This window comes from Excalfactoria chinensis, chromosome 4 (genome assembly GCF_039878825.1).
Source record: "Excalfactoria chinensis isolate bCotChi1 chromosome 4, bCotChi1.hap2, whole genome shotgun sequence".
NCBI classification, from domain to species: domain Eukaryota; kingdom Metazoa; phylum Chordata; class Aves; order Galliformes; family Phasianidae; genus Excalfactoria; species Excalfactoria chinensis.
In genome coordinates, this window is record NC_092828.1 from 79070000 (window position 1) to 80223432 (window position 1153433).

At 36.6% G+C, this 1153433-nt stretch overlaps 1 protein-coding gene across 4 annotated transcripts; it reads left to right on the forward strand.

Annotated features, from left to right (window-relative positions):
• The first annotated feature begins 198560 nt into the window (after window positions 1–198560).
• On the forward strand, window positions 198561–868864 carry PCDH11X (protocadherin 11 X-linked). Of its 4 annotated transcripts, XM_072334233.1 has the most exons (8): window positions 198561–199100; window positions 202634–202740; window positions 246258–246841; window positions 265472–265519; window positions 267307–269793; window positions 423856–423927; window positions 542829–543027; window positions 686693–691523. In XM_072334233.1, exons 3-8 carry the CDS (start codon window positions 246302–246304, stop codon window positions 687082–687084), a joined length of 3738 nt encoding a protein of 1245 aa, XP_072190334.1. In that variant the 5' UTR covers window positions 198561–199100; window positions 202634–202740; window positions 246258–246301; the 3' UTR covers window positions 687085–691523. The 4 variants fall into 4 exon arrangements, with proteins under 4 accessions (XP_072190334.1, XP_072190335.1, XP_072190333.1 ...); XM_072334234.1 differs by lacking the exons at window positions 202634–202740; window positions 686693–691523 and adding an exon at window positions 868627–868864; XM_072334232.1 differs by lacking the exon at window positions 202634–202740.
• The last annotated feature ends 284569 nt before the right edge of the window (window positions 868865–1153433 follow it).

The following is a 1153433-nucleotide window of genomic DNA, read 5'->3' on the forward strand; positions in this document are numbered from 1 at the left end:
TTAACATGACTCGCTGCTGGCTAATATCTAAACTGCAGAAATGTGCAAACGTGAACATAAACAAACTTTATGTTTTGTAACACTGCATGCAGCTCTATCTCACTAACTTTTCAGGCCTGGAATCAGATTTCTTTCAACCAAAGTTGGTACACTGAACATTTTTGAGGATTAACCCTGGATAAGATGGCCTTTAGAAGATGATCAAAAGGAGCAGGGGGAGTGATGAAAACAAAGAAAAACTGAAATGTTTAGATTAACTTTAAAAAGGTGCAGGAAGTGCAAAAGGTTAAAAACAGAGATATCAGAATATGATGTGGGATTTTATTTTTTTTATTTTTTTTTCGCCCTCTTATGTTTCAGCTAAGGAATCTAAATATCATCATGGGAGAAATCAATTTGCAGCAGCTGTGGACAGCCTTAAGGGCTTGAGCAGCTTAATTGGAGAAGTGTTTTAGAAGTTATAAGGCCAGAGTCATGCCAAGTACATGAAGCAAAAACTCACAGATGTTTCTAAATGTATTCATTATACAGTATTACAAAGGATGGCACCAGTGTACATAAAAAAAATGTTCAAAATGATCATTAAAAGCTGTTCTATTGATGAATTCTAATCAAATACTAGAAGTATTAATATGAGCATGCATATTATATATTAATCTATTCTGAAAAGTCCCATTAGTAATTTTTATGATTTATCTTTTAATATGCATTTGATATATAGAAGCAAAATTTTCAGGTACTTAGAAACATAATAACCACTTAATTAAAGTCAGGATTCTAATTTAACAGTTCACATAAACTACTCATCTCCTAATTTAGATTTCTTCTTCATGTTGAATTTAGTGTTCATACAGGGAGACAATATCTTTCATGAAAGCTGAACCCCAAACGCACAGAATATGAATGGACACAAAACCTCTGGCTTTTAAAATCAAAGTTAGAATGAATATTTCCCTTTTGGCTTAATTGCACATAGAAATAATGTTAGTTTTAAAAGTATCTGTTTGCTAAGTAACTCAGACCTTCAGAATTAAAATAATACAGGAGGAAAAATAACATTCGGATTGGAAGGGGCAATTTCACTGTTCTGAATTACCTCACTTCAATAAACTCATGCATTTCACCCTTTCCAATAACATCCCTTACAGCATTGCTTAGGAAGGAGATGGCAGTGTTCATCACAAGCCCATCACCTCCTAGGAAAGATTCTTCCACTACTGCTCTATCCAGCGAGGTATGATCTGAAAAGTGGATGAAGTGACTGAGCATGCAAGAAGTTTGTTGTGTGAATGTGTAAGACACCACCTGAAGCACCATAGCTACTTCTATTACAAGTCCAAAAGTACATTCAGTTCAGAAATACCCCTGAAAGCTTTCTTCTCTTTTCTACTTGAAAGGTGTACATAGAAACAAATGGCTATATTTCTTTTTTCTAATTTCATACTACTAATTAGAATGCACAGCCCTGTCATTATTTGGCCCTAAGTTCTACTCTCTATCACTTCCTTAGGAGGAAGCCCTTTGAATAACCTGCTGGGGGCAGCCCCAGCTTTCAGCCTCTGTTTTTGCAGCCTTCAACCTGCAGATGCTGTCTGGTGGCCACTGCAGAGAAGAACAGAGCAGCTGCCTGCCCCTGACCCTGCCTGGCCTTCCAGCTCCCAGTGAGGACAGCAGGAAATATTTGCATAGCAGTCCTCTCAGAACTGATTATTTTAATTTACCAGTTACCATTTTATTTACTCACCTTGACAATTATTTTATCATTTTCATTTTCTACTCATAATACACATATGAGTAAAATCAGACACACAAAAAAATGTCGCACTACAATAAGGATGTTTTGTATTTGATATTTTCAGGATATTTTGTAGGCAGATGAGATATTATGGATATGGAAGTCCATTATTTTTCCCTTTGGGCATTACAATATCCTATAACATACTCTCATTTTACCCTGTCTAATTTGCCATCTCTTAGATGCCAGTAATGTGCAGAAATCTCTGAGGGGAGTTCCTATCATCAACAGAAAAGCAGCACTGGAATAATGACTTTCAGATACTGTTGGCAAGTAGTGTATTCTCAGAAGCATAAAATCAGAAACAGAAAAACTGATCTACAAAAACTCATCTCATTAGAAACTATCTTTCTAAGCAAACTGATTTCTGCATAGTTGAAATATTCTCTGTTCCTTTCCAGTACATACACTCTTCCTCACGTACACTTTCAGTTTCAAGATGGAGTCAAAATTCAGAATACATGCAAGAATGTAGATGAACAAGCTCAGAGGGTTATTATATTAAACTTGTCATCTTAGACTGGCATAACCCAGAGTTTTGGGTTCTGTATTAATGAGGAAAAAAAAAAAAAAAAAAAATCACTAGATAGGCATGATGTTTCTGTGGCAATAATTACTTTCTGAATGTAATGGAACAAATTTAATCTTGATGAAATTCTGTCTAATGACAGCGCAGTGACTACTACCTTTCTAATACACCTCTCTAATTCCCAAACCAGAAGATCTGGAAACTGACATAATGAACTTTTCTACACATTTAGATGGCTACCAGCCTTCAAGAAGATGCCTTGACAATTATTCTAGGAAAAAAAAAAAAAAAAATTAAAAAAATGATAACCTGTTTGCGAAAGCGAATAGGCCTGTATTTGCTCTCTGCTTACTTCTGCATCTTTAAAGTTACACCACCACTTTATTTGCATTACTGTCATAAAGAGGAACTTAAAACGTTAAATGGCCCCTGATCTGGAAATCTGTTGAATCAAGCTATATTATTCAAGTGCTTTCACCAGCAGAAGTTGTGAAAGAGTATCTACCCACATCCATATAGTGTTAGCAAACATCTAAAACATCGTGGTTCACTGGAAGGTGTTAATATTGTCAGGAGTTTCAGGACACAGGCTCATTCTAGTAGGGGAATAAGTCTTTTTCAATATATCCTGAGGGTGAAGGAATTAGTTGAGAATGAAGAAACAACAAGGTTGATTTTCTATTCAGATACCTGTTCTGTGTATGTGGAGAAATCAGACACTCATACATTTAGCCACAGATGGATGAGAAGCTGACCTTCTAAGGCATCATTCTGCAGACCTGAATTAGCACAAAGATATAAATAATCACCCATTAGTACTGCAGGAGATGCAGTGATTCTGTCATACTGCAGGCAAGATTTTATTATTTGTATGTAATCACCGTTGCTGTGGGGTAGACAGCAGTGAAGAGAGACAAATAAATTATAACCTTTTTGCAAAAGTAAAATCAAAGTAGTTTTGTGGAAGCGTTTAAAGCAATAAGAGTTCTTCCCAAATGGGGCTTCTTGTATTCATTTTGACAGCATGGGATTTTTTTTTTTCAAGATCACATAAAAGCAAAAAAAAGAGAAAGTTTCTGTCATAGTCTTAGCCAGTAGTTTTCTCTTAGAAATGTGTTTACAGTTTTAGTCTCAACAGGGAGGCATGTTTTGCATGTAAATAGCAGGTGGTTATGGAGAGTTACTTTGACAGCTAATGTCTTGAGCTGCCTTGACATCTGTGGTCTAATAGAGTGGCTTTGTAGTAAGTGAAGTTCCTGATGAAAGGCAACCAAATTAAGTGTAGTTTTTCATCTCAGTTTCTAGCCAGCTATACCACAACCATTCAAGAGGGAATGAAGAAATGATTAAAAAGAGATTGTACTCTGGCTCCAGTGGCAACTGACATAAATGAACTTGAAAAGACAAATAAGATGACACTAATTTTAAAACCACAGTGGTTCTTCTCAGTCAGTTTCACTGGAAATTGTGTCGCTGAAAGCACAGGTGGTCTGACTCTTCCCAGCAAATAAGCAATGTCATGCTGTGGCAGAGGGGGAAAGTCAAATGCACCCCAAAGAGAGGTAATTAAAGTCTTTATTTTACTTCTTTTTTTGTAAAGAATTAACAGCAACATTGTTCAAAACATCTCCTGGACTTTGTGCTTAGGCTTAATTCACATTTTGTATTGCCCAAATTATAACCCGAAAATTATACAGTAGTTCTAAGGAAGATTCATGATTCTCAATAGTAACGTCTCTGACAAAGAGTTGAGGATGCTGTAATTTTGGCAGGCTTTAATCATGAACATTTCCTTTCCAGATAACGTCCCTTTCTGTCCATCTTCTTTTAGAAAAAACCTGTTACTTACAAATCCTACAAAGATGCTTGGACAGAAGGATATTATACTCATCAGAGTCAAGCATGTTCAAGACATGTTAGAAGAGTTCAAAATCTATAAAACTTTATGAAACTACTGAGAATGTACAACTCATCTATAAAGGCACTTAACTAGGACTATTTCACCTTCAAATTTACAGGCATTTAAACGATTCTTTGTTTAGCTAGAAGGATATTGTGGCCCTTCCTGCTGGACCTCAACATTCAACTCTGACTTCATTGCAAACAGAAATATTATTTTTCAACAGCACTTAGAGAAGGCTTAATATTACAGCAGCCAAACTATAACAAAAATATTTCTTATTTCTGAAAATAGGGAAAAAAAAAAATCTCTCAGTAAAAGGTATTAAGATACTGCCCACATATGTTTTTATGGCAAAATGTCAAAGAAAAAAAAAAAAGACAGATGTTGAAGTATTATTCTTTTTCCTCTGGATGGGAACTACATTTTCAGAAGTGTTATGGATGTTACACAACAGGCAACTATGAAATGAAAGATACGTCAGTCACTTCTTCACAGCATGCTGCTCAGACATTTCCAGGGAAGACACTCTCCAGATAATAAGTGAAAGCGCAAAGTGCAAATATGAATTTTTTTCTCTTAAATTTGCACATTTTTTTTACCACCAGACCCTAAAGATGTGTGAAATACTCTCTGCAAGGGAAAGAACAGTGTCATTGCTAATCTGTAGTCTCCAGAGAAACATCACAATTGAATGGGAGCTAAGGTGAAAGCTCCATTTGAGACTTGTAAGATACAATATCAGCCTGCCCAGCTATAAGCAAAATGACAGTTCTAGCTATTCCTTAATTATTCTGATTTTGCTTTGCCTTCATGTTGGTTGTTGGCAAGTGTGCTTTATTTTGCCCTACAGCTTCAGAGAAAAACTGTATTTGTCTGTCAGAAGGATGCCATCACAGTCATGGTGATCCTACAGGGATCGGTCTTGACAGGTAATCTCTTACATGGTGTATACTGAGTCTATGTCTACTTTCTTGCCCCAAAATGCTGGTAGAAAAACCTAATTGGAACACAGTACTGGCTTCTTCTTCTTTCACTCCATATATCTTTGCATCAGTTTTGTTATGTCCAGGAGCATTAAGAAACTATGTATCACAGTACCACAGTATCACAGTATCGTGCGAGTTGGAAGGGACCATCGAGTCCAACTCCCGGGATTCGAGCCCTCTGTGTAGCAGAGCAGCATTTCTGCCACTTATGCCACAGGGGGGATTCGAACCCCGGGCAACCTATACCACTGCGCCACCGGAGACACACGTATGTATGTGTAAGGATTAGGGTTTGCAGGGAAAGGAAGAGACTGATTATATCAGACTTTGCAGAAAATTGCTACAGTGAAGTTCCATGACCAAATCCTGAAAATCAAAAATTGACTGGAAGAAAGTCCATAATAAACTCTTAAGTGTTTCTGCTCTTCCACTTATCTGCTAAAATTACTTGGAGCCCACATTTCACTTGAGATATAACTACCATGCAAGTGACAATTCCCTCTTTCGCATTTCATGACAAGACCATGACTGGAAGTCACGAACAATCGTAAGAGTTTGTCAGATTCTTGCCATCTCCTTTCAACTCTGAAGCCTCAGCATAACACCAATATTGCAAAGATACAGCTACAAACCCACTGATCAGCAAAACTAGGTTAACCATGTATGCTCCACAGAGCATGAAATGATCATTAAATACTTAAATACAAGAAAACAAACATGCTTATAATCACACGATAATAACTTGTTATTCTGAGAAATACAGATCCAGGAGGAATGTTGCAGCTGAAAATGCACTGTAGCCAAGACATGGATCTCTTAATGAAAGTTATCTAACAATGAAGAATATCAGACAGCGAAAAGTAAAACAGAAAATGCATATATGCGTCCTGGTGGACGACAGGTTGTCCATGAGCCAGCAGTGTGCCCCTGTAGCCAAAAAGGCCAATGGCATACTGGGGTGCATTAAAAAGAGCATGTCCAGTAGGTCAAAGGAGGTGATCCTCCCCATTTACTCTGCCCTGGTGAGGCCTCATCTGGAATACTGTGTCCAGTTCTGGGCTCCCCAGTACAAAAAAGACAGGGATCTCTTGGAAAGAGTCCAGCAGAGGGCCACAAAGATGGTGAAGGGCCTGGAGCATCTCCCCTATGAGGAGAGACTTAGGGAACTGGGTCTGTTTAGCCTTGAGAAAAGAAGGCTGAGAGGGGATTTGTTCCCCAAGTTTATAAATATCTGAGGTGTGGGGGCCATAGTGGCAAGGCTGGTCTGTTTTCAGTAGTGTGTGGGGACAGGACTAGGGGAAATGGGCTGAAACTTCAGCATAGGAAGTTCTGCACGAATGTGCGCAAGAACTTCTTTACAGTGAGGGTGACAGAGCACTGGAACAGGCTGCCCAGGGAGGTGGTGGAGTCTCCTTCTCTGGAGATATTCAAGACCCGCCTGGATGCCTACATGTGCGACGTGGTTTAGGGAACCTACTTTGGCAGGGGGGTTGGACTCGATGATCTCTGGAGGTCCCTACAATTCTGTGATGCTGTGATATACAGAAACTGCTGAATCACAGCCTGAACCACCTGATTAACCACCTGAGGCAAGGAATAAGTCAGCCCTGGGAGCACAGGTGAAGGCAATTCTCCTGTGCTACTGGAAGGAGTGGAGCCTGGCTTCTCCTTTCCTAGATCCCGTTTAAAAGCTGACTACCAGATGGGTAAGCTCCATCCATTCTTCTCTAACATAAGAACTTGTTAGCTTAACTCTTCTGTATATCTTCTAATTGTAACATTGGTATATTCTTTGATTATACACATGGAATTAGTAACAACTTAATATCTCTAAAACAGAGTAATTTCTATGTTAAACTGTACTTCTACTTTATTAACTAACATCTTACTTTGTGCCAAATGTGTCCTAGAAAAACAAGCAAAGAGAAAGTGATAATTGCAAAGAACACCTATAAACAGTGAAATAACATGTTGATATGAGAATATATTTCCTGTAAAGCAAACCAAGACCCAGAAGGTCCTAAGACTTGCTTGACACAAATGCTGATGTTTAAGAAACTCTAACTTTCAACAAAGCATTGCTATGCTTATGGTAAAATCGGGATTTCTTCCAGAATACAACTGCTGATAGTTCTCAGAATACCGCTAATTCAAAATCACTGCTATCTTGCAGCAAATCATTTACCTGGGAAAGTGAGTAGACTGAATTTTATTTGCCTCAGAGCTAGACTGAAATATATATCAGAAAAATCATTTCAAACCCACATCAGGAACTTTTTTATTAAGCTGGCAATCAATGAGGCCAGAGACGTTACTGCACTTTGTTCATAGAAATGGTCTTTGTCAGATTACAGATCAGACACTTTGACAAAACAGTATGTAAAAATTACATAGCTTTTGTCCTTTATGTTTCTGTTTCCTACAGAGAGGACTTTTGTGCTCAAGTGAAGCCATAAGTAATATTAAAGAGGTGTGACATATTTTACCATTCATCTATATAAATTTGTTAAGATTATCAAAGCACATTTCCAAATCTGATGATGCATTTGGTCTTTACATTGATAAGATGCATTACAAATAAAGACTGCATGTATTTATCCACTACTACACACTATTTTACAACCCCCCAAAAATCCTTTATGAAAAAAACTGAATGGCATGGGTTGGAAGGAATATTAAGGATCATTCATTTCCAATAACCATGCCATTGGCTGGGTTGCTACCCACTGACTCAGTGAAGTTTTCAGAGCTTAGACCTCTTTTATTATAAAGAGTTATCAGAATATAATTTGGCTTTAATTTTCACAACATTATCAATTAATGCTGAATTCACCTCCGGCATCTGCTGCCTACAGCCTGTGTACGGGATGTGTTCTCCACACAGATAGTAGGAGATGAAGAATTCAGTATGTGAATTTTTCTCTGTAATGCACCTTATATGTTGTTACTCTCTATCGTGTCAATAGCCAAACTGTAATGTTGAACAGAACACAAGAATGAGCAACTGAACTGAGTCCAGCCTTCAGTTAACCACTTGGCATGCTTTATTTTTTCTTGATATTCACTGTGAAATTAATCTATTTTTTATCACATAATATTTAATTAATACAGACTATCATTCTCTGAAATCCATTCTGAAATCAGAAGTTTATAGAGCACTACGAGGATCAAACCTTTCCAATGATGTAAACTGTTATTTTTCCTTTTAACAAAATATATTAAATCCTGATACAAAATCTGTTAAGTAATCAGGAAATTTTTAGTCTAGAGCTTTTATGTAGTTATCAACCCACAGTTTTTCATGATTTGTTCAAAGTTTTACATCTGTTACCTGAAATTTTGATTACTATTGATCCATCCTGGGAAAAAAAAAAAAAAATAGATATGGCACCAATCTAACTCTGCTGATAATTTGTAACTACCAATATAATCACAGACTCAACTAGATTCAGCCTCAGAAGGCCTTCGTATCCATTCTAGGCATTGGTATGTATGTAACTTTACTTTTTGGTGGTATAATAATGAAAAAAAGAAGAGTAAAAACCATCAACATATTATGACTATTTTAATCAGTGTCTCCTTCCTAATGTTTTTAACTGCTCCGTGTATAAACTGTGAATTCTAGTAGAGTCCCCCTTACGAAAGCCTTGTCAGGCAGAAAGCAGTGAGTCAACTTCCCTCTAAGACCTCTGCTGATATGATCCTATAAATTACGTTCTGCTTTGTGTTTTGGTTAATGATGCCATAAAGACTCAATGTAAAGAGTACCACCACTTACCAAGCAGGCTGCAATGCTAAACAGATTAACACAAGACAAGAGAATTCTCTGATTGTTGGTTTTTGTTGTTGTTGTTTTTTAACAAAATGCATTCCTGATTAATAACTGCAGTCTAATTGGATGTAGCAATTGCTCCATATGGGCTGTTTGACAGTGAAAGAATACTGCTCCCAAAATCTGAATGGAGCTGTGATCTCATGAGGTCTGCAAAAAGAAGGCCTCTAACTGTGCTGATAGTAACCTTTAGTACAGACTCAAGCAGGAACCCTTTTTATTCTTTTATTATTACATGTGTGTTCAGCAACCACACGGCAGGACTCCCAGTCCCAACCAGGGAGTCTGAGATAAATAAAATATGTGATTAATAATACACACTAGACCAACATCAATGCTTTATAAGAAAATGGAAAATACGTTCCCAGAGAAGAAGCACATATTCTACACTAATTCTACTTAGCATTCTGTTTTTCTACCCACTTATAAACAATAGCAACAGGACAAAAGATGGTAATTTTAATTGTAAAGCAGCCTAATAATTTTATAAAGGGAGCTGTACTCCTGCTGTACATCACAGCATAATGAATTCCTTTTGAAATGGGAGAAGGAAAGAATAATCCCTGAAGCTTTAACAGATAAGATGAAACGCCATCGTAATACAATCTACACCTTGTTCCCACCACAGTAAGTAGCAAATTTCTTGCAAATTGAACACTAGATTGTTCAATAACTGAAATGAATGTGGATCAAGAAGAATCTGCTTACATAGGAATAACTTTTATATAATTATTAATGAAGTTGTTTATTGTTCACGTTGTCTGTACAGCCTTTAAAGTGTCCACACTGAACATTCAGCAGAACCTAGACAAACCATTAGTCTCATCTGAATAGAAGGAAGGGATCAAAGAGACAAGAATATAACTTCAGCAGCCTTTTAAATTTTAGTTTAATTCAGTAGAGTCCAACCTAAAAATCTCAGGTGATTTGACAGACTGCAAGTCTTTTGTACTCACATATCTCTCTATTTGACTTCATAAATCCTTCACACAATTCTGCCCAAATGTTTAAGATTTCCACCCCAGTGACTGTCTTTGGATGAGGGTTATTTATGGCTGTCAGTATTTGAAAAAAAGGAAAAAAGAGGAAGGAAGGAAAAAAAAAAAAAAAAAAAAAAGAGGTTAGTAAGAAAACAGAGAATCTCTGGAAATAATTCTGAATGATTCTTACAGGTTCCTTCACTCATAAAAGGTTGTTTTTCTTTAAAGGCCACATGTTTATGGGTGTGAAATTTGAAGTCTTAACAATACAAACTGTGCTTGTATGCAGAATTATTGCTTGCATTCAAGAAGACAGGTACACAATCAAAAGGGCAGACAGAGCCTAATAAGCCACAGAAGAATCCTGGGTATTCTGAAGACCACTGACTGAGATTGAAAAGATTATCTAGGATGCTAAAAAATGAAATGACTGAACTGAAAATATGTGTAGGCTCTTTTTTCTTTTTCTTTACATATCCACTGATTTCTTCCACTGTGTTTAGTGGTTAGAAACGTATTTATTAATCTCATATGTTACCCGCTTTATGGACCATTTATAAAAAAAAAAAAAAAAAAAAAAAAAAAAGTTAGTAATGATGTGATAAAATTACCGTTCCTCACCAGTGAGATGCTAACACTAAGAAGAGAAGCTGTACTGTTGCTGCTAAAGAATGTATGCACAGGCCACCAGGTGATAACCAGGCATAAAAACGTAAGTGAAGATTAGGGATTGCAAAGGGCCTAAGATTTTAATAATATGCTGCTAGAAGGAATGATGATGGATGCTATTCCAGAGCTCAGAGAACTAGTCAACCCACGTGAAACATTAAAGTCTCTAATTCAAGGTGTGGCAGAGAACAGGATTTCAGAAGCAACACCAGTGTTGTATTCCATTTATTTTGTAGGTTTTTTCTTTATTTTAAACCCGATGAGTTTGCTAATCCAATTCACAACATGAATCCATAAACAGTTGTGTTACCATAACTGAGGTAGCACTAGGATGCAGAACGACAGAGAAATAAATGGCTCTGGACATGACAGAAACTCATGCCAGCATTGCTGCTGAAATCATGAGATTGTCAAGGGGGCTTCTCCTCTCCCAGAAAGTGCAGCGTTGTTTTAATTGCCTGTTCAAGTGTTTGATCCAGAATAAAGGGAAGGTACAGCATCATCTGTAGCTAAAAGGTACTCTAAAATTAAACACACCACAGTGACAGAAACCAAAGCCATATATCTTCAAGAGAAGTAAAACAGTTTAGCTTCTAACAATAAAGCTTTAATCTGTTATGAAAAAGAAGCTGTCCTATTTTCTAACAGTGAAAATGCAAATGATTTTGTAGCAAGTGAAAGAGCGACTTCCCTCTTATTTGATTGTCACAGAAACGGTATGAAGCACTTTAGGGTGGGAGTAGGTTCATGTCTTGCTGGTCCTCAAAGGGAAACTCCATGCATTGTCAAGTGGACTTCCAGCCACAGTCCTTCAGCAGAAAAATACATTTTTCTAATATCCACTGTTTATACATTGACTATTCCTGTAAATTTCTGTGAGAAGGATACAGGCAAAATTCACCATTCCTGGAAAGGTCTTCCACGTTTGGGTCAACTTTCTCTGAGGCTTTCCCTGGGAGTCTAAATGACCTCAGACTTCTGATAAAGCATTTATCCCTATTGGACCCATAGAAGAGCAGGTGCTTGCAGAGACAAAGAACAGACTTTTCCAAATGACTTGGCAGTTACTTGTCTATTGGAATGCACTATTTTAGAATTCTTAGGTTATAATAGAAAAGCACTGAAAGCTAATGATAACAGACTTACTCACCTCTCTGCTTCACAGTAGCTGTAATTTCCCACATTTTGATCCAAGCAACCAATTCCAAATTCCTTTCTGGACCAAATGGTGACAGTTCAGGGCCCTATAATACATTCCACTGACCCTGAGTCTGGCCAGGGTACTGAGAAGCACTGAACAAACTGCAAAATACAACAAGATGCAGACTAAATTACCTGTGCTTGGTTTTGCACTGCCATGGCTAGGATTCTTCCTGGCACCAAAACTAAAATGTTCCTAATTTGCACACTAAAATGCATGCTAATCTGCTTTTACTGCTACAACTAGAGAAGTCTAACTTTACTGAAAGAGAGACCAGACCACAGAGAGCAATTGCACAGTAAAAGACAGAGGCTGAAGATCTGGAACTCAGATGGCAAGGTTTCACATTTATGACGCTAAAATGGATCTTTAGATATTGCCAATTTGTGGCTTATTCATTAGTTTTCACTTCCTTTAAAGGATTTTAATAATTACCACAAAACAGACTAATGGTTTGCATTATGATAAGAGTATTAAAACTAATGTGCATCTCTATTTAAAATGTTTAATTTCCATAAATTCCAAGGTATAAATATTTTTAAAACTGGCGAAGAGTTCACTGCTTATTTCAACTATCTCAGTTTTAATTGCAATTACTTATTAAGTGATAGAATTATTTTACTTACTGAGTAGACAAAAATAATCCACACATTACTGAATAAAACTATTTCAGCTAAGACCTCAGATAATATATAATTATATGTTTTAGATTCTTTCAAGGGAAAAAAATCCTCAACAAATCATGTATTTTTCACCTTTAAATTGATTTTCAATATTGTTCTCCTTTACTTGCTCTCTCCAAATGGTTTATTCTCTTTTTCTTCATTGCATTCTTTTTCTGATGTGTGATTTCCTGCTTGCATTTATTTCACTTACTCTGTTTTTTTTCCATTATTTTTTCAATTATTTCATTTTCTTTTCTGTTTGTCAATTTTATGCTTTTGTTTTGTTTGTTTTTTTTTTTAGTGTGGCTTATTGTTTTGACATGCCTTTATTGTTGCATTTATTTTTATTTAGTTCTTTTTCTTTCATTGTTCTATAGATGAGACACTATGCCAAGTCAAATCCCTTTTCAAATTTTCTCTGAATAAAAGATGAGCTCCTCTGGAATCAGTCCAGATGTAGCTGCCAAAACGAACTATTCTAGCACAGCTTTCCTTGGGTTATATTCTCTGATAGTTTCACTACCACTCTAGCTGTAAGAATACAGGAGCTTCCACATTGAATCTCTTTTTTGTTATTTCTAGTGCCTGTGATTTTCTCACACGACTATAGTCGAGAGTCAGATCAGTGACAGGAGAAGGCTCTCTTGCACTGTTCCTGATGGAAACCTTAAAAAAAAAAAAAAACAGTATTTGTATGAACAGCAAAACTGAAACAGAGTGATTTCCTGTGCTCCATTGGGATTCTTCTCTGCCCTCTACTTTTTGGTGTTTTGGTGCATTATATTAATTTTGCATTTCATTTTGCCTTGTGGCAACTTATACCACTTAAATATTTCTTTTTAATTTCCTCTCCTGTGTCAACCCTGTGACAACCGATTCTAATTTGCATTCAATAGTCTTCTCACCATAGCTGTTGCCTAATATAATACTGGTAAAACAAACAGTCCTTACAAACAGTAAATGTTGTTATTTTCAATCCTTGGTTAAAATCAGTTATTCCAGATGGATGAGATAAATTTTTTTTAATTATAAGCAGAGTAACCTTTTAAGTAGTAACAAAGATTCACACGGTGGAATTAAAACAAAACAAAACAAAAACTATACAGAACTTCAGGTCTACACCTAAACATTTTGTTTAATAGTTTAAAATTACCTGTGAAATCAATCTGAATGAAAACATGTTATTTAAATGCTTATTACTGGAGCCTGAATGACTAAATTAAATAACACTAACATATGCCCAGGTTTTCCACTCCTATTGTTGATTTCTGAATGGCCAAAATCTTTACGGACCACTTTGCATGCTTCCAGTTTACTATGTCAAAACAAAACCTGGATGCATTTACTGCCTGTGTATGCATACATTGCAGAATGTAATTTATTTTATTGCTATGTCTAATTATGGGCACAGAAATCTTGAACAAGATGTTTAATTACCACAAAGCAAAGCTTACTTTAGATGTCTAAAATGGCAAGAACACAACCTTGTATCACTGACCCAAGTAAGAAACATTGAACAAATCTACCAAGCATTCTTTATACAACTTTTTGGTGCCCACAGAAGGAGCCTGAAACTTCTAAAAAGCTATTCAACTCATTTTCACTTCTGCAGAAAGTACAACACATGGTCATGTGCCAGAATTACTTGGTGTGCCCCAAACAACCACACAGTCATGTCAAAGGTCGTGTGTGCATATTTTAATCCCAGAAGTTACACATTAAAACCTGTTATTTACATAAACCCAGCTCAATTTCTGTTCACAATCCTAACACCTTCATCAACAAAGCAGGTATATGGACATAGTGGAAGATTTCATGGCTATGTGAATACCATATGTAGCCACAGATACTTTGTAGCCCAAGAAGCATAGATCAGAAATATATATAAGCTAACTTCGAGCTGTTTTCTTATCAAGGAAAAATAAAATAAATAAATAAAAACACACACATGCAACAAGAACTTTTTGTTCTGATTCCTCAGCAGAACACCCCTCCTTGTACAGGTACCGTCTTGTTTACACTTAGCTTCATTACTTCTGCATGGCACTACACAAACAAAACTTTGTGTTTGTATTATGGAACATTCATGGACCAATTTCCAACTCCTGCAATGCAAAATTAATTGCAATTTCTTTCACTGTGCTTTCACTACGGAAATAGTAATTTCCATCACATTTGAGTTACTAATTACACTGTAGAGGTATCAATTTACATCAACTGTATCTTCTGCCGTATCTTGTACAGACGCCTAATACCATCAGAGAACTATACACCTATCAGTTAATTTAGCAAAAGACAAATGATGAATTTAACGTTTAGAGCCCAAGACTGTGGTTGCTCTAAATCTGATGTGATTATCATTGATGATTGATTATTTAAGAAAAAAAAAATTAAAGCATCTGAATCCCACACCAAATTATCTGTATCTCTGCTATGGCAGTGTTTTAATACCACTGAAAGCCTCACTTAAAATTAATTGGTAAAACTCCATCATGTATACCTCCAGGAGTGAGAACACTACTAGCATAATATCGTTCCCAAGGTAGTCCAGGATAACACCACTGTCAGCACTCAGTAGAGCCAAATTTCAACAGTATTCAAAAATACTTCTTATTTAGATTTGGAGAACTGCTTCTTAAAATGAAAAATAACAACTGTACTAGCAGGTTGTACTGAATTTATTGTTTTTCTGAATCTGTTCGGTCCACCTATAATGAATAAAAATGTCAATCAGTGTACTTGTGCTTGCTTTTAAAGGAAAAACTGAGAAGGAAATTGGATGCAAGACGGTATTATGTTTATGGATGCAAAAACCAAGAATATCTATATGCAGAAGATACATCACACATCAGCACATAGCACTGGTAGACAGGAATTTGCCTCCATGGTACAATGTGATATAGAAATGACCAGATGTATTCAAATTGGTATACAGAAAGCACAACAAATGCAGTAAAACAGAAACAAAAAGTCTGTGTGTTTGACTTTCAACACTAAACCAACATGAAGCTTATGTTTACATGATTTGAGACAAACACCTGTTATCATGTTTTTAGTCTGTTCTCACCATCTCTGTCCTCTTCCGCAATGAAGCCTAGCCTCTCTGGTTACCAAATCCTACTCTGTCACCCTTTTGAAAAATTATGTTTATTTCTAAAAAGAAATGAGTTCATCATCTTCAGGATAAATGAGCAAAAGAAAACTAGATTATAAAGGAAAGCCACATAATACAATAAACTATGAGCAATCTGAATTAATTGCTGCATAAAAATGAGAAATTGAATATGATATTCTAGGATAATTTTTTTCTAAAGGAAGTGTGAAATTTTTCCACATATGAAAAGATCTATCTTTCAAAATAGCCACAGAATCTTTAATATTAGAAATGTGCCTTCCTGTACTGTGTTAACAATCATGTGTAATTAGGATTCCAGGTTCTGGGCAATCAAACACAACAAATGCTGCTGCATTAAGACAAAAAACAGACTTCTAGAGCTATTTGTTTTCTTTTGGCTTTTTGGTACACAGAAAACACACTTTCACCACACCAAGTAATCCTGTTTTTTGGACTTCCACTTGCCAGATGCCTTCTGTTTCTTCACGTATGGGACTACTCTTACAGCTTTACACTGCACACAGGAAAGAAATTCATTCTTTCATATCTCTCATGTTTTTGGTCTTCTCATAACAGCTCTATCCAGTTAGTAGCTGTAGTAGTAGTTACAGATAATGCATGTCAACAAAGTTGATACATATAAAAGGTCATACATCTCCTGAGGTCATACTTCAGCTTACTGCTCACTTTTACTGCTCCCTAGATCACAAACAAATGCATCTCACTGCATAATGATAAGGTTTTGGTTGCCAACTGATTCCACCTATTATAAATACTAATTAAAAAGAAATATACTACAAAAGAAATGTAGTCATTTAACATGTTTCTGCAAGCCAAGTATTTGAAGAGTAGGTCGAGCACTTTCCTACTTATAGAATTTGACTTATGGGACCATAATCTCTTGTGATATTACTGAGGAAAGAACATATAAAATGGTCTAACAGATTTATATGAATTTTTGTAGCAGCCTGGGTCATTATTGGCATTCTTCAATTATCATTGACCTTTATGTGCTAAGACAAATACTATTCCCTGGAGTAGCCACTTAGAAGGAAATCTAATGTGCTGATCCTTAACATGTCCTTTTTATGCTACTTTTCAAAGAAATGCTGCTTAACCAGCTAATTGTAGAAACTGTATGTCATCTAACGATAGGTCTTCTCACTAGGAAATCTACAGGAAATTAGCACTGAAAATGGGATGGGGCATTCTAAAGCTTTCTGGTAGGCTTTAAATTATATATGTTCCCGGCATCTAGAAACATTTTTGTTTTGTTTCCTAAAAGCTGTAAACTCATTAGTATCTCAGCACATTCTTCAGTGCAAAACCCCGCAGCATGCATGGGACATCTGGGAAAAGCTGTAAAAGCAGATTAATCACTGCCTTTTTGTGATATGGTTAAATCACTGGAAGGATCCTTTACTCCTAGCAACTGTCTTTTTGTTCTGTTCTTCTTAATCTCTAATCCCTTTCTCTATTCAAAGTAATGTTAACACAAAACCTATTTTCTCCAGGAAAATGTGTATTTGTCAAAATATGTTTCAAAACTGAGGTGCTGAGTTTTATCTTTGGCACCACAGTATCCACAGTGATTGTTTGCTAGATGTGACCAGTGAGACAATGGCCTTCCTTTGGAAATAATTTACCTAACTACCTTGGATATATGTAATCTACGTGGCATCCTACTTCAAGGAAGAGCCCATGTCTTTATCTCTCAATACGGGGAACCCACTTGCCTGCCGTAATCAGAATCAAGTTCTTGAATGGGCATTTATCTGTCAATTTCCATTGCATAAGACACACACTGCAAACAAATTGGAGGATTTGATTAATGAAAAGTGTAAGGCTGAGGTGTTAAGACAGAAAGCAGGTAATAAAACTGTCTCTCAAAATATTTCTCGTCTGTTAAATGGCGTACCCATTAATAGTGACAGATTTTCAAGCAAATTTTCAAATGACACCATCAGGTATCAATGAGAAAAAAATTAGAAATGGTTGACAGGAAGAAACCTTATTTATCAACTCTCATACTCTGAACCTTAGGCATATTTGCATACCTTTTGCACACAAGGATTTTTTTATTGTATATTCCCTGTTCCACTCTGAAACTGTGTCAATGGCTTATGGGCTGGTTTGGCTCAGTTTCATGACTAGCTGGGCAGCAGAATCCACAGATCCATGGATCCAAGCCCCGGAAACGGGAAAAAAAAAAAAAAAAAAAAAAAAAAAAAAAAAAAAAAAAAAGGAAAAGGGTAGAGAGATAGGCCTAAAAAAAAAAAAAAAACAGCAATGCTCTGAGAAGAAACAAACTAATTTACTAAATAAGATATCAGAATACAAGGTAACACACTGCAATACAATATAATTAGAATTGAAGCTAATAAATCAAATGAAATGAGAGTGTCTGAAAGATGAAGGCTTTACTCTAATGCTGTGATGCTGTGACAAAATGGCACCTGCAACAGAGAAGAGCCAGATGATCAAAAGGATGGCCGCCAGATGACCTACAAAAGCTTTTTACCTTTCCCCCCTGAGTGGAAATGATAATAGAACAGTGAACAGTCCTCTGGGGTATGTAGTTCTTTTCTGGGACAGGTGCCTGGACCTGGAGCATGAACTCTTTTACTCCCAGTGCACTACATGATGTTATGATGTGGAATACTGATAACCAAACACAATAAAACAAACTGTATCTGAAATTTTACATATTACCATTCTTGATTTATATACCAAGTTACTATTGTCAAATTGTGCTCTACTTCCATAAGAAATTAAGAACAGATGTCTGGTATTGGCAGTCACAATAATTAAAAATATTACTGATGAGAACTGTGCTTAATAAGCAAAAACAGGGTTACAAGCTGTGGAATATTTACTGGATGTGACTTGTTGAATGCCAGCCTCCAGAGTGGAATGCACTGGATAATCCATTCCATGATAGTTCCTGAAGCAATATGACCTGCAACTTTAGCTACTAGCAAACCACAGAATCATAGAATGGCCTGGGTTGAAAAGGACCACAATCATTATCTAGTTTCAACCCTCGCCATGGGCAGCATTGCCAACCATCAGACCAGGTTGCCCAGAGCCGCATCCAGCCTTGTCTTGAATGCCTCCAGGGACAGGGCATCTACAACTTCTCTGGGCAACCTGTTCTAGTGCATCATCACCCTCTGTGTGAAAAACGTCCTCCAAATATCTAACCTAAACCTCTCTTGTCTTAGTTTAAAACCATTCCCCCTTGTACTATCACTATCAACCCATGTAAACAGGTCTTCCCATATTGCAAGATACGTTGTTTGAGAATACATAACTGTGATCGTTCATGTATTGAACATGAGCAGGCTTACAGCACCAAACTGGGCATCATTCAGAATCTAAACTTGGTCACCTCCAGCCCCTCTGATATCTGAGGACAAGCTGGAATGCCAGGAAGTATATTTTCTGCCAAATTCCTTTGCCCTTTTCACGCAGCACAAACCCTTTCAAAGTCTATACTGTGCTATAAAAAAGCATCAGTAAATACTTGCAAATCTGAATTTAAAGCTTATTCATTCAACTGTGGACATGGTCCACCCAGTCTTGCAATATCAATACACTCTGACAGTCTGCACTATGTGAAGTCAAGATTCTGGGACAGATTCCAGAAGATAAGTCAGAAAACAACACCTATTTCTTTACATAAATGGGATCACAGTAAATTCACATACAGTAAGAATCACATGGTTACCTACTTTGATAAGCATAACCTTTTCCAGAGTGGAAATAATTACTGGCTAAAGGAGGACAGAAACTTATTCATTTAAATAAATGGTGACACTGTTTCCAGATTCCAACTTGTACTGGTTAAATAATAGCAGTGTCAATAAGTTGGGCCTCTTAAATAAAATGGAATGTTCTTGGCCTCTTTTTTCTGAAGCGAAACAAATTCTGCAGACTTCAACTCCATCACTGAAACCCCATGCTACCAGATCTTCCATTTCTGCCCCAATCATTTAAATTATTCTTGCAATCTGAAGTGATGTAGGAGTCTTCTTCACAAGTACCAATTACAAAGGAAGAAAATAAGCCAGATACACATCCAGTGTATACTGAACTATACCAATTTCTATCAGGCGAGTATCTGACCTCAACATGTGTTAGATCCAAGGCCCTCATTTATGCGTCAGTGACAAACGGCACAAAACTCTGTTCAGTCACAGTATGGCTATTCCTAGTACACATCTTAAAAATAAAAATAATGTATTCATCAGATAACTTCAAAGAAAAAAAAAAAAAAGGAAAAAAAAAAAAAAAAAAAAAAAAAAAGGCAGCAACCAAATGGACTTTCACCTAGTTTTACATACAGCTTACCTTTCAAAAATGCCAATAATAAAAAAAAAAGTCAAAAAATAAACCAAAACACTGTCTTTCTTTTATATTACTGAAGAGCAATTTAATTTCATAAGATAATTATCAGAGAGATCTTGGTGAATAATTACTGTCATATCTCCATAATGTAATTCAAAACAATAGTATTACTGAAATTGTAAGACAACATATTGCCCTCTGGTCATGCTAAATTCAAATTATTTTCCAAATTGCAAAAGTCATAAGAACAAAGTAATTCCTTTTTAAAAAGAGCCTATTTTTCTAAATCGTGAATATAAAAGCACCTGACTCTCATGTGTGTCTTTTTGAAGTAGAGAACTCTGATCCTCCAACAAAGTAAGGGAGGCAGACACTGTAATCATGAATTACATTGTCAGAGGGAGCAAATTACATATTAGCAACTAAACCCAAATAAGCTGAGAGAAACTGACACAAAAAAGGATGTGCTCCTTTCACTCTCTTCCCCTGCTGCAGAGATAAAACAGGAATTGATCTTTCACAATCTAAATTAAAAGTATGAAGAAGGAAAGCAAAACATGACTTTCTAGAAACCTTCTTCTTCTTGGATTATGCGAAGAATTTTACTCCCACAAAGAACAGAGGCTGTTCCTTATCTGGTGTTAAGATTTAAAATACGTTCTGTGCTTCGTATAGAAATACACGTTTTTCTCAACAAGGTTATAAAGAAAAATAGAGATTAAAAAAAAAAAAAAAAAAAAAAACACAGAGGAAATACAATATATACTTGCAGAGGGAAACACTTTACACTGTTTCTTTCCATTTCATAGGCAGTCCAGTTGAACTGTGAGAAATGAGTTACTACTCTGCTTAAATAATTGGGACTATATTTGATCTCCAGAGCCCATGTTTTACCTGCTTTCATTTTAAAAAAAATATTGTTCTTAGATACAAAGGCATTAGAATCAATGAAATCTGTGAGAATTTCCATGTAGTTTCGATCAAGGTAATTAAACTAAGCATGTCAGAAGGATGAGGATGCTGGACTCCAGATGCACTCTAGCTTTTAATGTAAAATTCTAGTATTACAAGGACTGAAACTTTACTTGTCTGTTCCCCATCCTAATCACCCCAGACTTTTTCCATGTAGAGCATACTGCAAGTGTTACAGTATAAATAATGGTCATTATTTATTATGCATCTTTAAGTAATTAATCTCAAGCTTTTGGCAGAAGGAACCAGAACTTATATTTTCTCATGCACTAAACCTGTCCAAATGGCAAGTAATGCTTCAGCATTGCAGTGTGCTTCTCCTTGTATCTGCAAATCAGTAAATGCTGAGAAATCTTTCTGATGCCATTTCAAAAGTATACAAATTTATAGAAGGTAGTTTAAAATAACAAGCTCTTAGAAAGAAAAAAGATGATAAGCCTACATTTAAACAGAAGATGGATTCATTTGGTGAGAAACTGTGCTATTTGCAAGCAGTTTGATGCATTGCATGTGAAAAATAGAGTGGCGCTTGCTATCTGCCTGAATGAGTTTGCTGTAAACAAAGCATGATGTGTATAGGAGATGTTCCTGTCACTGCTTGAGTTCTGTCTGTTTTTGTTGTGGGTTTTTTTGTGTTTTTTTTTTTTTGAAATCTGGAAAAAACATGGAAAGTAAGGACTTAGATTTGAATAGTGAGTTTCAAAGGCTCAGAGGGCCTTTCAGACACACCTACCAATGAAAGATACTAACCAGGTGAATCATTTGAAAAGCCACAGAATTACAGAATGGCTGACCTGGGAAGGGACCCCTGGTTCAGCAGGCACCCCAAAGCAGAGTGCCCAGGCCCATGAAGATCCCCCACAATGTCTCCATGTACCTGTTACACTGCCCTGCCACCTGCACAGAGGTTGCTTCCCAGAAACTCTAGTTAGGCAGAGCTAGCTGTCACATGTTCATAGCAACTGACAAGCTCTGTTACATGTATCAGACTACATCTCAGTCGTCTTCATGATATCTGTTTGCAACCATGCCAGTATGAAACTCATCGGGGAACAAAAAAACATGCTTTTTGCCAAATAAATGCCAAATGCGCGAAATACAAGTATTCACAACATTCATCTCTGGCAGACAGCATCTGCTTCCCCAGTGATATCTATCATGCTGCTTGGAGGAGCTTATACAGCTCATTCCATAGGGTAAGATATTTTCTTAATGGACTGCAGGTTTTGCCAGACTTACACTCTTACCTAGCATTTTCCCTGGCATTATGTTAAAGAAAGGTTTTATGGCTTATGTTAAGAAATGATGTTTAGAGTGATGGTAGGCTAGGCCCTGAGCTGTTCTTAATCCTTCATATGTCTATCAACTCCCACAGAGCTATGCTAATTCATACCAGCTGAGCAGCTGTCCTCTCTGAAAAATGTTTTATCCCTTAATCTGATACAGGAGTTCTTCACATAGAGCCATGTGGAGTCAGGCATGCTTCTGTAAGAAAAGGAAAGGCTTGATCCAAGATTGGGAATGGAACCTCTTTCCTGCACAACAGTATCATTAGGCTTGTATCACAGTTTACACAGCCAGCTATTACTGAATTGCCTACGGCAATTTCATTTTGACAACCCAAAGAAAAATCAGCACTTAGTATCAGAGTAACACACACAAAAAAAAAAAATGACAGTAAATTTCTAATAGCTGATGTGTCAAGCATAATACTGAGAAGACCAGGCTTCATGGAGACCTGAGCACCCTGCCCAGATACAGGCTCATGGTCATCCAGATGTATTTGTCAGCAGGGAGAGCTACTACATACATATAGGAGCCAGTGGAATACCTAAAAGAGTCACTGGTAATTCTGCAGCCCAGCTGAGATGCTTGGCTTAGTATTATTCTAGATGCCTGTGATAAATAAGGTACAAAAAGTGTGGGGAAAAAAGAAAAGAAAGAACTGCATTTACATTTCAAAGGTTTGAAGCATTTACTGGAAGTCATGGAATTGAAAAACCTTTAATCCCTTCTTTCTAGGTTAAATATGAAGAAATTCTTATTGTGAGTGCTGTTGTGCTCCCAGGTAAGTCAGAGGAAAGTTCTAATTGACTTCAACTGTGGAATGCCAAAGGAATGACAAAAATGCTCAGAAGCTACAAAGAAAACTGATGAATTCTGGTTTACAGATTGCATAACAAAAGGGCTTTGTGAAAAATCATCTCATATTGCTCCATTAAAAAAAAAAAAAAAAAAAAAAAAAAAAAAAAAAAAAAAAAAAGCCATGAAGAGCTCAGAAAAGATTCCTTCTCCTTGTAGCAGCTGAACACTTTTAAACGTAAGAAAATGGAGCAGAAGCCATCCTCATTCTGATAACTTAAAATCCATGGTACATATTCCTGAAGCTGGATCAGTTCATGAAAGCCATACATCTGGTAAAGAATTGATTTTTTTTTTCTGGCAGTTAACACTAATAGCATTTTATTAATCAGCTACTCATTAGAAGGTTATAAGGCTTTACACAGCAGAAACTCCCCAGACTAAACAGAACTACACATGAAGAGGAAAACATGCACAGATCCTACAGTGTTTTTGGCTCTAGGTAGACATAATGTGTGCCCCTGGTGGCACAGTGGTATAAAGTGCTGCTTGCGGCACCGAAGGGCCCGGGTTCGAATCCCCCTTGTGGCACAGGGGGTAGAAGTGCCGCTTTGCTACACAGAGGGCTCGAAACACAGGAGTTGGACTCGATGATCTCTAAGGTCCCTTCCAACTCTCACGATACTATGATACTATGATATGATACTATGATAATTGGTTTAGCGATTTAAAGTTACATTACAGACTTTATTTCCTAGTTGCAAAACCAAGTCATTTCAGTATAATTAAAAGCAGAAATGAAGATATCACTGAAGCCTTGACTTTTTGCAACTGATATCCACACACACAAGTAACAGGAACAGGGCAGACTTATGAATGATGAAAACTAAAATGGGGGAAAACCTGATCTTTCCGTATGCCTTACACTGACTACACTGATGAAGGTTTTGCTGTAGGTTAAGGTGTATAATAATGTCTTTAACACTGCATGCTGTAACATTTAAAATACTTTAAATCAAGTAAATACATTTTCTAAAAAAAAATAAAAATAAAAAAATAAAAATGAAGAATATTACTTCCTGACTACATCATTTTTTCCTCAGATATTTGACTCAATTCATATTGATAACATTTATCTAGAGCAATTTTATAGCTTTTCAAACATTCACTGTGATCTGATACAAGAAAGACTCTCAAAAAATATGTTAGGGTTTTCACCAAGAAATGTCAGATCACAATTGTTTCTCAAATGACAATCCTTTCGGCCTATAGAAAAAAGGAAATATCAGCTCCCAAAAGATGTCTTCAATTTGGTAACTGCAATCATTTAGACTTACAGCAACAGACCAGGGATTTACTTTCAGTGTATGTATGTTGCTGCTATTGTTTTTAAGCACTCAAAGCCACAGATAATTTGAGCCAACGCTGACCTTTAAATATCAATTATATCACTATGCAATAAATTAGTGCTGCTATTTCAGAGCTCTGTGAGGCCCACAAAGCTTGACGACTGGGAGGCTTAGCTGGGAGGACAATCAGTAGTAGCTCTGGATAATGAATAATACACACAGGGCAAATGAGAAAAAACTGTATGTTTTTATTTTGTAGATTGCCCCATAAAAAGAAGAGAGGAAAAACAAAGACACTTTTGCCTCTTTTCTATTACCAGGAATCACCAGACATAGGGCTCCATTCACCTCCCATGCAGTGCTAAGTAGTAAAGCCATGGAAGAGGGGATGAACATGAGGATTTTCACTGACGCATTCTGCCACCAAGATTTTAACTTTGGGCACAGATCACATTTATTTGTTGCTTTTGTTGACCTTCTCCTGGCGTCCCCAGGACAGGCTCCCAACTCATGTGGGCTCTATGTAAAGTAATTGGAAGCTCCAGGGAAAATTGGGAATTAAAAACAATTGCTATTCAGAGCCTGTGGTGGTAGTTCATGGCAGAGACTACCGGCTGTTCCTTCAGCATCTGTCTCAGGAATATTCACATTAAATAAATCAGAGATTATTTCAAGCTTCCTCAGACTTTATGAGATCCTGAACTTTCACTGCAAGCCTCTTCTGTACTTCTGTCGCCTATGCACTCCAATCACCCTGATTTCATCATTTTCTCTATGTAAATTATCTTTCTGGAAAAAACTGTTGAGATTTTTTTTTTTCAGTCTCTTGGACCTAGCAGAGGTATGATAAATCTATAAGGGAATTTATTTTAATTATGACAAGAGACCTTTGTTTTATATTGTACAAAATTAAACATTAAGAGTTGTTTCCACAACCCACTACTGGAACCCAGCAACACTAAAAAACATAGCATACTATGAACGAAAACATATGCAGTTTCACTAGCAAAGAGCTTTTCAAGAATGTTCAGTCCAATAAAAATGTCCAATGAAGTTCAAAATTATTCAGGTCATCCATCAATAACCAATAAATCTGCAGTATGCTAATAAGAAGGTGATAATAGGAGTATTAATAGGAAATAATATCTTACAGGAAAAAAAAAAAAAATAGAGGCCAAATTAAGTTAACTGTGAATGGAAATAATAATATGTAGAGTAGCATACTGCCATTCACGCTTTTGGAACAGGATAGTTTAAGGTCAAATCATCTTTAATGTGATGTGACATGAGGATAATATGCAAATTCTCTAACGTAATGTTACAAGATTGTACATAAATATTTCAAAACTAAATGAAAAGATAAACACAGTTCATCTTGTCTAAACACACATTCTCTTTTCACTGCATCATCCCCAGTAGTTAAAGACTATGATCTACTGTAGGCATTTCCAGGAATATAAATCTTGATGATGAATGATTCTCTGGCAAACAGAACAAAAATCAGAAATCCAGCTTTTCTTTGTTTTTTTTTTCATTTTTGTTTTTGTTTTAAATAAAATCTAAAAATGAAATTAAATGCAAATGCTGCTTTCTTAAGAATTGAGAAAGTACTTCAAGGATATATCTGAAAGAAACATAGTATAGTCCGCTATGTAATTAATAATACACAGATACCCACAACTGGTTATTTATTTTATATGTATATATAAATACACATACAAATGATTTAATATTGATCTAATTCTCAGTTAAAATTGGTCATGTATAGTACCATTTAAGTATAATTTAGTAAATATATCCTACCTCTATGAGTTCAGAGGATTGCATGTGTATTGATACAAGTCTCACCCTAAACTGGACTGTAACCCTGGAAGTGACAATAACTAATGCAAATATGAGGAGGAAGAAATGACAAGAAACTCTAATACTCTTTTCTCAGCTTTTCCTTCTACCACTTCAAGAACTAATGTACTAAATGTAACTTCTCTACCCATAAGAAATAGAACCATCACAGAGAATAGGCTCTATTAGCTACAGTTGATTAGCACTCTGAAAATGGTTATTTATTCTCCAGAATTATGGAACAGGTGACACTGTATCACTGATGACAGGACAAGGGGAAATGGCCTCAAGTTGCACCAAGGTATGTTTAGGTTGGACATTAGGAAACACTTCTTTACAGAAAGGGTAGTTAAACACTGGAATAGGCTCCCCAGGAAGGTGGTTAAGTCACCATCCCTGGAGGTGTTTAAGACCTGTTTGGAAGTAGTGCTCAGAGATATGATTTAGAAGAGGGTTGTTAGACTTAGGGTACTATGTTTAGGCTGCGGTTGGACTTGATGATCTTCAGGGTATTTTCCAACCTGAGTAATTCTATGACTTTTTAACCATATGAAACAGAAAAGTGATGGGTAATCAAAATCATCTACTTAGGACAAAGAAGTTATTGCTGAAAAGATGATGTGTGTGCCCCCAGTGGCACAGTGGTATAAGCTGCTGCCTGCGGCACCAAAGGGCCCGGGTTCGAATACCCCCCTGTGGCACAGGGGTAGAAGTGCCGCTTCGCTACACAGGGGGCTCGAAACCCGGGAGTTGGACTCGATGATCTCTAAGGTCCCTTCCAACTCGCACGATACTATGATACTATGAATATGGAAGAGACTTAAATCAGATATCTAGATAATATAGCTCTTCCAATTTTAATCAATATGCATTATAAGACTGCAATTACTTTCCAACAATCTGGTATTCTATATTACTTATACCTCTATTATTTAACTGTCATTTTAGGAACACAGATATGTGAACGCTGATATTCATGTCACGTCATTTCCAGAAGTAATTTCCAGAAAAGTAACAGCAATCATGTTATAGGTGTGGAGAGACTCCCAAACAAAAAGATAGCAAGTATCCTTTCTGGAACATACTTTTAAGAAGAAGAATGCAACAAAAAGTCTCTAAAGACCTAAAAGATACTAGAATTCATAAAATAAATTACATAGTAGAAGAGTGTGCAATACATAAAACTAAACTTGATGGCCGAAAGTTTTAAGTAATCATGTATGATAACATTGTAGTTCAAGATGTAATAAAATTAAGAAAGATTAATTACAAATGACAAAGAATCCACCCAAGAAACTATATTTATCATTCTTTCCCTCTAAACCAAAATCTGCTGTAAATCATACAGCAGTTGTTTCAGTTTGGGGAGTTTTTGTTTGTTTGTTTGTTTTCAGAAGACACCTAACAGAAGGAGGTTCCTCCAAGTCTCAAATTACACTGAAATTGAAGTCATCTGTTTTGTTTGGTACTTGCAATCCAAGGAAATCTCATGACTCCAAGATCATTTTAGTTTTACTAACAGTCTGAAAAGTCAAAAATCAATACATAAGAGACAAAGCGGACAAAGATCCATCTAGATCCAAGTAACTGTTCTAAAACAAACTGGTTATTAGCCTCTGAAAATCTGGTAATCTGTCTACTAGGAAAATACAGGCACTAGCCCTTTATCAATCAGTTTCATATATTTTAAATAAGTGAATCTGCTTCTAAGGGTTTATAATTGTGCTGATTTTGGTTCAACTCAGTCTGGTGAGATCTAAATTGCTGCAATACTTAGTGTAACCAGTAACTGTGAGACAGCCAAGCCAAGCACAGCATCTCATATAACATTTTTGTGTTCTTCAAAGGTTTCTTTCCATTATCTGCTTCCTTTTTTTTTTTTTTTTTTTTTTTTTTTGCTCTCTTACACTGCATTTTAATTTTTCTGTTTTTATTTTTATTCATTGTAGCCATAAATAAATAAATAAAACTCAACAAGCACTGACTGTTATTTTATACAGTCTTCCTAATAAGAAGTTTTTAGCTTTCTGTTACATTGCCACAAAGGAATTTCAGACAAATTCTCCAAAAATAATTTATATCTCTGAAGTACATACAGATCAGAAAAACAAATCATACTGGTTCACCTTCAACTTTGAACAGAAAAGACCCCTGGAATGTTTTGATATTTTCATCTCCTTTTTAACCACAAAAGAAAATTATTGTTGATCTTTCTGGCTGCAGCCTTTTGGTCAACAGTGAGATTTCCTGTAAATCAGGTGGCTGCATTTTTAAGACATTCATGAGATTCTATGACTAACATGCCTGTGTAATCTTAATTGCAGTAGTTATGGCTGCTCAGTTTTTTCAAGTTCTGTAGTTATGCACTGACCACAAAATACACAGAGTTATATTGTATCGCTGCATTCCAAAGAAAAGTCTTTCGGAGCCAATTAAGTTTTAGAAAGAAGAACACATCTGCATAGTTTCCAAGTGTGGCAATGTATGTTCCACTTGACACTTTCTCAGAATACAGCTAGAATTGCAAGAACAAAAATGAACTTTGTGTAAGTATGGAAGAACAGCACAAACCAACATGAAACATACCATGATACAGAACAACGTGAACATCAGAGCTTTAAAGTAGAGTTTAAAGTAGGCAGTTGATCAGGGACCTGAGCTGGCCTCCCCAGCCCTTCAGTTCTCCAAGGGATAGTCATTCTTGGATACTACTAAGGTAAAAGCTTAATAAAGCCTGGAAAACCAAAAGAATATCAGCGCTAGCACTTCCAGTTCTAAGCATGGGTATCTGAAAGCCAAGCTCTGTAGACACTGCAATTCTGTTTCTGTAAGAAGCAACAGCTAGTAGGTCAAGAACATAATTTAATAATTATATACCTTCTATTGATCTGTAAAAACCAAAAGCCCTGAAAGTGGAGATTATTTCAGGTTTGTAGTTGTAGTTGAGAAAATGTCTAAACTATGTTGATATAAAACCAGTGACATCTTGAAAAGGAAAAAAAAAGAAAAACCACCATGTTTTAAGCACTGAGTTTTACTTTATGTTTATTGTCCACTATAAATGCTGCATATAAAAGCTACTCAGACACAGACTGTTTCAGAGCCACATCTCTAGCTTTTAAAATGAGGACTCTGCTCATAACATTTCAGAATTTCCCTTGGCCTTAGATAAAAATGACAAAAATTTAGCAAGCCTGCAAATGAAAACTAACTAAAAAAATTTATAGCATCTTTGCAGCAGTTTTAAACATGGAATTTCTTTGTCTCTGACAGTGTTGTTTTGATATGTCACATGCTGTTACATCAGTCATGTAACACTCTGTTAGTATGTAGAAATGAATCACAGTAATGCTACAGCAAGCAAAGAAATGTCAAATACCAATACTTGAAATTAAGGCAGAAATAACCCTATATATGTTTAAAACATTTGACTCGTAACAAAAAGATTTAATCCAACTTCCAGGCATTCACTGAAAGTAGAAAATGAAATATTTTTCCCTTCAGATGAATCTTGCTGTAAGTACAAGTTGTAGAAGGTAAAATACCAAGAAGTTTCATCTTCTCACACTGATGGCTTTGCATGTGAAAGACATACATTAATTAATCCATCTTTTTGTTGTTAGAGAAAGTAAATAATGGAATTATCAAGAAGGAACAATGGAAAGTCACTAAGAAAATGCAAGATTGTTTTGTATGCATAATACAAGTAAGAAAATAACAATATATATTTCCATCCTGAATTTCTTGAATTGCAAACAAAAGCTTAGTCAGAAATCATTTAAAATAAAGTACTGAAATCTAGGTGAAAAAATATCTATAATTTTAAAATCAAGTCAGGTCACTAAGATAGTTTTAGCTTCTTCTCAAGTATCCACAATTAAATTAGACTAGCAAGTCAGACTTCTATTAAAATTCATTAATTACTGTTAAGTATGTAGATCACTCTGATAGTAATGCCTCCCATTTATTTCCATAAAAACTACAATAAAGCAAACAGTAATACTATTTGATGGAGCAAATTCTCAGCTACAAAATACTATTTTTCAACATATTCCCCAACATTAGCTATGCATTTTCACCATCACTGATCAAAAGGCTGCATGTTGCTCTTGTGCAAGTCTGCAAAAATGGCTTGTCTTTCATGTCAGGGTTGCCACTGCTGAAATAAGCCACTCACCATCTCACTGAGCTCACATACACTGTTTGGTCTCCATAAGCATTCGGTACATGCTAATTAGTGTCAATATGTGCAATTTTATTATTACTATTTTGCATGGTGGAATTCAACTCCACACCCTTGCTTCATAAGCATGTCTATGTCAGACACCATTTTGCCATCCTGTCCCCCTGCTCCCATCTGTCACACAGCAACAGAATGTAACCAAATACAGGTGGGAAGGTTCAACATTTACTGCTACCCCACCAACATCCACCTCTGATACTGTGGGCCAACATAATAAAATAGGAGGCATTATTTTTAGAGCAATGCTCACATATAGCAACTCTGCTAAACACAATGGTTCCTGATATTACAACAATCCTATATACTGTACAAGCATCATCTCCAATTCAATTATCACAAGGACTTCATTAGAGTCTGTCTATCAGATGATTTATAATTGAACTACCTCTTCATTTTCCACATTCATCTGCATTTTTCTTTTTCTAGTAGATATTAAGCATGTTTTCTTTCTATCCAATCTAAATACCTACTTATATAGATGCTATCCTCTTTTTGTAGCACATCCTCCTGGAAACAAATTAAGAAGTCAAAGGCAAAATCCCGTCATAGAAACATCATGGATTCTAACTTGCAGTGGAAGTGTTAACATATGACTACATTTACATTGGAAGGTTAGTCCTCTTGAACTCAATCCAGGCACTATATGGACTCAGAACTAAAGATTTAATAACAACTTGGTTAGAGTTGCTTAAACTTATACAAGTACAAAAGAAACTCATTAGACATGCAGTTCACATAAAAGCCATGCATTTATGCATTCAGATTCTGCCCCCTTTTCTATTTTGGCAGAAGAACATGAGGAGAAGAAAAAAAGAAGATCAAAAGCTACGGAACTTTCTGAAGAAGCCAAGTTAGTTCATAAGACCATAGAACAAAGTAATGTTATTTCCTAAGCTGATGTGGCCTTAAGTGTCTTAAATATGCCTCAGGCATGCTGGAGGCAAACAACTACTGCAGTCCATCCTACTTCTCATCTACTTTTTGTTCATTCATTAAGGGAAGTTTTCTATGTTGTGTCTTACCTACCTCACTCTTTCCCCTTCCATGAAAACACAGTTATTTAGAGAGTACATCTACAAAATACATTCTCACTGACGCACTCTTTTACCTCATACACGTGTGCACACATGTACACGTGGATGTGCATCTTTCTTATATAAAGTGTTTTCCTGTGTAATCATTCCTTAAAAACTGTGTTGTTGTGGTATCCTTTGCCTGTAGGTTTGCTAAACATAACAGAATTACCAGCTGTCACTAAATTTGTGTGCTGTTCATAAATGCAACTGAATTTTTTGGACAGCTGTTCATCTGGGCATAAACACATTGATTCTAATAGCTACATTAGCTCTACTGGTGTATTTGTTTGTTTTTAACTTTCACTCAGAATAATTACTTCTGACATTCTCCCATGAAATAAGTTGTTTTTTTTTTTGTTTGTTTGTTTGTTTTTTTGTTGGGTTGGTTGGTTTCTTTATAGTTTTCTTACTTATACTTGCTTTAAGCCAATTAGCTCTTTTTGGGTTGTTGTTTTACATAGCAACGTTATAACATGATGGACATGCTCTAAATCCATTCTCAAAAAACTGTCCCATTAGTAATGAAGAGCTGATCTCCTGGGCAAATGAGTCAACATTCAGTACATCTTCCCCAACTTTTAGTTGAATTGGCTGAATTTCAGGAAATCCAAATTAGGTCCAGTAGTATTTTACCCAAAACATCAGTCAGTAACAACCTTGTATGGGAGATTGGCTGGCTGTGATCTGGCTAAGTGGGAAAAGCCAAATAATGTCAATTTATATCATTATATTGATGACCTCCTGTTAAAATCTGATTCATTAGAGGCGGTGAGACAAGAAGTAGATTTGTTGACAGCTTATCTGCAGAAAAGAGAATGGGCTATAAACCAACTGAAGGTGCAAGGTCCAGGGTTATCTGTGAAATTCCTGGGAGTAATTTGGTCCGGGAAAACCAAAGTACTACCCAGTGCAGCAGTAGATAAAGTCCAAGCGTTTCCAGTTCCTACAACATCAAGACAGCTACAAGAATTCTTGGGTATATTGGGGTATTGGCACTCCTTTATACCTCATTTAGCTCAGCTATTGAGGCCATTGTATAAGCTTATGAAGAAGGGTCAATCATGGAATTCAGGGAAGGTAAAACAGGATGCTTTCCAACAGGCAAAACTGGCAGTTAAACAAGCTCAGGCAGTGGGTATATTTGATCCGACCCTCCCAGCTGAACTAGATGTTCATGTTACCCAGGATGGTTTTGGCTGGGGCCTGTGGCAACGCCAGAGTTCTGTTCGAACCCCCATTGGATTCTGGTCTCAGGTTTGGCACAGAGCAGAAGAAAGATATAGCATGATTGAGAAACAGTTATTGGCTGCCTATTCAGCATTACAAGTGGTAGAGCCAATAAAACAGCAAAGGTCATAGTTAAAACTACATTACCAATCCAGGGGTGGGTAAGAGATTTGACTCACCTTCCTAAGACAGGGGTGGCCCAAGCACAAATGGTAGCAAGATGGGTCGTCTATCTAAGCCAGAGAAGCCGCCTGTCTTCATCTCCACTTAAAGAAGAACTACAGAAAATCCTAGGCCCAGTAACATATCACAGTGATACACCAAAAGAACCAATGGTCGCTCCACCAGAGAAGAGTCCCGTTCAGGAAGGAAGATATCCTATTCCTGAAGATGCCTGGTATACGGATGGGTCCAGCAGAGGCAACCCGAGCAAGTGGCGAGCTATAGCATACCATCCCTCTATTGAGACAATCTGGTTTGATGAGGGGGATGGTCAGAGCAGCCAATGGGCAGAATTGCGAGCCGTGTGGATGGTCATAACTAAAGAACCTGGTGACTGCGTCCTGAACATCTGTACAGATAGTTGGGCTGTGTACCAGGGGCTTACTCTGTGGATTACGCAGTGGGCTACCCAGGAATCGACTATCCACGCCCGACCGATTTGGGGTAAAGACATGTGGGTAGACATTTGGAATACAGTCAAACACAGGACAATATGTGTCTACCATGTCTCTGATCATCAACCCCTGCAGTCACCAGGAAACGATGAAGCTGACACACTGGCTCGAGTTCGATGGATTGAGAACTCACAATCCGAAAATGTTGCCTGTTGGTCACATCAGAAGGTACGGCATGCTGGACAAAAGATAATGTGGGCAGCCGCTAAAGCATGGGGGCTGCCTGTACAACTATCTGATATCGTCCAAGCACGTCAGGATTGTGACGCTTGCTCAAAGATGAGACCGAGACCATTGCCTGAAACAACATCCCACATTGCTAGAGGATATAGTCCTCTTCAGAGATGGCAGGTTGATTACATTGGGCCCCTCCCTTGGTCTGAGGGGGCGAAATATGCCCTGACCTGCGTTGACACTGTAAGTGGACTGCTGCAAGCCTATCCTGTACCAAAGGCAAATCAAGCATACACAATTAAAGCACTTACTAAACTGATGTCTGCATATGGGACACCTCAAGTTATCGAGAGCGACCAAGGGACTCACTTTACTGGAGCAATGATACAGCGCTGGGCAGAAGAAAACAACATTGAATGGCGATTCCACCTGCCATATAACCCAACAGGGGCAGGCCTTATTGAACGCTACAATGGTATCCTTAAGGCTGCCCTGAAGACAGACCCCCAGTCCCTCCAGGGGTTGACAAAAAGACTATACGAAGCCCTGCAGGAGCTGAACGAAAGACCTCGGGATGGCAGACCCAGTGCCCTGAAAATGTTACACACTATATGGGTCTCCCCTCTTAGGATCCAAATTACAGGTACTGATAATGAGGTAAAACCGCAGGTTGGTAATGAAAATAATCTTCTGCTCCCTGCCCCTGAGAATTTAAAACCAGGAATCCATAAGATAAATTGGCCCTGGAAAGTGCAGGTAAAACCCAAGTGGTGTGGCCTACTTGCAACTTGGGGGAGATTATTGGAGGTGGGAGGTTCAGTTACCCCCTCAGTGATAGGTACATGGCCTACTGACATCGTGGTCAATACTCTGGTCTTTATTGCTAAAGGGACACCTATCATGTCCCTATGGCAGATCAAGACTCCTCCTCTGGTGCCAGATATAGTTATACAGCCACAGATATCTGGCCAGAGGGTATGGTATCGGAGGCCAGGACATAATCCGGTACAAGCAGAAGTATTGACCCAAGATAAGAATACGGCCTGTATCTTGCCCTGAAGGGCGGACCTTCCTCTCCTGGTACCCTTGAAACATTTGTATTACTCCCCCTAAGATTCTAAGCCTCTAGGACCATCAGAGAACGATCTGTTTGGACTGATGAAATGCAGATGGACTTGCACCTTAAGATGGTTTGTCTCCAGTAACATCTATCAAGCACTGGCCCACGGAAGATTGTGAATACCCATCCAATCAGCATCATCTGAATAACATCAACATTTGGTGCGACAGGAGATTGTATCAGCATCGTGTTGGGTCTCTGTAATAAGGGAAAACTCACCTAATCATTGGTTCACGCTGTGAAGAGGTGGAGTGTATGGGAGATCGGTAATCACAGCCTGAACCTCTGATTAATCAGCTGAGGCAAGTGTGGGGTCAGCTGCAGGAGCACAGGTAAGAGTAATGTAGCTGTGCTCCTGGAAGGGGTGGAGCTCAACTCCACCTCCTCTGAGACCTCATTTAAGGGCTGACCCCCACTGAGGCTGCATCTCTTGGAGATTGCTCTTCAGTGAGGACTGCCCCAGCTTCCTCAGCTAAGGCATCACCACTGGTAAGTTTCCCTTTTGCTTCTAACCTTTGTACATTTACTATCATCTAATCTAACATCTGTATACTAGCCACCTATACATACCTTCAAGTGCAAGCTATCCACGTTGTCAGATACTGACAGAATATAAGATATAACTTGAAGATGTAGATAGAATTACATGGAAGGTGAAGAATATTGTTCTCTAGACAGTACGGATTAACTCAGCTAAACAAAAAGGCCTATATTTGTGATCAGATCCAGATGAGAATAGTACTCATGCTAGGAGTGGTCATTACAGTGCAGAAAAAGTCACTTTAGCTCTCCAGCTCATAGAAACACTGACAGATAAATAACTACTGAAACCTGAAACTATGAAAGACTGAATTTATTTTAAATCACAATGCAAGGAAAAATAGCATTATGTAATGTTCACACATGTAACTCAAATACAAAAGTAATCAACCTGCCACTGGATGTCACTGGAAATACCTTAGGGGAGAGAATGAAAGGGGGAAAACGGTAAAAGATGCTCAGTTGACAGGTAAACAGAGGTTAAACAAGATGTTTGGTATGAAAGATTATTATGATAGAAAGATTATCTATGATAAATGGAAAATGCTCACTGATGCTGAAGGCTCGCTGTAAACTCCACAAAGGAGCAATCTCCAGAGAAAGAGATCCTGCCTTAGTGGTAGTCAGCCCTTAAATGAGATCTGGGAGACAAGCTCCACCCCTTCTGGTAGCACAACTGAATTGCCTTCACCTTTGCTCCCACAGCTGGCTCATTGCTTGCCTCTGTGGTCAATGAGAGGTTCAGACTGTGATCAGCAGTTTCCCATACACTCCACCTCTTCACAGCATGAACCAATGATTAGGTGAGCTTTCCCCTATTACAGAGATCCAGCATATTGGAATACTGAAGAGTGCATTTGCCAAATTTAAAATACAATGATATGTTTTAATCTCTCAACTTAATGTGTCCATTAGGGAGGCAAAATTGGGTATGGCCACACAAATATGCAGCGTGACCTTGTGTAATTCTCTGAAATCTACTGTCATTCTCCCTGTTCCATCTGACTTCTGCACTGTCCATATGAGGGAATTATACGGGCTACTTTTTCCAATTTCTGCACCATTCTTGCTTTTTCATCTTGCCCACCCAGGAGTCTATACTGCCTTACATTAGTAATCCAACCAGGTTTCAGCAGAGAAATAGGTTCATGTTTCACATGGCCTCTCAATATTGCCAGCACCACCCAGACACTAATGCACCTTTGTTGAATCCTGAACTCTCACACAGTGATCTGGAGAGACAGACCCCATAGGATATCTATGCCCAGAATATATTCTTGGACTGGGGCAATAGACCCCTCATATTCCTAGGGTGGGAGGCGTCCAATCCCCAATTTCAACCAGGTTTGGGTGACTGGAGTGGCCTGTTCCCCAAAACCTCCAATCATCACTCTATCGCCATTAAATCTGGTCAGATCTCTGTAATTTATTGATGTTTCTGCCCTTGTATCAACCAGGGCCCTAACCCTCTGGACATTTTTCTGAGTCCAGAATATTGTTAATTCTACATAGGGCCTCTGGTCCCATCTGGACTATACATACTATATATATTCTTTGTCACGCCACGAACTGGGCAAAGGCCAAATCTTTTGCTTCCAGTGGCTCAGGCATTGTGGCCCAAGACAACTGAGGAGGCTTCTTCTTTCTATTGGGAAAAATGAAGTCCTCTAAATTCCATGTCATTGTTGGCCTTCTGTCTATAACTCTTACCCTCGGTTTCTTAGGGTAACTTTGGAACCAGCCTCTTGGTTTTAATTACCGGCTGAACTTCAGCTTCTTCTAACATTCAAATATTATGTTTAGCCAGCAGGTGTTCTGTTTCCCCCAGTTTGGCTACTAATTGAGCAGCCTGCTGGGACCGCCTCTTATTGTCACCAAAGGATTTAATATAGAAACTAGAGTGCCATATTGGTGGGAAGAGGCCTGCTGTAAATCAGGTCCCTCATTCCCACCAAGAATTTGACCATATCAGGACTATCAAAGGTATCTTTGTAGGTAGCTTCCCTCATACCTAATTTCTGGATAAAATTTTGAAGGTCCTCCATGGAGGATCACAACCCTGCATGTAATGGCACATCTGATTTGTTTGGCCATACCATCTGGCACACTGCCATTAAGCAATCTAAAATAGAATGGTTTTCATCTGGAAACTGAGTACCAGCATATAATCTTTGCCTAAGGGCACGGTGAACAGTTACAGTGGCTAATTTAGATATTTCAGGTCCACTAACCATAACACTTTCTGCCCCCAAATCCCATAAGCACAACAGCCAGGTCAGTACACTCTCTCTAGTTTTCTGTCTAAATCATTGCACCAGGTCTATCAATTCTGTTGCCATGTTTGGTTGGGCACTGACATGAAAATCTGTTTGGGTAGGGGGCCGTTGATCAGGAGGTACTCCTGCTGGTCTATCTTGAATTTTTTTGCTTTTTGGGTTATGATAGGATGGAGTTCCAAGGAATCCGTTTTAAGTGGCTCTTCTAAATCAGTTTTAGTAATTTTATCTTCTTGTTCAACCACTTGGTTTCAGAGATATGGTTGTTATCCATTGAAATATTACAGACCTATCGGGGAATGTAAGGGCGGTCTTTTCCCCGTTAATATGCTAAGTTCTTGTTCTAACTTTTCAATATGGTCTTTCAATAATTTATTTTCATTTTCTAAAGAGTCAGCTCTGATTTCTGCCTCATTAAAGGCATTTAGAAGTGGCCATGCCACTATGGAGGCAGCTAACTGCTATTCTTACATAACCAAAATATCCTTATTTAATCCTTGAAAGTATTCCGTGATGCAGAATAGGGAAATATTCCCCATAACCCACAGGGGACCCTACTTTTCAACTACAGTCCTGTCTTTATGCAGCCATCAGCATAAAAAAGCTCTTTGTGTCATAGCACCAACATAATCAATTTTGCTAGGAAAGATCATCTTTCCATCTGGGAATCAGAACAGATTTTTTGGTTGAGGATTATGAGGGCTTGAATTAAGATGCACTTGAAATTATAATTTGAGTGTTGTGGGTTTTTTTCCTAAACTGCCAGAATAATGTGGTGTAAGTGGGCAGAGATGTTCCCAGATCTTATATCTTATAGAGATACAAACATGAAGTAAAAACATTGTGTTTTTACATTGTGTTTTCAGTAGGATGAATTTCACTGTATTTCAGGATTTCCTGCCACTGTAGAAAAATTGTTTCATTCTTCAGGAAGCAAAGTAATTTAGAATCTTCAGTTTTATTGGTTAGGGATCTGGCATCCATCTTCACAATTCCAGAAACGAGTATGACTCATTCATATGGTATGTATGTTATTCATGAGATGATCCAGAGTTGATTTCATTCTCCTGTGTAAGAGGTGAAAAGCTGTGATAGCAAGGGGGATTGTTCAGCAAACTGAGCTCTGCGTAGTGCTCTTCACCTCTGCAGGGATGTGGATACACAGATGTGCCAGGGACTCAGCAATCAAACTGCACACAACTCTCAGCTCCATGGAAAAGTAGGTTACTTCAAGAATCAAAACCACCTACTACTGCAAAGTATTCTAAGAGCACTCCTTGTCATTTGTATGTTAGAGACATAAGTATCTTGGGAGTTTTAATTGTGTTTTACGTAGTTCGTAGGGTGCAAGCAGATTCATCACCTTTACTGCAGATTACAGAAAAATTTTAAATGAAATTGACGAGGCAGGAAGAGGTGAGAAACATGCTGTCTGCTTCCAGTCATTTCTTTAGGTTTTTCAAAAGGATAAAGTGCAGAGTAGAAAGACTATGTTCCAAAAATATAAATTATTCATACATGGTAAGAGATGTAGTGAATTCAAAATGCCACATAAGGAAGTTCTGGAAAGCCTGCTTGTCTATTCAGTTTGAAAACAAGAAATGCTGGAACAGAAAACATTGTTAAAACTGCTATATCTTTCAGAAGCAGTATAGCCTGTCTACACTCCTGTCTTGCCCTTAACAACACCAGCTACCCACCATGCCTTTAATGGAAACTGGTATTCTGCGTTCCAGCTACTAAGAACATGATTTCTTTATTACCAGAAACTCCTAAAGCTTCCTCAGTAGAAACAATTCCCCTTACACAAAGTTCCACCACGACATTACTCTAAAATATCTATGGGTGACTGCCTTTGGGAAATATAATCATCTTCTTTAAGACAATAGAGATTTCAGTTCACTTATATTTGGCCTGCAGTTTGCACAGGAGTGAGCTTTCAACGTTAGCAAAGCCTGTGTATAAACACATTCTGCTTGACAACACAAGACTTGGTGATCAAATCACCTTCTTCAGAATAATCATCAGCTTTGTCAGAGAGACTCCCTAATCACTGATCCATGTAATTACTTTTCTTGTGTAGATTGAATCTAAAAACTGTTGCCTAATGTTCTCAATATATGGATATCTGTTTTTAAATTTCCACTATCATACTGTGCCAGATGCAAATTTTTCCAAAGGATGTTAATTGGATACACAGGAATATTAAGACAATAGAAATTAGAAAGTTCCTCTGTTGTGTAGACAAAATACTGGTGGGAGTTGCCAGGGCACTTGATTTCTACTGGCAACTTAAGGCTGATCACCCCCACACACACTTAAATGAGATCATTGGTCATTCTTGCTTCAGTGTTTTTCAGCAAAGTGAATTTTTTGTTACAAGCATAACTGACAGAAAGTAAAATACTACAGTGATTCCAGGAGAAAAATGTATAGATATAGAAAGATCAGCAACAAAACATCTAAAACCTCTGTTTTTTCCCCTTGGACAAAATTTTCTATGTGTCCCAGACTCTCTTTACTGAGACAGAACAGTTCGTCTGCCAGGCCAAAAAGGTAGGTCCTGTGTCTTTCATTTTAAGGTAGCCACTTCTGAAATAACAAATGCATTTTTATGCGGATACAAAATAACATATAAATGTTAAAAGCTTTATGAGGAATATATCATTTTAAATGTATCTTTTCCTACTTACTAAGCCAGTAAAAGTAAGAGCAACTACAATTAACAATGTCAGACTTTTTAGTACTGTTGATATACCTGATTACTACATTTATTGTTATTAATTGTCCAAATAACTCATTCATCCATGTGGCCACTGTTCATTTTATCTGAATCCAAATAAGATTTTAATGTGAGAATTAAAAATCCCTATTTTGGTCATACTGTGAAAGATCACCAAATGGTAACAAACATTTTCACACATCAGCTAATGCTCAGTCCAAGACTACTTCCATCTCCATGTATAAGACAATTCCTTTAAAGCTTCAAATGTTTCACCATTCTACAGTCCACAGATATTAAAACAAAGCACAAAAAGTTTGTACTCCTCCTGAGAAAGAAAACCACATTAGCTCTGGTGCTAATTACCGCCATTCCACCAAGTCATTTAATAGACATCATCTTGTCCTCTACAGAAGGGTGAATGTCACTGAACTTGAAGAATTGATTATTGTTTTAGAAGTTTTAACAGAACTTTTATTTAAGCTTATTTGCTTGGTCTTCCACCCTTCATGCACAGGAAAGAAAAAATTAAGACCGTTGAATGCAGTTTGAGCATGCACTGGGATTATGGCTCTAATTACATCCTTATGGTTATTTTTTATGATAATCATTTCGTTTCCTTTTTTTTTTTTTTCATTTTTTTCTTTTTTTTACTCTTTCTTTTTCCAGTTTAAAGGAATAGGAGACCACATAAAAAAGCATGGTTGTGAATTTTAATTGCTGAGCTTTAATCACAAAAATAGCGAGAAAGAGAATTAGCAAAATACAGTGTAGCAGAAAAAAATTATTCACAGCTATGCAGTTAGCCATAATGACATCTGGGACTGTCAAAACTGGCAGTTGAGACTGTTCAGGATGAAAAGCTGAAAAATATGCATGCTCTAAACTTCTGAGAAGTTCGACAGATTTGCCTCACTTGTAACTCAATACTGACGACTCTGCAGTAGGCCATAAGACAAAACATAACTCCAAAAAGCAGGTTAGAACTTCAGCTGATGGAAGACTCTACTTCCAGTGATTTCAAAGGCTTATATAAATCAAGAAAAGATTCAGCCCCATCTAGCAGACATGAAGCTTACCCTATAACATTGTCCTAAATCTGAAATCTAAGAGAAGTAACCGAGAAGAAAACACACTTCTACAGGAAGTGCTTCTCTTTGCTGGAGATAAAAGATTTGATAATGTTTCTTGAAATGGCTTTTATTTTTCCATTTTCAACACAGTGAGCTGCTCCTTTCTGTGAAAACAACCACCTGAATTCAGTTGTAGTTATAGAAATACAGGAAAATACCCAATGATTCCATATAGTGTGTCACTTGGGATTTTTCCCTGTTTTTTACTAAACTTTATCTTTTTTTTTTTTTTCTATGACTCTGTGGAATGCGCACAGTCTTGAACAATGCTATGAAATCTTATTAAATGATAACAGCAATTTAATTACATTCCCACACCTTCTGAAAATGCTAGAGAAAATTCAATGCAAAGTCCATTTTCTGAAAATGACACCACTTACTTATTGTGTTTGATTTTTTTTAAAGGCTATCTCCTTTGTATGGCTTGAATTTCCTGTTTACAGGGAAATGTATGCCATTCTGAGTGTAAGGATTCATAACAGATTACAAACTTCGAGAAAAAAGAAAAAGACAGTAAAGGCAAGAAGGAAACAATAAACAAATAGGAGCCAAAAGGGTTTAAAGTCAAACATCATAAAAATAACTATAGTTCCTGTGAAAGAATGTTCTCCAGATGGTTCAGTACTAAAAGCTATTCAGATGCTATTCAGATGTATTTTAAATATCTTCAAGGAACAAAAAAAAAAAAAAGAAAGTCAAGTTCCCCCCTCTTTCCATACTGGCTGTTTCCCAAGAGTACTGCTCCAGTAGTGTTTTTAACTTAGGAGACAAACACAGTTGGTCCTCTCCTCTCACATTTCTTTGCATTCTTCTTCCACAACAGCACATTACCTTTGTAACTTCCTACCATTTACTGACTCATCAAACATGTTGTCAAGCTTCATAAGTCTCCCTAGAAGCAAACTATTTCCTTAGTAATCATTCAACCTTTATTATACAAACTGCTTTGCTTCCTTTTCTTTCATGACTTGGAGATAGATATTCATGCTACCATACTATACGTTATTTCTGTAAGCATTTCATAGTTAGAAGGTGATTAACTCTTATAAAAGTTCAACATAAACTTGTCCAAAAATTGTAAGCAACTGTTTCTTCTATATCTGTACTATCCCGTATATAAATTACTTATGAATTTTTTTTAGTTAATTGTTTCATATATGCCCTGGATTCTTTGTTTTCTTTTTGCCTAATTCCATATTACAAAAGGAAAAAAGCTTTTTACTAATATCAATAATAAGGATGTTGTTTTATAAGTTTGAGCTCTTTCAAACTTCTATGAAAAATTCAGTGTTTGCTTTTTATTATTTTATAATACATTAACAGACCAAATATTCATTACTTTCTATCCTGGTAAACATTCTATATATGAAAGACAAATAGTTAAAAGGAACAACCTGTGAAGATGGAGGGGAGGCAGCAGTACGTACTGATGATGCCTGATTGCAAATGACTCTGGACCCTGCTGAGTAGTTTATACAGTGTGATTCTGCAAACTTTAGTATAACTTACTGTGTTTTCCAGATATAATTTATTAAAACTACTTCCCTGTGAAAAAGTAACAAATGTTGAAGACTCGTCTCTAGCAGATAGGGCAATGTCTTAAATACAATCTCTCCTAATGCTGAAGGTTTAATCATGAGACAAACAATGATCTTGATGGAGGCAAGTACAACAGCCCTAAACCAAAATCCATCTCCAGCTGCTAATGTGAAAGATGAATCGAAAGCCAGGTGTACTAAAATGAAGCTAGAGAATTTTTGCTGGGCAAAGTGATAAAGCAATTTATTTTTTTTATTCACTTCCAGATAACTTTTCTAGTCCATTACTTCTATACAGCTCAGTCCTTTATGACACGTGAACTTCAAATTTCTATCTTCCCTTTCAATTTGGCTCTCCAGAACAATAAATAATAATTAAAAATAGATTATTGAACTAGATAAGAACCTACTTTGAGCTTTTATTTCATATTCCACATTTCTTTTACTTCCTTATTGTGCAAGTTTAACAGCAAACCAAATGCTTTAAGTTTCAAAGATGTTAGTCTTATAATTATATATCAGAGCATGACAGGGATCACACAAAGATCAGAAGAAAACCTCAAAAGAACTCATCTGAAGGAACAGTTGGCAATATTTTACATTACAAGACTGTACATTAATAATATGTCATGGGAGATGTGCAGGTGAAAAAATTTAGACTGGAGGGTTAATAACATCATTTCCACATCATATTAAGTAACCTCAGCCACCTTCAGCTGCTCTTGTACATCCACAAGAGGTCAAGTACTTTACAAATAATGAAACATATACCTAACACTACTACTTCTTACTCTTACTCTACATGGGAAGGTCTTGAGTGAGGACACAAAGTATTTCTTATGGCTAAGAAGGATATTGTGAAAACACTAAGATGTATCAAATATCTCAATTTGTCTGTCTTCATAGCCAATATTTTAAAATATTTCCTTGTAAAAGCCTTTGTGTCTAACGTCATACTTCTTTGGATTATCAATTAATTGGAAAAATATAATTGGCCCTGTGCAACATCTTTCAGGGACTCCACAGGAGGTTTGAAAATATATTTTGCTGTGATTACTGTCAAATGGGTCACAAAGGGATGCTTTCTAGACTCAGAAAAGAGTTTTGGTACAATATGGTGGTGGCCTTCATTTCCAGTGTGATGGAATCTTTGCTAAGAAGGACTGGGATGCAGTTCTGTGATCCTGCAGGGGAACAGTGTGGTATGAGCCACCTCCAAACTGGCCTCAGCATCCAGGTGGTTATGTTGCAGCACTACTGCCTATACAAAAGGGATAAGGCAAATTCACTACATAAAATGCCAAGCTGTAACTATTATATCTAAATCTTGAATGCAAATAAAACAAATCTCAGAGCTAACTGTTTTTAGTGTCATTATTAAAATCTGCTGGGTTATCAGAATGCAAACTGTTCTAGCTCTTTTCTAGAGAGAACTGTGACCTCTATGCACTTTCTTCCTAATTTTCAGACATTTACTTTGCAGTTCTTCAGAGAAATGCATGCTATATGCAGCATGGCTTCAATGGACAACAGTCAAATTTCAAGCTCTATGAATCTCAGCACAATTTATACCTACTATAATTCAAAATGATTTTATTAGGTCAGTGGAGTTGAAGTCATTTACATCAAGCATAAAATGTTGAGGAACAAAACTGGAAAACAGACCTTCAAGGATTTCCTGTAAATACTTGGCCTGACTGCATTTTGACAAGAAGGTAAATTCAGTAATTTTAACATACTTAGCAGTTCTCTATAAAGAAACTGAAGTAAAATAATGTAGAAGATTGCATTAAAAATGCTGAACAAGAAAGAAAATTTATAGACTACCTTTCCATTAGATCTATAATAACCTGGCATGTGGAAGATGAATACAACATGAAATGTTTGAAAATTGGGGCAGTTGTAAAACAGTTCTTCAACAAAAATAAGCAAGTTACGCTGTTTTGCAGCAAGTATTCCAGCAGTCATGGTGGTTTTTCCTGTTATCTGATGCCATAGCAACAATAAACCATTTTAACATTGTAGTAAGTTGGTAATATATTGTCATGACAGCTGCGTTAAATGACTGCCTCTCCTGTGTTATGCTCTTGACTTTACACAACAATGTTGAGATGTTTTTTAACCAAGTTTTCAAGATGAAAATAATATGGTGTCAAAATATTTTTTCTAACCAATCAGCACTATTGAAAAACATCACTGAGCTTTGTGTCTCCATGACAACTAGCCTCAAATGTTACAAAACCATTCCAGATTTGCTTACAAAGAAGAGTTCTTACATGAAAAATTGGTTCATGTAATACTATACTGTACAAACTCATGCATGCAATGCATGCTCACATCAAAACTGTACTGGTGATACTTAACTCCTATTGATTAGTTGTGAAAATTTTAGTATTTGGGAGGCACATAACAAATTTTGTATTTTCCCTGTTTTAATAACTATAGATCTAGATCCAAGCTAAGGCCACAAAATATGCAGAAAATCTGTAAACAGAAGAATCTATAACTATTCTTTATTTCTATCAAACTAAAAAGGGGAGATTTTGTCCTTGATTGAAAATCAGAGAAATCCTATAATTTTCTTGCATTTTTTTTTCCTTTGGGTATCTGCACCATCATTAACAGCTGAGAAACTCCGCTTCACTGCTTCTTCTACAGACAGCTCAACCCCCCAGTTCCAACAAATTGCGGCTGAAGCAAATAATCCACACTGAATACTACTGGCAGAAACGGCATTTCAGCCACAGTCTGCTCTGGGATTAACAATTCATTATCAAATCTAAAATGTGCACAGATTCATCAGATGGTTTGATTAGAGGAAAAAATAAAAGTAGAAAGAAAAAAAAAAACAAAAAAAAAAACAACTGTATCTACAATTTACAGTAGATTTTCAAATTACCACTTACAATCTAAAATCTCTTCATAAGGAATTACTGCGATGCACTTCAAGGGTTTTTTTTATAATCAACAGTGTGAGCGGACAAAAAGTTAAATTTCCAGTACTGATCCACTTGTTTTTTTTTAGTAGAAAGCACACAGTATAATAGTTACGAACATGCTAAAATTATATATGTTTTGACAATTAACTTGAACTTTTAATAAAGCAGTACTGTCCTTTCTCAGTAACACTGCTATGCACACGTTCAGAAACTAACAAAGCTACAAAAGGAATGAGAAAAAGGAGGTTATAACCTATATGAAGTGAAATGGAAAGTCAAGGCATTAGAATAATTATTCACTCCTAAATAACTGTAAAATATTATTTTAACTCACCTTTCCACAAATGTGACTTTCTTTAGATTAAAGAAAGAGAATTTTGATGTCACGAACAAATGGGTTCAAAGATTGTCAGAATCTTGGTTTTAATTGGTCAACATAATCCAAGCTGGTACATTATTACAATATGGAATCAAATCAAAAATAAAAGAGATGTCAAAGAGGAGCTGCATACTTGATTCTTCACTAATAGACTTTATTACAGCTGTCATTCTTGTGACTCCACTAGAAATGTTAAAGAAATCAACTCTGAACAGTAATTTTCAAAACAAAAATGGAATCAGGCAACTCTGCATTTTTAAGCTTTATCCAGAGGTTCATTTCATTACTGGTATTGCTTTGAAGACAGTAATCAATCTTAAAAAAGCGGTGTTAGAAAGTGAAGGCTACATTTTACTTTGCCTGGGAGACTCTAGGAAAGCTTGCTGAAAACCCCACCTATGCTGCCAAACTGGAGCTCAGAAGAACCATTCCAAATTATTTCTGTGCAAGGCCTTAAGTGAAAAAGGATTCTCATATCCTCACATTCTCAATTGATTTTTCTGCCAAGCCACCAAGTTCCTGTGAAAGATAATTCTATGGCAAAGAACAGGATTCAGAGATGCCTACAAGGATCAATCTAAATGAAGTGTAAAATGTAAAATGTTTTTTTCCACAGTGCCTTGCAATAATCATTCCTGTCCTTGTGACTGACTCTTAAAATTATAACATATTTTTTCAATTTGATGCATCTATACAATCAAATCAATATACAGTTTCCTTTGGCACAAAGCATCCATTACAAGTATGCTTTAGAAAGTGACATCATACCTTCATTAAAAAAGAGCAGGTAAGACATACTTAAGTTCCATCTAAGTGAAGGAACAGAAGAACTTAATAACATTCTGTGTTTAATTATTTTTATCCCTTTTCTGATAAATTCTAACATTGAAGATACTTTTTTGGACATTTTTGAAAATTAATCTAAAGTTTCCCTACTATGCTTCAATCAATTAATTCGTTTCACTGGGCTAATGATTTCAACAACAAAAAAAAAGCCTCCTGAACCTCCTATGGCAACGTGGCACCTACTCTCAGCCTGCACTGCCAAGAACAAATGAGCTACAGGGTTTATTAATGTTACCTGAAGCGATCTGTTGGCCTCACTGCCTCCAGCAAGTGGGCATGCCAAATTCACAACAGAATTAATTGTTTTAATGTATTTGTCGTGTTTGGATGTTCACCTCAGTAACTGCCCTCTCAAATCCTAACATGAGAAATTAATATAATTGATTTATAGCTGATAGTTACTGAAATACTAAACAAACAGGAAAAAAAAAAAAAAAAAAAAAAAAAAGTTCTTTCTCAAACTTGAATTAGATATTCATTACCTTCACCAAATACATAATCCAACTAACAACCAAATTCATTAAACTTCTTTGTATATAATTTTCTTCCATGTTTTTCTAATGAGTCCATATCAGCCCCGCCTGCAACCTTGCCAAGCATCTATGATAAACAAAAGGGAGAAGGACAGACTACATTCTTATCTTTGTCCCATGCAAGATGTTTACCACCTTCTCACAATTACTCTCAGGGATAAGACACAAACAAAGGGAAGGATTTTTGTCTCTACAAACAGATCTGCAATTTGTTTTCCTCACTTTGACTAGACACTCTGGTCACTGTTTATTTGCCAGCATCCAGGATTAAATTTCAAATATGACCCTTAATGCCAGAATCATAACCACATAAGCATAGAGGTAAAGGCAGATACTCCCTTAAGAATTACATTCAGGATCATGTTCTTGACTATCTACTGCCTACAGTTTTTCAATGGTCTTGGGAGTAATAAACACTGCAATGACTTCCAAATAATACCACCACTACTAAGCAACTCCATTAAAGTTTTGTAGTATGGAAGGAATTCTGCAGAGACATGGAAGAACACAGGGAATAGACTGAAATGGGCTTAATGCAAAAGCAAAAGCATGGCAATTCAAGATAACAACTGTAGAGGCATTTTGTGCAAATTTCACACTCCTCAAGGTTGATAAAGGCTGCATTTGTAGGGAATTCATAAAGATATTAAAGAATGAAAATCCTACTTTTTGGACTTTGGTTTTCAGTTATTACCAGGTCTTTGGAGATACAACACCATTAGAAGCATAAACTCTTCCGGGATATCCTACCTTAAGCATCTTCAACATTTTAAACCTCAAAATGTTCTTAATCCCACATGCTCAATGATTCTTATGCTAAAGTAATTCTTTTTCCCTTCTCAGGCCTTCAAAAATCGCCAAAAGACAGAAAGAAAACACTCTGAATTAGAGCAATGTTTTAAGAAAGTTATAAATCTCGGGAATCAGGAGTTTATAATAGCAACACTGGCTTAATTGTAATGCAGCTTCATAATAAATCAGTTGCTTGTCCTGTAAGTTGCACGTTCTATAAATCAGACATTTGAAATGTAAATCTCCACACTCCTTCATAAATCAGCAGTACTGATCAATGTCACAAATAATATTTTGGCAATAAATCACAGTTGCAAAGATGTTCTTCTGTGTAAATTCACTTAAAAATTGCTTAAATTTCTATTTGAGGGATTTTCCAGATGAATCCATTGGCTGAGCCCTGTGAGCCTGCTAATGCAGGACCTAGCATGCAGTTGCCTGCTCGCATGTTATGTTTTGTAAAGACACTTCTGTCATTCGTGCTTATACCACAAAAGCAGTTAATATCCAAATAGGTAACAGTATCACAACACCTGTATGCTGTGTGTGCCTGCTTCAGCACACAGAAACCATGCAGAATGGCTGGATCCCAAGCTACTGGATTTTCACTACAGCCAGTGCCTAGGCACAAATGGCTGGTACACGTTCAGAATCAGTAATACCTCTTAGTAATGTACATTACAGATCTAATATTCAACTAAGAGACTAACAATCTGGACAGCAATGAAAACAGACAGGGAATGTATTAGGAAATGTATGTGATATGTTAAAAACAGTGAGGCCAAAAGATGAATACGCTGTATTAGTTTGGTCTCATCTGCTTCTATCCAACTTTATAATACAGCTCTTGGAGCATCACCTCTTCCTTAACAACTGCAATTTTCAAATACCCATAACAAATTTTACCTATACAGCAGAAAAACACAGAACAAGGACAATAAGTTGTTGCTATCCTTTTCCTTCTGGTTTGCCAGTGGTTCTCTTCAAAACAAACAAAATACAAACAGAAAGCGTGAAAATGAATTTCTAACTACTAGTATCCTTGGTAGTATAGTGAGAATAGCACAATTTACAATTAACATTCCTTTCTAAAAGCCATTTTTCAGGTTAAGAGTATTTCATTTGAAAGCCATTTATTCTTCTAGTGTAATCAGTACCTAAACCAAACATACATGCATTTAGAACATTATGAATGTCACCAAATGTTTAATCAAGTTAGCAAAAGCCATCAGGGTTCAGGCTCAGATTTTCTTTTCTCCACCTTTCAGTACACAAAGAAGAAAAAAATAAATAGGGAAAAGTTTCTTGTTCTCTATTACTAAATTTTAAATAAAGTATTTCTGAAAATTACCATTCTGCATCACTAAATAGCAACACAGAATAAAATAAGGTTCTTTCCTCGGTAGCATCATATATTGCCTTTACAGTAATTTTATTGTCTCATCATATTCCAATATAAACTAATGAAATCAATAACATACTTTTTTTCCTTTGTGAAACAACACTTACTTCCACAGTTTCTATGCAACTAAGATGGCTATTTCTCCCGTGAAAATGCGTAACTTCCTCAAGGCATATCTGATACTGCTACATCAAGTACTGCACCAGAATAACTAGCTTCTACTAACACCGTTGTTTCCTCAGATTATAGGAGCAGGACTCACTCACTGATGTGACAATGGAATTCTGAACCCAACAGCTCTGGCTCTCCATCTACTTGTATATTCAGGTGGCTAAACTGGCAACAGGAATTAATGCCCTTCAGATCTCTCAGCAGCTCCACGCAGGCAGAGCAGGATTCCATGAATGACAAGAGCACTGACCTTAAAAGGCATTCTCCAATCATGACTGTCACTGCCTTTTCCCAGAGTGCTACATATGTAACTAAATGACCAAATAAAGGGCAAAGGGGAATACTGTGGCACCATTAATCTTAACAAAATGATCCTGTGCAGTCAACCACCAATGATGCAGGACTGATATATTCCTTTTGCTCCAGTATCTTCTGCAGAGGCCTCCTACAGAGCCACATACTGAACATAATTCAAAGCAGTTAAAAGAAACAAAGAAATCTGACTGTACGTTGCATTCCTACTCTGAAATCCATGTAGATTCATATCTGTGGGATTACAGACTACAAATTACAATACTGGATTATTCAGGAAATTAAAGCAGAAAACAGAGGAACATAAATTAACTAAAATATTATGTAGAATCCTCACTTAATTACAGCTTCTGATGGCAAAACTGACATGAAGCCCTTATTTGAGTAGCACTTTCATACTGCATTTGGGAACCACGAACTAGTTCATCATGTTCCATTAAAAAACAACAACAACAACAACAACAACAACAACAAAAAACACCAGCATTCTTCCTTCTCTAGCAATTCTCAGAGATGTGGCTGAGGTTCCCATTTGTGTTTGTGGTGTTCTATTCCAGAGCATTCCCATATAAAGCAGGTAGCCTATGTCTAAATGACTTCACCTTCACAAATATCTGGAAAACTGGAGTTATAATGGGAAAAATTAAGTAAATTTTGTACATACTTTGCTACCCTATCATAAAGCAATAATGGAGTATCTTTCATTTGCCTTCATAGTAAGAAATAACAGAATAATTTTATTTAAAATTTGTAACTCTATAAACCAAGGAATATTTAGTATAGTATTTAAGACATTTAAAACAATGCAGTGATTTAAGTGTGGTATTTGGTACACGGGAAGAAGAGAAGAGAAATAAAGCATGTGACTTTATTTCAGTTGACATTTCTTAGGTTTGCATTTTTTGAAAGTACTGGATTAGGGCTTTAGAGTTTTGATTTAAACACATTCCAGGGAAAGAGACAGATGAAAGTAGAAGACATGAGGAGGCTGAAGTCACTGACAGTCCAGCTCAGCACATGTCATTAAACAAAACTTTGGCATTTGACAAAATCCAGAGCAATCTGATCTTGTAACTTTATCTCTATTTTCTTTTGTAATCAAATAGTAAGATGCTGCTGCCTATTAATAGCAGAGATCCATTTCCTCAGTGCTGCTGGAATTTATTTCTTGTGCACACCGCTTTATGGAACATGTAGGTGGAGAGAAGTGGGAGAGTAGCAAGCCTTGTAGCAAATGTTTACATAGCCCAGGTCTCACAATTTTTTATGAGATGTTAGCAGCTGTGCTTCTGTTTTTCAATCATTTCAAAATATTTTGAAATGATATTAAAATCTCTATCAAGTGACACACTTCAAAGAATCACAGAGGCTGGAAAACTCTAAGAAAAGTGTTCTGAAAGACAACCCTTGATTCCCGAGAGATTTTGTAACTGTGCAAAAACAAACTGAAAGTATTTGACAGTTATTTGTAAAGAATTATGACCAAACCTGTGAAGGATTTCAACAGCACACTGCAATGTAGATAAAATATTTCTGCCATACAGGTATTTCTAGAGAATCTCTCAAGGATTCTTGACCAAGCTCTAGTAACAGAAAAGACTATAAAATCGTTTCTAAAGCACAACTGAAAGCTGTTAAATGCATGCAATTATGAGCAGTTAAAGAAATTAACTGTACATGCTTATTATATTAGCAAACCTTACACTGTTCCACTGCTTTTATTTTGAGATTCTAGAGGAGATTTATATATATATATATATAGCATCTAAATGAATCAGGTTAATCTCTCTTTTTTTCTTTAACAGGTCATTATTTTTGCTGTGTTATTTTTCCAGTGCATTAAAGACATGAGGGATTATTTACAGACAAAATCAAAGCAAAAATGGAGATGCTACCTTTTCTCAGAAATCAGATATTCACTTCCCTCCTGCCTTTCCATGTCTTTTTTCTCCTAGATACACTAGCTTCTGAAATATCATCCTTATAAACAGCAAAGGATTGTTAAGTTCCATTCTGGAAGTTCAATTTTATACTATAAATGTAACTCTGGAGCAGATGCAACTCATCTCATTTTCTGAAAATGGGTTAGGTAAACATGGGTAAATTTAATATACTTCAAAATACAAAGTTTAATCAAATTAAAGCTCTGTTTCACATTCTTTGGCTCTACTTCCAAGGAAATGTTTCTATTCTAACTGAATATTTATTTTAATATGGAGCACTGCAAAATATCATCTTACTTCTGTTATTTGCCTGGAGGAAATTCATTTCAAATATGAAACTTTTACACAGTATTTACTGTTCAAGTATTGCAGTTTTTATTAAATGGGACCGGAGAGGATGCCAAGGGATTTAAAGAGAGAATTAATAACAACCATTACTAATTTAGGCTTATGCACTACTTTATTGCAAAAGCAAGGATGAAGACAGAAAACCAAGGATAATCCAATTGATAGTAAACATTTTGAACCTATTAACTGCATTTGAGACAAACATTTTTAAGGAGAATGCCACAGAGCTAAAATAAGACTTATAATCCATCAAAGATGGCATGCAAAATCAATCTTTTTAAGTTGTGTAAATGTGTGGCAGTACTATGCAGATACATCTTCGTCATCTTTATATCATCTACAGTGTTTTCAGTGAGATCACCAGTATATTAAAGCGAAGTCAGATGAAAACCTACTGTAATTCAAACAAGCTCAAAAAATTTCAATTGACAATATTTTTAAAGTAAGAACACTGGAATAAAAGCAGGACCACAGGCTAATTCAAACTGGATAAGACCTCAGGAATCATATACACCTATCTCCTACTTAAAGCAATGTTGACTTGTGGTCAGATCATGTTGCTCAGTGCTTTATTTAGTCTGGTCTTGAAGCCTACAAGAAGACTGTATGAGTCTCTGAGCAACCGGTTCCATTGTCTGCCCTCACAATAGAAAGGCTTTTCCTTAAATAAAGATCAATAGAGACATACCAATGGACAAAATACAGGGAATTTTCCATTTAATTTTCAAATTATTTATGAACTTAATGGAAATATCACTGATCCAGTTTCTTTCTAATTAAAAATCAGATCCAGTAAGCACTTAGCAAAGTTCTGTTTGTTTGTTTTTGTTTTTTTTTTTTTACTTAAAATTTAGTAATACAACACAATATGAAAAATTCAGAAGAAATACAAATATCCTTGCACCAAATATATTCAAACTAGCATTTTATGCCTATATAATGGTGAAGCAAATATTGAGTTAACTTTGTAGTAAAAATTCTTTATGTAAAAGATAAATCTTATGCATTGAAATAGAAGTGTGAGTTTTACAACTAAGCTGTATAATATTAACTACAGTAGATGACAAAGTATATTAATAGTTCTAATGAACCACTAGCTGGAATTATGTTTGAAGCATTAATGAAGATGTGAAAGCTACCCCAAACAATGATGAAAACAGAAGCTAAGACACAAATCCTTAAGAATAGTGGTATGAGCTTATTTTGCGAAAGAAAAGCTGCTCTACATACCATCATAGTCTTGGCACAAAATCAGTTATTTATGTAGGACTCCAATCTGAAAAATCTAGATTCCTGAAAGCAATGCAGGAATTGATATTTTTGCTATTTAAAAGTCAGGTTGCTTTTTGTTGCTTCCATCTCATATGGAACTGTCTATATGGTGATTCATCTTTTCCATACACCTTTCCAACTACTACCCCCTTTTTATTTTCTTTTTATCCCCTCTGTTCATTGTGTGAACTATTTAAAATTGCTCTTTGGGAACAAACTCTCCAGTTCCATCCCATACTGGCTTCAGCTCTGCCTCTGCTCCCTGTACTGCACTGACAATTCTTTCAACAGAGTCTCTAATTACATTGCAGTGGTTACAGCTCTGAATCAATACTTGTTTCATCCTAACTGACCTGTCAACCACTTCTGACATCCATCAGCCACTTTCTTTTTCATGATATCTTATCATTATTAACTTTTGTGTTCCTGCCCTCCACAGATATTCCTCAAGCATTCACAGACCAGCTTCCTGAGGGTAATGAATACAAATCCACGCATCATCCCCACTTTTTCCCTGTACCCTGGCTCAGGGTAATCTCTCAAACAAATTCTCTGCTTTACAAGACTCAAACACTCAAAAATCTCACTCCTGAGTAGTAATGTCAGCTCAAATCCCATCATCTTTGATTCACTTTACATTTTGTTGCATGCATTAGTCTGGTTATCTACTTAGAAAAATATCAGGCTGCCTCTATCATATAACACCTCGAATGTCCAGACAAAAGAACAACCTCTGCTCTTCTAAAGCAGAGTTATCATGCTTCCCAAAGCTTCTCAAAATGCTTACCCTTGGTCTGCAATTGTTATTACACAATTTCTGTTAACCTTCTGGTTAATAATGTTCTGTACTTCAGACCCATAGCACAAACATATTATCTTTATAAAATCCACTCACTCTTGTTACAGATCATACTGACTTTCTTTCTTAATGTTACAGAGAAACTATTCTTGACTAAAAGTTGTCCTGGGTAGGCATCACTCTCTATCAGTAGGCATGTTATTTTTCTACTAAAAGGGGAAATATTGAGAAGGACAAAAGTCTGCCTACACACACTGCTCCACACAGAGGCTATGTTAAGGTAGAAGTAAAATATCTAGCATACAGGGAGCCATTGGCTTTTCAAGAGTTACACGTTCCCTCATTCTTCCTTTTTCTCAGTTAAATGTTGAGAAGATGAGGGACTTTGATGTTTGCTTTTAATATGAACAAACACCATGCTAATGCATAGAAGTTTTTAAAAACACAGTACACAGAGGTGGCTTCCACTGTGACGCAGTTATAATTAAAATAAAATAAAATGCCCACCACCAACTATATCAGATGACTGAATTCTCCCCAGCAACTGCTTTTCCAAACACTGTAGAAAGTTTTTTAACCAAACAAAGAAATAAACAATAAAAGATGGGAATTCCAGCCCTCACCCTTATTCAGTATGGTTTTATGTTCCTCAGATCATGGACTTTCTTACATGCATTCATATGCAAAGAATTTGTCTAGCTAATACTATAAATGACATAATTGAAATATCCAAAGTAATTAAAAACTCTTGCACTATAACTCTCATTCCACAGCCCCCCTCCTTTTTCCTTTTATTTTATTTTAACCCCGATTACACTGAAAACAATTCAGTGAAATGTGATCAAAGTATCAAAATCCTCACCATTAGACATTTTCCCTTAAAAAGGTAGTTTTGTTCAGTGTTCACTTTCCTTTAAAAAACTTCAGTGACAAACTTCAGACGAGTGGTAATTGTACCTAAATCAACACAACTAAACCATCTTCACTAAAATCTGACAACTTGTTTCTGTTAAAACTTCCTAAAAACACCATGTTGGTTCTCCGTGCATTAACACAAACAAGAAATGAGTAATTCTACAAAACAAAAAAGCAGTTCTAGCCCTAGGCTTTTGAAGAGTAGAATATTTTAAAGAAGTAACCATTACAGGCATTAACATTCCTTCACTGATGATCTCATCTGTCACCTTGCATAGGTATCAAGCTAACCACAATGCGTGGGACCATCCCATAGCAGCTGGAGACATTACACCTCAGATCATGAATCAAAGTGCTGGCACCCTATAATGAAAGATCAATGTTGTTTTTGGAGAAAGACCCTATACAATTTTATAAATAATGAGAGTTTAGTTGAACATGCAGGCAATGGAGGACAAATAACATTTTCTCCAGAGGGGCTTTTAAAACCACACCTCAAATGTGATAAATGTGGAGTGATGGGAAAAGCCACCAATGCTAATCTGCTGTGTGGCATAAAGTGTTTAAAAATTAGAAGGCAGTGCATTTACTCTCTGTTGTACAATGGTTAAGCAATCATTTCATCAAGACATTTTCCCTTGTTACAGCAGCAGCAGGTCACAGCCAGTATTCCTCTAGATTTTACAGACTACACCAAAACATGATCTTTTTTTATTAGCATAAGTGCTGATCAGAATATTTTAACACATGCCCATGGAAGCACACTGAACCTGTTATGTAAACATTATCTTAATTTACTCTTAAGTAATGAGGAAATTTATCCTTCAAGGACATTACTATCAGGATGTCACAGAAAGCTTTTATTTCTGCACTTTACTTTCTGATCTCAGGTAGGAGGGTGGTCACAGGACCAGGTACCTCATGTCCATGCCCCAGCTGCAGAGGACCATGAACTGCCCCTAAAGACTAAGGATACAGGCTGTAGAGACTGCCTTACTCCTAACCCATAGCTCACTGTCATGGGAAGTGGAAAATGAGCTGGGATATATAGGAGAAAATAGAAAAGTAGATACAGGGAGAGAAGCAACAGCTCAATTATTTCTTTGCAAATGGAGAGCTGAAGTAGCAGTTACTCCCTGACATTCTTAAAATGATCTCTTTAGCTAAAAACAAAGTCAGAAAACCTTGGCAATAAGGTATTATGCAATCTAGGGTTACAAAACGAAGTCTGAAACATTAGCCTGCTTAACAACATCTGCCTTAATGGCATTCTGAAGGAGGTAGCTGCTCTCTTTAAGCAGAATATTATTGGGGAAAGCCTTAGCAGGTCATGTGAGGCATGTCATCTTCCTAGTGAGCTTCTTTTCAGTAGTATGCTGACAGTACAGCTTGGAGTGCCTTGCTGTTTTAAAAACTGTCAAGGAAGTTCAGAGTAAATAATGGGTATCTTTCTATTTTGTCATAAATCAAAAGATATAAATAGAAATAATTTTCCACTTCATGAAATTCTTTATACTCCTCTAATAAATTGTAAGTCAGAAAAATATGAATGTGAAAACTAACTCCACGTCTACTGCATCCAAAATACTTAAGAGTGGGAAAAAAAAGTTGTAACCAATAAACAAGATTTACCTATTGCTGCATGGCAATATTATTTAATGCACACCTGTGTTCACTATCTTAGAAACAATGGGGAACACTGAATTCTTTTCTTGGTGCTGCCAAGGTCATGACAGCCTTTATGCTCTAGACAGCAGTAGCTGAAAGTCATATAGTTAGTTTTAAATTATTGAAAAACTCTGACGTTCAGAAATCATCTAAAAGAATACCCATTCATTTTGATGCCTTTCTGGAAGGGACTTAGCCTACTTGGAGACTGCAATTAGTTAGTAAATTTCATCAGTGTTTATAATCTCTTGGCAGGGACTGAAATGAAAAGATGAACTGACAAAATAGAGAGAATCAGTAAAGTAAAAACGCTAAGCCAGACTTACAAATGGGTACACCTACCTGCCTCAGGTAGGTGCCTCTACAAAAAGGCACAGTCTTCACTGTAGCAGTTACAAATGCTGATGTCTCTATTTTGCTAGTCAGAGTAACTCACGAAACTTCCAGCTCATTCTAAATACCATAAAACACAGCAAGCCACACATAAAATTCAGTAAGATAATGAATCCTAAAATCAAATATCCTGGCATTTAATGTTTTATAGCTGTATGTGTATCTGTCCTGAAGAGAGAGGTAGGTGTGAGAATAAACACACAGCACTGAAAATATTAAAGTGCATAGGTTTAGTCCACTTATGCAAAGTTCCAAGGTTTCTTATTACTTACAGAATAATGCAACAAACAATATTAGTTTACTCACAAGAATCTGGCCATATTTTGGCAAATGCAAAATTTTTCTTTTCCCCTTTTCAGTTTCCTGCACTTAAGAAAAGCTGTCTGCCAGTCTCAGAACCTCCAAACTATGGAAACAGAATCTCTTAGAATAAGCGACAATGAGCTGAACACTCTACTTCCTTATCCAAGTATTTTGTTCAGCCATGCCTCAACCTGCTTAGTCTGTTTTCAAAAAGGATCTCTTTGGGTCAAGTAGTCGCATGATGCCTTACAAACATACAAGTGATAAAAATTTATGAAGCTGGCAATAGTGCTCAGTACTATTCTGTGACACCCAAGAGGCTAAAATATCTATGACATTTTTCTGTTAAAGAAGAGTAAATTGACAGATATCTTCATTAGATAAACATGAAACAAATGAAGTAATGGTAGTAAGAATTGTAAAGAAGCTCCGGTTCAAATGAAATACAGACTCAAGATCCCAAGCTCCAGGATAACAGACAAGAATGATGTACCGACTTTTGCAACTGTTCTACACACATTTAAGCAACACTGTATGCCAAGCTGCAATGGAGAAATCCACATAAGATACTCATTAGACATAGATACCACTAGTGACTTCTAATTGCTACAGTAATATGATATTAATCCATGCTCTGTGATAGAAAACTGACTTTACTGTCCATTAAGTACTGAAGTGCATTAATGTTTTTGATACTTAAAATATTAATCCTTAAGCAGGCACAACGTGGATATGTTAGAGAGCTTAGTGGAAATCAAGGGAAGCCTTTAAGAGTTCATCCATATTCTTCCGCTTTACAAACGTTGTTCTTTAGAACTGCCATCTGCAGCTTAACAAAAAATGAGTACTATAGGCACTTAGAAATCAGTACAGGAGCATCTTTTTAATTCTGCTATTACTAGAACAGTACTAAAAGAATTGGGGGAATTTATTTATGTCCTGAATAACTGACTTGGAAGAATGGGCTCATCAGCAGACACACAAATAAAAAACGTCTCATATTTTTAAACAAAAGTAACACAAACAAAACGATGAACAGGAAATTCTTCTCCTTGTTATTGCATTGTTTTTGATTTATGTTATTTTATTATTCTGAAAAGCCTGCAGGATGAAACAATGTAAAAAAGAGTAGAACGGAAATTAAACAGCTATCATGCTGGGCAATATAATTCCATGTGGGAGCCTAAAATTCCATTATTCCACAGAGCAAGAATGTTGTTTAACCTAAAAGCAATAGCCCTTGCATATCTTTTCTCTTCCAGGCTAAAATACCTTTACATTATGTTATCCTTTGCAGATTTAGAGCACTTAAATTACACTCATAATACCTTCATATTTCTGAACAATTGAAAAATCCTACTGACATAATTAACATCTACTGTTCCAAGTTACTAGGGTTGAAAACAATACCTGAAAGTGCCAGTCTGTTTGTTTGTTTTGTTTCTTTTTTCTTTAAAATTAGAAGCTGTTGTACTTTGTAAACATAAGCATGTGCTGGAATCATAACTCTACACAGTGTTTTACCACTCGAAAACACGTTTTGAAAATAAAGACTCTATTAACTGTCCTTCTCTACCTCTTGACTTTCCCTTATATTCTTGCTGAAAGCAGCCCACTAATAAGTGCGTCATGGGAAAAGAAAATCTAGAAATTCATCTGAATTTTGTGGTAATGTTCTGGATCCATTAGGTGAAAAAGTAGTCTTTCTGTTATTTGCAGAGCAAGCTTTCCACTGAAGAAGCAACAATATTTTAGAAAGTACAGCATGTAGACAGGGAAAGCATTCCTCTCTCAAACAAAAATATGGCTCACATTTCAAAGCTGTATCTCTCCCTGAAGTTTTGAGTGCATCCATCGCTCCTAAGAGAACAGTAAAATTCAACAAAACTTATGTGGTTTCATATTAATAGTGGCAAAACAATAAATAACCTCCAATTAATCTTACATATTATAAATATGGTCCTGCAGGAGATACTTGTCACTTCATGTTATGAGAAAAAAAAATCCCAAACATTTTAACATCTGGGAGGAATGGACTTATAGCACGTGTGCTGCATGTAGAAGAGTTAATATATAGTAACTATAATAGTCAGACCCTAAAAAATTATCTGCTTATAACAGGTAACTAACCCAGTAATAATACCTACATACTTAGGCTGGACATTTAGCTTTCAAGTTAATTACCAGCAAAAAAATTAACCTGGAGTGTCAGCAGGAAATTAAAAAAAACCTCTTGTTAGAAACACAAAGCAGAGCAGTCTGCTTCAAGGCTCAGATCAATTTAATTTTTTTAATCACTCTCTCACACATTTATTCTATTATTCATACTCATAATTTATTCTTCCCAAGATGCACCTGTGAAACTTCTAGATAGTGAAAAGTTTAGTGTATTAGCCTTGGAAAATTTGGAATATAATTTATCTCCAAAAGTACGTAGAAAACAACTAACAAGAGCAACTCTTCTGCTTTGTGCCTTACATGGCTTTCCACGACCACATAGTTTAGTTTTGGCTACCTATAGTTATACAAGATGCTACAGATTCCATTAAATAAATTATGAAAGCTGTTTCTGAACACACATACTCAAATTCACCACGGTCCAGATTCACCTGGGTTTCTACCATCTCCTGCACTCCCTATCATCATCATTTTATCCAAGTATCTCTCTTTTAAACCTACACAGGTATTTTGCAGCTTGATCCTTCTCACAGCTGCTCAAGTTGAAAGCTTAACGTGATACAATTACTTTTCACTTTCCAATGGGACAGATGATAAACTACATAGATTCTGGGGACATGTACAAGCAGATCTGCAAGTCTGCTCTAATTCCTTTGCTTTCACTATCCATGTTTTCTTCCAAATACGTGAAATATATTCCACAGCTGTTATATAATGCATTATAATCTAAAAGCCATGACCTCAGGTCTGTCAATAAAGTCTAGAAAGACAAACTGAGACTTAAAACCAAACCAATCTACTTCAGGTGACATTTACTTTTAGTCCCAAAATTTTCATACAAGGTATTTATGCAGTAATCACCTTCTTTTCCCCTCCCTCTGTATTTTAAATCTTAGGCCACTGCAGCCTGAATTTGGGATCTCCAGAGCTGTTCCCAAAGCAGGCTTACACAAATAAAGCTAAGGAGTAGATGGATGCTGGGGAAGGGCAAGAATTTATTTTTCTGCATGATTTTCTGTGATTTTTTTTCTTGTTCCCTTCTACTTCACAGTGTTCTTCTGTCTCTTAAATAATTATTAAAGAAAAAATATATATATTCCTAGAATTCTAACTACAAAATCCTGAAGCAAAAATAAATGCTTCTAGCTGACATGTAGTAACTTTCATACAGATCATAAATAAAAATTTTCAAATGACCCAATTTTACAGCAAAACTGGGCTCTGTTCAGCAAATAGAGATCCATCTGAGATTTGAATTAGGAATTCATAAGTTTATGATCTTACAACATATATAATATATTACCCAAAAGGGGAAGGGAAATAAGTAAAAGCTTAGAGTGATTTGAAAATGAAGAGAGATTAAATGTAGTTAATGGAGTCTGGAAATAATTTCACTCAATTATAACTTATTTTGTCATTTATTAATCTTGTCAATTTATTCAAGTTGAATCAAATTATCATTTGCTCATTTTATATTTGATACTCAAATATTTTGTTATGCACATGTCATTCTACTGAAGCAGCTAGGTGGTATTTTAACTTCAAAGTTATTTAAGCAACCAAGATGAAGACCACCTGTTAATGTTAACAGCTTTATTATCTTGCTATAGCTTTGCAAAAAGCTGAACAAGGGACTGTTTTTATCACACAGAGTAGAAGAATCAACTTCAAGGGAAGAAGTGCTGTAATAGTTCTTACTTAGGCCACAGGTCCTTTCACAATAGAACACTGTACTGTCCCTCAAAATAGATTATAGATTATTATTTCTATCATAATTTGAACAGCTACTGTTCGCTTTCACCCTTTCACCAGTACTGTACCACTAACTGTTACTGCAGAACAACTTCTGGGTGGTCAGATCCCCTTTTCTTCTAAGCTTTCAAATTTCATGTATACAAAGAAAAAACTGTTGGACTATTCAGGTGGACAGGTCTTTAATTTACTCCTTCGGAGTAAAAGAGAATAGTGGACTGTAAATTGAAATACTATTTCACTAATATCATGGCAGGTTCTTGAGAGGAGAGCAAAATACAAAATTTGAAAAACTGATAGAAGATATGAAGGCAGATTGGTACAAAGCCTAGCACTTCCCTTTGTACAAGTTAGCATCGCTATTTTTCTCTTGCTATTGAAGCAGAACACAAAAGTTATAATTTCCACTTTCAAGAAGTTCTTTATTTCAGTTACAACATCAGTGACAGATCTAGATTTTGCATCTGTCCTTTCATTTATTTGTTTCTTAAGAAAAGGCTGGACATTGTATTAAAGATTACAATTCCATGCTATTAGAGTACTTCACCCAGAAACAAGTGCTCACACACTTGATGCAAAAGTACAAGTTCTGCTACACAGTCACAACTAAATAATTATAAAGGAACTGATAATTGACAAGTGTGTATGGAAAAATGGATTATTGAATATTCAAAAATGAAATCTGCACTTCAAGTGCATTGAAAAAGGATGGAATATGTTTTTCTCATACAGCTATGTCTTTGTAAAGAAACTTCATACTATTTGGGAGAAGACATATAAGACAGTATAGCAGAAGTGTAACTGTCTTTCACTTTGTTTACTAAATATTATCCACCTTAACTGTTAAATTTATAAATGTATGATGTGCTTAATAAAACGAATCCATTACTGCATTAATCCAATACTCTGTAATGATACAGTTAAAAACAGAGTTACTGGGTTACTATTATCCAGAAATGCATATTAAAGGCTAAGTAGATACATGATTATAAGAGATGTTTAACATACATGTTCATCAATCACTGTACTGGGTTCAGAAGGTGTCCAGAAGATAAGCACTTCTTCCACTTTCTTCACTGATTTAATTTTTGATGGCTTTTTAAAATCTCATCTTTGTTATTCTCTGGATTCTTTTTATTTCATAACAGTAAACTTCTTCCGGAATCAAGAGTCTGAATCATTCACCATAAAACGCAGTCTGACATTTGCTGCCCATATAGCTCTGGATAGAAATAGGTCACATTGAGGTGAAGGCTCAATATTCCATTATAATAAAATAATGCCAACATGTAATAAGGCTTTCCATCATAGAGAATTTTCTTACTTTGCTATGAACCGGCAGAGACTAAGTGAATAATTTCCATATTTCTTCCCTTTTGCATTCACACATCTTAAACTTAAAAATGGTATCCCCTGTTGGAGGAGTAGACAGTAGGCATTATATTTGGAGGTGTTTGGGATCTTACAGCTATTACTGCAACATCATTGTAAGGGCGGAGAAATGAGAAGGTAGAAATGGTGTCCTGTTCACCTGATTGTTTTATAATCTGCATATTCAATATTGAATTTTATGAAAATTAATAACTGAAAAATGCCAGAACACAACAGACTTTCATAACACCATAAAAAAAAGTAAATAGAAGTCCTACAAAATCACATTCTTAGTAGCAAGTTTTAGAACGGGGATAATTTTTTTATATTCAAGAACCTGGAGACTGTTATCTTACAATAACAAAGTAACCAGAGCTGTATCTATGGGATTCCAAAAATACCTCCCACATTTCAAAAATAATTAACTGAATTTTCTCCAAATGACAGAACAAGCAGCAATAGTTTAATTTCCCTGAACTGCAACACAGGCACACACCCAGCACCTATAATATTTCAAAGAATTTTAATTAAATCTGTGTAACAAAAAAAGGAATGTTTCACATCTTAATTGAAAAATCGCCAGATAGAGAACTGAGAGAGTCTGAAGAATCACTGAGATATAATTGAAGAGCAAAATAGATGAGAGTATTTCAAGTGGTCTCGCCAGTCAGCAACTAGTGTAAATACTGCAATTCAAGTAACAGCGCTCTAGTGATTAAGAGAAGAACTAATTTCTATTCTATTGCTCCTTTGCTTTGAGAATTTTACCTCATCCACTGAGAATCCTTGGCTGAACAAAAAACTTCATCATGTACTCTAACAAATGCAAAGGCCTACTGTTGATATAAGCACTTCATGCTAGCCACCTGCCTATAAGCAATACAAGAGAAGCGGTTATTTATCATGTTTTCTGCAGCTTTTACCTGTGTTACAAAAATCACCTTATTGAGGTTCCTTCTGAATGTATTTGACGGGTATTGGTGGGCTTTGTAACAGGCCGTAGGATCTGTGCACTTAAATCATGTGCGTGCTGCAGAGAACAAGGTAACAGTTGAGCTCTACTGCGTGATGTGAAATGAAGTGGTTAAATTCTAAGACTTGGACATGGGAAACCCGCCAAGGCCAGATGGAAATCTCAGCTGTCACAAGCAAAGGTCATCCTGTCCTTCTCAGTACAAGGTGCTGCTAAAATCCTGACTGCCATTCACACAAGTTCATAATATCTATCCCCTCTAATGAGGAGAAAAAATGACTTGTTTATGCTATTTATGGTTTTCTTGTTATTCATTTCTTGTCTTTATTTGGTTCTACTTTTTAGTAATATGAGTTTGCCAGAGATGCCCTTGAGGTAGTGCTGATCATCTAGGTAAGTATTTCCAAATAATAAGTTTAAGGCAAGCTTGGATAAGTCTTACAAGGAATCTTCGATAAGCCTTTGTTCTTTTAAATCATTTTATCATATTGCAGCAATTTCAGAAAGGGCTGAATAAATGAAAGATTTATTGATAACACTTGTGAAGCTAAGTTCTAATGAAACTACTTCTAAAATATTTTTTGAAGCCTCGCTTAGCCCTCTGAGACTATCTATAAGCAGCTCTAATTACTAAACATGCTTAATGTTGATAATGCTGTCCACCAGAGAAACAGAAATATCTCACAGAAAACAAATCATTGAAGGGTGATTTTATACCTTTACAACAACAAAAACCATCAAATCCAGTAGAAACAGTAGGAGAAATAGTGAATTTGAAGGACAGTAAATAAATGCTAACTAAATCATCAGAAAAATCTATCTTTACTAGAAATAGCTACTGAATCTTCCTTAGGACTCAGGAAAAGATTAAGCACATTCCTGAAACACCTTTAAGTTCCTCTGTCTATAGCCATGTTCCTTCATCTTTCAATGGAGTCCTTCAGCAAAGGCTGTCAAGGCAATTATGCAGATATGGAAGAAAGGTCCCTGCATTTATTTATGTATTATGCCTAAGGTGTTCTTTGAAGAATTCTTATCCAGAGTATTCAGTTCTGCCAATAGTCTGATGTTAAGTAAAGTTAATTTCTTGTGTCATTTAACTAAACCTGAAAAGTTCTAATAGCTCATTGTAAAAGGTAGACAAAAAGAATCCTGGGAGTAAGTTAATTATCCCTTGATCATTGATGGTGATATGTTTATATGATTTCTACATCTGAAATCAGACTGTAAAGAGCCTTAGACTCAAGGGGTAAGAAACCTCAAAAGCAAAGGCAAAGACTATCATTAGGCTGATGAAAATAAGGCAGTTTAATTACACTGACCTATCCTGTCTCTTCTACCACAAATTCTTCAGCTTAGAGACAACTTTAATGTGCATGATGGCACATAAGATGGACACTGATTAAGAAAAGAAATTATGCCAGTGAACATAATTATTTATCACATAGCCATCAGGATCGTGTCAGAATCAGAATAGGATACTTTTAGTCTAAGGTTAATACTTAGAGAAAACTGTGAAGCTAATAACAGCTTTCTCTTTCCTTTCTTATATAACCTATAAAGAATGTATTAAGATGCTATTTTATATTACTTGTATGTGCAAAAAGCAGTCAACAGTTCTTGCAAACTAACACAGCATAACATTCTGCAGATGGCATCCTCAGTACAGTTAGAACATACCTTTTTCCACTGCGTGTCTACTTCTTAATAACTTTAACTACATAATATCACATTTTAAATAGTTAAAGAAAAAAAAGGTATACAGTAGTAGAAAGACTTTCTCTGATGGTAGTAGCATTATAATGTATCATGTAGTCCTACGAAAGAGAACAAAGCATACCTAAACAAAGCACAGACACTTTTCTTTTCAAACACCAATGCTTTTAAGCTTAATGAATTATCTGCTGCTGAGAACTACATACTAATACTAGGGACAGTGTCTGCTATTACTATTTTTATTTCATTTTCTTCTGTATGGTTCCTTTGAAGGCTTCAATCTGTTCAAAAACACTAGAAGAAACTTCTCTCCTAAATGACAGGGGATTTCAAGAAAATGTGGTTATAGCAGCACATATCCTATATGACATAACATCAAGATTATTTAAAATATTTTAACAATGAATTCTTACAACTGAAAAAAGAAAAGCAGCTATCTATGTTGGAAGTGCAAAGAAAAGCTCATTTAAAATGTTATCTAGAAGTATATTCTCTTTGCACTGTCTTACTGCTCAAGCCATTCAATGCCCTGTTTTTTCTGCTGACACAGCTGCTTGTTTTCCAATGTGACTGCTCATATAACCTTTCTTTGTCCCCTCCTTCAGAACCATAATTTCTGGGCAGTTTCAGGGGAATTTTGATTGCTGTTTAAAGTTTATATCATTGCCACCTGACAGCTGTTTGCTGGCTTTTCTGAAATGAGTTGATGGTCCCAGTTCATTTCCTAACATGACAGCATTCGCAACTTAAAACAGAGACCAAAACCATCACCTCTGTTGGTACAAAGACTTCTGTCCAAGAAAGAATGTAATCATATGCTCATCAATGGGTTAAATACATGCTTAGAGTAGAACACATTTTTAAGTGCTTTTTTGTGAGGGATGCTTTACAGACTAACACATTAACAATTCTCTGGGGTAGATAGCTCAATTGCACGAGACCTGTCTGGTATCAGTGTATGACTCAAGTTAACTATTTCAAAGTCTGTGTGGTGACAGAACTGTACTGTATCTACAGCACAGAGTGTATCTACCCGCATGCAGTAAGACTGAAGGGGGGAGAAAAACACACATAGAAGAAATCAAACTTTAAAAATCACCAATGCTAGAAACATATGCTGACTACTCTAAAACTGGAACCCTCATTGTCAATTAAGAGATGTCCTACAACAAAGTAATCCGTGAGGCTATGTTTTCCCTATATGCATTTTCTTTACTAATTTGAAGATCAGCCTCCTTGAGAAAATGGAAAGAAGAATGTTTGTTAGATTACTTAAATTCACAGTGATTAAAAAAACCAAAACCTTCATACTGATGGGTGCAACATACTTTCATTTGTTACTGAGAAACTTGTGAGCCAATAAAAACCCCACAGTAAGTATTAATGAAATAATTCAGGAAGAACACTGTAGTCAGACTCTTTGATCCCAGTTAAAACTTGAATTTTATTTGAGAAATTGTGAGTGGCAGAATGTATCATCCCTCAAAAACTTGTAGGATATGTGAAATCACATGATTTCACACAATTACTTGCACAATTTCCTCACAAGATGCAACCAGTCTGCACACTTATCTTTGCGATCTTAACATAAAACAAAAGACCGGGAGCACATTTTAAATGACCACTTCAAAAATAAAGATCAAAATATTTTTAAGCTTGTGTGGGTGTTTCGTCATCCAAAGATGGAGAAAACTTCTCAAAAGCAGACTCACTATTTTATACTTCTGCATGGTAAAAATATTATCTTATTGATGTAATTGGGAGCTTGCTTCTTCATATATCTACTCACTTGCTCCTATCTTTAGGTTTTTTGACATCTCCCACAAGCAAACATATCTCACATAGGACACTTTTCTTTAGCAGGTATTCATTTTATTGAGCTCCACTATAATTTGTTAGTCTTACATGATGCCTAAAGATGCTTTACATATTCAGTAAATGGGAGCTAAAAGGGAATAATTTGAATATATTACTTAAGTTGTACATGCTGTAAATATTGATCTGCTGATAGAGAAGCAAGGGAAAAAGTTGTTCAAAAATTAGCATTTGAATATATAGTTTCTAAGAATCACTTCACAGGAACCATTTTTAAAGTTGGTGTAGAGATTACAGCTTTGCCTATCAGCTAAGCTAAAGCCTGTTCAACATTTCACATCTAGTCTGCAACATTCAATTTATATTGCATATTATGTATCCTCAGATCATGAAAGTTCTTACTTTTATTCATTTACCACAAATGGTTAAAGTCTCAAATACTACTCATTGTCACGCAGACAGAGAAGATGCATTTGTCAGTTTTGACCTGGTACTTTAGCCAGCTCCCACAGACTCTCAAGTATGATATACAGATATTCTCATGCAATGTTTTAAATAAATTTGAAGCCTTTTCTCTCTGCAGAAGTGAGAAGCTGTAATTTACCTAACACCTGAGAATAAAAAGCAACAATAGAAAAGCCTTTATCCCACCTTCGCGCCAACCTCCACAATAGCTATCCTTTTTGGAAATGCTCTGGCAAAGAATTATAAAGCTCAGAATATATGAATAAACATAAACTCAAAATAGCTAGGTAAAATGACTGCAGTATATATTAGCTCAAACTAAAATGTCTTTTATTTAAAAGTATGGCCAAGGCCAACGTACCATTCTGATTTAACAACATAATTGCCAAAGTTAATAGAAAGCATGCTAGATTAAAAGGGAACAAACTATTCCATAGATTGCTCACAATAAATCAGTATCTTGGAAGGAGATGAAAAAGTACCTTCAGTATACATAGCTCACATGTGATAAATAATTCCTGAATACTTAGCCCACTGTTCCATTACCTTCCACCACCCAGCACAAGCACCACACACATTTTCTTTCTGGCCATTCCTTCCTCTTTTTTTTTTTTTTTTTCCTCCCATAAGTTTTCTAGCTGTTAACTCACTCCCGTATACAAAATTTCTCTCTTCCTTAAATAACTGCTTACACTGAACTTCCCTTCTGCCTTCCTACCTCTTCGCAATGGCCAATCTCAGCATTTGGTAGGCCCTCTTTCCCAATTTTCTCTCTCCTGAAGCAGGCAGAAGAAATGCCAGCAGGAGAATGTGATTTCATTTTGAAATTAAGTTCAAAAATTAAATTAAAGTCCCATATATCATAACCTTACTCAAACTCTGGCATGAGAATGTCAGTAAGTCAAAAAGAAAAGAATAATAAAGAACCTATGGACTACTGAGTGCTATTGCAGTACATCAAAGGAAATCACAATGTTGGGAATCCAAGGGATTCAACTCAACCAATACCACAAATGTCACTCAGGTTCCCACAGAAGAGCTTAGTCAACAGCCAGCTCTTCACCACACAGAAGGACTGAAATGAGGTGTGATTCTGTATCACTCTTATAGAAATGGACAGAGAGCCCCTGCTGGAAAGCCATGACATATTACCTCTCAAAAATCATCTGTATGCTGATAGTTACTAGACAGAAATCATACTACTTCACACTAAAAACAGTTGCTGGTCCAATCTGATGAAAATTTTAACACAGAATCATTGAATCACAATGTTGGAAAGGACCTACAAGATCATCTAGTTCAACTGTCCTCCCATTACCGTTGCTAACACAAGCCACTAAACCATATCTTGTAGCTCCTCATCCAGACACCTCTTGAACACTGCCAGGGACAGTGACCCCACCACCTCCCTGGTCAGCCATTCCAGCACCTGACCACCCTCTGAGAGAAAATATTCTTTCTTATGTCTAGTCTAAACCTCATCTGATACAACTTGCAGCCATTTCCATATATGACGTTATGTCACATATAAGCAGTGACATTATGTCATATATAAACAAAAATGAAACAAGCCTAAAAATAACAAAAAGCTTTGAGTTATTCAGCTACAGGGTTGGGTATCAGTCACATACAACCGTACTTTCGGTTTTCTAAATCTGCTCAAAAATGCAGTATCTCTTTACTGAAGTTATCTAAGTTATGACGTTGATATGCTATTTCATGCTACATCAAAGTATTTTTCATTGTTTGGATTTTTATTGTTAAGGATTTTTCACCCAAGCACATTCTTTTACTCTAAAAATATTTAATAACTAATTGAACCTTGGAGTGTCGAAATTGAAATGGTTTCACAGAGTGCACTACAGCACAAAATCAGCAGCCAGAGATTCTGTTTCTTATTTGAATTTCATTCTTTTAGGAAAAGGAGGAATTCCATGTTTCATGGAAGAAATTACTTTTGAGCAATAGTGCAAAGACATTTGCATGAGTGCATTACGAGTCACATTTTCTCCTTACTGGAGCTGACATACAACTGCTACTTGTCCAAAGTAACCACACTACCTCCTCCTGGGAAACTCCCTTCAAATGTAAAATGAAAAAATGAAAAGAACTGGTTTGTACTTTGAACGTGTTGGAGAAGGAACATTATCTGAGCAGATGGGATAGCCTGAACATTGCCCCTTCCTGACCATCCTTTGTGCTGATACAGCTTAAAGAAGCCACATTTTTTGAGACTGAAACTCAATCCTTGATTATTCTAGTGAGTTTATGTCCAATATGACCTCTGTATCATCACATAATTTGTCCTCATTATTAAACACCATTCCTGGAAAATGAACAGATTGCAGACGGCTACAGTTTGCTCTAACATATATATAGAACAAGTAGTATTCTTTATATGTGAAGAGCCATGCATGCAAGTAATTAATTCAGATGAGTAAATTTTCAGAACTGACCCTATTCACATACTTCAGACTTTTTTCATTTCTTTATTCTCCATGTACACTACAAAATATTTGACACATACTAATGACATAGGAACATACACAAAGTCATTATTTTAATGCTCACTGAGAATGAAAATTAACTTTTATTTCTGAATGTAAGTAAAGCTATTGTGGAAATATTTCCACAACAGTGGAGAACAGTGCAAAAGAAGTTATTGTCAACAGCTCTGCAAAGAAAATCACTACTGAAGACAGAATATTGATTGCTGTGAGGAAAAAAATATATATGTTTCAGACACATTCTGCATTAGATGCATACAATTACCCTTATGTAAAGTGGAATAGCATAACATTCAATGGACATTCTTTTTATCAGGAAAAAATTCTCTACATACAGTGGTTATTTATGCTCTATACTGAACTAATGGAATCTGAACGCATTTAACATGTTCTCTATGGTAACTGTTATGCTACAAAGAAGATCTAGGCACCAATCTCTCTCTAAAATTCCCTTTTATTCACAAGTAGCCAAAAAATGCCCATAAAAATTCTGCAAAAAACAAAGAAACGAAAGATTTCTTGGTGTGCTACACAAATCAACAAATAGCACAACATAGAAAAAGTCAAAAAGAAAGTCATAGGCAATTCAGTAATCTAACCTTCTTGTTCTCTGTCCTAGAGAGTAAAGATGCTGAAAGAAATTACATTCCTTTGCTTGTTCATAAATTATCTTCTATTTGATAATGAAATTTTCCTTTCAAACCTCTCCACCTTTACTCCCCTTCAGAGCCTTCTCTTGTGAAGGCTATGCCATCCCAGCTGACCCAGTATCTCCTCACCAGCTACGTCTCACCAGCGCTGAGGGCCAAAGAACTACCTACCTTAACCCAATAGCAATGTCCTTCCTCATACAGCCAAGAATGCTGAAGCTGCTTCAGGTTCAGGGGAAGACAGCTGACCCGTGGTCAACCAGAACACCCCAAGTGCTCTGCATAGCTGATTGCCAGCCAGCCAGTCCCAAGCTTGACTGGTTCTACTTCCCAAGGTACAGGATCATACATTCCCCTATGCTGAACTTTGTAAGGGTCTTTAGCCTGTCCAAGTCACTCAGAATAGCACCTGGTATATCTTCATTTCAAGTACAATGGACAACACACCAGCCTACATCAGTAATAAATCTCCCCTTTGTGAAAAAGCTTTCCAAATAAATACTACTTTCTTCAGAAAAGTTTATTTACTCTTTCTGTATAATTGATTTGTGCCTGTACTAATGTCCCTTCAAATCCATATTATAGCTTACACTGCCACATAGCAAAAAGCAAACTTTAATTATTTTCCATTATTCAACATTAGTAGACAAGGCAAGAACTTTAGCTTAGTGCCAGAACATAAAAGAAGCTATTCTGAACTTACAATATGTGGTTTTAACAGCTTAATGCCAAAAACTGACACTGAAAATTAAAAACTAAGTAAAAGGATTTTACTGTATCGTATTTAGAACTTTGCATGACTGCAGACAAAATATGTACTGTAAGCGAAATGTTTTCATTGCAGTATCACAGTATTCTATAGAAACACTAGCCATACCATCACTACATCTTTTGAGACTCTTACTGCAATACACTTCTGCCTTTTTCAAGGTTTGGTAGAAGGTATTTCTAATTCCTCTTTCCTTTAAAAAAAACTTGTTCCCTCGACTCCCATTATTATTAGGGCGAAGAAAAGGAACTTCTTTCACTGAAGGTTGTGAAGGGGTTATGCCTCTTCAAGCCTCTTAAGCGACTGTTTCAGAAACAAATCACGTCTGCACCACAAGATTTTTTGCTGCTCCTTTGAATGTGAAGAATAACCTTCATATGACATTTGAGTTAATGAGTGATAACTGTCCACAAATAACAACAAGTTTCCAAAATGAACATATGTCATGGAATTATCTCTAGAGCTCACTCCGTGACAACGGGAACAAACGTGGGGAGATAAGGAACAAAGTACCTCCTCTCTCTAACAGCGCGGTGCGGCGCGGCACGATGCGGCACGGCCACGTGCTCTCTGAGAGAGGGGAAGGGAAGAGAGATTGCGAATGGGCCTAGGAGGGAAAAAATGAAAAAGAAAAAAAAAAATAAAATCTGAGAACGAACGGCAGTTTGATGAACCCAATAGCACTAAACAACAATGAAAGAGTTTCAACAAGGAAAAAAAAAACAAGTCCAAATCTCACCGACGGACTGTGGGAGACGGGAAGTTCCAACCACGCTGCCTCCTCGCAAGGAACCGGATGAAACCCCCATCCCCTTCCTCCCCTCCGGTGCGTACCCTCCCCCCATGCCCATTTAAGGCAGTCCACAGAAAAGAGGGGAAAAAAAAAAAAAAAAAAAAAAAAAAAAAAAAAAAAAAAAAAAAAAAAACAAAAAACTTGTCCCCTTGACTCCCATTATCCCACATGATGCTTTGATGTGGAATAGCGACACGAACCAAATTACAAAACCATAACAACATAACACCTGGAAACAACCAAAACCACACTGCTCTTGAACTATTCAGCACTTCAGGTCCTAGTTAACTGCAGAAATATCCATTTCCAGAAGAGATGCTCTATTTCTGGTTTTTGGTTATGGTTCTGAGCAGGATTCTGTTACAACTATGATTTACCCTCTGTTCATTTAAAGAAATAAATTCCACTTTGAGTTTCACAACTACTTTTCTCCTGATCAGGAAAGAGTTTTCAAGCTTGCAGAGAAGGGGTTTAGAACTGCACATGAAAATGCTTACAGTCAAGCGCATAGCAAGAGGCAAAGGTAGCAGAACATCCTAGCTGTCAGATGCATATCAGCTTGTGCTCTTTTGCCAGTTTTTAATGCCTCAATTTCAGGGCAAATTTATTAGATTTGTTCTATTTAACTGGTGTTTGTACAGACTGAGTACTTTAAGAAAAGAATACAAAATATGACTCCAAGGCCACATCTGAAAAGCAGACTAATTTATAAAGTTGGTTGTTTTGTTGTTGTTTAATAACTTTCACCACATGGACCTACAGCACCCAGCCCACCTGCTGATTTACATATTCCTAGAGCAGATTCACACCATTCCATTCTTGACCATTTCAGTATTTAATATGTCAAGTAATTCTGCTAACAAGGAAATGTTTGCACTAGGGAAAAGTGGTAAATTGAAACAATGAAAACAGAATTGCCCTCAGAGAAAGCACCTTCCAACTAAGATCAGCAAAGTAATAAAACTGTAAATGTTCTTGCGTAAATGTACAGTTAAAACTGTAGATCCCTAACGTTCTTGATTATCATTACACTTTTTCCGCTTAAAAGCTAACTCCTCCTACACTGCTTTGTAACTTACACCATGATGACAATATAAAAAAAAGATGCAGAATGTATCAGATTAACATCAGCAGTTTAAGTTTAGCATGTAACAGTGTCACGGGGTTACCCCTAGAGGTAAGTCCGTGACAGTGACAGGAGGGCACAGGCCCTGGAAAAGAAAAAAAAAATAAAGAGACAAAGGAGCGCAGGAAAAGAGGGGAAAAAAAAAAAAAAAAAAAAAAAAAAAAAAGCTGCACTGCCAGAGGCAGAGAGCGGCTGGGGTCTGGTCCGGTCCGGTTCAGTCCGGAGTCCCACCCCGCTTCCTCTATGCACCAAGTCCTCCAGGAATGCCACCCCTCTCCTCCGGGAACCCAAAATGCCCAAAATGGAGGTAACACGGAACCAGAACGTGGACTCTTCAACTGCCACTGTTCTGCATGATGTTCTGATGTGGAATACTGACAAGAGAAATCACAAAACCACAACAGTTATTTCCAACACAGTTTACACACAGTGTGAAGCACTTTTTACAGAGTGAACTTTTTGACTACAGTGCTGTGAACATGAGTAAATTTATATTGTCAAGGAATCAGACCAACACCTTTTCTCAATGTGTTTCTCATTTCTTTACATCAGCTGGGGAGAAACAGCCTTTCATATTGTGTTTCTTTAGTCAGAAGTGAAGCAATATGAACACAGATGGCAGACACCTAAATATTTTTGAATATATCTGTAAAAAGTAAAGCTTTGTGGTATATAAAAGTTGAGTGTTTTTTTCTTTTTTTAATAAAAAAAATCACATCTAAAGAAACTCGATGTACTGAAATTATAAACAAATCTGTGCATCGAGAATCGTAGAAGCCACCCTTTAAAACAGTTCCTCCCTTCTGTACTACATTTTTCATTCTTTAATTAAATTTGGTAAGATTCCTTGGTACATTTATTTATGTCCTCCCTCTCTCTATGCAAACTCACCTTGGAGAGCTGAAAGGAAAATAAACTGCTCATAATCAACTAGCTAACAGTCTCTTTCAGTGTTCAATTACAGGAGACATGGGAGCAACAGTACTTCCCAAGTTGCTCAAAAGCCACACTTTAATAGATTCAACAACATGAGATTTATTGAGGAGTGATCTATTGTTACGCAGCTAATTTCTCCTTTAAGTCAAACAGTCTAAGAAAACACTCATTCATAAAGTACAAAACAGGCTACACAGAGTACTATGACCTTAGCAAGGACATTTTGAAAAACTCTATGTTTAGCTTATTTAGCTAATAAAACAAACAGACATATTCCCTTGTCTTAATGCCTCTTCTGACAAAATAGCAGCCACATTTTCCGTTAGAAAAGGCTACTCTTGAACAGTTTCCACGAGATAATGCAATTAGAAGCACTCCATGAACTGCACTCTAGCGTAGATCGGCAGATTACCAAGCTTCCCTTACAAGCTTGGAAATTACTGGTTGTTATGACTAGTCTTTTCTGTGAAGTTTTTGGACTAGTCCAGACGGCTTCTGCAATCCTCCAAACCCTGTTCTGTTCTCTCCTTAAACAGATTATTATCCAGACACTCCCCTAATGGAAAATAATAATAATAATTAAAAACATTTAAAAAGCAAAACTGATTTAAGTATGTCCTTGCTAGAGTAAGAGATGTGTACAATAATTAACCAGTCCCTTGTTGGCATGTTTCACTAGGGAGCATCAGTGGACTCCAGAGTTGCCAATTATCCTGAACAGCAGTCACACGTGACATGCGCCATTACAGTTACCTCAATGCTGCCTCAGGACTGAGGCAAGATATGATAGCAGCTGCCTGCTTTGGGCTGATTGACTGTGCAAGTCTCTCAGCTTTAAGTGACATCTAACAAAACCTATAGAAATTTACTACTGCCAAACTGTAAGACCACAAGTCAACAAAATCCCTGACATGAATGAATTACTACATTCATGGCATTGGGTTGCATTTTATTTTTTTTTTTAATCATATCAATTCATATCAATTCAGTCATGCAAACAACTCTCCCTTTGCAGTATAGAGATGGTGATCATTTGATCTTCACATTCTACAAATGGTTGGTTGAAACAATCAGCTTCAGAAAACCTTCACCTTAAGAATATCCACACCCACATGCAGTGTAACAGACCACTGGCAATATGCTTAAAGAACTTTCCATCCCATCAGTTAGCAACAACTACTGTCGCATGCCTATGGAAATCGCAACATCCCTACACACACGCAACTAAGTCCTTTCAGCAGGCACAGGAAGCTTTCAGAATAATCTGCCCTTTAGTCATTACAAGATTACTTCTATTTTAATAGATGCTGGTGTGTGAAGGAGAATATAGAACCAAATTTTATTTCTGAAATGTCTGCATCAATAAAGGTGCCTAATTAAGGTATTCATTAAAGTATATAAAGTTAACAGGAAAAATCCAGAGAGTACTATTACATTTCCCCATTAAACTAATTTAATTTGGTCATAACACAAATTCTAATAAGATGATATTATTAACTAGTTCAATTTCAAAATGTCTTATCTTGTTTATTTTTATTACATTACTATCAATTGACTTAATTTATTTTATTAAATAATATTTCTCAATCCATTTTAAAAAAGACAATGGCCTATTTCTATCCTCAGGCAATTATTGTGCTGTCATTTCAAACAATACAACAGGCCTAAGTTTTTCACCAGTTTCAGAAACTAGCATTCAAAGATGTCTATTCTTTTTGCTCAGATCTGGCTTTTGGGATGTGGCTACATCATTTATGAGTGTTAATATTATTTCTGCTCATGAATAGGGAAAAGATCTGTGTTTCACTTAGTTACCTGTTCATTATTTCTTCCTTTCATCTTTTGCAAATAGACAATACAGAGTAATTTCCATTATCATTTAAAGGAATAATTAATGAAAACCAACAAAGCAATGCTATGTTATTCTTCTAAATGGAAACAAAATAACTTTCGTCCGTAACATGATAAGGTACTTTCTGACTTTCTCCAGTGATGCCATAATGAGCACATAGAACATAGAAAATGTAACATGTAAGTTTCTAGTGACAAATTCAAAAGTTCCCTGTCTAAAATCCAGGCATAGCTGGCTAGCAACAAATCATTGCACGAGGTTATGCACAGTTAGCTAATGCAAGGGCTTCAGGGCTGTTGCATTTCCCTCTGGGGTTCTTAGCATGTACTGAGTACCAGCAACTGTGTACAAATCAGCATTCAGAACTGTGACCCATGAAGACCCAGCAACTGGAAGGGGCTAAACACCACCACAACCATTGCCAATTGCCTTATCTAGTAGAGGGGACTTTAACCTTGGCTGAACACCCTGAAGCAGGAAGCTGGCAATACTGAGATCACAAGAAATGAAAGGCAGAAAACTGTAATGCTCACAGGCTGAACAAAACAAGCCTCTATACCTTTGCACTGTTAATCATCACTTCTGATTTCTCTTTTCCCTCCCTCTATTGTTATTAGGCCATTCTACTCACGATCATCTCATCCGCAATTTACTCCTTCCGTATTGAATCTTTCAGATTGAGATTGTCAGCTCCACATGTTGAAGTCTGATCATATATTCCACATTTGTCCTCATTTGATCTGCTAAACTATTGATATTATTTAACATGGGATATGCATTTAAAAAAAAAAATCAATAAAAACAAAGCTTTGAAGTCCAATATATTGATATGGTTAAAAACACAGAAAATTAGAAAGAAGGTTATTCACTGTCAAAATAGAATGAACCAGTAAAACTGAACCACAGTAAAAACAAACAAACAAACAACAAAAAAAACAAAACAACAACAACAATACAGTAATGAACAAGTAATCTTCCCTTAAAACCTTCATCAAACAAGAAAAGTGAAGACTTTTCCAATGAAGTTGAAAAGCTATAAAGTAATTATAAAAATATAAGTATATATATATATAAAATATATATATTTGCAAAATCCAGAGTTGACCAATATTCCTACATTTCTTTATATCTCAGCACAGAATATTCCATAACTTAACATTTTGGTCACAGAGGTCAGATCAGTTTAAAAGCATTCATCTACTCTGCCCCATTGATTTTCTAATGCACATAACATGTTAAAATGAATATAGTCAATAGTTCAGCAGAGCAGACAAATCAGAGTTCAGAAATACACCAAAGCCCATCCCTATGCTTCACCAATCACAAGCATGGCCTAATGACATGGGAATAAAGGGAGTTAATGTAACCCCAAGGGATGAAGTTTTATACTTTATTACAAGAAAAGTTTAACATTTCGTAGGCAATTGTAAGCACTATAATATACCAGGAAATACAGTAAAAAAAAAAAAAAAAGATTCTGAGAAAAATGGTATTTGAAGTCAGAAAGTAAGAATTGACAGTGAAAATCCTGATAAATGTCACCAGCAACTCTCTTACGTGTCAGACAAAATGAGGAAAGGGTAACAACTTGAATGGTAAAGAAGAGAACAGAAGAGATCAACAAAGAATCTCATCTCATCAGTCTTGTAAAAAGCTTCTCAGAATTCTGTTCAACCAGTCAGGCATAGTATTTATTGCTTGAAAATCATGTCTGTCTGTTGCAATATGCCTTCTTTTTAGTGTAGGACTGTAATTTCTATCAAAAAGTGTTTTGTTTTAGCATAAAATCTTAAGAAACACTTTTCTTATCTGTTAAAAATTATGCGTGCATTTTAATTCTTTTTTCAAGTGCTATTCTAATCAGATGCTAATTGCTGGTTTTGTTTATTTAAAAAACAGAAAAATGGTCTCTGGGCCAGCGTACATGAAAACTACAGCACAGCGCTGCACACGCATTCAGCTGTGAAGCTTCAGTGTATACCTGACTTCAGCAATCTCTACCAGCCTAGCTTCACAAACAATTTTCATGGCATAGTTGCACATAAATAGTGTTAGAACCGCCGCTTGCAACACCAGAGGGCCCGGGTTTGAATCCCCCTTGTGGCGCAAGGGGTAAAACTGCCGCTCTGCTACACTAGAGGGCTCGAATTCCGGGAGTTGGACTCGATGATTTCTAAGGTCCCTTCCAACTCGCACGATACTATGATACTATGATACTATGATACTATGATACTATGATGATATGATAAATGTCTGAGCAGGAAATTTCATTGTGGCTTGTAGTATCAATTTAGTGTTGTAGGTATGGGAAACTCTGAGATCTTTACATCTGATGCAAGTTATGCTAAAAAAGTGTCCTCTTACAGTTAAAGAGATAAGAAAAACGTCATAATGTAAAGCATATTTTTCCCTAATAGTGTTTAGCTGATTACACAGACTTCCTCTAATAATCTTCTTTAAGAAAATGTTCTTAAGTAGCAATGTAATTCCTTGCTCAATAAAACAAAGACTGAAATAAGGTTTTTGGAAACCATAAAATTCTACAGTTCAGGAGACTGTGCCCATTCAAAATTGAACTCCTTTGAGGACAAGGTTCTAAGACCAAAGTTTGGAAGGAGTAATCTGGATTCCTTTTAGCTGAAGGTTGCTTTAAAACTTCAGTAAATATGAATCCATTTTTCCTTTTCATTAACTCTCATTGTATGAGGACTTCACCATTAAATTCCTGTGCTTCTTGTCACGTATCAATGTATTACAGAGTAATGAGAGAAACTAGCTTGTTAAACCACTTATTGAGTAGTTCATTATCATCATCGGGGTCAAAATATTAATGACCTTCATGTATTAAGAAAACAAAGAACACTAGTAACAGAAAGGAAGAGCTTGTAACTACTGAAACAAAGATGAGGTACATGGATATCTAGTGAAACGGCCTCTTGCTCCACTGACACATGCATATGTATCATGAATGATACCCAGATACTGAACATAGAATACAGAAAAGCTTCAATGACAGTAAGCTTAAAATTAGAAGCTTAATTCACTGACAGTGGCTTATGTTACATATTGAATGGCCACATTTTATCTGCAATGCAAGCACTTGTTTCACACATTCAATGCTGTATTTCTCTAAGGCTGGTCTTTCAACTGTAAACTAATGGTAATTAATGATATGTATATATAAATAAAAACATAATTCTGAAATATTTTAAAATATACAATAAATATTTATTTATAATTTTACCTAGCTATTGTATCAAAAATTACTTCAATTTTACAGATAAAAAAACAAAGTTGTTGCAATTAACTGAAAATAAGTAACTGGTAATATAATAAATACTATCACTCTAATCATAAAGAACTTATGGAGAAATCTTTCATAGTTATATGTATCCTCAGTTCAAAATGTTTATGCCTCTTCTTTCTCTCCCCCTTCTTCCATAAATAAAGCTAATAATATTATTATTTGTCAGGTAGAAGAGTAGTTATCACATAAATGTGGACAGAATTTCAAGGAATTTTTGCTGCATCATTTCTAGCTTTAACTGAAAAAGTATTTATGTAGGACATTAATCATATGAGATTATCACACACTGAAGCAAATATAAACCCAGCTATTGGCATACTTTGAGAACAAATTGAATCATAGAAGCTTTGCCATCACTCCCGTCTGTGGTAGATTCTGAATGAGTTTATAACTATGCACTGAATAACCAAAATTTTGAAACTTCAACCAAAATTTGGGTCAATTCCTCTAAAAGCTACATACATGTAACACAACTTTTTAATATTCACAATCCAACACGAATATATGTGTTTGTATACCTGCAAGACAATTATCTCTCCACATGCTAAGATTGTTAAGGCTTAATATTTATCATCTGCTAATAACATTGCCACCATAAACAAAAAAGGCAGTTTTCTTGAAGATGCATGTCATGGCATATAATCACTACTGCCATTCAGAATGGATATCACAGAAAGAGCAAATGTAATTTCTAGGAAACACATTAAAGGACAGATGTAGCCTGAATCTTTGCAAAAATATGCCTACACATAAACTACTCTTTATCAGTACCTCTAGCAGAATTAAAGTACAACTACTTTGTAAAACTCATGCAAGACTTTTCAGACATAGGCCTTAATGGATTGGTAGCCTACACTCTTACCTTGGGATGAACGTTGTTATGGGTTGGCTGTTTTTTTATCCAACTTGGAACTCAGTATTTAGATCATCATCATAAGACTTTCATAACTCCAATGTCTTTTAATCAAAATGCAAATTGAGCATATTTTAATTCAGTATAATCTTAGTCTTAACAGAATCAGCCTTTTCATGAGTGCCAATGACTGTTTTAAGACCTATCAGCCCATTTCTGCATAACACAGCAGTAGCTTTTCTTGGGATAGTTCCTCCTAGATGTTTACCCTTCACACAATCAAAGAAGAAACACTCCCTTTCAAATGCTTTAGAGGCTGTGAATTTAACCTTCTTATTATCTAAAACCTTCTGTGACTTCAACACTTGCTGTGGGGGCTGGAGGATTGTTGTCTCTTATGTCAGGATTAAAGACTATATCTTTTTTTATCTGTTTGTTTGTTTGTTTGTTGTTTTACCTTGCAGAATGACTTTACATTTATAGCTGACATCATCTCCCGTGGTTTGTCATAAATACTTACCCTGTGTTCCCTGCAGATCCCATTTGTTTTGTTTTAGTTTGTTTCCTGAAGATAGGTGGATTAAGAGTTGGAATTCACTTCAGAACCTCGCATTATGTATTAGAATACATAAAGTGAATGACTCATTGTGGAACAAACACAAGAGCCATTGTTCCCAGCTACTTACTGCATGAGGAGGACTTGCTTTTAGTGATGTCTGATGAGAAAAGGTATTTTGGTGTCATCTGTGATCAAGACTCCAATTGTTTTTTACTGATTCAATCTACACGCTCATTTCCAAGATTGCTGCAGTGAAAAAAAATTGCTTACAAAAATTAATTTGTGAGAACTAGTGATGGACAACATTCATTCATCACAGCACTTGGTACTTAAATCCTTATAAACAAATGGTAGAGTACGTAATGCAACAACAAAGTACTGATAAACTGTAATTCTAGAACGCTGCAAAGTCTGAGTTGTTTCCACAAAAGGCAGATTCAGTACAGAATGTAATTCATGATGCACAGCCTGGTGTATCTCACTCAGAAGGCTAAAGAATGTCAGTTCTGCCTGGATCTTTGCTCCAAAGCTGCCAGTAACATTCAGGCTGGGCAGAGGACCCATGACCCGGGCCCATGGACACTCACATACCTGGATCTTAGAAAGCCACTCTCACAGCCTAGGCAAGAAGAGGGCCAACAGATTGGCTAGAGGATAGGGATGAAAAGACTGGCTAGTACATAATGAAATTATAGTAATAACAAGAACAACAATAATAATAGCACTTAATCACTAGGCTTCCTTAGAAATTTTGCTTAACTGAATGCTGTAAATAATTTCTGATTCCAGAGATACTGTATTAATGCTCACACAGTTTAACTACAGGAACTGGCATAATACAAAAGCAGTTTTCACAAGAACAAGACTCAGTGCATTTTCACAAGTTAACTGTCCCACTACATAGGTGAGCTCCATTATTCAAGGCCTGTAAGTGTCATAGGGACTCAAGCTGATGGATCTTGCTTAGCAAACCCAGTTTCTTCCTGAAGTACTTTGATTCATCAGATAAAGTATATTTTATCATGCAGTTATTGGGAAATTTTGCCCATTAAATATCTACCATCTGAAGAGTTGGTCTGTGTTTCTTTTCCTCTGAGCACTCAGTCCTAAAGAGAAAAGCCCAGACGCTGTGCTTGGAATTGAAAATAAATGATCAAAACATCCAATCATCTCCTCAGCAGCTGCTCTAGAATTCTGCTTAACCTTCACAAGTACTGGGAAAAAGAAGCATCTGAAACCATTAAGAGCAAAAAGATTTCTTTTGCTTGTTGACATAGCTGTCAACATTTCTCAATATAAAATATAAAAAATAAAAAATAATTTTATCAAAACAAGAAGTGTCTTTAACGAAGCCTATCTGCATTGGAAACTCACTTCTCACCCTTTAGTGAACAATTTGTTACATAGACTTCAATGCTCCTATCTTCTGATTGACGCATTTTCATACCCAGAGCCTTTTTCCTCTCTTTGACTACACCCAGTCAGGAAGGACTTAGATGCTAAACAAAATTAATTTTGTTGAATATATAATTTGGATCTGTTGATAAAAAAATATATGTAAAAATCTGTCAAATGATTCAAACCATTCTGTCAACAAAACAACTCTGGCTACTTTCAGATCTTTTCTGCAGATGCAATTTGCAAAACAGTATTTTGTCTTGAAAATTTATTCATAATTTAAAAATGTACAGTTCAAGAGCTGGGTGCCTTTGTTAACATCTTCAACTTTTCAAATATGAAAGAAGTTGTTTACTTCACAAATCCATATCCTAAGCCATCGCACGTATTACAATTTACTGTTACAAACCATTTTTCAGTCTGTCTCTAGCACTTTTATTGCTATATATCCTACAAGAAAAGGTTTATTAGACAAAATAGATTGTAGTTATTTATTGAGGGCATTGAATCCAGAAGCCAGTTTTCCAAATGTGATAAAATTCTCTTCCTAATTATTTTGGTCAGAAAATAAGAAAAGAAGAAAGCAGAAATAATTTGGTATTTTAATATGATTATTAAAAAATAATAATAATAATAAAAAAACAAAACAAAAACAAAACAAAACAAAACAAAAACAAAAACAAAAACAAACAAACAAACAAAAACAAACAAACACCTGCAATGTATTTGAGAAAAAACAACTTAGACTTCTTTTTCCTTTGGCTTTCATTTCATTTCTGCATATCTAGAAAATGATAGCTGAGCTCAGTGTTACAGTCATTTCACAAAGCCTGATTGTACTATTGGAAGTAGTAATTTTGCTTCCAGCAGAGAAAGAACCTGGAAAATGGAGTCAACATGCGCTTATACACTACTGGGACATCTACCAGGATAGTCTAATTCAGTGACACTTCACAATTCTTACATCCTTCTATCCTAAAGGGGATACATTCAAGGAAATTGAAACAGTGCATTGAAAACTTTGTGCAACACTCATATATATGTATATGCGTATATAAATACATATGACTTTTTTTTTTACACAAACATAGTAAATAGTTCGTATATGTGTCTTATTTTTTGAAGGCATTCTTAGAGTTATATCTGAATGCTCAGCTGGTTTCTCAGTGCTCCTTCTTTAGCTTAAATAACAGCAGATACACCTTAATTCTAGCACTGAAAGGATAGTAGAATATCCTACAGTAGCATTAAATTCTTTTCTTAACTTAAAAATGTGGTCACTTCTTTTTCCTCTTTAAGAATAAAAGACCCCCCTACACAGTAAAATGAAACCACATTCAGTCGTATGCATCACAGTAGCGCAGTGCTGAATACACATCAGCACAGTGCACAGATTGCCAAATTATTCTTAAACTCAAAAGGTTTGCACACGTAATGAGAAAGTGGCTTCAAAGGCATCACAGACTCAAAACTTGTTTACAATATGGACTCTATACATCGTATTACTGACCCCTTCCCTCCCTTCTCCTCCTTCCCCATCCAATAGATGTATATGCATACATATATGTATAGCTCGTTTTCTTGATTTTGAAAGAACTGGGGTTTGTTCTGGTTTTTATTTGTTATTGTTCATAAAATATTAGGTACACAAGTGCCAGTGATTTCAAAGAGACTTGAATTCATAAGTCAACTAGCTGCCTGTACAAACTAGAAATTTCACATTCCTATAAAACTGCTTTCTGTCAGCACAGTGCTTCAATGAAAAAAAAAAACTGCAAACAAGTCAAGACAAAAAAAAAAAAAAAAAAAAAAAAAAAAGAGCTATTGAGATAACAGGTCTATGTAAATCAAAGTAGTTCTAATGAATTCAGTGGAGCAAAGACAATGCAGGGAAGGCAAAAATCTGTCCAAATATATTGAAGAATCACTCAAAATTGAGCATAGTTGTTTTCACAAGCATAGTGCTATGATTTTAAAATCAGTTGATCAATTCAGTTAATTAAATTAGATTTATCTATGCTTTGCACAAAACTTGATCTCACTAGAATAAAAAGGATAACTGTATGGTTCATGAGATGCTGAGATATTGCCAGTCTGACACTTCAGGTAGAATTCAGAAGGACAGTTTCTATTCTCCTATTTTCAAGAAATGAGATATCCCATACAATTTAGAAATGTTGTCAATGACTTTATCCCATATCCAGGTTCCCCAGCAGGTTCCACATAATACCAGCAGAAGACACTGAGACACTTAGAGGTATAAATCCCACAGAAAGAGCCCATTCACTTGAATCTTTTGTCTGTGACACAAAATAGGAAAATACTTACTCTTTGGGAGACAGCTGTGCTATGTTCTTTATCCCCATTGTGACTCAGAAAGGAAAGGAAACACAAGATCTGGAAGAATCATAGAATCATAGAATCATAGAATTACCCAGGTTGGAAAAGACCTTGAAGATCATCAAGTCCAACCACAGCCTAACCAGTACCCCATCTCTAAAAACAAACAAACAAACAAACAAACAAAAAAACCTCTGCTAAATCATATCCCTGAGTACCACATCCAAACGGCTCTTAAACACATCCAGGGATGGCAATTCAACCACCTCCCTGGGGAGCCTATTCCAGTACCTAACCACCCTTTCTGTAAAGAAGTTCTTTCTAATATCCAACCTGAACTTGCCCTGGTGCAACTTGAGGCCATTTCCCCTCGTCCTGTCACTTGTCACTAGTGAGAAGAGACCTGCCCCACTCTCACTGTAAGAACCTTTCAGGTACTGGAAGATGGCAATAAGGTCTCCCCTCAGCCTCCTCTTCCTCAGACTAAACAGCCCCGGCTTCCTTAGCCTCTCCTCGTAGGGCTGATTCTCCAAGCCCTTCACGAGCCTCGTTGCCCTTCTCTGGACCTGCTCTAGTACCTCCATATCTTTCTTGTGCTGAGGTGCCCAAAACTGGACACAGTACTCGAGGTGAGGCCTCACCAATGCCAAGTACAGGGGCAGGATAACTTCCTTAGTCCTGCTCACCACACCATTCTTGATACAAGCCAGGATGCCGTTGGCCTTCTTGGCCACCCGGGCACACTATCGGCTCATGTTCAGCCGTGCATCAATCAGTATCGAGGTCATCAATAAAGGTACTGAAGAGGACAGGCCCCAGCACCGACCCCTGGGGAACACCACACTTGACCGGTCGCCAGCTGGATTTAACTCCATTTACCGCCACTCTCTGAGCCTGGCCCTCCAGCCAGCTCCTTACCCAGCCGAGAGTGTACCCATCCAAGCCACGGGCTGCCAGCTTCTGCAGGAGAATACCATGGGAGACAGTGTCAAAGGCTTTGCTGAAGTCCAGGTAGACCACATCAACAGCCTTTCCCTCATCCAGCAGATGGGTCACTAGATCATAGAAGGAGATCAGGTTGGTCAAACAGGACCTGCCCTTCATGAACCCATGCTGGCTAGGCCTGATCCCCCGGCCATCCCGCACATGCCGCGTGATCTCCCTCAAGACTATCTGTTCCATAACCTTCCCTGGAACCAAGGTCAGGCTAACAGGCCTATAGTTCCCCGGATCCTCCTTACAACCCTTCTTGTAAATGGGAGTCACGTCAGCAAGCCTCCAGTCTTCTGGGACCTCACCAGTCAACAAGGAGAGCTGGTAGATGATGGAAAGTGGCTCGGCTACCACCTCTGCCAGTTCCCTCAGCACTCTCGGGTGGATCTCATCCGGCCCCATGGACTTGTGGCAGTCCAGCTGGAATAGTAAGTCTCTGACCGTTTCTTCCAGAATCACAGGGGGGCTAGCGTGCTCCCCAGCCGAGACTACCAGGTCAGAGAGAGGAGTACCCTGAGGATAACTGGTCTGACCTTTAAAGACAGACGTAAAGAAGGCATTCAGAACCTCAGCCTTTTCCTTATCCTCAGTGGTCACATTCCCAGCCTCATCCAGTAAAGAGTGGATATTCTCCTTTGTCCTCCTCTTACTGTTAATGTACTTATAAAAGAGTTTGTTATTCCTTTTCACCCCGGCGGCCAGGTTAAATTCGAGCTGGGCTTTTGCCTTTCTGATTTCACTCCTACATATCCTAACGACTTCCTTGAATTCATTCTCAGTTGCCCGTCCCTCCTTCCACAGGCGGTAGATTCTCTTTTTCTCTCGGAGCCTCAAGAAGAGCTCCCTCTTCATCCACCCCAGTCTTCTTCCCCGCCGGCTCATTTTGCAGCTCAGGGGGACCGCCTGCTCCTGCGCCCTTAGGACTTCCTTCTTGAAGAGCAACCAGCTCTCTTGGACCCCTTTGTTTGCTAAGACTGAATGCCAGGGGACTCCCCCTACTAGTCTCTTGAACAAATCAAAGTCCGCCCTCCGGAAGTCCAAGGTAGCAGTTCTATTATTCCCTCTCCAAGCTCCACTATGAATCGAGAAATGTATCATTTCATGGTCACTCTGCCCAAGGCAGCCCCCAACCTCCACATCTCCTACCAGACCATCCCTGTTCGTGAACAGCAGGTCTAGTGGGGCAGTTCCTCTCGTGGGCTCTCTGACCAGCTGCATCAGGAAGGCATCCTCTATGCACTCCAAAAACCTCCTAGATTGTTTCCTCTGTGATGTGCTGTACTCCCAGCATATGTCGGGGAAGTTGAAGTCCCCCATGAGGACAAGGGCTGATGACCGTGCAGCTCATGCCAGCTGCTCATAGAACACCTCATCTGTCTCTTCAACCTGGTTTGGCGTTCTATAACAGACGCCCACCAGGATATCTGCCTTGTCAGCCCTTCCTCTGACCTTAACCCATAGGGATTCAACCACATTGTCCCCAATCTCAAGCTCTTCAGCATGAAAGCATTCCCTAACATAGAGAGCCACACCGCCACCCCTCCTTCCTTGCCTGTCCCTCCTGAAGAGTTTGTAGCCATCCATTGCAGCACTCCAGTCATGGGAGCAATCCCACCATGTTTCTGTTATGGCAACTAGGTCATAGTTTGCCTGCCGCACAATGGCTTCCAACTCTTAAATTATATAACTCTATATATACTCTATATAATAGATTTATAGTATCTATATAATTATATAACTCTATATATACTCTATTATAACTCTAAGAATTATCGAAGGTAGGATTGTGGCCAAACAGTCTTGCACAGCTTAAGCCATTCTGTTTCTAGCCCTTTTTTAAATTATTATTATTATTATTTCAAGAAATTCAGTGACTCCAGAAAAGCCTTCTGTAATACTGCAGGTTCAAGGTAACAAAACAGAAAACTCACTTTTTTTTTTCTTTTAATGCTACAAATCTGAAACCATTTGGTGAACAGCAACTACTGAAGCCAGTTTTGCAAACTCCAAGGCCTTACTAAAATTACTTACTATTTTGAGCAGGTTTAGAAAGTTTCTTTGCTTTGCTTAGTTTTTGTTGTTTGTTTGTTTTTTTTGTTTTGTTTTTTCCTCTTTTAACTGTCACTGCTGTTCACTACATTAAGAATGTATCATATATGACATAATTTGCAATATTCAGTAAATACATTGCCATGCCATAGCTTTATCTTCAGTGCTATGCTACTATACTGTAAGTCACTTCTTGCACAACAGTCACATCTCTAACTGTGGCATTTCATTCATAGAGCAAGGACTACACTCATGAGAATTTACACTCCCATACCACCAAATGGCTTCAATTTAAAGATAAGAGATCAAAAGCAGCAAGCATTTTAATAAAAATTCACACAGTACCAGACAGGATTCCCCATATTTCTTGAATTTATTGCTTGAAGCTTATTTTTCTCACAATTCTGGGATCCAGAGAAGGGCAAGAAAAACTAACCTCTCTATTCCCTTCATGACCAGAGCACATTAACCTGACATATAGTAGATGATCTCACAAGTAAAGGAAGGAACCCATTTAGAAGGTTTTTTTTTGTTTGTTTGTTTGTTTTTTTTTTTTTTTTTTAAAAAAAAAGGTAAAATAAGAAGATGAATCTTCACTTACTGCACAACTAACATTATTCCTATGTACTGAATTGGGCAAAAAAGCTATTTAAGTGCAATTTAAGTACAGGCACAAGAGATTTGATGTTCCAAAATGCTGAAACTGTGGGCATTACTTATTTTTGTTCAAGCTAGTTGTGAAGCACCTATCATAAACTTCAACGGACCACAGTAATTCAGGATAAACTAATGCTTCCAATGTATTTGCAATAGAACAAATTGTATTGAGGTATCACGTCTGTTTATTAAGAAAGCACATGCCAACAGAAAAGGAAAAGTAAATGAGAAAGCAGAGAAACAAACAGGAAAAAAAATCCACCCATCAATTTTGCTTTACAATAAACCAATTCTTTACTATAAAGATTAGCAGGATCTGTCACTGTTTAATCCATAGTAGCAGAATGATACAATTTAATACAATTATAATCATACAGTGATTTTTGCATCACATATAGAAAGATATTTCATGCTCCGTGGAGTAAAAAATGTAGGTCAGGACCCACAGGCTATAGTCTAGCTAAGCTGCTGTGAGTTTGAAGTATTATTCTTTTGGGAAAATAATAAAGCATTTTAATTTCACACAAGCCAATGATCTTCAAACATTGCTTTTTTTTTTTTTTTTTTTTTTACTCTTAAAAGGAGACTGACACCTAATGCCTGATTGGTGTGAAAGTCATCTCACCAGACACAAGAAGTTTTCAGTAGGAAAGCAAGTGGAAGATGTTAGTTTGCCTTGCTTATAAAGGAAAGAAATTATGATGGATCAGAGCAACTGTAACTGATGTTGAAAACTGACAGTCAGTTTGCACTTACACATTTTAACATACACACACACCTCCCTTCTGCTCCAACAGGTTTGCAGTTTAACCGATGCCTCTTAAAGAATAACAAGGCTCATCACTGTTTCTTGCTAAAACTAAATCATCTACGGTATACATCTGGAGTAAGGTACACTCATTAGAAAACTGAAAATGGGCCTATGAGGACAGCAGTCTTAATAGAGCAGATTCTTGACACTGTTGCTTAGAAATTACGTGTGTGCCTTGGAGACAGAAAATGTAAGTGTACACAAATGGGTAAGATGAATACAAAGCATACTGCACAAACTTGCAGCCACAATATTTACAAGGTAAGTCTCCCCTTGGCCTGAAAAACAGTATTTGTCAACCTCCTCTATCTTCTTTGCTCCTAACACCCAAGAATTCTTCAAAATGAGTGATGGAATTTGACAGTATTATACATTCTTTGTGTAGGTCAGACAAGTTGAGCCATACAACAGCAATCAGCTCAGAAAGAAGGGGCTTTAGGAAAGTTTTTGTTACAGAAGATCCATTTAGATCCTGATCCCTATTTTTCACCTGAAGCAAGCAGCTTGTACTACAGCTTAGATGACACTCCTGTTGGTGAAGGCTAGCTTTAAAAATCAGGCTATAAACTGGCCTTCCTCAAAAGATCATACACTAACTTTGATTTCTAAAGGAAAAATCAGGGAAGAAATTAAGTACAATGTGAACCTTACATAAAAAGGTTCATTCTAAGATTTTATTTATTTCTGTCTTTCCTGAGAACATACTGAATATATATGAACATGTGTAAGGTCACTCACTGTTCTTCACAATCCAGCCAGAGCACAGCAACTTCTTTTTCTAACACGTACGTTGCTGAGCTCACAAAGGCTGGATTCTTAAAACTTCCATTCGCTACCAAAGTTGATTTCCAGCTTTCCTACTCAAGGAAACAAAATGCAGTCAGATCATTACCACCTATTCTTAAATATTCCAGTTTCATCTTTTATTCCACAAAATATACTGCATGTTTTTGGTCATATTCTAGAAGTGCAAATTTTAAGAGTTTAAGGATTCCATTTTCAAAACAAAGACTGAAAAAGAAAAGAGGGAATGCCTGAGGTGCTGCTTTAATTCTGGAAACCTACAGAAGAATGAGGCTTTTACAATGACAGGCTATGCTTTTACAAGTAATGGGATGTACAGGTATCAAATCTCTTTTAATCCAATTCTTTTCCTTTTTTTTTTTGTAGTAACAGAAGTACCTTAAGAAATGCAGTGAATATATCCAACAAAAAGCTTTGCTGCTTCTAGTTTTATAAGTCTGTCCTTCAATATTATTAAATTACAGATGCCCTTATTGAAATATTTTTCAGCATCTAAGAATGTAACTTCCTCATGGTTCTTTTCCTAACATAGGTGTGCTTTTCACAATATATATTGCATTCTACACATGAACATGAAGACATTTGATGAAAATAGCATCAATTATATATATATATGAATATATTTAATATGCCTAAAAGAACTAAATGAATTCACAGAATAATTTACAAGAAGAAAGATATGAGAGCTCCAAAAAGTAACGTGAAGGTACAACAGCATAAAATGGCAAAAACTGCTTTCTGAACTTACATACTCTTTAATGACAAGTTGGACTATGTGCCTTCTGTATAGGACAGAACTTCAAGGATTTTTCAAAGCAGGATTATTTTCACCATGCAACAAAGGACTCATAAGTAAAGGAGGTTACATGACTCAGAAAATGTCATATCACTGCTTAGTAGCAAAGACAGAAGTAAAACCCAGCTCTTCAGAACTTCAAGCTCCCTATCAAAATAATCATTTATCTCCCACTAAGTGGAAAAGAATAAGAATAGAAAAAATAACAAACAAACAAAAATAAATCAAGCATTAAAAATCTAGGCAATAACAAAAGCCTCGACTGAAGACACAATTTCATTCAACATTTTCAACACAAAATTATTCCTATATCTGTAAATAAAACAATGGATTTGCATCAATGTCCAAAATTACAATTTGTCAAACAAAACATGTAATGCAGTCCATTGCCTTTGATCTTGAGCTTCGTACAAAACAGATGCCCATCATTTTTAGGGTTCTACATACATACTGGCATTTAGATTTCAGCACATCGAGTCATAGGGAATTGATAGCAAATTGATTGTTGATGTATATTAAAATCTGTTGGTTTTGAACATGTTTAAGTATTGGGGAAAATGGAAAAGGAGTTATCTACAGAGGGTTTTACATTGGTGCGTCCTAAAAGCTTACAACCACGTTGCCTGTTGATATAAATAGGTAATATCTACTGATTTTATCACAGCTGAGTATTCATAAATATTAAATTACACAAATAGCTGTTTTTATAAGCAGAAACTGTGATTCTTAGTCTCACAACTCCTTCAATCTTTTGTTCATAGGATTTACTTACTCTGGATTGAAAAAGGACAAGCACTCAGACAATCTGTTTATTCTAAGCTGTTCCAATTATGCAGTCACTTGATTTCAAACATGACTTGTCTGAATATGATATAAGAAAAGTGCTGGAATGAAAATAGTTGCTGACAGGCTCACACCTATTGGAAACAGGAAACATTTCTACTGTTCGGGAGTATCGTCGTAAAACAGCCACTCAGGTCTCCAGAGTCTCTTTCAGGATTCCAGGAAAAAATTAAAAAGCTCGAAGTTTCTGTTCTCCAAGGTGCTTATCAGAAGAAATTCATTCAAACTCAAACACTCTGGTAAACAAGCAGGCAAGCAGAAACTCTTGTATCTAACAGATACAAGTCCTCGAGGTACTGCAAACTAGGTGAGTGTGTTGTGTATCTTAAAACTATTAAATTTAGCATAGATGTATTCTCCATTATAAAAAAATGCTGAATTACAACATTTTCACAACGCTATGAATATGTTCATAGAACACATACCATGCATATTTATTTAACATAATAATCAGTATCAAATATCTGTCATTTAAAAACCTGCTGCAGTGAACCAACCATAAAACTTAACTGCATTACTGTAAATTACTTGCTACTCCAGACACTTATGACTAACAGTAATTCAGGCAGCTGTGTACTAAACAATATTCTGTAATACATTTCCTTCAATTAAATGCTGGTAAATATTAGGTATATTTTGAAATCAGAACATCCATTTGGCTCCTAAGCACTTATATTCTAAAAACATGTCCAACCACCAAGTAACTCTATGTTGGTGCATTTGGCTGCATTGAAACACAAATGTTGTTACCTTGGACAATGATATTTATTATTTTATTTCCCATAATTATTCCACATTACTAAGTGGAAAAAGAAAATAGTGAATAAATTAATTGGCTAGCACTCAAATTTCACTTTCATGTTAGACGCGAAAAACTTATTAAATTAATAATACCTATTCATTTCTGTATTATAAGTGTAGAGAAACACAGCATTTAAGTTTCCTTAAAACCAAAGACAGCTGGGATAGCTAAAAGCATTCAGTTGAGTGCTTCAATTAGTAGTTGAAAATGTATTTTAGAAATGCCTTTTAAGTACCTTCAGCATTTCTTAATAATAGAGTACATGGATTGCTAGAGAGCCTCAAAATACCTTGCAATAGAAATATTAAAGGGCAATAATGCTCCTGCCCATTGGACAATTAAACTTTTGCTGGAAGGTAACTGAGGAGCAACTACTTGCTATTCCACTGTTAGCTTCTTAAATCTCAATGATCTCAGCAAACAAGTAGACAGGAAGTAAAGTATGTATCTTAGCTAAACATTATGTATCTTTCTCACTGTAGTTTTACTATCTTTAAAGAAGAGCGCTGGGCAGCCAATGAGAGTTCTGCCTCTTTACAGGGCTCTATACATATTTCCATTCTGTCTCAATCCTGTTGTTAAAGATTACTTCTTAATAGAGTTCAGTCCTTGAAAGTCAAAACACTTCGGTATCTTTAGGGAGCTGGATAGGAAAAGGTGTATAGCAGGCCATTCCCAAGCCTCTGAGTAACTCTTGGTCTACCAACAATTTCTAATACACAACTGCTGTGGCTCTGGGAAAACTGCCACATCCTGCAAGTGTGAACATGCTTTTATTTTCTCATTTAAACTTACTCTAAAGGACAGAAGTTCACCTACAGCCACCACTTCTAACCCCAACAGGAGTGAAACAAAACCAAACAGAACTCCATGCAAGCAGAGCAACAACCATGTCAAGAAAATATCTACAGACACTAAACAGAGTAGCCATAGAACAAAAATGTGACCACCAACACTGCAGTCAGATGTTTATAAAATCTTGTTGCTGCCACCAGAACATCTCACACATGTGAATTCCAGTTTTGTTCTACAGCCATCTGAGGAAAGTGGGGCAGCATCAGTGTCCTCACAGCCAGCCCATAGGAAATGACCAGAAATATGTATTTGAAAATTTTTAGATATTCTCAGTTCTGCAGCATAAGGCCAACACACTGGCCTTAAGCATAGCCACAAACTACACTGAGATCTCCAAAGGCCATACAGTAACAGTTTCTGTGTTAATAAACAGTGAAATATAAATATAGCAATTCTGGGAATACAGAGTTGTGCATTAACTCATGCATGAAATAATGGACCAAGTGGAACCTGGTGTGCAACTGGCTAAATAACCAATTAAATCACTTATCAGTGTAACATAGTAAGGAAGCAGCAGAAAGAAGTAATCTGTCCTCATAGAAATGCTATTTAAGGTATCTGTGTTGAGTTTCTGTTGTTGGTTGTTTAAATTTTTCCAAAAGAAAAGAAAAACCAAACACCTCTATTAACCTGCTCTTCTCTACCTCAGAGACCCTCAGCCTGCCAGCCAAGTGACTTCAGCTCAAGCAGGAGCAGCCATTCCCCTCGTGGGTTTGCGGAAGCCAGCCCGGCACTGACACACTGATGCTGGGAGCTGGCACCGTGACACACCACAGTGGCTCTTTGACAGGGACTTGGGAAGAGCCCTGCCAGTCAGAGCATGGAAGCTGGGACTTCACCCAGATTTAGTAAGGACAGGGAAATGTTTTCAAGAAAAGGGAGCATGAATTAATAAGCTGAGAAATAAAGCACTGAAATAGACATTAAGAAAACTACTTCATAATCAGTAGGATACGTTCCTAATAAAAAAAAAAATATGCTTACTGTCCCACTGACTGCAAAGCATTTCTGTGGTTATTTCTTCTCAGTTGCATGTTTTTTATTCTACAATAGCACAACGGGATTCTGATCTCAGCTGGGGCCTCCTAACACTGTCATCATAGAAATCTAAAAGATGGTGATCGGAATACTCTCAATATGAGTGTAGATATATATATTCTATTGTGATGAATCTTAGTCAGCCCCCCACATTGATTTTCTGGGAGAAGAAGAAAAAAAAAACCAAAAATGTGTTAAATGTGCATGTTTATGAACCAACAGTCAGGAATTATTTACAGTCTTGTAATTAAGATTCCCAAGATACCCATATAGCAAACATTACTATCAGCCCCCAGCAAAGCATCAGATCAGTTGATGATACTTGGTTTTAAGATAACTCACAGATAAAATGAGCAGTGACAGACAGGTGAAATGACTGGAGGACAGTCCCAAAACAATACATATAGAGGCAAAAGAAAGCAGGAATGTGCATTAACTCAGTGGTCACATCTGAATGAGGCATACAATACACAGCAGTACCCAGTTTCTCACTCCTCGTATGATTCTTTCACTTGTTGCTTTCTGAAGCCTTAATTCTGTGATTTGGCTGGTCATCAAAGTCTTTATCTTGTTAAAATTTGATAACTTTCAGGCAGAGCCCAAAGCTAACTGAAGTCATTTGTTATCCACAAAGACTTTCTCAGGTCTTGAATAATCCCCTTTGTGGTCAGTTATTCATTTTGCATGATACGGTTCCAAAGCAGCACCAAATGAATGATATTACATCCTAATATATGCAGGACTGAAGAACACTGGCTGCTAGAATTAGAGGAGATAATGACATAAAGCAGAAACCTATGCTGGTGGAATAGAAGCCAGAAGCTCAGGAAAGCTCCATCTGAATTCCAACACTAGAGTTAAACTCTAAACTGAAATGCAGAATATCAAATGTACAGGAAATGTCTTCTGCTGTTCCACAGAAGTGCTTCTTATATTGCATACATTCATATCTCTTTTTTTCTGCCTTAAGTGAGGGATGAATGGTATAGGAAACTGCCTTGTGGATTTAGTTGTTACACAGCCCTGAAAACAACAGACTCCTAAAGGACCGCTTTGAAGTGATCTCACCCACTTTAGGTTGCTTCTGTCTTTGCTGAGCCATGAAATGAGCACAGGCCATGGCTAACAGGACAGGCTGCTACTGTTAAACATGCAAGGTTTGACAGATCATAACCCTCAGATGCATTAGTGCCCTCTGCTACTGGAAACTGCAAAAAGGAAATTCAATCTTCTATGAATGTTCTATAAGTGATTAACTTTTTTCATGCAATTAGATATTCTGCCCTGATATTTTAAGGTTAAGTAGGTGTACCAGGCTATAGATATGATCAGAAGTGGCTTTAACTATGCTGGTAGCACAAACTGTGTTTTGTTTAAAAGTGAGCTGCATTGCACAAAAATATATTAACTTTAGAATTCAAGATGAAATTGAAAAAAGAAATGCTAAGGTTGCAAAACGTTCTGCCAGAGACTCCACATGGAAGTAATGCAAGCACTTTTTTTCCTACTTACAGTAGGAGCAAAAGATATAAGCCTTTTTTTCCTTCAAAGTTCTTCCCCTCGTCCACAGAGATGTTCAGATTGCAAGTAACTGTATGACATCCTTCTCTTTGATTGTTCCTTGTTAGGCACTCCTATAGGACTAACACTCCCCCTGCTACAAGTAATCTTTACTGCCCTTTCTTTGGTTATATGGCACTTGTGTATTTCAGAAGATAGTTGAGGCACATGAGGAGCCTCCTGGACCTAAGCAGAACTCACCAGGGCTTGTATAAGTGCAAATACTGAATTGGAACATCTCAAAGATGAATCCAAGCCCTTACAGTAAAACTAACTGAAAAAGATCATTATATTTTCATATTTAATCAGGAACAGCTTATAAAAAGACATAACAGGAGAACTGATGATTCCCTTATCAGAATCACTGTGTTCATCTATACATATCAGTTCCAATCACACATTGCAAAACTGCTGTCCACAACTGGCAGATGGTACCAAGCTGGGTAAAACAATAAATTCAACTGTTATTCAGGTGGATTTCAACATATGGAAAAACAGGCGTCTGGGAAACTCACAAATGTAACAGAGCTAAGTGCAAAGTTTTGCATCTCGGATGGAACAACCCCATGCAGCAGTACAGGCTGAGCAATGCTGGGCAAACAAAAGTACAGCCATCCTGGGGAACAATGATTTATTCATTCAATGTTTATCAGCCTGCAGTGCCACGTAACATCTGAATTTTCTCTGCAGGATACTTTTTGTGATTGCTCTCTTTCCTCTAAATCTGGCTATACTTGGCTTTCCAAGTTGCTTTCATTTAACAACCAGTCATTGGCTTATAAATGTGAGTTGCTTACAGCCCCCAGGGCACCTGGTACCATCCTGTGCTCAGTAATCGTCAGCTCAGAGAGTTCTACACTAAATGTCAAGGTACATGTGGCATCCATGCCCTCAGACAACCATAGAGAAGAAATAAACTTACAAACCTACAATTTCAAGTGCTTTCATCAATTTGAAATTACATGTATATCTCTTATGTCTGTCAAACTTCCAAAAATTTTGGTGAGTCTCACCAATTACAAACTTTCTCCTTGTGAATAAGAATGCCTTACCATTTTTACTAGTAGACCCCTCACCTAATCATTTTAAATAAACAAATCTATCAGCAAATTTCTTTCAAATTATGACTTTTGTATATTTCTGTATCAGCTCCAACAGTAAATATGGAAATGCACCAGGCTCCTTACTGCATAACCTTGCAACTTTCACTGCAGAATACTGCTCCAATGTTTGAATTAAAAATAGGTTTTTTCCTTGACTGACAGCTTTCTCGTTTTGTATTATGTTTGAACTGGCATATATAACCTTATAAACTTGATTACAGAAGTAGGTATTCAGCAAATAAATAAAGCAAATAAAAATAAAGTATCTTTATTTTGTGTGTGTGAAACCTCTGTACAATATCAAATCCATAGATTTCTATGAAATGTATACATTAGCTAAAAAACTAAGTGTGGTCTTGCTCTCATATTACTTGTAAATATCAGCCTTAGAATGAGGAGGAAGAAGCTGAGGGATAGTCAGTTCTATCATTTCCAATATTACCATAGCATATTTACATGAATGTCTTTCAATCCATCCTCTCAGGCAGCCTCTTATCAGCTCCTCAGGAAAGGATGGAAGCAATTTTTGGAACATCTCCAAATTCAGGAGCAATGGAAGTATAGTCAGCCACTAACAAAAGTTTCTCAGCCCAGGAAATCAACTCAATTTGTCATATTTGAGGTGAAACTATAATCATTCTTTTCCCCATATCATATGTGCCTTATTACAAAAGACTGGCTATAAGGATGAGGGAGAATTGAGGGTATTCCCTATACCCATGGGCCACAGCCAAAGAAGATCTCTTCTAAATATGAATCTATCGATATGAACGATGCACAAACAATGGGTGAGGCTGGCTCATCTATGTTAGATTGTGAGGGTGCAGTTTGCTTTAACTTATTAAAAGTACTTGCAAGAGCAAAAAGTAATGAAATGCTTGTAAAAGTAATGAAATGTAGAAATGTTGCAAAAACAATATCAAAATCAAATCTCTACTGTTAAAAATATGTTTTGTTTTGTTTTGTTTTTTGTTTGTTTGTTGTTTTTTTTTTTTTTTACTTTGTTTTATCTAGAACTGAGAATCCAATGGGTACAAACTACTCCTACAGAAAGTCTACATCATAAATACAATACTTTGTTGCTGATGATGCCATCTGTAAGACTTTTAACTCCAGCCTGCCCTGGATTTGAAATTTATATGAAAAAGAGATTTGTGAACTGACATGGGATCTTAATTCACTACAGTGTTTTTAGAAGCACTGAAAGTCTTCAGGACAGGGCCAGGTTCTCCATGTGCTTAGATTAATCTTATACTGTATTTACAGTAGAATGTAAGGTCTTTCTGCAGTATAAGACAAAGCTATTTTCAGTCTTTCTCTAATACAGTGTTGCTGGCATCACCATTGTTATGTTTAGAGAAATGCATGCATTGGCATTTATGTGCACATGTATGTGAAGTACAGGTAAAAGCCTGATTGTCACAGTTCAAGAGTCATCACCACTTCATTGACTACAGAAGTTAACTGATGATCTTCTTGACTGCAGGGGTAAACCTCAGCTCTGACCTCAAGCTTCTTTTGGAAGAGCTGTTTACCGTGAGGAGTCACACATAAACCAGTAAAAATTTGGTTTTTCAAGGCTTATTATAAACAAGAACTTTATTTCACCAAATAACAACTCACTTCTTATATCTGAAATTGTGGAATAGAGTATTGTGCTAAATAATTTGCTTTTCAGAACTTTCTAGAAACATGTAAAAGCATTCTTTTTTTGTTTACACTACACAATGACAAGACAGTTGGAGATTCGGCATTCATGGAGGGATGAGTAGAGAAACCATTCTCACTGTCTCAATTACTGTTCTTCTTTAAAAGGATAAAGGATATATATCTGTTTCAAAAACACACAGAATCCAGAATCCGCAGAGTGCAGCCTGGTGTAAGGCTTCTGTCAGTGCCTACTGAATAGTGCCTCAGTGCTTCAACAGTGCTAGGCAGCTTCCCCACTCCAACAGCTTGTTAAACCCCCATATACTGTACTGCATTATCATGGATCTTGTACAGAGCACTACTTTTATAGCAGTGGTATAAAGTGCTGCTTGCGGCACCAAAGGGCCCGGGTTCGAATCCCCCCTGTGGCGCTGGGGGTAGAAGTGCCACTTCGCTACACAGAGGGCTCGAAACCCGGTAGTTGGACTCGATGATCTCTAAGGTCCCTTCCAACTCGCACGATACTATGATACTATGATACTATGATACTATGGTTAGCAGATAATAACTGCAATTTGAGCAATCCTTTCATATGTCTATGAAGACTGGACAAACACTGGATGAAATTCCACAGTAAGAAACTATGCCATAAATAGCCTCCAAATCTCACTGGTTTTATTCTTCAGCACACTGAGTTTCTTCCATAAATGCAGAACTTTCTCACAATTTGTGTCAAATGCAATATTTCAAAGATGCCCTTCTTTACAGCAAAGCTGAAAATGGAAATAACGCTTTTTCATGCAGAGGGAAAACCAGGCTGCCTTGCCTAGATAGATCTTTGCTTTATGTACTTCTTTCCCATTTATCCAAAGCTAACTAACTGATAAACAGAAAAACGTATCTTAGAAACCAAAGATTATTCACTGGGGAGAACAAATTACAAAACTGTTCTTCATGACCAGTAATCACTTAAATCACAACCCATTAGCAGCAATCGTACTGACCGTATAAAACAACCAGCATCCCCAAGAAGCAACTAACTGTAATCCTTCAGAATACAGACTAATTGCAACTGCATGATTTAGTATTGCTAATAGATAATGATTTGAAAAGGCTATTAAAGGACTATGAAATCTCTTCGCTATGAAGCTTTGACCTTTGACTACTGAATACTGCAGTATTTTAACCAAACCATTGCAGCGCAGTTCTTTTCTTATATAATAACTCTTAAGAATTTAGCACAAAGATATAGCAAGGAGTTTGAAAAAATTATTGAGCAATGAAAACACTCAACTACAATTTCTAAATGAAAAATTTCTACCCAAACATTGTAAGACATTAGTGATCAAATCACTAATTAACTTACTAATGAACTTATACACATGAAATTTCAAATTACTTTCAGAATCCCCCAAAGCCACAGGACATATTCATTGCTATTCATTTCTGCTATAAAGAATTTTCTTGGGATTTTCAAGAGCATCCAATGAGATAGTCCCCAAATATCATTGCAAATTTCAGTTTTATTGCATTACTGACTTATCTTTTACATCCTTCAAGCTGCCTCAACACAGAATATATAAAAGATCCAAAAAGATATTAGAATTCTTAACATAAAAGCAAAGAGTACTTGTCTATTCCCTATTTCATTCCCTTATTCTGGGTGTTGATAGCATCCATCTCTGCAGTAGGTATCTATTCAAGCACTCTAACTTAAAAGCAACATACTTGATCAAAAAGGAAGGGAAGAAAACAGTCTCAGGATGAGACACCAGAAATAAATGTGACTAAAATTGAAAAATTGAGAAAAAAAAAATCCAAAAGAGAAAATAACAGTGACAAATAAGCAATATAGCAACTGAAACCAGCTGGTATAACTGCATGAAATGTGGCAATTGCCATTATGCATCTTTGAATACTTTCAAGTTCCTTAAATTAAGGTCTAGCTTTTCTGCAACATGCCAGATAAAATAGACATCAATGATTTTATATCATTTATTAATATGGTATTTTGGAACTACATTCAGACATACCTGGATGTGAAAAAAAAATCAGTATGATAACACATAAAGACCGAAAACCATAAATAATATTTGATTGTAAAAAACAGCAAAGAAGAGTTAAGTGCAGGAAATTCTACAAGTTCATACATAATAATCATAAGAGTTCAAGTTTAATTTAGTATCTTTGAAGTCTCTCTTATCTGATCCTTGTCCTGGAGAGTTCTACACAGAATCATACTTAATATTAACAATAAAACTAAGAGTCACCTATTACATAACTATATTAAGTCAAATTAAATTGATATTTATGTACTTCCTGATGTGCAGCCATTTGTAACTGTAAGCAATTATAAATTCATGTGCTGAACACAGAACATTAATGGCCTTTGTAATGCATGGAGAACGAACTGATGACTGGCAGTAAAGTCAGCCATTAGAGATGGACTATTATATATTTACTTTCTAACTACCTTTATGACTGTGTAATCCTCAACTTCTCCACATCTCAGTCCTCTACTCTCCTAAACTTCAGTTTTTTTACCTTGTCCTTTAGGGTAGCTTTCTCCATCCATTTTGTTATTTTATCTGTGATATTCTATATCCTAACTCTACTGGATCTTCCCAAGAATATTCAGAACACAATGATTATTTTAAAAATAACATTAATCTTCTTAGTATATTACCTGATAATGCCAAAGATATTGTTATCTTCCTTTAAAATATCTATCACTGAATCAGTGGTTTCAAAAATCTGTTAGAAATAACTCCAAGTTTTATTATCTGAAATCTGTCAGGTCTAGGTCACTTTTCTCCTGATTTGTTACTTTAGAAATTATCTACATTGAAATTCATACGGTACTTCTTTCCTCATTCATTACAGTTTGGGTAGTACATCTGGTACAGAGTGAAGACTACCCAAAAGAGCTTGTTCATTTGCAACCTTGGAAACTTCACTGCATACAGAAATTGCAATCATCACCAATCACAGTCCATTTCTCGGCTAAATTTTATGAAAGGAGCCCACTGAACAGTTGGCAACATTTTCAATAATTATGACACTGGAAATGGCACTTGAGCCACCTGCACATTGTTCAGACTAGTAAAACTAGCTGTGACTTGCTATTAGCTAACACCAAGTGCACTGCAGATAACCAGGATATTTTCGAAGGTATCTCCCAGTTCCTAATTTAAAACTCAAACAAGGAAGAGTAATGAAGTGATGACACAAACCAATTTCCTGTGGGCATTTTGTGGCTCAGCTCCAGTAACAGTGGGGCCTCAGAACTCTCTGAGGTTTGGTGAAGGCAGAATCTCATTATGGGACTACACATACAGGAGCACACAGGGAATGACAGAACAGACACTGAGCTTACCAATAATTAATTACATAAATATTCAGATGATTTGATCACAATGTTAGGTGACTATTAACTTATTTATATTAATTCTTAATGAATAGATGCACAACAGGATGCATCTCTTAAAAGAGCACATGCATATTCTCTGTCTCCAGTTGGCAAATTTACAACAAAGCTTGTTGGGAATCACAGTAAGACAGCAAGAAGACTTGTACACCAGGAATAATTCTCTTGATGAAATGCAAAGCAGCAAAGTTCTTTACATTACAGCATATCACATCTTCTCAGAAAGCATTTTTCCTCTTTTAGATGCTGTAAGCTCTCCTGTGTAGAGCAATATGCCCTAAAGCCCCCAGACTCTAGCAGTGATTCATTCATGTGGTACAGCTTTGTTGTCTGTGACTGTAGAATCAACCAGTGATCACCACTGCAGACAGGAATTCTTATTGTTATTTATTTCTTTTTACAGGGAAAGAGGCTTATCTGCTGTTAGAAAATGCTCATCTCTCAAGCTCCCTCTGTAAGGTTACATTTTATGTTAGCACTCTGTTTTTTTAATCGAATGTAATTATTCCTCATTTCAGTAATTTAGTTGGGTTGCTACTGATGAAGCAAAATAAATACAAATATGTATGCATACATTAAAATAAAAACAATTTCTTAACAATGTAATGCACTGTTATGCATATCTGCATTTTGGCAAATTTCTGCTTAACATTGCTGATTATCAGCTTCCTATAGGAGGAATTAGCAGTCAATAAAAATATCTCTCATATATCTCTTCATAGTTGCATAGATTCATACAATTTTACATTTCTTCTCTAGACAAGAAATACTGAAATACTGTTTCATGTGATGATGCCATTCAGCAAACCATCCCTCTAACTCAGTAGTGAGAGAAGAGCAGGAGTAGGTCTCTCCCAGATCCCACTAAAGATCGGTGCACCAAGCAATAAAAAGTCTTACCAAAGTAATTAGGCCATTTCTGCCCAGGTGCTGGACTGAAATGCTGCCTAAATCCACAAAATCAGGATTAGCTTTCAAGATGTCGTAGAAAACTACCACATTCTGGCAAAATGGTTTTATCCACCTTCCCTTAACCTTTTAACAGTCTAACATTCGATTTAAATTTATAAAATCAACAAGATAAAGTTAATATTTACCAAATAAATAAATGAATCAATAATCTGTCTATTATCCACACAAACAGGGCAAGAATAGTTATTCTTACATGAAAAAATATGTTAGAGAAGGCTGAGAGGAAATTAAGATCCCCAGAATCTAATGCACAAAGTCACTGAATTTCATTTTGGCTCAGGGCTGAATTGTAGTGTAGGTGGACACTGCAACACTAATTCTGTCTTGAAGTTTTTGTTTGGTTGGTTGGTTGGTTTTGTTTAGCTTTTCTATTTAAAGACAATATAAACATGTTAAAAAGAAGTTTCAGAAATCTGAGGAAAAAATAAGTAAATCTCACCTAACTTCAAACAAAGCTGAGACTCGCTACTGAAGGGAAAAAAAACATGGCCTGTTGGAAGACTTCAGCATATGTTCACCAGAACATTTCTAACTATAGTTGAGACAAATGGTAGAGAACGTTAGTTGAGATAGATGCCAACAACTCAGAAGTCAGACATATTTATGGACATCCCTCAATGACTGCTCATGGCATAACATCTTAACACACCATAAAAAGATGTCAGTGCTAGAAAGAATCACTTAAATCTATGCAACCAGTCAGTGCAGACTTCTGCTTCCTTTTGTACGTTCTGCTTCACAGTAAAGTCCTTCCTTACACAAAAGAGAGGTAGCTGCCTTCTATAGCATATTTTTTCATGTAAGAATAACTATTCTTGCCCTGTTTGTGTGGCTAATAGAGAGATTATTTATTCATTTATTTATTTGGTAAACATTAACTTTATCTTGTTGACATGGCCCGAGAGTTTCTCTGCTCCTGCACATTGCTGCAGCCACAGCTTAAGGGTAGAAAACAGAGCATGGGGGAAATAATAGCTATCTGTCAATATTTAATTCTGACCAACTGCTTATATTACAAGAGTAACTTTCAGAACTGTTTTTGGCACCATTGAAAGCTGGCAGTACCATTTCCTAGTGTCTCTCTCTACTTAATCCAATTAGAGTTCAAACCTTAACAGGTTTCCACTGACTTCAATGTGAAATAACTAAGACAATATATTTCAAATTGCTCCTATGCATACTTTCATCTCATTTTCAAAGATGAAATTCCAGGCAGAAATTTATAAAGAGCACTTTGGTGCAGAACCAGAGGGGAAGAAAAAAAAAAAAAAAAAAAAGCTTTAAAGAGAAGATCCTTCAGGCTTCGAAAAACCTGAGCTTAGTGTCAAGCTGTTGCTTTGGATGAATTGCAGTAGATTTTCTCATTGGGCAAACCTTAAGTGATATGCGAAACAGAACTTGCAGTACTAAGCCTTCAAACTGCAGACAACTGCTTTTCCACCTTCACTTTCAGCTTTCCCCCCTCCAAAAATATACAAGAATCTTTTCAATCTTTTTTACTTTTTTTCCCCCTTGTGTGTAAATTCACATTTGTGACAAGGAAATACCATTTATAAAGCTACAAGGGTCTATTATAAGCTCTTCAGGTCAGACTACTGAAGGCAGTTTTTCATCTTTAGGAAGTGTTAAATGTATTGAACATTAATTGTTTCATATATAGGATTTTATTGTCTGCTTCATAAGAAATGTAATTGAGCACCAGTGATGGGCTAACTGGCATCATAAACAAACAAAAAAATAAAATAAAATAAAATAAAATAAAATAAAATAAAATAAAATAAAATAAAATAAAATAAAATAAATCCTGAAATCTGTGCAAGGGAAATAATTCACAAAAAGGTAACAGTTATGTATTTGGTGGTCTATAAAAACAGAAGTAAATAATAATGTTCTCTGCATAATAAAATCAATATGAACTTTTCAAAATCATTCTATGACTCTAAGAACAGCTAGTGACATAGACAAGGAAAACATCCTTGTGCAGTCAGACACCTTGGTAGCCTACATCATGCAATGTAGCTGAAGAATTAGTACTTGGCCATGTGAAGGCAGTCCAGTTATTGATGCTCTCTCTCCTTTGCCTCCATGTTTGCATTTAAGCCCCTCTATTGGAATTCTGCAGCACATTGCCCTGTACTGTACTGTAGCAGAGGTGGACTGATTTAGGCTTCAAGAAGCTAAAAAGGAGATAAATTCAAAATTTGAGTCAAGCTTTACACGTGATGAATTATCAAATTCACATCTCTTCAGAATGTTTATATGTACCATATGAGCAAGCAACATTGTTTTCAGGTTTTTATCATTTTCATTAGTTCTGGTAGAGTGAGGTTTATGGGACTTGGATCAAAAGTGTCACAAGCAAATTCCATGTCCTACAGTCAAAGCTGGTTTAGAACCACCATATCATTGAGTAGAAGTTAAAGAGTACCAACAGCAGCAGAGACTTGATAGCCGTGAGATAATTAATGAGGTCTAGGTAACTCTCCAGACCTTGTTAAGAGCCTACTTGAAGACAGAATAAGCATGACTCACATCCATCTTTCTTACTGCAAATCTTGTGCCCTTTTAAATCTCATCATTAAAATCAGGCAAGGAACATGAAAAGGACTATTGCATAAAACCCAATCAGAGAAAGAAAAAAAGGACACTGCCTTTGTAAAGCACTCTTCTCTCCAGCTGTCTTCCCTTCTGTGGTGCTATAGTGTGACAGCACAAGACTCCCCAGGATGGTAGATTAAAAAAAGAAATGTGAAAGGCTCACTTCAGAAGATTGTAATGGTACTTGGGAGAAAAATATGCAGGGAGGAAGGTAAGGAGAAGACTTCATAATATTGTTCAGAGACTAATTTAATCCTCTCAGAATCAGTGCATGGAAGTATGTCTTCACCATGAAGAAAGGAAGGTAGATACTACAAACAAACATAAAGGGGCATTTGAAGAAAATTCTCCTTTCTCAAGACAAAAAACACAATCTCACCTGAAGTTAAGAGTTAGACCACTAACAAAAATTATGAATCAATCTACACACTTGTAAAAAGCATCACAAAGAGTGATTTCACGTGTTGCAAAGCGGAGGATAAACAAAGACACCTGTATCCTTGACTTGAATGTTAATAGTATCATAATACTAAAGTTCTTCTTAAAACATTAAAAAAAAAAAAAAAAAAAAAAAAAAAAAAAAAAAAAAAAAAAGCAGTCCTGCATAGATCAGTTGTGTCACTCCTGCTTCCCATGCTGGGACCAAATGCTATACAGAATTAGTTTCACAACAATGCAATTCGTAAGGCAGACAGTCCAACTGTGATCTATCTCCTGCACAGTGATTATTTGAAAGTCAAAGCGGCTCTGCTGTGACGTAATGCAAGAACCAGACCTCCACCAAAATCATTCTAAAATTGGAAGTGAAGGATAAACAAACATTGAATTGCGGTCTAGGAAATATTATTATTTTTTAATTTGCAAGGTATGGAATAGTATGGATTTGTACTGACTCCTATAAGTCACTCATAATGACCAAACAATGAAAATAAAGCTGAACACCTTCAGTAGGCTTTATGAAAGCACACTCCTCTTCCCCTCTTTGAGTCCTGTTTAATATGCAACTGGACTATAATGTTTCTTATTAGGCAGACAGCTTAAAATTAGAACCATGGGAGAAATGATTGATGACCTGTGTTCTCACAGCCCTTTCAATGAAAGATATTCCATTTCCATTTCTAAATATGTTTATTATAAATTATTGGTTTGTCACTGGACTTGATGAAAGTAAATTTGCATGACTAACTCAGACTTCTGCAAGAGGAAGCACTTTAATCAGGTAACCTTCCCTCAGTCTTTTACATGTATAGAAGCAGACAGCCTAGCTAGAATTTTATTCTTTGCATCCAGAACTAGTTTATTGATTGAGCAGTGTTCCTTAGTTTGGAAGACACTTAATCAAAGTCAAAAAATGTTTTGACCTCAACCCTTTATTCCCAGAATAAATCACTAAAATCACTGTCTCAGGCAAAGCATCATACGGTTTGCACAAAGCAATGAAAAAGCATCTTAACACTGGATTAGAGAACAAATACCTTCTCTAAATGACTATATAATAAGAAAATTATCAAGAGGAACAGTCTTTGTAGTACAAATTGATGGAATTTTCTATTTTATTTTATTATTATTATTATTATTTATATGCCCCTACTAACTACACAATCATACTTGCCTCTGCTTAAACAACTAGCATTCCCTGGAGTGTGAGGACTCTCATCACTCACATTGCAGTTGTTAAAATGCCTGTTTTGAGGAAATTGAAACCTAGTTGAATATGGATATTGGCATCACCTCCCAGTCACAAGAAGTAGCATTTTGTCAACAAAAAGTGCTATGGAAATGCTTCTTCCCATTTTACACAGGAGTGATGATGCAGGCAGGACTTATCTTAATGAAGAAGAAATAGTTCTCACTGTCTTCCTGCAAAAGAAACCAACTCTCTGAGGATATTCAGTGATGAAGCAGTAACAAGTTCAATACTCCAGAGCAACTACAGGTACTGCCTTCAAACTCCTCAAATTACCTGGCATCAACTGTTTAGTCAGCAGTCCAGCTGACCATAGATCTCATTTAAAGCAGATACCATTCTTTTTCAGAGTGTGATGAAAATTTTGCAAGATCTGTACCAAAGGATAAATTAGATTGCAATCATAAGCATATAGGAATGTTCTCTATGGAGAAATTAAAGGAGTTTTAAAGTTTAAGGCCACTGCATAGTGTCTAATGTTGGTTGAAGATCCACGTCAGCACAAATGACATCCTCAATTTCCCTGTGTTTTAGCATATGCTTCTAGAACCTCCCAATTGACTTTTCACACTTATCCAATGGAAGAATAAATTCCCAGGTTTGTAATAGTTATTTTGTCTTTTTAGGTTTTGTTTGTTTTTTAAATAAGGCACTACACTATCATGCTCATCATACTAAGCATTTCCTATGGCACCTCAACCGCAATCCACTTACATTTGGAAGATTAATGCTTTTGTCACTGATCTTTCCCACTCTTAAGAAAAACAAAACAAACAAACAAACAAAAAAAAAAGCAAAAAAAAAAAAATCTGAATTGGGATAAATTCTTCAGTATCTTTTACATCCAGGGGTACAAATTACATCTCTTTAACAGTATATAAACATTTTCCTTGGCAACAAACACAAGACATGAAAGTAACCACTCTATATTGTTGTTGTTGTTGTTATGATCATAACATCCAAGGGTCCTACCTTATTTCCTGGTTTGTTTCACCAAGCAAGAAGATAGTGACTACAGTACACTTCACTGACTGACATAGACAGGGGTACCAGAACAGTTTATTAACTGATACTGAACAAGGTGTTGCACATGTGATCTATAATCACACATAATCTAAGCAAACAATGTATTAGCCTATAACTAATCAGTACTCCAGAAGAGGGGAGGTAAGTTAGGATAAGTAAGGGTAAATTAGGTTGGATAAGGTTATATAAATTTCAGGGAAGGTAAATTAGAGTAGAAAGGGTGATATGACCTGTCTTGTCAGTGCATCCATTGTGAACTGGGGTCCAAAGGGGAAGGGGGGGGGATCATGTATGCTGAGGAGGTCTCAGACCAGCTGAGGGGGGCTCTGAAAGCTGTCTCCAGCATCCTGAGTTTATGCCCCTTTTATATATCATTTGATAAGCAAGGGAGGGGGAGGGGGGGGGAGGGTGAACTGTTACTAGTTACTCAAACTGAGATATTAACAGGGTTATGAAAAACACCCGACTTTGCAGAAAATCAAGAGAAACTTCTGTTCTTCAGCAGGCTATGTTTGGGCCATCTGCCACACCAAGGCAACTTAAAACCATGAAATAGTATTTCTTGAGCTGAAATTCTACTTCTGAATTCCATCTCTGTCTGCATTTGTTTTAATTTACACATAACCAGGACACCTTCCCGTTTTTGTAAGCCATTCTTAAACCACAGACCAAAACCAACTCTGTTTCTTTCATTTTATGTACTTATAGTTAATCCATAAATAGAAGTATGTCTACAGAAATATATTGTTAAATATAATAAATTAAGTACAGTTAGAGTAGGATAATACCAAATGTTCATTTTCATTGATAAGAAATACCCCAGAACAACACTGCTGGAAAGAATACATCTACAACACAGAAATAGCAGCAATATCTGACTTCTTAGCAGTAGGGATATTTCTAAGGAGTTAATTTGGACTTTGGTTTCATTAGGACTGCATATTACAATTCCCACTTACAGCTGATTTGCTTAAGCATACACTAGAGAATAGCCAAAGCAAAGAATGTTTTTGAGAGATCTGCTAAGCAGTTCAGTAACAGCCTGAATACTAGCAAAGTGGATGTGACGGATAGTAAATAGGAAAACACTTATTCCACAAACAGCATGACTTCAAGTTTAAAAATCATAATCTAATATGAAAAGAATAAGCATCTTTATTCACTGGTGAACAGCTGCTCTCAATTAGCTCAACAAATATGTAGTATGCATGAGCTGTCCTCTCCTTCAATGAAGCATAAACATATAATCAGAATGATATTTCATGTAAATCTGCACCTTTCCTAAAAATATTACATGTTGCTCCCCTTTTCCCACTTTACTGAAAGCAAATATCATGGTGCTCAATTTTTTGCAGATGAAGCCACATTCAGTGTGTGGTAGTTAGAAGAGAAAGAAATGGGAAATACTGGAAACTTGCTCCGAAAGTAATGCCTCCTATTTATTTCAATGGAAACTACAGCAGCAATAAAAAGCTTGATAATGCTACTTGCTAGACAAAATTCCCAGCTACAAAACACTATTTTTCATCATAGTCACCACCATGAGCTATGCATTTTCACCATCAATGAACAAGAGGCTGTATGCTGCGCTTGTAAAAGCCTACATAAGTGGAGGTGAACCAATGTTGCTATTGTCACTGCTGAAATGCACCACCCACTGGCTCACTGTGCTCACATCCACTGTTTGGTCTCCATGAATGTTCAGCAAGCACTGATGACTGTCAGTGGATGCCATTTTGTCTGCATGGAGGAATTTAATTCCTTTGCTTCATACACACTTCCATGTTAGACACCATTTTGTCAGACTGCCCCTCTGCTGCCATTTGTCACACAGTAACAAAATGTAACAGAATTTTGGTGGGTGATTCAACCTTTATTGCCATACTACCAGCATCCACCTCCAATGTCGTGGACGAGCACGATAAAATAGGAGGCATTACTTGAAGAGCAGCACTCATATAATAATTGAGGTGGCCATGTTTCTGTAATTATTCATCTGATTAAAAATTAGATAGATACATACATACATACATACATAATAACTATATATATATATACATATATATGTATGCAGGTCATTTTGAATAAGTATTCTTTCTATACTATAGACAAAGTATAGAATTTAAGATTCCCTCTGGTTCTGAACTGCTATTTACCAGTAACATGTCTGATTTCAGCCTTACTCTCTCTTGGGTTTCTAGCCAGACAGAGTTTGTAATCTGATTCACTCCAGAAGGAAGTTTGTCAGCAGCTAATTTTATTTCTTCATCTAAAAATTGCAGTGTGTAATTCTATCTTCTATATTGTATGCCAGTGGACGTACAACTGACATGATATTCCATACCAAAATGTAAGATCTGAAAATTGTTAATATATTCCATGCACAAATAAATACTTGTTCATTAGAGCTCAAATCATCTTAGTTTCAAGGACATTTTCTCATAATTTGACCATTAGAGAACCACGAACATTAAACTCAAATCATTAAATCTAAATCTAAATCATTTTTTATGTTTGTAAGCATATACTTAGATGGCTTCTGACATTAAATTCCTAAAGACTGGTTTGACATCAGTTTCATTGTTTGTTTCTAGCAAACATGCTTTTCTCCAGATACTTAGAAGACCAGGTGAGCTACAGTGCAAAATACAAGGGAGCTTTGACATTCAGGAGAGCAGTAGCAATAGAATAAGGAAGACACATTCTGCTTCCCTGTTTTTTCCTTCTTCAGCACAGCAGTATGGCTATTAAACAGATTTATTGATGGTATGTGTGATTATTTCAGCAGACATGGGAGGGAGCAATGGATCAGCATTCACACCTCATTTCCCATCTCATCCCACCAGAACTGATGACCTCTCGCAGTACACCCAGCTGATGAATAGTACCAGAGAATGTGAGAGAATAGATGTCCAAAACACAGATACTATTTGTCTGGCTTTGTCACAGGTAAGAGCATAAATTATATCCCCTATGTGGAGATGTGTTTGTTTGCTTTGAATGTACAAAGCAGCATTGCAACAAATTGCCATCTGCCACTTTATCAAGGGAGAGATAGAGCTCCTAGTTTTTTTCCATTTTCTTCAGGTGTGCAACCTTTTTTAATGGGTTTATCATAACCTTGACTTACACATTATGGACTAATACTGAGAGGTTTTGTAGGTAACACTGAGTAACATTTGCAAAGGTTGTTTAATACTAGCATTTGTGCTCCAAAACCTGTAGAGCTAATCAGAAGAGTTGAAAAAAAAACACTGTCATTTCTGTTCAGCCAGGACACATCACAAGTTGTTGCTGGTATCGAACAAGTTAAAGCATGCTTGCAGTATGTTTTTTTAATACTTCACATCAATGTAGTCTCATCCTATCTATTTTATACTTCCCTTGCAGCATGACAATTCTGCAAGTATTGTAAAGGTTTTGCCTGCTTTGTTCATTCCTTTCTCCTTCCCCTCTGAAGCAGTGTTCTACTGAGATGCTGCAGGCATCTGCTGCAGGCTGATGTGAGGCAGCATCCCACCTTTAACAGCTATTAGATGTTTCTAGATAACACACACACATTAACATATAGAAACTACACTTTCTGGTCCTTCAAGAATGTTACTTTTCTTCAGGCCTTTATTTCAAGCATTGTTAAGTTCTTTGCAATCATCACTAGCCTCAATTCTGCAATATTTTTTCTGTAAATGGAGGGAGGGATGTTTGTCCTCCTCTATCTATATGCTTGATAAGAAACATTTGGAACAACGTGTTCAGTATCAGCATAGTCTGTTCAAGACAGTATTTTAATTATATGGATTTCTCTCCTTAACATTTTTATTTCAGGAACTGCAGATGTATGTATGTTACAGTCCCAAAACTAAACTAAAATGTAGTGAACCCAATTCTTGCTTCCAACCTCCAGACTTCACACCATTAGGGAAATTTAAAACTCAAGATCTTTGAATAAATGTATTTTCCTGATAGAAACTGTAACAATCAAGATAACTGATGAAAACCATGTTTGTAGACAGATCAAGATTAACTGCATCACTGGAGCACCAGCCTACACATTCAAAACGTAAGAAATCAAAGAACTGGTGATTCTTGTTTCTTTCGTACGTAACTGGCATAAATGCATTGAATTATTTCATTTAGATAAGCTTTCATGAAGAACTATCTCCAATAACATCTGTCTTGTAAGATCCCCCAGAGAAACAAAAGGACACTTTTAGGAAAAGATGTAATATTTCTCTGCAAATTGTAACAGCCACAGCTCTATCTTTAATAAATTTAGGAACCCACAAGAACTGTGAATACATTTTGCATCATCCCAGCCTTCTGCAAGAGACTGAAGGAAAAAATCTTCACTTTGCCTGAACATAACTAATGTCATTCTTACATCCACCCTAATCACAAGGGTGAGAGCAAAGTAATTTCATTTTTTGAATAGTTGCTACTCATTATAGATTTCTTCTGACAAACTTTTACATGTATAACAATGTAGAGTTTCTCTGAAGGGAAAAAGATTAGACATTCACTATAATGCCAAGTTCATCAACACACACTCTTCATCTACACACTTCAGGTAACCCAACACAAGCACTTCTTTCATATATAAACACTTCTGTAGTACATCTCTCATTAATAAAATCTCAAACCAATTATGACATATTTATCAAAATAACCTGATACAGACTCAGTAAGGATACAACCAGTAAAATAAAAACTGCTTAAAGTCAGCATTTGGAAGTGGCTATCAAATCCAGCATGTTACACAGTGTTACCATCATTTGCAGAAGTGCACTCTAATTAAGGTAAATGAGACAGCAAGAACACAGTGACATTGTTAACTTAATGACCCATGGCCAAATTATTTAAAACTTCTTTGAAGTTCATCTTAATTGTAATGGATATAATATTGAAGAATTTAAAGAAGCTCTAGATGACTTAATGAATAATCTTAATGATTTTTCTCTTCTCCCCCTTTAATTTTGGTGCCTGTATTTATGTTCAGAACACTGCTTATAAACCATGTATTTAGTACAGATGTAATTCCAGTGTGTATTTTGGTGCCATTCTCAAAAGTAATTGACATTCCTGTTCCCCAAAACATGTTTTAAATTAGTAAGGTACAAGAACTTGGCACTTTTGATCAGATTGTTCTGTCAAGTGAGACACTGTCAATATCACAAAGGATATTTTTGCAGATTCTAATGGCACTTCAGCATTTCAAATACAAAGGATGGAAAAAACACTTAAAATTAATTATCATTATAACTGTATTTTGCCTTGCTATAGAATGCAGCCTCAGATGCATTGGAGAGCATTGCAGGTTTCCAACCAAAACAAAACCTATTAAAAAATGCAGCTTCACTGCAAATGGCAAGTTTAAGTTACTCTGGAGACTTGTATTGAGATCCAATGTACTTATTTTTCTTACCTAAATTATGAGCACATTGTTTTCATCTGCACAGCAAGAATGGATACATTAAATGAATTTGTTGTAAAGCAGAAATAGGAAGAAAATTTTATTCATTTCTTTTAAATTATTTGATTATGAGCTCCAGAGGGAGAATTATTTTAGACCTCCCATGTAAGGCAGAAAAATCAGATCTGTTTAAGCTCATTGGTACAACTCAAGGAAAAGATCTGGAGCATTCAGGGATGTGGGTTTCCATACTGGTTGTTTTGGAGTAAGGAAACTGTAGCTTAGGCTACAGTCTTTTGCTGCTGAACTGCATACAGCCTGTCCGTCCACTAATGAAGGGGCACTGTTAGCTCATATTACTGTTCGGGAGAGTTTTTGGGTGCCCTGAATACCTTTACAATGATCTTGTTTCACACAGAACAATAAAAAGACCCCAAAATATTCACAGAATCCCTCTGTTAACATCTTGAACCATAAACATGAAAGATATTAGTCTAACCTCTTGGTAAGTTACCCCCTCACTACAGGATTGTACTGCTGCACTACCTGAGCCCTCCATGCTTTGGATCTCAACATGCAAAGCACAGCTGGGGGCTTCAGCTTGTATTCTGTGAGCCTGCATATGCAAGGCAGAGTGCTAATCAAGCTGTATTTCAGAACTCTTTAGATCTCTTTTCCCCTTACATTTCCATTAACTCTTATTCCAGAACTGTCTTTAATTAAGATTATCTTCTCACATGATAGGAGGTTGTTTTTTATTTCAGTACTAACCTAGAGCCACAATTTAAGTACAAGCAATGCATGCAAAGAGGAAACAGCAGTGACGATTTCAGTGTAGTCTGTACAATGCATCAAGACTCTGGATTTGCACCTGAGTCACTGGAGTTCCCATTGCTCTTTTATCCCATATTTACTAAAGCTACTTACAGGGATATTAGTTTGAATTTGCTTACTTACAATTTTCTTTATTAGAACAGATTTAAAACTAAATCTTTTCAAATGTATATTTTATTGTAAATACATACCCAAAGAACGCAGACTGTTCAACCAACAATACTGACCACAGTGCCTATAGTAAAGATTCGAGACCTGGTTATGGATGACCACAAGCTTCATTTTAGCTCCTACAAGGTTTTCCTAGTTGTAAATCCCTTCTCATGTGGACTGTCAGCTAGCCAACCAAATTTAAGTTCCAACTTAGGATTCAGCCTCATTTTTCCGAGTTTCTTCTACAGAAAAACCAATTTTAATGAGATCTGAGGGAATCTCAAACTTCAGAGATCTCTTTCATCTGCCTAGAAATCAGATCAAGGCCTCAAGTTACTAGCTCTTTCACTCCCACACATAAACTAAACAAGTACCATCATCTTAGAGGACTAATCTGAAAGCAGAATGTTGGAAATATCATGTTTAGAAATAACACAGATAATTCCAGTATAAGTGAATATTAGTCAAATGACGAGAACTAATTTTACTGGCTTACATCCTCCAATGAGCTGCCTTTTAAAAAAATAACTTCCCCAAAATCAGATGCAACAAATGGACTCTTCCCATTGTTATGAATTTTCTCACTTTACTGGTTCATAAAATCTGACTCTAAATCTGAAATAGGTAGTTAATGCATCATTTGAAGCATAACAAACAGTAACAGAGATTTATGTTGCATTTTTAATAAATAAATAAACAAATAGACGTTGGTTTTTTGTTAAGAATTTTTGGTTTTTAAAACGCATCTCTTTCAGCAGTCAATTCATCAGCACAACAGATACTTACCAGCAGTCTCAGAAATGTCTTTTTTCTCTCTAGTCAGGCCAGGTGAATTATCTAAAATTTCTTCTTTTTAGGAAATATACTTTTAAGAAGATGCTTCAGAAATTTCATAGTGACGAAGTACTTTCTCTACACAGAAAATCACTCGAGGAGAAAAATTTGACAGCCTAGTATATTGAGGCTGCAAAGATGGAAAAAAGATAAAAAAAAACCAAGATCTGGAAATTGGATTATTTAACTATTACATTTACAACACAGATGGAAAGACGTTGTCCTGCTAGGTGGCCCCATTCTCTTTTCAGTCATCCCAATGTTATTCAAGAAATAAGTATTTGCATTTTTAAAGAATCCCCAGAACAGTGCTGCCAGCTTCCTTCTTACTGCCTTTTACACAGCATTTGTACTTCAGCATTAAAAAGCGCTCTCTCTTTTAATACCAAGTTTTCTGTTACCATACGTATGAACTCTAGAGACTGGCTTTATTTACACTAGAAATTGCTCGTGAATAAATGGACTGGAACTTCAACTTCTCTCAGTGGGATAGCAACTTTATCTAAAGAATCAACAACCAGTATCTGAAAGTTCTTCTCTCCAGGTTAGAGCCACTGAACTCCTGAATCCTAGAACTATGTATCTCAAAAGTACTACTCCAAAGAAGGAGAGAAAGTACATGCAGATGTAATCTGCATTATTGAAAGCCTCTCTCTCCCTAAGGCTAAATCCTGTCCATTTACATTTACATATAAGCGTGGATGTGGACGTAATACAGCATCTGCACAACAGAATGTTAGAAGATTTAAAAAAAAAAAAAAAAAAAAAAAAAAAGTCAAGTAGTTAACAAGGAAACTGCTCCTGGCCATTCTTTCCTACAAAGTAGATACACACAGAGACCTGATGAAAAATTTGAATGGTTTGTTATATCAACATTTCAGTCACTACAACCAGTACTAAATATTTATTTAGAGTCAGAATTTGCCCAAACCATTAGGTTGACATTCAGTTTTGAGAATCATAACAAAGAACTGAGATAATTCCTAAACAGTCTTATCTACTTTTGTCACTTAACAATGGAAAAATAACACTTAATTGAAGACTGTCAAGACTGTCATTGATAGCCCACGTGCCTTTTGCACAATAGCACTGATTTTTCAGTAAATTCTACTCCCAGATGTTCTTCAGATAAGCATGTCAAAATTCATCAATATTAATTTCTAGCAAGTCTCAGAAAATTTGATAAATTCTAGACAGCAGGAATATTATGCCAAAAAAAAAAAAAAAAAAAAAAAAAAAAAAAAAAGTATTACTATTCAGCACAGAAACCAAATGAAGTTGAAGATTTGGAGCATTTAACTTCTGTGCATATAATATTGTCAGTAAACACAGGTCATAACTTTATGCGGTTACAATAAAGGAGAATTTGCACTTCATCTTTTCCTCTTCCATACACAGAGACCATTACTGTGTGTCAAATATACACCGTGGCAAGTGATTCCATCATGATAACTGTCAACCTTTCCACATTTGTTAAAACAAAACTGGTACGAATCAGAGCTATTTGTTATTTCTAAAATGTTTGCTGTTGTAATGCCTCTTAGAATTTCATGTATAGCAAAATTAATTTTATTTTCTATGATCTAACTGCTTATTCTGCCTCGTGATTCATTTTCTTAAGCAAGCCAGTTCCCACTCCGATTGCTTTATTTTATTATTTTCTTTTAAAACTTTAAAACTCTGTTGAAACAAATTGTAGAAATCTGACAGTTATCACCACACAATCACTTGCACTGCACAGCTAGTAACAGCCAGTACTGGATTTAGATGGGACAGAGTTAATTTTCTTCAGATAAATCTGCATGGTGCCATGTTTTGGATGTGTGACCAAGGTAGCGCAGGACTTAAACCATTTGTCTTCCCAAGTTACAATTACATATAATAAAGCCCTGCTTTCCTAGTGTTTTCTTACTTCTGCCCTTTTGATTCCATGTGAGGCTGAGCTGCCTGTTGCAGAGAACTCACAACAAAACCCTACAGTCTTTTTTTGAAACTTCTGACTAAATGAATCTGTATTAGATAATGCACATGAAAATTGATGACAAAAACATTTTGAAAAAAATGAAAAGTACAGGGTTCTGAAAAATATTTGCTTCACAGCTGCTTCTTCAATCTATTGATTTTGTCTTAAAATCCCATACTGACCTAACAGAATAAAATCAAGCAGAACCATAATGAGCATATGCACTGACTTTTCTATCCATTAATTTTCCACTGCATCTTCCACTTCAATATCCAAGAGCAGAAGGAAGCAAAGGTGAATGAATAAAGCTTATGGAGCAACTCGCAATAACACATATGCATTTGCACTCTGATTTGTAACATCACAGTCTATTACTGCTAGAAAACTCTCACCATGGATTTGTTCTCCTATTTCACTGAGCTGGTATAAATCAGTTATTTGTTCATTCTGAAACAATCTGGTTTAACACATTTCAGTGTTTCATACTTGCATAGAAAATTTATTTCATATTCCATAATCTACCTACTTATTCTGTCTCAAGATCAATTTGGTCAGCAAGCCAGTTCCTGCATCCTTTGCTGGATCCTTTTGGTTTTGTTTTGTTTGTTTGTTTGTTTGTTGTTTTTTTTTTTTTTTTTAATTTTTTTAATTGTAATATTTCTTTGCATGATATATCTCTGAAGATGCATCTGGGGTAACTCTCCTCATTAATGGAAGGCCTAAACAAACTTTGTTTTGTTTCCACAGTAGAATAACAGCAAAAACAGGAAAGAAATTGGAGTTTAGAGGCAGGAATGCATATGGATAACTAAAATAGAAAGGACAAAATGTAATCAATGCTTACTAGCTTTCATATAGGATCCAGAGACTTTTACTTTAAATTTGTTTTACACTGACATTATAATTGGCTTCATTAGTCTTGAAAATTGTCGCTGCAAGTCAGACAGGCTGACTGCCTGGCTCCTGCAGTTACAAAATAACATTAGAAAATGCTAATTGCTAAATGAAATTTCAGGCTAAAATATCCTACATGGAAACACGTTGTACTTTGAGCACACAGATACAGTGCTTATAAGCAAACAAGTAGAAGAGAAATTTTGAAATACTAATTCAAATCATCACCAAACTGGGAAATGGGATGCATTACGAGTTTTAAGATTGCAGCTAATTTGGGAAAGTACACATAAAATACCCAGGAAACACCAAGACCTCCCATAAATTTATGGAGTAGTAAACCCTGCATGCTATGTTAAACTGCTCGTTTTTCACTTCTCATCTTTTATAAATTTCTATGGGAAAAAAAAAAAAAAAAAAAAAAAAAAAAAAAAAAAAGTTAAAGAAAAATATTGTTCAACAACAAAAACACAAAAAAATCTTTTTATATATTCTTTGCTTAACATACAATTAGACTCTTGAAGTACTGATTAGTAAGTTACACCAATACTTTTATACAAAGCAAGTCATTTATTGGGAAGAATGAGAGGGAAGCAATTACAAGACCTAACTTACGTAAAATGGCTCATTTTGCTTGTTTTCTTTGTTTTGTTGTTGCTGTCTTTCAGAGCTCTGTCTCAAGTTCCAGATATAAGAAACATGAAGACCATGCTTAGAATCTGATATATAGAAATTTGTAGAGAGCAGGATTTTTTTTTTTAGGGTTGAAATGTAGAAAGTTTTGGGAGAAATTAGTGGAAATAACAATGTTATTGCTAATTAAAACACCCTAGAAGCACTCTACAAAATCACTATTGAAAAAGGAAGAATTCCAACAAATTCCAGTCTTCCATATACACGCAAATCTATTTATGGGGCCCTGCACTTCTTGTCAGCAAATGTAGCAACAGAGTTACTGTCACTAAACACAGAATATTTAGAAAAACAGATGTACACATTAAAGGTTTTCTTGAAGTCACTTTATCTGGACATTCTATCGTTAGCTAAAAGTAATGGTAAGGATTATTTGTAAATACATAGATGTTGTAAGATGTAGTTACTGCTTGGGCTTGAACAAATCACAATGCATTTGTTTGCTGACAAAAGCTATCACTATGCAGCACCTCTGATACTTCAGGAACATTCTGTGTTTAAAAGATCACAAAGAAATTCACATTTATACACTATGTACGAAAATAATCCCACAAGATGCATTTTCTGTTTCCCCATGTGCTTTGTAAGAGATAACAATTACAAATTTTCTCTTGTAATGCTAATGTAGTTTTTAAAGTAATGTTCATGTATTACTACAAAATATGTTCTCCTGCAATTGCTCCGATAGCTGTTGGAGACTAAAAGTAAGTTCTGCTTATTCCAAGATTCCTATTTTAAAACTAAATATATAAATAGGTTAGCAGCAGACCATATGATATGTAAGGAAACGTCTTTTTTCTGTCTAACACTATGAAAATAATAATAGTGGTACCTCTCTAAATCCAAGTGTATTTGAGCACTGTAGTCTGGAGCGCTGTAGTCTCTTCTTTCTTCCACAGTAACAAAAAGTTGATGCCTACAGAAGAGTCTTAAGACAAAGCAAGAAAATCAGTACTTCTCCTCCTTAGCCTATGTACTCACAGATTCCAAGCCAGAAATGGCCCAGTCAACTAACTGCCCTTGTTTCACTAACCTGCCCAGTCTCTCATTGAACCTGTACATCCTGCAGTACCTACAACAGCCTACAGGAAGAAGTTCCAAAGTCTGCAGATTCTCAGAGATTCCATGGATCAAATCATGAGTGACTACCATTAAGTAAAAAACAGACAGATCATTATTAGTCCTTCTGAAGAACTTCTGAATTTATGCTCTGAAACAGTGTTAATGATATGGGTTGTAGGCCTTGACGGAAGTAGTTGATATTCAAGGAAGACTGTTGAAGATACAAATACAATGATTAAACATTTCCATGGAATAAGGACTTCATCAGCTGGTACCATTATTCCTGAACAGGATTCACACATTTAGTTAATTGAGAAAGGAGAATACTGCATAAAAAGGAGATTAAACAAAATAAAAGGATGGCAAATCATTTACCTGTCCACCTCTCGTAACTGTTAACTGCCTAATGTGCTTGCGAAGCCATATGTTCCCTAAATGGGCTTTCTTTCATGTTCTACATGTCAATAGGAGATTCATAACCCTGAGCCCAGCAACAGTTCAACTTGACAAAATATGAAACTCTACTATTCGTATTCACATCAAATAATACACTCCTTTGAAAAGATCAAAGATGCATCATATGGAGGGCTCCGAATCTGATTAAGAGCACTTGGTTCTGGAATGACAATAAACAAACAGGAGTTTATTTTGCACTTAGAATAAAAATATCAACCAGTGATAGACAGAGACAAAAGTATTCAGCTTCAACTTAAAAAATCATTTTAGAAAATAATCAAGCAGTTGGAACCATACAGTTCACATTGCATTTTTCAGCTTTTCTCCATGACACAGATGCTTCAATGGAACAAAACAAGTAAAGCAACAGGGAATACATTAAGAACAAAATTGGGCTGGTAGGTACAGTCAGCACAGTTCAGTCGGTAGTTACAAACTCAGTATGCTTTCAGTGGTTATTATTCTCACTTTATTGTTTATTGTTTTAGCCCATCTGCAAAGCATGAACACTTGGAAGTACACTATTCTTTTTTACCACAGATTTTGTTTGCGCTTAAACATCACCACAATTAAACAGATATGCGCTTTCATATCTACTGTAGATCATGAAATCTTTTACAAATGGCTCATCCTTGTGAAGGAAACACAGTAACATGAATTTGTATTTTCTGTCCTTCACACTGTGTCTGCTAGACCAATAGAGTGGATTTTCTATACAGAAATTGCCCATTTCTATAGTGATCAGAAGAATGCTTTACACTCTGCTTTTAGTTTTAAAAGACAAAGTAGAAGTTACTGTAATACTTAACGAGGATCTAGGGGAATAAATTTCTCACTGCTGCAAGCACACTACAGTTCTTTGCTTGAAAGCAACCACTGGCTGTTGGGTTCCCATTTGCTCTATCCTTCACATGACGCCTGGTCTTACAGTGTGGTACTCGGAAATTTCACCCTGTGCTGCTGGTAGTCACATCACTTACAAACATGTCTGATGTTTGCACATATAGAGCAATGCTCAGCATCAACAAACATGCAACACTTGATAAAAAATCGCTTGATTGTGAAAACCCCAAAGAGATTTTAAAGTTTTATTTGTGCCAATCTTGTAGTTCAGTCACAGACCTTTCCAGTCAAGAAGAATGCTATATAATAAAAGGAGAATGCAAAAGAGAATTATGATTTCTTTTAGTGCAGGAGACCAAACACAAATTTTCAGATTTGCTCAATTTCAGGTTCAAAAAACCAGCACTGTAACAAAAATTCCTACCATTGTTCAGCTTCTCCTCAGGCTTTCAACAGTTCTGTGAGTATCAGCATCACTCTCAAGCATGTGTTACCATGACTTGTCCCAAAGGCAAGACTAAATTCAAGTGTTATCTACTGTACCAACAAAGTGGCTGAGAAGCAAACAGGCAGAGCAACTCTACCCCACCTCTCACCTTAAGCCAACTTATCAATGCTAACTGTCAGCTAACACTGTTGAGGCACCACAAGAGGTTCTTTGTTGTTTGCTTTTTAGTTTGCCTTCTAAACTCTCACCTTCTGCCTCCAACTTTAAATCTACTGCTCAGTACAACATGATAAAGAAGTCTAATAGCAGGTAGTTTTGAGACTCACTATTAAAAAATTGTTAATTGTTATATATATAAAAGAACTCAAAACTTCTCCAGAAGTCTTTCAGCAACTGAATCTTTTATTTGAGGCATCATTTATAGGTAAAAATCAAGGTAAGAACTAAAGCTACCATCTCAACTACAGCTGAAAATCTCCATAGTGCTGGACTACATAATTACCTCAGAATTTCTGTCATTGAAGATGAAGATAATCAATGCACAGTACAAGTCCTCCTGCCCTGGCAACTGGAACAACGGTACCTTTGTTAATGGCAGAAATCATAAGCTGCTACTCCAGCAGCAACTGTGATGACATAAATAAAAAATAAACAGTAACTGACAAGGAACTGGAAATTTAAAACAAACAAACAAACAAAAAACAGTCTGCTTCAGATGTAACACTGTGTTCTATAGTGAGCACTAAACAGAGCTTAGAGAAGGGAAAAATCTGTATTAAAAGGCAGGTCAGATCTGCTTTCCAAAGATTCTTCAAACATGAATCCTGAAGCTTCATGGGTAAATTACAACCTGCTGTTTTGAATTAACTGCTCAAAATACATATTTAATTTTACTCTTTTCTTTCTCTTCACTAACAAAGGATTGTGCTGTGCTCTTGGCTCGTACGAATGAAGAATTACCTGACATGATCTGAATCCTCAGCACCTTTGAGAAGACAGAATCTCTATTCTACATACAGAGTAGTTGGTACTCTCTGGTCTTGTAACTCACCAGCAATGCAAAATAAGCAATAGAATTGTCTGGAGCACTACAGAATAACTCAACAGAAATCCTAACCTGTGCCAGCGTCCCATGACCCCTCAGCTTTCCAACTCAGCTTTTAGTCTCCTTTTATATAACCAACATTCAAAGTGTGTATATATAAAGAAGGAATCTTCCATATTCCAGGAGGCTAACAGCACTGTAATGTATGTAACTGAGGTATCTGATGGATCAATATCTTTCCAGTGGAAGACATGATCACAAAGAGCACAAAGTATCAGAATCTATCTGTAAACAGTACCTTTACTTTTAGGAAAGAAAAAAAAAAAAACAAAAAAAAAAAACAACCACACACACACAAAAAAAAAAAAAAAAGCCCTACAGGTGAAGACTGGATTCTTTAAGCTGGGTACACTGATTGGAAATTCAAGTGAAGAAGCTCTCAGATGCAAATAGAACAAAATATCAGACCAATAGCTGCAGTAAAATAGTTCCTCTAGTTCACCCTTGGAATTACAATAGTGTTATTGATCTTTGTGGGGTATTTTGTGTATTTATTATATTTATTTATTTTTAAATAGTTACATTACTATGTCTCCACGCTTAATTATGCAGAATTCAAAACACAGAAAGTGGAAACCTTACAAGATATAAACAATGTTATGTTAATTTGAGCTGAGGACCTCATCCCAGATGTTAGCATCATGGCAACTAAACCTGAACAGAATTACCTCCAAAGAATACCAAAAATAAGCTGCAAGCTCAAGTCCTTTCACCTTCAAAGTCAATTAAATGAATTTTGCAAACAGATCCTATATGGTATATTTTTACATGGAGTAAAATTAAAGAATAAATAAATAAACACAATTAAATTGAATTAAACATTTCAGTTACTACATTGTTTCCCATTGTAAAGTTTGTGCCTCAGTTCGATTTGGACCTTGGGATTTTCTTAGAGTGAAAGCAAAGGGGGTGCTGGGAGGGACAGTTCTTCCGTAGTTATAGATAGCACTTTGAAGTAATTTCTAATAAAGGAACAGGACTTGGTACTGCATGTCATGGCTGTCCCACTCACTGCAACTATCTTCTTTGTTTTAGAAATAATGAATTAACCACCAGGTGTTTCTTCCACCCACAGAAGGTATATGAAAGAAATAATCCTCTATATAACAAAGAAAATAATTTCATGTTCTTTGGGATTCATTTGAAAGGATAAAAGATGTTTCTGAAGAATAAATGGAATTTCTCCTTCCTTTCCAGTGAAATCTATAAAATTGATTCTAAACTGATTTATCCAAAGAATTATGAAGATTTTTATTTGGCTCAAATCTCAGCTTGAGGCCTCTGAGCAGAGCAATGTCTTGCACAAAAATTACACCTGAAGACCTGCATTCATCATGCTTCAGAAAACCAAAATCATACTTCAAAGTTTTTGGTTGTTTTTTGTTCTTGCTTTCCCCATAGTGAACATATTTTGTGTTGATATTCTTATGTAAAACAGCAAAGCTTAGGAGAGAAAAGTAACAAAAATACTGCTCTCTGTAATGTGGGGCTGGCTTTTCAGTCAATTCTTAGATTATTACACTGGCATACCAACTGAAAGGTAAATTGTCAAATTACTAGGTAGATAAAACTACAGATCAAATGAGAAAAATGTAAGAGTGCACTACAGAATAATATATTGCAATGTACGTAACACAGCATGTAGAAAATACACGACATTTCTTCATGAAAAACTGATGTTTTTTTTTATTTACACATTGCTTTCTAATGCCACTTTAACAATTACATGTGGGATCCAGAAACATTCTGCTCCTTTATCAGATTTGAGAATACTGATCCTGTACACTTCAAATCTCAGGATTGCCAAGGACACATTCATTTCCCAGAGCTAGTCTGATCCACACCAACTCATTATAAGCCCCGCAAACCATTTGTTTGCACACAGGTAGCACTGTGGCACAGCTATACAACTTGCCCTGATCCTCTTGCTCATCACATATAGAAAATTCACAGCATGGTCTGTGTGTCCTGCTGGGTCTCATGATACAACAATTATTGCTGAACACCAAGACTGGTAGCATCTTGTGCCACCAGAGCCTTGTAATGGATCTGTGCTGGAAAACCTGTTGTCCATCCTTTAACATACACACAGTAAGGCATTCAGTGGTCTCCTCACCTGAAGTACATTTCATGCACAGTATCCTTGCTCCAAAGCAAAGACTTGTTCCATATTATAGGAGCACAACTGTTTTGTTTGTTTTTTTTTTAAGAGTCGAAAGACACGACTAATAGAGCTATTGTATACAATATGCATCAAAATACTAACTTCAGTGAAAACAAAAACCAGCACCAAGCACCAGGAGTTCATTATGTTCAGCCTGGCAGTGATTTTGCAACCATTTTTGAGCTCTTCAGAGAAGGATCTGGGTGTTCCAGTGGACAACAGGTTAGCCATGAGCCAGCAGTGTGCCCTTGTGACCAAGAAAGCCAATGGTATACTGGGATGTAATAAGAAGTTCCTGGTCAAAGGAGTTGATCCTTCCTTGCTATCCAGCCCTGGTCAGCCAACAATGAGACTACTGTGTCCTGTTCTGGGCTGTCCACTTCAAAAAAATAACAGGGATCTCCTAGAAAAAGTCCAGTGGAGGGCCACAGAGATGATAAGGACCTGGAGCATCTCCTTTACATGGAAAGGCTGTGTAATTATTGTGTGATTATTGTTTTAAACAATAACATTGTTTATAAATACCTAAAGGGAGGTAGGATGCTAATGGATGAGGCCAGGCACTTCTTGATGGCATGTAGCAACAGGACAAGGAGCAATGGCCAAAAATTTGAACATAGGAAGTCCCTTTAAAAAAAATGCCAAATAACTTCTTTACAGTAAGGGTGACAAAGCACTGAAACAAGCTGCCCAGAGAGGTTGTGGAGTCTCCTTCTATGGCAACCAATCTGGACAACTGCCTGTGCAAACTACTGTAGGAAACCTGCATTGGTAGAGGGGTTGGACCCAATGACCTCCTGAGGTTCCTTCTAGCCTCTCTGATTCTGTGATTCCTTGATCTCTGATCATACTGCAAAAGACCACATGGCACTGGGGCATGAGGGAAGCAGAAGTCCCTATCAGCTACAATTCATCAGACCAAGACTGCCAAGCACCACTTTTGCTGCTTCTGCTGAGCAGAGCTCCCACCCAGAGAAACCAGCATAATCACAGAGGAATTCAGAACACAACAGGAAAACTGGAGGAGGGAAGGGACAGCGAAGTTTAAAAGACTCCTATGAGGTAAAGCCATTCATCAATACCTTGAGAGGACAGTGCTAAAGACAGGACGTTAAATTCTACCAGGCATAGCTTAGTTATTTGTTTAAAGACATTCAGATTAAGGTAGGGAAAAAAAAAAAAAAAAAAAAAGCAAAAACAAAACAAACAAACAAAAAACAAAAAAAAAAAACATTACTTCAACATGACAGTATTTTTTGCAGAAGGACACCTTTTTTCAGAAAATGCCAGTTGATCCTGGTTGTTGTACAAATTCACTTCTGGGATCCCTTATACACAGATGGTAAGTAGATGGCAAGGATGCTCAAAGTATCGAGAGCAGCAATTCATATGGCTGACAAGGGTTACTGGCTGTCTCCCACTATCCTCCTTCCTGCTCTTCTATTATTCCAGTCTCTGAACTAATTTTGTTTCTCTCTAATGAAGAGAATGCTTCTCATTGCATAAGAAATTGTAACAGCAATACTGTTTTTCTTTTTTTGGCAATGTAAATTAGCTGACACCTGCATTTGACAAACACCATGAAAGGCTCTTAACATCCTGTTAATGGCCACCTTACCGCTCGGATCCCTTCAACTGCTGCTGCCATGGATTCTCAAGACTTCTTAATCAGCATTAGAGATGAGCAGCAAACAGACTGTGTTTCTTTTGTTACTTGCCTCCTAACTGTATGCTTACATTAGAGATCTTTATCTGAATATCAAATTACATAGCTAACTGTTAGTCAGAATGGAGCAGAATTCAAGAACATAATCTTGAATCTTTTCCCCATCCCTGAAAGGAATTATTAAACACTGTCAAGTAGTACAAAATATATGGCTGAATTCCAAAGTAAACAGCAGAGTTATAAATATAAATACTCTGGGGTAGATTTCCTACTGATAGAACCACCAGTGTTTGTAAGAACAGTGAGTGCATAAAGGACTATAGAAGAGCAACACATACACTGCCCAGAAATTTGGAATCCACAACTTGGTGCTTCATTCTGCCCTAAAGAATGATCCAGCAGCTAGCACAGCTGATGGATGGCACACTGGGTAGTCTGAACATAGGCATTACTGCCATTAATCAGCAGAAGAGTCTGACAGAATCATAGACAGCAGTCAGAATTTTATTTAAATATTAAAAAAACAAACAAAACAAAAAAAAAAAAAAACCAACAACCTATGAAGTTTCCCTTTAAACTTGAAAACAACATTCAAATGTCATCGATGTTTTTACCACCAACCATGATAGCATATGCAGCTCCTACCCTCTGGGCCATTCTTTGCTTATCATCTTTTCATTGTAGTTGATAACAAACAGTGTATAATTGGACTCTGATTTTGTGTAGACTCGTTAAGATATAGCCAATGGGCAAGTCAGTCACAACACTTTTAATTCTTTGTAATGTTTTAAACCATGAAAACCCTCTCTTCTATTCAATGAGAAAAATGGGTCACTAAGAGGGGAATATAAGCAAAACTCTTAATGTGCTTAAGAGGAATGCTTGTAACCAACTAGAATGTAAGGATGACCAAGAAAACAATCTAACCATCATGAAGAATGATTCCTCCTATACTATACTTTAATCACCAGTAGGAGGAATGCAAGAGAAGAAATAATTGCCTGACTGCTCCATGAGAGGAGGTTAAGACATTGCAGTTACTGAAACAATCTAGTCATATGCTACAGCAAGAAAATCAACGTCCTTGGTGATTTACAAGTCTCGTTCTCTCCTCACCCCAACCACCCCATTTGACAAATGTGACAAAGACTTCATGAAACCTTAAATTAAAAAAATAAATAAATACAAAAAACATAAAGTTTTTGCAGTGTGGATTTATTTGGAAAGTTACAAGCTATAGAGCAGATTTACCTAAAGTCCTGCCATGAAAAGTGGGGCAAAAAAAAAAAAAGAAACTGAGGATAATTTCATACTTAGGAAGGGGAAAACAGTGGAATTACATTTGTTAATGTTTGATCTAAATTTCTAAAATGCCTTGAGAAAATTACAGTGGAGAGCCCTTCTACTGTTTTTGCTTGTTTGTTTATATATAGTATGTACTTATATAGCCTGAAGAAAGATGAGAGGAATGCAGAAATCCATGTGTGTCTGTTGGTCTAGCATGCTCAGAAAAGGATACTAGGCTCCTTCTCTGGATATAGCACAGGAAGAAAAAAGCATTAAAAAATATTTTAGGGGAAAAAAACCAAACATTAAAAGACTTTGTACTGATGCAGGAACTGTGAGCACAGGCTCCCAAGAGGCAACAAAGAGGCTTACCCTGCAAGTCTACCTAGAAACCAAAACCACAGGAACAGCAACTCTGGACAGATTCTGAGGGACTGAAATAGCTGGATGGATATCACATGAAAACAGTTTATTGAGGAAAGACATTTTGAGCACTGGAAGGATTACATTTTGCTTCATTTTTCTCTGTGTATCTTAATTGTTCTGAAAAGTGGAGAGCTATGAATGCAATTTACCTTGTGCAACTGCTATGTTTGTGAGAGGAAAATGGAAGATTTTGTCTCTTCTAGTGAAGAATTTCATACTACCACAGAGGAAACTTCCTGGTAAAAGGTCTGTTAAGCATGAAAATTGAGGTATGAATGTGGTGAATAAACTATGGACAGGAATCTTGAAGCCATAATAAATAAATAAAATCAGAAACCTTACTCATCAAAGTAAGTAACTGAAGTAAAAAGAATGTGCGGTCTGTTTCATCACAAGGATCCACCAACAGCTTCTGGGCTAAATAACAAGGCTGCTAACACCTGCAAGAACCAGGTTAACTTGCAAACAGCTGTCCGCTGCGGGCTGCTGCCACCTGGCACTTGTGTGAGCTGCATCCGACACACTCGTGTTCTTAAAATGGCAGCTGGCACACCAGCTTTTTACACCGATGTTGCAAAAAAAAAATTGAGTTGATTCATAGTTCTGTCAACCATCTACAGCGTAGTTTCAATTTAGACAGGGTTAGGGGTTGCATTCTTTATTCTGCTTGTCTTTTTTGTTTGGGTTACTTGGGGGTTTTGGGTTGTTGGTTTTTTTTTTTTGTGTGTGTGTGGGTGTGTGTTGTGGTTTTTTTTGTTTGTTTTGTTTGTTTTTATACTAGCTTGTTTTTTAAATAAAAATTGAAGGTTTTGTTCTTATTTTGAGATGTAATTCAGCAGCACACTATGCAAAGCTTTTCAACAAGCAAGTCAGAATTCTTCCATCCATTTTTAGCAAAAGAAAGAGGCTGTGTGGGAAGGTATGTTGAAATTGAGGGAGTTCAGAGAACATTCATTATGCAACTCAGCAGGGAACAGGAATTCAAGAAGCCGAGGAGAAGCCAGAAGAGTGAACAGTCAAGTCAGCAGTATGTAAGAGCAAGCTACTGCACCTTCAGAGCCTTTAAGACATGTACCCTCTCTTTCCTTAACAAAGCTGTCACTTCTCCAGATTCAAAGCCAAAAAGTACCCTTAAAAATCTTTAAGCCACTGGAAAGTTCATAGTGACCAAACATCAGAAGCATAAAATAACTTTGAATATCTAGAATTAAACTTATTAAGTAATCTACACTTCTCTTTGCTGCGTGTTCATCTTGAACACATTTTAGTTGGATACACATTTATTCTAAATCTGGCATATCCAAAAATCTGAAGACAGTTTCAATACAATCTTGATAATATGAATTGTTTTAACTATAGCAAAGTGCAGTAAAGTTCGAATGTATATGGAACAATTCCCAGCTGGGAAGCTGTGTAAATAAAAAAGCAACTGTTACCTAACCTCACATATAGTGAAAGAAAAATCCAATTCTGCTCCGGAACAATTATAGTGAACCTAGCATCTTTCCCGGATTAACAGACTGAAAAGCATCAGGGATTGATCTGGATGAATCCAGTACCCTGTGGCTGCTCAGGCATCCAGTATTCTACACTTGGGCACATCAAAGCTTTAATGTGATAAAAAGAATGAACCAAACAAAACCTAACTTTCTCTAGAACCACAGTGTTCAGTGTAAACATGGTGTATTTTATTGATGCAGTTAAATACTTTCTCAATCATACATTCTTGATCACCCACAGAAATGCACTCCCAGCAAACAAATTTAAACAAACAAGCAAAACAAACAAACAAACAAACAAACAAAAAAAAAAAAAAAAACACAGAATAGATCATAAAACATCCTCAGTAATTCCTGCTTGTAATCCTGGAGCTTCTCTGCTCCCTAAAACGTTCTGGTAAACTCATCAAAAGCATGTGCACATGTTACTTCTATGACTTGAGCTGAAAAAAATAGTTTCTGCTTTGAAAATGGAAATGACAGTTTACACAGAAGGCAACTGAAATGTAAAAATCAAAGTACAGTGCCTCTTTTCTCAGGTATCTTGTGGCAGAAATGTTCCCAACAAATTGTTTTCTCTTGTTGGTGCTTAGACCACACCTGTGAAATCCCCACATTATTACAAAGATATTACAGTATTACAAAGATATCTCCACCTTTTTATCTGTTTCCTGTTAACTTCAGTACATTCCTGTAGAAAAGCACCAGGACCTTGTGAGTACATGAAAATTCCTGAAGCCAGCTCTTTTTGTCTTTTTTATGATAGAATAGGACAGGAAAACTATATGTATCACTTAATATGATATAACCAAAATTACCTAAAGGAAGATATAAAGATTATCAGCACAAGCTCATGAGTGACATCCCACATTTAGTGGGCATATTAAAAGCTTAGGTTGATGGGACTGCCTTGTTTATGCATTTAGATTTAAAAGAGCAAAAAAGTCCTTTTGTGAATAAATACCTAGTTTCTTCCTTGTTCATACATCTTTGCTTCTTGGACTTGTTTGGACCTGTTATCTGTTCGTTCTCTTTGCTGCCCTCACACTGACAGCCATCTCCTTCCATTCTTCCTAAGCTCTTCCTGTGCATGAATGCTTAAAGGGGAAGAGAGCCCTCAGTATCTCACTAATCTTTCCTCCACTGCCACAGTAGTTTGCACATAACAAATAGAAAGTTGCATAACGATCAATTGACTGTTGCCTTTTCCTATTGCTAAGGAGATTAACACACTGCATCAGCCATGTTTCTCTGACGGCTTCCAAGGACTCGCAGAACATTACAGGAGCAATCATCATTTGGTCGTTCAGCCACACTCACGGTCACTACTGTTCCTCCAGCTCCTAACAGAAGCGCGTTAGCACGAGGACACTTTATTTGCCCTCTAGCAAGCTGCAAAGCTTCAGCTGGAGCAGAGCACAATTGATTTTGGTGTGATGCAGTGCTCTACAGCTGAATGCAGTGCTGAAGTGTCAGCTAAGTCCTTCCTAACAGGGTTTCTGCCTTCTGTAGATCTTTATAATAGAAACCATTCCATTAATGGTACATGTGTGATCTCAATGAACAACAACAGAAAACAACACTGTACAAGAAATAGCCCAAACAATAACTGAGAAGGAAATCACACACAATAGTCTCCTCAACTGTACACAGAATTCTTGGTGAAAACTTCTCTATGGGCTTTGGCTATGGGTTTTTGTTGTAACTTTTCTCTTTTTGCTTTTGAATTTTTGATCACCATGCAGTCATGTTTCTGCTCAGTCTGCATTGTATGCAAATGACCCAATTACCCAATCATTCCAATCACTGTTCTTCAGCTTTATCACTAGAGGAACAGCAGGACAACAGGAAAGCTATTCTGCCTTTCGTGACAGGCTGCTGTTTTTACAACTGTTCCATGAAACTAATAAACTGCTGCTTCCTTTTAAGCAGTTGCACCACACATTAAAGAGAGGCTTATTTCTAAGAAACTGAGACTTGTACCCCGACTCATCGTAGTGGCTGGAGAATTTTCAGACAAGTTTAATTCTATCACCGTGAGTCTGGTGCCTGACGATGATAACGAAGTTTCTAAGTACATAGCAAGAACAGCTCGTAGATTCAAATTGTTCACACATCCAATATATTTATTAAATAATTGAGAAAGAACATTGTGCTTTTCTGGTAAAATGAATCATTATCTTACGAATGGCTGAACAAAATTACTTACCTTGTTGGTAGAACTTCTTTTACATTTATGCTCAGTATGAGTAAGTATACCTGAAAATCAGTAATCCATTTACTTTGGAAACATAAAAGGCAAAATCCTGAAATATTTATTCTGTAATTTCATTTTATTGTAACTTTTCTTTTTTTTTTTTTTTTTTTCCCCCTGACATTAATGGGCAGTAAAGGAAAGCTGTGATTTAAGAACATCACTGCTGCCTACACTGTATCACACAGAGGGAATGAACTCTACAGAAGTAGATGAACTTTTGGTCAAGTGCAATTACTTCCATTCTGTGTAATGAACATTTTTTATTTAAGATTGTAGGGGAAGTTTCCTTGCATATAGAGATGCACACACAATTAGGGTTTGTTTTCTTTTCAGGGGAGGGGGGGTGGGGGAGGGACGGGGAAGGGTTGGTTTAGTTTGTCTGGCGTTTTTGTTGTTGTTTCTTTATTATTTCCTTTTGTTTTGTTTTAATTTATATAAAATGGTGAAAGCAGGAGCTGTCTTGTGGCTGTCATCAGCAGTTATATGCTGCTCAGCTGATTTCTTTTTATCAGGATAATTTTGTGATTATATTTTTTTTTCTTAACTGAGTCAGACACGAGTACAAATTACCTCAATCTGAAGGCTGAATCCGAGTCTTCAGTATTCTGGCTAAGATACATGGAAGAAGGACACTTCTTACATTATGCAAGAGCAGTTAGCTGTTGTACCTGCTAAGGCTGTAGCAGTAGGTGAGCATTTCACAAAGCAAGGTACAAACACTAACAATAACTGCTTACTTCTGAGTATGTGAATACAATAGAAATAGCTAAATCAGACCATAATGAAAGCCATCACACTTAGCTGGCTTAAAATGAGATGCTGTGAATTACTCCATTTATGGCCTCAAGACTCTGTAGAAACTCTTCTTAACTATTATTTTTGGTGCCTGTGTGTTGCTCTAACTCTAAACTGAAGTATTTTGAGTATTTTAATTCTTTCCCTGTAAGACAAAATGGAAACATTACCATAATTCAGAAAAACAGTTACAATGTCAGGTGCCAAGACACTATGATATCAAATTTATGAGCAAAGATGAGTCAGCCTGAGCTTTTTACTCATCTCTGTTAAGCATTTTCTGCATTATCTTAAGCTATTTGTGTATACAAAAGTATATTCATTCATTATAAACACTGTTCACCATTTCATCTAGAATAAAACTGAAATCCTGATTTCAGTTAGAAAAAATAAAAATAAAAAAAGAAAGCTGAACCCTGCCTTTGGACAAGTCTAAACCCGCTTCAGTGGAAATGCTTCCACTTATGTCAGTACAAGCAGATCTGGACCACAGTTTTTTCTTCATTGAATTTCATAATAGAATATGTGTGGATGCATCTGAATGAGCTGAATGAGGCTGAATGAACAATCTAGAATGCATAATGGAAGAACACTATGAAGTGTAAATAGTTGCAAGGCAGAAGCAGAGATACTTTGCTGTGAATACACTTTTGGACATTTCTTTACTAGACAGCTGATTTTGGAAGTTCAACTTAAATTACAGCAGTTCATTGGCAAGCCACAAAATGTCTACAAACCAAAATACTTAAGAACAAATCCTTATAAATTAATATCTGCAAAAGGCAATTATCTGTATTTCTCTATTGGGGAAGTGGAGGTTCATTTGACTGAAGAGCAATTCAATATAGGCAGTCTGGTCTAGTGGTTGGTGACCCTGGTTGGTGTCCTTTTCAACCCAGGCAATTCTATGATTCTTAGTCCTTACACTTTTGTGACTACCATGCTACGTGCTGTTCTTTATCCTTCCTGTTAATTTTTTTGTACTTAGCATAAGCAAATACTTACTGACAACCACAGTCCTCTGCTTACCAGTGAGTATCTGAGTCACCATTCTTTATTATTATTCCATGAATATGTGCATGTTTCAGTACAAAGTGGAGCAGTGGTTTTCCATTAGCAAACAGGAGTCTCCCACCAATATACTCCAGACCCTGCCCCAACGAGGTCATTTCAGCATATTTCAGCACCTGACTGCCTACTTAAGAAATGTTGATTGAAATCTTCACAAATAAGAAGACAGATTTAGCTCACAGCTGTTGGACATGTTCTAACTACAGTTTCATCTCCTGGAAGGAAATGGAGTTACTCCACCCATTGATTGTTCCAGTATTTATCCCTACTTCTGTATTTTCTATGCTTTTTAAATGCAAAGGAAAAGAACTGATCCAGTTCAAACAGCATTTTGCCTCTAACTGGTGTTCATTTTAGCAAAATGACCCAGATTAATGTTTCTTGTTAAGTGTTATGACTTCTATACACTGTTTGCAACTCAAACAGACAATCAGTTACTAGATGTCATTTGCTATCAACAGAAAAGGAATACATATACATTCTGGCATCATACGGCACCAAAAGAAGAACAAATAAATGCCAGGTACATGGTCACTGGAGGAATTTGCTTTTTAGCATTGTTACTATTGGTAGTACAGTTATAGGAGCATAGGGTTTTGGTCAGTGTTGGTTATTTCTTTGTTTGAAAGGCTGACTTCCATATAGGACACAGTAAATAATATTACACATTGCAGTTAGCAGATCTGAGTGCAATTTTTCTACTCATCTTTAAAAGTTAATGAAAGACATAAAGAACAAGACAAGGCAATATATAGCAGAATTTAATATAATTCTGAGGTGCCCTGCTTCCATGCTGCTTTACTTCTCATGCTGTCTTTACTTCAACCCATGAGTTCTCTCACTTCTACCCTTCTAGCTCTCCTTCCCATTTCATCAGTGAGGCATGAGAAAGTGGATGCATGGGCCTTAGTTGCCTATCAGGATTTAACTACAAAAGCGCAAAATATCCCTATTCAATATATCAACTGAAAAATGACAGTGCTAACAGCTCTTCTCAAAGACAATAATTAGATATGCAGAATAAGGAGCAGGAAAAGTGGACAGAAAAAAATGCATATTATAATGAGAATGACGTCTCAAGCCACAATTTTTCATCAATATCTATTTTTCATGCAGTAATTATAATGCTAATCTGTTCTTTTGTGACAAAAAAGCACCTCCGAGTTATTAATGACAACTAATATCTGTAATATTAATTTTAAAATAAATAATTAATGCAATAATTTATATACTAATAATGTAATTAAACCAAGGTTATGATCTCTGAGCAGTAGATCAGCACTCAGTTCATGTTGGTGTCTACTTTATTCCAACACAGTGTTTCTTGAGGCTTAATTAAGGCCTGCAGCATGTTTCAGCATTTATTCAGTATATAAATATTCTTCAGCCTATTCTTATACCTGCCTAAAATGACTACATTTAACTTCATGGCTGCACAATTTGTAATAAGGCAGAAAAGCAGGTACAAGCCAAAGAGTTACACAGAATGTGAATCTCTGTTGTCTGTCTGTTAGCAAGCTCTTTTCCCCAATAATTCTTCACTTCGTGTAGAACACATGCTACAGAAAACTTTCCTCTAGCTAAATATTAAGCCTATTGTGTAGTTATCTGAGGAACTGATAACCTAATGGTTAGACAGGTTAGAGAAGTCGCCTACAGTTACTTGGATGTGTCATGCACAAGTTGTCTTGCTCTGATTTCTCATTCACTTTGGCATGACCAAACAGTCAGACAAGTACCTACAGTTATTCCAGAAAGAAATAACTTGCGTGTCTACATGATCCTGCCCCTCTGTTCTGTGCTGGTGAGACCTCACCTAGAATACTACATCTAGATATGGACCTGTTAGTGCAAGTCCAGAGGAGGACCATAAGAATGATTTAAGGGCTGGAACATCTCACCTGTGAGGACAGATGGAGAGAGCTGGGGCTGTTCAGCCTGGAGAAGAGAGACCTGATAATTACCTGTCAGTATCTAAATGGGGCTACAAGAAGGAGACAGACTCTTTAACAGTCTGTTGTGATACGACAAGGGGAAATAGTTTCAAAATAAAAGAGGGGAGAGAAAGACAAACTCTTTATTTTTTGTTTTTCTTTTTTTTTACAATAAGGGCAATGAGGCCTTATTTGTTGCCTTCAGGAAATTGTAGAGTGCAATGAGGTCTCCCCTGAGCCTCCTCTCCTCCATACTAAACAATCCCAGCTCTCTGAGCTGCTCCTCATAAGATTTGTGCTCCCCTCTCACAAGTCTCCTTGCCTTTCTCTGGACGCATTCCAGGGCCTCAAAGTCTTTCTTGTAGTGAGGAGCCCAAAACTGAACACAATACTCAAGATGCTGCTTCACCAGAGCTCAGTACAGGGGGATGATTACCTCTCTGCTCCTGCTGGCCACACTATTTCAGGCCACCTGGGCACACTGTCGGCTCAAGTTCAGCTGGGCACTGACCAACACCCCCAAGTCTAAGCAATTTCCTTGTAATCTCCTCAAGTAGCCTGTCCCTGCTTCCAGCGGACACAGACTCTCTTTTTCTTCCATAGTCTCAACAATAGTTCCTGGTTCATCCACACCGGTCTTCTTCCCCTGCTGCTCACCTCACAGCATTCAGGCACAGCCTGTTCTTGTGCCTTTAAGATTTCTATCTTGAGAAGCATCCAGGCTTCTTGGACCCCTTTACCCTAATGAGCGAAGTAGACAGTTCCACCTTAAAAGCAACACCCCACAGTAATTTTTAGCTAAGGATGGACATTTTTAAGCCTATAAACACAATCAGCTTTTCACCCTCATCTGAGCTGTTACATAGAGCGCATAACTTACTGTCCTGAATCTAGAACATGTTTTTCTCTTGGCTCTATTTCACTGCACGTGCAGTTAGCCTGCCTGCATGGCAGAGCTCCCAAATTTAATCTATCCTGTAAAGTTCCACAAAACCATAAAATTGTTCTGTATTCAAATGTACTTAGCAGGGTTTGAAAAGCATCTTGTGAGCTCTGTATCTTTTTCATTTCACTGCTATTAAATGCCATCTTACACAAGAACAGATTTAAAAAATAAACCTAATCGTGCAGACTAAAGAAAAGTACAGGAACTACGAATGTGAAAAGTATATACTGGAGACAATGATGAAGTCCAACAAACGAATTCCAGCATTCAAGTTCCCTACTTACCTCTTTCCTGCCATGCAAGGTTCTAAACAAGAGTCACTGTAACCTTATGATGGTTCCCAGAGGCCACATGAGTCTCTGTGCAAAAATCTGTGCAGCTCTTCAGTGACCAAATGACCACTCCCACTTTGTAAAGCGAGAATGCATTAAGTTCCTGCTTTTTCTGCTTTTGAAACACCACCTCATTTCCAAAGCACAAGAAGGAGATGGACGCAGGATAAAGGCTACAACTGGGCACCTAAATTACCTTTTCTTAGAAAAGCACTTTAAATCTTTCTCAGCTCAGTGCCAGTATCTGTACTATATTTGTCCTATATAACCTATATTTGTCCTACGGGCAAGCCACACATGTACTTAATTAATTCAGGTTATGTTTAGACACTAGCAGCATTGTAATGAAATGTTCTCTCAGTGGACCATAATGACAGCTATTCAAATCCCATTCTGGTTTGGTATCATACTGTCTGCTATTTATCAGGACCCACCTATGCAACTCAGACTGCAATAAGCATAAATGAGATGGAAAAAGACTGTTCTGTTTTCCATCCTTATCTGTGTATCACTCACATGCTTTCTGGATTGCTCTTGGCTGATTATTCTTGTCCTGGTTCCCATCAACAGGAACCAGATAATGCATCTGCTTTTCACCCTATGGACTGACTGGGGAAAAAGGTATTCTTGATTGGCTGAGAGTATCCCATAGCAGTCTAATAATACAGTCATTTAGATTAATCTGAAAACATGCTTTCTATTTCAGAGCTCCAATTTCCTAGAAGAAATCTCTTAAATATATTAGCAATATGCTGTTCAAGTCTGCTTGGCACAGATTTTGTCTTCTTTCTACAGCTATTATATGAATTTATGACAGACATCTGGAAGATATTTAATCTTTATAAAGCAGTGAAACCTAAATAGTAAAACCAGAAATATATTCCAGAGTTGCCACTTCTCATCTAATACAGAAGGACAATTTCACTGTAGCGGCTGAACCATATTGTATAGAAAATTGTTTCAGTTGGGACCCCCTGCAGTAAGGTAACTTCTGAATCACTTCAAGTCATTGTTCTTAGAAATTTTCAGTATATGTTATGTCTTCTTTCAAATAAAAGTCCTCTGGACTACCAGCCTCTGGTGACCATTTCTGGCAAACAGATGGATGTTCAAGAGCACAATTAATTCCAAAATACCATATATGGATAAAGTCCTGATGTTAGCAATGATTAAAAAAATAAAAATAAAAAAAAAAAATTGATGTCAGTGTTTCTGAAAGCTACATGACAGCCTGTGACTGGGAATTAAATTGTTCATTTTTCTTCAGAACAGAAAGTAAGTAAGCACTGAAGGACGGTTCCGACACACCAACAGACAGCAATGGAACAGGTCACTCCATCAATGACAATTACTGATGCCATGTCCTGCCAGGTCACTACAAGATATTAGCCCCCTGCCTGCGACCCAAGATCAGCTCTCTACTACCAAGCTGTAAAAAACAGAAACAGAGAAAAAAAAATGCAGCAAGCTGGAACAGAAAGATAATCACTGTGTACTAGAGATTTACTGAGTCACTGAATGAATACTGAGTGTACAGTAAAAACCCCAGACCTCTGAAATCCTGTCTGAGTAGGCTGTGATGGAAAGCGGCTGACAGAAGAAGTGCTGAGCAGAATGCTCTGTCTCATCAGATGCATGTCAAATCTGAAGCCTCTTACAACACAGAGGATGGCTGTGCAACCCACAGTTACTTACATTGATAAGGAAGTTATTATTAATAACGCGATATTTATCGGAACAGCAAGTGAAAATGAAGCAACATTACAGCCAACCACAGTTACACTAAAATTGCTGCATATCTTAAAAGTAATAAACTAAATTTATAAACTCAAATGCACTACTTCTGCTGATTAGAAAACTGCCTGAATCAAAAACAAACAACAACACTTGATGTAACTTTGGGGTAAAGTTTACATTTAGATTTGGGAGCCCAAAGACATACCGTTCTGGATGATTCCAGACCAGACTGAGATTCCAGAGTTTAAAGACCCTTTTGTAACACAAATTGACTTCATGGGAATGACAAAGTGAATGAGAAATCAGAGCAAGATAACTTGTGCAAGACTCATCCAAGCTAACTGTTGATGCCACTAATGTCCACATCTCTTTCACAAGCAGGTAGTTGAAGCGTTAGGAGTCTCCAGCTAGCATTCATTTAATCCATTTAATTAATTCCCACGAATAGACCTGAACTTGTACTTATTTCTAAGAAGTTCTGAATCTCAGCCAGATGGTACTGCTGCCTATTCCACAGTACTTGTTGCTCAGGCCCTTTGCTAACTCAGACCACCTTCAGATAAGCCAACTTTACATCTGTACTTTACAACACTGCCCTTTAAACTACTTAGTTTATTGTGTTCTTAGCTTAGTCTGCTACTATACTGCATGCCAGGTGCTGGCTACAAAAATCCATAACTAAATACTTGATCCCTCCAGTATTTATCTTTTATTTCTGAATACTAGCAAACAGAAGAAAAAAAAAATGTAACACTTTATAATTTCCCAATCCAAGCATGTTGCCATGCCATGGCCTTTATGGCAGTCTCTTTCCTGTCATGCACAGTGCACAGGAGAAGATGCTGCTAGGAATTGTGCCATTGTTCAAATAGGATACTATAATCCTAAGAAGAGAATTTTGGTAGGTTAGTAAGAGATCTACAATGCTAAACTACAAAAATGAGGATGACTAATACTAATCGCTTTTTCCTCTGTTAGCTGAAGTATTTAAAAAGATAGTGAACAAAGACAGATTCAGGACAGCTGTCTTCCAGGGAACATAAACACAGTCCTGTAAAGGTAACTTGTGAGAAAAACACTGCTTTCCTCATAGCCTTAGAATTAGTGTCTACTATAACCAAAATCATAGTAAGATTTGGAAAAAAATAGATAAATATTAAGTTACTCACTGAAGAAAATCAGACTTTTAAGTAGTGTAAGTAGTGTTTTTGATCACAACCAACTCTCATTATATAAATAATAATCCTCTTTTGCATCAAGATTCAATCTGTTAATACTTTAAATTCTATTTATAAATTCTTCCTTACTTTGAGCCAAGAACCAAATCCACTGCAGAGTAAGCAGATTCCAACCAGCAGCTACTTTTCTTCCCTTTCAGTAGCATTTAATTTTTAATGTCAGAATATATTTGTCTTTCTCTGTTCAAGCAATACGTAACCCTTTGTCTCCCTTCAGAATCCTATCTCCATTTTTCTCAAGTCAAATAAAAATAACTTACATTTAACAATATTGGTTTAAGGTAACTTTTATTCTTGGTTTCCAATGCTATTAAGCACATTTGACCCGTTCCATCAGTAAAGAGTAATGCTCCATCAACAAACATGTCAAATTGTTTAAATTCTACAGGATTGGTAGTAGTGCAAACGTGTATATATAAACACGCATGTGTGATTAAGGCATAGGCAGAGTTTGAAATCTAAATAATAATATTAGAATATTAAGAATTCATACTAAGTTATTCTCAGCAAACAGCCAAGGAACAAACTGAAATATCCTAAGGTAAATGGTTTGGACATTTGTGGGAAACGTGTATGGTCTCATTGACGGTCTATTCCGGTTCTGCTTTGCAAGGCATGAGAGAGTCTGCAAGCTGTTCAGGGGCTGTAGAACATCCCTCTTCTGCAGTGATAGAGGATATCTGAATTTCTGATAGTCACCCCTACCAATGAAGTTTTTCAGACGCTGATAAAAGGAGCTCAGATTGATGTAATAAACAGAAAGAGGAAAATACTCTACTAAGAGATAGCCCAAATTCCTCCTGTCTTCTGCTGCAACAAGAACATAAAGATTTATAACAGCATGATAGCACGTATGTATTTCTTTGACAAAAACACAAAATTGGCAAGACGAATGCTTTCCCAATCATATATATAGCTAAACCAACCAACTCTATTCTCCAACTGACCCCTTCTTAACACGAAATTATTCAGTAGGCTCTTATATGTGTAAGCTGAGTTTTGGTCAATACAGAATATTATTATAATGGGAATAGTCATAATGAGAGTTGTATTTTAGGTCTAATTCTTCCGAAGTATAACTCATCTCTGTATTACTACACAGTCCAAGGAAGTATTTCCTTTCTATTCCACAGGATATTTAAAATTCTTTTTTATTGGATATTTTACTCTTCCAATATTCTACAACCTGGCAGGAAGCTAAAAAAAAAAAAAAAAACAAAAAAAAAACAACAACAAAAAACAACAAATGATTCTCAGACGTAATAGCAATACAAGAGTTACAAAATGTCTGAGATGGTGATGCAAGCTGTTCCCAGACAATTTTAATAATGAGATGGCAGTCACCTATTTGCTTTTCATACCTGTGGTATGAAAATCCCTTCATGTCACAATTTCCTCATTAATAAAGTAATTCTCCCCTTACCCAGGTGCACTGGCAGGAAATGTATTCCTGACTGCTGTTGATATAAAGAAAAAGTTTCTCTTGGATTAATTGAATGGAAGAAGGAGGCAGTAACACTGAACTGTTCCCATTACATCACAGAACTATGCACAGATTTCCTAAAGCTCTTTTCCATCGAAACAGTTGTTTTTTCTCATCATAATATTCTTATGTATTTTAAATTAACAAACTTCAAGGAGACAACAAACTGCTGATTCATTATTTACTTTTCATTTATGCTCTTAGCAGAAAGCCTGAATTCAGTGTCTCTTATGAAAGCTGCATATTTAATCCTTAAATCGCTCTTTAATAGCGAACACTGAAAAAAAATCATGTCAAAAACGACATAGATCATACATAGCAGGGCAAGAAAATCCCAGTTACAAGGCAGGTTACATGATTATTAGATTAGGATACTGTGTTAGCTTTATTTGATTTTTGAAAGTATGGAAAAGTTAAAAGGTTTTGAGCAGTGAATTATGTTGTCTGATTAATTACTGTTTAAACACGGTTTCAGAAAGGAAAGAGAAGTCACTCCTGGACAAGCTTTCATATATAGGTACATGTTTCTTTCCCATATAAGAAACTTTTCACATCCTATTTCACTTGGGAATATACCAAGAAAACAAACAAACAAACAAGCAAAACAGGCCAGTTGGGCAACATGACATTCAGCAACAAGTTTAACAGTAAGGGCAAAACGTTACATTTTCAAGATAAATGAGTAATCACTGTACACATCTATTTAACATACACTCAAGAACAAGGTGAATAAGAGGTCACTTACAGCTAAAATGTCCATTAGCCTAATTTACAAATACCAACACAGCAGGAACAAAGATGCTCAAGAAAAACATGAAGACTGGTGATGGTTTACATGAGACCAATATTCACATTACAATAGAGATTACAACGGTTAAACCTACAGTCCACTCACAGAAAAACAGCTGCAATAATGAAAATCAGTCTTCTAGTAATTACTAGTTTTTTCCAGATATTTTAAACAGAGAATAAAAGGTCAAAAGAATGACACACAATGCCATCCTATCATGTTTTTAAAAGGGAGACTGAGGAAATGTAAACGTTCTCTTGATTTCTAGTAGTTAAGTAAACATATGGGATATATTTATAGCATAGTTTTGCACAAGGAACTACTTACAAAAATGTTTTTAAATGAAGTTTCCTATGAGATGTTTTGAGGAAAAAAAAAAAAAAAAAAAAAAGTGGGCTTAAACTTCAAGTTCTTTGCATTTTTGCCCTTATAGAAAAGTCTAAATCAATCTAAATCAGACTCTATTTAAATAAAGGTAAAGTAATGACACTTTCCTACTCTCTACTTCTCATGATTTGGTTATTGTGGTTCAAGCTGATGATTGTTTTCCTGCTTGAAAGCAGTGATACTGTCTAATCATGTATAGTGAGATAAAGTGACCATGTATGTCATGCTAACGTAAATGAACATTTTTAGATATGCTCATACTTCACAACAGTTCCTCAACAGAAAGGAAATATATGTATATATAAAATTTGTTTCTGCTCCCATCAGAATTGCAGCAGCATCAAACACATGATCTCCTTGCAAAGCTTTGGCTGTAATATAGACTACTTACACTGTGATAATAATTGTAATCTCATTTTGCTTTCAGTTTCTTGTCATATTAAGCAGTCTTCACCTTTTGTACAGAAGTTACTCCAGCTTCCAACCCCCCACATACTTCAACTGAAGACTTTTTTCCCAGAAATTTCAGACAAATTATACTACCTAAATGAATTCCCAATAAAAACGAGTTTTGTTTCAAAACGTCAGAGTTGTCATTGCTCTAAAAATGGAATAAATTAAAACAAATGTATTGTTTTTCTCATCCAATTCAACTTGAATGTTATTTCTATACATTCCAGGGATTTATTCATTAAGGTTTGGAAGAAAGTATCGAATACATAAATTTTTTTAAATCTCTTTAAGGCATACCAAATTCCATTTAAACAGCTTAGTTCAAAATGTTATCATTGAATACCAAGACATCCAGAAATGATGACACAGATAAATTTAGATTGATATACTGTCATAGCCAGGCATCTGGAAATTGTCTGACAGAACAAAATAGCTGAGAGGAACATATTGCTTCCTCAGTGGGGAAGAAAAAAAAAAAAAAAAAAAAAAAAAAAAAAAAAAAACCCACACACCTTGATTTCTTCTGAAAACATCAATAAAATCTAAAAGGATTTTTAATGTACCATAAAAGTTAAACACTGTGAGATTTGTGTAACTTAGACATTATTATTCCTGGGGTCCAGAACAGTAGTGGAAGTTTACACACATGCAACGTTCCAGGACACTTAATGTAAATTTACAGCTTTGTTAGCTTCAACTATTTGTCTCCAATGAACTGCACCTGCACAAAGCTGTGCTGCTGCTTGACTATAAAATTCCTAGTACACACCTGCCATGAGAATTACTGAAAATATGTAACTTAGAGCTTATCATACAAGATGGATAAAAAAATCTACAGAAAAATACCAAAGAGTATTGCAGTGCAAGAATTCAAATTTCTGCTAAAAGAATAAGAAATAGTGGCCAATGTTAGACACACTACTGCAGAAACAATGATTTTCATAAAAATGATTAAGGCATAAACATGGAAGGGCAGGAGCAAAGTTAGACCCATTCTTTGTTATTTTAGTCACCCAGTGCTCCACAATTAAGCTGTAATAGCCATGCAATATCATTAGCCTGCTAAAAGTGTTGGTATGCAAAATGCATTCTTAATTCCACTACTTGGGGCTTCCTCTTCGGATTACTCAAGGAAAACAAAGCAATTGGTATTAGAGTCCAACTTCTAGTATTTGCAAATTTCTTTCATTACATTTGTAATGGTTGGACTAGATGATCTTCTAGGTTTTTTCCAACCTGAAAAATTATGTGATTCTGTGTTCATTTAAGGATGTAAAGCTTAAAACAAACAAACAAAAAAACACTGACAAAATCATTCTGGGAGAAGAGAGACAACACAAGTGATTATTAGATCTGGAAAAACTTGTTCTTTGCCTAAAGGCAGAAATTTCAAGGTGTGAAACTCAAGGAAGCTCTGACTCCAACAGAAATAATCTGCTAACTAATGTTAATGCAAAACAAAACTTAACCATCTGAGAAGATGGCCTATGCTTTTCCTTTCTAACTTCCTGCTGAATTTCCAGGTGCTGCTAAATATCTTGTGAAAGCAGCACCCCCTCTTGTATCTGTTTGTCCCACTGGGTTTGTTTTTTTTCTTATGAGCTCTCTCTCACCCAAACTTAGATTCCTTTACTTTCAGATGAGGCAAGGCATTATGCCAGCGTTAGCTGGAAAACCAAAGGATCTTGCTTGATCTCTAAGCACTAATAAATAAAAATGAAAAAACCTCAGCATATTAGATAGTGGAAGAACATAGAACATCATGTCTTGAGAAGGTTTTAACACAGATTTTAACTTATTATGGTGGCCCTCATTAGATATTGATGGCTATATTTCCCTCGGGTCACTGAGGTTTTATTTTAATGCTAAGGTGAGGCATTAGTCACTTCTCTCTTCGTAAACCACAATATAATTCATTAGATGAAAATATTTTTATTCCCTGAAACTCTGTCTGCATGTTGAACTTCCTTCTACTTACTATGGTTACTAGAAATGAAAATTTCCATCTACAGTATATAAAACCATCCATCACATCACAGGGTTATGCCCTTAATTTGTTGCTTCATCTAGCCACTCTACTTAAGGATGTTATTCACAGGCTGCAATAATTATTTTCATACACTCTGACAGTGTTTGTAACATTTCGTGAGCTGTTCCAAATTCAAAATCACACCAGGAATGCCTGCTTGTATTTCCAGTGATAGAACTTGAAGACATGCAATGTTTTTACTGTCAAAATGTCTTATGTAGTAGTTACTGGCTTCTGCAAATTAAATAAGGCAAAGCTTCATCTTTCACCTGATACACGGTGCGTATTTTCATGAATGGAATCACAGCTTAAGAATCATACTTCATTTTGGTTGACTCATACAACACTTCAGGTGTTCATTTTTGTACAGCTCAGATTATTTTCAAAAGAATGTTCAATAACAGCCCCAGAAGCTTCAGCTATCTGTGCCAAAATGCCCAGTTGATAACACCCAAGGAAACTCTATTAGAAACACTATTCATCACAGTCACAAGTCAGTGAAGGCTTCATAACTAGGATACAGAAATATGTAAGAATAAATAAACTCAGGGAAAATGTTTAAGCACTTCATACTTGAGTGGCATTAGACCAGTATTAACTGTTTTGAAATATAGTTTGTGGTTCACCACATTAGTAGAATATTTTGGCTCCAGCAAACTCCTAGCACCTCCACAAAGTGAGGAAATTAAACTACAGCTGAGCCTTCTAAGATCATTGCTTTCACATAAAGATGAGCTTCCAAATTTAGATAGTGCGTCTACCAAATGTATATTGGTCTTAAAATAATACAGAAAAATCAATTAGCAATGAAAAACAAGCCTTTAATTTTTCTTTGTTTTTAAAAAGCGTTCCACTATCAGGTTTTCCCACTTTGCAGATAGTAAAAGCCTTCAGTGCCATGCAGAGGAAACTACTCTGCAAAAAAGAAAAGTAAGAGGTTGTCAACAATATAACTGGCAATGAACTTTGACAGACTGAATGCCTTCCTTATACTCATATTAATCACACAGATTATATCACAAATCAGATTTTTCAGGACTTCAAGTGTGTTCCCAGAACTACATACACTATGTTAACTTTCCAGCAACTCAGGTTACTGGCAAGAACATTTAACGAAGTCTTGAATTACTAGCAAATGTTGCTGAGAAGAGAATCTAGAATGTCCATCTACACCAAAGTCCTGGTAGGAAGAGTTATGTCCATCCAAAGAAGGAAGGAATTGGCAGTGTGACAAAGTCTCTAATTAAAAAAACCAACACATTATTAATTAGTGGCAAGAGTCACAAACTATCACCTCTAAAGGAATAAAAAAGATTTCAACAAACAACAGTGTTTCAAATGTTTTCATAAGTAGTTTACAAATAAAGAAGCAAACAATCCAAAAGTTACCTAACTCAAACTAGATTACCAGCATCTTGTTTCAAACATTACTATAATCAAGTTTAAGACTTTATTAATTAACAGCTATAGAATCAATCTATGCCATGGCTGACATCTTCTAAATGTTCTTACTGCTAAGAAACCAACTGCTAAGTACACTAGAGCTAAAATACAAAAGGTTACAGAAGCAGAACATGACAAGTCCTCCAGACTATTTTAAGACAAAATGGTATCTTCTGCAGTATCCCCAGTTTTATCACATGCACTTACTGGTTTTATTGAACCACCTCTTTTGGGAAGCACGTGCGGATTTCTCACATCACCTGCTGCTTGTAAAGTAATAACATACTATTCCTAAGAAAGACACCAAGAACTCAAACAGATGGAGTTTTGGAATCTGTAACAAAGTTAGGATGAATTTCTTCTACTACAGCCTTAACTTTCATTTTATGTTGTAAAAATTAAACACATTGTTCACATTTACAGAGCTAGCTGAGGTTTCTCTTGGCTTCTTCTCACTGACAGTGGATATCAAAGCTGCTTTTTAATATAGGGTTTCTTTAGGTTTAAATTCCTGAAGTTTGCTTCATCTCAGCATACATTCCTTCCCACCTGTTCCTCATAAACCACAAACAGCCTCTTGCTTTATACTCATAAGGCAGTAAATAGAAGGGTTTACCTGTTGTCAAGATAATTTTTCTTCCCCTTTATCAGCAAAGGTTTGTCAAAAGGAAACAAATGCCAGCAATTCATCTCTCTGTTTTCACAGGCAATAAGCTTAATGTATGCTAGTGACCCAAACACAGTCACTCAGCAAATATATGGCTACTACTCAAGCTAGAATCCTTAACCCTGTCGTTCATAGTTTAGATATGTTAACATGAGCTACAGACCCTTCCGTTCTAAGAGCTTTTTGCATAGAAATGCGTCCCATTAACAGTTTCCTAGACTCTTCTAGCTACAGTGTATCTTGTTTTAAAGTCATTCTGAGGGCTCAGTTTAAATTGGACATGAAAATTACAAACTAATTGTAATGTACTCTCCAGAAATTATTACAGTTCTCTCCACCCAATCCAAATGATGTACTACAGCTGTACAAGTAAGGTAACTTGTCTTGGACTGAACAAGATCCAAAGATAATCAGCACATGACAGAACAGACAGACTGTTCATCATATCATTCTCAGAGACATCTCTCCTCAAAAAGAAAAAGTATAAACTCATTTACTTCTGCACAACTACAAAAGGATCAGATCAGCTGCACCTGTCAAAAGAAACATGTTTTCTCCCAGATTTTCCAGAGTTTATTAAATCTGGAAAGTTTTTTTTTTGCACACTACAGACAGATGATATTGTAATTAGTTATGACAGTTAGGTCAGAAGGGTCAGGCAGACCACTCATGAGAACACTGACTTCTGACAGAAAAGACAGAGATTAAAGAACAGGGAGAAATAAGAGCCCCCCACCAGGATCTTCTAAAGCACTCAACTGATCCTGAAATGCAAGCGCATTATACTTCTCACTAACACTCAGGGAAATAGACTCTCTATTTCTTAATTTCTACAAAAGTAAAATTGGCTTCTATAAATTTAAACTGAAACAGATCTAGCTGCTTAAAATAAATAAATAGTCCTCAGTTAAAACAAATATGTATGTGTTCACTGAAGATTGTAAGAGGATGGTTTGACCAAACATTCTACCACTACTTCTTCCCAAGCTATCACTCATTGCTCTGTTTTTTCCTGTTAGAGAATATACAGGTTTTTGGATGATAAAAAATAAACTATTTTGCTCTCATGGAATAACTGCAAAATAATACCAGAGAGTACAACAGAAAATTAAAAATTAAATGCAATTACAATGCAATTTAAATTTGATAATGGATAATTAAAGTAACGAAAAGTTAACAGTGTTTTATAATTATCTTTCTTACTATAATGTTTGCCATAGGAACCACTTAATGCAATCAATATATTTTTAAGCCTTTTAAATCAATGTTAGCAGTGCATAGATACAATATGCAATTATTAAATACATTTATACTACTAGCACATCCCACTAAACATAAAAGGCTAAGCAAGACATAAGGAACACTTGTTCATTTTCATTTGAGTTCATCTACAGTTCAAAGGCATTTCATAGTCCCCATTAAGGACAGCTGTCTGCAATGGCAGTAGAGTGAGGAGTACTGATCTGCTCCTACAGCAATCCCAGTAAGCGAATCCTGGAGCAAGAACAAGAACTTAGCTGTTTTACCTCACAGGGTGATTTAGTTGTTAGTGCAACATGTACTATTTCTGCTTTATTGACCACACATCTCCACACTGAAACAATACCAAACAGGTTGTGGAATATCTCTTTAAGAGCATCAAAAGCCAAGAGACTTTGTTATACTGCCCTGAGAGACACTTAGAGGAATTCTGTAAATACCATACTGCTGGACCAGGGTCGTGAAATCAAAATGATTTATTTTTATTCCATCTGTTCTTTTTTGATAAGTGCTTGGGAATAACTTTAATTTCTTTCCAAGTTAAGGAGTTTTTTTTTCTAGAAATACATTTATCAATATTCTGACCATACCTATATGTTTTACATGATTATTCAAAGTAAAATCACTATGTAGACAGTCTATATTTAGAAAATAGACAGACAGTAAGTCTGCAACAGGCTTACAGATTCCAAGTCATAGTAAGAATCAGGATGTTTAATACACAATTCCCATTTCTACTCTGCATGGAAGTCACTGAGCATTTACAACAGCTATACTGAAACGAATTTGTCATAACATCACTATTATGACTTATAGATCTAAAATGCATTCAAAAGCATCATTTCATTTCCAATGAAAAGATGCATCAAAGCCAAAATTTTTAAAATTCTAGCATTCAAAGTCAAGAGGAAACCTATCCACTCTCTTTACTGGTAATGGATCATCCACCTAAATCTCAGTAACTAAACTTAATCTGTTCATTCCTCTATTTAGTTTGTATATTTCTAGTCATTCTCTTTAAACCCAAAATTCACCCTTCTTAGTACTGCCATGAATTAATTATGAGGGGCTTGCGGGGTCCTTAGGTAACACCAAAGACTACAATAAAATTCAGGGGAGAAAAACTTAAGTCAACAGGAGATACACAGACACACATATATAATAAAATATTGTGACACACACAGAATTGTAATTTTGTTCACCTGCAGAAAGAGTTATCAACATAATAAGCAATCATCCCCTTTGATTAAATTTTGTATTGCATGCCTCCTTTAATCACTATTAGGTAATTAACTGATCAGTTGCACAGCAGCACCCAAAGAAATACCAACATTTTACATTAAAATGCTGCAAAGCTAATTTGAGCCTCTAATGGGCAAATATCTGAGGCAAAACAACATTGAAGGGGAGAGTCAGTGTTGGAGAGACAATAATTAGTTCTGCTAAATGGCAATGTCATGTTCAAAATGTATATTTAACCAAATTTCACTGAGTCAATACAACTCATATCATGCAATCTGCATATAGTCACAGCTGTAAAGTATAGGATTTGTAAGTCTATTGAAAATAAATTAATATGCGAGTCAAATTTAATTGAAGTCTTATGGTCTTAAGTTCCCTCTTAGATACAAGATATGAAGCACCTATGAAATATTTCAAGAAGAAAAAAAAATGTGGAAAGGAAGCATCTTCCTGGTTGCCAGAAAGTAAGAATATAAAGGAAAAAAAAAAAAAAAAGGAAAATTTTCTTCATGCTGAAGTCTAACAAAAGTATCCGAAACATTTGATACAACAGCAATTAGAAATCCAAGTCTGCTTAGTTTACCTGGATAGTTGCCATAGATAAGATTCTATGGACTGATCACCATGGTCTTACAGAGCCGTTTCTTGTGTGGCTATAAAATATACAGAAGTAATATTAAAACTTTAAATATTAATCCACCATCCACTCTCAAAATCCTCATTCTGTACTGGCTTCTCTCCAGATAGATAAGCCAATTCACTTTAGAGAGAAAAAAAAAAAAAAAAAAAAGCAACCCACACACTAGAACAAATGCAGATTTATTTGGGAAACTACTGTCGGGTCACCCAAGATAGAGGTTTCCATTTGTTTCCATTTTCTTCACAGACTTAACTCCACAAGGAACAGGTCAGTATTTGTATACCCTTAGTAACCTTTATGGAGCCTCATAAGGAATAATAATAAAAACTTCTAAACACTGATTCATTTGTTAAAATACCTTCATACAGTTCTCTCGGGATCACAAAGAGACAGTACAGCTTGAATATCAGCACAGCTGAACCATCTACTCTCCATCCTCTTGGCACCACAAAGGTCTGCAGATCTGGCAGGCACTAGATGTGGCTATCTGTACCACTACTTACAGCCTTTTTTCCCCCCTTTATCCTTGCTTCTCAGACTTTTATCTTCCATGAATTTCAATTTTCTTAAATCTTTTCATATACTTCTTTTGCTATTATCATAGCACAAAAATGTCACCATAGCCATAAATGAATACTTTAATATATAGCTGATATTTGACACTTTATAGCTGTGACCTACAACTTACTACTTCTAAGTATCTTTTAAGATTTTATTTTTTTTTTTTCTTTTGCTATCCCCAGTTTTTAGTTAGAATAATCTGTGCCTCTAGGTTAGTGCACAGGTATAACAACTCAGCTTCTAATAAGAATAGTAAGCTCTTTATCAGTACTCAAAGGAGTTGCCATGAGTCCGTATCAGACCAACCCCTACAAAAAGTATTCCACTTTATATAAGGGTCAATTGTGAGAATAGTTAAAGGTGACCTGAGACTTTCACTTTACTTGCTAAAAAATACTGTACTTAGCACCAACAAGCCTCGCCCTTGCCAGAGTCAAACCGAGAGACAATGTGAGAGGAGAGGAGGAATGGCAGCAGGTCCCAGCTCAGCAATGTGGGCAAACCCCATCCCGACCAACCTCACTTCCACAGGTGCCTCCGTGTAACAGGTTTGAAGCCCCAAAACTGGAGGATGAGATGGCTGAGGAAGAGGTGTGAGGCCTGCCTCCAAGCTTTCCTAAGGAGAGGCAGTCAGCTCCATGCTTAGACTGAATCCTCCAGTGTATTGGTTTTTAATGTACAGATGGTAACAAAATGTACAGAAGGTATAAGTGAATAAGTAAAGGAAAAACTCACCAATGGTGGTGCCTTGGCTGAAGAAGCTGGGGCAGTCCTCGCTGGTGAGTGATCTCCAAGAGATACTGCTCCAGTGGGAGTCAGCCCTTAAATGAGGTCTCAGAGGGGATGGAGTCAAGCTCCACCCCTCCCGGGAGCACAGCTACATCACTCTCACCTGTGCTCCCACAGCTGACCCCATACTTGCCTCAGCTGATTAATCAGAGGTTCAGGCTGTGATTACCAATCTCCCATACATCCAGTAAAGAAAGGAGGATGATAGTCATAGGTGACTCTCTTCTAAGAGGAACTAAGGCCCAATATGTCAGCCTGCCCCTACCTGTAGGGAGGTGTGCTGCCTCTCTGGGGCCCAGGTCAGTGATATTTCTAGAAAACTTCCTAGTCTGATCCCCCCCTCTGATTATTATCTTCTATTGATAGTTCAGGCCGGCAGTGATGAAGTCACTGACAGAAGCCTGACTATAAAAATGATTTCAGGGAACTGGTGAGGTTAATTGATGGAGTAGGCATACAAGTAGTATTTGCCTGTATTCCTACAGTGGCAGGGAAGGACACTGAGAGGAGCAGGAAAACTCACCTTAGAAACACATGGCTGAGAGGCTGGTACAAACTCAAGAATTTTGGGTTCTTTGATCATGGGGTGGTCTACTGTGCACTTGGACTGAGGTCTGCAGATGGGTATCACCTGTCTCAAAGGGAGAAACAGATCCTTGCCCGGGAGTTGGCATGACTTGTACAGAGGGCTTTACACAGGTATGAAGGGGGAAGGGGATAAAACCAGGCCTGCTAGAGATGAGTCTGGGGGAGCAGTAATGGGATTAGGGGTGAGGCAAGGAACTCAGCTGAAGTGCATCTACACCAATGCATGTGGCAAGGGCAACAAACAAGAAGAGTTGGAAGCCACTGTGCGGCATGCTAACTATGACCTAGTTGCCATTATGGAAACATGGTGGGACCACTCCCATGACTGGAGCACTGCAATGGATGGCTACAAACCCTTCAGGAAGGACAGGCAAGGGAGGAGGGGTGGCAGTGTGGCTCTCTATATTAGAGAGTGCTTTGATGTTACTGAGCTTGTGGCTGGAGATGATAAGGTTGAATCCCTATGGGTAAAGACCAGAGGAAGGGCTGACAAGGCAGACATCCTCGTGGTGTCTGCTATAGACAGCCAAACCAGTATGAAGTGACAGATGAGGTGTTCTATGAGCAGCAGAAACTGCGTGATCACCAGCCCTTGTCCTCATGGGAGACTTCAACTTCCCCGACGTATGCTGGGAATATAACACAGCACAGAAGAAGCAGTCTAGGAGGTTTCTGGAGTGTATGGAGGATAACTTTCTGATGCAGCTGGTGAGAGAGCCTACAAGAGAAGCTGCTCTGCTACACCTGTTGTTCACAAACAGAGAAAAGGCCTGCTGGGAGATGTGGAGGTTGGAGGCTGTCTTGCACAGTGACCATGAAATGGCAGTCTTCTCAATTCTGAGTGGAGCCAGGAGGGGGAGCAGCAAAACTGCTACCTTGCACTTCTGGAGAGAAGACTTTGAATTGCTCTGAAAACTAGCAGGGAGTCTCCGCTGGGATTATGTTTTAGTGAGTAAAGGGGTCCAAGATGACTGGTCACTCTTCAAGAAGGAAGCCTTAAAGGTGCAAGAGAAGGCTGTCCCATGAGCCGCAAAATGAGACAGTGTGGAAGAAGACCAGTGTGGATAAACAGGGACCTATTCTTGAGGCTCTGGGATTAAAAGAGAATCCACATTCTATGGAAGAAGGGATGGGTGACTCATGAAGAGTACAGAGAAGTTAAGATGTGTAGAGAGAAAATCAGAAAGGCAAAAGCCCGGCTTGAACTCAACCTGGATGCTGGGGTAGAAAGGGACAAGAAACTTTTTACAAATAAATCAACAGTAAGAGGAGGAGTAAGGAGAATCTCCATTCTTTACTGGATGAAGCTGGGAATGTGACCACTAAGGATAAGAAAAAGGCAGAGGTTCTGAATGCCTTTTTCACATCTGTCTTTAAAGACCAGACCAATTATTCTCAGGGTACTCCACTCTCTGACCTGGTAGTCTCAGCTGGGGAGCAGAATAAAACCCCACGATTCATGAGGACACAGTCAGAGACCTACTGCTTCAGATGGTCTGCCACAAGTCCATGGGGCCAGATGAGATTCACCCGAGAGTGCTGAGGGAACTGGAGGAGGTGAATCATCTATCAGCATTCCTTGTTGACTGATGAGGTCCCAGATGACTGGAGGCTTGCCAGTGTGACTCCCATCTACAGGAAGGGTTGTAAGGAGGACCCAAGGAACTACAGGCCTTTTAGCCTGACCTTGGTTCCAGGGAAGGATATGGAGCAGATTGTCTTGAGGGAGATCATGCGGCATGGAGTACAGGCCTTATGAGAAGAGGAGGCTCAGGGAGGACCTTATTGCTCTCTATAACTACCTGAAGAGTGGTTGTTGTGAGATGGGGGTCAGCCTCTTCTGAGGGAATGGCTTCAAGCTGTGCCAGGGGAGATTTAGGCTGGACGTTAGGAATTACTACTCTTCTGAAAGAGTGGTCAGGCAGTGGAATGGGCTGCCCAGGGAGGTGGTGGAGTCACTGACCCTGCAGGTGTTCAAGGAATGTTTGAACATTGTGTTGTGGGGTATGGTTTAATTACAGCTATTGGTGATGGGTGGATGGTTGGACTGGATGATCTTGCAGGTCTTTTCCAATCTTGGTGATTGGTCCCCTGTTAACTAGAACAATTATAACATTTAAGCTTTAAAGTGATATTTAATATTGTCTAAATCGCTGTCCTACTCTCAGATAATTCTTCTGCTGCACACTTTCATTACTTGGGGCACACCAGGATTTGCAGTGTGGTGGGCAGTAACACATGCAGTCTTCCTAATGGCCCTGCTCCTTTTTTTTCCTCACCTGAGACACTCAGCTGCAATTGTGTGGTGTTATCAAAAAAGTAAATTAATTAAAAATTAAAACTTCAGGGAGCCTGAATGTCTGGTTCTAGTTACATAACATCTAGTCAATACTTAACTTTCCAATTTGCTAGCAAGCTTGCCTTTTACCTTAGAATTTAATAGCTTCCATGTTGAATGAGACTGAAGTATGTAAGGGCCAGTACAACAGGGTGGCTTTGCATCTCTACAGGCTTTTCTCCATGCTGATCATCAATTTGACAATCAATATTCTAAATTAATAATGTATTAACTTCTTTCTTCATTAAAATACTTCAGGGAAGGATTTGTATTTCCATTTATTCCATGTTTTCAGTAATACTTCCAGAACACTACGGCCATATACTGTTGGGAACTACCAATTCCTATATAGGCTTGGACATTTAAGAGGTTTTGTTGTTCTACAGTCTGTCACATACACTATGCAGTAAAACAATGCATATCAGACTGACACATTAATATCCAGTGATGAAAATATCACAGAAGAATAAGGTCTTCCTATCTGTCTAATTACCCTGCTTTAAGGCAGTGATTATGAGTTGTTATAGAAACAGAAAGGTGAGTAAAAGCAGAAGGGAGAAGGGTGTCACCCAGTTTAGCCTGACTTCCTGATGACAAATGTATCAAATTATACTGAATAATCCCAATCTAAGAAGAAAAACAATTGAATCAAAACATAGAAACATCATTCCCTGGAGCAGTGATAGGAAAATAAAAAATCATCAGCTGAATTTTGAATTTCTTGTCTTTGTTGATTATTAAGTACAGAAGGTTTTTCTTCCATTAATTATCTCCTTTATTTATTTATTTATTTATTTATATTTTAAGTAGGTATGATGACATTACTTAAAAAGAAAGTCTGTAAAGTGCAATAAAGTAACATCAGATACTAACATCATACACATTTAAATGGATTTCTTCCAATACAGGATGAAGACACTCAAATATCAGCTATAACTCACAGAAGATAAGAGAAGTATTTCCCAGAGATTTGTGCAATTAAGACTATTGTCTGATGTTAATAGAGGACCAGACCTTCTCAATGGAATTGGGCTGGTTTTGGTGAATTTCTGTTTAGTTTTAGCAAAGTGGTTTGTTGGTTTTGGTTCATTTTTAAAACAAGAAATGGCTGTGACCTTCAGCAAGAAGGCCCTTTTTGACACGATTTGCTCATTGGCTTTCTCATTTCTAACAATGTTAGAATTCTAAGTCTACTGTAGATTTGCTACTTTTTCGCTTAAATAAATAAATAAATAAATAAATAAATTAGTTCAAAATTTCTTACTCAAATATCCACACATACCTGCTTAATAGAAAGTTACTCAAGAATGTGCTAGTGAGAACTATGAATCACTTCTTTTGCAAAATGACCAGCAAAGCTACAATGAGATCAAAGCAAGTACAAATGCTATGTGCTGATACACAAACTGTGATTAAATCTTTCATCAAATTATCAGTAAAAAGAAAGACCAAAGACTATTAAAAAAAAAAAAACAAAAAAACAAACAAACAAACAAACAAACAAAACAGCTTCTAAAGAAAGATTTATTTCCTCTATATTACTACAGTGTAAGAAGCCATTCTTTTTTTTACACTATTGCCTCAAAAGTTTGCTGAAATGGACGAGTCCAGGCAAGCCCTGGGCAGGGGATGAGAAATCCTTTGTCTGAGGGTAACAGATGGACAAGAGAGAGATAAGCTGCAGATGAATGGCCCTAAAGTGGTCTTTTTGTGTGAGCTTATCTCAAGGAAGATGGCCATCTCCGAGGTACTCACATCACTCTGACCCAAGCCTCCATGGAATGTCACTTAGGCTGGGAAGAAGTAGGATAAAAAGAGCATGGACAAACCATGGATTTAGGTTTTCTGACATCAGATGCCTCACTATGTGAACGCCTGCATGCTGAAGAAGATGCCTGCATGCTGAAGAACTTCCTCAGATTCCTCCATCGTCGTCCTACTGCTGCCAACTGACTGTCCTGAGCTTTCTGCTCAAAACGCTGCTCAAGACCTTGTTGCTTCGTGAGACCTCGCTGCTCTTTCCACCGCCTGCTCTGCGCTGCACCGATCTGCTACTTGTGGCCTGCCACTCTGCTGCTTCTATCCCCTACGCTTGTTTTTCCCCGGACAAACGAAACAACATGCAACGGGACGCTGCTGCATCCAGGAGGTGGCCATCCCTGCTTTTTATGCAATTCTTGCCTTTTTTCACCTTTTCTATCGCCCACTTTCCCGTCCACATCACCCTAATTTTGATATTCGTCGCTCTCCCTTCCCCATCCCCTCAGTTGTCTATTATTTGTAATAAACTGGTCGGATCAACATTTGAATGTTTTTCTTCTTAATCTTACGCCGGGCATAACATATCAAAAGAATCTTGCGTCTCTCCTTAATTGGAGCGAGACATATGGGCAAAAATAATCTTGGCAAACTTTATTAAAAAAATGGTTGTTTTTTTTGTTTTGTTTTGTTTTGTTTTGTTTTGTTTTTAATTCATGGTATATGTTACCTAACCTTGGCCAAGACTAAAAGCATTTGACTACGTAGAAAAAAAACAACCAGTTTGTTAGATTACAGCAATTAGGATTTTTTTTATTTTTTTTATTTTTTTTTAAACAGAATAAACCCAATGCTATTAAATAGTAATAATAAAATGCATTTTTTGGTCTTCCTTCTTGTTAGGGTCTACTTCGCCCTTAGACTCACTTCTTTTCAGTTTGAATTTGATATTTATAGGAATATAGGGGGGAAAAGGAAAAAAAAAAAAAAAAAAAAAAAAAAAAAAGCTTCTCCATTTCTCCATTGGTCTTTACATATTGTCTCCTACTTTTCTGTTTTATAGAACACTATTTTCTATAGCTATATATTTTTCAAGCGCTGAGTTCCAGTAAAAAAAGCAACACATTAACTGCTTAAAGAAAACCTGGAGAAGTCGATCGTACATTCCAGATTAAAACAAACTGTGTCCACATGCTGAAGGTTTATCTTGCAGACAAACTCGCCTGGCTACCCACTGAATTGCTACTTTAATGCATTTTATGAACATTAAAAAACATGCAAGATGTTTAGGGCTTTTGGTGGTGGTGGTTTGGGATGTTTTTTTCTATTTTTCTCCTTTCAAATTAAGGGAAATGACCCAACCAAGCAGTACCCTGATACTACGCTGTTATTTATTTGAACAAAAAAAAGAAGCAGTTGCTTCTTCCATGCTACTATACTTTAAATGCTTAGATAGTTGTTTTTTTGTTGTTGTTGTTATTTTTTTTTTTTCTCATTCCTACCCTTCATGGATTTTAAATGTATGTTTAGAGAAGTGAAATTTTTCACGTACAACCAAACAGGTAATTCTCCTGAGCTATATTAAGGTTTCAACTGTTTTAAAGGCTATTATACTTTTATACTTGATACGAAGTACTTTTTAATGGCAATATAAATTAAACAAATGCTGACGATATTGTGAAAGGTGGCCTTTTCAATTCTTCTGTGTAAAGCAAAAAAATAAAAAATTTAAAAAAATCAGAGGTGTACGAAGATTTTGTTATATTTAATCAAAATTTTTGTTCTAGATACTTAATTAAGTTCCAATAGAACATCATCAGGGTGTTGCAGAGTCCCCGTGTCTGCAACACCTATCCTGGAAAAATTAAGAATTTTGCATATAAATAACAGGTTTCATTAAAGCCAGTCTTAAAATCTTGAGATCAAAAAGTCTGCAGTGTAACAAATTAGAAAGTGTACAGAGTGCCCTGCTGAATAGTCTTATTATATTACCTGGTATTTTCTCCATGGAAACCAGTATTTCTGAATAATCCCATAGGTCTGAAATTGAATATTGATCTTGAGTATCACATAATGCTGAGATTAATAGAACTAAGATTTTCTGTTATGCCACCTCATTTATTTGCCTATTCTTTCAAAACAGTATATCAACATTTCTAGAGTAACCTCAAAAACATAAATAAATAATTCTATTTGCATACTTTGAGTTAATCATACTTACTAAAAGAGGAAAATCATATAAGAAAGAAAGGCCAAAACATCAATCCAGAAATAATTTGATTTTTCTTTTCAAATGTGAATAGTAATTTTTTTTTTTAATACTTCTGCACTATATTTCAGTCCTTGGAAAGCACAAGGCAAGTGCTGTGATTCAGTATTACTTCATTCCCATTGTACAGTGTTGATGGTCAAGGGGGATTGGAAAAAAGTGGAGAGAAATGCCTAACAAAATTTCTGCAGTGTTGAGACAACCCCTGTAACTAATGTAGCAGCTTTTAACCTGCCAGGATCAGGTGACCCATGAATGGGGAAACCGTTCCACTTCCCCTTCATCCAACTGGTCCTATACTGAATAAAATTTACTCTTAATGTTAATCTGTCCCTGTGATTGCCCAAAAGAGAACACTACTATGATGAAAACTCATTTGAGCAGTTAAATGCACATTTAATGCACACGTGTATCTGTAGTGAACAAGTTTCAAATGTGTTGTGTTGATGCCTTAGATAATACAAAAGGACACAACTAGGTACTGATTAATAAGCAGGTTATTACTTAAAAGGCCCATTTTCAGAGAGCCAGTAATTGAAACTGATTGAAATTGGTTCACTAATGCTAGTTTCTAGCTGGAGTTTCTAAATTTCCTCTTTACTACAGTGGTATCTCAACAAAGCGATTAAGAACATGCCACAGGAGACAGCAATTTATTTCGTCTTTCTCTAATGGTAAGACTCTTTCACTGTTATATTTGGTAATACCTTACTCAGCAACAACTGTCACCATAACCAGCACAGAGGTCAGCAGAATGGGCCTAACAGCACCAGATTCTTGTTGCAAGTGAGCACTAACAAGGAGTGATGGAATTCAAGGCTGAGCTGTGTGTTGTTTTCTTCATTCCTCACCCCATGAGTATGCCTGCCTCTCATTACAGTCTCAAGGAATTATGAGTACCCACACTGAAAATGGAATGTGCCCCAAAGTCTACAATTTCTCTGAGTAATGAACTGTAATGTGAAATGGGAACAACAAAAGGGAAAGGTTGAAGCTAGCAGTGATTGGACAGAAGTTTCCCATAACAACCCCTGCTTTGCTAAGTCTCTGCCAAGCAATTTATATTCTCAAGAGTTACATTCCATTCCCTTAGCCTCCAGTGTCTTTTAAAGTTAAAACTTCTTTCTTGCTGCAGTTTATGGTACATTTTTACTATGTGTACTTAGGAAGCAAGCAAGGCTGACTAAACAGATTTCCTTCATGACCTTTACTACTGTCGGTTGAAAACAATTTAGTCCATTTTAAGTCATTTGAGAGCACTGTAAACATTATCCAAGGGGCTTAGGAATGACTGCCTAATCCATGACCTTTCAAGCTGACAGATGACAAAAAATTCTCCACTTTAAACCATTTTTAAAATATATGATAAAGGTTTCTTATCCTGCTGAAACAGTAAGGAATCTTTCTTTTACCACTACAGAGTAAAGATGCTTTTTGTTCCATTTAAAAAATCTTCGTTGGGAGAAGCATGGAAAAATTAGGCAAAATAACCTCAAGTACTCAGGTCCTTTTTCTCTCAATTAAAACCTCAATCCATGCAATTAATATGAACTTAGAACTGAAAGGAGGTAAGCGAGCAATGAAGTTAGGCCCTGCATAAAATAAAAACCTTATGGTCAAAGTAATTCAGCTGGAAAATGAAAAGAGAGAGCAGCTATCCAAGCCAATTTTATTATAGTTTTGCATATATTCCCATTTTTTAAGTGACTCATACTCAAAAATAAATATAATTTTATTTCTTGTCATTCTTGCTTACATTGCAAGTCAAGACATTAGTCATCAATAAATCCAGGGTTGCAATACAAAATCTGCTATACTGTGCTGAATTTTTTAAAATAAAAGTCAGAAAATTTTACAATTTTGTCTCCCAGTCTCATAGGCTCCTAATAGCACCCCTGGCTCCAGTAACTCTCTTGTTCTAAGAGGACTGCAGCTCTCACTGATAAACAAAGCACTCACTTGGCACGCATTTTGGGCAATGACTACATTTTAAACTCCTGTGAAATTGTGATCAGTACACAAGATCCCAGATGTAGTGTTTTGTGGGCTTCATGGCTGCTTAAACACATTCTGTCCTAGAATTTCAGTTACACAGATTGTTTTAGTCTACAGTTTCTTTCTTTGTTCTGCACCTTGGTTAGTCCTAAAATTTCATGAGTTCCAGGTAAGGCCATTAAGACACACAAATTCACATGCACACAACCCAGCAGAATGCTACCACAGTTTTCATTAGGAAATCAAATGCTGTCATGGAAACAAACTTAGTATGACATTAAGGCAAATTCTGCAGAATTTTTCAACGACTGCTGCTTATTTCATGAATTCATTCATTCATTCTTACAAGGGCAGTTCAGTTATCTTTACCAGATACTAAATAGAAACAGATTACTTTAGTAAGTGACTAAAATGACACACTCATTATTATAACAGTTATCTTATTAAGATATTGTTGAGATAGAAAACTTAGATACCAACAAGAGCCAGAAATGTAGCTTTTATGAAAGTTTCACTGGTATAACAAATACAGCCATAAATTAGGACTGTCTTCTTCTAATTAGCACAGTTTTCAGTAGCCATGGAATATAATACTGATACATTGGAACGTCAAATATGTAGAATACAGATTCTACACTTCAGGGCAAAGTGGGAGAAAGAAGCTCAAGGCACCTGAGTTAACCAAAAGATAACTCCAAGTACTACTAGGTGCTGGTGGTTCCAAGCTCTTAGTTTTGAATTCATTAAACCAACTTCACAACGGTTATCAAAACAAAACACACAACAGATTATTGAGCACTACAGAGATAATGTTTTTTCAGGAATCTTTCCTGCATTTCACTAGGAAACTGTTTTCATGCAGTCACTGGCTGGTACTGATTTTAGGCAACATGGAACTATCCTTTATATAACAGTAGTACTGTACCTTCCTAATTTGTCTATTAGTATGATATCCTGAATACTACTTCGGTTTTTCACCTTTCAGTTCCCAACTAGTTCAAACTGCCATTCTCCAATTTGGATACATGCTTTTGGATAGTACCCTGCATTTTATGTTAACTTTTACCCTTCACAAATTTTAGACTGCTTTCTTCAAAATGGATATATTTAATACATAAGCCAAGTCAAAACTAAGTACATTTACCCCATCACTTCATTATATACACAACAATAATTGGGTACAATAATTTTAATCATGGTTGGGAGAAATGTTTGTATTACTTGCTTCTGGTTTGCATTCAACCACCAGTAAGTGGACAATAACCCTGAGACCAATCTCTCATTAAAAATAAAAGTGTTACAAGAACAAATGAGTTATTGAACTCTGTGGCTCAGCTATTTGATCAACCAGGAATTAGTCTGTCAAAGTTTGACCTTCTTTTAACTTCTGACATGTAATAAATAAGCTAGTTTATTTATCACTAGGGCCACAGTTTTCTGTGATTGAATCCAGGTGTCAGAATGGCACTGTGGACCTAATCATTGAAGAGATGCTTTTCAAGTCAAAGGAGAAAAAAGTCACAAGCTCTTCAGTCCAGAAGTGACATCTAGTCAGATTTTCAATAAGCTCTCTAAGAACTGAAATCAATTTTAAAAAATCACAGTAAGAGATATCCACTCTGTATTCCCAAAAAACTACATACGCAATGTATCATAGTATCATAGTATTGTGCGAGTTGGAAGGGACCTTAGAGATCATCGAGTCCAACTCCCAGGATTCGAGCCCTCTGTGTAGCAGAGCGGCACTTCTACCCCCTGCTCCACAGGGGGGATTCGAACCCGGGCCGAACCCGGGCCCCCTGGTGTTGCAGACGGGAATTCTACCGCTGTGCCACCAGGGCACACAATGTGTCTGATTCTGGCAACAAACTGCCCGATAACAAGATGGAAGATTTGTTAACAAGAGATCTGTCTTTGTAAGAAAATGCAAGTGGTCAGCTGGATCACTCAAATATACCACTGCTGTTTCTACAAAGCTAGTGGTTCCACATATAGCAAGTTTCATAACGGCTCCCAAAAAATCTTCAGAAATCCCTAAAGAGGACTCTGCGAGAAAGCACACTTTTAACAAGTCCTAAGCTAAACTATTTTGGTGGGGCCTTCAGTGCTTCAGCAGAAATAATTGCTATAATTATGACCTCCAAAAATGTAACAGCTCCATGTTTACATATAATAATATTCCATTCTTTCATTTTTTTCTATTTCATGGAACAAACTTGTTAGCACAAATAAAGAGAAAAGGAACTCAGGCACAGTGAAAAGTTTCTAGCATTTGTTTGGACTTCGTACCTCACAGGGAGAATGTTGAAGAAATTTTTATGCAGGATACATTCTCGCATAAATTTTTTAACTATATAAACTCCAAGACCTCCTATTAAAACGAATAAATAAACTGCAGTCAGTGACAACCCTGAATTGTAATCACTGTCTTTCCTTTATTTTTTTTTTTTCTTATTTTTTTTTTTTCCTTTTGTAAAGTAGAGAAATTCTGCTCTGTAGATATACTTGTTAGTCTGTGCTACCACATAGTTGCGCATTATAAAAGCCCCTAAGGGAAAGCAGAAAAAAAAAAAATAAAAAATCCCTATTTAAATCATCTTGTTCCTTTTAATGTCACTTAGCTTGATACTGTAGCGGTCTTTGTAGTAGCACCCTGTTGTGCGTGCTGTCTAAAATATTCTGCTGTAGCCTAATCAGCTAAACATTCTTTGTTTAACTCCTAATCTTTCCCAACTTTTTCCTAACTGCAGAACACCTGCCGAGAGCTCCCATAGTTATCTTTGTAATACAGAAATATAAAAGATGAAACATGGTGCGTGCTAGAGAAACTATGCATACATGACAAAAAAAAAAACAAAAAACAAAAAAAACAAAAAAAAAAAAAAAAAAAAAAAAAAAAAACAAAAAAAAACCTCAAAGTATTGCCAGACTGTCCATTTAGCTTGGGAATCTTCTTGTAGCTCCTCTTTTATGTAAGTAAACTCACAAAATAGCAGTAAGTTGTTGTTTTATTAAACAATGAGTGAATAAAATCCTGTCTTCAATGCTGAAATAATGAATGTCACTTACTTAGTAGTTTAAATGAAGGTAAGTAGGAACACAAATCTGCACCATCCACCTGACTTTCACTCCTTCTCTTACTTAATTTATATTATGTTACTTATTTTATCAGGTTTGGACTTAAATAAGTCCATTACCTGCTTCATAGTGGACGCTGTTTCTTCCTATGCTGAGACACAGCTTTTTGAGTAAGAACATAATAAAAACATAACACTTATGCAGAAGAGCTCTATCTTGCACATTCTCCACATTGCAAGAGATTTTAACAAACCACCTCATTACAAAATATTCAGTTGCTCCAGGAATTTCAAAAGCATGTTCTTTGCTGCTTTCACGCCATTATGAATCATTCCCTTTTCCCCTCCTTAGATGTACCAATACAACCAGATTCTGTTTTCCCACCCCGAGATGAGCATGCTGCCCTCAGCTGCTCTTCACACAAGTGTGGAAACCAAGAGAAAATCCCAGGCATGCACTAAAACCAAACTTAAAAGCATCAACAAACAAAAAACACTGTAAGAGATTGAAAATACCAAAGAGTTCTGTGTTCTAATCTAGAAAATAACACCTTTTTCTAAGACAGATTAACTCCATGTAAGGGAACTGGAAACAGTTTAAAGAATTATCACTCCTTCACTAAGAACAGATTCAGATATTACAATTGAATGTGGATTTTTACTTAAGAAGAAATATTCTCACTCCTTGGCCTAATTTCTTCAAAAAGAACCCAACAGGAGACAAGCCACTCATAATACAGGTCTAAGGTCCATCCAGGAAAACCATTCAGTAAGTCAAGGGAGCAGGGTACACAGCTGGATACAGGTACACCTGTGATACCACGGTGTTCTGGATCAGCATGCAGACTATACAGTTGATTGCAGTGGGAAGCCCCAGTCAGAGCAATTAGTGCCCATTACTGCAACAGCCCTGATACAAAGCAGCCTGCGGCCTCTAGGACATTAACAGAAGCATGTGCCTGCCGCAGAGGCTGTTGTATACTTCACTGGCTCACATACTAACATCTGTTTCAGTTTAAGTCCATATCAGTTTCCATTTTAAAGATTTTAACTTGAAACCTTCTGGTAGGGCTCAGCAGTCAGAAATGCACAAGAAAATTCTTGGCATTGTTTTAGGAGTAGAAAATCAATCAGAAAATTAAAATAAAGTACAGGGCTTGGAAAAAAATTCTGTGCTATTTTCAAATGATAAAGTATCAACTGCAGATGAATAGTTATGATATTGCTTGCCAAACAATATGGTACCAGCTTTTCTACAGTATTTTCCATTAAATAAATATCTGCATCTATCATGTACATCTATCTGCAACAAGGAACAAAGATTAAATGAAGTAACATACAGGTTTGCATCCTGTTAAAATAGCCATGAGATATGCAAATCAATAAACTTATTTCTCTTCTCATGCAAAAGTGGTACATGTATCAGTGACAACCACTTGAAAGTGTATTTACTACAGTGAAACAAGAAAAAAAAAAAGCAGCTACAAAAGAATAGTGTCATGAACGTATTTGGGTATGGATATCCAACACTGGATAAATCAGGAAAAATACAGAACATTCATTAGCAGCTGGCTTCTGTGTCTTCTCAGCAGAGTAGGTTGGTGATTAACTGTGCTGCTCATCACAACACAGCCATGAAAACATACAACATAGAAACAGTCAAATTCTGAGGTTCTCAGCCAGGTTCCTTTGCCTCAGACCCTTGCAGTTCAATTAACATTAATTAATTAAATTAACTATGTCTTAACATATATCAGTCTCTGAGTTTACTGAAGCAGGAGAAGCTTCTATGCTGAAGCCTAGCTCCCTTAGCAAAGCCTTTCCCAGCACCTGTTTTGTTTCTGTACAGAATCACAGAATTATCAAGGTTGGAAAAGACCTAAAAGATCATCCAGTCCAACCATCACCAATACTTCTCAGCTAAATCATATCCCTCAACACAACATCCAAATGTTTCTTGAATACCCCCATGGTCGGTGACTCCACCACCTCCCTGGGCAGTGCATTCCAGTGCCTGACTACCCTTTCCGAGAAGTAGTACTTCCTAATGTCCAGCCTGAATCTCCCCTGGTGCAGCTTGAAACCATTGCCTCTAGTTCTATCACTGTCTACATGAGAGAAGAGGCTGACCCATAGCTTACTACAACCTCCCTTCAGGAAGTTAAAGAGAGCTATAAGGTCTCCCCTGAGCCTCCTCTTCTCCAGGCTGAACAATCTCAGCTCCCTCAGCTGCTCTCATAAGGCCTGTGCTCCAGACCCTCACCAGCTTCGTAGCCCTCCTCTGAACGTATTCCAGGGCCTCAGTGTCTTTCTTGCAGTGAGGGGCCCAAAACTGAACACAGTACTCGAGATGCAGCCTCACCAGTGCCGAGTACAGGGGGACAATTACCTCTGTATTATGAATACTGTAGGATGCAAGAATACAATAGCCTTTCCTCACAAAAATTGTTCAATTTATTCAGTCACTAATAAAGGAAAATTATAAAGATATCTTGGACACTTAAGAAAAACATGTTTTACAAAAAAGATGCAAGAGAACATAGTCTGTATGCATTTTCACTAAGCTGTAGAGAAAACCCAATATAAAGATCAAATCTACAAAGTTACTTCACAATATGTGAATTACTGGAGTAGATTAATAAAAGCAGATTTCAAATCAAAGGAGACTTGCAAGTGGGAATAGCTTTGAAAGAGTGCAGCAAGTAGAGGACTGTCACAAGAATCAATATTATGATGAATACTGTTCTCACAATCTCTTAAGATTTATACAATGCCACACGGACTGTAGTGACAATATACATTTAAACTACAAAGCAGGGGCAGTCAGCATTAAGCACAAAGGTTAGAAAATTCACATGCATAAAGGGTTCATGCCACTATGAAGGGGACAGTGATGGAAAACAAAAAAGAACATAACATTTTAATGAGTTATATCCTACAGAGATGTGCAAGAAAGGCCTGTTCTCAGAAATAATTGTGTATTCTTTGCTCTCATCTTAGATATTTGGTACAATTACCACCAAAGAGAAAGAGGGACACATCTGTGAAGTTGCAGTTATATAAACAGTTTCTTTATTATTATTATTATTTAAAACAAAACAAAAAACTAACAAAGAAATCAGAATAGCTTGAACAATAGGAAGTATTTTGTACAAGTACCAAAGCTCTCTGAAGAAGTCTGAGTATTCTTAACAGGAATGTCATTTATTAATGAATTCAGCTGAGAAAAAAAGAACATATGGTCATAATCCCATGCCCTGTCAAACATTGCACCTTGTGTTTAATAGGGTTTGACTAATATGATCACTACAGACAAAATTCTGGTTCATATTCACTGTCTCTGGAAACCATGAATTTACAGACACATTGTCTAGTACACTGAGGTGTCTATGTAAAGATTTCTGAATAAGTGTTTCAATTACACATATAATAAATGAAATCTTCACCTTTTAGAACTGGAATGTAATTTACCCAAGGTCTCCACCACTATATACATCTCACTTTCTGCTATCAGATCCTTTCTTTCATTTTCTCTACATCTTGTTCATAACGTTAATCAATCTCACCTGTTCAGGATAAAACAATGACAAACGTCAGCTCTGTCATAAAGATGGAGTTAACATCAGACAGTTTTGCAGTAGCAGAGCCTTAACTTCTAAGTTTACTGGTCAGTGAACTCTCTCCAGTTTCTCTTACAAATGTAACTTCAGTGGCCAAGGTTTCCCACTTCATTATCAAATTTCAATGAACCACCAGCCATTACCCAGATGAGCCAGGCATGCAAGTTTGTCTGTAAGCACCAGATTTATGTCTACCAAATTCACAAGCATTGAGACACACAAAAAATAAAGACCAAATACACAGGAATACAAACACAAATAGACAAAATAAATAAATATATAAATACAAACACAATATTTCGCATACAGAAGTACAAAAGCATTTCTGGTAATGTTACAACTTAAAAATATTTATTGGCTTGGCACACAATGCAAACGGAAAATGATTTTAATTTAGACATTTTGATTATGGGGAACATTAAAAAATAAATAAATAAAATAAAAATAAACAACAACAAAAATATCCCACATTACTACCTAAGCAAGGTTTCAGAAGAGAAAAATAAAAATTCTAATTAAAAATTGCCAACTCCCACTTCAACAAATCTAATCCCTTAATTTGTCAACCTTTCACACACTACTATCAGCCACAAACGACACGTAAGCTCGGGAGAAAGCTGTAATTACTGCAGTGATTTTGTCAGTGTTACAAGATGCAAGTATTTCAGTTATCAATTAAAATTCAAGGAAAATGACAATAGTTGTACAACATGCTGTTGATCACAACATGTATCTTTGGGTGGCTTCTTTTCTTTTCCCTTTTACAAACTGATACGTTTCCAGCTGGTACACTCTGGATGATGAGTGAATCAGAGCATGTACCTTCCCCTCTCTAAATCAGCAATTTAACTGTAGCAGAGTATACTAAACAGTATCCCACTAAACTGGAAACAAGTATACTATTATTCTGCACTTTGCATACTCAAGTAGGCAAGAGCTACCTCACTGTCTTCTGAAATAAGACAGATTCCCAGAATGTCGTGATGAAGAATATTTATTGTTTCATTTACCATTTTTCCCTTTTTAGGAGGAAATTCTTTGCTCAGAGGGTGGTGAGGGCCTGGCACAGTCTGCCTGCAGAAGCATCGGTGCCCTTTGCCCAGAGGTGCCCAAAAGCCAGGTGGGATAGGGCCCTACACAGCCTGACCTGCTTGGCTGCAACCAGCCCACAGTGGGAGGTACCAAACTGAATGGGCCTTAAGATCCTCTCTAACCCAATCCATTCTATGACTTTATGTGCCTTCTGCAAGGCAGAAAGAAGGGCATGCACCTGCAGCTGCATGGGCACCAGCCCTATTCTGCCTGACACAACACACCTCAGTAATGGAGACACCAGCTTAAGTTTAGCAATATCCATAACCATATTACTGGAAATATCCAAATATTAGCAACCATATTAGGAATCTCCTGAAGTTAGGTCATGACACCCAAAAGACAGCATTCTTTTTCATTGCACAATCCTACTGCCTGAGGAAACAAAGTCAGGAGACTACTTTATGGAACCACAAAACTACCATTAAATGGCTTCCTCTTGGACTGGCAAAAAAAAAAAAAAAAAAAAAAAAAAAAAAAAAAAAAAGATGGTTCAAAGTGTCATGAAGTGTCATGGTTTTGCAATTTTGTAATTTTGCTATCAGTATTCCACATCATAACATCATGATAAAGCATGGATAATTTTGATGAATGTGCTGCTCACAGAAGAAGACTGAATGTCCCAGAGAACATCACGGTCAGTCATATGACAAGGACTCTATATAATCTCACTTCAGTGCTGGACTCGCTCTCTTGGATCCTGCCAGCCATGGAGGAGTGTGTGGAAGCGTTCCAGCCATTTTCGCCTAGAGTTACAGTAGGCCTCTCGGTTTCGGGACTCAGTCTCTCCTATTTTAATTGATTCATTAGCCTTAATTACAATTATATTGTATTATATTGTGTTATTCTGTATTCTGGTATAGTATTTAGTAAATAAGTGTGCCTCCTTAGATCATTGCCGCTGTATTTATTTTCTTTTTCCCTTTTTACCTTTTTTTCTTTTGGGATAGTGGCCTTGCAGGCCATCTATACCCCTGTCATGGGTGCAGGTAGATTTTAGGTTAACCTATGACACAAAGACAGACTTTCAAACTGGTCCATGTTGGCCATTTTAAAGCAGTTAGAGCAGAGGGAGGCATGAAAACCTCCAAAGCCTCATGTCATGACTACAGCCAGACCACATGGGCCTTCCCTCACAGCACCACATGGCTTCTCTGCCTGAGGGCCACCCCGCCACCGCTTCCTCACCTCTACCCGAGGCTGCTGCCTGCCAGAAGTTCTGCTTGTTCCTTTGCTTGAAGGGTCAGCTTCAAAAGGAAGAGCATCCTGGCCTGTCCCACTGCTCATTTCAGCTTGCTAACCAACATGGGCAGCACAGCTCAGCACATCAAAGCCATGCAGTGCTCACAGAATACCTTGAAGCTTCATGCAGTTGGGTGGGAAAAGGGTACTGCAACCAGATGTCACTGCCCCGCACCTGGCAGCCACAGGTGTGTTCAGAGGCCTCCAGACATGCCCTCAGACACATTAGTGAGGAGAGACACAAATAGGCCCCAGGCCAGTGACACGCAGTGCTTGAGCAAACCTTCAGGTGTCACGGCACTGAGCCACAGCAAAACTGCTGCGTTCTCTCTTCTGAGCCTCCGGTGATCACACAGAGAAGACCTCCACTCCTCCTGATCTTTTACTTGGCAAGACAGGATGACAGAGAATAATTAATTGTGTGTGTTTAGGATCAGTAAGCTTCCTGTCAATTACATGCAACCACTGAGAGCTTTTCTAGTGGCAGGCCTTGTGTTTTTTCATTATTTATTAAGTAGAGATGAACAAAGTAACCCAGATATTAATGAGGCTCAGGGTTTGTGAACTGCGATACCTGCTGTGCTGTGAACATTCCCCATACCTTACTGCCTCCACAGAACAGTGAAGTCATCTCACACATTTGCTCTTGTGCTTCATTGATGCTGGCCTCACTGGGCAGCAGACCTTGTGTGCTGGCTTCTCCACGGACAGGCCACATTAGTGTCTTCACTGGACAGCATCTGATGTGATTACTGCCCCCAGGCCTGCTCACCTTATCCAGGCCCTCAGGGACTGCAGCTTGAGGTGAGGGCTGCTGGTGTTGTGGGGCAGTCCCCTGCTTCTCCCCACAGTGACCCCAATCTCCCTCCTCAGCCATCTTAACACCACCACCTCATGTTCCACCACCCACCTACAGAGATGTGTGCTGTTTGTCCTGTAAGTACTGCTTGTATTTTGGAGTCTAGATGTGTAGGGTTTCATCCCTTTACATAAATACATAGTGGGTTTTTTAATTCATCTCAGCAATCTGAATGAGTGTCCGAGCCTCTGTGGTATTTGTCTTAATGTAATCCATGGTAATTGTCATAGATGATTTCATGTTTTCTTCTAGCTCATTGATAAAAGCTGTGAAGGACAAAGAACATTAGGATCCTATCAGACAGATGTCAGTGGGATGACAGTTCCTTTCTCACTTCTCAGTTATTAATCCCCTAAATGTAAAATTTTCATTTCTTAATACGTCATCTCCTAGAGTATGAAATTCCTTGTTAGATCTGAAATTTTCTGGTGTAATCTTTATCTCAGTTATTTGTACCTTGAATCCATGAATGCATAATCCTTTATTATACCCCCGTTCTTACAATAAGATAAGCAATGCACAAGTGTGCAAAATGGCTACATTAGCAATGAGCCATCAAGTAAGTACAATAACACATTAATTACTTTTCTGTTGACATGTTTCATTTTATTTCTTAGTTATTCAAAAATTAAAAGGAAAACAAAAAGAAACACTGACATTAATATATTTATGTATACAAAAGCTAAATATTGCAACATTCAGATTATAGCCAGTTGCTAATTTCATTCTAGCTAGTATACCAATGTTAGGCATAGCATCTGCATGACCCATCAGCTGTTTTCTCATCCACTTCCCCATGGAAACCACTGCAGATTTTCACTGGTGTGAGTAGGTATTTCTTCAGGTCCAAAAAGCCTGAAGGATCAGACCTGTTGTCTGCTCAAAAATACCAAAGGGAAGTGAGAAACTGTTTCCTACCCAAATGTCTCACCCAACAGAGAAGGGGATTATTACAAATACTGGTCAAAGTTCAGCACAGAATCTTGTTCTTTTCTGCTGACTAATACACACTAATCTCAGGTAACTCAGCTGTGTCAAAGAGAGAAAGAAGAAATTAAAAGTACAGTGTGTTATGTCTTTGTTCTGTGTCCAGGTACCTGCAATAATTTCTGAATTAATTTCAGTGTCTTTTTCACAGTAGCATCATATTTCAGTTTGATTCTGATTACTTCTAAGAAAACAACGATTTTGATAGAGTATTCCCTTCAAAAATCCATTATAATCCACAGTCTCTTCTCAGAATACTGTACATATTAGTATTTTCTTTTTTTTTCTTTTTTTTTTTTTCTTTTTTTCTTTTCCTGCAAACAGGCAATGATGTTTGTAATAATCAACCTACTTTTATTCACATTTCGAAGTGAAAAAATACACAGTGCAGTCACAAAGTAACAATCACCTTATTCCACGAGAGTGATGGTGATCCAACATGCATTTATTTCTTGCTGCTACAAGCAATTGAAATTGCAGGTGTTTGTACTGGCATTTGTTTAATATGAAAATATATTTCCAAGAAAATATGTGCTACATGGCATCTCTAGCAGTTGTACTCACCATTTTCTATTGGATTGTAAACATGTGGGTGCAGACAAAGAAAACATAATTGAAGTAATATTAGTAATCATTTTTAAATGTTTGTAAATGTTGATGATGTTCTTTCACTTTTTTCTAGAATAGGTTGTTCAGTAAAACAAAACAAAACAAAACAAAAAGCCCTCAAACAATGATGTTCACAGCTGGTTTCTCTCTCTGCTTCTGTTTTCTTTATTCTTCTGCTCCCCATGCACTTTTTACTCAGCCCCACGGCAGTGCTTCTTCACACCAATATGAAGCGCCAAAATTCTCTTTGTTTTACAGCACACAACCTGTCGTTCTGCCTCACAGTCTACTACAGCCTCCTCATTTCTCACACAGACTGAGATTAAAACTCAAATGATATCAAAAAGCAAAACATTCCCCCACCAGTGTCATACAGAACACAGTACTTTGGATAGATGTTCATGTGGAAAGTCAAAGCTGGCGGTTTGCAGCAAAATTTACTGTCACTGCAAATGGAAAAATATTTTGAATTTTCTACCTGTGTCATGATCTAAATGAAGTAATACTTTGTGTAATGGCATATTTAAGTAGTAGCTCATGTATTCCTATAGTACAAACAGGTATATCCATATGGTCAGAACTGTTAAGAACAATTCTTTGTAAACATGGAAAATAATTTTCTTGTTTGCCTTGCTTTTGTTTACTTTTTTGAAAGATTACTAAATGAAAGACTATACCAAAAAAAGAATCTATCACCAATGATAATGGAAATCATATTTTGTAGTGAAGGACTGTTTGTTTCTCATTCTTTAATATTGTTAGTCATGAACAATTTAAGCAACTTCCACATTCATGGAATTTTTTTAGGGTACACGTCAAATAATAATAATAAAAAAGTACAAGATAATACAATTAGTTTATCTTTCGCTGATCTAAGCCAGACTCTGAGAAAAACATACACGTGTTTACATCAGGCATTTTTAGCCTATTCTGCCTCAACAAACTCTCCACAGTAGTAGCCGATAAAAACAAACTCCTTGTTGCTATCATCTTTTAAGATCTTAGTTTGTAATGTTGTTTTTGCAGAATTTTTTCACTGAGATAGTGGTTTATTAACAATAAACAGACCTTTATTAGATTGAGGGGAGAAGAAGATGTGGCTGGTACATGTGATTTGGAGATCTCAGTGCTCCTTCCATGAGAATGGAGGCTGATAAAGATGAAGAGACCTTTGCGGGACTCCAGAACCATGTATATCTCTTATTTTATGTTATTCTAATAACAGCATAGCTGTTTCTACAATTCAGCTGTCTAGTTCCGTTGGCAAGAACTATATTTTTCAATAAATCATTTTCAAGCCTTTTTTTGATATCTGTTCCCTTGTGTCAGTGATATGTTTCTGAAAACGCAAAAGCAAAAAACAACTCTCCCAGGCTTTTGTTCAGCATTAAGTATTAGAGGAAATGGATCCCCAACGCTGTCACGCGCTTATAAACAGCTGTAACTATATGGTGTGTTTACAGTAAGAAAGCTCCCAGTAATGTCTTGGATAAGTAACATAGTATTTGAGGTACTAGTTGAAGCCTGGAGGCATGAATTGTGTTATCAGTTGCTACTCTCTCTCTCTTCCTCTCCTGTCTGACTCAAATGTGTCACTCTGGGCCTCTTTCCCATCCTGTTCCTGCTCTGCTTCCCTTGCAAATCCTTACAACAGGACAAGATCTCTCTTTCATGACAATCCTACCATAGTGAGGTATCAGTATTATTTGAGAACTGCTACTACAGCGTTATTAAGTGGAAGTTTATTGGTAAATAGTTGCTCATGTGTAAGGTATCCTTATTGCATAGCAAAAAGCACAAAATAAAACTTATAGCTGGCCAGCTACCAACTTTAATTCATAACATAACTTCATTCCCTCTCCAGCAACCCAACCCCTCCAAAATTCTGCTTTGTTACAAAGTTTACAGTCTGCCCAAAGTGAAGCAGCTCTGATGACACTTCTGGCATTTGTCACTCCTGCAAACCTTCTGGACTGTCAGTGATTGTAGAACTCAGGAGTGATGAACATCTACCTGAATCACAGAATTACAGAATAGGTTGGGTTGGAAGGGACCCCATGGATCATCAAGAAGTTCAAACCTCAGACAAAACCACCAACCTCCAGGATGCCCAGGGCCCCATTCGAGCTGGTCTTGAACACCTCCAGGGATGGAGCAACCACAGCCTGTCTGGGCAGCCTGTTCCAGCACCTCACCATTCTCTCTGTGCAGAACATACCCCTTACATCTAAACTAAACCTTCCCTCCTTGAGCATGAAGTTATTTTGAAGTTAATCTGAAGTTATTTTGAATCTGACAAAATTTTTCCTCCTAACTTTGGAAAGAGAAGGTTATACTGAGAGACTCCTTAATAAATAATAGGATTTGCTTAGCTTGAACACTTTTTATCATATGTGATGTCATGGCTGGAAGTATGACCAAAATGTAAGGATCAGATACGGAGAACCTGATCAGCTTACTTCAAACCTTTTTTATCTACCCACATGTAAAACATCTATCATATTACGTCTCTTCCAAGACTGTTCCAAGTCTGCCTTAGTAGATCAGAAACTTTCAAACAAACAAAAAGCACCTGTAATTATCATGATTGATAATCACTTTACCTGGTCTTCTAATGTCATTATCTGTCCAATTTCTGGAACTTCTGTTAAATCTAAATGTAATTGACACAGACTCATGACTTAGTAAATTACTTCACTTTGTAATGAAGAGAATACACGTAACTAGACTGTCTGAAAAAGAGAATGTAGATACAAATGTGTGATATTTTATATTTAGGATAACATAAATATGTCATCTCACTAGTCAACTTGGTCTTCATACACATTTCACATGTAAGATTTAATGAGTTAGGCATTTTGCCATGTCCCATACTGACCAAGGAGTACTTGCTCATGCACTACATGTCCCATTCATTGCAAACTAATGCAGTATATAAAATTGTATTTTTTTTATTATTATTATTTAAAGGAAATATTTACATTTGTTTGAGGGTTTAATAACAGATATCCCAAATGGCTGTAATAACAGATATCCCAAATGGCTGCATTTTCTCATTTCTGTTTTTTTTTTTTTTTTTTTTTTTTTTTTTTTTTTTTTTTTTTTTCAGTAATTGCTTCACTCACTATGTAATCTTTGGTGATTTTCCAATTAATTGCCAACCCACATGGCCACCTTTACTCACTCTTTTATTTCTGGCTTATAAAAATTTTTAGCTGATGTAAAAAACATCATCGTAATGCTTCTGGCTGCTTATGATCTGAAAATGCTATGCAGTCATTAATTAACCCACATAATGCTATTTATCACATGCTGACATTGATGCAAGTACACTATAGAGTGCATGTATATAAGCAATTTAAAGCACAATCATAGGGATTTCCAAAGCAGGGTTTCATTGGTAAAGTCCTCTTGTTAATTAGTGGCAAATTTAACTCACAATTTCAACAACATGACACAGATCTTAAAAAATCATTGCAGAAAATACCAGCAGCCTAAAGAATACTAAATGGAACCACAGTTGCTCATTTCTTTGAGTCTTTATGCATTTGGTATTCACACAGACCTTACAGTACAGAAACTGTAGAACGATTTTTTATTCCAGAAAACAGGACAGAGAAGGGTGTCTTGTGACACAGTGCCTTGCTGAACAAAATAGTAAGTACCACAGAAAAAAAGAAAATGTTACAAAACATTGCTGTGTGGGCTCCTTTGAGCAGTTTCTTTTTAGGCCTTAATCGCAGGAACAAGGTCTGTTCTAAATTGTTTGCATTTGCTTCTGAATGTCTGGAAATTCACTTGTTAAGTGTTCAGGTGGAGGAAAAAGCTTTTTCAGGTGCAGAAAGAAGTAATGCTGTGCAGTCAGTGGAAAGGAACATTCAAACAATTATACACCCTACTGCTTCAAGTCATATTAAAACAATCTATAAGCTAATTCAATGCTAACACAATGTCTCATAAATGGTAAACGGGCCGGATGAACATCCTGGCTGAGCAGGATGGATGAACACCCTTCCAAGTTAAGAAATGCGGTATCATTGCGTTGTTCAACAAGCTTTTAACTGCTAGTTCTGCTTTTAAACCTGGTATATATAATCAGTGTTTCCAGCAGAGATCTGTTTCTGGAATGTGTCAGACAACTCAGAAGGGATTATATTCTCTAGCACCTCAGGTAATTTCCATAGTGGTTCTTTAATTTATGTAAAATGTACATTTGGGGTACCTGTGCCTCAGAACAGACTTGCAGCCCACAGACTGTAAAGCAGTACAAGGTGTAGGAACTCAACCAAGGCTGAGATTTAATCTTCAGTTTTTCTTAGGAAGGCATTCTTGATTTACTTTCTCTTTCCCCTCAAAGTACAAGTGGACAGTTATGTGAACATTTGAAGGGCTATCTCTGAGTAGGGACATCTATTTTTGGAGGCAAAAGAATGGAAAGGTGAAGATTTCAAATAAAAATAAATCAAGTCATAGTCTCTTAATTCAGTAACATTGAGAGATCTAAAATATTAGTTTGGTTCTTTGGCTATGCTTCTGTGATGTTGTACAACTGCCTGTCACAGAAAAGGCTGGCTAGGAGTTTAGCAATGGATTAATACAAAGGTCTGTTAAAAGAAGTAGTATGAAAATCAAATCACTGAAAGCTCTACTAATATGTCTTGGTTTTAAGATTTTTGGTTATCGGTATCCACATCATAACAACATGTAGTAAACAGCTGACATAATATTTTCTCCTGTTTTTCTGACTGACTGTTTTCTTCATCTCCAAGTGACCATTTGCAGCTCAAACCTCCCTTCTGTAATGTAATCATGCTACTACATAAACAAATTGGTAGGTATCATAGAGGCAGAAAGACTGTTTTTGTAACTGGCAGATCTCTAAAATGATCTTGGAATATGGAAAGCACACTAAGCATTTTTTGGTATGCTTAGTGCTTTGTTATCCCTAATACTAGAATAGCCAACATGTCTCCTGAAGTGTAATTAAAAATGTGATCATAGTTATTATTTCCACATACCTCAAACTAAGCATTCTGCTATGAAACTCGTTGATTCTTTTGCCAGTACACTGGTCAAATATGTCTTCTCATGAAGAGTAGAGGTGAATAAGTATTACCATCTTTCTACGTTTTTGTTGTTTCCTTTCTTTCTGTGACGCAAAAATGTCGGCTCTAAAGCTGAAAAAAAAAAAAAAAAAAAAAAAAAAAAAGAGTATTTAAAGAAAAATCAAGAACATCACAGCAATTATCTTAGAAAACTGAGGGGACAACAACATTTGAGAATGATGCTTAAGAAAGCCTTGAAGGATTCAATTGAAAATTCAGCTGGCTGTTCAAACCAGGAGATATTAAAACAAACAAACAAATTAAAACAAACAACAACAAAAAACTTCCAAATACTTTTTTCATAAAGTTTCATAGTGTTTCCATTTGATGAAAAAAAAAATAAGGCAAACAAGGAACAAGGAAAACTGTACAGACAAGCATGAGGGTCCTGAATGCTGGAATGCTGGGATCTTCAAGTAGATGGAATGAGAGCATCACTTTTCATATCCTGGACTATCAGTAGCATTGACTTTATTATTTATTAGCTGGAATATATAAAAGGAGGTACTTGGAGTAAAACTTATGGTACTAGCATGAAATTTATAGCCTCATGTTTGTAAAAATGGAGTGTTGTTACAGAGCTAAAACCTACAGATCTAATAAATGAAAAACTTAACATTGAAAGTATCTTTAAATATTATAAGAAACTTCCTGCTTTTTCTGGTTAAGTAAGTTCATTTATTTTTTTCGCCGACAATTAATCTAGGTCTGGAATCTATCTGGAAAAGTCAAGACAAGAAGAGACTACCCCAAAAAACAAGGTAGTACATAACATCTGTCAGGCATCCCCAAATGTTAATTACTTATGAGTAAGATTTAAGATCAAAATGAAAATGATCTTCAAAGAGTAACTGAAGAGACATGGCTGTAATTCAGATGTCTGGCTTTTTTTTTTTTTTTGCTTTTTTTTTTTTTTTCTAACACTTCAGTCAAAGTGTGATACTTCTTTTTACAGACTATATATTTCTGCATATACTACTCATCTGGTACAACTTTCAGTAGCTCTAAGGCGCAATACCTATATGCAATGAATATTACAGGAAATCATATTTATACAAGGCTCAGATTGCAACTGAACAATTAAACAGGTACTGCTGATTCTGTTTAAAAAGAAACAACAGCTAATTTCTTTATATTTCACTGATATTTTTAAACCTAGAGAATGCTCAGGATAGAAGAAGAAAAACCATTAATCTAATTTTGAACCTAGAAAAGTGAAGTGATGGATCCAATGCAGCCCAGCAATTCTGGTTCTAAGCTGCATCCAAAACCAAACAAAATAAATTATTTTACTCTAAGATATAGAAGATATATATTTTTTTTTTTTCTAATAACTTCTGTTCACTCAAGATTTTGCCCTGGGAGGAACAAAGACTGCACAAAAATATCTAATCTTTAGAGGTTTCTATGCTTTACAACAAAAAATTCCTTCACGGGGAATAATCTCTCAAAAAAGAACTTATTTACTTAGCTCTCAGGTAGAGGAATTTATGCACACACAAAAAATCCTGATAGTGTTTTAAACTGCTTTGTATACCTCACATGCAGCTTCTATTCACCTCTCTTAAAATAAGTAACAGAGCTCCATGTAGCTCAGTACAGACATCTCTCTGGAAAGAGCTGAGGCTAAGCATATCTATAAAATGCTTCCCAAAAAGCCTAATAACATTTTATAATACAAAAAGGACAGTTTCTATGTATCCTCTGCTCGAAAAAGGCAAACTGGCTGTTCAAAGCCCCTGTTTTGCTTAGGAATGTTTTTGTTGTTACTGCCCCACAGTGGCTCATTGGAATATGTATGCAGGGCGGTTGTTTTTTTCTGCTTGAGCAGGCATTTGAAGAGGGGGAGGGTTGCCAGGGAATCTTTTATTTTCACTGCCGCGCTAATGATCTACAGTTACAGGCAGATACAGCTATAATCCAAGATCACATTTTCTTTCAAGTCTTTATTAAAAAGCTAATGTATTCCTCTTTTCAATGTATAGATTATATTTTCCGCTTGCAAATAGTTCTTTAGGTTGGATGTAATAGAAGGATTTAGTAGATAAATGGAGGGCTGATTCAGAGAACAGGCGTTTCATTGAGTGCTAATAGTGACAGAGAATCCCGCAGGATGTCCTGAATGGTAAAAACCTCAATGAGTTTATCACACATCCGTGTGTTTAAGTGCTCTTGTTCACACACTGTTCCTCTGTGCATACTTTTCCTTAATATGACTTATTATTCTGAGGGGAAAAAACAAACAAACAAAAAAAACAAACACCACCAACAAAAATGTATCTTACAATCTCAATGAATGTAGTTCTGAACTGTACATTTAATCTATATTCAACAGTCAGGACCACATTTTTAGCAGTCAGGTTAGAGGTCTGATAGTTTTGCTAATAATTTTATTTGGCATGGCTAACAATTTGCACAATGGATCAAATTCTCCTGTGCACTGTGGCTTTGGACGGCTATGCAAGTGCCATCCATCTTCCAAAGCAATAAGGAGGCTTTAGTCACATGCAATCTCATACCACTACAACTCTTTGCAGTAATAGCAGTGAGTAAAAAGAAGGGTTAGCCAAGAGTGTTATGTTGCCAATTTAACATCTTGGCCCTCTTAGCAGTGAACATGCTACCTTAATTCTGCATGGAGATACTGGCCTGTGTGCTCAGCAGCATCAGCAGCCATCATTATGTAAGAACAACAACAACATATACATATTTTTTAATCATTTTCCTTCTACTCCTTGCACATTTGTGTGTGGGTACAATAAGTCCAATAGTCAAGTACATCTTTGACTTGAAATCATATTAAAATAGGAAAAAGTATCCTGGAATTCATGGCCATTTTCATACCATGAAGCAGAGAGACTGTTACAGAATTCTGAGTCACCCTTCTTTCTGACCTTGATTTGCAATATATAATTTAGTAAATCTCACATCACATCAGATGTTCATTGGGTTAAAAAGATCAGTGAGCTTACCTGCCATTACATATGTATCTTACCTCTTCGTTTTGAGTATTGCTTGTCAGCATACCAGTGGTCTGCGCTCCATCTGTGCACGGAGGGAGAAATGTTTCTCACAGTACATAGGCTAGCACTGCACTGTTTGTTCTCTTTTCAGCTAAAGAATCTTTGTGTGTCTGAGCTTACTTCTGCTGTCATCCTAATTTTTCTGCATTTCTTGCACAAAGTTCTTAAAATGTGATGCTTAAAATGCTGGTTGCTCAGCAAATAATCTAATGCGCACAGCAATGAAATAATACAGAAATCTGCATGTTGAATTTCAATTATGCTTTAAAGCTTTCTAAGCAGAGTGCTTACGCTTTCTTTTCAACATGCAATGAACTGTTAGTTTGGTTTGTGTGGTGTTCTGTTGTTGTTTGTTTCATTGGTTTGTTTTGTTTTCTTTTTCTAGAAACATCAGCATAGCAGGACACTGAAGAGCTTCCTTCTGTTTAAGTGATTGTTTACTGTAGCTCCTGTACCCTGTGGAAAGCCTGCCTAGTGAGTGACCACATTATAAAAGAAACTCACTCTGCTTTCAAATCAGTTAATGCATTATATCTCTCTCATGTAAGGGAGGAAATTAATTCTGTGAAATGCTTTGTACTTCCCAGTGTTTAAATAGTTCAGTAATGCATTTTGGGTTTGGTACAGAGTAGAAGTATGCCCTATTACACGATTTGTTTGCAGATATTTGTCAGTGATGCGTGCAGGCAGCACTTGATAGGGACTGGCTGTATAAATCATGAAAAAAGAATCCTTATTTACTAGTCCAGACTGAGACTTGCAACTCACTAGCAATTACTGGTTTTATTATGGGAAATATTTGGATGCACCACTCTCTGCCAGGCTAGATTTCATTGCCGTTCTCATAGGGCAAAAATATTTTTAATATTTTTAATAAAATATAAAGGGGAAATAATAGTGCAAGGTTTGGTTCAGCAATGACGGCAGGGGGGAAAGAGAAGAAAAGGGTTTGTACTGTAGCAGACTGTTACAAAACATGGTCACTATAAATTTAACACTGGAATGCAGTAAGTTTTCACAGCCTAGAAAGCTAAGACAAGTCACCAAGTAAGGAGATGGGCCTGTATGCCATAATGCAGCAGTGCGTAGAAATGCAGACATGAAGTCTAAACGTGATATAATCAGGTTAGTGTGGCTGAATATCATAGTATCATAGTATCATAGTATCATAGTATCGTGCAAGTTGGAAGGGACCTTAGAGATCATCGAGTCCAACTCCCAGGTTTTGAGCGCCCTGTGTAGCGAAGCGGCACTTCTACCCCCTGCTCCACAGGGGGGATTCGAACCTGGGCCCTTCGGTGCCGCAAGCAGCACTTTATACCACTGCGCCACTGAACTAACCTGTTCAGCATCAAATTGCTTTGATGAAGCTTTAGGGATCACTACACTCTACTGTGCTGATCTGCGTAGTAACCGCATCATATGCCAAACGAAGGTGAAGTAAGTTGGGTCAGGATAATGGCATTGTCCCCTTTAGGGGCAACCATACAGGATGAGAAAGAAAAACAGAGCCTTATCAAAGCTGCAGCTTATTGAGGAAAATGATAGAACAGTTTGAAGAAAAAAATGTAAAATATGAAAAACTAGAAGCTTATGTCCACTGTGTAGGATTCTAACACCATGTGCTTCCTCAAAGTAGGGGTCAGATAAACCAAAGTTCTCATCAACAGCATTCAACCACTTTGGTACCCTTACTTACGGGGGGTTTCTTTTAGAAGTGTACTTGAGAGGATTACCAAAGAAAAATAAAATCAGTAACAAAACTTTATTATTTATGCCCAGATTAAGTTTTATATTTGTAATAGTTTAATAACAAAAATACTAATCCATTAACTCAACTCTGAAGGTGATAAAAGGAAAGGAACTGCATTTTGGTGCAATATCCCAGTTTCACAAGACAAGGCATTCAAAATTCAAAGCTGAATTGTGATAAAGCATCTTCTCACTGCCTAGAAGAAAAACTCAACACAGAAATCATAACTCCAGTCACCAGAATTACATTTATCTTATGTTTTCAAGTAGAACTCGGCTTCCTTGGCACCCCAGTCTTCAAAAAGGGCAAGAAGGATGACCCGGGTAATTATATGCCAGTCAGCCTCACCTCTGTCCCAGGGAAGGTGATGGAACAGCTTGTGCTGGATGCCATCTCCAGACAACTGGGAGAAAAGGAGGTTATCAGGAGTACTCAGCATGGGTTCACCAAGGGGAGGTCGTGCTCGACCAACCTGGTGGCCTTTTATGAAGATGTCACTAGCTGGGTGGACGGGGGGAGTGCGGTAGATGTAATCTACCTTGATTTCAGTAAGGCTTTTGATACGGTCCCCCATGACATCCTTATAACAAAGCTGAGGAAGTATGGGATAGATGAGTGGACGGTGAAGTGGATCAAGAATTGGCTGACTGGCAGAGTGCAGAGGGTTGTCGTTGGCGGTGCGGTGTCTGGCTGGAGGCCTGTGACTAGTGGTGTCCCCCAGGGGTCTGTGCTGGGTCCAGTCTTGTTCAACTTCTTCATCAACGACCTTGATGAGGGGATAGTGGCCACCCTCAGCAAGTTTGCTGATGACACGAAGCTGGGAGGATTGGCTGACACGCCTGAAGGCTGTGCGGCCATTCAGAGAGACCTGGACAGGCTGGAGAGCTGGGCAGTAAGAAACCGGATGAGGTTTAACATAAGCAAGTGTAGAGTCTTGCATCTCGGTAGAAATAATTGCATACACCAGTACAGGTTGGGGGAAGACCTGCTGGAGAGGAGCTCTGCTGAGAGGGACCTGGGCGTCCTGGTGGACGACAGGTTGGCCATGAGCCAGCAGTGTGCCCTTGTAGCCAAAAAGGCCAATGGCATTCTGGGGTGCATTAAAAAGAGCGTAGCCAGCAGGTCAAGGGAGGTGATCCTCCCCCTCTACTCTGCCCTGGTGAGGCCTCATCTGGAATACTGTGTCCAGTTCTGGGCTCCTCAGTACAAAAAAGACAGGGATCTCTTGGAAAGAGTCCAGAAGAGGGCCACAAAGATGGTGAAGGGCCTGGAGCATCTCCCCTATGAGGAGAGACTTAGGGAACTGGGTCTGTTTAGCCTTGAGAAAAGAAGGCTGAGAGGGGACTTGATCCAGGTTTATAAATACCTGAGGTGTGGGAGCTATAGTGGCGAGGCTGGTCTCTTTTCAGTAGTGCGTGGGGACAGGACTAGGGGCAATGGGCTGAAACTCCAGCATAGGAAGTTCCGCACGAATGTGCGCAAGAACTTCTTTACGGTGAGGGTGACGGAGCACTGGAACAGGCTGCCCAGGGAGGTGGTGGAGTCTCCTTCTCTGGAGATATTCAAGACCCGCCTGGACGCCTACCTGTGCAACGTGGTGTAGGGAGCCTGCTTTGGCAGGGGGGTTGGACTCGATGATCTCTAGAGGTCCCTTCCAACCCCTATAATTCTGTGATTCTGTGATTCTGTGATTCTGTGATTCTGTGATTCCTATAACGCTATTGCTGTTAGAGAAATGAGAGAGAAAAACATTTTGGTAGCAGACAGAATTTAAATTAAATTAATGGTAGGAGAACATATTCTAAACTCCACACAAAAGCAACTACTCCACCTCACCAGCAGCTGGGTGAGAACAGAATCTGGTCTCCTGTTTCCTGTTGGTATGCTCTAGCATCAGAGATGCTTACAGCAAGCCAGGAGAGCCCCATCCCTCCTTTCTTGTGTATAGCATCTCACTTCTCAAACTGTATTTCTGGAAATATAGAAGGTAAGAACTCCTGTTGATTCTCAGACCTTCAGAGGGGCAGAAATTCAAAATACAGCATTAGGTATTGCATTTCTTCATTTATAGAATCATAGAATCCTTGTAGCTCAAAGGGACCTCTGAGGGCCCTCTAGTCCAACTCCCCTGCAATGAACAGTAACGCCACAGTTAGTTCAGATAATGAAGGGACTGATCCGGCCTCACTCTGAAAGTCTACAGGGATGGGGCATCAACCACATCCGCAGGTAAACTGTTCCAGTGCCTCAGCACTCTCACTGTAAAAGACTTTTTCCTTATATACAACCTAAATATACCCTCTTAGAGCTTGAAGCCATTTCCACTTCTTCTGTCACCACAGACTCTGCTAAAAAGTCTGTCACCTTCTATCCTGTATCTCCACTTTATATACTGAAAGCCTGTTTTCAGCCCACCTCACAGTCTTCTCTTCTCTAGGCTGAAAAGCCCCAGCTCTTTCAGCCTGTCCTCATAGGGAGGATACTCCATCCCTTGGGTCACTTTTGTGCCTCAGTAGTGTGAAGTAGAGGGGCAAACTTCAGCATTTAATTTTTGTTGATCTCATTCTGCAAGTATAACTCCTACCACAAAATTATGTAAGAAGCCTAGGCTTAACTTTGTCCTTTACTTACTTTTTCTTTTTTATTTTTTTGTCTTATTAGAGATAAAATTAGGTAATACTTTTTAGTGTTCTGTGCTATCCTAACAATACAAATCTGCTTGAAATTTGCTCACTGTTAAGCCAGATGTAGGTCTGTTTGAAGCAGTTGAGCAACTTAGAGCAGCCAGAGCTGGTAGGGCTGATCTGAAGACTGTTTATTTCTGGGACATAACTGTTTTTCCATATCCATTTAATACGTATGAATATATTAAAATGAATTATGATATTACATTTTTATTTTTAAATAATTAAGATTCAGAAAAATATCTGTAAAAACATGCTGTTTTTGTGACTATCTCTTCCATGTTTTACCATTGTAAGAGGTTAAAATGGATGGGAACACTTGAAGCAGACTAATTCTGGCTGACTTTGTTTTGTCACCGCTACATGCATATGTGCCAGTGGTTAGTGATTCATTTCTGAGGAAATGACTGGCAAATACCAGTCTAAATTTTTACAGGAAGTAGTGGATGGACAGGAGGATAGTGATTTCTCATGTATTACAGAGTTATAGAAGCAAGTTAATGTTAGGGTTCTTTGAGTGCTGGAAAATACTGTGATAGAAATAGGGAAGTATTTGTTTTGCTCTTACTCACAGGCAAACACTGAAAGCATTTCAGAAACCTACTAAAATAACTGTAGAGGAAACTTAACACTAGTCTGAAAAACACTCAGCTTCACTTTCATTTCGTATTAGTCATTGTGAGAACTGTCTTCTGAGATACTGAAGGTAATATCACGGTTGCCTACGTTACACTTAAAACCCTCAGGGTTGCACTACACTTATCTGTGCAAAACCTGCAATCAAATATGAAAAATAAATATTAAGGAGCATTTTGGAGTCCCTGAGGCCTTGTTTGACTGGCTTATGCTGTCGACTTTAGTTTATATCATGTTTTAAATTTGGCACGTATATCAGCAGCAATGCATATTTTATTTTCAGTTCAGATAAAGCATTTTGTTTAACTATGGATAGAATATGACCTGAATTACATGGCAGTACAGATTACAAGCTGAGATTTTTTTTCTTTCAGAGACCAAAGTGAGATAGTTTTAGTTCAGGTCTAATACAGATCACAGCCTCTGCTCTTCATTTACAACACATTGCAAGGAAATGGATAGAAGCAGAAGTGGAGCAGTACTTCAACTTTGCCTTGTAGTATACTGACCCATGGCTTTGGTCAGCAGGAAATAATATTGTCTAAAGAGATCTACAGTCTATTTCTCAGTTTCACGTAACAAAAGGATGTGGAGCTCATTGGGAATTGTAATACATAACAATATATAGTTATAGATAGACAATGCCATAATGTATATATATATGCTCTGGTTGTAGTCATAAATTTGGCATTTATTGCTGCCGTGCATGTGGTTTTGGCTTAGGACACCACTGTCTACAGCGTAGCTAGGGATGGATGTCCCTGACTTGCATTAAACATGCATGAGGGAGGTTTTACTGAATCAGCTTCTGGTCATACTTTCCTCTCATGCCCAGTAAGCCTGGCACATAACATGCACTGCTGTTGTCAGAGGTGGATAAGATTTAAGCTTGATCTCGTTTAAATTTTGTCAGCATGGCTGTTGATCAGACATTGTTATTCACACATCTATCCTGATTCTAGAGTTATGTGTTTATCTGCTGTTGTACTGATGCCAGGGTATGCCAATAAAAGCACTCTTATACCTGTGTAATTGGATCTACACTAAAGTGATTGAAATAATGATAAAAGCAAAAGCTGGTCTTGTCTGTGGAGGGAATTTTATGAGCAGAAATATATTGCTATAAGCAGGGGTTCAGGCACACCAGTGACTGTAACAGCAATGCATTAAAGTATAGTATGAGCTTATCCATGGCAACTACTACGTTTGTGGTCTAAGCCATTCTAAGTTCAGCATGGGGGTGTGTTACAGCACATATTTTACCAGGCTTTTGCCGTGGGCAGAGGGCAAAGACTTGGTCAGTTACTTAAGGTCAGCTGATGGATTATGTTTGTTAAGCTTCAATAACTTGTGACTAAGTCTGAGTTCTCTCTTTCTGTAGTTAAAGCTATTCAAGTCACTCAGCGGTAATGTTATGAAGAAAGTGCAGCTTTCTCTGAGTTTGCCTTGTCCTGGCTTTACATTTCTTCAAGGTATACAAACAAAACCATCAAAATATAAAGAATGCAAATATCAGAATTTCACAAGGCCGTCGAGTCAGAAGTATTGATCATGATGGCAAAAGCTAAACTTGAATACAGGCATTCTGAATAATTGGATTAATAATTACAAACACCAGCTACCTGGAGTAGCTAGAGGTTTTCCTGTTGAGTTGTATGTATAAAGTCATTAACAGTGAAGGTGGTAAATGAAAATAATGGTAAATATGGACTATTTTCAATTTTTATTATTAATTATAAAATTCAAAACTGAAGAAACTGCATTTTTTGAAGTTATACCAAAAATCCATTGTTGGGCTGGAATCAGAGCTTATCATATGCACTTTTAGGCAACTAGATTATTATTCTTCTCAAATTATAGCCATATTCTATATGCTTTAGGCTGAGACTGTTCAGCCTGGAGAAGAGGTTCAGGGGGATCTTATCACTGTGTACAAATAGCTGGAGGGAGAAGACAAAGAAAGAGGTTGTGGATACTCCACCTTGGGGACCTTCAAACACTGCTTAGTGTTGGTCCCGGTCAGCATGCTCTAAGTGCCCTCCTGGAACAGTGGTTGGATCAGTTGGATGCAGAGATCCCTTCCCACTTCAGTCAAGGTAGTATGGTCAGGTTGCAGTTGATCTTTTCCTTCTATGATTCTATGAAACAGTTCCAAATAACACAGCTACAAATAACGAGAAAAACTTAGCAACACTTAATCCAAATTAAACACAAAAGGTTTCTCTCTAAGAATTGGCCTATATTGGTATTATATGGGATGAAAATTTAAAACTCAGATGTAATCCACTGAACACAAATAGAAGTTGATATCTATTTTTTTGTCCATCAGCTCTTAACACCACTTGCACTACTCTGAACACCACTACACCAGCACTCTGTACACCTGTTTTTATTTTCCATTTAATTTTTAGAGAGATTTTATGAAATTAAGTAAGTACTTAGGCTGAAATAAGTTGCTCGAGTCTGGCAGTGTATACTGATACCGCTGAAATAATAGAGCATAGAAAGCTTTGATTAACATCAGTTTAAAAATAGTACAAATTCAGGAGTTGAGATAAGTCCTTTTTGCACCAGATCAACTGCTAGGGCTTTTATTACTATGATTATGTCTATAAAAAAAAAAAAACATCACAGCCACAAATGCCATTGGGGTAGAGCTAATTACACATATTTTTAAACTGTATACCTATGACACTTAAGAAAATTGCCACCAATACATTTTTTGTCTCATGTTCTTTTCAAACAATGGGCATAAGTAGCTATCTTTTGAAAACAAGCTGTGCTTCAGTGTTATTAAGTACCACAAGTACAAAGTTGTTTGTTTCTTTAAATTACATTTATTATTAGACCACACAAAAGAGTACACTCTAATTTCACTGGATGAGTGCTAATTTAAGATCTTTAGGCTATATCAGTAGCTATTAGTTATAGAATTATAGAATCATTTTAGTTGGAAAAGACCCTTAGAAGCCATCAAGTCCAATTCCTCTGCCAATAACAGGGTGATCTACAGCTATATAAAGTTTCTCAGAATACCATCCAACCTGACCACAAATGTCTCCATGAACAGGACACTCACAGCCTCTCTGGGCAGCCTCTACTGGTGCTTCACTAATCTCATTGTAAAACACTTTTTCCTTATATCCAATTTAAGTTTCTCCTCTTTTAGTTTGAAACCATTTCCCCTTGTCCTCTCACAACAGACTCTGTTAAGTAATCTGTCCCCTTCTTTTTTATAGCTCCCTTTAGATACTGAATGGCCACTATCAGGTCTCCCTGGAGCCTTCTCCAGGCTGAACAGCCCCAGCTCTCTTAGTCCTCATAGGGGAGGTGGTCTATCCCATAGGTCATTTTTGTGGCCCTCTTCTGGATGTGCTCCAATAGGTCCCCATATCTCCTGTACAGAGGACTCCTCATCTGGACACAGCACGCCAGGTGAGGTCACACCAGAGCAGAGCAGAGGGCAGGATCACCTCCTTTGCCCTGCTGACCAAACTTCTGTTGATGCAGCCCAGGATATGGTTGGCTTTCTGGGCTGTGAGGGCACACTGCTGGTTCATATCCAGCTTACCATCAGCCAGTGTTCTAAGTCCTTTTCACAGGGCTGGGCCGGGCTCTCTCCTTTCATATCCTAGCTCATATTGATAGTATGGGGTTGCCAAGACCCAAGTACAAGACCTTGCACCTGATTTGTTGAACCTCATAAGGCTCTCTTGGGCTCACCATTAAAGCTTCTCTAGGTTTCCCTGAATAGCATCCTGTCCCCCAGGAGTGTTGACTGCAGCACAGAGCTTGATGTCATAGCTTTTGTTAAGAAAACTTATGTTAATAATAATAATAATAATAATAATAATAATAATAATAATAATAATAATAATAATAATAATAATAAAATATATACATACATATATCTTTTTGATGATTATCTTATTATAATATCTACAAACTATCACTGTAGATCAGCATATTATTTCATTGCATTTAAAACTTGCTAGGATTAAGGACAAGAACCACGTTCTTTCTCCTAGTTCTTCTCTTAGTTGTGAGAAATTCTGTGAAGCCGCAACTTGGATTTGACTTGGAAACTGTCTAGGGCAGCAAAAATTCAATGTGAATATATATATCCCAATGAGTCTTTTTGTCCTATTGCTACATAAAACTTGAATATAACTAGTTTTGTTCTACTGCACTGAAATCTACACTTTAAACATAAAAGCAAAGGAGGCCCTTGGCTAAACTTAATTAGACAAAGATGCAGAAATCTTGCTAAAAATGACTGTCAAATACACTTTTAACTGATTTCTCTTTATGTTTGGTTTTTCTTTTGCTATTTGCTCTGAAATTCCTGTGAGCATATCCTCTGCACTGCACCTGTGTTAATGCTAAATGAGAAATGTTGATTTAAAGTCTCATGTGGGGCATCTATCTTGCTGGTTTGTTCTGGTTGTTTGTTATGCAAAATCGTGATTTCCTATAGGTGTCTAAACTAGTTTCATTAATAATCAGTAACTAGAGAGTGAAATTAAATTACAGAGATTACAATTATCTGATTGGTTTTTTTTTTTTTTTTCCTGCAAAATATTACCTAAAATCCTTTTCCTATTTTTCAGTTGCAAATCTGAGATCCTGAAGAAGTATTGTTGCCTATGACTCCCTCTAGCGATTCTGCTATGAGAAATGCAACCATTTGCAGATAGCCATACAAAATTACCTCCCATTCTTCATTACGTAAATTATTTACATCTCGTATAATGTTTTGAATAATGACAATCAAATTTTCAACAAATTAAACTGGTTTTGCATTGGGTTAAAATATTCTTCAGTGTACAGTGTTTGGGAAACAGATTTTGCAGCAGTTTCATATGCAAGAAGCCTTTCTTTGTCCTATTAGATGGAAAACTGATAAGCCAATAGAAATACAAGCTTTGATGTTAAAAACGAATAGCACTAGTGCATCCTTTGCTTGATACTGTTAAAGGCACTTGATTTTCAAACAATGCTGAGCATTCTTTGTGGGATGATTGGAAAACTTCCACAAAAAATCACTCTACATTTCTTACTGCATGATACTGTATATCACTTTCTGTATTAATTTGTGACACAGTAAGACAGAATGCCCTGATAATGATCAACACAAAGGCACTTTACTGGGAGTACCTGTAACTTACATTCTCTCTATCACTAAGACTGCAAAGTCTTCGTTCCAGTTCTAATAGTTGCTGATCACTACTACCCATTGGTAGTTTTACAGTATCTCAAAAAGCTTTTACAAGCATGTCTTTAAGTTCCATAAGCATTTTAACAGTGTGAGTTCTAACAGTGTGAGTTCCTATATTACATTTGTTCCATACAAACTGGTATTGAGAAAACTAACATTTCTCCTGGTCATAACTGGATGTCACATTTGAGGTCAGGTTTGGAAACACTGCCAGTCAGTTCTTAACAAACAGGGGCCTGCATTCATTTTGCCACATGTTCTCTCAAAGCATCCAGCAAGAGCAAATGACAGCCTGCTTTCCTCTGCATTCAGGAGGATAACGAATGTAGATATTTGTTCAGCACTTACAAAAGTACTCTACAAACGAGAGGAAGTTACCATCGAAAAACTATTTGCTACATATCATTATAAATAATGATTTTTGTTCCAAATAGGAATTTTCTGCCTGCACATATCTCATGATTTAATTCTTATGGATCTTTCACAGACGTACAGGTGATGCTTTGATGAAAACAAACACCATACGTAAATGTAATTTCAGATTTTGTCTGACAAAACTATTTTTTCAGCAGTTAGATACCGTGTCCATGAGTAATAGCCAAGACATAAATGATAGACTGTAATGTCCTATGATGTCAAACAAAAGCCAGGTGAGAGCGATACATTAATCTACAGTGAATCCTTAGTTTGCTTGTCAATAAGAATCTTCATGTTCTTGTTTTGAAAGGTGTGTTACATAATCCTGTAAAAAACTTAATAAGAAACATCTTGTTATATAAATTGAAGGAAAGGAATCCATATCTCAGTGTCATGCATTTCTGTATAACTCTGTCTTCCAAGACAATCCCAAGCATTTTTCAATTGAACTACCTCACTCACTACTATTATACAGCAATCTTTGGAATGGGAATTATTAAGCACTTCATAGTAGTACATAGCAAGAACTATTTATACAGACTCTCCATCAGTGTGCCTCCCTCAGACTTTTATTTACCATGTCCCACCAATTTTAGTTCCTCTGAAGTTTTCAGTACTGTCATAGTCTAGTAGGTTGTAGGTAGAAGGAAATAATCCTGCAGAAAGTCAGCTATAAACCTGTAGTACTGTAAAGTATGAAGATATACCATAGTCATGTAGATTTCTTCTGTGATTCATTTTCTTTCACCTAGTTTTTCATTTACTTACTGTCCTGAAAAGAAGAATACAGCTTAGTCCCCTACACTTGCTGTTCCATACATGCTAATTTCAGTCAGCAAAATAAAAACAAACAAAAAATACAATGAAATACAATGAAAACATACTCTCAGCTCAATACAGATTCCAGTTTGATTTAGATGAGGTCTCGAGTCTCTGGTATTTATTCTGCTTCAGGGAAAACTTAGATGAAATCTTCGTGACAAATATTATTCTTCAACTGCATGCAAAACTCAGCTGAAACCAGGAAAAAAAGAGAGAAAATATTTAAGACCAGCCGACGTTTGAAGGCCTGTAATGAATATTAAATAATATTTAATTTTATTTATATGTTGAAATGATTAAACAACAAACTGCCGCATGGGGGAAAAAAAAGGAGAAACACCCAGAGTGTGACTTTTCATAATCCTAAATTAAATATCCTGAAGTTATTTGGAAATAAAGTTATTATTTCTTTTTCTTTTATAGGAAATCGCTGGTAATTGCATTAACTCTGAAGGGATTTTATATTTATAACAGCAGGTAATATAATCTCCTCTTAGGACCTTTTGTTTTGAATATTTGAGAAGGTATGTAATCCTTCCAGTGTGCATCATTCTGAAATTTATAGCTTTCCAGTACAAGCTAATTTAAAATAATGAAAAAAATATTGTTTATTCTAGCATTTTACATGTCTAGACTGCTTCTTAAACACAAGCTGTGCTGTAAAGTACAGCAAAAGACACAATATATTTCAGTTTTCCTTGTTTGTTTCTATTTTACAAGACATGAGTCCCCAAACACTCTTAAAAATGTAGAGAACACAGAGTAACACTTGTTAAGTTTATAAAATTAATTTTAATGAACGCTTTGAGCAGTTTTTATTAATAAAATAATTTATTATTCTGAAAGACGTGACAAATATGTACTGTATGAAAGGTATGCAGGAATTCCTAAGCTAGGGACTCAGCCTGATTTTTGTCTCATTTAAGTCAGCTAAAATAGCAGTAGAACTGTTGCTGGCATGGCTCCTGACCAGCTCTTGTGTTATTAAGCAGGGAGCTGGGTTCACAAATCCCTTTGTGTGCACTGTGTTCAGCTTTGAATCTTTCCAGCCTCTTGTCTTGCATTCCCATTGCAAAGCATGCCCTTCCGGTGTGGAAGCATGAACTCTCATAATGTTCAGTATAAAAAATAAGTTGTTTTATACATTATTCATGTCATTTATAAAACATTGTCATTGACAACTAAGATGATTAAGTTTGTGTGTTCTACCTCCTGCTGTTAGGGACTGGACTTCTTAAGTTCCATATTGTAATCATTTTGGCAACAACCCTGCAAGACAGTAATCACCTCTGGTGCCTGGCTCTCACCCAGCGAGGGATGTTTCATGAAATCATAATCCTACTAAAGCCACACAGTCTGAACTTCCTACATGTTGGCTGTAGATGTGTGGTTTCTTCAGCTCTTGGAATGACAGGAATATGCTCTATTGCCATATGGCTGTTGTTCATCTAGATTTCTGGCTGTAGCTGTATATGCTTGGTATTTCTAATTTATACTCTATGCATTTGATAATGGATAGCAATATTTTCAGTGGTGTAAAAACATGATTGCAACAGAATGTTTCATAGCAGTTCTGCTCCAGCTCCTCTGAAGTTAGGTTTTCAACCAGCTCACATTTCAGGTATTTATGAATCTCAGTGGGGGTAAAAAAAGTGAATTGTAAGTTTCTTGGCAAAAAAAGTTTTTCCACTAATATTTTAAAAAAGCTGCCTAACTATTATCAGTTACAGTTCATCACAAAGGAGGGAACTCTAAAAACCCACTTTATTCAATGTTAAATCCAGACAGGGTATCAAATGACATTTATGAAGTATGGTGCAACCTATGTAAGGACTGCTACTAGAGGTAAAACTAATCTAATATCAAAAAGCAGAAGTAAAAAGTGTTCTAGTGCTCAGGGATCCTGAGTGAGATTTATTTTACATTTCCAGTAAATGAGGATGATGGAAAAAGGAGAAAATGGAAACTAGTTTTCAGATACGTGCACAGAGAATAACTTGGGGTTGAGAAAAAATCCTATTAAGAGATGTAGTAAAGTGCAGTTACAATTTGTTTTCTGTGTTCTTCTGCTTCTCTGAAGAGAAACAAAAAGAAACAAAGCAAAGCTATGCAAGGCCTTCAGCAGAAAGACCTCCAACCTTATCTGTCACTCTTGCAAGAGTAGCTCCCTTTTGTTCCCTACGCCAGACTCCACACATACCCCCTCCCCAGTAGTCAAGGGTAGGCTTTGTCTCTTATTTTCTTGTATAGAGACATGAAAGTGAATTACAGTATTTCCTGGAGACCGTCATTTGCTGTGGTCTCCCCATGACTTATCTGAGTGGGCAAAGTACAGCCTCTCAAGCAATATATTTTGCACGACCTTTGCAAAAATGCTGCGAATTCATTGTGTGGCCAGTGTGTTTTTATTAAGAGGTTATTCTATAGCAGCTCTAAAGCCAACAGTTGTTTAATATCTATGAGGCTTTTCTCCTTTTGTTCTGAGAAGTTTACAAAAAGTCAGTGTGAAGAGAAAACATAGAAACAGCAATCCGGGAAAGGCAGGGACAGCTCCCAGAGCTGCAAGGCAGCGCCTGGAGCCAGCCAGCACCGTAGTCACAGGGGCCAGAATTACACAAACCACTCTAAATCAATCACAGCACATACAACATCCTGCCCAACAACTGAAGGGGAAGAATCAGCTGAAGTTTCTTATGGAAATCATATTTGGGAGAGTTTTTCGCTAAAGTGCAAGTCTTACAAAGGAAGCAAGCTTGACCTTCACAGTATGCAAAACTTTGGCTCTGGTCCTAGCTCTTTTCACATGTGAATAGTTCCTGTGGGGCCTCCTCATGTGCTCAGAGTAACAAGCAATTTCAGGATTTAGACCTTGATCTGAATCAAGGGTAGCGGCAATACCTTCTGATACGAGGAAATATTTTCGTCCTTAGTAAAGTGATGTTACATGGACATAGTTAATCCTACCCTGCCTTTGACTCCTCATAAAAATGAGAAACCTGTTTTGGTTTCTGGAAGGATTTTGCCCTTTTTAGAGGTAGCAGTTTGCCTCCCAAATCAGTTACATGAGCCATCAATGCCTTGAGCTATTTTTTTTTTAAGTTACTTTCAAGTGAAATAACCACATTCACTAACTTTGACTGCTGGCCTTGTATTTCAAACATCATTCAAACAGAATTGTGCGATCCATTGCAGCTCATCCTCAAGGAGCACTGTGAGGCACCCACCTACTCCAGCACACTGCCTGCTTCCCTCTGGGAATGGCTGCTGCTCCTGTGGCTGAGTGCTCTGGCTCAGGACAAACCACTGTGTAGGTCAGTATGTCTTCCAGTAATATCCAAACTTCCTTCTGGAAAACACACATTCAACTAACAATTTTTATTTTAACATATCCCTAGGCAAGAGGGTCATGTGACCAGGTATCTCTTGCCTCTTTATAAGTGCAAAACTGTTTTCTGGTAAAGTACGCCTTCATGGACTTGACTGGTTTGGAAATCATTGTAATGACAGCCAAGTGAAACAGGTATTAAAAGGACTGACAACCACTCAATCTGTATGCCATCACTGTGACGTACACAAAACAGAGCTGCACATTGCCTACCCTAACCCTAACCCAGCCCTAACCCTAACCCTAACCCAACCCTAACCCCAATCCTAACCCAACCCTAACCCTAACCCTAACCTTTTGTTGTTCCCGTATGTTTATTTCACACAGTATTGAAGAAAATCAGAAATGTTGGTAAATAAGTGGAAGCAGCTTGTAGGCACTCAGCACTGCACTGCGCTGCAGCTGGGACACTAACTCTTAGCTCTGGGTAATGTTCTGTTCATGCATAATGAGGCACCTCTGCTCACTATATATATGGCACAAAAAAAATGAAGTGACAGCCAATTCATTGCATTCATAGAATTTAGCACCCAATATGGTAAAATACCATGGGTGTTTGGTCAGACTCAGGGAACTGAAATACTACAGAGAAATATAACTGAGAAGAAAAGGAATTACATCTGTTCTGTAGTACTTCAGGGTGGTTAATGGCCATGCAATTGTTCATTCCAGGTCCATATTCAAGGAATCTCATTGATATGTTAACAAGTAAAAATGGATACAATTCACTGAATGACTGGTGATTTCTACACAGCCCTCCTTCTCTCTCTTAGATATGTGTGTATATATATATATATATATATATATTTCCCAGAGAAATTATGCTGTTGAAGCTATAAATGGAGACATTACCTACACGCTGCTCTGGCGAACAAAGTGAATTAAAGCCCTTGTGTACAGTTTCACACTATTTTTGAAGAAGGACATGTAAAATTTTGTGCTCTTAGGGTAAGTGCAATTTCTTTTCTTGTTCATCAAAAAAATAGTTCAAAACCAGTTGCACAGTACAGAGAAAATGCTAAATTAGTTACAAATAATTGCCGTGTTCGTTAAGAAGCACCTACTGTAAACATTGGGCAAAATACTGCAAATACTCCTAGATATTCAAATTATTAAAATAAATGCCTCAAATTAAGTATTAATTAAAATGTATGTTCAAGCTAGCACTCATAAACGGCAGAACTCACCGACACACTCACACGTGGCACTTCCCGCACACAGACCCTACGGCTTTGGAAGTGGCTGTCGGCCCGGCGGTACCCGAGAGCGGGGCGGCGATGCCGGGTCTGCCCCTACCGGGAGCGCTGCGGGGCTCGGGCGGCTCTGAGTTCGCGGGAGGCGATGCGGGGCTTCTGCTCCCCAGTTCCGTCCCTCCAGCTCCTGCTCTCGGGTGGAGGTTGCAGCACGACCGCGCTCCTCTCGCCCCCTCGTTTCTCCCCGAGACCGCGACCCGCGCCCACTCCCCGTGTCCTCAGGCCCCCGGCGCCATCCCGTCGCTGCCCCCTGACCCTCGCGCTCCGCAGCTCCTCGGCCACCGCTCGGCGCCCCCCGCCCGTCTCCGCGGCCGCTCTCGCTGCGCTGTGGGGCTCGGCGACGGCCTCGCTGCTCCCAGGGCTCGGTGTCAGGGAGCCGGGCACACGGCGCAGCAGTCGGGGTCGCCGTCGCGGGTCGACGGCTGGGTGTGCGGGACGGCCGGGCGCGGGGCCGCCTCCGCGGCTACGGCCACTCGCTCAGCAGGCTCAGCAGGCTCTGCAGGGCGCTGCCGCCCGCCGCCCCCCGCTGGCAGCGCTGCGCTCCGCTTCACGGCCCCGTACGGGTCAAGAGGCCGGTCCCGCCCGGCAGCTCCGACCCAAGGGCAGCCCTTCGGCCCCCTCGATCGGCCCGGGGACGGCAGCGGAGCCGGGGGCTGCCCCCTGCCGAGGCAGCAGGGCGACCATGCCGCCGCTTTCGGGGGATTCTCCGAGAGGAGAAGGCAGGGCGGCGCCGAGAGGGGGAACCCCCCTCGGCTGGACTCGGCTATTCGCATCCCCGGCGTCGCTCCTCCTCCTGGCGCTGATGTCAGCCGCGGGGAGGGCCGGCTGGCAGCGGCAGAGCGGGGCGCGGGCGGCCGCGGCAGTGCCGAGCCGGAGCCGCCGCCGCCGCCGCCGCCGCCGCCGCCGGGACAGCGCGGGCTCCGGGGCGACGCCGGCAGCGCAGCTCCGCGCCCCAGGGGCGCCGCAGCGGCCGCGCCGGGCCCGCAGCCCGCCCCGCCGGGAGGAGGCGAAGCGCCCAGTGGCGGTGGCTGCCCTGCGGCGGAACCTGGCTCCGCGCTCCCCCAGCCCACGGCCGGGCGCTGCACTCTGAGCTGCCCAGCGGCACGGAGTTCAAAGTCTCCCCGCGCAGCTTAGGTTAGGCGGCAGGACCTCTGTGGACCGGTGCGGGGCTTCCAGGGCGAGATCGCGTTTCCAGCCTTTTGACAGCTGAAAAAGCAAATGATTCACAATACCCAACAAAAATAAAACAAACTCGGGCTTACCTAAAAGTTAGGAAATCTTTTTTTCGTTTTCTTTTTCTTCCTCCCCCCCCCCCCCCCCTTTTCTTTTACTATTTTGTACCCTGTGTGGAAGTCGCTTATGAATCGTGCTCGGTTCACTGCACGGGAAGAAGCAGCTTGTGTTCTGGATCGAGGATTTGCTGTTGCAAAGCACTCCAACTTGCATGCAGTGGGGCAGCCTTCGCTATTCTAACCACCGTGGTGATATACTGAGGAGCCCGTGCATAGGGATATCTTTTGCGGCCACGGCATCGAAGGTAAGACGGGGACTTGGGGAAAAGAGGGATTTTCGCATCCTTTCATATTAGAGCTCATGTCCAGTATCCCCCTCCAGCAGGGCATCTGCAGTTCGTTCACAGCAGTATTAATAGGATGGAACCAATCGAGTAAAATGTTCTTGTAAAAAGCACATGGAGCTGGCAAGTGATTGCAAATATATATTTATTTTTAGTCTGCTAACATAATGTTTTACGATCTGTGCTCACAGCGAGGACACAGCTAACTTGCATAGCTCAGGAATGAGGAGATCTGTGGGCTCAGCCTCTGATGGGCAGTTTGCACTGGCTGTTACATTGTGTTGAAAGTGTGCCCCCCACAACCTCCCTAGAGCATCCTATCATCCTATTGGATTTGGTGGGGTGTTTTTTTGTGGTATTCTTTTTATTATCATTATTATTTTTATTATTATTTTAGATAGAGTGCCTGCTATTAATGAGAGAGGGAGAGGGATGAAAAAGAAAAACCAACCCCAAATAAAAAAACATATGGAGCATTTTATTGATGTGATCATAATCCTGTAATGGAGATTGCATTAAATGAGGATTGCATCAAAATGCCTAGCTGCTGTGGGGAGATGAGGAAGCAGGAACTATGCTAGATTGTAAATGAAGTTCTTAGATTGAAGGATTTTCTTGAACCGTGGAGGGATATCTGTAAGCTTAAAGTTGCTCTATATGTGGAGTACTGGAATGGGATGAAGCAGAGATCAAGCTGAAATATATTTTAAATTACTCAATCTCCGAATGCAGTTAGAATCGGTTAGAGAAGGATTGCAGTGATGTCCAATGAATACTTGGTTTCAGCTATGGAGACCACAGAAAGGCAAGGAAAGAGAACAGAGAAAGGCAAGGATAAAATATTTCTTACCATTCAAGGAAGGGAAGGATGGCTCATTTATGAGTTTTGCCATAATGGCACAAAGCCTACAGCCTGTTGGTCACACACAGAAACCCTGTAGGCTGTAGAAAGCAGAGGATTTGTCTTGTTTTTTGCAACCTTGGTGTAGTTGCCTTTAAGCGATAGCTCTGAATTCAGTGACAAGAGGCAAAGAGGGACTCATTTGCCCCCCTCGGATATGAAAAACAACTGTAAGCTTGAGAGAGGTAGACTTAACGCGTCTGATCCTGTCTTTTTGAGCTTGAGTTGATAATGCATCTTGAGTAATTGTTGCTGCTTATCTCAGTTGGCAAAGGAGGGGGAAGTTGAGTTAAAGTTTATTGAACCTGAGGACAGTAGTGGATATCAGCTTACCCTTGCTGTCTTTTTTTGCTGAATTTTATTCTGGCAAAGAGAACTTTGTGGCATGAGCCACAACAAGCACTTTCTTTGGTCTTATTGAAAGGAAACCCAAAGAGAGCATAAAGATTAAGTAAATGTTCACTTTTTGCTTGTCAGCGGTGGAAGCAGTGTTGATCTGTCAGACTGCACAGGTCAGAAGAGGTAAGACAGGAGAAAAGTTACTCATTTATTTACAAACTTCTTTGCACACAATGGAAGTTGTTATACAAATAAACAGCATAGGCTGGGAATGACCCATTTCTTAGAACCACCTGCATTATAATTTAAATAAACAGTGGAGACATTTCCCTTAAAGATACTCATTAGTATCTCTGTGTAACTGCAAAAGAGTTGGTTAATTATAAAATTATGCAGATTAAAACAAAACAAAATATCTCAGGTTGTCACAAGTAATTTGTTTTCCCATTTGAGTTGTGTACAAAATCAGAGGTAATAGCTCCGCTGTTGAGTGTTTCTCTTGCTTTATATTTAGCATAAAGTTTAGACCGAAATTATTCATTTAAAATAATCAAAGGAAATGAAGAAAAGCAGCTTAAGTGTATAGAATTCCTCTTAAGTGTTTTATTTTGGCAAAAGGAGACTTCTTTTGATTTGTAAGAGATGAGTTCAGAATATTCATGGCTAAGCTCCAGGGAGCTTAGTGTAGGCTCAGTAGGCAGACGGTTCTTCTAAAGAGATATTTGGAAAAGATGTGTTTAAATTTCAAGCCATGTTCAGTTGAGACTTGATATCCACCTTCCAAAACAACTGTTACTCTGCTGAGGGGAATGGTGCTTAGTCTGGAAAATAAGGCAAGTGTTCCTGCCTCACTTTTTAATGCAAGAAGTAAGCAGTGTTCATTAATTATACTTCTGTATGTACAAACGTTCCAAATTTGACTTGAATTTTTATCAAGTAACAGCTGAGACAAAATTTGTCTTCTGAAAACATGTGAATCCATGCAGATCTGGGGCTGTAATTTTTTTCTGCAGAAGAGCTCTTTATTGCTTCATGGCTGCATTGTTCATCCTTGCAGCATTTCTTTGAGTGCAAGCCTTGCTGTAGTTAAAGGATAATTTATATTCAGTGTAGTACTGTCTGCCCAGTGGAATTGGCTTTATACATCACAGCCTTTGCGAAAAAGGAGATCAAAGATCTGAACCTGTGGTCCTGTATTGCATTTGTAGTCTCCCACTGTAGTGTTTCACACTTTCATAGCTTAGATATGTCAGTCATTCTATTAAAACACCCATTTGTTTAGTAATTTAACGTGTAGTTTTACAGATGGGATCTAAGCTTACCGCATTTGTATGGTAAAAAAAGAAGTTATCCTAAGCGATAAAGTGTAATAACAATTGACATTTGCGAATATAACACTGTAAAGTTGAATTTATAGAAGCCTTAGTAGAAAATAATGCCAGTCTGAGCAATTTAGAGAAGAAAAACAACAACAAAATAATTTCTTTCCAATCTGAAAAACCTTATGGAGCCAGGTGCGTGTTTATACTGGGCTTTAAAGGGGCCTGGGATTATTAAGGAGGCAGTAGAACTCTTCTTAAAGTAGAACAGTACTGTCTTAACACAGGAATTAGTCAGATCTTGATTCACTGGTTCAGTCTGAGGTTGTTTTAGATCCCCTTGGCGTTATTCTAGATATTTCTTTTAAGGGTAGAGTTACAGAAACTGAGCACAACCCCCAGTCTTCTTTCTGAACCCTTTAAGTTATCCTTCCAGAAAGCTAAAAAAAGACCATACTTTTTGTGTCTGACACAGGTGTCAAAAAGAGTTTGGGGATGCAGTGGCTGAAGCACACTTACCAGGTAGCTCACATGAGAACATCAGTGTAGAAATCAGGCCCTTCTGTCACAGGTGCTGAGGGTGGTACTGATGGTCAGTGTACGCTTTGAGACCTTTCTTCTATAGCATCCCCAAGTCTTTTCAACTGCCTGTCTCCATTAGTTGGCCATCTTCCAACTGCTCCAAGGCTTGTAACCTCTTGGTGGGTATTTCAGGTTAGAAGTTACAAACTGGGAATACATGTGCAGTCATTGTTTCAGTTGTTTGTGCTACATGGTGCCTATGATTGGGCACAGGTCTCATATACGACTTGCTGTGTTCCCAAGTACATTGTGAGAGAATAAATGGGTGTCCAGTGCAATGAAAGTTTTGCCCCTTAAATAAAAATTGATAAGGAGGATTAACGGTCTGCTGTCTCAATTGCCTCCTTCTGCAGTGAGATCACTGAGGGAATTTATAGCAGTTGTTCATCTTCAGCGTGGCAAAGGAGCAATGAACGTTTCTTGTCTCTTCTGAAAATTCACGCTCCCTGCATATATAAAGGCAAGTAATATGAAGTGGGAAATTTACTGTGGAAATGGGAATTTGATTATCTCTTAAGATCTGTAGGGAGAGTCCCATTCTCATTATCCAATGGTAAAATAAGGAAAATAGATTTAAAAGGCAGTCTTTTTCAATTACAGGATCTGAATTAGCAGAGTGACTTGCCAGGAAGCATAAAAGCTTCTGTAGCTTTTGCACTTTTAAAAGCTCCATTGTAAGAGGAGTTTGAACTGTCCTTAAAATTATCTTAAAGGTGTCAAATTGTGTCTAATAGTTGAATATGTGGAAAATGTATTCAGAGTATTGCTAATTATTATTCCTGGCACAAGTGAAAGAATTCTTAATTCCCACAAAACCCATGTCCAAATGAAGACAAGAAATAGTATTTTCCACAATTATGCAGTAAGATTTTGTATTTGAATGGGAAGAAAAAAGCCCACCCCAGATGCAGGGGAGGTTTCATTAAGATCCAGGAAAAGTGAATGTAAAAAATAATATTGTTATAAAAGAGCATGGAATTTAAACCTGCAGATAAAATCGAATCATGGTTCTGACAGTAAACAAGAAACTGTGAAGAGTTGTGTCATTGCTTTTCATAAACATCCTGTTGAATATTACTGTATTTCAGATACTCTTAGAAAATAAATGTTCTTCCATAGATAATGTAAGACTTCCTCATCCAACATGGTGAGAGCCAAAGATTCTTGTCTGCAAATGCATTTCTATTGGAACAGGGCCTTGAATAAATCTTGCATTATGAAACAGATATAGTTTAACATCTGACGCTTGTCTAGGTATCGAAGGTATTGTTGTATAGGAGTTTGGATTGCATGAATGACAGAACTTAGGCTATTAAACAGCAAGTGCTTTACTTGGGAAGATTCAAGGGAAGTTCTTTTGAAATTAATGTTGTTTCCCTTTACGTAAGTTGTGATATACAACTAGGACTGTATCATGACAAACAAATCTATGTAACCAGCTCAGCAGAGCCAGATATGTTCTCAGAGACACAAATGAACCTTGAAATTAATGGCGACTTCCAAATTTAATAGTGAAATTATCAACAGAGGCAGTCCATTGTATTTAAAACTCATCACTGTGGGGCTAGATAGGGCAGTTCTTTGTGCTAGGAAACTTTGCCTGCTCCATTTACCTGCCAGGGGAACATCTTGCATTGTATAAGGCTTTGATTTGATAGGGCTGTTTAAGGGAATGCTTTTCTGCTTCCAAGTTGGTATGGAAATCATATGTCACTGGTGATGTAGTCTGCAGTGTTTACATGTTACATCCTTAAGGATATAGTGTTATTATTTTTGTAAGAATTTAATTAGTAGTTTTGTAAGCTTTCTGCTGTCTACCGAAGCAGCAGGATATACATACTAAGTAAAAAAAAAAAAAAAAAGCAAGTAAAATTTTGCAATGCTTTAGGCACAGTGTATTTCATTTAACCAACTGCTTACACCATTAATATTACAGTTCCATGTGAGCTTGTTAAATTAATGAATGTGTACACATGGAAATCTACAGTCTACCAGACTTGTGATCACAACCCTGGAAAGCCACACGCAGTCTTCTTTGCAGCTTTAGTTCCTGGCAAATATACATAGATGCCTACCAAAAGAAACGTGGCAAATGCTATTTGGAGAATGGCACAATTACAGATTCCATTACAATGTGGAGTAGGATAAAACTATTAAAAAAAGTCACCAGCCTGCCACTAGCCTATATCTGGAATTTCACTAGAAGGTCACGTGTTTTGATGGTCCTCCTGGGAAAGTAAGTTTCCTTACTTTGAGCAGAAAAGGAGTTTAATTTCTGCTACTGGAAGTCATCGTTTAAGCTCTTGTTTAGTCAGTTGTGCAGGATTTGTGATCACTTCTATAATTTGATAAATACATTTCATCCTGTTTCTTGACAAACAAGTATGGAACTGTGTTCTAGCAGGCACACAGGTAATTTTGATGACTGATTTTACTTAGGTGTACTGGTAAGGTTATTTTTTCCTGAGTGGGAGGGTACCTTCAATGGGAACCATTATATTCAGGAGCAGGTTGGATTCACATACTGCAAGGAGATTTTAATCAGACAATTACTACATTTATGATTAAATGCTGATGTTAAATATAGGAAGGATGTGCCACAATGTTCCCTAATCTTGGTAGGGAAAAGTGCAGAAGAACTCCAGTGGTTTGAAATGTCACCATTAAATAGTGATGTAAGAGCAGCTCTAATCTTTATATGGAACACTGGACTCAAAATCTGAACTATAGCCCACTGTAGCAGCTTTTTCAAGTTATAGTTGATGCAAGTGGTTTATAAATATATTCAAGATGTAACCAATGAAACTAAAGTTACAATTAAATTGAATAACTATATTTGTCAGCCATTTAATTGACCCTTGGAAAATTCATGTGGCAATGTGTTGATTAAGATCAAGAACACAAGGTAACAGAGTAATAGTTTTGGAGATGAAAAGCAGGAATTATATGCATAAAATTCATTTTCTGTTCATCTTTCTGCGTTGTTCACATTCAAGACTTTATCAGAATAAATGGATTCCTACTAAGGGTTTTGTAATGATTTCCTGTTCTCTGAGAAGTATAATCAGAACCATGATGTTAAATGCTTGCCAGATTAGTGTACATGCATGTCTGATTATCAAGGAATTCTTCCTAAAATTAATGTTCAGGAGATCAGTATCTTCATGTCTAATGTATAACTGTTTATGTTAGATCTATCTGAGAAATGCAAATTACAGAAGACATCTCAGATATTCCTGATGATAAAACTCTGAAGGACACTCCTACATACCCTTAAATAAGTGCACTTAAATTGTGTATAACCTAAAATAATGATGACTAAAAAATTGAACTATCACAACATTCTTTGTTTTCACATATTCTTACCTAATTCATTGTTCATGTATAAGTCCCTTAAAAAGGCAATACATCTAGGACAGCAGCATTCACTATGCCTTCTTAGCAAAACTTATCTTTAAAATACCTCTAAGACATTTACAGAGTTATGAGTTATCAGTCAGATATTTTTGACACTGTGTTCATTTTGGCTATCAGTGCATGTCTTTAAGAGCTCAGTTTTACTTACGTAGATTGTTTATGAGGTTTTAAGAACTACTCTGAAGGAACTCTTATGTGTTATATAGTGTAGGTCTGAGACGAGTTCATGGAACATTAACTCAATGTGTTCCAAGTTTGAAAGAGCCTAAAGCTTGTCTTTTCTCAAGAAATAAACATATGTATATACAGCACAAGTTTTGTTAAAGACTATTTAAAGAAACACTTTGTACCTTATTCCTGTTTTCTTATTTTTCTTTAATATTGGGAGCACTAGAACTAGTCACCATCTGATATTTGAAAAATATTGCAACTCAAGTAACTCAAGTGTGATTATTCTACCAATAATGGGTGATCACGTTCTTTTCACTGAATCTTTTCTATTCAAAACACTTAAACAGAGAAGAAGGAGAAGCAAAAGAATTAGAAAAGCTATGGTAGAAAAGAATCTATTCTAGTAAGACTGTATGGTATCACAATTTGTGTTCAGTTTGGGGCCTATTACCTCTTATTTTACTGTCTGCATTTTGTGTCTCACTAAACAGGTAAGTTTAGGCACCAACCAGCCTGTTAAGTTATGTGAAAGTTGAATAAAGATGAATTGGATTAAACAGAGACAGTTTTAATTAACACTTTTTTTAAACCTTCTGTCTTCTGTTTCCATTCATGGGGCTCTTTATCTCAAAGTTTGGGACACAGAAATGTATTTGTTTGAATCTTGACCATGTTTAGAACTGGTCTTGAATTCAGAATAGTTTCTCTGCATCTATTGCTTCTCTTCTTGTCAGTGTGAGTGATGGAAAGATGTGTGGTAGCAGAAGGCTCACCCTAACTAACTGTAGTTAAGCTGAATAGCCAGCACTGTATAAAGTCCTTGTTATATTTTGAAACAATCACAGTAAGCATGTATTCCAGTCAGGAAAAGAGATCACTTACTTTTACTTTCTGTCTAAACTTTAAAAGCCAGTTAGACAAACTGACACAAATAAACACAAGAGAAAGGTTTCATTTATTAAAAAACGAAGAAACAACAAAGAAACAAAAAAACCTGATTGAAATTTCTGTGAATTTCTGATAGCTGAACTTGGTTTTTATTGATTAGAGTATGGTGTGCTAAATCTGAGACCTTTTTTTACTATCCTTTAAGGTGGAGAAAAAAATGGGCTGCTAAATTAGTTGCAATAGGACAGTGCTTTAGCAATTGTATCTCATTGCAGAGCTCAAACTCAGTAAGAAACTGAGTTTGTTTCCAGTTTTGTGTTTGAGGGGTGCTTCTCTGAATATAGAGTAGGGTATTTCAAAATTACTCCCCAAAACTTGACAAAATAAATATTCAGACTGTTTAACTTCATACAAGATATTATGTAATTTGTTCAGTGACTGCTTGCTACATATGCTTTTCATCTTGGTAACTTAAAGCAGGTTTAAGTTTTGGTTAATGTTGTTTAACATCAGTGGAAAAACATAAGCAAATGGAACATTTTCCTTCTAAGTTTGATAAAAGCCTAATCTGGTTTCAAATAAGTGCCTTTTTTTGTTGTTGTTATGAGTCCCCTTTACACTTAACATCTGTATTTTCACTGATCTATACTTAACAAAAATGAGTACTTAAAAAATCATGGCTGAATCAAAAAATAACGAAACATCAGTCTGCAAAAATCATTTACGGTCTTAGTTATTTATATATAATTCATTCTGACAGGTACAGTACTTTCATGTTTTATTGTGTTAGAAACACTACAAAAAAATCACTGAAAAAAGTTTAGAGTAAGTGATTTAGATGAAGCTGGCAGGTGGTGTGGTGTATCTACTGCAAGATAACTGAATTCTAAAATCTCAGTCACTTCTGAGAAGGATCTGTGCCTTGACTTTGTCAGTGCTAACCAAACTGGAAGGTAACGATTGATGGATGCATCAAACAATCAACAGAAGCTACTTTCTAATCAGCTTAGGATACTTTGGTGATTAAAGTGACAATTGGATCAGAAATTCCCTTCAAATGATATCCATGTGATTTTATGTATGAATAAGGAATATGCATCAGCATGAACTTACAAGTATGTCTGACTAGGAAGACAAACAAATAATGAAGAGGGAAGTCAAAATTTCAAAATACTCTTGGAAACAGCTTCAGTAATCTATTATGGGAATGATGTTAGTCAGGTCTACGAAGGATCCTCTAAAAGGCAACCCCAGTTGTAGTGAATAGTTCTGTCAAGATGGAGAGTTGACAGAGGTATGATTTTAGGCTAAGTTTTGAATGCCAGTTAGCACTAAGTCAGATTCCTTTTCCCTTTTCCTGAACCTAAATCAGTGTTTTAAACTGAGTTTCTTAGCAATGAAATTCAGCCCTGGATAGGTGTGAATTATTTGAAGTTCAAAGGTAAGATGATGTTGGCAGTAAACTAAAATACTTCAAGCAGCTTCTCCTTTGGTTTTGCATAATACAAAAGCACTCATTTAATGTTCAGAGGAGTCCTTGGAAAGTTTCAAGACTTGACTTAAGGCTCTTAGCAACCTACTGTAACTTAGAAACTTTGGGCAAGTTTGGCTTTACTGCTTCTCCGAACATATCTTCTCTTGTGAACTTACCTATGATCCTATGATTCTATGAAAAAGCCAGGGACTCCTCCATATAAGTGATACGTTTTCACTGTGTTTTGGGTGGTTTTTTTTTTTTTTTTTTTTTTTTTTTTTTGTTTTTGTTTTGTTTTGTTTTGTTTTGTTTTTGTTTCGGTTTTGTTGTAGTTGTTTGTTTTTTGTTTTTTTTTTTCCAGTTCAGGAACTTGCTATATCCTTGTGACTCTGATTGTTCAAAGGGTAGTAAAGAAGTGATGAGCAGGACAGGAAGAATTACTGGTGAACAGGAGGGTAACCCACGACACAGGAGAGAAATGCTATTTTTGTTCTTGGACTTGGATCTCAATTTTGTTTGCTATTCCTGTCTCAGTGTGTGCTATCTGATGTAATTTTTGGAGGCCTCCTTGAACTGAGGTTATAAAGACAGGTCTACACTTCTACAAGTCATCTGTTCACTGCTTTTGTACAGTGCTGTTCTAAATACAGTTTAAAGTGCTGCTTTTGATCTAGGAAACACTTTTTAGTTTTATTTCAATTTCTGAGGAAGGCTTGCTGCATGATTTAGTTCTTCTTTAAAAAATAAAGGTAAAGCAGAAGTCTCTGCTTTATAAACACTAAAGCCCAGGGGAAGAAAACCTGACACCAATTCTTTACCCATGGTCCTGAAAGACCTAAGTTAGTTGATATTCAGAGCTGTATGACAAACCTGTTAATCCATGTTTTCCTGAGGGTTTTCTGGAGTGGACACATTAGATGGAGTGTAATTTTGTTTGTGTTTGTGAAGAGCATTCTGCTGATGCTTCATATTGATGGTTAAGTACTCTTTAGTACAAGAGTATCTGAAGGTTGACTGACATTACATGTCCACTGCAGAAATGTAAGAAACGAAGTTTCTGAAAAGGGACTTAACATATTGTATGAGATGAATGGATATGAGAAAATAAGGTAAGGCTCAGAAGATACAATATGTTTATGGACAGAAATGTAAGTATGCTGGAAGAAAAAAACACTGTAAATTAATCTAAAGTTCTTACAAATAAATGTATATGACCAATAATTTTTAAACTAGTCAAAGGACTGCCATCTTCTAGAAACCCCAAAAATGAACAGTTTTGTTCAGTTTCCTTATTCTGCTCAATTATCATTAACTCACTGTGTCATTGCTTCTAAATAGTATTCAGTGATGGTAATGAAGTAAGTGATCTAGGTTCACCAAGTAAAGAAACTGGAGCAGGTTATGTCGGGAGAATGTGTTGTCCTTGTCCTTGGAACTTTTCAAGATCAGACTGAATAAAAAGTTCAGCAACCTACTCATACTTCATGGTTGACCTTGCTTTGAGCAGGAGGTTGGGTACCTTACTTGCATAGGTCCCTTCCAACCTGGATTATCCTATGATTTCATGTCTTATTAGCTCATAGGTATATATACTAGAATGTGTAATGAGCCTTCAAGTTTCTTCCCTAAGAGCATGCAAATACTGTAGGCTGGTATTTACAAGTCTTTTAAAACAGATCTGCAGAATGATATCTTAAATGGCTGTTTACTTTTAAGGCATTTGGAGACTCTTGAACTTTTTCAACTGGTTTCCTAATCTCCAGAATGGAATAGGTATCAATGAGAGAAAGAATTTTGTCAGCTTGCCTTGGTTAATGTTGCTGTCCTTTTTTGTCTTCTTTTACTCCATGCTGTAGTTCTGGTGCAACAGTACTTGCATTTTCATATGTGACTGTACAAAGCCAGGTACCTTTTTAGAATCCTTACCGTTATTAAGACTTTAATTTATTCTTTGTCTCATCATGGAATTATTTGGCAAAACAGGCAATCAAACCAAAATTGTGCACTGAAAAGTAGTAAAGATATTCTCAGTCTGAACTACATTTCCTTTCCTTTCCTTTCCTTTCCTTTCCTTTCCTTTCCTTTCCTTTCCTTTCCTTTCCTTTCCTTTCCTTTCCTTTCCTTTCCTTTCCTTTCCTTTCCTTTCCTTTCCTTTCCTTTCCTTTCCTTTCCTTTCCTTTCCTTTCCTTTCCTTTCCTTTCCTTTCCTTTCCTTTCCTTTCCTTTCCCTTTCCCTTTCCCTTTCCCTTTCCCTTTCCCTTTCCCTTTCCCTTTCCCTTTCCCTTTCCCTTTCCCTTTCCCTTTCCCTTTCCCTTTCCCTTTCCCTTTCCCTTTCCCTTTCCCTTTCCCTTTCCCTTTCCCTTTCCCTTTCCCTTTCCCTTTCCCTTTCCCTTTCCCTTTCCCTTTCCCTTTCCCTTTCCCTTTCCCTTTCCCTTTCCCTTTCCCTTTCCCTTTCCCTTTCCCTTTCCCTTCTTCCTTCCTTCACATTTTTAGTATTTTCTACTCATGATTCTTCTTCCACCATTTAGTTATCCATTTTGTTTCTTCTATCAGAACAATAACCCTTTCTCTTTAAAAATACTTAAAATTTCCTTCAATATTTCAATAAATCTCTGCTGTCTGCAGTTTATTTGTAGCTGCTTGGTCATTAAATGCAGTTGTTATACAACAATTGACTGCTTCCTGTTACACTGAGGAAAACCTCTCAACCTAATTATATGTTTATCTTAATAAATGGGTGTAAAGGAATGTATTGCATTTGAACCACAGACCATCTCAGTCTGATGTTTTGAGATTCCTTGGATTTTAAATAGGCATCAACAACAGATGGTATACAGGGAAGTGGCTGCAAGGCCAATAGGCTAAATCAAAGTTTCCTTGAGTTCCAAGAAGTTCCTGTATAGGAATGGTTTTCCAACAACTTGAATTTGACCATGAAGTTCTAATGTAGAGTATGTTGCAAAACTTCCTAAAAATGCAGAATATTCCACAGGAAAAATGTATTTCATAAAAATAGACCTGTGACGTTCACTAGTTGCTTTTTAGCATGTATTTTAGATGCGGGGCTTAGGCTTGCTTCATGATGATCAACCCTGTTAGTGCTGAACATAAAAATGTCAATATAATTTTTCAGTTTCAGCAGAAAATCATTTCTGCTGCTTTTTTCCTCCTGTGTGGAGGAAGGGATGAACTGGTTTTCTATTACTCTTTATCATTTATGTTTTCTATTTTTGCCATCAACTGGGAACATTTCCCAATTACTTTCTTTCCATCTTGTATTCTGGGACGGGCTATTCTGTAAGACAAATCTTAATGAAAGAGATGCCCCGATGTGCCGACATGAAATAGTGGTAATTCAGCAAAAGCTGTTCCTTGACAGATGATCAGAAACATGGTCAGCTTTGGATATGAAGTGAGCTACTTACACTATTCTGATACTAATCCAGACTGCCTCTATAAAGATATTACATGTATTCCACTCTAGAAACTTAATAGTAAATGTTCTGAATAAGGCACATGCATACGAACAGATTCTGTTTATTGTTACATTAGTGCAGCTAAAAGAAAATAGTGTTATGTGAATATAAGCTGGTATCCACACAGAACCCTGGCAGTTGTTTTGATCCTTTCTTTGTTTGAGTCAGCAAATTTTCTTTCAAAAGATACTTCATTTCAATCACAGCTATGCAAGATAATGTGATTTAAATGTATATTTGACATCATGGATAGTATATTTGTGAGCTGCATAAACGGGTAAATCACAGATTTTCAGTTTCTGTTGGAATATGTAATACATTCATTATTAGAAGGCATTAGGAACAATATTGGACTATTGTTTCTTGTAAGAGAAGAAAATCCTGTTCAAGTTTTTAATGAATCTCTTGAGAGAATGATCAGATTTACAGGTTAAAATAGCTGTAAACAATCTACTGGGAGTAGTCATTAAAGACAAGATGAATGGGAGCTATCTGTATTTATGAAGGAGAAATTTTGAAGGTGATCTACAAGCCAAAAATATCTTTAAATGGTCTCCAGTGCTGCAGTATGCAAGGAAATACAAAGTATGGTTACAAGTAAGTCTTGTTTGTGAGGTGAGATGTGGTAACCTAAAAAAATCTCCAAACAAAATAGAGAGAGACAACATTGATCTGAATTTGTATGAAAGAAGCCTGAAAAGATTATTTCCTTGGTTTCTAAGTTAGGAAAAGCATTAGAGTTGAAAGAAAAACAAAACTTATTGCACAGTCACTCAACTTGGAGAGCCTAATGTTAAAAATCTGATTTTCCAAGTTAAATAAATATTAATTAAAAAAAAATCTTAGATGAAATAGATGAATTCCATGAATACAGCTTAATCCTCTGGTGAGTTACTTTTTCTGTAAATCAAAAAGTGACAGCACAGGAGTGCTAAAAGGCTTTCCTTTCCACAAGGCACTTCAAACCTTTGATTATTCACTCAGGCTTGACCAAGCCACAAGCCAACTAATGATTTCATCACAACTCTTAAGTTGTGATGAAATCATTTGTTTAATTGTTGCTTTTTCCTCTGAAGTATTACAGATGCAGAATTTGGAATGCATTGTGAACAAAAGAAAAATGTAAATAAACATTTCTAAATTAAGTACTCAAAATTTGTTGCTTCAGACTTTCAAATTGGTCATCTGAGATGGTGTAAACATCTTATTGCCATGAAAAAAAGCCATTCTGTTTGTTGTTTGGGTGAATTTTGGCTATAGTTTTGTTTTGTTAGTGTAACTCTTGAATGGATCGCAAATGTACTGAAAACCTGGATAACAACAAAACATGAACTGTGTTCTAACCACATCTGTTGAACATAACAATTGTAGTTTTGCATTCATTCAGCTTTTGAAGAGGTCATACCCTTTGCAAATAATATGCATGAAAAACTGCTGTATTCACAGTGCCTCATCATTATGAATAGCGTGCATTGCAGCTGACACAGCCATTCACAATGTTCTGTGCATGACTGTGAATCTGGGTTTTTTGTCATACTAGAAATATTCCAGAGTCCAAAATAAAAGTAGCAACAGCAGGATGATCGATGCTTCTCAGAACTATTCTTAGTATCTTGTAAACATTACCTGCAACATTTTTCTTTTTCTCTTTTCTTTTTTTTTTTTTTTTCAAGATATGTGTATGTGCCTTTATGTTTTTGTATTAAAAATACACGTGCATTACTTTTACATATGCGTGATCATGCTGTCATTATGAAAGTTATTACTTCTATCCTTGGTCTAAGCTACACATTGGGCTAATGGGTTTTGAGAAGGCTTCTTCATGAGGTGTTGCCAGCAAAATTCATCTCTGACTGGAAATACCCATGTGTAGAATCCTCTTGAGCAGACTGCCAGTCATGGGGTTTTTAAATGTGTGACAATGAATGTAAACCAGGGCAAGAATAAGGACATCAAGTCTGTTCTGGCTTAAGACTGAAATATCACAAAATGTAAAGGAACACACTCGTTCATGCAGAACTATTTTTGTGATGTAGACAGTTACTAAAAGATGATTAATGATCTTGTGCTTTCTAGCAGCATTGTCTTTGGGTATATCTTAAAAAGCAGTGTCATTGTTGCAACCTGTTAGATTTAATGTTCATGTTTCTTTTTATTATATGACTAAAAAGCATTTTGCCATTTTTCATGTACCCACTGTTCCCTACCTTTCTCTGCCTGTTTGTCTCACACTGACTCCTTCTTTCTGTGAGTAGAGACCCTAAAAGCAATATTTCTTGTTATGAAGGCAGTATAGGTACTGAAATGTTATTTAAAGCCCTGTGACTGTTTCCTTTACAAAGGCTTGCAAGTATTTTAGGAAAAATGCCAGCTAGTGCACAGACAGTTTTGCTCTCAGAACCCAGTGTTAAGGTTAACAAGTTGTAAATAGCTACATGTTGCCATTATCTCAAAACCCTGCTGTTTTTAGGACACAGTGAGGAGTCTAATAAGAATGTATTGCTTTTTAAAAAATTTTTTTTTTTTTCTTCTTTTTCTCCTGCTTTTGTACAGAACTTACAGAAGTGTAAGTTTCAAAATTTAGATGGGCAGTGATGGGGTCTTACAGTCTTGATGAAATTCTTTCGTCTTACCGACAAGTGTGACAATGATTGAACTGAGATGGGGGAAAAGCACAACCCAAAACTGCCGCTGTCCCTTTCAGAGCTATGCATATTAAGGAATCTAATTGCAGAGTAATTTATTTTTCCACAAAATTAAATTCAGCGTTAAGAGAGCTGAATATATTTATATGTGCAAACACTCATATGCATAAGATTTTTTACAGCAGAATAAATGTGCACATCTTGATTGATGTCTGTTGAGCTCTGTTGACATAAAAAGCAGGTCTTATCTATTACATATCATTCAAAGTTGCAGTATCTACTTTTCAAACAGACAAATTCTACATTGCGCATTAAATCAAACAAGGTAGTTTCAGTGCTTAAGAGCCTTTTAGTTTCTTCTGAGATGATCTAATGTGTTAAATTCTGGATGTTTTGCTCATTGAAGTAGCCAGCTTTGGAAGAAGATTGGTAAATGTCTCCTTATTAGTATATTCTTGTCATTAAACAATTGATATGAACTTGACACTGATCCAGGAATAGTTAGTATACTATATATGTACATAATTTATGTATATATGGTTAGTTCTCCCTGGTCATTTCTTTTCAAAAGAAAGCTGCAACACTGAACATTAAAAAACATTAAACTTGGGTGAACTGGGAAAAGAATTGAAACTTGATGTTTTTCAAACTGTTAATGTTTTATATCTGAAGATGTAGAAAACCATCATATAATTTGATTTGAAAAAGAATGAAAATAGTTGAAGTAGACATAGAATAATAATAGTAGTAATAATAATAGTAATAATAGTACTAGAAGAGTGACCAGTCTAACAGCCTACCTAACCAGCAGCAATGAAGTTCCCACAAGAATTCTCTTTGCACGAGATTTTGATATGTCAGACTAAGAAAAAGAAAACAAACAGAGCAAAACTTATGGCTTAATGTTCTGTGTCAGGAGCTGATGTTCAGTCAGCAATTAGGTTTTGCCCATTTTAGGTGAGAAAAGGATTAGTTCAGGGAAAAAAAAAAAAAGTGAGAGAGTACATTACATTACTCAGGAGCACCATAGTATGCCACTGTTTGGGATATACTGGACCCTGCCTTAAGTCTGGAAAATTTAGAGTTGAAAAGAACTACAGAAAGAAAGAGTTAGAGCAAAGTCCTACCTGAAAATTTCATAAAGACATGGCAATAGATACACATGGTCTGAACACCAAAGAACTGAAATGAATGTACTGTAATACCAAGGCAAAGTGCCAAGATGAAGCATAAGTTTTCAAGGAAACTATGACACCGAATCTTCATAATAAAGAGAAGATTTGAGGCAAGACATTAAAATACTGAGAAAAAACAGAAGACCCTGATACACTTTGCTAAGCTATCAGAGAGCAAGAAGGAAGGCAAAACATTAAATTCTCAAGGAAAAGCACCCCAAGTTTGAAGGAAAATGCTATGATGGTGAGGGAAAAAATGATGGCTCTAATGCAGAATACTTAATTGGCAAAAGTGAGCTGTAGAATAGCTTCAAACTGAATGGTAGAACTGTAAAAGTGACTGCCAGGTTAGTTCTCTTCCGTGCAACTACACTGTGGGTGAACCTGTTGTTACAGTTTGGTTTGGTATTAGATACTGTCCTATACTTTGGCAAAATCAGTGGTTATTACAAAGTATTGAGTTCTTACTAAAGAGTAGAGGTATGTGAAGGGCACAGAATATCTATTTGTTGTGTATGAGATTCTAAGGGAGACATAATTTTGCTAAAAATTCTCCTTGAGAGGCTTATAGTCCACAGAGTACTACCCAATGTCACCAGCATGCCTTAGGATGAAAGGCTTGTTTAATAGCTAAATGACCTGTTGGCAATTTTACATGACATGAATACTGCTGTTAAAAGATCTTCAGGAAAGCTACCTTAACTTACACCCATTCAATTTTATTTATGTAAAGGAGGTACATGGTAATTCAATAAAAAGGACTTGCTTTTAATATCGTAGAAAAATACAGTTTAATTAATATTTAGCTCACTGGATACTCATGTATTATTTGTTTGTATTTGTTTGTAAGTAGCAAGGAGACTATCAAATAAATGGTGTCCTGTAGCTGATGTGAAAATCTGGTGAAGCAAAATGAGGTGAAAGAACAGAATTCACTACCCTTATTTTCAGGCAAAATGTTACAAAACTGTAGAAGGAGGGGTATGGGTATAAATTCCCCTAAACTCAACTCAACCTGAAGTAGACTCATCTCACTCTAATAATGCTTGAAGAACCAGAGTGGTGACAATTTATGTTGGAAAACATATCTGTGTGAAGTAATGCATAGTTGCTATGGTTCAGTGCAGCTTGAAAGAGAACATGAACTATATACATGCTGTTGTCCATAGAGCCGTTAAACTGCTATTTGTCTATGCATTTGTTTTCATTAGAAACTGCTGTGTTGCCAACTGAATAGATTATAAACTATCACTTTATGCAGGGACTGACTTGGACTGTCAGATATACTTCTCAGATAGCTGCGGAGCTGTTCATAAAGAATATAGCTTTATATCGGAAGAAACAGTTTATTCTTCCCTTTTTCTTCAGTTTAAGTGTTTTTACACTTCTGATTATTGTGTCAGTTATCACTAAGACATAAATACTACCTAACCTGATAAAGACCAGTGTTGTTTCACTTATCTTTATCTATTTCTTCAGACAGCAAATGACCTACACTTCCACAGTATACAGCATCTTGTGTTCTATGTGGACTCTGACAGATTGATTGCAGCAAAGTATAGATATATGTCTTTTGCTCACAGATTCAACATGAAATATGGAAAAAGGATTTTGATTACCATCTTCCAGAACATCCTTTTCATGGAAGGAGAGATGTCGAGTGCAAGGTTTTAAAATCTTCAGTGGCTAAATCACACAGATGCTTTGGGAAAGATCCTTCACACTGGAAAACAATGATCTTGTGGCAGTTGAAATTTTCTCTTTACCCTTCAAGTGTTTGTGACATTGGTCTGTAGCACTGAACACATTACAGTTTTATAGGCATTGGAAACTTGTGGGAGAATTACTGGAAATACAGAACAGAATTTGTACATGATGAAAGTGTCTCTTGGGCAAATATAGCATGCCGGAAGCTTGGGAAGAGTATAAATGATGTAAACAACAGATTTAGAAAGAGTGATATTTAGCTTCCTAAAATGAGAGCTGGTGACAGAAATGTTGTCTTGACCAAATTCTCAGCTTTTGCAGTTTATATTAAGTTGTGCTGCAATCAAGTCCCTATTTCTGCTCCAAAGATGGAAACAATTTTAGTGTTTCCTTTTTCTGAACTGGCATGTGGGTTGACCCTGACAATTAAAATTATTTTTTTTAATCATTTATACAAAATTCAGCATATTGTAACAACATAGAAACAATTAAAAAAAAAATACTTTAGCCATGAATTTGTATTGTAACAGCCAGCTGCAGAATGGAGTATAAACGGAGTATTTTAAACCATTTAAATATTCCAAATATTATGTACAACAAATCTTGTACTAATTCATTATGAAAACAGCAATTTTGTTTAATCATTTATTAGCTATTTATAAGGTGTCTGCATATTAAACACATATAGACTATTGTTCAACATGACAGCCAGTATAATGATTGTGTGTCACCTATGTGTAACCACTAACATAGTTTTCTTTGGTGTTTTCAGCTACCAGAGTTGCTAGAATGACTAAAGGTCATGATTCTCATGCATGTGTAACAGAGTCAATGAGTCTGACCTCCTAAGAAAAAGAAGAATTTTCTAAACAATACTCAAATTTTAACATAAGTTTCTTATTCACTCCTGGATTATATACCACTTTCCTCATAGAGGCAGTGAAGCAGGTTGCCCAGCAACCCTGCAGAATCTCTGTCCTTGGAAGTATTCAAGGCTCAACCACCCACAGCCTGAGAAATATCTGGTTGGAGCCCAGCACTGTCACATACCTGTGCAAGAGATTAGATCAGAGCCCTTTCAAAGGACTCTTGCAACATGAACTTCTCTCTGACTTGCCATGGAGTCACCTTGGGACACCAAGCAGAATGTTGTTTGCTTGCAAGGTTGCTGACTTGATTTTATTGTGGGATATGATATTAAATGATAATTTAGAAAAAAACAAATCCAGAGGAAGAAAATACACTGTAATTCTCCATTAGTTTATCTTAATCATTGGTACTTTTTTCAATGCTTTTGTTTTTCACATGAATGACATCTGAGTTTCAGCTTCCCTTTCATGATGAGTTTCTTTTCTAGGCCTCACTTTAGGTGTAGGATCCAATTCTTAGCAGTATACTATTTGTTACATATCTTGCTTGCGTATCTGAATAAACCTACTTATCTGAAGATTAAAGCTTTGTGAACTTCAATCCATAATCTTTTACTGAAGTTAAAAATATAAAAAGATTTGTGTTACCAAATTGTAGAGGATTATTTATCACATCTATTTTCACTCCTATAATGAGTATGAGAAGACAGAGCAGAGTTTGTGGGTCTTAACAGTCTTGGACTTTGCTACAGCCAATACCATATTATATTGTCCTTTTTGTATATGTACATACAGACTATTTACATATTATTAAAAACAAGGGAAAGGGTTAAAATTTCAATGAATGTAATCCCTTTATCACATGCTTTAGAACTTCCATTGTTTATTTTTTCCTTCCCAAGGAGATAAATGTAAACATTTCTTTTGCTAGCAAAGAACTGACAAATTTTGAAATTCCATCAAAATCCCATAGAGATGCATCATTTTGTTATATTGAATTTAAGCTTTCAGATGCAAGAATGTAGAGCTGACACATTTGACATTAACTACACTATGCATTTCTTTTGATGTGAACAGTCGCTAGATGATTATGTAAATATGAAATATTAACACAGAGTTGCTGTCGGTTTGTGATGCTACATGCAAGTGCACCTGCACTAATTTCAATCTTTTAAATCCCTGTATGAATCCCATTCTAGCTAAAATTAAGTTTACAATTTGTTTTAAGTGCCTATATTCATAGGTTCCTGTTTTGATTTATTTTTGGGTCATTTTCAAGGGTGAGAATGAATTTTCCCTCTTCAAACTGCTTGCACTTTGTTTAATGGAAGGACAACAACTGGTAAAATGTAGTGGGAGATAAAGGCAGAAAACTGTGAAAAGCCAGAATCTTAAGTCAAGCATGACTACCTGTGGGCATTGAATAACATTGCACAGTATGGCATTCAGTCAAAATGAGTATAGCTTAAGCAATAGCAATAGCAATTAATGTAAGGTTTTGAGGGATTAATGACACACTGAAAGAAGCTGATAGTTTGCAGTAATCAAGAGAGCTCATCTAGCTATTAATTGCTAGGAAGACCTGCACTGAATTCTTCATTGCTATTAGAAACTGAAATTGATAGAAAAAATGATTCTTCTGTTTATTTTTTTTCAGAGTCTGTTCCTCTCACCTGAATATGTTTCCAACATAACAGTGTAGTTCGTATGGTTCTTTATGGAAAAATGGACTCTGTAGAGGCATTTCTTTTATGGTAGCACTGCCTACAGACAGGCATGACAATAAGGTCTAGTGTCTCAGATACTGCCTATTATTGTAATTCCAAAGGCTTAATGCCTCTCTTATATCAGTGAATGACTTGGCCCTTGCTACAAAATAATTAGTTAAATTATTAGAGCTCTCTAGAAAACATATCACTTTGGAAATACAGATGCATAAGGAAATAGCTAGTGGGAACGTGAACTATTCTTTTCTTTACGGAATTTTGAAAGATAATTGCATTACAGTTAGTGGTTATTTTTTAATTTAATTATTTTTACACCATAAACACTGTCATTTCTAAAATGATGTGTTTCTTCTCATAAAAATGTTTCCATACTATCCTGCCTGGCACCCCAAAGTGAGCTCTTGTCTTTTCATACATTTTGGTACTCTGAAAAATAGTTTGATGTGAACAGCCATAGTCTTTGTGTCCTTCTTTTGACACCGCTACTATTCTGACTTAAATGAAATACATCCATAGGAAATATGAAATTATATTGTCTGTAGCATTAATTTGTATAAGGTTAACTTCCAAAAGCCCTTTACCTGAAGTTTAGAATGAACTGTTCCTGGCTGCAGTGAATTGTAAAGCTTTGTCACTAAAAATACATAATGCGAAGCACTGATTACTGAATACTCAGCCTTGAGTAGTGAGAACCTAGAAGTGGATTATGTGACAGACCATTTATAAATAGCAGAAGTGGCAACCAGTGTGTAATTCAGTTTCAATAAGCAAGGAATCCAATAAGTTAAGTTTTGATCTTGTATTCTTTACAAAGCAAATCAAATAGAAGAAAAATCACATTTGTTAGTTTAACAGACCTTGGAAACCTCTTACTTTATAGTGCTGCCCATATGTCATGTGAATATCCTTCTATTTGCCACTAACAAATAATCTTTACATTCCTTTTCAATTTAACCTTAATCATACTGATTTGAATGCACACAGAATAGGAAATGATACATTTAAACCCCAAATCTATATATCTATATTCTTAGAATTTGATATCTTTATTTTCTTATTAGTATTTTGTTTCCATAGAATTTCCATCACAATTACTGGTAGAATTACATCCTGTGAAAGCGATTGAATTCCCAGGGTTTCATGAGAAAAAAGAAAACTGTATCTTGCTATCTTGCTTTTCCATCATCAGTTAATGCTAATGAGATAGGCATGTGCAACTACACCCTTGTGTTTTCAAGCTGACTGAAAGACTTGCATGAAGCTGCACTGAAAGGCAGAGTTGGATGAGATTCCATGAGTTATTCATGCCTCAGAGGAAATACTTTTTGTTTGACTTCTGCTTCAACTTCTGAATAATATTTAATGTTTTACATTTGTTGTTGTTGTTTTGTTTTTTGTTGTTGTTTTGTTTTTATTTTCCGTGGGGAAACTGCCTTTAATAAGAATGTGAATGCATCTGAATTTGTGTAAATTAGATTAATTGCATAAGCATTAGTTCTGTAACTAAAATTAGTATCCTGCTTCCTAAATAAAATGTAACCATTTAGATGAGTTTGTTTCTTTAAAGACTACTCTTAAATTTAAGGAGTTACACCTGTTAGAGCTACCAGCCAATCTGAATATGGCTTCAGGTGCATCAGTGTGAGTGATACACAAAAATTTTCACTCTCATCTAAATTAAAATATACTGTAGCTTCAACCCAACCAATTTCAAAATGTGCCACAACCTCGTTTCATTTTCTGTTTCTAAGGTAGAAGAACAGAATATTTTATTGCAAGTTTTTAACACTGCTCTCTAACCTGTGGTAAACATCTAGTGCCTTGTTTTGCCAGATATGTTATACCAGGCAATTTGAATTAATAGAGGCATCTTATTCTGCTGGGGATGAAAAACCCAAAGAAAGATCTGCTTATTTAGTCTGAGCTGCTTTATAGTAATACACTGTGTGCTATACACTGCAGAGCTGTTTAAATCTATATGGTGAACTCAAGCAAGTGTAGAAGGAACAAAACTAGAAGAATACTGAGCAACAGTTACTGAGATTGCAGTTCTGAACTTTGAACGGCTGTATTTTATCAGGGAGAACTATTATTTTTATCATTTTTTTTCTTTTCATAGTCATGATTCTCAGTATTGTGAATATTCTCTCTGACATAAATAACAGAGGGGTAAAATAAATCCTCTGGAAATGAACGTAATTGGAGCTTTAAAATTAAGATTCTGGAGAACTGAAAAGTTCTAATCAGGATTGATTGCTGAAGGTAAACACACAACCCTCATGAGAAGAATTTAGGAATATAAAGTGGGTGTAATAAATATATTTATTCCTGAATAACTGAAATTAAATAAAAATAGATAAATACTTTATGGACTTTTTTCTGGTCCTGGCTTGTGAAGAATTGCTATGAATTTCATAATTCTGTCCTATTACATTCTTAGTAAATTTGAAAGGAAATAATAAAGGTGTTTTAAAAAAAATCAGGCTATATTTAGATTTTTATGTTTATGTAACTATTTTCATGTTGTGGTAGAAGATTCAAAAATAAGAGGAAAATAAAGATCTTAAAGTTCTGATCGTTTTCTTAAATTACACATGCCTTTCCAAACTGAAAGTCACAAATTTGTAGATCTAGATTTTCCTTCATATTTGCATTTGCTACTTTAATATCAAAGATAAGAGTGCAAGGCAAACATCAGCCGGGGTGAGTGTACCTGAGTGAGTACTGAAATGCTCATTGCAAAGAGACCATGAAAGAATGTGCCATCCATATCAGTTGTCAACTGACTAATAAACCACCTTTAAGATATTATTTTTTATAAACTGAAGATAGCTTTCATTAAATGTGTTTCTGACTTCATGTTGTTCATATTGTAAAGGAACAGACATTAAGATATTTTGCTACTTCAGGAATTTTTGTACTGTATTCAGCTTTAATGTGTTCTGAAATTGTTTAACAAACATTTTTTACACTGTTATTATTGACTACTTCCATTCAAGCAACAGATTCTGCATGAAGAGAACTTTCTGATATCTAGAAAGCTCTTAGGTTCTTTTCAGATTTCAGATTCCTAGCACAGCTTCTTTTTAGATTACTGCACCTGGATTGTGTAAATGTAGATGGCAGTGACATCCAGGGATAATTTTGTCTTTTTTTTGTGACACATTAGAATACTTTAATCCAAAATTTCCCTGGCAACTGAGCATTGAGGGATGTTGTCAAGAATTCTATGTACTTGTTGGTAGAGTTTGTTCAACTTGGTCAGGCAGTGGAATGGCCTGCCCAGGGAGATGGTGGAGTTGCCATCCCTGGCAGTGCTCAAGAGGTGTCTGGATAGGGAGCTAGGAGATATGGTTTAGGGGTTTTCTGTAGGTATGGTAAAGGGAGGATGGTTGGACTAGATGATCTTGTAGGTCCTTGTGATTCTATGATTCTATGATCTTTATTTTCATTTTTTGACTAATGCTTAATGCCTCCTGCTTGCATTTTCTTGACTTCCTTTAGACTATAAATGAAGGATCAGGCCTTTAAATTTATGGCAAAACCCACTCCAGATTAGAAAAGGAAAGAAATATATATATATATATATATATATAGGAGAAAATATAATTGGTATAAAAATCGTATAAATGAAGTTTCTTAGTATTTTTCCTTAAATAGTGAATTATTCAGTATTTTGGTATTAATAATTAAACAGAATCCAAAGTAAGATATCAGCAGGACATATGTAGGATGGGTGGTAGTTCAAGTTTGATCTAAAATGCTCGCCTTTGTATTGAGGGTGTGCTGAAGCTTTGATCTATTTATAATGAGTGTTCTAAGGGTTTACTAATTATTTTGAACCTAAAGAGAATCTCATAGTCCATTTTTTACTTGGAAAGGAACCAAAAATAAACCTTGCTGGAAGATAAAGGCAGAAAGTCATAAAGTTCAGGCATGTTCTTTAAAGTTAAAGCACAACCACCTACTGGCTATAATTTCAGATAAGTTCAGAGTATTTTTTCTCTCTCATTCTGTAGTACAAGGAAAAATTCTGAAGTACTTCTAACTTCTGACCAGTGATATGGCATCCTTTATTTATTGTTCCCATTTAAAAAAGTTTGCTGTCATAAAGTTGAAATCATGAATTTTCTTTTTGCTTTCCTTGGAATTGTATGTAGATAAAAAAATGTACCAGTTTCATTACCTACTGTATGTAACCTTAAAACAAGCTAAATTAAATAGCATACTTGTTCATAAGAAATTGCAGGATTATAATACGTTAATGACTGCACAAATACGACTTGAAAAATAAATCTAAATTTATCACTGCTTAGAACATTGCTTCTGATTTGAGAGGTCTGAATATTTAATTCCATCCATAAAGGCAGAAGACTTATTCTGCTTTGTTACAGCTCATCTTTCATCATTTCCCAGTGGACAAACTTTTAAGGTCTGCAGATGCACAGTACAGAAATATAATTTCTGAAAATTATTATTATGAAAGAACAGTGAAAGGAATCAGGTGGACATAACAGTCTCCACTAGCTTTCAGCTATAAGCACAGCAGTTTTTAAGCTGCACAGCTGTAACAGCTGGACATTTTCATTGTGTTTGAGGTTTCATAAAAGTATTCCTCAGTACGCGAGTTACAAGGCTAGAGAACTGACACACACTGGCATCAGAAAAGCTAGCAGAAATTCATTCACTGCAGTTATGTAGATTCTAACTTTTAATCAGACATTTCAAAATCTGAAATACTACATAAGGTAATTTTTTTCTGATTATGTGGCAAGTTGATTCTTTTCAACTTACTGGATGATAAGCATGAATACTTTTTCTTGATGAAAATGTATAGTTATAACAAACAGTGAAACATTGTTCTTGAACTGAACATAAAATGGAGCACTTAGTTATGGTAATAAGAGCTATTTACAGCATGTGAGAAATATTTGTTTCTATTTGCTACGAAATTTTCCAATTTTCAAGTTATGCTGACTAGTTTAACAAATGCAGAATATTTTTCCCCCCTGGAATCAGTATTTCAAATTAAAGGTGAACCTATTTTCATGATTCAAGTAATTTTCATTAGCAGAAAGGAAAAATATGCCCAATATGCCTTGTACTGCTAAGAATTATTTAAGATAGTCCTGAGAAGCAGTTCTTGCTTTTTTAGTTGTGCAAAATGCTCAACAAGTTTTTGTCTTTGATAACCTCTGGCTAATATTAAAAAAAACAAACAAACAAAACTGACATAGATCCTTTGACCAGACACAAATGTGATAGCAGGTAAAGTAGGTTTTTTATACCTTCACCCTGGCACAAGATTAAAGAAATGAAAGTACTGCTTCCTATACATCATGCTCATATTTACACCCGTAACTTATCCTTGCGATTAAATTTTTATAGAATCATAGAATAATTCACACTGGAAGGAACCTTGGGAGTCTCTAGACCAATATTCACTTGCTCAGAGATGTGTCAGCAATGAATTCAGAACTGGATGCTCCAGGCAGGCCTTGAAAACATCCACAGATAGATTCCACATTGTCCCTGGCAACATGCTCCAGTGCTTCATTATCCTGAGCATTACATATATCTATTTGACTTAATATTCAGTCAGAACCTTTCCTGTTTCAGTTTATGGCTGTCTCTTGTTCTCCTACTGTGTACCTCAGTATAGGGCCTTGCTCTGTCCTCGTGTGTCAGTAGTTCTTTTCATCCTTGAAGCCTGTCTTTAGGCACAAAGACCTTTTCCATAAAGGCAAAGGCAGAAAAGCGAGATCTTTTTATTTCATCTTTGATTACTGTCTCCACTTTCATATCCTGTGTTTGTCTTTTTTGTACTGGAGTTCAGATGTATTCCCTCTGAATCCAAGCATGTGTCCTGCTATGTCTGCTCATTTTCCTGGCTTATTAGAATGGAGCGATCTTCTACTTGCAAGTTGCCCTTAGAAGTTTGCCAGCTCTTTTGAGACCCTCTTCCTTTCAGAGCTGCCTCACGCAGGATCTCACCCACCTGAAAGAGCTTCCCACCTAAGTTGAAGTCTGCTATTTTTAAGTCCAGTGTCTATACTTCACAACTGGTTTTCTTTTGACATCCACACCCCAACCGAATGTTGACAGGTATTGCGATTTCAAGGGTGTTACGGAAAAAAGTTTCTATTGAATGTTGTTTTGTTTTGCTTTGTTTGTTTGTGGCTAGCAGATCCACTACTGTGCCTGATAATTATGTGCCGTGGTCTCTGGTTCAGCCACAGAAACACTAAAGTATCAGAGTCTAAAGAGGGGCTACAAGAAAGAATGGGTCAGACTCTTTAACAGGATCTGTTGTGATAGGAAAAAGGGAAATGGTTTCAAAGTAAAAGAAGGAGATTTAGCTTGGAAATAAAGAAAAATTTTATAACAATTGGGGGGGGGGGGAGGGGGGGGAGTTGGGGAGGGGGGTTGGGGGGGGGGAGGGAATTGGGGGTGGTGAAGCGCTAGAACAGGTCTGTCTGGAGAGATGGTGGATGCCCCATTCCTAGAGACATTCACGGTCAGGCTGGACCAGGCTCTGAGCAACCTGAGCAAGGAAGTTGAACTAGACCTTAAGGTTCCATTCCAATTCAAATTGTTCTACAATTCTATGGTTCTGTGGCAATATTCTTACATTATTTCTTTATGGACTAACCACAGGCTCAGTAATACAGGCATCTTTTGAAAGAGCCACTCACATACTTAATGAACCTCGTTCCAAGAAGGTCAGCTGTCCACACTGTAGAAGAGATGGATATGATCTTTCTGAAGTGACTGCTTAACCACCATTGTTGAAGCAGTGTAATTTAAAAGTCAGAATGGACTTACTTAGAAAAGAAAAATGGAAAATGGTTAATTTTCCAGAGAAAGTGAGAACATCAATTTACTATCCTGAAAGTATTTTTAGTAATTATTTATCATTAGGTTTTTATATAGTAGAAATGCTGGACTGGACTGCTATAATTTACCAAATAATATGCAGTAATCTGTCTTTTAATTAACATTCTTGAGTAACTAGACACATCTTTACTAATTTCAAAGAGGTGTAGCTATTGCCTGCTAATTAACTACCAGTTGACCATATAAGGATTTGTCTAGGGGATCTTCCTGGACTTAATAAAGAGACAACTTGTTACAAATGCAAGTCAATCTAGATCTAAGTGGTAAGTACATAATTCAAAAATATTAGGGATAGAGCTAACTAACTTCTTCTCTGTACCAAGAAAAATGCTTCTATCTGAAAAGGTCTGTAACTGTTCGCTCACAGGAATTCACTTCCAAGGTGCTGTACTTTAAAACAGTGTAACTGGTGTAGTGTATACTGTATACAGTGTATACTGAGCCCAGGAAAGTAAAGTTATTCAGTGTCATCAAATCTAGCATTTAGAGAATAACATTTATAGTGCCATAATATTAGAGATGGTTTATGCCAAAGACCAGGAATACTGCAATATTGAACCTCTCACTCTCCACCAAATCAGCATTGACTCTAACTGAACTACACCAATGGGAGTCTTGCCCAAGTCAATGGAACATCAATACACATCAGAAGAGTATAGTACAGGGTCATACTGGTCTTGGAAATTAATTACGTCTGTATAACATTAGCTTTAGAAGTTAGGCTTTGGTTTGTTTTATTTAAAATACTTTTATTTAAAAGTCAAGTAGGAAAATGAAAGAAGTGGGTCATACTTTTCTCTAATGTACAATATTTATTTTAATTAATTTTGCGCATCCTTTCTATTTTACTAATGTTATTACAAAAGGAGATATTAAAAGCTCTTAGCATCCTCTCTGAATGACATGCAACTAGGAACCATATATGATAAACTACAGCACTGAGAAGTCATAGTTCACAGAGAAGTCATAGAACAAAAAGCATACTTAATTCTAATTTATTCCGATTAATTCTACAACTTATTGATGAATTCAGACATGCTGTAGTAATCCACTAGAAAAGGAATATACAATAAAACTGACGTTTTGCTTCTCTGCTCTATATTTTGCCAACATAGCTAAAGAGAGAAACATATGGCTTGCAGCTTGTACACATTTTCCTTGGGGTTGTGTTAATTTCTGTTTCAACAACAATTAAATACATTACATATATAAGACAACAGTAGCTTGGATATGTGCAAAAGCCTTATTGAAAAAAAAAAATAAAATGTAGCCGTTCTCAATGTTTAACTTCAAACTTCTAAGCCAATTTTCTTTTTATCATCTGTTATGTTCTAGTATAAGGACAATTTTACATAGTTATACTAGAAAAATATTTCACTGATTATTATTTATCTCAGCATAAGAACACACTAATTCACATCAAAGAAAAAAAAAAAATCTGCCATAGTTTAAATATATACTGATAGGACATACCAGTGTTTGTAGCTGATAAAAACAAGATTTCACAGATTCATTTAGGAAGCACGAACATATTCTCTGTTCATAAGAAGAGTTTTTTAAACACTGAAAAGCAGACAACTTAGAAGTTTACTTCTCATAATTATTGTCCTTATATAACATAAAAATACATTTGTTTTTAAAAATATAATGAAAAAACTCCAAAATATTTACATATCAGTGACAACTGAATAAGAAATGTATACAAATAACTTGCAAAAACCTAGACTTATTTAACTCAGTATTTACTATGTTTAAACTCCCTAAAGAGTACTGTAATTAGTTTTCTGCCTTACAAGTAATTATGAGCACCTGTAAGTTAAAAAAAAAATAAATATTTGTGTCTGAGATATGATCCCTTGAGTATTTTTATTTTAGAACTTTCCTCATTTGCTCTTCGAAGTTTTTTCCACTGAATTCTACTCTTGGGATACTTTAAATGGAAGGAAATGCTTCTCTTTAATTACTTTTAAAACCAGATGAGACCTGAAATTATACTAAGAATGTTTTTCCTTCCCATGATCACTTCAGAGTGAACGTCATACATTGCAGATAGTTAAATATTGCCTGATAAGACAGTGAGATAAGACTATACAGGTTATATTTAGACAAGTGTAGCCTTAAAATGGTTTTACATTGCTTGCATTTGATTTCTCTGAAAGTTTCATAGCAGTTAGCAACAACATATGGGTCCATTTTAATTGCTCTTCGCAGTTCATTCCATAATAGCCACATCTTTTGAAATAACTATTAAGTAAGCAGGAATGCTGCAAGACAGGTGCACAAAATTTGCCTTGCTGCAGATCCCTGAATGCCATGGGATACCTGACTGATGTCTTGATGTCCTACTGTATGAACAGGATGGTGGTTCATCAATCTTACTAGCTATATAGTGACAAAGTGTGATTTTTACAAGTAAGTGGATCTTAAGGAAGATCTCTGTTAAGGAATGGTAGGCCAACACTTCATTTTTTCTCACTGTTCTGTTCTGTTCACCCTCTCAAAATAGAGACTCTTTGGGAATTATGCAATACCACAAATGAGAACACGCTTTTGACACTGAAAGCCCTGCCATTATGTTTCTGTGCTCTTTTTTATTCTTAGATTCGTAGTAAATCAAACCTTAAAGAAGTAGTTCTTCCATACCTGTACGTTGGATTTATCTTTAGGCCAAAAATTTCCTCAGTAAGAGAATTTTGCTTAATCTGAGAAACACGCATAATAAGGTCTAGAGTCTACAAATAATTACCCATTAATTTGGCAAGCCTAAAACACTGACTTTCCTAGGAAACAATTTGACTCTTGTTTTGCTTTGTTTTCCCACCATATTGATCGTGATCTTGGCATTGATTTGAGCACAGTAGAACCAGGGAATAATATTTTTCTTAAGATATCTTCTGCTTTCTGTTCTTTGAACTACTAGTACAATCTGATGCAACTACTTCTTCATGCAAACAATTTACAGTGACATATAAAAATCACTAGAAGTGATTTGGTTTAAAAAGGGTTAATGATCATCATATATGCTCCTTAAACATAGTGCTCTAATTTCATATGACGGTCAGGAAGTGTCCTTAGAGTATGGAGATGTGTAGCCTTAAGATTTTAAACCTACAATTAATTTAAAGTGCAGAACCTATCAGTCTTCTCAGTGCCTGGAGCAAATGACCATCGAGAGAATCTTCACCAGTTTGTGGTGGTGAGGAATTCAGACCTTTACGCTTCTGTATTCTGTTTCTGTAGAAAGGAATATCAATTTCACAAGCTTTATGAAGAAACATACTGGCCCAGCCTTCAGTTTCAGTGACTGGGAGACTAGTGTACAGCTCAGTAAAAGCCTACTTGGCTCTACTTTTCATTTTTGCTCCTCCTTTAATCCCTGTTAAAGACATTGTAGAGTCTATTCTTGGAGGACAAAAACATTCACTGTTTTTAAGCTATAGCAGTTTCAGAATTTTTTTGTCTTCTTTAGAACTTCAATACTAAACTAAGAGAAGGTTAATTAATACTAGATCAAGAAGCATAGTTTGCTTCAGAATGCTTTTCCTGTGTCTTGTCATGCAAATACTTAAATAGAACAGGAATGGTATGAATCTATTTATCAGCCTAATGCTTGCCTCAGAGATCGCCCATAGAAGAAGGTCTTCTTGAGGACCTCTCAATATTGCCAGAGGATCAGCTCCACTGTGCAACATTAGACCTAGTTAAAGATTGCATTCAGAGGGGAAATAATCTAGATTTCTCAGAAGGAGTAGAAATGAAAGTGGTAGCTGTCTTTTCAAAACTTGTAGTGGTCCTGGCTAGGTATATTCATCTTGCAATTGTATTTTCCCAATAGTCTTTCTCCCAAAGAAGAGGTTCTGATTCTATTGTAATGTCAAATCTGACTCGCTGTTACTATTAAAAGTTACCAGCTGTAATTAGTGGAGAAGTTTGAAGCTGCAGTGTTGTATTGTCAGTTGTAACAGCTTTTAATTATCTTATTTTTTTCTTTAAAGTGATCAGCTTTGCAGAAGTTGAATATGCTTTTATCATTTTTTACTCAAGAAATGAGCTGACACATTTAATATAATTTAGATAGAAATACTGTTACTTCAGAAAACAATTGGAATCTGTTAACTTGCTAGAGGATTTTGAACACAGGAGACAGCCATAGTACTTAGAGGGATTTTGCCATCATCCAATTAAAATAGTCCTCCATTCTTTCTAATACCATTGTATCTGGTCTTAAAATGCACAAGGCTAATTACATTAGTGTACAGAGGCTTGTGTGGCTAATACTATTGGCCATTTCCTCAAATAGAAGAATTATAAGTAATTCACCACTTTGCAAATAACACCACTGTTTCTCCTCCAGGACTAGATGTGATACACAGATATGCTGTCACTTCTGCACTGCTTGCAGCAGCATACAGTACTCAAGCTTAGACCAGATGACAATGCTGAAACTGCAACTGCCCATTCCATTCTCCCTTCAGTTTACTTAACTCATCAGAAAACCAAAATCTTTTGTTGCTATTTCTAATCTGGTCTTATGCTGAGGATAGAAAGAATTAAGACTGAGCCTTATAGATTAACCTGGTAATAGGACAAACCTTGTTATGCATGACTTGACTCTCTCGAAGTCCCTTCCCTCTGTGTCAAGAAAAATAAAATAAAATAAAATAAAATAAAATAGTAATAATAATAATAATAAAAATAAGATACCCAGGGAAAGGCCATGGTTCTTTTGGAAGAACACTGGTAAGAAAGAGTCTGAGTTAGCAGACTATTCTGTGGCATGCAGCAATACAAGAGGCTGTATACAGTTGTACTATGTAGTACTGTCATTTTTGGCAGGCATTGTACTTGTCAATATGCTCAAGCACTCAGATAAATGAGAGAACCCATCACCTAAGGGATGTCACACCGACAACAGTCACAGGTCCTCTACTTCAGACATATGTAGTTAGATCAAGGAAGTTCTTTAACAGATGTCACTCTTAATGAAGGAAAACCGTTAGGCAGCAAAGGACAGGCTGCACTGATAGTGCAGCCACTCCTGCAACCATTATTGGTGATTTCACTTCTTGGATTCAGCTGCATAGTTGATTGCTCAAAACTGAAAAAAGTAAAATTTGTCAGATTCTTGAGCCCACGCACATACACACCTATATACGCTAATATATGTCTGAAGTAAGTTTACAAATTGAACCAGAAAGACAAGATTCAGAGTATTATGCTTCCAGAGTAAATATGATATTGAAATAGTGTTTGACTTGAACTTCAAGAGTGCTGGATGAGCCATCCAACACTGGGTATGTATTTCCCAGTGCTGTGGGAACCCGAGTCCTGCTGAAGCTTAGGAGGACTGAAGCACTGATTCTGATTAAATCACTTCTGAATTCACTTATTTTCACAGTGACATAGCCAATTAGAACATTTGAAAGTTAGTTAATAGAATTTGAATAATAAGGTACACTCAGTATTTTCTAATAACTTTGAACATAGCCTTATCACAGATCTCACTGTACCAAGGAAAGCATGAAGGGTAATTTATAATTGAGTAGAGAAATGGAGTAGGCTTTTTTACTTTGAGGGACTATTGGCTTCTTCTTGAGATTATTAAATTTTCACTCCAGCGTACAAGAAAGTAGTATATCACCAAGATGAAATGGAAAGCTTAATAAGCACTGTATCTCTTGATGTTTACAGAAACCTTGCCAACTATTTTAAAAGAAGCTCAACTGAACTCTAAAATACTGACACAAATGAAATTAAGAGGAAATAACCCTTGCAATGGTAATATAAGATGTACCATTCACACTATTAAAAACCTACACTGTTCTTCAATCCATTAGATGAAATGAGAATTTACCTGTCTAGGACTATTAGAAAATTCAAGTAGCAGTGAAAGAATGGCTTTTTTTTTTTTTTTTTTTTTTTTTTTTTTCAGAAAAATGTAGATACCATACAAGTAGTTTGATTTCTCACAAAGAAAGCTCTTAAAGAAAAGTAACTGTTTTTTCTTAACAAGAAAAAGCTGAGTATCTCATATTCAAGAACTTTGCAGGAAATTGTCAAAATCCCACAGAAAAAAAATCTTAATTTTCCCATTTTGGGAGTTTTGTAACAGGATAAAATTGTTTTGAAATCCAGTCAAGCAAGTGAACTGTTAATTCTTGCAGAACTTTTAGGACCATTATAGAGTACTTGTTATTGTTAGGCACTAGGTGGCCTGCTTGCTAAAACATAATAATATAGACTTATACAAAGACAATTTGCAAAAGCTCTGCATGAAAATGAGTAAGTAAAAATGCACCTTTCATTTTCATCTGCAAAGTAACGCACGATGAGAATCTAAAGATAGCAGAACATGCCTAAACTTAGTGCGCACTTATTTTATTTTTTTCTTGCAGATAGTTAATATTTAGTTCCTTTCTGTATGTCATTCATATTTGCAGTGAAAATATTGTTCTCTCACCCTGCAGTGTCTTACCAGTGCTGACATCACTGAGACATCCACCTGTGTGTGGCTTTTTTTCTCCTCACTACCACAGAATGTTGAAGTTGTACACAGAGAGAAATGATACTGATTTGTTTATTCTCAAAGCAAAAGTTCTTGGTTCTTCTGTGGAAAAAACAACATAGGAGGAACATTTGTTTAAGGAACCTGCTTGGATTACTGAATTATGCTCAGAAACTTGAAAAGGGTCAGTATTCTTTATTATTTCTAAAGAGCAAATGTAAAAACTAACAGTTGTTCGCATATACTCTATCTGATCCCAAACAGTGGCCTACAAAACAAAACAAAACAAAACAAAACATTAAACAGTACACAATATAGTATCTCATATCACCTTTAAAAACCTATATATTTGTCAGTAACTGAAGGCTAGAAGTGATCAGTACTTCTTAAATCTTGCAGCCTGAGTCCTGTGCTGGAATAAACCACGATCAACTCAAGCAATTTTATCATTTTCATTTGTGCATTTGTGACTCTTATTAGTATCAGTAAAGATGAGTACTGAGTTGAAATGGCCAGCTTTAGGACATTTTTAAATTGAACAACAAATGGTATATTTTTCTTTATTTAAAATTTTATGTTAGAAACATCTTGGTGACAAGCTATTTAAAAAAAAAAAAATAAATAGTTGTATTGCTCAACTGAATGGTTAAAAACAATTTTGTTTCAATATATTTATTCATATCTTTCTTTTCAAATCAAATGCAAGATTAATGAAATAGCTGATATTCTAATGCGTTTTTTGCTGTTGTTGTTGTTTTTGTTTGTTTGTATGTTTTATCTGTCTCTGATGGAATTTTAAATTATTAGTAGCCAAGGAGATTGCAAAGCTCTTACTATTTTCCAGAGAGCACATCTGAGCATAATCTGCATTCCAAACAGCACCATTTTGGTCATCAGCTTGGAAATTCATCTTTTTTTTTTTTTTTTTTTTTTTTTTTTTTTTTTTTTAATAACTGCATTCCCCCAATGTCTCTGTGATAAAACTAACAGGTAATAGACAGTCCATGCACTGATGTCTAATACTATAAGAAAGAAAACAGTGTGACCAGCAAAACTACTTGTTTCATTTTTCTCCTGAAATCTTCTTGAAATCATGTGAATTTAAACAATTCTGATGACAGGATATATAATTTTTTCTAGGACAAATAAATAAATAAATATATTTCAAGGTGATTTTTGTTCTAATCAGAGTAAAAGTAGAACACACTGGCAAATCCCTGGTAGAGCATGCTTGGCATGTTGTGTTTCATGAAGAGTTCTCATTTCTTCTGTAACAAGAAAGCACTGCATGCTGACAGAAGAGAACTACAAGTACTTGTATTTTTGTGGTGTGATCAAAATTGTATGCCTCCGTATTCCAGCCAAGCCTGAACATAAACCTCTTGAACTGATTTGAAAAAATCAGACTTGGCAGTATTCCTTGGATTACAGAGAATGATTTTCCATTTGAAACAATGCAGCATTCATCCACACTGTGCATTGGGGGATAATAATCTCCTCAAACTGTCAGAAAAAGAAAAAAAATAAAAATAAAAAGTTATATGTGGCATACAACCAAATAAATAAATAAATCTCATCACTAATGCTGGTGTTGGCAGTAGTCAATAGATAGATAACATGCATACTTGTACTGATGCATAGAAACACATCACTATGAGACACTGTGCTGCCTCTAGGAAACCAATGTCTCTAGTTATGAGAAAATGGGTTTCATATGCAGTCACGTAAAACACAGCAGAGTTGTGTTGGACAAATAGGGCTGCAGATCCCATGGAGAAGTAAGATAATATATCACTCTTCTTAATAGTCTCTGGTTGGAGAATATTCAAAATACATTGTAATACTTTGCAGTATAAATGGGACTAAAGTCATTAAATTCCAGCAAAATATTCCGGCAGTCTTGTTAAGCCATCTGATATTTTCGTCCTAATAATTATGTTGTTACAGAAATTGTGGCTACTTTTAAATACAATAATGCTACAATACTTCCAATCCCTGTAGCTGAACTCTTCTCTCGGAAATTTGCTCCAGGGCACTTAATACATATCACAGCTGATTTAACATTGTAACCATGATGGATTTTTGTAAGATAATAGCAAATTTTCTTTACTAAACACTTTTGGTTTGAATTTTGAAAATTCTGAGCACCTATAATTTTACTGGAAGTCATTAGGAGGTCTGACTGACTGTTATATAAACATTGTCAGGGGTTAAAGATTTAAAATATTATTTTCTCTATTCACTTAATCACAGATTAATATTTCGAATTCTATCACCAGAAATTGATGGACCACTAAATCTTAGCACTGTTGTTCTTATCCGTCGTGAAGCAACGTATAATTATGTCCTCATGTCATTTGCGTTGATCTTACTTAAGTCATTCTCAATAGCTTCTCAGTATAGAGAAAAACATAAATTTTCTTGGTAGGTCTCAGATTTGGAGGTTTAATTAGCTGATGAAAAGGAATAATCTCCAGAAATAACTGAAAAGTCTCTGGTCATTTTTTGTGAAACAGTGAGTGTTATCATGAGAACCAGGATGAAACTCAAAATGATGCCAGCATTTAATACAATCCTATGTTACTTGAAGATTCTCTGTGTTGTGATTGCTTCAGCTAATTGGTCAGTATGTGCTTTCTGGGGTTTTGGGTTTTTTTTTTTTGTTTTTTTTTTGGGGGGGGGTTTTTTTTTGGTTTTTTTTTTTTTTTTCCTTTGAACATTAGCTTTATTTGGGGGTGAAGTCACTTCATTTATATGGAGAATCAGCTTTTTCACACGAGTCTGTGGAGCATAGGCATGACTTGGAGACAAAACACTGGAAGAATTTATATCTATTTTAAATTATAATCATTGTTCACATTAATCTCTTTGTTTTGTTTTGTTTTGTTTTGTTTTGTTTTTCCTCACATAGTTCCTTCTTTTGAGAACCAATATTCCATTAAGAAAAAAAAAAAAAAAAAAAAAAAAAAAAAAAAAAGAACAAGAAAAAGAAAAGAAAAGTTCTGTGTGGTGTACCAGGAAAGGTAAAACACGTCACAGGTCCATAGTACTCTGTCAGACAATGTGCTTCAATATGACTTTTAACAGCTTTTTCATGAATATCAGTGACCTACAGGACTCTGAAACACCAACATATGCTGCTCTCACTAAGATTGTGGAGTTCTTTTTGTCCCATTAAAAACTTTTGGAAACCATTCATCTTATTGCACTAAGTCAGAAGAATGTAGAAGGCATGACAAATAATACTCCTTTCTGTTACAGCATACAAGTTGCTGTCTATATCATATCCCTTGTGTCTAAATGTTTTGTGATTCTGTGATCATTGGCAGTAGGCTGGCCTCACCGAGTGAACGAACATGTGTATTTCTAGACAGAAAAACTTTGTACTTTCTAAAACCTCTTTTATTTCATTGTAATTGTTAACACTTTTCAGTGAGAAGGCAGTGACAAAATGCAACTTGAATTTCTATTACTTCAGTGCAGTTTCATAGGAAGGAGCCATAGTGTCTTCAAAAACTTATGGAACTTGGCAAAACTTACATTTATTTTCTTTTTCTGAGACTTTGTTAAGCATCTGGTTTACCATGACAGGCTGTAATTGTGAGTATAGCTTGTTTAGAACTGGCTTAACATTTGTAATAAAATGTAAAATGAACTATTCAATGCAGACACATAACAGTATGTAAATATTTAATAAAGTTCTGCTGCTGAGATGTGTGGGCTCTCTCACATTACACTTAAGATAATCCATCCAAAGCAACAGTTCTGGCACATTTTGTAAATCCTGAAGGAGATGCCATTGATTTCAGTGGACTTGAATCGATTTAGGAAATTTGAATCAACAGGACATTCTCTGCCACCTGGCACATCAAATTACTGCAGCACTTTTTTTTTTTTTTTTTTTTTTTTTTTTTTTTTTTTTTTTTTTGAGAAGCAATCCATGTGTCTGCAATCTCTGGAGCAGTTTGGGGCTCTGTCAGGTTGAGAAGAGCTCTAGAAATTATTTTTCCCAGGAGAGTGAGAGGACTGCAATGCTGTGTGCTCTTTTTATTTCTACTTTAAAAACGGGAAAATATTTTTAATTGTATCTATAGAAACTACATAATTTTCGAGTTTTTTTTTTTTTTTTCTTATGTAACAAAAATGCATTATACATTTTACTAATAAGAGAAAAAAAATGCAAAAATTTATACTAATTCACCTGTCAAAAGCTGGCATATCTTTATTAGTCATGCATATGGTAATACTGAGTCATTAACAGTTCAGTCCTACGCCACTGGTATATAAAGTATTAAACAAAACTTTGTTGCAATTCCTGCCTATGTTCCAATGCCTCTTCTGATTAAAAGCTACATCAAACATTAAGAAAGCACAATTTTGCAGTAATTGGAGTATAAAATAGCCATTACTGCTACTGCTGGCTTTGATTATAGTTGTGTTACCAACTGAAGTAAAGGTTGCTGTATGATACAAAGGTATAGCAAGGAGAGAATTCCTCAGGCCAAGAAGGACAGGTAGCTAAAAACAGTTGTGCCAGATGGAAATAATGGTATTGCCTAATGTGACTTGTGGAAGAGCATCAGAGACTAGCGTGTGTTGTTCATGACGTGGATAGGAATATGTGAAGCTTGACATTAATCCTGTTAACTTTAACAAACTCAGGTCAGACTCAGACACTATTTGTCTCGCACTTAATAAATCACAAGAAATCTTATTACAAGCAGATTTTCATTTCCTTTTAGATGCTTATTAAAGGGAGAAGGGTGGTTCATTTTTTCCTCACAGTTTTTTTTTTACGTCTGCCTAGCGCAGACGTAAAAAAAAAAAAAAAAAAAAAAAAAAAAAAAAAAAAAAAGTTTTGCTTTCTCTCCTATGAAAGGTGCGTGCTTCTGACTTTTAGGTTCTTATGGACCTTATCACCAGGGGGGTTGGCTCTGTCTTTGCAAAAAGCCATGTTCACATGTTCTCTCAGAATCTTTTGCATTTCATTCTGCCATGTTTTATTGGTGCTGGGATGAACAAGCTGCTGCTTGCTTCCCAAGCACTTGGGCCCATTGGTAACTTCAGAGACTGTTTCTTCTGCTGTGCAGTTTGTGCCTGTGTGTGTGACATTCTTACAGCTTCTAAGCTTGTGTTTACATTTATTATTTATAGATATTTATTCTTTTGTGCTGTATCTGCATGACAGTTTCGGACAAGCATGCTGATTAGGCTGTTAATTGGTGAGAATTATACGCTGATCTATGGAATACATCTTTTGCTTTATGCTTTGTGCTTTCAACTTTTGAGCGGTGCCTTCTAGTTTGAATCTCATTTCCATTTCAGCTATCTGCAAAAAGGACAAAAAAATCCCATATGAGAACAGGTAACTATGCTGCCAGTGAGTGAAGGATGTGTTGTTCTTGCCAAAGTGATTGGGCAGGATCTAGGGCACCATTAAAGTTTGCTTTCTTTCCGTATTGTGTAAACTTCTGCTTAAAGGCAGTGGGCTGCATAGGAGCCATTTTGGTTCTTGAGAAGTTTTTTTCAAGTGAATTTAAAAGTACCTGAACTATTTTCTTACATTTTACTGAGAAATAAGAAAATAAGCATATGGTCTTTGATTCTTAGCCAGTTGTTAATTATAATCTTCAGTAATGAATTTTTTTAGGTAAGGACTGTGTAACTGTATAAAGATTTTTTGGAATGTGTGGTCATTTCTGAGCCTGTCAGCATCATTAATGAAGCAGAAGTGTGAATTTCTAGACAGTCTGAGGGGAGGCTGGAATAAACAAATATTACAGTGTGTTTTAAGAATGCTTTCTTAGTGCAGTGTACTGGTTCTCCATCCTGATGGCACACTAATTACTTGCTGAACAGGCAATATGGAGAAAGTTCAGCAGTCTTTTCCTTTTAGGCTGGTGGGAATACTCTAAGAACATGTTAAAAAATCTGAGAGTGACTTCACAGGAAGCTTATGCTTTTGGGAATGTATCATGAGAGAGTAATTGATGGAAATATGAAAGTTTAACCGATTGAAAAAGTAATTTGTAGAAAAAAGGTAAGGCTGTAATTTTAATTGAAATTTAATACATGAATACTGCAGCCCAGGAGAGCATTTACATTTTTATTTCTTTTCAGAAATGATTCGGCTGGTGCACGATTTCATATATCTTGAATTTAGCAAGAACTTCAAAACATAAGTAGGTTTTCCTTTTAAACTACAGCTCTTTATTTAAAAAAAAAAGAGGCACACGCAAATGTGTATTTATTTCTAAAAGTCTTTAGAACAATGTTTTCACCAGTGGACATTTTGAGAGGCTTATGTTAATGCAGTCAGGTCACCTCAGTGTCTTGTACTGAAAGGGGTTGAGGTAAGAAAGTGGCTCATTTCTGCTAGTCTACAATGGAGAAATGTCATTATGTGTGTGTCTGGACTCTCGTCAGAATTGTATTTACTGTGAGTAGGTAGTAGACAATATAGCATTCAGCTGTAAGCAGTATTCCTGTCTTTATTCAGAAATGCTTGAATTGTTTGGTAGACACTTTGAAGTGTATTTTCCTACTATTCAATAACGAAAGTTATGAACTGGCAGTAAGTCAATAAGGCAGAATGCATTATGTATGAAACAGGTGATATTGACAATCACTGTTTCGAAGGATTTGACACAAATGACTAAAATCAGATTTACTTTCCCTTTTGAATAAATAAAACGTGCTTGAAGTTGAAATGCAATCACATGTTCGTGTAACTTCTTATTGCAGTAGCATGTGCTCTTGTCATTGGCTCATGGATGATACTTTTGCTTGCTTTAGTAGACATCTGATTTTCTTATTTGAGTCATGAGCAGATTTTCAAAGAACAGCTCTAAAGCAAATTTCACTTAATGCAAAGAGGTGTTCACGTGTCAAAACAGGAATAAAAAAAGGCAGTGACACTGTGTATCATGCTATTAATAACTTGGGAGTTTTTTGCAAGTAATTGAGTTTTAGTGACTCTCTCTCTCTCTCTATATATATATATACTTAAAGAGTGATGTTGTGTTAGTTTGGGAGTTGTGTCACTCAGCCCTTTATACATTTATTTGTTTTCTTAGATAGAAACTCTGTTATGTTTAAAATTAAGATATCCAAACTTATCATCAGGGAGATCTTTTTCACTGTCTGTGTCCTCCACCCTTAGCTTTCTGTTCAGCTCTAGAGAAAAACTTTCTGATGCTAACAGCAGGAACAGATGTTTCCTATTGCTGACAGTATGTGAATAAATATCATACTTCTTAATCTCACAGGTTTCTGAAGTTAGTTAAACGATATCTTAAAAGTATTTGCTGAGTAGTTGGTTGATGCATGATCCCAAATGTGTCCTGTGCTTACCATTTTAGTAAAACAGCTTTACGGGGATTCATTTGGAACAATTAGAAGAAATTACTGTTTATGCCAGATACCAGTGTGATTGAGTACACTTTGTCTGTACAGTGTGATTATTGCCTATTGTGTATTTGTAGTTCTGCCCACTGCTTCCAGCATCTTGAGACAAGTTTTAATAAGCACTCTTGCTTCTAGTTGCAGATTAGTATCAGGAATGTAGAATTCTGTTTCAGTAGAAATCTAAGAATTTCTTGTCTTACACACCTTGGCAGTTTCCTTGTGGAGCTACAGGAATCTGCCTTTTTCTCATCAACTTCATTTCTTTAAGGAAATAATGTTTCTTACTGTCTGTGATGGTGCTGGTGGGGGTGGTAAAAAGTAAAATAAACGGGAAAAGAAACAACAGCGAACACTTTGTTTTTAGAACAGTGAGAACCATCCAATAGGACAGTAAGCAAGTTGTGTTTTACGCTCATTTAATTCTTTTGTTGCCTTCAGTGGGCATGGGGTGGTATTTTTCCTGGTGAGACAAATTTCCAGTTCATCACCGGATAAGAATCAAATTAAAGTAACCTAATTGAAGTCAGTACCATCACACTAATAACTGATAGATCAGAGAATAAATCAGTCCCTTAGTGGGTTTAGAGTAAAATCATATAAGGGAATGAATTTGAAAGCCCTGAGAATTGACTGTTTCTCTGTAAGGTAGGTCTACTCTTTGAATATGATAACAAAATGAATAGTGTGGGGAGTGTATTATGCGGGTAAATAGTAAGGGCTGGAAAATAATTTCTCTTTGGAACAGTTTGGAGCATAACAGAAAATTAAGGATGTTTGTTATCATTTGCTCCCTTGGCATTATAAGGAAGAGGGGAATTCCTGTCAGGCTAAAGCTTTACATTATTTTTTCTTGTCGCCAAAGATAATAAGAAATACCAGTAAAAGCTGTTAACTGCCATAAAAATCAGCGAGTTCTTTAAACAAAGCATGATATGTGTGACGAAGAGCGTAGATATTACTTAACCAGTAATGTTGGTGACTCATGGCAAACAAAACCCACAAAAATCTGCAGTACCAGAAAATAGCGTTCCTAGTGATCCAGCAACTGAGATTTACAGAATAAAGTTGTAATCCATACCAACATCAAATGAATTCAAAAACTCCGAAGTACAGTGTGAAAACTTCTCTTATCAGAGAGAGCCTTTGTGAACTATAATAGTTTTCAGTTGCTCAGTCTTTAGTTAAATAGTGTAATAATCATAGTACTGTCTGAAAAAGAGAGTCGGTGATCTTCTGTTTTGAGAAACACAAAATAAAGCCATTTAATTGAGCCTATATAAGGGGTCCCAAGTTGATTAGAAGCAAATGAAAAGGATGTTATAATGAAAAGAAGTGGTATACTAATTCAGTTTGTCCATGTAATTAATATGAATATAATTTTTTTTGTAATATTTAGATATTGTATGAGTTTTGGACTTCAGTGTAATATTCCTAAAGCAATCTATGCTCCATTTATCTTAAAACCTGTTGTTGTTGCTACAAGGTACCATCAGATCACATATATTTATCAAATCTGACCGCAGATATCAAGCAATAGTGCTGCCTTTACTGCCTGTTTACTGCATTTGCTACCGATTTGTGATTTTCCTTAGCAAGATCCATCAGTCCAGTCTTATATTAAGCTATGGGAATCCTGACTGGGTGGGAGCAGGTGGAGTATTGTGTGCAAAGAGTGGGTTTAGATTCTACCTTCAAGTCCATTAGATAGCTGTAATATTTATATTCACTTACCAAGGTATGATTTGATGGCTGCTATTAATAATATTTAGATTATGACACTAATATTTAGTGTACTGAACAAAATAACAACAACCAATCAGGTGTATTTATGAGTATAGATGTTCAGATAAACTATTAGATTCAAATTTGTTTTTTCCCCTCCTGCCTTTCACCTTGTCCACCTGGGTCATTTGCCTTTCAAGTTAAGAATTCAGCAGTACAGAGACAGCAGTGCATTCTTTAGAAAGCTAGATAGCTTGGAAAGCTCAAGGTTACCTCCTGGTAAACAGTTTTGTTTTTAAGTGTTGCCTCTGTTAATTTAATTTTTTTTTTTTTTCACCTTAGAAGCAGAAGTGTTGGAGCTTATAGAAAGTGCTTCAGAGTTGGAGTACTCTGGCCTCTATATTTCAGTCATCAGGAGAGCCTGTTTCCCCACACATACCATCACTGACTTTCTGCTCAGTTCCTTTCATTTTTTCCTTTTAGTATTTTTATCTTCCCTGTCTTTTTGAGTTCACGTCTTTTTCTACCATCTGTTACCATTCACATGCTCTCATTTGACAATTTCTGCTAATGTCCCATTTTATATGGCTCTGTCATCTCTATTTGCAGTTCCTCTTGCCTTCCTTTTCTGCTAAGATTTCAGGATTTTAGAAGTACTTTGATTTTTTAAAGGTCTTTCAGAAATGTGCTTGGTTGATAGCGAGTACCTCCTGCTCCTCTCTTTGCATTGCTGTTGCCATAGTATTCCCATCAGTGCTATGACATAAATGACAGGCAACATACAGCTATGACAATGTAAATAGGTTGCTTAAAGAACAACACTTCCCATGGCATAAGATGTTCCATCATATGTCTAAACAGAAAACTTGACTAATTTTTTTTTTTCCAACTTAAAGGGCTGTGGCTGTTGAACAGTTCTCAAAGGTCCAAAACTTTTCCGAGAACTGATTAGAAAGGCTGGTAAAAACCATTTAAAAAACGTATGTTCTCTAAAACTTCAGGAATTATGAGGTTTTTTTGTTTTGCTTTGTTTTGTTTTTTTCCTTCTGTCTTTTTTTTTGTTTCGTTTTAACTCTTACCATTATGTACTTCATGTCTTTACCAATTTGTTTTTCAGGAAAACCTATGGGAATAACAAACATAGTGACATTACTAGTTATGTCATGATTTACAGTAACAGTGTCTTCCTGTTTCAGTGTTTTACTGTAATTCTTGCAAAACAAAAATAGCTTTAATGGAATGATGCAACATCTGTATCTTTAAATGAAGTGTGGACAAAACATACCTTGTAATGTAATGCTGGGAAGTTCCACTTCTCAGTTTCCTGGCTAACCTACTTGCATATTACAGTCTCTAGCACCTCCATATCTGTATCTCAGTATTCCATACAGGGTACTGTTGTTGTTGTTTTGAGTGGAAACAAAAAAAATTTATTCATTTTTTATAGAATCATATACGAAAAAGTCCTTTTCTGAAATAAGGTCCTTTTGCAGCTTGAGTCTACGTGTGCAATTCCTGTTGCAGGTACAGTGTTTGTTAGAGAGCTGTGGACAACTATAGCAAAGGTAGCTTAGAGCTATTATTAGTTAACTTGGTGTATTTGTATCACCTCAATTCTTTCATTAAATTCATGGTGCTGCTGTAGTGTTACTGTTAATGATAACCAGTATCTGCCGATGACTTGCTCATTTATGTATGTAAATGGCGTTTAATATTGTGATGGATTTACAAAATGGCTGTTTATAGTCTGTTGTTTCTTCACTCTCGAATACCTTTTTAGTGTTGTGTTATGCCGTATGTTGAACTACTCAAGTACTACTAACAAGTCAGTGAATTACTAAAATACTGCAGGTAATGCAGTACCTGTGCCATATAAACCTATCTGGTTTTTACCCATGTCTGTAATCTTGCTCAGGTTAATTGAATAACTCTTCTTGGTAATGACTTTTTTATAAGTGAAGACTTGCAGAATTGGATTTTTCTTACATGTTGTTCGTTACGTATAATCACAAAGCCAGAAAATGCTTTGCAGTTAAATCATGTTGATGTGAAAGATAACACCTTGGGATGTTAGAAGTTGCTTTCTTTATCTGCTACTTGCTCCTACTGAAAAGCAGGTTGCAGAGTTGAAACGGAAGAATTAAATCTGTGTTCTTAATCTGTTTCACTGTGAAGTCAAATGTTTTAATTTAAATTGCTTTGGAAGTGATACTGCTGAAAGGCAGTAACCAAAGGGTGAAGATAAACACTGGCTTTAGGAATTCCTTAAACCAGTGCAGCTTGACCCACGGTTGTAAATCACTCCGTACTATGACAGAGAGTGTGGAGAATAACATCAGAAAAGATATGAAAAAAGTTAATATTTTTTACATAAACAGTGACAGTAACATAAATGGGTGAGTACAGCTATATTTGAAAAAAAGGCACTGAGCTGGTAGGATATGAAATTTCATTACCTACAAAAAGAAATTTACACAGAACTCTTCAACGTTTTCTTACTTAAATAGTATTGTAGATTATCCTGGATTTTGTGAAGGCAGAGTGGTGTAAAGATTAGGTGTGCATGGAAGTATACAGCATGTTTTTCTCTAAAGGTTGTCAGCTAAAGGTATATATCTATAAGTCATCCCATTCTACTTCAGTCCTTCAGTAAATTTAAGGCTGCTAATGATCATGAGAGGAGAATATTTAGTTATTCAGAAATTAGAATGCAAAGTACATAATGTTCTTTTATTCAACTCTAAACAAATCTGTGTTTCACTTTAAAGGTGTTGGTGTCTCAGAGTACTTTGCTTATGTATGAGCAGACTTCACCAGATTTAGAGTTACATTAAGTTTCTTCCAATTCATTCTCCAGAAAAAACATTAAATACCAGAGGGGAAATCCTTCCTCTATAGTCTCTCTCTCTGTGTCTCTCTCTCTCTCTTTTTTTTTTTTTTTTTTTTTTTTTTTTTTTTTTTTTTAAATCAGAGAAAGGACAGTACATCCCACTGTATTGGAGATTAATGGCAAGGATCTGAAATAGAGAGTGTCCATTGGTGTGCTGAGCGATTGGATAACCAAGGCCTCTGCAAGTTTACACTTGCTGCTAGGAAAAATGAGTTAGTTTTAGTGCTAGATTGAAAACTTCCAGTGTTTTGCTGTTCTCTTTCTTTTGTGCTGGAAGTTGTCCACTGTTGTCATGGGTTTTGGTGACAAATGTAAATTTGACTGAATTGTGAAGCAGTTTATTTTCAGAATAAACCAAATCAGACCTTCTCTCCTTAGAGAGTGCTGTATTATGATCCATTTGCTAGAAACTCTTCAGCACATTGGTGGCTGAAGTACACTGAACTGTCTGCTAGTTTTTCTTAAGTTCCTTTATTAAAAACAACAGCAAATAAATTTGGTCAACAGATATAGAATTTCGTCAGCCCCAAACTGGAAGGTAAGGTAAATGAGTGTTCTTAGTTTCCCACCTCTGAGCATGAGATATAAATGCTCTTGTCCCTGAAGATGGTTGCTTGCAAACTCCTTGCATATACTCTTACTGGAGACAAGAAATCGAGGACAAATGGTAGGGGGTTCAAAGGAAAATATTTTCTTCAAAAAGAAAGCCACATCTGAAGCTGGATATTGAAATAATAATTTGCCTTTGTTTTTATTTGTGTTTGTTAGCTCTGGCCCAGTTCCATGATTCATACCTTGAGTTAAGTGAGTAATTTCACGCAAAACTACATGCAAGACATTTTATACGTTTTCTGAAGGACTGTGGAGTCAAATACCATTTTATTAGATGGGTTTTCAATCAGTGCAGCTTGTTTGCTATGGGAAAGCTAGTACTTTCACACCTTCACCATTTACAAATCATAGTATTCTGTATATTCTTAAGATTTTTATCTATTTATTTATTTCCAGCTTCTCCTGGTGTTGTACACGAATATTCATTAGTCAATTTGGAAATGGACTTGCTGTCTGGAACCTACCTCTTGGCAGTCTTATTAGCCTGTATTGTATTTCAGTCTGGAGCACAAGAGAAGAACTATACAGTGCGGGAAGAACTGCCTGAAAATGTCCTCATTGGCAATTTGCTCAAGGATCTTAATTTAACACTGGATCCAGATGTCCCCCTTTCCTCACCACTACAGTTCAAGCTTGTGTATAAGACTGGGGATATACCACTAGTACGAGTGGAAGAGAACACTGGGGAGATATTTACAACTGCAAACCGCATAGACCGAGAGAAGCTGTGCTCTGGCATCTTTAGTGAGAATCGCTGCTTTTATGAGGTGGAGGTGGCCGTTTTGCCTGATGAAGTTTTCAGACTGGTCAAGATCAGATTTCTAATAGAGGATATAAATGACAATGCCCCCCTCTTCCCCTCTACAGTTATTAACATCTCTATCCCTGAAAACACAGCAATTAATTCTCGCTATTCTGTTCCATCTGCCATTGATCCAGACATTGGTGTGAATGGTATTCAACATTATGAACTCCTTAAGGTGAGTGTCTTCCTTTCTAACATTTTATTGTCTGTGTTACTGCTGACCTGCAACTATTGTCAGTCCTCATCAAACCATTAGAAATATGAAACTCTGAATTGTGGTAGTGTTACATTGTAGATATCTCTTGAAATCTTAACCTATGCACCTGAGAGCATTGTTGTTCATCTTGGAGAAAGCACATTGTGTGTGTGTGTGGCTGTGTAACAGTGTGAAACATGCATGTCCTCCTTAATTGTCCACTGATGTTCAAATTATTTGTATAACTTTGGCTAATAATCTTGCACCATCAAGGATATGCTCTCATTGTCACCAGCATAACAGTATAACAATATGTTGCAGTGAGTTCCTCTTGCATGACTGTTATATTTGAACAGTAGTGCTTATCCCAGGAGATTAAGTAATGTGCTTTGTTATAGAGAAGCCACGAAGTAGTAAGATATACTATTCCATTCTGCAATAGTTGTTCTGTCCAAGATTTAATTGCATTTTTCTCTTGCGTGCTTTCTTATCAGATAATTGTTGAGTTATGGTTTTACTGTCTTTAAATAAGACAGTAATTTCACAAAGCATGGAAAGCTTCTGTATATCCCAGAAACTGTTTTCATTGGGAAGACACTGTTTGGAACAGTAGCATCACTGTATTATTCTGTTAAATTCCTAATAGTTTTTACAGTGTTAGTATCAAAAGTGATCAAAAAAAAAAAAAAATAAAAAAGAAGGAGAAGGAAATGATAGAAATGAAGGATACTGTTGAGCAGGCAGGACAGAGCATATAAACAAGGATCCATCCATCATCATGGAAGATTAGAGAGATGAATGAGGAAGGGAAGAGCAGTGTATGAGAATTTTTTTCCATGGGTAACAGTCTTAGGAGGGAGAATGAACACAAAATGTTGTTGCTTGCACTTTCTCCCAAAATGCTTCTCATGCATTCCTCTGTGCCTTTTTTGGGGTTACACTGTGAAGTTACAAATGTCTTCTGATGTGTTAATATTTGCCTTCACCATTTAATTAGCATACAGAAAAGTGGAGGAATGGCAGCATATACAAATGCACAGAGTGAATTTAGCAGGGGTAATGGAACAGTGCTGTGGGGATTTGGGGTGAGCACCGGATATAAAGGCAGAGCAGTGTGCATGGAGGATCTCAGAGGTGGGAGATGATTAGGTATGCATGTCATGTCACTTCACGGAAGCACAAAAGCTGATGCTTTAATATGCATGCAGCAACAGAGTGAATATGTTGCTACATACTTTAGAGAAAGTAATAGCAAATTAACAAGCTGTGCAATGAAGAGAAATCTCTTTAGTTGCATTTCACTTTAAAAAAAAATTAGCTAAAATGCTGCACTGTCTGTACAGACCCAGGACTATTTCTCAGAAAGATAAAGAGATTTTTGACATACCAATTTTCTAAAGACACCAAGCTGCTAACTACAAACTCATCTGTGTAGCTTAGAGGTCTTTAGCACATTTTCAGCAACTCTGTTTTATTTGGAAGAAAACATTCAAATGTTACAGTATTTCCTCCATGGGATAAAGGTTGCATTTAATTGTTGTATTTGGTTTCTTTCAACACAGATTGTTAATTGTATAGGTGGCTAATATACAGATGTTAGCAAAGATGGTAGTAAATGTACAAAGGTTATAAGCAAAAGAGAAACTCACCAGTGGCGATACCTTAGCTGAGGAAGCTGGGGTAGTCTTCACTGAAGAGCAGACTCCGAGAGATGCTGCCTTAGTGAGGGTCAGCCCTTAAATGAGGTCTCAGAGGAGGTGGAGTCGAGCTCCACCCCTTCCGGGAGTACAGCTACATTACTCTCACCTGTGCTACTGCAGCTGACCCCACACTTGCCTCAGCTGATTAATCAGAGGTTTGGGCTGTGATTACCAATCTCCCATACACTCCACCCCTTCACAGCATGAACCAATAATTAGGTGAGTTTTCCCTTGTTACAGAGACCCAATGAGACGCTGATACAATCTCCCGTCACGCTGAATGTTGCTGTTATTCAGATGAAGATTGGATGGGTATTCACAATCTTCCGTGGGCCAGTGCTTGATAGATGTTACTGGAGACAAGCCATCTTAAGGTGCAAATCCATCTGCATTTCATCAGTCCAAATGAATCGTTCTCTGATGGTCCTAGAGGCTTAGAATCTTAAGGGGAGTAATACAAATGTTTCAAGGGTACCAGGAGAGGAAGGTCTGCCCTCGAGGGCAAGATACAGGCCGTATTCTTATCTTGGGTCAATACTTCTGCTTGTACCGGATTATGCCCTGGCCTCCGATACCATCTGGCCAGATATCTGTGGCTGTATAACTATGATAGGTGTCCCTTCAGCAATAAAGACCAGAGTATTGACCACGATGTCAGTAGGCCATGTACCTATCACCGAGGGGGTGACTGAACCTCCCGCCTCCAATAATCTCCCCCAAGATGCAAGTAGGCCACACCACTTGGGTCCTACCTGCACCTTCCAGGGCCAATTTATCTTATGGATTCCTGGTTTTAAATTCTCAGGGGCAGGGAGCAGAAGATTATTTTCATTACCAACCTGTGGTTTTACCTCATTATCAGTACCTGTAATTTGGATCCTAAGAGGGGAGGCTCATATAGTGTACAACATTTTCAGGGCACTGGGTCTGCCATCCCGAAGTCTTTCATTCAGGTCCTGCAGTGTTTCGTATAGTCTTTTTGTCCACCCCTGCAGGGACTAGGAGTCTGTCTTCAGGGCAGCCTTAAGGATACCATTGTAGCATTCAATAAGTCCTGCCCCTGTTGGGTTATACGGCAAGTGGAATTGCCATTCAACGTTGTTCTCTTCTGCCCAGTGCTGTATCATTGCTCCAGTAAAATGAGTCCCTTGGTCACTTGAGGTGTCCCATAGGCAGACATCAATCTATTAAGCACCTTGATGGTATAAGCCTGATTTGCTTTCGGCACTGGATAGGCTTGCAGTAGTCCACTTACAGTGTCAACGCAGATCAGGGCATATCTCGCCCCCTCAGACCGAGGGAGGGGCCCAATGTAATGTGGGATGTTGTTTCAGGCAACGGTCTCGGTCTCATCTTTGAGCAAGCGTCACAATCCTGACGTGCTTGGACGATATCAGATAGTTGTACAGGCAGCCCCCATGCTTTAGCGGCTGCCCACATTATCTTTTGTCCAGCATGCCGTACCTTCTGATGTAACCAACAGGCAACATTTTCGGATTGTGAGTTCTCAATCCATCGAACTCGGGCCAGTGTGTCAGCTTCATTGTTTCCTGGTGACTGCAGGGGTTGATGATCAGAGACATGGTAGACACATACTGTCCTGTGTTTGACTGTATTCCAAATGTCTACCCACATGTCTTTACCCCAAATCGGTCGGGCGTGGATAGTCGATTCCTGGGTAGCCCACTGCGTAATCCACAGAGTAAGCCCCTGGTACACAGCCCAACTATCTGTACAGATGTTCAGGACGCCGTCACCAGGTTCTTTAGTTATGACCATCTACACGGCTCGCAATTCTGCCCATTGGCTGCTCTGACCATCCCCCTCATCAAACCAGATTGTCTCAGTAGAGGGATGGTATGCTATAGCTCGCCACTTGCTCGGGTTGCCTCTGCTGGACCCATCCGTATACCAGGCATCTTCAGGAATAGGATATCTTCCTTCCTGAATGGGACTCTTCTCTGGTGGAGCGACCATTGGTTCTTTTGGTGTATCACTGTGATATGTTACTGGGCCTAGGATTTTCTGTAGTTCTTCTTTAAGTGGAGACAAAGACAGGCGGCTTCTCTGGCTCAGATAGGCAACCCATTGTGCTACCATCTGTGCTTGGGCCACCCCTGTCTTAGGAAGGTGAGTCAAATCTCTTACCCACCCCTGGATTGGTAATGTAGTTATAACTATGACCTCTTCTGTTTGTGTTATTGGCTCTACCGCTTGTAACGCCGAATAGGCAGCCAATAACTGTTTCTCAGTCATGCTATATCTTTCTTCTGCTCCATGCCAAACCTGAGACCAGAATCCAATGGGGGTTCGAACAGAACTCTGGCGTTGCCACAGGCCCCAGTCAAAACCATCCTGGTAACATGAACGTCTAGTTCAGTTGGGAGGGTCGGATCAAATATACCCACTGCCTGAGCTTGTTTAACTGCCAGTTTTGCCTGTTGGAAAGCATCCTGTTCTACCTTCCCCCAATTCCATGATTGGCCCTTCTTCGTAAGCTTATACAATGGCCTCAATAGCTGAGCTAAATGAGGTATAAAGGAGCGCCAATACCCCAATATACCCAAGAATTCTCATAGCTGTTTTGATGTTGTAGGAACTGCAAACGCTTGGACTTTATCTGCTACCACACTGGGTAGTACTTTGTTTTTTTCCCGGACTAAATTACTCCCAGGAATTTCACAGATAACCCCAGACCTTGCACCTTCTGTGGGTTTATAGCTCACCCTCTTTTCTGCAGATAAGCTGTCAACAAATCTGCTGCTTGTCTCACCGCCTCTAATGAATCAGATGTTAACAGGAGGTCATCAATATAATGATATAAATTGACATTATTTGGCTTTTCCCACTTAGCCAGATCACGCACCACTAAATTATGACAAAAGGTGGGCAAATGCACGTACCCTTGCGGTAGGACCTGGAAAGTCCACTGCCTGCCTCCCCATGTAAATGCAAACTGATTTTGCAATTTTTCACTGATTGGAATACTGAAGAATGCATTTGCTAAATCTAGGACACAGTGGTATGTTTAATTTCCCTGCTTAGTGTGTCCATAAGGGAGGCAATATTGGGTATGGCCACATGACTGGGTGGTGTGACCTTATTCAATTCTCTGTAGTCTACTGTCATCCTCCATGTTCCATCTGGCTTTCGCACTGGCCATACTGGGGAGTTGTGTGGGCTGTGTGCAGGTCTTATAATACCCACTTTCTCTAATTCCTGTACCGTTTTTATTATTTCATCCTGCCCACCCGGGAGTCTGTACTGTTTTACATTAGTAATGCGGCGTGGCTTCAGCAAACAAATAGGCTCATGTTTTGCATGGCCTCTCAATATTGTCCGTATTGCCTGGATACTAATGCATCTCTGCCGCAGCCAGAACTCTCCCACTGTTGTGTGGAGAGTCAGACCCCACAAGATATCAATTCCCAATATATACTCCAGAATTGGAGCAATGGATACCTTATACTTCCGTGGTGGGAGGCACCCAACCCCCAATTTTACCCAGGTTTGGGTGACTGGAATGGTCTGTCCCCCAAAGCCTCCAATCATCACTCTATTACCTTTGAATTTTGTTGGGTCTCCATATATTATAGATGTTTCTGCCCCAGTATCAACTAGGGCCATAACCTTCTGCACATTATTCCGGGACCAGTATATCATTAATTCTACATAGGGCCTCCAGTCCTGTCTAGAGTCCCTAGGTGGACTGACATCCCTCATCATGCCATGAACTGAGCCAGGTTCAAGTCTTTTACCTCTGACACCTCTGGTATCATGACCCGAGGCACCTGAGGCAGCTTCTTTTTCCTACTCGGAACAATGAAGTCCTCCAAATTCCATGTTGTTGTTGGTCGTTGCTCTATAAGTCTTATCCCTGGTCTTTTGGGGTAGTTTTGAAATTTTTGTTCATCCTTCAGCTGCTTCCACAGCTGAAGGAGAACGTGGTTGGGCTGACCATCAATTTTTGCAAATTGAATGCCTGCCTGGAGTAGATCATTGAACATTTGTTTTTGGGACACTCTAATGGGTCCCGCCTGAGAGGTTCGCAGGGCTGATCTTCTGGCTCGAGCTATTGAAAAGGCCTTGGCATCCTCGATCACCCTGATATTGTGCTTAGTTCGTAAGCGCTCAGTTTCTCCCAAGTCCACTAGTAATTGGGAAGCTTGTTGCACTGCTGCTTCTGTGGCCACTAATGGGTTTACTATGGAAACCAGTGTTCCATACATATGCAAGGGAGCTTGTTATAAAATTAGGTCCCTCATCCCTGCAGAAAATCTTACTCACCAAATGTATAGGTGGCTAATATACAGATGTTAGCAAAGATGGTAGCAAACGTACAAAGGTTATAAGCAAAAGAAAAACTAACCAGTAGTGATACCTTTGCTGAGGAAGCTGGGCTGGTCTTCACTGAAGAGCAGTCTCCAAGAGATGCTGCCTCAGTGAGGGTCAGCCCTTAAATGAGGTCTCAGAGGAGGTGGAGTCGAGCTCCACCCCTTCCGGGAGCACAGCTACATTACTCTCACCTGTGCTACTGCAGCTGACTCCACACTTGCCTCAGCTGATTAATCAGAAGTTCAGGCTGTGATTACCAATCTCCCATACATTAATGAATTACAAAGTCATTTAATTAGGTGACTGACTTTATCTGAAACTCTTGCCTTTTTCTAAAAAGGAAACAGAACATCTTAAAATGTTGTTCTTTCGTTTTGGGTTCAGACTTACTAGCAAGTTTTGTAGCACAGGGTTTGATTTATGTAATCCAATGGAAAACTAACAGTTTTGTACAATTTAAATTACCACTCAAGTTAACATTCACATATTTTTTCCTTCCTGCATTTTCTCAAAATATATCTGAAGAGAAAGAGACCTTTTTTTTTTTTTTTTTTTTTTTTTTTTTTTTTTTTTTTTTTTGTAACTGATTCATGGTATGACAACCTCAAACTTTTCCAGGTGTCTGTGATTCAACAATACACTGACTGAAAAGTGTGAACAGTTGTTGGTAAACTCTGCATTTGTTCCTGTCCTCCTGAGGAGTCATATGGAGGACAGGCTACTAGGAAAACACTAAGGAAAACATTGTTTTTAGTTTTCATTTCAGTTTTTGTAAGAAGCCCCAAATATGGACTTTAGGATTTCTTTTGAATTGTTTTCTTATTTAGAAAATCAGTTGCAACATTTTTGATGATTTCATAGCAGTGTGATAGCTCTAGCAACTGACCAAGAGTTATTTGTGTTGAAGTTTACAAATACTGAAATATCTAAAAATACTGATATTCTAATGGTACTTGAAGCTGTGTTTCTTTTTCATCATAGTAAAGAGGATTTCCAGGAAACAGTCATACAGTATTCCTTGCTGTTAGCCAAAGAAATTGCGCATGGAGCTATAAAAGGTCATGATGCTCAGTGCCCAAAGCTGACTATGGATAGGATAACATGAAGTGTTCAAATAGCAGATGCTAGTGTTTGCTATGAACAAGGCAAGTGAGGTTGAACTTAATTAAATGTAATTTAAAAAATAAAATTATTTACAATTAACAACTGCTCTAAGTTGAGACAGGGGGGAGTATAGCATAACATTGATAGCAGGAGGTGATGGAGGACAGCTGCGGCAGATAGTGAAGTAGTTCAGGGAAAGAAATGGCCAGATAAGAAAGCAGTCATTTTTATCATAGTTGAGAATAAAGTGGGAAGGATACGGGAAAATAAATGTTTTCATAAAGATATGTTAAAACTGGAGGATGCAAGAACAAATTTTAATTTAAAATGTTATTCAGCTGTGATTTTTGTTTAAGGATGAATCTGCAAACAGAACATACTTCCACAAATGTACGGTATAATAAACAGTAAATAAATAATACATAGTAAAATACATATGTAGATATGTAGTATGTAGTTTATTTCAGATTATTTTTCTTTTCTGAGGTCTTTATTGTCAACGTCTAGGTGGTCAGTCCTGAGAAGTCTTTGATGAAAAGTGGGAAGGAAAGTAGATTTGTCTTTTTTTCTTCCTATCATTTCTTGACTATCCACTGTGTTGCATGTTTCTCATTCTTTAAGCAGGCACCTGTTCACTCTGATACTCATTATCTTGCTTTGTCTTTAAGAGTCTTCCTTTCTGTGTGTTGGACAGGCTGTCTGGCCTGTTTGCAGTGCCTTATACATATTTTATTCTTCTTGTATCATGTGATTGCCTCCCTGTACAACTACATGGCTGCCAGGTCTTTGTTCTCTTCTTCAGGGTGGTCAGGTTACTGGCAAATATATATAAAATGTTTACACATTGTGTCTAGTAATACCATCACAGCGTTTAGAACACCTGCACGCTGTTGATTACAGTGTTTCAGCACATTTGAGTTCAAGGCAAACTAATATTTAGTATAACCTGGTTAATAGACTTGGAATTTACACAGGCCTCTGCTTTAACTGTGAAGAGTGTCATGTGAAGCATTTTGTTATTCTCTTGACTGTTAAAATTGAGAGTTTTTAAACAGTATCTCAGCTCAGAGCACTGTCATGGAGAGTCAACTTTGTTCTTCCAAATGGATTCATAGCTATGCCTGCTGAAATTAAATCATTATTGATTCCTGAGCATTTCTTGTCAACCAGCACAACCACATAAACTACACGGTACATATTTACAACATGCAATTAGCAGTGGAATAGTGTGAAAGCAGAACTCTGCTCTTAGAGGAGCAGAGCATCCTCTTCTGTGAGCTAATCCTTTGTTCTGGTAGTTTGTTGCTTGTTTAATCTGTGTCAGTTTGGGGGAAATTAGGTTGGTGTTACTGCTATGGTTCCATTACTCTTACCTGTCAGAGTATTATTCTTGTATTTACCTATCATCAGAAGCAGCTGGTGGATTCCTTCCAGAATTATATAATAATCTCTTTGTAGCTGTCAGTTCATACATCTGTAATCTGACAAAATAGATTCTTACTCAGTCTCACAACACGTCAGTCTTGACTCTGATGAGGAGAGTTACCTCTTGGTACTGTAAATCATCTCTTGCAATGTCTTTCAGTCTAAGCTTTTCCCTGCTTTCTGATACAATTTATCAATTCCATGACTTATGGAAGATGGAGATTACAAATCTTCATCAGATTTCTAAACTTCTCTTGAAACTATTTTTTTTCCTAAGCCTTATAGGAGTTTGGGATCAAGTAATTAATGTCACTGCTTGTCTGTGAAAATTGAGAATATAAGGAGGTATATTTTATGTAAAATGAAAGCCAGGAGGGTAGTTAAATCAAAATTAGAGTATGACTAGTTTTGCAGTTAAATTAGAATGGAAAAGTTAGATTTATTGAGTCAGTATTGAAAATCATCTTGTAAACAGTATTATGAATTTTATAGGTAAAAAGACTGACACTGAAGGTGGGAAAACAGAAGTTCCCTATGACTTGCTTGCTTTTTAGTGTGATACCAGTATGATCTTAGTGGTTGAGTACATTACAGAGAAGGGAAGGAAGCACTCTACAAACAAGGTGCACAGTGATACAAACAGCCTGTGGATGCTTATCCACTTTGAAACATCTCAGCATAGGTGTTTGCCAGAATGTCTGCATTGACCCAATCATCAGTTGCTTAAACCTCCTGTTTTTGTCCTCCTGATTTGTTTTTCTTACTTCATAATCCCTTAATAGGGTTAGCATTGGGACTTTATTAAGAGTAACACTGCAGAACAAGTTAACTTCCATCTTCACTGTAATAGCTCTTCTGCATTGTGCTTCATATATTTGGAGAACACTGCTATGTCTTCTCTCTTACTTCATGTGCCAGCAAAGATGGAAAAGATAATAGATTTAGGGGGCTCTAAAGTAGATTTAGGACATTTTTTGCCCTAGAGGTGCACTCCTGCCAAGATCTAAAGTCACCTTCTAGTGCATGTAATTTAATAAATATGGAGAGTTGGATGTGTTGTCTTTCTAAGGTAACTTTTAGCTGCCCTTCAGTAGAGAAAGGTTTGCTAGGACACACAGTCTGTATTTTAAATGATGCTAAGTAATTCTTTTTAAGTCTGCAGTACCTATAAGGAGTAGGTCCTTATAGGTACCTATAAGGAAACTGGAACATCTTGCCCTTTCTCTGCTGCAGCCCAAGGATCTATACATTTTTTTGATTTTATAATGTAGTTTCATTTAGTCCGCATAGGTTGTTACCATTGTAAAGCCATGTAAGTCCTTCCAAAAGTAATGCCTCCTAATTATTTCCATTGAAACTACAACAAAGAGCACAATAACACTATTTAATAGAAAAGATCTTTGCTATAAAACTTTAGCACTGACACTGTCTAATTCGTGTGGATGTGCTGATCCAAGTGCACTTCATTTTGTGTTGCGACAGCTGTGCTAAGCTGTCTGGAATGTGGCTTGTCTTTCATGTAACTTTTGCTACCGCTGAAACTGTCCACCCACTGCCTCTCTGTGCTCACATGCACTGCTTGGTTTTCATAAACATTCTGCAGGTGTCAATGAATGTCAGTGGGGGCAACTACTTCTGTATAGAAGAATTGAATTCCACACCTGTACTTCATATATGGATCCACATCAGATGCCATTCTGTCAGACTGCCCCTCTGTGGCATCTTTTGCATGGCAACAAAATGTAACAGAATATTACCTGGAAGGCTCAAACACCCTCCTCTGGCATCATGGGCCAACATAATAAAACAAGAGATATTACTTTTGGAGCAATTCTTATACACTGTAACACAAAATGTGCAGAATTTTCCTTTAAAGTTTCCTTACAGTATACATTAAATATTCTGAAAAAATGTGAAATAATTCAAACAGAATAGAGAGTTTATCCAGATTTTAGCTTAGGTGAAAAGATTTGAGTGGGTGGATGACATGATATGAGCTGAAGTTAGCTATAAAATGAGATGTGGAAACTTGAGGGATATTTATGAGTGCTGAGTAATATCTTAAAGTCTCAAAAAGCTCCCCTTCAAATATATTAAAGGGACAAATAACTTTCATTTTGATCTTATTTTCTATTAACAATCATAGGAAGATTGGAGAAATTTGTATTGTAAGTATCTGTAGATAGAATTCTTATCCTTTCTGTTTGTCCTTATCCTTGGAAATCTAATAACATATATTTTTATTTTCACTGTTTTCCCATTACTTAACTTCAGATGTGTAATCAAATTTCATTGAATAATAGATTTGTCTTCCCTCTATATAGCTCCCTTTCTTCAAAATATTTTAACTTCAACTTTCCATCAGAACTATATTTTCATTATTTTAATGTGTAATTCAACATCCACATTCCTACAGAACCTTCCATGTGTCAATTTTTCTTATATGAAGTTTTAAAGTATATCTCATGAGAAGGTTTTGTGGTAGAATATTACTCAGTAGTGATTTGTTCAGAGAGATCTTGACAGGCAAGTGGTCATGGTCATCTATGAACATTATTTTGAAATAGTCACTGTCTTATTTTTAAATAGGAAAATAATAACCTGATTTACATTCTTGTTGTTGTGAATTATTGTCTCTAGATAAAACTCTGCTGACAACTGGAGGTAGTTTGAATCCAGTGAGTCAAGAGTCAAGGTAATTGTTTCTTGTTGGTTGATACAAGGCTCCTTTAGGGTGGTTTATGGCATCATTACTGTAAAACTGTCAGGCTCCATTATCCTGACATCCCTTTCGGGGGTTGACTGAAGACTGGAGGAGAAAGTCTTGCTTCCAGGCACAGTAAGTTTAGTGAGTTAGGGTGAGGGACAAGTTGGTGTATCTTTTTGCATTCAAGGTTCTGATTTTCACACTAGCTGTCATGAAACAATAATATATAACTTAGCATGTCTCTGTGTGGGCAAGATGATAGACTCAAGCTAGAAGGCACAAATCTGTCAAATGGAGATCTTCAGTTCATCTGTCTTACTTGAATATTATTATTTGCTGATGTCCAAACAGATCAGTATGTTAACTTGACACAGATATGGTGATGCTTTCTGAGCATAACAGACTAGGGAAATCCATACACAGTCCTTTGAATCAAACTGTATAGGAAATACTTCCTTCTTGTTAAACTCCTCCAAAAAACACTGAGTAAAAACTTCACTTTCACTTGTATGGACAAATTGACAATTTAAAAATTTGTAATTCTCTCATTGGTAAACCACATAATAGTAGTAACGAAAGAAGCATTTATTAGTAATTCCTTAAACAGATAAACACTATTCCAGGTACAATGCATTAAGCAGTTATAACAGGTTAGCTGATAGCTTTTTCTCTTATTTTGGAGCTACCATATCTCCATTTGTAGTGAAAGAGACCTGTATTTAGCAGGACATGCATTGATCTTGCAGCCATTGAAGGGATGTTGTCTACACGTTTCCAGTTATTGTCAATCCTCAGACTTGCCAGCTGAGAACTGTGTGATAAGTTACCTCTTCTGTTATATGTTCCTTCCCTACAAGGGATATGAGATGTCTGGAGAGTAAAATTGGGAAGGCAAACTTCAGGAAAGTAACTTCTAGCTCTTCGGGCAATTAGTTAACACCCTGGGAGACAGTCCTCATGGGCAAGGGTGTAAAGCAGAGCTCACATGACTTTAAGGAGACTTTCTTCAGGGTGCAAGAGCTTTCCATCTCCAGGTGTAGCAAGTCAGGAAAGGAAGGCAAGAGACTGGTGTGTCTGAACTGGGACCCGTTAGTCAAACTGAAAGGCAAGAAGAAAATGCACAGACAGTGGAAACAGGGACAGGTACCATGGGAAGAGTGTAAAGAAGCTGCTAGGCTGTGTGGGGATGAGGTCAGGAAAGCCAAGGCCCAACTTGAATTGAACTTGGCTAGGGATGCCAGAAATAACAAGAAAGGCTTCTACAGGTACCTCAACCAGAAAAGGAAAGTCCAGGAGGGCATGCTCCCCCTAAAGAGAGACACAGGCAGACTGGTAACAAGTGACATGGAGAAGGCTGAGGTACTTAACAGCCTCTTTTGCCTCAGTCTTCCCTGATAATTGCTCACCACACAGCCCTCTAACATTTAGTGTGGTAGGAGGGGATAGGGAAAAAAGCAGTGTCTCTCCCACTGTAAGCGAAGAATCATGGAATCATAGAATCGCCTGGGTTGGAAGTGACCTCAAGGATGATCAAGCTCCATCCCCTCTACTGCTGGCAGGGCTGCCAACCTCCACATTTAATACTAAACCATGCTGCCCAGGACCCCATCCAACCTGGCCTTGAACACCTCCAGGACAGGGCATCCACGATCTCCCTGGGCAGCCCATTCCAGCACCCCACCACTCACTCTGTGAAGAACGTCCCCTTCATATCCAACTTAAATCTTCCCTCCTTCAACTTAGAACTCTTTCTCCTTGTCCTGCTATTATCAAGCCATTTTTAGAAAAGGTAAAAAGGTTGACCATGGGAACTACTGACCTTTCAGTTTCACCTCTGTGCCAGGAGCATGGAACAGATCCTCCTGGAAGCTGTGTTAAGGCACATGGAAGACAGGAAGATGGTATGGCGGATCTACCATGGCTTCACTGCTTGACTAACTTAGTGGCCTTCTATGGCAGTGTTACTGCATCAGTGAACAAGGGAACAGACACTAATTGTAAACATACAGATTTGATGTGCTGTCTGTTCAATGGATGAAGAACTGGATGCAGGATTGAGTGCAGAGTGGTGGCCAATGGCTCAATGTCTGGATGGAGATCAGTGACGAGTGATGACCCACAGGGTCAATGCTGGGGCTGGTAATCTTCATCAAGGACAGCAACAGTGGGGTCAAGTGCACCCTAATCAAGTTTGTGGATGGTACCAAGCTGTGGGATGCAGTTGACGCACCAGAGGAATAGGATGGCATCTAGAGGGACCTACACAGACTTGAGCAGTGAGGCCAGGTAAACATTCAGAGAAGGGCCACAAAAGTGGTCCATGGAACAGAACACCTCTCCTATGTAAACAGGCTGAGAGAGCAGGGGCTGTTGAGTCTGGAGAAGAAAGGGCTTCAAGATAGGAGCCTTTCAGTATCTAAAGGGGAAAAGGTACAGCCTTTCAGTATCTACGGGAAGGTAAGGGGGAGACTCTAGCAGAATCTGTGGTGATAAAGCAAGGGAAAACGGTTGCAAGATTGAAGAGGGTAGATTTGTGTTGGAAATAAGAGAAAAATCTTTTATAGTGGGAGTGGTGAAACATAGGAACGGGTTACCACAGAGATGTGGTTGATGCCCTGTCCCTGGAGACTTCCAAGGCAAGACTGGGCTACCTGAACTAGCTGTGGTGTCCCTCTTTGTTGCAGAGGTTTTGGACTTGATGGCCTTCAGATGTTCTTGGCAACTTTGAGGATTCTATGATTCAAGGAACTTCTTGTATGTAGAAGAGGAAATGACTGCGACTTAGAAAATATATTTAGATTTAGAAATCTATATTTTGAACATTCTGGAAGGTTGCTAACAGTACACTTAGGACTAGTTATATCATACCTGTAGTCTCTATTATTGTCTAAAAATCTGAAGTATTTTAGATTGAGACAGTGAGGCTAACTTTGATTTTCTGTTTGATGTGTTCAAACAGCATATCCAGCAGGAGTTGGTTGTTGTTTTTGTTTGTTTGTTTTTTGTAACCTTCATACTTCAGATGTCTGTGACTAAATTCACTGTTTCTTGCTAAATAAGAACCTTTTTACTAAAGCAAGCTACAGCTGTCTCCATCCAGGAACAATTTCATTTGAATACCTTTATTTTTTGACCAAGTTAAAAATAGTTCTCACAAATGTTGATGGAAAATAGCTAACCATGATTGTACTACTGCAAAGAATGTACAAGTTCTCAATCCATTCTAATTTTAGTTTCAGAATAACTTTGCAAATATTATTTTCTGCTCGTTTTATTTATTGTGGATTCAGCAATAAAAATTTTACTTATATTTTGGATGTATGTTTTGAGAAAGATTGAATTATGTTTCCAAAAGGGCTCATATAAATCCTAGTAATCTTACAGGTCTGTTATTAAAAGTTCCAAGTTACTTCATGGTTAGTTGTCTTCTCCACACATATGGGTGAGGTTTTTTTTTTGCCCAAATCATTTCTCCATGAGTTCTGTTTTTGGAGTGATAAAGATTTCCAGTTTTTAAGATATGTTTTGAGTATAGTAGAGGAAATTACGGTTTCTCCTACTTCTAGATGTCATTAATTAGACAAATATTAAAGAAACTTAGACAATTACAATGTTCTTGATTTTAATTTTAGTTTTAGCTTTCAGATCTCAGGTTGATAGTGAATTAAATAATTCTTGTAGTTCTTACCCTAAATACAAAGTATGGATGTTTTTCTTCTATTCAGGAGGAAGCACAGGGAACAAAAATACTAAGTCCAAAATTATATTCTTATAAATATCAAAGAATACTTTTAAATCCACTATCAACTGTAGATTGTGGCACTCGACTGCATTACTATGGTTATTTTTATTCCTGAAAGAAAGGTTTATTGCGAAGTAATTTATATTCCTTAGTCCAGAAATATAATGGGTCTGAACACTGAAGTCCTGTAGAGCTTTTGACACTGGGACGTGAAGCAAAGAGCATTTCAGACAATTTTAAAAAAACAAAAAATAAACATTGGTGAAAAGAAAAAATTCTGAATCATCAGCTGTCAGTATTGAAATACATTTTTATCACATTGTGCTATAATTGCTGTCTCTACCAATGTGATGTGTATTATTGCCCTGGTTATTGCTGATGTTCCAATGTCAAATTGTTGTAATTTTTTCTCTCTGCCTTATCAAGCATATTGTCTTTTTTTTTTTTTTTTTTTTTTTTTTTAATTTATTTTTTGAATCAGGAATTTCTTCTGTGTTTTGTAAGAATGGAATATTATGTGACTTTCTTTACGATGAATTTTTTCACTTCATTTTAACCCTAGCCATACAATATTATCCTCATTTCCATTATGTATTTTTAAATACTATTCATTGTAACACATTTAAAAGTACAAACAAATTAGTATTTTCTGTTTTAGTCTCCATCCCGTTTCTCATGGAGCTTCAAAACCAGTTTGCTGCCTGTTGTTATGTATTAGTGGAATAAGTTTATTTATCTGAAAAGGTCTTAAGGTATTAAGTTATGTTATGATGGTCAGGATTTTCTGATATTGTATTCATTTTGAATATTTGATATCACTTGAAAGTCAAAAGATACTAGCTCTTGCTGTAGTGCAGTGTGCTACCTGCCTCTGAAATGAGTGAAAACTAAATGCAAAGAGGTACGTTAATATGGATATTACTGTGGATTGATTGGTTGGCTTTTCCTGCTGGGCAGCTGTTAAAACTAATCAGATTGTGCCTGAGAGCATAATAAAGAATAACTTTAATACCGCTTAACCCTCGTGGAAGCTCCGCATTCCAGCTATCATTCTTGCTTTCAGTAATTTAGTCTAGGTTTTGCTGATTTGTTAAAAGCCATAATACTGAATTTCAAAAGCGATTTCATTCAATTTTCCATTTTACAGTGGGGTTTTCCATATATACTTATAATGTGCCTCTTCTTACATTAACAGTAAAGTGAAATGAGGGTGGAAGTAGGACCAAAAATCTGTAGGTAGAATGCATAACATATTCAGCAACTGGTTTTATAGTGTGACCATATGATTTTGAGATACTAATCTAACCCATATAACAACTGAGAATTACTTTGTTGTAGTGAGTGGTCCTTCACAGTTCTATGAAGTGATTGACTCAATCTTATAACTCAATGTTATTCTGCTTTTTAGAGAGTTTTCTTATTTCAGTATCTTTGACTTTGATGCTTACATGTTCATACATGCAGTTGACAGAACTCTCTGTACTGCTGTAATAAAATAATAAATTATTTCTCTTACGCTGCAGTTGTAATGAATTGCATTGGAAGTAGGAGCTAGATAGAATAATGATTTCTGTCTGTAGTACCATCTTGTAAACTTGTAATACTTGTAAATGTATTTTACAGTGTATCAGATTCACTTTTAAGATTTTTTGATTCCCAACAACTTGTAGAGAAGGCATTTTTTGGAATATAGCTCTTAAATCAAAAGTCACAATGACTTATACTGTGAAATTTTAAGTGCACACAGGTATTATAGGGTTTCAGAGCTGGGTGTCCAAATAGAATTGCTACCATACTGTAACAAAGTATCTTCATTTTTTTCTTTTGCTGCTGTTCTACTGTCGTGGGTTACCCTAAAATCTACCTGCACCCATGACAGGGGGGCAGTCGGCCCGCAGACTGTTGGCCCAGAAGGAAAAGAAAAACAGGGAAAAGGAAATAAATACAGCGGCAACGATCTAAGGAGGCACACTTATTTACTAAATACTATATCGGAATACAGAATAACACAATATAATGCAATATAATTGGAATTAAGGCTAACGAATCAAGTAAAATAAGAGAGAGTGAGTCCCGAAAACCAAGAGGCCTACTGTAACTCTAGGCAAAATGGCTGGAACACTCCCACACGGCTCTCCCCCTGGCTGGCAAGGTCCAAGAGAGCGAGTCCAGCACTGAAGTGAGATTATATAGTCCTGGTCATATGACTGACCGTGGTGTTCCCTGGGACATTCAGTCTTCTTTCTGTGAGCAGCAGATTCGTCAAAATTATTTATGCTTAACATGATGTTATGATGTGGAATACTGATAGCAAAATTACAGAATTGCAAAACCATGACATCTACTAAGTCACACAAATGGGAATCAGTAATACTGAAGGAGGATGAAGACAAGTTGGCTTTCTGATGAAATCCAGCACCAGAAAATACATGTTTGGTTTAACTCCAGCATTCCCTAGTTAACATAGTCAAAAGACTTCTGTGTAATGAGTATTAGAATTCAGTCTCTGTGGAATTATTTTAGTACCTGGCAATGTTTGGAAAGCTCAGCTTCATGTCTTTAAAAAGCAAAAAGGCTCATGTAGTTGTTACACCTCCCACATAATATAAGTATTACTATATTCCAGACCTACAGACCCAAAAAGCTGTGTTTTAGTGTTGGGGAAAATGTGTCCATGTGAAAGAAAGGCCTTCTGATATAAATCTGGATGACCTTTGATTTTATTCATTTATTTTCTTTTTATTTTTGAATCTCTGGTGAGGGGTCTATTGTGCTGTTCAAATAAAAATGTTATCAACATAAAAGGGGATATGATGGTCTTATTCATAGCCGAACTTTCAGTTTTTTTGGGCCTCAGATCAAATAAGTTACTCGTGCTAAATAACTTTCTGTTAAAAGCATGGATATCCAGATTTGGCTCAATGACAATACCACCTGTTTATAGAAATCATACACCTTTTCAACTGAAATTATCTTGAAGATAACAGAGAACAAAAATAATTTAATGAACCTTAACTCACAAACACTTGTACTGTTTAACAAGTTCTATCAAAGGTTTTCTGTCTATTCAATTTTATTTTTCCACTTGTCATGAGCCAAATGTCCATCATGTTAAATTCAAACTAAAAGTACTAGAAACTGAGGATCCTGGGCAACATCTGCTTTAGGGTAAAGTAATTTTCAGAAACATCTCAGTTGTTTCTATTTTCTTGTATACAAGTGGCTCTCAGTTTGAATCCCCTTCTGCCTGAGAGTACTGATATGGTCATGGTGCAGGTAGTGAATAGGTGGGCATTACAAATTACCAAACCAAACCAAACAAAAAAACCTCAGTCATTACAAAGTAAATGTAGTCAGCAACTAATGAATTGAATGAAATATTGTCATGAGTGAGTGTGATACTGCCATGTGCATATCCAGATGCAAGTTAGGTGTTAGTCCAGGTACACATTGCTACATGCAGTTCTGTTTGTAATACTTGGAAACTTTTCTAGGTTATCACATTAGTTACCCATGTTTAATTGCTTATTTATTTATTAACCTACCTAAATGTTACAATTGTTTTAAAACTCTCTAATTTTTTATTTGCATGACAGCCCAAAACAGCTCCGAAAAGGACATTTGGATCGATTACAAATGATCAGGTAAATATCTGGCAGGGAGTGTTCAGCAAGTATGCCAGTTTCATAATTTCAAAGATTACCTTTGCCATGAATCAACTGAAAAGGATGGGATGTTATGAAAATCCAATAAGGTTACAAATTGCTTGAACCACTGGTAAATAATATTATGATCAGAACTCAGAGCTTCATAAATGGTTTTTAACTTTATAGTTAAAGAAACACAGAAATGTGTATTCGTTTGTATAACTGAACGTATTGAAAGTCTATGTGAATTTTTGTTGTAGCTGTGAGATCTAATGACAGAACAATCAACGCCCATCTGTCAATTTGTTTACAAATAAGTAGTAAATAGTAAAAGATAGCTGACATGTCCATCCCCCTCAACCAGCTTGTTACATTTTATGTTTTTTTTTTTTTTTTTTTTCTTTTTCCTGGAATTCTATATTAAAACATATATAATTCATTATTTCTTCGTAGTTATGCAATTTATTACATCTGACTGCTAGGCAAATTGAAGATGAATAGGAAACACACATTTTGCCTCCATGGAGAGATAAATGTAGAATTGCTGTTTGAGAAGTTAATTTAATTGGTTAAAAATCTAAATCTTAATTTAGTCATTTCTTTTAAAACTAATATTTTCATGTCTTCTACTGAAGAAACAGTACTTTACTTCAGTAAAAGTTGTATTTTTATTTATTGTTTCAAAATGTGTTCCAGTTCACTTTAGGCTGCCCCTGGTTGCAACATAATGTCACAAATACTGTGCAAGAAGCACAGTTGCATTTGAAATGGGGATGAATAGTTCTTTTCCATAAAAAGAAATGTTTACTTATGTAAGGTCAAATTCGGACTGGAAAAACACTTAAACAAAACAATCCATTCTTACACAGAATTTATTTGTTTTACTGTATTTATTTTAGCATGCGCTTTTCAACACGAGACTTCTGAAGGAAACCACATTTGTCAAATACATATACTATTTCTTTTCTATGACAGGAGTGTTAGGTGTTCAGCAATCCCTGTGAAAAGAAGTAATTCTTTTCAAAGTGAATGTCATAGTTCTGTGATTTATTTATTTCTAATGAAAAAAAAAAACAAAAAACACCCCAAAACAATCCAAGTGAGAAAAGAAGATAAAGTAAATCATGAGGAATAAAGGAATAACTTTAAGTTTATTATGTATTTTGTCTCTATTGCCTGAATTGTATAGTAAACAATTTTTTTTTTTAATTTTTTTATTTTTAATTATGATGGCTACAGATCATGCCCAGAGTTGTTATATGAACTATGAATCAGTCCTTTTAACTTTCTTGTTTTACTTGAAATTGAGGATTTATTTAAATCCTTTAGTGTATGCACATTATCTTGCATTTGAACATTGTTGAACTTTGGCTACATTTCTCTTCTTCACACTCATTGGCACAGTTGAGAGAGCAAATCACATCTGTCCAAGAATATTCTCTTTTCTGTAGGAAGAGAGCAGTTGGTTTAAAAAAGAAACACAACACCAGCAAACCAACAAATAAACCCACAACAATGTTTTGTGTACCCCTTTCCCAAAAACAAACAAAAATATCATAACCCTGTTGTTCTAAAGCATCGGTTCATTTGCATGTTTGTTCTCAAGCTTTTTTAAGGTCCCTGGGCTTAAGGCAAAGTTAAATATTGCAAACTAGGAGTAAATATAGAAGTGTCAGTTCCTATATGGTGCTTATATATTTTGTAATGATTTCAGAACTTAAATGGGATGATTCTCTGCTCAAATGTACTTCTATGCTAAAGTATGTTCTTTCTGTATCTTGTAGGGTCAGAATGTATTTGGTCTTGATATAATCGAGACACCTGAGGGAGATAAGTGGCCTCAACTGATTGTCCAACAGATCCTGGATAGAGAGCAGAAGGATACCTATGTGATGAAAATTAAAGTTGAAGATGGTGGAAGTCCTCCAAGATCTAGCACTGCAATCCTGCAAGTCACAGTGACTGATGTGAATGATAATCGCCCAGTCTTTAAAGAGAATGACATTGAAGTTAGTATTCCAGAAAATGCTCCAGTGGGCACCTCTGTTTCTCAGCTCCATGCCACTGATGCAGACCTGGGCTCAAATGCGCAAATCCACTTCTATTTCAGCAATCAAATCTCCACTTTGGCCAAAAAGCTGTTTGCCATTGATAATGCCACTGGTCTCATCACCATAAGAGAGCCACTAGACAGAGAAGAATCTCCTGTACACAAATTAACTGTTTTGGCAAGTGATGGCAGTTCAACTCCATCAAGAGCAACAGTGACTGTTAATGTCACAGATATTAATGACAATGTCCCATCAATAGACACAAGGTACATCATCAATCCAGTGAATGGGACAGTGCTTTTGTCTGAGAAAGCTCCCCTTAATACAAAAATTGCATTGATAACAGTAATGGACAAGGACGCTGATCTGAATGGAAAAGTTACTTGTTTTACAGATCATGATGTCCCTTTTAGACTAAAGCCAGTGTTTGATAATCAGTTTCTTCTGGAGACAGCTACATTTCTAGATTATGAATCCACACGGGAATATGCTATTAAAATAGTAGCTTCAGATTCAGGTAAACCTCCTTTAAACCAATCTGCAATGCTCTTGATCAAAATTAAAGATGAAAATGACAATGCCCCAGTTTTCACACAGCCTATAATAGGTCTTTCCATCCCTGAAAACAATGCTCCTGGTACTCAGCTAACCAAGATAAGTGCTACAGATGCTGACAGTGGGCGCAATGCTGAGATCAGCTATATTCTGGGTTCTGATGCACCCCCTATTTTCAACCTTGACCGCCGTACAGGCATTCTGACAGCAGTGAGAAAGCTGGACAGAGAAAAACAAGATAGGTACTCCTTCACTGTACTGGCTAAGGATAATGGGATGCCGCCCTTGCAGACCAATGCTACTGTGACAGTGTCAGTCCTGGACCAGAATGATAACAGCCCTGCTTTCACACACAATGAATATAATTTCTATGTTCCAGAAAACTTACCCATGTATGGCACAGTAGGGCTTATCACAGTAACAGATGCTGATTCTGGAGAGAATGCTGCAGTCACTCTGTCTATATTAAATGGTCAAGATAATTTCATTATTGATCCACTTACTGGTGTAATAAGACCTAATATTACTTTTGATAGAGAACAGCAGGGGTCATACACTTTCCAGGTGAAAGCGGTGGATGGAGGAAGACTGCAGCGTTCCTCAACGGCCAAAGTGACGATCAATGTTGTTGATGTAAATGACAACAGGCCTGTTTTTGTTATTCCTTCATCAAATTATTCCTATGAGTTGGTTCCAACATCATCCAGTCCAGGGTCTGTTGTTACTAAAGTCTTTGCAGTTGATAATGACACAGGAATGAATGCAGAGCTCCATTACAGCATTATAGGAGGGAATTCAAGGGGCTTGTTTGCAATTGACCAATTAACAGGCAATATTACATTGAAAGAGAAGGTAATTACATCAGATCATGGCTTGCACAGACTGGTGATAAAAGTCAATGACCTAGGGCAGCCAGAGTCTCTTTATACTATAGCTCTTGTGCATTTGTTTGTGAATGAGACAGTCACCAATAGTTCCTACATACAAGAGCTAGTGCGCAGGAGTATGGAAACTCCAGTTGGCCAGAACATTGGGGATGGTGAGATAACCCCACAAACCAATGATTATGTCAAGATTATAATTGCGATTATTGCAGGCACAATGACAGTTATTCTGGTAATTTTTGTTACTGCTTTAGTACGGTGCCGCCAGACTCCCAGGCACAAAGTTGTCCAGAAAAATAAGCAGAGTGGTGAGTGGGTTTCCCCAAACCAAGAGAATAGGCAGATCAAGAAGAAGAAGAAGAAGAAGAAACGCTCTCCAAAAAGTCTTCTTCTCAACTTTGTGACTATTGAAGAATCTAAGCCTGATGATCCTGGCCATGAGCACATAAATGGCACTTTAGACATTCCTGTAGAACTAGAAGAACAGACTATGGGAAAATATAACTGGGCCACTACACCAACCACATTTAAGCCTGATAGCCCAGATTTAGCAAAGCACTACAAGTCTGCTTCTCCACAGCCAACCTTTCAAATTAAACCTGAGACTCCTGTACCCCCCAAGAAGCACCATGTCATTCAGGAACTGCCTCTGGATAACACGTTTGTAGTGGGCTGTGACTCCCTCTCCAAGTGTTCATCAAGCAGTTCGGACCCTTACAGTGTTTCTGAATGCAGCTGCCAAGGAGGCTTCAAGACCCCAGGCCCCATTCACACCAGACAGGTAATGGAAATTTTAAGCTTCTCTCTTTCTCTTTTGCCTCTTCCTTTTCCATTAATTTAGCACTAATTCTAAGCATTGCAAAATAAAATTTTCCACAAGGATTAAAAGTTATGAAAAGTCATGTTTGATAGAAGCATTGAAATTTAAACAATTTGAGATCCATAAGTGTTAAGAGAAAAATTAAAATGACTGTCAGCTGCAAGGAAATTGAGCCGTGAATTATTACATTGGTGGGTATTCCGGACTGCAGATGGCAGTATGGCACTTCCTGCATTACCTCCGTACACTGTGCAGCTAAGTGAAACAAAGAAGGTTTGTGGTACTGTCCTCTGTAGTATTGTATGCTCAAGAGTTGAAGTAATCTAGGCCAGGTGGAAAACAATAAAGCTTTACAGGACCTCATAAGTGGTTCTTAATATTAATGGTGTCTGGAATTGCAGCCTTCCTTTGGGCATAGCTTTACCTCAAAGTCACTAAAAGCAGGGAAGGATTTTCATCTGAGAGACTCAGTGCCATTTTCAAAAGTACCAGACTACTTGAGTAGAATGGCACTGTCAGTCGGCAAAGCTGGGGGAAAATAAAAAGCATTGGTATAATTGCTCTCACATTTTTGGTCCTGTGCCTGATAAGCCAGATACTAACTTCTCAAAAATTCAGTACAGTGTAATGTCTATAGACTCCTAAGCTTAAAATTAAAAATAAGAACCTACAGGACACTACAGAAAGGCTGTAAGTGACTGAAAATCAAATCTAATTTCTATATATATTTTGGAAAGTTTCATAAATTTCATAATTCAGCAAAACAATTTCAATTCGTAAATTATCTGTTTGCTTACTTTTATTTAAGAAAATCACAATGTTTTCAGTGAAAACTGTTTCTTAGTCAAATTTTAATTGATCAATCAATAATTAAATATTTCAGAAGAGCCTATTATTCATATTGCATTTCAATACAATTTTTTGGGGAACAAATCTTCAGCAAGACTAAGTCTGTTAGACTTTTTGCTCAGTTGAGGTTTTAAATTTTCTTTGAGTTTTATTTTATGACAGCTACAATGATAACAAAATGTACATGAAAATTGTATGATGGCTTGTTTGTTCTACTTAATTTTTTTTTGTCCCTTAAGGACACATATTTCTGTGGTAGCCCATATAGCTCTGTATTACAAAATGGAGCTTTGAGTTAAGGAAAAAATGATATAATTTTTCATTTTTAAAACAGCAGTAGAAAATATGTGCTTTTTTAGATGTGAATATTATGTACCAAAGGTATTTAAATGTGTTAATTTAAATTGCACATTAGAAAAGTTTCTTGCTAGCTTGTTCATCTGTTATATTTTTCCTAGCAGTGAGGTGGGTGATGCTGTTTTCAGCAACTTGGTAGGTCTGACCTAAGAGTTCTGTAAGCCTGGTCTAAGTGATTTTTCAGTTGAGTACAGGGATTCCAGTATACCTCCTCTGAGCCAAAAACATTCTTCCACTGTCTGCTCAAAAGCACTTTGTAATGCACTAATTCTACTAACAAAGAAGTTAAGCTCACGGCACACTAGATTTTTATGAACTCAGTTCTTCCATCAGAAGGGGCATTTATAGAAGGATGGAAAATGATTATCTTCTACAGAAGTCTCTTGGGAAAAGATGTTTTCTTTTAGCTGTGCCTTAGAAGTCACTGATAGGGGTTTCCTGTCACTGAGAGAAGAACAGAACAGACTTTGTGTTTGTTTATTTTTAAATACTCATTACCTGATATAACTGTACCAGAAATCATATTAGTTTGGTGTTCAGAATATAATCAGAAGGTTAATATTATTTTAATACAGAAGTGATCACATTGTTGGAGAAATTACAACTACTCTAAGACACTGGCCCTTTTCGCTGGTTGGAAAACAACATTTGCCTTTACACATGACTTAATTGTATCTAATTGTAAAAAGTAATAAAATATTAATGCATTTATTTATATAAATTGGCAAGAAAGGCCATTTGAGTTTAATCCTTTGTGTTGGACTTTGATCATAATGATATGATTGTATTTTATGATAAGCAAAGCAAAAAAAAATTTTTTCTCTCTCTCTCTTTTTTTTTTTTTTTTTTTTTTTTTTTTTTTTAAATGAGTCTTACTCCTAACCTGTTTTTAGTACATTATAATCTGTGTAGTTCTATCTCCTGTGAGGCTGCAGACTCAGGACAGACTAACTTAGAGTTGTCACTGTTAGCTAGTAAAGAGACGGAACACAATAAACTTCTTCCCCAGTCTTTTGGATGTTATGTTACCCTCTATTCCTCCAACCTTTTAGACAACTGGGATCCTTGTGGTTAATGATACTTTCATGCTGTGCACTCTCTGCATGTTCAGAAAATGCAGGACAGCAAGGAGAAGCGTGATAATTTTTGGTTAAAAAGGCGAGTGAGAGCTAGTTTGAGAAATGAATGTAAGAAGAATGTCTGGTGTGAGAAACATTGTTTTACTGTAATAATTACTGTCATACTTCCCTATTACAAACCAAAACATCTCTGAAGGAGAAGACAAAAGATTATGTGTGCTGTGAATTTATTTATTTTCATTTTCAGTTGGTTATTGATATTAACAGGCCACACATCTCAATAGCTCTTTGTCTATGCAAGACTGTTTTACTGTTCAGTAGACTGTTCTACTCAGACATTTGAAATACTGATTTAAAGATAAAAAGTTTGAAGCTTTAAATCAGAATGATTTCAAAGGTCTTTAAATAAATAAATATTTATTCTGTTAAATTTTTTGAAGTGGTGTATAAAATGACAAAGTCATTATAACAATTGTACTCAAAAAAACTGCAAAAGAGAATGAACAGAATTTTCTAGTAAAAAGCTGGAAGTATGTCTCTGTGGACTATGTGGGCAGATAAATACAGCAACAGCTCAAAGTTTTATGGGACAGGAATGAGTAGCAGCTGAGGATACACTGGATTGTCGACTGCAGGAAGCTGAAGACGGAAATGTGTGGTGCTAATAGAATGCAAGGAAGAAGAGAGAATAAGCTCTGATTCTTCTGTGTGAGAAGGGGTAATGGAAAAAGATATTAATACTATTTTGAAGCCGCACGTTAGGAATTAATAATAGTGAGAGTAAATTGGTACCTTCAGAATAGCATACTTTCCTTTGGCATGCTGTAGATGTATTATGGAAGTTTTATCATATGATAAACTGTGAAGGGGCTTCTTATTCATAATATGTTTTTTTGTTTGTTTGTTTGATTGGTTTTTTTAAAGACAGACATATAAAATCAAGCTAACTTCCAGTGTCTTCAGATTTTCTTTGCTTCTGCAGTTATGGTTCTCTTAGAAGAATGTATTTCTTTGGAGAAGAACATACACTATGTTTACAGCTTGTCTGTCCACAAGCTTTGTAAAAACTGAATTGCTTTTGACATTTACCTTAGCGAGTGAAGGCTGTATGAAGTATATACTTTCAAAAATCTTTTTTTTTTTTTTTTTTTTTTTTTTTTTTAATTTGCATTGGAAAGTTGAAAAAGGTGTTTTTGTTTTTCCAATCCATTATTCATGTAGTGTGTAACACAAATTTTAAAATCTGAAATCTTTGCTCAGGTGTTTCAAACAACATTCAGACAATTCAAATGCCTGTCTGGGCATCAACCTATCTAATCAAAACATTCATAATTATAGTATACAATGTTACCTCTGTCAGCTGGATTCTAAGAAACTACTGCTGCAAAGTTTGATTAAAACTTCACCTATCCTCCTTCTTCTTGTCTCTTTCTTTCAGTTGATGCTATTTGTGACATAAGTTCATTTGAAAACACTTTACTGCACACTATAGGAACAGTATGAATATCCTAAAATAAACAGCTATTGACTGAGGAAGGGTCTCATCAGCTTTTTTATTATCATGTTAAGTTTTATCTAGCCATTTGTTAGTAAAAAGTATGACTTGCATCAAAGCAGTGATGTCAGGACTTGATTTAGTTTCAGCCCACTTCTTCAGCTGGTACGGCTGGAATATATAGTCATTCTCTGAACTGCTTGAATATATATATGAACACGTTGTTTGAATGACAAATACATAATCATGCTCTGTTTCTGTACTTGGTGGTGGTTATGCTTGCTTTGCAGTGGACTCCCATCCATATGTTAACATTTCCACTGCTAGTACACTATGCCATCTTCAAAAAAAAACTGTGGGAATGAATAGGTATGAAGATTGATTTTCTCATACTTACAACGGTAAAGCTTCATTAATTGATTTATTTGCAAGAATTCTATCATTTGTGAATGTACCTGTGTGCATGAATGGAGATTTCATATAATACTGTGTGATCTCTGCTGAATTTGTTTGTGGGAATATTAGAGATTAGAAAATTAGAGATAGACAATAAATTTATATTAAAAAGCAGACTTCATTTACAGTATGTTGCCTTTTTGGGGCCTACTTTCTCATTACCAACTACTTACACAAGCTTACAGTTATGATACATATGGGTTTCTGTTCCTGATTTGAAATGTGGTGAAATACCATTGTTGTTTTCCACTCAATATGAGAGCAGGGTGCTTAGAATGCAAATTAAAAGAACATTGCACTTTCCTGAAACGTGAAGCTCTGAAAACTCATATAATATTCAAATCTTTAGATGCATGATTTATTTTTTTGAGTAATAAGTGAGAGTAGTGAGTTTAATCCAGTGTCCTGCAATCATCAATAGGCAATTCTCAAGTTTCTGATATGTGAAAGGGTGTATAGGTAATGCTGTTTTTTACATTGACATGTACAGAGTAAATTACACTTGAGGAACATTTTCTTCTAAATGTCAGATAAATATCTGTTGGTATAACCCTTCCCAAAAGCTGTCTCAGAAGTGGTTACTGCAACTCTGACTATTCTTGTTATTTTCTCTTAATTTTCTAGGTGGTAATTTTGCTGGTAATTCTGGTGTGATTCTGTGTATGTACATTTCAGTAAGAACTGAAATTCATATCTGGACAAAAAAGATGTTACTGAAGGATAAGTGAAATTTGCAAACTCTTATGTTAGTGAGCAGCTAATTAGACATGTAGTACTACTAAAGCAAAACCGGTCGAGGAAATGTTTTTCCTCAGTGGAATTCTTTGTGGAAAGAAAAGTCGATTTTTATTTTATAGATATGTTTTTTACTGAAAAAAACATAGGGAAGGAAGGAAGTCTGGAATTCATACTCTGCACTTCATAGTAGAAAACAAATACCAATCACAAGCGAAAAGAAGAAAAAGAAAAAAAAAAAAGAAATTCAATTGTCTTTTAGGAAGAAAAAAACTGGAACAATTTTGAATGTGACTTTTAAGTAGAATCATAAAAACTCTGAATAGTCAAGGTTGGAAAAGACCTCCAAAATAATTCAGTCCAACCATCCACCTACCACCAATATTTCCTCACTAAAACATGTCCCTTTTTACAGTATCTAAATGTTTCTTGAACAGTAAAAACTATTATGAAGAAAACAAAGGTTTTGTTTTGTTTTGTTTCATTTTGTTTTATCCCAGTAAAACTATTTGGCTGAGTTTGTACTGAAGTTGGTAGGCAAAGTTTCAGCATCTACATTTGGTGATTGTTTTTTAGGCTAGAATGGCATTCAACTCTCTATCCAATAGCAGCATGTTTTTTGGACAGTAGCAGTATAAATACATATGATTTTCCCTAGACATTAAGCATGTTTCAACTTTCATGGTGGAGCTGAAATGTTTACTCTTTTTCTCCTCAATTCCTTTTTTTTTTTTTTTTTTTTTTTTTAAATAGAAACCTATGGCTACCATCCATTGTCAACAATGAAATCTGAATTATCTTTAGTTTAATTTTCACACTATTTCTTTTCCTATTTTCTCACTGAAGGTATTACACTCTGATCTTCGGTTGATAGTAGTTTCTCAACCAGTGAGTGGCTAGTGTCTTGGTGACTGCTATTGATAGTGGGTTTTTTTTCTGTGAAATAATTGATCTGAATGACTTTGTTTCAGTGAATTTTCAAGACTAACTCTGATAATAAATACAACTTAAAATAGCAAAATAACTCTTCAAAATATTTTATGCTCTTAGGAACTATGCTCTTGAATGAAGACTACTAAAACCCTGTAGAATGTATTTTAGGTTGTATGGTAGTTTTCTAATAGCTGTATGCTTAATACAGCACTTGGAGTTTTGAGCTGATAAAGAAAAAAATATTAAAAAACCTAAAATAATATACATAGAAACCATTCATGTGTCTCCCCTTTTAACACTTCTGTTGTATGTATGTAAATATGTGCAGGTCTTTCTGTATATATAGAGACCTGCAAACACTCAGCGCTCACCAAAGGTGGGTGGTTACTTAGAAATGCGATGGTTCAGTACTTCTCAAACTATATAGTGGTTGACATGGTTGAAAGTTGGAAGCAAACTTAACAATATATGGGGAAAATTATGTAGGAAAGGGCTTTTCTCATGCTGTTTCTCTGTTTGCCAGCTCTGAACGTCATCGCATCTGATGTTATATTCTGAAGTCGTACGTGTACACATTGATGTTAAGCCAGCAAACATGAAAACAAGGAAATAGCACGAGAAAGCCCTTTGTCCTCTCTCTGATTGCCGAAGAAATTTATCGTCTGATCTCCAGAGGGGTTTGGAAGTGACGATGAACTGTTCAAGCTGCCCTACTGAAAGGTATCAAGGGCAAGAATTTTTTAAAAGGAAAATACAAAAAAAATTTAGTACGTTGTGTTATAGTGTTCTATAATGTAGTTTTGCTAAGAAAAAGTAATGTGACCCATCATTCATCGCAGTTGGCGATTATGGTAAATCTGTTGTTTTCTAATTTTGCTTGTAACCAACTTCTTGTCCCAGATTTTTTCCTTATTTATTTTGGCCGAAACAAGTAGAAGTTTTGATTATATAAGTATAATAAAAGGGAGCAATAAATTTTATTTATACATTGAAAGGAGAATGTAAAGTTCTTTATACTCCCTGCATTAAAAAGAAAAATAAATTGTTGTCACGTATAGCATTGTTACACATATTAAGAATAAAGTGTTATTTATATCTAGTCCATAATATTTTTAAAGATAATATTGCTGCTATGGATCGTAAATGGAATTGATCAAATCACTGCTTTCTCATTTTATAGGCACAATAGCACTTGTGAACAGTAACATTTTGTAATAAATGATCACGTTTTAAAAAACTCAAAAATATTCACTTCCTAAAATAGAATCTAATTTGCATCTTGCTTGTTGAAATCTAGATAACACATCACAGGTGCTATACACCTAGTCTTCTGAAATACTTTTTTTTTTTTTTTTTAATAAAACATCACAGATCCAGTGTCTTACTTTCCACTGTGATAAAATAGTATGATAAATATATTTTGGAACCTATAATTTTTTGCACTGTTACCCAACATATGGGGAAAATATGGCCTTCTGTTTTTCATTTCTCCCACAATTCTTATTACCATTCTTATTTTAATTTAAATTTGTGTACATCATGTTTTTTTATTTAGTATGACTCATTTAACAAATACAGTTTGAGTATCGATTGGTTTGCAGCCTGGTTGCAAGTTCCTGTATATTTTAAAGAATAATACTTAATATGTATCATCTATAATATTAGCATTTCACGTGCAATAGAAAATCTCTTAGTAAGCAAAGGAGTATAAAGAACCCTGTTCTTATATGAAGACATGTAATATTAGTTTGCTAGAGTAAAATAAGTAACACTTCTAACTCAGATATATACAATATATATAACTTTCTTTTAAAGAAAAAGTTATTAATGATTGATCGATTAGACTACAACGTGACATTCTTACACCTTCCTGTATGTTTGATGTAAAGATATTTATAGGCTTGTACTTAATATTCACGTTGCCTCAGTTCTTAGACTGCAGAATGTCTGCCATGACTGTTGCCTGTAGTATTCTCCACATTGCTATCTGGCTCTTTCAAAAATGTGTATTTGGCTATTTGATCTGTAAAATAAATTCTATTAATAATTAAGTACGTATTGTAATTTAGCATATTGTATTGCATAATTATAGCTATGACTGTTACAGGAAAAATTTCCTTTCTATAATGAGGTGATTTTCTTGGAAAGATGTTTATGTATCTGTAAAACAGTTTTGCTGTTTCTATTTACCATACCCTTGCAGCATTTATGATTCAAATTAAAGAACACATTCAGTGGTTAGACATACAGTAATGATATTTATTGATTCAATGCCACAACTTAACCAGTTGTTTTGGTTTTATACTCCATTCCAGACATAGTAAAAAAGTTTTTTCAAGAAGTATTGTTCAGTATAACTAAGGATGGGTACTGCCTATTTATTTATTTATTTATACAGTTGTTTGCTTAGGTGCCTCATAGTTGGGTGATGGGAAGCATGCAGGGATATTTGTTAAGAGTTATTAACCTTTGGCCTAGTGGAGTTGTTCAATAGGAAAACAGTAGGATTTCACGGACTTATTTACTATGTTTTTTTATTGAATCTTTGGATTTCTGTTCTTGCAGCAGTTAGGTTTGATATACTTGATGAGAAAGCTTGTACATGTAAAATTCATGTTTGGTTAGGAGAAAAAACACCAAATAATAGGAATGCTTATATTGAGATTTTTTTTTTATTATTTTTTTTTTTTTTTTAATTGAGGAATAATGAGCTGAGGTACTGGACTTGGTTCATCTACATGCTAGAGGGTGGCATGCCCTCTATAAGTGCCTACTTTTTACAGTGAGTGTGAAATGAACCTTTGATAACTTGTGCTTGCAGTTTCTTGAGATGAATGTTGATTGTTTGTGAGAAAAATACTTCTCAGGAGACTCCTGTTTCTTATTCTTTTAGCCAAGCTGAAGATCTACCATTTTCCTGGCATTTCATTGGTCATATCATTCTATTCTAGAAGAATCTAGTCTGATTTTTAACCTTAGAAAAGACACATGTATGAAATAGAGGCTCATCAGCTGGTTGGTTCTCTCATGAGCTAGTTCAGCCAAATATGATAACCCTTCAAATGCACTATTGGAAAAACCAGCAACTTCTTAAGAAGTTCTGTTTCATATGTTACTCTGTTTCCATTTTTGTTTTCTTATGTCTAAATATCACTTTTTAAAGACTGGTTCTTTCATAGGCTGGTATAAGACTTGTACGAGAGCTTATTACCTTCCGATGATTAAGTGTGTTCATGACAGTCTTGTGGAAGCCTGATGTGAACTTACCAAATGTGTATATGTGCTGAATATTTATTTCTACACATTTACAAAAGGTAAAGGATAAGTGGAGGTCAGTCAAAAAATTCTGTACTTTGATTTTTTAATGAATATTAGAATCCTGAATCAAAGCGAGGCCTACTTCAGTGTGGAATATAATGTCTTTCTTGTGCTTTCACCCAAATAAATGATTTTTCTGACTGCATGGAAGTCAGGGTAAATTAAGAGCAAGAATTACTGAGCTTCAAAATGCTGCTTTGGAACTTGAAAATTCATTATATTTTTCTTGGAAATATCAGTCACACTTTCTATGTTATTTTCTTGTGATTTAGACCATAATGATTACTACTCACTATCATCTCAGTAAACTTATTTAGAGATTTGTCCTTTTGTTTGTTGCACATCTTGTCACCAGTGCAGAAAGATCTGTGCCTATAGAAGTCCTAGAGTTTGTTTTTTGTTATTTACACTGCAGTGTCTGGCTTAGCATAGAGAATAGTTCATTATTTGTTGACAGTTTTACAGTGTGCATTAGTTGCTTCACAGCTTTTAGCCCTGCAATGTCAGCAGCCAAAGATGGCTCTCATATTTGCCATTCTGCATCCTGTGTCATATTGTCAATGCCTGAATTTCATATGAATATGTGTCTACCAAAGCTTAGTGCCACTTGATCTCAAACACCCTAATGTCAAATGGGTCTCTTCGAAGAAAAACTATGGCACACAACCTGCAGTTATATGAAAGCTGCCTATCGTATCAGAAAAAAATGTTGGACTTTGGCGGATATCTCTATATCCTTCTGAATCTCGTTGAATACTGCTAAAAGGCAGTAGGGTTCTGTCAAAAATGAAACAGTTTGTGATGTAAACAGAATTATTTTTTTAACTTAAACTGTAAAGCAGTTTGTTTCTTTGCTGTCATTGTTACACATTTTTACTGATTTCCTGTTTTATCACAGTGCAAATACTTATGACATAGCCAGATGTTAAGTATTATTTGTAAAATCTTTTTAACAAGACTTTTTGAGTATATGTTTTTTATTTCTTATTGAATTATCAAGCACTGTTTCTTTTATGTCTTAATGATCTATTTCTAAAATAAATTTTGTTTAAATTTTATATTTATATATCTTTTGGAGAAGCACTGTTTTTAAACACACCTTCGATTTCTCGTTTGGCAGTGCATGCACACTGTCAGTTCTATATATATGCCAATGTTTTTTTACAGTGGTTAGAATCTATAATTATTAAACTAAATTTACCACGCAAAGATTACTAGCAAGCATATTCCTTACCAGTACATACATTTTGTCTGCATTTTCTTCAACTACATGTGGTCTAAGTAGGACTTTCCAAGAGCTGCACATCCGCTAAGAATGTTTACATATATGTGTGTTTATATAGTGTTCAGAGAGAGATATATAGTTTGTCTTTACATATATATACGTCTGTGTATGTATGTATTTTCTGTGCATGTGTATGTAAAGAGAGCATGAGGGTGAATGAATGCACATATATCTCATGTTCAGTTAGCACACTTTACAGGCAATATATTACATAGAAAAAACTGTACCTATATGCCTGTCCCAGTACACAGTATATCTTGCTATGAAGGATAGTCAAGCACTAGGATTTCACTTTACACAGTATTTTGAAGTTTGTCTTCCCTTTGAGAGTGTACTGTGTTCTAACTGTATTAGAAAGTGACTCTTGATAACTTGGAGCTAATGATACAATATAAGAAACACAGTTCCGAGTTTCTGTTTTCTTCAAGTATCTCACTTTTACACATTCCAGTACTGAATTGTAGAAAATCTCTCTTGCTATTCTGAATTAATATATTTTTCTGTTGTATAGATTCTCTTAAATCTTGCCACTGAAAATATCATGAAAATTATGCATCTGTATTTTCTCCAATGTAAAAATCTGCCTCTGCAGATTTCATACAGAGACATGTAAATCAAATTCAGTTATTTAAATTAAAATAGATTGATATTAAATAATTGTGTTACCATGAATTTTTCAGGAGTATTTCTTCCTTCAGCAATCTTTTAAACAGCCTTTATTCATTTGTATTTATTATTTATTTATCTTTAAATTGAAGTTGTTCATTAAAGCTCAGTCAACCTATTTCCAATAAAAGCTAAATGATTATTATCAAAGATTTGAGGTTTGATTTCCCATTACTGAAGAGCACCTAAGAGTTATCAACCAAATTTCGGTCCTTTTTATGTTTTTCATCTTTGTTCTCCTATAAGATGTTGATGGTTGTCAAAAGGATGAACTTACCTCTGCTTATGTACCAGGCTGTGATGTTGTCTGTCTTTGTTAATGATCTGATCACCTGATCATCTGATTTGACGTGAAACATCTTTCTTCAAAAATATTTCTTTCTTTTTAGTGTCTGGCAGCTCAAAAACTCCCCTTTAATCTGGGTGCATAAATCACAAATAAGTTTCAGGCATGTAGATAACTTCACTCTGAAACAGTCAACAAGCATACCTTTCCTAGATCCTCATCTAAATCATTGATGGGTTGATCCATCCTTGCTTCCTGACTTCTTTCTCTCCAGCCTCCTCCCTGCAAGACAAGGACAGATGATGCTAGAGTGCACATATATTTCAGATAAGCAAATGAGCAACAAACAGATGTACTTCACACTTTGAACTTTTAAAGTACTTGAGTGACTAGAAGATGTGTTTTCCTGAATACTTCTACTACTTGGACATACTTTATGGGGAAAAGCAATGTGGGGAAAGAAAACCTTCTATTCTCACCAAGTAGCGAGTATCACAGATTCTAACTGTTAATTTGTATTAAATAACACTTTAATTAAAATTAAATCCAAAATAACAGTTAACTATTTTCTGGCAAAAGTGAAACTTGGGAAGTAATTTTTATAGAAAGTGGGAATAAATCAGAATACTTTGTTAATTCTCAAGAGTTATGTTATGTCATTGTATGTATACCAAAATTTCAACTTCTTTGATCGAATTGTGATAGAATGTTTGAATTGAAGTTAAGAAGACATATTGGTTTTCATACATGTGGTAGAGTGGGTTGTTTTTTTTTGTGAAGAGTGTTCACAATCGCTTTTATATTTTCAAATCACTTTTGATAAGGTGATTCATAGAATCTTAACTGTGAAGAAACAGGAAAGCATTACAGAAAGCATCTGAAAGAAACTAATAGACTATAGTAATAGTATTGCTTCTTGCACCTTAGTTAACTGAAAATAATACCTGAAAAATACCCTTGCCTCAGCTATTTAATGCTGTATATCTTTTGATCTGTCTGCCATAATGAGGTCCATATAGAGAAAATCATGATCAGGACCTAAACATCATGAGGATAGAAAAGGTTGAGAAAAATAAAAGTATTAGTGTATTAAAAAAAAAAAAAAAAAAAAAAAAAAGTGATAAGATAGCTCTATCAGTTTGTGATGTTCCACATATGAGATCTTTGTGCCACATTCTGACACATATCACAGTATCACAGTATCATGCGAGTTGGAAGGGACCTTAGAGATCATTGAGTCCAACTCCTGGGATTCGAGCCTTCTGTGTAGCAGAGCGGCGCTTCTACCGCTTGCGCCTCAGGGGGGATTTGAACCTCGGGCCTCAGGTGTTGCAAGCAGCACTTCTACCACTGCGTCACCGGGGCACACATATGAACAGACTTCCTTAATTGTTTTAATGGGGAATTTTAGATAAGAGGAGTGGAATGTTACCTTCTAACTTGAAATCTATGAGAACATATAGATTTGTGTTCACACATGATTTTAACATTTGATTTGTGTCAGGCTTACTGTGTGATTTGAAATTAAGATATCTGTATTGTATTATATGACCCATTTTTATTGATTTCTAGAAATGTTCTTTCCCACCCATGAAAAATTAATGTATTTCAAACTGAAAGTGAAAAAGTGATGGAACATAGACTTGAATATTGTATAGTACAGACTACAGTTATTTTAACAGGATGGAACTATCTCGTTGTTAACGATATTACAAAAAATATAAATAGTTGTATGTCTTATCTTTCTTTTTTAATTTACTTAAATTATAGTTAATATGAAAAAGAAATATACGAAAGAAAGTAACATACTGTAGTAATAATATTAATTATTGTATCTGCCTTCTTTCTTAGTTGTATTTCATTTCTTGAAATGTATTTTGTAAAAGTAAAAACAGATTCTTAACCAGTTATATAAATGTATAGGTATACGTATTTAGAATCATAACATACTGTAAATTGTAAGCATTTTCTATCTTCTGTTTCAAAAGCATCTGTTTTTGGGGATTCAACAGATACAATATATCAGTAGATCAAACTGAAGCTGTGAAAATGTTTTTTGGTCTAGAGTAAGTATATTTCTGAAGAAATCTTCAAGAGAAGAGAAAAATATTGGGTTATGTTCTCAAGCTTAACAGAAGGGAGACAGTGACTTCTACAGCCTGCTGAGATTTTGATTGCTATTGATTTCAAAGTTAGAATCCCGAACCACTGCAGATTATGGGAGAAATCTCTCTCCCAACTCATGCTAAACTCAGAACTCAGAAGGAGCTGCAGCTGAGAGTTGCTGCTGCTTGTAAAGGTATGTCTGAGACTGTTATTATTAGCAGTAATCAGCATTGCTGTATTTACTGTCTTACAGTTCATGTGGAGTCAGCTAGATCTACAATATTTTTAGAACTGAGTGGGAACAATGGTTTTATGAGAGACCCTACTGGAAAACTCTACTTTCCTCCCTCAAAATACATTCAGCTAATCTTCCAAATACAAATATCTAATATTTTTCAGGGGTATGTCCCATAAGACATGCTGAAGTAAGAGTTTATGTGAGCATTATTCCTCACACAAAATATTTACCCTATTAACTCCATTTTTTCACATTATAGAACTATGGAAGCTTATATGCCTACACACAAAAGTGAGGTATTTGATAATTTTGCATGTCTAATTTCCCTGTCCAAAAGTATCCGGAGATATTTCTTGCTCAAAGTTTGGCAAATATTGACTGCTAAGCTCTGGACCTCATTCAGTCTACCCCTGACTAATTGCAAGGGTGGAGATTCCTGAACCTTTCTGAAACACTAAGTCCTATTTGACTACTTCTCATGGCAAAAAGTGTTTTGTTATCTTAATTGGAATTTCTCTTGATGTGTTTAAGTTCTACTGAAAGAGCATGCAGCTATTTTAGAGATAGATAGGAAGTACTTGAGTACCAGTAAAACTTTTTCAGGGCCCTTAGAGACAATCCATCAAAATCTGTTTTGAACAGGAGAAGTCATTAAAGCCAATCACAATCATTCATTTTCTTTGAAATGTATCTCCTTTTTTTTCTTTGACAAAGATGTACATTGTATCCCAGGAACTGTACATGCTCAACTGTACTTTGCTTCTATTGTGAAACAAGAAGCTTGCTTTCCCTGGTTTCATGGTTGAAAATGCCTAAGTGGGATGAGGATGAGGCCTAATGAGGCCATCATATGTTTAGGTGACCTTTCTTTCACATTCCTTCCAGTTTCAAAAACTGCTTCATTCTGAATGAAAAAACTGTAGACCTTCATGTCAGGAAGATGCAAAATAAGTTGGTTCCTTACTTACAATCTAACTTCTGTCTGTAGCTCTGCCATTGTCTTCACTTTTAGATACTGAGCCATCTTTAACTGTCTCACAGTGCTTCACCAAAGTTGTCTTCCATCTTCGTGTCTTTCTTATGTAGTGTATATTGTATTATGTTGCCACTCTTAGTATAATGATGACACATTTTGTCATCCCTTATTAGGGCTAATGCAGAATGTATGTACACACACAAATTTTATATTAATGCTGTAAACTCTGCTTGTGAGAATTGGGCTCCTTGCCATTATTTTCAAGAAAGTACTTTCTCCCGTTTCTATCCTATTTCTGAGATTCTACTTCATCCAGGAAATGGTATTTAGTATCAAAGAATACTAAATACACTCTATGAGTCTTTTGGAGTTTTACCTTATCATACCTTATCATACCTTAGGATAGCATAAAATTATCCCGAAAGAACACAGCATCCCATTTTACAAAAATACATTGAAATGTTGAAGTTATTTCACTAACAGGATTTTTTTATTTGTATGGCCGTTTACTGCGATTACATTTTCTGACATCCAGAGGGATATTTTCTCTTCTGGGCTTCAAATTTCATATATTTTTCAGTTACATATATGGTTCAGGACAAAAATACAAGACTAAGAACAACCACCAGCCCCTAAGCCTTTTCCAGAATTCTCTAAAATTAATATACTTCTATGTCAATTCAAAATTTCAGTGTTTCTGGACCATCAAGACATGTAAATGTTTTAGTAGAACTCAGAATCTCATCTGTTTTTATTGATAAATGCCAAATGAATTTAATGTACTTATATTTGAAATACGTTGATTCATATGCATTTTCAGAGTACAGTCCAATGAAACACTGTTTTTTGCTTGCTTGTGTCAGTCACCAACTTTTATGTATGTTTCTAATTTATAAAAATGTTGAAAGTTTTCATTTGAATTCCATCTAGTTCTACTAGTATAAACATTGGTAAATTGACATACAATCATTTCTTTGCTGATAAAAAAGTGGATCAAGCCTTTTCAAAATCTTGTCATGAAGGGTGAATGTTAAAAGCAGAGAGACAGAGTAGCACATTCAGTTTGAAGGGCAATTGGAAAAAGAAAACTTAATTGGAGGGGGAAATATTCTATTGATAAGTTCTGTACATGAGACATGCAGTGGTGCAATTACATGTTCTCAAACAGCTACCAAGAATTATTTATTAGTTACAGTATTTTGGCTTTGAAACACTAAACATGGATAAGACAGCACATGCTCAGTTGTGTAAGGGTTCCAACATCTGTCCTGAAAATCCTCTTACAGAAAGTCCTTCTGGAATTAGAAAATGACATTGTGAGTTCTGAAATGGATATGAAAGAAAAAATGAGTGTTGGAGGGAACTGGAAGGAAATATTTCATTATGTCATTGCCCCCTTTTAATACATTAGCTGCTTGAACTGTTTGTTTTTATGATTCCAGATGGTAACAGGATTCATACAAAAGAATAAAATGAAATAGAACAAATCAAATGCTTGGCTGCTGTTCAGGAGCAGCTAAGGCTAAGCTTTATTAAATTCACATGAGGGCATGATAACTGTGGAATTTCACAGAGTGAACTGTAGTAATCTTAATCATGAAGAACATCATTCTTCTTGAGATAAATGGGAGAATGTGTTTACCATTAAAAAAAGCTCTTTTGAAGTTTTATTTTCAGAAATGCACCACAAGCAATAGCAACATGCACAATCTATTTTTACATATCAAATATTATAAGAATTTGTTCATTCTCAGCGACAAATTAGAGAATTCTGCAAGCAAGTTAATGTTCTGTACTCTGTCATAAAAAGCCACAGGGATAAGTGTATTTATATTAAAAGGGGAAAAATATTAGATTTTAAAATTATTATAGACATATTAGGAAAGGAAAAAGTACAAAGCTGACTAAAGCAAACTTATATATATATATATATATATATATATATATTTTTTTTTTTTTTTTTTTCAGGATATAATTCACATTGTTGCTGCCTTTTTGTTGGGAATATAAATCCTTTTCTATGCCTCTATTGTTGACTTATTGTCTCTAACTCCATGTTTTTCAGACACCTGTTTTGTCACTTGTAAATATTTAGAGCAAAAATGACTGTTTCTTATGTTATTTTTTTAGTTATTTTTTTACATTGAAGCTCTAAAATGTAAAATATTTTCCTCACAAGCCTTAAAATACTTTTCTTGCCAATACTTATGGGATGTATTTTGTTAAATTCTCCATTCAAAGATTACTCAAATTTTATTTTGTATATTGTGTTCCTGTATCTAAAAGAAGGAAAGACAATAGTTGAGTGCAGGGCAAATTTATACTGAGCATCCAGATCTGTTAAGGAGCTATCGAGGGAAAAGCAAGGGAAAGAATAAATCAGAATCTGGTTTTAAATTCTCCTTACATTTCCTTAGCTAGTTAGTCTAGTGTGTTTACAGTGCAATATGTTCTATACTAGATGAAAGGATGATTATAGCTTGAATGGAAATGAATGGAGAAATCTACACAGCACTTCATACCATCTGAGATCCTCAGAGGAATTTTTCTACAGTGGACAGCTAGGTTTATTTTGTAAGCTTTATATCAGTCAGATAATGACACTGAGCCTGCCGTAATAATTTTGTCTTAGTTTCTAGCTGTATTTTTATAAGGTATTTACGCTCTGTTATAAATAAATGTTTAATTTATAGTTTTCCCCCTTTAATGACAAAGAAAAGAAGCCAATAGACAACAGTGTGCTATGGATATGTAAAGTATATATGTAAAGAGATTAGTGTGACAACTGTCACAGCCAAATCTTGGTTACTTAAGTAAAAATTTTAATATACAAAAGTGCAAAAAACTGAACAAGTCCAAATGTGTCAACTGTTTATCTTGCAGAAAGCCCTTAGAAAATGAGGTAAAATACACAGTCTGGGTGCTTGATGAATTCACCAGAGCTCCAAATGCAAAGCTTACTTAAAGTCTACCTTTACTTATTGTGGAAAATAATAGTCTTATTATCTATATAAAAAATAATGGCCAGAAATAAATCCATCATAGTCATAACAGATAGATAACCTTTTCTCCTTCTGGTGCTGACCCAAATAAAAACTCTCAGATTTAATCAGAACTGTTTTTTTCTCTTCCTGTGTCAGTCAAACCCTTCCTCTTGATAATCAGAACAAAATAGGGTTGAGAACACAGAGCTGCTTTTGCCTTATTAAGATGAAAAGATTCTGCCAGGGTTTGATAACATTTGAGATGCAGAGGCTGTTACATGAACATAATGAATATCAAATATATCTGCAAAAAAGACTTTTTGTCAAGATAAAATCCTGATGAAAAATGTCATTTATTCTTTATTTTCCATCAGACAGGTTTAAAGCCTGCAAATCAAGAATGTAAATCTTTATTTAATGAAAGTATTTAGTTTAGCATTATGTGTGCTGAAATATGAGACCTCAGTTCAGTTAGTTCTCATCTCATCCAATAAATCAAAATTAGAAGATGTTCTTCTATATTCAAATACAGAATATTCTATTAATAAATCTGAATTTACCAACAGATGCCAGAATCTTATGGGCAACTCTTTGCAAGCCTTTATTCCAAAGGAATGCTGTAATATTTGGACTAGTTTTAGTATAAATATTTATTCTGCGTATTGTTTCCAGAGGAAAAAGGATCTAAGAAGTCATTTTTAATTTATACACCTCCGTAGTATTAAGCTGGGAGTAGAAATCAGATTGGATGTAATGCATCGGAAGTTGTTGTGCTTCATACAATAGTTCACGAATGTCCTTATTGTATTTGAAGATAGAAGATGAGGGTTATTAGCTTGTTGAATAGCGTTTAATTTGTTTCTCTTTATTTCTGATTTTACTAACAGTACAACACATCTTTGTTAAACGTGTTATTCAAGAATGGATGTGGGAAGCTGGAACAGTATGTTTCAATACTGGTGAAAAAAAAGTACTGCATAGTGGGAGTTTGCAAGTAAATGTATTGTAATCTTCCATGGGGATTGTGGAAGATTGTCTTGTGCTGTTTCCATTCCATGATTTGTATGTGGTTTTAGGCTTTGTATGGATTTTCTTTTTGTAATTGTTTTCTCCTTGGCCATATTGTGGCTGGAGATTGAAAGAAAACAGCAACAACAACAAAAAAGGTCAGAGAAGCCTGATAGTAATTTGGTTTTCAAAAGGAAGAGACCAGTTGATCCAGCTTAAATGTTTACAGCTGGATCAACCAAGAATTAAAGTGGCAAATGCAAACTGCAAAACCATACAGGGAAGCAGTACACAGGCTGTAAGTGAGAAGAATACAATTAGAAGGAAAGGTGAATAAATAGGACATACTATGACAGGTTTTTGAGATGGTATCTTAAAACAGATTGACAACAGTGAAAGTAAATGCCCATCAGAGATAATAGAATAAAACTGATTTTCAGTGCTAATGGTGTTTCTGAAGAGGAGTGGAGTTTTCTTACATGAGTTCTAGTTTGCAGAATTTTAGCAATGGGAAAAACTTCACACAGCAGTATTTCTGCAAAGGGAGTACATTGTCTTCAGATCTCAATAAGACTTCACCAAAGCAATTAACATAGCCCTTAGCCTCATAGATGTGAATGTTCTGAATCTTTTTCTGGAAAAATACTGATAAGTTATGAGGTGATGTTCTCTATTTCTTTTTATTGTCTTTGAGTTACTTAATTCCCTTTTGCAAATAAGAACAGATTGACTGACATACTAGATCAGAAAATAGGTTGTATCATTCCTAGGTACTGCATTTCAGTGAGCTGAGGCACAAGCTTAAGAAAGGGAGAATAAGAATAAAATAAGCAGAGCTTGGAGCTGAATCATTCATTTAGTATTACATAATGTTTGGTGGTGAAGAAATACATCAGAATTTCATTGTGATTTCTTCCAAGTGATAGTGCTTTTCCTTCTGAATGGCTCTAAAGGTAACAGAAATATGTTTATGAAGGATTTAGGTTTAAGGTGAAGGAAGAGAGACACACCTAGAAAGCCATCCACTGCAGCTGTCTTGTATGCCTAGAAAAAGCTGAAATGAGTCACTCTCTGTATCTCTTTTCTCAATTTATTGTAGGAGGAAATTATATGAGCACTTCATTTTCAGATAGCTAAAGATGAATAGGATGATTTCTGAAATGTAACACAAAAATGATTTTAAAATATAGGGCTCAAGAAGCTGAGTAATTTTAGGAGCTATGACTTTTGGTGCAAGAGCCATACATGCTGACTGATAGAAACGGAGGAGGAGATCAAATGATAGATAATCAATGCAAAAATAAGTTTCTAAAGTGAATAGAAGTATTTTATTCAGAAATTTTCATTTCCACTTAATGTAATTTTAGACTGATTATTCCACTATTACTATATTTTTTTTAGAAGTTGTTTATAATATTGCTAAAAGTTACTACATATATGTGAACAAAAATTAAATTATGTAATAATTTTACTCATACTTAAATATGAGTAAATATATAAATATTTTATATGCTAGATTATAACACTGATATTTATTAATTTTTAAATAATTTCTCCTCATTACTTTTGTATGTTCATTTCCATCAGTCTGGTTGACTTTATTTATTTTTTTGCCATAAGCAGCTAAAAGTCCCAGTATTTTCATTATGTTTGTTATTTAAGCATTTAATTTATCAGGATATTTACAAATCTAAAAAGAAGAAAGATTTTGGAGAACATGTTATTAGTAGATCAGCATACACCTCCAGACTGCCAGCACACAGACTGCAATGGATCCCGGTCCATTCCAATAATCCAAAAAACATTCCTTAGTAGACCCATTGTCCTCAGCCAGCATTGATAGTGTAATCACTTTCTTGTTTGCAAAGTTCACAGGTGTCAACTTGTATGTTTTTGTTTCTTTTGATGGCATTTAACCTTTGCAAAAATGTCACTCACTCTGATTTCTGACAGTCATCACTATGAAATTCAGTCAATAAAGCATTGGGCAGTTTTGTGACTTTCTTTGGCAATACATCATTACAAGATAAAGTTCATGTCTTAATATAAGAGAGAAGTCAGAGTCTTTTTGAGGGTTTGTTTTTCCTATACTGCTTTTAGTAACTTGCAGCAAAACATTCTGGGGAAAGTTCAGCTTGTTTTCAGGAAATGTTAGGTGTTTTACTGTAGAAATACTACTATCAAAGTCTAAAAGATGTCTGTGGATTTAAAGAGTTCTCATTACTTTTAGACAATGCCACCAAGACTGCTTTTGGAAAAACTGGACTAATAATAATAGTTAACTGGTATAATAAGTGTGAGATAGGACATAATTTAGATCAGATTCTGCATCCTGTTTCCTTCTCCCACCTTTGGAAGACTGCAGTGTATTTAAATCTTTACATGAAAGTGTAGGAATAGAAACTGGAAATGGAGTAATAGGAAGACATGAAGTGAACACTGTGAAGGGGAAAAATTTTTATCATAATTACTTTATTTAAGTTCTAGAAAGTCCTAAAGCATCACAAGAATCTTTGAAGCAAAATGAACTTACTGCTTTTCGTCGCTTTTGGTGAAGTCCAGAAATTCCAATGTGTGTTGAGCAGTTTTTATGTTGTCACTCCTTTGGAAGAAGTACTGTTTAGGGTGAAAGAAACCTTATGATGTGGGAAAACTGAAATTAATCTCCATTGTAATAAAATTCTGCTTTTTATCAAAAAAGTCTATTATTCTTTTACTGTTGCCAGAGATATACATCCCAAAGCTCAGAAGCTGCCATCCCATGTCACATTAATTAACACTTTTATTGTGATGCCCACAAGGATTTTAAGTCTAATTAGCATCTGACAGCTGAATGATCTTTTCAGCATATATATGGCTCCCGTCATGTCAGCATTTACATGTACTGCAATGGCATGATAAAGCTGCTGATACACTGCAGTGTATTTTCAGACTGGAATCTTCAAACTTGGACCTTCACATGCATGACAGAAGAAATAGAAAGTAAAACTGTATTGTAGTTTAGTTTCTGTTGAGATTATTTGACTTAAAAAAAAAAAAAAAAAAAAAAAAAGAAAAGAAAATATCTTTTAAATTAAAAAAAATGATTTAAAATAACATTAAAAATGAACTTTCATTCATGTTCATTATATCTTAATTTTGATTTCATCAACGCCATATCTTACATTGATTTTAATGGAAAATCAATAAGTACAATTTTTATTTGATGCTCCATTTCTTTTGCTTTATGTTTGTTGGGAGAAATAAGTTACTTTTATTGTATGAATAAAAGTCAAGAAAATACATGCAGTAATGAAAAAATAAATTGATACTCCTTACGGTACTTCTTCCACATGTATATGAATAACTACATGGATATCTCTACCCCTGCTCCCTTCTGTAGCTTTTTTTTTTTTTTTTTTTTTTTTTTTTTTTCCTTTTTTTTTTTTTTTTTTTTCACACGCTTTGAAATCTGTTTGGTAATCACTGCTGCCCTTTCCTTCCATCCTACTTTGCAGTAATAATATGAGCTACAGATTTTTATAGGATAAAAGTTTAGAATCATCTGTCCTTCACTACACTTTCACTTTTTCATTTCTTTATTCAGTGACAAAAAATTGCTATTACTTGATAGGAAAGGATGTATTTATTTGGAGTTTTGCATGAAACAAAGCATCTTTGCATGATCTCAAATACCAAATAGCAAATGACAAGTATATGAAATTAGTAATGAAACTATTTTAATAAGTGAATTATTGAAGTTCAGGATCTAGGGTCATAATCTGCTTTTAGCTCATTCTGTTATCTACTTTCAGAGACTCAAAGCACTGTCACTTGATTATCATAGGGAACGAGTATTCATACTTTACAGTGAATTAGAGGAAGCTACACTTGCTCAGTAGATGAAACTGCTGAGTGTCACAGGTAGAGTATGAGATCATTCCTATTCTTCAGAAAATTGCTCTTCTGTATGTGCTTAAGACAGGCTTTTGAAAGCTGTGCAGGCTAATCATTCTGCTTTGACTAAAGAAGCAGAACCATCTGGGGTAGCAGTGTAAGGTCAATGCACAGAGTTTTACAAAATTCTATCTATCCATTTTCCTTTCAGGTTATCATTAATAAGGTAGGGCGATATGATGCAGGGAGGTTAACTATGAATGCAGGTGTCATTGAAATGGTGAGAATTACTTATGACTCCATTACTGTCACTCTTTCATCTAATATCACATTGATTTAATTTTAAAATAATTACTTCTTCAGTGCTCTCTGCAGTTTAGAGATTCATCCTTTTAGCCATGTGCCAGTCTGGTGTGGAGTATGCTGAGAATTACATGTATCATTTATGGCATTATATCAAACCAGATAATTCTATATGTGTCTGTATAAAGCAGCATTACATGAACTTAGACATAAAATTAAACTCTAATTCTGAAATTGGAAAGTAGAAATTTTGAGTAATCAGAGAGATGTGTCTATACATGTGCATTTATCCCACCCATTGTTAGAAACATTTTTGGTAAAATAAGTTAGAATAATTAGGATTTAAGCTTTCCAGAATAAAGAACATGAAAGCCTTTAGTTTATGTATTTACTGGTACTTAAATTTATTTAATAGATATCTTTTTTTAGTAACAGATTAAACTGGATGAAACTAAGGTTAAACAAGACCTCTCTAGCTTGATAGGAGAGTGAGACTTGATGGATCAGTTACCTTGCTATTTGAAGAGGGAGGGAATTATCAGCATAGGAATGACTATCTGCTTTGTTCCATAATGGAGAGATTACTAAGAAGGAGTGGAAAGAGGGAAAAAAATGACTTCCATTTTGAGAGATGATCAGTATGATGCTGAATTCTGTTCATCATACTCACCAATTGTCTTTCTAATGAGCATTTTGTGGTAAATTTTAAACTTACCTAAAAGGAATTGTTGCTCTAACAAACAAAAAGAACAGGGATTGATTCAAGGTATTGCCTATTATTTTGTATGCTGAAAAATGTGGGAGCAAGATTTAGATAGTTTGGATGATGAGAGATGTTAAATGTAAGATTAGATTTCTTGATCAGTTTTTGAAGAGAACTTGTGCTCTGCATTGCTGAAGAATGTACCCTGTCTTGCGTCCCTTTTTTCATTTTGCAATCTTAAATTTAAGGACATGTTAGAATCAGACAATATGAATTAAGAAGAAACTAGAAATGACTGATCAGTTTATCTACATATGTGGTAAATACACCAATAGAGCAGTGTTCATTTGTGGAACTATCTGTTCAGTCTTAACACCCATACTTTATCATGAATGATCACTGTAGCAGAAATGCTAAATCATGGCTTGAAACAGTGAATGAGCAAATGATAGGAATGCAGGGTTAACCTGGGTGCACTGCATGCACCTGAATGATCAGAAGTGGTGGATCCTGGCTCCATCGCTTCCCAGACCTCATTTAAGGGTTGGCAGTGGATTTAAGGGAGCGTTCCTGGAGGTCTCTGTGACCTGAGGCCTTCAGATGGTAAGCAGCTTTTTTCCTTTATTTCTGTGCCTTCAGCTTTTCCATTTCAGCAAATCCTTACTTGCAGTAGCCTAGGACTTGGCTACTCTGCTATCAGTGCTGTGCTTTCTATCGTGTTCCAATCACCAACCCATTCACAGAAGAATCATAGAATCATAGAATCATAGAATTACTCAGGTTGGAAAAGACCTTGAAGATCATCAAGTCCAACCGCAGCCTAACCAGTAGCCTATCTCTAAAAAAACACCACAACAACAACAAACCTCTGCTAAATCATATCTCTGAGTACCACATCCAAACCACTCTTAAACACATCCAGGGATGGCAATTCAACCACCTCCCTGGGGAGCCCATTCCACTACCTAACCACCCTTTCTGTAAAGAAGTTCTTCCTAATATCCAACCTAAACTTGCCCTGGCGCAACTTGAGGCCATTTCCCCTCGTCCTGTCACTTGTCACTAGTGAGAAGATACCTGCCCCACTCTCACTGTAAGAACCTTTCAGGTACTGGAAGAGAGTGATAAGGTCTCCCCTCAGCCTCCTCTTCCTCAGACTAAACAGCCCCAGCTTCCTTAGCCTCTCCTCATAGGGCTGATTCTCCAAGCCCTTCACGAGCCTCGTTGCCCTTCTCTGGACCTGCTCCAGTACTTCCATATCTTTCTTGTGCTGAGGTGCCCAAAACTGGACACAGTACTCGAGGTGAGGCCTCACCAATGCCGAGTACAGGGGCAGGATGACTTCCTTAGTCCTGCTCACCACACCGTTCTTGATACAAGTCAGGATGCCATTGGCCCTCTTGGCCACCTGGGCACACTGCTGGCTCATATTCAGCCGACTGTCCATCAGCACACCAAGGTCCCTTTTCGTCTGGGAGCTTTCCAGCCACACTTCCCCAGGCCTGTAGGGTTGCCTGGGGTTGTTGTGACCAAAATGCAGGACCCGACACTTGGCCCTGTTGAAACTCATTCCGTTAACCTTGACCCATCGATCAAGTCTATCTAGGTCCCTCTGTAGTGCCCTTCTTCCCTCAGGCAGATCAACACTCCCTCCCATCTTAGTGTTGTCTGCGAACTTACTGAGGGTGCATTCAATCCCCTCATCCAAATCATCAATGAAGATGTTAAACAGAAGCGGCCCAAGCACCGAGCCCTGGGGGACGCCACTTGTGACCGGCCGCAAGAACCTAGCAATAGAATTTTTTTAGGATCAGTGTGTATCCCTACAGTCTGACAAAGTACAGTCATACATTTTCCTAGTTCAGATAGCATAAGAACTCACCATTTGGAAACCACTGGTGTTATTTTGACTACATCTGGAGCGTATTCTGAGGCTTAATAGCCTTCAGTCTCCATTAGCTGTAATATGTATTAAGGACTCTGCAGGCTTTTTGAAAAGGATTTCAGAATAATTCCTATTGTTAAGTTATCCAGTTTTATATAATAGGGATTTGTTACCCCTTTTTTACCCATTATTTAAATGAGGTGTATCACTTGAGAAAGAGCATTCTTAAGTATCCATCAGAAAAATTTTAAGTTGAAGGAGGTTTTGGCAATTAACCCTTGACAATTCAGTTTTGAAAAAAAAACAACAAAACAGTAGTATTAAAATCTACTTTACGATATTTGGACTTGCTAATGAATTCTGCTAACAATCATGTCATCTTAAAAAGTTTCTATTAAATGTATCCTGAAATTCTCCCCAGCTAAGCAAGTGAAGCATATGAAGTCTGAAGTTTTCCTGTTACAATGCTTTCCTTATGTTCAGCTTCTGATAAATCTGTAATCCCCCATTTCCATATTATGCCTCTCTGCATCTAAATGCCTATGTAGTAAGAACTTGAAAATCCTGCAGTCTATACTACATTCACCTGGCTTGAACTAGAAAGGGCTTGTTTAAAACTGTTATGGTAACATTCAAATAAATCCTGATAAAGGATTTACACACAGAGAGAATATGAAACTGTTTCTGTGTTATTGCCCTTCAAAACAGACATCTAGAAACCAAATCAAAGACTTTCTCTTCATTCTTAAACAATACTGGCTCGAATTAACTTAAATATAGAAGCTGTCCTGAGGTAAAACTGCTATAAAAGGGCATATTACTCTCACCACAATGGAAGGTGGATGAAGTCAACCATATGCTGAAACATATTACTGGTCAGGTCTAATTTATCTCAGAATTAAGTGAGAGGGTATTGTTGTCTTTGTTTTGTGGGCTTTTTGTTGTTTAGCTATGTTAGTTTTTTTTTTCCTTAGAACTGCAAGTTCTGATGCAAATGAACTGCTCAAAAGCAAGTTTTTTTTTGTTTGTTTTTCGTTTTTCTGGTTTTTTTTTGTTTTTTTTTGTTTTTTTTGTTTTTTTTTTTTTAATCAGTGAAATCAATTGAAATGTATACCTTAATAATTAGGAAAGCATCAGGAAGACACTTTTGCTAGTGGTTTGCTTGGCATCATTGGTCAGTGTGAGATTTCAATCACACTGATATTTTATGAAGTTTTTAAGCTTTAATGGACTGTAAAATTATGGAGTTCAGTAGTGGTTAATTATGTTTTTCTTTCAGTTTCTTAGAGGAATCAGATGTACAATTTCATCTGGCTAGTAGCTGCTCAACTCTTCTAATTCTTCTAACTGTCCTTCATACTCATAATAAGGATGTAACATGGCCTAGCTCTTTAGTTTGAGTCAAAACAGGGTACCATAAGGAGTAAATCCAATCCAATATTTTATAAATTATCCAGACAATACAGTAACTTATGCTTAGTAAAAATGACAAAACTGATTTCCTTAAATGCTCAAAATGTAGAAAGTAATTTGCATATGTAGATGCTGGTATGCCTTGGTTCTTCACTCATTCTTCTGTAACAGAAGTAAATTAAAAGAAAATGAAGTACTGATTTGACAATGTGTGGACATTAAAAACCATTTACCACCTGTGAAACTGTAGACAATGGTGTATAAATACGAATGTAGTAATTTGGTACATGAAATATCATTGAAGTATAAAGCAATTGAATATATACCTGTGTGACGTGATGTAGGGATCCTGCTTTGGCAGGGGGGTTGGACTCGATGATCTCTAGAGGTCCCTTCCAACCCCTACAATTCTGTGATTCTGTGATATACTAACTTCTAGATTGGGAACGATGATCAAGGAACTGTAACAGGTATGCACTATAAAACATTTCTTTGCAGTAGGCAAAGGTAGCTGGGGGCTCCTTTGTTGAACAGACTGGAAAGAAAATCATCAGACAAAGAAAGGAAGTATGAGTTTTAATTTTATGGCTTGAAGTACTGCAATAAATTCATAAAAAATAAAATAAAAAAAAAGCATAATTTTGAGATGTGCTAATCATAAATAACACAAATAATTCTCAAAACCCACTGAATGTATTAAATAGAATTTTCTTTCTTTTTTTTTTTTTTTTTTTTTCCCCACAAATGTTAAAACTTGTTATTTATTGAAGTGTGCCATTATTTAGGATGAAGTGACAACCAAACAAGGATGGGATCTGAGTCTGTTCTTCCCATTTTCCTATAGGGAATAGAAATTCCTGTGAAGCAGTAATACAAAATTTGGTCATTTGAAAGATCCCAGATGAAAGTCTGAGTCTTTATTCAGACAGCTCTGTCTCTTACATTTCCAGACTTATTTGCACTCATTGTCAGATATCATCTGTCAAATGTTCATAATTAAGATAAATCTAAGGAGTTCAATCTCAGCTGAGTGATGTTCTCCAAGTTTGGTTTTATCTACCTGGTTATAAAATAAAGATGATGAATGGATACTGTCCATGTCTTTATAAAAAGTACACGGCAGCTGAAGAGATTAATCATCATCTTTGCTTTTATTTCACAAAGTTCATCCATTCCTGTTCTGATAACTTTGATTGTGTCTATGCAATCCCATTTTAAGGTTATATAGTCTAAAAAATTTGCAGCTGAACACAACCTTAGTTATAAGTAGGGAAAAAAGCTTTCTTTTGTGCTTTTCTGTACGAGTAGTCACACAATCAAGTACCCCAAGCCATACTTAAGGTATATACAATGAATGCAAATGCACGACCATGTAATTCATAACATTTAGAACAGACATTATGGTTGTGGCAGTTCCTAAAGATATCTGACAAAATGTAGTCTATGTTAGATCTACTTGCATGATAGTTACCTCTGTTTTTCTTCTCTGCATTGAGTAGAGCACAGGGAATGCACAATTTGAATGATGTACTGAAACAACCCACCAGCATAAATTAACACAGCTGAATGGTTATTTTAATTCAAAGTGAGTAGCAGCGTAGTGACATTACATGGTGATTACAAAATCAGGAACATCTCTTAGACTGGCCTTGTATTCTGCCAGCCCGGGAAAATGTGTCTCAACCACTCAAGTGAGAAATCTCTAGATCAGTTTTTATTTCAGCTGCAAATAAAAGAATAGTTCAGTTGTACTCAATGAGCAAGTGACTCACATTCAGATTAGGCAGACACACACACGAGTTGTTCATAAGCTCATTCCTGTCTCTTAGTGAACAGCTGAGGCCTGGTCCTTAATGTTTTGGGTAGGAATGTGGCTGGTATAAGAAAACTGATAAATTAATCACCCCCAGATAGTCTTCAAAACAGTAGCTATACTCGGTATCTAACTGTGTCAGTTATAAGTCTACTTTCTGGGGATATGTGATGGAAAGTGCATATCCATGACTTGGCCAGCAGTCCTTGCACAATTTCATGTAAGGTTTTAAAGCTTTGATAATCTTAATAGGCCATCTGAGAGATGAAGCACAATAGCTAACATAATATTAGTAATTTACATACAACAATGTATTTTGTTTTATGTCTCTTTTTGCAGAGAAATCATCCAAGTTTCAAATCACTAATGGACATGTGAGTTCTATAAACATACACACAATTTTGCATGATGTCAGTAAAAAAATTACTGAATATCAGTGTGATTTAAATACTTGCAGAACTGTGCAACATACTTGGTCATCTGTAGTCTAGAAAATATAGCAGGGAATTTTGCAGCTGATGGCTGGAAAACTATAAGTGAAGTGACTGTGATGGTACAAAAGTTAAAAATGACTTAATGTTGATTTAATAATCTTAATGAAACCAGAAACCAGAAATCAACTGATAGTTTTACTGTCAGAATGAATAGTTTAACCAAGACTTGATGGAGCAGAGGATCTGACAATATATTTTCTGACTTTAAAGCTAGTTTATGTATCAGTTTCATTTTGAATTGCATTTTGTTTATCAGCCTGCATTCTATGAATACATTTTGCCGTGATTGCAGTGGCAACCTTAGTTAAGAATGTAAGTATATGCCCATTTTATACAGCAGTCCATAAAGAAAAGGGAGAAACATTTTGATACTATAAATCAATATGCATAAACATGCTAATGCTGTATGTTCTGTTGGAAATTCACTCACTGTTTTCCTGTTATCAATTATGTCGATGCTGCCTAGGGAATGAATGGAACTCAGTTAACAACATGAAGATACCAAATGCTTGTCTGGCTCTGTAGTTCTGGAGAACAAGAATTGGAATCCCTGTTGCAGATTTTCTTCAGTGCTATTGTGCTTCATTTAAAAATCTCACTAATGCTGTGGTTTAGTGTTCTTTCCTAACTTTCCAAGTAATTTCCTGAAGAACATTGTCTCAGCATAATCTACATTTAAAAGTTATTTCAAATCTGAGGATGTATACTATTAAGTTTTCTTGCATTTCCACAGTAACAGGTCACAATAATCACCTTGGTTTAGCCTGTATTCCTTCAGTCAGAGTTCCTAGGGAGGTGTGACTTGGATGAGGTTATGAGTAAGAAGTTCTGAACAGAGTTCATTATGATTAAGCATATATTTTGAAAAAAATTTCAGTGATAAGCTGCGCAGTTGCTGTATTGCTCCTTTATTTTACATTTAAAAGAGACCAATGATGTGTAAGGTCATATGGAAGAGAAAAACTGTTAATAAGAATTATGTTCTCTTGCCATTTTCCTGAAGGCACTCTTTGTCTAATTCTGCTATGCTCTAAAAAGTGTAAAATATATTGTTGGAAACTAAATGAGATCTACAAGGAGAATCTTTTTTTGTCAGTGTAATGTAAGTTGCAGTCTTCTGAGAATTTGTATGAAATATAGTGGACTAAAGATTAAGAAGCTAGCAATAGTACAAATAAAAGATTACGTGGGGTTATCATGCACATAGACAATGAATAATTCATCTGTGTATCACCCCCAGAGCTCAAATATTTGAAAGAATGTAGAATCATGGCATCCTGAACCATGGTAATAGCACAGATTACAAACAACCAATATCACCATTATGTTGATTAGCTAGCACAAATAAACGAGCTTAGTGCTTATGACTTGTGGGGAGTTAAGGTGATAGATGGAAGCATGGAGCATGTCATCAGGTACACAGCACAGCAGTCTAGCTGTAGCTGTACATCTTACATTGGAGCTCAGAGTCTGCTTTATAAAACTAAATCAGACACTTAATACTTTTATTTTACTTTGTTTGTATAATAATTGGTTTTCTCTGTGGAGCATGAGATGGAGGACATTAAATAGCAGTTGGGAGTGAAACAACACTAGGCAGACACTGGATAAGAAGTTAGGAGTGACAATGATTCTCTCTAGGGAATCATGTACAGGGTGTCACCTGCTGGCTACAGAACAAAGGAGCACCACAAGGAGACTGATAGGAAATAAAAAGCATACAATTAGGAAATAAAAAAAAGTGAAAATTACTTTGAAACTCAGTAGGGGTGCACAGCAATCCACTGCTCAGAAGCAGATGAAAACTACCTAGGTCAGACTCAAGTCATCCAAGTTCCACATGGCACTACTGATAATGAGTCCATTGCTAGTGAATCAGTCACTATTAAAGTGTCAGAACTGTCAAGGACAGTTTGACTCATCTCATGACAGCCTTGAACTCATGTCACTTTGAGGCAATCAGCAAATTAAGTTTGAAATCTCAAAAAGATTATCTCAATTTAAGAGGTGATGTGTGAATCAATATCCTTTTGGATCTTTTAGTAGAAGAGGATGTGCGTTGATTCAAGCTTACAAGCTATAGACAATGGTCTGTTAAAGCAATTATAGTCAAATGTCTGGCTGGTTGGAAATCAATATCTGCAAATGTGAGATATTTGCATTTCTTTATGCACAGGTTTATTTAAAATAATCTAGTCACTCTGGGCTTTGAGTTACTGCTGTTTAAAATATGTTATCCATTTAACATTCAGGATTCTTAAAATCAGGTAATGCTATTAAAAATGGTGTAGGAATAAATGAATGCCAGACCCTGATTACAATTGCTATCATATACATCATGGGAAAGAACTTGAATATTCTGTGAGAAGAACTTGATTTACTGTTACTTGTCTTTACTTAGCTTTCAAGTAGATTTTAAGCATATCAATACAGTGATTCTAGCTTATTTTAGATTTACTTAGCCATACTTTCAGCAATCGTGATGGAATATTTTGATTCCTTTAGTCCTTTCTCAGAGTAATTTTGAAGAAACACTAATTGAAGCTTTTCCTTTGAATAATGCATGTACTTCATGCTCAAAAGTTTAGCTTAGGGGACTTGCATTGACAAAAATACATTATATTCATTTCACTTAATTTCATTAGTGGGATTTCTCTTTGACTTTGTGGGAACATACAGATTTTCCTTCAGAGCATGTTAGAGCACAGAATGACTAGCACAGCATTAGGAGTAACCACAGCTCAGGAACAATGTCAGTACGCCCTATGCAGTTCGTTGAGTTCTAGGGCAATTTGTACATGTTCTGTTCAATGGTGTATGAAACAGAGATACACTGCATTGTACTTGAGGCACTTTCTCCAGAATTCCAGCAGTCTGATACACAACATAATTCATACTTATAATTTCCATGTAGCAAGTAGTATGCTTCATTTATTTATTGATGATGGAAGAACTTAAAACCTAACATAAAAGGGTTTGTTTTTTTTGTACACAAACCTAGAAAAGATTATTCTTACATTTTTTGCTATTGAAATTCAAAAGTTCTTTTGAAATCTAGAGATTTTTACTGGTGTGAGATTAGGGTAAAGAAGAAGAGAATTGTGCTCTCATGAGGCAAAGGGTAACAGTAGAACATCATTGGTATGCTAGCCTGAAACTAAGCTTCCTGCAATAATGAGTGCATAGCAGAGGCCAAACAGAAAGCAATACATTTAGGTTCAATATCACATTCACCTTTTGTGGTCTGAGAGCACATGGGAACAAAAGAAAATATGAGCAGTGGTTTCAAATATTTCTTGTTATCCTTTTATTTCTTTACTGCTTTCTCTTCCATTCTGACAGTAATCAGTGATCATCATTTTAAAACTACTTGTAGTTCTGGGAACAGCTCATACTCCTTTGTTGAAGAATTTACGATTGTCAGTAAAACTTTTCAGGCAATCGTTTCATGTAATGTAAGTCAGTCTTACCCTCTTTTAGGCTACCAGAAGCATTTTCTTGCTTCATCAGCCAGTCAGATTTCCTGGCTGGGGAGTTTCCTGGCTGTATGAAGCTTTAAATTAATATTCTGAATGGCACTGCATTCATTCTCATTTTAGAGGAGTGATTGCTCTTTGTCCTTGGTGTTGTACATGTACCCACCATCTACATGCAATTTGTCAACATTGATAGAGTTGATATAATATTTTCTTGAAGGGTGAAGTTTAAGAAAGTGAAGAAATGTGAAAAAAGGATTCAGGACAATCCATTTTAATGCTTGTTCTGTCTAGTGCAATTCACAAAGTTCACATTACACAGATATGAACTACTAATAAGACATTTTAAAATTCTCTTCCAACAAGAAGGAACAAAGGAGCTAAACAAAAGGAAAAATTGACTGAAAATCTGCCTCTGAGTTACGTCACTGAATATCTGAAATTACAGCTGCTGTTTTACAGATTTGAAATTACAGTTTCAAAACCTTTGCAGTACTGCCATGACTTTTCTCACTAGGTCACCTACTCCTTCTCTTCTTTGTTCTCTGATCGTTTCTTTATTGTATTATCCAGCTGAATATCACCTCCTCTTTTATCCTCCACTACACTTCCAGTGCATTTTTGTCACTTCATTTTCTGTCTCCCTGAAGATAATATATCTGAATATGATACGTTTAAAGGCCATCACAGTACTGTCGGTTCTCAATTCAATTTATAATATACATCCCATATCTCCTGTAGACATCTAGTTGAAATGTAATGGTCAGAATTATGCTTCTGATTTTTTTAATTTATTTTTTTGTAACCTTGACTACCACTATATGTTGCGGGGCTGCATCCAAATTTGTCAACCTTGAAGACTGGATACCAGATTAAACTGAAAGAGTGGAGTATTAACTCAGACAGAAGCTATTACGTTCCCTTCAAGTTGGGGGGGTGGGAAGTACTTATGTATGTAGTAATACAGGCTCCTAGAAGGATCAGCTCTTCATATCCTAATGTGAAATGAAGGAGTGGCAGAGCTAGTGTGTTGTTCTTGTTCTAGTCTTTTGCATGAAGTTGAAAGACAAGGCTACTCATGATAACTGGTTGTTACACAACAAGTGTGACCCTACACAACATCTAGAGTTGGTATTACAGAACAAGCTCCTGTTATTTCTTGCCATCCTTCAAAATGTGAACTTTTCTCCTTCAGCAGTTTCATTTTTACCCTCACTGTTTGGATACAGCTTACTGACAGCATAGCTAATGTCTTCATGAATCACAATTAAGCTACCCATGCAATCCTGTTTTTTGTCATGGGTTTTGTTATACCCTGAGGTGAGTCCTTTCAAGGTTGCATACCTTATTTATCTACAAGTGGTCATCTCCATTCGTATTCCTGTGGCTTCTGGTTTCATCCCATGATGGTTCACTTTCTGTACAACATTATTAAAGGCTCACTGACAACTCTATAGGATAATCATTTCTTAAGAGTAAATATCATGTTGAGATTACATACAAATATATTTGAGAGGTTTTTTTTACTTTGTTTGATTCCCTTCAGGTTGCAACACCTCTAAAGTGCCTTCTTCTTATCCAGTGCTTATGTTATACTTGAATCTCCTAAGCACCTTTGGTGCCTGTAGTTTCCTGGTTGTAAGATAATTATCACAACTTGGATTTTATTGTTTCAGATTTAAGGTGGGGGGGGGAGGGGGTTGAGGGGAAATGATCTTAACTTTCTAAAGAGGGTTATTAAAATTTGTTGTGCAGCAAATGTTCCATTTTGAATGTGCACTACTACTAATAGGTATAATCTTGACTTATGAGGGCAGCTCATCTCTTCATATCTCCTCAGACGCTGTCTTTGTTGTCAGGATTTTTTAAAGTAACTTCTTGTTTAGTATTTTTTGAAACTATAGAATAATGTTCTTTCTTTTCAAAGGCAAAAGTCCAAAGAAAATGGTACTACTCAGATGCTGTCCAAATTTTAACAACAGCAGGGTGATCCTGTAGAAGATAATAGAGATTTAAAAAGTAAAAATAAAATAAAATAAAATAAAAGCCTGTCTTCTAAATAAATATTGTACAGCTTTTGAGAGTCACTGTGTTAATTTCAGTCATACAAATAGGACTAGCTTCTGTATGTAAGAGTATTAGTATAAATAAAATATTATGTTTTATAGGGAATCTATACCTTTACAAATCAGAGTGCTTTGGCTGCATTCAAGGAACATCAGCTTTCAGCTATTCTTGATATCTGTCTTCTGAAAATAATCTTGCTGCTTGGCCTGTGGAGTGAGTCTTGATGTGTGTGTATGTTACTGCATTCAGTATATACCAGTTTAAACAGTACTAAGTTTACTAACATGCCGTTAAACTGTGCTGCTACTAAATGTAACAGCTTTTTTCTTCTTCAAATACAGGAAAACTCAGTGATGTCTACATGGATATGTTGTCCAAATTAATAAAGAAAATAAAATTCCACAGTTCTGTGGAACGTAAGAAAATTGCAAATAGAATGTAGCACATCATTGTTCCTGCAAGCTTGTGAAAGTCAAATTTAATTTTAGTCCTTCCTTTTACCATGCTGAAATGTTTAAAGCTGTGTTTAATTGTGTTCAAATGTGTTCAAATTCTGCTGTGTGGTAGACTGAGAAACATTTTGTGCACTTCAAGTAGGTATAGTCAGGTACAAAAAATGCTGAAAGCAGTGGACAGTCAGGCTGAATATTGTTGTCCCAAAAGAAGCAACAGTCATTGGAACTGAGTAAATATACAAATAGCATGTGAAATCTGAATTAAAAGTAAGCAGTTATTAATGTGACTTTTTTGTATGTTTTGGATGCTTCATTCCGAATCATTATATCCAGATTTCTTCCACAGTCTAGAGTTACTATATCACTATATCTAATTACTTTTTCTTTTTTAAACCTTATTCCTTTCCATTTCAGAGGTTGTGCTTTGGAAAATATGTCATTTTAAAATCTATTCCCCTTGAAAAAAACACTACATAACTTGAAAATGTAAATGGTAGATGAATTGAAAGATGGAGTATCCAAATACTCCATTACTGATGACATAACAATTTTTGTTAGTCTGTGATCTTTCTTCTGATGGTTACAGGCTAGTCTTAAGAGCACTGTCTTAAGAGACTTAAATTGTGCTTTCTCACCTGAACATCTAAAAAGGAGAATTTTCAATCTCGTCTTCATAGTAAGTGCTTCCCCCTCTCTCTCACTGAAATCTACTGTTCTAAAACTGCAAAATCTCTTCATTAACTGTCTTAATTTTAGTCTGGTTTATTATAACTTAGTTATAACTATCATAATTATTTTAACTATAACTGTTTTCTTGCCACGGAAGAGGCAGTTAGACATAAAATGTACTGACCATTATAAACTGAATCCTATTAAAAGGTAATTGTTATTGCACTCCTAGCCTTCATTTTCATCTTCCCCAAAATCTACTCTGCTGGTGAACTAAAAACAAGAAATAACAACAGAAACTGTATCACACATGACTTAAGATTAGAATGCTGAAGTTTTCTGTTTTTTTTTTTTTTTTTTTTTTTTTTTTTTTTAGAGCAATCGATTATAATCAACATCATTTATTTCACTGCTTGATTTCTTAAATACTAAGGACTGGATTATGAGCTTGTCTGTGGATAATCAGGAAAGGCCAAGAACTGCCTATTTTGAAAATCCTTACTAACCATTGGGCAGGAATCTGTAGCTAGCAAAGCTGGTGATAGCTTTTAATTCCTGATTAGTGCCATTTGAAAAGCTGTGGAATTTATCTGGCCAGACAGTAATCAGAAAGCAGAAACAAAGAGGCTGGGAATGCTTAGTGGATAAACTTCATGCTTATTAGCCTGACAGTGAAAACCTCACTGCAGTACTCAAAGAAAACAGAGATTTTACCTTAAAGAAGTAATGTACACTTTAGCTAAAAAATAGTTGAAGCAACCTGTAACGTTAGGAAGACTTTTTCTTGCTATTTATGTATCTATGTATATATAGTGGAATGGATTCCCATAGCAATAGGATTGTCAGCTCTTTATTCTGCTGTCCCTTGAATACGTGGCCTGAAGCATTTGTTCAGCTTCTTGGCTTGGTTACACTTGAGTTTCAGACTAACCTCTAGATGCTTCAAGATGTGGATGCCCTCTGCTTGCTTGCATTGCACACCTGCAAAGGGAAAGGGAACAGTAGATACCTAAAGGTATTCTCAGAATGAGATATATTTCTTTTCTGAAGTTATTGAAAGGATTAACTAACACTTATGCCCATGAAGCACAGGAGATACTACACTCTTTACCCTTGGCATTTTTAATATATGTTTGTGCTTCCACATACTAACCAGGTTCCTGGCAAGTTGAATATCACATTTATACATTACCAGTGTTTTTACTCAGCAAGTGTGAGAGTAGGAAGTTTGTTTTATGATTGAAACATCTTCTGTCATATTTATTATACAATTATTAATATATCAACAAAATCTGGATTTTTTTTCATACATCACTTGACCATCTGCAACTAAATTAACTACCATGGTACCTATCAGTCTAGGTTTTTTTTCCTCTTCAGTCTTGGAAACAGATGGTATGTTGTGCATGGAGGGGTGAAATATTGAATGTAAGATGTTTGACTCTTAAAAAAGCAAGAACAGCAAAAATAATACAAAAGATTGAAACATGATGTGAAATATATCAGGCTTAACAACATTAGTTTACAGGAGTGATGGAGATGGGAGAAGTAGTAGTTTTGTCAGATTGAAAGTTAAATTAAAGCACAGAAGCAACAGGCAGATTACATTATAAAGTTACAGGCAGAACAAGAAGGTTTACTTGCAATCGTCTGAACACTACTCATTTAGAATTAATTTAGGTAAATGATCATTTCCATTCCTTTAAAGCATTTATGCCCAACTGGAAAACAGTAATTAATATATAAGAATCTTTCTAAAATGACAACTTAATATATTAAGTTTAAAAAAGCAATAACCAGAAAAACAGACAGAAGAAATAATGAAATTAATTTCACTTTAATGTGGATGTGTTCCAAGTTTGTTTCTGTTTGTTTGCTTGCTTTTTCTCTGTTTTTTTTTTTTTTTTCTCTGATTGCTAAGACTTGCGTATTGTACTCTGTAAAAACAAATGTTCTGTATCTTAGTTTGCAGAAGTTTTTTTATTGGAGTAGTGACCATCTGGTCAGGGTTTGGCACTCTGATTCATGCAATAAGAAACCTAATTAGATTTTATAATTTTTATTACGTACGGTTAGAAACTCCTAGGAATGCAGAAAAGGAAAACTACAAGAGGTGTATTTGTGATTTCATGTGATTATTCAAGACTTGTCTAAGAAGAACTATTGAATCGTGACTTGAATATTTCAGTAATATAGCTATGATTTATGCCATTACAATAATGATGTTGTGCATGTTAACCAGTAAACTGAATTTCAACAAGTTAATGAAGAAATATGTTTAAGGAGTGGAGACTTCATTTTGATACAACTGGAAGCATTTTATAAGGCTCCAGTTGGAAACAACACATAATATGATCAGAGCACTTCTGAATTTATTTTCTTTTTTGTTTTGTTTTGTTTTGTTTTGTTTTAAGAAATTGGTTGCTCTTTGGGGCTTTGATATGAGGGAAACTGTTGTTTTTCATTAAATGGTCCATCCATCTGCAGGCTAAGAGATAAGAGGATCACAGAAATAACTTTAATATCTATTAAACTCCATGGGTTTTACTTATTTTTCTTCTTTCTTTGAACAGGGAGAGGTATATTATTTCTATTAGAGTTTTTATCATTAGAATGAGATTTTCTCCTTGTTATCAATTAAATTAAATAAATAATTGGTAGGACTTGATCATTCTTAACCCAGTTTTCTGGGCCAATTTGGGACATAAACGTGTCCAGGGTAAGGTGTAATTTGTCCACTGGATCTGTGCATAAGTACTAATATTAATATAAGTACTAATATTAATAAGTACTAATATTAGTAATTTGTTAAATGTGCAAAGTGGATTCTTTATACAATAAATGAGAAATAGTTGCTTTTGATTAATGTAGTTCAGTCTAAGAGTATGAGGAAGAGGCAATTTATGGAAATTTTAGTAATCTTGTTTTGCGTCTGTATTCCAAAGACTTTAAAAAGGAAAAGAGCAAAATAAAATAAACTTTATTTAGAAATAATAATTATATTTTAGGAAAACAGTCTTGTTTTTAATGTGAATTTTGACAGACAATGTTTGACTCAGTTACTCAATAGAAGTATGCTTTCAAAAAGTAACTTTAGCTTCTATTTCTGGTAATGTTTAGAATAAACTTTGTTTACTCTCCTGTCTGTAGGTTTTTGGGGCAAATGCAGTAGTTTATTTCTTCTGACAGCTCATCTCATCTATTTTCTCATCCAAATATGTTCAATAAACTTTAGCTGCGATATTTTTTCCCCATGTCATGCAGTCCCCTTCCTTACTGTAAAAAGACCAACTTCAACATCCTAGCAATGTTTCTCATATACCACGGCCACTATTGTTGGTATACTGAATAAAAGGGAAAAAAAAAAAAAAAAAAAAAAAAAAAAAAGGCAGATTTCCAAACAAAGCATCCAGTTGAAGCAGTTGAGCAGAATAAAAAAAAAAAAAAAAAAAAAAAAAAAAAAAAGGTGCAAGCAGATGTTTACTCTGTTTTATGTTAAGTTTCCAGAATTTTCTCTTCATCGGTTAGCACTGGAGACAAAGAGCAAACACCACAAATAACAGTATACTAATATGTGACATTACTAGAGGAAGAGCTATTGATTAAGTCCTTGTAGTTGCAGTGCCCATAATTATTTCCTTGTATTTTTTTCTTTTTTTAATGACAGTCTATGTGTTTGTCTGTGTCAGTGCTGGATGTTCTGAAGCACTGGAAAAGGATAGGTACGATTTTTGTTTGATTTGGTGCAACCATTTTGGATTATATTGTTATGAATTTTTTAAGCTCCTTACTTTTAAAATAAAGATCAAAGCTGTTGGCTCTATTCATCATATTTTTTCCAAAGCCAGATATATCTCAGAAGTTTAAGTCACACAGAAGAATGTAATGTGTCTATGCGTAGCGAGATTGAAAACTAAGAATAAAGCTTTTAAATAAAAGACATGCACCCAAAAAACTCAACAACAACAATAAAAATCAATCCTGCAAAGTTTAAATATTGCACTCCTTAGTAGATTGTAAAGGATTTGAAAGGAGAATTTATTTATGACTAATGTTCACTGTTGCTATTAAATATATATTAAATATATTAAATAGATGTCAGTAACTCTGGGTTGGTGAGACCCTCTCATGTCCATGCACAGAAATAAAATGCTTTAGTTGGAGACAATTTCTACTAATGTTCTTGAATTTGTTTTATGCCAATTTGGAGCTTTGTATCCAATACTTATCATATCTACCTGAATCTGTATCTGTGAAATGCTTTACAAAATTTCTCTAATGCTGAGTAGAGAAACGGAGGGTATTTTCACAGTGTGCTGTTTTCAATGCTTGAATCACCATGCTTGTTTTACTTCAGCGAGTAGCTGTTCATGTTTTTATGTGCTGTAGAAAAATCATAGAAGTAGCTCAAATACTATGTTTTTCATTCATCAATTATCATAATGTTTTACTAATCTGATTTAATATATGGGAGAATAAAGCTTTGGCTGTTTTCTAGTGTGGCTGTTCCTTTTTTTTCCTATTTTATAACAAGATGCATCATTCATAAAATTCTGTAAGGGTTTGTATATCCCTCTGCAAGCATTCAGATTGTTCATGCATTTAAACTATGCAGTTTGGTGGGTCTTTATGCTTACAGTTTTCTGGTTCATGGCATGTGCTTAAAAGATTTGTGTAATCTCATCTGAAGATCAGCAGGTAAGTCTAAAGTTCATTTGCACTGTAAACCTGCAAGCCATTATGCATGTCTGGAACTAAACCTAAAAAAGATCTTAGCTTCTCTGATTGTAACATAAACAGAAAGGAAGAGTCTGCAGAGGTAGGTATGAAGTACATGTCTGAGTTGTAATGAAAGACTTTTTGGGTGTGTTAACTATATAAAGCATTCTGAAAACGTTAGCAGTAATGTTTCTGACTAGACTGTCTTTCTCACCTGATCATAATTAAATAGTTTTGTTCTTTGAAATCCCCTTCTTGTTCAGAGAGCTGTGATTCATGTAGAATGCAGGCTGATAACCTGTGTGGTGCTTTCAGCAGTTCACAGCCAGATACTAGACCCTTTGTAACTGGGAGGAGAAATAATGTTCATCCTTCACTTGCTAAGTTCAGATTAATTTTATTTATGATGAAGCTATTAGTCAGTTTAGAATGTGTCAATCTAGCCATCGAGACTTCCTTTTTCTTGATAAAAATCAGTATGCTAGAAGCTAATCTTTTGATTTTCATATCCCCATGGTATATAAAAGAATGATGTATCTGGCAGTATGTGCAGAAGATTTTTTTAGTAGTTATCTTTAATAAACTAGTAGTGCTTCATTTCTCAGCGTTCAAAGACTTTTTAAAATGGCTGGAGAAAATAACATATTCAGAAATACTATGAAGTCCAGTTAAGAAATTAATGCTTGTATAGCAACAGCAGGGAGCCTGAGTACCGGCATTTAACTGAATACCATACCCATCTTTTACAAAGATTTTGTATTGCTTTTGCTATCAAAGCTATTTAAATGCCATTTGTTAGAGAAGGAACTTTCCATTTTTCATACTGCATGCACACAATATATCACTGTTGTGAAATAAGGCTGTTGTATGCTTGTAGTATATATCCACAGTGCACTTCTTTGCTGTTGGTGTAATTAACTTCAAGTTATACTGCCTCAAGGAGAATTCATCTTTGGCAGGTTGGTTGAAGGGGAAAAAGCAAACAAACAAACAGCCAGATGGTAAAGGAAAATAATATATGATGCTCTGTTTTACAAATTGTGATTAATTGCAATTTCATTTTATAATCCTTGAAAATTAAAGCTTTTAAAGTCCCAAACCTGATTTGAGGAAGTATGGTGACACTTAAAAACTTAAACTGAAATATAGCATCAGCTGATTCACTCTGCCACATACATAAATTTTGAATTAATTTGGAAGGCTTTAATTGGCACAGAGAAAACACAGTAATACATATGTAAGAGAAGGTCTACCGTTAAGTGGAAACCGACTATTTTCTTCTAGCTTTCAGTGTGGATGTAGATGTTGAGGTTACCAATCAAAGCTATGATTAGTTAGTAGTTTTGAAAAGCTAGTTCAGTTTTTCCTCCAAATGTTAATTTCAGCAAACATTAGTAGCTTGCTCCCACATTCTTTCTCCTGCTTCTTTGATCTTCCACAATGAAAAGACATTCATCAGAGTGGGAAATTTGTGTTGTGTTACAAATTTATCACTTTGGAAACTATGTTTAGACGAGGTCATGCAATCTTTAAGGAAATATATGAAGAAGGACAACTTTGGGGAGGGGGACACAAAACATACTTGAACACTAAATCTTGTACTTACTCTGTGAAATGGAGTACAATAGATTTTTATTTTTTTTTTCTTCAAAGCTGAGGGGCATTGGATTCTTATATAGAAGGAACCTATTCAGCTTCTTCAGCAATAGTTTGTAGTTGACCTCTTTTTGCAGTATTTTTTGCAGAAAACATAGAAGCTGAGATTGGAGTATGAGAACGGCAATGCAACAAATTATATGCAAAATCTGCTATCTGGTCAAACAAAGCATGCACCAAGAAAGTAATGAATGCTAATGTATCTCTCATAGAAGGAGAGCTGAACTCTTAAGTTAAATGAGTATGTTCCTCTATGAAACTGTGAGCTGCATTACTGTTGTATCAATGGATGTTGATGTCTGAGATTAATACTGAATTATTAAATTATTATAAATTCTTTTAATAGTTTGCTTACTAGTAATTGTGTCATTTTGCTTAAACCTAGCTTGAAAATTCGCTTCCTGAAACTATTAGAATTTAATAATGGGTATGCCTGAATACTCAGAAACTTTCAGATCTTGATCTTAGCTTCTGGAGAACAGAATTTCTCTCAAGCTGCATCACAGGAGCAGCTAGTGTAGAAACTTATTTAAAATATAATGTATCATTATATGAAAATAGTTTCAAAAACCTAACACACAAAAAACCACCATGTTTTATATGCAATTTGTCACATACTAATTAAAAATTTGAATTTGTGCTGGAAAAAAAAATTGAGACTTCTTCAAGAAACTTCCTTTACATTGCCAAAAAATAGAGGTCTGAATATTGTGCTTTACAATGTTTGGATCCATTTGGATACAAATATGCACGATGATGGAAAAAGAAAATACTCAAGGAAGGACTTTGAAAGCACACTGCAGATATAGTAGTGTTAGTAACTCGTGGTGTAAGATGCTTTTTTTTTTTTTTCTTTTTTTTTTTTTTTCTTTTTTTTCTTTTTTGGCCTTTCTTTTGTGATTATTTATGCACTTATATGTGGGCATGTGAATAATTCTGCCTGAGATGTGACTTTGAATTCTGAAACTGTTGAAATAGAATAAATTGATGATAAATTTATGCTTTGAGGTGCTTCTTGTAAATTGAGTACATTCTTTTCCCATCTTGACATGTAAAGTTAAGTTCAATTTATGCAAATAAAGGTTTTTTGTTTGTTTGTTTGTTTGTTTGTTTTCTTGTTTGCTTCATTATACAAGTTTTTGAGTTTAGGAAATGAGTTTAGGAGTGTAGAAAATATTCAAATCTTAAAGTCAGATTTTATGGTAAGTGTTTAAGTGTTGGGGACACCAAAGACTGAGGCATATATTTTCCTGATAATTATTATTAATACTTAACAGGTTTTCTGTCGTATCATAAAATCAGAACAAAAATGAAGATGCTTCAATTTGAAGTTGTCTTCTACTCTGATTCATTTTATTCTACCCTCAGGACAGATGACTTGCTAGAGAGCTAAATGTGAAATATCACACGCTAGAGTCTTGTACAACTGATGCCTCTCCATTCTGTGATACGCAGCACTTAATTGCTTACTTAATCTCAATGTATGTTGGTCCATTTTATCACCTAATTAGACTGTGTTTGGAACGCCATTTGGTATGAACAATCCAATCTGCTTTGCCATTTGGTTCTTTATTAATTTACTTCCATTGGTTTGTTTTTATTGAAAATGACAGAAAAGTAAAGAAAAATAAAAATAAAGTGGTTTTTTTTTGTTTGTTCAGTTTTTCTGTTTTTTTGTTTTTGTTTTTTTGTTTGTTGTTTGTTTGTTTGTTTTTTCTTCTCTGTTACAGGATAGCTAAAATATCAATACAAAATCAAACTGAAGAATGCACACAAGTTTTTGGTAGGTCAGATCTGCACTCCATTCAGGACCGCCGTATACTTTCACCCATCCAGAACTCTTTCTTCATTTCAGCTCTGTGCAAGAGAGTGCTGATGGTCTCATAAGTAATCACTTTGTTCTTTGTAGCTTGTGTGCAAAGACATGCAAAAATATATGTCCTGCCAAGCTACTAGAACAGTAGGTATCTGCAGATACTGTGATTGTCTGCAGTAGTGTTTCATAACTGAAAATATTCTGTGATGAAAGAAGTTCCTCCTTCAAATTTTTGTTTTCCAAAGCTGACTGTCTGTGGCATGATTGTTTTCTCTGTGAGAGAATATGCATTCTACTCAGTGTTTTAAGTCAGGGAACCAACCTTGAATAAATAAGAGGTTGCCTTCACTCACAGAGCAATTTGGACTTGTAGAACACTTTGGTCTATATGATAATATAAGTTTACAGAGAGAGCGGTCTGACATTGTGACAGGCTGCTTGAGACAGTTGTGGAGTCTCCATCCTTGGAGGTATTTAAGGGATGTTTGGATGTAACACTAAAGGACATGGTATCAGGAAGGGATTTTAGGTCAGACTGATGTTTGGACTTGTTGATCTTGAAGGTCTTTTCAAACTGGATGGTTCTATGAAGCCTAGTTCTGTACTCAATACATATTTTTACAATCCAGACAGGAAGGACTAGTTGTTGCTGGTTTATGTTCTTTCTCAGCTTGCTGAGAGGAACAGAAGGTTAACAGCAAAAACACTTAGAGCAAGAAGCATTTGAAGGTCAGCAAAATTCAGTGGCTATTTTCCAAAGGCTTCCATGCAATAATCCTGTTCTAAACAAATTAAAATAGTGAAGAAGCAGTTATATTGATAGTACCAATATCTGTTGGTATTCTGTAAGCATGCAGAGAAAGTGGTGTTTTTTTTTTGTTTCTTTTCATTTTTGTTGTCTACTAATCTCTAAAATGAAGGCAGATGTAATGTCTTAGTCAAGGTGAATATTCAGGAAATATAAAAAGACAAACACTTGGTTGCTCATGCTCCTTTTTAAAATATTAGTTTTCTACTGACATTGAGGCTACTAATCTGAAATTTCTGCCACCTCTGTCAATTTGAAGCTTTTTATATAGTAGTCCTAGTTTCACTGCTAAATGCAGATGAAGTTGATGTCTTTGACCTAGTCAAACCCAAGTCATTCTATGATTTGTTGAGTGATCAGCTGATAAATGGAGGGTAGTAAAAACCAGTAACTGTTCTAAGGAAATAATCTAGAATTTATGAAGTCTTAATTTCTTTTCTTTTTTTGAGTCTCTGGTCAGATACATGTAACTTATCTTGAGCAGATCAGAACTAACCTCTCCTTTCATGAATGGATAATCAAATGGGTTTTCTATTTTTTTTCAGTCCTTCATTCTTTTGGGACCAGGAAGGGGACAACTGTTGATCCATTGTTTTGAACAACTTCTGTATTTTACAGAAAGATGTGGGTGTTCAGATCTGTACGCTACTCATATATGGAGGTGTATGGAAAGTACAGATGTCTGAACACAGACATGTACAAGATTAAATAAGAAACAGATTATAGGTACTTAAAGCATGATTGGTTGAACACTACAGCATAGTGAGAACTGGGTTTTGTTAGAGTTAGCTCCAGAGTTCTGACAATTGCTTAGGTGACAGTGACTAAGGCTGTGAGGTTTTTTATTCTCTTTGTAAGTCAACGTCTGATAAAAGAAAGTTTGCTTTTAGCTTGCTTGATACATTTTATTCTTATTTTATTTGGACCATGTTTGGTCATGGTTTGATGATGTTTGATTATTGATATTCCACATCATAACATCATGCAGTGCACTGGGAGTTAAGGAGTTAATGCTTCAGTTCCAGGTACCTGTCCCAGGAGAGAAGAACAACTACATCCCCCAGAGGACTGTTCTTTGTTTTGTTATCCTTTCTGCTCAGAGAGAAAAGATAAATGCTGTTCATATGTCATGTGACCGTCCCTTTTGGTGGCAGTGTGGGAGCTCCCTAGATCATTTTGCCTCAGGATTAGATAAGTCCTTTGTCTTTTGCACACTCTTATTTTATTTGATTTATTATCTTCAATTGTAATTAAGTTGTATTATTGTATTGTATTATAGTTTGTTATTTTGCTTTTTTTTAGTTAGTAAATTAGTTTCTTTCTCCTCAGATGGTTGCCACTGCTTTGTTTTTAGGCCCATCTCTCTACCCTTCTCCTCTTTTTCATGTTTTCCCTTTCCCAGGGTGTGGGTCTGTGTGTCCACCCTACCCTGCTACTCACAGGAACCATTGACAGACCAGAGCAGAAAATCTTGGATACTGTGGATGCCCCTTCCCTGGAGGCATTCATGGCCAGACTGGAGGGGGCTTTGAGCAACCTGGTCAATAGAGAGGTATCCCTGCCTATAGCAGGTGGGTTGTAACTAGATGACCTTAAAGGTCCCTTCCAACAGAAACTATTCTATATAAGTGATTGATTTTTCATGTACAGTAAAATAGATTTATTATACTGAGGTCTTTATTGGTAGAAAGTGGTCAATTAAAGAACATCTTGTAGGTTTTCTGAAGAAATCTTTCACAATACTCAGGGGAAGGAAAAAATCTCTTTAATTTTAATAGCTCTTCCTTCTCACAAACTGTTCAAACACAGACACACTTTTCTTTCTTCTGTTTGAAGGCTGTTGATTATATGAAAAGGTATGTTGGCATTTATCCACCTTGAGGTATTTTATGTCAACATGAAGAAAAATGCAAGTTGTGTTTGCCTTCTGAGGAACTGTGCTTTTGGAGTGTCCCTTCACTATCCTGACTTGAATCTGAACAACTGACTGAACATAAAATCAAAGTTCCTTATGTTTGGCATACACAGAGTCAATCCTCAGTATGCAAGGATGAGTTGGCATGGAAGGTAACAGTGCACAAATGTTTATATGTATAGTGATTTTGTGTGCATGTGTGGTTATACACAACACTGACTAATGAAAAAATGGAAGATATGATTTTTTTTATTCTGGAGTCTGTGTAACATTCAGAAATGTGGCTTTATGTTAACATTATATTCTTTCCCAAATAAATGCAGAAATGGATGCTGGAAAGAAAGCTTTCCACAAATATAGAAGTTGACACTTGTGTTTAAAAGATTAAGCAATTTTGGAAAACACAGCTGAGTTTTTAGCTACCCTTAATTAGTACCCAAGTTGCAAGTTGCTTTCATCTTAATACTTCAACTCCTAGGAACACTTGGGTACCGTTTCCTATAAAAAGTGTATTTACCTTGCTCCTTTCCCATATCACATAATTCTCATGTTTATCTCTTCAAAGGATAGGTGCAGCTATCTACAGCTCTAGCCTGAGTCTTTAGTGCAACTTAACTCCTTCTGAAGTTAGCTGGTATTGTTTGGGCAGGAATAGAGGATGCAAAGTGAGTGATATTTGGAAAGAAAAAAGAAGGAATTTCTCCTTATAAGCCAGCAGAGCTATTTTAAGCTCTATTTTATCTATACTACTGAACCTCCCGAATGTGTATCCCTACCTAATCCATTAATTTGCAAATAAGTTTCAAGTAATTATCAAATAGTGTGTTTTTTAGCATATGGGAGGCTAATCCAGGATTTTGTGTTAGTTAGTGTTTATATACAAATATATAAAAAACACTCTGTATTGATTCAAATTTTGTTGAAGGCAATACCAAATTGAGTTCAGGGGGCTGAAAGCCTGAAGGCTGGCTCTTTAACATTTTGAAGTATGTGTTGTAATGTGAGTTTCCCATCAGCTTGTCTGCTAGTAGAAGTGAGATGTGGCTGTTTGTAGCTGGAGGCAGCAAGAATTTTGTCTGAGAACTGTTAACATAAAATAAACAAAAAGCTGTGAATAGTATCTTTACTAGTGATTTCAATGATTTTTTTTTTTTTCAGTGTAGACTAGTATAAGCTTGAACAGTCTTCATAATACAGTGATTTAAAGTAATTAATGTAAATATGTATTAATTATTGATGCTTCCTACCACCCTACAAATCAGCGTGAATATCTGCATTTTTGATGATTGAAATACATAATATTTAACTCTCATCTCAACAAGTATCTGAGAGATTGGCTCTGATATTTGGCGATTGACAGAAAACTATCAAAGTTTCTGTAAATAGCCCATTTATTTATAGAAATGTCAAGATCTTTCTAAAAGCTTTAGTCAAGGAAAATTAATATTGAAAATTATATGAATTAGAGTATATCGAGCTGTATTAACTAGGAGACATGAATATATTTTTTATTAGAAATTTTTAAATGGTTATACCAACACTAACTAAAATAAGTTTACAGAAATCCTTTGTTATCACTAGTCTGTCTGTTTTGTTCAGCTGGTTGACTTGATGATACTTGTGGGTTCTACATGGCTTGGGATATTCTATGATTCTGGTGTCAAACAATGCAAATTGCTTTAAAAATTAGAAAAAATGCTGTAATAATGCTGAATACTGCTATATTTTATGGCTCATCAAGTGTACTGAAAATTCATTGTCTCCTGCAGGTCTTTGGAATGTATTGACAGTTACTGTGAGCAAAATAGTATGGGAATTTTCTGAACTTTGCCTTACAATATATTAAAAAATATATAATTAAATTCATTATATAATATATAATTAAATTAAATATAATTTAATTTAATTCATAGGTATAGTAGTTAAATAGTGAAGACTGTAAAATCATGTTTTTTCTTTAAGACATATGTATTTATTTATTTTTTTAGTATTTTTGGTGTGTGAAGAGATGAGTAGCGATCATGGTTTTTACTGATTTCTGTGGGGTTTTGTTTTGTTTTTTTTTGGAGTTAAAGGTGCAACCATCAACCTCTTGAAATCTGCACTGTGAATCGCTGGGGTTGGCTACCTTGATCTCTCTCTCTCATTTTTTTTTAATCTTTTTTTGAGGCCAATCTCTGACAAGCTTACTGAGAGATATGGGATATCAATAGCATGCTTTAACATTTTATAGGGAGAAGGTGTTTTTGTTGCCAGTGCTCTCTTCAAGAAGCTTTCAGCTTAGAGCTTGTCTTCTCATCACAGAGATACACTCTCTGTTTCTATGTATATGTATAGGGTAAAATCTAACACGTTTTCCTAACTGAAGCACAACAGGTGTTCTCTTACCTAGAAGATGACTTTAAATTCTGATCCTGAGTTTTCAGGTGTTTCTTAATTAGTGAACTACACCTGTTAGTTTGTAATGTCTCTTATTGTAACCAAATGGTGTGCCCATTCTTGTTTTCTCCGCATGGATTGGGGGAGGGGGGGAGAGGAATGTGAGAATTCAGGGTGTTCTGTGTGGACTAAAAAGTGGCTACTACTAGAAAAAGCTGTTTCTTAGCCTGAAGTTTACTTTAATCTGGGGAGGAGCTCTTTGGAAGCCTGTGGGCATTTGCAAATGCTTCCACATTTCAAGACAGTTTAAGTGGTGGAACAGTCTGGAGCTGTGAAATGAGTGACTAAGTGCAGAGACCTGGTTTGCTTTAAAGTGTTCATCTTAGTAATGACACATTGGCAATTTAAAAATCATTCTTCGTTAGTTTCAACTGAATGCAAGCCAGACTACATAGCTTAAGAGAAAAAGTATCTTGTGTCAATAAACTAACCACAGGAGATTCTGGCTTCATGGTGATGTTCAAAAATGTGCTAAAATGTTAGAACAGTGTGGGAAGCCAAAAAATAGAACCTCCTCTTGTCTGATCTGACATGTAAATAAGAGCATCGATCTGACGTAAACAAGTGGATTTATCTGAGTTCTAATGGTCTGTAATCATCAGTACACTTTTGTAATAAACTGGTACTTTTTGGGCGGGGGGTTGGAGAAAAACCCTTTACCTGCCCTTCACTGATTCTTATCATAAAAGAAAACATTAAAAGAACAGCAGGACAAGATGTATATTTCAATCAAACCAGAAGAGGTTTTCTTTTCTGTTTGATTTTGCACCTGGGGAATTTTACTTCATCTCTTCCTTCAAAGGTACTAGCGAATTCATTTACTGTAGCCTGAGGATACAATAGCAAAACAAAGACCTACAGTTTAACATACTTAAAGAAAAAAATAAACAAAATAATTCAAATAGGCTAACTGACTTAGCTGTTCTTGGGCACTTGTGAAGTTGGGAAGGACATGTAACTTTTGATTTTAAAGGAGGTAGTCAGTAAACTGTAAAGAGAAGAGATTGAAAGAGAGCCCTTGGACAAAAAATGTCATTTGGCTTTCAGTTCTTTACCTGGTGAGCAAAACTTTAACGTGTAAGACCAAGAGGTCATACCAAGAGCACTTGTCAGCTCTGCAGGTAATGAATTTAGTCAGGAAGATAAAATGTTCATTGAAGTTGAGGTAGCTGAATATTTAATGTAGGTGACCATACAATCATGATAATTTTGTCCTAACGATAATACATCTGTTTCTTCTCTAAAGTAAGTTACCTAACCTTACGTGAGTAATTTGTCTTCAAGACTTGATGTATTATCTTTTTAAGTGTTGTCTTCTGTTGTTCTGAGATGGGTTTTGGTGGGTTTATTTTAATATTTTTATAAAATATATTGTTTCTATGTACAAATGTGGTAGAATTTTGTGGTAAATCACACTTATACTCATCTGGATTAAATCTTGTTGATATACCATTCCTAGTGAAGTAACTTGTCTTGTATTTCTATGAACAGCACTATCCTTAAGTTCCAGGGTTTCCATAGCCAAAGCAAATTCTATCTTGCTCTTCTAGCCAACATTCCATTGTAAGATGTTTCTGAATGCTAATGGCAAGTTTCATTTCTTGGCACCCCTATCTAGTCAACTTTTCTTAGGTTTCCTAATTTGCCAGTAATTTTATTTCTCTGTTACAGGGGAGTAAATATCAGTGAATATACATCAGAAATTTGTACAGATATACTGCATGCTACTTAAATTCTTATTTGTGGGTTTTTGCAGAATGTGTTTTGGCAGCCCTCTGTACTGTTTCTTCCCTATGGTTATCAGTAGTATTTCCTTGAAAAGAAAAAAAACAAACTTATGTATGCTTGAGCTTATATGTGGACACTCAAACCAGGATTTATGAATGTGTGATGTGATCCTGAGGATGCTTGTGCAAATGGGCAATTCCTTCTGCCTTCTTTGCCCAACCCCTTCTGATTTTACTGGAGACTTTCCTGCTGCCCCACTTGTCACCTTTCTGTGACTAAACTTAGAGATTCTTCAGAGGGTGAAGTTCTAAGGCTCTGCTACTCTCCAAATGCTGTGTGCTGTTACTTTGATTTCAGGGGGAGAAGGAAAGAGAATGAGCTTTGGCTCATCTCAGCTGTGCTAATTTTCAGGCTAACAATTTTAATAGGCTTGACACAAGTTGTTCCTTAACTTTTATATAAAAATAAATGCAAAGGAAAACTATTTTCCCCTTCTTACCCTACTGTTTTAGTTTCTTTCAGGCTTAGCCACTCTAGTGATTTGAGATATCTTTTTTTTAAAATCAAAACCAGATATAAGTAGTATTCTTGGTTTTCCTGTATCCTGTGGTTCATTTGTTGGTTTTAACCCAGGAGTTTCTGTGATGCTCAAAATCAGTTTTTAAACTCCCTGGTTAAAAATAGAGTTGAGTTCAATAAAGAAGAAGATGAAATGAATTTATAAATTTATTTACTGGGACAGGTAAGTATATATCTCCCTAATGGTATATGTGTATTCAGTTCCTCCCCAAATCTTCACAAGTAATCCTGCTTTCACAAACATATTTAGTTTCATTTTTGGAGATGAGTGTTTCAGATGGTGAGTTTATAAAATAAATACATAAATAAATATTGAATCTGGAAATAAACCAAAGAGGATTTAAAACTATGATGGGAGAAAACAGATGAAGAAAGGAAACTTGAAGTTATCTAGATTGTTTCAAAGACATTTGAAGTCTGTTATGTCTGGTATGTTGTATTGATCTTCCATACAGAGGTTTCAGCTTAGATTTTAGAACTTTTTGTGAGGTCATCATATGCCTTGTCATTCTGGACCAAACACATGTATAACAAGTTCAGATTCTAATGTGATAGTCTACAAATGGTGAAACAAACATTTCTGAATCCCAAGGTCAAAGATTTTTTTTTTATTATTTTTTATTTTTTAATCATTTCTACTTTTGATCTTCTTTCTTCAGCTTTAAAACTTGTAATTTTTAATTTTCTATTAGTGGATCAATATTTTTAAAACTATAAATCTCAATAAAGGTAAACTGTCGTGGAAGTGTGAATTGAAGCATTTCATACAGGTGGATGAAAGTGAAAAATGCCTCTGCAAGAATACCTTCAACTGAAGAATGCTAACAAATAGCATTTATTCTTTTGCTGGTGAAGATAAGAACCAGAGGCATGAGTGGACAGCTGGAAGTGCTAAGAAGAGCGCAGTGCTGTTTTTATAGCAACAAAAAAAAGCAATTGAGGTTTTTTCCCCCACTTTTGAAAGAATTTTTTTTTTTAGCATTTTTACAGAGAGAAATGTATGCTTACCTGAAAAATGTTAAAAATCACTGGATCGTAGCTCAGTGGATATTCTTTCAGGAAAGAAACTTTCAGGGCTCCTTTGAAGAGTCTACAAAAAGTGAGTGTGTTATGTAAATAAATGTGTGTCCTTAAGGTGACAGTTGATTGCTTTTGGAAAGCCAGCTTTGTCAGTTAGTCACAGCTGAGCAAGATGCACATTCTTACTCTTTCTAAAGAGGTGATTCCTTTTCACATTATTTTTAAATTCTCAAAAAGACAGAATGTTATGGACCCTAGATAGAGGATTACAATGTGTAATTATATTACTTACTTGATTGTTTCTTTTATGTGTCAGTTTAGTGACCTCTTTTATAAACTGTTAATAGGGAATAATAATAATATAAAAAAGATATTTTTACAATGCTAATGTAATTTTTTTCCTTTGTCTTCACGACATTCCAGTCATTGCAAAATGACCTTGAGATCTAAATTCCTCTGTAAGAATCTGCTGCCATCCTAAATCTAAACACAGCAGTGGCTGTTCAACCTGTAAATATAATGTCAACAGTAGGAAAATACTCAAGGTGAATTTTTGTAGTTTTTTTTTGTAAACAGTTGTGCAGATAAGATGATTCTAATTCAAATATATTGTTATGCTGCAGTATCCTTAGAAGGCATAGAAGTTCTGAAAAAAGCTGGATAGCCAACTCTGCCATACTGCTCCCTACAATTCATCATTGCAAACTTGCTGAAAGTTCACATCCCTTCATTCAGCTCACTGTTCAAAATGTCAAATGTTATCATCTGTAGTATCAACCACTGAAGATCACCACATATAACTGGCTGCCAGATGCCAGATTTTTTTATTATTATTTTATTTTATTTTATTTTATTTTATTTTATTTTATTTTATTTTATTTTATTTTATTTTATTTTATTTTATTTTATTTATTTTATTTTATTTTATTTTATTTTATTTTATTTTTTGTGTGTGTGTTTGTGTGTGTGTGCAGACATGACTTTCATGTAGATTTGCTCCATAATCACCTCTTAAAATGAGCTGAGGCTGGCAGTACTGGACCTCTTTCTTGCATGTTTGAATTGACAGGAAGTAATGACCTTGTCCAGCTCCTTGTACAACCTTTGATGCAGCCAATCTGATTTTGTGCCTGGATGTGGATGTGGCCAGCTTATTGAAGCAGTCCCTAACTTCTTCCTCTTTTATTGTTAGCAATTTTTCTTGATTACATAAACTTTGATACTGGATGCAAATGTATGCAATAACTGCAAGCAGAACTTGCTGATGAAGACAGAGTCACAAACCTTGCCAAACACCTCCACCTTTGCACAGGTGTAACTGGGTTGTAACAATACCATAATATCCTTTTGTAAGCATTGGAACTGCATATTCTTTATTGAGCTGGTTACTAAAAGAAGGTTATGGATTTTACCATAAGGTGTTGCTATTAGTCCGTTGTAATATCTAAAAACTAACAAAGGAACACCAACAGAGTGAAAGAATTAAAATCCAGTTTGTTTTCAGAAAATGGAAACAGAGGTAGGGAAAAGTTTCAGAGAATGTGGCCAAACAATAAGTTTTTCTTATTGTTTTCTTATCGTTTTTCTTATCAAATATAATGAGAGTGACACTGTCCGAAAAGCTGAAGGCCTTACACTGATACTGAAGTGTACAGTCGGGATGGGCAGCAGCAAGGAGAGGTGAAGGAGAAGAGTAACAAAGAGAAGAGCCCAATAAGGTGACCTCGCCAGGAGTTCTATCTCCTCTCTGACAGCAAAGTCCCCTGGGGAATGTAGTTCTCTTCCGGACAGGTACCTGGAACTGGAGCATTAACACTTAAACTCCCAGTGCATTACATGATGCTGCAATGTGGAATACCAGTAACCAAAAATCATAAAACCATGACAGTTAAGATGTATGCAGTATGTCTTAGCTGCCTGTTATTTCTCTGAAATTACGACAGATTTTTTTTGTGCAAGTTATACATTGTATTTTATGAGATTTATTCTTTTCTGTAGTTGTTGTTTTTGGGGGGAATTGGAGTACACTCAAGTACATGCTTTATAGACCTACAAATGGGAATATTAGAAAATGGAGCTAAGCTTAGAAATCATATTCCTTTGAGTTACCTGGATGTATGCTTGAAATCACAGCATCTGTTTCTTTTACATTGTCAAGCTGATAAATGTATTTTAATGTTGTGACTGGAAAAGAAAGGGATACCTTGCAGTATGAGATGTAGTTCAGTGTTTGAAATCTATGTATTTATTAAAAGTACTCAGTATCCCAAACAAGCAGCTCTATAAATTGTAATAGTAATGAATTGAGAAAGCTCAGTTTTCCACAGATCTAAATGCATTATTGTGAAAACAGGTTTAATGGCTTCCTACCAAAAATTACAATGAAAAAGTAGTTTGGCTAATTAGTTTCCTTTATTTTCACCTTATGGAAAGCCATGTCATGAGTTTGTTTTTCCCCTTGGAGAGGGTAATATTTAGTTTTAATGTATGCTTTATTTTCCAGCATTTAGTTTGTAAAATCAAGAGCTTTCTGTTTCAGTCCCTTCTTTCTCTTCTACTCATACCAATTGTACCAAGTAACAGCAAACACAGATTCCTAGAAAGCTGTGGGTATTTTTTACCAAAAATTTGCATTTAGTATCTGAACATATTTATACTTTTGCTTTTAAATATTTCTGTTCTTTCTTTTGTTAATCATTTTCACACTTAAATAAAATAAGTTTTCCCGTGCAGCATCTGTTGCAACTCATTCGTACTGAAGAATAACTAAAAAAGGAAGAACAGGAGATATTTTACTTTACTGATATAGAAATGGAAGTCTATTATGGAGATGAAAATGCAAAATAGTACTGCAAGTCTAATCGTGTAAGAGTGAGCAAATTAATGGCTGTTCTTTAAGAACTGCCTCTACATTCTGTATAGAAGTAGCAATGAACATACAGTTCCTTTGATGAGGGTGGCTGACAGCTAAAATATTCTGAGTTCGGGTGGAAATCCTAACACCCTTTGGAAGTGTACTTTTTTTTTTTTTTTTTTTTCCAGTTCTGGATCTCATAAACATTGTTTAAGATGGTTTGTTTAACATTAAATCAGTTTGGGAGCATGGCTTTCCCCAGGTGTTCTTATCTCTCTCGTATCATTAGTACGGATGGAAAGATTAACTTTCAAAAGAAAAAAAATGTTGAATATTAAAGAGGGGGGGGGAGGAAGAATGAAATAGTCCCCTTTACAGTTCTTATTTTGATTTTATATTTTCTATTCATAGAATCATAGAATTACTCAGGTTGGAAAAGACCTTAAAGATCATCAAGTCCAACCACAGTCTAAGCGTAGTACCCTAACTCTAACAACCCTCTGCTAAATCATATTTCTGAGCACCACATCCAAATGGCTCTTAAACACATCCACGGACAGTGACTCAACCACATCCCTGGGGAGCCTATTCCAGTGCTTAATTACCCTTTCTGTTAAGAAGCGTTTCCTAACATCCAACCTAAACTTACCTTGCCGCAACTTGAGGCCATTTCCCCTCATCCTGTCATCAGTGAGAAGAGACTTGCCCCACCCTCACTGTAAGCACCTTTGAGATACTGGAAGAGAGCGATAAGGTCTCCCCTCAGCCTCCTTTTCCCCAGACTAAACAGCCCCAGCTCCCTCAGCCTCTCCTCATAGGGCTGATTTTCCAAGCCCTTCACCAGCCTCACTGCCCTTCTCTAGACCTGCTCCAGTACCTCCATGTCTTTTTTGTACTGAGGTGCCCAAAACTGAACGTAGTACTTGAGGCGAGGCCTGATCAATGCTGAGTACCGGGAGATCTCATTAGGATATTTTTTTATAATTGCATATTATCATCACTGGAGCACTGGGAAGATCTGTATTAAATTATATCAGAAACTGAAGACATACTAAGCAAGCAAAAGAAATACTCCAACTTATAATTTTGCAATGGAAGAAACGAATCACCTTTACTATAGCCTTACAAATCAGCCTTTAACTTCTTATTTTTTCTTTCTCCCTCCGTCTCCCATTTATTATCTCTCTCATTTGAAATATCTTGATCACATAGATAACTGCAGAATTTCTTCCTAGGTGCCTAAATTAGATTGGTTGCTGTAAACCACTTTATATTACGTTATGGGATTCATGTAAGTAATGAGTGGGGTTTTTTGCTTATTTATTTGATTTCAGTAGGATTGAGCTTTCTGTTCAAGTCAAGTCAGTGATTGAGGGCAGTTTTCAACAACCTGACTGTGGGAGTGTTCTGCTGTGAAATACCAATACTTAATACAGTAATAACTCTTCTACTTTGGCCATCTTTCACAGTTCTCTACTAACCTGTTTAATAAACCACATGGAATTACAAGATTCTATGCATAAAATGCTTATGAGACACTGGTTTATCTACTAGATGCATGTAAAAGTATTTCCCAAGGAAATCTGTTTGGTTTCCCATTTCATTATTTGTAAAGTACAATGAAAATTAGAGCCTTTATGTTGATTATTTGATTTTAGAAGTTATTATTACAGAAAGACTGAACAGTTCTCTATAAAAAGCAAAGTATAGAATTAGTGAGGGAGCTTAGGTTTTATCTTGGACATTGAAAGAGGTTAATGGGAGGGGTGATCTAAGGAATAGAAATTACTGGAATAGAAAAGGAAACTTATTTCAGTGTTTTAGAAGGATATGTTATGCAATACCATCTTTAGGAAAGCTATATTTAGAGAATTTTCTTTTATTTCTTTGATATTTCATTCCTAGACATATGTTACTGAATATTATTTAATTAGAAAAAGAAAAAACATAATTATGCAGAGAATGTTTTGTGACTTACTTTAATACAGGATTGTATAACCATAAATACTTTTTTTTGGGGGGGGTGTCTTTTATTTATTTATTTATTGTTCCTTAAAACCTACAAAGCAGTTTACTTTTCTTTTTAATACAAATACACACTTTCCTGATTACTAGATCAGTTCCCATGCAGTAATTGCATTAGCTGTGGTAATTATTATATGCATCACCTGGACATTCCTTTGGCTTGATAGAAAAAATCAATAATTCCAGCAGGCAGGAGTGTGAAGCTGATTATGTGTTCAAGTGATCAGTGATAAAATTGCATTTGATCAAATTCATCTGTTAAGAATTTTTTGTAATTAATATACTTTTTAAACAATACAAAAAAAAACTCCTAAATAAAAGTGTGTTCTCTTTTTGCTGGACACAACAAAAGGGTCATGTTCTAAGGATAAACCTGTTTAAAATTGCTGGATTTACTGTATCCATAGTAACTGATGTGTTAGAGTGTTCTAAAGCCCAAAGAGTTGAAGTACCTGGAAAATATTGAATGCCATCAGTTTGTGCCAAAATGAGTTCAGAACAAAATTTTTAAAATAGTGAAGACATTCGCTCATTAAATAGTCACTATATGTCCAAATTGTGGCAGGACATTCTGTGTCAGTGGTATTCTATTAGAGCACACTGTAAGGAAGAATAAGCTACCTGTGCATGATTTGTGTCATCTCTGTTTCGAGAAAGTAAGGAAGTAGTGAAGAAAGAGAGGTCTCATGACTTCATCACATAAAAACAAGCAGAAGAAAAAGGAGATAACTGGGATTAATTATGCCACATACTAAATAATATCTATGAAGTATCAGCTCTGTGTATGCTAGGCAGTTAAGAGAAATGTGAGCAAAACTCAGCAAAATGGTCAGTTATTTCTTCACTGTAGTAGATACAGAGCCAGTTATTTGCTGAACATTGCGGAAGGTCTAGCTCTGCATCCCTCAAAATGTTTCTGTCATCAAAGGAGGCACCTTGTACTCATCATGAAACACAACTACATCTGTGACCAAAGAGAATTAGTAAAGAAGCATCCAGAATACTGGGTAAGAGTGAAATAGGGATGGAAAAAATATTGGACGAGGTATACTATTCATCAAGGTTGGTAATTCTGTAGAAGTAACTTCACAAATTTACACCCGCTCCCCTCAGGGAAGCTAGACTACATGAAAGTGCTGCTTTGCACATTACAAATCATTCTAAAACAGCACTAACTTGAAAAAAAAAAAAAAATAGCCTGAGGTGCTTGTTACTGTTGTTTCCATAGATGTGAAAAGCGTGATAGAATGAGAGGTTGCTGGCAAGTGGAGAGAATGGCCAGAGGTTGGAGATGCTTCTGTCTGAGGGGTGGCTGCAAGATGCAGATCTCCTCAAAGAGGAGAAAGGGCACTTGGGTGGGAGATGTGATGTGACGGAACTCTAAACCCTCAAGTGAAGTGAAAAAAGGATATAGAGCAGCCTGACATTGGTTTCCAAAACAAGACCTGGAAGGCTTCAAGTGGAGTTAGCATCTGGAAGGTTGAGAAAAATTAAAATTCCCAGTTATAGTTAAGCTCTGGTATTTCTTCCCACACAGCACTCTTTTTCCTTTCTTGCTACTCTTTTTTTTTTTTTTCTCTTTTTTTTTCTTTTTTTTTTCTTTTTTTTTTCTTTTTTTTCTTTCTTTTTTTTTCTTTTTTTTCCTTTTTTTTTCTTTTTTTTCTTTTTTTTCTTTTTTTTTCTTTTTTTTTCTTTTTCTTTTTTTTTTTTTTTTTCCACTGGCATGTGAGGAGTAATGAATACTAATTTAATGCTGTGCGACTTCCACAGCTCCCAGCAGTATAGAAATTTTATCCATATCAATATAAAACAGATGAGTGATTACTTTAAGACTACAGTTTTTAACATTGTTTTCATTCTGCTTACTATCTCTTAAATTATCATAAAGAAAGGATTATTGTAACAGCAAGTTCAGTACAGATGCTTTGTTTATCTGACACTGTTTCTTATTTTGTGGTGTTTTTTTTTTTTTGTTTGTTTGTTTTTTCTTGTTTAAAAGAAAGAAAAATTCTCATATTTACTAGAAGTTGAGAAATTCTTTGGATTCACTTAACAAGTACTTCCTTTCAGTCATTCTCTGTTGGAAAATCTTTTGAAGCCACTATTTTCAGCCTATTAAAGCTTTAATGTTAAGACTTTCAGAAAGCTATTTCATATTCTAAATTTTATAGGATGACCTAAGAGTTGTCTTGTTTTGTCACATTTTCATTCTTAATTAGTAATTTCGTGGTGGTTATTTCTGGATCTCTAAAAGATTCTTGCTCTGAGAATTAGTGCTACATCTTTAAACATTTAATTAGCTCTGGCTGTAATTTTCATGGAGTTCACTAGACTTCAGAGTGCCTTTAAAGACTGTAACAACTGACCCTGATGCTACACAACCTGCACTCATGAAAGGTTCAAATATGCTGCGTGTCACAGACTGAAGAAGTAGTCATGATTTTGGAAATCAGATCAAAGCATGGTTTTGGTGGCATATGCTTAGTAGCTTTTTTGTGAGTAGTAATTAAAACACATGTCACTGGCATAAATTGCTGTATCTGAACAGAGAAGAGAGAAATTATGCTAGTACACAAAGATTCATAAATTAGTTTGAAATGAGGAGGTGAGGTTCAGCATCCTATCTGCTGGAGAAAAGTGCGGATAATTTTTAGATATAAATAAGCATTTTTTATCTATAGTCTGTACATTCAGACATTCTCAGTATGCATATTCAGGCAGTGGATGATAACGGTAGAAGTAGTCTTTTAACTGCTCATTTTGTCTGCAAGTTGAAGAAAATGGACAGTGGTTCTTGAATTTGATATAAAAGAGGTCGGCAGTAATGGAAGGTTTAGACAGCACCAACTGTTTATGGATCTTCTGCTTAAGATTCTTTTTTTCTTTTTTTCTTTTAAAATTCTGCTGTAGTGAAGCAGTTTATCTCTAAAATCTGTTCTTTTAATATATCTTATTTAGGCTAAGAAGTTTCTGCAAATGAAAATATAGTTTCTATCTTCTCACCTTTGCAGGAATCTAGTTCAGCTACAGTTAGCACCTGTGAAATTTTTCTCAAGATTTTTAACGCCAGAAAGAAAAAGAGAATCGAAGTGTGTGAATTATGTTGGACAATCTTACCGCTATCCCCCAGATGGGTAAGGCTGGCCATTTGTGCTCTTTGGGACAAGCCAATGGATAGAGCTGCCAGCTTTCAGGTCTTTTACCCTTTCATCCTGCTTTCCTCCACCCCCAAGGACTTTCAGATTTTATATCTTTCTAAATCAGTGTTTTTCCTCTTAAATCCTTGAGCCACTAGCTACCAGCACCTCACTCTGTCTTTACTATTTTTTTTTCTTGGCTCTAGCCTATTTTTTCACACTTTCTTTCAAGTAACTTATCACCTTTCTCAGTAAGTGCAGCCAGGGTCATACGACTATGCTGCTTCAAAGCTAAGCCTTGGATCACAGGCAGCTGAACCCTGGGTTGAGAGTTACATCTCCAGGATAAATGAAGTGCACCAGGTCTAGGAAATAAATTTTCTGGACAGATCAGCCTGCATTGACACTTCAGTGAGTATTTAAACATTTCCTTTGGCTTTATGGAGATGGAATTGTCATGATCTTAAGATCTTCTAAATAGGTATAGAGTTTGAAGAACTTGGAAATCTGAAATTATCTAACAGAAACATTGTTAATACCTTAAGCTTCTCTTCCTGGATCAACATGCATTAAAGATCAGTAGTGAATTACTTGTTCAATGTTTTCCAAGAAGCAGTATTTTTCAGGGAGCTATGTCTGGGGAGATTTTCTTATAAATTTGCATCATTAATAGTAGTTTATCAATATTTGTTTTTAAAAATTCTGGAACTATTTAATGAGCTGTGGTTGTTTTTATTGGAGAAATGCTCCTCCTGTTTCACTAAGGCCAGGGACTATGCAAAAAGCTGATGAGAAGGAGTGACTCCCAAGAAGGAGCTGCTTAACATTACAGCTGTTGTTTCTGTTCAGAATGGTCTACTCTTCTCCTCCGTTACTTTGTTTAACATTCCTATGTTTGTGAATTAGCAGCTTAACCACTGTGATTCACTTCATACTACATTAAGCTGTCAATGATTTTTGGTTTTCATTAATAAATTTTCTTGTAGTTTTCAATGATTTATTGAATATTAAATGAGCACTGGAGCCTATGAAATGGAAGTTTTATAGAAATCACATGTGTAGTTATGCCTGCATGTAAATCAGTGTCCAAGGAATGGTGCAAACCATGTATTTTTGTCATACAGGAACATACAAAATGCATTCATAAATGTTTCCTAGCTATTTCTGGGTGATAAATGATCATACAGTCCTTGACCAGAATAAAGTGACAGCTTAATAAAGTCCACATGAAAGATGACAGGAGAGAGATGCAATCAAATATATACAATTTTTACATGTAAGTGTGCTAGCTTTTATTATTATAAATAGTTAGAATAAGTGTAAGTGCTAAACCATTAGATCTTCATTTCTGCTGTGGCATTATACTTAGCCTTGTGTGCTTATCCAAAGGGAAAGTGATGGTTCTTCATTTCCATTTGATCTATTTTTTTTTCCCTCCAACATAATGAAGAATGATGATACTTATAGGTGTTGACATTTTAGAAAGCTGAGATGGTATGTAGTAGACTACAAGTGATGAAAGCTTAATGAAAGTTATTTTCTCATAATAGCTTAAAATAGGCCATTTTTGCAGAGTGGAGTGGGACTAGTGGATTGTGTTTGAACTTTTTACCTTTCTGTAATTCTGTAGTTACCAAAAGTAATGTGGAATGACTTTAAATGTTTAACTTTTGGAAATCCAGAGTTAAAATAACTGATTCAACTTCAATTTTCTTTTTATCCTTGTGTGTGTGATTTTTATTTCCTAACATACCATTCAAAACATTTTTATGTCAAGGACTCGATCCTCCAGCGTTAGTCATTATCAATAGAAAAAGCTTGTTTTGAGACTTTGGTATAAGCAGCCAGGCTTGCAAAAGGCTAACTAATACATATCTTTGTTTCTGAATTTGCTCAACTGTATTGCTTTAAATGGCTCTGTAAGTGCCATCATTAGAAAAACAGTAGCACTTGTTCACACCATAGTGCATACATCTGAATCTCATCAATGTTCATGGAAGTTATGAATGCAAAGTAAGAAGAATTTTTTTTTTTTTTTCTGAATTTTTATTGCACAATTTCGTCATTTGGAAGATCTGTAGAATACTTAGAAGGTAACAGTGAAGCAGGGATAGGATATGATACCATATATATCATTTATGCATGATATTAATAATGCACTGTTTTTATTAAATACTAGTGCAGTGTTTAGGAAAACAACATCATGTAGAGTAGAATTCTTCACAAAAGTACAACTTCATGTAAAAAATCACTCAGACAAGGTGATTAATCCAGTAAGTTCTCTTTCAAAGTTGATTGGCTTTGATATTTATTGAGTAACATTTAAAACGTTTATGCTATAGTGGGTAATAGATCCTAGATAATAACCCTGAGACACATTAATACATTTCCAAAAAGAAGCTGTGACTTTTTTTTCCTGTTCTCAGATCTCATTACTTAGATACAAATCTGTGTTATCTGATATATTAATATATAATGCATTCATATATATATGCATTTATAAGAAAGGTTGGCATTAATCCTTATAGTTGTCCAACTGTGCAGAAAAGGTTCTAAAATCTCAAAATTCTTAAAACATCCTCAGTATCCTGTATAAGCACATTATCAGGAATCAAAATGCTTTTAGACCTAATGGAATTATCAGTTTATTATAAGCTTTGATTTGTAGGTGATTGATAGAATTAGTTAGAAAAACTCTGCTTTTTTAAGTCTTAATTTTTCAAGCCTGAAATTCTTAGTAAACTGTTTATCAAACCACTTTAATAGAAGTATAGCTGAACTTCCTAAAGATACATTCCAGTTGCTTGGCAATGAGTTGTGGAACAGTTCATTTAAAGTTCAATGAACGTAGAACTAGAGTAATTTATTCAAATCCACCACTTATTAAATCAGGATTTGACTTTTTTATTTATTTTATTTATTTATTTTTTTCCCTGACTAATGAAATGGCTTGAAAAGAATTAGCAAAACCTCTCTGGAATTGTGACAAAGTAATTCTGATGATTGTGTTGTCTATTAAAGTTTTATTTCCACTAGGTAAGCCAAATGAAGATGGATACATGTTTCCATTGTTTTGTGGATTGTCAGAAAGGGATTTAGTTTTAAACAGTTTATTGTCTCAACATCATCATCCTTTCAAGATAAGAAATCTACTTTCAGCACTGAGATAATATACCTGCATTTTTAGTAGGCATCCGAAACATCTGAATATTTCAAAAGATGTGATATTTACTTTCTCTATCACTACTAAACTGAGTACTGAAAAACAAAGACTTTGTGTGTTTTTCTCATACTTTCTGAAAGACTTGATAATTTTCTGATGGGCACGAGTAGTTTAGTTGCTTGAGTTTTAAATCTTGCAGCCATTTATTTTAAGTAGAAATCTGGCCAAATTTTTGAATGCATTTCTTTACAGTTGTCTGGTTGATACTTCTTTAATCTAAACCTAGACAGACAAATATAATATGACAGATGCAAGATGTCAACTTAACCTACAGTCACTAGATTGTAGATCTCTGTAGGCTTGTAGTCAAATGTGTAAAGCATATTTTAGTTTTCATTTGGACCCAAAATATGGAAGCATGGGATTCTGAAGGTTGTGTTGCTGTTACAGTAGTAACAAAACAAATCTGGGGACCAAGGAACCATTTCCCTCTGTCCGCTAGGAAAGAACAGCAATTCACATCCAGGAGCCCCAGGAAGATGATCTGGAATGTTTTTCTAAGCACCATTCAAGTCTACAAGATCTCCAGCCACATGCAACTGCCAAACTGGATCTCCACTGTCATTTGTGTTCTCTTGACTAACTTCTAATCCTTCCTGAACTCTATTTACTTTTATTAATTAATTCACTGTCGGAGATGGCGGGAGAAAAGCAAATGACCATACCTGTCATTGACATATGATCAGCTAATCTCGTTTATTGATTCAGCTACGTGTACATTTATAATGCAGATAATTAGCTCATACATAGTGCAAAAGCAGAGCTCATCATTGGTTCTTGATTACATGTCATCCCAAGCATCTTTGCAACTTGTAGTTATCGTCCTGATAGCTACTCCCTTGGTAAGTTCCTAAAACCGTGGCCAACTTCTCATTATAACACATCCTGCTGTGCTCGTTATCCTTGCAGGTGGCACGGCTGCTTAGTCAGCTGCACAGTGTCTACGTGACCCTTCTCAGCTAGCCAGTTGTCAATAAAACTCTCCACAGTTCACAACCAAAGCATATAAAATATTAGAGAAATCAAGTCAATTTTGTTTCTTATTTAGACATATTTAGATTCTGATCAGAAAAGCTTATGTCTACTTTTAACTCTTAGCACGTTTTTACACCAGATTCTTTGCTAACAAATAATATTAGTAAGTCATTCCCCAGATATAACTGAGATGTGTACACTGAGTGTGCTCTCGGTTGTGCACAGTGTTAGAACCGCCGCTTGCAACACCGGAGGCCCGGTTTCGAATCCCCGTTGTGGCGCAAGTGGTAGAACTGCCGCTCTGCTACACTAGAGGGCTCGAATCCCCGGAGTTGGACTCGATGATGTCTGAGGTCCCTTCCAACTCACACGATACTATGATACTGTGATACTATGATGATACTTTCCTTTCTGGCAAGACTGAACTTAAAGATGTTTAAAAATTCAGTACCAGACCTTGGTTATTATTTTGACTCTGTTCAAGTGTTACCTCATTAATGATAAATAAAGTATCTTTATAATAAGAAGATTCTGTCTCTAGTATCTCAGTGTTGAAAGTCCGGTAAGTCTGGATTCATTTATGCAAGTTCCTCCAGATGTGATCAGATACAGAAAATGGATTAGATAATCATTAATAAATTCTGTGTTGTAAAGTATGCTGGCAATATTCCTCTGAGTACTGTTTCATTTTATCTTTTTATAGACATCAATATTTTACTTTGCTTCCTGTGTTATATATCCAATGAATCATTGATTAAACTGTGTGTTGTACTCATTGAATTTTATTTCCAGGACAGAATTTGGTGAGTCTGTGGTTATTAGTCAGCTTAGGGAAACCTATACAAAATTATTTTAAAGAAAATTCATTCTAAAAGCATAGAGGAGAAAATGATGAGTCAAATCTAAAAATTGAGACAACATGCATGTTCTGTATTTTCTTACCTGGACTATGAACACTTCTGAAAAGAGCTTCCCTGAAAATGACAGCACAACAAAATCTATTAATTCCCTAGTGAAGTCTTTAAGGTATGTGTTCACAGCAAAATCTATTAACATCCTGGAATAAAAATCAATGCAATGAATCAGAGCATAATTGTGTTAACTCAGAACGTGTTAGAACGAGATGAGTAGAACTGGGTGTGAAGTGGTGGATATTTCCTAAACGGATCATGTTTCATCTTACTCTCATTTTTATAACTGATTAATTACAGTTCTTCATAGTTTCTAGTGAGACTGAAAGAATACAAGGATCATTTTCTATTGATGTGGCTTCTGACTTCTGTCTGAGATAAAATAATGATGTTAACATGAATTTTAGGGAAATGGTCAGGCAACAATACACTGTGTGTGTGTCTGAATGTGTAGGAACAAGGATATTTCTGAAATTGAAAGGAAGTTCGAGTGTTGCTCTCTGTCTGGTAGCTTAGTAACACCACCACATATTCTGGTACTTATTTCCTTTGCACATACATTCTGTTATTATTCATCAGCAACTTCTTTTTTCAGAAATAAATGCCATCTCTGAGAAGATGCAAATGTAGGATCATTTGCTCATCTTTGGGTAGAAAGTAAAAGTCCAGAGAATCAACAAGAATGCTGCCAGAAGGCAGTTTCGGTACATTCAGGGGTCGAGAATAATATACATAAAATCAAACTGTAATTATGGAAAAGAATGCTAGAAAGAAAATCTCAATACTTCCTGCAGATACTGTCTCTATAAGTTGTTGTGCCGCATCTGTACAGAGCAGGAATGAACACAGATCAAACTCAAGTATAACAAAACAGATATCTACCTCTACATTTAGTGTGTACTATTATGAACTGTGTCTAGGTGGTGTTGTAATTCTCTGACTATCCAGGTGATTGGGGAGAAGACTTAGCCATCAATTTACAAATTGCTTGGACTGATAGTGTATAGAAATATGCAGAAATATGTTGAAATTTTATTTCAACCTTAATGGTTTTTCTGCACTACAAGTTCATGCTTCACTGAGAGTGGAAGGAGGAGTCCTTGGAAGGAAATGACATAGCTTTTATTACTTGCAATGCATTTAAAAAGGAATCTGCTGCATTGAATAAAATGGATATAGAAAAAAAAAAATTGTTATTTTTATGACTTACTTTAGTTTTTAAGGTGAATTTAGCTGGTGTTTTAGCTCTTGCAGAGATGTAAATAAAATAGGCATGACAATTATGTCGGTTATTCAAATGGGGCATTTTAACTGATTGTATTGAATTGATAGTGATCAAAATGTAATTTTAACTAGAAGAAGCTTATTTCAGTATAATAACATAAAATTAGCATTAAAAACACTGCTCACTCACTGATTTCAGACTTCAGACTCTCCAGCTTTTGTAGACTCTGGTCTAAAAGTATCAGTGTATCAGTATCTCTACCAGGAGAAGTGCAGCTCCTCAGTTGTCCAGTCTTTGTGCAACTGCTTATTCAAATCTGGAACAGTATCTTGTGCTTTGTTGTGTTTCTAGTGTCTAACACCATGAGGCATGGAAACTACTGGCATAAAGGGGTTGCAAAATGTAGGAAGATCAATGGGCTTGTTCATCTTGCAGACATCAGCAGGAGTATTAACATCTCCTTTCTAAAACTCTTTGTATATACACAATATCTTTAAGCATTAGCTTGAAAGTCTGAGCTCAAATTGTTCTGTTACACTGCCTTGTGTTGTCTGTAATTCAGATATTTAAGTAATAGAAAAGACATCTTCTGACTTTAAAAGAATGTTCAAAGAATATGTGATTATATTTGTAGCATAATAGGGATAACAACTTCTAAAACTTAATGACAGAGGTGTGCCAATTAAAAAGTTGTTTTAACTTTCCATATCAGTGAGAATATAGGTAGGTCTTCTTTAAAAGAACAGCATCTAAAGAACTTTAAAAGGAAGAAATATGTTTTGTTCTGTATTTCTGCAGACAGTTTTATTAGAAATTTAACTACTTATGCACAAAGGGCAGTATTTCTTACCAAGAAAATGAGACTGAAAAATAACTCACATTAGTGTTCAGTCCTTGTTATGTATGTTTTAGTTCTAACAGCTGTAATGATTTGTTTTAAAGGGGCCATGTCAGCCTGTGCTGATTTTTAAGCCTTTGCTGATTGATTTGGCTTGTTTGATGTATTATAAATCACACAGCTATAAAGTCACAGTAAAAATTCCATTAAACTTTGAGGTAAAAAACAAAACCCACCATCCATAAATAAGACAATATGAAATGCAAGACTGCAGCAAATGTGCTATTTCTTCTTTTTTAAATTGAGGTTTAAGTTAACAGCCAAGGCCATTTTCATGTGAAGAAAAAAATGGCAAAAAATAAAAATCTACAGTACAGTCCAGCTGTGTAGGCATCTGAACTGGAAATGCAGCAGTATTCCTATTTCCTTCATGTTCACACTGTAAAGGCAATTTCTGTAATTTCATTGATCAGAACTGGCATTATTTGTTTTTGGACTAAGACTTTTGGCCTAGAAAGCTGTTATTGAAAATATCTAGAATAAGCTACTGGAGGTAAGGACTTTTAAAGATATTCTATCTTCCTTGCAATTCATTCTTTTATTTCCTTAGTCTAGAGTCAATCTAGACTGACAAACCAGCAACTATGATGCATCTTGTACCAGCCTCTATTCTTAGCATGATTTCTTGTTGCTATATATTTTGTTTTGTGAATCATCCCTTTTCATTTCCACATTTAGGCTGAGCTGATAATTACTGAAGTAACTCTTTAGAGTGACAAATATTTTATGGTTAAGGTCTCAAAACAAACAAACAAACAAACAAACAAACAAAAAAGAAGGAAAAGTGGGTAAGGTCTATATATTACATGTCTCTTAACAAATAGATTGAGTTGCTTTAACTTAACAGAATCCTTGCTGTTTTCTTCACAAACCAACCAACCAGAGAAAGCTGGGCCTAAGTTTAAATTAAAATGATTTTTCAGTGAAGTGGGGAAATAATGTTTGAATTGAATGTGTTTTATTTATTTTTCTTCTTCTTATATCCATAAATTCAGGGTACATTCAGATTATTTCATAGTATCATAGCAGTTTCATAGTCCCAAGTTATAAAGTTGAAGATATGAGATTCTCATTCTGAGTTCTGTTGTAAAAGTGAATTATGTAAGGCTAAAGGTTACATGTTTGTGCATGTGTGAAGATGTGTGTTATCTGGCTTCTAGAACATCTCCTGAAATATCTTAATGCTACTAACTACCTCTTTTCATCTTTTTTGTAAGTAATGATACCAGCAGTGACAATCTATCTGCCTTTTTATTAAATCAGTTGGTAAGATGTAGCTGAAGAGCTTTTCCTCTGAGCTTCTGAGGAACACATGATACACTTTACATTGTTTTATCTGTGTTTGAGTACCACCAGGTGCGCAGTAACCTCCAATTTTTCCACACTGTTGTGCTCTGCGTCCTGCTGCTTGAGTTGCTAGCACTCCACTGTCAGTGCTGTGCACTGTGTCAACCTCAGCCTCTGCCTTGCTGCAGTCTGATCAAACAGGAGAGCCTCTGAAAAATGTTAACACAGTGTTGGCAAAGTCTGCATTTGGCACAGTGGTCAATGAAGTTTGTGATCCATTTAATGGAGGTTGTCTCCGGAGTCGGAAGCAATATACATATTCCCATAATAATTGCAGGAGTTGAATAGAGGAGGTTTCCAAGCTGCTTGCAGATATAGACAAATATCCTATGTATACTATTCAAAACAAGTAAGTTTAGGAAAAAATACTTTTCCAACTATACAGACCTTTAGAGATGTGCCTGTAAAATCTTTAAGGCATTCACTGGCAGTTGAAGCATGCATAGGGCACAATACAAAGATGTCCTGTGCACCTGCTTGTAGATGTGACCAGCAGTGAGAGTCGTAAAGAGGGGTCCATACCTCTGGAAAGCCCAGCCTGTGACAGCCCAGCATCTTCCCTTTCTGAGTAATCTCCATGCTGACAGAGCTGCATGCCAGCAGGTCAACAATATGTTTAAATGTAAACTGAGCATGTAAGTGTTGGTACTGCTCTTAGGTGATGTGTAGCATGCTACACAGCTGTGGCATACCATGTAAGTTTGTGTTGATGGGAAATCAAGATGGAAGGGAAGAATTTAGTCACATAGTCATTATTATTGTTCCAGGGCAGAATTTGCTTTTAGAAATCAACAAATATAACTGACATCTGTGTTACCTGGCAGGTGGGGATGCCTGCTTAGCTGGTTGGCAGGTATATGAAAATATGTGATTGATTGCATATTTGGACTGATGCTTTCTGTTGAAATGAAAATGTCAGTAGTTTTAAAATAGTGGATGTAGAGCTGCTTTGAATTAGTTTAGTTCAAAACAAATATAGTGAGTGCCTCAAGTATTGCGTAACAGACATTGTAGCTCATGAGTATGTGAAGAGAAATACACAGATTCAGTGTAATCCTATTCTCTGCCTTGTCTGTTGAACTAGTTTCTGCATTTTCATAAAATTCTGTGTCTCACTCATTTTTCACAAGATCACAGGATCTGATTAGAAGACTCAAAAAGGACTCCTTTCTCTCCACTGTTGTTCTTGTTTGTTTTCTTTACCATTTCCTTATTCTTAATTTCAAGCATTTTTATGAATATGTGGAGTGTATCTCATTGATCTGTTAATAGATTCCCTCTACTGCTTTGTCATTTTGTCTGCAGCTTCAGAATCCTGATGTTAAGCTCTACTCTTGACAGGTCTATTATTTGTTCCAGGCAGAAAACTCGGTTTGGTATGTTTTTCTGGCATATACAGATACTATTGCAATTAAATAGTAATAGATTGTTTTTTGGTTGTTTTATTCAAATGACACTCCTTCATTCTGCATGTGCATATACAGTGAGGTTATTACCAAAGAAGGAATAGTTGAATAATTCTACCTTTTAACAATTCAAATAATTTTTGTAGCTACTGCAGTTTTACAAGGTGTGATGCTTAGATACTACAGTGTAAGAGAGATCTTTTATTTCATGCACTGGGTCTGAAACCATCTGGTTTTGCTAAAGAATTTTTCATATGTCTTTTGACAGTTTAACTGATAAATAGCCAAACAGGAATTGCAAGTAGCAGTGGTAGCAGTGTGAGGTTTGTCATGCCAAGAAATCTGAGAGGCCACCTGGAATTACCACTGAATGAAAATAAATAAATAAATAAAAAGTTTTATTACTCCTGAGTACCCTTCCTTTAATCACTTTATTTTTCCTGTACACTGATGTCTAGCATCCTTATCTCATGTTCTTCCTGCAGCTTCTTACAAACACTTTGTTCAATATTCTTCTTTGTTAGAGTCACGGGTTTTAGTCATGTCAACCACAAACTGCTACAAGATTATGACTCCAAGATTAGCATGAATCTGTACAAATGTCTGGATAGGATTAGTAGGGGTCATTGCTGCTTCAGATAATGAGGACAGTCTAGACTTTTGAAACTGCAAGCATGGTTTCATGGAGGTATGAATACTACTAATAAGTGAGATGTTAGGACAGTCTATTTACTGTCTGAAAGTAGAGCATGAAAATGGCAAAACAGTGTAGATGAAAATGTGTTCAGTATATTCGGGAAATGTGGGAGGGAATTGAGATACCTGCATTTATTTCAGTGACCGCAGCTGCATATGCTCACTTCCATATATATTTGCAGTGTGAAGACAAATTGAAAACTCTTCAAGAACCACAGCGATGCTTACTTCTTGATGTGCTGGATAGTAAGATGTGGGTGGGTGTTTGCATGTGTGTTAGATTAACATAGAAAAGAATTTTCAGCATAAAGAATCTCTGTGGTGAAATCATGACCATTGTTGAAATAAATGCTGCATGTCAGAGGTGTAGTTTGTTGTCTCCAGCAGAGCTTCCCTGGTAGCCCAGGGGCTGTTGGGTTTGCGAAGATACGTGCAGGGTGTAGAAAAATGTTCTGTTTTTGTTTTTGTTTTTGTGGGTTTTTTTTGTTGTTGTATTTATTTTTTTTTTAATTTTTTTTTTTTGTTTGTTTGTTTTAGATTTCTGATGCTAGAATGGCCAGATCATAAAGAAGAGAAGCCTGGGTGGGTGAATACTTCTTGCTGAGCCGAGTAGAGGATGGCAGGCAGCATTTTCTCTTTGATGTTTGCTGCATTTGACAGAGTTTCCCAGGTGGCTAGGTTTCTTTCAGGATGATGTTCCTGTTAGAAATAGCTAAATCGGGAGACATCAAATAGTTCCCAATTTAGCTTATTTTAAAGGAACTCAATACTGAAAGCAAAGCAGTTACCAGTGAGACTGTAGTGAGAGCAGCGGGTGGGTAAATGTATGTGGGGTGAATAAGCAAAGGAGCCACTTCAGAGTACTAAAAAAAATCCATTTGCCTTATGCTGAGTTGGCTGCAGAAGTGTATCTGCTTGTTACTTGCATATTAGGAATAAAGGTGGGGATGCTGATACCCTTCATTCAAATACTAAGTATGGATGTGAGAACATCAGTCACAGGATATGGCTCTTAGAGAAGTGACAGAATGCAAAGTCCAGTTTTGATCTAGAATGTGGCATTTACCCCTCTCCTGGTTAGAGAAAGGCTTGAAGACAGCTCCATTCTCTGAGGAATTTTTCCCAACTAGCGATGCATAGCATATATCAGGTCCATGGTTACAATCTGACCTGCAGCCTTTTCCTTTCCTAACATCCTTGGCTGTTATTGAAGTGCCTAATTTTCATACACCTGCTGGTTAGTACTTTTTTGCTCTTTTTTATCCCTTCCCTTGTAATGAGATGGATTTGCCTGTGATCACAATAGAAGTGGTGATTTGGTAAGAGTGTTCTTCCTGATCTGCTTATCCAGGTCATGGTTCACTCCTTAGACAACCAGAACTGAACTGAATTAACCTGGGATTGGATTCTCTCAGTTGTCTGCTCTTCTCTTGCCCATTGGATGCTCAAAGAGAGAAGGTGCCCCTTGCTCAAGCACAGTACAGGTGATTTATTCCTGACACTGACATCCGGATGCTTTTGTAATATGCCTGACTAGCTGCAGATTTGCCAGTTACCTGAGTTCTGAAGCAGAATAAGTGGGGTGTTGCAGCTTGAAGGTACTTTATACATCCAGAATTTCCAAGAGCTTTGAATGTTTTCTTCGTTGTATTCTATATTATCTCCTTCAACAGAATATGCAAGAAGTTTAAGATTCAGGGTCCAGTTTAGTACTGCAAAATCTGCTTACTGGGCAGATAAAGCTTTCTTACAAGCAGTTGCTCTCAGAGTAAAGATCTTCATTGATCTTTGACACTGAAAACTTGGTGATAAATGAATAAATGAGTGTTTTAGCCACTGTGACAGTTATTTAGCATTAAAACTGTGGCAAACCTAAGTAAGAAGATATTTAAGATTAACTCACATGATCAATTTGGAATACATATAAAGCAATAAGCATATCCAACAATAGTAATTTTGTGTGTATTTCCTTATATGGTCTTACGGTTAAAAAGCCTTATTGACGCTTGAGAATGTTATTATTTCCTGTACACAATATGCAATGTTTTCTGCAGTTTCTTTTCAGAGACTGATTTATTTTCCCTTTTCATTAATCTGGAGTTGGATTCTGAAATGTATTTTCCCTTAGGGCAGACATATGCCGAACCTAAAGAGATGTTTGGTCAGGTCATCCATTCATTGGCATGAAGTCAAAAGGCAAAGTTTTCTGAGCTGGGCAGCAGTATTCAAAAGAATGTGAAAGAACTTCAGACCTCACTGTCTTTACTAGTAGTCCATATTTAAAAGGAAAGAGAACCTCCTGCTCATAGTAAGAAAATGAAAAGACAGAATATTGTGAGGAAAGACCGTGGGCCTTTAAAAGATAAAAATAAAAAAATCCAGATAGTAAGCCTTGCCCTACTCTGTGCAACATCCAGCTGTCATCTGGCTGCAAAAATTGGGCAGTTTATTGGAGTGTCAATGATTTAACCATCTAGCTCTTTTTGTAACTGTGATATACTCATTAGGTGGCACTGAAGGAAAGAGATGTGAGCAGTCTTTAACAATGTTATCATGTAGATCTGTGTGAAATTTTTGTAACCCTTATAATTAGACACATTTTTTTTTCAGGCGATTATTTTGTGCCATCTTCTTGAATCACTAGACAGGGTTTGCCATATATTTAGCAGTGGTTTATCTTGTAATTTTGTCTTTGAGGAGGTTTAATCTAAATACACTAACAATAACTGTAGTTCAAAGATGGTGGCTATTAATGGCCATAGGATCTTCTGAGAGTTAGTATTTTCCAGTGATTTACCATCTAGATTTTTTCGTTTTGTTTTGTTTTCAAACTCCTGCTTGTCTTTCTGCTGTGCAGGTGCAGACCTGTGAATACATAGGACTGCCAGTTGACTTCTGCTTAGAGCCTTGCTGAATATTGTGTGGTTATTGCAAGTCCTAAGTCTATGAATTTACACCAATGTTATACTGATATGAAGAGATGCTTGATAACATATTTGAAGAGTTCTAATAATAAATGAAATGAGAAATACAGGACATTTTTATTACAGAGATATTCAGCATGACATAATACAAAATTGAATGAAAAGTAACTTCTATTACTTTAAACCAAATTTATGTTGAAATCTGTCAAGAGTTGGTGGAGGAATATCAGAAAGACCACATCTGAATCTGAAGTTCTACATCAATGAAGAACTATAATTTAATCCAAATTTACTGTGAATGCTGGAAGATCTTACTTTAATGATTTTTGCACATACTTAAGGGTATCTTAAGTATAACACCATGATCTGGCTTCATTGGAATGAAGTTAAACACACTAGAATCACAAAGAGCCAGAACATCACTGTACCTAGGAAAGTAGTGCAATGCAGTTTATGGAATGTAAAAATGTAAAGTGTTTTTTTTTTCTTATTTTTCATTTTTTTCCTCCCTCTTTTTTCTTTCTTTCTTTTTTTTTCTTGTTTTTTCTTTTTTTTTTTTCTTTTTTTTTTTCTTTTTCTTTTTCTTGTTTTTTTCTTATTTTTTTCTTTTTCTTTTTTCTTTTAGCATGACAAAATCCATAATTGGGAAGTATTTCCAAATGAACTTACAGTCTCACCTGGAAATTTATGTTACAATCTGGACCAGAACAATTAAAGAAAAAACTAAGTCCAAAGACAAATTGAAAGGATCCGATACAGCAATGTGTGCAAATAAAATAGTTATTTTCCTTTTGTTTACATGTTAGCAGAAGGAAATAAAATCTTTATAGTGTTTCTTGATGGCAGTAATATTGAAATCTCTACTACAACTCATTCTATTGAAAAACTCAGGCCAAAAAGCTTATGGAGTGCCTTCTTCCTTGCTTACATGGGGTCTCTAAGACATAAGCTCATCAACTTGAAAGCATTATACACAGACAGAAAACACTTCTCAGTGCTCAAGAATCACTTATTTTTGTACGTTCAATACCTGCTGCCACACTTGAGAAATGAAACAGAGAAAATGAAACACGTGTTAGATATGCCCACGAATGCCTTCAGATACTGCTTTCAAGAAGTATTCCAGCTTTAGATTACTTTTTGAAGAGGTGCTAGGAATGCTCTACTTCTCGTGTATATATTTGCTAGAAAATTATCTGATTGTATTCAAAGTGAGAAGTTAGAAGTTGTTTGCTAAACATTCTATTAATAAAGTCTCTGTAACACAAACTCCTGTACTACATTCAGTATGGTAGAATTTTTGTGTACTTTAATCATAGTAATCATAGCAGTTTGTGAAATAATCAAGATAGTCTTAAAATATATTCTAACTTCTTTCTTCCTCTATAGAGGAGTGGCAGTTTATTAGGCTATTTCTGCATGCTTGGGTAATTTATAAGGTTGAGACTTGCTGAAAATAAAATACCACTAATAACTTATGATAAATCTTATTGCATGCCTCCAGAAAGTAGCAAGATGCAACACACTGTTCAGATACACTTCTTTACATTGGATTTTTATTTTACATAACATCACAGTTTTATTGCTTAACCTGCCAGTAAAGCACAGATGCTGCTGTCTAAATGTATCTCTCTCTCTTTTTTTTTTTTTTTTTTTTTTTTTTTCCTTTTCTTCTCTGCTTATTTATTTATTTTTTCCCCATCTGTGATGTTGTGATGTGTCTGCATTGCATTCAAATATTTGTCTTCATTCTGGAAGAACTGCTTTATTGCAGAGTGATTGGATTGGGTTTTTTAGCTTGTGTGAACTACCATTCCCTTCATCATACTTCATCATTCCTAAGTGATACCATGAGAAATTTCAGTTCCTCAGGAGAAAATCTCTCTTTCTCGGTTGCAGTTTCAAGACAGTGAATAATGAAGAACACAAAATGCAGATTCTGTTATCAAACTTGCAGTCTTGCCCTTTTCACTTCAGGAGGCTGTCATGCTTCCTGAAGCCAACTGATATTTTGTCATTGAATTCAGTAATGTGCAATTGTTTTCTCCCTTTGTCTCAGAAGTTAGGAGTCTGTTTTGTCCCAGAATCCCTTCTTCAGAGAGACAGTTACTGTTGCTTCCACTGCTTGATGACTGCTTGAGTCAAGCTTATCAGATGTATTACTAGTATTATCTATAGTAGCTCTGAAATGAAAAAAACATAAATGGGGTGGTGAAAGGCCAATGAACTGTTTGGGAATGAAGTAAACTTTTTTTATATGTAGCATTTTATTTTATGTGCTTTTCATATTTTCAGTCTACATTCTGTGAAAGCCTCCATCATAAAGCTGTAACTCCATGAGAGTAACTGTATTATATTATATTTTTATTATGCCTCTACTTTACAGTTGCTAAGCTTGACTTCACATTGGCATGGTAAGGATGACAAAATGAACAATGAAATAGATTACTTTCTCCCTTTATCTTATGCTGTATTCTCTCCCTACACCACAGCAGCATGCTCTTGGCTCTGAAAAGCAGTTGTCAGGTAACCAAAAAACCCCACTCAGTTTTTGTGTTAAATTTTGTGTTTGGCTTGGAGAGCAGTAGGATGCTGAAAGAAATGGACAAATATTTATTTCATTTTAGTGTCCTCTTTCTGGAAAGTTAATTTTTACTTTTTGAAAACATAGAATAGCAGAAGTAAATAAATAAAAATTGCAGTGTATAAGATTTTCCTAATGGAGATGTTTAATGTTAGCCTTAGCAATTTTTCCTTTTTCTGACATAATTTTTTGTCTTTGGATAGTTACAGATGTAATAAATTAATCAGTAAACCTTCATTTTTTATAGGAAGAGTGACTTCACAGATAAAATGACCTATAGATTCCACTTTGTATATGTAGCTTTAAGTGAGCAGCTTTATTGAGCATTACTATGGAAGGCAAACTTGTAAAATTGTGAAGCACAGACTTTATCAAATCAATCTGTAATATTTAAGCAGAATAAAATTAGCTTGGTAAGAATGAGATCAAAGCCTTAAGTGAGGTTCGGAGGGTAAAAAAAAGACTGCATTGGTGAACAGTGATTACTTGTAGTTAATTTAAACTTACTGTAAGATTTCAGGGATCAAAGTTGGGTCTTTTGAGAAAGGGAATTCATCCAATTTCCTCTTCATATTTTTCCAACCTAAATTAATCTTGATAAAGTTTATGAGCCACTTACATTTTTGTAGGAGCAGAATCACTTCAACTACCATCTGCTGAAACTCTTCAGCTTTTGCTTTTTCAAGACAGGAGTTTCTCTACCACCTTCTTTGAGGTTCCAGGCTCTAGTCCAGCCCCACGGCAAAACACACCAGCACAGGCTCAGAACTGTGCTGTTAAACAAGGATGTCATACCCAGTCAAAGACAAATGCTCAAGGTTTGGATTTTCCTTTCTGAGTGCCCTTTGGAACTTACATGCCTCTCGTATTCAGATATTGTTTCCTTTATGTAACTGGAATTGAAATTCTTTCACAATAAAAATTATGTTCTATAACTTATATTTTTTCACTGTATGTGGTTTCCCAGAATGCAGATTAAAGAAATAGAAGATATCCACTGCAGTGCTGTTTCTAGTTCAAAGTAGCAGAGCTCAGTATACGAAGAAGGAAAAAAAAAAAAAAAAAAAAAAAAAAAAAAAAAAAAAAAAAAAGAAAGAAAGAAACAAAACGTTTCTAACTGTATTTCTCACTTTTGGAAGCATAAAGCTATCTGATATCTTGAGTATACAGTGTGGCCAAAAATGTAAATGTTGTTTTCTCACCTTAATCCAATTGAAGTGCTATTTAACACAACAACACATTGTCAAGTTTTTGTTTATTTTCTGCTTAGCTTTTAATGCCTCAAAAAAGTCAATGTGGACAGTTATTTTTTTTTTTTTAAACCTATTTTTGTGATACTGGCAACAACAGATCTTAAACAACCTGCTACTGGTTGGATATTGTATGAGTAAAAATCCCTTTTTAATGAGATAATTATAAATAAAGTTCCTTATTTGAAAACTAATACATAATACATCTTCAGAATATATTTACTGAGCATTGGTGTAAAGACTTATGAAAATCTTAAATCTGAAATCTTTTTAGTCTGGTCTTCATTTACTTTTTCCTTTGAATCAGAACCATGTTTAAAATTTTATCCTTAATTATAAAAATCACAATTGTTGTATCTTCAATTCATGAGCTTCTCCCACTTACTAGTAATTACATCCTGGGGGAATAAAAACTTGCTAGGCTAAAATAGAAAGTCGGGAGTTTATAAAATACTTGAATGAAAGCAGTGCCATGCTGCCTTTAGTTCAGTCCACAAGACTGCTAAGCATTTTCACAAAGCAAGGAATGATTCTTAAGCCTGTACATTGCTCCATAGGAATCATGCTAAGAAACTTCATCACTCATGCATTAATTCGTGACTAGAAGTGACCTTGACAAGAAGATTAAAAAACCTGCTTCTGATCAACATTTATAGAATGCGTAATTTTGCACTTCTAAAAATCCAAATATCACATAAATGTCTACTTTTAAAAAGACGTACTAGAAATTCACTTGAAAGACTGGGATAATGTGACTGTACATAGCCTAAAACCACCAATACCATCTTATGTTGTGTCATAGGAGGTTGGAGATTTAGATTTTGGAAGAGATGCAGGGAGTTGCATCTCTGAGTTGATGGTATCTGTTGACTTTAAAGACATGAAAGTGTGCATTTTAACTGAAGGTTTTTGATGATATTACAGTTCTCCTTGAAGGGAGTCATATTCCAAAACTACTGAGTCTTGAAAGTGAATTATAATTTCCATCTCTAGTTTCAGTAAAGCCACATTGCATAAAATATACTTAATCTTTGTTGGAGTAATATAATTCTTTATAAAGAATTATGTGTGCGGATTGATTAAAAATTGAAGTTTAGTGGATACACACAGATTTTACTATCAGTTTCTTGCAGATTCTATCTGTGGGTCTTTGTTCACCAGATGAGTATAGGAGAAGGTTACTATGTAACCTCTTACTGGTCCATCAGGTATCACAGTATCACAGTATCACAGTATCGTGCGAGTTGGAAGGGACATTAGAGATCATCGAGTCCAACTCCGGGGATTTGAGCCTTCTGTGTAGCGAAGCGGCACTTCTACCCCTTGCTCAAGAGGGGGAATTCGAATTCCGGGCCTCCGGTGTTGCAAGCAGCAATTCTACCACTGCGCCACTGGGGTAAAGAGAGCTTGCCTGGTTAAGGAAAACAACATTTGCATCTCAGTAAAATAATAAGATGATACATAAAATTTTGAAGTATTTAAAAAATAATGATGTGTATCCCCTTAGAAATTTCATAGCCATTTAGTAATGAAATTTTGAGGCAGGGCAGAAGTGTATTTTAGTGAGAAATTTTAACTTAGGTGTATCTCTAGAAAGCAAAAGGGTAATAATAGTTGCAGCCAGAAAGATAGCATGATGTTCTTCACAATCTTCGTGCGTGGTTTGGCAGAAAAAATTAACATCATTGCATAATAAAATGCAATACAAAAATCATAGGACCCAAGACAGTTTTCCAAGTGGCTTCTGGTTTGTGAACATAGCGCACTGTTTTACAACGATGTAGAGTAATGTTCTCTGCTTGGAAAGATGTGTTCCATGAAAACAAATAAGATTCCTTTAGTTTGAAAATGCCAGAGTATTTACTTGCTAAATGAAATATAGAGAAAGCTGTAAATATGCTTCATTACAACACAGCCTGGTCTTTAGAGGATTTCGAGTAGCTGTTGTGCACAGCTGAAGACAAATTAATCTCTCTGAATCTCTCTCAGTTGAAACATTCTAATGTTAACTAACAGTTTCTGGTGATCAAAGGGATTCAGTTAAATTATTTATTTACGTACACATTTAAAAGTTTTTATTGTTTTAGCTCAAGGGAAGAGAAAGGAAGGGGAAAAGAAGAAAGTCTTTAGATAATTACCTGAGATTTAAGTGCAACTGCCCCTGCTTTGTCCTACTTTAAATGTTAAGAGATGCAGTGCTTTCTGACTACCTGAGCTCTAGTTTCCACATGCTCTTTGACAATTTAACATGCAGTCATATTTGCTTCTTCTCCTTTTGACTAATAATCAAATTGATCAATAATCAAAATTTTCATCCATGAAGAAACGTTATCCTATATTCTACTCCAGTCAAAATGCTTACTCTAAATTGTAAATCTTTTCTTTCCTGCAGAGTACAGTGCTGCTTTATGTATTTTATTTTATTTTTTGTTCTCCCTATTGAACTCTTTGTTAGGAAAATTAAAACTTAAAAATCAGGACCAGATTCTATTTGGCACACAAGTGAAATCAGTCGAAGACTAAGATTGTAACATTGCTATGTGTTATTATTATTTTTTCCTTCAAGTTAATTACTTAAAAATGCATATTGCTGCTTTCAGTTAGCTTAACTGGTGTCTGCCCTGTGGGTAGTGTACTGCCCCAGGAAACAAACCAATAAATGCCAGCTAATTGGGATGTAAATTTGTTTGTATTGGCATTTGAAGCCTGTATAACAAACAAAGCAACTGAACTATCAAATCTTTTATAGCTCAGCTTCAAAATGAAAAAGGCATCAATTTTTGGTTATTAAAAGTATCAAACATGATGCAGAGAGAAAATTGCTAGTTCTTAGTATTTTCAGTATCGTTCATGTTTCATTTTTAGTTTTAATGTGTTTGAAAGTTAGATAAAGTAACATTAAAAAAGCAAAATGTAGCAAAAGAAAGCAAAGTGGGAAAAACATTTAAAAATGTCAAGTAGAATCAATTTTCTTCTGCCTTTACAGCTGTTAAGACAGTAGATGTCAGAACTGATAGGAGGAATTTACTATTTTGGCTTTTAAAAAATAAAATGAATGTAAAAAAAATACCATTCTGCATATCCTCAGAAGGAGGAGGCATCAGTCTATGCTTTGTCAGTCTATACTTCTGTCATCTTTGGGACAAAGATTTTAAATGATTGTCTGCCAACATATACAATAAAAAAGTATATGAAAAGGGGGCCAAAACTGTATTTAACTTGAATTTTTTTCTTTTTGCTCCTATAGAGGTTTGTTATTCAAATGTTACTGCAGCTCCATATTTTGATTTTCAGCTATTGTTCAAAAAAAGTAGTTCCGCAAAGAATTCTAGGAAAAAGCCACATATATATTGTGTAGACCTCTTATCACTTTTTCATTTTTTATAACCTTCAAAATAGAAGGATTAAGTATTTTTTGACAATTTGATTGTTCTTCATTTGTGGCCCGTTCTTGCAGTGTTTTCTCCTTATCCTGTGAAAAACTTGTCTATGTTCAGCAAAAAATACACATTTCTTTCCTCTTCATGTAGCTCTTCTCCTTGTCTTTCTTTATAGATGCAATTAATTTGAAATCTATATATTATGTATTTTATCTTGATGTACATATTCTTTTCACTGAATTGAAACTTTGAAGTACCCTAATGTGATAACTATAAATTATTCAAATTTCCAATCATAAATTTTAATTTGATTCTGAACAACATACTAATCTAAGGAGATGTTAAGTAACCTTTGCAAGAAGTGTTGACATATAAATAGTGGCGTTAGTGCCTCTGAAGATCTTGATAAGTGTTTCACAGTATCATACATATTCCATCTTTCTGTTCTAGAAGCTGTTGTTAGTATTCATAATTTTGAGATTTTTTTGAGAGGCTGATTTCATATAGAGCTGCTCTAAAACTGTTTTTCATTGGTTTTCTTCATGTGAGTAGGATTGTTTGTGAAGAGTTTAATAAACAACTTTTTCCAGTTATCATCAAAGAGTTACAGAAAGATCTAGGCTATGAAGAATCTTTAGATATCTTGTAGTCCAAACTCCGCTCAAAGCTGGGCAAACTTTGATGTTTCATTAGATCACTTGGGACACTTGGCATTTTAAAATGTTTCTGAGCATGGCGATCCCATAAATGATGGTCAACTTGTTTCAGATTCTGTTCTTGTACATTACAGGATCCAATACAATAAGTTTTGAAGTATGATGATCAACATTTTGTAGCTGTTCTTTAACTTCGGGAGGAGCGATTCATTCCCATAATCATCATTTCCTCCATGTCATATGAAAACACTAATAAATGAATCTGTTTTTATCAATTGAATTTCAGTATTAATAATTACTATTTGTTATCATTTTTGAGTTATCCAGCAAAATGCTATATAGAAAAAGCAGAAATATTTTTATTTTAATTACAAGTACAAAAGGCTCTTGTTTTAGTTAAGGATCAAATAATCCTTTCTTGTGAATTGCCGTAAACTACAAGGCATTGTTTGCTATTAGTAGTAGAGGATCATTTGTAGCAAAAGAATTAAACTGCAGAAAACAGTCTTTGCCAGGAAGAAGAAAAAAAATTGAATGTTTTATATTTTGGATATTTCCTAAAGTAATTGTTAACCATGATAAAGTAGAGGCAGATTTTATAGCACTGCAGTATACCTGACAGGAAGTATGTAACGAACAGTTTCAATTGCTAATGCACTGGCATTAAGAGAGCAACCCATGATGATTGTTCTATCAATAATTACTGAGACATGGCAAAAAATAGTGTACATGGCTTGATGTAGCCAGCCAAATGGAAGCCTAGTAATTGTCTGCTGCATCAAACTGTAAAATATAATGACTTTTGAAGGTTGAAGTTTATGAGAGCATTTCATTATGTGTTCCAAACAGTGCTTTATTTTCCTATTGTTTCTTCATTATGTGGGTAGGAAGCACTGTATCAGAAATTGGGCTCAAGGGAATCAGTGTCTACCAGTTGTTTAACCTTGTGACTTTCCACTAAAAAGCACAGATTCTTTAGAAATACATAATACATGAACTTGTCTGACTGCTTAGCATTGATCACTACTCAAGTAAATTGCATTACTATCTTATTATCATGAACAGCAAGGCTTTAGTGATCCTCTTCAACCTCCCATGGTAAAACTGAAAGTCAACTGTTAAGAATTAAAACAAAACAAAATAGAAAAGCAAAATAACAACAGAAAAATGTTAAAATATTCTTTAGCAAAGGCAGAAAAGTTTTTGAAGCAGCATCTTTCTGATTGCAGATGCACCCATTTAAGCCTCAATATTCATCTTCCAGCATAAATTAGTTCTCAAACGTCTTCTCTTGTCAGGCCTGCTTGTTGTCACATTTTTCTTTCTCTCCAATGCAATACAGATATTGTGGTCTTCTATATAAACATGTTTAGGCTGTTTCAATGCCAAAGTTAGCAAAAATTCTCCCCTGATGAAGCAGAACATTATATACAAACAATGAAAACATGTTTTAGAAGCATGCTATCATTTATTTTTTTCCTTAAAAGTCTAGTTTGGATACTTTGCTTTACTATGTTAATTTTTAATCTATCCTCTCCTTCACCTTTCAAGTTGCAGAAAGCAAATTGGTCAAAATGGGTGGAATGTTTTTAATATAAAATAGACTGTTAGAGTCTACTTTTATCATCACTTGTACATAATTATAATTGTCAGATTTTATTTTTATCTCTCAGCAAAATGTCAAGATGAAATAATATGTTGAATGAAGGGAACATTCAAGATTAAGGCTAACCATGTAACCAAGAGCATTTCAACTCCAAGGGAGGCATTTCTGTCTAAATTAAAGTTTGATGTTGTGGAACCTGGCTTTGATTTCATAAGGTTCTGAGCCAGTCATCCAAATTATCAAAGGTAGTTTCCCTAGAAGAGGTTGAGAAAATATCAAAAAGAAATCTTTCCAAGACTAGCCCCTAGGTACTTGATTGTTTGGCATCTCTTATAGTTTCGAATCCAACTTTACTTGTCAAACATCATCTCAGCTGTTTTATATAATGTTCAAATCTCTAGAATTGCTGTGACAAAGGAATTGTAGGGAATATGCCAGATGGCATAATCCCAGCTTTTGTGGCTGCTCCTTTGCAAGCTGATGATGCTGAAACTTTTTTCTGAGAAACAGCAAGATAAGTATCTCATAGATAAGTGGAATTGTGACATAAATACACGCTATCACAATCTCAGAATGCAAATTTAAACTTTCGTATGAAAAAAGAAAAATACATTGCCAGATCTTAAAAGACAGTAAATGTTTCTGTACGTCTTTGACAGAAGTTAGCGAATATCAAACTAGGGAAGTTGGTGTCTTCATCTTTGGTTATCCTTTCAGTCCTTTTCTCATTCAGTTCATAAGTGTCTTGTGTTTGATAAATATCTTTCATTCTTCTGTTCATGTACAGACATTCCAGAAGTGAGATAATCAGCAATGGGATACTGATTTCTGAATGCACAAAGCCTCCTTGATGGTTAGAATTATAGAATCATAGAATTACCCAGGTTGGAAAGGACCTTGAAGATCATCAAGTCCAACCGCAGCCTAACCAGTACCCTAACTCTAAAAAAAAAAACAAAAACAAAACAAAACAAAACAAAACCTGCTAAATCATATCTCTGAGTACCACATCCAAACGGCTCTTAACCACATACAGGGATGGCGATTCAACCACCTCCCTGGGGAGCCCATTCCAGTACCTAAGCACCCTTTCTGTAAAGAAGTTCTTTCTAATATCCAACCTAAACTTGCCCTGGCGCAACTGGAGGCCATTTCCCTTCGTCCTGTCACTTGTCACTAGTGAGAAGAGACCTGCCCCACTCTCACTGTAAGAACCTTTCAGGTACTAGAAGAGAGTGATAAGGTCTCCCCTCAGCCTCCTCTTCCTCAGACCAAACAGCCCCAGCTTCCTTAGTCTCTCCTCATAGGGCTGATTCTCCAAGCCCTTAACAAGCCTCGTTGCCCTTCTCTGGACCTGCTCCAGTACCTCCATGTCTTTCTTGTGCTGAGGTGCCCAAAACTGGACACAGTACTCGAGGTGAGGCCTCACCAATGCCGAGTACAGGGGCAGGATGACTTCCTTAGTCCTGCTCACCACACCGTTCTTGATACAAGTCAGGATGCCATTGGCCCTCTTGGCCACCTGGGCATACTGCTGGCTCATATTCAGCCGACTGTCCATCAGCACACCAAGGTCCCTTTCCGTCTGGGAGCTTTCCAGCCACACTTCCCCAAGCCTGTAGGGTTGCCTGGGGTTGTTGTGACCAAAATGCAGGACCCGACACTTGGCCCTGTTGAAACTCATTCCGCTAACCTTGGCCCATTGATCAAGTCTATCTAGGTCCCTCTGTAGTGCCCTTCTTCCCTCAGGCAGATCAACACTCCCTCCCATCTTAGTGTCCTCTGCGAACTTACTGAGGGTGCACTCAATCCCCTCTTCTGTGAGATGAGCTGGTATGGTAGTTCATTCTGGAGCTCTCTGAAGTTAATGTTCATTTACAGTATGTGTAAATTTAAACTGTCATCTAGGCACAAGAAGTTGAAAAACTGATAATAAGCTCGTTGCTCTTAGACTTCAACTGGGAAAGGTTATTGCAGGCTTCAAGATGCCTCAGGAATGAGTGCAGGTGCAGCTGTAAGTAAAGGGTTCTGTGCCTTCAGTGGTAGTGGTAAGCACTAGTGTGCTTGGAAAGGCAGTGACGTAAGGATGCTCTTACCTATGGATTACTATAAAGTATACTCTGTACACTCTACTATGTGACAACTCTGACGGCTCCTTAACAGATGGATATGCCAGAAGTTTTCACACTCTTTGTATACCGAATGTAAATATCTGTGCAAACATTGTGAGTAGCAGTGAATTCAGTCTCAGATCAGTAAGTGGCATGAAAAAGTTTTGTGAATTTGAATTTTTTACTTGGAAGAAACTGCTGGATTGATTGGATTGGCTCACTGTAGTAAAGAGTGTAAGTATACTTGTATAAAAGCTTCTGTAGTTAGTGCTTGCAACGTTAATGTTCCTTGTTGGACCAGAGTATCAGGACTTAAATTTCTATTCTAACAGACAGAATATTTTCCTGTCTAAATGATGAAACAGCAGTTATATTTCACTATAATATCCTTTTCCTCTAGGATACAATCTCTGATTTATCTATCTAGCATCTATCCACAAGTTCCATTTGTTTTATTTTGGCCTAGCACCTCTATTTTTCAGTATCAAGTATTATGTCATGTAGTTCATACTGCCAAATATTTATTGCTCAAAATATACTAGGGTATATTATGACAGAGGATAATAGCACCAATTCCTGTATTTCACTCGTTCTGACTTGAGGTGAAAGGTTAAATTACTGTTTCTACAGTTTGTTTTCAGAGTAGCTGAAGCATTTCAGTTCAGCAAACACAAATTGTTTAGATATGTTTCATACTCGGTATGTAAAGAATCTAAGTAATAGTAATTACACTTTTTTTTTTCTTTTGACATGTCAGTGCTGTGAATTGATTGCAAAACTTAGTTTCTTGAGTTATATTATGCATTTATGTAACTATTTGAATTTTTGTCTGATTAAGTCAATAGTGACATGTCTGCAGTATAAATACATTGTATTTTTTTTTTATTTATTATTATTTTTTTTAAGTAAACGTGTCCTGCAGTCAATGTATTTCATTTGGGAGCGCAAGTAAACTGAATGGTGAAGAATCAAATGCTTATTATATTCTTCCTCTGTACAATATGGAATTATAGGAGGTTAACTTCAATGGACTTAGTTATGTATATAGTTCAAAGTACAAGACACTTAGCAAGGGGAAGCTGCTGATTCATTTTGTCTGATTTATAGATGAGCTCTGACAGGTGAGTCAGAAAATAAAAACAGTTATTGGGAATGTGTTAATAACAGTTTAGAGCCTATGTGATAATATCCTTTGCATTTGCATGGAGGGAATAATTAGGCTTATTAACAGACTGAGTTTTATCTGTACAACTGACAATTTTGTTATCTACAATTTCATAGGAAAAGCTGATAAATGCTAGTGAGCGTTGATTGGTTAGGAAGCTCGGAAGGGCCCGTTGAAGAATCATGTTTTTGTCATTTCTTTAGCTGAGATCTCAGGTAGCTCGTTCTATAGAACATTTCATAGGAAGTCTTCCAAATTTTGGCTAAATTATTCTAAGTACTGTCATTTGAAAAAATAATTCTAAAATGTCATTTTAAACAACTAATCGTTAGATCCATTTTGTGAAGTTGAAGTCAAACTCTTGGCTTCTGAAGATTTTTATCCACCAATTTAGAGTGCAGTTTTCTAAATATTAAACTAAATGAAGACTGTATTTCTTTAACAAACAAAAATCAAAATGTGCTCAATTCACTTTTTGCAGAAGTTTTTTCCTATTGTAATGCTACTGACAGTGTTCCCGTCCTTCCTTTGTGTTGTGGTTTTGTGATTTCTGTTGTTGGTATTCCACATCAGAACATCATGCAGAACAGTGACAGTTAAAGAGTTAATGTTCTGGTTCTGTTGCTGCCATTTTGGGTTCCTGGAGGGGAGGGGCACGTAAAGGAAGCGGAATGGGACTCCGGGCCAGACCCCAGATGCTCTCTGCCTCTGGCTGTCTCAGCTTGCTGTGGAGTCAAGCATGTGCTGCCCTCGTGGTTTGACTCCTACTTTGGGTACTCTTCTCTCTCTCTTTTTGTTTGATTTGATAATTTACTAAATTTAACTGTTCCTCCTCAGGTGGAGAATGTGGGCAACTGTGGATCTCTACTTCATTTTAAGAGCATTGTAGAGTGGACTAAGGACCATTATGTTCCTTGGAACATGCTGGTTTCTTTTTAAGCTCCTCATGTTCTGTGTTGGAGTTGCACATACCTATAATCATTTAAGGGCACTGATAGAGATACCTGCCTGGTTTCTGTACATCCTGGTTAATTTAACTGACAGTATGGTGCTTGGACTAGTTTCGTGGTGCTCTTCCCAGTTCCTTATGCATGTTCAGGGTGCCAGTTTAGGTACCACACGGTCAGTCTCTCTGAATGCATTCCAGGTAATAGTAATTTACATTATGTGGAGGAAGCCTTCCCCAAAACCAGAGAATGCTGAGTGGCAGAGAATATGGAGAGGTTTAGGAGAGAGGTTAGAAGTGTGGGGACCCCCAGTGTCATGGGATTTTGCTCTTGAACACCTGTGGGACCCTGAGAAACTAAATGAGTATCTGAGTAAGGGATGGTGCAGCTCAGAAAGATCTGAGGTGTAACATCTTATCTGGGACTTGGCTTGTGCTTACCGAGCTACATATAATACTATTGTGGAGAGAGAGTGTTTCCAAACTGAGATCCAAACCAAAAGGGGAAACCTCCGAGTCATGGGGAAAGGCGATGGCAAAAGTAAAAATATGGAGAGGCATGGCAGGTTGATTATATCACCTTGCCACGATCTCGTGATGGTAAGCATTATGTGCTTACCATATGTGCTCACCATGATGGAGGCGACCACTGGGTGGCTTGAAACATATGCAGTACCCCATGCTACTGCCTGAAACACCATATTAGGTCTGGAGAAGCAAATCCTGCGGTGACATGGCACCCGAGAAAGAACAGAGAATTCACTTGTGGATACCTGGGCCAGAGAACATGGCATTGAGTGGATTTATCATATTCCCTACCACGCACCAGCCTCTGGTAAGATTGAATGCTACAATGGATTGTTAAAAACTATGTTAAAAGCAATGGGTGGCGGAACATTTAATCACAGGGAGAAGCATTTGGCAGAAGCCACCTGGCTGGTCAAGACCAGAGGATCTGTTAATTGAGATGGTCCTACACAATACAGCTCCGTACATGTTGTAGAGGGAGATAAAGTCCCTGTAGTACATGTGAAGATCATGTTGGGGAAAAACAGTTTGGGTTCTCCCAGTGTATGGAAAGGGCAAACCTCTATGTGGAACTTTTTGCACAGGGACCTGGGTGCATTTGGTGGGTGATGGACAAAAATGGGGATGTCCAGTGTGTATCTGTCATGGTTTTGCAATTTTGTAATTTTGCTATCAGTATTCCACATCATAACATCATGATAAAGCATGGATAATTTTGACAAATGTGCTGCTCACAGAAGAAGACTGAATGTCCCAGAGAACATCACGGTCAGTCATATGACAAGGACTCTATATAATCTCACTTCAGTGCTGGACTCACTCTCTTGAATCCTGCCAGCCATGGGGGAGTGTGCGGAAGCATTCCAGCCGTTTCACCTAGAGTTACAGTAGGCCTCTCGGTTTCGGGACTCACTCTCTCCTGTTTTACTTGATTCGTTAGCCTTAATTCCAATTATATTGTATTATATTGTGTTATTCTGTATTCCGATATAGTATTTAGTAAATAAGTGTGCCTCCTTAGATCATTGCCACTGTATTTATTTTCCTTTTCCCTTTTCCTTTTGGGATAGTGGCCCTGCAGGCCGTCTATTCCCCTGTCATGGGTGCAGGTAGATTTTAGGTTAACCCAGGACAGTATCACAAGGGAATCTGATGCTCAGGGAATGCAGTCAGTGATTCCATGTGTATGTATATGTATATAAGTATGTGCATATATAGCACATTTTAATTATTGTTTGTTCCTATACAGGTATAGGTTAAGCATGATGTGGAATAAGGGGTGGAATGTTGTGGTTTTATGATTTCTGTTGTCGTATTTCACATCAGAACATCATATAGAACAGTGGCAGTTAAAGAGCCCAAGTTCTGGTTCCGTGTTACCGGCATTTTTGGGCATTTTGGGTTCCCGGAGGGGTGGGGCGGCATCCCCGGAGGACTCGGCACAGAGAGGAAGCGGGGTGGGACTCCGGACCGGACCCCAGCCGCCTCTCTGTCTCAGGCTGTTTCAGCTCAGCACAGAGGAGAGCACGTGCTGCCTTCTCACTGTCATGGTTCGACTCCTACTTTGGGTATTCTCTCTCTCGTTTTGTTTGATTTGGTTCCATTTGGTCAATTCCTGTTCCTCCTCAGATCGTTTCCATTGTGTTTTCCCTTTGTCAGAACGATCTGCTGGTTCTCCGCCATTCACCCCCTCCCGGAGCGCATGGCCGGCGCTGGCCGGGTCGCCAAAAACCCCTTCCTTTTTTTGTCCCTTTCCCTTCGCTCCTTTGTCTCTCCTTTTTTCTTTTCCTGGGGCCTGTGCCCCCCTGCCACGGATTTACATCTAGGGGTAACCCTGTGACACTTTAGTGGATTGCAGGCTCTGAACATCACGAGCAGCATTTGTGTGTAAGTATCAGTGTGGCAGTTTTTCCAAGAATCAAGTGTTTGAACTGGGCTCTGTAGGTAGTTCCATCATAGGTTCTTGTTAAAACGCCTGTGGTACTCAGACTGATGCTGCAGCAGTACAGTACTTTACCATTTGGTGCCCACTTATGCTTGACCAAAAATTGCTCCTTAATCTGTGCTGAGGGGTAATGTAATCAAATCACCCACATCAGATACTGGATACATGCAGGTTTGCCTGTTGGCATGTGTAAAGTTTGAGGTAAATTGCTTAAATTACAGTACTCCAGTATTATAAGAAGAAAGTATATTCGGGTATACCATGAATACAAACTGTAAGAGAGCTGGAAGAAATTGGAAGAATTCATAGACCACTTTGATGTTGTAGTTGCAGTACAGTCTAACAAAACTGGTAACCTGAGGTCTTCAACTATTAAAATCATGCTTTTTAAACAGGAATCTAAAGTATTCTCCTTACTGCCAAACAAGTTTATATCTGAACGCATCTCTAAATGTCAGCAGTGTACATGTAGATATACAATCACATTTGATATGAACACTGGTCTTAATAACCCTCAAAGTACAGAAGTTGGGTGACTAATCAGCAGTGAAGTGAGCAGTAACTAGATTGGAAGAGAACCTTCTTACAAGAAAGTTGTTAATTCTAAAGAAGAAAATGAACTATAGAGAGAAGCTTGTTAGGTTTCGTTACAACAATTGGGAATGGAATTTCCAACTGAAGGAAAATATTGTGATTGTTTTAAAAAGAAAATTACTGAAGTTCGAGAAAAGTACTTTTGTCAACCTAGACTGAAAAGAAAAACAGATGTATAACATACATTTTACGAAGACATAAACAGAATCTGTTTTTGAAATAATTTATTGCAAACTTCATGGCATGCAGCTTAGATTAGTTTACTTCCATTGTTTTTATCTGAACAACGATAACTCATCCATAGAATGTACTCCTAATTTCTTCTGGAACATGCTTGTCCTTTGCAAATCAACAGTGACCCAAAAGAAGATTCATTTAAATTACTACTAATGCCTTATGCCTTAACATATAAGGAATAGGCCGTAGTTATTTGCTACTTTTTTCCAGAGCAATTTTTTAAAAAATTTCCCTGAGATGTTTTGAAATGCAGCTTTCTGTTTCTCTTTCACTTGCTCTGTTTGTCTACCAAGCTTTGCTCTCCCTGTCTTTCAGACACACAAAACAGTCCTGTATATAGAGTTTTAATGTTTCTTTAATATGGAATTTTATGCGGTGTCTACCCATTTCAAATACAATGACCTTCAGCTTTTCTTTGACTTCAAGAAATGATTTTGTGCTTTCATTTTGAGTTATTTGTAGTGTTTTATTAGAGGTGACTCTCTGTAAATTTGGACTATGTGCCACGTAAGTTCTGGGTGCAAACATACAATCTGAGATGGTTTTGAATCACGTAGATTAATTTTCTTTTATTTTTTTTCCCTCAAACTGCTTAAGTCAGCGGTCTTTGCAGGTAAGGATATTTTTCAGAGAGAGATATCAATAAAAAGTAGTCTGACAAATACATATTCATCTACCTTTTTTTTTCTGACAATTTGCAAACAAATATCCTTAGAGTGGAATAGAATTATTACCAGCCTGCTGATAAATTTCTCATCAAAGCCATACAAATTAAATTCAACTGTCCTTTCCTATGGTTCTTACTCTTAAATTCCTTGTACCACATTTATTTGAAATTCTCACCTAGTTTATGTAGAACTTTATGTAGAGCTTTCATCAAAGTTTCTACTAACTGTGTCTTCCTTCTTCCCTTTTTAAGGAGATGAATTCATGTTAATTTGTTTGTTTTGCCAGAACATGTCTCCCAGGTAATTAGAACGTTTTAAAAAAAGAATCTTTTTCATATTTAGGAGTATTGTAAGTACAATGGGAAATGGTCTTGGCAAAAAAAAAATAAAAATGCATATACATATTTTTTCCTACTTTTGACAAGAGCAGTTAGTTTTTGACTGGAATTTAAAAGACCTCGCCTAAACTGCAGGCTCTGCTACGAATCCTCTTTATTGGTGAAAAAATACATAAATCATCTCTTTCTTTAATAGGGTTATTATTATTATTTTCAGACAGTTGTAATAAGTACACTGAGCACATTGAGGTGTACGGATATAGGCACATTTAGTTATTTATAGTAAAAAAGAAATCTCACAAGTTGTAGCATTCTCCTATTACGGGAAATAATTTAAAAAAAAAATAAATTGGTTTTACTTACTTTAAAAGAAAAGGCATTATTAATTTTGACCTGGCTGTACTTATTCTATGAAGACATTTAGTGAAAAAATGGCTGAGCAAAGCATAAGAGAGAACTGTCAGTCTCCTTTCTATCTGAAGAATTATTTGGAAAAGTATTCCAATGAAAGATGGTCATACTGTCAGGAAGGCTTCTGTCAGATATCCTAGTGTCTTTTAGTGCCATTTTAAGTTGTAATGAGTTTATGTCTGTTGATCTCTTTTTGTGTCATTATTCTTAAATGGTGTACTATTTCACAATTATTCCTTTCAAAACTGTATTTCACGCCCTCATGGCAGTGCTTTTTGGGAATAAGTCATTGTTTCTGAATGGTGAGTGAGCAAGCATTTTTTAATTGATTTTTACAGAGCTCTGTTTCACTTCTTCTGCTCAGGAAGTATAATTTAAATGTTTTCTCATAATTATTGCTGAAAATTGTTGAGTTTTTTGTTGTTGTTGTTGTTGTTGTTTATTTTTTAATTTAAGATACTTTCAGAAGCTTCAACTATAGGAGAAATACTAATCTTTCAGCACAGATTGAGTGTTCGCTGATTTACTGATGGTGACAGACCATATAGTTTCAATTATTATTGAACCATTATCTGCTCAGACTTTTCTCAGATTAAAATTATGAAGACTTTGATGCACTTCTTCTGTTCTGTAACTAGGGAAATACTGGCTGCAATGATTCACATGTGTAATATTCTTTTTAGCAGCAGATGCATTGCTACCAGGTAAAGTAAGATATAGGAAAAAATGTAGTGTATGTAAAAAATTCAAAGCCTAGCAAAATGTTAATTGTAATGATCAGAACATTTAGGCAAAATAAACCTATACCCCAAAAATGGCAAGAATTTTGCTTTCCACACAGTCATTTTGGAATTTGTAAGGAGGCTCACTAAAAGATACAGTTTTCCTGCAAGGAATATATTTTGTAACATTGTTCTGTAATGTTTGTTGGAGATAATAGATTCATTCAGTATGGAATGATTTTAATTTAACAACAAACAGATTAAACTGATAAGTTTTGGAATTTCAGCAGTGAATAAGAAGTCTTCTTAAGTTAGTCAGTAGAAGAATAATGATCTCCAGTGCTGTGAAATGGTTATATATTTAAGTTTCCAGTATTAATTCGGAGTTGTTCTAATGATAAGGAGTATTTATTATGTAACGTTATCTATTAAATAATTACCTGAGGTTTGTCTTTAGGGACATGTTCAAATGGGAGTTTGCTCTGTTGTGTGTATGTAAATGTTACTGTACAAATGTGTGGATATAAACGAGTCCACATGTGTATGTTCAGGCCATTGTAATGCTCTGAAATAATTCCTGCTGGTTTTGTGTTTTTTATTAAGTCTAACTATGATTCATGTGACTCTTCATAACTTAATAAAGATTATTTCAGCTTGCATTTCAAATATAGGAGGTATCTCACATAATTGATTTCTGATAAGAAAGGAAGCATAAATTTTCTTTGTTCACTTTGTTCTACTGTTGTTTGTAACTTCTTTCACTAAGTCCACTAACTTTCATTATCAAGATTTCTGCTTATCTACTTTATATGTCCCCTTTATTTTCTGTTTGTGAGTTCAACCCAGGTATACATCTGGCACTTACACTCTGTAATGAGCATTGATACTACCTCCAGGCTTTTGATTTAAACAAAAATGTGACACCTTCAAAAGACTGTCCCTAAATCAGTGCTCACTTGTGGTTCCTGAGGAGGGAGGAAGGCAAGAGATCTGTTTGCTCTTTGTTTCTTCCCTAAAAGTTCAGCTGGTCAACTTACAGTGTTAATGTCAGCGTGGTAGCTTGCATTCTGAGAAGGGATGTAGCTGAACAGAATATGTCATGCCTGATCAGTACTGGTGATGCATTTAGTAAATTAAACACAGAATTTCATCGCTTCAAACGAATATTTTGTTTCTGAGGCTTATTGTTTATTGGGAATGGAGAAACCTATAGTAAGTGATTAGAATGGCAGTCAAATGCTTGATACCAGTTTCCTAAATGTCTAAGCCACGCCATTCCTGAATAGATTTCTAGGCATAAGACTTGCAGCATTTATTAAAATAATTATTTAGAATAATGTGATTTCTGCACATTCTAGGCATTTGCTTTTAAGAGTATTAAATACAGCATGGAATTGTGTTGAAAAAATATTCAGTAGTTTGGCAGGACAAAACTTTTATAGATAAGGAATTATCTTTGGTGGCACCACTTCAAATAATCATCTCTAAAATATAGTCCTGATGTGCTGAAATTGATAACAAAAAGGATACCAAATTGTTGGGATGCTTTTTAAGTACTTGTTCTACCAGAAAGGTTCCTTATGAAAGACATAATTAATAACAGAATGAAATGAAAGATGGAGAAAATTAACTAATATTAACAACTAATGCTGGGAGAAAATAGTCTCTATCAGTATCTGTTACTCTAAGTAGAGACGATTCTGTCTTTGTTAGTTCAGAGGCTTGATGAAATACTTGAACAAAAGATTTATTTGCTTAGTGTTGAAAAAAACGATGCAACTGAACCATCTCATCTCATGAGTAAGTTTTTATTCCTCTACTCCTGCAGTGTGAATGTCTCTCCAAAGTCTTAAAACTTTTACGGTGAGATAATTGACTCATGATTTTTATCTCACTTAATGTTCTTAGAGAATCAAAGACCAAGTTATGCTGGGAAGCTAAATTGTCAATTCTTCCTACCTGTAGGCTGATCCCATGTCATTTGTTTCAACATGAAGTAGAAATATTAAATCTATTGTGACTTTATGACATAGTAGATAACTTAGTTAACACAAAGTAGAAAAACACACCTTTTTATTTCTTTTTTTCTTTAATAATTATTTTTTCCTACTACTAAGTTCAGCTGCTTTTATCTATGAGTTACATTTGGGTAGCAGCTTGTTTGTGAAGATACTTTATTATTTTTCCTCTCATTTTGATGGTCTTAAATTTTGTTTTTCCAGCTATATTTTTTTAAGTATTTCCATTCATCAAAATATGATTCTGAAATATTTTACGACAGCTTTTGCAGCATATGACTTAGCCAAATTTATCTCCATTATTGTTGGCTAAAGAACAATGATACTTCCTTTAGTATTCCTGAAGGCATTTCAAAATACTCAAAACTGAGCTTTTTTTCTGATACACTAAAGATAATCTATTGTTCCATATTTTAAGGTTCTAGTCTGTTGTGTGGCCATTAGATATAAATTGTTTAAATAACTGATATAACTTTTGTTAGCAAATTATTCTATCTGTCTTACAGTACACAGAATTAGTTGGCCTAAGCATTTATATTTGGTGGGATTTGTTGTAATGCCTCTTGAAGCTTAAATTTATTCAAACTTGAAATGACTCAAAAGGCTAATACCTTGACTGTAAGTTCATCTTATTAGTTACTGGTGACTTTTATAAACAGTATTAGAAAAAGATGGGTTTCTCTACACTTTTGCAATCGTTGAGAGGAAAAAAAAAAAAAAAAAAAGAAATAGGAAAGAATTAAATATGCAATAGTACAGAATAAGCTGGCATCAAACCTATCTGAACAATTTCGGAAGAATTTATGCTGAATCCCTTGGGCTTCTTATATACTGTGAAGTTCTTCAGTATTTGAGAGTGTTGTTGTTACATGGTATTTCTGTATATCCTCCTTTAAGTACTGTACCTCTATTATGAATCACTAAAGTTCTGAAGTAATTTTTCGTTCTTACAAAGCAGAGAAGTTTTATAATTAGTTTCAGAGAGGAGCGTGGCTGGGAAGCAGCAGATAATTAGCTAAAATGAATATGTCTCCCATTAGCAGATGAAGAATTTGGTAGAGTTTTGATTGGAAATAGCATTGGCAGCTGCATGCCAGGTCTGATACAGTTTATGCTTATGAAAATGGAAACCCTGGCAAATGATTTCCATAAAACAGCCAACTTCAGAGCCAGCTTAGTGCAACTGCGTCACATGAAACTAGAAGCAATGATAGCCCAGCCCCCCTCTCCTTTCTACTCAGTGCATGTGTCTTTGGCAGAAGCCGTGCACCAGCAGAACTTGTGTGCTAATTGTGGTATTAAGCACAACTGTGCTTGGAGAAAGAAATTACCTGAGGCATCACTGCATCTTAGGAGTTCTTCAGCAAGTCACTGAAATGGTTCCTTGGAGATCACTGCTTTTGAAGTGGCTGCAGTTGTATTCTTGGCTTGACAATTTCTAGAGCAGGGATTACCCTGTTTAAGCTGTGCAATCATGCATTCCTTCTGGCTACTGAAAATAATGTATCTTTTTCTTCCTGCTAGTATATGTATACTTAGTGATATATGTTGTCATTACCATTCTTGTGTAAATTATGTAATATGTGTCAGGAGAAACTTTATTCCCCCAAAAGTGGAAGATACTCAGCTACAATATTTAGCTTATTAAACAGCTACTTGTGCTAGAAAGGAAAAGTGAGAGAAGTGATTCTTTCACATTATTTTAGATCAAAATTACATGTTGATAAGGCACGAAATTGCCACTCTGAACTCTCAAGTTACTCTCAACTATTCTCAAACTCTCAAACTTTTCTCATTTTCTGAAATCAGGAGGATTTGTCTTATCTTAAATGGAACATAATTTAGCAATGTATGTCAGATAAAGGGGTTATATTCTGTCTCAGGCAAGACTGCTTTAAGCAATCAAATATGCTACTTTTTGTTTCTGCTGCTTGTATTTTACCTTCCTGTAAACAATGCTATATTTTTTTTTCTAAAAAATAATGTTACCTAATTGCTCTAATGGACAAAAGAGCAGATGTAATTTTTCCTAATTTCCAATTCATCTCTTTTGCAGGAAGTAGCCTAACAGAAGAGGCATTTGAGAAGTGTTAGTTATTACTGGCTGCATCTATGCTGTTTTGTACAGAGGTTTTCAGAGAAAACAGGGCTCTAAATTTACTTATACATATTTTCAGTCTAAAGGCATTGTTTGGAGTTGTATCTAGAATGATCATGTGAGTTGTTTTCTGAAAAGAATCCTCATTTCTTCCCTGCTGTGGAGGGCACTCAGAGATAGGATACCTGCTGTTACATTTGTCTTTTCCAGTATTATTTCTGTAAAGAGGAAGGAGAATTTATGAGAGTATTTCATGTATGGGCCCTGGCATCTGTGAACTTGGAATTTCCAAGTAGACAAGCTGGTGAGAGTGAGTGGAAGGCAAGAGGGATATTTGCTTCTTTCAGCGTAGGAGAAATCTGAAAGAGTTAGACATTCTGTCAAACAAAAATGGCTATGAAGTGTTTGTGAATACTTAGAAGATGTTCTGTGGATAAACCGGGTTGTAATTCTAAATTGACAGTTTAGGCTAATCTATAATTTATTATTAACTGTTTTATCAGTGTGAGTGTTCTTTATGGCTCTGAAACTGTGATTTTTAAGGAGTGTGTGCTATGAAAATCTCAGTGAATTCAAGAAAAAACAAAGATCAGAGAAACTGTGGCCTCTGAAAATCATTCTAATTAGAATATCAGTAGCTACACTTTCATTGTAACTACAGTAAACATCATGGGAAATTAGCAAGATAATTATAGGAATTATTTCTCAATGAACATGACTGCTTATTTGGCAAATAGTGTATTTGCACTGAAATGCTTTGTGCTATGGGAAAGGCATTCTACTTTGGAAATACTTTTAGATTCTGTTTTATACTTAATCCCCCCATATACCTTAGCCATTTTTAAACTCTTAGTTAAAGAGAGAAAAGGAAGTGTAAGTTCATTTTTAAGAAAGTAATATTTTTCCTCTAAGATGGTATGGCTCTGATTTTGTTATAACTAAGTAAATAAATATTGTGCATGTTTTTTGTTTTATTCCTGTGTTCTTCAGTGTGCTTTTGATTTTACAGTTGCTGTCAGTACAGTTATTTCTGCTTTCTCTCTGATGCTAAAAGATGATTAATAGTGCACGTAAGAAAATAAGAGTTGCTGTGCAGAGTTTGACTCTCAAAAGAAATCTTACAAACCATGAGGTGTGACAGAAGCATACACCTATTGCAATTGTTTGGCATTTATTTAAGAGCTGCCAGTATGGTTGATACCATCCCTGTAGATGAGAAGCTGTATGCTATTGCCAAATAGCATCTCTTTGATTAAACACATTAATTAATTCTGCTGTAACCTAGCAAAATGGGGTATCTTTGACTTGATCCTTTCTTAATGCAGCATGTCTGTTGCAGACACGAATATTTTAAACTGATGAAATAACTCTGTTCATGCTAAAGAGAGCTAATTTTTGTTGTAGAGATAGGACTTAACTAAACACCTAGATGTCCCTCTGTGTGGTCTGGAGTGCATTCAGGTAGCACTGTTAGCCAGTGTCTTATAATTATTGCAGACAGCCAGTATCGTTTCAACGGCTGCAGGGCTCAAAACACGCACCTTTTGAGGTATTTTGGGACTCACAGTAAGTCTACAATAATAGTGTGCTTCAGCACAATTTTCCATAACGTTCTACCAAGATAAAATTTTCTTGTGCTTTAATCCACAGGGTTTTGCTTTATATAATCTGTCCTTGCACCTCTAATGGCAGGGAAGGTGTGGGAATTTACTCAGGATATCGGATTGCGTGTGTACAATGGACTTGCAAATTGCTAAGAAGTTACTAGGCAAGTCCCTTAATTTGTTTGATTTCTGAAGCAATCTTAAAGAAACAGATCCATTTCTCATAGTTCTGAAATCCATCACAAAGTGAGGTATAACATCTGTGCACCTGTCTAACGATTGTAAATTCATAATTAAGGGACAGGAAAATATTGTGCCATTTGCCTTTTTTCATCTAAGCAAGTTGTCCAATAAGTAGAATAATTACTTGAAAGCCGAGAGAATTAGTGAATGACATATCTTGAAATTTATAAAACTGTGCTAATTTTCATGTTTCCTCCTTCATATAAAGTTTGTTTGTTTTTTGTTTGACTTTCTCTAGGCTTCCCTATAGACAGTGCTGTGACTCTAGTCTCCTTCAGATTGTCACATATAACTCACTGCTTCCATCCGAGTTTGTACAAATGTGCAAGTCTCACTGATGAAGTAACAGAAAAACGTTCATGATTTCTGTTTTTGCTGAAAATGAAGCTCAGAGTGAACATCTGTCTGACTTGTAAAGCCACTCGAAATCCTACATTTATAAATCAGAGAGCGATGTCATATAATGAAAAGTGTGTAATCCCATCAAATAGATTTTAGATGTTTTATAAATTCTGGTGATTCGTTTATGAAGATGCCTACTGTTCCCCCACCCCCACTTTTAATTTGGTCATGATTATATATTCCAGCCCTGAGTTTTAACCAGGAATTCATACTGAATTAATGCTTTAACTGGTAAGATAGCATTTTAAAAGCTTCTCACACTTGAGGTTTTTTGAGATTTTTGCCCTTCTAATAAATGCTGCAGTGCATCTGGTTTTAATGCTTTTTTTTTTTTTTTTTTTTTAAATAATCATATACCTCTGTGTGAAGACTTAATCTGCAGAATCTGTGATGTGCTTTTTAAGGTACATACAGGGAAGATGTGCCAACAGGAGACACTGAGTTGCCTGTTCCGTTTTTTATGTTTTATCTGTACTGAAAGGCCATATGCACATTGGGAGTGAAAAGTCTGAGTCTTAAAATTGCTAGAGAATGGGAACTGGTTTTAAACTGAGTAAGAAAGGCCCTTTATTTCTCCCTGGAACTGACAAATAATGAGTTAAATGCTGATAGTGCAGAGACTTAGCAGACAGATGGTACAAATATAGTAAGCTAAAGAAGAACTCATTGCCTTGGATATTATTTACAGACTATTCTGTTAAGAAAAGATGTGTTGACTGGTGGGAGACTCATTTTAGCACAGAGGCTAAAACATGATTTTTTGTGAGCTAGAAAATGAGTATAAGGCTTGAGCAGATTTAGGCTTGCATATACAGATTAGAAGCAATTTCAAAATGGCTTTTTTTTTTTTTTTTTTTTTTTTTTTCTTTTTTAGTTCCCCCTCTCATTATTTAGCCTTGAATTTGAATTTTGTATTTTCTTTCAAATTGATTAAATTGATTAAGCTTCTGATGTTGAAGGTCTTCAGTTGTTTTGTAGTAATAGGACAACAGGGCTAGTTTCAGAAAAATGCTGAGCAGTCTGGACCCAGTGCAATAAAGCACGTGTGTGCTTACAGTTAAGTGTGTGATTTGTGCAGTGGGGATTTCAGTTTAACTACACGTTCGATTTCATTCTGAGTTTGAGGAAAAAGCAATGTAGCACCTTCTAGGGATGAGCTCCTATTAAGAGTTTATTTACTGTTTTCTGTTTTTTTACTAAACTAATACGTATCCACACTTGCTCCATTATTAAAGTTAAATATACAATAAATAAATATTTGTAGCTTGACTGGGACAAGTTTTGAATGAAATTCAGGCTCTACCAAGCCTGAATAAGGAATTATGCTCTGGGATGTCCTGAGTTCTGGAGTTGAACCTGCAGAAGTCTGGTGTTTGCTGTTTGATGCTGAGAGATGAAGTCTTATCTGATGAATGCTTCCAGTACTTTTTCTGCCAGCTCAAGCCATTTGTACTCTGTTTCAAACAGTGAAATGCCAGAGAAGACAATATTGTCCAGGTTTTATCACAAGAAGACTTAGTACATAAGCACGTTTTCTTTATAACAGCATCTTGATTTTCTGTCAGTCTGCAGACCAACCCTGAAAATTCTGCAGGCCTGTAACTGTGTTCTTGTAGGTTATTAAAAAATAGTGAAAAATTCTTGGAATTGCTGCCTGATTTATGATTCAAATGCTACTAGAGATATGTACTGTCCTTTTTGTGACTTTGAGGAAAAATTGTACATTACACCTTGTGTTTACTGAAGACAATAGCCAGATAGCTGCTTCTACCTTTCAGATCAACTTGACATCTCATGGCTTTATTATAAATTTACCTTGAGGCACTGTCTCTTTCATCTTGCTTGATCTAGAATAACAGAATTTCTTTTGATTAAAAGAACTGGTCAAAACTAACTTCAGTGTTTACCCTGAAGCATGATCCCTGTGAACACATAGGGTTTATTCATCCAACCATTACAGAAAATGGTTTAAAAAAATTACCCTTAAATTCACTTATTTCATTGTAAATGAAGGCCCACAGCCTTCCCTGAGGGCCTGCCATTACAAGAAAAGGTATAGTTTGAAGAAGAGGGGAAGACTTGTATGTCTAACTCAAGTATGTCAAGCATTCACTTCTTTGCTGAAGAATAATGCATTTAATTAGACTATCATTATGACAAATTGGTTGTGATGAGGCTGTCTATCTCAGGAGAGCGATGCTAATGTTTCCTGTAGTTTAAAGGCTCTCCTGTGTTGGTACAAGATATATTAATATTCTTTTGGGGGGCTGTGGGAGAGCAAGACATTCTTCCTATTACAAATAATTCAGTACTTCAATTGCCTTGTATATGTATTTATTAAAATGAACAATGTTTGTGAGGATATAACAGTTTTGCAGGACTAGATCCCATTAATAACTTAAGCAGTGCATAACATTTTGTGAATGCTTAAATATCTCTATTGTGGTATCCTAAAGCTACAGTTTAACCTTCCCATACAGCAGGGAGGGAATTGCTCACATATAGAAGCTAATCTGGGAACCTACTTTCTGACTAAAGGATCACACTGAAGGAGCTGAAAAGAACTGCCAAGCATCATGACCTGTGCTTCACAACAGAGGCACTTCAGGAGACACTGTGTGCAGTGTTGCTGTCTTTGCTCTGCAAAGCCAGGACACCTTTCCTAAAAAGGAATCAAATCTCAGTATTAATCATGCCTGTTCTCATTTCAGAATGTGATTTACTCTGCATCACTTCCAAAAAAAAAACAAAAACAAAAACCTTCACTAATCTTCATAAGCCTTTATTATTATGTGGCTTTGCAAAAAGAGAAATAAAGTACTGTTCTGCAATGCTTGATGCATATTTTGAATATGTTATTTAACTTGATGGGAGTGATCCTTCAGAGTCTTCTGAAGTTCAGTAAGAATAAACAGTACTGTCAAGACTACTGTAGATAATGTTGAATTGATAGAGTTCGTCGTAAAAGGCAGAAGATCAAATAGGTCATCAGTCTTTGGTGAAAAACTTAAACACTCCTGACACAATGCTATTACCTAAGGACAAATATTCTACCATATCTAATGCTCAATCTTAGCCTTTTGTAAATGATCTCTGCATTCTTAACTTTTTCCCCTGTGGCTTCAAAGTATAGTGAATAAATGCTGTTCTACCTGAAGCCTCACTGGAGTCAAGAGAAGTAATAGTTTTCTGTCTTTCTCATATAATATTTCCAAACAGAAATAGTATTTATGAGCCTCTCTGTTGTATGTAATTACAGATTAAATTTTGGCCCCTGTATCAATCTCTAATTTTCAGTGAATTTACCTAGTTTTCACAAAAATAAGTGGCAATTTTTTGTTGTCTTGTGGCCTGTCTGCCCCTACTAAGCTTCTCTGGGCAGGCAGCTGTAGAAAATCAACTGGAAAATTGAAATAGTAGAAGCATATCAAAGTTGGCATTGACTAACTGTTGTCAGCCCAACACATTGGCTGTTGATCCATAGAGATCAAATGGACGGGGATGTGGAAATAGCTTGTTGCTAACACCTTGGAGTGCTTAGGCACACTCTGAAGTGACTATGCTTACTGCTCAAGGCATTTTGGGTAGCATCTAGTTAGTGACTGTCTTTATTTATTACAAGATGCAAACATGGTATGGTACAGCTGGGATGCATGAAGATGGGTTTACTTTATTGGAGTGTTAATTAACTCTTTTAAGTAGCTGAACTCTTTGAACTGACAGCTACAGTGTTAAAGCGTTAAAGGTCATGGGAGTCTGTTGGATGTGTGGTAATTATTTCCTACTGTTATGTACTGAACTGTCCGCTATATCAATAGAATCAGTGAGATTACATGTTTAGAAAGAGCTGTTCCATCTCCTCCTGTAGGATTACCTACAAAAGAGTAACAAACAATCTGCAAAGACTTTCTCCTGTTTTCAAAGCGACTATGTATTGCTTCAGCTCTTGTTCTAACCGATTAAAATGAGTCTTATAAAACTGAAGCTTATATTGATGAAGAATTAATCAAGTGAGTAGTGCTGTTGAATAAAGGCTTTGAGTAATCAATTTATGTGGGAAACATTCTCCATCTAGACAGTTGATATTGCAAGAGGAATCTAGTTATTTATTTTTACTGTAACGGGAATAGTACCAGGGTATGCTGTGGCTAAGAATGCTTGTGTCTACCTAAATGTCACTTTAATTTGTCCATGCACATGTGTGTGTAGGTTGCAATACAAGCAATCCATCTTGCTGGACCTGCCAGTGAGCTGCTGGAAGAAACAGACAAGAGAAGTTGTTTCATGGTTGCAAGATCTGTGATTAGCCTAAGCTGGGCTGTTTGTAACAGGGAAATGGTGTCATCTTGTTTCAGTCTGTTAAATATGGCATCTGGTTTGAAAAATAGAAAAAGAAAAAAAGTAAGACAGTGTGTGTTTCTGTGCGTGTATATGAGTGTGTTTGGGAGAGTAATCAGCTTGAAACACCTTGTTACTCCTACTGAAGGATATTTGTTTTTGTTTTTGGTTTTTGTTTTTTTTTTCTCAAATATCAGATTCAGGGGCTTGAATAGCTCTGCTGCCTGCCTAGCACAATATTATCATTAGTTCTAGCAGCCAATGGAGTGCATGTGCTTGTGAGATAACTCAAAATAAAACAATTCTATTTTCCGATGTTAGTTTCAGAAATCATGATGTGTTTACATCTAATATGTTTAAAGGAACTTTGCTGTATTGTTTCCCCAAACACATGTTGGGATTTTGTACACTCACAAACTGTTCATTTGCTGGAGTCAGACTTTGGTTGATACTTGTGAATGCGTGATCATCTGCTAATGAGATCTTATTACTTCTGCACTATTTCAAAGCCTGAACTTTGTCAACGTTTTAAGCTATGGTATATATTGATATTTAGTTATGACTGAAGACACACTTCAGTTTTTCTAGAACATGATAGTATCATTATCTAATAAAAGATACCTGATTTTCTTCTACCTTTTCATTGTCCCAGATCTCTGGCATTCTTGGTATATCCAAATAGGAGAACAAAATCCAAAATTAATGGAAAGCAATGAAGCAGGTCGCAGGGGAAAGGTTAGGGGAACAAGTGTGGCATTTGTGTAATGCATTTGCTGATAGTGTTGTCTGTCTCTGATGAAGTGTCATTACCATTTCTGGTCCCGTGCAGAATTCCTATTTTATTTTTTAAGTTGGTTTCTGTTTCACTGTATCATCTGCTTGACACCATCCAGATGAGGTGGGTAGTTATCCTACCACAGAAGTACATCAGATGATGTGCTAGCTTCCAGTAAGTATGAAGGAAGTTGTAGTGCTTCCCTGGGAGTTATTCACATGGTCTGCCTGTGAATATCCCTGAATCTCTGACTGCATTCTGCTGCTGCAGATAGGAATGAACTGGACGGGTATCTTAAAGCGTGCAGCAGAGAACTTGCTTTCTGCTCTGTTTCTACGCAGTTCTTTTATGTGACGCAGTTTGAGACTCTTGTTAATGAAGTCTGTTTCAGTAGACTGCAGTACTTGCTTTAAGAGAAGACAGTAAAGAAAGGTGCACATAAAATGCAATTCTAAATATTTAAAGCAGTTTTATGATTGCTTGTCTATTTATTCAATTTAAAATGAATAATTGAAATTGTGTATGAAACTAATCTTTGAATTTTGAAAGGAATGTCTGAGAACTCTCTTAGGCATGATACCAGAAATTAACACACTGTGTGTCACAGCAGCAAAGAACTTACAGTATGGATTGCTGTGTAAAAGCATCATCTGTTCAGCTTTTTCTCTGTTGTTCTACGCTTTTGAAAGCCTATTCTTGCAGGCTGTTTGTGGGGTGCACAGTAAGATCAGTCATTTCTGACAGGTCAGATTTTTGCACACACATTTGCAGCTAAATCCTGTTTGTATGTAACATAGTATCCGTGGAGTTTTATACCAGTAGTGAAGTTTTAAATCCTGTCTAAAAAAAAAAAGAGAGAACTGTATGTATGTTCCTACACACAGACAAGAAATCATCCTAATATATGGATAGAATTTGATATACATGCTGTAATAGCAAAGCCTGGTCTTCCATGGGAGTTAGAACTGCGCTCCCAGGGGTATATTCTGAATCTTTCCTATCTGACCAGTGATTTCCTTTCTGCCAGAGGTCACCTTTGTGTGCTACGTGGTAAGAGTAGGGAGGCTGAGCATATTTTCCCTGCTGTTTTGAATAATTCATATCATGAGTAGCAAAACAACTGTAACAAAAAATATTCTGTTGAGTGTTTCGCTTTAACTTTCTTGGGTTGTAAGTGCTACTGGTCTTGCCTGTAGCTTACAACTCTGGTGAGAGGTTTTTTTGAATGGTATTGCTCTATAACATGAACATTTCCTCAAGCATGGCTGAAGTCCTTGAGACTTGAGTCATCCTTCTTTTAGGAGGAACTGCTGCAAGTCAAACAATTTGTGACCCAGAAGCTTATCAGTCAGTTCAGCTGTGCTTGATTCTAGTAAAAGTTGTAGTCGTTCATTATGGTAGGCAGTAAGCTTTTGGGATTAGTTTGCTTTTCTAAAAATCAGTTTTGGGAGCCCATATAAATTCAGTAGTGAGCCACTTCCCTGGAGCCATGAGAGATACTTCAGAAGAGGTTTTCTGTTTATAAGCACTGTGGTGATACAGTACCTTCACAGCTATTTTTCAAGAGCTCCTTGTAGAAGCCTAATGTACAAACAAGTATTGTATGTTGCATTAATTTCTTAGAACTGCTGCCTCTGCAATGCTTAAGAGATGTTGTAAGATTGAGGCTTAAAGTATTTTGTTTTGTGTTGTTGATGGATTCTACAGCTGTGGTTATAGATGCATTAGATGTGCTCAGCTGTTTGAGTTATGGTGTGACAAACCACCACTGGTAAAATTAGACATGGGCATTTTGAAGCAGAAAGTCAAAGGTTGTGTGACAAATGGGTACCTGTAGGAATTCCCAGTAAAGAGTGTTTTTTGTTTGCTTGCTTTATTTAGTCTATTGACTTGGCTCCTTTTATGTTAGAGCTAAATTTGTGCTCTATGAATACAATAGATGTCTTTTTCTGATGTTTGCTGAGTTTTTACTATTAGTCTTAGTGAAGGTGATTTTATTTACATTTCTGTGTTTCATAGACTTTTCCTCAACATTTAATTTTAATGGAGATTTATTTCCTAACCAGTTTTGCTTACATATTTAGTTTCTCTATACTTAATTATGGAAGTAGATGCTAGGTTTGTATTATTAACTCAGTTGTTAAATGAGTATTGAATACTGGGCAAACGTTCTCAGGCTAGAGCTATTTCTTCAGCTTGTTTTTTTTCCATTTCTTAATCAAGTACCTGAATCTGCACATTTTCTTTTCTGGACTGGCAGGGTGAGATTTATATTACGCGGCAAGAAAACCGCAATCCTCGATGCAGCCTGAATATGAACTGGAAGCTGAAGGAGTTAAGGAGAAAATATCAGAACTTTGTATACTTTGCCAGCTTGTAACTGAGTTAAATTCATGGAATAACCTTACTATTGGTTTGAGCTCTGTTGTGATCCTATGCTTTAAAGCTATTGCTTTTTCCCATAAAACCCAGATGGTGAGAGAGCTTAAACTGCATTTAGCAGAGTGAGTTTTACATTTCAGTTTTTCTTCCCTTTTCTTTAAACAAACAAAGAACAAAAACACACGCACACAGATATTTTTTTTTCCTCTGCTTGTTACAGACAAGTTCTGTTCTTAGATCTTCCCTTGCCTTTCTCATGGGCAAAGTGAACTTCAGCAAGTTTTACCTAAGGGCTTAATACAGTGTATGGAGTTACTTGTTCTGAAGACCCCAACCAATTAAAGGTTAATTGGTAAGAAATGGGCCAAATCTGCTGTAACAGGATGAGAGCATACCTGTGTTGCTGGCCTGTATTGAAGGACATAGAAATACTAGTAGTACTGCTGATTTAAATAAAAAGATTAAGATTTTGTTGGGGCATTTTGAAATCCAGGGCATGGTAATTCTTGGTAGGTAATGGACTTCGAAAAGATAGCTGTTCATTCTATTCATTCTGAACAGCTATCATCTGGAGAACAGAAAATCATCCAGAGAGAAGAATTACTATAATTTTCTTGACCTGCATCAGGTCAGGGTCCAGCAGAGAAGTTGTCAAAGGTTCAGTTTGTTAGAAGGTTTTAAGAGAGTTTGTAAGAAGGTTGTTTCACTTGTCACAGAGGGAGATGCAAAGGAAGGATTTCAGTCAAAGCAGGTTAAAGCTGTCACTGCGACTCCATGGATGGCCCAACTTTTACTTTTTCCTTTCTTTTTTTCTGTTATTAATGAATGCTGAGTATCTGCTTCTCAAATAAATAACCTCATCAAACAATGTATTCTTAATTAATTGCTTTCATCTGGCCAGGAACATTTACGTTAGTTTAAATAAATATAGCTTATTTTTTCTGTTGAAATGAAGTTTTTAGAATAATTTCCTTTTCTCCCAATTAACCTCAGCACAATATTTTTTCTTTTACAGTGTTCGATGTAATCATGTTTGAAAAAAATCTCCTTTCTGTTGTTTAACCTTGTGCGCTGTTTTGCCAAGTAGACTATCATGAATTAAGTCGGACTTGCTTTCAGATTTTATAGTGCTTTTGTATAGTCCTTTGTGCTTTTTGATACACTGCTTGTGTCATGTGTGTTGGTTACATGTCTGCATGCGGACTTAGCTTAAAAACTTTCAATTGACTTAAATAAAAACCCCACAGAATTCCAAGGATTAGAAGCACTGTAGAAATATTGGGCCAGTGGTAAAATTCAATGCTTTCATCATGTGGCAAAGAACAACTTGATTCAGATTCCTGAGGAAGACTATCAAATAAATATGTCACATGAGTATTCATCTCAAAAGCTAAATAAATAAAATGTGTCACCAATATCTGTCCTCATATTTTAAAATGACCCAAACTCCCAGCTTCAATCCCAGAGCACTTCTAAAGCTGTTCTTGTTCTTTGTAGTCTACAGGCCTTGATTTGCCTTTGCTGTCAGTTCTTTTCTTTTTTTTCTGCTTATCAAGTTTAGAAATTTAAAATGCAAAGGTTATCCACTTCTCTTCAGAGCTTCTCTTCAGGGATGAAAATATGAGATTTCTTGTGATAAACAGCTCCTCATTCATCCTTATTGTTCTGACAGGTCACCAGCATGAACTGAGAAAGTTTGAGATTGCCACTCATATTTTCCAGATTACTTTCTGGAGTGGCATACAACTGTACATCCTCAGTGAAGTAATCTGAGGATATTTAAGTAATCAGCACAAGTAATAGATTTGTTTTACTGTAAAATTCTCTTAATTGTTCAAGAAATTTACTAGAGCGCTGTAGCTGTGGACACTTATTTATCTTTGTTTTTGGAACAAATAATATGGGTTGGTCAGCTTGCACCAGGAATGTTTTTGTTATTTTTTGTTCTCTTAATTGAGGTAAAACTGCCTTGTGTGATTGTGGGACTTAAATGGGAAGCGAACTTAAGAGCATTTTGATATGTCATTCTATCCCAAACCTTAATTTATATTTACTTTATGGTCTACTTATGAATTTACTGGAAAATCAGTTATCAAAATACTGTGGTTGATTTTAGTGGTTAGTTACTTTGTCTTTGTTAGCTTGTGTGTTGTCAATATGTACTTGTGTTTGTTCATTGTTACATCTGCATTTTATTTTACATTGGTGATCTTATTACTGCATCTCTGGAATTACCATTAAAAATGCCTATTGTGATGATGTGCACTGTCCCTGTTCTGCTTTGACGATGAATACTTTAAGCTAGGGTAAATTTTATCCCTAATAAGCAAAAACCCTGCCCAAAATTAAACATAACCATTAAGTTCAAATAGACAGAGCGCTGCTATTAATTGGAACGGAATGGTTTACTGAATTGGGGCGCTGGCTTAAGGCCAAATGGGTGGTTATCCAAGCACAAAACAATGCGGCAGGTTGAAATCACTGTCAGTCCTTATCGGCTGGTAAAACACTTGGTGGTTCTTTCTTGCATGTCCAGTCATGCAGTTCTTTGGAAACTGGGAGCTTTAGCACATTTTTCCTACCTGCAACAAAGTGCAGCAAAAATGTCTGCAGAATGTTTTTTTAAATTCAGTGTATTGCATGTGAAAGCAGTAACAATGAACATCATAGCTCCTACAAATCAGAGAATGCACTTTTCTTCTGTCGAGCTGTGGTTTAACAGAATGCTGGATTGTCAAACTTAGACAAGGTACTTTAGTTTTTCTTCCCTAAGCTTTTCTTGGTTCTTTTTATAAGGTAAGATAATATCAAGACCTCATTTGAGCTAAAGGATGGTGTGTTAATAGACTAAAAATGAATCTGTCAGCCATGTTCAAAGTCAATTTCTTACTCTGAACTAATTAAATTGTCTACATGTATTATTGTTTGGGGGCTATAACTTCAAAGTATACAGTCCGATGTTCTAGAACAGTTTTTTCACATACTGTGTCCAGTTGTCAGCAGGAGAGATGACAAAATTTTGAGTTTATTTATCTTCTCTGTTTAAGTATTGCAATTTGGAAAGTTCTAATGTTTCAGTTAAATACTGATTTTTTTATATGCTTTTTTAACCTTATCTTTTCAGATTTTATAAACAATAGTAGTCATGTTTACTTTTCCCCACTGCTTCTGGCTTTGCAAGTCAATGTGATTTGAGCATTTGAATAAATTTTCCTTCAATTCCTCCTAGATTTGTCTTTGCCTATGTCTTTCATATTGGAGAAATTGACGTGTATATAAATCACACTCACATACAAACAGAAGCTGAACATCAATCAGATTATGCCATAGTTTAATAAGAGCAAGTCCTGATATTTCAGGTAAATGGTGAGTAAAGAAGCCCACGGTTTCACTTAAGGGAAGGATTTATCCCTTTCCTTATGAGAAAATGTGTTTAAAGTTAGGGGAGATTTTTGCATGCTTCTAGAATCACTTAACAAATGCTGCTGAGCCAGTTTGATCTAGAACTCTATTTATTTTATTGTTCTGTGGGAGTTTTAAATCTTATTACATTTATCCAAGTTTCCATGTTTTTTGAGCAAGGAGCCTAAAGTCAGACAGCAGGAGTCAGAGAGCAGGCCTGGGAGCTGCATTGTTCTGAGGACTTCTAGCAGAAGTCCTGACTGTTCTCCCATGTCAAACAAAGTGTGCATGAAGAAAACAGGGCAAATGCTAAACATGCTCTTACTGAGGTAGGAAAGCTTAGGTCTTATTAAACATCCTGCTACTTTTGTATTTACTGCATTTACAATGACTTTTCCAGTTTACAGAAATGTACGAGTGTTTCGTTGTATGAATGTGTATGTACATTGACATACATTTCTGCTTATATGTGTAGTTTCATCAGAAGCGTTTCTGGATTCAATGGTGTCCCTGCAAGTAGAAGCTAGACTCTTTGCTTACACTGTTCACATTACTGGGTATATTCACACTGGAACAAGGTAATTACAGTTCATTCTGCTTACAGTAGATCCCCCACATACTATTAATTGGTTACGACCTCCTGGATTTTATTTTGTGAACAGTTTTGTAGCTTGCTATGCAATGATAAATAGTTGGTCCTTCACCCTAGAAATGCATGAAGTGATTCATAAAGATGAAAGAGGTCATAAGATCACTTTGCTGGTATGAAATTGTAGATAATGAAAATCAAACCAGCAGCACTGTGAACCCTCAACGGGTAGTTGAGGGAGTGGGTGCTTGTGGGAGAGGGAGGGAGTTCCACTGAGAAGAGCAGGGCATTCATCTAATTGAGTCTTCCTCTAGCCATCCCCTCGGGCCACTGCTCACACCAGTGATGTGAAAGGAGCTTCCCTTTGTTGTGGGTTAACCTAAAATCTACCTGCACCCATGACAGGGTGGCAGTCCGCCCGCAGGCCACTGGCCCAGAAGGAAAAGAAAAACAGGGAAAAGGAAAATAAATACAGCGGCAATGATCTAAGGAGGCACACTTATTTACTAAATACTATATCGGAATACAGAATAACACAATATAATACAATATAATTGGAATTAAGGCTAATGAATCAAGTAAAATAAGAGAGAAAGTGAGTCCTGAAGCCGAGAGGCCTACTGTAACTCTAGGCAAAATGGCTGGAACGCTCCCACATGGCTCCCCCCTGGCTGGCAAGGTCCAAGAGCGCGAATTCAGCACCGAAGTGAGATTATATAGAGTCCGTGTCATATGACTGACCGTGGTGTTCCCTGGGATATTGTAATCGGGTTATCTAGATTTACCCGTGATAGAGGCTGCTGCCCCTAGAAGGAGGGAAATGAACAAAAACAATGGCAGCAATCTAAGGAAAGAACTTATTTTACTAAATACGAGTAATGTTGGAATACAAGGTGACACAATATGATACAATATAACTACAACTACTAAATCAAACAAGACAGAGAAAAAGAAAGAGAGAAAAAGAGTCCCCGAGAACCGGGGGGCCTACTGCGATCTCTAGGCGACAGGCTGGAATGTTGCTGATAGAGGGAGACGGCAGGGATGGAGCGCTCCAAAGCGATAGACAGAGCGAAACGAAGGACGTTCCAGCCTGGGAGTGAGATTATATATGTGTCCTCCTCCTCTGGTGATTCGTCTCTGGCCGCGTCGTCCCCTGGGATATGTAGTTTCCTCCAAGAGCTGAGTACTCGGGATGCTGCCATTCCACAGATCTGGAGCATGAACCTTCCACACTTCCGCATATCCTCTGTTACACTTCCGCATACCCTCTGTTACACTTCTGCATACCCTCTGTTACACTTCCGCATACCCTCTGTTACACTTCCGCATACCCTCTGTTACACTTTCACATACCCTCTGTTATACTTCCACATACCCTCTGTTACACTTCCACATACCCTCTGTTACACTTTCTTATACCACCAAAACAGTTTACCACTATTTGTACCCTCAGTTAATGATTCATACCGCACATGATGTCATGATGTAGAATATTGACAGCACAAAACCATGACAGATATTCAGTTGCCTTTTGTGAGCAGCAGATTCGTCAAAATTATCTATGCTTAACATGATGTTATGATGTGGAATACTGATAGCAAAATCACAAAATTGCAAAACCATGACATTCCACCCCTTATTCTACATCATTACATTATGCTTATTACACACACACACACACATATATATAGTTGTGAGCAATCAGCAACCTTATTTTCTTAACAACTTATATCTATTTCATGCAAATCCTTAGCCTGAAAAATAAAACTTTATAACTTAACACACTATTATTTACTAAGTTGAGGAAATGGCAAAACTGCCGGAAAAGGAATATGACAGCGGTGAAAGGGAAAGGCAGCGCTAGTGGGGCATCCCCCACATCAAGGTGCACTCATCCTTTCCCAACCACCACAAATTCCCTTTGAATTAAACTTCTTTCCATGTGTGCTCTACACATGCATGGCCAGTGCACGATATAGAGCCCAGATGGAAAAAACTTACTTATAGCATGCCTAGTTTAGGTATACGTGTCACAGGTTACCCTAAAATCTACCTGCACCCATGACAGGGGGGCAGTCGGCCTGCAGGCCGCTGGCCCAGAAGGAAAAAAAAACAGGGAAAAGGAAATAAATACAGTGGCAACGATCTCTAGGAGGCACACTTATTTACTAAATACTATATCGGAATACAGAATAACACAATATAATACAATATAATTGGAATTAAAACTAACGAATCAAGTAAAATAAGAGAGAGTGAGTCCCGAAACCGAGAGACCTACTGTAACTCCTGTAACTCTAGGCGAAACGGCTGGAATGCTCCCACACGGCTCTCCCCCTGGCTGTCAAGGTCCAAGAGGGCGAGTCCAGCATTGAAGTGAGATTATATAGTCCTGGTCATATGACTGACCGTGGTGTTCCCTGGGACATTCAGTCTTCTTTTGTGAGCAGCAGATTCGTCAAAATTATCTATGCTTAACATGATGTTATGATGTGGAATACTGATAGCAAAATTACAAAATTGCAAAACCATGACATTCCACCCCTTATTCTACATCATTACATTATGCTTATTACACACACACACACACACACATATATAGTTGTGAGCAATCAGCAACCTTATTTTCTTAACAACTTATATCTATTTCATGCAAATCCTTAGCCTGAAAAATAAAACTTTATAACTTAATACACTATTATTTACTAAGTTGAGGAAATGGCAAAACTGCCGGAAAAGGAATATGACAGCGATGAAAGGGAAAGGCAGCGCCAACGGGGCGTCCCCCACATCAAGGTGCACTCATCCTTTCCCAACCACCACAAATTCCCTTTGAATTAAACTTCTTTCCATGTGTGCTCTACACATGCATGGCCAGTGCACGATATAGAGCCCAGATGGAAAAAACTTACTTATAGCATGCCTAGTTTAGGTATATGGAAAATGTTTTCTTAACATTAATCCAGCTATCTTAAGTCCTGCACCATAATTGGACATTCGTCATATGTCTTTAAGGCTCTACTTATATATATACAAGAAATTATTGGCTGCACTCCCCCAGCATCAAATTCCCTTGTGGTACACATTGAACATCCCCATTTTTGTGCATCACCCACCAAGTACATCCAGGTCCCTGGGCAAAAACAGTACCTTGGAGAGGTTTTCCCTTTCCAGATGCTGGAAGGACCCAAACCACTTTTCCCAACATGCTCTTTACGTGTACTACAGGAACCTTATCTCCCTCTACGGTACGTAGGGAGCTGGATTGGTTGGGACCACCACGATTACCAGATCCTCGAGTGTTGACCAACCAGGTGGCTTCTGCTAAATGGTTTTCCCAATTTTTATATGTTCCGCCGCCCATTGCTTTCAACATAGTTTTTAACAATCGATTGAATTGTTCAATTTTACCAGACGCCGGTGCATAATAGGGAATATGGTAAATCCACTCAATGCCATGATTTTTGGCCCAAGTATTTACAAGGGAATTTTTGAAATGAGTTCCATTATCTGATTCAATTCTTTCTGGAGTGCCATGTTGCCACAGGACTTGCTTTTCCAATCCTAATATGGTGTTTCGGGCGGTAGCATGGGGTACTGCGTATGTTTCAAGCCACCCAGTGGTCGCCTCGACCATGGTGAGTACATACCATTTACCATTTCGGGATCGTGGCAAGGTGATATAATCAACCTGCCATGCCTCCCCATATTTATACTTTTGCCATCGCCCTTCCCCCAAAAAAGGTTTCATCCTTTTGGCTTGTTTAATTATGGCGCATGTTTCACAGTCATGAATGACCTGAGCAATAGCATCCATAGTTAAGTCCACCCCTCGGTCTCTGGCCCACTTATATGTTGCATCTCTTCCTTGATGACCCGACGTCTCATGGGCCCACCGAGCTAGGAATAATTCACCTTTGTTCTGCCAGTCCAAGTCTAACTGAGCCACCTCAATCTTGGCAGCTCGATCAACCTGATGGTTGTTTTGATGTTCTTCAGTGGCCTTACTTTTAGGCACATGCGCATCTACATGGCGCACTTTTACAACAATATTCCTTATTCGGGCAGCAATGTCTTTCCACAGTTCAGCAGCCCAAATAGGTTTACCCTTTCATTGCCAGTTGTCTTGTTTCCACTGCTGCAACCACCCCCATAAGGCATTTGCCACCATCCATGAGTCAGTATAAAGATGAAGCATCGGCCACCTCTCTCGTTCAGCCACATCTAAAGCAAGCTGAACAGCCTTTACCTCTGCAAATTGGCTTGACTCTCCTTTACCTTCAGTGGCCTCTGCAACTTGTCGTGTGGGACTCCATACAGCAGCTTTCCATCTGCGATGTTTCCCTACAATACGACATGATCCGTCTGTGAATAGGGCAAAATTCTTTTCATTTTCTGGTAGCTCGTTGTATGGTGGGGCCTCTTTAGCACATGACACTTCCTCTGCGGGTGATGTCACAAACTTTTTACCCTCAGGCCAGTCCATGATCACCTCTAGGATTCCAGGACGGCTGAGTTTCCCCATCTGAGCTCATTGTGTGATTAGTGAAATCCACTTACTCCAAGTGGCATCAGTAGCATGATGGGTGGAGGGCACCTGTCCTTCAAACATCCAATTTATTACTGGCAAGCGAGGTGATAGAAGGAGCTGTACTTCGGTACCAACTACTTCAGAAGCAGCCCAAACCCCCTCATAGACGGCTAAGATCTCCTTCTCAGTTGGAGTGTAGCGCTCTTCAGATCCCTTATAGGCTCGACTCCAAAATCCTAGGGGTCGGCCTCAGGTCTCTCCTGAGGCTCTCTGCCACAAACTCCAAGTGGGACCTTTTTATCCAGCTGCAATGTAGAGGATGTTCTTTACATCCTGTCCCATCCGTACTGGCCCCAGGGCCACGGCACGAGCTATCTCTTCCTTTATCTGCTGCTGTTCAGGACTCCATGAGAAATTATTCTTCTTCCGTGTCACTTGATAGAGGGGGCTCACAATGTGGCTGTAGTTTGGGACATGCATTCTCCAAAAACCCACTACCCCCAAGAAAGATTGGGTCTCTGTCTTGTTGGTGGGCGGAGACATAGCAATGATTTTGTCAATCACATCTGCTGGGATATGACGACGCCCATCTTGCCATTTTATACCTAAGAATTGAATTTCTTGGGCAGGCCCCTTCACTTTGCTGCGCTTAATAGCAAAACCAGCTTGCACAAGAATTTGGATTATTTGCTTTCCTTTCTTGAAAACTTCTGCTGCTGTATCGCCCCACACGGCAATATCATCAATATACTGCAAGTGCTCGGGAGCATTACCCTGCTCCAAAACAGCTTGGATCAACCCATGGCAAATGGTTGGGCTGTGTTTCCACCCCTGGGGTAGACGGTTCCAGGTGTACTGTACACCTCTCCAGGTAAAAGCAAACTGTGGCCTACATTCTGCAGCCAATGGGATGGAAAAGAAGGCATTAGCAATGTCAGTGGTAGCATACCACTTGGCTTCTTTTGACTCCAGTTCATACTGGAGTTCTAGCATGTCTGGTACAGCAGTACTCAATGGTGGTGTGACTTCATTCAGACCGCGGTAATCCACCGTCAGCCTCCATTCTCCACTGGCTTTACGCACTGGCCATATGGGACTGTTAAAAGGCGAGTGAGTTTTGCTAATCACTCCCTGATTTTCTAATTGACGGATTAACTTGTGAATGGGAAGCAATGAGTCCCTATTGGTGCGGTACTGCTGTCTGTGCACCACTTTGGTGGCAATTGGTACCTCTTGGTCTTTTACCTGGAGCAACCCCACAGCAGAAGGATCATCTGACAGATCAGGTAAAACTGACAGCTGCTTAACACCGTTTGTGTTAACAGCAGCTATCCCAAAGGCCCATCGATACCCCTTGGGATCCTTAAAATATTCCATCCTGAGGTAATCGATACCCAATATACATGGAGCCTCTGGACCAGTCACTATAGGGTGTTTTTGCCAGTCTTTACCAGTGAGGCTTATTTCGGCCTCCAATGTAGTCAATTCTTGGGAACCCTCAGTCACTCCATGGATATGTATTGATTGTGTCCCTTGGTGACTGGAGGGCATTAGGGTGCACTGTGCACCAGTGTCCACCAGGGCCTTATATTTCTGTGGTTGAGATGTGCCAGGCCACCTAATCCACACAGTCCAGTATACTCTATTGTCCCTTTCCCTCCCCTGGCTGGGGGCAGGGCCCCTCTATTGGTTACCTCGGTGGCTTGCGGCAACTGGAGCCTTCCCCCTTTTGGAGGGGTTCGCCTTGATGATTGATTTGCATTGTAATTCTTCCACTCGTGCCTGGAGTGCAGAAGTGGGTGAATTACTCCACTTCTTTATATCCTCCCCATGACTATGCAGGAAAAACAACAAGGCAAAACGTATGACCTTACTGTTGTCATTTGCTCCAACATGAAGATGTCTCTTTTTTATGGTTGAGATCTTCAGTGGTACAGGATGGGAGGATCTTGCTTTGTTTAGTTTTCCTGATAGGCCATTGTGGGAATCCTGGTCCCCATCATCGGGTACCACCATGTATCCATCAACATCAGGCATGGTAGTCAATATATCTATAATATCATTCTGTGTGTTTTCCATTTTATCTAACCTTTTAATTGTGTTTTCCACTTTATCTAACCTTTTAATTACGGCTGAGATGCAAACTTCTACAGTATTTATAAATAACTCAATTCCATGAATTTTATCAATCAGTTCATTCACAAGGGGTTCCCTTGCCCCTGTGCCATATATTATTGCAAGTACACTGGCATGCTCTCTTGGTGCAGTCCTTGTAAATGCACGCCACATCAGTCATGAAACATGGACTGTTTCGGGATCATGTAATTGGTGTGGGTCATCATAGTTGAAGTCAGGGCTGTATAGCATTTCCACCACAGCACGTTCTCTCAAATGTCGAATACCAGTCTCTATATCAGTACATTTTCTTTCCTCAGGTGTCAAGTCCTGTTTAAGGGGAAATCTTTCTTTTACTGCTAACAGCAACCTCTTCCAGAGGGTGTAGGACTCATCTTGGCATGTGCCAATACCTCTATCCACACGTGAGTCCCTGGAAATGCTACCCAGTTGGCGAGCTTCATTGCCATCGAGCCACACACTGTTGGCCCCATTGTCCCAACATCGAAGTAACCAAGTGGCTATAGATTCTTTTGGGTGGCGTGTATAGTCCTTTCTTAGATCCCAAATTTCTCTCATTTTTAAAGATCAATCAGTAAGAGTTGTGACTTTTTCCTCACCTTTTGCTCTTCCAGGAGTCCTTGGTGTTAATGGCGGCAACTGTGTTGATGAGGCCCCCCCATTTGAAGTTTTGGGGCCAAAAAATTCTCGCAAAGAAAATCTAGTTTTTGGCTCCTCCTCTCCTATTTCCTCTATTTCCTCCAGTTCACCCTCCCTTTCTTTTCTCTTTTCTAACTCCTTCCTCTGCTCTTCTGCCTCCTCCTGCTCTTCTATCACCCTCTGCTCTTCTGCCTCCTCTGGTTCTTCTAACTGAGTTGAAACTCATTTCGTTCCTTGTCCTCTTACAGGGGCAACCAACATTGAATCTGGTGCCCCCTGTGGTTGATCAGGTTGGCTGATTTTAATGCCCTCCAATTTAGCTTGGAGTCCTTCTCTGAGGGCGTTCAGTTCAGATTTGAAGATGTCCCTCTCGGACTGGAGGGTATCATACATGGACTGGAGGGCACTTATGTCATTCCGGAGGGAGTTATGATCGAGCAGGATGGCACCGTACTCAGTCCGGAGGTTGTCGCGCTCGAACTGGAGGGTGTCTCACTCAGATCGGAGGGTGTTACACTCGAACTGGAGGATGTTGTGCTCAAACTGGAGGGCATCATACTCGGATTGGAGAGCATTACGCTTGGACTGGAGGGCGTTGTGCTCGGACTGAAAAGCGTCGCGCTCGGGCCGGAGAGTATTACGCTCGGACTGGAGGGCGTTGTGTTCAGACTGGAGGGCGTTGTACTCGGACCGGAGAGTGTCCCGCTCGGATCGGAGAGTATTACGCTCGGACTGGAGGGCGTTGTGCTCGGACTGGAGGGCGTTGTACTCGGACCGAAAAGCATCGCGCTCGGGCCGGAGAGTATTACGCTCGGACTGGAGGGCGTTGTGTTCAGACTGGAGGGCGTTGTACTCGGACCGGAGAGTGTACCGCTCGGATCGGAGAGTATTACGCTCGGACTGGAGGGCGTTGTGCTCAGACTGGAGGGCATCGTGCTCGGACCGGAGGGCGTTGAGTTTGGATTGCAGGGAGCCGTTCTCATCTTCGAGAGCCTCTCCCACATACTGGAGTGCGTCTCGTTGTTGTAGGAGGCTTTTTCTCTCTTCTAGGAGACTCTCTTTCTCAGTTAGGAGACTCTCTTTCTCAGCATTAAGACTCTCTCTCTCAGCTTCCAAAACTTTTTCCCTCTCTGCCTTTTCAGCTCTGAGACTCTCTCTCTCAGCTTTGAGATTCTATCTCTCAGCTTTGAGACTCTCTCTCTCAGCTTTGAGACTCTCTCTCTCAGCTCTGAGACTCTTTGGAGTGGTATTGAATAAGGCCCAATAAGCTTTAGCCAGGCCCCAAAACATTTGTGCCTCCTGAGATCTGCCTGAGCCACAACATTCCTGTCTCAAATATGCAATCAAACTTTCATGATTCTTCAAGTGTTCAGGAGTAAAGCTCCATGACACTGAAGATGTCTTTCCCTTAAAAATCTCTCCAAAACCTCTCCACACTCCCTGCCATTCAGTATTCTCTGGTTCTGGGGAAGACTTCCTCAGAATGTAATAAATCCAGAAACCGATAAGTAAAATAATCAACAGCAGGTTCAGGGAAATTGACACGATTGACACCATTGACAGTGTGGTCAACTGGGCTTTCCAAAACTGCATAAAAGATTCAAAAAAGGAATGAGGAGCATGCTCGAAAACCACCATTTCTGTAATATTAGTTGCTCCTTCTGGAGCTGTATGCAGGTACCAAGTAAGCATTTCTAAAAATGTTTTCAATCGATTTTATATGCCTATAGCCCCATAGATAAAAGCAGTGAGCTTAATTATGGCCCAATAGGTTTGGATCATTACAAAGGAAGAACCAATAGCATGCAATCCTTTGTAAAATAATTTAAGTAGAGGCCACATTTTATTTATTTATTTATCTATTTTCTTCAACAGTGGGGAAAAAAAGTAGAGCTCAACTTTATAAAATAGAGCTTAAGGTTTACAAAATATACTGAGCTGTTGGCAGTCTGCCTGGATTTCAAGACCTCAAAGTTTGTAAACTATTCCGGGGTATTGGCGGTCCGCCCGGACTTTCAAGGTCAAGCTCCCAGGTGCAGAAACGTAAACTTAGATAGCTCCTTAACGAGAAAAAACTCTGTAAAAACTCTTCAGCTCTGTAAGAAGCTAAAAGAACAGCAGAAAAAAAAAAAAAAAAAAAAAAAAAAAAAAAAAAGCAAAAAACAAACAAACAAACAAAAAAAAAACGGCAACTTGCCCGATTCTCCACCAAAATTTACTGTTGTGGGTTAACCTAAAATCTACCTGCACCCATGACAGGGTGGCAGTTGGCCCGCAGGCTGCTGGCCCAGAAGGAAAAGAAAAACAGGGAAAAGGAAAATAAATACAGCGGCAGCGATCTCTAGGAGGCACACTTATTTACTAAATACTATATCGGAATACAGAATAACACAATATAATACAATATAATTGGAATTAAGGCTAATGAATCAAGTAAAATAAGAGAGAGAAAGTGAGTCCTGAAGCCGAGAGGCCTACTGTAACTCTAGGCAAAACGGCTGGAACGCTCCCACACAGCTCCCCCCTGGTTGGCAGGGTCCAAGAGCACGAATTCAGCACCGAAGTGAGATTATATAGAGTCCATGTCATATGACTGACCGTGGTGTTCCCTGGGATATTCAATCGTCTTTTGTGAGCAGCAGATTCGTCAAAATTATCTATGCTTAACATGATGTTATGATGTGGAATACTGATAGCAAAATTACAAAATTGCAAAACCATGACACCCTTTTAATTGCAGAATACCATTTGCAGATTTCAGAAGACATGTAAGGAGTCTAATAATGTTCTGCAGACCTGGTGGTTATCCATGCTTTTTTAAATTATGCTGAGCGTAGGTTTGTGATATCCTGAAACTCTGAAGGTTCTGCTGGTGTCTTGCAGTACAGCTATAATATTTTGTGTCACTCTCAGTTGCTTTGTCCAATTGTAGTTGCCTTCTCTGTGCTCTCATTCATTTCCTTCAAAATGGGGAGCTTGGAATTAGCATAGTAAATGCTCTAGATATGCTCACAGAGCTAGAAAAGCCTCTGTTTTTCTCTCTCTTTTTTTTTTTTTTTTTTTGCCCCCATTCTTTCTGAGCATTTCCTGTGTGTCTCGCCAGTCTCATGTGTCACTCTGCATTTGCCCTGCTATTTACCCTTCTAGATACATGGTTACTTTATTGTGGGTTTCACTTTCCTTTTTATTTTATTTTTAAGTTCTTTCTTTCAGTGGTTAGTGGCAATATGCTGTAGAAATCAAGCTTGTACAAAAACAATGGTTTTAACACATCAGCCAATTTATGGCATTGACTAAGTCTCACTTTGGCGCTAAGCCAAGCAAAACCTGGTTCTGATATCTCTTGTCCCTGTTACTCGTTCCTTTTTCTTGCATGTGGATCCCATATCTCTCTTGAGAGCATAGTAGTTTCAAATATACTGGTCATGTTGTGATTTGTACATTTCATCCAAAAAAGCCCCACCAAACTTCTCATATGCTTATGCCATGCTTAACAGCATTCAGAACAGTTGAAAAGAGGTGTTACCTTGAGGTCTAAGTGGAGTTGAAAATGTGAGCAGTATCCTGGCTCCTTAATGTAAATTCTTTTCCAGAATAGGCATACAAGTTTAATATTAGTTCCTTATAATATTTCAGACTAGACTCAGTGCAGCTATGTTTATCATGGTGTAAGAAAGCGATGTGCTTGCTATTTCACCAGACACACCACAGAAATCTCCTTTCATTGTACAGCAGACTGGAATCTCCGTGCCCAGTCAGATAGCAGTCGCTGTAAAATTGCTAGTCCCTAAAAACCAGGGATTTTATTCATTGAATTCCCATCTAGAATAGGAGAATTTAATTAGTGCTGGAAGAGCTAAGCCTACACCTGAACCCAGATGTTTGTTTTCTTTGATAGTAGCCAGTCTTAGCCATAACAACTGAAACTCCACAAAGATCATTATACTTTCATCCTCAAACAAGTTTTTTTTTTTTTGTTTGTTTGTTTTTTTTCATAGGGTCCTAGAGAGCAGATGCAGTCCTAGAATCTAGTTAGTTTGCACTGTTATACCTTTTTGCATACATCTAACAGATCTTTCATGCATTTTGATGTTTGGGTTTTTAATTTTTAAACCAGCTTCTCTATTACTGATGAAAAGTCAACATCAAAGATGCTAATTTGGAGGTAGGTCTTCTCCTTGTCTAAAAGAGAAACAGAAACATTCTACCTATCTGATTTCCAAGGGAATGCTTAATTTTATTATGACAAATGCAGGTGCTACATATTAAATAATAAAACTCGGCTAGCAACAGTCACTCAAACTGAGAAGGCCACAGTATAATGTAATTTTAAAATGGGAATGTGGGGTTTATGCATATGGAAAAGGATAATAAAAATTCCTGACTTTTGTATTGCCATTTGCATAGTTCAGAAACAGAATGTCCCTTGTCTGTAGTTGACTGGAAGGTCAGAGGGTTTCTGGTTTTAATGAGTTGAAAATCTTTTTGTTATGATAAATTATACTACTTTGAGCAAATGTGTTTTCATTTTGCCCTGGCTACAGTCATTCATGTTGGATATAAAATGTCACATACTACTTCAGCAAACATAATGCTGCTGTATGTTTGGGCATCGTATCCTTCTGTATTGTTCTCTGTTCCTAGGCTTGATGCCCATACTCAGACTATTGTAGGGACACCAGTGTTAGTATGACATTAGATCTGATAAAAGCAGTTGTGAGCTGTCTATATATGAACACTGCAGCTGATTTATTGTGCTTATACTGTCTCAGGCCTTCACATTCAGACTTGAAAATAGAACTTGGAAAGAAATTGTAGGTTATTTTGTAGTTTGCATCTGACAGTATGCCTTAATAGATGTAAAGAGTGGTGTTCATTTTAGGTGGCATGCTGAATATTCTGTTGGGCCTGGGTGTCCTGAGATGTTTCACAAAATGTCTTTTGAGGATGTCAAAACATTATTTCTGGACTTTTTACATGACTTCTGTGCTTTTGTACCCAGCATGAGTAAACAAATCCTTAGTTTCTTTGTAGCTGTTAGTCTTCCCATGCTGCATGGCAAACATAAGCACTTATCTTACTACATGCTCCAAATACTTCTCAGTCAACATATATGTTACTGTGAAAAAAGTTTGTGACAAGTTTCAGCGTCAAAAATACAGATGCTCCAAAGGAAACTGGAAACACTTTCTTAATTCCCCCTTTTCAGGAGCCTGTGTCTTCTTGTACTTGATCTTACCTGCAGAGAACTTAAGGCTTGATTGCTAAAGGCATCTACTAAATTGCCAACTTAATCATCTCAGAAGACAGGGCTTCTAGTGCTTCAGTGATCAGTCACCAGACAGGATACCCTGCGTTACCCAGACTGACAGAGTGACAGAAGCTTGGCATTTGAGGGAATGAGGCTGCCAAGAGAAGGAAAAGGTAAGTGTTAAGTTACCTGGACTATTAAAGTGGAGGAAGTGCTCTCAGCTAAAAATGAATGGTGGTAAAGAGATGTGTGGCATTCTCACACTCATGCACATCTGAACACCTCCACAACGTTCTATCATTTTCCCCCTCCTCAAAGGAACAGGGAAGAAAATATGATGAAAAGGGGCTCAAGGGCTTAAATGAGAAAATGGAGATTCCAGTTAGTCATGAGCAAAATATTCTCAATATAGGGAGACAATATAGTTTGTATACATTTTTTTTTGCCTATCAGTAAAAGGTTAGAGTAGTAGAAGCCAACTAAAACCACCTTCATCCCCATCCACCCTCTCTTCTACCCTCTCCCCTAGAAGTAGCACAAAGGAATGGAGGCTTCAGTCAGTCCGTGGTGCTTCATCTCTGACTCTCCTTCATGTTCTCTCTCTGTCCCTGCTCCAACATAAGATACCTCCCATGGGTTATTGTCCTTCCCCAGTTAGCAGGTAAATCTGTTACAAAGTGGTATTACATTGCATGTCTGTGAGTGGGGTGTTGTGCTTTTGTGAGTAGGAGTAATGCTATTTAAGCTAAAAAGAGTGCAACAAGTTTGTGATTTTATGTCTTTTAAGGTTTTCAAACATTTGTCCAGGGCAAGAAGAGCTGCAGAAGAAGGAGGGTGGTGGTGGTGGTGGTGGTGGGGTTTGATTTTATTTTTCAATAATAGAACATCTAATATCAATATAGAATCTAAGTGTTAAATGTTTTCTTTAACTCAACATATTGTATTTCACTTTTTTCTTATTTGTTTCCAAATTTTGTAATATTGAATCACTAATATACTTGTTGAGTAAACTCAAGTTTAAAAGGTGATTTTTCTTTCTTCCCTACAAACTTGTCTGTTGGCAAGGTTGATTTCTGAAAGCTCTAGCATGTGCAGTACCTGTTGCTTTTCAAGAGAAATTAGTTCTGTGTCTGTAACTGCAACATATTTGCAACCTGGTGAAGCCACCAATCTCCAGTGTAGGGACTTGGAGTGCGTTTGCTGTTCAGGGTCTTGGGGAGGGCTAATTGACTGTAGCAAGGGAAGAGTGAAATGCAGGTAAACACAGCTAAGGGAATGTTCTCCAAAACTGTACATTAACAAATTGAGTGATCAATCCTTTTTTTTTTTTTTTTTTTTTTTTTTTTTCCCTTTAATACTTTAGTAGTACTATATTAGGAACTATTGCTATTTAGCTTAGTATGACCTGCTTGTTGGCTCTTTAAATCATTACACCTTAAGAATAGGGGATTTTTTTTTTCCCCTCCTAAGGTTGTTAAACAATATAGCAGATTTATGTTTCCTTCTGTAGCTTCTGTTACACTTCATGAACTGTTCATGAATGCTTTGAGTGCTGAAAATATCTCAGACAACTTAGGGAAAGCTAAAAACACCACCATTAGAGTTTTGGAATCTTCCCCCGCCTTTTCCCCCCCTTCCCTCCCCATCCTCAATGTTTTGCTTCGGATCTTGTGGCATTTAGATTGTTCACTTACCTAAAATAAAACTGTCACAGTTCTTTGTTTTTTATCAATCAAAGCATACGCTACTGAAAGAGAGAACTAAAATGCTTTAGACAAGTTTTGATTAAATCTATTTTGGATAAAATTTATTCTAATTCCAGACTACGAAGTGGATTTCTAAGTCTTGGCTTTTTTTTCAGTAGCAATTATCTTTGCTGTTTTATTCAGCTGTAGTTTTCTTTGGTACAAGGGAAAAGTGTGTTGCACAGAGAAGTTCTGGGTGGATACTGGGAATCATTGTGGATAACTGGCCTGGGATTCTACAGCCACCTGGGGAATTCATGGGCCAAGTGTTCTGAGTGTGCGCAGAGCACTTGTACCAGCAGCACTACATTTGTAACTCAGAGGCAACCTTGATTTTTTTTTTTTAATACTGAAACCTTTATACCTTAAATTTCACAGCTCTTGCCACAAGAGCTAAAGACTTCCCAAGTAGAAATTAGAAGTTTTTGGAGCTGATGAAGTGTGTCTTCAGTGTTGTTGTTTATTTTCAGTCAGATTTTATCTATTTCTTTGAAGACTTTGATCAATGTGATTTTTTTTGCAGTGTCCGTATTATGTAAATAAGTACAGATTTTTTCTTGTTACGCCTGTACACGGTAATTGTAATTATCTTTGAGGAGGTACAGAATATGGAATTTGTTGAAGTGTGAAGTTCCTTGCACCTTGAACAACAGTAGCAAAATTTAAGTGCTGGGTGAAGAATGTTATTAATTAAATGTTGATATAGAGGCAGATAAAAATTAGGTCTATTAAATGCATGCTCTTTAATTAGGTCTTCCCTCTAGCATCATGCAAAACTCATATAAATTAGTATACTAAGTCGAAATATTACTTTGCAATTAATATTCCTTGATGTTAGTAAGTCCAGTAAGTTGGTTCAGTTTTAACCCTTGAGAATGTTGCTGTACTTGTGACATTCAGTACAGCAATGTACTGTTGAGCATGTGAGCAAAACAGTTGTCAGATGCCTTGTTCAGTGAAAAAAAAGTATCATTTTTATCTTCTAAGCTATGTAGTACATAGCTATAATGTAAAATCATACCGGTTTTTAAGGCATTTCACATTGCTTTTAATATTCATTCTACAGCACAATTAAATCAGCCTTATGTTACAGTATCACCTAGGTCAGAATATTCTTGCATTAATTGTTTTGAAAAATACATGGCCTAAAGGCTAAAATGTTCATGCATATACAGAGTATGTTATTCAGTTTATGTAGTTGCATGTGAATGTAATATAGGGCAAATTGATTTTGTTGTTTTCCTAGTGCATTCATTCATTTGTGTGCCTCTGGTGGTGCAGTGGTAGAATTGCTGCTTGCAACACCAGAGGCTCGGGGTTCGAATCCCCCCTGTGGCGCAAGTGGCAGAAATGCTGCTCTGCTACACAGAAGGGCTCGAATCCCAGGAGTTGGACTCGATGATCTCTAAGGTCCCTTCCAACTTGCACGATACTATGATACTATGATATATTAGTTGTCCACTTATATGTGTGATATTTCTGTTGTATCAGTATTCTGTCTTATACTAAATGCAGCACTTTCTGGTTGGGCTTTCAAAATACTTTCTGGTTTCTATTTGTGTGTCCTCACAACTATTATTTCTGGGGACTTTGATATCAGTAATGAATACTCTCTGAGAGGCAATAAGTGTTTGACTTCTGTAAATAATGTAGAATGTTTCAAACCTCATTAGTTAAGTAGGCTTTTCTATTTTTTGTAACATCTAGCATATCTGTGAAGGAGAAACTACTTTTAGCATTTTATTTGATCGTAATCACTAACTATTCAAGAACTTAATCAGCGTACCTGTTATAAACCTGCTTCATTCACACCAGTTCCTGTATTTTCATCATCCAATTTGTCTTTTTTTTTTTTTTTTTTTTTTTAGATGTCTTAAAATACCAAATTTTTAATGATGAAAATGTGTCTGTGTCCTGGGGGGATACTGATAATGATGATTAATTATAATTAAGGAAGGAAAAGACTTTTTGCGCTTTGGCGACTGGAATGTCATAGAGACGCTTATACATATTTTATACATATTATCAAAATGTTAAAGTATTTCTGTTTAAATATAATGAAATGTACAGAGAAGAATAGTAGAGAGGCTTCAATTTCTAAGGCTGCAAAACGTCATATGCAAAGCTTTATGTACATGTAGCTTAGCTGGGCTACAGTAAAAACTCACTCTGTGCTCAGTAGCTTTGCAAAGGTGTCTAGTGAAGCTATGTTTCTAACTTTAGGTAAACGAGTAATCAATTTGAAATCACAGGGATGATTGTTCAATGCTATAACGCCCATGAGCAGGAAAGACAAAATCTGCTCCAGCACTGGAACTGTAACTCCTTATGCTTCAGTAGGATCTAATGCAATCAAAACTACCGGCTTGATGGTTTTGTAATTGGAGTCTTTGTATATTCTTGGTGAACAACTGACAAACAGAATTCAGGCTTTGTTTGGCACTGTGCATCTCATAGCACAGAGTAGGTAGCACAACATGCAGCTGGATACTCCAGCCAGGACTGGATACTGCTGTGGGAACTGGAGAGGAGCTTAATCAACAGTGCTGAAACATTTAGTTGTTTTCATAATATCAGTGTCATTGTGCTCATTGTAGTCATAATATGAGTGTGTGGAAATGGAGAGGAATTGTCTCTTCTAATTGCATGAAAAAATATCCTTGTCTAAGGAAAATGATTCCTAATTTCTATTCCTATTAAAAACATCTCATAGATTTATCACAGCCATTATGCAGTCTATACTTTGAGATAAGAAAGGAAGCAAAACAACCCTTCCCTCTCACATTAGGTGTGTCTAAATTAGGGCACATTGTGTACACTGACAAATTCTGTGTTTTTTTTTTCTACATTTGAAGTCTTCTGATCAAATAGTGCTTGGAAATGGCTTAAGCTGTGAAGGGAGTTCAGTAACGAAATGCAGTGAAGTGTAAAGTAACAGCAGAAAGAATAAAATACCTTGCATGTGTGTTTGGAAAACAGTGTAAACAAAAGTTAACTATTTTAATACTGTGTTTTGGTAAAAGCTGTGTAAACACAGCTAGACTAAACAGTGTTGTGCCAATAACTAGAAACAAGTGTTAAATCACTGGTGATTTAAGTAAGTTCCTGGGAACCTCTATCATAATTTCATGTATTTCATGGGCAATTTATTAAAAACTGAGAATTTTCTTTAGCAGTAAGGCAATAATACTCCTAAGGGAGCCTATAAGAGCTGCCATGTTAGCCCATGTTTGGGGTATCACAGTATCACAGTATTGTGCGAGTTGGAAGGGACCTTAGAGATCATCGAGTCCAACTCCCGGGATTCAAGCCCTTCTGTGTAGCAGAGCAGCACTTGTACCACTTGCTTCACAGGGGGGATTCAAACCCGGGCCTCCGGTGTTGCAAGCAGCACCTCATACCACTGCGCCACACAAATTATACATTGTTAGCATCAAGTCATAACAAGTTTATTTTGAACATGTACATAAGTGGCAAATGGAGGACTTTTTTGTGATAAAATATGTTTGTCAATTATTTCAACTGAAATTTAACTCTCTAAATACCAGTAGGTAGATGCTAACATAAAGCAGGCACTAAAACTTAAATCCTTCTTTACAGGGAAACAAAAGCACGAGAAACAGCAGTTAGTTTCCTCTGGTAGATTTCCATGACTTTAAAAATGCAAAATATGTTATCAGCTGATGAATTATAGCAGGAAAGGAGAAGGTAAACACAACTGCAGTCAGTTAGATGTTTGTGCTTTTGCAACACATTGACTGGTAGAACGTACTCTGTTCTACCATGTGCTCATATGTGCTGCTGCTGTGTTACAACATCACAGAGTATTATTTGATAGATATGATGCATTGCTACAGGTATTCTTACTGCTTTTAATCAACTGAGTAGTGGCTCACGTTGTAGTTCTGATCTTCCAATTGACTGTCACTACTGGTAACGGCACATAAGCAATGTGAATAGAAGGGATAACCACTAATGTGCTCAGCCGCTTTGCCTTCTGACCTCTTATCTTCTGAAAAGGCACTTTCTTGACTCTGGAACTATTATGTATGCAAAGTTACAGATATTCAGTCTAATAGGAGTTTTGTGCATGATTTTTTTTTTTTTTTTTTTTTTTTTTTCAAACAATTGCATATGCTGTACCTATTTATTGCCCTGTATCTCTGACGATGCTTTGTCATGATGACATATCTTATTGGTTTCCATGTCAGAAAAGCCAAATATTAGTGTTTGAAAGCAACTCAGAGCTTCCATGCTATACTGAGGTAAATGTTGAATTCTTGAGAAATATTTTTTCAGCAAAAGCAAGTTTCAAATCTTTATTTTTTTTGAGTGCATCTGCTGTTGAAAGTGAAGACTTTTCAGTCTCATATAATTCCTGTGTACTGGCAGATATTGTGATGCATAGTCTGAGAGTGCAAAATAAGTAAATCCTGGTGAATATGTATAACTATATTCAGCTTGATCATTCAGGATTAATACCACAAAGTACTTTCTTGAATACCTACAAAAACTCAGGAAGATAGAGACACACTTTGCAGAACTGTACACAACTTCTGAACATGGGCTGTTAGAATTAAGAAGAATTATGTGTGTACCACATTTGTGGACTGAGTAATATTACTCAGCAAGGAGTTTATTCACAAAGTAGGCATTGCAAAGTTAGGGGAGTTTGCAAGATTCTGCATAATGGGGCCTATATGCTTGCTAACATTTCCACTCACTGGAATAGAAGCTTCAGTTCTGGAAACATAAAACACTTTTTCACTGTGATTTATAGGGAGATGCTTCAAGTAATTCAGTTTGATAAGTAGGTCTTTCAGAAATGATTAAATGCTTCCTGTTCTCTAAAGAAGAAATAGATACATGCTTTAGGTTGTTATATACAGACTGGCAAATTGCTTCATAATGCTTTCTGTCTTATTTCTATACCGTACTCTGAAAAGCAAGAACCCAATAGCTTTTCAGACATCAGCATAAATGATAAACAAACTTGAAAAGGAACCTTAATAAACAGAAGCCTTTACAAATCAGAGTATCTTCTTGGCCAGGCCCCATTGTCTTTAACATCTCTGTTAAAAGAAATTCATACCTGACAAAAGAGGCAATTAGTTTGCTGAATGACAACAAGAAATGTCACCACTGGTAGTAAACTGATGACTCTATTCTTTATTCTGCTGGCAGGTCGTATTATTATGAACATTAAAGTAATCAGTTCCCTGTCACTTAAAATCTGTACCTACTTCTTTCTCTTCTCAAATTCAGTTGCCGGCTGTATTGTAGCATTTATGTACTGTTTTTACTAATCCTTACTGGCCTGTAACATTACAATCATCTTGCAATCTGAGCAGAAATTTGTCCTTTTATGGGCATGAGGAAAGATGACAATGCTGGCATGTAATCATTGTTGAAGTGCTGTTTATAGCTTTGTAATGACACAGGGGACTTCCACTGATTTAAAGATGAAAGGAAAGAGGATATAATTTTAAAATACAGTATTGGGAAAAAAATATTTCCTAATGAAATGTAAATGTGGTAGGTTTTTTTTTGTTTGTTTGTTTTTTTCCCTAGTTGTCTGCAGCAGCTCAGTTCCCACTTTCATGAACTACTTTCTGTTAGTGCATTATTGACCAAACTCCCAGTTTGACAATGGTTTTGCTCCTTGTCCCAGTTTGCTCTCTGAGATGGCTTTTCTAAAAGCAGTACTTCCAAAACTGCAGTCGGATGACTTTAACTGATCTTATATTAAAGGTCAGTTTACAGTAAATTAGCAGATATTAGCTAAAATTAATTAGGCTAATGATCCTAAATTTGCCAGTTGGCTGGATGTAGAAGGTGAAGTTGGTATTTTTGTTGGGATAAAGTGGTCTCTAATTAATCCACCTACATTCATTTTGTGAAATGGTTTTGAAGTGTGCAAACTGGATTTAGTTTTAGTTGAAACTCTGCCGTTAACTTAAGCGGACCATTTATGTGTTTCATTTTAAAGTCACTGTTAACAGTAAGACTGGACTAGAACAAGGCAGAAACTGCTGAAACACACACAAAGCAAATATCCAGTGTGGACCCTGGACCACTTCCCTGTATGGATTTCACTCTACAGCACACTCCAGTGTCTTCTGGTATTTGATCTTTCTCCTCTCTCTTGATATTGTGGTTTAAGCTCTATCTCTTCCAATTGTTACTTTGAAATATTACGCTCAGTTGAAATGTATCAACTTAAGTGTCAAGAATGATCTGACTGATGTTTTCTTATCTTTTGCTATGGATGTTGCACATTGTTTGCCCTCAGCCACTTAGTTGGATCAGAGCCTCCACTAATGCTTATTGAACTCTGAGCATTTTCTCCCAGTGTAAAATGTTAAGTCTGTACTCTGGTTATCTTTTTTAAGTAGATTCAGGGATGGATGTAAAAGTAAGCCAATATATAGAGAAATAAAGATCAATGTTTGCAAAAATTATTTGCCTGTGAATTTAAAGAATGAAAACCCTGTATTTCACCTCCTGAGTTCTGTGGAAAGCACTTTAAAAGCTATGCTGTTGCTCTGGCTCTTCTGGCTCAAGATTGGTTAGTATGGAGAGAGAATCTTAAGTTAATGACATGATTCGTGGCAGTTTCAGTTTTGAAATCAGTCACTGCTATAGCACACTTACCATAACATCGCTTATCCAGTGATCATGCACTTCTGTTGTTGAGGCTGTATATATGTCTGTGGCTGCTGGCCATATAAACAGTCTGTGGAGCGATTAGCTAAATACTTTAATGATAAGTTTCAAAAAACAGTCACAAGGTAAATGGTGTAACTCATTTTGGCAGTTGGTGATTTACAGGAACATTAACTTTCAAGCTCAATTGACAGCCTCGGAGCTATGTTTCATATAAAGTATGTGCAGTTTGGAAAGAAAGTCACAGAGGCAAAGAAGTCATCTATTCCATTAGAGGAAGTACACTTTTAAAAATAACTTCAGCATTATTAAAGGAGATATTAACGAACTGTTCTAACTTTTTCTTAATCTAAGCAAAGCTAGACTTGCTATTGTAGACACTGGCAAAATATTGTCAGATCTTTCACAGAAGAATTAAAAGCAGAATGAAGGGGGAAAAAAAGCTCACAATGCAACGAAACATACGAAAAGCATTGCAAGTCTGGAAACTTTAGAAATACTTAAAATGGTATTCAGAATAGAAGATGACCATTCTGAAAATGTGTTTGCTACACAGAGATACTGAACAGTGGAAAACATTCTTCTAAGATTAAGCATCTCTTTACGAATGCTTCAGAGACTTTCTAACCTTCTACTTCAGACTTGTTTTTTTTGTTTTGTTTTGTTTTGTTTTGTTTTGTTTTTAAATTAAGAGACTTTTTTTTTATTAGATTAATGCTTCCAAGATCCTCATTATATTTCCTTAGCTTGTTCCTATTTGCTTTTTGCTTCTTTCTAACTTGCTCTGTGTTTTGTATTTCAAATGGAGAAGTTTTGCTTAACTTCTTACTACTTTGGTGAATTCAAATGATCTTTAGCAGATAGTATAATTCTTTGTGTCAAAAGAATATAACTGCAATTTTTGAAGTTACTTTCTCCTGAATGAGGTAATATATGGTGTACATATTTAACTTTTGTTTCTGTCTAAAACTGGCATAAAAACACGTAACAGTTCTTGCTAATAAAAGTTACAATCTGAACTTGCTTTATGACTTCATGTATTTTCAGATATATCTCAATGCTAAATCATGTGGTCTAGAAAAATGTATTCCTGTCTGAATAAAATAATTCATGGGAATGAGCCACATAGTTTCATCTTACTGTTCCAACACTTGGCATTGTAGATAGCTGGCTTTGTTGTCTTAAGAGGGGTCATTAGGACTTGGTGCAATATTACTTATTGTCTGAAATGATGTGTTGCTGACACTCTGCAGGAGGGCCATTGTATCTTTCATCTTAAGTATTTTTCAATCTGCTAAACTAGCTGTAAGTTCTGGTGCTAGAAGCTCCTACTTCCATTAAGTCTGTTTATTACTCAACATACCACCTTGGACAATTCAATTAATCTCTCAGTCTTTTTCATTGCAAAAAACGGGATGTAGTCTTCATATAGAGTAAGAATTATTTGATTATCTGATTTCTCTGTAGTCTTTGTGCTTTGAATAATTAATTAAATACATTCAAAAGGGCTTCAAAATATTGCCAAGAATATTTGTTCTTCAAAAAATTAATCTACCTGGAAGAAACTCCAAGGAAATCAGGAGATGTATCAGGACTGGTCAGTTGATATTGCAGAGATCTCTCTACTTCACATTTAAAATATCTGTTGACCCCTGTAGTTAAAAATACTCATATCAAATGAGTACCTACATGAAAAAAAGTGCTGCCTTTTTCTACTATTTAATAATCTGATTAAATTAAAATGGTTGTACACACACACTCTCATACTGCTCTAATTTGATCTCTTTGCTTTTTTTCCCAAAGAAATCTTCCTATGTTTAGAAGAGAAGCACACGTTATTTGTCTACAAAGATGAATGAGCTCTGTAGCTAAAGTGTGTAAAGAGAAAAGAAAGAAGAAAAAAAAAGATTTCACATAAAAGCAGACCCGTAAGGAAATCAGGCTGAGTCTGTCACTTCCACAGCATTGTGTTTTTAAGTCTATGAAGTCTTTGTGTTCTGGGCATGTGAGCAGGGGAAAGGAGAGGGTATAAGACAAAGCTTTCAAGGCAGAAGTGGAATTCACATTTTTATCTTCCAACTTCTGAAATGTATTTACTGGAGTAATTCATTCTGGCACTCACTAAAAGTGCTTTCTGTAGGTTTCCAGTTGTCTTGAAAGCTCTCAGGGTAGAACTGTTGTACAAACATACTAATCATGTGTTCTTAGTAATCCTGTGTCCTCTCCAATGGAGTTTCAGAAGTCTGTATCTCACTGGTTACTCTATTTGAAGATCCAGAAGATTGTTGCTTTATAATTCATTTGTGTTGTGAATTCTTCTCTTCTGCGTCTGATTCATGGGTTGGCTGAAATACAGCTCTGGGTCTCTGGGGAAAAATATGGCATTACATTTTCTGACACCTGGAATGAAATGCCTGCAGGGAAGCAGTGATGGTGAGAGAAGCTCTGTGGTGCTCAGAGGGGGTGCCTGGAGCCATCCCTGGTGGAAGCTCTTGTAGAAAGGGATGAGGAGTGGTGCCAGCATCATTGTTTATTCGTCAATGCATTAGCATCAGGATGGAGAGTGCTGTTTTATGGTTTATTTTGGAGTTTGGCATGAGCATATTCTCAGGTATCTTGTCAGCAATTGTGAATAGAGCCCACATTCCTTACATCAAAAGAACGAAGTGCATAACAGTATTCAGTGTTGTAATTACTTCACTTTAGGCTATAAGTTACAGCTTTTGTATGTGGATGTTAAGTGTTTCACACTGTTGTACTTCTATGTAATTAGAAGTACAGCCTTTTCAAGATGTGATTCTGACCCTCATCTAACAGCTAAAAGCAATGTTTTGTTGGTAGTGGAAGTCCAGATGGTTAGTTACAGATAACTAAAAGCACAGAGGAACAAGTGAAATAAATAAACATTTTATGTTCAGTTCTTAGTGCAAAGTTTGGTTAAGTAATTAATAAGTTCAGTGGAGGTCCTGTTTGTTGTTTTGTACCTGAAATGGAGAAGAAGTTTGCCAGCTCAGAAAAGTGAAAATCTGAAAGTACTTGAAAATGTCTTAAAAAAAAAAAAAAAAAAAAAAAAAAAAAAAAAAGGAGCAAGCAATCACAACTCTGTAATTTCTGAGGAAAAAAAAAAAAAAAAAAAAAAAAAAAAAAACACTAGAAAACACCAAGTCACAGAAAGCTTTTTATCCTTTCTTAAAATACAGGTACTCCCACAAGGACTGATAGTGCCACATCAGCCCTGATGGATTTTTATCGTTAGTGACTTCTGCAATTATGTTGTACCTACAATGCTTTAAAATATTATTGAGAGACAGGAGAGATCTCTTTGGTTGAAAAGGGTCACTCCTCCAAAATACCCGACAACACACCATCAAAACTAGTTACTTTGAGGACTGTTAAAGTTCACAATCGTTGCATAATTGAAACAAACAAAATGGCTGTTGCTTATTTACTTTTAAGAGATACTGCGCTATCTCAACAGATATGTATTTATGTATCCATTGAGATAGGTATTAATTGTGACTAGCATTTTCATTCATACTAGCGTATAAAATCTGTATAAAAATTGATAAAATACTTGTAAGTTGATATGCTGCAGACTATGCGACATTTTATTTCCCCTAGGAAAATAGGCATTCTCTATTACTCTCTGTTAATACTTTATGACATGCTGAAAACTGGTGACAGTTAACATAATATAAATGAACAGTAGCACAGGCGTCTATGGTCATTTGGTTCTTCATAAAGAGAGGGCACAAAAGACAAGCTTTTAGAGTTCTTTGGAAGGAGGGACCTGAGCTCATTGTGTTTTGGTTTTATTCCAACAGAAACAGAACTGGGGACTAGGGAATTTAGATGAATTTCAGCTAGGCTGAAAGAATTTGCTTTCTGACCACAATTGTTATGAAGTACAGACATATTATGCTGATTCATACTGCATTTATATGCACACCAGTTTTTGGCAAGCAAATTTATTCTGGATAGGGCAAGTTTTATGGTGACAGCTTCTATGCAATTTTCTGCTAGCATTCCATGAAAATGGACACACATTCCTGTTTTTCTGTAAAAACAGGATATTTATGGGTATGGAATGTCATAGGATTATTCTTCATTGGTAGGAATCTTAATAATAATAAAAGCTTTTGTATAACCTTACTAGAAAAGTCCAGAAGACTCTCCCTCACCTATGCTTTTTACCATGGGATGGTAACTTTGGATAGCCATCTTTAAATGAAGGAAACCTAAGCACAAGTGCCTCTATGTGTGTATGTATATAAGTTATGACTTAGCAGATCTCCAGATTGTGAAACCAAGGCCATTTCTGTGTGTTGGCAGCTGTGCAGGGTGATAACAAGAGGGATGTCTTACGAATGCCAAGGGCATGATTGGAGAGGACCTGTTGACATCTAAAAGCAGAAGAGTGTATGCTGAGCCTGAAACAGTAAAACCTTTTTTTTTCCAGTGAGTGCTTACTGTGCATTAGGGAGCTGATCTTAATGGTCCACAACATTATTTTTTTTCTTTTAAAGTCCCTGAAATACTCTGTAAAAACAAACAAGCAAAACAGTAACAACAACAAACAAAAAAACAAATACTTCTCTGTGTTAAAACTATTGCAACCAATGTCTTGCTCTCCTAAAACTCGTGCTTCATAGATTTCCTTGAAAATCAAAAACAGAACATGGGGTTGGAAACTGTCTGGCACAACACACTAGCAAGTGCAGGGTAGTGTTTCTCCTGTGGCTACCTTATGATTTTTTTTTTTTTTTTCCATAAAGAGAAAATTATCATGATAAAAAATATTTTTTATTATTGCTGAAATTTACCACAGTGTGTAAGTAACTGAAAAGGTCATTGAACAAAACTTGTGGAAAAAGTTTATTTAGATTTTAAGTTGATGTATGAAATTCACAAATTTCCCATTTCTTCCTGCTCTTTTCTGTCTTGTACGACAAGTTACAATTTCCAAACTGTGCCTCTGTACTGAGAACTCCTATATTTCTACCATATTGATACAAATACTTAGATACTGCTTAGACCATTTACTTTCTAGGTGAATTGCTGTGTGTCCTTTATTGCTACAGATATCACATTTATCACATTGCTTTGAGCTCTCAAGAAGTACAGTTAATTTAACTAAGCTTTCAAGAATATTCCAGGTTATGAATTTATCTTGTATACATTAATGTTTTTCCTAACATAAGAAAATATTTTTGCATGTTTTATGGACCACTGCAATAGGAACTGTGTATATGGTTACATAATCTGTTCTGTAGATATGTTTACAGACTGCTGATTTTCTGTGCTTGAAATTCTGAAGCTGTCTGCCTTAAGACAAATATTCTTTGTACATTTTGCTTGCTTCCTTAACCCTCTTATTCCCAGGTAGTAGCCTTTTAATGATGAAAACTGTGATTTGCAAACATTTATTAATATAACATAAAGTAGAGGCTTTGCTGGTACTGTGGTCGTGTGATCAATAGTGATTTTGAGGTGGGATGAGAACCATGAAATGGGCAAGTTGTGTCCTCAGTGTTCTGACTTCAAGGTACTGAAATTAAGTCATCAGAGCACACACACAGTGACATCTTGGCATTGCCTTCTTGTCAGAAAGAGAGCTTGTGTTGTTCAGGGGGTTGTTTCACTCTGGAGACAAGCTGTGGTTTGCCAGCTTATATCAAACGTGTGTGGACAAATGCAAATCTGCAAAAGCAGGAAAAATTGTGTTGCTAAAACTGTAAAACGCATCAGAGCTAACAGGGGCAAATGTGAGTTACTTATGAAAAATGTGTTAGAAGTGCCAGAGGGTGGAATTATCACTTATAAAAATCTCACTTCCAGAACTTAGAAAGGCTTAGAGGTTCTGCTAAAGGAGGTTCTACACTGCACTCTTGTGATTGCTTCTGTTTTGTCTTCATTGTTGCAGCTCTGAATATTGCTACTCTTAAATGCTATGTTGTCAAATCCATGGCCTTGCTAGATTAAACAAGGTATTCTGTCTTACTCACTTAAAATCCAATGTATTAATTGTGTGCCTCTGGTGGCGCAGTGGTAGAATTGCTGCTTGCAACACCAGAGGCCCGGGGTTCGAATCCCCCCTGTGGCGCAAGTTGCAGAAATGCTGCTCTGCTACACAGAGGGTCTTGAATCCCGGGAGTTGGACGCGATGATCTCTAAGGTCCCTTCCAACTCGCACGATACTATGATACTATGGTTAATTTGATCTCTGCTCTTGAAACTACTCTTTTGTGAGTGGTCCTAATAGAATTTACTTGATCTGTAAATACATACTTGTGTGTATCACTACATATAGCCTGCTACAGCATGATTTTATTTATTTATTTATTTAGCTTGGAACATGGAAAATACCATTTGTTTGAGTACTTCTGTAGGAGTGGTTTGTTTACCTTATCTGTATTCTTCCTTCTTCACTAAACTATCTAATGTGGTGTTCTTCCTAGATAGAAAAATGTCATATGTGGAAGTGAGTTATTAGTTTGCTCCAAGATGTCTGAAAATTAAAAGTGAAAGAAGAATTCCCAGACTGTAAGGCTGTAAAGGCAGTGTCCTAAAAGAAATTGTAACTTTCATGCGTGTTTGTGTATGTGATGGTGTGGAGAATCCTTATTACTTGTAGCAATGTTTTTATTAGGTGTATTTGCAGTACTCCTGCCAATCTTCCAGCACTGATGGACTCTAAGTCCGGAAGCACTGACTGGCTCATTGGTTATCTGAACCCAAATGTGATGGCAAATGCTTAATATCTAATGATAACATGTTATCTAATGATAAACATAATCTTTCTCCAGTGACACAGAGAAATGCGGAAAAATATAAGGATAATTTCCTCTTGCAGTCAAGCCTTCAGAAAAACTGGAGGAGTCAAGGGATTGATTTGATGGGAAGGACAGTTAGAGGAGGCAGCAAATCAAGTTATTGAAGTGAGAAGTTAGTGGGAGGGTCTGCTGGAACTGCGACTTGGGAGGACCAGGTTAAATGATGCCCCGAAGTAAGATGGTATATATACATTTTGAAGTGAATGGAAGGAATGTAGAATTGAATGCTTGTTTCAAAGCAGCCAGGAATGTGCTGTTATGGTGGGGAATTTATGATAGAGGAAAATGAAAGAGATCAGTTATTGGTGGAAAAATGTTTGAAGAAGTTTTATGAATGAGAGATATTTTCATAAAGTTTTAGAAGGATGATGATAGAAGGAAAACAAAAGACAAGTCCCACTATATATCTGGGAGACAAATATCACAGTTTTTTAAATTGAGTCTAAGTTCTGGTTGTGATATATTATTAAGTCTTGTAAGGAGGTGACTATTTAACAATTTACTTGAGCTGTGTAATTTCCTTCATAGTCATTTTAGCTTTTCATGATGAGATTCTTCCACGCTACATTTTCCAAAACAAACTTGTTTTCGTAAAATGAATCATTGGTGTTTTATGCTCTGGTAAAATATTTCTGTAAAGTGAGAGATAAATATAGGAAAGCCTTGTAAACAAGTAAGTGGAAAAATGATTTCCACAGTGGATTTTTTACCATAAATCTTGTGATTTTGTAGTATTTGATGCATTTATAGCTATATTTTGTTGGGGAGTTTCAATATTAATTCTGTATTATCATTTTCCCCTTTTCTAAAGTAATCCTAGATTCAAAGTTTTCTGTCTCTCTTGTGATAGGGGTGGGACACGTAATAAGAGTTCATGATGCTTTGCCATTTCATGTCTATTGCTATTAATCTTTGAGATTATTTAACAATAGTCTAATAATATGTAATATAACATAGTTCTTTGAAAATTTCCATAAAACAAAATTCTGAAGTCCTACATATATTTTTCCCTCTTCCCTCTTCTCCCTTTTCCACCTTTTTTTCCCTTTTCCCTTTTCTTGTTATATTTCTTTCTCAGTCCCCAGTTCTCCCAGTAATCAGAGATTTGTGAGGATGAACTTGTTTGTTGCCTTGTAGTTACTCTTGGTGGAAGTGGAGCAACAAACTGATCTGTGACTGCTTAAAAAAACAGCTAGAATATGAAAGAAGGTAGATAAATTGTAAGACAAAATATATTACAAACTTCAAAATAAGTTACAGGTATACCTAGTGTGTATCTTATTTTCTCTCTAAAGAGGAAAGCTTCATTTATAAGTTTATATTTTTCTTCGAGTTTAATTAGTATGTTGTTATCACCTATTATTTGGCTGATAAATGATAAACTAATTGTATGGCTTTACCATCCATGATTTAGCTGAGATTGCTCCCTTTATGCCTGTTTGTTCTCCTTACAGTTTTTTCCTAATCCCCTAGGAGAAACTTTTAGTAACTTTAGTTTTTCAATGGCAGGGATGGGGCTGCCACTTCAGCTGGAAGTGAGCCAGTATTACAATATTTTTTGTGACTTTCTTCAGTCTTTTTGAGTAGTTTAAAAATATGTAGCTTTTTCAGGTTTTGAAAGAGCTGTTTCGGAACACTGAACAACACAAGAGCAGTCCTCTGGCAGGTAATAATGGACAAATGGGTCTGCTGAGGATTTAATGTATCTTTTGTTGATCTGTCAGTACAGAGCATTCTGTTACTTAAACAAACTGAGAAATTGCTGTCATACGACACGTACCCTTTGGCACTTCTGTATCACTGCAGGAAGTGCATGAAGTGGCAGTTACCGATTATACATATATATATATATGTATATTGATATACATATATATATATATATATATATATATATAAGATAAATGCTGAATAGTCATTCATAAACTTGCTATATTTGAGTAGAAAGGATGAAAGCATAATCTGAACATTTTTTTAATTTTCAAAGGTTTAAAACTGATAATTTCTCTAGAGCTTAATCTTCTGAAGAATGCATTAATATCAGACCAGCAGTCCCATTTTGGGTTGCTTCTACCTTCTGTTCTTTTTACATAACTTTCAATCAGTTGGGAACTGTGCCCATAACTGACCACAAGACAGTGCATTTAACATGTATATGCCATTGCAAAAAAAACCAACCCCATAAAAATCCAGTATTGCTGATTTATAAAGCTAAAGGTAAAATATTGTCCAAATTTTGTACTCATTCACAGTGAAGAGAGGTCATATAAAATTCCTCACTCGGAGGATTCAGGACAATGTAGGATTAGGTCTGTTGTTTCAGGATTTATGTTTATCATACATAGGAAACAGTTTAGTGGGTTTTTCATTTGACTTTCTGCAGTCCCGACATCCCTGTCCATATGTCTTTAGTCTAACATCAGTTGCATGACACCTGCTCATTTTGTTATGTATCAAAAGCATCTTTGTTTTAGAGAACTCCTTTACATTATTTTCTTTGTATGCCATTTGTCATTTTTATTGTCTTATCTGTGATTTCCATATTTCCAGTGGGTAAATTTTCTTTGTACAATCAGTGTTTGTCTAAAAATAAGAACAAATGTCTTTTCACTCCCTGTTTAAAAATATTCATCTTTGGGGGCTTTTCGGTTCTTTAGTATTTTAATCTGCAGCATTTCTTAGCATCCAGCAAATGAGCAGAAGTGGCATTCCTGTTTTTTTTCTTTTCATTTTTATTTGAACTTATTATTTGCTGAAGAAAAAGAAATGGATGACTGTTTCAAGATGCTGTCAGAACAGACTCTCTGGGCTGACCAGTGTCAGTCTGGGTGTACTGAGCAGCCTGAATTGCTCAGTACTGCTGTACCAGAACTAAACACAGACATTTTGAAGAACTTCAAAAGTTTGATGTTTGCTTTTTGACTTCCACTTCACTAATACTGAAATGCAGTGTTTTTTCTCAACTATTCAGAGAAGGAAAGAGACGAGAAGTTGGTACATTTGTGTAGTCAGCCTATATGTACTGAGTACTCTTGCCCGAAAAATTCTATTTGGTTCAGTTGACAAGTTTTACATGGCCTCTTGTTTCCTTCTTACTGCTCCCTTTGAGATAAGTCTAGAATAATAAAGAAAAAGATGATATATTTTATTTTAGCAAGCTGAAGCTGCCTATTTCTGTATATACAGATAGTAACAGCTTTGCATTCTTGTAATAGTGGTGTTGTATCTTTGCTACAGTACAATGGGAATAAAAGAAATACTTAATATATCAAGGGAGGAAAAAATATTTATTTTCTACTTCAGAAAAGACAATTTAAATCATCTTTATTTGATCTTTCTGCTCGAAAGTGTTTTAATTTACACAGAACGCTAAGCTATATGTGCATTTACGCAGTCAAATATTCTGTGAAAATAAAGAACACTAGACCAAGATCATTTTGTTAGCCTGTTTTGTTTATCTAGTAAACCTCTCACTAGAATTGCTCCTATAGAATTCACATTAAGTTCAGATCTCTCATTTCAGTGAAACTACATTGGGTGCTGGAATCTGAATAGTAAAATGTGATCTGAAAAGGTCTAAGGGGCACTGTCATGTGACGGCGTTTCTTATAGTTAGGATTTTGAACTTACACCAGCCAGTCTACCACGATAATCATGAGATAACTGAATGTTTTTTCTGTAACACATAAGTGATGTGTATTACAGAAGATCACGGAAGACTTGTATAACCTTTTAGGAAATTATCTCTGTCTTTATATGTGAAAGTATTCCCAGTATGCTGTATATGGATAAAGTGCATATATGCATTTCATAGTACATTAATAAAAGTGGCTATCGTGTCTGATTTCACTGCCATTTTATTTTACCGAAAGTGGGCTTTAGAGTAAGACAAACAGCAATTCAGATTAAAGAGTTCAGAAATCCAGTGATGGCAATTTCCTATGTTTTTGCCTTTCCAAATACTTGCAAATCTCTTCTGTTAAATGAGATAAGAAAACCCCTGAACTTCCATCAGAAAGATACTCTAATGATTCTTATCTTAATAAATTGAGCTTTTAGAAATAGTTATTCCTGGAATACATCATTTGAAAGAATTAAAGCAATGCCCCAGAGTAATCTATCTGCTACTTACTTTAGAGTTCTGTGTACAAAATAGTAGCTTCTGTGATCTTGCTTTCTCTAATCCATTGTGATGTACATTTCTCTAAAAATTAACAAAAAACATCCCAGTTTTTGCACTGCCTTCTAAGACTATTGTTGAGAAGTCAGATGCAGAAAATGAACTATTTACAATAATTCAGAGATGAGCAGAACTTCTGAAGTGTGTTGTCTAGTAAGAGTATCCTCTGCAATGCAAGACTCATAACAAGAGTATATTACAATTTCATGTAGCACATCCAAAATGTTTGAATTTTGGAATGGTTCTGGAATTCTGACATGTTTGGGAGACAGAGGAAGCATGTGTGAGTATGTACCTGTTCGAAAGGCATCTTTTTCCAAATGCTAGTGTTTTGTAGTATGAAATCTGCTTGCAGTGCACTAATGTGTTACTTTATTCTTCCCAATCTTAAGAAAGAGCGGGCATTTAGTCTCTCATCTAGGAAAAAATGAGGGAGATAGGTTGTCTGCTGTTTTAGAAATGACTTTTTGGCACTTCTGAAACAAGAATGATGTTGCTTTCAGAGGAGTGATATTAATAACAGTTCTTTATGTGCTAATATAGAAGGTCTGTATTTAAGAAATTTTCCAGAGTAAGGCTTATTAGCAGAAAGAGACCTGCATAAACTAAGTTAATCCTATAATTATGGAACATTTCATTTCATATGGAGTGTTCTGGATTTTCTTCTTTTTCTTTTTCACCTGCCCTGCCTAAAGGGGAAAAACAATTTTTCCTCCAGTAATTCATGAATAACAGAAAGTAAATGATGAAACATGGAAAGTGCCAGGAAGATTACTTGGGAAACTGCATGTGTCAGAGTTAAACTTTAAACTAGAAGGTGAGGATGTACTCAGACCGAGGTACAGCACCGTAGAAGACATTCAGAAACTGATTTAACTCAAGTGAAGACACCCCACAGAATTAAGTTCAGACATCTTTAAAACCACCCTAACACCCATCTGTCAGCGTTCTTCACTATTTCTGAAATACCATTCCTGCCTTGCCCATTATTTAAAAGACTCAAATCTAACCTGATCCTTCTGTATTCTCAATTCTTACCTCAGTTTAAAAACCTATGGAGAGCATGGCTTTTATTCCTAACTGTGTTCATTATACTACCTTCTAAGCTTTAGCTGTCTTCAAGCAGAATAGCAATCACGTTTTGCAGCAGCATGGGCAGCTGGTGCCACACTTGTGCTGGGTTCAGCAGGAAGAGCTGGGCTTTGTCTCACCTCAGAGCAAATTTCTGATCAGGAACAGGACAGGAAATAGTAGATGCACCACAGTGCTTCTCAGCCTTCCTGCTTTGCACTCTAGCCACTAAAGGATCTACCATAAATACAGAGGCAGTTAAATATCAGGGAAGTTCTGATTACATCATGTCATGGGCTTTTTTCCCTCCTTCCAGGAGGACAGCATAGCAGACAGAATTATATATGTCAGCAAGAAGTTATTTCATACTGTCATTATTTATTATGTTTGGCTGGAAAAAAAAAGAAGTTAAATTTTATAATTCATCCCGAAGTAGAATGTTTATTCCTTTGGCACCAAACTCTATTAGCACAGCTAAATGAATAATATCAAAATAGATTTTTTCTTGTAACTTTTGGAGGGATTCCTGACATGGGGTGAGGGTAAGGTTTGTATCTGTGGATAGTGGACTTGCCATTGGAAGAAGTAAATAAGTATTTTTCTGTTGCTTATCTTAATGGAAAGCTGATATGTGTAGTTGTCCAAGGAAAGGAGCTACAGAGGCAGACAGGCACCAGTTTATTTTGGTTGACAAGAGTGTAATAGAACTTTAAATTAATTTTACTATCATAATATTGAGATTTCACACTCCCAGCTAAATAACAAAGTACAGGATAATGTGATTACAGAAGTTTATGTTCACACAAAGACTGGCGTGTATTTTTCTGCTGGTATAGCCTGCAGGCCTGACTTCAGCAGGGCAATGCATCCACCTTGCATCTATCTGCTGGAGAGGAAGATGGACGTATGCTTGCCGGTACTTAGCCTTGGTGACTCCTATATGCGTTTCCCTTCTCCTCTCTGTTTTAAGAGTTACACTGTGTTTATTCAATCCAAATTCTGTGCCATGGGTTAGGAAACATGCTGAATAATTTACACAGACTAGATAAGAGAAAAAAGATAAGAACAGATACTTATACCATAAATACTTTGCCACCTGAAGTCTGACTGCTTATTTTACTTCATATACTAAGAGCTACAATAGGCACTAGAAAAATCAAACACATTTTAGAAGACAAATAGTTGCAGCTGGGGATAAGGAATATAAATAGGATGACATAAATGAAAAAAGCTGATGATCCAACAAGGCTTCTATAGATCATGTTGTCTCTAATGTCAAGAGAATTGCAGATTAGTCCTGCTGTTCTTCATGAGTAAGCCTATTTATCAACTTTCTTGAAAAATCTAATTTAAGGTGGCACATCTTCCTTAGTTCTGCCACACTTCAAAGCTTAAAGTGCAGAAGTTTGTCAGCTATTCTCTCTGTCTGTAATTGACATGTGAGTTTCTCATTCAGGCCTTTCTCCACCCACTAGGTTCTAGCCAGTCCTGGCTGCCTGTGATAATGTAATTTTAGTTTGCTTGATTAGTAAAGTAAAAAACCTAGGACGTCTTAGCATTTAACACCTTTATCCAATTCAGACTTAATGTTGAGAGAGAAAGCAATTTAAATTGAAAATGTTTGCTATAAGAAGCTGGATTCCTATAATGTTCAACTTAGTCACAGCACAGATCAAGAGGATGACAGGCCTAAGGAAAAAAACAAAACAAAACAAAACAAAACATTTGGACAAGGTGGATGCTGGCAGAAGTTATGCTGTATTTTCTGGGTATCCCACAGAAAGAGAAACTTTTTCCAGAGGATATCACAGGAAATGTAATTTTAACAACTCTGGAGAAAATATGCCTGAATGTAACAATTGGTAGTTTTGCTACCATGTATTACATTTTTAACACGATGCTTTACATCTGAGTCACAAAACAGACTTGTGTACATTTATAGTTTTTCTTTGAAAGCTAAGTAGAGCCCAGGCAGCTAAAACAAATTGTTTGGTATTGTGTGGGTTTTTTTTTTTTTTTTTTTTTTTTTTTTTTGTTTGTTTGTTTTTTTCCACATTTCACTTGATGACAGAATACCTTTACATATAATGTCATGTTATTCTAATATATGTAAATACTTTCAAGTCCAAACATGCAGTGTGAACATATCTTATCAGCTATTTCCGCTGAGATTTTTACATGTACGATCTAAAAAACAGTTCCAGATTGATAAAAATTTAAAGTAACTTTGCTCTGTTAGGGTTATCTGAATTAGTGAGAATAAGTTTGTTCTTACAGTCAGCAGGCATTGCACTGATTAAGAAATCTTTATCTGTTCTGAAAATGGGGAAGCTTGTTTTATAATGTTAGCAAAGAGCAAGATAAAACAGATGTGAAACAATGTCTGATTGTTACTTAAATGTAATAAAATCAGTTGAACAACAAATTCCTGAGTAGCATATTATCACAGATAGGAAATTTTCTTAGGCATTGTAGAATGCTGATGTTCTTACTGAGAGCTTTAGGATAAATCTGAATAATTCCTATGTGTGACATTTTGAAAAGCCCAGAGCTGTGAATATCACACCTGATTGCTTTTAAGTCAAAAGCTTTCATGTGCAGGAAATAATGCTTCAATTAAAAAGGGAGAGAAAGGGGAAGTCATTTGACATTACTTTATTGCATTCAAAATCATGTACAGAAAATGGAAACGAGAGCAAATTCAATAGGCTGCAGACTCAAAATGGAACAGACTAAAATATTTCTATCAACTGTTCATAAGATTGTTAGGTCACAAGTGTAATGACATTCCCGTGTCAAGTCCTTAAACATGATGATTTCAGTCTCTTGATTATTGAAGTTTTCCCATCAGTAGTCACCAAATATTTGTATTTCTCACTTCAACTTTGTCAGCGCTTAGTGCCTAAAATATTTAAACTCCCTCTCTAATTTGTAGCTGTACAATTGTGAAGATAGTGTGTAAGATTACAGATACTTGACAGCAGGTAGAAAGCTTTTCTACCCTTGCTGTTCTGACATTGCTTTGTTCTTTTCCATATGTAGTGTATTTGATTTACAATTAAAAGTATATATGTGCACTTGTAAGATTAGTGAGCATCTTAATTTTTAATACCACATACAGTATCTGACATTTCACAGGGGATTCAGAAGAAATCCTTTCTCCTTGCATAAAAGCAATAAGGATGCATTTACCCTAAAATTGCCCTTGAAATAGATACTTTTTCTAGTAATGTTTGGAATAATTTCTCCACAGTGACATCTTCTTTTTCCTGTAAGATGTTGAAATATAGATCTGGCTTTGGCTTATGGTTGGGTTTCTTGACAGAGCCACTAAGAAAAGGAATTTGCCAAGTGAAAATTCCCCGTGTATGGATTTGCTAGCTGTATAAAAAGCATTGTTCTTGTATGGATGACCTCCTTGTGCAGAATGATAGTTTTATCCTTCTCTACATCATTATGTTTGCTGTACAAAAATCCTGCTGTGCTACATCATAATAACATGTAATCTTCTTGCTCAGTTTAGCTGAGATTTAAGGAGCCGCTGCTCATGGAAGCAGTTTCCTAAAGTCTGATCTATAATTTACCAGAATCAACCAGGCAAAAGAGCAAGAGGCTTTATAAGAGGGATACAGCCCTTAAAACTCTTAAATGAAGATTAGTTTAAAGTTTTACAATCCGATACAGAACCATCTGGCAAATCTCATGTCAGGCTTTGTTAAACCTCTGAGCTCTCCTAGTAGCTGCACCACTCCTCCCCCTCTGCACAGCTGGCCCTGGTCTCCTGTCCCCCAGTACCCACCAGACACCCACTGTGTCTGAAGGCACCTCATAGCAAAAGGAGGTCAGATATGTGCAAGGAGCTGCTTCTTCTAGAGTAATAGTGTAGCAGCTCTAAATGATGGAGGCTGCGCAACACCCCTGGAAATCATGCCCTTATAATTGCTGTCTGACTGTATATGCACTAGGTGATTTATTGCATCTTTGAAGAGGTAATTGCAAGATAAAGCTGCCTGTTGGCAGTACCATTACAGACTTGCTGGGTTAAATTGTCGCAGTTGAGGCGAAAGAATCACTGGAGGACATGCAGCAACATCACAAGGCATTCTGGTATTTCCAGCAAGGGAGTTGTGGTTGCTGCAGCCAAAGCAGTACTGAGTAAATGGTGATGCCATGTGGCTGTCTGGCATGGATAGCTGGTTGTTCTCATCATTCCTAAATCACATTTCAGGGGTCTAGACTGTGGGTTCCCTACTGACAACTCCACAAAGGGTTTAATCTGTGAGCTCTACATTGCCTTTTTGTTCTTTGGCAAAAGGCAGACCTGATGTGTTTCTCAAACAGAAAACAAAAGCATTCCCATATGAATCTCTTCTGGCATCTTGATTTCAGCTATCCTATGGCTTTCCCATAGGAAAATTTACTTAATGCAGATTTATTTTCATATTTATCTGAAGCTCAGAAGTATGGTACAAATTTTATTTATTTATTTATTTCCCCAGCAGTCTGTTACATAAAATTAATCTTTTTTTCACTCAAAGTGATCACCTTTCACCTGAGGGATTGCAGAAGCAGACTGCAGGAATCCAATTACCTAAAATCAACTTAGAGGCAAGAAGGAGGCATTGTTCATGGAGATAATCTCTCACTCAGGCTATAGAGATTCTCTGACTCAATGTGATGATAAAGATGTTCTCTCTGGACAGTGAAATTAGTACACATAGTTTTGTAATTATTATGTGGGATAGAAAAGCAGTAAATGCCACAGATCTAAAAAGTGCAATTTTTGGCTGTTTAAACAAAACTGCAAAAGACAAAAGCAGCCCCAAACAAACAGATGTGATCCTGGCCAGACTTTGTGCTAATATACTGCTTACAGAATGTCTTCTGCTGTTTGTTTCCTAAATCTCACTTCAAGCAATACAGTATTTCAGCTTGAAAGACAATTTCATAAAGTCCTTTTTCTTTTTTTTTCTCCTTCTTGTAAAGTGCCCGAGTGGAACACTTTCGAGTCAGACAATCTTAATGCTGCCATAGCAATTTTGTAAGGCACCAGAGAAAAATGCATCATATTATCTTTGGATTTCAGTCTGCTTTTGCTTCTCACAGCAATCAATAACCATTAGTATTATTGGTGGTAATATCTGTCTAGATAATTTTCGGGCTTTTCCAGAAATAAAAATACATAAAACAAATTTGTCACATCATAACTTTTTCTCTTCTTTTTAACTTTAATAAATCCGGATTTCCTTTGAGGAAAAGCAAAAACCTGCCCATAGGGAGGTGGGATGAAAAGGAGATGACTCCTAGCTGAACAAATCCAGTATTTAGTACTGGAACAGAAAGTTTAAGGGCCAGAACAAATTGTCTTTGTGGTCTGGAAAAGTCATTGAAAAATTGGTCATACCCATGGGTCAAGTTACTGTATATTTTTATGATTACTTTAATAGCCCAGCTCATGAAGCTGAGGCCAACCAGTTGAACATAATTTAACAAAAAGGGAGGAAGTTTCCCACGGTTTCAGAGTATGAGTTCTGCATTAGAGGCTGCTACAGCTCAGGAGTCTGGCCAGAGGAAGCTAAGGGCGAGCACTGTGGCTCAGTAGAGGCTGAGTGTGGGCAGCCTCCGGCCTGCAACAGCTCCCAGCACTGATGCCAGCACCAGTGGGCAGCTTGATCAGTTGGCTGCTTCTGTTGTGATGCCCTGTGGAGAGAGAGGCAAAAGGGAGAACTTGACATGTGGCTGTCAGACAGGGTCACAGGGAATAGGTATTTCTCTTCCACAGTCAGCCGTATCTCCTCTTCCTGACCTGCCCCTCCAATGCACAGGGAGCCTTAGGGAGAAGAGCTGAGCCTGCTGCAGGAAATAGGCTGAGCAGATGAGCAGTGTTTTGCTATGGATCAGCCTAACCTGAACAGCTACCTGGAGCTGAGTAGTGTTGGAACAGGATGCTCTCAGAAGGGAGATCTCTGTGCATGAAATTGTTGTAAAATTAGTTTGAATAGTCTGAATTGCACAAGAGATTCCCCCCTCATATTTCAGAATGGATGTAGCAGTGTGGCAACTTAAGGATAAAAAGGAAGGCTGTCTTAAAATGATGACTTTCATAACCGTTAGAATCTATTTTACAATTTATTTTCTCTTGTAGATTTTAAAAGTGCCAAACTGTCATAAGTAATTATATGTGTATTGGTTTTTAATGTACAGATGGAAACAAAATGTACAGAAGGTATATAAGTGAATAAGTAAAGGAAAAACTCACCAATGGTGGTGCCTTGACTGAAGCAGCTGGGGCAGTCCTCCCTGGTGAGCGATCTCCAAGAGATACTGCTCCAGTGGGAGTCAGCCCTTAAATGAGGTCTCAGAGGGGATGGAGTCAAGCTCCACCCCTCCCGGGAGCACAGCTACATCACTCTCACCTGTGCTCCCACAGCTGACCCCATACTTGCCTCAGCTGATTAATCAGAGGTTCAGGCTGTGATTACCAATCTCCCATACAATATGTTTATTAACTCATTGTTCCTAATAAACAACAGGAAATTTCCATGATGAGTTTCATTTTTGCTAAAAAAAAATAAATAAATAAATAATAAAAAAAAATATATATATATACTAAGACTTTGTTTTGTTGTTATAACTAGACAGAAAATTCCAAATATCAGCAAAATACTTCGCTCACAGTAATTTCAGTATTTCAAGCCATTGTTCTGGACTTCATTGATTGCTGATGTAGTAGATCAGGGTAATTTCTAAGGGGTTGGGCAGAAGATAACAGATGTCATTTCTTTTTTAAATGAGAAAATACCTGAAAGCGGGACTTTCTGTGGGTAGGCAGGATTGCCTGGCCTTGGGGTATAACTGCTAGGAATAGTGCATTTCCCTCTGGGATCTCTGAGATAAAGAAAACTTCATTAGTAAAACCTTGGTGTTTTTTCTGCTTTGACCAGTGCCTTTACCAGGGCAGCTGTATAAGGCAGAACAGTGGGAACTGAATCAGTTGTCCAGAAATGCCCTGCTCTTGTGGGGTTGTTGGCTGTACTGGAAGTGACAGATGTTTCATCAAAAATGGAAGGAACCTCATTTATTCTAGAAGTCTTGCCTGCCTGCTAGAAAGAATCTAATCTGTGCATGTACAAGAGCTAAGGGAGCTTTAATGGCACTGCTGAAACAATAATATAATATCAAGGTTGAAATCATTCCATCTTTATCTCATTATGACTACAATTTTCTTCTACATGTGAAACTTAAGTGTCAAACTGAGGAAGTAGGGAGAACATAAACAAAAGACTGTGGGAATGTTCCTGTTGTTTCTCTAGAGAAACTGTACAAACTGCAGAAGCTTGTAGGATGATGCTCCAAGCAAAACGGTGGGATAAAGGATTCCAAAAGCTTCCTGCATTTAGTAAAGAGCTTTTTATCTGTGCTGGAAGAAAGATGCTCACAGGAGTATTACCTATCATTACCACATTCTTCTTTCCTTTCCATAGAAAGGAAAACAGAACTTGTGGATAAGGACTGCTTATACGATCCATGAAGAATTTGAATGTATCTCAGCATGCTTTAAGTAGGCAGCGTGTAGGCTAGAAGTACAATTGCTAGTTCAGAACAGGTATTTGAACAATCTGAGTTTTGTAACATGCTGAGTTTGAAGTTGCAGCAGATGTGCTGCTTGTAAGAAGTCCAATGGCTGGTGTTTGAGAGCTACCTTGTGTGCAGTCACAGATCACAGAGATGCTTCGTGTCTTTTTTATTCTGCAATTAAAAAAGATTTTTAAAAAATCAAAAAATTAAAAAATGTCAGTGACTTCTGGGTTCTTCAGATCAGTACTTTTTTTTTTTTTTTTTTTTTTTTTTAGCTATCTTCCATGTATTACAGGATGCAGAATAGCTGGTAGTTGCCCTAAGATCTGCTGTGTGTGTCAGTATTGTTGTGTTTTGTCACTGATGCTCCCCTTTGGAGGGGGGGAAAGTTACTCGTTGTTTCTGGGTAGTGGGAACAGGAGCTAGCAAATGAGGAACCTAAGGTGCCAGTCAATGAGAAGCTCAGCATTAAGATGTGACTCAGTCGTCATACCTAAAATGCAGAACGCTGTTTTAAAACGATACTTAAAAGCTTTAGGTGAAAAAAATGTTTTAATCCATCTCACCTAAATGTACTTTTGTGTCCTTTATGCTTTATGATCTCATACACATTATTTTTGCTTTTTTTTTTTTTTTCTTCTTTTTTTCTTCTTCTCTATAATAGCACTGATTGGACCAATGTTGTATAAAAAAAAAAAACAAAACAAAAAAAACTACTTGTAAAGAAATGCTCAGATTTTTAATGTCACTTCCTGGCAGGTTATCCTGTATGGAATTATTACCGTGTCTTAGCACCACAATTGATATATTTAATAATTTTCAGTATGTGTTTGGGTCCTTTTGATGCTTGATTATTACATTTAACGAAAGATTACAAGGTAGAATACATTTGCTTTTGAACATATGGAAAACACAGCCTTCCCTTCCCAGATGCATTCATTTGAACTCTTTTTAGTGTTCACTGTATCTGTGGTTATTTCTTTTTTCTTTTGAAATGCATTTATTGTTCTATTTCAAGAATGAATCATATTCAGTTGCTACCCCAAAATATAGCAACAAAAGCGGTACAAATGATTGTCTGTAATCTAGTATTACAGGCAATCTTACCTGCCAAAACAAAATTTCCATTTAATAAGGTGTTTTTTGAAATGAGCCTTGTGAATGTTCCATACTAACTGAAGTTACCCACAAGTTCTGTATTTCAAAAAATTGTTTTCTTTCAAGAGATCATATTTTACTGCATATGACAGAAAATCTAATGGCATATGACTCTCACACTGACAATCCTTGCAGTCTCCATTGGCATTTAGATCTCTCTGATGTGGTATCTGGATAAGATGATACTTATATTGCATATTGTCAAAGGCCTTGTCCAAAAAGTAGCACGATAGAGGTACTGTATTTCAGGAGGAGAAAGATTCTGGCACCTAAATACAATACATATGAACAGAAGATCTATTTTGTGAAAACCATTTTTTCCATTGTACAACCTAAAGGAATTAGGCAGAAAAAGGAGTCTTGTTTGTGTCTATGCAGCAATGTGCAGAGTTCTTCCTTTGGAAATCCCTATGGAGAAAATTAAAAGGAGATGGCATCCTATTCAGTGCTTAGTCCCAGTGCTTACTACTCTCACGTATTTGTTACTGAAGCAGAGCAATTACAGAAAACAACAACTATTTGCAGATTGTTTTAATAATATTAAACAGTGGAAGAGGAATTGTGAAGGGTCAGCAAATCTAATTCTCTGAAGACTATTTTAATCTCTTTGATTATACAGACCCTTGCTTTGGGGCAGTCAATCTTGAAAAATTCCAATATTGTGAAAAGCTGGAGAATGAGAACACAAGTGATTCTCTTGGAAATTCAGCCTCTGTACCTCACTGTGTTGGCAAATAATGTCAGGCTTTTGTTTGAGGTTTTTCCCTTGCATACGGAGATGGAGGTGTGCACCCCCACACCTGGAAGCTTAAAGCCGCTCTATGAAAATTAGGTTACTTGGCTGTAAAAATATCAGACCTGCAGTCTACTCTAAATGCATGCAGTCATCATATATTTTGATTATTTCGTATGAATTTTGTGCATGAGTATTGTTTTATTCCCTCAAGGGAAATTAATGCTGAATACCAATAGAATGGTTGAACGCATAACCTGAAGCATACTTTTCTCTCCTTAAAGCACACAAAAGAAATGGGAAGGCCACAAACTCCTTTAAAAGAATCAACGCTGGAGCCGTGGACTCAGCCACAGGTAGGCTGGAATGACTTTTCTCATAAGGCTTTTTTCTAATGGTGTTTTTTCTCACTCTTAATAGAATCAATCTAGGGCTCTAAAGAAACATTGCTTTTAAGGTAGCTCTGTGGTTCTTACCATCATATGTCAAAATGATTTGTTATTTGGCTATCTGGATGATTGTTAGTGTTTTTTAGTTAAACTCTCAGGATTTGATTCAGCTTTTTTTCTAGTGTAGAAATGCCACAATTATCTTTCCTTCAGCTTGTGTTCCTGACATGCTTGAAAGGCTGCAAAACCTTACAAAGCCAAACCACTTTCTGAATAGCGTGACAAGAAACTGTGAGCATCTTCTGGTGTAGAAATTGAGTTTGTGGAGTGTTATTTTGAAAGAAAGTTTTGAGAGATGATCAGCCTATGGTGTAATAGGATTTATCTGAAAAAGGAGCAATACTTAATTACGCAAAAAAGATTAAGAAATGGAGAGATTAATGTGCAGCACTCATGTTTCTTTACACAAAGGGGTTTGGAATTTTTGGTCTTGCATTTCTGTGTTTTCTTTAGCAAATCGCTGTAAATTTCTGACATGCACAAGTGGAGATACATTTTTGCTCTTTATTCCCTGTGTATCAGTTCACTGTACTGCATTTTGTAATATGTAGCTTCTGAGTGTTGGGAACAAAGGAAGAAGACAGTTCATTGTGTAGGTGAAACTAGATACTGCTGTTCTGAGCACAAGGCAAGAGAAGGAGATGGAGCAGGGGTAGAGGTGAAGTGGAGAACTGGGAGGTCCCACTTGGAAAACCGGACTGCTTCTGTAAATTGCCAGGGGAAGAGAGCTCCTGCTTTTTATGGATGTGGGGGCATTTTTTCCTTCAGCAGCAGATTTGTAATTTGTTTGGTACAGTGCTTCTTCCTGACATAAGAATCTTCCTTGACTCTGCAGTGCTCACTTGTTGCTAAAGGTAGCAGTGAATCTATATGTGTGATGTCAAAGTTGAGAATTTCCTGGCAGAGACTGAAAGAACCAGGAAGAGGTAGTAAGCTTTACTCTATAATTACAACATTACTGTAGTCTAGAGCAGGCTCTGCCTTATATTTTCAGGCTGTAAAAATCTACCTAAACAAAAATTCTCCTGTTTAGTTTTAAAAACTAAAGAATGGTAGAATCACCAAGGTTAGAAAAGACCTCTAAGATCATCTAGTCTAACAGTCCGCCTACCACCAATATTTCCCCAGTAAAGAATGCCCCTTAGTACAACATTTGAATGTTTCTTGAACACCTCCAGCAATGGTCTCCCTGGGCAGCTCATTCCAGTACTTCACCACTCTTCAGGAGAATAAATTTTTTCTTAATATCCAACCTGAACTTCCCCTGGCACAACCTGAGGCAATTCACTCTCATCCTTCCGCTAGTTATGCTGAAGAGGCCTACTGCCACAACCTCCCTTCAGGCAGTTGTAGGGAGTAATAAGATCTCCCCTTATCTCCCCTTCTATTCTCCAGGCTGAACAATCCCACTTCCCTCAGCTGCTCCTTGTAAGATCCCTCGCCAGCCTCATTACCCTTCTCTGGATACACTCCAGGGCTTTGATGTTCTTGTAGTGAGGGGCCTAAAACTGAACACAATACAGGAGTACAGGAGAAAGATCACCTCCTGCTCCTGCTGGCAGCACTGTTTGTGCTACAAGCCAGGATGCCCTTGGGCTTCTTGGCTACTTTGGCTCACTGGTGGCTCATGGCAGTTTAGCCAAGAGTTGACCATCAGCCTCAGGTCCATTTCTTCCATATTTTGTAAAGATATGTGATCCTAGAGCTTAGTTTTGTTTTAGAGGCTTGTTTACTCCAAAAATGTGTGACAAACAGTGTAAAGATTTGGAAATAAAAAGATCCATGCATCTCTACTATTGCTTACTTTCTTCATGCTTTAGTATGTTTGCCTTAAAATTAATTTTGATGCTATATACAGCTGATTCCAATTTTGAAACATTGCTTGTAGTTCATTAAGGGTAAGTTCTTCACTGTAGCCTCACGAGGTATTTGTGCTCCCCTACATGTAGAAAGAAGGCTGTTATTTGCAGTCATAGAAACTTTGTACTGCAGTGAAATCCCTCAGCTGTTACTCTCTTCTTCTACTATTTCCATACTATGGAAATAGCTACTGTGCACATGTGCAGCATGCACTCGACCTGTTTCTAGGTATTGCATGGCCAAAACTGCAAGTGCCTCTATGCAGACAGTTGCTAATCACAATCATTAGGAGTGCATTGATCTGTGTCTGCAATCAATAATGTTTATGCACAAGACCGCAGGAGCTTGCAGTGGTCTATAGTTACTAATAGACAGTAACTTCTTATGTGCAGGCACGAAAATATCGAGGAAAGTGTTTTGTTAAAGCAGTTACTACTGAACAGCTAATGAATCGTTATGGAAGGATAGCAGACTCCTCCTGCTCCCTTGCTTGAAGAAAGTGCTGCAGGGAGGCAAAGATCCTGATGTTTGGGCTGAATTTTAGCTTGTTGACACTCAAGGGAGAAGCTGAGATTCTGAGCTTTGAGAAGAGGTTGGAAGCAGCGTGATGCAATGATCCACAGTCTGGTGTGGTCTGGTGCATGAATGTAGGTGAGAGAGGTGATTTTTTGCAGCCAGTTCTCTGGTGGCTTGTGCAACTGCTGCCTGTGCTGGTGAAGAAAAATTCTGTTGAACTGTTGCAGTGCTAAAAAAACAACTTTGTTTTTCCATGTTCTTTCACTGTATTACGTGATCACTTCTGAAAACTGTGTTTGTCACTGCCCTGTTTAATAGGTACATGGATTAAAACATGCAAACTGCTTTTGTCATTCCTGTTCATTTTTGGAACAAAAATCCTGCCTTTTAAAAAAGTATGCAAAAGAAGCGAACACCCATCTGCCTTTTTGTTTCATGGAGAGAAGAAATGTAATCAACCAAATCAAAAACTGCTGGAGCCATTATTGTTGCACAAAATTAAATTAGTTGTTAATTCTTTCATGGATGTAATTCTGGCCCCTGCAAATCCCTCCTTAGATATTTTGTATAAAGTGAGTAAAAATTCATGGCATGAATAAAGGCTTTGTCTATTTTATGAGCAACAGGCAAATGTTCCAAATGGTACTCATAAAGCAAATGGTTCCCAGCTCTAAAAGGAGGAGGGATATATTTAAAAGCCACCAGAATGAGTTGTGAGTAAAACCAACTCCTATTTACAAGACAGTATTATTTACATGAAAGTTTGATTTTATTTCCCCCCCCCCCCCCCCCCCCCCCCCCTCCCGAGGGAAAGACTCGCTACTTTTGTCTATTTAATAATAACAATAAAAAATCATTACATTTTCTTGGGCTATTTACTGCATTTTCCATGCTCAGAGTTGCTGTGGGATACGTTTTATCAACAGACTGAATGGGAAAAAAATAAAATAGCTGAGAGCACAGCTTCGGTGTTCAGGGCCAAACAGTCAGTGAAGCAGAAAGCACCACATCTGTCCCCTAATACCAGTAGGTGAGAAGCTGATCCATATTAGTGGCTGGACAATTTCACACAGATTCTGACGGAAACAAACACAGTGCCTTCTGCTTGGAAGGAGGGAAGTCTGCGTGTTTCGTGCTCTGTCATCTTTCTGATTTTCCTTATTTGCTCAAGGATTCACCTCAGATGTAGCAGCTTAGTAGAAAAAAATTGTAACTGAACTTCTCAATTACACAAAAAAATAAAGAACTATGGTGCTTTGTCAGCCTGACTTCTTTAGGGTAGGTGTTTTTTGTTTGTTTATGTTTTGGGTTTGTTTTTTTTTTTTTTTTTTTTTTAAATAAATTCCTAGAGCAGTATGACATTGCTGAAATGGAAGTTCTTTTTCATGGCCATGCCATTTAACTTGTGTTTTTCTGCATTTTTCTCTGTGAACTCAATGAAAGAAAAATGATGCCCGTACCTGGAAAGTGTGAGACTCATTCTGATAAATGGGGGATAAACTCTTTGCAGATAAATAATGTGTGCTAGGAGTTGACTAAATAGACTTGTCATTGGTTTACTAGCTTTATTTAAATGTTGAATACCTTGTATTCCTCTGGTTATATTTTTGCCACTTTGTCTGATTAAACATTTAGCTGATAAACACTGCTGAGGCTGTTTATCATATCATAGGTATCATAGTATTGTGCGAGTTGGAAGGGACCTTAGAGGTCATCGAGTCCAACTCCCGGGATTCGAGCCCTCTGTGTAGCAGAGCGGCACTTCTACCCCCTGCTCCACAGGAGGGGATTCGAACCCGGGCCCCCTGGTGTTGCAAACGGGAATTCTACCGCTGCGCCACCGGAGGCACAGCAGTAGTTTAGAGCTACTGCACTTGAGAATATCTGCTTATAGCCTCTATGATTATGGTCAGTTATACAAAGGGCAGCTCAATATCAAACCAATCCGTGAGGTTTAAGATTCTGAACTTTGCAGGTACTATTTAAAATCTGAATTTTGTGTGGTAAAGGTACAGAATATAGTGATTGGGGTGATTCAAATTCAGAAGCAGTTTTATTATGACAAATTACTAACTGGATAAAGCTAGAAAGAGAGACCAGGGATTTACCATAATAAAGAAAAAGAGCAATGATTACCTGGCTTAAAACTGTTCAGTAGCAGAATATTTCGATTTAAACTTTTGTTTTTATTGTTGTTAGATTCTTGCATGACTGTCTGTTCTGCATCTAGGTAAAGTAATGTCTGCAAGTGAATCCTGGAGGTGTTTCACAGTACAATATGAGAAGGCAGTGTTTCTAGTGCTGGAGTTTTTCTTCACTAATTCTAACAGCTCCAGTTGCTCTTACTAAAAAGCCAGGGTGAAGTTGCATTAATTTTCTTGGCCTAAATGTAGTGTAATTACCTTAATGAACACTTTCGTCCTCTTTCCTCGTGCTTTTCCTTTTCCACAGCACTGAAAATGCAATCCGTGAAGGTTTGTAGTTCCCCCAGGAGTTCTCAGGGATGGATGAATATCCAGGGATTAAAGATCTGTCAGTCTCAGGTAGCGTACATCCACATGTGTCTCATAAATAAGCACCATCCGGTACCAACATGGCTTTATTACCACCTGGTGTCTTACTGCAGCAGTGAGTGTGACCAGCAGGAGCAATAAGGTACAAGCTCAGGGAAACATTTGTCTCTCAAAAGCAAAAGGGGAAAATGACTTGCAGCTCTGGCTTTCTAGTTTTGCTTTATCACTCATGGTGTGCAGTGCGCATTCTTTCTTTTTTTTTTTTTTTTTTTTTTTTTTTTTTCTCTTTTTTGAAACAATTACTTTTTGTGGGAAGGCAAAAACCCCTCAGACTGAAATCTAATTACAAATGATAGAGTGCAGTATTTTTCTGCTCAATTTTAAAGAATCACTTTATAATCTCGGAACAGTGGATAACAACATCACTAATCCAATATTTTAACAGTAAATACGTTTGATGATGGGAATTGCTACACTAATCTTATATCCCTCCACAGTATAGTTAAGAAATCCACAGGGGGTTTTACTAATCAGTTTTCGTGAAGTGAATCAAGTCACGTAATTCTCGTTCTCTCTAAATGCCCTGCAACTACCAGCAGGGCTATGTGTATTATTTTTTTGTTCTTTGCCCAGCTTTGTACTCTCGTTTGCAGCCAGGCTTTCCCTTTCAATATGCAAAAGAGGGACTTTGGGAGCGAAGTCTCCCAAAGCACCCTCTGTAATATAAAGTTTGTCTCACAAAGAGTTGGTCATACACAATGCTACCATTCCTGCTGGGGTAGAAGGGAGTCCTGGGATGGAAGTTTCCTATAACCACCACAATCTGACCAGGTGCACTGCTGCACTTCTGAGGTGTATGGTTTTGGTTACTTAGATCCTCATTTTACTGAGCAGTATTTTTTTTGCAATATGACGTCCTGTGCTCCTGTTCGAAGAGACTGTCAGAACTAAATCAAAAGTTTTCCTACATTTTATAAACAATAGAGCATTTTACGTTAGGGAGAAATATTAACTATCATGGTTAAATATTTGAAGAGAAGCAACCAATGAGAATTCTATGCCTGTTTTCTCCCTCAGTTCATGGGAACAGAATTATTTCAGAATGTCCCAGTGTGCTGTTTGCCTGGCTCACAGCTTCAGCTTTTAGGATTTGAAATCAGCAAAAAATCAGAATTAAAGTAAAGCTTATTTCTGACTCTGTGTTTTTAACCTAGGTACAAATCATTCACCTAAATATATCTACACAGCCTAGCCATGCTATACTTGGTATTTAGGAGCTGTGTGCTTAAAATAATCCTATTTTATTTGATGCCTTAATAAATTTACATATGCCTCGACTACATTTTTTGTTTGAATGGAACTTCAATTACGGTCCTTGATTCTGACACAAAAGACTTAGTAATTAAAAAAGAGAGAGAGGAAGATCGGTGCAGAAAGTGTTAGGCTTCTAAATGCAATTAGAATTGCCTACAAAGCTGTTTTTGAGCACTGCAAACCTTCTTTTTTGTTTCTTAAAATGGAGGCTTCACAAACTAGAAGCTAACTGATAGTAGCCAGTTGTTTTGATCTGACTTGAGTACCAGTAGGGTTGAAATAGTATTTTATCATGAAACTTGAGAGAAAACCACACTAATTTTTTCACTTTACCAGTAATTATAGAGGGTACCCTAATAAACATGGAATCTTTCTGGCATAGGCTGATGCAATACGTGGCTACCCAAAAGTACAATGCTGACTTCTTGCAGCTGACAATACTGTTTCATTTTAGCTGCATTTCTAGGCTGTATTGTGTGTAGTATTCCCAACATTCTGTGGAGACAATGCATACAGAAATCAGGCTGTGGTTTTGAAAGGCAGTTTATTAATTGGAAATGAGCATTAACCATTCCTTGTCATGTGTGTATTCGTCCTGACTGCTGCGTTTACTATGGAATAGAAGAATACCAATGTGCCATATATAAAACATTATATCAGTATAGTGACGTGGTTGAATTAGGACACGAGGGCTATTCAACTGCAATTGTAAGTAAGCTGATATATTTTTTAAGTGCTTCTCAAAAGTAAAAAATGCAGTTGTTTCTAGAATTAGAAATGATCAGAATACTCCTATGGGTTTCTGATTCCTACATCATTTCTTTGCAAGAGACCCAGGAAATCATTGATTACATTGGTTACCCCATAGCTGAAGGGCCACTAAAGTTTATCAGGAAAACTGTTCAAGATTTATGTATTTCTGAGAGCTAGTGAGAACAGTGTATCCTGGAAGAGAGTTCACTTTGAATTTGTTTTGATTTCTTGAATGTTGAAAACATTTTTCTGTGACAATAAATAAAGAATAATAGTGTTCCTTAAAGTGGTGCCTCAAAGCATGATAGGTGATGTAAATATTGTGGAGCTTTGTATTTTTTATATCTATTATTAATAAAAACTAAGAAGATGAGAAGACTGCAATTGCATTTTGTTTTGCTCTGTGTAAAGATTAATTTAGAGATGAATTCAAATGCAAATCTAATTTATTTGAAAAACTATTCAAAATCTAAATAAACTCTTCTGCCATGGAGCGGTGTGGCTTAGATAACCCGGGCAACAATAATTCTCTTTTTAATTAATCTAGTTATTTATCAAATTTAATTTGATGTGCTTTCTGTGTATATACTTACACAATTTATATATATCTAAGTATGAGTATATGTATATGCATAAATTTTTCAAGATCTACTTTTTGCCATGGCATCTGAATGATGGAAGTTAGTAGCTGATGTAGCTGGAAAGTCTCTCAGAGAAAATGAGAAAAAACCTGCAAAATATCGGAGGCTTGTGAGCACTGGATTTACATTGATTTCAACAGGGGACACCATTATAAAGGCAGAAAAAAAAATCCCATTTCATTTTTAAGTTCACCTGTCTGTTTTTCACACCAGTGTATGATTCTGTGGTTAAAAACTCTTGGCTTGATCTAAGCTGCTGTTCTCTTATGAGTTAATTAAGATAAATGAGAACTCAATAGACAGTTTCTTTACTTGCCTTGTTGTATTTTCAGATGTTAAGATCTGTAGAAGCGGAAAGCCTGTCACTTTATGGTTTGTATCTCTGTGGACAGACACTTGCATGTTTGTCCGTGTCAGATTGTTCCATGTACTTTCAGTTCCCAAATGTCAAGACTGCTGAGTGGAAAACTGAGGGATAACGAAGGTTTCAGGACCTTACTACCTTTAAATATTTAATTTTTATTTATTTATTTATTTATTTTTAACTAATTCATTCAGAAACTGAAGAACATCCTTTCCTTTTTAACCCACTGCATCAGCAATGTTCTCTGTCTAGTTTCTTTGTCTCACACTGCTAAATCTTTTCCTTCCTCTTGCTTGTCAAATATCTGTGTTGTTGTTCCAGACTTAAACAGCAGTGGAAATGGGGAAAGAGTTGTTAACAAGGGAAGGGAGCTCAGCTGCAAAGCATTACCCACAAATGCAGTCCACTGTGCATGAAAACAGGTAACCCAGAAAGCATACTGCCAACCTGCCTCTCACTGGAGCCATAGGAGGGGAGAAGACTGCTTATAACAGGCAGCTGATTTATCCTCCTTTGCTGTATGCTGAGGTGGATGAGAAGGGGCACTCAATAGTGAAATATCCAGTGACAGTGTTTAAAAAGGGTGGGTAGACAGCTACTCCTTCATCTTGTAAGATGCTGGAAAGCCCTGTCAGTGCTTAGATAAATCACCTCAGAGCAGCTTTCAGAAAATGTAGATGAGATCTTCAAGGTGCTTAGTTATCTATTGGGACTGTCAGAACAGCTTTCCTCCCCACAAGATTTTCTTCTGGCATTTCTACTTTTCGGCAAGAAAGCAGAGACGGCCCCATTATGCAGGCGAAAGCATTAAGGGAATCATTAAGTTGCATTGGACTGTAACTTACATGCTCTGAGCTGTGTTCAGCATGCATAAATCTTAGAAAACATAGACTGGGCATATTCACAGAGGTGTCTGTTTTTCTGGTGTCCAGTTCAATGTCCCTCACAGAGCAGTCAGTGGTACCAAGAGGCATCCCTCTGACTGCTGCTGCTGATGGGTATCCTGGTGCATCTCAGAATGGAGGGAGTCGGCTGAAAAGCTTTAAGAAAGCATGAACATAATAACAGCATTCTTGTGTTGTGTTTTAAGCCTTAAAATTGGCATCAGCTTCAGAGAGGACCTTTTCATGACTGAGTGCATGAGGGAATGACTTTAGACTTGTTGGGCTTTTAACTGTCAACTTCCTGAGGTTTTTCTCTCTCTGTACTTTTGGGAAACTTACCCATGTTTTCTTGGTGGTGGCTTTATTTATTGTATTATGATTTATTCTTTTTACTAGGTTTAATAAGAAACCTTCCCTTCTAAGCCTTCCCTCCTGATGCATTAGCTATGTAAGTTTTATTTTCCAGGACAGCAAACACAGACTGCCATAAAATCTTTTCACATTGATAGAGGAAGTAGGTACTCGATGTGTCATGTCATAGAATCGTAGAATGGCCTGGGTTGAAAAGGACCACAGTGCTCATTTAGTTTCAACCCCCTGCTATGTGCAGCGTCACCAACCACCAGACCAGGCTGCCCAGAGCCACATCCAGCCTGGTCTGGAATGCCTTCAGGGATGGAGCATCCACAACCTCCTTGGGCAACCTGTTCCAGTGCATCACCACCCTCTGATGTGGTACACACTAGTCCTGATTTTGTAATGCTAAACATTTTTCTATTAATCATAATGGAAGAAGAACAAAACCCATTACAAACATTCAGTTAAAATGCATATATTGACAATTATTCACAAGCTAAGTGAGGGCCCTCTCTGTACATAGATCAAACTGTAGTTTGTGCACCTTTAGTGCTGGAAATTGGCTTTAAACTGAATTTTGTGATGAAATAAGGTATTTCTTTAGTTCGTTAACTTATATTATTATTGTTGTACATCCCTTGTGTAGTCTGTGCCACTCCTGATTGCTGTTGCCAGGTCACTTCCCCTTGCAGTCATTTTCTCGGCTACAAAATCAGTTGTTTTTCTTGAAGGATGTTTTATGGACTGATTAATTTTTTGGCTGCAAATTATTGTGTATAAAGCAGATACACTCCAACTTGGTTCGCCAGTGGCTATCCAGTAATGGATATTACATATCCATTGAAAGCCCAAATGAGATTAATACTATTGCTCTCTCCATCTGCCTTTGAGAAGGAATCCAATAAATAATGAGTTATATAAGGGAAGATTATCACATTGTATTCAGCACTTAGAGTAGCTTAATTGTATATTGTATAAATTAGTATAGCTTGTGCATTAATTCTGGTGCGGAGACAGGAGCCCACTTGAAGCAGGCATGCACTGTGCCTGTGCTGAGCTCATTGCCCAGCCCAGTCTTATGGGCAGCCATTGTCACCCGGATCCTCAGGCTGGGCCTCTGTTCCTTACGCTGGGCCTTGTGAGCTTGCAGAAGGCAAACAGTAGGTGAATTTTGCCTGCTTCTGCACATTATCCTGTGCTGCAGAGCTTGGACAACTTCTTAAAAGCTCATGTTAAGTTTTTCTTGGTTGTCGTGATCTGCAGTGGACTGCAGTGTAGGGAGAGGATTGAAAAAACAAATAAAATGAAAAACCATCATTATGGAGATTATGTCTGTTCTGATCGCTTTGGGCTGCAGATTCTGATGCTGTGCTGGGAGTGCAGAGTCCAGCCTGACCACATGGTTGCCTTACAGGTGCCCCTGATCTACTGCCAAGTGCCTGTGCAATGTGCACAGAGGTTGCATAACCTCTCCGAATTTAAGAAATAAGACCTTCTCGCATCTCTCTTTCAACTGTGTCATGTTAGCCCATGGCACCTCAGCAGCAACTACCAGTTTTCATGCAGGTCATCAAAATGACTAGCTGTAATACATACTCAGAAAGACTTTCATCTGAAAAGGGAGATTGCACTGGTGGCAGCTGGAAAATGAATCCAAGTCATTTCTGTCCATCTGTCTGAGCCCACCTCTGTCTTCCAGCATCACAACTTTTTGTACAAGTGTTTGTCTTCTCTTAGAAACTAAAATATTTTTGTTTAGTGACCAACCAGGAGATGCATGCAAAAAATGAATTCCAGAAACTATCATTGCGGACTTTTTTATTTCCTAATGAATTGAATGAATTGCATTCTAATATAAGTTATAGCTTTTCATGTGGTTTTAGGTAAGTAGAATCTTCAATTTTTTTCTTAGCAGTTCAAACTCTGTAGTTATTTACAAGGTAAAAAAAAATAGCATAAAAAGCGAAAGCTCCATAAAGAAGACGGTAATCGGGGAAGTACTTTGGGTGTACATGGATAACATTGATAATAGAAATGCAAATTTTACTTTGAATGTACTAATAAAATTTGCTTTGAAAAGACATATTTCCTATTAAATATAACTTGCATCTGAACAACATGTTTTTCGCACCATTATAAGGTAACTAAATTCTCCTGGCCATCTGTTGTATTCCATCTAGGAGCCATGAACTCTGCTTTGACGACTGGAGGTAGCTTTTCAGTGTATATCATTCTTTTCATGTGTGAACTCTTATTTGCAAGGCTCACACAACCTTCCATACTATTATGTATAGCAGTTATACTAGCTAATTCTAGTTGATTTGCTTATTTATGAAGCTAGATTAAAGAAAATGACAATAGAAAAGCATGCCACATTCCAGCTAGTAGATTCTGGTGCTGTAGGCCAACACCATAGTTTGGAAAATGATGGCCACAACACTTTTCTGTTTTGAATTTATTTTGACATGCCTCTATGCTTTCCCAAATACCATGTAAGGATAGTAAATACATTTGTTGTGTATTACACTGTTTTTTCTAATTCTCATACATTTTAAAAGTAGATGAGACACAGAAAGGAATTAATGTTTCAAACAGTATGACAGTCATCAGTGCTTGTAGTAGAATCCATCATCCCTGAAAAGATGCATATTCTACTGTTAAATCCATAAATTTTCACTAGTGACAGAGTAAATGGTAATGTGATAAATTTCACTGTATAATAGCAGTATGTATGGTGTAAGCCCCAAAACAAAGGAGAAATTGTACTTTATTTGCCATGGTGCCATGACTTGGTGAAACTATTTCTTGAGGTGCCCACTATTAGTTATTATGATGGGCAAGATTATTTTATTGTTCAGGGCTGTATCTTCTTAAAACTGAAGTACTAACATTTTCATAATTATCTGCAATATGGGGACATTTTTAGTACTGGATAGTTTATCTAATAATGTTCTGCACTTAAAATTTCTTTGGTTCTTTTTCCTCAGAATTTACCCTCCAGATTTCTGTAGTTTTATTCTACAGTGTACATCTGTTCAAACATGAATGATAAAGTTCTTCCTCATATTCAGTCATGTTTTTCCTTTGCTTTACCTTGCTCATTTCTGCATGTGTGAGTTGTGATATCCTCCTTCTAAATTTCATTTCTGAATGCAGTTGATCACCTGTCAATATCCATACAAGTTCTGTTATTCAAAGTAGGTACTTATTATTTGTATTCGCTGATTTTACTTTTGTCTTCAGCAGCTTGCATATGAAGTGATGGGGCAGAGCAGTCTGGTCTCAATGAGAACAAAGCTCTTGGTCCTTCTGAATTTGGATCTCTTTTTTTCTTTAACTGTTTCATATGTCATCTTTGTGTAAGTAACAGTAATGATGCTTTGTAATCTATTCCATTCTCCCCATTTCGGGATTTACTGTATTGCAACTCAAGAAACATCCTAACTTCTTCTAAAGAGGAGAAACAAGAGGGGCCAGGTTGCTTTATTTATTTATTTTTCAGAGCATTGCTGTAACAGTCGGCTTCTAGGCTTGGCAGTTTCACAACAACTTGATAAAATAAAAATAAGCGTGCCATCACTATTTTATCTTGCTTCTTTCAGATGTACTTCCTTCAGAATTGCTTCTTTCTTTCATAAATGTGAAACTCTGCTTGTCAGATTCACAGTCTGTTCACAAGCTTTGCCAAGTTGAGGATTTGAGAGAAAGTAAACAACTCAGTTGGAAACATGGATAGCAAGCACTGCACATACTCAAAGAAGCAGAGATATGCTGCTGTATTATACAAGAGTTCACTTAATGGAAAAATACTGTTTTCCTCGTAGAAGGAATGAATAATTCTTGCTAACCATTGTCAAGTAAGCCAATCGTGCTTGACAACTGCACTCTGCTTAGGCAATTTTTTGATGGACTTTTTTTATAGCATCTTTGTTGAATAAGAAAAAAGAGATTTTTGGCCCTCAGTTGCAATATATATATATATATATATACTAATATTTATATGAAATAAATCATTCTGGAACTACCTAGGAAAAAGAGAAAGAGCTTGGGGATGGGTAATTATTGAAGTTTTTCTCTGCATATGAACTTGTTGCTCTTCATATATCTGTAGAATATTAGTTTATTTACTTGTTCTAACCTCCCTGGTGAGGGCAGGGAAACATCCCACTAGGTCAGCTGGCTCAAAGTCCCATCCTGTCCTTCAACAGGATTAGATATCCACAGCTTCTCTGGGTAGTTTATGCCAGGGCATCACCACACCCTGAGTAAAGAATTTCTCCCTAGTGGCCAATATAAATCTCCCCTTCTAGTTTAAAGGTGTCATCCCATGTCTGGTCACTACACTCCCTTCCAGAGTCCCTCTCCAGCTTTCCTGCAGGTCCCCTTTAAATCTCAGAAGGTCACCACAGAGCCTTTCTTTCTCCAGGCTGAACAACCCCCAGTTCTCCCAGCCTGTCTGCATGGGAGAGATGCTGCAGCCCTCTGAGCATCATAATGGCCTCCCCTGGACCCACTCCTCTTCCTTCCTCTGCTGGGGCCTCAGAGCTGAATGCACTGCTCTGGGTGGGGTCTCACTAGAGAAGAGCAGAGGGAGAGAATCACCTCCTTGCCCTGCTGGTTATGCAGACATCTTGCAAAATAGTGCTCAGACTAACAGAGTTTGGTTTCTGCAAACAGGAGTTATTTTACTCATGCTTCTCAAGTAATTGCTTATTGCTCCTTTCTTTGCCAGACTACCAGACAATAGTAAGTTGAAAGGCAGTTCATAATTATATTTGTAAAGAGGAGGTGGGACTTCACTTTAAGAAGCACCTTAAAAACACCGCCTAAGCCTGTTTTCGTGAAGCAGAATTGCTGTTAGATTTCCCTCTTTTTTTTTCTGCCTACTTCCAGGGCACACTTACTCTCCAACTTTTGTATTTCCACACTTAGAGACTTAGCTACAAGCTGAAGATTAGAGCAGACCCCAGAATTACTGTTTTCTTTTACATAGTCCCATAGGTTTGTGAAGCCTTTTGACATTGATATCAATTTAAGAGACTGTGCTGTATGTTTTAGTGAATTACCTCACTCCTCACAACTGCAGACTTTAGGGCTTAAAGGATATATTTTAGCTATAGTAGAAGTTGCCCTTAGTAAGCTTCTTTATGTCATATAGCTTTTCTTTAGAAACCTTGGAACAGCAGTGATACAGTACATTTAGAATAATATTTTGATTGCACTCAAATCGGAATTATCAGAGGGTGTAATTTAAGTTGCTGGGAAATATAACAGTCTTCTTTTTATACAGTAAAACTCCCATTCCACTTAAGTAGCGTCTCGCTGGAGGAGACATCATATTTTCAAATGAAGCGAGCATAGGAATATTTTAAGTATTTTTTATTGACTGCTGAAACTCATACTGCTCCTTGTGTGGTGATCATTCTCCATACAAACCAAGCTCCCTTACAAGGCACTGGGAGCAGGAGTGGTGATATAGGGAAGTACACAGAATGAGGAGGAGTCATGAAACAGGATAGGTCATTGCAAGCAGAAGCAAGGTAAACTTGTGTTCCTTAGGAGGGAGCAAAAACCCAACCTATATGGCAGAAAACCAAGCAAATATAGCTTTTAAAAATAAATGCTTCTGAATAAGATTGTTTAGGTATGATAGATGCATTGACAACTGGCTGCAGCTAAAAGCTAAATACCTGAGTTGAGGAGGAAAAAAAACCCACAACTGAACAAAATCAATCATTGGGGTGTAGGCTATTAAATGTTGACAAGTGGTAAAGGCAGGTTATACTGGTCTAAAACTTTGGGGGATAGCAAAGCACCTTTGAGTAAACTTACAGTCTTTAAATCAAAAATGAAAGTTCATTGTTTTCTTTCATGGCATTATATGTCAGGGGCCAGTATTCTCAGAGACTGTTTCACAGCATGAAATTGCTGTTTTACTTGGCTCTTTATATTTTTGACCTTGAGATCTTGATCATTACAGTCTATCTACCTGACAACTGCAGAGTTCAGAAAAAGTTTAGATTCTGCAACAAGGATCTCTCTCTTTTTTTTTTTTTTTTTTTCCTTTTAGTCAAATAATGAGCAATGCTGGTTATGCAAAGTGAAGGTCAAAAAACTGTATTCATTACTTTCAGTAGAGAACATTACACAGAAAACCCACACATATAATTCGCTTTTCTTCTACAGCCAAAGAATTCACCACAGAATTGCATGAAAATGCAAACTGACGTCTTAAGGAGACAATGTTTCAGACTAGTTAGAATTGCTTTCTTAAAATAGCAAAGCTTCCATTGATTTCTACTTCTCTAATATACTTCAGATGGCAAGATTTAGATAGTACAAATTTATGTAGAAATTAGGGGGAGCAGATAGAATGTGCTAACACTGTGGAGACAGTCACAGGATTTCACTTGCTAATGCACTAATCTGAGTTCGGTATTTTGTGGTTTAGTCACTTTCTGAGGACTGAGCACCAGTTACCAAAACTGTGGGACAATGAAGGGGAGCTAGTAGTCAGATTTAATGATGGCATCCTGCTGTCCTTTCCTCTTACTAATGACTAGGAAATTCACTTCTTTGTTGTGCCAGTTTGTGCAAGAGTGAATGGAGGAATACTGAGTGAGGAAGTCCTAACTTGTTTAGTTTCGTAGATCTACAAGGAAGATACAGTAAAACCAAGAACAAAAAAGAATAAACCAGCCTCATCTGCTACTAGAACTGGTAATTTTTTTTCAAAAAGTTAACTTAATCTCCCATGTAATTTGTGTCCTATTACTCTTTTTCTCAGAGATACAACATGTGATGTATACATCACTTCTGACATGCACTCGTGTCAGATTGCACTGAAAGAAATGTCAGGTCTAGAATCCTGAAGGGAAGCAGCCTTTCATCACTTGTTAGCCTTTTCTGATATTTCAGTCAGCTGTTGTAAGGGACAGTAGGTAGAGAAAGATTACTTGCTTAAAATCATTATATTACATCATTACATTTGCATTCTTCTAAATATTCTTCTGTAGGGGTAGCTGACTATCTTACAAGAAGTTAGCTACTCTTTCCTAAGACAAAGAAGAAATTGCCTGAGAAGAAGAGCATACTGGAACTTATAAATCTTCCATAGTTGCAGTAAGGTATTAGAACAGAAAGGAAGAAGTAATATTGTGTGTTATATGGCCTATTACTGACTTCTAGGCATTATTACATAGCAATCAGTGCTTTTCTACAGAGTGGAAGGAACTGAATGCATAACTGCTAATTAAACCTAGGTAAATAGTGCTTTTCTACAGAGTGGAAGGAACTGAATGCATAACTGCTAATTAAACCTAGGTAAATACTTATGTGCTATTTCCTATAGATTACATCATATGATTGTGGAAGACTTCAGTGAAATAGATGCCAAATGAAGAAACTGCTCTGCTGCTATGCATGTATTAGCTTTCCTTAGAAACAAGTATCAAGGAATATTCTCTGATGACCTTATCCCCTGCACTAGGGTGTGAAGCTAGAAGGAATTTTTCAAGTGCTACTTGAGTCACCTAAGAGAGTGGTAGCAGCCTATTTTATGTCATATTTGCAAGCCCTGTGTGCTGAATGGAATCTAGGATAATTTACAAGATTACTTAGAAAATCTTTATTTTAGATCACTTTGTTGGATTTTGTAGTTATTTGAATTGCTTTCATCTGATAATTTTTTGTTAACATGAGTACTTCTTCTCATAGTAACTTTCTTTCAAAAATGCTATATTAGTTGGCCCGCATACAGTGAGTTTGGACAGTCAAAAAGAATATGGAGACATTTGCTGCTCAGAAGTTCTCAGAAGGCCAAGACAGCATTAGGAAGGCTACAGGTTCCTTGAGTTCCTCAGAAATTTTTAGGCCACCGTCTTTAAATTACAAGAAATGTGAAAGTTTAAGAGTTTGTTTTACTGGTAAAATCTTTACTTTAAAATAGTCCCTTGATGTAATGCATAAGATAAATCATTGCTCTGGTTGTTTTGACACTCTGGAGTGTAGTTATATTATGCACTAGTTTCCCAAGAGATCTTAAAATTTAACAAGCAGAGGCCAGCGTGAGTGATGAAATGAGGCAGCAGCAGAGCCATTTCAATTATACTTTTATTGCACGGCCATTCTTTGTGGAGCACTTCATACTTTTTGTAATGCTTGCTAGAGTATGAAGTGCTTCATGTGAAGGAGAGGTAGCTCTGATTTTATGAGTAAGTGGGCAGTGTGATTTCAACTTGCTCTGACAGCAGTGCTGTGGTTGTAGCAGGAGTAACACAGGAGAGAGCAGGGAAAAAAGGCTGCTCCGTTCAGCTGTAATGGCTGAGGCTCTCTGTGGAGAATTGTAAGTTTTGAAAATACAGAAATAATCTAGTGAACTGAGATACATGTTTCTTATGTATTTTTTTCACAGCTTGTTGCATAATTATCTTCTTGTACAGTGAGTTCTTTCTGAACATTTATTTTTAATATAGATTGTCATCTAGAAAGCCTGTTAAATATTTTGAAAGTGTTAGAAGTGTAACTTACACATTAGATTCTCACCATAAGTTCCCTTTTCATGTGAAAACAATAACGGGTATGTTACACTGATTACATGTGTAAATATCTAAAGATCTGGAAGTTTAAACCATCTTTCTCACTTGCTACATTTTAAGGAACAATTTACAGTAATCATAAGGGATTAATATTAAAGTAACTTCCCATTCGACTGCAGTAACAGCACGAGGCAGGAGAAATGCTGTTTGGTTACACAGATTTTCTTTCTATTGTAAATTTATCATGTGCTTTCTACTTGCTTTATGGTATGTAACTTTTTGTGGTATTTCATGTGCCCATTGAACCCACAGCATGGTCAAATTCACTGCCTTAAATGCACAAGCAATGCAAATGTAGCCCAGGCAGAGAGATTCATTAGGCTTTTGTAGGACAGCAGTTCAGGGGGGAGAGAGAAATCATGGCTGGTTCTTTTGTGATCAAACTGTTGTATATATTCTGGTCAGGCTAAAGTTGATTGTGGTTACTAGATTCCCATCAGAATATACTAACTTCCATCCTAATACAATGTTATTAGAAATCTCCCTCAATGTCTAACATAATTGTTAATTTAGACCACTTGTGGCTTTCTGAGATGAGTGAGAAGGGAATCTTATTTTTTCTCCCTTTACAAGCAGAATTGTTAAATCCTTTGGCTGAGTGGATAACGATTACAAGTCTCAACTGACAAGCTGCAATTTTTCCAATTCCTGAAAGGTCGTTTATAATAACAGAAATGACTAGCGTAGCACACGTACAATATCTGTGTTGTGAGGGAACTCTGATTAGAATTTCGTCTGGAACCAAGGGATATGCTTTTTGTATGCAGAGGGAGGCTGTTAAACTGCTATTCATGTCCGCAGCTACTCTGGCCAGCAACAAATGCTCACGCTCCTTTCTTATAAGAATAAGGGGAAAAAAAGAAAAGTGACGGTATAAATGCAGACTACCTCAATTGTTGGAATGGTGTGAAGTTCTGATTAGAAACAGATGTGCAGCTTCTCCTAACACTGAAATAATTGTGTAATATAGACTGTAATAATGCTGCAGTGCTATATGAGCAGATAGAAAAAGAAGGAAAACTCAATTTCAGAATAAGCAAAGGAAAGGGATTTTTATTTATTTATTAATTTATTTCCTTCTGCATTGTATTTTTGCTCTAAATAACAGACTGGTACTTGGGAACAGAGCTGTACCTCTTTGCCAGTGTTTTGAGAGGGTCTTTCTTTTGTGGCTTCCTTTTCTACTCCCGCTACAAAACTCTTAAATGTTTCGGACGTGGATGGAATTTGTGGGGTAGGTTGAATAAGTCTGATATAATTGTAACTTCCTCTAAAATTTAGGAAGTTTGTGAACACCACCATTGAATATAAGACTACGATGTGTCTACTGTTGTGCTTTAGTATTTCTTCTCAGGTCATAGTGAAATTCACACAGTGTTCATGTTTTCACACTCCTTTTCTTGAGCCTTCAGCTTCCAAATTCAAGTTCAAGTTTTCTAATCCAAGTGTTCTATTATTTACCTGTACCTTCACGTATGTTAGTATCTAATATCAATTCTTATTTGTACTTGTAATATCTGTGATCTGAAGTTAGCCACTTATTATTCAGTCGTTTTTACTTTGCTTCTGAGGTGAAATGGAAGCACTTTGTTGGAGAAAATGAAGCGCATATCTTGATGCAAAGATGTTCAATCAAAATTGCTTGTCAGCAATTTAGCCATCTATTTTGTTCAATTTTGGTTGAATGATGTACTTCTCTGTCTCATTTTACTTTTTTTTTTTTTTTTTTTTTTTTTTTAATCCTTCCCATATAATAGACTGGCTCAGTATAAAGAATATTCCATCTCACAATATGCACACATATTTTCCAGGAATAAATTAGAACATTTCCCAATGCTCCAGCACATCACTGTTTAATATAGGCCAATAGATCAAAGACAACTGCTGTAGTTTCCCTCCTGGGTCTGTTAAAGCCATTATAAATGTGACCCTTTACAACATGTGCTATATTATTTAGAAAGCTACTGTTTCCCTAGAGTTAATCTATTCAAGAAGTTATTAAATTTGGGTTTCTTTTTAAGTACATCTTTCTATTGCATCACATTACAAATCTAGTTAGCTAGCTACTTATGTTATGTATCCATTGCACCAACCATACCATGTTGCATTTAGAGTGAACCAGTAGCAGCAAATGTGTTCCCCAACTAGCGACTTCTCATTTCTTAACAGTACAGACAATTACCACTTTGTTAAGGAATCCAGGGAGGAGTATTTTGAGGTGATTTTCAATTCTTATTTTTACACATGTGATTAACCTATTCAAGCTAAGTTTTACTTGTTAAGATTAAATCATATGAAATAGCTCTGCTACTCTTGTGAACTAAATCAAAGTGATTTCCTTCTCAATATCAAACAAGTAAAATTGCTATGTACATGTGAGAGAGATAAGGAGTGCAGCATATGTATGTGATGTATGTGAAATGTTTATATGACTGATGTACATGCACTTGTCTTTGAGAGGTTCCTGTTTAATATGTTACTTAGCACATTGAACAATAATAGTATAATTTCAAGAGTAAGAATATTTGTATGCTTTACTAGAACAGAAATTCTTTAAAATGCTGCATCATTGAGCTAAATATTAGCAGAAAGAAATGTCATCTCAACAATAGAAATGAGTGATCACAACCTTAAAATGACTTTAAAATCTTTCCTAGCATTTAGGTGATGCCATATTACTTTACTGTGAGATGACTATTAAACTGCAACGGTGAAAAAAAAGGAACAGAATATTTTGTTCTGTGGAAATCAGAATGAAGAATAAAAAAAGCTTGTCAGTTTTTCTTTAACAAAACTCTAGGATTAAAAAGACAAAATCGTTCAAGTATCCACTCAGTATTTAGTTACCAGACTGCAAACTGATGAAAGGCAACTTTTTTGTAATTTGCAGGAGGAGAAATCCTCTGTCAAAAGGATGCCAAATTTTTAGGTACCAAATTTGTAATCCAATCTCTAGACATGTCAGCTGGCTTCCAGGTAGAAATTAGAGATGTTAGGATTGAAATTCCTCATCAGACTTTGTAATAATATTTAGGGAATAGTGTCAATAACATGAATAGAGTTTGCCCCTGGTTTATGCAGAGTGAATGGGGTAAGATGACTGATGGTATTGCTTATTTCTGTAAATTTCTGAGATGTTTATGTTTTCATCCTCACCCAGCTGAGGAACTGTGAGTCCCTCAGGGTGCACGTTGCTGGATGTCCCGACAGCTGACAAGATTGATGTTCCAGCCTTGAGCTCATGCATTAACTGACCCAACTGTCTGACTGAGCAGTGCAATACAGCTCTGCAGTGCTTTATTCCTACTCTGTCATGCACTGTAGTAATCTATTATCCTCTTTTATACAATTTGGCACACTTCGGCATGTGTTTAGATGAATTACATTGAAGACTGGTAAAGTCTTTTTATTTTTCCTGTGAGACTGCAACTTAATATGAAAATTAATGAGCATTATTTTCACCACCCAGCCCAACTCACAGGATGAAAGTTGAGAATTATTTCCTTAAATTGACACTGAAAAAAAGGTACATGCATTTGGAATTTTAGATATATTTAAAAATGGCTGATCTTTGAAATCATTACTTTTGCAGTTAGGCACAGCAAGTACTTTATATGCTTTGGATGTTAATACAGAGAGGGCATACGTGGCAGACTTCCTTTTTCTGAATTAGTGAGACACGGTCTTACAAGTGATTTGTTATTTAATGAAATTTCAAGTAGCTGTGATAAAGCATCAAGTTCGCTATAAACAAATCTTTTATTATATAATCAAATGAGATTTAAATTACAGTGATTTTTCACTTGATATAGATCATTGCAAAGTAAATAGTAATTTACATTACACCTTCTAGCTGTGGTGTATGAATATGTATTGTAGTGCTGATGAACAGAGGCTGTTCAGGAGGAAGGGCTGCAGCCCTGCTCCTTCCTCTGTCTGGGTTCTGTCTGGGGCAGGGGATTGGACAGTGCTGGGTGCAGCCAGGCAGCTTCATTTCTCCTCCTGCAGTCTGTGTGGGAGGCTGGTGGCAGTTGAGCCCTTAGATATTAAAGAGCATTTTGTGTCAAGGGAGATAAAGGGGCCTCAGTTGTTATCTTCAGTCCCATTTCCTTTCCTTTCCTTGCACAGAATTTTGATCTATGAAAAACAAATTATTCTTTCTGTAAAATCAGATCAGTCAAGAAGGGAAAAACCATCTTGTATCTGACCTTTCCTTACATTAAGGCTACACGGATAAAGCAGTCTGCATTATTATTTTTTCTTTTAACAACTGTGTACTTCATAGACAAGATAATTACTCATTTAACTCCTAAGTGTTGGAACCACGTAGACCACTTTGAGCTGTCTTTGGGAAATTCTGGAAAACATGGTGCGGAAAACATGGTTGGTGTGGGCTTGGTGTGTAGTGTAGGGGGAAGATGTCCACCGTGCAAGACTGGCTGCAAGTAGACAGGCATGAGCTATGGATATGGTTTTAATATTACATTTCTTTTTAGATGAAAAAATCTTAACACCCAGAAGAGAATTCTATTATTGGGTTTGATCATTACATTAATTGACTGAGTAGCTAAAAGCAACTTTTTCTACCTTCTTGGCCAAACAGTATCTCTCAAGTGCAGAGTAACATGGTACCTGAGGTGGTCATTGGGCAGAAAAGTGCTTCCTATTAGTAAGTTCAACCTTCATTTGAACTGTTAGTACATTTGAGTTGTTGGTGGTACATGTACCAGCCTGGTGCATGGGAGAACATTTTTTCCTGACCCATTTATGCTTCTCCCACGTACCCATATCATACCGCACATAAATTATTTTCCTTTCTCTTGTGCTTTCAGCCTAATGATTAATAGTAAACCTAGCGATGAATGTGAACCAAAGGGTAGCAATTATAATTTCATTAATCACCTAATAATTGGGGTCCAGGGCTCAACTGTGACTTTAGACTTTTACATCCTAAGGAATTAAAGATAAATTTCTATTAATCACTGTCCTAGCCACTGACAAGACCTGCTCTAACAATAGATCTAGTCACTTTAAGATAGGCTACAATTAGAGTGAAGATGATAAAGGAGTGCATTGTCTGATCCTGGGAGGTAACAGGAAGAAGCCTCTCTATTACACCAGTGATTTGACTTTAAATGCTAGGTATTAAAGTCATGTTTCCCTGGTGATTTATAAATGTTTAAAGCTTTTAATAAACTTAACCTGACTTCAGGAGTATATTCAAAGCTAGATGGTTTGTCATAGTTTGAGCTCTCTGTGGTGATTTGGCATCCCAGTTACTGGATCATGAGCCCACGCCCCAGCCTTTTCCATAGAAAAAAAGTTAGTGAAATTAAGGATATGTTTGTATATTTTCTCATGGAAGAATAGCCAATAGTTTCCTCATTGTGCCTCAGTTTATTCATGAAGTTTGAACCATAGTGTGATAAAGTAATAAACTGGAAAACAGTGGTGTACCTGATTTTATATAACAAAATAGAAACTGCTGTAGCATGAAACGCAAGTACATCGGGCTACTGAAAATGGAGACTGTATTGTATGCTGCATGTTTCAGACCTCCATCTGGGAAAACTGTATTTTCTGTAAATCTTCCAGAGAAATTCTTCAGGTTCATTGGCTCTCTGTTGTCTGATCAAAGTACGGAATTAAATGAAGCCACCAATGTGCAAGCAGCATTCAAAGATTTTATGCATAGAAAAATGAAGAATTTCCTAAAATCTGTATGTAGAGATAAGCTACAGGTATCTGTATGTGAGATACTGAAATAATGTAAGTAAAGCAAATGGAATAATAATTTGACATCACAAGGAAACTGGTATAAATGGGATATAAATAGCAAGAGTAGCATGTCAGAAGCATGAATATGTTGGTATTTTCAACGATTTTATCAATTATGAACGCTTGTGGTAAATCTTGGCACTTCTCTGTTTTAGTCAAACACAAGTAATTTTCTAAAAACAAATACAGGTTTTAAAGTATTTGCAAATTAAACCTTCTAAGGCACAAATAGTACAAGGTTTTGTGTGCCTTTCCTAGTCAGAGTGTTCATAGGATATCGTTTAGCCACTGTAAGTACCGGGGTATAAAGCAGCCTTCCCCACACACAGAAGAGCTCAGCTAAGACCTGTCTGGTGGCAAGATTATTTTCAATTATTGCAATGATTGCAATTTCAGTTGCATTATTAAAAGCAAATGAATTCTGGATGCTGATTTGAATTTTGAAGCATAATCATATATGGGATAACTCATCTTGTAGAACAATGTAACTTCTTTCTATGTACGGAAAGTACCGCTTGGATCAGATTGTTAATTTCAAGGCAGTATTAGAGCTGTACTCTTTCTAAATCACAACATTGTTCTAAAGAGTGGATGGCTTTCTGTTCCTAGCAGTCATCTAAAACAAGTGTAAGAAGTAACCTGAGATGGAACCAGCCTAATCAAATGCTTTGCTGTTAAAATCAAGCCTTGCAAATAGTCACTTTGTGATCATCTTAGTGAATTTATCTTCCTTTTCAGCTTCCTTTTCAAGTTTGTTTGAAACAAGTTTTGGTTTTCTTCATGATGCTTGTTGCTCTTTTTCATCTAACTCTGTGAGGCAGTGAACTATTTGTCTTGGTTATTTGCTTTATCACTATCACATCTGAGCCGTTCAGATCAGTCGGTGTTGCTTCCTGCACTGTTTGGTGAAGCATGTGCTCAAAGTGAGGATTTGATACCATTTAGGAAGCTTTAGTTGCTTAGCCTAAACTAACAGAATCTAAGCTCACTAGAGCTAAAAGGGGCTATACCTCCTTGTGGGGCTCAGTTACATCCCTGCTTTCGTGGATGGGTTTTAAACCTTTTCCCTTCTCGTGTGTAATAGCACATTCCTTCTCCTTCAGTTATGCTTGCAGTGAAAGTAGACTTTGGAGAAGATGGATAGTTCTCCATGAGAATTTGTACACAAAGAAGTCATTGCTTGGCAGTGTGGAGAAAGGAACAGGTTTGAAGACTGGAATATTTTAAATTCAGGTGAACTGGAGTTCATGTGGCAATAGCTCATTTTTCCATTAAAAAAAATTAATGGAGGGAAAATTGAGAATCTTTAATGAGCAAAGAAACTGAACAGCAAAGTGATTCGGTGGTGTAATACTAACAGACTGAGTTATATGGCTTTATTATTACATGCAGGAAAGGTGACTAGTACCCTTTTAAAACACACATATTATGTGTAGCAATGGAAATAGTTTGAAGATCACAAACTTATACCTTGACTGCTGTTACTACACTCCCTTTCTCCTTTCTTTATGAGGTTTCAAATCTGTCAGCTATGTTATGCTGAGCTACACAGCAGTAATGTAAGGAAAAAATTATAGATGTGAAGGAATGTTGATGTTGACTGAAAAGGCTTTTTTTCTTGCTTCACTATCTGAAAAAGGGCTTTTGTATTCTTGTTATTCATCAACACTCACCATAAAGTGATTGCATATAGAATTTTGAGAATTTTAAATGGAGTTCAAAATTAGTAGTCTGAGAAGAGTACACTCTGGGATGATGTGATCATCTTAAACGATAGCGTAAACAGTGGAAGTCTCAGCACAGACCAAATGAATAAAGTAATATGAATTTATATAACAGCATGGAAACAGAACATGGGGAACAGAAATTCTGAGATGAAATGTTTACAGAAAAGAAATTACTTTTTAAAGTCTTTGCTAACTATTACTATTACTGTTTGTTGGATTTTTCACAGTGCTGCAAGTTCCTAAAGGGCTTATATAATACTTTTTTACAAATACTTTTTTGTCTCCTTTTTCACAGTGTTGATAGCACTTTGCTGCACAGGAGGAACTAACTACAGCAAGTAGTTTAGGATTGAAAATAACCATCATCTTCACTCTTGCTGCCAAATTGCCATCTTTTATGTTTGAATAGTTAAACTTTATCATCTTCTGTCTTAAGTTTGCCACAAGTTTTGTCTGTACGTGTTTGGATGCAGTCCCAGTTTGTTAGAATGGAATTGAAAAGGCATATTATATTTTCTGTTACTGAGGGCTTACATTAAGTAGTAGCTGAAGGTGTGGGCTTTGTATATCATCCTCATTTAATACTCATGACTATGATCTTTTACATATGTATAGTCTGTTATTGTATTTTGATATATAAATATTTCATAATATTGTATTAAAAAAATCTCAAAACAGTGATCTCACTTTGTTGATCACATTGAGAAGCAGAGTGTGAACAGTAAAGAAATGAAAAGAGCTGTTTAGAATAAGTGATTTCTTCCCTCTCCTATTACTATTTTCTTCATTCTTTCCTTCACGCTTGCATAGATTTTTATACATGAATTTTAAGTAGTAAATTAATGAGATGCTACAAATTCAGATGATGATATTGCAGATTAACATACTTTAGAACTACTCTGGAATAAAATTTCTCTGTGGGCAATAGTCTGTATTGTAGTGAATGTTTGTGTATGTGTTTTTTGGTGTGCCTTTGAAATAGGACATCTCAGGGCAGCCAATTTCTACTATTCCGTGGGTTATGAAAAAAGCTTTCTTGTGTTCTCTTCCATGAAGACAAGAAATAACAGAATTTCCTTATTTGTGCCCTTCTTGTAAGGACTGAGAATACCAGGAGCAGCCGTATTATAACAAGTACAGCCATTTGGGATCCTGCTGCTAAATAATATAGTGTAGCAAAAAGGTGTCATTATGATGACTCGTTTCACCCAGATTGTGAAAGGCTGTGATTCATTAATGACAAATATATGCTCCAGATCATGATATCTACTGCAGACTGCAATCTTACGACAATGGAAAGGCAAGAATGATGAGGAAGAGAGGAAAAGGAAATCCCTCTGCCATCAACTGAATGTATTCATTTTCACTTGATATTGATAAAGTTAATAAGCAATAAAAATAGAAAATAAAAACAGTAAAAAAAGCGGTGAAACAGAATCTATGTAAAATCACAACATGGAAGAATATTAGCAACAGGCAGTATTCACACACATTTGCATAGCATCCTTTTATGTCCTTCATTATTATTATTGTATCTTCCTGGGCACAGGAATCTTGGTTTAGAAAAAGATACAGCATACTATTCATTTGACATATTTAAGATTCTCAAAAGGTCTATATGTTGTTCTTTATTTTTTGTGTGAGAATACTTTGCTTTAAGAGTTGTGCCTTTAAGAGTTGTGCCTTGTTTGCTTTAAGAGTTGTGCCTTGAAAACAGTTACTGGATTTAACTGGAGTCCATAAAACCACTATCGTAAGTCTTGTTGTAAAATTAGGATGTCAAGCTTTTCATATAAATTCTGTGAGGAAACTTTCTTCAACTTTACATCAATCCTTTAAATCCCTGAAACTTTTCTTAACAAAGGGTGGAAGAATAACAATTACTTTTTATGTGGAGTTTTTGTTTAAACAGAGTATGTTTTTATACCCTGTGTATTACATTTAGAATAACTTCAGAGCTTTCTCAGTTTTTCAGCATATTTAATTTGTTCTCTCAGTAAATTTTGTTGACAATTTTTGCCTCCTGTAACTTATAGCTTTAAATTCACCTTGAACTTGAACTACATACAATCATACAATCTGAGGAAATCTTTCCATTTCTTTGTTTTAATTTTTGGGTAAAGGCTTATTTGCAGATAAGTGTAGTATGCTTGTATATGATATCAGCTCTGCAGCATCACGCATGAAATGTTTTGTTCAATGATTTTAGCAATAAATGTTTGCTTTTTCATTTTTCCCTCATGGTACTGTGCTCTTTTGTTGAAGTTGTCTTATATTTGCTAGGGTTTGTTTTCATTATAGATGCCATCTTTAGAACTTGGTGTCAAACTATGCATGGAGAATATATTACCATTTTAGTAAAAGCACTTCTTATGTCAAGACATGGGCATGTTATGGATTGTAAATTTTGTTTTTTCTGCCAACCTCTACCGGATTTTAGTTGTTGCTCTGTGCAATCCTGTGTTGAGCAAAATATTTCCATTGTTATTTTCTAAACAGCTAAGGAGTTCATTTCAGGGTTAGAAGGCAAAAGGTTTCTTTGTGTTGTGTTCTTCTTAGGCTTTTTGGCTTGTTCAGCTTGGTGGTGTATTTTACTCTTTGTGGAACAAAGGAGGCAATGTAACTTATTAGTGGTCTCACTAGGATTCTTTTTTCAACATGTTTTGGAATTTAAGTATCAGAGGAAGGGCCTCACATAATCATTGCTAACCTGCATGCTACTTTGATCAGAAGTGTTCTGTACATAAGGTCTTTTCAGGTAAAAACATTGTGTATCTGAATCTGAGCACCTTGTACCAAAACGTTCCCATGGGCAAAAGCGTAGGTCGTGTACCTGAGAAGATGTTCATAGGCAGAGATCTGCTTCAGTTCCCACACAGATGTACTTGGGCTGCATTATATCTCTGTCACATAGCCAAGCAACAAGGGCAGGGTCTTTTCACTCAAATTTTCCTGCATTTGTTTGCAGATTTGTATTACAGCAGCACCATGATATATAGCACTGGAATTGGAGCCACACTTGAAGCATCTGAAGCATGGAGGTATATTGACCACTCTTAGGGCGTTATTTCCTTAGATGTTTTTGCATCCTCCTTCACTTTCTAGTGGCAGCAGAAGAGATGTGGCCAGATGGTAGTGCTTTATTAGTGTACTGCTGCACTGTGAAGTGATGATTAGGTGACCTCTACTGCACAGTGAATGCTCCAGCTGCCTGAAGTCTGCTCTAACTTAGCGAGGTGACAGAAATCTATTTTCTAACTTTCTTCACTGTGTTCCTGTAGCCTTATATATAGAATAGCACAAAGATGATTCTGCTATTTTTTTGCTCTATTTAATCTTCTGCTGAGTGACAGCAAAGGTGAATGACAGGCTCGATGCCTTGAGTTCCTTGCATAGGGATAGATAGCAATGTCACTTGCAGTGTCTTACTGTTTGTAGGAAAGTATTTTCATCCCTACTGTTGATCAACTTTGTATATCTTTGAAAAGCTAAGATTTTGAAGATGTGTTTCCAGTTATACTGCAGAAATGGTACTATAAATGCATTGCGAGTACCTGTTTTACTGAATTATGATAGTAAGTAGAAATATTTAAACTCTGAATTGTTACTGTATTATTGACTAGAAGGTATTGAAATTTACTTGCTTGTATTTATTTGTCACATTAGCTTGCTGAACAGAAATAGATATGCTACATGATTACAATATATTACCCAACCTTTGTGGTGCTTATGTTTCAAATGGTCCTGTACTGCATATTTACCAAATAATGTGGTACTTTGGATTAAGTGCCAGGACTTTGAGATTTTTCTGCTGGTCATCCTTCATGTTGTAATTGCAGTTGAATTGCTAAGTAAGCAAATATTACCAATGGTGTCTGCAAGAAATTTTGATGCTCAAATGTTTATTTTTGATGAATCACACTGATCTTAACCCAACATTTCTGTTCTGTATTTTGTTTTTTAAACCACTATTATGACAAAGTTGAAACAACTCTTTTTTCCCTAGTAATTCTCTCTGTAGATTTTCAAAATTAAAATACCATCAAAAGATGCTCAGATGGAGACCATACTGGGCCTTACTTTAGATATTTGACATAAGGACCCTCCGTGCTTTGATTTTCAATTTCCTTACACTTAGGAATAGCACAGTTCAAGGAAGGGTAGTATGATACTATATCTGTACAAAAAACTGTGCAGATACACTGGAATTTTCTTGTTATGATTAACTAGCTGGTATTGTTAAGTAAAATGTTACAGCATTATGATGATAACAATGAACAGCATTTCTTGGGAACATAAATGCACAATATGCAGCACAAAAGATCCCAATGTGAATTAGTCTGTGACTCCGTATGCTGCTGAACGCAGGGCATGTGTAAATAAATGCAAATGGTTGACTAACTTCTTTGGTATAAAAGGGCGTTACTTAGGGAAATCCTAACGATTGCAGTTTTTCTCCCAAGCATAAAACCTGTGTTCTGACAGTTCTATCATTTTACAAAACCTATTAAAAACAGTTCTTCAGTCATTTAAAAATGGCTTTGGATGGGTGTGTAGAAACAGTGTGAAGAGTATAAAACCATCAACTTGTATTTGTAAAATTAGTAGCTTAATGCAGTCAGTTGCACATGAAACTGTGCTTAACTTTGGCATTCGCTGGAGACTCTGTTAAGCAAAGTGCAAAGGATTATGAGAGAAAGTTCGACTTTCCTCTTACTCACTGGTCTACAGCATTGTAAATATGCATTCCAAGTAAAGTATTATTGAAGCCAAGAAGGTGAACTAAGGCAGACTAGATGTTCAAACCAGAATGTCAGTCTGTGTGATCACTGCGACTCATTGTGCTTCACTCCCATCAGATGGTCTGATAGCACACTTTAAATTTATTAGCTATTCAAAATTAGCTAATTAAATCATATTGATTTAATACTTTGTTATACTGGCTAACTGCTATGTGGTGCAATTTTATTTTGGAGCATGACCTCAATGAAATCAACTTTACGTCTATAGCAGCACTAAAATAAATCATGTGTTTCACCAAAACACTCCTAAATGTTGACTAGTAAAATTTGCATGGAGATGAGTGTGTATATGTGTATCTAGTCATTGACATGAACTGTATTTCATAGCTTTTTATGTTACAAATGTATGCATTAATTAAACTTCTAGCTCTTTGTCTATCTTTGTAAAGGTGCATGCAGTCTTCATTTGAATACATAAGAATACATAATTCAGGCATATTTTCAGAATTGTTTGACTCCCATTTTAAGCTGATTTCAGCAGAGAGGTACATATCCAAATACCTTTGAGGATCTGAGACCTTCTATTTTTATTTTTGCTGAAAGGGTTTTATTGCTTTTATGAAAATTCAGAACTTGCTTGAATTTTTCTCTTGAGTTAAGAAAGTCTCAAGATATTTTTTTAAATTGGAGAAGAAGTTAGGGAGGCACTTTTTCCATTACCTTAGAATTAATATTTTATTTGTATGACTTGCATGAAGTGTATCTCCATCAGTCTGAGATATGTGGTCAAGTGTATTCTTTTCATTCAACTGCAAGTTTTCAAGGTTCTCTGGGGATGTGGTATCCACTATTTCTATTAAAAGAGAGCACACAGAATACAGTTTGACTTCCCTAAGGGAAACAGAATGAAGTTGGCACAGATTGCTCTATAGATTCATAAGCAAAAAGGGCAAGAGAAGGAAGATGTGAGATCTATGTTCAGTTAGCAGCATGACTTGGTTGCATTGGTGACATTCAGCACGGGGTCACAAATCTTAGGAAGGTTGTTGGTATAGGTTAATGATTTCACAACTTGTAACAACAGAGTCATGTAGGTTCTTGGATTTCCAGCCTGCACAGAGTGGGAATTTTATGACTATGCTTTGGCTTTTACTTTTCATCATACTCTTGTAAAGACATAGTGCTTCTTCTTGACCACACACACGTTCATTTCCATGTTTGTAGATATAGCGTTGTATTTTGTCTCTCAGTGATTCATCAGCCTTTGAGTTATGCTGCATGGTAAAGCTATGTAAAATTTCAAAGCCATAAAGACAGATCATCTGATTAAAATCTAATAATAGATACTAAATAGTAACTCCCCCCAACATTTAAACCCATGTGTATCTTTATACTGCATCAGAATTTATCAAAGATGTGGTGAAGTATATATTTGTAACTGAAGCTTCCAGTGAGTCTCTCCAGAACTTAAGTTTCTGGCCTTTAAATGGGAATAAGCAGTATGTATATGAATAGCATTCTGTTATTTGTTATGCTGATCAGGCAGTTATGATTATCTCTTTGTTTGAAAAGAAGATTTTCTTCTGAAACTGGGATCATGCAAAAGGTATAGAAGCTTTTCACAATGAAACTCATTTGAAATAGAAAATTAAGCATTAGTTACATATCCCTGAAGATGAGAATTTTTTTTTTCCTGAAATCCTTTTGCTTCATATAGAAATGGTGATTTCTGTGAAAGAAGTATTTTAAAGTACTAATGCCTGATACTCATCTTGTAAGCAGTTTTCAGCCTGACTTTATTTTCCCACCAGTAATGTATTTCCCGCTGTTTGGAAACTACATGCAGCTGGCAACATCACTTTGAAATATTCTTATATTAAAATGTAACACACTGTGATAAAGTGAACTACACTGATGTTAATTTTCAATATAACCATGCAAAAAATTTAGTGACTAGGAGCTGTAAGGTAATGAGAGGCATTCTGAAACAAATGTGATAAAATGGTGATGAGGTTGGCCATTGCTGTAAGGGTAGCTGGAGTATCTGTGTTGACATTGCCACTGAGAAGACTTGATCAGTCCTAAATTAATTTTGTCTTGAATAGGTCTACAGGCTGTTGCCCTCTTTTTTTTTTTTTTTTTTTTTTTTTTTAATGAAGAACAAAGGTTTTACAATGCAGACAGTTATTCAAATCCATGACAAATAGCATGTCACTAGCACATGTTCCTTAACTGTGGAACTGAGAGAAAATTTCAAGTAAAATGTCATTGTAAGATTACAGTACAAAGCAATCTACTTCTTACATTTTTTCAGTAATGGGCTAAGTTGACATGGCCATAAAAAGAATCAAATAGAACTGTTAACATCTGGTGATGTCTTTATAAACAAATATAAAGAAAGCATAACCCAGAAGATGTTAGGCAACATCACTAATTACCAGCCTGATTGGCTCACCTTGCTTCAACTCTCTTGGAATTATCTATAGACAAAAAGAACTTATCACAGCCTCAGGTGTACCCTTGCAAGTAAAATGAAGATGTTTGGTAAAGACCCAATAGTCAAAACCTGAGCTTAAAATAAATGAACTCATCTGGCTGACAGTGATTAAGGAACAGACAGATCTGAAGGGGGTTTATCAGTGGGGACTGGGCTAATTTGGTGGAAAGATGACTTCTTCAGCAGGCAGTGTTAGAGTCAGCAGAGGGCACAGCCTAATGCTTCCAAATTAATAAAGTCTGAAAATATTTGATGTCCCAGGTGGTTTCTTACATCAGTCTTTTGCTTAAATATGGTAAAATAATGTGTTTTTATGTGACAGCTGACCATTACAGAATTATAGTAAAGAAAAATACTCCCAAAATGATTCTTACGCATGTCTGTATTGAAAAATATTTTTAAAAATTACTACATAGGGAGATAAATTGTGACTTGATTTCAGAATGCTGATTAATTTGGTCCTCAGTGTACTTTTCCCAAAAAAGGTTAATGAATATGTTGAACTAATGAACTTTTCTTAATTAATACAAGTTTCAATTTTCTCAGAGCAAGGGCATTAGAGAAGAGAGCAATGAATATCACGCAAATAAGCACATATTCACTGTGTTTTTTGTCAACTCTGTATACTACCCATGCATAGATGATGAGTTGTTTTGCTGCCTTTGTAGAAAACACCCAAGGAATGAATCTGTGCATGCATATGTAAATATAAGTAGATAATTTGGGGCTCTGTCTGGAATATATTTATAGGTAGAGGTTTTGTTCCTTGGAGGTTCCTTTGTTTAGCTGTTTCAAAGAGATGAAATTCCTACAAGCAAAAATCAGTTCTTGTAGTTAAATTGCCCAGTAGATCCTAAGGTGGAAAGGCTTCTGCTCAATGTGGCGGCATTTTTTTCCTACTAATGTCTAAAATTAAATTGCCCCAAGGCTCTGAGCAAATGGCCAGCCTTGTAAAGGAGTGTGTTCACCAAAGTGCTAAACAAGAGGTGGCAGGAGCTGAACTGATGGGGATTCTCAGTGGAGCACATTACGTACTGCTGCGTGCTTGCCTGAGGTGAAGTTACAAAGTGGTTTCCATCCACTGAGGCTGGCAGGTAACTGAAATAGGAGCTTGGGAGCTGGCAATATAAAAGTCGCTGCCTGCCCCTGGCCACTTGCCTTTAAAGCAGCTGTCATCACACAGTTGGTGTGTTCGGACCAACATGAAGGTGTGCAGAGCTGTTGGAGGGTTTGGGAGAACATATGTTCCAACTCCAACTTCCCTTTGTGCCTGCAAGCATTACATTGTGCCTTTTCATCTTGAGGTAGCCAACTAGCCACTTTCTATCTCTATATAGCAACCATACACTACTTCCCATACTGATCTCCTGCAGTTTTTGACTGAGTTTCCTCTGTCACTTTGTACATAGGACAGCACTGCTCTCGTTTGCCCTTTGGTCAAAGAACCTCTGTGTTCTCCTCAGCTGCAGGGTGGGCAATAGCTGGTGGTCAGCAGAGCAGATCCCTCAGGCCCAGTGTAGTGCTGGCAGAGCAAGAGAAGCCAGATTTTCCAGTGCACAGGCTGCATGGCTGGCTTCAAATTAGGGAAATTTTATTTCCTCTATAATTATATTAAATACCTTAATAAAGGAAAAGTTATTAGATAGATCATTCCTATTTATAAAAGTAATATTTATGCTGTTATTCTGCTAAGTAGCTATTAAGGATTGTCAAAGATGATTTGTAAAATAGGAAGTTAGATCTTAATTATGTAGACTTTTGTGGTCAGCAAGGTTCCCTGTTACATCCTCTTTCTGTAGCAGGAAAATTTATGGAGTTAATACACTGAAGTGAGGTAACTAGGTGTGAGGGAAAGGGAGGAGACACAGCAGTTGTGAAGGGCCTTTCAGCTGCATGTTTTTTTTCTGAGAAATACCCCAAGATGCCTTGTATTTCTGTAATACCGGCTGCCATTTCAGGCCGTTAGAGACACTTTCAGTAGTCTCTTTTTATTTTAGATCATGCAGCTGAAAGATCCCTCTCAGTTTTTCTATCCTTAAATTATCTTCCATTGTTTTGGAAAGAGCTCTGAGGGAAGTCAGTGATGCTTTACATTGCTTCTGTATCCATATGCAGTCCTACAAAGGAGTTACTCTTACTGATGTGTAGGGTTATGTTGAATATGAAAATAAATCCCTGTCTCTTTGTACTTGCTTGCTTGTCTGGTCAGAACCAATCAGTTCTGGCAGGAGAGGGAGTAAACTGCTGTCAATACATGGCTCTAAAAGAACTTGCAAGGAGGAATGGAGCCATGAAACTACATCTGTTTCAATTCCAAGGGTAGGCAGGCTTCTGTGATTCAGTTCAAACTGAAATGATTTTAAATAGTCCTTTAATTCCTTGAATTTGTTTTGGGATAGAAGGTGCCCTCTTGCTTCTAATATACTGCATGTAAATGTTCTATAATTGCTTCTATATGTTTTAGTGCTTTAGCACTCAAGAAACAATTTACTATTTAATGTTAATAAACTGTTTTGTAATTAATATGAATTACTGCTTTACAAATATATTATTAAGCAGTTCTTCAACTTACGTAAAAACCATTAACCAAATACACTTGTATGAGTTCTTATTTTTCTTTCAAACTAGTTTTATTATTACTTTCTAAAGTACTGATGGACCTGCTGTATGAATTAAACTTTTTAATTAAGAAACAATTTAAAATATATCTTCTGTGCTTTTCTGTAATTCTCAACATTACAAATGGCTTTTAAAGCTCCCTTTGAAAAGTCTGAAAGCTAAACTAACTTTAGAGAAAGTAAATTCAACTTGTAGATGTGGTCTAAAAGGCACTGTGTAAGACTGTCCTTTCTGAAAAATCACTGTCTTTAGATTTCATATATATATTTAAAATCTCAAACGGTATTTCAGCAAAATAATTCTAGTTAACAGTGTGCTTGTGACAAAGTATAGAAAAGGGAATTGACTGCTTTGCTTTTAATTTATCAGCAATGTTGTTCTTCTGTCACCAGTCCCAGGAATTATATTCTTGATGATGTTACATGACTCAGATTAACCTTGCAAAGGTATGTAGAACAGGGAGATGAAAACATTAGATTTGTGCATTTTTAATAATTTACACCTCAAAGGTTTTAATGTATGTTGTTTTAATGTATGTAGCTTTAATGTACAGCCATTTGCGTAATCACTATTCCTTTGAAAGTGCAAACAGCAGAGATCCATCTATGTTGATATTCACTTAGCAGTATAGACTGAACAGCTGCTAGATGAGCAATATACACATGCAAACAATAATCGAATGCTTCCTTTGAAATGAAAGCTTTAAAAGAAAGCATCTTCAGAGTAAGAATGCTTTAAAAATGGGAATTAGTGTTTATAGCATGAACAATGAAAATAAGTAAGATCAATGCCAGGAAACAGGTTTATGCCCCCGGATCCTTTCATACTTCATTCAAGATACGTAGGTGGATACTTAGTAGTAAAAAGATCAAATGCTTTCTGCTCCTTGTATGACCCAAGTATCTTAAGATGTTCAAAAACACAGCATCTGGGAGGGCTGAAAGGGGTCTTCTTACAAATCCCTGTTCTCCCTAGCATTTACAGGAAATCAGTCATACGAGTGTGATGATTAATCCTTGTGTTACGCTGATTGAACTGTTTGTGCAAAACCAGCTCTGTTAATATACAGCTTCATCTGTAAATCATAAAGCTCAAATACTATAATGGAACAATTAAGAAAAGCAGTTCACATTCTTCCTGAGAGAGTGTTAAGATAATACAATACAATACAAAAAAAAAAAAAAAAAGAAAGAAAAAAAAAATCAACAAATAAAGCCAAATGAAAATATTGCCTAAATATTGAATGACAGCATTCCTTTAGTGTTTATATAAGACTTTGTTTGAAAATCTGTTATAATACTCAGCAAGCCTATCTGTGTTTTGAAACTAAAATTTGGTTTGCTACACTCATTCTTAACTTGTATAAATATTTGCTTCTATTTTCATATTTAACATCATTGTGTTTCTTTTTTTTTTTTTTTTTTTTTTTTTTTCACTGTCACAGATGTAGGCAATTTTCTATCCCTTCCCACCAGCATTCTTTTGGCAGCAAATGAATGTAGCCCTTTGGATCTCATCTGATCTTTGGCAGGATATCTGGAATTGATGTCCTAGGATGTGCATAGCTAGCTCAGTAATGATGTTACAGGAAAGCTAAATACTCCAAGCTACAAAGCTCTATTCAGAAGTTTTATCTCTGATCCAGAGGCAAACTCAAAAATGCTGTAGTCCCGTGAATCACAAAATGAATATTCAGTAATGCACTCAGATAACGAAGGGAATGAAAGGGTAGTACTCTAAGGAAAGCCTGATACTAGCAAGTCAGAGTGCTCAGACTCCTTGTAAAAGGAATGTGATGTATTCTTGAGCAAATTACTTAATTGTTTCTCCCTTGTCTTCGGGAAGAAATATTGTTAATATATGGTTTTCAGCACATATTCAGTATGAAGATTCTACCTTGAGGGATGCTAAAGTCAGTAAGCATTTCATGTGCTTGAAACTAATTCCCAGTTCTATGGAAGTAACTGAGCAATCCCATCTAGGATTTTTTCAGGATGCTAACTGGTGAGAATAGCTATCAAAAGGTACCTGAGCTGATGTGAGACAGGTGGAGTACTCTGTCACTCTTCTCATCTCTTTGGAATAATTCATTAAATACTTCTACCTGTGTCAGTTGCAGGTAAAACCCATAGTGGAATTAGTTGTCTCTGTTCTTGTTAATCCCTTGGCTGTCAGCTCTCATCAGGCATTACATTCTGCCCGTCTTAGCAATTTCTAACGTGCAAATTCTGTGGCTGTTGAAATGCTGCTAGACTGCCTCATATAGGTATGTATTATGGATTTGGGTGTCATATATTAATCTTATATTAATATTTCTCTTTGTAGTTTGGATACTTTCTAGCTTAGTTTTTAAGAGCAAATAATTGAAATCCTTTAAAAATTTTCCTGCAAGTAGACATTTATTTTATTTATTGGCTTCTTCTGAAACATCAAACAGACAGTTCCAGTTTCAATGGATGAAAATGTACACCAGTACATCTTGTTAGACGTATAACACTCTGATAAATTTTACATGGTAGTGATTATGTTGACAATAGCAGCCCTAATGCTTTATTGTAATCTAGCTGCCTGGATGTTGGGCACAAACAGTCATTTAAATTTTAAATCTTTGGGTAGAATACCCAAAGGTTTAGACTAGACGTAAGAAAGAACTTTTTCTCTCAGAGAGTGGTCAGGCGCTGGAATGGCTGCCCAGAGAGGTGGTGGAGTCACCATCCCTGGCAGTGTTCAAGAGGTGTCTGTATGAGGAGCTATGAGATCTGGTTTAGTGGTTTGTTGTAGCAACGGTAATGGGAGGACAGTTGGACTAGGTGATCTTGTAGGTCCTTTCCAACCTTGTGATTCTTTGATTCTATGGTTCTATGAATAGCACATCAGCAGATTAAGTTTTATATATTTTCATATAACTTCTGAAAGGGGATTCAGAGATTTTAGTTATGTCTATAAAATTCAGAAATGCTACGTTAACTTTTCAAGAAGCATCTTGACCAAGATCCTGTTTGAATGTTTGAGAACTTACACAATATTTGGCTACTGTGTCTTGGTGCATTGTGTGGCTTAGGAAAAAGGCCAATTCATTAGTTTAATTTTCTTGTGTCTTAACTACTGTAAAATACTGCCAAACAATACCTTGTATATATATTATATTTAGTAGCCACCCACAGATCCTAATGTGCTTAAAGTAACTGTTCCATCTTGAGTAATGAAAGGAAGGTTTTGTCTGGACTTACAGCTTTACATATGCTTCACTTACTTATATTGTAAAGCAACAATTTGCTATGAAGTAGTGTTTACAGAGAACATAAGAGAACTGGAAGTGTTTGTTCTAGTAACACAGTTCCTAGAATGGAGATGGTGGAGAAGAACCAATAAATGCTGTCCTTCCACCTTGACTCAGATTGTTCATAGATGACAGTAAAATAAATTGAAAGTATGGTATTGTATCAACAAATTTAACCTGGGGATGGAGATAGAGAAAAATGTAATATGAAACTTAGTGGACAGAAAAGGAAATTAAGAAAATACTATAAGTAATCAAACAGAAAAATCCCCTCCTTTGTAAAACAAAAACAATACCATAAATTCAACAGCTACCTCACCTCCAACAAACAGAAAATTATTCACTGCTGAAGAGGGATGCAATATATTTCTGAGTGGAATAACTAATTCTGAAGCTTTCAGTTTGTTCCCATGCTTTAAGTGTTATTACCAAAAGTAGTTTTGTCCACTTTATTAGGCTTTTAATGTAAAAGTGGATCTTTGTGGATATTTTTCTTTTTTAGGATTGCAAAATGCAAAGTACATTCTTTGGATAATCCTGAATGAGCATATGCTTTGTGTACGATCAATAGGCTGGAACCACTGTGACAGAGAACCTATGTAACTTGTTATCCAGCAACCTCTTTTGGCTGCTCTTTGGGTATTGGGGTATTTTTGCCAAGTAAATGAATAAAGCTTGTCAGTCCTCTCAGGCCATTCACTGACTTCATATTTTTATTTTTATTTTTATTTTTATTTTTATTTTTATTTTTATTTTTATTTTTATTTTTATTTTTATTTTTATTTTTATTTTTATTTTTATTTTTATTTTTATTTTTATTTTTATTTTTATTTTTATTTTTATTTCTTATTTGAGGATCCTTTTTTAAAATTTTATTTTCCGTTATTTTGATTTATACGTTCTTCCTGTGCATTGAGCAGAGCTCTTTTTAGTGTTGTTATGTGCATGTGTATGCTTACTTAAAGTTAGAATACTCTTTCTTTTGTTGTTGTTGTTATTTTTAGAGAATAGAATTCCCTACAATTCCAAGAATTGCCAATAACCAGTACCTGATTTGGACCCTTCTTGTGTTGCATGTTGCTTATTCCTCTTCAAGTTCCTTCTTCTAGTTCAAGTTAGAGTTTTTCTTTGGTATTTGCCTCTATAATACCTATTCTTTTTCCATACTTGAATAAATTTATATTTGTAAAATTATTAAGAAGATGTGTTATCACTTAGATCTCATAGATTGCAGAGTGGAAATTGAGGAATTATGGTCTTTCTTAAGAAGCCACTAGATTTGTCTGTGAATGTAGAATGCATATCCCTGTGTGCCATGCACTGTAACAGAAACATACCGTTTTTCTGGGTGTAGGAATTTGAACATAACACAGAGAAGGAAAACACATGGATATGACAATTGTATTACCAGAGAAATGTATTTTTTTCTAGTGTGCTAGTAGGTATGTGGTGTCAATGAGTGTTTTTGCTCAACATCACTTACAACTTCCCTTTTTGAGAGAGGTTGAGAAACTGTGAGCAATAAATAGGATTATTGACCTGTTTTAATAAATGGCCTGCTGAAATAGTTTATGTGTGTATACTAGTCTATGCTACATAAAAATTTCTGATGTGGACTTGACAGATTCGTTCAAAGAAAATATTTATAGTACACTGGACTATGTAGTGTGTCTTGATTATTGATGTTTGCTGTGTTTTGACAGAGAAATATTTCATTACAATTAAAATATGTGTATATATTTCCTGGTGTAATTCTTAAAATCAAAGAACCAACCAGGAATTATGCACCTTCGTTACACTGCTTCATACACCATACCATTTTAACCTACTGAATACTGCCTGTTATTCTTCTCAATACACCCAAAATTGTAACGTTCTTTTTATTTCTCTTTTTTTTATTAAGGGAAAAAAAATAAAATAAAATTGAATGTGTGTCTTAAATGAGTCTTTTATTATTGTAGTTTATATGGCTATGTGGAGCTTAGACAGCTTAACCACATTCTTGGGGGTCAGCTAGATGATGCTGAGGCAGTAGAACACTTTACTGCATCAGTTTTCTTAATTAATGGGGCTCTCAAGTGCTTTCTGTGAAGTCCTCTGCTAACTTCAAAGAAAGTTCCCTGATTCTTTAACCGTTCTCATCAGAAGGGTATTACTGGAAGAAAACAGCAACTTAAATTGAAAGACACAATAGGTTAACCCTCCCAAAATTTATCTTTTCAGGTGGTTATAATGTGAACCAGTATGTTATTTTAGAACTGGAAATGCAGGGAGAAAAAGAAACTCAGTATACTGTCTGATCTGCATAGGGGTCTAAGTTTAAATGGGAACAAGTTGATTCAGCATTTTCTTGTATTTTCTGAAGAAACAAATGTATCTAGTCTGTGTCATTGTCTGTTAAGAAAATGCTACTGAGAATAATATTTGATGCATTATATTCATATTTGTTTATATCTGTATGACATTTTGTTAAACATAAAAGCAAATGGGAAAATAAGGTGCATCAGGGGGATCTTATGGCTGAGAGGAAAGTTTATCACTGGGCTGTCATTGACAACTGAAAGAATTCAAAGACCCAAGTGTCAAAAGATAACTCGATTGCTAACAGCAACTTATTTAAGAATATTATTCTGAATTTAATCTGTGTGCTACCTTCAAGGTTAGTAGCTAGAGGATATTTGGGATCAAAGAAGACAGAGTATGAAAGAATCTATTACAGTCTAAACCAAGTGCTCACTTATTAAATGTTAAAATGGATTTATCACCTGAATCCAGATCAATGAATGTGTCTTTCACACTGAGTCTGCTGTAGTGTTTTGGTTGTCTAGAAAATGATTCTGTCCTTGAGGACAGGACATCATGTGTAGCCTGATCTTCATCAAAATGATACATGAAGTCAGCTGAATTTTGTCCTCAAGAACAATTGAATCCCAAGACCCCTTGTCTGTGATAGTTCAAACCGCAATGTTAGATTAGTCATTTTAGGAAGAAATTAATTTCTAGCAAGTTGAAGCTGAGTTTTGGTGATTAAAATTTAATGAAAAGAACAAAAAGGAAACTGCAATGGCAGAAGACATGTAGCTTAATGTTGTACTTCTAATGTGCATCCACTTCTTATTAGGAATTGGATAGTTCAGATAGATAAAGTTTGTTCCATTTCTTTCTTCTTCTCTCTGCTGAAGCGTTTACATAACAACAATTTTTTAATGTTCTTGGTCCATGAACAGGTCCCTATTGACACTATAGTTTATTAATATTCTCCATCAAATAAACTTTGCAAGTCTGTAGTAATTGGCTATATTTCAAAGAGAATCATGGAAGTACATTTGCACATGTGCTTGAAAATATAGGACTGCTGAATTTGGCTGTATAAGGTCTCTTGTAGAGATAGAACACTGTTTTAAATTAATCATTGCATTCATTATAGGTTCCAAATGTTCACAAAATAAGTGTCTAGATCTTCTCTTCACATGGAGAAACAAGCTCAATACTGTGTAGATACTGAACCGCAAGGCACCTATTTTAGCAAACTACAGAGTTTATAGAATTATGAAAAAAATAAATTAAAAACAAAAACCAACCAAACAAATAAACAAAAACAAAGAAAACCTGCCCATTAGAGAAACATTATTTACTCCCTTGCTGAAAAGGAAAAACACACAGACCATGATGCTGGGTGCGGGTTACAGTGTGCTGTCTGGTCAAAGAATGTCTTTGAGGAGCAATGCTGTCTATAAGAATGTCACGATTTGTCCAGGAAGAAGTAGCAAGGAATGTGGAAAAGCCTGAGGGAAAGATTGTGTTTGTATGTTGAGCTGTGATTTGTTGAAATCCATTTGCATTAGAAGCTTGAAGTGATTGAGATAATTAAACTATTTAGATGATTATTGGTTGAAGGTCACTGTGTGGTGTGGAGAGAGTTCTCTGCAGGAGAGAGAAGGTGCTAATGGCAGATCACTGTCACAGTGAGCAGTCGTTGTCCTGTGACTTCCAGTAATCCTCAGTCTTCATTCAGGAGTCTCTCCTGAAGTAAAGACATCTAAGTTGAAAGGCTGGTGTCAAAAGCATGGAGTCGCTCAGTTAACTTGCTGCCTCTCACCTGAAACAACATACCGTTACTCTGGGACCTGTTTCATTTTACCACCCAGCAAGATAGAATCTGTGCTTCCAAATACATTTTTCGCCATTTGCAGCTTTTGATGCAGTGCCTAAAGCTTGATTTGTCGCTTCAGGATGATTCCATATCAAGTGCCATGAATCAAATTATTTTCTAACACAATGGGGTTAGCACCTCTCCTGCTGTGACGAATGGCTTTGTAGAGATACCAAAATAAATGCTCCTCAGCAGTGAGGTTTATCCCATTTTTCGAATGAAATCTGCCCACTTGTCCACTCTTCAGTTAGTTAGAGAGCAGTACAGGAAATTGTTTTCCTTTGAAATAAATGCACATCAGTATACATCATGGCCTCTTTGGAATTAATTGTTCCTGGTAGACAGATTACCCCGAACAGGTGCAGCAGCAGCCACCTACAGAAAAGAAAAGTACTTGTAAGCTGTGATTGCATTTCAGTACCCCAGCAATATGAAAGAAAGCAAAACTACAGAAACTGAACATTTTTGGTCTGTGTATCTGCTTTTAAAAATTTTTAAATATTTGTATCTGCTTTTAAAAATTATTTAAATAGGAAACAATGTGTATGGTATTTCTTATAGCCCTTGCACACTAGTACTGTTTTTTGAGCAAGTTAATTTCAAGCATCTTTGCTGATGTGAATATTCTAGCTCCTCAGTGAAAGACAGATTAACCTACCTTTTGGGTTGTGTTTTTTTGTTTTTTTTTTGTTGTTTTTTTTTTTTTTGTTTTTGTTTTTTTTGCCTATTTAAAGTTTGGAAAAATAAGAGCACTTCAGCTTTCATCATCATCATATCATAGTATCATAGTATTGTGCGAGTTGGAAGGGACCTTAGAGATCATCGAGTCCAACTCCCGGGATTCGAGCCCTCTGTGTAGCAGAGCGGCACTTCTACCCCCTGCTACACAGGGGGGGATTCGAACCCGGGCCCCCTGGTGTTGCAAACGGGAATTCTACCGCTGCGCACCGGAGGCACTTTCTTTAAGACTTTCCAGTTAAGTACCTTCAAGAATACAATAAAATGCATATCATTTTATTTTTCTGTTCATTATATGCTAGCAGAACATTATAATTTCTTTTGTTCATGGAATTACCAAGTCATATTGTCATATTAAGGAGGATTTAGATCATGATGGAGAGGAAAATAGCAAAACGTGATGGTGACATTATAGGGACAAAGAGACATTATACATTTTACCGAATATGAACCTGTGCACATGAAGACACCCATGTGCGTAAGCAAATTTTTTAAATAACAGTACATGTATTAGCTTTCAGAATGTTTTATAGTCTTATTCCCAGTACAATACTTTGACATTCAAATGGTGTTTTCATCATTGTAAAATGTTAGAATTTAAAACCCAGGGCTATATTGGCATTAAACTGTGCTTGCTTTTTAAGCGCTTCTTTGACTCCAGCAAACACTAGCATATTATTGACAGAACAGTTTTACTTCAGGTGCAGGTATACCTTCATCTGAAACTGCACAGCAAATAGTTTTGTGCCTGCTATTTTAGTGCATCAGAAATGTTTTAATTATCTGAATTGCAAGTTCTAGTGAAATGGCTGCACAGAAAAAGATTGTACCTATTTTTAATTAACTTAAGATTTTTCATATACCTTGGATATCCACATTATAAAGTCATTTAACATGAACCAGAGATTGTAGTCTATGTCTGCAAATATCTATAACTGTAGATATGGAAAAAATAATTATATTAACACTCACTGTTTCTGACATAGAGGTATTTGCATCATAGGTAGACCAGTTCTTCTAAATGCATTGCATTCTGATTAACAGAGGGAGGCTTAAAGACAAAAGCACTAAATTATTATTTTGGGAGTAATTATAGGGCACGTAGTATTCCCTCATCTTCACAGTGAGAGAACGTTGTTACTTTTGGTCCATAGTACAAACTATTTTCTTAAATGTGAAACTGGGTTATCTGTAGCTGCCATGTTTTTATGTAGCTCTTAAGAATTCTTTTGCATCTGATACCTCTTCAGTAACATAAATCTTTTCAGTCTTTCTGCCAGACTTTTTATTTAGTTAATGATCTTTCTCCTAAATATCATAGTATCATCATAGTATCATAGTATCGTGCGAGTTGGGAGGGACCTTAGAGTCCAACTCCCGGGATTCGAGCCCTTCTGTGTAGCAGAGCAGTATTTCTGCCACTTGCGCCACAGGGGGGATTCGAACCCCGGGCCTCCGGTGTTGCAAGCAGCAATTCTACCACTGCGCCACTGGAGGCACACAAATATGTATTTAAAATGATTAAACCACAGATAATCTCAGTCTAATGTGACTTTTAACTTCTTAAAATTTCATTATTTTAGAGCTTCTTTCTTTTATGTCATTAAATAATACACAAGAATGCATACGTTCTATTAGCTGTGTTATTAGGTTGATACCATGGCAGAAATGGCTCCATAGTGAGCTAGGGAACTAACCAGTGTTAGAGCATGAAAATGTGGTTTGGATAACAGAAACACAGATGGATGTTAATGTGTAATATGTAGGAGCTGAATATAATATTGTATCATCATAGGATTTCTGATATCATTGAATAAAATGTGGCAGCTTAAGTGTGGCTAGCCTTGGAGCTATCTGAGGCAGATGTAGGATGAAAAAGAAAACACAGTGAGTTAGCCTGTTTTAAGTGTTGTGTGAACCATGTAAATGTGTAGTGGAAAAATATCTAAAGCAAATTCAGAATTTTGATTTAATCCAAATAGAAATTAAAACATCGTTTGGTGTTGCAATAATTTTGCTCATATTATTTTCATGTTGCTGTTGTCTATAGCAAAGAACTACACACATGCATGCCCACATTTTCTGAAAAAAAAAAAAAAACAACAAAAAAAGAAAAACTAAAACAAAAATATTGAAATGAATAAATGCCTGAGATAGAAATATCGTACTCACTTCATCATGTTGCATTTATATTAGTACAGCTGTTTTCCTGGTAACAAATTAACAGGATGGCTTATTAAGAAAAAATAACTTGGATGCACTGTAGTAGCAATAGTTTAAGAATCCATAAATACTCGGTCGAATAACAGACAGAAAAAATGATCATTTAACCTCATGAACTCTTGTCTGCTGTTTGGTTTTGGTACCTGTGTCAGGCTTTTTTTATCAACTGTGAACAGTGAAACAAGAATATGAAACATTTTTTCGTATGAATTTTGGCATCTGCTGATTCATTGTTGTCCAGAGAAAGTCAAGCATACCGTTTGCAATCCATTTGAAGAGACATATTAAGAGATGATGCATTTTGAGATGATGCATTAACTATTCTGTAATTGTGAAATTTAAATAGATCTGAAGTCTTCATCTTCAATCTTTAAAATATGTTTGACTATAACCAAACACCTCTCTTAAGTAAAAAATCCTCTGGATTATAATCTGGAAGTTCTAATTGAATGGTGGGGTGTTTTTTGGGGTTTTTTTTGTGTTTTTTTTTTTTTTTTTGTTTGTTTGTTTGTTTGTTTTTTGTTTTGGTTTGGTTGGTTCACTTGGTTCTTTTGTTGTTTTTATTATCCTCATTCACAAAAACTAATATGGGATTTGATTTTATTTCTAGCAAAATCATACCACTATTTATTTAACAAGGTAGATTCCATAAATATATTTCAATGTGTAGACAAGTATGTTCCATGGAGGTGAATATTTTTATTTAGTATTTTTTTAACAGTGATACCACTTTCAAAATCATAATTCTATATACTCTATAAAACATGAGCAACAACTGCTAGAGTGTTAACTCCTACAAAAGAAAGAGAACGTAACGGTATTAATAAAGTCATTAAAATGATGACAATCATGGTAATGAGCAAAATTCTTCTATGTTCATTAGTCACAGAAGAGTATATTTTTATTATGGAACTATTTCTGTAGAAGACGCTCATAGTGTGATTGAAGTCTGAAGGATCATTTGTATTAAACATGACAAAATTATTTATAAAGCAGGTGCATAACTCATGATTCAAAGTTTTACAGCTTTTTGACTTTCAATCAAAACTGTACTGTTGCTGGTAAATTACTGTAACTGACTTTGTTTGTGGCAGCAACTTTAGCAACGTGGCACTGTGCTTTTCTGACCGTGAGTGAAAGTATGATTATATTACAGTCAGGAAATAAAACCAACATTGATGTAATTCCAGTAAATGAAATAGGAACGTACTAATGATGAAAAGAAAGTCAAAGGTACTTCACTTTTGTGAGCGGAATTCTGAGCCTGAAAGCATAGTCTAAAAAAAAAAAAAAAATAAAAAAAATTAAAAAATTGGCAAATAGAAGTCCATGCTCTGAATAAGAGGACAGAATCAGGCTCAATAGGTGAAAGATGTCAGATTAGTCTTTGTTTGGCAAGTAGAACTTTATACTTTAAAAAAATTACTTTCCTGTATTTGCAGTTATTTTCATTTCTGTTTCATTTTTCTTGTTTTAACATGAGACTATGCATGCCTCTGTTTGCATTCATTGGTTCTGCAAGTGGATGGAGAGTTCTTACCAGAAAAGATTAAAACTATATTTCCTCATTTGTAAGTTCTTAAGTCTCGTTATCATTAGTTGAGGAAGACTCTGCTAAAAGCCATACACAGACCTTTTATTCTGGACTCATCTTTGGAACCAAATCAGCTTAATACTTATAAAGCATTAGGGATGCTTATCACTAAAGGTGCTGGTCCTTTGCTTTTCCACTAGGAGATGTTCCTAATAGGGACGAAGTTGTTGTGTTACCCCTACAAGTGAGGACTTGAAGCCAGAAGGCACAGTATGACAAAAAAATAAGAAGAGCTTTAACCCTGCAGTAGGTGTGGGTAAAGATCCTACACAGCAGTCTGTATGTACTGAGACTTCATAGGCAGCTGGAATCCTCTGGAAAGAGCTGAAGTGGCAAATCATCCAATTTTTCTCTTTTCTAGCTAACGTAAATTTGCCTGGATGACTTGACTCTCTGCTTATGAATGAGAGCTTTCAATTTAAATAAATCACTCCTGATAAGAAAAAGAAGATTAGGAGACAATGACATCTGCTGGCTCTGGAAAGAGAAGACATAAAACTGGCATATCCAGACCAGGCAAGTTGTTTTCTGAAGCTGTGAACCTATAATACAATATGAAACTGGATACCCGGACAATCATGCCATCAAGAGCTGGTGCTTTCTGGTGGAAACTGGCTGCTGGTTCTATTGTGATCGTGAGCCTATGTAGGAGGGCATTTTAGGGAGAAATAATATTCTGATCATAAACTCAATGACAGTAGTTGCTTCTTTAGGACAGCCCTGTAAACTTTCTGGAGAGACACTTCTGGTGTACTTATTTTTTGCTTCGGATAAGAAGAATCATAGCTAACTGTCCTTCTAGGAAGATGCTGTCTTAGAAAAGGAGTTAAAAAAAAAAAAAAAAAAAAAAGTGAGGAGAAATATTTGTTTTATTTCTTCTTTGAGGTGTTTTCAAAGATACTTTGCCAGATTTTTGTGCTGGAATTCTTCATTAGTACTGTGCTATGTGAAGTATATAGCCTATCTCATCTGGTTATGTCAGGAGTCCTTAAAAAAAGAGTCAAAAAGAGGTGCATATACTTTTTGCAAAGTTAGGAACATTTTATCCAACATTTCCAGTCTCATTTGTTTGGGGATCATAAGATTGTATTGGAAATCATAAAATTTGCGTTGAATATTTTAGGGAGGTTTTTCTGCATTTGCCTTACAGCTTTGTTTGATTAAGGTTCATATACTTAATCCTTCTGCAGTCTCTTAAATCTCTGAGTATCATATAATCACATCTCTCCAGAAGCAGAGCTCTGTGCAGGTTTTGATTTGGTCACTCAGACTCAGTACAAAGGGAAAAGCTGATAGCAATACAGACAGGGGATTAAAGTGCTTAATATTTACACTATGTTGTCCATTTTCTGTTCATTTTTATTATAGCATCTCTCTTGCCTTCTAGCACTTACCCTCAAACTCCCAAATTTGACTTACTAGCTGAAGGCTGGTCAGCCCAGTGGCTTTTTATTCACTTTTCTAAGCAGACTTTGAACTGCTTTTCCATTACTAAACTGTTCACTAATACAGAAAGTGCATCTGTTTTCAACAGGACATGCTACCACAAATTTGAAGTCAAATGGATAGATTATGATTGTGGAAACAATTGTGCTGTGTCATCATGATGGTTTTGTAATTATTGATAAATGATTATGGAAACAATTGTGCTGTGTCAACACGATGGTTTTGTTATAAGTGATAAAGTATAATAAAAAAGGCTTTTTAAATTATGTTAATAAAAGGAAGACAAGGGAGAATGTAGGTCCCCTACTAAGTGAGGGGGGTGTTCTGGTAACAGGGGATGCTGAGAAGGTAGAGATACTGAATGCTTTCTTTGCTTCTGTCTTCAGTGAAAAAGCTCTCTCTCGTGGGTTAACCTAAAATCTACCTGCACCCATGACAGGGGAAATAGACGGCCTTCAGGGCCGCTATCCCAAAAGGAAAAGGAAAAAAGGGAAAAGGAAAATAAATACAGCGGCAACGATCTAAGGAGGCACACTTATTTACTAAATACTATGTCAGAATACAGGATAATACAATATAATTGGAATTAAGGCTAACAAATCAAGTAAAATAGGAGAGAGTGAGTCGCAAAACCAAGAGGCCTACTGTAACTCTAGGTGAAACAGCTGGAACGCTCCCACACGGCTTCCCCCCTGGCTGGCAAGATCCAAGAGAGTGAGTCCAGCACTGAAGTGAGATTATATAGAGTCCTTGTCATATGACTGGCCGTGATGTTCTCTGGGACATTCAGTCTTCTTCTGTGAGCAGAACATTCGTCAAAATTATCCATGCTTTATCATGATATTATGATGTGGAATACTGATAGCAAAATTACAAAATTGCAAAACCGTGACATTCTCCCTCAGGAGTTCCAGACACTGGAGGTTAGTGAGGGTTTCTGGGGAATGGAAGACTTCCCTTTAGTCAGGGGAGAGGTGGTCTGTGAGGGTCCAGGCAACACCAGTGTTCATAAATAAATGTGACCCAATGGGGTGCATCTAAAGTGGTGAGGCCAGACTCTTTTCAGCAGTGTGTGTAGACAGGACAAGGGGAAACGGACAGAAACTGGAGCATAGGAAGTTCTGCATGAATGTGTGCAAGAACTTCTTTACAGTGAGGGTGACAGAGCACTGAAACAGGCTGCCCAGGGAGGTGGTGGAATCTCCTCTGGAGATATTCAAGACCTGCCTGGACGCCTACCTGCGTGACCTGGTATAGGGAACCTGCTTTGGCAGGGGGGTTGGACTCAATGATCTCTGGAGGTCCCTTCCAACCCCTACAATTCTGTGATTCTGTATGTGAAATACAGTTTGGTTATTTGAGGCGGGGAGGTGTGAAAATATTTCAGGGATTCTGTATCCACCAGCTGTCATTCACTTCCTTCTGCAATGGTTAACTATTAGATTTCGGTCTTGTTTTTGCTTTTTCTGTTTTGTTTTGTTCTGCTTTTTTGCTTTAAAGCAAGCCTGATTGTCTAGTTGGCACACTGTAGCTGGATTTGTACAAGAAATGTATAGAAGTTTCACAGAAAGAAATTAAAAGAGGTGAATTCTCTGCACCCAAACAGGTACATTTAAAAACTCCTTTGTGTACAAGAAAAAAATTGTTAGCATTCACAACACACCTCATAGAAATACATTATGTATTGTTACCATGTCAGCTTGTAATATCAGTACATGGCTTCAGTGCCTTGCTTGTATTTACAATCACATTTATATAATTTAACTCCCTTACAGTACAATGTCTGGCATAAATGCATGATTCTTTAGGAAGATATTTCCTTTCAGACTGATCTAATGACTTCAGAAAATGTCACCGTTACTATAGCTTGTTAACTATTTATATGTAAAAATAAAATTATAAGTGCAGTAGAAGACATTAACAAATATGCTAACTGTTGAAAACATTTCTCGTCTTGAGTTACTTTGCTGCTCATTATTTGATTTGGGTTATGTGTCAGATATCCTTAATAGCCTGTCTAGTTATGTTTTGCAGACCATCAATAGACTTTTATCAAAATCAAGCTAGCAGTATTCCAATGGTTGTATAATGCAACAAATATTTTAGAATAATGCAATATCCAGCTAAATTCTTGGCTGGCATTAAGATTCCTCTGACAGCAGCTTTTTATTAATTTTCTATCAGTGGATTCTTGTGGGGAACCCAAACTTTCATCTCAGGTTTGCAGTGTTCAAGGCATGTGATGTGTTTTGGCAGTGTGGGAGCAGCTTTCCATACCGCTGCAGCCCAGTACCAGAAGAGAATCAGATTTGTTTAACTACAGAAAAAATGGAAGCATCTGGTTCAAGTTTTCCAGCCCATTTATCATAAAATAGGCTTCCTTCTTAAAAGGCTACCACAGAGTGAGAAAAATCAGACATATATGAACTAAAGTGGAAAAGATCTGAATGGAATGCCAACACTCTTTTATTTTCCAATTATTTTTAATTTTTTTTTTCCTAGATTTGCCACTAGTGATAAAATTTTGGGGTAAATGTGAGCTTTTCTGCATGCTAATGTCCATGACTGAGACACCCTAAAGGATGATATTTGAGCATACAGTTTTAAATGTCTCTGTGTAAACTACATTTTAGTTCGGTTGTTTTTAAGCTAAATGGCAATCATCTGAATTACTGACCTGGTATTTTCATACTGGACTAAATGCTTCGATCTATCTTAATGTAATCAAGTACAGAATGAAACTCTGATTTACAGAAAAACAGATAAGTGTTTTTGTAAAATAGGGACAAATAGCCATCTCTTGCTCTTGTCAAACACATTTCTTTTTGCTTTATAGTTCAGATATTTTCATTGTACCCTGACTGTGCTCCTTAATGAAATGGACTTATTGTTACAGCTCAAAACTATATATAAATTACATATTGTTATAGTTGCTATAGCAAATAATTACCATTATTTAATAGTGACTTATGAAACCATTGAATAAAAAGGGAATTATAGTTCTGAAATTAAAAATACTGTTTCTCTGGGGAATGTATTCGATCTCAGATCTGAATTTATATTCTTTTCTAATATTATCTGGCCTCATAGTTGCTTTGAATTGTGTACCACTTAAACAGGTGCGCAAAGAAGGCAGTTTGACTTTGGGCATGCAATACTGTTGAATGTACTCTGCAATTCTATTTGTTGTACTTCTGGTTTTAAGGATGTTTCTCAGTTGTTCTCCAACCTTTTATCTGTCTTGCATAGCGTTAAGAAATAGTGCCATTACCATCTCATAAATTAGTTGTAGACCGCTTTTCTGTCTGTGGCTCACCTCAGTAATATATTACTTTTTAATATCAAGGGGATTTGGATATTTGGATAAATGACATTCTGAATTACAGCCAGGAAGATATTATTAATATAAGGGCTTGATTCTAGGCTCTTCAAAGAATTAAATTTCCTATCATGCATGAATCTTATGGGATTGTTCATGAAAATCAACAAACATTCCTCTGCAGAAATCTTCTAACCAGAATGTGAATCATTGTGATTTACTCAGGAGAGGAACAGATGCAACCACACGAGTAAGTAGGAAGAAATTTTGAAAGCTCAACATATTCCAAAGGCAAAGATAGAAATAAATCCTGTGTGTGCATTATTCTGTCAAACTCAGCAGTAATTTTAATCTTTGTTTGCCTCTCCATTATTGATATGTGCCAGGTGTATAATTCATAAAGAGTTGTGGATGTGGATCTGTTAAGATCCACAGTTTGCATACATGTAAACAATATTGGGAATAATTGCAGATTTTGCACAGCTCTAAAAAATCTATGGCAATTAAAAAAATATATCTAGATCTGTTTGTGAGTGTTGAGCAATGCCATTCCTTCTTACTGATGAGTGATTTAGAGTATCTTGCTCTGGTAAAGCTTGGTCAAGCTCAGTCATTGCTGTGTTTTTCAGGTACTGCTTATTACACTACTTAAATTTTGTTTGATAGATGATGTGTTACTGCTGGGTAAACTGATTGTAACAAAATAAGCTGATGCAAACTTACAGCAAAGATTTTCTGAGCACCAACTGGCTTTAAGCTCAGATTTCGTCACATCCACACATACGTGTGGACGGTCTGGCTTTTTCGGGTTAACTTCTCTTTTCATGGGGCAAGACAGAAATTGTGGATGTGGTTTTAATTTTGTAGAAGTGGCTTTGGCTCATATCTCATTAGTGCACTTTGTTCATATCTCAAATACCAGAAGGGAAGAAAAATGAAAACTATATTATGAAATGTAACATTTAACACAACTTAACTTCATTGATTGAATAGCTTAGATTTGGTAAGGATTTTCCACATGTAAATAAAATTATTAATTACAAAAGATATTGTTTACTAGGATTCTTAATCTTCATGCTTCAGGGTGTAAACTAATTAGTAAGCAGTGTTGTAAAAATGCATCACTTCATGGTGTGAGTTCATGAGAATCTGTGGAGGAACAAAATGAAAACCACCACATGTTCTTAATAGACCAGCAGAGACATTGTTGGCTTCTGAGAGGAGGTTGTAAATGCAGAATGCTGAGAGAAGCAGTCTTTGCTGGCTAGAGAGCTGGAGTGGGGATGGCAGAAACCCTTCAAGTGGAAGGAAAGCTTGAAATAACTTATTCAACTTTATTTGAAAACAGTATCTGAATGAATGGGCAATAATTAGATTTATATATGAAGTAGACCTTTCTCAGCAGAGACCACACCATGATTGTTTTAAGTACAAGTGGTGCATTAATCTTTCTGAAATGTGGAAATCTTTCTTAGTTTTTTAGCCACCAGAATAACAGCTTACAAGCGCCTAGTTCAATGGTGCAGTTAAATCAGCACTGTCTCAGTTTGTGGCAGGGCTGTTAGCCTGTGGTCCAGCAGCACTTTGGCAGGCTTTGTGCTCCTGTCGGTAATGAGGGTTAGGAATGGGCACTAGCAAAAAGAGGTCAGACCCCTCTAACAATTCACCTTCTTCCTAGAAACCTATAAAAGGGAAAAATAAGGCAACATTTTACACTTTGAGCACTACAGATTTCTCCAGCCTACACAGAACCCTGTGCATCTTTTAGCTGCCGTAGATCCTTTCTCTTACTTGTCTGTAGCCCAAAGAATTCACTAATAGTTTCATGAGAAGTCCAGAGTCCTGACCCCAGCACACTTCTCTGTCCGATTCACAGAAATGCATGACAGGGAGAAGCTCTGTTCTTGCACAGTTCTTCACTGAGAGCACACCGGAGAGCCTCTACAGTTGTCCTTCTTCCTACAGCTTAATTAGGAACCAATGGATGGAATAGTGGTGTATGGAAAGATTTGCCAGTGCTAAGCTAAACTAATTAAAAACTATATCTGTATACTTTTTTGTTGTTGTTAAATGGACAGTGCCTGTGGACTTGTATACATTTGCATAGATGTTTGCAGAGGTTTGTGTGTGAATTCAGGGTGAGCGTGCATATGCAATGATCCTAGTCAGAAGAATGGATTTTGCAGAAACAAAAAACAGTATTTTCCATTTGTTTTGTTATTTTGTTAAATAACTGGAGTAATAAAGCTTTCCAAGGCTTTCTAGGTAACTAAGAAGCATTCAGTGACATATTTCAATTCCACACTATCATTTTTGAAAGTTCCTGGCCCATACTTTTACCAAATTTTTATTTTCTAAGTAGTTTATGAACACAGTCTTGAATTCAGAACTGCACATTCATCTGTTTATGTAATTTGCTCTTAATTGGAATTGCCTGCCTTGTTAATAGGCTGTTAGACCTTCAGCTTGTGGAACACTGGCTTGGATTCTGTTGCTGCTCTCTCTTTTTGCTGTTGGTTCTGACTGAGTCTTTCATTTGGCAAATTGCTTGGAGGCAAGCAGTGACTTTTTAAAATGAGTTTTAAGGCTGACTGCCCCCCCCCCCCCTTTTTTTTTTTTTTCCCATGGCTGAGGCCTGTGCAAGAAATAGTGAAAAGATAATGGAAGAGCTAGTCATAAATGAAATTGACTCTGATTTCCTGAGCCCTCACGGATAGGCTGCTGTTAAACCCCAGCACATCTGCAGTCAGCAAATAAAATCTTAAGGAGAAATTAGCAGTGTTGAAATGATTTTGAATTTGGCATTCACATGAAACTTTAAACTGCTGCTTCTCTGAGATCCAAATGAAGACACCAAGATGAAAAACTAGTAGAATTGTTTTAGTCTAACTTAGCACTTAAATACACAGTTTTATTGAACTGGATACTTTTGTTTCAGCTACTCAGGTACTTTAATTCTTTCCAAGTGATTAAGTCCAAGTGCTTTATTTAGATCTGAATGTTATTTTTCCATATACCATTACATTCTGGTCAAGCAGAATATTGAATATGCCTTCATAAGTTACAGCAGGTTTTACAGCCTTTACTTTCCATTGAAGGAAATTGGAGGGAAGTAGAGTTATTGCCTTTCTGTGCCTTCCCGTGCTAACAGTATGAATTATCTTGTTTGCTGATTATTACAATAATCTTACAGTAATTCATTCTTTTTCTGCATAACTCTTCGTTCTTCAGATGTTTTTATTGGTACAGAATCATTGTGTTTTTGCGTTATAATTGAAACTTAAAGCTCATAGGGGGAATCATGAGTAACATGTAGAAGAGGGATTATATTTCATTCCCAGAAAGACTAGAGAGATATATGACTTCAGTCTATATTGATGTATTAAGATAGAAAGCATTTTAATATTCTTTAGGGCTTGTAAAGTGCTTTGTATTTGCAGAAGGCTGTGCTGGTGTTGCTGAATGGTTGCCTGTGGACTCCTGAGTGCCTGTGTCCCCTTTGATTTATCCTATAGTTCTTTAAAGGCAACACAGCAGTCAGAAAGAACTGTGACAAACCCAGTTTCTTTTGAAGAGTTCAGCTGCCATGATGCATATTTTACATCTTTCTCTGATGTAATGAAAGGTGTGAGTTCCTTTCTGATTTTGCGTTATGGAGCTGGCGATAACAGATTTAGATATGCCTGGAGCAAGAAGATGTCCATCAATATAAAATACTTTGTTTCAGGTGACGGAGCAACAAATCTTTTGCAACTGGAAAGGAGTGAGTTTTCCAGTATGCTCAACCTTGACTTAGGAGTTTAGAGAAGGTTTGGTGTGTATGCTGCTAATTTTGCAACATCCCATGTAGGTTGATAAATATTCTGACTTAAAGTATTATAATGAGGTTGATTAAAAGTTTCAGGAAATATTTCAAGACTGTAGAAGAAAATAGAAAATGAGCTGAAAGTGTCTGCAGAGGAAGGATTAAATCCAATGAAAGCATGCCTCCCAGGAAGTTTAACTAAACTGAGAAATAGTTGGTAAAGGAAATGCTGATACATAATTAAGAGTTTTTGAAGGATGAAGCAGAAAGAATAAAGTGGAAGGACAACAAATCAGTCAATGCAGAGAAGCAATTTGGTGTAAAGATTTTGTTTTTTTTGTTTTTCGTGTTGTTTTTTTTTTTTTTTTTTTTTTTTTTTTTTTTTTTTTTTTTTACTTAATCCTGCTGTATATTAAATCGAGTCAAATCTTCAAGATTTCAGTGTCATCAAGTTCTTTGCCAACCCTTGGGCTATTTTTGTATTTAGCAATCTGTCTGTTTAATTTTCAAAACAACAAACTAATAAAAAAAACCTATCCGTGGTCCATGAAGAGGCTGTTTGGATTGCAAAATGAAACAGAGAAAAGGTACAAAATGTCCCCCTTGGACTAAATCAGCCAAAAAAACAAGGATACTGTTGATCTTTTGGGGGCATATCTAGCCTGCTCTTTGTGTTGAAAAGTACGTCTGAACTGATCTTTATTTCAGTAAAGCTGGCATCAATTATAGACTGAGGGACAAATGTATGTAAGCTGCCGAATGTAGATGAAAGAACAGAAATACAAGATTGCCTATTTAGGATTTGTTATTTTCCTTTTCACTTTTTAAGTGGTAAAATAAATACACTTTTTCAAATAATCTCACAGGGACATCATTTGGAGAGAAGAAACTAAGCAAAATATTATTCCTTCACACAATGGGATACAAATAGCTGAAATTTCTTCAGTTGTGAAATTTGATTGCAATAACAGAGAAAGACCACTTTGAAAAGCTCTTGTGATATAAGGTTGTGAGGATCTGGCAATGCTAAACTACATACCTGAATGATGTTTATGTACATGAAGCCTGAAGAGAAATTATTATAATCAAATGTATTGTTTTTCTTCACATTTTCAGAACAGGATACAGCATCCATAATATTGCAGAAATAAACTGAGGAAAGAGGGATGTCATTTTAATTCATCTAACTAAATTATAATTTTCAAGCCCTTTGTTTGACTGGGGAATAGCACTGGCAGGATAGTCGTTGCTGGCAGAGAAGTTCATTTCTTTCCCAGAAGAAAAGAAATCAAAACAGCTTTACACTGATCAGCTGGCACAGACTGCTGGATCAATGGTTGGCAATTTGCAAGGCTGTGCTGTAGATAAGACTGTCACATTTTGGCAGTCTCATCACTAACAGTCAGCCAGATAATAGCTGATAGGTCCCTTTCAGATAAAGAGAAGAAGATGACAGAAGACTGAAGAGAGAGTGAAAAGGTGATAGAGGAGGAAGGGAGGATGACAAATCAGTGTTTTCAACCTCGCATTGTATATATATTCCTCTGGTCTCCAGTCCATTTAAATATATGTTACTATTAATGTTAATTCTTATTGCTTTCTATTAATAAACAGTGACTCTCATCAATTTAATTTTTTGAGTGTGTTTTATCCTTCTGAAAATTTGCAGATGTCTCCTGAAAGCTTGAGTCCAGCACTGCCCTCCTCTAACCCCTAAATCAGAAGCGTCAGTTGAAAGCATGTGCTTGAGATGTCAAAAATCTACCTGCTTTATGTCTTAAGATTATTGTCTTTCACTTTCTGTAGTGTAAGTATGACATAGACTGTGGTTATCTAGATCCACTCCTGGTCTGTTATTTATTGCAGCATTGCTCTTGATGGTCTTGAGGTTTTTTTTCCACAGCACTTCTGTCCTGGGGAAAGCAAGCTTGTTTAGAAGTGGAAAGAAGGGGGAAAAAAGACACTGAAGCTGCAGCTGAATTACTTTCAGATCTTTTTGTTTTTTAGAAGATTCTGAAAAATAGAAGCTTCCTTTGAATTCTGCTTCTTTATATTTTCCTAGCAGTTCATTGCATGTCATAAGGAAATCTGTTAGTGACTGTATGACAGCACAGTGAAAAGAGGTGTAGGAATCATTACATTAATACTGATAAAGCTGCTAAATATGCTTAGGGAGATTCAGACATTTCCAGAAGCCTGAGAACATACAGAGTAAAGACTTCATTAGTTAAAAATGCCCTGGCTGCTCTTAATCATCTTGAATCTGAGCTTATATTAGATACTGTGAACTACAGAGAATGTTCTCTAATTCCAGTGTCTTGTGTTGTGCAGCCTTCCAAAGTCAGTTACACCCAGCACAAGGAATGAGTAACATTATAATTTTATCTTTCTTTCAGATTTCCCAACTGAGAAAGAATTGTTTATTTGTAAAGGCAATTTCTTTACATTTTATTTGTTTATCTATTCCCCTGTAGAAACAGTTTTTAAGTGTTTTTTATCTAAGCAATTTAATATAACTCATTTTGTAAACCTCCATACAAATCATCTTTCCTGTTAGTTTTTCCTTTACATCCTTGGAATTAGAGAAAAAGATCAATTTTGATTCTTTGCAGAGAAGCTGATGATACTGCATGTTTCTGCAGTTAGGTAGAAGAACTCTCCCTAAAGTCCAAAAGGATTTGCAATGTAGTCAGCCAAGTCTTTCAGACTATTTTCCAACTTGATTTAGTCAATTCTTATGGTGCATTGCACCACTTTGTTGTGATTTGATGTCAGAAATGCTAAATTTAAAAAAAAAAAAAAAAAAAAAAAAGGGGGAAAAGTCCCTTTCCTTATTGGCATTTTGGCATTCTGGGGAATTAAAGACCAGAAATGAGAGAACGACAGTGGCAGGCTAACATGGATTGTTTATTTAATTCTACCAATTTGTTCACTGTAATGAAACACCAAAAGATTTGAGTGAGTGGTAATTAACAAGATAGAGCCTTCCTAATAAAACCAGTACAGGATGATATTTGTTTCAAGGATCAATGAAAGACTGTGAGTGAAGATCATACTGGCATCATTCAGGAAAACAAATCACCTCCTGCCAATCAATTGTCATGCTACACACGCATGAATCTGTGTGAAGCATTTTAAATATGCATCAATAGAAAGACAGGAAATGGGAAGGTTGGTAAATTTGGAGGTATCTAGTACTTAATTTGTTGGTCTGTCAGGTAGTATAATTATAGCTGTGGCATTCTTCTTCTGTGCCTTCAGTAGTCATTACTAAGCGATTCTAGAGACATAACCAAATTAAAGTGTGCTTCTCTTAGAGTGCAGAGTCCATTGCATGGAGTTTCTTTGTATTCTATCACTGCTTACATGTTTTCAAGGAAACAACACAGGCTGCATTCCCAGGAAGAAAGAAGAGAGAAAAGCAGCTGATAAAGAAGATTCTTCCCTGACAATCCTTTTGTCCCTCCAGAGGCAGCAGTTGCATTCCCTGTTGCCACTAGTTGACTTAGCAATTAATAATGCAGCAATTAACTTCCAGATCTCAGTGCAGAAGGTATGATTTTGTTTCTACAGTAAAGTTGATGACAGTAACAGTGTAAAATGGAAACAGTGGAAAATCTGTATTTCAAAATACATAATCAAACTGGTTATGGAAGAGTCACAGAATCACACAACCGTAGGGGTTGGAAGGGATCCAGAGATCATTGAGTCCAACCCCCCTGCCAAAGCAGGTTCCCTACACCAGGTCACATAGGTAGGCGTCCAGGCAGGTCTTGAATATCTCCAGAGAAGGAGACTCCACAACCCCGCTGGGCTGCCTGTTCCAGTGCTGAGAGGAAAATAGCTGTCTGAACGGAAATGAGTAGACACAATGCACAGAGTAGTATGGCGATGTAAGGTTCATTTACTTGGCTGGAGGATGTTCAAAAGCTTTACATTTTTAATCCCTGTAGATTCAAAGAAGACTTACAGTTCCATTAGACTTGTTGGTAGATTTTTATGATTGTGTTCTAGAGCAATTTCCTCTTTTTATTCTCATGTATAGAAAAATTAGGAAAAAAAAAGTCACAAATCCATCTAATGTATACTTTATTAGGTATTCAGACAAACTCATTTTGTTTATCGGAATGAAGTTTTAACACAAATTCAGCTGTTAGGTATACAAAAACTATACATTGTAAATTTTGAAACTGAACTTTTGCCTGTCTGTGTAATCCAGTGAGTTATATTTGCAGTGGACTTTTGGTCTACTCATAATTTTAGACTTCCACAAAGACATATAGTTGGCATAGGTTTTATGGGTAATTTATGCACTTGATTAGTGCAGTAATTTTATATAAAACATTAGAACAATTGAGAATAATGTCTTCTCCTAAGATTCATAGTTAGTAGAAATATTATATCATATGAAGTTGTGGATTTGACTTGTCTTCTGCCAAAGTCTATACATATGTATGGCATATGTAATTCTGTTTTCATAAAAGTATTTGATTGACTAGAATTGGAACCAGAAAGCTTGGGAGCTTGAAATTTGTACAGTTGACTAGAAATTTAACTCTCATGTAAATTTTATGAGCCTCATTGAATCCTACAGGAATTGTGTTCAGAATTACCTTAGCAAGTGACAGTCAGGTAGAGCTGTATTTCTGAAAAGTCTTAGTTCCTATAATGTCGCAAGTAGCTCTTCATTCCAAGGGTCACGTAGAGTCCAATGGAGAAAATGCCTTTAGGATGTGGAATTTGTGTTGATGAATCAACCACCAGCAGCCATGAACAGGGGAGAAGGCAGTTGGAAGAGAGTAACTATGCTTTTTGTCAAAGTACCAAAGACAAGATGATCCACAAGTTGCACAAGATGACAAGAATTATAGACCAGAAGCTGCATCAGATTAACAGGAGGAAATTGTCTTTAGGCATTAAAAACATTTGTTTTGTTTATAGGGATACAAGCCTGTCAAACGATTGGAAGGTACATGGGATAGCATGAGTGAATGACAGTTGATTCAATGACTTCTCAGAAACATTATTTCTTATTATTTCCTCCATGAGTATGTATGTTGATGGCATGTGTCTAAAAATATGTGTAAATATGTGATGGCATGGTCAATTTTAATCTACTTACCATTGATTGAAACCATATAACGGATTTCAGCTATTATGATATGCCAAAAATCTAGATTTTGTTAATCAAAATGAGATGCAAGATATAACAGCCATTGAGCAGTAGAAGGGGTAAATTAATACAGTTATTTAGGATCCAACCTAGGCTTCTCTGCATTATTAACTGTTTTGGGATGCATGTCATTTATTTATCATTTATATCATTTATTGTGAGTTCTTAAAATTCTCAAGCATAACAGTTGGGAAACATGAGTTGTACAAGGCTTGAGTGGTAAAAATCACAAATTGTTTTTTCAGTGGCCAGAATGTGAATCATGAGAAAGAAATGCTGCTGACAGGAAGGTAATTGAAATCTTTGAGGTGCAGTGCTGGCAGAATTTCAGGAATGCAGACAAAGGCTTACATTAGAAAAATTTACTGTGAGGACTTTTTTCCAAAATAGACTCCAACAAATTTATGTTTGATCACATCTGCCACTGGAATGACTATAGTCCTAAAAGTTTAATTACATGGAAGGAGCGCTGGAAGGTCAAAGCAACAAAGGGCAGCCATGCTCAAATGGACAGAAGGTCTCTGCTCACCAGGTTAGGCTTTCAGCAGCTCAGGATAGCTTCTCAACATTGTGTTAGGCAAAGGATACACAGGATTTATACTTTCTTTAGATGTTTTGCTTTTATCATGTTTATTTTAACAGCATAAACTTGATAATGTTGTTAGGCTACTTCTGAAAGAGGAATTGATCCTCCTGCACATTTTACAAGTGGTAGAGTTAGGAGCTAGCGGGTTGTAGATTGAACAGATATTATCCATGCAGGAGACTATTGTTAAAACTGTGACTTTGATTGTAAAAAAAAAGAAAAAATATAAATAGATATGTGTTAATAAACAATAAGAAAAAGGAAAGGAAGCGTGCTCACAATCCTGGCAGCTGAAGTTCTGCTTCAGTGTGTCAGTGCCAATCGTGTGCTATGTGTGTGTCTGAAAGTTCTTAAAGTCACATGTTGAGAAATAATGTCACATTTGCTTGACACTTGTAGATATGCCTGGAATTTTTCCTAAAGAAGTCAGGTACATAAATACCTATGAAGCATTTTCTTGTCAAATGCTGAAAGGACGGATTTTTATCTTCCATTCTCTGTAATCTCTTCTCTCTCTCTCTCACGTGTATGTCTCATGTATTATTTTTATTCTGAGAGTCTGTCCTTACTGTTGTGGACATTTCATGTTTGACATTTCAGCCATCTCTTGTTTGCAGCCTTATCATTCATGTTGGTGAAATTTGTTGTTCAAAAATATCCGCATATCTATAAGATATTTTAAAAAGCAGCACAAGGAAAAAGCGATTAGTTTTGATGTTGTATCAGTATTCACTGCATTTGTAATTGCTTCTGCATCTGTAAATAGAAAAAGAGCAACCTATTACACAGATAATATATTAGTATATTGTGTGTGTGAATTGTGAAAACGATGTGTTTAGCACCTAGTTTAGTTCTGCCTTTGGAAAGGGTTAGGACTATTTCCTTCTAAAATTTTTGCAAATGGTTAATGTTTTTTTGCAAATGGTTAATGGTTAACAATTTATTTAGAGCAAATATGTGTTCTTCCTTTTTTCTTTGATAAAAAGGAAGGAATAGATGTCAGCACAAACTATTGCATCACACAGACTGGGGGGTTTGCCAGCGACTTGCTTTCCTTTCTGACACTTTGAAACTGTTTCTCACCATTGTGTGGATTGAGTATATGACAGGTAGAGCAACATCTACTCGTTTAGGATAGAAAAATACAACTGTAAATTCTCCAGGTGTTTGGTTTGATTTAAACACATTTGCAGCTGTGTAAGGGAGAGAATAAACCCTAAGGAAAGCTATAGTACGGTGATGTATTGTGCTACAAGGACTGCATTAGAGCCCCTGTCTGGCTGTGTAAATAAAGACTTTTATATTTTCATTTATTGATTGTAACTCTAAGAGAGCTTCACATTGTCCACAGTGGCTGAAAAATAACGTATGGAAAATCTATAGGAGACATAGAAGCATTTTAGAAAGTAGAGAACAATTAGCTTCATCATTAGAGACAAAAGCATTGTTACATACCTGCTGCTTTGAATCTCTAAGAAGCTACTCGTATTTCTCCTTGTGTTGAACTGTTAACAATACTTGCAGTAGAAAAGGCAAAATCTGTTCTAACTTAAAGGGAGGTGGTGCTTTTTAGTCCATTTATATTTTTTTGAATGCCAGTATTTCATGAAAAGATTGGATTCAATCCATCTGTCATTGGTGTTATTGGATTTTTCTCTGTCACTACCTTCAGTCTGACCAGATTCAGCTCTGTGTTCTATGGAAATATAGGAGTACTGACTGTAATGTGTGGAGGTGGGAAAGACACTGACAATGAAACAAGCTCAACCTGGAATTTCCAGCTTAGCTCCATTTTTAACAAAGGTATGAGAAAACTGTACAGCAAAGACTGTGAAAATAATTACACATTCCATTACTGCTATATTCATATTTCTTTTTAGAGGCTTTTGTATCACTGAATGTATAGGGGCTATGACATAGCATGTACTATCTTCAATATTTTAATAGAAATGACTGATTAGTGCTTTCCAAAGCATTACAATTCACTAGCCACTTCATTAGGTAGTGAAAATTAGTTCTTTTCAACAGAACATATATACATTGTGCTTCCTTTCTGCTTTCTCTTTGAAATAAGTATATTTAATATATACAGCAGTGAAAATCTCCCTCAAGGTTTTTAACCATCAAAATATGAATGCTTCAGTGGGCTGCAAGCACTGGCATGAGTTGTGCCCCTTTCATGATTCTTGAAGTCATGAATCATTCGTTGTGGCTCAGATACCATTGTTCTGAGATCACAGCTCACATTAGTCAATCTCTTGCAATCAAAATCTGTTTTTACTCACATAAATAACAAAGAAGAAAAACAAATGATCGCAATCAAAAAATTCCCCAGGTGTGTCTGCAGGGATGTTTGTAATCATCTCTTATTTATACCAATTTGATGAAAGAAAGGAATGGCATCAGGGTATGGAGTTTGTCACTTAGTCTTTGATGAGCACTGCTATAGGAAATGCATCTTAGTGGGGAAAATGTGCAGCACCATCATCAGGTTGGTGTGTCTGTGTGTCCTGAGCCCTGTTGAACAGTGGGAAGTGATACGGTGAAGGGAAGGGAGTGCTAAGATTTATCTGGAAGCTTGGCTACATGCAATAAATACAAGTCATTATTCAGATCAAATATTTGTATTCTTCCACCTACCAATAAGGCATAAGAGAGCTAATATCCTGAGTTCTGAGGAAAAGAATTGAAGGGATTTGAGAAACAGCTGAATCAATGACACAGAAACAAGGCCTATGGCTCTGCAGAAGCACTTGGCAAAGATGTGCCTTTGTTTCTCCATTAGTGCAAAATAACTGTTGATTTCTGTCATATTCTTCTGGATTCACATGACAAAGGAGACTGTTACGTAAATCTCTTCAGTGCCTGATTACCTGTCCAGGATATTTTCCTCAGTGCATCAGCTACTAGTTTTGGTAATGAAATAGTTGCTAAATTCTCTAACTTGATTTTGCACCTCACTAATCCTCACACAGCAAATTCAAATGCTTTAGAGAGAAGATAATTGCCAATTGTCTGCAAATATAGAAAATATTAATAAATACCCACACATCAGCCACCATATAGACTGCAATATTTTTATTCTTGATATGCTGTTGCTGGAAACATCTGCAGAAAATACAGACTTTTGTAATTTGAAATTCGGTCATTCCACATGCATTAAGTGAGAGTGGGGCAGATCTCTTTCACTGGTGACAGGTGACAGGACAAGGGGAAATGGCTTCAAGTTGCACCAAGGTAATTTATGTTGGATGTTAGGAAACGCTTATTTACAGAAAGGGTAGTTAAACACTGGAAGGCTCCCCAGGGAGGTGGTTGAGTCACCGTCCCTGGATGTGTTTAAGAGCAGTTTGGATGTGGTGCTTAGAGATTTAGCAGAGGGTTGTTGGAGTTAGTGTACTATGGCTAGGCTGAGGTTGGACTTGATGATCTTTGAGGTCTTTTCCAACCTGAGTAATTCTATGATTCTATGACTAAAAGGTCTTAAACCTTTCAATGCAGTTGTTTATTTTAAATGCACATTTTAAATACCAAATATATTATTAGGAATTGTCAAAACATTCTACTGGTATTTCTGCTGAGGAGACACATTGGCTTCATTTAGAGAAATGTAAAATTGAAAATAAGTGTAAGAAATCAGTATTAAAGACAAAAGTCTTTAGCATACACTGATAACAATCAATAAATCCTGTAAGTGCTAAGATTTCAATAGTTTAAAGGTCCTAAGAGCAGCAAAATGACCACTTTACATCTTCAAAAGCAATGGTGTTTAATTATATTTTTAACATTTTATTTTTCTCTGATTACAATTTACACACAAACATATCTGGTTAACGTGAAATATAATCCAGTGCATCTACAATACATCCACACTACTTGCAAATGGGGCTCTGCTACAAAGCTGGCTAATCCTGTAGTTGCAGCTAAGCATGTAACTAGAAACTAGTCCAAGTCCTTGATAAGAATCTTACAGGCAGCTCTTTCAATGTGTGTCCCAGGTTCCCTCGCTGCTCAGGTGGTATGGATTAGACAGCTGCAGTTTTTCAAAAGCTGAAGAAGTTTTATATGCAAACCTGGCACTTATTTTTGAAGAATCTAGCATGTTAACAAGCACTCTGCTTGTTAAATCCTAAGGTTTAACATTTTATTGTCGTATAAGCATTACAATAATACTAAAAGGAGAGTAATGGATATTTTTCTCCTTTTGTGAAGTGGTTGCGAAGAATTTGCTTATCACAGTGCACTGCTTTGCTAATAGGCTACACGCATGCTTAAGCCGAAAAACATGGGCAGGATTGTGCCTTTACTCTGCAAGTAAATTGAGTGACAGTAAAAGCTCTGCCAGTTTTTGGCTAATAGTTTGTTGGGTTTTTTTTGTTTGTTTGTTTTTTTGTTTTATCTTTTTTTCCTGTGGCCCCAGTGAATGGGCAATCTGCAGCCTAAAGGACAAAGGAGAACCTGTGCGACAGATCTGGAGGCCAAGACTTCACCAAAACACAGCCAAGGCTCTGTCAGGCTCCAACTGTTAGAAACAGCATGAGTTTCATAATTTCAGTGTTCCTGTGGCTTCTCAGTTTTAGTCTATTTTTCTATATTCTATTTTAGCTGGATTCTCCCTAATTTCACAACTCCCCCATGGTGTATAGGATTTTTTATAACTGTAAGGATTCTGAGTTGTTGCCTTGGAAACACAGTTGTGCATGCAGCTGTTGTAACTGTACTTGTTACTTCTGCGTTATCACAAAAGGTTTCAAAGCTTTGCTGTATTTGTCTGACATTTTTTGATTCTGTAACTTTTTATAACAGTATGTTTGACAAATTACCAGAGGAGGAAATAAAACCTCAACCTCACAATGTACAGAATGCCCCCAAGATCCTGACTGAATCAGCTGTTTTCTTGGCCTTGGAAGCCTCCAAAGCCACATTCAATCCCCTGCCTGCCTGTTTGGAAAAATATTGAAACATAAGAAGTTTTGCAAAAAACTTTTGATATACTGCATCAGAGCTTCTACCTGCAGGTGCTGGTGATAGGCTGGGCCTGCAGCTTTGCCTTGTTTGTGCATGTGAGCAGTCATCTGCAGGAATGCATCCAGGCTCTGGACTGTGGGCTGCTGGAGGGATCCAGCATGAACAGAGCGCTGCAGCTGGTGCTTGAGTACTTTGCCAGAGCAGAGCAAAAGCTCTTCTCATAAAGGCTGCCTTGGTACCTACCACAAAAGGGCTGATGTCCATACTCACTGCCTTCCTTATGAGTCCTTACTCCTTCCTCTGGAGCCTGCTGCTCAAGATCAACTTGAAGTAGGAGGTAGTTGCCCCCATTCAGTACCACCAGAGGGTGTTAGCATGAGAAACAAAAGCCTTTCCCAGCTTGCCAGTTGCTGGCTAATGCCAGAGCTCAAAGACTGCTGAATTGTGTAGACAGCAGCATAGTTTGAAAGTTGTATATGGTTGTTTTGGTTTTTTTTCTTCACCAAGGCTTCTAATTGCCAGCATATTTTCAATCCATATACCTGTCAGGTACACTAGTTTAGCTGGCTTTGCACTGCCTTTATATTGTCTTTTGCTTTTATAGCAATATAAAAAATAGTTCAGTTTTTGTATGTTGCTCCCTCACTGGTGCTCAAACTGCTGAGCTTTCCCATTTCCCCTGTGTGTAAGATAAGTGTAATAGTTGCAGAGCAGGATAGGTGGGTACTATTGCTGTTACAAGCTCAGAAAGAGGAAAAGAGTGCTGCACAAATAGGAAATAGGAATAGAAATAGGAAAGCTGCAAGCTGCAATAAGGTATTCCAACCCCTACAATTCTGTGATTCTGTGATACTATGTTTTTGTTTCCTAGCATCTACTTGCTTTCATGGACTCTACTCCTTTGAGATGCATAAGTCTCATGCTCTGCTCTGTTTGTATCTGAAGATTTTGCAGATATCTTTTAATGTGAAGATTTGAGTGAAGTCAGCGACTGAAATTGCAGTCTTAACTGTTTTTGATACCAACCTGCAGGTTGATTGAAGCTGCTATGGAGAAAAGTAACCTTAACATACCAAGTGATGATTACAATAGTACAATACAGTGCAACTTTCTTTTTCACATTTATTTCTCTAGCTGATTTAGGCTTCATAAGGTTATAGTCTTTTTCTTTGTTTGTCTTTGTTTTTGGTGGTTTTTGTTTGTTTGTTTTTGGTAAGGATTTTGTTAAGAAAGCTACTAAAAAACAGATAGAACCTGAAATATGTTAAAGAAATGTGCAGCTACAGTACACAGCAATGAAGCAGAGAAGGAATAGTTGTTCATGCTTGCTTGTAAACAGTTTTTATAAACCCAGTGAAAACTTTAACAATTCTTTTTTCTTCCCTTAAGAATACATATTTTAAAGTCATTAAGCTGATGAAAGGATAAGTTAACGGTAAAGTTGTGTTCCAGTTGCAATTGAATGACTCTAATGGCCAGTTCTGGAGCTTCTTGAGATCATGTAGGGAAGTTCAGGCAATCTCCTGAGATTGATCATAATTGATGGGGCCACATTACCCCTTTCTTTCCGATGAGTTGCTCTTTGGAAGAAGAGATGAATCTGCAGAGAATCACAAATCTTATCTTATTTTTCATATTACTTTCATTAAGTTGAGAAGGCTGATACTGGAATAGCTGTTTTACAACAGTTTTTCAGTTTGTGCGGAAAGGACTTACAGAGTTTATGATCTGTTCATCTGGGCAACTGCAAAAAAGCGAGCAGTGAAATTCAGAATTAGAGCAATAATTTAAAGTAAATAATGGTATCAGTTTCAGAACCAGCATCTCCATAATAGTTTCCGAATATAATTAAATATTAAAACAAATTTGGCCTAGATTGTTAGAATCTTGGCACCTAAACTGATCTGTTTTCATTGTTTTTGCTACAATATCTGAAGTACTTGCTTTTTCTGTCTCTGTTGAATATAGAAAATGTTGTTTGTGACTCTGCAAAGTTCATACACTATCAGATACAGTGTACTGGAGGTTAGATATTAACGGTCTGTGAACATCAGTAGTTTAAGCATTTGTAGACTGTATGGGAACTGTTGATCACAGCCTGAACCACTGATTGATCACTTGAGGCAAGCACTGAGTCAGCCATGGGAACACAGGTGAAGGTAATTTAGCTGTGTGACTGGAAGGAGTGGAGCCTGGCTGCAACTATCCTAGGCCCCGTTTAAAGGCTGACTTCCACTGGAGAAGAGCTTCTTTCCTGGGTTCACTCCCTTTGGAGTTTTCTACTGCAAGCCCAGGACATAGGTGAGCATTTCATTTGTTTTTGATTGTCTCTTTCCATGCTGATAATCTTTCTAACTATAAACTTGTCAAATACCATCTTAACCATGCCATTCTGCTAACTATATGTTTGTTGATTGTATGTAAACTTAACAACAGAACTTTGTTAAAACAGAAGTTTCTAGAACCTGAGCTTTGGAAACAGCATTTTTTTGTACTTGAATGTGATTGACTTTTGTTTGTTTTCTTTTTCACTGCTTGGAGGAATTTGTGGATGGAGAAGGAATTTTCAGTGGCAAAATGCTACATTTTAAATGCGAGCATGTACTGTACTGCATTAGCAGGAGTGCAAGTAGTAGATCCAAAGAAATGGTTATTTGCTTGCATTCAGCACATAGGATGTATTTGATGTGTTGTGTTCAGGTTTGGGCTCTTAAGCACTGACAGAAGGCTGCTTAGATAGGTCATGAGTTGGTGTACTTGTCTTGTGAGGCTGAGACAATTGGATTTCTTTTGCTTGGAGAAGCAGAGGTGAAGGTTTAGTTGCAATCTGTGGTTTTCTGATAAAAGGATGGAGAAAAGACAGTCTTTCCTTAAAGATGCACAGTGGTAGAATGAAGGGCAACAGAAACAGGTTATAAAATAGGAAATTCCAGTTTCTTTACTGGGGGAGTGGTGAGGTCGGGGAATAGGCTGCCCGGGGATGTTGTGGATGCCCCATCCCTGGAGGTGTTCAAGGCCAAGTTGGATGGGGCCCTGGGCAACATGATCTAGTAAACATGGAATTTTGGTGGCCCTGCCTGGCAGTGGGGTTGGAGCTTCATGATGCTTGAGGTCCCTTCCAACCCAGGTCGTTCTGTGATACAAGGAGGATTATTTTCACCATAGTTGTGGTCAAACAGTCAAACCATTTTCCCAGAGATGCTGGAATCCCAATCCTTGAAGACAATCAGAATCTAGCTGAGTACTGAGACACCCTGTTCTAGGAGACTGTGCTCTGAGCAGGGAGTTGGACTAGGTGAGCTCCAGAGGTTGCTTTCAACCAAAATGACCCTCTGATTTTTATTTATTTTTTTTTCTTCTCATCAAACTTGTCAGAAATATATTCAGCATTTTCAGAAGTAGTTAAGGGGAAAATAAAAAGACCTTACATTTAAGTATTATTTTGCTGTTTGTTCTTGCAGCTATTCATAGGAATTGATCAATATTTGCCACTGTGGGGGAGAAAAAAAAAAAAAAGCCAGAAAAACCCTCGTGAAGGTTCTTTAGAACTCAGAACTCTCTGAGAAACTCAAGAAATAAACTCTTAAGTTATCCACTTAGCAATGGGGTGGCAGTGGAAATGAGTGTTGCATTTGCTGCGAATGATGGCACTGTAATCTGTGCACTTAGTATTTCCTCAACTCTGTTCCCTATTGCAGTTCGACGGTTGAAATACAAAGTCAAAAAGCTAACAGCTTTGCAGATGAAGTTCCTAACTGCAATTGCTTCTGACAGCATGTATTTGTCTATATCTGAGATTCACACAGATTAGTTTCCATCTTGGCACTGAGGACTTGCATCAGGCTATTAAATGTACAAGGACTCGATGAGTGAATACCTATCAATATCCTGAAAACATTCTGGGTTTTGAGAGACTTTAGTGACTTTATAAACTGGCTTGTGCAGATAAGGAGATACCTCAGTGATACCTCAGATACCTTTGGCAGCTATTGCAATGGCCTTGTGAACTGAAGCAAGATTTAGTAGGTTTACGTACTGCTTAGTTTCTGGTTCTACTCATAGAAAACCTCTGTAAGGAAAGGATTTTAGATAGCACCTGTCATGAAAAGGACTGTAGAAAAGTAGTGGTTATGGAATTATTATTCTATGTCACTGTTCACTGGTCACAGCAGTTTTTCAAAAGACGTCAAACAACAAAACAGCATTTTTTTTTCCTTATAATACTTTGTATTATATATATTATTTAAGGCCTTTGACACTGTCCCCCATAACATTCTGGTAGAGAAGCTGGCTGCCCGTGGTTTGGATGGGCACACGCTCCGCTGAGTGAAGAACTGGTTGGATGGCCGGGCCCAGAGAGTTGTGGTCAATGGAGTGGAATCCAGTGGCATCCCCCAGGGCTCGGTGCTTGGGCCGCTTCTGTTTAACATCTTCATTGATGATTTGGATGAGGGGATTGAGTGCACCCTCAGTAAGTTCGCAGACGACACTAAGCTGGGAGGGAGTGTTGATCTGCCTGAGGGAAGAAGGGCACTACAGAGGCACCTAGATAGACTTGATCGATGGGCCAAGGTTAGCGGAATGAGTTTCAACAGGGCCAAGTGTCGGGTCCTGCATTTTGGTCACAACAACCCCAGGCAACCCTACAGGCTTGGGGAAGTGTGGCTGGAAAGCTCCCAGACGGAAAGGGACCTTGGTGTGCTGATGGACAGTTGGCTGAATATGAGCCAACAGTATGCCCAGGTGGCCAAGAGGGCCAATGGCATCCTGGCTTGTATCAAGAGTGGTGTGGTGAGCAGGACTAAGGAAGTCATCCTGCCCCTGTACTCGGCATTGGTGAGGCCTCACCTCGAGTACTGTGTCCAGTTTTGGGCACCTCAGCACAAGAAAGACATGGAGGTACTGGAGCAGGTCCAGAGAAGGGCAACAAGGCTCGTGAAGGGCTTGGAAAATCAGCCCTATGAGGAGAGACTAAGGAAGCTGGGGCTGTTTAGTCTGAGGAAGAGGAGGCTGAGGGGAGACCTTATCACTCCCTTCCAGTACCTGAAAGGTTCTTAGAGTGAGAGTGGGGCAGGTCTCTTCTCACTAGTAACAAGTGACAGGACGAGGGGAAATGGCCTCCAGTTGTGCCAGGGTTAGGTACTGGAATGGGCTCCCCAGGGAGGTGGTTGAATCGCCATCCCTGTATGTGTTTAAGAGCCGTTTGGATGTGGTACTCAGAGATATGATTTAGCAGAGGTTTGTTGTTGTTGTGTGTGGTTTTTTCTTTTTTTTTCTTTTTTTTCTTTTTTTTTTTTGTTAGGCTACTGGTTAGGCTGCAGTTGGACTTGATGATCTTCAAGGTCTTTTCCAACCTGAGTAATTCTATGATTCTATGATTATGAGATCTAGAAATGTACATAATAGTGAGGAGAGGCAATGCAAGCATGTAGCTATCAAGCTAAAATTTCCATTTTTTAAGCTCCCTATTTTAGCAAAATAACCGTTCATATTACCAGATGTTATCTGGTGCCTCACATTCATGTCACTGCAGTTTGACTCATCAACAGCCTTGTGATGTCTGGGGAAGTCAGAAGGGAAAGAATATTTGAATAATGAGGATTCACCTGCTCTTAACTATCATATGATTGCCAACTGCTGCCTTATGTGGCACAAATTTTACTATTTTTTAACTGCTTTTACTATAAAATGACTTGACTTTGTATACTAATGATTTATTTATTTATTATTTTTGATGGAAAACACCAAGCGGCTTCTATAAACTTCTGTGAAGTTCAGTAGGCTTGTTGGGACAGCGTTATTATACTTCAGTCCATTCTTCAGTATATTGCTGGAAAAAAAAAAACTCCTGTGGTTTCTGTGAAGCCCCTGCATAAGGTAGCAAGTTGTTTCCTTCAGATGGTAGAGATATGTGCCAAACTTCTTCGCAATCCCCAAATGGTGGCCTGGAGTCTCTCCTTTCTTACATACTTAACTGTCAAGTTCTGTTGCATGTATGGAGGACCGACAGTGTTCTGTTACACAGGTAAAAATTGATTTGACTGATCTTAAAATCATTAAATATGTGGCAAATCTGTTCTGCGGTGAAAGCTGAGGAAAATACCTTGTTAATAAAGCATGCACATTTCAGAAATAACAATCGTTGGTCACAGGAAAAAAAAAACAAGATGGTTTCTTTAACATGCTTAATTTCTGAGGAGGGAAGCATGGAGACTGTGTTGAAAATATAATAATAATAAAAAAAAGCAAATGAAAAGCTGGGACAGTGCCACTTGTTAGCTGCCATGCCTGCAGATATAATAATTAGCTATTGACCACAGCAAAGACAGTGTCCTTAAAACTGGAAGAAGACTTAAGACTGGAAAAAGGGAAGTATTACTCCCATTTTTAAGAAAGGAAGACCCAGGGAACTACAGGCCAGTGAGCCTCACCTCTGTGCTTGTGGAGATTGTGGAGCAGATCTTCCTAGAAGCTATGCTAAGGCACATATGAGGCATTCTTGAGATGTGGTTTGCCCTCATTTTGGAGTTTACATTGCATGTGGAATGTTTCTGAAGTTCAATGATGCTTTTCTCTTTTGATACTGGCTTTCTTTTATAGTGTGCCAGTAGGTTGATTAGTACATTCAAGGTATGCGCATGTATATGTATGTACAGCTGCACATGCTGCATATAAAAAAAAAAAAAAAAAAGCTAAGAACTCACAGCAGTAGCTATGCCACAGGTGGAAGGGTGAATTTTTAGGGCCATTGAACACTGTAAATGTGTTCATTGTATCAGTGCTTCAGAAATAGTCATTCTAAATGACTTTGTGTTGATCCACTGTGAAAATTCATTGTGCTCAATTGCCCTCAAAATTTCTCATTTCTTATCTGTGATGTTTGCAGTCTGCTGACTTCATACTGGACTGTGGTATAAACCATGTATGCACCCTGCTGCAGCATGTCTTAAAATGCTTCATATTGCCTTCAAGGTTTCCCAGTGTTACTTAATAACTGAATAAATCTGTGTCTAGGGCTTGTATTTATGAGACTTTGAAAGATGTAAACAGATTCAACAGAGTTAGTTTGTAAACTAAGAGATATATGAACATGAAAGCAAGTTTTGCATAGGACACATCACATGGCACCTGAAAAAGAAAAATGGGAAATGGAGCTTAGGCTATAATTTTTAATTATTTGTTCATGTCTTTGATTGAGAGAAGTCAAAACTACTCTCACATAATTTCTACTTGATTCATATTGGGTTTAAAAAAAGAAAAAGGAAAATTCTGTGGCATAAGTAACATGCAGAATTCTGGCAAGTGTGTCAAAAATTTGAGTCATTAAATGATTCATTTGTTTTTAATTTTCCAGTTTTAAAAATGAGCTTTTTAATGTGTTTTTGATGTGATCTGAAAATACTCCTTTAATTTACTGGATTGTCTGATTTCTTATAAACACTTATGCATATCCCTATTTTAAGTTAGGGAGAAACAAATATCTATTTTGGAATAAAAGGTAGGTGACATTTAAAGATCTCCCTGAATGTAGATCAGTCTCATTCTGTCCCTCCGGCATTACAACAGGTTGATTATTGCCTGTGGATGCTCTCAAGCATTACAATTATTGTATCATTATAAAAACCTGATTGGATTGACAGAAACATTGGCCGGCTAAGGTATATCTAAGAAAATGAGAGCTTTATATGTGAAAAGTGTTCTGAGCAGTGCAAGGTGGGAAATGTAAAATAAACACTTTTTTTTTTTTGTTCACCTTATTATTTTGTGCTTGTAAGTTTAGAAGACAAAATCTTGCCTGTAATTTAGATGTTGGGCACATGAAAAATAAAATGAGGGGCAGGAGATGCTTAATCATTTTGGGAGACTGATTGTGAGTGTGAACTGGGCAATGCCAAGGTCAGATTGTGCCTCATTTAGAATCTACCAAAGAAATGAATTTTCTAGTAATTATTTAATGTATATTTCTTGACAGATTCAAAACTGTGTATTATTTATAGTCTGCAGAATTTTAACCTTTACCACTGAAACTGGGGACAAATATAAATAGATTAATATATGCATGTATGTATTTATTTATTGTAATTAACTATCAGGATAGTCTATTTACTTTCCATCTGCGGTCTGTTCTGATATTTGTTTTTCAAATAGATTATATGTAAACAGGTGAAAGCAGTCTTCTAGGGATATAAATATCAATCATATTTTCTTCAATAAAAACAGTGTTTGCAATCACATTGCGTTTCTAGTCTTGATGTTAGGTATACAACAAATTATAATCTTGGCAAACATAAGAAGTGCTTTCACGTCCCTGTATGTCTCTACATTCCTCTCTGGCTTCCAGTAAAAAATATTTTGGGTGGCAAAGAAATACTAACTCATACAAACAGTGGGATAAAATGGCATAATTCATCTATTTTTCAGATTTAAGGAGAAGAAATAATTAAAGAAGAATCGTGGTATCAGAGTATGGCCAGTGCTGAAAAGGACCACAATGAACATCCAGTTTCAAGCCCCCTTGATATATGTAGTGTCGTCAGCCCTGTGACCAGCTTACCCAGAGCCACATGCAGCCTAGCCCTGAATGCCTCCAGGGATGGGGCATCCATAACCTCCTTGGGCAACCTGTTCTAGTGCATTACCACCCTCTGGGTGAAAAACTTTCTCCTAATATCTAACCTTAACCTCCCATCTTAATTTAAAATCATTCCCCCTCATCTTGACACTATCAACCCATGTAAATAGTCATTACAAAAATAGAAAGTATCATCTGATTTGATTTTTATTTATGACTTTATTGTTTGGGAGTTAAAGGAATGATAATCTTCATTTCAATGCTACTTTTAGTATTCAAATTCATAAAATGAATAGAGACATTTGTGTGAGAAATATATCAGAGAAATATTCTCTGGACTCAGATTCCAAAAGTTGGATATCATTCTAATTATTTGCTAACTTCAATTGTCTGTTTCACAGGAAAAAAATAAATAAATCGAGGTACTATATTGCATAATTTTAGCAGGTCCCAGAATGAGATAATGGCTTGCTTGAGTTTATTGTCTAGACTCAGCTGTTCAGTACTCAACATCTTTTTAATCATATGCCTAAAAGTAGTTTTGAAATGGCAAAAGATAATGGAAATAATTGCATGAGAGTGGCAAATATGACTGTTTCTATAGAAAGGTGGTACTTCTGTTGAAAAGCTTTAATTTTCTTAACTCTACTGCATTTCTTCAGCACTCCACTGTTGACTTCATGATCACAGCTATTTCAGAAAACATTTGCTTTCGTAGTAAAAGTTTACATAGTCTGAATTTACTCTTCTACATAGTTACAATTACTTCTTCTGTTTCAGTGAGCTGCTTTTGCATTGCAGTTGCATTTTGTTTCCAGATTAAATCATTTTCAGTCTAAACAAGTAGAGGAAATCTATGTTTAGATGTGTAAGTCTGCTAACAAAGTGAAGGGTAACCCAATTCTCATCTGCACAACTTTTTAATTATTTGCTACACATCTGAGGATTAACTTTGTTAGGATGTCTTGTAGAAAATAACATTAATAGTCAGTTTGGTTGAGAACTTGCAATAAACAAACAGAATTAATAAAACTATTAAGCAACTGTCTCTGGTGACCGGTTTCTGTATGCACTGTATCATAGTATCATAGTATTGTGCGAGTTGGAAGGGACCTTAGAGATCATCGAGTCCAACTCCTGGGATTTGAGCCGTCTGTGTAGCAGAGTGGCACTTCTACCCCTTGCGCCACAGGGGGCATTTGAACCTGGGCCCTCAGGTGTTGCAAGCGGCAATTCTACCGCTGCGCCACCGGGGCACAGTTGTAAGTTGTTTATTTCTATGCTGATCTGCATGGAGCCAGAAGTTGGGCTTGATGGTCCTTGTTGGACTCAGAACATTCTGTAGTTCTATGAACTGCTCTAAATGTTTGTCAAATGTAGACAGATGAAAATGGCTTATCTCAGTGATTTTTTTTATTTTTTTTTTTTTTTCTAGGATCTTGTGGAGTATCTGGGTATTTTCCATTACAAGTTAATATGCATTTGAGTTTATCTAACATATTTTCTTCTCTACCAAAGCCAGGTCAATAATAATGCTTTGTTACAAGGTCCACTATCAGCACTCTTGAAGCACATTATGTCATTTACCTTTTGTCTAGATTTTCGTGTATTTGCATCTGAACAAGATAGCGTTTCCTTGCCAGGTTGGAAATTATTATTTTGAAGGTGAAGCTTTGTTAAATTGTGCCCTTATCTTGAAATTTTATTTTTTTAAATGAGTCAAGATGTGAGGAATACATTTATTATATGTTCTGGATGAGCTTCTACAGCCTTAAGTTCAAGTATTGGCATTAAAGACCAGCTCATCTAAAGTAAACCCAGAAATCATTTTAGACTTCTATTAGCTTTTGAAAAAATTTGGAATTTGAATGAAAGAGAACAGGTATAGAGAAGCATTTTCATTTTAATTATCCCTTAGAAAATAAGCTGTGCTATTTAAGTCTTGGCAAAGTGGCTTTGATTTTTATTTTATTTTTTTATTATTATTATTATTTATTTATTTATTTGTGTGTGTGTGGAGGCTTTTAGCTGGTTTTACAGTGTCATGAATTCACTTTATTGTTACAGCTTACTAATACATATGGGGCTATAAATCTAAAACATTATCTTACAACTTTTCCTTGTAGATTACTGTTGACGGCCTATAATTAATTCTATAATAGTGAAGATTTTGCCAAGAAAAGTATGATTACTCCACACTTTTAGTTTTGGAATCCCTTGAAAACATTCATTTAAGATTTACCATATTTGGCTAAGAGAGGTAATGAACTCCAGTGTCTGTTAAGTGAGTAATGTGAGCGTTTCTCTCTCAGCCTTGTCCTGAGGCAGCTGAATACCTTTTGTGAAAGTGACACCCCTGCAGAAGCTGCTGGCACTCAAGCATCTCTCTTGGAGCCTAGCTGGGTAAAAAATAACAGAACTGTATCCTTTAAACCACTGGCTGGTGAGCTGCATTAGCAAAGGCTGCTCAGTGATCTTGCAGTGGGGCTGTAGAGCAGCATCCACCAGGAGGGGGATTGGACAGGCTGCTAACAAGTCATTTCCTAGTTGTCCCAGTACAATTTGCTGCCGATTTGATTTAAACCCCCTAATACCAAGTTAAAAGTATTGAAGTGGTGTAGATGGTCTCAGTCTAGAAGTGTCATCTTCAACTACATTGCAATGGATGGCTAGCTACTCACAGCAGGACTCTGCAAATGAACAGGCTCCTCCATTTTCCTTGTACTTTGCTCTGTGCTGGACCTACTTAGTGTTTATGGTGTTAAACCTTGAGATAGTTGAAGTTTTTTCATAAAGTTCATACTTTTTTTTTATTGTGACTTTTTTGCAGCTCTGAATATAGAATTTCCTTTGTAATTTGCCTACATTTTTGTAGCAGTTCGAGTACTTTCTTCCATGTGGTCTAATGTAGTCTTGTCTTTTATTAAGTTTGATTTGTTTGTTTACTGCAACGAATTCTGGTATCTGATTCAGTTATAAAACAGCATTGAGGCTGCATTCTTGTTTGTTTGAGTGATTGGCAGCAAGGTGCATGAATGTGGGAAAGTTTTGGCTGGATTTTAAAAAGCTCCTGATATATTTATTCTGTGCTTTCATGTTATTGTTGAACATAACATATCCAGAATGTATAGAAACAAATGTCAGTGCAGTGTAAGTGCTGTGGGTTAATACCTTTAGGCTCCAAAGCCAGAGTCCATCCAGTAAGGTTTAGTTCTTAAGATTGTAATGTTGTGGTAATTAATATGAAACAAACCTAAGAAAAGTAACATAAACATAGGTGCAAAATTGTTTGTGCCTTATTTATCATTTTACTGCCTCTTTATTGATGGAAAACAGAGAGCATTTTTTTATTATTATTATTTTTTTTTTTTTTTATTTTTTAAATGATGAGTAGTAAATACCTTGCTCACTTTATAGGGCATGGCAAAAGCCACATAAGAGATCATTTCTTGTTATAACAGATTTAATTATTTAGTGTAAAATGTTTGCTCATCATGTCTTGGTGTCCTGCATGGCTGAATGCTCAGGATGCTGATATGAATAGCTAATCCACTGAAATAGCACAAGTTGTTATTGTCTGAGGCATTGCACACTGTCAGCAGGAAGGATCCAGCGAATGCCTCACCACCATCCACAGGGAGCTCGTTAAGCTTCATGATGTTTGTTGCTGTTAATTTAATATGACATTGCTTACAAGACTGGCCCAAAGTCCAAACTGCAGTTTACAGAGAAATATTGACATGGTAAGATTATTTCCTTGTTTGTTAGAGGTTTTCTTTCACCTTTGAATTTCATATTATTTAAGGATTAAATGCAAGGTGGCTCTATAGAGCTGATTTGCAACTTGCTTTCATTCTTTACATTACAGGGCCGTAAACTGCACATGTACGTGGCACTACTTTCACATTTGCTAACCTATCAGTTAGATGGCCTTTTACCAGGAGCAAGTGGATTACAGCCTGGGGTTTATGTGAGAGCTGGGAGTGGGTCATGCTTCCCTGCCAGCTTCCTCACCTTCCATATTGTAAGGTGAGAGACCTGCATTAGCCTTGTCTCTGTTGCAGTAACCCAGTACCTCTGTCTATCATGTTGAGAGAATGTTTGCTGTTGCATCTGCTGCTTAGCATAAGCATGGAGAAAATGAGAAAATCTTTCTGGAAAAAAGGGTTTTTGTGCTATGAAGGTTTTTGTTGCTTAGCCATGTTAATATGACAGCTTCTTAACCAATCTAATGGAACTTTTTCAGTTCAGAGATGCATATTATGTATTAAGGTACCCAGGAGGAAACCATTCACACGTTGATCTATTGAGTTCTCATGAGGAATTAAATAAATAAAAAAGTATACAGACATGATAAATTTTGAGGAAGCCTTTAATCAATTATTAATTGATTATTCACATGAGCACAACACTTGTAAAGATCAAAACCTAATTTTGACAACATATGCAAAGTTTTCCTTTTGAATTCAAATATATATTCTCAATCTGTTGTTCATTAAGGTGAACATCTGTGAATTCATTTTCCTCCAAGCTTGCTGCACCACAAACTTCATTTCTTTAACAAATTTTCTAAAGAATAATCCCATTACAAGCATAGTTTATAATACATACAATGACAGCTTCGTTAGCATGCTTATCTCTTGCTTTTTGTCTAACGAGTCTTTACAGTGAGATCTATTCCAAGCTGGTATAGGACAGTAAGGCTGGGAAGAGTGTATAACACTGAGCAGACTGCTTGCAGAGCTCAAGAATTTATCTGAGCTTGTAGGGATGATGTCATAGGGTTTTTTTTAAATACATATTTTATCCAACATATTTCCTTTATGTTGTTTTCAAAGATGACTGGAAAAAAAAACAAACAAACAAACAAAAAAAAAACAAACAACAAAAACAAACAGTGGACTACAGTTGTAAATTCCCTCTTCTCCTAGTTTTGCATTACTAATTAAAATAAAAGATTGTAGTCCTTGATTAGATTTCAAAATATTGTGGGAAGAAGGAAGAAATTGACTCATTATTCCTTCTGTGAAAATAGATAGTGAACTTTTCAAAGGCGATATGTTGGTATTCAAAGGTAATTCTCACAGATGTTTCTTTACACACTGTCCAGACCACATAGACCTGACCAAATGTAATTGTAACTGAAATCTGCTTGTCAAGTAAATAGAAGTAGCTGCCTTTTCTTTGTTTGATATTTTTCACGAAGTTAACGGTAAATGTTTTGGAGTAGGTGAGTTCCGTACTCTGTTAGTCTGACCAGTCCATGTTGGATGACACTGTGCAGAATTTGCAACTATAGAGAACTGTCACTGTGCTCCTATGTTTAATGGAATAACTTAAGCATAGAGACAGAAAGTAGTCTATACTGAAATGAGTACAAACACTTATAAGTAGAAAACCTGTAGCTAATTTTCAATACTGTAATTGAATTTGCAGGATGGCACATAAATAAACCAGGCTTTTTTAAAAGTTGGATGTCTTCCACTGCATAACAATGTTACTGGTTTGTAATGCTTTCCCATGTACTTTTCCCACATTCTGTGCAATTATGTCACCATACTGCATGCCTGAAAGCTTCAAGTGTGAAGCAGCCTGATACAGCATTGCATCAGGAAGGCTTCAGAAATCAGTTCTTACTTGACTGTTTTCAAGTCATTGACAGCCTGCCTAATGAGAGTTGTTAATTTCTAGTTTGCTGTAGCAGGCTCAGGCATTGGGTCACGGTCTCTGCTGTGTTACCTCTTAAAATTAGGTGTAAAGCTGCTTCTTCAAAGGGTTTTTGATGATGTATTGCTCCCACTAGAAGTTAGAGCAGTACCTAAGAATCTCAGTTCCATGTCCAAGCTTTGAACAGTTTCAAAAGAAATTCAAAAAGAAGAGGATTAAATTAGGCTATGAAATACAGAATGTTCTTTATATCTTTCTCTGATGTTATTGAATTGCGTGCATTTAGTAATTAAGCAGAAAAGTTTGCAAGTCAGTGAGAAAAAGGGTGTTAGAAGGTTGATGTGTGACATCTGTGAGATTAAGTAGTCATGTCCTTGAACTCTACTACTTCACAAATTTGTGGTCAATTATGTACATTTGAGATGCAATCTTAGAAATTACTGAGTACTCTCAACCTTTTTAAAAATCATTGGAAGATAGGACCGCCTGGGTTGAAGCAGAGGACATTACACTTATTGCAAGATTGAATCTTCACTATAACTTATGCTCTTAACATTTTAGATAATCCAATGATCCATCTTGAACAGGTAGTACCTGTAATAATGCCACATTTTTACATCATCTGAAGCTAATTAAAATACTTCTATTATAGCTATATTTTAATCAAGACTTACTGGGAAATGAAAGTGAAGAATTCTACTTAATAGTACCATTTCCAAAAGAAAAGCTGACTAGAAAATCAAAAGAATTATCTATCCTTTATGTGTTTTTATATGCCCGCTTTCTCCCCAAAATGAATTTAAATTACTTCTATCCTGAAGGAGAAGGTATTTCAAAGTCATGAGAAAACACAGAAGGATCTTTCCAGACCATGCATGTGGACAGTTGAAGTGAAATTCTTTAAACTTGTATGTATAAATAGGAACTTAGCAGAATACAGGCTATCATTAAGAGATGATACATGATCAAATAAGTTTAATATCTTCCAGTTCTGTTTAAGTACAGGGCTTAGAATAGAGGGAATGCACTTCGTTTTTTCTTTCATGTTTTATATTATAAAAGTATATATGGAGAACTATGTGGGCTATGTGGGACTGAACACTATGATTTTTTTTTTTTTTTTTTTTTTTTTTTTTCTTCACTCTTCCAGTCTGCGAGCTGGGCTGGTTCATATGTCTATAAGCACACAGCTATTCAGAGTCATCAGCAAATACCTGCCTTTGGAATCTCATTCAGGGAAGAGCAATAGACAGTATCTATTCCAAACTGATGAGTATTAGTTCTGATTACTGTCTACTCCCCTGTTAAATTTTAAAGGACTTCAGAGCTGCAGTCAAGAAGCATTTGCTACTTTTATTTGGTAAAAACATGAGAGCAGAACACATAGTTCAAAAAAAAGTTGTTTCATCCAAAATGTGATACTTTTGCTAAGAAAATAGCTTAGTGCATGCATACTCTAGAGCTGTGAGGATGATCATAGACAGTCAAACTTATGTTGAAATCCTTAACAAATTAAATGCAAATCTGTGGTTTGTCTAATATTATTTACATTCTGCACTTTTATGGAGGGTAAGCTCAAGAACGTCTTTAATTAGGAAAGGAAAGGCTGATTTGCTATTTATCACAGGTTAAAAATGGGGGGAAAAGTTACTGCATTGGCAATGAATCTATTGGTCCTGTGACATGTTTGAGATTAAGTCCTTACACTTCCATGACATTTTGAAGTAGACCATTTTTATTGAGGAAAAGGGAGAGGAAAAGGAAAGGTCATGTCTCTCTTATCAGGCAGTCATAGTCTCCTGTAAAATAGAAATGTCTGTTTAATGTCAGTGAACAGCACAGATGGAGATTCATGTTGGAGGAAAACATCTATACTTTATCTTACACCACAAAGTTTATGCTACTTAAACCTTGTGATAACAGAATCTGAAGTCATTTTCAGATGAGATTCCTCTAATGTTGCACTGTGATCCTTCATTCATGCAGTCTGCCTTTCTCCTGTTCTCCTCCAAAATCAGCCTCTCTTGACTCCTAATTCCTGACAAAATAATTCTTTGTATTGCATATCTAAACAGAATAAAAACACTCATTGAGGCCAGATTGATGTTACTGCATGTAAGTATTTCATGGCTTTTGCTCAGGGTGGGTTTTGCAAGTCCTTTTTACTTTCTGGCAGAACGTACAGCCAGAGAAGCCAAGCAAATCATTGACCAAAGTGATTAAGAGCAGTGGTGCAGCAAGTAGTGCTTATAAGGCACAAAGGAAAGGATTGCAAATAAAAGCATATTACCTACATAAATTTTGACTTCATAATTCCTTTGAGTTCTGTATAAGAAACAACTTCATTTCTGTACTGCTTTTTTAAAATTTTCTCTACTCTGTCTTCCGACTCTATTTCTGCCATGTATATATTTACCTAAAGGATTTATTTCAATAAATTATTGCTTTAACGCTTTCCTTTACCTATAAAATAAGATTCAGTTCTTCTTTTTAACCTTTACGGGCTATATAAAAATGGAAAAAAATATTGTTGGCAGTCATGATAGTTTAATTATAGTAATAAGAGCAGTAGCTTTTCCCTTATTGCTCTGTGGAGTTATGTTTCTGAACATAACTCCACACACCAGCTTAAAATAAAAAGGATTTAAATGCAGTCTACCTTTAGGTTAAGTGTCTTTATGTGCATTTGGATGCTTTGTACACATAGAGACTTGGCACAAAGTGAGGTAAAATTTTCCCACCTGTAAATCAGTAAGCTTGAAGGAAGTTTTGATATTTCTAGAATATACAATAAAATCATTTTAGAAGATGAGTCTTTTTTCTTCTGTGTACCCTTGTATGCATGTGTTGAGTTTTAATCAGCTTTGTAGCTCTTTTTCTTACTGTGCCCTTTTATGTAAGGAATATCCTTCAAAGAAAGATAAATTTTTTAATAGCTGATACTTTCACTTTTTTTTTTTTTTTTTTTTGTAATAATTGGTGAATATTATTAAGTAAGTAATGATTAAAATCATTCTTTCACAGAAATTACCTATTAAGGAATTTCAGAAGTGATAGGAAAATGTTTTGCATTGCATGTTCATGTAGTATGATTTAATACAGAAGATGCTATTAATTACTTTTAAATAGTTCCGTAGTCTCCAGATGCAGCTTTTGAAAATCTTTTAATGTCAGAAATAATGACTTGACATTATATTTCAATTGGTCAATGTCTTTGTTAACATTAGGTATGTTGGATTATCAGCAACCATTTGAAAAATACAGAAACTTGATTATTTACTTAAACAAGAAATTTAATTCTAAGTCTTCTGAAGGCAGAAGAGCAGATAAGGGCAAGACTTGGTTTTGGTGAATGTTTTGGCAGCTAAGATCCCATTTTTCTTCTCCTGATCCTTACTCCTGCTATTCCCTTTCCCTTCCATTTCACGTTCCCCCTTCCTTTTTCTTATTTCCTTTTATGTTCTCCAGTAGCTTCCTGTCATTGCTGGCTCCCCTTTTTGTCTATGGTAATATTTTCTTTGTTTTCTTTTTCATGGCCAGTTCTCTTAGACCTTTTCCTCTATTTTCTGGATTTGAATTTCATTTTTCATCTTCAAACCTTTATTTTTCTTGACATTTTTTTCCATAGAAAGCTTGTTGGCTAGGAACAAGACTGGCATCAATTCACAGTCCTCATAAGCCATAAAGCACAACAGTTTTGCTGAGCAGAGTTTGCAATAACAAAGTTGTCAACTGTATCTACATAGTTATGTCCTATATTTCAGGAGTTACCTTTGATGGACGTAACTTTGTATGCCAGTTTTTCTCTGTTTTGTTCAGTACTCTTTCTTTAGAGACAACAAGATGTTGGTATGTGCAATGATTTACTGTCATTAGTATTGCTTTACATTTCAGATCAAAACACATAAATGTCTCTGAGTCTCTTGGGAATCTTTAATCCTTTAAAGTAGGTTTTATTGAAGACTTTTGTTGCTTTTTGGCTTATTGTTTCTGTTGTTTTGGGTTTTCTTTTGTTTTTTGTTTTGTTTTTTGTGTTTTTTTTGTTTTTGTTTTGTTTTGTTTTTTTGTTTTGTTTTGTTTTACATTCCTGATAGGTTTGATAATTATAATAATAATATTCTTTTATGCTTTCTGTTCATGATCAACAAAGCATCTTATTATGGATCTCAAGGAGCATTCAACATTTTGATAGCATCAAAGCTGAAGGAAATACAGTTTATATTGGAAAGAAGCAGTTGAGTGTGAAGAGGAATGACAAGTTCTGGACAGTTCTTTGCTGATATACTCACACTGTAAAGGTGTGAGTTTCTTCTATGACAGAGCAAAATCCTGGAGAACAGTTAGATTCCCTGTTATTCTAAGTCACCATGTCATCTAACTTTCTTTCATAAATTAAACTAATCAATTGCTGCCCTAAATCCCCTGAGCAGCCATTTAAATAACTGGGAGCTCAATGTGTCTTATGTTTTCAATTTACAAAATTTATCACTTCACCTTGGAGTTTATAGTGTGGATGTGCTGAATCTGTACACTTCAAAGGAAATTTAACAGTTGGAGTTTCTAATAAATCCTTAGCTCACCCATCTGTATAATTTGTATTAATGTGTCCATTAATGTTTTGCTTACAGCATGGAAATTCATTTCAGAAGTGCATTAGTAAACTGAAACAAGGGGGAAGAAGACAATAATAGTGTTCTCTAAAAGTATATATATTAAAAGCTAAGTCAACATTTAAAGAAACAAACAAGCAAAAATGCTGTTTCTTTCTCCTCTCATAATTAACCAATTGCTTTACAACTCAGCTTTGCTTTGCATCTCAGTCTGTCAAGTTGTGAAATATTGGACTCTGTCCATGTCGTCTTCTTTTCAGTTATTTGTAGCTGGGAAGTCTGCATTCACAGAATTGTAGGGGTTGGAAGGGACCTCTAGAGATCATTGAGTCCAACCCCCCTGCCAAAGCAGGCTCCCTACACCACGTCACACAGGTAGGCGTCCAGGAGAGTCTTGAATATCTCCAGAGAAGGAGACTCCACCACCTCCCTGGGCAGCCTGTTCCAGTGCTCCATCACCCTCACCGTAAAGAAGTTCTTGCGCACATTCGTGCAGAACTTCCTATGCTGAAGTTTTAGCCCATTTCCCCTAGTCCTGTCCCCATGCACTACTGAAAACAGACCAGCATCGCCACTATGGCTCCCACACCTCAGGTATTTATAAACCTGGATCAAGTCCCTTCTAAGCCTTCTTTTCACAAGGCTATTATTCCTCTCATAATATCAGGTCTGCTCATTTTTTTTTTATTATTATTATTTTTTTTTATAATAGTATTCTGTTAGATCATGATAAATTGTTCTCATGAGTACAGAAAGGCAGGTTCTGTCTGTTTCTTGCTTATTTCCATCACAGGAAGGTAATCTTATAAAGACTTTCATTGGGATATTCAAAATGTGTGTAGGTGGGGGAGGGGAGGGGCAGTGGTATAAATTTTCTGATATGTTTTATATTCTGTCCTCTTTACCATGTTATTAAAATGTTTTCTTGTTCCCTTTAACCACTCTGATTATTTTCTGTTTTGTCATGAAATATTTGCTTAGTAACAGGCATGGGAAATTGGTGCTCATCTCTGTATTTTTGCCTTTGATTGTTTGAAGCTTTGAACCCATACAGAACGTTTCACAATTCAGAGGGGAAAAGTAAGTCTGCCAGTTGATTTGCAGCTTTTTAAGACCATACAATGCAAAATATTTATTTACGCTGATCACAGTTCTATTGTTCTGCAGACTATAGAAAACAATGATGCCTAATCAGATACTTCTCTATTCAGAACCTAAAATAATCTTGACTTTACAAGGTTCGCTTTAACCTCCACTGTACTGATTTTTCTTTCTGCTGTTTTCCTCAGGTTGGCAGAAGTAGTGGGGGGGGGAGGGGGGAGGAAGGGGAGAGAGGAAGTGAAGACAGTTTTGCATTATTCTGACTTCAGATTACAAGTCACAAGGTTTTATAACCAATCCGTCTGGCCAAATTAATGAGAATATGGATCAACTCTAGGCGAGATATTAACAGTGTTTGTCAGAAAGATTGTTTTTAACATGCAGATAACATTCTTGATGCATCTGCTAGAATTCCTCTAAATTCAGCCACATAAAGGGATTCATTAGAAAAAGCAGCCCCGGTAGCAGTGTGTGTTGAAGGATAATGTAAAATGGAGCAGGAATGCATCTTAGTCATTCCTGAGAGAGTAGGATCCTCTGTGTTTTTGAGTGAAGACAACATCTCATTCCTGAAGCAAATTGCAGGGTTTTAAACAATGTTTAGACTGAAAGACTGGAAAGAACAGGAGATGACGGAGTTTAGGGATGATTTATTCAGAGTTTATTTGAGTCTCATTGTTCCTAACGGGATGAAGCGCATGTCGTATTTCAGTCCATTTTTGAGTCTTACAGAAGACGAAAACCTACTGCTATTAGTTATTTGACTGGGTCACTGAGCCCAAGTGTAATGCAGCAAGTGAAAGGGTTTGAGATTTGTAATTTTATTTGTGATATGATTGAGATGAAAGCATCTTCAAAGCTGGGAAATTACAGAAAAGGAAAATAAATCTCAAAATTAATGGAAAATCAGAAAGTACTAGAAATGCAGTGTCAGTAAAGCTGCCAATACTATTATGTATATTCATTATAATGTAATTATGTATTATTGTGCCTTGGAGAAAATGAGTCAGGTTCATGGTAGGAAGTTCTGGATGCTGAGATACTGTGCACACAAGGATCTGGGGGATCCCTGCACGTTTATTGTCAGCCATAGAGGAGTAAGGGATGGCAGGAGAATGGGTGTACATTTTCATTGTGTACAAGAACTATCTATTGTGCTCTAAAAACTTGTCTTTTCTCGTTATAAATCTGCTACTACTACTAAAAAGTCTACTTAAAGTATTTTGCTGTTACTATTTCATTAGTAAATAGCATTTCTGAATTACTAAGAAGCTACAATTAATGGACAATGTATAAAAACTATTAAGAAGATTAATAATGAAATATTAAACAGTCCTGGGGGAAAGTTCTGATGCGATCATGTTCTTAATTAAGAATGACCTCACGGTGTATCTGTGACAATGAACAAATTAAAGCACTGGTAGCGTCCTTAATTCACTGATTCCTGTATACTTGCTTTTGGAACTTAATTATCCGATTTACTTGAACAAAATAATTTGGATGTTACATTTTATAGTTTTGTGGAACACAGAAACTTACTCTTAGCAGGTACATTGAGTTAAGGCCATGAACAACTTGTTTGGCAAGCAAGTATTCCTTAAAAATTCACTAGCTTCTGATTATGAGTCTTATGTAGCATATACTTCTCTTCATGAACTTCTAGATATGGGCATCAATGGGATATGTACTAATATTTTTACGTGCCTTTCATTTTTCCACTTCAAAATGTAGTGTCCCAACTCAAGGTAGTTTGTCAAAGGTGAATAAGACTAAGGTAAATGTCCTTCACTGGAAAATCCCTAAGTACTTCATTTCAGTGAATTCCTAACACTGTTAATTACTGCAATTTTAATTTAGGAGGAAATAATGTTACTTTCTTTCTTGAAAATTCAAGTTGCAGAATAGCTGAGAATCATTTGATCGTTTCTACTTTTTAGATAAACTCATCATGGTCAACAATTTACCCAAAATATATGGAAGAAATCTCTGCAATATCTGTTTAAATTTTTATGTATCTGAAAGTGCATGCTGTGAATAGACCCTCTTGTCTGAGAAGAAAATTAGGTAACCATTGATGTACTAATCAGGTAATTCTGATAATCGTTTTCTGTGTTTTCAGATTATGTCAAGTAGTCTTTTTTTTTTTTTTTTTTTTTTTTTTACAGACAGCCTTGAGTTTCTGCATACTCATCTGCCCCTGTTTTCCATAGACATGCTGAATTTATTTGTTCCTAAATACTTATCTCACAGGGTTGCCTGACATGTGGCTGGTCCTGATAATGGCACACACAGAAAAACCAGTTCTTTTAGCAGTGACCAATAAAATGATTGCATCGGCTCTGTAAGTGCTGTGTGGTAATCTGTGCTTTCACAATAAATCCCACAGGCCTTGAGCATATCCAAATTGCTCAGTACCTACTGGCTATGCTTTGGATGTCTGACAGTTTGAGAAGGGTGGACCCACATTGCATATTGTATGTATGGTCCTATGATGTGGAAGTCTTGGTGAATAAATGTGATACCTTTACATCCTAAGTGTTTTCCTGGAAGAATATATAAAAATTGAGTAAATATTTAAAAAAAAAACAGCAATCCTTTTTCAGACTTTTGGGCAGTTTGAAATGGAGGAGGTAGAACTTTCTGCTTTCTGCTTTGCAAATACATTTAGAATCTATTGCGGAAGTTACTTTTCTTCTTAATTAGAACGCTGAACGGAATTTTTTAGCTTAATGGACACATACCTCTATCTTCATTCTGTTCATGGAAAAAAAAAACTTGATTTACTGATTTTTTTTTTTTATTTATTTATTTTTTTTTTCTGTTTTACAAAAATATATTTAAAAAAAAAAGTCACTGTTTTATGATTTTTGGTTACTGGTGTTCCACATCATAACATCATGTAGTGCACTGGGAGATAAAGCGTTAATGCTGCAGTTCCGGGTACCTGTCTGGAAGAGAAGAACTACATTCCCCAGGGGGCTTTGCAATCAGAGAGGAGATAGAACTCCTGGCAAAGTCACCTAATTGGGCACTTCTCGCTCTCCTTCACCTCTGCTCACTGCTGCCTGTCCCAACTGCATGCATCACTTCAGTATTACTGTAAGGCCTACAGCTTTCAGATGCTCTCTCATTATATTTATTAGCTTCAATTCTAATTACATTGTATTATAGTGTGTTATCTTGCTTTTCGATATCATATTTAGTAAATTAGATTGTTTTTCCTCAGTTCCTTGCTTCTGATTTTAGTTATTTTGGGGTCCCCTGTTTCCCTTTTCTGGAGGTGTGGATTTTGTGAAATCCCTCCACCCCACTCATCATGGAACCGAGGCGAACCAGCCTGTCAGCTGTTGACAAAAGCCTTGAAATACTGTTTTCTTATTTTCCACTAACTGTACTGAAGTCTGAATCCTTTTTCACTGGTTTGTACGTGGAAACTGCAGACAAAATTCAGTTTCTTGGTGTGTTTGTACAGGCTGGATTATAAATGCATCTATTGGTTGAGTCTTTACACCATCTTGAGATCTGAAATTTGTTTGTCATGAGGTCATAATAGCCTCACCTATAAAGTTCTTTGGCTTCTTGAGGTCAGTTTGAATAACAGTGCAAGTTTGGCTTTTCTGTTTCCTTTAGGATTTTTGTTTTTGTTTTGTTTTTGTTGTTGTTGTTTTTTTAAGGAGATCAATAAAAAGAAGCATCTGCTTACACGATTTCACACAAACCCTGGGCCTAGGAATGGAAAGATCAGTGCCACAAACCCACTTACTGAGAGTTAAAAGCATGAGGTAGTAGTTTCTCCTACTCTGTAGTTACTAACAGGTGCAGTGTTCAATTCATTGATTGGCATTGAGGCCTTTTTAAAATGCTGTCCTGTGTTTCAGCATTTTGCCCAATATGTTTCTCCAGCTTTGATTAAAACGCTTATGTTAGTAAGGGAAGCATGAACCACCATGTTTATTATGTTTCCACATTTGCCAGCAGTGAAGCATTTAGCATACAGTGAAACTCCTTGATTGCTTGCTAATCTGTAAGGATCTTTCTGGTTGCCTCATTACTGCATCAGCAAATTGCAGGCTGCTTCTTTGCTCTGAGGTCTGAGGCACTGCCAATACATTCCATAAAAAGAAATTGTGTTGTTCTGTATTAAAGCCTCCTTCAGATGTAGTTATGTAGGATAGAGATCTGGCACATTTGCCGTCAGCTCTTGTAGCATAAATAATTAGGGATGCTGCTCAGTGGTGTATTCCACATGGTACTATATGTGAAGTTCTTTTTATTTCTTTCAACAAGAAATTAAAGCAGATAGTGACTGTGTGACTCTGTGGTGATAAGAGTATTTGCCTTGAGAATTATTTGTGGATATGTGACCAAGCTCTCCAGTGCAGTAATATCAGACACCTAAACATGTGGGCAGACCCAACCTTTCATTATTGTTCTCTGCTTGGTCCTCAAGAATGTCTAAGCCTCAGACTTCCACATTTAGCTTGTCTTAAAAACCAAAGCACCACTGGTTTTGCTGACCTTTTCAAGTATCCTAGTAGAGCATTAAGGAAAGTTCTGCCATCTTACATGGTTGTGTGGTATAGATGGCAGATCTGTTGTGTGCTCTGGGCAGGAGCAGTCTGTCTGCTCCATGTGAGAGAGAAATGCCATTAGTGGTGTTTAAGTGCTTCAAACCGATATCAACACAGGTTGTTGATTAATCATTTTCCCTTTATATATATATATATGTGTGTGTATATAATTTTTTTTTTTAATTTTATTTTTTTTTACTTATTCATACTGAAGATCTTTATGACTTGTTTAGTTTGGATTCACCTAAATTAAGTACTAATTTATTGCAAATCCTTTATCAAGTTATATTTTTCCAAATATTTTTTGATATATGGCTTATTCTATTCTGCAGGTAGGTGTTAAAACTCTGATGTCTTTATGTGATAGTGGTATAGTATCTGTGCCCTAAGGAGACTGCTGTGTTTTCTAAAAGCTCATCCTGTTACTTTTTATCATTGGGAACTCTGACATTCAAGTAAATGAAAGCCAAGGTATGTACAAGGAAGTGCATGAAAATACATGTACATAATGAAATTGCAATATTCTGGTTCCTAGGCAAGTTTTGACCTAATTTTTCTTAATGTCGTGTACTTGCAATTCCCATGTACCTCACAAGGACAGATTTTGGTTTTATGAAAATATACACGGGAATGTTCCATTAGACACATAATTAAAACAAACGAGGTTTTGAGTGCTTGTTCTGTGCTTGTATAAAGCCTGGATCTCTGATCTTCTCATCCGTAGTTTGTCGAATGCAGTTTTATTAAAGCACGCGTGAGGATGGCATAGTGATGTTAGCATTGAAGGTTTAGTCCTCAAACAAAGCTTGTTTTCATCTGGAAATAAATGAGGTTCGAATCAAACTTTTAAATAGCTTCGAAATATCTATTGGTCTCCAAAGGATTTTATACTTCAGGCACTGCACGCTCAGTAAAGCGAGTGCATTAATATTTTCATCAATTCCAGCTAACTTACAGTATTTCACTGGTCAGATCTAATTTGTTTGATGAGACATCACTGAAAGATGTTATCTATCGTGTTAGCTTGGAAATTGATTGTAACGCATAATTCAAGGGCACTGTTTCATGCCTAGGGCAAAAAATACTATTTTTCTCTTCATTTCACGTGCACTTTTCTAATAGCTTACTACTGCCAAACCATATCTACCAGACTTGTGGATTTGTAGAAAAGTAAGAACCACCACCGATAACAAAACCAACTAACCTTCTCCCCTCCAATAACCCTAAACTGTCCATTTTTCAGTCAAACCACGTTGTAAAGTCACTTTTGTTTGGTTCTGCCAGTGTGTATCAGAAAGCAGGAGTATGTCATACTATTCAGATCTGTCTGTATTTGCATTCAAAACCACTGTGGTTAATTTAATCATCACATTCCTCAGCCATTAAAACAAAGGAACTAGCTGTGGGTTTTAACGATATAATGAAATTCACCTCTTAAATAGATGTTACTGTTACTTTACATACTAACATCAATATACAGAGAGATATAAGCTTGAATAGCCGAGTCTCAGACCAAAGTTCTTACATTAACTGGTGTAAATTTCCTCATTTTTCTGCTATTTTTTGAAGTCTAGAGGCAGCCTTCTGTGTTGCAGTCAGAGCTGGAGGTTTCATTAAGTATATCCCAGGATGTTGTGCATTTCAACTGTTTTGTTCGGTTTGTTGTTTATTCCCATTTGTAATAGAAGAATGTAGTGTGATGAGTCAGCTGAATACTTCTGGTACAATTGAAATTTACTGCTGCATGCCTTTACCCTTATCACAGTAACTCCCCCGAGTCTACAGGCATAAGTATGTTTCCTTCTCTACAGCTGTCATTCTGACAGTCTCGGAAATGCTGACATTCAAATTATTAAAATAAGCCTTCAGTAATTTTCCATAGTGCCTGTGAAAAATTCAGATTTCAGACAATTCAAGCATCATTGACTTTGAATGTATGTAATTTACTAAGTTTTCTTTTCATTTATTTTCTTTTTTAAAAGTTTGATTGATTGTTTACTTTTACCATAATTGCTGATAACTCAGATGAGTATGCTTTCAGTAAATATTAAGCAATGTTAAAATACCCTGTTGTAGCGCATCCTTCATCTGATACAGGAGGTGGGAATAATTTGGGTTCTGCTGGATGTAGGCTTTTCTGAATTTCTACGATTGAGCTCATTATCTTAGTTTATCAGGACAATATATTCAGTTCCATGCTTTTAGAGCACTGAGTAAGAGCATCCAGTCTACTTAGGAAATAGGGTCTGTATCCATCATGATGGCTCATCTATCTTATTGCTTGCCGTGAGGTTTTTGTTGCCATACGTTGCTGCTTTGTTTTACTCTTATCAAGTTCTCTGTTGTGTAGTCACCACTGATGCTGTTTGTCCACCTGCCTTGGTTCCAAAATATATTTGAGGCTTTCATGCATTAATTCATTGTTGTGCTGGCTGCGCTAGTGATTGGTCTTTCACATTACAAAACTCCAAGTTGTGCATTAATTGCTATAAGACATCTATTAGTGGAGCAGCAGTAGTGAATGCAGTACAAAGTACTCCTTTCTTGATATCAATCTGACTTGTCAAAAAGCTTGCTTTCAATACTTGGAAAGCCAAATTACACCCTCATGAAGTCATTATCAGTCTCCTTCCCGGATTAAAACCATGTATTCGCTCAAGTGTTAGCTCCACCTCTGCGTGACCTAAGGCAGGGCACACTTTTGGTTTGAAATCTCTGATCCCTTCCTCATCTCTCTCTGATACACCACAGTTTGACACTTCTTGGCATTTTTCTGACGTTTTTTCATTGCATCCTTAGAATTGGTTATTGAACATTGGGATATGTTCAGTGGCCTCATGTGCGTGGTGACTTTTGGAATAGATGCACTGTGCTCACTCTACTACTCATGTATAATGTGATTGCCTGTGACCTTAAGGGACTTGAATCACTGAAGAACTGAATGATTCTAGTGCTTTGATTGTGTTTAAGCCCATCATTTTGTAGATCAAGTATTGTTTTTCAGTATTCATTTCTCATTCAAGCATAATTGTCTAACTATTCATGTGAGGTTATGCACCGAATATATTTGATGCTGCTCATGCTGAGCATTGTCTTCTCAGGATTCAGTGCTTCTGTTTGACTGAAAATACAGTGAAAGAAATTATAACAGTACAATTATAGGTGCTGTTGTCATAGCTCACATTAATTTCCTGTTTAATAAGGATACTAATGAGCTACAGTGACAAGAAGTACAGCAAGAGCCTGCTCAGCTGGAAACTGGGAAGTAAAGTGGTGGTCTTATGAGTTCTCGGTGTTATTATTCCTCTTCTTATTGGGGGAGGCTGTATGATTCTTTTTTTTATTTGCATAGTTTGCATTATTGTCATGCAGGAATACTTCCTTGAATGATATTTGGCATGGGTTCCATATCGTCTTATGCTACTCAGCTGTACATTTATGTATTTCTATTCTGAGTATCTATCTCCTTGAAGAAAACAGCTTAGTTTATAGCAAAATTTGACTCATACATATTTCAGATATTTTGATGGATGAAGTGCAGCATTCACTTCACTTACAAATAAATAAATTAAGGCAGTCCACTTCAGCCTGCACCTAAATTTTATGCCTTATGTGAGAACTGTTATGCTGTATGGCAAAATGAGAAGCTCTGGAGGAAATGAAGGACTTTTTGACTGTGACCACCATTCTGAGCCCCTTGACTAAAGAGAACAAACATGAGAATGTTCTTCTCTTTCTTAGATGAATGTCCACCTTCATAATCAATTTATTTCTGTGAAGGAACTTTGGGGATTTGTTTTACAATGTTGATGAAGTTTTTGGAAATGAATCCTGAGAGCAAATTTAGAAGGGATGACATAAAAAAGAAACAACAATTAGTAATAATATTTTTCTACTTCTTCTCAAGCATTAGATTCTTAATTATAGATTTCTGTAAATCAGAATGTATTATTACATAAATGTTTTTCAAAGCAGCATTCCATGAACTCTGGCTGCTCTTTTGAGGGTGAATAGAAAGTTGTTCCATTTTCCTTGTAAAAGTGTTTGCAATCAGATATATTTTTTCAAACTGCGTTTTCCTTTCTTATGATTACTTACCGATTAGCTGCAACAAAGTATACTTTTTCTATTCAGAGTACTAATAGAGCATTTTCTTATGTCAGTTGAGGAAACTATATTAAATATTGTTACAGAAAGGTAGGAATATCCCTGATCGGTGGGCAATGATGTTTGTGTTCTACATCCTGGTGTCCCTGGCTAAAACTTTGGACCAGGTCCTACAAAAACAATGTGTATCTGTGTTTTAACTTGTAACCTTGTAACACTTTGTCTTCCCAAAAATATATCTTCTTTCAGATCTCTTTGTTTTGCTGTCACTGTGTGGACTGATTTGCTGTCTGTTTTCTTAATAACTACTTGTGCCAAAGCAAGTGAATGGGAATAATAGGAAAAGTGCAGCATGCATTGCTATGACACAGAACCTGCAGGATCACATAGTCATCTTTCAACACATATCAGACTGTTTCCATAAAGACAGTGTATTACTTTGTCACCACCTCACACAAACAACAAATTGAAATTACTCAGACAACAAACAGCTGAAACAAAAACTGAGCTCTAGTTGCATGCAGACAGTCATGCATTGACATACATTGACAGAAAGAACATTCCAAAGTTAACCTAACAGAACTCAGCTTAATGAGCAAATCTACTTGACAAATTTCATGTCTTTTTCTGCTCATTTGCAATCTTTCATCATTACAATTTTCCGATTCTGAACTACCTGTTAAGTATTTCCTGCAGACAAATGTCAGCTTGTGAATTACTCAGATGCTCAGTTGTTGTCATTACTAGAAATGTCTGATTGCCTACTTAGTTAAATGCTCCAAATTTCTTACCTTCTAGGCAAAATAGATCTGCGAAGAGGAAGAGCATGGTAAAGATCCTGTACCATAAATGAGATTGTGTCCAGAATCATTATTTCTATTTGCATGGAATTAAAAGTCAATTTCCAAACTTCTGCATTCAGGGTTACTAGTGAGTAAAAGTGTAGAGAAGATGGCAAAGTTTTTCCCTCGTCATACTGACTCTGAGTTGGTGTAGCACTTGGACTCATGCTCATAAAATGTTACAGCAGGTATGCAGACATTTCATTTGCATTGTTTCTGAATTCACCTCCACGCATAGGAGTAGTAAGTATTAAGGTTCTGGTCCTGGTATGACAGGATATTAAACAGTTCAGTTGCATTTGAGCCCTGGTATTAACGGGGAAAAGTACTCTGATTAATCTCCTCTTATGGTGACCGTTTTTTTAAAGTGTGAAGAAAAAAAAAATATTAGCAAAAAGCGGAATGTTCCTATGTGTGAAGAGAGTTTTCTTTGTGTGCCCTGTCTACAATGCCGGAAAAGTGGCATCTCTTACAGCGCTCCAGTGTTTGTGTTGCTATTAAAAGAAATGGTAGGTAGGTGTCATGGTTTTGCAATTTTGTAATTTTGCTATCAGTATTCCACATCATAACATCATGTAAAGCATGGATAATTTTAACAAATGTGCAGCTCACGGAAGAAGACTGAATGTCCCAGAGAACATCACAGTCAGTTATATGACAAGTACTCTATATAATCTCACTTCGGGGCTGGACTTGCTCTCTTGGATCCTGCCAGCCAGGGGGCAGTGTGTGGGAGCATTCCAGCCGTTTCGCCTAGAGTTAGAGTAGGCCTCTTGGTTTCGGGACTCCCTCCTATTTTACTTGATTCGTTAGCCTTAATTCCAATTATATTGTATTATATTGTGTTATCCTGTATTCCGATATAGTATTTAGTAAATAAGTGTGCCTCCTTAGATCATTGCCACTGTTTTCTTTTCCTTTTCCCCTTTTCCCTTTCCTTCCTGTGCAGCGGCCCTGTGTGCCGGCTGCCCTCCTGTCACGGGAGCAGGTAGATTTTAGGTTAACCCATGACAGTAGGTCAAGAATGGATATCCAATTGTGTTTCTGGATTTCAACTTTCTATCAGCCCTTTCATTATAATTTGTATTTCCTTCTCATGTTCGCTCAAAAATAAATCTATTTGTCTTTTATCTAAAAGACCATTGTAAGAAAGTCTGGTTTTGAAAAGATACCTGTCTGCCTTAACTATCAATACATGCTGAAGCTTGGAGTTCTATCATGCAAGCATGTTGAGCTCATCCCACTCAATTTTTCAGTCATCTAAGGAAGATGTGGCCCAGTGAAGGCATGCTGAGCTGGTGTGGTTTATGTGTGTTAGGGTATTAATTGGGAATGAAGACAGGTTTTGTTCTTTCTGTATCCTATAATTATATCTGCATTCTCTTGCAGTTTTCCCACAGAAGCTACCAATTTTCACAAAGGAAGTGAAAATTTCAAGTAGCTTTTCAACTTTCTTGGTACTAAGTACTGTAGAAGTAGAAGGTAATGAAAACCCTAGACACAGGTGTCTCTGTTCTTATTACAGAAACAAAAAAGAAATGAACTCAAGATTGCTCTGATGAGGCCTTCCATATAGCTTAAAGGGTTGAAATGATTCCCCCTTGATTGCTGCACAGTGCTTTGGTCATGGAACTCTTTCTCTGCTGGTGTTTCATCTTGTTAGTTGTACCACCTCTTTTCCTCTTAGTCTTGTCAGGATGTCTTGAAAGGATATTGATTAAGGGCTTAACTCCCTTTTTTATCACAGCTAATTATAACTTTTTGGCCATGTGCTAGATTTGAAGGTATTGCTTTTGGAGCAGCCTCTAACAAATGAAGAGATTATTTGAACTTGAGTGAACTGTTTGCCAAAAGTTTTGACTATCAGCCATCCAAGTTAATATTCATTAAAAGAGTTTGAAAAGGATTTTTTTTTTCCCTAGTTTTCTGAGGTATCTGTTAAGTACTCAAAGTTTATTTTCATAGTGAGTACGAGCTGCTATTGATTTTCAAAATTTTGTGTGGCTTTTCTGCAGAGTAAGCCACAAAAAATTTTGCTTGGATATTGGCTCTAAGAAAGCCATTACAGTTCTGAGTGAGCTTTTGAGCCCACCCTTGAAAATGAGAGATGAATAACTAATCAATGTAAAGGTGTTGATATACTATATAAATATAATTATGCTTGTCCAAGTATCAGCTCAGTGACTTTTATTTTTTACTTTTTTTAATAACATTTGCATCCTTATGGAATATTCATTGTAGTGAGATGCTAGTGTATTTTCTTGTCATTGCAGTCTCATTTTTTTCCTTTCTGAAGCTAAACAGTCATTTAAAATTGCATATTATCATCTCAAAATACATAATCAATGTAAATACATAATAAATAAATAAACAGTTAATCTCGGAAGCATGCTAAGTACAAGCTATTTAGGAAGAAGGAACAGCACTAATTAACTTTGTAAGGAATGAGATCAATACTGCTCTTTACCAGTTTCTCAATTCAGTCTCTTCATTCCATTTTCTGAAAACAGATTTGATGTAGGGTTTGGTCACAAATTTTATAACCTCTCAAGAGAGTAAGCATCTCTCCCGGTTTCCTATACATAGTCTTGTATGCTTTAGCTGTTACCAGTTTATTGCAGCTGAATCACAAAGCAGGTTGCTTGACTTCTTTAACAATTTTGCAGTTCAGATCCATGGCAGGCAAAAAACAAACAAACAAACAAAAAACTAAAACAAAAACAAACAAAAAAGAAAACAAAACTGTCAGTTTCTGTGCCAAACCAAGCATTTTTTTTTTTTTTTTGTCTAATTGATGTCCTAATGGTCCAAAGAACTATTAGTACTCCAGTTACACTGATACCACTGATACTTCCACTTATAACTTAAATTATGTACTGTTAAAATCTATACATGCAAGCTTTGTAGTACCTTCCCCTTACTCAGGTGTTAAGATAAGTTTCCATTATAGAATCATAGGATCACCAAGGTTGGAAAAGACCTACAAGATCATCCAGTCCAACCATTCACCTATTACCAATAGCTCCCGTTAAACCAGGTCCCTCAAGGCAATATCCAATCACTCCTTGAATGCCCCCAGGGTCGGTGACTCTACCACCTCCCTGGGCAGCCCATTCCAGTGCCCCACCATCCCTTCTGAGAAGTAATGTTTCCTAATGTCCAGCCTGAATCTCTCCTGCCACAGCTTGAAACCATTCCCTCTAGTCCTATCACTAATGACACAAGAGAAGAGGCTGACCCCCAGACCACTACAGCCTCCCTTCAGGAAGTTATAGAGAGCAATGAGGTCTCCCCTGAGCCTCCTCTTTTCCTAGCTTCTTCAGCCTCTCCTCATATGGCCTGTGCTCCAGACTCCTCACCAACTTTGTTGTCATCCTTTGAACATGTTCCAGGGCCTTGATGTCTTTCTTGCAGTGAGGGGCCCAAAACTGGATGCAGTACTCGAGATGTGGCCTCACTAGTGCTGAGTACAGGACTCTCTCTGCTGGATGACTTGCTCTAGGGGAAGATGAGAATATATCAGATGTGAGCATTCAAGTCCTTTCCCAGAAGTGTGTGATGTTGATGATTTTTTGTTCCTTGCCTTTCACTTCATCTGGGGTCATCTTTCTGCGCAGTTGCATATTCTGCACCTTGCTCTTTTTTCATAGTATTGCTTGCATATAAGTTGCTAGTATAACATGCCTTCTACATGTGCTGGTACTTGATCTTCCTTCTCTTTGTTAACCCTACAACTGGTTAGACCTAGCTCTCATTCACTATCAGTTCTTTTTTTTTTTTTTTTTTTTTTTTTTTTTTTTCTTTTTTTCTCTCTTTGCTGTTTAGCCTCCTGTATCACAGTATTGTGCGAGTTGGAAGGGACCTTAGAGATCTTCGAGTCCAACTCCCAGGATTCGAGCCTTCTGTGTAGCAGAGTGGCACTTCTACCACTTGCGCCACAGGGGGGATTCGAACCTGGGACTCTGGTGTTGCGAGCGGCACTTCTACCACTGTGCCACCGGGATACAAATGTATCATTGTGTGCCAGTAGTTTTAAGGCCACTACTGTAATCCTATGACTATATTCCCCTATGCTGCATTTTGTCTATTGGTATAGATCACTTTAACTAGAGTAGCAGTATGTCATTGCTGTCTATTAGTTTCATGGTTTATGTTTATATGGGTATATAAAGAACAATAGATAGTTCACTGTACTAGAAGTACGAAAACAATTGTTTGCTTTTCTGATGCTTGCAGCTGCTGAAAGCAAAGCAAACTAAGAAGAAAAGCAGATCTCTGAGTGGCCTAGAAAAGACCAGACAGAGCCTGAGAGCACCTAAGATCTGTGCTGCAGGTCAGCACCCTGTGGCCTGTTCCAAGCAAAGGCAGCACTATGTTTACTGGGCTACAGGGCTACATAACTAAGAAAATGTCAGTTTCCTGCAAGCTTATTCTCCGTGAACAAAACTGTAAACTAAACCTTTTACTTTTCTCTTTACCACGGTGAGATAAAAAGCTATAACTGCTTTTTTCACACTTACCTGTTTGCAGACTTAACCTTGTTGCTCTCACAGTTCTTTCTACCCAGATTTCTACCTAGTTCTCCTACGCTTGTGTTGTCCATACTCTGGGACTATGCTTATTTTCTTTAACTGTCCATGACTCCTAAAAGGTACCTAAAGGATTCTGTGAGACATCTGAATGCTGGAAAATGATGCTTGATCTCCCTTAACAAATAGTGAGGATGAAAGATAATGAAATATATTCCCCCTGAGTTTTTAGATTCTGAATTTCAGGCAGAGGGGATAGGGCTGTGTCTGGCAGAGATGCTGGGTACACTAAGAGAAAAATCTGAGCTCTCAGAAATTTGCAATAAGCATTCCAAGTAATGATGTTCACTCCTCCCATGATATTCAATGACCCTTTTTTTCCACCTCTTGTTTGATTGCTAGTCAAATCATATATAAAATTGCTTTCCTGATGAATCTCACCCCATTTTGGAATCTGTGGATGGTCTCTCTTATGTGTGCATTTCTCTACCGAAGTACATACATATTATGTATACCAACATAATACAGTTAATCTTTTCAGAAGATTAAAGGAGTCTTAAATATCCTGGAAGGCTGTTAAATGAGCTTGTTCCTCTAGTTTTAACAAAGAAATTAAGGGCTGATTTGGTACTGTTTTGAGCATGATTTAAATAACCACAGTATCACATTTCATGAACTGTGTGCAATCTAAGACTTCTTTATGTCATTTTTCATGTTCGGGAATGTTGCTGCGGGGGGTTTTTGTAACTTTGTTTTTTTTAGTTGGTACTGAGAAGAAAACTATGGAGAAAAAGGGGTAACAAAATGGTTCTTGCTATATACTTCTGTTTTTGTCTTTTTTTTTTTTTTTTTTTTTTTTTTTTTTTTTTTCATGTGTGATAGGCTTTTGTGTATTCATGTATTTGTCCAAGTTCTCAAGGAATTTTTATTTATTTATTTATTTATTTATGGTAGATTAGTTTGATTCAGAGATTCTGAAAATGTAAGATTTTAGGGAATTATGAAAATGTCTGTGTGAAGAGGATATGGGACAAAAGCAGGCTGTTACTGCATTACTCTGCCCGTATGCTGACAGTAATGGCATAATGGACCAATTGAATGGACCCAAATGAATAATAAGCCTTTTTTGAGGGGCAGGGTGGGGTAAGTTAAACTATCAACCTTCTCCTAAAATCTTCACCTCTCTGTCTTCCTGAGTTAGTGTAACTCTTCCTGATGCTGTTTTTATGTGCTTGTACAAGGAGAGTTGTCACACCAGCTTTGCTTTGGCAAAGGTCAGTATGTGAAGTTTTGTACTTGACTTTAGAGTGTAATACTTGATGCTGTACTAAGGTTAAATTACCCATTTAAGCACTGTCTGAAATGAGCTGTCCTTTGTTCACAATGCTTTTATTTGAGTCATACTATATAATAAATAATGAATGTAAAAGAGAGGCTGTAGTTCAGTTACAGATTATTATTTGCAGAATTACTGCTGACCTCTCATTAGCACTTACAAGTGTCAGATCAGTTCTTCAAGTACTAAGGAGATTACATAATGAAAATGCTTAATTTAAGATATATGGCAGGCCAAAAGACCAGTCGCTACATTGATTTCAGGTCTGGTTTAGACTGTGAGCAACCTTTATATGACTGAGCAATGAGAAGGAGAAGCTAACTACTTCTGAGCAACTTTGAGCTCAGTAGTTTTTGGGTTTGCCTACTGTTTGAAAGAGAACTAAATGCATTAATGAATAGCTCATTCTTCTTCCAGTCACCTTTAAAAGCTTTCCTTTCTTTGAAGAACAGGTAATTTGTTGTTTGTTTGTTTCAAAAGCATGATTTTTTAATAGTAGTCCAGTCTACATTTCCATTAGTTATTGTAAAGCATACCGTGATTCCATCTACCTAAGCATACATAGCCTGTTCCACAGTTTAGTCGTTTTGACAGGAAAATTATACAGGTATATTTTAAGCACAAACAGAATGTCTGTAATACTTTTTATTCATAAGAATGCACCACAGTGTTACTAGATATCACCAAATCAGGGAAGATAAAAATTGCTTTGAACTTGAGCAACTTACAGGTGTAAGTTAAAAATGTGTTATGCTTTCCCTATTTTTACTTTTGTCATTTGTTCTCTTGCCAAAAATCACCCAACCAGTAGGAGATAAATATATTCACACTGTTTAGGAACAACATATTTTCTCTTTCTGCTGCAGTCATTGTTGGCATGCAGTTGCCTTCCTTCACACCTTCCTCCTCCTGGGAAAGGTAGAGGAATATGCTTGGTTTTGGAGTAGCAACTTAAAAATATCTTCAGGTGTAATCCAGGTCTTGTAAACAAAGGAACTGAGGATCTCCCATGTGACACACATCAGGGATGTTCTGCCCTCCTGGTGTCCTGCTGGAGCTCCAGCCTTCTAGCTCCACCTTTATGGTAACAGAGCTTCAGCATCTTTCTTTCATACACAATAAAAATGCTGTCTTCCTTATGAAATACCCAAGGGTGAGTGAGTGTGCTTCCATAGCAAATAGTGTTCTATATGCCAGATTATAGCCACAATTCCAGTGTTGAAAGATATTGTGTGATCTGTCTGTAGAGATTTACTGGGTTTACATATGACTAAAGAACTAATGGCACAGTTATGCTGTAGCTCTGCGCTTAGCTGTCAGCAGCTGGGAACCTGCTTCAAAGAGATGATTTTAAGTAGTGAGATGAAGAGTAACAACCTTTAGAATTTTTTTCTGATGACAGAACACAGTCCAAAGAGAGTAATGTGGGTTTGGAATATTTAACCAAATATTTATTTGCTTGCCTGCTTTTAATTCATTTAAGTGGGATTAAGACAGGATGAAATATGCTTTGCACTTTGGATTTTCAGAGTTTCTTGTTCCCAAGTTTTGTTTCAGTTTCACTCAGAAGCTCAGTATTGTTTAGTCACTTTGGATGCATCGTCATAGGGTCAGACAATTTTATTTTGCTTGATTTCATTCTGGTGAACTTAAACCGAAGGAGAAAAACAAACAAACAAAAAACACAGGAAAAAAAAATAAATGTCCAGTGCTTGATTGTTGCTTCTCTGACCTCCTGCTGAATGCAACTCTGCTCCTGGAACCTTAAAATTAGATGAAACAAGAGGCCTGGAGCTGTGTAGATTTTCTGCCTGAGTTTCCAAAATGAATAACACTGAAATATTTTAGCGTTCATTTAATACTGAAAAAAAAGATAAATAAATACTGTGGTCATTTTCCATAGCATGTTTTTTTCTTCTGATATTTTGGTATAGATTGTGTCAGTCTTGAATTGCAAGACTGTTGTAGGAAAATCACTGGATATTTGTCTGCTAATGTTTCCTTTGTGGAGGGAAATGTACTGTTCAGAACAGTACCTGCTTGTCCTCTGAGGATATCTGGTTTATCTTGGTGACAGCATGTCAGAGCTCAAGGCTTAACTCTCTTGTGTATCTTTCATGTCTTAGTTTATCAGTACAGATCTTATTGAGACTTTTTATCATTTATTTCACCCTGTATTTATTTGGAGGGAGATAAACTGCTACACATAGGTAAAGCTTCTGTCTAGGGTGTGATGGTACTACCTGGAAGTATTTTATAATGTCTGAGTGAGCAGACTGTAAGACTAAACAGTGAAAGGAGCACCCAAGCTTCTAATTTAAATTCTTCAGTATACTGCTGAGATGTCATATGAGACTGAGTTCAGTCTCTGTGCTCAGAGCTCTCCTCAGTGCTCTAGCAGTTCTGGAATGAGTGGCACACACTGTCTGGAACACTGCTGGCAGGTGCAGCTTCAAAACAAACACTAGTCATGTTTTCAAGAGATATCAGATAATTATAATAGCTCAATCTTAAAATTCACGAACCATAGAGCTTCTAACAGAAACTTTACTTGTCAAGGCAATCCTTTCTAGCTTTGAGTTTATTGGCTCTAATTGGAGGGCTTCCATTAATGAACTGGTCTGTTATTCATGGATGGAATATTTGGCAGATGTTACAGTTTAACCTAAAATCTACCTGCGCCTGTGTCAGGGGGGCAGTCAGCCCGCAGGCCGCTGGTCCAGAAGAAAAGAAAAAAGGAATTAAATACAGCGGCAACGATCTAAGGAGGCACACTTATTTACTAAATACTATGTTGGAATACAGGATAACACAATATAATACAATATAATTGGAATTAAGGCTAACGAATCAAGTAAAATAGGAGAGAGAGTGAGTCCCGAAACCGAGAGGCCTACTGTAACTCTAGGCAAAATGGCTGGAACGCTCCCACACTGCTCCCCCCTGGCTGGCAGGATCCAGGAGAGCACGTCCAGCCCCGAAGTCAGATTATATAGGGTCCTTATCATATGACTTATCCCTGACCGTGATGTTCTCTGGGATATGTAGTCTTCTTCTGTGAGCTGCACATTTAGTTTAAATTATTCATTCTTACATGATGTTATGATGTGGAATACTGATAGCAAAATTACAAAATTGCAAAACCATGACGTTCCACCCCTTATTCTACATCATTATATTATGCTTATTACACACACACACACATATATATAGTTGTGAACAATCAGCAACCTTATTTTCTTAACAATTTATATCTATTTCATGCAAATCCTTCGGCTGAAAATAAAACTTCATAACACACTATTTTTTTTTTACTAAGTCAAGAAAATGGCAAAACTGCTAGAAAAAGGAACATGACAGCGGTGGAGGGGAAAGGCAGCGCTAGCGGGGCATCTCCCACATCAAGGTGCACTCATCCTTTCCCAACCACCACAGATTCCTTCTGAATTATACTTCTTTCCATGTGTGCTCTACACATGCATGGCCAGTGCATGATATAGAGCCCAGATGGAAAACTTGCTTATAGGATGCCTAGTTTAGGTATACAGAAAGTGTTTTCTTAACATTAATCCTATCTTAAGTTCTGTGCCTAATTGGACATTTGTCATATATCTCTGAGGCTCTACTTATATATACAAGAGATTATTGGCTGCACTCCCCCAACATCAAATTCCCTTGTGGTACACACTGGACATTCCCATTTTTGTGCATCACCCACCAAGTGCATCCAGGTCCCTGGGCAAAAACAGTACCTTGGAGAGGTTTGCCCTTTTCAGATGCTGGAAGGACCCAAACTGCTTTTCCCAACATGCTCTTTATGTATTTTCAAAAGCTTTTTCTCTGTGTACGCATAGTAGATAAGGAACATAAAATGTAATTATGTCTTGCATAGCAGTGTCCATGATTCCTTATTTCATTTCTTGTTTCTGCCATTGACTTTAACTTTAACCTTTAATCTCAAGAATCAAGAGGGCATTGCTCTTTGTGCTTTGGTTTGTTGATTTGAAAACTGTTTAATAACTGTGTTTTCTGTTCTGTTATTTTAAAGCTGAATTCATTTTTCTGAAGCTCATTGGCGCAAAGAATGATATATGTGTGCAAAGTTCTGTTACACTATAGACTGTTATTCAAATTTCTAACTTCTATTGTCAGTCTGTGGCAGTTATTGTATATTTGTGTCACTGAGAGAAGGAGATTTACTGAAATGCAAAACCCGTGGGATGCAAAAATATTTAATGTCTACCTAGTAAATGTAGAGTGCACCACTGATAGGGAACTTTGCAATGTTATGCTGATACAGTGATACACTTGTGGAGCGACAAGCAAATTACTGATTGGAGCTAGGAAGTCATCTTCTTGTAGCTGTTGTTTGTCTTCTCTTTCTACTATGAGTCCCTAGGGACTCAGTGGGGAATGTGACTGTAGTCTGTACCAAGAGCGGATTTATAGTCGTTAACTGTGGAGAAAATGGAGCTTATCTTTTGAGGCAGGGTTGTAAACAGTTACAGAAAGTGAATTTGTTGGCTGGGTTTAGAGTGAGCCAACACAAGGACATACAGCATGAGAGGAAATTATAGCTCCCTCCCCAAGAATCTCTTGGCATTAGTCTTTTTTTTTTTTTTTTTTTTTTTTTTTTTTTAATTTTTATTTTATTATTTTTTTTATAAAATAAATGAACATATCATCGTTTGAAGTCTAGAGGGCAACTCTATATAAGTAGCTGAAGGGGGCTTGATCACTTCAGTTGTAGTGTTAGTGATAGCAGTTAATATCTTGCCACGTGAACCCTGGCTGAAACTGATGCTCAGTTTTGATTGTGTTATTTTGAGATGTGATTGTACATTTCTCCAGTAAATATATCCCTGCATGTGCGTTAGCTACTGACATCTTCACAGCATAAGGCTTTTGAATTTAGAGCAAAAGTTGTTCTGTTTCACCGTTTCTGATTTCCTGATAAACTACCGTGAAACCAAAGCAATGCTGATGAAGTTTATTCTATCAGTGAAACATTCTAAAATTATTCTGTTTAATCTTAGATAGGCATTACCTTTTGGGGGAGAGATTTGTTGTTTGTTTTTGATATAGTGAATATGATCAAAATTACTATAGTTTGTGTTCTGCACAAAGGCCTGAATCAAGTTCTCTGAGTGAAGCTTTGTCTCCTGGAGTTTTCAATTCCCCCTTATAATTACCATGTTTATCTGTTGGTGTGTTTTTTGTTATCTATCTCGAAATGTTTACATATGTTATACAGCACATATATTATTTCTACTGCGTAATTGACTGCAGAATCAGTTCCACAACAATTATTCCTTTCCCCATTACACCTTCCTGTATTTGTCCAGCTTCTGTAGAAAGGGATTTTTAAATAATGTGAACAAATAGCTTTAACAGTTGCTACAGATATTTTTGATTTCTCAATACCATGTAAACCTGCCAAGTGACAGAAGAATTCAGAAGGCGTTGATTTCTGGCTGTATGTTTCAAAATCTGTTTCAATGGGAATTGTTTTAGAACAAATATTTATATTCCTTTTATTTTTCATCAAGAACCAATATGATTTTAAAGAAAGTAAGGTTTATAGTGATGATTAGTCCCCATTGTAATGGAGTGTTTAATTAAAGTGTTTAATTAGGCAACAATAAAAGGTACTAAATGAACAAGAATGATTCTGTAGATAGCTGATGATCATGTTGAGAAAAATCCACATAGAGAAGCCTGTTGCTTCTAGTAGTTTAAGTACCTTGCACACCCACTGCATGCACTGAGTACAACAAAATGTTCTGTCACACATTCTCTCCATCATACCCAGTATATGATCTATACATCTGCCATTATAGCAGGCTAATTAATTCTGGCTTAAGTATTTAGATAGTTATTAAGTGCTGCAATTACAGGCTTTCCGAATGGCAGAACAGAGAAGCAGAAAGCTATTCTCTACACCTCCCTCCCCACCCACCCCAACCTATCTGAGTGTTCTAAAAAACTTCAATTCAGCTACATAAGGGGAAAAAAAAATTCCCTGCAGGAGTGCATCTTAATGTAGTGTCAATTGTGTGAAGGTAGGACATAGCTCAGGAAAACAAGAGGGTGCATTTGGAACAGGACAAATAATCCAAAAAACATATATGATGAATTCACTTTGTGCTGTGGTAGTTGCAGTACGTTTGTTTATATTGATCTGAACGGCATGGAAATTTTCTTTCATCTGTCATTTACATTCATTTTACCTCTTGCAATTGCTTCTGCCAGCTTACATGCTTGTTTTCTGGTGAATCTATTAATAAGATTTCCATTACATCAAAAGAATTTGTTTTGTGCAAAGGTAGAATATACCTAACAAGTAGGAGGGTTCCTAGCTTCAATTTTACCTACTAAAAGTTATTAATGACTTCTGTGAAGGAAAGGAAAAATCAAAAGGATAATGCTAATTACATGCTATGGATTTATTTATTTTTTTCCATTGCTTACTCATTTAGTTGGTGACTTGCAGAACAGGATATTTACACAGTAGCTTTCTTCTGATTGCAATATGCCACCTGAAGTGACCAAAAAAAAAAAAAAAACCAAACAAAAAACAAAAAACAAACAAACAAACAAACAAAAAACAACTGTCAAATTCATTACAAACAGTAGGCAAAGAAATATAACTAATCTTCCAAGTTTGTATTTAAACACTTTGCCTGGAAAGTATGTGAAGTGCAATTTTGTTTTGTGCAAAGAACAGATATACTGTATGCCAACAAAAATATGAAATATCTTGAGGAGTAGAATTAACGACTACTTTATTCTAGTGAATTCATGTGTAGTGATAGCTTCAGGGAGAGCTAGCAGGGCAGTTACATGAGAATTCAGTAGTGTTACTGATACAGGAGTTTGTCTGCATGTATATGGAGCATGTGTGCGGGGAAATGCCTGTGCCCACTGTGTTCACCCATTGCCCACATGACTTTTATGTAAGCCCTGCTGATATTAATGCTACTACTATTTCCTGCCACCCCCTCCCCCCCCCACCCCCCCAACCCCCACAAGCCCTCTTTTCTTGCTGGTTTCTTTCAGAGTGCTCTTTTGTTCTCAGCAATCTCACTTCCTTCTCCTAAGCAGGAAGAACACAGTGTAGACCCAGAGCCTTACATCTGTTTTTAAATGGTTTTATGCTACAAGGAAGGATCACTGTGCTTTTCTGGGCCACCTGGAGCAGGCATTCATCTTTCTTGATCATCTCTGTGCTGTGACAGTTTTTAGAGTATTGTGGGTTTATTGGTTGCGTGTTCTGTAGGGCTTGTATGGAGAGTATTTTCTCAGCACTGCAGAATTACAGACTAATTAAGGTTGGAAGGAACCCTAGAACTGGCCATGGTACTCCAAGTTTAGCAAGTTGAGTAGAGCATTTATTTACCTCTGGTTATTTACCTTTTGATCTTACTAAGATTTACATTAAATTTGAATAATTTTGAAGTAAAGATGGTAGAAGTATAAATCTTTTGTTGTGTCATGTGAGGAAATAGAAGTAGCTGCTGCATGCACTCAAGGAGTTCCAGAAGTGGCGTTTGTTGTTGTGCCCTTGTCCTTCTTCTTTGCATCCTTTTCCATTTCTCAGTTCTTTGGGTACCGTTCCTCAGGATTGTGTGATTTATGAGTATGCCAGTAATGTTATTTTTGTTATTATCCTGTAAATGGTTGGAACTAGCTTGCTCTGAAGTAGAACAGTGGTGTGCTCAGTGTTGCTGCTCTGTGTGGGCAGCAGCCTGCAGATTTGTGAGGAAGCCCTGGCCTCGGCCATGTACCACAGCTGCATAGTCCTTGTGTGTGTGCATTGCTCTACTACTTCCCCTTGGGATGTTATGTTTTTTGTTTTAGTATATTTCTCTGGACTTCTTGAGTCACTTCTGTTTTCTTACACATTACTTTGTATGGCTTTAGTTCATGTTTTTTTCACTTAGGCCAGAAACACTATTGTCTAGAAAAGCAACCCACAGCTCTGAGCATTACAAAACCAGGCCTGTGGTGAGGGACATCTGAACCTCACAAAACCAGGCCCAGACTTACAGCTGCTTTCCATAGTTACACTCTGGTTATGTTGTAAGGTGACAAGCCTCTTGTCTAAAGGCAGGGCTGGTGCTGAGCAGGGACAGCTTCAGGCATAGCAGGCACAGGTGGGTTACATGCTCTTGGGCTGCAGGTGGTTGCTTTCATCTTGAAGAAAGAAAGGGTTTTCCTCAGGCTTCAGCCAGAATCCCTCTCTTCTCCCTGCCCAGGACTGCATTATTTCTTTATGCAAACTAACATATGCTGCATTGTGTATTTTGCTGTGTGAAGAAAGATAAGTAGTCTTAACAGGCACAAAGAATGGCTGCAGTGAATATAAAAACGAACCAGGAGGATTTAAGAAACAGGGAAAGGCTAATGGCTGTATATTTTGTTTTACTGAAATCCTGCAAGCAGTGAATACTGAAAGACAATTATTTATTCTGATTATCTGAAAGGACAACTGCAGAGACATAGTTATGTAAGAGCCAAGAATAGTATCAGTGGTACAATACAACACATAAATTCATAACACTTTAATCATGTACAAATTCATATTTCAGACATCCATTTAAGAATGTTAGTAGAATGTAGCTCAATTCATTTTAGTAATTTTTAATATTTCATGCATTCTACTTTAAACAATTTAAAAATTTATTCATTTCCAACCTGATCATTTAGCCATAAAAAATGGAGATTTCTGGCTTTAATCAATTAAAATGTAATATTTTTTATTAAAACAACTTGAGATTAAAATGAATATTTTAGGCATTTGAAATAACGAAGTGCTCACTGTGGCATATATTCCGTAGCATCCATCCTACTTATAATGACAACACTGAAGCAGAACAAAACCTACCAGTCAAAAATTCATATGTTATATAAAACAACATAGACATACTGCTATAACAAATACTAATGTAACAAATATACTGAGATAACTTTCCAGTTGTTAAAGCACTCTGAAATGCCATGTGCTCTTGTACCATAGGAAGATCAGAGCAGTGTTGATGGATGTAGGGGAAAATCTGCCACCTTCAAAGCATCACTTCTATAGAAGTGATCTAGACCAGACATGCCAATGCACTTCTTTCCTTCTCCATTTAGAAAAGGTCCATTGCTTTCTTGGTAGCTTCCATGTTGGGGTTTGTTAGAGAGATGAGTCAGAAAGCCTGTTATTTTACTGTCAGGGTGCAGCAAGGACTGACTTCTTCTGGGGACCAGGAGTGACAGGGGTCCCCATGGCTTTTGAAGGCTACTGTGAAAGATGTCAGAATTGTTAGAAATGTATTTTAAAAACTTGTGGAATCAAAAATATTTGGCTGTTTTCCAGAACAAATTGAAGATGGATTTCTTTCTTTCTCTTTATTCTCAACCTCTTTAGATTTCAGAACTTATATTGGATGTCAGGAAACACTTCTTTACAGAAAGGGTAGTTAAACACTGGAATAGGCTCCCCAGGGAAGTGGTAAAGCCACCATCCCTGCTTGTGTTTAAGAGCTGTTTGGATGTGGTGCTCAGAGATATGATTTAGCAGAGGATTGTTAGAGTTAGGGTACTATGGTTAGGCTGTGGTTGGACTTGATGATCTTCAAGGTCTTTTCCAACGTGAGTAATTCTATTATTCTATATTCTATGTTGCCACTTGATCTCTGTTAGAGTACTTTTACCTTTTTTTCTTTTTCCTTCCCTTCTGTGTTCCTTTCTCTTTTTATTTTTAATTTGTTTAAAACACAGAGCGAAATACATCTTCTAAAGCTACATATATGAATATTGTGCATCAGGTACGTATCACATATAAACTACCTGGTAATATTCTCATACAGCATTGCTGCAGGCACAAGTTCAGCAGAACTTTGATTTAATTTGTAGAATGAAGTACAGCTGAACTGATGCACAACTACTTGTGGTAGAGTATTTAATGATGCATGCCTTAGTTTGTATCTGTATTTGTTTTTCTCCTGATTTCAGTACACTTTCAAAGAAGCAAAATTAGATATAAATCCCTTTTTCTGAGAAACACTGTTAAAAATAGCTCCATTTGTTGGTTAGAAACTATGAACGGACATTTTAAATTTTCAAGTGAATGTTTATGATGGCCTGTGAAGTTCTATCCATGTGTATTGCTGTAGAAAGTTTCGATCTCTAAATGAAAAACTGAATAGGAGAAAATCATGCATGAAAATTGAATAAAGTCCTTGAGATTTCTTCTAGGTCTAATAGGTCTAATAAAGCTCTAATAACCCATTCTGCTTGAACTTAGTGGCTTAGCCTTGACTGGCATGATGCAAAAGTAAGCACAGTCGGTAATTCATTTGAACAAAATTTGTTATTCCATAAATCTATACCTACAGATGAAATACATTTATCTGAAGCACAACTGAAATTAACAGAGTGAAAATAGAGCTAGAGTGCTGTGTACATTTATGAAAGTATAAATTCTGCTCTATTTCAATAAAAACACAAGGAAAGTAGGAGGCAAGCAATACTATTATTTTTAAAATAAATATTCACTATTCTAGCAAGATCTGATCAATATTTCTGAAAGATCTGTGCTGTTGGGTCAGCAGTCAAAAGTGATGTGAAATGTTATAAAAATATTTCTTCATTATCTGTTATGTTATTGTAACTAATACAACTTTTTCTATTAGAAATAAATAATGCGAGATAGCAATATCGAGCATGATAACCTGGAAAGTGAAGAACATACTGAAAAAAAAATCAGAGTTTAGACTTCCCCATTTCTCAGCCTTAGCAACAGCACTACTTTAGTGCCACTTTTGTGTGTAATTTTTATTTAATCACATGTCAAACTGAAGACTTACATGTATTATACTTTAAAAAGCATGCTTTCAGCTTTCATTTTGACATCTAGTTAGCATACAATAACTGCCTTTCAAAAGCAAAATAAAGTGTTTGACAAGCTTTAAATGTTATTTTCAATTTTATTTGTTCTTTCAGTTCTTTGTTATGTTGAGAAGGAAAAAAAATCAATTTAATTGCTAAATGTTACTGGAAAATCTTGTACAAGGAGGATTAGATTCTGAAAATAAATACCTCACTGAGGTTCTCAGTCGGAAGTTTGTGAAGTTCCAGTTTCGTAACATCCTCTTCATTAAAATTAACAATTGATGACTGTTGAATGGCCTCTATGCTACGAGTGGAAGGTGAGAGTGTTGATGTAACTCTGTCAAAGTATATGAAACAAAATATAGCAGTTATGGAACAAAATGCAATAGTGCATAAAGATTTGAACTGTAAGTTACCTTTTGGTTTAAGAACATCAAGAAGTTGTTGTCATAACTCAAGGCAGTTGTCAGGTTATTTGAAGTTTTCCATTTTCTACTTTCCTAGCATTTAAAAGATGTAAGTAATAGAGAAAATGAATGCTAATAGCAAAAATAGATATTTATATTTAAAATATATATATTCTGTGTACTTCCATATTCATTGCCTGCATTAGAGTGGAGGAAAAGGTTGAAGTAGTCCTTTTATTTTCATGCTACCTTAGAACATCTCCTAAATAAATACTATTTTAAATTAGAATTATCATTTAAATAATATAATTGATTCAACATAAACTAAACAGTAATTTTTTTCTTTATGATCTTTATTTTAGGATATTAATTTGCTTCAATGAATGAAGATAATAAGGTTAATAGTTTAATGTTCTTCAGTTGATATCTGCTGCTTTTTCTATTACCTTTTTTTTTCAGTTTTTGATTATAAATTGGCTAACCCCTGGTGTATAATTCCAGAAATCATCCCTTCAGAGTATCCAAAGCTATTTACTCATCTTTTTATTCTTCCCTCTGCCACAGCCTAATTATTGTAGTGAAAGATTGAACACATAATAGTTTGGGGCTTTGATCAGTCTTCATATAAATTTCAATAATGGGAGTTTGAGGTTTTCTGAGATAATTTGATCCCTCCAGACACAGACTGTTTGTACAAAATGCATTTCATTTTGGGATGCCATATGAGACTTCCGACAGAACTTGTGACTGGGTTCATAACGTCTCTGGAAACAAAATTTTCTCTTCAGAACAATGAAAATAATTTAATACTGTTTGATGTGCCAGAGAAATTATATAATTCTGGATACTTTTTCTTGTGGAAAAAGGGTCTGGCCACTTGGGAACAATATAAGAATGTAGTCAGGGACTGCCGAGATGCGACCAGGAAGGCTAAAGCCCACCTGGAGCTGAATCTAGCTAAGGAGATAAAGGATAATAAAAAAGGCTTTTTTAAGTACGTTAACAGCAAAAGGAAGGCTAGGGAGAATGTGGGCCCCATACTAAGTGAGGGGGGTGTTCTGGTAACGGGGGATGCTGAGAAGGCGGAAATACTGAACGCCTTCTTTGCCTCTGTCTTTAGTGAAAGGGCTCTCCCCCAGGAATTCCAGACCCCGGTGGTTGATGAGAGAATCTGGGGAATGGGAGATTTCCCTTTAGTCAGGGAAGAGGTGGTCTGTGAGTGCTTAGGAAACATTAATGTCCATAAATCCATGGGACCTGATGGGGTGCACCCGTGGGTGCTGAGAGAGCTGGCGGAGGTTCTTGCTAAGCCGCTCTCTGTAATTTTTCAGAGGTCTTGGAGAACTGGGGAGGTGCCTGAAGACTGGAGGATGGCCAATGTCACCCTGGTCTTCAAAAAGGGCAAGAAGGATGACCCGGGTAATTATATGCCAGTCAGCCTCACCTCTGTCCCAGGGAAGGTGATGGAACAGCTTGTGCTGAATGCCATCTCCAGGCAACTGGGAGAAAAGGAGGTTATCAGGAGTACTCAGCATGGGTTCACCAAGGGGAGGTCGTGCTCGACCAACCTGGTGGCCTTTTATGAAGATGTCACTCGCTGGGTGGACGGGGGGAGAGTGGTAGATGTAGTCTACCTTGATTTCAGTAAGGCTTTCGATATGGTCCCCCATGACATCCTTATAACAAAGCTGAGGAAGTATGGGATAGATGAGTGGATGGTGAAGTGGATCGAGAATTGGCTGACTGGCAGAGTGCAGAGGGTTGTCGTTGGCAGTGCGGTGTCTGGCTGGAGGCCTGTGACTAGCGGTGTCCCCCAGGGGTCTGTGCTGGGTCCAGTCTTGTTCAACATCTTCATCAACGACCTTGATGAGGGGATAGTGACAACCCTAAGCAAGTTTGCAGATGACACAAAGCTGGGGGGATTGGCTGACACACCTGAAGGCTGTGCGGCCATTCAGAGAGACCTGGACAGGCTGGAGAGCTGGGCAGCAAGAAACCGGATGAGGTTTAACAAAAGCAAGTGTAGAGTCTTGCATCTAGGTAGAAATAATTGCATACACCAGTACAGGCTGGGGGAAGACCTGCTGGAGAGGAGCTCTGCTGAGAGGGACCTGGGTGTCCTGGTGGATGACAGGTTGGCCATGAGCCAGCAGTGTGCCCTTGTAGCCAAAAAAGCCAATGGCATTCTGGGGTGCATTAAAAAGAGCGTAGCCAGCAGGTCGAGGGAGGTGATCCTCCCCCTCTACTATGCCCTGGTGAGGCCTCATCTGGAATACTGTGTCCAGTTCTGGGCTCCCCAGTACAAAAAAGACAGGGATCTCTTGGAAAGAGTCCAGCGGAGTGCCACAAAGATGGTGAAGGGCCTGGAACATCTCCCCTATGAGGAGAGACTTAGGGAACTGGGTCTGTTTAGCCTTGAGAAAAGAAGGCTGAGAGGGGACTTGATCCAGGTTTATAAATACCTGAAGTGCGGGAGCCATAGTGGCGAGGCTGGTCTCTTTTCAGTAGTGCATGGGGACAGGACTAGGGGAAATGGGCTGAAACTTCAGCATAGGAAGTTCCACACGAATGTGTGCAAGAACTTCTTTACAGTGAGGGTGACGGAGCACTGGAACAGGCTGCCCAGGGAGGTGGTGGAGTCTCCTTCTCTGGAGATATTCAAGACCCTCCTGGACGCCTACCTGTGCGATGTGGTGTAGGGAGCCTGCTTTGGCAGGGGGGTTGGACTCGATGATCTCTAGAGGTCCCTTCCAACCCCTATAATTCTGTGATTCTGTGATTCTTACCTCTTTTTAACTTGTTGGTCTGACCGTATTACAAGTTCCTCAGTTTTTAAAATGCAGTAAGGATGTATAAAGGTTTTGTTCGCATTTGTCCTTTTTTTGGAGAAAATATAGTAACTGTCATTCAAATAAATAAAATAAACCATAATCCTCGTTATTCCACTGCTATTGGTGTTAACTCCCTTTGGAAATAAATAAGAAAGCAGCTGGAGGCTGAGGATATTTTATAATCTTATTGATTGAAATTTTAATGCCTCACGGAGGAAATTTCCAAAATAAATGTGACAGAAGATAAGTCCCAGCTTTTGGCAAAGTTTTATTAGGATGACTTGTTCCAGATCATTGTCTGATGTCTGCATGAAATAAGTGAATGGCAGCACTTCTAAGTATTGAAACAAATGTTCTTTTCATCTTGATGAATTGTTTCAGAAGTGCTCTGCTCTGTCTCACTGTTGTCAGGTGAGACTTAGGCAGGGACACTGTCAGATCGTAAGTGATGAGCTTTTAGTTGATTCCATTTTGTTTTAAATCATCTGCTTTATATCTTTCTCAAATGAACATCTCAATTTATACAAAAAAATATTTGCAGTTCTGAAGTTTTTGTGCTAATTTGAGAGACACTTGGATTTCTCATAGATATTGTAATAGCAGACTCGTTTAAGACGAAAGCAACTGTATGATCAATTCTTACATGTGGTAGTTTACATGTACATAAGGGCAGGTGCAGTTTTGTTTGCAGGGGGTAAATCTAAACAGGGATATTTTTCCTGAATCAACTCCACAAAGCATTAACTTTTTAGTAGACAGGTTGCTGGCATGCGTAGGCCTCTGAGAGGCAATTGCCTCACAGAAGAAGTAGAATAGGATGTGTTGTGTTTTTTTTTTTCTTGTGAGTTTTATAACTTATAAACTTTCATAAGTTATATATTAACTAGTTATTTCCAAAGAGTTAAATAATATTATTCTGATTACACCAATTTATTTGGAGTGGGTTCTAAGACTTCTCCCACGGTCCCAGGAGTGATCTTCCCACCCCTTTCCATCCTGTGTGATGAGGAATAGTTCTATGCTCAGGTTTCCAGATTTCTTGGCTTGATCTATTCCAGTTTCCCTCAGCTGCCAAATGAGAGAGAATCTAACACTAGAAATTTTGTAAATGTACAGAGCTGCTTCGGAAAGCAGGACTGAAACATAAAGTGTACTTGATTGACCAGGAAATAATCTGGAAAAAAAGAATGCCGAAATTAATCATACACCAGAAAGGAGACAACTGGCAAAGGTCCATTAGAGATGGAACTGGACCCTAACCCTAGTCCTCCCCCTAACTTGGGACAGAGTTATCAGTTGGCAAGGGATCTACTGTTAAAAAACAAAAAGACAAAGTGGCACTGGAACCTACAGGAGATGTGCAATAATCCTTCATCTCTTCTCTGTGCTTTGAAGACGTCCACTGAATCTCTGTAACAAGTTTTAAGCAGTACACAAGGAATCATGTGTGAGCATGCTAGAAATATCAGAAAACACAAGATAGATTGAAATAATAAGATCTGTTTATTCTCAAATAGGCTAAAGTGCCAAATGGTGAGTGGGGATAAGCAGAGCATGATGGATGAGATGTAAGCAGTGATTTGTTTTGTAAAACGGAAGAGTCAGATCTGACATGAGAAGAAAGCCTATCTATTAGCAATGGTGAAGCACTTGAACAGGTTTTCTGGGAAAGCACTGAATTCTTATTGGTCACTTCTAAGAACAGTTTTGACTCACATCTGTGAAGAATTGCATAAATGAAGCTGATCCTGGCTGTACCACACTGTGCAGCAGCTGTCTCTAGGCATACATAGTAATGTCACAGGGGAAGGCATTTTGGAAAAAAAACAGGAACTTCACTTTATAGCAATGATTTCATATACTTCATTGCATCCAACACTGTGACCTATAAGTGACCAAATACCTCAGGGTTGTGTATACTACTTTATTTTTTTCATCATTGCATGAAATATACTATCTTCAGTAATTCTGGAATTGGACAGGTTTACTTTGCCTTTCAGATGAAATTTTGATTATTTGCCTTTGAAATGAAGTTTTTATTATGAAGTTAAGAGCGTTTCAGGTTGTTGTTTGGTTATTTCTGTGGTTTTCTTTTATAATGTTAGTGTTGCAAGTTGTCAAGACACTGCTAGCAGATGTGCTTATTTTTTGCTTCTACATTTTCTTTCTATACTGTGGTGAATTTACATTTCAGTAAAAAATGTTGTCCTGGGCCTGATGCATGAAGTCTTTTATTTGCCTGGCCCTTCCTTCAAGCCATTAGCCGTGCTCCTTCCTCTGTTTTCCAGCTTCCATTCTTTTACTGTTGAGACACAGATCTATGTTATAATGGAAATCAAAGGGTTGTAATGAAATGTCTGAAGCAGAGTAGTGGAATCTGCTTTCATTTCGTTAGTTAAATGGATATGCAAAATCTATTAAAATTGTTTTCAATACATAAGGCATCTTATTGTTTGTTCTTTCTCTGACTTGGAAGAATACAACACTAGAAGTGTGTCACATTTCTTTAGGCCCAAAAGTGTGAAGTAGCTTCTAATGGGAAAGAAAACGTTTTCTGAAAACTAGAAAACTGAGCAGTGAAATAAACTGAGCCTCAAAAACTGATTAAAATCTCCAAGTCAATACACAAAAGGCATCCAAAGACTTGTGAAGTCTGACAGAATCTCTTTAGCTTGTGGTGTCTTTCATTTTGCATCAGGGCTTACTTTTCTATAAAGTAGAAAAAAGCAGTGCTGTCAGGAGAAGCGGTTTTGAAAGCAGGCTGTCTGTTCACGAAAGCCTGAAATTGTGCAGAACTGTAGATAATGAGTCTTCAGCAGATAACTGAAATAATACATTTCCTAAATTGGTTGCATTAAGCAATTACTGGTACTGTAGTGGAAACCATATAATTTTCTTCCTTCCTTGTAGCCTCAGCGCCGTGTCACGTTTCACCTACCAGATGGATCCCAGGAAAGCTGCAATGACAGTGGACTTGGAGACCATGAGCCCAGCAGTGGTGCCAGCACATCACACCCGCTGCCCCTCTGCTTCCCTCAAGAGGAGTACTATGAGCAAGCATCACCCAACAGCCGGACGGAAGGAGACGGAAATTCAGACCCCGAGTCCAGTAAGTGACAAACTCTGGTCATGATTGGTCATTAAATTCCATGAATAGCAGAAGAAGGCTTCTTTTTGAGGCAGTGATCAAAACTGAATATTGGTTTGAACATAGCCAGAAAGGCCTGTATTACTAACAATGCAGGGTAAGTTTGTTCACTTGGAAAGAAATAGTTTTGAGCTGTAAAGAGTTTATATATTGCCTGATATTTTTGTAAATCGGAGGTGCTGTACACATAGGCACTTTCTGAAGATGTTGACACTGTTGCTTGTGCAGTTGAAAACGTTATTGTGAGGGAGTTTATGCTCTCCTGTATGGTTTCACATCCAATATTACTGCATACACTAGCTTGCTTTCACAGAAAGAACTTTTGGATGGCACAGCAGTCTTCAGAAATAAGGGTTTCTTGATTTCTCTTTTGAGAGTAACTATGATATGTGATAAATATCTCAAAGAAGTCTGCCAAATGACTTAATTCAGCTGTTATCACTAGCTTTTTGTGACATTGAAAATGTGAAAAATCAAGGTTTGCTCAGGTACTGGTGTTGCTTTCTCTGCCTTGACCTCATAGAAACTCTAATGCACTTTGGGCAACTGCTAATTATCCAGGGACTCTTTATCTAGGTTAAATTGAACTGTGCCGTTGACAAAAAAGACACCTGTAAGTATGGAAGCCTCTAAGGCCTTGTTATAGACCTAACAAGTGATTTGGAAATACATCTATTCTGGGCAGAACCTGACCCAAAAGGTGTATTACAGCTGCTTTATTTGAAGGATGAATTAGCAATTCCAATGCAGTTGAAATAGCTCGGTGAAGTGTATCTTGGCGGTGGTGAACACAGCATCCAACAGAGAGTATTACCTCTGACTCAAAGCTGCCTCTGACAAAATCATCCTGGCTTTTGGAAATCATGCTGCTGTCCTTGCCTTGTGCTACTAGAGACTGAAATCTGAGGGACTTGTCTGCATGAATGAGGTCCTCTCTCTGTTTTACTTCCAGCTCATTAACTATTAATTGGGGATCCTCATGTTAAGACTTTAAAAATTTTGTGAAGTTACATGATTCCTGAAGTAATGCCAGAATTTTATTTTTTTTTTCTGAGCTGAGAGACAGCTGACAAGAACAAGCAGAAATTTTGAAGTTTATTTGCTTCTGTTTGTGTTCACGTATTTGAGGATGTAATGTTCACATAAGAATGTTCTAGTTAGTCAACTTAGAGTTTCATTTTGTGAAAAATTGAAGGGGCTACATAGATATCCCAGAAGAAAGCACGTTTCAAGTATGTATTATTTGCTGTCTTTTCTATGCATATACATGATCTAAACTTCCTTTCCAACTCCCTCTTCCTTTTATTCTTTGCAACTCTTATTTATGCTTTACTGAATTGAGCAGAACATACATAAAATGAGCATTTGGGTCATCTCATGCAAAGAATGTGGTGCATGGGAATTGTTAGCATAGGAATGTGGAGACTGTCTGGCTATTTAAAAAGAGGCTTGGGTTTTGGACTTGCCAGCATGTTGCAATTTCAGGAGAAATAGGGTTCACAACTCTTCTAAATTGTTGGCCTAAAAGCAATACATCTGAATCTCATTGACACATATCACTGTACAGGCACCTGATGTCTTTTCAGTTGTGAAAACCGAAGAAAGTTTAATCACCTGTCTAATTATCTGATAGCTTAGTTTCAAACTTGAAATTGCTGTTTAATTAGCATTTCTTTTTTGTGAAGATTTTTTTGTCTAACATATCTTTTTGTAACAATTTAATTGACACTACATAACATTATGCTTACAGTACATAAACCATAGTTTTCAGTCCTTTTTAGTATTTCTTGCTTATGTTAATGGCAGCAACTAGTGGCAGAAAAGCATGGATGAGGTCTCCAGCAAAGATGTACGTTGATTATTAAAGATGGCATAGATGTTTTTCCTCCAAAACATAAGAATTCTTTTACCTTGCTTTATTTTTTGTAAAGGTTGGTAATGTGAATGCTGATGAAGAATTATGATAATGGAATTATGATAATGGAACTAAAAGTTTAAAGCAGGTTCTGTGTCTTCATATGGTGGTGTGGAGATAATATTTCTCCAAGGGTATCAAAACTGATAGTGGTGTATGTACTGATTTTTCTGTAATCCCAAGAGACAATGCTTCAGGAAAAATCTGTGTTCCTGAGCAAGTGGTGATGGTTTATGATATGGCTTCTCCATTGGGACATATTTGCAAGAAAGAGATCCAGATATGCATAAACGGAAGAGTGTAAATGGTATCATGAATCTCCCCAGTATGGTACTAGATTAGCTCTATTATCTCATTTCACATTTTCTATATTGGGGAACAAATGTAGATTTAATTTATATAGATTTAAGACCTAATAATAGTTATTATGACATTAAGGTAGAGCATTAGTAATTAAGGAAAAAAACATATTAATGCAAGATTTGAAAAATCTTCTTCATTATCTTTGTTAATGAAATTGTCAGTAAAAGGTAGGAACATGTCAATGAAATATTTTACTATTTCAAAGCCAAGCATGACTAAAAATTTGGAGAAGGGGGTGTATATGACATAAGAACTGGATTTTGCTGAGGATTTGCAGTAGTAGCAGCGGGATGAAATCTAATAGCTGAAAGTCTTTCTCATAGGAACTGGTGTATGTAACTGGTATATAAATCTCCAGCAGAAAATGACATAAAGAGAAAACCAACAGAGTATTACAAAGATAAACTATAAATCACCAGTACCAAATGCAATGTGAAATAAATAAATAAATCCCAGTTTATTCCTAATACAAGAAAAAGAAAGCAAAAGTGAAAAACAAAAATAAAATCAACCAAGGCAATGATGATACCACAACTGGGATATAATAAACAGAATGACTTTCTAAGTTGGATAAAGGAAAACTCCCTTGAGAAACAGGTATGAAGAATGATTTAGTAATGACAAGGGAATGGAACAGCTAGGCACAGGAAAAGGAATTAATATTAGTTTGTTTAAACTGCAGTGTAAAAGCTGGCTGGGAACCAGTGCTGTTCTCAAGCAATAGAGAACGGGGAAAGAGATTATGGTGGCAGAATAAAGTACCAGTTTGCTCTATGGACAGATCAGTTGGTGCTGTCAGTAAGCCAAGATAGGCCAGACATTTTGAGATTTCATACTTGAAAGCAGTAAGCAGAGAAACAGAGAAAGACAGTGCTGCTTGGATTTAAACAGAAGCTTGACAAATTTATGAAAGGAGCAAACAGAATGTCCTGTGTAACAGCAGCAAATGTACCCTGTTATCCAGGAGGTCCTCTTTTCTTTGTTCACAGTACAAAAGTTGTTAGCAAATGTTGGCAATCTCAGTTCAGCTCTACCCTCTGCTTCCAGCTCCTGGCTGCGGACCACAGTGTGCTGCTGGTGACCACATGGGCTGTTTGAGCCAAGCTGGTGGCCCTGTGGGAAGCTTGCCTTCATAATGATGTGCACGATCCAGTAAATCTCCCTGATGTTGTTATTAAGATGGGGCCGGTGCTGCAGACAGCTTGTGATAGGAAGCTTTCCCTGGTGAAAATGGCAGCATTTTTGACCATACTGACTTGTCTGATAATCAGAAATACTGAAGTTGCTGAAATACACTCTTTAAACTTCATCAGTAACTTGGCTCTGGCAGCTGGACTTGGGACCATGTACTGAGGCACAAGAAAAAATAAAATTTCAGCATTTTAAGCAGTTTGTTCCCAGTTCAAAAACTGATATAATTCTTATTTTATTGTTTTGATTTTTTTATTGCTTTTGTGTGCGCTTTTCATTTCACAGTAAGGATGAAATCTAAGAGTAATATGTCAATTTCATCATTGCTAAATTGTAATCTCACTATAACACTTAGTTATAATTTGAGAAAAATGTAAGGTGCTGTCATTAGTTAAGGATAATATATTCTGGTCTAAAATAGATCCCAGTGTAGTAAATCTGCCCACTGGGTGCCTCTACTTGTGCTATATTGGGTTTTCCTATCCCCATGCCTGTGTACTAATAATTAATTCTGAAAGTGCTGAGGTAATTAATCATTCGGAGGCAATAGAGTTTGACTGATCTTCTACCTTTAATCAAATTAGCTTGTATGTAGATGGGAGTATGTAATGGCTGACTACTGCTCTGCACCACTCTTGTGAAATGCCTACCTTTCTGATGACCTCCTGAGAGCACCATCATGAATCATGTGCATGTCAGCCAGGAGGATAGTCATCAGGTGGGCTTGTGATTTAAAAGATGAGAAATGAGCAGAGATCAAAACTGGGATGTGTTCAGCATTTACGTTTTAAAGTAAAGTATGAAGTGCACCTTTGTATAATGTTGGCATATGTGTGAAGGTACTAAATGTCAGTTAAGGATGACAGCGGTGTAGATTTCCCAGATGTTTTAGCTATTCGTTCATAAAATAAAATTACTCTTTAATCATAATCACATATAATGAAGTCAATACGTGATAACTAGTGGTGTTCCCCAGGGGTTGGTATTAGGTTCTATCTTGTTCAGTATATTTACTGATGACCTGGATAAGGATATTGGGTGCACCCTTAATAAGTTTGCAGATGACACCAAGCTGGGAGAAAGTGTCAATCTGCCTGGGGGTAGGAATACCCTCCAGAGAGATATGGACAGGCTGGATCACTGGGCCGAGACCAATGGGGTGAAATTCAGCAATTCCAAGTGCTGAGTCCTGCATTTTGGCCGCAACAACCACAGGCAAAGCTATAGGGTTGGGGCAGAGTGGCTGAAAGACTGCGTGAAGGAAATGGATCTGATGTTTTTGGTTAGTATTCAGTTAACTGTAAGCCAGCAGTGTGCCCAGGTGGCCAAGGAAGCCAATGGCATCCTGACATGTATCAGAAATAGAGTTTCCATCAGGAGCAAGGAAGTAATCATCCCCTTTACTGGTGAGGCCACACCTTGAGTACTGTGTACAGTTTTGGGCCCCTCACTACAAGAAAAACATCAAGGCCCTGGAACATGTCCAGTGAAGGAGCTGGTGAGAGGTCTGACATAAGTTTCCAGGACGTGTGGAGGAGCAGCTGAGGGAACTAGGATTACATAGCCTGGAGAAGAGGAGGCTTGGGGGAGAACTTACTACTCTCTACAACTACCTGAAAGGAAGGATGACAAGGTGTGGGGCTCAGCTTCTTCTGTGTAACTAGTGATAGGACTAGAGAGAATGGCCTCAAGTTGCTCCGGGGAGATTGAGATTGAACATTAGGAAAAGTTTATTCTCCAAAATAGCAGTCAGGCACTGGAATGGACTGCCTGGGGAGGTGGTTGAATCACTCTCTCTAGAGTTATTCAAGGAATGTTTAGATGTTGTATTAAGGGGCATGTTTTAATGGTATTGGTATTGGTATTGGTGATAGGTGGATTGCTGGACTGAATGATCTTGGAGGTCATTTCCAGCCTTAGTGATTCTGTAATTCTAAAAACTTCTGTAGAACTATTATGAGATTCTTGATTTGCTGATGACTGCAGATTGGAGAGGGGGGGAAAGTCACATTTTAGAAGTGAATTTACATCAATGCAGGTGTGTGGCTTTTGCAATTGGATTTTTACTTGTACCTGGAGATTGCATATTCAGAAATAATTCTGTAATTATGTGTGAGTGCCTGAATTAAGTGTCATTAATGCAGCTAACACAAAGGGAAGAAAATGGACAAAGTGAATGAAATGAAAAAATACAAAAGCAGAATAATCTGCAGCTTTAACTCAGAAAGGACAACAGCACTATAAATAAAGTTACTAATTAAAAAAAAAAAAATATCCTCTCATTCCAATAAATAAGGAACATGATTTAAATTTTCTTAAAAATGAGTTATGGATGTTTGATTGATATCTGACTATTAATAAAGCCTTAATATACATTTTCTACTTTGAGAATATCAGGAAAATCTACTTTTTATCTTCCTTGATGTGTTGTTTTCTTTCATGCAAAATCAATGGGGAATTTTTTCTTTTGCTGTTGTTCTCTATATGGCCTCACCAACACTTTGTTGGTCTTTTAGACTACACACCAGAAGAAGTAATTCAGGCAATAATGTCGTCATTGTGAATACCATCTAATAGCATTTATGACAGAAGTCTGCATAAAAGGATTAGAAAGAATAGCTCCACCTTACAGTTTAGAAATCAGTCATTTATTGTAAAATAACCAAGAAGACTTTAAAACATTTGGTTTTGAGGGTGGGTTTTTTTTTTGTGTGTGTGTGTGTGTGTTGTTTTTTTTTTTTGTTGTTTGTTTGTTTGTTTGTTTGTTTTTATTTTAATAATAAATGAAATCTGACATCTGTAAATAGTCATGTAGTGGCAGACATTCTATGATATATATTTATGTTATCACTCAAGCTGACTTGGTAATGCATAAGACTTTCTTTCTTTTCCTGTTTGAGATTTATGGAAGTTTTAAAATACATCACTGTGGCAAGCAGCCTGGCAGGACAGAGGTGGGTAGGGAAATTTCTTCCCTATACTTTTTCAGACTCCTCTTATATCTGATTAGCTGTCACATTTGCAGTAAATAGAGGCCTTGAAGCTTGACTGGGTAACTGGAATCTAATTTGGAGCACCCTGTATCTAGGAGTATATTAGGCATTTGATGGTTATGATAGCTTGAAAAGTCACAAAGGGCACTGATTAAGATGGAAAGTTTATCTGTAATGTATGAAAGCTGAAGCCATTGATAGAGTTCCCTTCTGGTGACAGCTTTGAAGATGAGTGTATCCTACCTATCTAGTTATGGATGAGATAGAAGTTTATCACAGAGAAACAGACCTCTGTGAGCAAAGCAATCCGTTGTCTTGTCCACAGTGTTTGAAAATGAGAAGTGTGAAGACCTTGCACAAGTGCCAAGTGAAAGCAACAATCACAGGGACTGCCATGTTGCCAAGCTCAAGTGAGTGCTCCATCAGAGGGGAGAGGTGGTCTTCTCTTGACAAGCTTGTCTTTACTTCCAGTTTTTCCTGGGCTACCCATACAGTCCTTTCTTTTTTCAGTTTAACATAATTAGTAGCACCAAGAGGAGATTTGGCTGTATGAAATGTTAAGACATTTGGTAGTGTTTAGTTCTTGTTTTAGAAGTAAAAAAATCAAGAAATCCTTTTTCTTTTTTTTCCCCCACATTTTAAATTACTTAAACCATATGAAAAAATTATAAATGTTGATAAATGCATTTGAGGTATGTTGTTTTATTACTTGATTTCAATTACCAATGTGCCTTAGAAATTAAGAGGAAGAAAGAACATTTGCAATTGACTGTACTCTTGAAGTTGCAGTATTTGCTAAAGCAGATATCACCAACTCAGTGAATCTAATGATTCTTGTCACTGTTTGTGAAGAGATGTGGTCCTGAATGAACATCTGTTAATATGGTATTCCCTTTAAGTGGAATTTTGGTTGCAAATTAAGACCTATTAGAATTTTTGTTCCGTAAAGCTCAGGTATACTCTCATATTGCTGAATGAGTGACATATTTTGCCCTTACTATTCAATGATCTTTTTGCCTGCTGGAAAAAAGCATCAAGTTTTTAACAAACTGCTGTTTCTGTATTTTTTTTGAGGTTATCTAATCTGCATTGTGATCCTTCTATTTTCTGATTACTTTCTAAACCTCAACCTTTCTATATTAAGGTCAAGAGAATTACTTGTGCAAGCTCTGCATGAAGGGAACACAGGGCTGTTGGTAGTCAATATACTGTTGATCCTGGTGCGATAACAACAATTTTTCTTGAAGCCTACTGGCCACTGTTATTATATACACATTCTGAAAGATAAAATAAATGTGTCTGAGTTAAGCTGGAGAGACATAAACCAAATATTTATGATGACAATTTTCAAGTGATATTGCAGGATTTTCTTATGGGTTGTTTTATTCAGAATGAAATGTTATCCAATACTTATATTATGAAACCAAGTTGTTTTTGGAATTAACTTTGTGTATCACAGAATCACAGAATTGTAGGGGTTGGAAGGGACCTCTAGAGATCATCGAGTCCAACCCCCAATATATACTTCTATATATATACTTCTATATAAAGAAGTATATTCTTGATTTCAAAATAATTTCAGCCAGACGCTGATCTCTCATGTGTTCCTTTCATAATTTTCATCCTGCTTGCATGCTGTCTTGATTATTTGTACATATCCATGTACACTCCCCATATTACAGGCAGCACTTTTGACATGTATTTGTGTGGCTCCAAGCACAATGCAGCTGTTACACTGATTTTATGTTCCTGGTACAATTGCAGTAAAAATGAGATCTTAATACTTTCATAATATAAATGGTGCAGATCTATACAAATAACATAGGCTGTACTAGCAATGCTCCTAAGTGCATATCAAATCTTTTTTCTTATCATTTCATCCTGTGAAATTAGTTACTTAGGTTGTCTCGTATTAGATCCCCTAAACCTAATCACACTGTTAATAGTGATGTGGATTGGATAACTCATCATGTTGTGGCCAGGCAGAAGCGTTCTCTGAACGTGGAGATGCCAGTCTGCACTAACAATACTGTACAGTACCATGGTGAACCAGCATTGTGCTGGTTTAATATGCAGTCACCTGTCTGCTAGGTCAGTTGTTTCTCTCAGGTTCTTGCAGTAGGACATTATTTTAACCTTACCATGTAAAGTGGCTGGCAAATGTTCACCTGAATCTGTGCACATTATTAACACCAATTTGCTGATTTTACTTAAAAAATGTGTTATTTGTGTTACTTTTGTCTGTGATCATTATATGTTGCAGCCTAAATCAAGTGATTTCAGATAGTGAGGTGGAACAGGAGCTCTCAGCATCTTCCCTCTTTTTCTGCTTTGTGCTTTTAAAGTTTTTGTTTTTTTTTTTTTTTCTGCTATGTCCTGCTCTCAAGCAGCAGTGCTGCAGTACTTCTCCAGGAATATTCTTATAGCTCTGCTTAAAGCCTTAGGTCTTCAAATTAAAATCCTCTCTACATAGCCATTGGAAGCAACAAGTGATCCAGCCAAAATGCTCCTTCCATGTTTAAGGATTTGGATCTAATTCTGCATGGTCTACTGTGCTTGAATTCCTCTCATCCAGAAAAACTGCTTTGATATATCAGGAAGAACAATAGCACTGTTTCAATAGCTGTTCCTTTGTCTGGTTATCTTGATTGATGGTCCAAAAATGTCCCAGAAGATGTGTCCTCTTTGGAATGAAATGTTATAAAGTCCATCCCTCACTCCCCTAATACTTTAACAGAAAGCAAACATTTCTCTTATGAAGAAAAAGGCTGTACTTGAGTCTCATACCAATCACACACCAAAGAACAGCTTAGAAAATGAAAGACATCCTCTACCACTCTTCAGTAGTGTTACACATGAAGAAAAACAGTGATGATAAAGGGAGATTGGAATGGCACTTTGAAAACTATAAAAGCAAAAACTGTTTTTATCATAATACAATTGATATAAAAACTCTTCTTTATTCACATGCTAATTTTTTTCATTGGGAATCAAATATCACTGATTACATATTCTGTTGGGGGTGGAGCTCCTGTACATCTGTCTTTAAAATTAGCTTTCAATTCTCTTTTTTTGGGAAGATTGCAAGCAGCTCTTTCCACAGGCCCCACTGGCAGTCAGCATGTCATTACTCTGACCTACCCCCATACTGGAATGTATTCACATCATTGTAAAAAAGACCCGTGCCAGAGATCTGCAAATAAAGCACATCTTTAACATTCTTTTCTGTGCCCTGTGAATGGAAAGACATTTGGATATGTCTCTATGTGGAGTCTGAGTTGTATGATAATTAGTTGATTAAATTGTGATTTGTATGCTCTAAAGGAGAGGAACTGTTGGATATCAGATTGCATATCAAAACATCCAGTTTTCCATTTGAGGGTTCATAATTGCAAGATATTTTGATTTTGGGAAAATGCTAAGGTACTTTCTCTTCAATTCAGTGTTATTCTTTTTTATGCTTCTGCTAATCTACAGATTGTTTTCAGAAGTGCGATGCTCTGAAGCATTCTGGAGCTGGAAAAGGACAATTCTTTTCTCTCTTTTTTATTTTCCTATACTCTCCTGATTGTTTGAGAGAGTGAGGGTATTTCTATGGAGGGAATTTGTGTCTGGATCATTGTGTGACTTCTGGCCCTTAATTTGTGTCAGAATGGAGTGGGTTGCCAGATTTGTGTCACAGCTTCAGAAATGATATTCTGTCATCCTGTGACTGGCACAATAAAAGAAAGGACTAAGGAAAGAGCTCTGACATTACTATGACTTACTTTTCTACTGGTATCAGCTATCGTAATAGTTAGGAGGGCTCTAAAATTAACACTTAACTGCCCAATAAACGTAATGAGGGCACTTGGTTTATGTGAAAGTGTCTGCCTTTGTAACAGGAAAACCAACTCACTAGATCTCACTGCAAGCAGGAGAAGATTTTTTATCTTTGAGCTAAGATGAGGCAAATACAGTGAAGCTTAAGGAGCATTTCAGAGTAGTGTTTGTTTTTCATAGAGAGCATGCTGTGACAGGCATCTTGCAATCAGAGCTCTTCTTACAGAGCCAAAGAAGTTGAAAGCAAAGAGGGGAAATTAGAGATTCATGTTACATAAAATTACCAAGGAGACAGCTGTCCACATCATGGTAATTCAGTGCACCAACATAAAAATCAGCTACTCTAGTTGACAATATTGGCAGAAATCCCAATAAAGGCAAAATATCTGGGAGCAGGGAAAACAAGAAAATGCCCTGACCTGATTATAACTCCTGAGTTAGGAGTGAATCATTATACTCATAGGAATTACAGAGCCTAAGATATCAGTGTAGTCAGTAGAGATTTCTTAATAGAAACTCTTCTAACTAATTTTTTTGTTTGGTTGGTTGGTTGGTTGGTTTTGTTTTTAATAAGTGCTGAATTTTAGGGTTTGTTTTGCCTCTGAAATATACTTGCAAAAAACTCAGTTCTCCTTGGTACAATCTTCATTAACCTCTGCCATTAATTTTCTATTTCTAATCTGTTGGGTTGAAGAGAAATTATCCCACTGTTAAGCAGATGTTTTCTGTTTTATATAACAGCTATCCTTGCTGAATAAGGAGTGAGGATGCTATATATAATGGTACATTAATATTTCTTGTTAAAAAGTGCTTTACAGGATGAAGAAACTCCTATACATAGTCACAGTCAAAAGTCAAGAAGTAAAAATAGGAATCTGATAAACAGCTGTGCTGCACAGCTATTAGTTGGAATGCTTTCACAATAACAATTTCAGAGTGAATTTAAAAGAAATGGTAGCTGCTCATTCCCTTTAAGACTTAACAAGTCTGTGAAATGTGGTTAGGTTCAGTCTTTATTCATGACTGTGATAAAAAGAAGTGTTTAACTCTCTGACAGAGCTGCCATTTCTCCCATAATCTTTTTTCTCTAGCATCATGCTGTGGTTGTGGTGTATTTTAATGCTACTGACTGCACCCCCACCATCGTAATGCTGTCTGAGAATTGTTAAAGAAATGCTGACCCCAAATAACAATGTTGTTGTGATGCATTTGCTGTTGGTTATTTTTGAATTTTTTTTTCCCAAGGTGGTCTTACAGTCATTGCCCATTTCAGAAGGGATGCACCAGGCGTGCAGCCTAAGGGGTTTGCCTGCCCTAGCCCAGCTCTTTGTACATAGGCAGCATTGCAGACAGGGCATGTGATTGCCACTGACATGTAGACACAGATTATCCACTGTATTATTCAACTGGAACTGGCATTACCTAAGTAGTTTTCTGGGTTATTTGGTTAGAATAGACTGTATGTCAGAAAAGATCTTGGCTTTTTAGTCAAGTGATTGGCAAGCTGAATTACAGGTGGTCCAGTTCATGAATTTAGAAACCAGAAGCAGACAGCTTCCTGCGCTGGTAGACAAAAAGATTTTTTCTTACCTGCAACATGGATGGAGCTCCAGAATATGTAGTATATATATGTAGAATATGTAGTACAGCATTATGTTTCATTTATACTTTAAAAATAGGATTATGCTCTAAGCACATACTGTAACTGTATCTTAGTATTTACCATGAATGAGAGAAACTGAATCTAACATCATCTGCTAACCCTTCTTCAGCTATTACAGTGTAATTTTAAAGTAAGCACATGGATGTTTATCCTTTGAAATAAAGAAAGGTGGGGGGGGGAGGGTTACAAAGATAGTTTTCTGGCCAAGAAGCTAGAAGGGAAATGGTGACCCAATCAGCTAGCATTTCTGATTCACCACCACATTATCCTTTTCCTCCTAGCAAATGCACTCTAATCCATAACTATGTACCATGCTACGGTAAGATATTAAATACAAAGAATTGCTTTTAAATAATAAGGTTATAACACAATCCAACAGGAACAGGTACCTCAAGGTTAAATATGGCATTTGTCCTTCAATGTAGGGTACTGCAAAGGAAGAAAAATATGTTTAAAAAATAACAAAAAGCTGTTAATAAAGCATAAAAAAATAATTAAAAAATTGATGTCAGTGTGTACATTTCTAAATAAGACTTCTAAATGAGAATTCTGTGGGTGACTTGATTTCATTTTATTGAAAAAAAAAAATTGCCAGATCTCTGATACAGTTGGAAAAATCAGGCAAAATTATAGCTTCTCAATTACACCTATGCTGGTAAGAATAATAAAGTAGAAAAGGACTAGCAAATAAGAGTTCTCCTTTACATATGTATTTGTGATGGTTTTTTGCCAATGATTTTTTCAAATGCGGTGCAATTAGCATGCAGTGAGAATGTCCAGCTTCTTCAGTGACCTTCATATCTGTTAGACTAGACATATTATCAACCTTCAGTTTTGTTCATGACTACCTTCCTAAACTAAGCATGAGTTCAGATTTTGATCTTGACCTTGAAAATACTTTGAAACTCCCAACTAACTTTACTCTCTTAATTCCTTTCTTGCTTTGGAGTCCAGATAGTTTCCTTTTTAGCTCCCCTTGAGAGAGGCAGTATTTATGTCTATGATCTCTTCTCTGCCCTTGATTTCCTAGGGGCTGTTACTTGTGCTTGCAGCATGCTCACAAGTTGTTTTTTAAAACATCCCACACCTACAAATGTTCCCATAACTCTTTTTTGTAAATACATAAATAATTACTTCATACAACTGTCTGTACCATCAGTTGACTTTAGCATTTGTGTGCTGTGTATGCTAAAGCCACCTATTTAACAGTATGTGTATAAACACAGCTCTTGCTGTGAGGACTGTTTATGCTACAGCACTGTACAGCTGCACAGTCATGTCTGATCACAGCTTACCTTTGGGCTGCTCACAGCCTGACTCTTGATATTGTGCAAGAAATAATTTGAAATTCTGAAGAGAGAAATGAAAAATAAAAAGTCTGAGAGTATAAGTATGTGATGCTATGAGTAAGAAAACACAGCATTGTGTTCAGCAGACTTCATTCTTAAATCAGTAAAAAACAAACTTTTTAGTTGTGTTTCCACAAGTTCTTTTTTTCCAGAAGAGAACTTCAGTTAATAAGTGGGATGCCACTTTTCATTCATAGTTTGTGAGAATATGAGAACTTACTTGTGAGTCCTTGATGGAACTTGTATTTTCATTCCCATTATGTCAGGAATTTACCTACCTTCTGCTCATGTCAGAAAATCTATCAGTTGTAAAATGTATTTGTACGTTACTATTTGAGAATGTTGAACTGAAAGACCTTCTGGTTTATTTGGTATGAAAAGAATTCTAGTTTGATGTGCAGGAGATATAACACATAATAGTAATGCTGCATTGATTGTACTAGATTTATTTGGAAAAATGTTGAGCAACCCTGACTGAACAGGACTATATGCAGCCTTGATTAAATAGAGCAGACAGATAATGGCTGAGAAGAAAGAAGAAAAGCTCTGAAAATTTCAACAGAGCTAGTGCAACTTTTCTCTATTTTTTTTCTTTTCACCTGCTTCAGCTTGCTCACGTGCTCAGCATCAAGTGATGGGATTGTAATATAGGTTTTCCCAGTCATATCTAACAGAATTACCTTCCAGCAAAGCCCTGGATTGCCATCCTGCATGTTTGGGCATATCTCATCTAAATAATCATCTGTCACCAAGTGGGTCTCAGCTATATTTTGGTTATTGTTGCTTTGCCTGTTGCATTCTGTTTGGGCGTTTGAAGGTTGTATTTTTCCAGTCTAATTTTGGGGTTAATGCAGTTGCATCAGGATAGATAGAAATTATATATGACAAAGACCTGTAGGACAAATGCTTTCTAGCTCCAAATGCGATGAAACTGTGAATAACAAGAACTATCAGTCCATAAATCATTACAATTACTGTGCGATTTCAAATGTTAAGATCTAAGTTCAGAAACTCAAGGCACCAATATATGAGGCACAACCAAGGCCAAACTTCATTATGAAGTGGAATGAATAAATAGATAGATCTGCATAAATCACAGGTACTATGAATAAAATGCAAACAAATTAGACTTGTGGAGGAGATTACTTTTTTTTTTTTTTTTTTTTTTTTTTTTTTTTTTTTTTTAAGTAGCTAAAGCAGTAGACAAAAGACCACTGCTACCATAAAACCACATCTAAGAATTTGCTGTATGTGCAGGAGGAGATATAGCAGGAAAAAAAATATTGGTAGTACACAAAATAGGTTTCATGAGTTTGTAAGGTGGACACTTTTAGATGATTATTTATTATTAGTCTAAAAGGTCATAATACCTTTGTGGCTTTTCCTGTAGCAACTGCGGCATGTTATGAATTTGAAGTGAGTGTATCCTTGTATACAACTAAACCTTTAGCAGTGACTCATTTTGGAGATTGCCTGTCTTAAATTAAGTGGTATTTTGAGAATCTGTAACTCCTAAATGTGAGAAGTTGGGGCTGTGACTAACTGACAAACTTGAGGGTTGCACTTCTTATCTACAACATATTAAATTACAGCACCTCAACACTGATCCTGGCCTGTATTTCCAAGGGATATTAGTATGCTTTACTTCAGGCCTTTGAATATGTTACAAACTACCTGTCATGGACTTCTGAAAGATGAGCATAACTCCAGTTTCCCTCTGGAAAATGAAATAAAACTATCAAGGTAGTTTTCAAAGCATTCCGCAAATATCATTTGCTGGTAAAGCAGCACACATTATTTACAGGCATGATATCAAATCAAAGAAAGATATAGTTAACATGCAGTCTCACATGGACCAGTTTCTCCAAGGGTCTGTATCTTTAACTCTGAAGAGATGTATTAATGTCAATTTCAAATAACGTTTTAAATTGAGATTCTGCAAGCCACTAGGAGCTACAAAGATTGGTTTCTCTAGTCATCAGAAAAACAAACTATTCCTAGATTTAAATCCAGCTCATTTGATCATTGTTTTCAAGTATATTTCCATTTTAACATTGAAACTTATATGTGCTCAGAAAACTGAACAATATGTCAGACTTTAGCCTGTGCTTATTTATAATGAGTTATATATGAGTTTATATGAGTTATATAAGAGTTATAATTATCTAACAATGGCAGTGTTAAGTATGCATGAGAGCTCCTGTAGCAAGATTTGGAATTTTAAGGAAATTCTGTAGATCAAATGATAGTGTCTCATTTGTATTCTCTCAGTTCCTTAGCCACTTTTGCACTTGGTAAAGCAACTACAGAAATGGATTGCAAACATGCATCATTTTTGTGTGAGATGAGCTAAGACTCAATGATCCTTACATAGTACCAATGCAAAAAAAGCCTTTCATATGCCTTATCAGAAAGTACTTTAACAAGCAAGTCACATATTGTATGAAATGTGTTTTCAATCCTGTCTAGAAGCACACCGTTACTTAGAATTTTGTGGACAGATATGTTTAACTAAAAGCACCGTTACCTCTTCATGACTATATGGATGTGTGGAGAAATTTTTGTGGTTCAGTTTTTGTTGTCCATCTCTTTGCTGAAGGACCTGATGATGTGTTTTTAATACCTGTATTGTGCTGGAAAACTCACTTTAGAGTTTTCTATTTCTTGTCCAAGTGTTAGTACTGTGGGATGTGTATATAAAGCCAGATTGCAATTTGAACAGAAATGTTTACTTGCAGTCTAGTTATTGAAGGATGGTCTTATCATTGTCAGCATCAGGTGTCATAAAGCTGATCCATAATGCCACAATATTTGTCTGATTCATCATTGTATTTATTTGGATTCAGCTCAGATGTATTGAGGTGATAAGCAGCAGAGAAAGTGCCTGTTTTTTCACTTGTTGGGATTCTCTGGCCCTCCACAGGGCTCCTCCAGAAGAATGTGTAGGCAGAGAAAGTCTTACTCATTGCTAATGTCACAGACTTCTGCCCTACCTCACTGAGGGTAGAATGTCACTAGGAACAATTAAATACTCTGTTTATAAAGTGGAGCATTATCTTTTTAGGAAAATCTTGTAGTATTCTTACTTAGCATAAATGGAGAAACTTACTACATTTAAGACATGACTGCAAGTCAAAACTGTAAAAAAAACAAAACAAAAAACAAACAAAAAAAAAACAACCAAAAACACTTTTTTCTCAAAGATTCAAATTCTTGTCCTGAGGACCATCTGAATATGGCAGTAGGATGAACTTCTTTCATAATTTTATACTCCATTCCAAATGTTGCCTACTGAATTCCAAAGTTACTTCTTTCATCTTGAAGCAACTTCTTCTTGATATCTCCCCAGTGAAAGCATAGATAATTTATCTGCATCTGTGGGTTTATATCATGCACTGATCACTGTGATACCTAACACCTGCTGTTGACAGAATGGCTTTATACCCTAGCCTTTCCCCAAAAACTGTATGGAACAAACCTGATGATCCACAAATTCTACAGCATATGTAGTAAAGTGTATATTGTTCTGCTACTTCCTGGGAGTTTTTACTGATGTTACAGAGTATATGGTCTCCTGTCAGTGAAAACCCTCCATCATTAAAGCCAAAGTTGAGGCCAAGTGTTCTTTTTCATGGGAACAGTTCAAATCCACATATAACTTGCTGCAACTATTATATGCTAGTTTAAACTTATGAGTTTATTGCTAGCTATAAAAGATTTCCACTGAAGAGCTTGAAGTCTTGCATTAAGGTAGTTGGCATAAATAACATAAGTCAGGGAAAGAAATGTACCAGTCTGAACCAATGACTTGTTTACATAGTATACTGTTGTTTTGCTAATGGCATAGTTCCATAAACAACACAGTGAATTGTAGACAATTTTTCTGCTGAGACAGATGCTCCTCTTTTACTGTGCTTTTATATACCTAAATGGAAAGTGTTACTTTTTGACTTATTGTAAATGTTTTGTTTAGCCTTTCATCGTGTAGTTGTTCATTTAACAAAAACAGAAGGATTCACAGGAGTTCCATATGAAGTCTGAATTATACCATTGTTATCACTATGACCATAATTTACATGTAGAGCCTGTTAAGATTTCAAAACCAAACATACACAAAAGAGTAAAACAAGAATTAACACTTGTATGATCTTAGTTTGGTATTCTTTGCATATACTATATGATACTTCATCTATGAATCCAATCTTGTTTTTCTACAACAAATCTTGCTTATTTAGTCACACTATAGACAGTGCAGTTTGAGTGGCCTCTTAATGTTTATTTTAGCGGGTACTCTCTACTATGCAATTATTGTACCTTATTTATAAATTGGTCTAAATAAGGACTAGCATTCTTCTTGCTCTTCAGCACTTTTTTGATCCTAACAATGAGAACTGGGGAGCACAACAGAGAAAGCTATAAATGCTCCAGCTAACACACTAGCATAATTGGCAGTCTTGATCTTTGGGATCACAGTCTGGTTTTGCTGGGCAGAGGAATGGTTCTGGGACATGGTGATGGAATTTAGCTGCATATTTCTAACAAGCTTACAAAAGGGACCTGTATGCCCACTTGGCCAAACACTGCCTCTAGAACAACTGTTTGACCTGCCAATAGCTGAGACAAGAAAATACATTTAATCTTTGCAAATGTTTGGTCACCCAGCACATTTGCAACCAGGCCAAAAATTAGACATTATAAAAATATGAGGATGCTGGAACACATTACTGAAATATAACTGAGGCATCTAGTGCCCTACATCATCACTTTAGTTAGGCTTTTTTTTTTTTTTTTTTTTTCCTTTTTCTTTTTTATTTTTTTTTTTCTTTATAATTAAGTATAGTAGTTTAAGAAAAAGTGCTTATAAAAAGGAGTCCCGGTAATCTATGCTTTTAAGAATCCTCTCTGTTTACGTTTCTTATTTACATATATGGAAATCTGTTTAGCAAAATAAATGTGGTTTCTGAAGTTAAAAGAAATGAACTAGAAATGTTAGTTTTCTATTTTTTAAAAGTTAGTGCTTTTCCATTGACAGTAGACAATGATTCAGCTTCTATTCTAAGTTCTCCATTTTTTTTTCTATAGTAGATATGCTAGTCTGCGCAGATTTATGTGCCTTCATGAAGTGAATAAATTATATGTATATTCGAACATGTGCATATATAGATACTTAAATCTCATATCCTACTTAGTCATGGCTTAGTTTTGCTTCATTCAGCATTTTATTTTTGCTTAATTTAAAATTTATCAAAGAGACTGTCAGGGAGCAATTCCACAGATTTTTGGAGAAAGGCAAGTATGCTAAAGGAAGAACCTTTATGCTTTAAAGTCCTTCATTAATATTAGTGTGCAAAATGGAGTTCACTGTTGGGCTTTTAATCTGCAACAGTCTGTGTGCATTCTGTAGTTAAGTTACATGCTCTGAACTGTTCCAAGAATTCAGTGAGTCTTCTTTGAGTGAACAAAGTTAAGTAGGTGCATAAGTGTTTTCAGGCTTTAGGCTTTATGAGCTTTCATAATTAGTACTCCAGACAACATTATTTAAAGAGTACTTTAGAAAGAATATAGCTGTTTAAACTTCTTCAGTAGTTTGAATCTTATTCAAGGATCCCAATCAATGCAACACATGGATAATCCATTCAGAAAATGATGCCGTGTTAGTATGATTATAGTTAGATAAAAACTGCATATATCTTTGCAATTGTATGTAACAAAAATAACTTTATAAAGTCGCTTCATTTCAAGGATAATTTAATATAAGATGGCAATAATGAAAAATAACATATATGTTCTATTTTATTATAGTTTCTTCCAAGTATTACTATCTATGGTAATTAGGTGTGATGAAATGGCAAGATTTCCTAAGGGAAGTAATATCTCTCTTATTTCCATTTTAGCCTTTGGACAGAGTTAGAATTTGTATCTATCTCACTCATTCTCTTGTTATTATATAATTGAGGGAGAATTAAATATAAAGCCATGATGAATAGCAGTGAAATGCTTTTGTGAGTAAAAAGTCTGAATGACATGTTAATCGTTATGTTTTATCTAATTTGTTTTGAAAAGATTGTCTTATTTTTGTTCTGTGGTATGCTTTATATGTCTTCCTACTTCACAAAACCATTTCCTACCATGTGACAAATCTATGTGTTAATGAGAATTGTGCTGGACAGTGTAGTATCCCCTGCAGTAGTTCTACTTAACACTTAAATACATTTTTTAATTTTGGACATTGCTTGTCTTTTATGCTATCTTTTTCTTGTGTACTGAGATAATTTCCGAAAGTGCTGATGAAGAAAATTACTGATAGAACAGAAAAGACCCAATAAAAATTGACATATCTTTTGGTTAGGGAGTATGTCTTGATCAAAAATAGAATCACTCAGAACAAATTATTTTGAAGCCTAAAGTAGAAAGGATATAATAGTTAAGCACAGAATTACCTCATGGGTCTTTAACCACCTGACAGTTATAGATGGAAAAATCTCTTTCCTTTACTGAAAGAGGAAAAAAAAAGACCAGGAATAGAAACAGATGCAAGGACAAACTAGAAGGGAGGAGAGGTTTATCTGTCTCCTGTATTGCTTAAATATTCAGTGCCCAACAGTGCACTACAGCAGTGGGTAAAATACTAAAAAGACCCTACAAAAAAGGGTCATCTGCTTGTTCTGTTGTAGTGCTTCTCTCACAATAACAGTGACTAATCTCAGAGTCTTTGCAAGACTTGAGCTGTGGAAAGAGATGTGAGGTAAGCCAGCAGACAGATCTGGACTGCCATAGGGAGCAGTACTGCAAAACATCTTTGTGTTAGGAGACAGTTACCCAAGACCACAAAAACTCACGTCTTAAAAATACTGATACTATTCGTCCTGTGAGGTGGTCAGGGGCATAAGATCTTGTAGTTCTGCAACTACAGTAGTTCTTGTGTATCTCTTTCTATGAATTTTCTACTCCATCTCTACTTCGCTTCACATATTTGGTTTAGTTAAATGAGCCTCCACTATATTAGCATGATAATACAATAATTATTAAACAGGTAAGATTGAATCATCATTTTTTCCTCTGGCTTCGATTCCTTGCCAATGACTGCTGATTATAAATACTATTAGTGAAACAGAAATCAGCACAGTGTACTCAAGTCACTTTTCAAATAAAGGGTGTTTTCAGCATTCAGCTTCCCCATAGGCTTTTAATCAAGGTTATGGGAAAGTCCATAAACTTTCTGCTGAATATTTAACAATCTGGAGGTCATAGCAGACATGAGATCCCAAGGACAAGTGAAATGAGATTGCAATCAGAGGAACAGGAGACCTGGAGATAAGTAAAGCTTTGTCCACAGATAATATCTTACAGAGCAAACATCAGAGTCACGTTTTCAAGCTTCTTTTGTGAGACTTAATTTTCCCAGTATAAACAGCCATAAAAAAAGGGTAAATACAAGTAGATGATTGCACTGGATTTTGTCACTGAATTTAATTGAAGTGATGATTGAAACCCATTCTGAAAAAAATATAAAACACTGAAGATATTTAATTATATTTACACACACTGTCTTTTTAACAGACCTGGTATCCTACTTCCCTAAGCCCTTTTTAAAAACAAATACTGTAAACAACTTATATTTATATTATACTGAATTGTAATATCTGTGTTTAGTAAAGAACTTAGCTAAATCTTTGTAAGTGCACTATTTTTAACAGTATAGTTGCTACAATGCCTTTATATATACAAATGGGAAAGCAATATTTTAAAAAACTCGTTACAGGAGGTATACAAATACAATTGTAATACTCTGCATAATGTAGAGATTGGATATTCAGGAAACTTATCAGTAATGTCAGCCTGACACAGGCATACATACTTTTGAAGACTCATTGTAGGACCCTATAATTATCTTTCCCTTTCTCATAAAGAACCCAGCTAAAATTAATAAACAGTGCCTCATGAAGGCTTTACGGCTGCTGATGACTTTACGATCCTAACTCCCTAGAAGTTCGCAGCTAGGCCAATTACCGAAGTGACACCAAGGTGATGAGCAGTAAAATGGCAATTTATTGAAGCAAACACACACTTATATAAACTATGCCTTTTGTGTACGCCTACTACATTACATACGTCACCGATTCTTCCAGAATTGGGCAAGGGCCTGACACGTAACAGCTCGATAAGCCCGCATTTCGCCTATACAACATCTCCCCCTCCCCATGCTAAGAAAACTTAACCCGTTACAATACACAACACAATAAACCCACTAATAAACCCCATTAATTCCTAATACCTAATTCCTAATTCCTACCCTAATGCCTATCCTGCATCTTATGATATTCTATTTGCGTGTAAATCATTTTTTCAGCCATACGTTGTAAGCAACCTAATAAGCAGTGAAATACACACGGCACACACATTAATGGAAGAAACATAAGAATGCCCTGTCACTAACATCTTAAGTAACTGCTTGAACCATGGTGCAATTTTACCAAACCAGCTCTCCAACCAATCCCCAAAAGGATCATCCAGTATTTCAGTCTTTCCCATGTTTTCTTATAACCACTCAATTTCTTATATAATGATTTGCTGTGATCACTCAGATTAAAACAACACATCCCTTCAAAGTCCTTGCACCCATGACCCTGTGCCAGAAGTAAGAAATCAATCGCCGCTCAAGGCGATGATGAAGCAAGGCATGTCTAATGCTATCAATGTCCATGAGTAGTTCACTTAGCAGCGTGGAAGTCGTGTTGGCCTGTCTTACGGACCAACAGGCTAGTCTTTCTATCTCCTTCAGTGCCTGCACTGCGTCAGCTCCCGGGGCTAAAACTGATGCGAAGATCCGTGCTGTTGGTCCCCAAAGGCGAACTCCATCACTGCAGTTTGGCGTCAGCGTATGGATGTTCCGCTTCTTCCGAGCTTTAGTCATGTCCCTGGCCAACCGCACCCACTCGAGGATACGTGGGGACAAGATGGTTAACCATCCTAGATAACAAGGTCCCCCCACCGCATTTGCTGGTACCCCTTGCCATGCACGGTCACCACAAATCAAGAATATACCTGGTGGCAGTGCCTTTGCAGTGAAGTTGTTCCAGATATATCTCTCTGATCCTTGTCCCTTCGCCCTGTTTGTTTGGCCCAAGTAACCCACAAATTCCCAGGTTGTTGAATCAAATGAATGCCCCCCACCGGTGACCAACATAGACACAAAAGACACAACAGCATTAACATGGTAGTTCTCGTAGGCAGCAGGGGTTGTTTCTCCGGGATCTTAGGTTTCTTTTTCTTCAGTATCCACAAGAAAGTTCTTCTGCGCTCTGTTGGTTCAGGATTCCTTGGGAGTCTGATCAAGAGGTCCTAGAAGAGGATACTCAGCTCTTATTAATTCCCTGACAATTTCTTTTTTGCCACCAACCTCTGGCTTAAATTTTCTTGATGGCACCCATCTCCTGTGCCCTTACGTTTTATCGCTGCATATCCCCTTGCCCAAACGAGGACCCACTGTCCATCTTAACCTTTACTGGTGGGCCTTCCTCGATAATTTTCGGCAGCCAATGTCTCTGCGTGGGGGTCCTTGAATTTTCCCCATGCTCAAAGTGATTTAGCGCATATAGCGCACGGACCAAAATTTCCCCTTGCTGTGATACTGGAATCTTCCCTGAATATCTTTCCCACTCCCCAAGAACACGAATCTTTTCCTTGAGGAGGCGGTTAGCACTTTCAATGATAGCTTGGCCCTGCATTCTATGGTATTCTATACTCTAATGGAAATATCTAAAGAAACCCAATTGTATTATCCGTCTTATTTGCTAAACCTTAATATATTATGCATAACCTTAAAATATACTCTTAATACAACTAATATTATATAGTACTCTATATAAACCTAACTAAACCTTAACAAACTCTATATCATATAATCAGTAGCATAAGGCACAACCGTGTTAAGAAAACAGCACCACAACAGGATGGAGCAAGTGATTAAATAGTCCTCTTGCTGTCAGGAACCATTCGAGAAGCAGTTCTCGTCTGCGACGTTTTCCATCCCTCTTCATTCTTCTTAGGCCTGATGTATCTTCTTTGTACGGTGAACAGTAGTCTAAGTTTTCTGTCCATAGCCTCGAAAGCGTTCATCAACTCATCAGCACATGGCAACACGAGCCATCATTACATTAACGTGTAATCAATATGTAGTGACTAGGCAACTAGAATCACACCCTATAGGATAAGAAGATCACACCTAAAAGATAAGTGAAGTTGCAAATACAGATAAGTGTGAATCTACTGTTGGCTGAGACCTGACAATTCTAGACTGAATCCAGAAGGTCCCCGCGCCTGTTGTTTGAGCGGTACTAATCACTGAGACCAACAGCAGCAGAACAGCTTCAGGTACCAGATTCGGACTCCCCACCAACTTCTCCTGTAAAGAAAGAACTCTTATCCCACTTCCTGTAGTCAGTAAAACAAGAAGTGAAGCAGGACCCATTTTCAGTCTTAATGTGACTGGGTAAACCGACCACAGCAACAGCGGTTGTCCAATGGTGTCAGACTGCAGTCGAGCCAGACCTGACATGCTGAGTGGCTGTAATGACAGTAGAGGAGGTACTCACAGCAATAGCCAGCCATTGGCGGGGAGACAAGCAAGGCTCCCAGGTGACATCAATTTGCCAGATCTGCAGCGATCTGAAGGGTTAACCTCAGCCCCAGTGACAGGTGTGCTGGGAACTTTATCTGCTATTGCATTACCTGTGGTAAAAAGGCTTAGCACCCCAGAGTGACCACACACGTATAAGGGTGCAACAGGAGCTGTGTGGTAGGCCAAGGCCTCTTCCAGAATTCCAGTAGCCTCTGTATTTGGGAGGCCCTCCTGGCCCACCTGGGCCAGCTGCTTGGCTGCAAAGATGGAATCAGCAACAATGTTAGAGGGTATCATTTGCCAAAGGTGCACTGTGGCTGTTTCAGCCATCACCTCAAGCATCTGCATGCTGACGGTTCGGTTTGTGAAGACAGCAGTCTGCCAACTACTGTTGGAATCCTGCCGAACCACCGTCCTGAGATTAAGAGTCTCATGCTGTACCGACTGAGCTAGCCGGGCCATTTCAAAGCCTCAAGCAGGGTCCCACCGTGCAAGCAATCCTCCCACTGCAGCCCCACAAGATCCCTTGTCAAGCTGCAGCCACCTTGCCAGAAAGACCCTGAAGTTCTCCTGGGTCAGATCCCCCCAGCTCTTCATTAAGGGTTTGTCAGCAGTACAAGCCAGGAAGCAGGAACAAGTTCCTAGTAAAGATGATGTAGAACTGGCAGAGCTGCTCAGTGCTATGGATAGATCAAGAGACCGTTCAAGAGCTTTTTTAGCCTCCCAATTAATTGTGGATGCAAAGCCCTCTTTGGAATCATCCACCTCTCCTCCCAGAGTGTATATTGTACCAACTTGAGAATCACGGATGTGAGGCTCCCAATGTCATGAGGGAGCACAGGGCCATGCACTGTTAAAGTCTCTAATGTGTTTAAAGCTAGGGGCAAATGGAACTCGCGGCAGCAGCCAGCAGCCCAGTGCCGGAAGGAGTGACTCCGCACTGGGGGACTGATCCCCAATCCCTTGCATGGCAGGCAGGCGGCGGGAGCCACGGCGAGCAGCCAACTCGCAGCTGCGGGCGATGTTGGTCCCGTCCTATCCCTGCATCGAATGGCGGCCGGGACCGTCCTGCCCCCACGCCCCACCACAAGCCGCAAGCTCAGACCAGGAAGAGTAGTGGCGGTGCAGCACCCGGAAGCGGGTCAACTCTCTGCCGGGAAGCCGAACTCCAGCTCCCCGCGCACCAGGCGGGCAGCCCCCTGGGATGGAGGGAGTGCAGAAGCGCCGGCGGAGGGCGGGCGTGGGCAGCACCTCCACCACCCAGGATAGCACTACGCCTACGTCCCCCGTCAGCCGGGACCTCACCGCGCCTCCCCCCCCCCCCGCCGCTTAGATCGGGAACGCGCCTAAACCCGCTGCCATTCGAATCGATAGCACAGCTACACCCCCCACCCCTCGGGGCGGTCTCGCTGCAACATCCTCCACCCCTCTGGGCGGTGCCACGATTGCACTCCCCACCCTCCGGGGCAGTGTCACAGTGGCATCCTCCACCCCTCTGGGCAGTGGCGTGGTTCCACTCCTTGCCCTCCGGGGCGGTGCCGCCAGCTGAAACTTGCCCAATCCAAGCCTGCAGCCACTGCCCCGTGGGGTCTCTTTGGACCAAGCTACTCCACGGGCGGCACAAACCACAGCACACTGAAAACGACACCATACTTCCATCTACTTCCATCCCCCCCCCCCCAGGATAGCACCACGTTTGCACCCCCCCTGGGTCTGGAACATGCCTACTTCCCCAACCGCTTGAATTAGCTGCGCACCCACACTCCCTGCCCTCCAATGACAAAGGATATGGGGGTGAAGTGTCCTGTTGGCGGTCGAGAGGGGGTGTGGTCGACTGGAATTCGCCATCTTGAACTTTTTCTTCTCCAGCGTCTGCCTGCAATGACACTTGATCCTCCTCCTGATTTTGTGGAACTTCCCATCCACTTTCCTCTACTGCATCCCCGTCAAGCACAAGCCCAACCAACAAACATGCTTCGACAAGTTTCCCCTCCTCCCTGGAGGCTTTAAGAGCACCCAGGATCAAGCCCCAGGTCACAAGCTCAACAGCCGTCTGGGTAGTCTCTGCATGCTCTGCAAGCACAACAGCACAACATTTACGATAGTCAAGGATCTCGCAGGGGGATGAAAGCAGCCCCTCCTTCTCTAACAGCACGAGTGTCGCTGACACCTCCTTCTTAGAAGGAGCATTTGTCCCGCAGTAAATTTTACAGGTGTGAAGAATCACCTTAATAACGACTTCCATATCGCCTCCGGCCTAATGTAGTTCTCCTGGCCACAACCTGGCGCTTCACCGAAAGTACCAGAAGTACCTGAGGGTTCTGAGATCTCTCTCCCACTTGACGAAGAGTTATGGCCACTACTCTCTGTCCCCGGCCTTCTACCACTCTGCGAGGAAAGAATTATTGCTCCGCAGTAGCAATCCTGCACTGTCCGACAGACAGCTGCTCTGCTTCTAGGGGTGCATCTTATCACGTCGAGGGGTCACCATTTGAAGGCTTTACAGCCACTGATGACTTTACGATCCTAACTCCCTAGAAGTTCGCAGCTAGGCCAATTACCGAAGTGACACCAAGGTGATGAGCGGTAAAATGGCGATTTATTGAAGCAAACACATACTTATATAAACTATGCCTTTCGTGTACACCTACTACATTACATACATCACTGATTCTTCCAGAATTGGGCAAGGGCCTGACACATAACAGCTCGATAAGCCTGCATTTCTCCTATACAACAGCCTCAAGCATGCATGCTTCCCTCCACAAAAGCATGAAGACAGCAGTGGTAAAAGTATATAGAGGTTATGATGAGTTTGTACCATGGTTTGGCTTTGCAGGAGTGGAACACAGGTGGTGATGAGAGCACTCTGGGGGGGGCTGTAGGGGCTTAGTGAGCATCTTAGATATCAGCTTACAGTGTCTGCTTTTTTTTTTTTTTTTTTGTGATCTTTGGGATGAACAACATTCTCTCCCCATTAATTAGTAGAATTTTAACTGCGCAACTCCTGAAACAGATACATTATTTATTCTGCCTTTGTAACAAAAAATGACTGAAATTTTTAATGCTTGGCAGTGTAGTTTCAGTTTTCTCTGATCACAAAAGCATTCAGTCTTTGACAGAAGAGTATAGATATAAATTCCTTTCATAAATCTAAGTTGTCCTATGGCTTTTTATTTGATTTTTTTTCCCCTTGTGTGAAAATTATTAAAATATGCTCCCTCAAAAAAATTTCCTGAACTTCAAACTGGGATTTCTATTGATAGAGTAACAAGCTGCATGACAGTAAATCTGCCTACGCGCGGTAGAACATACTGATAGAATTGATTTTACCTTCATTATTAACAGAAAAGAAAACTTGGTGCTTGTTGTTCCATGCTGATGTTTTTCTTATACCAGATACTGTTAAAGAATCCAGATGCTAGGGACTTCGTAGCAATAATTCTGAGCACACACTGATTTCTAAAATCTGTCTAATGAATGATGGCCATAATGGCTGGGCTCTTTCCCAGGCACAATATTGATACTGACATTCATGGTGCCACACTGGAATAATGATAAATTAATGTACTTCATGAGTGGATATTTTATCATGAGTCCTTTAAAAGCACCTGAGAAAACACCTGTTTTTATATTCTCCTTTGCTAGGCTGGCCTGATTTAATGAGATAAGACTTCTGCATGGAGTCATGGAGGATGAAGATTACCTTTCCTCTGTGGGCTTGAGAGAATATTACCCATAGTCCCATGAGTTTTGATCATGCTGTCATAACAGATCTTTGCCACTATATAAATAACTATATAGGAAAAAAAAAAACAAAAAAACAAACATAATGTGTTATATTTTTAAAAAATTGAATTGTGCTGCTTTTCAGAGTAGTCATAAGATAATAATCAAGCACTGCAACAATGAAACATCTGTGACATAAATACTGAGAAGTTTATTGAAAGACTGGTTAATAATGAATGTAATCTCAATACCTTACTTGTAAGAAATTCATGTTTCACTTGAGATTGTAGTTTTCAAGTTAGAAGTGCTGAAAGTACACATATTGCAAACATCCATTATATACACTTTGTGCACATATTTTTTTCCGTTGCCTATAAAACATCGTATTATACTTTCAAGACTAGGAAAAGATATTCAGTTATTGATAGTAAAAAATTAGAAAATTTATGTTTTATATGACTTGTGACACTACCACATTCAATATATCTAGTGAACGTATCACATAAAATGGTTGTGTTTTAACTACGTTTCTCAATGGACATGTCAAAGCAAAAACCAAGGAAATGCTGCTCAGTTGATTGTTTGTTTTCTTTAAATAAAATTAGTTAAGGGTGTATCAGCTCACTTATAATAATACCAGGAAAAAAAAAAGAGGAAAAATAAATATTTTCTTTTCCTGATGCTAATGATAAACCCACTAGCTATCTTACCAGTCCCTTGTAGGAGATTTCAGAGCTTAGCTACTGAATTTAGTGTCTCCATTTAACAAACCATAGTTGTCTTGTTATCTTTGATTAAATATGCTTTTCTAGCAGAGAACAGCAGGTAGATTAAAGATAAGGAAATACAGAAACTTGTTGTATCTTCTAACTGATTTTTATTCAGCTTTATATGGGGGCGTTATGGTGGTTTCAGTAAGTTCTATCAATTTGAATATATGTTTAATGAATTAAATACACATAATTTTATGCTTACTTATACATAAATGCAGAACATATAGAGCTTGAATTGTCTTAAAAATGAAGTATTTTTCAAAATTATATTATAAATCAAGACTTTTGACCTGTTTTGTAGTACATATATGCTACCAGCAGTTAATTGCAGTCTTGCTTGCTGCAAATGATGTCAACTCAGTCTGGCTTTCTCTAGTAGCAACAGTAGCAGTCACAAACTTGGGTTGTGCCTAATTTTGGAAAATACAGGCTTAGAGTTGTCCATCTGGAAAAAAAACACAAAGATCCATGTAGAAAGACTTGAATCTGTAAGATTCAAAAAAAAAAAGAGAGACTGAGATTAGAAAACCCTCAGCTTGAAAACTTTATCAGTATCTCTGCAGAATGTTCTAAGTGATGTGCTTATGAATAGCACATACTCCTTGCGGAGATTTCATATATTCATATGGAAATATTGTTATGCAGTAAGTGCAAGAGATGTCACATGTGTGTCTCATATGTGAAAAGTGAAATTGATCCTTTCAAACATTGTGTGCTTTTTGGGATTTTCATTTTGCTTTCTCTGACAATACAGAATAATTTTAAGAAATGTTTGATTGGAGGATTTCAGGGAGAAGATGATTTATTTATTTATTTATTTATTTATTTATTTATTTCAAAGGTTAAGAAACATTAATAAGTGAAATAATGGAAAATATAAAAAAAATGTATAGATAAAACTATTGCAGTATGAATCTGACTGAATAACTGTTCATCTTGGGAGAAATGATAACTTAAAACTTGCCTCTTCCTATCATTATGAAAGCAGAATTCACCAAGCATTGGATTGTTCACCCAATAGAGAATGTGAGCTGGGATTATACCGTCGTGAGACAGGTTAGTTTTACCCTACTGATAATGTGTTGTTGCACAATGATAGGAAAAGCTGTAAGGTAAGTATTAGATATGGATAATAACCAATACCAAAGAAAACATTAATATGTTGATTTAAATTATAAAGTGAGACACTTCCATTCTATTTTCAAAGTACTAAAAATATATATTTATTATCTAGTAATTGTTTAAGCTGTTAGAGAAGTAAACATTGTGGCTAACAAATTAATAAAACAGACTGTACATGCCAAATGAATAAACGTATCTGAAAACCTGGCAAGGTTATGACAGGCCTTCCTGATAGCTAAAAAGCAGTAATGATGGAATGTGTAGCCTTGTCATATTATAAACGCTCATAAATCCTGCATAATGTGACAATGACAGGGTTTTCAGCAGGATTAAGCAAGGAAATGCAAAATCATTTATTTTTGAAAAGATAAACTAGACTGCAAAAATATGCAGGATGACATCCTATCAGCATCCTTGAGAACTTTACTTAGACAACAATCTTCATATCTGATCAGTGTTTATAAATACGGATGTGTTTGAATTACAGGGTGTATGAAAACTTCCCCGGTACATAAAGTTTGTCACTGTGTTTTCACTTTATTGTAAATGCCTATTTCGCCCATTTATCTGGACATAATACAGAGAACACGTGGCACAGAAGTTGGATTTTATACTAGAAAATTGAGTGGACACCTTTCTGTATTCTCATTCTGTACACAAGTTGCATAGCCTCTCATAAGGTTTTCATCAGTATGAATGGTAACTTGAAATAATGTCTCTTTTTCAAGATAAGAAGAGAAAATCATTATTTCTGTTTGCCCTTGGTTGTGTTGCATACTTAAATGTCTTGTTTTCCATGTCTCAAATGAGAAATAACAAACAAGCAAACAAAATCTGTTTTTGCATAGTTAGCTAAAAATAGTTTGATACATTTTCATTTGAATTTAAGAGAAAGTAAAAATACATATCCAAATTGTTACGTGAAGTGGTTGTCTGATAAATGAGTCATGAAAGTGTGAAAATCTGTGATACATAGTGGGAAAATGGCTGGTAGTTACTTGAAGGAGGGCAGACAAGCAATGGAAATAACAAGAATTTTCAGAAATGAATGTGAGAGTTCATTAAATACAGTTCTCAAATATTTTCTTCATGGTATTATTTTTAAACATTCATCATAGCTGTTAATTGTAATTAAATAATTGTCTAGATAGCCAAACACAAGTGGTGTTTACATCAACATTACATAGCAAAAGGTTTATAAGGAATTTCATATGATTTCTCCTTCCCTATTTAGTAGATGGAGAAAAATGGGTTTGTTTTGTTTTATAAAGAAAAATTTTGTTTCAGAGGCAAATATTAAACAATTAATTAAAAAAACACACCTCTTCAAATCTACTCTCAGAAGCAGAATTTTTAAAAGACATTCTAGAAGGTATGGAGATTTGAAGATCAAGCCCCAGTTCCCACCAGTAGTACATAAGATGAAGCTGAGAATAATACACACACACACACACACACACAAAAGTAGAAAGAAATCCTCAAATGTATTTTTCAAAGCTTTGCTGACATTTTTCATTATCCCAATCTTTGATATCATTCGTTCTCATTATTCTGAAACAGAAATCCAGCAGTAGCATCTCTGCCTTCATAAACTTCCTAGAGAGACTGCTACATGCTATCACTGACGTCTGAGTGCATAATAATAATTAAAAAAATAAAGTGATATATATAATATTTATAGGAGGAAAATAAGCCTTTCATAAACATATAGTCAAAAGATTGGCAAACCTACTCATCTGAAATAGTTAGAAAAGCTTTTGGAATAACAGCCATAGAGAATATTTTCTTGAGTTTTGACAGGAGATAATTGTGACTGACTGAACTTACTGTCCAACTGCAAATGTTCGCTTGACACGATATTACTGCCAGCATTAGAAAATCTGTTCTATCTGAGTAGTAAATGTGACAGTGAAAAATGGAGTCAAGAGCAATATGGCTTGCCAGGGACCTGTAGCCAGTATTATCCTATAAATCTTAATTTGCTCCATTTCTTTTGGGCATAGGTCTTTTTGTGGTGTGCTTTTGGTAGCTTCCTGTTCATTTTGGTAACTTTGTTCTCCTAGTTGCTGCCTGTCTTTGTCTCCTCAAAAAAATCTCCCTCAAAATGCATGTTCTTTAAAATATCAATGTTAATGACCTTTAAGCAGTTATGGGAGTTATTAATCTGATTAAACGTAGAAGCATTTATTAAAGCATCCAAACTCTATTTCAAATGACCAATCTTACTTTTGAATGAAGTATTGATTATTATCTTTATAAACAAAAATGTCAATTACATTACCCTCTTAAAAAGAAAAATTAACAACTTTTGCTTTTTTTTTTGCAAAAAAAATTACTTTTTGCCAAAAGTAATCGGATTAGTTATGTTAAGTTGTACATACAAATAGAAAATAATGTAGGCCATTTATATGTATGTGAATTTAAATTTCATGTTGTGCTACTTTGAAGAGATTTTTGAATTATTAATTTAAGAAGTCCAGGTACCATAGGCTAATCATCCTAATTAATTTAAACTGAAAATGGAAAGATTTTTCACCATCATATAAAACTTCAGTTGAAGAGGAGATAGTCTGTTAGATCAACCTTTGCAGGAAAGTAAATTATAAAGCCAGTTAAGGAGACATGGGGCTCTTGAGTAACATTGGGTAGAGAAAGAAAATATTTTTGAGGGAGTGAGTTAAAAATCGATCCACGTAGACTATGCTTAGGAAAAAAAGGAAACCTTTTAATAATTGAAATTTACCATTTTCTATCTTTGATTTTTACTTTTTTCCTATATATTGCATTTCCTCTTAAATCACTGTGAATTTTTCTCCAACATGCTCACAGACTCAAGAACATAATTCTGCACTCTACCTACTAATACTTAAAGTTAATATGTTCTTGAAATAATGTGGAAAGCATGGATATACATTCCTGCTTTTTCAGAATGAGAAAATGCTCTTATTCATTCAGCACTGGCAATTAGCTGTATTGTAATTCTAGGTAAGTTCTCTGAATGCCAGCTGGGAGAGCAGGCCTACTGTCTATTTTAATGTTTTTTGTGCCCATGAAATGGTTGACGTGTTAGACATAAACTTAAGGATTTAAATTAATCTTTTGTCATTACTTTGAGTTTCAAGATTGTGGGGGGGTTGTTAGATGGGAGGAAGCTATTACTTTTATGTCTAACTGCTGGAATTCTGGAACTCGTGACTGTAATTTCAAGTCAGATTTTTCAAAACTTTCTACAGTATTCATAGCATATGCATGCTTTGTGGTAAAAGAAAGAATGTGTGCATACCTGTGTTGTAAGGGAAGAGTTCCTGATTTTATTTTTATCAGGATTTAGAGAAGTCATTAATTATCACCCATAATAACCAATTTTTATATAGCTTTTCATTTTCACCTGAACTCTGTGAGAACCCCACATGTCCTGTACCTTTGCTAACACTCACAAATCATACGGCCTTATTATAATTCCCCTCAGGGAATTCACTTTTTGTTAAATGTGAGTAAAGAGTAGTATCTGATTGGTTGTGTTTTCAGTTTCCCAGGCTTGTTAAGTGACATTTCCTTTGAAGTGCAGTTTTGCTTTATGATCACAGCTTTCATAACACAGACCATTTTTTCATCAGCAGAACAGATATATAGTTAATTTATTTCAATGATGACAGTACCTGGTAGCTGACAATTAGGCTTTTTTTAAGCTACTGTATCACTGTTTTCTTTGGTGTAGCTTTCTGCTTTATTCTGTGAGTAGGTGAAGACAAATTAATAATTTGTTATTTGCTGAAGGAAGAAAGATCTGACAATCAGCTAAATGAAAAGGACCACTGCAATGGTAGAAAATAAGTAAATATCACTAACAGTCAACCCTTGGAATATACTGGTAGAATGCAAGCAAACTGAAATAGTTTTCCACAATTGTTTATCACCTATAGTACATTAATAATAGATAAACATTCAATGATGCTTTCAAGTTATTTTTATTCTTTCAGTGTGATTAGGGAGAGTATCCATACTCTGAAGTAGAGCATACTTGCAAAGTCTTATCTTGCAGCAGGATGAACAGGAGTCACCATTCATGTTACTGTGCATGTGAGAAAGCCTTTGTAGTCAATTAAGGGCATGCCCTTAAGTCCCAGTTACTTACATACATAAGAGATTATTTAATATGTGCTCTGGTTTCTAAAGAATAGGAGAATCTAATGTAGCTGGTGTCCAGCATATCTTGAACTTTTGAGTTTCTTTTTGTTTCTGTGGAAATGCACCCTTCCAAATGGTCTGCATTATAATATCACTTGCAGAAGCCAAGATATTTTTTTAAGATGCTGAATCTTTTCAGAATGATCAACAAAGTTCTTGTTTCATCCTGGGTTCAACAGGATTTTGATCAGGAAGTTATTAGCTAGAGTTAAAAGCAGCTCTTGTCAGAAAGGACTTTGTATTCTGCAGGATTTGGTTTTGCCATGCAGAAGGACATGCTTGTAGAGGACACAGTAATGCTATTTAGTTAGGTGTAGTTAGCTGTCTGACTGCTGCTTTTGATTAAATCAACCACAAGCCAAACAACTTGGCTCATTTCCATAGCCTTGTTTCTTGTAGGTTTTTATGTATGTATATGTTTTTCTTTGCCAGAGGATAATCTGAGTGCCACAGTTTGTGTTTTTGACTAAATAGCACACAGCTTTACTCTTTTTAGTTTTGTTAATCATGCATGATCTCATAACCAATTTAGACATTGTCCCTCTTTTTTTTTTTTTTTTTTTTTTTTTTTTTTTTTTTTTTTAATGGGGGGGGTGGGGGCAGGAGGGGTGAGGAAGAGTGGAAGCCTGGGAAGAATATAGAGATGCTGTCCAGATGTTCAGGGATGATGTCAGGAAAACAAAGGTGCAGGTGGAATTAAATTTGGTGAGGGATATGAAAAACAACAAGAGATTCTTTGGATATATTGGCAGAAGAGACAGATGAGGGTGAGTATCCCCCTTCTGATAAATGAAAAGAGAAACCTGGCTTTCTCAGGCATGGAGAAATCCGGTGTAATTAATGAGTTCTTTGCCTCTGTCTTCACAGCCAGTCAGGCTTCTCATGCCTCTCGTGTCCCTGAACTTCTAAGCAGGGACCAGGCGAGCAAAATCCCTCTTAGCGTAAGAACAGAGCAAGTCTGAGACCACCTCATGAGGTTAAATATGTACAGTCTATGGGGCCAGATTGCATGCATCCCAGGATTCTGAAGGAGCTGGCTGATGTGGTTGTCAAGCTGCTCTCCATCGTATTTGAAAAATCATTGTTGTCAGGTGAAGTCCCAATTGACTAGAAAAAGGAAAACATCACTCCCATGTTTGAGAAAGGGAGAAAGGATGATCTGAGGAACTGCAGGCTGGCAAGCTTCACATCTGTGCCTGGAAAGTAAATGGAGGGGGTCCTCTTGGAAGTGATGCTAAGGTGCATGCGAGGTGCAGAATTGATCTGAAACAGCCTGCATGGCTTTACCAAGGGCAGATCATGCCTAACCAATCTAGTGGCCTTCTATGATGAAGTGGCAGCATCACTGGACAAAGGAAAGACAAATGACGTTGTCTACCTGGACTTGTGCAAGGACTTTGATATGGTTCCTTGCCATATTCAAACTTCTAAATTGAAGGCTGGACTAACTATAATGTGCATAAAGAATTGTTTGGATATCGTAGCCAGAGGGTTGTGGGCACTGGCGCTGTGCCCAAGTGGAGGATGATCATGAGTGGTGTCCCCCAGAGGTCTGTCTTGGGACTGGTGTTCTTTAGCATCTTTGTCAATGACACAGCAGGACTAAGTGTGCCCTCAGTATATTTGCTGGTGACACCAAGCTGTGTGGTGCAGTCGACATGACAGAAGGGAGGTATACCATCCAGAAGGATCTGTACATGCTTGCAAAGTGGGCACATGAGACTGAGAATCTAATGAGGTTTAACAATCACAGAATCACAGAATTGTAGGAGCTGGAAGGGACCTCCAGAGATCATCTAGCCCAATCTCTAAACATCTAATAATCTAAAACAGCCAAAGCAGGCTCTCTAGACCAGGTTACACAGGTAGACAACCAGGTAGATCTGGAATATCTCCAGAGAAGGACATTCCACAACCCCCCTGGGCAGCCCATTCAAATGCTTTGTCATCCTTACTGTGAAGAAGTTCTTAAGCACATTTGTGAGGAACTTCCTGTGCTCCTGTTTGTGACCAGATCTGGAGCCCCTAGTATGGGAGGGTTGTGGAGCTGTTGGAGCAGTTCCAGGAGATGATCCGCAGGCCATGAAGGTGGTCAAAGGGGGCGAGCACCTCTCCAATGAAGGAAGGTTAAGGGAGCTGGACTTGTTTAGCTTGGAGAAGAGAAGGCTCTGGGGAAACATCAGTGCAGCCTTCCAGTGCTTGAAGGGAGTTTACAAACTGACTTTTTACATGGTCTGATAGCATCAGGACAAGGGAGAAAGACTTTAAACTAAAAGAGGGGAGATTTAGGCTAGACGTGAGGAAGACATTTTTTACTTGGAAGGTGGGGTGGTGTTGGAACAGGTTTCCCAGAGTGGTTGTGGATGCCCCAGATCTGGAAGTATTCAAGGCCAGGTTGGATGGGATCCTGGGCAGCCTGATCTAGTGGTTGGCAACCCTGCCCATTGCAGGGGGTTGGACCTAAATGATCTTTAAGGTCACCTCCACCGTAAGTCATTCTATGATTCTATGATTAACCTTGAATAAAAGAACTTCAGTGAGTCTAATGAATTATTCATGCTATTATCCACCCTGAGAGTCATCAGATTGCTCTGTGCTGTCTGCAAAGTGCAGTTTACCAAAAAATGATAGCTCAGTAAATTAAATTTGTATACTTGAACATTAAACTAAAGACAAAGCCATTGGTGAAAATACTTGTATAATCCATGTAGAAATGAGGTCCTGCATGTAGTTTATTAATTCACTTGCAGTCATAATTCATTTAATAATTTGTTAGCAACAACTGGCCTGATAGACAAAAATCATTTAACATTCAAAGATTTGTGTAGCAACAATGGATATAATCACTACAAGTAATAGGGTTTGTTTGTTTGTTTTACAAAGAAGCTATTCTTTTTGATTTCTTGAGTTTGGTTTGGTACAATATCCTGAATTATGAAGTTAGCAGTTTTTCTACTATATTCATTTTTTTATTTTTTTTTTTATTTTTATTTTTTAAGATAGAATCCAAAATGTTACTTGTTCTTCACTGTGCAAACTGTCTAATTCTGGAAGGAAAGCGACTATTTGAAAATCTTGGTTGAGACTAGTACTGACACTTTCATTGACAATAACATTTTCTCTCTTCAAACTGTTTTTGTCAGCCTTAGATTTACAGATAAATCCTCTTCACAGAGATTTCCTTCTTTTTTTTTTTTTTCGCATAGACTGCTTTTTACTGGGATAGACCTAATGGTCAAGGTCTGGATACAGAATTGCACTCTTCATTCCAGATCTCCTTTTTGGTAGCCGAAAGGGATGTCTATGTACAAGCACATACAGTCTTTGCTTTCTCTGTGATCTGTTCACTGTCTAGACCTGTCCAGTATGTGTTTGCCTTTTTGCCTTATGCTTCATCTTAGAGATCCTCTTTCATACAGTTTGTGCGAAGAAATTAAGATAACTTGTTCCTTTTCTTTGTTCTAGAGGAAGGTGTTTCATTATGCAGAGGGAGCTTTATGTCTGTGAAATTCCTTAGCAAAGAAAACAAAAATTTTAGGGGAACTACCAAAATATTCTAGTGGAAATTGGATATGTAACTCTGACTAGGTATCAGTTTTGCAGTATTTGTCTTTTAGCAGTATTTTTTTAATAACATAACAGTTATTTAGATTGCATATGTTACAGATTAGCTCATTCCAAAGTAATGGGATAAGTGCAGAAATTGTCCATTTCTCAATATGATGAGGTACTGTGTATCTGGAAGAAATTGTTATCTCAAGATCACTTGCAAAGCAAAATTAAATAGGATTGGAAGGCTAATTGGAAATGGACTAAGACAAAAAAGGCGTTGTTAATAAAAGAAACTGAGATGTCACCTGTTGAATGTGCATATATATACACATCGAGATACAGTGCTATAGTCCACATGCATGTATAAACTCTTCTACAAAACTCTATATGAAAGAATTCCCTATCCAGGCTGGAAATAAGACAAAAGCATTAAGATGATATAATACTTTTAAAAAGTGTGTTTGGTATGTGGAAGTATAAACATTTATTTTAATTCATGTAGTCAGTGATATCATATTCTAGTATTAAATTGATTAATCGAAATTGATGTATATATAATCAAAACTGTAAAATGTAAAGGCTATTATCTTATATAGTCTTGTTCTTTTCTACCCGTGATCACCTTCTAAATCTTAATGTAGTAGTTCTCCATCTGCAATTCTTCTGCACTGCTCATTTTCAGAATATAACCATATCACCTTTGGAGCTCAGCAAAGTGTCATGGTTTTGCAATTTTGTAATTTTGCTATCAGTATTCCACATCATAACATCATGTTAAGCATAGATAATTTTGACGAATCTGCTGCTCACAGAAAGAAGACTGAATGTCCCAGGGAACACCACGGTCAGTCATATGACCAGGACTATATAATCTCACTTCAGTCCTGGACTCACTCTCTTGGACCTTGCCAGCCAGGGGGAGAGCCATGTGGGAGCGTTCCAGCCGTTTCGCCTAGAGTTACAGTAGGCCTCTCGGTTTCGGGACTCACTCTCTCTTATTTTACTTGATTCATTAGCCTTAATTCCAATTATATTGTATTATATTGTGCTATTCTGTATTCTGATATAGTATTTAGTAAATAAGTGTGCCTCCTTAGATCGTTGCCGCTGTATTTATTTCCTTTTCCCTGTTTTTCTTTTCCTTCTGGGCCAGCGGCCTGCGGGCCAACTGCCCGCTGTCATGGATGCAGGTAGATTTTAGGGTAATCTGTGACACAAAGGTTTACCTGGGTTACTTCATTCAGGTGAGATATAATAGTAAACATACAAACAGAAAAAACAACAAAACCAAAGAATTAAATAAAGCATTTCTGTAGACTTTTTCTTTTGCTATTAAGATACTTCCTCCCATTCTATATTTTTAACATGAACAAAGTTTCTACTGACAAAAAGGTCAATTCAGTACTTTGGAGATAAACAGTTTTATTTAAAGCATTTGGGAAAAAAAAAAAAAATAGTTTTCTTTGTAGAGATACAGAACTGTCAAATATCATACTGAGCCTTCTGTATTCCAGACAGTGTAATTTTAAAATCATAAGCTCTGAAATCAGTCAGAAGATGTTCTACAAACACCTAGTAGTCAAAACACACAACTGAAATTAGCTCTATGAAGAAAAAGCAAATAAAACTATTCCATAATGGCAGACTTCAAAAACACCTGATGGAACACATTTTCTTAAATAACCTGCAAGACACTCCAGTTGACTGCAAAATAGAAAGTGTTGCATTCAGCCTTTGAGTCCATACAGTGATATTAATTCAAATTGGAAATATAATGTTTATTTATTTAGTCCTATTTCCCTTCCAGTGGCTAAAGAACTAAGACGTACTGTGACTACAAGTCTCCTGGCAAAAGTAAAAACTGAGACCCCCCAAAAAAATTATTGTTCATTATATACAAAATTATTTCCTATTTAATTTTGACACCTCTAGAACTAGAAAGCTTCACCTGTACTTTGATGTTCAAACGGTCAATCAGCTCTTCATGACCATTTGGCTTTAAATTCTTTGGCTATTTCAAAATTAGTGCATTGTTGTATTAGATATATAAAAATCATAATTAATGCTGCAAGCATAGCACACAAGCAAAAGATGTGACTAAGATCATGGGAGTCTTTAGAGATTTATCATAATTATGAGATACTGTGAGTTATGAAGCATTAGGAACTAAATCCATAAAATACATGGGTTTTGCCCTAAGCATTTTTAATGGGTTAAAAGACATTTCACAGACAAAAGCGATTAGAGAATAAGTTTGGAAATGGGTAGTACCATCTTGATGTGGCTCTGAAGATGCCAGAGGGTTCAATTTGAATCTTTTTGATGTTTCAAATTTTAGTTAATGATAAATCTTTTTCTGCAGTTCTTCATCTACGTATATCAGGCAGCAAAATGATGTCTGTGTCCTTCTCCAACACCTCCCTTCCCCCTTCCCCTCATTCATTCTAAGCACTATAGATAGTTACTACAGTTAGGGAATATCATTTTAAAATATGACAGTAAAGTTATATTAATGACTGCAAATAGGTCAACAGATGAAGGTACAATTAGCATATTCAACCTTACTGAGATACCCTTCAAGATGTGATGTCTTGGATAGCACACCGATAATGTCAAATAAAATCTTTACAAAGTCATGGGAACTTCAGGCTATATGGAGCAGTCTAATATCTCACTACTGCTCATAGTAACATAAAATGGTTTGGAAGGGACCTTACAGCTTATCTAGTTCCAACTGCCCAACATGGGCAGAAACTAGGCTAAGCTGCCTAAAGCCCCATTCAATCTGCCCTTAAGCATTTCCAGAGATTGAACATCCATAGCTTCTCTGGGCAGCTGTTCCAGTGCCTCACAACCCTCACAGTACAGAATGTTTTCCTAATATCTTACGTAAAACTACCATCTTTGGTTTAAAACTGTTTCCCCTTCTAATGAATGACTTCACCCTCAGCTTTTCTGCAGGCTCCCTTTAGGTAAAGGAATACTGCTACAAAGCCTCCCTGCAGCTTTCTTTTCTCCAGGCTGAACAACTCCAACTCTCTCAAACTGTTTTAACAGCCCTCTGAGCATTCTCATGGCCTTCTCTGGACTTGCTCTAATAGATCTATGTCCTCTTGGGGGCTCCAGACCTGAAAATAGTACTTCAGGTGAGGTCTCACAAGAGCAAAGTAGAGAGGGAGAATCACCTCACTTAACCTGCTGGTCATGCTGCCTTTGATGTAGCTCAACATGTAGCTGGCAATAATTTCTCATCATTTCTGCAATAACTTGTATACCTGCATTATTATTGCAATAAATCGTTAGTTTTCCATATGAAAATGGAGTTGAAGACTTGAACCTTATACTATAAAAGGAGATTAAAAAACCCTCTCTAATACAATAAAATTATTATTTCTTATTTATTTTTCCAGACGTCATTTCTTTATTTGGATGACAGTTTTTGAAAACTCAGATGCTCTTTCAAAACAGATCCAGCTGAACATGATTACTGAATCGATCTTACATCAGATTATAGGAAAGCAAAAATATAAAGTTGGAATACACAATGAAGAGTAAATTCCCAACTCCAGTTACTCTTAAGACCTACTTTGACTTGCATTTTAACTCTCTTTTTTCAGAATACCTGAACAACTAATTACTGTTTAGTAAAAACAGAAACATGCAAGCAATTGTGCCAAGGCAAGCTCAAGGTTCACCTAGCCCAGTAGTCTGCTACTAGTTTCGTTGATAGGTGTATGTTCAAGGAAGAATAAGAGGGACCTGTCTTCTTACATTCTCAAGGTCATCAACTATATTCAGGCAAATATCTGAACCTGATATGGTTTGTTTAGCAATCCGCGACAGATCTCTCTTCCAAATATTGCTAAAATTGCTCAGAATTTATGTTGCACATTTTAACCAATTTTGGAATATCATTGATAATTATTTGATAAATGACATCACTAACATAAAGTAACAAAGATCAAATTTCATTAGTTTTTGGGGTGAGGTAGGAAAAATATATTGTCAGTTGTCTGCCGACATGTTTGTGGACTGCAGTATAAACCATACCCAACGAGCTGATGGACATATTCAATCACGTACAGCTGCCTGGTATATGGTTGTCAAAGGCCTTGGTCTGTACTGGAAGCAGACATATTTACCTCTCACATTTACAGATGGGTCAGGACTGAGGTCACTAACAACAGAGTGAAAGAAATCTCAGACTTTGCCTTCTAGCACTGTATCTTGGGAGGCAGCTCTGTTCTGCCTACTTTCAGTTTCTAATGCTCCTTGACCCTTACTCTGTTATAAATAATCAGAAATATTCATTAGAGAATGGCAGTGGCTTTGGAGAAGTGATGTAGTGTATATTATAAAAGGAAAAATACATCCAGTTTTCATAACTCCTTGCAAATTGTATTGGAAAGCCTTCAGCTGAATATATTCACATCCTGCTTTAAGAAATGCCACAAATAATGTGATGAGCTGAACTACCCTCAAATAATTCAGCTTATGCAGATACTTCACAGTGCAGAAGGTTATAGAACATATTGAAATGTTTGAAAAAAAAAACAACAAAAACAAAAACAAAAAAAAAACACTTTAAGGTCAGATATCACTATTAAAGTCATAAAGTCATATAGATTGAGGAGTTCTAACATGGTATTATTATTATTTTTTTTTTTTTTAATTTCTGTGCCTTTCTATTTTTCTGTGTAAGTTTGAATCATTATTAACAGCATGGAAAATGCTACTTTTTCAGATACCTGATGAAAAAAACATGACTTCCATCTCTGATATCACAGCACAGTCACTTGCCACAGATTCTGAAGAGCAATGCATTCCATTCATGTGTATTCACATTTAATAAAGGGAACTTGAGGAAGGATTCCAAGTATTAATGTTGAATTTTGAATTTTGGGGCTGACTGTATCAGATATTTTCCATTTATTCTTATAAACTTGTTACATTTCCTGTTCTTTTATTTATTTAGTAAGTTAGTTTTCTCAGCAGCCATACATGAAAGAAGCACTTGTTTTTGGAACTCCTGCTGCTGCTTTTTTTTTTTTTTTTTTTCCTTTACATTCTCATAACACATTTACAAGCTAATAGCTTAATAAAACAAGTAAATTGAGGCAGAGCAAGGAATACAAGACTCAAAGGCTTATTCAGGGTATGTTATGGTCTATAAAACAAAATACAAGCTTAAGTTCTCATAGGAACTCTATGTAAAATTCTCTTTTCTGTCCAGATAAGTACCTGTTAATTTTTATCTGACAAATCTCTTCCATCAGTTTCTAGCTTCAGCCTTTGCTTTTGTATAAGACCATGAAATTCCACTAAGTTGTAACATTTGCAAGTGTTCAGCTTTCTACTGTAAAGAATAAAAAATAAATGTTGTAGCTTCCAGCAGCAGTATAATGCAAAACTTGAGCATGCACAGTAATTGCAATGAAGATCACATTTCATGCTTGAGCTCTTAGAACTTCTGTGTTTTAGTACTCTTACTATTAATTGTAGGAACAGGTCAGATGCAAGGTTAATGGGGATGGCACAGTAGTGGGTATGCAGTGTCTTGTAAGACATTGAAGCACAACTTAATGTAGCTCAAAAGGCAATATTTTCATATTTTTGTAATTGTTCTTACTGTTTATGCTTGTTTACTTCTGTATTGAACTATGTTTCCTTTAGTTCTTTATAATAAAGAGGAACAATTTTGACATCTACAGTAGAATGAAATCTAATCGTATTATCTGTGGTTAATCATATCACAGTGGGGGCTCCCAGGGTAAGGAAATTTGAGTAAGGGATATCTATAGTAAGTGCTCTCACACATATAGATTGAAATTTACTGTGCTTTCTGCAAAAATAACTTTGTATTTGAAAGGGGTACATTTCATTGGGAAGCTACATCACAGTTAGTGATCCATACTACTTCCCCTCACAGATCCTCTATGTTTACTGTTACTTGGTTTTAAAAAGGAAGAGTAAACTCTGACAGAGGATTCTTATGGCATGATAGTGGAGTCTGCAAGTGTAGTAAGTGCACAGTGCCCTATAAATTAACAGTCTTATTTCCTGCATAATAAGTTCCCAAGGGAGATCGTATTTCAGGCACAATAATCATAGTGGCTAAGAAGACACTGGAGGCAAAAGAACTCACCAACATTCTTCAAATGGTAACTTGAAAACCTTGAAAAAAAACAAACAAACAAACAAAACATTAAAACTCTAAGACAGCCTAATTTTAGCCAAACAATACACTGTTTTGACTTCACTTCTTCTCCTAGAAATATTCATGTATAGCACTGACTATTTAAAATAAACAAAAATCTGTTTTACACATAACCCTTGATTACAATTTTTCCCCCCTATCTCTTTAATAATAATGTTGAGCTTTTTCCATTTCCTGGCCAGTATGTCCAAGCCATGTTCCTTAATTGCAGTGTTTAGTATATTGTTAGGGGATTGGTAATTGTACGCTAACTATGTGATTCATCTTGCTCTTGATACATATTTCTAAGAATGGTGGTATTAGATGCATGTAATCAGAAATGTAATTTATCAGAATTTATCTTTTTCTTTTTCTTCTTTCTGAAAATCTCCACAGTGCTTACAGGACTTTCTTTTTTTGCAACAAAGAAATGATCTTCACCTCATAAATAATTCAGTAATGTTGTTGCTCTAGCTTAGCTTACTTTACAGAAGGTAAGCCACTTCATGCCCTAAATAATGCATTTTGCATTTGTGTACTTAAAAAAAAAAAAAAAAAAAGAAAGAAAGAAAGAAAGAAAAAGAAAAAAAAAAAAAAAAGAAAAATTCTTAAAGGAGTTGCCTTTTGACCCAGTTTTCAAGGCAAATATATATAACTTCTGCCTGACATATCTTATGTGTTGTAAAAGCTTTCAGCAAACCAAGAGAGAATCTCTCCAAAACAAAATAATGCAGCAACAAAGTAGTTGGCTGCAAATTAGACTTTTCTTTAGACCTTAGTGAAAGTGCTGCATCAGCTCATGATTCACTGCAGATTTACTGACTTAATCTGTAGCGTTGATTTTCTTACACATTGAAACACGTTCTTATACAATGAAATGCTACTCTTTTACAGTGGAAACAGAGCTCTAAATGTACATTTAGTGAATAAGATATTTACCTGGAAGATATAGGTCCATGTGGTTGACCTGAAAGATGAACTTGGCCTCTGTAATTAAAACATACAGTTATGTGAAGGCTGCTTAAAGGTTGTTGATGTAGTCTCCATAGACTTCAGCAAAGCCTTTGACACAGTCTCTCACAGTATTCTCCTGGGAAACTGGCTGCCCGTGGCCTGGACAGATATACCCTCCTTTGGATAAGGAACTGACTTAAAGGGCTGTGCCCAGCGGGTAGTGGTTAATGGAGTCCAGTTGGTGACCCGTTACAAGTGGTGTCCGCCAGGGGGCAGTACTGGGGCCCATCTTGTTTAATATCTTCATTGATGACCTAGATGAGGGAATTGAGTGTACGCTCAGTAAGTTTGCAGGTGACACCAAGCTGGGAGGTAGTGTCAATCTGCCTGAGGAAAGGGAGGCCTTTCAGAGGGATCTGGATAGGCTAGATTGCTGGGCTGAGGTGAATGGGATGAGGTTCAACAAGGCCAAGTGCCAGTGTGCCTCCGGTGGCGCACGGTGTTAGAACCGCCGCTTGCAACACTGGAGGCCCGGGTTCGAATCCCCCCTGTGGCGCAAGTGGATAACTGCCGCTCTGCTACACTAGAGGGCTCGAATCCCGGGAGTTGGACTCGATGATCTCTAAGGTCCCTTCCAACTCGCACGATACTATGATACTATGATATGATATGATCCTGCACTTTGGCCACAATAACTCCATGCAGCGCTATAGGCTTGGGGCAGAGTGGCTGGGTGACTGTGAAGAGGAAAAGGACCTGGGGGTGTTGGTCAGTGCTCAGCTGAACTTGAGCCAACAGCGTGCCCAGGTGGCCAAGAGGGACAATGGCATCCTGGCCTGTATAAGAAATAGTGTGTCCAGCAGGAGCAGAGAGGTGATCATCCCTCTGTACTCAGCTCCGGTGGGGTCACATCTCGAGTATTGTGTTCAGTTTTGGGCTCCTCACTAGAAGAAAGACTCTGAGGTCCTGGAATGTGTCCAGAGAAGGGCAGTGAAACTAGTGAGGGGTCTGGAGCACAAGTCTTATGAGGAGCGGCTCAGGGAGCTGGGATTATTTAGTCTGGAGAAGAGGAGGCTCAGGGAAGACCTCATTGCACTCTACAACTTCCTGAAGGGCGGTTGTGATGAGGAGGGGCTTGGCCTCTTCTCCCAGGCAACAAACAGGACCCAAGGAAACGGCCACAAGTTGTACCAGAAAAGGTTTAGACTAGACATAAGAAAGAACTTTTTCTCTCAGAGAGTGGTCAGGCACTGGAATGGCTGCCCAGGGAGGTGGTGGAGTTGCCATACATGGCAGTGTTCAAGAAGCATCTGGATGAGGAGCTCCAAGATCTTGTTTACTGGTTTGTTGTAGCAATGGTAATGGGAGGAAGGCTGGACTAGGTGATCTTGCAGATCTTTTCCAACCTTGTGATTCTATGATTCTACGAGTAAGGTGATTCTTTACCACTTGATTGTTTTCATGTTTAATTAGCTTTTATTCTGAAGTGTCTCATTACTCTTAACTGGTGACAGTTGAGTACTGTTATGTTTTTATGTGTTTAAAATGTTTAATACTTTTTAACATGCATATCTGACAAAACCCAGTGTCCAGAACTCCTGGAAGTTTTACTTTAAAATTCACATTTCAGACTGAAACATGCATCAGCCCTTATACATGTGCTGACAAATATTCTGAGGAGTTGCTCATTTGTCGTGGTAGCTCACATTTTTCAAGATCAGTTGAGACCTGACAGAAGAGGATTTGAGGTGTTCAAATAGCATGTACATTGTTAAATAAAAAATTCTGAAAAATTGTTTTTAAAAGCAAAAGCTATAGATTACACCTAGTAAAGTAAAATTAAAATAATACTTGTGGGTGAAATCACATAATTTGTTTTTGATTTTGTGTTTGTTTGGTTTTTTTTTTGTTGTTTGTTTTGTTTGTTTGTTTGTTTGTTTGTTTGTTTTTAATCCAGCAAAACAAATGTGGAGTTTGAAATTCTGTTAAGGAAAGGTTTTGTTTCCTAAGTATCAAATCTTCAGTCTTCCAGAGATGTTTGGTTTTGACAAGTGAAAGCAATCAGTGACATTGATGCTACTACCTATATTTTGAGTAAAGAATAGAAAAAATAGAACCAAATGCATGGTAGTACAGATATTATTCAGTGTGACTACATGAGAAATCATAAATCAAACCATGCTTCCAGTTGCTTTTACATGTTTTGCCTGCTCATGAGGAAAGTGGCTGGTTAATTAGTAACAGAGTGAAGTATCTGTAAATGTGGATTAAAGTCACTGATCACTGTTATTTATCTTAAAGTAGAAAACTGAATAAAGAAACTTGACATGTCATTGTCCTTATCTATGCAAATCTCTCTTACAGATACTTTGTTATTGTTATGCTAGGGAAATCAATGTTTGTTGCGTGTACTTTAAAGTTTGTTTCTGCAGCAGAATATAAGGCATAGAATACATCACACAATATAACTTATAAAACTTTCTGATATGTAGGGATGTGGCTGAGTAGAATTAACAGTGTGATATTTGCTAATGGGATTTGGGTATCTGACTTGAAGCAGTTATGGTTCAGCAGTTATTGTTTGCTATAGAATACACGGAGAGAAAAACTAAATTTCTGTCCTTTTTGCATTTACTCTTGAAGAACAAGTAACATCAAATAGTAAAAATAACGTTACATTTTCTGAATTTGCTCCTTGCCCACTGCTCCTTTCCAGTGACAGGGAAATTTTCTCTCTGATCTTTTCCATCTCAATTTTAAATACATTTTACTGCAGTTTCTCAACTGCTACATTTAATTTCCATCTTTTAGGAAGACGAATGTTCAGATTTCAGAGCCACCAATCTAGCATAAAATGAGGAAATGCTTTGTAACATTATATCAGTGTTTTTTTCTTGTTGTATTCATATTGCAGTGAATTAGCTTGTTCAAAGAAACACTTACTCAAAGAAAAGCTTGATAAATTTTCTTCTTGACCTTTTCCCTGACATTATCTAAGTACTTTATCAGCACTGTTCAGTTCATCTCTGTAAAGCTTCTTCTGTAGGCCGTCGTTGGTTTCTGTTTTAAAGGTGGAAACTCAGGCAGAAAAAGACTTAATAAAACATTTTTATCCTCTAGAATATTTGTGATGGACAGGAAATGTCAATAAGATCTTCTTACCATAGTCTGGTTCCTTATTCACAGGACTTTTCATATAATTTTGATTGATTTTAGCCAAAGTAATGTGTAATGACTGTGGTATCTCTATAATTAAAGAGTTGATATAAATAACCTGTTTTTAGACTGTTTACTTCATTTAAAATTCTTTTTTCATGGATCTGTATTTTTTCTTTATACAAAAGCTCTATTCATTAAATATCCACATATTTTTATTTATTTCTGTTAACAATTCATCTTTATGGTGTTCTCACCATAAACTTAAGTATTAGCTAGAAAATGCTCTACAATGCTTCTGGAAACTGATGATTTTCAATAGCATGGTTGGTTTCAAATACAAATATTATTGTCTGCATTTAAGGCCTTATCAACATTTTATCTTACTGTTGCTTTTTGTTTGTTTGTTTTTATATGGATAACGTGTAAGTAAATGAGTACTTTTTTTTTTTTTGTTGTTGTTGTTCATTTGAAGAGACAGTGGACAATATAGCATGCCAAGGATTTGATTTAGATGGTCAATTTTAGATTGACAAAAGAAGTCAACATCAGAGTTATTGTGTTTTAGTAGCACTTGGCAATAAATAGAATAAACTCTAAAACAGACTGTGTGAACAAACACCACAAAGCCATTCTCAAATACTGTTATCTGTTTACACATTTCATTTTGTGACCTATCTTTGAATAATTCAGTTTATATAAACTACATACATTTCTTTTCTGTTGAAACTAAATGAAAATCCTAATGTGACCTAAACTATCATTTTCTTTTTTTTTTTTCTTTTCTTTTTTTTTTTTTTTTTATTCATATGTGAAATGTAGGTGAAAATGAACTTGCAAAATAATATTTTTTTTAAGATAACAAATTATAGAACTGTGATAAACTACTGACAATTAAAAGTGCTCGTAATATGAGTTTTGCATTCAGCATTGCAGGTTCCTGTAGAAAACCCACCCAGAGAGTAAAATCTCATAATTCAGCAACTCCTATAACAAGTTCCAATTTCATTTCAAATCATTGCAGTGGTAAACTAAAGAGAACTTTGATGTGGCTGCTTACTCAGTCATAGAAGAATAAAACAATTTAGAGAGGCTCTTGTTCAAACGGCTATCTGCTATCTGCATTAATTTTTCTGGGCTATAAATTGTCATACTGTTCAACAATTTCTAACTCCTCCTCTCTAGCTGTATGGAGGCTGATTCAGTTATTTGCATGCAGTGAAATCTCTAAAAGTTTAAGTATTGCATCACTGCTTGTGGTGAGCATACTACATTCAGTCAGCACTTGTAAACATCCCTCAGATTTCAAGCACAGTTCTAATTAAAACCTACATTTTGGACTGTCAGATGCCAGTTGGTTCATAATTCCCTCAGAGCACAACACAAACTGCAAAGGACAGCTCCATTGCTGAGGAAGTATGGGATAGATGAGTGGACGGTGAAGTGAATCAAGAATTGGCTGACTGGCAGAGTGCAGAGGGTTGTCGTTGGCGGTGTGGTGTCTGGCTGGAGGCTTGTAACTAGCGGCGTCCCCCAGGGGTCTGTACTGGGTCCAGTCTTGTTCAACATCTTCATCAATGACCTTGATGAGGGGATAGTGACCACCCTCAGCAAGTTTGCAGATGACACGAAGTTGGGAGGATTGGCTGACACGCCTGAGGGCTGTGCTGCCATTCAGCAAGACCTGGACAGGCTGGAGAGCTGGGCAGTAAGAAACCGGATGAGGTTTAACAAAAGCAAGTGTAGAGTCTTGCACCTAGGTAGAAATAATTGCATACACCAGTACAGGCTGGGGGAAGACCTGCTGGAGAGGAGCTCTGCTGAGAGGGACCTGGGCATCCTGGTGGATGACAGGTTGGCCATGAGCCAGCAGTGTGCCCTTGTAGCCAAAAAGGCCAGTGGCATACTGGGGTGCATTAAAAAGAGTGTGGCCAGCAGGTCGAGGGAGGTGATCCTCCCCCTCTACTCTGCCCTGGTGAGGCCTCATCTGGAATACTGTGTCCAGTTCTGGGCTCCCCAGTACAAAAAAGACAGGGATCTCTTGGAAAGAGTCCAGTGGAGTGCCACAAAGATGGTGAAGGGCCTGGAACATCTCCCCTACAAGGAGAGACTTAGGGAACTGGGTCTGTTTAGCCTTGAGAAAAGAAGGCTGAGAGGGGACTTGATCCAGGTTTATAAATACCTGAAGTGTGGGAGCCATAGTGGCGAGGCTGGTCTCTTTTCAGTAGTGCGTGGGGACAGGACTAGGAGAAATGGGCTGAAACTTCAGCATAGGAAGTTCTGCATGAATGTGCGCAAGAACTTCTTTACGGTGAGGGTGACGGAGCACTAGAACAGGCTGCCCAGGGAGGTGGTAGAGTCTCCTTCTCTGGAGATATTCAAGACCCGCCTGGACGCCTACCTGTGTGACGTGGTGTAGGGAGCCTGCTTTGGCAGGGGGGTTGGACTCGATGATCTCTAGAGGTCCCTTCCAACCCCTACAATTCTGTGATTCTGTGATAAGGGAAGGCATTGAGCATGTTAACTTTGGTATTGAGAGCACTGTTACCCCTCATATAGGTAGCTTGATGTGTTAACCGAATTTGCTCAGTTAACATTTTTGCTCAGACCAGATGTTTTTAAACTGCCCAAATTTTATATAAACTACGCTTAAGTCATTTTTAAAATGAGCTTTCCACAGAAATACAAAGAGATTATTCCACCTTTAATTGTGTGAAAGTATAGTCAGCAACAGAATTTTGTATATTGGAAATCAGCTGCAAATGTTATCTTTATAGCAATTCTCTTTCTGGATCTAACAAGGCAAAAGTTGTTGATCATTATAATGAGTTTATTAGGCCTAGTCATGAGTTTAGCTCTATCAGGAAAAGTTTTTGGTCATTTTCTCTCTCTTATATTCTGCTGAGAATAATTAGTAGAATGATAATCTCTTTACCCAAAGGAAGAAAAATTGTTTTCTAATCCCAGTACAGTGTGTGATTTACAATAAGGACATTACAGTTCTGAGTGGTGTTTGTTTTTATTTGTTTGCTGTTGTTTGTTCCTGTACACTTATGGTGATACAGTCAGTTAAGTTTTTTTAGCTTGCTTGACTCTAGTGTCTAATAAGGCTACAAAAAGTTCCGTAGACCAGATAGGATGGAATTTCAACTGCAATTACAAAGTCACCAGCAAGATGGCTATTTAGGCATTTACTTACAATGGCATTACTGTGATATGTAGCAGTAGCTTTACCCTTCTTGTGATTGCAACTGAAGTATGTAGAAACAGACACCAAGGACACTTTCAGGACTCTGACTCCAAAGTGAATAATCTGCTGCATTAACAAAAGCATTATGTATTTGCTGAAGATACAGCAATACCTTGTAATGTTTATGACTAGCATTGTCTGCTGTCTAATGCTTGAGCTGCTTTATACATGTTAAAATCAATAATGGTCTTGGACAGTTTTATAGTTCTGTGTATTTCAGATACCCATGCTGGTGCAGAAGATTGTTGCTACTGAGCAAAAATGGTATGTGCGTGGTGACTTAACTATTATATACACCATAAGCTAATCTTTCTCTTAAAGACAAAAGAAGATATACATGCAGAAAAAAATCTGAGTTCTTGTGACTAGAAAGATGAAAACAAAAAGGCTAATTCCTGAATTGGTTCTCACAAATTGTTTAGATGACTTCACGACAGCTCTTGGTGATCAGTAGTGCAGTGATTTCTGTGTGGTTCCATAGGTGTTTGGAGTTTATTTGAATAACTTTTACAAATCAAATTTTCTGGTGCTTTCCCAAAAGCTGTACTAATCTAAATCACTTAAGACAATAATTACTTAAAAATATGAAAGGTTTTAGGGCAGTTTTTCCTATTGTCCAAGAAAGATATTGAGGCGCTAATGACTACAGTGCTGGTGTGCACATTGAAGGTGTCTAAAACATGACATCTCCATCCTCAAGTTGTACTAGACTATTTCTACTAAGCAGGATTTTTGCTTAGTTTCTTGTATTCACTGGCAATGATCTGTCATTTAGCCTGGCACTGGAAAAAATACAAATAAAACGACTTGTACCACCCTGCTGCTATCTAAGAAAAAATGACAATTTCTTTCTCTAAGTGCCCCCAAAATAAAATCTTGGGATTAAAAACTAAATGCTATGAGTGAGTAACAACAAAACAGACATTTTGACTGGTTTATACATATACAAAACAGCATTAATTGTGAGAAAAAATACTGACAAAACTCCATGTAGAGCTTAATACTTTATGTTTCTAAAAGAACTAAACATCAATACTGTTTCCCCTCCTGTGAATAGTAAATATAATATTTTTTTGGTGATGATATTAGGATAACATTTCTAGTCACGGTTTAATGCCTTCTTTCTGCTCCACTAGGGAAGCTGCTTAATATGTAAGGAACAGCAGCAAAATTGCTAATAAAGAAGAAACAGTTCACAGCGTAATGCTTAAGTAAGTACTATTGATAGAAAAAACAGTGATCTAGCCCTGTAAAGCACTGTCTTCTAACCAAAGAAGCTTGCTGGTTTTATGTAAATTTTCACAGGGAAGCAGACCATAAAACATGTTCTCTACAAAATACTTTTTCTGAGGCTGGAGTATGTGCTTGATGTGAAATGGATGGTTGAGGCTGCCAGCCTGCTTTATTTCTTTGTAGACTGTTCATGAGAACTCCTCAAAAAAAGAAAAAGACATTTCATGTTACCCAGTGAAAAGCTGTTACCTTTGACTGCTTCACCTAACTGCTTTCTAAGTGCTGTGTGTGTATAGGTATACAGTAGTTTTAAGTTTTAATGTGTTGACAAGTCAGATAATAGAGCCATTTCTCTTAACTATTATAGATGCAGTCTTGTTCTGTATTCACTCACTTGTGTATCATATTTATGGTCTTGTTATTTCAACATTGGTACAAGCCAGAGAGATCTCAAGTTATATTAAGGCAGTTTGTCTCCAGCAAAAGTTACACAACAAAAATGATTACATACTGAAAAACTAGTTTTATCTAATTGCAAGAACACTGTACTCTCAAAATCGATATCCTTGGGAAAATAAATAAATAAATTAATTAAAAGCAATAATAAAATCTATTAGGAGTTAAATTGTGGTGATATATTAGGATATGTTACTAAAAGGTTTCCTATCTTTTCCGTGGGGCGCTGAAAAGTAAGGTAGGGTGGATGGATGAGTCATAATATCCATTATTAAATAATAGGTAGGACTCATGAATATCCTAGGGTCATTAGGTAGCTTAATGGGAAATAGTTCTAGATACAGAAAAGGACTATCTCGATCCATGAAATTTCAGTTATGTGGCGTATCTAAAGAAATGCCTGTTTGTACTCCAATGTGAAAACAGTATAGCATAGTTTATGTATCATTCTCCTTAACAGATAATGTTAAATGGGTTCGTGAGGGAAATAAAATAGAAACAGGCTTTCAAGAAATGAGTGGAACGGCTGTCATGCATGTAGAAATGCAAAAATGGAGTACTGAGAAATCAGAAATGGATAGAACGGCAAGCAACTATTCTGGCAAACTTCTTAAAGCCTGTGTAAGTGTAAACTTGTTCTACCATAGCTTTTCTTTTAAGAGTTTAAGTGGAAAGCATCTTGTGTGTTAGTTCTGTAAATACTCTGAACTAACAGGTCCTAACTGCCTCAGACTGATAAATCAGAATTTTGAGAATACTTTTAATCTTATTGGTCTGCAGCTTAATTTTCACAGTTCTAGTCTGTCACATATTTCATCTCTCAAAAATTCTGTCAAACTAATACTAGTGAAGTCAGATACCTCGGTGATGTATGTTCTTAAAGAGGTAGTGGAGAGATGAATGTTTCTCCTGAGAAGAGGTGAACAAGTCCATCCTGAGAGCTGAGCCTGTTGTGTGCAATAAAAAGAAACTAGTCATTCACTGTTGAAGACACACCAACAAAATGAACAATGAGTTAACTGAACACTTGGCACAAAAGATGTTAGAATCAAAACCTGCATCATGCTACAGACATAGAAAGGCCTCAAAGGTTGCAAAGACAAACTTAATTGAGGCATATCATCTCTCTAAGTATTTGACTTTTTCAATCTTGACAGTCCACTGTCTGAAATTAGTGACATTGTGAGTGCACACGTGATTCCCACTTACTGGTCAAAGGTTGCAAAGCTTACAGGAGACAGTGAACACAGTAATTCATATCATTATCAAGTACTTTTTAAAGTTTGTAAGAAATAGAAAGGGCAAAAAGAGGCAATGATAATAATTAAAATCCATTGTGCCAATATCTGTTTTTCTATGATTTGATTCTATCACACAATGCTATACTGTACTTATGACTCTTCTTCATTTCCTATATCTCTTTGGACTATTGGCTTCTCAGTAATTAGTGGTTGAGAACTACTTTAGAAATAAAGATCTGGAAAAAGAAGAATGAACCATTTCCAACTCTCCCAATGGTAAGAACAAGCATGTTGATAATGACGTTAGTGGGAAGTAATGACAAAAGCTACATAGCGCTTGCTTTGTCTTAGCAATCACCTTGGATTGAAGCTGTTTTCTTTTTACATCACAATAAATAATACTGCATTTAAATAAGAAAGCAAAAATGAGATGAGAATGCATAAAAGAGTAAATTGTGTATGACCCAGCCAATGAACAGTGCAGACAGTACATGTTTGGAATAAAAGTTGAGGTAGTTAGCTCCTTCTGAAAACTAATGTGGGGCTTATGAATAACTCCCGGGAATGAACAATGGGAGATTAATGGTTGTTTCTGCCATTGCAGTTTAGATTCTTAACTCTCTGAAAAGAAAGACAAATTGCATACAGGATTTTTAAAAGCCTTGATGGAATTATCCTCATGTTTCTTTTAATATTCCTTGAGGTAATCATCACATAAGTCATTTTAAAAAGAGCAAAAATCTCTGCTCTTTCTAGAAATACTTTTAGTGTGAGATGCAGAAAAGACAGTCTTATAAAAAACATTTCTTCCTTTTCTGTCTTTACTGAATTAGAAATGGGTATATTTAAAGTGCTTCTCTGGCTCTGCATATTATGCTATCAAAATGTGAGTCTGCTGAGGCATGAGGTGCATTAGAGTGATATAATTTACAGGATCACCGTGGTTGTGTAATTTGTATTCCTGGCTGAGTAGTTCTGAACCAGGAAGTTCAGATAAGAATCAGTTCAACACTTGTCTGCCTGTTCTCCACCTGAATGGGCAGCAATGATGAAAATAAAGAATCGAGATTCAGTTATTCTATAAAGTGGAGACGTGAGCAAGAGGAAATGAAAATGAAAGAAAACAGAAGCAGACTTATAAAGAATCTGGAGTGCTTACAGGCAATCAGGATGTGCCCAAACACTCTGCTTTAAATTGGCAATTTAACCGTGCATCTTTCTGACGTCTGAGGTCCTTCAGATATTGCACAAATACCTTAGAAAGATCCTTGTGTGCAGCAAGTATTCCGCAATTGTACCTTAGATGGGATTGTAAAGAAAAGACTTTTTCACTCATTGTAGTGCTTCTTCCTCAACTGCTTGTTGCTGCGCACCTGACCTGCAGGTTAATAATTTTTTTTATGCTTATATCTCAGTGTCCTGCAACGCTCTGCATTTATACAGGCTAGAATAAGCAACATGTACTTACCACAGAGTGATGTGATTGTTGGTTAATGCTGAATAGATCTTACTGTGAATGATGTTCCAGAAAAATCAATGGTAGGTTCCACTCAGCATTTTTTTGCCTGAATTGGAATTTACTTAGACGTCTACTACTTGCCTCACATAAGCTAACAGAGATGTCTACTAACTGCATCCCATGAGCATGCAGTTTACGTGCTATCTTTACTGGAGATCCTGCTCATTCACAGTTAGTGTACGGTTCTTCCAGAAGCAAACTCAACTTTTGCTGTCACAAATAAAGTAAATGTTAGGAAAGTGAGAGGACTTTCAAAAAATGTTCTTTACATTTCTAATGTAAATGTAAGGACATAAAACTTTCCATCCTCTTTTTGACAATGTTTCCTTGAATTCAGTACATCTAGAAAAGAACTTTTTGAGAAAGTCATCCTCAGTCACTTTAGAAAGTGCCAAACTCAAAGAGATTGTTTATTGTCTGGAGAAGATTTTCAGAGAGGTTTTAGTTATTGCCTTCAGTTATAGAAGTTTTTACTATAAATTTGTTACTTAATGAGTTGACTTTTCCAATTTTTAAATAAGTTTCCTTATTTTAAGAAGTCTCAATAAAATCATATTAGACATTATGAAAAAAGTATGTAATGCCAATTCTTTTTTTTTTTTTTTTTTTTTTTTTTTATGTTTAGTTAAAAGCCACCTTCTGACGGTAAGAACATGAAAGAGAATATGTTTGCACACAAAGAATGAGTGTCAGTTCAAAGATACCTGTGACCTTCCTATTTAATGAACACAAACTAGTCATAGTTCTGTGTTATAATTGCAGTCAGACCAGCAGCAATATGAACTAATGTTATTCTTTCTTCTCTCACTGCTCTGATTACAGTGAAAAGACAGCAAATGCTTTGCCAAAGCTGTGTTCCTAAGATGAGGAGGAATAACAGTAGTTCAAAACTACAGTATAAATTGTGTGTGGTTATAAGATGCAAAGCATAACTGAAAGAACTTCGAGTCTGACAGAGATCTAAAAGAAAACTTTGCGTTCTGATTCTTTTCAAAACTGTCTTTTAACTGCTGACTGATCTTCCTTCGCTATTTTTAACAAGTTCATTTGTCAGGTGAGGACTACGGGGTTTTTCAGGCATTCGCCCATTCTTTGACAGAGCAACTGAGTGCTGCACTGAGCATAACATCTTTGAAAAGTTGTTTTGTGTTTTGTTTTTTCTTTTTAAAAGTCTTATGGCCTAACAGTAATAAAAATCTTATTCAACAGCATGAAATTTTATCACATCTATTTTAGTTTTATCTATCACAAAGACAACCAAATACATCTGAAAAATTGGGGAAAGGAGATGGATACTTGCAAGATTGTGTGTTTAGGTAAACACAGAATACTTCAAGTAGATTTAGAAATAGCCATGGTTTGTCCCAATTCCTGTTGCTTACAACACTTCATCCTCAATGTTTACAATCTCACCACATATTATACATCTTCATCATAGAACTGTTCAGGAAGCTGTGTCTTTGCACAGGACATAAAATAATCAGAAAACCAGTACAAAAGAACATTTTGAATGTGGAATGTTTAATCTCATTGGAGCCTCCAAAGCGATAGACAGAGCGAAAAGAAGGACATTCCAGCCTGGGAGTGAGATTATATATGTGTCCTCCTCCTCTGGTGATTCGTCTCTGGCCGCGTCGTCCCCTGGGATATGTAGTTCTCCTCCAAGAGCTGAGTACTCGGGATGCTGCCATTCCACAGATCTGGAGCATGAACCTTCCACACTTCCGCATACCCTCTGTTACACTTCCACATACCCTCTGTTACACTTCCACATACCCTCTGTTACACTTCTGTATGCCATTAACAACTACACTTTCTTATACCACCAAAACAGTTTACCACTATTTGTACCCTCAGTTAATGATTCATACTGCACATGATGTCATGATGTAGAATATTGACAGCAACAGCACAAAACCATGACACTAAGATATATCTAATATAGTAAAATTTGAAGAAATATTGTTTAATAAAAATTATTTTTATCTGCTAATGTGAAATCTGTCTCCTCTGATGCTTTTTGTATCCTTAATTAATAAAGTACAGTCATTAGAGAGGTGCAATGCAATTTGTATTTTATTAATGAAAATCCTTCTGATTACTGTACTGTGATTCTGGGAATATAATGCAGTGCTCCTTTAATAGTGTTTTCACCAAGAGTTAGTTTGCTAATTGTATTAAAATCTCTTGTTTTCTCTGGACCATTTTCTCACACAAGGAGCATTTCAACAGTTCTCCTGTGAATATATATTATGCCAGTTTATGAATTACTCTACTTCGATGCAGGAAAAAAAAAAAAAAAAAAAAAAAAAAAAAATTCTACTAGAAGCAACATTCTCTTGAATTTTCTTAAGTATTTTTGTTGTAGTTGTTAGAGTATCATTTCTGTTGCCAATAATACAAGTTAAACTGCCTGTGACAGTGAATTCAGACTTCTTTTTTACCAAATATCTAGTGTTTAACTCATAATTACTTAGTTATGTACATAGGCTTCATTAAAATTTCTTCTTCATCAACTATTTTCTGAATAATCCTGATGAATAGGCTTCCATCATTTGTCAGGGCTGCTCAAAAATTATTCTTCCTTAATTGTAAGGTACAAAATTCCATGTTTTCCCATGTGTTTTACACTCATCAATTTTAAAGAAGCAAGGTAATCGGAGGATATGTTTTCTGTGTATGTGAAATACTTCTGCAACCACCTGTCTTCAGGCTTCTGTTATTTCAAAGAAGAAATATGTATAAGTCAGGATGTTTATAATTTGCCATTTTTTCTCCCCCATTTCCGAGTACCATTGTGTAAAACATTTTTGTTAAAGACATGTCTGCTTCTACAGAAAGATTTTTAAAAATTTACAAAGCTTACAGATTGTGATCATCCTAAATGATGTCAGTGTGAAGAACTTGTGTTTGAAAAACACTCTTCCAGTTCTGATAGATTATTGATATGCTTAATGAAACTAAATGAGGTTTTAGGATCTTGGTGCTTGTTTACACATGTGTACACAGGAAAATTAATGCAAATGAGTTTTGAAATTATCTTAGCTCGTTTTATCTTTAGTTTAGGAGTGAAATGAGCTAAACTAAATTAAGATCATTTTAATTTTAAATGGGAATGTCTGCACCAGGACTTAGGATAATGTAATTAATTCACTTCAAAGTTCATCCATTTTAGTTAATTCCAATTAACCTTCTTGAGGATGCCAACATTGGTAAATTCCTACAAGCAGGCTATCTCCAGGATAGTGATGTAGATGAATAGGAGTAGTTCTGGCAACTCTGTTCAGAATGAGAGCAGAGAATGACTTCCTTGTAGATCAATTCTTTCTTCTGGGAAATGCTTCTCAACTTTGTCTAACTATGTTCACTTTCTGGGTAATGTTACAGAATTTTATCAGATTTACTTTTCTAATGAAAAAGATGAGTACCCCAAATGCTGCTTTATTTACATAACTGAAAGTGTGGTGCAAAACACTAATTTTAAGAACATTTTCAAGACATGTAAGCATCTGCATTCAGAAAAGTATGCAATTTGCTCACCAATTCATTGAAATCACATTCCTTTCTCATCTGATCAAATATATCCAATTTTGTTAATTTATTTAATTAAATATTGAGAGCTAGTTATGGAAATTGAGTGAGGCCATCAACTTTTGAAGACGGTTAGCCTTCATGATTTATTCTGAATCTTCATTGCAGCAAGTGGGTTCTGATCTAAATGAAAGCATTGCCTACCTTACATGTTGTAAATCCTCTCTTGCTTAAATCGGTGGACTTAAATCCCTTTGACCGTATGTAAGATGTTTTGAGACAGGTAAGATGTTCTGATATAAAACTCAGGCAAATCTGCAGTGTTGACATAATCTAAGTGATTAAATGTTCTGAGAAACATATAAGGAGGCCCTTTGAAATTTCTGGCTTTCTGCTCAGATATTGGATCAGCAGTGCATCAAGTTGTACCACAAGTGTACTAAATAGTCGTGTTGTCTGATCCTATCAGATTGAGAATGTTATCCTTTATCCTATCCTTTTCCTTCATGTCATATACAGACCACAAGTAACTTGTGATCACTTGCAGTATGCAAACTTGTCTTTGCAGAAAATAGATCACAGTGAGCACTAGTAAGAGACCACATTTAAAGAAAAATAAAGTCATTTTGTCCTATATTCCTTTTGAACTGAATTAACATTTAATTGCACAGTGTTTTCATAACACTGCACTTAATATGTGATTGATTAGTTCTGTATCAAGTGTAGATAGGATAGAAATATATGCAAAAAGTGGAGTTAATCCTTAGGTCAGTTTCCTTAAAAACTTTTAAAGACCACCTTATCAAAAAGCAGTAAAATTCAAATTTATGAGAAAACTTCTTCACAATCTGTAACTTTCTACCTCCAGAATCTTTCTTTACTATTATCTGCCTGAACATATTTCCCAATAGTCTCTAAAGTAAAATAATCACTGATCTGTTCTTACGTTTAAATGGAAAACCAGGCTGAATCAGGCCAAACCACGACTACGAGATATTGGACGGGTTCTGTTTACACACTCCTTTTGAAACACTTGATTTTCTAAAAGTTGTTGTTGTTTTTTTGTTGTTGTTGTTGTTGTTTTGGTTTTTTGTTGTTGTTGTTGTTTGTTTGATTTTTTGTTTGTTTTCTCTTCCCATGATTTCTCTTTCCCAGAGTGATACTACAGACAGCTTCAATCTTTCTTGCTCTAACTTACTGATATTTGCTCTTCAATCAGCCTTTCCCATTAGCAGCAGCAGATTTCCACCTGGTTCTGTTTTTCTCCCCTTGATATCCTGCCTTCATTCTGGATGTTTCAACTTACAGGATTATGATAAATTTCTTTTGAGCTGTATATTTCCTTGTTCACATTTTCATTTAATCTGGCCCTACTGCATGAGTTCTCTGCACCAAAATAGCTTTTCTTTCCTACTTTATTGAGCACTTCTTTCTTTGAGGCATATTGTTTCTCCTTTTGAGTGGATGCATTCAATACTGCCATCAGTCTCTTCATGCATATTGCATCCTACATTTTTTGGACTTGTTTTAAAGTTCTTTCAAATATGTACACCCTTCCTTTTCTTCTTGCTTCCATCAAATTTTTTACATCTCTGCGTAATATCTTGTCACTTTCTTCTGAAAATAAATCTGAAAAAATGAGGTGTTTATATATGCCTTCATGTTGTTTTGACATTCTCCATCACAAACATCTTTCATTACAAAGAAGCACAAGTTTCTCATCTACTTCCTATCCTACTAGACCTATCGCATTCCCTTTTACTTTTTGCTATGTTTTTATCTTTCATTTTCTTTATTTCCCTTGAAAATAAAAACATGATTCGGTTTTAAACATCTCAGCCTTCAAGAAAAATGAAAAAATACAACCCCCCAAAAAACAAGCAAAGACCTAAAACACTGCTTCCATTCTCTCTGTTCTCTTTGTTATGTTCAGTATTCTCATTAAGGTTGTCTAGAACTCTTTTCCTCTGTCTCAGTCCAACTTTTGCACTCAATTGAAACTACTGTTACTAAACTTTTTAATCACGCATTTTTAGTTATTTCCATCTTGTGTAATTGATCAGATGCTTTTAACAGTCAGCCGTGTACTTTTTTGATATCTTGTCATTCCTCATGTTTTCTTATTCCATACTGTTAAGTAATCTGCCTTCATCTGTCTTCAATCTGTTTTATTATGCTTTGTTTTTTGAGAGCACACAATTTTTATTTTTATTTTTAGATTCAGTGTATAGGGCTTCCATTTTTCTACTAGTACAAATGATAGCATTTTAAATGAATTTACTCTTTTTTTTTTTTTTTTTTTTTTTCCCTAAAATAATATTATTTCATCTTCTTCTCCAAAAGACCAGTCAAGCTTGGAATGGGCTGCCCGAGGAGGTGCTTTTGTGAATGTCTGAGGAGCTGTTCTAGAAATGTTTAGATGTCGTATTAAGGAACGTGGTTTAATGGGCAACATTGGTAGTATGTGAACCAGTCAGGTGCGCAGGGACTACAATAGCTGTAAATCTGTAAGTTAATTTGCTTTTATGTACATTTCTACTGACATAAACTAAAAAGAGGGAAAAAAAAAAAAAAAAAAAAAAAAAAAAAAAAGGTTAATGGCTCAGTGCCACTTTTTCCAATTTGGTGAACTGAAAGGACAAGGTTTTCTCTTCAGAAAATGGCATTTTGCACCACATTATGGTATAGTAATATTATAGCAATCATAGAACCATATACGTACTGTTGTGGTACAAGAAAGGAAGAATGTTCAAAGTGAAATTGTTTCCTTCTATTTTTTAGATATGACAGCAGCTTTGTTTTAAGTTTATTATCCACACAATGAAACAGGGTTACAAACAATAAAATTACAGACAATAAAATTTATCCTGAGCTGCGAACAAGCTAAACTTGACTTCCCTTGTAAATCAGGCCTAGCTACAGGCCAAATGCCTCCACAATTACCTGGAGACCCCATAATTATTTCATCCTGTAATTGCACCTCTACATTATATGGATGTATATATATATTTATAGTAGGGATGTTCCATCACATAAGCAAAAATAGGAGAGTAAAAACAAACAAACAAACAAACAAACATTATTCTACACTATTTATAGTAAATCATTCCAGTCAATTTTGTTGCATTTTGCAGTGACTGTTAAGAAGGAGCAACAGCAACAAATACTTTCACTTACTCCATGAGTAAAACCCCAAATTTTTAAAGTTGCTTGAACCTTCTAGAGTGTGGATATTTTTCAGCAATACCTTTGAGAATTGTTCAGCAAAATCCAGCAGATGTCTTTGAAAAACTACCACAGAACATCATGCAGTATCATACATCAGTACCTCACTGTATAAACAGGAATTAAGTGGCTTGTAAAACATGAACTTCTGTTGTTGAATGGAGTAAGCTGTTTTAACGAGAACAACATACTGCAGTCTTCTGGCTTTCAGTAACATTAGAGCAGTGGTGTTTTGTGCGTAATCTGAGAGGTTTGACACTAAGAAGTATCTTAAAATCTGCTGCTGTTCTGGTCAAAGTAGGTCATTTTTACATAGGCTCATGCAACTCTTGGTTGACACCAGTCTTCTAAACATTTTTTGTTTGCAATATATTTTTTTTTAAACTAGTTTTTCCTGGTGTTGTTTGTTTGTTTTGTTTTGTTTCTGTTTTTTGTTTGTTTGTTTTCTGTTTTTGCATGAGTTTTGCAAGCCAAATGATCTAAAATGGACATCAGGTATGACCGACTATTTCTGCAACTGTTAGTAATGCTAGAAAATTATTAAAATTGATATTGCTTGAAGGAAAGACTGATACTGAGTCACTATGGCATTGCATGTTCCAAGAATGCTGTTTTTCATTTGGGCTTTTCCACATGATTTGACCTTCAGAACAGTAAATTTTGTTCTTGAACACTGAGAAAAAATGTTCTAAGGTTAGTCCATAATAAAAGAGGCTATAATTTAGAAGTATACTCAGGGCTCATTAGAGATTCTCTGCAGTGGGAATTTGCATATGAGACTTTTTATATAAAGTTAGAAAAGAAAAACAGCTATGCAATACATATTCATAAAGCTATCTCCATAAAGCTAACTCTGAAGTGTAGGATCATTGCATTAAAGTAATTCAACTTTTCAGCGAGAATGCTCTTAAACATCAAATAATCGTTTCTGGAATCTTTATTATTATTGTCCATACATGATTTAATATTATTTTTCTCAGAGTCTGTGATAAAACTCATGAATCAATAGTCACAAATATTCTATTTTTCATGCAACCATGGTTAGAAAATATGCAATAATTTACTTTTCATTGAACTTCAGATAAAAAAAAAAAAAACAAAACAACAAAACAAAAAAAAAAAAATGAACCAATTATCTTCTCTCACAGCTAATACTGATTTAGAAATGAAAACAGCAAGAAAAGCCCATCCTCTAGTGCTGAATATTCACTATGATCTGGAGGAATAACAAGAACAATGAAGAAAGTACTTTGATTAAACGTGCAATCAGACAAAACAGATACTTTGAGCGTTCTGCTTCTACAAAATTCTCTTTCTCTTCAAAATTCTCTTCCAAGATCTTTTCTGTGGCAGGAAAATGGAGGAGGGAGTCAAATGCAGGGGCGTGTGGGCTAGGAGGGAGCTCAGGGAAGAGAGCCTTGTGATAGGGTATGTGAAGTGACTCTCCATGACGCAGCACTTTCTGATCTGACCTGTTCACCAGCCTTATGTTTGGGTCAGTTAGTTATAGGACTAAAGTTGGCTATGAGAGATTTTTGGGGGGAGATTCAGATCATGAATGGCCAGTTACCGTTCAGTGATGAAATGCATGTCTTTTACCAATTTCATAGTGAAAAGAAAACAAAAAGGGAAAATAAAAATAAATAAATAAATAAATAAATAAATAAATAAATAAAAGATTCTCAATTTTTAACACATCAGACAAACAGAAGAATGGAAAGAAATGAGGGGCTCCAATCTCGTCTCTGATCCAAGAGAAGCCACATCTGCTTATCTGTCCCTAAGTCTTGCACCCCCATACCTCTATGTGGGGACCAAGGAGGTAAATCCCTCCCCACTGTAAGGGTAGAGCAAATCCGAGAGTGCCTCCTTAGACTGAATGAGTATAAGTCTATGGGGCCAGATGGCATGCATCCCAGGGTCCTGAAGGATCTGGCTGAGGTGGTTGCTGAGCCGCTCTCCATCATATTTGAGAAGTCGTGGCTGTCAGGTGAGGTCCCGGATGATTGGAGGAAGGGTCACGTCACTCCCATTTACAAGAAGGGGAGCAGGGAGGACCTGGGTAACTACAGGCCGGTGAGTCTCACCTCCGTGCCTGGGAAGATTATGGAACAGATCCTCCTGGACAACATGCTTGATCACATAAAGAACGAGCACGTGATCCTAGACAGCCAGCATGGCTTCACCAGGGGAAGGTCATGCTTAACTAATCTTGTGGCCTTCTATGATGTAGTGACGGCGTTGGTGGATGAAGGGAAGGCGACCAATGTCGTTTACCTGGACCTGAGCAAGGCCTTTGACATGGTCCCCCATCACATCCTCATCTCCAAATTGGAGGGAAGTGGATTTGATGGGTGGACAACTAGATGGATAAGCAATTGGTTGAATGGCCGCAGACAGAGGGTGGTGGTCAATGGCTCTATGTCCAGGTGGAGGCTGGTAACGAGCGGTGTCCCTCAAGGGTCTGTCTTGGGACCGGTGCTCTTTAACATCTTTATTAATGACATCGATGAGGGAATGGAGTGCACCCTCAGCAAGTTTGCTGATGACACCAAGCTGAGTGGTGCAGTCGATACGGTGGAGGAAACGGATGCCATTCAGAGGGACCTTGACAGGCTGGAAAGCTGGGCTCGGGTGAACCTAATGAGGTTCAACACGGCAAAGTGCAAGGTTTTGCACTTGGGCTGGAAGAACCCCAGGCACTTGTACAGGCTGGGAGGAGTTGTCCTTGAGAGCAGCTCGGCAGAGAAAGACCTAGGGGTCCTGATAGATGAGAAACTTAACATGAGCCAGCAGTGCGCTCTGGCAGCCCGGAAGGCAAATGTGATCCTGGGCTCCATCAGGAGAGGGGTGGTCAGCAGGGATAGGGAGGTGATTGTCCCTCTCTACTCTGCTCTTGTGAGGCCCCATCTGGAGTACTGTGTCCAGGTGTGGAGCCCTCAGTACAAAAAAGATATGGAGATTTTGGAAAGGGTCCAGAGGAGGGCCACGAAGATGATCAGGGGGCTGGAGCACCTCCCCTATGAGGACAGGCTGAGGGAGTTGGGTTTGTTCAGCCTGGAGAAGAGAAGGTTGCGGGGTGACCTCATTGCAGCATTTCAATACCTGAAGGGAACTTACTCCCAGGAGGGGAGTAAACTCTTCGAAAGGGCTGATAATAGCTGGACTAGGGGAAATGGTTTTAAGTTGAAAGAGGGAAGATTTAGGTTGGATGTTAGGGGGAAGTTCTTTACTAGGAGAGTGGTTAGGTCCTGGAACAGGCTGCCCAGGGAGGTTGTGGATGCCCCGTCCTTGGAGGTGTTCAAGACCAGGTTGGACAGGGCTCTGGGCAACCTGATCTAGTAAAGGCGCTATGTTTGGTGGCCTTGCTAGGCAGGGGGGTTGGAACTACATGATCCTTGAGGTCCCTTCCAACACGGGTCATTCTGTGATTCTGTGATTCTGTGATTCTGTGATTCTGTGATTCTGTGATCTGCAAGTGGTGACATTTGTTTTGCCATTCAGCACAGAATGTCACTGCAGAATTAGTAACTGTTTGAAAAGTACTAACTTTTATTTTATGATTGGGTTAGGCAAATCAGGACTTTTAATAGCTGTGTGTCTGTATATATGTGTATTGTTCCAGAATTTCCACATGATGAAATGATTGATGGCTTAGCACCAAGTCAGAATGAACTTGGAAGTAGAAACCATTATCCCATGTGTGAATTTAGTTAATCTTTTCTAATTCAAGTATATGTACCAGTGTTGCAAAAGGCCAGTTCTCATTAAATTTGCAGAATCAAGAGAATATTGTAGGAATATTAACAGGTGTCCCTTCAGACTGGCACCAAGTAGCACACATATTTCTTCTTGGATTTTCCATTTGATTTATTCTGAGGATTTTCTAACGACAAAGTTCCATTAAGGAAAAATTAAGCTGCTGTAAAATGGAAATAAGAAAATGCTTTTATGCTGAAAATCTGAATTTTTACACCAATAAAATAGGAAATCATGATTTTCATATCAGTGATGCAATTTAATTTGAACTTGAAATGCTTTCTAATCAGTTCTCAAGAGTGCAGAGCTGCTGATCTACTAACCTGCTTCTCCTTCTCTCAGCAGCTGTGAGAAGCTGCACTGATCAGTTTTTTGTGAGCTGGCAACAGGACGGCTACAGTTTCCCTCAAAACAAAACAATTTTCTTAAAGGCAAACTTCAGAGTATGTTTGAAAGCCCTAAATGAAACTGTGGAAAAATATTTCTGCTCCTTAGGTGAGAGAATGCCACAATGGAAGATGAAGTCTGCAAAAGGGTTACCAAGTTTTCTGTAGCTCTTAGGAAACAGTGTACTTGTCAGAAATGCTCTCTAATATCAAACAAACTCAAAACAGTGAGCTGAATTCGGATGAAACAAAACATGCTGGCTTCAAAAGTGCCAAAATATTTGTGGAAAATGTTTTGACATTTATTAAAAAAATAATCCTGAAATGTGTGTACTCGCAATGTTAAGAAATTTCTTACAAGTCAGAACTTCTGAATTCTCTCCTGATCTTGTTTTGAATAAGCATTTTAGTATGCCAGAGAAAGTGAATGTCATCTTGCACCACAACACAGGTCAGAAGGATAAGTGGATTGTTATGAGGTTGTCACTGGGGAAATTGTTATGATACTAGTATCATGCTTAGTAAAGAGAACATGTCTTATTTATGTTTTGTGTTCTTGTTGGTGGGTTGTTGGGGTTTTTTGTTGTTTTTTGTTTTTTCTTCTGATTTTGCACCTGCAATGATTTACATTTTACAGAGGAAAATGAGCTCCTTTTTCTCCCTTGGGTCAAAAATAATCACTATTTGTACTTGTGAAAACTTGCAGCATGGGCTAAAATGTGATTTTCCTCTGGTCTATGTGCCATGTGGGAAATCATTTTTATAAGCCAGTCATTTGAAACGTGGTTCCAGATCTTTCTGTCTCATTGAAAAATTGAAAAAAAAAACAAAAAAAAAAAAAAAAAAACAAACCCACAAGCAGAGCTAGATCATCTGCAGATGTAAATTACTGTGTCTGAAGTCTGTGTCAGCTCAGGATCCGCTACCAGAATTTTGTGCAGAAATTTACACATAGCCAGAAGGCTTGCTTTGCAAAAGCAGTTCAGGCTTTATTTTATATCACTGCTTGGGAGAATATGTAAATTATAGAGGCACCAGACACTTTTCTTCTTGCCTCCAGATGTACCATTTCAATTCTCATATTGCTAGATTTTTCTAAACAAGGTTGCATTAGGTCAATACTTCATACCATATCTGAAACAGCTTCCTTTTCTTAAGAGTTTTTTCATTGAATAAATTGTACTTTAAGTCAATACTAATCAAATCACTGTGTTCAGAAGGCACAGTTACAAACTATTCCATTCAAGCACCTCTTTAATATGAAGCTTTTTGTGGGTAAGATTCATCCAAGAAATAAGCAGTGGAAAAATGTGTCCAAAAAACTTTTTTTTCTTAAGCTATGTAAATATACAAAAGCTTCCTGTACTGTAAATGTTTTTGTTTTTGTTTTATGAGTATGCAGAGTATCTTGTGTGCCCCCGGTGGCGCACGGTGGAAGAACCGCCGCTTGCAACACCGGAGGCCTGGGTTCAAATCCCTTCTGTGGAGCAAGTGCTAGAAGTGCCGTGCTGCTACACAGGGGGCTCGAATCCCGGGGGTTGAACTCGATGATCTCTAAGGTCCCTTCCAACTCGCACGATACTATGATACTATGATACTATGATACTATGATACTATGATACTATGATACTATGATCTTAAAACGTGCTTGTGTGTGGTGACATTGTTCTGAAGCTCCTACAGGAAGTTGTGGATATTCTCCTACTTAGCATAATGTCTCTCAAAAAGTGAGTGAACACAGGGGTTAGACAATTATACTGAATGCTGTTTTCTGAGACACTGCTGTAGAATGACATCTATTGTTAGTTTGGACCTTACGCATCATCAAAGGATGCTATGAATCTCTTACTATGTGCAACATAAAGTAAGATTATAATGTCACTGTTTAGCAAGTAGACCCACTACAGGTTGAGACTGATGGCTTAAATACTGTTGCTAAAAGCACTGTTGTTTAAAAAATAAATAAATAAATGAAAAGAGTAAGCCACATCAGAGATAGATCAGCTCTCACTGAAGTGTGAAATGGCTGTTTTTTGTTTTGTTTTGTTTTGTTTTGTTTGCATTGTCTATGCCAGCAGGCTAAAACATCACACAGTAGAAGTTGATACATACCATATGAAGGAGCAACAGCATCAGTAATTCAAACCAAGGGATGAAAGGAGACCAACTTTTACAAGAATCTGTAAACCAATTTCCAAAGTGCCATCTTTCACAATTGTTAAGATTAGGAGGAATCTAAACTTGAAAACAAAGTGTATGTTTGTCTCAATTTGTCTCAAATCTGCGATAAGAAAGAGGTCACTAGAGATTTAAAGATCAGATGCTTTTTCCTTGGAAGGCCTCAAGGTTGAGAAAGATCAAGAACGACCTTGTTGCAGAAATATGAGGCTGACAGCTGCAGTAGTGTTAAAGCTTTCTGACTTTAAGTCAGTGCTGGAGGTGGCTAAGAAATGGTAGAAAGATTCCTTGGCAATGCTAGAAGACACATGTCAGGACACACTTCTGGAATTACTAAGCAGTTATTTTAACATACTTTGGTTGGTTCCACTACTGATGTTGTTGTCCATGTCATATTTTAGTACATCAAACACTGTGTTATATAAAATACATTTATAATTCAGTAATAGGCCTTGAAGGATTTGCATTTATAACAAATCTGTCCTGTCATGACAAATATAATCGTTCTGTCCATCTGTGATACTCAGAATGCACTGAAAAGTTTTCTCTCAGCTTAGGTACCACAGGAAGGGAGGTGTACAGTAACAAGAACAATGTGATTTACACTGTATACTGTGGCAGGATTGTGAAGTTATGAAGTAAATCATTTTTAAGCAATTATTTGTCTCTGAGAAGACAGAAGAGCCAAGGGGTAAGACTTTAAAATAGCTCAGTCTGTATTAAATATTTCCTCAGGTGCCAATGACTCGGTCAAGACTGGTTTCTTAAGAATTTCATAAAAGTTGTCTGAAGAAAACTCATCTGTTAGAAGCTTACTCACATTACACAGCTGAACACTGATCATTTGCCAAACCATGTCAATTCTACCAAACAGTTACACAAGGCTGCTTTATCAGCAACTCCTTCAATATGCAAGAGGTTCTGTGCAATTATCAAAGTATAGTGATAGAGTTTTACTACCTAATTATTTTTGCTACTGTTTTTAACAAACCTTTTTGTACCTTCTTTCTAGAACACCAATAGTACTATAAATGCAGTATTAAATCTCAATAATGGTATAAGTACTTTTTTTCTTACTGTACTCTGTTGCCTGTTGTTATACAAATGAGACTCAATAGTAAACAAAATGACACCCTGTAAGATAACACCACTTCTACCCTGGAAAGAGAGAAGAATGTTGAAATAATATACAGCACAGGTGAAGAGATCTCATTAAAAGCCTTTACCCTCTAATGCTCTGTCAGGTAAAACTGTGGAAGTGTCAAGGAGAAATGACTAGACTGCAGAAAATTTGGGAAGCAGAACGAAGAGATGAACAGTGAAAGAGGATGAAAATTTGAGCTTATAGAAAATGTCTGCATTTTAAAGTGTCCTTCTTAATCTTTACTAATTTCCTATAATGTTCTGTACAATCTTTTTCCTATGAGGTCTAATGATTTAACAAGGAGAAATGGGGAAAACTGTGCAATAGGACTGTGAGACAGAGCCTTGAGGTACATGGTCTAAATGCAAACACACATGCAAAAACAACTACACACACAAAAAAAATAAAAACCTCATGCACACAGAGAAATCACAAACAACAAAGTAAGTCCTATTCCAAATAATACATTTATTGGAATTTTTAGAGGGAACATCTTTAAGTGTGGTCCGAGGGAAAGTACTGTGATTTCTGTATGTAAAAGCAGTGAGAATCTATACACACAGAAGTGGTTCTTCACAGTTCAAATAAACAAAACTCTTCTAATACTACTCAAAAAGCAGAAGAGATCGGAAAGCAAACTGAAAAAAGAACAGCTAGGCTTAACACTGAATATCAAATTTGAACTAAAGTATTGCGGATGATACCCTTTTAATAGCAAGTATTTGCATTCCAATAAACAAGTGCATTTAAGAAGTAAGAATGTATGGAATTTGTTTTGCCACCATTTTTATTTTTATAAGATAAATGTAGTCAGTGATAATATGAATAGTTAAAATGCTAGAGGCTTGAGAAATGGAACTATCAACAATGCCTGGAGAAATTTCTTGTTTCCTTGCTGTGTGAGCTATCCAAATCCTTTTTTAACACAGGATGTATACAAGTAGCATGTCTTTGCACTTTTTTGAGTTGCTAGAATTCACTGGATACCAGATCACCTGCTAAGATGAGTCTAAAAGGAAAACATTTACATGGGCATTCCACGGGAGCTTTGGCTATAAATTGGTAAAAATGAGTCCTTAATGGTAGGTTATTTTGTGGGATGCAAACTTGCTGTATCATGTCCTTGCTGCCACTCTACACTCTTGCATACCTGCTGTAGGAAAGCAGTTCAATCGAAGACATTTCAGAAATGACTCCATCACTAGATGTTTCTGCTGTGGTAATATATTTAGTTCCTATTTCCTTGGAAAGTTAACAAACCATACTCTAAGGATAGATGCCTTTGGCTAAGGGATAGCCAGCATTATATATGCAACGAGTAAGTCAATTCATAATTAACGTGTAAGTATGCAGATCTATGCTATTGAGTTTCTTAATATAGGTTATACTGAAAAGCAATATGTCAGAGATAAGGAACTTATGTCTGAACTTATTAAAACTGTTACATGTATTTCAGTCATTTTCGGTAAGTTCTTCAGCTTGTCAGTTATAAACGAAATAGATATTAATGAATGGAAAGATAACTGAAGGCTGAAATGAAAGTGGGTTTTAATCTTATCCAATGCTCAGTCTGCCTACTCATGAACTAAGTGAAGAAAGTGTCCCTGTAAGACACATGGCAATGAGAGTAGATTGAAGTCTACTTGCTAGTATGTTCTGAGTTCATGTGATCTCTGCTCAGGGCTTGAAGCCTTTGGAGTGAAGGAATCTCCAAAACACCCCTGATTAGCATCAGTTTGGCAGATTTGCCACGCAGACAAGTAATGCATGCAAAGTAGACCTGGTGTTGAACATGTCAAATTGATTGTGTTTGCACAGAATGTCTGCATGTCACATGCATCACAAATCTAACTGGGACATAAAGGTACCTTAATACTGCTACGCCAAAACTGTGATGACAGATACAAATTTGTATGTAGAAAATGCTTTATAGTTGTTCCATGCTGACAGAACTAGAGACCAATACACATTTTAAGAGGTTTTCTCACAGAGGCAGAGAAATCAATATTAAGAAGTTCTCACTGAGCAAGCAAGGTCTCAACCATGAGACAAGAAGAAGCAATGAGGTATAGGTCCAAAGTGTATTTTCACTTTAAAGTGGCTAACTGATGTGTTTTATCACATTAGTACTCTGTGATCCTAACAGACATGGGTTTTTCAGAGTACGAAAATCTTACATGTATATAGTTTGATTTGGCCTAATAATAACTGCCTTGACAGTAAGGTGTTTCTGTTCAGTTATTTCAGTTGTACTGTAGCATAAATAATCCTCGAGGCATGAGTCATCCTTCAATTTTAGGAAGAAAGCAGTGCACACTAACAGCTTACTTGCACACCACTCACACTGTATATGAAAAGTAATCTCCATATCTGTCATTGGATATGTGGTAATAGTTACAAATCAAACTTTAAAATTTCATTCTCCCTGTTCTCCAAGATAACATGGCTCTACTGCTCACAGTTGTAGAAAATTCTTTTTGTTCTTTCTTTTATGCTTACTAACAAGCTAGTACCACTGTCAATAGGTTTACTCTCACAACACTGTATTCTAGTTTTTGACCAGCTTGTTAAACTTCACCAATACTGGAGGAAATATTACAGATATAATAGGAGAAGCACAGGAACGTGTGCTTCTCAAAGTTTAAAAAGCCTACGGAGGGCATTTAGAGCTTAAGTTGAAAGGGCATTGGGAATGCAGCACAACACTGTTTTTTAAGTAAATACATTATTCTTGATCTTTACATAATAAATCCAAGAAAAATGTCTTGTTCTTCTCATTAGACTGACAAAAGTACTAAGTATTTCTGTCTGCCTTCGGAAAGACTATCTTCACTACAGCCTGAAAAGGGTAAGCTGTCTGAAATGGTCTGTAGAAAAGATAAACAAATAGGTGTCCCATAATATTGCTACAGAAGCCAATATTTCAAGGAGTGCTGTCTGTCACTCCTAGTGCTCAATTGTATTCCTAAAAATCTTAGTAAGTACTTAATTCTTAGATCAGAAAATTTATTTTCCTGGAAATAGACTTTGAGAATAATGAAACTTTAATAAAATTAAAATGTCATACCCATTGATGTTATTTATGACAGGGCACTTTTTGTGAGCCTAGACCATCATATGGATGCTGATGAATGCTGGAATTTAGCGTTAGCACAATAAATACATTTATATTTATTTTAAAGTTCTTAAAATAATCTTGTACTGCAACACAAATAATCATTTTCCTAGAAGTTCTAGTGAAACTGAATACCCTTATTGTTTTTACTATTTGTTTTTTCAGAGTTGTTAGCCATATATTCTTCAAGTTTGTTTTGTTGTGTTTTTTTTTTTGTTTTGTTTTTTGTTTTTTGTCTTTTAAATTAACTGATTTTCCAAAATCCAATTTGCAAAGTACAGCATAATTCCTGCTGCATGGAAAAAGGGGCCAGACTAGATCAAGGCTAACTAAGCTAGCTTATATTTGATTCACAGCTGCCATGGGGCATTCAATATTGCAGAAACTTTGTCTCAGGAGAAAAATTCTTGGGACAAAAAAGAAGTGGCTTAGTGCTGTACAGAGAGGCAAAGCAATAGATTGCAAAATGATTGAATGTGTGTGAAATAGTGAAACTTGTTGCAGATACTTAAGTAAATGATTATTTCCCAGAAGTCCAAATCTGACATATGTCTGAATCATTCATTAATGAGCACCTAGACTAAATGAGGAATTGTTTAAGTTTGTCATTGTGTTATATCCTCTGATGTTCATGTGTGGTAATATTCAATGATGCATTCATTTTGTTCATGCTTGCAGATTTAGGAAGGTATCATGAAACCTATTGCAGTGCTTTTAACAGCACCATTCATCCTGTCAAGACCACCTATATAACAAAAACAGGACAACAATAATAAATTTCAAGGTCATGTTTATTGTTCTCATATCTACATATTTCTCATTAGCCCCTAATTCTGATGTAAAATCTGACAGAAGTGGACTCTACATCCAGCAACAGTTATAAGTAAGATGCTGAATGTGAATTTGAATTGAATTTTTGAATATGTCCATCAAAATAAAGACCTGTGCCTGTGCGCTCTGAGCAGCAAAATGTGCCTGAGAGTAAGTTCTGATGAATTTTGCTGCTAGATTGACTTAAGTTCGGTTTTTAGACTTTACACTGTAGTACTGAAGATGAATGCAGATATTTCCTTTTGTCGACTACTGTGGGTGTGAGAATCTATGGAGCCACCAGCTGTTCTCACCATTCTTCCCCCAGCTCCTTTGTGTGTTAACATCCAGGGGAAACATTGCAGGAGCAGCTGCTAACTCCTTAGTTATCACAGGCTACCTGCCAGAACTTCTCTTTCAGCAGCCTCCTTAATGCTTAGGTTTTGTGCAGCCGCCCATGTGTTGACTCTAGCGATTTCTTCCAACAGAAGCTTGAATATCTCCACGTATATAATTATGAAAAGTTTTGATAGCTGCAAGACTAACTGAAATAATCTATTCAAAGGAATTCATTACAATAAGCCATAAAGTAAAGAACCCATACTTTTACTTGAAGTTTAAAGGAAATTGAGTATAGTTATTTCCTATTATTTCGGAACTAAATATCTCAGGGATAGCAAGTATTTACCATATATACTTGGAGATTTGCCACATGTCATAAAAATGTAAGTTCTCCATTTTACAGCGAAGCCCTCTCTATCAGCAGCTAATGATAGCTGCACAAGATGAATACCTCTGAAAAGTATCAGAGCAATAGTTGTTTGCAAGTTTACAACAAAGACTGTATTTTTAAAACATACTAAGGTGGGCATACTCTGAAAAAAATATCAAAACAAGTGTTTGGCATTTAGCAAATATTTCTTTGGTAATTTTGTTCAGAACAGTCTTTGTCTTCCTGTAAGCACACTCCCTATCTGATTTGATTTTTTCCCCTCTCTTGCATTTATCTTTGACATTTAATTTCCAGATGAGTACTTAGTATGACTGATGCTTCTTTTCTTTTCTTTTCTTTTCTTTTCTTTTCTTTTTTTTTTTTTTTTTTGGTAATCCAATCGTGATTTCATATTCAACATTGCAAAAAAGCTGATAACAGCCAGTTACGTACCAGTATTTTTGAACATCTATACACAAAACTGTAATTGGATTAATTGATAAATACAAATTAAAATACCGAGGACTATACAGGTTTTGAGGTCTCATCGTTTCTATCTCACCTGCTCTGTTCTTCATTGACAGCACTGTCACCATAGTTACCACCAAGACAAGTTAAAAAAATGCCTCAGTAAAAACATAGGAGAAAATATCATCAGTGTATGGTCTAAGACAGCAAAAGATTGATAGCTAGAAACTGTAGGCAGATTTTTTTTGCATTCTGATGTTGTAACAGACATGCCTTGTTTAAAGTTGATGGACAGGATTTTTATGTAAGTGTTTGCAATTTCAGTGTGAGAGTAGCCATCACCATGGCTAAAATGGGAGCATTTGAGACGAACAAAACCAAAAGAAATCTTTCAGAAGATTTTGAATGAGTGAGGAGAGATTTTCTTTGCTTTTTAAAGATCAGACACTTGAACAGTTGAATCTGAGTAAAAGAATTTTGCAATTGATTAGGCAGAATAAAGTTTAGAGGAAGTTTATTTTCAAAAGATGATGAATATTAATATGGAATAAAGCAAAGAAACTGTTTAATTTGCAATAGTTTTGTAACTTGCTTGTGAGAGATCTTAGTTATCTACATCAGTGAATGCAACATTTTTCTACTTCCTTCTCTGACTTTTTATTAAATAAAGACTTCATGGTTTATGGGAGCACTACACACAGAGCATGCCGGAGAAAGACAACACATAAGCACACACATCCTTTATTTCAATGGTTTACATTTTCTCTACTGTGGAAGTGCTCTCACTAATACCTTGCTTGCAGGGTAAAATCATTTTAAATATTTGGGGAAAAATATGTATATATCTAATAGTTAAAGTAAAAAAAAAACAAACAAACAATGTAAAGTGACTTTTGTGTTGTTGGCAACTATATGAACATTTGCTTTTCTAGTGATTAAGAATTAAGAATATTGTAATTTGGAAAGTTTACTGTTTATTTGTATTTAATAGTTAGTAGATATTACAATGAAGATAGTAAATGATGGAGTGGCTCTGCTAATTTGGATAATGTTGAGCAGCAATGCTGTCAAATTATCAAAAGTTATTTCAATTTCATGGATAATTCAGCAGTTCCTCTTCAGTCTAGATGGATGAAAAATTTAAAGTGACATTTTATAGCTCTTAAAGTATCTGACTCAAAACTCGTCTTCGCTTTTTAATTTTATTTTTATTTTTTACTCTTGTGTTATATATTTTATACTGACTGGTTCCATTTAATCCTTTATTTTGATTAGGTATTCCTTTGAAATTGCTATGAATGTGAAATTAGCATTGCATTCAAAATGCAAAAATGAAAGGGATTGTTTTAAATAATAAGGTTTATATTTTAGAAATAGATGATTGTATTAAGGTTCTACAGTCTTGGTATCAGATGAAAACTGTTCATACTGTAAGTGACTGTGCATATAGAATGGATAAATATGTACATTCATATTCAGAATGAAAATAAGAATGAAAGTGAAAATAGGCATGAAAGCAATTAATGCTATAGATTCCATACATCTAGCATTTAGAGATGTAAAGAAAAGCCTCTAGTTGTTTTTGTTGTCCCTCCTACCTTCCTCTTCTAATATGTGGGAATAACAGTTCTCAGGAACATGCTCAGTGAAATCTAGATATTTTCATTCATAAATCTCAGTGATAGATATTATCAAGTTTCTCTAAGTATCCCTCAACAAGTTAATCGATTAAGCTTGTTTTGTTGCTAATGTTCACTTTAAACAGCAAGAAACCAGAGGTCTCACAATTTTTTATCAAATGAGTAGTTTATTTTTCTCTTGAAATTTGGCAACAGAACTTCAGAACAGAATTTCTTGGCAGCTGTAGAAGAATAATGTAAATTATTATTAAACTACAATTAAAAACATGAAATTTAGTATTTCTAATGTGTAACTGTGTAGCTGGCCAGCCTTCAAGGCTTCCAGATTATAACAAGAGCTTTGTCTTAGTGAATTACAGCATACATGTACACAAAATTATGCATGAATGTGAGTTATGTTAGATTTTCCAGCTGTATATAGTAGGTCTAATATTCTTTGGCTAAAATCAAACAATTGGTGACAAGCAGAAACAGATCTCAATGTGGAAGCTTTCCAGAACATGAACAATAAATCTTCAGTGGTCATATATATATACTCCTGAAGAGTGTCTGTGATTATGTTAAAACTGTACAAAAATCATATCAACTTTAAAATTTTAAACAGACTTTTAATGTAGAGTCTGTGATAAATATATTTGAAAACTTTGATTTGGATCTGATTACAGTGCTGCCACTTGCAGCACCGGAGGCCCGGGTTCAAATCCCCCCTGTGGCGCAAGTGGTAGAAGTGCCGCTCTGCTACACAGAAGGCTCGAATCCTGGGAGTTGGACTCGATGATCTCTAAGGTCCCTTCCAACTCGCATGATACTGTGATCTAATGATTAAGAAATCAAGTTCAAAGTATAGGGTTTGTTTTTAAGTTGTCTGTTTATTGTTTTTTGTTTTGTTTTGTTTTGTTTTTCCCCTTAAACAAATATATGTAATGCAAGGAGAATCAAAGTTTTGTGTGCTTGAGGACACATATACATAACAAACCAACAACACTGTGATAGAATAACTAGCTATCTTCCATATTGCTATATCTGGTCAAACACCTTCTTTGGAAACAGATCTGATAATGAAAGAGGATAGTAATAATAGCTTCCACAGTGAATTGTTCTTTGGTATACAGTTACGATGAATTAAAAAAAAAAAAAAATGTTTTGTCGACTTCCGTTAAAAATGAATAACCCAGTATTAATAGCAGTACAAGTTAGAGCTCATGTGTCATGTTTTATCACTGCATGATTATTTTTATGGCTGAGTCACAAACCCCATAGTGACTGGAGTTAAAAATGCTGATAATTGTCTAAATCTACTGTCATTACATGGCTTGTGAGATCAGCAAGGTCTTTCAAGGCTACAAAACTGTCACTATCTCCGACCTGCAGTGGTGGTGAGAGTGCAGAACTGAGTAACTCACTGAATTATGAGGCTTAGAAATGGCAACAACAACAGTATTGCCAGAGCAGGGGAAAATCTAGGCGCACATAGTGAAAATGATGTTTTCTCTACTTTTAAAACTCTGTGATAGTTTTACAAACTGTTACTGCTGAAAAAGAATTCAGCAACAGCCAGTTTGCTGTTAACAGAATTACAACTTGAATGGCCAACTGGAATTTTGTTGTGTGACAGGAATCTGATATCCTGCCACAGTATATTATGCATGGGAATTTCTAACCACAACCCATTAGAAAAAAACACAGTACTGCTCTTTGGAGTTCCTAGCTGCAATTAGGCAGCAGTGGGACACTGATGTGAAGCTTTTATGAATAGAAACCAGCATGCCCCTGGGCGAGAGAAGTGAAGGGATGGCTCAGCAGCAGCAGGAGACAAACTCACATTTTGAGCAACATTGCATATTGCATGAGAAATAGGTTTTAATGTGAACAGGCATCTGCATTCACCTGGGTATTATAGGAGACTAACTCCCTAACAACATTAGCACTGCCGTTCATGGACTTGAGCAACTAGCAAGACTGGCTCTTAAACAGCAAGGTGCCAGACTCTGTTTATGTATGTTTTCCCACAGGTTAACATCATAAACAGAGCTGGTAACACAACTGATTCTTACTAGATGGTATTTCCATTCAGGGCCCTCTTCAGGGTAGTTCAAAAATGGGAAAAGAAAAAAAAAAAAAAAAAAAAAAAAAAAAAAAAAAAAAAAGAACCACAGAAAACCTACTTTAAAAAGATAACAGTTGATTCTTCTTGCAAAGTTTGACCACTAAGTTTTCTATTTAGTTACCTAAGGACTTTGATTTGTGGTAATTTCTTTCCTAGAAGATTGAGAGTGATTGTCTTGTACAGCTACATTTGGAAAGATAAGAATAAACCATCAAGAGCTGTCAACATACAAATGTACTTAACTAAGATAAATCAATGAAGGACCTTGGTAAATGTCAAAAGATGTAAAGCTTGAAACAACTAAATTATCAGGTTACAGAGACAAGGTGTCTGCAAGCAGGGTGAGGATAAATATCAGAAACAAGAGATGAGGCTGTATACTAATACAGTCTCCGTTTCCATTGTAGTTTAAGAGTTTCTAACCCTGAATTGGCGGTTTTGGTTATGTGTTTAAAAAATATTGTCCTATACAGTCCCAAACATCCACTGATTGCAGAGATGTCAAAAGGGTAAAGCCTCTGGAACGTTGTTTCATTTAAAAAAAAAAAAAAAAATTAGATAGAACAACATTTACTAGGGATTAAGTATCATAGTGAAAATTCATAGAACACCTCACCATCCTTGTGTGCACGGCAGCTGAAGTAAAATACTGAAGTGTAGTTTACAGATGCTAGAACCAAGCTTGCCTTAAAGTTACTAGACAGTTATGAAGCTGACTAGATGTCATTTTGCTAGAAAAGCAGTATTATCTCAGTAGTCCTGCTGCTTAATACTACCGTTGTTGCTGATGCATAAAATAGCCTGTTTAGATTAGTAATTCAAATAAACCATAACAGATAGACAGGTAAGTAAATCCCAGCATTATGACTTATTTGTCTATTTTCTGCATTTGTGCTGTGCTTATCATCTAACCCTGGTACAGCTGCAGGACAGATGACCTAAAGACAACAGTTTTACCATAATCTCCGACTTCTGATAAAAAATACATTTGAAATACTCAGATTCTTGATTTGAAATTGAATTAAAACTATTTAGATCGCTGTAGGTATTTTAAAATGAAAATTTGGGCCTTTAACACAAGAAGGACGTGAAGCAGTTGGATTGAGTCCAGAAGAGGGTGGTGAAGATGATCAGAATCACCTCTCTTACAAGACAGCTAGGCTTATTTTACTTGGAGAAGAGAAGGCATCAGGGTGACCTCAGTGCGCCCTTCCAGTATTTAAAGGCAGCTTATCAACAGGAGGAAGACTTATATTTTACAAAGTTGGATAGAGATAGAACAAAGCTAAATGGCTCCAAACTAAAAAAGGGAGATTTAGGTTAGAAAATGCTTCATTCATAGTGTGGTGAGGCACTGGCACAGGTTGCCCAGAGAAGTTGTGGATACCCCACCCCTGAAGGCATTCCAGGGCTGGGCTGGATGGGATCCTTGGCAACCTCATATAGTGGGTGGCAACCCTTACCACAGCAAGGGATTGAAATTGGGTGATCGTTAAGGTCCCTTCCAATCCAAGCCATTCTGTGATTCTGTGAAACACTTCAGAGGTCAAAATTGCCTATCAGGATCCAAATAAAAGCACTGAAAAACTCCATAAACAGAAAAAAGAAAATACAGATATGAGATAAGAGACCTCCAATTTTTTTCCCTCCAGAGTGGGAAAAAAAATTTACTTAGAAAACACTTTTTATTTGGGAACTTGTCTTCCCAAATCATAAGTAAAACTTTGATATTGTCAAATCAGTGAGAATCAGTGTCCCTGACACTATTTGAATCTGGATATTAAATGGAAAAATAAAAGCATATTCTTACTTCATTTGAGGCAAAAGAAGTAGTAGTCACATGAGAAGTTCTCCTAAAATTAAACAAATTTTATTCTGTTGGTTACCAACAGCATAAGGTGGTTAAGTCCAAATTTGTTAAACTTGTCTGTCCCTACCAGAATGTATTGTTGATTCCAACAATCCCTACTCTTATGTATCAGTTTATAAATCTACTGTAGAGTTGCTCAGATCATAGCAGAATTCTTTCATCTTATAATCTGTTTCAAAAAGATCTGTAAGTTCATATTTGTCCTGTAAGGGAACCAGAGCTGGCCAATGTACAGACAAGCTGCTCTGCTGCAGTGTGAAGTTTAAAAAAGAGGTGTGTGTAGGCAGATCTCAGACAAAGTTCTTTGTGGTGGTGGTGTGTTTAACCAGATCAACACTAAACTGGCAACTAAATTTCCACTCCGATGCACAAACTTTCAGCTAAACATGCACATTTGTGCTTTTGAAATATTAAAAAGTAAGTGAAACTGCCAAAATGGGTAGCAATATTACTCCAGAGAAGCAGAAGCTGCATAAAGTAAAAGAAAAATACACAAAAAGCCTGTTCTCCAATTTTGAAGTGTTTTAGATTCACTCTAAGCTAATGATAATTTAAGACTTCTTTCATAAAAACAGCCAGTGAAGTAACAAAATTGAGGCATATTTCCTGCCCCAGGTTCCTGAAGTTCTACTGGACGTATTGAAAGCATTTTGAAATGGTTAGCCCAATCAAGAGTATTCAATATGCAGGAAGCATCTATTATGAAAATATTCTTACAAACCATCTTTTTCAAAAATGCTTTTTTTGTTGGTTTTTTGTTTTTTGTTTTTTGTTTTTTTTCCTGTCACCATAGAAAAAATTGAAACTATGTAGAAAGCTTCATTATCCCATAAATGCAGATCTGAAAGCCTTGTCAGGCTGCCTATTGAATTAGCAAATACAAAAGTTGAGTACTCTGATTGAAGCTGCCTTGCCAAAGCAGCAGCCAAGAGGATTTAGGTAGCTTTATTAAAGCTGGGTTGTATGGAAAGACTAAGTATTAATTCTTAATATGGTCGAACACAAGGTTGGAGCATGTCTGCTGAGACTGCTTTTTTTCTTCTGTTAGATTACCAGATTCAAGCTTACTGTCAAAATGCAGGACAGAGGTTTAGATGTTAAGAGCTGTATTCCAGGAAAAAAAAAAAAAAAAAGAAAAACCTTTCAGTTTTAACTGTCTGACAGTTTTGAGGAAATAGAGAAGATGTAAGAAAATGTCCTACTTTAAAAGTTTTTTTTTGTGGGGGTTGAACTTGAACTGTGCCTTCTGCTTCTGCAGGAAAAAAAAAAAAAAAAAAATCCACGTTCCCACACACTACCATTTACAGCAGAAAACAAAACCACCAAAAACTAGGAGTAGTTATGGGTTGTTTTTTTTCTCCTTGGATGGTGAGGTTGTGTTCTCTTCCATTCAAAAGCCTTGAGGTAGTACTTACTATGTAGGATTCATTTGTCTACAGCACATTTAGATAAACGGAAGTTAACCTATTTATGCTAGAAAAAAAGTCTGTAAAAAAAAGGAGCATCATAGTTAACCTGCTCATTGTTAACTGTTGCAAATGGATCAAAAATTGAATAGGATGGAATTTTCAATTCTAAAGACATTTCTCATGCTGCTGTTGTCATGTCTTTAACATGAGTTAAATAGGAACTGCTTACAGCTAATCTACTCACACTTTTTCATCAAATGCTAGTTTTATTGCCTGTGTGTTTTTGTTTTCAGAAAGTGGTAGAAAATAAGAATGGTGTTCAAGAACCACTCATGAACACCAAGGCTGTGAACTATTAAATTGTCTGAAAAGATACATCTCTGTAAACACAATTGAATATATACTGTCATGTTCCTTCCCAGAGCTTATGATACTGTGTTTGTGTCCATTATGTATAAAGCCAGCTATGCGGTGTTGGAGTGCCACGGGCACAGCTAAAGAGTTGAAGCTGTACTGCATTGTAGAACAAAATTAATTGTACTGTTTTTTAAATCAGACTGTCATTTTCAGAATAATTTTCGACCAGTTCGGTGTTCATGTGGCCAGCAGTTGTGTCATCTTGCATATGGTAGATCTAGTGCAAGAGTAGATCTAGTGCAAAATTTCAGATCCTTGGTTGTCTGAGGATTTCCCTACTTTTTTCTTTTTGAGAGGTTGCTGTCCTGGTCTTAATAAAATACACTTTCACACTCATTTGTTTTTCTAGGATTTTTTTTTTTATCATTTTTGTGCACAAGCTGGACTTACCTTATGTTTTTTTATTTGTTTGCAATTTATTTTGCAATGTTGTTTTCAAAAAGCGTGGTTATATGCTGCTGTTTGTATGGACATCTTGACTGCAAACTAGGTTATGTAGCAAGAAGGGTAGAGAAGAGTCTTCCATATCTCGTCCTTAATGAAGAGGTCAACTGATCAAACTCCCAGGTTTTCTAATGCATGAAGGATTTCTAATGCATGAAGGAGACAAAGGACTGAGAATGAGAGGCAACTAGCAGTGAGCTGACAATGCAGACAGATGTGGAGGCCTTGGATGCACCAGACAGAAACATCACCAGACAGAATCATAGCAGAACGAATGAAGCTTGTAACAATGTCAGAGTTTCTAGACTGAGAGCAAGTCTGAAATAAAAACACTTTCAAAGTCCTCAAAAGACATAATGACAAAGAGGGAAACCTGTTTATAAATCTTTTGGTTTTATTGTCTCATCCTGATTTTGAACTATTTTAGAAGTTAATAGCTCCAGATGTGTTCTAATCAAACATGGCTTTTTAACTTGAAAGACCTTTTGTTGTGGTCCTCATTATAAATAGAAAATCAACACAGATCCAGGCTCTCAAAGCCTGGCTGAATTGGAACCTTGCATAATCTCAAGCTTAAAACATTCAAATAAGGATTGTATTGTTGAGACATTATTGCAGCACAGTGGAAGCACTTTTGTAACTAATGAAACATCCATTTCTTACCACTTTTAGTATTTTGAATAGGAAGTAGGTTTCCCTACTCTAGTTTGCAGTCTGAGAAGAATTAAAAGATCTCATTCATGCTGAGAAAACCTTGCTAGAGATTTTGGTAGTTCATTTCAAAGCAATTAAATGCCTACCTCAGATTCTGGAACTTTCATGCACATTTGAGTATATTGAAATGTGAGTGATTATCAGAAAGGTCACAAAATAAAGGGATAATCAGGATCTAGAAGGACTAGAAGCAACCTCCACTGGTGCAAAACTAAACAAGTGTTGTGCAATTGGTCTTTCAGAATTGTAACTAGAATCCATATCCTAATATACATCTGAAGAGTGTAAAAGACTCAGTGACAATGAGAAACGACACACATTAAGAAGTGTTTGGTGTCCAAATTTATGTGAACTAACCAAAATTGAAAGCATCTGCGTAAGCCCTGAGGCACACCAGTAATCTACGAGTTGATCTTTGAAGATGAGCATATTGTAAAATCTGCAGAGTACATAACTCCAACTCAGCTCATACTGCTTATGGCTGAATTTTGCCTGGCAAACAAGGATACAAATTTGATGAGCTTTAACATACAAGATAATAAGAGTAGTCCCATGATAGGGAACACTATACAGAAAGAAACAGAAAGAAACATGAAAAGCTAATTGCTTTAAATTCTCTGCAGCTGTAATGAAATACAGTAAGAAACATCCCCAAGACATACTACATCAGATTCACTTGCATAGAAATCAAGAACTAGTTAAACAAGCAAAACTGAGACTGAACATTCCCCAGCTCAATGGCTCCAATTTCTTCACAATTTTTACAAGAAGATGCATGCTGTTTACCCAGCATGTACAAATTAAAATTAAGCTAAAAATGCTTTTCTTTGTCCTTTTCTACTTTACTTTCCAATGAGCAATTTTTCTTGCACAAACACTGAGCAGAGCAAATAATAAGCTCATTGAAAATATGTTTCTAGAACAAGTAGTTGATTTCTTCTCTTTGCGCTGCAAATTAGGCATTCAGATTAAGTATAGCATTGTCCTTCTTGAAATTCATCTTGGTAATGCAAGGCAATCCAGTGTTTTTAGACCTGTACATGCAATGTTAGAGCAAACAACAGTTCTCAGAATAGAGAAAGGCTATGGAAAGTTAATGTACATGAAAGTTATAGTCTGTCATGTTACAATCAGAATTTCAGCTTAATTCAGTCATCCAATGTATAAAAATCTCACACTTTTCAATCCAGCATTTTAACAATCAGAATCAAGAAATATTTGTTTCTTGCTCATCTGACATTACTACATAACAAGCTTCTGGAAAAATCTGTGAGGCAAGAGTCCTGAACTCTCCTACAGTGCTACTACTAAAACTAGATTTTCAATTTACTTCTTACTCCAGAAAATAGGTAGCAAATGAGACTTCCAGAAGTATCTTGTAACAGCTGATATTTGTGCAAATCAAGTGTAATCAGGTGCACTTTGCCTCTCTGTTGCTGACTGATCGTTCCAAGAAAGTGAAACCAATATGTTTTAATGGCCTTCCTCTCCTGTAAGTTTTACATTTTACCCACAGAAATCTTAACTTGTGCACCAAGAGTCATTCTATAGTCACCTTCCTGTATGAATTTCCTTTAGCAATTTAGAGAAAACTTCTATTAATACTTTGTAGCTAATTCATTTCCCCTTTTTCAGTTGAATTGAAATAGTAGGGATTTGATAAATAAGAAGCTAATTTTCATACTCCCATTTTTTACCCCAGTTGACTAAAATGTTGAACAACTACATCCATTTACTCTCAAAAAAGAAAAAAAAAACACAACAAAACATTACTCATTTTCCACTTGAATATCAGGAGTCAATCAAATGTTTGCCTCATAAATACTGTATTACAGTAATTTTCATTAATTAAAATTGTATGCAATAGCATTGTTCTTAAAATCCTCTTCATAAAAACAGCACTTCACTTTTTAATTCTGTAGTTTATTTTAAAGGCTAATCTTTGGCTTTACAGCAAAAATTGCATTGCACCAAATATAAAGCTGTTTGTTTCGGCTTACACTAAAAAAAAATCTTGTTAATTTTATTCTGACACATCTTGTTCTGTAATGATTTTTGATAAGTTGAATATATTTAGTGCCAAAGTGCTTTGAATGTTATTAGCTTGACAGAACAATAAATAAAACAGTATGTAGAAAAAATGTTTAGTGCTGCCAGGAACTGTTTTCATTGTAAGGAAAAGTGTTTTAAAGTTTCTTTTTCCAATCCAGAAAATAATTGTTAGCAGTATTACACTAAACAGGCATAAAACTGTTTTATCTTGTAACATTTGCACACTATATATTGTATACTGAATGAACATTTTAACTTTCAGTAACTGGAAGCCTTCAATTATTACATAATTAACTTCAAACACTGAGAGATTTTTTTGTTTTTTTGTCTGTTTGGCTGGTTTGTTGGTTTCATTATTTTGTTGTTTATTTTTTTGAACAGTTCTGCTGCCTGTGCTACCAGAGTGACTTTCTAGCTCAGGCTGGGATGCTCTTTGAGCAGCTAAAGTGAAGTTCTGCTTTTTATATAAAAATTTCCATTTCTACCATCATTGTTGCAGAAGTAAATTAAATATTCATCTTTAGATAGGGCTGGGCTGGTTATGTGTGATATTCCTTGGCTGTCACAATAGAAAACCAGTGCCTATTGACAGTGCCTATTTTCTGATGTAGTAGGGGAGATGGTTTAAAAACATTCCTGGTGTCAATAAATTCTCAGGTTTTGGAGTGTTGGGTGTCTCTATACAGCCCAGCAGACCTATTTTACAGGTCCTGAGTGGGAGATGCAAGTGCACGTTGTTTCCTGTTTTGTGCACTGACAGGATCAGTAGTTTACTGCTATGCCAGATATTTTATAGAGGTTAAGATATCTTTTTTTTTTTTTCTTTTCTTTTTCTCCTTTTTATTTTTTTAATGACAAAAGCAATGTGTGTTTGATCTGCAACTTGCCACTTATTCAGCATAAGATGAAGTTTGAACTGTATAGACTTTACTCTTATTAAACTGTCATTTGGGAAAACAATAAATAATTATAAGCATTAGGCCTGACTCCAGTTCCAAGCAGTAGGCCAAACAGTAGTCCTAATGCATGAGGATGTCTGACAGCAAGGAGCTTTCAGTAAAAAACAGACTTGTTCAAAATAGGAAAATGACATTAGCTTTGTCCATTAGTATGTGAAATAAATGAAATAATTTCTTCTGTGTTTCTTGAACTTAGTGGACAGGTTGATTTTACTTATGCTAATTATATGCTTAGTGAACCCAACAATGTCAGCAATTCAATAGTTACAGAGAAGTACTGTAAGTATCCAGCTGTGCAATAGGACTTCCAAGTAAAGCACGAACCTAAGTCTTTGTATTTGGCTGACATGCAATACTGTACCTTTCAAGAAAAGAATGCCACAATCCTTTAATTGCCATGCATTAGGAAAGCCACTTTATCAAAGAATCAATGGGAAAGTCATTTAGGTAATTTCACAGAATCACAGAATTGTAGGGGTTGGAAGGGACCTCTAGAGATCATCGAGTCCAACCCCCCTGCCAAAGCAGGCTCCCTACACCACGTCACACAGGTAGGCGTCCAGGCGGGTCTTGAATATCTCCAGAGAAGGAGACTCTACCACCTCCCTGGGCAGCCTGTTCCAGTGCTCCGTCACCCTCACCATAAAGAAGTTCTTGCGCACATTCATGCAGAACTTCCTATGCTGAAGTTTCAGCCCATTTCTCCTAGTCCTGTCCCCACGCACTACTGAAAAGAGACCAGCCTCGCCACTATGGCTCCCACACTTCAGGTATTTATAAACCTGGATCAAGTCCCCTCTCAGCCTTCTTTTCTCAAGGCTAAACAGACCCAGTTCCCTAAGTCTCTCCTTGTAGGGGAGATGTTCCAGGCCCTTCACCATCTTTGTGGCACTCCACTGGACTCTTTCCAAGAGATCCCTGTCTTTTTTGTACTGGGGAGCCCAGAACTGGACACAGTATTCCAGATGAGGCCTCACCAGGGCAGAGTAGAGGGGGAGGATCACCTCCCTCGACCTGCTGGCTACGCTCTTTTTAATGCACCCCAGAATGCCATTGGCTTTTTTGGCTACAAGGGCACACTGCTGGCTCATGGCCAACCTGTCATCCACCAGGACGCCCAGGTCCCTCTCAGCAGAGCTCCTCTCCAGCAGGTCTTCCCCCAGCCTGTACTGGTGTATGCAATTATTTCTACCTAGGTGCAAGACTCTACACTTGCTTTTGTTAAACCTCATCCGGTTTCTTGCTGCCCAGCTCTCCAGCCTGTCCAGGTCTCTCTGAATGGCCGCACAGCCTTCAGGTGTGTCAGCCAATCCTCCCAGCTTCGTGTCATCTGCAGACTTGCTGAGGGTGGTCACTATCCCCTCATCAAGGTCGTTGATGAAGATGTTGAACAAGACTGGACCCAGCACAGACCCCTGGGGGACGCCACTAGTCACAGGCCTCCAGCCAGACACCGCACCACCAACGACAACCCTCTGCACTCTGCCAATCAGACAATTCTCGATCCACTTCACCGTCCACTCATCTATCCCATACTTCCTCAGCTTTGTTATAAGGATGTCATGGGGGACTGTATCAAAAGCCTTACTGAAATCAAGGTAGACTACATCTACCGCTCTCCCCCCGTCCACCCAGCTAGTGACATCTTCATAAAAGGCCACCAGGTTGGTCGAGCACGACCTCCCCTTGGTGAACCCATGCTGAGTACTCCTGATAACCTCCTTTACTCCCAGTTGCCTGGAGATGGCATCCAGCACAAGCTGTTCCATCACCTTCCCTGTGACAGAGGTGAGGCTGACTGGCCAAATTTGCAATCATTTCTGCAGGTTTCACACATGTGAATAAAGTTTTGCCTTAACATGAGCTAAGAAGTGATCTTCCTGAGGTAAATGGTTCAAAACAGCTCCTAACAAAACTTCAGGGTTTATATGGTTTTAATGTACAATTAGGCATCCAAAAGAAGTGAATACAAGTCATGGAAATGTGATTTTATGAAAAGCAGTAGTTGTGGACCATCAGTTGAGAACCTTAAAATACTTAGTCTGGGTAAAACAGGGGCTTGTGCTAGAGAAAGTGGTCTGGGAGTTTGTTTATGTATAGACTAGAATCAAAGCACAGCGCATAGATGTAACAGTTGCATTAAAAAAATAAAAAGGAAGGAAGGGAAGGGAAGGGAAGGGAAGGGAAGGGAAGGGAAGGGAAGGGAAGGGAAGGGAAGGGAAGGGAAGGGAAGGGAAGGGAAGGGAAGGGAAGGGAAGGGAAGGGAAGGGAAGGGAAGGGAAGGGAAGGGAAGGGAGAAGAAATTTGCAAAATTTTAATTAGACTGTGTTTTCTAATCTTTTTTCAGCTCTGTTTCCATGGGTCATGGCCCAGTGCATGTCTTTATTTCATCCAGCCTCAGATGACTTTTTTCCTTTTAAGGACATTTACTTTTTGTAATAAACAAGAAAACCAACAAAAGCATTCTGCCATAGTGTGCTTTTGCTTTAGGAGTTAAGAAGTAGCTTTAAAAAAAACAATCAAACAACCAAACAACAACAACAAAAACAGAAGGAAAATAAAAAGCAAAAATAAACTAAAAGAAACCACAAATAACCAGCAACCTTTCCTAATGATTCTTAAGATCCTGGAAACACTTCAGTTTGCTAGTCCCAAGGGTAATGTTTCCTAGCTACAAACCAGGTAGAGCAGAGATATTGTGCGTTATGGGCATACATATATATACTTTTTTTTTTTTTTTTTTTTTTTTTTTTTTCAATACAATAACACTACTGCAGGAACGAGCTTTCACTCTATTCTGGTGAAAGGATTTCTGACAACTATGGCCCATTCAGTCATTGGCTTCTTTCTTTTCCTGAGGCTGCCAACAAAAGTGCCAATTAGTAGCAACTGTGATGGTGATTTCTGAAGTGCAGTTTAAAGGATTTCTGAGTTGGAGCTGCTGTCGGTTGACTGACTGGAATAATAATAAAAAAGCTCCCTGCTTCAACAAAAGCTTGTTAGTCTTTCCTCTGTGATCTGCTATGGATAGCATGAACTGCAACAGCTTTTGCATTCAAAAGAGGGATTTTCCTAAAAGCATCAGTGAGCACTTGAGTGTTTTATATCTTCTAAAAAAAAAAAAAAAAAAAAAAAAAAAAAAAAAAATTTAAATTCTGTTAAAAACAAAAATAAATGAGGATCCAGAAATAGGAGGAAAAGGTAAAATAGCCTGTGGGGCATGCATAACTGTTTCAGTACACCAGGATCCCTGAAGTGTAGTCTTATCAAGTAGAAAAAAATTGTGCATATTTTCCATGTACAGACTTACTTTGATAGAGTCGTGTGCACTAAATGAGTTAAAACACAGGGGACCTGATGTACTGAGGTTTTGTGTTGATGTTTTACCCTTAATATCACAAACCAATATTGACAAGCTATCTAAAGAAATAAATATTTATTGTTTGCACATAAAGGAATTCTTGAACTACATGTCAACGGTATGAACCTAACTGTTTGAGCATTAATCTTTGTTTAAAAGATTTTTCTTTATGGGAACACACATAATTAGCTTTCCAGTTCTTTAATAGTTTGTTCTTAAAGCATGCTGAGCACCTCATCTCAGGCTTAATGAACTCACCTTAGCAGCCATTTAGAACAAATTATGAAGTTTCAGAACTATATGTATTAGTTGCATCAAAACTTATTCTAGAGTTCCCTAGAGGCTTTTTAGCTTAAAAAAAAATAAAAGAAAAAAGTCCTCATGCATGAACCTGACTGAGCTGCAGAAGCATAGGTCAGCCCCAGGATAGGCCTAAAGATAGTGACATAGGGCAGGCAGGCCCTTTATATCTTGCTTTTATCAGCAAGGTACTAAAACCAGATACTGGGAGAGCATGGTAGAAAGTCTCTGTGTCTTACACATATGCTGTGAATTAATGATTACTTGCGGTTTGTAAATTACCAAGAATTCAAGAACCTCTCAGAAAGAGCTGTAGTGTATTGCTGCAGGCTGCAGAGAGAGTGGAACGGAGAGAGAATGGAATTACTGTCCCTGGAAGTGTTCAAGAGCTATGGAGGTATGGCACTGAGGGATGTGGTTATGAGCATGGTGGGAGTGGGCTGGGGTTAGAGTTAGCTAACTTAGTGGTGTTTTCCAACCTTACTGATTCTGTGATTTGTGAGTGGGCCTTGCAAGATGTTGATGCCTACATCTGGGCTGGTACCCAGTGCAGCAGTGGTGGGCTGCAGTTGTGTGGGCTGAGCCTTCTGAAGTCAGCCTGTGAGTAAAAACGTGCTGTTTGAGTTGCCTTGTAGCATTTAATAAATGCAGTGTGGTTTGTAATGTTTTAGACGTTTTCAAAGAAGCAAATCTTGATGTGTTTAATATATAACATTTCACTTGCATGGCAATTCTAGGATACAAGCCCAAGAAGTTCTGGGGAATGCTTCAAAGTTGTGTTTCAATAAATTAGAATATTACCCATGCTATTGCCTAGCATAACTTTTACTCAGAGAATTAAATATGATTTTTGCTGCGGATATTTGTTCCACAATGGAGATTTAAGCAGATATATATTAAGAAGAGTTGTATACTGCTTTATGTGATACTGCTCCCATTTCCATAATTATGAGTTAAAACTCTTAATACTGTACTAGTTACATTATTCACTCTTAAGATGCACTTTGCACACAAAATTATATTCTGGTTATGTAAGTGACAAGTACCTCAGAAGCTAAGGTTGTTCTGAATTGTACAGTAACTATCCTATGGCTAGAACTGCAGACCACAAACACAGGGTGTTCTCCTACATCCATTTCCAGTGAGAAAAAAAAAAAAAAAAAAAAAAAAAAAAAGCTTTTTTTTTTTTAAACGATCAACTTTTATGTGTTTAAAAAAAAAAAAATGTGGCTGAAGTATTTTTTGTAGACTGAATTTTCAAACTGTGAGATGTAATATCATTCATTAGAAATATTTCATCAGAAATGTTTACAGGCCTTCAACCCTTGGCAAAAATAGCATCACTTTAGTAAGTAGTCCTAACTGATAGTTCAGTGAAGTACTGCTATTGTTTTGTTTCACGTTCATAGTTCCAGTAACAAATGCTTCTGTTAAATGAATCTGTGGACCATATCTACATATTAAGTATGTAGATATACACATGTACATCTTTGTGCACAAAAAAGTATATAAAATTGAAGGAAATGTGATTCTTTTCTCATTAAACGATAGCAATATAATGTTGTTTATGTAAAACTAGTCATGCATGAATCTAGATGTTTCTCACTGTCTGAGTATTTTCATATTTCAAGTGTCCTATGTGAACATTCTTATATAGCAAGAAAGATTCCTGTGATTTAAGTATGTCTCATTTTAGGCACAGGCAGATTACCAAATTACTATAGAACGCTTCTAGCTTAACAAATTCAGCTTTTCTCTCTGGCAACTGTATCACAAAATGTCATTTATGTCAAGCTCTCATTTAAAAATTACCCTTAGGACTGTTTAGAACTATCAAATTCCTTCAACAGTTTTTAAGTCTTCTAATTTCCATGCAGGTTCACTCATGGCACCATTTGTTTTGTATCATTTTTTGTTTCTTTTTAGTACCTTCTAATTTTCTGATCTTTATTGTTTGGAAATAAATTACAATTGCAGTTTGGAATTCACTTTAGTAAGCAAAAGAGCAACCATCCTTTAGTCTACTCTTGATGAGAGATTTCCCTGTTCATCATTTGGCCATGTCATTTTAACTTCTTTCATTGCTGGTTACAAGAATTCTAGAAAACCTAGATGAGACCATAGTGTACTGATATAGAGCTTGGGTTTTTCCTCCTATCTACAAAAAACTACCAAAAATGTCATTAGAGGAATGCAATATACATATATTCTTTCACAGTTAAGATAAATAGGGATGCTTAGAAAGAGGAGTAGCTGAAGCACTTCTGCAGAAACCAGTTTTCTTCTAGGTCTTCTTGCATAAACCCCTTTGTAAATCCTTAAATATATGTGATGTAAAGAAAAAAGGGATGCCTCGAAACAGAGCTGGGAAGATTGAGGCATTTAAAAGAGTTATGGAAGAATAACAGGAATTGCTAGCATGGAAGATTTTTGGGAAATGGTCATTCTGTGTTCAATTAATATTCAAAGGATATTTTTATCTTGTAACATTTCCTATGAACTACCCTCTGGGCTACCATTTCCTGTTATTAGTACACTTAAAATTTAATAGTCTGAAATTTCATTTTACTATCATCCTCAAGATCATCTTGGTCATCATCATGGTTGATATTCTACTGCCCTTCAAGGTGATGGCTTCCAACTTCCTGTTACCAGAAAACACCACCAGCACCTCCTGTATATTTTTTCCCCCTTTTTATGGGAAGTCATTAGCATTAGATAAGAAGCCTCCAGCCCAGTTGCTCCTTCTTTTGCAATGTCTTTGCTAAGTACCTTTATCTTATAAGCAGTAATAACTGTAATCAATAACCTTATCAAGTTTCTTTATGATTTTTTACTATGGTTTCTGACAGATTAACTAATAGTTAACTATATTTGTCAAATAATTAATACTACAGTTCAGAAAAATGAGTTCTACCACATTTCCTTTATTTATGAATTCATTTATGATTCTGACATACAAAGCTGTGGCTAAAGTCATGCTATGTGACTATTTACTATTTGTTTTTTCAAATAGTTTCCTAACTTCATGTGGATAGGAAACTCACCACAGTAGAGCTGGACACTAAAAGACAGCTTGTTTATTTCTAAGCCTAACTTATACAACAAGTGGAACCATAACATTCACTGAGTGCTGCCTTTTTGTCTTGTTTCTCTCAATCAAACCGTCTGAAATCACTCTGAACCATGGAGTAACTTCATGCACCCCCTCAGACATTTTCCACTCTAGATCGTCACTGTTCTTGTAGCCCCAAGGCACACAGCATATTTTCTTTAGCTGTAGATTTGGTTTGAGAAGGTCCTACCCTATTTCCCTACTTCCCTACCCTTCTCCAGCAGGTATGCTGTTCCTCCTGTACCCCATTTGTACTGATACATCCACTTGTGAACCCTAAAAATGTTCTAGGAGAGTAAAAACGAATGCCTCTTTATACTCCCAACCCCCCAGATCTTTTCAACTGCCATTTTTAATTTAAATTACAACAAAGACCTATAAATGGCTGTACTCGGGCAGTTCAAAGGGCCAGTAAAGTCAGTGACAAGAATGACTGTCTGGACTAGGTGTGTTAAACCAGCCTTGAAGAAAATGTAACGTGTAATTACATCCTGTGTCAGCTTTTCAGGAACAAACTATATGTCACAAAACTGAAATCCATACTGCCATGCGTTTCATAATTATTTTGTGCAGTTACCTATACTTCAGTGTAGTTGTTTTTTTCAGTAATCTTAAATTAGCAATATTGTATAATGTGGTAGAAGCTTAATTTTGTTGTGTACAAACTATCCATACACTTATTAACACTTAATCTGTGCAAATTGCATTTGGATGTTAACATTCTATCCAGATAAATGAGGGATGTACCCACTTTAAGTGCCTTATTGTTTTAGTGTGGATGTTAGCAAACAAGGTAACAGTGAATTCATGTGCTGATCAGAGTCTTTCTTTGGAAACAGGCATAGAAATTCTTGGTTAAAATGTTACAGTTCTTACCAAATAGTACGTAACCTGCAGAATGTCCTGAAACTCAAACTTCACTTAATATTTCAATGCCAAATTTCATTTTCATGAAAAGCTAATTTTGTTTTATACCACCAAAACAACATGCTGTAGGGAACCAATACTGTTTGCACTAATTTGCATTTAGGATCCTTAGTTTCCTGGATCCCATACAGGACAATGAAAATCTGGAGTTTCTGTAGTGTCTGTGAATGTCTGTATCTCCCCTATTATTTTCCAGGAATTAAGACAAAGATGTTAACATGGCAGAAATTCTCTTTACAGTTCTTATCAAACCCTCTTCTCTTTGCTCCACAAAATTAAAAATTCAAATATAAACATTTGTCCTTAATTTATTGGATATATTGGTTATGTGTTCTAAAGGCAAACCATGAGAAATTTTGCACCTGAAGTTGAAGGATATTCAATCGCCTTTTTAAAGCAAAGTATTTAAATGTGATTATTATGAATCATGAGTTGATTTGAGAAAATATCGTAATTATACCCTTGCAGTAGAGTAGCCTATAAATAGCTAAGTTGTGAAATCCTCCTCTATTGTTTATTAAAAAGCAAGATTTTATTTTGCCCTGATCAAGCTATTGTATTCTATCCTAGTTTTGTATTGGAGCTGTTTTCCATAGATTTGAAAATCTGTCCCCTGATACCCATATTAAGTGTCACTGTCAGTTTATACTGTGAAAAAATGAAGTTTATTTGATGTGGTTGTTGTTGTTGTACTTGTATAAGCAATGCACCTATCACTTTTCTGTAAAGAAAAACTGACAAGATTGTGTAGTCAGACTTGTTTTCTGCAGTGACTTTTGCAGAGCAAAACTGCAGTAACGTATACTTTCTTTACTCAGATAATGTACTGAATATGAACATGTAGTAGTGTAAAGAAAAAGCGCAGGCAGAATGCACACTAAGCAGTGTGATGTACGCTATGCAGATCCATATGGCTGGAAATACTGCTAGGAAATGGATGTATACCATGCACATCTCTTCTTGCCTATTGTAAAAATACTTATGAGGGCTAATATGAAAATACACCTTAGCATTTATATAGATTTCTTACATTGTTTCTTTCATCAGGGTAAAGGGTAACAGTGACCATTTACTTAGTGAACAGTTAACTACTAATGAGAACAATCAAGATATGAGCCATCAGCCCAGTCATGCTACAGAGTACTGAGGAGAATCTAAAAGCTATTATATGTTAATGGGGAATTCTCCTTTAGGGTGAGGAAAGACAAAGACTTTGCTCTGTCTTGATATTTATTATTTGTTTGTTCCATACTTCCCCTCACATACCAATATTGGGTGTTTTTAAGCAGTTGACTGTATACACTATGAGCACTGTGAATGGAACTAAGTTTCTAGCAAATGACTTGTCATTCTGCCACAAGGTACATGAACACGAGCAATCAATCCTGTATTGTCTTCATGTGATGAATTAGCATTTTGAAAGCACTCAGGTGATTTTCCAGTCTTGCCGATGGCATTTCAGTCCTCCAAACCACTTGTGGTATGAGGCATAATTCTTAATTAATTTATTTGAGCATGAATGTGTCTCTAAAGGTGCACCTAAGGACTTTACTGAAATTTGTCTCCCATACAGCTGTTAACACTGTCCTTAATTAGAACATGACCCAAGTCACCTGTCACCAGTGATGAGAAAATCAAGCATTTAACAATTCATGTCACAGTCAAAAAGCTAATCCCACACTCAACTTTAGTTTACATATAGACTTCTTAATGAAAGTACACAAGTTCTCATGAATGAAGTGAGATTTGGTATATTAACTAAACAAATTTCTTAATTTAGGGGGTCTGACTTAAAGATTAACTTATGACATGCACTGACCTGTTTGTATGCTTGTAAGTTGAGGCACCATTTTAATGACTATTTTCAACTGCCAAATTCGCCTGAGCAGTTATAATAAATGTAAAAAATAATAATAAAAAAAGCATTTGCTAGTCTAGCTGGATTATATATTATTAATAATAGCCTCCCAGACATAGTAGGCGCTGTACAAAAACATAACATTAGCTGTGATGTCAAAGGGCTTACATAATAAATAGATAAGAAGCAAGGATGTTTCTGGAAACCTGCAGTTTTTCCTTTCAGTCACTATAATTCTCCCTCACTAGCAAAGAAGGAAAAAAAAAAAAAAAAAGTTGTTGGTCACCTTTCCATCTATTCTAACTTTCTTTTATTTTTACTTTTAGAGTGCAGTTCTCAGTCACTACAATGCTGCAGGACTCATTTGCTTATCCTTATAGTTGCACTTAGGTGTTCCTGTTTGAATTTTTTTTGAGAACTTCAAAATCCTTCTGAACCTCAGCAAGGAAATTTGAGGTGAATATTTATTATATGGGAGTACTATTTAATGTTCTATTATGTTCTTTTTTCCTAATGTCCCTGCCATCCTTTGACATTACAAAACATTGATTTTTTTTTTTATTTATTTTTTTTTCCTAATGTTTAACATACCCTCAGAAAACAATCATTTGTCTATTTTTTCAGCAACACTTTTGAGTCTCCATTGTTGTCATTTGAGGTCCCCTAATAAAAAGGAGATAATTTTGTAAGAGATGTGGTAAAGCTGGGAGGTCTGTGAGGTCATATCATGGAAGATGTGGAGAGGATAGATTTGGAGTCTTTAAATTCTTCATCATCTAGGGAGGAAAGGCATCAATGGAAAGCTGGCCTGTCAAAAACCAACACAGAAATGGTGTTTTTTCTTTGGGGCTAATGATTCATCGGCATCACACATTGCCATATGGCATCCTGGACTGAACATTAATAAGATAACATGCTACTTTGAAATGCTTAGTATTTAAAAATATGTGAAGAGTATTGAAAGGATTACAGATTTTCATATTTCCTTGCATAAATAGTCCTGTGGTGCGTGTGGTAGAAAGGACATTTTTCAAGTGGTAGATTTGTCTCCTAAATTAAGAGTTTGGTTCTTTTTCCTGCACAGTATAGTATCACTGTTCAAGACAGGATTTGGGATTAGATGGATGACTGCTTTGATCTGTGCTGGCTGTTCCTCTGATGCTTCAGTAAAGAGTTCTAGGAGTGAAACTTGTCGCCTTAAAGGTTTTTGATCACCTGACTGCCTTGGGAGATGGAGGGTTGCTCACTGATCTGACAAAGGACTGTGATGGCTTGAGAATTTCAGTCAAGCTTTATCCACAGTGAATGTTCACTGACCAACTATGGCCTACTCAGAAGAAGCTGATGGTAACGAAAATGAGAAGGAGCTGTTAACACTGAGTAATCTGTGCTACTTTAATTAAAAGGGCATCAGATAATACTCTAGACATTATATTATAATCTGCTAAACATTTTGGTTTTCTTTGTTTCACATCTTCAGTAGTTCGAGTAATAAATGCCCTTGTTTGGACTGGAAAAAGGTTTGAGAGTGGAATAAACAGATGTTTGAAGTTATTCCCTAAATACCAACATTTTTACAGCTCTTTAGAAGCGTTGCTACTGTTAATGAAGGTCAGTGTGCCTCTGACAATAAGATGTCATAAACAGGGCTAGTACTTCTGGTGAAAATACTGTGCTTAACGAGCACATGCTTGAAGAATTGCAGAATTATGGTTACCTAAGTGATGAAATAACAGGATCTTGTTTTGTTCCTAGAAATGGCATTATTTTACTTTGTAAACAGGATGAATTGCTCGGTGAACTGTGCATGCTTGTATACAAACATGTGTGCACACACTCCTTCCCTCTGCATTACTTCTTTATGGAAAAATAATCTAACTATATATATATTACACAAAACTCTATATAGAGTTCTGAAAGAGGCCAACTGTAAGTGCTCAGTTGAGTTAGAAAGCTCTCTTAGTTTCTTGTAGCATCAGAATAGTCTCTTTATTATGTTCAGCTTGCATCTTATATAGCATTCTCTTACAAGCAAGACATTCCAATTCCTCTAACAGTTCCTCTAATCAGTTAATTGGTCCCAGCTCCTCCCAAACAACAGTGATAAAGGATGAAAGGTTTCTTAAAAGTAACAGTATTAACAATGCATATCAAAAGAACCTCCTATCTACCCTTAGATGCAAACAGACACTGCTTGCTCATTGTCTCACGCTCTGGTTTTCCAGGGTTTCACAGTAATAAGGTCTACCAAAGAATCTGATAAGCTCTTTGGTGACTTGCTCACAGTTGCATCTTCCCCACAGCCAGCTTCACAGCACATATGGTGTACAATGTTTCTAGGCTTTGTAGAGTCCTGTGATGCCATCTGGTAGCTACTGGTTCCTAATTGTGACCATCCTGGCTTAGAATTGTTAAAATAAATTTTAAGCAGCTCCTAGTGTACAAATTCAGTTCACGGCTGTAGCTTGCCTGATCCTTACTGCTTTATATTCTCTAGGATCTCATTATAGGACTTTAAGGAAGGTTTTTTTTAGGGATGTACTCTAGGTCACAATCATAGAACTGTTTCATTCCTGGAAGTGGTCATGAAGATTTTCACAGAAGTCCCGTGTAGTGCTGGTAAAGCTAGGATAGTATGAGGCATGCTATCACAAGATTTTCATCCATCTGGTTCAGTGCCATCAGTGGGTGCTCAAATTCTTTGAGCCTGAAACTTTTTAAGAGCTAATTTAGGAAGTGAAGTGTATTAATAGTTTATTCAGGATAATCACAGAGAGCTGTATATGTGTGCCTCCGGTGGCACAGTGGTAGAATTGCTGCTTGCAACACCAGAGGCCCGGGGTTTGAATCCCCCCTGTGGCGCAAGTGGCAGAAATGCTGCTCTGCTACATAGAAGGGCTCGAATCCCGGGAGTTGGACTCGATGATCTCTAAGGTCCCTTCCAACTCGCACGATACTATGATACTATGATATGTATTTTTATAGCAGTGCACTGTGAAGCATGTGGAGGGTTCTGAAAAACAGTTTGGAAGGCTGAGTTATGCCAGTGGGGTAATGGCACCCCTTTATGGTAATCAGTGGATCAAGGCCCCAGGTTTCATCTAGCGGAATATTTATTGTTTCTGTTTCAAAAGAAATTCTGTAAACGAGCTAGTGTGTGCATATGGTGAGCAGAAACCTCAGGGCAAGGTCTAAGGGTGATTCACATTGACAGAATTACTCTTCCCTCGTCCAGCTGTACACAATTTGCAATGTGACTTAATTGATCTGGTAAGCTTAGTGCTTTTCCCTTTGCTTGTGTAATGCAGCAAAAGCCCTTCCATTGACTTTCAGTAGGTACTGGATTGAATTCTCAAGTTCCAGTATCCAAAGATAAAAAGCTTTTAATTTTAATTTTACAGTAGATTTAGTAGTTCAGATTCAATAAAAATACTAACGATTTAAATGTTGTTGTTCTTTGTACTGTATTAAACTACGTATTAATCTGATAAACGAATGTGAACATAGATCATATTTTAACAGTGAAACATTATGTCCATGCCTTTGAGTGGACAAAATTTGACAAAAACTTAAAATCCCTTTCACTGAAGATACTTATAATACAGAGTTAATTGAAAAGCACAGCGTTCACCTTTTGATTTTTTTTTTGATTGAGTGCATAGTAAGTATTGACTACTTCTATCTAGTTATCCCAGGCTTTTCTTTGTAAGTGGCAGTATAAAAGATAGGAACAGAAAAGGAGTCAAGATGCATCTCCAAAATACAATCAGATTGCTGTTTTATTTTGTGTTGCTACTGTTAGTAAATTACAGCTGGATTATTTAAATGCACGTTTGGAAAGATTTGCAACTAGGAAATATTATAAGAAAATACCCAGATCTAAAATAAAAATCCTTTCTGTTGTATAATGAACAAACTTAGTATTCTCAGGAAGTGCTTTTATTGCTTCTTTCAAATATTCATATCAAATGGCATGGTATGATGTAGTAATAGATTTCAGTATGATTCAATAGCACAGGATTCCAACATAGAGGCTATTTTGGTACTTTATGAAGAATTCAATGAAGAAGTCTGTTGGTTTTTGTTGTTGTTTTGTTGTTTGTTTTTCCCCATTTAAGATTTTATTAAAACAAAACAAAAAATCCCTCTGAAGCTGTTCTGAGCAATCTTCAAAGCAAACAGCTAATACATGAAGAGTCCCTATATAACCTTGATGGGGATTAATTAACTTGCATTTCATTCACACCTGCTTTAATGACAGATATTTAAGCTGAGCATCACTACAAACAACTTCTTGGTCCATTTGAAAAGTAAATACCTTTAGTATGTTAAAAACCTAACTATATGCATTAACAAAACTTACCCTGTGTGTAGAGTCTCCGGTTAAGTACAGGCTTGACAGGACAAGGATTGAACACTTACTATTCTACAACTAATTGTTGTTATTACCTCTAATTTGAAAATGGATAAATTAAAATGAGTTAAAATTATATCAGTTGTGTTCTCACTGACTTCTTTGACAACTGAGGCAGGCAGAATTTTTACTGGAGGGAAAAACCTGTAAGTATTAGCAATTATGCATATAAAACACTGTGTGGGTGGAGTGCTGTGAGAGTAGTAAATGAATACGAACACTCGTTTGGAGTGCATTTTCAATTCTCATGAACACCACACCTTCAGTGCTTCAGACTGCTCCTGATCTTCAATTACACCAGGCTAAGACAACAAGGCCATCTATTTGGTCACTGCCAGAGTCACAATGCTGAGGCAGATGCACTTTTATCATGACCCAGTGGCAGTGTCCTAGTACAGCAGTAATGTCTTCCTATAGTGGCAATGTCCTCATATAGTTAAGGTTAAGATGGTTCTGAGGGAGAGTTCTTTGACCTTGAAATGTATGCAAATGCATGTTTATTTCTATAGAAAGAGAGAGGAAGAAGTTTTTCTCATGTATGTATTTCCATTAGCATGTACACATATGAACACATTTAAATTACAAAATGTCAAATGTTAAAATGCTTGTGTTGCATATAATTGGTTTTCTTCAACATTTATATACATCAATACATATGAACATGTTATGTATGTATGTAGGTTTCTTGCATATTTGTAACTATTTCCAAATTTAAATGCACACATGAATAAATATGTCTGTGGTCATATGCGTAAATATAGTTTTCCTCAGGCAGATTATTTCACTGATGTTATTGCATCCATTGCTGTGTAAGTTGAATCCTTTTAGTTACCTACCTAAGCTGTGTCTTGATGTGCAAGAGTACAGGATGGACTCCTGTTAATACATCACTTTGAATGCAAGTTTTTTAAGCCGACACAGAGAAGCTTGTCTAAAGAGAAGACCATTTTATGAAATTGGAAAGATTGATTTGAAATAAACTGGGTCCTGTATTTTCAAATTACTTCTGTAGTACTTTCCCTTTGGCTGGTTGATTTATGGATGTTAGAACTTCAAGTTGCATTTATGGTTTCTTTTAGACATGGCATTTTATTGGTATTTTGCAATGCTAATATGATATTAAGACTAGAAAGACTGCAAACAGAAGTGACAGTTTGTATGGGAAACTGTTGATCACAGCCTGAAACTCTGATTAACCACCTGAGGTGAGCAATGAGTCAGCTGCATGAGCACAGGTGAAGGTAATTCAGCGGTGCTACAGGAAGGGCTGGAGCTTGGCTCCACCTCTCCCAGATCTCATTTAAGGGCTGACTACCACTAAGGCAGGATCTCTTTCTCTGGAGATTGCTCCTTTATGGAGTTTGCTGTGGACCTTCAGCATTGGTGAGCATTTTCCATTTATCATAGATTATCCTTCTATCACAATCTTTCATATGAAACATCTGTTTAACCTCTGTTTACCTATCAACTGTACAATTGCATAACTGTCCACAGTTATGTCTCTTATTCTTGTGCTATAATCTTAAAATAATAGGCAGCACTTGGGAATTAGTAGGGATTTTGTAAACTGTCAAAAGACCTCAAACTGAAGTGCAGAGTGTACTGGAATTCCCTTGTACAAAATTGGTGTAAAACTTTCAAAACTTGTTGCTCCTGTTTGCCCTTTCCACCTTATTTAAAGTAGCACATTTCTGTACTGTAAATACTTAGCTGTAACTGCAGTGGAACTCAACCAAGATAGTTTTACATCAGCAGTTTTATTTCAGTAGCAGTCTGACCCCAGTGCTCAGCCTGAATTAAAAGGGCTTCTCAGAGTAGATGGTATATTCAGATCTGTAGCATTAGATGCTTTTCCAGGTGAACACTTCAGGCATTCATGGGCAGATACCAAACCTATGTCAAACATCTGTATGCTGTTCTTCCCTGTATATACATTGGATGGAAAATGATGCACCGTAAACAGAGTATTTAACATCAACTTTTTTTTTTTTTTTTTTTAATCACTTTCTTGGCATCCTCCTGAGGAAATGAGACATATCAAAATTCAAACAGCGGGGGAAAGAAAAAAAAAAAATAAAATGCAACAAGAGCAACAAAAAGAAGTTACTGAGGTGACACTGAGAAAAGCAAAAATGACAGCAGTTATATGAAGAAGCGCTTACTCTTGAAGTTAAGCTGCTCTGTCACATATCATCAATTGGACTATTATCTGGCACAGGAGGACTGTAATAAATTGTCAGATTTTCTTCTTAGCTGAAATGATGGGATGGAAATTGTGCTGTGTATTTTTGGATAGGAATGGGGAAAAAAATCCAGCATGTTGCTGATTTCCTTGCATGCCAGACCTGCCATGATACACAGACCCAATTTCCAGAATGTAGCTAGCTCTTAAGAATCTTGTATAATAAAAGCTGAGACAGTTAGTAAAATCCATCTCTTAAGAAAATAAGGTCAGGGAGGAGAAAAGTTACTAATGAGAGACAAACCACTTTTTTTCCTAAAATCACTAAGTTTTTGTCTCATTGTTTTCTTTATTTTTTTCACTGTGTCATTATGAGGATAGCAGACTTTGGTAAATCAGTCTTTTGTGTAGTGTTTTTATCTGAAGAAAGCGTCTAGAGAATTGCAGTGTCTGAAGATTTTGTTCCCTAACGGCTGCTTTTGTGTAGGTAAAAAATATGTACAAGATGTATAAGGTTATAACAGAGATATGGGGAAATTCTTTGTGGGATTTGGATGATCTGATTTAGACTATGTGTGATATTTTGGGGATCCAGACGATATTACATGATGAGTAGCGTAGTGATCAGTAGATAAAAATCTTTCAAAGTGTTTCATGTTTTCAGAAGGGATTTTTAAGAATTTCAGTAGAATTATTATAAATGTGTATCATATGTGTAATAGTAGAGTGTGGATTTTAAAACCCTTTTAAAATCTTAGCTGAATCGCAATGTAAATGGTGTAGTTGATGTTGGTCATACAAAATAACTCACCTATCCTTAAATTATGGAGAACATTTCAAGGATCTTTCACAGTACCACCGTATTCTGAAATATTTGTAAAGTTGTTAACAAGTTCTTAATAACTGCTCTGAATAAAAACAGATACAAATGCAACAAGAGCTTGAAAATGGAAGCAACTAAATTTAGAAGATAGTAGAGTCAATGCCTCCCAATTTTGTTTCTGTACTTCGTTATGCAGCAGGGCTGGTCTACCACTTCCCCTGTTTTTGGTCAGCAGCAGCAGTAGTTGAATTGTGTAGAAGCTCACTTATGGGTCTTTTCAGTGAGCTTGAGGAGGTCTGTGTACAGCAGAAGCGAATATGGACTTTTGTGAGTCTTTGCAAGCCATTTACTGTAGAGTGTTCAAGCTATGAACTGGAACAAGAACTTATCCTTCAGTGTACTCTGTGTAGTATTCTATGTATAATATTTCCATTATTAGATATGCAGTAAAATGTGCATGTTGTAGTTAGATCTTATTATAATTATATAATATACTATATATATATTTTATATATTATGTATAAAATAATTTAACAATGATAGAAGGAAAAAGGTAGCAGCTGGTTTTGTTTGGTTTCTTGGTTTTTTTTGTTTGTTTGTTTTTTTCTTTTAATGCTAGAAATGATTTGGGGGTCATTAAAAATTAGAAAACTACTTGAGAGAGTGTTTCAAAATAATCTGAAACCTCCAATTAATGTAAAAATAATCCTGAAAACCTGAGTTGTTAGTATAGCTTCTGTAAGAGCACGTTTAATTTCCCAATTCTTTAGAATTTCCTTGGCTTGTTGATTGAATAACAGATAAGCTAGAACGTATTGGAATAATTCCCTGCTGTACTGAAAGATTAAAGCCTCTGACAGATTAATAGAAAAGAAGTTGTCAAGAATTGTCACGTAAATTATTGCTTTGGATGAGAAACTTGATAAGATACCAAAAATAGAGTAGGAATAAGTAAACAATTTAGAAGATGGCAAAGCATTAAATAGGATTGCCTCAAGGTTCTACTCTGCTATATTTAATAGAAACAACTTCTGTACCGTATGTTGTGTCAGTGTCCTTATAGTAAGGTATAATATGAACATTCCTGCTGCTTTACACATTACAACACTTGTGATACCATTTTGTAAAGACTGCTTTCTCTCTACTACGTTCATCGATTCTGATACAGTCCCTTGGGTTTCACATGACTGGATTTGACTAAGGCTTTACATTTAGAAAATACAAAAATGGAGTTATAAAATATAACTAAATTTGAATAATGTTTAAACAGTGTTTAACAGTTTTATCTTGTACTCAACACTGCCATTAATGGCAGAAGATTCTTTTTAAAATGAGATTCATCTAGATTTCTTCTGTGTCTGAGGTGTGAGTATGATGTGCACATTATGATCGAGTGAATTTGTTCTACCACCGCGCTCATATGAAGTGCTGTGGCAATGTATGTTTTAAATCCTTCCGAAAGCTGTAAATACCTGTTCCTACTTTAGTTGATTGATTTATTCTTGTAATTGGAAAGTGTGGCTTCCTAGAAATACAAGCTTGGCTTCTTCATGTTTGGGGTGCAGAATTTCTTACTGTCTGTCAAAGCCATGATTTAACTGAAAGTAATGAGTATTTCTTTTAGTTTATGGGAAAAAAAAATGTATTATTTTATGAGATTATGCCATTATAACTGATTATTTTTTTTTTGTAATGTTTTTGGTGTAGGTATATATCTTCATTTTGTGTGTAAAGCAGCAGGCAGCAAATCTTTACAAGCCTTTACAAAGCTTACCAACCATGAAACAGATTTTACATACCATCTGCTGTGTGAAGGACATGTTAGAGTAGTCTCCCATTTCTTCAAAGCATCAGCACATTCATTCAAATCCCTATGCTCCTACCTGTACTTTTCAAAGTGATGGAGTATACTTTCTACACAGTCCATGGAATCATATTTAAATCGTACAGTCTTGTTCACAGGCAAACTAGGTAGCTAGATACATCTAAAATGCAGCGTGCTTGACATGTTAAGTTGAAGAAGAGGCACTCAGCTACTTATTATGGGTAATTACTCTGAGAATTAATTTTCTACCAAGTCTCATTAAGGGTTTAAAAAAAATTTTATAAAAGCAGTTAAAACTTCTGGAGGGGGGAAGCTTGTGATATTCAATGCTGAATTAATAGTAGTTCCTATAAGAATTAATCTATTATTTGTTGCAGTTGAAGTTACTTTATTGAAAGTTTATTTGAACAATGAAACAAAGCCCAGAAATGAAAATGCGTTAATGAGTTAAATGTTTTTTTGTTCATCTTACTAAGTGAATCAGATCATTAAGCCCATTAAAATCAGGTGTAAAGACAGTTCTATCTAAATTGATTACAGTGATTTTTGTACAGCAAAAGCAAATTTTCTTATGAAACAAACTAGTTGTATTTTAACAAATGTGGATTGTGACCTTACAATAGGCTTTTACTTGTCATTTACTGATCAGATGATAAAAGGGCTAACACACTGAAAGCTTCTGTGACAGTCATTGTCTTCTAGTTATGTGCAGAAAAACACTGAGGTATTATTAATTGTCAACAAAAAAAGTAGTAGTCAGCAAAATCAAAAAATAACAAACAGTTCATTGAGATGATTAGAAAACACCAACTACCTGGAGAGGCCTATGACCTGTAGAAGTAGAAGAAACAGAGAAACAAGTAGGCTGTAATATATTACTTCTCAAGTGCTTCATACTCACTCCTGAGAACTTAAGTAAATTCTGGTGCTGATTTACATGTATTTCTTCTATTCTACTTTGATGCTCACGTATATACGTATTATACGTATCGTATAAATGTTCTATACGATTGTATGATTTTAATGTGGCTCAAAGCAAACCATTGCCATGCCATTTGCCCAAAGTATTAATCCCTTTCTTTAGCCCTGAGGATCCAGACGTTCCCCCTTCCATATGACAGGAAAGCCAATCTTTAGCTTCATGTCATGGATTCGGTGCTGTAAAAATACACATTTGGACCTCAGCTAAGTGTTTGGCAGATTTACCAATTTGATTGCTTTACTCAGAACTTTTATTTTGGCTCCTTGCTTAAAGGATAAGGAAGGCATGTGGCATTTAAAACTTGGTTTACTGGTAGGAGTTTTCCTCTCTTGTTGTTGTTGAGTAATGAGGTAAGTTGAAAAGTTAAATTCTGTAACTGGAATGTCTGAGTTAACTACAGATTGAAGAGGGAAGTTTCATTATGTGAGGAAGTTTTCCTTTTTTTCTTGTTTTATAGCTCAGAGCTATCCCTATCATATAATAAAACAGCTAGGTAACGAAAAAGAAGCAAGAGAGACAGATTTTCAGGGTTAGCTATGGGGCTTTCTTGTCCTTCAACATTGATTTTACTAAATGCCACAGGCGTAATTCTGTTCATTCTTGGGAAGTGATTCCCTAAACTGCAATACAAAACTTGGCTTATCACCTAAAAGACAATCTTTAGTCATTCTGGAAATCTCATAGGGGAATCTCATAGGAAACATTCATTTGCTTACTCTGGTTGAGTTTCTTATCATGTAATCCAAACACAGCATGCTCGTTTTTATTCATTCTTGCCGCAATCCTATTCATAAAAAAGCCTTTAAAAGGCCTTGTGGTGCCTCAAATAAACATTTTAAGCTATATTTTAAAATGGTAATAAGAAACAATACGTTTATAATCTACTTCAACTTCCCTGACATATGCTGGGAGTACAGCACATCACAGAAGAAACAGTCTAGGAGGTTTTTGGAGTGCATAGAGGATGCCTTTCTGATACAGCTGGTCAGAGAGCCCACAAGAGGAACTGCCCCACTAGACCTGCTGTTCACGAACAGGGATGGTCTGGTAGGAGATGTGGAGGTTGGGGGCTGCCTTGGGCAGTGACCATGAAATGATACATTTCTTGATTCATGGTGGAGCTTGGAGAGGGAATAATAAAACTGCTACCTTGGACTTCCGGAGGGCGGACTTTGATTTGTTCAAGAGACTAGTAGGGGGAGTCCCCTGGCATTCAGTCTTAGCAAACAAAGGGGTCCAAAAGAGCTGGTTGCTCTTCAAGAAGGTAGTCCTAAGGGCGCAGGAGCAGGCGGTCCCCCTGAGCTGCAAAATGAGCCGGCGGGGAAGAAGACCGGGGTGGATGAATAGGGAGCTGTTCTTGAGGCTCCGAGAGAAAAAGAGAATCTACCGCTTGTGGAAGGAGGGACGGGCAACTGAGAATGAATTCAAGGAAGTCGTTAGGCTGTGTAGAGGTGAAATCAGAAAGGCAAAAGCCCAGCTCGAATTTAACCCGGCCGCTGGGGTGAAAAGGAATAACAAACTCTTTTATAAGTACATTAACAGTAAGAGGAGGACAAAGGACAATATCCACTCTTTACTGGATGAGGCTGGGAATGTGACCACTGAGGATAAGGAAAAGGCGGAGGTTCTGAATGCCTTCTTTACGTCTGTCTTTAAAGGTCAGACCAGTTATCCTCAGGGTACTCCTCTCTCTGAACTGGTAGTCTCGGCTGGGGAGCACGCTAGCCCCCCTGTGATTCTGGAAGAAACGGTCAGAGACTTACTACTCCAACTGGACTGCCACAAGTCCATGGGGCCGGATGAGATCCACCCGAGGGTGCTGAGGGAACTGGCAGAGGTGGTAGCTGAGCCGCTTTCCATCATCTACCAGCTCTCCTTGTTGACTGGTGAGGTCCCAGAAGACTAGAGGCTTGCCGATGTGACTCCCATTTACAAGAAAGGTTGTAAGGAGGATCTGGGGAACTACAGGTCTGTTAGCCTGACCTCGGTTCCAGGGAAGGTTATGGAACAGATAGTCTTGAGGGAGATCACTCGGCATGTGCGGGATGGTTGGGGGATCAGGCCTAGCCAGCATGGGTTCATGAAGGGCAGGTCCTGTTTGACCAACCTGATCTCCTTCTATGATCTAGTGACCCATCTGCTGGATGAGGGAAAGGCTGTTGATGTGGTCTACCTAGACTTCAGCAAAGCCTTTGACACTGTCTCCCATGGTATTCTTCTGCAGAAGCTGGCAGCCCGTGGCTTGGATGGGTACACTCTCGGCTGGGTAAGGAGCTGGCTGGAGGGCCGGGCTCAGAGAGTGGTGGTAAATGGAGTTAAATCCAGCTGGCGACTGGTCACGAGTGGTGTTCCCCAGGGGTTGGTGCTGGGGCCTCTCCTCTTCAATATCTTTATTGATGACCTCAATGAGGGCATTGAGTGCACCCTCAGTAAGTTCGCAGATGACACTAAATTGTCTGGGAGTGTGGATCTGCCTGCGGGTAGCGAGGCCCTACAGAGGGATCTGGACAGGCTGGAGAGCTGGGCTGAAGCCAATGGGATGAGGTTCAACAAGACCAAATGCCAAGTCCTGCACTTCGGCCACAACAACCCCAGGCAGCGCTATAGGCTTGGGGTGGAGTGGCTGGAGGACTGTGTGGAGGAAATGGACCTGGGGGTACTGATTGATGCACGGCTGAACATGAGCCGACAGTGTGCCTGGGTGGCCAAGAGGGCCAATGGCATCCTGGCTTGTATCAGGAATGGTGAGGTGAGCAGGACTAAGGAAGTCATCCTACCCCTGTACTCGGCATTGGTGAGGCCTCACCTCAAGTACTGTGTCCAGTTTTGGGCACCTCAACATAAGAAAGATATGGAAGTACTGGAGCAGGTCCAGAGAAGGGCAACGAGGCTCGTGAAGGGCTTGGAGAATCAGCCCTACGAGGAGAGGCTAAGGAAGCTGGGGCTGTTTAGTCTGAGGAAGAGGAGGCTGAGGGGAGACCTTATCGCTCTCTTCCAGTACCTGAAAGGTTCTTACAGTGAGAGTGGGGCAGGTCTCTTCTCACTAGTGACAAGTGACAGAACAAGGGGAAATGGCCTTAAGTTGCGCCAGGGCAAGTTCAGGTTGGATATTAGAAAGAATTTCTTTACAGAAAGGGTGGTTAGGTACTGGAATAGGCTCCCCAGGGAGGTGGTTGAATCGCCATTCCTGGATGTGTTTAAGATGTGTTCGGATGTGGTGCTCGGAGATATGATTTAGCAGAGGGTGGTTGGAGTTAGGGTGCTATGGTTAGGTTGCAGTTGGACTTGATCACTGAGGTCTTTCCTAACCTGAGTAATTCTATGATTCTATTATTCTATTTGAAAATTTAAGGCAGAACCTGCCTGCTTCCAGTCAGTCTTGTTTTCTGGTAGCACCAGTTCGCATGTTTATAATCTTGAAAAGATACCATCGTGTCTCATCTCAGGATTAATTAATATAGGAACTGATTCAAAATGTGCTAAATGTTCTGGGGCAGTTATACTTGTAGTCTGTGATAATGTCCCATACAGATGTAATTTGTCCTCCTCCATATTGATTTGTAAAGATTTGAAGTGTGAATTAAAAAAAAAAAAACAAAAAAAAAAAAACAAGAAAAATCAGAGGAATAGCAAATGAATATCTGTGTAGCTGTATAAGCATAATTCTGTATACTGAATTGAGAGTTTGCTAATCTTTTACAGTCATGTTTCTTCCAATTAAGTTGCAAGGCTTTAAATAGTTTCAATTGCAAGAGGCTGAAGAAGCAAGTGCAATGTCAGGAAGAGGAGGAAGGCAGTAATCCTAAATGAAAGTAATATTACTAGGAGAGAAAGCAAGTAGCAAACAGAAAATCTGAAGTGGATAAGTTCAGAAAATAAAAGATTCTGCAAAATGCTCTGACCCCCTAGGGAAGTGAAGAAAGAAAATTGGGATTTTCAGCTTGATTAAAGTTTGATTTATGAGCTCCTTTTTGTTAACAGCAGTGGAACAGGAGGAGGAGAAAAAGAATTTAATTTGTAAGGGAGAAAATTGTTCTGGAAACTTCCTTCTAGTTTGTTAAGTAAAAAAAGAAAAAATAGAAATGAAACAAATGCAAGTTCTTCAATCCTGTATATTGTTCTCTGCTCTATCCTCATTCCACAAAAGCAATGCACACAATGGCATATATGGTGTGTGTGTGTGTGTGTGTGTGTGTGAATAGGATAGAGCAAAGAAAAATGTACAGGATTGAAGTACTTGCATTTGTTCCATTTGCATTAATTTATTTATTTATTTGCTTTGCCAACTTAAGGGTAATTTCAAAAAGAATTTTCTAACTTAAACTTTTTTCTACTAACTTCAATCAAGCTGAAAATCCCAATTTTCTTTCATTACTTCCTTATGGGGTCAGAGCATTTTCCAAAACCTTTTATTTTTGGAACATATCCACTTCAGATCCTCTGTTTGCTACTTGCATTCCCTCCCAGTAAAATTACTTTCATTTAGGATTACTACACTCCTCCTCTTCCTGACATTGCACTTGCTTCTTCAGCTATTTGTGACTGGCATGTACATGCCAACTCATTTCATATTGCTGCCCCTTCCTATGTTGGCTTAACTTTCTAAAAGTCTAGTTCTCCAGTATGGATCCATAGTGACATCCTTTCTCAGATATGAAGGTCTATAATAAAATGCATATATATAGGATTGGGTTCAATGCAGCAACAGTAAGTACTAGTGTCTGGAAATTTACAAATATCAATTGGTATTAGATGAGAAAATACAGATTAGTATCTCTGTATTGTCTTTTTTTCAGCATATGCTACAAATGGCTTTTCTGTGTAGAGATTTTCCCTACAATTGCTATACTTTTAAGACTGTCTTTTTGTCACTTTGGTGTTTCCATGCTCTATCTTTAATTCTTAAAGGAGCTGGACAATCGCCACATTCCTGGCTGCCACTGTTGAGCCTTTGGAAGAGAAGTGGGCTTAAGTACAGCTGATAAGGTTTATCCATAATTTACACAGAAAGTGAAAATTTTCATGGTAAAAATTCTGCCCTCTCCAGTCTTCTTTTGGTGCTGTTTTATTTTTAATGTGCTCCTAGCAGATAGATAGCTTTGAACTCTAGATTCATATAAAAGAGCCTCCAACCCTATGGCCTACAAAAACCACACAGAACTCATTTAATCACTCCAGTCAGAGGAAGAAAAAGAATGTGATCTCTATTCCACTCTCATTGATGTAACTGGCACTTTAACTTCACCCAAATTTATTCTTGATCTAATTCAGTAGAACACACAGCAGAACAGATTTCTGGAGCATATTAATGGCAACTTAAATATTAAGCCTACCACATCCAGAAGAAACAGATGCTGTTTCTTCCAAATTATTTTTCACAGAATCACAGAATTATCAAGGTTGGAAAAGACCTAAAAGATCATCCAGTCCAACCATCACCAATACTTCTCAGATAAACCATATCCCTCAACACAACATCCAAATGTTTCTTGAACACCTCCATGGTCGATGACTCCACCACCTCCCTGGGCAGTGTATTCCAGTGCCTGACTACCCTTTCCGAGAAGTAGTACTTCCTAATGTCCAGCCTGAGACTTCCATCTGCAAGAAAGCATATTCGCCCTGTTTATTAAGGTACTGTCTAATTTGCAGCATGTCCATTGTAGGCTAGAAATTATTTTGTTATTGTTATTACATCTTTTGTGTTGGGATTTCTTTTTAAAGTGCCCGCCCCTGGTACAGAATGTTTTTATTATTTACCTCATGCAGAAACGTGGATGGTTCTGCTTGGAACACATGCTACTGGGCAGAGAGCTTCTCTTACGCATTCTTATTAACATTGGAATTTAGCCTTTCACATCACATAACTGGTTTCCAGGCCACAGTAGTGTGAATTCCTGAACCTACTGTCATCAGATTGGATTGGATCAATAAGCAGAAATACATTTATTTTCTGATTTCTCAGTAAAAGTCTCAGAAGTTATCAACCTGAAGAAAAATAATGTTTTGAAATTTATTAGTGTCTTGAAATTTTTTTGTCAGGTGGGAATTATTACCTTTTCCCATCCACTTCACCCCTTCACAAGTAGAAGTATAGGTCAGCTGAACTGGAAATTGGTTTAAAAGCTGGGACATATTTTCTTTCTAGCCAGTACATAAGGTAGCAAATGGACCTCCTTTGTACAGGTTCCTGTGTTTGTGCATCTGTGTCAAATAACATTTTAAAAAACTTTTCGTTCTGGAGCACCTCTTTCCATTCTTTATTATGGGGATTTCTAGGCAGGAAAAATAAAATCAAGGCAAAGGCAGAGTGTTTCCTGCATCTATCAAAATTATTCTCATCCTCTGTTGGTATTTCTTGGAGTGCTCTTTGTTAGGAAGGGCAGTATTTACTGTTTTTAAAATCAGTCCAAAAAATTCCCATCAAATTTTAGCCATGCTAAAGCAATATACTGAATTTACTTGTCCTAACACGTAGATGCCCAAACTTTCAGTGTAGTAAATGTATATGATATTTTATCTTGTAATGCACTACACAAGCTGGCAAACTCATATACTGGCCTGGAATGCTCCATCCATCAGCCTTTGATTTGGTATATGGAGAATAGACAAATAGTTGTTCATAAATTGCAACACTGCTGTCACGATTGTGCCATGACCGTGACAGATCATTTCCTCACTGTATTGACTGGTATTCCAGAAACCTATTTTTCAGCAGAACAAAATGGGACAATTAAGTTTCCTTTATACTTTGCTTAGTTCATCGTGACCATAGATTTCAGTCTGTCTGATTCAAATTGGTTAAATGTTAAAACAATTTGGTGTCTTTTCAGTTCCATTTTCCACTTTCAGAACCTGAAGACTGTGAACTCTGTCTTACTAAAGGGTAAAGTCAGTTTTATCTTCCATTATATGAGCTAATTTGTGAGGGGTTCTTACAATGTCATGTCTTCAAGGAGATTGCAGCTAGTGTCTTAAAGTTCAGGCCAAACGTGAATTTGCTGTTCATGTTATAGTGTTATAGAACTCACTTGGATCTTTTCAAAATGCCCAAACTCTACAACTCAAAAATCAGGGAGTGTAATCTGCAAGTGATCCAAGACTTTAGACAAATTTCATCAGAAATGTATTCAGAGGAGAAACTGGGATTTCTATTGAATATCTAGCAGTTCCATTGATTCATTACTTTTCACTTAACCTTTCATTCTGCCTTCATTAGTGGTTATCATATTCCTTACATTTTTCTAGGGGTGTGGTGCCTAGTTGTTTATTACATTTGACACACTCCAGCACAGCAGAATATATTCTGATACTTAATACAAGTTATTACTCGAATGAAAACAGCTCATATTTTCATTAGTGTTTTCAATGTTGTTGCACTAAGTCTCAATAGCCAATCCTCAAAGATGTATAACTAGACCAATCAGACAACAAAATCAGCCTTAAGCCAGATTTTAAGGTGTAGTTCCTTTTAATGACAAGACAGTACTTATTATATAAAGAAGCAGTGCAATACAGGCTATCAGAATGATTAATTTCTCCTATCTCAATTCTAAAGAAGAAGAGCATCTGTACAGTCAAAAGTGTTGTTGTACTTGATGTACCTGTGGTTACATTTCTATATTTATGGTCAACTTTGATTCTCCACTTTTCAGTAGCACGATTAATGTAAAGGGTTAATTAATTCCTTCAAAGAGTTTGTGTTTTCCTTAATTTCCTAATGTATCCATTCTTAGGACCATCCATCAGATTACATTCTCTCAGGTAACCTGTTTGTCTTAAGGGCCATATATTTTGATGTATAGATGTTTCACAGATGACTATATGTATCAGGGTATGTTTTTCTTTTGGTAACAGATTAACAGTGTTTTGAACCATATTTTAGATACTTTTTGCCAAGCAAGGTGTGAGATTGCCTTAATAGGTTCTTGGTTATTCAAGCATTATTACTCTGGGGTTTCCAAATTTCTCAGGCTTCCTGAAAATTGAAGTTAGATAGAAATAGTAAAAGAATATATATATGTGTGTGTGTGTGTGTAATTCTTTTCCAACACCTTGTTACTAACGTCTAAACATCTCATGTTAATGCTGGCTCTCAAAGTTATTGTCTTAAAATGTTAGTTTCTTTTCAGGGGACAACTAAACATGCTATCATACTGTTGTTTGTTTTTATTTCTTATCAAGGCTCTCAGATACAGAGCAAGTAAAATGGTGTATTTTGTTTTGTCCCAGTGGAGGGATTAAAGACAATGAACAGATGACTTTGATACGATCACTCAGATAAGGGATAGAAAAATTCAATTTCTTGATTTTTATTATTATTATTATTTTCTTTTGTATGGCTAGTTCATGCAAGATCTGAGTCAGCATTTCTAACACCAGTTTCAGTTTAGTCTGGATTTGTTAGCGCTTTTCTAATAAAATAACTTAGCAGAGTTTCCCTACAGTGTGATGATGATCACCAATCACAGCAGTTTATGGTTATTACAGTAACTGTACTTCTGACATGCCAGGTTAATCCTGTGTAACTCTTTATGATGGTTGCTGATTTCATAGAATCATAGAATCACAAGGTTGGAAAAGACCTATAAGATCATCCAGTCCAACCATTCACCTATTATCAATAGCTCCCACTAAACCATGTCCCTCAACATCCAGTCGTTCCTTGACTATCCCCCAGGGTCGGTGACTCCACTACCTGCCTGGGCAGTCCATTCCAGTGCCTGACCATCATTTCTGAAAAGTAATACTTGCTAATGTCCACCTTGAATCTCCCCTGCTGTAGCTTGAAACCATTCCCAATGGTCCTATCACTAATGACACAAGAGAAGAGGCCGACCCCCCCAGCTCACTACAACCTCCCTTCAGGAAGTTATAGAGAGCCATGAGGTCTCCCCTGAGCCTCCTCTTCTCCAGGCTGAACATTCCCAGCTCCTTCACCCTCACCTCATATGGCCTGTGCTCCAGACCCCTCACCAGCTTTGTTGCCATCCTCTGAACACGTTCCAGGGCCTCAATGTCTTTCTTGCAGTGAGGGGCCCAAAACTAGACACAGTACTCAAGATGAGGCCTCACCAGTGCTGAGTACAGGGGAACAACTTGCCCACTGCAGTTTTACCTGATTGAAGCTAGTTTCTGTAGTAAATGGCCAATGACAAGCGGTAAGTAGTTTGAATACTGCCACAAGGTGTCAGCTCTGCCCCTAGTGAGTCAGGAGCCGTCCCACAAGCTGCCAGCTACTAGGCTAGGCACAGCACTGTTGCTGACTCCAAAAAATAAATAAATAAATAAATAAATAAAAAATCCCTTGCCCAGTGCAGTTTTACTTGCTTGAAGCTAGTCTGTAGCAAAATTTGTTTCTTTGCATTTCACTGTATTAGTACTTTATGCTACTAGTTTTTCTGAGATCACGGCTCAGCAGAAAACAGGAAGGCTGACTGCTTTTTAAGGGCTGCTGTATCTTATACAAGTGGATGTTATGGGTGGAGGAAGAACATGCCAGTGCGTGGCAGAGGTAGCTGTCAGCAGCCTAAGACAGGTTCTTCTCAAAGATCTCATCATTTGGGATACATCATGTGTTTATTTATTACTGTTGGTATATTCTGATGACAGCTGTCATGGACACTCTAGTAAAAACTTTAATTAGATTCTTGATCACTGTCATGACTCAAGTCCCTGCAATAATAAAATGCTAGTACATTAGCTATTGCGTCTTTAATTGCCATTGGCTTGTAAGTGAATGCACAATAGATTTACAGCTGAAGTATATCATGCATATATGTAAGCAGCTGTTTGCAAAGTTGGTGCTTGTATCATTTGAGCTAAACAAGTAAATGTGTAACACACAGGAAAAAAAAAAGAAATAAAAGCCTTTCACACAGGAAAATGAGTTTAAAAGACTTACCTTTATGAAATTCTGTGCTTTCAGATGCAATTTTGCTACTTCTTTGGAAACTAATTCCATCTACATCCTTATGTAATCTGTACATTCATACCATGAAGATATTCTTGTATATTCTTTTAGTTCATTTCTAGCTAAATATTTGTAGAGTAGCTCCTGCTGAAAAACAACAACAAAGATGCAAAAATTGAGGAGAAAGTTGTTCCTAATCTATTTGTGCAAATTATGAGAATAAAGAACTAGTCTTAATTTAGTAGATATCAACTGGATAACATAATAAGATTTTCTATGCAGTTCTCCTTTAAATTTTGTAACTCAAAGTCCAGTGTTCAGTGGAACATTGCAAAACTGTTCCATCTGGACATTATTAAAGGGAGTATATGGCCAAGGGATTCTTCTTCAAGGGCCTCAGCTGTTCAGGAATTGTTGACTCCTATAGAATGCAGATCTAAGCATATAAATGCTTAGAGAAACTCCAACTTTAGTTAAAATGATGAAAAATGTAGTTCCTTTTTTTCTTCCTGATATTTCTGGAAGAATTGGCTACAATAACAAACTGTGCTATGTAATAGTGACCATTAGGGAAGCACAGATCAAATGGTTAGATTGTTTTTCCATTGTTGTTCATGAATCTCTGGCCTTCTTTTCAATTACCTGAATAATACCTCTGCAGTTCTGTAACATGGAAGCAAATCCCTGCCCATGGTAAAAAGGGTGAGGAAAACTTATTCTTCTGAACATTCTTTAATTAGTGTGGATATTGAGAAAAGGCAATTCAGAGAAAAACAAGAACAGTTCTGAACATTACTTGTTGCTGTACGCTGTCTTTCACATGACAAAAACCAGAAGTACATGTTATGGAAAAGTAGCTTTAATTGATTACAAAATTTTCTAAAGTATTCTCTGTGTGACTCAGGATGTGAGATAGGTCAGCAATGGTTTAGTACTGAGAGATTGGCTTAGTGTCTTGGATCTTAGCTTGCAGGACCTTGGTCCTATTCTTCTTTGCACCTTGGCCTTGTGTTCTTACCCCCATCTTTGTGTTTTCTCTGATCATCAGGTTGCTTGGTTTATTTTCAAGCAATTCTTTAAGCATCCTTTCTACTTTAATCTACACTGATTTTAAATCTGCTGCTGTTTTAGCATTCATGGTACAAGTTATTTTGTATTAATTGACCTGAAAACCTCACCTGTGCCCATAAATAACATAAATTAAAACAGAATTTGGGTTTTAAGTCTATTTCCTGACAGTTACTCGTTAAAATTGAAGGCAATGTAATTAATTACTCAGCTTTTTAAGAGAGCCACTATGCTGATCTTTACATAGTTATGTAGGAAAAGCAATAAAAGCAATACATGATTGTTCTGTAATTGCTGGATTTCTATTTATTTAAAAAAAAAAAAAAAAAAAAAAAAAAAAAAAGCTATTCTATAATTACTTGTACTATTAAGCCATGGCTATGAGGTGATTGCAAATCTCTGGATTTACAGATAGCAATCCTTTCATCACTCAGTTGTGTGTTTTATGAGCGTAGGATTCGTACATTGTGATAGTTGCTATGGTATCCACATGTGTACTAGGAAGATTGTGGGAGAAGTGTGATTTATGTTAACAACAAACTGAATTAAAAAAACAAAGTCTGTGTTCAGAGGTGGCTGGTAAAGTCTTAGTGGTGTTCCTCAAAATAAAGAAAATGCTTTAAGGCTAAAATTCTGATTATTCTGATTATTATTTTTTCCCCACTGAGGAATGCTAACTTGGAGGTACTCTGATAATTTGGTCATATCTGTGGTACTGGGGTTGGCACTGCTTAATCCACCTCAATCTTTTTTTTTCTGTTACCTTGCTCCAAAATACTCCATTATCTTTCAATCTCTCTCAACTGCTCCAGTTTCTTAGGGTAAAACTTAACATCATGACAGGGAGATGCAAGATTGCTAATAACTGTTCTTACAAATACTGCAAAATACCTGTTTTCTTGGAGTGGCTGCTGGACCAGTACTTACCTTTATATTTCCATCTCATCCATTAGTGTGGGCCATCTGTGACTTAGTAAGAAATCAGCATGCTCAGTTCCCTGAGGATGGGGAAAGCTGGCACTGTGTGTTCAGTAGCAGTGTCCTTTTCCTCCAGCTGCTCAGGGTGCAGCAGACAAAGCTCCATGCCCCGTGCCTTCTCTTACGTTTCAATTCTACTTTCCTTCCACTTAAAAGAGTTGACCTCTTAATTTCATCTAATTAGAAGGGTTTCTTAAATCCATTCTCTGTTAGTGGCACTGTACATGCAGGATCAGCATCTTACCTTTGCTGTGAAGTCTAATGGATTAATCACTTATATTGCATGGTCTAATTACTGCAGTTCAACACTTATTTACTTTTGACTTCTAATTGACTTTATGAATGCCATTATTTATATTGTATGACTCCTAAAGGAGAAACTCTGCTAACCTTTTTTTTTTTTTTTTTTCAACAAGTAAAACAAAATACCTACAGGAAACATTGTTCGAAGAAGTATTACATAGGTAAATTTGTTTTCTAGCAGATTATCATTTGGGGAACTTAAATATTATATATAAATAGGCCAGAAACTAGTTGTTTACATGCTTTTCAGTGGAACAGTGAGACATTAAGCCTCCAGCCATAGTTAAAATATTCCTGATATATTTTGTGCAGCGGTCTCTGGATACATAACACTTACAGTGATGAAAAGTATATTATTATTATTTACTCTGCAATAAATACTTTATCCATAAATAATGAATGAATTATGTATGTACATCATAGTATTATAGTATCGTGCAAGTTGGAAGGGACCTTAGAGATCATTGAGTCCAACCCCTGGGATTTGAGCCCTCTAGTGTAGCAGAGCGGCACTTCTACCACTTGCGCCACAGGGGGGATTCGAACCCGGGCCTCCAGTGTTGCAAGCGGCGGTTCTAACACCATGCGCCACCAGGGGCACACGCATATATATATATATATGTATGCTTTTATTTCTTGAACTTGTTATCGTGATTTGGTAAGCAGGAAGGTTTTTTTCTCTTATCCAGACTTTTGTTCCTAGAACCATTTTGTTCTTCAGTTGAACAGTTTACTTTGTGACCATCTCCTACCCTGAAGAGCAAATGTTTTCTGCTTAAAATAAAAGGAAGACTGATAGCCACACTACTTTAGTTCATAAGGAGAATGTTTCCTAGAGAGAATAATTATTAGTTTGTTTTTCCAACTTACTAAAGAAGCTTATCAATTCCTTTCAAAGGATCCTTAATAATCTTGTTTTAATTTCCTGAATGTGAATAAATGCTACAGACAGACTGGAGGAGAATTGATTCCTTAGTTATTTTTTTCTTGATATAAAAAAAATAAATAAAAATCACAAGTTGGGTTATAACTCTGTTTTCAGAGAAGAATAAATAAATAAAAAATTCTACATTGCTGAGGTATGTAAACAAAACAATTACAATGCCTGTCTGGCACTGCAAACTGTGTCAGTTCAAAGACAGGTAAGTCTGCTTTGCCCTGTAAAGAATAAGCCCATTCAGAATGCACATAATAATCCAATAGTTATAGCTCAGATTTGATGGGCTGTATAATGAGAAAATATTTTGTAGGATAATGTGCTGATTGCCTATCAATATGAGAAATGTGTGCCCTGGTGGCACAGTGGTAGAATTGCTGCTTGCAACACTGGAGGCCCGGGTTTGAATCCCCCCTATGGCACAAGTGGTAGAAGTGCCTCTCTGCTACACAGAATGCTCGAATCCCAGGAGTTGGACTCGATGATCTCTATGGTCCCTTCCAACTCACATGATACTGTGATACTGTGTGAATAAAGTGGGAGTCAGGTAGGAAAAAACAAACAAACAAAAAAAAACAAAAAAAAACAAAAAAAAAACCCACAGCATGTGTTTGTCTAATTAGAAGTGGCATTTATTAAAGTAAAGCAGTTTGAATTAAATTAGTTTTTGCTCATCTGGCACTAGCGTTCTTGCTATCTGAGAATTTGGTAAATCTCATCTAGTATGCTAATTTGGTCCTGTGAGGCGTCTTCTCACTTAATAATAGCTTTCTCAACGTTTTTACATTTAGGACAGAGCTCTCTTTCTTCAGACCATCTTTTAGTTTCTGCTCTGAAATGCATAAATATTATTTTAAAGACAAGGTATTAGGAGAGGTGGGTACTTGGAAGTAAAATCAGATCTATTGCCTTTAAACATAATAATATACTCTGCTGGTTTAAGAAGGCAGAATCTAAAAAATTAATTTCTCCTATTTTAAAATGTTTTAAAAAATATTTTCTAGTGTTAATATCCTCCTACTTGAAACTTAGATCTCTCATTTTGGGGAATACTACACTACAGGTGTTTTTCATTTCTTCATGTAGGCTCAGGTTCTTTTCTACAGCCTCAAGAAGAAGTGAAGTCATAGTCTGAATATGAAAATGTAGCCCACACTTATGTTTACAAGATGCTTGTTTTCACCACTGCTTGCTGTCTGGATAGCTGCAAATAAAGCTGCATGTGCTTGTTGATTTTGGTAACATCTGGTTTGCTGTTACGGATATTCTAGATCATGGGACGTGCATAGCTGTCTGTATGAGCTGCCAATATGCATCAGAGATTTCCAGTAATGTCACATAGTACCTTGTAGCAGTGCACTAGAAGCCATTCTGTTGTAGTCAGTGTTTCATAGGAAAAGCACTTCCCTTTGATCTGTCATGCTTCTCACTCTTTAGGTTAATAATTTGTCGTTGGTTTTATAAAGGAGATTCTACCTGTTTGCATTGAGTTGCTGACCATGCAAAGTTTTAACAGTTTTAGTTTCAATTTTGAAAAAAAAAAAATTGAGGAAAGGCAAAATTACTGTTGTTCCTGTGAACTCATACTGCCAAGATGCCTCGATAAACTGGTAAGAAAATGAATATACAAGGGTAGAAAGAAATACATATAGAGATAGAAGGATTAGGCTGTGAACTAGCAGCAAGACTTGCTGTAAAAATGGTGCTTCAGGCTTTTGTTTATTATTTGGAAAAATTCTATTTAAATGCAGATTAGATTTTCTACCCGAAAGTACAACTTATTCTTTGTTTAGGAACTCTACAAAGAAGAATGAATACAGGGTGTTTTTGTTCTCATTTTACGTGTACTTTGGCAGTCTCTTCGTTTATCCTGTTATCTGGATTAGATATGCAAGCTTTAAATATAGGAGTTCTGGGAGTTTGCTTAGAGACCCTAGTTTAATTAATCAGTGTAAGATTACCAAATTCCCTTGTGATGAAAAACTGCACCTGAGAAGCTATAATTGGCTACAGACTAAACAGAAGGGCCCACCTCTGCATAGGGTATATGGGGGGGGAGGGGGTAAGAGGGAGGGGCAGGGAAAGGGAGGTTTGAAAGAAAGGGAAAGATGAAGAAACAATAAGTTAGATAAATATTTAATCCTTTGTGAACCAAAATCTTTTCCCTCTGTCGTGGTTCAGCCTGGCTCGGCCTAGTTCTGTGACAAAGGGGCTAAGGGACTCATGGACCCATACCCTGGGTAAGAAATTGAAGTGAATAAATCAAATAAAATGAGAGTGTTTCTGAAACCGAAGTCCTTACTCTAATGCTATCATTGAGACAGCCAGGGAGCACAGACAGCAAGGAGTGCAGTCTCATGACTCCCAGTCAGCTTTATCTTGCATTCTGAAAAGAAACTGAAACAGAAAAATGAAGTCTTCTGGGAGTTGTAGTTCATCCTTCTCTTTTGAGACCAGGTAATCAGTACTACTGACCATCCACAGAACTGTGGCATTAACTCTTCAACTCCCAGTGCGCTGCATGATGTTATGATGTGGAATACCAATCAAAAATCATAAAACCATGACACTCCCTCTGTGCAACGAGTTAACTGTTTGGAGTTGCGTCATGGTTTTGCAATTTTGTAATTTTGCTATCAGTATTCCACATCATAACATCATGTTAAGCATAGATAATTTTGACAAATCTGCTGCTCACAAAAGAAGACTGAATGTCCCAGGGAACATCACGGTCAGTCATATGACACGGACTCTAATAATCTCACTTCAGTGCTGGACTCGCTCTCTTGGACCTTGCCAGCCAGGGGGGAGCCGTGTGAGCTGTGTGGGAGTGTTCCAGCCGTTTCGCCTAGAGTTACAGTAGGCCTCTTGGTTTCGGGACTCTCTCTCTTATTTTACTTGATTCGTTAGCCTTAATTCCAATTATATTGTATTATATTGTGTTATTCTGTATTCTGGTATAGTATTTAGTAAATAAGTGTACCTCCTTAGATCGTTGCCGCTGTATTTATTTTCTTTTTTTCCTTGTTTTCTTTCTTTTCTGGGCCAGCGGCCTGCGGGCCGACTGCCCCCCTGTCATGGGTGCAGGTAGATTTTAGGTTAACCCATGACAAGTTGCTATATATTTTGTACTCAATCGCTTATTAAAATACCATTTTATTTCCTTAAAAATGAAACTGACAAATGAAATCAAAGCAATTCTTTATTAGTTGTTGGATTTATGAAAGCTACTTTTAGAAGTCTTCATTTAAAATAGACTTCGAAATGCCTGAAGATTTCTTTTTTCCCTGCAACATAGGATTACCTACCATAGCAGTATTACATTATAGTCAACAGAAGCATCCCAATCACTTCCTTTGGGTATATTTTTATTCTTTTATTCATTCTTCCTGCATCTTGTCATCAGCAATGCTTACCTCTCACAATTTGATAATACGTTGAACATCTCTTAAAAGAATTAGCTGACCGTACTGAAGAGAATACATTCCCCTTTCAAAATGGTGATTTGAAGAATTTTTTTCTTTTCACCTTCTTTTTGTTTCTCAAAATGATCTCTGAGAAATTCACCATGATTTATGGCAGAAGTTCCACAGAACCCTTGGCATGAGCTGTCACTGGGACTCATGTACAGAAGTATTCAAATATAACTATGTTTCAGAATCTGAGATTTTGGTCAAAATTTAGAAATTTAAAAGAGTAGTTTGGATTCTTCAGAGGCAAGAATGACTTCTAATGTTTCTTCCATTGTCTTATATGTGAAGGAGGGCATACCTGGCTGACTAGAAATCAAGTATGTCATCTAAGAAGATCTATTTTAACAGCCATTTGACATGATCAGTATTTTTTTATTGATCATTTTGCATAGAAATAACATGCTAATGTAATAGATTTAATGTGATGTTATGGTAATAGCATACTATTTAGCATGGTGATGTTTTTGCAGGCTCTTATGAGCTTGACTATTGAGAGTATAATGAAGATTTCCTAAAGTATCACCTAACTTTGTTATGAAGAGGAAGAAATAAAATGATCATGTCTTGGCTTTGGGGAACTTTATGAAATTGTGCAATTGTCTTTTTGATGGAGAAGCTAACACAATAAATAGGATGAACTGAACATAAATATAAAGTAAGTTTAAAAAAAAAAATGGTGTCTGTAATGAACAATGTGTGACTGGTGAGTGACAAAAGGCATGTATTTAGGAGAAGTAAAAAGTCATATTGTTAGTGTGCAAACCTATCAAATTCTGATATACAGTGTCAGTGAACACCCTGAAGGTCAGTTATTATAGCTGCTTAATTTTCCCTTAATGTATAATTTCCCATTTGCTTGTACTCTTGGGCTACATTGGATATACTCTATTTCAAGAGTTTCTTGTTTTATTATTTGACTGAAATACCATCTTTACTAGATTTGATTTTAATATAAAAGTTAAAATATTTTTTAATAGTTATTTTTTCTTTTGGCAGATCTACATGTGTGCATTATTATGCTGGGCTGGTTGGCAGGATCAGCAAAAGTTATGAACTGTATGCTGTGTTCAGAAGGTTTTGTAGGCTATTGTGTTGGGTTTTCTTTTTTCCCTTCCTCCTGGAAGAAGAGAGAGACTTGCAATCAAGATGCTCGCTGTGAATTGGTGGAATTTCTGAAGCACAATTGTATCTAAAAATCTTTGAACAAATAGGCTTTCTAGTGGGTACTTGAGGTTCAAATTAGAAAATGGTTTTCTGAACAGACCGGGCCAGCAAATTGTTGCTTCTGAAAGTGTAACCTTATAATGGCAAGTCTAGCATTGGAACTTGATCAACCAGAGCCCTGCCAGAGTTATTGCTTTCCCCGCTTTACTTTTCTGTTGTTGTTTCATGGTAGGAAAGAGGGTCCTGTTATTATTATTATTATTATTATTATTATTATTATTATTGGGATATAGCCCTTCAGAGCTTTTAATCTTCAAGTTGACATGTATAGGAGCCAATGTGAAGACGCTTTTGTGTTACAGGCTGTCTTTTCCTCTCCCTCCTCCTCTGTAGTTGTCCTTAACTCTATTTATACACTGTTATATAATTATGTTGATATAATCTATACAAATTAGCAAGCTTTAACCTGCTTTTATGTGCCTCCTCTTTATTCCTGTATAACTGCAATACAGTAATTATAGCATGTGAGGGTGCAAGTATATCCAAGGAAATTGGAGTGTTGCATTTCCATAACATGGATGTAGTTTAAGTGTTTCTTGCGCTCTGGCAGCTCGGAAAGCAAATAGGATCCTGGGCTCCATCAGGAGAGTGGTGGTCAGCAGGGATAGGGAGGTGATTGTCCCTCTCTACTCTGTTCTTGTGAGGCCCCATCTGGAGTACTGTGTCCAGGTGTGGAGCCCTCAGTACAAGACATAGAGATTTTGGAAAGGGTCCAGAGGAGGGCCACAAAGATGATCAGGGGAATTGAGCACCTCCGCTATGAGGACAGGCTGAAGGAGTTAGGCTTGTTCAGCCTGGAAAAGAGAAGGCTGCGGGGTGACCTCATTGCAGCCTTTCAATTCCTGAAGGGAACCTACACCCAGGAGGGGAGTAAACTCCTTGAAAGGGCTGACAATGGCAGGACTAGGGGAAATGGATCCAAGTTGAAGGAGGGAAGATTTAGGTTGGATGTTAGGGGGAAGTTCTTTACGAGGAGAGTGGTTAGGCCCTGGAACAGGCTGCCCAGGGAGGTTGTGGATGCCCCGTCCTTGGAGGTGTTCAAGGCCAGGTTGGATGGGGCCCTGGGCAACCTGATCTAATAAATGTGTACGTTTGGTGGCCCTGCTAGGCAGGGGGTTTGGAACTACATGATCCTTGAGGTCCCTTCCAACCCAGGTCATTCTGTGATTCTGTGAAAAGCCACACAGTTGTAACTGAGCTCCCTGTTGCCACTGCCATAAAGCTAGTTCTGCCTGAGCTGACTTGAGTGTAGCTAATTAAAATGAGTGTGTTGTGCTGGCTGCTGAATAGACCCCTGTATGTAACTGTACATAGATCTTCTGATTCACTTCTGAACTTTCTGCCATCTGTGTGATAACAATTTATAAGATTTACACAGATGATGATTGCACTGCAACTAGGACAGGAGAACAGACTTTCAGCACTCAAATACTTTATACCTTCTTTCTGCAAATTTTTCCTTTCCTTCACTTCATTATCTATACTTGTATTTACATTGTTCTCTGAGGAAAGAAGTTATTAACTTCGTTTTACAGAAACTGTATCCTGTCTGTAGGGGTTAGGAAGGAAAGCTTACAGCTCATGTCAGAAACATACACCAAAAAAGTTTCAAAATAAAATACTAATTAGTAGAGATAACAGTACTTTTGAGCAGTGAAGACACATATGTGTAATTTTAATTGAATGAAGCAAAATCTGATTTTAAATTACACAGAGAAATGATAAAAACTTTACAATGAAGCAATTCTAGCGATAGACCAATCTATGTTACAGAAGAAATATAGCTTAATTCTGAGAAGCACTTTGAGGAATTTCTAGAAATTGGTTTATCACGTAAAGATATGAAAGCATTACAATTTATTAAACTAGAGTTGATAATAAGTATTAGGATTTATCTTTTAGAAAGCTTTGATTCCATAACCCAATTGCCAAAGCACATATCTTCCTTGGTTTTTTAGTGCATTACTGAAGCAAGGAACTCTGTTACAGAAAGGTTATTTAAAGTGTATGCTAGTTTTCTGATGTTATATTTTCTTAGATTTACTAATTACAATGGAAAATAAATCATTAATATATCTACTTTAAGCAGGAGAAAAAATAAAACAAGAGCTGTGAAGAATTCAAGTGACATTTCAAACAGCTCTTAAATTGGAAAAGAGGCCATTCTTTGCTTTCAGATGCACAAAACTTCTGTAGTTTTGACCCCAGAAGACCTTGCCCCAGAAAATTCAGGGTTGCAATACAGATTTCACCACTTGGATATAATGTTGTCATACACATGGTTAACTTTATGTGAATAGACCTATTGAAGAAAAACTATAATTAATCTCCATACTTGGAATGGAGTGGAATTTGTAAGGTTCACAAAATTCAGGTGTTGAAATTGGTGCATTTACGTTGCATCTGTTCTTAAGTAAATGTCTCAAGCAACGTCAGAAACATTGCTTTCTCACTTTCAATAAGTTTTAAAATATAGATTTTATTTACAATTATTATGTTAAAGCAAATCAATGAATTCATAATGCCTAAGAGAAGGCAATTGGCAAAAATAATTTTTGATGGTGGTACTATTGAATCCGGTAAAAATCACTTTGGTTTCTTAAAGTAATACAAGTAAAAGGGAGCCATACTCTTTTATGCTTCGGGACTCTTTAAAATATTGGTAGAGAGGGAACTAAATTTATGTCCAGAGGGACTGGACATGTTTGAGACTACACAAACCTCATGAAGTTCAACAAGGCCACCTGCAAGGTGCCGCACCAGATTCTGAGCAATCCCAAACATCAGTATAGACTGTGGTATGAATGGATTGATAACAGCCTTACAGAGGATTTGAAGGTACTGATGGATGGACAATTGTACATGAGTTGGCAGTGTGCACTTGTAGGCCAGAATGCCAAATGTGTCCTGGGCTGCATAGAACGAAGTATGACCAGTAGGGCAGTGGAGGTGAATCTCCTCTCAATAATTCCTTGAGACCCCATCTGAAGTAATGCATGCAGCTCTGAAGCCCTGAGCCAAAGAGAGACACTGATTTTCTTTATGCCTCAGTTTCCTCATATCAAAGAGCCTTAGTAAAACAGATAATCCAAGTGGAATGTTGTTCATGTTCATGAAAATTTTGGTTGTGATGTGAAAACAAAATAAAAAATGAAATCTACATTCATGATAAGGCTTTGAAAGTATTAATTAAAAAGGTATATGGCCACATGCTGATTAAAGTAGATAAAGAGAAATATCATGTAAGTATTTACTGTCTGAATTGGGCCCAAGGGTCCTGTGACCAAAATAGTTTATGATAATTTAATTAAAATTTGCATCAAAACACATTTACACAAGGGAGTTGAATTAATAGTGGAGAATTAGCACTTGCTAACTTTTTTGCTGTTTCATAGGGAAAAATGTTAACTCCTTTTCAGTAGTAGGTCTTCAGTATGCCTTCATGTATCAGTCAGACACTTGACTGATACATATTCACCCTACTGATTTTTTTTTATTTTTTTTTAGATCGACAGCATTGCATTAACATAATAAATATATATCTTCAATTTAACTTGGAATTACAAAGTGGTGACGGCAGTGAAGTTGAAAGCACAAGGGGAAGAGAACTAGGGTGTGTGTTCAGATTGAATCAGGCAGATGAACTTACATATATACACTGATATTCAAATTTACTCCCATTTACAAATATTTATGATTATACACATTTAAGATAATCTGTAAAATATCTAGGCCTGGTAAGTTTTGTATTTCTTGAGCACGTCTGATGTATTTGCTGCTAGCTTTTTGGTTTTATTGTTTTCCATTCCACAGGGAAATTAAGTTACTCAAGTCCTGAAGTTGCATAATTACTCATAGTATGACAAGACAAGAAACAGAAAAGTGTCTCTGATTCATTGAGAATTAGAATATGAGTCTATAAAGTGATAGATAATAGAAATAACAACTCCGTAGGGAAATGGCTATGTCCAGTATACAGCAGCTTCTAATACAGGTGAGGGAAAATTCCCCCTTTGCTACAGCAGGGAGTAAAAACAGTAACTAAGTGAAACAGTACTGGCTAGTATATTAACTGGAATATTGAGATTAATCAAGGCCTGTATCCAGGCCTTAAAATAAATTTGCACAAGTCAGATTTCACATTCATGACAGTATCTCAATGTTTTCCAGCTCTACTATATTATGGGCTTAAAATGTAAAAAAAAAAAAAAAAAAAAAAAAAAAAAGCCACCCCAAAACAACACTGGGAATAAGCAATTTATTAGCACCTAAGATGTGTTATAAATGCTGTTATATCCAGCTGTTGAAAATATTGAACAATACTCAGAGCAGTAGCTTACTCAATATTAATTACTGTTATATGTGATAATTACAGTTTTCTAAAAAATATTGGTACATTATGCAGCATTACTGTGAAGACTTTTGCTTCATGGATCTATTGATTAACAGTTTGTGACCCTTGAGTATCAGTAATGTTTCTGTACAACTTTGGAAGTCACTGTCACTCCTGTCCTTGTGTGATGTTGTCTGTCTGTGTGTCATGGGCTCTGTGGTATGCAAATGGACAGCAGAGCCTTAATGATTACTTCTCCCTCAAGGCAGTACAGAAGGTGAGAGGAAGGACCAGTGAGTGTAAAAATAAAAGAGAACCCATGTCAGGGACCTACATTTTTTGGCAGTAGAGATCCCATGTCAGGGATCTACACTTTTTGGCAGTATTGGCTGCATTGTATTTTTTATTTGTTTGTTTTCTCTTTGAGACTTTAATGTCCTTTTCTGCAGAGGTTCTGCAGAACAATTTCATCTCCCAGCATTCATACAGCCCAGTTGGTGGGAGGCTTTTACCCAGCCATGGTAAATTATTCTCTGTCAGAATCCAAATCTTCCTTTTCAAGTCAGAGCATTTTTGATGAATTTATTCTGTTAACATGAGCTTGAATAGAAGCAATAGATAACAGTGAGTTAACTTTGAGCATATTAATGACATCTGTAGGATACTAAAGATGAATTAAGGAATAAATAGTTGAAGAGGTTCAATAACAAGTGTGGTGAATGCTTTGTCAGCAATTGACTGGTAGCTTTTCATTTAGGCCTTTTTGTATTCTATGGTTAATTAAAACCACAGAAAGATTTGAAAGCAACCATTTGCAATACAGACATAAAGTCCTCCTGCCAGCCATACCTGCTGTAGAAAAGATGAGTCACAGGTATTCCACTGAAGCCTAAGTAACGAGGTCCTGAAATTCAGGTTTGAACCCTTTTAAAAAGAAATCTGTGTGCCAAACATGCTGAGAGCTTTCGACATACATCTGCCAGAGCAGCACTTATCCTAGACTTAAAAAATCCTTTCTGTAAAGCTTATGGAAAAACAAAACAAAACAAAACAAAACAAAAAATTGCATTAATCATGTACTTTTTTGGATCTGTTCTTATAAACTACATCTAAGGGCAGTATATGGACTGCCATTTCTAACAAGAATTGTTCTGATGTTATTCTATTTAATGTATGACTGCTATATCCTAGATTTACAAACTAAAGTTCTGAAAGTGCTAAATGCTACGTTTCAGTGACCTCATATGAAACGAGCGTTTTTAAAACTTGTTTCTATGGGATCCTCTTCCATATTCAGTATAGAAATGACTAATTGAATCTCATGTATTAAGGAAAGTGGGAAGTTCCTTGACAAATCAGAATGCTAGTTTTTAACTTCACTTTTTAATATACATTATGTTTTTATTAGCGTAAGTATGCTTATGTAAAATCTTACCATATAGGAGTCACTTTTGCAAAGAAAGCCATGGTGTATTGAATGTATATAAATAAAATCACTGCCTGTTGCTAGGACATCTTGTTATTAAGTAGACCTGAGTCAAAACTTTACACCTACACTCTGAAATTCAAAGCTCAACCAATAGCTCTCCAGAATCCTCAATTTAGACACACAGCTTGTGGTAAGAAAAAGATGCCTGTATAACTAAGTTCAATGAAGCATAAATTAAAAATTAATTAGTGTTGTGCTCCAGTTGTAAAACAGCTTTATTTTTTAAATAATGACTTTGTTTTTCCTGAAAAATTGGTTACCTTTGTACTCTTACACTTGGTGTGCTCAGAAGTACTTCTAAAAAAAAGAAAAAAAAGAAAAAAAAAAAAAAAAAAAAAAAGACCCCACTTAGCTTTAAAGTAGTCCTTGTGGATTTCCTGACAGGTATAAAAATGGGCTGAAAAAAAACCCTGTCAGCAGATGCTTACTCACATTTCCATGGATGACATTTACATTGCTGACCCTAAATGCTTCCAAATAATCATAGTTATTATTGTTCCCTAACACTTTTTTTAAAGTATGAGGAAAAAAAAACCCTCATACTTCAAAAAAAATGGGTTAAACTAAGATCTGACATAAATTATTCCCATTGCACCTCGGTTGTCAGGCTGCTGAGAAAATTATCTCCTTTAGCAATACAAGCCACATATCACCCTAGTTAAAATTAGAATATTTTTATATTTTAACTGTAGAATGCTTTGGAGAAGTGAAAAGAATGCCAAAGAAAATCTGAAAGCCACTGTTGGAATTCATTTAGAGGCAGCTAAATGAGAATTAAAACTCAGCAGTGTATTTTCTGAGAGTTTTCTCCAACAAAGTAAAAGAGAAAATAATACACATTCCTGTTCTACCAAATAAAGTTCTCAATGTACCAAAAATTTCTTAACAGTTGGAAAAGGCTTATGGGAAGTGATATGAGAAACTTCAGTGGAGTAACTGGTCACAACTGAGTACCTAAAGAGATAACTTTGAAAAGTATTACCACAGCAGAATCATGCCAAAATTTCTGAAGGTGCTAGCAGTGCCTAAAAAAGTCCCAGTTAGGAAGTAGGAATCATCGCAGTAAGTGGTTCTGTACTCATCAGATGGAAATCCTGGTCAAGTATCCCTTTTCTTCTTTCAGATGTCTATTCTGAATGAGGCTCTGAGCTACTGTGTAGGGATTGCTCTGAATCACTCAGAGCCACTCTTGCTTCTATGCCTGACTGGAGTACAATGAGCTTGGATTATTCTGTTTTAAATTATCACCCATTTGAAGTAATTTTCTTTATAAAACAAGATTAAAATGACTGTAATTCAAAACATTTTACCTCAAATTGATGTGAAAATTGTAGTGTTCATATTATTTCCATTTTTCAATTTGACAAAACATTTCACTCCATGTATAAGCTTTTCTGTGTTGTCACTATCTTGAGTGAAAATATGCATTTTACTCAGTGCATTTTACTCCTTCCTGATGTGCCTTATTTTTTAACTCTACTTATTTAACTTTCTTAAAGAATGTCTTTACATATCCTATCGTGGTACCTAGGGAAAATATAAACAGATTTAGGATGTTTGCTTACCTCCTTTCTACCCTTCACAGTAACAGTTTATAACTTCATACTGTTAAAATTTGTTCTGTTTTTTCCACACGCCTGATGGTTAGATAAGTGCTGATCATAAAGCAAAAAGAGAGTTTGTAGTTCTAGCCTGAAGGAGTTGAAACTCAGATTGTAGTGATTTTTATTTACATGAAAATTCTTTTCCATTGTTTTCATAATAATATCACAGTAGAAGTTTCTTTCTTGTGTTCTTCTTTGAGGTTTCACATCTGAACAAATCATTTAGGGGAAGAATAGTATTATCTCTTTCTCAGAATTTTAGTTCACAGACAGGCAGTCCCATCTATGATTGTTTTTAAAATATGCTGAATTCTGAGGTACTGACACAAGTTTCCTCCAAATAAGGGCATTTATTTCATCTAACAGTGAATGCTTCATACAGAGTTCTTGTAGCGAAGTTCAGAACATTACTAAAAAGCACTAAAAGCTGAGCAACTTGCAGAGGTCTTTGGCTGAATTAATGCCAGTGGGAACTATAACTGTAAAGATCCTGACTTAAAGAATGCAAATGTTCAAATGTACTTAAAATATAAGTCAAGCTGTATTCAACCATAAGTGTAATAGAATGCCAAACCTTATCACTTAAAGTAATAGTAATATGTATGTCAGTTGTCAAACCCTCAGACTCTTGGAGAGAGCTGCTTTTGTGACTAAATCTGCGAAGGATAATTCGTTCCTTACTAGGGGTATGATTTCATGAGCAGAAAGGTCTAACTAGTACGTATGTATTAGATTTAAAGTAATTATGGAAATGTCACCGCAGGACAATGCATTATTTGTAGACCCTCACATGTTGAATGCTGTCCCCTTATGTTTGCTGATAATTAAAAGCAGATTGAGATGTCATGGTAAGAATGAGTGCAAAGTGTCCCTTTTATCATTTGCAATAACTATGAAATAGTGTTCTTTCTGTATCCTTCAGTGATCGTTCTATTTGTGTAGGTGACAAATGACATCTTTCTCCTTGTAATGTGCCTGCAGGGTTAAATGACTTTATTATTATTAATGAGTCATTGCTCCAGCTGCCCAGAAAGAGGGAGAACAGAAGACATAAGAGATTTAGACCTAAGTAATTACAAGTGTAATTATTACCTTTCAAATTTCATTTTTACAGCAATCACAAAGTTGTTAATCAAACATGGCCCTTTCACATTTTTGGGGAGTCTCTGTTGAAGGGATGAGTAGCTACATGGTTCCACAGAGGGCAGTCTGTGGCAGATTGACAAAGTGATAGTGACAGAAAACTGCTGTGAAAAATTGGGTAGAAAATGCTGTCTAGCTATCAAGGAACCTGCAATTCAGAGGGTTTTCCAAGAAACAAACCCACCTGGGCTTCAGCCATATGGAGGAGTCTCCTCTTTGGGGAGGACAGAAGCTGCAGGATGGGGAATCCTTTTGTCCTGTGTAGCTATGAAATGTCAGAGCTTTACATCTCTTGTCTGCCTTTGCACAAGGTTGTACATTGTGAGGAAGGCATTTCATAAGCACGAGCGGTCTGACAAGATACTGGTCAGTACAGGGGAATGAAAGGGTCTGACTTCCTGACTCTGAAGTAGTTATTTTTAAAATGTTTCTAAAATAATTACTCATGAAATCTTAAAAATCTTCCAAAACAGAATTAGATGGAGCATAAACCTTGTCCTTCTGTGGTAATGGTAAGAGAGACACAGGAAATTTAGAAAATGGAAATGGATGTAGATTGTGTTAGACCATTTTGTAGGTGCAGTTAACTGGAAGTAATGCTGTTTTTCAGAATCATAAGCTGAACATGACATTGTGAAATGAAAAATCTGAGGAAAAGGTTTGGTGAAATGAGAACATTTCCTTTCAGTAATGTCCTTACTGCATAATGTTGGACAAGCAGATATTCTCATATTTGAAAAAATGTACATGGAAATAAGGAGGAGAGAAAATGGAAACTATTAGTTCTTATACTTTGTACCTCAAAGTTTCATTTGAATCAGTGCTGTCACAAAACAGGTGAACCTGAAAAAATAACTTTGATGGAAACTGCTTTGCCAAAAAAGCTTTAGCCAGCTTTACTCAAGTAAATAGTTTCAATACTGTTTATCAATCAAATGCAGTATCTAACAGCACTCAAATAAGCAGTATTACATCAGTATTTACGTTTGAACATCATGAAAAAATATCTAGAAATATTCAGAGTCAGAGTAATATTCAAAATAAAAACAAAATCTTTTTATGGCTTGTTTTGCATTGTAATAAGGAAAATGTGTTTGTTGTTTTTTGCTTGTTTTCTCGAATTGCAGTTGGAGTCACAGTATAAAAGCCACAGTATATTTGAAGAATGTTGGGGTTTTTGTTTGCTGCTCTACATTTCTGTTTGGGTATACCTGAGGGAAGCAAAATGTTTTAAAACACATTTTTATTATCTACCTCTTTGGATGGCAAAGGAAAGATCTGCTCACTGACATGCTTAGCAACTGTTGTTATTTTTTTAATGAATCCCTTTTGAAAATAGACTTCATTAATATGTCTGAACTGTGAACATTTGCCAACAATTCTTCAGTTACTTGAAATAATTGCCTAATGTTCTAATTTAGATTATTTTTGCTGTAAATTCAATACTATTGAAAATAATAGCTTTTAGAACTTTCAGAAAACAGCCCCAGTTTGATAAATGCGTTGAGAAACTTATTAAAGTGAATTAAGAGTGTAAATACTGAAAACTGAAGCAGAAATGTAGTTATTTTATCCCCCACCTATCCCTTGATGCTGCTGTATGTGAGGTATCTCAAATATACCTGAAGAGGAGCTTTACCTTGCCCTCTGTTCATCACCCTACACTCTGCTGAGAATGACTCGCTCACCTGATCTCCTTAACTCATGAGTGTTAGAATTTATTATTAGAGTAGTATGAGGGTACACTAATATTTCGATGAAGGTCATTTATCAAGAATAAATGCTACTGACCTTATTCTACCTAGAAATTCTATTCCCTTATCTCTTTGAAGTTCATCTATTTTCCTGTCTCCAAGGATAGATCTTTGTTCTCTAGCCAGGGAACCACAAAAGGTAATTGATTTTTTTTTTTTTTTTTTTTTTTTTTTTTTTTTTTTTTTATTGCACTGTTCACAGCCTAAGCTTAAAGAATGTATTTTCTGCAATTTCCACAGTAAATGAGTTTATGTAGATTTAGTTATTCTTAGTTCTCTTTATGAATTTTCACGCTTTAAGTATTTAGTGATTTATTAAGAAAAATAAAGTATAAACAACAAAAAAACACTAACCTACTTCTCTGTCCCCTTCCTTCTCTCTCACACACTCCTCTTTCTGCCCCACTCCCCTGGCCTTAAAAAATGAGCATGGTGTAATCTTCCCTGTATACTTAAAGTCCAAGTATTGCAAGCAATAATTATCTTCTTTTCTCAATCTTTTAAATATATACATATACGTGTGTGAATATATATACATATATATATTAATGCAAGAATGGAAGTATGAATGAAAAAGGGAGAAAACTTTAGAAAGGTTTGAAGAGAGAAAACAGATGTTATGAATTATCAGTAGAACTGACTGCCAATTAAATTTTGTTTTCAAGTTATTAGCTTAAAAAGCTGCATTTTGATGAGTGCTTTAGAAATAAAAGCTCTAATAAGAGCTCAAGCTCTTTGTATGACATTAATATAGTTGTTGGGTTTTTTTTCCCCATTTTTTAAGGAGAAAATATAATAATGCACACATTTCACTTGTGTAATACACTCTTTTTCCATTCAGTGCCTCTCAAAAATAACGTTGATATACTACTAAATCCCACAGCAAACCCAGCCCATGTGCAAAAGCTTCTTCTTATTGAATTAAATGACAGAACATATCATGTTGAACTGACCCTTGATTAAATAAATAAATGAACTTAAGCAAAACACATCTGTATAATTGGTAAGGGCTCCTCATGTGCATTCCTAATGAGGCATTTGGATAAGTATTTGATCATAGAAAAAAAAAAAAAAAAAAAAAAAAAGGTATGATATAAATGCTACTTAAGAATGTCCAGAGTTGCCCAGTATTGGTTAAATGAATTTTCTGACAGTTACCCCCTTTCTGCTTTAACATGTTCGCCTACCTTACTTTTTCTAAGATAACAGACATGTCTGTGGCTCTAATAAAGAGAAAATATATACACAGGTATTTTTGTTCCAGATTTTATCTTTTTAATTCTGTTTTGTTTTATTTGAGAACTTTTTTTCTAATATTATTTGGCATAGATAGTTCAGTGTTAGATGTAACTTCTTGGAGGAAACATCCAAAGGGTGGTAGTTGTCAGAAAAGCAGAAGGAAACAGGAAACAACTTTGATAACATTCAGGGGTGACTCCCACTTGAAGGGTAGAGAGCAATTTTAACAAAACAGTTGCAATCTAATCTCTTCAGGTTGATAAGAGAAATGCTAACCCTCATAGAACTTCTGCATCACATATTTCAAGTGACGTTTAAGGGTATTTAAGAAAGCATAAAACTAGTTTTTATAAATGAATGCACATATTTGGGCAGCAAGGCCTTAGAAACATCATCGTATAGAGAGTACTTAGCAATATAAGCAACGTACTTACAGCTTCAGACTCTCTACAGATGCTTGTGGATATACTAGCATTATTTTACCTTCTATTCTTGGATCACTCTAAAAAATGGCTTGATGAGAGAAGCTCATCTTGCAGATAATGATACCAGGTTTTCACTGCACTCAATACTTCTGAGATTGCCAGAGTGAGCAGTTGTGTGTCACTTAGTTGTGGGCTGGGGTCAGCCCACCACATTAAGATAAAAACAATACTTAGGAGACAGTTATACTGAGATTATAATTGCTGGGTAGTTACATCTTTCTACAGACTCTGCTTTTCCTTCCTGCAAACACTAATTTTATCTTTAGAGGCTTAGAATGTAGTTTGACACATCAAGAGGAAGAAAAAAATTGCTGTGCTACAAATGTCTTACAGAAAACTCATATTGAATGTGTTTTCTCGTCCAGGGGCCAGATGAAAAATCACAGATGAAACTCTTTTTCATCCAGCATATTATTTTTTTGCAGGATATTGGGTTTACTGCAGAAACTTTGCATCAGTGGAAAAGCTTGATGTATACCACTGAAGAAGCATGTGTGAGGGTAGAGATACAGATTTCATTCTTTTGTCTCCAGGTCGAAGGTTATTGCTGGAGGATAAACCATTCTTCACTTCGTAGTTTCACCTGATCTAATTGATTTGCATTTAAATTTATACTCTGTGTTAAATAATGAACTCTGTATTAATAATTAAAAAGCTTCAGCACAAATGTGAAGAAGTTAATTAAATATTAAATAAAGCACATTGTATTACTCACTACTTTAATCAATAGACTAGATTTTAGGCCATTCATTATAGATGTTCCTTATACTTTACAAGTTATGGTTGAAATTCTCATTGATAACTCAATATAAGAAACATATGTCTTTTACAAATTAGCATATTTGTTTTGCTGTAAACAAGGCCCATACATTAAAGATCAATGATGCAGTTGGGCTGCTGAAAGAAGAGGGGTCAATACCATGCACTCTGAAAAATTCTCACATGCATGTTCATTAGCACTAAGCAAAAGAGCTTGCGCATGTTTGAGGAGTTTGTTTTTTTTCAGGAGCTTATTTTTTTCAGTGAAATGTCTTTCTGTGGAAAACAGCAATTACTGAAACCAAACTTTTTACGAGACTGTTGCTTTTAAACAGTTTCTTGGTTTTGATTAATACAAGATTGGAATTCCAGTCAGAATAACAATGAGAAGCTTAATGAAAGAGTAATGTGCCTTGTTGGTTTTTATTTTTTTCTTCTAAGGCTATTATTTGTGAAGGAAAGATTCACTTCACTTCACAAGCGTAGTTAATTATACAGGAATTACCATATGTTCTGTCTTTTTGCCCTGATTCATCCTCCATTCTCTCTCTGTCTTCTTCTTCACCAACTTTCCCCAGCCATCTTTGATAATGGTTCTTAGACTAGTTGAAGCCAGATGCATAATAACCACATTTCATACCAATGGGATTTTATAATAAAAAGCTTCACTTGGGGCGGCTTATAGGATTAAATTCAAATTAAAAACATGGATGTTAGGATGTAACTGTGATGACTGGAACAGAAGAGCTTATTCTAGCAAGGTATCCAGCACAGCATGGCCACACAGAAATATGTTATTTCCAGCATGCCTCTTGATTTCATATTCAGAATGTCTGGAGAATCAGCCTTCCTCAGAGTGTGATTTAACATGGGATCTGTGTGGAAGGCTGAAGAGTAAAGGCAGTGGTATGTCCTACTTGTTCTTTGAATAAAAAGGTTGAAAGGCTAAAACTTCAGTAATTTATTTAGGTATCTCAGTTGCTGAGGTATATATGGAAAATAAAATATTCATAGGAAGCTTCTCCTAAAGGGATTCTATTATAAAAGCTAAAAGAGGTATATTATAACAGCAATTATTTAGGGTTTCTACATTCAAGCTTTTTCCTCCTGAACGTATTGAAACAGCCCAGTTTGTACTAACAAACTATTCTGCCCTCCCTTTCTTATTGTTAATGTCATTTTAGTTCTCTTAACATAGCAGAGACTGCTAAATGATGTTGCCCAAGTGGCAGCTTTCGGTCACCAGTGTAATTCTAGGCTATTATTTCCCTATACTATGCTTGAATTCTTGCTTAGATTGAGTACCACATTTAGTACATACACATGGGCAAAAGAAGGGGGGGGAGCAGAGAAGGGGGAGAGTGCAGGAGGGAACACAACCCATTACTTAGGAGCCATTGGCTGAGAAGAGCAGTATAAGATTGTCATCTTCATCACTCTGGTGAGTTCCTGCTGAGCAGAGAGCACTGAAAGTGCAATGGAAGCTGTTTAATATGAAACGCTTCAGTAAATGAGAGGCACTTCTGGATGCTGACAGAATAGCATTGGCACTGTAAGCTATGTATTCATATATGTTCTGTGTTGTGAAAATATGAAAAATAGCTCAGCAATGGCATAATTATGGGCAATTTGCTTAATTGCTTGCTAATTGTTGCTTGCTTTATTATGAAACAAGAATGCTCTAAATGCAGCACTGTATGGTTTGCATCCAAAATGTGTCATATTCAATACTGGCTTTTCATTAAGACTTCAGCATTAAATTCAAGCACTCTTATCACTCTTATTCCATTTTTAAAATTTTTCTTAATTTTTTTAATTGTTTTTGAAATTTTTAAATATAATTTATAATCTCCTAAGCCTAGAATGTGAGTACAATTAAAATTTACCAATTTCTTTTTTTAATTTTTATTATATTTAACACAGATAAAGATGGGGATATTTCAAGGATTCTCCAGAAGCTCACTGTTGATTGGTCAGCTTTAAGACCGTGCAGCTCCTTCTTAAAATGTGCTAAGAAATCTTTCAGGGGATACGTGCAATTCTTAAAGTTTGGCCTGAACTTCTGGAGAAATGCTTACCATATACCTTGATCAAGATAGCCTGCTTTGAGCAGTAATTCAGACCAGATATCTTTAAAAGTCCCTTCCAACCTAAGCCTGTGTGATTCCGTAATGCAAATGATGAATTTTGTGATCTTAGCAGTACACCTTCTGCGTGGAGTGGATACATGGACATAGGGGTAGAAAAGAAAGTGTATCTTGTAAGGGCAATGTACACAGCTTTATGAGAATGTTCGTAACACAGTCATATTAACAGCTTGTCTTCCTTTGAGAATTCTCTATGAGGAAGAGCCTTAAACATCCAATATTGTGTTGGAAGCAACAAAATATTCAGCATTACGCTATGTATTCTGGGGGCTGATAGTGCAAGAGAAGCATTGTAGAATTCTTCAGCTTTAGTTCACATGCAAGAATACTCAGCATTTGTATTTTCTGCCTATACCATATATGGACTTTATAACCATAGAAAGGTACAACTGAAAACAAATATAAAGCTATCAAGTAGTATTTTTTATAGTTGCTTTTACTGAAGGATAGCTACCTAAGTTGAAATTCAGTGTTTTAAGTGAAAATAATTATTCTTACTGAAGAGTATTTTGACCTATAAGTGATAAAGACTGCAGAACAATGGAGAAAGCCTTTTAACTGCTGTGCTTTTAGTTATACTTGACAGTTCTGATCTAAACATTTCATAAGAACTGACAGACATTTTCTTTAAAAACGTTCTTAGTTCTGAGGCAGACAGTTTAAATAACAGCTTCATTCCTAAAACAATCTGGAGTTCAAACAACACTGGCAAATTCACATGTGTATGAGTGTGATCTGTTGGAAAATTAACAATTCTTTCATACTACTTGTATGTCATGGTTGATGATTCTCTTACATGAGAAGACACTACTAGACACTGAATTTCAGTACAGAAAACTGCTGTCTCTTCTGAAAATATTCGGAAATAGCAGAAATCTTCTTTAAATTGATTGTTAGATGTAAACTACACAGATTTTTTTTAACAGAATACTTATGGGACTGGAAGAATAATTACCTACATTACCAATTTTGAATGGTACCAATTAAATTATTTATTTAATTATTATTTAAATTTTAAATGGTACCAATTACCAATTAAAAGATGCAAAGCAAAATGAAGCTTTAAGAACAGCATCTAGAAAATGCAATGGTCAGTTTACACAGCATTGGGTAAAAGGCCTGTTGAGCACTGTACCTGACACTAGCCCAGCAGTGCTTGCATTCCTCCTCATATGGCCCTCTGGGATGCTCTGTGGAGTCAGCCTGACTCCCTCCTATTAAGTAAGCAGCAAATGGTGGAGGGGACGCCAGTTACATTGACCTCTGTTCATTCTAAGTCAGTAACAGAATATTTGGAAATCAGCAGCATTGTATTGTGAGTTGGCACCATTAACAATATACTATATGACTGATGAAAAGCTCCTTGCTTTGATAAAATAGGCAATTGTTAAATATAAAATTTTTATAACTTAAGCAAGCGTGCTTTAGGTGGCAATAAACTGCCAGGGCCAGGCAGCAGGTGAGAAAGATTTCAAGTGCTAATGAAGAAGGAGAAAGATATCTTAGGAAAGTGGAGACTGAATTTCAAGGACTGAAAGAAACTACATTTCATGGGCTAGGAGAACAACTGAAAAAGATAATGTCTGGTGAATATTCATGAAGAAAAAAATCTTATGTTTTGTGCTGGTTTGTTGAAAAACAGAATTATGCTCCAATGGTCGTTTTTACTTCATTGTGCTAAAAAATACTGCTGGTTTTATTTATTTATTTTTAATTCATGCCAAAGAGACATTGTTTTCATCCTGATTATCCTTGCTAGTAGTTTTTATTGCAGCAGATCAGTTGCAGTTTCTAAGATTCCTTTAAATGCAAATAGTGAGGACCTTGCCTGACTCAATATATGCATTGTCACACATTTGGTTTCCTGCAGCATACCCAGTCTCTTAAAAACTGCCTAAGGGCTGCACTAATGCTATGGTCTATATGCAGACAATTTAAATTAAAAACAAAACAAAACTCTTCTATTCATTTTATAGAACATGCTCTCTTTTTGAAGTTATTATACAGATTGATAATTTTTTTTTTTCTTTTTAATAAGTGCAGTACATTACAAACAAAACTTGTCTGTTACTGTTGGAAAAACATGAGACGGGCATCATAGAGAAATGTACTTGAATGTGCTAAATACTTTTTACTTCCTGTTCTCTTGCCGCACAGCAGAGTTGGTCAGGAGAAAATGGAAGTAACTCTTCCAAATTAATAAGAACTATATATTTTGCATGTCACTAATTATAAGTTGTGATGAAAAATATAATTATTTTGACAATCAAGATTACATCTTACAAATATCTACACTGAAAGACTGTGATTGCTACAAAGAATTTATCCTCTTAACAGTCTGCCAGTGCAGGATTGTTATGTAATTAAACTCAAACCTCAAAGCCAAAATAATCTGTAGTCATATCATAGGATTTTGCCCACAGATGTACTAACGAGTCGAGATTTTTCATAATATTTTTTGCTAAAACTAAAACTCATGTACAAATACTTTATTCAGATAATAAGTGAGGCTGTCATCTTGAGAACATTGTTCTTTGCTTGCTAGCATGTTCCAAGTCTACATGCAGTCTGGCAACTCGTGACATAAACTTACTATCATACTGATCTGTCAAGATGGTGTCAAGAATGCTTTTTAGATGACCTTCTATTTCTGTAGTTGCCTTGAAAGCTTAAATGTTATGTTTTTATTGCCAAATGCTGATTTTAATTTTTATTTTTTTTTTATTTGAGCTTTAGATAATACTGCAAGTATTGTAACTACTTGCTATGGAGAGCTAGTAATGCATAAGAATTATTATTTGCAGACAAATAACTGTATTTTTCCAGCTTAACTAATTAAAAGAATTTCAAGTGATATTAGATAGTCTTGAAATAAAAGGAACACTGAGGGATTGAGTATCAAAAATGTTTTGTTAATAAATGCAAAAATATCAGTTTCTGCATAAGTCAAGGGTTACTCAACACTCAGTCAAGGATGTACCTGATTTCCGTGAATTGCCTTGATCAGAAGCAAGAAGCAAACCCGGATAATTAAAGAGCTTAAAGAGCTTGTATATAATCAGATTTATGTCTCTAATAGCACATAGTAGGACACAGAGAGATTATACTAATCTAGCAGTAGTAACTTTTTTTGAGTGAACTGTTTTCTCTACTGAATTATTTCCATATTTATATATCCCAGTACCCATCAAAACTGGATTAGTATTTCAACAGTAAGGTGCCAAAGCTTTGTCAGGATTACATTCAAACATATGGAGACAAAATGGCAGGAGACATGTTGAAATGCTAATAATAGGGCAAAACAACATTTATAAACAATCATTTCCCTACCAGGCAGCCACAATGTACAGTGTCCTTCATTAGAGATAGATAATGAAGAATAAAACATTAATGAAACAAGAAACCAATTGACTACTTACAAGTGGTAGACTTAAAAAAAAAAAAAAGATGCTTCCCGTATTTTGGACAGCAGCATTATGTATTTTAATGTCTGAAGGAAAAACTAAATCCATTTGTATTTAGATGTAGTATGGAAATATGTACTTATGCTTTGTAGTTTATACAGATTTCAACATTCAAAGTAAAAACAGAACATTAAATTAAAGCACAAATACAGCATCTGTTTACAAACAAAGCTCTAAAGATGAGAGGCTCCTACTCAGAACTCATATTGCAATAAGTAATTTGTAGCAGCATACTTTCTGTGCTATTTGTGAACCAGAACCCATTTCTAGAGATTACTTCATGAAGTTAGATATTAAAAATGCTTTTTTATAGCTTTTATCACAAAAAGGATAGTCTTGAAGTTTTGTGAAACAACACAATAATGAGAGACTTTTCCTCTCTTCTCACATATTTGAACTCCGTTCATAGTAAGATAATATAAAATTATTATATAGTATGAAAAACATTTCAAGGGATGTTTTCTATAATTTTAATTACATTAATTTGAATGTACACTGCATGGTAAAACCACAATCATTTAAATTGATCAAGATTGTTAATGTATTGAAAATTATGTGTTTCTCGGTTAGTACTTTATTTGGCCTTTGATCAAATTATTCCTGTAATCCTTTTCAAGAGCACAGACCTTGTGTCTACTCAAGAGCTCTGGTTTGATTACTTGTAAACTACAGAGGTTACAGCTTTTCTTGCTATTACCCTTTGATTTTGTTCATGGTTTCCAGTATTGAATGCATCAAGAAATCAATTGTTTTTAAAATAACTGTAATGCTGTCTTTCATTCTTAAAGTTCCTGAGTGCATCTTTGAAACCAATGTACCACCTTTGAATGTGTATCCAAATTCAATTCATTTTTTCCTTAAACATGGAAATAAATAAATAAATAAATCCAGCTTTAAGAGCGTAGTTTTAAAATCTGATTTTAATCTTATTTTTTTTCATGAATGCAAATATGTAGTATTGTAATACTAGAGTATTCTAAAGCTTTTAGCTTTATTATTTAAGGGACAATTTTAGAAAGTTAAAACGTAAGTAGATTATATAAGGGCTTTAGTTACTTGGGCTGTAGTGGAGTAATCATTTGTTGTTAAAATGCTAATGTTTCTTCTGATGCTTTCCAATGACACCACTGTGGGCCTCCACATTGAAAGCATCTGCATGTTCAGTTAAATCGCGTGACTGCAGGTATTTTCCTTCTGAGGTATGTCCTTTGTTGCAGAACTGGGATTGCTTTCTTAACCTTCATTCCCTACGTACATCATTGTTCAAATCTTTTGATAATTTCTTTTTCTGTCCTCCCAGCTATTGAAGTCAATCTCCAAAAAGCACTGGCTGAGGCCTCTGAAACCTGCACACAGGAGTGTCTCATCCTGGGCCACTCTGACAACTGCTGGATGCCACCTTCTTTGACACAGTATCAACAATCCAACACACCTTTGCCATCATTTGGCTTCCCGCAAAGCTGGGGCCGAGGAGCCAGGTCTGACAGACGGCACACTCTTGGGAGGCCCCTTCCAAAGGATGACAATGACAAAGGCCAAGGTGGGCCCAGGCCACAGTTCTACAACACCTGTGAGAGACACTGCACCAGTGAAGATCCTGTCAAAGTCATCCCTCTGGCAAACTTCGCAATGTCCCACCAGGCAGCAGTGTCTGGGAATAGCACTACATTTATCCATGAGCACCAGCTATAAATGCATATCTGACAAATCGGCTATTTCAGGCTATAAGGTGTTACTGTATATAATCACAGCCTGTTCTTAGTGCAGATACAAATTCGTTAGGCTTGTGAATACTTATGTATATAGAATCCTAAATCTAAACTTGAAAAGCTAAATCCTTAGGATGTAGTTAAAGAAAATTCACCACAATTCTTGGTAAAATATGTAAAATGGGGAAGAAAACTCACAGTCCAGAACCAGTCAAAAGAAAACCATAAAAACCTGCTCATTTTCTTATATGGGTCTATATAGTGCCAATATCTGCTAGCAGGTCTTCCTCCCTGTTGAAAGCAATTTCTTAATACATCTTAGGAAACATTGCAGTAACCAATTTTTTTCTGTCTTCATTGTTATAATTTATAGGGTATTCATAGATTTCACATTCCATTTACTTAGCAATAGAGATAAGTGGTCAGTTTCTTTTTTTGATACCATACACCATATAAAATAATTTACTTAGGAAGGATGGTGTACATTTCTACCAAAATTTACTTTTCATGTAATGCAGAAGGAGGATATACTCAAGGACATGACAACTGTGTATGATTTTAATTTTCAGTGGTTGAATCTACAGGTATTTATTCTTCGAAAGAATGCAGTAGATAAAATAGAAAGCTCTTAACTAGGCTTTTCTGTGTGAAATAGACAACAGGACAGGATGCAGTATAGATCCAAAAATATTACAGGATTTTTTTTTTTCTAAGATTTTCCTTTCTACACTAATAAAAGCGACAGTACAATGCATATGCTTTTCAAGCTCTAAGTCTAATTTTTATTTTTACTTTTATCTTGCAGAGCTTGCTTTGGCTACTGTTCCTGTTAGCTGAAAATTACATGGGCACTGCTGAAATCAGTAGGGAACTGGGGTAGTTTTTTGGCTGATGTCTTATTGTGGCTTTATGCTACTGATGTTTAAAATAATATTATAGAGATGCATATGTTTGTTTTACAGCTATAATCAATCACCTATTGCAAGTATTCAGTAAAAGGTTAGTGATAATATTATTTACTTCACTCCAAACTTATAAGATAAAGGAGTAGTTGTCATTGTAGGTTAGTTTATTTTTAGAGAATCACTGACATTTCTCAGCAAAGAAAGAGGAATCTGGGTAATGAGTGCTGGTAATTACAAACACACCCCAGTCTGATGATTTGACAAAGTCTCAGGATGATTCTTTATAAAGATCAGGATTTTTTATTTTTTTTTTTCAGCATTTTGTGTACTGGATGATATAATAGTAGCAGAAATAAAACCAGTAAATTCTGTAGTGGATAAAATGCAGATTCCTTTCTTCAATAAAAAAAAAAAACCAAACACACCACATTTTCCTTTTATCATTTTGTTGCTGTTTAGCCATCATTGTTTACAGCATGTACATACCAAGACCTTTTTCCTTAACAATCTACATAACGTTGTTTAGCTTTATTACAACATTAAATGACACAATTGAAGTTGCACAGAGGGAAATTTGAAAGTGTATGAATATTTCCTATGGATAGAATTCTCTGTAAGCTTCATGTTGTAACTTAAGTGTAACATAAAAATAAACTTTAAAAAAAAAGCAACAACCGAGTGTAAAAATGCTGTAATATTAGCTGCTTGTAGAATTTACAGAAGTTCAAGTTGTTGAGGGTTTCCAATGAATGCTAAAAGAACTTCTATTATGTGCCCAGAAGGTATAAGTAGCTTTATATATTGTTGTCCCCACTGTAAATCTATTCAATTCACATTTACATCTTATGTGCAAAATAAAATAAAAATAAAAATAAAAAATAAAAAAATAAAAAATTAAAAAAAAAAAAAAAGTATCGCTTTTAATCTACTGATAGGGTTCAGTTAATAAACATCAGATTATCCAACGATGTATTTCTGGGTTTTTTGTTTGTTTGTTTGTTTGTTTGTTTGCTTTTTTGTTAATGTAGTTTTCAGTAATGTTTAGAAAAGATGTGGCACACTGCTTTCTGGTTGCATGTAAATCCTAGGGGAAAAAAAATAATAGTCCTTTGGCTACTGACACACAATGGTTGACACAGCTCATTTTCAGTTGCAGGACAACTAAAAATTTGACAAATTAATTTACACATAATATATACAGAGCCATTTGTTGTTTGCTTTGGAGACATCATAGTTAGAAAAATTCAGCAGTCCTTTCCAGGGGTATACAAAAAAGCTTATCTGTAGTTTACACAGCCTTACCAAACAAATTAATTGTTCAAATTTAGAATAAGGCTGGCATATAATACTTCCTATTGTAAGCAGAGGACTTTAGTTTTTATTGTAGAAGTCTGCTATACCAAGTGTGTATAGAACTGGCAGCTGCATTTGAAAACTCATTTTTTTCCTCTCAGCATGTTCTTTCTGACAGAATATTGTAATTGAAATTTATTGGCAAAGCAATCCATTCCTACAGTTTTGCTGTTTTCATAGGAAAAGATAAAGACACTGGAATTATACTTTTTTCAGAAGCAGAAGAACAAAACAAAACAAACAAAAAGTTCAGCAAATGACTTCTAAAAAGAAAACAAACAAAACAAACCAAAACAAAATCCACCAAAATTAATGAACAAAATCCAACAAAAACCCCAAGAACAGCTACTTAAACAAGAAGAACTGTAAAGATGAATATGATAATAGGAATTGTTAAATGTCATATCCAGGAAATTGTGTTACATTATTGTAAAATTCCATCATTAAGACACAAAGCATTTAACTGTAAATACATACTGTATCAGGAGTTAAATGTTGCTTTCATTTTTACGTTATATATCTAATATATAAAATTATGCATTGGAGGCAACATTCTTTTTCTAAGAACTGTTTAAATGTCATGTCAGTATCCAGAGGAATAATGTTACTATAGACTCCATTACACATCTTGCCATATATATAAGTAAGTTATCTAGTGCATAGGCTGTATATTTTTTGTGTAATTTTTTTAGTCACTTAACTTATTTTATCCTACTTGTGTGAATTTGTGAAGAAAACAATCCTATATACAATATACAGTAAAATGGTAGTTACATGATTAGATTTGTTTCATACAATGTAAGAATAAAGGAAAACCTTTGCCTTCAAAGTAATGTGTCACACAGTCTAGCCTAGATTTTCTTTTCCAAACTCAGTACACGCTTGTTGCACTTCCAACTACTGCACTGAGAACATAAGTGGTAGCAGCAGAAAGGCAGATCGTTTTTTGATGATATAAAATAGTCAAGTGTAAAAAAAAAGAGATGAAGTCAAACTGTTCATAGTTAAAAAATAAAAAATAAATAAATAAAAAATAAAGCCATTTCTTTGTTTTCCTAAACTGTGCTGTATAAGTTAATTCTGAAGGAAGAATATTTAGGCCTGTCAACTTGGCCAAACAGGCTATGGAGCACCTGCTCTCTCAGGGCTATAAGCTAGTCAGATGCAGGTCATTTAGCTAATTATCATGGCAGTGAGCTGGTGCTAATGTTAGCATGATAGCTTGGTTGAGGCAAAGTTAGTTATGTGGTTCTGAATGTAGCCAGGTGTTTTTGTTTGTTTGGTTGGTTTTTTTGTGTGTGTGTGGTTTTTTTTTTTTGTTTTTTTTTTTTTTTTCTTTCCGGCACAGGAATGGAGGCTTGTAGACACTTTGTGTTAGGTATTTATGAACCCTGTGTATGTAGATATGTGGGTTTTCAAGTTTGTTTGGTTGGTTTTTGGTTTGCCCCTCCCCCCACCTCCCCAGGAGATGTGACAGGTTGTTCTGTTGTGTTCTGGGCAAACTAATCCAGTGAGGAACCATGCCAGCCTCAAATTATCATTGTTATGCCCACTTCTTGCATGGTTGAGCAAGACAGTTGAATTCAGGCATTAACGGTTGATTAATGCAAGGTTGTTTAATTCAAGCTTATAATGTTTGAGTTTGAGAAATCTTGATCATTACACTTGATTTTGTTCTAAACAATTCTAGTTCAAGTTTTGATTTTGCAGCTTTAAAGCTACCCCTTTTTAAATAATCATTTATTACATGATTACACTGCAGTTTACTACTGTTATTTAATTAGATATGTATAAAGGGAGGGATTGGTTTGTGCAGACACAGAGCAAAGTTGAAGGCAAAGATTTTATTTGGTATATGTAGGAAAATTGTGTATAACATGTTATCCCTAGTTAAGAAAAGAGACTGACAATTTCTTGTAAATATCTGGGTTTGTATTTCTGGGAAATATCCCTGCTCAATGGCATACTACAGGATCTGAGAGTGAGCAGTGTATGTCTGTGTGTTGAAGCAGCCCTAACCATGCTTTACAAATTGTGCAGTTGGACACCATATATCATTGTCCAGCAGCTTGTAAAGTCCAGTAAATTTGCAGTAGTTCTATTTCAGGTTTCTGTACAGCATGTTGTCTTGTTAATTACAATGTTTATTAATAAACTAGATTCACAAAAGCAGTTTTCTCCTTTGCACTGTCTTCTTTGAGTTTCTGAAATACAGATTTTATTTAATTTTTTAGGTATTCCTCCACCTATCCTTCCTTCATTCTCTGCTTCCCATAACTCATTTCATTGTGAATAGGAAGAAGGAGAAGTGAACTTAGCTTGCAGTTGCTTCACAGAAGTGACCAGCAGGCCTTTGATAGGCAGTGAAAATATTCACAATTCAGTGTGTGGTAGTAGTCTAGCTTTCTACTATCAGATATATTTTATACTCCTCTGTTGCTTCTTTTTGTCTTTTCTCCCACCTTCTACTATGCCTCTCTGATACGCTTATTTATTGAAAATCATTCCAAGCTGGAGGTTGGAATGTTTATAGGTTTTGTATTGTTAGAACATGAGAAAATGAACTATTTCTGCTTGAAAGAGCATGATTAGTATGTTGTTGTTGAGGTAAAGAGATGAAGCTCTCACTATGGATGTCATCTCATGATAGTCAACTAGCAGTCAAATGAGAAACTAAAAAAATAATATTTCATGCATTTTCTGTTTTATTTAGTATTAAAATAAGAACTTCTGATAGTTCTCTTGACATCCAGGCAGTATCTTATTCTTTGACACATTTATGGAAGCAAAGATTTCCTGTCTTTCTGCTGAACCTCTTTCAAGAAAAGAACACGCTCAGCCTACAAATTAAACTGAAAACACAAACAAACAACCCCCCCTGCCATATTAGAAGAGAGAAGGCTTCCCTGGCTCGGATCATAAATTCTCAAGCAGTAGTGGTTAGGAAGGGCAAACTCAGGAAGCAATGAAACTCGAATTTCACAGAGCTGTTATAAGCCAGTTTTAAAAATAATAGAGCAAGACAGAAATAAGCAGTATCTGAAGATTTGCATAATTTTAGCATTGATGCATTGCAAAACTGCAGCAGTATTGCAGAAGTAATGCTCCCTGAGAATCATCTGTTTGCAAGCCTTCCTATGAGAACACAAGAATACACGGTATGCTTCTCTGGCCACGCTGGAAATAACTGAATCCCAGATATCTGGTGGGTAACTCTATAGGGTACAGCATTTTCACCTAAGTGCTGCAGCACTAAGGGCTGATACAATGTTCAAAAACCTTTAAGACAGACTCCAACGCTTCCTGCTAGGAAGTCTTCCTGCAAGGTAATTGCTTGTTAGAATGTACAAAGGGATTTATTTGAAGAAGAACATGGGTTTACCAGTAGCAGGCAATATTGGAGATGTGCTGACTATGTGATCATTTAGCACTTTCTTTGCCTTTTCTTCACGTTTCTTTCAGGTGTGACATTAGAATTGAGCTTCAGTTTGATTGAATAGCAGCTAGCTCCTCCTTAGAATGGATAACTATCAAGTAGAAGAAGAAAATGAGCAAGAAGCTGGTTTCTACAGTGAACAAAAAGCAGCTCTCCTCTTTTGTGTGGTAGTGAAAGTCAGACTTTCAGAAGGTACATGTAACTGCACTTGCAAATAACAGGTATTTTTCTAAGATGTCATCTTTTTCTTCCCTCCAGCATAAAGATAAATCATAACTGCAATGAGACTGGTGGTATATTTCCATTTTTTAATGTTTTAGTGATATAAAGGTATTTTGATGGTGCTTAATTTCATACTTAAAGCAGAAGTTGTAACAGTCAGGGCATTTGTTACCTGAAATTTGTCTTCATATTTAGGTCTAAGTAATTATTTTTTTAGAAGTTTAAATCTGAAAGTCCCTCCTTTTTGGATAGCTTTTGTTTATGACATTGACGTGGCTTCTTGTGAGAAACATTCTAAGTCAGAAATTTGAGGTGAGGCAAAGATCTTTGTGATAGCAGCAAAGTTTATTCATTAAGGCAATAACAGGCGTGCACCCCCCATCAGCAAGGCAGAAATTGCGTGCCAGACAGCAAAATCTATTCCTGTTATATACCTTAAACCCAACACAGGGAACGCTCTCCTGGCGCTCACTCATTGGTTGAGTGTCTCAGGCTCACAGTCTCCCCGACGCTGCTGCTGTGATGCATTCCATATAAGGCAGTTATCATCCTGTTGTTTTCTTTGTTGGGACCCTCTCAAGGGGGTGCAAAGCAATATTTCCAAAAGTGAGCATGTTCGCTCTGTCCTGTCATCTCTGTCCTGTCCTAGGCTCTCCCTTCTCCCTGCATACTTGCCTTATCTCGGATAACACAACTTTACCCACATCAGAACTCCTCAAACTAATGGAAGAAAAACAACTCACATAAATTACCCCATCACCTCACACAGAATACAGAGGATGATGGCTTTTCAAAGGAGGGTTACAAGTTCAGTAAAGGCCTACATTACATACAGAAAATGTTGGCTACACTATGTGCAGAAATGTTGTTTACACTGCAAAAATGCAACCACCTCTCACATTTTTAAACACTTATTCTTTCACAGGAATTGCCTCTGTAAGAAAAAATATGTACACCTATGAGAGAGACAGAAATGGGATGTCTGGAAACACTGTACTAGACTTCATTCCATAGCTTAAAGCCATCAGTAGTGATATGCTCTAGAGCAGATGAGTAGGATGCGCAATCAAAAATACATTTTCTACGGCAACAAAATGAAGTTATTCATTGCTACTGCAGCTGTTACATATGTAGCATTATAGCTGAATAACATAACTAGTTTAAACCAAGATAAATTGTTTTTAACCTTTAGCTTGGAGTTGTTTTTAGCTATGTAAGATGGTAAGACTGTGCCCAAAAGCTTGTCTAGGTTTTTTGAGTATCAGCTGTTTTATAAATACAATTTCTGCTTCTCTGCTGTGTAGAACAAACTTCAGTGTACAGACATAGCAAATTAAATAAACGGTTGCATAGTTCTCTGGAGGATAATCAGAGAAGTTAAAATCAGACTGAAAAAAGTGATTGTAAGCGGGTAAGAAAAACGGTGAATATTTTGAATAGGAGAAATGCTATAAAGAAAGAGGCAAGTAAATAAGATGGTCTGTTCAAAAATATATGTTAACATCAATTGAATTAACATCTTTAGACACTGACATAATTAGAATGTGTTTAAGTCTATTTGCACCTTTGCACCAGGTAGACCTACAGGTTCATTTCTAGTGAATACAAAGTATCTCTTCCCATTGCTGTGCAAGAGCTAGTTTTTTCCAGTTATTTTAATGGAATATGGACTATAGAGATTTGAATATTACAGTTAAATGAGAAAGTAAAGGTATGTAACTGATCTACACACAGATAAACACACTCTCAATTTTATTTTGCTTTTGAAGTTCCTCTTCTATTTATATGGGTCAGATGCCATCACTGAGCATCTCACTGATTACTATTTATAATCTGAGAATACTCATTATATTATGTAGGTGTGCACAAAGTCAAAGCTGCTTGTCTTGGCACATACAAGTTGTTTGTTTGTTTTTAATTGCAGCAGAGACATTTAGCACTGTGCTTGCCTGGTAACATGGGAAACAATGCAAGACCTTGGCATCTAAAAAGATAAGACTGTCTGAGCTGACTGGCTCATAAAACTATGCTGCAGAAACTGGCAGAGAAAACAAGTCTCTGAAATTCTAAACAAGTATCTTAAAGGCAGCAAAATAATATAAGGGGTCATATTTGCTGCTTATGTGCTTGAAATAATGTATCACGCAGTTATACCTATATATATATATATAAGGCAGAGAGAAATGCATTTAAAAAGCCTTTTTGTTAGTTGAATTTGCTCTCTTGTAATGGTTACACACAATTGGTCTACTACAATTTTTAAATGCATTTTATCGGATTTCACCCTCTTGAATCACAGATGTATTTTTGTTCATGTAATACTACTGAATATTAAAGATCAAATTTTCCTATCTAGAAGCTGTCATTTCAGTCTACAAAAGGCAGTTATTTAAGCCTATTGTTTTGGAAGTACTTGTCTGAAGTTCCTTCAAAATATGCTAATAAAATATGCAGAAAAGACCAAGAAAACGCTAATATTGAAGATTTATGCTGAGAAATGTGGGTGAATTTGCGTGTAATGTTTCCTAAGATACATGAAATGTAATGAAAATTCAGTAATGTTAATAAAGCTTCCTCTATGAAGAACACCTGATGTTTGTAAAGAGAGTACATGACAGTAATTACAATGAAAGTAAATCTAGGCAGTAGGCTAAATAGAAACAAAGATACAAATATATGTACACATTTGCCTATTACATACAGGAAAAATGTATTTTTCATAATACTTATAATTAGGCACAATACCTGAGGCAGACACATCACCCTTGATTGCAGGAATGTGTTTTGTCTAATATATTTCTAAGCTGGGTTTTGGGAAAAACATACCTGCAAGGATAATGCCTTCAGCTCTGAAATTTCAGTGTTTGTGTGTACCCAGTTAATGAAGGAAGAAAGCTAGAAAATTAAGATATATATGTGTTTTACATAGCTAAAATCAGATGTATCTAAAGCCTACATAAAATGTTGTACTCCATATTCTAAGTATGAAAATTAGAATGACTGATCAGTGGCAAATAAAGCAAATCCAGCTCCCCCTCTTCTTCCACCAAGCAGGTCTACTAAGCTCTTCAGAACAGCTTTTCCTTGCCTGGATGCACGTGGTTGTGTTTTGTCTTTCATGCCAGCTTCCTGTCAGAGGGGTATAGAGAGGCTGACATTTGATGTATGCAAAAGAACAAAGAATAGGTTTTGCATTAAAGCCAAGTTGGCAAATATTTTTGTTTCCTGTGACAAGTTTTGCTTAACTAGCACAAGATCCAGCCATGCAGAGAAGTGTGCTCCTATAGTGCAAAACAGAATTTATTTAAGAAGGTAAGAACAGTTTCTGGGTTTTCACTTCCCTTTCTTCACTCTTTTACTAAATGCTGCATTGGCACATCACTTTCTTTTCTGTGACAAGTCTTTCGGAAAGCTAAGAGGGAGCCAACTGTGCTTAGGCATGTGCACATGTACCATAGAGAAACCAAATGAAAACATTATATAATGTTTCCTTTTATGCAGGAGAAACATCAACAGCTGCAAGGAACACTGCCACGACACAGAAAAATTGATAGATATGTCTCTTCATGAGAAAAGAAAATTCTCATAAACAGGGAAAAGGCATCTTAGTTTTGTTGCTTTTGTGTGTGTGTGTTTACCTGTTTAAGTGCTTATATCTGAGTAACCTCTGGCTGAAAGCAACCAAGAAACAATTATGCCGGCCTGTTATCAGCACTGGCTGGTTTTCTATGTTTTCCCAATATTCTCTTCATATTGTATTCCAGAGTAATTACCTGTGATGACAGAAATGAACCTAGAAAATATAATGGAGTTTTCCTAATCTTCCAAAGTTTGCCTTTGGGTTCAATGATCTTGTAGGTCCCCTGAAGTGACCACAAATCCAGACACACTTCTAGTCTCTCCAGGTAGGGCATCTCTCATGTGCTTGGGCAGGCTGTCAGGGTCACCTGGTCAATTAACAATGTTTGCGGCTCACTAAGACTGATATGTCTCTCAAGACCCACTACTTTAATAAGTCTGTAGACATATGGCATCTCTTCAAAAGAGTTTCTACATAAGCACATTTTTTAACACTTTTTCTCCTCCTTTGAATGTGAGCTTTAAAGTCTTCAGACATTTCAGATGTGATTTATTTTTCATGTGCCCTAACTAATATTACTAGTGGTCCTAAGGGATTATCTTGGGCCTTTGCCCACTGTGATTTTCACACAGTTTTTGAAAATCCAGAAATATTTCACAAAAGTGCCCAAAATTGTTCTCCAAACACACAATCATCACGGTGAAGACATAGAATATAACTGCCTTTTTGTCTCGTACAGTATGGAAGTCAGTGCTGCTTTTTTCTGGCATTGCAACCACCTGTTCAACACAGGTTACTCACCCTTGTGCATTATCAAGATCGTATTTTTCTTCCCTGAGAAACAGCAGTTATAATAGACTATTTTCAAAATGACAGCTTAAGTGGCTTCATGGTTCCTTAATCTCTATTCAGAAGTCTTGTCTCCCTGCATATTTTTATTGCTTTCTTTAAAAAGCAGGTTGTGAGAAAGGTAATACATTATTAATGCTACATGTCATCAAATAAAATAAATACTATTTTGAAGAACCTGATCTGCTAATCAAGATTAAATGAATGTATCTGAATTATTCAAAGAACCTCAAATAGTGCAACTTGTACTCAAATTGAATATAGTGAAGTGAATATTCACAATATAACAAAAAAAAAAATCTCTAGTAATACTAACTACTTGATTTTCACAACAGGAAATGGGATTGTAACATTTATTTTTAATCAGTGCAAATGTTTTACACTTCTTGAAGGGCAAAAAGGTCCACACTAGGTTTCTGCACTTTCCTACATTTACTGTAATGAAATTGCCTTCCAAATAAATGCTCATAAGAACAGTTATCCAACACAGAAGAGATTTGGATTTTATTCCTTGCTGTTTCTGTGATCTAATGTTTAATTCTCGAGATAATCAATTCTTCCTCCTCGGTTTCATTTTGCCCCCTCAACACATACAGAGTTTCCTAGTATTTTGCCATCACTGAAATCTTGTCAAGGGAGAAAGAGGAAGAAGTGATCGAGAAAGTGTAAATATTGTCTTTTCACATATGAAAAGTAAGAGCACGGTACTTCAGACATACTCGTAGAGGCTGACTTCATGTCACTGAAGCTGATAAGCTGAAGAGCTGCTAGAACAGTTTTGAACAATCTTCATGAAATTAGTTGATGTTGAAGAAGCATATTTTAGACATCCAAATACTGTAGCATTTGAGGCACGGACTCAGATGTGAACGATCCAAATCATTTATTACAAGTTCTCACATCCCTTATATACCTTCACAAGTTGTTGTTTTCTCACTTTCCCATCTGCCCTTATAACTTTCCCATCTGCCCTTATAACTTTCCCAACCACCTTTACATGTCAACAAAGCATTCTACAAAACACTTTTCAACTGTCCATGCAGGCACATATCCAATCAGAGCTGTGAGAGCCTTCTTCTCCTTCCAGAGGTGTCCTTGGTTCTCATGCTGTTTATCTTGCTCCACAGCTGCTGCTCTGAACAGCTTTTCTTGTATTCCCACAAAATACAACTTACTTCCATACACTATAATATAGATCACGTAGCTGCTTTTTAACGAAAACAACAACCCGGAAGTTGTATACTTCTAAATGTGCTTTGAAGATTGCATATCCAGTTGAGAGCCTGCAATTTGACAGACTTCTAAATCCACAATCCTGCACCAAGAGATGCCACATTTATGCTCAGATCTACTAGTAAGTTTGAGAACTCAAAACCAATCCAATTCCTATTGAAATCAATGGGTTGTTTCCACTGAATTTAGTGTCCATGTGTTCAAGCCAAATGTGGTTTGTATTTTGTGATAAAAAGAATTTTTTCATCTCAGATACTGTTTTCCTAAGACGAATGCTACAAGCTGGAGCTATGGGATTTACACATACACCCCTTTTGTTTAGTCCTGAAGGAACAAAATTTCTCCAAATATGCCTTTGTTTCCATTAGCTGTATGTGCTGCATCTCTGGAATAAAGTTATCTTATCTTCTTGTATTTTAAAACATTCTAGAAGTCTGCAGTATCTTGAAGAAAGTCATGTTCTTCCTGGAGTAGATGCAAATTCTCTTCAGAGCTTAATCTGGAAAACTGAAGTCTTTCTATATTGCTTAACTAAAATGTAAGAAAGAGACACTTCAGTATTAATATATTTTTATACCCAGTTTTGATAATGTTGAATTGGTATATTTTATTTAAAATGTTTTCAGTTAACATTAAGTGATACCTTTTTATCTATATACAAACACAAAAGTACTTTTTCGTTATAGTGTAAGCCAGACAAAGCAAAGCCAGAGAGAATGTATTTGTCATACCGTGCATTCAATCTAATCTGTTTTTCCAGCAATGCGTATTCATCATAAATCTAGCAAAACATGCTGAAATTCATTGGAAGGACAACGTCAATTATGTCAGTAGATTTATGTGGTAGCAGGACTAGCATTACTTTCCATTTCAAACCTGTGATAAAACTTCTGCTGCAGTTTGAGTTATCTGACAAAACATTTTCTTGTTTCAAATATGGCAGGCAGTTGAATGATTAAATTGGTGGAATGTTACAGATAAAATGTTAGGCACATTCTTTACCCAGATAATTTTTCTTATTGTATCCTTGAAAGAAATACAGATCATCCCAGTTAACATTTAAGTCCTTGTTCCACATACTTTTGCTTGCGGCTGGAATTTACTGGAGCTGAGACATCAGAACAAAACCTCATGGAAATCCACCAAAACTTTTCATTTTCACCTTTTGTTGGGCCTTGTGTCATGCACTAACTGATTAAGACTTTTTTCATAGAAGTGCAAAATATGTATATTTTTCCTAATTATTATTGTATGCATACCTTCTGTGTTAGTACTTGTTGAAAAATAACAGCACTATTTAGTAAAAGTTATTCAGAATTAACATTTACATTGGAGATTAGTTCTCTTTTTTCTCAGTATTTGGGAGTATGTTGGCTGCCTTGCTGTTGGTACACTAGACGTTGCCATTTTCATACTATCATGCTGAAGATAAAAAACAAAACAAAAACAAACAAACAAACAAACAAACAAAAAACAATTTATTTCCTGTGTATTTTTATACAGAAATACATCTTCAGAAAAAAATTACAAGTGTAATAAGTCTTTCAAAGTGTTATGGTATCTTCTTATGCAGTGATTTTGAGATCAGCATTTAGCAAGTGCTTGTTGAATAGTAAAGGTTGAATAGGGGAACTATACAGAAGTAGTTCTGCTTGGAAGAAGGAATGTCTGCCTGGCAGAGTGATGTGTATTAGGCAAAATACGGGGAGCTTATCGTGATGTTACGTGGGAGGCCCTACCCCAATTCTGGAAGAATCAATGACGTGTAATGCAGTAGGCGTACACGAAAGGCATAGTTTATATAAGTAAGTGTGTATTTGCTTCAATAAATGGCCATTTTACTGCTCACCACCTTGGTGTCACTTCAGTAATTGGCCCACCTGCGGGCTTCTAGGGAGTCAAGATCGTAAAGTCATTAACGATCGTAAAGCCTTCAGCAGAGAAACATATTCTAGGATGAATTTGATTAATCCTGATTATGAAAAGGTTTTAGGAGGAATTCAAAACCTAATAGAAATCATTTCTAGGAAAAATAAATATTTTTAGTTATAATATAGACATCACAAAGCATTGATAGGGCATAGGAAAAATATTTCAGCCTCCTGTCCTATCGGTCAATCATGAAGTATAATTGACCAAGCTGCACAACATGGCATGAATCATTAGGGTGACTTTATCTTGTCTTCACTCATTTCTTTCCTGTTATATCTCACAGGTCTGAGATAGCAGCTATTTTTAATACTGAAAGCTCTCATATGTCAAGTTCTATGTGAACTAATACTGTACACCATCTTATTCAACATCTGTCAGATCAACAGTGGATAGCATGAGGTGTACCAGATTCAAACACCAGTGACACCTGACAATAGAGCTCATCTATCAGGAGCAAACACAGCACCATTCAGCTCCCTGAGTGACTGGAATGTCTGCAGAGGTGAGAAGCTGTTGTCTCAGGACTCTCAGAAAACCTAATATTTGAACCATTTCTCAGAAGCAGAGGTAGCTGCACAGCTTTGTCCAGCAAAGCTTAGATCTCTTCAAGGCGAGTATTTATCCTGCAGTCATAGGTTCATTTGGTCCTGTCACTCAGTCACAAGATGTTTAAGTGGCAATAAGCTCATGGGTAGAGTAAGTAGAAAATTATGAGGGTTCTCTAACAGGTAAAGAGGAATTAATTTCTTATTAAAGAACTAAACCAAAACCATCCAGAACTCAAGACACACAAAAGGAAGCGGCTTTTTGTGGGGGAAGATGTAACTGAGCAAGTCACCAAAGAGCTTATCAGACTCTTTGATAGACCTTACCACTGTGAAACCCTGGAAGACTGAAGTGTGAGACAAGAGCAAGCAGTGTCTGTTTGCGTCTAAGGGTAGACAGGAGGTTCCATTTATATGCATTGTTAATCCTGTTACTCTTAAGAAACCTTTCATCCTTTATCACTGCTGTTTGGGAGAAGCTGGGACCAATTAACTGATTAGAGGAACTGCTAGAGGAACAGGAATGTCTTGCTTGTAAGTGAATGGTATATAAGATGTATATTGAATAATAAAGACACAATAAAGACACACTTCTGTTGCTACAAGAAGCTAAGAGAGCTGTCTAACCCGACTGCACAGACAGCTTTCCATATAGTTGCAGTTCACATATAGCATTTCCAGGCACTGCTTAGAGCTTAATCAGTTCAAGAGATACAATGCATTACCAGAAGAGAAATTCTCTGTGTTATTAAATGTCATTTCCAACCAACAACGTCAGCTCAAGAACAGCTAAATCTCCAAATGTCAGGAGAAAGCATTGTACCTGCTTCAGCACTTTCCTGATTTCGTGCCAAGGTGTACACCCAGTGGGCTCATCAGACCTTTGGGTTTACTGGCTACCAGCTCTCATAACATTCTTATTCAATGCCATTCTGTTATTTTATCTACTTGACTTCCTGCACTGCTGCTTTTGATTACTTCTAGAAGCTTCTGGAGTCTGTGGAGTCTATAAGTGGTGACTGATTGTTAGCGGATTTCTGATTGGGTGCTTCTTCGGTGAGAGATGTCTTCAGCAGTGAGCAGCAGCCTGCTCTGCAGGCATGTGACAGAGGGCTGGAAAGTGCCTTCCAGAGGGGCTGCTGAAAGGTTGGTGCCCACTGAAGGGCTCAGCTTCCAATATGGTTCAAGGCCTCCCCCCAGGTGCCCCCCAGATCTTGAGCAGAATTGCATACTCTGGCCAAATATGTGGGAATGAAAAAGCATCTTTCACACTTGAAACTTACTATAGAAAACTTTGAAAAAATAAATCTCTGTTCTAGTTATTTTTATGATGTGGACTTCCTTTTTCCTTACGATCAGGGCTATGCTACATTACTGTTACAGAGCCTTGTTAAGGATTTGAGTCTATGTGAAAATGAAGATCACCCTGAAGTGCTGACACTTAATACTGGCTATGGGCTGATCTTTGGCTGTTGTGGCCTTTTTTCTTGTTTAGGAGAGTCAGAGAAATTGATTTCTTCAGCATTAGGAAATGAAGGCTAAGGGGTTGTGTGTTATTGTATCCCATGTTGTTTCGGATGGAACATCCCACGTGGTAAATACACAACATGTGATCTAGAATTAGAGTTTTTAATAAACTGAAGATCTTCCTATGAGTGTTGGTACATCAGTTTAGCTGTGTAGTATCAAATTTCAGAATCACAGAAGAAAGGCGACAGACTCAGTGGAGGAGCTTTGGAAAGACAAAGCATAGCCTCAGATCAGTGTGAGTCTTCTGGGATTTTATATTTTCCCTGAGGTGAATTTCATACAATATATGTTGCTGATCCTGAAATAGTGCAAATAATAGTCTCACAGAAGCAACTACCCACTCAAAGTACAGGTGTTGTTACAGGCTTATTGGGCAGTTTTATTGATTTGGTAACATTTCTTTGTCAAGCCTTTCTGCAAAGGAGTTGTCATAAGAAAAAAGAAATGGCCATTATAATGTGTTTGGTTTTTTAGTTATTATTTCACTAATCTTTGCTCTTAGGCCTCATAATATAGAGAAACCCTCTCTTCTTCACCTGTTCTAGTTCCCTGAATATTTCTGTATGTAGCAGAAAACAGAGACAATTATTATCTGAGGATAATGATTTTTATGATATCATTATTAGAGAAGAAAATGAGTAACATTATCTCTGGTAACGCAGGATGTCCATTGCATTTGTTATTACACCTTTCTGAATTGGTGTCTAGGGCTTTGTTTAGGTTTCCAGTTACAGGTCAGTCCAGAAAGCAGTATTAAGTATGTAAGGAATAGGTGCCCTCTGGCATGAGCTGGAGGCCAGGCCAGGCCAGCCTTCTGATCAACAGGTAACTATGATGCAGTAGATTCCCTCCAATAGCTCCCCAGAAGGTGGTGAACACTGAACACAGATCACAGTCTGAGAAAATGTCAGTCAGGCAATATGTCGCTGAAGATCAGGACCCCATTTAAGGATATTTTCCAGAGTATCTGTAAATGGATGCTTGGAGAAAAGAAAGACAAGGCACCTCTCAAAGTTGAGTTTGACAACTAATACCCTGGTTTCAATTGTTTTTGCTTCAGGTACTTAGTTAACCAAGAGTAATCCTTGATTAATATCAAATTTCTCTTCTGTGGGTTCATCCAGACTCTTTCTGAATCATATAAACTTCTGGCATCAATGATGTTCTTCAGAAAGGAATTATATATCCTAATGACATATTGCATTAATATTAGAATGATGTAGGTTGGAACCTAAATTCTTATTATCCACTTGATGTCATCTAGTTCTCATACAAACAAACAAACAAACAAGTAAATAAAATCAGTGAGCAAACTGATACAAAGCCACCTCAACACCAGTCACAGTTACAGACTTCGGTTGTATCCCCTCTGTCTTCTCTTTACCAGGCTGAAGAGCCTTCAGTTATTTGATCATTCCTCATGAGGAAGCCTTTTCATAGATTTAATAATGCTTAATGCTCTCCACTGAACCTTTTCAATGTCTAGTTTTGTTCTTTGAGATGAGAGAACCAGAACTGTACACAATATTCAAACTATCAAAGAATAGTGTATTGCCATAGACACTTGAGCTCTTTTTCTTTTCTTATACAAATGGTTAAAATTTGCCTTGTCTTTTGAATTGCTGCTGTGCTGATACTTTCATAGAGCTATGCATAACTCCCAATGTTGGGCTAATAGCCCAACATGCATCACTTTGTAGTTTTCCTCTTTGAGTTTTTCTCTGGCTTTAGCACTGAGCTGCTCCATCTTGAAGTCCTTCTGCAGTTCTTTGCAGTTTCTCTTTTGTTCTTAATGCCTTGAGTGACTTCACACTGTTGAACTGCTGTCACATAGGTGCTCATTCCCTTTTCCCTCTTTTGAATGTTCAGTAGTCACAATACAGATCCCTGTGGAATGCCATTAGTGACCTCTTTTCTTCATGAGGGCAGATCATTTACTCCTACAATTTGTTTCCTATCTTTTAACCAATCATTTATCTGTGACATTCCCTCTTATGCCATGGCTTCTTAGTTTCCTTCAAAGCCCTGATGGAGAATTTTGTTGAAAGCCTCTTTGAAGTACTTGGAGACTTTTATCATCTGGATCACTTTAACTGCATAGAGGTGACATTGTTGGAGACTTCCTTTAGGTTTATGAGGGGCAATTTCCTTTAATAGAAGGCAATGTTGACTCTCTAAAAGTACATTATTTTTATCCAGATGTCCATACCTTTATGGTGTTTTGTTGTTGTTTGTTTGTTTGTTTTTGGTTTTGTTTTGTTTTGTTTTAATGATTTCTGCAGATGCCAGACTATTTCTAATGTCTCTCCTGTTATCTTTCTAAAATTTGGTACCATATTCCACCCCCAAACCCTAGCACTCAGATGCTGAAGTGATTTAAATGAAAGATTACTTACTGCTGTGAATAATTTGGCTCTTGAAGTCTTTGATGAGCACCACTTAGTCCTTGTGACTTGATGCTATTCGTAATGTCAAAACATTCAGGAAACAATGTCACTTCACTTTCAGACTGATCCTTTGAGCCTTCCACAGAGAACAATTCTGGCACATGTAACTTCTCTCTCTGCCACAGGGGTCATATGTGAAGAATGCTGCTTCTCAGAAACAGTGTTATCTTCTCTAAATGTCTATCTTGGAATATGTTTATTGATCTATTGATCTTATAGACGTTTTTCAAGAAGATTTCTGTTGTTGATGTATGTAAAAAAAAAAAAAAAAAGTCCATTTCCTATGGTTGTTTTTTTTTTGTTTGTTTTTTGTTTTTTGTTTTTTGTTTTGTTTTGTTTTTAATTCCTACTTGTTTGGCTAACAGTGTTTTCATGCTTAATATACCAAAGTTTAGCATCACTTCTGTATTCTTCATTTTTAACAGGTTCCTTATTTTGTCCAATACACTCTAAGGAGAGCTGCAATGTTTTTAAGAACTCTAAGAAAATTGAAATGTGTTGAAATGAAGTAAATATGTTTACTTCCATTTCAGTATTTAATTTGACTGTCTAGGACCATTTTTTTCAAAATTCTCTCATTTTTGCACAGTAGTCTGTACAACGTCAGTAAGTGAATGTGTTCCTTGCTGAAAGGGAAGAAATTAAATTAGATACTTAAATATTTTGCTGGAAAAGGGTCTAATAAATCTTAATTTCCTATCACTTTAAGTGCCCCAACACCTTGAAGATTCCACTTAAATCTAGCTGAATACATCAAAGCTCAATTTAGCAGACTGGTGTAACTCATTTAACTAGTACTTAGAGTTAGGCACACTTTCTTTTTCTTTACAATGTAGTATTCACTGCAACCTGAAATTATCCTGAAACCTGTTTTCCTTCACTTTCTATTGTGTTTTTAGCCTTATAAATCAAGGGATTTGAACTGGTTATCATGTTCTTCTATTCATTAATGATCATTAATTGTAACACCGCTGTTCAGGTAGAGATTTATTGGTAAACTGAAACTCTCATTTCCATCTTGACTGACTAGATTTAGATTTGCAGTAGCTTGTCTAAGTCTCAGGTCTTTCCTTTCAATTAGTTTCCCTAGGTTCTGAAGTTTTATCAGATAGTGGAATAGTAAACAGTTGTTCAGACTTCAAGCCCTAATGCTTCTGATTAAAGACACAAAAGATTTGCTTTCCTGTCACAACTTACAATTGAAGTAAACATGCCAATTCAGGGGTTTATACATAAAGAGATTCTTCTCTGTATAAATCAAAACCAAAACCTTATATTTTTGCAGCCCACTTTCTTCAGAGATTAAATAAACTTGGAATATAAACTGCTTACTTCACAGCTATTTACTTGGTTTACTACAGTTTACCGAGGCTTTTCAACAATAAATTTTACATCTCAGTCTAATTGCAAGATAGCTCTTCAGACATATAGCAACCAGTTACTTTGGTTAACATTAAATCTGAGTCTCAAACATTTTTACCTAGATGGAATTACTTAATGTTAATTTGTTAACATGTTAAATTTTTTTAATATTTTAAATAATAATAATAATAAGTCGAATTTGTACATTTGAATTCCTATTTGCACCCACCAGTAGTGATATTTCAGTAACTAGTTTTTATCAGTTAGAAGACTTAATGTCTCCAAGCTCTAATACTCCTAATAGGTTGGGAACTCTCATTTGTAGAGATAGTTTCCATATAATGAATAAGAAAATCTAAGGCAATAAAATTAATGAAAGAAAAAATTGGTAAGAGATCAATGACAAGTCAATAACAGCTGAATGCAATTCATATAAACGTGACTGGTTATAAGAGCCATCTGTGAAAGCTTCAACAAGAGAAGCAATCTAAACATCTTGACCTCTTCACTTTTATTTTTGCTTTATTTATTTTATTCTTGTCAGGATTTCTCTTCCAACAGTTTTACGGAAGATGATAAGAAGTGCAGTTAAATATAGGGTATGTACAGTAACTTATCTACAGTTTTTTATTATGTTTGTTTGCTTTTAATTGATGGTGCCATCTGGAGTCTTGAGAAGATTAAACTTCTATTTTTAAAAATGTATTCTATTGTGAGTTTAAAGTTGTTTTCTTATGTGTGTTATATTACAATAATATTAAATCCAGAATGATCAATCTGCAGCCAGAACAAGATGGCTTCAGCAAAGAAGTGGCTTTTAGTTTATTGATTACTATAGGATTTAGGAGTAGAGTTCTGTAAATGTGCTTTGGAATACATGAACATTGTGCTGCAGAAATCTTGCACTTCAGTGCATCACACTGTAGTGTCTTTAGTGACTTGAGTCTGGTATTTCACTGTGACAGCAATTGCAGTCATTTTCTGTAACATGAATCCACAGCTCTGCTATCGTGTATATGACTTGCTTATGAGCAGCACAATAAACTATAAGACATTAAATAAGCTTAAACATAACATAAAGAGTATTCAAGTGAGGAAATTTAGTAATACAGATATAGTGATGTAATTTGGGACGTGAACACATCCCAGGATTTAGTGTTCTTTAGTGTATCCTTGGAAGTGGTTCAACTGTAGCAAAAAAAAATGCCAAAAATAAGAAAACAACAAAAAGAAATAACACAAATTCCAAAGACAAGTGAAACCCTACACTAACCTCAAGGGTGGTATAATTATATTGGTTTGAGTATATCAATACATTTTCCTGGGCAGACATGCTTTAATCATATTTCAGAACTTCTATTGATTTTTCTTGTTAGCAGTGGACAAAACATGATTGAGTGTAATATCTAGCTTATGCAACAGTGCCCTGAAATAGCACTTAGAGATACCATCTCAGTTCACTGTGACACACAATATCTAAGTAGGCATTTCCAGCAGCATAAAGTAAATAAGAAACCTTTCCTCTTTCAGGAAGTTAAAAGGAGATCATCAGTCAATCCAGGACCATTTCTGTCCATCAGGATTGTGCCTCATGTTATACTTTTCCTTCACAGGGTGATCTTGGACTAGTTCAGTGGTATGCACTGTCAATTTAATATGTTCTCTTAACAGTAAAAATAATTGTATTTGCCTTTCTTTCACATAAACTTATAACTACATTTCTGTAATTGTATACATACATATGAACCTGTGTAACTACTTGCAGAAATTTTAATGTGTACCAAATTCATTTCCTTACATCTGTCCATCTAGATTGTATTGTGGGGAGTCAGTATTAAAGCATTTTATTCTAAATAAACATATATGTTATGTTTTCATAGTATTTAAAAAATAAATAAATAAATAGTTGATCTTGTTCCCCCTCTACACTCTCCAAATCAGGAGAGCTCCTGATGGCTTTGAATAATTAAAGTCTAATTCTAAAGACAGGACTAATATGTTATTAATATGGATAGGAATGAGAAATGCTCTATATCACTAGAAGGAAAACAAAAAACATTCTGGATTTGAAACTGAAAAGTAGTAGGAAGTTAAAAATTTTAGGGCAGATATTAGGCATGTCTTGTATTTCAGTTATGTACTTTTGAAAAGTTTTGTAGTTAGAGATTGTTTTATAATCCATGATGCCAATTAAAACAATGGGGTTTCTTGCATTAAAAACTGGGGGATCTATATTTAAAACTGATATTTAAATGAAGTATGGAAAGTTATGGCAATATTCCTGAGGGGTTAATTTTCACTTGACTGTGAGGATAAATTATTAATTATCAGGCTAGATCAGTGTGACTATCACAGTCCAACTCTGCAAAAGAAAGAGAGATAATGAACCTGATTGAGAAGTATTTGCATATTTGGTCATTACAGTTTCTCAGTCTGCTTCTTGCATGTTCACTCTGGGACAGTGGCCCTCTGCTGTTCAGCAGTGACTTGTTTCCACAGACCAAGGATTATGGTAGAGCAGCAATGAAGTCAAGCAGCTGTGTGTACCTTGTTGGTACACTGCACCATGTGTTGTCTAAAAAAGCCATGAAAGCCAGAGAACTTGCGGAAGGCTACAATTTGTGTACATAATTCATATTTTATGGATAACAACTCTGATCTTCTGTTGTGAAAGCAACAGCAAGTGATAGCTGGAAAGCTGTCAAAATCACTGAAGTGTTTAGCAGTGTTATTCCAGTGACTATGCTGAAGACTATCTGTGGAATTCAGAGGCGTAAAACATAAACAAAGTCAGGTCCCATGCTTATCTGTTTAAAATGGTGGAATTCTTTGCCTGAAGACAAATATAAAAGAAAAAAATCAAAAAGGTTATCTGTCACAGAGTTATCTAGGTCAATCTATGTCCGTGACAGGGGGGGCAGTAGGCCCGTGGGTCCCCCAGCCCCTGAAAATAAAAAGGGAAAAGGGAGTTGGGAGCTGGGCTCAAGGAAACAAACAGAGCAGTGGCAACTATCTGAGGAGAGAAATGTATTTTACTATGATAATGGAATGCAAGATAACGCACTATGATACAATCTGATTGAAATTGAGGCTAATAAATCAAATAAAATAAGTGAGAGAGATGTTTCTGAAGACCGAGAATCCTTCTTTGAAATTGAAGGTGCACTGCTTGGAAGCACAGCCACTCCCACTGCCAGGCAGTGAGAGAGAGAGAGAGCCAGTGTCACTTCCGTGTGACGTATTTTCCTCTGTGACCATGAGGTCTTCTGGGACATGTAGTTCTTCTCTGTGCTCCACATGATGTTATGATGTGGAATACCAACAGCAAAAATTGCAAAACCATGACAGTATCTGTAGCAGAAATGCTAAGTCACAGCCTGAACCAGTGATTGAGCACGTGGTGGGAAGGCAGGGCCAGTTCAGGGGAGCTCAGGAGTATGCAATTAACCTGATGACCAAAAGATGTGGAGCCAAGATCCACCACTTCTCAGACCTCATTTAAGGGTTGGCAGTGGAGGTGAGTGTATCTTGCTGGAGATCCCTGTCTACTGTAGACCTTCAGTGTTTTTTCCTTTGTTTCTGTGTCCACAGCTACTGTGTTCGGATTTGTTCTATTTACTACAGCTATTATCACCATGCTTTCTATTTCATTGTAGCATTACGGTATCTGAAGTCTGGAAACTAATATGAATTGTTCTTTTTTCTCCTGTTGATCTGTTCATTTTGACATTGAATAGAAAAATATTCAGAAAAACAATGATGTATTGATAGATCTGTTTGCCTGAAAGAGCTCAAAACAGTCACAAGGACTGTACTTTTTTTTTTTTTCAATGCTATCGCAACTGTCTGTATTGGTGGTCTGTTACAAAATTTACCCATCTCTAATTTTACAATACCTTTCATATTGTCTGACATGAGTCTGCTTTGCTGTGATGTGATTCACTGCTGTTTCTTGTGCTCTTGTGAACACTGAAAGCATGACCTTCCTCTTTCCAATAGTCTTTTACACCACCTGCGCTGCTTTGACTTTTGCTCAACTCAATTCTTCAGTCTATCTTCTTAGATAAGAAACAAGTACTAATACTCACAGGAACAGAGACCTGCTATCTCCTTTATACTAAGCAATATTCATATCCTTAACACCTAAGGCACTTCTAGCTGAACTGTACAGGCTCACAGACTAGCTGTTATAACAGAATTCTTGACAAGCTGAGAATGTTAATGTGGATGTTCCTTAATCAAGTAAGACTGCTTCATTCTGTGTCAAAATGTAAGAGATTTTTCTGATACAGTAATATTGAATAGCGAGTAGTTTTCTGAATTTATCACAAAATAATCTATTCCTAGGTCAGACTGAGTAACCCCAGACATATGGTAATATCTCTTCGGAGAGAACACAGGAGATGTCAATAGCCTGAATATATCCCAGAGGTGCATCAAATCCTCACAGTTCAATGTTATAATGCTCAGGATAAATATTTCTTAGGAGGAAAAAATAGAACTGGTAGAGAATTATAGTAGATGGATGCCCTTTGTAAACAGTTAAATACCCAGTGGGCATAAATGAAGAACATGATTAGGACATAAAGTAGTCATTAGTGGATAGTTTGGTGCATACTAAGCAAAAAGACAACAAGCATTTAAATCATTACAGAAAAATAGTGTCATTTCACAGAACAATGATAGGACCAATATGTCTGTCTAGTTTGAGACCTTCACTGAACTCTGTGGTCTGGAAAAAAAAACAGTTCTGGAACAACCTTCAGATTCTGTTGCATGACAAGCTATGTACTTGAAATATTTAACTATCCCAAGAATTCCAAGTGTGATGTAGCCAGGCTTTAAGAAACACAAAAGGTGACAATGCTGCATGATGTAGCCAGCCTTTGAGAAGCATTAAAGATGACAATACTGCATTACCTTCTATTCATAGAATCTGTTGACCACCCTATGATAGCAGTGTTCTTTTCTTTTGCTTTACTTTACTATATCATCAGATACCAATGATTTTTGACCTATGAATTTTGCAGTTGAGGACAAATGCATTCTATTACAAGTATAATTTTATTTCTGTAGAGTGTTTCTAAAGTTTTCTTTTGAGTGCAGGGAAGTGGATATCCCAGCTTTATTCAGGAAAAATGTAGAGAAATAGAGTTTTTTAAGTGTGAGGAAGTAGAAGTCATTCATTTAATGCAGTGATTATATCACTGTACTCTGCTAGACATCCATTGTTGGTTTAACTGTAGCCTATATGTAGCCTTCTTCTCTACTTATCTTCCAAACTGCTATAAGAAAACCTGTTTTGCTCTCAGAAGTTGAAAGGAAACAGCATGGGAAGATGCATTCTGGGCCATATCTTGATCAATTTTTTTAACTTAAGAGGAAGAAAGTACTTAGAAGTTAAAACAGACCATTGATAGTATAATTTAAAATTTCTCAGCACAACCTAACATATTTATGTTATTATATTAGATTATATTTAGAAGTTAAACACCGAATGACAAGACCATAGTTTTATCGTATTTGCACAGATGGAATTGTGAGGAAGTGAAGATTAGCCAAGATTCTGTGTTCAGAAAGCCTAAGCAAAGACCTGAATCTCATTCTTTGAGTGAGATACACATAGAAAGTAGAAAAAGCTCAAATAATATCAATTATTAAACTTAATACAGTGAAGAAACCAAATGACCTTGAGAAAATACACATTGTTCCTCATTCCTAGTAATTGTTATTTGCATTTTCCCTCTAAATAGACTTTGTTCTGTTTCTAAACTGCTTACAAATTTAATCTGTATTTCTGGCAGGCAGGTGGTATTTGGCAATAGGCCAAATAATCTTATCTCCTTAAGTGTGACTACATGATGGTGCTGCAAGGCCAAGTGGAAAAAATGAGTCTGCCAAACTGGATATAGAGCACTGTGACCCATCCAAATACATCTTCTGAGCTATCTCAGAAAAAGAAGAACATCAGAGAAGGTTTTGTATAAGCAAGTGAAATTCTTTATCTGAAGCTGACTGATCTAATAAGTATTTTCTGGTTCAGTCCTACTGTACTTACCTATCTATTAAATAACTATCTTGTTTCATCTGTAATTTTGAGAGTGTAGTAGTATTACCAGTGTGCTGGAGAAGAAATTGTTCAGTAAGTAAATCTAGACAATGGCAAAATTCTTTTCATACATACATACATACTGCTTTTACAGATCTGACTACTTGGAGATGAAACACAGGTCAGTAGACACAAGAACCAGAGCAATTACACCTATGTAAAAATAACACATGTTAAAATCTTCCTATTTACCAAACTGATGAAGCTGATTTCATATTAGTATTTCATGTTTTGTGAACATAATATAAGATCCTTGTGCAATACCACTCATAGTGTCTCTCCTTGGCTTCAGTCTTTTACCCATTTTAGTTTGTGTGCTAAGTTTATTGAAGTAGAAGTAAAGCTATGTTACAGATGCAAGAAAAAAGTCAGATTAAATTTGATCTGCTGGTGCCATCTATCATGCCAAAGACCTGTGTGACCAATATGCATTTATATGTTATTTTTATCCGTAACAGGTTAAACTGACTACATCAAGAATGATAACTGTAGAATTTTAGGATCTAGACTGTTTCTTCATTTTCTATTTAAAATGCAAGTAAAAATGAAGAAACAGCATTTGAAAATGAAGAAACAACTTCCAACTTGGGATGTTCTCTGATTAACCTGTAGCTCATCAACCTCAGTGTGAAATATTAAGAAGCATTTCTAGTTAGTGGAGCTGGGAGAATAAATAAACTGAGAAATTTATCTTCTTGATGTGTTGTAATATTTAAGTGAAGACTATTTATTCTGTTTATTTTTGAAGTTCAAGCAAAACAACATGCATCAGCCCTCTTGTGTGTGTTGAGAGTCAGACTTGAAATAGAACTACCCAACAATCCAGGACTGAGAGATAGTTTAGTAATGCTGGTAAGGAATCTAGGAAAAGCCAGCTGTGTTCACACAGCTCAGGTGATACAACATTTATGTCCCAGTTTTGAGCAAGGGAAAAGGGTTGTGCTTGAAAAATGTGTCAGAAAGCTAAAAACATCAGTGCTGGTCAGTGCAAGGGAAAACCAAACAGATGCAGTTTCAGCATGAGGTCCGAGTGCAGAGTTTCAGCAAGGGAGTTTGCATCTTGGAAGTTGTGCAGACAAAAAAGAGTAAAAATCAATGCATTCATGGGACGTTAACCATGGTAGTTACAAACAGGAAAAAAATCTGGAGGGAAAGCTGGCTTTTATGTTCCCTCTCCTGATACATGACAGATCTCTTCTTGTGAGATTTCCTAACCTTCAGTGAGGAAAAACCCTGATAAAATCCTTCAGGTTTCATTTAGGAATGCTTCAAATCTTTCCCATCCTCCTGGTTTTTCCTTTGTAGCAGTATGACCTGTTGCTATCAAAGCAAACACACAGTGCATGTTAATGAGGAAAAATTTTTCACAGATTTAGCATCATGCTACAAACCAATCAAGGGATGCTTTGTCTGACTAATTTTCTGTTGCCTGGAAATAAACTATGGGCATTGTGAGGTGTTGGGTCATTCAGGATGATATGTAGGAGTCAGAGTTATCATGTCATCTGACTTCATCCAAAATCAGAGAGGAGAAGTTAGAAGTGATGAGTCAGGGCAGTGATTACTGTCACTCTGTCTTGGTTTTTTTTTGTGTTTTTTTTTTTTTTTTTTTTTGTTGTTGTTTGTTTGTTTGTTTCTTATTTATTTATTTATTAATAACTATAATTGAAATGTTCCTACTTTTTGACAAGGATTATTCACAATGTATGGAGTAGCTTTGTGAGAGTTATGAGTGTGTTTCTGCTTGAGAACTCATGACAGGATGTGCAGAAATGGCACAATGGTGTGGAGTTGGACTCCTTTGCATTATTTCAGATCTTTTCTCACCTAAAGTTTGACACCTGCTGATCTTATGTAAATTAATACAAAATTGGATGTACAAGGTGAACTCTTGAAATTTACTGTCTGTCAGAAGGCGTGGGTCCATAGCTGGTCTTAGCATCGACATAATTACTGCACTTGATAAGACAATTGTTACAGACAGCTGTCATGTATGCAGCTTGCAACTTTAATCTGGGATTGTCATATCATGTATTTTATATTTGAATTTGACATGCCAGACTTTTGCAAGTTTTCTGTAACAGTGTAGCTGAGCAGGCCTAGGAAGATTTCTTTGCCAATAGTGAAAATGCATGAAAATTGAAAGGTTAAAAAGTGGTACTACAGACAGCATATTGCATCAAGTCCTCCTGTCCATTTGGAAGAATTTCTTAATGATTACTGATGAATTAAGCTGTAGCAGATTTCTTAATACATATTTATGCAATTGAAGTGGATTGCACAGACAAACGCCATCCACTAATGACCTGCTGACTAACCTCTATTATATACCAGATCAAATTTGCCTCCTCATTACAGTCTTTTGGGTAAGTATAGGTTGTCTACACACATAAATCTTCATCTTTCATCAACATTATATCTAAGAAGACATTTCATAGTAGTTCCATTCATCATCTGTGTTGCCTCTCTCTTTCTAGACACTTTCTTCCTATTCCATGAGTTAAAAATCTAGAGTTTAAAAGGTGTTACAGGATTGCAAAAAGCTGGTTATGAAGTGTTGTGTAACATAGAAGAACCAAAGTTACAGGTTTGCTCCCAGCTTTTCTTATGTTTGTCCATCATTACTTGTTTTTCTTTTAGCTCCTGGTACCATTTGCATGCATCCTAGGAATTGTCATGTATGTCATTAAAACGTACTGCAAATAGCCCTGTAAAAAAATAGAAACAAACAAACAAACCCAAACCCACCAAAAATAGTGGACTGCAAAGTGTGCATATCATGTGAATCATTCTTATTTCAGTCAGCAGTCAAATGGTTCACAGATGATAGAGTTATTTATTTTTTTAGCAAAATTTACTTCAAATAATATCTTTTTCAGCTGAGAAATCAAGAGTTCATATTTGTTTGATTATAGTACAGTAAGGATAAATGCTAACTGAGTTCTACTGTGCTAAAGGAGACCTTCTACCATGTTGTTCTATTGGGTGCAGATTTTCTGATCTCTGAACCTGAGCACAAGACTGGGCCAATAAGTCACCAGCAGAATCACCCTCTGGCTAAGACAACTGCGATTCAAAAACATTCCGAATTTTCTGTGATTCTTAAACTAAAAGGTGGATTTTCAGACAATTAAGGAGTGACTCATTATAGAAAACAGACCTGCCATTTGCCCCTATTTAAAATGTTCCTGCATTTTAAGATACTCCTGCTTGGAAGTAGTTTGAATATGTGGAGCTAATCTGGGATCTGCATACTGAGTACAACAAAAGAAAGTTCTTTTAGAATTTGTTTTCCTAGATTGTCCTGGGACTTTAGGGAGTCTGTTTAACCAGCAGTGTTTCTTTCCCTCCCAGTATGTTCTGGGTTAGAGATTGCTGCATTTCCTTCATGTATTGTGTGCTTGCTTGGCATGCACACCTACTTATTTATACTAAAGGTGTTGACCTCTGCATTGTTTACCCAAGAAAGCCTGACACAGACTAGAAGCTTCACTGAGGACTTCAGGCTGCCAATACTTCTAATACTAAAAAGAAAAAATAAACCTACAGTCTGTGTCTTCCTCAGTACTCTAGGAGAATGGTGATTGAGAGGACACATGAGCCAGAGGAATGGCATGTGAGTGAAATCACAGAATGACATGGGTTGGAAGGGACGTTACAGCCCAGATCCAGCCCCCTCCCATAGGCAGGGACATCTTCCACTAGATCAGGTTGCCTAAAGCCCTATCCAGCCTGGCCTTGAAAGTTTCCAGGGATCGAGCATTGATACTGCATCCCAGTAGCAATGTCAGCGTGATTTTAGGCAGGTTTTCCAGTACTGTCATCTCCCAACATCTTTAGTTCATCTATGTATGGTCAGAATGAATGAGTTAATGTCAGTGCTGTAAAGATAAGTCTACCTATATGTCTCTAAGAGTTACAAACAGAATGGATGAATTCAGCTTTATTTATTAGAAGGAAATGTGCAGTTAGAAATTCTGTTGATGAAGCCTAGAATGTATGCAGACTAAAAGAAGCAATTTTTAACCTTGCTTAAGTCTGATGCCTTTGTGTGTACAGGGCTTAATCTTCTAATACAGAGCTATACAGAACAATTACTTTTCTATAGATTATGATTACAGTCTAAGATGATTTACTGTGTGGCTCATATTACCCCTGAGAGTTGGGCTGTTAATTTTGCTGGGCTTTTTGTTTGTTTTTCTGTTGTTTTGATGATCTATCTTGTTCAGTTTCTCATTGCATTTTCTGCCTCCTAAAAATCCTTCACACTTCCATGTCAGCTGGGTACTACAATTTGTAACTCAGCTATGTACTACAATTTGTTGAGTATGTAGCAGTAGAAAAAGCATTACCCCCTTCAAATGTGACATTTAGTGTATTACCTGCATGTGCAGTATTGTCAGGGGTGTAGTTTTTGACCTGCAATGCATTATCTGCTCTACTGACTGTTTATCACCAGTGACATATTTCTCTCCAGGAACCTGCCATTCTTCTTTTGCCTGCTTTACAATACTAAATGCAGACATACGGTCTGAAACTAGGTGCAAATTTGAGACTGGAATGCGAACAGATTTTTCTTCTTTTTAAGAATTCCCTTCAACATTGTCAGCTAAACATGGTGCCTGGTAAGCTTCTTTTACTACGGTAACAAATATCTTGTTGAAAGACCAGAGGCACTGCAAGACTGAAATTAATTATGTATGCTTGTCCAACTAACCACTCTGTATTCCCAATGAAATACTTAACACATCTGTGCACTCCTAAAGTCAAATACCATCACTATAATTTGAGGCTTATTTTGAGCACAGAAGAAAAGATTTTGTTACACCTACAGGAATGCTATTCTTTTTGAAGGTGCTTTTTTCGTTTGTATGCTCTGATTGCACACTACTTAATTCAGTCAAAAATTCTAATTGAGCTTACTGGCAGACTGCCACAGCAGGAATCTTTAAGTCTGAACCTTTGGGGATATTTTCAGAGGAACATATGTCTTCTATTTTTAAAGCAAATGTTAAGACAGTTGACATAAAATAACTCACTCTGGAGTTTGTTCTCCCATGTTGCTTTTTAAATGATAAATATCAAATACTCTATTTCATTTGTAATATGCAAGTATATTATATGGTGATAATAATTTTGCTGGAATGGCAATTCAGTCATGAAGCAAGAGTGAGAAGAACACTTAACAAGACTGTTTTTTAACATAGCTCTAGTAGGCCATGTAGCAACATTCAGTATTGAAGGAGTTAAATGGGATAGGCATTATTTGACAGAGCAGTATGTCATGGCTTAAGCAGACATAATAGGATAAAATTAAGAAATATGAATATTTAGGTAACAGACAAGACTACTTCCTGATAGTAATATCTGTTCAAGTTTAAGTGGCCTCAAAAAGGAAGCTCCTAGCAGGTAATATTTAACACCAAGCTGAACAATATGCTAATCCTCACAGGAACATTACTGAATTGTCAGAAGGATGAACTAGCTGATCCTTTCCATCTCTGTTCTTTTTAATTTCAATCCCTCTTACAGTTTCTGCTTAGGAGAATATGTACTTCACTACTTTGTTTTTCTGAGAATTGTCATGTCTATAGCCTGAAGAGTGACCTACTGCTCTAGGACATCCTCTGCTTGTTTCTCATTGCCCTTGTTTTACACAAGTGGATCTGTGAATGAATGGCTCTAACTGAAGTACTTGAACTCCATTTACCTAATTACATACTAAGTATCTGTGTTATCAACTATATGCTTGCTTCTAAATCGGAATGAACTTTCCAAAACTCCAGGACTTGCAAAGATATGTACAGAAACAAAAATTGTCCTCAATCCTGCTAGGTTGAAGCTGGAGAATTTTCGTAAATGCTCCTTTTTGCCTATGGAAACATGAGGATAATTCTATTTAAATTGAATTTGTGAGAAACATGAGACAAAGTCATGCTGAGAAAGGTTTTAAAAATGTTCTTAACTCTCAAAAGCATTTTAGGCAAGATAACAGCTTGCTAATTTTCAGGCAGTGGTCTTTTTATAAGTCTAAGGTGTTACATATGTCTATTTCTGTTCTTCTAGCCACAACTATATTAAGTTATTTTAAAGTATTTTCATATTCTATGGGGTGAAAAAAAAGTAACTACATGTTAAGTTTAAAGTGAATGACTAAATGAATGGCGTTTTTTTGTTTGTTTGTTTGGTTGGTTTGTTTTGTTTTTTATTGATTACATGAAAATATAACTAGGGAAAAAAATGTAGAAATAGTCATTAGTAATCAAGTTAAAATCTAATTCTCTGTCATGCACTGTACTACATTTTGCTTGAGGTCTTGCAAGGACAATTGGCTTCTGAAGTTCTATTGGTCTGTCTCTTTCAATTTTCTGTTCTCATACTCAGTAGCCTTTTGAAATGTGGAAAACCACTAAGATACGGAAAGTCGCATTGTCTGAAACTGCCTGTGGTCCCCATTTCTTTAATGCTATCTATTCCTGGAGATTAGTATGAATTTAGAAATTATCCTAGGTCATTTAAAAACTCTAAAAAGATAATGACATTGGGTAAAATTCATTGTTCAGAAAAAACAGTATTAAAAACAAAACAAAACAAAAACCAATCAAAATTAAGCAATTATAAGTCTTGGGTATCTGAATATGCAGACACATCTTAGTCCCCTTAGACAACTATAGCATGACTTTATATGCTAGTCAAGGTGTTGTTCAATTGCTGTGGATGGCACATGTTTTTGTCAAAGTGAAATCTTGCGACTTTCCTTCTTGTTATTAATCCAAATATCACAGATACTTCTGGCCATTTTATTTATTAATGATGTTGAAAAATATTTGCTGTATAGAGTAACATAGCTGGTGTACTATCAAATCTTGCTTCTATATTAGTCTTCAGTCTTCCCTATAACATCATAGCAATACTGAACCTTGAGTATTGGCTTTCCACAGCTCTTCCACCACCCTTCCACCACCATTAACGTTGCTGGGTATTTTGATAAATCATGTAAATCAGGAGAATACCTTTTTGCTAATATTTTTTAAATCTTCTAACCTAATTTTAATCAAAATTAAAATAATAATAAAAAGAAGTTCTTTGCAATAAATAGTGTTGGAAATATATTTTTCTAAAATACAGTTCCCATTTTAAATAATATAAACTGAAATGCTTCCAAGCAGGATGAAGTGATGTGTACACTGTGAGAAAAATGAAGTAGAAGCACTCTGTACATCTGTAAGCACTAATATTTTATTGCAAAATATTCTTTTTGGTAGTCAAGAATCTATAACAAATAAAAAACCTGACATAATGAAAAGTTAGGTATGTAGTGTAGTATATGTGTTCTGTAATTAAAAGCAAACACTTCGTGATTTCAAGTTGTATTATGTATAATGGATCTGACTCAGAAAGTCTTCTGGTAAATGTGGTAGAACTTGGCTTTCTCAGAAACTTTCTCTGGGCATCAATATCTGAATTACTTTGAAGGTTTTACAAGATTCTGAGAACTCGGCAGTAAGAGACTAGGCAGAGAAGAGGCTTGCACTTTGAGGGGAAAAGCATGGAGAGCTTTACAAGGCTTTTGGTATTGAATAGTAGATCAGCAGAATGAAGACCCGAGGGGAAACTGAGAAGACCATAAACACCAGAGAAAGCCATAAAGAACAGATTTCCAAGCACTGCTAAGGAATAGGCACTTCCTCATTAAGAGCTTGTTAGAGTGTGTGTATATATATATATATACACATATATATGTATATATATACAGTCTCTTATTATAGGAATACAATGGATTTATTTTATTTTAACAGGGCAACAGGTACTTCACCTAACGTTTGAGAGCACTCGGTACTAAATTGAGATCTGCCATTTATAAACCTTGTACTCAAATAAATAATTTTTCAGAAGGAGTCAATTGAACTTTATATACATCAGCATATACAAAATAGTGTAGAATAAAAAGTGTCATTTTTTCAATAATAATGAACTTTTCAATTAAATGTGTCTATATTATGTAATGGTTAATATTCTTCTATAATTGCTGTGTCGATACTGAGAGCCACTTTATTCAAAATTAATAACAACTTTGAAAGAGGAAATGACACAAAACTGTGCTGGCTGTAAAAGTACAGGAAAAAAAAGAGCAATACAAAGGCATATTTACTTTTTTTCTTAGAAAGACAGTGAAGATAGTGTTTGGTTTTTTTTTGTTTTTTGTTTTTTTTTCCCCTCCACTTTTATATTTAGATTATTTGCATTGCTCTAGTCTGATAAAATAAGACACTATAGAATAGGCAGACAAAATGATGAAACTCAATTTGTAATTCTCTTGTGTTTCCAGATAGTTCATATTTAACTTTAAGTATAGTTTAAAGTCAATTATGTCCTGCAGTGCTCAGATTTCCCATGTCTCCTTAGCATGTCTCTGTGAAACTGTTTCTGTCTGTTCTGTCTGTTACTGCAGTGTCAGTCTCTGTTTAGGACTTCAAGCTGACTGTCAGTTTGTGATCATTGTAGCAGCTGGACCTCCATAGACAATAGGATATTGCAATCCCAGACATAAGTCTGATATTTCTTCATGGCACAATGCATAGATTTACTGAGACAAAAGAAAACTGGACATCTGTTTATAAGGATCTAACATTGATGCTCCACAGTGTTACATGCTGCTCACAGTACAACTTTTCCAGGTGCTATCAATCATCAGATTTTCTTGGATATATTAGTTTGATTAAATATGCATGTCAAAGGCAAAATATGCTCATGTAAAATTCATATAGTCTAATGAGAATCTTCATTTCATTAACAGCTAGTGGGATGTAGTTCCTTCATTTGGACACAGTATGAGAATAGAATCATAAATAAACATTTCTAATAACTTGACTATTTCTTGAAATACATAGGCTCTATGGTTGGAGGTGTTTATTTGAGTTCTATAACTTTATACATGTATTTGAGCATGTCAACTGCTACAGTATATTATAATGCATACAAAACCCAATATGCTCTGTACAGAAATCCCATCTGTTCTAAATGCGATGATTACTGATCACAGCAGACGGCACACACAGTGTAAACAATTTGCTACATACAAACCAATATATTCTAATTACAAGTCAATAAATTCCATATACAATCCAATTAGTTTTCATAAAGACTCTTGTATTTAACATATGTAACTGATTTGTTTCAAATTACTAATTTAAGGAGACTATTATTTAATGGACAAGCCAATATATTTGAGGATAGAAGGCAACATACAACAGAAATGATACAATAAGATGAAAATAGTACTTCATTGTATTGTCTATTTAAGTTTGTTTATTTCAGAAATCGGTTTCATATGGGAGAGCATATCTTGTATGCTATCAAACTCATCAGTGCTTCTATGGTACTTCATACTGTAGGAATGTATCTCTAAATGTGTGATAGGTATAACTAGGACTTCATACAGACACAGATTTAACAAGGAAATTTAGATCAGGATATGAAGACTTCATACACAGATGAAGTTTCACAGTTGGTTATAATAGTGCCAGAATGACTGCAGGAAGTCATATTCAGAGATATGAAGAGAGAAAAATAATTAGAATTATCCATTGTGGTACTAGTGGTTTAAGAAACAGAATTTACATATCTATGGGAAAGGTAAAGCATTTTCAGAAACACTGAATAACTATAAATGAAATTAAAACAAACAAACAAATAAACAACAACAACAACAAAAGCAAGAAAAACAAGATTCCACAGTGCTTTAAACAAATGATCAATTTAAATCCATAAGGTAAGTGGGGGAAAAAATGGTTTTCCTCTTCTTGTCTTCTTTGATGCTAATTAAAATTTGATTTCTGAGCTGCAGGAAATGTTGTAGGTGATTGCACAAGTCGAGTATTACTGCTGCTCTGGGGAGAGAGTCCTAAATATAAAATCACATGGGGTTGCCTATACGGTACACAAAATGAAGCATAGTATGTTGAATGGTTGAATGCCAACTAAAATGACTCAGAAGGTCTGGGCTTAATGTAGTTGGCTTAATGTACACTAACGTTGGTCAGATTAAATCTGAAGGAAAGCATTGGGACAGGTCACAGCAAATGTTCTGTGGAATTTTCTAGAAAGATTTATCTTGGAAATTTTCATTGAACAGCCTGAGTGCTGCAGCAGTTCTATGAATGACAGTAACTTCATTATTTCTAGGTGTAGCTTTTTAGTTAGTTTGTTTGTTTTTAGTATTAAAGTCAGCTTTGGGGATGTACAATAACTGTAATTAGCCATCAAAAATCTAGCATGTATCAGCTTGAAACTCTTAGAACTGGACTGAGAGATTTGCCATTGACTGACAGGTAAGAAAAAAAAAAGGTTGTCTTTTGAAACTTCTGGTCATCTTCTTTTGTAACTGCTATGGTTATTCTAGATGGTTGTATCTAGCTCGTATAGAGTTTTTTAGTCTAGCTGAAATTGTAGCTTTGTCGTTGTGAATAGTTGGTAAGGCCCTTTCATTTTAGAGATACTATTCTTGGCATTAGTAAATTCACAAGCAAAATTATACTGCTTGCAAGAGAAAATGAATGAATTTGGGAATTCCTAGCACAGAAGCATTAAGACTACTTAACTTTACACTTCTTTCCTATTCTCATACAATTTCTGAAGAAGAGCAAAATGATCTGGGAAACAAACAAACAAACAAACAAAAACCTCTGCATAAATAGTTATTTCATTTACTCTAGATATGGATTAATCCTACATGAAGATATTCTTGTGGAGTACAGTTTGTAAGACTGGAGGAATGAAGGATTTTCTTTCAAGACTTTATAATTTCCTCTGTTTTTCCTAGCTGTATTGTGTGGCTTTGGAAAGGGAGGAAGTCCTAATACAAAAATAACTGATATTTTTGATTTAGGGTTAATAATTTTAAATTGCATTCACAACTTCTTTTTCCATGATTTTAGGCACGATTTGGTCCAGACAGTTCTGCGAAAGTAGAGATTTCAGATCTAATGCAAGAAAATAACTCTGTAACAAAATCCAGAATAAAGAGAGTGAACTGTATTAATAGTGCCTTTGCATATTTCTGAAAGACAAGGAAGAACTGTTATTATCCTCTGTGGAAAGGATGCGTGTGCATCCACATACTTGGTGGTCCTTGCTGAGGGGTTATTTGCATAGGTCTCTCCACCAGTAAAGTAACAAACAGTGTCTGAGAAATCTTTATCCCGTATCCTGGTGTTATTTTAATGGAATCACATCACCATTCTAACTCGCAGAGTAGAGGATGGAAAACCTGAGATTAGAGTAGAATGTTGAGAATTAGGATTTTGTATCGATCTGTACTTTTCTGTTGTCTTTCTGCCAACAAGGATGGGTGGCTGGTATTAACTCTGGTTCACCTGGAGCTGTCAAAAAATACAAATCACAAAAGAAAATAATCTGCAGATGAAAAAGTTCAGGCTGAGATTTCTTTCTCATTTGTCATAGCAAAAATAAGACACATTTTATTCAGGAAGTTGGAGAGCTTTTGATGTTAATCCTGCTGATATTCAGGGAGAATAAATGAGGGATTTTTGTTGTTTATGTTTTCATGTAGCATATTAATGATTCTGATAAGAGCATGAGGATATCTGGCTACTGTCTAACATGTTAAATTAAACTGCTATGGCCTCAAGGCTGTTTTTCTGTGCAGTTTTTCAAGTAAAATTATAACGCCATACAACTGCTAAAGGAGTGGAAAACAAGGTCAGGTGTAGCTGGACCTATGATAAAAACAACCTTTATAAGTAGTTTCATTAAATCTATTTAGCTTATTGATTTCTGGAGTGAAATACCTTTTTTTTTCTTCCTTATGGATCATAGGATCTGCAAATTCCTTCGAGTTTTGTGATACTTACACAAGATGTGTGCACAACAGTTATTGCGTGGCACTGTTTTTGAAACTATATAATGCTGCATACGTACTTGTTGGCACCAAGCTTTTATCCACTATCCTGAAAATTACACAGGTAGAGAAATAAGTGTTTTACAAGAAATAAATAATTTAATTGGAATCACTTTGTTTTTATGTTGTATATAAATATTAATAAGGATATAATCAATATATATATTTTTGACAGAAACTTAATCAGTACGTCACATAATAGTTCAATGATAATAATTACTCATAATAAATTTTGGATAGGGAAAATATTTTAAGATTTTACAGTTTTTATAGTTGTTGTTTTTAATAGTATTTGTCATTCTAAACCCATTTTCCAACTTTTTAGAAATGTTTCTTAACTTAAGCATGTATTAAGTATTAGAATGGATGAGTGGTAGAAAGACTGACCTGAACATTGCTACTTTCTCTTTAAATTTTTCCATTACTTGCATTTACTTGTACTACTATGCTTTGCTTTTATTTTTGAGTATTACTAGAGGACAGGGTTAAGGAAAAGGGGAGGACTAGTTTGGATTGCAGAATATGAATTGCTGCAAGAAAGAAATATCCATCAGGCAAGCATGCACTGCAGTGTTTATGTCAATCTACTACATTTTCTCTGACATCTTACGATTTTTTTCAGTTAAATTTGGTGTTTTCAGGCAAAGGTTGTGATTTTCTAATAGCCTGAGAACTAAGCAAACAGGTAGAATGTTTACTTACTTACTTCTACACTTTTTTGTTTGTTTTGTTTTACGTTATGCAAATGGTTTTCACTAGAATGTAAGGACAGTAAAGAGACTACTGTGCATGTCATCATGCTGAAGATCTTTTATGAAAAGATGGTAATTTATTGTTGGTATTATTGAAATCTTAACTGTCTAATCAAAGAATTACTATTAGTCCATAATTAATTATGGGAAGTCTGCAGTTGGGGTGACAGTTTATGCCATTTCAATCAGAACATGTCTTTTTCCAATGATGCTGATTATGAGGGTTTCTTTTTCCTCCATTTTTTCCATATGTTTCTATTCACTTTCTAATGCTTTCTTAAAGTTTTGTAGCATGCTTTTGTATCTTGATTTTTTATGCATTCATCTTCAGCTTCAAACTATGACATGTCCAATTTTACTGAATACAATGTGTCCGACATACATCATCTACTAGGTTTTTCTCTGGTACCCCTGAAAACAGTTCTGGTCAACTACAGATCAGCATGAATTATTTACGGCCTTGGGGTCTCCAGCACTAGCCACTGAATTTAGTTGTAATTCCAAGCCTGTAAACTTCTACACACCATCCCATGTCCCCACACTTGACATCTCTGCTACCATAACAGGCTTCTGGTATTCCTCTTCTGTGTCTTTGTGCTGCACTCATTAAAAAATAAAATAAAATAAAATAAAATAAAATAAAATAAAATAAAATAAAATAAAATAAAATAAAATATTGTAATGAGAGGAGTAACTAAACTACTACTACTATTAGGCAGATAAAACCAAAGGATGTACTGAATAAACATTACCTAAAGAAATCAGGTGTGGCCAGTGAGCCTTTAGAAGAACTGCTGTTGCAGCTATACAAGTAAAAATCACCTCCAGGCAGTTCAAGTACTGACCTGAAGAGAGCCTGACCAACATCAATCCTGACTTCCCAAGTGCTCAGGACAAAGCCTGAGTTATTAGCAATAGGAATTCTGTACGAGGCCTCAGGGCTACAAGAATTATGATTTCTCTTCAGCTGAAGCATAAAGGTTAGAACAATAAACATTTAGAAGTTGTATTAAGGGACATGGGTTAGTGAGAAAATATATATGGTAGGTGGGTGGTTGGACTGGATTATCTTGGAGGTCTTTTCCAACTTTGGTAATTCTATGAACTTTCAAGTATGAACTCTTCTGAGCTGCAGAGGTGAATAAAATGTTCGTTTTCATGCTGCTGATTCCAGAACAACTATTTTTGTGATTATGAGTAGAAAATTAGTTTATTTAAAATAATGAGGCTTACAGCACTTTTCTCATGTAAAAGCAACAATAAAGACTCACTCAAATAAAGATAATTACATTTTATTGCATTAAGGTATTAAATTCTTTTAATGGCATTGACACAGTAGATGCATCTTTCAACAACCACTGAAAGACAGTGACAGCACTCAATGTCTTATGTAGGTCTTCATTTTCTGCCCTGCTCCTGGGCATTTTCAGGCAGGGATAAGCAGTTCAAGAAGCAGGTCAAATATAAAAAAGACTAGTGCTATCATTTGGGGATGATTTCCCTTCCTACCTATTACAGGCCTATATCTTCTTTTTCAGCTTATTTCACCTTCAGTCTCAGGATGAGACTGGCCAACCATTACAATTAGCGTTGGCTTTATTTCCCTACCTGTATTTACTTTTATTTGTTTGGTTGTTTTTGTTTTTGTTTGTTTGTTTGTTTGTTTGTCTAAGCAAGATTTCGCTTGCATTTTTCAGTGCCTAATTAGCTAACAAACAATGTTCTTCTAATCAGTATGAAATAAATGATGTATTGAAGGTACTTCTTGGTAATATTTTAAACTTAAGTATAAAACATTGCAAGTGAAAACCACTTAATGTATGTAATACATAATACTTCCCTAATATTTATGCTATATACTGGGGTTTCTCAGATGGGCAGCTGCAGGGAGCAATGAAAGAGGCATGTCAGTCTGTGTTCTATGACCTGTATTTTACACAAAAGAATTTCATGTGTTTTACATAGATGTTTAGGAACCTCCCATTTCTTTTGTGGTGACGAGGCTTCGATGTCATGCTTAAACTAGCCTACACTTAATTCTTAATCCCACTTTTAATCCTTAAACTGAAATCAAGTCACTTCAGTAGGAAGATGAAGCTCTTTATTATGCACTTTAAAATTGCTAAAATGCCTGAGGTTCCTAAAAGTTATGTTCTGGAGGCCACAAAGGAATTTCAGCCCACTGTGTTGAATGTAAAACAAGGGAAGAGATATCTCGGTGAGACATCTATGTTAAATATAGAACACCGAGGACAAAATACTGGGCAGCCTGATCTAGTCAGTAACAGCCAGACCATGGCAAGGAGCTGGAAATAAGTGATCTTTAGGACTCTTCCAACCTAAGCCTTTCTATGATTCTGTGATATCTAAGAAAACATGCTCTTGCATGAAAAGCCATGAATGTCTCTTAAATGTAACATTCCAGTAAGGAAACTACACATAAGCTTCCTTAAAGGTGTAGGCAATCCAGGCAATAAATCCAGAAATGCATTATTATATAACACAAGCTGATTTCATTGAATGATTTAATGCAGTATGCATTTGATTCAGTTCTTAATGTACCTAATTCAATCAGCTGATGTTTCTCATTTGAAAGGTGATGAATCTTGATTGAAGTGAGGGAGGTGGTTGAATCGCCATCCCTGGATGTGTTTAAGAGTCATTTGGATGTGGTACTCAGAGATGGGATTTAGTGGAGTGTTTTTAGAGTTAGGGTACTGGTTAGGCTGCGGTTGAACTTGATGATCTCCAAGGTCTTTTCCAACCTGGGTGATTCTATGATATTCTGGATGCTGTGAATGCTACATAGAATTCAGAAATACAGTTGATGCACAGAATGCTATCACAGATGCAGGAAGTCATATCAGTAACTCAGTGGCTGTACATCTACTGAACAGACTTTCTCCTGCAGTTTGGTATGAAAGCATACATGCAAATAACATGATAGACACAAATGAACTGTGGCCTGTAGGAAGGAAACAGACATGGCTTAGATATTGCAGTAAGATGGGACAAAAAGCAAGCTTGTGTTTCAGATCATCTGACATTTTCACACAAGCAAAATGCAATTGCTACAGATCTGATATGGCAAGAAAGTGCTGAGTTTCCTAAACCAGTAAATGAAAAATAATGTTTTTCCTGTTATTACTGGGATGTTTTCAGGGAAAAACAAACAAACAAACAAACAAAAAAAAATGGCTAATTTTTTTTTAATTTTTTTTTTTTAAATTTTTTTTTTTTTTTTTCCTCCTTTACGTGACATACTAATCATACTTAGGAAGGTCAGAGGCTGTAAGGCTACAAGAAGCTGTGTTTCTCATAATGTTTGTCTGAGGGTCTTTATGCTTTGTGTATCTTCAACTTCTTTGACAGTGAACATCTTCCACAAGACTAATGGGAGCAGTGAGAAATGTACTCCTGTCCTGATTCTGTCTTTTGCCATAAGTGGAGCCACAGTACTACTGAGCTTTTTTTAAAAATTATTTTCCAAGTGATCATAATAGGCAATGAGCTGAAAAAGAAAGAGCAACCCCAAGAATTTTCCTTCAGGGTAACTCTTCATACTATGAAAAAATGTAGTTGGAAAGCCAGCTAAGAAAGCTAATTCTTAGCCAACTAGTAGGACAGCATTTTCTATTACAACTATTTAAGGAAACAAAACTGCTGTACTTTCAGTTTATTCTTGCTTATTTTTATATTTGATGTATTTCAACTTCGTGTGCTGTCATTGAGACCAACAATAAAAAGCAACATTATTGGACACAATCTAAGATGTTTATCGTACTTTTTTTCCTCCTAGTGTTAGAGGATTTGAATCATAACTAAAATTTTGCTCTTTAAGTAAAGAAAAAAAATATTTTAAAAATTAAGTATCTGCAACAGAAAGGGAGGATGGCTTTAAAGTAAAAGGGTACACTTAGGCTAGATGTTAGGAAGTAAGTAATTTTTTACTTGGAGAATGGTGAGGGGCTGGAACGGGTTGACCAGAGATGTTGTGGGTGCCCTGTCCCAAAAGACATTCAAGGCCAGGTTGGATGGAGCCCTGGGCAGCCTGATAGTGGTTGGCAGCCCTGCCTATGGCAAGGAGTTGGAAGTGGATGATCTTTAAGGTCACCTACATCCTAAGACTTTCTATGGTTCTTATGCCAGTGTAGATCTCCTGGTCTTGGCTCAGATAAATTGGGGTCTGGTGTATGGGTTCTTTTCTCAAGAGAAACAAGCTTTCTCACTTGCAGGCCATCAATGCTGCAAAGAAATGGAACTCTACAAGCAAAGCTGTTACAAAGAAGCCAGTGAATTCTTCTAAAGCAATGTAAAGTTTGGTTTTCTGAATTGTAGGCTCTTTTTTGAGTATCACATGGATGGGTATGGAAGAAGATTTCTGACTGTTTTCTTGCTTGACTTAGGAGAAATGACCTTGTGACTTTATTATGGTGAAATTAAAATAATAATAATTCTGCTTTTTGAGAACTTCAGCACTTCTTCTAGTAGATGTGGATCGGGAATTAGATGTGTAAGGATTGTCCTGAGATCATGGAGGACTGTACATTGAGAGACACATAAAATTGTTATTCTGAGTCTGTAATTAAAAGATATAAGTAAACATTAAGGAGATATTTATTCATTTATTTATTAATATACTAGGATTCAAACTGGATACATTGTTCTGCATATGAAAGCGCATTCATACATATATTCATAATGAGGGAATGAAAGAAATTGTGAGAAGAAATTCTTAAGTACCTTTGCTGCTCTGTATGAATTATCTAGATCCATACTTTGCTGGCAGATAAGGTTGGTGACTAAAGAAAAGAACTTCATAGCAAATACAGGTCTGTGAGTGCTTACATTAAGGAATGAGAAGGTAAAACCATTATTAGATATGCATGTTTCAGAAGACATCATGTTATTAAACAGTGTGAATGTGAACTGAAAATTGGATATTTTGCTGAGGCAATCACAGGGCATAAAGTGGAAAAGTTTGGCAGTGAATTTGGTTAGGAGTGAATACAATCTATTTTTTCTACCATTAATCTGTCTCACATCTAGCTTGAAACAATAGTTATGAATAATTCTACTTTAGAATCAAGTGGCATATTTGATGATCAAATGATCTGAGAGGCTTGATCTGAAAACATATTTGCTACCAAGGTGAATTGTACTTAATGTGTTAACAAGCAGCAAAGCTTGTGGAAAATGTGTGCAAATGCTTCCCCCAAAAGAGAGCAACTTAGTCTGGTTGTTCTCCAGGTTCATCTGATTTGGAGGTACTTAGACAGTGATTCATCAAACCCAGACTACCTTCAGCAAAAGGTTACAAGTGTCTTCTAGAACATAACACAACATTTAGCTGCTTTTAGCCTGATACAGGTTTGCAGTTAGTACAGATTTCCTACTTTTACAATGTCTTCTGCCTTCCCAGAAACTTACCAAAAGTAGTTACTTGTGAAAATGGCATTCATTAATGTCTGTACCTATCAAGGGTATAAGTTTTGATGACAAACCCTCTGAGTTACGAATATGCCTTCTCTAACACTGTTAGGAGAGCTATGCATTGTTTCCCAGTCACACTTCTGAGGGGAAACATTGTCTTCTGACACAAACTCCCGCAAGTCTGAATTTCTAAAAGTGTTCATCATTGTGTGTGTGTGTTATCCCTAGTGTTTAGTACAAAATGTATGTACAAGCATGTTCATTAAAATTGCAAGAGCCTGTAGCACATTTGTAACAGCTTGCCCAAAGGTTAACATTTATAGTTTAGTGCTGCCAACATCCTGCTTTTATGGGGCACATTTATATGCTAAATTGCCTGTTATGTTAAGCTGTAAGTTCTCATTTAGCAGCATCAGAAACAAGATTTGACTATAAGTGTTTAGATTTTATTAGTGCTGTGCTCATCTTCTTAACAGCTCAAGCTTCCTACAGGCTGAAATTTTGCTGCATTCTACAGAGGTACTTACGTACAAACAGCTGAGGATAAAGAAAATGGCAAGACATGTAAGCCATTGCTCACTGATTGGGAAAAGGTGCCTTATTGCATCTCACCTCTGAGAGAATCCTAAATGTCATGTTTAAGCAATTATTGCATCTAAACCAATCTTGGTAACAGCTCCTTCTCTAGTTAACAGGACCAAAAAAGGTCAGCTGAAAATATTTCAAGAAGGGTGTTTTTATTGGAAAGTAAATACATGCAGTCATTTCACTTCTGCTGTAGGTTACTTCCCAGTGCACAACCAACAGAATGAAATGCGATATACTGGCCACATAAACAGAAAAGGCAAATTTTAGCTGTATATGCAATTCTCAAAGGTAAAAGAAATGCATTTTCTAATGAAACTGTGCAATTATTATCTTCCCTTAGTAACATGTACTTCTCTGGAGGTTCTGGGACTAGGAAAGGCCATTGATTATCAACAAAGTTTTTGTTGATAATCAAAAGTATGTTGCCAGTTTGTCAGAGAAAGAGCCTAATTTCACATACTGCTTTAAAAACTTCTGTGACTATTTGCTGTTTGTAGTAAAGGTTGAAGTCTGTTAGTGGCAACTAAATATTGAAAGGGACTTGACAAAAATGCTCAGAATCCTGATCAAGGCCAAGGCCCAGACTTTACTTGCAATTTAAAAAATAATAATAATAATAATAATAATAATAATAAAGTTGTTTATATTTGAATGCCTCTGTCAAAAATGAGAGTGTGATAAAGCAAAATAGTGCTCTGCCCCTTGAGCTTTTTCTAGCTTGCTACGAAACATGATTCAAAAGAGATGTGCTTCACAGGCTGGCCAAGCTAGTTTTGCAGATTAATTTAATTTCACACAGTGGGGCTGCTTTTGTAGATCACTGACAAGTTATAGAACCAGAAGCCATTTAAAACTCTTGTTGGTGTTATGCAACTACCTGTTGATCTGTTATGGTACAATGGCATTTTCCTAAAGGCAAGTGGGAATAAAGGTAGGTAAAATCTCTGGCATGACCTATAGCTGAAAAAGGCTACCTCATTCACTAACGAAATAGGATTGCAGGGAGTACTGAGTATGCTCTACAGAACTCTAAAATTTACAGAGATTATAGGAGTTAGGAGTGAGAAAGATAATGTAGAAAGATAATGTAAAATACATTATTTCCAGTAGGCAGAGGGTCCACACTGAAAGCTTTGAGGTCTGTGACAGAACCTGTTTAACACCTTGTCTTTGTTGGTAGTAAGGGCTGCAACCCTTGCAAATGCAGACAGGGCTTTACCTATTAAGGCAGACTGTGGGGAAAAGATGAGGAAAGTAGTGCAGAAAGTTTTTGGTGTTTTGTTTTTTTGTTGTTTTTTTTTTTTGTTGTTGTTGTTTTTTTTTTAATGACCTATTTAAATTTACATTTTTCCAAATCATTATTAAGGAAGAGACTTAGTTAATGCTACTTAATCAAAGTTCTCTGCAAATAACTTAGAGGTGACAGGTCAGCAAAGACAAGCTTATTTAAAGACTGTATTTTAAGATTTAAAATGCTAAGAGTCTTACCAAGTCTAATCTGCTAAGAATTATAATAAAGTATAAGAGAAGTTGAAACCTTATTTATTTCAAGATCAGATTTATTATTTTTTGAAGACCTTACAGGCAAAGAAACAGACAAGAATTAACACAGCAACTTTCTCTCTAAAAGCATACAGCCTATCTACACAGGTAATTGGATGATGATTGGTGGTTTCTGTTATCCTGAGTATTTATGATTTCTGGTTGATTGTTCTCTGCGGTCAAAATGAGTTCCTGTATTTAGGCAATTGAAGCTATTCACTCTGGGGTTATTGTCAGTACCCAGACATGATGTAACATCTGTAAATACGCCATGACACTGTGATAATTCTAAGTTCTTGGTTGTGAATTTATTTTTCTAAAGAGTTGTTGCTGTAGTTTGAAATTAAAATAGTGACCTTAACAAGCACTATCATTATTATGCCTTCAGGGGACTTAGACATTCTCTCATTCACTCTGATATGCTATTTCTGATTGTTTTGGTGTTCTGAGCTTATTATTTTGCTGAAGAGACAAGAAAAATAAAAAGGGGGTGGAGGTCTGTGTTGCTTTGTTGAGATACATTTCGTAATAAACCACTACACAGTAGGATTCTGATTTCGAGTTAGTAATTGCAATGGTATTTTAATTAGAAATGTACACCTAGAACTTTACTTTTCCCATGTCAGAGTTAACATGGTGAATATGTAATTGAGGAACAAAGCCCGAGTGATTTTCCATTTTTTATTGGGATAAGAGAAAAGTAGGGGGTATCCACTGAAGGCATTACAAACTCCTGTTACAAGGGGGAGAGAGAGAGAGAGAGAGAGAGAGAGAGCTCATTGCTGTAATGTGGTGCTCACAGCTGGGAAAGGAGAAAACATCATCTAATGAAACTGAGTGAACCAGAAGTTCAGCATTTCAAAGATGACTTGACATAACCACTGATATATTACTAGCCTAAATCCAAAATATAACTCAACCCAACATTCAGGTTTTTGAGAGTGACAGGATCTGAATGCCCTTTTTATATCTAAATGCTGCTTGAATTACAAAATGCTCAAAAAAGCAAGAAAGAAGGGGGGGGGGGGCAGAAGAAGATTGAATTACGCTGCATTCCTTAACTCAGTACTATCCCTCAAAAAAAAGTAACCCAAGACATGTTTTTAGATCCAATTGAAGATTTGTGATGCAAATGTGCCAAGCACATTAAGAATAAACCAGCAAATCCAGACAGCTTTTATAGAACAAGTGATTTGCTCTAGTTGGGAATGAAGCCATCAGTGTTTGGAGAATGTTTTTAACATTGACTTCTGGAAAGTACCTATTCAGTGCACGAAATCTGTTTGATTATTTCCACAGGTAGACACTGTATTTATTACATTGAGAAAACAACAGGAATTTACATAGCTGAGCCTACGCATACACCTGTAGCATTTTTCTTCTCCTTTACAGTCATAATAAACATGAATTATATATGGAGACAGTCATGCTTTGTTTAAACTGCTACACTAAGTACTCCTTTACAGCAGTAAATCAATGGTTTGCTTTCTCATACATTTGATTGAATGTAATAACTTGAAAAAAAAACAATTAATCCAAGGGATACACAGGGATTCTTTGCAGCTAAACAGTATTAAAAGAATAATACTGTTCCATTCTTCATACATTTGCTGTTTGCTGATGGTCACACATCATTACTGGCTTTGTATATCATTTGTCTAATTATTTGATTCTCAAGGTTATTTTGCATAACTTAGTGCTCTCACTTAAAATGATGGCTGAAAAAATTATTTCTTCGCTCTTTGACTAATAAGCCAATTAACAGTGGCTTTTGATGGTATTAACCAGATTCTGATTTCTATTCCTGCCATCAAAATAAACCCAAAGTTCTTGGTATTTTTTATTGCCAGTATTTTTATGAATTTTACATACAAATATACATATGATACTAAAGTGCCTGTAACATTCTATGTGAGTTCCCGTTAGGCTGTTTGGATACATTAGGAGAGAATAGGGGAGTGAAATTGTTTGGAAGCTGTCTCATTAGGCTTCTGCTACATGGTGTCACCAAGGTAATGGTGGAAATGAGTGGATACATGGTGACATTCAGTGGACAAAAATGCAACATTAGGAAATGAACTCAGAGAGCTTATTCCAGTTTGCAGCTCTTTGTTTCAGAAGTGGAGAAATAGGAACAGCTTACAGGAAAGAAAAAAGTATTGAGTGGAATACTTGTGTTTTTCTGTATTTGTTAAGTGAAATCAGTGAACAAGAAAATTTTTAGGACTCTCTCTCTTCACCCTTGCTGATGCTAATGGTTTTCTTCATTATGTGTTGGAATGCTGGATAAAGCCTGCACCAAATTCTCACTGAACTGAATTTACCAAATATTGTGAGCTCGGACTATTCCTGTCACATCTGAATCAACTTCCTCCATCAAAAACATCAGTTAAGAGAAGTTTGATTTGCTATATCAAGGTCCAAACAATTATGTAAGAAGGTCTGATTATTGGAAAGTTGGAATATAGACAGTTACAAAGTCTTCTAAAGATAGAAGTGACCAGAAAGAAGAAACAAACTGTACACTCTGACTTTTGTTAAGTAAGTGACTGAATCTCCATGAAAATGTGCAGACACTTGCCCAGTGGACATGTTCAGTATGGTGTTCTGCAGACTTTCTTTCTCCAGGCTATGTTCCAAGGCCTGAACATAATCTTTCAGGCTTGGGGAAATCTACTCTCTGCTCCTTGTAGAGGGGAAGAGACTGTTTCTATACAAAGAAAAAATGAACCTGAAATCTTAATCTACAAGTATTCTTAATCCTCGATTCAGTAAGGATGCAGATTAAATTTCTTGCCACTTGGACCATTAGCTACCTGTTCCTGTGAAAATGTTGGTTAGGATTGGTCTTGCACATGCCCAGATGATAGTAATGCCTGCTAGACAGTAAATGGAGTCAGTTAACAGCTTTGTGCTAGGCAAACCCTTTTCCATAGTTTAAGGGCTGGAAGAAGTGATCCTTACTTCTAAAGAAGGAAACATTATTCTGTGTATCTCCCCTATGAAGCTCATGCTTTCTCCAGGATAGCCTATATTCTTACATCAAGAACTTAAGTAACAATTCCAGAAACCACATAAGTGAGATCAATGCATTATTGGTCATTATTGGTTCCTGTTTGAGGCTGGCAGTGACCAGATCTGTTTGGGACAGGAAGCATCCAAAGACGTGAGCTTGCCTTTAGGAGACAAGTGGCATAATTGTTAGCAGTACTGTGAAAAATGGCTCTTTGCTTCCTGCCAACTCTGTGAAATGATTCTGAATAGTTTGTGTGCAGCCAGAGGTATTGATGTTTAAATGATCAAAAACTCAGCTTTGAACATTTTTGTCTTGAGGCCTGAGTATTTTCTTATACTCTTTCAAAAATAAAATGAAGCCACTGTGTAGCTGCAGAGGGAAGACAAACAAGCTCCTGTTATACAGATGACAAGATGTTAAAAGTAAAAATCCCAGAGTCATTGTGAAGTATAGAACTGTGCAGGATTTCTCCTAGAAGGTGTTTCAGATATAAGGAGGAATAATAAAAAAATAAAGTAAGCAAGCCTGATTTTAGAGTGAGTTTAAATAAATAAATTAATTAAAAAATCCTCTTCATTTTATCCTTGAAGCCTCACAGAGAGCTACTTCATAAAAGCACGATCGCTATTTTTCCAGTAACTGAAAGTGGGCCTGTGTCATTTGCTGTAAGCATTGGATGCACTTTAACCCTTAGGGTTATTCACTGCATTTCCACTTTGGCACTTATACTTTCTCTCCCTTACTCTTGTACTGTCATATGCATTATCATGCTATAAATGCACATGGGTGTACCTAGCTGAACAACTGCTATAAAAAGATTATCTTCCATTTCTGTTTTGGGGTATGCTAAATTTTTGTTACAAGTTGTCCTGAGTACTCAGATGGCTAGTCACCAAATTCATGGTCAAATGACTCATCTTTCATAATCATTTTAATGTCATTTGGTAACATAAGAAGGTATGGTAACTCACTGTGTATTACTCCACATTACTGAATGATGTGAAACAGACATTTCACTGAAAAGTTCTGAGAAGCTGGCTAGGTAAAAATCTCCAAAGGTAAGTGTTTATTTACAAAAATAATGTAATTATCAAATGAGAGAGAGATTATGATAGTTGGATAGGGCTGATGATTCTCAAAAGCCAATTGACAATGAAAATAAAATAGGACTTTAAATTAAGACGACCTAATTTTATTTCCCTTCTCCCACTGAATGGTTTTAATAACATTTAAGGACAGTGTTGTTCTACATGACCGCACTGGTCTTGCATCTTCTTCTAACGTATGAGTCCTCCTCTTCATTTATTATTATTATTATTATATAAATTACAGTGAAATTAAAATGATTGATAATTGAATTTGTAAAACAGAATGGCAGTCATGAAATTGAGGCTAGTTTTGATATTGCCAAGATTCTTGCTGGCATTTTTGCTGCACTAAGGGGAAAGAAGAAAGACAATTCCCAGAGAACATTTACTAATCTAGACTAATCAGGTCTAATCTAAGGCCTGGTTGCCCTTCTCTTTTGTTTAACCTCTTTTCAGATGTTTGATGGAATGTGGACAGATAATTGAGTGTAGGATCAAGTCTTATTCCTGGAATGGCTTTTAGGGCTACTAAAGTAAATTCTCTCAGTGCAATAACATCAAGAAAGCTTTAAGTAGAACATCTTACATTGTGGTCAAAGAGATTCAAAATGTAGCATTGCAATAAGCAATGTTGTTAAAAATAGGCTAGTCTAAGGCAGTAGGTTTCTTATATACAAACAAACACTCCTCCTTAGCAAGAAAACAATAGAAAAAGCTGTTTGGAGAAGGAAAAAAATATATTATTATAGCATACAGTAATAAAATGTGTTAAATCTAGTAGTGCACAGTCACTGCTTCCTTTTCCCTGTACTTACAATGTATGTGAGTCTGCCTCAATGTCTCCTTCAGTTCAATTGAGGGTGATAATCACTTGCTGCCAAAGCAAAAGGAAAAGCAAACTGTTATTCTCATGGCAGTAACAAGGTGGTTTTGGGTTTTGTTTTTTGTTTTTTGTTTTTTTGTTTTTTGTTTTTGTTTTGTGTGTGTGTGTGTGTGTGTGTGTGTTGTTTTTGTTTGTTTGTTTGTTTTGTTGTTGTTGTTTGGTTTTTTTTTTGCAATGAAGGAGCATGTGAGCTCCAATTATTTGACTTCATGTCAAAAAAAACTAGATGCTGGCTATGTTTGCTTTCTGCTTTCCAGTCAACGTTCTTACAGCACTGTATTTTCTAATCTTTCTGGTGTGCAGGCTGACACTGCAGCACCACAGTATAGTCTGTTGCCTTCTGTCACATCTACTTACATCTAAAGTAACATGTATATACTAAGACACAACCTGATGAAACACAGCACGTTGGCAACATAAAGTCATGCTCCTTTGCCTTGGGGACAAGTGCAGAAACTGAAATTCTAATGCAGAAACACCGCAGGCAATAGTGCATTTGTTTACTGCCCTCATTGATGAAATGAAAATTATTCCTTTTTCAATGATGACAAATTTGGTAATATTTAAAGAAAACATTCACTGATCATCTCAGCATAGGGTTTGTTTCTCATTGAAAAATAGGCAATTGTTAATGGAAAAATTATAAATGAGAAGAGAACTAACTTAAGTATGTAATTTCTGCTGCATATTAGAAACCAGTTAAATATGTGATTAAACTGTATCTGTATATGAACTTTTTCTCCAATCCCATCCATGAACTGAATTTTATTCTTTAAATATATATATATATTTCTTTTTTTTCTGTAGAAAGATTGTATCTAGAAAGCATGTCACGACAGATTTATCAACAAATTCAATTAAACTAAAAGCTAGAATGTCTGCACTAGCAAAATTGTACATGAGAAATTGCCTCATGAAGTTAATGATAATACATTATGTCTACTGATGATCCAGTCTTCTGGATCCAGTTAAGGTTTAAAAACAGCTAAAAGTAAACAAGAATCCTTTGCACTGTCAAAACAAAGGAATATGACCCTTTTAAACTTAACATGAACTGAACGCTCATAAAGTTCTTACTAAAAAGAAATTGTAAGGTGTTTATTGCCAGTAGAAGATAATAGATGGGTATACTCAAAGGGGTAAGAGGGTATTAGCTGAAGAATTAGCGGGACTCATTGACAGGTCTTTAAACTAGGAACGAAGGGGGAAGGGGGCAAAACAAGGGCTGCTGGGGTTGAACGGTTCATTCGAGGGATTGTACCGAACTCCGCGGGCAATGATTGCAAAGTGCAAAAGGAGGGAGTAGGGCAGGGGGATGCTGGGGATGCTGCTGTTCTAGCAGATCCTGGATCGCTTATGAAGGTGGTGAGACGGACAGCCCGGCTGAAGTGCCTTTATACTAATGCACGGAGCATGAGTAACAAGCAGGAGGAACTGGAAACTGTGATGCACTCTGAAAGTTATGACATTGTTGCTATCACAGAAACATGGTGGGATGACTCCCACAATTGGGATACTGCCATCGATGGCTATAGACTCTTTAGGAGAGACAGGCGAGGTAGGAAGGGTGGGGGAGTCGCTCTCTATGTCAGAGATTGGATAAACTGTGAGGAGCTCCCCATGAAAAACAGTCAAGAACAGGTTGAGAGCCTGTGGGTTAGGATTAGAGATGGGACTAATAAAGGTCAGCTGGTATTAGGGGTATACTACAGGCCACCTGATCAAGGGGAGGCTGCTGATGAGGCTTTCTTGCTCCAGATGCGTGAGGCGTCTGGCTCACGGGCTCTTGTCCTGGTGGGGGACTTCAACCATCCGGACATTTGTTGGAAAAACCACACGGCGAGCTGCAAGAGCTCCAGAAGGCTCTTGGATTCCATTGATGATAGCTTTCTGGTTCAGGTATTGGACAGACCGACCAGAGGTCAAGCGTTGCTGGACCTGCTGCTCACCAACGCTGAGGAGATCATCAGAGGCGTCAAGGTTGGAGGATGCCTGGGCTCCAGCGATCATGCCCTGATTGAGTTTGTGATCTCAAGTGATGTGGGCCTGGCAAAGAGCAGGACCAGGACGCTGAACTTTAGAAGAGCAGACTTCAAGCTACTCAATGGAATGCTGGCCAAGATCCCCTGGCGCGCTGCCCTCAAAGACAAGGACATTGAGGAGAACTGGCTGCTCTTCAAGGATGCCCTCCTGGCAGCACAAGAGATCTCCATTCCCCTGATTAAGAAAGTGGGCAGGAGAGGTGGAAAACCGGCATGGCTCAGCAAGGACCTGCTGAGAGAACTGAGGGTGAAGAAAGGGGTGTACAAGCTCTGGAAACAAGGCTGTGTCACCCGGGAAGAATACAGGGATGCCGTCCGGATTTGCAGACGTGGGATCAGGAAAGCCAAGGCGCAGGCAGAACTGAACTTGGCGAGGGACGTGAAAAACAATAAGAAAACCTTCTACAGGTACATTGGCCAGAAGAGACAGGCCAAAACGGACATACCTACTTTGGTAAATTTAAAAGGAGAAATGGCTTCAACAGATGAAGAGAAAGCTGAGGTGCTGAATGAGTTCTTCACCTCGGTCTTTACTGGTGGCCAGGATTCTAGTCTTTTTCACGTCCCTAAGTCTTGCACCCCCATACCTCTATGTGGGGACCAAGGAGGTAAATCCCTCCCCACTGTAAGGGTAGAGCAAGTCCGAGATTGCCTCCTTAGACTGAATGAGTATAAGTCTATGGGGCCAGATGGCGTGCATCCCAGAGTCCTGAAGGAGCTGGCTGAGGTGGTTGCTGAGCCGCTCTCCATCATATTTGAGAAGTCGTGGCTGTCAGGTGAGGTCCCGGATGATTGGAGGAAGGGTCACGTCACTCCCATTTACAAGAAGGGGAGCAGGGAGGACCTGGGTAACTACAGGCCGGTGAGTCTCACCTCCGTGCCTGGGAAGATTATGGAACAGATCATCCTGGACAACATGCTTGATCACATAAAGAACGAGCACGTGATCCTAGACAGCCAGCATGGCTTCACCAGGGGAAGGTCATGCTTAACTAATCTTGTGGCCTTCTATGATGGAGTGACGGCGTTGGTGGATGAAGGGAAGGCGACTGATGTCATTTACCTGGACCTGAGCAAGGCCTTTGACATGGTCCCCCATCACATCCTCATCTCCAAATTGGAGGGAAGTGGATTTGATGGGTGGACAACTAGATGGATAAGCAATTGGTTGAAAGGCCGCAGACAGAGGGTGGTGGTCAATGGCTCTATGTCCAGGTGGAGGCCGGTAACGAGAGGTGTCCCTCAAGGGTCTGTCTTGGGACCGGTGCTCTTTAACATCTTTATTAATGACATCGATGAGGGAATGGAGTGCACCCTCAGCAAGTTTGCTGATGACACCAAGCTGAGTGGTGCAGTCGATACGGTGGAGGGAACGGATGCCATTCAGAGGGACCTTGACAGGCTGGAAAGCTGGGCTCGGGTGAACCTAATGAGGTTCAACACGGCAAAGTGCAAGGTTTTGCACTTGGGCCGGAAGAACCCCAGGCACTTGTACAGGCTGGGAGGAGTTGTCCTTGAGAGCAGCTGGGCAGAGAAAGATCTAGGGGTCCTAATAGATGAGAAACTTAACATGAGCCAGCAGTGCGCTCTGGCAGCCCGGAAGGCAAATGGGATCCTGGGCTCCATCAGGAGAGGGGTAGTCAGCAGGGATAGGGCGGTGATTGTCCCTCTCTACTCTGCTCTTGTGAGGCCCCATCTGGAGTACTGTGTCCAGGTGTGGAGCCCTCAGTACAAAAAAGATATGGAGATTTTGGAAAGGGTCCAGAGGAGGGCTACAAAGATGATCAGGGGGCTGGAGCACCTCCCCTATGAGGACAGGCTGAGGGAGTTGGGTTTGTTCAGCCTGGAGAAGAGAAGGTTGCGGGGTGACCTCATTGCAGCCTTTCAATACCTGAAGGGAACTTACTCCCAGGAGGGGAGCAAACTCTTTGAAAGGGCTGATAATAGCAGGACTAGGGGAAATGGTTTTAAGTTAAAAGAGGGAAGATTTAGGTTGGATGTTAGGGGGAAGTTCTTTACTAGGAGAGTGGTTAGGTCCTGGAACAGGCTGCCCAGGGAGGTTGTGGATGCCCCGTCCTTGGAGGTGTTCAAGACCAGGTTGGACGGGGCTCTGGGCAACCTGATCTAGTAAAGGTGTATGTTTGGTGGCCCTGCTAGGCAGGGGGGTTGGAACTACATGATCCTTGAGGTCCCTTCCAACCCGGGTCATTCTGTGATTCTGTGATTCTGTGATTCTGTGACTCAGAAAATAAAGCTACATTTAGCTGAAAGGGGGAGGGTCCTCTCTGCAGCTACCAAGCACACTGCATTCAGTGGTTCATCTCTTGTCTTTTTCCAAGCAAAAAGGAAATTTCATTATTAGAAGTACCATTTTCTCTGGTAGGTGATCAAACTAGGGAGACAACCAATATTTATTAAAACACCTTTTACTACTTAAGTTCACATATATTTATATTATGATTAGAATAAAGCTTTCATTATTAGCCATAGCTTTATAATAATTAATAATTCACACCATATACCCACACACAGTTTAGACACACACGCTCTCATAGGGTCACTTGCAGCTATGTGCATGGAATAACAGTGGAGGCCAACTGGTAGAGTGGCCTGTAGGTAGGGCAGCCTCCACCTTCCTGGGTACCAGTTGCTTTGAACAAGTTCAGTACAATTTGGAGTTCTGTCAGTTTTTGCAGGTTCAGTTGGACCATCAGTCTCATCTTATCAGACCTTAGAAGAATTTAAACACTATTTCTTAGCATGTGTGTATCTTCTCTTCAGCCCTGCTATTTTCTGTTAAACACTTCTGCATGTTGGTTCTCCTAGACCTGTATCTCACAAAGGACAGAACTTTCACAAGGGTTTACACAAAATGCTATGACATATTGTCATTTGTATGCCTGCCAGGTTATACACAAAGGGTAGAGATCCATCTTCAAATCCATATTGCGCATACTTGGACTACATGGCAATGCTAAGTCATGAGTAGGATTCATTCTCTTTACCTTCCAGGTAATGTAAATGTACCTGCAGCTGTTTTTGAAAGGCAATGTCAGTCAAGTAACACATGTACATAGAAAAGCCTGTTCAGGTAAGAAGAAGATCTGTAGAACTCTCATTTCTTAATTTTTAGGTTCAAGAAGGGGGGAAAAACTACCATTTATTGGATTTAACTATTGACCATATCATTGATACTTGGGAATAAAGGACTCTCTTCTGTTCGTTGGAGTGCTGCTGGATCTTGTCTTACTCACATTAGTCATTAAATAAGAATGTTGATTTTGCTGTTTGAGTACTACCTGCTTGTTATTATTTTATTATTATTATTATTATTATTATTTTCATTTTGGGTACGGGTTGCTGTCTGTAAAAAGACAAAAGAAAATCAATAGTAGTGCTGAAGAGGAACCCTGTGTATTCAGCTTAGCAAAGTTCTCCTGTGAGCACCAAGAAAAGAGCTAGTAATAAGGAGAAAAGAAAAAAAAAAAAAAAAAAAAAAAAAAAAAAGCACAAAACTAACCCAACAAAAGAATGCCAGACATAATTGTCAGTGCCCACATAAAGCAATATTGATTTTTCCAATTGCAGAGAGCAGAGTAAAAAATAAAATGGTGGTGAATCATTTTCCAAAGAAGATACAAATGGACTGATGGCATATATTTGCATTTCAGCTATGTGTTTATGTCATTTTCTTTAGCACTGATGTGTCTTAAACAGTTTGTTGATACAGTGTGAAAAATTGAAAGGGAAAAATGAGTTCTCTGTATTTAAATTAAGAAAAAAGGTGTGATTTTTATTTCTGTTGTTGGTAAGAATTATTGAATCATCAGTATAATCTCTTAGGTTCCAGTCTCTGAATATTTCAGCGCATTCATCTGGGCATTCTGAAGATGAGGAAACCTTAAATAATTTATGATCCTATCAGGAAAAAAAATGGTGACTCTGCAGTGCTACGTTTTAGCTCTTTTTATTTTTTGTTCTTCAATAAACTAGTTATGCAAGGGAAGTAGATAGTACTCTGTGCGTGCTCCTGAATTAAGATACACATAAAAATAAAGCAAAAAAAAAAAAAAAAAAAAAAAATCCTAAACAGTGCTAACAAGCTGGATATTGAGACTCTAGATTGAGTTTGATTCTCTACTACATTAATCTCCTTTCCTCTAAATTTCACACAAAAATTTCTGACTGATTTCTAATTACTTATGAGAATATTTTTCATATACCTTGATACCACAATGAAAAGGCTTATGAAGAAATCTGTAGTGTATTTTCTGCAAAGCATATCATTCACCTGTGAAAAACTTAGTAGGTACTAAGACTAGAATTAAGGATGTCTGGTGCTGGGCTTCTCTGGGATTCCCATATAATTTATGAGTTGCTTGCCAAGACAGACCTGCTCAACACGATTAGCTTTTCATGTACTAACGAGCGCAGGAAGAGCTGCCAGCAAAGAAGACAAGTAAAACAATCCTAAAATACCTTCCAGTTTGCTGGAAGGTGAGACAGGGTACACTGTAAGGATGAGTTAGGAAAAGCAGGTTTGGTTGTCTTCTGTTCATTGACACCATTTCACAGAGCATATGTAACTGGAGGAAAGGAGGAAGGACACCAGCTATTAGATACTGATGTCTGCCAGTTCTGTAGCTTTCACTTCACTTCTGGTGGTTACCTTGTAAAAACCTGTTTAAAAGAGGCAAAAGTGCAAATGTTGGAGCCATTATGACAGGTTGTAAGAAACTTTAAGCTTCAGTTATCTTTCTAATTTCTGTCAAGCTGGTCAATCTTCCCACTTCCCCCAGTTGTAGTATTAAGTGATTTGATTGATGATACCAGATTCTGAGACATACAGTATTCAGAAGGCAAGAAGGATGTTAAGAGTTGCGCTGGCTGTTTACATAGGGAACACCATTTAGAAACTAGTCAGAGAACAGTGCTCTGCCGATGAATGCAGATACACACTCACCTATCTGGCTACATGTATGTCTGCTTCATAAAGACTAGTATTAACTTCTCTCTCCAAAAAGCTTACACAAAGGGGACAAAAAGCTAACACTGTGACAGACATGGTTTAGTGGCTAGGGAGGTGATGGGTTAGAGATTGGACTATATGATCATAGTAGTTATTTCTAACCCTATGGATTCTATGATTATACAATAAAGAGACACAGTCTAAGCTTGGAAGCCACATACTTTTTGAGTAGATTAGAAAGATTTGCCTGTTTAAATCTATGAGTACTAAATCCTGGGGCATGTTTCTTCAGGAACTTTATAGGTAATCACTGGAATAAGGAAAGACGTTTTTGCACAAAATAGCCATTCCTTTGTCATTGTAAGGCTAAAGTTCTTTAATAGACGTTTTTTAACACTCACTTTAGTGAACACAAAAATAACTTCCCCACCTCACATCCAGCTCCAGCCAGCTTTGGAAGTTTCAGAGATACCTTGGCATTTTGCCACCAGCATACACTACAACAAAAATGAGAGAAAATGCTGATCCAGGAATCCTTTTAATTCAAGCAATTAAAGAAGCACAGTTGTGAGCAAAGCAGTTTGTGTTTATTTTCTACATGTTAAGCAATTAAGAAAAAAAGAAATCAAAAGCTCTTTGGGACTGTACTTATTTTTTAATGAAATCAATGTCTGAATCTAGTTACTAATAAGTAACTCTCAGTTCCTTACAAGAAAGAAAGGTATTTCAGCTTCAGGCAGATAAAAGGATTATTAGAAAACTGTGTGTTTGTTCTTGAAAAATGATACTTTGACATCACCTCAAGCCCATATAAACAAAAAATAACTTTTCTACTAAAAGCAAAGGAGGACACAGATCTAAATGTGATTGGATTCAGGACTGGTGATAACATCTGTGATACACTCACAAATAACCAACCTTTTTAAAACCGTGACTATGGCATATTTTGTCAGAACTTTAAATACTATATATATATTTCTGTACATATATATATGTATATACACACATATATATACATTTATTTAATCTACCCACTGCTATCTTATCATACTTTTCAGCTGTTGCGTACCTCACACTTTGCAGTAGACTTACTATGTAAAATACCAGCAAAAAAGGTTGACATAATGACTCATTACAATTTAAATCTCATTACATAAAGCTTCATTCAAGTCAATATACATAGTACAGAACCGCAGGGGTACATTTTAGCCTGATGTGAGCAGAATGAATCATGCAATTCTCATTACAGTTAATAGAAGGAACAGATCTATTGCTGCATGTGAGCCCCTGGAAGTGCTCCACACAATTCATATTTGAATCATACTGGGAAGTGGCTACTCCAGTAAACAGACAAAGTACATCAGCAATGTTTTAAACTTTAAAGTTCATCTGATTCAAATTTTTTGGAAAGGATATTTCTTCGTATTAATAACCTAGTACAAATGCATAATTGGCACTGATGATTACTGCTAATTGCCACAAGGATAAGTAAGTGGAGCCTTTCAGGAGCTTAAGAAGTAAGGGACATAAACCATATTAATATGGATCAAGTTTGTTCTCTCTGCTCGTTATCTTCGCTGACAGACTGCTATCTTTTCCCTTCCTGGGCTCTTACAAACATTGTTGTCCATGCAGAAATGGTTATTGCTGAACCTGGCTACACCCTTATTGAATTTTAGGATATATTTTTAGGATTTATTTTTAGGATTTTAGGATTTTAGTGTAAACTAAATTATTTTTGTGTAAACTATGCTTGAAGACTAATAGCTTATATACTTATGGTTTTAGTTGCTTGTTTTGCTAATGGTTTGTTCCAGCTAATTAAAAGAAATCTCCAGGAAATCTCTTTCTTCTGATAAGTAGGTTGCACAAACAGCTTCAAGGAGAATGCATCCTTCTAGCCATAAATATGTACTTATAACCAACTGCCAAGCCTGACTGCTTGGATCTCTTGGAAAGAGTCCAGCGGAGGGCAACAAAGATGGTGAAGGGCCTGGACCATCTCCCCTATGAGGAGAGACTTAGGGAACTGGGTCTGTTTAGCCTTGAGAAAAGAAGGCTGAGAGGGGACTTGATCCAGGTTTATAAATACCTGAAGTGTGGGAGCCATAGTGGCGAGGCTGGTCTCTTTTCAGTAGTGTGTGGGGACAGGACTAGGGGAAATGGGCTGAAACTTCAGCATAGGAAGTTCCGCACGAATGTGTGCAAGAACTTCTTTACAGTGAGGGTGACGGAGCACTGGAACAGGCTGCCCAGGGAGGTGGTGGAGTCTCCTTCTCTGGAGATATTCAAGACCCGCCTGGACGCCTACCTGTGTGACGTGGTGTAGGGAGCCTGCTTTGAAAGGGGTTTGGACTCGATGATCTCTAGAGGTCCCTTCCAACCCCTATAATTCTGTGATTCTGTGATACTCTGGAGTGGTATGCTTGTAACTTCAGATTTATTTCAGTACTGTAGTTTCACGTGCCCTCAAAAAGTGATATTTATCATTAATTAATGTTTTTTGTTTGTTTGTTTGTTTTCTTTAAATAAGCAAGTAACCTGTGAAGTATTGTTAATTATGGATAATGCTCCTGTGGATTATAATCAGACATAGCTTTTACTGGGCATATATGTATATAAAAAAAGATTAAATTCACAAATAAGCACATCTTTCTAGTTAACAAAATGGACTTTTCATTTACTGCAGTTTAGGGATTTCAATTATTTATGTGAACTTCAAGGAGAAAAAAAAAAAAAAGTTTTCCTACCTTTTCCTAATTTTTGCAAATCACAAACCCCCAAACTAAATTTTAATTCAGATAGCTTGCATTGCATACAAAACTTAAGTAAGTATAATCAAGTCACTTTTCCAATTATCAGAGAGAGATTTTTGAGAAACAAAGTTGGATGTGTTTTGAAAGCAGAAGCTAGCTTGGAAAAAAAAAAAAAAAAAAAAAAAAAAAAAAAAAAAAAGCTTTTATTAAAGATGAAAGCTGTATAGAGTGTGTGTTTGAATTCATTTGGAAAAGAATTCAAATAGCTAAAATCCTCAAAGAGCAGAAAGGTGCAGGTTACCAGTACAGTGCTACTTCTGCAGAATGGCAGCATCATCAGGAATTCAGCTTCATTGCTAAGATTTCACAGAGAAGCAGTAAAGCACCTCTTATCCAAAGGGCTTCCAAAGGCACTTTCTGAAAGAGCAGGGTTTCCATTGTGTCCATGTTGTGAGCTTGGCAGAGGTATTCATCAACCATTATTGATTTAGAAGAAGGCATGGCTGGAGTGAGGAGGATTGATCTGAATCCTTCCTTGGCTAAGTTAACTAATTGAGAGATCTGTTCATATCAAGATGAAGCACTGAAGGATGACCTACAAGGACAGGAAGTGGGTATTTGCAGTGTGTGTAAAACATTGTTTGTCATTCTTTGGTTTGCATTCTATTTATTTACTTTTCCCTCTCTCCATTAGTTTTTAGAAACATTATCTTTGCTAAGTCTCGTATTTCCTGTTATTTTTCTTTCCAGGCAATTACTTGAGGGACTAGAGTGGTAGTTTCTACTGAGATGATATGGGGAAGGGAAGTGGCAGAAAGATCTCTTGGCTTTCTGTTCTAGTTAGTTACTTGTGTAAAACCAAACAAGATAATGTCTTAGCTCTACTGCATTGGTCAACCCCCCCTTCCCCCGAGTTTCCTTTTAATATATCCCAGGGTTATTTCTGTGGTCAGTATTGCCATCCTGGTCTTTTCAATTTTTATATTAGTTCTCTTCCAGAAGAATCTACAAGTTACCTTTCTCAGAAAGAGGATCAGGAGCTAACGGGGCTCAGGAGAATCACTCTTGGATATTCTTTGATGAGGTCCCTTACGCTGACACCAGTTGGCCTTGGACTTCCCATATCTGTGATCATTGGGCCATATTTATTCCATATGTTTTTGTCCAGATTTAATTTTACATCCCAACACCCTTCTACAGATCTGATTTTCTTTACTGACAGCCATCCAAAATGCTTCTGCAAGGAGCATTTCTCTTCTGTCACATCACAGATAACCTTCCTGTCACGTGCCGATATGGCCTTTCATGCAACTCATCATTTCACATGAAGTACATCAAGTGCCATCACTGATTAACTTCTGACCTCAGCTTGTTCATTGGTTTATTGGAGTTAGGGACAAGTACATTTGTTCTTTGCCTTGTGTTCTTCACAATATAGAAGTCTTTTCTACAGAAACACATACAAAGCAGTTTCAGCCTCCCCCCCTCCCCCCTTTTTTTTTTTCTTTCTTTCAAAGATTCTGAGTAACTCAAGATCTCAAGGTCTATAGTACATTTCTTGATTTACTTAATCTCAAGCTCTTTATTAATTTATGTGCTTTAATCATATATATTGAAACCAACATATGTGTGTACATACATATAGATAGGTATCTAGGTAGATTGATGATCTTTCTCTGCTCAGTGCTATGCTTCATGCAGTGGAGCATCAGCTATTAATGGAATTTTATTCTAAAGGAACAGATTAGAATCAGTCTGGAGTAAAATCCCTGGAAATATACACAATATTGATGTTTAGTTTATGTTTCAGTGTTAAAGGAAAAAAAAGAAAAATAAATGTGCACATGCAAAATCCTTTTGAAGATGCTAATTATGAGAAGGAAGGTTACAGTTTTTTGTTTTAAGGCATTCCTGTTAAGTGAGCAATAGAAATCACAATCACTCATTTTCATGATTCATTTCTTTAGGGAGGAAACATAAATAGTCCAGTTCTTCTCAAAAGAATACAAGTAAATTTAAAGAGAAATCAAGGACTGTGAATGATTCAACACCTGTCTAATATATTCTCCTTTTAAAAGGATTTTCTGTTATGACCCTCAAAAAGATCAGGGTTCTGAGATTTTTGTTATATGTCTCATATCTGCTGCCAAAACTACCAGACTATTTACTATCTTCCAAATGATCATCAAATCATCTTGTATTTCCATTGTATTGCCTTTACATTTATGAATCACAGCATACTGATTTCACCCTTACACTGCACTGAGTTAGACTCTCACTTAATAGACAAAATGACTATTTGCTTTCTGTAAACCCTGCTATCTCTATTTCTATTCTTTTCTGCACTATAATCTGTGACTTACAATAGGCCACTGCTCAGTAAAATGGTGAGGTGCTAGTTCAGCCTAATATTGTTCTTCTTTTTAAATCTAACTGCCTGTCCATTGTTACCTCACTTTTCCAGTACATTCTCTTTAAATTATCTGACTTCCCAAAAAGTTGAACAGTGCATTATATTCACCTAAAAATTATATTCACCTTGTTCAGATGATTATCTCATACAATATTTGATCCCTTCCCAATGTTCAGTGTTGGCTACTGTTCTGTACTCCATGCTGTGCAGTACCAATTTATCATTCAACTTCTGTAATGTTGAATATTACGCTGAATTACACATCATATTGCATTCAATCCTTTGCCATCTTGGATGTAACATACAGCACTGGACTGTCATTACAACATCCCTCATTATTTTTTTATTTTTTTTTCTTCTACACCTTTCCTCACTTCTCTAAGGTGATTACATGTGTAAATTCTCTAAGGTGATTACACAGTGTGATTTCTATTTCATACACTTAATGTGCAAACGTGATTTGTAACATTTGTTACAAGTGCATGTCACCAAAGCTTGTATTTATCCCTTGAGTCTTCCTGTTTGTTAACCTACTCATTTCTTGCCAGAAGCTTTTCTCACATTTTTACCATGAAAGGTATAAATTTGTTCATATCCATTTTTTATTAGGAGATCAAGTGACATATTAGACCCTAAACACTTTTGTGTTTTCTAGTCTCTTTGATGGAAAATAAATAAATAAATGAATAAAAATAATATATACATATATATATATCAGACAAGAGAGCTTAGTACTCTCACACAACAGCTTCTGCTATCGAAATAACAACTTGATATAAAAGAAGATGTAATTAATTCATTATGTTTCAAAACTGTACGCTGCCTCCATCCTCACAGTTGCATTTAGCCCATGATCCCAGTGAACTTAGGGTACAAAGTGCATAGATCACTCAGAGAGAAATGCCTCCAATTTATTTCCATGGAAAGCATGATAGAAAGAACACGTTAACACTATTTGACAGAGCAAATTCTCAGCTACAAAGCACTGTTTCTTTTTTCAGCATAGTCACCACTCTTAGATATGCATTTTTACCAGCAAAGAACATACTGTAGAAGTCTGCACCAGCTGAGATGACCCAGTGTCACCATTGCTGAAAAGCATCACCCACTGCCTCACTGTGCTCACATGAATCATTTCAGTTGGAAGGGACCACTAAAGGTCATCTAACACAGTTCCTCTGCAATGGACAGTCACTGTTTGGTATCCATAACCATTCAGCAAAAGGGTTCCAAAGGATGCAATTTTCATCTGGAGAAATACCATTATTCACTATTTATTGCCCTCAACCTTTTGTCAGCTTTCATCTCCTTACAGATTTTACAGATTTAGAATCACAGTATCATTTGAGTTGGAAGGTCACGTAGTGCAACTCCCCTGCAATGAATAGGGACACCTACAGCAAGATCAGGTTGCTCAGAGCCCCGTCCAGCCTGACCTTGAATGTTTCCACCCACCAACCCTCTGGGCAACCTATTCCAGTGCTTCACCACCCTTATTCTTCTGAAGAAATTTCTTTAGTAAAAAAAATGAAAACAAAGATTAGCATCTATTCTGAAGAGGTGTTTTTTCAGCCCACCGCATAATGACTACAAAGAGAAAGAATACTGAATACATGATTCTTTTAATTATCAGTCCCACTGGTTTCAAGTGTCTACCACTGCAATGCAAATGAATTAATATATAGAATGCTATATTTAAAAAGAGAAGCTGTGAAACGATAAACGTTTCCAGAATCTACATAAATGCAACAAGGAAAAGAAAACCATCTGCGCTCACATTAGCAAGACATATTGGTACTTCTGCTAAAGTAAAAGATCTGACCTAACTTCTTAATAATTAGGAATATTTCTGAAACTTAATCAAATATTACATTTAGAAATAGTATAATTTTCATTTCCTTTGATTAAAAAAGATTTTGGCAATGTAGCCTCATGTCTCATACATCAAACTCCAGAGAAGCAATCAGCACAATAGTTGGTGGTGAGAGAACTTAAAGATTTTATTATGGGCCATTTATTATATGAAATAGCACTGAAAATTCATCTTCTATTAATTTTAATCAGGGGCTAGCATTTTAGCAGGCCAATAAGCCAATAAGTCAAGCAAAGAACAGATTAACTAAATGTACATTGGAAAAGACAGTACAAAACCTGCATGTAGAGTAGCTTCTCTGCTGTTCCAATTCTTAAAGAGATTAAAGGTATGACTGTTGTGTATCCCTTCAACTAATTATCATTCTGTATAACGTTAGCTTCCAAGTTATTTCTCTGGTGCTCTCCAAACAGCAGTCTACTCATTGCTGCCTGAGACTGGAACTACTACAGGAAAAGGTAGTTAAATAGCATAAATTTTACTTCACTGAAAATCTTCTGTTTCTTTACTTTCTTGCTTTAGCCCGGAAAAGAGCCCTTACCCCACCAAGAAGGTAGTCCTTAGATGGAAGTTCCACACCTATTATTTGGCACTCATTTCACCTATCCTCAAGAGTATTTCATAACTTCAGCTGCTTGCTAACATAAATTAAATCAGCTTTTACACATGGAGTTAACAAAAACATGAATGGTGAAGGAAGCAGTGTCATCACAAAAGAAAAAAGCTTGTCTAAGTTGAGCTATCTACCCCTTTGATAGTGAAGCAGGGGGGAAGCATGGCAGCATTGTTACACAGCACACAGCTGAATGATGGCTGAACAGAGTTTTCAAGCCTTTTAATCTGTTCTCTGATCATCTCTGAAACAGATCAAGGCAAAGCTATTCCTTTCCTCTCTGACCAAAAGTATTTCTCTACATTAAACATATCCTCCTATTCTGTATGGTATCAGAAAATTGGGCTAAGGTATATCACCTACTTACTCCATTTCACTCTTCTTAGTATAAAGGCCTGAACCTAGAACTGCTTTGGACCTTGTCCTTCATTGAATAGTCTGAGTGGAGCAATGTCCTTCATGAACTGAGGCTGGTAAAAGGAGCTGTAAGGAATGCTGAGAGAAACAGAATTGTTTGTGCAGAGGGCCTTTAAAAGTAAAGGGAAGAATACTCACAAATGATGCAAGTCATGGCTGTTGATATTATAAGAATCTATAGTTAGCTAGTAAGAAAAATTAGTCCTTATTGGAGTACATTTATCAAAGTCTTTTCTGTCTTAAGAACAGATAGTTCTGTAGTGTACGTTAAAGACATGCTAGGATACAAAGATACACTAGCACAAGAAATCAATCCATTTTGGTCAAAACAACTTTCAAAAAGTATGCTTAATAGTCATTGAGAGGCCATGGTGATTCCTTCTATATGGTCTAATAGGTTAATTTAACTCATGACTTGATATTTTTCCAGTGCTTATTAAACAAGTGGACAAAAAACACTTCCAATTTTGACATTTCCTCTTACTGCTACCATCAGCAGTTAGGCTCGTATGTACTTCACTGCGAAATTTCACAAGGTTCTTCAATAAAGAATCAACAACACTACAGGGCAGGGATGTTGTCTTAGTCACAATTTTGATAACCAGTGTAAATATTGAACAAGTGAAAGAAAAATAACCTTGTTGGTGAAGACACAACACGTTTGCTCAGGTTAAATTAAACAAAGAACAGAGAAAAAATGCTCTGTGAACAGGATCTCCAGTTTCAAAAGGGCAACAAAGAAGAAATGTTCTCTTAGTTTATTACCAATCTCTCAATTCCTGCATTCACAGATTTATTACCTAAATTGTGAAACAAAACATTTGGAGAATGAAAAGTTCCATTTAACATATAATGGGAGAGAAGAATTTATCCCAGCATTTCCTCTACTTCCCTTGAATAGTAATAACAGATAACTTGGGATATTCCTACCATAAATATGCCAGGTTTTGCATCTGAAAAACATTCCTATTGCACCACAGTCTTCTGGATGCTAAACTCAGAATTGAAAATAGTTTAAAAGTCATCAAGTTAACAGTAGCAACATTGGTACACAGCATAAATCCATATTTTGACAACATGAAGAAAGTGTTAAGCTTTCCATTATCTTATTAAATTGTATCAGACTTGCCTTGTATAGAGCACAACAGACTTGATAAATGCTTAGCTTCAGCTACACTCTGCCATTTATTTTCATACTGTCAGACTTAATCCATAACTGCTGTTCAAAGGCAGCTAAGCAGGATACACAGGTGCATCTTGACTGGTCAGTAGCTGGCCACTGGCAGCCAAAAGCTACAATACTTTATTGTAATTCAGACTGCATCTTGACATAATTCATTTTCTTTTTTTTTTTCTTTTTTTTTTTTTTCAGTTCTCTAAGGATAAGCAATTTATAATCACATGATTTAATTAGCTTTTATTTTGTGTCAATTTGTTTAATCTCATTCACCAGAAATCATGGATTTTTACTGGGGGAAAAAAACAAACAAACAAACAACAAATTAAACAATCTAGTCTATGAAAAGAACGTGAGGGGATAAAGGTAAAATTCAGATTACTGGAGTTATTATAAAGCCTATGAGAACATCTTTTAGTCAGGTTGAAGTGCAGAATGAAATCAGAAAAACTAGATATGGGAGAATAACAGAGGTCTGAGAGGTTCAGGGAAAAACAAACAAACCACACAGAAGAAGATTTGTCCTGAAGTAGAAAACCAGAAAATAGCAGGTTTGCATTACAGTTTTACTTCAGGTGGAAGTCTCCTAGATGGTCTTTTCTCTGAGGCCAGTTCAGCTCCCTTCTGGGACAACAAAGGAAGACTCCTTGCCACCTCTAGTGCCAGAGCATAAAGATGACATGGTACTTTATGGGCACTCCAACCACGTCCACCATCCCTGGACTGCAGCTTGAACCTAGCAGTTGGGTCCATTCATTTCAAAGAACTTACACACCGAGGGACAGTGGAAAGTATTCTGCAACAGAGCTGCCTTAGCAGTATAGTAGGTTGCCTGGAAAGTTTTAGTATTAGATTAGATAGATTAGATTGCATTTGCTTACTCTATGATGTTCTACTGCAATGCTTCTTCCTAAAGCAGAATTCCTTCAACTAAAAGTACACATGAGCACACTGAGGTTATTTTCTTTTTTAACAAGAATCTTCCTAAGCATGGCTCTGGAGAAGAGTTACTTAAGCCAATAGTTTTCCCTTTTCCATTGAGATTATACTAAATGGTAACCAGTCATCCCACCAGCTGGCAGAAAGAAGAGTTCTCAAACAAGTCTATGATAGAAAATAACATATATTCTGAGAATATTCAGTCAATTACCAAATGAGTCATGGGTAAAAGAAACAAAGAAATAAAACCATATTTTCTCAGTATACTTCCAAACTATTTAGGGCAGTGGATTGATTCCTAACCCTGATAAGAATGTCAATGTTGAAAGTGGCATAAGTGTTGTATGTTCATTTCAGAGTAAAGCTTTTAAAACTACTTAAAAAACAGAAGAGCGCTGATCCTAAGAGACTTATCACATGACAAGGAAAGAAAAATAGCTCAGAGGTATGCATTTTATTGGCGTGATGCATCTCTGCAGTAAAAGACCCATGGCACTCAGAAAGATCTTCTACTTTCCTCCAGTGTGAGGAAGGAAAGCAAAGAGTAAAGTTAAAATAAAAATAAAAACAACAAAAAAGTACCAACACAAATTTCACAAGAAAAGAATCCATTGTTATCATAGAGCAGCACAGATGAAAAACTGCATATGCTGTTGTGCTTGATCTATATGAAGCTATCTCTCAACTATTTCAGTGGCATTGCTGGAGACTCCATAGATCACTGGTGTGAATACTTCCATTTCACAGAGTCACAGAATTGTAGGGGTTGGAAGGGAGCTCTAGAGATCATTGAGTCCAACCCCAAATCTCTGTATTAGCACTTTAACTAGGTCAGAAAATCTGATGCCATTACATTCCTATTACGTTACTTGGCAAGTAATGTCTTGAAAGCAATTTAAAAAAAAAAAAAAAAAAAAAAAGAATTTATTTTTTCATGAAGTCTGCATTTGCAGTTGTTTTCCAAGTCTTATTTTTTGGGAAACTGACAGCTTTTATAGTCTTATTTATTCTTAAGCACAGATTCTCTTCCTCTCTGTCTTAAGTTAGGAAAAGATCTGATAAGGCCAGGTTCTCACTGTTTTGTACCGAGCCTAGCATAGCCTGGGATAGCTTAGTACTTCATCAGCTGTGACACCTGTATTCACTCCTTTTAGGTAACAGAAGCTCAATGGCCCTATAGTAACATTGTATCTTATTACTTTTAACTTGTCTTTCCATAAATTCTTCTTGGGGAGGGGAGGGGTGTTACGGTGTGAAACTGTGTCACTATGGCTGTATCACAATTTTCCACTACTCTACTGTAGGGGGGGGGAACATTCCCAGTAGCACATGAAATGGAATATTTCAACATTTCATCAGTCATATTTATTTAGAGAGTTTATTTACTGTGAAAACACGTTAGAAGAGAAAACAACGACAAGTAAGAGTTTTTGAATTCTCCTATTCATCATTAGAAGCCATATGAATTGCAAAGATGCCACTCTTTCAAGCAGCCATTCCCTTTATACCATGGGATTTTTAGAAAATCTTATTACAGCATCTGAATCGCTCCCCTGATTTGGAATTTAAAAAAAAAAAAAAAAAAAAAAAAAAAAAAAAAAAAAAAAAAAAATTAAAATTTAAAAAAAAAAAAAAAAAAAAGGAAGAATGAAAGAAAAAGAAAATTGTTCCATTTGCTGATTCATTTGCTATTTAAATTAATCAAATGCAGTGTATCTTGCTTCCCACTTGAAAATTGCTAAAAGCAGGTATTGCATTCTTGTACTACACATCTTTGATTTCACTGGCTACCTGTGGATATCAATCAGGAGGGTTACAGCTACTAACAGTAGTGGTGAAGCCCATACCTTGCTCAAAATTCTCCAGCAAATAGTCTATGTATACCTTCTCTTGGGTAACATAACAGCATTTGACCACGCTGCCATAAATCTGTAAGCAATTGTGATTAAATTACCCCAGTCTCCAGCTAGTCTATAGTTAAGCTACCAAATTACCCTGCCAGAAGGAGACCAGTGATGGTACCAACAATTTGTTTGGCAAAAAGATGAATGGAAAAAACAAATCTAAACTCATTTAGCAGACAGAAAGCTGTTAATTATTTTTTTTTTTTTTTGTCTTTAAAGCAGATTTTAAGGGACTGTGCACTATGTCAAGAGTATTGATTCACAGAAAACACAAGCTCTTTTTTCTCCTCATGGTTACTCTTTCATCAGCATAGTTACAGAAGAGCTATTCTGAAAACTGAACCAATTGATAACCACTGTTGCAAAACCCACTTAAAAAGTTGGTGATGGACTAGAAAAATGGAGCAGAGGATAAAGGAGGGGTAGCGCTTAGCTGCGAGCAGGATAGCAGTGTGAAGATCTATTCCCTGCCTATTCTCACTTATTGAGGCAGAATGGTGAAAGGAGTCCAAAACTAAGTATTCACATTCATTACCAGGGAAGAAGTGGGAAAAAGGAATTTTCCCTTCACTTGATTTCAGGAGTGATTAGGTTCAGTTCTGTCTCTTAAATTGCTTGGTAAGTGTTCTATCTCTGTCATTTCTATAAAAGGGATAACACATTTCATTGCAGCATTTTCACTCAAAAGAGACTGGAATTGTAGTTAAAAAAAAACAAACAAAAAACACAACAACAAGCAAGGGGGCAAGGCTTTTTTTTATTATTATTTCCTTTTTTTTTTTTTTTTTTTTTTTTTTTTTTTTGAGCTTATTTCAATATAGCAGAGTAACCTACTGTAGTCTTGCATGCTAAACTGTATGAAGAAATTGTGGAACAGCACTGACTTAATATTAAAAATACATACTGTTTCAGATGCTGGTTTGTTTATAAGATATACCTGCAATAACTTTAGCTGAGATTGCTTTCATTCTAGAGTTTGAATTAAAGAACAATTTATTAGGATATAAAATATTATGCCCCAACTAAATAACTAAATATTATTTTTGAGACAGTTCCAAACTTCATTTTAGAAAAACAGAAGAAATAGGGAATAAATAACAAAGAAGTTCTGGAACAGAAAGTCAAAAATGATAGCATTTGCAAGAATTTCCTAATGCAAATTCAAAAATTGACAGTACATATTATGGACAGTATTCCCTAACCAGCCCTGCACAAGAGCTTCAACTATTTATTAATGTGTGTTGACCTCATAACTTCTCATGTAATTGAGAGACAAAAGAACCATCAAGATTTAAGATGAGGCAGCAGCCTCAGCATCATGGTCCAACTGTGGACAATCAATAGCACATGTTTAGGGAAGAGAATAGGAACAGGTCAAACATGATCTTTGTTCTCAAAGTCACCAATACTTTGCAGATCAGACCCAGAGGAGATGTTTTAGTGTTTAATAACCTTCAATTGATTTCTCTTCCATGAATTTGTCAGCTCACACCAAACATGCAGACATTCTGTCAGCTTGAACTCAGATGAGCTTGTTTTATACAACTGGTGCTCAAATATGCACCCCTGATACACTGCTTTGTTGACTGTCTAAACACTGCTTGTATAAAGAGCAGATCAGATGTTAGAAAAGGCTGTTTTATGATTTTAAGGACACGTTCTCATTTAATATATCATAGCCATTTAATATATACAGGCAAATATGATATTATTGACCTCACTCAGAAATAGGCTCCAAATTCTTCAATACATTCCTAACATGGATTTTGATCCCATCTTCACGCTGTGTTCTGAGAACATGGTACTATTTGATCACTCAAATCTTTTTTCAAGTTTGAGAACAGAATGTTAATATATGATTTGCATTCTAAATAATGTGTTGAGTTGTTATGCACTATATTGAAGAAACTGGAAACAAAATACTGATATTTCACAAATAACCTTTTTTTTTTTTTTTTTTTTTTGAAAACTCCAAGAAAAGAAATCTTAGCTAGCAAAAGCATTCAAACTTATCTATTCAAAATAAATGCCACATCACCCATTCCCTTGACTCACTTGCAGTAATTTGAAATAGATAATTTCAAATAAACATAGTCTAGTTTTCATTTCAAAACTTCATGTTATCATATATTATGGATATGAGAAAAATCTTTTTGCTTAAGATGTGGTTCTAATTAGCTGTCAGCACTATCAAGTCAAGAGTTGCTTCCATTGTTCATGAGAAATTCATTAAAGTAAACAAAAACAGAATCAGGCTCACACATATAAGAATTGTTGGTTCAGAAGTCACATGGTTGTACTAAACCTTTATTGCATATCGTAAAGGTCAACAGATAAAACATTTGGAAGTTTTACTCATGGATCCATTTAATTTGCTACTGCAAATGAATTTGATTGCCTTTTACAGAATACATATAGTTGCTTCTCTTTTTTCATTTAGAGATTCCTAATAATACAGTGAAAGCTTCTTAATCGTTGTTCATTCAAGCATAAAGTAAATCTTGCTGTATTTGAAGAGAACCCAGTCATCTTAACAGCATCCATTTTTGTTCCTTTCTGTTTTTTAAAAGATTAGACTATTTAATAAACATTACCATATTTGGCTGCAGTAGAAGTGTGAATTGGAATAAAATTTTCACAGTGGATTATATGTCTGAGACAAAATTCATTTCTGTAATTAGGTTTGCTCCTGCTGCCCAGGTTTACAGAAAAGTCAAAAGTAATGTGAGATTTTTTTTATTTTTATTTTTTTCTTAACCTAATATTCCCCTGCAGAATTATATTAATGTATATGTATTAATAAAGCACAGTTAGAGCCAGGCCTATCATATTATCTGAATATTTTCCAGAATCATTGTTTTGAGGTTTTTCTTAGCTAACATTGTTCCAGTTTGGGGAAAAATAAATGGAAATATTCAGCACCTACACAGTTCCCATTTTAATCACAAACAGCAAAGACACTAAGACAGCCCTGGAGTGCTTGCATACACTCCCTCTCATTCATAAGAGGACTCTGAGAAACTCCAGCAATGGTCCCAGATACTGACAGTTTGGAGTTAATATTGCCACACCTGTGGATCTCTGTTGCAGAGTGGTTTTGTGAGTCGCCACGGATGCCCTCCTAAATCATCATAAACTGACCATTACATTCCTTTTAATGTAAGCTTCACCATCTTTAACAGTAAGAATGCACTGGGCAAATTGATGGAGAAATGAATCTATTTCAATGTGTTCTTTGCTTTGCTACAGTGCTTTTTAAATGGTGTCTGAACAGTTGGTCACAGATTTATTTACATTTTCATGTAAAGAAAGAAAATATTATCATTTTCTATATGAGAAACTGTTTCTCTAATTATTTGGCTCCTCTTTCTGCCACATAAACACAGCAATCTGCACCCCTCTCCTTCAACTGGCTGCAATTAGCAGCTACGTTGCAATAAGCAGATTATGTTAATTAAAAACTCAAAACTATGTAAACAAAGGGAAAGCTGACTAGCCATTTTCTATTTTTGCCAAGTGGGAGGAACACAAGAGAAATTAGCACCAAGCTGTATTTTGCTGTTTATAATTCAAGATATTTGTATCAAGTATCAGCATTTTAAAAGTATTCTTCTATAATCGCTCGTGTCTCTCTGTTCTAACTGAATTCCATTGACATCTGTGTACACAACTAAAAAAAAAAAAAACAACAACAACAAAAAAAACAACATTCATAACATCTAAAAATGTGTAATGGAACAGGTTTCCACACATCACCTACTGAACTGTTATATTTAACAGAAGTTCCCTTCCAAGCCTGAATTAAACTCTGAAAAAATCATACCTAAGGATAAAAGTACAACTTGGTTTTGCTTCTTCGGCAAAAATTGTGAGTAAACTCTGGTGTAAGCATTACCCAACAGATACGAATAAATTGTGAAGTTTTAAGATGTTGCTACAGTTTCATAAAAGCCATAGTTATACTGCTGCTGAATATTTTGTTTCTGTTCTTCTATTTTCCAAGCAGGATTGTTTCATGGCAGTGGGAGGAATGGGAAGCAGAAGTGGATTTTATCAGCTGGCTGTGATACTTGGGTGCTCCCCCACCACCATGGGTTGATTACCTATTGGCATCACACACTAAGGAGACATTACAGGAACACCAGCAAACAAACGGCATGCACAGAAGGACTACGTACATATATAGGCTTTGTTGGCTAGGGCTGCGAACATGCCTTTAAATAGACATTAGGGAAAAAGAAACAGATTGTAAGACCACAGCCCTCCTCCATTTTTTTAGTAATTTTACTAATCTATCCACATACACATAGGAGACAATATTTCTTTCTCCAGGTTTGCACTAGTAGAAACTGTTGATCAACTGCAAAGAGGAAAACATGGAAAATAGTCACAGCTTCAGATTGTTCCTATGGATTAAAATAATAATAATAATAATAAAACAGAATAGGAGTGGAAAATTATACAGAAATAGATATTGGCTTCATGTGCCCTGATAGACAGTGATCCCCCATGTGCCCAGTGCTGAATAAACATGTACCTGCTTTATAACCTAATTCTGGTTATAGAGTCTGATTCCGCACATCAGGCTCACATTGTCTGGGACCAGCTTCCAGAGTGGGTAGTACAAATCTACTTTTTCAGAGTATTGTTAGAATTATATCCTTGATCCAAACTGCTTCTGGAACAAGAAGATTCTCAGAAGAAGGATAAGTTATTCATAGACCTCCTGGGATGTCACATAATGCTAAGTGGATAGAAAAGGACAAGAGCATGAGCACGGGAAACTTGAAGAGGAAAGAAATTTACAAGAGCTGGACAATTTGTGATATTTTTCACCTGCTGTCTTTCAGCCATTTACAGATAGCGAGCATAGTGAAGTGCTTCATGTATGCTAGGTTAAAAAAAAATAAAAAAATAAAAAAAATCTGTTCTAAGGGCAACTCATTTTTCCCATCTCCTGTTCCCCTGCAGAGCTCTCAGCCAGTCGGAGGGCTACTCAAAATAAAAGTGCAGTTGATCATTTCTCTTTTCATATTTCCACTATTTTCCTCTTGGAGGCATGAACTTTAAATGAGCTGTTTTACAAGCTTCTTGGGGTCCAAATAGAGGAAATCACATCCACCACAGAGACAAGCACAGCAGAAACCCCAAATATGACCATTATGTTCAACTTGGCAGTCTTTTTTGCTATTGGAATATTTCTGATACAAGCTCAGCATCAAACCAAGCTGTCAAAACCAATGAAATCTATTTCTGTGACACTGAGAGAGAGAGCTCTTGATGAAAGTCAATCAGTTCAGGACTTTTTTTTGTTTTTTAGAGTACCTACAATGTGGACAGGGAAGAGTGGGTGTTAACAGAAATGCTGCCTTCTCTCTTTTCTAGGATGTAAAGAATATGTGCTAAGTAAATCCCCTTATTCTGCAAACAGTACATACAGCTGCTTGCTAGCAGTGATGTTTCAGTCTGACTATTTGCTGAGTGTCTTGTTCCTTAGCAGAATTAACAGTTTTGCCAAATCTTTTCTTTTGAAGGGTGATTTAGATATTGATGGGAATTTGTTTCTGTGTAATGAAGGGCTGTACTCAGGCTCCTGAGTGAGATGATTTTTAGTTTTGTACTGAAGAAGGAAGAACCTCAAAGGAAATGGAAAGAATGACAAACTAGAGGAAAGATAACATGGGTAATGCTTATGAAACTGCCTATTTTTTAGCTTTAGTTTTGATGGGATTTCCAGCACAAATACGTACTTAATAGCAGTAGGATACTACAATAAGTGCTTGACTTACTGCTTTTTATCTACACAGACAACATTTTTGAAGCTTTCTAGGTAACAGTATAGTTTATGAGACCATTCTACAACCTTATCTAGTCCAGGAATGTTTTTAATCACAATTTAAACAGTTTCATTTCTTTTTAAAGGGTTCTAATGGCTTTTTGATTGACGTTGGAAAAACCAAACAGACAAACTAACAAAAAGCACCAGCCAAGGCAGAAGAAAAAATACAGCAATAAATGCATGTTTGGTGGTATTACAGATCATTAATTGTTCCTTGTGTGGACTTCCCCAGCCTGGAAGCTAACTGTTTAAGGATTATCATTTTACAAAAAGGTTTACTTTCACATCTTAGTTTATTCTCTGCTAGAGGCATAATGAAAGAGATCTTTTCCACAGTCATTTATTAAAATTGTATGAAAGAAGAATGACTTAAATATTGACCTTGCCAATACAGTCAAGTAAACGAGCTAAAAGTGAATCAATCTTTCAATCCCACCAAAAAATGCTTAAGGCTTTTATTTTTATTGTCTCAAGCTCTCTTTTAAAGACCTTAGTTTATGACACAGTAGTGCTTCATGTAATCAACAAGAGAAAAATGGAAAAAGAATAAAACAATGGCTATCTACTTCTGAAACATTGAATCAGTTTTATGGTTTGTTAACTCTAGAGCAACCTGTACTTAAAAAAAAGAAAAAGAAAAAAAAAAAAACAAAACAAAAAAAAAAAACCACATATTGTTACTTAATTATTCAATAAAATAAACCTACCAGCAATTTTCTCATCCAATATAAATCAGACTGATATATCACTTATCACTGGCACTTTCTCCCTTTTCCACTGATGCTGCTCAATTTTGCCTACAGTTAATATGTATTACATGTTATTTTCAGACTTATCACCATTACTAGTATAGCCTCTGATCTCTGAACTGCAGTCAGGACTCAATTCAGTCTCTCTACATGGGGAAAAAGGTACTTCAATATAACACCTAAACTACCAACAAGCCTAACTACTCAATATATTCCGTAGACAGAGCACAAGCACAGGGTAAATTATACCACTAATTTAGGTTTTAATGCTAATATCATTGGATTTATAGTAGTCCAAGGAATTATTAAATTAACCACAATTACCCTTACTTGAAAATATTCACATATTTTGCATAATTTTGTTTAGCCATGTTCAGTGATATTATTTCAAGCTCTCAGTTTAGCAGATAAATCTATTTATAAAGCCAAATGGTGGACCATAGGAATATTCAAGTTTCAAACAATGGAGAGTGGTTTTTTTAATTAAAAAATCTATTGGGAATTACTTAAAGACTACTTAAGATGTGATGTCACAGGGAAGCATTTAGAAGTCAGAGATGTTTCACTGGAAGTTAACACTATCCATACTACATTGTTTCTTTATGCAGATCAGTTATTTAATTATCACATAGTTTTCCCCCTTTCCTAGAGTAGGAATACTTTTTAATACAGTGGAAACCCAAAATCATCTGTTCTTGCTGCTTATGCCATCAGGTTGCATTCACATGCATGCTATACGTCAAATTCCTCAGAGACTGCAGCATTTTCTTGTTTGTAAGGAAACATTTTTCTATTTTTGAGAATTAGGGTGAGGTAGGATTGGCAGAGAATTATACAACCATTGTTATTTTCTTTCCACTTGGAATATCTGCCTCTCCAGAAGAGATAAATCCAAAGAGAAGATGTGAAAAGCTCATCTTCAGCATGATATCCCTCAGTGACCAGAATTTTGAGCTGACAAGGACAGAAGCTCTTATGAGTGAAGTGCGTTATTGATTTGTGCGCAGCTGTAGTGCAGAGATCAGGAGAAGTTCAAGGCAATACACTGTTAAATTCCTCTCAGATTAGAGGGGGGAAAAAATAAAAAAAATAAAAAAGTAATTCCTTCCACGGAGGTACAAAAATTGAAAGCTCTTTGTTAATACTTTGAACTTGATCATTTCCTTTGAGTAAAATGTTGGAGGCTTTTTTTTCTTTTTTCTTTTTCATTATATGTTTCAACTGTGCTTTAGGATGCATGAAGTCTAACATTCATAAAGAATCACCAAAATTCTTTCTGGGAGCATTTTACAATATTGACAAAATTTTGGCTAAGATGATGCACACAAAAATTATAACTGTTTTAAATACTATGACATGATTTAATATTCTGTACATTACACAGATGACCTGGGAGAGATTTACCCACAGAGCAATCAGTTCTAATTTTTTTCTTAGAATTTCTCAGGCTGAATCCAAGGTTCTCTGCAGCCCCAGGAAGGTCTAAATGGTCTGATGGTTAATTTCTGCTGTATTCATTGGCATTAGTATTTTATCCATCGCTTGCATTATCATTGATGTTTAAAAAACAACATGTACTCTAAGAAGTATCTAGAAATGAATTAATTCCACAGGATTTTCAGAGTCTTAGTCCTATTTAAAATAATCTCATCTGCTTGATACAAATAAGCTTTGTTTAGCCCTTCCCTTCCCTCCAGGTTTGATTCAGCTTTCCTCCATTGTTGTGGAAGATTTTCAAAATGTGTTTGATCAGAATTTCTTTCTGCTTGATGCTCTGTGCCAATGATTGACAATAGCCCTTTGTGAGCAAGCGTTTAAGTAATGATGTACAGACTAGTTAGGGAGCTGCTATGTCAAGAAGAGAAACGAACAATAAATTAGAATAAAATGGAATCGCATTTGAAATTTGGCTGGAGGATTTTGCATTTGTGAGGACAAAGGACATTTGACAATCTGAGTCATCTCTCAGCTTTGCCTGTAGCAACTGTCAAATTAGTTCTTAATACTACAGGGAAAGGGATTGAGTCACAGCATTGCTTAAAGTTAAGAGGCTCATAAGTAAATCACTGGCAATATTAACAATTATAAGCTACATATTAATATGGTGAAAACACTCAGAATATTATGCTTACAATAGAGAGCCAAGAGAAGAACGTAATTTTACTTTCAGAAACTCAAAGGAACGATGTATTTAAACTGGAGAAGGCAAAGGAAAAATGAGTAAATCAATTCCAGATTTTTCTAGTCTACATGTCCTCACAACACGTAAGAAGAGTAAGAAGACTAAGAGACTCTAAATCTAGACTTAGCAATGTGTAAATGTAAGATCAAGAGAACTGCACATAAATTCAAGATACACGTGTGTCTGTCATCTTTCACTTCTGCCTAGCAGCGTTCTGCTATACTCTTCTACCATCCAAGACACCTTCCATCTACCTTCCCCCTAACACGTGGTCCAAATAATGAGTTTAGGTCATGCATCCATTCTGAGAATGAGGAAGGGCTGCACAGTGTAGAAAGAAGAGTTTCAGACCACTCTAAGAGAAAAACATAAGCTTGCTATTAATTACAAGCAAATTAGAGAACAAAATTTTTTTTCCAGTTTCCTTGCACATGCAGAAAACACTTCAAGCATTATGCCCCTTAGGATGCTAGAGGCATGCAAGTTCCTTTATAGAATTCAAGCACTGTGTCAGATTTGGGTCAGCTAGTATTCTTGTGCTAGAAATTCTCACACAGAATCCTTGAATTTGAACTGTTTTTAAAAATATGGTGCATTTTCAGGTGGCCTTCCTGTTCACCTCAGGCAAGATTTTAGAATAGCTTCCAATGGGAAAAAAAAAAAAAAAAAAAAAAAAAGTATGTCAAAGTTTTATTTTTTGAGATTGAAGATTAACTCTCTCATATGATGATCAGCATAATTTTTTCTCTTTCAGAAATCTCTGTAGGTCTAACTTAATATGCTGCATGATATTGCAAGAAAACTATTTTACCAGGCTCTATGTCACTTTCAAAGACAAAACTGCACAGTTCTACCATTTTCCAGCATGAAAGGGGTTAGAGGAGAAGAGAATTAGATATGTTGTGGGAATGGCCTGAGGTACAATTGCATTGACAACTCATAATGACACTGTAGGATGTCTTCTTTTATAAACTGTGCAAGTCTTTCACTCAGTAGGTATTGTCCTTTTAAGTGCTTGCACATTGTAATGAAGTCCCTGCAACACTGACAAAAAAGAAGAATGATGAGTACATTCACCTCCTGAAGAGTCTCTTACAACACAGACCAGGGAAAAAAATTCTGAGCTCTACAGCCACTGCACTAACAGAACTTCAGTTGAGATTTGTTGATCAAAAGCCATTAAAGAAAGTGACCAAGAAAAATAGCCTCAAAACTAATCAATCATGTAACTTCTATTTATTACGTAACTAATAATTAAGTAATAATTAAGTAGAGAGGTCTTTCTATGTATGAATTTTTTGTCTGGGACACAAAAACATGATCACAGTATCTCAGATATCTCCCAGCCATAATGAAAACCACACAGACTTTGCAGCCATTCAGATTTAAAATGGGTCAGACTAGATTTGCTGAAAATTTATCAGATTTATGATGATTTTATAGAATACTTTTTTCTAACCAGGCTAGGAGTACGTAACTTCAACAAGTTTTACTAGCAGTTGGACTGTTAACTGAACCTTTGGAGATGTTAAATGAAATGGAAAGAATGGAATGATTCTTGGTATATCTGGTAGAAAATATAGCAGAAAAAAAACTAGCTCATGGGATTCTGTAACAGACACATTTCTACTCTGTGCTGCAATTTCTTTTCACTAAATATTTCCTATTTTTAAGTACATAAGCATGATACTGAGAGAAGTTGCTCCTCAATGTAACAGCATCAAGACTATAGAAAAGTTACAGAACACTTAAGTAATTAATTATTTCCTTTTCTTGGCTAGAATGTTTCTCAGTTTCTAGAGAAAATATCCAGTGATGTCTAAGAAAAGTGTGAACTGAGGAATAGCAGCAAGGATACTTTGACAAATCTCTGAGGAAAGGGAAGCATAATTCCAGTTATTTTATACTTCTATTTGCTTGTAAGTAGAACATTCCCTTTTTCTTAAAGTTTACTATATAGATTAATATGCAGAGGAAAGAAGAAAAATAAAACAAGCAATCAAAAAAAGAATCATAAAACCAACAGTCCCTCACAATCAACAGCAATAAAAATGAAGAGATAATGGGTAATTAAAATAATTTGTTTCTTTTATACTAAGACCTCTGAGGAAGGAAAACAAGCATTATATACATGTTTAATTTAGGGTCTGTTCTTTTTCCAGGGAAAATATCAGTGAAAATCATTCTGAGACACACAAATCTGGAAAATCTGAACTTAATGAGTGTTGACAATGACTATTATTGATGTCCTTTTCACAGATGACAAGAGGTTTAGGAGACTGTTCTACTATATTGACACAGTACTTGTTCAAATGCCTCTTCTCTTTGTTCCTATCTTTTTGGTTTTTTTCCTTTTTATTTTATTTGTTATTATTTTTTTTTATTAAGTGCACTTCTCACTTCAGAGGCAGAATTTGAAAATCTTGATATGCAGAATGACTTTTGTCAACCTTTGTTCCACAGATGAGAGCACTGTCTCCCTGTTTGTCATCTTTCAAACTGAGTAACAGCTGCACTGGCAAAAATTATTCTATGTACATCAATTTTAATTTCAAACGGAGAAACAAAGGTAAACACCAGATACAAAAAAAATGTTTCAGGGGTAGTTTCTCCCCCACTCTTGTACTGCATGCTCACATTAAGAAGAATTGAAATTTGGATGCTAGAATACCAGATAATCATGAAGGAGAATTTGGAAATATTTCAATACTAACATGATCTAAATTGTAAAATGTTATTAAAAAGAAATCTTTTAAAGATGTTATCAATTTGTGTAATACAACTTCAAGGAAATGCTAACAAAAAAGGTAAGAAATTAAAGAATTTTCACTGTTTTAACTTCCAGCTATCTAAAAAGGGCACGGTACCCACAGGGTGCACAACTGATCTCAGAGGTACATGTCCATTCATTATAACCTATAGTTTAGCAGAAGTACATTACAACTTCAATCACATGGATAGATATCTTCAGTAGGTTTCCCTTCCCATGCTAAAATTTGACATAATATTTATTAAAAGGCATTTTTTCAAAAATTTCTAACTTACCACACTTTTTTTTCTCTATACATAGGAAATATATTCTTAAAAAGGCATAATCAAGCAGTCCCCAAAGCTTAAATGTAAACACGGTGACTAGGCAGCACCATAGCTGTGTACAGAAAAGGTACACATACGTAGTTAGTAGTACTTGGAAGAATAAGATCAAAAGCTCGTTAGTACTTCACAAATGAGATTTCATAAAATCAATTAATCTTCCCATGAAGTAAATTCTATTCATCTGCACACTGATCATGACAGGCAGATTCAACCACTTCTAAGATTTAAAAAAAAAACAAAACGTGCTCCCTCATTCTTTTTTTCCCTTTTAATTACACAGAGATCTGCCACAAAAGAAACAAATTTCAGTTTACAAATGAAAAAAGGGGCATAGTGAAGTGTAAGCACAACAGAAATGTTCAGCTCTAATATATATTTTCACCTATACTAACACCCCACTTTCATATACCAGAACACTAGAATGTATTTTATTATGAAGGCTTATTAACATTAAAATATGCAGGCCAGAAACTGTCTTACTCATAAAACATTGCTAAAGTTAAATCTATGTACACCTCAGGTTGGATATCTTCGAAAAATAATTAGTTTCTATGTAAAAAATTCCTTAGATCTTTTCTTTGAAATAGGACAGGAATGTAAATGTGGCTGAGAATCTTATGGCAGAGAGATAACTTGAGAAACAGCTGCAAAACTCAGCTCCATGCCTCCAATTTATAAGCCTCTTAAAAAAACAAAACCCCACTCACATGTTCACATTCAAGAGCTCTTTGCACTAAGGTTCCAGAGTCCATTTGCACAGAAATGAGTTTTCCTAGCAGTGCACTCTCTTGCTCCTTCTGGCTAGGCCGGATACACAGATTTAGTCAGAAAACTGGAGAGAAGCATATGGATGAAAAAAGCTAAAACAAATCAAAGTTCTGTGTATACTCAATTCCATAGTCAACTAGCTACCATTAATCAAAACAAAACCAACATTAAAAGAGGCTATTCTGCTTTGTTCATTCTCAGAAAAGATCATGGGTTCAAGAAGCATTCATTGAATGGAGCAATAGTCCTGGGGGAAAGAGTGTAGCAGAGAAAGAAGCAAAAGATAAATAAATAAACCAGGTAGCAGTTTTGTACTTACTATATCCCATCTCACATCTTTCTTGGTATAAAGTATTAATTAATCTTTATCTACTACACTTAAGTTTTAAACAATTATACTAATCCCATTGCACAATTTTACTGTCAAATTCGTGCCATATTAGAATGACTAGCTAGTTTAGTATCTTACCAGGAGCTTACCAAATCGTGTTTAGGCAAGGAATCCAAAAACATTTGTCTGATGTTCTTCATTTCCACTAGAGCTTTACAGAAATTACAGTCAGTGTGGAAGTAGCCACACATTATGAACTATCAACATGCTGATAGGAAAGTAAACAGTGTAAAAGTGAAGCCAGCATTTGAGTGTCACAGCATGGTATACTGCTGTAATGGTTTAAATCATAAGCCAAATGATTGTTATTATAGAGAAAGTGAATGTCATGCTTACAGAAAAATTCTGCATGTTAAAAATGACTGCCATTAAAAAGATAAGTCTCACAGGGGGAAAGGGACATCAAGCCAGTAAACAGACAAAATGCATTACAGCAAAAAAAAACAGGACAGCAAGGGGAAGGCTTGTCTAATTATCAGATTCAGCAATCATTTATTTCTTTACTACCAAGAGAATGCAGGAGGGGAGACAGATCCAAGGGCAGTAGACTTATGATTTTTTTTTATTTTTTATTTTTATTTTCAAAAGCAACAGAATATCAGATATAATTAAGAGTAAGGCATCTAAAATATGCATATCTAAAAATAGATGCACTGGGTCTTTTTAGGCAAGTCTTTGTCAGTCGTAAGAAGACTTCTGCACATGAATGATGTTCTTATGTAAATGTTGTCAAAATAAAATAAAAATAACTGACCCATACAAACTTTGAGAACTGTGTCCTTCCACTATTGACTCAGAAATGTGATCCTTAATACTAAAGAAGAGGACATTTGCACAGCCATTTATCATTATAAACATTTTTCATCATCTGGAGAAGGCCGTGGGGAGACTTCATTAGGGCCTTCCAATATTTAAAGGTGGATTATAAATAGGAGAAAAAAACAACTTTTTACACAGGTATAGTGTTAGGATGAGGGGGAATGGTTTTAAACTGAAGAAGGGGAAATTCATGTTAGATTTCAAGGGGAAGATTTTCCCACTGAGAGGCACTAGCTCTGGGTGCCCAGAGTTCAGGTTCTGCACCCCTGGTTGGAATTCCATGATCTCTGAGGTCCTTCCAACCCAAGCTATTCTATGATTCTATGTTTTTAAAGCCCCAATATCTGTTGGCACCAAAATCCACATGGAGACCTAGTAAGAGAAATGATCAGTGCAGAACATGAGTTGAAGGGTAAAAGTCATGTTTTTAAGTTATTCTCAAGGGAATCACTTCATATCTCTTTTCATTATGCAGCTTATTTATTTATTTAGAATTTATTTTTAAAAATAAAACATTGAGTTCAATATATTTTAAGGCTCATAAAATACTACTATACGTTTGAAGGATTTTAGTGCTCCAGGCCAGTAGTTCGCCATCTCTGTTTCTGCTACATATGGAATTAGATGAGAAAATCAGATTATCACTCAAAGCCCTTTAGGAGAAATCTGAATTAATATGACAATTCAAATTCATGGAAGAAGATACTTGTGCAAAACGTGCATGACTTATAAACTGATTTAACATTGATTTAGTGATTAAATTAGCATACTTCCTTAAAGATACTGCAGCAAACTTGAGAATGTCTTAGGTAAATGAAGTAGTAATGCAGAAAGCTGAACTCATGCAATAACTTTTACTACCTTAATAATGATGAGACTAATGTTTATTGGGATACGGCAGCTATATGAGTAGGACAGGACAAGCACAGATGCTAGAGGACACAGTTTCAGTAAGGAGAATCACATCCCACAGTTCTTTTTTACTTTATTCTGGAGGGCAATATGTATAAAAGTGTTTGTATCTCAAGTCTGGGCCGTAATGTATTTATCAGTGCTAATACATTAATAGTATTTATTTTGGACAGTTCAGCACATTGCTTAAGTTACCTTTAGAAGACCTGTAATAGAAATATTCAGACTAGTATGAATTGAATACATATTTGAACGTAAGCAATAGATGAAGCATCAGATCAGGACTTAAAGAATCTAATGAACTGATATCAGAAGAATCAGTGAAGTGAGGACTGCTTTTGTCTGATCCAGAAATCCTTGTTCTGATACAACCATAAGCCAAATGTTGAAGGAAGACCTCATGTTCTGCAAGCAGAGCACCAAGATTACAGAACACAACGCTTTCCACTCCTCTTCCAGTTAGTTCACCAAAGAAACAGACTGTGGTCATATAGATTGGTTTGGTTTGACTTAAACAGGAGCATGACAGTAACCTCGCCTGTGATTTATGAAGAATAATACAGGTAGAAATTTGAAACAAAGATCCACTTTGCCACAGTTGTGGAATCCAAAGAGTCTGAAAGTGAGTTTGTTGTTGCTCAGCAAGAACCTCAGACACAACAAGGATTAAACATACGTAATGGCCTGCTCCAGCACAGCAGCCCACCAGCCAAGGAGTGTAATGCTGGGATTCATGCACAATAGAGAGGCGAGCACTGGAAGCAGGGAGCATGGCCAAGGCTTGACACACTATTACATGGATCAGTGAGTCACCGGCAGTGCATTTAATATCTACTATATTCTAATAATCTCTTGATTATAACAAATGTCAGCATAACTGATCTTTACAAATGTGACTCACTTGTTAATTAGGGGTGTCATTTGAATCTATTATTATTATTTTTTTAAAACTGGGTGAGCTCAGCAAAAATATTTGTGTTCATCCATTTGTTTTCTGAATTCACTTATGAGATCTATTATTTGCCATTTCCCTCCCCCATATATGAGTATACCCCCATAGGGTATGATGCAAGTGATAGGAATAGTCATTGATGCAAAGATCTGCAGAAAGAAAAAAAGAGGCAATGGTAATTACAAAGATGCAAGCTGCAAAGCCCAAGACTGATGAACGTGGGGTGCAGGGGTCTAGCTTGCCTCATAGACAGGAGGCAGTAGTGAAACAGTGCCAAGGCTGGGGTGCAACAAGCATGAGCATACATGAGAAAATGACCTTCCCAAAGACTTCAACATGTACATGGTTGTTAGCAAAGCAGTGGATTTTGCAATGCTGCTGCCATAACTGAGCCATGAGATTATGCATCTGTCAGCTGTGACAAGTGTTTCCTTCAACCGCCCACACAAAATGAACCTACAAGTGAGTGCCTGTAGAAATAGACATCTAAAAAGTAAGAATTTTTCAGACAGACAAAATGGTGGCTATCTTGGCCTGAGAAACAGACAGCACCAAAGGCTATTCACTAGCGTCTGTATGCAAGTCTTGATATGAGAGTCCCAGCTAGCAAAACTCAACAGTAGTAAATTCCATACATTCTAAGTTCTAATTTCAGTTAAAGATAACTCTACGCAACATGAACCCCTGGAAGTTGGAATATTGAGACCAGAAAGGGTTATACCTACTCTTTTGAGCATTTAAGTTCAATTTTCCTATTCTTACACTCCAGATGAATGCTAAAGAGTCTGTCTTCATAATGTAACTGCTGTCAAATTTCACTTAGCATCACACATATGGACTGTGCAAAATAGCAAAATATAAAGCTTTGCATTCCCATCTGGTTTCTACAACACCATCACAGATACTGATCATCACCCACCATAAGACACCAGTTTTTTGTCAAAATTTTCTCTTTTGTCAAAAGAGAAACTGGAACTTTCCCTTGTCACTTTAACTCAGAATACTGAATTTTTATTTTGTATTTTAAATGTGCCTCTGGGTACAGGACAAAAAAAAAAAACAAACCAACAAGTTATATGCAGAGATCATTTCCTTCAACACTCCAAATAATCCTCTTTTGGGTTAATGAGGGTGTAAAGGGCATACACCCAACAAAGAACAATTTAGGTGCAGTTACATCTAGAACTATACATGAGACTAGCAAGATGCATGGATTTTGATTTCCAGACAGAATTAAGCCAGTCAGATCAATAGGAGTGGGCATATTTGTACTTTGAATATCCAGCCGCAACCAGTAAAATTAGAGCTGCTGTACAGCTTCTCTTCAAAAACACAGTAGTGCAATCTGACCCCAAAGCACTTAATAAAGCACATTTATCAGCCTCTACCAGGGAGGCTTTTCAAGCTGTGCAAAAGCTCTGAGGTCACATCAACTCTTAAGTGCTGCCTGTTGAATTTTAAACGCCATTCCTGAGCGTAGGAGTTAACTTAGTCTGAACACAGCTCAGATTAGCTTAACTGCTCTGTACTAATAGGATCATAACACTGGCAACTGTGGCCTTGCCTTCCCTGACACTTGAAGTCTTCTCAGATTGAAGCCTCAGTCTTTGAAAGTCTTCAGTTAACACTACAAATTATACCTTGCATTTCCCGAGTTTACAAGCACTGAAACATGCTAGAAGTTTCAAGAAAAGAAATTTCTTTGTCAAGCCCCAAAGTGTTTTGATAAATGGGGAAAGCAATCTATAGCAGAAAGATACAAGACAGCTTTGTTTTAATAAATTACATATTAAGCCTCAAATAGAAAAGTAGTAGGTTCAGGTATCACTTTGTCTTACACCAAGTCTACATACAGCAGTTCTTCATTACTGCAGCAAAGAGCAGTTTCTGAAAACGATACACACTTAGGCCATCATATATAGAGACAACAGGCACAATTAAATAATTTTCACTGAAGTCATTTCTTAATAACTTTTATCTAATATGCTCACTACATAGATTCACATAAAATACTATTAGCCAGTACTGAGGGGGAAAAGAAAAAAATAAACTCACCCAACAGAAAAAGAAAAGCTGAATGGCAAAACCGAATGGTTTTAAGTAGCTATATTGCTATTATCATACAGGTCACTCAGTCACAAATAGGATTTATGTCAACTGGAGCAGCTACTTCCCAGCTGTAGTTATGGCCCAACTAACAAAATCAACATATGTATAGCAAAGACTCAGGAATACTTGTGTAAGCCTCTGTCTTAAAGCTTCCTTATTGAACTATTCTATTGAAGTATTCTTCAGCCAAACAGCTGCCTTATCACATATTAAGCTTTCATTCCAGAAGCACCAAGATCACACATGTAAATTGCTCCCTCCTAGACACCTAGCAATCCACAGCTGAAAGGATTTATCTTCAACTCCAGCCACTCAGGGACACTGACATATATTTCTTCTCAGTGACTGTATCTGACTCTTTTTGCAGAAAAGAAGAGCTGTAAGTGCAGTAATAGGTTCTGCAAATCTCCCAGAAATCTTTTAAAATAAGAAAAAAAATGAATCAAAATTTGATAGGGAACCACTTGAATGGGAAGGTACATATTCCCTCTTCCACTGAATATGCACTGTGACATGTAAAATGGTTTACTTAGGAGAATGAGAAGTCTGAACCTTTCAGACATTACATTAAGTCATGCCCACATGCTCTCTCTCACCTTAACCCCTTTTCCCTTGCATCTTTTCTCCAGCAAAGATTTATTTAATGCCAAGTGCAATAACATCAGGAGAGAGCAAGAACATTCTTCCATAGAATACTTCATAGCACGCTAATTAGGACTCTTCCAGGAGATTTAACAATCACTGTAGGCAGAAGAGGGAACTGAATCTGATCTCTTCCAACCCTGATGACCATCCTCATTTTTGTACAATTAGAAGGGGAAGCAAGAGGTTTCTAGTGGCTACCATTTGTGAGAAAACTATTGCTCCTGCCTCATCCAAACATGGATGCATGCAGTTCAGTTCCAAGTAGTTTGCAAAGACAGACAAACCTTGGTTCCCATCACTTCCTTTTGCTTATGAAGATTACACAGTGTAATGTTCTGACTTTGATCTCACCTTGAAAAATAAAATTACAAACCTAATAATTCAGAGCTGTGAATTCAAGTAGGTGCATTCAAGGCTGCCTAGCACAGGCCATAGCTTTTACATGCTGGATGGAGCTCACTCAATATGACATGAAAAAGGAGCGAGTCACACATGGAGGACATTTTCATTTATGTCAGAACCCATGGCTGTGTGGTGAGGAATAAGCTGAGCACCAACATCCAGCTGTTGCCAGGAGGGAAGCAGCACATAAACTGGGAAGCTTCACTTTTGGCACTGTTTGGAGCTTCTAAACATGCGATGGCCGTGTCATGATGCTTTGGCCACTACAGATGGCTGGGATATGGCAATAGGATCTGATCCTACCTGCAGCCTTTGATCGCCCTTAACCCACAGCTTCTGATCTGCTTTTAGAACAACTCAATCAGGATCAAGATTTTCTGGAATGTGCCATTTTTATTCTAGTCTTCTTATTATAATTAAGTTGCGGATCTTTATTTTTACCATTTAATGACCCTTTTGAACTTCATCTCATGATACTTGATTAGCCTTCTTAAATATACTGAAAATTACACATTCCTCATTTATGTCATTCATTAATGACATAAAGCCCAAGAAATGCTGTCAGAAAGCTGTCATCTTTAATGTCTCATTGTTCACTGCATTCTTTCTTGGTGGTGGTTAATCAAATGCACCCCCACTGTGGTCAAAGCACAATTTGATAGCAGTTTCAGAGATCATCCAAAATTAAAACACAAAGCTTATTGTAAAGGTTCATTTTTTCTTATACCACGCTAAACAAAAAGCTTTCATTTTGCACTCACTGGCAAGTAACACATTATTAGCATGCCCTTGTGACTGGGTAGCTCAGAAACTAGTACTAAGTTCTACCATCTAACTGAAGCACACAGTAATGAATGACTAATTACCTGCAGCTCTGCAATGAACTGCAAAGTTTCAACTGTCAATCACAGTGAAATAATTTTTTTGTTTGTTTTAAAGAGATCAGAATTAGAACAATTGTCTAAACATACTAAAACTTCAGGGGGTGGTAAGTCAAATGGAAGCAACCCACAGAGAAAAAATTCTATCCTGGGACAAGGATAGAATTTTTATTTCTAGTGTTTGTTCAAGGGAAATTTACTTTAAATATTCAGAAATAAATTCTGCAAAAGCCGTAGTTTTCAAGCAGCCTGAAGGCAAGTATAGTACAAATTTGTGTGAATAAAGGAGTAGTAAGAAATGGGACTACATAAAAAGTTCACTGAAGTTCTTAAAAGTTTACTGGAATCACTGATAAAGATGATGACCTTTTAGACAGAAGACTATGATAATTTTGTAAATAACACAAGAAAATGACTATATTCAGCAAGTAGAAAACAGCCATCCCTAACAAGGAGCTGAGGTATTTTGCTAGTTAAGAACCTGTACATGTGATGTGCTGTTTCCTGGGTTTGTCCTCTGCAAAATAACTAGTGAGAGTCATCCATCACTAGGACAACCAAGCTTGTGAGACAAGATCTTGGAAAGGTATAGGATTGTGTCTGAGGTGGGTAAGTGTAGTATTTGATCTCTTAATTTTTAAATATATTGTAAGCATATCATTGTGTTAGACATCTTATAATCCAGTGGTACACATACATACAAAATGCATCTGTATCATTTTTGGATTTTCTCGCTGTATGCATTTGCTATTGTTTGCTTGGAGAGTATGCATCACTAATTAAAACAAGAGCTTGGTAGACACGGTATTTTTATTTTCTCCCTTATTTTTATATTCACTATTTTCCATTTTCTTCGTGTTTGAAACTGAAAAGAATATGATGTTCTAGCCTGAAGGCACTTTCCTTATTTCCCCCCCACACACCCCAAATGACAGAGGGAACAAAATATTTTCTTTATTCTAGGCACTAACATTCCACCTGACTCAAATCCCCACGGCCTTAAGTACTGTTTTCATTTCTGTTAGAGTCTAGAAATAAAAGCATGAAGGTAATACATAGTCATCTTTTCATTCTTACAATACACTTCTTGGTGAACATTTTGATCTTAAGAGTGACATAAAATGTTGAGGAAAAAAATCTGAAAGGCGTAACTCCCTGTTGAAAGCAGACACTCACTACTCAAAATCCAGATGCTAATTTTCTGAGGTTATAAGGCAATAATGTCTCCATTGACACCTGTAAGGCTCCAGACAGTTCTCTTCCCAGCAGTATCTGAAGTTTACTGACCCAATGGGGCCTGGCTCTTTGCTTACATTTCTCAGCTTCTGTGTGATATCACTGCTGTCAGACCAATCTATGCTCATACAGGTAAAATTGTGACAAAAGTTTCAAGAACAAATAAGCAACAACATGATCCTGATTCACAATAAGCTCTATGATGAACGTTTGTTGAATGCATCACCACCAGAAAACAGGCACTTGGAAAGAGACTCATTAACATGTTTTTCAGTGAAATTCAAGTTCAAATGTCTGATTTTTATTCTCTCTCCCAGTTACCAAATTTTTGGAGTTCTACCATTGCATTTAGTGTAGTTACTAAACACCTTACAGGCATATAAAAATGACTCAAACTAAATGTATGCTGCTGATTAGTGCATCAAGATTCAGGGCACAGAAACAAATAAAACTGAATTAGTACAAGTTTGTACCCTCCAAGAACCTCGAAGGGCTTCCCTACAGTTGAAATTTATTTTATTATTTTCAATATACTTATTACTATTAACAGTATAAGAAGCTTAGGAAATAAGTCAATGTCTAGGAAATTAACATGTGGTAAAACAAGGCCAGGCTGCCCTAGATCTTACAGATGTAATTCTAGAACTACCTAGAACTAGCTTGAAGTGCAAATTCTTTTATATATATATATATATTTTTATTATTTTTATTATTTTTTTTTTTGAGAAATGGCTTCTCTTTCGTCCTTCATATCACACTGTTACAACTGAAACAGGAATTTTCAGGTGAATTGCTCACCTGCTTTGTAGATTGCCTCTTCAGCTATTTTTCCTTTTTCATCTTGAGGAATATTTCTAAAAGGAGAAAAGAATCTTGTGATATGGCATCTATTCTTTTTCTTTTAAGTGCAGAAAATATTCTTCTCACCACACTTTCCAAATACACATTAATTTTATCAAATTTAAGAAAAAAATATATAGGAAGAAATAATTACAGCTCTCTGCTATCTGTTTTCTTAGCAACATGTGACACCCTACTGACAGGCACACACTGCTTGACACTGCCAGGATCTCACTGTGAGCAGTGAGAGACAGAAAAATACAATGATGTCACCTCATCCGGATGACAAGGCTGAAATCCCATCTTTCTTCAGTTATTCCTTCTAGGGCACTGAGAATATTCTGAGCCTGAACAACCTTTCACAATCAAAATACAAAATAAATTAATACTTTGACTTTCCCAAAGAAAATATACATTCAGCAGGGAAGTTCTCCTTAGAAAGTGCCTAGCTTTAAGAAAGCTATTTTATTCCTGCGCAAAGCAACATCATTCTCAACTGATAATTTCCTTCAGATCAGACATAAGTGGACTTGGAACTCCTTGTCAGAGGAAGTCTGCTATAACATTAACATCATCCTCCTCTTTTATATCCTTTTTCAAAATGGGAAAAAATACACTAAGATCTTGGATTCAGTCAGAGATGTTATATATCTTGGAATGGTGCTTATTCAAATATGTAGCAACTTTCAGTCAATAGTGCCACATGATCAAGAACACTTAGCTCATCTATTCATGAAATACAGCAGGATACAAGCAAGGACCAGCCAACTTTAATCAAGAAGAATGCTTCTGTAATTAAATAGGATCGTTTGTTAGCCCAAGAAATTAGAGAAATTATAGCACAAACAATAACAGTCTGGTTTATTACCTCTGCAGTATTTTTTTCTTCCTTCACAGTCTCATGATTTTCAATAACATTTTGATTTGTTGTTTGGATTTTGTTTCTTTCACGGCAGTTCTTTTAGACTGTGATGAATGAAGATGCATTATCTTCACAATCTACCCTCACAATAATGCTGTTATAGTTTTTCTTTTTTTAAAAAAAAAAAAATGAAAAATCAAGACAACCTGTTCTTAATGACATTCATGACACATGTATTTTCTCTCATGTCTGTTCTGTTCCCCTCTTATGCCTGTTCATCAAACCAGTCATTTCACCACATGAATATAGTGGATTGAAATAGGACCTGCAGTAAGATAAATACTGGCGTTTCCAGACAAGCATGCGTGTCTGCAATATCTGAAAGTCATCTTTCAAAAAAACTTAAAAGTTGGAATGCACAAGAGGATGGCAGGTATAATGCCATCAGCCTACTGTAAGTTGCTCTGCTACCTTGTAGTCACGATTAATAAAGGGCAATATACAGTTTTGTAAGAAGCAAATTAAAATCTCACGTATCTCTGCTTAATAGAAATTGGCCATAGATCATTCCACAACTTTTGTCTCTGAATGCTACTACTCTCCAGACAAAGGTAGAGTTTGCTTGCATCATTCCAAATGCATAATACAAGTTCCCCATGGCTATCATTTACTATGTACAGCAGGCATTCCCGCTGCACAAAATACAAATAGATTTGCATCTGAGTTCCTGGAAGTATGTTCAATGTAAGTGCTACTTCTTGTACACCCTGCAAAAATCAGACTTAGTACATTTGTAGTGAGCAGTCTGAGGTCTGCCCCACATCTCTCATCTTTGTTCTCCACCCAGAAAGCTCTAAGAAAGGCTAACATTATGTGACAGCTGTTTAAATGGATGCTTAAAATATTTGTACATATACACAATACTTGACTACATATAGGATAAGAACTGTGATATAGAATCACCTAAATACATAAGACCACAACCAGGAAGTTGATTTTTTTAATGACTAAGCTCAACTACAACACAATAAATGCAAAATACTGTAGAGAATAAAAATTATAAGTAATGACTGGTCAGGATAATTGTCATAATTGTTTAAAAAAAAAGCATTCTACATTCACTTGCCTAATAAACATGGATTTTCTCTTTTTTTTTTTTTTTGGCAGTGGTGGCGCAGATCCTGTACCCTGTGCAAGGTAACCTATCCAAATGGATTCCCTGAGATCACATTTTGCATTGTACCAAGCAGCAGCTGGATAACCTCAGACACAACAGGACTGCAATGCTTTGAGCTCAGTACTGTTCTGAACAGATATCCAAGTTCCTGGCCTTTATAGTTAGTGTATAGCTTTTGAACATTTACTTTAAATATATAGAAAAGAGCATCCATCCAATAAAGCTCAAAACACAGAAGAGAGGTGAAAATAGTTCAAGTGTGGCCATATCATGCCAGGAAGTTGCATTCCAGAGTTACACCTGGAATGACATGCCATAAGATGTCAGATTCTACAGGAAATGAAGCATCTGATTGCTTCAATTATTCAATCTTGAATGTGGTATTAAAAACAAAACAAAAAACAACAACAACAGCAAAAACATTTGCATTCTGCAATTTCCCTTTCACCTCTGAACTTTAAAAGTAATAAAAAAGGCAACTGCCCATTGAGTTACTTTAATCATATGCTTAACTGTTTATGTGATGACAAAAAGTGATTCATGGACTCTGATTTATCAAATGCTGTTTTTATAATCTGTTGATCATTTAATTTTACTTCTGGACAGAAAGAAAGGTAAAGAGAAGAAAAAGTGCAGTTTTCCTGAGTACACTGAATTTGACAATACTTAGAGCAGCCAAAGTTATATTTTGTGAACAAAATATGCCCAGCTTCTATTTCCTAGGAGCTTACCATTAATTATAATGGAACACAGCTTAAAAGAAAAAATTATCATTGTCTTACCATAGCTGTGACAACACCAGGCTCTCTAGAGGTCATTTTGTCATACGGTCACCAACTGCTGCAAAGTATCAGGGTTGCTGGACCAGAACCAAAGAAATGGAGAAAGCAGCCCAACTTTGTAAGCACTGATCACAATTTAGGACTAATGATGTCAAAAAGCCATTGACCACCTCTGCTCTGTTTTAGCCTGCAGAAGGCAAATCAAATCTCTTGTGCTAAAACTTGCTGGCATGATCTAGGTTACTAGATAATTACTATCTGACAAAAATTCAGTAAGATACTATCTAATTACTTGAGTCAGTACTACAATGAATATATGAGAAATGAAGAATTAGGGAAGAAGTTATAGCCTTAAATTTTTCTGAGGTAAAATAAGAATCTTAAAGCTTGGATCTCCATAACGACACAATGATTTCATTTTCATAATGATACAATTTGTTGTAAACCACAACAGGAAAGGGAATCGTTCAGATGTTTCACACACCAGAAGTTGGCCCCAGATCAGAGCTGGGGCAGAGGGGAATTAGGCACTACACTTGCCTGAGGAATCATCCCTGTTCACATTACTTTGAACAAGCACTGTGCCCATCTGTTACTTGCACCTTGGTAACACTGGCATGTTTCAGCCTGTAGTCAACAAAGTAGAGTACTATGCTTTTAAAATATGTTGCAAAAAAAAAAAAAAAAAAAAAAAAAAAAAAAAAAAAAACAAAAAAACCACAAACTAACTTGAAGAAAAGTCTGATAGTAAAAGTTTGCAGATGATTTCAACTTCTCAGCCAGAGCAAGTGTTTCTCTTCATGAAACGCAAGAACACAAGTTCGGTTCGTGACTGGTCTTGGTGAACTTGTTTATATCATTATTGTGTGTAAGAGTAATAATTCATGTAACAACTGTAGAAATCACATGGACTTTTAACTACATCATCAATTTGCAATTTTTTAAATTAAGTCAGCATAATTTTTTAAGCTGTTAAATTATAATGATAAATGAGGTTGTTTATTACTACAGGAGTTTATAGTACAACTGTTGGTTCTTATGACAAGTCAGTCTAGGTTAGTATTGGTCCCTGAGTTATCTTTGTGTTGTTCCACCTTCTTGATAACAAAAAAACAAAACCTGCCTGGCTGACAGACTTCTCTACTGTGCATTTCTGACGTAAAGTCTCTACTTTACAAAATGGAACGTTTTCAGTTTTAAATATCAAGTGTCCAAATAAGCAAAAAGATTAATAACCACATACATCAATAGCCCTTCAGACAAATAAAAGATACAAAGTTAATCAGTTTCTAATGCTTTAGAATCTGTGATAGTGTTTTTGCCACCCAGATTTGCTTCAGGAGGTGATCACAGGTTTTAACCAATCTGTACCTTACTGGTCTATATAATCACTTTAGTATATTTACTGATTAAAAGGAAAGTATTATGCCATTAGCAACTGTCTTTAAAATACGAAGCCATTGGAGGCTTGGACATAATACAGATGGAAAGGAAAAACAGGCTATCACCCCAGACATCACACTGACTGCAGTAAAAACCAGCCATTTATTCATCTTAGTGAAACATCATTACTGAAGAGTTTGATGTGTTCTATTTCTTGCAAAATATAATGTACAGAAGCAGCATATGGCTTGGCTGGATTTTGAATATATTGCATTAGTGATATAACCAACATAAAATTGATACAGAATTGCAACAGATTTGATTTTGCTAAGAAGTAATTAGGAAATACTCACTGTGTTGTGATTAACCTGGTCTAAATGGAAAGAATGAATCCATAAGGCTGGAGACATACCTGAAGTGTAAGGAGCTATTGAGATTTTATGACAACAGCAGTGGTGAGCATGACATGCTCAAACAAAGCGTCAAGAGAGTATGTGAGACACATGGATAAAATAACAGGGAAAGAAAAAAGTCTTTGTACTTCTTTTCTATCAGATTTCCCGCAGAAATCATTAGAAACAGGAATAGAAAGAAAAACAGTGAGGAAGTGTGACATAAAACTTTACAGTAAGCCACAGACAGCAAGTTTCTTAAAATGACAGTAAACAGGGCTCTCGGGTACATTCATTCCCACAACACTGAGTTTCATGATGCATACCTTAAAATAAAACAGACTTTTTCAAGTATTACATGGTGAATTGTGTAGCATGATCTTTTCTTTAAGAAAGAATTTCTTTTCTTAGCATGTGTATGGGTTCCTTTGAAAAGGTTTCTCAAATTTACAAACATATCCATACTTAGGATCTATTGCCCCAAACCTTCACTAATAGCATTCAACTTCTGAAACTTCACCCAAGGACAAGGTGAAAATAAAGAACCAACACCTTTTGTAAAATCTAGTTCTCAGATGTTTCAAAGCCTCATATTTCCAGGAAAGCAACATGCTATTTCAGTTTAGTTGGCACATGCCCAGAATATAACAAGAACTGAAACCTGGGTATACTTTTATCTAATACCTTTCTTTTGCATTTTCTTTTTACTCCTGCTCCAGAATATTTTTAAAAGCTTGAGAGTTGCAAAAAACTGAGAATTCCTTCCCCACATTGCATCTACCAAGTCAAAAGAATATGCTAAGAAATGTAAAAGAATATTATTAACCAAAACTAATTTATAAATGAGTTTTCATCTCTAGAATACTGATTTAAATTAATCAGATTCCTTGATTATTTGTGGAACACCAGTCTGGGACTTGCAGGACCCTGTAATTTCTATGAATTCAGGTTACTACTCATTACAGCAGGTGAACATGTGTTTCTATGCTGAGCTTCTGTAAGCACTAATTCAAGCTCTCCAAAGGCCAAGGTAAGACAGGGTACATAAAATTCTTGTTATGATGGTTCAGAGGCATTCTGATAACTTTGGAATAGTGTCATATGATATATAAACTATTCTTAATTTGCCATCTGTTCAAAGGGTGAAAAATAATAAAATGCTGCTGAATGGATAAGTTCTGCCAGTTTCAGTGGAAACCAAGGGAAAATTCATAAACTACTAAGACAAAAAGAAATGCAGAGTTGCTCCTAGCATTTTAGGTTTATATTAAAAAGCGCAACCACTAACATCTGTTTAAAGGAAACAAGCACTGAGCTAGCAACAGCATTACATTAAGTCATTACACAAACCAACTGAGAAACTTCAGAAAGGTACATGTAGCATCTACTTCAATAATACCAATTAACCTAGTTGTATGCTTAGTTCTCATAAAAGTCATGTGATCCCAACAGCATTCCTGGCATGGTGGCAAGTGATAACAGCTAGTCTTCAAACCAGATTGAAGACAAGAACTGTTTCTCATTATCACCAACCAGATAAGAGTGGGCTAGTACGCAGAGCTAGTTCTCTGGGTTCCATTTTCTTTTACATATTTTGATAGAATTCACAGACCAAAAATATATTTATCTATCTTCCCCCATCTCCACGTTCTTTTATCTCCCCCCTCCACTTTTTCTAAGGCTTCACTGTGTTTGGGAATAAGGTCAACTGGAGGATGGGCCTGAGTAAAGACCTGCTAAGATAACAGCAGCCAAGGAAACTGAAGCGGAACCATGGAATGGGGATATGAAGAATTGCTTTGCCAGATGCCCCGTGATGACATCATTTATGCAAGGGAGGACTCTGGGAGTGGGAAAGGTTATGTGTGTGTGTGTTTGAATAGGATGCACCTGCATGGAAGCTTTGCTGGTATACAAGCCAAGTGATGCAGCAGTGAATTCTGAGAATACTCCATGGCATCCATGGCTTTGTGTCTCTCCCCTGGATTACTGAGGTTCCAGGATGACCAGGATATTTGATGGCAACAGCAAATGGTGACCCTGACATGATGGATGTGATAGCGTGAATATGATTTGCGATTGTAGAGTCTGACTGTGTTGTGATTGGAAAGAGCGGATGGTTTAGGTCTGGAAAGAGCAGATGGTTTCTAGTCTGGTGAATTCTAGTTTTTATCATGTTGGCAGGATCCATTAAGGGGGCTACTCCAACAGACCTGATAGACTATTCTCGGCTGATAACAAAAATTTACGCTCTTGAAGGGGATGTATTCTTAAGCCTGGCAAGTGGTGCTGAGCTGATGATCTGTCCAGTGTCTGAAAACACTGGACAGGCCCTACGCGGGTTCCAGTAATAATATGTTTGGCCAAATCTCAAGGCAGAAAGTAGCATCCAGCTTCCATAAGTGACGGGGATTGTGAGCTTCTTACTTATTGGTATTGCTTTGTTACCTGTTATACTGCAGATAACAGCAGTGTGACATAGTGGGAGAATTTCCTGTGTTACCAATGCAGTCTCAAAAATTAGATTTATTAGACATTATCCAGGTTGTTGTGTTTTTCTTCTATTTTAGTAATAGATCAAATGTGAACTAAACAGAATTTTATGTTACCAATGCTGGAACCTGTGGGAATAGTTCTTTTGATGTATTAATAATGCTTTGTTATGATGCTGTTAGCCTATCAATTAGCCTTTTCTTAATTTGCAAAGATGAAACCTGGAAAGAAATCCCAGGCAGAGGGATGACCCTGTATCATAGAATGATCTTTCATCCCACTAATCAGTATTTTTAAAATACGACCATGCATCACTTGAGACAAAGGCTCATGCTAAGAAAGCTAACCTTGACAGCTTGTTCTGTTTTCCAAGCAGGTGTTTCACTTGGGCTCTGTATCATACACATAAAGTTGTATGACCATTAATCATCTAGTAGTTCAAATGCATGGTTGTGAGCACTCTAAAAGCATTTGCTGCACAAATTTTAATGATCATTCAAAAATCAATGTATCAGAATATACAAAAGTTGAAGGCTTTTTTCTCATCGTTTACAAATTAACACAGAATGGGATGCCTTATGGATTTATTCCCAGGTTGCAGTAAAAATGTTTCTGAATTCCTGGAAACTGGGTTCAATGAAGTTTCAATGGGGAGCTTTGGGTCAAAAATTCTGTGAGTCTTCTATTGCTAAAGACAGAACAGCTGCTAAACTTTTGTCTGTTTGGCACCAAATAATGGAAGGGCTTACACAAATTAGACAATTCTGACTGTTCCCTATTTTCCTCCTTCCCAACTTCACTGCTGCTTCTTGGTACAAAAACAGCTCCTGCCTGGATTCAATCCACAGCTCAGCCAGCCCTCCAGGCTGAGGAGAACTCGTGACTCTCCCACCCCTCTGCACTGATGTCCTGCATTCTGCCTCCAATGCTGGCTGCACCATTCCCACCCTCTGCCCTGTCCATGTCACTCATGATGATAATTTGAAGGATGAAGGAAAGAAGGTTTATCCTATAGCATACCACAGTGCTTTTGAGCAGTACAGGAAAGATCCAGTATTACAGGGTGATACTGATCAGCCTGACTCAATGCAGGGACAGCTCAAAGAATGAAGTGTTACAATTGCAGGGAGCCCGCTCACATACAGAGGGACTGTAAGGAGCTTAAGCAAGCAAATAAAAATGCTTGTGCTATTCCAGAATGACCCTGCCCCCAGTGCAGGAGGGAGATACACTGGGCAAGAGAATACTGATCCAAACTCCCTGTTGCCACACAGCCCTGCACTCTGCTGGAAAACAGAAAGAGCACATGACCACATCCTCTGACAGCAAAAACAGTCCCAACTCAGCGCTGGATTTGTGTGCATGGCCAGACCTGCTGTGTTATGAACTACACAAGTAACAAAAGACAAGCCATTGCTACCATGCTTAGTAAATGGTTGACAATTATTAGGCCCAGTAGATACCAGAGCTGATGTTACAATCATTAAGTCAAAAGACTAGCTCTCTGAATGGCCACCATGGTAGTCATTGTATTGACTATTACTTAGCTTCTGTGTGCTAAGGAAGTGGGGAGAAGTAGGGGAATAAGGTCAAGCAGGGGCTGGGCCTGAATAAACTACTGCTAAGATAATAACAGCCAAAGTAGCTGAAGTGGAACCATGGAATGGGGATACAAAGAATCACTTTGCTGGATGCCCTGTGATGACATCATTTATGCAAGGGAGGACTCTGGGGGTGGGAAGGGTTATGTGTGCATGGGGTTGTGTAGTGGGGTCCTGGCTCCACACCTTCCGATCGCTTAGGTTCTCTGCATGCAGCTGAGCTCACCTGGTTTGGCCCTGCCTTACCACCAGGTGCTCAATCACTGTTTTAGGCCATGATTTAACAACTGAACTTAACAACTGTGAGAAACAGGCCCCTACCATAGATGAATCAACCCAGACAAAAAACAATGAAACATTATTAAATCAAGGACTTGAACTTCAAGTAAAACTGCAGATGACTTTATACCATCACCACATGTTTTTAAGACTACTTGCCTAATTCTGTCCCAAATTTAAACCAAGAAATTTACAAGTGAGATAACTTGTAAAAAGTCTGCCTAGAAGCAAGGTCCATAACATGAAAATTCAAACAGTCCAGTAAGATGATGCCAACAGCTTTCTTATCAAAAGCAAGCCAAACAGAAAGAGTGAGAGATGAGCTCATGCATACTAGATAACAAGTAGCTAGCACTCAGGATCCTCATTTTAGAAAAATAAGATCTCAATCTATAACCTAGTTAGCCTCATCTGGAGCAGAAGAGCTTTCAATAGCATTAGGATGGTAGTACTGTAGCAAAACTACCTCAGACGTCTAGAAATAATGAGAAGGATTTAGAGGAGATGCACCAGGTCCCGAAGCTCTCTCTTAAAGGAATAAGCTCTGAATATACCCACTTACAGCACATGAAAAAAAACATCAAGCTGGAAATCCCACATTCTGTCATGGAGATGCTTTCTACTTCTCCTGCCTTATTGCAGGATTTCAGAAAATGCTCATGCAGAAATACTTGCCGTACAACACTGCTGTTCTATCGCACCTGAGAAGGTTTCCAGGGAACCCTAAGGACCAAAAAACCTCCAAAACAACAGACTCTCCACGCTTCCCTTCCACAGTCAGATGTAAAGCTGAGATGCCTTAAATTAGTGTCAGCTGTAGCTGGGTTGAATGCAAGAAGTTTACAGAGAGCGCTGAGTTCCTCATCATATGAAACTCAACTTTTCTGCAAAACAAATTTTTATTCAAGCACAGAAAGTGGTACAATTCATCCTGCTGTATATTTTATATGTGCATAATATAATTATATTGTTTTATTATATTATTATAATAATATCTATAAATTCTCATGTTTTTTTAGTTAAGGAAATACTACGTTCGTATTCATTTCAATACTATTTACTTCTATAGTTTCAGTTCAGTGAGGTCTTTAGATATAGTTACCACCCACTTAAAAACTACTATATTGTCTTTTCACTACCTCAACTATAAACATCCTTCAACAGAATTGTCAGAGATGACAGGAGACACTGCATGATTTGCTTTTGAATGTGCTAGTTTTGCTATTAATACTAAACACAGTTGTGTTTAGTTTAACTTGGAGTGAAATTGTTCTTAGCAGTAATATTTGTTTTTTCCACCCTATTAAAGAACACTGGAGCAAAGGTATACCTCTATCTTCAGTATTCAAACTTCTTAGCACAAGTCATCGGCCATTTGCTTCAGAGACCAGCTTCAAGCAGGTAAGGCTGCACTGGGGAAGGAAACTGAAGTGAAAAAAGTGAAGAAAAGCGACCAAAAAAGCTCTTTCTAGAGTCTTTTTGGAGCTAGCAGCAGTGCTCTGCCTGGGCTAGCAGCTGGCAGCTTGTGGGAGGGCTCCTGACTCAGCAGGGGCGGAGCTAACACCTCGTGGCAGTATTCAAACTTCTTAGCACAAGTCATCGGCCATTTGCTTCAGAGACCAGCTTCAAGCAGGTAAGGCTGCACTGGGGAAGGAAACTGAAGTGAAAAAAGTGAAGAAAAGCGACCAAAAAAGCTCTTTCTAGAGTCTTTTTGGAGCTAGCAGCAGTGCTCTGCCTGGGCTAGCAGCTGGCAGCTTGTGGGAGGGCTCCTGACTCAGCAGGGGCGGAGCTAACACCTCGTGGCAGTATTCAAACTACTTAGCACAAGTCATCGGCCATTTGCTTCAGAGACCAGCTTCAAGCAGGTAAGGCTGCACTGGGGAAGGAAACTGAAGTGAAAAAAGTGAAGAAAAGCGACCAAAAAAGCTCTTTCTAGAGTCTTTTTGGAGCTAGCAGCAGTGCTCTGCCTGGGCTAGCAGCTGGCAGCTTGTGGGAGGGCTCCTGACTCAGCAGGGGCGGAGCTAACACCTCGTGGCAGTATTCAAACTTCTTAGCACAAGTCATCGGCCATTTGCTTCAGAGACCAGCTTCAAGCAGGTAAGGCTGCACTGGGGAAGGAAACTGAAGTGAAAAAAGTGAAGAAAAGCGACCAAAAAAGCTCTTTCTAGAGTCTTTTTGGAGCTAGCAGCAGTGCTCTGCCTGGGCTAGCAGCTGGCAGCTTGTGGGAGGGCTCCTGACTCAGCAGGGGCGGAGCTAACACTGCCTGCTCTTTATCTCTGGTAATTGACCTTGACCCATTTGCAGTGTGCATAAAGAGGATTCTGGGAGGGCGGGAACTAGTTCCCGCCCACACAACACAACACAGAAGGTGTGGATAGCTTATCTTAGCACCTAAGGTGGGAGTAATCAGTGTCTGAGGGCTGCCTGCTCTGCCCTCTCAGTAAGGCAGCAGTGGGAGTGAAGGTTGTGTCTTGTGTCTGCATAGGTGGGTGCTCTTGTCTTTCTCAGGTAACTTGCTCTTCTGTTGACAGGCCCTGACACGAATACTTCAAACATGGTTCTCACCAGGAAACGGGCTTCCCATGCAAAGACTGTGGCAACTCAGACAGAGGGTCTGTTCCACAATGTGGCAGTTCAGGTTTCTGGCTGCCAGGAGTGCCTCAGCCTGCTGCTGCCAGGGGAGGATGGGAAGGATGTGACTTGTGTGAGGTGTGAGCAGCTAGATGAGCTGCTCAGCCTTGTGGTGGAGCTTAGGGAGGAGGTAGATAGACTGCGAACCATCAGAGAATGTGAGCGAGAGATTGACTGGTGGAGTGACTCTCTGCGAGAAAGGCACAGAGATTGCACTTCCCAGACTGAGGGAGTATTGGGAGAAATGGCACCTCTCTCTCACCGTAGTCAAGTAGGGAGTGACAGCTTGAGAAGAGAGGAAGAATGGCAGCAGGTATCAGCTCGGCGTCGCAGGCGACCCCCATCCCGACCTACCTCGGTTCCCCTGGTCCCTCTCTGTAACAAGTATGAAGCACTGAAACCAGAGAGAGAGGTGAGTGATGGTGACACGGGAGCGCTGCCACCAAGCTTGCCCAAGGTGAGGCAGACGGCTCCACGATTGAAAACTGCCTCCTCCAAGAAAGAAAGGAGAGTGATAGTAGTGGGCGACTCTCTTCTCAGAGGAACAGAGGGTCCAATATGTCGCCCTGACCCTACCCATAGGGAGGTGTGCTGCCTTCCTGCGGCCCGGGTCAGGGATATATCTAGAAAACTCCCCAGCCTTATCCGCCCCTCTGACTATTATCCTTTATTGATAGTTCAGGCTGGCAACGATGGGATTGCTGATAATAGCCTGAGGATTATAAAAAATGATTTTAGGAGGCTGGGGAAGTTAATTGATGGAGCGGGCATACAAGTAGTGTTTGCCAGTATTCCCTTGGTGGCAGGGACTAACACAGAGATAAGCAGGAAAAGCCACCTTGTAAATACATGGCTAAGAGGCTGGTGCAAACGCAAAAATTTTGGATTCTTTGATCACGGGGCGGTCTACTCGGCACCTGGCCTGAGGTCGGCTGATGGGAATTGCTTGTCTCTGAAAGGGAAACGGATACTTGCCCAGGAGCTGGCAGGACTTGTAGAGAGGGCTTTAAACTAGATAGGAAGGGGGAAGGGGATAAAGCCAGGCCTGCCAGAGATCGGCCTGGGAAAGTGGTATTGGGATTAGGAGAGAGGCGAGGGGCTCAGCTGAGATGCGTCTACACTAATGCACGCAGCATGGGCAACAAGCAAGAAGAGTTGGAAGCCATTGTGCGGCAGGCAAACTATGACCTAGTTGCCATAACAGAAACATGGTGGGATTGCTCCCATGACTGGAGTGCTGCAATGGATGGCTACAAGCTCTTCAGGAGGGACAGGCAAGGAAGGAGGGGTGGCGGTGTGGCTCTCTATGTTAGGGAATGCTTTCATGCTGAAGAGCTTGAGATTGGGGGCAATGTGGTTGAATCCCTATGGGTTAAGATCAGAGGAAGGGCTGACAAGGCAGATATCCTGGTGGGCGTCTGTTATAGACCGCCAAACCAGGTTGAAGAGACAGATGAGGTGTTCTATGAGCAGCTGGCACGAGCTGCACGGTCATCAGCCCTTGTCCTCATGGGGGACTTCAACTTCCCCGACATATGCTGGGAGTACAGCACAGCACAGAGGAAACAATCTAGGAGGTTTTTGGAGTGCATAGAGGATGCCTTCCTGATGCAGCTGGTAAGAGAGCCCACGAGAGGAACTGCCCCACTAGACCTGCTGTTCACGAACAGGGATGGTCTGGTAGGAGATGTGGAGGTTGGGGGCTGCCTTGGGCAGAGTGACCATGAAATGATACATTTCTTGATTCATAGTGGAGCTTGGAGAGGGAATAATAGAACTGCTACCTTGGACTTCCGGAGGGCGGACTTTGATTTGTTCAAGAGACTAGTAGGGGGAGTCCCCTGGCATTCAGTCTTAGCAAACAAAGGGGTCCAAGAGAGCTGGTTGCTCTTCAAGAAGGAAGTCCTAAGGGCGCAGGAGCAGGCGGTCCCCCTGAGCTGCAAAATGAGCCGGCGGGGAAGAAGACCGGGGTGGATGAAGAGGGAGCTGTTCTTGAGGCTCCGAGAGAAAAAGAAAATCTACCGCCTGTGGAAGGAGGGACGGGCAACTGAGAATGAATTCAAGGAAGTCGTTAGGATATGTAGGAGTGAAATCAGAAAGGCAAAAGCCCAGCTCGAATTTAACCTGGCCGCCGGGGTGAAAAGGAATAACAAACTCTTTTATAAGTACATTAACAGTAAGAGGAGGACAAAGGAGAATATCCACTCTTTACTGGATGAGGCTGGGAATGTGACCACTGAGGATAAGGAAAAGGCGGAGGTTCTGAATGCCTTCTTTACGTCTGTCTTTAAAGGTCAGACCAGTTATCCTCAGGGTACTCCTCTCTCTGACCTGGTAGTCTCGGCTGGGGAGCACGCTAGCCCCCCTGTGATTCTGGAAGAAACGGTCAGAGACTTACTATTCCAGCTGGACTGCCACAAGTCCATGGGGCCGGATGAGATCCACCCGAGAGTGCTGAGGGAACTGGCAGAGGTGGTAGCCGAGCCGCTTTCCATCATCTACCAGCTCTCCTTGTTGACTGGTGAGGTCCCAGAAGACTGGAGGCTTGCTGACGTGACTCCCATTTACAAGAAGGGTTGTAAGGAGGATCCAGGGAACTACAGGCCTGTTAGCCTGACCTCGGTTCCAGGGAAGGTTATGGAACAGATAGTCTTGAGGGAGATCACGCGGCATGTGCGGGATGACCGGGGGATCAGGCCTAGCCAGCATGGGTTCATGAAGGGCAGGTCCTGTTTGACCAACCTGATCTCCTTCTATGATCTAGTGACCCATCTGCTGGATGAGGGAAAGGCTGTTGATGTGGTCTACCTGGACTTCAGTAAAGCCTTCGACAGTGTCTCCCATGCTATTCTCCTGCAGAAGCTGGCAGCCCGTGGCTTGGATGGGTACACTCTCGGCTGGGTAAGGAGCTGGCTGGAGGGCCGGGCTCAGAGAGTGGTGGTAAATGGAGTTAAATCCAGCTGGCGACCGGTCACAAGTGGTGTTCCCCAGGGGTCGGTGCTGGGGCCTGTCCTCTTCAACATCTTTATTGATGACCTCGATGGGGGCATTGAGTGTGCTCTCAGTAAGTTCGCAGATGACACTAAATTGGCTGGGAGTGTGGATCTGCCTGGGGGTAGCGAGGCCCTACAGAGGGATCTGGACAGGCTGGAGAGCTGGGCTGAAGCCAATGGAATGAGGTTTAACAAGACCAAATGCCGAGTCCTGCACTTCGGCCACAACAACCCCAGGCAGCGCTATAGGCTTGGGGCGGAGTGGCTGGAGGACTGTGTGGAGGAAATGGACCTGGGGGTACTGATTGATGCACGGCTGAACATGAGCCGACAGTGTGCCCGGGTGGCCAAGAAGGCCAACGGCATCCTGGCTTGTATCAAGAATGGTGTGCTGAGCAGGACTAAGGAAGTCATCCTGCCCCTGTACTCGGCATTGGTGAGGCCTCACCTCGAGTACTGTGTGCAGTTTTGGGCACCTCAGCACAAGAAAGATATGGAGGTACTGGAGCAGGTCCAGAGAAGGGCAACGAGGCTCGTGAAGGGCTTGGAGAATCAGCCCTATGAGGAGAGGCTAAGGAAGCTGGGGCTGTTTAGCCTGAGGAAGAGGAGACTGAGGGGAGACCTTATTGCCGTCTTCCAGTACCTGAAAGGTTCTTACAGTGAGAGTGGGGCAGGTCTCTTCTCACTAGTGACAAGTGACAGGACGAGGGGAAATGGCCTCAAGTTGCGCCAGGGCAAGTTTAGGTTGGATATTAGGAAGAACTTCTTTACAGAAAGGGTGGTTAGGTACTGGAATGGGCTCCCCAGGGAGGTGGTTGAATCGCCATCCCTGGATGTGTTTAAGAGCCGTTTGGATGTGGTACTCAGGGATATGATTTAGCAGAGGTTGGTTTTTTTTTTTTTTTTTTTTTTTTTTTTTTTTTTTCTTAGAGATGGGGTACTGGTTAGGCTGCGGTTGGACTTGATGATCTTCAAGGTCTTTTCCAACCTGGATAATTCTATGATTCTATGATTCTATGATTCATGTAAAATGAAAAATGTTTATTTAAAGTAATTATAAAGGGAACACACTGAGAACTGAATGAGTGACTTAAGCAGTGATTTTCAGAAAAAAAAAAAAAAATCTTTTTGTTCTGTTAATTACAAACAATTTCCCATTATTCATCACTTTGCATATTATTCAGTAATTTTCCAGAGGATCTATTTTTTTTCTTCCAGAAATAATAACTAAACCATTCTTTGAAAGAGTAAATCAAACACTTTTTAAATCAACTAGAAAATGGGAAAAACCAAAGAGGACTAAAAGTACATCCAATACCTAAAAATCACCAAATCATACTGTATATTTGGAATAACACAAGTATACTTATGTATATCTGTAAATAGACAGCCAGAGGGCATCTAAAGAAAAGACTCACCAATTCTGAGGCCTTCAGCCAAGATGGGTGCATGCCAACATTGAGGCTCACCACAAGAACACCACAAAAGAGCAATCTCCAGAAAGAAATGCTACCTTATTGGTGGTCAGCCCTTATATGGGATCTAGGAGAGTTGGAGCCAAGCTCCACTCCTTCTGGGAGCACAGCTGAATTACCTTCACCTGTGCTCCCACAGGTGACTCATCACTTGCCTCAGATAGTTAATCAGAGGTTCAGGCTGTCATCAACAATATACCTTATATTTAGCTTCTTTGCTCTTTGTGTTTTACTTTGATCTATACATTATCAGTCACAAACTTTGGCTAATTTAAAAGAAAAGAGATTTGTTTGTTTGTCTGTTTGTTTGTTTAAAAGAAAATTAATATGTAAGCCCAAGAAATTGCATCATACTTTTAACTCTTCACCAGCTTTGTCTAGAATCAGGTTACATTTTAAACTTAGATGTGAAGGAAAAATATGCTATTCCTAGGGGGCACAGAGAACCCAACAACTTACTTCTTCATGCTTAATAATCTCATATCATATCATAGTATCATAGTATCATAGTATCATAGTATCATAGTATCATAGTATCATAGTATCATAGTATCATAGTATCATAGTATCATAGTATCATAGTATCATAGTATCATAGTATCATAGTATCATAGTATCATAGTATCATAGTATCATAGTATCATAGTATCATAGTATCATAGTATCATAGTATCATAGTATCATAGTATTGTGCGAGTTGGAAGGGACCTTAGAGATCATCGAGTCCAACTCCCGGGATTCGAGCCCTCTGTGTAGCAGAGCGGCACTTCTACCCCCTGCTCCACAGGGGGGGATTCGAACCCGGGCCCCCTGGTGTTGCAAACGGGAATTCTACCGCTGCGCCACCGGAGGCACACATATGGGAAGGACCAATCCAATTTGTGGAAACGAACTGTACCTTAGGGATATGTTATTTCAACCCAATCCGAATATACTATTCATTTTAAAAAGTAGCAATAAAGATTATATAAGATGCAATTCATTATTTTTCTAGATGTTTTGTGATTCCACTGGGAGGTGAGACTTAAATAGCTTACAGGAAGCCTACCTTAATTAGGTTGCTTTTCAAATCGAACATAGTATAATTTTAACATAAAAATGTCACTCAAGGAAAATAATCTATTTCCAAAGATGATTAATAAAGTTTAAAAGAAAGAATGGGGGATATATCCATGGGTGATATGTGAAGGAATGTGAGTGAGGAAATGATGCACATGTAAATGAACATGCACAAATATGCAGCTAGCTATGAGCTATATAGAGATATGTCTCATATTCATGCATGCCTACACACACACAGAGAAGGGCAATCTGTTACCAAAGCAACCATATTCAGTTGGTTTTTTTTGTCCTCCATCAGAATTGGTTTGCATTTTCAAATATTTTAGCTACTAAAAGCTCAGAATAATTTATTGTGTAAATATTTATTTAAGCTCAAAACTCATGTTTACTTTTATAAGAATCTCTTTTTCAGCTTTACAATGAAAAAAAAAAAAAAAAAAAAAAAAAGAAGAAGAAAATTGTATTTGTTTTCATGGATTTACAAACAATAAGATATTGAAGTTATAACTGAGGTACTTTGCCACAGTGGTGCTGTTAAAATATTGATGCTTATCCCATAGAAATAGTCATTTCCTTTTCTGTTTATAGAGAAATGCTTCAGTTTCTCAGATCCTCAAGTACAGTAATTTACATAAATATTGACTTTTAATGTGGGCTGTGGTCAACAATTTAATTTGTGGACTGCAATTCCACTGTAATTTAAGAAGCAACAATAAAAGCTGAAATTTATGAGCTTTAATTCTCAGTGTATCCCTTTCTGAAGACACTTAGTACTAAGTTTTATAAACCTTCAAATAGATTTTAAATGAAGTACTTGAGTTCCACTATTACCATGTACTTGCAGTGCTCCAGGTAACCATCCCTAGTCTTTTTCTGCAACTAGGCAGCAAAATTTGTAATTTCTGGCCTTATCTTTCCTGCATCTCAGCTAACCCAATAGAAAATACACCCTATGAAGATTTTTACATTCAAGGATTTATACATCATAGGCAACCATGTCTTGAATATGTTGTGTGTAATCCATTCAAAATCAGTGTTTCTTGTTAATCAATAATTTCATTGAAATGAAGATACAAGTTGTCCAAATAGTGAGTGAGAGAAGCATGTACTATAAAATTTAACATTTTCCTTTTCTTTTTCCTGTGAAAAGCTGTAAAAGCCTGTGAGTCAAATCAAACACAGAATATAGCATTCTGTGATATGATCACTCATGTCTTATACAAATTATCAGCTGACCCTGGAAAGCTGATCTATACTTAAAACTGAATGGACTAATCTATTTTATTAACATCTGTTCATCAGAGACATTTTTTTCCATTAAATAACAATCATATATCCTGCAGTGAAATGACACATTAAATGGCTTCAGTCTGTAAACAGTATTTTTCCTCATAAATAGCAATGGGGATTTTGTAATACAATCTCACATACAGCTTGTATTTTAATACATAATGTTAAGAAGTACTTCACTAGATCTGTGAAAAAAAAATGTTATTAGTTTTGATCTTGCTGAGAGTCTACTTTTCTTTTTCTTTTTTTAATCAATTCTGGGTCAGTCTTTTTCTATTTTGCTTAAAACAAACAACAGATTCTATTTTGAGTCAAATGAAACTGTTTTTAGCTGTATCTTTTTACCTTAAAACCAAGTATTTAATTCTAAGCAACTTTCTAAATGAAATGTCATTTAAAAGAAAAACCACCACCAACAACAAAAGCAAACAACAAAAAATTTTGATGTTCTTTTCACATTTTAAAGTGTCTTTCTGTGATTTTAGCTGACTTTTCTTGTTACTGCAAAGTACTTGCCAACTGAATAATGATTTAAAACTTTGTGCCAGTCTGTATAGTACTGCTGACCTTTCACTTCACTTAGCTGCTGACTCCTCTCTATCCATAGCCTGGAGATGATGACTGTGACTGCATGTGAGAGAAACATCAAACAGCAATTCTACTGCATTCTCAAAATACAAGGAACTATTCATAAGCAAATTCAAAACCTTGAGAATGTTAGAAATAACTAGGACTCTCTTGTTAATGAACAAAACAGTATTAATCAGTTCCACATAGCAATTTGTAAAGCAAATAAGGATACTGATGGATTGTCATGCACAAGGATCTTATATTCAAATAATGATTACTCACTTTATAGTATAATATTCTCTGTGTATTAATATGCAGATTTTAAACAAGCTACATCCTTTGTTACGATTAATATTTGATGTATGGAATAGTATTTGACAGATGCCAATCTTTATATATAAAACTTTTTCTTTTAGTTTCTCTTTGATATCTTTTCTGAGTCTGTTGTTATCATTCTTTAACCAATTTACTAAGTTTGTCTATTCTCCCTGAAAAGCATCAAAGTTTTTAGGACTGCAGCATTTAAAACACACCCAATATTAACTCTCCCATCGTTCCTCAGCAGGACTTTCAGCATTCAGGGACAACTCTTTTGTAAGAGATGAAAAGAACAGTACCTCAGAATCCATCAGGAGCTACTTCATTGTTTGGATCCATGCATATTCATTGATCAGTCAGTCAGTCACTTCTTTCTCTTTGGCACTGATTGACATTATGACCTGAAGGGAAAAACAGATTTGATACCAACACAGAAACTTCTATAGCAACCAGTAAACCTCTTGTGATAATAATAGACTAATCAGTTGTAGCTGAAGGAAATTAAAAGTACTGCTATTTTACAGAGTTATAATGATGTTCTCTGGCCTTAAGGAGAACACATTTCCCAAATACAATCATGACATTACTAATTATTCCAAATCTGCAGGTCTACCCCATTGCAGCTGCTCACATTTACTCTTTGTGCCAGAATTTTCATCAGGAACTGTTCGAGCAACATCCAAAGGTTCTCTGTGTGGCCCTTCAGCTCCTTGTCTTATAGGAAATGTCTTCTTTGCCCCTGTTGCTTGGATCTCACCCAGTGGCTTGGGGCAGACTCCTCCTACGCCTGGGACATTCTCACAGGTATGCAGCCCAGCTTTTTAGTTGAGCTGGAATTGTCTCCTAGCTTGTATGTCAGAGCCAGAGAGTACACAGATAATACTTCGTGCAGGCATGAGAGAATGGCCCTGTGGCTGTAGGGTCACTGCAGTATGAGTGCACATCCCACTATCAGAACATGTATGAGTGCACATCCCACCTCAGAAGGGCCATAGGAGGCACAGGAAGAAAAAGGGAGGTCCTAGACCTGGCACCACCTTTTCTTCACAAACACTTTAAGGATCACAACATCCATATCAGCTGCTTACGAGACAAGACCAAGGACCTTATAAGGGCTTGAGAGAAGGCAGTAGATCAAGAAAACACTTCACAAAGCACTCTTTGTCCCCTGTATACCTCTGTTATGCATGGTAGTATAAGGAATTCAGTGATCTCTAATTTTCTGTTCTTATTCTTACTCAGTAAATGGTTGACTTTTCAAGGTGGCTTGCTAATGACACAAATATTGGAAACTAAAATTGAAGATTTAGATTTTCAGTATTCAGATGAGATTCAGCTATTGTCACTACACCTTATGTAATGTTGGTCATCAAGGAGAAAGCAGAAGAAAAAGAAGAATTTGTGGAAGACATATTTTTCAAAGGAAAGGAGAAGTTTCATTTGTAGGGATTTTTAATAAGTATTTCCTGTGATTTTACAGCCTCCTCTTTGATTTTTTCTGCAAGAAAGTCTGCCCGTCTTATCTGTAAAAGAAGATAAGGGCACATCACATCACAGTATTTTGAACCAACTCTTAGCCTTAGACTCTGTTCTAAGGTCTCATTATTCCCAGAGGATATAGATAGAAATGTCTGTCTCTGGGGCACAATTTTTTTTCCCCTTCAAATTATATGACAAGTCTTTAAGAGAAGTTATTTGTCCATTATGCTACAATATGTCTAGAAAAGGTATCCATCATGACTGAGGAAAAATCATTCATTTTCAGACCTGTCATTCTGAGCAGACAAAATAGGTAGCCCTCTCAGCACGGAAAAATACAGGCAGCTTATTTTTCTTTAAAGTTTATCACTGTCAAGGGACCTCTGACATCCACTAAGTTAGTTCTTCCTTCCTAGCAGTTACTTTTAATTTATTTTATTTTATTTTTTTTTTTTTAACAGGAAGTCAAAGTCTACAGTTGAAGTACAGCTGTTTTAACTCTGATGATGGAAGGGAGCTGAATAGATGGGAAAGCTCAAGTGAATACTCAGCCTATACACCCCTGGTTCCTGAAAACAAGGAAGTAACAGACAGAGTGATATTGTGCTGTCACAGTTTACCCCTTGTTTGTTATATCCAAGAAACAATTCAACAGTATATGCTTAGTACAAAAATTCATTAGTGAGAGTAATGAAACAATATTAGGCAGCTGTAGCAAAACCATAATGTTTTGGAACTGACAGAAATTTGGCTAATAATGTGATGATTGTTAACTTCTCTGGCAGGGGATATCTTACATCACATCCAGGCAGCTCACAGATGGTACATCACTATAAGAAAGTGAAAGCTACATTAATTCCTTTAGCAACAGAGATTTTCACATACCTCTTTATATCAGCTTACTAAAATATTGTTTAGTACCTTAAAATATAAAGATGACAAAATTATCCATTTTAAAATGAGAAATCTAATTGCATAAGTTAACTAGGAATTGTCATAAAAATAGCAAGTGGTTAACCTTTCCTCCTTCCAACCCAAGTTCACATAGCCTTATGCAGGAAAAGACAAACTATACTACTAGGGTATTAGATATCTTTTCCTTGTGAAATGTGGTTTATTTCTGTAAGTGACTGACCACACTGAGAGCAGTTCCTGAATATTAAACTTCCATAATAGTTCCTGTAATATAAAGCATAAATAGCTTATGATAAAGCCCCAAATAGGTAAACAAACATGTCTTCACTAACCAAATTTGAGGGGCAGGTCTTCCAAATGATAGTGAATACTGAACAGTTTATGCTTCATTCACTGGGACAAAATAATTCTGCCTGAAAGGTACACTACAAATAATACATGCCATTTCCTTAGTAGTCTTTACAGCAATGGAAGTTTATAAAGAAAATAAAACAAAAAGGTTTGAATTAAAGCATATTTTATCACTCAAAACAATGTACCTTAAAAAAAATAATAAATGTGTAATTGTATTTTGATTACAGTCTTACAGTCTATTATATATATATATATTTACTGAATATAGACACTGTACAATTACTTTCTGCATTTGTCATTAGTATTTTGATGTTAAGCATTATTATCATTCCAAGAAAAAAATGCAATCTGTAGGAAAAATGTATATAATAAAGGAAACATTTATGACTAATGATGTTCCCCACCAAACCCATTTTTATTTTTGTATTTAATATATACAGATACTGTAATGGTTGCCTGTATGGTCGAAATTATGTGGCAACTGGTAATATAATGATATGATTGCAGTAACTGCAATTCTTGAAAAGGAAACCAGATAGTCTGCGTAAGATGTTTAGGCTATGTATCATTTGTTTGTAGACACACGTTAAGTTAATGACATTTCAATTAGAAAAAAATATTATTACATATTATTAGGCTTTTTTATCAAGTTCATCTAATTTTAGTCAACTGAAAGTAAGGAGTGTAGTCTAATTCTACAATATCAATTTATTCCATCATCAATTACTAGAAGATAATTAAATCCTTCCTAAAATAGGTGGGCTGAACTATCCTCTGGAGAGAACATATGCTGACTAGAGATCACTTCCATATGAGTTAAGTAGACAGTGCACCTAAAACATAGTTATTAGCTATATGTTCTCAGCCAGACCTTTAGACCTTGAAGTTAATCACCTGTACATTCTGTGTCTTTCTTTGTCATTTCATCTCCTTCTAACATCTAGTCTGGTTATTAAAAAAATAATAAAAAAATAAAAAAATAAAAAAAAAAATCTGAATCCTAAAAAAAGAGCCCTTGAAAAAATGCTGACAGTGAGAACAGAAAAAAAGCCTACTAGGCAATTGATAACCAAAACCTCCCCAATGGCAGGAAACCTGCTCAGAAACTCAGATGATCCAGCTGCCATGCCCTACCACATAATGAACAAGAAAAGAAATTCCCAAATTGGAAAATGGGCCTTGTGTTGAAGAGTTTAAGGAACAGAATGCATTTATCTTACCAAGAAGATGCTGAAGAAAGGCTTGCTCTACTCTGATCCAAGCTGAGCAGTAATTCTAATACCCTTCAGAACCCACAGTTTATCACCTTATCTTCATCTGGAAAACAAAAACCAACCAACCAAAGTCAAGAAAAAAAAAAACAACCCTAACTAACTCCCTTCAGAAGGGAGAAAGATCCAGCAATTCAATAAATGGCAAAGCAATAAACCAGAAGAAGGCTAAACCAGTATTAATGATTGGTCAGTGACTAAGTGAAGCTCTGAATCATGAGACTGACTGATAAATACTACAGTTATGTCAAGCAAAGTTTTATAAGTGTATTTAGAGTAAAAAGAATATTGCTAAATGCCCCAGAAATATGCAGTAGACCACCTGAAAGATATAGCATGATCCCTCAGTGCACATAGGCTGAAGATTTCTTCTGATAATCAAATAAAATATGACACATATTAAAAAGCTGTTCTACTGCATCAGAAATTCTGAATGATAAGTTTCATTTCTGCATCATCTGTTAGACTACTATGAAACCATAATCCTATTTAAGCAATATATTTCTTTAGTGTGTTACTGGTCTCTGAATAGAATGAACTTGTATGAATCACACTCTCTGAATGCAATCATTTATAAGCACTTCTGAAGAGAAAGAAAGTCTTCTTTCAACTTCATCTTTCATAAGAAAACTGTTTATGACAAAGGGCTTGATTTTCCAAATTCTGGATATGTTTCCTGAATTTTCTTTATTCCCACTTGAATAGTTTGATATTCCTTTTGAACCATGATACTTTTAGAACAGCTAGATAAATAAATGCAGAATCTTTTAATTAGAAAGGTTCTCTCTTTCTTTGGTTTGATCATTTTTGGTGTGCATTTCTTGAGTCAACTTTGAAATGAATTTCAATAGTATGACTAATCACAGTGACCATTTAAACTCTTTTTAACTGACTGTATTTCAACATAGGAGTTCCAACTTTGTAAGCACAGTGTGTGGTCTTCATTTTGAAATGCATATCACTATGCATTTCAGTATTCAATTGTGGCCTCTTAATTAAGTGCTCCAGGTCATTCTTAAGACCAGATGCACTGGAAGAAGGGAGGAAGAGATAATGCAGTTCTGACTTTTGCCCTGAGGGATGATGGGCTCATGCACAGAATATGCTCCGCTTGCATGGCTGCTACTGAGCAGTTAGGTCATCAGTGGGAATTATAGCTTGCTCTGCATCAGTATCTAATCCTTCTCATCATTTTCTACCTTACAAATGTTGTATCATTTGAAAACTTCACTGAAAATTCTGTATGTAACTCCACCAATTGGAGTATAGGTCTCCAGTAAAAATTAATTGCTCAGTAACAACCCAGTACTTTATTTTTCCCACTAGCAACTTGAATTTATATTTTCTGAGGGAGTCAGTTTTAAAGTTATTCTGCAATATGCAATGTTAATGAACATAATGAGAGCTTCCAATCAGAATGTAGCTGGAGAAATACAGACATTATGATACTGACACTCTTTGAGAGTTTTGACCAGGTCTGCAAGTCTGTCAGATCAAAGAAATACAAAAAGGAAGGCTTCAAAGGACATCTTCCACCAAAATAGACAAGTAATGTTAGAATCAGTGTTGGAATAACCAGCCTTATTTAAAGTTCAAGTTCAATCATTTTTTACTTAGAATAAATATTGATACATTAGTATTCCCAGATTATGATTTTCACTTTATCCCATACTGAAATTTTGTAACCTCAATTTTTTGGTTCAACCCTTTTTTTCTTGTTAGTACTGATAGTAATATTTGTGGTCTGGGACTACACACGGTTCTATGACTACAGGATTTAAGTAATTTAGGCTTGATGAATACACATGGTGCACTTTAGTAAATATTTCCTCTCATCCTCCCCATTTATTTCTGCTAACCTTTGTTTCACAAGGACTGGAAACAATCTTTATTTCAAATCCTGACATAACTGTTATTCTCTGCACAAATTATTTAAAATATTATCTTTAATATTATCTTTAACCCCAGATCTGTTTTTTAATTCAAACAAACAAAAAACAACAACACATTTCTATTACTTATTCTATTTACCACTGATAACACTGTTCTGTTCCACCCCCACCCTTTGTAATTACATGAGCCTTTTAAGTAATAACTATTATTTACTACTCTTTCAATTATCTCACACTGTCCCTCTCTCTTTGACCTAGACGACTGATTTATACAGTGCAGCTTTATAAAGATAACAAAGTGTGGAACAAAACATATTTGCTAACTCTTTGTGTTGTGGTTCACAAGACAGTAAACATTATATATATTTATATCTTTTGGAGCAAACATTTGCACTGCTTCCAGAAATTAAGGTAACGGATACTATTGTTGATGAAAATAAAGGAACCTTTAGTAGGCTGAGTGTCATAAAATCAATACAATCTGCCCAGTTTGGTGGCTCCTCCAAGATTGAAATCACATATGTAGCTTCATAGCTACAGGTCTTACTTTACATTACATGCACTTTTGCTTAGTTTTGCTGTAGCTACTTGCTTATGTCTGCAAATAATATCTGATTCCAGTTTTTAACTTAAATCTTCACACTTTTGATTTAATTAATAAAGTAAAAGAGATTAAACAGATTGGAATTAGTGTTTTTTACAGGGGGAAAAAAAAAAAAAAAAAAAAGTTCAATTTAAGTAACAAACCAAAAGGAAAAAAAAAAAAAAAAAAAAAAAAAAAAAGATGTTTTACCAGTTGTGAGCTAGACTAGGATAGGATCTGACCAATAATTTGTTTTCTGTTCCCATCTGTGCAGGATACAGCTATGTATGAGTGGAATAAAAGGCTGCAAGAGCATTTCTGCACTTGAGTTCCCCAACTCCCTTCCCACTCTTCTTTTTCAACTGCAGTTTCTAGAAGAGTTTTGTGTTCTCAGCTCATGTTGCTTCCTGGTCCATGTTCACCTGTTTTTAAGTGGTACTAGAGAGAGTAAATGGAGAGTAGAACAGCATCTAAGGGCTGGATTTGAGTGAGCAGGCTGCAAGATACTTGAGGGAAGAGAAGCTTCACAATTGTTAAATTGTTTTTCTCTGTGCAACAGAAAAGATAAAACTTGGTTTTATCTGAATGCTTCCTGGACTGAGTGTTTTTTTTGTTTTTTTTTTTTTGTTTTTTTTTTTTTTGTTTTGTTTTGTTTTGTTTTTTCTCTCCCGCTGTCCTTACAATACCTTTACAGAGCCTTGAAGACAGACACTTTTAACAGTTACTGTAACTTTTTGCCATTTTTAGATAGTGCAGAATTATTGTTTGTATGCCATGTTGTTACTGTAAGATTTATGGTGCACTGATCTTTCCAATGAACCCAAGGTTCAATTACATAAAATTACAGTCATCTTAATAATCAGGCAAATATGTTCATGTGGTACTGACAAACACTGTCATGAAACTGGAAAATAAAAAATGTAAGCTGGAAGTCCTTTAATGCAAATACCATAGTTTCAACTGTATTTCTCCTCAAAGCTTTGTATCAGACATCAAGACATCTTTGGGCATGCTCACCCAAAAAGATCACCCCAAAATTATAGGACAATAAAGTGTTTATGATGATATTGAGTTTGGACAAATCTTTCTCCTCCTTTATTCATGGCGCACGGTGGTAGAAGTGCCGCTTGCAACACCGGAGGCCCGGGTTCGAATCCCCCCTGTGGCACAAGTGGTAGAAGTGCTGCTCTGCTACACAGAGGGCTCGAATCCCAGGAGTTGGACTTGATGATCTCTAAGGTCCCTTCCAACTCGCACAATACTATGATACTATGAAAAAACTATTTACATAAGCCTTACAATTTAAAAGTCAGTTTCTCTTCTCTGTGTTGTGTTTATTTGTTGTTCTTCAGAAGACAAAGAGAGTAAAAAACATGTAATAAGGAAGTCCTTACATGGAATTTCTAGCCAGAGGTTTCCTTAGTGTAAAAGTACTCTGAAATTCAGTTCCTTTCTTTTTGTGCTGAAGGTTTCTTCAAACACATTTAGGAAAGAAAGGCAACTGAAAATGGCAAATACAAATCCAGGTACTGGAATGAGAGGCAAAACTGAAATTTATGAATCATTAAGTCGTGAAGGTATTTACTTCTCAATTTTTATTTTTATTTTTTATTTTTATTTTTATTTTTATTTTATTATTATTATTTTTTTTTTGTTGTTGTTAATTAAATCTTCATTTCACTGGAGCATTTACATAAGTTGCTCTGAAAGTAATGCCTGTAATTTATTTTGGAGAGACTGTTTGCTGCCATCTGTTGCACAGCAACAAAATGTAATGGAATACTGGTGGATAGGTTCAACCTCCACCAACATCTGCCTTTGATACTGTGTGCCAGTATAGTACAATAGGAAGCAGTACTTTCAGAGCAGAGTTTATATTATATGGCCAATGAAGACACATCAGTATGGCCCCTGCAAGAAATTCATTAGGCTAGATGAGAATTGCCAGATAAGCAATACACCATCTTGATTCCACAGAATAATTAACAGGAGCATGGTGAGAACACATTGCTCTGACTAGTTAGAAGTTTAACTCAGAGGCTACAGTCTTTGAGGATGTTGTATTACTGGAGGCCAGAATGGCTTCTGAAAAATATAAAAAAGGAGCATACAAAAGTTTTTTGAGCCATCTTTTTGCTGAAGGACAGACCAAATGAGCTTGGCCCTTGAGTACTTGTAGCTTCCTGCTGAAGATAAAGTCATTGTATACTCTCAAAAGTCTCTTTCTCCATTTGTCCTTTTTTCAGCCAGTATACGCAGGCCCAAAAGCTGTCTTGTTTCTCCAGAGTTTTCATCAGAGCTGCTTTCTTTAAAATTTTTCAGAATGAGGCCATGATGGATGGAGACTTGAATAAAAGCCAAAAGGCATTTAGGAGGAAATGGTCTATGGAAAGAGAGTGCCCTGGCCTGGGGTAATTGAAACAGTAAGGAGGTTCTGTCAACTGCAAAGGAAGCAAAAGGCAGAAAACACATAAAGCTCTGAAGTGAACTGAAGTGAATCTTTAAGCAGTTGCTTTTTTTTTTTTTTTTTTTTTTTTCTGTTTTACATTTTTTCCTGCAGAATTGGATTGGTAGAAAGCAACCAGGGGTTAAGAAATTAGCCACTGACTTTTACTAGGAGTTTTTTTCTCTACCTCTCCCACTAAGCTGATTCTAAATGCTCAAAACTTGGATTAAGTTTATTTAAATGCTATTTCAAGCTGAAATTTATTTCTATGTGTACTCTCTGTACATTGACTTCTCTCAAAAGGGAATATGAAAGGAAGACCTATAGAAATTCAATAAAGCATATGAAATTTTGAAACTCTGCACTTGAACAAATTTGTAGCCCTCAAGGAAACTCACAAAACTATTTCCAAGATTTGCTTTGCTTAGACAAGGTGACAAATACATTTAATGTAGCAAACAAATATATATCTCTTTGGCCTTGTTCCTTTATTTTATTTTATTTTACTTTATTTTATTTTATTTGAGGGAATTTAACTTTTACACATTTCTAGCCTATTTAATTAATATTAAAAAAAAAAAAAAGATGAAAATAAAATCAGATTAAAATATAATATTTATAAAAAGCACAACTAGCACTCACCAGGAAAATGGCCTAACGAAAGTGTTAAAGTTAGAAAGCCAGGAGTACACTATTGAATCAAAAGCAGTAGTAGAGTGTTCTCTGGAAGAGTCCAATTCAAAAGTAAATTCTCACTCAGAGTTGTCCTCTGAAGGAATCTGTCTCTCTCTGAATTTCACCGGAGGTTTAAGGAGATTCATTTCCCATTATCCACCAAAATATCTTGAAGTTAGCTGAGGTAACTATACTTTTATATAAAAAATAGGCTGAACCAAATCCATTGAACCACACTTGATTGTCATCCACAAATGTGGCTGAAGTAATTTAAACACTGGAAATTTTAAGTCACTGTTACTTCATTTTCTTAAAATTATAGTCAATATTTGAAAAAGAAAAACAACAACAACAACAAAACTTTTCCAATCATTTCCAGTCTTCTTAAACTGTTATCTGGCAAGATACTGGCAAGAGTGTGGAAAGCATTTTGACGATTGAAATTCTTGTTATTTTTTCATATAAATTGCCAGTAGCAGTTATATCATTCCTGATTATATTTAACCAAACTTACTTGTTAAATAGAATAAGGGCATTTACCCTCTGGAAAGAATATGAAAATGAGCAAGAAAACACTTACATAAACAAAACAGACGTACAGGAAGCATATCGCACTACGCTACTTAACTTGCTCTGGGTGACAGAACAAATATTAAGCTGCACAGTGGTTGAGTGATTTTTCTCCAGAACAGTATCAACAACACACAGTTCTGTTTTCCTCACTTGCTGCCTGTCAGCTCCTTCTGAAATTTGCTGTATTTCAGTTGCTGTCTCTAGTTTCCTTGACATAAGCCAATGATTTGTGTCCCATTCAATTTAGTTCATGTGAAAATACTCATAGCTCCTGCCATATGTCGGTGGATGATAATTGCATTGATCCACATTGCAGTGGACTCAGTAAGGGCTCTGTTCTGATAACTGCATAACCAGAGACTGTTGGTTGTTAGAATTACTAAATTTAACTGTTTGACTTGTTTGATTCCAATCATGCTTGACAGACTGATGCATAAAACAGGGAATGTTAAATGTGACAATAAATGAATTACTTTTCAGATTATATTGCTGGTAGAGATATTGATGAGTACACTTTGTGAGCTGAACATAATGGTTTAGCCACATTCTATTTCCTATTGAATGGAAAAATGTGTTCTGATAAAATAAGGAACAAATTTCAGTTTTCATCTCTTAAGAATAAACATGAATTATGTTAAAGAGCACACTCTACTTCTTAAAAGTTCTCCTTGCAAAAGAATTCAGAATGAGAATACCTGTTCTCTTGAGAATGGGAATTTAAACAAAACAAACAAACAAACAAAGATGTACTTACAATAGCTTTGTCTTAAATCTATGCAGACTAGCAGCATGTAGAGGTACAAAATTATTATTAGATAATAACTGCATCAGAGTCCAATTCTATTTTTTTTTCCAAACAATTCCGAGATATTTAAATCCCAGTTGGGTCAGTCTTTATTAAAATTTCCCACAATATCCAAACATAAAGATGTCAGCAGTGTTCAGTCCCTGCATTTATCATAGGAGCATACTTACAGTCAAGACTTCTAATTAAAAGAGTAAGAACTTTATATGGTCCTCTCTCTTGTCTGAATATCTTAAAACTATTTTTAATTTACTTTTCCAGTATTCCTCTTAAGTGGAGTAGCTCTAAGTCTGAGAAAAAAATAGGTGTAAAATCTCTTGCCACCCACAGCTCCAAAGAACTTCTATAAAAAGCTCAGATGTTCACCTCCTATTGACCAGGAGAATCATATCAAAAGCCAGCATTCGTAGGACTTATGTAGGTTTATAAAAGAAATCCCTTGTGTTTGCTGCCTTAAGTTTTGGATAAAACTTAGTGGTGTACATACTAAATATTACAAGAATCAAATATTAGTATTAATCTCACTGTCAACTGGTCACATTTTGACAACCTTTTTTGCTTTGCTGAGCCCAGATAAAAGTAAATGGCATTGACAGTTTTCAAGAAAAAAAAAAAAAAAAAAGAAAAAAAAAAGAAAAAGAGAGAAAAAAAAAAAAAGTACTATGTAAAGTACCTGGAAGTATGTATTTGTAAGGGATACTATCCATAATCACTTAAGACTTGTAAAAAATAGTTGGAAGACAAAAAAAATTGGATTATTTCCCATTCACTTCTACATGCATACGGAAAACAGCAATGTTTGGTGTCTAATTTTTGACCCTAGGGAAAAAAGACATAATTAATTTGTAGACAGAAAAGGAAATATCAATATATTTAATGTAATTTGAAAACATTTTATCCTCTCCATTAAAGTCATTGTTTGATATACTTATATCACTTTTTAGAGTTCAATTAGCGGAACTGCGAAAAAAATGTGTTTATATTATGTTGTACATTGAATATCTGATGCGCTGTCTTACTGCCTTCACTCAGTTAAATTAGTTGCCAGGACTACAAGAATATCAGCACTAACAGTAGTTTTAATTTGCTGAATTTGTTGGACTGACATTTTTCAGTAAAAATTATATGTGTGAAAGTAATGAAGAAGGAGATGCAGTTCCTGAGTGTTGAAAATTATGGTCGTTAATTAATATATTAAGAGCAGTTGGCTGTTATTCCCAGCTTTCGAAAAACAGTGGGTGTATCAGCACATAGTCACCGTCAGGAAATTAAATTTCTAGGAGAAGAAAATTAGGATAACCATAACTCCTGTGGTTTCGTAATTCATCAGCACAGCAGGATGAGCTTGAATAGCAGCTAGTAAAGAACACATGTTGAATCAATGAGGCCTGTATAAAGAGCTTTAGTATTTGCTGACCTCCTGATGATATGTGGAAATTTTGCCTAAGTTTTTAGGTGGAGCTTCATCTAACATTTACTGATGTCAGACAACATGCTCCAGCTTTAAACTCCTCACAAATCTTATATAATCAGTTACAGCAAATCAGATTTCAATTTTTTACTACTACTGTGATTACATGGAAAAATAATAAAGAAAAAATCTGTTGAAAAGAATGCAATAACTTGCCTACCAGGCACAATAAGTTTACCTATACATTCTAGATTATGAGTGGAAACCTTTAGAACCATTAGAATCTGTTGTAAAAATCAGAAGTGCCTATTGAAATTTCATCTTTAATTGACAAAACGCATATCCCTACTTATACATAAGATCAAAAATATTCCTTTCAACCTCTTCCAAACTCTACTGGTCTTAAACAGTTTTTCTAAGTGCTTTACAGGAAAAGGATCAGATGGAAAGACCTCCTTCAGAAGTTTTATTTACTATAATAATCTATGATACAAAATGGTAGCAACAGTAGAAAGACTAAAAAATGTATGGGCAGATGGAATAAAATAAAGGAACATTTCTGGCTAGGGATTCCTGGTGCCTGGTTTTACTAGGTCTACTGAAGTGCTGCATTAACATGTAATTATGTATTCTGCTGATGCCTCATCCAAACTTTACAAAACCTTTGGTTATAGGCAATTCTGCTGGTAAAGCAGAAGACATTAACTCATCTATTTCTTTGATTCATTTTTTTGAACAGTAGGCAAGCATGCTTTGTTGTAGGATTATTGAGTTGAGTTCAGTAATAATAAAAATACATAAACGTATTAAAATTAAATTAGTTAAGTTTTGTTTATTTCAGCACACTGCTTCACTACATTCAGTACAAAGTCACAGCTGAGAGTAACAAGAAAGCCTAAGAATATTATAATAAGGCTAAACTTAGGGTAACCTTTTGAGTACTTGTTCTTTTGGGTGATTTTAATAATGTTGTGGTGTTCACACTGTTAAAACCTTAGGATGTATCTTTTGAATCCCAATCAACAAGCCACTGTTATTCAAGCGCTTAAATAGTTATGCACATGAACCCAATGAATGCTTTCCTTACTTGTTGAATGACTATCTGGCAGAAAACATTATCCTGTCCAAATGGTAACTAGAGACATGTATCCAATAGAGAGCTGTCAGTTAGTTAATAGCTTTGGAATACAGCTATTAAAATAGCTAGTACAGTTTCATAATGCAGCCTTCTTCTGCATCAAGAAGTCAAGACAAAGAGATTCTTTATCTATTCAACAAAGAAGAGAAATTAGATCAAGAAATCCTTACATTACATCTATTCTGATTTTTCTTTGTATCCTATTCACATCATTTGACCTTGGTGCATTAATTTCCCTCTCTAAAATGAGGGCTATTATCAGCCTATTCAACTGGCAGTTTATGAGCTCAGCTGCTGCCATAAAATGTTTTAACTGCTTAAACTTCTACTATGAGAAAATTGGGAAAAAACTGGACTGTAGGATGCGTAAGACAACCAGCTGATAAAAATGCAAGTTGTGGTATATAATACCTTGCAGCTACTGCCCACAATAACCATTTTTGTTTCAAAACAGCAAATCAATCCCAGAAGACAAGCACGGAGTCCATGAAGGGCATGACTCCATTAGGTTGCCTTTCTAAATAAAAATAGTCTCTGCCTTTGGATGCATAAAAAGAACTATGGCAGTTTCTATAAGAAAAAGAATGTGAACTCTCTGCAGAAAGAATGGTAGCTATTATTGTATAGCATTTTTTTAATACAAACTCTGGAAGATTTCAGATTTGGAGTCTAAAAGGCACAAATAAAATAAATCCTAAAAAGTAAGAAAAGTTAGCCGTGGGTAGTCTTAACAGTAAGAACTCCTTTTGTAGCAGTAATAAGGCTGGTTTAAAAGTTTTGGCCAGCACAATATATCAATGTAAATCTTCAATCTTAATTACCTCTTATCTGTCTCCACTATTACTTCCTTAGTAAAGTTCATACATACAAATGCTTTACACAAAATAAGTATGATAGGTATTGCTAGTACCTTGTCTCAGCGTGCTTCTCTCACCTGTCGCTGTTTAGAGAACAATGATACTAAGTGAATAAGAAATGTGGGGATCACTCAGCTAGTCACAGCTCTGCTGTGACAAGAATGAAGCTGAAGTCAAGTGAGGAGGTGTAGTTTTCATGTTCTTAGCATTAAGGTTTGTTGTTTCTAGAGATTTTTTTTTTTTTTTCTGAAAACACTCTTCTTGCCTGATGCTGTTATTACTGTACTTTCTGCTTATTTTTATTGTTTGATAATGGGAACAAAAATACTTTTAAAAAACATTCCAGTGAGGCACTGTTATTTTAAGGTTGAACTTCTAGTAATCCTAGTAATCCTCATGTATACTTTAAAAAATACCAAGTATTTTGGATACAAAGTACTGGGAAGGAGTGAAGTATCATGACACATCATGACACATCATGACACTCTGGTTAATACTGTTTCCTGAGCTGTGATAATCTCGGGAGTTTGTGTGTAATTTATAAACTCCAGGTTGACTTAATAAGCATCTGCAGCACGATGTCTCTCCTGGGCTGTTTCTGTATGCTGCTTATACAGTAACTACAGGATAGACTGAGTGGAAGACAGTAGTCTCTAAACGTTTATTAAAGTCAGTCAGCCAGAACCATAACACAATTGCTCTCACCAGGGAAGAAAAAAATTTGAAGTGAGGAAAAGTGAAGAATCCTAATTAAGACTTGTTTTTCTTTTTTCTTTTTTTTTTTTTTCTTCTACTTTTTTTCCCCCTTTTTTCTTCTCTCCCTCTCTCTCTCTCTCTTTTTTTTTTTTTTTTTTTTTTTTTTTTTTTTTGGTCAAATTTTGTTATTCTCTGAATTTTCCATTACTTACTAGAGGAGAAAGAACAGGAATAGCCTACTCAGCAAACTTTATTTAACAATAAGAACTTCAGAGTGGAGAGGACACTGAATCCACAGTACTTAAGTTCCCAAAGGAAAGATTTAAAAAGACATCCTTGGGATTAAGCAGCTCTGTGTTCTCTTTGTAGAAACTGTCACTCTGAATTTTGTAATATTTCCATGCATTGACAAAAGCTGAACTGGGTTTGGATTCTATTCTGGAAACCAAGCATCAAAAACTGAGGATCTGAAAGTCTTACACAGCATTCTTGATGATCTCAATAAGCTTCTAGAGTGAAAGTATGAACATATTAAAGGATTTTCCATCCAAAGTCAAAAGATAACAAAGAAGAATAAAATAGAAAATAACTATTGGGATGCTGAGACTTGTTTTTTTAGATGTAAGCATTTCTGTATGATCTAAAATAGCTACTTTAAAACTTTAATATATATACTTCTTTAACCATCAGCTATTTCTGAAGAAGTGAACTACAAATGAGATGAGATAGGAGTATGTTCAGCACTTGAAATCACTGTTAACTTTGGAACTGTGTATTGGCAACTTCTTTCTAAAGAGGGTGGCCCTAGAACCATTACACAAAATGTGCTTAGAAATGAGAATTAGAATCTGCTGAGTCCTAGTTTACTTTAAATCAGACCTCTGAATAATTTAGATGAATGACGAGTAAAGAAAACTTGACCAGTACTGCGAGAGAATCATTGGATACCTAATGGTGTCTTTATTCTTTGAGCCTTCATTCTCTCAACTAAGCATCCAGTGTTCCATGAGTCATGACTAATTTATCATAAAATCACATTTCCTAAAAATATTTTATGAAGTTATATCATAAGCTTTTCAGCTGCAGTTCACTTACTCTGGTGGTCTCTAATGGGAAAAGAAAACCATACAAAACAAAAAAAATATAACCCACATCTTTTCATAGAATCATTAAATCACCAAGGTTGGAAAAGACCTAAAACATCATCCAGTCCAAGTGTTCACCTATTACTAATAGCTCCCACTAAACCATGTCCCTCAACACAACATCCAGACTTTCCTTGAACACCCCCAGGGTCGGTGACTTCACCACCTCCCTGGGTAGTCCATTCCAGTACTTGAATACCTCCTAATGTCCAGCTTGTATCTCCCCTGTTGTAGCTTGAAACCATTCCCTCTGGTCTTTTAAATAGATATGTTGAAGATTTCAATCAGATTAGCACACAACAAATTCTGGAGGGCATTTAAGAAAAAAATCAACCAACTAACAAAAATCCATCAGAAAAAATAAAAGTTAATCATAGTAATTATAAGAAAAGAGAAACAGATTGCCCTTTATCTTACTCCAATTTGCTCTGTTGAAGCCAAGGAAATCTGAACAGTGTAATGAAATGATGAATCAGACCTAGTGCCTATACCCATTGCAAATTTAATGTTACAGAAAATGATATTAAAGTATAATATCCATACTTCAGGAGTCATGATAAACAGAGTGCTTTTCTTTGAAATGACATTAAAAAATAAATTTAACTTCTCTCTCAAACTCCTTCAGTATTTCAGGGTATAATTTAAGAATACATCCTTCATTGCTTTCAATAATTCTTCTTTGGGAGTGGGGATTCAGAACTTTAATAGTATCTTTCACATTCATGCATAAAGTTATGAAGGAAACTGGAAATAAAAATGAACATTTCTGAATACAGAACTAAGACACGATAAGGAAAGTCATGTTTCTCTTTCTCAAATCGCCCTTAAGATAATCTAAGTGACATGAAGAATGTGTTACTGTTTAAAAATTAGATTTAATGTAAGGCGTATTGTGTCTGTATTTTTTGTTATGAATAATGGTGAAATATCATTTTCCTGTGGACAAGACAAAAGGCAACAAGGACAGAAAAAAAAAAAGTTACAAAGTCCTGAATGGCTGAAAGTTGCTCAGTTAAGCTGTCCTTCCTCAGTGTTTTAGGTTGACATCTTCCGTTTTATGGTTAGATATACTGTTTTATGATACACAGCTAAATGAAGTAATAAAAACTTCTGCTTTCCCAAACTCCTGTATCAAGTATCTTATTTTGTACTTGAAGGCCTCAGAATCCCACTCCAGGATTTAGGAAATTTAGAAATTATTTAAAATCTCATTTAAAAGAGATTTGGACAAAACTATTTGAGATAGATCAACAGAAAAATTACACTGAAATCAATACACATTGAATGAATATTACAATTAGTAGTAACATTTTTCTTTCTACTGTCTATTAACATTCATTTCAGAAATACTTAAAAAATTTATTTTGCCTTTCCTTCTTTGTTTTTTATTTTTTTATTTTTTTATTTATTTTTTTTTTCTAAATTCTAAGTTCACTAGCTTTGAGAATGAAATGATCACAACCAATTGGTATGTTCAGATGAGAGGTAGAAATGAAAACCAATTAGTGCAAAATGTGCAGAGTTCAGTCCATCATTCTACTATCAAAAGCCACTGACCTATGCAATGTACTGAAGAAGTGCTTGCAGCTGAAGATAATGCCTCTTAAGATCCCCTTCCTTCCTATTGTGGTAACACTGGAAAATTTCACAATGATAACATCAACTACACAGATGTATGAGGTGAGTAATAGAACATTTTCTTCAAGTTACTTCTTTGGTTCTCCACTGACCATAACCATAAGCAGTCCCAAGAATAGAACCTGAATGGTGCATTCAACTTTGATATTGAGTCTGTTTCCCAGTTTCCCAATAGAAACTACACAGATTTTATAAAAAGAGTACAAAAAGTACATAGTGGGAAAAGAAATTTCCATGACAACATATTGCAGCAACTACTAAACTCGTATTTGGAACAATTTCTCATTTTGGTTCTTAAAATCAAGAAGTGTTTCTAGACCACTGTTCTAACTGCAGTGATTATCAGTCCAAGATGTACTGTTAGAAAGATGTGAACTGACCATCAAGTTCAATTCAAGCAGAGTGCAATGACTTCAATACTTTGCAGTTATTCTCAACATTGATGTTTAAAGCATCATCTCTTTCACTGCAGATTCATTGCTGACTGAATCAGCAAGCCATACCATCTGCAGCTTAGCTCTCAGTTCTGTTGCACTAGCAAGTATCCAGCTGAAACAACAGAGCTCCTGCTTTTGCTTTTCTCAATCAATAAACAGTTCTTTATATATCTGTAAGCATTTCACATATCATCCTATAAAGAGAGAACACACTGCTCCTGGACTCAGGTAACAAAGCATAACTTGTACATTTACAATATTACATTTTCCTTTAGCAGTCCTCACTCTCACTGATGCTGTGCCAGATCAGTGCCAAAAAAGGAGAGATGTAAAGAGAAAGTGTTGTAGAGATCACAAAACAAGAGCTGTGTGATCTGTGGGGCAGCACTGTAACAACACCATTGCTGCTCCATACTCGCAGTGAAATACATACCTGTTTGGTAGTAAATAGATGACTAAATTGGAAAAAAAAATGTTGAAATAAGATTTGCTAAACAATCAGAGCTACATTTGAGTAGTTATAGAAAACCCGGATGTGGTTGATGCTGCTTTACACAAACTTAGCATTCTCATGGGACATTTTCTACCCTGAACTGCAGACTACATTTTGAATTACTAGAAAACTATATAATACAGATTTGATGATCTATGTCTTATGTCAGCACTATGAATGACTCAAGATGAAACTGAACATACCATGACAATACATCCATATATTTAGGAACATAAGAAATGCAATCAAAAAGCTTTAGTCTCATTTTGTTCCCTGTTTTATGTACACAGCGCCTGCAAATCTGTGAATGAATACTTTCAAATTGTAGTTTTCTACTACCAAGTCTTCTCAAACCAGTCCTAATTGCTGCTAGAGACACTGCACAGCTTCTCTGTATATTTATTTTTCATAGGATTTTAATTAGTTGGGAAAAAAAAATTGAAATGAACTCCCAAGTTAAAGTGAAGATTTCACAGAGCACTCAAATACTGAAATGTACTGAATAATGCAGCTAATAGATCCACATATTTGACTGCAGATATTAGGCAGGACACACATAACTTTGAATTCTGCCCAAATTGTTTTACTTCTGCATGAAAAGTAGATTTTAAATTTAATTGCTTTCTACAATTTAAAACAGAAATAGCACTTTTTAGTTACTTAATTCATACACCGATCAAATCATTATTTTATTTCAGCAAAAAAATCAGAGGCACTAATCAGAAGTATTTAGTTAATAATAAAGGAGAAGACAAAAGCCACTGAAATGATAACATGGTTAAAGAGCTCTGTGAAAACTGTAAAATTATTTAAGTGGAAGTCAAATGTTTGATGTATTTTTTAAAACCACCTTTCTTGATTTCAGTCAATATTAATTTCTAAATGATTAAATAAATGCTAGTGGTGTTTCTCTTTGAAATGAATGGACACAAAAGTGTTCAAAAGGAATCCTTTATAGACATCACATTTGGCCACATCAGAAACCGTAAGAAGTTAAACTACATCGGAGTGTGCACATTAATACTGACCTGAAGTAGAGACATTGATCTTTTAAGACTAAATTGTAGACCAAGTATCAAAGGAAAATTATGCCAAAATAATTTCCTTGTTTAAATATATGCTTATTTAATAAAATGTGAATGTTCTCTGAAAATGTATTTCAAAATCATTTTCAATTATACAAGGGCTGTTCTGAAAGCAATGTCTCTTATTTTGTTGGCCCTCAACATCAGAAGTGGATGCTGGTACTATGACAGTAAAGGTTGAACCTTCCCACCAATAATACTCCATTGTATTTTGTTGCTGTGTGACAGATGGCAGCAAAGGGGCAGTCTGGCAGAATGGTATCTGACATGGAAGTACAGTGAAGAAAAGGCATGGAACTGAATTCTTCCATGCAGAATAAATGACATCCATTGTCATTAACTGGCACTTTCTGAGTGTTTATGGAGACCAAACAGTGGATATGAGAACAGTGAGAAATAGTGATCTATAGCTGAAAATTTGCTCTATCAAATAGTGTTACTGTGTTCTTTGTATGTGTTGCAGTTTCCATGGAAGTAAAGAGGAACCATTATTTTCGGAGAAACCTACATAAATATAAAAGAAAAAACAAACCAACAAACAATAATTCTATAAACACTAAAATGTAGCTCATGCAGAAATACCATAATGTCTGCTAAAACATGCAAAAATCTTTATTTTAGATGGTAGTAACAACTTAGATAAACAGAAATGGAGGCAAGATTTCTGTTTTCTGAAGTGACTACTGATCTTGGTTGGTTAGAGCAAGACAAGTTTTGCAACCTCAGCTTTTCAAAGTTCTGAAAACTAAAGTTTCTCTTATCAAGCTTATTCTCTATTCAGTCACTGAAAATGAATCCTAAGAGTTTTACTAACATTCACTAACAGACTTGGTCAAAGAGTTGTGAAATCCCATTTTACAGTACACTTAGGTCTTTCTGAACCCACGCACGAAAACACCATGCTTTAAAATGTTATCAGCTTCTTTGAGAGCAGTCTGCAGAGACTGCTTCTGAAAGCCAAAGCAGTAGTGCACAGTAGAGATTTACAAAATTGAGAGTCTACATTTCAATGATACATTCAGAAGAGGAAAGTTACTGAAGTGTAACCACAACCACTATAACTGCATAAAAATACGAATTGAATTCTGGCTATTTTTATTCACCACTACTCTGAAGCAGGCACACCAAGTATTTCTTCATCAACAGGAACAACAGTGGATCTTTTTTTTTCCTGCCACTTAAAAAAAAAAAAGTAAATAAAACCAAGCAAATGAAACAAAAAACCCCAAGCCACAGAACTAACCAGCCAACCAACCAACCAACCAACCAACCTAAAAGAAAGAAAAAAGAAAAAAAACTACAGCAAAAATGAACCTTGATCCCCTAGCACCTAATTTCCTAATACACTCCATCTGGACTCTCCTTGCTATTTATGCCAGAATCACTAGCTAATTAAAGATGAGCATGATGTTCTTAGCAGAGTACTCAGAGTAATTATCCTAGAACATCCTCCTACTTATTCTACGGCCTTTGTTTTTCAAATATTTTCAATATCGACTACTCAATGTTGTAACTGCTTTTCTGCAATCGTATTTCTTTCACAAAGACATAAGGACAAACCATTAAGTTGTTCCAGTTGCATGGAGGATTATCACATGCAAATATTTGTTCTTTCTTGTTTTACATTTCACAAGGATCTTAGAAAAGCCAGAGAAAGATGGATAATTCCACAGTTTCTGATTTGAGGGTTCTGCATTTTTTCAGTCCTCATTCTGAGGAGTTGTCGATTTGAGTTGTCCAATTGCTTGTCAGTGCTTGTCAGTGAGCCTATGTTCTTCTGAAACAACCAGATTCAGCTTTCTCAGAGACTTAGCCTGTCGTCTTTACACCCATATACATCACACTTTCAGGAAGTTTTCATTGTACTTTGCAAGTTCTTCATTTCTTACACAAACAGAAAAAGCAGAGCATCAATATTAAAGTTTTTAAACAAGGTATTTCAGTTTTTCAATGTGGGAAGCAATTTTCGGAAAGTAGTTTTTGCTTCCCTCATAGCTTCGTATTCAGAAGAGAGTCATACACTATAGCTCTGCATGTGTGAATTGTTTAGCTAAGCCATAACCTATAAAACATAGGAACACTCATGCGAAGAAAGAAAAAAACTCCTATTATTATTACATTATGAATTACTTATAGCTTTCACTCTGTATCACTACAGCTATGCTGGTGAACTCTCACGCAGAATTTCCTTAATGCTGCACAAATGTGATTTCTAGCCCAACTATATATTAATCTTAGAATACCTGCTCAATCTAGATGAGCCAGAAGGCACTGTGATGAGATAAACTCACAAAGGACTATTATGGTTGAATATATTTTAACAGCAAAGACCTTTATGGAAACCTTTATGCTTTCTTGAGGATAATGATTCAGTTCAAACCAGTTTTCTTTCATTTATGTCACATAAGCTTATTGAACAAAATACTCTCCAAAAAAGCAACTGGTTTCCTTGGATACAACTAAGACTACAGTTCAGGTTTTTATTTTATTTTATTTTTTGTAATTCAGATCTTAGAAGAGCTTAGTTTACCTTACTAAGGAAATATATATATACCTTCTATAGTTTGTCCAACATGCAGACAAAGCAGAAGTAGCATCCTAAAGTAGTAAATAAGTAAGAAGGCTGGTCCTGAGAAGCTATATGGAATTCTAGTAATTGCTTTGAAGATATGTTAGATTTCAGTGTGTTTCCTCAAAAATGTAAAATATTTTCATCAATAACTTGTTAGAGAACAATATTCTACATAGGTATTATTTTGTTCATATAAATAAACTGACTACTAGGGTAGAAAATGTAATTTTGTAAATTTGTAAGACAGGATCTAAAAATGAAAAATATTCCTAATTTTGGGGGATTTTGGTACACTGAATACAAGAAACCACAAATTTTCCATTATTTCTTTAAGTAATGAGGCATTCCAGTCAAAAGTTTTGTTACTATACAGTTCATGGACTCCACATATTTCTGCATTTTATCAGTCCTTTAAGATAGCACACACACCTAGACGTTTCTTCAGCTACAATTATAACTATCCACTTTAAATGATTCAGTTACTATGGTTTCTATTACTCAGATAATTCATTAAATGCCTTGCAGCAAGCTCCTTTTTTATACTCTATAAGACTTGCTAACATGTACGCCAGACATAGACAACTTCCCGTACCTTCCTGAAACCAAACACCAGACTCCAAAACTTTACATAGGTCACAAAGAAAACCTGTTTTCTTTTTTTCAGAAGTTGTCTGGTGAAAAACTAGATTAAACCATATGAAGAAACTACTATTTAAAAGGTTTTGTACAAGCACTGAAGTTAGAAGCTTATGGCTTCAGCAAAGGTGAAACCCTACTACTATGTTATTTTTTAATTACTGTTTTATTCAAATGATATTGATCTACACTAAATTTTTATTATTTTGTGATTACCTCCTTTTCATGTTTAAAGAAAATACATTGCTTTTCTACTCAATATTTGTATAAGAAGCCTGCACCATTGAAGTTTTTTTGTAATTTATCTACTGAAGTATTCACACAGTTTATTTTATTTTATTTTATTTTATTTTATTTTATTTTATTTTATTTTATTTTATTTTATTTTATTTTATTTTATTTTATTTATTTATTTTGCCTTGCTTAATCACTCCTAAGAAACTCCTGAGTTTCTATCCAATTTACCATATCTGGTTGAGCTACTATGACACAATTCCCTTTTCCCTCCTTCCACTGTATTGTTTGCTGATTAATAAAAAAGACAGCTCTGTAACACTACCTATCTGATGAAGACTGTCATATTTCTTGATCACGCCTCAGTTCTTATTCTAGACAATGTCATGATAAAATTCAGTGATCAAATTTCTGTTCTTTCATTAGAGATCCCTTATCTATTTATATATTTTCTGCTCTATCTTTCACAATGCCTAGAGGTTTAGAATAGTTTTGTGCAATTTTTGCCACATTTATCTTTAATCTTGATCTCAACTGGTTCTTTTATGGTTAGCCAGAGGCTTGAGAATGTTTTTTTGTTTCTTTTTTTTTTTTTTTTTTTCCTTCTTCTTCTTCTTTCTCTTTGTTTTTAACTTCAAATACAACTTTCTCTGCAATACAACTTTCTCTTATTCCTGCACTGAATATTGACAAATTGAAAGTAAGGGATAAGGGATACGTGAAGCAAGACTGCATTAATCCGTAACATCCTACTGTAGATAAGCAAGCTGTTGCATAACTAATATTCTGCCAGGTCAAGGTCAAAGAGAATAAATTAAAAATAAACCAACCAAAAAACTTACAGGCTTCTCTTTCTAGAGTTTCATAGTTTATCTCTTCACATAGGATCAAATATCTTGGAATTGTCTGGGATTTTTTGTGTGTTTGTTTTCTTGTTTTTTTGTTTGTTTGTTTTAATCTTCTGTATATACACTTAAGCAGAAACTTCACAGAGACTCTTTATTAAAAAAAAAAAAAATAGACTGAAATTTCTCATAGATTTTCTTGCTTAACCAATGAAAAGACATTAATATTTATCAGTACATCTCTTTCTGGGAAAAAATAGAAAGTCAAGAAGCCTATGTTCTAAAGAATGTCCAAATGTACATTTAATAGACCAAACTGGCAATGCTGTATACTACTTTTTAGGGTGTGTTTTTTTGTTGCTTTTTTATTTTCTTTTAAAGAGTTGTCAGTGAGGCTTACTAGAATTAAAATATTTCTTTTTTAATCATTCCTTTACTTATAATTGCTCATTCTACACTCAGAGTTCCAAGATATCTTTATTTCGTTGCTCTTAATAAGCGTGAATATAAACCTACATTATTAACTTAAACATTAATTTTTAAGTATTTCATTTGAATTTCCTGATAGAATTAAAAAGCCTGTTTTGTAGGTTTTTATTTTAATTTTTGTCCCTGACTTCACATAAAACACTATAGAGCAATTATTTCCTTTCTCTTCATCATTAATATTTTCTGTGTCCCCATATTCTTTACATACTAGCATGCCTGCTAATGGCACCGAGAAGGTAAAATCAGAATTTGTTTGATAGAATTCTTAGTAGAGTCTGATCTACTAAGGGCACTGCTCCCTCCCTCTGCTGCCAATTCATGCATACACTACTTCTCATGAAATTTCTAGGAATTTAATTATCTTTGGGACTTCTGTCCCTTTGTTAAATCAGGTTGAAATTGGCTAAGAGGTTCAGCGTTTACTGAAGGGAGCAGGGGAAACCAGACAGAGTGCACAATCACACAAATATTGTTTCCTCAGGACACAAGGCTAAAATAACTGTAACAAATGGTCTGAAGGAAATCATCTCATGAATGTACCAATTATATCACAAGTGATTTGTTTTGCATGCATTATCATAAATATACTGCTTTCCCCTTTGCAAAAATTTCATTTAACTGCATTCATTTTAAAAGACATATTTCAGTCTGAGTTTTGTTTCTGTGGAGCACTGAAAGTAAAATGTTCTCTTATCTTCAGATGTTATTAACTGGAAATAAGTGTAACCTATGCTTTGAGGTTTTACTGCAATTTAGATAGACAATTAGATATACAATACCAAAACCAGGGGATTTTGTAGTAGAGATTTTTCTCCTTGTGCCCCAGATGACTACATTAGAGTGCTCAAATGATTAAAATCTACAATATCCTTCAAGCCATTTTTAGAAAGCTATTTATAATTGCAGTATCAAGTAAAGTAATTCTTTTAAAAAATTAGCTTACACAAGATTTTGCTTTTTATAGGAAAGTAAGATATGTCCTCCTCATTTGCAATAGTTATTTCTCCAACTCTTTCAAGGCTAAAAACTTGCAATAGAGTAAACCAAATTCTTACTTCTGATTTAGCAATGAATGTTTCTGCAGTAGGTTCTAAGTTATAAGAAAGTACATAGCATGAGAAGGCACTTATCAGAGTTTTTTTTTACCTTCAAAATTAGAGGCATATAACAATACTAAGTTTAGTTCAAAAGCAACTGAAGAATAATGCATTTAGAAGAACTAACTTAAATATGGATTTGTCAACCACTTAGGAAATAAATATTGGTAAGACAGAACAAAGAAGGAACAAGTAAGAGAACTGAGAATTTAGGCACCTTACCTCCCACCCCACACCCACCCCAAAACAAAACAAAATCAAACAAACAAAAAATGTGAAGGAGGAAAAAACGAAACAAAACCAAAAACAACAAAAAAGATTCAGTTGCCTTACCTTAAGTTGTAACTGCATAATCATGCATAGATTTTCATTGACTGAAATGTTTACTGTGAGAGGTTTACAGTAGCCACTATCAAATAAATTCCAAACTTTTCACTCAGATATTTCCATTGAAATCTGAGAATGTATGGTACTCTGAGAGTTAAATATATATATATAATAATGATGAGCTGGTATTTTCATAATCACTGGATGTCTACCTATTTTCCTCCTGTTAAATGATGACTTTAGCACATGGTGTGCTGTTGTCAACACACAGTTCACCTCTGATAATTAGCTTTTGTTTAACAACGTTGTTGTGTGTTTTTGGAAAAATATATCTGGGCAGAAAACCTTGGTGCGATGTGAGGGGATGACCCTGCACAATGCCCTTGCTTAACTACAGCCCCAGAATCAGGACATTAATTGGCTAGAGAGAGTAATGTACACAGATAAGTGGAAATAGTTTCTTCATTAGCTAAAAAATTTATGTGGTAATTAAGCTCAGTTTCAGAGAATAAATATCAACATTTTTAGTAAAATACATTTTATTTATTTATTCACTTATTCCCCACAAGCATATTAAGAAATACCTAAAGGTTAATTTATGTAAGAATAATGTGTTATCTTCACCAAGTTGTCACCATACAATTCAGCGTACATTTTTCTTTTCCAAAACAGAACTTCAGAGAGATTTAATAATCAGCTATTGGAAAGTAAAGTGAAAAAAAACTACAACAGTAAACTAACAGCAGAAACTGTGCATCTTTCTAGAAATCCTAGATTCTTCTCAGATAAACAGAGACAGAAAAAAAGAACTCAAAATATCAAAGATAATCAGAAAAACAGGCTACTTAGTACTTTTATGTTTGAGAGTGCTGGATTTGCTGGAATAAAATTATTTTTATCACCTCTTAATTTCAAGTTTTCCTAGCATAGGAAACAGCCCAGATTAAAAATTAAAGAACTGAATAAAGTAATGAAAATACAGTCCGTATTTTATGGATCTTGGCCACCATGATGCGGTTCAGGTTACTCAACCAGATTTCAGTTTGTCTACACAACATCTTTCTCCAACTGCAAAAGCAAGTACCAGTAAACTGAATATATATATATGTATGTATGGATGGATGGATGGATGTATGTATGTAGGTTTAATTAAAATTTATTTTAGATGTTATGTAATTACTGTTAGGGAATTTGAACAGAATGTATGGAAAAATTATATATACTGTAAGATGTGATCAATAAATAATTCAAGATGTATATTTCAATCAGAAAATAATAGCAAGAAGGTTCCATTAACAAAGAATATACTTTGTAGTAAGGTCGTTCCGTTCTGCAGAAATCAATACCCTAGAGTAAGACTGGAAGTCCTGTAAATATATCTCACTTAAATTGTACAAAGTAGTATAAGAATAGGTCTCTGTTCACAATAGGCAATAGGGTAATCTGCTTTAATAAAAGCCTTAAGCAAGATTGTGTTTCAAAATGATCTTGAAACTACAGTATTTTATTTTATTTTTTTTTTTTTCTAGCTTCTGTCCTACTGAGTAACCACTATGGCCTGAAGCAGATCTGACTGATGCTATTTAGCAATGAAATATGTGCCTATTTCATTTGGCATGAAAGTGAAAAATCCTGTGATACAACATAGATTATACTTTATCTAATACACACTGTTACAAAGATATTATAGTCAAATATTTTAAATGTCAATTTGGAAAAAAATAATAATAAAAAAATACAACATTATTTGACTACCTGCTTGAAGGCTAACAGAAAAACAGTCATTAGTAGCACTATTCAAAATATGTTCAGAATACAAACATACAGAACGTTGTGAAATAAGCCAGAATTTATTCACTTAACACATAAGTGAAAAGCTTATCGAAATGTCAGGGAAATCATTGCAGGTGTCAAACCAACTTCCTGGTTAACTTCAAAATACTTCTCATAAGGATCCTTGACTTTATCTGTTTGACCTTTGAAATCTTTCAGACTCTTCCTCCCCTCCATTTCACATTTCATCTTTATTTTGAAGGAAACAATGAAACAGCAAAAAACCCCTTTCCCTGAGGATAACTGATGAAGAGTTGAAGCTCCTTGCATTCCACTTGAGTCAAATTTTGGAGGAGGATTATAGACTTGGTCAAGAGGGAAATATTGGGGAACAATATCAAGTCTATCCATATAGCACATTAAAAGACTTTTTCTCCACTTGACTCTGTTAATCCTTTCAGTCATTGCTGGTTTTATGCATAATTTTCAGGCCATGACAGACTTTAAAGTAAAATGCTCATATGAATTTGAGAAATTTATATGAACTTTTAATAATATCACAATAGTTTTCTTCAAAACACCAAAGGATATATGTCAGATACAGTGACAATTTCAGTTTCCCTTCTAGACTGTAAATAAATGTGATTTTAAATTATACCATCCTATCCTTTAGACAACTGATAAAATTCTTTATCAGTTATCTAGTGCAGCGCACTAGTATCTATCTGAAGAAAATATGAATTCAGTCATACAGGTAATTTCTTAATTTGTTCCGATGTTTTACTGAGTTGCAGGAAAAGAAAAAAAAAAAAAGAGAGATTTTTGATTCAGTTTATTACAATTGTCTGAGACTGCAATACCTGAAAATACAGCCCCCCTTATTCTTTTTTTTCTTTCTTTCTTTTTTTTCTTCTTCTTTTTTTTTTTTTTTTTTTTTTTTTAATAACTATTTTAAAGCTAACAACAGTACCAAAAAATGAATGTTTCATTAAGGCGTATCGTAGGTATTTTCAATGCAAGAAAATAGAAAATCACTAAACTGGTAGGATGATCGTGGCCAACTCATTTATTTAACCAATGAACTTACAAAAAGGAAAGCATGAGAGTTCTCAAAATATAAACTCATATCTGTCTATAAGGGCAGTGAATGAGGATGGGTTTTATAAGGTTACTTTCTGTACTTAATCCTTGCTCTGTGCCATGCCTTGGAGCTGTAGCAGAGTCTTGCTCACTGAAAATGTAAAATCAGAAAATATGATTTTTCCTCATCCTGACACATTAATTGGTTCTTCCAGTTTACTGAGATAATTCCTTTTATTTCCAATTAAAGTAAATGCTAGCAAAATTAAATGTCTCAAAGGACGACACAGTTTGAAATGTACATCCTTAATTTAATGGAGTTGTAAATGCTTTCACGTTAAGCAGGGGAAGGTCAAATTCTTAAATATTTCCCTACACACATAGCAGAAATAAATAGTATTCTAGTTAAATCCAGCTAGTCTGAATTCCTAGAAACTCTTATATCTAAATTTAGAATCTTCTACTGTCTAATACTGAAATGTTATTAATCATCACGCCAGGTACTCTTTAGAGCTGTTACTTGAGAAACAATAAATCTGTACATTTATTTTCCTGTGCTTAAGAACTTTTATAGTGTGTGATTTCTCATAGCTAAGAAAACATAGCATACTTCTAAAGAGAGTTAGCAGTAGCATCAAATAGATTTAATTATTTTAGAAAACAACCTGTGATTAAATTTATTATGATTATGTTTACAGACTTTACAGTTCTACCTTTTGGAGTGCCTGGAGTTGTTGCTGCCTGGGGAGGGTGGCGGGGACCCCACCTGCGTGAGATGTGAGCAGGTGGACGAGCTGATAAGCCTGGTGGTGGAACTCAGGGAGGAAGTGCAGCGGCTAAGGGCCACCAGAGAATGTGAGAGGAAGAAGCAGGGTGAGGACCACGGAAAAAACACTGGAAAGGTGGTGGACCCCCTGCCCTATCACAGGAGGACAATCCCTACTACTGAGTAGGGCTGGCAGAGAATCCCAACTCGCCGTCGTGGGTATCACCCCTGCCTACCTGCCCTGTGTCCACCACTCTCCCTGAGCAATACGTTTCAGGCACTGGAAATCAATCAGGAGGTGAGTGGAGAGAGGGTGGAGGAACTACCTAAAAGGGAACCCCCGAAGCTGAGTAGGTCCTCTGATGGTGATGATGATAGTACTCCTCAGTTGGTGGTGCCCCCCAAGTCTATCCGTTCTTCACCCATCATTAGAACATCACCAACGAAGAAAAAACGACGGGTCATTGTTATTGGTGACTCTGCGCTGAAGGGAGCAGAAGGGCCAATATGTAGGCCAGACCCTCTACATAGAGAGGTCTGTTGCCTCCCGGGTGCCTGGGTTAAGGATGTGAGGATGAAACTTCCTTCCCTAGTCCACCCCTCTGACTACTATCCCCTATTACTGTTCCAAGTTGGTAGTGCTGAGTTAGGCAGAACTTCCATGATGACTCTGAAAAAGGATTTCAGAGCCTTGGGGCGACAGGTAAAGGGTTCGGGAGCACAAGTTGTGTTCACTTCTATCCCTCCTGCTTCAGGGAAGAATGAGGGATTCCATATAACGGGCCAACAGATCAATACCTGGCTCCGAGCTTGGTGTGCCCAGCAGGGGTTTGGGTTTTTTGACCTTGGGTTCCCCCGGTCAAAAGGGATCTTAAGAAGAGAATTGGGTAGGTTCATCCAGAGGGCTTTAAACTAGTTATGAAGGGGGGTGAGGCAGTAGCTGGGGCCACCAAAATGGAAACTGCATGCAATGTCCCTGTGCTTGCAGGAGAGGGGTGTGCTTCTAAACCCCTAAGGTCTTGGCCCTTGGTGAAGGAGGAGGATGACTCGCCCCCTTGTAGGAAAAACATGAGTGCTGGTGTCAAGCTGGTGGCTGTGGAAACGCCTAATAGTAGTCACAAGGCTATTAGGGCTGCTGCTGATCGCAAGGAGGCCAAGCTCAGGTGCCTTTATGCTAATGCACGCAGCATGGGTAATAAACAAGAGGAGCTGGAGGCCATTGTTTGTTCAGAAAGTTTTGATATAGTTGCCATCACTGAAACATGGTGGAATGACTCCCACACATGGAGTGCAGTGATTGAGGGCTACCAACTTTTTTAAAAAATAGGCTAGGTAGGAAAGGTGGTGGTGTAGCTCTCTATGTTAAAAAAGATTGTGAATGCGTGGAAATCAATAATGATGATGACAGGGTTGAAAGCTTATGGATCAGAATAAAAGCCAAGGCCAACAATACCAATGTTATTGTGGGAGTTTGCTACAGGCCACCCACCCAGGATGATGAGGTGGATGGGATGCTTTATAGGCAATTGGGGGAGGTCTCGAGGTCACTCCCCCTCGTTCTGGTGAGGGATTTCAACTTCCCAGACATCTGCTGGGATTACAATACAGTAGACAGGGAACAGTCTCAGAGGTTCCTAGAGTGTGTGGGAGATAACTTCCTGACACAGTTGGTGAAGGAGCCGACGAGGGGAAACAAAACTCTGGACCTGCTGTTTGTTAACAGAGATGGTCTAGTGGGGGGTGTAAAGGTTGGAGGCCTTCTGGGACAAAGTGATCATGAAATGCTAGATTTCTCGATCCTTGTCGAACCACGGAGGGGAGTCAGCAGAACTGCCACCTTGGACATCCGGAGGGCGGACTTCAACCTCCTCAGGACTATGGTTGAGAGGGCCCCCTGGGGGGTATCTTTGGAGAGTGTGGGAGCCCAGGAAGGTCGGGAATACTTTAAGGAAATTGTCCTAAAGGCGCAGGAGCTGACTGTCCCAAAATCGCGAAAGATGAGCCAACGGGCGAAGAGGCTGGGCTGGCTGACCAGAGAACTTTGGCTTGATCTAAAGAACAAAAAGAGAGTTTACAGTCTCTGGAAGAATGGGTGAGCTACTTATGAGGATTACAGGTTTGTAGTGAGGCTGTGCAGGGAGAAAATTAGGAAGGCCAAGGCACAGCAAGAACTGAGCTTGGCTTCTAAGGTTAAAGAGAATAGTAAATGTTTTTATAAACACATCAACAGCAAGAGGAAGGCTAGGGAAAATCTCCATCCCTTGTTGGATTCTGAGGGCAACTTGGTCACTGAGGATCAGGACAATGCTGAGGTACTTGATACCTTCTTTGCCTCGATCTTCAATAGTTATGCTTGTAACTCCCTGGGAACACAGCCCCCTACACTGGCAGACGGGAAGGGGGAACCAAACGAGCCTTGCGTGATCCACGATGAGATGGTTCTGGACCTACTTTGAAAGATGAATGTTTATAAGTCCATGGGGCTGGATGGGTTGCACCCTAGAGTGCTGAGGGAGTTGGCGGATGTAGTCGCCAAACCACTGTCCATAATTTTTCAGCAGTCTTGGCTGACTGGGGATGTCCCAGTGAATTGGAGGCTGGCAAATGTGACGCCTGTATGGGAGATTGGTAATCACAACCTGAACCTCTGATTAATCAGCTGAGGCAAGTATGGGGTCAGCTGTGGGAGCACAGGTGAGAGTGATGTAGCTGTGCTCCCGGGAGGGGTGGAGCTTGACTCCATCCCCTCTGAGACCTCATTTAAGGGCTGACTCCCACTGGAGCAGTATCTCTTGGAGATTGCTCACCCGGGAGGACTGCCCCAGCTGCTTCAGTCAAGGCACCACCATTGGTGAGTTTTTCCTTTACTTATTCACTTATACCTTCTGTACATTTTGTTTCCATCTGTACATTAAAAACCAATACAGACGCCCGTCTTCAAAAAGGGCCAGAAAGATGATCCTGGCAGCTACAGGCCCATCAGTCTCACCTCAGTGCCTGGGAAGGTTATGGAAAGGATAATCTCAGGTATCATCATGGATGAACTAAAGGTCAGCCAAGGGATCGGGCCTAGTCAGCATGGATTTATGAATGGTAGATCCTGCCTGACTAACCTGATTTCATTCTATGACAAGGTGACCCGCTTAGTAGATGAAGGAAAGGCTATCGACGTGGTGTCCTGGACTTCAGTAAGGCCTTTGACACTGTCCCCCATAACATTCTGGTAGAGAAGCTGGCTGTCCGTGGTTTGGATGGGCGCACGCTCTGCTGGGTGAAGAACTGGTTGGATGGCTGGGCCCAGAGTGTTGTGGTCAATGGAGTGGAATCCAGTTGGCGGCCGGTCACAATTGGCGTCCCCCAGGGCTTGGTGCTTGGGCCGCTTCTTCATTGATGATTTGGATGAGGGGATTGAGTGCACCCTCAGTAAGTTCGCAGACGACACTAAGCTGGGAGGGAGTGTTGATCTGCCTGAGGGAAGAAGGGCACTACAATCGATGGGCCAAGGTTAATGGAATGAGTTTCAACAGGGCCAAGTGTCGGGTCCTGCATTTTGGTCACAACAACCCCAGGCAATCCTACAGGCTTGGGGAGGTGTGGCTGGAAAGCTCCCAGTCGGAAAGGGACCTTGGTGTGCTGATGGACAGTTGGCTGAATATGAGCCAGCAGTGTGCCCAGGTGGCCAAGAGGGCCAATGGCATCCTGGCTTGTATCAAGAATGGTGTGGTGAGCAGGACTAAGGAAGTCATCCTGCCCCTGTCCTCGGCATTGGTGAGGCCTCACTGTGAGTACTGTGTCCAGTTTTGGGCACCTCAGCACAAGAAGGACATGGAGGTACTGGAGCAGGTCCAGAGAAGGGCAATGAGGCTCATTAAGGGCTTGGAGAATCAGCCCTATGAGGAGAGGCTAAGGAAGCTGGGGCTGTTTAGTCTGAGGAAGAGGAGACTGAGGGGAGACCTTATCGCCATCTTCCAGTACCTGAAAGGTTCTTACAGTGAGAGTGGGGCAGGTCTCTTCTCACTAGTGACATGTGACAGGACGAGGGGAAATGGCCTCAAGTTGCGCCAGGGCAAGTTTAGGTTGGATATTAGAAAGAACTTCTTTACAGAAAGGGTGGTTAGGTACTGGAATGGGGTCCCTAGGGAGGTGGTTGAATCGCCATCCCTGGATGTGTTTAAGAGCCGTTTGGATGTCGTACTCAAGGATATGATTTAGCAGAGGTTTGTTGTTGTGGTGTTGTTTTGTGGTTTTTTTTTGTTTTGTTTTTTTTGTTTTGTTTGTTTTTTTTAAGAGATAGGCTACTGGTTAGGCTGCGGTTGGACTTGGTGATCTTCAAGGTCTTTTCCAACCTGAGTAATTCTATGATTCTATGATTCTACCACAATTGTAATTTTGCACATACAGGCCCAAAATATATTCAAAAGATACTTAAGTAGGTTGATTTCTATTAACTTTCTTTCAGTGAAAGTGAAAATATATTTCAGAGAATATCTCAATTTACTACTGTTACAACTCACTACAGTTATTACATTTCACATTCAGTCTTTGAGGCATACATAACTTAACCTGACTACAACAAATCCTTTCGCACAGGTTCAGATGTTTCAACAAACAGAATCGAGTGAATGTATTCAATTATTTCTATTACTAATGAAACAAAAGCAGTTGGACAAAATATTTAAAGATCCCTTTCATGCCCTATAATGCAATTTTCATACAGAGGTGGAAAATGTTATGCTATAAATCTGTTGTTTCATTTATTTCTTAAGAAATTGTTATGATATTGTCTTAATTACTGCTGTGGCTGTGATAAGTACACAGCTTTTGTCCCCCAAATTAGGCACCATTTTAGAGCAAAAACAGCAAAAATCTCAAAATTCTGCTGAAAGAATACATAGCATTTCACCATAATCTTACCAAAATATGACTTTCTGTTTTTTTTTTATTCTAGAGAATTGTTTAAAAAAAAAAAAAAAAGCTAATGTCTGACTGTCTGTGATTCTGCTTCTAAGTCAATTTCAGAGTATCTGGTGTTGGAGGTAAAAATAAAATATAAAGGGGAGGTGTAAGTAGTGTGCAATTACTCAAGCATTCTTCAAACTCTGTTTACCTACCTGAGGAAACATTGAGACTCCTTTTCTAAAATTTCATGAGCCGCACGTTTATAGTGTTTATTTCCCACTTGCATGCAGTTTTAAGTGAAACTATCTCTTAAGGAGTAGTCCTCACTGGTTGCTGATGACACAGATAGAGTGAGAAAGTCAGGCTAAAACGAAGTTTCCTGTATTCCTCATTCCAACACTCAAGATGAAGTGCAAAGACCGCATTTTTCCTAGTATAACAGTCAAATTCATATCTTACCTGCACAAATTGAATTTGGGAAAAAGAACAAAGAGGTTCTTCAGGAAACACTGGCCACAAAGCCGAGAAGTAGTCATGCTCTGTGCAGAGGAGCAAATGGAATGCTTGAAACTCCATCTTGGGGCAGTTGATAGGACAGGGGAGATTTTGTGGTAGAGAACAGTACAAGTGATGCTGTGGTTGGCATTTGTTACAGACCAGCTGACTAAAAAGAGAATAAAGATGAAAATTCTTTAGAAGTTGGTGAGATTTCCCTTTTTTCCCTAATGATGTTGTGGAACAAATTCCTGTGGGAGCTTTTCCAATGTCAGAATATGCTTGACAACCTAATTTCTTGCTATGGAAAGATGACAGATTCTGCAGGTAACACTAATGTAATTTGACTTTAACACTGCTACTTACAGTGTTTGATTATAGCTAAATTGGTAAAATGCAGATTGGGTTTATGCTTGATATGGTGGATAGAAAATTGGCTCAAGAATAAGGTTGTGATAGGAAGTTCAAAGTACAGCTGGTGGCCAGCTGGTGTTATTCCTCAGGTATCACATACAGGGGTCAACTGAGGTAACTGTGTTGATTAATGACCTGGAATATGAGACAGAGTGCACACAGCAAAGTTGCAGAAACCATAGAAACAACTGTTGAAATTTCAGATTATATGTTTAGACAGTAAAAGCACATCCAGTAGTTACATAAATTACATTTATATTATGCCTACAGGAACATGTTTATATTTTATGTTGGTAAATAAATTATAATTTTAAAGAACTTTACTGTTTACTTTTTATATTTCAAAGAACATTACTGTTTTATGTGCAGGCTTATTACATTCCTGAATTCACCACACTATATGAAATTTTAGCAATCAGATTTTTCATATTAGACAGTTGCAAAGGATACAAATGGAGACAATATTTTCAGGGGCTTGATGTTAAAAAAACAAACAAAAAACAAACAAAAAACAAAACAAAACACAAAAACCCAAGCCCAAACATAGCAGATTGCTTTCATTGCATTAGAAAGACAGAAGGAACAAATTTCTCTCACAGTTGGATAATTCATCAAAAAGGATGCCATGAAGACTTAATAAGACCCAGTAACAGTATGTTCATTGTCTTTGTTTCAACTATTAAATTGTTGAACTTAGCATGGGAGGATGCATGGGACTTTGTTGTGATTTACAGGTGATGAAACTGTCAGTATTCAGCAATCATGCAAAGAAAGTGTCTGTACACTGGGACCCATATTCCTTTATATGTATCTTAAGTTAATTCAGCAGCTATTTTTAAGGTATGATTTATAACTAAAACATTAGATATGCAGCAAATAGTTCTTTCTAGGTGTTGATTCAAGAAAAAAGTGTGTGTGCACAAATGCTGGTGGTCTTCATGTAAAGAACCTTAATGTATTAAGAATGAGAAATTTAGCTTCTAAATGGAATGTCAAAAATAAAGCCAGTGACCAGGTGCTTTAAAATAAGTAAAGAAAGAATTCTAGTTTATGTCTTATAGAAGCCAGTAAGAATGGCATGTGATTAAAACCTAGCAGAGTTGAGATTATGAATAAACTGATAATTTACCGTATATTGCAGTTTATCTATTTGTGTAATTTTACTATGTGTGGATATGAACATTCACTGTAGAATATAATTCTTATCTAAACTTTTTGTTTAATCTATACCTAAATGATATTTCAAATGTGAACTTATGGAAATCATGCTTTGTTAAACTCTAAGTTAAAAAAAATGAGAAAAAATACCTTTGAGACAATCAATCAGGGAAATGTTACTCTTGTCTTATTATTCAGGAAGCCAGTAACATTTGAAAAAGAAACCGAAAAGAATCTTCCTTAGAAGATTTTCTCATTTCATAAGAGAAAGTTGAAATCACCATTCTGCATAGCATTACAAGGTCCATCTGGGAAAGGAGATCCCATTTAGCACAGAGACTGAAGAAAAAAGAAAGAGGAGATTGGGTATGAAATTCACCCCCTTTGAAGTCAATGAGAATTTTGCCATCGATTTCACTGGGTCAGAATTTCACACAATGGTGGATGCAGACTGTGCATTGTGATATCCATACTGAACTGAATTTTCTGATTTTAGAAGCTGTACTTAAATCACCTCCAAATAAAAATAATAAAATCTAGAATTCAGAACGTCTATTATTTTTTAATGAGAGAAAATTAAAAGACTGAAGTTAAAACCTTACTCCTAATATATTTAAGCATGGACAAGGAAAGAATATGCCTTTCAGCATTTATCTCCTATTTCTTCTACTTCTCATTTTTCTTTTTCTCTCTTTTCTTCCTCCCCCCCCTCCCCCCCCCCCCCCCAACCCTTTTATTCCTTTATCTATCACTCCTTACTCCTTCGATAGCTTAACTTCAAATTCTAGTTGGTGACGCAAACTGACAGAAGCAAACTGCCATTTCTGTACAGTCAGCACCTCTAAGATGGATTGTGCAAGTTTTTAGTCAAGTTTTTTACATACAGTTTGTACATATGTTTTATATACTTCTTCTTTCTGTAAGAGACCATCATCACCTAGAATCCAGATCCCAAGTCATGTTAATTTGACATATGACCATAGATTACATCTAATTGAAAATAAAGGGAAAACAGATGAATTTTAATTCAGGGGATTGAAATATTTGACAAATTTTCCTTTGATTTAGTTTAATCTGTAATCTCTTGTGTTTTTTGTTCAACAATAATGGCATCTCTTTAAACATTATATATATTAATGGTAAAAAAAAAGCCTCATGTTAATGTATAAACAAACTGTTACATACACTGAAATGAAACTAATGCTAACCTATTATCCCAGAATGATCAAGCACTATTTTCAGTTCCAGATATGAGAACTTTCCAGTATTATAGTCCTTTTCCCTTGGGAAAATAAATAAATAAATAAAAATCCTGAAGTTTATCTCCTTTTTTTCTTCAGTAATAGCAGCTTTCTTTCAAGTGTTGTGAAAAAGATTACTCTTTGTATGTTTCCACTTGTTCAAACTTTAACTATGTTCAGCTTCATGTTGCAAATTGTGATACTCAGCCCCTTCCAGAAAGAAGATAATAAATGCAATGGAGACTGAGACAACAGTCACTGACTACTGAAGGTTATACTGAGTTGTATAGTCAAAACTATTTTTTTCTGAGGGCCTCTTTGGAATAGGAGCACCTGTAGTAAGTTCAATCATAGGCCTCGTCACACTAAAGACATTTACTGATGGGAAGTAATTTTGTCTTCTTCTATTGATATCTATTAATTTCAGGGTTCATCATTATCAATTGAGTAAATTATTTGCAAACACTCTTTTTTTTCATCAATTTAGCAGAAAAATTACAAGTGTCTTGATGCATTTTGAGATTTCTCTAAAAACATCTCTTCATCTTGTCTTGCTCAAATTGTGTCACAGTTCTTTCTGTTAATCTTCATGTGATGTTTCTCCTATTATACATTTTAGTTCTGCCTTGATTCTGTTTCTTGGATTGTTTCTGAAGGCTTACAGTAGGCTTAGGATGGAGAAAAGGGAAAAAAACAGAAGAAACTTTGATGCTGTGCTCAGAATTTCTAAGATAAAATTTTTAAGGGAATGGGTCCTTTGAGCACATACTTAGTTTCCCCACAGCTGCAGGACTCAAACAAAAATGTTGCTGGGGAATCAAGCTAAAAGTGGTTGGCACTTCGGGTTGCAAAATTACTTTAAACATTGGTTTAAATATTTCTTGACTGAGCAGTAGTTACTTACAAATATATTAGCAACAGCAACTGTTGGGAGAAAGAAAAGCTGTTAAAGCTCCAAGATAGTGTTGTCACATCAGCATTAAAGCAAATAATAAATTTAGAGTACAAACAAGAAACAGGTTTATAACTCTCAGAAGGGTGAAATTATGAAGCAGTCTCTCCTGGATAAAGGGAGAACAAGAAGGATGTAAACATAGCAAAGAAAAGAATATATTCATTTTAGAATGAACCTTGATAAATTTTAAGAACTAGCCTCAGCAAAGGGAGGGAATACAGGGCATGTATTCCCAATAAGATTAAATGGATTGTTGAAATCACTTCAAGTTTAGTGAGGTGCTGTCCAGTGAGACTTTAGAGGGATGTGCACATTTCAGAAAAGGCAGATGATGGGTGAGAATCTGCAAATGAAGACAGGCTTGTCTATAAATGAGCTAACAAGAAATCTCTGCTGTTTGGTTGAAAATGAAACAACCCCCAGGTTGTACTGCAAATTGAATAAAAAACACAAGAACTCTGCCTCTGTAGCTAAGGCTGTAAGCATACAATCTGGAAAGAAAAATGAGTATCATGAAGGTAATCCCTGTACCAATTCATCAGTTAGTTTGGTTCCTTGCTTTAGTTTGTCATCCTTTAAATTTTGTGCTACTGTAGCTCTTAAGCTGTTCTGTAAACACTGCTGCTATTAAAGAGCAGGGCGTGAACGATGTAGTATTTGTGCTTTAACAGCACTGCCATATTTTTAACCATTCCAGAATCTTTTGTGTAATATTAGACTTCTACTGCAGCCTGCTCACTCTGCCCCAATATGTTAATGATATATTTTCCAGTCAAATTAATTAAAATCAACTTCTGTTAATGCAGTGAATGACTACAACAAATGCACGAAAAAAGGAATGGTAAGCTGACTTCCTTCTGAACAAATACAGAAGGACAATAATGGAGAAATTAATGTAATCACAAAATAATTAATTCTTCACTAGGAAAACAAAAACAAAAACCTATGATGAGTTCTCAAATTACAAAATACTGAAGGTCACAGTTAATTGTCACAAATTATAATTTGCCTTAGTTTCAATGTAAGGAAAAAAACAATCCTTAAGAAATAAGTGAGTGGTTGTTTTTGTTTTTTATTGTGGAGAAGAAGAGAAGGTTGTGGGTTTCATAGAGAAAAGGAGGAGGACTCACTGATTAGACACAGCCAAGGACGGTTGTGTACTGTTGTCTATGTATCTGACATATCTGACTATATATCTGACACTGGCTTCTTCAGATCAAAGCAGATCCTGAACACCATGGGGTTCGACATCAGACAGGCCTGCTCAGTTTGCAAGGTTAGCTGTTTTATGCAGTGGGTTACCATAGCAACTTGCCTCAATTTACATAGTGAATAGCTGTATAAGTTAATATGACTCAATACATGCTTTTTTTCCTCAATCCAAGATTTCAGCTTGTTAGTATAAGAGGCAGAACTGCTACATGGAATTCTGAAGCTGAAAGGCATACAACAGTCATTTTAATGACTCAAACTCATTTGCCTTACACAAGGATTCTTGTTTTGCAGCTTATACCTTAAGTATATTCCTTGCTTACAACACTTAATTGTTAGCTTGCATGTGTGGAAGAAGTTTTTTTTCTGTGATCTTAACCTGCACAATCAAATACAAACTTAACCAATATCTGCATCTTTTTTTCCTTCCACGTGGTGCACAAAAATGAAAACAAACAAAATAACCCAACTGTTTTGGAGGTGCACTTTAAAATCAAAAATCAGATTCTCATGCACAAGTCTCTGATTCTGTCCTTGCTTATTTAAATCAGGCTGAAAACACAACTTGAGTCTACTAAACATAATGCTCTGAATTAGAGCATTTTACTCTAAAAGTTTTGTTGTGTTAACTGTCAATCTGGATGAGGGGCAAAGTGATGAAACTCAGTATTTCTCTGAATTTTTTTTTATCACCACATCCAGTCTAAATCAAGAGCTATTACTACTAATATGCATCAATTCCAAGTATATAATTTTGTGATTATACATGCACCTAAATACACATTTACAAAGTCAAATTTCAATGTGTGAAGGAGCTACTGAAGCAGGGTTAATCAGTTTGGCAAACACAATAAAGAATCAAAGATTATTAAGAATTTCTTCAGAAAAAAAAAAAAAAAAAAAGTGGGTGTGGGCATTGTTTTATACTGTGACCAAGTTTGAGTCAATGTCATGATGTTACAGAAGGCAAATGTCACACTGAGGTCTACAAACTGTAGACAGTGCTCGCAAGATATATAAAGAGATCCTTATTTACCCAGCATGGATAGAATTTCTATTGAAAAAGTAGTTTCTGACACTGTGTTCTGAAAGATGAATGGAGCAGAGCAGTGAGGCAGATGGGAGGTCAAGAGAATCACATACTAGAAAAGGGAGAGCTAGGTGTTATTAAGCTAAAAGGAAAAACTGAGTTCTTCAAGAACTTAAGAGGCCCTTTGAAAGAGGAAGGAAATTCTCTGTTTTTTCATGTTTGTGGGTTTAAATTGCGATGAGAAAAATTCCAGCTAAGCCTGGCAGGGGAGGGGAAGTCTTCTCACATAATAGTGAAACCTAAGACTGAAGAATCCTGGAGCAATTGTAGGGTCTCCATCAGTGGTGATCCTAAGGAATATGTTAAAATTTTACCAGGAACATAGTATCAACAGGTAGATAAAGTTCTATTTAAATTCTCTAAGGCTGAGTACGTTAAATCTCAAAAAAGGATATGGAACTATGAAATATGGTACTACTAATAGGGAAAGTGAAGATTTTTCTCCCAGAATGTTGAATTTTATTTTTAAAACTCAAACTCAAGTAAGCAATAGGACAACAGTCATGAATAACTTTCACCTCATCAGATAAAACCTTGAACACAGACCTTAGTAGTCTTTGAGTGTGGAAGGAAGAAACAGGAATACAAAAGGGAAAATTCCATTACTAGCAGATAATTAGTCCAAAATAGCAGGAAATTATCATGGTATCATATAGAATCAGAATCACAAGGTTAAAAAAGAACCAACAAGATCATCTAGTTCTACTGTCCTCCCATTACTGTATCCACAACAAACTACTAAACCAGATCTCATAGCTCCTCATCCAGGCACCTCTTGAATGCTGCCAGGGACAGCGACTTCACCACCTCCCTGGGCAGCCATTCCAGTGCCTGACCACTCTCTGAGAGAAAAAGTTTCTCCTTATGTCTAGTCTAAACCTCTCCTGGTATAACTTGCGTCCATTTCAGGAGTGTTTGTTGCCTGGGAGAAGAGGCCAAGCCCCTCATCATCACAACCTCCCTTCAGGAAGTTTAGAGTGCAATGAGGTCTCTGCTAAGCCTCTTCTCCAGGCTAAACAAGCCCAGCTCCCTGAGCTGCTCCTCACCCCAGATGATTTGTTCCATAACTTTTCCCAGTACCGAGATCAGGCTGATGGAACTGTATTTCCCCAGAGCCACCTTCTTATAGATGGCAGTCACATGGCAGAGAGCAGCTCAGCAGTCACTCCTGCCAGCTCCCTCAGTACCTGAGGGTGGAACCTGTCCAGTCCCATGGACTTGTGGCAGTCCAGGTGGAGGAGAATCTCTTTAACTGTCTCCACCTTAATCAATGGGGGTGTATTTTGCATTCCATCCCAGACTTTCAGATCAGGGCATAAAGTGCCCTGAGGATAACTGGTCTGCCCTTTAAAGGCAAATGTAAAGAAGGCACTGAGGACCTCAGCCTTCTCCTTATCCTCCTATGATATTTAGACTACTACTTCTAAAAATTCTCACAGTATTTCAGATAATTTTTACTCAATTATATTGATATATATTATATTGACTGCATTAATTTATTACAATTCAAAGCTAATTTACTGATCAATCACAAGATAGTAAGCAAGCGTACTCTTTATCTCAGTTTTTTTATCCATTCTTCAGGTTTAGTTTCTTCTGTAGCTAATGTTTTCGGACAGGAAGTCTTAATCATGATCAAGGTTCTAACTGGACAATATTCTTTATGCTCTGCATGAAGATCTGCAAAAACATTTTAATCAACTACTTGGAAAGGAAATTCTCCTTAAGCTGAAGTAATTTGTTTTCTATACTTCATTTTAAAGTGATTCTGAACTCCTCAATGATCAATTTGCATCTAGAGATGTTTATTAAGAAAAATAACTGTTGAACATATCTAAAAAGTGAGAAATTTCCTTCTCTATAGGAATGTAACATTTCTACTTATCTCTGAGTTCAGAAATCATATAGTCAATATGCATGCATTTGTAATTTTTTATGCCAGCCTGAGAACAAACAGCTGCCTTCATCAGTGAATTTCAGAACTTAAAATTATTTCAAGAGTTAAAATCAACTGATTCCTATCTTTCTGCTTGTCATACTTCTGTTTATTTTTCTAATAATATTTTATGGATTTTTTTAAAATTATACTACTCTGAAGAGTGTCCATGGAATAAATAAAAATATTGAAGCTGTTTTAAGTGTATCTTCTGTCCAAAGAATTTTAACCTCAGAGAAAATTAAAGGAGAGTTCAGAAACAGGTTGGTGAAATACTTCCTGGAATGGATGACAAATATTTTAGACTTCTGAAAGTTTAACCAGAGGCTTTTTAAATAAAATATACATTTTTATTTTAACTCCAAGTAAGCAATTTCTAAGACTTAATTACTGCAGTGCAATAAATAAAAAGAATGTGTCATTTCTGAGTCTAAGCATTCTGAAAACTTCTGGAAAACTAGTACATTACATTTGACATACAAAGTCAATTCCTTGAATGAACACTTCATGCAAGGTTTCATAAAATCTATTAATTCCTATTAGCAAATAAATAATTGTATGTGACTGTACATGAACACACACACAGTAAGGTCTCCAACAGAACTCTGCAAAAGGAATGCAGTCTTCTCTTTTCAGATTTTTTTCTAATTAAGACTTTCTACATAGCTTAAAGTTTTGTGGGCAGAAGACTATCCAGCATTTAGTCTTTGATTAAATAATAATTAACTCAACCAAAGACCTTAAAGAATACTGAAAATATATTCAATATATGTTTAAAAGTGTGATACCAATAAAATAGAACTCTCTTTTCAGGATTGCTTAAACAAACATGCAATATTTCAGTGACAGGAAACACATACTACAAAAAGCTTTCTGCTTTGAAGAGCTTTACAATATGAAGAAAGAATTGAAATAGCTGTGGCTTATTAGAAGAAAACATAATAAGATTAAAATTATTACATTTCACGAAAAGAAGAAAAGGTTTTCAAATTGCAGTTTTTCCAGAACATAGGTATGATTCCTGGTATACTAATAGCCTAAGGGCACAACATATTGAATGACTTATTAAAGATTCATGATACAAATTTATTTCCTAACAACACTGTAGGAATTTATTGTTTTCCATTACAGGAAACATTGCTTCTCAGAGGTGTTTACAATTCTCAATTTGCAAAAATTAATTTTCAAATATAAAGAAGCATAGTAATCTTCATGACCTCCTCATTCTTCACACCCAAACTTAGTTACAAACATAAAACAGCAAAATAGATTAGAACAAGCAAACCACAGGTAGTAAACAATTACAGCTCAGAGCATCTGAGTTGTAATTCAATAGATTATCCCAAAGAACAAAGCAGGGTGAGGTCAATCACCTATCTTCATGTCTATGCTTAGAAAAACAATTCAATTATATGCTCTTTGCTGAATCTGGGTGAAATAACATTATCAGCATAAACTTATTCTCTCTCATATAAAAGCAGCTCATTACTGAGACACATACTGTAGAGATTATCATGGTGGCAAGCAGAATTGACTGCAGGAAAAAATGATCAGAATGAGAACTAGAAGGTAGATACAATGAAAAGTTATAACTCTGAGCTCTTGCGCTCAATTTTAGAAGAAGTATGACTGGTAAAATTATCAGTTATACTGAAAACAACAAAGATTTCAGCTCTACTTCTCTGTGAATATCACTGACTAGAAATTTTGAAATCAAGTCATTTCCAAGGGTTCAATTACACAGAACCAAAATAAAAGAACCACCACACTTTCCAGTGAATCACTGTTGAAGGCTGCAGCTTCTTAAACAAAGAAAACTGTCAACAAATAAAATCTTGAAAGTGGTGTAAACACAAAAGTAACTTCAGTTCTGCACAGTTTTCAGTATTAGAGAATTCATAAATTCTTACAAAAGGTTAAATTATTTTGAGCTTGCTTTTCTCATTTTTTTGATCAATTTTATTAATAGATGTTTATCTAGAAGAAAAAAAAAATCATGGTAATTTAACCCTAGGATGGTCTCGTCTTGACGTTGTTCTTTATAGAAAAAGACAGTTCATTTTCACCAGAAAATGAATCAGAATATTTTTTTCATAGAGAAAATTCAAAGTAGCTAAGTAACCCAAGAAAAAATATAAAAGCCTCTTTAAGAAACGGCACAGGTATGTTCCTGCATCCAGTAAGGTTACTGTTTAATCTACATCTTTCTGAATAACGGGAAAATCTTAATAATCCTTGTTGATCAATGAAGGTTACCGAGAAGGCTGTCAAGGTCAGAATCTGTTCTGTGCTTTGCTTAGTTCACAGATCCTTTGTGAACACTCAGCTTGGTGCTATGACCTCGTCTCCTGTCTGGCATAATCTCCCCAGACAATGCTCAGTATTTCCCAGGAAAGGCAAGGTCTCCTCTCTCTCCAGATGTTGTCACCTTGACTGATCAGTCTTTATAAAAAAGATAAGATGCAAATTCAGAGCAGAGTGTTCAACCAAATGTTGTCTGTCACAGTACAGCATGACAAATTCACATATCTATGAAAAATATATAAAGTGCACATTTTACAGTGGAGCTTGGAATCCACTTTCACATTTATTTTTTTTTTTTTTATTTCAGAATGTTATTTCAATTAAAAAAAAAAAAAAAAAAAAAAAGAGAGAGAGAGAGAGAGAGAGAGAAATTTGAATAAAACTTCATAATTTCCAATAAATTTCTTTCCTGCGACGTGCCAACACATAATTGAAGAAAAGCTCAGGAGGGGTATGAGGTTAGTTTCCCCATGATAACCATTTTGTTCTAATTATGCCATGACAGCTGGAAAGTGAGTCTTAATTTTTTCAGAAGTGAATTTAATTGCTTTAGAGAGCCAGTTTAGCATATCACTTCAGAAATGCCCCAAAGCTACAAGTAAACGCATTGTTACCCAAATAGCTTCTTATTTGTAAGCTTCTTAGTTTAGGGAAGTAATAACCAAATTATGTTTTCAATACCTTACTGAGTATTCCACGAGTGGCCTCTAAATCTTATCCCTGTTGGAACATTTTCAATTAAAAATTTGATGATAAGGCTCCATGATAGTCTGTGAACCACTGATGGTAGATAATGGGCTATAATCCAGAGAATTTGGGAATCAGTGGCTTAAAGGTTATCCTGGCAACACGGATAATCCATCAAGTCTAAGCAGTTCTATGGAAATATTATTTAAAATATGATCATGATTTTTAAAGAAGTAGTAAAATTCCTTTTCTCAAAAGATGATTCTCAGCTTGAAAGAAGCTTATCACAGGTGAAACAAATATATTTTATAATTAAGTGATTTAACTTTGCTGAGAGTATAGAAAAAAAATAAATACTATTTTAATTATGGAAAGTTTTCTCATTATCCAAATATCATAACTGTATGTTTTCCACTACATGCAGTTCTTAGATAAATGTGAGATAGGTACATTACATCAACAGATAAGGCATCTCTAGTAACAGCTTTGTATTCTAGAAGCATATCAATTTCCAAACAAAATGTTAAAAATATTAAGGAAAATAATGTAGCATACAGTAGGTACAGTAATATAAAATACAGCAATTATGTTGTGCTTTTTTCCTGCAGTACAAAATTATGGAGTGTGTATATACTAGAAATTTTAACTGTCATCTTGTATTTCAAATACTTGTTAAAACTTTCTGTTTTCCACAATATTTGTAATGCTGTTTTTCTTTTTTTTTTTTCTTTTTTTTTTTTTTTTTCCTCAGTGGTGGGTTACAGATTAATTCATTAGCCATAGAGTTCACAAACAAATTGCATTTGTACATGTCTACTTTATCCTTACTGACGTACTGTTCATAAAAATGTGAGTAAATTACTATTACAGTTTGTCATCTGATGGAAGATATGCTTATGTCCTAGATTGTTCTTGTAGTAATCAATACAGCTGTTATTATCCAATAAATAGTCCCTGTCTTAAAGGCAGAACTTCCTGAACAGCACCTAAAAGACAACTAAAATGGAGAGGACAAGCTGAGTACCATAAGACCAGGCATAAAAAATACACCAATACTGTTAAGCAAAACAAGAAAATCAAAGTATGTAAGAAGTGCAATTGTTTCAATAATACATAAATAAGACTGATGGAGAGCAATTATATTTCTCAGAAGATGCAGTTCACAGATCTGGAATGAGACTTTATTTCAAAAAAACCTCAAAGGAACCCAATCCCAAAGCACAAAAATAACAGTATATGAGGATAGCTCACTGAAATAATAAATGAAAAAATAGATCAGTTTTAATAAAGAGAAATTAAGACTTTTATTCTAGCAAAACAGGCATATTTTGAAGACCCTTTAGCTCCTGGAAATATTTTTCTCATGTGAGAATTTGACCAGATATGCTTTCTATCAGGTAAAGCTTCTGTTCAAGAAAAGATGATGCTCTTCATGTTTAGAAAATTTTAAGAGATTTTCATTGAATACTGAATGTAGTGATTGGACATTATAGGAAGTACACTTGGTTGTTAATTTTAAATGATGTCAATTCATACAGATACTAGGGAACTGCATTCACAAAAAAGAGAACACACTCAACAGAACACCAGAATTTAAATTACACTATGATCAACAATTCTGGGGTATGGTGAACAGGCAGACCTTTAAGGAAGCTTTCCTTGGGGCACAAGAGCTCTCCAACCCCTCGTGTAGGAGGTCCAGAAAGGAAGGCAAGACACCTGCATGGTACCTTCTCCTAGTATTGATACTGAACAAACAGTTGAGATATGTTTCCCTTAATTGACCTTTTATCACATTTTGTTAGTTAATTGTGGTGTATTTAGGAGCAGGATAGAACCACAGAATCATAGAATCATTCGCATTAAAAAAGACCTTTAAGGAACATGGAAACCAGCAGCTAGATCAGGTTGCTCAGAGCCCAGTCCAGCCTGTATCTCAAATATCTGCAGGGCTGAGGCATCCACCACCTCTCTGGCCAAGGTGTTTGGGCACTTCACTACCTCATACTCAATCTAAATCTTCCCTCTTTTAGCTTGAAACCAGTTCCACCTGTTCTGTCACAACTGACCCTGCTAAAAAGTCTCTCCCCTTCTTTCTTACAACCTCACTTCAGATACTGAAAGGTCACTATCAGGACTCCAGGCTGAACATTCAATGTATGGACATCCTCAACTCACCTGAAGACATCAACATGATTAATCATATATTCCAAGTCATCAACTGTAAATTCATACTGATGTCCCTGACAACAAGTCTCTTTTGTATCAAGATAAGTATCTTGCATCAAGAGAAGTGAGACCAGCAGGTCCAGGGAGGTGATTCTGCCCTTCTGTTCTGCTCTTGTGAGATTCTACCTGCAGTATCATGTCCAGTTCTGGGGCCTGCAAGATGTTGAAGCAGGTCCAGATGAGGATAATGAAGATAATCAGAGGGCTGGAGCACTTCCCCTACAGGGACAGGCTGGGAGAGCTGACGGTCTTCAGCCTGGAGAAGAGAAGGCTCTGGGGGGACCTTTTAGTGGCCTTCCAGTACCTGAAGACGGCCTACAGGAAAGCTGGGGAGGGACTTTTTATAAGGGCAAGTAGTGACAAGCAGAAATAGCTTTAAACTGGAAGAGGGTAAATTTAGACTAGATGTCAGAAAGAAATATCTAGACTGAATTCTAATACAATGGTGAGACGCTGGAACATGTTGCCCAGTGGGGTTGTGGATGCCTTCTCCCTGGAAGCATTAAAGGCCAGGCTGGATGGGAATTTGAGCAACCTGGTCTACAGGGAGGCATCCCTGTCTATAGCAGGAGGGTTGGAACTAGATGATCTTAAATGTCCCACCCAACACAAACCGTTCCATGATCCTATCTATCTCATTAATCCCACCGATTTCCCTCCTTTCTGACCTTTAAAAGTTAGAAGACTCTTACAACACACAGCAGAGTTATGATCTGTAATAGTAACTAAAAAATATAAAAAGCTTCTGCAGTATTATGCTAAACTTACAGACTATTAGTCTAAACTTATAGACTGTGATGGCTGAAAGACTAATAGTCTTCCAAATATAGCCTGAAAGTATATATATAACAGTATGTGTGCAGTATGACATAGATAGGCCCATTTTTTTTAAATTGCATTGTGCATAAGGGAATTTAGTAACTAGCTGTGAAATATAATTTCACTGACGTTACATTTGCTAGAATACAGCATGTATCTTTAAAGTCATATACAGATAGCATAATTCTATAAACCTAATTTTACTTTAACTAAGTACTGAATGTCATTATGTCTTTTAGACATGAGAATGACATTCACATTATATATATGTGTGTATATATTTATATTTATATTTAAGGACCCTCTATGTTTCCATGTTCTGGGCCAGCAGGAGTTATGCATGAACAGATACTGAGCTGACACTGCTTGCAGTGTCCATTAAAATTCAGTTTAATAAACTACTGAAATCCTAAATCTAGGAAATCAAGGTCACCCTGTAACTGTTAAAACAATGGAAAACACTAGGCAAATGCAGCACGCAATGAAAATTCATACAATGATACTGCCATTTTCTTACTGGCATGAAAGGTTTTCTGCACTACATTTAACTGTCATTCTACAAAATTTCAAGCACTGCAGGCAGATTAGCAATCACAATTGCTTCAGTACTTTTCTATCTGCTTTATGGGATTATTTCCTACAGCACAAGCAAAGAAAAATTATTATGTCATCTCATAAAAACAGCCTAAATTTTCTATCCAGGTATTAGAGAGAATGTGCAAAAACATCCTGCAGGACAGATGATAAATTATTTTTAAAAGCTTTGTCCCTTTGTAACTTTTAGAACCTAGCTCATATCTCATGCTTAGTGTTTCTAACAGAATTGAGAATAGTCTCAACCATGTAAGTAGAAGTTAAAGAATAAAAACCTGCTAATTCATAAGCCTGCCCTCAGTGTAAAATCCAGACAAGATCAGCTCATGTATGCTGTTTCTTCTCCTTGCTAAGCCTACTTTTATACTTGTTTTGGTCCATACTTTTTAGTCTCTGTTCAAACAGAAATCTTTCTATAATCATAACTGTTTCTGCCTCAGTGTCTGGACTCTGTCTGATAAACAGACTGTACTTTTATTTCATCTCTCTCTTCGATGACATTTGTTAATTATCATTTAGCAACAGTAAAGCCATTTCTAGCCACCTACTGTTTGAACATGTATGAGAAACATTATTTGTCATGCCTTATTGGCAAATCGATAGCTGACATTAAAAGAAAAAACTATATATACTAAAAAGTCCAGGCAGTTTGAATTGAATTCATAATCTACTTTGGCAGGTTTCTCTAAAATAAATATGTGTTGTCTAAAAACAATACAGCAACAGATACCATATTGGCTAATATGCTTCAGACAGACCAAGACTATCAAATAAAAATGATGACTTGGTATGAAGTGAACTGAAAAGAGCTGTAATTACTTGTTCAAAGATTATTCACACATTTGCAGTTATTCTGAGATATATCTTCAGTAATACTAATCTATAATACATTGAGATTCAAATATGACATTTGCCATCACTTATTTTTATCACTTATTATTTTATCACTTATTATTTCTTTATTTTTAAAAGATTTAATTGTGGCAAGAATTCATCTTCATGATTCAGGCCAGCCATCCATAGCATTTTATTCATATGCATGGGTGATTATGAATTGTCATCCATAAGGAAACAAGTAACACAACTGCTCTTCACAATGATGTTTAATTTCCTAGCATTTGTGACCTTAATTACATCAGACACCTATCAGATACTGAAAAGCAAAATGCAAAACCAATGGTTCTCAATACTAGATTAATCTCACATTTAGAATTCAGAAGCTTGTTGATAAATTACTAAATTCATATGTTCATTTCCTCAAGCATTCAACAAGAGTGCCTTGCTGTGCAATCCATTCTTAACGTGGATTTTGATGCCCTGCCCAGGTTACCTCAATCTCTTTATGGTCTCAGTGCTCCAGATGTGGAATGCAGATGCATTCTAATGAAAATAGCATACAATTGGCATCACAGGTCAGAAAACACCAGCCTTTGTTTTATTCCAGTTTAGATGGCAACACAGGAATTAAAATAATTTATAAAGCTTCCTCTCTCAGAATAAATTGGTTGGTCCCTCCTGTCAGTGTTAAGAGGGAGTTTGCATAACAGACATTGTAAAAACAGTTTATCTGTTAAATGATACAATCTTGAATATCACTTGCCAAGTTTTTGATCAAATTCTGTCCCATGCCTCAGACTTCATTTTAACCCTGTTTTCATTGATCTGTGCAGTTGCTATTTAAGAGCAGTGTTAAAAAGGAGTTACATATGGGCTGAACAGCAGAAGATCTCTGTAAGATTTCTATTTAAAAACTCATGCAAGCCTTAAAATACACATATATATACATCCAGTTTGGTACAAAGAGTGTTATACCTTTTTCTGGGAAAAATAAAAGGTAATAGAAGAAATGTGGGCAGATGGAAACAAATGCTTCCAGATATTTGCCATTCCTCTCAGCTCTATACAGGAAACATTGGAAGGATTTCCCAGATGTTGAATGACAACGTGGAATATCATATCATTGTAATTCAAATTATTACTTTCTGTGGAGATGAAGGACTAATTTAATATCTGGACTTTAAATACAAAGATGTTCATGACACTTTCAAATTTTAAGCATATTTATCTAAACTGAAATGTACTAATTATATAGAGATTTGAGTAGCAGCTTCAAGCTGTAGTTTTAAAACCTGTTAAACCACAACATAAAGCTATGCCTATATTTAGCAGGTATCTGCATTCACTTTTAGATTCCCAAATAAGCTGTGTGGTAAGTGTTGGACATCTATGAAGGAAAAGAAAATCTACATAGCAGTTTGGGAATAATAAAGCAATAACACTCTATATCCTCCTATTTCATAACAAAAGATTATTTTGCACTCCAAATAGTCCTGGCAAATCCCATATTTTTATTGGTGCTAGCTGTAATCTGGACATATCAAGGGATCCTTATCTAATGAGAACTCTGTCGGGATCTGTCATATCTGCTGTCAAATTATATCTTCTTGTCATTGAAACATAATCTTGGTGTTATATTACTGGACATCTTCAGCTTAAATTAGAAAATTATATTTGGACTGGTACTTTGAATTCCATTCATAGTGCTGAGATTTCACAATCACACAAGTCACCATCTATCTTTAAGGATAACTGAAAAAATCAGTTCTCTCTCTCTCTCCATCTCTTTTTAACTGCCTTATTGTGTATGTAGAAACAGAGGAATAAGCTACAGTCTTCAAGTCAGATGCTATATTAATAAAATATGTATACTTTAGTGACAAGTTCTTTCTATCCTTAGGGAAAAGGACTGTAGTGAGACTCTTCTGGAAGAACTAAAACCTGAAATATGCACAAGACAAAGCTGAAGTAAACATTTAAGTGCATGAACCTATTATAAGCAAATGTGGCTAAGACGACCATTTGCTTTTTTCTGATGATAAGTGTAAAATAACTTCACAAGTAGTTACTATGCCAAGGTTTTCCAAGTGTATATTAGCAAAACCTATTAAAACCCTCAGTGTAGAACCCAGAGTCAAGACTGGATGCAATTGGATTGGATGCTATTTGAACAACAGAGAAATATGCATTTGATGGACATCAAAGGCTTTGGAATGACACAGGAGTGAGTGCAAATGCATTCACTCAAGCTCTAAGCATGCAGATGCAGATATTTTTACTTCAGGTAAACTATGCTGTTCTCAAATCACTTTTTTTTTTTTTTTTTTTTTTTTTTTTTTTAATCTCCCTAAAAGCTGGCTGTGATTGAATGCATGAGGCCCCCTAGGCAAAGACATCACTTTTGAGTTGCAGAGGTACTTATCAAAATCGTCTGTATTAAGGTTCTGTCCATGGTATAACAATTTTCTTGAGGAAAAGAGTGTATCTGAATATTCAGCTGATTTTATTAAATCAGTGCTCCTAGGCCATGCTCACATCCTTTGGGGTGTTTGATTTTCATGAACATTTGAGTGACTAACTTATTGGCATGCACATTTCTGCAAAGTTAATTTCAAAGTCCTATGAACCAGTATTTGCAGAAGGAAAGTAAAATCCACACACAGAAGTATTTGTGCTAGAAGGGCTTACTGCTGTGGGGTTTATCTGATTTACCATGAAATCCCAACCTCCAGCAGTCAGTATCTACCAAACTGCACATGGTCTTCAGAGTTCAAAATTACTTCAATAACTTGATTTTTTAAACAATTAATGTTTGTTTTGAAAAAAATCATGCTCACAAACAAGGACCAGAAAATGAGACCAAGCTTTAAAAATGAACATAAAAACATCTTCAAACCACCAATTTTCAGCAATTATGATTTTAGTAGATATTTTTAATGGATATATTTGTAGAATATGGGACAGGGTATTTAGTTTGTTTATTCTTTCATGGGAATAATATAAACCTAATGTTACTGCCAATGACAGCTTAGCATGCTTTTTAATATTCCTTTCTTTTCCTATCATCTCTCTTAAGAACAGACTCATATTTCTCCTCCAGATGTTTGAAATAACAGGTCATAGCTATGGAAAATATAGTTTTATTGGAATTATTGAGTAAATCATTGCTTCTCCAGTTCGTTAAACTCAGTAAGAAAATTCAAATTCATATATTTTTCTCCATCTTCATGTACATATTCCAGTTCTGCTGCTCATTTATTTCCAATATGAAAGATGAATTAAAGTATTAATCTATGCTATCAGCATCAAAGGGAACTAATAATAGTTTCACATGAAATTCATTGTATAATACTGTAATCACAGTTTGAAGAACCTCTCATAAAATTGCACTAAGCTGAGCTTCAGAGCTTCAGTAGGGCTGAGCTCTAGTTGTTAAACTACACTGAAAAAAGATCTGTGCTTCTGTTTTTGCATTTATTTCTGCTTCAGAAATATATTTGGATTCCATCAGCGGTAGTTGTCAAGAAATACGCAAATTAAAAAAAAAAAAAAAAGAAAAAAAGAAAAAATCAACAACAACTCAGAACTCAAAGCAAAGTTTTAGTAAGGTTTCATTTTTCTAGGTGAAAATGCTTCTACTTTGCTCATCACTGCAGGATTTGCAGGAAAAGAAGAAAATATAATAAGTTCTGCTGCCTTGCTTTTCTGTGATCAATGGAAGAGCTGAGTTCAGAAGATAGAGTACCACCTGCTGGGGTGGAGAGGCTCATTTAAAGTTTTTAGAAAGATAATAAAACATTCACATAAGAAATGAACTTTGGTTCATTGTTTGGCATGAAATAATCATAACAAATATTAAAGTTATTGTTCATGTGTAAGGGCACGTTGTTGTTACCTTTACTATTGAAAATAAAAAAAGCTGAAAAAGGTCAGAAAAGAACTAGGCTCTTCTTTCTTCATGGAATGAAGTAGAAAGGAGAACCCTGTATTTGGTTTCTCCTGAATCAAGGTGGCATTGAAAAAAATAGAGAATTGGAAAGTAACCTGGACAGCTTATTAGAAGATGAACATCTCCAGCACTCCTGTGCTGCTCTAAAATCTTGCAGGCATGCACAGCAAGTGCCTCAGAAAGTAGCATGTCAGTGGGATTATTGGGTAGGCAGAAACCTTGCCTGGGGAGAATTGTGCCCTTTTTTATTCTTTTTAGAATATGACGTGCAGGGCTTACTAAAAAAAGACTTGAAGAATGGAGAGATGCTAACCTGCAAAAATGTGAAAGAAAATAAAAGGTGCTCTGGGAGCCAGCACAAAACACAGAATGAACGAAGAATTTCTTGCACAAAACACAGAATGAACGAAGGATTTCTTACTCATATGCAGGAACAGAGTTACATTTCCCTTCCTTCGCACATGGAAAGTACCACTTCTTTTCGTGCTTCTACTTAACAGGCAGATTGTCTCCTGGGAGTCCCCCCTCTGGGAGCATAGCTTGTAAAGGGACATTATAAGTTTTCTGACCTTTACACGTCCCTGCTTCAAGGTTTCACATCACAGTTACCAAACCTTTAGTAAAGGACTGAAGGCTGTCAGTCAGAGCTAGCTAATACCATGCTATCCAGCCAGGTCAACATGGAATAGAAACAAATGTTTGATTTGCAGGCCTAACACAGACATCATGGCAAAGCCTGAATGCTTCCAATTAAGCATATGTTACAAACACTTAATTTGTGATAATTGAAATCTGACTTTCTCTGACTATTAGTTTGCCTACATCGATGTATGATAAATCCAAAATATTATTGTAATAGCTATACACTTAAGGTCAAACAGTTCATTACAGCAGTAATGGGGAAAGGGAGTTGGAGGGAGATGGATAATTAGCTTTTCTCTCTTCTTATTCTGTCCTCCCAAATTATACATTTTTCTTCCTTGGATCTGTTCCTCCCCTGTCCCTACCCCCAGCAGACAGTCTCACCATGTTGTCTCGCTCCAATTAAGGAGTGAGGCAAGGTTCTTTTGATAAATTATGCTCAGCGTGAGATTAAGAAGAGAAACATTCAAATGTTGACCCGACCAGTTTATTAGGAATAATAGACAGCTGAGGGGATGGGGAAGGGAGAGCGGTGGATATCAAAGTTAGGGTGATGGGGAAGGGAAAGTGGGCGATAGGAAAGGTGGAAAAGGCAAGAATTACGGAAAAGCGGGGAAAGTCACCTCCTGAATGCAACAGCGTCCCGTTGCACGTCGTTTCGTTGGTCCAGGGAAAACAAGCGTAGGGGAGAGCCACAGCAGAGTGTCAGGCGGCAAGCAGCAGATCGGTGCAGCGCAGAGCAGGAGGTAGAAAGGGCAGCAGGGTCTCGGGGGACAGCGAGGTCTCACGGAGCAGAGTCTCGAGAAGCGAGGTCTCACGGAGCAGAGTCTCGAGCAGCAAGCCCAGGTGAATCCGTTGTCCGCCGTAGGACGACGTTGGAGAAATCTGAGGCCAGATACCTCAAAGTTCTTCATGCATGCATCTTCTTCAGCATGCATGTTCACGTACTGAGGCATCTGATGTCAGACAACCTCCTTGTTCATGAAGAGAGGCATCTGATGTCAGAAAACCTCTAATCCATGGTTTGTCCATGCTCTTTTTATCCTACTTCTTCCCAGCCTTCGGGACATTTCTGGAAGGCTTGGGTCAGAATCATGTGAATACCTCGGAGATGGCCCTCTTCCTTGAGATGGGCCCACACAAAAGACCACTTAAGGGCCATTCATCTGTATCTTATCTCCCTTTCGTAGCTCCCGGACTTGTCCATCTGTCATCTGTCTATCATCTGTCACGTCACCCTTAAACAAAGGGGGTCTGGAACCGTGGCTCTGACTTGCCTGGACTTGTCCTTCCGTGCGTCTCAGACAAAGGGAGTTCTGGAACCTTGGCCAGGCTTCCCTGAACTTGTCCATTTCAGCAGACTTTGAGACAGTAATGTAAAAAGCATGGCCTCTTACACGTGATCTCTCCTGACATGGCATTGAGAAAAAGCTCCAGGATTGAATGTGTACACATCAGAGGTACATCCTTTCCTTTTCACTGTTACAAGCATTTTTAACAGATGCTCATAATAATTAAACAGTATTTCTTGTACCAAAAAAAAACCCTTGGAAAACAAAACAAATTTAGGATTAAATGTAAGATTGTGTTATTTTAAAATTTGTGAAAAGGAAAAGAAGTAATTTAAGATGAACTTGTATACAAAATGTTCTACCTTTCGACATTGTAAGAAAGCTCTTGCCTTAAACCATTGGCTTTAGCCTCTCTGGTTAATTAATCCATTGCTGTTGTGGGTACAGTTAAGCATATATTAGATGGAGCTGATAGTTACCTTTCCAGGGAGGTATGCGTCAAGAAGTGGTTTTCTATATTCTCCCTTCATTCCAAGTGTCCGTACAGATGCCAAAAGGACCAAGACAGGGAAACAGCATGCAGATCATATTTATATAGCACAGATAAGTAAACTCACCCCAAACACACATATCTCCAAAAGAAAACCACATTTGCAGGTACCAGAAACTGCAAGTTAGGATTTGAACCTAGAAATTAGACACAAAGAGTTTAAACCTCCAAGTTTGTTGTTGTTGTTTGTTTGCTTGCTTGTTTTTAAACATTGTAACTGTAATCCCTAATGGGCAGAGTTTTTGATTACTCATGGCCCTTCCTGGGAATATATGGGTCGGGAGGACAGAAAATGATACTTGGTGAAATTTCTAAAGTAGTGAATGTTGTCTAAAGCCACAGTTTATATTTATTGACATTGTGTTTGGAAGCTTTGCAAAGATAAGGTCATACATGGCCCTTGAGCCCATGGCAACATCAATGGATGTTTCACAAAGATTCTTGCTTTTAGCATTGTCATCCTTTATCTTAGCAAACATCAAAATCTGAGCACAAAAGACAGAAAATGAGCTATTGATTTTTCAGTATTGTCTTAACCTGTGGCTTAATTGAAGGTCAGTATATGTATTCCTGTCAAAGACAGACTTTTGCTATTCACTGTCATTATCTGACACAAAACTCTCCTCAAGAAGGAGAGCAGATACTTTTCAGACAGTGAATAGAAGAATACACAACCTAGCACCTTCAAACTAAGGAACACTGAGGCATGGACAACAACAAGAGCTAAGTAATTGGATTAGATGTCAAAAGCTTTAAAGAAACTGGAGCAAGGGAAGGGAGGGAAAAAGAATGAGAGGAAGAGGCAGAAAGGGAGAGAAAGAGAGAGATGAATGTGCATTTGTCATCAAAAGACAACAAATAAATTGTCTCTTTAGAGAAAGTGGACGGCTGACTTTCTCTTTTTGTGTTGTTCACTCTCTCATTGAAGGATGTACAGCTGCAAACATTTCATAACACTCTAAAATAGTAGCTTTTGAGAATAAAAGGAGCTTGTTTTATTAGAAGACAGATGTAGTATGACAGCAAAACAGAAGTTGACAGATAACAGATAGGAAAGTCCAAATCTTTCTCTTATTTCCTGTTACTGCTCTTGCTTAGCTAATCCTTCACTATCATCTGCTTATGAAGGATCAGATTTTGCCACTTCAGATCTATCATTCAAGAAGGAAGTAGTAAAGATTATTTTAAAATAATAAAGTGGATTTTCATTCATGAAGCTTGTACTTCTGTCATTAACCTACTTTAGGTCACTTTCCCCCTCTACATTAAATTAATTCATTTTTTTCCCCTGGATAAGTCAATCAACATAATCATATACTGCTCCTGCTTCCTGACTAACAGCTAAAGAGCTGGATAGATGAGCAAAGGAGAAAGATTTATATCTATTTAGTCTCACATTGCAGTAAAGTTCCTTAGATGGGGATATTCGACCCAAAAGATTTTGATAAAATCAGACATTCATGTAAAAATCTTTCTTTAATATCAGACTTTTTGAATGAAATTTGATCTGCTGTCAGAATGTGACTGCAGGATCACAAGTATACAGAGTGAACTAAACATCAAGTCACTCCCAATTTAATTCACAAGAATTTGGCAGCTGGGGGAGCATTATACCAGGAGTTGAAGCCAGGTGATCTTTAAGGTCCAGCCTGCCCAAACCGTTCTCCAATAGGACCATACTTTTAAACATGGATTACTTGGTGATGGATGAGTAATAGCAGTTAACTGTCACTTGCTTCAGAATGTGTACAGGCAAGAGCATACAATGCTGATATCTCATAGTGGTTCATAGTTGAACTATAAAAACTTTTTGCGTCAGAGTTTAAAAAATATTAAGTTGAAGTATGCAGATTGTATTAATAGATGTTTAGCATCTCAAAATCTTAGTTCTCTAAAAGTGTTTACCCAGAAATCTCAAGTACAGGAGGAAGAGAAACTATTCATAATTTTTAAAAAGTTGTAAATATTTTCAGATGGCAGTTCATTATAGCCATCCAGATACAAAATAAAAGCAGGTGTTTCATTCTGCAAACAAGATATTTTTTTCCCTATATCTTGATATTTTATGAAAGTCTCACTTTTCATTTAACCTCCAACAAGTCTCCTGGCTCATCACTTTGCTTTGGATGGTATTCTATAACTTTTGAAATTCATATTCAGTTTGTCATCACAGATTCTGATATCAAATCCCTGTTAACATTTACGAGAGCTAGCATAAGGTTTCAAGTGCTTATTAACTAACAAATGTGTTTCTTATTTTAGAAAATTTATGGACTGGCATTTCATCAGAAGGGTTCCAAATGTGCAGACTTGTATCCAAACCAGTCAGAGCTAGATCCATGACATGCATCAACATTCTGGGTCTTCTAGAACAATCTTGAGCTCATTCTACAGTAATAAAGCATACACAATGATGTGGAACAGTACAAAAGCTACAGTAGCAGGTGTATGAGATTGGAGCATTACTCTTAAGCAGCAAAACTTATGAGTTAGCTCTGGTAAGCATCCTAAATGTTATTAAAACCTTTTGTATGACATCTTTGTGTATAGTGCATGTCTTAACAATACAAGAAAATATTTTAGAATATATTTTGATTGTTTGAAGTATATTAAACGTCCTAATATTCTGCATCTATTCATAGAAGAGAAAGGTACCATAGGTTACTAGGTTAATAGAGAAGACAAAAAACTTTCAAGAGATCTTCTTAGTGGATAGCTAAAAGAAATTCAGCTACATGTAAATAAAGATTCAACTTCTATAACTCATGAGTTCAGATAGAACAGTGGGACATAACTGAGGAAAATTAGAATAGTCTTCTAAGATGCAAAGTACTTGTACTTCTAAGTACAAACAGAGGAACACTGATACCACTGCAAAGAACAGTAAAATGAAGTTGGTTTTGGAACAAGAGGATCAGGAAAGCACTCTGACAAATGAGAAAGGATTTGAAGTTCTTGACTTGTTTATGGCAGAAAAATAAAAGCTTCACAGAGGCAGGGCTGCTTTTTCCTAGTTCAGGAGGGTGACAGATTCCGGAGAAGTAAATACAAGTAGTATTAGCATGTTGGAAGGAGGAGAAAGAGGATTTAAACCAGCAATGATTAAGACTTTTCAGACATTCCCAAGCTTTTGGGACGAAAAAGGTTCCCAAGCGATAAGATAGGCAGTTCTTCAGGAATTTGGACTACTATGAATCTCTTCACTTGCAACGTTTCTGTTATCTCCAAACTGACACATTTTTCCTACCTTAATGGCTATTCATTCTCGCTCCTGTTTGATAATTCTTTATATGTCTTGCACACTGTACACAATTATGCAAATAACAAAATACAATCACAGTCTTCAGTTCTTATATTGTATGTTACCTTACACAATACATCTACTACTTCAGGAATTAGCCATTTATTCATTCATTACTTCAGTATCTAACAGTTCCGCTGGAACTACTTTAAATATGGAGGTCCAAATCATGATGCCAGGGAGGTAAAATAAATTAGTCCACTAGAGCACATTAGTTTTGGCTCTGATTTTTCTTCCTGTTTCTTTGCTGTGGTTTTTCACATAAAGTAGTTACCCACACTGGATATGAAATTCTGTCCTGCTTCTTTATGCTTACTCATTCCAGAAAATAGAAGGGCTTCCCTGACTTTTAGCTTTATTTACCTTACTTTTAAATATATAGTACTTAAAGAAGCATTTATTAGCGAGAAACGTAGTTGCAGATAATACAGCACTACAGTGAGATTCTATTTACAGGCTTAAGTCACATATAAAATTTCCTATACTTTCTTTTGAGGCTCATAAGTTCTTTACAGTAAATTATGATGGTAGGATTAACCCATAATGTGTATTTGTCTGGATTATTTTAATTACCACTCTTATTCTGCTTTCCTGAGAGGTCTCTTGCCTCCTTTTATTATATGACACAAACTAAGGAGTGAATAGGCATACCTCAAATCAATTACTTAGCTACTTAATTCAGAATAACTAGATCCTGTATTTTTAAAGACCACTGTAGAACAAAGATATCTGACCTGTAAATTAGAGACAAGCATATTTGAAATGTAGAAAACAAGCTGTTTACTACGATCAGAACTTTAAAATATAAATATGCATATTTTACATTTGAGCCTCATGTAGATGCTCAAACTTAGAGCTAAAGAATGACATCCACACTAGAATCCAGTCAGCAGATAAGGAAGAATCAAAGAAACCAACTTGACCTTTTTTCCTACCCAAGTGATTTCATAATCATTTCTGTTTCTGAATTATAAAAACCTGTTGATATGCCATGACTACATGGTGGGAATCAATTTTTTCCTTTTTAATTACTAGGACACTGTACTTGACTTCCCATGATGAAAAAGACTTGTAACTGAGCCAGCCATGCATGAGCGATCCTACAAAGACAGAACAAACTATATTTCTATGCTGCGATCAAAAGCTTAAAAAATGATGGGGAATGTACTGAATGTACGAGAGTTTGTATTGCCAACAAAATGATGAAGTTATTTCAAATATCAGAGAACTCAGATAAATTGCCTGGAGTTCAGAAGCAAATACATTTTAGGGAATCCAAGACATCGAAGCTTAAAAAGCAATCAACAACAAACCATGTTCCTTACTGCACTTAAAAGTTTTTATTTATTTATTTATTCTTTTTCTCATAAATTATTTCCATTTTGAAAAACTTATTCGGCCTACTTCAGCTGACTGTTGAAATGTTCTTTTTATTTAACTCTAAGATATTTTGACAAACTTCCCTTGACAAAATTTGGATAATTTTATCATACCAGTTAGCTTAGTCATGTCTCATACACTGCTGATGCTTTGGTGGAAAAAAAAAAAAAAATAAAAAATTGAAATATCTGATCCAGAAGAACTGGGACTCCCAATAAGGTTTATCACTGTATTACTGCTCCAACCTCTCAGCAAATGACAGGTGTCAGTTAACGAGGTGAAGTATCAGCAATAACTTTTCCTCCCTTCTTTAAAATATGCAACAATAAAGGAAAAAAAAAAAAGGGGGGGGGGGGGGGGCAAAGGGTGAGGGGGGAAAAAGCTTTGAAATTTTGTAAATTTCATCCACAGTATTCTTCTCATTTTTGCTGTGTCTTCTTGCTCTTATTCTCTAACATGTTTACTTCAGCATAAAGATGAAAATTATGGTTATGTTTTGTGTTGTTACAACACTTCAATTGTAATAGTTAAAATACGTGTCTGTCGGTAGCTTTCACAGGGACTCCTCACATATCTCAGTTTTAAAAACTACTAATACTTTTTTCCAATGGTCACTGTTTTCTGTGCATTATATCAGTGCTTCCAAAGTTTGCTGTTTATTTGCAAGTGATTTTAGTCCCCACTATTGTCTGAAATAAATAAGAAGTTGAAACTGTACACTTTGTGCTGATCAAATGTAGATGCCTTTGTTCCCTCAACCTATACTGTGTCATGACAGCTAATTTTCTCATTTTGCTGTACAGGCACTACAAATTGATCATCATTAATGCTCACTCTTTGCCTCAGGTTTGATTTTTCATTGAAAGAGCATAAATAGAGCAAGTTTCATCCTGCTACAACAACAACAACAACAAAAATAGTCTTTTTAATGAAGACAATTCCAAGCTACACTTAGATGGGCAAGAGCCATCTGCCTGGTTATCAGCTGAACGACCTTGTCCTTTCTATGCGTTATTATAAGAGACCTCCAAAGAGTAGGACTTCTTAAGATATAGTCAGGTCTACCTCTTACACTAAAATTCTACAGATTAAGAGAATAAATACTCAACCCACTTAACAAAGATTGTCTGAGTTGCAACACTTTTAATACAGTTAAAAGTGTTTTGGGGCACTATCAGCAGTTTTGGGACAAAGCATTGAGGAAGACTGCAGAGGAAGGATGTAAAGAGTTAATACTTGGAGGTTAGGACTTCCCACGACATTACACTCACGCTGAAATGATGATGCTCCCTGCTGTTGAACACAGCTTATTACAACCCTCTTCCAGTATCAAAAGCTTTCAGAATTTCATCTCTATGGTTCTCGCGGTTGTACCTTAATCATAGCAGGGTATATCAGGAAAATGTATCACCACCATTAGTGACACTTGTCTGACATCCATCTCTTAAAGAACAGTAACTCTTTTATACATTTATACATTAATGTTATTCCAGAACACAAAAACAAACCTTAAACTGATAAAAACTGAGAATAGCTCTTTTATTCCCAGTTGATACTGCCTCTGTTCAACATGCTCAGGGTAGGCAACTGCCCAGAACACAGCTTCATATTCATATCTGTGTGGATTTTACAGATAAAAGCTGTGTACAAGAAGGGATTCAGCATACAGTGAACTATCTCTTCTTCTTCTTTTTTTTTTTTTCTTTTTCTTTTTTTTATTGAACTACCTATAAAATGTGATAGCTAAATGTTTACCACACTGATGATTTAACTCACTTATAAAATGCCTTGAGAACAGCAAAATAAAACTCAGAAAAATGAAGTTTTGCTATTTTATAGTTATCAGACAAATTCTTAAACATGATTTCCTTGTTTGAGAGGGCTGGGGGGGGGCAGCTTTTTATTCAAATTTTGCTTTTTTTTTCCCAAGTATGCGAATCTCTATTATCTGTAGTTATGAAGCTTTCTGACTGCTCTTGTGAATTAAGGCACATAGAATTGGCTGACACTCCTCAGACATTTGGCAGCCATCAGACTTTCCTTAGCACAACTGTAACGACTGTGTTTGAAGTAACAGCCCTTCTGAAAGGCAGATGGATCCCTGCCCAGGCTGCTCCCTCAGCTGATTCACTGGAAGAGAGAGTGGGGGAGGAAATGTACATGTTTTACTTCATGCAGAATGGAGCCGAAGTCCCTGAATTTATTCACATCTAACCATTACCTGTAAGGAGGCAAGAGAAAAGGTGTTTGCTATTATGTGTTTTACCCAGTGTGCAGTTGCAGAGAGAAAGGCATAATGGGTTTTGGTAGCTTATGCATGAAGCCCGTGTAGTAGCTGTGTTGTGGTTTGTGACACACTTCTCTTTCTCTCTGACTGCCTCAAATCCCACCTCTGACTCTCATGTTCCCTTTCACAGTCTCCTCTGGGGCTTTTTAACAGCTCATAGTATGAGATATCAAAGTTACTGAGAAAACATTTCCTCCTCCTTAGAAACCAGCTGCTATTGCCTTCTCTTCCAACACTTTTGAGTTCACTGTACAGGAAACTGATTCTATGATACCATGAAATCAGGAAAGAAAAATCCTAATATATCACTGCACATACACTGCCTACAGTTGCAAGTCTGCCCATCTCTCTCCCAATATAACTCACCCATCAAGCACAGGGAAGATATCCAAGGAGAGATAGCTCTTAAGTATGTTCTCAAGCCATCTGTGAACATTTTAAACCGTGTTCCAAAGCACACAGGAGACTATGGCGTCATATGGAATGTAAGTGAAATGCACGGCATGGGGCTGGATCCAAATAGATGACTTCTGTAGGAAGGATAGCAACAACCCACACATGCTTTTTTGAGCATCATTTTACCTCTCCAGAGTAAGACTGGTGAGTATTAGGCTACACGACTCTGTGCTTACAGATGATTATTTTGATTAATCAATAACCTTCTGTAGAAAGACAGATCTTTTACAGACTTTCTTAGGAGCAAAACCAGCACAGACCACACTAATGTTGAAGCTTTCCTATTTCTATCTTCCATGTGCAGGAGTAATGCATATGGAGTCAGAAAAAAAAGAAACAAAGACATATTTAATATATTCTTAAGAGCAGAAACTTCAGTCTGAATGAATTGCTTTACTTCAGAAACCATGCCAAATTGATTTCTTTAAATAAAGGTTTATTTTAACCTTCCTCTGTTCATTGTGAGTAAATGCTTATGGTAGCCTGTCTTTTGGAGTTAATTTCTGCTTGTCTCCTTGGATATCATCATTTGCATAATTGTGATTCTTTTCAATAAAAAGGGATTATATAATCTTGGAGAAGCAAACATCATAAAATTTAAATTTACATGAAATTAAAGAAATAAGTGTTCCATGGTAACAATGCTATTAACTTCCACCAAAGAATAGAGTCTTAAATATTATAAAGTCAACATATTTATAGAAAATAATTTAGACTACGCTGCTTTTCAAATGTCATGCAAAATTAAAACATCAGACCATAATTTAAAGCAACACACTGAAAAAAATATTAATGCCAACTTTATGTTTGTAATAAAGACATAAGGTTCTCCTGAGGTCAGTGTCACATTTCTGACTTGAAAAATTTGTAAAAGAAGCAGATGGATAGTCATTTTATAAATATGTGTAAATTTTGAAGTATGTCACATAAAGTTTTCTATTTCTTCCAGTAGAAACAGCATAACCAGTGTTTGCATAAATGAACTGCAACAAGCTGCAGTGAGATTTTGAGTTTATAGTAGAGATTTTCCTGCCAGGGTAACTGGACCATTTTACCTCTTCCTTCTTTAAAGTATGGATTAATTAATTGTATTTGTTCTTATTGCCACTAACATTTGAAATTGCTGAGAGAACATGGCATGCTAATCTACTTAAGAAAGTGCTTTGTAAGCTGAAGAACAAAACTAAATTAGTTCAAAGACCTGACACTGAAGAGCTACCAACTTGAATTCTCTAGCATTGTGTCAGTAAATTTTTAAATAATTCTTTTACAATGCACTGTGACACATTCAATACTCTAAGAAATTAAATTAGGCCAATCTCTAGCATAAAAACAAACAAACAATCACTCGCACCTTAGTATAGAGCCATCCAGTTTCTCACAAAATTTCTGTCAAGAATTTCTTACAAGTAAACCAGGATGAAGTCCCTGACTGTTGCAACCTCAAATTGGTCAGTATAGGAAACATAACTAAGGAATATAATATGGTACTCAATGCAGTCACCTCTCTTCTAACAAAGGTAACTTTTGAAATAAGATGATGGACACATAATTCAAAGCACTACATACATTTTAGAAATAGAAGAAACTGATGAACCTTAACTTCTTCAAAGCTGAAAAAAATTGTGGCTGTGGCCTGAAAACAAGTACTTTTTCCTTTTACTTTATAGGGTAAATAGGAATGACAAAAAAGAGAAATGAATAATCTAGATGTCATAAGGATCTGAGAATCAATTAATATGAGTCTATTACCTTAGCACACCATGCAGTTCCTCAGCTCAGCACAGTGAGCAACATGAATTCTTAGAAAAAGCTATTGGCCACATATCAAGGTATTTCTTTGCCTTCTGGTCTGTTTTTTTCTTAGTTCAGAAAGACAGATAATAATCATTTAGCCTGTGATGGCCATCTTAACCCTCAGAAAAGAGTAACTATATTTTACTTGTTTTTCCCAAATGACAAATGCTCTTAGGACAGCAAATCGGAATGTCCCTTTTACCCTGCACTGCCACGTCTACTGTGAAGATTTGGGAAGCTCTGAATTGATCATAGCAAAGTGAACAATTTTGTCACTGTTCAGTGTACACAGAAAAAGATATCCAAAACAATAAAACCAACTGTATTTATTTTAGGCATGAATCTTAGGTGCTATAATTGGCTGGCAATATAGGCAGCATAGAAATTCAGGCTATGCATGCCTTGTATCTGCCTTTCTCATTGCAGCCATATATGATAAATATTCCATTTAGGTTAAAAAAAAAAAAAAAAATCAAGGGGAAAATAAAAACTAGAAGTGTAGGAGTGGAGATCTTTTATCCATTCATTGACAGAAAAAAAAATAAAAAAATTTCTGGTTCAGTAATTGCAAAATGCCTTAGAATGCTTCCTTCAGAAAAAAAAAAAAAAAAAAAAAAAACAAAACAAAAAAAAAAAAACACCTTTGCAAAACATATTTTCATGTTTAACAAAACAAAGTAAGGCAAAGCAAACACTAGATATCCATATCTTGAGATTTCATCTTGGGACAGGAAAACATTTTCAAGTTTGGAATAGAGACTTCAAATAAATAAATACATATTTTTTTCTTAATAACTAGAGACAACAACAAAAACAGCTCATCACTCCAAACTGAAGTGTTTTTCTAACTTCAGGTCCAAATTTTAGATAAGGAGTGATAGAAAGATAACAAGTAAATGAGCAAAACCTGTAGCCAGGGAAGCAATTAGTCAACAAAACTGCATTCTCCTGTATATAACTTCAACTTTGTAGTAAAATGGTAGAGTCTGTGCTACTGATGAAAAAGAGAGCAAGCTGGATTTCTCCTTGAAGTGGAAGGATGAGAAGTGGAAAAGTTTCTTCTAGAATTGAAAGCACCATGAGTTACACCTACACAGACAATTTTGAACAGCAAACTATGCTCCACAGGAATGGCTGCAGCTTTCATGGAGGCATGACAGTGAGGTTAACTCACTGGATTACTACATGGGAAGTAATGCTTGTGATAAAGTCATTGGCAGCCAGAACTTGATGAGAACCCAGGTATTCTCATCTTATCTAGATTTTCTCTAACAGACAGTGCTCTTCTGGACAGACTGTCTTCTTTAGAGCACAGATGGTTGAAATTAAAATAGCTATGACACTACATTAACATTTTGGGGACAGCTGCTTTCTGTCTATTCTTTCTGTCTGGACCAATTTTGTCCTTTGCCAAGTTTGGATCTGTACCTCATGTAACTCATTGCAACGAGTCACTGCTGGGAGTCACTGCCATAGCAGTGCTCTGATAAGTCAAGCATTACTCTCAGCCAATGACTGCACCACCTGTCTCAGATCGGGAGCTGCAGAAACGGTCATTAAACACACATCCCCATGTGTCACCCAAGGTTGTGTATCTAAGTACTTATGCAAAAAAAAAAAAAAGAAAAAAGAAAAAAGAAATCATACATTGTTACTGTACTATATTGTACTATAGTGTAATTTGAAGTATTATACGTACATAAAGTACATTTCAGATTATTAATTCAAACATTTTAATGAAATAAGAGAACAAGACAACCAGTCCTTGCTTCTCATTGTATGACACTATTCAATATACACCATTCAGAATGATCCAGCCTATCAGATGTTATTACAAGGTATTATTCTGATCCTTTTTTTTTTTTTTTTTTTTTTTTTTTTTTTTTTTTTCCCAGGAATAACAGTATAATCGGTATCAAAAACATGATAACTATGAGCAAAGAAGCAACAAAAATTCTGTTACTGCACCCCCAAGAACAGGCAAAAATAGGATCAAGTTCTTGAGGAAAATACAGAGAAATAAAAATAAGCAAGCAAATAAAGAAAGAAATAAATAAAAATCAACAGGGGCATTTGTCTGGATGTTTCAACACCCATGCCATACTGCTTTGCTTTATTCCTGACTCACAGGCTTATGAAAAATATTAGCTGTACGTTACACCCAATGTGTGATTTTAAGTCTGGATTAAAATAGCTATTAAGAGATAAGAATCAGCGTAGAGTGTTCAAATGCACAGCAAGCCATTTTTACATGCAGCCAGTACAGACTGCATATTTTCCAGAATTCTAAGTTAAATATAAGTTATTACTGCCACCAACAGGATGTTTCTCAGTATATTTTATCCTTGTAGCTCTCTAAATTTGCCTTTCAAACTTCTATATGCTTGCAGGATACTTCTGCTGTGATTTGAAATTCACAGTCAACGCTGAAAAAGAAAATAACTCCATGTTCCTAGTAAATGCAAAATGTGCATTATTTTTCCTCTTCATGAAACAAATGTACAGGAAATAGCCCACTTGTCATGGGTATAAATCAAATGCTTTAATAAAGAGTTCCCCACCCAAGCAGCTAGATTGATGGGTTTGATCTAGTGAGTACCATAAAAGTAGATTGACACTACTTGAATTTTTTACATTATCAACAGATTCTATTTACAGATAATGTAATCACGGTATAGCCATGTTTCAAGTAAACTGACTGAAAAGAAAGGGAAAAAAAAATGGGATGGAAAGCACTGCTGATGTAGACAAGGGTTTCCTCCTTTTCATATTCTCCTGATGATCTGACCTGATGATTTGCCATGTGTGCTTATGAGAGGGGAGCAGAAGGAAAAGGGATCTGTCTTGGTTCACATGATAGATGCAGGGGTGTCTCGCTCCAATTTGTAGGAGGGAGGCAAGGTTCTTTGATATGTGTATACCCGGCGTGAGATTAAGAAGCAACGGTTCAAATGTTGGTCCAACCAGTTTATTAAAGTCATAGCCTTTTTAGGGAGATGGGGAAGGGAAGGTGGGCGATAGGAAAAGTAGGGAAAATAAGCAAGGAGTCTGTAGAGAGCAGAAGAGATAGTCACCACCATGGGTCCAGCGATGTACACAGTAAGGTCCGTTGGTTTCAGGAACTCCTCTGATCACCGCGGGGGATGGGAGAAAGTCAGGAAGCACTGCAGCAAGCCGGCCTTCCGAATAGGTTTTCCCCTCAGGGAATTCTCTGTCAAAGGTGACTTTGGGAGTTCATCTCCAGAGTCAGTCTCCCAAGTTCGTCTCCAAAGTCCCCAGTTTAGCGAGGGCCTTTTATCCCCCATTTCGGTGGGGTTGTTTTTTTCTTCTTCTTTGAAGTTTGAGGATTACAAGAATGCTAAGCATTTTTGGGAATGTATCTCGAACAAACACTGAACTTCTAAACAAGCAGGTAAGCACTCTTTGTAAAATGGTTTAAAACCAGCTTTTGTGACATTCCTGGCCCACAGATAAGCCAGCAGGGGTTGGTGGTGCCTCTGTTTGCCAGACACAAGCATTATCGTCTTCTGCAGTGGTCAGCTCCTTCAAGCAGCACCCCTGAAAAAGACTGCTTGTCCTGTCTCTGCTTATCTTTGCAATCATAAGCAGAGATGGCACAATAGCAACCACCATTCACCCTCCTAGATAGTTAGCAGTCACCAGTCAGAGTCTTATCATCAGAAAAACCTCACGAAACAAGCTTTGAGACAACAAAAGAAAACTAGTTCTGTCTTTCACAAGGGGTGATTTGAAGGTGACTTTGGAAAGCATCCAGGGCACAGAAGAATATTTCTGTAGAAGGACACAGAACATGGCTGAAGAGGTGTCCAGCAAGTCTGTAACATACAGATCACCCCCCCCACACATTCCCAAATAAATAAATAAAAACAAGTAAAAATTATTTTTCATTACAGCTGTCCTAATACACTGATAAGTATCAGTGCTTGCCAAGATGATAGCAAAATTATTGTCTGTAAGAACAAAGCTTTGACAAGACGAGCAGATTTATAAACAAATCAATTCTAATCTGTCGAAAGGTCATCCTTCCATTAAGACTGAATAGGAATGAGATTAAATTACATGGTTGGCTACAGACATCAACAACAGGGCACCAAGCAGAGGGGCAGTTAGGAGCTGAATTGCATTAAAAGAGTAAAACAATACTCCCCATCTCTTCTCCTGGATGCTTGCATGAGGCTGGCTAGACAAATTTTGGTGATCACGTTGATAAATCTATATGGTCAAAGGGAAATATATGAGTAAAGAAATGCTGCAATGATAGTTCACTCTATTTTTACACAATAAATGTTCCTTTTCTCCTCTACACATTAGGTCCATGTGATGAAACCTGCAATGGCAAGATTCTACTGTGGAGGTTCATTTTCTGCTGTTTTCCTTCCCTGCAAATTTTCCTCGTGAAAGGCACAGAAACAAGATGCATATTCTGCAATAATGAACAAAGAGAAGCTGGAGCAGGAAAGGGACAGAACAAAAAGTTTATCTTCAGCGCCCAAAATCTGCATAAGAAAAGTTACGTTCTAACTAAAAGGATAAGGAAATACAATTAGTACCAGTATAACTTCAACTTAATGTTGCTGCAGATTCCAACATGAGCAGGCCCAATGCAAGACAGCTTTTCTCACTAAGCTGATGGATAAACTACAGCAGATGCCAGAGGATTTTTCAACTGCACAGATCACATTTAGAGGCTGATGCAGTACATTGCCAATATAGTTTACTAGCTTGATTTCAGCATTCCCTTTGAAGATGGTAGAAAATCACTTTGCAAAAGAGAGAAAATAGTTCTTCAATTCTGCCCTCAGAATATGTTTTTAAACTGCTTTTTTCATTTCTAGTGTAGAGACAAAAACTTTAGCTACTAGAATCACTACTGAATGTAACATGCATTTTTTGTTCTTTTTCAGCCTGTTTAAATGTGTTGCTAAATATTTTACCTTAATTAGCTTATACTGACACCTATTGGTGAAATATAATATTTGCAAGCGCCATTATCAATTAATGCTTGCTCTTTAATCACAAACAGCTATGTTCTTTGTAGTAATTATTGGCTTGCACACTTCCCACTTCATTAGGAGAGTGTTTTCCACTGTTTTAATTGTCCTACAATAATTTGGTTTCCAGAATAACAAGTATGGGTTAAAACTGTTCTTATTTATGTAAGAGTTAGATTTTCTTTTCTATTTATCTTGAAAGTGTTCTAAAATAGTTTCTTAACTGAGGTTCATACTCGGAAAACCTGCAAAGAATATTCAGTCACTGTGGTCAACCAGATATCAGATGACAAAACAGTGATTTAACAGGGAAGCATAGCACATCTGTGCCTTAGCAAGCAAGCCATTACCCACAGCCAGTATTGAAAAGATTATTGAAAATTATCCTTGGAATGCTAATTAACCAGGTTACTAAGTTATTCACAAATGGGACAGATTTAGGAATACCTTTTAAACTATTTTTTTCCTTATTGATTGTGGATTTGATTATTTATTTGAAAAGGGGGGCACTTTGAACCCTATTGCTTTTCTGTTCCTCATCAGCTGCTCTCTGCTATGTTCAGAAAACTTATTTCCCAAGAAATCAAAATTTCAGCTGTTTTAAATGTTACTGCTCTGTAACTCAATAACTTAACCATAGGATTCTTGTGCCCTTGTACATGTTCTAGGAGAGCTCAAGTACCTTCCAGCTGGTACTTCAGAAAAAATGTCCTTCCATACCTGCTAGACATTTCGTGAATGTCTAGAATATGTAAAACTGGCTTTAGCTTTCAGTATTTCAGCAATCACATTTTACACTTAATATTCAGAACAGCTTCACAAACACACCTGGTTGCACTATCAGCTTGTCAGCCACGCAAATAACTAATATGAATTTAAAAAATGGATGCAAAATCCTGGATCCATGGTGTGCCTTCTCTTACTGCTCAGTTATTTATTGTTTCCCATTGTTTCTTTGAAATGAATCACTCAGTCAATCAGATGAATTAAATAGAATGGCAAACTTGCACACTTCAACATATATGCATTATTATAGTGAATTTAGTTAATATTCAGATATAGATATTGCATACACAAAAAGAGACAAAGATTAATAGTAATGTAAAAAAAAAAAAAAAAGAAAAAAAAAAAAAAAAAAGAGGAAATGTAAAAGCACTGTCCAGCTTTAGCAATAAAAAGAAGTGCAGAAGTGCAGGAAAGGAACACAGTGTCTACTAGACACTGTGACCATATCTTCTTTCACTTTGAGCTCTGTAACGATGCCCTAAGCACACATCTTTATGGCATTGTGGTTGTGATTTCATTTCACATCATAAGCTGCTATCAACACAGCCTTGTCATTGCAATTTGTCACACATAGTAGCGTGAACATTCTCTATCTCACCGAAATTTTTATCTCACCAGTCACAATCACAGACTGCTAGTTTAAAGCAGAGCTCTCAGACATTATGAGAAGATGAAATCACAAAAGATAACATTAATAGACAATGCCACCACCAGAGAGACAAATACTGTAGCTTTTCTGGAGCTTATAAAATCAAAGCTAAAATGACATAATAGCCAAGCTTTCACATATGAGTGAAAAAAGAGAATCCACTTACAACACAACTGAATTTCTCAAGAAACAAATCCAGTGCTGTTTGTGTGAAGTATGAGATTTGCTTTTATTCTCTGTTTTATTATTTTTTGATGTCTCCCTTCTTTCCCCCACACAGATGCAATCTCGAGGAAGAAGCTTTTTTCACTCCTCAGGTCTTGAGTTTCTAACATTATTTCCCCCCCACACTGTTATCCATATTTGCTGTGATTGTGCCATGCACTGTAACAAACAGCACTTAAGCTGGAGACTTCAAATTAATTTAGGTGTAGATAGAGAACAATGTTTACCCTAATCTATGCTATGTGAAACTGTGTGTTTTGTGCCTGTAAAATTCCTGCCAGGCTTTCATGACTTCACACACACTTGATTGTTCATTTGTGAATGCTGTTATCAATTGTTATCTCTACAACTGAAAATGAGAGTTTTTCGTTTGCGCCTCAAAAACAACTGAACTCTTTCATCGAGACTTAATGAAATAAAATTAGTAAAATGCAATAACAAGTTCAATGTTTCACACCAACAGTTAAATTACCACAAATATATTAAAACTTCCTAGCCATCCCCAGAAATATTTCTGTCACCTTTGTCATTAAGATAACTTATCATAATCTTATTAACGTCAAGGACTAAACATTTGGAAATATTTGAGTATCTATTTGTCATTGATTTCCTGCAATTACTTTTTCTGGAATTTACTGGAGCATCAATAAGATAAAATAAGCATATAAACAAATCATAACATTGTGTATTAACTAATTATTTTTGAATCAGACTTTCTGAATCTATAAAAAATCCAAACACTTGGTTTTCAAAAATTAACTTACATATTACTAGTTCTCATATTACTCATTACTCAAAAACTTGGATCTTGGAAAAACAAGCCCCTTAATTTGTGTCAAGCAATGAAAAAAAGATGTACATTTTAGTAAAAAACAAGTGTAAAGAATAACATAAAAGGGTAACAGAGATAGAACATAGACAAAAAAAAAACAAACAAAAACAAACAAAAAAAAGAACAAAAAAAAAAACTGTGGAACTTCTAGAATGTGCTCTAAGCACATGAATGATGAGATGCCATAATCAAAGATGTGTTTATTGAAAAACAAACAAACACAAAGATAATACAGATACAGTCACAGTCTAAATGCCTTTAGTAACATATAGCATTGAAATTATAAATATACAGGATGTGCTTTAAGATTAATAGGAGTCCTCTCAATGCTTGGAAGGTGGTAAATACATTAAAATAAAAGGAAGAACAGGTCCTACAGCATTTATCTCTATGGTTTGCACCTTGTTGTTGTTGTTCAAAACGGAATAGATAACAAACCCTGCATGCAGAGATGTAAAGCACAAAGGTTCAAACAACATGTGGGGGAAAAAAAAGGAATTATCTCTAATTCCACTGCAAACACTGAACTATTGGTATTTGCAGTGCAGTGGGTATTGTTCTGATGATCCAGACCAGCCATAATACTGAGAGCTTTAAAAATACAAGCACTTAAAAAAAAAAAAAAAAAAAAAAAAAAAAAAGTTAAATGTAAATCCTCATCTTGGTTAAGATGACCTTTTTTTTTTCTTACTACCATTCTGTTGGTTATTTAGTTCCAAATTTCATCATTACAAATTGTTCAAAGAGTATTTTCATTTTAGTTCAAGTCAAACAGCTTACTACTCTTCAAATAAAAAGGTTTATTTTCCTCTTGCTCATTTTTGTGTTTTTAATTGTAGAATATAAAAATGCATTTAACATCTACATATACAGGTCAAGAGAAAAAGTTATGTTAAAAAAATTAAATAGAACAAAGCAATACAGTAAACATATTGAACAAAAACAAAAGAGGCTAAAATGTTCTGCTTTGTACATGATTTTCCCTGTATCTGTTATGCACAAGACATAGCAACAAAGACCATTTTCTGTGGTCAGTTCACATACCTTATTATATAAAAAAATAGGGGGAAGGGAGAAGTAGAGTGTAAGATTTTGCCACCCCACATGGATTCCCTGTGTTCTCATTTAAGAAGTAAAAATAATCAACATTTAGAGTGGGATTTTACAATAACAAAGTGTTTTCATTTTTTGCTGTAAATGACAGTTCAAAAGATACCATACCTATGCCTTGTTACACTTGATGAAGTACTTAAAAGTTTAAAGCATTCACTTCATTTGTCACAGACTGAAGCTTCCTATTAAAGTACTCTTCAGAAAGGGATCAAATTAGCACTGGGGCTTCTGAAGGCTTTTTTTTTTTTTTTTTTTTTTTTTTTTTTTTTTTGCTACCATGACATTTTGTATGCTATGCAGTTGGATTTACTCCAGCTTCTGCTTCCCTTATCATTGCCTGAGCTGTGAAAAATAGATGTTTAACTAAGAATGCTGAACCCATTACATTTACTTCACTAATAACTAAATAAATAAAGCACTTGAATGACTCAAGAAAATCTTTTGGGGCCTGATGTTGGAGTTTGATTTCTCTGCAGAGAGCTGGCACTTCTGAACAAAGAGCAGTAACCTGATCAGAACCACATGTTTGGGTTTTTGCTTTAAACATGCTCAACATGGTTGGGTGTGAGATCATAGTATCACTCTTATTAAATAGAGTTACTGAAATAGGTCACATAATTTAAAAAATACTACCGGGAAAGGTGGTGACAGATGTATAAAGTTAATGTTAATTGCCTCCATTATTTTTTTATTTTATCTCCCCCTGACTGTAAGGATCCTTATAAATGAAAAGTAGATTTTTTTTTCTAAGGAGTACCTAATGTCAGAAAAGTTTAAATGAGAAATGGGTGCACTCTTCAAGACTTGGCAAATATGAATGAGATTTCTTGGCATATGAAGATGCTGTTTAGTAAGATTAAGTGTTCAGGAATCTGAATTCATAAAGGATAATCAGCTTGAAGGTCTGACTATAAGAAGTTTGGATGCTGAGTTCTCTAACCTGGATTGGAGAAAGAAAAAAAGAAAGGAAAAAACCAAGACCATTCAGAGAACTTTTCTATGAATTTTTGGTGACAAAATTGAGACAATCTGCAGCAACTCTCCCTAATGTGTTGCACGTCACCTTTTTTCTTTAAAGAATTATAAATAAATAAATAAATAAATAGAAAAACTGATATAGAGCAGAACTCTTAATTAAAAAGTCAAGCAGTCTTAATGGGAAAGTCTAATCTTGGGTAAAAAGAAAGGAATATGCTTTTCCAAACAAACTGTGGAGGATGAGATGTCAAATTGTCAGTCTGTAAAGATGTGAAGCGATTCATATTTGTCTGTGAACAGAAAGATGATACAGCTGCTAAAGATAACTTTCACTGAAGAGGGAGAACTTTCAAAGAGCATGTATTAGGTATACTTCTGTAAATATAAATAAAGTATAACCAAAAGTGTTTTCTTAAATTAACAGCATAACAAACATCCAATCATGTCTTGTTTTGTTAATTTCAAATTTATATTTTTCTGCATCATCCATACATATATATTCAAAAAAGATGCAAAGTTCTCAGGTTTTTCTTTTCTAATTAGGTCCCTATATTAAAACAATTTAATAAAAACATGGGCTTACACAACCTTGGACATTTAAAAAAGCCACCAAATTGAACTATATTTTGATGAATATATTCACTTTGTACTCAATTACTTGACAAGTATCAGATTGTGGATTCAGGAAGCAGTTATGCAAAGGTGTGGAGTAAAAGCTCATCCAAGTCTAGCAATCATCATCACATTTCACCACTCATTAAGCACAACAAAGGCACAAAAATAGAAGTCAGAGACATTGTGGAATACACAGAGAAAATGTTAATAAATACTTCTTTCATTATTACACACCTCCCTTAAGGCTCCCAGTTGGAGCCATGATCTGGGCTTGGACAAATCTGTATTATGAGCCATTACAGCCATCACTAGGTAATAAAAATGGTGAAGGGGCCCTCAGCAAACCTGAAGCATCTCTGGGCATCTGGCAGTCCTTATTGATATTTAGCACTAAATCTTCAGCATGTATTCTGAGTCTCACATAATTAGATCTGCTAATGCAGAATGAGCTCTTTCAGTTATTCAGCATGAAACTCTTTGCCTGTCTGTAGATTTCCCTTAAAGTTTGGGAAAATAGACATAAATGTAAAAAACTCTTACTTATTAAGTTTTTCCCTAATTTGGAAAATGTGTTCTGCAGTCTTATTCTTGTAACTCCTAACAAACTTCATACATGATAACTTTAGGTACAGGTTTTTCTGTGCAGATTATATCTGACAGAATGCTTCTCCCGCACTACAGCAGGTAGTGAAGAACTTATTAATGATGTCAGGGCCTTCAAGTAATGACAAGAGCATTTTCCCTCAAGGATCACAACACACAATATAATATATGAAGGTGCAGTTGCTGAAAATATGTGGGCCTGAAGCAAGTGATTTTCAGTGAACAGCTCAGACAGGTTGCCAGCAGTGTTACCATGCTCCCATGGACCAGAAGCTGTGAAGCTTTTAGCTTCTTTTGATTGGGAATATTGTATGACTTGAGGACAGCAAGGCTGAAGCATTTCTACAAAGATTAATGCCTCCTGTAATAGCTTAAAGATGACTGCATCCACAGCGTGATTTTAATGATGTTAAGGATGAGCTTGGACAAGGAAGTGTACTGATTGTTGTACATTCCACTTCTCAACCCTCTGAATCAGAGAGAAGTATAAGGCACATAGGTTGTTCTGTTCCCAGTAAATATTAACTGAGTATGGAAGCAACAGACAGGGACTGTGCCTTCCCAGCAGCTATGTCTTGCTTTAAACCAAATGCAGGCTGCTGAAATACAAGTTCAAGCAGCCCAGTTCAGTCTGACACACAAACAGAACAAGGCAGAAAATTGGCTGTGAGAATCAGGAGCCAGTTAATGGAACACATATGAAACAATAAGTAAACGAGATGTAGTTATATAGAGTTGCAGTTTCATCTCAAGTTTTGCCTATTCTGACTGTAGGATGATGCAAAAAATGGATATATTCTCTTAACCCTCTCAGCCATGAATCCTTCCGTAGTCTGTGACTGCAAAGCACAGTTCAGGAGCTTGTTGATCTGGAGGAATGCTAACTTTCTTAAACTAATTGACCAAATAAGACCATTTCTTTCCCTGCTCTCTGCCTTCTTTCAGTCGATTAATTGCAATAAAGTTCTAAAAAGTTACATAAACTTTGTAATGCAGCTCATCCTACAAATGGATATGTTGGCAATAGCACTTTTTAAAATCTCGAGTATAATAATAAATTTGAAGAAAAAATTAAACTTTGATACCTCATTTTTATTAAAGATCTTCCAACGTTCTCCTGTATTACAGGAATTGGTTTCACCTGTCTAATGTTATTTTCTGGAACAATGATACAAAATGACAAAGAGCGAATCAGTCAAAATTGATAACAAATTTATCCCCACAAATAATCTACTTATTAATTGCCTACTATTAAAGACATTTGATTTTAAAAGTCCTCGCTTACTCCAAAAGTTATAGGAGTGAAATAGTTTGCAATCAATTTTATGAACAACTTTAAGTTTTGCATCACATGTGCTAAAATACAGTCCTGACTTCTTCAAAAAGTCTTCCAGCAAAACTCCCACACAATGCTGGCAGAGAGATAAATCCTACAAAAAGCCAATACTATAAATGACCTCAAAATGCTTTCAAAATCTGGAGTAACATTAACTCATAAAGATTGATATGTATACAATACTGAGCAAAAGCTTCTATCTGTTATTACACCTTAATTGTAAAGAAAAAAGAAAACTAAAATTCAAATGCATCCTACAGGATAAAACAGTAATTAAATAAGAGAAAGGCAGCAAAGTTTAGCTTTAAATTAAACTTTAATGTCTTCAAAGAAATGTTAGCACAGTTATAGGATGCACTTGTAAAGCTGTTAGCTTTATAACAAAGTGGAAATAGTCCATAAATAAATAGAAATGTTTTGCTTTATTGTATTTTTACTTCTATTTTATTTGCACTTATTTTAAAATAATGTATAATATAGTCCTCAAGTTTAGAAGTACAGGAACTTTCAAGGAGATGAAATTTCATTTTTAAGGTCGTAGTTTTATCAACAATATAATTTTTTATGTTTTCCAGTTAGAAATTATTAATATTTTTAAAGTTTTATTGTACAATTTATTGTACAGTGTCAAAATGCTCCACAACCACATCAGCTGATTACCTCTTCCTACATACCTATAGAACATGAATAAAAATCTCAGAGAGAACATCCCAGTATACACTGTGACCTTGACAACCTTTGGTTACTTCATTCTGAAGTTCTCAAATCCATATGGTACATGGCTACTTGGGAGGACAATTGGAGTCCTCACCACATGACTAACTCCAGGATAGCAGAGGTGCAAGTCTTGGCTAAAGGAACTCAGACTGCCTGATTGCAACATGCATAATGATGGGCTCTGCATTATTCAGCCACAAGAAATGATTAAAAAAAAAACAAAACACACCTGTATTCCCAGATGTTAACTACAACCTGGATTCTCCTTACAAATCTCAACACAAATGAACAGATAAAGCAGTGCAGTGTGAAGGAGGTGCCTCTCTGCTAATGAAATAAGCTCTGGAAATCAGAGATCACAGCTAAAAGGAAAAGAGCTTGAATTTAAAAAAGAAAGTGTGCTAGTACAATAGTTCTGTTATTATATTACACCTCAGGCAGTATAGAACATCCTTCATCTGGATGGCTCAGGTGGCTTTATGTACTTGATATTCCAATCTATAACTTCAAAGTGTAATAATCAAGTGACATTTGAATTTTCTGCAACTTAATTAGAGTTTCTTAGAAATAAGTTGTTCAAGCTACATATACTTGTGAATATATTTAGGATTAAGGAAAGTAAGATGTCTCTTTTTGAAAAGCTAGATAAAAGAATCTGAACTCCCAGATATACTGTCAGGTGAAATACTTCAGTGTTTCATGAGTTTCTGGGGATATCTCCACTTGCAATAACAAAAACAGATTAAGTAAATTTCATATATTTGCAATATGCAACAGGTGGACCTGGTTGTCATACAAACATATAAAACATTAGGTTCTTGCTAGTACAGCCTAGTGACAGAAACAAAAAAGGAAAAAGAGAAAACAACAACAAAAAAAAACAAAACAAACAAAACAAACAAAAAAAACAAACAAACAAAAAAAAAACAAGCTGAAGAATGGATAGCAGTGAAGGAGATTTCCCCCCCCCCCCCCCCCACAAAACCTAAATGAATAATAAAATAAAATAGAATTAAACTACAACAACAAAAAACACGAGCATAATTCTAAAATAGGTATGCTTCTGCAATGATGATGCAGTGTTTTTCAGGGCTTCTTAAAGTTTTAATCATGCAAAAGACATGCACAGGTAGCTACAAGATAGGTCCAACCAGAAGTCATTTCTGCACCATAGAAGAGCTCTCTGCTCTGGCCACATTTAATTAGTATGCCTAATGAGGTCTTTTAACATAACTACTGAACTACACCTGCTCTACCTTTCAGTGGAAATATCAAATACATTATTTCCACTTTGGCAGAACAAAAAAAGTTCTTTTCCTTGCAAAAAACTACCTTAAGGATGCACTTAGCACATTGCTCTGATATCAGCTAATCAAACAACAGAGTCCTGTATCAGGCAGTACATGGAATTTGTCTACTAAGTACACTACAGTGTTATGTCTGGAGAAAGTGGGCAGGAAACATAACTAAGCAGATAGGAACAAGGAATGAGAAGAAGAAAAGCAGCTTAAGTAAAGTTCTCTAAGAAGTCAGAAGCCATAAATGAGGCTGCTTTTCACATCTAGTAGAACGATAATCACTCACCAGTCTGTAAGGGACATCCTCAACTTATCAGAACAAACTCTGAAAAGCTGACCTTAGGGAAGTCAGCCAGGGAACTACCAACTGAAGTCTCTGAAAGCTTTCCTTCCCTCCCATGTGTTTAATATCCAGATCACTTCCACCAACACTGGCAATTTTCTCACTGTTTTTCAATCTTGTACAAAACGTATCAGCAATGACTTACTTTAAAGTTTATTTTTTGAGTCTTTCTAAGAGCTGGCTGAGTTTAACCAGGAAAGTTTGGGATCTGATGTAAATGCAGTTCTTTAATCAAGTAAAGCAGCAATTCAGACAATAGAACCCAGGTAGACTCTTTTGGTCTTACATGTTCTGAATATTATGTGCATTGTTAACAAAAACAAACAAAAAAATGTTTTAATTAATGGACAAAAGCAGAACTGCCCTTGAACAGCACATTTTCATGCAGTATTTTGAAATATTTTGGGCTCAACAAACGAACAAGGGTACCAAATACTCTGAAAGCTACAGTTAATACAACTGTACTACAAACAGAAGAGTTTATTTTGACACTTAGAGAACAAATCCTGCCAATAGCATAAATAAGTTAAACATCCAAATCTGTCTAAAGTTAAAGGCACTCTCAAGCAGGAGAACAGCTATGTCACGTGGGAAAATAAGCCTAGGAGGTGACGTTTTTTCCTAGACTTCACCACATGATCTCCTTCAATCAACCATTTTAATAGGCACAGATTGTACTTCCTCACACAACATATGAAAGAAAATACAAACTTCTTGTCCTGATTGTCATGTAATTAGTAACATTAAAAAATACAACTGGAGGCTCAAGTTCAGCTAAGCACCTAGAAATTGAAATAGACTGCACTATCTTATTCTGTTCTCGTCTATCTTCAGAATCCAACAGGAAGCCTAGCAAGAACTAATAATTGTAGAGTACATCTTATTAAAATCCTAGGTAGAAACAAAAAAATCAATCTGCAAATACATTTTAAATAATTCATATGCTGTTCTAATATGGATATTTCATTAATTATTCCCTAATACATATACATCACTCAAACTGCCTCCTGCTAAATAAAGAAAAGAACAAAAATATAAATATTTTGTATGGCTTCCAAAGGAGACTGGATGAGATCATGAAATAAATAAATTAAATTGCAAGTTTTCCAGAATCCTGCTGAAAGCCTTCCTCAACAATTTGGAAGGTATCTAAGGTTCATTCAGTGTATAATCATTACTTACATGTGAAATGGTCCTCATATGAATATGGTGCTCATTACTAATATTTGTCATTTTATTGACAAAGTAGAAATGAGTCAGTGCAAAAAAATAAGTAAATCTAGTTTTATATTCAAATTAATGTATTTAACAGTGTTGAATTAGTATGCAATTACTTTTTTTTTTTTTTTTTTTTTTTTTTTTTTTAAGTAAACACCACAATATCACTGAAGAATGTAGGGTTGTTTTTTTTTTTAAATGTCTCGATCACTCTTACAATTTTAAAATTTAATTATCCCTTCTATTATTTAGGATACATGATTGGTCCATGAATTTAGTCAAAATGTTTATTGAACATATCTACAGAAACAGGAGATTTCATTAAATGAAGTCGTCAAGATTTTACCAGCTAGTATCAACTTAGGTCACCAGAGGTTCTGGATGAACACTAATTAAAGAAATGTGATAGAAACTAACTCGTTGTTTTTTTACCTTGACTTTATCATTTATTGTTCAGTTCTTTGGGTTTTGCTGTCTGAACCACAACACAGAAATACACCAGTCACACACAAAGAGTGACCTAGTTTCCATTTTGAAAGTGGTTAACTGGGGCAGTGCAGAGTTCAGTACATCCATATCTAAGTTTTGTGTGTTTTTCTTTTACACCACATTACTTCCAAAAATTAGCTTCAAAGTCTCATATAAGGCCTGTTTTCCCATGGAACCTTTCTTTTCTCAAGAGGACAAATGATCAATTGAGTACAACTGCATTATGCTCATTTTATTACATTGGCTTCCAAACAGATCCTCAGTAGGTGAAAGATTCAATGCTGTATTGAAGTGCTCAACATCTCCAGCTTACCAAGTAGATGTCTGTATTATATTATTCTTTGTATGCAGCCATTTTCTAAGACTTGGAGGGCAGAAAGGTTAAAGAGCAGGAGGAAAGGTCAATCCAGATAAGTAAAAGTCCATATTTCATAGAATTACTGTTTTACTTATCACTTTCCTTCAGATTTGACAGGCATACTAGTGATTAGGTTATCACCTTCAAATAGATTTATAGGCTCTAGGAAATTTTTATTCAACTTACCCTTGGGGATGTCTTGATATAATGTCTTTATGTTGGCATTTGTGATTTTTAAAGGTCTCGCAGAATAATTAAAAAAGACATAAGCAGCGAACATCTCTGGATTCACTATGCTGGTAGCAAATACTAAACTCTATTTAAAATATAGGCTTGTTTGCACTGTTCATTGATTTTGAATGCAGTGTTACTGTTCAAAAATAGTTTAAGACAGTGAATAAAAAATCAGTATTTCTACTTTGGTTAACTTTGGTATTTGGCTTTTGTCAAAAATTGTGATCTTATCTGACGCAACATTAATTAACTTCAAGAGATACTTTCATATTAATTGGACAGGTAAGCACTGAAACAAACACAGTAATGGATCTAAGCTTATGATATGCAGGATACAATACAACCATCAAAAATCTAAATAGGGAAATTTTCAAAACCTATTATGCTTTGTTAGAACCAAACACAATTGAAGCAGTGTTTTGCAACAGAGCATTGTAAAAGCCATGGATTTACTCAATGGCTGATTTCGCAAAATATTTTCAGTCTGTTATTGTTAGAACATAGGTGTTCATTATGAATTCTTACAAAAAGTGTCCTTGCCAAGTCCGCAACAAAAGACATTCCCATCTCTACCAAGGAAGAAAACATTAGATAAGATATAATGCTATACAGAAAGAAAATAATGGAACTGCTGCTAGAAGTAGTAATGAGAAGCTACAGTAAGACAACAGATAGGCAACCACCTGTTTAGCAGTAGAACTCTCCTCTGAAGAATCTATAGACTGCTAGTTTATCAAACTGGCCTTCAATGCTGTCTTTTGTTTTGTAAAATCAGCCAGCAGCTGTATAAAAGAGCTATCACAGCACCTGGTCAGTTATATCAGCCTCATTTCAAAAGCAGAGATTTTCCTGCTGTCTGACCAAACACCCTACTAAACCACTTTGAGACTAAACCACATTTTTCTTTTTCAGTTTCATTGGGTCTTTATACAACACCAGTATTAAAATGAATGAGACCCTCTTGTACTTTGCTGTTAATGCTCATCAAACATTCATGCAGTTAAAATAGACATCTCAGTATTAGGACAATTACTCAAAAGCAGGAAAAGAACATGTCCCCACAGAAGGGAACTTAACTCAACTTACTCTTTCTTCAGATTCAGAAAGCAGATACATGCTTGTCTGGGGGAGGGGAGCCAGGAAGAGAGGGGGAGAACTGTCACCATTCCTTTCACCCATTTTAGACGAAAATATTGACTGTCAGCTAGTTTCTGACAATTGGCTGTTATTAAACTCCAACTCACTGGGGCCAGCTGTGCCTAATTTGAGTCATTGGTGCAAAAATAACCAGTCAGCAGGAATTGAGGCAATTATGGGTAATTTTGCTGTAGTGCAGTCCTGCATCAGAATCTCAGGATTAACTTTAGGCTGGCACATCAAGGTGATTGAATGAAGAATCCAAGGTTTCCATAAAATCAGCAGTAGTCAAAACCTTTTTTTTTTTTTTTTTTTTTTTGTATGAGCTGATTTAGGAGGGTTGTAACCTACATTTTTGTTTACTTGCAGACAGATTGTTGAAGTTATTTTAATGCCTGAATATGCATAGAGTTACATATTAATATTTGTAAGGGGTTGTTTTTTGTACTGATAAACATCCAGCCTACCTCTTCATATGCTAATCTATAATTGTGTTTCAACCTAATCAGTTTATGTAGATATCTAGAAATTTCTATACCTTGCTTTCAATTTCTTCTACAAGATTAGAAAACAATACTCTTATTTTAATTTTTACTTGATTTTAAGGAAATATTTACTTTTTCCTGTATGGAAAAACATATAACGGTCTCTTTGTAAGAAGAGATATGAAGTACATGTGGTAAATGAATTCATAGAGTAAGAAGTGTTCTTAAATCAGCTTTAAGTTCTTTTTCTATGTACAAAAAATAGAGTAAATAGGCAAGATAATTTCAATTAGGCATTTATTTTTGAATGTAAATCAAAACTGTAAAACTTCATACTACAAGATGCAGTTTATTTTATACTTTGAAGAAGAAAAAAGCAACAGGATATGCTATATCACTTCTACAGCTTCCTTAAAAAATATTTGTAAAAGTATGGTAAAAGTAATGAAAGTAACCCAGCAAACAAGTTTAAATTTGATAAAGTCCTGTCAGTAATAGCAGTATCAGCCAGAACAATATAAAACAATTGTAGCTTTGCTTTTAAAGGTGACAGCTTACTGCCTTTGATTCAGATATCACTGTAAAAGGGAAAAACTTTTCATAGAGAAAAAATAATAATATCTTAATTATGTATGAGAATTACCACAACTTCCAGTCTTTGAAACTCTAAGGATATTATATGTGAGAGGCAAAAATATCAGGTATACTGACACTGTTTCCTTACGTCACCATATGCTGCAACAAAGCATAGGTTCACTACCTCTTACAAAGTATAATTTAGGACATCAAGTCTCTGTTCAAGCTAATAAGTAGATCTGTGTCCCTTCAATTATTTATTCCTCTAGCAGACAATTCCATTAACCCCCTCCTGTGCAATAATTTGTTCTGCCACATGTTAGAAAAAATTATTTTCCAGCTGCTCAGCAATACTGCTACAGAAAATTTGAAGTATTTTCTGGTAGACAGCTGGTACTCAACAGAGATGTGAACAGCGACATCTGATACATGGAGTGTAATGTGGTAGTAAATAGCATAAGAGAAATGTTAAGTTACTCCAGCATGATGTTTGTGGACTGACAGCAAGGAGAGATGCAAAGATACTTATGAATTATTCACTCACCTCAAGAAATAAATTAAGGCTTTTCTTACACTATAGGTGAGAACCAAGAAGGAAGTGAACACTGATACCTGTTACGTAGAAGTTAACTTCGTAGTAAATGACATAGTATAAATATCATTAAGTTCACCCACCGTGATGCGGCAGACATAAAATGACAAAACCCGTAAAATTGTGATAAATTATTCATTTAGCTTAGGTAAACAAGAACCCATTTCATTTTCTGTGCCCAAGAGGACTGGCTGGTGAGTGCACAGAACAACAAAAATAAATAAATAAAATACATTACAGCAGACATTTCTTTTGTATTTTATTTTGTAGGAGGCTGTACAGCCAAGAATCCTGCACATTTAATGGAGTCATTTTAGCAAAAGGTTTTACTGCCACACCAAATGGTATCTCCACAGCAGTTACAATCTTCTGAGTGGCTATCCCTGAGCACATAATTCTAGATTGACAGCAGTGAGTAACAGCAAAAAGGAGTGTCCCTACCATGATTTGTTGGAAAATTCTATATTGGGCAAAGACTTAAGAGTGATTGCTTTCAACATGTAACATAATCCAATACATATACTGATCAATTATGCACTCACCTAAAATACTAGACTCCCTGTTTTCTAAGGAAGGATTCTAGAGAACTGTAAAATGAAAAGTAATGGCACTTCAGTCTGATATAATGGATGAGACTGGCAGAGGAACAACAACAGAAAAAGGAATGGCAAAAGGGTATAGCAACTGGAGAAGGAAAAATAAAAAGGAACAAGCAAGTCTCTCAGGCACCCTATTCCTCACTTAGGATAGGATGAATGTTAGTAGAAATTCATGAACTTGTCTAATGTGTGGCAAAACCCCAAAGAACTAAAATGCAGACAAACACCAGAACAAAAACCCTCACTATTCATAAAGTCTCATGTGCAGGATATTTCTAGAAAGAAGGGATATCAGCAACTGGTTAAAGACCGACAAGTTAGCTGAATTTTTCTGACCCCACTCCCTTCATTTTCTTTAGGGTCCAATTGTTTGTATTATTTCTGCAAGTTAACTTTCCATATATTCAAAGGAAAAAGTAATTTTACAAGTACTTTTATAACCCTGTTCTATACATAGAAGATAGAAAGGTATTTCATATGAGCAATTTTAACAGAAAAGAAGTTTTTCTTTTTGTTGTTTTGTTTTGTTTTTTGTTTTTTTTTAAACCTATGAAATGCATAAATCCAGGCAAAGGAGAAGCCGATTTAATGCAGAGAAGAAAAGACATAGTCTGCTTTACAAATGCTAATGCATGTGACAGAAAACTCATTTCTCAATAGCAAATTTAAAATTCCAAGCTTAAATGGTTTACCAAAAATTACACAATATGTCACTGCTGAATTCTGAAAGTAATCCCAAACCTAATCCCCAGACCACAGTGAGTCCTTGGGGAATTACTTATGGATGTATTTTTCACTGAAATTGTGCTTTCTCTTGTTTCCATTATATTTAGTAGAAACTTTCTCAACACACTTTAAATTTATTACATTATATTTCATAAGCAGCGGGCAGAGATGAGCAGACACTGAAGCTGCTTCCTTAGTAATCCCAGACTAGTCGCTCTGATGAAAATCTTAATTAACTTGCAGAAAAGCATAACAAATGGCATTTTTAAGATTGCTTACATCACCTGTTTATTGTTTGTATTAACAGCAGATAAAGCTGTAATTTTCTGGATGATTTTAAAATAAATTCTGGCTAACATAAGGAAATTTTATGTATCCCAGTCTGATTATACTTATCCAATAATGAAGCTTTAAAGAATGATGAAGCTGCAGCTGAATAAGATTCAGCATATTCACATCACTGGATTCAGCAGAAAAAAAGTCATTTTATTCCAGAATTCAGAATGTAGCTGGTCAACAAAAAGTAGGGGAAAGTATTCTGACAGTACTGAAAGACATGAAATATCACTTATATATTTATCTCTCAAACTGAAAGTGACAGTCATGAAGGACTTGTCAAGGACATTGGAGTGGAAGGTGTTTCTGCATATTGGGTGACTAAGGTAGACAAAAGTGATTCTAGAAAATCACCTCCTGCTAGGTGAAGAGAATGAACGATACGCAAAGGTTGGGAAATGTAGCATGTATGAGGCAGGCAATTGGAATGACACACACAATTTAACTATTCTTTTTAAAGGAGTTATCTGAAATATAACAGCAAGTGTTCTCTCCATTCCAGTGTTGGTTGATATGACAATAATAAGCTATTATCCTCTGTAAGATATGTCATTGGCTTGTGCAGCAAGGTCTGAGCAGTACACTGAAAAGCCCCAAATTGCATGATAAAAGTGCATTTCCTCACCAATGTGAGGAAAAATAAATGAAGGAATTCCACCAAGCAAAAAGAGACATATGAAAGTGTCAGAGCTGCAGAAAATCAGCTTCTAAACCTTGCCTGTAAATTATGATTTAGCTCTCTTATTTAGTCACACTGATTAGTGGACGATACACAACCCATTGTGCATTTGTTTGTTTCAGTTTCTGAGAAAACTGGAATGTAAATGGAGCATTGTTACAGAAGAAAGAAAGCATTTCTCATAGTCACAACAGCTGAACGCTATCTTAAAACAGAAAATAGAATTGTCTTTATTGTACAGTTAATATATAATGCTAGGTAATTTATTTATTTAACTTTCTCTACAGGTGGTCATCTTTGTCATGGAAAGCATGGTATCTTCATTAATTCCCTAGCAGACAGAATTGTCTGAATTCTGGATTGTAAAAATCGATCCAACTTACAAATACACTAATACAGCAGTTAATTAAATCAATGAAGTACTGTGAAAATATGAAATTCCATATCAGAATAAATGAATATGTTCAAAATACCAGCATGTACTTTCTCATTTGGGACACCCCATTTTTATCTTATTTCTGTGCCCTGATTCTTTAGTTATAATTCCCTAGTTACATGGAGAATTTCCTTTTCATCTCATTTAATAAATAAAATGCAATAATGATAATAATAAAATGATAACAATAAAAATTGATGTTCTTAAATTACTCAAAATTTACACATTCCTTACAAAAGCTAGATGAAAGTTAATTTCAGCTTAATAGTGTGATTTCTCTTGTATATCAAGGACAAGAAATATCACATAATATGAGCTGACATTCTAAAGGAGATGAAGTCCTAACGAAATAACACAGTGAGATGTTGTACATTATAAGTCATGTTAATAATATTGGTAAAGGGTGAATAGACAATACTAATTCAGTAAATTCAGTGTTAAGTTGGAGTTGTCATTTTTATTTAGCATTTTGTTTATAATACTATCTGTCTGTCTTGGCAGTGAGCAATATTCAGAAGAGTAGCTGGTCTAGAAAGAGTAACAAAATAATGAATAAAAAAAGATAAGCCCTATAAGTAGCATTTATGAAACTTCAATTCATGATAAGAATACTAATGGAAAACTCTAAATATTTCTTTTCCTGTCATTTAAAAGAAAAAAAAAAAAAAAAAAAAAGAAAAAAAAAAAAGAATTAGAAGAATAACATAGAAAGATGATTGATGGGGGATGGTGGTATTATGAGCAATATTCTGAAAATGTCTGAACAGAAAGCCTATAAATTTGAATTCACACATCACACATGAAAGTCAGCACAGCTCACAGTTCCAAAGAGCAGTGTCTTCTATACGACCTTCTGCTGTCATGTCTGCTTTATGCATTGTCTCTGTGTCAATACAGACACTTATACCAGCTTTTATAGCAAACTGATGAGGGGCATTTTCTGACTACTATCCCCTGCTGATAGTTCAGGCTGGCAGAGAGGAAGTCAGTAGGAAAAGCCTGAAGGACATTAAAGATTATTTCAGGGGACTGGGGAGGGTAGTTGAAGGTACAGGTGTGCAAGTGGTTATTGCATCTGTACCTTCAGTGACAGGGAGGGATACTGAGTTGGGCCTAAAAACCCACCTCTTAAACAAATGGCTAAGGAGTTGGTGCAGACACAGGAGTTTTGGTTTTTTTGATCATGGGAGAATTTACTCGGCTCCTGGCATGACGGCTGCAGATGGAAGCAGCCTGTCTCCAAGGGGTAGGAGGGTTCTAGACGAGGAACTGTCAGGACTTATTGACAGGTGTTTAAACTAGGTAGGAAGGGGGAAGGGGACAAAATGAGGGCCGCTGGGTCTGAGGCGGCAGTTCAAGACTTAAAGCAGAGCTTGTTGGGTGCTGACAAAGGGGTTCAAAGGCATGGAGAGGGGTGGGGAGATGCTGCTTCTCTCAAGTGCCTGTATACTAATGCATGAAGCATGGGAAATAAACAGGAAAAATTGGAGTTTTGTATGCAGTCGCGTGGCTATGATCTCATTGTGATCACGGAGACGTGGTGGGACAGCTCTCATGACTGGAATGTTGTCATGGAGGGCTATGTCCTTTTTAGGAAAGATCAGCTAGCAAGGCGGGGTGGTGGAGTTGCTCTTTATGTGAGAGAGCAGCTAGAATGTACTGAACTCCACCTGGGGGAGAGTGATGTAGCAGTCAAGAGCTTGTGGGTGAGAATCAAGGGCCAGGCTGGTAAGTGGGACACTGTTATGGGTGTGTACTACAGGCCTCCTGATCAGGAGGAGGAGGTTGATGAGGCCTTCCGTAACCAACTGGAAGTAGCATCACACTCCCGGGCGCTGGTACTTTTGGGGAATTTCAATTATCCAGATATTTGCTGGACGACCAACATGGCCAGGCATGCGCGGTTCAGACAATTCTTGCAGTGTGTTGAAGATAACTTTCTGATGCAGATGGTCGAGGTACCGATGTGGGGTGGGGTGATGCTGGACCTTATTCTCACCAACAAGGAAGGACTCGTTAAGGAAGTAAAAGTTGGGGGTAGCTTGGGTTGTAGCGACCATGAGATGGTGGAGTTCGAGACCCTGAGTGGAGGAAGCAAAACAAAAAGTAGAATTACTACCCTGGACTTCAGGAGAGCCAACTTTGATCTCCTTCGGGACCTACTTGGGGCTATCCCATGGGCCAGGGTGCTAGAAGGCAAGGGGGCCTGTGAGAGCTGGTTAGCATTCAAACGGCTCCTCTTCCAGGCTCAGGATCGGTGCGTCCCTGTGACTAAGAAGTCAGGAAAAGGTGCCAGGAGACCTGTGTGGATGAGTAAGGAACTCATGTGCAAGTTCCGCAGAAAGAAGAAAGTACACGATGTGTCTGGCCACTTGGGAACAATATAAGAATGTAGTCAGGGACTGCAGAGGTGCGACCAGGAAGGCTAAAGTTCACCTGGAGCTGAATCTAGCTAAGGAGATAAAGGATAATAAAAAAGGCTTTTTTAAGTACGTTAACAGCAAAAGGAAGGCTAGGGAGAATGTGGGCCCCATACTAAGTGAGGGGGGTGTTCTGGTAACAGGGGCTGCTGAGAAGACAGAAATACAGAATGCCTTCTTTGCCTCTGTCTGTAGTGAAGGGGCTCTCCCCCAGGAATCCCAGACCCCGGTGGTTGATGAGAGAATCTGGGGAATGGGAGAGTTCCCTTTAGTCAGGGAGGAGGTGGTCCGTGAGTGCTTAGGAAACATTAAGGTCCATAAATCCATGGGACCTGATGGGGTGCACCTGCTGGTGCTGAGAGAGTTGGCAGAGGTTCTTGCTAAGCCGCTCTCTGTAACTTTTCAGAAGTCTTGGAGAACTGGGGAGGTGCCTGAAGACTGGAGGATGGCCAGTGTCACCCCGGTCTTCAAAAAGGGCAAGAAGGATGACCCGGGTAATTATAGGCCAGTAAGCCTCACCTCTGCCCCAGGGAAGGTGATGGAACAGCTTGTGCTGGATGCCATCTCCAGGCAACTGGGAGAAAAGGAGGCTATCAGGAGTACTCAGCATGGGTTCACCAAGGGGAGGTCGTGCTCGACCAACCTGGTGGCCTTTTATGAAGATGTCACTAGCTGGGTGGACGGGGGGAGAGCGGTAGATGTAGTCTACCTTGATTTCAGTAAGGCTTTTGATACGGTCCCCCATGACCTCCTTATAACAAAGCTGAGGAAGTATGGGATAGATGAGTGGACGGTGAAGTGGATCGAGAATTGGCTGATTGGCAGAGTGCAGAGGGTTGTCGTTGGTGGTGCGGTGTCTGGCTGGAGGCCTGTGACTAGCGGCGTTCCCCAGGGGTCTGTACTGGGTCCGGTCTTGTTCAAAATCTTCATCAACAACCTTGATGAGAGGATAGTGACCACCCTCAGCAAGTTTGCTGATTACACGAAGTTGGGAGGATTGGCTGACACGCCTGAAGGCTGTGCTGCCATTCAGCGAGACCTGGACAGGCTGGAGAGCTGGGCAGTAAGAAACCGGATGAGGTTTAACAAAAGCAAGTGTAGAGTCTTGCACCTAGGTAGAAATAATTGCATGCACCAGTACAGGCTGGGGGAAGACCTGCTGGAGAGGAGCTCTATCGAGAGGGACCTGGGCATCCTGGTGGACGACAGGTTGGCCATGAGCCAGCAGTGTGCCCTTGTAGCCAAAAAGGCCAATGGCATTCTGGGGTGCATTAAAAAGAGTGTGGCCAGCAGGTCGAGGGAGGTGATCCTCGACCTCTACTCTGCCCTGGTGAGGCCTCATCTGGAATACTGTGTCCAGTTCTGGGCTCCCCAGTACAAAAAAGACAGGGATCTCTTGGAAAGAGTCCAGCAGAGGGCCACAAAGATGGTGAAGGGCCTGGAGCATCTCCCCTATGAGCAGAGACTTAGGGAACTGGGTCTGTTTAGCCTTGAGAAAAGAAGGCTTAGAGGGGACTTGATCCAGATTTATAAATACCTGATGTCATAGGTTACCCTAAAATCTACCGGCACCCATGACTGGGGTATAGACGACCTGCAGGGCCGCTATCCCAAAAGGAAAAGAAAACAGGAAAAGAGAAAATAAATACAGCGGCAACGATCTAAGGATGCACACTTATTTACTAAATACTATATCGGAATACAGAATAACACAATATAATACAATATAATTGGAATTAAAGCTAACGAATCAAGTAAAATAAGAGAGAGTGAGTCCCGAAACCGAGAGGCCTACTGTAACTCTAGGCGAAACGGCTGGAACGCTCCCACACGGCTCTCCCCCTGGCTGGCAGGATCCAAGAGAGCGAGTCCAGCACTGAAGTGAGATTATATAGTCCTGGTCATATGACTGACCGTGGTGCTCCCTGGGACATTCAGTCTTCCTTCTGTGAGCAGCAGATTCGTCAAAATTATCTATGCTTAACATGATGTTATGATGTGGAATACTGATAGCAAAATTACAAAATTGCAAAACCATGACACCTGAGGTGTGGGAGCCATAGTGGCGAGGCTGGTCTCTTTTCAGTAGTGTGTGGGGACAGGACTAGGGGAAATGGGCTGAAACTTCAGCATATGAAGTTCCGCATGAATGTGCGCAAGAACTTCTTTACGGTGAGGGTGATGGAGCACTGGAACAGGCTGCCCAGGGAGGTGGTGGAGTCTTCTTCTCTGGAGATATTCAAGACCCGCCTGGACGCCTACCTGTGCGACGTGGTGTAGGGAGCCTGCTTTGGCAGGGGGGTTGGACTCGATGATCTCTAGAGGTCCCTTCCAACCCCTACAATTCTGTGATTCTGTGATTCTGTGGTAAACAAAGGACTTGAAAAGGGTTACCCCAAACTATCAAATTAACTATCACTCCAGAACCCAGTCATTAGCTAAGAAATTAAATACTCTTTCAAACTCAGTGGATCACATTATAAAAATAGTTGATCTCTTGCTACTAATGTTATAGAAAAATGCAGGTTGGCATTTTTGCCTTCCCTTAGATATTCTTATCCTAGATATATTTTGGTCAAGTCTATACAACCTGAGGTTGGGAAAAATTCAGGTGTGTTGAGATAGCTGGTATCAAAGAATATGACATGGCAGGTTAGCTAAGGGACAAGGGTCTTTTGGGAAAAAGAACTTGGTCACCAGGAAAACCTTCAAAACATTTTAATTTTCCATTGGATCTGATAACATGATCTAATACACTATAAATTTCTAATAGTCATTAACTGAGGTACAAATGGATGCAGGATATATATGTCAGCAACTTCAGAGTGGAAAGATTTCAGCAACATAGAAGTGATAATTGGCATTTGATTTCTCATCAAGTATAATGAATAAATTCCTAAGTCAAACATTTATGTGAATTGTCTCACACTCACAGAATAGTCTCACTTATGAGACTAGTAACAGAAAACAGCAATGGAGAAAAGTTATTTCTACATTCAAAGAAAATTACTACACCTAGTTCAAAACAGAAATTCCTAAGCAGTAACCTGGAGAAAACTGGATGATAAAATTTTAACAGCGAGAGTTTGAAAAAATAGTCTCTCTTGGTGATTTTTTTCATAAAAACTTCTAGTTCTCTGACAGTTGGTATATTAAAACTTTTAAACTGTGTTATATAGTTGTAAAATTTTTGAGGGGACATTATAAAAAGATTACCTTTCAAGATAGTTTGTATTCTGAATTGTGCATTTATAATGCACTACGAAGTCCATTTGCTTCTAATTTTAAATGAAGTCTTGGTGTAGTAATAAATTAAATCTGAACTTAATTAATTACCTGCTTAGTTTGTCATATTAAATTGGGTTACCTTTCATCACAGTACTTGTATGGTACAAAACGAATATAAACTGGCATAACATGTAATACACTTAAAGTAGTTTGCTAACTATTTTATTTTATTGAATGTGAATGAAGTATTGGAACAGACTTTCCCCAAGGATAGCAGTTTTAGCCTTAATTATTGCTCCAACTGTTAAGAATCTTCTTCTAGTATGAAAGTAATTTCTAGCCTAAAAAAGAACTTTTCAAGAGTGCTCACTGCAATCAACATTTTCTGATTTCTGATCTCTTTTAAAAAGACAAAATAGGGAGAGGAATTAAGCTGGTATTTAAAAAGCATAAATGTCAAAAAAATTGTGTCTAAAATGGGACTGGATGAGATCTAGCAGGAAAACACATTTACATACAAACAATCCATCTCTTCTGAATTCGAAGTAAAATCTACAGAACAAAAACTGCAAAGCCCTCATATTTAGCCATACAAATAGATTAAGTCTTGAAGTGTTTAGGAGACTGACTGTGCAAACTTGATGTGTGCTGTCTTAACAAGAATAACAATAAATAAATAAATAAATAAATAAATAAATAAATAAATAAATAAAATTAAACGAAACAAAACAAAACAAAACAAAACCCATATGCCATTGGGAAATAATGTTTGCCTGAAATTTATTTTTAACATTTTCCAAAACTAACATATCATGAAACTACATGTCAGTGGAGGAGTCTGAAAAGGATCTTGCCCAGACAGAACTGGATAGTAATAAAAAATATCAATTAGAAATACTTCTGAAAATCTGAGACCGCAAATGCTAAAGGATCTCACTACATATCTTTACTGTTCTAACTAGGTGAAAATATATTTAACAAAATCTCTGAGAGAACTGAAAATCTGTTCACAAGAATTAAGTTCAAAACTTTATTTTTAGTTCCCTGAGTACATAATTATCTCTTTTACTGGAATATTTTATTTACTACTATTTAGGTAATCAAATTACAATCAAAGATGGCCAACTAAACTGCTCTGGGTGAAAAGATGACATAATAACATCTGAGTATACTGAGTGTAATATAATAAATATTAGAGATCTTCAATTATTGTTCAGAAGAAAACTTCCCTTTCCCAGGGAAGGTGATGGAACAGCTTGTGCTGGATGCCATCTCCAGACAACTGGGAGAAAAGGAGGTTATCAGGAGTACTCAGCATGGGTTCACCAAGGGGAGGTCGTGCTCGACCAACCTGGTGGCCTTTTATGAAGATGTCACTAGCTGGGTGGACGGGGGGAGAGCGGTAGATGTAGTCTACCTTGATTTCAGTAAGGCTTTTGATACGGTCCCCCATGACATCCTTATAACAAAGCTGAGGAAGTATGGGATAGATGAGTGGACGGTGAAGTGGATCGAGAATTGGCTGACTGGCAGAGTGCAGAGGGTTGTCGTTGGCGGTGCGGTGTCTGGCTGGAGGCCTGTGACTAGTGGTGTCCCCCAGGGGTCTGTGCTGGGTCCAGTTTTGTTCAACATCTTCATCAACGACCTTGATGAGGGGATAGTGGCCACCCTCAGCAAGTTTGCTGATGACACGAAGCTGGGAGGATTGGCTGACACGCCTGAAGGCTGTGCAGCCATTCAGAGAGACCTGGACAGACTGGAGAGCTGGGCAGTAAGAAACCGGATGAGGTTTAACATAAGCAAGTGTAGAGTCTTGCATCTCGGTAGAAATAATTGCATACACCAGTACAGGTTGGGGGAAGACCTGCTGGAGAGGAGCTCTGCTGAGAGGGACCTGGGCGTCCTGGTGGACGACAGGTTGGCCATGAGCCAGCAGTGTGCCCTTGTAGCCAAAAAGGCCAATGGCATTCTGGGGTGCATTAAAAAGAGCGTAGCCAGCAGGTCAAGGGAGGTGATCCTCCCCCTCTACTCTGCCCTGGTGAGGCCTCATCTGGAATACTGTGTCCAGTTCTGGGCTCCCCAGTACAAAAAAGACAGGGATCTCTTGGAAAGAGTCCAGCGGAGGGCCACAAAGATGGTGAAGGGCCTGGACCATCTCCCCTACGAGGAGAGACTTAGGGAACTGGGTCTGTTTAGCCTTGAGAAAAGAAGGCTGAGAGGGGACTTGATCCAGGTTTATAAATACCTGAGGTGTGGGAGCTATAGTGGCGAGGCTGGTCTCTTTTCAGTAGTGCGTGGGGACAGGACTAGGGGCAATGGGCTGAAACTCCAGCATAGGAAGTTCCGCACGAATGTGCGCAAGAACTTCTTTACAGTGAGGGTGACGGAGCACTGGAACAGGCTGCCCAGGGAGGTGGTGGAGTCTCCTTCTCTGGAGATATTCAAGACTCGCCTGGACGCCTACCTGTGCGACGTGGTGTAGGGAGCCTGCTTTGGCAGGGGGGTTGGACTCGATGATCTCTAGAGGTCCCTTCCAACCCCTATAATTCTGTGATTCTGTGATTCTGTGATTCTGTGAAAACAGATCTCTTTGGCTTTATATCAACTCAGAAAACTGTTTTCATAAATAAGTAAAGTTGAAGTTTCCTCCCTAAGCACTACAAACTACCACATGTACCTGCCCACAAATATCTATGTGGGTTTTAAAAAACTCCTTATAATGCGTCATTATAATGTATGTTAAATATCTCAAAGAACAAATCCTATCTGCATGTATTAGTTTCCTTCTACATTCTCTTTTTTGTTGATCATAGAAACTGTGAATGTATTGATGCATGGCCATCTCTGCTCAATAATACATCAAATGCTGTGCTGTCACAAACTGTATTGAGCATATATGTTCTATAGTACTGGAGCAACAGGTATTTAACAGAAGCCATAACTAGTGTTGTCATTAAATTCAAAGGCAACAAAGCTAAACCTCAAGGTCACAGAAGAGTTAATCTGAGAATGCACATAAAGTTATTCAGCAGTTTTCTTGAATGTACATGGTTGAAAAACACAATAATCTCTTCCTTTGGCACCATACAGAAACCAATGACAGCCATAAGTGAGAAAATAGTGTGTTATACAGTCTTCTAGCTACTGAAACTAACAATAGTCTTCCACTTTTATTTGGGAGACAGAATTGCATAAGTCCTTGTTTTTTGAAAAACAAATTCAATAACTGTCTTTGCACCAATTTGCTTGTAAAAAACTCATGACGATTCAGCTAATTGATTGCATAGCTTATGTAACCAGCAGTGGAAACTACTGACAATTCTGCTCAATTATATTTCAGTAACTGAAGATATGTATACCAGCCTCACTGCTGTGACATATGAACACACTGAGATCCAGTTGCATTCCATGCAATCACTGATGCATCAGTTTCCAACATAAAATACCATCTCTGCCTACACTTATACAATGCCTCATTCCTTACACCATCCTTTTCTTCTAAGACACAACATGATATATTCCTGCTAAATATATAAAAATCTGTGATGGACAACTATCCATTAAATTTGGAGCATTATTGTGCATGTAGTAATCTAGAAGAAGCCTCCCTGAAAAGTATTTAGTAATTATTTAAATTTCATCCCTACACTTTGTCAGTATTTTGCATCTCATCCTCTTATCCTCTTTCAGAATTTGAATGGCACACTCCCACCAGAACAGAAATATGAACTAATGATGATTCCTCTTTGTACTTCTAGTTGTTCTGTACCTGTGACACCCAGTCCACACTAGAATACAAGAAAACCAATTAGCTTAGTGCCTTTTTTTTCTTTTTTTTTTTTTTTTTTCCTTTTGCAGTACATTTTTTAAATGCATTGAGTTTTTCAGAGGCCACATTATACTCATATCACAATGGAATTTATACACTCCCAAAATTGTATTGAGACAGTATTTATTAGATGGATATAATAGAATAGAATGGTAGAAAATTCTTAAGATGCCATTATACAATGTGTCTTAGCCTTCTGCCTGACCAGAGTTAAAGTGGGAATAAGGTTTTAGAGCCTTTACACAACTTTTTGACAGCAATATCCGGGGTTGAAATGTAATTAATTGTTAGGTAAAGCCTGCAACATTTGCAAATAGGATTATATGATTTAATTCATAATGATAAAGAGGCCAGGACTCCCAACCAAGATTCCTTCTATTTCTAGTTCTAACATTTAGTACGATTAATGCTGCAGAATGTTAAATAGACTTTATATAATTTGAGAAGTATGATTTGCCAAGATAATTTTTACTGAAATCACATTCCATACCTTAGAATGTGGACTATTCATGAGCAAACTTTAATTTGAATGCAGATAATTCTAACGCGTTTCATACTACATATTTTTAATCTTCTCTCCCTCACCTCAATGAATATGATTTTTTATATTTCTTCTCTGGCTGCATGGTGAACTCATTTATACCCTGTTTCAGTTTCCTATCTGATTAGTTCTGCTCCCCACAGATTTAGTTCTACTGAACCATGATGGTACCACACAGACAGCAGAATGAAGTATAAAATTCATACATAATCATGTAAGTAGAGAGAGAATACCTGCAACTACTATTGACTTCAAAGAAGTTGCCATTGTTTAATGCCCTTAAATGTTGTACTGCTGTTTATATTCAGTGGAATACATTATCCCAGAATATAGCTCTGGATAATTATCAGTCAATGGATACACACTGTAAATATCAAAATTGGCACAGAAAGAAATACCTTCTTTACGCTCCACACTTGTCTCTAGAATAATTATGTAATATTTAGGGGGAAAAAGAGTCTGAACAGACCACTGAATTAAATCCTTTCCATATCTCCAAGCTTAACAAGAGTAACACTGAATTTACACATACAAAGCTGGGATGAAAATTCTGAGGAAAAAAAGATTGAATTTCCATCAAGAATACCAAACATTTTAGTACTATCAGCAGACTCAGATAAAACTCTACACATAAGCACTTCTCTGTCTTACAATAGCATATAATAGAAAAAGGAGCACCAGATTTCATTATAATCGTCAGCTCTATTTAGATAGGCATATAGTGCTACTGTTCCCTCACATTAAGCATTTTCTGCAATTTATAAGGCCATTCGGAAATGTGAGCAAGCTGGCAGTTTATTACCATCTGCATTTCACATAGCAGAGATGTTGCAAGTAATTTCCATCTACAATTAAAAAGGATTGTTAGCAATCTCCCACTGTCAATAATCACATGATCTAGTAAGTTGGTTGGATACAAAATGGGGATTAGGCGAGACCTAGCATCAGCTAGCTGGCAATGTACTCAGAACTTCCTGCATTATGTAGTAATCTTAACACAAGCCCCAAAACTATGTTAAAGACACTACCCCATTATTCCTATAGCTCCAAATTAGTTTTCAGTGAGAAATCATTCAATTTTATAAGGCATTGGTTAAAGTGCTTTCCAGCAACATATCTCCATGGGAATTGCTAATTGCAGCCAATGCTAAACTAGCACTACTATTGGTATGCCTTAATTAAGAAAAGTTAATACAATCTATAGGGTTATAATAGACAACCAGAATAGCAGACATCATGGATTAAACTAGCTTGAGTCACCAGCTCATTGGGCTTGGGTCTGAACCTGTGGACAGTTTAAAAGTAAAACTAATCTTATTAACTGAAAATTTTGAGCCAATTTAAAGCATGAATGTATCTTCCTCACTAGATGGAGACCTATTCCATTTCTCAGCCTTCTGTCTTTTACCTTTTATTTGTTAGCAAAATTAGAAACAACTGAGTGAAAATTTGATCAGGTGAACAGAAGAGTCCTTTAGATGGATCAGAAGAATTATAGCAGTAGTTTCTCTAAGCCGTATGATGCCCCTGGAAGTGGCTTACAGTTGTGACATTTCCCATGTCGCCTGCTAAGGATACGATACTATTTCTCTTTGTGAGAATTGAGCTCTAAGTAATTAAAGTAGAACTGCTGGAACAAGCAGTGTGTGAAGAAGAAACAAAAGAGGTTAAATATTTGATGGAGTGGTGTCAAAGTGTCCCATTAGTATTTCACCCTTGCTTCATAGTTTTTCTGAGAAAACTTGTAGGCTCAGCAGCACTGCTTCCATTGCACTCTATAAATATATTAAAATCATTCTATTAAGTTGTAAACAAAAAATCTGCATGAGACTGGGAGTAGATGTGCAAGAGAAGTTTAAATGTTCACAATTAGATTACACAGGAATTCTGAAAATATATATATATAAATACTATATTTCAATATTCGTTCAGTTTGCATAATGTGAGGTAATGATGCAATGAATAATGCAATTAATAATCTAAGATTTAAACTCCCTTAACTTTTTAATATTATCCATCTATATGGTTACTAAATGTCGTATCAACTGCTAACTTTTAAATCTAAGTTGTGCTGCACAAGTGTGAATTAGTGAGACTGGAAGAGTTGCTGCTGCTGAAGTATATTAATACAGTCAAAGTCAGTTTTGGAGCAAGCTAGGTGTCCTTTTTCTGCTGACCGATGTGACTCTGAAGGTATTTGTTCAGTTGAGTAGTAAAAATCTTTCAAGACGTGGTATCATATCTATAGTTCATAATCAGTTCTACCGTTAAACATCATTTTACAATGGGACACAACAAAAATAACTTTGTCAGCTTTCATTCCTGGGCCAGAATGTGATCATTCTGTTATCCACAGGGCTTTTAGGACCTAGCCAAAACTAACACTGCAATCTATTATTGTATGTCATTCTTTAGACAAAATGTTATAGATTCAGGTTGATTCCTACAGTTCTCACAAAATATTTTGAAAGCAAAGGGTATAACCAATGCTTTCTGCATAGCATATTTCCTATTACACAGCATAACTACAATATACCTTCTGTCAACAGAAACAGGACATTGTGCTGAAATCTATTTGACCAGCCCATCCCAGTCATACTATAACGATCATTCATATGACAATCTCCTATCACTTCACTCTACCTTTACCAAATATATCCCTCCAGAGATATTGTATGAATTCAGGCAAACTCCTTCACAGACTATAGAGTAAGCAGAGTTCTTATTATCTTCTTTGAACTACATTCCATCTCATTCTGAGCTAAGGCCAGCAATCAGTACATTAGCTGCTTACTTAAAGGTCACTGAGTAAGCAGCTTAATTTGTTTTCAGTAACACTGCACAGAGTTTGGCACTAGCATTTTTAAGTTAATGCTGTTTTTAAATAACTTTTTAATAACTCTTAAAACTTTTCAAATAGTATTGAAATAGTGGCAAAACCAAAATAAATGATCATGTGATGAACTACTCTGATGAGCAGCTAACTTAATTTGAGTTTCTATTCAGCACAGGGAACATCAGACTGGCTTAATTAGAAATCCCTCTGTAACTCGATAATTTGGATTCTTTTGAGCTGGTACATTATAGAATTATAGTCTCACTTTACCTATTTACACTGACAAACAGAGGCACAAGAAAATTATCTGTACATGCCTCTGAAGTCACTTTGATACCTGTGTTTCTACTTGAAGGTCTCAAAATGTATTTAAAAAGAACTCTGTAGTCTTTTTCTTGATGACTTAAAAAGTATTTCCTCTTCTTCAGTTTTCTCCTTATTTTCTTTTCACAGGAGGATAAAGAAAGATACCCCAAAACATGATGCGTGAAAGAAGGTCAAAAAAACCCACATCACAGTCAAAAATCTATATGATTTTGCTGGGAATAACAGACCCAATCCACTAAATAGCTTCTGAGAAGCAGACAGAGATCAAGAAACTGCCCTCTTTTCAACACACACACAAACAAAAGCAATATTTTCACAACTGGGAAGTAGGTAATTTGTAATTTTGCTCTGTGCTTCTTTCCATATGCTTCTGTGCCTACTCTCTAGAGACAACTCTGAAGATGAGAGTTGGTATAAAACAATACATGAAACATTATGAAAAAGAATCAACTCCTTGCCAACATCAATAGAACGAACACTTTTTCAGACCAATAGAAATGATATTTGTGTAGGATGCTGTGTTGTTTTAGATACCTTAGGGCTTGATTGGGCAGCTAATTGGACTCAAGGGAATGCCACAAAGTATAGGCGGTATCTGTCAATAACAACTGTTACTAAAAGTAGGAAAATGTTTTAAAAGTTAAAATACAGACTAGATATTCCAGGAATGTTTGTTTTTCTAAAGAGAATGAAAAATATTTGTGAACATTTATACCTCTGTAGCAGATGTCATATCATTTCTACAAGTATCTGATTAAAATTGTTGGCCAATAACGGACTCCTCTCAGGCACAGATTAAAATCATTTCTTGATAGCTAATTCCATGGACTAAAAAATTCCACTGCCTTTGCCAGAAAGCCCTCCATGGTTTCTGATACAAACAGGTAGACAGTTACAAATAGGACACTGAGAACTGAACATTAGAAGACACAAGTATTCTGGATGTTTTCTGAGAGCCAGTTCCTTCAGAGAGCCCACTGCCTGTGGATAATTCATGTGTGCTCATTCCAGCTATTGCTGATTTAAAATATTAAGACAGCTCACTAGCCTCAGTAAAGAAACTCATAGGTTTGAAAGATAAGATAAGGCAGAAAGAACAAGCTTTCTGAGCACACCAGATAAAAAATTTATAATTTTAATATCTTTGTATTTCCATATTCTATTATATGCTCATCAGAAGCTAAAGCATAGAATAGCAGTTACTTTATTTCTTTTCTGCCTGCAGGTATACACCAAGGCATCAAGCTGATAGGTTGGTTCATATAACATCAGCTACTCTTATCATTCCAGATCATTTATTTATACTGAGAGTCTTGTGTTTTCCCAGGACAATGTTGATTCAGTATGATTGCTTTTCAGTTTCTGAAGATGTATAATTGTTATATGGGCACATAAATTGATAGAACTTAATTTCTTATTTGCATTCAAATGTGGTATACAAGAAGATTTCTCAGTGACAAATTCAAGGAAACTGCACACCATCACATTTTCAACTCAGTGAAATGTGTTCTCAATTTTTAAGGTCTGAACTTTTGCTCAGCTTTAGTTTTTTTCACTTCCACATTAACTAGCTTATACAAAGTACCTGGAAGTCCTTCACAAGTTATGAATGCTGTTTGTTGGGCTTTGTTCCTGGAGAATGGGCATCAAAGCCATATTTGGAACTAGAGTTTAGAGATATACACAGACGTTACTTCTATGCATTAAACCATAAGAGATAAAGTGGGTCTCAGTCATAACATAGTGCACAATAAATATATGGGCTCATGTTTAAGGTTACATTGGCACACCAGGCCACGTAATGGTAGAAATGAGGGTGTTATCTACAGAATGTATCCTACTGCGGGGCACAGGAGAATTTTCTTGCATGTGCATAATCAGTATGAGCTACAGGTTAAATCCCTGTGTGATTGCTGGCAGAATTCAGGTGCTGAAAAACAAGCAAAGAGTACTGGAAACAGTAGAGGCCACCTACTCCCAAAACAAGGTTAATGAGGAGTGACTGTGTGAAATAGGACTGTTTAGTCTGGAGAAGAGTATACAATATTGCCTTCTACAGCTACCTGACAGGGAGTTGTTGCAAGGTGGATGTTGGCCTCTTGTCTGGGGTAACTAGCAAAAGAACAAATGGCTTTAAGTCATGCCACGGCAGTTGAGAATAGGTATTAGGAAAAAATACTCTGAAAGAATGGTCAGATGCTGGAACAGGCTGCCCAAGGAGTTGTGGTGGGGACACCATCCCTGGAGGTGTTCAAGAAATGTACAGATGTGACACTAAGGAACATGGTTAGTGGGCAGCATTGGTGGTAGGTGGATGTTTGGACTAGCTGATCTTAAATGTTTTTTCCAATCTTAATGATTCCATGATTTTCCAACCACAGAAATATTCTATGATTCAAAGTATTGAGACTCATAACTGACCTTCTAAGAACACAGTATTTTGCTTACAGGCTAGAAGTGAAAGACACTAATATTTCTTCTGAGAACCACAAATTGATGAGAGTTATTTAAGTTATACAATTCAAGTTAATGAGCCTGTAAGTAAACCAAAGCAAACAAAAGGGGCTGTACATTTGAGTGCACAATTACATTCAGAAGAGTTAGCATAAACTTTCTTATAGAAATCGTGAGCCCCAAACTCTGAGTCACTGGAATTCTGAAAATATATCAAAAATAATTTTATGGTTTTGGAAGGATCCTAAGCTGCTGGGATTGGTAGCTACCAAGGCGGTAAATGTTCTCATCTCTACACAGACTAAACTCTATGTGTTTGTTACAGCACATTTTTGGACCAGAAGTTGAGTGGTACAATTAGAGCTTTGGTTTGTGCCCAAATGCATCAATAGGGAATTTGAAATGAATATGCCAGGAGGGGCAACAAAATATCCCCAAGATTTACAATACTGTTGAGAATGTAGGAAAGTTATGAAAAAGAGAACTCGCAGAGCAGTGTCGTAAAATAGAGAAGAACAGTTTAAATTTCATACAGATATTTATTCTTAAAATTTGAATTTAGCTATGTGAGACAATCAACATCCAACCAACCAACCTGAATAACATTTTCTCTGTATGAATTTCAAACACAGACTATGATAGAGTCTCCATCTAAAGACAACTGTAAAATCCATCTGTTCTGATGAGCAGAAATAAATAAATAAAAACCTAGCATTTTTCACATTCCAAGCATGTCTGTTAACTTGCTCTATTAACACTGCTTGGATAGAAATAGTATATAGAATAAACAAGAGCTAATATTGGAAAAGCTAAACAAAAGCTGTAATCAGATTTTAAAACAGACAATATAAAGCACTGTAATTAGCTAGGTTGGGATAAAGTGGTCTTTATTAGTGCAAATGAGCTCATCTGCTATAGGAATGAATATTTCACGATCTAATGCAGAATGTATTGACATCAGCCAAACATTTACATTTCTTCCACAGACAGATTGTTATTGACCTTGTGATGTGACATATCTACTGTCATTAAGCTACAGAATGGGGATCTCATCCTTTTATACACAGAAAGCAACTAATCTGTCAGCATGCCAGCTTTAACTAGCTGAGATGAAGGTAAGCTAATTTAATAGGAACTGTTCAATATCTTCGACCCACCTGACACTGTCAGTTAAGGCAGCTCCACATTGCAGTGTCTTTCATTATTTCCAGCTCTTTCTTCAGACTACTTGAACAGCAAGTCAAATAATATGCTTAGGAGTCAATAGGACTGACTTTTTCTCAAGGACATTCTTTTGATGCCAGGAACTGTCAAGTGGGAAAACACGTAGTGTGAAGGTGAGAGGACACTAATTAAATATACATAGCTCTGGCCAAAGAAGAATGAGGCACAGCTTGCTATCTGAAAACTCAGTTGCCTGCTTGACTGAGGTCACAGCTGTTGACTTGTACAAGTTCTTAAGTTGCGTTCTCAGTATGAGATGTTTTAACACTCTTAAATACTAGACAAAGGCTATCTTCAATGATTCCATGTGCAGTTATATGTGCTTCTGTTTACAGACAGACATAACAGATTCCTTTCTCCGGCTATAATCTTTTATCTATTAGATTTTGAGGTATGGTAGTATTTCATGAAGCTAGGGAAGAATTTATGCTTGTTATCATACAGTACACTGAGTGATAATACTAATAAAGTCCATGCAGAAACTGACTATATTTGCTGCCTTATTTTAAAGTGTAATTATAAGCACAACACCTCTCCAAATTAAATTGGCTACAGCAAAGAGCAAAGAAAAAGTCATGTTTTTACATACATGTATTTGGAAGACTTCACAGAGCTGAGTGTGTGCTTGTTTTTTCCACACTCATAGCCACTCTCATTTAAAATATTATCTATTTCCAACTCTCTACTATACAAAGCTGAAAGTGTATTCATATTATCAGTGCAGCTTTTCTTATGAATGCTGTTGGACATAGCTGTGCAATTGAAGTGGTTTGCAGAGCTCCCTGACCAGTCCCTGTGCTCTTACAACAACATGGCTCAGTGCAGGGCTGTGCCTATGTGCCAGTGAGCATCCCTTTCACACAGTACCATAAATGAGCTCATTTGCAGAGTCAGAGTTTATTAGGACTTAATAGTTTGAGCACTCTGCCCTCTGAGCACAGCTGTACTGCAGTGGACTAATATCTAAGCACCTGCTCCACAGGGCTTTGAAGTGCCTCTGCTACTCTAGTAGTCACTGTGACCATGGTGCAGACATGTCCTTGAAGCTGGACTAATATATTACTGATTCACCAAATATAGAGTTGAAATATTTCTTATGTATCAATAAGACATACAAGTACATAACATACAAGTAGTAAAACTGATATTTGATTGTACTTGGTAAGTCCATATAAAAAAAAAAAAAAAAAGTTATCAGAAAACTATATATTTGAACTGAGAGAAGTTTACAGGTAGGTGTCTTCCATATTGTCAAATACCACTCTAACCTTCAGAATGTGGCAGATGCAACATGATTTGTGGATGCCTGGCCTTTTATAGACATCTGAGTAGCAATGTATCTATAAATATTCAGCCTCACCTCTGCCCCAGGGAAGGTGATGGAACAGCTTGTGCTGGATGCCATCTCCAGGCAACTGGGAGAAAAGGAGGCTATCAGGAGTACTCAGCATGGGTTCACCAAGGGGAGGTCGTGCTCGACCAACCTGGTGGCCTTTTATGAAGATGTCACTAGCTGGGTGGACGGGGGGAGAGCGGTAGATGTAGTCTACCTTGATTTCAGTAAGGCTTTTGATACGGTCCCCCATGACCTCCTTATAACAAAGCTGAGGAAGTATGGGATAGATGAGTGGACGGTGAAGTGGATCGAGAATTGGCTGATTGGCAGAGTGCAGAGGGTTGTCGTTGGTGGTGCGGTGTCTGGCTGGAGGCCTGTGACTAGCGGCGTTCCCCAGGGGTCTGTACTGGGTCCGGTCTTGTTCAATCTTCATCAACAACCTTGATGAGAGGATAGTGACCACCCTCAGCAAGTTTGCTGATGACACGAAGTTGGGAGGATTGGCTGACACGCCTGAAGGCTGTGCTGCCATTCAGCGAGACCTGGACAGGCTGGAGAGCTGGGCAGTAAGAAACCAGATGAGGTTTAACAAAAGCAAGTGTAGAGTCTTGCACCTAGGTAGAAATAATTGCATGCACCAGTACAGGCTGGGGGAAGACCTGCTGGAGAGGAGCTCTATCGAGAGGGACCTGGGCATCCTGGTGGACGACAGGTTGGCCATGAGCCAGCAGTGTGCCCTTGTAGCCAAAAAGGCCAATGGCATTCTGGGGTGCATTAAAAAGAGTGTGGCCAGCAGGTCGAGGGAGGTGATCCTCGACCTCTGCTTTGCCCTGGTGAGGCCTCATCTGGAATACTGTGTCCAGTTCTGGGCTCCCCAGTACAAAAAAGCCAGGAATCTCTTGGAAAGAGTCCAGCAGAGGGCCACAAAGATGGTGAAGGGCCTGGAGCATCTCCCCTATGAGCAGAGACTTAGGGAACTGGGTCTGTTTAGCCTTGAGAAAAGAAGGCTTAGAGGGGACTTGATCCAGATTTATAAATACCTGAGGTGTGGGAGCCATAGTGGCGAGGCTGGTCTCTTTTCAGTAGTGTGTGGGGACAGGACTAGGGGAAATGGGCTGAAACTTCAGCATATGAAGTTCCGCATGAATGTGCGCAAGAACTTCTTTACGGTGAGGGTGATGGAGCACTGGAACAGGCTGCCCAGGGAGGTGGTGGAGTCTTCTTCTCTGGAGATATTCAAGACCCGCCTGGACGCCTACCTGTGCGACGTGGTGTAGGGAGCCTGCTTTGGCAGGTGGGTTGGACTCGATGATCTCTAGAGGTCCCTTCCAACCCCTACAATTCTGTGATTCTGTGAAATGCAGCTGGGTTTTTGCTCACATATTTGTACAGGAAGAGAAGGTTTTGTAAGGCAGTTTCCATGTCTTAAGGACTATTTTTCCCTCCGGACTCAAGGGTAATCAAAACCCGCATTATCTGCAAATGGACAGATGAGGAAGTGCTCAAAATTGGGCTTATATGACTGAAAAGTTATGCAAATTCCCACATTTAATAGTTGCATAATTTTCCACTAACATCTAAGCATTTCAAACTCCAACATTTTCTATTCCTACTACATAAATATCACATTCATTCTTTATTGCTCCCAGCCTCTTGCAATTTTACCTATCCATCGCAAAGGAGAGAATGCTTTCCTAGAAACTGAATTTGTCCTTCCCATTTTCCCTGCTGACAATACAAATGACATTGTGTGTTCATTTTATAAGAACAACCTTTCCTCATCAGCCAACACGAAAAACAACAGGGGAGTTTCAGTTCAGTCGGGCGATGCTGCCGATCCGGGCTCGCTCAGCCATGGCTTGATTTGCTCCACGCAGTGGGCACCATTTGCAGCGTTTGAGGCATGGACTCAGATGTGAACGATTCAAATCATTTATTACAAGTTCTCACATTCCTTATATACCTTCACAAGTTGTTGTTTTCTCACTTTCCCATCCGCCCTTATAACTTTCCCAACCATCTTTACATGTCAACAAAGCATTCTACAAAACATTTTTTTAACTGTCCATGCAGGCACATATCCAATCAGAGCTGTGAGACCCTTCTTCTCCTTCCAGAGGTGTCCTTGGTTCTCATGCTGTTTATCTTGCTCCACAGCTGCTGCTCTGAACAGCTTTTCTTGTATTCCCACACCTTACCTCTTCAGACACTGGACTTGACCTTCCCCTAGTCTACCAAACTTGTTTTCAGATCTGAAAACTGTGAGATTAAATATTATCTGATAAGTGATTTATACATCAATTTGTTAAGTCTCTCAGACTACCCGAGAGCATGTGTAGGTCTCAGCTCATAAACTTTCCAAGGTAGCATTCATTTTTATTCCAGATTATAATTGTATTTCTATCTAAACACATTTACATATATAATTTGTGAGTGATATAGTTCATACTCCTTATAAGCAACATGTAATATGCTTTTGCTGAAGGGTACATTTCCAGAAAGAATAGAAAATGCTTCAATAGATCTGGTTCCTCCCTTCTACTTTACTTTAGTGTAAGCATTTTTCCTGTATACTTGATTGACAGTCTAGGTATATATGCATCAGTCCCTATAGTTCAAAACTTAACTGTCCATGGATAAGTCTCTCCAAAAGAAATGCCTCCTGCTTATTAGCATGGAAGCTAAAACAGCTACAAAGAGGACAATGACACTATCTAATAGAGCAAATTCTCAAGTACAAAACAGTATTTTTTAAAATAGTCACCACTTTCAGCTATACATCTTTTACCAGCGATGAAAAACAGACTGCATGCATTGCTTGTACAAATCTGCATGGCAAATTAGAACGTGGTTTGTCATTCACGTCACTGTTGCTACTGCTGTAACACATCACCACCACCTCACTGTGCTCATATCCATTGCTTGGTCTCCAGAAACATTCAGGAACTGTCAGAGAATGTCAATGGATGTAATTTTTTTCTGCATGGAGGAATTCAGTTCTAGACCTTTGCTTCATTTGTGCTTCCACATCAGATGCCATTCTGTCAGACTACCCCTCTGCTGCCATCTGTCACATGACAACAAAATGTAACGAAGTATTGGAGGAAAGGTTCAACCTTTATTGCTCTACCACCACCATCTGCCTCTGGTACCATGGGCCAACATAGCAAAATAGGAAGCATTACTTTTTGAGCAGGCTTTGTAATTCCACATAGTTGAAGGCTAACCAGGAGCTGCTATGGTTCTGTTACTTGATTTCAATTCATTCATACAATGTGTTTAACAAACATACTGAAATAGCAGATACTTCATGCATCATTGCATTTCACTGTTATTTTAACATCTTGAATGTCATGTGTGCAATCCGTGAAACCTGTTTGAAGCAGCTGTTAGAACTGAACTGGATGGGTTTGGATGAAAGAGATTTCCTCGCAATTTCTTCTCTTCTCTACCACGAATTTCCAACAACGCAGTGCTGCTCATTGCAGAAGAATTCCTAACATTTATAAAAAAGGTAACTCGTAGCAAATTTTGCCCTTTTGGGCTTAATTTCATGTAACCATCCACTAAACGTGTTAACTCCAAATACTTTAAAACATTGTGCTCCATATTTAGATACTGAGTTACAATCATACTCCCATTCTAAAGTATAGTAAGAAAAAGAAATGGGGGATAAAAGGCCCTCACTAAACTGCGGACTTTGGAGACAAATTCCCAAAGACACCTGTGATGGAGAATTCCCTGAGGGGAATACCTCTTCGGAAGACCGCCTTTCTGCGTATCTTCCTGACTTTCTCCCATCCCCCGCAGTGATCAGACGAGTTCCTGAGATCAACAGACCTACAGTGTACCTTGCTGGACCCACGGTGGTGACTATATCTCTTTTGCTCTCTACAGACTCCTTGTTTATATTTCCTACTTTTCCTATCGCCCACCTTCCCTTCCCCATCTCCCTAAAAAGGCTAGGACTTTAATAAACTGGTTGGGCCAACATTTGAACCATTGCTTCTTAATCTCACGCCAGGTATACACATATCAAAGAACCTTGCCTCCCTCCTTCAAATTGGAGCGAGACAGGCTGTAGTTGCTTTGTGTATGACTGGCTCAGTCTGGCAGCAGAGTACTTACTCAGCCATGCCCAATAATGTGCTACCCATATTTTGGAGATAGAACAAATCACCATCCTCTTTCCTTGTCACTTTTGTAGCATGAGAACATCTCTTTCCTTTGTCTCATTTAAATGTATAAGGAAATACTGAGTATCTTTCTATGATAAATAGAACTGCTGCATAGCAGCAGCTGTGTCAGAGATAATCTGTGTAAGCAGGAAATAATTCACTGGCTCCAGTGAACTGTTAGAAGCTTTTGACTTGTGAGGTGTCTTCATTGTGCAGAACAAGATTTATAAAAGCCCTGTGCCTGAAATGCTGTACTCATTCAGGTTTCAGAATGAGTATAACCGTAGCAGCACAACTATAACATGGGCTGAGAAATATGCAAAAGGGTCTCTAATGCTCTATGCCTGCCCTATAGCATCTTAGTGAAGTTAGCTAGCTTGCATAACTTTGATCAGCAATTGATTTAGCCTACAAATAATGATTTTCTTATCTTAATATTTTTTTAAAAAACATTTACACCAGTGTTATTGGGAATACTGCTATATATTATCCTCATTTAATGACAGAAGCCTCAGCTGCCAGCTTCTGATTGATAGATAGTCTTAAATAGGCAGGAGGTCACTACATTACTTGAGCTATCAAGTCTCACTATAAAAAAACAAACAAACAAACAAACAAAAAAACACTATTTAATATTGATTGTACTTATCCTTGACATTATAAACAATGGCATTTGACCTGCTCTGAACTGACATTTGCATAGAACTGAGTGCAAGTAGGTTCCCACTACATCAGTGATAACTAACTGCCAACAGCTGATATAGATTTAGATTATGGTATGATCTTCAACAAGGGGTGTTATCCATCTGTCTCAAAACACTGACTGAAGATGTTTTAACAGCACTTCCAACTTCACTCTACTCCTTTCTTATAAAAACCTACTAAGAGCATTTTTATAAGGTCATTTGATTGATCTACGGGATTTAGCAACGTTAAATTTTCCACCATACTGGTCAAATCACAGAAGAGAGATGCTAGTAATTTAGAAATAGCATTTATGATTACTTTCTCATTGCTACTCTAGTTCAGACCATTTATTTTGTAGCACTTTTTAGATTATAATGCAAACCTTAAAATTAATCAATAAAACTAATGACATAGTTTTTCAACAAGAAGTTAGAAAATCTCATGTTACATGTATTGATTTAAGAAAAGATATGACAGAGGCATATAGGGTAATGAATGACATGAATCAAAACAAACTATCTCATTGTAAGTGAGCTAAGAGAGTTAATGAAAACTGAGAAGTAATTATTAAACAGACTTCTTTTTTTTTTTTTTTTTTTTTTAAATACAATACATAATTAACAGATGGAACTCATTGCTTCCAGGCATCAGTTAATGAAGAAGTTTATGAGGTTGGTAGTTTTTAAGCTTTGTGTGGCTAATAAGAAATTTCACATAAATTCCAGAAGGCATTTTCTGGTCCAAACAAGCCAAGACTCAAAAAACAGCATACACTTCAGGTTTACAAACTGCTATACTATGAATATGCTTCTATGCGCTTTACCACTAGAAGCTGCAAACAGATTCACTTACAGACTTTATCACTGTATTAAAAACACTTCTACTTTAGATGCAGAGCAAATGACAAACTATGACTTTCTCCAGAAAACAGATTATTAGAAAGCTTTATGTGGTGAGGCCTATAAACCCTGAGAAAACTTGACTTTTCAGCCTGAAATATAACCCATTTGAAAGCATTAAAAAGAGCTCAAATGGATAAAATCCTTCTATGCAAAGGACTTGTTCTTCATGTGGACTCTTAAGGAACAACTTAAGAACAGGACAAGCTTGGAGGGATACTTCCATGGAAGTGCTCCCATCATCCCTCAGTTCAAATTCTTAAAACACAAATATGCTCAATATACAGTTTGTCTTGTGAATCCCAACTTACAAATATCTAAGGAAGACTTTTTCTATGCGGTTTTAAGAAATTTTTGTAATAAGGACAATAAAACTCTACTGGTTACCAAATGGGAATCATTTTTACCCAATTATCTAAAAATAATCATGTGCTAACATAGAAAAATAAAATGGTGCCTGATAAGGATACTTCAAATATGTGAACTGGATTGATGATTGAAATAATTTACTCCAAAGGTATTTCAACTACCACTTCAACAACTATTAATATAAAACTAATAATATATCATTAATATAAAATAGCCTAACATGTATTAGACGTGTATATAGCTAATATACCAGTATCCAATGAGATTTCTGTACACTTAATATAGAATACATTAAACATTAGTATAAATATCTGCCCTATTTCATTAGCTACCAAACCACTACCAAAAATATTCAATTCTGAAATTGAAAACATTTAAGATAAACCTAAATATTTTGAAATTGCATGCAAACCAGTGACTAAGGCTTGAAAAAATTAACCCTTGAACAGTTTTGAAACTACAGTTGTAAACTCTATGTGAAAACCATCTGCTTTCAGGAAGAAGTCCGATTCACAAGTAGAAGAAAATACTTTTCACTGCTATTTTTCTAGAAACAGATACATCTTACATTAAGCTGGACTAAAAATATAAGAATGTCAGGAAAAGGGAAGAAACAACAAAAATTCACATGCAACTGCAAGCACAGAAATAGTAGAGTACACAAATTGTTTGCAAGAGCTGGAGAATTTTTCTCTTTGAAGATGTAAACTTGCAAAATAAAACACCTTCAGCCCTCAGGTAGAGAATATCCTATTTCAAAGCCTAACCAGTAAGAATAAAATTTGAAATTTGAACTTAGCTCTCCCCCATCCTAAATTTATGCCCTTACTTCTTGGATACTGAAGGAAGCATACTGAACTTAGTTGCTTTTCTAGCCTACTGTTTCTTTCTATTTCCTTAAAAATAATTAGAAAAGATGTAAGAGATCCAAGTTCACCTTGGGTAAAAGAAAAAGCTCACTACACAAATTGAGACTAGAGGAAAAAGTCTTTTATATGGGAATGAGAAGTAGAAAAAAAGTTTAAAAAGATTTGATTTGTTGTCATTTTAATTCTAGTTTGATTATTGTCATGGTTTTATGATTTCTGTTATCTGTATTCCACATCATAACCATTAGTCACAAAACTAGGCTGAACTGGGCCAGAACCTTGACAATTATCAAATCAAAAACACAGCTTTCGTAGCACCACAGTAGACTCTCACAAAATAAGGAGCTGAAAATTTAGATATACATATGTTTTATTATATAGCAACAAACAGCTATAATAAAACAGAAATTAGACTGAAACTCAGCTATTGATCAGCTCTTAAAGAGACACAGAGCTTTAAGACTGTAGGAATTCCTCTGGTTTCCATGAACACAGAAGGGGGAGAACCAGAAAGATGATAAAAAGGCTAAGGATTTTGTGATATGTGAATGGTAAGAAAACTAATTTCCATAGGACTTTTAATCTGCAGTGGGTAATCATAATCTTTCAAGATTTTACTTTTGTCCTCATTGATGAAAACAGCCATTCCACTGTAAGTAGCCTACTTTGTACCAGCAGGTGGAAGAGCACTGTTCACCTTTTTTGGTTAGAAGTTTTGTGCTTTTATTACAAGTGGCTACTGTAATTAGAGGTTACATTCAGCACCTACACTCTGCTCATCTAATGTTTTGCTAATTCATTTAAGCTATAAGAGGCTAAAAAATGAGTTTTAGGTTTCTATAATGTAATTATTATTTTTGTTTGCTATAAAAAGTGTTTACCCAATTAGTAAATAATGAAAACTAATTTCCTTTTGGTAGCTGGCAGCAGCAATAAAAAAAAAGAAAAAAAAGTGTAATTTCTGCCTTACAAATTTTTTAAATTACCTACTCTACATGAGCAATTTTTCCCCCTCACTAAGTTTTGTACAGACTTTTACACAAATAAACATCAAAATTCTATAATTACAAATTAGAATCACTGATTACATGTATTTAATGTAATTACATACTTAGCGACAATTACATTAATTATACAAACAATACTGTATTGAGTAGCAATGAAAAACAAGAATATTCTCATATATAAAAACATGTTTTGAGCCAGAGATAAGGTTTTATCATTATCACTAAAATTCAGAGTATAGGCAACATCACTGTATTATGTCCTGTTTATTCAAGCACTGAAAACTTTTTTAAAAGCTGCTTAAAAACACGATGAAGTATTTTGAGATGCATATAATCCAAATAATGTACTCTAAGCTAAAGAATACATAATTGATATAGAACACATTGGGGTTAAAAACTTCCTTTACACAAACACCTAAATCCTATATTCAAGAGTTTAACCTGGTGGCTGGGCTAGCATAGAATCACAGAATCATGATCCTCTGAGTTGGAAGGGATCATTAAAGGTCATGTAGTCAACTCCCCTGCATAAGGAGGGACACCTAAAGCTGACCTTGAATATCTGCAGGGATGGAGCATGACAAGCAGCTTAAGTTGATCACAGCATGGGCCACCACCAGTGAAAGATGTGACCTTGTATGTGGCACTTCCCTGCTGCCTGCTCCCACCCAATAGGGCTGATGTGACCATGGAGATCAAATATTCAGGGTACCAACTATTTTTATTTGGCACCATTAATTAGTTTTCTCTCAAGCTGCTCCACATCATTCTGCAGCTTTGGGATCACTACAGCTCATGTAAGAAGGGAAAATAAAACTCTTCTTATAAGAGGTTGCACTATCCTTGACAAAAGGAAACAGACAGCACAGACAGCAAAACTACAGGTATAGATGCTTAAGTTAGACAGGTACATCTTAACATGGCATGCAAACTAAAGGAAAACTGGCACCTGGAAGACAAAGGAACTGTGGGACACTGGCACAGCAGCAATACACAAAGCTTACAGCAGGTCACTGCAAGAAAGCTAAGAAACAGAGACCTGTATTTTCCAAAGCAAATGAATAATCCTGTCTTCTCACAAGCCTTCATCTGTGACAAAACATACAGACAAGCAAAACTGTAGGAAACACAGTTAATTTTTCAAGGAGAGGTATCAGGAATACCAGTGAAGAAGTAATGTATTCTGAAGGAAGCAGAAGAGGACACATACCAATGTGTGGCCTCTACAGATCAAACTCATCATCAGTCTGCTAAATGTCTGAAAAGCAACACAGACGGGAGTGGCCATCATGTTTTGGCACTTCCTCTCACGCTTAAGAGTTTGCTACAACATAAATTACAGAACTGTTGGAGTTGGAACCTCAAAATCATCTAGTCCAACCTCCTTACTAAGGCAGGTTCCCTTAACAATAATTGCTTGTGCTAGATAGCAGGTGGTTGTTGCTTAATACACACTGAGCACCATTCTTGAACTTACCATGCAAGCATGAGTATGTCACCAAGTGGTCCTAAGATCCATGCATACTCACTGCCAAATGATAACACTCTGGGAAAATCAATAAATAAATATCTAGTATTTTGACACCATATTATAGTAACCATGTAAGGATTATCAGGATAGCAGGGCTACAGCTTGTTTTAATAGTATGCCTTAGTAACAGTGAATGGAAAACATGGAAACCCAGTGAAGGTCTACTAGAGTTCAATGAAAGGCCAAAGCTTCAGAGGTCTACTACCATACACCTTTCTCATTACCTCCTCTAACCTATATTCCTCAAAACCAGAATGAGTTGAAGGTAGAGCAGTTACTGCTTAGAAATTAAGCTACAACAGTTTGACTTTAATACTTTAATTATGCTGTTTTTATGCTGCTTTTTTATTTAGTGAATGACAGCACTGTTGAACATTTAATGAGCTGTGAATCACAAAACCTGATGCTAGTAAATTACATGAACAGTTACATTTAAGTGCCAGGATCTATGTCATGATCCATTGCTGAAAAACTCTCTTCTTAAGATTGGTTGATATACAACTATTTTCAAGTCTCAGAGATAAAACTCAACACTCTGGTTTTCTTCTACCTGAATCAGTCACTGATACTTGTGGAAAACCCTGTGGGCTTCAGCACTTAAAATATTTGATATTTCTTATTTTTCATCTGAGTTTTTTTAAAAGAGAAGGCCCTAAATTTATATTTAATTCAGTCACACTGCCTGTGGATTTGCAAGCTGACAGCACTCTCTGCAAGAATATCTGCAGGCAAGCAGCACTGCTCACGAAGCTGGCAGAGACCCCTGAAGAATGAAGAAATGCATTACCTTCCCTTGCACATACATCTGATATAGTGCTTTTCCCAACTACACAGAATGCCAGAGTTCTACTCTCTGTATTTTCACATTATAACAGAGAACACACTATTAACTGAATATAGATTTTTTTTTGTTGCTGTTGCTGATATTTTTCTTCTGATGACCCCTGGTATTCTTCCAAAGTGTTCAGTTCAGATCTAACACTATTTACTTTAGGAGACTTAAAAAGAACATCTCAGAGGGACTTAGATTTACATAGTATTCCTAAAAGCCAAGTCAGATAATGTTATCTCAGTATTCCTATTATTCCAAATTCCTATTATTGAGAAATTTCTCATCTGTATATGTTGAGTGACACATCTCGGGAAATGAATTGACATTATCCATTCACTAACTATGGAGAAGACCAAAAGTGACGTCCCACACAACAGGAGAAAACTAAAGGAAACAAAGAAACCAGAAACAACTGAAGATTGTTCTATTTCCTCCTCCCCAGATGAGATATCTGTAATTCAGACTACAAAATTTGGTTTAAATGTATCTGAAAAAATGGCATAGCAAATAATAATAATAATAATAATAATCCATCTTAGTTCTTTACATATCCATATGTGGGTGTTATTACAATTAGAGGATTTATTTTTGCAGTCTACAATACTCTCAAAGTTATTTAGAGAACAATTCAACTGCAGAAACCTATCTAATGCTGAAATGCAGATATGGGAGGTACTCATGAAGACTGGGAAGTAAAGAACATGATTCTTTATTGCTAACTCAAAAGCTGAAAAAGAAAAAAATGGTTGCATTTTCTGCTGTTTTTTCTTTGATCTTTATTTGCTTGTTTAACAGTTCTGATTAAAGAACCATTAAAACAAATTATAGAAGCGTAAAATAACTGCCTGGAGTTGTCAAGCAAAGAATCTTGCCCTTGTTACAAACATCAGATTCATAAACCAGGTTTTAAACGGAAATACTCCTAAAAGTTCTACAGCACACTTGGCTAACACCTGCTTCAGAAATACCAGGATCTAAAAACCAGCAAATATAGAAATTTCATTTTGTGAAAAAGAAAAATACACACAGGACAGAGGAGAAGGAATTCTCAACAGCCTGAGGTGATCTGGATACAGAGGGGTGAAGGTGGAGTTGCTATTTAATTTCTAGAAAATGACTCCAAATTGAAAGCAACCCTTTTTCTTGGGGTGTCTGTTTTGCAGAGTAACTACGTTATATGGGATAGAGGCCAGAAATCAGAGGTAGAAAATCCAGTGCACAAATAATTTCCCTTAACACCTCGGTTTTGTACTTTCTTGTACTTTTGTTCAGTGACCCAATTTGTCCAAATAACACATACCTGAAAATTTAATTTTCTCTCTGTGCTTTAAGGATAAGATTTATTGATGGCAAATATTCAGCATCAAGTGGCCAGCTACTTTTGTTCATTAGCTGTTACAAAATTCTGTCTACTCAGGGATGAACTCCAGCTTTAAATACCCTGTATGAGGAATTTGTTTTCATGTCAAAGTTCTCTGGCATCTTTTGGAAACTGAGCATGAAGATCACTGGGAGAAGTCCAATTAAAATTATACCATAATGCAGCAGTAACAAGACTACTGTGACCTTCCATGGTGTTAACAAGTAAATAACGTTTTGCCAGTGCAGGTATACTTGTTCCCAATGAAGTGTTTAATTATCTTGATACTTTGAGAAATTATAACTGTCCAGACTTATATGATGCCAATTGCAGTGTGCTTTCTTTTCCATCACTATACACACTAAAAACAAACAAGTACAGACAAACAAACAAAAAATACACACGTTTACTCGTATTTTTTGCTTTATGTCTATCCATCTATCAGAATGCCAGCAATTCAGGCATGTGCAAAGCATAGTTAAGAGTCATAAATACCAGACTGAAATTGCCTAACCAGGATTGCCTCTAAAAGACAGTGAGGGAAGGAATACTTCTTTCCCCTTAGCTACTGTCTCAACATTATCCACACTCCCACATCTGTTTAAAGCTGTACCAATCATACAAAATCCCCCTTCTACAGGAACTGGCTCTTTATTCCACTGTTTCATCATCTTTTGCTTAAAGGAACTATTCTTTGTTCAATGCAGAAGATACACAGTCATAGAATCACAGAATGGCCTGGGTTAAAAAGAACCATAATGATCATCTAATTTCAATCCCCTGCTATGTGTGGGGTCACCAACCACCAGACCAGACTCCCCAGAGCCACATCCAGCCTGGCCTTGAATACCTCAAGGGATGGGGCAGCCATAATATCCTTGGGCTACCTGTTCCAGTGCATCATGGCCCTCACTATCATTTGAATATTTACTGAACTCATGGGATACTTAATAAGTTGATCAATTAATCTGAAAAGGTCTTGGATTGCTTTTTCCTTTCTTTCAAATAATTACAAAGAATGACAATTTGAGACAGAATTCTGCTACAAACATTTGTTAATTAACAATCCATTGCAACAATCATTCTGATTCCTGAAGGCTCTGAAGATCAATGTTATAGGATTATCTTTACAGAGGCATTATTTATTTTAAAGGTGATTTTATTTTCTTTTTCTGAAATATGATGCCTTGCCAAAGTCAAATAATTTCCCAATGTTTCGTCTTTGTGTGAGGGTGTGAAAAACAATCAAAAAACAAACAGAGAAAATACTTAAGGTTAATTATTAACAAAGAACCACAAAACTGTCTGAAATGACACAGAACTTTCTATTTCAGGAATATAATCAGGAGCAAACTGGCTTTCCTATATCTTGGCTTAATGTCCTACTCTAATGTCTTCATTTCTTAATTTCTCTCCTCACTCATCCTTAAAAGAATCCCAAACAAAGCCCTCCAAAATCAAGAAATCAAAAATTGTGCTTCAATAAATACATAGTTTTTGAGAATACTTAGAAGTCTTGAACTAGTAATGCTTAGGAGATGGAATTTATACTGTTTCCACATGCATAGAGATGTCTTGTCATGTTCCACTCAATCTGTATTAAGAAGGAATTACAGCATAACATCTGCAGTTTTGAGACCTTTCAGACTTATAAATCTCTCTTTGATACTATATGGAGATGTGAAGAAGTTTGATCAATAATTAATGTTAATCACGTTCAGTCGTAATCAATAACTGAAATACTACTCTTTTCAAAGCCGAGGTACAAAGTCAAATTTAATTAAAGCTGTACGTGAGAAAAATGCTATCATAATTAGCTTGTTTAATACTGGAATTGTTGAAGTCCCCTGTACCTTTTGCATGTTACCTTACTGCATTCATTATTTGCAACTGCTGCAAGGTTAGGATGGGCTGCTCATGTACAGTACACACAGATGAGACTATAAAGAGGTGGGGATTCTCTTATCCTTCCAAGCCCACTGAAAAAGTTTCTCAGAAATAAGAAGACAAGAAGACAGTGCCCAGAAATCTGATCAGTTCTGAAGATGAAAACTGTCAATGGGAGTTGCATCAGACTCACTCACCTGTGTCCTGTCAAAAGCCACTTTTATATGTATGCTATGACTTCTTAGCCTCCCAGGATGATTAGGTCACACTGTGGAAAAGCAGTTTCATTCCGTCAAAGTTATTAGGAAAAAAAGTTTCTTCTTTAACTTGGGGATCAAAAAAAGGTAAGTTCTACCCATTGCTTCACCTGATCTCCTGAGAGATGTCAAACTGAGTCTTTCTGTTTCCCTCCACACTTGAAAGAGGAGGTCACAGAGCGAAAGTCAAATGTTTAACAACCCTCCAAACAATGTGTTCAGTGCCAGGGAACCTGGCAAGAAAGAGGGGTAAACGTTCTGTGAATTGTGATCTTTTGAGAGTGCTCTCTTTCCATTCCAGTTCTCCTAGTAGATATCTGTTTTCACACATCAAAGTTCAGGTAAATTTTAATCCATTCACACTGCTGCCTGTAATGGTACCTTTCACACCTACGTAAATAAAACAAGAAAGAAACCTTATTTTTAAACAAGTATATCACATTCATATTAGCAAATACCACTGATTGAAGAACTGGTACCTTCCATGAGAAGCAAGACAGTAATATGTTCTATGATTTTACTTCATTAGAACCTAAGATTTGCTTCTGAAAATTAAAACATTTATAATGTATTTTTATAAAAATTGAAATTCTCCCCTATCGTGAGCCTGCTTGGAGTGTTAACGTAGGAATTAATACCATAACACATATCAGTACTCTCAGTATCATCCATTTGTATAGCTGCCTTGAGTTCACATGCATAAAATTAAGCAGGTTTATAAAGACTTGTGAGCCCTTATTAATATAATCATTCCCTAGCAGTCTGATTTGACTGAAATCCAGCAGTAAAATACCCCTGTGACATTAAATAAACAAAAGACAAAAACACAAAATGGAAATTTGTGAGTATTTTGACCCACACAATAAAAAAACAATAAATTTAACAGTCTAGACAGTTGTTACTGCTCTTTTGATTTTGGTTGTTTTTGTTGGTGGTGTTTTGTTTGTTTATATTTTTTTGCCATTGCTGTTCTGTTCTTATTGCTGATGTTGCTGTTTTAGAGGAGGAAAAGGCCAAAATTAGCTATGCTTAATTTTCTGTGCTTAAGGATCCCCGCTGTCTGCAGGATTCAGTCTTGTTAAAGAGTAATCTTGCATCATTATATATTTCATTGACCATTTACTGTAATGCTGAATGGCTGATCAATTGCCATTTAAACTGCTCATTAAGAAAAAAGTACAAGTTTAGAGAAACTCAACTACTCCATTTTTCTCCCAGTCATTTCCTAGGTCTATTAACAGGCAGCTTTTGTCCTACTGTTCAATAGTGCAAAGTTAGATTTGCCTTATTCTGTGTAGTGTAAAGCACTCAGGCAATTTTAAAGGAGGAGTACTTTATGAGAAGAGCCTCTTTAGAGTGAAAATGACAGTAATAACATACATCTTAAATGCCAAATTTCCACATTAAAACATCAATTCAATAATCTCTGATCTGTGAAAAAAAGCGAAGTTATTTTACTGTGATTTTATTTGTTGCAATGATGCAATGAACTGACTGCAATTCCTAGGAGGAAATATGCATGCTATGAAACTGAAATTTAAAAATCTCACACTAATGGAATCTTACAGGTACAAATGCAGAGACAGAAATCAGCTTAGTCAGCAGCTATACATAAGGACCACCATTTTCTTTCAGTAACCTTTGCAGCCTGTCTTGGAAGTCAAAGGAGCTTATTAAAGAAAGTAAAATCAGATGCCTATGATGATAAAGTCTCCCCTCCACTCCAAGAACATACCTATCACCTCAGACCAACCCAAATTATACTTTTTATTTGAATGTTTTCTTTTCAGTCTTAACAAGATTCAGGAGATGTATATGTAATTAATTCACATGAGCAGATCTTCAGAACTGAGATATTAGTGACTCCTGAAACAGGTTAGTGCTCATTTGCATAAAAATCATAAAACTGATGGTTAGATTGTGCACAATCCCATTTATTACATCACTGCTATTCCCTTTTTCCAGATGGATGGGTTTACAACACTTCAGCATCAACCTGGCAGTCTAGATGCCAATAAGATAGAAGGTACCTGTTTACTAAAGCTCAGAACCCCTTCTTCCATCTTATAACATCATTACAGCCAAAGCTTGCTAAAACCAGCATTAGAAGCTAGTTGTCTTTATTTACAAGCCATTTAAAGAAGTATTATCCTAAACATGTGCTCCAGAAAACATGTCATCAAAAATCCTCACATGCCTCAGGAACAACAGGAAATGCTGAAAAGTTGATCTAATCTGAAGGACTGATACAGTATAAAGAAGAATGCATCAAGTGCCTGCAAAATTTGAAAGGGAATCTGCAAAATGCTGAAGAGCATGGAGAAGCAAGGAAACCATGATGAACTGCAAGATGTGGAGCAATATGCTGACCAGAAACATGCCTAGAAGAACACACAAGTATCACCCCCAGTTTCTCTGGAGACAACAAACAGTAGATTGAATACTGGTGAACTAGGATTGCATTGTTTGCTAAACAGTTGTTACTGAACTATTTTGTTTGCTTTTTTTAATGTGATTTCAGCGCAGATGATAGAACCGCAACCAACTGCAATTTTAAACAGTTCAGTTTCTTCACACCAATGGAGAATGCCTTGTGTAAGGCAATCAGTCTTAAAGGAATTATTATCATGATCTGCTTTCTTCAATCTTTCTATTTGGTTTCTTCTTCATTTGTTTAAGCATCTGTGCAAGTACTTATAGTGTGAATCTCATTAGCAACAGGAAAACAGAGGGGTGATAGGTCTAGCATGAGACACAGAACATTACTGGTATCACTTATAAATTCTGTGCTTTAAGAGTTTTGCACATAGGTGTGTGGGACATACAGATGAAGTGATGAACGGTTTGTCACAAAGAATCCATTTATCACAGGGTTAACAACAATGCCTATGGACACTCTTGAGGCAGGAATCATTTGCTTCCCTTTCCAATCTGAAACTCCGCCACCTGTGGTATAGTTATAACAAGTAATAGACCCTGTAGACACAATGACAATTGAATGTAACTTCTGAGAGTTTTATTACAGTAATTGAAGATTTTAATTGCATTTTTATATGTTAAGTTCCCAATTTTGCATGTTCATATATTAAACACAACTTTAATCCTATTACATGATTTTATTTCGGGCTTGTCTTAGTTTGCCTAACAACGTTTCCTAAAAGCTGTTTGAGAACACAACTGATAGTCTGTTCAAATTCATGTTAACATATGTTGTCATTTTATGGAAACAATGAAGATAAAATTACAAAATATAGGAATAAAAAATAGGATGTACCAAACTGCAGTACCCCAGATATGACCATGCTCAAAAGTAAAGCTCACGTTGAGAGGAAAAATCTGAATTAACATACTAAATCCTATGAGATAAAAAAGCAGTAAATCTGTCTGATTCAGAGATTATGGTTTAGATAGTTAATATTAATCCACACATCATGACATTCCAAGAGTGGTGATTGCAAGAGTAACTGGGCTCTTCATTCATGTTATGTACACTGTCTAAACTAGCAGACAGGATTGCGAAGGGGGAAAAATAAACAAACCCGACACTTTATGGTTTATAATCAAAGTCATAAAAAAAGACCTGGACTTTTCTTGATACACTACTTTTAAAGTTAATCCATTATTTATCTTTTGTGAACTGAATCACTGCAGCTAGTTGTTTACTATGAATAAATGTTCAGACTCGGACCCTTACACCCCTATTTCACTACAAGGACAATTAAAGGAAAACATGCTGAGGAATGCACTGACCATCTGGAAAGACACTCAATCTGTCTGCAAATCCAAGCATCCCTTTGCACTTGTAGCCTGAACACATTTTTACCTGTAGAGATTTTTTCCCTTCCATCACTTTGGAAAGGCTTTGTTTTCTTCAGAAAACACCAGTTTGGTTCCCCCCACTTCACACAGTTTTGTGCATAATTCCAGAAAAGAACCAAAATCACATAGCAATAAAGATAAAACAAAACAAAACATCCTAATTCTTAGATCCAAAAAAAAAAAAAAATAATAACCTGATAGTTGCTATAATAAAGAGAATAGCGTGCACAGGTAGTACTCAGCAATTCTGCTCACAATTTAAAGTAAAGATTAGTGGAAAGGAGGAATAAATATAATTTTCTTTATTGAAAAAGAAACAAAACAAAACAACAACGGCAAAACTCAAAACAGGGTTTAAAAAAACTAAGGAGCTTTTCAGGTTTGACTCTACCTTAAAAACAAACTGTACATCTAGACTTATCACTTCTCACTCTTTCAATATATTTTTATATATAAGCTATCATTTCTATTTCATATAAACAAACAATGTAAAGATTTTAATAATTCAGGTAAATATTAGGCCTAAAAGCTATCCTTGCCCTTTTAACTTTTAAGCATGAGTCTCTCCCGTAGTAAAATAGTCAACTACATCCCCACTGAACTATAAGAATAGATTTAGTGGTTACATTATAGCACACCACTTCATTAATATACCTTGGAAGCAGCAGCAAGCCAAATTAAATGCTGGACTAAGCAAGATCAATTCAGTTGTAGGCAGCAGAGATGCATCAGCTTACCTGTGATCACAAAACAATTTGCAAATGGAGACCAGCCAATGTTGCATAAATAGTGATGAGAATTACTTGAATTTTTCTTTTACATTTATAAACACAACTTCCTAATTGAGTCCAAAGTAAAATTTCAATGAAGAAATGTTTGTATCACCTAATTAAAAACTGGCTTTTACGAGGTTTGTATTTTAACACCTTTGAGAAGTAACAGACAGCAACTGGGTTAGATTACAGTAAGAGGAATTAAAACATGCCCTTCAGTTCCAGTCACTACTTACACTGCTTCACCACATTTCTGAATGCCCAAGGAAATAACTTGACAGAGATACTGAAGAGGATTAAGAATGAAGTTTATGAATGAGAAGCAGGTATGTGGGATATCATAAAGTAAGAACTGGGATGATCCAGCTGAATGAGGTAAGAAAAATGAAGGTCAATGGGTGTATGAATAAACAGAAATTAAATTAAAGTTCCCTGGGCTGTGGTGCTCCGGAACAGTATTCCAGCATTCTGAAGAAGCAGAGTCAACATAAAGATCCTAACTGCTTTTGAGATTTTGCTTGATCAATTTATTTTGCAATGCCTTCCCTCTGCCTGAATGCACTAGCAGGAAACTAGATTCAGTCATGCAGGGTATTCCTTTCAGTATTCTTCCCTGCTAAGAGATATAACTAATATCTTGTATTGTTTAATTTAAAATGTTCCTATTGCTTAATTTAAAAAAACAGTGGAGTGGATTTTCTGGTTAGCTGGAGCTGCTGTGCTGCTGGAGAGGGAAGGAGACTTTGCCAAGGTAAGTACACAATTTGCAGTGACTGCAATTTGAGTGCACCTGGATAGAGATGCCCAAGGAACTCTGTGATGAACTGACAAGATTACCGCAAAATGTCCATAAAGTAAATAGTTGCTTCCAACTGTACGCATACATTTTCAAATAATATTGTTCTGGCATAATCCTGAAAATATTAACACCAACACATAACTGTGTAAAGGTGCATTCTGTAAGGGAATGCTACTTCTCCTAAATACTGATTAAACAAATTAGTGAAACCATTTAGAGCCCATTCTCATGAAAACATTATTATGATACTCTTCCATGCATGTATAACTAGGAACAAACAGAACTAAGTCCAAACAATCCATATTTAATTTCTGAATCCTGGTCTAAAACAGCATTGCAAATGACTGCTATTTTAAAAGCTCAGTTTGGTTTTCAGGGACAGTCAGCTGGTTAAATGCCTTTCAGTTTTCAGTTTAGATGGTGCTGATGCACAGTTAGGTAAAGGAAAGGAAATATTAAAATATCCTCACACCTTAAACTTCCTGTAAATACTGTGTTTCATTTTTATTTATAGCTATTTATCAAACTTCAATAAAAATGGAGTCAGAAACTCTTGAGCTTAAAAATGGCTCTATGGAAACAATAATGCACTGATTTCCATAAATTTTCAGAATATTTGAGGTCTTTTCTCTGCTGGCATTGCTGAAATGTTCTACATTTGTTATCAATGTCCAGGATGGGGTGTGCCCTCCTATTTGTGGCAAATTGGAACAAGGAAAACCTAAATATAACAGCAAGAGTAAAATGCAGATAATTAGTGCTATCTTTATTAGTTCAAGAGGGTTTTTATTGTTTGTTTGGTTTTTAAATTACAATTTTACTTTAAAGAAATTTTGGAAAAATTACTATCTTTAATACAAGTGTTCTAGGAGTAACTGGAAAGCCAACTATGAGATTTGTAGAGATACAAAAAGTTCACCAGAAAATACAAAATTAGCTACTGAAAATGCAGTAATGTTCTGATATTTCTCACAAGACCTAGCTTGTGAAATATTTCAACTCGAAGCTCATTGGTTTTGGATAAGCAGTTTTAGAGTATTTTAAAAACTGCTTTACAACGCTATACAGTTCTGAAATGTGAGATTATCACAGTGGATTATACCAGTTTTTAATCTGGATCTTAACAAATGCATTTTTAATTAACCTCATTACTGGATGTTGCTTTTTTTTCTTGATGAACTTCAATGGTAATCTAAAACACTAATACAGCAACGTAGCTATGTCACATCATAAAGTTAATAATCCTGCTAAATACTTATTTGCTGACAGAACTGACTGTACTCATTTAAGGAATGTGAAGAATTCTGAATTTGAAAGGAAGAAAAGAAAAAAAAAGGCCTTTAACAAGGTGCAAAGCACAGTTTTTGAGAAATGCCTCATCACCTAGCTACACTAAGACAATAGCCTTCTCTCCTCTAAAAACAGTCTAATTAAATACAGCTGGAGATAGCACAAAAGAATTTCATTAATTAATTGGCAACCTGCTGACACTAATTAAGCTATGAAAATTCAACTCCCTCACACCAGATTTCAAACATTAGGCTGTTACATTTGTTGGGAAGTTTGCCTTGTGCTTCTAGTACAATCAAAAAAGAAAACGAGAAAATGAGCTTTGTGGTTAACAAGTGTGGGAACAAAATGACCTATTATTGGAAAAATTGGATATTTAACCTCATACTGATATAGAGAAGAAACTGTGCTACAAAAGTTCTTGCTGACAGATTGCCATATGAGTAGGATTAAGGGCATCACCACTGCCCCCTCCTCACCAAGTAGGAAAAGATCTCAAAAATGTAATAGCACAGTGGAGCACAGTTACGTTTATTTATGTCCTCTGCAACACCCTGTGTAAGGTGCTGCAGAGCTTCCCTTCACTGCAGTTGATTATACAGACATTTTTGATCTCTGATTTTGTGTAGTGACTTGCAGAATCAAACTCTATAATCCAGAGATTGGAAGCAGGTATGTTTATTCCAGCCTTGCGCAGCGCCGGGTGCAAGGGGGATAGCTCCTCCAAACTTGCACACCAACTTGTAAAATCATGACACAGATATAGGTACATCTAATACATAGTCAATGAATTCTGATACATATTCAATAGGTCTTTAGCATACAGACCCCCTCTTGATCTTATCAGAGGGATGCAACTCCTCTTCTGGTATTTCCAACATCTATTCTCCTCCTTGCCTGATGTCTTCCGTGAGGTCTCACTCCTTATCTGCATCCTTCCTGCTCTCCCAGGCCCCTTGTTTCCTTTACTTGTTATTCTAACTAAATCATTTTTCTATAAACTACCTTTAACTATTCCCCCTTCAGCCCCCCTTTATTCCAAATTCCAGCAGAGCATGTGTTTCCTGCTTCACTGTTCAGTAGTAACTATGAGAAAACTCTTTTTGCCCACATTCTAAATCTCATCTGAAATATCAAATGAGACCTTACATAACATTTAACAATTAATTACACTGTAACAAGGCAGATTTATTATTTCATGTCTCACGGCCTACTGGCTGTGAGTGGCATTGCTGTTATTTGAGTGGATGTCAATGAGTGCAGCCTGGTGAATGAGCCTTTCCAAAAACCCAGCTCCTACACAAGGTTTCAACACCATGTGGTAACCATGTTATGTATCCACAATATATATCAACATTCTAGAGAGAAAAGAAGGAACACATTTTTTAGATTCCCATAGTATTTCTGGAATTGTTGAGATTAACAAAACAATTCATTTAAGATAAAGACAAGAAAATTATTTTTTTTCTTGCAGGAGATGTAAGAGTTAAATCAAACAGTTTCTGTACTATGTGGTATCACAGTATTTGAGTACTTCACCACATTTTCAGAAATCTAATTAATTGGAAGCTATTAATTTTGAATATGCATGAAATTATTGTTCTGTAGATACAGTTTTATAAGAATCAATTTATGTAAAATAGAGGTTCTGTAACCCAAAATGTCTTTGGTTCTGAAATGCCCAGTTCATTTCCTAATGCTGAAATTGAATATTTTAATGTCAGGCTTTTTTTTTTTTTTTTTTTTTTTTCCTCTTATTAAGATTAAATTAAAATTAAGCACGGGGTAGGCCAAATTCAAGTAAATACTAATACCTAGAAGTAGTAAGCTCCTTTGTTCCGGACTGGATCATTCAGTTATCATCAAGATAGCAAAGTGAAAATTGAGACAATGAAGATTATAATGACAATAGGAAGGAAAAAAGTTCAAGCCATGCCTGAAGCATGAAACAGAGAGTAAAAGGTAAATGAAAAATTCATGAGAGATGCACGGCTATCAGATTCACATGTATTACAGTTAAGTGCATTCATTAAATGATCATGAGGAATGTATGGCATAAAAATGAAAGAGAAGTGCACAATCTCTAACAGAACCTGATAATTTCAGCGTATGAAAAGCAGCAAACCACAGCAACAATTTAAACTAAGATTACTAAATCTTACATCTTCAACTGCAAGTGATGTTAAAGGAGAAAATAGTACAGAGTAAATGAAAGAGAATTAACTTTAAGGCTCCTCTGCAGCAGTACACAGTGAAGCATTAGTTTGTTTTGAAATCAGCATGAAATTATCCCATCGTTAACCATGTTGAGAAGTGCTTTGGTTAAGAACAGGCACATCCCAAATCTCCTGTAAATACATATCCAGGTAAATTAGTTGTACTGCTTTTGACCAGGTCATTCGATATTTGAATTCCTTTACATTCCATTGTGTTTTATATATAATCTGGCTGTGTTATTTCACATAGTTGTAACAGATCCTTTGGCCAGGGCTTTGACACCTCTGCATAAGATTATGTTTAACTCCTCATCAGTTGGTATACATATGCTAATCATTGCTGTTTAGCACCTGTTTTTCCTTTCTTGCTGTTTAGTCTCAACACACAACCACCACAGCTCTCCATCTTTGCAGTATTTGTAGGACATTTCACTGCTCTGCGCTGAAAATCAGATTTATTCTTTTGAAAACAAAGCAAAGAAAATCCTATTCCCACCCCAGGTAAATAAGTAAAAGTACTGAAGTAGAGACATTAAAGCAAATAAATCAGCTGTGGAGAATGGAAATGTACTGGCTATTGGTGCAAGAACCTCATCAGCTGCAAAGCTGCTCTGTGCACAGTGTTCATCAACTTCCATACTACACACACGCTGGTTTTCTGTACTGAGTCATTAGACTTGCTGTCTGAGCATACTTTATAATAAAATAATCACAGGCAAAACACAATCCACTGATTGTCATGAGTATGCCATTAGGGAATTCAGCCACCAGTGCTCCCTGTCCCTGGATTTGAAAGAGATGAAGGTGACAAAGAATGCTTGTATGCTTCTTCCCATGGCTTGGACTTGATTCCTCAAGGTCTTAGAGCTTAAAACTCAATCCCCAATCTCTCACACTGATGTAATCGATTATCTTCTTAGGAGGTAAATGAAGAATATGAGATATGGAGAGAACATTTGTTAGAATTTCTAACAGAATTTATGGAGAGCTTTTGATCAGATAATTTTAAGGTACTATTAGAAGAAATTATAAACTTCAAGGTAAAAGCACTGTGGGTTTTTCGGTATTTTTTTGTTTGTTTCTTGTTTACTTCCTTGAGCTTGCATTTTCCTTTAAAACACAAGGGGAAGGCCTGTCTACTAAATGTAAAAAGGAAATGAGAGATTGTAAAGAATTACTACAACAAACAATTATAACCGTCTTCCAGTCATTCCATACCAAATGACTTTAATATGAGTCATCCTCATGAATACTGCCATAATAGGTACTTGAATACTAGTCCTGAAATTTTTGTTGATTCTAGAAGAGTACTTGTGGCCTCTCATATCTGTTCAAACTAACTTAGAAGACACTCTGCAATAAGTTATGAGGTATAGAGCCATACACATTCCACTTTCAAAAAAGGGAAAAGAAAAAAAGACTATTTTCATAATGTTTAACTAACATTGATAGATGCAGCTGCAGTCTCACAGTGAACAGAAACTATATGACGATGAACATTGAGGATGTGGTCTCTCCTGTGGTCTGTCCTCTGTATTTCCAACCAAATAAAACTCGTCTTAATGCATCAGTCAGAGGTTTCATCAAATATTCTTATTTCAAACATTTTCATATTCAACTGCAGCCAAATAAAGATTATGTTCTTTGCTGAAGGAAATTACAGTTTACCTGCCTTAACAAATACTATAGTAAAACCCATGGAAAGTACACCCATTTATTACAGAATTTAAAAATATAAAGGTGCCAAAGCAAAGGCCACCTAAAGCAAATTACTTAAACCAAGTCCAATCAAACCCTGAAAGTCTCCAGGGATGGAGACTTTACAGCATTACAAGGGCTTGTTCCAAGTGTCCTTCCTACCAGTGGAAAATTTTTCTTATATCTACTTGGAATTTCCTGTGTTGCCACTTGTGTCCTCTTATCCTACCACCAGGCATCTGCAAGAAGAGGCTGGCTTCATCTTCTCAGGACTCTCCCTTGCAGCTGTAGAAAGCTGTAAGATCACCTTTCAATCGCCTTTCACTTTCTCATGTGAATAGAACCATAGAATCATAGAATTACCCAGGTTGGAAAAGACCTTGAAGATCATCAGGTCCAACCGCAGCCTAACCAGTACTCTATCTCTTAAAAAATAAATAAAAAAAAAAAAAAAAAAAAAAAAAAAAACCACACACACCTCTGCTAAATCATATCCCTGAGTACCACATTCAAACAGCTCTTAAACCTCTTAAACACATCCAGGGATGGCGATTCAACCACCTCCCTGGGGAGCCCATTCCAGTACCTAACCACCCTTTCTGTAAAGAAGTTCTTCCTAATATCCAACCTAAACTTGCCCTGGCGCAACTTGAGGCCATTTCCCTTCGTCCTGTCACTTGTCACTAGTGAGAAGAGACCTGCCCCACTCTCACTGTAAGAACCTTTCAGGTACTGGAAGAGAGCGATAAGGTCTCCCCTCAGTCTCCTCTTCCTCAGACTAAACAGACCCAGCTTCCTTAGCCTCTCCTCATAGGGCTGATTCTCCAAGCCCTTAACGAGCCTCATTGCCCTTCTATGGACCTGCTCCAGTACCTCCATGTCCTTCTTGTGCTGAGGTGCCCAAAACTGGACACAGTACTCGAGGTGAGGCCTCACCAATGCCGAGAACAGGGGCAGGATGACTTCCTTAGTCCTGCTCACCACACCATTCCTGATACAAGCCAGGATGCCATTGGCCCTCTTGGCCACCTGGGCACACTGCTGGCTCATATTCAGCCAACTGTCCATCAGCACACCAAGGTCCCTTTCCGTCTGGGAGCTTTCCAGCCACACTTCCCCAGGCCTGTAGGGTTGCCTGGGGTTGTTGTGACCAAAATGCAGGACCCGACACTTGGCCCTGTTGAAACTCATTCCATTAACCTTGGTCCATCAATAAAATCTATCTAGGTTCCTCTAGAGTGCCCTTCTCCCCTCAGGCAGATCAACACTCCCTCCCAGCTTAGTGTCGTCTGCGAACTTACTGAGGGTGCACTCAATCCCCTCATCCAAATCATCAATGAAGATGTTAAACAGAAGCGGCCCAAGCACCGAGCCCTGGGGGACGCCACTTGTGACTGGCCACCAACTGGATTCCACTCCATTGACCACAACTCTCTGGGCCCAGCCATCCAACCAGTTCTTCACCCAGCAGAGCATGTGCCCATCCAAACCACGGGCAGCCAGCTTCTCTACCAGAATGTTATGGGGAACAATGTCAAAGGCCTTACTGAAGTCCAGATAGACCACGGACCACATCGACAGCTTTTCCTTCATCTACTAAGCGATTCACCTTGTCATAGAATGAAATCAGGTTAGTCAGGCAAGATCTACCATTCATAAACGCATGCTGACTAGGCCTGATCCCTTGGCTGACCTTTAGTTCATCCATGATGATACCTGAGATTATCCTTTCCATAACCTTCCCAGGCACCGAGGTGAGACTGATGGGCCTGTAGCTGCCAGGATCATCTTTCCAGCCCGTTTTGAAGACGGGCGTCACATTTGCCAGCCTCCAATCCACCGGGACATCCCCAGTCAGCCAAGACTGCTGAAAAATTATGGACAGTGGTTTGGTGACTACATCCACCAACTCCCTCAGCACTCTAGGGTGCAACCCATCCAGCCCCATGGACTTATAAACATTCAGCTTTCTAAGTAGGTCCAGAACCATCTCATCACGGATCATGAAGGGCTCGTTTTGTTCCCCCTTCCCGTCTACCAGTGTAGGGGGCTGCATTCCCAGGGAGTTACAAGCAAAACTATTGAAGATCGAGGCAAAGAAGGTATTAAGTACCTCAGCCTTGTCCCGATCCTCAGTGACCAAATTGCCCTCAGAATCCAACAAGGGATGGAGATTTTCCCTAGCCTTCCTCTTGCTGTTGATGTGTTTATAAAAACATTTACTATTCTCTTTAACCTTAGAAGCCAAGCTCAGTTCTTGCTGTGTCTTGGCCTTCCTAATTTTCTCCCTGCACAGCCTCACTACAAACCTGTAATCCTCATAAGTAGCTCACCCATTCTTCCAGAGACCGTAAACTCTCTTTTTGTTCTTTAGATCAAGCCAAAGGTCTCTGGTCAGCCAGCCCAGCCTCCTCGCCCGTCGGCTCATCTTTCACGATTTTGGGACAGTCAGCTTCTGCGCCTTTAGGACAATTTCCTTAAAGTATTCCCAACCTTCCTGGGCTACCACACTCTCCAAAGATACTCCCCAGGGGGCCCTCTCAACCATAGTCCTAAGGAGGTTGAAGTCCACCCTCCAGAAGTCCAAGGGGGCAGTTCTGCTGACTCCCCTCCGTGGTTCGACAAGGATCGAGAAATCTAGCATTTCATGATCACTTTGTCCCAGACGGCTTCCAACCTTTACACCCCCCACCAGACCATCTCTGTTAACAAACAGCAGGTCCAGAATTTTGTTTCCCCTCATTGGCTCCTTCACCAACTGTGTCAGGAAGTTATCTCCCACACACTCTAGGAACCTCTGAGACTGTTCCCTGTCTGCTGTATTGTAATCCCAGCAGATGTCTGGGAAGTTGAAATCCCCCACCAGAATGAGGGGGAGTGACCTCGAGACCTCCCCCAATTGCCTATAAAGCATCCCATCCACCTCATCATCCTGGGTAGGTGGCCTGTAGCAAACTCCCACAATAACATTGGTATTGTTGGCCTTGGCTTTTATTCTGATCCATAAGCTTTCAACCCTGTCATCACCGTTATTGATTTCCACACATTCACAATCTTTTTTAACATAGAGAGCTACACCACCACCTTTCCTACCTAGCCTATTTTTTAAAAAAGTTGGTAGCCCTCAATCACTGCACTCCATGTGTGGGAGTCATTCCACCATGTTTCAGTGACGGCAACTATATCAAAACTTTCTGAACAAACAATGGCCTCTAGCTCCTCTTGTTTATTACCCATGCTGCGTGCATTAGCATAAAGGCACCTGAGCTTGGCCTCCTTGCGATCAGCAGCAGCCCTAATAGCCTTGTGACTACTATTAGGCGTTTCCACAGCCACCAGCTTGACACCAGCCCTCATGTTTTTCCTACAAGGGGGCGAGTCATCCTCCTCCTTCACCAAGGGCCAAGACCTTGGGGGTTTAGAAGCACACCCCTCTCCTGCAAGCACAGGGACATTGCATGCAGTTTCCATTTTGGTGGCCCCAGCTACTGCCTCACCCCCCTTCATAACTAGTTTAAAGCCCTCTGGATGAACCTACCCAATTCTCTTCTTAAGATCCCTTTTGACCAGTGGGACCCAAGGTCAAAAAACCCAAACCCCTGCCGGGCACACCAAGCTCGGAGCCAGGTATTGATCTGTTGGCCCGTTATATGGAATCCCTCATTCTTCCCTGAAGCAGAAGGGATAGAGGTGAACACAACTTGTGCTCCTGAACCCTTTACCTGTCGCCCCAAGGCTCTGAAATCCTTTTTCAGAGTCCTCATGGAAGTTTTGCCTAACTCATCACTACCAACTTGGAACAGTAACAGGGGATAGTAGTCAGAGGGGTGGACTAGGGAAGGAAGTTTCATCCTCACATCCTTAACCTGGGCACCTGGGAGGCAGCAGACCTCTCTCTGTAGAGGGTCTGGCCTAGATGACCCGTCGTTTTTTCTTTGTTGGTGATGTTCTAATGGTGGGTGAGGAACGGATGGACTTGGGGGGCACCACCAACTGAGGAGTACTACCATCATCATCATCAGAGGACCTAATCAACTTAGGGAGTTCCTTTTTTGGCAGTTCCTCCATCCTCTCTCCACTCACCTCCTCACTGATTTCCAGTGCCTGAAACCTATTGCTCAGGGAGAGTGGTGGACACAGGGCAGGTAGGCAGGAGCGATACTCACGACGACGAGTTGGGATACTCTGCCAGCCCTCCTCAGTAGTAGGGATTGTCCTCCTGTGATAGGGCAGGGGGTCCACCACCTTTCCAGTGTTTTTTCTGTGGTCCTCACCCTGCTTCTTCCTCTCACATTCTCTGGTGGCCCTGAGCCACTGCACTTCCTCCCTGAGTTCCACCACCAGGCTTATCAGCTCGTCCACCTGCTCAGATCTCACACAGGTGGGGTCCCCGCCACCCGCCCCAGGCAGCAACAACTCCAGGCACTCCAAACAGCCAGAAACCTGAACCGCGACATTTCTGGGCTGGCCTTCCGTCTGGATTGCCACAGTTTTGGAGGAGTAGGATCTCTTCCTGGTGGAGACCATGATTATACTGTAGTCTCAGAGAACAGCAAGAAGAGTGCAGGAGAAGCTAAAGAAAAAAAAAAAAAAGCTAATACTGACAGCCCCCACTACTTCAGCCACTGCCTATAAGCACAGATGTGCCAACTCAGCAGGCATCAGGGGCAATGCTCACTCACACCCAGCTCTCTCAGCCCCCTCCTTGTGCTCAGTGTTCCCTAACACCATCCTGGTGTCCTCTTTTGGATATGGTTAATTAGCTTTATTTCTGCTATATGGTCACCCCCATTTTAAAACACTAAAATGCTCACAGGTTCATTTTGATGGGCAAATACCATCTACAGAAGTAGAATTTATCATGGCAAACTCTTGCCCTGACAGAATTACACACTGTACACTTTAGAGTTTTCCCCACACTGTTGTTTTTATTAAGACAACAGCACACCTGTTTCAGACCTTAGAATATTTTAAAACTCAGAGCAAAAGAAGAATATAAGGGCTTCAGTCACTATGGCTTGAGCTTTCATGAAAACCTAAAGCATTAGTTGCCTTCATGTTGTAAACAGCTCTAGAGCCAAATTCAGAATTCCCTTTTGAGGTAGACTAGATATCGCATGTAGCTGTAGCATAGAAATGTATAAAAGAACAGAAATTTGACCATTTTAATTTGAAGAACAGAATACATTGCATAAAGCTTTCCAGCTCCTTGACACTGAAAGTAATGGTGTCTGACAGTTCTAGGGTTAAGTAGCCACTCATTCAGCACAGCGTCGTTTATCTGCCAACAGTATATGTCTCTTGTTGTTACTTCAAAGAAAAAAAATTCAATAAAAATTTAAATAAAAACAGTTCTGTCAGTATAAAGCTTTAATATTTTACACCATAGTCAATCTCTTTCCTTTGTAAAGTGCTTTCATACTTCCTGAACTTGTCCTGCAGTACACAGTTCTCATTATTTAAAAGACAACGTGAATAACCTTTAAAGAGCTACATTTTTCCTGAAACATTAACATTTATTTTTAATACGCACCACATTGAATTCAGCTTCACTAAGTAGTGTACAATGTCTAATAACTCTATGTAGATTGAGAAAGCTATAAGATTATATACATGAAGTACTTCAGCACCACTGCATGTAAGCAGGTTAAGTATTCTTGATTAAGAATATAACACTAATGGTTTCATTTCTAAGCATAACTCTTCTCCTTCATGCATAGAAAGTATACAATAGAGCACAGGGAATGAAGAGCTTTCAAATAGAACACTCTTACAAACTGCAGACTACTATAAATACACTATGGAACGATTAAAGAATTCTGTAATTCAAAGAAGTATGTATATATGTGCTTATATACATATGATACGATTCATACATTATCTATATATTTTTACCCATTCTATTCTTTACTCAACTGTGTATTTTAAATCTCCAATAATTACATACTGCAATATTTACTACCTGTATGTGACACTGACTTGTTTGCCAAAGCCCCTAGATCCAAGAAATTCAGCACAGTTTATAAGAGACAACTTGTTTCTGTCTTCTTTAAGTGTGTGTGGCAGTGTACAGTCTCTCCATTTTAAGTTTTTCCCCCCATACATTTTAATAATGAAACATTTAGAATCTCTTTAGTCCATTTAGTAATTGAGTTTTACTTTGAGAAGAAAAAGCAAAGGAAACCACTGGCTGGCATGTAACTGATTCAGACTATAATAGCTTAAATAAAAACATTAAAAAAAAAAAAAGGTTATATACCCTGAAACCAAAATGACTGATCTGCGAAAACCAATACGTTCATACAAAGAAAAGATTGTATTATACAGTCATAACTACATGCATACAAACAGACTCGTATCTGATTCTAAAAGTTTCTTCTAGGCAGAAATATTATGATCTCTTTTCTATCCTAGCAAGAAGTTTATAACCATGCCACAAATTACAGCACTAAAATTTTGTGGAAAGACTATGATAAAATCATCATTTCCTATTAACTTTACTGGGCAAAATATAGACATTAGAATAATAACAGAAATGATAGATTAGCTTATTTAAGTCTAGTTGCTCCACACTTGGCTTTATGAAATGCTTGAATGTGTTTGTAAGCCATAAATCTCTGCAACAATCTTCTATATACAACTGTTAAATAGTTCTACCATAAATTATGAAATAAAAGTGTTTAAATCAAGCCAATAATTTTAAATCTTTTATTTCAATAATAAAATCCATGCAGCTGAGTACTGTTCATCATTTATTTAGCTTTAACTGACATCTGAATTTGTTTCCTTGTAACTGTGTTTCACTGTTTATTTTTCTTTTTCTGCAAGAAAAAAGCATATGGGAATGAGAATATACAGCTATGTTACACTGTTCACTAGTGATGAATCTCCTTGAATCACCCCATTTCATTACCAGCTATGAGCCCAGGTAATCATCACATAAGTTAAACTGAAAGCATATTCCTATGCATATCACCACTGGAAATAATTCATCTGAAATCCCCAGATAACCTAAATGTGATCTCAGACATCCGTAACACAATACTGTTTATTACACAGATTTGTTAGACAGCTCAACTGCTTTTCTGACAACTGGTTACACGTTCCTGCCTGATGGGAGAAACAACAAACATGCTCTAAAGTAAACCTTGGTGAAACAGAATACACAAAAATGGAAAAATGATCAATATTATTATTTCTTAAATGGATTTAGAAATATATCTGCAGTACATCCCCCACATCCAAATTGCCAAAGACCCTTTATGTTATATCCAGGAATGTATATGGATTCTGCTGAACGTTCTGCCACCACACTCTAAGGAACAAGTCAGCCTTTGACAAGCGTAAGTAGAAAAGCAAAGCAGATACAAAACAATCCAATTAGCAAACAAAATCTATTTCCTGTGGCATTTTTACAAGGTGGCTTATGAGATTCCACTGCTGGAACTTGAAAAAAAGCATTGCTAGAATAAGGGAAAGAAAACAAAAAGGAAAGAGCGTGGATTTGGTGGAATGGCAGAGAACACTCCATATTTTTCAGAAGGCTGCTATCTTACAGCCGGGCTCAACTGCAGTTCTCTGAGCAGTTTGTAGATCAGCCTCAGCTGTAAAACATCTGACGCAACTAATACTGAGAAAAAAGAGTTGCAGCCTGCAAAGAGAAGGTTTAGAATTCAAACAGTCAGTGCAGCCACACGGAGCCTTAAGGCTCACATCATAACAGAGTAGAATCCATGTTTAAAACAGAATAGAACAGAGCTTAGACTATTTGAGTCCACTTAGGAAAATGTACCGAGGCAGTCTACCTATAATCTATAAAATTTAGTTCTCAGCAACGGCCATATTAAAAGAGTTCTGCTTAGTTGTCAATTTAAACAACAACCAATCTCTTGCTCAAAAGAAGAATTAGAATTTTTATGAAAGCAAAGGAGAAAATGAAATGAGATGGCAGAAATGAGTTTCAGTTTTGCAAGTCTGAGATGGAATAGCAAACCCACCTCACTATGGGCATATCTTAGAAGTTAGTATACATTCTGTATTCCTTAGTGACACAACATTGTTGTTCCTCTGAAAAGAAATATCTTTGCTTTCTTTTCAAGCACAATTACACAAGGAACTAATGACATAGCTATAGACTGCAAAATATATGAATCAAATAGCCATGAAAAATAATGTTCAGGAATTAAAAGCATAGATATGGCCAGCTGTATCCCAGATGCAGGAGAAATGAGGGAAAGAAAAGGAAAGAAGAAAAAGGTTTACAACTACTTTGCTTAATCTTGATTAATTGCAAAAATAATGTTACAAAAGGTCACCTGCTTGCACTTCTCAACAGATGTATACTGTACGTCAGAAGTGCTAAGGTTTCCAAAAAAAGTATACTTGCATCCATGAAAGAAGTTAATATGCACATCAAGAGATTTACAAAAACTGCTCCCCGATAGGAGAGACTAGAGAGAAAAGGAAAAACTTCATCTAAAAAGGGATGCCTCTTGTAATAGGAACCTGCAGATATTCACATTGCCTCCTAGTTGCCTTCCAGATGGTGAATGATGGAGAATGGAGAGTGAGAACTAATTGGTTGTTGCAATGAAATGTATCAGGAACAGCTTACAGCACATGCAGGAATGGGGTGCTCTTCTATTTTCACAGCAAATGATTTCCTCCTGTGGCCAAACCTCTCTGTGGTTCATTCTCTTCAAGTTTTAAATGGATGTTTGGTGACCTGCTTTCAGATCCTTAGTGAAAAATGCTATTAACTCACTGTTATATAGGAATTTAGAGCTACTAGCAGAGTGAAATCATACCGCCACTTCCCTCTACAATGCAGGAAAACTGCATTCTAAAAAATTGTATTATTTTTCTTTCTTTTCAAAATGGAATATCATTAAAAAACTATTTTAGAAAATCATGAATAAAATATTTAGAAGTTCTTGTGATGCTAAGGGAGAAAAAATCCTTCCCTGTTCCTAATTTACAGCTGACAATAACCACATAGTGCACATAATACACAAAGTGTTCTTTTACAATTTAGTAATACTACAGAAGTTAAGTTTGAAGTCTTCTTGTGAAACTTTAACTGTGCAGTCAATGAAAGCCCAACAGCTAATCAATTGTAGTTTCATTGGTGATTGCTTTATGTAAGGGCAGCCTTCCTAAGGTCCTTGGTTTAACATCTCAAAGCTAACTCAAAGCACTATGAGGCAGCCAGAATAAAACCACTGACTATCAAAAAACCTCATACATTTGAAAGTTAACTGACACACTGAAGAATGCATACCAACTACGTTCATAACATCCTATAACCTGAAATACAAGATCTTTAAATAAAACTGATGACAGGAATTTAATTTTTACTAGTACTTTTTATTTTCTATAGAAAAATATACACTGCAGTCATATAGACTGCACTTTTAAAAAGATGTATTCTTGTATGCTGTTGTTAGGTGTGTTTAATACAAACACTTAAAAAGCAAAATCCTTTCTGTTTTCCCTAGTAGTTCGTAGAATCCTCAGAGTTCAAAGGGACTTCTGAGGGTCATCTAGTCCAACTCCCCCGCAATGAACAGGGACACACACCACAGCTTGTTCAGGTTGGCCAGGGCCTCATCAAAAGTCTCCACGGATGGGGCATCGACTTCATCTTTAGGTCTGTTCCAGTGTCTCACTACCCTCACTGTAAAAAAATACTTATTTCCATCCTAAATCTACCCTCCTTGAGCTTGAAGCTATTTCCCCTTTTTCTGTCTCCACTAACATTGCTAAAGTGCCTGTCCCCTTCTATCCTGTAGCTTCTGGTAAAGTTACACAATTACACAGTCAATACGTAACCAGAGGTTAAACAGATGTTTTGTATGAAAGAATATCATGATAGCAAGATAATCTATGATAAATGGAAAATGCTCACCAATATTGAAGGTTCACAATAAACTCCACAAAGAAACAGTCTCCAGAGAAAGAAACCCTACCAGAGTGGTAGTCAGTCCTTAAATGAGATCTGGGAGAGGTGGAGCCAAGCTCCACTCCCTAGGTAGCACAGCTGTATTACCTTCACCTGTGCTCACACAGCTGACTCATTGCTTGCATCAGGTGGTTAATCAGAGGTTCAGGCTATGATCAACAGTTTCCCACACACTCCAGTGTGTGGGAAACTGTTGATCATAGCCTGAACCTCTGATTAACTATAGATACTGAGAAGTCACTATCAGGTCACCTCACAGCCTTCTCGGCTCCAAGTTACTTCTCCAGTTACTAGAAGGAAAACAACAGGAAAGTTATTGCTCATGAAAACACAGGTTATATGTGGCTACATGTCCTTCTTGAAAGTTCCCTTACTGAACTAAATGTTGCATTTTGTCAAAACTGAAGATAAGCAATGACATTGTTTTTATAGAACATGCAGTAAATTCTCCCACCTGCTTTCAGATATATTCAGTGCTATTAGGTACTTCTAGTTCCTCAAAGCTAGATAAATCCTAAAGTATCTTCTTTATCGTTTTTTTGTTTGTTTGTTTTGTTTTGTTTTGTTGTTTTTTTTTTTTTAATTGATGATGTTTGTCATTTTATGGGATATGGTATAATAGAGTGCAATTTAGTCACTGATGCACGCAAATGTTACCCGTTTTGTAATGCGTCAGCAGCAATAACCTTCATACAAATATGCTGAGAAGCAGCTAATAAGCCTTCTCCTGCCAGAGGCAACCTCTAGTGAGTCAAACTGTCAGTCGTGCTAAGAGATGTTCACAGACTATGTTTAAGGTGCACATTCATCAAATATAGTAATAATTAAGGTGTAAAAGTTGTTTAGTTTTTGAATGGCCCAAAAGAAAATAGCCACTGAATTATCTCTTAAATCTGCAAAACAGTTTATTTGATTTCCTCTCAGTGGATCTGTGTGAAAGCCTTGAGGAAAACATGATGCCCAGATACTATCTGTATGTCTTAATCATCTCAGGAAATGGATGATTTGACTAGGGCACAGGAATCAATAGACCCCAGGAAAACCTGTTAACATTCCAGCTGATAACAAAACTCCTGTGAATTGAAAGGTGCTAGAACTGGCCCCCTGATTTCTATGGATCAAAACCTTTTCCATTAACCTTGGTGAAAGTCTTACTTTTACAGTTACTAGAAACAATCTGAACTAAATCATTCCTAAATCATTCAGTCACAATTTATATCTAGAAATGAAACGTTAGAAAGCTTAAAAAAAAAAAAAAAAACAAACAAAACCAAACAACAAAAAAAAAAAACAGAGGAACTTGTCTACTGAACTTATTTCTGCATAAGTTGAAGCCATAAACTACGATCGTCATTCATAGAGAAATTGCTCAGAGGGCCAGTAATTCTAGGAGTGTGTCATGGTTTTGTAATTCTGTAATTTTGCTATCAGTATTCCACATCATAACATCATGTAAAGCATAGATAATTTTACCGAATGTGCAGCTCATAGAAGAAGACTGCATGTCCCAGAGAACATCACAGTCAAGGATAAGTCACGGGACCAAGACACTATATAATCTCACTTTGGGGCTGGACTTTCCTCTCTTGAATACTGCCAGCCAGGGGGGAGCATTCCAGCCATTTCACCTAGAGTTACAGTAGGCCTCTCGGTTTCGGAACTCACTCTCTCTCTCCTATTTTACTTGATTCATTAGCCTTAATTTCAATTATATTGTATTATATTGTGTTATCCTGTATTTTGATATAGCATTTAGTAAATAAGTGTGCCTCCTTAGATTGTTGCTGCTGTTTTCTTTTCCTTTTCCCTTTCCCTTTCCTTTTTGGGCCAGCAGCCCTGCGGGCTAGCTGCCCTCCTGTCACAGGCGCAGATAGATTTTCGGTTAACCCATGACAGAGTGACAGGCAGATATGGAAGACCCTGTAAGTACTGTTACAGCCCAGGTATTGAGTTGGAGTCACAATCTACTTGATAACAATTTTGATTCCAATTGTAGCTTATGGCTCTGAGGAAATAATTTCTCTCTCCCTTTTTATTTTTATTTTATTTATTTATTTTAATTTATATAAGGAATAGGACGTACATTGTCCTACAAACATATTTCAGATGGGTAGTAGGCAATTATTTATGACCTGTAAAGATTTCTGAAGTAACAAATCTCTCTTTTGCTCAAGTCTTATGTTTAGAAAGCCTGCAATTTCCAAAAATTTACTTCTGAACAGTTCATGACACTAGAAAAACTTACCTAAGCTCTGACTGTACTTCCAGGCCAAAATAAAAGTGACCCAAGAAAGTAAAAATGAAATATATCAGCATCAAACCGACACTCACTGTGCCTGGGGAGAAATTTCTGAGCAACAAGGACAAAGATGTATTGCAGGACTACTGCAATTAATATTACTGAAATCTCCCAACCCATCAAGTATTCCCACCCTGGGAAGTTTTGTGTGTGCATGTATATACCTGCCTCCCAGCTGAGTTTGTCAATGATTATCTGGGCTGGCTTTGGGACACATATATTAATTTCTGTTTTTTTCGTGTTTAACATTATATAAACATACAGATGGATGGAAACTTGACCACATCAAAAGAGATTCCAGCTTGCAAACCCTGACATATTGCTTTTCATTTTACTTCATACTACCCATCATTTTTATCTCTTCTCCTAAAGCAGTTAATGTAAAATTTTTTTTCATAAGCTGACAATAGGAAACAATAGTAGTAAAATATTACTATGTCTGGATTTATCCATCAAACTTTAAACATTTAACCACACAACTGAAAATTACTGCCAGTTCTATGCATAGACAACAATAACATGCAGAAATTGAAGAATATGACTCATCTAAGATCACTGCCATTCTCTGGACATGCTTCTCTCTTTAATGACTACAGATGAAGTTTCTAATACTACACAGTCATCTGAGATCCATGGATAGATGAGATAATGCTGAGCTCTTGTACCCTCATTCTAGCCTATCTTCCAATCTGTTTCTACACCTGGCCAATCTTAGATGCAGGAAGCTCTCAGAAGATAAGTGCTAATATTTTCCTAGAGCTTGAGTTGGGTATAATCTAGGAATTTTGAATATCTCAGGTATAGGCTGTTGCTTTTCATACAGTGTCTTTTTTAATGTGTACCACTGTTATCTAAAAATGCCTTCACCTTATGATTATTCCTACACTGACTGAAAAGGAAATTAAAATAAAAGCTTTTTTTTTATTATTATTATTTCAGTGTACAAGGCATATATATTGTATATATAATCAGATGTGAATAATTATTGCTATTTGTTTTATTCTTGTAATCATAGTCATTCTCTCTCTATTGGCAACTATCTATGGAAGGCTACTTCCATCAACAATGAATGGCCTGAGAAACTGAAAAGCACTTACTTTGTCCCCTGAGAGCAAAAGCTTCAGTTCCCTACTTATAACTTGTCATAGGACTGAGACATGATTCCACTGTCCTAAATGACTGTACTGTACATGCTGCAATTCCACTGGGTCATCCTTTATTTAAATTCTCATTAAAAGGGGCTTGGGTAACATTACATTTGCAATATACTTCTCCAGATTCTGTATTTTGAAATCCAGCTATAAAGCTGAAGCAGCTCTTTCGTTAGCTCACAAATGCCAGACAGAATGCTTGCTTGGCAGCCAAGAACAAGTATTTTTGGAATGTTTACAGACAAAAATCCTCCCCCTTGACCAAAACAATAAAAAGAATCATACCCACAGTTTGGGCCTGGTGTTTAAATAAAATACAGCTAAAATGAAAAGTTAATGGTAAGTCAGTGTAGTCTGGCACAACTTCATATAAAAAATTCTGACCCACTGACATTTTGAGGGTAATGTAGCACCATTCAAACTGTGGAAATCTCAAAAGAGAAAACTACAGTGTTTACTTTATGAGTCCATAGCAACACAAAGGAAAGGATAAGAACATAACTCATCTAAAAATGTCAGTAAGAAGTAAATTAAAATATATGTATACAGTTAAAAGCTATTAATAGATGAATTTTCCATAGATCTAAGGATAGATATTGAACAACCCTGAGTTCTCTGGCTCCAAAGCTATGAATATTTTCTATTTCTAGGAAGTTCATAAACTTGTACTGGAGTTTAGGATAGTTTTGTTAATGAAATACACATCTTCAGCTCAGGATCCCAGTGTACTGGGTCAGAACACACAGCTGAAACTGTTCTGTGGGCAATACTGAATCATCTTTTTTTATCAGTGTTGATGGACTTATGGTCATTCTCATACTGATAAACTTTGTTTCAGTGCTATTGGTTGACAGTACTGTTGTTCATGGCGTCTTTGAAGTGCTGTAGGACAGAGCATAGAGGAACCCAAAAAGTCCCAAGAAAAAGGCTTATCAAAGTTCCCATCATTCACCCAGATGTTATCTAGGTGAATGTAATCAATTCCAGATAAAAGTGCACTGCAAAGTGAATTTACAGTTTTTGTCTTTGATATTTATGCCACTTTGCACAAATTAAGAGACTGATTCTAGATCTTGAATTCTAGATAACTCCAGTAATTAGGCAAAGTAACTCTGCAAACATTCTTCCTGAAACAACCACTTCACAAAATAACCACAGAACTAAAGGATAAAAGATAGAAACCAAAAGGAAGAATTAGAGGTTGTACATATTCTGTAGCCCAGGTAATTCCTATAAGGGTCTGGCTGTCACTCGTAGTCCTCATGGTAACCTGGCATACTAAACAGCAGGTATTTAAAAAAGACAGAAAAGTACAACTAATATCCAAGTAGGAAAAATGGTCACATGAGATACAAAACTATTTTCAAGTTCATGCACTACACAACATACGCACGCCAGCAATTCTAAGACCTCTTATGCCTGCTTTTTTACTTTGCTCTGAGGAGGGAGGTAATGGATACTGTTTTGAGGATTTTCTGATATTTCAACAAACTTCACAGAACAGAAAAGTGAAGTTTGTTTGAAATCTACCAGATATATTTTCAGAATTAACTGCCTATATTCTTATGAATTTCACAACAGCATTGCACTCAGTGTTTTCAGAAATGCATTAAAAAATCAATTAACCCTATGGGCAAAATACACACTAAACTGCAACTTGCAAATCCTTAAGCCAGTAAATGTACAATGAATGCTATTTCTTGGAAAATGGCAGAAAGTAGTATCAAACTCATTCCCATGGTACATCTCTTTCTACAGTTAGCCGCTATCTTTTGATAAGTCATTAGGAGAGATGACGTGTATCCTGGCACAACTAGATCCTAGGGAAAAGTTGACAGATGTTATAGTATAAATCAGTTCTGATGCATGCTGTGTTGCCTCCAGAGGAATCTTCTGGTCTTCCACAAAAGGTTACTGAACCATATGTAATACAAAAATGCAAATACAATTGTAAGGAATAAATGTAAGGTTCTGCTCTACCCCACTTAGAAAGTCTAATGCATGAATAATGTTCCATCTGCACAATGGTCAAATGTGACTGAAATTGATTTTAGATGTACCACATGGAGAAGCACAGATCTTAACAAGCTTAGTGACATGGGAGACCTTGTCAGGAATCTGTACAAAATTCATGATACAAGAAATTCGTATAAATGAGAATCTTTGACAACAAAGAATGGGGGCTATATTATAGGAAACTTTTGTAAGAAGTAATCAAAATGAATCACATACCAAAGACATTCCCAAGTAGAATATAACAAAGTTTAGTCACATTAAATTTATAATAAACATGTGAAACGTCAAATATGCAGCTACACATCCTGACCATTAACTTTTCTGGATGCATGAAGCACATGCAAGCAATGGGAATGGAACAGTCTTCTGCTAACATGTTTAGATGGATATATTTTTTGCCTGAAGCTTTAATCGTTCTACTAATACTACCTTAGTTAACATTGGGGCAACAGGCCCTACCTGCATTTCTGATATTTCAGGGTTGCTCTAGGCTTCCTAACAACACTTCTATATTGCTAGACAATGATCTAATGATATCTGGCAATTCTGCAGAGGAAAAAAAAAAAAAAAAAAAAAAAAAAAAAAAAAAAAAAAAAAAAAAAAAAAAAGAAGCTAGAATAATAATACTTTCCTTTTCTAATAGGAAATGCTCCACAACACTGAAATGCAGGAGGGAGTTGATTTATAGGGAATTGCTCTGACCTCTTGACTTTAAGTCACTCTTTTGCTTGTGTAATTGTGTAATCATAATTTTGAGCACCCCTATTAAACAAAGCATCAGGAAGAACCTATGTTTGATTTGTTTTCAATGGGAAATAAACTATGTTAGGGCAGTGTTTTCTTCAGTAATAATTTTGCATAATTCTGTAATACTGAAAAAGATCATTTTTCTCTCCTTGTTCTGGTTGATTCATGCTTTCCCTGCACCTTAAGGACTAGCTTAATTTCTATTTGGATTCAGCATAACACGCACAACCTTGTGAAAATCCTCAACCAATATACCTGGGGGAAAAACTATGACATTTTCTACTGTATGTCATTGTTCTTTAGAGTCTACCACATTTAGTATGTTTTACTGTCAAAAAGAAAGACAATAAAAACATTATTTATTTACTTATCGAAAATAAGCCGTAGACATTTTCTATAAGGCTAATCAAAATAATGAGCTTAAACTGTTATTTATAATCAAACATATTTTATCTTACAAACAATGTTTCAAAAGCTTGAATCTTTATACAATGAATTTTTTTTGCAGTGCTTCATTAGTCATTCATAGGAATGTGGATTCTAAAAACCATTGAAAGTAGGAAAAAGTGTTGCTGCAAGCTAAGTACTCTAAATTTTGGAAATGCCCTGTGCCAGAACTACTACCTTTATTCATTTCAGGCTCAGTGTAAACAACAGTCTTTGAACAAGCACTCACTGCAAACTTTTACCCTTCAACTTGACCTATTATTTTCATCAGCAAGTAAATACCATTGATGATATTTACATGTGCACTCATTGCACTCTGTTCAACTCATTTCTAGAATATGCAATATTTCATCAGCTCTTTTAGTACCCTATAACAATCAAATAACTAACAGGAACCATCATCTCCTGATTAAGTGATAGTGTTATCATTTTACAGGAGAACAAGGGAGGTAAAGTAACAATAAAGTTTCCTTTAAACTAGGCGTCCAATCTAAAATATTTTGGAATAAATATTTCAGTGTACTTAACAATATAGCATAGTGAATACTGAGCCGACTGCTTTAACCTACTAGAATGTCTAAGTGTCAAAGTTGCAAGCCAAGAAAAAAAAAAAAAAAAAAAGAGCGCACGCAAGAGAGAAAAACATTAACAGTTGTTTCAATATTTTTAAACACTATCCCCAAATCCCTGAATTGGACAAAATTCCATCTGCACAGCCTCAATGAGGAGACCATCCTCTGAAATCCTTCCAGCCTACCCTACTAAGTATTTCCCACTACATCCTATGCTGACAATTCTGCAGCCTCTGTGACAAACATAATAGCTTTGTTAATGTGTAAAAAAAAATCCACATTCTCTGGGTTGATTCAGTTCCTGACACATCCTTTCCAACAGGGATTCAAGATTATATAAGTCTCACACTGGACTTCTACTATATCAGCATTTGTGTTTTAAACAGCTTCTTCTATGCTTAAACAAAGAAACTAAAAAAGTGAAACTAAAAAAAAACTCCAAATAATTTAATCTTGATTCTACATCTCTTGACCCACAGCACCTTCTCCTGTTAATGCAATTATTGGATTCCAATGTTAAGAAAATGAATAAATTAAGAGGAAAAAAAAAAAAAAAAAAAAAAAAAAAAAAGCATGAAGAACAGTAATGGAGCTTGGGATGACATCATGAAGTAAAACTATGGAGAAACTTTTGGAGAAGAGGAGGCTCTGGGGAGACCTCATTGTGGACATCCAATATTTGAATTGTGTGTATAAACAGAAGGGGGTATCTCTGTTTATGAGGGTGGATAGTAATAGGACAAGGGGAAATGGCTTTAAAATGAGACAGGGGACATTTAGGTAAGATATTAAGAGGAAGTTTTTCACCCAGAGGTTGGTGATGAACTGGAACAGGTTGCCCAAGGAAGTTGTGGACGCCCCATCCCTGGAGGCATTCAAGGCCAGGCTGGATGTGGCTCTGGGCAGCCTGGTCTGGTGGTTGACAACTGCACATAGCAGGAAGATTAAACTAGATTATCATTATGCTTCTCTTCAACCTATTCAATCCTTCTATGATTCTATGATTCTATGAAACCCCAATTCAGACAAATAGATGAGAAGTGAAACAGGCCAAAAGTGATGAAGTTTAAGAAGAAAACTTTGAAGCTAGAGTGTAGATGTATATTAAGTAAAACAACCCTCAAAAAACAGTTTAGTTTCAATAAGTAGTTATTTTTTCTGATCTGGTTTCCTCTATGCATTTAAAAAAGATGACAGATTTGATCTTTTAACATACAGTAACTGTGAGGATTCAAATATAGTTCAGCTGCATAGGCATAATAAAAAGGAGAAGCCTAAACTTCTCTCCTTCCCTTTAAAATGTTTCTTTCAGAAATTGGGTTTTTAAGTAGACTCACATAATATGTCTGAGCCACTATGTGCTGTTCAGGTAGGCAGTTCAGGTACCACAAATTCGTGAACTAAAAATGTCTATCACTCACCAATTTAGTAGAGTGATTTATCTTTACATGTTGCAATGGCATCATGAGACACGTACTACTCTGTTTTGAAAGAAAACAAGAGCAGCACTTTTCAAATCACTTTATCAATTTATACATCGATTCCATAATGTGTGTTCCATAATGCCTGCCTTCTCTAACTCACTTCAAGATTTCAATTATAGAACAGTAGAATTTAAAAACAAGAAACTGAAAGAAAAGTGAATACAATAAAACCAGTTAAGTGCTTCTTCCTACAGTCAGTCAATTCAATTTTCACAGATAGGAAACAGAAATATTTCAAATAGCAATTCATAGCAATTCACCCAGTCTGCTTTTTTTTTTTTTTTTTTTTTTTTTTTTCCTGGATTTTGACATACTTTGTTTTGCATTCTTTTAGATGCATCACACTTTAAAGTGTTTAGGGATTGTATTTGCTGGCATATAAATATTCTGTATAGATTTATACAGAGGGGACTGCAGCAGCTTGAACAATGGAAGCTAATAACATCAACACAGCATGCACATGATTTCATGCGTAGAAACTTGGCAAGAGGAAGAGTGTTTTTAGGGGAATGTGGCTATGCTAATACTCCCTCCTGTGAATAGCTCCTTTTCACTGCATAATCAAGACCTCCATGCAGCGATCTGAGATGCCTTTTCACAGAGCTGCTCTAAAAAATAAAATTATCTTCATTATTATTAATTTTATGAAAATAAATTACCTTGGAGTTTAGTGGTGATTACTGTCCTAGTCAGATTTGAAAGAAAGTTAAGATTTTTTTGCATGAAAATCTCCAAGACACAGGCTACAACCCTGATAAAATGACTATGCATAACAGAAACTTTGTGCTAAAATGTTTCCAGTTGAAATTACCTCACGTCAGAGAACAGTACAGGGCATATTTCCCCATGTATTTTAAACTCCATAGTATTAGTTTCACTTTTGTGGGGCAAAGTGGCGAGGCCAGACACTTTTCAGCAGTGTGTGCAGACAGGACAAGGGGAAATGGAGCACAAGAAGTTCCATGCAAGTGTGTGTAAGAACTTCTTTATGGTGAGGGTGATGGAGCACTGGAACAGGCTGCCCAGGGGGTTGTGGAGTCTCCTTCTCTGGAGATATTCAAGACCTGCCTGGACAGCTACCTGTGCGACCTGGTGTAGGGAACTTGATTTGGCATGGGGGTTGGACTTTATGATCTGTGGAGGTCCCTTCCAACCCCTATGATTCTGTGATTCACAGAAACATTCAGAATAAGCAGGGCATCTTTCCTACTGTATTTTACATATTGTCCATATGCCTACAGATGCTCACAAGGAATCCACATCCGAATTTCAGTATGTTGGGGTTTTTGTAATCTTGTTTTGAAAATGTGAAGCTTTTAATGAAATTGTTTTTGAAGCAAGTGGTAAAAGTAGTTAAGAATATCTATTAAGTTCTGGAAGTTTTTTCACTGATTTCATTTATAGATGAAAGGTTCAGGAACAGGGAAACTCACTAACCTCAATTCCTTTTATCACTTAAGAGCAGGCCAGGTAAGGTTATGGATCAAATTTAAGATACCTTAGTCTAAAATCATCAACCAAGTGCTCCACCACAGGCTTAGGGAACTCTAAGAGAGTATTGTCTTACGTGTCACTGGCAGCAAGACATGAAATAGGAGCTTTGACACAGTCTCACATGCCTGCTCCTCAGAACAGCATTTTTGAGATTCTTGTTTAAAACCAAGTCCCAAGAAATTTGGAGCAGTAACCTTAAGAGACTTTTCTTGATGACAGTGAAACCCACACAATAGCTTAGGGAAAATTGCAGTACTAATAACAGTTCATCTCCTCAAAAACTAGCAATTTTGAAAATGACTAGTTTTGTTTTCTGACCTTAAAATTCAGAAGAATAAGAAGATAGAAGCATCTGAAAAAACCCATGAAATACTAACTCATGCTGCTTTATTCAAAGAGGGGCATCAAAAGGCTATCTGCACAAGAAGAGGTGAATGTGGAAACTCCTGCTGCTTTTAGTGCTTTTCTATAAACTACAGTCAGCAGAACTAGGGAATATGATATACATTTTCTCTATAAAACAGTTTAATGACTCCTAGGTAAGAGAAATAAAAGTTCAAGGAAAGAAATAGTTTTCTACATTCTTTTCTCTCTAGTCAGCAAGGGATGGATTAGATGAATTTGTTGAATAGATCTTCAATCTTATTTAAGTAAAGATATTAAGAAGAAGAAAGAAAGGAATAAAAAATCTCTATGGGTACAGATGTTAATTTTATTGTTATGCAAAACCAAGCCAACTGCAGCTCAAGTCTATACTATATGAAAATGGTGTGAAAATTTAAAACATGGATTTTATAGAAGAGATTACAAAACAATGATGATGATAATAATAATAATAATAGTCTAGCTTTGATGAAAGATGAGGTGTAAAAATAAATGCAAATAGTGTTATTGTTTGATTAAAAATGGATCTATATTTTAGAGTCACTTGTACATGCAAGCTAACCTACATGGATCTGCAGAACCAACACCATAATTCATTCCTCCCTTCTTTCTTTCTTTCTTACTAAATGTAAAGGATTCATTTGAGTTACTACAGTCAGTGAACATTTCTATGGAAAAAAAAAGTCATCTTGCTCATTTAAAACATTTTTACAGATTTCTAATTAATAAATAGATTGAACATTTTATTTTCTCTCACAAGTTGAGAAAATAAATGTGAAGTTTCATTAGATATGTAATATCAGGCCAAATAATATAAACATTACATCCATCACAGCCTCATTCAGTTAATTAAATTCAGAGGCTCAGCTGAGTAATTTTAATTAGTGCTACTGGACATATTTTCAAGTTGTACGGAAGCAGGAGCTTTTAATAATTTATCCTCCTTTCTTGGAACTCAGAAATATATTTCACTATTTGACTTTGAGTGGTTATGCACATACATTTTCCCCACGAACTATGAGTTATTATAACAGTTTGTTCATGATTTACAGGTGGCTAAATATTAGCGGAATGAAGCTAGCATGTGTTAACTTCCACTTGATGAAGTCAGAGAAAATGATTTTTCTTTTTCTTTCTTTCTTTCCTTCTTTCTTTCTTTCTTTCTTTCTTTCTTTCTTTCTTTCTTTCTTTCTTTCTTTCTTTCTTTCTTTCTTTCTTTCTTTCTTTTTTTTTTTTCTTTTTTCTTTTTTTAAAGCATATCTTAAAAGGAGATCTCCTCTAATGGCACTTTTTACTTTCAAATGAGTTAAGCTTGCATCTGAAGTCACGCTACTCCCAAGTGACTTCATGAGATCATGGAGCTCTTTCCTCAGCTAAAGTGAAAATTGTACTTTTGCCCTTGGTAACTAAAAATAAACTGGCTTCTTCTTTTTCTTAAAAAGATGAACATCATGACAGTGGACATTGCTCACCATCCTGTTAATTGAGATGTTATTAGATATGACTTCTGTTGAATCAGAGAAATCAAACCGAGATTCTCTGCTCAGAGCAACAAGGTCTGTTCAACTAGCTTCTCACAAAATCTAGCATTAGGGATTTTTTCTAGTGCTGTGCTCTCCAGTGGCTTAGGATATGCACCACTCTTGTCTCTCAGTCCACTCTTCTGTTTCTCTTAGCTAAACTCTACCTAGGTCTTAACAGCTTAATACATAGCAAAAATTTTCACTGCTAAATTTGTTTACTCAAGTACAGAAATACTAGAAAATGTCCCCAAGGTTTTGTTTCCAACCTTTGTTTGCCTCCTAGGCACCATTAAATACTGTTAATTTTTAAAAGCAAGATAATATACCACTTTAATATTGAGTATATTACTGGAGAGTCATTCACCCAATGGAAGGAGCAGCACTCTGCAATCTGACTGCCCTGGTTTTATTTGGTAGCAAGTGAATGATGTAGAGGATTGAAAAAAGTAATGCAATTAAGACAGCAGAATAGCAACCTTAGCCATGGAGTTCCTTGGTTTAACAAAAATATGCCACCATGTAGAATTTTTTTTTCAGTCAAATACAGTTGATATAACAGCTAATAAAACGGGTATTTATTGTTGTAATATCCCAAATGCTGGATACTTGCTGTTGCTAACATTCTCACTCATAATTTAGTAATAAAAATGTCATTAATATTTCTTTATAGGGAGAAAGTGAAGTGCCGTGGCACTGCATTAGAATGCCTGCATGAGAGCTCAACCTGAAATCACCACATTCCACTTCTCCAGTAGAACATCTGTGAAATATAATTATAATAAAGCATGTCTTGAATATTAATTGTTCTAATGTCACTTATGTAATGTCCTAGGATACACTGAATCAGTTCTGTTTCAAAGTACTGTTCTATTTAAGAGCTTTGCCAGATGTTCTCATCATTTTATTCAGATCCTTTCCATCAGGGAAACAGTTGCTGACAGTTGTGAATCTCCTGCCTTTGCCAACTGTCAAGGAAATAATTTCATTCCCAAACAGGGAATGAAATCTCAAAGAATTTCTTAAAAAAAAAAAAATAAAATAAAATAAAAAAAAAAAAAAACACAATTGCAGAGCAGTTGATCTTGTAATGAATCCAGTGCATTTCAAGAAACAGTGAATTCCATCAAATACACTCTTTTCAGCAATAACATAGGTTCTATGGATTGGTTTACAATTTATAAATCCAAGGGATTCTTTCTCTTTTACTTTTTTTCTCGCTTTTGTTATTCTTTTTCTTTCTTTTTGCCAAGTTCCACTTTATACAATACACACCTGTACAGAAATAATTTTAATCAGTTTACAGTAACCAAGGTGATCTTGGCTGGCTTCATAAAAATCTGGATCAAATTACTCTGCTTACACTGTGCTAACTGTAAATAGAAAATGACATGTGCTAACATTTTGCTGTGCCAACCACGTATGCAACCAACAAACAAGTCTTGTATGAATCCTAAGATACATGATGACACAAATGTTCTCATGCCCATATTCTAGTCATAAGGGTGTATTCTGTCAGGAGAAAGGATCTCACTCCATCTACAAATTAAACATTTAAGTCTTACACCATAGAATTCTTCTCGATCTAAGTATTACATAGAATGAAAGCATACAGTAAGGCATTTAAAATAGAAGGTATCTTATTGAAAACATTTTTCTTTTTTTCTTACCAACCTGCAAAAAAATTTCATAGTAAATTGGTCTGGGACTGATAATATTAAGAAATGATTTCTTGAAAACAAATTTCAAAGGAGACCATGATAGGAAGGAACAGAGAAAAAAAAGTTTATCACCAGACTCTTTAACCGATGGTATTCACACGTGTTTCATAAAAAGAAAAGGAAAAAAAAAAAAAAAAAAAAGGAAGAAACAGATGAGAAAAGTAATTTTTCAAAGGTGATCAGTGCTTCTAATAATAATTTACATGTTAGAAGACAAAAGTAAAAAAGATTCACTGTAACAAATGTTACTGCGGTGAAACACCAAGTGAAGTGAAAAATTCAGCCATATTTTTCTGGATGTTACAATTGACCCTCTTTGCTTTCTATTTTAAAAATACAGAAGAAAAATTAACAACAACATTTTAAAAAGTTTATACTGGCATGTAAAAATCGGCTGCCAGAATTATTTTTAGTAAATGCAAAACCTGGATTAAAGGAGGAAAAAGAAAAGTTTGGTATTCGACAAGAGAATTTCGACTTTTCCAGAAAGACTTATTTTTGAATCAATCCAATAAACTTTTAACTACTTAGACAAGGCAGAATGGTTTCATAGGAAAATAAAGAAAGATGCTTTACTTAATAGTCAATTGATCATTTGATTCATGAGATAATCAGGAAACAGTGCCACATTAGGATCTTTTTCATTATCCTTGAATGTTTCTGTGGTAACTGCATATATATACTTCACATAAATGTATACTAAGTACCAGTAATCATTGAAAAAGAGCAGTTATGGTCAATACAATTTGGGAAATACATAAGTAGCAAGTTCTAGCATGATGAAAAGGATGAGCACTGATCTATCCATTTTAAACACATACCTAAGAAATGAGAATACACTAAACACAATAAAAGCAAAATGAGACAAACATGAACTGAACCCACAGACAACAGTAAGACAGCTATAAGAAAACAATGGTATTTTGAAGCATCAGTTTTCCTACCAGAACTTCTTGTTACTGTATTTTATTTTTTTAAATCTTTTTGCATTTCTCTAATAATTGATACTAAAATTACTTCACTTACTAAATGACACATCTAACACAAGGAATACGCATTTACTAATGGTGTGATAATAGAACATTAAAAAATTATCAAAATTTTCTGATAAAATAAAAGCTACTTATCTGCTGTATTCATATCTTACTTCCTGAATTTCAACACAAAATCTCAGTAGAAAGAGCAATGAAATATTAATTAAAGTTAATGCAGAAATACATAATCCAAATTTGGAAATGGCTACCCACCTAGCAACAAGGAAATCATTGTCAAACCCAGAACAGTAACGTGCAAGGTGGTTAGTTCATAGCATGACTGAATAATTTTGACTCAGCTGATTGTTTAAGAAATACTGGAGGAGTGACAGTAACATCTTTATTTCTTTTGTTACTAGAAGCTTTAATTCAACAATAGCCTACTAAGCACTGCTTCTCAGGTTTTAACAAACCTGTGTCCTTTTGTCATCTGAGGAAAAATGAAAAAAATTAGTTCTTATTTATAATACATATGTCAACTAGCAACTTAAAAACAAATGTGCACATGAAGAATGGGGTTAGAGAATTGTACTACTTGTCTGCTATACCTTTGCCAGAATTTTTGAGAATGTCTGTGATCTTACAGCCTTATAAGCTGTATTATTAGAATCTATTTTCCAGTGGCTGACTTGCAGAAGTTCACAGAATCACCAGCAAGTTTGTGCACTGAATTCACACATCCATTATCCTGAATCTCTGTAACAACTTTGGGGAACTTCACAGCTCTTGTCACATCAGCAAAACAGATGGAACTTCTTTTATTTCAAGGAAGAAACTGAGCATGTAGTGCACTCATTTCCACACATCAAAGGTTGCTTTTAATGGGCTCACTTCATTCTAATTTCCATAATTAATTCTGTCTATGCTTAATCTTACATCTCATGTTTAGTCTAACCCAAGTAACAGTGGCTTCACCATAGGTGAAGCATAGTTAGAAATAATGAATCCAGAAGTTTCCATGAACAGTGGAAACTGCTTTCATCCAAAGGAAAATAATTCATAAATAAACTCCAATCCTCCTGGAAACTCCTTATTATTAATGTTACCTTGCCTGCGGATTAGTATCATCATTAAACTTACAACTGTTGTCAACAACACTCATTATTTAAAATCACAGAATCACAGAATCACAGAATTATAGGGATTGGAAGGGACCTCTAGAGATCATCGAGTCCAACCCCCCTGCCAAAGCAGGCTCCCTACACCACGTCGCACAGGTAGGCGTCCAGGCGGGTCTTGAATATCTCCAGAGAAGGAGACTCCACCACCCCCCTGGGCAACCTGTTCCAGTGCTCCGTCACCCTCACCGTAAAGAAGTTCTTGCGCACATTCGTGCGGAACTTCCTATGCTGGAGTTTCAGCCCATTGCCCCTAGTCCTGTCCCCACGCACTACTGAAAAGAGACCAGCCTCGCCACTATAGCTCCCACACCTCAGGTATTTATAAACCTGGATCAAGTCCCCTCTCAGCCTTCTTTTCTCAAGGCTAAACAGACCCAGTTCCCTAAGTCTCTCCTCGTAGGGGAGATGGTCCAGGCCCTTCACCATCTTTGTGGCCCTCCGCTGGACTCTTTCCAAGAGATCCCTGTCTTTTTTGTACTGGGGAGCCCAGAACTGGACACAATATTCCAGATGAGGCCTCACCAGGGCAGAGTAGAGGGGGAGGATCACCTCCCTTGACCTGCTGGCTACGCTCTTTTTAATGCACCCCAGAATGCCATTGGCCTTTTTGGCTACAAGGGCACACTGCTGGCTCATGGCCAACCTGTCGTCCACCAGGACACCCAGGTCCCTCTCAGCAGAGCTCCTCTCCAGCAGGTCTTCCCCCAACCTGTACTGGTGTATGCAATTATTTCTACCGAGATGCAAGACTCTACACTTGCTTATGTTAAACCTCATCCGGTTTCTTACTGCCCAGCTCTCCAGCCTGTCCAGGTCTCTCTGAATGGCCGCACAGCCTTCAGGCGTGTCAGCCAATCCTCCCAGCTTCGTGTCATCAGCAAACTTGCTGAGGGTGGCCACTATCCCCTCATCAAGGTCGTTGATGAAGATGTTGAACAAGACTGGACCCAGCACAGACCCCTGGGGGACACCACTAGTCACAGGCCTCCAGCCAGACACCGCACCACCAACGACAACCCTCTGCACTCTGCCAGTCAGCCAATTCTCGATCCACTTCACCGTCCACTCATCTATCCCATACTTCCTCAGCTTTGTTATAAGGATGTCATGGGGGACCGTATCAAAAGCCTTACTGAAATCAAGGTAGACTACATCTACCGCTCTCCCCCCGTCCACCCAGCTAGTGACATCTTCATAAAAGGCCACCAGGTTGGTCGAGCACGACCTCCCCTTGGTGAACCCATGCTGAGTACTCCTGATGACCTCCTTTTCTCCCAGTTGTCTGGAGATGGCATCCAGCACAAGCTGTTCCATCACCTTCCCTGGGACAGAGGTGAGGCTGACTGGCCTATAATTACCCGGGTCATCCTTCTTGCCCTTTTTGAAGACTGGGGTGACATTGGCCATCCTCCAGTAAAATGTTTTACTCTTAGTTGAATATCAAAATGAGAATACCAAGTAATTGTTAATTATAAACAATCAGAAGTAGTAAGATTACTTCTTGTTAAAGATTATACAGTACCTTTCCTTTCTGAGGGGAGGGGAAGGTTATATCCTTGGCTTCTTCTGTTCATCTCATCTTCAATGCAAGTTCGCTCAAAAGTGCTGCTGCACTTTAACTGAGATCAGCCTGTATGAACTTACTTGAGTAGTAGAGGAATACAGGCTGAAAAAACTACATAAAGTTGTTCTAGAAATTCTAAAAAAAAATACATCTATTTCTGCACATAAAGTGTTATTAATTTTTTCTTTTCCCCTGTCAGGAATGTATGCAAATTGAATATATTTTAAAATTTTATGTAAATGTCATATAATCACAACTAACACTTTATGCAGCCTGTCTTCTCTCTGACACCATTTTCAAAAGGTGCCATCATGGTACCTTTATTTAGACTCATGCATCTTCAGATGTAAAGCATTCTAAGGGATACCACTGACAACACCATCCTAACAAGAAGGAGCAAACACGTAATTACATAGCATAGCAATTAAACACAAAATTTTACATATGAACCAGTACATGGTTCCTTAAAATAATTACTGCCTCTTTTAACTCTAAAGCTATGGAATTCTAGAAATTTCTTCATGTTATTCAAATTTCCCAAAGGGCTAGTATGCTTTGTTCCACAAGAGCTAGTAAGTGGCATCTAGACTGCACTACCGTGCAACTACCAGTCTAGTGTGCTCCCAGTGGCGCACGGTGGAAGAACTGCCACTTGCAACACCGGAGGCCCGGGTTCGAATCCCCCCTGTGGCGCAAGTGGTTGAAGTGCCGCGCTGCTACACAGAAGGCTCGAATCCCGGGGGTTGGACTCGATGATCTCTAAGGTCCCTTCCAACTCGCACGATACTATGATACTATGATACCGATCTATGTTTAGTTTAAAAAACAAATACTTAATTTTAAACCTCATGAGTCAGGTTCCACAAACAAAGCTTTGTAAGACTGTTGCTAGTCTTACAAAGGTTAGCTAGGTTTTGGATACTGCAAGCTATAAACAAGATAATTTGTTTCTCATGATATCTATTCCTTTAATACACTTCTTTTTTCTTCTTCTTTTTTTTTTTTTTTCTTCCTTTGGTTGACTATACCAATATATATCACACTGCATACTGCTTTTTTGAGCTGAGTAGTAAAAGTGAGCATGAGTAAAGCAGTACAGATGGGAAAATATCAGCTATCCTTCAGTACACTTCAAAAGGAAATTTGAAAGTTGAAAATTTGTATAGGTTCTGAATTGTCACAAGAACCAAATACACAATATCTCTCACTCTTCCCTTCTGATTTCATTACTTACTGTACCAGAATGACTGCCATTTTTCTAATGTGCTTACCTTTTTCTATCATGTTGCTGGGCACAGAACAAGCATCTCCCTCACTTTTTTGTAATGTCACCATAATGGAAATGGCAATCGGTATGAGTTAATGATAAACATCATTTACTACATATTGCTTGCTAAATTATTTAAAATTAGTTTTCTTAAAATTTAAGTTAAGCAGAAAATATTGTTTCTGAAAAAATAAATTTCTGAGAAAATAAGTTCAACATGATTTTGTAAGTGCCACTCTCTTTACTTTGAGCCTCAAAGTGTTGTTTTTCTTGGTGAAACAAAATGCAGCAACTTGTCTGTTACCACTGAATGTTCCACAAAAAGAAATCTCAACATTCAATGTACCTCAGTGATGATTACTCCAAAGAAGTACACATAGTTTGATGTGCATTTGGTTTCCTATTCATCTGCAAGTGGAAGTGCTGATCACTACATGGCAAGGAATTCAGTGCCACATATAATTATTCATTAAAATCAATCAATCAGTGAAATAAGTAAATAAATAAATAACATACTTTTTTTTGCTGTCTTCATTGGATTTCATTTTACCCTCCATTATAATCCACAGATTATATATTTTTTAATTCTTAGTTCAATACAGTAGATCCTACTTCTTCAGGCATGAATAAAAATAGTAAATACTTCAGTAATGCAGTTGTTTTCTTTAAATAATGATTGTTTCAGCATACAAAAGTTTATATTTTGATATTAAAATAGAATATTTTTAACCTGTCTAACATAGAAGACAGTAAATAAAATACATTGAAATTCTGTTTACTTCTTCAATGTTGAAATAAAGTAAGTATCTCAGACCTTTAAAGATAATACAATAATGTGTTGTTTTCATCAAGGTGAGAATGATCAGAAAGTTTCTCATGTTAAATGAGCATTAGTAAGCATATTATTATTACCAATAATAAAAATAATTTGTGGAAAAACAAGCATAAATGAAGATACAAATGTCTCAATCAAATATTTTAAAATTCTAAACTAGTTGGTATCCCTTCACACAATCTGAGTCAATCTGAGTCATGAGAAAACAAAGGTGATATTATCAACATAAATAAAAAAAATAATAATAATAAATGATAAATGCCTGAGATAACAGGTTTGACAACATATAGGATCAGGCTTGACACAACTTAAATCACTGTAATAAAAAATGAAAGTGTTATCACTTAATTTTCTATTGCCTAAAAGTCTCTAAGCTATTACTAGCTTCTTTCTCCAGTTCTTTCTCCAACAACATCTAGGCAGGAAACTCAGCCCTTTGTTTCTTGCCAAGAAATGAGAGGATTTGGCTCGCATGACCCCTACAGCATAGAGCGAACAAAATCTGAATTCAGCTTCATGGTATTATTGCACATTACCTGCTTCACAGAGATAGGGATGTCCATGCTGCATTTTATCTGCATTCAAATTATGACCTTCCTTACAATGAGACTTTACTGTGAAAGAAAGGCGGAGAGTAGTGGTGCTTACTCCAGGCAGCAATGGGTCTTCTCTCTGCTCCTTAGGAGAGCAATCCTGAGCAAACTGAAGTCAAAGAGGAGTTCAGGGCCATTGGTTCCTCTTGGAATCATGTTTTAAATGAATGAAGCCCTACTACTATCAAGTGGAAAAGTGGATTTTGACTGCTGGGTAACCTAGATCATTGTGTTTCAATCAAGTCGCTTACTCTAAATGTGTTTAGGGAAGCTAGTGAGAGTAAGTGATCGGTTTTGTATTTATTTGGCATCACAACCCACAGTAGCTAACTCCCAGTAGATAAATCTCTTATTGAGATTGAGCAAGGTTAAATCTCTTATTGAGACTGAGGTCTTGAGCAAGTTGCTCCAGTCCTAGATTCTCCCTTGAGACCCTTCTACATGCTTCCAGTAGACAGCCTAACCTAGGGATTTCTAGAGGATTAGATTCATTCTGTAATGGCTGATGATGACATGCAAAATATCACTTTACAACTGAAGACTTCATCCTAAATTTTCAGACCATGATCTCTGAGCACAGCCTACTACTTTGTAGTTATCATACAGTGTGAGGCATAGAATTTTATTTAATCACTTCCAGCAAAAGAAAAATATGTCCAAGTTCTGAACAATTAGTTACAACGGTCCAGTAGATTTCATACATTTAACTTAGACAATTAACTTCAGCTTGGTTGTAAGTCCCCGTAACAAAGACTGACAGCACCCAAAACAATAATCACAATGCCATATTGCAAAGGTAAGTGCAGAAAACAAGTAACAGTATTTCCATATGTGATATGCAAAATACCCTGAAATATACATAAAATTTATATGAATTGGGTGGATATATAGACAAAAATTATGAAATATGAATAGATTTTCAAAGAGAAATATATCTAATGAACTGTAAGATTTAGAAAAGCAATCTCTATGGTGGGAAGAGTATGGAAAAAAAAATAAATCTACAAAAATAAATCTACAAAAATAAATCTACAAAAATAAATTACAGTCTATAATTCATGCCTTGGGAAAGGCTGCTTTTGCTGAAAAATATGCCAGAAGAAGAGCAGGATAAGCTTATTGCAAGGGAGCCAAGACCAATCATCACAGTGGCTACACATCCTGGGGAAAGGGGAGTCCCAGATTTATACATTATATCAAACAATTATGATAGTGAAAAGAGAACATCTTACACTTTCACAACAGGAGACATTATTGTAATCAGTTTTCTAGATATTAAGTAATTTTCTGTAATATAAAAGTTACACCACCTAGCAAGCAGTCTTAAAATAAAAGGCTTTTGTACAGATCCAGTACCTTTGAATTTATTATTTCTTCATACTGCACTCCACTTTTATAAAGTAGAAACATTCCCTGCTTTTTTAATGACTACCTAAGGTTAGGTGAGACATCTGGCCAGGAAAAGAAGATATGATCAGAGACCACGTGAAATGCTGGAAAAGAAAGCAGAGCTTTCGTGCTAAAATTAAACAAAGGAAATTGTACATTTCCCATAACTGAAATTATAGCAAAAAAACAATAGGTAAAAACAGCAGCTTTGACACAAATAATCTGAACACCTATTCAGATGGGCACAGAAGGGATACAAAAATTTCTCAGTGCTCTTGCTCACATTAGGAATCCAAATGTGCTACTAGGCAAGGAACTCTATCTGAAGTACTATGAGAAATCAAATAAAGTTTTGAAGAACTTGGTCATTTTAAAGGTAAAACATTAAAGGGAAAAAAAAAGTTCCACATGACAATTTTCAAGTAGTTCCTGGTGCTGCCTTTTGCAGCAGTAGAAGCAAAAACAGTTGGAGTATAGAAACTATCAGAAAAAGAACACTGATACATTCAGTTCGTTCCTGAGTGAAATTTTATGTTTCTATCCAGTAATTCTTAATATTACTGTCAACTGGGATCTGGCCAATACTCCCCTACAAGATCCTCACCCTCCTTTCTTTTTTTTTGTAGAGGTAGTTCTGAAAATTGCAGATTGAATTTAAACAAGGCAGCTGCTTGTAGTTACAGACACATTCTTAAATGCATTTGACAGAAGTTCGGTGAAGCACATTGTAGAGCATCAACAAAGCCTTTGAAGTTACCCTGATTACCATGTCCTCTTTGTAGAAGAGAAAAATAATCTCAGGTTTGTTTAGAGGCATGTGGATAGTAATCCCTAATGCATCAAAGAAGCAGGTGTTAAATGATACATGTAAGTAAATTAGACATTGGAAATTCTATGAGAGGACTAAAAACTTCTATTATCAGCACAAAAATAGTAGTTAAAAGGTCAAATTTTTCTCCTTATGTTTTCTCCTTTTATCTAGTCTGTTCTTAATTCACTATTAGGTATGGAATAATGCAATTAAGATGCCAATTAAATGTAATTTCAGTACAGATTTTAGTAACAAACCTGAATCCTATAAAACAAAACAGTAATTAACAAAAATAAAATAAAAACAAGCAACAAACACTGAAAACTGTGTGCCGCTGTGGCGCAGTGGTAGAAGTGCCGCTTGCAACACCGGAGGCCCAGGTTCAAATCCCCCCTGTGGCGCAAGTGGTAGAAGTGCCGCTCTGCTACACAGAAGGCTTGAATCCTGGGAGTTGGACTCGATGATCTCTAAGGTCCCTTCCAATTCGCACGATACTGTGATACTGTGATACTGTGTGTGAAACACTTTTTTCACAAAATAAAAATAGTGTTTGTCCTTTTCCACTTTCTTTGGGCACAAAGTAGTATTAACCCACATTTTGCAACTGCATCCTTAACCAAAACACAGTTAACTATTAGAGAAAAAAGAGGTTGCTTTTATTTCTATCTTTTGCTTTTATGTTCTTCCTGGGATTAGATCCACAACTGCTTTGTCCAGAGCCTTCAGTGTCTCTTGAGCTGATGAACAGAACATCAGTTACAAGGATGTGACCTGGCTCTGCTAGGTGAAAGCACAGAATCAGAGAATCATGGAATCACAGTATTCTCAAGGTTAGAAAAGACCTCGAAGATCATAGTATCATAGTATCGTGCGAGTTGGAAGGGACCTTAGAGATCATCGAGTCCAACTCCCGGGATTCGAGCCCTCTAGTGTAGCAGAGCGGCAGTTTTACCCCTTGCGCCACAAGGGGGATTCAAACCCGGGCCCTCTGGTGCTGCAAACAGCGGTTCTAACACCATGCGCCACTGGGGGCACAAAGATCATCCAGTCCAACTGCCCATCTATCATCAGTATTTCCTACTACACCATGTCCCTCAGTACAGCGTAACATCTGAGCTGCCCTTTCCATAATAACCTCATAAACTGTCTTGAGAAAAGACACTTTGGAGGATTCTGGTGCCACAGATATACTGTAGCAAACAAACCTCATTGCAAGACAGAATTATTTGTTTTCTGTTTCCCTGAAACCCAAGATCACAGGTAATTTTCTTAAAGGAAAAGACTACACAGGGCACTTTTAGGTGAATAAACTGAAGTTAATCTGATATAACATCCTTTGCAAAGGTCTAAGAAATGAAATCCCAATTCTGCTCTTTAACATACAAGCAGCCGCATAAGAACTCTGTGCTGACCTAATCACTTCTATTGATGTCAGTGAGAATACAACTAATGCTTTGCAGAATGTGCTAAAGAGTGCCGACTTACATTCATAGGATAAAAACAATCTATGAGATGTGTACAGTATACAACATATAAATAGACCAAGCAGTTCAGAAATTAGCAACAATCTAGTAAACGTTCATATCTGCTGTGTAAATTCTTTAATAATGTCTATAATTAGATATTGATATAGATTTTCATTTGTTCATACATGAGCTGCAAGAGTAAAGTAAAGAGAAGGTTTGTTTAGAGTTCTCTATTTATGCAATATCAAAAAGCACAAGGGTAGTCTCCAAATTCTGTTCTTACTGAGGATGCTAGGGAAAAAAAATATGTATCTTAAATTTAAGTTCACAGCATCAAGTTCATGAAATTGAAAACAAAAATGAAAGTGAATCTAAATCTTAAGATTGACAGAGTTTAAACTGTTACTGAGATTGTGATTTTGGATTGCAAATGATGCATTATCTCATCCAGACATAATTGAAATGACTGCCTAATTCATCCTGAGTTCATGAAAATGAACCCCTGTGTGCATTAGCACTCACTGATGCAGACCATTACAACAGTACTAACAATTCAAAAACGTTTTCTGTGTTTTTCCTTTGAGTGATTTTTTTGCCTTGCATATCTTGAGTTGTTCTTTTATTCTTTACTTCACTTAACATGAAGATGCCTGGAAACAGTATAATATTTTCTCATTCTTATTCTACTGTCAGCAGCATCACTATGACCTTATCAGACAAATTTACACTGACAATTTTCTCAAACTGTGTATTCTCTTGTGAGTTACTATAATGTGCATCTTTATATTATCTGATGGAATTTAGATGTGTGAGCAATTTTTTAATTACAAATTTTGTCCCACATTAACAGTCTATGTAAAAAATGTAAGGAAGTCCCGACACACATAAATCTCTATTGCACTTTATGAATAATACCCATGTATTGTGTGCCCCTGTGGTGCAGTGGTAGAACTGCCACTTGCAACACCGGAGGCCCAGGTTCAAATCCCCCCTGTGGCGCAAGTGGTAGAAGTGCTGCTCTGCTACACAGAAGGCTCGAATCCCGGGAGTTGGACTTGATGATCTCTAAGGTCCCTTCCAATTCGCACGATACTGTGATACTGTAATGCCAGTAAATTAATATTTATACTTCTTTTTCATTTATATTTCAAGATTACAACTATGAAGCTTGAGATTACCAATGATCAAGGTTACAATTTCCTGATGCATTGCACTAAAACTGCAGTATTTTTTTAGGTTGAAAACATGAGGGGCTGCTGCTTATATTACCATACTACTGCAAGGAAGACACTGCTGATTTTGTGAATCAGTGAAAAGGAATTACATAATTACACAACACATCTGTCAAAAGAGAGCTTCTGACGACACCAGAGACCCACAAAGCATTCAGGTGATGGAACTTAACCGATTATTTCAGTAGTGCTTTGTTACACAACAAAAAGAGAAAAATATGAAGGAAGATAAAAGTACTTAGTAAATCATAAAGCTGTGGAAACTCACCCAAGTTCTACCTGCAAAATGCTTAGGAGCTTTTCCTTAAAACAGGATCAACACAATTTAACTGATATTACTTCATTTGTTTGAACCAACATAATTTTAATGCAAATTTAAATGGAAATTTCAAGCAGTTATTCTCATATTTGGTGCTAATCTGCATTTAGGGAAAATAAACAAACAACAATCCCCCAGCCCTTCCCCCCTCCCCCTCCCCCCCCAAAAAAAATAAAAAAAATAAAAAAAATATAAAGGCCACAAATTTGTTCACAAAGAAAAGTACCTGAAATAAATTGCCAATTTAAATTCATGGTTCTCTCCATCCAGCAATGTACTGTCTAAGCACCTGCTGTAAACAGAATCATTTAAATTCTAAAGCAAATGAATATATTCATTCCACGAAAAAGAGTCCAATAGGAAGAAAAGTATTTTGAAGGAGGCACAAGATTGGTATCACTTCTGAGAGATGTCTCAAGAGAAACAAATGCTTAGACTTGGGAAACCCATACTCAGAAGAAGCCCTTGAAATCTGGCAGCTTCTAGCATGTCCTAGCATTGCCCCCACATGCCCACAGACACTTGGTCTGTGAGTGCAGCCAAGTCACCCAACAGATTCTTGGAAGACTGTGAAAAACATCATGACCCCTGGATTGGAGAAACAGTAGCTCATATACAGCAAACTCTGCTACAGAAACCTGACATAGACTATACATATGACAATATGCTTTTTTTCTCAGTGGGCCTCAGTGCTGCTTATGGGACAGTACAAGAAATGATTCAAGTTATCCACTGATGAATTAGCCTGAAATATCAAACCCTGGTGTTAATGAATCTTACCAGAGGACTGTCATGTCCCCACAGCTGATGTAATGAAGGAGCACAGAAGAGATCTTTTAGTTCAGGTAGATCTATTCGCACTCGCAAACACATGTTCAGACAGAATTATAACTCTGAATTTCAACATGGCTTTTTCTAGTGTTTCAAATAGGGAAAAATAAATAAATAAATAAATAAATCTCCTTTTGATGTTAATTTTGGGAAGGCTGGTTGAGAACCTGTGATATGCCATGGGATCATCCAGCTCCAGAAACCATGAGTCAAAAAACCCAAGCTTAATAGTCCATATAGTTTATTTATTTTTATTTGATGATTTTTTTTCTGTGTGGAAATCTATGGCCAAAGAAACATCTCTGGTGGCTCCTCAAAGAATGGTAAGTGTGTAGTACCTTGTAAAGAATTTCATAATTGCCCATGATACCAGGTTTAACTGGCATCATTACCTGTGTAGAAGGAGGGAGTCAGAACTGCTGTAGTATTAAAAATAATCATTTTCACTTTGCACACAAAACTTCTTGAATGAAGGAGAACTGCTCTGATGTGTCTCAGAGCAGATCTAGTCCCCTTGTCCTCTAGGTACTACTAGTGGAAAAAGAATGAGATTGAGCAGACAATAAAATTTCCTTCTTCCTTTGAAAGTTGAAGGAATAGATTTCTTTGGTAAGGAAGCAGAAGAGAGGATTTGATTAAAAAAATCCAGCCACATGGCATTTCTTGCAACTCCCTCAGCTTCTGCAGCATGGAGTTACCCATCCATTATCAGACAACACTTGCACTACAGCTCCAAATTGTTCAGTGTGGAGATTATTCACACGTCAGCTGGGACTAGGTTTCAGCGTAGGCTGCTCAACCATCCTGGCAAAACATTTTTCATGAGACATTTGGGAGATGAGTTTCTATGCCCTGTCAATTATGATAAAGGAATAGGAAAGGGATGTGTTCTTCAAAATGCTTCTTCAGAGAGGCTTTTATATGTATGTATGTTTAATTTCGTATGGTTTGGGGAATAAAAAGGCCAATGGGAAAATGAAAGTTACTGTACTTCTACAGAACTTTTAGACATCATATGTGAATTGATCAAGACCACATCAGCCTTGATGTCATATTAAGAAAAGAATTCCAACAGCCCTATATCAGAGCCTAACGTTGGCATAAAGACTATGCTTGCCTCTCCTACCATGGCTGGGTTATGCCCTGTGACTAACAAGAATCTTTATTGCGCACCAAATTTAACTTGATAATTTATGCACCATAAACTGAAGACATATGACTCCCACAAAAGATATATTAATGTTATAACAACTTTTCTCTTACTAGCATTAATCTTCCTAGTGTCCATTATTGATTGAAGTACAAAAGACGGTGAAATTAATCAAGTTCTTCAAATTGTGCCCATAAGCAATGACTAGGGGAAGAAAAGTCATTTACATTTTAATGCAGAGTCATGTGGAAAATAATTTAGCAAGATGGAAAGTGAAGTAAGTTGAATCATGAGATGTTCAAACAAACAAACAAAAAATTCTTGAAATCAAAACTTTCAATCTGATGTGCAGAATGAATCTAAATGTACAAATTATTCTTCACCTGAATTTCTATTTCTGAATTAATATTTTGGTTTTGTAGCTGGGCAAGCTGTCAGTGCATATATTTCTCATTAAATGTTTGCACTGCTCCTTCACGAAAGTGTCCTAAAATCACATTGAATAACACTTTATACAAAGCAAGAGACATCGTCAACATAGCCTACATCAAGCAGTAGGAAAAGCCATAAGAGCACAGGTTAAGTATTGCACCAAGCAAATTCATGACAGGCAGAGCAAGTTCTGATTTCTACTGTAGAACAACACTGTCATAAATATATTTTTGTATATGTACATATACCTTTCATATTTTTTCTCCAAATAAAAGTAAGACGCGGTGACAAGCACTCTTTATTAATATTTCCAGTTGGATTGAAATATATTGTGTATGTCAGCTCAAAACTGTGATTGGATTTTTGTTCAGTTATGTTTTGCCCTTGTAAAATATCCATAGTTGGAAAGTGCCTAAAACAAACTATTTGAAACATAGAATTGCTTTTCATCTAGCTAATCCTAGACTGAAAAACATGATACTCTACTGAACATTCTATATCTCAGTCAGCTTGGACAGTCATGAAAAATGAAAAGAATATTGTGCTTTCTCCAGTGTCTGAACACTGGCATGCTTTGAACTAATCCTTTTTGAGCTTAACCAGTGCTCTGGTTTGAGATCACAGTTCCACAGTACCATCTAGCATTTTTATCACAAGCGTACAACTGAAGACAGGGTATGTGCAAATGCCTGCTCTTCATAAAATTTTATAAATGTGAGACAAGGTTACAAATGTTGTAGAGGCACAAAAGAAAAAGTAAATGACACAGCAAGTCATTCTAAATGAGCATATGCATACTATATACAGGCCCAGTACCTTATAGAATGTCAAACCTAAATACTACACACTTATAAAACTTGAGCCACTCAAGCTGCTCCAGCTGAACACAATGGCCAAACAACTTGTATATTCCTTTTTAAGGGAATAAGAATCCATAGAACAAACTTACAGTCCTATAGAAGTAAATGGCTTTTGATATTGAATCTTTCAAGGATTGAACAAATTACTGATAGCAGGCCATTTCCCTGCAGTAATAGAAGATTATAATGTCTGTGATAATGTCAGAGGGCTAGATATACAGCATTAACCAACACAGCAGCCAACTGTAATGTATGATGCTGTTCAACTCATTTTCAAGACTTATTCACTTCACAACAGCCTTCGATAAACTGCAAATCCAGCTTAGCATCCGAGCTGAGCAATCAATCATTCAGAAACAAGGTTCAGAGCAGTCCTGGTAAACACACAGAAGGCAATTAGATGCCACCATTTGTGAAATAATATTGGTGGGAATTCTTCTCCCTCATCTGATTTATTTCTGTCAATCTGCGGCTTAGATTCTGTGTCATGATTAACTCCTTTGTCCTGAGATGCCATATAAATGTAACACTGGCATTATTAAATGCTTCTGAAGGTAATTCTGAGCCTCACAATTGCTAAGGAAATTGATTAAAGAGAGTCAGCTAGCACTGCTAATTTGCAACTCGCTATTTTTAATGACAGCCTGATAAAATGAAATGCTAAGCTTGAGAATAAAACTCAGTTTATATAATACGTTAACTTGAATAGAACACATTTGCATAAACATTTGTAGGATAAAATGAGTCCTTGGACAGTTCCGAATATTCAGGCTGGCTGGTTTGGAAGAGAGGCTAGACAAGAAGATAGTGACTGCAATAGCAAATTACAGTGTCAAAAGTGTCCATCAGAAGTTTACAAATAGTTTAACTTGTTTATCAGGTTTTGTACATAAGTTTTTGACTTGTACTCTGCTTTGATATCAACAACTAAATTCACTGGAGAGAGTTCAAAGAACCAATAAAGATTATATTCCTAGATAAACAAGTGAGCATGTTTGGACACATAACTCCAACGTGAAGTAAGAAGGTATGCAGTGGTTTCCAAATGCAATATCTGAAAGACAGTGGAAGATAATTTACTTAAGAGAAATAAAGTGTTTCACGAATATCAGGACAATATTAAATAGAAGCATAAGACAGGTTTGAAGAACCATTTTTTCTTTTCAGAGAGAGAGATTAAAGAACAAGAACCAGTAATAACCTGCACTGATTACTCTAAAGAAATCAAGGTAAAACTGTACCTGTGCCCTCACAAACAAACTGCACAGATTTCTAAATCCCTCTGAAGAGCAGCTATAAGCCAGAGACATACAAAGAAAAATCTTATGATGTCTACAGAGTATGTTATGTCTTTATTCCACTGGAACTCAATTGTGAGAAAGTTTGAAGAATTCTTATTTTAAAACAATAGAACATTAGGTAACAGAGACACACTTGGTACAAAAACTGCAAATCATTTGGATTTACTGATGATCACTGCATTAGAAGCATTTTCAGAGACTGAAAGCTGATAATCTAAATTTCAAGGCTTGACTACAGCTAAAGAAAAAGCTAAATTCAATTTTATGGTAATTTAAGAGCTTTCAAAATATGTGGTTTTGACAGAATTTTGAGTGTTTACACAGGGACAGAAGCAAATCTCTTGAACGCCTATTTGTGAGAACAGAACACAGCACTGATACATTCCGTATTCAGACCAGTCTTCAGCTTTTGAAAAGGATTTCTGAGCTGACAATATAAGCAAATCAAATACTAGTACTTCTTTCTTCCTAGGTTTAATATCACAGTGCTGGATGAATATCACACCAGGAGCTGTTCCTCGACAGTAGGGTGTAGTTCCCATAGTCCTCAAGCAACATGCACTTCTGTAGTTTATGAGCACAGCATCTAACACAAAGCTACAAAATAGAGCTCTATCAGCAGAAAAAATCCTGTTTTCTAATAAAATATATGACAATGCGTGAATAATAATAATAATAATAAATGCACACGTAACTTCAACAAGCTCTTACTTGCACATACAATTATAACTGAAGTATCTGTTTTATGTGTGAAGACTTTGAATTTTGTGTAATTGATCTTATCCGTATGATGGATCTTAATACATTTTAATACCTAAAAGCTTCAGAGGTGCAATGAATATATTATGTAAGTAATATTATAACTAGAAATGCATTTTATTTCCACTACATAATAAGACTTCTACTGTTTGCTCTTACCTCTAAAATATGACTGTGATATCTGTAGTTCAGTCACTGGGGTGGTGGGAACATCAGTGATCTCATAACATTGCCATGTACTTTTGTGTATTAAAACATTGCTTTAGAGAAGTAAGTAGCATTCCCTAGTCAAGTATCCTAGTATTTATTTTAGGAAAATCTGAAAGGTCAGTTGAAGTAGTGGCAGCTACTAGAAATGGGAATCAAGTTCTAAAACAACTAGGAAACAACTTAATTTTCACTCTAATGAAGTATTTTCTCTGTTAACTTAGGAGGTAAATGAACCAAGAATGAAAGTAGAACTGAATAAAAATCTTCATTCAAAGTCAAAATTTAATTTTGTCTTATATATTTCTTTTTTTACTTTTCAAAAATGCTTTATTCTTCTTTTCCAGTATTCTATTCTATTGGGTTTTTTAAAAGCATAAAAACTGTATGATTTCTAAGATTTTTCTGTTTTCTTTTTGGTTGTTGTCCTAGAAATTATTCTCTATTTATCATAGAGATAAAGAAAAATGGGACAATTGAGAAAAAAATTAGAAAACCTCAAATAATTTAGAACTGTCTTCTTGTGTGTGTGTGTATCTAAAATCAACAGTAGGACTTTAATGTACCAACAAAGGGATGGTGAATCTTCCTCACAAGAGAATTAATTTCTTCAAGTACTTTGTCTAAGAACTGATTGTCTGTATAGACATATGATGTGTAAATGATATGCAAATTTATGGATGCATTCCCACGCCTATGGAAGAGCATTTGGGGGTTTTGATGGTTTACTCAGATTTTTAAAAAAATAAAAAAAAAAAAAAAAGGAAAAGAAAAGGGTTTCATATTAAGTGGTTTTCAAATGTAACTAAAATCAGTGCAAAAGTGGATAACAGATGATTACAGCCCACTACAATTACACTATACTATGCATGTGTTCCATTCTTGGTAATGTCTTTACCGTCACAAGAGGAAAGAATTTTCAACACTAGTATATAGTCAAATAAATTTATAATCTATCTTAAGACACAGTTTTCTCCTGACTAAGTAAGGTGCTTAGTTTACCCAAAAGATCATTTTTCATCTTCATATTACACTTTCAAAAAGACAGCACAGTTTTCTCCAGAGTCTATCAACCTCATTTCTGCCAGTAAAATCTGGGCTACAATTCAAGATCATGGTGTTTAATGCATTCCAAACAAAAGTAAAAATAAGCCAGTATTTAAACAATACTTAATTATCTATCCAGGTATAACTACAACATAATTCAACAGTCAAAGGGAAAAAAAAAACCCTATGATTTAGACATGTTGAAACAATAAATTAGTGGCAGTTTCCTAAGAAAATAACTAAGGTATATTGTCATTTGTCTCCTGCTGTCTAAATATGATGTTTATTAGTTTCATATACATACCTGTATATTTACTTTAGAATTTAAATAAAGGATCACTAGACAGTAGTAACAGAATAAGGAATAAAGCATAGGTGTGTATATATCAAACAATGAACACTCAGTCTGAGAATCTAAGCACTATAAATAACAAGAGTCAGTGCTGGGGTATACCACATCTATCTACTACTGTAATTTCCTATTCTTGCTCTCTTGGTGTGAACTCACTTCTTTTCTCCTGCTAGCCATTTGTGATTCTTATGTGAATAAGAAAATTTTAACATTGCATAGATATTTTTCACTGACCATGTAAAAATACAACAGTTGACTTCTGTTTAAATGATAGAAGTAAAAAAAAAATTAAAAAAAAAAAATAAAAAAAAAACCAAAACCAACAATATTTCTCTTAATCAGTGATTACCTTAATACAACACCAAGCAATACACCAAGGCACTGAAGTTCATGTGCACATATACCCCCTCACACACACATACATATCAGATTTACAGGCCTTTTCAAATAGTTTGCCTTTGGCTATCTTTGGTCTTGTGAAATTTTCACATTAATTTTAGGTGGCATGAATTATCCTGCTTTACAACAAGAAATCCTTGGGACATTTAAAACATGCTTGAAAATAAATAAATAATGCACCAGATACTATTAATTAGCAAACCTCAGAAACATCTAGCATTATGGATCCTGAAAAGTTTTTCTAAACTTGTCAAACCATTAATAATAAATAGAGTGGAAATTAACATAGTTAGATAAGAAATGCTATAAACACTGGAAAGTGCTACTTTTTCTTTACTTTTCACATCTGAAAGAAATACATTGACTCTGCTACTTCAGACCTGACGCTTGACTAACAGAAATGTTATTTTACACTTCAAGAGAATCTCCATGTAACCTAGACCTGTGTAACCAAATACAATACCTAATCATGACAAAGTTGAACATTTTCTTCAAATACTGGAAATACAGATATTTACAACTTTTGTGCTTAAATAAATAAATAAATAAATCATTGAAACAGAACTTGAAGGATAAGATATATGACAATCTATACTTAGATCTACAATTCTGAAAATCAAATGCCTATAGTTAAGCAGGTCATAGTACAGCAAACAATGATTTCTTGATGGCTTTAAGAAGGAATTTAACTAATCTGTTTTCTAGTCTCCACTTCTTATAATGAAAAGTCAATTTCATTGTAGTACTCAAAATAATGAAATGAAAAATAAATATATTGGGTATAGCAAGTGAATTTTTTAAGAGGAAATCATGCTTAACCAAGCTGGCAAGAAGTCTGGCTCAGTGGATGAGGGGATAGCAGTGGATAATGTGTATCTTGATGTTAGAAAGGCTTTCTTATGTATATTTCTTATACATGTAGACAGTGAAGTGGACTGAAAACTGACGGACTCAGACTATGATCAGCAGCACACAGTCCATCTGGAGGCTCTACTATTATATGCATGGAAAATAACTAACCATAGTGTGATCTCAAGTAATCGAGTAGAAAGAAGTAAAATCGGAGAGTAGTGCTATTTCTTTTCTTCCTCCTCCTAAGAATTAATAAAAGTAAAAACTATACAAAATGGACTGCTATGGCATTTGAGGCTTCTTAAAAATATTCACCTTCAAGTGGCCAAGATTGATACAGCTTATACACTACTCTGGTGTAACACAGAGCATCTACTTGTCAGGCTAGAAAAATTGCAGTGTGCTGAGCTATAATATTGTAGCACTACCCTTCATTTATTCATGAACTGCAGAGGAAAATAAGCACATGGAATGTATATAAATTTTCAGTTCAAAAGTTACTGTAATCAAGGGACAGCTTTAAGTTTTTTCCCTCTTTTTCTCTCCTCCCCACCTCTGCCCCAGGAATGTTTGCATGGCATCTAATGAGCATACCCGTTAGCCTCTTTCTTTTGACATAAAGTGTTCTTCTGTTGCTTGGGGCTCACACTCAGCATGATGTACACTAGATACCAAATCAGACTAAAAGTTTTGAAATAAGTACATTCAATTTTCTGCTTTTTGCTTTTTCCAAATAGAAAGACTTAAACTTTTTTTATGTAACTGTATTCTCATTGGCTACTCCTGTACTGTGTGTGGTCAAGCGAGAAAAACAATCTTGCATAGCAGAGTATTTTACTGAACGATACGGGCTGAAGATAAATTAGAATTTTTGGCAATGATCTGAGAAGTAATTCTATCTAGTCAGGTAGTGCAGCCCAAAGAGCATTAGTACTTCCTTTGCTCCACTGACAAAACTAGAAAAGTATAAAAAGCTTGACTTGTTTGTGCAAGAATAAAATGAACTGTCTTAGAGATGTGATTGTCACAATTAACGTAGGGCAAATTATGTGCTGGCCAATTCTAAGAGCAGTCTGAAGCATGCTGCTACCCTTAGATCCAGCTGCTGCCTACTAAATCCAAATACCATTGAGACAGGAGATGTCAGGGAACATCTATGGGAAATGCAGACCAGGAGGTCTTCCTTGGCAGGGTGAAATGATGGACAGAGGCAGCAAGATGTCCAGTCCAGAAGATCCCATAAACTGTTTTGCCTCAAAGAAGCCTCAAGTACATAACTAACATTGATTTGTTTTGATGGTTGCTGAATTTTGCCAATAATGGAGCCCAACAGGTATTCTTAGGTATGACTTATATTTTGTGTATGGACAGTTTACTTCAAAACCCAATGGGCTCTAGTTAAATCCAGTTAAAATGACTTATGCATATATGATTTGCTGTTTTAAATACATGCAATTTCAAATACATTTAAATTCATAACCCTTAATATAGAAGTATGGTAGCTAATTGCACTCAGGACACTTTAAAAATGACTAACTAAGATTTGCTTCTTTAAGTTACTGTAAAGTTCTGACAAAAAATGTCCAAGATATCGGGATAACATTGGTATATGGTTTAATATTAAATAGTGTTGTGTATCAAAAAAAGTTTAATTGTGTGGTTTTCTGAATGTAATATTATGAAGTGGCACAAGAAATGTATATTCTTTGCTTATCAAACACTGGTAGTTAATAAATCTAATTGATGGCTAAGAATTACACTGAAAGAGATTTCTGCCAAAGACCTAATGCACTGAAAAACCTATGGCTGGTTCAACCACCCTAAATTCCCAGTCAAGCTAGATTTTGAATAAACATAAAACCTACAAACATGAGGTATTCAGACCTAGATATGATGAAATAAAAAATTATCTATCCCCAGAACTGACAGTGACTTCAGAAAATAATAATAATAATAATAATAATGAAAGATACAGTACATAACTCTAGACTTGGAATGAAAAATAGTATCAGTGAAAGAGAAACAGGTAGAAAATGCTCAGTTTATTTCTCCAATACGTTTTAGAGCAAAAAATTAAAATTTCATTTCTAGTGGTTTATACAGATACCACTTTTTTTTTTTTTTTTTTTTTTTTTTAATGGAATGTATTAGTTATCAAAACAAATTATCAAGTCAGTTCTCAAACTAAGAAATCTAAAACAAATTGCTAAGAAATGTGACTAGTATTAATTTCTTCTTCCTTTATGGTACAATGTCTTTTACTGTAGTTACCAAACAGTTGTCATATTGCTTTATGCTTTCCACTGTCCATCTCATATGCACGAAGATGGAGAAGACAGAAATGACAAAAATTTCTGGTGTAGCTGACATCTGAGCTTGTATGGGAGATTGGTAATCACAGCCTGAACCTCTGATTAATCAGCTGAGGCAAGTATGGGGTCAGCTGTGGGAGCACAGGTGAGAGTGATGTAGCTGTGCTCCTGGAAGGGGTGGAGCTCGACTCCATCCCCTCTGAGACCTCATTTAAGGGCTGACTCCCACTGAGGCAGCATCTCTTGGAGATTGCTCACCAGTGAGGACTGTCCCAGCTTCTTCAGCCAAGGTACCACCACTGGTAAGTTTTCCTTTACTTATTCCTTCTGTACATTTGCTACCATCTGTATATTAACAACCAATACAGAGCTGAATTCTGATTACCACCTGCTGTATCGTTTAACTAGAAACAAGACCTAAAATCTCTCTAGAGAATATAGGACTGTGATTTAGCTAACTGACATCTGAATGCGCTACATAAATATAGCTGAAAGAACATTTTCCTGGCAGTTACAAGCCTGACTGATAAAGTAAGTAGTTTGAGCACTAAGGCTTTAGGTGGCTCATTAACATCTCTATTGACAACTCAAATATTTTTTCACTAAATCTCAAACCACTTTGTACATAAATTCTCTGCACCATGCACAGGTAAGTTCTGTACCTTGCACAGTCAAATTCTGCCACCAACTTGGAAGGACAAGTCTCATCTTCACTGGAAAACACAAACAGAATACACACATAACATGATGCAAATGCAGGTAACTGAGGGGGCAGAAATGCTTTGTTCATATCTGGTCCAGCTTACAAAAACCATATTTTGCAAGAGGGATTCTACGGATCATCTTCTATTCTATAATTAGCAATTAAAACATACATGACATAAGCATCACCAAACTTCATTTATATGTAAGCCGACAGAGAGCATCATTAGCCGCTAGAAATTCAAAGCTGTACAGAAGTGCAAACCACTGAAACGTCCTTTATGTTTTTACTGAGGGTTCCTTGTCACAGTGATTATCAAACATCTATGAAGAAGAAAAACTGGGCAGGCCACCTGCACTGAAGCGGAGCACATTTGTTCAAGAAATTTAACATGGAGAGAAGGCATTTTAAAACACCACAGGTCTTGCTAGGAAAAGAGATGGGACAAAATAAAGGATTTCTCAGGACATAAGTCAACTTATGCAAACCTAGATCAGAATTATACCAGGGACCTTTAGAATTGCAAAACGATGCACTGCTAAACTACAACAGCTGCTCCAAAAGTAATGCCTCCTGCTTTATTATATTGGCTGATGATGTTGAAGGCAGATGGTATGGCATCAGAAGCTGAACCTTCCCATCAGTATTCTGTTACATTTTGTTGCTGTATGACAGATAGCAGAAGAGGGGTAGTCTGACATAATGGTGACTGGCACAGAAGTAAAGTAAATGTGAAGCAATGTGTCACTAAATTCCTCCATGAGGAAGAAATTGTAACCACTGGCATTCATCAACACCTGCTGACCATCTATGGAGACCAAAGAGTGGATCTTAGTGCAGTGAGGTGGTGGGTAGTGTATTTCAACAGCAGTGACAGTGACATGAAAGACAACCCACATGCTGGATGGCCATACACAGTTGTCACACTATGAAATGAAGAGCATCTCTATCAGTTCATCCATGTGAATTAAGAAATAATGACAAAGGAACTGTGTACAGAGCTGCATATCAGCTTCAGTGTGTTAGAAACAATCACGGGAGTGTTGGATTATCAGAAAGTTTGCACCAGTTTGGTCGCATGAATGCTTACATATGAGTAGAGAGAACACCATCTGCAAGTTTGTCAGAACCTATTGAACCAATATAAGAATGAAGGCAACAGTTTCCTGGATCATAACATCATTGCTGGTGACAACATCTGGTGTCACCACTATGAGCTGGTGTCAAATTGGCAGAACATGGAGGGGCAACATATGAATTCCTCATCAAAGAAAAAGTTCAAAACACAGCCTTCAGAAAATAAAGTGATGTGCATTGTCTTTTGGGATAGCAAATGGGTGATCCTCCTGGGTTCCTCGAAACCTGGACAACCCATCACCTCTGATGGCTACATCACAATATCAAACCCCTAGTAGGTTTGAAGATTGTAGAGCACATTGCCAGTCATGGCTGGGCTGGCTTACACACTCACCATATAGTCTGAATTTGGCACTCTGATTTTCATCTGTCCAGGCTGTTGAAAGATGGACTATGTGAACATTTTCCTAGCAATAAAGCCATCATATGCAGCAGCTATGATACAACGGGTCACTTCTGTTGGTGCAGATTTTAAGCAGCACATGGGCTCTTGGTTCATTACTGGTGAAAATACACAGCTAATGGTATGATTATGTAGAAAGACAGTGTTTTGTAGGAGAGAATTTGCTCTATCAGATAGTGTTACTGTGTTTTTTTGTGTCTATTATAGTTTCCAGGGAAACAAGTAGAAGGCATTATCTTTGGAGCAACATACTTATCTAAAAATATTAGTTTATCTTAGATACTAGGAATTACCATTTTTTCACACTAGTGAAATTCCTTTTTCATAACAGATTCAAATAGCTTTACAATAAATTGTCTCATTTTCCAAATTACATACAAAAGATAAATAAAATAAATGAAATTTATCCTCTCAAATGATAAAAGTCAGTTAAAAGCATTTTGGAATCAGTGGCAACTGCAGAATTTGCGCTCCACCAAGCCGTTACCTACATTTTATAAAATTAAGAGATACATTCAGGAGATTTAATATGATAATGCATTAATATAATAGAGCATTGTGTCTCAATATCACTACAGTACAACTTTTAAAAATGCAAAACAGAATTAAGTTGCAACATGATCTGTTTCAATCTAATTTGTTAAATCCCATTTAGACAAGTTTGCAAGCTCTTTTCTGCCAGCATCAGCTGTTCTATTTGCCAGTTAGTAACAACATTACCACTTCTGCAAGAAAGGTGAAGCCACAGGCACCACTGTGGTGCACTGCCTTCTGCAACTGTGTGCTTTCAGCCAAGAACTGCTTAGATAGATGCAGAGTAGAATTTTTTGAGAGAAGAGTTCCTAATAAACTGGAAATGAGTGAAATGCAGCAATCCTCTAATTTTCACAAAGGCTTCCAAGATTTTTACTGTCATAATTATTTTCCTGCTTCAAAATGACCAGTCCATTTGGTTGTAGACCTAGAAGGAAAACCAGCTTGCATCTTAATCTAAGAGCAGGCAACAGTACTTGGGAGCAGCTGGGAATTTTCTTCTGCAGAGAGTACAAGGGGTGCAGAAAAAATGAAAGTCTATTTTTCTGATAATGCAGATTACATCTGCTCCAAGCATATTTTCTCAAGTTTGGTTAAAATAAAAAATGGTCAGTTTAGCTTAGTTTACTCTATAGGTTGATTATTTATTTCCTCCAGATATTAACCTGCTCAAGCTGTTGTCTTCTGCAGTTCACTGCTTCTCACAGTTATAGAAGATAGTATAAATTGCCTGTGTTTAAAAAAACAAACAAACAAAAAATGTTTGTGTTGGAAGAGTAAAACATAATGTCACTTTTTTTGCTTTGATACTACAGAATAATTCCACAAACTTCAGCAGTAACAAAAACATTTCATGTAAGTGCCCCCCAGTCAGGAGAAAACTCCAAGTGCACCAGAAGCTGCTGCACTTTCCTCTGTGTTTCAGTAACTGTTCAGTCTTGCAGTGAAATATGTAGGAGAACTACTCCAGCAAAAAAAAAAAAAAAAAAAAAAAAAAAAAACCTCATTAGTTAATTCAAATGAATTCCTTGACTGAGGAGGTGGGACTGCAGGACCAGTACACAGGAAGTACACAGCCATTAGCAGTAGCTTACAGCATTTCCCACATTACACCTCATAGTGGATCCCCTGAGGTATCTGAGAAGATGAAAGAACTTGCTGAAGTCAAAAGGGGCAGTCCTGCTGTTCTCATCTTCACTTGCACTGGTTGCTTGCTCATCTGATCTCTGAGAGAAGTGGTTCGGCTTTTTGCCAGCAAAATAGCATTCAGGAAAAAAAAAAGTGACAAGCAGTGGAGCTGTCACAAGAGAAGCAAGAGGAGTGCCTGGACTACAGGATGAGGGAGATGAGGCCCAGTTGGAAGTAGCAAGCTGTTAGATGAACTCCGGGATGTCATGAAACTTCACACTTCAAGACCTAGGTTAAAATCTCTATTTGCGCAATTCATTATTTCAGGCACACAGGTGACATGAAACAAAAGAAGGGAACTTAATTTAAATACAAGTTTAAAAACTGTCATGAGGAACAAGGTCAGTATCAATTCCCTTAATCCCTTATTGCTGTAAAGTGCAAACTGCTTTTACCTTTTAATAGTTGAATTGATTAATACTACTAACCTCTATGGGATGAAGAGGAAGACAGATATAGGAACATATGTTAAAAATTAAAGGGTGAAAAGACTATGAGAAATGAACAGGCCACCCCTCAGACTCTGCAGAACTTTAAGTTTTTAGATGCCAATTCTGAATCATGGCTCCCAGCCTCCTGTCAAAACTTCCAGTGGTGTGCCAGACACTACATAATCATTCACAGTGCAGCATAGTTCCTCAAATGCTTTGGTATGACAAAAGATAAGTTATCTTTGTTCATAGTCACAGCAACCCAATATCATCATCATCCAATGTGCAACACCCTCCCCAGCCTTCCCTCCCCCCACCCCCAAAAAAAAATCCTCAACATTTTGCTTTTTTTTTTTTTTTTTTAATTTCACAGAATAACCAATCCCAAAATATCTTATTGTCATTCTAATTCTTGTAAAAAATACTGCTCAGAGCTCAGGACTTTTTATAAAATAAATTTACCTCAAAGCTGGGAATGAATCCATTTAGATGAATAATAAAACTAGGTCTTAGTATTCAGTGGCAGAAAATTATAGTCACGTGCTGAAATGAATTAACCTCACTAGCTTAGATGTAATACCTTGTGTCTTTAAATGTATAATTTCCACATTTCTAGAACTATTAAAAAAAAAAAACAAAAAAACAAAAAAAAAAACTCCAAGAGTTTTTCTGAGAGTAAAGGAAGGGACTCAAAGAAGAATTGAGCTCCTCTTTCTGGTTTAATTTCTTAGTGATCTTAGCAAATCACTAACTCATTCTTCACTTTCTGCCTCATAAAACTGAGAGAAACTTGATACATATCTGACACCTTTAATATGAAAACCACTTTAAAAAGCCTTTTGACACTAGATGAAAGATTGTACTTTGCCATACAGAATAGCTGTATTATCTGATGCACTCATTATACACTGTCAGGGAGCAACAACTTTCAGCATATTTCCCTTTTATTATTCCTCACTCTTTGACTGTGCTCAGTAATTACAGATGGAATTCTGCAGATTGCTTTAGTGACTTAAGAAAGCAGTTCTCTCAGATAACCATGCAAATTGTTTCTCAATTGTTCAGAAATGTTTTATTGAGTCTTGGAGGTGTTTCGGTAGGGATTTTTGTATTGTGGTCATCACAGACCACATCACTGCAAAAAATAGCAACAATTATTATTTAAAATCTCTCATTCTTACAAATATAAAAAAGCCCTAATTAATTACTTTCTGTGTCTAGTGTCACTAAATGCTATCCACATGCCTACGCAAACAGCACTCACTTCACAAGCACAATTAGTTGTTATTTCTATGCTAATCAATGCTTTTGAGTCGCAACTTGGAGCCAGTTCTGCTTCTTCTTCCTGTTTGTCTCTGTTTTACAGGCTCCACAAGGGCACAAAGATAAGATGACCACATTGTGAATGTTACATGATCATTTTTGCTGCACACATTAGGCCAGCTCCCCTGGCTGTGCTTACAGCTATTGGAATTTCTCTAGCGAATCAGAATGATTTTTGGCACACTTCAGACTCACTCTCCTTCAGCAGAAATTGGCCTGCCTATTTTAGAAACAATCAGAAAGCACCAACCACACATTTATTTGTCTATCTGACCTGCCCTTCAAAACAGTCATTACCATGCAGAATAATGACATACTGAAAAGAGAAAAGTGCTGTTCTCAAAAGCAGTGAGTGCTTTTGGGAATCATTTCAGCGTGCCAAACAATGCTGTTCAGCCAATGAACTGACATCACTCTAAAAATACTTCGTTGTATGTCAGTGAAAATTACGCCCCGCCCAGACACACTAAACAAGGAGGCTGTATGTTACTTGTGGGTGGCAGCCAGCCGAGACAGCTACCCCTCTACCCATCTGCCTTTTCCACACTGCCAAATCCTAGGACCTTTATTAAAAACAGGACTTGAATTATGCAGCTTGCCAGATCATGTCCCTTTCCTACTACAGACTTGAACATAGTGTCAAACTCATGCCTGGAGGAAGAGAAAAAGTGTTTCCCTGCCATAGATTTTCAGAGGAGGTTCCGCCAAAACATACAAGTTGCCATCAAAAATCTCAAAAAAATCACTATTCCTGGTATTTATATTTCTTCAGCTTCTCATGCCAGAAGATCTTCTGATTTTCCCCAAAGTGAAAGCCATTATAGAGAATAACAGCCAAGTGCAACAGATTTCAAAGAGACTTCTACAAACTAACTGGCATTTCTTCACATACACTATACCAGGGAGCAGTGCAGGAAAGCCCTGTACCAGAACATGACAAAGTGGCTGGCTGAAGTCTGAGCCACAGAAGGGCTCCAGGAGATCTCTGTCTGGGGCTACCCTGGATCTCTGAGCATATCCAAAGTGTCATTTTGGTCACGTGCTGTGCACACTGCCTGCATGTAACAAGATGTTCCATATTTATTCCAGGAAGCAATAGTTTCCAAAGGCCTGCAGCAAAGCAAAGACTTGGAAGGATTATGGAAACGGCTTAAACACTGCAGTCTGTCCTAAATCTAGAACTAAATCATGAACATAAAAGATATAGATGAATAGATGAAATGAAATCACCCACTGAACTCCACGATTGTTATATAAAACATTTGCAGGTGTTTACGTGAGGTTTCTATATTATATTTCTTGGATCAGTTAATATATTTTGGGGGATGGAGGGAAGGGCAGAACTAAAGCAGGACAATACCATGCTAGATATAGTACATACACATTACAAAAAAGTACTGTCATGAAGTGTCATTTGCTCTGCTGTGAACAGCCAAATTGGGCAACTTATTGTATTACGGTACTGCTTAAAGGCAAATAAACAGCAAGCACATAATAGGACAGCCTACAACAACACAGTGCTACATGTGAGCTTTGATATTATCAAGTGTCATAAAGCAGAATTGAATAAGAAAGATTAAACAAAAGCATAACATTCCCCCACTCCCCAGAACCACATACACACACATACACTTTTGGTTCTTTGGGACTACGGATAGCTTTTTGGTTGCTCATTGCCCTGTTGGGAAAATATTATCACAGTCAACAGATGAAACTCTATGTTCTCTTTCAGCTTAAATCTTTACGGCACTTTCAAAATGTGCTAGCAAATACTCTGTAGGCCACAGTTGATGTTTATGCATTTTTCTGAAAATATTTATACTGAACATCCTAACATTTTTTACCTTATAATTTTGCCTTTTAACTTTCATTTAAATTAATATCAAAGAGAGACTCCCTTACTTATTGTAAATTACTGCACTTCAGGCAGTAAGAAAGGCATGCATACATGTATACACGACACAGAGATACGTGCAGTCTATGTATCAAAGGATATTTTACTTTAAATGAAATATAACCAGAAGATTAAAGCTTGTGAGGAAAAAAAAAAAAAAAAAATCAAATTCAAGTGTTCTTAAATACATCATTATTAGCAATGACCACAACAAAAATTACAGCTTTCATAATAGTATTATGTTGTACTTATTTTAAAAGTATTTCCTAACTATCAAAATATACCAGAACAGATGAAGATTTATGGGGTCTGTAGAAGTGCACAGTAAAACTTTAAATATATACTCAGCACAGATAAAGGTACACTTGGAACACTGACTTTTTAAATTCTATTTAGCCATTCTGTAAAACAGACAATTGTCTGCAAAAGCCAGTGCTATATAATGCCAGATGATCACCTTGTCTCAAAATTTCTAGTGTAGAACAGCTTAAAGTTTGGAAGTAAAAAAAGTCATGTTTTCTGCTCAATATAGACAGCAAGATTAACGTTTTTGAATAAACAACACACACAGTGGGACCAAGATAATTTTACTATGCACTTGTTATTTAAATGAATGCAGTGTCTCCATATGGCCATATGGATGCTTGCTATATCTTATATACTCAAGGGGCAATGAAGGGTTTAAAGTACATATGTTAATGAATTGTGTTGAGTTGGCAATCATGTCTTCACTACTACATCCAGTAACATATTCTAATTTTGCAGTTTTATTTTCCCTAAAATCAGTTTCTTAAGAGCTAGGAAGTTCTGAGGGATTTCAGACTGTACTTCATAATCAGGTTAATTCAAGTATTACACTACTGGAAGCACCTCATGGCTTGCAGTAAGTTCTGGTATGGTAAATCAGACTTTTATCTATGCTCTTCAAAGTAAAACCAAAACAAAATTTCATATATATGACTATAAATATTAATTAAATCTAGAATACCCAGATGAGCTTCTTAGTATTAACACTTCTCATTTATTATGATACTATGTTAATTCATGCCAGATGGAGACAATTCAAATGTTCATGACTTGTACTTGTCATGAACATATGTTCCTGGAATAATTGAGTGGTTTCTTAGCAAACAACATCCCATATTTAAAGACCTATGATGAGGCTCATAAAAAAAAAAAAAAAAAAAAAAAAAAAAAAAAAAAAAAGGAAAAAAACTCAAAACCCAGTCAACAATATAAACACATAAGGCTACAGCTAGAAGAGGAAACATTCAGGTTCTTGACTGCCTTGAAGGTTATGAAGGATAGCAGATTCGCTGTTTGTTCCTAGCTGTATGTTGGGCAGACAGCTTTAACATAATTCAAGCAGCTGAAGAACACTTTAAACATTCTGACTGCTCCATAACCAGAGCACTTCTTGTACACTCAAGAGAAAGACTTCTAGCACATCATAGTATCATAGTATTGTAAGAGTTGGAAGAGACCTTAGAGATCATCAAGTCCAACTCCCGGGATTCGAGCCCTCTAGTGTAGCAGAGTGGCAGTTCTACCACTTGCGCCACAGGGGGGATTCGAACCCGGGCCTCCGGTGTTGCAAGCGGTGGTTCTAACACCGTGCGCCACCAGGGGCACACATGGGAAAGAAAGCTGAAAAAAGACATACACAACATAAAGTCTTCAAAATTTGGTATTTCATTCCACTGCTTACTTAGTAGAAATACACAGAGTGAATGTACTTATGTTCGGGAAGTGCCAATTGCAGCACGTGAATATAGGATTAGAATCTGGATTTTGTTATTCTAAACTCAAGAAAGGCGTGATTAAAGATACTGAAGACTTAATCTTACAGTGCTGTCATTGATTAAGCTATCAGAGGTAGAGACTGATAATATTTTTTAATGTTCTGCTTCATTAGAGAAACAGATTTCTCAGCTTGTTGCCCATGAATTTCGAGCACAGTTTTTCTTCCCTACTTATGTGCCTCACCACTGCCAACTGAGTTAACTTACACCTGAATGCTTCATTTTCAATTCAGTGAAATGATTGCTTCTGTGTTTTTGTTTGTGTCATAGTTTTGTGGTGTTGCTGTCAATATTCCACATCATAACATCATGTGCAGTATGGATCATTCATACTCCAGTTCCATAGAATGGTAGCGTCCCGGGTGCTCAACTCTCAGAGAAGATCTACATATCCCAGAGGACACCGCAGCCAGAGATAAATCACAGGAGGAGGACATATATAATCTCGCTCCCAGGCTGGAACTTTCTCTCTCTCGGAATCTCAGGGAGTGGGAAGCATTTGTGCCGTGTCACCTAGACTTAACAGTAGGCCTCTCAGTTTTTGGGGACTCTCTCTCTGTTTTGTTTGATTTATTAGCCTCAATCATTGTACTCCGATAGATTGCTGCCCTGTCATGGATACAGGTAAATCTAGGTAACCTGTGACACTCTGCCAAAGCTTGTTCCAAGGCGCCCCAGGCTGTGCAGAAGTAAGCTGGGAGGTGTGTGCACAGTCAGCTGTATTTAGGGTACCTGCAGTCATACTGACAACATTCTGCCAGCAAGACTTCATTATATTTTTTTTCCTGCTGGGGAAGGGGAGAAAACAGAGAAAAGCAATTGTGAAGGGAAAAAGATGTGAGCTGCTGCTGCTGTGCTGGCATGCAGCAGTGGACTGGGGTCATCCTGTGTCCACAGGAGAAGCACATACTTGCACAAAGACTGTCCTGGAGTCAGCCCCATGGGGATGCAGTTTCAATGATAAGATATCTCGTCTCATCTCTTACATTTTTCTTCACAAAACACACAAAACTGGATACAGTGATAGTAACCTTAAAATAGACAGACATATCCTATGCAGTTTGTATATATATGCAACAAATTTTAATTCAAGACAAGTAGGCTATCAAATCATCTCACTGGTGTTTTCTGGGTATTAGAAAAATAGTCTAACTAGGCTTTAAAGGATATTCTCACTCATCTAGCCTGTCTCATCTTACTGACTGTCAGAGATAAAAGTTTTCAGAAGAGGACACTGTCTGAAGCTTCGTTTACATCTCAGTGGCTCCACAAACTCATTTGAGTAATCTAATCATTTCATAGTCTAGTAATATGAGCCATCTTTTAGGCTGCTCAAGACCAGGATACTGCCTATTTTGGAAGGGCTGATGAGAGAAAGAAAGAGACAGGAAATAAGGACTTTAAGAAATGGTTAGATTTTGAATTATCGTGACGGAATGAGCTTCTGCAGCACTGAAAAGACCATTATAATATTTATCGAGTTATGCCAGTAGTAATGGCAGCATTTTTCCCCTTCTGTGCTGACTCAATGTGCATAGAAAATGAAAACGTGTTGGATGAGATAATAAAATGTGCATGTGTTCTGCCTGATAGCAGTAGCCCTGGTGATAATCCCATGAATTCCCAAAATATGTCCCAGTATGATTCAAAGAATAAATATTACGGCCTGCATAGAAAAAGAAGAGGAAACGACAGGGCAATTGTAGGAATGACCAGAACCTCAAGTTCCTCTTAAAAACAGATTAAATACATATATATATATATATATGCACAACTTTTTATGGGCAGAAAACATGCTAAAAGAATACCGAAGAAGCAAGTGTTCATTCTTCAGCCAAATATCATCTAAAATTGCCCACCACTCAACGAAACATGTTTCATTTTGCCTCTTTCATATATGCTTTGTTTTCAAGCACTGAGAAATGATCCCCAAACCATGCACCTTTCCATGGCTGAAGCATTTCAGATGTACTCTGAAATGCATAGAATAGTATTATTCCAAACCCTAAACATATGGTTTCCCATATATGATTAGATTTGCCATACAGAAAAGAACTGAGGGATGTAGAAATTTTTGTTCTAATGCATATTTATCCCGTATTTCAAAAGTTGTTTTCTGTTTTCAGTCTTCTGAAAGAGTGAGAAAAATTACAGAAGGAAATGTTGAAAATATTTGCTAGATCTGGTGAGCTAAGGTTACTTATGCCTACAGTGTATGCCTGTTTGCACATAAGGCACAGATATATACAGGCACAGATATATATAAACATAAATATGCACAGCTTTTTAAGTAGATAGTGCTACATTTTTTTTAAAACTATTTTAAACTGTATTTTAAACTGTATTTTAAACTGTGATCTGCACTACACTTGAAGTTTGAGCCTCAGTTCAAGATCACTGGACTCAGAGTGACAATCATTGCCACTTCAAGATAGGTCAAAATTCATCTCTGCCACAGGTATATGGATACAGCTCAATTCAAAAATAGGACATAAAAGTTCATCAAGCCAAGTAATTCCTATGAAGCCAAAATGCACAGGAATAATCCAAACATAGATATTTCCTTATTTCCTTATCTCATCAGTACATCTCAGCATCTGTGCCAGTTCATCTACTGCTCTTTCCTTTGACAATACCTGTTTTACCTGTGCAGTTTTCAATAGTTTACCTTTGAAAAAGTGATGTATTCCCTACCATCTTTCTAGTTCCTATTTCCAAGCTTATTCCCAGATCACTCTGAAGTTTGCTACACTCCCAGTTTCCTCTTTATCCAGAATGGATCTCTTTTATCTCCCCAGAAAATAGACCTTCTTCATTTTTTAGTAGATTCAGCATCTTCTTGAAGCTGTCTCAGCCAGCTTTAAGTCTTAGCCAAACTAAGAGGAATGATCCCCCATCTCACTCATACCTTTTCAACCATTTATTGTGCATAGGTGAAGACTTTCCCCCTATACTTATTTGCAGATATTTCCAAATCAATCAGTAGATACTGACCACAATATTGAGCCTCTTTAAGTAGTATCTCAGAAAGGATATTTTGGAGTGTTTTAGATATCTGAAGAAAAAACTTGCAAACCAATGCTTTTTGAACGTCTCTTCTGTTGACACACCAATAACAGTCTTCACAACTTTTCCTGTCATTGCTGAACAATGAGATTGCACCAAAGGAGAACAGTCCAAAGGAAAAAAAACAAACAAACAAAAAACCACATCAGAAGTCAAAATTCTTTACAGAGTGCCATAAAACAAAAGCAATAGTCCAAGTCTAAAATAGTATTTTTTCCATCTCCTGTCCAGTGAGTAAATAACTATAACTGAACACAGTGAAAAGGTGAAAAAGGGTACACTGTACTCTATTTGAAATATCCTGCCCCAACTCAATTTTGTATTCCTTTTGTTATTCAAAGAGTAATGTTTCACTGCACCACTTGCACAGTTTCAGAATGTCTCAAGCTACAGAACCACAATTCCTCCAAGGAAACACACAGGAGTACATAACGCTAACTAGCTGTATGGCATTATACCCCAGATCTATGTTTAGGACACCACTGTTGTTACATTTATCAGTGCCTATTCCTTCAACCTGGATTTACAGCTGATCAACCTGGAGCATATTACTTCCCCATGAGGGAGAAAGACTCCTGTAAAATGTGCCAATTTGAAGAGAATGCCACTAAAACATTCACACTTTCATTCTTTAAATAGACATTTCTTTTATGTATTTTCATTTTATCCTAGAGTCAGGTGAAACTGCAAGACATGTTTTGTTTGGCTTGTTTTTCAAAGAGTGCAAATTTGACTCTCTGTCCAACTTCCAGGGCCCTGCAGCCCATTCATCCAATTAAAGAACTGCAGAATGAAAACTAAAATAGCACTTCAGAAATGTTGACTCTCAGGAAAGCTGACTGAAAAAACTGAACTAATCCATTGTGCAAACTGGTGCATTCCAATAGAATAAAATTGCTCCTCAAAGTCTCTTTATCCAACATGGATTACTGACTCCTGATAGCTGTAGTTTAGCCAGAGGTAGAGTCTATTGGAGGCAGGAAGGCTCTTATTACCTTTTGTTATAACACATTCTCCTCCTATAATCTATAAAAAAGTCTCTAGGAGCCCATTCATTTATACAGTTCTTCTCTGCCTTTCAGTTTCCAGAATGCTAAGTACAATTCAGTACTCCTTTCAGCCCACCACAATTTTCACGTGTTCACATACTGAATATTCCTAAAATGCACTCAGGACAGGCAAGAGTGCCATTTATTATTTTAGATGCTTGGGAGTTGCAGCTCTTGCAGTTACCTGGGAATATTGCTTCAGACAGTTCTGCTAAAGCCCACAAACTTACCATCCTATCACACTAAGTGAAATTTAGTTTCATGCAAAATGCCATGTGATACACATTTTTTTTATACATTAGTGATAAATAGAAAAGATGCTGTTAAAACTAGGCTGGCAAGCAAAAGATAAACATTCAGACTTTATGATTACAGAACTAAACTTGAGGAAGGTCACAGCAATAACTGTAGACTAATCATGTGCTACTTCATACTGATTGAAAACTTAGGTGCAGTACTTGATTTTCAAATTTCAGACACTCACACAGTCTTTATTCAAACAAATGAGCAAGCTGTACAAGCTCTTTTTCTGTTCTTCAAAAGATGGAGTAGAAAACCAAATAGTTTACATATCCCACTCTCCAACACATTCACCCCATTTTGATAATCCCAACATTCATTTCGTTTGCTTCTCTAGAACCAAAGAATATTCTCAAGTTAAAATGACTTCACATTCACACTTGCTTGAATGAACCCTGCTTTACAGTGGATGTGAAGTAGAGCATTTTGCAGATGAATGAGCTGTAAAAGTTGGTTGCTACATGCAGCATGCTTATATTTCTCAGTTAACACTTGAGCACCTACTCAGATGTTACTTATCCACTGTGGTTAGAAAGTGTTTCTAAGTAGTGTGTTCACGATACTTTTTGCTATTTAGAAAATGAATTCTTGCTTACTCTCACGTGGGATATATTCATCACTATATTCCAGTGATATAACTTGAGATGAGGGATAAAATAAAAAAAATAAAAAATAAAAAAATAAAAAAATAAAAATAAAAAAAAAAAAAGATTTCCTTCCTGCAGGCTTTAAATTTGCTAATTATCAACAAAAATGTTGATCAGAAGCCTGGAGTCCTAATTCATATTTAACAAACAAGATTCTTGGCAGAGCTTATTGCAAAACTGAGAGGAAGGAAACCCCAGTGGTCCTATCTGTATTTTTCACAAATTTGCTCACAAAGCTGTCACATACTGACAAGGAATCCCTCTTTTTTATGTTCTAATATATTAGTACAAGTTTTAACCTCGTCTTCCTGATCCTTTTTGAGCCTTCTGTAGCCTCTTAGAGACCAATTTTATTCTTAATACATAAAAGTGAAATGGAGCACTGAAAATATATCTCATACTTTTTTTTTTTTTTTTTTTAATGCAGTATATCATGATTACTTCAATATTAGACAATGCATTAAATTAATTTCTTAATTGGCAATCACAAAACCAAAAGTATTTATTATGGGGAAGATTAAGTTAAGAACTAGTTTAATTGCATTATTATTATTACAGATTTGCTTGCTGTTGAAATTTGTCATTATTTTCTATTAACAGAAAAAAAGCAACTTTACTACCAGCATATCATAATTATTGATTTTATACACATGTCTAGGTTAATATATTTCTCAATTTAATCTAAATATATTCTGAAACAATTCAATGCTTTCCCTGAAATCTGTTGTGACAACTTATGAAAAAATATTGAAAAAAATATGAAGTGGATCTTATATTCTTATTTTCTATATGCTGGTACAAGACGGATAATTAATCATTCAAAATTATTAGTTAATTTCTGAATTTTAAACATTCTTATAATATGTAAGGAGGAATACATACATATAAACACTTGATTTGGGAAAGTTTCCTTCTCTGCTTATTTAAGTCCCTGTTTGCTATGCATCACTAACAGCTACTCTGAACTCTGAATATCAGTATTTAATGTTGTGTATTAGGCGAAATACGAGGAATATCGGGCTGTTACGCGACAGGCCCTTCCCCATTTCTGGAAGAATCGGTGACGTGTAATGCAGTAGGCATACACGAAAGGCATAGTTTATATAAGTGTGTGTTTGCTTCAATAAATCACCATTTTACCGCTCACCACCTTGGTGTCAGTTAGGTAATTGGCCCGGCTGCGGGCTTCTAGGGAGTCAAGATCGTAAAGTCATCAGCGGCCGTAAAGCCTTCAATTTAATAAGAGGCAATTTGAGTAATTTTAAGTTTCAGTTGTCATAAATGAATATCAACTGTTTAGATTTATACTTTAAATAACTTTAAACATGTTCAAGAGAGAACACATTTTTCTCACCGATGACTACTATTAAATATATTAATAATTAAAAGCTTGTTTACTTTTCCACTGTATGACAAGTTAAGAAAGGATTCTTCATTAAATGAGGCAAATTAAATTAATTCCATTAATGTTTTTGATATGAAGACAGACTGAAAAAAATCATAGCAAACTATGAAAATAAAAATTCAAGCAAAGGGTTTACAAAGATAATATCTGATGTCAAAGGATTTGGGTTGTCAAATCAAACACTTGCTCAGTCTCATAGTGGTTAAAGAACATCCTCCATCAGCAAGTGCTTTCCAAAGTTAATGGAAAGTACAGAAGTAAATTCTTAATCAGATGCTTTCCTGGGGAAAGAAAAAAAGTGTTATGTGTAAAATAATTCAACCTGATGAGATTAAAACACTGTAGTGTTATCTCAGAAAGCTTCACCAGAAAGCTTAACCAAACTATAACTTGTTAAAGCAAATTAAACATTTCCCTTTTCCCACTACTTTGACTAATCTTCCATTCCCAATTCAGGTTCCCTTCTCTCCATTATCCTTTTTCAGGTTCTCAAATTCCCACTCTGCAGCTTGTGAAATCATTTATCAATCTCTGTGCACAGGCACTTCTTTCTTTCAAAGTTATCTGTAAGGTGAACTTCAAAGCAATCAAAATAATTATGCAGCCCTTCAATTGCAAGCCCAAGTCTGCAATATTCTCAAAAGTTCATTAAGATATGAAGTTTCATATCTACAATCATATTTGTATAGAAAATCCTGGGAATCCATTTTCTTGAAATATATTTAGGAATAGTTATTTTGAAATAAAATTTCTTGCTGCATTTAGGAAGATATTTTACATTTAGGATGTAAAATATCCTCCAGAACCAACTATTAATTTTTTACATAAATCTTCCTCTGAACACCTGGAAAACAGACTTGAATGCCTTTAATCACCTGCGCAATTTAATTTATTAATGTATGGAAGCATCCGAGTAATAGTTTTTATTGCCTTGCTCTATACCCATACAAGAAGAACACTTCATAAGAAAGCATGGCTATAAATATAAAATTTGGATGTCAGCTACTAATTGGCATTATGAAATAATGACCCTTTTTGAGCCAGGAAGACCTTATAACCTCTTAGACTTCAGGGCTGGATACTCAGTGAATGGGGTCTTCAGAGGTGACAGCAAAGCAGAAACAAGATGATATATTTAATCATATTCAAAAAAGTGTAATCACCTCTAGCACCTCACGGCAAGCACTGTTACAGTATAAACTCCACCAAGACTAAAAGGGTTATCTGTATTGTTGCTTTGGCTCACAGTTTGAGTTCACAATGGAAATTAAAAATTTTGACAGCACAAAATTCGTAAATTTTAGCACAAAGGTGAGGCAATGGGATTGCCAGCTTCTACACACTAAGTGGTAAAACTAGCATGAAACTACTGCATTTACAGAAGCTGTACAGGAGCAATCACTATCCTTGCTTGATTTCCAAATCAAGTCAGTGAATTTGACAATCTTGCCCATGCTCTCAGACTTCATTCCTACCTATCTTAGCCTTAATGTGGCACCATAACAGGGATTCAGGTAGTACACTACACACAAACGTATGTACAACCTTAGTGATTAAGGCAGAATATACACATAGAATAAATCCGTTAGATGTATCACCATTTACTCATTTATTCTTACATGTTTTCAGCCATCCTACTAAGAAAATGTAAAGCAGTGTTTTCCAAAGGGGATACACACTTAACTGTTCTCTCAGTATATTCTCTCTCCCGTGAATAATGCACCAAGCTAATGGACATGGCAACATCCCTGTTTCCCAGCAGCCTGGTGAACTGGTCACAAGAGGGACTTTCTTTTGGACTATTTAAATATGTTCTTAGTTAGTAAGAAATTAGACCTGCTTTGGGTACTGGCTCTTATGCATTATTTTAAAATCACTGCAACTGAATTAAATTAGTTTAGGAACAGAAGAAAAAATGAATATCATACAAGTATAGACTTCCAAATTACTATATGAATTATAGTTTATTCACAACAATTTATCAGTCTCGTGTTGTGAGAAGCATTTGGAACATACACTTTATCCCCAGATTTGATATTATTTCTATCCTCAACTTTTCCTTACAGTCCCATAATGGAGCTCTCTTAAAAGAAACAGCAGAGCTAGGAATGTACGAAAGATGTAGGATCACATACAGAAAGTGCTGGAAGTGCAGGTAGAAAAATAAAACATAAATTTGTCAGATAAATTCAATGTATAGAAACATGAAAATTAAAGATAGAATGATAGAGGTGACTGATTGAAATACTGCTCCTCCCAAGAACACTGATTATCTGATATGAAAGGAGAATAAAGTAACTTCTCTTACAGCTTCTCTTATTTTGTGAGATGTGGGGGAACTTTTACAATTTTGTGTTAAACATGGATTTTTTTTTTCTTTCATCTTGTGTGCTGGGCCTCTAATATTAATGGGAGGTAAATAAAAGTGAAGAAAAAAGTACTGTATGTGAGTTCCTATCACACCACCTTCCTCTGCTCCAGCTTCATATTGACTAGGGCTTTCCATAGCACTGTAGGGCTCAGTGCTGCTGATTTCTCTGTCTCAGTCAGCTGAAAAGGGAACTCTTCTGCAATCCATAAGCCCATTTTTTTTTCTATCAGAATGTACAGTAAGTCTTCTCCTGGCATCTTATACTCTCTTCCTAATCTGAAAGAGCTTGTCAGGCTACAAGATGACATGCACCATGTCATTACCTTTCTTTTTTTACACCTCCGGCTTGAAAGAAAGTTTATACAGCAACCACAGCGTTTTTCTTTGTATTGTTTTTCCTATTTATTCATGTTTCTGCCACAGTGACTTAATTTGTGCATCTGACAGTATTGTCTCACCCACCTTCCTGCTTCTCACAGAAAAAGAATTAATGCTTGGTACTGATGGCTGTTGGTGTGTTTGTAAGACTAAACACTTTGGTTTTCTTTAACTCAATTTTATTATTTCTGTTCTGTCCTCTAGGATTGGCATTAATGCCCCACAGGCGAATGAAATGCAGTGTTCCAAAACTTATTTGCTATGTGATTTATTTGCTACATAAATGTTGTTCATTCTTCTCTACCTAGTAGCAAGCTATTCTTTTTTTTAGAGACAAAAAAAAAAAAAAGCTCTATACTACATAGCGTCATTTATTTATTTATTTATTTATTTTTTGAAACTGAAGAGAAAAAGACTTGTGAAGGGAAGGAAGGAGAGAAGAAGATTTCACTCACTGCAAATTTCTTGGACCGCTCTGAGCTCACCTGGAAAACCAAGAGACTGAATTCTTCCTCTAGGCAACTTATTTATACTGCCCATTGTAATTTTCTAGGTAATTACTTTCATCAACAATTCCTTAATTATGTTTCTTGCTTTCTAACCACTGCTTTTTGTATAAACAATAATGAATTAATGGAGACACAGAGAGAAAATATGCTGTCTTGCCGGTAAGGATTCTCAAGATGGGCTTTGGGACTTCAACAAGTATTTAATTAATTATAAAATAAAATAATTAACAATGATTACAAAAAAAAAAAATAAAAATAAAAAATTGAAAATTGAAAATTACTAATGGCAGGGTTATAATACAGCATGATGCCAGCTACTGGGCTGAGAGGTTTGTAATCTCTTTCATGTCAGAGGCTTTGGGTTTTAAGTAATCAAAACTGAGAAACACTACAAAATAATGCAGGGTTTTCTCCTTTCCGTCTAGTGTAGTGAGGCAAGGTCCTTTTTTGCAGTATATACACATAAAACAAGCTAATGATGTGTGAAAACAAACTGGTAATTTTTATATCTTTCCTTCTCTGCTTAATCTCTTGATTTATTCCCTTTCCCATTGACTGGAATACATCTTTAACTCAAATGTATTACACAAGCCATTCTCATCCATTGTGTCCTCTTCATACTGCTTTTGTTCTGTCCATGAAGTGCAGTTTTTGCAATGCAGCACCAACACATTGCTCCATGTCCACAGAAACAAGAGCCTTTCCCAGTGCCACAGGTGGCAATGCATTATAGCAGGGTGAGTGCCAGTGCCATTTTTAGCAAAAAAAAACAAAGGGAAGAGAAGATAGTCTGTGGTATTTCTGCTGTTCAGGCAGCCAAAGGACTCTGTCTGAGCAAGGGCACTGAAATGACTGTCCCAAAGTCAGTTTGACAACAGAAGAGGACAGGGATGCTGGACTTCTTTCAAGTCTAAGGTCTTCTGTTTTTGCAGCTGACAGGCTGAAGAGAACTGCACCACAGGCAGCAGAAGTGGGTCAAGCACTGGTGATAGAACATCACACAGTGCAGAAAAGAGCTCTAAGGGGGGAATCTTTAATATTCTTTAAAAAAAAAAAAAAAAAAAAAAAAAAAAAAAAAAAAGTGCTTTTTTGGTAATCCAGAAGTGTAATTAGACTTTGAACAGTTGCTTAGAGGTGACACAGAGAAAAGGTTTGTTAAAGACTAAGCAAGAGACTTAAAAATATGAGAGAAAGATTACAAAAGAAAACATTTTTCCAGAATATCTAGGTGTGAAGGACAGAACTGGTTTTTCTTTTGTTGTCTCAAAGCTTGCTTCGTGAGGCCTTTCTGATGATAAGACTGACTGGCAACTGCTAACTATCTAGGAGAGTGAATGGTGGTTGCTATTGTGCCATCTCTGCTTATGATTGCAAAGATAAGCAGAAGCAGAACAGGCAGTCTTTTTCAGGGGTGCGGCTTGGAGGAGGTGACCACTGCAAAAGGTGATAATGCTTGTGTCTGGCAACAGAGGCACCACCAACCCCTGCTGGCTTATCTGTGGGCCAGCAATGTCAGAAAAGCTGGTTTTAAATCATTTTACAATGAGTGTTTGCCTTCAGAAGATGCTTGTTTAGACATTCAGTGTTTGTTCAAGATACAATCCCAAAAATGCTGAGCTGTAGTCCTCAAACTTCAAAGAAGAAGAAAAACAACCCCACCGAAATGGGGGATAAAAGGTCCTCACTAAACTGTGGACTTGGGAGACAAACTCCCAAAGACACCTTTGGCGGAGAATTCCCTGAGGAGAAAGACTCTTCCGAGGAACCACCCAAGGCCGGCTTGCTGCAGAGCTTCCTGACTTTCTCCCATCCCCCGCAGTGATCACACGAGTTCCTGAGATCAACGGACCTATGGTGTACTTTGCTGGACCCACGGTGGTGACTGTATCTCTTTTACTCTCTACAGACTCCTTGCTTATATTTCCTACTTTTCCTATCGCCCACCTTCCCTTCCCCATCTCCCTAAAACAGCTAGGACTTTAATAAACTGGCTGGGCCAACATTTGAAATGTTGCTTCTTAATCTCACGCCGGGTATACACATATCAAAGAACCTTGCCTCCCTCCTACAAATTGGAGCGAGACACTAGGTGATCTTGCATAAACATATTGAAGATAAATAATGCTATTTTGTAGCGTACAACAATGAAATGAGAAAAGGCAACTCTTCAGTAGATATCTGATGATATACAACACCAAAAACATGTAGAAAACAAGGGAAAATGGAACAAGAGGTTCATTTAGTATGCACTGAGAATTAATTATCCCACATTACCATTTTGTATGATGAATAGAGAGGTTTTGATCTAATACAAAGAGCTGCTTTTATTAACACAGAGAGAAAACCTTTGGAATACTTTCAAGAACTCAGAGTATCTTTTTTTTTATTATTATTCTACAAACTGGCAGTCCAGCAGAGGTAACCAAAGATCCAAAGCTTTTAATTATCCAAAAAATTTAAAAGCACTAAACCTGTCAACTTTAAGAAAGAGAAGCAGGAGGGAGACCAGCAAGACAAACTGCTCCAAAGGCAATAAAACCATAAATCATTAAAACTGCACTGCAGGTAGAGATAATAATAATAGTAATAAAAGGCAACTAAAAAACAAAAAAAAAACAAAAACAAAACAAAACAAAAAAAAAACTACAAGATAGCATAGGTATAGAAGCAGAACACATTTTGTACAGCTAATATGGTGCCAAAGAATAGAGGTAGTGCGTTAAGTTCTGTCATTCCCTTGGTGATAGCCTTGATCTCTGCTGCTGTGCCCTAAAGGACACACTACTGCACTGTCTTTCACTGTCAAGTTTCTTTTAGCCACTTCAGTGTGGTGGTAATCATCCCTGTTTCTCAACAATTATCTTAACAACACTATCACCAGTTACTGTTCGGTCATTACTTGTCAAACTCTGGTTTTATTAGACTGTTTTCAGTTAGGACTTTCACAGTTCTTTTTTTTCCACCTGGCAAATGTTTTTGCAGGCAAGAAAATCTGACCAAGATTTTCTCAAAGACAGAAAGACTGGAAAAACAGCTTTAGGAACAAATCTAAGGAAAGGACTTCCATCCCTTTGCTTTCTTAAGACTGTATAACAGAAAATCCTTGTCAAGAAAATCATAAAACTATTGGAGTTAAAATAATAAAGGAAGTTATAGAAATCGTTATGAAAAAACATAATATCTGAATGAAAAGTGAGCCCCCTCAACACCATTTTTAATCACAGATGATTTAGGACAAATGCAATTTTAAAATGAGTTCCTCTTGTAAGGAGCTTTGTCAAGTTTGAATCATATTGAAATAACTTTTGAATTACAAATAACTATGGTTTCAGTTATTGATATTTTAACTACTATGTGTTTTTCACTCTGCTTCTAAATTGCAGATTACCTGGTTCAAACACAGTGTACTGTTTATGGTCACTGACAACAAGACCAGTGCTCCACACTTAAGCCATTCGGAATATACTTGCCTCTTGTGTTCCTGTATTCCTCCAAGGAATGTTCTGCCCTATTTCAGTTTTAAATAATAAAAAAAAGTTTCATTTTCTGAAACGTTTATTATAAAAACTCATAAAAGCATTACCAGAGGACAAGAGGAAAATAAAAGCTGTGAAAAAAACCTGTATTTAAATCCAATGAACTCATGTGGCATTTATACTGATAGGGTTTATTTTGGGTATACTTATTTCTTGAGGTGGAAATAAACAGTCCAGCTTCCAATCCCTATTTCACAGGACAGCATAGAATGCATGAGGAAGCCAAGGTATTAAGTAGACCCTTCAACCCTCTGTTTCACTATGTGTACGCTCCTAAATGAAGAGGTGACTGATGGATCATTTTCCAGAATAATGTTTCTTCCCAGTTACCAGAAGGTACACAGATAATCTTGGATTGCAATTTTCCTCTTTCAAGTTCAACCAAACTTTCTGCTGCTTGTGGCACTCCAAAGTTTATGAAAGAGAATCTGGGTTTCAATCATTTTTTAAAATTTTGCTGAGCAATTTATATTCTTTTGGTAGCCTATAACACAAGTAAGAACATTTTCCCAATAATTATTTCAAAAAATAATTTCTTAGAGCTTGATTTCTAATTCTATCCAACAATAAATCTGGTGAAGTATTTATATGACTTAATTTAAAGTATTTAATTGAATGATTTAGTTTTGTGTAAATGTAATGAGCCATTTCATAAAATCAATAACATTGTAAAGTATAAACTAAATTATTATAAACGAAGGCAATAAAGATAGAACTCCTCTGTATTAGAGGAGTGACACTTGATTAATGGGCTATTATTACAGGTTGCAACAGAGCAGGCAGAAAATACTGGGATTAAATTCTCAAAGGTACAGAAGTCTGCTGACTGGCAAGTATTGAGCATGTCTGCAATGAGTCTAAATTTCATAAACAGAGCAGACACATTCTAAAACATAAGCTGCTCAGGTTAACTCTTAGTTTCCATACACATCAGCCCATGTAGGGCAGAGACCTCTCCTCTCATCCTGATCTTGAAAATGCCTCCCCTCCTACTCCTGAGCCCACTGACTAACTGCATAAAAATGCTGTTTGAAAACACAATTGCTAAGAAACATTCTCAGAAACATATGGACAGGGAGGAATAGAGGCAGATGTGAGCTCACTCTGCTAATGCTTCATATTGATGTCACTTAAGGCATCCCCTGTGCAGTGTACAGCACTCAAGGGAGTACCATGATCCTTGTTACAGGCTTAAGCATGTTGCTGAGAACCAGAATTACTTCAGATGCCAGCAGCTCAGTGAACAGGTAGAATGTGTCTCTGACCACATATACCCATGTCACTAGTGTTTGCTGTTTTCAAATATGACAACAAAAAATAATCAAACAACCAAAAGAAACCCAACAGCCTCCAGTCTATGAGTTTGACTGGTAAAAGGCGTTCATAAGAAAACTCTTAAAACTTAGAGGCCTGTATTTTCAATGAATAAAAATCTTAAGAGATTCTGACACCTTCTTACCAAATACATGATAGTTTTCTTCTGTGAATGTGGAATGCTGTTACTTGTTAAATGAATGTTATAAAAATTACCTGTTAACCAACAATATGAAGGGCTTAACAGTTACAAAAGTGAACACTGAAGTGTGATGAATATGGTATACACGTAATATATTCAATGTATCCATCTTCACACCACATATCTGCAAACTATAAATGCTGTTTATAAAGTGTTTAATATAGATCTAAGCTGCTGAGCCAAATAGTTCAACATTTACAAGTGTTACATCTACATGTCTTCTTTCCCCACTATTGTACAATATACTTAGAAAATATCTGAGAAGTTAGTGGTTAATTACTTGCTTGGAAGTTCATTTTCAAATGTGCTTTCCAGTAGTTCAATGTGCTTAACTGATGAATCAAGGCCTGTATTTATACACAGCAAAGCATAGTACAATTGCATATACATGAATTCACATCAGTAAGATGTGAAGAAATTATATTGGCACAGACCAAGTGCCTAGCAAAGATCTAATATAAATACAGGCAAGAAAATTGCATACCAGCATCATTAGCTATGGTAAAAACATGGAGTGTTTTATCTATTATTTTGCACTGGTGTTATAAATGCTACACTAGAGACATATGTTCTTACACAGTTATCTTTGCTTTATAACACCCCCAGAATTTGAAAAGCATGATGTTTAATTACATTCAATATTTCAAAATGTGTTTTAAATGGAAAGACCTTTGATATTTTTAAAATGCTATTTCTAGCTTTTTACATGAAACATCAAACTTTATCAGCATATGAAGTTTTCCCGTGCCTTGAAAAATCAGTCATTTAATAGCAATTAACAATTTTCCTTTGTCCACCCCTGAACATCATTTAAAAAAAAAACTTTATATATGTTTCTTTTTTTTTTTTGACAAAATTTTTATCCTGTGCTGTCTCATTTTTGAATTAGAGGACTATCTAAATACTTTATTAATTACAAGTGTTCATTATCTGTCTCAGTTAGAATAACTAGAGGTATTTTGGCCTTTGAGTTAACAGATTAGCAAAAGACATGAGATGAACCAAATCTAATTTACCACATAAAAGAATGAAACAGGAGCCTTTCCTTTGGTTTCTGTATGTTCGTTCCACACTAGTATGAGTAATCTGAGAACATTCTGAAGAAATAAAAATGCAAGTGGAAACATATAAGAAAAGAGATACAATAAACATAATATCATAAGTATCATAAAATAAGAAACAACAAAAACTGATTTCTTTTGTGCAGAAAAACAAATGCCAGGCCCTGACTTCTCTAAAAAACAGACTTTGGTTAATCCACTTGACCTCTCTGAACCCAGCAGCAGTTTTGGCCCTGTAGTACATGCCCCTGTTTATATGAAAGGAATCATTCTCCAGAACTGTACATACAGAATCCAGAGCTTACACCAAAGATTTTGGTTCTTGTAGCAGGACAGTATTTATGACTTAAAAAAAAAAAAAAAAAAAAAAAAAAAAAAAAGATCACAAAAGGAAAACAATTACATTAGGTGGAAAACTATGATTAAGAGAAAAGAAGAATGCCAAAGGCAGAAAGTGTCTCAATCTACAATCCTACTTGGAAAGCAGAGAGGAGGAACATGAAAAGCAAAAACACAGGTCAGCCTCAGGCCAGAACAGATTAACAGAGGGAAACAATCAATGATCTGAGAAAGCCATATGCAAAACCAAGCCACACACTCACTGGGTTGCTGATTTACAGGCAAATCCAGATCTAAAATGGACAAATGATGGAGGTCAACAAGACTTTTCCAAAGGCAAAAACTGCTCACCTACTGTTATTTTTTAATAACGGAGGAAAGAGAGACATCTAGCTGCTAAAATGAAATTAGCAGGATACACTAAGTAGCACAGTTAGACACCAAGACCCTAATGGATCCTCAAGCCATGTTAGTGAGACACTTCATCCATATTGTAAAGTGGGCAGGCACAAAGCCATCAGCCATGACTTGTGCAACAGAGCTTCCTTTAAAAGCAATGGATTTTTCTCTGGAGAAGTTGAACAAAGTTAAGGGATTGCTTGTTTCTGAACCAGAACAGCATGGCTTTCAGTCGAAAATCTAAAGAAAGATTGCCTTTATTCACAAGAATGATGATAGCCAGAAATCTAGCTGGAGAGAGGATGAAAAATATTTTTATATTGCAAATAATATGAGCGTTCTGTGGAAAAAGATATGAAGAACACCATCAGCAGAGCACCTGAACACTAACTAGCAAGGGGCAGTTTTACTCACTGTGGGATGCAGATGTTAGGTAGTAAACAATAGGGGATGTTTAATAAAATACCTGACAATAAAACTAAATATTTAAAGCAGTTGGAAATAGGTTCCAGTGGGATTTCCTTCTGAGCTGAAGGTTTCCCATTTTTGCAGTATTTCTTCATGTCACCATCAAGGTGTTCAAAGGTTACATTTTCACTTGGGTCTCTCTCAATAACATGCAAGTACTAAAGAAGGGTAGGTAGGGCACCTTTACAAGTACGCAGCCAAGTGTGCACAAAGGGAAGGAAAAGATTACTTTCCTTTTCACAAAAATATCCATCCTTTAACACCTGTAAAATTAAATGAGCTCAGAAAATCTGGTTACTATATTTTTCAGATATTTTTTACAAGTTTAGTTTATAATTGGCTAATGCTATGGTTTAAGCAATGTGATTTCCACCCGTGTGCCCACTGATAATATCTGCCTTGTAATCTTAGTTTAGGATACTTCATAAAAAAACGTTCCAGATATGAATGAAAGGATTCAAATCAACAATATACTGTTACATTAAGTTCGCATTTTCCGAAGAAATAAATACACATAAAGTATAGATGAATATTTCATATTTCATATTTAAGGGACAGCATAGATCAGTTAACTAATTCACACAAGCACTGAGTATTTTAGTAGATTAGCTTTAATCTAAAGCTGAAATGATGCATTTTCATTGTTTACTTTAAAATCAACAGAAGCAAAACAGAAAAAAAGTTCCACTAATCACACATATCTCACAGTTTTATATGCAAGCCATGTCCATGTAGAACTTCAGTATATTACTAACTAGTCGATATGCAGGCATTCATAGAACTAGTAAAGATTATCTTAAATTTTCACATGTGGAGAGATGTTACCAGCTGAACATTGTGTACCAATGACACTCACTTTGGATTAAATTGGATAATTCATAAATTGTACTGGTCCTTTTGTCACACATGCAGGACTAACACGGTCAACAAGTTCCACATAAAGAGACTTTATTATTTTGTGCTGTTCAGTTTTTTCCCCTCAGTATCTACTTATCTAATGTCATGCTTATCAGTGAAACTAGTTGGCTCAGTGAGACTTCTTTAGCACCAAAACTGTGATGTGCCAGCCAAAACTGCCTAAAAAAACCCCCAAAAGTGCCATCACTATTATCCATTCCTAGCAGTACCAATGCCAAGAGTGCTAATTCAATAACCAGGGCATGAAAATTGATCTTCTTCACAAACAACTCACAGAAAGTGTCACATGGATATACATAATGTGGAAAAATCCCAGCTAGCAAATAACTGAGAAGAAATATTCTCTGATCAACAACTTTTTCAAAGCCTTTCAGATCTGATTAAACAGTGGAAGTTTGGGTCAGCTATTCAACAAGAAAGATCCTAAAATCAAATTGTGAAGACTTAAAGATTGTATTTTATTTTCTTAAATGAAAATCATTCCCTCGCAGTAATGGTTATCCCAAAGCTCAAGTTCCAAATTTCTTTTTACAGACCTGAAGCTTGCCCTGAGGTAATCAGCTTTAATTTGGTATCTCACAGATTTACAATCCCACCCACCTGCTCTACAAACTGCTGGAAACAGGGAGATGTTTGTGACCTTTTCCAAAGCTTAGAATGCCTGTTGTTTACAATTTCTCTTTTCAGTGATTGGGAAGGATTTTCCACCTGATGTATATTGGTGCAAACATTTGAAATGCAGCCTTAACATCCCTTTTTTATCAGCTATTTTCCCTTAGGATATTTAAGTTCTTAAGTCTTGCTTAACCTATTGACATTTTCAACACTTTGCAGTCTTATTGCATACTGTGCTAGACACATACACCTCTGACTGAAACCAAAACCTTGTGACTCTCAAATCTGGACTACTTAATAAAACTTCATAAGTGGTTATAACAGTTTGGCTACTTTTAATGTTCAGGTAGAACATGATGAAAGCTTTAAGGAACAAAACTTCAGAGTTTTTCTGTTTATTTCTCAGTTTGAAAAGAGGGAAATAAGAGCGTGTGCCCAAGTACACAGAAAGAGAAGGGAGCTTCTCTGGGGCTGGCAGCAGCAAACAGCATCCTAGACTTTCAAACAGCTCTCTGAAGAAGAGGTGATGATGAACTTCATCATTCATGGGAAAATAAAAGTAAATAAATGAATAAATTAGAAAAGATTAGGTAAAATATTAGGGGAGACTGTTGTAGATGCTAACGAGGCTGAACCTTGTAGTATTTGGAGGGGGGGAGATGTTTAGGCAGTGAGCGAAGATTTCGAGATGTGATGTGATAGTAGCCCCCCCCTCTTCCGTCCCCTACCTTGTGATGTTCCTTGGGCGCGCATTTCAAACGTGCACCCTAGGGGGCGTAGACAAAGTAATTAAGGTATATAAGGTGTTGATTACTCCTAATAAACGCCATTTTGCCACCTTTCTTGATGAGTCACGGTGGTCTTTTTGGCCCTAGCGGGGGTTTCGCTAGTACCTGGGCAAGGGGGGGTTTAAAATATAATTGCACTCAGCAACAGGAAACAGGATGTGTTTTTGACATAACTGATATGTGATGAGGGAGAATTCTCTATTTAACATAGTTCATGTATAGATTTGAAACTCTGTGCAAGCGTGCAGAAAAGTATCCATTAAGAGGAAAAAACAGAATTTAAAAATGATTAAAATTCCATAGATTTAGAAAAATATGAATGAAAGAGCTAAATTAGAACTGTGAAATTCTTCACTTTCCAATTCTATATTTGCAAAACACAGTTCATTCTGTCTCATGTTGCACTTCCTTACCTCAAGCGGAAAGTAAACATGGCTAAGAGTTGGAATAAATAAATAAATAAAACTGAGAGAAGTAGCTTGCCTAAGAGAGTTAGATGACATGACACTGTTCTATTCTCCTTTGTTATTCCATGCCTAATGAAGTGTCTGGGTTGTTGGAACGGCTCCTGCAAGCATGATCTGATTGCTGCAGTTGCCTGTTTGTTTGCCGTGAGTTATTGTTTTATTTGGCTTTCATTTCTGAGCTGTTTCCTTGGTCTGTTGGGCAGACGGATGCTGCTGTATTGTGTTTATGAGCCCTGTAAATGATTGGGGCGCTGTTGTTCTACCATAAGAGATTATGAGAGAGAGAGGTTGTGCTGTGACAGGAAGAACACAGACTGCTGCAGCATATGATGGTCTTTCTGTGTCCAAAACCCAAGGCAATATTTGAATGCACAACAAAGTGGGGATTTTTCCCCCCCAAAAGCAAGCAAGTCAGTCACTGAAGAGAACCCTTACATACTGCTCATTGTACTCCATACCTAATAGTATGATAAAGGATTCAGCTTGGTGAGTACCTCCCGCAATAGCTTCTTGCAAGCACTTATATCTGCCCACAGAAAGTATAACAAAGGGTTCTCATCTTCTCAACAGTAGATTTGCCACCCTGTTTAAGTTATAGTCACTATTTTTGTTTATGCCACATTCTAACATAAATCATCTCACATTGTGCTGAATAAATCAAATCTATTGAAATGAAATTCTCATGCTTCACTGCACGTAAGAAAAGAATATTTCATATGAGTCCAGTCAAATTCTTTCTGGACTACAGAACAGACAGTATGCATTATTTTGCAGAAAATACTTGCTACTTCCGGAATAATTTAGACTCCTCAGTATCAGTTTCTTATTTATTTGTAAAGACAGATAACACATACTATAATGCATACTCGCAAAATTGCTCTCAAAGAAAAGGGTAGAGGGAAGCTGGAGGGGAAAGATGGTTGTGTATATTTTCCATGCTTATAAAGAGGAATTGCAAATGCCAAATCAAAAAATTGGCATAGAAACATTGAAATCTCAATGCTCACCCACAGTGTCCATCAGAAGATAGCTTCTGCCCTTTATCAAGGGAATTCCAAATCTGTAACAATATTGAGAGCTAAAAAACTGCTCATTTATTTCTCCCAAAACGAGGAATTATTACCGAGTACCTTTTGAGATTCTTTGCCACATAAATACTGCAACACTTTTTGCCTCATTACTCCAAGTGTTTTAGCACCAGTCAGGAATGTTTAGAGCTCAAAAATTCTCCTAAGAAATCTCTCTCCCAAGAAACATTTCATCCCAAACATTCTTTTGTTTGAATGGGAATCCAAGATGAAATATGGTTTGTTGGGTTTTTTAAACGGTATAGCTAATGCTACTGTACTCTTTAGGCAAAGCACAGCACAGAAAAGCAGAGAGATTACCAGCAGAATTCATGCAACAAAACAAAGAAACAAAACGTTTTCTACAGAGGTCTGCAGGTACCACAATCCAGAACATCACCTGCTGTGCTGGAGGTAACTGAACTTTTTTTAAGATGGTTTTCAATTTAACATTCAAGTTCCCCAAGAGTCCAGCCTTTTGCTTCTGTGTATGCCAGGTTAAAGTAGATCAAAAATATGAAGTAACAAATAGTGACAAGGTTTATATCACAATTTCCTACCTCAATTTCTATGAATAAAACATTACTGCTGTAGTTCATATGAAGAAGTAGAGAGCCAGGGATTCCTAAATATACACTTCAGTAACCCCTTAGTAAATTCCTCACATTTCTACAGTGGCAATCTCCCACAGCATCACTCAGAATTATATGGACAGCCAGTTATTTCTCACTCTTGTCAACTAAGCACAGGCAGAAGAAAAAACAACATCCATGAGCAACAAAGAGCAATAGACAGTCAGCTGACTCAGTCACTCCAGGAAAGCTTCTCAAAATTGCTTGTAGATATGGCAGTGGAAAGAATTTCAGCTCTGACCTGTACCAGATAAGTTCTCAGGTTTTAAACAGCTCAGATTGGCTCCCTCTCAGAACAAAACATTTCATTTAGCATTCCTGTTTAAGCCTGCAATCATGCTAACTAAATCACATGGTCAAAAGTACTGAAACCAGCTGCAAAGTCTAAATGACTGAACCTGTGTTACACTTGGTCTTTGTCCATTCCCTTCCACAGAACTCTTGGTCTTGGGAACACTTCAATATCATCTGCAAGGCCAAGTGCCATTAAGAGTTAAGATTAAAGTCCACCTGCAAATTAAGTTGGATGTGCTTGGCTGTAGTACTAACCATCTTCCATCAATAAATTCTGCTTCTCAAAGTGGTATTTCAAGCAGTCACTGGGAGACGGGTGACACAGTTGGTTTCACTGGCACCACTTGCAAGGTTTTATTTGTCAACAAATGGGTTTCATGATCCATCATTAACACTTGATTGATTGGCCTGGCACTTTGGCAGAATAATTTTTTATCACACTTTTCTACTGCAGAATGTATTTCAGGAACCATCTTACCCACTGATTCACTGGCAGGGGATTCATTGGCAGAAGGTAGAATGTTTCCTTGCATTCTCTGTCGGTCAGCATGCAAGTGTGTAGTTATGGTTTTGCACATTACATCTGTTTTTGTTATGATCCAATCTGTCCCTCCTCTTATCACAACAAATACAAGCCTCACAGAGTTTTGTGATACAGCTAACACAATTGCTGTCCCCTCAGATGTAAAAAAACAAAAACAAAAACAAAACAAAATTAAAAAAACCAACACACCCAAAACAGCCAATAAAACCCCAACCCAGCCAACACAACCATTCCATATCCCAAATTTAAAATACCCACCTTTACAGATTTTGTGCATTTCTTTGTGCAATAAATAAATTCAATCAGAACAGAAATGCACTAACTCACTGTGACAGATTGGACTCCATCTGTCAAGATTTCATGTTTGATATAGACTGGAAATTGTAGATAAAAGAGAAATATTCAGGTACTGTTCTTTCAATGAATGTCCCAGAGAGATATGAAGAGAATGATAAATTGGTTGTGGTTACACCCTGAGCCAAGCCATTGGAAGCCTAATTAGGATCCAAAAGGACTGCAGCCAGGAAAGACAGATGTTGGAGAGAAGTGTAGCAGGGAGAAAAGGATATTAGTTTCAACAGGGAGAGAACAAATATACAAATGACCTTAACTGTTAGCCAGGAAAGAATATACTTTGTCAGTCTGGTTACAGAAGGAGTTTCTATATATGTAATAAAGGATATTTTAGAAATAGCCTAAAAAATTCCAACCAAGATGAGCTTTATTTAGGAAGTACATGTGGCTAGAAAGGCCATTCACCTGCTCAGAGCAGTAGCCTGAAAACTGGAAAACTTGTAGACTTGCTTTACTACTGCACTGACTTTAACAAAGGCATTTAAAAGGTGCATAACGCGTGCTAAAAGACACAGCTCATGTGTGCTAAAAGATTGAAATGTGTTATTTTGAGTCAAGACAAATATAATTGCATGGAGAATGTCCGTACTGTAAATGTGACTACAAATATTCTGAGATATACTTTTGCATTTGGAGTGGCTTTTGCATTAAGCAGGAGAAAATAACTCCAGGTGAAAGCACAGGAACAAATTTTAATTTCACCTAATCAAGAGAAACAAAGAACCTGACAAAGAATATTTATGAAAATTTACTCCAGCCCACTACAAAGAGCCCAGTGTCTAAAACTGACAGGCCAGCAGAGCTAACAGAGGGCACTTCGCTCCTCAGGGACTAGGAGGTGAGCCTCTGACAGACAGCAATGCTGACAGGAGATAGAGGGCAAAACCAACTGATCTGTTGAGCTGACCACTTGCACTTGGAGATGTATAGTGAATTAATACAAGATTGAATTTTATCCACATGTATCTGTTTCTCAGTTACAAGCTCAGTAAATGCCCTAACTGCAAGAGAAAATTAAACGGGAGAAACAGTGAATTTTAGAGAAGCTCTGAAATATTTTGATGTGGATTTTCTCAGGGTTAGGATGGTGTCACTGTCCCACAGATAACATCCAGCTTTCCCCATAAATTGTATCAAAAAGCAAGACAGGAGCAATTTCTGACAGCGTTTTAAGGGAGAACTACTTTTTGCCACGTGGAACAAAGGAAAGACAGTAGCATGGAGTCAGCAGAAAGATCATGAGCTTGAAGTACTGGTTTTAAGAGAAGAGAAGCTGCCTTCAGGAAAGGTCACAACATCTATGACTAGGGCTCTGTACTTTGATGTTAGGTTACACTTTCCCTTTGTATCTATAAATCTGTTTAAATCACAACCTCCAGACACTAACGCCAAATAGGAACATAGGCTTAAGTAAATGAACTTTTTGTGGTGAAGCAGTATACTGTCCGTTGCACAATCCTTTCCCAATTGCTTAAAAGCTCATAAATATTCTTGTTAAGTTTTCAGTTTTATTAGTCTTTGAAAACAAAGACACTATTATTCCCAAAAGGAAAAAAATATACATCTATTTTGGATTTATGAACGAGCTATTAACAGTGAAATTCTCCAAGCAACACATTGCTGCAAATGAAACAAATTAGATAAAATCAGCTCAGACTTCAGGAAGAAAGAAAACCAGATATTTTCTGTGACAGACATGAAAGGCGATACAGATATGTCCATACTTACAATTCAAAATGCTATTCATTTCCAAATATATTATCTCATACCAAAAAAAGACAAATGGTAGTGATATTACGCATCAGTAAGTACGTTGCATGCAGTAGCTTGGTGTTATACTTTAAGTATAACAACTCTCAGTCTTGTCCTTGGCGTAGGAAGACAAATTTGCTTCAGAACTGGACATAATGTATGAGGCTAGCAGAGCAATTGTCAAAAACAACAGGACAATTACTGTAATCTCATCAGTAAACCACAGGCACATGATAATACCTTGCTTAAAGATGTCTGATAAATTAGTTTGAATATAAGAGAATAAAGAAACCTTCTTAGATCTAATATATGTTTGTTTGGGCAGTGAATTACAATTACAATAATTGAAATGTTTGTGCATTTACAACATGCGAAGATTGGTTATATAGCAGAACTGGGCTATTTATCATTTTTATTGTAGAAACAAACAGGTTTAATTTAATGATTGAAAAAAAAAAAAAAAAAAAAAAAAAAAAAAAAAAAAAACCAACCCTGTTACTAGCTATGTTATGACTGTGGTACTGCAACTGCTTAGCAAGGAAAGAAAGAACATAGTACTCCATGTCAACATTTATGTTAATAGTGCTTTCTCCATAACTCAGTATTTTTTCCTACTTAATTTGTTTTCTTGCTTCTGACTGATCAAGCTTGAAATAGACCATACCATGTACAAAACTAATTACTTATTTTTCTTTTTAGTCTTTCAAATACTGATAATAAACTCAACATCACAACAGGAATTTCAACAGTAATTGGTCTTCAGTGTCACTATATGCCAATGACATCATGATGAAATGCAAACTTTAATTTAACAAACACTATGGACAGAACCAAAAAGCCTCACCCCATCACAGATCTTTGAAAAGAGGACATTAAGATGTACAGTAAATTATAAAAATTATAGAATTGATTCCCAAATATGGCAATGCACCGACCTCGGATTGTAACGCGTTAGGCCCTCCCCTTGCGATAAGTATTAGTGACTGTGCCCACTGGTCGTATGGCCCTGGGTTGTGACGCTTAGGCCCTTCGCCTTGCAATAAGGATTAGTAACATGAACATTCCTAGTGGGTGTACATGATAGGCATAGAATATATAAGTGTGTATCAGCTTCAATAAAATCGCCATTTACTGCTCACCACATTGGTGTCACCTCGGTAATTGGCCAAGCTGCGGTCTCCCAGGGAAGTCGAACTATTGCAGCATACAACACACTGTTGAAGCATACAACAGATACACATTGAAAGAGAATGACAAATGAGATGATAGTGAATGAAAACAGTACAGTAATTTGTAAATGATATACATTAATCCTAAATTCTAGACAAAGTCAATATAAGTCTGGCAAGAGCTACGGAACTCAACTTGCAAATTCTATTAAAGTATAAAACTCAAGTTTGTCCTAGAGTTGTATCTGTTGTCTAAGGATGTGCTTAGGTTTGTGTCACTGAGCAAATGTAGAGCATCCTTCTTCAAATTTCCCTGGTGCTCCAGGTCAGTCTTCACATGAGTAAGCCAATGTACTATCACTAAGCTAGCTGCATGAGAGCTCCTTGTCACCTTGAGCATAAAGTAGATAAAGCAGAACTCCAGCTGGGAATTTTAGCTTGAGGAGCCCTTCCCAATCTAGCCAAAAATTCCAGTGCAAAGATTGAAGCAGTCAGTTTATGCCTATGAGTAACTATGCATTGAACTAATGACTAAAGGTCTACGGTAAGGGATTTCTCATTTTTGTACACAGGCAATCCAGGTGTTTCTTAGCGTATGTGGAAGTGAAGCACATTCAGTGAATAGTAAAATAACAATCAAAATCCAAGATACAGATATACAAATAACTAACTACACTGTGCAACTATCGTATGGAAATGGTTATCATGCAATAAATCTACTTCAAGTACAAGTTCTCACAGCTATTTCCTGTGGACTAAAAGCATACACAAGGGGTGCTACTACAGACTAATTTGACTTTGTAAAGCTACACCATAATAATGTACTTTAGATTAACTGGTCCATGTATCTAACTGGTAAAAACCACTACGCTCTTAATGATGTCAGATATTGATGTCTGAACTAATTAATGTCTATAACCAAGGAGCTGAAATAATTGAAGCCACAGGATAATTCCACGCAAATACTTGGTTCAAATTGTTTTCTCGCTTACATAGTACTCAAACACAAATACACAAACTTCCCCTTATTTCACTGCTGGTTTAGTTTTAAGAAAGTACTTCAGATCTTCCATAGAATTACTACTGATTATTTTGACTGGTATGTTACATGCCAGTAAGCAGCATTCACTAGTAGATATTTGGATTATCCTAAAATCAATGCCACTTAAGTGGGGACATAAGAAAAAAAGATAACGTAAGCATTGTAAATGAAAAGACAGTAATCCAGTATTGTGTGCTAACAACTACTCAATGACAAAATCGTAACCAGATTGAAATAAGTGATCAGTAATCAACACCCCAATAGCATCATAATGCTGAATGAAAATCTGAAGGTAAATAGAAACTTAGCACTGTTTTTTCTTCCATAAAATTGTTTTCTGCTGTAAACTTAAGACTGATGGAAAAAATTGCTTGTGTCAGAATCAAATAAATAGTTCAAAAATATATATATAGATAGATAGATATCTGTAAGTGACTTCCCTTCCTGTCACCCACTACATGACGAACAGTTACTATCTGTCAAGGCACAAATTTATCCTTAACTCTTTCATGTTTCCTTAACAGAATCTTCTTTTTTTTTTTTTCCCCTCTTTTCATTTCTCACAAATACATGTACTATGTTTCTACTTTATTCCATATTAGAGCCAGACTGGAAGTTTAACTCCAAATGACCTAGCTTTTGACGTGATTTTTGATTTAGAGATGAAAATTTGGAGATCAAAGGGACTTTACTCTCATTAGTGGAAGAATACAATTTTTGGATTTAGGTAGCTCAGGCAGCAGTCAGACCACAAGACTGTCTCCTTGATTTTTACCACTGTATTTGAAAAAAATAAAAACAACACATGAATGTAGACTTTTTGTTGGCTTTAAATCATAGAGGTGTCACAGGACATTCTCACACATTTCAAATTTTTGCCTCTTTTTACTGTTCCAAGAAGGATTTCTTCCTAACAAACAAAAATCTGTTTCTTTGTTATTATTTCTTAATATAAATTACTTCATATAGAACAAAACCAAGAACAGGACAGTGTGGCTGTGACTCGGAATTCATTTTTTATCCCTGCATGATTCAGTGTTCATAAAGAGACTCTTGCAATCCTTACTCAGGGATTACTTCAACTCATTTTTAACATGTGAAGTATACTGTTGGCTGCATTCCAGGTCCAATGATATAATTTCATTATTTTATAGAATGCCTGAATCTGCATCTAGTGCTTTAAAATAACCATTTCAAGTTATTGAGGTTAGCCCTTTTTGTTTGCTTAAACTTAAATTCCTAGCTCAGGTTAGCTTTTTGTCTTGCATGTTTAGGCTTCATTGTGTGCTTGTCAGATATTGAACACTGATTTCCTTTTATTTCTCCTTAACCTTATCCACACTGCACAATTTTCATTCAAGTTACAGCACCCAATGCATTAATTGCTTTCAATTTCAGGCTTAGCAAAGGGAATGTTAAAGGGCATGATAAATAAAAAGTACAGATGAGATGACTGAGAAATGATTCTGCCATATGAAAGCAAGATCATCCGGTCTCCTGATAGATTACTGCATTTGTTTCCACTGAATTGCAGCATAATCTTGTGTAATATTATGACTGCCTTAAGGTCCTTTTGTGTTAACAAGGTAGATCAACACCTATGAAAGTGTTCAATGAGAAACAAAGAGCTTGATTTGGGAAGCAGAGGGGGAGTCTGATATATTAAGTTCTTAGGTAAAAATGCTATTTAAGACTCCGGCAATGCTAGCACCAGCAAATAAATCTAGGAAATGTAAAACCATCACTGAAACTAGTTAAAGTGCGATTTCAAAGTAGCAATTTATGATTAGGTGTATAATTGTTTACAATAACCATTCAGAGGAAAAGAATATTGTCACAGGAAGATATACTGTGTGTGATCCCCTGAAGAAAGAGGTTTTTTGCTTGCTTTTAAAAACATCAGAAGTTAGAATGTAAAGCATTCCTGCTCACTATTCATAACACAAAAAGGAGAAAAATGAATTAAAAGAGTTCATGTGATTACACTTCAACAGGAAAATATGGCCTCAATCTACCAGCATTGATTCTGACTCCGTTCCTACAATTACAGAATAGTTTGGGAGCTCAGATTTGTTAAACATTTTATCTTCTGGATTTCTTTACACACAAGCACATATTTGTTAGACAAAGGATGTTAAATACTTGTATATAATACCTAAATACATGTACCCATGTGTTAGACTGCTTCTTTTCTTCTCTACCTTCTTCAGCATTATCTTCCACCACAACCAACATTACTAATTCTCCTTTTATTCCCTTTTTCTCATGTTCAGTTTTTCTAGATTATTCTAGTTTGTACTATTTATCCTCAGCTGACTTTCGTGGCTACTTGGTGCTTCACATTTCTTGCCTCCTACTCCATCTTACACAACTTCAATTTCTGTCAGACTTTTTGGAAAAACAGAATAGCAAAATGTCACAACTGGAATACAGCGCTGAAGAAGAAATCTCTATTTTTCTGAATTTTTGCAAAATCACAAAATTGCAGGGATTGGAAGGGATCTCTGATGATCATCAAGTCCATCCATGTCCATCAAGTCCATCCATCCATGCTAAAGCAAGTTCACTACAGTAGGTTGCATGGGAAGGCATCCTAGTGGATCTTGAATATCTCAAGACTTCTCAACCTCTCTGGGCAGTCTCTTCCAGCATTCTGTTTCCCTGCAGCTTCAAGATTAACTCCTATTTCTGTCACCTGATAAGATTTACCTGATACTATTTCAGAAGAGCTAACCTATTCCTTAGTTCCAAGTCAGAATGTGTATTTGTAGCAAAGCTAAGTGTAAAATATCCAAATACTTTACCTGATCCTCTTGGCAAATTAAACTTATCTTTCTTGGCTTTAATTCATCCCTTCTACTTTCCCACTTCACTGAGGTCCTCACATGGATACGGAAATCCCATTTAGCCTCTAATGCATGGCTATATTTTGAATGGCTTTTGCTGTTTAGTATGGACACATATCAAAAGACAATCCCAATGGTATCGCAGATTTCAGTATTATTTCCTTAAGTAATACTTTTACTACTTCCTTTGCCTTATTGGTGTGACAAAAGAATGCTTCCAGTCAGCCAAAGAGGTGGTGGTCCTTCATGTATTTTTGTTCAATCAGGCAGCAGCAGATGCCTCCAAAGAATCATAGAATCATAGAATTACTCAGGTTGGAAAAGACCTTGAAGATCATCAAGCCCAACCGCAGCCTAACCAGTACCCTATCTCTAAAAATCCTCTGCTAAATCATATCCCTGAGTACCACATCCAAATGGCTCTTAAACTCATACAGGGATGGCGATTCAACCACCTCCCTGGGGAGCCCATTCCAGTACCTAACCACCCTTTCTGTAAAGAAGTTCTTCCTAATATCCAACCTGAACTTGCTCTGGTGCAACTTGAGGCCATTTCCCTTCGTCCTGTCACATGTCACTAGTGAGAAGAGACCTGCCCCACTCTCACTGTAAGAACCTTTCAGGTACTGGAAGATGGCGATAAGCTCTCCCCCTCAGCCTCCTCTTCCTCAGACTAAACAGCCCCAGCTTCCTTAGCCTCTTCTCGTAGGGCTGATTCTCCAAGCCCTTAACAAGCCTCGTTGCCCTTCTCTGGACCTGGTCTGGGAGCTTTCCAGCCACACTTCCCCAAGCCTGTAGGGTTGCCTGGGGTTGTTGTGACCAAAAGGCAGGACCCGACACTTGGCCCTGTTGAAACTCATTCCGTTCACCTTAGCCCATTGATCAAGTCTGTGTGAAAAGAAATTTCACACTGATCAGATTGTTCCAAGTTACATTGCTCCTTTTACATGTTCCTTGCAGCCAACAATGGTGAACTTCTAAGTCATTTTCTCTTGTAGACGATTTCTCTTTCTCCCAAATCAATGAGGAAAACTCCAGACTGTGTCTCAGAGCCTTCTAAAAGTCAGATCGAACGTGAATCAGTGAAGTCTGTACATAGCTTGCCTCAGATTTTCATTGCTAAAATGTAATAGATTACAGATTTAATCTGTAATTTTATATTCAAGACCAGTTACACTGTAAAAATACTAGACATTACAGAAAGTCAGAATGCAGATGTTTTCATTACCCTGTGTCTATACTGTTGAAACCTAAAAAATGGGGCCTGGTCCTATCTGATTCGAATGATTTCAGTATATTAATTGGAAATGGTAAAGAAATTAATTTCAGTAAGGTACTTCAAGTTTAGTGGATGACTTATTTTGTTAGAGACCATCAGTAAATTCCTAAACAAAGAAATTAGTCAATCTAGTCAAAACACTTATTTAATGTTTTGTTTCATTCTGCCATTTTTTCTTCATTCTTTGTGAAACAGGAACTGTTCCAATCTTCTCATATCACTGTTTATGACAATTTTTCAAGTGCCTTGATTACTCTCATCCCCAATCCTTGATAATAAAAATCTAGCTTATTTTATTTCAAAGTAAGTCGTAGGGATCTTTAATATTCTTGGACTGACAAAGAAAAAGCTGGACTTCTCAGCGGCATTTGGCATCGGACATTTATAGAATACTCTTCGCAATTTCTACCAGGTACTGTTCTGCAGAGTCAATTGTGTTAGAGGGTTTTGGTTTGTTTGTTGATTTAGATAGAATTTATCTGATTTAAATTGGCAGGGAGTATAATTTATATGAAAGGGTATCTATTTTTTAACCAAATATTTTTGCAACAGTATTTTCAGTGGAAAATGTAAACATTCCTAAAAGACGCCCTCTAGGAAAATCCTAAAATCCTAATTCCTAGAAGAATCCCTTTAGGAAAATCAAAGTTGTGATTTTGAAACCACTATATGCAGAAAGCGGAGCTGACATGACCTGCCCATGCAAACAGCAAAGCAACTGACAATAAATATCTCAAAAATAATTTTGTTCTCTAAATGAGAGTTTTGGAACAGTCTTGAAGTGTAAATACTACAAAAGTTAGTGCTCAAAGATTATAATAAGTTAGAGGATAATTTATTTTTTGTGTGTGCTTTGTGAAATACGGAAATCCAATTTTTCAGCTTCTTTTTCCATTACCTGAAATAAATATTAGGACCTGATTACACATTTAATAAGAATATGCATAACTTTCTGGAATTTTTATCAGGATAAAGAAGGGTATGAGCTGCCCAGACAAACAGTCTACAGAAATGAGGAATTTTGGCTGTGGGAAAAATAAAACAAGAAAACAAAAAACAAAAACAAACAAAACCCAACAACAAAAAAACCTGACAAATTTAGTTAGTTTATTTTTTTGCACAATTTCATTATCTTAGTGCTAATGTTAGACTCACCTAAGTACAGAATATGTCATTTAATTGTTTTAAAACCCGTATTTGATCAGCAACCTCAGTTACTGAAACACAGACTTTCCAAAAATCCAGAAGTATTTCAGAAAAGTTTGGAGTTGTTGTTATGAAAAATGCTGACTCTTTCAGGAAAAACAGACACCTAACACAGCATGTAATATTGCACAAACATGGAAGTGCAACTCAAGATATGACAGCACTCTTCTGCCTTTAGCTAAGGAATAGGTCCACAGTATAAAAGATTAGTGACAACTCTGCTAGTTATTTGCTATTTTCAGCCTTCCTTATGGGATACATCCCTTTTAATTTAGCTTGCCCAGTTCTGCTGTGACCCCACTCAGGTTCCAAAGAAACCTTATCAAGTCTGCAATGCAGGTGAGAGTACTGTCCTGCAGAACATGCTCCAGCAGAATTGAGACAGGATCTTGCTGCAGTATGTGTACAGGAACACCAACACTGCAAACGCAGGACAAAAGATTCTTAACTTGTTTTGTGACTTGTTTTGTATGTCCTTAGAGGTGAGTTCTAAGTCTTGGTAATAAAACTGACTATCATATTTTAATAAGAATATATTTGCAATTTACTGAATTTCTAAATACTGTGTAGTGGAAAGCTGGATCAACTGTAAATCCTAAGAAAACCAAATTCTATCTACAAACCCTATAAGCAGAAAACCCCCTTGATCTTTAGACCAGCCTTACAAAAAGCAGCAATGACACAAGGGAAAACAGTTTAGCTCTTGAAGCATTTACTTCGACAAAATTCTTCTACTCTGCCTGAGTTAACAGTTCCATTTGTTAATATAGCACATAATTTGATTTAAAAGGGAGACCAATTCAGAAATCCCATGTCTGAACATCTATGTGCGTTTACTTTACATAGTGATTGAATAACTTATAACTCCTTTGAAATGCACATTACTGTGAAATATTAATATTTAGTCAGTTTATTACCATTACTAAATGTACTGTTGCAGTATAAATCTTTAAAAGTGCATCAGGACCTACCTAAGCTTTGTGACTGATTGAACATTAAGGCTTGCATTGGCCTTGGAAAAATCTAATTTCCCAATATTATGACAGCTATACAATGTGTAAATGCTGAACTCACTGATTACATTTGAGTCAAATATTTGTTTACCAACTGACAAACTGTTAGTCTTGGCAAAATACGAAAAACCTGATGCTAATTAAGGAGATAATTCTCTCCTGATGGCATCTAACACTCCATAAAACAGTTTTTCAGAACAAAATCATCATTCCAAAGATTATTATTATTAATAAATATATGCCATAATTACTTCTATTTCATGTATCTGGCACTAATCAGACAAATAGTCTTCATCATATTTCTTACTTTATCTTTTTAACAGTTGCAAAGAACTCTGTTAACTAGCAGACATAAGGATTTGGATGTACCAAAGTATCAAATGTATCAATATTTCTGACTGTCTGAAAGCAATGCTCACATCAACTATATAGATATAGGTTTGATACTGTAATGAAAATATAGAAAACTGAGTCGGAGAGATTCTGCTAAAGCAGTACTGACTGAAAGTATTCATAGTCTCATGTGGTAGGCAGGCAATTGCATAACAGATTTCAGCATTAAGAGAAAATGAAGGACAAAATAGGCCACTTAGAGATGGAGAAACTGTTACTATTTAGATCTTCTATATATAGGAGGATTGATCATTGCAAAGAACTCATGTGCCCCAGTGGTGCCGTGGTATAAGCTGCTGCTTGCAGCACTGGAGGGCCTGGGTTTGAATCCTCCCTGTGGCACAGCAGGTAGAAGTGCCACTTCGCTACACAGGGGGCTTGAAACCTGGGAGTTGGACTCGATGATCTCTAAGGTCCCTTCCAACTCGCACGATACTATGATGATGATAACCTATGACTTTTTCCCTATTTTCTTTTTTGATCCCTTGTAGTTGATCTTGAAACATATGGTAATTTTTCAAATGTTACTTAGAAAAATATCCTAATTGGGAAGAAAATAGCAAAGATCGGTTTATTCATTCTGAAATTAGTCTTGAAAATGGAACTGAAGTTCCTAAGTGTATATCTTCGTGAACTGTAACTGGTGATGTTTTTTTTTTTCTGAACAGGCAGGAATTTTTTTAATTTTTCCTCAAAATTTGAGATTCAGATTTAAAAAGAGTCACACAGACAAACATCAGAGAAACACACCCAATTTTCTTACTATCATCAATAAAAAGCTAATGCAGAAGAGCATATGGAAAAAGGAAGACAACAGAAAGGGACAAAGATGTGTTCTTTGGGTCAAAGAACAGAGAATGTATGAAGTAAAGGAAATCTGAATACAGGAATAAGTTTGGATACAGAATATATCTGTCATAGGAAAAGCTAGAGATTTTGGACTTAGTGTCTTTTTTCAGATTCAATATACAATTACTGCACAAATCATGATTTGAATTTAATAACATATTTTGTAGTATATGCTGGTATGATATTTGTGTGACATTTTGACTCTTAGATAACCATTTTCTTTCAGCTAAAATAGATTGATTAAACTCTGAAGGGAAAAGGCATGAGCGAGGATGGGTTTATTTGTTGCTCACATATGGCTTCTGCCATTGTTGCACAGGACATTAAAATAGATCCAAAGGGCAACTGTCTAGACTCTGCTGAATCACTTAAGGAGTCACACATATGGTTTCTATAACTCCTTAGATTTCCAAAAAAACAAAAAACAAAAAACAAAACAAAAAAAAACAAACAAAAATAAAAACAAAACAAAAAATTTTTTTTCACCTTCCCCTCAATATATGAGATTATGTTTGTCACTTAAGTCCTACCTCGTTTGTGAAATCAGAGTCTGATTCTGCAAACATTTGCCCACCTACAACTAAAAATCTTTAAGCTACATTATCTTAGTGACTTCAATATAACTCAAGCAATTAAAGCATAAAACAAATGCAAGCTGCTTCACTACAGGATAAAAAATAACTGCTTCCATGCCGTGGTAGATTAGGTCTGTGGTCTGGTGCCTGGTAATGCTGAACCTCAAAATCAACCTCAACATCTGATGCTCCCCTTCAGAAGAATAGCCGCCAGCAATGCACACATGGGAAAACAGACAAAAAGGGACAGAAAACACGTGATCAGAGTCATGTTTTCCTCTGAAAACATTTAAGCACAAAATAGTCACAAAATAACAACAGTAAATGCTTTTCAAAAGGTTTCACATACTCAGGCTTAGCTGCCTAATACAATGCAAATACTAATTATCTGTGGTGGAGGGAATCCATAATCTGAATGACTCTATTGCCAAGCAATAGTGCAACTGCTATGTGCTTTAATACCAACATATATGTGTAGAAAAAGACATACATGCATACAAATGTGATCTTATCAATAAATGATAAAATAAACTTGAAATCTGCTTTTCTGTGAAACGTATATTTATGGGTGTTGATAATCTTATAATTGTCAAAATTATTTTATGACTTTGGTGAATGACTCCACCCTTTCTGTTAGGCTGCTTTTGAACCTACATAAGCTGAAATTTCTTTTGCAACAGAAGTAGGTTAGAAAATCTGTAAATCAGAAGCACTGATATGTGTGTGTGCATGTGTGTGTGTAAATACATCACAAAATGCTGAATAAGAGAATGAAGACTTAAGTAATACTTCATGAGAGTGCCTTTATGAATTTACATGAGCTATGCAGTACTCAGAATTTAGCTGAATGCCTTATTGTAAGAAAATCACTGTATCCATAATCAGCCAAAAGGACTTTCAGTTAACTTCTGCTGGTTGATTAATTGAACAATAAAATCTCTGTGGAGAGCAATACTTGGCTGACACTATAACCAATGTAAAATCAAACTCGCAGTAAAATAGTAACCACCTAACCACTGTGCCGGTCTGGGCATTCAGTGCATATGCTGGATAAATACTGCTCAGAGTGATCTCTATATGGCCAGTTAAAATGCAGTGAATGACTGAGAGATAGGCCAGTCAAACATTACAAGGACATGCTCAAGGCAAATTTCAAGCTGTGTGGCATTAATTCCACAGCATGGACAGCAGAGTTGAAGACTGTCTGCAGGGGCAGAGATTATATACTGAATCTGTCAAAGTTTATGAGCAAAACTGTATTGACACTGCACATCACTACAGATGCCAGAGAAAAGCAGGTGTTGTAGATAAAGGAATTGCAAGCACTATGCTGCTGTAAAAATCAGAGCAGTTTCTCAACCAAAGAAACATCAAAGGCAGACATTTCTTTATATAACAAATTGATACAAGACTTCATTCTTCCCAACGTTTACACTCCTTCAAAACACAATTACAAAGTGATCTGGACCACATTCATTCCTGATGCAATTCCATTCAAGTTATTTCTGGGAGAAAATCTAATTCACTACTGTAAGTCTGCAGCACATTGATACTTTTTAATTAAGCTGGATTTCCTCTTCATTTTATCTGCTCTGGTTGAAAATATCAGATTTTTAGAAGGAGATCACTACTGCTACCTATGTACTAATAAGAATGAGACGTGTCAGAGAAAGGAATTTAGATTGCTCATTCTGAATAGAATTATATTAGCTTTTTCCCAAAGAAGAAGCTGCCAGAAAATCCCATCAAAACAGATTTTTGCAAAATATTTATGCTGTAGGCCTGCTTTCAAATATTAACACACTTGAAAGTGAACTGTGGATGTTCATTTGCTGCTTTTTCTATACATCTGTAAAAATAGTACTTTGCTTAGAATCTTCCAGCAGAACATGGTGCATGTTTACATCTTACCAAATAGCCCATTGGTATCTGAGCTCTTTGGATTGCTTCTTTGAATTCCATCTAAGGTAAAAATCTGTATGAGCTACCTTTTTTTTTTTTTTTTTTTTTTTTTTTTTTTTATGCAGCCTCTGGTGAATTTCCCCTCTGGTACAGACACACAGGCATTAACATAAAGATGCTCCCATCTGCACCAAACAGGCAGAGCTAGAGCCAGGTCTTGAACATCTCTTTCAATTGACTTTAGTCACACATCCTCTATGCATCCCTAATTCCATTTACTATACTTGTCCTTGCATATGTTTTTGCATTATTCAGCAACAAATTCAGTCCTCAGGCATAAACAAACAAATTGCATATGTTTCATTAGCTACAGAAGGACCTAATTGCAATACACAGAGATATGGGAGTAAGAAATTCCAGAATTCAAGGACCTGGCAGAATTGTTCCTGGTTGTATCACAAATTGCATATACTTAATGCAAACTTTATAATACAATTAATTGAATAGATACAAATGTAATGAAAACCTGAAAGGAAAATCAGAAAGTAATACATATTAGAGCATTAGAATCCCAGGGAAAAACACACTCATCTATAAACTGGCCAAACACAATTACAATTTCAATTTCTCAATGGGTAGTAACGGTTTAAGACCCTTCTCCTATTCAACAGAAAGAGCTGATGAGATTTTACATTAATGAAGTTACAAATAAAGCTCAGAGAATATGAAACGCTGTATTTATGTGATCACTTATAAAAATGAACATGAAAAAAACTGTTTTATAATGAACTATCACAAATAAACTAATCCTCTCTGTAAAAGAAAACTAATGTGTTCCTTTGGGAAAATACTCTAAAACATTACGTTTTTTAGAGTAATAATTAGAACTGAATCTTCAAATTGGATTTCTTTTTTTTCCTTGATACTTATAAACGTACCTTCTGGAATCAGGGAATTACAGGTTTTACAGACAGGGATAGAGATCACAACAAAAATGACAATAAACAGTTTGCTTCTCTTTCCCCTGAATAACATAATCATTCTACATGTTATCTTTTAAAAATACCCATGTATCTAACAATACCTCCATCTTTTCACATCCATTTGAATTTTCACAAATTCACCGTCTCCTTGCACAACTCATGCCACTGCTACACACTGCTTACTTTGAGAGCATCAAATAGATGGTAGACCACTGCAGTCTCACTTCCTTACCTAAGTTCCCAACAAGGAACTCTTGAGTTATAGCACCTCATGTGTCCTTAGGTACAGTATTTATGGATGAATTCACAAACATATTTAGTAGCTTGCAAGCACAAGATGCACCAAATGTTCAAAAAATTGTACTCCTTTTTCATTAAACAGAATTCAAGCTTCCACCTCACTCTGTCTCAACTTCATGAAACTACAAAGAAAATTCTAAAAGGGACTTTTATGAGAGATGAGCACTAAACCAATTTACCACTTCTGATTAAAGTTGGAGTTAGGAAAGAGTCTGATGTGACTATAAAAAAATTAAGTTCATAGGAAGACAAATGGCAGCCAAGCACTTCACCAGATAGCTTATAATTAAGAAAGTGTCAGAACCTCTGTTCTGCATTTTTTTCTCTTGAGCTTAATAAAGCAGATCATTGTTTCCATGGCTAACACATGCTAGAATTTTTATTAGGTACTGCCTTCTAACAAATGAAAAATACAAGAGCAAAACTGCTTTTTTTTCTTAATGTCACTGATTCTTCAGGTTTAAAGCACCTAATTTCCTCCTTCATCTAGCTACACTATTAGTTTAGCTGTCTGCAGAATTAGGCAGTGCTCAAGCGCAAATACAGAAGAGTCAGTGGTTGACAACTGAAATGAGATTTCATAAAACAAGGGAATACAACATTCCCAGCTAGAGGAAAGCTGGCTCTGCACTATTTTAAAGCAGTATTTTAAAGCACATTTTAATCCAGGCACAAAATGATGTTATCATAGTGCCAGCACCAGTCATTCCTTTATATATTATTGGTGTCCTTTCATATCTTGTACAATCGTGTTGGGTTTTTTTTTTTTTTTTTTGTTTTGTTTTTTTTTTTATATCTTTTTTTATCCTTTCTATATGTCTAAAGATTTTATCCCCCAGTCTTACTTTCTTTTGCAGCTTTGCTCTTAAATACATACATATATACATACATACATATACATATATATATAAAAAACTCAGTGTTCATTTCCCTCATGCAAAGACTTCAGCTTTATTTTTAGTGTCTTATATAATTGCTCACTAATGCCTTATTAAAGCTGAACACCAGTAGCTTCTGTTATTTTGTGAAAGAGTTAACAAGTAAAAACATCCCCCCAACAAAATGGGCTAAAATATTTTATACTTCCTCAAAGTATCTGATCTTCAGTTCCTATATTTCAATACATCATTCCTTTTTTTTTTTTTTTTTTTTTTTTACAATGAGGAAAGAATCAGCTCAAAACTGAAAAGAATAAACAAGGCAAAACAGAAGTTGTCTATATAGTCTTTGTAAAAACAGTCACTTTGAATACATTTCTCCTAAATAAAGAAGGTGATACTGCCATTTCAGAAGCTTGAAATTCTACTCTGAAAGCTGACAATAAGTGATATTATCTGAGAATCGTTTCAGATTACCATAAAATTATTTGCTCATAGTTATTCATCCTGATTCCATTAAAATACAGATGAAGGCAATAGCAACAGGTTTCTTTGCTACCTCTGAAAAGCCATTAGCAAGAGTACTGCTTGGCTCCATAGCTTGCAGCAAGCAGCTACCTGGGTATTCTGGACTAGGTTAGGTAAGTAGCCCTTGCAGCTGAGCCTACTAGCCATCCTAGGCATCAGACTGCTTCTACCTCCTGTTGCAGCTGCTCCTGCAAATTCACCTGCACAGCTGCACAGCCAGGGCTCAGCCACAAGTGCTTCTGCATCCATGGAGCTGAATGGGAGGAGAGATAGAGGGGACGTGCTTCCAGGGCAAAGCAGTGATGAACAGCTGCAAGGAGTAATATTTTCACCTAGCTCAGACCCTCACTGTGACCCCTTACTTGGTGTAGGTAATGAAGTTTGCTGCTCATATTGGCACAGATTACTCTTCCCTGAAACCACAGTAAGTCAGAGGACAGACTGTGGTAATGGGACACTCTAGATAGCTGGCATTTACAGCAGATTAGCTATTTTGAACAAGTTTGTCCTTGACTGAAAAGGAAGCAAATCTCCAGTACAAACAAGAACTCAAAAAACAAATGGAGACAGAAGCAAAAGAGCAAGGATGATTTTACAGCACTGTAGAGTATATCACTTTATTTTCTATATATGGCTATTTAAAATTAGTGTTTTATCATTCTTTTCTGAACAGCCTTTTATAAAGGAAATCACACATTCTCACAGCTGTGATTCTTAGTGTCTTTTCTGAATGGACAGCTCAGGCCATATTTGTATCATTTGATAGCATGCAATGTAATTGACCCCTGGCTGATATCTTCATTTATAGAAGATAATTTTCTAATTATCTCAAATTTTCCAGTTCACATAAATGCTGAAACTTGGAGCCAGACCTGTCCTCATAAGGACAAAGAACTAGTGGAATAAGAAAAAGTATCTAAATCTAAAATGGGGATGAACTGGACTCAAAGTTCTTAGTACCCTCATGTGCATCACACTGTTGAATGCCTCTTTCATGCTTCAACACAGCTTAAACATCTGGGAGATGAAAGGGATCTAGGTTTGTGCAAATGCACTAGATCTGTAACACACATTTCCAAAATAAAATGAAAAGAATCACCAGATGAGTACTAAAGTAATTAAAGCCTATCAAATTGATCCTTGTTGCACTTACACTAGTGACAGGATACATTCCTTCAGACAGGGCTCTATTGAATTCCCATTACCTTAACTGAAAGCATAATAATACAGAGCCGCAGCCTGTTCTAAAAGTATTTCTTTGAGCTTTTTCACAACTGATCATAAAATAGATTTATTGGAAAATCATAAAACAATTCTTCATTTATGTACAGGTATGAAAATGCAGGTTCCAGTCACAATCTGACACATTTTTACGGAGTAGCACAAACTCTACAATAGATGCCTAGTTTAAACACTAAAATAAAAATGACATGATTCAAATGAAAGCCTAAGGGCCTACATGCTCTAAAGTTGAAAAATCTGAGTTATAGGAAAACCAAATTAAATCCATTCATCTTTGACTTTGAAGTTTCAGACTGATCTGTAATGAAAATTTATTTCAATTTCTATATATGACTTATTTAATTGCTCCATAAAGCTCTGCAGAATGACCAGATGTTTGCAAAATCCTGGATCCAATTCTGGGAAGGTTTTTCTGTTTCTGAGTTCTCCGTGTTTCAACAAAGAAAACTGTGATTCTCCAACATGTTATTTCTAAATAACATGAATCCTACTGATAAGATCACGTACAGATCCCTATATGAACCCCTATTAGAGTCAGAGTCCCCCAGATCCCCAGTGCCCTATTTTGGGGTTGCGAGAGAGCTACATATAAGCCTGCTCAAGATGATACAAGGACCAGGACATAGGCATAGGTAGCCTGCCTGCTGTGTAGCACATTTGCCATGAATACTGAATGGCCAATCTATAGAAGCTGCTGCACATCCAGAGTGCAATTAGATTCAGGAAAATTGATTCTCAGTACTCTCACATGATACTGAGATTTTCATTAGTAAAGCATAATCAGTTCTGTCTTGTGATGGCCGATAGATACCTTACTGCTACATCCCTTTCCTGTGCTCCCTCAAAATCACTACAGGTTCAGCTCTTGAACCAGGAGGCCAAAAGCCAAGGGAGCCATTGCTCCATCCATTTCTCTCTTGGCATTAGAAATCCTATAAACCTCGAAACTGTGAGCTGAATCCAGGACACTCAGGGCTCCCTCGTTTGCAAAGCTGTAAGACTGGAAGGTCTGGGCCATGTTCCCAGGTCCTGCGGCATTTAGTCAGTAAGGATTGCAGAGCATCATAAGGCACAGATCCTGAGAACCCTGCATCTGCTCAGAAAAATTGATATACGGGGAAAGGCAGAGAAATTGAAGCACACCAAAAAAAATCCAATTTTACAGAGCAGCTGCGTTATGAAGACGATGCATATTGTTTGGAAGTGCTATAATTTATTCTCCTGAGTTTCTGTTTGGGGAGTAGCAATAGGTTTTTGTTGTTGGCTTTTTTTTTTTTTTTCCAAGCTCTCATTTAAAAGAAACAAAAGTGCAAGGTCCTCCTCTTCCCCTCCCACCTCTTTTCTTTTTTTGTCAAATTACTAAAAGAGAACACAAGAAATAAAACAGTACAGTGGCTCTGACAAGGCACAGATGAGACAAAAAGAAAATGGTGGTCACAAGTTCAGAGAAAAGGAACTTAAAATAAATGCTTATCACATGAGATCTGTGCTACCTGAATTTACAGAACAGCAAACAATACAGAAAGACATTGATTGATACTAGAAAGCTAAAATAGCATATCAATATGTATGAATGACTGGATTGTGCAACCCACAATGGTTAATCACCATCTATTGTAGGCTTCAGCCACTGCAGGACATTAAAAAAGCCTAGAGATAGAACTGCTGAAGTACTCACTGGTGACAGAGTTTACTAAGGTGTTATTTCTCCTTCTCCATCAGTTATAGTAGAAAAGGTAATACATGGATTCTCTCCATCTTTCATGACTTGGTGTGAGTAGCCTCCCTTCTCTGAGGAAAAACAAAGAGAAAAAAAAGAAGCAGGTAGGCATATAAAAGCAAGAATGCAGGATTTTCCCTGATCCATCTCTATTTTCTACACCTTTGTTTTCATCATGATTAACTCTTAATTAGTATTTGTGACTGCAGTTTAACAATATTTTCTTCTATTATGTAAATGCTGAGTGACAAATAGGTACAGGACTGAAAAGTAGATCCAATCTGTTGAACTCTTTTCAGTAATGACAGATGGAGATTGTCTGTTGCTCTGTTATGACAAATGAGTCTTAGAGCTGTGACTCTGACTTGACTATTATCATATACTTAATCAATCAGTGAAATTCCAGGCAAATGAAGCTCCAACTCAAAGGTCAGAAGTGGTAAGCACTAGTGTACTTGGTGCTGCATAGCATTTTAATTAATTAAATGGTTCTGTACATATGTATGGCTTTTATTTGGAATTTATTCATGATTTTCCATTAATCACTGACATCCTGACACCTAATTAGTAAAGAGGACAAACACTGACAGGTTACATAGGGTGAAAACTACCATACATATTTTGATAATCAAAGTTGAGACAGCAAGGAAAATAAATCAGGACTTCAAAATTAAGAGCGGCATCTAGTACTTAATTAGTTTCATCTGACATACTCTATTCCATTTCATTACAGAGTGTTCAGGCTCACTCTAAGGCAAACAAAGAGAAATTAAAGTGGTTGCTTTTTTTTTGTTTGTTTGTTTTTTAAAAAAAGCCTTCAAAAATATTTCATACAATTCTACAAAACTTCATTAATATATGCTGTAATTCGTTATAAAATGAATACTGTTGCTCATTAAAAAAATATTGCAGAACTCTGTCATCGGGCTGTTTGGAGAACATCACTGAGATCATTTTTGTCAAAAGCATTGCTGCCATCTGTGCCCTAAGCCTCCATCTAATGATCTGAGGATAAGGATTTGGAAGGTCTCTTAGAGTTGAGCCCTAGCCCTATACAGACGTCTCAGGGTAGAACTTCATTTGAAATTCTTTTTATGCTAAATAATTCTTTGGTAAATAAAAATGATTTTTTTTTCCAGGAAATTGGGAATATGTATTACAGTTATTTTCACCATGTGCCATTTTGTTTGGAGATTGAATTTTTATTTCAATTTTAAAAAATATAAAATTTAAGAATTTAAATTAAAGTAATTTAATTTTTAAATTTAAATTTTATTTATTTATTTTTCTTTTTCTTAAATGTCAGCTTCCCCACCTCAGTCAAGTTTAAGTTCATATTGGAATTATTTTCCCTTACTTTGCTTCAGCTAAGAAACAAAGACACAGAATTATTCACACATCTGTACTGCTCTATAGGTCACATACAAGAATTTGTTTCCCTAGTGGACGGTAATTAGCTCTTTAAAAAGTATCATGTGCTTTTCCACTCGAGACATCATTCAGACACCTTTGAGTTGAGATGTTCTTCCAAACACTCAACATCATAGATTTCATCTACTGTTATATCAAAAGCATATAAATTGAAAGCTATTTGTCTGAATTGGTGTAATTCAGGAAACAAATATTCCAATACTTCGCAGATAACCACTTTTCTAACAGGGAATTTAGCAGAAATTTGTTCTTTTATTTAAATAACTTATAACAGTGTCGTTTCTTAGCAACACCATGTGATAGACGACTTAAGACATACAAGACGCAACAAGCACTGCATTCATTAGAACAGTGAAAACTGGAAAGAAATAGCAAAATTAAATTTTGTTATTTGTCTGCTTCTTTCCCAAACAGATACATATATCAGTGCTGTTTGGGAATTCACTATTCGCAGAGCTGAGCATGTCCTCTTTTCCTCGAGACACAGTATGCTGTGCAAAATATTTCATTACAAATCGGGTTGCAGAAGTGCAGCTTCAAGTAGCTGAAGGGATGGAGATAGAAGACATTTAAAAAGCACCAATCCAGCATAACAAAGAAAATGGCAATCCTGAAGATTCTAGTTTTTTCAAGTAGTTAAAATGTTTCTTCTGCATAGATATTGGTAGAATGCACTTTCATGATAACTCAAACTATGGAGTGAATGCGTGAGTTGTGAAATAACATTCACAGTAATGTCTTGTCAGGAGCAGAGTAGTAAGCACTCTCATAAGAAAGATTATTGCTCCCTCCCTCCTCCTCCTCAGCAGCAGGTAAATTCAGCCACAGAACAGACATAACTGACTACTAGTCACAAGAGGAAAACGAACAATTACATACCCTGAGACTGCTATGACTGAAGGCTGAAGGACTTTCATACAAAAGGAGTCTGGGAGGAAAAAAAAAAAAAAAAGCTAAATGCTCTTGTTGTACTGCTTTTAAGATGGCATTTTGTGCATTTAACCATCTGTTTAAGAGTTACTTTTTACGTCTGAAAACACCATGAAATCTGCCTTTTTCTTATGGCATTTATCCTCCCTTTTTCTCAGTACCTCATGCCAGACTCCAGTGGTGCAGAATGATTGGAAATTTTTTCTCCTCCTGTGAACAACAAGTGAACCATCCATCTTAAACAGCAAAGACTATCACCGCTCCCTTCCAGCAAACTGAAACAGATAGGTAGCAATTTAAAATGTTCTTATCAAGAAATTTTTGCTGCAGATGAAAGGAACATTCTAATGACTGAATATGACTGTGGATTCTCTGTTTACATAGTATTGGCATTCAAGCTAGTCTGAAGAGCCATGATATAGCTTTTGCTGTGGACAGTCACAAAATCCATAAAACATCATTTCTGCCTCTACAGAAAAAGATCTTTGAAAACATAGTTTAAAATGACAGCATGGTCTAATTGCAGAAAGATTACAAGTTACACCTTTTGGAAACTGTTGGAATTCATTGAATAGTCTCATAGCAGAGGCTTGTTTTTAGATTCTTTCTGAAAAACATCAGAATTAATGAAATAGAAGTCAAAAGAGACAATCTAAAAGACAACTGTGTGGTCAACATTAAGCTATTTGTGATCTCTATTTATCATTCCATGTTTGTAAAACATGCTTTATTCCAAAGGATATCAAAGCATCAGCATCACTCCTGGAACTGAAATGCAGTTCCTTCAGGAGTGGAATACAGTTTAAAATGCTGAGTGCTCCATATTTCATAAAGCAGGAAATAAATGTAGTAGAACAGAAAGTTATGACAAAATGATGTAACGGGACCTCTGCAGGCATACACATATGCTGTAATTTCTGTAAGAGAGAACATACATGCAGCATTCATTCCACTTCAAGGGATATGCAAAATACACATAATTAGCAAGTGTTCAGACATTACTAATCTCTCTTGTGTGTTTGATCTAGGCACTTAAAGCTGGGTAATATAGATGAAAATTACTGGCTTCAAAATGCTTTACTTTAATATGAATTATGAAGCATTTTTGCTTTCCATACTAAGTCTGGGGTTAAATTCTAGGGTTAAATCCAGTTACTCCTATGCAGCTAGTCTGAATAGTAATTGACCCAAGGCAAATTCTCATGCTAAACATGTGACTTTATTACCTCCACAGCATCCCCTTGCGATATACTTCTCTGCTTCGTTCTGTCACTTTTGATAAAGATTATTTTTGCTCTTAATTTCTCTGTGTTCTGCTATACTGTTGCATCTACCCACCTCACTTTCTTAAAAGCTATTCATAACAAACCTATCACTCCATTAGTAGCCATAATGAATTATTGCTAGGCAACCCAAAGCAATATGCTTATTACTAGTATTTCACTATTTCATAGTTCAGACATTTATTTCTATGCTTCAAAATCACAAAGTAGATTTTTATTTTTTATTTTTTTTTTGCTATGACGACAGTAAGTGAAATTATTATTCACTGTGACTTGTTCTTCTTCACAAGTGTCTTCTCTCTCAAACCATACATCCCATGAACCAAAGACCTAGGTCTGCAGTGGATCTGTACATACATTTGGAATATGCTCTGTCCCAAGAGCAAACTGAGTACCATTCACGTCTCTTAATAATTTCCAGTCCTGAATCTGAGTATCTTTGACACGATTATCATTTTGAAATACTTTCCACAGAAATTGCTTGAGAGAGAACCTGTTCTCAATTATATTATTTCAGAGCATTTTTTGAGAAAGTTGTGTGAATAAACCTAAACCTAACAGCTTAATTATAACCTTACCACACTGGGGTGTGTCTGTTTTTAGGGTGAGAAAAAATTTTAAATGGCTGAGACAAGAAGCAGAGAATTTGTACACGGGAATTAGTAGCGAATGTAACTTCAGCTTCCTCAAGCAGCATTCAGGTAGTCAGACACCCTGAGAGATAAATATGAAGAAATCAAAGAGCTGTCACATGATATGACAAAGTGATCAGTGGCTCAGATTTGTTCTGCAGTGAGTATGATTTGGATACAAAGAAGTTCATAGGTATGAGGACTGCTCCAAAAGTAATGCATTCTATTTTATCACATTGGCCTGTGTAAGGTGGAATGATACAAAGCTGGTAACAACAAAGATAACAGATATTCAAAAGGTTATTTATGAGGAAAAACTCACCAATATGGATGCCTTCACTGGGAAATGCTGAGGCAATCTCCACCAGGGAACAATCTCCAAGAGATGCTGCCTTAGTGCTGCCTAATGAGGTCTAGAGGAGGTGGAGTCAAGCTCCACCCATTTCTGGGAGCACAGCTAAATTACTCTCACCTGTGCACCCACGGCTGACCTGACACTTGTCTCAGCTGATTAATCAGAGGTTCAGGCTGTGATTACCAGTTTCCCATACAGCCTGTGAGGCTGATGTTAGTGATATGGCAGTAGGGATTGAACTTTTCTGCCAATATTCCATTACACTTTGTTGCTGTGTGACAGATGGCAGCAGAGGGACAGCCTGACAGAGTGACATCTGACATGGAAACGTGCATGAAGCGAAAGTGTGGGATTGAACTTCTTCATATGGAAAAAATAGAACCCACTGATATACACTGAAGCTTGCTGAATGTTTATGGAGCCCAAGCAGTGTGTGTGAACACAGTGAGGCTGTGCTGGTGCACTTCAGCAGCAGTGACAGCAACAGTGGGTCACCTCCACTGGTGCAGGTTTTTACAAGTGTGGCACCTGGTTCAGTGTTGGCGAAAATGCATAGTGGTGACTATGTTGAAAATTAGTCTCTTGTAGCTGAGAATTTGCTCTATCACATGTTGTCATTGTGTTCTTTGAAGCTGTTGCAGTTTCCAGGAAAGTAAGTAGGAAGTATTACTTTTGGAGCAAAGTATGTATATATATATATCCCTATTAACTGAATTCCAGTTTTTCATTGGAATTATTGAAGGTTTCAAATACAAACAGAGAAACAGAATGAAAAAGAACAATCAATGAACAAATCATTAGAAAAGTCACACTTAGTGGGCCCAAGATCAATCTAGCACATTATCCTACTTTTGGTAGGACATTGTCCTACTTTTGGTCACAACAACCCCAGGCAACCCTAAAGGCTTGGGGAGGTGTGGCTGGAAAGCTCCCAGACGGAAAGGGACCTTGGTGTGCTGATGGACAGTTGGCTGAATATGAGCAAGCAGTGTGCCCAGGTGGCCAAGAGGGCCAATGGCATCCTGGCTTGTATCAAGAATGGTGTGGTGAGCAGGACTAAGGAAGTCATCCTGCCCCTGTCCTTGGCATTGGTGAGGCCTCACCTCGAGTACTGTGTCCAGTTTTGGGCACCTCAGCACAAGAAAGACATGGAGGTACTGGAGCAGGTCCATAGAAGGGCAACGAGGCTCATTAAGGGCTTGGAGAATCAGCCCTACGAGGAGAGGCTAAGGAAGCTGGGGCTGTTTAGTCTGGGGAAAAGAAGGCTGAGGAGAGACCTTATCGCCGTCTTCCAGTACCTGAAAGGTTCTTACAGTGAGAGTGGGGCAGGTCTCTTCTCACTAGTGACATGTGACAGGACGAGGGGAAATGGCCTCAAGTTGCACCAGGGCAAGTTTGGGTTGGATATTAGAAAGAACTTCTTTACAGAAAGGGTGGTTAGGTACTGGAATGGGCTCCCCAGGGAGGTGGTTGAATCGCCATCCCTGTATGAGTTTAAGAGCCGTTAGGATGTGGTACTCAGGGATATCATAGAATCATAGAATCATAGAATCATAGAATTACTCAGGTTGGAAAAGACCTTGAAGATCATCAAGTCCAACCGCAGCCTAACCAGTAGCCTATCTCTTAAAAAACAACCACAAAACAATACCACAACAACAAACCTCTGCTAAATCATATCCCTGAGTACCACATCCAAGCGGCTCTTAAACACATCCAGGGATGGCGATTCAACCACCTCCTTGGGGAGCCCATTCCAGTACCTAACCACCCTTTCTGTAAAGAAGTTCTTTCTAATATCCAACCTAAACTTGCCCTGGCGCAACTTGAGTCCATTTCCCCTCGTCCTGTCACAAGTCAGTAGTGAGAAGAGACCTGCCCCACTCTCACTGTAAGAACCTTTCAGGTACTGGAAGACAGCAATAAGGTCTCCCCTCAGCCTCCTCTTCCTCAGACTAAACAGCCCCAGCTTCCTTAGTCTCTCCTCATAGGGCTGATTCTCCAAGCCCTTAACGAGCCTCGTTGCCCTTCTCTGGACCTGCTCCAGTACCTCCATGTCTTTCTTGTGCTGAGGTGCCCAAAACTGGACACAGTACTCGAGGTGAGGCCTCACCAATGCTGAGTACAGGGGCAGGATGACTTCCTTAGTCCTGCTCACCACACCATTCTTGATACAAGCCAGGATGCCATTGGCCTTCTTGGCCACCTGGGCACACTGCTGGCTCATATTCAGCCGACTGTCCATCAGCACACCAAGGTCCCTTTCCGTCTGGGAGCTTTCCAGCCACACCTCCCCAAGCCTGTAGGGTTGCCTGGGGTTGTTATGACCAAAATGCAGGACCCGACACTTGGCCCTGTTGAAACTCATTCCATTAACCTTGGCCCATCGATCAAGTCTATCCAGGTCTCTCTGTAGTGCCCTTCTCCCCTCAGGCAGATCAACACTCCCTCCCAGCTTAGTGTCGTCTGCGAACTTACTGAGAGTGCACTCAATCCCCTCATCCAAATCATCAATGAAGATGTTAAACAGAAGCGACCCAAGCACCGAGCCCTGGGGGATGCCACTTGTGACCGGCCGCCAACTGGATTCCACTCCATTGACCACAACTCTCTGGGCCCGGCCATCCAACCAGTTCTTCACCCAGCGGAGCGTGCACCCATCCAAACCACGGGCAGCCAGCTTCTCTACCAGAATGTTATGGGGGGCAGTGTCAAAGGCCTTACTGAAGTCCAGGTAGACCACGTCGACAGCCTTTCCCTCATCTACTAAGCGGGTCACCTTGTCATAGAATGAAATCAGGTTAGTCAGGCAGGATCTACCATTCATAAACCCATGCTGACTAGGCCCGATCCCATGGCTGACCTTTAGTTCGTCCATGATGATACCTGAGATTATCCTTTCCATAACCTTCCCAGGCACCGACGTGAGACTGATGGGCCTGTAGCTGCCAGGATCATCTTTCCGGCCCTTTTTGAAGATAGGCGTCACATTTGCCAGTCTCCAATCCACCGGGACATCCCCAGTCAGCCAAGACTGCTGAAAAATTATGGACAGTGGTTTGGCGACCACATCCGCCAACTCCCTCAAAACTCTAGGGTGCAACCCATCCAGCCCCATGGACTTATAAACATTCAGCTTTCTAAGTAGGTCCAGAACCATCTCATCACAGATCACGCAAGGCTCTTTTGGTTCCCCCTTCCCGTCTACCAGTGTAGGGGGCTGCGTTCCCAGGGAGTTACAAGCATAACTATTGAAGACCGAGGCAAAGAAGGTATTAAGTACCTCAGCCTTGTCCCGATCCTCAGTGACCAAGTTGCCCTCAGAATCCAACAAGGGATGGGGATTTTCCTTAGCCTTCCTCTTGGTATTGATGTGTTTATAAAAACATTTACTATTCTCCTTAACCTTAGAAGCCAAGCTCAGTTCTAGCTGCGCCTTGGCCTTCCTAATTTTCTCCCTGCACAGCCTCACTACAAACCTGTAATCCTCATAAGTAGCTCCCCCATTCTTCCAGAGACCGTAAACTCTCTTTTTGTTCTTTAGATCAAGCCAAAGGTCTCTGGTCAGCCAGCCCGGCCTCCTCACCCGTCGGCTCATCTTTCGCGATTTTGGGACAGTCAGCTCCTGCGCCTTTAGGACAATTTCCTTAAAGTATTCCCAACCTTCCTGGGCTCCCACACTCTCCAAAGATACTCCCCAGGGGGCCCTCTCAACCATAGTCCTGAGGAGGTTGAAGTCCGCCCTCCGGAAGTCCAAGGTGGCAGTTCTGCTGACTCCCCTCCGCGGTTCGACAAGGATCGAGAAATCTAGCATTTCATGATCACTTTGTCCCAGACGGCCTCCAACCTTTACATCCCTCACCAGACCATCTCTGTTAACAAACAGCAGGTCCAGAGTTTTGTTTCCCCTCGTCGGCTCCTTCACCAACTGTGTCAGGAAGTTATCTCCCACACACTCTAGGAACCTCCGAGACTGTTCCCTGTCTGCTGTATTGTAATCCCAGCAGATGTCTGGGAAGTTGAAATCCCCCACCAGAATGAGGGGGAGTGACCTTGAGACCTCCCCCAATTGCCTATAAAGCATCTCATCCGCCTCATCATCCTGGGTAGGTGGCCTGTAGCAAACTCCCACAGTAACATCGGTATTGTTGGCCTTGGTTTTTATTCTGATCCATAAGCTTTCAACCCTGTCATCATCATTATTGATTTCCACGCATTCACAATCTTTTTTAACATAGAGAGCTACACCACCACCTTTCCTACCTAGCCTATTTTTTTTAAAAAGTTGGTAGCCCTCAATCACTGCACTCCATGTGTGGGAGTCATTCCACCATGTTTCAGTGATGGCAACTATATCAAAATTTTCTGAACAAACAATGGCCTCCAGCTCCTCTTGTTTATTATCCATGCTGCGTGCATTAGCATAAAGGCACCTGAGCTTGGCCTCCTTGCGATCAGCAGCAGCCCTAATAGCCTTGTGACTACTATTAGGCGTTTCCACAGCCACCAGCTTAACACCAGCCCTCGTGTTTTTCCTACAAGGAGGCAAGTCATCCTCCTCCTTCACCAAGGGCCAAGACCTTAGGGGTTTAGAAGCATACCCCTCTCCTGCAAGCACAGGGACATTGCATGCAGTTTCCATTTTGGTGACCCCAGCTACTGCCCCACCCCCCTTCATAACTAGTTTAAAGCCCTCTGGATGAACCTACCCAATTCTCTCCTTAAGATCCCTTTTGACCGGTGGAACCCAAGGTCAAAAAACCCAAACCCCTGCTGGGCACACCAAGCTCGGAGCCAGGTATTGATCTGTTGGCCCATTATATTGAATCCCTCATTCTTCCCTGAAGCAGGTGGGATAGAGTTGAACACAACTTGTGCTCCCGAACCCTTTACCTGTCGCCCCAAGGCTCTGAAATCCTTTTTCAGAGTCCTCATGGAAGTTCTGCCTACCTCATCACTACCAACTTGGAACAGTAACAGGGGATAGTAGTCAGAGGGGTGGACTAGGGAAGGAAGCTTCATCCTTACATCCTTAACCCGGGCACCCGGGAGGCAGCAGACCTCTCTATGTAGAGGGTCTGGCCGACATATTGGCCCTTCTGCTCCCTTCAGTGCAGAGTCACCAATAACGATGACCCGTCGTTTTTTCTTTGTTGGTGATGTTCTAATGGTGGGTGAGGAACGGATGGACTTGGGGGGTACCACCAACTGAGGAGTACTACCATCATCACCATCCGAGGACCTACTCAGCTTAGGGGGTTCCCTTTTAGGTAGTTCCTCCACCCTCTCTCCACTCACCTCCTGATTGATTTCCAGTGCCTGAAACCTATTGCTCAGGGAGAGTGGTGGACACGGGGCAGGTAGGCAGGGGGGATAGCCACGACGGCGAGTTGGAATTCTCTGCCAGCCCTCCTCAGTGGTAGGGATTGTCCTCCTGTGGAAGGGCAGGGGGTCCACCACCTTCCCGGTGTTTTTTCCATGCTCCTCACCCTGCTTCTTACTCCCACGTTCTCTGGTGGCCCTTAGCTGCTGCACTTCCTCCCTGAGTTCCACCACCAGGCTTAGCAGCTCATCCACCTGCTCACATCTCACGCAGGTGGGGGCCCTGCCACCCTCCCCAGGCAGCAACAACTCCAATATGATTTAGCAGAGGGTTTTTAGAGATAGGGTACTGGTTAGGCTGCGGTTGGGCTTGATGATCTTCAAGGTCTTTTCCAACCTGGGTAATTCTATGATTCTATGATTCTACCTCTTACAGTATCAGTAGTGAATTCCTCTATTGTATCTGGGAATAGAGAAGATAGTTCACTCATCACCATTTTTTATCAATCCTAATGTGTTCATCTTTCTAGATATTTCCATCTTAGGCAAATGTCTTCCAGACTTTCAAAGTCTAGTTGAGGTACTTTTCATTTTGTTGTCTCTTCTCAGTTCCTCCCATGTTTGAAGAACTCTTTGCTGATGCGACTCCCTTTGATGTAGTCAGCTCTCACAGTACGTTGCTGTTTTTACATTTACAAGAAAACTGTCACTATGTAAGTTATGAAAGCAGCTGTGCGTGTGTGTGTGTGTTCAATGTATCTCTTCATAAATGAAGAATGTAAAATATTTACTGGAAATATCAAATGATTTTTCTTCTATGCACAGAAGAAATTACTATTGTAACCATTATTACTATCATTATAGTAAAAATTACTATTACTGGCTACATTGCATTTCATTTAAAAGCATATTAAGTATAGAAATTCTTTTCTGCTTTAGGGTTGTAACATTTTTGTGACTCCTGAATGTTTTTTTTCTTTGTTTTTTCTTTAATTTTATGTTTTGTTTTGTTTTTGTTTTTTTTTTTTTATTTAAACCACACTCCTGGCAGGAATCATGAATTCATATTAGAAGAAACTCTGTTCTGTAGCACAGATACTGGGATTCACTTTTAAGAGCAGCACATTGAGAGGCTTCACTTCATAGGCTGAGACTACTGTACATTTTGCTCAGTACACAATGTAGTGTCTTGCTTTATGCTCCTTATTTGAACAGATGGGGAAAAAAAGCAGTGTTTGATTACTGCCTAGCATATTGTTTTCTATTTTTGTCTCCTAATCACAATATATCCTGTGGACCTCACTTCAACTAACATATCAAGGCAAGAATCTAGAAGTGCTTCATAAAATGTTACAGTACAAGCTAAACAGAATATATTTTAAAGAGGATCTGATTTCTGGGAGAGAAACAGTCTAGATGAAAAGAATAGATAGAGAAACATAGATGTGGCTCAGAACTGATACAGAACCAACGTTGCTTTCAAGAAGGGAATCTGAAAAATGGTTAAAGTAAATAAATAAAAGGCAACTGAAACCTTTGGGATAAGAGTCACCAAGTTTCCAAGGATGGATGGTGGAGGAGTAGTGTAGCTTATGATGCTGACTTCAGAGTTCACGGAAAGAAGCTCTACTGCATACAGTCCTTTAAGGTGGCAGTTAAGTAATTGCAACTTACAGTGCAACAACAGGTAGGGTTGTTATGTTTGGGTTTGTTTTTAAATTTGTTAAACTGTCACATCAGACAGAATGCCTTCTTCAGTACTGAATAGCTACATAGGCTGATAAGCAAATGTTTGCTGAGTCTGCACTAAGCCCCTACCATATCAAACACACTGCAAGTTAACTTGTGCATCGTTTTTCCCTTTGCTAAGTTGTTAGAGGACACTGAAATTCAGCACCAGTGTCTGAACAACAGATTGACATCACTGGAAATGGTGTTAAGGAAGTATAATGTTACATATATTCTTTGCAGAAATTATAAAAGAACATTACAAAAAAGGTACTACTAAACTGGTAGTCATTGAAGCTGAATGTTAAAAAAGTGCATAAGAAATTACAGAGAACTGTTAGTAAACATATTTGAGCTAACTAAAAGATGTCACAGAGTGATTTCAAGGATGGGCTCCACAAATTCTGCAAGCTATTTATTTATTTATTTATTTAACATTTGCATAGATCCTACATGATCAAGTCTCATTAATTTTGAAGAATATTTTTATAGGATTGTGGTTTATTTATGTACATTTTTATTTATTTATTTATTTTCCACAGAAAACTACACAATCTTTTCTGTTTCCTTTCTATTAAATTTACTTTAAAAGCAAAAATACAGGGAATCTTCCTCTTGGTCTGTCAGATCAACAGCAGGAGACCAATACTACAATTCCAGCATTTGAGAAATGATGAATACCTTTTGCCACTACAAGACTGAAAGTAAATAGTCACTCCTGGTGAACAAAATCATTTGAAGCATGGTCCTCCATTATTAGTAGAGATCATCTGCTATTGCACTATAAATCTTTCAAAATAGATTGCTACCACTTATTCCTTTTCAGAAACTATCACTGTCATATTATATGATACTTAAAAAGGATAAAGAATATCAAACAACAATCAAAAAATAATGACAAAAAATGGAAATAAACAATAATTAGGCAAAAATAAAACAGTGTGTTTGAAATTGAGCCAACAAGAATTATTGTGTACTCTTGGAAAAGCAAGGTAAATATTAAAAAAAATAAATGGAAATAGACCTCGTATTTCATACACATGGAATTATTAGTAATTGTATCTAGATACTATATTGGTAAAAGGAGGATGAAAACCTTTAGTTAAGTGCAGCTTCCCAAAAAACCCACATGGAAGAGGAAATCGTGTTTTAACAAGGCTTCAGTGTATCAATTCTATTGTAGACCATGCCCACAAAAGGAATCATGTTCTTCTGAACATCAATGGAAATGCTCATCTGCACTCAAATACTACTGTCCACAATGTCATCAGGAAAGTATAACATGATTTAAACAGCAAAGACAGAACAAAAGCACTGAAAAGAATATCAAAAAAACCTAAAATTAACTGGGCTAAAAACAGAAAACCAAACACTGGCAGAATAAAGTTTCTTTCACAGAAGAGCCTATTCTTATTATTCTGCTTTGAACATTTAGTCCACTACCTTGAATAACATTTTCTCTCATGGTTCCAAATCCAATGGCTTCAGTGCAGAGGTCAAAGTTGTCTATTTTTATTTTTATTTTTAAATCTTAAACTGTTTGTTTGTTTGTTTGTTTTGTTTTTTTGCCTGTTTTCTTATAAATTTAGAAAAACTGCATGACCTGGAAGAAAAATTAATGTTTTTTTTTTTTGTTTGTGGTAGGAACTGGTTTTGGTGGCTTTTTTTGGAAAAATGCACACTCAAAATTATCTATCAAATTCTTTTTAATCAAACCACAAAAAGCCAAAGCCAACAATGAATTTGAGCATCAAAGACTCTCAGAACTGAGGAACAAACTACTGGTCTTTGTTTTCTTGTCAGGATAAAATGGTACACAATCACACTGCAAAAAGAAAAGAGAGCTGATCTTTCTGCCATTAATGCCTTCCCAGAGTTCTGTGCTGGATATCAGCAGAGTAAGGGTTTATAAATCTTATGGTATTTGTCACTTTGTAATCAAAACAGAGTTTCTTCCTCTATTTAAGTAATGTGAAAACTGGACTATTAACACCCCAAAACCTAATGCCTGTTTTCTTTTCTATGTCTCTAATTTGCCAGTCTGGACTGTAGTCATGAGAACAGAAGATTAAACAAGATAAAAGTATTTGCTAGAAAAAAACTGCTTTACTGGATTTCAAGGGCAATTAGCCATGTTTGAAGAAAATACTGACATATATCACTGGATAAACTGCATTCAACTCAAATATGCTTTCATCATTTAAAAGAACAACTAAAATATTAAAAACAAGTAATAATATTTTCTCCTTTTTCTTCCTGTCATTTAAAAAAATGTTTTATATAATCAGTTTCCTGATTATTTGGGACATTTAAACAAAAAAGCCTGCATATAAATTCTGCAAGGGTCACAGCAGAAGCTGGTACTGAACATGAAAGATGCATGTAAGAAACAGTACTGAAAAATGCAACACACTTCACTGACAGACATGAACTGAATTTGAATTTTTGACAGGTAACATCATTACACTCTTTTTATCAGGAGTATCTTCAAGTCATGTTTTCCAGCTCCTTTTTTCTGTTTTATGCACATCTCTCACTATATACACATGGCTAACTATACAGAAGAAAATATCAAATATCTAAAATGTTAAAAAACTTTTTAGTTTTTCAGTTGTTCTACTGTCCACAACTTGTTATTTTTTTTCTGCAAAAGAAGTGAGTCAGAAACATCACTGCCCAAAACAGCGTATTCACACTTCCTTAAATCCCTGTAAAATGTTAGAGCTACTCAGTGTTGCAAGTTTCAGTATTCTTATGGGTGATCTCATTTATTCAGTAATCTCATCTTTCAAAGGTGAAAGGAAAAAATGAACAGCAACTGATCTTACTTACATATAGTAATCACTGACTCAATGTCTCCAATCAACAGAAATGGTCATACCATGTCATGCTCTGTTTCTTAGTTCCATATTTCAGAGTTGTTATTTGCTTTGTCTATTTAGCCTGAAGATGATTAGGAAAATAACGCTTTTGGCCCTGTTTTTGTTTTCATGTAGTTAGAGAGAAGTTAGCACAACAATGAAATCAAAATCCTGAACTCACTGTTCCTTTTGTTTCTAATCTGAGCAATTGTCTGGAGATAAATTCAAATATGGCTTTATGATGCATGGCAAACATGATGCTGTTTAACACAAATAGAACATTTAAAAATAATTTAAATATTCTTTAAGTAATATAATGAAAATATTTTAAGATACTGTGCAGTACATACTTTTGCACTAGTGAATTAACATTCAAGTATATACAACTCCTGTAGCATGAAATTTCCTCCAAAGGAAACAGTGTATGCTGAGACACAAAGATTATGCACTGACTTACTCTGATCTTTGTCAAGTAAACATACAGTTCAGGGATTAGCACTGGGTGTATGATCATTTCCTCCCATCTTGCACACAAATCTTCTTAGCATAAAAACAAGACAGACTTAAGGCACAGCCAAAGATATACTCATTGTGAGAGTATAAAGAACACGACATAGTTTAGAGATACACAAGGATGGATTTCAGAAGGATTTTTAAAAGTAGTAAACACTTACTTGTTTTGAGAACAGAAAAATATAACTTACTATTACCCATTTATACATTTATAGAATGTACTGCAGTTGTCAATTTGAATTTATGAGGAAAAGACATATATGTAGTCACCGTAACCAAGTTCATTTAAATCTACAGTATAGACAGCAATAAATTACACATCTTAAAAAATGAAGACAGCAATTTTTTATCTGAGTTCTTTTGCTCTGAAAAAAGCACAGACTAATTTTGCTCCAAATATGTAGTGAAGTAGCAGAATTAAATTCCTCAACATCAATTGGACTTAATTAAAACCCCCAAGATATAAAAATACTAGTATAAGTATCTTAGCAAATAATTGTTATTATCTTTCCCATTGTGCATGTGTTACTAGAGAAATAAAAGCATTTCACAAAGTCAGAACTCAACAAGAATCATCTTTGAATTAAGGTCTATAAATCAAAATATTTTGTACATTGCTTGAAATAATATATATGCTTATCTAGTTCATGCACATGCCCCCTAAATAAGTAGTGATTTACAAAAAAAAAAAAAAAAAAAAAAAAAAAATTAAAAAAAAATCCCACTCTCTTCTGTTAGGGTCTATGCTTAAAATTAAAATATCATTTCTGGAAGCTCAGATCACTAGAACTGGCAGATGCTACATGGAAAATTGCCATTAATGATTAATACATAATGAAGAATCAACCTGCTGGGGCACCTGGGATAAATTTAGATTTTTCATTGCATTATTATTCCACTTGAGTGAGATAATAGATTATAATTTTAGTAAAAGTGACATATGGAACATTTATGAGACATTGCAAAAATCATTTGAAACCCTTTACTTAAAACATTTATCATACTCCTAGTAGGGGAGGGGAAGAACTCTGACTGAGATTTTGGTGGGCCAATTTTCTTAACAGAAGATCGAAAGACTTTTATCTCAAAGCTATAAAGTCAGAATTCAGTTCTTCATTTCCAGTACATTTATTTACATGCCTAACAAGTTAACTACTCTTCAGGAGCTATTCTGTTTTTTCACTTTCAGTCTATTAACAGATTACTGGTTTAATCATTGGTTTCATAACCTATATTCAAATCTCCTCCTCAGCAAAGAACGCCACAAATGTAGTTCTTATGTAACCTGTAAACCACCCAAAGTGGGACAACTGAATGTTGCAAACAGAAAAAGGTAACTGTCGTGACCATCTTTGAGAGGTCTGTGTTGGGAGAAACCTAATCCTGGACCTGAAACCTAAACTTTGGAAGCCAACACAATAATTCACTGACGTGTTTATTTTTTGGAAAAGATTTCTCCTTTCAAGGCAAAGAATTCTTCTTATAGAATCACCAAGGTTAGAAAATACCATCAAGATCATCCAGTCCAACCATATGCTTATCAGACACCAACAGTTATTACTAAATTTCGTCCCTCAGCAGAGTGCCTAAATGTTCTTTGAACAGCTTCACAGTCAGTGACTCCACCACCTCCCTGTGCAGTCCATTCCAGCACTTGACCACTCATTTGGAGTAGTAGTATTTCCTAACACCAAACCTGAATTTTCACCAGCACAACTTGAGGCGACTCTTTCCAATCCTACCACCAGTTATGGAGAGAAGAGGCCACCCCTGGCTCACTACAGCCTCCCTTCAGGTAGTTACAGAAAGTGATAAAGTCTCCCCTGAGCCTCCTCTTCTCCAGACTGTAAAATGCCAGCTCCCTCAGCCACTCCTCATAAGACTTGTGATCCAGACTACTCACCAGCTTCACTGCCCATCTCTGGACTCTCTCCATCTAACTACATACATATATATAATATACATATAATGTCTCTTCACTACTAGGTCATATACAGTATTACATTTGATGTTGTGTAGTGATCAGCGTACAATTGTTATCAGAGGTTGAGTCAAATGGTCTCCTACAGGGGAACCTTTGTAGTATGAAGGGACCCTGAGGCCAAAGAGTTGGCATTCAGCGTAATGCCTCTGATTTAAGTCCACTCTGAGCCACTGTCTACCTTGATTTTTACCTCTATCAAAGACTTCTCCTCCTGTCTTGCCTTCCTACCTGACCAGTGCTGAATTCCAGTTCTTGCTCATGTCTCCAGGTATAGTGGCCCAGGTTTTTTTGTTTTTCTTTTTTTCCCATGCAATCTTTAAATGAGTAGATAAAACAGCTCAAGAAATATCTGTAGAAACAAAAAAAACCTACAAACCTCTAATGAATATCTTAGGAGCTTCTTAGTTACCACAACAATCTTTAAATAAATTTTAGATTTTGGAACAACAGAGGATTGAACATATTTACATCATTCATTTTCCACTACATTTATATGAAGTTCTTCAATTTAGCTAGGGCTCAATACCTATTATATAGTACCATATTAATTGTAAATCTAAACAGGAACACAATCCTTTCCCACCACAGAAAATAAAATATCAAAGCAGAAAAGAACTAATTATTTCACAAACCAAACAACTGCCTCTAAGGCCACCTGGAAAGTCATTTGCTTCTAATAAAGTTTCAAGTACTTAGATACATTTATGAAGTATATAAGGCTTGGTATCATCTAAAGAAGGATATAAAACCAAATTGCCTTCTCTCACGTGACAAAAGCAAGCACCTTTTAGATAATGTTTGCAGTTTGCTGGGAAAGGGGATGTTGCGTCCCATACAATTCAGTTTCCTATGTATACATTCATCATTACTCAGTACAACTGTCAGGACAGGACCATATGTATAGTAACATAACACTTGGGAGCAGTAGTGCAGATTTAAAAAGAGAAGAAAAGCAAGAAAACTATCATCCAAACCTGAACTCCCTGGTTCATGATCTCCCTCCCTCTTACCATAGAGGGAACATAAAGACCCACATCTTCTGCTCAGTCATAGCTCTGAACCACTCTGATGTAGATGCTGCATCAAGGGAACAAAGTGAAACTCCAAACTGCATTCAAAGTTGGAACCTCAGTACCTTCTGCTTCTATTTAAAGATTTGATCTTATTGCACCAAATTACCAGATAAATGCCTAAATCTGTATCAAAGATCAACATCCCTAGTTCACTGAAGAGAGAAAATATTGTTCAAAATAGCAATTATTTTAATGCTGAAAATAATAATTTCTTAGGGCACAGAACTAGGAATTGCAACTTCTGTAAATCTTTTCCTCATCCTTCTTCTTGCTTCACAATGAAGTTCTGGCCATTTGGGTTTTCTCTGAGATGAAGTCATAGCCATGAAGTTATCTGCATAATGGCTCCAAGTAAAACTAGCATGACCTACTGCAACCTATTCAGAGTTTTATCCATTTGCAAATTTCTTACTTGTTACTTAGAACAGGTGATTGAGCTGTTCCAAATTTGGCTGTAGTACAAAAAAGCTTTCAGACATACTGGGATAAAGACTTAAAAGGAAACTGTAAACCACACCTTTAATTCTTTAATTGCTAAACTGTATTTTAAGACTTGAGTATTTATTTATAAGAGGTGCTGCAGTCTATATAATAAATTGTGAAAAATGCAGAGTACTGTAAAGCTCTGAAAGAGAAAAAAAAAAAAAAAAAATGCTTTCCTAATAAAATAACCACCATGAGACTGAAAGTACAAGTAGGCAATGAAGGCTACATGAATGTGCTACATGAAAAAGTGAAATCCAGGCAAAGAGGGTTATGTTCCTGACTTGTACATTTCAAGTTCTAAAGACCAGATTGACTTACAGACTTTAAACTGACTGGAGTGCTGATAAAAAACAAAAAAACTGTGTGAAGAATATTCTTAATAAAATCAGTTTTGATTAAATATGTATACACACTTCTGAAAATAATTAGAAGGCAAATATGGAAAGAAAATTCAATAGTAACACTTCATTTTAAGTCTAAATAAATGTACTTAATTTAAACCCTTAAAATGTATTTGAATGTATATATATTTAGTCAAAGAGAAAAACTGTTCCCATCATATCTAATATTTCTCAGTTCTTACACAAAAGATGTCATAATATGTTGCAAATCTGCATGCAGGCCAGTAATGTCCTAGTCCGAAACATAATTCCCTCAATTTCACCAAAGCAAAAGTGTCTCTTTGTGATTCATTTAGGCACTGAGAAACTGGGATTTTTTGAGTAAATAAATAGTATCATTTAAACTAAAAGCAACTTTCCATATCAAAGAAGAAGAAAAATGGGATCCTAGCCTACCAGACACATATTTGCATATCAAACGGTGGACTCCAGTGTTTTGTGAATACTGATCGAGTTCAAAAACTCTGACTTCATATTCTGTACATCAATATGATCTTTATGTATTCTTTGTGAATTAGTCCAGTCATTTGCTAGGAAACAAACTGACACTTTGAAAAGATACTGTCACTGAGGGTGGCTATTTACCATGCAGAGGCAGATTTTCTATAAATAGGGTCATTAACTAAAGGTGAAATTAATAAAGAATGGATGCAATCTATCTGCTCTTTCTATATAATACCACATAAGAATAACCAGCTTAAAAAAAAAGCCACATAAGGCCTGTTGTCATAAAATCATTAACAAAAGGCAACTTTTGTCAAAAAGGCAACTTTTTCTAAGGATATTTTGTCACGAACTTCCTCTTTATTTACGAAATAGCCTTTTTATTTAAGAAATTACTTTGCTAAGTTTGTATTCATGGTTTTGTGTCATGTTAGCCTTGAAAAAACATGAAAGAAGTTTTCAGTTCTGACAATGTGGTGCAATCCGAAACAGTCAGACCTTACAACAGCTTCAGTTCTTGAAATGCTTAGCCTGAGGGGTAAAGTAGCCAAGAAAATTGTCTACCTCCCATATTTATGAAGCAGGCAGAAATAAGAACAATCCTAGGGTACCAACCAAATCATACTGACAGTAAAGCTGGACAAAGTAAAAAGGTCATACTTGCATAAAAAGATGCGAAATTGACCAAGGAAAACTTCATTGATTTCTGAAATTAATACAATTCATGTGATAGATAATTACAACAGCAATCAGGGTTCTTATTTTTCAGAAGAATGAAATAAAGATAGAACACAAATATGTTCTGCAGTGTTGCACCTACATTTTTCCATTTTGAATCAACACAGTTTTTAGGATTTTGCCTATATCTTTTTATCTTTTTTTTTTTTTTTAACGTAAAATAAATAACCCATAATTATTTTTTCCCCCGTAAGTAAAAAATGTAGTTAATTACTTCATTTTTATGAGAAATTAGAGCATCAGTATTATTGCAGTTCTTCAGCATCATGGTTTGGTCTACTTGATGACAGAATCAGACACAAGCATTTCTCAGTCTACATATCAGATGCTGTGGTTGATTCACAGTTCATACTGTGCAATCAGAAAGGTTAATATAACATGGACAATTTTGTCTCCATTTCAAAGATGGTCATTTACACACCCAACCAGGACCCCACTGATATATTTCATTCACAGTTCTGTATCTTTTGATTCAAACTCTTAGCAGGTTTCAAGATACTCAGTCTAATATGTGTTTAGGAATAAGTCATCCTATCTGCTCCAACATTATTGCCTCTTTCTACACTCCAGAGAAGTTCTTCCAGCTGAACATGGCTTGCTTTTTCAGGGTGTATAAGTTTCTTCCCTGAGCACAACTTCCTTGACTCAAAACCCAGCAACAAGGAAAAGACAGAAAAGACCTGCTTACTGCGTTTTATAAAAGACAGTGCCCATACATACACACACAAGTTACTTATAATCATAAGGAATCAACTCTACTATCTTCTACGTAGTACAGAAACTCTCCAGATACTAGCTTTTTGAAAATGAACAGACATTTAGACATTTTTCACATGCAAATACCTCACATATTTTGGGTAGATGCTTGATAGTTGATTTGTCCTTTAGTATGTCCTACAGTAGCAAAATTCAGTAAAGCAACAATCCAGGCACATTTTTCATTCCAGGAAATCTCTGCTGCGGATGCTCTTTCTTTCCTTTCCTGCCTTTTCTATTGATTGCATCTTCCACAGTTAACTAGAAGCCACAAAACTCTTGGTATGATGCTAAAGCCTTGTTTTTCTGTTTTCTTATTTTTAATAGGCTAATATCCTTTCTCAGAATGATTTTGCAAAATGTACAACATCTAAGCATGCTAAGAACAAACTAAACATTTGACAGTTTGTAGATTTTCTGTCTGCTTATAAGGCACAGTGAGTTTGATCTAAATACGTTCTGCATTTTTTGTTTCCCTCCCTATAATCTCTCACTCACATGAAATTCACATATAAAAGAAAAAAGCCTAACAAAGCATAAAATGTTAAATCAGTGTTCTGCTTTAGATTCTCAATCCCTTGAGTCATTCCCAACCCATGAGTGCTTCTTTATTCCTTTCATTCCAAGTACTATTTAACCATCAAATGAAATAACTAGCAAAGGAAATAAGTTATGCAACATATAGCATTCCCCTGGAAATATAAAGTAGCTTCTATAATATGTTATTTGACAATGCTGAGAAACAGATAGAAGCAATTAACATCAAATTGTTACTTTTCTCTGAAGGAAAATATTTGCTTAATTCAACCATTAAAATGAAAAGAGAAATTTAATTACAACAGTGTTTTGTTACTTCCTGTCCAGATTAACAAAAAACACAAATATATCTCTCTTGAGCCCTATTCAATATTAAAGGGAAATGTAGGTAACTCAGTTGAAGAACACGGAACATGATGACAAATACTACCTTCTTCAATTTCCATACAAATAATATCACACAAGCTTATTAAGCTCTGCAAACCATGAACTGTTTTTTTTGTTTTTTGTTTTTTTTTAATAAACACACAATTATCGGAAAATAAGGAGATTAAAAGGTCAATTTTTCCATGTTTTATATTTACACTGCAAATTCAGTATATGCTTGGTCTGCAATGGATCGTGTTACAGTTTTCAGCATCGTATCTCCAGCTCTGAAGTAAGATAGTATCAACTGGGATTTCAAAAAGACAAAATAGGCATATCAGGACTATTAACAAAAATCCCCATTCCTTAGACAGAAACATTAGATCCACCAAACTCTTTCTGCTGAAGGTCGTCATCCCTGATCACACACGAAGCAGGTGTCTAACATTTGACAAAAAATGCCATATTTGCAATGAATGATGAACATGCCTGTTAACTGGTACTGTCTTTCTTCACTGCTGAGCATGCAGTTACATTCAACACAGAAATGCTAAGGGGAATTTGTAATCTACTTATAATTTTAGTCATCTGTGATGAGTCAGTTATATTCTGTTAGTCATATTAGCTAAATAGCTGCTCACAATCTTTCAAACATGATCTGAAGGATCATGCTAGCTAGAAGAAAATCATACTTCTGCTTTAGGCTGCGGCTCACAGAAAGAATTCTGTAAGCTGGGACTAAGTGACATGAAGAGCACTATCACTGCCAAAGCACATTGTTCATCAGCATAGGAATTACAGCACCTTTTACAGTACCTTTTAAAATTAGGAACCCTTCCTCTAGAAGAGTGATATTAGCTAGTTCTCTCTTTTTTGCTTTTGATTTTGTACTGTCATTTATTGGTAAGTACAGAAAATAGCTAATTAATTCAGAGAGCTTGTTCGGTGTGATGTTGGCATTTCCTTACACACTGAATAATAAAACACAAACTGCTAGAAAAACTACAAAGGGAAAAAGGTGAAACAGAAATAGGTTATGAATCTTAAAATTCTTATGCACCAAGAGAACAAAGAATGAATGCTGATTTAATTTAAAGAATGGTATTTCTACAGACATTTTAGAGCCATCAAATTTGCAAAGGTCTCTTTCAAGGAGAGTGTTGGAGTATTCTTCCCTGGGTTTGATAAATCCAACTCTAACTGTATTTGAAAATTTATTTGAAGCAGGCAGCTTATCGCCTTCAGATAATACAATACAGGAAAAAAAACAGGAATGCATTAAAAGAGCCGGTTCAGTTACAACTGCAGCTGCTTCCTGTAAATTCCATCTTTTGAATAATAAAATTATTGGGTAATTAAAAGCAATTGCCACTTCTGTTTTCCTACTGATAAACATTATAAAAACCCTCAGAATCACTGCTTTTTCCTGTTTATAGAAAAGCTCATCATCATCATCATTTAGTAAACTGTTCTGTGTAGGGCACACTGGATTTGCAATGTAAGCTTAAAAAAAGAGTTGTAATAGGACCAGATGATTTCATGTTACTTATAAAGACCAAAAAAATCCATACTACTAAACCACACTATAACAAATATGCTACCTTATTGAGGAAGTTTGCAATACATTGCATAGCATATGTTTTTAGTGCAATCTATTGTCAAAATACAGTGCCAAATTCCGTGCACATTTGAATGTGCTTAACCACAACTACTAAGATTAACTGTATGCTCTGGGGAGAATTTCCACTTCCAACAAGACATGTTTTATTTTATAAGTTCAATTTCTTAACTTACCTTGTCTGTACCTACTGGACTGGGTAGCCCTGCAGCCCATCTGGGATAGCATTGCCAGCACTAGTGACAGGCCACAGGCTCCGTGCTGCCTTGGTGGGGCCTCAGGAGTGAGGAACATCAGGCTTTGTTTGAACTTCTCTCAGCCAGCCTGGAGCTTTTCTTTCAGCTTGTTCAGTTGTACAGGAATTTTCCTAGTAATCAGTGGGCTATGCCTAGCTTACTTGTTTCTACTTCTCTTTTTAATTAAAAATGAAGTGTAGATGTATGTGAGCATGGTATGACTGCAGGGGACTTAAAAAGTGGAGATGTAGGACACAGTACAAGGGATTACATGCAAGGGATGAGAAGAAAAGGGGCAGAGGCCAAGATACAGAGACCAAGGTAAGAAAAGAGCAGTTACTTAAAAAAATACAGATCTGGGCACTGGTTTTAAGAATAAAAACAGATATCCAGCATATGAAAGACATTCTATATACAGTAATAGAGATGTAATGGAGACTCACAGATTGATGGAGAAAGACCAAGGCCAAAAGAAGAGTTCTAGAAAACATACTGAAAAAGAGGATCTCAGAGCAAGAAGTTTGTCTGTAATGTGCATTTTGTGCTGAAATGGGACATAGCAGACATTTCACAGGCTAGTAGGAACTGCCTGGCTTACCTGACAGCATACATGCCAGGAACAGTGATCAGCTATCACTAGCTCAGTAACAAGACTACTTCATCAGCCACAGTCTCTGTCACAGTGTATGTTATAAATTTTGTGACCTGCATTGCTCTGAAAGTTAATGTAAAATTCATTAGCAGCAGACAAAAATAGAAAATTGTTGGATAAAAGTTTCAATGTGCATGGCATAGGAAAGACTTGCTTTCCCTTTCCACTCCAATTCCTATTTAAAATTTTGACCACTATTTTCAGCTCTTTATTCTAAAGACTGTACAATTTTTCTCCATAATTTGACTTCTATCAAAATATAAAGAATGATACAAAATACAGGACTGAAGTAATCTGGATGAATAGATCTTATGATCACAGTAAGTGTAGTCTAAGTTTGATGACCAACAGATTGATTGAGAGAAATAGTGAGCCAAAAGGAATCTAAAATGACTGAGATGACATTAATCACAATATCTCAATAAAGTTAAGAAAATATAGGTATCTGGGGAGACCGACATCTGTTTATGGGATCTGATGCAGCGTAAAAAATCTTCTGCCTTTTCCTCTGGCTACTACACGAAACTCAAGCTTTAATATTCAGTACACACAGGTATTAAAAACAAACAAACAAAAACAAAGAAATACGGAAAATTTAGAACTTAAAGCAACAGATGTGGAATTTTCTTTAAAAGTCTTAAGAATAGTTCCAGATCTAATGAATACTTTGAATCCTAAAATAAAATGGAGAAATGGGAAAAGCTGCCTCTTGGCAACATTCAAGCAAATAATTGCTCTGCTGCCTTGTAGTACGAGCTACTGCCTTCAGTAGGAAGGTGACAGAAGGCATCACGCAGTACCTAAAGCTGCTTCTTTATCACATCATCAGGTCAGAGTCTGAGAACCTGTTCTCTCACCTGTCTCTGAGGTTACTTCTGCTTCATATTTCTAACATCCTTATACAATGAACTGTACATTTCCAGGTCAATGCAGGATTTTTGTTTGTTTTAAATATAAAAGATATTCAATCTCAGATTCAGTTCATACAGAGAAAGACTAGCACAAGCATGCAACTAACTTTAGAAAACAAGGAAAGCAGTATTGCTGGAGAGGGAACTATGTACCACAACCATGACTATAGAGGTGACTGATTTTTGTACACTATAAAGAAATGTGCTTACTAAATAACCCATTTGAAAGCAGCAGCTCTTATCTTCATATACAGCTAATCAATTAAAACAGGCCACAAAGAAATATTTTAAGTTGAACAACAGAAGGAAACAAACCAATACTTACTGTATTCAAAGAGCTCCAAAAGACCAATTATCTTTAATATGAATAAGAAACTACTATTGATTTCAACAGTATTATTCAAGTTCCATTTAAGCAATGAAAGTAACAACATTTTATTTTTTTAACAGAAAAAGTAATATACTGATGCAACCCAATATTCTGATCAAGGGTATATGGTAAGCAGAGACTGCTGCTTCTTTATGACATGGAAATCTCTCCAACTGAATCAATCCTTTTAAATCAAAGGAACTTAAAACATTCCTTTTTTATTACTTTTACAAAGAGACTGTACCAGATGCAAGGTACTTACAGCACATCACCAAGACAGAACATGGGCCAGACTGCATTTGTGTGGGTCAGTGTATTTTAAAAGACAAAGGGAATTCACTTTCAAAGCAATGTCAACTAAATTCTAAGGAAATTTACTAGCATCCAAAACATTTTAGGGACAAAAACAAATGAATAAACAAACAAAAGAAAAACACTACCACAAAACAAAACAACACGGCCATACAAATCTTTATCAGATGACAAAAAAATCCTCCTTTCTGTATTGTGGACAATTGAAATGCATGATTCTATGTAGAACCTTTTTTTAAATACTACTCCAAACTTCTTAAAGCAAGAGGGGAAAAAGTTATTCCTGATTTCAAAGACCGAGACTAAGTCTAGAAAGAAAATCTGACACAAATATAAGATAGTCTACAGCATTTCTCTAGTGTCTACTGACAGCCTGCTCGATTACAGTCCTTTTCTTCAGCCAGAGCACAGCTACACTCCCAAATGGTTGTGTAACTTTAATTAATTTACTTTGTGTTCAAGAACAGAAAAAAAAAAAAAAAAAAAAAAAAAAAAAGGGTGCAAAATTGGGCTGTAGATTTTTATTAAACTCTATTATGCATAAAAAAATAAAATGAAATAGAAAAAGATATCAAAAATCACTTTAGAGATCTTGACAATTACCATAAGACAAACAATTACCCATTTTGCATAGAATATTATTTTCCGGGGGAAGACAAATTAGAAGGCATAATTTATAATAGGCTATTTGAAACTTATTACACTAAATTTAGATACAAAACTAGATTTAAAGGCTGGCCATTTCCAGTATATAGGGAAAGAACATCTCTTAAGTAAACTGTTCAAATGGACAAGTGCACCTTAATCAGTTTTTATCAAAGTAAGAGTATTGGCATAAGTTCTGTGCCATGGCCATTCTTTCATGATATTTCTTAATTTAGATTCTTTATTCAAGCTACGTACAAAGGGCAAAATTAAGACTAACAATCGATGCACATAGTAGAGCCATTATTCTGAAGTCACAGTAAAGACAAAGGTTTCAATTCATAACCACTGAGTAATTTCCTTTCATCTACTTGGTATCTTCTATGATATATCTATTATGCATTTTTAATTGAGCAAGTATTTTAGCCATGGGTTAGAGAGGGACCAGAGGCCAATCAATTTCACCTGTTTTTCTTTTGTACCATTTACATTTGATTTCTGTGTTTTAAGTGTTTCCTGCTTTGATCACCTATATCCTACAGCAGCCTTTTAAAGGTCAGAACAAAAGGCAGAGAACCGGCAGTCCTGCGGACACTGGACAATGGTAACTGGGCCATAAAATTTCTGCTGTCTCAAGCAATCCAGTAATTAACTGTACAGCTGAAATGAGTATCTCATCTTCAGCCCTTATGAGGATATCAAGAAAACAGAGCATAGTGCAAGTACAAGACTGAGAGTGAACCTGGTTCAGAGTTGAAACTGCATTCCTGGTGAGGTCTGCTGTAACCTCTTACACATGAGTGTTGCCACCACCACTGCTGAGGATGCAGAATGCAACTTGAGTATAACATAAAGGCTTTGTGACTCTAGGTAACAATTTTAAAACTTCAGCTATAATTGCTATTCTTTAAAAAAACAAAAGTACCTGTATTTTCCTTCAGTGAAGAATCTTGTTAATGAAACAGATAAAATGTTATTGTTTAAGATAAACACATTTCTTATTAAAAGATACTGAGTGACAATTCTCACATGGTATCCGTAGCAAGCCGCCTAATGAACAGTGAATTCTTCAATGTTAATGAAAAATAAATCCTGTCTAAGTCTTCTTGAGACACCATCTTTCACTATGTGACTATCACTTGTTCAATTGCCACAATTCCCTCGTCTGAAAGAACAGCTGAGCTTGTCAGCAGTCTAGTCACAGTGTCAGAGATTAGCTGAACTGCTCCCATTAGAGTTAATGGAGTTACCTGTTAAATCCCTACATGTTGGGTTGTCAAGTTTTTCTTAAGCGACAATATCCTTGCAAGCTTCCAGTTACCAAAGGTTTAAAATGAATGGTCTGTTTTTTTCTCTTTTGTGTTAGATAAAATGAAGTCTTTGTTATTTTGAAAATCTATCTTACATCTACTTCCAATAAAAAGAATTTTCAAGGGTTTAGTGAACATTTTAATGACACCCAAATAGCATAATAACAGATTATATATTTCAGCGACTTGATGGAGAATGCTACTAGAAGAACAATTTGCAAAACCGTGAGAAAAGGTTCTCTGGATATCTCTATCCCACATGCACATATGTATCAACATGTACTGACAGGTAGTGTGTACAAAAGAAAAAAGCAGCAGACTTCAGATGAATTAGCATACTGTCTTCCTGATAAGGAAGAACAAGGAGTCTTACAATCTTGTTTTCCAGCTACAGAAATTACACTTTACCTACTAACTTTAAGTCTCGACTAGCCATATGTAGCAAGTCCATCTGTTTTTACCAAATTTGACTATGACATCTTTCTATGCATATCGTAATTACAAACTGATCTTGAACGTATTCTTGCTTGCTGAAATGTTTAACTGGAGCTCTGTGGGACAGTCTTTTATGCTAATTAGTGGTTTGAGGAGCTATGAAAATAGTCTTGTAATGACAATGAGGATAACAGACTTTTCAGAACATCCACAGGTTTGGTTTTTTTATTTATTTTTTTTTTTTTTTTCTTTCTCCTGAGATTCAAGAGAGGAGTTATCAGTGCAGTAAACAGAGAAAAGAAAATGAAATCATGTCTATGGCAACCATATTATCCCTCTCCAGTTTGCACGTCCAGTTTGCTTTTCAGTAGATTCCAGAATTCACACTCATTTTTACCCATGTAGGCCAATTAAAACCTTTCTCTAAACTTTCTCTAAACTTTCTCTATTATTTTAGAATTAATACTCACTATGGAACTGGATCTGTAAATTCTAATCTAGAAAGCAAAAATCTTTTCAGAAAAAAAAATAATAAAATACTGAAATTAAAAAGAAACAAAACATGTTTATTGAGCAAATTACTTCCTAGAAAGCTTCTGCTTTTGTTACATTCTGGTATAAACTCTTGTATTGTACGAGGATCTGAGGAGCACGACGAAAAGAAGAAAAGACAAAAAGAGAATGAAGCTGTTCACTGAACTGCAGTAACTCAACTCAGAACCTGAGGAGAAAATGCCATAGTGTAAGGCTTTGAGAATGAGCCCACAAAGATAAGAAATCAGAAGTAAAAATAATATATACAAGTATTTTGCTGATGAGGGCAGAAACTCTCTTGGGCACTGACCCTTTTCAATTCTACTGCTGAACATCAGATCTTCCAAGTAGTTATAAGCAATTAAGACACAAATGTGTCCCAGCCATACTAATCCAAACAGTGGGATCATGCATCTGGATTCCTTATAGATGGCTTCTCACCCGCACACAATCCAGCAGTTATGGAAGCACAAGACATGGAACTGTGTCTGTAAAGTACACAGAACTTTACATATAGTGACACAATTGAAGTCATGCAAATACAAAGAATTTTTAACATGTTAGATGTGTGTTCACAGATCAGCCAAATAGTGTGATGTCACAGACTTGAGTCTACTGGATAAGAATCATATATTTAAATACGCTTTACAACATATATATGTACATACATCTTCCTATGAAATATTACTTTCATTTACATTGTTCCTAATACATTTTCCTTTAAATATTCTGACCAGTTTACTATTTTATAGTTAATTATGATAAAAATCTATATGAATTTAGTAGCAATGCTGATGTCCAGTAAATAGAGATGGTTTCATTACATAGTGGTTCAGTATTCATTAGGAATTACTTATTGTAGTCCAGACAGTAGATATCAGGCTCTCATTTATTTATTAAGGAGAACTAAACATTACTTACATAGAAATGATATTTTTGTCTGAGAAGACAAAGAACTATCATATATGCTGCCATCTACCAATATAAATTTAATCTCTATTTAGAATCAAGAAGACTTTATTTGATTTTAGGCATTGAAGTGCTATTGGTGTTAGCTAAAATAAAGGTGACCTCATCTGGAATCAGATGTTGCCATCTGGAATGGATGTTGCCACCTTTAATATCCAGATTGACTACTACAGATAATGTAAAGCTATAGCATCATGGCATAATCCAACAGATATAAGGTTAGTTGTTTTGCAGATCATATTTCCTTCATCCTTCACAAGAGCCTTCTAACAGTGTTATTTAGGATTATAAAACTAAGAATTTGATTTAATAAATAAAACATACTTAAAAGGGGTGTTTGCTCGTTACTATGGGAATGAAAATATGCATTATTTTCATACAGTAATTCAATGGCATAAGGCTGCCAACCTGCCATAGAAACTCTCAATGTGTCATAAATGCTTACTATTTGCAATGAGCTACTGATTTCTCAAAGGAACTTTCTAGAGACCTTTACCAGCCTTCTTATTTCCGTGATGTGAGCTCTGCACAAGCCAGATGAGCACAGTTACAGCCTGATCTAGATCTACCCTTATAGAAATATGAAAGCCTTTCTTTTTTTAAGTAATCATTTATAGAAATTCCAAGAAGAAAGAGTAGGAATTGGTGATTTTATTACCTTTTAGAGCATTTCTTCCCATCCCTTCTTTATGTCTTTTCTATCCCTTTAGAAACATGATATAACTCTTCAGTGTTTTAAAACAAATCCTGTTTCTTGGCCCATAAACCATATAGAGAATTAAATCTTTATTATTAAGTCTTCTCAGACTTCTCAATGCTTAATAAAAAATAATGACAGTTAAACCTGTTATAATGCTCACATTCCAATCCCTTGCCTGCTTCTTCCCTCTCCTGGGTACTGTTTTAAAACATGTTTCTTATCCTAGGCTTCCTTTTACATTCTTTAATGAGCGGCCGACTAGTCTCTTAACTGTCCTCCACATAAATGGATTGTTTTACATGAAGAGAGATCCCCAGGTATGTGTTAGAAAAGCTGTAAGCAGTTGCATGAGATGGGATGAGAGCAGAAATGTACTTCACCTGCTCTTAACAGCAAAAGCACCAACTCTCTGCAGCATTTAGTTTGACTCCCAATGAAAAGACCCTTTTAGCTTGTCGCATCTCTTATTCAGGGACTCATTTTCTGTTAAGCGTTAAAAGTCACTAGAGTGTGAGGATTTGTTCTAAGTCTTGCTGAGATATTACACAAAGAAGGTGCAGATCATTTCTGCTGAGTAAAGCCACAGAGGATGTTTGAAATTCCAATGCATCTTACCCCCATCCATCACACACAGGCCATCATGTTTTTTTCCTTCTCTTCATTACTTCCCTCCATCCTACTTTGCTATATATTTTTATGCACCTTTTCTTCACTATACTATAACTTAAAAACAAAACAAAACAAACAAACAAAAAAAAAAACAGTGTTAAATGCAAGTGAAGTAATTTATCTAAACTACTGTACCACTCTCCAAGAAAAATGATTTATGTTTATGTTACTATTCAACACAATATTCTCAGACAAAAATGACCAGTGGTGAAGTACATGTTTGAGATGACCAAATATTATTTTGAGCGTTCTCTACTAGATCAGGCCTCTCTCAAATGTTTGTCCCATGCATACATATAATGTCTCAAACATATATCCTACTTTAGGAACCCATTATCAAAGACAGTGCTGTTGGTGCCTGTACAGGCAATGACCTCATGTAATTGCAATGTAATGAACACAATACAGAGTCAGAGTCAGAAACTGCAAGCTTACATGCTTATGGATAGAATTGTATTACATGAGGGGAAAAGACATAATCTTCCCTCTTTTGGGCATTTAAACTGACCTCTGTAGGAGAACATGTCAACTCTCATTGACTCACTGTTTGGCACACTCAAATGGAAAAATTCTGAGGTCTCTTTATTCTCTAGTAACAATTCTGTTTAGGGTGAACAAATAATCTAATGTGATTTTGAAAAAGAACCACATCTTCAAAGTTGCAAGACTGAACTATAACATATAATAGTTGTAGTGTAACAAAATATGCCTGCTTAAATATCAGTGCATCTTTCAGATGCAATTATTTGCCTTTCCAAATAATTATACTAGGAATAAACAAACAAACAAACAAAGAGCAATTTGCTGAACTAATGGCTGAAGTCCAGACTCATACTAGCAAAATATAGTGTAATGTTCCCTTGGCAATGGGACAACAGAATGTTTTTTCCAGTTATGAAGAAATCCTTAGCTGTCTAAAGCTGCTAAGCCAAATTTACATAGCAACATAGAACAGTGTTCTATTCTACAGAAACACTACCTGCTGTTTGGAAGGAGTGCAGACATACCTCCATGCAGCTAGGAAGTAAATGACTTATGCAGCTCAGCTGACCTACAATGACGTTTTCACCTACAGCTTCGGGATCTATAAACTCTTGCTGACTTAAGACTCTCAACAAAGAGGTCATCCAGGTTGCGAAGGTAATTCTACAGCAGATGACAGTAATCTAAGCACTAGAGACAAACACGGCTTTCATTTCTTTGTTTCTCATCAAGTACTCCTGTGGATCTTCACTCAAAATACTGCAAATACAAATACAAATACAAATTTACTTCTTGAGCATCCATCCAGGATACAACATTAGATACCTAACTTAGGGCTGGGAACTTCATGCAGGGATCTAAGCTCCTGAAGCATTTGTGAATCTGGGCATTCATTGTCAGAAGTTCCATGGAAACAGTTATGTGGCCACAAACTTATCTGAAATATAGATCCTAGTGAAAAAATCAAAGAGGATGATTCATTCCCTGTGCACACTCATGACAAAACGTCAGTGTTCCTTGATGTTATTAGAAAGAATTTCAGTCTGATGCATATATATTAACGGATAGATGAGCTTAAAAACAACCTTGAAAAATAATCACAAATTTTATTTTTCTTCTGTTGTCTGATCACTAAAAAGCATCTTTAAAAATTTATCTTATATTGCTGAGATGAAGAAAACATGCCTTCAGTGATATTTGGTTGCTTCTTGATAGGTAATTATTTGTTCAAACAAAACAACCCAAATTTACTTCTCAATCCTTTGCTGCCATCTGTTGGCAAAGAGCACACAATGAAAAGCAGCCATTTGTTGACACGGAATAACAATAGTAGCTAAAATGAAATGCTTGATTACATTACATGAAATGCATAATTATTTCTGATTACAGTTGGATAATTGAGGCTGCTGTATTTTTCATCAGCAACAACCTTAGACAGAAAAAGGGTGAAACATGATGGAACTTAACAATCTCCAAATTCCCAAATCACAGAACACTTGAAGAGATTTTCTCACAAATGGGGAAGAAAAAAATCCAAAACAAACAAATCTTTTTGTTTGTAGATCTACAAAATGTAGCTAGGCAGCCTAGCAAATGGGTTATTTATTAATTATACAGATCTTTTCATAAATACAGCTTTTTCCATCTTTTCTCCCAGTAATTCTGAATCTGATCTAAATGAACAAGCACCAAATAAAAGGCTTACAAGAAAATGACTAACAGACTTAGTCAAGACTGTAAAACAGCTCTGAAGAGAATTTAAGTGCTGGTGAAAAGAATAATGCCAGTGTAGCAGATATGACTGTTACCAATCACATGGCATAGGCCACACAACACTCAATTGATCCCCAATTTCTAGCCATAATCATTAATGATTTCAGGACAGACAGAAAATGAAACAGAAATAGCCTCTGATCCTATCTGAGTCAAACAAATAAACATTTGTGTTTTACTTTAATAGACAAACTCTAGACTGAGCCCTAACAAACATAATGAAACAGTTAATATTGATGCCTGACCTCTGACATAGTCCAAGTCTTTGGTAATATTTTGTCTGATTATAAATTTTTAAAAATATTAGTTATTTAAATGTGACTGTATTTATCCCAATGATAATATGTAAAAGTACTTGGAATAAAAGTATATTGCTTGCAAAAAATTGCTAGCATTCCAGGTCTAGACATTTTCTAAGGCACAAGCTTGATGGATACATTAAGAATAAATTGAAAGAGACAAAGGAAATGGGTCAATTGGTTCAATTAGAAAAATCTGCTTAGTAAGTTTTTACAGTAACCTCAAGTAAAAGTTGTACTGAGGTCATGTTTTTGCACAGGCAGCAAGTCTTTTTGTCCTTTAAATACCATCTGTTAAACTCTGAATAACACAAAAGTAAGAACTTCATTGTCAGCAAAGAACTATACGTTTTAGTTTACTTTTTATTAACTTCAAAAAAGAAATTCCTCAGAGAGAAAAAAAATATAAGAGGAAGCTCTCCAGGTAAAAATCCCAGTTGATACTAGAGCTGAATAAATACACAGCATATTCAAGTTGGCACAAAGTCCAGGAAAAAAAGTTTCCAGTATTCCAGTCTTGCAAAAATTTTCCACACAACATACTTGTCTATACTTCATTTGGCTAACCATCAACAATTAATATAGAATACTTTACCCAGTGTCAGTTAATAACTTCTCTTAGCAGCTAATGCATCACCACTGTATCACTGCATGTAACCTAAATTTTAAAAGAAAGGTTCTGAAATACTAGGTGTGCTGTCATAGATATGCCTTTCCTCATGAGAAATTTACTATCAAAGGAAAATGTGAAATAATTGTTTATGGTTTAAAGGTGTCTTTCCACATGCAAAAATTCAATGAGATGTTCATTCCAGGCGTAATAAAACCTTTTGGACATTATAGATTTTAATTAATCTTTTAATTACAAGAAGGGAAATAGTAAATATTTTGTCAGTCTTTCTGGCAGATTTTTTTTGTGTTCAATGGTAGAAGCTGACACAATGAAGCTATCTGCAGACCAAGACAGCAATGAAATCTGAGATGCATTTTCATTTTCAACAACTATATTCATCAGATTCTTTTCTAACGATCAAGAGAAAATAGCCAGCTGTAAATACTTCAAAAGAGCAGTAAACAAGAAATTGTCAAGAGACCTTTTGTTGCAAATAATATTATATGCTGTACCTTTAAAATCCAAGTCCCAGTTTGTCTGTTCTTTTCTTTCCCTTTCAAATGCATGTATAAGGAAAAAAAAAAAAAAAAAAAAAAAAAAGTCAGGTTGTTTTTGTAAATAATTCTAGTTGTCTTTCCTTCTCCTGGTTTTATTTTTCATCTTGAACAATTACAAGGAGATCTACTATTCCTTTAGTTGACACCAGATGGCACTGAAAAAGATGAACCAGGAGAAATAGTAAGGCGTCAATTCATTCTGCTTTGAACCAGGTCTGAAAGCCTAGCACATAACTGCACTTCAGAACTATAAAACACACCATATTTGAGTTAATTTTGATAAAGCAGAATGGAGAATTAAAATGAAAGCTTCATTTCTGGAAACTTAGTCTTACCTCCATTGATATACTTTAAGGATAAACAAATAAAATGTTTTTTGCTATTATCTCCAATACTTTTATCACAGCAAGGTTCTGTGAAAGGCCAGTATAGATCAAACTTAAAGCTAATTGCTTGCAAATTAAAAATATAGAACATAAACCGGGCTGAAGGTAGACAAAGCACCTGAGAAAGCTTTTTGCTTTAGAATAGTTAAAGGCAGTTTTCAGACACAGAGTGGAAAATGTAAAAATGCTTACAGGATGTATAGGAATAATTGTGGCATCTTTAAGACTTTGACCAAAGAATTTTTGTCAACAATTCTCGTCTTAAAATTACAAACTATGGGAAGCAATTAAAAATACTTTGTATTGCTGATGAAATACAATAGCATTTTTCTGACTGTATTATTCTTCTAATTTTCTGGCGCACTGCAAAGCGTCTGCTGCAACAAGTCTGAAAGATAATATGATCTGAATGGCACAGTTGAACAACTAAGCAACTTGCAGGAGTGGCACTAAATGGTAATAATCTATTTCTTCAGAATCACTCAGAGGTATCACTGTTATCCCTAATATTGGCACAGGTAAGCCATTACTAATGTTTTCATTAAAATGTTGATATATCATCTGTTTTACTGGACCTTTTTTTTAATTTTTCCCTGCGTAGGCACAAAGCCTAGTGTAATCCTTAATACATTCAGGAATCTGCTTTAAAAAGGGATTGCATTACTGTCCACACAGAATGCCCAGCTTGTGAAATGCAATTAAAATAAAACTATTACCAATGACTATACATCAGTAATAATTTAAAAGTATGCATTTTAACAACCTCGTCATGTCTCATGAATTCAGTAACTGCTCTCTCAAGGCAGTTTTGATATATTCAGCAGAAAGCAAATTCTCTTCCTGTGAAACAGGCAGTTCACGTTTTTTATTTCACCATTCTACTATATAGACAACATAATTGCAAGAAAAACAGGATTGAATACACAAAATGCATTCTGTTGCAGGTTTAAAAAATAAATTTACCCATTAGGAGGTATTATCCTCTCTATGCTTGTATTGTTTTACTACTCCACAAATAATCAGAATTAGTGGCACAAGGATATATCATTTGAACTTTGACTAATGCATCTCATAGATCACTGTAGGCATGACTGACCAAGTCATTTCAGAAATATAAGAAATATTCTTTCCTTGGTATATGGGTTTTAAGAGGCTAAAATTGCCTACAAGATGTATTTACGACGCACATTCTTGTGATTGCCTAAAGTATGTTTTAAACATTAGTCAAAGATGATTAACAGATTTTATGAGCTATATGCAAATTTGTTTATCCATGAACTAAATGACTGAAAACAATTTGCAAATAGAAATATTTTGTTCCAGCTGGTGGTAAACAGGATGGAATTAACCCTTGATAAAACTGTGAGAAAAACGAACAGGAAAAAAAGAACGTTATTCTGCCTAACATCAAAATATTTAATTGCAATTAGCACCAGCTAAAATAACAACCACAGAGAAGAGATAACAATAAAACATTCCACTGGCTGAATGATGAAGTGTGTGAACAACATCACTAACCTTTATCTCCATTAGGTCCATTAACAACATATCACTCTAACATTCCCTGCATTCCACCAGAAAATAAAAAAAATGAAGACTCACAGCTTCAAAGCTCTGTGATCATGCAAAAATTCAAGGGAAGAAAGGAGAACAGATGAGTTTAACTAACTTGAAAAGAAAATAGAGATAGTAAAGAAAATAAAACAGTAATTCTATACATAATTTCCTCATTGTAAGAAAATTTATGGCAGATGCTTGCTTTCTGTACATTTTTTTTTTTTTCTTAAAGGTTAAGATATAAAATATTTCCATAATCAGACATACATCCCAGAAGCAATTAAAAAAAAAAATAAAAATCTAATTCTTCCTGTTCTACATCTGGTACCAACATACTACCAAGTACTTCAAATATGAGGCCACCAACATCTCTGGACTGCAATCTTCGAAACTGCCAAAAGAATGTGATTAACACTTCAAAATTTTATGCTATATTTTTCTTCAGGCAAGAACTTGATGTAACCTCATTTTCCCATCACAAACTCTGTGAAAGATAACAAACTACACTCCAAAGTATATGCAACAATTTAAATACAGTCCATTACAACTATCCTTGTCTTTTTGTAGCTCACTTAAATAATGCAATTGAGCACAATGGGCATCCAATCGCAATGTAAATTATTGAAAACACCAAATAAAAGACAGATTAACTTTTGGATTAGTAGCATTAAATAGAGCACAATCTATGACAGAACATGAATCCATTCTTTTAACAGCAATTTCACCCAGTATATTCTGGTACAATCATATCAATAATTTTAGCTAATAGGAAAATAAAATATCAGGTTTTGTACAAAATTCAAATTCACAGGATTTACAAACTTCCATAAATTTATGAGCTTTGGCAATCTGGTAGAATGTTTAGGATAAACATCTTTCATAGTGTCTTTATAATACTTGAGGGGGAAAAAAAAAAAAAAAAAAAAAAAAAAAAAAAAGATGATGATTAGAGATGCATCCTGAGGGAGAGCTGTCTTTCTACAAAGTATTTCAATATTCTTCCCTTAGCTCATATTCAAGGAATTGAAATTCCAGTGTAACATTAAAAAAAAGAATAACCCCACTTATTAACTAGCAACATTTCCTTCTACCCCTTGTCAAAACCAGGATGCTTCTGAGACTGTCAGGCAGGTTGCAAAGTTGTGGAATGTCCAAAGAAATATGCATATATTTCACCAATACATAAGAAAAATAAGGAGCAAAGTGTATTTATTTATTCTGTTCTTACTAGGGTACTAATCATATAATGGCCTGGGTTCAACAGGACCTCAAGGATCATCAAGTCCTAACTCTCCCGCAACAGGCAGTCTTGCCAACTGCTAGATTGATCAAGTATTAGGTCAGGTTGTCCAGAGCCCCATCCAACCTGGCCTTGAACACCTTCAGGGACAAGGCATACACAACCCTATCTTAGGTAATAATCTATACGTGCATGTAAAATATTCTAGTGGAAGAGCACTAATGTGTTACTTATTTCATCCATTAAAAGTACTCATCACGAGTAACTACAACAGGTGATGTCAGAGTGGCTAACACCAGAAATGCATCCATTTTCTCCCACTATGGATAGCAGTCACAATCCTTCCTCTTTGCTGCAATGTAGAAAAACTTACTTCCTTAATTTGTTCCAGCACAACAGGTAAAACAAAAAATGCAAAAGTCCCTTTGAATCAGGAGAAGGGTCCATTGTCCGGAAGAATCAACCCCACTGTGAACAAGAATCTTGTATGAAACTGTAGTATTTATAATATAAAAAAAGTCACAGTGCTATCACACATTTAATGAAGGGTGCTTGACTGATTGGCAGTAGGTAATAAAATATTTAAACAAATAAAAACATTTCCAGTGCTTATTTGAAAGCAACTGTTGTGAATTCTTGCTTAAAAAAAAAAATAAAATAAAAAAAAAAATGTACATACCCACTGTAAACCTATTTGGAGACCTCACTCCGGTAAATTTTTAAGCATGGTGTGTGTGACAGATGGTAGTCAGAAGGCCTTGTAACAAGTCAACTAATCAGTCTGCTAGTTTCTTACATCTCCAAACAATACAGGTGGCATTCTAAAATCTGCTCTGGCCCTTTCCCCCTATCAACTACTTACAAATGTTTCTCACCCAGTAATGTACTTCTGAACAAATTCTGTTGAACTGGAAAAATAAACTGATTTATTGGTCACTCAGTGGGAAAGGTTGGAGTTTACCTGCAGTGACAAAAGCTGGAAATATACATTGGTTTTAAAACATTTATTTCCATGAACAGTTAGAAATAAGTACTGAGTTATGATATGCAACATAGTGAATAGTGAAATAATAACTGCAGCCCTCTCACAAATCTCAAAATGATCCTCTTGGATCATTTTGCTTATGAAACAGTGGATCTGAATACAGAGGCAAATCAAAATGTCTGAAGCGGTCTGAAGCCTCACTATGAACATGGTTCCCCTACAGGTACTAAATGCAAGATCAAAGCACTTTGCTACCTCATGTTCTTCCAGAAACTAAAAAACCCACCTTGTAACCTTGGGACACAAAAGATTCCAAAAGATATGTACCGTAAATAGCCTGTTGACTTATACAGCAATAAAGCCATATATTAGTGATGACTCTGAACAGCAAATACACATTTCTGATCTCTGAAGCACAGAACAGTTAATGAGAAATATATCAATTTCTCATACATCACCTCTCAGTTTCTTTACAGAGCCATATCCAGGAAAACAAATGTCCAGAATACTCCTCTTCCTTATTACTACTTTATTAAACCCCAATTAATATAATTTTTGCACCAGTTCAGCAGAACTTGAGACAGTTATGCTGGTATGGATGCATTTAGTACAACTGATAACAAAAAAAAAGAGTAAATTTTACTGCAGAAGATATTCTGCCACCTACACAGGATTTACTGGTATCTTTATTAGATTACTGCAGTTTCTCAGTCTCTGTAAACAAACAAAAAAAAAAGTACTTTTCTCTTTTCAGATGTTTAATGTTCTTAAAAATGGTTGCAATGCTTTTTCATGCTGAGATATGTGATTTGCATTAATATTAATTTTACAACACACATGTTGATCTATTCAATTCTGAACTTCTAGTAAAAATGAAAAGCAACAGCACAAAACTAAAGAACATTCTGAGAAATAGAATTTGTCTTACTAGTTTTGTGTAAATTTGACAGAACTGCCCTAAAATCACTACCATAATCAAGAAATTACATACAAATAGGCCGCAGTGCCTATGCAAGACATGCTAAGAACCAATCTTCAGCTTGCACATAGCAGCACACTGAGTCTGACCTTGCCTTTTGTTTTGTTTTTTATTTGTTTGTTTGAGGTATCTGTAGAAATAAGTAAATGGAGACACTGTCCTTTCAAATTCATGGCACTTTTATTTTAGCACGTAACACAGAAAATTAAGAGCTGTGACTTGTGACCTTCTACTTGGGAGACGTTCTTATTTCCTTTTTCCTTTCAGCTAAGAGCTTGGAATCTTGTTTTACTCAGTTAATGCTTTCTTTACGGCAGCATGCATGTCTGAAAGCAAACAGGTGAATCCTTCTGAGCAATCAGATGGCAGATAAAAGATCAAGAGAAGTGATGGCATTGACAAGCTCAGGACTAAGTAGGACAGATACCAATTATGTGTGGTTGTGGTTTTTTTTAAAGTCATAGTTTGTACTGTGCTACAGTGAAGACTGTAAGTCTCATTCTTTTATTTTAAAATATGCAAAGAGTGCAAAATAAACAGAGGGAGCAGGCAGACATTGATTGCCAGATAGCACTTTCCTGGATTTTGAGATTACCGGGATGTGCCTGTGCTGCCTGATGGGAGACTGAAGGCAGAAAAAGCCAGGAGAATGACAGTCTACAAACAGTAGGATTAAAGTGCTCTGTGCTGTTAGAACTATAAAATATTTGAATAATCCTTCCAACATTGTAATGGAGAAGGAAGTAATTAGATTTCTTAGAAAATCAGTGTCTCTGGAATTTATATCACTTTCAAAAACCCATTAATGACAACAAACACAGGTTTATGGGAGGGTGGAGTGCTGGGACAGGTTTATTTTGTTTTTTTTAATTTTCTCTAAATACAATTTGCCTTTAAAAAAAAAAAAAAAAGAAAGGAAGCCAGATCTTCAAGTTCATCAATATACAAAATGCACTGAGAAGTACAGGCTTTAACCAGGTTATTTCTAACATGGGCTGTACATACATGCCACACCATGCCTTCCATTGCCCAATTCCCTGCTCTCATGGCATCGGCCTGACAGGCAGACTCCGCACTTAATCTTCTGACCTGATCACCAATATGCACTATAATAGAAACACCTGCTCACAGTGCAGGACAGGCATCACTGAATGAATCACAGATCACAGAATGACCTGGGTTGGAAGGGACCTCAAGGATCATGAAGCTCCAATCCCCCTGCCTGGCAGGGCCACCAAACTTCCACGTTTACGAGATCAGGTTGCCCAGGGCCCCATCCAACCTGGCCTTGAACACCTCCAGGGACGGAGCATCCACAACCTCCCTGGGCAGCCTGTTCCAGGACCTCACCACTCTCCTAGTAAAGAACTTCCCCCTAACATCCAACCTTAATCATCCCTCTTTCAACTTAAATCCATTTCCCCTTGTCCTGCTATTATTGGCCCTCTCAAAGAGTTTACTCCCCCTCCTGGGTATAGGTTCCCTTCAGGTACAGAAAGGCTGCAATGAGGTCCCCCACAGCCTTCTTTTCTCCAGGCTGAACAAACCCAGCTCCCTCAGAGCTCTACCCAGGACAGAACACAATACTCCAGAGTACACCCCGCAGGTTACATGTAACACCAGAAATTACTAGAGAAAATAAATTCCCTTTCTGTTGTGCAGCACCATTGCACATGCTGTCTTTATACAGAATTTTCTGTATAACTTAATGTATATATTTACATTCCTACTTGCTGAAGAAGCTATATTTTATTTGGAATTTTTGGACTACAATAGTTGCAAACATTAAAGAACTCAGTCTGAACCCATCTGGTTGACAGCAAGTGTCTCATTTCAGAAAAAGAGCTGTTATTACTATCTTCATAACTCAGCAAGGGGTAGATGGACAAAAATGGCTTCAGTGGCAACTTCTTCAACTGCTGGTCAATAGGAACTGCTGACAGTGTTTCAGTGATGTTCAGCTCCATGCCATCAGAGTAGCAAGACTTCAGGCAGTCACTGAAACTATAATTTTATTTGACATCACTGTTTATACAGATTAATTGTTGCTAGTTCCACATAACATTTCCAAAGTATTCATGAATGTATTACTCTACATCAGGAAGAGAAGCTGTGAGCAAAAAGATAGCAACAACATTACCAGGCACATTAAAGAAGTGATTCGTGACCTAACTGACTCTTTGTGCAGAAAAGTGCATGTGTCACCAGTTCTATTGTTCAGGTCTGGGAAATGGTGGGAGAGCAGCTCATACAGAAGAATAGTTTGACTTATTTATTTTAAACTGGAAAGCAAAGTTTTTCATAAAAGTTGGGCTGATAAAGAATTTGTAGCTGCTGTTGGGATGTGGCTGTTAGGCACGTATATCCGTGTCACATCACTAGCAACACACTTACTATGAGGCAATGCTAATAAAGGGGTTACTGGCATATTAGCTTCTTAATGATTCTGCCCCACGTTTCTCTATAGTTATGCAGGAGAAGATTAAGCACCTACAATAAAAATTTAAAATGCAGACTTCCACAGTTATGATGAAGATAATATTACCTACATTTTGACCAGTAGACCTTGACCAGACCACCTTTTATAGCTTCCTCCGTAATCCAAGTACATGATCAAAACATCCAAAGGCATAAAATTGATCTTTAACACTGGAAATCAATTTGTTTATTCATACAACATGGACTGCTTTTCTTTAACACTGTGTGTCTTTTAGGTTTGGGTGGGATCAGCCTTTCCTCCTTGGTATACTCAAAAAGCCTGCAACTGTAGAGAAATCCTAAACATCCTGACTGCAATGCTCAGGCCAGAAAATATAAATCAATCTTATTTTTTAAAATGTCAGAAAAAAAGACTGACTTTAGAGCTCACAGTAACTGACATAAATAATCCTGATAATTTTAATTATCATACTTCAACAAAAAGTCCTGAGTGCAAGTTACCAAATTTTTGCCAAGTTTAAGAAAAAGTCCATGTACAAGTGAGTTAGTGGCCTGCACACAGCGTAATGTGAAATAATTTAAATAAGCTGTTTCTCCCATTAAAGCGATGGTATCGATATATAACTAGAGATACCAGCAAATGTTTATGTAATTAATCAATAATGTGCTTTCATTTTATTGCCTTTCATTGGACATAAACAATCACCTGAGAAATTACAAGGTAAGAAATTCTTCAGGCCTAAACCCAAAGCAACTTCATTTACTTTATTTTGGGTGCATTAAGTGCTTAGTTATTCTTTCAGTTTCTATTAAGATATTATTGCTTCTTTACTGTCAGTAAAACAGTATGCTTTCAAGTCTTTATAATAGGATGCCAAAGGGACATCTGTATGTAGAACAAGCTGTTTGGTGTTTCCCTGAGAGATTTGCCAGTTCTGCTGAGTTCAACAAAACTCATGCATATGTATGTTTGTTCTAGTATATACAACACACTGTATTGTATTCATATTCAGTATTTATAAATATTCATTTGGGAAATTTCCATGCAAATGCCATTAGCAGTGGTCTGTCTTCTGCAAATAAGCTTCTAAAGTACAAATTATATTTGGAAGGTTATTACAGCTTCTGAAAGCAAAGGCATCTCAAGGATTCTTTACTTCTTAGAGGTAAAACCACAGTTAAGTGCCAAATTATACTGCTTAAAAATTTGCTACTTGAAAATGTGGAGTATATACCCTTGAAAGTGGAAAAAAACTACTAAAAATCTACATTTTACCAAATTAAGAGATAACAGCAAAAAGGACAGATGATTCAAGTTTGACAGATGTAAGAGCGGGCAGATGTGAAGCAGCCAGCTGAAGCTTCTAGCAGCTGAAGCGATGAGTGATTTTGTTTCCCCGGGCACACAGCAGAAGAAAGATGCCCTTCTGTAAAGATACTCAACCCCAGGTGAAGTACACAATTCCAAACTGTCAGTACTTACAGTTTCTTGTTCACATCACAAAACTGAAGCATAAATGACCCTAGGGAGTTTCCATTGATACTGATCATTACATTAGAGATTGCTTTAATCATTCTGTATTCGTGTCATGTCAAATTTCATCACTTTGACTGGCTTCATTTAGAAGTTCAATGTTCTAGTAAGTATTTCAACAGAAACCTGAAACTTTCCTGGCTTTCTCAGGGGAGCTCTCAGAAACATTCCTAGTACACCCGCTTTAAGATTTGATGGTGTAGCATTCACAGACATTTTCCTGTTCCATTTTTTTTTTAGGGTGTTTCTGTTCAGTAAAGTATACGCCAAGGAATAAGAAGGAATTGCATATTTGCACCAGTGAGAAATGCTATTAAGATAATGTAGAGAATATAAAATAATTTAAAAAAAAAAAAAAAAAAAGGCAGAGCCAGGCTCTCATTGGCTGATTTGGTTGTTACAGAGGATTAACCCAACAGTTTTTCAACCAGGAATATTTTGTGGCTGCCTCATCCTCCCCACACATGCAGCATCTGCAGTAACAAGAAATACACAGGACTTTCAAGGACTTTGCATGTTCCACTCTTCTAGGATAGCTTTGTTACTGATTTTTCTGCTCATATAAATAGCAAAACAGTTCTAATATCACCATAAACGCTTAACTCCCCAAACTTTTTCCAAAATTCAAAACTTTATCACCAGTGTTACAAGAAAAAGCAAAATGTCTACTGAGTCACTCTTGCTTTGATTAAAATTTGGAAATAAGAGTATTGTGGCTCTTTTGTTTAATTATTTAGTTGAATAATTGTCATTAATATAGCACAGTAATCCAGTGGCGGCTTATCTACACATATGTTCCAACAACAAAACCATTTGTGCTGTCAGCAAATGTTATGAATTGTGAGCATCTGTCTACATATATGCTCAAAAAAAAAAAAAAAAAAAAAAAAAAAAAAAAAAAGACATGGAATTATCACTGCATACTGTGCCAATGGAAGAAAAAAAATAAAGAATGAAAGAAAAAAAAAAATAAGGCTTAACAGGTTAGGAAGGCAGCAGAACATACTGTTGTGTTTCAGTGGTAATCCTTTTTGCTGGAATTGCTTTTGAATACTTAAAAATGCTTGAATGGCTGAGGCAGTTCTGCATGCCTTCTACTCCTGGCTTTGTTACCTATGTAGACATATATTTACATGAAAAAGGGATGCTAGTAGATTTGCATCATCCAAAAATAAATGTAAATACAAATCATATACACAAAATAAATGTCAATGGTAAAGTGCAAACTATTTCTGCTTTAGTGTTCTGAATTTTTCCAGAAGTTGGAAAAATTCACCTCATTAATCAAAGTGATTCACTCTAAAAATCCCTCATTTCTCATTAACACAGCTACATTTATATGGACACTTCAGTATTTAACTATGAAAGTAACCAGGACCACAACTGCCTGAAGCAAACTGCCCCGTTGGTGGTCACACTGTTCACCACCTAGCACACTCCCTTGAAGGCACTTCCTTCTTCAGCATCCACCTCTTTGTCTCCTCAGACGCAGAAATCTCTGACCATCCAACCAGCAGCTACTCTGTGACTCATCTGTAGGAGCTGTTACATGCTATTTCAAACTAGTTAAATATTAGTTCTTAGAAACTAATTGATTTTTCCTCCAGGTAGACACAGTAAATAGAAAAGTCCGTAACTCATTTACTGAGGAAAAGTAGCATTGCAAAGCTTGTATTTAAATTGTTAAATTGCATTTATATTGATAAACTTTTCTGCTTCAAACAAGACATTGCCTTCTGCAGACTTGCAATGAAATCATCCAGTAGAACCCTTATGGTAAATATTGTCCCTATGTTTTTGAGGATCTTTTTGGTAGTTTAGAATCCAAAACTCAACCTGGAAGAAGACTTCTGGAAAAGAAATGCATAAGCAGTATCTTCCAGTAATAAGGGTCAAGATAAAAAAAAAAAAAAAATTATGAAACTCATCTTTCTCATCTAAAATCTGTGATAGGTTGTAACGTTTTTTACATAGTTTCATAGCCACTTATGATTCAAAGTCCCAGATACTATATTACACCTATAAAAGCGGATAGCATAAAATTGCTTTATAAGGTCAAACACTGATTTGTGCCCTAACATATAAAAACTGTTATTGTACATACCAAATGGCTATTTTTCAAATATGGCAAGATTGTTAAAACATACAAGTTGTATTTTAGCCCTACTCTCAATATGGCTTTGATGCTTTCTGTAAGCTGTAATTGACTAAGGCAACAAGAATGGATCACTCCCAGAATAAACATAAGAGCATGCTGCTGCCATAAAACAAAAGTTCCAGATGAGAAACAGCCTACTATCACAGCTTAGGATAGCTAACCTCACAAGTAAGGGAATATTTGCACTGCAAATCTTTACTCCGGAGTAGTCTATGAAAATCCATAGATCCTTCAAAGAAACTAAGAAATTTACACACAGCAATGCTGTATGAAACAAAAACAGGTGGGTATAAATTATGTGGCTGACACTACAATGGAGAAGCAGTACACAAGTACCATGAAAATCTGAATGCTATCAGTGACGTCATGAATACCAAAATCTGATCTAGAAAAAACACCACTTCTGTTTACCAACAGCTCATACTGTGCCTCAGTGGTCTGAAAACCAAAAGTGTCCTTCATTAAGATGAGCTTTGAGATACTCTGGATGGAATTCTCTATGGGTGCATGAATTTGTTCAGTTGTTTGTGACTTAAATATGATCTACAGTAAAGCATGGACACTTTCAAAAGGTAGTTTCCTATAACATTTAGCAATTTAAAACTAGATTTCCCTTGATATCAAAAAAAGAAATAATTCAGTTGTTTATTTTTTTTTCTTAATTCCAAGCTATTACAGTTTGTAATGAAGCATAGAATCATAGAATCACCAAAGTTGGAAAAGACCTAAAAAACGATCCAGTCCAACCGTTCACCTATTACCAATAGCTCCCACTAAACCATGTCCCTCAACACAACATCCAGTCATTCCTTGAACACCCCCAGGGTTGGTGACTCCACCACCTCCCTGGGCAGTCCATTCCAGTGCCTCACCACCCTTTCTGAGAAGAAAATTAAAACAAAAGTTAAAAAGCAAACAAAGAGAATAAAGGTTTCAGATTTCTTGTCTTATAAAGAGTAATCCATTTTAAAGAAATAAGAATTAAGCAGCAATTTTTATAGCGTACTGTCCCCACTGGCATGATTAAACCATTGTGACTTTAGTTTTGTGGAAATGATCACTGCAGCAAACTGATATATAAGAGATCCACCATTCTAATGAGCTGTAAACGTAACCACAGAGAGTAAGTTTATAGTAGCTAATAACATTTAAAATGATACAATTAAAGTAAATATAGTACTGGTGTGCACATATTCTGTCACAAATTGTTTTGCTGGATAGGTAGAACTATGGAACCATCCATCATTATTCATATCATTATTCATTGGATTAGGAATTTAAAGAAAAATATCTTTACTTGAGAAGTCGGTTATTTTTGCTTACCAAAGAAATCATTAATCATAACACCTAGATATATAAATAAATAAATAAAAAGACAACATACAATTAATACCTTATTTATGGAATTATAAAAACTCACCAGACTATTGTATACTTGAGCCTACTAAAGACTGTGTACCTGTATAAAGCTAAGCACTTCGTGAAACTGCAGCTATTAAAAAAAAAAAAAAAAAAAAAAAAAAAAAAAAAAAAAAAAAGCCCAATTGGCCTTTATCTCTTTGCTTTGGTGGAATTCCATAAAGTCTTGGTCTAAATTTCTCAGAGCAAGAGGTAGAAATACAGAAATGAAATAAGGCAGTACTCACAGTGGGAGAAATACTGGTCTGGTAACAGATCTATGTATCAGCTCTGGACTAAGATACTTCTACAACAAAGGGGTTTGACATAAAGAGCAAAATATCTGGAGGAATACAGAATTCCAATGTTCATGCTTAGAGAAATGTATCACAAAGTCTACAGTGACAATATTCACTCAGAACTTTACAAGATCAAAGTGTTACAGTTAAGTAACTTCAAAACTGCAGTTTCATTCAATTTGACCATGGATGTTCAGCCTGTTCTTCACATCTCAAATGCTAATCACAGACAAGTATAATTGACAAGAATAGGAAAATACTTTTAAATATCTTGAGATTAACAAGTTCTGTTTTGTTCCAACTTTTTTCCATTCTTTTAATTGTTCGAAAGCGAGATATTTTTATTATTTTATTCACAGACATCTATGTGCACACTACATAGAAACAATCACAAGAATGCTGAATAAAGCAGATGGCATTGCAGTTACTAAGAAAGTCAAAAAGTTATTAATAAAAAGTTTAATTCCACAAGCAATTTCAAAGCTATAGTCCTCTCTATCAACTTTACTAAGCCATTATGTTATGGCAGTTCTTCCACTACTAACAACTGTATACTGTGGCCTGTAAACAGTTCATGCTTAATTAATTCCTTGCTATTTTTGTTTCCCTGAAGAACAACTCTAAAGAGTATCTCTATGAAACATAAGTATTTTAATTCAAAAGCGCACATAAAATTTTTGCAGATCAATTCCATGGAATAAAGAAAAGTTATCTTAAACATCATATTGTAGCATGAAAAATTAGCTTTCTAAAGCCTCAGTATAATAAGTGAAGATTTTTCTAAAGGAAAAAAGCAACCCTTGAGATCCAACACATCCAAAAATTGTTTGCAGCCCATAGCCAATGAACAACCCCATTATGCACATAATGTATACCTCCCCAGGGCGGTGGTTGAGTCACCATCCCTGAATGTGTTTAAGAGCCGCTTGGATGTGGTGCTCAGAGATATGATTTAGCAGAGGGTTGTTAGAGTTAGGGTACTACGGTTAGGCTGCGGTTGGACTTGATGATCTTCAAGGTCTTTTCCTACCTGAGTAATTCTATGATTCTATATATATTTGCAACATTGATTACACAAAGTTAGTATTATGCCCTTATGAATGTTATTTTTAGGGTTATATGCAGAAATGGTAATCCATTCTTCCCAAATCTGACTGCAGTCCAGAAAAAGACAAAAGCTGGAGGCTTAGACAATTGCAGACAGACAGAGAAATTAGAGTGATTAACATACCCTTATTCTGGCTGCCCTCACAGATTAAAACAAGGACAAAACCCGTCCCTTTATCTCAATGCGTTATTGGAGGCTATTATCGCAATTGAACTGTGGAGTGCTAAAGGCATCCTCAACTTCACCACCTACCTACAACATGCAGCCAACATTTGGACTGATAGACAACAATATAATTAAGTTATTTACCTCTGTGTGCTTTCCTAATGTGGGGAAAGCCAGACCTCCAACAACAATACTACCATTCTTATAATTTGAAAAAGAAAATACCCTTTATTTTAAGCTCATTGAGTATATTTTCTGATAGCAGCAGATGCCAAGAAAGACTAGAAAATGCATAGAATCACAGAACTGCTCAGGTTGGAAAAGACCTCAAAGGTCATCAAGTCCAACCACAACCTAATACTACCCTAACAACCCTCCGCTAAATCATGTCCCTGAGCACCACATCCAAACGGTTTTTAAACACATCCAGGGATGGTGACTCAACCACCTCCCTGGGGGAGCCTATTCCAGTGTTTAACAACCCTTTCTGTAAAGAAGTTTTCCCTAATATCCAACCTAAACTTATCCTGGTGGAACTTAAGGCCATTTACCCTCTTGGCCACCTGGGCACACTGCTGGCTCATATTCAGCCAACTGTCCATCAGTACACTAAGGTCTGTTTCCATCAGGAAGCTTTTCAGCCATTCCTCCCCAAGCCTGTGGAGATGCCTTTGTTGTGACCAAAATGCAGTACCTGACACTTGGTCCTACTGAAACTCATACAGTTTGCCTTGGCCCATCGATCCAGTCTATCCAGATCCCTCTGTAGTGCCTTTCTCCCCTCTGGCACTTCAACACTCCCTCCCAGGTTGGTGTCATCTGCAAACTTACTAACAGTATACTCAATCCCCTTGTCAACATCGTTAATAAAATTGTTAAATAGAAGCAGACCCAGCATAATTTATGAGGTTCAAGTTAAATGCAAATTCATGAATGTACAAAATATTATCGAGATAGTATTTGAAAATTTTTAAGAATATGTGAAGGTTGAAGGTTAATTATGTTGTACGTACCAGGTTTCTCCGAGTAAAGAGCGGACACCCTTTGAACATACTATGTTAAGTTATCATCGCTTTTCAGATTTTAAGGCATAATATTATTAGTAGGTCTGTTAATGTAAGAAGAACACCAGGACTAATTATATGAAAAATATTAATTGCTGTGAAAAAAAGTTACTAAATTCAGCAGTTGTTCTTTTTCACACTCCCAGCACATCCTAGAGTGGGCATCTCTTGAGAAGCAATTAGCTTTGTCAGGGTAACTGAATTCAAACAAAAACGTTGTTTCTTTCATATTAAGAAAAATAATTAATAAAGAAGTTATAGCAAGTTGTCACAGAATACCCAATTATTATAACGACAAACCATATCTCCCAGAACTCAGAGGAAGGTCTTCATAGCATTAAGGTGGCAAAAGACTTCTGTTCTTTAAAGTAAGAAGAAAGCCAAATGGCAGTGCTGCAACAGATTCAATGAAATTTTGAGCACAACAATATAACAGTAATACAAAACATACTTCTGACACCCATTTTTTGCATAGAAGATGAAAACCAGTTACAACTAAAGCTTTATATTTTACTTGGCATTCAGTGAAGCATTAATAGTAATGACTAGAATAACAAATTTTTTTGCACAATATGACAGTACCACACTTTGCATTGTAATGAAAAAATATCAACAGTGTTTCTTGGCAATGAATAGTGTCTTACCTCAGCAAACTTCCTGAAGTATTTTTAATATATATATGTATTGTAAGACAATTCTGAAGCTCAAATATGACAACATTCTTCTCATCTGCCTAGATATTTCTTGTATGCTAATTACTGTAATTTGTATACCTGTTATTAAGGTGACGCTTTCAAAGTGGTGTTTTATCTGAATGGCTCTTTACCAGCAGTTCCCAAATAAGGCATGGAAGCAAGCCCAACACGTCCAAGGTCACTGTTTGTGTGTCAGATTGCACTGATGGTTATAACTGTTGCTGTTTCCCACCTTGAGAGAGCAGGAAGCTAAAGGTAATTTGACTCAGCTGTCAAATACAAATTGTCTCTGGTACTGGTTGCCAAGTCCTTATTAAAATCACAATAATTAAAGCTATTAAAATTCCAAGGAAACAGTTAAAAAAATTCTTAACAAATAAGAGCTATTTAGTGGAAGCAATTGCCTGAATAGCAATCATTGTTCAAACTAATAGTAGAGTGCAAAATTGTTTATAATACTTAACTGAGAGTTTCTTGATAACAGACCTTTGTACAATTTTAACTATGAAATGTAATCACAGAAATTAGTTGTCTTCAACATTACACAGAAATGGAAGCAACTTGGTTTCTTGCTGTTTTCAAAGCTACACCACTTCTTATTGACACTAAGAAAAAAACAAAAAACAATCATGGATTACTTTTATTAACACAGGATGCAGGTCAAAAAGTTAGAACTAAATCAAATGAGAGTGAGAGAACAACAAAACTCTTCAACACTCACACAGCCAGTGGCATTATATTTTAGCAAGACACCATATTTTTCACCTGTAGAGTAAGAAAATAAAAAAATCTTCCTTTCTGAAGTTCTGAGGCCCACACTGTTACTTGTCTTTCAATTTACCATTCAGAACTGGGTTAAAATCTCCAATCCACAATTTACGTAGCACCGCTGGATCTCCAGCTTATTGAATGTTCCACTTGAGACATTCTTGATAAGACACCATTCCTGTTAAATATTTCATCAGATTTGGCTATTTCAGCAATCTTTATTAATTAAGAAAAAGCCTTCACAATGCTTGATTAAATTGTTCATAGGCATTTCAAATGCAAAAACAATCTCCCCATGGCTGGTGAGGCATGCAAGGAATCAAAGCATTAGTACACATACCAAATCAATAACAGAAGTAGCTAGGATTCTGGAAATCTCTGCAGTAGGCATTAAAATGTAAGTCTGTAGATGGCAGAGGGCAGTAAATAGCAGGCTCAATAGGACTGCTATCAATACTTTTGTTAGATGTGTGCATGCATATACTAACACAAATTAACTGGAAAACCAAATTTAAAATTCTTTTTTTATGAAAAAAAATGATTTTATAAGTTTTGTAAAGAGAGCTGCAGTGTTACCTAATTAGAGCACTGTGCTTCCTTGTTAATTATCCATTGCCATACCAGAAGCATTACTGCAAACTGAAAGCAAGAATTAGGTGAAGAGTTTTCCTAATTGGAGAGACAACGATCAAAGCTGTGTATTACTTAACAGGTAGACCAGGACACCGTTAACTGTCAGACAAATTGAAAACCTTCTGATAACCTGATTTTTTACATAAAATAGCAACTTATCAGGACTAGAATTGTGAAACAATGGCAGTACTGAACTTCTAAAATATTTTAGAAATATAATAGTTTTGACACGGAACTTCTAGTGTGTGCAAATTTGAATAACTTAATATATATATATATTAAAGGAAATGGATCAACTCTAAAGAAAGTTCAACTAATTCAAGTAAATTTTCTTTAGAGTATCAAGATAAGCAATGGAGTACTAGTTTTCTAGGTTAAAAATCCAACAAATGTCACTCCTACCACATTATAGAAAAGCTTTTACAGTTTCATACTGACTTCAAAGTCCGTTTGAGACTAACCCTAATAGCACTTCCAATCTTCACTGGGAGTTAACTATACATTTTACTTCTGTAACTTTCTCCTGATATGATGTTTCTTTCCAGAATACAATATATGAACAATATTTTAGCAGTCCTCCACAGTATACACCAGTGTCAGTGACAAGTTAAGTACTCATTTCTTTTCTTCAAAGTTTAGCCATAGTTAAGACAATATTGATTTTAGAAATACATACATATGAGGAAGAGAAAGACCTACAATATGACAGTTTCACTGGATTCGCAAATACCTACATAATAAATTCATTTCAACTGCACAAGTGATTGTTTCCACAAAGAAAGATTTATAATAAAAGTTTTGTTTCTACTAACATAATTGTGACTATCTTCAGAGAATCAAATTAACTATGCAGTTAGAAAAGTTTAAATATTTATGCAGCATTTCTCCCTTATCTCTGGTAGAATCTCAACATGCAAACGATATCAGTAATGCCATGAATATTTATACGTTGCTCAGCAAGTAGAATTAATGGAAATTAAACAATTCGTAAAGCTGGTAATATATGTCTGGGAACTACTTTTTCACAGATCATTCTTACATGGCATAAGCTGTGTCATCATGAACTCCAGAAATTATTTCTATTTTGCTGTCACATGTCAGTGCCTGCTCAGCACCTGGGGAAGCCTAGATTATTTAGTTGAAAGGAGCTACAAATATAGTCATTCAGTTATAGCCTTTCATAAACAGAAGTGACAACCATGAAGAAATTATTCTATGTTTTGTATGCAGCAAAGCAGACTTTCTTATTAGGGCATACATCCTTTAAGATTACAGTTAGCACGGACAAAATGATTATCTAACTCAACGCAAGAAAGAAAATAGATATTCTGGACTTGATATTAAAAATAGAGTAGTGTTAAGCCAGAAACAAAGCACCATGGAAACTAGCTTTTATGACACTCAAAGCAATGCTACAGTACTTCTCTTCAGAATTATTTATCAAATTTTTCACAATCTCTGCATTTTAATCACTTTTTGGAACACCTGAATTTGTTATACGCTGAAGTACTGCTGATCATTTCAATGAAAAAACACATCCTTGAAACATTGAATACAAATAGAAACTCAGTTAGACATCAGTGAAATGACATTCCAGGCAGGATTCACATGAACACTTTTTTGGCTTGTATCAGCCACAGTGCTAAACAAGTCATGTCTTTACTGGAGAACAAGGAGTACAGAGAACCACCAAAAAGAAACACAGAAGCTACACTTGTTCTAACAGTTCATTTAAGTTTTAACATTGTTTGAGGAGAAACACCAGTTTCTGAGTGCTTGACAATTTATCTTTGGTAGGTCTTGTTAAGGGCTCATAGAGCAACAAGCAATATATTTCTTCTGCATGCCCCCTGATTTTTAGCACATCTCCAAATATCATCCACACAACCTGACTACCAAAGCAAATCAGTCCAGAGAAGCAATTCTCCTTGCCCAACATCCCTGGGAAAGACACATGAATATTCATCTAGAATTCACAAGGAGTTCTGCAGCAGCATAGGTAGCTACAAAAACTCATGAAAATCATTTATTTATTTATTTTTTAATTTTTGAAGGAATCAAAATCCTAGAAATGAATATTCACTAAAGAAGTTTTCCAAAGTAGAATAAATATTTCGTTGAAGTTAGTTGTAAAAGTTGGTCTTCACTTTTAGTTCAGAGTTTCAAGAAACCCTGAGAAACTTCTTCCTGACTTGCATGCTAATCATTCCAAACTATGATGGTAAATTACTAGGCAAGGGTAGGATGCTGTTGTATTCATAGACATTTCTTTACCGACTTCTTTACAGAAAGGGTAGACACACACTGGAATAGGCTCGCCAGGGAAGTGGTTGAGTCACCATCCCTGGATGTGTTTAAGAGCCGTATGGATGTGGTGCTCAGAGATATGATTTAGCAGAGGGTTGCTAGAGTTAGGGTACTATGGTTACGTTGCGGTTGGACTTGATCTTTGAGGTCTTTTCCAACCAATAATTCTATGATTCTATGATTCCTAGCCTATGCCTCATTATCACAGCACATTATGAGCACATCTGAGCCTACAACACGAATCCCATATCCTCTTTAAGAGAATCTGCATTCCTCAAGCAAGGACATCAGTGCCAAATTATATAATGCTGGTAATTTGGAAAGACAGCTAGACTAAAAACAGCAGGTAGTTTCATATGATGTTACTTCACATTTTATATAAAACTTCAAGAAATGCCCATTTCCAAGAAACAAAAAGTTGACTGCACAGAAGGAAACACACCAAGAACTGTATTAACTGTTGCACTTGCTTATACCAAGAGATGCAGAACAGCAGTAAATTGTAACTGCTTTAGAAAATACCAAATGGTGCTGTAATGGAGATTCTAACCAAGTCGCTAGGTTAAATAACAAATGTGAACTAATGGTATCAGTTTGCCCTTAAAGATACATTACATGTTTCTTCCACCAATGAACACATTTTGCAATAAACTGTAGGGATCCTATATTTGGTATTTGAAAATACCACTTATGCCATTATCTTCTGACAGTCATGAGCACCTTATGCTCTAGATAACTGTGTTACCATTGAACTTTAAGTTTGGGTACGGCAGATAGTGCATTTTTGTTAACTGCACTACACAAGTTTAGTGAGATTTGCCATGTATCTGCATCTTGGCTTTGTTGAAAAGAACTTCCTCAACAACTACTCCCTGTGGACTACTGCAACTTCCAGCAGCAAGGAACTCAAATTTTAATACAAGTGCACAAAGCATAAGAATTGGATTAGTATTTAAATCAGTACTATCACTTCTATTAACAATACTCTATTATTGGCCAAAAACACAGCATAAACCTTCAGGAGCTGTCAAGCATGAGATATATTAGCAGTGCTAATGAGGGCTCAGTGGTAACTGTCACAAACATTTTAACTCTGCTACTTAAAGGTCTTCTCAGAGAGGACAATTAACAGGAAGGTTACTAAAAGAGCAATGCTGCTAACATTCTGTACTGTTTTGTTAGTGCTTCTACCACACAGCCTGACAGCAAGTTGAGTAATAGTCTAAGGTTAAGGAGAACGGATAACACAAACAGATGGATACATAATCATAGGAATTATAGTTCCTTCAATAGCTCATTTTGTGTAAGAGAAACATGGCTTTGGGCTGTGATGATTTTAGTACATGTCCATACTTAGCAATGCATTATAAAACATGAAGCAATATACTGTACTAAGTCTTTCTGCAAAACACAAAACACAAGCCTTCTAGAAAGCTAATTCTGCAACTGAACACTTAAAATAGGAAACAAGTCACGAAACAATACCATGTAAATTAAAGGAAAACCACAATTAAACCCAAATAGAAAAGCAATCAGTAGAGGCTGAAATTAGAGATAAAGCTGTAAACATTCAACTTTGTGTTTAGCAGTACTAAACTCAGGAACAAAATAAATAAAAATAAATAAGTTCAATTAACAACTACCTTATCAAGGGGCCATCTACCTTAATGTGCACTGCAGACTGACTGCTGGATACTCCAAACAGGCACTGTTCAGTTATACATTTTATACTTACTCTACAAGAGGAAAACCAGTTAAAGTGTCCTCTATAAAAATTCAGAGGTACCTAAAAACTTCATGAACACTAAGCTGAGCAGTAAGAGATTCCAAAGTCCCTCTTCAAAAATCAAACAAGAGATATAAACTAACACTCAAAAAAGAATGCCAATTATTCAGATAGCTCTATAAAAACATTTAGCATTTGATACAAAGCTCCTAATCTATAAAATTCCAAGCACTTTGCCTTAAGCTTGGATGCTTGAGTTATTAGCAACATAAATATCATGCAAATTAATAAACACTCAATCTGAAAGGTGGGAGATAGTATCTATTGGCCTACAGCAAAGATTCAACCTTGTAACGGTATCATTAAACAGTTAATCAATGGAGTTTCTATTGTCGTTTTTCTTTTTCCCCCCTCCGAGATTTAAGTATTGCAAAGTAACCATGAAAATCTTTAAGAAAGCAACAGGCATAATGAGACTGGCAAATTTGGATTAGAGGATGGGGTTGTTGGTGACTTCAAAACATGTAGAATTCATAACAGTTGGGAGGACAAATAAGAAATCATCAAAGATATAAATGGTTTTAAAACCCTAAACAAAGAAATGCCAGCATTGTACTTGTTCGTAACATTGAAATGACACCCCAGTGGACTTGGAAAACATAAAAAAAAACAAACAAACAAAAAAAAAAACTGTGAACATGAAATTATGTTATACTGTACGTAAAGTTCATTAGTACAAGAGATTTAAACCAAGAGCTTATTAAGACAATGTGGTACTCAGATAAATTATTCATAGTGGTATTGGATAAACTTTTAATAACCTCTTAAATGCATGTTTTGAGACATAATAGAATTACTTCCTGGCATTAGAAAGAGACATACCTGATGTATAGATAATCAATAGCTGACTATTCCTCAAAGGCAGACACAAAGCTACAGTTGATTTGGACTTTTTTTCCACTCTTATGTATTACAATACATATTCTAGCTGAATGTACTGAAAAAAAAAAAAAGATATTTCTCAAAAACATAAGAGGAATGCTTTTTATATGAGACAATAAAGAAGAAAAGAAGAAAGTTAAGTAACTTATTTATATTAATTTACACATCTTCCCTTTTCAAAATACACCAAATTCAGCCAGATCATCCTAGTTCCAATTCCAATCATATTTTATTATGATTCCTTTTATTTTTATTTTCATAGTATTTGTTTGAATTCACTAAAGAGGCAATACAAATGAATATAGTTATGAGTTGAAAAGTCCAGTTTATCCTCATTAACTCTCATTTGGATGTTACAGGCTCCGCCTTTACAAACTGTGCATTCATTGCTTTTTATGATTATGTTACGGTTTGCATACGGAGATGTGCAGACATTTGAAGACAAGTAGCACCTGTGCTTGTATTTAATCTGGAGTTCAAACTTAGATTTTGTTTCAACTGAAGTATAAATATTAGCACGGTTTCAAAATGAAACACAGTCTTTCAAACACCTGAAGACCTGAGGATGCTTAGAAATGTACTAGCAAAAAGATTCAAACTGAAAAACAAAATTCAAGAAGAATTAAGAACTGCTTCTTTCACGTTACTTTGACTGAAAGAGTACTTGACTGCAGTTGAGGATAAGCTCCATCTAAAACAATTGCTGTGAGAAGGAATACATTCACCTGTCAAACTCTGTGTTCAAACTGACATCCTAGGGAAAACAGTAAGAATTAGACATGCTACACAAGCATAAGCTTTGTCACTTCAAATGTTTTCCAAGTACTGTATGGGGAAAAAAATAAAAATAAAAATAAAAAAATAATAATAATTTTTAAAAAGGCAGTAGGATAGATAAATGCCTTAATAAGCCTCCTCTGTCTCCAGCTCCCAAACATTTTTTGAGAAGTTATTTCTTCTTTCTGCATTCTCAGAATATCACTACTAATCTTCATGAAATCTGGGAATTCAATTTAAACACCTGAATTGTAGAATTTTGAAAACAGACAAATCAAAGACTGAACATACTTGCTTAGTTGGTGGTAACTCCAGTGTGCACCTCAGGGGTAAGGTAATCCTTACCCAACACACAGATGAGGCTCTGTTTCTACTGTCACTTTATCTGACGCGGCAATGAAAATGCATTACGCACACTTATGATTGCTTACCTACTCTATTTGATGTGTCAGAATATCTGCTTCAGAATCAGGAACTCAAATAACTGTCCATCAATACTAGAAGGGAAGTTCTCATTCCTTTCTTCAATGAAATTCCACGTACACTGCTTCAGGCCCTTTGTAAGTAAATCACAGTAAACACATCCAGCAAAAAATAGAATGGGTTTATGCTATGCTAATTAGTTAAGTTGTCCCACAGAGTACTGCACCAAGTACCAGAACTTGGTAAAACCATTCATCTGGCAGCATAGAATACGCAATAATTTTACAATAGTCAGTTTTTAGATGTACACAAATAGATAGCATAATTAGTAATCTATTCAAAACTGTAGCAGGAGGGATAGAATTAGATCATCATGAAGATCCTTTCCAATCCATACAGTTCTATGATTCTGTATCTTACATTATTGACTACTCATAAAGGAAACAACAGGTGATTGTATTAGAATTTGCAATATTAAGCACTGAACAAGTAGCAAGTACTGGAACAACTGGAAAAAATACAGGTTAGATAAAGGAAAGCAACATCTATAAAAGAGTATTTTGCACATGTTAATGCAATCCTGAAATTCCAAAGGCTACAGAGTGCTTTAAATTATTTTTCCCTCTGAAGGAAGAATAAGAACAATCGCCTTTTGACACTATAAAAGAAAATGATAAAGAAAGTTATTTCTCGGAAAGCTATCAAATTGTCTTAGAGAGTCTGTATGAGAAATGCAGGTTGTTACAAGGCCAAAGATACTGTCTTCCTTGACCTCTAATAACAAAAAAGTGAAACCTTCTGAAACTTTTTAAGGCTAAGATGTTCCACTTAGCGCAAAACACTTTCTAAACTCAAGGCTCAACTACAACATACCTCGACCATCATGTAACAATCATTTTTAGAGAGAGGAAAAAAAAAAAAAAAAAAAAAAAAAGGAGCTGAGCTGCCTACCAGAGTTAGAAACAATAAGAAACCCTTCAAAGTAATCACTTCTCATGAATTCTTAAACTCTTGGCATCTCAAGTTTAGCATCTGAGGAAAGCTTATGCAACAAGAAGTACTTACTTTTAAAACATTGCCCTAAAGCATGTACAATATGCTGTTATCAACATCCTATCTACTTGATTAAGATACAAAAAAGTTCACTAGCACTGAAAAAACACTGAACTGGATTATGATATTATTCTAATAAATTATGCATCATCAGAGGATGAGAATAGATGATTGCAGAAAAGTCCAATCTGGAGTGAAACCAAATCACAAGATTCTGTAAGGTGCCTCAATTCTGTCATATTCTTTTTTAAAACAACATAGCCAAACTAGTCTGTTCCCCTTCCATGGTAAACACAGTGCTATTTCTGCAGTAGAAAGTTAAAAGCTGTGTGTTCCAACTAATTAATAGAACAAACCCACTGCTGAAAATACAAAGCAAAACCAAAATGCTCCTACAGTGTTTGTTTCACCATTTTCTTGCTCCAGGGTATAATCTTTTCGTTAATGTGTAATGTCTTCATTACTTTCTGCAGTGGTGCTGCAGGTGGAAGTTGTGCTTGCAGGGTCTGCAGGCTGGCACCAGGGCTCCCCTGCTGTGCACAGGAATGTTCACCAGCTGTAGGTCAGATAAATAGTTTATATAGCATGGGTAAAGTGTTCACAGCTGAGCCTCTTTTACTGCCGCTTCATAGTCTAACTAGCACTGAGGACTGCACAGAGCATTTACCATCTTCAGTCATAATAAAGTACTTTGAGAAAAAGAAACTCACAGGAAAAATATTCCTTAAGCACTCATTTGTTCATACCAATCCTCGAACACTAACGCTGCTAGTTAGACTCAGGAAAATGAAAGTGCGTATACATGGAAATTATTGCTTCTTTTGCTGAGAAAACTGTAGGGAGTAAGAAAAAAGCCCAGAACTTCATATAGTTGTAATGGGCATACATAAAAACACTCTAGTCATTGTGTCACATCCACAACACAGACTCTTAACTCTCAGATGTGTTGCTTGAGACAGAAGCAAGTTCATCCAGTACAGATTACTGAAGTAAAACAAAGAAAGGCAACTGAATAAGTAGTCTTGGAGAGAAGTAACACAACAGATGAAGTATAATCATACTTAAATTAATTTGCTACTTATTTTCTGGAATTAGTTTAAACAACAGTTTCACTACTGAGAACAGGTATAAGTATGTGTAAAAAATCTGCTAGCAGTTGGCTTATTTTCTGTGTACCGATAATCAACTATTCTTCAATCCCTAAAGAATAATTAGAAGTTTGGTCAACATTACATTACCTGGTTGTCATTACTTTTTATTACCTGGCAAGGTCAGGTGAAAAAAGAGGACTGTGTCATATGAAATGAAAAGAAGCTGCCTGGATCAAAAATGTAGTACTTCGTGAGGAATACTGCATGGATGTTGCCTGCAGTCTTCTTATATTAATGGTTAAATGGTAAAATGACACATCTTCTTCTTTTTAAGAACATTATTAACTTCAGGCCCAGTACTTCAAGAAAGAAGCCATGGTTTCTATATAGATGCTTAACATCTGTCAGCAGAAATTGTGCATGCACTGCAACAGCTGGGAAGGAAAAGAAAGCAGAGCCTATACTACCAAGGTACTCCCTACATTTCTGTACTTCCGTGCCATATTATTATGCTAGGATAGCCGTCTATTTTTCTTTAATTACCTCACTCAATTTCATTTCTTGGCTGCCTGTCAGTGAAGCTTAACACGTCCTTAAATGAATTGTTTATAACAGTCATTTTGTTTTTATACATGAAGTCCAGGCTTGCCTGTTTATGGTGCAAGTTCTTCCTCAATCATCTTTCAAAAACTGGAAAAGAGCATTCCAGCATTCTTCCTTCCTAGCAAATTAAACTGATTGCACTTTGTTTTTATCCAGAATATTTATTGTGTGAATTGCTCACATTTGTACACAAACTGTAATTTCATTCTGCCTAAGAAGAAAGAAAGAAAAGAAAGAAAAAACAAAAAACTGATAAATCACTGAGTGGTAACTGCTGACATTTTATGTTAAGGAATAATAAGATACAAACTTCAACACCATGCAATATCAAAACTATATTGAAAGCTGATTTTTCTAATAGAAGAAAAATAAAGAAAACTTATGCATTTAAAAATATATGCTTTTCAAGAGGTTAGGATGAAAACTCCAATAAAATAAAATGCATTAATTGGCAGATCTAAAATACTACAGTAACCTAGTTTTATATAAAACGTGCTATTAAAATGATGTCATTGGTTAATTAATCAGTTGAGCACTAAGTTTTGTTCTCTCCCTTACAAAGAGCAGGACAGAATATACACATAAACTCTAAATGTCACTTCTGTTATGTCCTCTAAATCTAAAGTGCATATGTTAAAGCAATCAAGCAACTCTGATATTATTTAATAAATTGTGCTATCCAGTGTCAAGAGGCTCTGGTCACAAGGAAACACTACAAAAACTCTACTTTACACAGTACTGAATGTGTACCATCATTCGTGCAACAGCTGAAAACAACAGTCCTAAAGTCACGGATTACCTTTACAACATCCTTTGCCATTTATATAAAGACGAAGTTTTACTCTCAGATGAAGAAGTGTGGGCTAGACAGTAAAAAGGTGTGACCTAGTCTATTAATTTTAATTCCATAAATTCACACATTAAAGAATTCCCACCAAAATGTGAATCGTGACAGAACTGCTTCATCTCCAAAGCACTTTTCTGTTATTTCCTCCTAAAGGTCAAACATCAAATGAAAATATATTAAACAAAAAAACATTCAAAGATGCCAAAACCTGCTTTCCAAACAGACATACCTGTTGCTATTGACTGTTCGCAGCTATGTAGAACTTGAAGACAAAAGAAAGTACAGAAGCACATTTATGTGTAAAAAGTAGAAAACTGAACAGCCATCAGCAACCTAAGAGCTCATTCTTCTCCCCTGCTTTATAATTCTCTGAGAATTGTCAGCATGAATCACAGTTCCCCTCAGATAATAGACGTAGAAATTTAATTACATAGCATAGCAATATAAATCTATCTAGTCGCCCCATTAGTCCTGTCTATCAAAGAACAAAGTGTACTTCCTGGAAGTAGTTCAATGCAAATACCTCCACTTTTTTCTTGACATTCCATTAAGGACATTATAGATGTTGTGTTTAACAGCCAAAACTACCACTTGCATTTCTACTTCTAAAGTACTGTGGAAAAGGTAATGATATTCAGAAACGGGCTCTGGTTTCTGTATGTAAACAGTCTGTAGGAACAGAACTCAGAAAGGAGAACGTATTTTAGTGTTCAGATATCCATTAGGATGACATTAGGAGAGGTGTGATTAACAGATTTGCTGTAAATGAGGTGACAAAGAAAAAGCAAAGTACCAAAATCTTTTGGAATGGTAACACTACATGATGTCTCTCGTATTATAATTATAAAAATCCTCTGATGAGGTGTCTCACTCCAATTTATAGGAGGAAGGCATGATACATGTATACCCAGCGTGAGTCCAACCAGCTTATTACAAATCTTTATCAGGGAGATGGGGAAGGGAAGGATGGACAATTTAAAGTGATGGGGAAAGGAAGGCAGGCAATAGGAAAGGTAGAAAGAGGCAAGAATTGCGTAAAGTGGGGACAGTCACCACCAGGATCCAGCAGCGGTTCCATTGCGAGACGTTCCGATGGTCCGAGGCAAAAGCGCAGGGAAGAAGGTATGAAGAAAGTACAGGATTTCTCTATGTTCATGACTTTCATAAACAAAAAGTTCCACAACTTTCATTGTTGTTTTCATTGTTGCCTTTTGTCGTTGTATAATACAGAACACAGGCAAATTCAATTCTTCCCAAGTGAGTTCCACAAAAATTATTCTAATAATAGTCATAGGCCCTACTTATTTCCATGGAAACTACAAAAGATACAAAGAGCACAATAACACTATTTGATAGAGCAAAATTTCAGCTACAGAGCACTATTTTTCAACCTAGTCACCATCATTAGCTTTGCATTTTTGCCATCTGTCTGCCATCTGTCATGCTGTAACAAAACATAACAGAATATTGGTGTGGGAAGGTTCTACCTCTACTTCTGTACCACCAATATCCCTCTCTGACACTGTGAGCCAACATAATAAAACAGGAGGCGTTACTTTCAGAACTGCTCTTGTAAAATAAGAGGCATTACTTTGGGAGCAGCCCTTGTAATTATTTTGTTTAATCTGTGCCAACAGAACTAGTAATGTATTAACTATTGTAGCATAAAAGGCAGAATAACATAACTGTTAATTAAACTCACAATGTTGTTCAAGAATTATTTTTAAGAACATAGATTTTACTCATTAAAGCATTATTGCTAAACATCATAATATCTCACATTAATTTATACAAATAGCATTCAATTCCTAATTAGTTATCAGTTGAACAGAAAGAGATAACAAACTATGCAGTTTGGAAACAGCTACAGTTAATTATATATTTTAAAAGCAAATGCTTCGATTCTAATTTTTTTTCATTTGTTGGTTTGTTTGCTACATATTCAGCAGCAACAGCTTCACTAAGTTTAATATTCATAGCTCAAAATCAAGAGACACAGTAAGTATACTTGTACAGAACCAATAAATTATTTCAAGTTGTTGACTCAAACTGATTGCACAAGAAAAAAATTGCAGGATCAAGCAGACCAGTTAGAATCATAGAATTGCAGAATTATAGACTTACTCAGGTTGGAAAAGACCTCAAAGATCATCAAGTCCAACTGCAGCCTAACCATAGTACCCTAACTCTTATCAACCCTCTGCTAAATCTATCTCTGAGCAAGAGAGGTAGTGATTGGTTAGGTAGTGATTAGCATGGTAGCATTATTCCTATGCCTCCTTCCTGCCTGTGTATGATAGAATTTTGATATATGTTACTTTAAAAATGATTGTGTTCAAATGATGATTTGTCTACTTCTCATAGGCATGTACACAATAAAGTGAAAGAAATGGCAAGGCATAGAAAAAGATTTCCTGGAAAGGCAAGTTTCATTACAGATTTTCAGCATCTCAGTTCTCTACATTTTCCTTCTCCAGCTACAAAGAAACGATTCTAAACACTGACTCCCAGCATCATAAGTTTGCATACAATATTAGATCTTACAGTGACAATGTGAAACTTTCCTCTTTATCATATACAACTCTTTGGTATATTCTGACGTTTAAGTAAGTGTTCAGTGGCACAGTTCAGGCATGTCTCTTCCAGAGCTTTTTAGAAATTTAAGATCCTATGGTGATGACAATCTTTTGCTTGTGTTGAGACTGAATGAATTTCTCATAGGAACTTCTGTTCTTTCTGTTGCCTAAAATGATTGTATGTATCCTTAATTGTGTCTCACTGATATACAGTAGAATACAGTATGGCGCACTACTATACTTTAATTCTCTAATTTAAGCATTTGCCATATATAACTTGGAGGAAAGAAAGGAAGAAAAAAACCTTTTCTTTAGATACTTTTTCACAAGGGATAGCAACAGTAAAGAAAGACCATCCAAACCCATGACGGCTTTTGTAATGTTCAAAGCATAAGATGCACAGCTCCTGCCAAGTATAAGATATCCCCTAAGTAAGCAGTATGAAATTCCACAATGACATAGGAGACTTACTGAAAAGCTTGCTGAAGGACAGTATATTCCCTATAGCACAGGAATTGTAAATACACAGACAACATTTCCCAAGGTCGTGAGTAGTTTCCATTGTGGAAGAATTGCTGGGCCAAAGCCTCTAAGCTTGGTGGAGAAGAAAAAAAGTTAGTTGTTAAATCAGAGTAAAACTTGGAAAATTAATTCTTAGAGCTTAAACGGGGCAAAGAAATACTGACTGTTGAGGAATATTTATAACCTGATCTTCTGGGAAGAGATGATAATGAAATGATACAACTCAAAGACTGGACTTTTTTTTTTTTATGCAGCTATTTAGATATGTTGTCTTAATCCTTCCAATGTAGTCCCCCAAGGAGAGATGGAAAAACACAGAACACAGCAGGAAGAAAAAAACAAAAAACAAAAAACAAAAAACAAAAAACAAAAAACAAAAAACAAAAAACAAAAAACAAAAAACAAAAAACAAAAAACAAAAACAGTACAGACTTAAAGAAAACACCACACAAGCCGGAAAATCCTAATAGATCTGGAGCTCAACATGTCTAGCACACTAGTATATGCTACATGAATGGGGACTGATAAGAAACACTTCCTTTTAAAGGAAAGACTAAATATTAAGAAAATATTAACTACATATGCAACCAATATATTAAAAATAATCAGCTATCTGTGGGAATATGGGATATAAACAACAATTTGTTAACATTGGCATATTTAATACAGAAAGGCCAGCAGTCTTCTCAGCTTTTCTTTCATATAATTTTTAAATTCCTTTGCAGTTGAGAGAATAAAAATGTCAACACGCTACTAGCATAGCATAGACAGTGTAGGACAAGAAAGACCTGAAAAGCTTTAAAGATTAAGAGAACCACCAACCTGAGAGCTGGTGACAAAGGTGGCTGAAAAAAGTTTTCCGTACCGATTCAAGTTTGGATGAGATCTGCTCCAGGACTTATCTACAGAAACTGCATAATTTTACAAAATATTTTGGTGACTCTTATATGTGCATTGTAATGGCAGCGCTTTAATCATGAAGTTATTCTCCAACATTTTTAAATTTTGAAGTTACTTTTTCTTGAGTGATCAAAGAATATCATGCTCGAGGCTTGGCCTTCTAATTAGTAATTAAACTATAAAGAGTAACATTCGGGTTTGTTTTTGTTTTTTTACATGTACTTAACCTAGTCCCAGATTAACACATGACTGTACTTGAGAAACTTCCATAGAATTTTTTGTATGAATTAATACCCAGCAGGTGGTTGATGACATTTTTTCAAGTCTTTGTAACTTCCAGTACTAAGCTAAAAACTTTGCTTTCATTACACTTTTCACGTTATAAATGAGGAAGGCAGAAAGCCTTGAGTATTTCATTTCATAATTAATTAGTATAACCAGATAATCTGTCAAACTTGCAACAATACACTTTACTGAAAGAGGCCATTTTCACTTTTTTCCTTTTTTATCTTCAAACCAAAATTTTATTATCTTCATATCTTGTATTATATCGTGTTAATAATTCTGTAAATCCCAGCTACAGTATTCACTTTGTAATAGTAAAAGTTACATTCCTGGTTAGGTATTGAAGTGATTTAAAGTGGAAAAAAATAAAAACTAGTAGGGTGGAAAAAGAGTACCTAGTGCTGTCCTCTTCCACTACTGGCTACTCCTAGTTCTTGACAAAAATACAGTGTCAAAATGATCTCTTTTGATGAAACTCACTTTCTTACAATGAACTATGAGTTTTGTGTAAATGCCAGCACTGACATTAAAGACAAGGTTTAGAGGACGCCAACACAGTGTGATGTGATGCTGTGCTACATGCCTGTACTGCTAAGCAAGACAGTTACTAGGTAACACAACACACATTTAGTGACATTGGCTTGGGAAATAGCCTCTAAATCCTATTTAATTAGAGAAGTAGCAGAAAAGAGATACGGCTTTTGTACCCAGAGCTGTTCCAGCATTGCCTCCGCAGTCTCTCCACCATATCACCACGGCGTGCAGCCATCATCTTTCAGTTGGGATTGCAGCTCACTGATGGTACAACTCCAACCTAAGTGTTTCCTGCATTTGTTTGTCCTCCTGTATAAGGTCATGAAAATACTAAACTTGTTCAAATAGAACACCAACTGAAGTATTCAGCACTTGTGAGGCACCAAATAAGATACAACTTAAAGCAGAGAAAAACCTGCTTTGGAATACTTTTTTCCATTACCAGCAGATGCTGATTGAAAGCCTGGCAATGCAGCAAGCATATGTTGTTTACCTACTTTACTTGTTATTATCTCTTGATGCCAAGAGGGTCAGAGGCTACTGTTGTTAGAGGAAATGTGGTGCATTTTTTATTACCATAATGCATCACAAAATTCAGACTAAGTGTTAAATATAAACATGGCCGGCAATTTTTAAATGCTGCTTACTACTTAACAAATGTTTCTCATTTTGATTTGGCAATAAAAACTATACCTCTACACTCTAATAGAAAGACTTTCTATATTATTTGGAGACAATTTTGGTAAGTGCAAAAACACCATCTCAATATGCAAATAAACTTGATAGGATATTCATCTGCAAAATTTTGCATCCTAGCTGTGTCTGAAGTTTTACTAAATACAACATTTCTTGAAAGAAAATACACATTTGTTTTCATAGTAGAATATTTACAAATTAAGAGAAATTTGTCAGCTTTGCATTGCTGGTTTAATCAAATCATCATTTAATCAGGTTTAGTTACTAAAGCAGATATTATCATTCATCACAAAGACCTCAGTGACCATCACTTAACTGAAAGCAGGAACTTATAGCTTTCTTATTAATGCAAAAACAGATAGGGTCTATGGTGAAACAACGGATATAGTCTTCAACCTTCTGACTACTGTGGTGTTCACAACCCCATGATTAAAATAACACTGAAAAATGAAGTAGCCAGGATGATGAACATAAAGTTTAATTTACAATTTCAATATATTGTTCTAAAATTATTTTGTTTACAAATAAAAACAACTGTTTAGTCTACTGCATAATATACTCATACATTCTAGTTTTTTATGCAGAACTTGAAAATTCTTTATCTTTTACAGTTTCACTCATAGTATTAAGCGCAATAGCATTTACAAACAATTGTTACTTAAAGAACTAGAGAGACACTAACATTTGTCTCTTGGTTTAAAAAGGGGAACCTCCCTTCTCCCCTTCCAGCCTGAAGTACAGAATATTTTCTATTTTCTTCATCTCACCATGTGAACTAAAGAGAAAAAGCAGAGTGTGAAACCATCATAGTAGTGTAAGTTTGTTCTCAGAGACTTCAAAGACTTTTCTAGAAGGTTCTCCCACAGTTTCATGGGAATCCATTTCTAGTTTTAGCACTGCACAGCTAGTAGTAAGTTCACTGCATTGCCCAAACATCTGTGATTTTCACTGAATGGGAAAATCAAACTCATATCAAGAGGTAGACTTACAAATTTCTCAAATTTCAAAATTAGATACTTGTATGTAACAAATAGCATTTAAGCCTGAAAGAATCTAATTTGTGGACAGCCCTCTTCTCTACTTATGGTCTGCTTACAATTATATGTGTGCCTGAATTCAATTTTATAGTAAAAAAAATCAACTCAATATTCTTCTTACAGCCACCAGAAGGTTTAACACTGAGAATATGAGATGATTGATGATATCCTGATTCTTCTTCATCGCCTCAGAGATCTACAGAGAGTAATAAACTCCTGGGATACGGGGTTTCTAGTCAAATTGTGTTGATCCTGTCTTAGAACTTAACACTGAATTAACAAACGTTGTTGTATACTCCTACATTGTATTACTGGTATCTAACTAATTTCTCTGTTGACACTAAAGGTTAAGAAGGCACTTTCATATAAATCCTATGTGGTGAACTACAAAATTAAGTACAAAAACAACCTCTTTTTCCAGCAAAATGAAAACAGAAAATTCCAAAGTCATTTAGTTTCACCACCATCAAAGCGGGCTTTGACTATCTGGCATCATTTCCAGTCATCATTGATTATGAAGTTGCTAACAAAAAGGTTATGGTGAACTGCCATGCTGTTCCTTGATAACCAAACAGCAAGTAAAGAGCATGAAAAAAGGCACAAACGTAAACAACAAGACTCCCTGCCTTGCTCTTCTGCCATGAAATCCTGGCAGATCTTGTGCTGTCTAAAGAGGATCAAAATCAGTAAAAACTAATCCCACACTAGACCCAGCCATCTCAATCAATCCTATCATCTTTCTTCTGATTTTTAAATGGCGGTACACAAAGGTCTGACCATTTGACCAAAGGTGAATTAAATCTTACTCTAGACAAAGTGTGCGACAACAGGAATAAGAAACATAGACTCTAGTTCCATTTAACCTTTTGTGCCTTTTACCTACTGTAAGAGGCCATGCTTTTTACATTACTGTCTCAAAATTTGCTGAAATGGACAAGTTCAGGCAAGCCTGGCCAAGGTTCCAGAACTCCCTTTGTCTGAGACACACAGGAGGACAAGTCCAGGCAAGTCTTAACCACGTTCCAGACCCCCTTTGTTTAAGGGTGACTTGACAGATGGACAAGTCCGGGAGCTCCGAAAGGGAGATAAGATACAGATGAATGGCCCTAAAGTGGTCTTTTTGTGTGGGCCTATCTCAAGGAAGAGGGCCATCTCCAAGGTACTCACATCACTCTGACTCAAGCCTTCCAGAAATGTCCCGAAGGCTGGGAAGAAGTAGAATAAAAGGAGCATGTACAAACCATGGATTTTAGGTTTTCTGACATCAGATGCCTCACTTCATGAACAAGGAGGTTGTCTGACATCAGATGCCTCACTACGTGAACGCCTGCATGCTGAAGAAGATGAATGCATGAAGAACTTCTAGGTTTCTGGCCTCAGATTCCTCCAACATTGTCCTACGGCTGCCAATTGATTCACCTGGGCTTGCTGCTCGAGACTCTGCCCATGAGACCTCTCTGCTCCATGAGACCTCGCTACTCGAGACTCTGCTCCATGAGACCTCGCTACTCGAGACTCTGCTCCATGAGACCTCGCTACTCGAGACTCTGCTCCATGAGACTTCGCTGTTCCCCGAGACCCTGCTGCCCTTTCTACCTTCTGCTCTGCGCTGCACCGATCTGCTGCTTGCGGCCTGCCACTCTGCTGCTGCTCTCCCCTACACTTGTTTTCCCCAGACCAATGAAACAACGTGCAACGGGACGCTGCTGTATCCAGGAGGTGACTTTCCCCGCTTTTCCGTAATTCTTTCCTTTTTCCACTTTTCCTATCACCCACTTTCCCTTCCCCATCACCCTAATTTTGATATTCACTGCTCTCCCTTCCCCATCCCCTCAGCTGTCTATTATTCCTAATAAACTGGTCAGATCAACATTTGAATGTTTCTCTTCTTAATCTCACGCCGAGCATAATTTATCAAAAGAACCTTGCCTCTCTCCTTAATTGGAGAGAGACACCTACCTCTTCTCTTCAGTTTTGGGATACAAACTTATAAAATTATTACTGAAAAGTAAAGACAACTGCTCCTTCTGTTACACTCTAAATAATAGTGATGGTCAAAAAAACAAAACAGAACAACTGCATTATTTTGCACACAGTAAAGTGATTTCACTCAAACACCTCAACCTTCCAATCCTTACTCCCATTCCAAACTCTTTAGGGGACTAGGATTTTGGATTTAAAACATAAGTTTAAAATTAGTAATTTGACAGCTGCATCAATCCTGACTTCTGCGTACTTATTTCAGGTTTTCTTCTCTAAATCAAGCAGCTAAGATTTCCGGTGGCAGAGCATTCAAACTAACTAACTATTAAATGCATGCTTTTGCTTAGACACCAACTGGGCTCTGCCAGCAATTGAGAGTCTTGCTTACCTGACACTTCTGGCTGCATTTTTAGGATAATTCTCCTGAAAGAGAACATTATAATCCAGGGGAGCATTCCTCACTGTAAGAGCATTATGTAATAACCTTTCCTGTGCCTTATCTTTTTATTGTTATCATTCTGAATCCTACATTCTGATAAAAGTAATTCAGCTTTCTCCCTCTTGAAATACATGGTTTCTCTCATTAATGAAGGCCTTCACAAGCTGATCATATTTGTCTGGAACACAGTACTCTAAGTCCTAAAAAAAATGGTCATATTTGCCAAGGTACCATAAAACAGAGTTATTCTCTCGATTCTCCTTCTGTTCTGCAGCCAGGGGCAGTTTGTGTGTGGTAGTTTCATACACCACATACTAATTGGTGGTAACTCAACTGAGAAAAAAATGGCATTACTTCCTGAAGGACAAGAGCAGGTTCCTTTGATTTTCCAAGTAGGTCACTCAGTCTTCAAGTGAAGAATGTCTGACATTCGGAAGTAACACTAATACACCAGTGACAGCTGTTGTCAAGAATCTCAGTTTTTCCAGCATTACAAAATTACAGTGGCATTTTATACCTGCCTTATTTTGATCTACTGCAGATTTTAAATGATTCAGCACATATCTTTACCTGTCAGTACTGTCCCACTGGGATGTCACCAGCCACCATTACTTACAACTTTGCTACATCAATATCTGTCAGCATGCAGCTTAAGAAAGTTCATATTTTCCACCGTTGACTATTACAGTATGAATTTCTAACTTTCTGTATAGAAATTGAAGAGTATTTCTAATTCAGTAACTGGTTACTTCTGCTGCTCAGTCACACACATACTTGGAATGTAATGAGTTCTTTAACATAGAAAATATAAAAACAACAGACAAAAATGACCTACAGAAATTCAACAGTTTCAACATTTGGATAATTCAGTCTGTAATACTTTTATACAAAAAATGTCATCTCAAAAGACTTCAGCAGACCGTTCTCCACCCCCAGTCAAAGGTATTCCCAGAAAGATTTCTACAACTAGGCTTATATGTGAAATTAAAGAGACACAGTTCCTGTAATCTTTGTTTTCCAAATCTCAAATATTTTGAAGATATTGTACAGAAGATAGAGTCTTCTCTATCTTCTTTTTCTCTATCAAAAAAGAGTGCACTGTAGACTGTCATGCTTTTCCAGTGATCTTTAAAAGCATTGCCTAATAAACACAACAAATTACTTTTGCAGTGCATAACACTTTCTGTATGGAAAGACTCACCTGACACAGTTATTCCAAAAGAAGAGTAAGGGGGAATCAATCTTAGTTTCAAAGATCCGTATAAAAATATAAGGCCTAAATTGCCAAAGGCTGCCAAAAGAAAAGGAAAACAAACAAACAAAAAACCTAGGGTAACCAAACTGAAGATTTTGAGAGAATCATTAAAACTTAATGCACGCACGGTGGTAGAAGTTCCGCTTGCAACACTGGAGGCCCGGGTTCGAACCCCTCCTGTGGCGCAAGTGGTAGAAGTGCCGCTCTGCTTCACAGAAGGCTCAAATCCCGGGAGTTGGACTTGATGATCTCTAAGGTCCCTTCCAATTCGCATGATACTATGATACTATGATGATGATGATGAAATCTCATTAATTATGAATTGTTGAGGAATAAAATCCTTTCTTACACCTTCAAAACATCCCCTGCATGCTGGTTTTTACTTACAAAATATAGAAAATAATGAAATTAATTTGTCCAAATTCTGGTTAATATTTGGTAGTCTTGCAGTTGCTGTAATGGTGTAAGTACACAAGTAAACCCCAGTTTGTTTTGCTTGGCTCACTTCACCTTCCCACCTGCTGCAATGCTATGCAATTCCCCACTGCAAATGTCAAAATTCAGTATTTTCCACAGTTTATTTACAATCTTGTTTTCATGATATATGCAATACAAATGAGGCTCAGTCGTTCCAGACCTGAGGATTTTTTTCATGTAAAAAAAAAAAAAAAAAAAAAAAAAAAAGTGTAAAATATTAAAAGTGAATCTGGAGACATAAACTTTACTTATGTGATCACATGCTTCACATGCTGAAACAGCTAAGTCAGAAACCGTAGCAAATGCTGAAGGTAATAGGCAGCACACAAGTATTTGTGTCTGTTCTGCTGGTAACAGCAGAACTACAGCTAAGTGCATAAAAATACATTTTCTAAGCTCTGTGTTCACTGTGAAAAATTCTTTGTGCATGCTGAATCTAAACTAAACACAAAAGGTCCTGCTGCTGTAAAAAGGATCACGGATCTACCTAATCCTGGGAGAGGGATCTAGCTCAATGGCACCATTCTGACTAATCAGACTTGATGGTGTTGAACTATGAAAAATGAAAACTCCCAAATAGCTACAACTGGAGCTTATTAATCAAAACTGGTCTTGGTAATTTCCAAAGCATAATAAGAAAAAAAATCTCTTCTGATAAACTGCCATCATCTTGACTTAATCTGCATTATGTTTCCTTTGTTGCCATAGCCTTCAAAGAAAGTAAATATAAAAAGTGGTGCACGGTGTTAGAACCGCCGCTTGCAACACCAGAGGGCCCGGGTTCGAATCCCCCTTGTGGCGCAAGGGGTAAAACTGCCGCTCTGCTACACTAGAGGGCTCGAATCCCGGGAGTTGGACTCGATGATCTCTAAGGTCCCTTCCAACTCAAACGATACTATGATACTATGATGATATGTTGATATTTCACTGTAAATGAAGCAAACTGACATTCTCTGCCATAACACTGCACACATTATCAAGCTGGCAGAGTTTTTCCAAGTCCCAGAACTTGCACTTGACCACAAAATAAAAGATTCTCATTCTCTTTACTAGCTGATAACTTCTCATAAGATTTTAATTTACTTAACTGTGTCCTTGTGTCATTTTTAACAAGCACTAACCTCAGTCCTGCAACACAAAAACTATCAAATTAATCTCTCTTGGAATATCATAGACCTTTCAAGAAAATTAAGCAACCATTTACACTCAAACAGCCTAATGCTCTAAGCCCTTTTATATAGGGCCTTGGTGAGTTTGAGTTGTTACTCAACAGTTAAGATTTCATTCAATGTTCTTGGCAAAACTCCAAACAAGAGGGAATTAGGAAAGTAAGATAATGCTATGACTTTAAAAAAAAAAAAAAAAAAAAAAAAAAAAACAGACCACAGAAAAACAAACTTCAGATTGCTTTTTTCCATAGACATGGAAGATGGAAAATTTTTCTTCTTCCTATGCATGCTAATAAACTATCATGACAATACTCTTAATAGTAATAAAATGTTAAAGCTCTCTGAAAGCTTCAAAACTTATCTTAATTCTGTTTGCTTGACTGGTAATTGCTTTCCTCCCATAACATTGTGTGTGTAATTTGATTATCTTAGACCATGAAGGACAGTAACATTTACTTCAATGCACTTAAAAAAAAAAAAAAAAAAAAAAAAAGGCAAAATAAACTCATAAATAATTAGATCTCACCAAGACGTAACTAATTCTCAACACACTACACTACTGATAATTGAACTTATGAATAATACTAAGAAAGAAATATTATGTGAGTGATTTATGGAAAAAAAAAATCAAAATACAGACTCATTTCCATTTACTGGAAACAAAACAATTCCAAATTTTTAATAATATATTATCTCATTTCCTGTGAGACATTCCTTGCCAAACACCACTAATGTTTATATTATTTATCCAGCATGCTGCTGCTAAAGAGATTATTTCAATTTGGTATTCTTCTCCTTTCTTTCACCAAGACCTTCCATTCCTGGTTCACTAATTATCACAAGAAAATTCTATTACTTGTTCGGGATGAGAGATTCAGAGAGTGTTAAGTGCAAGGTAAAGACTTCATGATGCTTTCAGGGGAATTACATTGGTCCATCTCACCTTCAGGATCTGTCTCGTGAGAGGCCACAGATCAGTACTGATAGGGTTTACATATCAAACCTTAGCTGACAGTTCGGCAAGAACTCTTCTGCATGAAGCACCATATTAATTCTTAAAGCCATAGGGATCTGCCAGTTAAATCAAATATTAAAATGCATATGGATTAAAAAAGAAAATCAGTTTAAATAATGAAATATCTAAACACTGTCTTTGATTCATGCCTAAATCTTCCATCACACCAACTCAGCAAATCAAAACTTCCCTTTATTCGATTTCAGCACACACTTTTAAGAAATGAAGCAAATAAGCATTGTGCCAAGCTGATAGAGAAAGTTGCACCTAAAAATAATTCCATCTTATAAGTTAATTAAGTTATGGAATTCATTGAAGTTTCTCAAATAATGCATCAAAACTGGAACTATGGTAAACATGCCGACTTGAAGATAATTTCTGTTTTCATGAATAAAGTAATAAATCAAATATGGGCTTGCTATGGAAAGCACTGATTTAATTAACTACTTTTAGCAGCAAATGGCAAACACACTGTAAGCCAGTTACAGCAAAAATAAACAAACAAATTAAAAAAAAAAAACAAAAACAAAAAAAAAACTTGGAACATTTCTAAAGTTCAGAAAATTAATTAGGTCACCTTTCAATTAAATACCAAACCCAAACTTTTTGGGGTTTCTATGTAAACAGTCTTTACTGCCACATAGCATGTCTTAAAGCTTGAAGCTATGGACAAAAATACTGGTGCTAAAATGAGCTGACTAGAAATTAACCTCAACAATACTTTGAAAGGTTTAAAAAAACCCACTGTTTGCTATTTTGAGCTTATCCTATGTCAGCAATATATGATTAAATCCTTATTTTAGTAACAGGATGCGTGTCAAAATTTACTCACTGAAAAGAGTAGACTCAATGCATTCCATTTCACCACCTCACAGAGCAGGCAGATTTTGGTCAGACATCATTAGAAAACAGAAAATCTGCATAAAGCATTATAGTATCCTGAGATAAGAGTTTCTTGAGTCATTAGGGAACTCAACTTCAGACTTTCAGTCTCCACAAAATAACTTCTTCCAAGTCATCAAGCAGGTTCCAAAGAATAAATGTACTACTAAAGCTGATGTAAGGAACTCTAGTTGCATGCCAATACAACTTGCAATTCTACTGCTGTCTCTCTGTGCACAAATTCCAGTTTGTGACAATGATTTCATCTGAGATGAAATACTCTGGACAAACAGGAGCAAAATGAAACTTGGAGCATTACACCAATCATCTTTCCTGCTGCACTATCACCAACAGGTACAGAAATAGCTTTTTCTAAGAAACACAAATCCTTCCTCATAGAAACTTCCAGTCATTCTGTTTAATAAGTGAACAGAATTCATTTTCGGTTTCCATAATCATCACACATCCTTTAAAGATCATGTATAATCTACTTTTTAGCAAGATGCTGGGAAACAAATTTAAGGAAAATCTAACCTGTACCTTTGATGTTTGAAGATAATGGTAATTAAGGTAAAATTTACTTCATGAGATTTTCTCAGTGCACACCAAGAAGCATGGAAAGATCCTTAATTTATTTCTTCTTACAGCTTAGTGTAAAGGTAAATAGACTACCCATTATGTTTAAAATTGTATTTCACTGATTCCAATGGATATCCAAGACCTCATCAGCAAAATATTGCTTAAGTATGGTAGCAGTAAATGTCATGTCTCTCAAGCTGTGCTGTTCTAAGCCAATCCTTGTTAGATTTACTCTGAGTAAATGTCAGTGGTACCAAGAGCTCCTAGAAAAAACAGATTTTTCTCAACAGTGAAGTATTTAACAATAAACTGGATGGTTCAACAGCAGCAACTTAATGACTAGGTCTTTCTTCTTAGGATTATTTGAAAGATATTACACAGCTGATTCTTAATTTCAAGGCAGTTTTCACACTGTGTTACACAGCTACTTCTCCATTGCTTCAAAACAGCATTTAACAAATGGCTTCACATCCTCACTTGGTTGTGTCTATGCTTTTCTAGGCACTCTAATACACTCCTTAAGCAAGCAGGCACTTTAGTGGTTACCTGATCCAGAAGAATTCCACAAGACTTACACAATCTGACCTCTCATAACACTTTCTGGGCAAAACCAGGGACTTACCAGACATACAGCATTACTTGGAACTGAAAAGACATAAGAGCTAAATTGGAGCTGGGAAATACCCTCTGAGAGCTACCACACAGGTTTTCCTTCTTCATACGAGCCAGCTCTCCAAGCAGGATTCACAGAATCACAGAATTGTAGGGGTTGGAAGGGATCTCTAGAGATCATCGAGTCCAACCCCCCTGCCAAAGCAGGCTCCCTACACCACGTTGCACAGGTAGGTGTCCAGGCGGGTCTTGAATATCTCCAGAGAAAGAGACTCCACCACCTCCCTGGGTTCCAGTGCTCCGTCACCCTCACTGTAAAGTTCTTGCACACATTCGTGCGGAACTTCCTATGCTGAAGTTTCAGCCCATTTCCCCCAGTCCTGTCCCCACGCACTACTGAAAACAGACCAGCCTCGCCACTATGGCTCCCACACTTCAGGTGTTTATAAAACTGGATCAAGTACCCTCTCAGCCTTCTTTTCTCAAGGCTAAACAGGCCCAGTTCCCTAAGTCTCTCCTCACAGGGGAGATGCTCCAGGCCCTTCACCATCTTTGTGGCCCTCTGCTGGACTCTTTCCAAGAGATCCCTGTCTTTTTTGTACTGGGGAGCCCAGAACTGGACACAGTATTCCAGATGAGGCCTCACCAGGGCAGAGTAGAGGTTGAGGATCACCTCCCTCGACCTGCTGACCACACTCTTTTTAATGCACCCCAGAATGCCATTGGCCTTTTTGGCTACAAGGCTGCTGGCTCATGGCCAACCTGTCGTCCACCAGGGTGCCCAGGATCCTCTCAGCAGAGCTCCTCTCCAGCAGGTCTTCCCCCAGCCTGTACTGGTGCATGCAATTATTTCTACCTAGGTGCAAGACTCTACACTTGCTTTTGTTAAACCTCATCCGGTTTCTTACTGCCCAGCTCTCCAGCCTGTCCAGGTCTCGCTGAATGGCAGCACAGCCTTCAGGCGTGTCAGCCAGTCCTCCCAACTTCGTGTCATCAGCAAACTTGCTGAGGGTGGTCACTATCCCCTCATCAAGGTTGTTGATATAGATGTTGAACAAGACCGGACCCAGCACAGACCCCTGGGGGACACTGCTACTTACAGACCTCCAGCCAGACACCGCACCTCTGAGGGTTGCCAACGACAACCCTCTGCACTCTGCCAATCAGCCAATTCTCGACCCACTTCACTGTCCACTCATCTATCCCATACTTCCTCAGCTGATTCACTGAAAGTTACATTTATTATTTATTCCAACACAGCAGATGCCCTTGTCATAGCCCAGCAACGATTCTCACACATTAGACATACAGAAAGCTGAGATAACTGGTTCTGTGTTCCTATCTTTATGTGTCCTTGAGTTTATCACACTGTCCTTTTTTCAGAACTGCCTCTACTCCTCATTCTTATGAACGTTAGATGCCTCGCTACGTGAACGCCTGCATGCTGAAGCAGACGCATGCATGAAGAACTGAAGAACTCTTAGGTATCTGGCTTCAGATTCCTCCAACGTCGTCTTACGGCGGACACCGGATTCACCTGGGCTTGCTGCTCGAGACTCTGCTCCGTGAGACCTCGCTTCCCGAGACTCTGCTCCATGAGACCTCGCTTCCTCCCGAGACCTTGCTGCCCTTTCTACCTCCCGCTCCGCGCTGCACCGATCTGCTGCTTGCGGCCTGACCCTCTGCTGCGGCTCTCCCCTGCGCTTGTTCCTCCTGGACCAACGAAACGACGTGCAACGGGACGCTGCTGCGTTCAGGAGGTGACTTTCCCCACTTTCCGTAATTCTTGCCTTTTCCACCTTTCCTATCGCCCACTTTCCCTTCCCCATCACCCTAATTTTGATATCCGCCGCTCTCCCTTCCCCATCCCCTCAGCCGTCTATTATTCCCAATAAACTGGTCGGATCAACATTTGAATGTTTCTCTTCTTAATCTCACGCCGAGCATAATTTATCAAAAGAACCTTGCCTCACTCCTTAATTGGAGCGAGACAGTTCCCAGCCCTCCATGGCTGCTGAATGGAAATTCCCTTCAGATTTGTATCTCTATTGTTCCTAGTCTGGCAGAACTATGCAGAACTGACAACAAGGGATGGAGTCAGAACACATGGAGCAATTTAAGGTTACAGAAAGCTCCATAAAGCAGCAGTTATTCACCACTGTCACAGATTACTGAATCCACTTTTTTGGAGGAACTGTGCAGTTCAGTTAATGCAACTAAGTACCAAACAAGGAAGAAAAAAAAAAAAAAAAAAAAAAAAAAAAAAAAAAAAAAAAAAAGTCAAAATCACTACTAATCTTTCTAGGTCTCATTCTAGAAGTATTTTCCATTTACTGATTTCTACACAAGTCGGTGTACCACAAATGTATTTTTAAAACAATTTCTTCCCACTTTATCCTCAGTTTCTTAGCTCCTATAATGCAAGAAGAAAATGTCCACAAAAAGACTGAGAAGACCTCAGAGGCAAGAAACTGAATATTGGGGTCTTAAGCCCTACTAGCTGCTAGCATCTCCCATATAGCCACCCACCACTCACAGGAAGTATTTAAAAAGAATCTGCACAAAGGGAAAACATCCATCACTCCCCTAGATCTAATTTACTTAAATTAGTGATAATAAAGGAACCAAAAATGCTTTCATAAGGTTTGGAATTGACTCTACCAGGCTGACTGGAAAGAATTAGTCTACCAACTGTAAGGCTCCCTTTTGTCCCTCACTCTTCAGTTGTGTTAGAGAGCCTGAGATCTCTCAGTGCTACCACAGTAGGAGCAAACAGCAGGTAACACAGTGGCAGAGCTGCCAGGGGTTAGGTTACACTAAAAGTAGAGCTAATGCATTAACTCCATCCTTTATCTTTGAGAAAGCATTCAACTACTGTCTGCACTTCTAGGATTGTCACATTAGTTTTCATTGCTTCCATTTCCCAGACAGTCAAAGGAATGAAAAAGGAATCTCATTCTCAAAAGGTCTTTTTCTACCCCCACCAACACACATATACTTCCCTCTGTCCCTCCTGCTTTGTGACTGTGCTCTTTGAGGAAGAGAAGATCCAACATCTTTGGGGTTTAGAAGAGTGTGTGCTTTGAGGAAAAGACAACTCACACCTCTAGGGTTTAGGAGTCGCAACGAAAGGTCCTCTTTCAGGTTATTAGAGCTTATTCTATCTAAGAGTTTGCTTGGAAGGCTTCTTGTTAGCTCTGTCTGGCAGAGAACAGCAAGACAGAGAAGAAATTTCACTCAGAGCTCAAACAGCAGCTCTGTGCCTTGTCTGGAAATTCGAGCAGTGTGTAAAAAGTGAAAGCAAAGACAACTTGGGCAGGCTTAAAATAGATACTATTTCCTATCATTATGGGGAAATGCACCATATAATTGACATGCTCTGCAAAGGAGCCTGTCATCAAATTTCAGAATGGAAAATGCTCTTTGCTCTAGAGCTGCTTTTTCCATCTTCTTTTGTGAGAAAACCAAATATGGCAATTTGCAATCAGAATGGTGCTACAATTCTTCTATGATTCCAAGTCTGAAATCTCTTAACACCTCAGAGGTACCGTGACGCAGGACTTAATGGTCTTCTCTGCCAGGAAAGTGAGTGCTGCCTGATGCAACCTTCCTCACTTTCTTGACTGCTGTATGCACACAGACAGATCATACCTGAATAAGGTCGTATCACAAAAGCTGTTTAGGATGAAATCTGAGCAAATGAATAGAATTTCACCTGTCAGCTGCTCAAGATTCCCAAATCAAAACTATATATTATTAAAAGTAGTTCCCCACACGGACTTTGTCCTTCCATAACTCTCCTATGCAGTTGGCATACTTCTGTATACAAATTATAAATACTTGTACCAATCCCTTTGTGCCTCAGCCCTGACCACAATAACCTGGAAAAGGTATTAATATTCTTAACCCAAACAGCTATTTTGAAGTGGGTGTTCTACCATACTCTGTCTCCTCTCCAAAAATCAGAGCTCACTTTCACCAGTAAAACTGGCATGGTGACATATTTATTTACAAAAGCAAATTGAAGTTTTAATCACAGCAATAAAGTGCCTGCTGACTGTCACAAAGAGGTGAATCTAAGGTCATGATGATGCTATGCTTACCCGTTTTTACTATAAGGAAATAATTGTATTTTTTGCTCCATAGCTCAGTCATCTTTTTCTTGGAATACCATCTTACAGGCTTTGCCCTCTCAATGTGACATGCTTTAGTGCTACTGAACCAAGTATCCACATGCACATAATTCATTGTTACCCGCATTGTCACATTCATCTATGTCAGCTACTGAAAGAGCTTTTATATTGTTTTTAATGACACAATTTCCAGCAATTTTCAGAAAAATATATATATATTGTAACCAATTCTTACTGTTTGATTAGATATTAATCAGATACAAATTCCAAGAAATAGTAAATATTATGACTGCTAGTTTGACTTTTGAAAATATTTTATGCATTTATGGATTTAATAGTAATTCTTTTTCTCTAAAAAGAATTTCTTTAGTGTTTTTCTTTCTTACAAGATATGAACACTAACCAGTTTGTCAGATAATCATGAATCAACAGATAAGAACAGTTGCTATTTAAATAGTATTTTTCTTTTCTTCTGTCTCAGTATTGCCAACCACAGAGTTCAAACATAATGAGTTAGTCAGGACACAAATAATTATTTTTACTTTTAGAGAAACTACATCTTTTCTATAATTAATCATTTTTTCTATCCTCCAAAGGATAATATACATGTTTTCTCCTAGTATTATTGCCTATTTTCTGCAAAGAATGTCAAAGCTTCTGCCAAACTTTTCATCAAATCTTTAAACACATTATGATCATCAACACTGAGCACACAGGCAATTAATAAGTGATAAGAAAATATAAGCAACATGATCAAAGGAAAGATCCATAGTCAATGACACATGAGGAAATGCATCCAATAGTTCTATAGAATTTTACAAGATGAAATGACACATTTCTCACATATAGATTACTATCTTGTGTAGATAAGCAGGGTCAGCGTTAGTCTATGGAAGCAGAAAGTATGAGAGAAGAGGGGAAAGGGGTAAAATTTTGATTTAGGTGATTGAAAGAACTCAGTAGCTTAGGAATTCTTCCTTATGCCTTCCTGTTTCACAGTGTATTATCTCTGGTATTTGTCACAGTCACGGGAAGAAGAAATGAGGGACGCTCTTGGAAAAAAATATAAATAAAGGTAAAATGAAGATATCCATAATCTCTTATTGTAAAAGGGACAATTGGATGGGTCTGACTCAGCCAGTTCTGGGCTCAGCAAGCACCCTTATCACTGTTCTCAGTTTGTCCAGGATCCAGATTTATGGTCACACAGCCTCAGAATTCTTGCTTTTACAGTATTTGGACTTACTGGTGCTTTGTAAACCTTCTACAGATATAAAAACTTCAACTGTTAAAAGACTGCATTTGCCTCTGTGTTGTTACTGTAGATTAAAGGCACTGAGTATCAATCCGTATAATAATTGAGTACAAACTGCTATAAAAACAATGGTTGCTTTTTACTGAAACAACAAATGTCTAACTTACTTAAATAGGGAGGTTATGGGGCAACTTTATCTTGCTTTACATCATCCAGGAAACTCACTTCCCAATGTCAGAAGTGAATGGTATTGTCAAACCTTACCACGAACTTATGATGCTGAGTAGGAGAGTGATGCTTCTGAAATGATATCACTTCAGCTCAGTAGCAATGAAGCTGAATTTCTGACATTCATCTGCTGATTGAGACAAGAACTTAATTTGTAATTTTTTTTTTCTTTGTTCATGGATGATTAAGTACCATTTAAAAACATTTAAATTTTCTCACCCACTGGTAGAAACTCAGGCAGTTAGATCACTTCTTTACAGAATAAAGACCTCCTTACTTTGGTATCTGTTTTCTCTCTTCTTCTCCCTATGTATTTTACAGATCAATACTAACCTTAAAATAATTCTGTCAATAGCAATTCAACAATATCAAGCACTTTCATTCTACTTTTTATAACCTGCTACTTCATATAATATGCTTTCACTTAGTCATAAATACACACCAGCCAAAAGTAATCCTTTCTAGACTACAGATGATAAAAACTATAGAGCATTCATGATAAGGCAACATAAATATTTCCCTTAGATTTTCTTTTTTTTTTATTAGCAGCATTACACTGACAGCTGACAGGGATCAGATCAAGTCAGTACTGTTCTCATCCATTATTATGGACAGTCTTCATTTTTTGCATAGGTGACCTTTACTACCTTTATGTATATATTATAATATTGGATTGTGTTATATTTCTCCTATATGAATGCCTGTCTACATGAGTCTCATTATCTTCTGTTCCAACTACATGTCCCAGATTCATCATTTTGAGCAGGATCAATAGCATGACTTAGTCTGAGAAAGCTTTACAGACTGCTTTCTTACACCTGCAATAAATTCAAATTTGAGTAATAATGCAACCCATTCATATAATGCATCGTTTTGTTTCTCCTAAAGTCCTGAAGCACTTCTGTTTATATTACCTTCTTACTTTTCATCGTCATACAGATGAAAACATCATCTGTTATTGCTCATGATATTTTTTTTTCATTTTTTTTCTCTCTAATATATGATGAAACAGTTTTTTTTGTTTGTTTGTTTGCTCAATATTAACTAAAATTTGGATCTGTTTCATTCATTAATGAGTATAACACAGCACTTCAACAGAAACAGTTCTCAAAATTAATGATGAAGTTTAGGGGAATTAAACCCACATAAGATCATTCAGTATACAATGAAAATAGTTGGCCACAGATTTTTTAAAACATAAAAAAAATTAGTTCTCTTAAGGAATATGTAGTGTTTATTTTAAATAGAGTTATTAAATTCAGTGCAAAATTTCCTTCCTTTTCATTTCTTTTACAGAAACTGCTTTAAAATAACTAAAACATGACTGGGCCTTTGTTAAAAAGAATAAATACAATGAGTTTCTTTCTGTACATTCTCTTGAAATTATAATCACTAAATTTCCTAAGATTACATACAGTATTTTGTAGCTTTAGGAGACAGCTTTCCTCAGTACATATTTTTATCATAACACATTAACTTGAGAAGGTAGCCAACATTCCGATACACGCTCAGAGTATACACGTAAAGACAAATGTGGAATGAAACATTTGTTAGTAGTAAGGAAAAGGCACTGATTATGTGGTATAAAAATGAAGCAAAGAAAGTTTGTAGTAAATCAGTGAAAACAGAAATTTTCTTTGTGATTAATGAAAAGAAGATTTAAAAAGATAATCTGTCAAGCAAAATGTCAAACCTAACAGACACAATTAACAGCCTTCCAAATATAAGCCCTTCCACCAATTGGACAATTTATTAGAATTAACATCAGAAGCAATCATATACAGCCATTTTTCAATCTTTGGCAACTGGCAGTAAGCCAGTTACAAAGAAGTTATGAACAGCTATATTTATTTATATAAATACACTAACATACATAAATACGCATACATGTACAAAAAACAATATCAAAAAATTAACTTAGAGAAGTCTAAGGAGCAGAATCTACCTGGCAGTGTACATGCCTTTTCAACACTAATTTCTAAATATAATTTCACATATACAAGCTGCTGACACCTTGACTAAAAATATGGGTCATATATAATAGATCTATTGGGTTACCTATAAATGATTCATCCCATTCTGCTCATTCACAAGCTATTTCAGAGATGTCACAGAGTCAGCTGTTTACATTCCACTAAACTCATTTTTTGGGTAGGTGTTATTACCTCCTCTGAAACTGCCAGTAGCAACAATTGAGCAGAGAGCACTAATTATCTGTCTTAGAACTGCCTGTCTTCAGAATAGGCTTTAATTTAGACATCAATGAGTGGAGACTCAAAATTACAGCCAACCTTATGGGATCTCTCCATCCTTTTAAAAATCACATCCTTGCCATGATTCCTGATCTCTCAGGTTTTCTTCCTGTGACCATTTCTAGAAAATGACCAATGCTTCTACGGGGAGTACACGTGAGATGAAAACAATTATACCCATAAATTATCAATTGTTTGCCATAGACTTGTGCTTTAATGACAGCTCCTGAGTGAGACAAGAGAACTGAAAGTCAGACATCAACTTTGCTCATCAGGTACATGTCATGAGTTCAGGTCCTACACTTACACCTCTGCCTTTACTTTAGTTAAGAACACATTGCCTTCAGAGACCATAAGTAAAACAAACAAAGACAAATCACAATTTTTATCTACTATACATTGATATTAATATCTTAACTTACAAAGAATGATTCTTCCTTTAACTCTGTAACTTAATTACTAATATTTTATCATAGGTTTGTTTAAAATACAAGAGAAAGAAATGAGTGCGTAATTACAGTCTTTTTACTTAAATATTCAAGCATAACCAAGACAGTAAATGCAATCTTCACCCATCCAGACTGGCAATTAAAGAAAACAAGGTAACCATTATTTTCAGTTGTTCGTGGATATACTGGGACTTTAGGCATAGACTTTCTCTGAAAAGGTCATATCATTCTTCAGAAGAAAAAAGGAAAAGAACAAAAACCCAGAGATTCCTTTTATTTCTTTGTATATCACTATTCTAAAGCAGGTCTGAAGAGAGAATCTAGCCAGGGTTTCAGAACTCCAATGGAGACATCTTCCAGTTAATCTGACCTCCTTTCCAGCAGTAATAACCCCCAAAAAATTGAAGAGTTCAGACATGTCCTTGATTTGTTTCAAAGGGCACGTTCTGCTTTTGAAAACAACATCAATTCAGATAACTCCTAAAGCTTTCTGCAATAACAGCATTCAGGAAAAGATTATTGAGAAATTTGTATCTGTAGTATTAACTTTCAAGCTTCCCTGGCTACTTTAGGAGTCTTGTTTTAATTGCACTGCACAAGTGAAATTAAGGTTGCCTGACTGGCAGAATCTAGAAGTCTGCTGAAGTTTGTAATACTACTCAAAAAAAAGGCAGATACTTTTACATGTGAAACCAAGCAGGCTCTCACAGGTTTTAGGTGAAGGGTGTGTAGGGGAGGGCAATGTGACACAAAGAAAATACACCACCTCTCCTTCAAACCCTGCTCATAGTTTTTACAGACTCATACACTCCTACCATAAGTAATTTTTCAGAGGGATGCGTTAATCTTCTATGAGAAGGGCACTTGGCCCAAGGTTTTGTGATACTTCAGCTTACTTCATACAACCTTTTAACTGTATCCACACAGGAAAAGTGACTCTCATTACTAATCTGCCTGTTGGAACTAAAGATCATAAAATAATTCACTACATTTTTTTGGTGCCTTCAATTAGCTTTAAGCTGGTCTAGCAGCAGCTTTTCAAGTTAAGAGGTGACCTTCAATAAAAATTCATTTTGTTGTTTACTTACAACAAAAAGGAAATTTCCAATGTGTAGACTCTATCAAAGCCAAAAAGAAAAAAAAAAAAAAAAAAATCTTTCAGTATGAAAGATTAACTAACAGTCTTGTCAGACTTAATTCTGACTAGGCTAAGCAGGGTCATCATTGGGGGTTGACAGAAACCAAAAAGGAGCATTAACTCAGTTAACAGGCTGGCACCAAAAAGTCTATGCAGACTCCAAAGTGGAGCTGGAGAATCTGAGCTTCTGGAGACCTTCTTGTTCAATGCACCTGCTCAAAGCAGGATGAACTATAGCAGTTTGCTCAGGACTTTGTTCTGTTGCTTTTGAGCATCTCAAAGGATGGAGAAAACCACAACCCTATAGAGCAACCTGTTCCTCTGTTTGACCAACCTAATTGTGAAAAATCTTACATTTACACTGAACTTCATGTGTTTCAATTTGTTAGTTATCTCCTGTCTCTTTATTAGGCACCACTGGAAGAAGAGTGTTGTTCTCTCTTCCTTACTCCCTATAATCAGTTGTTTAGCTACATGTAAATATTGTAGACAAGTTTGAAATCTAGAACACTCATCCCCATACCCAAAGCTTCCTCCATCCCACCACCGTGTTAGATTCTGCAAGTTCAACACTCCAGAGCTGTCTCAGTAGGCCTGCATAGAAGCAGCAACCTGCTGCTTGCTGTGTGTCATGGTTTTGCATTTTTGTAATTTTGCTATCGGTATTCCGCATCATAAGTTCATGTTAAGCATGGATAATTTTAACGAATGTGCTGCTCACAGAAGGCGACTGCATGTCCCAGAGAACATCACGGTCAGTCACATGACAAGAACTCTATATAATCTCACTTCGGTACTGAACTCGCTCTCTTGAATCCTGCCTGTCAGGGAGGGAGCGTGGGAGAGCATTCCAGCCGTTTCGCCTAGAGTTACAGTAGGCCTCTCGGTTTCAGGACTCACTCTCTCTCCTATTTTACTTGATTCGTTAGCACTAATTTCAATTATATTGTATTATATTGTGTTATCCTGTATTCCTATATAGTATTTAGTAAATAAGTGTGCCTCCTCAGATCGTTGCCGCTGTTTTCTTTTCCTTTTGGGCTAGCCAAATGGAATGGCCTGGGATTCCAGGCCAACTGCCCTCTGTCACGGGAACACGTAGATTTTAGGTTAACCCGTGACACTGTGCTATTTCTAATGCATGCTTAATTGCACTGGCAGCTCACATTCAAGTTAGTGTTCACCAGGACATTCTTTTCTGAAAACCTGCTGGTCAGTTCAAGTCCATTTTTGTGCATGGCATTTTCCTGTTCAGTTGCAGATTTTCACATTTCTGTAAAAAGTTCTTGTCAACCTGTTTCTATTAGCCTGTTCTTTTAAACTGCAACCACCTGATCTATCAATAAATCTTCTCAATCTATGAATTTGCAGAGGCTGCACCGTCTCATTCAGGTAACTAAAGTGTTAAGCAATTCTGCCTCCAAAATGATGACTGGAGTTACTGGCCTCCGTGTTGACTTCATGCTGGCAGTGATAATCCTTTGTACCTGGCAGTTCAACTTCAGTCTGTCTCTAAAGATATTACAAGAGATAACACTGGAAGCATTGTTAAAGCCAAAGTGGAGGGGGACAAGAAACAAACTAACATACATTTACTGCTCCCTCCTGATCCTCAGAGCTAGTCATTTAATTGCATAAGGCTGTTAGCCAATGGGCTGCTCAAGTGTGGTCTTCGCTGAACACTGAGCTTCTCTCCTGTATCAGGAAGTTTTAAATCCAGACTTGAGATGCTAACTACGAGAATCAGCTGTAATGTAAATCACTTAAATATCCTCTGGAATCATGTGGAGGAGTCTAATAACTAAACCCTGCAATAATGTCTACTACGATCACAACAGCCTTCAGAATTCTGCTACTTATGAAGGTGAAAACTGCTGCAATCTCATTTATAGCAAAGTGCAGTTAGTAGAAAGCAATATTTCTTATTTCTAGTCATGCAGAAAGGACCTTGTTTTCTCTAATCAAAATGAAACAAGAAAATAAACAATGCCAAGGAAATCCATCTTTCTTCTTCCATATAAAAATATGGAACTAACCTGCTTCAGAACAGATCTTCAGAAATCAAGTTCATCATTTCTTTTACTGACATAAAATACTTGAAGAATGACCAACATACATAGCAAACTTTTGCAACACCAATTGCAAAGGGTGGGTATTCTTTTCTGCTTCTTCGAGGGAAAAAACAGAACTAGTGATACAGAGATTATGAGTTTTTATAATGTTAGTGTTTTTAGTTTTGTTTCATTGCTCTCTGGATTTGTATTTTTAAATGGGAATGTGCAGGTATGGTACTGCGTCCAAGAATGGAGCCCTCAGCACAAGAAAGACAGAGAGCTGTTGGAAAGGGTCCAGAGGAGGGCCATGAAGATAATCAGGGGGCTGCAGCACCTCCCCTATGAAGACAGACTGAAGGAGCTGGGCTTGTTCAGTCTGGAGAAAGGAAGGCTGTGGGGTGACCTCATTGCAGCCTTTCTGTACCTGAAGGGAACCTATATCCAGGAGGGGGAGTAAACTCTTTGAAAGGGCCAATAATAGCAGGACAAGGGGAAATGGATTTAAGTTGAAAGAGGGATGATTAAGGTTGGATGTTAGGGGGAAGTTCTTTACTTCTTTTTCTTTACTAGGAGAGTGGTGAGGTCCTGGAACAGGCTGCCCAGGGAGGTTGTGGATGCTCCGTCCCTGGAGGTGTTCAAGGCCAGGTTGAATGGGGCCCTGGGCAACCTGATCTAGTAAATGTTGAAGTTTGGTGGCCCTGTCAGGCAGGGGGATTGGAGCTTCATGATCCTTGAGGTCCAACCCGGGTCATTCTGTGATTCTGTGTTTCTGTGCATTTACACTCCATTCTGGTCACTAAATTTGTTCATTTGAGGAGTCTTCTATGCATAAAAAAGGGCCACACAATGAGCACTGATATTTAGCCATAACCTAGGCAGCCAAACAAAAAACAAACAAACAAAAAAAACACCAAAAAACAGCATACAAGGACAAACCTGTTTGTGAATAAATGAAAAAGCAAAAAGCCTTTTGGCCTGAGGATCAGTGCCACATCACATGGCAAGAGAGACAGAGGCATAATTAATTGCATGGATTCAAATGTAAATTTGTGTTATTTGAATTTTGCAGTCTAAAGGCAAGTTCAAAAATACTTCAGGACTGATGTGTTCAAAAGACAGAAAGTGTTCAAAAGAAATGACAGCCCTCTGCAAGCTCTTACCCTACACAAGAACAGGCACTGCAAGCTGCATATTAATTGCTTAGCAAACAGTTCTTTGTCTGAATAAGTCTGAAATCTGAAACGTTCTTATCCAGCAATACATTAGCAAGTGCTAATAAGCAAGGACTAATGCATATTTGGCAGCAAATTATTTGTATTGAGATTGAATTCATAATCACTGCTGCCATTATTTCAAAATCCATCAACATCATCAAATATTGGAAATTTCAGTAATACCAGATAAGCACACCAATCCAAAGCAATAATTAAAACAGCAGTGACTCCCAGTCTCCTTTAGACAGCTTCCTATGCAGTTCTGACTTTATTTCCTCTTAGTCTGGAGCATTTCTAATGTTCCCTGCTGGAAATCATCTATCAGTTTAATGAACACATTCAAGGAAAGCTAACCATAGGGGTGGAGGAGGGATGATATGATTCCTTTGTTACTCACACAGTATAACTACCCATCTTTCAGTAAATCTGACAGACTCCAAACATTAAATTAACTGAAATGAAAACCTCAGTTTGAACTGTGCTTTCCCATACATATCAAACAGTTTGTGAAATGCCTGTAGATTTTATGTCCAAATCCATTAAACACACAGGGGAAAAAAAAAAAAGTATAGAAAATTCATGGTTGAATATGTGCTTACAGAAACGTTCCATACTCAGTTTGGTTGATCCATGGGGTGCAAGGCAAAGCACAGCACAGAGCATACTAAACAGCACAGCAAAGACGTAAATGGAAATGGAATGGCAAACCAAGTGAAATATGAATATTCAAAAGAATCTTACCATGTACACTCTGTACTTATCTAGCTTTTGGTGTACAATCAAGCACAGTATATTGATCAGCAAAGGCTCCTCATTGGAAGTCTGCAGATATTTAAGAGAATGACATTAATGACATTCCATAGCTGTGAAGAAATGTGACCTTTTACTTGATTAAGCTGTGTTTTGTAACCAGTTGTGTAAATGCATGTCACAGGCAGGAACACACACAGTGTATCACTTAACATTCAGACATTGCAGTTCTGTAACACAAAGCATGCTAACAGTTCAAGCTTCAAACACAAAGCTTAATTTGCTCTCTCTTGATAAAGCAGTATACACAACTATCTAAAAGTCAGTAGAAGGAGGTTAATGGCAGTGAACTAGAATAAAACTAAATGTCACTACATCTTACTTTCCTGTAAAATCTTCTAAGTAGATAAGACATGTTCAGAAAGCTGTAAAATATGCCCTTTGCTTACAAGAAAAAGGTCAGTTCTGTGCTAACAAATTGTAATAGGTTAGTCATAAATGATCATATCAGCAGCTGAAATATGGTACCTAACATATAATTTAAATATTGTTACAACTTGCACAGATTAAAGTGATGCAATTCACAAAAATATTAATGTGATATCATGAAAAAGAAAAATCTTGGAATAGTTCTTCTGATGCTATTACAGTGACAAGTCTTTTAGTGCATCTGCTCAACCTGTGTGGTGGACTGAGCTACTACCCATCACTCCCGGGTATAACAAGACATTTGTATATCAAAGACTTCAAAAAGATGACACAAAAGGACTACAGTAGTTACAATTTTTGTGCCCTTTTTGAAAACACAGCATCTAGATGCACTAAATTAAAGCCCACTTGGATTGTGCAGAATATCTTATTTTCAACTTCACATTCACAGAACAAAGATAAAAGGGGGAATTTCCACAATGTTCATTTGATCCATACTGAACAGTATCATTCACAGATCATGGGAAATATAACTCTTACAAAAAAGGCATAAATGGCCTTCAAGTAGGAAAACAGAAATGAGGAGATGCTCCAATTTTCTACTTACTTCTAAGATGATTAAAGGAGAAACAAGAAAGAAAGAAACAATACACGTGAAATTCCTCTTGACGTTTCAGATCAGTTCTTAATTTTTATGTTATGTTATGTGAATGGAGAAAGACCAAGCTGCAGTGAGACCAATGAAATGCTCAATTTTTCTTTAGCTAAATCAGATTCTGAATGACTCTAAATTTCTAAGCACTTGCTTAGAGTATCTTAGTGTTAAATCTTCTAATTTCTTAAGGTTCTATCTCCCCTGAGCTGTCTCTTCTGTTATGGTTTTGCAATTTTGTAATTTTGCTATCAGTATTCCACATCATAACATCATGTTAAGCATAGATAATTTTGACGAATCTGCTGCTCACAAAAGAAGACTGAATGTCCCAGGGAACACCACGGTCAGTCATATGACAAGGACTCTATATAATCTCACTTCAGTGCTGGACTCGCCCTCTTGCATCCTGCCAGCCAGTGGGGAGCCATGTGGGAGAGTTCCAGCCGTTTCGCCTAGTTATAGTAAGCCTCTTGGTTTCGGGACTCACTCTCTCCTATTTTACTTGATTTGTTAGCCTTAATTCCAATTATATTGTATTATATTGTGTTATTCTGTATTCTGATATAGTATTTAGTAAATAAGTGTGCCTCCTTAGATTGTTGCCACTGTATTTGTTTTCCTTTTCCCTTTTTCCCTTTTCCTTCTGGGCCAGGGGCCTGTGGGCCGACTGCCCCCTTGTCATGGGTGCAGGTAGATTTTAGGGTAACCCATGACATTCTAGAATACGGAACAGACCCACCGGGAGAGCCGAGACCGGTGTCATCCACTTGGGGTTGTGCTGCTCCGCTACCAGCTGCCCCGGCTGGGCTTGGGGAGGGGTCTCGCTCCAACTGGAGGTTGTTACACTCGGACTGGAGAGCGTCGTGCTCAGACTGGAGGGCGTTACGCTCGGACTGGAGAGTGTCATGTCCAGACTGGAGGGTGTCACACTCGGACTGGAGAGTGTCGTGTCCAGACTGGAGAGTGTCACGCTCGGACTGGAGAGTGTCACGCTCGGACCGAAGGGCATCTCGCTCAGACTGGGGTGCATCTTGCCTGGACCAGAGGGCATCAAGTTTGGACCGGAGGGTGTCACGCTGATATAGGTCATTTCTCTCAGCTCTGAGACTCTCCATCTCAGCTCTGACACTCTCTCTCTCAGCTTTAAATTTTTTTTCCCTCTCTGGAATGGTATTGAATAAGGCCCAATAAGCATTAGCCAGGCCCCAAATCATTTGTGCCTCCTGAGATCTGCCTGTGCCGCAACATTCCTGCCTCAAATATGCGATCAAGCTCTCAGGATTCTTCAGGTGTTCAGGAGTAAAGCTCCATGACACTGAGGATGTCTGTCTTTTTAAAGTCTCCTCAAAACCTCTCCACACTCCCTGCCACTCAGTATTCTCTGGTTCTGGGGAAGACTTCCTCAGAATGCTATAAATCCAGATACTGAGTGAGATTAATAAAATAACCAACAATATGTTCAGGGAAATTAACAGTGTCGTCAAATGGGCATTCAAAAACTGCATAATGGATTCAGGGAAAGGACAAGGAGCATGCAGTCCCCTGAAAAGCAGTTTTACAAGCAGTTTTAACAGAGCACACATTTTTTTTTTTTTTCCTCTCTTCAAAAATGTGATAGCAGAGCTCTAAGTTTACAAACTATTCCGGGGTATTGGCAGTCCACCTGGACTTTCAAGGTCAAGCTCCCAGGTGCAGAAACGCAAACTTTAGATAGCTCCTTAATGAAAAAAAAAAAAAAAAAAAAAAAAAAATTGTAGCTCTGTAAAAGCTAAAAGAACAGCAGGAAAAACAGCAGCTTTTGCAGTTTTTGCCCACTTTTTGCCCCCTTTTGCCCAAATTTGTTGGCAGATTGCCTGCATTCTCCACCAAGAATGTCATGGGTTACCCTAAAATCTACCTGCACCCATGACAAGGGGGCAGTCGGCCCACAGGCCCCTGGCCCAGAAGGAAAAGGGAAAAAGGGAAAAGGAAAACAAATACAGTGGCAACAATCTAAGGAGGCACACTTATTTACTAAATACTATATCGGAATACAGAATAACACAATATAATACAATATAATTGGAATTAAGGCTAACAAATCAGGTAAAATAGGAGAGAGTGAGTCCTGAAACTGAGAGGCTTACTGTAACTAGGCGAAACGGCTGGAACTCTCCCACATGGCTCCCCACTGGCTGGCAGGATGCAAGAGGGCGAGTCCAGCACTGAAGTGAGATTATATAGAGTCCTTGTCATATGACTGACCGTGGTGTTCCCTGGGACATTCAGTCTCCTTTTGTGAGCAGCAGATTCGTCAAAATTATCTATGCTTAACATGATGTTATGATGTGGAATACTGATAGCAAAATTACAAAATTGCAAAGCCATGACACTTCTTTATCTGCTTTTCTCTATCTAATAATATAGTTTTCACACAAATGTCACATAAAGCAGTCCTGGTCCTAATTTTTTTTCCCCAGTGATATACACTTAAATTTTAAATCTTTAAAGAGATGTTTACCATTCAATCTGTAATGTTTTTTAGTGAAATGAATTTCCCAACGATTTCCCAGCAGTTCAGAGGTAAATAAATGGAGTCATGCATACCAAAAGCCAATTTCTTTGTGGAAATATTCTACAAGCACCTTTTGTTTTATTAAACTAGTTTCACTATCGCTACAGTGAATACAAATTGAAAGAACTACTAGCCTGGAAAGCATGATTTCATTCTTTCTAAAATAAGAGAAAAAGATTTGTTCCATTCCCAATTTCTAATAATAAGACAGGGCACTTGTCAGATGAGCACAAATGTTGTTCATGATTTATTTATTTATTTTTCCAAGGCATAGACTTATTTATTACTGCAGATTAATATGCAAATCTGGAGGAATATGCTAAAGAAAAAAAAAAAAAAAAAAAACACAACTCTTTGGATTTTGGACAAAAAAGCACAGACAATCTCAACCATTCACTTCATACATGGTGCTTTAATCAAGGGCATTATTTTACAGGAATTTTACTACTATATCACCATTCATGCACACATGGGCTGTTATAAAGGCCACTCTACTTTCTTTACAATGCAATCACTCATCATGCAACTAGAATTCCTTTCTATCATTAAGAAGAATGCATTTAAGATACTTAAAACTCCAATTCCTAAAAATAAAATAAAATAAATAAATCATAGAAGGGAGGAGAAAAAAAAAATAAATAAAAACTTCCTTTATTAAAGTTTTAAGTATGTTAAGAATGGCAAGAGTGTGGGGTCTATACTTAGCTTTTTCTCACAGAAGTTCATTTTACTTACACAGAATTTAATACACTTTCCATAGTGGTTTTATTTCAAGCTTCTTTTTGCTGTTATCACTGTTGTACTTAGAGAACTTATTCCTTCATATTTTGACAAAACACTTTACACAGAGAATTCTCAAACCAGTACTGGGGTGAATAGCATCATATTCCATAAATGTTCTTCAAGTGTTTATTATTGTGACAAGAGAGATATTCTGGAACCAGAAAAGCAGAGAGATTTTCTGGTATTACCAGAAAAGTGGAGAAATATCACAGGAAACAAAATATCAGTGGGCACCTGTGAATTCAGAGCTCTCACTTCAAGGCTAACAATCAAAAAACATTTCAGTCTCATCAGTAGTGCTTGGGAGCTGAACACACTCATTGCTGCAAAGCTCCAGACAGCATTAAATGCAGAAAGTTCGTTCTCATCTTTCAACTATTTCAGAAGCTGCTAAAACAGAGCAGCTAAAGAGCCTGCAAAACTGGCATTTATTCCTACTTCACATCCACTCATTTCTGGACTTGCACAGCTGTGATTTTCAGCATGTTCTTCATTGTCTGTGTCACCTGCATAAAAACTTGCCACTTAGCAGTATCAATTCAACTGTACTTGTTAATACCTATATGAGGCAGGATCTTGCTTTTTCCTTCAAAAACAAGAAATTATCTGTTTCAACAATTCCGTAACTGTCAATTACAGTTTTATAAGCATTTGCTTCAGTAAATGCCTGAAAAAAAGAACAATAATTATAGCTTTGATGATTTTGTTGGTCTGTTTTGAGGGATTGCTTTTACACACTGAAGCCAGAATGAGCAAATATGATACATCAGCTGGACCTTCAAGTCTATCTGCATCGAAATTTCTTCACAATGAGATCAAATGAAGTCTCTTGTCTATCCTTGTCATGGTTTTGCAATTTTGTAATTTTGCTATCAGTATTCCACATCATAACATCATGTTAAGCATAGATAATTTTGACGAATCTGCTGCTCACAGAAAGAAGACTGAATGTCCCAGGGAACACCACGGTCAGTCATATGACCAGGACTATATAATCTCATTTCAGTGCTGGACTCGCCCTCTTGCATCCTGCCAGCCAGTGGGGAGCCATGTGGGAGAGTTCCAGCTGTTTCTCCTAGTTACAGTAAGCCTCTCAGTTTCAGGACTCACTCTCTCCTATTTTACCTGATTTGTTAGCCTTAATTCCAATTATATTGTATTATATTGTGTTATTCTGTATTCCGATATAGTATTTAGTAAATAAGTGTGCCTCCTTAGATTGTTGCCACTGTATTTATTTTCCTTTACCCTGTGTTTCTTTTCCTTCTGGGCCAGCGGCCTGCAGGCCGACTGCCCTCCTGTCATGGATGCCGGGAGATATATTTTAGGGTAATCTGTGACATCATTGGTGGAGAATGCGGGCAAATTGCCAAGAAATTTGGGCAAAAAGGGGCAAAAGTGGGCAAAAATTGCAAAAGCTGCTGTTTTTCCTGCTGTTCCTTTAGCTTCTTACAGAGCTACGAGGTTTTTTTTGTTAAGGAGCTATCTAAAGTTTACGTTTCTGCACCTGGGAGCTTGACCTTGAAAGTCCAGGCGGACTGCCAATACCCCGGAATAGTTTGTAAACTTTTAGCTCTGCTATCTCGTTATTGAAGAGAGAAAAAAAAATAAAAATGTGTGCTCTGTTAAAACTGCTTGTAAAACTGCTTTTCAGGGGACTGCATGCTCCTTGTCCCTTCCCTGAATTCATTATGCAGTTTTTGAACGCCCATTTGACGACACTGTTAATTTCCCTGAACATACTGTTGGTTATTTTATTAATCTCACTCAGTATCTGGATTTATAGCATTCTGAGGAAGTCTTCCCCAGAACCAGAGAATACTGAGTGGCAGGGAGTGTGGAGAGGTTTTGAGGAGACTTTAAAAAGACAGACATCCTCAGTGTCATGGAGCTTTACTCCTGAACACTTGAAGAATCCTGAGAGCTTGATCGCATATTTGAGGCAGGAATGTTGCGGCACAGGCAGATCTCAGGAGGCACAAATGATTTGGGGCCTGGCTAATGCTTATTGGCCTTATTCAATTTTGAAGCTGAGAGAGAGAGTCTCAGAGCTGAAAAGGCAGAGAGGGAAACAGTTTTTGAAGCTGAGAGAGAGAGTCTCAGAGCTGAGATGGAGAGTCTCAGAGCTGAGAGAAATGACCTCCTATATCAGCGTGACACCCTCCGGTCCGAACTTGATGCTTTCTGGTCCAGGCAAGACGCACCCCAGTCTGTGAGAGACGCCCTTCAGTCTGAGCAAGATGCCCTTTGGTCCGAGCGTAACACTCTCCAGTCCGAGCGTGACACTCTCCAGTCCGAGTGTGACACCCTCCAGTCTGGACACGACACTCTCCAGTCCAAGTGCAACACTCTCCAGTCCAAGCGCAACGCCCTCCAGTCTGAGCATGACGCCCTCCATTCCGAGTGTAACAACCTCTGGTTAGAGCAAGGCTCCTTCCCGAGCCCAGGTGAGGCAGCCTGTAGCGGAGCAGCGCAACCCCAAGCGGACAACGACGGTCTCGGCTCCCCCGGTGGGTCTGTTCCATATCTGGAAGGGGTTGGTGTGCTTCCAGGCTGAGCAGGCGCCTGCCGCTATGGCCACGGAGCAGGAGGCCGCGCTGCCCCTGGTCCAGCCTGCTGGAGGCCTGGCCGTTCGGCATGAGGGGCCGGCCTTAGATGTGGCTGAATGGGAGAGGTGGCCAATGCTTTATCTTTATACTGACTCATGGATGGTGGAAAATGCCTTATGGGGGTGGTTGCAGCAGTGGGAACAAGACAACTGGCAACGACGAAGAGGTAAACCTATTTGGGCTGCTGAACTGTGGAAAGACATTGCTGCCCAAATAAGAAACATTGTTGTAAAGGTGCGCCATGTAGATGCTCACGTGCCTAAAAGTAAGGCTACTGAAGAACATCAGAATAACCATCAGGTTGATCGAGCTGCCAAAATTGAGGTGGCTCAAATAGACTTGGACTGGCAGAACAAGACTGAATTATTCCTAGCTCGATGGGCCCATGAGACCTCAGGCCATCAAGCAACAGATGCAACATACAAGTGGTCCAGAGACCGAGGGGTGGACTTAATTATGCATGCTATTGCTCAGGTCATTCATGACTGTGAAATATGCGCCATAATTAAACAAGCCAAGAGGATGAAAACTCTTTGGGGGGAAGAGCAATGGCAAAAATATAAGTATGGGGAGGAATGGCAGGTTGATTATATCACCTTGCCACGATCCTGAAATGGTAAGCGTTATGTGCTCACCATAGTGGAGGCAACCACTGGGTGGCTTGAAACATACGCAGTACCCGCAGTACCCTATGCTATCGCCCAAAATACCATATTAGGGCTGGAGAAGCAAGTTCTATGGAGGAATGGTACTCCAGACACTGCCCCAGCAGTTCCACTCCTATCCCTGTCACCTGGGCAAGAAGCAGGAGCTCATGATGAGGATGGTGTGGATGTGCCAAGTGAGCCACCCCGCAGTGAGGGGGGTCATCCTGCAGCCACGAGGCCTGAGTTCGCTATTCCCCTATGAGGGTTTGGAGCTGAACTCTCCAGGCCAGGATGTGAAGCTGCTGGCACCAACGTGTGCCCCGGTGGCGCGGTGGTAGAACTGCCGCTTGTAACAGCGGAGGCCTGGGTTCGAATTCCCCCTGTGGCGCAAGTGGTAGAAGTGCCGCTCTGCCACACAGAAGGCTCGAATCCCGGGAGTTGGACTCAATGATCTCTAAGGTCCCTTCCAACTTGCACGATACTGTGATACTGTGATCACCTGCTGGGGAGTTTCTTGATGAGCCTCTCCTTGATGTTTCTGTTCCACTGGAGGGAACAGATGACTTGGAGGATGGCCATACCACCAGCAGTGATGCTGGTCTGCTTCTCCCCTCTGCTTATGCTCTGGGCTCCTGCCCTGACATCCAGATTGATGGAGACGGAGGAGGACAGTCCCAAGAAGTCCTCCGTGCAGTGGCCCTGTAGCTTAGGGAAAGGATGAGTGCACCTTGATGTGGGGGAGGCCCCACTAGTGCTGCCTTTCCCCTTTTTCTCCCCCCACTGTTATCATGTTCCTCTTTCCGTCAGTTTTGCCATTTCCTTGAGTTAGTAAATAATAGTGTGTTAAGTTACGGAGTTTTATTTTCAGCTTAGGGATTTGCATGAAATAGATATAAGTTGTTAAGAAAATAAGGTTGCTGATTGCTCACAACTATATATATGTGTGCGTGTGTGTAATAAGCATAATGTAATGATGTAGAATAAGGGGTGGAATGTCATGGTTTTGCAATGTTGTAATTTTGCTATCAGTATTCCACATCATAACATCATGTTAAGCATAGATAATTTTGACGAATCTGCTGCTCACAGAAAGAAGATGTCCCAGGGAACACCACGGTCAGTCATATGACCAGGACTATATAATCTCACTTCAGTGCTGGACTCGCTCTCTTGGATCCTGCCAGCCAGGGGGAGAGCCGTGTGGGAGCGTTCCAGCCATTTCGCCTAGAGTTACAGTAGCCATCTCGGTTTCGGGACTCACTCTCTCTTATTTTACTTGATTCATTAGACTTAATTCCAATTATATTGTATTATATTGTGTTATTCTGTATTCCGATTTAGTATTTAGTAAAATAGTGTGCCTCTTTAGATCGTTGCCGCTGTATTTATTTTCCTTTTCCCTGTGTTTCTTTTCCTTCTGGGCCAGCGGCCTGCAGGCCGACTGCCCCCCTGTCATGGGTGCTGGTAGATATATTTTAGGGTAACCTATGACAATCCTTCACTTCTCAACAACACAAACAGAAACGAATTCACTAGATCTAGTACTAAATTGCTGTGAAGCTTACAAAGCTATTTTTATCACAACACACACAAGACTTTCTAATGGATTTTCTTTCCATAAGACACTTCATCATCTTTATAAATTTATTTTCTGTAGACAAAATTTAATTTGTTGTAGACAGGATTAAAAGGTCATAAACAAAACACTGTCATTCATTTTGCCCTTTAAAGTCATCTCAAAATATGATATATGATCTGCTTAGTTATGTTAGAATTTGGTGTGACTAAATAACTTCACTTCACCAAGATTGGCCTGTGTAAACAGGGTGAGCATCACTGATCAACTTACAACCTGCACTACTATCACAATGAGAAGACTAACAGTATGCAACTAACATCACACACTGTTAAATCGCTACGAGCTGGGTATCTTAAGCATTCACAGCAGCCCTTTGGAATTGCAAAACAAAGAATTAGGAAGCACAAACATCAAATTTTATGTCACAAGGCATAACACAGTATGCAGAAGGGAAATGGAGATGAAAAAGACCACTTCTTACACATGATTGTTTTCTCACCCATCTGTTAACTGCACATTGTGGAGATTTTAAGCCTACAAGGGTTCAAAAAAACAAGTATTTAAGTTACAAAAAGGAAAGACTGAAGAAAAGTGTTTAATCTGAACAGAGAATGGAACCCAGGTAACTACTCAGCACACAGTGATTTTCCCTCAAATTTCTCCTTATCTAACACATGCTAGTGGGAACAAAAGATCACAGTGAATGTGCAAGAAGGTAACCAAGACACACAGAGGAGAAATAAAAGCAAGTAGTTCTTAAATAAACCCTAAACCTAACTGGAGACAAACAGGAGTGAAGTAAATTCTTCTCTGCCTACTATAAATGATTTGCAAATAGTCCAGCAGTTTCACAAATGATTTTCTTTTCTTTAAATTAAAAAAAAAAAAAAAAAAAAAACTTGACCTTGGCTCTGTAATATTGGGATCATCTGGGTACTTATCACAGCCATATGGAGTGGCCTTAATGGTCGAGGAAGACCCCATTAATATTGGAGATTAATAAATATGCTGGTTACAAAAAATATAAAAAGAATCATCATGACAGAGAAGTAACAACTTTCTTCCAAATAAGTCAACAATCTACCCAGATTTCTGAAGCTTCAAGATTTTATTTTCTCTTTCTGGAAGAAATATTCTTCTGTCTATTATCTTCAAGATTTTTATATTCTATTTCGTATTTCTAGTATGTGTTGACCAAGAGCTCCATTTGCCATTGCAATATCTTTGAATTCAGGTGGAGACTTCTTGTGTCATAAATCCCCTTAGCCTCTCTCTCCAACACCTACTTTTATTGTTTTTATTTTTTATAAACTGCTTCATTGCAGACTGATCCCAATAAGTGGTTTAAGCAGTTATTATTTTAATGATAACCCTAAGAGTACTTAACTTTTCAAAATAGGTCTCTGATATTCTGTTTCACTCCTAACCTTTAATTCTCAAATGATACAGACAAAATATGTTAATCTCTTACTGTATTATGATAAGGATTTAAATGAGTTCAGGTATCAGCTCACTTCAAAGCAGCTAGATGAATGGCAAAAGTAATTGTCAGAAATGACCACTATTTTTCACTACTCAGTGGATTTGAAATATCCTCAACTTTATTATCCATAAAATCCTCAGCTTTGCCCTGACATTTAAGTAGCAGGAGACACTTATTAACCTGAGATAATTTCCTGTTCCACTGACATTATCTCCTCATTTATATTGTTAGAAAAGAAGGAATATTCACAAAATGAACTTATTCATAGAGACATTCTGAATATTGGTGTTCAAATCCTGAATAACAGAGATTACACTGAAGATTAGAAGTTGCTTTTTTATTTATGAATGTACTTAATGATGCAAATAAAGTATTTAAAGACTTTCAGAGCTAGTAAACAGCACAGAAAAACTAATTAACTATTTTTAGATGCAAAAACTGTAAGAAAACTTTAAGGTAGGTTAGCACGATGTGGAAGCTTTGAAGTTACTTTAAATATTAATATGTTTTACAGTTAAAGTTTGAATCCAGCTTTACTAGAAGCCAAAAGAACTGTCTTCCCTGCTAAGGAGGTAGTTGTATCACCTGGCTAGCCTTTTTCACTGGCTTTTTAAGTGTTTATCATTTAAGCTAAGAAAAAAATGTACAGTGTCAAATGATGAAAGAAGGGCCCCACAGTGAAAGAAAGAAAGGGACTTCACAGAACCTGGGATAGGGGTAGTTAAAAGATAGTTCATGTACAAGATGTTAGAAGAATGGGGATTGCAGATGCTGGTTCTGGGATGACAAGAGTTATGAAGGCCATAAAGATAAGGGTGCAAGAAACAGTCCAAGGATGTCTATCAGTGATTAGATGTCCACAGGGCAAGCTGGAACCATTTTGGGGAGTGCCCCTCCTCCAGGATGGAAAGTTTACAGCAAAAAAGACTACGAGCCTTCCCAAGGAAGACAATGAGCCTCCATCCCACAACCACCCCCATCACTCACTAGGCATGCACAAGAGCGGAGGGACCATGTATTAATGGGGTCTCAGGAATCTAATGAATATTTATTTCAAGTCCTGCAAACTACTGATTTTGTATTAGTTCAGCCTATATATATAGCACACTTTCTCCTAACTGTGCAAGTTACGTGGAGCAATCCCCCTTGCATCAGGGCATATGCACATCGCTGATTAAACATACCTGCTTTAATAGCTACTTTGTGATTACAGAGTTTGATTTCCACATGTCACTATCATAACAGTCATATCTTATATCCAGTAAACTTATGTTTTATTATGAAATATTTTTGACTCCAGATAAACTCATGGTGCCACATTTTACTGATTTTATGCAATTCCAGTTGCATGTACTTTATTTTAACAACAGCATAATAATGTTGTATCCACATAACTCAGAACACACACACACATATATACATATATATGCACAGACTCACATGTCCAGAATTCTAAAAAAGCTGTTTCATGAATTAACTCCCTTAAGGTATCCAAAGTAATCTACGTGTCAGTAGTGAGAGATGAAATCAGCATGCTTTCACAGAGCACTAGCATGGGAAGCTATTCAATTCTTATTATACTGCATATATCTTTCATCCCAATTTATTTGTACAGGACAGAGTATTAAATAAGGTTCACTTCTTTAATAGACAACAGTTTTCTTAAATTGTTTTGCATGCACAAAACCTCCTGTTGCATCAATCAGAAATAATCTATTGCCATCAGTAAGCAAGTTTATTCCCTTTTCTATTAAAACTGTTGAAAGAATAATGAAGTCTTTACAAAATATACTCTTCTTTGCAGCTGAGCTGTGTTTTAAATTCTCTTTTGACTGTGTAACAGATACCTCAGTGCCACTGCTTTGTGCCTCCTTCCCTACCATGTGGCGTTTGTTACACAACCTGCTGAGAGACCAGTCAGCTAGACAGGACAAGCAGAAAAATGGGATCTTCATGAATAAACATTTGCTTAAAAATAAAATTTTATCATTTTACCGTGGTTGCTCCACATCTGTAAATTGAACTACAACTAAGTGAAACCTACTTCAGTGCTTCAGCTTCCACAGCATTGAGGTTTTTGAAAGACAAGAATCTGCATTAATACAACAGCAGTGTCTCCAAATTCGTAAGCTTCCCATCAAGACCATTATTTCATCTCAATGGATGTTCTGATCATCCTCCTTTATTTTTATTTTTATTTTTATTTTTATTTTTATTTTTTCCCCAAGATAGAGCAAGGAAAATTAAGAACAAGGAAGTGGAGTAAGGAGTAAAAAAAAATGCTTTCAACATTTGGATTTGTTTCTTTACAACATAATTTCTCACATCATGCAAGAAAAACCTTGCCTTAAGTAAGGACAACATTGATATCTCCATAACATCTATGATTAAAAATCTCCTACAAGGTTACAAAATAGAAATAATTATAAAGGAAAAAGCTGAAGATGAATCAGATTTCAGAAACTCTTACTGATAGCAGATATCCAAACTGAAGAACATTTTAAGTGCTGAATTTTCACATGTGCAAAATGAGCCTAATGAAGTGGGTGTTACTCCAGTATTTAAACAGACCTTCACAAGTACCAGGTACTTTAAAGGCATGGGCTTAGCCTTCAGCACTTGAACAAAGCAGTCATGCAGGAACACACAGGAGACTCTTCCTTTATTTCAACTCTTCTAATTTTTCTTTCATTTTGTTATTCCTAAACAATATGTGTGTGGCATAAGCAATGAAAACAGTGCCAGGAAAAAAGCATTAGCAAAGGAGTTATTCTAGAACATCTTCTGAAAAAAAAAAAAAAAAAAAAAAAAAAAAAAAAAAAAAAAAAGCCAGCAGGCATTCTGGCCTGATTAAATTAATTTGACATCATTTCTTTTGTTTTTAGTTTCCTTTTTTTTTCCCCCTCAAGAAAATACACATCACAGCATTGACGACCACATGAGGAGAAAGAATAAAGCAGTTTGTCTTTCATTTCATGAAAAGAAAATTCACTAGGAAAGACCATATAAGTCTACAGCACACAGAAGAACTATTATTAAAAATATTCATGTTTAAGTTTATTTTAGCAGTCACTACTGATTTTAACATAATCATCATCAGCTGAGTATCGATTTCCTGTACTATTTTAAGAGCTCCGATCAATTAAATTTTGTACGTTTAGATATTAGTCTCTCTAGTGTGTTATTTTGTTTTGCCACATTATTTTTATTCTCCTATGCGAATCATTGTTTCTTACCTCCTATAACCCTACCTCTCTCATCACTTTGCTTCAAATTTCAAAATAAGAATATTAAAACTAAAACCAGTATGAATTCTGCTTAGGATTGCCCTACAACATGCTATGAATGTTACCAACCAGACGCCTAAACATACCTCACCATAATTCCTTTACTGTTAGAAATATACCACTATCCTTTTCCAAAGAATATACAATAGAAATAAATAGTCTGACCCCTGATAATTTTGAGAAAAAATATAACCTAACAATGCATGAATGGTTAAAAAGACATTAATATCATGCAGATCATGAAGCAAGACAGAAAATACAAGCTCATTACTCTAAATTACCAGACGCATATAGCAGCTCTTTAATGCATGACATAATGAAAAAAAGACCAAACTAACTGAAAGTCAAGGAAGGTAGAGATAGAAAAATGACCTCATTTTGCTTAATGAACAGCAGATATTTCAGAATATCTGATATCAGATATTTTCTCTTTTTAAAATTGGAAGCTTTATCCTTTTTGCCATCTCTCCTCCATCTTTGAAGTCCATCATTGAAAAATGCTCTGAATGCAGCACACATCATAAAAGCCAGATAAATTATTGACTTGAAGTTTTTGAATGCATACACTGAAAGAGGAAGTTCCAGGATATAAAAAAAAGCAAGACTTCTGAATAAAAGCAGGACAGCTCACCAGAAAGCTGAGTTCCTTGAAATCAAAGAAAGAAACTATTTTCTGATGCCTTCAAGTATGACTGTGGGGAAGAAATACATTGGAGCCCTGAGTAACATCAACATATCTCCATAACCGTGTAATTCTTATAATATAAAACAGTCCAGAGAAAGAGCTATGATACAAAGATTTTCAACGTTCTGTTTGCCTAATATTCCTTTTCCTGTTAAACCACACCACTGATATTTATTTTTATGTCATTCTCTAGAATGATTTGCAAATGCAAAAAAGAGCAAAAGTCTCACATGTTCTGAAACAAAAATACAGGCCCAAAATCTTTGTAAGAAACAGCTTACATATTAAAAAGATTCAGTTTTTATATTATAATTATTGTGGAAAAAAAATATATATATATGCCTATTACTGTAAGTTGTTCTTAGAATATCTCCTTGAGATGTCAGATGCTGCATAGTTAAGAAGAAAGGCTCTCATTATTTCCATTTCAAATTCATGCCAGTTTGAAACATACACATTTGTCCATCAGTAAAATAAACCAATGATTCTGAAACTGATAAACCAAAGGCTTTTGAAATGCTCTTTTCACAAAAGTTATCCCATATTCATTTCCATATACTCAGCAATTAGAAATGTTAAGGTCAAATGCTGTCTCGCTGCTACAGCATGAAGGCAAAGCAGATTCACTACCATGTTTTTATACTAAACATCTATATTTGGAATAACCCTAGCAAGAAGAGCTAAGACAACAGCAAAACCACAGTGGTTATAAAGCTTTTCTATTTGAGGCTTCACCTCACAGTGATTCTCTCAAGAAAGGAGATGTCTTTCTAATCAACTCAGTACTCCTCAGCATTGCCTTTACTTCCTAAATTATTGTCTCACCATTAGACTGCCTCTAATCACAGCTTATAAAATCAACTGCATTATGAGACTGTCTGGCTCCTCTGGAGCATTTCTAGTCACACCTTGAAACCTCTTGGAACAAAAGAGCAAGAGATGAACCAGATTTCTAGCACATGAGAACTGTTTTGTACAACAGCATCAGTGTTCCACTTGGAAAAAGCAAGAGAGAAGAGTCTACATAAAACACCCCATGCATGTAATACAACTTCCAAGACCTCATATTGCTCCCTGACAAAATATTGTACTTAACTGGTGTGCTTGCTTGGTACATTCTTAAAGTTAAGGAAAAGACCCACCATTTTTCTGATGAAAATAAATAAATAAATAAATAAATAAATAAATCTCTACTTCAATAAATCTAAGTTCTTACAGAAGCTGTACAAATTCCCATTTACTAATCAGGAAGAACAGTCCAGCAAATAGGTATTGCTGCACAAATGATGTGAAGTATTCAGTCAACTGTAACACCTCTCCCTGTGATGAGATTGCTGCATGGAGTGCATTATACAGTGTTGGCTTCTATCCTGAGGGCATCAAGTTCTTGAAAGAATAAAAGTAAGTTGTTTTCCAAGGAAAGCTTTAGAAGTACAGCCTCCAAGATCTAATGTTCTGTTGAAACAGATACAACAGTAGAAGCTCCCCTGGTGGTTACTTACTTTACTCTTTTTACTACACACCTTTTAAAATCTTCCTATAGGCTTCATTTCTGGCTGACACATGGGGGAAAATTCATAGCTGGAGAGTTCTAGGTTGGGGAGAAGGCTATCAAATTGTCATTCATCAGTTTAATTGCGATCTATCTTTCTACTCTATTTTTATGCTCATGAGTAGGGAAAGAATGGATTCAGAAAAGAAGCAGGGAAACAGAGGTACTAACCCCATTGCTGAGTACCAAAGGGAAACATTAATGTACACACCAAAATAAATAGTGGTCATGAAGGAAAACCAAAATGCAGGCACAAGAGCAAGGCAGCCCCACACAACTCAAGCAGGAAAAGAAATGCAATGAAGAAGCTCAAGGGCAATGAGGTAGACTCAGAGGAAGTGGAACTAACAGATGGATACCACAGAAGTAAAGAATCAGAGCAGTTGGAAAGAGATGCACATTTTATACTGTACCTGCCTTTGCTGCAAAAGCATGACTTAAAACTTTTGAGGACACACCTGTGTTTTTGACTGTGCATCTCAAGCACTGAAAAGGCCATACTAGATACCTGCACTAGACAAGCCATGCCATCATTTAAAGACAGAGCAAACCAACTTTGGTCAACTAAATGATTGCAAGCACTAGCTTTAATGCATTTCAAATCCATTTGAATATGTTGAAGACCAACTTTATCATATCGGCTTTTCTATCTCAGTCTTTCTGCTCTAGTTCTATACCTTTATATTTTCCTATATCCAACACAGAAGTAGTAAGTATTGAATACTAGTAACGTGTTCTAGCTAACAAAACGTTAATCGTATTACATGTTTATATAAAGTCTGGATGAAATCAATATTGCCTTGGGATCCACAAGTACATCATTAAAACACTGGGAATTCTGGCCCATGTTCAGTCATACAGAAATAACTCTAACAAAGTTCACTTTTTTAGCTTCTGTTGTTAATAAAATAGAGAGAACAGTACTAGAACATCCAGAATAAATGCTTCGAATGAATTTTGTGTAGCCAGATGTACATGGATGTGTAGCAAAATTTCCACATAATTATTTGATAATTAATAATTTAATTACATGCGAGTGAGAGTATGTGAAAAAAAAAAAACAAGTTTATATTCTTATACAAAAATTATGTGCATAGATGCATGAAGAATCAAAGTATTTTTTAGAAAGACCCAATAGTGAAGCAGTATATGATTAAGTTGGTATTAATTTTAAGAGCAAAAGACTTTGCTAAGGCATTCAGTAATATTTATGTATAAAATTATCTATAATAATACAGTAATGTTTATTTTGTGTCAGTGCTTCCTAAGTGACAAGTCCCAGAGTGTAAACACATACAATCACATACAAAATTCTTGTCAGAACAACAGACACTTTCTTTAAAACTTTCCAAACAAAAATAAAAGCCTTATAAAGCTTTCTGCTATTCAGAATTAACACAGAATAGGGAACTGTGAGAGAAAAAAAAAAAAAAAAAAAAAAAAAAAAAACAGAAATACACAGTTATTACATAAAAATGGAATTCTCAAATCTATCTACAAATATTCCAGCAGTCTTTTGGTAGGATATTCAAATAGCAAGCAATGGTCCAAACTAAAAACCTGGAAGGCTGTTGGTCTTCATGAAAAATCTGAGACAATCCAGTGAATTATAATTCCCTGTGGAACCATGTAAGTTCCCAAAGTTCTGACATATAGCTTGGCTCAACTCATCACTAAGAATGAAGTAGGGAAGAATAAGAGGAATGACTTCATTGCATTTAAACATGAACGCATACTCTTCACCAGGTTAAAAAAAAGGTCATACATTCATGCAGCTCTACTCCATTATGTCTCCACTGCTGAACTAAGATTGGAAGACGGTGCAAACTAATTCTAGTAATGAAAAGCTCACATTTGCTGTGCTAATTTTTCAACATCAATATAGTTAAAATTTCAAATGCAAACATCATAAATTACTAACACTAGGATTGTGAATATACAGAGTGTATTATATACAAAGTAATATACAGAGTATATTAACAATCTGACTACTCATGGATATTTATAAACTTTTTATCAAATGTTGAATAATTACTTTAGGCTTCATGGATACATGAATATTTCTATATTTGATCATTCCTAAAATCTCCGCTTCATTAAGGTGTCACCACCATAGTTTAAAATTTCACCTTTATTATTGTTTTTCACAGTTTTATCAGTATACGAACATTTATAGAAAATTAAATCTGTGATTCTTTTTCAATACAACTTCAAACATGAATTCTTCCCAGTTCTATATAGTTTAGTCTGACTTTGTAACATGACATGTCTTTGAGCACTCAGTATTCTGAACTGCAATTATTAGACTAGAAATTGTTTGTAGCTCAATGTGGTCGCATGGAATACTCCATCATTCTGGTATCCCACAGGAAAAAATTGCAGCAACACTCTTCTCTAGATAATTCTCCTAAAGCTGCCATAATATCTTCTATTCTGAGCATCAGAGCAATTTAGTAGGCTTGGCAGACATTCAGAGAACTGTCTGGGTTTTTAACATATCTGATATTGAACCCCAGTTATGAAAGAAAAACAAGGAAGAAAATACAAACAACAAAATCCCCCTAATGACAACAAAGCAAATAACTTTGCAAATAAGTGGGTGGGGAAGCAGAAGTGATAGAGATCCCTTTTCTTAGGCAAAAGTCTCCAATAAGGGACCCTTCAAAGACTGTGCAGGAAACACGACAAGACTTATAAGGAAACATATTCAAAGACTGGAAAATATTTTTCCCTATTGCTTACAAAGGTTTTACTTGAAAGTTGAATTACACAGGAATTTCAGAACAATTAAAACATTAAAGAATTAGACATTAAACATTAAAGCATTAGACTTACAAGGCAGGGCTGGATCAGCCCCTGAGCAACCTGACCTACCAGTAGGCGTCCCTGTTCATCGCACAGGGGAGCTTGACTAGATGATCTTTAAATGTCCCTTACAACTCTGAGGGTTCTATAATTCTACCTATGATTCTAGGATGAGTTTGTAAATTGTTGTTTTCTAAAAGGTTGAGGCATTAATTCAGTTCTGACATTTAAGGAAGACTATTGAGACAGGAAGCTGCATTATTCATTTTTTGAAATTTTCAATCCAAATTACAACAAATTCTGCTGACTCAATAAAAACACACACACAAACCACCAAGTTTGTTTTTAACGAGGGAAAGCAGTGACAGCTTTTGAACACATACTTTCATATCTTTCCTTGGAGAACAAGATTTCCCACAAAACGTATATATAACTTCATAAAAACAAGAAAACTTCATAAAATTTGAGGATATCAAATAGTTGTGCTGTTGTTTTGTTGTTTTTTTATTAATAAAAACACACACATTTGTGAAAGAAAGAACACCATCTTCCAAAGAAATCATATATATAAATATCATATAAATATATATATATATATATATATATATATATTTCAGAGAAAAAGCCCTATATCATTACCCCATTACCTGCCTCCAAATTCTGCCATCTCTGGTACACTTCTCTTTCTAAGAAACTCACTGAAATCAGATTTATCCTTATTTATCCTTATGGAAAAAAATTACTAACTCAGCCAGCATAAATTGCTTAGCATTCTACCTGTGCATAATCTCCCAGCAAGATAGATCACTACAGCTACAAATGGTGCAACATGAAACAACAGCTGATCTGCACAAAGTGCAGTGGCATGCTAAAAAAAATAATTCCTCCAAACAAGAATATCAGAAAAGGTCAACAGGTGTTACCACCTAATACAAAAGGTACATCGTCAGCGAGAAACCTATCTCAGCTGATGCAATATGGCCTTTCCTCCAAGTAATCTTAAGCTATCCTTTAAAGGCAGCAAGTACAATAAATGAATTGAAACTGCAATTTTTTGAGGTTAAAGAGATTTCCATTCTTTGTAGCTACTAAAAGACATGAGCACTGTAGCTCAGGCAGGCAGCTCATCTAGACTCCAGGCACGAGAGCACTGCCATACGTTTGTGGCCATTATTCCTCAGTGGGACGTTATTTTGAACTACCAATTCAATAGCCCATGTCTACAAATTAAAATGTATCAAGTCAGACAGCCATGTCTGGAAGAAGAGGTGTATATACCCCTACCAAGAACGAAGTTGACTCTTTTCTTAAACCCAGCTTAGCAGTGTCGTTAAAGCTGGCTCTTACTGCCATATAACTGCATTAGTAGATCCCAGTTCCTCAGCTACTTTACACCATGCAGCAAGTAATCCCAGGCAATGGCTACACACGCATACCCATGAAAACTCTTATGATCAATTTTCTGTTTCTCTGCCTCTTCTATGAGAAATGAGGGGAAAAATAACTAGCAAAGACTTTTTTGAATGCAATAAGATTTTCTGCTTAGTTTCTCTGTTTTTCTGCTGTCACAACATCTGTAATAAGCCAAAACATCCTTGGAAATTAATAAGTTCAGACAGTTCTTATACAATTCAGTAGTGAGCAATTCAGTGTCTCATATTGTCAATAGAATTGCACTTTTACATTAGTTTTGAATTTACTCGAGGATGTAAGCATAGTGTCAAAAGAGAGTAGTCCAAAAGTTTATTTACATATTCAGAGATAAAGCAGTTTCTCGCATCATTCAGGCAAGACAGAAATATTCAGGAAAATACTTCAAGTTTAGAGAGCACGGGCATGTATTTAATGTGTGCGTATTTACTCACATACACATGAATTTGGAAGATGAGGAATGACAGAAGCATGAAGTTCTGGCATATACTAATATTATCTGTGTAAATGATGAAGCCTCCTCCAACACAACGCATGATAAATGTTACTACTTTGCCGGAATCTTTTTTAAAATTCATGGGGTGTTGTCGTGCACAAAAATAATTTAAACCCCCATTTACCCAGCTTCTAGCGCAACCCTCACTAGGGCCAAAAGGACCACCGTGACTCATCAAGAAAGGTGGCAAAATGGCGTTTATTAGGAGTAATCAACACCTTATATACCTTAATTACTTTGTCTACGCCCCCTAGGGTGCACGTTTGAAATGCACGCCCAAAGTACATCATACGATAGGGGACGGAAGAGGCTGGGTTACTATCACCGTCACATACCGAAAAAGCCCTGCTACCGCCTATATGCTTGTACTACAAGGTTCAGCCTCGTTAGCACCTACAACAATGGGGAAACATTTGCAATGTTAGGCCTCTCCACTCAGCACCAGCAGTCTCCCAAACTTGTAGCCCAGCACTAACTGTGCCAACAAGAAACTTGGCAGCTCTGGCCATGGGGATGCTGTGGCGAACCATGTGGGATTCTCCTTGACCACTGCTTCACTGCAAGCATGAGTCCAGTCCAAATCCCATCCAAAGGCTCCAAAGCCATGACACTATTACTCTGTCATGTTAGCCTGTATCAAAATGATCTCAGAACACTCTGCCACACTAAGAGAAATGCAATGCTTGCTTACATACTGTGACACGTTCTTTCTGTATGAATCTGTCAGAATCTGTCAGAAAACAAGATGTATCTTTTACGTAGGGAGAAATGAATTACATTCCACTTAAGGCTTTATGCTGTGCTTATATCTAAAGTACAACTTCAGGACAAAAATCATTTTCTCATCTCTATTTTAATTAACCTATCTAATACTCCAGGGACTTACTTCAGAGCAGCAGAATCAAAATATAAAAACTGCTTAGACAGGGATAGTTTAAAAATTAGGAAGAACAATGAATGTCTCCAAAATTATTTCCCTGGATTTAAAAAAAAAAAAAAAAAAAAAAAAAAAAAAAAAGTTTGCTGTGTAAAATTTGAATATTAATCAAACTTGATCAGTTTATTTATAATAGTTTCCCATTAAGGTCTGATAGTGTTCAGTATATAAAATACCAGAACACTGCATTCACTAATAGCTTAAGATGTACAACATATGCTCAAAATCTGTAATACAAAAAACCAAGTCCCATATCTTGATGGAATTACAGAGAAAACTGCAAGTCTTTGAACAGGGTGGCTCAAGGACAAGCACCGATTGTTCATATACACTGAATGTAGGAAGAATTAATAAGCGCACTTTTCTGTCTGCTAAAATAATATACTTCTTTCCCAAGTTTTAATTTGATTTCTTACCAAATTTATTTTAAGCTGCCATATAATTGCTTGTTCATTAGATAAAAAATGATTACCAGTTCAGGAAAAAAAAAAACAAACAAACAAAAAAAAAAAAAAACCCACAAGACTTTTTACATAATAACAATAATCACAGAATCACAGAATTTTTCAGGGTGGAAAAGACCTAGAAGATCATCTAGTCCAACCATTACCAATACTTCCCAACTAAACCATATTCCTCAACGCAACATCCAAACGTTTCTTAAACACTCCCATGGTCGGTGACTCTACTACCTCCCTGGGCAGTGCATTCCAATGCCTGACTACCCTTTCTGAGAAGAAATACTTCCTAATGTCCAGCCTGAACCTCCCCTGTCGCAGCTTGAAACCATTCCCTCTAATTCTATCAATGTCTACACGAGAGAAGAGGCCAATCCCCAGCTCACCACAACCTCCCTTCAGGAAGTTATAGAGAGCTATAAGGTCTCCCCTGAGCCTCCTCTTCTCCAGACTGAACAATCCCAGTTCCCTCAGCCGCTCCTCATAAGGCCTGTGCTCCAGACCCCTCACCAGCTTCGTAGCCCTCCTCTGAACACGTTCCAGGGCCTCAATGTCTTTCTTGCAGTGAGGGGCCCAAAACTGAACACAGTACTCAAGGTGCGGCCGCACCTTGAACAGGGGGACAATTACCTCCCTGTTCCTGCTAGTAACACTGTTTTTGATGCAAGCCAGGATGCCATTGGCCTTCTTGGCCACCCGGGCACACTGTCGGCTCATGTTCAGCCGTGCATCAATCAGTACTCCCAGGTCCGTTTCCTCAACACAGTCCTCCAGCCACGCTGCCCCAATCCTATAGCGTTGCCTGGGGTTGTTGTGGCCAAAGTGCAGGACCCGGCATTTGGTCTTGTTAAACCTCATCCTGTTGGCTTCGGCCCAGCTCTCCAGCCTATCCAGATCTCTCTGTAGGGCCTCGCTACCCTCAGGCAGATAGACACTCCTAGCCAATTTGGTGTCATCTGTGAACTTACTGAGGGAGCACTCAATGCCCTCATCCAAGTCATCAATAAAGATGTTGAAGAGGACAGGCCCTAGCACTGACCCCTGGGGGACACCACTTGTGACTGGTCTCCAACTGGATTTAACTCCATTTACCACCACTCTCTGGGCCCGGCCCTCCAGCCAGCTCCTTACCCAGCCGAGAGTGTACCCATCCAAGCCACGGGCTGCCAGCTTTTGCAGGAGAATAGTATGGGTGACAGTGTCAAAGGCTTTGCTGAAGTCTAAGTAGACCACATCAACAGCCTTACCTTCATCCATCAGACGGGTCACAGGGTCGTAGAAGGAGATCAGATTGGTCATGCAGGACCTGCCCTTCACGAACCCATGCTGGCTAGGTCTGATCTCCTGGTAATGTAAATGAATGCTTTTTAAATACTGCAGATTTTTAGACTGGCCAACATGAAGTAGTTTTCTAAGTTTTCTGAGAAATAGAAGACACTATATTAATAGAACAAATTGGGTGATCAATACAACTGATTGGTCAAAAAGATACCAATTTAGTACTGCCATTCTAAGTTATTTTTTAGATTCCCTTCAGAAGTACTGAGCAAATAAGTTATGGAATCATCATCACACAGCATTTTAGGATGTACCTTAATCTTCCATGAAATGGAAAAAGGAAAATAAGATTCCTTTTGTTTGAGCCCCCTGTTCTATCTTGATTTCTTTTCTCAACGTCTTTTAATTTCCCTTGCAATACCCTGCAGAAAAATTAATTCCAAAATACCTGAATGTATTGGTTATAACAGAAAGGCATCCAGAAGTACAGTTGTGTTTGTATGGACAATAAAAGTAAATCATTCCTTATTTGGGGTATGATTATTCTCCCTTCCTCCCCACTCTATTGCTTACTTCTCTTTTCCTCAAGAAAGCAGAAATCAATACAATCAAGTTCCAAAAGCAATATATCGCAGTAGATTCATTCACCTAACTTTCAAACTTCCTAAATATTCGTTACTAAAAAAAATTAATTGGACAGCAGAAGGTACAAGGACAGAAGATAAACATAAACTCAAAATAGTAAAACAAGAAGTGAAGACAAGTATCCAGCCATTTGCATCATTAAAAAAGTAATCACACTGATCCATAAAGCTGTTTTTCCTCTTTCTATTTAATTTGACATAAATTAGTTTCCTTCTGGAGATACTGAGAAAAAGTTGATATTAGGAAAGTGTTTTCCACACACCCCCTATGCTGTAAGACAGATGTCATCATGATTGCTTTGGATGTGATGTCCAAAGCAATCAGAGACTTCAAAAATATACCAAGAGCTGAACACACCAGAGTCAGTCAAAGCTTTTCTTGACCATATTAGAAATATTTAGGTAGATTAACATCTGAATTGTGGAAGGATTAAATTATTGATGTATGAATAAAACTGAGATTCATAAACATACAGATAAGCTAACCTGGGAAAAAAAAAGAGAAATAAAGAAAAAGTACAATTCCCGAGAGATGACTATAGAAAAAGCAGAACTTCTTTCAGCTGTATCCTCTGAACAGAAGGCTTAGAAACTGTGCAGCATCCTATTCAGTACTAATGAAAAACCCCCAACTGTTCCATCCATGCACAGAAGTTGCAGAACAAGCGACAGATCTTATGTTAGGCAAAGAGCATCTAGCTGTCTTCTGGAATAAAATAGACTGATCCCTGGACAGTATACGCAGCAGGTTTGAGTGATATTCAGAGAAAAAGGTTTACTATGAAAAACTTAGTAATGAAATCTCTTAAGCCAACAGCCAGCCATTTCATTTTTACAAATAAAAATGCACAACATTTTTGAAATAGGCTTCTACCCCAGCGATATTAAAACAGAGTAAATAGTTTTCCTTGACTGGAGAAAGACAAAAGCCAAATGGAAGTGACAGAAAGGAGAGTATGAGCTGCTTAGTAATAGAATATCAGCAAGGCAATGTCAGGAGCAACATATGCACATTAACATCTTACAGTCAGCTGGATAGAAAATAGATAGTAACAACTGTTCATAAAGGAAAGTCTCACACCAAAACAATCCCTTCCAGCTCCAAACAGATACGAAATCCCTCCCCTTATGAACTCTAGCACAAGGGATAGATGTCCTCTTACTCCTCCTTAAGTAGTAAAAAAAAGTCTGTGTTAACTAATTAGAAATACAGGCATACTCTCAAACATATATTTTGGGTATGTTGTTTGGTAGGTATTGTTTCCAACACCAGCGCTACTGGTAAGATTAGGTAATGTTCTATGTTTTAGAAAGTTAGAAGTCATCTTGTCACCTTATAATTTCTTTAATTACAACAACTGTGTACGAAAATAAAAACAGAAATAACTTGCTAATACGATTTTCCTAGAGAATTTCTTGGATTTTATCTTCACAGTATATCCAAAGATAAATTTAAAGAGTCACTGTAGTTCTGCCTATTACTCAGAGTCTGGCCACCAGTGCTTTGCATTACATTGTGCACCCACTTACCGGTTACCACTTAGGAGGCTGCCAGACACCAGGTGCAACTACTATTCAATTACTTCATTCAGGAAAGATGAGTAAAGGCTTTAGAAAGAAGTTCAGGATTGTTTGGAAGTAAATAGAAGCCTGGCAGGCCTTTGCTCAGCCAAAGTTTCTTTACCTCTTGTACTCGCATATCTTTAAGATTAAAGTTGCTGCTTAACAACAGCGAATTAACAACAAGAGGATTTGTTAATGTGATCCTGATTATTTTCTGAAATGAAAGTCTAATGAAACTAATAAAGCTTTATCTCAATCTGAAGAAATCTTACAAAAGTCAGAAAAAATATTTCAGTTAGATTGTGGGAGGTCTCAGGAAAAGACAGGAGTAGACACAAGGAGACAGACTGCAACATACAGTAACATATATGTAATAACATATATAACAGCATATGCTGAATTTATGTCAGTGTATTTTGGTTCAAGCTGCCTTAAGGTGCTAAAAATACCTCCCACATGTAAGCTTCCAAAGAGCATTGAAAAATGTTAGATTAGAGCGATACAACTGCTCCACACTGTTGGTTTTGGACAATATTATTTTTTTTTCTATGAGTTTAATAATTAGCAAGCCGGCTTAAGAGGGAAACGAGAGTAGAAAAGTAAATGACATAAATCAAACTCACTTTCGGCCACTGTAACATGTCTGAGCAAATGTGAAGATTTGTGTTTTCCTATACCTGCATGGACATAGACTGTAAATGAGAGTATTTGATATTGAGTTCCTATAATGTGCCATAAAGGAAAACGTCAAGAGATGTTTATTTTTTGCATGTGTGATTCAGTTCAGTCTGAACCTGGAAAGAAAGTGTGGCAAGTTACCCAGCCCTGGCACCTTCAAAAAGTCATCAACCAACTGTGCAGCCAATCCTGCTTTAAAGACTATTTGTTTCTGATAGGACAGCTGGATTTAAAAGGCAAGACTGGGCAGCACTTCACCAAGCGACTGCTGGAACAGACAGCCAAAGTTCAGAAACTAGAAAACATATTACAGAGCCATTGCCAGAAGCTGAGCTTTGGAAATTATGATGAGGGTTGCTTTTGGACTATTAAAGGGCGTGCATATATTTGGACATAAAACTATATCAGTTCAGCAGTTGAAATGCTGTGGCTATATGTCACAGTTGCAGTGTCACTAATGGATGAACTCATCAAGTGTTGGTGCTTATTGGGCTTTAATGGAACAGTAGCCAGCACCTGCCTCTAGCATGGTTCCTATAGCCACATAATCCAATTTCTGCTCCTACAGCTTCAAGCCAGTCAAGAGGAAAGGGAGGCATTAGTTCAACATCCATGTAACTGCAGTCAGTCAACCCCAGCTCCCCCCTCCATGTATCCAAATGGAACCACTCACACAGCCCCTAATCTTCAGCTCCTCTCCAGCCCTTTACCCAAGTGGTCTATCTCTGCTGATTAAAAATAGTTTGACAGAGAAATGGAGGGTGTGGGGCACATTTTCCCTTAAAAAAACAGAACAGTCCTCTAGCTCCTTTCAAACACTGTAGCATGGCACTGCCTGCATATGTTCTGCTCCTCCCACCAGTGTCAGAGAATTCACAGTCCTCATTCAAGCAGCTGTCCACATCCCTAGGACATGACCCTTACAGCATGCCTTCTATTCTGAAGTCAGACAGCACCAACTCATTCATTTTTGGTTCTGATCTACTTACAAACACTTCCCTGCCAACATCAAGCTGCAGTTGGTTTCACCAGCAGAGAAATATAATATATCCAGCCAGGCTGTTTGCCCACAGCTAAAGTTTCCAACCAAGACTAAAAGAGCTAATGAACACATTTAGTGCCTGCTGCACTGAACAACCAGGTGTCAGCCAGCCCAAAGTGTCAAAGCCATAAATAAAGGTTTTCTTTATAAGAACAGCCAAGTCTGTTTACAGGTATGTATTCCTTCTGTAGACTGCTGAGCTGTGCTATTTAAAGATACAGGCGCTGTGATATGTGTAGCAAAAAGCATTCGGGAATCTTTCACCTCAAATTTGCTAACTGCTTGTGACACCTCAAAAAAGAGCCCATAGTGACCTACATTTGGTTTGTTTAGATTATTAATAGCTTTTTTTATTGAAAACAGATTGAGTTCTTTCACATTCTTTCATCTGAATTAATAGAGAACAAGTGAAACACTAATTCGTGTTGAACAAAATGCTGCCAGGAGTTAATTTGTACCTGAGGAAATGAACTAATCCTTATTTTTAGTAAAAACAGCCAGCCTAGCACTTTCCTAAAAAACAGATCACATTTCAGGATGAGATGCTAAGCCTATCTAGACTGAAAAACTTTTCAAAGGGCAAAACCATTGGTAAGGGTAAGTATCCAGTGTGAAGGGAAGAAATCTAGAAGAGAGAGAATCTGATGACAGCAGCTTAAGGGTAATGCTGTCTTGTGTGGGAATTCCTTAGCAAAGGCAAACTGATACTGAAGGATGAGTTTGGTCACCAAGTTCACTCCTGATGTAATTTTAGTGTAAGTAGCTCAAGCAAGGTTCCCTTTCATTTCATAACCCATTTCCTACCCCCTAGTAACTTCAAGTTCATTTAATATATTATCACTCATTTCATAAATACGACGCTTTATTTCAGCATAACCTGAATAAATGCTAGCTTTGAGGCTAACCAACAAGACTGCATTTAGAGCTTTGGACATTTTGGTATGTACTTTATTTTCCTAATCTATTTTTCACTGTATCCTAGGCAAGACAAAACATACCCTACTGCACCTGCACTGGCCAGAGTTGGTACAGTACGCAGCACTAAGCAAAGAACTTCACTGTAACAATGTTGCAGTCACACCTAACTCAGAAATAAACCGTTTGTCTCCATGGGAAATAATTAAATGCTAAGAAGCACTCATTTAACTGTGCAACATTATCTTTCATGGAATGTTCACATTCTTTTCACATCATAAAGTACCCCTACCTTGAGTTACACAAAATATACTAGCATATTTTCCAAAATATTATTATACACATGCTTTTCCTTATCCTTGGCTGTGATAACCATGATTTATTTATTTTTAAAATCTATAACGGGATTACAGCAGAAATCGGTCCATTTTTACTTTACTTGTTAAACACACTTAGTATTGCAACCTTTAATTCATCCAAGGATAAACAGCTCCACCTAAAGGCGAATTGGCTGCCTGCTCTCCTGCCGTGTGTTTTCCACTTTAGCTGTCTCAAACAGTAGTAGCATATTTACAAATTAAGTGACTGAAGGACATATTGGAAGTCAACGTTCTAGAAGCAGGGGGAAGGCCAGTGTCATAGCTGAGCAGGAACTTGACATGATAACTTCCATTACCATCTTTTCCTTCCTTGAATAGCCTCACACACATTCATCTCAGTATTTACTTGACTTAGGCCCGGTCCCTTACGGTTTCTTACGTTTTATAACTGAAGATCCAACACTGCACAGCAGTCTTCAATTTTAAATTGATTTCATCATGAAAACAAGAACCTCCAACCATCTCCTACGTGCCTTGTTTTTAAAGCCATCCCAAAACAGAAGATTCCTATCCCATCTAAGCTGTATTGACTTGAAGGGAATTCCATCCCAGAAGAAAGAGTTTTAACCTGCAAATATATTATTGGTATGGGAAAGTATTCAAAAGTTTAATTCTGAACAGATTTTGTTCAAATAGTGCAAATTCACTTCCCAACATTAAACTAGAGATGTTACTTTTAACTCCTCATTTCACAGTACACTGAAACGTACTTAGCTTAGTCAAGTAAACAGGAAATAGAAATAGAAAATAGGAAGCGTTTTTTGGTTTATTTTTAAATGTAATGCTATGAATATTCTAATTAAAGCCTTCTAACTTATTTTTAGGCTCTCATATCTGCATAAACCTGAGCACAATTTGTGCATGCTGTCAAAGCAAAAGCAACATTTTAATAAAAGCGTTCACAAAGAATGAATTACTTTGGGACTGCAGCCATAATTACAATCACAACTGGCATTAAATTAACAGTGATGACAAAAAACATCAACAAGCTTCTCCATGTAGAAATCAAGAAGTGTTCATTATCACTATGCAGTGTTTATTGAAGTGCTGTTCTAAATCTAGATAGGGCATCAGGATCTTGAGAGGAAAACTTCAATTATATTCTAGGTAGCAAAATACTCTCAGTGGATACTGTTACATTCAAAGCAAACTCAGCAGTAAAAGTTCTGATTCCTATCTGGGTTCTAGCCATACTTCAGCTATATTCAAGGTAAGGACTACTTTCAATCTACTTCTGGCTTTACTCCAGAATCATTCTATCCCATAGTTTCTACAATACTGTTAATAAAACACATTTGAAATCTTCAGTTCACCCAGTATGATTTAGAAAGTAAATTTCAGAGCTAACACAACCAATACTGAAAACTCTAGCAGACATTCCCTTGTCCATAAATATGTAATGAAAACAACTCCAATCCCAGTTGTTTAGGAAGTACTAAAGCTATCAAGCTAGTAAAAAACATTTATGCCAATGTTACCCTGATCACCAAAACAGTAGGTATACAATAGATAAGGAAAATAAAAGTATAACTTCTGCTAGCTGGGGTATGTATATAACAAAAACAAAACAAAACAAAAAAGAAAAAAAAAAAAACACAAAAAAAAAAAAAAAAAAAAAAAAAAACACCAAGAAACTCACTCTTTAACTTGTGTCATTTATATTCCAAACATACTTGTAATTCTACCAAGTCAGTAACAATAATGTATGCTTTTCTGACCCACTTGGTAACCCTTCATTCCATCCTTGGCAGTTCTTTGGCAATTGCCATAGCTGGCTAATAAACGTTAATTCTTTTTTGAAGTAGATTTTAACATGTACTTTCTATCTAGATTTATCACACTGGCAGAAAGCTCACCCTGAATGCCAAAAACTGGCTCAGAGTGGTGGTGCTGGAGTCAGAATTGATCAAAAAGTTTCATGAATATTTTCCAACAAATGCAGCTGTGTTTAAAGCAACCCTTAAGAAAATAAATCACAAATAACATCCTCCAGAGAATATTCCCAAGGACTGTTGTGCTTGCCTTTATTTATCAATTCTGTAGAAATATTAGTAGCTAGTCACAGTTAAACCTGACCTGCATGTTTTTTAGGGTGGAAAATAATTGTGATGATATATTAGCAACAATAGGAATGTTGGTATCTTAAAGTTTCTTCTCTCCCTTCCCACTTTCAGCCTTCGTTAGATTTCACTGTTTTTCTGACCCATGGACTTGTCTCAGCCTGAAATTAATTGAACAAAGCCCTAGGCAGACAACAAGAGGGTACATGGACACAAGTCCTCACCTAGCACTCCACTTCTGCCAGCAGCCTTGGGCAGCCTCTTCCTGTGAAAGCAGGCTCCACAGACTGCAGCTGGCGTTTAGCTCCAGCCTTGCAGGTCAGCCAGGAGAAAAAAGCTTACCGGCCTGTTTTTATGACATGCCTTTCCCAGCACAGCACAGCTGGGAGTAATACAGGTTTGTGAAGGCCTTTTTGTCTTGACTACCCATATGTGTCAGATGTGACAGTGAAGGCCTGCTAACCCAAAATCTATCCTTCAGGAGGAGCCACTGCTACCTCCTTCCTCAAACTGTCACCTGAACCAAGTTAAATCATAACATCATAAATAACTTAGCTTAACTCTTATTTATCGTAAATAACTTCTTCTTAACTCTTGTAAGTCTAGAGTTTAATTTCCCATCTCTCTCAATTGGGTGCTATATAATGCATAAATCTTAAAAAATCCTGAGCGATTTAAAGCTTTAATGAGGAAAAATCCATAAGTATTTTAGAGTTTTATAAATGTTATAATGTTTTATAAACACTAGTAATGTGTTCTAATGCTCTTAAAATATTTTTATGGCACAAAATAAAAAACTCTTTCAAAGTATCTTTTTGCTTTTTTTTCTACTTTGCAAGGAAAAGACTTTGAATCACAGAGTAGATTTATCACGAGGTACAGTGTAACAGACACAAGGTGTGCCATGAAATTATGTGAAAAAAAAAAAAAGAATTGCTGTTTAATTAACAGTATTATTAAATTACTGTTACTTAATGCAAGTTCACAGACATAGCATACAGCTATGCATTCACTGCAGGCATTTCTTCCCTGTTTAGCGACACTTCAACTCCAGTGCTATTCTAATACTTCCTACTATTAGAGCCTACACAACATAAAAAATATTTCATTAGAACAGTTCCCTTTGAACATAATAACATGGTCATTAGACAGGTTTGTGCCCTTCTTTGGGTAAAATATTGCGCACTTCTTAAAAGAAAGTAAGTAAATTACTTCTATTGAAATAGCTACCTACAAATCGTATAACATTTGTATAACATTACATTGTGACTACATTGTCTGTACTACAAAAAACAACTGCAACAACTATTAAAATTATCTGTTAAATCAATAACAAATTTCAAGATCCTGATATTCTAAAAAAAATATATAAAAATAAAACACATACGCAGAAATTTAACTGTTTTAGAGGAAGTAAATTCCTATTTGAGTAATCATCACATTGATAAAAAGTTAAAACTGAAGTCAAATAAGGATCAATCACCTGGTATTCTTTCCCACCTGAAAACAAATCCTGAGGAGTGAGAACTGCAGTGTGTGATTAAGATGATATACCTCAGATGAAAAATGGTAAGTTGGTGACCCTAGCTATAGAAGGCACCTTAGCATCAGAAATTATTCAGTTACAAAACATTATAAAACATTCATACATTAAAATTAAAGTCTTATAGCAATTCCTATATTTCAGTTCAGGACGTCTCCTCAGAGATTTCACAAACATTAAATATTTGGAGTACGTCAAAGCATTCTACATGCAATTACTACAGTGTGCATGCTGATTCATTATCAAGATAATGACTAGATATATTTTATGGCACCCCTTTCTTCTACATGCCATTCTGATGATTTCCTACTGCCCTACACCATTCACCCTCAAACTGTAACTCTTTTTACACTCATTTTTCAGAGCTTCATGAGGATGTAAAAAACTTTTGTGTTCACAAGAAATTACAGAATAACTCTTCAGTACCTTGAGTATCTACATCACAAGTACATAACAAAAAGTGGTAGTTCAGGAAAGAGAAGTGTAAGCAAAGGCTGTCTACTTGATCAATCCCTGTCTACAACTCAAATGTAAGCACCACCTACACCCTGAACTGAATCCTTACGATGATGAATTAACCACTACTGTTGTATGCTTCAATAGTGTGTTGAATGCTGCAAAAGTTTGACTTCCCTGGGAGACCGCAGCTTGGTCAATTACTGAGGTGACACCAATATGGTGAGAAGTAAAAGGCAATTTTATTGAAGCCGATACACACTTATATATTCTATGCCTATCATGTACACCCACTAGGAATATGCATGTTACTAATCCTTATCGCAAGGAAAAGGACCTAAGCGTCACAACCCAAGGCTGTACGCCCACTGTGCACAGTCACTGATACTTATCGCAAGGGGAGGGCCTATCGCGTTACAATCCGAGGTCAGTACATTGCCTAATACAACACACTTTCCCTTTATCCCTGCAATCACCCTTTATCACCTGTAAGGAACCAGACACAATTCCAGTATCAAAATGACTGAAAAGGTAGATATAATTATCAGATACCGTGTCATTACCCCTATTATGAAGGGTACCATCTCTCACGAATGCTGTATCCTATTATGCGCCACTGAAGTACTTGCAGCTCACTCCTAAGACTTCACAAATATTACTGTCAAACTATACCTAACCATATCAAGTTAGCCCTGATAATATCTCAAACAGTGCTTATGAGACGCCTTTAAATTGCATATCTTAAATGTTTTCCATCTGTAAACAGATCATTGAATTGGGTACAAAGTCATTCCCACCTTGCACCTTGACACTAGTGATAAAAATTTTCTCCCCGGAATGACAAAATAGTAGTCCAAGCACTAGAAAAAAACTAGGTAGCAAAAAATACCTGTTACTGCGTGTTACATAAACAACATGAATTTCCTCCTGACAAAAAAAAGCCAAATCCAAAAGCAGTTAGCAATCTACAGAGTCACACTGAAAACAACAGGCAGGATTCACGTGCTGCATTCACTTCAATTTTATGTGTTTGATTACAAAACACAAGAAAACAACAGCGAGAAGCCTGACCTGAATTACCTCCTGTTTTACTAGCTAGGTAAAGGTAGACAAGAGCACCATGAAAAGAAATAGTAAAGAGAGTCTTCCTGTCTTCTGACAGCAGTGACCTCCAATGTCACAGCACTCAAAAATTTGTAGCCTACCAACTCAACTCCAAGTCCATGTGCACCTGCAAGATCAAATACATTTAATTAAATCCCAACATTTCATATAATCACAACCAATTATCATTCATTGGGAAATTAAAGAAAGATGGATTATGGTACCAGAGCAACACGATCGTCATTCGAGAAAGCTAATAACTCAAGCTCAAAAAATCTGCCTTTTAATTATACGTGCTTTCAAACTGATTAACCTTCAATTAATCTCTGAATTTTGGCAATACAATATCATATGTAGAATACATTATTTCTGCCCATAATGTTATTTCGCACCAAATATAATTGATGCCTTGGGAGACAATATAAGTCAGCAGATGCAGCTAAGACTATTTCAAGTAATAGAAGCTGAAGATAGAGCATTATTTTCAGATAAATACACGTTTTCTTAATCAAAAATATGAATATATACTATGTAAACATTGAAAATAAGAATACACTATGCTGAAACTTATCTAATTAGATATTGCTTACAACAAAACCATGAAATTGTATTTTAAGTTTTAAATGTACAGCTTATATGGTGTATAAGCAGTTTAATTTATTAAATACAGTGGCAAATAGTAAAGTAGACATTTCTGTTTGTAGAAGGCTTTAAAGTTGGTAACTAAAATTAAGCCTATAGACTTAATATCCTTCTGTAACTAAGTAGCAAGTAAACAATTATTTGAAAATCATTTCTGCATTGGGCAGTCACATTTTATGGGAAAAGGTTTGGTTTTAAGGGAAGTGATCCTACTCCTCTGTTCTGTGCTGGTGGAACCTCAGCAGGAGTACTTCATCCAGATGTGAAGTCCTCAGTACAGAAGATATGTGGACCTGTTGGAGTGCATCCAGAGGAGGGCAGCAAAAATGAATGAAGAAATTTTATGCCTTCTCTGTAAGGACAGACAGAGAACTGGAGCTGTTCAGCCTGAAGAAGAGAAGGCTCTGGGGACACTAGGTAGCTGGTCAGGCTGGATCAGGGTCTAAGCAACCTGACCATGCTGTAGATGTCCCTGTTCATTCTGGGCAAATTGGACTAGATGACTTTTAAAAGGTCCCTGAGAACTAAAAGACTCTATGATTGCCAGTTAAATGGTACCTACACATGTGATAATTTTCTCAGTGTTATACTTGTAACAATAGAACTGAATATTTCACCATTCCAAACACAATTTGCAATCAAGCTATGAGGCAAAATAACTTTTCTTTGTCATCATTCTTTTCAGGGCTTCATCTCCACTGATGGTCATTCATACTAACAGGTGAGCCACAGCTACAAAAACAAAATTAATGGAAACTTCCCTTGATCTATGTTACAATAAAAAGTGGAGCAGTAATTAACACACAACTCAACTGCTGTGAGATGAGAGGACAGAAACAATGTTTATATTTATCAATGACATCAGTATCAATCGTGTAACGAAGAATGGTAAAAGGCTTAATTAAACACTATAGAGAACTCTTCAGACATACAAAATCAAAAGACGAACATTTTTGATAATCAAGCTTGATTCTTATTTTGTAACAATGGCAAATATTCTGCACTAACTATGTAATATAAATATGTATATATAACCAAAATATATCAAAGACTTAAGTCTAGAATGAAATGAAAATGCCATCCCAAATATTCAAGTTTGGCTGCTACGCCAAAAAGGTCATTTAT

What these genes read in the sequence shown, in the direction of transcription:
- PCDH11X (XM_072334233.1), top strand. Translation starts at nt 246,302, where the DNA reads ATGGACTTGCTGTCTGGAACCTACCTCTTGGCAGTCTTATTAGCCTGT. An exon ending in AGCCGTGGACTCAGCCACAG is followed by an intron (nt 423,928 to 542,828) that starts GTAGGCTGGAAT and finishes CCTTCCTTGTAG; the next exon opens with CCTCAGCGCCGTGTCACGTT. An exon ending in AAATTCAGACCCCGAGTCCA is followed by an intron (nt 543,028 to 686,692) that starts GTAAGTGACAAA and finishes CTGTCCTCCCAG; the next exon opens with CTATTGAAGTCAATCTCCAA.